This window comes from Sus scrofa, chromosome 8 (genome assembly GCF_054392235.1).
Source record: "Sus scrofa isolate SSC_HxYL_T2T_F1_AM1 chromosome 8, Sscrofa_HxYL_maternal_Yorkshire_Landrace_v2.0, whole genome shotgun sequence".
Taxonomy (NCBI): Eukaryota; Metazoa; Chordata; class Mammalia; order Artiodactyla; family Suidae; genus Sus; species Sus scrofa.
The window spans coordinates 126,243,229-127,321,507 of record NC_139390.1 but is presented as its reverse complement, the minus strand read 5'-3'; the positions used below and the strand labels follow the sequence as shown (position 1 = coordinate 127,321,507).

The 1,078,279-nt window shown below is 39.6% G+C and overlaps 10 protein-coding genes, 2 long non-coding RNA genes, 1 other non-coding gene and 1 pseudogene across 35 annotated transcripts; 6 read left to right on the top strand and 8 right to left on the bottom strand.

The window, feature by feature from the left end:
* The first annotated feature begins 7,435 nt into the window (after positions 1-7,435).
* Positions 7,436-57,450, top strand: MTTP (microsomal triglyceride transfer protein). Its single transcript, NM_214185.1, is given in 18 exon segments — positions 7,436-7,551; positions 14,696-14,883; positions 16,421-16,564; positions 23,720-23,827; positions 25,535-25,651; positions 25,945-26,084; positions 28,052-28,202; positions 30,361-30,518; positions 34,026-34,194; positions 35,261-35,368; positions 40,324-40,536; positions 42,232-42,443; positions 45,031-45,128; positions 45,225-45,346; positions 46,800-47,027; positions 52,459-52,583; positions 54,901-55,071; positions 56,108-57,450. Coding segments are annotated over 18 exon segments (2,685 nt in total). The 5' UTR covers positions 7,436-7,490; the 3' UTR covers positions 56,280-57,450.
* A 9,680-nt stretch (positions 57,451-67,130) lies between these two features.
* C8H4orf54 (chromosome 8 C4orf54 homolog) lies at positions 67,131-89,546 on the bottom strand. Of its 9 annotated transcripts, XR_014813327.1 has the most exons (5): positions 86,993-87,230; positions 80,412-85,887; positions 79,811-80,142; positions 79,452-79,581; positions 75,321-78,433 (listed from the first exon to the last, which is right to left on the bottom strand). XR_014813327.1 is itself a non-coding variant. In XM_084973334.1 (4 exons), the coding sequence occupies exon 3, from the start codon at positions 85,855-85,857 to the stop codon at positions 80,449-80,451; it is 5,409 nt and encodes a 1,802-aa protein (XP_084829460.1). In that variant the 5' UTR covers positions 85,858-85,887; positions 86,993-87,222; positions 88,857-89,546; the 3' UTR covers positions 67,131-71,840; positions 80,412-80,448. The 9 variants fall into 9 exon arrangements, 5 of the variants coding, with proteins under 5 accessions (XP_084829460.1, XP_020957388.2, XP_020957387.2 ...); XR_002346855.2 differs by lacking the exons at positions 75,321-78,433; positions 79,452-79,581 and adding an exon at positions 67,131-71,840; XM_084973334.1 differs by lacking the exons at positions 75,321-78,433; positions 79,452-79,581; positions 79,811-80,142 and adding exons at positions 67,131-71,840; positions 88,857-89,546 and having other exon boundaries at positions 86,993-87,222.
* Positions 89,547-120,604: 31,058 nt separating this feature from the next.
* Positions 120,605-159,051, top strand: LOC106507156 (uncharacterized). Its single transcript, XR_002346852.2, has 3 exons — positions 120,605-120,819; positions 154,970-155,117; positions 155,360-159,051. It is a non-coding gene; the product is annotated as an uncharacterized LOC106507156 (long non-coding RNA).
* Positions 159,052-176,609: 17,558 nt separating this feature from the next.
* Positions 176,610-232,938, top strand: DAPP1 (dual adaptor of phosphotyrosine and 3-phosphoinositides 1). The gene is made up of 9 exons (XM_013979010.3): positions 176,610-176,793; positions 202,783-202,905; positions 206,680-206,813; positions 218,987-219,117; positions 222,605-222,652; positions 224,562-224,624; positions 226,028-226,113; positions 229,229-229,316; positions 231,083-232,938. Exons 1-9 carry the CDS (start codon positions 176,693-176,695, stop codon positions 231,149-231,151), a joined length of 843 nt encoding a protein of 280 aa, XP_013834464.2. The 5' UTR covers positions 176,610-176,692; the 3' UTR covers positions 231,152-232,938.
* Positions 232,939-235,376: 2,438 nt separating this feature from the next.
* LAMTOR3 (late endosomal/lysosomal adaptor, MAPK and MTOR activator 3) lies at positions 235,377-252,038 on the bottom strand. Of its 2 annotated transcripts, XM_003129301.5 has the most exons (7): positions 251,949-252,038; positions 251,587-251,632; positions 248,516-248,550; positions 240,821-240,879; positions 238,989-239,122; positions 237,806-237,869; positions 235,377-235,942 (listed from the first exon to the last, which is right to left on the bottom strand). In XM_003129301.5, the coding sequence occupies exons 2-7, from the start codon at positions 251,593-251,595 to the stop codon at positions 235,869-235,871; spliced, it is 375 nt and encodes a 124-aa protein (XP_003129349.1). In that variant the 5' UTR covers positions 251,596-251,632; positions 251,949-252,038; the 3' UTR covers positions 235,377-235,868. The 2 variants fall into 2 exon arrangements, with proteins under 2 accessions (XP_003129349.1, XP_084829456.1); XM_084973330.1 differs by lacking the exon at positions 237,806-237,869.
* Positions 252,039-254,488: 2,450 nt separating this feature from the next.
* Positions 254,489-310,295, bottom strand: DNAJB14 (DnaJ heat shock protein family (Hsp40) member B14). 2 transcript variants are annotated; one of them, XM_084973321.1, is made up of 9 exons: positions 310,146-310,295; positions 286,767-286,938; positions 279,336-279,481; positions 266,527-266,712; positions 264,697-264,791; positions 263,787-263,896; positions 262,785-262,957; positions 259,458-259,627; positions 254,489-255,113 (listed from the first exon to the last, which is right to left on the bottom strand). In XM_084973321.1, exons 1-8 carry the CDS (start codon positions 310,276-310,278, stop codon positions 259,503-259,505), a joined length of 1,140 nt encoding a protein of 379 aa, XP_084829447.1. In that variant the 5' UTR covers positions 310,279-310,295; the 3' UTR covers positions 254,489-255,113; positions 259,458-259,502. The 2 variants fall into 2 exon arrangements, with proteins under 2 accessions (XP_084829447.1, XP_020957380.1); XM_021101721.2 differs by having other exon boundaries at positions 254,489-259,627.
* LOC146401034 (uncharacterized) lies at positions 309,784-374,843 on the top strand. 2 transcript variants are annotated; one of them, XM_084973329.1, is made up of 5 exons: positions 309,784-309,913; positions 367,578-367,719; positions 367,879-367,924; positions 371,800-371,886; positions 373,137-374,843. In XM_084973329.1, the coding sequence occupies exons 1-5, from the start codon at positions 309,833-309,835 to the stop codon at positions 373,267-373,269; spliced, it is 489 nt and encodes a 162-aa protein (XP_084829455.1). In that variant the 5' UTR covers positions 309,784-309,832; the 3' UTR covers positions 373,270-374,843. The 2 variants fall into 2 exon arrangements, with proteins under 2 accessions (XP_084829455.1, XP_084829454.1); XM_084973328.1 differs by lacking the exon at positions 309,784-309,913 and adding an exon at positions 344,794-345,034.
* H2AZ1 (H2A.Z variant histone 1) lies at positions 311,991-314,267 on the bottom strand. The gene is given in 5 exon segments (NM_001123122.1): positions 311,991-312,412; positions 312,691-312,820; positions 313,159-313,272; positions 313,559-313,636; positions 314,080-314,267. Coding segments are annotated over 5 exon segments (387 nt in total). The 5' UTR covers positions 314,083-314,267; the 3' UTR covers positions 311,991-312,350.
* LOC146401033 (uncharacterized) lies at positions 372,471-475,143 on the bottom strand. 3 transcript variants are annotated; one of them, XR_014813321.1, is made up of 7 exons: positions 474,872-475,143; positions 441,510-441,600; positions 436,401-436,609; positions 432,138-432,335; positions 429,042-429,142; positions 384,086-384,136; positions 372,471-376,371 (listed from the first exon to the last, which is right to left on the bottom strand). XR_014813321.1 is itself a non-coding variant. In XM_084973331.1 (5 exons), the coding sequence occupies exons 2-4, from the start codon at positions 441,555-441,557 to the stop codon at positions 429,068-429,070; spliced, it is 321 nt and encodes a 106-aa protein (XP_084829457.1). In that variant the 5' UTR covers positions 441,558-441,600; positions 442,217-442,417; the 3' UTR covers positions 372,471-376,371; positions 429,042-429,067. The 3 variants fall into 3 exon arrangements, 2 of the variants coding, with proteins under 2 accessions (XP_084829457.1, XP_084829459.1); XM_084973331.1 differs by lacking the exons at positions 384,086-384,136; positions 436,401-436,609; positions 474,872-475,143 and adding an exon at positions 442,217-442,417; XM_084973333.1 differs by lacking the exons at positions 372,471-376,371; positions 384,086-384,136; positions 436,401-436,609 and having other exon boundaries at positions 427,079-429,142; positions 474,872-475,133.
* On the top strand, positions 445,997-446,642 carry LOC100620684 (glycine cleavage system H protein, mitochondrial pseudogene; annotated as a pseudogene).
* A 78-nt stretch (positions 475,144-475,221) lies between the features above and the next one.
* Positions 475,222-719,918, top strand: LOC146401031 (uncharacterized). Of its 4 annotated transcripts, none has more exons than XR_014813324.1 (4): positions 475,222-476,042; positions 481,332-481,386; positions 715,310-715,694; positions 717,465-719,918. It is a non-coding gene; the product is annotated as an uncharacterized LOC146401031 (long non-coding RNA). The 4 variants fall into 4 exon arrangements; XR_014813325.1 differs by lacking the exon at positions 715,310-715,694 and adding an exon at positions 487,050-487,133 and having other exon boundaries at positions 717,465-718,705; XR_014813322.1 differs by lacking the exons at positions 715,310-715,694; positions 717,465-719,918 and adding exons at positions 487,050-487,133; positions 558,236-562,410.
* On the bottom strand, positions 506,101-510,798 carry DDIT4L (DNA damage inducible transcript 4 like). Of its 2 annotated transcripts, none has more exons than XM_013979006.3 (3): positions 510,627-510,798; positions 510,185-510,507; positions 506,101-508,333 (listed from the first exon to the last, which is right to left on the bottom strand). In XM_013979006.3, exons 2-3 carry the CDS (start codon positions 510,273-510,275, stop codon positions 507,843-507,845), a joined length of 582 nt encoding a protein of 193 aa, XP_013834460.1. In that variant the 5' UTR covers positions 510,276-510,507; positions 510,627-510,798; the 3' UTR covers positions 506,101-507,842. The 2 variants fall into 2 exon arrangements, with proteins under 2 accessions (XP_013834460.1, XP_013834459.1); XM_013979005.3 differs by having other exon boundaries at positions 510,185-510,324.
* On the bottom strand, positions 655,230-738,063 carry EMCN (endomucin). 6 transcript variants are annotated; one of them, XM_084973322.1, is made up of 11 exons: positions 737,889-738,063; positions 707,789-707,959; positions 699,896-700,006; positions 689,565-689,603; positions 678,061-678,156; positions 677,294-677,344; positions 675,315-675,410; positions 671,097-671,121; positions 669,891-669,952; positions 664,553-664,626; positions 655,230-656,827 (listed from the first exon to the last, which is right to left on the bottom strand). In XM_084973322.1, exons 1-10 carry the CDS (start codon positions 737,953-737,955, stop codon positions 664,592-664,594), a joined length of 753 nt encoding a protein of 250 aa, XP_084829448.1. In that variant the 5' UTR covers positions 737,956-738,063; the 3' UTR covers positions 655,230-656,827; positions 664,553-664,591. The 6 variants fall into 6 exon arrangements, with proteins under 6 accessions (XP_084829448.1, XP_084829450.1, XP_084829452.1 ...); XM_084973324.1 differs by having other exon boundaries at positions 707,789-707,956; XM_084973323.1 differs by lacking the exon at positions 655,230-656,827 and adding an exon at positions 659,867-663,176.
* Positions 693,070-693,237, bottom strand: LOC146401032 (U1 spliceosomal RNA). The gene has a single exon (XR_014814136.1). It is a non-coding gene; the product is annotated as a U1 spliceosomal RNA (small nuclear RNA).
* Positions 738,064-1,078,279: the final 340,216 nt, after the last annotated feature.

Below are 1,078,279 nucleotides of genomic sequence, written 5' to 3'. Positions count from 1 at the left end.
CAAGACGCGAAACACTGATGAAGGGCTCGTAATTATTCAGTATTTGAGAGGAAAGCATCTTTTGCCTAAAGTATTTATAATAAATACAGAAGGTTGTGGGTATCACGTGATTTTTACACAATTCAAATGTAAGATCAAATTTATGAGAGTGAGTCAAGTTCCCAATAAAATGCATTTAAATCTGGAATGTTTAAGCTTTTTCTTGCTTACAAGCATAAGTCTTACTCCATTCATTCCTCGACCTATTTTTCATATGCTATTTTGCAAAACATCAGGTGACATTTCATTGTTTATAATACTTGACCTTATGTAATCTTTTTGCTATATATAGATCAAGTCAACTGAGGGAAAACTGAAACATAATCCGGTAGATTGTCATTTTCTATTTAATTTTTAATTTGGTTCTACCTCTAATAGGTGAATTACAGCAGAATTTGAAGAATGAGGTTTGAGTCCATGAATAGAAGACGACCATCTCAGAATGGAAAGAACTCTGAAATAAGTTATTCCTGATATTTGAAAACTTTTTAACATGCTTAAAGTTTTCTGTGAATAGAAAATTAAATTCAGAATTCGAGGTTTCTAAAAGAATGGAAAATTCTCTAGTTACAAAACTGAAGTCACTTTTGCTTTAAACCATCAAATTTTACTTGAAAAACTATGTCTGCTCTAATCTGGTTGTAGGTCACTCCCTGTTTCTTCATTATCTCAAATCCAAAAGATCTTTTAATTGAGCTTGGCAAGGAAGTCTGGATCCATTTCTGATCTGTTAGTAGGGCATCTTTTTTCAGCTGCGTCCATATCTGGCCAAAGAGTAGCTGAGGGAGGATTAGTAATTGGATATGTAGCCCTTCACATGTAGGTCATTAAACTCAGGCTGGCATAGTGATGTGCCAAATCTTTCAACAGCTGTTCAGTTGCCCCTCAGGGGTCTGTTTTCTGAATAATTATATATTTTTTTCGGAGTTAATACCTAGTATCCTTAGATATTTTTAAAAATTGTAAGTTACTTCAAAAACCCTGATATTTTAACAGATCAAAATATTTTCTTTTGACATAGCCAGTTAACTTTGTAGTCATAGGGTTAAAATTTTACAATGATTCCAGTATCAATCCAAAGCAAGTACCAGCAGAAAAAGGGCAATTTAACCAAAGACGGGGAAGGTATAGGAAAGTAAAATCATCATATGAAATAATCTTATTTTCATTTATTTGTTTTTATAATTTTTTACAAATTCATGTATTTACTGACATACTGGGTTACATGTTTTGTTTTTTTGTCTTTGTACTGTTGATACAAAGATAACTAAATCATTGTCTCTGTTCTTAAGGAAACCCCTGGTCTAGTGGGAGGGCCAGTGTTAATTACCGTGCAACTTACGTATAACTTACGTGAGATGTCTGTTCATGGAGAGGAGCAACCAAATGCTCCTGGAGGCAGGGATATAGTTTCAGAAACTGAATAATTTGTTCCATCTTGTAAAGTAAATAGGATTTTTCCAGATATCAAGAAGGGAAAGGTATTAAAAATATTGGGAGCAGTGAAAGCAAAGACGTCATCGTTTGGCACATGACTAGAGAGCTGTGGATAGCATGAGAAAGAAGGAGTAAAGAATAACCCTTAAGAGTTTTTCCAACTTCACTGTAGGAATGTAATTCTGTTAGTTGGGTCATCTGGAAAATAGTAGAAGAATAAGCTATTCTACCCAGCCCTTTCTCTTAAAAGTATAGAATAACTTGTTTAGCCTGAAACATACCACAAAAAAGAATAATTGAATCCTACTTAAAACTTATAATAGGGAGAATATGAAGCAGAAAAAAATATGAAAACTATAACCCAGTATTTCAAAATGAGATTGTTTAAGATGATAGACAATAGAACAGAAGACAGAAAAACTCAGAAATAAAGTGATTGGAAAAAAGATGATTTGAAGAGGAGTAACAACTCAGAAAAGAACACAGAATATAAAAAGTACACATAAAATACTCAACATCATACTGGAAGTGTGAGCTATTGCAATAAGAAAAGGAAATGAAGAAGTAACACCATTCTCAAGTAACATGATTGTCTGTGACAAACATCCAAAACAATTAACTGAAAAATCCCTCATGGAATTAATCAATGATTATTGTAAGGTCATAGTTTAACATCAGAGGTCAATTAATTTCCTATCTACCTACCAACAATGAACAATTGGAACTTAAAATTCAAGGAAATATTAGCACCAAAAAGACAGGTATAAATCTAGAAAATATGTACAGGAGCTATGTGAGCAAAACTACAAACTTCTGATGAAAGAAATAAAGATGTAAATAAGGATACTCTGTGTTCATGGATCAAAAGACTCAATACTGTAGGAATGAGCACAGTTTGTGCCTAAATCTTGGTTTCTAATACCATTTTGCAGTAAAAGGAACCAGAGTTTCTTGGAGATAGGGCTAATTCTAGGATTGCAGGTAAAAACATACATGATGAGCCTGGAGCATCTTGCAGTGCCAGAAATTAAGAAAATGCTCTCTTTCTCTCTCTCTCTCTCTCTCTCTCTCTCTCTCTCTCTCTCTCACACACACACACACACACACACACACACACACGGATGGGGATATGTTAAAGGAACAGAGGAGCCAACTAAAAGCACTTCCAATGGCTAAAGCTGGAACAATTGTAGAAATAAATGTAAAAGTAATATTGGATTATAACACCAAATATAGGCGTTCCCACTGTGGTGAAGCAGAGATGAGTCTGATTAGTATTCATGAGGACGCAGTTTCAATCCCTGGCCTCGCTCAGTGGATTAAGGATCCAGCATTGCCATCAGCTTGGTGTAGGTCGCAGATGTGGCTGGGATCCTGAGTTGCTATTGCTGCGGTGTAGGCTGGCAGTTGTAGCTCTGATTCTGCCCCTAGGCTGGGAACTTCCATATGCTGTGGTGGTGCTAAATAAACGGAGAAGAGACAAATCTCTCATGCAGAGGGGGTACAAATAATTTATATGGATACTCCACCCACAAGGAGGAGGAACATAATTCCGAACTCCTTAAGCATGGGCTGCCCATAAACCTTCTTTCCAAAGAGTACAGCGTGGAAAAGAAGGTAAACAAAGAGTAACTTTACACTGGAGAAACCCTTCAACACTCATCAGCCAGGTGATCCAAGTCAACAGCAACAGTGATAAATGATGTTGATCTCTGATATAGTGGGATAAAAATGGCACCTCTGTGGTCTTCTCCTTCCAAAAGTATAAGGCCAGTCAAATCAGAAGAAAAACATCTCACAAACTCCAATAAAGAAGCATTCTGCAAACACCTGGCCTGATCCTGCAAAACACTTGAAAGCTATCAGTATCATCAAAAATGAGGAAAATCAGAGAAACTGTAATAGCTAAGAAGTGCTTACAGATACATGACGACTAATTTTAATGTAACCTGGGTGGACTCTTGAAACAGAAAAAAAAAAAAAGATTAGATTAAAACTAAGGAAGTCTAAATAAAGTATGGATTTTAGTTAATATATCAAGTACTAATATTAATAAATCTACCACACTAATGTAAGATAATAATGAGGACAACTGGGTGGAGGCTATATGGGAAATCTCTGGAATATCTTAATAAATAAGATGATTCTGATCAAAATTTGTTTTTATTTTCCCTTACAATTGTTTACTAAAAGAAAGCCATCATTTTCTCCCTTAAATGCTAGATAACATGGATTCTTGTGGCCAAAATAATGTAAAGTTAGCACCTCCTTTATGGGTGCTATTATTGACCCATAAAGATTTTTTGGTTTCAAATACATGTTTGTGGAAGTGGTGGGAGGTGGAGGTAAAGTCTGGTTTGTAACTCCATTTTGGAAAAAAAACAGTCTTTTTGGAGAATCTTAGATGGCAAATGTTTCAAACCCAGGTCTCTTTTATTCTTTTTGATGAAAGGCACTTAGATTTTTATTTTCTCAAGGAGAATTCTTAAATAATACCTTTTCAAATAGTATATGTATTCTCCTCTAATTTTTACCTTGGTATAAAAGACACTGTCTATCATAAGAATACACATCAGGGAGTTCTTGTCGCAGTTCAGTGCTTAATGAACCCGACTAGCATCCACAAGGACTCGGGTTAGATACTTGGCCTCGCCCAGTGGGTTAAGGATCTGGCGTTGCCGTAAGCTGTGGTGTAGGTTGCAGATGTGGCTCAGATCCTGCATTGCTATGGCTGTGGTGTAGGCCAGCTGCCATAACTCCAATTCCACCCCTAGCCTGGGAACCTCCATTTAAGACCTCTCTCAGCTTCTACCTAGCTTTGAGTCTAGGCCCCACCCCCCACCGCCCCCGCTGTTGCCAAACACTGCAGATGCTCAAGTCCCTTACAGTTACCCCCTCCTGGGTATCCCCTGGTTCTGCATCTGCTGATACAGAGGGCTGACTGTTTTCTTAACCTATCGAAAAAATTTTTTTCAGGATTCCTTGAAAATGCTAATTCCCTCACTGAATTGAAAATACTGTTAGACTTTATTATGACCACTTGAAGAGTCTCTCTCTGTTTTTTTTTTTCCATTAATGTCATGCTTCTTTCTAGAGCAGAGTAAAGTATTCTGATATTATAAAGACCTTTTTCTCTCTAGAGCTATCATACATTCTGACTTAATCTATCTATATATGGTAGAGCAGTACATTTCCTTCCAACCTTTAGTGGGGTAAAGTTCACTTATCTTCTAATCTAGGAAATGAGTTAACTCTGAACAACCTCTGGTACTCAAAAGAACCATGACTGTACTTTGGAATTAGCAGTCTTTATTTCATAGTTTCTTATTATCACTGCAAAATGATAGTATAGCACATATTCCCAGTGTTATGTACTTACTAATGGAATTTCATTGTTTTAAAATCTATTATTTGATTTTGACCTGGCCAACACAAATCAATTTTTTCCTCTGGAACATCTAACCACAGTGTTCTGTTAGCCTCCATGCAAAAGTGTGATGGACTTATTGAAAGATAGTCCCAGTTAATAGTTCTATGTCATCCGTAAGAAATCAGTCAGTTTTTCCAAAATCTATCTGTAATATATTTTAAGTAAAGGAGAATGTTGCATCTCAAGGCCTCAAGGTTTGTTTTACTATGGTCCATAAATCATTTTACTAAATTAGTTTGAAAATCGTTTTTCTAATATATGAGGTGATTGTTAGGATATACTACAAAATGTAAAGTTCTTGGCATAGTGTATTATACATAGTAATTATTCCATAGATGGAAGCTCTTGCGGTTTTTTTTTTTTTTTTTTCAATTGTTCTGTGCTTCTGTCTTGCTTCACATGCTATGAAAAAGAGCTGATGAGTTTGGGGAGGTGTCTCCCACCTGTAGTGCACAAGGTTTGCTTGGCTTGATCAGCAGAGCTACGGAAGAGAATGCCTCTCTTTGGTACATAGAATTCACTGAATATGGAAGGGGTTTGGCATTTTTATTTCATCTCTGTGAAACAATCTTTAGTCTTTCAAATATCTTTGTAAAAAATTACAGGCAAGATAGAAAAGAATGATGGTATTTATTACCAATAGAAACAGTCTTATTTGAACATCCTATGTTGAAATAACTACTTAATACAGTGACTCATAGGAGCTTTCTAGTGGTAGGCAAATGAAAACAAAACAAATGAAACAGCATTTAATTTGTTAGGCAATAGTGATATGCCTTTTATTGGTTGGACTCTGATAAACACCTGACAACAAATGGTACTTTACCCGAAGAGACACGTATCATGCACCACATAGTCTAACCATAAACATGTCACTGTGAGCCTCAAGTGGAATACGAAAGGCAGTTTTCACATGATTCCAGGTAGTCCTTAATTTGAATAAGTAAGTATTTAAAGCTTAAGTGACTATAGTGGCTTCGTGTTACTGTGCATGTAATGCAGAAATTGTGGGAATACACAAAAATCTATTCAAATGTAAAGCACTAAAGCGCTTTTCACATTACCTTGTATTTGTAAAGCCCACTATTCATAAAAACATTTCTTCAACAGTTAATTTTCTAAGACCATTTTCTGTTTACCCCAAGACAAATTATTTATATCTTTAAGGTGATAGTCACAACCAAATATTTTTTGTGTAGGTAATTTAGCCAAGATTTATATATAAAACAGGTTAACAAGTGAAATTCTAATCTCAATAGACAGTAAAGGTGAACAATTTCCACGTTTAAGATCTTTATATAAAACATAATTCAAGGAGAAATACGCTTAACTCTGGAGATTTTAAAATTTTAGATTTCATCTTGTAGCCCTTTCTATCAAGTTGACTATCTTTTACCTGGGTTGTCTAGAAGATTTGAACTTAAGGTTAGGATTCTAGAAGAGGCTTTAGAGAAAGATGAGGGTAAAATTAAGACCCTCATTCTATGCTTAAGAACCCATTTTATGGCTATAAGTATTTTCTAGTTCATTCAAATAGCCCTTTGCCAGCACCTTATTCGTTCCTTTGCCAAAACATCCCCATATGCTCCCCCCAACCACCCCGTTTCAGTAGGTTTTGTTCACATCAGGTTTATATTGCAGGAGTTTCCAAGGACAAAAGTGGGTTTCGTTCGTGTGGCTCCAATCACACTAAGTTATTTGCTTTAATTGTAGAGAAGTTTCCTAATTAATTTTCCGCAGCAAAATTGTTAAGGGCTGGAATTCCCCTCTTGAATTTCTTCCTAGAATTAGGATTCAGAAAGCACAGGGGATTCCATCCAGTTGGTTTGGGGACTCAAGATAAGTGTTTCTTGTCATAGGGGTAGTTAGAGGTCTACTGTGATAAACTCAACTGCTTGCTAGTGTGCTAATAATGACAGACACATAAGAATCACACGTAAGGAGAATCATCTAGGTTTCAGAAATCAGTTTTATCATTTTAACATTATTTTGAAGGGATTGGTGGTGGAAGTAAAAATTTTTAAATTTAAATCCTATAATTCAGAATGATTTTTTAATAATAGCATACACATGGTATTAAAAAACTCCAGATGACCATACAAGACAATAAAATTCAATGAAATGTATTTGAGTTTGCAAATCCTCACCACCTTCCCACGTAAAGTGGTAAACGTGAAGACAGGCATTTGATGTTACGGGAATGAGGATGATTTATGTTTGGAGCAGAAAAGTATCATCATCAGTTTTCCTTGAATGTCTATCAGTACTTCTGAATTTAAAGGATGGTAGACTGGTTTACTTGAACTCTCAAAAGTGACATTTTTTTCTTGGTCTTCCTTATTGAGTAAAGAATAAATAAAAAGAGTGAGAGATTGGAAACCGGAGCCCACCAAAGTTTAATCATTAATAGTGGGCCCTTCTGTGAACTTAGGTCCTGATTTTGGAGTTTGGAATCTGACCTTTCCCCCAAAGATAAACATTGTTGCAGGTTCGAGGAGGGTCACTCCCTTGCTGCCACCGCAAGAATCCACTTCTCAGTGACTCCTCGCTTGGAACTGGATGCACTAGAGGGGAGCTGGTCAATATGATTCTTCTTGCTGTGCTTTTTCTCTGCTTCATTTCCTCATATTCAGCTTCGGTTAAAGGTACGTTCGTGTTGCCTTTTGCTAAACTATAATTTTAATCCTTGAGGGGGAAAATTGTGTGGGTGGGTGTGTGTGTGTAGTGCAGTGAGAGAGTCCTAACTAACTCTTTAAGCCATCTTCAAAACCATGGAACTTTGGAATGTTGGTGAAGGCAGGACTGGGTTGGAATGAAAATCAAATTCAAATTCCTACATACATTAAGAAAACAGAGGCTCCTTTTAGTTTCTTGCTTCATTCTCTCATTCATGGTGTATTTTTAAAAAGGGAGAAAAAAGATGCCAGCTATTGTTACCTTCTGCTGTTGGTCACTCAGTGAATGCAGCTCCTTCATTTGAATTGTAAAAGTGGGTTTAAAAAACCAGTTCTTAAATTTCCTTCTAGTTGCTTAGCAATGGGACATCAAGAAGAATTAGATCCAATGAAAAAGGCATTTGACTTGACAGAGAATTATGAATGAAATGGTAAAGTCTGTATTTAATTCCATTACCATTCAAAAGAGAATTATCACGGTTATGAATTACAGAAAATAAAACGACATGATATAGATTTTAAGAAATAAGACATTATCTTTGGAAAAATAGTGTTAGTCATTTTAGATTCTATTTCAAGATAAAACTGATTTTAAAACACCTAAGGATTGATATCTTTCAGAGGAAATAAACATTTTATGAGTAATGGTTTCCAAAAAACTGTATGCAATGTATTCATAGGGAATCTTGTTTTAAGTCAATTCATTTATATATGCGGTGAATTTCTAGATGTTGTACCTGTAAAATGATCACTTTTTAGAGTCTCTTAAGATAATTCACCATGAATGCCAGTTGATCTAACACATAACTCAGCATGATAGGATGCGATTTCACTCACTGTGAACTCTAAGTAACTGATATAAACAATTCACTTGTAAACTTAAAAAGCCCTTTAGGGATAACTGGCATTTTTTTTTCATAAAGTTTATCTCAAGAAATTTTTTGCGTTGAAAATTTCCACTTGAGGACAAGAGACCATCTTTGTTACCAGAACAATAAATGGGGACTAAATTATTTCACCCAAGCAAATCACACTTTAGGTTCTTGAACTAAAGAACCTGAGATAATATATATATATTTTAGTAGTTTCTCAAGTATTTTGTATTTAAACGTACAACCCTTAGTTGGATGAAAACAAATTTTAATGAGAAAAAGTTTTGTAACTTACACTTGATAGGTAATTGTTATACAGAGAGCTTACTCTTTTTGTTATCTGTCAAGTACACTGTTGAATATTTGAAATACGATTGATTTATATACCATGAGATAAGACCTTATACCATGATTTTACAAAAAACAATTGAGATATAGTAGCTATTGTGGTGTTCTCTTTTTTTCCCCACCTTGTAAGTGAGCACATTGGATAACTTGATGTTTTTAAATACATGCTCTTATAAAGATTTAAAAATACACACACACACACACACACACACACACACATGACAATGGACAATGGCATGCAGGGAGCTATGACCTAGAACATAACAGAGAGCTACAGTTTGTTGTATAAGCTCAGTGGCAAACCCAGAATTTTAGATCCTGAAGCTTATGCAATTTAGGGGCAAAATTTGAGAAAAGATAACAAAATACCTTACTTTTTCCAAATGTTACTGAAAAAAGATATGGCATATGTACACAATGCCAAAGGCTCCCTTCCAAGCCTGGGTTTAAGTGTCATTAACTTCACAGTACAGCTGCTTATTCCAAAAACCATGAATAAAAAGTACAGGACTTGACAGCTCTCTGTCTCCCTAGATTTGGTAATTTCCTGGTTTATAGTACCGTGGTTAAATTATAGATTCCTTACCATTTGTAATGACTGACATTTAATAAGCAAACTACTTATGAAGAGTTTACTTTAAAATCAGGCCATTATAAATTTGGGGATGCCATACATTGCTTCATAACTCATCTCAAATTTACTTATCAATGCAACTGTCCAGATCTGGGTGGAGGGTGAGTACTGGTTGACCATAAATAAAGAGGGTATAGGAGGAGTTTAGAAGAGGAGGAGTCATAGGGTCTGTTTAGAAGAATATGCTGAAAGAGTGAATGTTCCCTACTTCTTTTGAATCACATTTTATAATGGCGGGTCTATTCTCAGTGCCTCCTTTTGTTACAGGTTTCACATCCTCTTCAAGGATTAAACCCCAAAGCCTCTGGCCATGTCTCCTTGTAATGCCCCTTGCCCCAACTTAACCAGCCTGGGCTGCTCACTCCCTGCTAGAGAAGGAATGTTGCCCATTTCTCACCAGGCCACCATATAACCTTTTCCCCGTGCAAATAAGGTATCCTGCCTGAGACCAATCAGAAGATCAAATCAGGTCCACATCATAGGGTATAAAGACTATTGCAGGAGTTCCCATCGTAGCTCAGTGGTTAACGAATCCGACTGGGAACCATGAGGTTGCGGGTTCGATCCCTGCCCTTGCTCAGTGGGTTAAGGATCCAGCGTTGCCGTGAGCTGTGGTGTAGGTTGCAGATGTGGCTCGGATCCCGTGTTGCTGTGGCTCTGGTGTAGGCTGGTGGCTACAGCTCCGGTTAGACCCCTAGCCTGGAAACCTCCATATGCCGTGGGAGCAGCCCTAGAAAAGGCAAAAAAAAAAAAAAAAAAGACTATTGCAGAGTGAGTAGGGCCCTCTTTTTAGCCTGTGTGCATGTGAGTCCTCTCTCTTCCTCTCTGAAAATGTACTTTCACTTCAATAAATTTGTAAAATGTCCACCCTTCCAATGCTTTGCTTCGGTGAGATGGTGCCCGAGGAAATTGTGACGCTATCACTTTGGCTTTTCTTTATAGTACTTCTTCTTTCTCCCTCACCCCCATACATACTTTGTATTTAATCCTATTACCTCTAAACCTGAATTGTTCCTTCACCCTCAGTCTTTCTCTCAGTCCATAGCCCTACCATACTTTTCAGTCCATTCACAAAAATCATCTTCCCTATTTTTCCCCATATCCTTCATCTTTCTCTTTTACTTCTGGCCTTCTAGTTTTCTGTTGGATTCCTAAATCCCATTACCTATCATTCTTATCACCACTGAAAGTCTCTTCAAGCCTTACCTTTATTAATTTATCTCTACTTTGTCTTTTTGCTTAAGTCAATTAACTGTACTATTATATTGATCTAGGTTTAATAAAAGAATACTTCTTAAAAAGTTCAAAATTGGAGTGCCTATTGTGGCTCAGCAGTTTAAGCACCCAATGTGTCTCTGTGAGGACGCAGGTTTGATCCCTGGCCTTGCACAGTGGATTAAGGATCCAGCGTTGCTGCAAACTGTGGTGTAGGTTGCGGAGGCAGCTCAGGTCCAGTGTTGCTGTGGCTATGGTGTAGGCCAGGAGCTGCAGGTCTGATTCTACCCCTAGCCTGGGAACTTCCATATGCTGCAGGTGCAGTCATAAAGAAAAAAAAAAAGAAAGAAAATTCACACTTAAGAGTTTCGTTCTTTTCAGTAAGAAATTCTCTCGAAGGGGCACATGGAACAGGTACTGACTCCTTTTGAGACTAAAATTAATTTCTCATCTAGTTTTATCTACCATCAATTCCAATTGCCATTCTGCATACTCTACAGAGCAATACCCTAAGAAAGAAATTTGGTCAACAGTATAAATGGAACTTGCCCCTGCTGCCCAGTATTGCTAGATCTCAGAATGACATAAACAGAGAAATGCTTATCAAAGAGCAAAGGATAACAGGGACAACACTTTAGCACAATGGTTATTTGAACCATTTTAAGCATTATCTCCTGTTGAAAGAGGTAGGAAAAAATTCTGGGAGAACAAAGCCCACTCTTTCCTGTGCTTTATCTCTTCCAAGGCATAGTTAGGAACTGATACATTATATTATATTGTCCCTTTTCACATTCTTTTGACCAAAGTAAGGAAAAAAAAAAAAAAAAGAACAGCATGATAGTTTGGAAAGCTTTGAAATTAAAGAGACGCTACCATCCTACAAAGTTTTCATAATTATTTTAATCAGAGGACACCTTCAGGTAGTCCACAAAACTTGGATTTCAGAAAATTCCAACGACAAATTCTGTATTATATCTACTGTTGGATTGAATGTGGAGTCAGCTTTTCTCTGTGGCCATATACTGCTTACCTTTCAGAATTGCTGTGAGGATTAGATAAGACAATATGTATTTCCTTTATGCCCTATGTGGAATTTGATAGGTGTCATAAAAAGAGAGCCTGTCTGGAGTTCCTGTCATGGCTTAGCAGTAACGAATCTACCTAGGATCCATGAGAGTGCAGGTTCAAACCCCGGCCTTGCTCAGTGGGTTGAGGATCTGGCATTGGCATGGGCTGTGGTGTAGGCTGCAGGAATGGCTCAGATCTGGCATTGCTGTGGCTGTGGTGTAGGCTGGCAGCTGCAGTTCTGATGTGACCCCTAGCCTGGGAACTTCCATTGGCTGCAGGTGTGGCCCTAAAAGGCAAACAAACAACAACAAAAAGAGAGGGCCTGTTTGACCAAAATATCTTCCTGGCCAGAAAGCCAGTGTTGGGACCTGAAGTGGTGTCCTCAGCAGTCTTCCCCAAGTGCAGAAGCGGGGATCAGGGAGGGTAGAGGGAGGCGCAGACTTTATCTCCTTCAAGGTGTTTCCTGACTTTGCCTTCTGTTTCTCACACCTGCAATTCTGCCTGGCATGGTGTCTGGACAGGGCCTGTCTTTGTGTGTAGACACTTGGGTACCACTCCTGCACCTCCTTCTCCTGGCTTTCCTCGATTCCTAGTAAACTCCGATCCCCTTTCTTTGAAGCTTTGTCAGATCATGAAACTTCGCTAGCCAAAACTCTCCAGTGTCTTCCCATCTCACTCAGTCAAATTCGAAGTCTTTATAAACGTCCCCCTGGGATGCCCAGCCACGCGTAGGTTCCTATCTGACCTTATCTGCTTCCGTTGTGTCTTCCACTTACCAAAACTCCAGCCTCTTTGGTCTCCCTGCTGTCTCTTCATTACCCCTGCATGAACCCTTCTCAGAGCCTTTGACCTTGCTATTCACTCTGGGGAGGGCTGGGGAAGTAGGGATGTGGGCAAGGAGGGAGGGGCTGTTCTCCCTGCAGATAGCCACGTGGCTAGCCCAGTCTTTGCCCAGAATATTACCTTCACACAAAGCTCTTTCCCTTAATGTCCCATTCCCTTTCCGGTTTCATTTCTTCTTCAGTCGCACTTCTAACATACTTTATAATTTGCTTATCTTCTTACTTTTTTATTGCCCATCCCCTCCTCATTTAAATGTAAATTTCACAACAGGTAGATATTTTGTCTGCTTATTAATTGGTATAGCCCCAAAGCCTGGAAAAGTGCCTCCTACCCAATAATAGGTGTTCAGTACACCCTTGTTGAATGAGTGATTGAATGAATGAATGAATTCTTAGCTCACTCCGCAGGAATGAAAGATTTCAACCTAAGAAAGCATAAGATTTCTATGTGTAAAAGTAAGAGCATAATCTCTCTCCAGACAGGATGTTAGTGCTACACTACTAATTTCCTGGGTGATCTTGGATAAATTGTATAACCTTGATTTCCCCTCTATAAAATCAGGCTAATAATAGTACCTACCCCATTAGGTTTTTGTGAGGATTACTTAAGTTAATGTGCATAAAACACTTAGAAGAGTTGATTAGAGACAGTATGTCTTGGCCATTTTTGTCCTCTGGGCAGTAGGTGCTGTACTAGGTGATGGAGACTGTAGATAATGAAGACTTTTCAGAGGTTTCTTGTAATTTTTGGCCTTCCAAGTAACTTGACTTCTTTTCTCAGCTGCCTTGCTTCTGTCCTAGTCATCTCAACCTCCTTTCCTGTCCCTCCCCCGTATTTTTTTCTTATTTATTTATTTTTCTTTATATGGCTGCACCTGTGGCATATGGAAGTTCCTGGGCTTCAGGTTGAATTGGAGCTGAAGCTGCTGGCCTACACCACAGCCACAGCAACTCGAGATCTGAGTCGCATCTTCGACCTACGCTTCAGCTCATGGCAATGCCAGATCCTTAACCCGCTGAGCGAGGCCAGGGATAGAATCCACATCCTCGCAGAGACTATGGTGGGTTCTTAAGCTGCTGAGCCACAATGGGAACTCTCCCGTGTGCATATTTCTTGAGGAAACAAAAAGGCATTGTTGCCTATTACGGTCATCTGGGGAATGCTACCCTGTTAGCACTGCGGAAAAATGTACACTGAAATTTTTTTTACTATATCCTGAGATTTATGGATAGAAAATAATACGGAAAGACTTTGTATGATCATAAACTTCAAGTCATCTCTGAAAAAGACTTGATCTTTCTCGTTTACATTTCTTTGGGTTAAGATAAACTTACTTGGAGTGTATGTGAACTCCTCCATAGATCAGCTTTTTTTGTTCATAAATTTGACTTGTATACTATTTGACATTGTATCATCCCTGTCAAATTAAAGCCTGTGCTAAGATTTCATATAGGAAAACATCATTTTATTCAGGAACAGCTAATTTAAATTTACATATGCATAGCCTTGAAATGTACCTTCATACTAAAAGTTTACTGATTAAATTAATAGAATAAATTACATTGGATTTTCTTAAAGTACTCAAAATTACATTGGATATTCTTAAAGTACTCAAAATTTTATGGGACTGCCTTCTAACTATCAAAATTGCTTTGGCTTTAATCCATTGTGTTTAAATGATATGTTAATCACAAACGATGGTTTTTATTAAATTATAAAGCAATCTCTGGTTGAACTTCTACTTGCATTCATATTCATTATACCTTAACAAAGCTGGTAGGGGAGAAATCACATTCATATCATTTAAAGCAATATGATGGTATTTCTTTAAAAAATGTTCTATAGTTTATCCAGGGCAATATGTAGATCATGTGCTTTTTGATTAGCGATACAAACTAAGGTTTTCTAAAATGGAAGCTTATTTATTTGTTAGCCGTTATTTTTGCTGTTGTTCAAACCAGTGATTCTGGCAGATGGAAAAGTGATACCATCTCTCATTTAGCAAGAACTTACTAAGTTCCCATTGGGTACCACTGTGCTGGACGAGGAATTCCTGGATGGCAAGATAGCACAGTCCCTGGCCTATTGGATTCCTTACAACTAAGACTTGACTTGTGTCACTATCTTCATGCAGGTCACACAACTGGTCTCTCATTAAATAATGACCGACTCTACAAACTCAAATACTCCACTGAAGTTTTTCTTGATCGGGGCAAAGGAAACCTCCAGGACAGTGTGGGCTACCAAATTTCATCCAATGTGGATGTCGTCTTACTGTGGAGGAGTCCTGATGGTGATGATGACCAACTGATCCAAATTACGGTGGGCATTTTCTACTAGAGATATGCAAAGATTAGATGTCAGCCAAGTCTTTGAGAAGTACACTCTTCGGTAGCACTTCTTTCTGCTCTTGGTCACATAGTCATTTAACTTGTTATCTGTCACTAAAATAAGTAGATACACAGTTTTGAAGTTTTGGCTAATCAAAAGGGATCTGATCTTTCCAAATTGTTGAAGCAGGCACATGCAGCCATATGCTGGAAGATGATGTTCAGTTCTATATGTCGTATTAATAGGTACATTAAACTAGAATCCATTAATAGGTACATTAAACTAGAATCCATTGAAATGTTCTGGGAATGAGGAGTCAAGAATCCATGTTACGTGAAATGCAATTGAGACCACTCTTACTGAAGGAGGAGACAAATTATAACCTCCCAATTTTCCTGAGTTCCTTAATACAACAAGTGAAATTACTTGTTGTATGATGAGGAAGTAAATGTATTCTGCATTCTTCTTGAGGACAGAACCAGGCGTTCCCCTGAATGGCCATGTTTGGTCAGTTATGATGCTTTAGATTTATGTGTTGACAAAGAAGTTCCAGTTAGATGGCTTCTGGGGCCTCTTCTGGTTTTAGGATATAGTGATTCCATATTTAAGGACCTAAAGGCAATAGATTTCTTTCTTTTTTTTTTTTTGCTTTTTAGAGCCGCACTCATGGCATATGGGGGTTCCCAGGCTAGGGGTCAAATTGGAGCTACAGCTGCCGCCCTACACCACAGCCACAGCAACGCAGGATCCAAGCCTCATCTGCAACCTACACCACAGCTCAACGGCAATGCTAGATCCTTAACCCACCGAGTGAGGCCAGGGATTGAACCTGCAGCCTCGTGGTTCCTAGTTGGATTCGTTTCTGCTGCACCACAGTGGAAACTCCAGATTTCTTTAGAAAAGTCAATTCTTCTTCAGTGTGAAACAGGTACACAGGACTGAGATGTGCTTCATTGTTAACTGATAAGTAGTTGTTGATACACTGTATAATGAAGTGTCGTCTTTACTTCTTTGGGTGTTTCTAATAGCTCTGTGTTTTCTAAGTTGGCTCAAAACTCTCTTATCCTCCTCTCTAAACCGTCTCTCAATAGAACAGTAAAGTATTCTCCTTTTCAGTAATCAGACTTTTCATCTTTAATTTTGTATGTATCAATGAAGTCCAGTGGGGCAAGATTCCTTTCAAACAAATGGTACAGAAAGTGCAGAGATCAGGTAAACAGCCATAGCTCAAAACAAATGAAGAGTGACAGCAGCATTAAAGAGCCCACTTCTAGTCACAATTATTGTAAACCTGAAGTCATAGATTTCTCCAATGCCAGTATTCTTTTAATCAAATTCAAAGACCCAATTTTTGAATAACTTCTCCATTCTTTTAAAGTTGATGGGTAGGTCCTATGAGTCATGAATTGAGAATGATAGAAAAAATGAAGGCCAACCCTGTTCTGTTTGGCCTTACCATTTTATTTTCTCAGAGACTCTGAGGGAAACAGACATAGTTTTTCTAATAGGTTTCTTTCCATGATTCCAGATAAAAGATGTCAAGGTGGAAAATGTGAATCAGCAGAGAGGAGAGAAGAGCATTTTCAAAGGAAAGAAGCCACCCCAAATCATCAGAAAGGAAAACTTGGAAGCTCTGCAAAGACCTGTGCTCCTTCATCTAATCCATGGAAAGGTAAAAGTGATTTTTAGAGTCCTGCCTCTTCTTCTTTTTCCCATCTTTGTATTTTTCTTTCCTTCAGTAGATGTTATTTTAGGTGATCGTGATGTCACTTCTTTTATGAAAGATGGAATTTTTTGAAGAACTATTAAACAGAAGTTGCAAAAGAAATGTTTCAGAAGTATAAATCAAGGCATTGAATTCACTTACATTTTCTAGCCATTTATGTTCCCTATTTTTATGAAAAATCTATGTAGTATCAAATATATGTTTCCTGACAAGGGGGCATTATTAAAGGATGCATTCCTTATTAAATTAGGAAGGAGTCAAAAGATATTGTAACACAATGGGTCATCATAAATAATTGGATAAATTCAGGAAAGTGAACAAATTATGAAAATGAAATGATCTAACTTAGATAAGTGATATTAACTTGTCATTAGAATACCAATAATTGGCTTAAGTACAAAATTGAAGCTTTTGAAGGGGCATGGCATTTCTAGGATAGAGTTGATTTTTTCAAAAAGTATTTTGAGATTATTTTAACGACGACTTTGAAAAGCATTTTATATATTAAAGTAATGGATGGACTCTATAATATATGTTGGAAATTTGCTCTGAAAATTCTTTTTTTTTTTGGTTTTTTTGCCATTTTTTGGGCCGCTCCTGTGGCATATGGAGGTTCCCAGGCTAGGGGTCGAATCGGAGCTGTAGCCACCAGCCTACGCCAGAGCCACAGCAACGCAGGATACGAGCCAAGTCTGCAATCTACACCACATCTCAGGGCAACAACAGATCGTTAACCCACTGAGCAAGGGCAGGGATCGAACTCGCAACCTCATGGTTCCTAGTCGGATTCGTTAACCATTGCGCCACAATGGGAACTCCCTGCTCTGAAAATTCTTTAGGTGTGCATTACTTATGGTTTGAGTCTAGTCTATTAAAATGCTCTTATTATGTTTGGAACTGAGAAGCAATTGTGATCTGTGAATTTTTAGGCATTACAAACATGATGCCTGGGTTTATGAAAAGTGTAGATGTTATACTGACATGCATAAAAATGTATTAGTGGAGTTCCTGCTGTGGCTCCTTGGTAACAAACCTGACTAGTAGGTCAGGTGGGTGGATTCAATCCCTGGCCCCGCCCAGCGGTTTAAGGATCCAGTGTTGCCATGAGCTGTGATGTATGTCACAGAGGAGGCTTGGATCCCATGTGCTTGGGGCTGGGGCTGGGGCTGTGGCATAGGCTGGCAGCTGCAGCTCCCATTCAACCCCTAGCTTGGGAACTTCCATATGCCATGGGTGTTGCCCTTAAAATTAAAAAAAAAAAAAAAAAAAGTTACTTTTCGAGTTCCTGTCTTGGCTCAGCGGTTAAGAACCTGACTGGTATCCATGAGGATGCAGATTTGATCCCTGGCCTCACTCAGTGGGTTAAGGATCCCGCCTTGCCCTTAGCTGTGGTGTAGGTCGCAGAGGTGGCTCTGATCTGGCGTTGCTGTGGCTGTGGCATAGGCTGGCAGCTGTAGCTCCAATTTGATCCCTAGCCTGGGAAATTCCATACGCAGCAGTGTGGCCCCCCGCCAAAAAGTATTAGCAAGTATGAAAGCTTACTTTTAGGAACTAAAATAGGAAAACAGAAAAGTACCATTGTAGTTAAAACTAGAAATCTCTGAAATTTCTAGATTAGAAATAAAAACAAATACTTTAAAATACAGATTGCAGACTTGTTAATATACTGCTATTCGTGATGCTCATTTTTAATAAAGTACTAAAAAAAGACTTGCAAGAAGGATTATTGTGTCATCACCTCTCCTACAACCAAATATGAATCACCGGTTCAAGAATGCCTCTCTTCCTTCTCCACTTGTCAAAATACTTGTCATGCTTCAGACTTTGCTTACAGCCCTTTGTTTGATCAAGTTCACACCCTTCTAGCCAGCTGGAAATACCCATCCCTCTTTAGAACCCTCTTAGCGCTTTATGGTTCACTCACGGCCCTGGTCCCTTTCCTTTTGGTCATTTGTGTTCATTGCTAAATTACGGGTTTGGGTGGAGAAAACTGCCATTCCTCTTTCTAGTCCAGTCCCTCCCCCTCACCTCCAGCTCCTCTATTCCCTTCTTCCCCAAAGCACCCAGAACCAGGCGTTGTACTGACCAACGTGGTGTTCTGGAAGCCTTTTCCACCATTCTCTCAAACCCCATCCTCCCTTGGGCTCATTTCTATCCAATCAGGTCACAGGATATTATAATTATCTCCTTATTTGTCTGCCTTCCACATTCTAGAATGGTTCTCTTGGGGCAGCAATCATATCTTTATCTCTGTATATGGAGCACCTTGTTCATAATAGGAACTCAGTAAATGTTTGGAAATTAAAGGGATGGACAGATAAAGTTGTGTTGGGCTAAAATGAATCAGACTTTGAGAAAGGTCTATTGTTTGCTTAATAGTAGCTAAAACATACTTAGCCCTCAATGCCTGCACTGACTGAAGGCATTCAGGATTTCTCTTATCTCCAAACAGCCCTAGGAAGCAGGTGTTGCTTTTTCATCCTCCTGTGATAGATAAGGAAACCAAAGTCAAGAGTAGTAAGGAAACTTGCGTAGGGTCATACAATTGGCAAACCACGGAGCTGGGATTTAAAACAGAGGGTCTAATTTCAGGGTCTGTACTGGAAACCTCTATGTTTTACTATCTTTTCTAGCTGGAAATTATTTGGGAAAAAACCCATATCTCTGGTTGCCTTCATTCTTCACCTCATCTGTTAACTCGCTTGATGTTCATGTGGCACAATTTTATTAACGACATGAAATACTATTATTTTCTTCTCTGGCCTTCCAATGTGGCAAGCGGCTTGAGCCATATAATAGTAATTGCATTTATAATCTTAATGACAGCCAATCATTTTATAGCCCCTTTGGGTAGCAGTTGACTACAAAGTCTCTTGTTACACATTCAAAAGGACTCAGTGCCCTCCCTGTTCAAAGGCTGGGCTGGAGCCGCCACATCATTATTTCAGGGATTCCAACATGCCATTTCTATGGGAGCTATGGCTTGTGGTGATTTGCTGTAGCCATAGGTTAAAGTACAGTGTGGTATCTTTCAATCATACAATAAAGTAATTATTAGAAAAAATATGACCCTGAAGACTAAGGAGCCACGTGGAATTTTTAGCCACATCGCTGTCAAAAAGATCATTATTTAAACTATCACTTCCTCTTACGATGGGAGAAATTATGAAGAGAAAGATTATACTGCTGATTGGCCATTTTCTCAAAGAGTATTTTCTACCCCAGGCTCAATTTAAGATTTGCTCCCTGAAATTTCTGTGATTTCAAGGATACTCATCAGCATGTATTTTTGTCATCCTTGTTTTAAGCTCCCACATTTCCATTATAAAAGATATCCCATGGAAATACTTAGATGAATATTTATCACATGTATTTTTTCCCATCACATTATCTCCCTACTCAAAGGTTTAGGCATGACTCCAGTCTTATCTACAAATTATAAGTGAAATTGGAAACATGGCAGCTTTCTGGTTAACATGGACATGCAAAAGATGCTTCAAGATACAGCATGGATTCTTTTTTTGGCCTGAAACGCTAAGCCAATTAGCTGGACTATTACCAGATTTCTATTTCTGGTTTTCACTATTAATGTTGATTATATTAATCACGTGGCTGCTGAGTCTTCACTTTATCTTGTGTTGTTTCTAGGCACTGACTTGCCCTCTGAATCTGGCAGTGTGGCTCCTGTATACACACAGAACCTCCAAAAGAAATGTGACACCTTAAAAACCTTCTAATTCTTCATGTATTTCTTCATTTGTCTGTTTTCTGATGTACCATTTCCTAGCTATGCTCTGTCTTAGATATATATCAAAGAGACATAGCTTCAGCTGAGTGGACCAAATAAAATGACCAATCTCTGTTTGCTGGGATCCTTTTTCTTTACTTTTGCTATTTGGCCAGTTAATGAAATTTTGCTTTCTCTTATTCTTTTGTTTGTTTGTTTGTTTTTTCTTGTTTGGTGGCCCTGCAGAATATGGAGTTCCCCAGGCCAGGGATCAGATCAGATTTGCAGTTGTGACCTATGCCACAGCTGCGACAATGCCAGATCCTTAACCCACTGTGCCGGGCTGGATATCGAAGCTGCGTCTTGGCGCTGCAGAGATGCCACCACAGGTCACGGCAGGAGCTCTGCTCTCTTTTATTCTTAATTAATGGATAAACTAAGTGGATATCTACTGATTCCAGGGGGGAAATGGCCCTCAACACTTGGCTGGAAGAGTCACCCATCTTCCTCTGTGTTTGGTCTCCTTGGATTAAAAGCTTAATTTTTGATTAGGTTGCGCCACTTCCGGTCTCTAGAAGCTCAGGGGACTTTGAATTTAGATAAGAGTCCTCTGCTTTTGGATGATCAGAGCTCATGTCAGAACTGAATGAAGTAAATCAGCTTTATGGCCCACATATCATGACTGACTTAGTTCCTGTTGTGAAATAATGAATTTAAGATTATTGTGACAGCCACATGGATTGAAATGTAAACTTCTGACTGCATCATGATTTTTTTAATGATCAAAAGCCTACTCGATTCTAATAGTCTTGATATTAGCTCATATGGCTACCAATGGTGTCTTCACTTTGGATCTCACTGGTCTGTGCTAAAGGAAGAGAATTTAGGCCCCAGAAGAAGCAGGCATACAAAGAAAAAGAGACTTGTTCACTTTACTAGTTCTGGGGAAACAACAAAGCTAATAGAAGGAATGAAAAAAGATTATCTTTCTGTCTCAGAGTTTGCACTGCGCAGCCTGCCAGGAATAAGAATTTTTAACACCATTTTCAGAGGGATCTAGCATCAAGTTCGAAAGAAGTCGGCCAGGAATTTCTGTTGTGGCTCAGCAGGTTAAGAACCCAACTAGTGTCCGTGAGAATGCTGGTTCGACCCCTGGCCTCACTCAGTGGGTTAAAGGATCTGGTATTGCTGTGAGCTGCAGTGTAGGTTACAGATGTGGCTCAGATCTGACATTGCTGTGGCTCTGGCAAAGGCTGGTAGCTGCAGTTCCAACCCAGCCCCTAGTCCAGGAACTTCCATATGCTGCAGGTGTGGCCCTAAAAAGGAAAAAGAAAAAGAAAAAAAGAAGAAGAAGACGTAGGTCATTAACGGGAGAGCGTTTAACCTTATGCATAGTCTAAGGGTTAGATCGGAGAACTGGGTTTCCTGAAATGATAGTTTGGGGTTAGAAGATGCAAACTATTGCATTTGGAGTGGGTAGGCAATGAGATCCTGCTGTACAGCACAGGGGACTGTATCTAATCACTTGTGATGGAACACGATGGAGGATAATGAGCAAAAAGGAATGTATATATGTATGTGTGACTGGGTCACTTTACTGCATAGCAGAAATTGATAGAACATTGTAAATCAACTATAACCAAAACAATTTTTTTTTCCATAGGTAAAACTTCTTAAAATAGTTGGGGCAGAGTTTGTAGCCTGGAAGGAAAGTGAGGATACTGATAATAGTAAAGGTATTTTCCCCACTAAAGACTCTTCTCACTTTCTAAAGTACTTAAGGCCAAAAAAAGTCACAGGCCTTAGGCATGTGTGCATTGCTATTGGTGAACCCTCTGACTGTATGTGGGCTCAAGCGATCCAGTTATAAACCTCAAATAGTCATGATATTTGGAGATTGCATACTCCCAGATATTTGAAAAGAAAGTTACACTATAATTCCTAAAAGGAAAGAAGACCTAGTTTATAAAATAGAAGATCAGAAACTCAGCCCTGGTGCTGAGAAATTGCCAGTGATTTGTTTGAGAATATGATACCATGGATTTTCAGACGCTGAGGTCACTATTCCAGTTCCTTTTTAACCTGGACAAACACGATTCCAACATTTATAGGTTCGTCCAGTGTAATGACTAAAATTGATTGCCGGATAAAGTACCTAGTAAATCTGTCACTAGGCAAAGTATATGTAGAAAATAAAAATAGAAGTTTGAGGCACTCTTTGGCTAATATAGGCAAAATATTCTCTTCTGAGGTGTGAGAGTTTTAATGTATGCGGAATTGTTCCGATTGCTATTAATTAAATGTATTGCATAATTACTAAGCTTTTGGTTTTACTCGAGAAGTCATGGTTGATTTCTTAAGAGAAACAGGGAGGCATTCGGGATATTTCTGGTAGAAATGCCAGCTATAATTACCATAGGCTTTGGGAATTTTTACAGGGAAGCTATATTCATTCTGTCCATTTCTAAATCATGTGATGTGTTTGGAGTCAATACAGGGTGAAAAAATGACAGCCTGCTTTCCAGAAAATTCTTTATATTTTTATCCTTGTTTCTTAAACATGAGCTACATGATCAAAATGGTATGAAACCGTGTTATCACCTCTATGCCTATAAATATCAAGGATGAGACGAAGCTAAGATAAACTATTTACTATTGCCGCCAAATCACAGTCACCTTCCTCCTTCCACCCTCTTTTCTTCTGCCTTCTGGGGAGAAACTCAAAGCACTGCCTGGGCAGGCCATGCAGTGCTAGCACCCTCGATCTGCAGTCTTTCAACTTTCTCTGTCTCCTTATAAGCAAGGCCAACACGAATGCTCTGGAGGGCCAGAGAACATCATTCCTGCAGCATTTTGTCCATGCGCATTTTTGCAATGTGGGCCCTTATCATAGCACTTAGAGGCTGTGCTCTCGGGAATCTTAAACATGGAGACTGCCATTCTCTTCCAAGAGTCTATTTCTTTGATGTTATTTTAAACGTTGGTTAGCTTTTGTTTCAAGCAGAACTGCAGGTAGAGAATGCATTCATATGTCTGAAGAAAATATTCCTGATTTCTCTTCCTTGGGCAATCCTTGTTTTCACGGAAATCCCACCCCATATAAATGCTTTCTTTCTTTCCCTATGCCCACTATAACTATGCCCATCATAGAGCCTTCATTATCAGTCTCCTGTAATGTCATGTTCCGATGGTCTAGTTTCTTAGAAATAGATATAGCTTCTTTTCACGAAAAGAGAAATCTCAGCTTGGAGTAACAGATTGCTTTCTCCCAGAATTGATAGGGGTGAGAATCTAACTCTTCCTGCTATTTATTTAACCAAATCTGGTGAATAATGCATTCTTACGCTATTTGTGTTTGTCCTCCCCCCCACCAGGTCAAAGAGTTCTACTCTTATCAAAATGAACCACCAGCCATACAGAATCTCAAGAGAGGCTTGGCCAGCCTCTTTCAGATGCAGTTAAGCTCTGGGACCACCAACGAGGTACTTACTAATATTATTAAGGATCCAGAACCTGTTTGTCAATAGAGTTACCAAAATTGCTCATATGGATTTCTATTTGTGGAAATTCAGTTAAAAAAAGTTATCTCTACAGTAATGCTCAGAAAAGGAGAGTGGGCTGGTCCTCTGGTTTATGTATGAAACAAATTGCCATTTATCCTAACTTGTATTCGAATACAGAATAAAGGGAATTAGAATAAGTTATACTCAGTAGACCTATAGAATGACTGAATGGTAGAGATGCAAAAATCCTTTGTTCCAGTGGCATCACTGTGCATCACTATGCCTTAGGAAGTTTATTAAAAATATAAATGAGTTCCCGTCATGGCACAGCAGAAACGAATCCGACTAGGAACCATGAGGTTGCGGGTTTGATCCCTGGCTTTGCTCAGTGGGTTAAGGATCCCCATTGCCGTGAGCTGTGGTGTAGGTTGCAGACGTGGCTCGGATCTGGCGTTGCTGTGGCTCTGGCTTAGGCCAGCAGCAACAGCTCCGATTAGACCCCTAGCCTGGGAACCTCCATATGCCGCAGGTGTGACTCTAAAAAGACAAAAGACAAAATAGATAGATAGATAGACAGACAGACAGACAGACAGATTCCGTAGATTTACTGCAGATATTCTGATTCAGTAGATTAGCATCTATATTTTAATAGTTTTATCAGCTAATGCAGATGCACCATCAGTTTGAGGAACCACTCATTGTAAACCCCCTTCATTTCATGAATAAAGAAACTGAGGTTAAACCAGAGAAGATAAGTGGCTCTCCTGGTATCACACCTGGAGTCAAAAGCAACACTGAATCCAAATTTACTTGTCTAAGTATAGCCAGTGTAGGTGAGAAAATCTGATGGCAGGACTGGGCCAAGGGAACACTGGTTAGCTCGTTAGAATGGAAATTGGGTATAGTGCTTGTAGCGGCCAGAGGAAAGGCTCAGGAAACCGAGTCTGTGCTGGATACATTGGCCTACATTCAAATTGTTTTTTTGTTTTTTTGCGTTTTAGGGCTGCACTTGTGGCATATGGAGGTTCCCAGGCTAGGGGTGGAATCAGAGCTACAGCTGCTGGCCTAAGCCAGAGCCACAGCAACACAGGATCTTATCCGCATCTGTAACCTACACCACAGCTCACCACAATGCCGAATCCTTAACCCACTGAGCAAGGCCAGGAATTGAACCCGCAACGTCATGGTTCCTACTCAGATTCATTTCTACTGTGCCAAGACAGAAACACCTCAAATTGTTGATATGACTTATGATGAGTTGAATTAATCCCACAAGTTTTTTAAAGATTTCTAATCACACTCGGTTGGTCAACACGCACGTGCACGCACACGCACATGCAGCCTACACACAGTGCCATAAAAGTCACCTCTTCTTGCTACATAATTAGAGGTTTTGACTGTGACCAGAACATTTGTCCAATTCCTATTAAACACTAAAGAGAAATAGGAAATCCTTTATTGTTTCTAGGGCAATAAGAAGGTGCTCATAAGACTCAAAGAAGACAAAAAAGAAGTCACATGCTACAGGAAACACTGAATTCTTTCTGTCATCTTATCCTGTCCTCCTGGACAAAAAGGCAGTCCCCCATGACATATTAGGACCCCAGTTTTCAAGCCACTTCCCACTGGAATTCAAATGGTCTATGTGAGAATTCCAAACATTATATGTTTTGCTTTTCCTTTTAGGTAGATATCTCAGGGGATTGTAAAGTGACCTACCAGGCTCATCAAGACAAAGTGACCAAAATAAAGGCCTTGGATTCATGTACAATAGAGAGGTCTGGATTCACAACCCGAAATCAGGTATGCTCGCTCTCACTATCTTTAAGGCAATTAAATAATTACAGTTTATAAAGATTAATTAAAAATAATAGATGAGTAAGTTCCAAAGTAATTTCGGAACATATATAATTTGGGAACGGGTATAGTTTTATGCAATATGAAATGAATAGGTTTATTTTTAATATATTGTAGGTTTGGGTGACGGGGGAAGGTGTGCGGGGGAAGCTCTCATGACGAGGGAAAAATAATATGCTATTTGGTTTGACTCAGAGATAAAAAGCTGATTGCTCATACATATTGATGTATTTATTTAGGTCTTGGGTGTCACATCGAAAGCCACGTCTGTTACTACCTATAAGATAGAAGACAGCTTTGTTGTAGCTGTGCTTGCAGAAGAGATACATGCTTTGAGGCTGAATTTTCTACAAACAATTGCAGGCAAAATAGTATCGAAGTAAGACAATACTAAAATTTAAATTTTCTTGACCGTCTTTTGATATACTATTACACTTGGTTTAATGTGTATATATATATATAGTACTTGTTTTGACTGCGAGCTCCTTGAAAACAAAGATTATGTCTTATTCATCTTTATTTTTCATATTATCTACAATTAAGCATAAGATGTAAAATACTTAATGTTGTAAAATAGAAATTCATTCAAATCAATTGTTTGTGAATAGAATTTAAATTTTGCAAAGGCAAACCAGATGATTCATTTTGGTTTGTTTTCTAATTTCTTTGTCAAATGTTTTTAATATCAAGGTTAAAAAATAGTGGCATTTCTGTGTTTTCTCAAGACTGTTTTTTTGTTATTGTTTTTGTTGTTGTTGTTGTCTTTCTAGGCCTGCACCCCTGGCATATGGAAGTTCCCAGATTAGGGGTTGAATTGGAGCTACTGCTGCCAGCCTATGCCACAGCCACAGCAATGCCAGCTCCGAGCCGCATCTGCAACCTACACCACAGCTCACGGCAATGCCAGATCCTTAACCCACTGAGTGGGGCCAGGGATCAAACCTGCATCCTCATGGATACGAGTTGGGTTTGTTACCACTGAGCCACTACGAGAACTCCTTGTTATTGCTAATAAACACAAAAAAATTCCATGGTAAAATGATGTGACAGCTTTTGATGTGATTTATAGTACTTACAGATTCAAGCCTGTTGTTTCAATTTGAGAAATTTTCTCTGGTCAGAATAGTTCTTACAGGCTTTAGAACTAGAATTTCAAAACTAAGAGCATGTATTGTTTTCAGATTTTAATTTAGAAGAAGAACATTTTCTAGCATTAAATGTAAATTTTGTCTTACGCCATTGTTTTTCAAATGTTTCAGCTAAAGTAGCCTTAATGTCAAAGGTGAATGGTGGCCAAATCTTAGAAGCGCCTCAAGCCATACATGCTTGAAATTTTATTGAAGTCTCATCTGGAGTAGAATTCTGCATTCTACTTTGTACTGCATCTCTATTATTTTCATATCTTTTCGTATAAGATTAATATTTTTAATGACTTAGGCTTATCAGGTTTCCATTGCTCTATAACCACTGCAAATTTAGTGGCGTAAAAAGCAGCAGTCATTTTCCTATTCTCTCTCCTAATTCTGGGGCTTGCCTTGGTCCCGCTAGGCATGCCTTGCTTGGTGTCTGTTATGCAGTTGCAGGCAGTCACTGAGCAGAGCTGGTTCAAAGGCTACTTCCTCACCTACTTGGGGTCTGGGCTGAGAGACTCAGACTACTAAGGTTCCTCTTGCATCTCTCTGTATCTCCATGTGGTCTGTCAACCTGGCAGTTTCAGGTAGCCAGACTTCTTACATGGCAGCGCCAGTCTCCAAAGTATGTACCACCAGATGAAAGCTGAATTCCCTTTTGTGACAGTCTCACAAGCCACATATTGAAATTTCTGCTGTCCTCTATGAGTCAAGGCAGTCAGAATCCTGCCCAGGTTCAAGGAAAGGGATATAAATGCTATACCTTAAAGAGCCAAGGTTCTGAAAGAGCATATCAGACAAAACTATTACTGAGGCCATTTTTGGAAAACACAATTTTCTAATTGGCTTAGTTAATAAGTAACACATAGTCGTGTAAACGATACCATTTTCAGAGAGCTGGGCTAAATCCAAAAGAAGTAACATCTCATATCTTGTTTAGCGTCCAGGCAAATTTTCTTTCCTGTAGTCTCCTGTCATAATATTTTGAAAATCCAGACTGAAATTTTCAAATCTTTGAATAAAATTGTTGCTCCAACAAGATTTTTATAATCATCTTGAGGTTTCTGTTATTGCTGGAGATAATCACAGTTTGAAAGACATGTTCTTATAGAATTTGAATCAATTGGTATCTTGTTTGCCAAAATAATGACACTTAGTAGCTTGTTCACATGAAAGAATGCTGCTTAATATGATATTTCTCTTCCTTGTTATGCAGGCAGAAATTAGAGCTGAAGACAACAGAAGCAGGCCCCAGACTGAAGTCTGGGAAGCAGGTTGCTGCCATCATTAAAGCAGTTGATTCTAAGTACACGGCCATCCCCATTGTGGGCCAGGTCTTCCAGAGCGAGTGCAAAGGATGCTCTTCTGTAAGTGTGGGCAACTGCGTTGTGTGGCCAAACATGGGAATAGTCATGGCTTAAAATCCTGTCTTCCTTTTGTCTCCAATGGAAGCATCAGTTAATCTTGCGAGAAAAGTTTACAAAGAACTACCAACCACACCACCACTGAGTTGTAGTGAGAGTAACCTACTAATATGCTCCAAAGATGATGGGTAATACAATAGCAATCAACAAATGATTACCATCCACTCATTTTAAAGAAAAAAATGTTAGGACTTAAGGACAGCTTTTCCATGGCAGCTTTTAGAATGCAGGGGGCATAAGGACCTAGTGAAGTTAAGGGGAAGCATATGGACAAAGCTGAACCCTGAAAGTTCTGCCACGTGGTAGTAATATATCCACAGGTGAAATGTTTCACTGAGCTCAATGTTCTGAGAAGAGCTTTGAGGACTGAAAAAGGATACCAAGCCCTTTGCCTAGATTAGGAACACTTACTTACCACACCCCAGCCTCCCCTGTAATTACAGCCAGAAATGAGATAGACCATCCCCAAGGCAAAGTGTAGGTCATCTTGTAGCATTTTTAATCCAACAAAAAGATATTTACTGCATGAATCAGATGTGATATATGGCCACAGAAATGACTCTGAGTTCCAGCATTTCCTAATACTTAACCTCTTCTCAGGAGGGCAAACTCTTGGCTTCATGCTCTGTTTGTAGCTACCAGAAGATGCTCTTCCCTTAGATATTATTAGTGTTTCAAAAAGTAGAATCATCAAAAACTAATACCATAATCTGCTTAAAGTGCAAAGCACTAATTCCTTACTAGTTTCTTATATATACAAAAACAGAATTAAGGGAAAAAGGAAAATGACACAAAAAGTCATCATTCTCAAACTTTTTCTTTTGTTTTTCTTCCATAAATCATCAAATGATATCAAGCATTTTTTTCTGACCACACTGCTATGAGGCTAGAAATCCAGTGTAACTTTCTAAGGTCATATGAGATGGAAATTATTTAGAAAAGATGAAACCAAACCAATCGTCTTTTCTAATGCTGTTAATTTCTCCTCCCACCATTATCAAACATTATGAGCCATCTAAGATTTTTCATAAGTATTTCTTCCTTATTGTAGGAAAGGTTTATGTCTTTGAGGAACTGGCTTTTCCAACTTCAGTTTAATGTCACTATTGCAACCATTTAAAGAAAAAAATGACATCACATGGACATGTTCTCTGCCCTCAGAAATGACCCACTAAGTCTTTAGCTAAATTGCAGCTGGAATTTTGGTTTGGGATATCAATCCTCTTAAGATTAGACAACCAAAAGAGACTTGAAAAATAGCAAGATATGTGCTTGTTGCTTATGAGAAGGAATATACAACCTAAAAACTGGTAGCATGCTCAGTACCCAGAGTGATGCAGTTGGAGGTCATTAATGGGGTTTAACACATTTTTTACAACTAGGAGAAAAGTGGTAAACTATGAAAAACAAGTTTTTAGCCTATTTCTAAATCAAAAGCTGTCATTAGTTGGAACTATTCACTATTTCTAAAAGCACAGTAACACAACAATAGTGCATGTGAGAATTACCTTTATCTAAATACTACTCTACTTAACAGATACATGTAATGAATAGTTCAGACCTCAGTAATGTGTTACTGTTTACTATTGTTTGCATTTCATGCAGACAATAAAATAAAGAGAATAGGAAGTTCAAGTTATTGCAAAAATTGATTTTCAGTAAGGTTCCCGTATATAAGAAACCTGACACAGTTCTTCAGCAGTTCTGACTTTTTTCCCTCCAAAATACCCTGTTGTTAATGAAAATTCTGCAGAATTTCACTATAGTAGTCAGGGCCTGGCCTCAGATAAAATTCCCTACGTGTAACCATGGAATAACCTATATGCCAGAGGCTTGAGGTCATTTGAGCTAAGTACCAATAGCCAAAAACAGTCTTCCTATGGAGGACTTGTACTTAGGGTGAGCAGGCCTCTATATGTGCCTGTACCAGTCACAGAAGTGTGGTAGGGGCAGGGGACAATCGGGTGTATTGAGGTAAGATCTAAAAAGCTTCTTTTGCTGGTCAGATACAAGGGAAATTTTATTTCTGGAAAGACCATCTGTTGTCAGTGTGGATGTTCAGAATTATGAATGTGGTGTGGGCCTGTGGCCATGTTTGCAGCTCTCCCAGCACTGGCAGTCGGTCAGAAAACACCTGCAGCCTGACAACCTCTCCAAGACAGAGGCTGTCAGAAGTTTCCTGACCTTCATTCAGCACCTCAGGACGGCAAAGAAAGAAGAGATCCTCCAAATCCTAAAGGCTGAAAACAAGGACATACTGTAAGTTCCCGGAATATTGTGTGGGGTGGTTCGTAGGAAAGCATTTCTGGATGATTGGGGGTTTTTTTTCTTTTTCCTTTTCTTTTTAGGGCTGAACCTGTGGCATATGGAAGTTCCCAGGCTCAGGGTCGAATCGGAGCTGCAGCTGCCAGCCCACACCACCGCCACAGCAACGCCAGATCCAAGCCATATGTGCAACCCACACCACATTTCATGGCAACGCCAGATCCTTAACCCACTGAGCCAGGCCAGGGATCGAACCTGAATCCTCATGGATACTAGTGGGGTTCTTAACCCACTGTGCCATGATGGGAACTCCACTAGGCTATTTTTATTAAGCAAGTAAAATCCCTTTTTATCAACTACCTCACCTTCAGATCAATGGTTTCATTCTTTTGCATTTTCATTGAACAGTTATATACCATAATGCAGTAATTTAATGGTTACTTGACCAGAAATGCAGTAACAAGTTTTCAGCGGTGACTCAGAGTGAAACTTTTTTTTTGGGGGGGAGGTTCTGAGTTGAAATCAGGTATAGATTGGTGCATAGATAGGGAGGGCCAGGGCTTCATTGTGGCACCATGGTGCACTTGCAGCCTCATCTTCAGGAAATTGAGTTCTTGGAGCTGTTAATTTACACTTGGAAAGATTTCCGAGTTGATTATAAAAATGAACAAAAAAGTATGTTTTTTTAATTGAAATTGTGCTTTCATTCAAAATCCACTGCTCATCTGCATGAAAGCTAGGATTTAAAAAGAAAATTGAGAACAGAGGTGAAGAAGGATCCAGAGAAAAGAAACATGTACAACATTTGAATATTCGATGAAAGGGTGCTTCATTTTATATCCATTATAATGCTGACTTAGTTCTCAAATGTACTTTGTAAATACAAATACACTTTGTAAATACAAGTGTTTTGGTCTATAATAACAAAATTTGTAACTACGAATTCACCTATTTGATACTAGTTAACCAAGTTGATGATATAGAACATGGCTCAATTAATTTGACAAACAGTAGAATCTAGCCATTAAGGTAATCAAAAGTTGAAAGCGACCAACTTACACATACACACACACACACACAACAGTAGTCACTGAGTTCAAAGGACTCGGTTACCCAAGAAGAAGAGTATTTAGATTTTTTTTCCTGAGAAGTCTGTTTATTTTTGATTATATTTGTTATTTACCTGCCTTAAGGATAATAAACAATTGATATGAATTCTATATGACTAACCACAATTTAGTTGGGTCCTCTCTTCAAATAAATGTTTAAAACATAAGTTGATATATATGCAAAATATAAATTCTCAGACTCTGTTTTAATGATAGAACTTAAGAATACTGTTTAGGGTGACTTGACTTTATATCAAAAACAAAAATATTGATAAGAATTGTGCAGGAGTTCCCGTCGTGGTGCAGTGGTTAACGAATCCAACCAGGAACCATGAGGTTGTGGGTTCGGTCCCTGCCCTTGCTCAGTGGGTTAAAGATCCGGCGTTGCCGTGAGCTGTGGTGTAGGTCACAGACGCAGCTCGGATCCCACATTGCTGTGGCTCTGGCGTAGGCCAGTGGCTACAGCTCCGATTAGACCCCTAGCTTGGGAACCTCCATATGCTGCGGGAAGTGGCCCTAGAAAAGGCAAAAAGACAAAAAAAAAAAAAAAAAAAAAAAGTGCGAAAATTAGCTGCTAATTTAAAATAGCAGCTAATTTGTATCCTAAAAATCTTAAGGTGGCAATAACTTGTATGATTGATTGCATGATGTATTTTCTAAATCAGTTTATTTACACAATATTGTACCATATCATAGATAATACACATGTAACATAGTGTAGTAAAAAAGATACAAAGATGAACTGAAATCAGATGTAGTTTTTAATTCTGACTTCCAACAGCATATAAATTTTAAGCAAGTTAGTTATATTTTACCTCCCTGAGCCTCTCTTTCAACATCTGTAAAATACAGAGAATAATTCCTTCTGTTTATTGTAGGATAGTGAAAGTCAGGATGATGGAATGTAGCATTTTCCAGAGTGTTTATTATGTTTATCCCATAATTTGCAGAATATTAACAAGCCACGAGGAAAGGATTCTGCAAGAAACTGAGTTTGAAAAACCCTGAAGGAAACCCAATCAAATAGTTGTCTTTGCTGCAGAAATATTCAGCTTCTTTAATCTGATAATATTATGCATGTTTCCTTAAACATATTTTAAACTTCCATAACCTTGAAAATCCCTTTTCTTAAAGCATTCAGCAGGACTGGTGTTGCCTGAAAAATACTTCGGGGAACTCTGATTGTAATTAAAAGACTGTGTTTTCCAGAGTTCCTGAAAAACCTGAGTTCTAATCCTAGCTATACATTTACCAGCTTCAGGACCTTGAACAAGTGACTCAATGAGTATATTTCCTCATATGTAAGGGGGAATGTTAGTATTATACTGACAGATGTTCGGTGAGGTGACGGTATTAATAATAGCATATATTTATTGAGCATTTACAATGTGCCAAGCACTATTCTAAGTATTTTACATAGATTATGTAATTTAATCCTCCCAGCAATCCTAAAATAACTACTGCTATTAGCCCCATGTTACAGGTGAAGAAATTAAAACAAAAAGAGGTTGCATCACATACCTAAAATTTCTAGTGCAGTGTTTGCATAGTAGACTTAATAAGAATCATCTCTCTCAGTCTCTGCTTATTAATTCACCAGGGTTTTTGTTAGGTTCAAAATGGTATAATGCAAGAATTGTTTTTTTAAGTATAATGCATTAAACACATGTACGATTTGTTTATGTGGCTGTGGAATAAAATATTTACATGCATAATATATTCATTAGTGTGACAGCTAGTTTCAGTCATGTTATCCCAGACTCGGCCAACCAAAGATTCTTGATGAGTAGAACATGTAACCAACACTTTTCTGTAGGAGTCCCACTCTGTTCACAACTAATCATTGTAGTTGGACTTGAACTATACCCTGGTGTTTTTTATTTTTTTAAAAAATGAGCAAAAACTTTTCTCTTAGATATAAATGAAGTTAAAAGAATGTCCCATCTTTCCTTAAATAGTACTGCCCTAGTTAAGCTACACATTTGAGAAATGTATATATTTGCAAAGCTAATTAGAGAAAGAATCGATTTGGGGGGGCTGTAGCTTTCCTATATTACTCATATAGAAAAGAATGTAAATCTAATTTATATAATATTAGTTATATAATTTTGTTTAAAAACCTCCAAATTATATTTAGATTAGGCCAATATAGTAAAATTAATTTGCTTATTCTGAGTTACACTGAGTGTGAAAGAGGAGAGTTAAGCGAGAGATTAAAAATAAAATGGGGAGGGGTCTTTTGGAGAAAGTCATTCATTTTTGTTTTGTTTAAATACAAAAATTTTCAATTCTTTAGGAAACGCAAACCAGTGGAGTCTATAAATTGTAGCAGTTTTCAATAATTTCTGAGGAACCCTCAACACTGATGTCCATGATAATGCCTTTGTTATAGACCTCAGCTCGTGGATGCTGTCACCTCTGCTCAGACCCCAGACTCACTGGATGCCATTTTGGACTTTCTGGACTTCAAAAGTGACAGCAATATTATCCTCCAGGAGAGGTTTCTCTATGCTTGTGGTTTTGCTTCCCATCCAGATGAAGAACTCCTGAGAGCCCTCATTGTAAGTCAAATGGACCCTGGTATCTAAGCAGTAATTAAAGGTTGCTAGTATCAGAATGAAGAAGGCTGAAAGTAGAGCCTTCTGATTATTCATGTTCAAATTCTATTGGATTATATTTGATCCATTCATCATTAACTGTACTGTACATTATTTCACATAGTGTGTTCTTTGCAATTCCTCTGAGTAACATAAGCTATATGAAAATGTAAAGATTGTGTTTATCTATCACATAATGTGACATAGGACAAAATTTCAGAGGGGAGAAGTATTGGTAATGCTTCAAAATTTGATTTTTAAAAGATTTATTTTAACTTCAAAAAACTTCATGGTATTTAATATACAGTACATTGGATATAATTAAATCATACATACAAGATATAATTATTCTGATATTAAACAATTATATTGGAAGCAAAAGGTAGAGTTCTCTTGGTTGCAAGATTTAAAAACAAAAAGTGCCCTTATCCACTTATGATTTAGAGGAAGAGTTTACAATCTTTTAGGAAAATCTTTGGGGAAGATCTTTTTCCCAGGCTAGGGGTCGAATTAGAGCTACAGCTGTCGGCCTACACCACAGCCACAGCCAAGCCAGATCTGAGGACCTACACCACAGCTCATGGGAATGCAGATCCTTAACCCACTGAGTGGGGCCAGGGGTAGAACGAACACACATCCTGATGGATACTAGCAGGGTTTGTTACTAAGCCGTAAGGGTTTGTTACTAAGCCGTAATGGAAACTCCAAGGCAAATCTAATTTGAAAATCTGATAAAACCAATGAAGCCCCTCATTACCCATACATAAAATTTTACAGGCCATTTTTTGATTCACTGACCAATGAACCCAATCCATAAACCTCTTGGGAGTGCCCAGAGCAGACCTGGAAAGATCTGTTCAATACTAGACAGTGAATCTGTAAGTGTCCCCAAAGCAAAATTCGGATTTTGCAATCCAGGAACATAAAAATGATTTCCTTAGGCTTTGGCTACTTCATTTCTTAGCTAGAAATATCCCTTAGAAGTTTTTTAATGTTTTGGTAATCTCTTTTATTCCTGTTTGGCTAACAGAGTAAGTTCAAAGGTTCCTTTGGGAGCAACGACATCAGAGAATCCGTTATGATCATCATTGGGGCCCTTGTCAGGAAGCTGTGCCAGAACGAAGGCTGCAAACTCAAAGTAAGTGCAAATCCAGTCTCATGTGTTGTATTTCTAGTTCTAGGCCATCCTATTTAACACTCGCCATGCTACCCACCACTGCTATGCCTAATCCTCCTCCCTGACTCTGCTTTTTCCATTTGCATGACAGTATTTCCATTTAACATACGTCATAATTCAGTTTTTATTATGCTCATTCTTTATTTTTGTATCCCACTGAAATGGAATTTCTATGCAAACCAGGATCTTTATTCAATACCAGCTGCTTAAAATGGTGCCTGGGACATAGATAATGTTTAATAAATATTTGCTAAAGTGAATCGTCTCTCAATCCCCCATCCATATATATTTATTGAATGCTCACCATCTACTCAGCTTTGAATGATGTGTATGATAAAGTCCTTGTTCTTAAAAAAATATCAGACTCTAGGGCCACGTCCTAAAGCACACTGCTCTCTATTCTAAGTGTGGTTTGCAGTTTTGAGTTTTGATGGTGGATATTTCGTTACTTTTAATTACTTCAGAACTTTACATTTCCGTTTCAATTTCATTTTCTCAAAGCTTCTGCCTGAGTGGACTATCAGTTGTAACATCTTTCTTATTAAAGTTAAACAAAACCCTCACTTTGTAAGCATAACTAAGTATGGAAAATCTAAATGGATTAATCTCCAGCACAGCTCATTTTTCTAAAACACGAATGGATTAAAGATGTTAAATAAACAAAAATATAGTCTTTTTTCATCCACATTTATTATGTAGCCAGCTTTGTCAGCAATTTGCTTCTTTTTCCAAAAGACATCACTATATTATTTTGCTTACTGAGTGCTTGCTGTTAAAAAGAGAGTATCTTGAAACCAAATAGTTCCAAAAGAGGCGACGCACAACTAGAATATAAACTAAGTATGCAAAAGGTCACTAAGAAAACAATGGTATTGAAAATGTCTGGGTATCTGCTTATTACATTCTGGCAAAAATCAAATTTGTATGGTTTTTATGATATCAAAGAACTATGACTTCTTATATTTTTTAATTTTCATAATTATTTGAGTAGCTGGTTCACTTTATAAATCACATTTCAAATGTCTTGGCTAAACCCAAAACTCGCATATAAAAAACTCCATTCAGCTGTATTTAATGAATGTTTACTCTCTGCTAGGCATGATGCTATTCCTTAATATAAAGATACATAAAATTTTCTGCTACCCTCAAAGAACTCCTAATTGTTTATCAAATGCAAATGACAATAATATTGAAATATAAAAAGAGTGCTCTGAGAATACTGCAGAATACGCAATGAACTACTCTGGGGTTGGTGGGGAAGATGTCACCAAAACAATAATATTAAATAGCATTGCCTAGGAGAGTCTTTTGAGTAAAGAGAGAGTTTTGTGGAATAAAGGACACTCTAGGAGAAATACAGTAATGTATAAAAGGACCCAGACTCAAAGTGGGCCTGGCGTGCTTGAGAACAGTGAGAAATTCCGTGGGGCTGGAGCACAAAATATGTATGTTTGTAGGGCAGATGTGTAGGAGTGGCAATGCAGGAAAGAAGGGAAGGGAGAAGAGAGGTAGGCTGGATCTTTATTAATGACAAGCTAAGGAGTCTGGCCTTCATTCTCTGGAGAAAATGGAGAATAATGTGGTTTTTAGGTGGTGAATGACACCCTCGGGATTTTTTTACTTAGAAGGAAGCAAAATGGTAAATGGACTGTGTGCCAGCTGCATCAGGGCTGGTGAGATCTGATCAGAAGTGTTTGCAACAACCTGGGCAAGAATTAATAAAGGGCTGAATTAATGTAGGTGCAGTATGGGGAGAGAAGGAGACAGATTCAAGAGCTATTTAGGAGGCAGAACCAATAGTATTTCGTGACTGATGGGATGTGGGGAATGAAAAAGATGTGAAGATCCAGATGACTATTAAGCTTCCAGGTTAGGATACTAGATGTAAGGTGATGTAAACCACCTAAGCAAACTTATTATAGAACCTGGTTTGGGGGTGGGAGGAAGGTAGGGCTATTCATTTGTTTTGGCCATGTCCGAAATCCTTTGGGCCACCAGGTGAGTTGTCCAACAGGTAGATGGCCACACCCATCTGCAGCCAGAAAAGGTGTTGGACTGAAACCTTGGGAGAAAATGGTATTACCCAAGGGAGGCATATAGCATGAGAAGGAAACGAAACAGAGGATTACACTTGAAGTTCTTCTGATAAGAGATCACCCTAGTTATATCACATCCTTAAATTTACCTTGTAGGTAGCTGTAAACTATCCACATTCATTATCACTGCCATTCAATTTTGTTAATATTCTTGGGCAACTTTTAAAAAAATGCATCTTCGGAGATAATGAGACTTGGCCGCCAGATGGACTATAGTAAATATTCAATTTTTCTTTTCAACTTTCTGTTGTGAAATATTCATCTGCCTTTTGCCCAAATCAAAGATATCCAGGTAGAACGATTCTATTCTTTTATGCATTCTAATTACAAGTTTAAGGCGTCTACTGGGCACACAATACATATATTGCCCCAAAAGTACCTGCCATCCTATCAAGTGCTTTTCAGCATTCAGTCGCATGAAAGTTACTGTCCTAAGACAGTCCAAATGGCAGTTAGGCAAGGTCACAATGAGTACTAAAACCTTATTTCTTTTTTTGATTTGTTTTCGCTTACATTTTGACCTCCCTGCATCTTTTTTTTTTTTTTACAAATTTATGTCTGAAAAAATTCAAGCTATGGAAAAGTGGTGAGAATAGCACAATTACATGAACATTTGTATACTCACTTCTTCTAGATTTGCCAATTGTAAACTTAGGGTCATATTCGCATACTGATTCCATTTTATTTCATTTTGGTGAATGCTTTGAGAGTGAGTTGCAGACATCTGACATTTTATCCTTAAAGACTTTTTACTCATTGCTAGAGTGCCATTGCACCTCAGCTCTTGCAATGGGCAACATACCTATATTTATTAAATTGTGAGTTCATACTACTACCTCTAATTCTAATCCAGTACTACAGAGGTTCTTTCTCTCCTTCCACCGTTCCATAATTCTATCTTCCTTCTCCCACACTGAGAACACTGGTTCTCAAGAACATCAATGTAATGCTTCATTTGCTCAATCCTAAAATACGTGCAAAATAGTTTCATTATTGCAATGCCAAAATCACTACAAAAAATAAACAGATCTAAATAAGTGGAAGACTTCAGCACAGTCTTTTTGTCCTTAGACTATATTTCGTTAAAGGTATAGAGTCAGAGCACTATCGTCAAACATTGCTTGGATTAATTATTTTCTATTCTTGTCTGTTTAGTTATCAGTCTGACATACATTCATATTCATTTCTTTCTCTTCGAATTCAATTTTCTCAAGCTTTCATTCTTGCTGATTTCATTTTGTTTCTTGAATATTTGAAATAGTAACATGATTCAAAAGTCAAAACTTTATTTTAAAAGTATTCTCAAAGAGGTCTTGTTCCCTTTCTTACCCCTCCACCCATTCTCACCTACCTTTTCTATGGCAGCAGTATCATTAGTTTGGGGCTCTCCTTCCTGTTTCTTTTTGCTACGGTGAACAAGTGTACATACACATTCTTATTTTTTCTTGCACAAAATATAGTTTTCCATATACATACATTCTCTTGTATCTCATTTTTACCACTTAAAAATATATGCTGGAAATCACCCCACATTGGTTCACAGAGATCTTCCTCTTTCTTCCTCTTTCCTTTTACAACTGCCCAGTGCGCCATAGAGTGTTCAACTGAGGCGCCATATTTGATTCTCACATGCATGGTCATTAAGTGGTGTCCACTATTTTGTTATTACAAATAATGCTTGAATGAATCATCTTAGGCCTGTTTTCTCTTATTTTTGGGGATAGAGCTCCAGGGCTAGGGTTATTGTATCAAAATCCAGATTGCTTTGCTTTTGCCAAATTATCTTCCATGAGAATCATAACATTTATGCTTCCACTAGCAATGTCTGAGAATACCTATTTCCAAGGCGCAGTAACAAAGTATGTTATTAAATTTTTTGATTTTTAAAAACTCAATCTGATAGTTGAGAAATAGCATTCCTCTGATTACATTTGAAGTTTAGCATCTTTCCATTTGGGGACCTTTCTTATCTTCCCTACTCCCCATCTCTCCCATTTTGTGTGTGTGTATGTGGTTGTGTGTGTACCTGCAACCTGACTTCAGAGTTTATAAATCCTATAGATGATTTAGGTCTTAGGAACCTTTATTTTAAAGACGATACTGAAGCCCCTGAAACGTACGTGGTAGCAAAGGTAAGATGAGAGCCTAGATGTCCCTATTTCTAATTTGCTTTTCCATTAAACTATTAACCTGTACTCAATTTCTTTTTTTTTTTTTTCCTAGGCCAAACAAAATAAAAAAGACCTTTTTTTTTTTTTCCTGATGAGGAACATATGTAAAAAGTACCTAGTCCATAAAAGGCATTTAAGAAAGGTTTTTGAACAGTATGTTGCATTAATCAAATTTGGAATGAAGTGGAAACAAGCACTTTTTAAACATTTAGAACAAAGCCTTCCTGTTAAGTCCTATGTGCTTTCACTAAAGTGGTACCTAAAGAAGAGGTGTGGGCCACCATTTAGGCACCATCTAACCATTGCTTTAGAAATTCAATAAATGGGCAGTTTTAGGAGTAATCGATCACAAGGGAATTTAAAAAAATAACTTTAGAATGTGTTCAAAAAATAAATAAATATGCCCATTATTAATTATACTCACTGCTTCTTAAGTATATATTAATATATTATTTTTTTTTAAAAAAAAGCACCATTATCAAGCTTTACTTGTTCATTTTCATCATGTGCCTCAGTCAGGCAACCAGCGCAACACTTTCTAAAACTCTAGGCTGTCTTTTTAGATCCAGGAATGAAGCTGATCTTACCCAGGCTTTGCTTACTACTTGGATGGTAAGGCACATGTCTGATGTAGAATGTGATTTCCTAGGCAGTGGTAGACGCTAAGAAGTTAATCCTGGGTGGACTTGAAAGAGCAGAGAAAAAAGAGGACACCATGATGTACCTGCTGGCTCTGAAGAATGCCCGGCTTCCGGAGGGCATCCCATTGCTCCTGAAGTACGCAGAGGCAGCAGAAGGGCCCATCAGCCACCTTGCTGTCACCACTCTCCAGAGATATGATGCCCCTTTTATAACTGATGAGGTAAATGCTCCAAGAATATTTGCAACACTCAGAAAAGGGACAAAGCATGCCTAATCATGAGTCAAACGCAGACTCCTCTGAAGTCGCCCAATCTTTTTTCCCAAATTAATAATTTCTCTGTCTTGTTTAGGAATAATTGGACTTAAAGCTACTCTGAAGCAGATTCACACTTGGAATAGATAATGTCCTGTATCCTAACGTATAAATAGTGAAGAGCATTCTCTTATTTTAAGAAACAATTTTTTTTTGGAAATATCTTTACTTCCACAAGTTTTAAGATGCTCTTAAATTTTCTACACTGGAGTAACCTGGCTTAAGTTGGTTCCTACAGCTGCATTTTAATCAAAATTAAACTTTTTCTTAGGAAAGAAAATGTTTATAAACTGTGAGATAAACCACCTGCTGAGAATGATATTTCCAGTTTGCAGCTAAGTTTTGTGTCAAAGTTGAAAGACTGCAAAGCATGATAATTATGAACATGAGTTTTTGAGACAGAGAGACCTACCTATGAATTCTGACTCTGTCCCTTCTTAGTTGTTTTTGCTTAGATGTGTTTCTCAACTCCTATACACCTGAGAACAAGGTCAACATTTAGGGGAGATTGAAAAAGGCAGAGGGAAGTAAAGATGAAAGAAAAATTTATAAGTGCCTAGTCCAAAACCCCAAACACTGGATATTATTAGGCAGTGCTGATAACCAAGGAAATTATTTGTTGCCACACAATGTAATTATTTTGGCAAATTTTCTTTTGTGTTAATGTTTTGTCAAAAAAAGAAAATCCCTGGAGTTCAACCCATGGTACAGTGGGCTAAGAATCTGACTACAGCAGCTTGGATCACTGCAGAGGCATAGGTTCCATCCCCAGCCCAGTGCAGTGGGTTAAAGGATCTGGTGTTGCCATCGCTGTGGCTCAGATTCACTCCCTGGCTCGTGAACTTCCATATGCCACAGGTGCAGCCATTAAAGCAAAAAACAAAAAATGAAAATAAAAGGAGAGAAACCCCTAATATAACCAACCTATGGACTTTGGGTGATAATGATGTATCAGTACAGGTTCATCAGATATAACAAATGTGCCACCAAAATGCAGGCTACTGATAGAGGGGGAGGTTGTGTGGTTTGGGGGGGTGGTAAGAAGGGATGGAGAGCAGGAGATATGTAGGAATTCTATACTTTCAGCTCAGTTTTGCTATGAACCTAAAATTGCTCTAAAAAGTAGTCTATTAATAAAAAAGAAGGGAAGATGCTGAGGTACTTCATCATACGGAAATATAGGTTCATGTAGCCATCTCTCTCGAGAATCCCTTTACCATGTGGCAGTTATATCTTTGAAAAATCTTTGTTTGTTAGGTAATACCATGATATGCTGCAATAACAAACAAGACTCAAAAATCTCAGCTTCTCATCCATGCTATGCTTAATGTAGATAAGGGCAAATGTGGCCTTGAGGTCCCTACAGTAGAAGAAGAAAGAGAATGAGAAAGTACACAGCTCTTAACTGCCTCAGCCCAGAACTTACCCACAGTGATTCTGTTCATGGTCCATTAGCCAGAACTACGGCCCCACCCAGTTGCAAAAGAAAGTGGGAAATATAGAAGCATATGTCTATCTTAATAAGCATTAACTCTTCCTACCACATTATCAATTAAAAAAATCTAGCTATGCACTAACTAAGCTGGAACATCTTATGAACAGGTGAAGAAGACCATGAACAGGATATATCACCAGACTCGCAAAGTTCACGAAAAGACTGTGCGTACTACAGCAGCTGCCGTTATTTTAAATAACAATCCGTCCTACATGGAAGTAAAAAACATCCTTCTCTCTATTGGGGAGCTTCCCAAAGAAATGAATAAATACATGCTCTCCATTGTCCAAGACATCCTACGTTTTGAAATGCCTGCAAGGTATGAGACCGTGCCCCTGTCTCTGCTTAACCAAGCCTGTTTATCTCCTGGTGTGGAACACACATGGCTAATAATAATGGTGTGGTCTTTATGCTGGGCTATGTTGCATGAAACCCAAGAGTTTGCCAAATTTCCCACAAGGAAACTATTTTGTGGGCCAGATGAAACAACTTCACCTTGGTACTCTGATTTGGAAGTCTGGGTTTGATTTTTTTCACTCCAGGTCTCCCCATTTGAAGTAATGTATATTACCAAAAGTTAGCACTGTTTTAAAAGTCCAACTGCATTTTCAATAGGACTATTTTTATAACTCGCATAATAAAATGAGGCAAATTCCCACCAAATGGTCTTTCATCTTAACTTTCCAAATATTAGGGATCTTTGAAGCCTCATTTATCACAGATTGAATGCATTTACCATTTGCGTTTAAAAGCTTAGACAGGACCCACCTTTGAGGACTATTCAAAGTGTGCAGAATGGGATCAGCAGACTTTTCTTGGATGAACTTCCCTTCCAGTTCCCAGGTCTCTTCTCTCAAGTTCACTAATGGCCCTTTTCCTCACTGAAATCAGAGGGCCAAGGAAGGGATTTCCCTTTCCCCCCAAGTTATGTGCCAAGCACTACATTCAGGAAAAATCATATTTGAGGGTTCCCAGATGAAAAGAAAAACAGACATGGGGGAAAGATGGGACATAGATAAAGAGAAAGGAAATTGGGGGTGGGGGAGGGAGAGGCAGTAAAACAGTGAAGGAAAGAGGAACAAGGAATAAGGCTGAAATAAAAAGAAACAGGAGGAGTTCCAGTCATGGTGCAGTGGAAATGAATCCGACTAGGAACCATGAGGTTGTGGGTTTGATCCCTGGCCTCGCTCAGTGGGTTAAGGATCCAGCATTGCCGTGAGCTGTGGTGTAGGTCACAGATGCAGCTCAGATCCAAGTTGCTGTGGCTGTGGTGTAGGCTGGCAGCTACAGCTCCAATTAGACCCCATAGCCTGGGAATCTCCATATGCCACAGGTATGGTACTAAAAAGCAAAAAAGCCCCTCCTCCCCCGCCAAAAAAAAAAAAAAAAAAAAAAAAGAAAAGAAACAGGAGGAGTAAGTAGAGAGAAATGAGCAGTGCAAATAAGGAGGGAGCAGATGAGTGATGGAGAAAAGAAACAAATTCTCTCGGAAGTGCCGTATTCCAAGTCAAATGGATTTCATTTCTCTGTTTCTGCTTGTTTGCTTTTGTGAGACTGATGAGGGGATCCTGAGTGTATTTGCTGCCCTTGCCTTGTAAACCTAGTGGTTCAGGGGCCAGGGAAGAGGAAGCAGGGGGATAGAGAGCAGCCTGGGGAAGATGACAGTGCCATCATGAACACCATGGGTCAGATTCTCAGCGCTGAAGGCGTCAGAGTTGGAAGGGAAGTGAAAGGTCCCCATGCTTGATATCTCACTCCAGCCTGGGGGTCTAGTTTCCTGGCAGGTGGTTTCCAGTCTTTGCTTGCACCTCTGCACTGGCAGTAGTTTCACTTGCTCAGAGACTCTCACTGTTGCTGCTTGGCATAACTGAAATCTTCCTGTTGGCCCCGATTTCATCCCTGGAACCCAGCAGAACAGATCTAATCATTCAGGCTCTTTGACTATCTGAGGACTGCTCTTCCTCTTTTCTTCTCCAGGCTAAAAGATGGTTTTGATTTTTTTGATTGTTTGGATTTTTTTCTGTGCTGTTATAACTTTATTATTGCTGATATATTGATTCGTGTTAAGGAGTCAGGGATGGGAATATCTCAACACTAATTAGCTATTTAGACAAGCTAGAGGCATGGAGTAAAGTTTAAGACTCACTCTAGGAGTTCCTATTGTGGCTCACTGAACTTGACTAGTATCCAGGAGGATACAGGTTTGACCCCTGGCCTCGCTCAGTGGGTTAAGGATCTGGCATTGCTGTGAGCTATGGGATGGGTCCCAGATGAGGTTTGGATCTGGCACTGCTGTGGCTGTGGCATAGCCTGGCAGCTGCAGCTCCAATTCGACCACTAGCCTGGGAACTTCCGTATGTGGCAGGTGCAGCCCTAAAAAAACAAAAACAAACAAACAAAAAAAAAAACTCACTCTAGAGGAGATGCTGGTTTAATTGAAAACCACAGAAATACAGAAGAAATTCCTGGGAATTTGCTCTTTTATGTCACTAGCCAGTGATAACATTAAAGGGTGCAAGAAAACATTTCAAGAAGTTTTGGGCAACCTCTCCAGTTTGGTACAACTTTCCTTAAAAGTATACACTATTTAACAATATAGAACCATGGTGATTCAAAGAACACGTGTTTTCCACTCCTGAGGTGTGTCCATCAGCCAGCTTAAGGCATTTCATGACTGGGTGTCCTGTCATTTTGATACCAAGCTGAATTTCAAATATCTGAGGAATGGAGGGGAAAGCCCTCATCCTGAAGCTGGCACTCCAGCTGGCACCTCCCCAGTCTTGGAGCGGCACGAGGAAAAATCTGGCCCCCTCTTTTTTCCACTAAGGATTTGGGTTCTTTCCAAGTCTGACTTGGGAAACAGCCATGACAACGAATATGCAGCTTTTCCCTTTTACGTGTTACAGCAAAATGGTCCGTCGAGTTCTGAAGGAAATGGTTGCTCATAATTATGACCGTTTCTCCAAGAGTGGATCCTCTTCTGCCTATACTGGCTACATAGAACGTATGTAACCCAAAAAGGGGTTCTCCCTTTCTGCCCCTCCCCAGCTTGGTGTTGCTGGGACTATTGCTAAATTTGGGGGTTGTTTTTTGTCATCAGGTGGTCCCCATTCGGCATCAACTTACAGCCTTGACATTCTCTACTCTGGTTCTGGCATTCTAAGGAGAAGTAACCTGAACATCTTCCAGTATGTTGGCAAAACGCCTCTTCATGCTATTCAGGTAACGCATTTTCCATGAATTCTGCTTCGTGACGTTTGCAAGAAGTGAGTGTAAAGTCAAGCAAAATGCACACGAATGACTAACACCATAGAATGAGTAAATTCCATCTCGCCCATGATTCCATTATCTATGAGAGGCTGTATGGTTTAGAGTCTCAGAGAAAGTTTAAAAGTATCAATTTGATAACCTACGTGCTTTGATTCACGGGACTTGCCGTATATCCATTTTTCTTTTCCAAAGGCACACACATTGGCCAAGTTCAAATCATGCCAGTATTTTTTACATATGTTTTTTTAAAATATTCCATTTTTTCTTTATTTTTAAATTTAAAAAAATTTTATTAGTATTTTTTAATGTTATTTCCCTTAAAAATATTCCATTTTTATTCATAGACATATTCCTTGGAGTTCCAGATATTTCATTCTAGAATATATTTCCTTCTCTGGGTGTTTCTGTCAAGAGATTGATTCACCATAATAAAAGTTTTCATAATAGAAAATGCTTCTCTAAGGAGTCAATCTATAGTTTTTCAATAGTGCTAAGAGAAAAAAGAATAAAGCATAGGTATGTGACAGGTGGCTGACCTCTATCCCTTTAGTTTTCCTCCGGATTTGGTGACAATCTTTAAAGGCTTCCTGATTGTGAAATATATTTTCTTTTTAGTTTTTCTGCATATCAAGTTAGAACCTTCTAAATAAACTCATTGAAGCTTTAAAAATGATCCTGTGCTGTATAAACGTGATTCTTTTCAATGATATATGACTACACCCTTGGATGGTACTCTTGACAGAATAGCACGTTGTCTGTCCTGAGGAATCGCCATCTGTCTTCTGATATGTGCTCTGAAATGCCAAACGCCCAGTGGCTGAGATGCTGGGGAGGGAGGACAGAGAATATGTAGGATTCCTGTACGTGGAAGAGGTCAGGATGGGAGCCCCTCACCGTGCTCATCATCTTTCCTCAGACTGGAGAAGGTTTTATGTGGAAAGACAGGTCATGGCTCAGAGAATTCCACACCCTCTCACAGTGCAGACGGAGGCCGACTGTCCCCAGGTCCACTCCACCTCTTTTTAGGGGCTCTGCAAGATAGCCCATCCACTGTGTCGGACTGTTCTGCAGAGACGAGGAGTCCCCAGGATGACACCACAAGACGGAATGCTCCTGGTCTTTGTACTCAGGCAGAAGAGGTGTGGGTCCCGCCTCTGCCATTTGAGCTTTTCTTTGGTCTGTTCTGCACAATGGATACCATCACATTGACCTCAAACGGGGGCTGTGAGGATTCAGGGGAGACAAGGAGCTCATCTTCTATTCAGGCAGAGAGTTGCTTTGTTTTAGCGTAGCAGCTGCAGATATTTACGTTTTGGACCCCCAGGAAAGCTCTAGCTGTCACTCATCAGCACATACAGGGCAGGCAGGGCACCGATGTCACAAATGCTGTATCTGTTTTCTCCAGGTGGTCATTGAAGCCCAAGGACTGGAGGCCTTAATTGCAGCCACTCCTGATGAAGGGGAGGAGAACCTTGATTCCTATGCTGGCTTGTCACCCCTCCTCTTTGATGTTCAGCTCAGACCTGTCACTTTTTTCAACGGATACAGTGACTTGATGTCCAAAATGCTGTCAGCATCCAGTGACCCTATCAGTGTGGTGAAAGGACTTATTCTGCTGATAGATCACTCCCAGGTAATTCCTTCATTCTGCAAGTGTTCATTAAATGTACCAGGCACATGTTAAACACGCTCTGTGCTTGGAGGATGCAAGACAAGGTTCTACCCAACTTGGACCTCACGTTCTAAGCATTTGGCCCTCTTGGTATTATTGCCTTTTTCCCTTTTCTCCTTTACTATGGGTAAACAGGGTCTTTTCACTTTATTAGTTGATTGGGACATCTTTTCATTGTTGGGGCACAAGAGGAAATACTCAACATGAGTATAATATAATGTTTATATCTCAATAAAACTAAGAGAGGGAAGGAGAGAAGAAGGGAGGAAGAGAGGGAGAGATTGTGTGTGTGTGTGAGAGAGAGAGAGAGAGAGAGAGAGAGAGAGAGAAAGAGAGAGAGGGAAAGTGATGGTCACAGAAACAAAATTCATGGAGAAAATTACCTAGGAGTCAACAGACAAGAGATGGCATTTTCTCTCCACTTGGTTTTCCTGGGCACAAGGGCTTAGATGATATTTTTTTCTGAAAGCAGGAGCTGAACTACATGACATCATTTATTATGACAATGATGATAAAGAGCCAAGTAGTGCATAATTTTGACCTTGCCAAATTAGAGGCAGAAGCAATCACTGACACCAACCATAGGTCTAATGGAGACTTTTTGCCCAGAATTCTCATGTTCATAGGTTAATTCATTGTTAGGGAATAGGAGTACTCTCCTTCATTTGACCTGCATTCTTCAGAATAGTTTTTTATTTTCTTCACTCCCAAATCATACACTGCTGTACTAAGATATAACAATATATTCTGTGCAATAAGTTAGGTGAAGCAGCTACTGTGGGATGGCAGTGGTCTGCCTCATTGAATTTTCTGAGAAACAGATGAGGGCTAATCTGAATAACCTTTGAGTTTGAATGCTTGATGCTTGATGTTTTTAAATACCTTGGCTTATTTTCATTTGCTAAATAAGGATCTTATGGGAAATTCAAGTGATCCCTTGCACTTTATATTTGAGATATTAAAGATATATAAGGAATTGGATTAAAATTTACAGACTATAGGACTTGCTTGGGAAGTTTTTGCCTTTGTGGTTAAATAAATTAATAAGTAATAGCCTAGGTTTGAATTTTGCCTCCATGCCTTACCTTCTGTATGCTCCTGGGCAGTTACTTCATAGCTTTAAGCCAGCATTTCCTGCTCATAAAATGAGGCGTTTGGAATGGATGATCCAAAGTTTTCATCAGCTTTGTTCTTTGCTGGATCATTTGAGGATTTTGATTTGTTGGGTTCTGGTTATGAAATCATAAATTTTAAGATCTGGAAGAGACTATAAGTATTAGATTTACTAAAACTCCACCAAAGCATCATTGGTTGGAACTAAATATTCATTCCCTATCTTTATTATTTCTCACAACAATTCAGGAGAGCTGTATATATCAAAGAAGCCAGTTTGGGGGTAGCTTGAACAAATAGTTTGATCTTTATTATGCAACAAATATTTGGAAGTAGAAGTCCAGAATTGATATGGAAACCCTGACATATTATTAGCATCCAGACTCTTTTACCTCAGGTTGGCCCTCTTTACTGGTGGTTTTTAACATCATGTTTGCCGTGATTATCAGGTGACTGCTGCATTCCTAGCACTAATTCCTCATTCTGGGAAGGAAGAGGGAAGGTTAAGAGGCGGCAGAGTCTGACTCTTTTTCAAGAACTTTCCTGCAAGCCCTATCTGTATCTGCAAAAGATAAGCATCTAGAAAAGGAAGTCCTTTTGTTATCGACCAAATCAGTGTTCTATGAATATCTTTAGCTGCAAGGGAAGCTAGTAAATATAGTTTCTCACTGGTGGGATTGACACTCTGAACTAAATTGTGTTTCTGTAAATATGAATGAAAAGAAGGACAATCAGCCATGGTTCTCATACCTTAATCCTTGAGCTTATGCATGAAAAATTGTTGTCAGTTTATATCAGAATTTTACAATGCACATTTCCATTGCAGTATTATATGTATATTCCAATGCATCTCTGGGAAGATGCATTCTCTATAAAGAATTCTCAGCTGTGCCTGTGGCATGTGAAAGTTCCCGGGACAGGGATTGAACCTGTGCCACAGGGGTGACCCAAGCCACAGCAGTGACAGTTGGGTCCTTAACCCACTGAGCCACAGAGGAACTCCTGGGGAGATGCATTCTTAATGAAAGAACATCTCTGAAGAATGCCTAAGAGCGCTGAGAAAGTAGTCCACATTTGAAGATGCAGGAATAATTACAGTTCAGTACCATCTGTCTGGACTCACCTACCCATCAACAATACCTAAGGGTCTGAATTGAGTTATAAAACTTGATGCAAACATAGTGGTAATCTAGAGCAGGGCTAGCAAACTTTTAATGTAAAGGGCAAAAAGTAAACAGTTCAGGCTCTGTAAGACACAAGGGTCTCTGTTGCAACTACTCAACTCTGCTCATTGTAGAGTGGTATATTAACATATGAATATGGCACTGCTCCAATAAGTTTTTTATTTACAAAAATAGCCAGAGGGCCAGATTTGCCTGCTGGCCAGTGTTTGCCAACCCCTGATCTACATGATCTTGTAAGGTTTTTTCTATTCACTAAGCCATGGCACCATGGGCACATTCTATGAGCGACATCTTCCCTTAGCTATTAAACAGAACCTAGTGCCAGCATTTGTTAGAATGGAGTATGTAGCAGATGTGGGTTTATATACAAATAAGCTGTTTGAGTCTCCCTGCCTCTGCAGAGCACTCCAGTAATGCCATCCCAGCTACAGAGGCACATACCACTCTAGGTCAAGTGCTGACATTGGAGGAAATTTTGGCAGTGGATGGCCTGTCACAGCCCCAGGGCAGATGGAATTACTCTGCGCTCACCCTCCTCTCTCTCTCTTTTCAGCTAATTGGATTAGTCTTCAGAGAAGGATGTCTGATAAAGTTAGATTAATAGGGGGATCCTCTTTAGCCAGAACATATTTTCCTGAATGGAAGCAATGGGATGAGCTGTCAAAATACCAGTGTCTGAACTATAAGAAAACCCATGGGACCAAAAGTAAAAGATCAAAGGGGTCATATGAGCAACAAATACAAAGCTCAAGCATCTTGTTCTTCTAGCCTATAGACAAGAATTTAAATAAATATGTGCTCTGGGTCAAACAAGGACATTACCCTATGCTTTATCTTTTTTTTTGCAATATTTCTCAGAATAGGCTTCCTCACGCAGTAGGAGACAAACAAGAACTGTAATTTCATGATAGCCATGTATGGTATTAGAAAAGTTTCCCCACTAGAAATAGTCTGGGTATTCATTCTAGCTCCACATGTAATCTCCTAGCCTGGGTTTTCTTTCCAATCTTCAGATATAATACCTACCATGGAAAATTAGTATGGGAATTAAATGAGATATCAAATATAGAGGCTTGGGGGCGCAAGAAGTGAATAATAAGTTCTCCTTATTTTTTTACTCTTCATAACTTAGAACCACTGCACTATGTGGTTTAGTCCTTTTCACAAAGGAAAGAGAAGTGTGTCCTTCTATAGGGATCTGTGGTCTGTCCTTCTGTGGGGGTCCAAGCAAATTTCTCTGTGACTATACACAAGAATTCTCCTGTGATGCCTTGGCATGAGAGAAGTGGAGTTTTCCCAGAAAGCCGAGGTGTTCCTCAAAACCCACACTGCAGTGGAAATGCTCTCTCCCCACAAAAGGCACATGGTCTAGTAGCCGTGAAATGTTCTTTTCCATGGGACTTGGTGTGTTTTGACATCTACATAATGTACGTCAGTGGGAAAGCCAAAGTCCATGTCACGGACCTCTGCTGAGTTGGCGAACAAGATTATCGTGTTCCAACTGGAAACAGAGAACGTGAGCCAAAGAAAAGAAAGACTGGCACCCAGTAGGGTTTATTTGGGAATGATCACAATTAGAGTGCATACCTTGATTCTGCAGCTTAGAGCATAGGTTACAATTAGGACATGGTCATTGTGGTTTTGTCAGGATACTGTGTATTCCTTCAGATTAGTTATGATGCCCGAGGAACCCCCCACATCTTACAACAAAACATCCCATTCTAGACCTAATGTAGCAGTAAGGATCCTCAGGGCTCTTTCCTAATGCGTCCTGAGCCCAGTGTGGAGAATCTCATGCCTTCATCCAAGTGTCTTTCCGACTGAAGGTAGTTTCCTGCCCCATTCAGACTTTTTCCAGTAAATCAAGTTCTGTGACTGGGATTTCTTGCCTCATTTTTGCAAAGTAGAGAGAAGTCAGGGAAATCAAGGATCAACACAATCCTTTCTAGAAAGTGAAATCATGGCATTCATAGTTGGGGAAAGAAAGCATGGCTTGTTTGGTCTGAGTAGGGCAGTTACATAAAGAAGTTAGTCATGCTGCCAGTTGCCATGAACCTAAGATCTTTGGAGGAATATCAAAATTAAGAGTACTGAGCCTTTTTCCCAGAACTGTTATCATTTCCCACACTGTCTCCAGGCAATCTGATTCCAATCCAGCTGCAAAAGTTTTCAGCCAGCATCACCCTATCTAATGTACATAGAAATTGTGAGAATTAAAGTGTAAATGCTGGCAAACAGCATAAAACAATGGGTTTCAGACAACTACAGAATTGCTGAGGAAGGACTATGTTTATAAATGAATCCTGTCCTCTGGAATATGCTTGCTTGGGAGTTTGTGTTGGTCTTGTTATTTTGTTGTCACTTCAAAGGTCGAACAATAAAGTATAAAGGCTTAGTTTGGTTGCCTTGCCTTAGCTTTCCTTTCCTAGGCAATCCCTGGAACTAGGATACTGCTCTGGCAGTTTTCATCCTGCCTTTCATCTGCCAGCGGGATGCAGTTTACTATATTTGACACAGCACATAACTACAGAAGTGCTAAAGGACTTCGAGAGATCATCTGTCCCCACCTCTCACCCCCACCCCAAAGCCACGCGGAATTCCTCACAGGGATGCCTTCATTTTCCCTAGTCTGGTGGTTCTCACATTTGGGTGCATCAGAATCACATGAGGGCTTAGTAAAACACAGATTTCTGGGGTCAGATTAGTTATTAGTTTCTAACTCAGTGGGTATGGGGCTTGCATCTCTAACACGTTCCCTGGATGCTCATTTTAATTGTCAGGGAACCACACTTTGAGAAACATGGCCCCTTCCAAAGTGCGGCAAGGATGGAAAGAAAGCCCCTTCTCAATGGACTCTAAACTACTTTAGTATTTTAATTGACTAAATGATTTAGCACATCAGTAATCTTCTGGTGATTAAGATTCAAATGTGTTTCCAAGCTTAGAGAAAGACATCAACATTAACACAACTCAATGGCATTATGTAGAGCAGGAGGTTGAATGTGCCTTTGGAAAGGGGCTGGCCAAATTTTGTGCTTCTTCCTCTTTTTCTTCTCCTCCTCCTTCTGACTATTATTATACATTTTTGTTTCTAGGAGCTTCAGTTGCAATCTGGACTTAAGGCCAATATGGAGGTCCAGGGTGGTCTAGCTATTGATATTTCAGGTTCAATGGAGTTTAGTCTGTGGTATCGTGAGTCAAAGACCCGAGTGAAAAATCGGTAAGCATAAGTCTAATGCTCTATGCAAAGAACCGCAGAGATAGGTTTTTGGAATTGTTTAACCTTATGACCTATCAAAACCTAGGCTTTATATTTGTAATTATCAATCATAGAGTAGGAAATAACCATGGGAAGTCATTATTTCCATAGCTTCTTGGAATGGAAAGGTAGGTACCTAATAGGACTCTGCCAAGAATTTTTTGCTTTTAAAGACATCCATGGACAGCCTGCCCAGAGGACAAGATGTTCATCTTTTCTTGGTATCCCACTGTAGTAGGTGACAGTGCTGACAGAAAACTTTACTGGAGTTCCCATTGTGGCGCAGCAGAAACGAATCCGACTAGGAACCATGAGGTTGCAGGTTCGATCCCTGGCCTCACTCAGTGGGTTAGGGATCTGGCATTGCTGTGGCTCTGGCAGAGGCTGGCAGCAACAGCTCCGATTAGACCCCTAGCCTGGGAACCTCCATATGCCGCAGGTGCGGCCCTAAAATGACAAAAAAAGAAAAAAAGAAAGAAAGAAAACTTTACTTTTTAATTTTTTTTTATGGCCATACCTTACAGCAATGCGGGATCCTTAATCCACTGAGCAAGGCTAGGGATCAAACCCACATCCTCACAGAGGCAACACTGACTCCTTAACCCACTTTCAAGCAAATTTTTAAGCTTATCCCTCTTGTTGGAATTTATAATCTTGCTTCTTTTACTGTCTTCAATGGAGAAAAAGAAGATCACTTTTTCACAAAATCTAAGTCTTAAACACTATGAATCCTTAAGTGTTTTTATTAGCGTTCATTTTTCTAAACCCAGTTTTCTCAGCTCCTTTAGTTTCTCTAATCAACCTATTGGATCAAATGGAAGTGTTTTATTTTGAACATAAAAGAATATCTTTGAACCAGTGTGATAATCAAAAGAATTATTCTTATGTTTGTTATAGTGCTAAAGAAAAGAAAATGGAAATGCAGTTGATTTTTATCTCTTTGGATATTTAAAAATACAGGGGGCAGGAGTGAGATAGGAATGCTAAAATTAGATTTTTAATTTATTTTGAACAATGAATGAAGGAGTTGAGAACAATCAAAAAGTGGCACATTTAACATGAAAGGTGACCCACAGTGTTAGTAAAAGGAAACAAAGAATGAGAAACAGGAGAGGTTCTCAGAGGGATAAGCAATCTAGTTTAGGGCTTCCCACTGAATCGGTCTCCTTGCTCTGCTTCCTGATGTATTTTCTAGGTAAAAGTTTCCTCACATTAAATGGAATTGAATTATTTACAGAAGGAAATCGACAACAGCAACAACAAAAAATATCTTGTTTTTTGAAAGGGACACAGTATCCCTAAGATCAACCAGTGTCCACATTGTAGCCAATTCATCTTCCATTTTCCATGTGTTCATTTAAAAAATATCTCTTAAGCCTTTGTTGAGTGGAAGATATTAGAAGGTATGGTAAGGGATTCAGGGGTTTACACAGTACTACCTCTGACCTACTTTTACACCAGCCATAGGAGCAGGTGTGCTATGAGTTGCACAGCAAAAATTAGCAGCCCCATCAAAAGAGCATGGACATACAACTCTGATTTCATCTAAAGTCTACGGTTAAATTAGAGTGGTCCAAGAGGCAGGTCTTCTGCTAGGATTATTTTTCCACTTCCTTTTCATTCAAGCACCATCCTAGCCAATTGAAGGCCTGTCTATCCGGGTCTCCAGGTGATCCTTGGAGAATCTATAATATCTGTCCTTTCTGGAGCACCCATTGTACGTGCTGTAGGAATTGTTGTGATACTGTATGTTTTTCAAATATCTTGGCAACCGTAGAGTTCTGTCACTAGAGCTCCTTTGGAGAAAGTGATGAAATGGAATTTGAAATGCTACCTAGAAGCCAACAGGGAGTTAGTTAGCAAGATAATCATCAGAAACATCAACCGTCTTCTTGGTGAGTTTAGGCTTCATTTTAAGAAAACTCAGGTGTTTCTGACTTCCTGAAAGGACTGGGCCCCAGCCATGTTTTCATCTTGGCTCTTGGTATGCCCAAACCAAACCTTAGTGCCTGATAGACATTTCATTCCCTCATCTAGAATTGAAGGCTGGGGGCGGGGGGTGGGGACCATTAGGGGGAGGGCAAACCTTCACTGTCCCCTTCCTGGGACAAACCAGGCCGTGGTTCCCAAGAGAACACTAAGCACATTTAGATCACCTATTTGTCCCATAAGTGTTTCCCTCCAGTTATCAGCATCAGAAATTCAGACCCTGTGAGATTACAGCTTTTAGTTCAGCTCAGTTAAATGTGATTAACGGATTGTTTTGCTCAATTCTTAGGGTAACCGTGGTAATAACTGGTGACATCACAGTGGACTCCTCTTTTGTGAAAGCTGGCCTGGAAATCAGCGCGGAAACAGAAGCCGGCTTGGAGTTTATCTCCACAGTGCAGTTTTCTCAGTACCCATTCTTAGTTTGCCTGCAGATGGACAGGGATGGAATTCCATACAGGTAATAAGTGGTGCTTGTGGAATATTCCAGGGCTATCCTCAGGTATCAGGAACTTGCACCCAATTTCGAGTCTTCCATTTTAGAAATTAAAGGAAAATGGTAAAAACCCAGTACAACATGAATAGTCTTTAAATGACTAAAAGAGTAATTGTTAAGACTGAAAGAAAAGCCAGTTTCTAGGATACCAAGAAACTAGAATGACTAGTTTATTACAGAGATAATATATTCTATCCAAGATAATTTATCAAGGAAACAAAGGGATTTGATTTACCATAAGAGTTGTCACATAGTTTTAGCAAAAATACTAGATGCATATTTGTGATCAGTTAGTAGGCCAGAGCTGAGCACCTTTTTTGTTTTATTAATATTTCATGATCCATGGAAGGAAGGCTAGATGATACAAGGACAAATATGACCAGATTGTATTTTTGCAGAAGAAAGGATTATAGGTTAAATTCAGCATATTAAGCTGTTGCTAATTTCTACTAACTTATGTCTAGAACAAACTTCCATTAATACATTTTTTAAAAATCAACCTTCCAATGGTCAAAATTCAGTGACTAGCACAAGGCTAACTGGTTTGGGTCTGCATTTCCCTCAGGCCAGAGCTCTAGGGAGTTTTCCCTGCCAGCCTTCTCAGCTGAAATCCAGCTGGATTTGCTCCCGACTCACTCCCAAGGTGGGGCTCCTGGAATGAGGGGTGGGGGACATCCCAAAGCCTGCAGAGCTTAGCAACACCTCCAAAAGCTGAGAGGAATTTGATCCTTCATTCCAGAAAAATGAGTGGCGGGGCTCCCATATCCCAGGCATGTGCAGTGCTATCTGCTGGTGCGAAGAAAAAAAATGGGAAGAAAAAAAAAAAAAATTCACCCTGTTTGTGGGAATGAAAGTGATCAATCTTAGGCACACACATCCCTTCTCAAATGGCTTTGAGGCAGAAGCCTCAAAGGTTCACTCAATAACGTGGCTCTGGCCTCTGACCAGTGTGAGGCAACTTTCAGGTGTGTGTGATTTTACTATTGTTGTTGTTATGCAGGCAATTTGAGACCAAGTATGAAAGGCTGTCCACAGGCAGAGGTTATGTCTCTCGGAAAAGGAAAGAAATCCTCGTGGCAGGATCTGAATTCCCGCTGCACCAAGAGAACTCTGAGATGTGCAAAGTGGTGTTTGCTCCTGAACCAGAGAGTAGTTCCAGCGGTTGGTTTTGAAACTGATGAGGGGGTGTTTCACCAGAATCGATCTTCCTGGAAGGGGTACGATGCACCGTGCCGAGGTACTTGCTCTCCGAGAGCACAGTGTTTACATGTTTTCCTGTATTTAAGATTTTTGTAAAAAGCGATGAAAAACTTCACCAACCAAATCATTCAATACTACTTATGGTGTCATTTTCAGCCAACCTACGTGACACTTTGGGTAGCATTCTTAGTTTTTTGTTTTTTTGGGGTTTTTTTTTATCTCTCTCAAATCACATTTAGTACAGTGAAAATAGTTCTACCCTAAGAAGAAACCCTTGTTTGTAAGAAACAAAATGCATACATATATCTCAGGAGAACCCAGTTTTGTTTCAACAATTTTCAATCAATGTACATGAAGTCCTCGGTAAAAGCTTCCATGGCTTGTTTCTACCAAACATGTTGGACCATCAAGGAAAAATAGACTTTTTTTTTCCTTTTTGGGGGAGTGGGAGATAAGGACAAGACTTTTAAAGGCTTTTGTCAACCAAGTTCAAGAATTAGTGTTTCTCTCTTCGGCAGTTGTTTTTAATTAAGCATTGATGTAGAAGGCACACAGAATTAACACATAAAACCCCATTTTTCTGCTGTCTGTATAGTTAGATTGCCAGAACAAAGTCTTTCAGTCTTCTGCCTTCTGCCCTACAAAACTATTTGACTTAACATGAAAGAATTAGAAATATTAATTTCAGGACTCCATTTTATTTTTTTCTTGGGCTGTGTCGCTTTGGAACTGTAATGTGGTCCATTGTCCTTTATAAGGGACATTCTCAAATATTCACCATTTTATCTTTCATTCATTTGTTTTGTGGTGGAAGTTCTAGTATGTTGGACTACAATCTAGAAAAGCCAGAATGGCTGAAAGAGTTTAACAACACTTTGAGAAACTGATGCATTTGGACTTCTAAAATATGAAGTCAAAAAAAGAATGTCTCTATTTGTGCAAATTAAAAGAGCCCTGTTAACCATTTTCAAATATTTATTAATAAAACAGATACATGTGTTGATAGTGAAAGCCCCCAAATGGACAACAGGTGCTCACTTGTCCATTAAACACACACACACACACATACAGAGGAAGTTTAGCTAGACCGCCATTGGTTGTAAATTTAAAATGATATGTGATAAAATAAATATGTGGAATTCTTATTGAATTGCTTTGGTCTTCCATTACTTTGAGCACCATATTTTTCTGTTCCTGCCGCTTTCTGAGCCACATATGCAACTAAGCCTCTGCAGCTCTATAGAACAGACTAGATACTCTAACAGGTGGTCAGAGCCCTTTAGAAAACAGGCTACTGAAAACAGCAGCAGTCAGAAGCTCTTAAGGGCCTGTAAATTAAAAGAAAATAAGCTCTAAGCCTAATTTTCATAAAGCTCTGGACCTGCACCCTTATTGTTACGTGACTCAGAAGAGAAAAAGGAATAAAAACCTGTTGGTGGCCTTGGCCTTGAAGGAAGCATTCTGCAGTAATACTCAGGCTGCAACAAAAGTGAGTTGATCTAGGGCACTGAGCTGAAGATGCCCATGGGCTAAGGAACCTCAACAGAGTGATGCTTCGCAAATCACAGCTGCTTCTGTGATGTGAAATAATAGCTTACTTAAGAGCAGTGGCTGCAGTGGGTGTCAGGGACGTCATTGCTATGCTACTTCTCAACGGCATCTCTGCCTGGCTGAGTCAAATATGGCACCTGTCTGGAGAATGGGTGGTACCTAGTAACTCTAACATGCTCTAAAGAGACAAGAAACCCAAGGCGCTGAACGTACGTTAACTCCTTTCTAGATAAAAAAGATTGAAATTTAAGAGGAATTGGGTGATACTCCACATTTTAAACCACATATTGTAGCCAGAAATCTAAACCTTACTGCTCTCCCTAGTTTTGACCACTTCATTCTTCCAAACACTAGTGTCCAAACAGTTGACTTCTGCAGAGCTGTCGGTCTGGGAATTGCACTGCCCTCTGACAGAGTCCCTGTGCCCAGTCAGCTTCCCCTGCAAACCTGAAGGATTTAGGCTAGCTGCTTTCCTCCTGTGAAGTGTTACAGCCGTTCCATGTCTCTCATTGGAGGATCACCCATGATGAGTTGCTCCCTGCTTCTAAGAACCTGACCACTTTCAAATGCATTTTTTTTTTTTGGTCTTTTTAGGGCCACACCTGTGGCATATGGAGGTTCCCAGGCTAGGCTGGGAATCGAATTGGAACTGTAGCTGCTGGTCTACACCACACCCACAGCAACTCAGGATCTGAGCCAAGTCCATGACCTACACTACGGCTTGCAGTAATGCCAGATCCCTAACCCACTGAGCAGGGCCAGGGAGCGAACCTGTGTCCTCATGCGTACTAGTCAGTTTTGTTACTGCTGAGCCACAACAGGAACTCCTTAAAAAGAATTTTTAAAGCTAACACTTATTTAGTATTTATATGAGCCAGGTATTTTCAAGCATTTTACATATAATAAATCATATCTCACAACAACAATATTTAACAGGTGGTAATATTTCCATGTTGTAGATCAGCACCATTCAATAGAAATATAATGTAAACACAGAAAGTTTAAATGTTTGTTCATAAATATAAATGTTTATAAACATGTTTAAAAATAACCATATACCCAAAAGTGTATTTATAATATAAATGTTAATAAATATAAACATAATCCATTTTAAATTTCTAGTAGCCCTATTTTTAAAAAAATGAAACAGTTGACATGAATTTTAATAATGTATTTGTAACCCACTGTATCCGAAGGAGTATCATATAAATGGGATATTTTATTTGGGGGGAAGAGGATTAGGTCATAGACATAAGATATATAATTTTCATGTATATAGCATCCCTCAATTTGCATTAACTCATTTCAAGTGTTTAATAGCCATGTGTAGCTAAAATGGTTACTGAATTAGACAGCACAATGACAGACAGGGAAACTGGGGCACAGAAGACACTTAACTTACCCAACAGGAGACTTTTTTTTTGGCTAGGAAATGGTAAAACTAGAATTAAAATATAAGTAGTCTTACCCCAGAACCTGCTCTCTGAATCCAATCTTCAGAAAAGAGAAAAGTGGGTGGACTCACACTCCCCAATTTCTAAACTTACTACAAAGCAACAACAATCAAGAGAATGTGCTACTGGGGTAAAGATAACAGGCAGATTACTGGAATAGAACTGACAATCCAGGAGTTCTGCTGTGGTGCCATGCATTAAGGATCCGGTGTTGCTGCAGCTGTGGCACTGGTGGAAGCTATGGCTCGGATTCCATCCCTCACCTCTTCCATATGCTGTAGATGTAGCAAACAGAAGAAAACTGCATTCTAAAAACAAACCTTTACATTTATAGCCAATTGATTTTCAACAAGTGTGCCAAAACAATTTGGTGGCACAGCAACACCAGATCCTCAACCCACTGAGGGGGCCAGGGATGGAACCTGCATCCTCATGGATACTAGTTGGGTTTGTAACCTGCTGAGCCGCAATGGGAACTCCTACAATTTATTAATCTCTTTAATTAGTCCCCTTACAACATGGAGGCCTTTAGGATCAAGAAGTGTACCAGGTTAAAATAAAGTTTTAAATGGGAAACTCAGTGAAGTAGGGAAAGAAATACAACTAAAAACATTTTTAGTGCAATGTATGAATGTTGTAGAAGAAAAGTATTCTCAATCCTAAGAGTATCAAGAGGAGAAAAATAAAAAAAAATCATCAAGGAGGTGAAATTTGAAGGAGCCCTTGTGAGTTTACCTCTCTCCCAGTTACTTAACCAGAATTGGCTTCTTTGTGTATCAGATTCCTTCACTGTCCAGGACATTTAAAACCCCCAAATGGAGTCATTTGCCTTCAGCTTGGGTGTGAAGATAAACTATTCACACTCTAACAATTTCATATTCCATTTGATGAGATTAGAGAAGAATACAAAAATTTACATCAATGAAAAGTCCACCATTAGAGGTACCTTAGCCAATTATTTACCTTCCATAATGGGATCACAGTTCATTTAGAATCAATTAGTAATCCTTTGCTACGCTCCTATTAATAAAAGTTTAATTTATTCACAGTTGACTTGGAACATCACATAAACCTGTATGCTATTTTCATCCTTCTATTTTTACTAGAAAGATTCCTGCCATAATCTTCTAGGATTACATGTTAAAGTTTGGATGTTCTCTTTCCAGAGTAGGCTTTAGGTTTAAATTACCTTATTCCTTTGTTGGTGAAAGTGAGTCATCTCCATTCTGTGTTGGGGTACCTGTCCCCACTTTATTTTATACTTGTCCCACTTAATTTGCCTGAAGGTTAACCACGTAAACATGGTCACGAGTAAGATTTTAGTGTGAGATAAATCAAATGATTGAGATTCAAGGGGATACTTAAGAATGAAGATGTTCTAACATACCCCCCAATGAAGGAAGATGTCAGCTCTTTCATAAAATCTGAGGGGGGCTTGGTGAATACAAAGCAATTGTGGGATGAGCAGATGATTCCTAAGAATTAAAATTACTCATGCCTAACCAAAGTCTTCCATAGTCTCCCTCTACCCTTCTTACGCATCATTTTATATTGTACCTGTTAGGCGCCATGTACTGCTCTAGGCACTTGAGAGTTATCCAATTATTTCATTCGCAGAAAAACCTTATAAGGTAGGAATCATTATTATACGCCCCTTGTACCTGAAGAACTGAAGCACAGAGTGGTTCAGTGACTTGTCTAAAATCCCATGGCTGATAAAGAGCAGAGTCAGGATGTAACCCAGGAGTCTTCCCCTTATGTTCAAACCCATAACCATTGTACTCTACTACCTCCCCAAGATCCCGTCTGAGGTCCTAAGCCCAGAAGTCAATTCCCTCTCCACACTCAGGTTCAATATTTTACTCCATCAACATTCATTTATGATAAAAAAAAAAAACTTCAGAAAGTGGGCACAGAGCGAACATACATCAACATAATAAAGGCCATAGATGACAAATCCACAGCTAACATCATAGTCAACAGTGAAAAGCTAAAAGCATTTCCACTAAGATCAGGAACAAGACAAGAAAGTCCACTCTCATTACTTTAATTTAACATAGTTTTGGAAGTCCTAGCCATGGCCATCAGAGAAGAAAAAGAAATAAAATGAAATCCAAATTGGAAACGAAGAGGAACTCTCACTGTTTGCAGATGACATAGTACACCATTTCATTACAGGAGTTCCCTGGTGCCTCAGGGGGTTAAGGATATGGCGTTGTCAATGTGGTGGCTTGGGTTTGATCCCTGGCCCCGGATGCTCTGCATGCCATGGGCAAAGCCAAAACAAAAAATCCCCCAAAAACTATTTCATTCCAGCCTCATCTGCACTACTCTTCACAAACAACACCCCTCCTATAACTGCCCCTTGTCTTCTCCAAAAATACACCAACATTCTGCTACTCTGGTTCCTATGCTTTCATCCTTCCTCCTGCCCTTCTGAAACAGACAGCCCTAACAGCCTGAACCTAGCCAAAACCCAGATTGGGAATTGAACCCACATGCCGGGACTCAAACCCATCCTAAAGCCAGATTGATGCTTAAATCCATGGTTTTAAATTCGAGTTACTCACCCTGTTGTCTGGACTCACCAAGGCTCAGGTTTTTTATGCCTCCATGCAGCAGGAATTCAGCGAGACAAAAGTGATAGGCAAGAAACAGATTTGTTAGGATAGGACGCTTGTAAGAAATGCAAGAGGGCAGGCAAGGAAGCTTCTGCCCCAGGATCGGTGGGCTACAGTTTTATCATCCAAGGGGCGTGGGGGTTGGAAAGGCCCGCCTCTTCCTTTCTGGGAGTGGTAGCTCCTCGTTAGTATCTGGTAAGATGTGTATTCACATCAGCTGAAGGGCGGTCCTCAAACTCTTGCCCTTGGTCTGAATCTGAATGCAGGCCTATCTCATCCCCCACCCAATGACCTGAGGCAATTCTCACACCTCCAACAGTCAAGCAAGGCTGCCTTGTTCTGATGGCTTTCTTGAGCTTACAGTGGTCACCCAACATCCCCCAGGTTTCCCACTCTATCTGTGATCCCCTACTGGGACTTCTACAACCACCTGTGCCTACTCTATCACTTCTGCCCAAATGAATCTCATCAAGCCCCAGCATCCATCACATTTCCTGCACATAGAATCTGCCAGCTACTGAGCCACCTGCTTCTCAGGTACACTTAATATATATATACCAACTGTTTGGGAATTAACCATACCAAGGTACTCTTCTCTTTTGCCTCATGTCATTAAAAATTTACTTTTATCATGTAAATACCTTATTTCCCAAATGAAGGGTGAGTTTCTCAAGCTCAAGACCATGTATATATCTTTGGTATTCTCCCCATAGCACAACTGGTGTAGAGCACCTACTGAGCTACTCCCCATGAGTGTCATTGCATTTGCAACTTTCAGGATGCTTTCCAATGGCCAAGGAGACATTAGAAATATACAGAGCTGCTGTCTGCCAAAGCCTCCATAGCAAACCATGTTGGCGCTCAGTGCTTTTACATCCCTTCAAAAAAAAAAGTTAGATTAACTTTGCCAAAATGAGGAAAAGCATTATTTCTTAAGCACTTTTTTTTTAAGGGCCACACCCATGGCATGTGGAAGTTCCTGGGCTAAGGGTCGAATCAGAGCTGCAGCTGCTGGCCTATGCTACAGCCACAGCAGTGCAGAATCCTACATGTGTCTGTGACCTACACCACAGCTCATGGCAACCAGATCTTTGGCCAGGGATCAAACCCGCATCCTCATGGATCCTAGTCAGCTTCATTTCTGCTGTGCCACAATGGGAACTCCAAGCACTATTTTTTTAGCAGGGGTTACAAAAATCCTGAAACAGGTGTTTATTTTCTCCATTTAAAAAAATCGTCGAGGAAAATGAGGCTGGGAAGGGGACTAACTTGCTAGGGACTGGTATGTTACTGGGATGGGTCCAGGGCAGAGGTTGCTGCTCAGGACATCAGCCTTCTTGCTTCCCTCTAAGAGAGGGGTCCACCATGGTTGCCAGTGCCTTGTGGGTCCAGAGCAGTGAGTCTCGAAATTGCTTGCAGAAGAATCACCCGGAGTACTTGTTAAAGCACAGATTGCTGGCCCTCCTCCCTATTTCGAATTCAATTGGCTCAAGATGGGCTGAGGATTTGCACTGAAAACAGATAAGGTTTGAAGCCCATGCTGTTTGTTTGGGGGCCACACTTTGAGAGACTTGCTCTAGAGAATAAGGAAGACGAAGTCATAAGATCACTGGTCTCTTCTGAAATTTGTTAACTTTGTGTTTGTGTGTGTGTGTGTGTGTGTGTGTGTGTGTGTGTATTTGGGGGGAGGTTGTTGGAAGGGTTGAAAGTAAAAATGTGAACTTTTAGCAGGGAAATATGTATTTCAGCAAATCATAAGGGCTTCTCATAACTCAATCCTCAAGATAATTTTATACAAGTGAAATGCTAAAATATGAAGTTTCTAAATGGGGTGATTGCATGTTTCAGGGTAGACGGTAGGGAGACATCTGTGTCAAAAGAGTTAAGAATTTTTTTTTTGTCCTTTTATTCATTAATTCTACCTAGAATGTTTTGCCTCAAGGAAATCATCAGAGATATTTGGAAAAATTTGTATTCAGAGTCTGATGCAGCATAATTTTCATAGCCTCAAACCATAAAAACTAAGCACTTAAAAAGATGAGATTGATTCAACCTATTTTGATAAAACCTAAGATACAGCTCTTAAAAATCATTCCTTTAAGAATACTGGAAGATAAGGAGGTTGGTTAATTATTTTATGAAGAAAAAAAATAGACTACAAAATAGCATGTAAACTATCAAATACACTTGCAAGTATTTATTTCTGGAGGCAATGTGCTTAGTGATTAATAATTTTCCCTTCTTTTCAGTTTTTTGAACATTTTAACATTTTCAAATTTCCTTCAAAGAACAAGCACAATTTTTATAAATATGGTTTGGATATTTTTAGCAGTGAACTTGGATTTTTTGGAAGCAGAAATGCTACAGTGGGAGTTCCTGTTGTGGTTCAGTGGAAAGGAACCCAACTTGTATGCACGAGGACATGGGTTCCATCCCAGGCCCCACCCAGTGGGTTAAGGATCTGGCATTGCTGTGATCTGTGGTGTAGGTTGCAGATGGCCCGGATCCTGCATTGCTGTGCCTGTGGTGTGTGCCAGCAGCTGCAGCTCTGATTTGACCCCTAGCCTGGGAACTTCAATATGCTGCAGGTATGTAAAAAGTAAAAAAACAAAAAAACAAAACAAAACAAAAAAGCTATAAAGGAGAGGTATATTGTAGCAGATAATATTTCTTGAATGCTAATTACAGGCTGTGGCAATTATATTATCTAATAATTCTTTATAATAATATAAAATATGTCACATATTGTCTATATTATTATTTTATTCTGCAATACTCTATCAAGTGTGTTTGTGCTGTATATACATATGTGTATCACAAAACTTGTTTTCACTTTCTTTTCAGTAGTACTGAAGATACATAAGCCTTCAGAGAAGATTACACTAAGTGAAAAATCTGTTGATCTGTGTAAAACTTTAAGGGACAGAAAAAAATGCATCTTTTGCTATGTCTTTGATGATTGTCTTTTTATACCACCTCTGTTGGATAAACTTCCTATTCAAGGGCTTGAGCCCTGCTGCTTCTCCCTTCAGAAGCTCCCTGCTTCCTGCACAACTAAACAGCTTCCTCACTTTCAGGCTCTTGCTATTGCTGGGTTTTCTGGTTCTCTTCACACCCAGCCCTCTTTGCTTCCTGCCTGCCCCAGGCTGGGTCGCTGGCATGGATCTCCTCTTTGTGGCCGTTGGCCAGTTTCCTCTTTCAATCTCCATGCCTTCGACAAGGCTTAGACCGGAGAGCTCCATCAGCATATCAGGCATTCTCACCATGTTTAAAGGCTTTCTGAAATCCTAACCTCTTCGTGAATCAGAGCACCTGGCATATAGCGGGCATTCATTTACCCCTAAAGAACATTGATTCTCTCCACGCTGGAAATACAACAATGATTTCTGCCCTGAGACTCCACCATGTGCCCAATACACCCACAAAGCATGCCTAGAAAATCTTGCATAGACTGTCCTTATTCTAGATTTTTCTTCTAGAATTTTGACCAAGTCCATACTCATCTAAGAGCAGAATTTAAAATCCCTCTTTTAAAAAAAGTATCTTTTTAAAAATTCTCCTTAATGAGGATGGTGAATGAAACATATTCCCAAATTATTCAACTCTTCCCATTGAGAACTGGTGGTCCTGCCCCTTGAAGCTGGGTTCTGTGATTAATTGTCAACTAGAATATGGTGAAAGCAATGCTGTGTCACTTTCTGAGCTAGGCCTTAAGAGATGGGCGGGGCCTGCTTCCTGTCTCTTGGATACTCACTGTTGGAACCCAGCCACCATATTTTGAGGAAGCCCAAGAAGTCCATGGAGAGGCCCAGCTAAAGAAGAACGGAGGCCCTCGTCTGGCTCCAAATGTACTCCCAGCTGATAGTGATCATCAGCTTTCTAGTCATGTGAGTGAGTCATCTTGGAAGCAGATTCTCCCATGGAAGTCGAGCTGCTGTGTGAAGCAAAGCCAAACCTTCCATGCCAAGCTCCGCCCAGACTGCAGACTCACAAGGTAAACGAATGAGTTTTGTGTTTTTTCAGCCACTAAGTTTGGGAGTGGATTGTTACTCACCCATACATAACTAGAACAATTGTTCTGAACATAAGGTAGTGAATCTGCTTTAGTAGGGCTTTGTTAGGTGGTCAAATTGCTCTGAATAAGAAATAATAGAAATTAAAGGATTCTGAGTTAGCAAGCTAAGGAGCAGAGGAAGCAAAGGACGAAGAGAGGGAGAGGGATCTAGCCATGCGGAGAATGGCTAAAGCACAAGGAACTCAACAGCCAGGGAAATTACCTAGTGCCAGAGATGGCAGAGGGGTGTACAAGAACGGGAATCCCAGTGCTCAGGTTTAAGATGTTTGCCAACACAGCTGGCTGCCCTAGGATGGAGCACCTGCTACTCACCAACCCAGGTACCATAAGCCCTTAGCAAAACTCTGGCATGCAAAGGTAGACTCAGGATGGGATGGAGGTCTTGCAATCACGCCTGGTGGGATAACGCAAGGCAGAGTAAAATAGTGCACACTTGAGGCAAAATGAAGAATGGAATCTGAGAATTCACTGGAAACAAGAGCTGGGAGCCAAAGATAACTCAGGAAAATACAAGGCCTGGAACTGGCCTCAACTTTCTGGCTTGCTCTACAACCCCCAAGTCCACGAAACACGTGAAGAATATTGGATGTATGCCTTTGTGGAATGTGGGGTCAAGTCTTTTGGAGGCTTCAGTCTTAAGGTTTATAGTGACTTGAGTTGACTAGTGGTTGACATGTTACAGCACTGATTCCTCCCGTGTGGTCAGTCTCCAAATGACTGTGCCTCATGTATTTAGGTTTTGAGGGGACATCCACAGTTACTCTCCCAGGTCTCCATGTGGACCCTCATGGAGACCTGATGTCTGAGTCGCTCTTTGGTGTGAGCAGAGCATCATACACACCTTGGTAAGTGCCTTTCATGATGCTGCTTAATAATGCAAGCAGTTAGATGTCTCTGGTTGACCAGGTGAAATACTCTGGGGACAGGGGAAAATCACACCAGACTCTGACCTCCAGAACAGTCCAATAAGCATTGTGTTAAGCTACTAAGTTTACAGTACCACAGCAAGAGAAAGCTAATATAACCTGGATGTGAAACATTATAACAGAGTACTTCAGTTAAAGGAAGGATTTAAGTTAGAAGAGAAAGCTTGTTTTTTGAGTGAAAGACAAACAATGCATGTTTTCTTTGCATTTACTTTTACTGGAAAAAAAAAAACAAACAAACCAACAACAACACAACATTTCTTTTTTTCAAGAGAGTCAAAATAAAAGACCATTACACAAGATTGCACAATCACTTACAAATGCTGGCAATTAAAGGGACGTAGGCTAGTCTCACAGAGTCCTTGTCTTTGTTTTCTCCATGTGCCACACACTGACAAAGTGATTCTCGGAGCTGTTGGGCTGGATTCACAATCCCACTGGCCATGCTCACTGCATTCCGTAACTGAGTCACACCAGACCTCAGGTAGGAACTCTTCCACCGAGATGTCTGTCTTGAGAGCAGCTTAAATGTTCATGTTCTTTCCATTTCCCACTGGCTTTTTTCATAGCCAGGGGTATAAGTCAGCCTTGTCCAATGTCTTTCTCCATTTACCACACAATTTACTCTCCTCTGATTGGGACATAACTTCCTCAGTCTTCACATTCTTTCCAACCACCACTGTCTTAACTGTACAATAAGATGATTTCAACGTCAATATAGAAACCTACATCTTCAAAGGGGAAGAAAAAGAAAGGACCACCTGCTAGAAAAAGGATACAAGGATGATAGGTAATTTCAGGGAGCCCTGGAAAGGACTTTCTGCCATTAACACTAACTTGTAAAAAGCCATTGCGCAACTTAAAAAATGAAATAAAATTCAATGTATTGTGTGAGTGTGTTTTATTCTGCACCATTATTAATCAAATAGGAATACCACCAATAATATGCTCTAGTTGCAACATGAAACAAGATGTGAAGAGCTTACGATTGCTGCTGAGAATGTTCAGTTCTCTTCTGAGACCCGGGGCATCCAAATGAGTCCAATTTCCAGAATCCTTCCCTGGGTCTTGTAACACATGTGCCACAGATGGACATGTTTTTGTATTTCCCCAGAAGACCAGAGTCTGCAATTCCGATTAGGTTCAAGCTCAAGGTATGACTTAGCAAATGCTACATGCTTTGTTAATGATTTTATGCACCTGTGAGGTCTACTTAGGACCCAGAAGTTAGTTATGAATATAGAAAGTCTCTTGCAAATATATATCATATCTATATCTCCTTAGGAATTATGTCAAAGCCTAACATATTTTGTGAATTTGATTTTTAGAAGTAGTTTTTCTACAACAAACCTACACAGAATTTTCCACCTCAACAGTACTGATAAAATACAGGGCACCTTTTTCTTTCAAGTATTTGGGTAAAATAGCATACCCTGAGAATTTGGGGTGCAAACCTACACCTTGTAAACTGTAGAATGAACCTCCTCAAGCACCACATAGGAAAATGTATACCGTGATAGTTTTTAAACACAGAGACTATGATTGAATGTGTTTTCTCATGCACATATATATAAACTTATTATGAAGTTATCATCACTCTACTTAAGAATCAACACTGTCCTGCAGTCCAAAGTATTTTTCAGGTAGCATGAGCATTCAATTTGTAGCAAACACAGACTTTCATTGCTATGAAATATGAAACATAATTAAATTGCATTAAATTTCTTTAAGAGGCAAGAATGATGAAGTCAAATCCAAAATTAAGAACAAGAAATACGTATCGCTAGATATCTCCCAGTGATATATGGATGAATTTGAAAGACATGTTAACATTTAAGATTTATTATAAAGATGTCAAAGGATAATTTGTTTTAGCTTATTCATTCAATGATATCCAGAGAGCCATATACATACAAACTTAGACACAGACAGACATACAGAGAACCTATATGTTAAGTCACTAACTGCATATTTGGGCTTCATTTCATTGTAAGGGCACTTTTCAGGGAGGGTTTTTTCAGAAAATACATTCTGGTAAATTAAATCTTCATACTAGTTGCATATGTGTTCGGTTTTCCAGAAAGCAGTTCAAATGGAGCATACTTCAGCTTGACCATTTAACCAACAGGGAAAATGAGGAAATGGGTTAAGATTTATATACACAATGCCCTATGGTTCCTCTGGAAAACTAACTCACACATGTAACCCTGAAAGCAAATGGCAAAAGCCAGACTCTGCAGTTCTAATTAGAGTCAAGCTCCGGGCACTAATTAGGAACTGCTGCATGCTTGATTATTGGTTTTGTGTACACAAACTATAAAAGGGTCATTCCATAGCTGAAAGGACACTGTTAAAGCAATGATCTTATGGGTCAGAGGACTTCATAGATTCTTGCTTCACTCCTCTTTACTTTGGTTGAGAAGGGAAAGGCACGACTACTTCATTCCGATATCAAATGCAGCCTCAAGATAAAATAAAACATTGAAAATGGGCATTTAGATTTACCTCATGTCTTTAAAAATGTTCCTCCCTCTTACTTGAGGTAGTAAAATGGCCCGGCAGCTTTGATTTTGTTTTTTCATGGTTTGAAGAAATAGCGAAACATAAAATGATATGGTGTCCACAGAATATCATTTGAAAGGTCCATTTGTAACAATTGGACGTGTACTACATCCATAGCAGCTTCTCAGAGAACATGGACCTTCTGAAACGACTGACAAATGAAAAGTTCTCCTTTCTTTCCTCGTTTCTGTCCTACTCTACCGCAATGTGAGAATTTAAGGCTCAGATCTGCCGCTGATAAATAACGATAAAGAACTTATGGGACCTCCAGACCCTTGGGTCGATAAGACCTCTACACATGTTCTAGGAAGGGAGATGCCTCTTTTTGAAGACGGGACAAGCAGCTGACGATGCCACACGAGCCCTGGATTTTCCTAAAAAAAGTCACATGTGGTTTTAACGGTCTTATCAATTCTGGTTCTACCCACCAAATCCTATCTAACGTGTCACCAGATGTGTTCAAACACTGGAGACTTCAAGGTGCTGCTTTGCGTATCATCAGTTTGAGATCTTTGATATATTCTGCTTTCTTGTTTCAATATTAAGTGACCTCATGCCCAGCCCATCTCTACTGAAAATGAGGAAGGGCTGATGCCGTAGGAGATGCTTCCCAGTGGTGAAAAATTAAGTAAGTTCTGGGGTGAATATGCTGATGTGCTTGGGTAGGAAGACCAGAGGAATGACACCTTCCCCAAGCACATCTTTTCCAAACAGAGACTGTTTCATATTTCATGTTCCACGTCTCCTATGGGAGTCATTTCATAGCTCATTAGCCCAATGACCGACTGAATTGTGATCAGAGCTGACTATTCCTGCCTCAAACCCCTCCTTTTACTCATCAGAACTTTCAGAGTAAGACCCCTTTAAGGAAGGCCCTCCGTGTGAAATTGAGTTTTATTTAAAGAGTCCAACTGATATGGAAAGCATAACTACAAAGTAATGAGATGACATAAATCATACAAAAATAAGTCTTATAATTTTTCACGCACACTTCAGTCTTGAATAGTATAAAATTCCATGGTTTCCAGAAGCAGTTTTAAGCAGAAACCAATATTGATGATCATTAAAATCAAAATAATGCTTAGAAAATTACCAGAATGCTTTATCATTGAATAGGTAAAAGGTGATTCCTAAAAAAAACAAAAACCAAAAAACAACCTGGGAGAAACTTCAAGTTATTCTTTTAAAAAGTAAAAAATATTCCAACGTAACACGTGTTGAATATATATTGACTCACTTATTAATTATGATGCGCTGAATATTCATCTGTTCAATCAGCTCTTCAAAACTCACCAGGAACACTCACTAAAATAACCTTTAGAACTGGGCTACAACTGAGGCAGTACTGACTGTTGATGAAAGATCTGACGTGTCTTAAAACCATAAGGAGCAAATAATGTCATCCTTGGTCATTGCTATTGGTATGGCTAGAGCTGGAGGGAAATCAAGAGTTTACATTCTACCTCACTGCCCCAAACAGGTCATTCTTCAGACTCCAAACAATTCGTGAGGGATGGGAATATGCAACTACGGAGGAAATCACTGAAGAAGAAAAATAATGCTCTCCCCTCATAGCAAAAGTCGGATTCCTAGAGGGCAAAAGAAGTTTGATACCTTTTTGAAATGAACTTAATTTTAAATGCAACCACTGGCTCTCCAGTAATTCAAGCCATTTTATGTGAAGGCAACAAATAGTGTCATGGCATTGAACAAATGGGAAAGTTAAAACTAGGCACACAGGTTAAAACCACTGTTTTTCACAATCACATTTGAAATCATGCGAAACCCAATAAAAGAGCATGTAAAACATAACCAAGAGAACGACTAGGCTTGGCTGGTGTAGGATTCACAATGCAGACCCACCATATTTAAATCCAAACAAATGCTACAGCTCTGCCAGCTAGTCCTGATATATTCCAAGAATTTATAGGGAGATCTGTGATCCAAATTACTGATTTGCTGCTTTGGTTTACAATAGAACCCATCCTATTCTGTTGTATATGTTGGCTGAACTATGAGAATGCTTAAGAGATTGTTTGCTTAGTCGCAAATGCAGGAGGGGAAGATGAATAGAAAGCTTATATCCTGTATTAAAGTATAAAAAGAAATCGTTTTACACAGGAAAAAAAAATAATGCACCCATTCAATCAGCTTAGTGAAACTAAAATAACACAAACTGTCTTAACAGAGTTATTCAGAAAAATATAGAAACTTACACACTTGGTTTATAAGAAGCAAAAACTATGAATAACACAGGTAGAGGAAGTTTTTCAAATGGATTCTTAGTGATGTTACAATGCAGCCTTCAGATTTAAAAAGTTTTGTCCATCTTTCCGTCTTGTTCCTATAAACAAACATAGTCAAAGAAAAGATTGTTAGTTCTAAATTTCACTCTTCAAAAACCAAGAAAAATGCCAAAATATATCCTATTTAACTATTTGGCTAATTTCAATGTTAACAATGCTGAAGTTCACATTTTAAAATGTGTTTAGTGAATGTGTTTCTGAATCTACTACACATCATACTGACTTCAGGAAACTGTCCTAGGAGTTCCTGTCATAGCCCAGCAGAAATGAATCTGACTAGGAACCATGAGATTATGGGTTCGATCCCTGATCTTGCTCAGTGGGTTAAGGATCCAGCATTGCCGTGAGCTGTGGTGTAGATTGCAGACGCGGCTCGGATCCCGCGTTGCTGTGGCTCTGGCATAGACCGGGGGCTAGAGCTCCAATTAGACCCCTAGTCTGGGAACCTCCATATGCCACGGGTGTGGCCCTAAAAAGACAAAAGACAAAATAAATAAATAAATAAATAAATAAGAAATTGTCTTAAATGGAACTTCTCTTTGAAATTTGAATTAAATACAGTCAACCATTCAAAAATGATTTTAGAGTTAAATATTTAGTTTCATTGAAACCATCCATAACAGACATCAAATAGTGTAAAAGATATGTTCCTAAAATATGCAGAAGTGGTAAACTAAATTGAAACATTTGAAATTTATCATGAGTTATTAATCTAAATGAATAAACTCAAATTATATAGAATTTCATACTGTGCCTTTTGTTTAAAATGAGATATACTGGTTAGAGCCTATAATTTAGTTCAATCCATTCTAAGACAACATTGCCATGTTCAAAAGCTTACTGAAAGTTAGCCCTTTCTTTCTCTGTAGTGTATCTATTAGGACCTCGCCTAAAGAATTTTTTTTTTTTTTTTTTTTTTTGTCTTTTTGCTATTTCTTGGGCCGCTCACGCGGCATATGGAGGTTCCCAGGCTAGGGGTCTAATCGGAGCTGTAGCCACCGGCCTACGCAAGAGCCACAGCAACGCGGGATCCAAGCCGCGTCTGCAACCTACACCACAGCTCACGGCAACGCCAGATCCTTAACCCACTGAGCAAGGGCAGGGACTAAACCCCCAACCTCATGGTTCCCAGTCGGATTCGTTAACCACTGCGCCACGACGGGAACTCCAAGAATATTTTTTAAAATTTATTATTATTATCTTTTCTAGGGCCGCACCCACGGCATAGGGAGATTCCAGGCTAGGGGACGAGTCGGAGCTGTTGCTGCCGGCCTACACCAGAGCCACAGCAACTTGGGATCCAAGCCGCGTCTGCAACCTACACCACAGCTCACAGCAACGCCAGATCCTTAATCCAATGAGCAAGGCCAGGGATCAAACCTGCAACCTCATGGTTCCTAGTCGGATACGTTAACTGCTGAGCCACGACGGGAACTCCCTGAAGAACATTTTTTAATTAACATTTGGGAATTGATATTTGAACATAATATCATGAAGACAAAAGTAAGTGCCCTATAGGTAATATTTGCTAAGGACTAAAAGGCTCTGTCATGTGAAAAATAACCTCCAAGAAGCTATTTAACCAATTATATGCAATCAGCATAGTGCGGCAAAGGATATTTTAATCCTGCCGTCTAAAAACTTACCTGTGTTAAATATATGCTTAAGGAAAAAAAAAAGTGTAAGAATTAATTATGGGTTTATAGCTCATGTGTATATATTTTGAGTTTGTTGATTTCACTCTATCACATTTTATCTTGAGAAATGATTTTCAAGAGGAAAGGGACCATGTGGGTTTGGAAACCTCTCATTTACTACACTTAAGTTTTTTTTTTACCTTGAGACACACAGAGCAGCAACAGGAAAAGAAAATACAGTTACAAGGAGGGGAGGAGAAAATAGAAGACGAAGAGGAGAATTTTAACACAATCCAAGGACAACTCAGGCTGAGTCCCATCATGAAGCAAGGTCTACAAAGGTTCCCTGAGCAGAGTCAAACAGAGTGAGACGGACAAACAGACAGACAGAGGGCACTACAGGATGGGAAGAGCCGACTGAGGAATGGAGGAGAAATCGGTTTCTATGAGCTGCTGGGATCATTTTTAGGGACCTATAGCCTAGGTATGGCTTTGTCATTCACTCACAGGACACTGCCTCTGCTCCTTACTTACATCAGCTTCAGAGGAATTTTGCTTGAAATATTGAAAGTAATAAAGGCGCTCTAGTAGTTCCTGTCGTGGCGTAGCAGAAACAAATCTGACTAGGAACCGTGAGGTTGCAGGTTCGATCCCTGGCCTCGCTCAGTGGGTTAAGGATCTGGCGTGGCCGTGGGCTGTGGTGTAGGTCGCAGATGCGGCTTGGATCCTGAGTTGCTGTGGCTCTGGCGTAGGCTGACAGCCGCAGCTCTGATTTGACCCCGAGCCTGGGAACCTCCAGGTGCAGCAGGTGCAGCCTTAAAAAGACAATAAATAAATAAATAAATAAATTGCTCCAATTCCTATGAAGGATAAAATAGTAAAAATTGCTGGTTTAAACCTAACAGAGGGTCATGAAGAAGTCAGTAAAGCCAAAGGAGTGACTGCAGATGTCACTGGGCAGTTTGGCCTAAATGACATCCCACGATTTTAGGGCCACAACACATGACAGGGTTCAGCAGGAATGTTGGGTCAGATTTTCCCTTGCTGCACACAGGCTTGCCCCCAGACAGAGAGGAAAATCACCACGCGTAGTGGCAAACTATGCCCAGAGTTGTATAACATGCTGGAAAGCTGCGAGGGATACTAGAGTACCCTGGGCACAGCCAACTGGCCTGCCCCAACGTATCAGGCAGCTCAAAGGGGACTGCAGAGCTATGGGTATGGCCAGTCACTTATCTAGAGGAGGAAGATTTTGAGCCAGGGCTGCCTGACTTCAAGGCACCTGTACCTGGGTTTTAGTCAAAGCCACCCAGCTCCCCTTGGACTGAAATGCGTGGTCCCATCAGTTTCCAGTGGATCCGGCTCTCAGGTGACACCCCACACTTGCCCCTCCCCACACTCACCCAGAATTACCACCCGTCACCCCATTACACACACACTTGGAGCCACAACCCCTAGGAGTGCTGAGATGGTCTCTCTTTGGGACATACACTGTTCTAATGACTAAGGAGAGCTAATTTTCTAATCAAAAAACAAAAAAACACCATACATGGAGGCTTAGTATATGCTATACATCACCAGATTCAGAGTCTTTTTCTAAACTTATTCCCTCCCTTTTCTCCCAAATAAAGGAAGAGGGGCAGTTCACAACAAGGAACTGAGGCGTGGAGGGCAGAGAGGGAGAAAGTTGCGAGAACCGGGGGATATTGAAAAGAATAGAGGCCATCCAGTTCGAAGGGCCTGGATTTCAGTTAATCTGTTGATCTGGGACAAGCTATTTTTTCATTTGTCAGATAGGGATAAAAATAGTGCCGACTGGCTTAAAGAATCAAGTAGCATGATGTTATATCTCAGGATGTCATAAATAATTTATACACGTTATCTCTTTTCATGTTTTATTCATTTTATAAAGGGTCGAGAAGAACATATGATGGCAATAAAATTATGAGGAAAAGCACAAAATATTAAAAGTGGGGAAAACTGCAATCCAAGAAAAGAGAAAAGGGGGAACGAAATGGCAACAAAGACATGAGGAAGGTAATAGAATTATTATCATACTAATTGGGAGAGGAAGTCACAATCAAGTTAGGAAAAAAAAGCAGAAATGCATAAACTGATTGGGGAACGTAAGGACAGGACGCGTTGAAGAGGAAATGTCCAGCTTGCAGCCTGCAGCCCTGCGGCCTTGCTCGGTGCACAGGGCTCAGACCGAGGAAAGAGGCGCAGGGCCCACCCGCTTTGGGTGGCTTCTGGGACTCTGAAGCCATGCCGTCTGTGACAACAACAGACTCCAAACAGAAAAGGGACGAGAAAGGGAAGAAGCACGGTGGGGCTTTAAATTAAATCAGCCTCAAGTGAATGGTCAAGGAGAAACCGCAATAAAGAATCATTTACAAATAGCCAAGAACATAAAGTAAGTTCTTGAAGGGCGAGGGAAGAGAGGAGGGGAAGTGAATAGTGGGCTGGAGTCCCGAGAGGAGGGCCACCAACGCAGGGTGGCCCGGGGTGAGGGAACTGGGCAGGAGTAAGAAAGACAAAAATGGAAAGTAGACCCTGGTCTGGGATACTTCAGGATTTTTTTTTTTTTTTTTTTTTTTGTCTTTTTGTTGGGATGCTTCAGGTTTTGAGTCCCAACTCTGCCCTCGAAGGACACTGTGACTTAAGAAAGGTCGCATAAGCTCTCTGAGCCTCAATTTCCTCCTGCAATGTTAACATAAGGGGACAGGGCTTGATGATCTAAGGACCCCATGGGGCCCCTTTAGAAAATTCTACCAAACTAGCTCCCCCTGAAGCCAGCTCCCTTTCTCTTTCCACTCCCATTGCTGCCTCGTGGGGCTCTGCTCTGCGGGGAGAAATTATGATGCGGAAGTTGGGAGAAAAGAAAGACCAGTGATGCTGGGACAACACAAAGCACACTGAGGAATGAAGATGCGAGCGGGTCAAGTTTAACAGAAGAAAAAAAAAAAAAAAAAAAAGGACATTCAGATGCAAAAAAAAAAAAAAATTGCAATACCCACTAGGTAGCAGGCAATGTGCCCATAAAGGTTTCCTGTTGTTCTTATTCCACATTAATCTTTATGCCCTTATAAAAGGTATTTTGTATCGAGGATCAAAAGTAAAATTTTAAAAGAAAAATATGGTGTCTGGGTGGGCAGGAGAGTGAGTACATCAGGGAAGGAGGACGACATGATAGAAAGCTGAAACCAAAACCAGCTCATCAGGAAAGGCATCAAAGGCCCTGTGGAGAAGGTTCTTCCAAAATAAAAATCAAACCACAAAGGCCTAAAACAGAAAAGGCCTAACAAACAAGGGGGAACCTTGTGATGTTTTGAACAGGTGCGCTCAGCACATCGGTGTGTTACAAATGGGTCCCCGTTGTGATTATCTGGCCACTGGGCCACTGGCTGTAAATGGCCTGGTCCACCACCATCTGTGATGTCACGACAAAATACAAATAAAATAAATAATACTAGTAACTATCGTCTGAGATGGGCTGGGACCTGGCAAAGTTTGAGGAGCACTGCAATTTTGACCACAGGAAGAAGAGAAGCAGGAAAGACCCACCTATAAAAGCAAAACAAGAAGGAAATTCATAACAGAATAATCTGAGAGTAGCGGCAGCTGGTTCTGCTCAAATCTACACCGGGGAGAGGGCAAGGCTCCCTGTTACAAGGGGCAGCTAAAAATAGATGATGAAATACTTATTATTTGAGCTGGAAGGAATCTTAAAGGTTAAGACAGGACTTGAACACTGGTTTTGCAGGTCTGTGTGTATGTCCGGGTCTGTGCCCTCCAGCGGGAGTGCAGACTCCTGGCTTTGGGACAGTTCCAGGTCACATGCGGGTTTAACGGCCTCACCGCAGAGTACACCATGGCTGGTGGAATGTGAACATGTAATTCATGTTTGTTGAATGAATGAGGGAATGAGTGCATTTTGGTCAAACATCCATTTTACAAATGTCTGGACTAGGCAGTGCCGGTCCCAGGTGTCCTGGCTGCCACTTCAGGGCTCATCACGCTCCTCTGCCATCCATGCTTCTTGGCTCCATGTTTCCCACCAAGGAATATACACAGCACCTGGGGTGGTCCAGCAGAGGGGAGCCAGCCCCAGGGGTCCCGGCTCTCTCATCCTCTGGGAACCTCAGCAAAACCATTTCTTTCAAAGCCCCGATTTTCTTGTCTGTGAAATGCTGTGCTTGGATCAAAGCATTTACATGATTTTTTAGGTGAAAGGGGCATATGAAACCTTATTCTCAAGGAAAAACTCTGGTTAAGGCTGGTTTTCAAAGGAACTCTTAAGCCAAAATTGGCGCTGAGCCTTCTCACCCTGGCCTTCATCAGTGAGCATCAACTGATGGATGGGGCTGTACAATGTATGTGAACTGTATTTAAATTTTTTTCACACAAAGAAAAGGATACCCTTTTTTAAATGTATCTGAAAAGTGGCATAGAGCTCTCAGGAAGGTGAATTTGGAAGGATTTTAGTTATTATCTGAACTTGGGTCATTACATTTTTACCGGTACACAAAAAGTAGAATAATTAGTTTTGGCCAGTCTTAAATTGCAAAGCCAGCTTTCCGATTTGGATGGACGAAAACACAGGTTGAAGAAGGGAAAAGCTTTCAAAGAAATCACTGTGGAAATCTCCAGTATGAAAACCTCTGATTTGCATTGGTTTCCGAGGGAAACAATTCCTGGCCTAATCCCTAATCTCTCCAGACTCAGCTGCAGGGGAAAGGCCAGAGGCAGTGAAGGGACACCATGGGAGTGAGTGTGTGCCCGGTTCCTCCCTCCTCTGGGTCCTGTCCTCCCTTCCCCTAGCTCTGCATCTCCACAGCTCACACAAAGGCCTCGGAGGATTAGCTGCTCCCAAATAGCCTTAGGTAAACACCCCACCTGTCCAGAAGATGAAAATGCTTTTGTCTAGAGGCTTCTTACTCTCTTCCTTCTGCAAAACGAATTCTCTAAGTTTCTTCCACATGCATGTTTCTTTTCTGCAATGAACAAAAGTTGCATGACTTCTCTTTAATCCTCCCCTCCCCTCTCTTTTTGTGACTGTCACACAATTCTTGTCACCAACTCTTGGAAGAGAAGAATTCAAATCATCTATTTTTAGACCACAAAGTAAAATCAGGCTTGTGCGTTCACCTGAATTCTTAGAGAAAGACCCATGGATGGTTGAAGAGTGGGCTAATGTTGTCTAGCAGTCCAATAAATATAACGCACAGTAACAGACCCTTAATTCGGAAAAGTTCTGTATTTTGCCATACACGGTTATATCATCTGAGATTTGGATAGATTTTGAGGAGTAGGAATTATTGACATGAGCATGTCATGGGTGTTAGAGAGTTTGTGTGGCCAAGAACACACAGCTGGTGAGAAGATGCTGGGACTCTGATCTGATGATCCTACCTCCTAATTTCAGGCTCTTTCATTGCAGAAAGAAACGATGTCCCTCTGTTTTTTTTTCAGTACAGAAAAGACAGAAATGGCTTATTTCTTTTGGATAAGCAATGATAACATTCCTTTCCTCTTCCTCCCCTTTCTTGGTTCAGTACACGCTTACCAAGGAGTGAAAGGCCTTGGGAACATTTATGATGGCAACCCTTCCTCATCTGAAGGGGACAGGAGAACGAGGGAGCAAATTTGCTCCCCCAGTGCTGGCAGCTTTGCACTGTATCTTTTTTTTTTTTTTTTTTTTTCCTTTTTAGGGCCACACTAGTGGCATGTGAAGGTTCCCAGGCTAGGGGTCTAATCGGAGCTACAGCTACTGGACTGCACCACAGCCACAGCAACACAGGATCCGAGCCACATCTGCAACCTATGCCACAGCTCACGGCAATGCCGGATCCTTAACCCACTGAGCAAGGCCAGGGATCAAACCTGCAACCTCAGGTTTCTAGTCAGATTCGTTTCTGCTGTGCCACAGTGGGAACTCGCACTGTATCTTAAGGTTGCCCCCATCTTATGTGTTTGACCTGAAGTGTCCTGGTTCCGAAAAACCGAGCTCACCTTTCCTATCGAGTTCCACAGACTGTAGTTACAGCAAGGATTCCTGTCTGTGTGGATTAACTTGCATGTCAGAATCTACATCTACTGCATCTGATTTCCTCTAGAAGGGAGCCAGGGGAAGTGGAGTTTTCTGAAGGGAGAGAATGCAGATGTGAAGTGAGCAGCAGAGTATAGTGGACTCAGTCTGAAGGGGCTGGATCAAACAGCACCTCCATCCAAGGAGCCACTGTAGCTCCAGAACCTCCCGTCTCCTAAAGGTCAAGCCGTGTGTGTGTGTGTGTGTGTGTGTGTGTGTGTGTGTGTGTGTGTGTGAGAGAGAGAGAGAGAGAGAGAGAGAGAGAGAGAGACTTTGGACTCACCTAAGAAAGCATTCTGATTGAAAACAGAAAACCAAGAGCTTCAAAATACAGTCTGTTTGCATAAGAAACTTCAAGAGGAAGATGTGCCGAAGGGAGAGAAGGCTTTCCGCAGATTTCAGAAAACCTTCTAACAAGGAAGTGTCCGTTTTTGACTCTCCGAGGAGCAACCAGAGTAACAGTGTCTCCAGCTGTTCCTGCCTCTGTCACGGGGGCTGCTGGGAATGGAATGAAGCTCCCTCCACCAAATCCAGCCCGGGTTTTCATTTCTTCCCCCTGCCCATCTTCACCCAAGGCTAACCTGGCAGAGCCAAGGCTCACTTCCCTCCTACTCACTGTGGGAAAAAAAAAAAAAAAAAAACACTCAGGCACTTTGAAAAGGTCAAAGGGGAAAGGGCAGCCGTGGGACTGAGAAGTGGGAAAGAGAAGGGAGCTTGGCAAGAAAACTAGGTCCTTAATAATGTGGATGGGGTTTTGCTCTACCCTTCCAAAATGCCCACGTCTGGAGACAGCCTGCTCTGCTGTAAATCTGCCACTTCAAACACCAAGAAACCGGATTGCTCTTAATCCCTTAAACCTAATTATCAAAGAGACGTTTACTCACCAGCAGCCGCTCCCTTCTGCTTTCTGGTGACCGCTCATCATCTGTGTTCCACCACGAAGCTCATGGTGGTGCCGTCAAAGGAGGGGGGGGCAATGATCCTCGGCCCCAGGGGCTGCGAAGTGATGCTGATGACAGGCTTACCGTGCAGCTGAGCGAAGCCCTTGGCCCCCACCAGCTGGGATGTGGCTGCTGGGGCAGAGGAGGAAGAGGAGGCGGGAGACTGACCAGAGGCCATGAAGTAGGGGGCCTCAGGAAACGGGGCAGCTGCCTCTTTGCTGGGGGGCTCTGCTGCCATGGGTGAGAGCTCACCGCCCCCCGGAGTGTGAGCAATTGGTGTGGGCTGCAGGGCGTTGGCAGGCAGCACCGTGGGCAGAAACCCGGGGTAGATCATGTAGGTGGGTCCGTAGGCCCCCGGACTCAGGGCCAGGGGAGGCACAGGGAGGGACATGGGAGCCAAAGCCTGCTGCTGAGAGGTCATGGGCACATCCACATACTGCCCTGTCTCGGGGTCAAACAGTCTCCGGGTCATGGGCTGCACTGGTGTGTCCACCAGATAGTACTGGCCAGTCGTCACGTCCAGGAGCATCTTGCGCTGGGTCTGCTGAGGCTGTGGCTGCTGGAAGGGGTCCGTGGGAACCGCAGCTGGGCCTGCCGGGGCTGGGGCAGGCATGCCTGGCGGGGAGAAGCAGAGGACCTGGGGCTGGGCCCCCTGCAGGGTGAAGGGCAGTGGCTGCTGGTGGTAGATGGCTGTGGGGGGGTGCTCGGGGCTCTGTGGCCCCGTGGGGGCAGCTACCGTCTCCCGGGGGTTATCAGGTTTGGTGCGCCAAGCCGGCCGGCTGGTTCCACTGACCTGAGAGCCTTTGGGGCTACTGGGGACCTGGCTGCGGGCACTCAGGGGGGGCAAGCTGCAGAGAGTGGCCGCCGAGGAGGCTGGGGGCCCCTCCCTGCCAGCCCCAGGCCTGCCCGCGAGCTCCCCAGCTGCAGAGCTTCCCTTAAGAGGGATGGTCAGGTAGTTCTCACTGTCACTGTTCCTCTTTTCCAAAGTGCTGCCGTTTTTCCTGTGGGTCACCTCTTCGAGAGGTGCCCTGGTGGCCGGAGAGATCTTGAGGGACCGCAGTCCCTGCGATTTGATGCCCTTTGCCGCTGAGGGACTTTCTGGAGAAGGGCCTTGCGGAAACTTGCCAGCGACACCCCCGGTCTTCTGGGTGCTGCTGGCGCTCACTGTGAACACGTTCCGGGTGCTGGGGAGCGGGGGCAGGGGCTGCAGGGGCTGCAGGGGCTGGGCTCTGTCCGCATCCTTGTGCACGGGCGGGATGTAGAGGGACCGGGGCCTCTCCCTGGCCAGGTTCTCAAAGGCGGCCGCGCGGGCGGACACGCTCTCGGTGCTCGGGTTGGAGTTTCTCCGCTGCAGACGCTCCGCGGGGCCGCCTCGCAGGACCACCCCGCCTTTGTTTCCCGCGCCCCGCTCTTCCGCCTCGCCCAGCCGTTTGGCCACCTTGTCGGGGTCCCGCTCAGCCCCCGCGGCCCCTTCCCTCTCCTCACTGGCGATGAGCGACAGGACGTGGCTGTCGGTCATCAGGGGCAAGGGATCGCTTTTCCGCTTCCACTCGTTCCTGTTGAAGCTGTACAGCTCCTCCATGGACCTCACCGCGGCGGTCAGCTTCTCCAGGGCATTGCGGGATGGCCGGGGGCCTTTCCCTTCCTCCTTGGCCTCCTCCTCTTTGACCTTCTCTGGGGTCTTCTGAGCCTTGGAGACGATCTTGAGCACAGGGAGGTAGGAGCCCTGCTCAGGCTTATTGGGGGCAATGGTGGCCACAGGCAGCCTGCCAGAGGCCCTATGAACCAAGACTGTGCCTTCTGGCGAGGAGGAATTCAAGACCCGGCAGCCGCCCGCCTTGCCCACGTTCTCCCTGAGTTCTCGGTCCATGCTCTCTTCCCTCTGGTTCACCACTGCCTGGCACGTAATCACCATGGGGGACAGGGATCCAGATCCTCCAGCTGCAGGAGCCAGCTGCCGAGGTTTGGGCCCGGTCAGCCCCTGCTCTGGGGTAACGCTGCCCTTATCGCTGCTGTCCCCTGACCCTTTGATGAGTTTCCGGACATCTCTCACCTGGTGGAGGGGGCCTTGTGCCTTGGACTTGTCCCTGACATCTCTCACTTGGAACTGGGGCACTTTTTCCAGGTTGTCCCCCCGGAAGAGCTTCTGCTGTGCCCTGGTGTTGTCCTCAATGGTCTTGAAGAGGTTAGAGGCGCTGCCACTGGCCAGTTTGGGCGTGAGCAACTTGGCAATGTTGAAGTCCGAGCTTGGCTGTTGCACACTCCCCAGCCGGATCTTGATTTCGGGAGCCTTGGGCCTGATCACCGCCGTGGAGGTGGCCTGGGCAGCAGGGTATTTGGTGGCCTGCTTCCCCGGCTGCTTGTCCTTGGGTGTCTGCTGGATGTTAGGGACAAAGAGGCGGGACATGATGGTGGATTTGCTGGCAGAGATCTCCCCGAGATCGGCCCTCCAGTCGCCCCCTTTGGGAAGTTTCAGCTTCCCAACGGGGGCTTTTTCTTCTCGCTTCTCAGCCTCTTTCTCCTTCCATGACCGGAATGCACTGTTCTGACTACGAAGGAAGATGCCCTTGACAGTCTCTGATGCACTCTTTTTAATCTCACATACTTCTTCTGGCTGTCCGTCGGCGAAATTACGGCTGGAGCCGGCATGGCTCTCTCGGGGGGCACTGGCTTTGAAAATTGGGGATTTAGACCCGACCATGGACCCCTCCCCACCTGCATCAGACACGCTGACCACCGTGTACTCAGAGCCAGCCTCCGAGTGGCGAGAACTCTGCCTCTGCAGGCCCCTGTCTCGCGGCTTCTCGCCCCCAAGAGGTGGGCCCTCTGCCTCCTTGGCCGTGCTGGACAGGTTGTGGTGGGATGTGTCGGTGACCTCCCCCCTCTCCATTTTGAACTCGTGTTCTCGCTGCATCTTCTTGGAGATGACATTTTTGAGCAGACTGGAAGCAAACTTGGACTTCTTCTGGGGGCCATCAGCGCGGGAGGCAGGCTTGCTGCTCTCTGAGGCCTCGGAGCCATCATCCGTGTACACCGACCCGGGGCCCTTGCTGGGGCCTTTGGTGGCCTTGCAGGGCCCGGTGGCTGAGCTGGCTTTGCTTTCACTGCGTAAGTTCAGAGGCTCGAGAAGGGTGACCACGCGGGAGCCCGACTGGACCTGCTTCTGGAAACACAGAGGTGTCTCCACGTGTTTGATTTCCCCCTCGACTTTGCTGACTACGAACTCCAAGGCCTTGGTCTGCGACTTCTTGGACTGGATGTAGAGCTGGTCTGCGGCGGTCCTGGCCCCACTGCCCTTCCTCAGCCCTGCAGCCACAGAGGCCGCGCTGCTCCTGAGGAGGCTCTGTTCCACCCTGGCTCCAACGCCTCCACATTTTAAGTCCAGGAAGGTCGACCAGCGCCCAAAGCCGACCTCGGAGAGTGAGGAGGACTCCCGGGAGCTGATGTTCAGAGCCTCGAAGTAGGGGTAAGCGAGGCTCCGGAAGGCCCGGGAGGTCAGGTTACGCACCTCTTTGTCGGCATCATCCAGCTCGCTCACGGCACTGGAGGCTCCGCTGGAGTAGTCCACCAGCTCCTTCGCCCGGATGGCCCCACACCGGGTTTGCAGGCGAGCAGGGACAGCGATGAATTTCTTTGCATGGTCCTGAGCCACGGCTGCAGCCGGGTCTTGCTTCAGTGAACTTGAATTGTGTTCAGCAGCTGTAGAGACGCGGAGGCTCATGTCGCCTTCATGCTTGGCAGCATAAATAATGTTTTGCTTTGCACACACGTTGCTAGGCTCATTTATAGCCCGGGAAGTCGGTTTGATTGATAGGAGGATCTGGCTTGCTGCACTCCCACAGCTGCTTGCGGCGGCTGCTGCCCCTGAAGCTGCCTCCGGGGGCTCCGGCAAGGGCTCACTCGGGGTGGCAGTGCCAGGCCCCGTGGGTGGGGGAGTGGGGTCACTGTCCGAGGGGCCGCTGCCCACTTCCGTGCTGCTGGTGTCGCCACCGCTGCTGCCCGCGCCGGGGCGGGCGGGGTCACTGCTGGTGGGGCTGGGTGTCCTGGTGGCGTTGGTGCTGGGAGTGGTGCTGAGGTAGCAGCTGTTGTCATCGTCCTCTTCGGTCGGAGTGGTGACATCCCCCGGGGTCTCGTCGCTGCCGCCAAAGGAAGCATAGTCCACGAATGAGTAGATCACGTTGTTGTCCTCGAAATCCCAGCGGGAGGCCAGGCCCACGTCGAAATCCATGTCCTGCTCTACCTCGCTCAGCTGGATCTCGTGGGTGGTGATGTAGTGAGCCTCCTGACTTTTTGGGGGGTCCCTGTGGCCCTGAGACTTGGCAATAATGTCTCTGCACTCTGTGGCATCTTCTCCTCCCCCACCTCTCCCTCCTCCTCTGGCTCCCCCTCCCCCACCTCCTCCTGCTTTTCTCCCTTCCTCTCCTCCCCTGGGCTGGCAGCTCACGGCATGCTCACCGCTGTCACTCTCAAAGCCTAATGATGAGGACGAGGTGGCCAGAGTCCCTGTGGATGCGGTGGTATCATCCATCTTGGAAAGGGAACCTTCTTCTGCTTTGTCCACTGGCGAGGAGGAGGAAGATGAGAGGTTGCTGCCCTCATCAGTTCGGGAGAGCTGGGACCTGGAGCGTTCCGAGGAGGCAGGATTCTTCTGGGGGGTTGGGGCCTGGCGCTCCTGACCGCTGGGTTCGTCTCGGGCTTTCTCCTTGGGATTCCTAGAGCCCCTCTGATTCCCCGGGCACGGCTCCAGAGTAAGTCTCATAGTCCGGGCACTGCTTCTCTGGTCTCCAGCTGAAGTGCACATCTCCACATATTTCGCCTCTTGCTGGGAGGAGGCCGATGGCCTGGGAAGTGGCCGCAGCTGCTGCTTTAGCTCCTGGCTATCTTGAGCTCCGCTCACCCCGTCCCCCACCTCCTTCGGTCTGACCAGCAGATTCAGCCCAGGCGGGGCGGCATCCATCCTGAGCCGTTGCCTAGGTTTCAGCGACAGAAAGAGGTAGCGGTGAGCACCGCCGAGGCTGTCCTGGGTCCCTCCCTGGCCCTGGAGGGGCTGCAGAGGAGCCCAAAGCAGGGTTCCACGTGCCTGGACTGGCTCCAAGGCTGTAGGCACCACGGCCACTGCTGCCACCACCTCCCAGTTCTTTAGCCCCGGTGGCGGGGCCCGGGCAAGGCTGAGGGAGGTGGGACGTCTCCTGGATGGGGTGGCAGAGGTGGTCGGTGGCCAGGGGGCTGCTGCTCTGGCCGAGACTGTGGCCAGCTTCCCGGAACTGAGCTGTTCTGTCCAGTTGGTTGCCTGGCACCTTCGGCAGCTAGGAGTCTGAATGCCATCGGCCACGGAAGGAGCAGCATCTGTAGGTCGACCCCGGGACTCCCAGAAATGAAAGGAAAGCATGTGCTGTTTCTTGTGAAGCTTGTCCCTTTCCTGGATGGGGTAAGAGTGGGTCACGTCATTCCAGAAATATTTTTAGTGTCTATTCCCTAGTCATACTGAAACCGCACTTGAGGGTAGAGAGAAGAGGCTCTAAGATGAAGGGAGAATGTTGGGGGTGGAGGGACATGGGGGTTCTAGTGGAAATCAACCAAATGGCCTATGTCATCTATTCCAGGGACATCCAGCAGGTAGGGGAGTATTCTTCACTCATTGCTGTCTTTCACTCCCTAGTCTAATTAAATGTTCTTTTTTCCTCCCTTGTTTTAAAATAAAATCCAAATTCAGCATTGCATTTCAAATCAATTAAGGACACCCCAGAAAGCCTTCAAAAGCTCTCAGACATATGGTAGCTTTATGTAGGTCTCAAAAATCTATGCATTTTCTTGGAATTTTCTTCGTAGCTCAGCAGAAACAAATCTGACTAGCATCTATGAGGACACAGGTTCTATCCCTGGCCTCACTCAGTGGGTTAAGGATCTGGCCTTGCTGTGAGCTGTGGTGTAAGTCGAAGATGCAGCTCAGATCTGGCATGGCTATGGCATAGGCCAGTGGCTGCAGCTCTGATTTGACTCCTAGCCTGGGAACCTCCATATGCCATGGGTGAGGCCCTAAAAAAAGACCAAAAAAAAAAAAAAGCAAAAAAACCCCTATGCATTTTCTTTCTCTTTCATCTCAAATCAATTGAGTTCTGATAATAAAGCTTTTCATAGGAATAAACCCCTCTATTTCGCCTTCCCCAAAGTTCCGCTTTATGAAACATAATCTGTTTGTTTAAAAATAGGAAGACTCCCTTCTAGAATCCTTCCTGTGTTGACTCGAAGTATAAAAGAGCAATTTCCAAAGACTTCAAACTTAACACTTTAAAATAAACTTTTAATTATAGTCACTAAAAGGGAGCACGTGAGTCAAAACTGACACTATCTCAAATCCCTACAATCTTAAAAAAGTTCCCTAAACTTCTAAAATGGGGGCAAGACAATAAACCTCCAATTAAATATAGCCTGAGCTGCAGCTTCACGATTCAGTTACACTGGCGGAATTCCAGACCTGCAGGGCACCAAGTCAAAAGGCAGGAAAGAACAACGAAGGCACTTACCCTTCATGAGTACAGTGCAGCTTGGAGGGAGGTTCAGGGAGGAAATGTGACCCACTGGCACGCCCCATAGAAACGAAGCCAAAATCCCAGTTCACTGGCTCTGAAATCCTTCCACTTCAGACAATTCAGGGGTGGTGCAAGTGAATCTGCCAGGCCACCCAAGATGGGAGTTCTCTGCTGGCCATCCTCGGAGCAGATCCCTTGGGTGCTCTCAGTGGGGAACCAGGACCCTAGGTGTGGTGAGATGTGGCCCTCATCACCTGCCAGGCCCAGTTCCACCACTATACATAGTCTATGTGTCACTTATGCCGATTGAATAAAGCACTATTTTAAACATTCACATTTGTGGGGAACAAAAATAACACCATCAACCATCCCCTTCCAACATGAGTGCCACCCCCACACAGAAAAATGTTCCTTCCTCTGGATGGGTGTGGGGGGAGGTATGGAGTGGGAGCCCCCGGCAACTGAAGCATCCACCTTCTCATCCTTGGGATGTGGACGGCACTGCCCTGCCACTCTCCCGGGACAGCTCCCTTCTGCCCCCGGCACTGCCATTACATACACGTCAAAGGGAAGTCTGGAAAGATCAAGTATCACAATGTGGATATAAAGCCAGAGCACGTAGATGAGGAGAGTGAAAGAGAAAAGGAAACAGAAAGAAACAGAGAGGGGCAGAGAGGAAGGGAACAAAAAGGAGAGAGGGAATTGGCCAAATTTGCCATCAACTTTTTTTTTTGATTAAATGGCACAAAATCCTAGATTACTGTTATTACTATTTTTGCTTTTTAGGGCTACACCCAAGGCATATGTAAGTTCCCAGGCTAGGGGTCAAATTGGAGCTGCATCTGCGACCTACACCATAGCTCAGAGCAATCCTGGATCCTTAACCCACTGAGCAAGGCCAGGGATCGAACACATGTCCTCATGGACACTAGTTGGATTATTTCCACTTCACCACAACAGGAACCGCCCCAGACTCTTAATGATAATAAAAATTTGAAATCATCGTAATTACAACTAAGAGTTACATAGTCTTTACTATGTGTGAGGCACTATCTCAAGCACTAAATGTCTATATTCGTTTCTTTAATTCTCATGACAACTTAGGAAGTTAGGTATAATTATTATAGTGGTTATAGATGGGAAAACTGAAGCACAGAGATGTTAAGAGATTATGGAGCAGAATCCAAAGCCAGGTAGTCTGGCTCCAGAGCTTGATCCGTAACCATGATGCTACAGAGCCTTGCTGACTTCCCCACTCAAATACTCGCTATAGCGCCTGGATGCTCAATTACAGGGGAGCAACACATCCTGGGTGATTTTATCGTCATGACCACAAAATAAACCATAGAAGCATCTCTTGGTTTTGTTTTGTTTGTATCCTCAGACTGTGTACACATTATGTATTCAGGGATTAAGGAATATGAGCCTATAAATAAAATGAAATAAAATATAATGGGCTCCTGCAGGCAAGCAGAGTATTTTCAATGCTCCATTTCAATTTCGCTTGGAAGCCTTGGACAAGAAATCCTGAACACTGCCTCAAGCACTGTGAGCCATCCACACTCCACAGCTGAAGGAAAGGCAGCGTTTTTGACCGCAAGGCAATTTTAGTCTAAGAAAGAATTTTTCCAGCACTTTCCATATGGCCCTGTTTGTCCTGACAACAGACTTCAGCAGTTTCTCCCTGTAGTTGGCAAAACACAAAATTGGAAGGTCAAATGCTGGGATGTAGGTTAAGGCATAATTGTTTAATGCCCTGAGTTCTGGAAATTTACTTCCAGAACCTTCCGCCAGAGAGCACAACCTCCGCCAAAACTCCCCGACAAAGAGAGAGGGTTATCCTAAAAGAGGTACTTACCTCCAAAATATCTGAGGGGCTCCTTTTCTCTTTTCTATCTAAGTGAATGGCAGTATAGAAAAAAATTGTAGAAAAATCTTTTTCAGATAAAGTCCATTTCCAAAAGGCAGGGTTTGCTTCAAGCCACAAATTCTTCAATCAAAAAAAGCACAGAGTTTGGAGTAGGTCAGATTCTTTTAAACTCTTTTTTTTTAAAAAAGAAACTCATAAAAGAAAAAATAATGACCAATTAATTGCAGGGTAAAGTAAAATAATGAGGAACACTAAACTTCTGCCCTCGGGCAGTTTCAGAGTTCTGGGTCAGTATATGTTACTATTAAAATCATTTTTTTCATCATTCATTAGCCAGAGAGCCTTTTATTCCCTAACATGACTGCAGTCACTTTTTTTTTAATCGATGAACTCAGTGATTGCCTACCTGATCTCAGCTCTTGAGCAATTAATAGTGACTAATGTCACCAGCGTTGACCCATGTTAAGCAAGTACCCTTGTTACACCAGGCAAGGTACCCTGGTAGATAACTTTATATGGGAATTCAAAGAGCAACAAAGGAAATGACTCAGTGTCATTATTTTTATCTCTGCAGAGAAAGTTTCTTAGCATTCCCCAAAAGTCTTAGGAGATGTATCATAGCAAATAACATTCAACATGATTAAAGAAATTCAGAATGAAAGCCAGCCTATCCACCATCTGGTAAAGGGTGTGGCATCTTTCAGGTCTCTGACAGTAGCATGGTATGATGGACAGATGTCTCATTCAAAAGGAAGAACAGTTTGTCAGATGTAGACTATGAGGCCAGAAATGGGGAGATAGGTTTAAACTCTGACTCAGTGTAGGAGGTGGAGTTCCCGTCGTGGCTCAGTGGTTAACGAATCCGACTAGGAAGCATGAGTTTGCGGTTCGATCCCTGACCTTGCTCAGTGGGTTAAGGATCCGGCGCTGCCGTGAGCTGTGGTGTGGGCTGCAGATGCAGCTTGGATCCCGCATTGCTGTGGCTCTGGCATAGGCCGGTGGCTACAGCTCCTATTAGACCCCTGGCCTGGGAACCTCCTTATGCCACAGGCGTGGCCCTAGAAAAGACAAAAAAAAAAAAAAAAAAAGAATCACATCTGAAGGAAAGGCACCATTTTGGTTTGTTTGTGTTTGTTTGTTTGTTTTTTGCTGGTGGTGCCCAGCGGTATCTGTTTATTTAGTTACTGAGGTAAATGGTTTGCATACTTTAGCTCTTTAAATCCTCTTAAAAACACCATGAGGGAGTAATTATCATTCCCCTTTTATGGATAAAGAATTGAGATTGAGAGAAGATGGGTAACCTGGATTATTTTCACGACTCCTAAATGCTGGAGCCCTGACTCCCTGGCTCTGAGTGACTCAAGCCCACGCTCGGTTGATGCCTGAGCTTTCCGTCCATGAGACGGAGGTCACAGGCTCGTTCCCAGTGCTGGCCCGTTGGCTGTTCTGCAGTCTCCACCAGCTGCCTGCACACGGGAGCAGCTGGTCACCATGGCGTCCAAGGAAACGGAGTGGCAGGATTAGTGTAAAACTATCCCTGTGACCAGAAAACAGCATGTACCGTGAGGATGAATAAGTCGCCCTATCTTCTTGTGCAGAGAAGAGCACGTTGTCGTAGAAGCGTGCCATGCACATCGTAGAGGCAACCTCTTAGCTATGCCCTTAAAACTTGGAAGGACAGGAAGGAACAGTTCACGACCAGAAATAAAGCTCAAGAGTCCAAGACACTCAAGCCCGCACCCAGAGGGCAGCGGTTGTGCAAAAAATCCTTAATTTTTCCCCTCAAGGCAGATGTGTGTCAAGGGCTTGCTCCTCTCCGGTACCCCCTTCCCCAAGCGCTCGCCTCTCTCAGTGGTCTCCCGGACATTTTCCTCTCCCTTTCCCCAGACCCTGCCCCTTCTTCTTCTTAGCCCCTGACCATAGTTTCCATCTCATTCTCTCTCGAGGGAATAGCAGAGTTTTTGGTGTTTCAGAGCTTGCTGGATAAAGAAAAAGTGTCCCTGCCACACCAGCTGCAAAGTGAAGCATGCACAGGACAAATAAATTTTCCTCTGTAGAATTGTGCCCACTTTGAACAGCCTACCTCTAAATGTTTGTCCACCTCACTGGGGAGAGCTGTCTGTTAGCCTAGCCTGTAGGAGGCCAGAGCCTGAGAGGGCAGTTGCTAAGGTTGCCTCCTTGGTCTGGGAAAGCAGGTCAGGGAAGATGCCTCCTTAGGGTTTCACCAGTTACTGGAAGTTTTTTTCTGGGTGGTGTTGAAACAGAGTTTAAATCAGTGGTCTCCTCAGCTGCCTGTTTATGCACTAACATGAATGACTTATTTCTGAGACTTGACAAAGGAATTTTATGTTTGCCTTTTAATTCTTTTTTTAAAAAATATACTTTCAATTTTTTAATTTATTATTTGTTTATTTATTTATTTATTTTTGGCCACACCTATAGCCTGCAGAAGTTCCCGGGCCAGAGATTGAACCCAAGCCACAAGCAGTGACAATGCCAAGTCCTTAGCCTCTAGGCCACCAGGGAGCTCCCTGCCTTTTAAGTCTTGATATTGAATCTGGGGTTTGGGGGGGGGGGGGCTAAAACCATGTTTCTGGGTTTTTTGGTGTTATTTGGAGGAATATTTCCTCTCCCCACATTTCTCATTTCAGACTGCAGCAATTTCAAGCAGGAGTCTTTAGAGATATACTCAGTATTTTGTTTTTCAGCTTTCCATTTTCTATGAATATTTGGAATCATTATGAAAACTGTTTCAAATCCCATCTCGTTCCTTGCTTCACATCTCACATTCAAATCTGCTCAAAACTGAGATGCAAATTAAGCAGCATTTTGGGAAAATATCTGACAGTTTCTATCTGTCATACATAATAAGGCCATTAGGGTTTAATAATATATGTACAGGAATGTTTATTGCAGTGTGTTATGACAGCAAACAAATATTGGAAACCACCTAAATATCAACCAGTGCAGGATGGTTGATTGATCCCAGTGTATACATGCTATGGCTCATTGTGTGGACATTCATTCCCCAGATGTTAAAGGAACAGAAACATATGTTCCAATCTTGAAAGAATTTCCATGAAAAGAATCTTACAGAACGAAATGTGTTAATGTGATTCTATATCAAAAACAAGAATAATAAAACTCAGTAACTGGAGTTCCCTTGTGGAACAATAGGTTAAGGAGCCAGCACTGTCACTGCAGTGGCCTGGGTTGCTGCTGTGGCTTGGATTTGATCCCTGGCTGGGGAATTTCCACATGCCATGGGTGGTGGCCAAAAAAAAAAACCCCAAACCTCAGTAAATGAACATGTAGTTGCAGCAACAGAAACTATAGAAATACAACACCAAGCTAACATTGTTTTTGTGTATGTAGGAAGATTGAACAATTATTAAATTTTCCTGTATGCATCTCAGTGTTGTTTGAACTGTTACAACAAACATGTTTTTCCTTTACAATAAAAAAATATTATTTTTGAAAAATTTCATTGCCTCCATAAACTTTAAGTTAAGCCCATTCGGCTTAGAATGGAAGCAAAGACAATTTATACTGCTCTATATTGTGGTAGACCAAAGCAGCTTTTTAGTTTTACCTCCTTAATTTTACTGATGTAGGACATGAAGTTCAGAGAACATAAGTATCTTGTCCAAGGTCGCATGGAAATGAGTAGAGAAGGCCTGGAATCCATTTCTCCAGGCTCCAGACTTGGTGCTTGTTCCTGTGTTGTTCAGACTTTGTCATCAGGGGGACCAAAGGGGATGGGAGACCAACTTGCATTCTCAAAAAAACTGGGGTATGTTCCCTAACAAAGCAAATAATGTTATTACAGTCTTATGTTTTACCTTAAAAACTAGCGTCACTTAAACAAACTATGGCCAATGCAACATACAGGTGGATCTCACAAATGTCGTGTTAGGAAAGGAAGCCAGCTGCAAAGAGAGCATACTACATGATTCTATTTATATAAAAATCTAAAACAGGACAAACGATTCACCGGTTTTGGAAGTCAGGATGGTGGAGACCTTTGGGGATGGTGACAGAGAAGGGCCGGGGGGGCTCTGGAGTGTTGTCAATTCTATTTCTCCATCTGGATGCTGGTTACTTGTTTGTGTTTACTTTGTGAAAGAACCTGAGGCTGTATACCTGTGATGGTTCACTTTTCTATACACATTATACAATATCTTCATTAAAAAATTAATGTGACAGTTACAACCATACTATACCCCTATCTCTTTTCATAGGTATTTTTTCCAATCTTATAAAGTTGATCGTTCACTTTTTGTGCCACTTCACATCCCACTTGGCAAACTCGGCGGTGTCTCCAGAGGCGTCAGTGCTGTGGTACCGATGAGAAGTGGTGTCATGGCCAGATCTGACTGCAGCAGCAACTCAGGATACTTCAGGCCAGTCCACAGAGCGTTCCAGAACTTGAGCACTGGAGTTACACTGCCTGAGTCTGAATAATGATGCTACCTTTCCCAGCCGTATAACTGAGGACCACTAGCAGTTTAACTTCACTTTATCCCTATAGGGTACATGTCAATAGAGCTGTGAGGATTAAGTTGGATAATCCACTGAAAGCTCTCAGCACAGTGCCTGGCCCATAGTAGACACAGAATAAAGGTTTATCATTGCTTATTCTTGTTCTGCTGTGTGGAAATGTTAACCCTTCTCTACCTACACGTGTGTCTCCCATCTCCGCCCCCAACAAGGACATTACATTGCTGTATATGTATCAAATGCTCAATATTTTTTAATTGAATTGAATCCAATGTTTCCTATACTGTGTAGGAGAAACTCCCGTTGCCTAGGTTGCATTTAAAGTTGCCCTTCAGGAGTTCCCGTCGTGGCTCAGTGGTTAACGAATCTGACTAGGAACCGCGAGGGTGCAGGTTCGATCCCTGGTCCTTGCTCAGTGGGTTAAGGATCCGGCGTTGCCTGTGAGCTGTGGTGTAGGTCGCAGACGCAGCTCGGATCCTGCATGGCTGTGACTCTGGCGTAGGCCGGTGTCTACAGCTCTGATTCGACCTCTAGCCTGGGAACCTCCATGTGCTGCCGAAGCGGCCCTAGAAAAGGCAAAAAGACCAAAAAAAAGTAATAATAATAAAAATAAATAAATAAATAAAATAAAGTTGTCCTTCCTTTTAGTCTCCACCTATGGTTTCTTCACTGTTCCCTATTAATCCCCAAGTCTAAAACACGTCTAAAACCTTTTCCAGGCATGCCTTGCATTTTTGTATCTTGGGGTGTATCTTTGCTTATGTCTTACACTGTGCTCACTTCCCAAAATATCCTTCTTCTCCTATACCTCCTATAATTTAACCAGTCTTTTAAAACCAAGATGAACTTGATCTCCCATGGCTATGCTTCTTGTTTTTTGATTCACAACACCCTTTGAGAATTTGACAACGGTTACTTGACAATTCTCTCTCTTAGAAAAAAATATGTACATACATACAGACAACCCTATTTGGCAGGTTTCCTAAACCCCTTGAACCCTGGTCCAGGGCCTGCCCATGGTCCACAGACTCCCATCATCATTATACAAAGTGACTCTTCTTCTCAATGCTAATAGTAATCCCTCACTGGACTAATAAATTGTCCCTTCTTGTGACATTTATTTTTACTTTCTTGTGTTTCTTTTTTTCTTATATCCAGAATAAGAAAAAAAGAAATGTGAGTTTCTTGAGGATAAAGACTTCGTTCCACACATCTGTTGATAATAACTAGGCTGTCTTGCACACAGTGAGTCCACAGTAAAAATATGTTGACTGACTATTCCCGTATCATCTGGATGCTCTCCTCAGGTGATCTCATCTGGGCCCATGTTTTACATTGACTGTTACCTGCCAGTATTATGCCTTCAGCCTAGCCATTGTCCCTCAACTCCAAATTCATACACCTGTAGAATATGTGACATTTTCATGTGGCTGTCCAGTAGGTATCACACATGTAACATGTCAGGAAGGGAACTTGGGTGTGTTCACGCCACCCTTCCCCTTCCCCAGACAATCTTATTTCTATCCCTGGGTTTTCCATCTCCATAGTGGCATATCCACCAGCTGAGACCAAGCCCTCCCTTTTACTCTGCTCACCCCCATCCTGTTCTATAATAAGTCCTCTTAAATCAATCTCCAGAATATATGCCAAAGCCACTCCCTACTCTCCATCTCCAGAGCCACCACCATGGCCCAAGCCCTCACCATTCTTCTGCGGTCTCCAAATTGCTTTCCCTGCTCCCTCTCTGCCCCTCTGCAATCCTTTCTCCAGCTGCCAGGATGATTTTTTTTTTTTTACAAATACACATTAGTGCTGCCACTCCTTCTCCGAAATCCTTTTCCATTGCTCTTAGAATAGAATCCAAACCTGGCTCCCACCTGCGTCCCACATGCCCTTGGCACTCCTCTGGAAACAAACTCTTCTCCGCCTTGGGCTATCAACCTGTCTGAAAACCTTTCATCCTTCCCCCTGGCTCTGGAACACTGGCTCCTCCTTAGCCTTCATATTTGACCTTCATCTCCATTTCCTCACGAGACCTCCCCTGACCATCGTATTAGACGTGGGCCTTGGAATGACCATGTGTCCTATCACTCTCTAGATCCACTCCCATCCAATCACCTTTATAAAATGTATGTCCGAACTTACTGCCCATCATTCCCACCAAAATTTAAACTTCTTGCAGGCAGGAGTCATTTCTGACTCGTTTATTATTTCAGTCCCAACATCTAGGAAAAGATAAGCTCCACATGGGCAGTGATTTCTTCTTTCCTTTTCCTCTTTTCTCTTCCTTCTCTCCCTCTCTCCCTCCCTTCTCCCCCCCCCCTCTTTCTTTCTTTTCTCTTTTACCTCCTTTGCTTTCTGTTCTTTGGTGCCTAAAAAAAGTCCTATCACATAGGAGGCACACAACGCATCTTTGATGACTACTGAATGAAGAGTAGGGAGTCTGTAAATGCTCTTTTGTTTATATTACCGTATCAATCAATCAATAATTTAATGATGACTTTTAGATAACTGGAGAAAAGATAGCAACATTATTTAGGGGAAACCCTCCTTAAATGAATACCTAAAAACGACTCATGGGAGCATTATTATCTATGGGTTTTATTGACACATCGTTTGTAAAAGGTCACATCCAAAGTCCTTAGGAACACTTAGTACTCAAAAGTTAGCAAACAATGCCCTCTTTATCTTGTTTACCTTAAAAATTCACATAGTAAAACCCTTTTTAAAATAAACAAAGATAAACTTCTATACACAGTTACCAAATAGCATAAACTCAGAATGAGTCGATCCTAAAAGAATGACTTTTCTATATAATTCAGCTCAACAGTTGTCGAGGTATGTTCCGAAAAGTCCTCTTTGGAGGATGCTGTAGCACTTTCTTGCACAGTCACTCACTCTAACAAAGTTCTCTGCTGTTTGTAGATCGGCCCCTTCCATCCTGCAAGAGCCTCCTGGGTCAAAAGAGATCTCTGAATACAGTCTTTAAAAGGTCAGGGGTCGTTAAGCAAGAAAGACTCTTTAAGCTCAGAAAGCTGACCATTTTCTGCCAGCAGCCACGGGTGATGCAGGGTGCGAGGAGATCTAAGTTTCAGTGCTGAGCATCTGGGCTTAGTGGGATTACAAAGGAAGGAGAAATCAGCCAGATACATTTCAGGCCCACAGACCCTTCTTATATTTATAACAACATGTTTTCCTAGTAACAGTTTATTTTGCTGAAAACATTTAATAAAAACTTTCAGAGCCTCTTATGAGAAGATGGTTTCACATTCCCTAGTCAAGCACCTGCCTGACTTTAATGTCCTACTATTTTTGTCCCTGGAAACATATACTCTCTTCCATAAGACTCAAGCTGGTCGCTGTATAATTACCACACTCACAGCCCCTAAGAATAGAAATAGGTGCAGAGGATTTTTCTGGCTCACTCTGGTGAACCGTCCTCTCTCAAGCCCTTAGCAGCTAGGGAAGCAGACGCATGGGAAAGAAAACCAGTTCTAACTCAACACTGTGCACTAATACAAGAGCTCACAGAACATTCACTCACTGACTTCGACGCACATTCTCCCAGGTTTTTTTTTTTTTTTTTTTTGGTCTTTTTAGGGCTGCACCCACAGCATATGGAAGTTCCCAGGTTCCTAGGTAATTGGAGCTGCAGCTGCTAACCTACACCACAGGCACAGCAATGAACCCGTGTCCTCAAGGATACCAGTCGGGTTGGTTACCGCTGAGCCACACAGGAAGTCCTGTTCTCCCAGTTTTGAAAGTTCTCACCTGAGTTTTCTCCCAACTGTCTCAGCGTAACTAAAGCAACCTCTGTACCATTTTGGCTAAGACCTAACAGACGGATCAAAAACACAGAAACACATTTGGATTAGTACCTGGACCAGGAAATATCCATCCCTCAGCCCTTCTCACTCACTGAAGGGCCATTTTAATTTCCAGTGGAGTCACGGGCTGGTTGGGTTCTAAGACTCTGCTTAAGGTAAAAAGACACATGAGGTCAAAATTACCCTTAGAAATCTCTTAAATTGCCTATAAATTCTAATTTCAGGGTTTTGTGTATACAACCTTATATAACATATGAATCTGCGTAATTACGTGCAATAAATGATTTGTAAGTGCATATGGTTATTCAGTACATAAAAAATATGCAAAATAGCATTTGATAACATTTTATTTCCCAGCCTCCCAATCCCATAAACAGAGTGGTTGAAATGGCATAACTCAAATTCACTTCAATTGAAAAAGGCTCTCTGCTTTAGCAAGTAGAGGTAACTTTTGGCCTCCAAGTTCTATCCTAAAGCCTTGCTTTCTGTTCTATGCTTGAAACAAGTCCATTTGGAAACAGTTGTCCCTCTTAGATATTATTCCTATGGAAAAACTTTAATGACTACCTACCACCTTCCTAACACAAATAAAATAGTCACAAGAAACACCTATTTGGGCACCAGTGACCCATCTAATTATTTAGAAAGGCAGGCAGTTTTTCTTTTCCCAGCTGGAACCCTGATCTTTTCAAATTCTTATCTGTTACTTGCTGCCATTCTTCTATAAAATGATTCATTCACCTGATTGACTTTTGGTGTAGTACTTGAGGTTTTTTTTTTTTTTTTTTAAGCCATTAAATGTAAAATATGTTCCATTTCTAACATTGTAGTATGCAATCAAATTTAAATTATCTGAAATGGCTGTGGATGTGGACGTGTGCGGGGGTAGAGGGTGGGGAGGGCTAGACATCCCCACCTCTGAGCAGAGCCGTACATTTCCGAATGGACTTCTAGACCATGGGGTTACCCCTTTGCTGTGAATGGATGTGTTTGCCTCAGTTCTCACTTTGCAGAGCTGTGCTTTTTTAAGTTTCGCTCTCACTGCTACTGGCATGAGGACCATGCTGAGGACCCCACGGAGAGCATCAGAACCCTCTCCCCCCAGGCACCTGATGCGTGGGGCATGTAGAACATTCTCTGTGAGACACCAGGGAACTCTGAGAACCAGGAAACCCATAGCTAACAGGGTGAGGGCGAGAATTCAAGGAGGAAAAGCAGGAACAGGTGAAGTACTTAAAATATTGCCCAGCATAGAGGGAGTCCTTCATTATTGCTGGTATGGCTTCTGTTACGGGTCTCATGACAACAGGCTTCCTGGGAATTTTAGACTTTTTGGAAGCATCTAGTGAAGGTTTTATAACTCACTGATCCAAGATACTCCGGGGTATATAAAAGGCAAGTGGAGTTCACCATTAATATTAGCTATCCACCTGAAACAAAGTTTCAGCCAAGCTTTCATCTTTTATAGCCTTTGGGGAGAAAAAAAGTAGGCTTGTGGTTGCCCTGTTGGAGAAGGAGCAGAAATCTGGAGGAAGTGTGACTCTATAGCTTATTTAGTTCAGCCTACTTAGTGTAAAGCTGATAAAATTGAGAATAAGAGAAGCACCAAGCTAACAGACACGCACCACTACCAGTGTCTACATTACAAGTCTTTTTTCATTTGTCAAATTCCATAGGGAAAGGAAAACCAGAATCACATTTCACCATGAGAGTGAACCATAGCTCAATCTTCTTTATAGAGTGTGGACTCTATATATCTTTTTAAATTAGTCCTACTAAGGAGATTTAACTACACCCACAAAGTTTTCAGACACTTGACCAAAGCAATCATTACACATCTCTAAACAGAGGGGAAGAGTTGAACAGTTTAGGTATTTTCATTATCTATAATGAAAGGTGGTTAAACCTACCTACAAAAAGAGTAATCAATAGGAATAAAAATAAATACCAAAATTAGATGTATTGTGAAAACTTTGCCTTAACTGACTCAGTGGTATGTGCTTCCATCACGAAAATACCTGCAACACACTTGCTCAGTGGATTGGGGATCTGGCATTGCCGTGAGCTGTGGTGTAGGTTGCAGACTCGGCTCAGGTCCCATGTTGCTGTGTCTGTGGCACAGGCCAGCAACTGTAGCTCTGATTTGACCCCTAGCCTGGCAACTTCCATATGCCCTGGGTGCAGCTATAAAAGGAAAAAAATAAAGAAAGAAAGTATCAGTGTCAGAGAGATGGGAGAGATTTGCATGTGAGGCATCTAGAGGCAGCATGGCTGGGACACAAAGTCATTATTTAAAGAGTCAAAGTTGTAACCATGGAAATACAGAAAAGCCCAAAATCCAAAATCATAAAGATAGAATGAGAAAACAGCAAGGTAGATGAACAGAAAGATAAAGTGCAAGGCAGAAACAGGAATAGGTTGAGGAACATGTTTCTAAAACAGAGGCCGTGAATGATTTACTCTGATCAAGCTTCACAGGCACCACTTCATCAGAACTGCTCTTGGAAGAGTTAGCAATGAGTCCCTGGCTTTAACAATAAGCTGCACATGTTTAAATATAAAGGTCAGTTCTCTACTTTTTTTCAGCAGCATTAGTCACAGTGGACCGTTCTTTCTCGCCTGATAATGACTTTCTTCATTTGGCTTCCAGGAAATTACATTGTCTGGTGTTCCTCCTACCTGTGCTTGCTCCTTCTTGGTCCTCTGTGTGTATTCCCTTTTTTCTCAGTACTTGGTCTTTTCTTCTCCATATAAACCCATTCACTCTGTGATTTCACACAGTCCCATTCAGTACTTTCAGTACAATTTATACCCCAATGATTCCCAAATGAATATCTCCATCTCTTATGAACGCAGACTCATGTCTCTTCTAAGGTGTCTAACAGACATCTCGAACTCCATCTCGTCCAAAATGAGCTCCTTGTCTCATTCCCAAATCTGTTTTACATGCGCCCTTCCCACACAGTTGATGGAAACTCCATCATTCCACATGTGCAAGCCAAAATCCCTGGTGTCATCCTTGAATCCTCCATCCCCTCACCTCATGGCCAATACATCAGCATATCCTATTGGTTCTGCCCTCAAAATATATCCAGAACTCTACCTTTCTCACCACTTCCCCTGCTTATTCCCTTGTTCTTAGCCTCCATTTCTTCTTTCTGGATTACTGAAGCAGTCTCCTAAGCATTCATCCTTTTTCAACATTTCCCCCTGCAGTTTCTCCCCAACATAGCATCCAGATGGCTTCTTTCTGAAGTATAAGGCAGAGCGGGAACTTCCTCTGCATAAAACCTACTTCCAACAGAGTAAAAGCTGGATTCCATATAATACCCAAACAGACCCTTTATGAGCTGGCCTCCTCTTATTTCTCTGACTTCATCCTTATTTCTCTCCCCTCTGCTCCAGACATAATGGTCTCTTTGTGGTTTTTAAAAACATGAGGTACTTTTGACTTTTTCGGTTTGCATTGGTTGTTCCTTCTTCCTGTAACACTCTTCCCCCCTCACCCACATGGCTAGCTCCCTCTTCTTTACATTTTTGCTTAAATGTCCATTTCTCAATGATGTCCACCTTGGCAGCCCTGTTTTAAAATGTAAACCTGCTCCCAACTGCTGTGCTTCTGATGTCCTCTCATTGCTCAGATTGTTAAATAGTACTCACTACTTTCTAATATACTATACAAATTACTTATTTATACTTAGTGATCCTGTTTTTCATTGCCTGTCTCCATTGCCGGCAAATAAGTTCAATGAGAGCAGGGGTTTCTGTCTGTTTGGTTCACTCACAGTTTCAAGCATCTAGTAGAGCTGCCATGAAGTCAGTGCTCTATAAACAGGGGTTAAGGAAATAAATGATTTGCATGTTAAAAGGGTAAGTCTTTTATTTTTTATATTTTTGGCTGCACCTGTGGTATGTGGAAGTTCCCGGGCCAGGGATCGAACACGTGCCACACCTGAGCCACTGCAATGACAATACTGGAACCTTAACCTGCTGCACCAGGGAACTCCTAAAAAAATGATGCACCATGAAGAAAAGACTTATGGAGAAGAGTGAGAAGTGAAGCAAGAAGACCAAGGAGGAGCCTAGCATTCTGGGTCAGGGGAGATCTGAGAGTGCTTGAACTAGGTAAAACAGCAGCCGAGTAACCCTATTTCTGGCCCAGGAGCCCTGTCTGAATGGAGCTGGCCTCACTGTGAGCAATGGCTGTACCATGTTTCCCCATTTGGTCTGGCTCTACTCTTAAATCTTATTGGAGAGTATCTCCTTAAAGCCCGGCTTAAATGTTAATATCCATGTGAAGCCACAATGAGCTTCTGCACTACCCCAGGCCAAATTCATTACTACCTTGTTTTCACAACATCTTGCCTGCCTGTTTTATATAACACTCATTGTACTATGTGAAAATTAGAAGACTCAATCTTTACATGGCTGTGAATTTGTGCTTCCCCTGCCAGATGGAGCCCCCTGAGAACAGTGACTATGTTTTCTTGGTGTTTTATCTTTGTAACTAAACCAAGATTAACGCCCACCCAGAGTAAATGGTCAAGAAATAAATAAATGTTTTCCATTGAGTTCAATTAATTTCATTTTAAAGAGGGATATATTTTTTATCTTCACCAGTATTAATCATGGAGTGACAACAGATGCAAAATGATTCTTTCTGAAAGAAGTTATGCATTTTGATAATTTTAAAATAAATTTTTAACTGAAAGAGAAGGGTTACAGGTTCTGAAATTAAAAACATTTTGGATGTAGAATAGTTCAAGCATAATAGTTTGTGTTTTCTTATTGTTTTTGTTGTTGTTGTTGTTAACCAGAAAAAAAAAATTTAGAATCTCAGGCAATTATTCATCAAGTTCCAAGTTTCTGGCCTGGAGAGTTAAGCATGTCTTCAGCTTTACAAAAGCAGATTAAACCAGTTGTGCTGTCAGCTTGAAGCATTTGGAATCTGGCCAGAACTGCCTAAGAATTGTTTTTCCTTCTTATTCTCTTCCTTTCTGCCAGGCTTGCTCAGTGAGTCCATTTGCAGAATCAAATGAAAATCCATCCCTTTTATGCAAACCTTCCTGAAGCAGCCAGGCTATGTTTGGTCACAGGAGTGGAGGTTCGTGCAGTGAAAGCCCTTGTGGTGATTTCTGCCCACCCAGGCCTTGCCAAGGTCCACTCTGCCACATCGTGATGGAAGGGAGGATCAAAAGGCTCTCTCAGAGCCCAGCTCCAGCAGGCCAGCCTTTTCTAAATATAGTGCCCTTCAGTAAACACCATTGTGAATGTGCAGTGTGCTTGCTGGGGAATGCATTGCCACCTCTGTCAAAATTTTATGCATGCATGTATGTATTTAGATCTTACTGGACCCTCTTTCACCACTAAAATACTAAGCAAATTTTCTCTCTCTCTTTTTTTTTTTTCTTTTTTTTTTTGCCATGCCTGTGACATGTAGAAGTTCCAGGCCAGGGATCAAACCATCGCAACAGCAGTGACCCAAACTGCAGCAGTGACAACACCGGATCCTTAACCACTAGGCCACCAGGGAACTCCACAAATTCTCTTTTTATTTAAAAATCTGACATTCGATCAGTTTCTGTTCAGTGCTTTAGATAAATTAACTGGAGGGAAAGGGCACCGAATGAGGGAAGGTTAAATAAATGAAGTTTAACCACAAATAAGGTTGAGTTCTTTGAAATTCCTAAAAATGTCACCGCAGACCAGGGCAGGTTCACTGCCCTGTGACCAGGATATGAAACTTCTGCCAGTCAAATAAGGACTGGGTCGATCAAATTAAGACATGGCTTTGCTTTAGACAGATTCTTCTGGGCAGTGTCTCTGATATAGGTATAAAAATGTGTGCTGTTTTATTGTCTTGAGCCCCTAATGATGAAGGTGCTGTCCTTATTTTTGGTTTATGTTCACCTTTCATCCTGATGGGAACTAAACATCTTTATTCTGGAGCCAGCACCTGCTCCTTGGGCTTCAGTTCACCCTCACCTAAAAAAAGATCAGGAGAGAAAGCATAGCAAGAGTGCCAAGTTCAGCAACGGTTTAGGACAAGCACCATGAGCGACATCTCCACTAGGAGCCCTGGGAATTGCCACTGGAGGATGCGAGGGTTCAAACTGACTTTGGCCCAGGAAGCCCCCATGCAGGTGGGAGAGACACAGCAATCGGAATAACCACACATGCACAGAGCCACTGGCTGTGGCAGGTCTCAGAGGTGACACTTTCTGAGACCAGCCACCCTCACTGTTGGGCTCCACTGTTTCTGTTTTTGCACAGAAGAAAGTTCGGAACCTCAGTGATTCACGACTCTCTTCATCTATGTTTTTTTTTTAAATTAAAATATAGTTGATTTACAATGTTGTGCCAATTTCTGCTGTATAGCAAAATGACCCAGGCATATGTATATGGTTTTTAATATCCATGATTTAGGTGGGAGGAGGTTTTATCACCCTACACACCAATTTCTACTTTATTCATTTATCAAGTCGACCCAACAAATTACGGTCTCAGTTTTAGGAAACAAATCTTACAGTCTTAAACCACACAAAGAAATAAAGCATTATTTAATGCCTGCCAAATATGAGAGATGTAGATTCTAACAGACAGGTCAAAGGGGGGAAAGTTGAGAAGTGTAATTTGGTTTTTTTGTTGTTGTTTTTTTGCATTCTGCTGTTTTTTCTCTTTTTGTGCCTACCAACCATTTGCGTCTTCTTTGTGGACTTCAGTTACTCCATCTTCAAAATGAGTGTAAACTACAGAATTATGTATTTATGAGATGAGAGCCCCACTCTAGGGAAATCCAAAATAACACCCCCAAAATGACTGACTAAATAGAGATGCGACGTGTTCATTTTCTTTACAAAAAGATCCCTCAGTAGGTTCCTTTAAATCAGAATTATCCAGACCAAAGCTTTTACACGCAGCTGTCAAGTTGCAGAAAGAATCAGACAGACTCATTTAACATCCCTGCTATACCATCCATTAGCTGTGTGACCCTGAGCACTTAAGTCGGGTAACTTTTTGAGCTTCTGTTTTCCCTTCTGTAAAACAGAGATAACAATGTCTACATCACAGACTTGTTAGGTCAAGTGAGATCATTTGGGTAGAAGCACTTGGTAAACATAACGCATTTATGTGTGAGCTCAGTGAACTTTCTGGGCGCACGTGCCATGTGCCAGGCACCATTGAGTACTGATACCATCTGCACAGAGTGTGGCACCTTCATCTGCAATTTTCATCTCTTGGAGATTTCCAGCTTGGTTTGAATGTAACCCCAACTTCTCAGAAATGTATTCGCTGGGTAGAGTGAAAGACAATTACCCATATTCATTTACTTCTTTGTGTATTTCATATGCACCCTGAATTATGAACCAAGAGCCTATTTCTAGAAGACTTACCATCCTTACCAGCTCATGTGAAAAAAAAAAAAAAAAAAAAAAGGTATGGGAAACTCAGCCTTTCCCAGAAGCAGAGTGGAAAGGAAAGGATTCTTGGTGTGTGGGTGCAGATGCTACCAACAGGCTGGCCATTCTGAAGCCTCTTCCATGTTCCACTTTGGTCCACACCCTGGAGGTGGGCACCTTGGCAGGGTGCCCTTGGTGGGGCTGGTTTCTATGTTCCAGAGCCATGCTGCATGGATGGAAGTTCTGCCTCAGTCTGTTCTGATGCCAAGGGCTTCCTATGACCCCCTGTGTCCTTTCCCAACCTCCTGAGAGCCACCCATTGTCTGCTCTCCTCTCCTCTCTCAGGTCCTGGGTGAAGCAAGGATGGTTTCAGGCATGCATTAGATCCTAAAATCGACCATTTGTGATCTTGCCCTCCTCTCACCTCTTCTGTGTAATAGGGCTTGGATACCTTCTATACCACTTCTCAGGCTGCTGTGTGGACTGTCTCTGGACATCTTTGTTGGACCCACCATAGGAGCAGGAGGGCAGCACTGTGCACCTTCAAGGGGCTTTAAACACATTGCCGAAGATGTTGACAGCATATTCTGGAGTTGTGCAGTGTACAGCCTGTCAGTCAGACACCGTGGCCCTGATAGGAAAACTAGAAGCTCGAGAATATTCTCTGAAATTGAATCTGAAGCTTGATCGCACGTGAAATCTCCCTTCTTTCACGCCACCCCCTGAGTTGTTTTGCCCACTTTAATCTAGCTTTCTAGTCAGCAGTGGAAAGTGTCCTGTCTCAGTACAGGCGTGCTTCATGCCTCTGAATCTATCTCCTCCCCTCCCCGCTATTCAAATTGTCACTGGCTTCATGCGCCTCTGTCATCTCTCCCCTGAATTCTTGTAGCCACCTCCTATCTGGTCGCCCCACTTTCTGTCCCACCTCCCACCATCGCTCTTTTGCTCACGTTGACAGGATGACCCAACTCCATCACAAATCTGGCCGTGTCAGGCCCCTGCTTGTAATCCTTTAATACCTTTTCATCGCCTTCAGGATAAAATCCAGACTCTGGGCATGGATACAGGCGCCTTTGCGATTCTGACTCTTACTCTGGTCTTCTGCTTCCGAAACATCGTCCTGGCCTAAGTCAAGTCCAGGCCTTTGTGTCTAATGTTCACTCTGCCTAGAAAGCCCTTCCCCACCCCTGTACCCTCCTCCTGACCAAACTCAGCTCAGAGGTTGAAGACCAAAACAGGGGCAAAGCAGTGAGCAATGAAAATGCCTCTTCAGCCAACAAAGTGTGGAAGAAATGAGAGTCTTGAAGAAAGGTCAGGAAGAAAGTCATGGCTGGCCCTCCAAGAGCTGGTTCACAGGTTCAATGCAGGTGGCACGGAGTTCAGAGAGCGCTGCGGAGAGCAAGGCCATGCTGAGACTGTTGCACTCCATTCCTTCCTAGCCTCTGGGCTGCCGCACAGAGATAAGCAGAGGGCAGAAAAGCCCCAGGAGGGGCAGCCTGAAGCTGCCTGGAAAATCAAAGTCAGAGAAGGTGGCAGAAAAAGTTTCAGCTAAAGAACCAGAAAAACTGAGTTCAGATCACAATAGATTTAGATCTCACTATGTCATTTTAATGTGGAAGGACTGACTCTCTCAGAGGGGCTCATCTTGGGCTTCATACAACCTTGGGCATTCCAGATACTTTTCCAGGGGCTTTTCAGGGGAAGAGGAAAGATCTAGAAGGGATGGAGGCAACTTTCCCAGAACATCCCCACTCTTGCCCAATATTCCATTCTTCCGTGTAAGATGGCATCTGAAGAAAGGGTGAAGCTGCTTAAAATGCTTTGGGTGACCCTAAGAGGTGAATAAATAGCACGTATTCCTGACCCGACCTACACTTCACCTTCTCCCCGAGGTAAGGACACCTACTGATCGACGCTGTCAGTGGGAACTGGTCACTCACTGTTCGTGGCTGCCCCTCCAGTTGCCCACTCACTCTGCCCCTTCCAGCTAGGCTGCTTACCATCCCAGGATCAGTCGGACATTGTCCCCAAACCAGTCAATGCCACTTGTGCTTTTGTATTGTGCTTTTGTAATCACCTTTTACAAGAATCAGTGAAATCAGAGTTCGTTTATCCCCCCTACCCTCCCACCACCCCCCCCCGCCCACCGTGAGTACTAAGGAGAATGCTTTGGAAAGACTTCGTAAAAATGAGTCACTAAAAATATTGCTGTGGAATTACGTAGGGTCAAGTTAATGCTTTCAGAAAAGACTGTCAACATCTAGACAGAATCTACTCTCAGACTGTTTCACAAGGGTCTTGGAGTTCTAACTCCACTTTGAAGAAATCCTGCATGGAAATTGTACATGGTGCATCAGAATGTGGGGTTCACATGTAAGAGGCAAAAACACGACCCCAGGGAGTTCCTGTTGTAGTGCAGCAGAAACGAATCCGACTAGGAACCATGAGGTTGCGGGTTTGATTGATCCCCTGGCCTTGCCCAGTGGGTTAAGGATCCAGTGTAGCCGTGAGCTGTGGTGTAGGTCGCAGATGTGGCTCGGATCTGATGTTGCTGTGGCTGTGGCATAGGCCAGCAGCTGTAGCTCCGATTAGACCTCTAGCCTGGGAACCTCCATATGCCATGGGTGCGGCCCTAAAAAAAAAAAAAAAAAAAAAAAAAAACCACAACCCCAAACAGTGTGTCAACACTCAAAATAAGCCCTGGCCCTAAATTAGACATTGGAAATCTATGTTTTAAGATAATCTAAAATATTTAAATATATAAATATATACACACAATTTTTATCATTCCCCACTTTGACTTTTTCAATTGTTTGCTAGTCCAACCGTTTATGTGTTGTGTGTGTTATCTAGAGAGAGACCAGGAAATACTTTTTTCTGCAAAAAACAATCACAAAAACAAACCCAGAGCAACATCCCAGGATCTGAAGTTCTGTTGGCATTTTCCCTCCAAACAGAGAAGCTACTTCTATCGAAGGGGACACTGACTGGCCTCACATTTGTGCAGCTGTCAGGCTCAATGGTCACTATCACACAGACAACACAGTCGTTTCCAACTACAACAGGTGTTCCTGATTTTTAGTTTTAAATTTCAGCAGAGACTGCAGTACGATCATGGAAAAAAAAAAAAAAAAGCTGGACGAGAAGAGGAAAGATAGTCGAGGGTGCAGAGTGAATGGTGTGCCCTGGGGGCCTCGCTAGCTGGTCAGGACATCTGTGCATTTGTGCCAGAGGGCTTTGCTTGGCAAGCCCAGTATTACAAAGATTTACTGATTCTACTTTCAACTGTGATCAGTCACTGGATGACTTAGCTCGTTTGGGTTGGGTAGTGACAGCACATTGACCATACACAGTTATCTTTGCCCAGTGGTAGTTGTAGCTGTTTACAGCAAAATCAGCATTGCTAGAGGTCAACCAGAATGTGCCAACTGGGTGGGCATTGATCTAAGGAGAATAATACAAGGAAGATACCCTACCTACTGCTGGAGGTATAGCCATTCTGAAGTCTGAGTTTGGATCCATGGTGTGGAAAGCAGTTTTGTGAAAGCATGATTTATTTTAGTAGGAGTCTCTATAACTTGTAATTAAAGCACAACCTTTAGTAAACAAATCAAAAGCTTAGTGCCTTAGGTTATAGATAAGGCATGACATCGCCGAGTGGCATCTTGACATCTGTAGAATTCCACCTGGGGAAGCAGACTAGGTCTTAAAAACTTCAGGAAAGAAAAAGAAAGAAAAGCAAAGATTTCCTACTTCTACCTACTCTCTGACCTCCTGGGCCCCTCTTCTCTGAGATGGCCATTGTCTCAATCCAGACATAGTTCCTGCATACTCAAGTATTTTTTTATAACAGAGTTGAAATCACATTTTATATACTGTTCTGCAACTTGCTTTATGCATCTTATTTTTCAACCTATACCATAGGGTAAATGTTCTGTTATTAAGAGGATTTAGCTAGCTAGCTCTTCAAAGACATGTCTAACCCTCAGATAGCAGCCCCTTCCCCACCTCTCAGACTATCTTTTGATTTCCCACATTGTCAGCAGCTTTTGAAAAAGTTATATCCTTCTGTATTGTTTTCATGATTTGAGAAAGGAATATGGGCATAGTGGAAAAAATTATGAAAACAGTACAGAAGGATATAACTTTTTCAAAAACTGCTGACAATGTGGGAAATCAAGAGATAGTCTGAGAGGTGGGGAAAAGGCTGACGTCTGAGGGTCAGAGATGTCTTTGAAGAGCAGGAATAGGCCTGCTGTGACAAGCTTTGCCATCTTCTGTGAAATTCAGGGGTAACCTCAATCTCAATGCAAATATGTCTAATTTTCCAGGGAACAATCTGTAGAGCAGAGCTTGAATAATATCAGGAAATATCCTCCAGCATTGTCATTGTCCCTAACAAATTCTACTGGTTTATATCACCTCAACCAAGACATGAATTAAGTGGGAATCCGTGATTTTTGAAAGGTTTTCTGGTGGAGTGGGAGTCAGGCTATTATGAGGACTATTTATTTGCTTGGTTAATATTTTTCCTCTCATCCAAGACTGTGCTTACTCTTTGGAGGGAAACTGAATGAGCTTAATGGAGTTCTCTAAAGGAAAAGAGCCAACTGGAGCACAGTTCTTAATGGGTTTCCAGCTTCCATCAGGAGGGATAGAGTCTTTGAGTTCCACAAGAAGGGCAATGGCTTGGGATCAGACCATGAACTTGGGTTCAAATCCAGGGTCTACTGCAGGCTAGCCATATGATCTATACATGACTCAATCCTTCAAGCCTCTATTTACACATGTGTAAGAGGAGGTATATTAATCCCTCCATTAAGGGGCTATTGGGAGAAGTCACTAAGATAATATATGTTCTCAGGGGCCAGGTCCCTATACAAACTGTGTCAGACACTGTTCTATATTTCCAGAGATTGGATGCATGCTAAACATGTGGTAGGCAGTCATTAAAGACTTTCTGAGCTGACAAAAATAGGGAGACTCAAAAATAAACAAAGCAACATATAGTGTTGTCAAAAGGGCTTTGGAACTGTGCTACGAAATAGCAGCTTGAGCAGCCTTCCATGTAAGCTCCTATGGTTTTCTTCCCCAGAAGCAGAAACAGAAGCAGGGAAAAGAAAAATAAGATATTTCTATTTAAAAAAAAGATTCATAAGAGTAATGTATGGAATATGTACACTGCAGCATGATAAGTAATGAAAAATTCCATTGTGAAGCATCACAGCGTAAACCCTGGCCCTATTCACTTCCAGGATGCAGATATTTAAGGCATTATTGACATTTGGGGATAGGTGATACTTTATGTTGGGGGACTGTCCCATGCATTTTAGTGTGTTTAGTAGCATTGCTGGCCTCTGCCCACTAAATGCCAGTACCACCTTACACAAAGTTTTAACAACCAAAAGTATCTCCAGACATTGCTAAATATCCTATGAGGAATAAAATTGCTTTCAGTTGAGAACCACTGCTCTAAGAACTATTTGATCAAAGAACTTAAAAAGATAGCCTCAAGGAAGAGACTCAGCATCCAGGCTTAGCCCAACATCAACATCTCAGTTGCTGGGACACTACTAACTCCAAGTGTTTCTGCCACCCAAACACTCCATCCAGCTGCATATTTGTGCCCAAAGTGGAAGAGATTTACAAAAACTGGAAAGCTCTGCTTTCACTGAAATCTCTCAGAGGTATTGAGAAATATCCTTCCTCATCATTCTCCCCTCTTGTTAACTCTCCTCTAGCCAATCTGCCCCTAAGATACTTTTCAAACATAATGTATTAGCCGTGTCTTTTATTGTGTATTTTGGATGCTTTGGCATCTTGGGGCTTGCTGACCCTGGAGGGACTCCTGTCCAGGGCTAGCCAGTTTCTAGAGATAGCCAGCAGTTTGCCTGTGAGTGTGCCTTTCATGGGCAAACCAAGCAAGCCAGAACCCAAAACACCGACCACATCGGTGCACACCCAGAGCTACTATTTCCCTACTCTAACCACTCTGGGACCAGATAGCAGACAAGGAGGAACAGCCTCATTTCTCCAGAGCCCACCAAAACTAGACTAGCCAGTTCTCCACTGTGTACCCTGCCTTGCCCGTTCCTTCCCACAGAAACCATAATAAAGACTCTTGCCTTGCTCCAACAAGATTCTCCCTTGCTCCAGCAGCCTCTGACCCTCGTGCTTCCCCTGTGCCCCTTCCTCTTGCGGTCTGTGGGTGTAAGAAATGATCCTCTCGGTGGCAATTGTCTCCTGCTCCGTTGGCCCCTCCATCTGGAAGATAATGAAACCTGCCTGTTAGAAGAGGCCATGTGGTATGCGCTCAGCCAGGGGCTCTCTCCAGTTCTTCAAGTACACCCAGCCGCTCCCACCATGGAGCATTTGCCCATGCGGTTCCTTCAACCTGAGATGACCCTCTTTCCTCAGAACCCCTTCCCACAGACCTAGAGATCTTCTCCACACCCAGGTCTCATCTCGACAGGAACTTCTGCAGAGACCATCCCTGAGCCCCCGCTGGGTCAAGCTCCTGAGCCATTGTTCTCAGCACACTCTACTTTTTCCTCCATGGCACTTAACACAGCTTGTGTTTGATTTCCTGGGTGACTGTCTGATCAAGGTCTCCCCCTTCTCGGTAAGATTGGAAACACCAAGAGAGCAGATGCTGTGCCCATTTTTCCTGACTAATGCGCCCCCAGAGCACTGCCTGATACATGATGTGTGTTCAAGATTTGTTGATAGACTAAATGGATGAATCCCAATCCTAGAAAGAGAGTCTTCTTTGAACAGAACCTAAACCTCAGCAAGAGAAGGGCAAAATTGGAAGAGAGTCAGAGAAACAGATTTCACTACTGTTAACATGGCTTCATTTTCCTCAGGCAGCTGGATCACAACAGACAACATAAGATGTCAAATAAATTGCAGTATACATGTGTGGTGGGATGTTATGCAACAATCAAAAATCATCTTTGCAATCTAAGTGTCTCATAACATATGGCATTGTCATCAAAAGAAACCCTATGTAGTTACTCAAATTATACTGCAGATTTATATTTGTTAACCTGTGAAAATGATCCTGATATATCATTCGCATTAAAAAAAGAGCAGGGGAGTTCCCGTCGTGGCGCAGTGGTTAACGAATCCAACTAGGAACCGTGAGGTTGTGGGTTCGGTCCCCGCCCTTGCTCAGTGGGTTAACGATCCGGCGTTGCCATGAGCTGTGGTGTAGGTCACAGACTCGGCTTGGATCCTGCGTTGCTGTGGCTCTGGCGCAGGCCGGCGGCTACAGCTCCGATTCGACCCCTAGCCTGGGAACCTCCATATGCCGCGGGAGCGGCCCAAGAAATAGCAAAAAGACAAAAAAAAAAAAAAGAGCAGGGCTTTTGCTTTGCTTTGTTTTTCTTTTTTAGCTACCCCACGGCATAAGGAGTTCCCGGGCCTGAGATCAGAACTGAGCCGCAGTTGCAACCCACACCACAGTTGCTGCAACACGGGATCCTTAACCCACTGTGCCGGGAAGAGGACTGAACCTATGTCCCAGCACTCCAGAGATGCCGGATCCTGTTGTGCCACAGTGGGAACTCCAAAAAAGAGCAGATTTTAAAACAATCTGTAGAGGTTGATACTGATTTGTTTAAAATTGGTATGTAATCACAAATTAGATATGCCAGGTACTGTGAGAAATATTTTACCTTTGCATGAAGTATGTTATAACATCCCCATAAGGAAGACACTATCATTAGCGGATATTTTAAAGATAAGGAAATGAGGCTTTTAAAGGTAGAACACTTGTCTACGGCTCGGGGCTAACTATATTAATAGTGATCTTCTCAGATTAGTTAGGATGGTTAACTTTAGTTGCTAAATTTCCTGCAATAAACATGGCTTAATCTAATTTTAAGCTAAAACATAATTAATTGTCAAATATATGTAAAATATATGGAAGGGTTTTCTTTCTGGAATATCTTTCAAATTTTATTGAAGTACTGTTGATTTACCATGTTGTAATAATTTCTGCTGCACAGCAAAGTGACTCGGTGGTACCTGTGTGTCCTTTCTCATACTCTTTTCCATTGCGGTTTGCCACAGGATATTGAATATCGTCTCCTGTGCTGTGCAAAATATATGTAGATAAAAATGTTCTTTATGCAGTGTTTATTGTCAGGCAAAACAGTAAGATAACTTTTATATATAGTATAGTTTCAACTGTTTTCTCAAATGCTGAGAACATTCTGGAAGGAAATGGGTACAAATGTTATGAGGTTTTTTTTTTCTCTTCAGCACTTTTATTTCCCAGACTTTCTCCAGTGACCCTGTATTTGTCTTTACTGCTAAGCAATTTGCCAAAGGTGCCTACCATAGAGCAGTTAGTTCTGAGATAGTTTACTTTCAGACTGAATCCCCCAAAAGAAGCCAAGGCAATGTCCACTCTCATTCCACAAGTTAGGTGTACAAGAAGGAGATTTAAAATTTACTTTTATTCCACATCTTCATTTTCCAAGAATGGAAGACCTTGATCTCAACACATTTCACTCTCCTTCGTCCCCAGCCCCCCACCCCCACTCCCAGTCTCTGCCTCCTCCACCCCTGTCTGCAGCCCCATCCTAGGGATTAACCAGCGCGTCTTAGTGCATCTCAAATATCAGGGCAAGAGTAACGTATGTTAATATTTCAGAAATATTATCCTTCCCCACATCAGTGGCGCTGAAACACTGAAACAAGCAATCTGATCCCAAAGCGGACCAAGCCGGATTTACCCGTCTGTCCGAGTGATCCACACTCTGGCCTTTGCGAGGCAGGACGATGTTGTAAAATCCAGCCTCCTGTGACTTAAAGTCGGCCAGGCTGACAAGAGCTCTCTTTCCTCAGGTTGAGGATTTATTGTCAAAGGGAGATAGAATCCTCTTTACCTAGAAAGGGTGGTCACACCAGGTCATCCTGGAGGGAACTGAAAGAGTACATTGAAGCCTAAGCTGGCAGCTGCTTTTGCCTATTAAGTAGTCTTTCTGCTCTAGAGCAGATGGCGTTGGCAGTGCCACATAAGTCACCCTGGCAAGACACAAACACATTTAAAAGTCAGCTTTGACTTTCCACATTCAATGTCCCTGAGTGTATATGTATATCTTTTTGAGTTCATACACACACAGTATATACCTTTCAAGTTTGATATATATGTGTATACTATATATGATATGTATATATTACTAACATTTATCTGACATTTACTTGGTAGACTGGTCTGTCAGAGAATTTTCAACACCTACCTAACCCAGCCCTTGGCACATACCGGGCACTCAATATATCTTTGCCGTATTGATAAATAAATGAATGGTAAAGGAGAATATCCGCAGATAACAGGCACGTAGCTACAACACAATTCAAATGTATTAGAGCCATAACATGACACATGGGGAATCTTAGGGGACAGCGTGTAACACGTTACTTTCCCCGGAGTTCCAGGGTTGGAGCAGAGTTATCAGGCGGCAGGGATCCATCTGGAGTACAAAGTACTTGGAGTACTGCTGAGCACGGGGAGGAGGGAGAGCTTGCTTCATCCTGGGGTGTCCCAGGCACACACCAGAATGGCACTTCTGCGTGGAGGCCCGCCAGGGGACCCACAGAGAGTCAGCCTGCAGCTCAGCTTACACCTTGACTCGAGAAAGCCTCTGGTAGAATGGCATCCTTAGACACCCAGGACCAACCAGAGGTACACAGGGAGTGACTCCCCGTGGTGGCCGTGCAGTGGTAGCCTGTTGGTCTTCTGAACATGGGATTGGAGTCACCCAAGAACCCAGTGCCAGACACAGATCTCATAATGAGTTTGGGAACTCGGAATGTGGTGCCTGCGGACACCCTCTGTTTCCACAATCATTGTCATGATCATTAACTTTGCAATTACATTTATTTGAACACCTACACAGCAGGCGCCGTGCCAAGTACTTTGCTTCTCATTACTGCAACCTCTCTGGAAGGTTTGATTGTCTCCATGGTCCCCAGAGAAGAGTCACAGCTGGGAAAAGACTTGCCTTCTCGGCTCCGAAATCCATGACTGACTCTCATTACCTAAAAATCCCTGCTTGTGTCTGTAGTTCAAAGAACTCCAGGGGATGCCACAGAGGCACCTCAGGAGCCAGCTCAAGGCGAGTTGCAGGGTTCTTCCCTGAAGTACACGTGCACTGGAGTGTCTCTGATCTCACCTTTTCTCAATTATAAGTCATCACGTAAGATTTAATTTGATTTCTTCAGGGCTCTACTCTAATATTTGAAAAAAAAAAATAACAAAGATACACAGGAAGAGACTGAAGTAGGCAGAGAGGAAAGGAAAAAGGAAAAACCATTTGGCCTCAAGAAGAAAAATCTAAACTTCTTAAATTTGGCATTTCTAGGCCTTCAGAAACTTTCCCCAAGATATCATCCCTTCAGTAACCACAGCTCTGTTCTTAAACACTTTCACTCTTGTTTTTAAAACTGTTAAGTGAAAAGAACTTCGTTTGAAGAAGAGCAGGGGATGGGAGAGAACTGAAATTCTGTGTCCCATCTGATCTTCAACTGATCACAAGACTTTATCTTCAGTTGCAATCAGCTTGGTTTACCCCATAATGTTTCCTGAGAAGAAAACCCAAATGTTCAATCAAAGTAGGTGGTCATATTTCCAGTAAAGCTAAAGAGTTCTTCTGATGGTATGGCCAAGGAGCTGTATCTGCTGAAGTAGAAAGAAGAGGACTCCTCATACAATTTACCATTAGAAGGCGTCCCCTAACCATTGCCTGCCTCACATTTCCTCGGATTACTGCAGTGCTGCACACACATGCAAAGCTCCCCTTTTGAAACTGACAGCACCAACGGCCCGAACCTAGCCAGAAGACAGATTGGGACTTGAACCCACGTGCCAGGGCTTGAACCCAGCCAAAACCCAGATTGGGACTTGAACTCGTGGTTTTAAATTAGAATCACTCACCCTGTGTCTGGACTCACCGAGGTTCAGGTTCTTCATGTCTCCACGCAGAAAGAAATCAGCGAGAGACAAAGGGATAGGCAAGAAATAGATTTATTAAGATAGGATGCTTGTGAGAGATGCAAGCGGGCAGGCAAGGAAGCTCTGCCCCAGGATCCGGTGGGCCACAGTTTTATCATCTAAGGGGCGTGGGGGTTGGAAAGGCCCACCTCTTCCTTTCCGGGAGTAGGAGCTCTTCCTTAGTAGTCTTTAAGGTCTGTATTCAAATCAGCTGAAGGGTGGTCTTCAACCTTTTGCCCTTGATCTGAATCTGAATGCAGGCCTCAATCCACCCCCCACCCAAAGACCTGAAGCAATTCTCACACCTCTGCTCGTCAAGCAAGCCTGCCCTGTTCTGATGGCGTTCTTGAATTTACAGTGGTCACCCAACCTCCCAGGTTTCTCTCTTTCTCTATGATTCCCTACTGGGACGTCTACAACCACCTGTGCCTACTCCATCCCTATCACTTTGGCAGGAACACTCACTGCAGCTGACACTGATGTACATGGAATCATTCCTGACTGGCCAACCAGCTATGGTGACTCATCAGAATATGGATCCTCTCATCTTTCTTAAGATAATGTTGCAACCCAGACTCTTCTTTGATTAAAACCATTGTAGAAACAGGAGTTCCCGTTGTGGACCAGCGGAAATAAATCCGACTAGGAACCATGAGGTTGCAGGTTTGATCCCTGCCCTTGCTCAGTGGGCTAAGGATCTGGCATTGCTGTGGCTGTGGCATAGGCCAGCAGCTGTAGCTCCTCTTAGATCCCTAGCCTGAGAACCTCCATATGCCACGGTACAGCCCTAAAAGGATAAAAAATAAAATAATATTTTACTTTTCCTGAATCGTTCCTTTCGCTGTTGTAAAAAAGTGGGGAGAGGGGAGGTTACAGCATAGGGTCCCAGAAAATGACTGCTCAGAGTTTCCTCAGGGGTGAGCCACCCAGCAGAGCTGGGGCAGTAAGTGGTGCTGTTTACATGACTTTTGATACTCAGTAAGAATCTCTCTCTTCTGAATATGAGCTGAGATTGAAAGGTCTCTCTTGGAGAGGAAATGGGGAATTGAGTGGAGACCCAGAGGAGATACTTTCCAAAAGTCAGAGATTCTGCTTCTTATAGTTAGAAGTAACTGATAGAGATTTGAAATGGGGATGGATGGGACCTGTCACTGGAGGCAGATATAATATCAGGCCCTGATGCGGACTTGGAACAGTGGGTGAGGATAAGATGCTTATTTTGAGGTTGAAATGAACTTTAGCCTCTCATTACCTACCAAACATATGTCAAGTTAAATCACACAAGTTGGAGAGAAATAGATGAGGCTTAAGACTGAACATCCAGGGCCCCAGGGCCCTCCATGAATGGAGTGAATGAAGTGGTGATGGCTGAGCCCCTGCAGAGACGTTGAGAAATATCTTCCTCCCCAGGGGCCAGTCAGGGGGCAGAGCAGAGAACAGGGTGATTGAGTGGCCTGGATGGCACGCCCAGTGCCACGGGGGAACGGGGAATCCTGGAAGAGGAACAGCGTGGTATAACAAAACACATAAGACTCTTACATTTAGAAAAGGCGGGGACCAGGAGGCACTCGGTTCCACAGAACAAGGTGCCTAGGTTTCAGCCCACATGCCTTTAATTAAAGAAAGTGACGTACGTTGATGAGCAAAATCAGGCGCAGTTAGTGATAAGGCTCTCTCTCTTAGTGGTTGTGCTTTTGCACGTGCGCTAAATTTGTTTACTGCATCATGCAGCAGTTGCAATGGTCTCCAACAGCCTGGGACCCAAACCTAGAGATGCTATTTGGAATCAATCACCTTTGGATGAGACCATCTTCATGTTTTAACAGTGGCCCTCCAAATGTGCTTAATTTACTGTAGTAAACACAGACAGAGGGGGAATAAGGACAAAAACCAAGGTGAGGTAGCCAGCTAAAATACAGGTGTATGGTCAGATTAAAGGAGGAAATCTATGCTTTCTGGGTCAGCCCGTTCTGGGCTACAGTCAAAGATGAAGTCATGTTCCCAACTTGAGGACAGTGAGGATGGGGAGAGGCTGTAACGTGTGTTCAGGATGCTGTGTGTGGATGGCAGGGGCCGTCCTAGCTAGAGCACTGGAACGAGACAGCTGGATAGCAACGGGAAAGGTGAAATACATCAGGGAAAAGAGTCAGGACAACCTGAGGATATTTAACCTGGTCCAATCTGGAATTTTTCCTGTAGACGTGTTGACGTATTTGATATGGGCATTCAGCAGTTGGTGGGAAGTTTTAAAGCTCCCAGAGGTTGCCAGCTGTTACCTCTGCCCTCACTCATCAGTGGTGAAAAGAGGATTTATAGAAGCCACAGCTTTGTGAACACAGCAGTGGCCTGAAAGAACACTCCTCTTAACCCCACAGCAAGACTCAGAAAAGATGTGTGGATGTAGTTGACGATAGAAGTCTTGAAATGATGTGTTGTGCCCAGTGGTGAGTGGCGCAGGGTGGGAAGAGCAAGGCCTTCTTCACAGCCCCTGGCCCACTAAGGCCTCTTTCCTGGCATAGTTTTCTAAACCCAGTCTCTGGATATTGACTTGTGAAAATGAAACTTCCTTCCCCCAACCTTCAGTCATTCCCTACCCCCCTCTCACTTCCTGCACCCATACACCTCCCACAGACCTGCCAGGCACCTGTCGCTTACCTGCCCCATGCTTCTGAGTGTCTGACCCCTCTTGGTTCTTGTAGCTGAGGGCCTCAGTTTGGCCTATGTTCCTAGACCTGCTTTATCTGGGTCTGTCTTGAATAAACACACCATACAATGGCTTTCAGAAGGGAGTTGCCACAGCAGTGACAACAACAACTCCTAAACCACCAGGTCACCAGGGCACTCCCACCATCCTTTTTACTGGCTACACGTACCAGCATCTACATTGGCACCACAGTAAGTCATGAAAGGGCTGAACACCCCACACTGGGTGACCTCATCTCTGGTCACAGAGGACCTATAGGCTGATAAAGTTACGTTCCTTCAAGTTTGAGTAGATTTGCGGATTAGAAAATCACATCCATGAAATAGGAATTTGTGTTTTGGGATTGCAGTCATTATCTCACTATGAGAAAAACCACCAGCAAGAAGACATGTACCTATATGTGTTACTGAATCACTTGGTTATACAGCAGAAATTATCACAATATTGTAAACCAACTATACTTCAATAAAACTTGAAAAAGAAGAAGAAGACTTGGAGTTCCTGCTGTGGCACAGAGGGTTAAACGATCTGGCATTGCCGCAGCTGTGGCATAGGACACAACTGTGGCTTGATCCAATCCCTGGCCCGGGAACTTCCACATGCCATGGGTGTGGTCATAAAATTAAAAACCAAAAAAGATTAGACCAGCTAACTTACATCAACTCATTTGCAAATTGTATTTCCCATTATAAATACCATCTGGAAAAGTGAGCAGTGATTTGTTTAGTATAGAGAGTCCAAACTTAAGACACCTTTGCTTCTCAAACTCCTTGCTCTAGTCATCTGGATGAATCATGTGCTATAGGCTTGTTCTTCTCCTCCCCTTGGGTGATGAAAATTACATCCCAAAACTGCTTCTTTTGAGGCTAGTTATCTTTTGATATTGAAATTATGTTTCTCTGAGCATTCATTTACTGATGTATCTGTAGTAAAGTAATTTGGGGAGGGGTTAGGCATAATAATTTTGCTTTGCAAATCAGACTACTCACGCAAGACAGAAAATCCTACACAACCTGAAAGGTAGAAGGTACTCAGTAAAGAGGAGAAATAAATTATGAATGAATGAATGCAAGGAATTCAAAATTAAATATCTTTGAAGAAATTTATAAAAAAATGGATTTGAAAGTAGCCATTCATTTCAAATTCTTTGAGAAGAAAGCAGTATGTAGAACTATAAATGAATAACAATTCATAAATTATTGAAATGCTTCAAGGGTGGCTGAGGGAGGGAAAGATCAGGAGTTTGGGATTAGCAGACACAAACTATTGTATATAGGATGGATAAACAACAAGGTCCTGCCGTATAGCACAGGAAACCATATTCAATATCCCCTGATAAGCCATAATGGAAAAGAATATGAAAAAGAATATATATATAACTGAATCACATCGCTGAACAGCAGAAATTTAACAGAGCATTGTAAATCAACTATACTTCAATAAAAAATTTTTTAAACTAAAAAAAAAAAAAGAAATTCTTCATATGCAAGGGATCATTCAAGAAGGTGGAAGAATGCCATGTTGTTTGCTTGAAATCTAATTTGCAAGATTTTCTGTTCAGGAAAGCCCAGCAGTTACATGGGAGAAATAAGTGTGCAAAATCAAATTGGGGACTTACTCAAAACTTCTCTTTCTTCCAGATACAAAGGAAAAAGAGGGAGTTCCCGTCGTGGTGCAGTGGTTAATGAATCCGACTAGGAACCATGAGGTTGCGGGTTCGGTCCCTACCCTTGCTCAGTGGGTTAAGGATCCGGTGTTGCTGTGAGCTGTGGTGTCGGTTGCAGACGCGGCTGGGATCCGGCGTTGCTGTGGCTCTGGCGTCGGCAGCTACAGCTCTGATTAGACCCCTAGCTTGGGAACCTCCGTATGCCACGGGAACGGCCCAAGAAATGGCAAAAAGACAAAAAAAAAAAAAAAAAAAAGAAAAAGAAAGAAAAGAAAAAAAAGAAAAAGAGCCCTTGGGGTAAGAAAAGTAGGGGAATATAGGGTGCTTTGCCATGCGTGCCTCACATGGTCAATGTACATACTGTATCTTTTTTGTAAGGATAAAATGTCATCTTTAGACATAGCCCGTGTTAAAATTGTTGTTATTGGCCAGCTTTATAAAAGCGTACTTTAAGGGAAGCTATAACCACAGACTCTGTTGAATGAAATAATCTTTTATGCATAAGTTACCATAGTTTGTTTTGCATGATGGGGTTAGCACAAGTACAGCTAAGAGGCCAAGGGCAGGCTTTTGAGCCAAAGCCAAGCATCTAAAGCCTGGCCAGCAGCTTAAGAGTGGGCTGGAGCCACAATGACGCATAATAAGCATACTCCCTAGTGCATTTTGCTGTCAGATGCTCTCCTGCTTGTGCGCGCGTGCGCATACATGCGCACATGCACGCTAGCTCGCTCTCTCTCATTTACCTTAAAGAGAGATGGAAAAGAAGAGAACCTGCAGGAAGCAGAAATAAGGCAGTAAACAGAAGCCCGAGACTCCGAGGCAATAGAGACTGTTTTCAGCGGCAGCAAAGAGGTAAGAGCATCAGAGACAAACCGCTGAGTCACCAAAATGGTGGCACACTGGAGTAAACAGCAAAGGATGTGTCCTGTTGCTGGTGTGTGTGTATAACCAAAGGTCATCCAAATGACAAACAAAGGCTATTTGTTCTGAACTTGCTGTGGCGGCGGTGGCAGGGGCGGGGGTGCGGAGTCTGCCTCTGTCACCTGTATTTTGACAGAGGCCCACAGGCCGGCGGAGGAGTGGGAAAGGTTTATACATGGAAAAAGGGAAGGCTTCAGCTGTGCCCTGATTGAAGGCTGTTGGCATGGGGAAGCCGCAGGCAGGTTAACTAGAAGTGAGGCATCCTGTGTAATTGGTTAGGGGTACATAATCGGCTTCCTCTAATTGGTTCTAAGTTGGAAGCAGGTACAAAAATGAAGGAAGCTCTCTGTTATTAATCAAGTCCACGCCATGTTGGGCTGATTGTTACAGAAGTTATTGATTAGCTTCCTGGACTATCACTAGAAAGAGCAATCAGGTATCCTGTAAGTGACTTAGAGCCGGTGGGCTTCCTGATTTTTTTTTTTTTTTTTTTTTTTGTCACTTTAAAAAAATTTTAGAGCCTCACCTGAGGCATACAGAAGTTCCCAGGCTAGGGGTTGAATCGAGCTGTAGCTGCTGGCCTACACCACGGCCACAGCAATGCCAGATCCAAGTCTTATCCGCAACCTGCACCATGGTTCACGCCAACGAGGGATCCTTCACCCACTGAGCAAGGCCAAGGCTCGAACCTGCATCCCATGAATGCTAGTCAGATTCGTTTCTGCTGGGCCACAATGGGAACTCCTTTCTGAATTAATTATTGCAGACAAGGGCTTGATTTCCTGGAGAAGTTGCTGCAGGTGGTGGGTCAAAGTTCTGTTTTGTACATGGTCTGGCCGTTGTCCATTTGTATGTTTGATCTCTCAGGAAGCTTTAGCAGTTGTGTCTGAACTAATAATCTGATTCTCCATAGGACTTGAGTCTATGGCTGTTGAGACTGTTTGCTATACTTTCTGCTTCTCAGTTTCTGTTTCAAAACTGAGACTATCTCAGGTTTACTATAAAACTTCCTGTATCCTGGAGTTCCCTTCGTTGCTCAGTGGTTAACAAACCCAGCTAGGATCCATGGGGATGTAGGTTTGATCCCTGACTCGGCTCAGTGGGTTAAGGATCTGGTGTTGCCATGAGCTGTGGTGTGGGTCGCAGACGAGGCTCAGATCCTGCATTGCTGTAGCTGTGGTATAGGCCAGCAGCTGTGGCTCTGATTTAACCACTAGCCTGGGAACCTCCATATGCTGTGTGTATGGCCCTGAAAAGCAAAAAAAAAAAAAACCAAAAAACAAAACACCTTCCCATATCCTGGGAGAGCCCTCAGTTCCAGGAAAACTGGGATGTTAGCCACCCTACCTGAATATGTTCTTTCAATACCCATAAATAACTGAGTTAATAAGCAAGGGATTGCTGGTTTTTAAGATCTCATCATGTTTAATGTTCTCTACCCCTTGAAAAATAAAACAGCCTTACTAACACAAGGCAAAATGTGTTACCCTCATTTTGAATAATCAAAATAGTGAAAAGTACATTGATCTAATGTCATTTGCATGTAAGTGCAATAGAATGCTGTTCTGGAAATTAGGAGGCCTGCATGTGCTGCCAACCAGCTCTGTGACCTTGAATAAACTGCAGGAGAGCATAGTGGCCACCAGTACGTGTCCTGGAGAGAAGGTACAGATTTGCTTCTTTTTTTTTGTCTTTTTGCCATTTCTTGGGCTGCTTCTGCGGCATATGGAGGTTCCCAGGCTAGGGGTCCAATCAGAGCTGTAGCCACTGGCCTACGCTAGAGCCACAGCAATGGCAGATCCGAGCCACGTCTGCGACCTACACCACAGCTCATGGCAGCACTGAATCTTTAACCCGCTGAGTGAGGCCAGGGATCGAACCCGAAACCTCTTGGTTCTTAGTGGGATTCGTTAACCACTGAGCCATGACAGAAACTCCTTGACAATTGCTTCAAGAAGTTACTTAATTTTTGAGCCTAAATATTCTTATTTATGAAATAGAGATTACTTAATTTTTGAGCCTAAATATTCTTATCTATGAAATAGAGATTCAAATAATCTAGCTGTTTGAGATCATTCTAAGTATATGAAATAACATATGTAAAAGATGGGGAGTTCCCCTCGTGGCTCAGTGGAAACGATCTGACTAGCATCCTTGAGGATGCAGGTTCAATCCCTGGCCTTGCTCAGTGGGTTAAGGATCTGGTGTTGCCATGAGCTGTGGTGTAGGTCACAGACATGGCTCAAATCCTGTGTGGCTATGGCTCTGGTATAGGCCAACAGCTACAGCTCCAATTCAACCCCTAGCCTGGGAACCTCCATATGCCACGGTGCGGCCCTAAAAAGGCCAAAAAAAAAAAGTTATCCCACTGCCTGGTATGTCATATGTCTCAGTGCATTTGTGAATGTTGCCAATATATTTTCTTGCTAATACCTCCTATTGTGGACTGAGTTGTGCTCTTATCCTCAAAAAATTCATATGTTGAACTCCTAACCCCTTGTCCCTCAGAATGAGACTATTTGAAGATTGAGCCTTGAAAGTGGTGATTAAATTAAAATGAGGTTATAGGTGAAGGCTTCTGCAATAGGACTGGTGTCCTACAGGAAGAGGAGACTAGGACACACACAAGTACAGAGAGAAGATGGTGTGAAGACATGAGGAGTAGAGAGCCATCTACAAGGCAAGGAGAGAGGAAACCGACTCTGCTGGCACTCTGAATCCTGAGAAAATTCTGAGCCATCTGTGAATCCTGAGAAAATTCTCACCTCCAGAATCCTGAGAAAATTCGTTGAGCCACCTAGTCCATGGGACATAGTTACAAGAGGCCTAGAAACCTAATATACCCTCTAAAGATGATAACATCCTAATTCAAATCAACAACTTGAGATAAAGCAGCAAGATAGTGTAATCAGCTCTTGGTTGATAATTGTTTGATTTGATTTATATCAGATTCTCATACATGATTCTCCTACATCCACAAGAAAGTATCATGGAAAATGTTTCTATTCAAGAGAACTCAGTAGCAAGCAAAGGCGTGAATGTCTCAGAACTTGTGGGTCTCTAATAATGTTGACTGAAATTACATTACTTTTGAGCATATAAATCTCAATTCTTTTTTAAAGACCTGATTCCTAATCTCAACAAGTGAGAAAATCTATGTTTCAAAGAGCTGTCTTATACACTCCCCGACAAAATAGAGTGTTCTCATTGCCATACAGGCAGGAAGATGTCTCTTAGGAGAAATGGCTGTTTTCAAGAAGGATTTCCCCTTTTCCATCGGTCACCCTCAGTTGCCAAGACTACCCCCCAGCCTCTGGGTACCATTGTGAATCCTCTGGCACTGATGTGCTCTTGTGCGTTTAAGACCACACAGTGGGGCCCTTCTTCCAGGGAATGGCTAGAGGGAGCCAGGGGTGCCCCTTGTCCTGAATCTGTCATTACCGTGATGGATTAGCTTTTGATAAAGCACTCAGTTAAGAGAGGGCAGAATATTTCACTGATTCCAGTTAAAAGGTCAAGACTGCAGCTTCAATCCATTAGACTGTGAGGTCCTTTTCTCTTAATTGTCTGATAACCGGCGCAGGTTATCTGCAAATGCCTGACTGGTTTTCACAGACTAGGGTTGCTCCATTTCCTACATTCCCACAGGATAGTATGAGCTACTTGCACTGAAGAACCAACTGTCAGCCTGGCTTGGGTGTCAATTTCCTCCACAAAGTCAGATGCAGTGCAAGAGAATTAAATTAGATTAAATTAAAAATCAGATAGGAGTTCGCGTCGTGGTGCAGCGGGAAACGAATCTACTAGGAACCATGAGGTTGTGGGTTCGATCCCCAGCCTTGCTCAGTGGGTTAAGGATCTGGTGTTGCCATGAGCTGTGGTGTAGGTTGCAGACACGGCTCAGATCTGGTGTTGTTGTGGCCGTGGTGTAGGCCAGCAGCTACAGCTTTGATTGGAGTCCTAGCCTGGGGAACCTCCGTATGCTGCGGATGTGGCCCTAAAAAGACCAAAAGACAATAAAGAAATAAATAAAATAAAGATAAAACAGGCAATCTCGCCACCCTAAGTTGCAAGCACAACCTAAAGAAAGAAACAACCACAGCAAATATGAACACCCTCTCCAGAAAAAGATGTGATAATCTGATGACTCTCATTTGGAACACACATCAGAGCTTTGAAAAAAATGAAAAAACTTGAGTCATCCAAGCTAACAGAAGTTTTTTTAAAAAAGCCCAGCAACATGGAGAATCTAGACAACTCTATGTGCAGAGTGCCAAAGCGCCCCATCAGTGTCATCCTTTGAAGCCTCAATTGAGTTGGTCAACCACAACCATACACATGCTTTGAATGACTACAGTTTATGATTTTGGGGTCTCCTGTCACATCAACCTCCAAGTGACTTCTGAGCTGGATTCTTTTCTTCACTCCTGTTTTCTTTTAGTTGGGGAAAAGGGACCAGGGTTGAGTTTGGAGGGCACAGGAATTGCTTCTCAGGCTGCCAGAGAACTAGCTGTTCCCTTTGAGCAGGAACTGGATTTCTTTCTGAAACTTTTTGTCACAACTCTCTTTACCTCTTCTCCAGCTTTCCAAATTGAATTCTGTAAAAATGTGGGTACTTTTCATGACCATGGAAAACAGCTGCCGTGATTTACTTTTAAAAAGTCTTTTACATATTTTGAAATCACTTGGCACACTAATCTGAGAATCTTCAGTTTGGGGGATGTTTTGTTCTCCAAGGTGCCTAATGGCAGTTCTAACCCACGAGTCCACAGTTAAGGGAAAGTTGCCTGTGACTCTGAAATCCCAACTTTTTTCTAATCACATGAAAAGGAAGGTCAAGGGGAAAAAAGGTTTAACACTTTAGTCTTTGGAAAATTTGATCAGCCTACAAAATCCCTACCAGTTTTGCATTTTCCAGGCTGCCATGGCAGTGACATGCCTGATGCTATAACTTAAAACTGTTTTAGGAGTTTCCGTCATGACTCAGGGGCAACAAACCTGACTAGTATCCATGAGGACAGGGGTTTGATCCCTGGCCCTACTCAGTGGGTTAAGGATCCAGTGTTGACGTGAGCCGTGGTGTAGGTCGCAGACGTGGCTCAGACCCCACGTTGCTGTGGCTGTGGTATTGGCTGGCAGTTGTAGCTCTGATTCAAGCCCTAGCCTGGTAACTTCCACATGCTGCAGGTGTGACCATAAAAAGACAGAGGCAGAAACAAAAAACTGTTTTAACATCCTTCTCTAAAGGTATGATGTTAATTCAAATTCAAACTTTCCCTCTCCCACTTTCATGCTTGCTCTCCCACTTTCTTTCTTGCTTTGTACTGCCCTATGCTACTGTGATGAATCGGATACAAAAGGATAGAATTTTCCACCACATCCCTCAAGTCCTACCCTAGACTAAATAGCTCAACACAGAGCCTTCTAACAACCTTGAAGAATCTTCTCCAGACAGATCTAGTCATATCCTCCTAAGTATCCTACAGTACGTGTTTGTCTATTGATAACAGTACTTAACACAACAGAAATATCTCTCCACACTGGATTATAAACTCCTTGAAGAACATGATTCTTCTCTGCATTCTCAGGGCCCAGCGCAGTCCCTGCAATACAGGTAAAGTCCTTATTTAATTGAGTTTACAAGGCTCCACTGAAGTCAAAGTCATCATTGGATACATCTATTTTACGAAAACTCATCCAGGTGCTGAAAAATAAAGACCACCCTAAGACCATGTTTATATATGATATTCCATCTGTGTGATGATTTTCTCTAAAGTTACAGAAAGGGTCACAGATCTATAGCATGAAGCTTATCATCATCCTTGGGATTCATAAAAATTTTTCAGGGAAGAGCTGATGTCAAGATCCTTCCCTCTATGCAGGCCAGAAGGAGCGGTGCAATATTTTTAAAGATCCCTGCAACTCTGAGAGCTACAATTAGTAAAAGGATGGCTAGAGCATGTTAAGGGCCTTCTGAGTTCTCTCTTTTTTTTCTCTATGTCATCAAGAAAGGCAAGAATCAAAAGGAATCCAACTAATCTTTGCCTTGAGTGCTTATCTCCATGACCATGAAATTTTCTCAGTCACATATATTAGTGATACCTGAAAAGGGCTTATTATTTTAGAATTGGATGTGCCTTGTCTTAATATGTTAAGGCCTCATTCAGTGAAAATGTATCATTTACTATTTGCGGTCACAACGATAGATGCCGGGATTGCAGCAATCACTCATGTTTTCCTGCTCAAAATCCAATTTTCTTCCTTATTAATTTTGTTCACGGTAATGTACTGGCCCGAAAGGCTTAGCTTCCTGGAGTCTCTCAGGTTGGAGTTGGCAGAGCAACACCGTCCCAGACAATAAAAAGTAAACCAAGAGTTTCTGGGAGATCATCACCTGATGCGTGTATGTCATTTGGAGGACAGATCTCTGTTTCTTGCAGCTGAATGCATTTCTGACCACAACAAGGCAAACCCAAGTGGAAGTGCCGCAGTTATCTGCCAGAGGAATGACAGGGCTTAAAAGTGGACGTTTCATATCCTGAGCCTTTTATCTCTCGACCAACCTGAACTCTTCTCCGTGGGTGGATGAATGAGAAGAATTGAGGAAATACACCTTCCCCTGTTTTAGGGAAGGAAGGGGATTATGGGCCCCCATGATTACCATCAGGCCTGAGATACAGAGTGGGTGTTTGTTGTAAGGCAGCATGTGTGCAAATGAATCCATTTGAGGGGGTGTTCGGGGAATGGGGGAAGAAGTGAGGTTCTGGAGGTCCCGTTGTGGCTCAGTGGTTAACGAATCCGACTAGGAACCATGAGGTTGCGGGTTCGAATCCTGGCCTTGCTCAGTGGGTTAAGGATCTGGTGTTGCCGTGAGCTGTGGTGTAGGTTGCAGACGCAGCTGGGGTCCAGCATGGCTGTGGCTCTTGTATAGGCCAGCGGCTACAGCTCCGATTCGACCCCTAGTCTGGGAACCTCCATATGCCGCAGCAACGGCCCTCAAAAGGCAAAAAGACAAAAAAAAAAAGTGAAGTTCCAAGAGAAGGATGAGTTCCCACAGTGCTGGGAAACTCCTTCAGGGCAGCAGTCTGGCCCGACACGTCCTGGGGAGGCAACGCGATCATTGCAGGAGGACGGCAGAAGGCATTTTCTCTAAATCCAGATTTCCCTGCAGACGCCGCTATTGACGTCCTGGAAGGGAAGGCGGTCTGGGACAAGAATGTCCTTATTAGCAGACAAATTACGGCTGACAGCCAGCACCACCGTTTGGGGAGAGGGAGCGATGCTAGATGAAGGGAAATGGAGCTGCATTACTGCATTTCCTGCCTTTCTTTTGAAGTCACCTCAGTCCTTAGATCATCTTTATAAAAATCGTTCACCTTTGACTAGAGAAGCAGAGTTCCTCCCACTATCATGGGTAAATATAGTAAGACACTGGAAATGCAAGCCCTTTCAGGAGCCAGGATCCTCTATAGGGAGCAACCTCATCTCGATAACAAAGAGATAATAGCGCAAGTCCAGCTGGCCCGACGGGTGTTCTGGAACTCAAACAGCTGCTTCCGGATGGAGCGGTCCCACCTTTCACAGCCTTTCAGCGGAAATACTTATGGGCTCACTCATGGGATAGAAAACCTTGCCAATTAAGCAAGTTGTTGTAAAGGCACAAGGTGGGAACGTGCAACGTTTCCTAGAGGAGTCCACCTTGAATGGCAGCCTGCGCCCACGCTGAGGGCAAGGGTGCTTCTGTACATATCGGATGCCTTTAGTACAGACATGGGTCCCGGTGGCCTAGGATGGGTCCTTCTCATATTGCCCTTAGCATCTCATTTCCACTGTTGGATTCTCTAATTTTTCTCAACCCATAACCATAAATCCTCCCGGCGGGGGTGTGTGTGTGTGTGTGTGTGTGTGTGTGTGTGCGCGCGCGCACGCGCGTGCGTATATGCCTGTACTTTTGGAGAGAAAGGAAAGTGGGGAGGAAGAAAGGGCCTCCTTCTCCCTGGAGATGGATATATTTGCAATCACTCAAGATGCTGATAAATACACTTACGGTACTCTCTGAGTAGCTTAAATATTGGAAACATAATAAAGAAAAGATTACACTAAAATAAAAAGTGAGCCTTAGGAAAAAGGGTCTTGCTGCTTAAAGAGCGGGCTTTTTTTCCTCTTCATCACCTGCTTACCAGGTCTGGGCCAGTTTGTCTTGCCAAGGCCAGTGACTCAGCAGAAAGCGCGTCCAGAAGCTACTGAATGACACCCTGTAAGCTGCAGCTGTGGGTCTCTCCACTCTTTCTCACGGCAGAGTGACCGATGTTGTGTTTCTTTTCTTGCTGCTTCCAACCTGATGTGCGTGCTCGAGGCTCTGTGCCTTTTTGCACATTGCTGCATTGCTCCCTAATTACAAAGCAACCCAGTAAAGGGCTCTTGCCGTCTTCCGTCTCAAGCCTGCAATTTTCTTATCTGACTTTGTATTTAGAACTGCTGGATGGTTCCAACCCCTGGCAAGCATTGCTTGGAGCTGCGCACCAGGGGTGTATTGCTTTGTGATATGATTAAGTGAAAGCATATGCTTTCTCTTTGGTTGACTTTGTGCTCAGAACTGAAATCAACCCAATTAGTAAAACTCTGATGCAGCAGATGATAAACCTCAAAGCTTCCTACTTAGCCCACACTCAGGTTCCTTATTAGCCTTTAGGGGCGTTTACCCTTTACCTGGAGACCGTGAATTTCCCTCCGTACTGAAAAGCACAGGATTGCCATTAGATGGAGCTCGATGAAAGAAAGAATGGAGGGAGGACGGGCTATTTCTGGGTTAGAAAGAGGTTTTTCTTGGAAAGTCTCTTGGAACTGTTAAGGGGGCAAGTTTCACTCTTGTATGTGAATCTGACCGAGGAAACGATAGAATAAACTCGGCATCTCTCTGACATTAATGTTATTAGTGCAAACCTCCGAGAGGAAACTGGTAAGTGTGAAATGTAAGAAAAGATATCAAAATCAAATAGAATAATCTAGTTTATATATGACGTAAGAGCGGATACAAGCAAACCCAGGGTCCTTACCATCGGTAAAATAGGATGGTCTAGCTTGATCCCATTTCCTTGCTTCTCAGTCACCTACGGCACCATCTCAGATACAGAAAGCTAGAGTCATAGAGATGTGTGGCCTGAAAAGAGAAAGAGAAAGACAGCCTGGTGTTGACAGGTCAAAGGCAGTTTGCAGCCTGGCTCTGAGTGAGGGCGGCCCCGTGCTCAGCCGAAGGTCCGGCCAGGCAAGATCGTTCTCTTTTGCCTTATGGATGGGGTCGCATCAGGATGCACATGAGCCTGTGTAATAGGGGAAAATGTATGTGTTGTGGGAAAAATATGACCATTCCGAGTGTCGCAGTGGGAAAAAAAAAAAAAAAACCCGAAGATTTTTGTTAACATCAGCCAATAATATAATTTAATTGTATCATCACCATTTAATCCATTGAGTGACACTGGGGATTTGTGAAGGACATTTCTTTTAAACATTTCTGTGTAATGAGTTTTAATACTAAAGAAAATAAAAATAAATCATTTCATTGCACCCATATAAACCAGTGCACTGACTTGTATGCTGTATTTATGTGTTTGTTTGTTTGTTTGTTTATGGCCTTCCCTGTGGCATGCACAAGTTCCTGAGCCAGGGATCAAACCCATGCCACAGCAATGACCCCAGCTGCTATAGTGACAATGCCAGATCCTTAACCCACTGAGCCACCTAGGAACTCTCTAGGCTATATATAAGCGCTTAAAAGGTGAATTTGGTTCTATGAACTGATCTGTACCGATCAGTTTTTGAAAGAAATCATTTTCCTTCTCTTTTCTAATATACACTCATACGATTCTTCCCTTAAAGCAGGAATTGCCCATTTGTCCTTTCCTTATCATTTGTATACATCACTTGACGGGTCAGAGAGATGTACCTTTAAAATATTGGTTTGTAAATCAAAATCTGTTTTAATTACAATGGGACAGTCTTTATTACACTATTGGGAATGATTTCAGAGGAAAAAAAAACTCTTTTAAGGGGCCGAATAAATAAACCATGGTAAATCTTTTTATGTAAACACAAGTTCATGTACTATTAAATATTCCACACATGTGGTAAGTGAGGCTCCCTCAACACAAATGGCAGGTGTTCCCAGTTTGGCCAGCTTGCTCTTGCTTTCCAGAAAGAGGTCCCAGAAGTCCTCAAAGATTCCAAAGATCCAAGCTCCTCTACTAGACTTCAGATGAGGACCTCACATGTTTTGCTTACATCCTGATTTCCACTCTGAAAATGACCTGGTCTTGAGTCTAGCTACATCCAAAAACAAGGGTGGGAAGGCATCAGGAAAACAACGGACTTGTTCCTCAGTCTCCAGGAAGGTATTTACTCCCTAAAGCATCGGCAAAGATATCTTGAGGGGAAGGAGGGCAAGATGCAAGAAGAGGAAGAGGACAACAAAGCATGATTATAAAATGTCGTGACAGGAGTTGCTGTCATGGCACAGCGGAAATGAATCTGACTAGGAACCATGAGGTTGCGTGTTCTATCCCTGGCCTTGCTCAGTGGGTTAAGGATCCAGTGTGGCCATGAGCTGTGGCACAGACGCGGCTCGGATCTCAAGTTGCTGTGGCTGTGGTGTAGGCTGGCAGCTGCAGCTCTGATTTGACCCCTAGCCTGGGAACCTCCATATGCCGCAGGTGTGGCACTAAAAAGCAAAAAAGCAAAAAAAAAAAAAGTTGTGACATCAGCCTGTGATTCAACAGTAGCCTCGTCAGTGAATGCCTGGATGAATATTCATTTGGATTTCTGTTCCCGTACTTACCCCCTTTAAAAAAGAAATGAATAAAGATTCCCCAGGACTCAGTGACTGACCGGGAAGTGAGAGACAGAAAAGGATCAGGAGTTCTCTGGTAGCTCAGCAGGTTAAGAATCTGGCACTTTTACTGCTATGGCTCTGGTTACTGCTGTGACATGGGGTTCAGCCCCTGGCCCCGGCAGTTCTGCATGCCATGGGTAAGGCCAAAAAAAGAAAAAAATATCGGGGGGATGAGGGGTTCCTGGCATGGATCACCACTGCATGTTGGAGGTGTTTGCTTCAGTCAGAGTGGATGCTTCTACAAGTTCAGGGCTAGGCTGATAAATGCAGAGCATGTCTTTTGGTAAAAGACAATGTCACAAAGAATAGCAGCACTGGGAGTTCCTGCGGTGGCTGAGCAGTAATGAACCTGATTGGTATCCATGAGGATTCGGATTTGATCCCTGGCCTCGCTCACTGGTGTTGCCTTGAGCTGTGGGGTAGATTGCAAACATAGCTCAGATCTTCCATTGCTGTGGCTGTGGCATTGGCCAGCAGCTGCTGCTCTGATTAGACCCCTAGCCTGGGAACTTCCATATGCTGAAGGTGTGGCCCTAAAAATCAAGATAATGTAATAAGAATAACAACATTGGGGTTCCTGCTGTGGCACAGTGGGTTAAGAATATGACTGCAGGAGTTCCTATTGTGGTTCAGTGGTTATGGAACCTGACTAGCATCCAGGAGGACGTGGGTTTGATCCCTCGGTTAGGGGTCTGGCGTTGCCATCAGCTATGGTGTAGGTTGCAGACTCAGCTCAGATCCCCAGTTGCTGTGGCTCTGGTATAGGCCGGCGGCTGCAGTTCTGATTGGACCCCTAGCCTGGGAACCTTCAAAGGCCATGGGTGCGGCCCTAAAAAGACAAAAAGACCAAAAAAAAAAAAAAAAAAAAGAATATGACTGCAGCAGCTCAAGTCACTGCAGAGACGTGGGTTCGGTCCCCAGCCCAGCACAGTGGGTTAAAGGATCTGGTGTTGCCTCAGCTGTGGAGTAGGTCACAGAGAGCTGATTCAGTCCTTGGCCAGGGAACCTCCACATGCTGTGGGTGTGGCCATCAAAAAAAAAAAAAAAAAAAACAGCAATACTATTGCTATTTATTTAATGCTTTAATTTAATTTATTTAATGCTTTGCTATTCTGAAAATAGTTTCAAAAACACTATCTCTTCTGATACAGCCACCCAATAAAATATGTAGGTTTGCTATCAATAACCTTGTGTTAGAGATAAGAAAACTCAGGTCACAAACGCTTCCATGACTTTCCAAAGGTCACATGGGAACAAGGCGGCAGGGTAGAGCTTCAACGTTAGCCTGCTGACTCGAAATCTTCAGACCACTGCATTGATTATTATTTTGTATCGCCTTTTTTGCATGGGGAATGGTGCCTAACATTCAGGATGACTGTGATGGTGTCGTCTGCGTGCTGATTAGCAGACTTAGTCTTATAGGGATCATTTGGGGAAGAGAAGAGGGGCAGTATTTCTTTCCAAAGTGAGTTTGTGCTCAGTCCTGCCTCTCCCTGTGCACAGCAGCAGTGAGTCCTGAGCAGAGGACACAGGCCTGTCTATTTCGTTTGTTTAGAAATCCCAGCCACTGGGGGAAGAGATCATTAAAGGGCTGTGAGTAGGAGCACCTTGGGAGTGGAGGCTATTTCTATCTCCGCTACTAACCGAGTAGTAAGACCTTTGGCAGGTCCCTGCCCCGTCTCTGAACTCAGAGTCCTCATTCATAAAACGAGGAGGTTGGAATGTATTATCTCATCGCTACCTTCCAACTTGAACATATATTTACGATTCTACCATACAGGTGCTCAGTCCTCTATGTGCCAACCTCAAGACTGCATGTATTCCTAAATGCAGGCTTTTCACATTCTTTCCAAGATAATGAAGCGCACTAAAAAAATTTTATAACACTTCCAGGAGAGGCTGAGGCAACACTCCCAAATCAAACACATTAATATTTCTCCAGTAAAATACAAGGCTGGTCACGCTTGGCGAAATAAATTAAGAGGATTAACAGCCTTGCGTCAGTTCAGGGAAGATTTTGTTGCCAAGGGAATTGGCCACAAACACAAACAAGCAAGAAACTCTGTGGGTTCTCAGACCACTGTGAACTTCAGAATTGTGGATAGGCTATTGTGTATGTGTACTCAATTCTGATTATTGGTCATTCATTAATAAATCATGATGTAGATAAGGGAAGTCTGCTAAATAAGCCTAGGGTGTACTTTGTTTAACCCTTCTGGAGATATGGTTTCATTTAAAAAAATAAAAATTCTTTTCTTAATATTTATTCTTTGGGTTTCCAAATTTCAAAGCTAAGACAATAGGCATTTTTTTTTCAGGCCTATATTTCTATTCCAGTATTTCATTATGATGCAAAAAATTATTATCTCAGGTAACGTGTCTGGGAAAAGTATAAATGAAAATGAAAACAAACTCCTTTTTCTTATGTGAAAGCGTAGAATAAATTTCATGAAAATAGTAACTGAATGAAAACTTATCCAAAAACATGTGACACAATTTAACAAATAATGTTGTTTGTTTTGTGTTCTATTAATTAGGGTCATGTTAACCTGACGTTTGGCCAAATGAAAGGGGAACAAAATTCAGTAACTTCTGTCCTCGGGACACTGCTCCCAGAAAGCTCCAGGCATTCTCGGTTCTCACATCAGGTCCTCACATTGAACCTGAGTCTTCCTCCTGCAAGGTCTCCGTTTCCCAAATAACTATTAATAGCGCTGCCAATCGTGGCACCTTCCTTCACTCACTCAGCACTTTGTGTCACACATTAATGATACTCCACAATGGAAAAACACCTCTGAACTCTGTTTAAATAAGTCTTTCCTGGGAGTTCCTGTTGCAGCTCAGCGGTAACAAACCCACCTCGTGTCCCTGAGGATGTGGGTTCGATCCCTGTGCCTTGCTCGGTGGGTTCAGCTAGTAGGTTCCAGATGTGGCTCAGATCCTGCATCACAGCGGCTGTGGTGTAGACTGGCAGCTGCAGCTCTGATTCAACCCCTGTGAACTTCCATATGCTCTATGCTTGACCCTAAAAGGACAAACAAACAAAAATTCTTTCCCAAGTTGAGCCTGTGTGCTCATAATACAGAAAGGGAAACTAGAGGTCGGGAGCCAGCAGCAAACATCATTCGATCTTTCCATTGGGAGTTGAGAGCAGAGCACAATCGTCTGGCATTTTCAGTGAGCAGCCAAATGCGAAGCTGAAACTTCGCAGGTGTCCAGCCCTAGAAACATAAGCGAGAGAAAGCTCTGGGGGAGGGACAGAGGGAGGAAGGAGAAGAGGGAGGTAAAATTTTGTAGAATGGTGTTGGTTATGGACGTTTTCTGTGAAATACCCACCAGATCCAGTGTCCATTCCCGCTCATTCATGACTCTGATGAGAAGGAGGATGTCAGCCCATCCCTGTGCCAGGTGTGGGGAGCAGCGGGATGCACAAGACATTTGGACCTTAGAGCTCAGTGAAAGAAACCAACAGGAGGCAAGTGAGAAAAAAGTATAAACGCTATGAAGGAAAGCCACCGTGTACTCACAGGACACATACCTTGTAGAGGATGCTTCTGATAGCATTGTGGGTGGAGGCCTTTCTAGGAGGGGAGGGCTAGACTGAATCCTGAAGGAGGGCAGTAAGTCAGCCCCAGGAGGCACGCCCAGGGCCAAAGCCACGGAAGGGAAAGGCCTCGGAAGAGAAAGGAGGTAGGGGGATGAAGTGGGAAAAGAGGCAGGATCTGGGGCTGCGGGGCCTGCAGGTCACGGGAAGAGGCTGTGCTTATGGCAGGGACAACGAGAAGGCCCTGCAGGGCTTCAGGAAAGAATGATAGGTTTCATATTTTTTTTTTTTTTTATTTTTTTGTTTTTTTGTCTTGTCTAGGGCTACTCCCATGGCATATGGAGGTTCCCAGACTAGGGGTCGAATCGGAGCTGTAGCCACTGGCCTACACCAGAGCCACAACAACACGGGATCCGAGCCGCATCTGCAACCTACACCACAGCTCACGGCAACGCCGGATCCTTAACCCACTGAGCAAGGGCAGGGACCGAACCCGCAACCTCATGATTCCTAGTCGGATTCGTTAACCCACTGCGCCACGACGGTAACTCCCAGATATCATATTTTAAAGCAAACATGTCAGCTGCCTTGTGAAAAATGGATTGGGAAGGGTCACGGGTGGAAGTGAGAACACTAGTTAGAAGGCTGATGTGGGAAAGGATATTGTGAAAATTTAAGACTCTTCTAATACACTGTGACTAAAGGCTGGTTAACAAGAGGATGAGATGTTACCTTTTCATGTCATCGTCCTCCAAGCGTTATGGTTCTTAATCACCTTTTTGTGTATCTCTCTATTTTGTCAACGTGCAAGCTCTGTATGATTTTAAAAAACCATATTTATTTCTGGGTGTGGATACTTTTTTATAATTTAAATAGAAGACATCCACAAAGACCATATTTAAAGATCTAAGCATCCACACTGCCCTTGGGTGAACAATTCCTTTTTAACTTGTCCACATCCTAGAGGATATTCAAGACATAATTTGTGCTTCCTTTCAACCTTTATCATCCTAGGTTGAAAGCTCTGTCTCATATAGATGCCCCTTTATTATTCCATCCATGGCCAGTCCTCCTGCCTCTCTTTTTTTCTAAGTTGACTAATGGATTTTCTTGAGTTGTAGAATTAGCACTGCATCTGAGAAGCCAGTCTTGATTCCTGTGTTTTATTTTCTTTCCTTTAGAGCAAATTTTTACCTTGTATTATGTTTCAGTGAGTCAGCAGTTTGTTTCAGCTCAGAGCCGTGGAGGGTGAGGGCAGTATCTGTCGTTTTGTGTGTGCTCATGTGTGGGGATGTGTGTGTGTGTGTGTGTGTGTGTACACATGTGTGCATGCTGGCTTTAATGATCATATTGTTAGAATTCTTACTCAGGTTTTCATATGTCGATACCCATTTTCATCATCCTGTTAAGACTCTGCTTTCATGGTTGGCTGAGTGGTCTCAATGGTCTCACCAGTGAAATGTGGTTAAATAGGGGATTTTATTAATTATATGTTGGTGTGTAACAATTTTCCAAACCCAGCAACTGACAACACCAAGAAAGATTATTATCTCACAGTTTCTATCAGTCAGGAATTTGGGAGCAGCTTTAGCTGGTTGGTCCTAACTCAGGGTGTCCTGTGAAGTTGCAATTCAGATGCCTGCCAGGGCTGCTGTCACCTAAAAGCCTGAAGCTAAAAGTTCTGCTTCCAGGAAGCCTCATTCACATGTTTGCAAACTGGCTTTTGGCAGGAGGCCTCAGTTCTTTGAGGCTGCTTGAGTGTCCTCATGACATGGCAGCTGCCTTCCCCCAGAGGTAGGAAGAGAGAAAAAGGAAGGGAGTTCTCATCATGGCTCAGTGGTTAAAGAATCCGACTAGGAACTATGAGGTTGCAGGTTCAATCCCTGGCCTCGCTCAGCAGGTTACAGATCCGGCGTTGCCGTGAGCTGTGGTGTAGGTCCCAGACGCAGCTCGGATCCCAAGTTGCTATGGCTCTGGCGTAGGCTGGTGGCTACAGCTTCAATTGGACCGGCCCTAGAAAAGGCAAAAAGACAAAAAAAAAAAAAAGAGGGAAAAGAAGCCACAATATCTTTTTTTTTCCTTTTATTGATTGATTGATTGATTGATTTTTGGTCTTTTAGGGCCACACTGGTGGCATATGGAAGTTCCCAAGCTAGGGGTCGAATCAGACCCCTATGCCACAGCCACGCCAACAAGGGATCCAAGCTGTGTCTGCAACCTACACCACAGCTCACGGCAATGCCAGATCCTTAACCCACTGAGGGAGGCCAGGGATCGAACCCACATCCTCATGAATGCTAATCAGGTTCATTAAACACTGAGCCACGACCAGAACTCCAAGAAACCACAATATCTTTTATGATCTAGCCTTGGAAGTCTTATTCCATCATTTCTGCAACATCCTATTGGTTACCTAGCGGTCAGCTCTATTCAGGGTACACACAGGCATGAGAACCAGGAGGTGAATGTCACCGTGGGCCATCTTGGAGGCCGACTCCCTCAGGAGGTAAACTTGAACAGGGAGGGGGTAGAGGGAGGAGCAGGCCATGGGGACGCCAGACATGCACCATGACAAGGAGACCAACTGCTGTTCTTTGGGGAGAAGTTCTACTGGCAGATGCAGACGGTGTGGCAACAGATGCCACTGCTGGAAGGTAGAGGGCAGTAAAGAGCTATAAGGGTGGAGTTCCCATTGTGGCTCATCAGGTTAAGAACTGTTGGTGAGGGAGTTCCCATTGTGGAAAATGAATCTAACTAGCACCCATGAGGATGCAGGTTCGATCTCTGGCCTTGCTCAGCAGGTTAAGCCATGAACATTGCCATGAGCTGTGGTGTAGGTTGCAGACCTGGCTGGGATCTGGTGTGGCTGTGGCTATGGCAAGCTAGCAGCTACAGCTCCGATTTGACCCCTAGCCTGGGAACATCCATATGCTGCAAGTGTGGTCCTCAAAAGCCAAAAAAAAAAAAAGAACTGTTCATAAGTATCCCTGGCCTCACTCAGTGGGTTAAGGATCTGGCGTTGCTGCAGGTGTAGGTCACATTTATAACTGAGTCACTTTGCTGTACAGCAGAAACTGGCACATCATTGTGAATCAATACTATCCTAATTTTAAAAATTAATTAAAAAACCATGGTATTGATTCACGTTGGAGCAGGAGGTATTCTGACTTACATGGGCACTTAGCCAGCATCTAGAAAAATATTTATTATTCACTTATTTAGTAAATTTTACTGAACAACTAGGCACTGGGCACTAAGGATACAATGGGATGATTGGTTCCCTGACATCATGAAGCTTAGAATCCAGGAGGAATGGTGTGTAAGTAACAAGGTCACTATAATGTGATAAAGTCTGTGATGGGAGAGGCACAGGACGGTGGGGATTTCATAAGAGGAACATCTGACCAAGAATTGAAAGGTCAAGAAGTGTGAAAAGAAGAAGTGACACTGGAAGCAAAGCTTGAAAAAGGAGTTGGGGAGTTCCCGTTGTGGCACAGTGGAAACAGATCCAGCTAGCATCCGTGAGGATGCGGCCTCCCTCAGGGTGTTAAGGATCCAGCGTTACCGTGAGATGTGGTGGAGGTCACAAATTCAGATCGAATCCTGTATTGCTGTGACTGTGGTGTAGGCTGGCAGTTGCAGCTCCGGTTCGACCCCTGGTGCAGGAACTTCCATATGCCACAGGTATGGCCTTAAAAAGAAAAAAAAAAAAAAAGAGTTTGAGGTGACAGTCTGGGAGACAGAGAGTTTTTCAGACCATGAGAACAGAACAAGGAGCAGGGATGACCCTGGAGCAAGAAGGAACAAGTGTCCTGAAGCAACTAAAGTTTGTCTGGAGCTAAGCATGCAACACTGAGGCACCACGGGTGAGAAGGGAGTGGAGATCCATTCATTGCAGGATTTCTGATGGGGCAAAGGGGCAGGACCGCCGCCTCGGGAGGGAAGCCCGTGGGAGTGGAAAGGAAGGCCCAGCCCTAGAGGCACAGGGATTCTCTGGAATCTTCCAGACAGGAACCGTGAGGCTGGAATAGACATCGCTGGGAGGTCCCGCCAGCTCGGGCAGCACCTAGCAGCATCCGAGATGGGAAGTCTGTTGTGATCATTCATTTTCGAAGCTGTCACCTTCATGAAAGCACTAGGACAGGGAGGACCTCAAGGGGCCCAGGGGATGAGAGGCTGAAGGGATGAGGCTCTAGATGCACACAGGAGTCCTCAGACACGAGTGTCAAGAGGAAAATGCCGAAGTGAAGATGAGGCAAATGGGGGGTCAGGAGCTAACCCCCAAACTCTGGACAAACGTGTCTTCACACAGAGCCCTGAGCTTCTTGCCAGGAGAAGAGGAGCTTCTTAGAAGGCTGCCCCAGACAGGACAAGATGCGGAAGGGAAACTAGTCTGCCGCAAATGAATGTCACAAGAACAAAGCAGAAATGTAGATATCCCTGGAGCCTCGAGTTAGAGGCTGTTGCCTCAGTCAAATCAGAGATCTTCAGGGTTAGTCTGGGAGACTCGGGCTCCTCGGTGGTCCTGATGGTGGAGAAAACGGGCAGGATCCAGCATCCAACAGTTCCTGACCTGTGCGAAATGGGAGGCTGTGCATTCTTACCTTTCATACTATGGTTCTTAAACTTTAGTCTGCATTAGAATGATGTGAAATCCTTGCTGAAATTCAGATTTCCCTTTTTTTTTTTTTCTTTTTTTGTCTTTTGAGGGCAGCACCCTCAGCATATGGAGGTTCCCAGGCTAGAGGTTGAATCAGAGCTGTACAGCTGGCTTACACCACAGCCACAGCAACACCAGATCCGAGCTGTGTCTGTGACCTACACCAGGGCTCACAGCTATGCCGGATCCTTAATCCACTGAGCAAGGCCAGGGATCAAACCTGCGTCCTCATGGACACTAGTCAGATTCATTTCTGCTGCGCCACGACAGCAATTCTTGAAATTCAGATTTCTAGGGCCCATCTGCAGACACTAATTCAGCTGATCAGGAGTGAAGTACAGAAATCTGTGTTTTAAGAAGACTTGTGTGTAACTCTGAAGCCAAGTAGGTGACAAATCACAGAAAACAGCCTAGTGAGTAAGAGTGGAGGCTCTCTAGCCGGGCCATATAGATACTGAGGCCAAGACCTGTCACTTCCCACAACCTCCAGCATGGTCAGTCAGTGCCTCGATTTTCTCAACTGTAAAAGGGGGGTGACGATACCCACATGCTTGGGTTGTTGCAAAGTTAGATGACTTAATAAATGTAAAATACAGCACCCGGCAGTTTGCATACTTACTGTTACCAGTTAACTGCAAACTCATACAAATATTGCTTGAAAAAAGTTTAACAACATGAACAAGTGAAATTCCAAGCCTCATGGGTTTTTGCAGGGATGAAGATTTGTGGTATGAAAAATGAATAAAATTTACATCAATATCCATTTATGTTTCAACGATCTTTCAAATGCTTTATTCCTTTTTTTCCCCTTTCTTTTTCTTTCTTTCTTTCTTTCATTTTTTAACTGCCATGCTTGCAGCATCTGGAGATTCCCAGGCCAGAGGTTAAACCAGAGTTGCAGCTTCAGCCTACACCACAGCCACAGGAACTGTGACTACCCAGTTTATAGCAACACCGGATCCTTAAGCCACCAAGCCAGGCCAGGAGTCGAACCTGAATCCTCACAAAGACACCAATGGGTCCTTAACCCACTGAGCCACAAGAGGAACTCCAAATGGTTATTCCTTCTGCCTATCCTGAAACCCTTAAACTCAGTGTAATTATTCAAAAATGTTAAAATATGAGGAAGCTATAAACCATATTGGAAACACTGATTAAAGGGTGTATAGATGGTTGTCACTTGTGGTCCGTGCTTCTTACCGGTCCGCATTTGAAGGGTCGTGGACGTGGTGACCTCTAACGGGGCCCTATCTCTCCACCCCGCCTCACGTCAGGCAGGTCAGTGGACAGAACTAAGTACTTGCCTTACTTGGTGCACACTGGTGCTTAGCAGACAGACAAGAAACCCCAGCCCTGACCTCTGAATTGCTGCAAGGAAAGCAAGGATGAGGGTAACTTCCACCTCTATAATTCTTAGCCACTCCCTCTGTAGGCATACAAGTCAGGTCACATTGTATTATTATGAATGAAGAAATGAGGAAGCTGGAGCCCAAAAGCATTCTTGGCTACAGAAAAGGAAAATCAGCATTCAAGCTCAGGCCTTCAAATGCAGTCTAGACTATGTATATAGATATATATGTATATATGTACATATGAGATACATATATATATATAAAACTATGCTGTTCTTTTATGCAGTAAAGAAGGGACCATTAAAAATTACATTCTAGGGGAGTTTCCCGTCGTGGCGCAGTGAAAACAAATCCAACTAGGAACCATAAGGTTGCAGGTTCAATCTCTGGCCTTGCTCAGTGGGTTAAGCATCTGGTATTGCCGTGAGCTGTGGTATAGGTCACAGACACGGCGCAGATCCAGTGTTGCTTTGGCTGTGGCGTAGGCTGTAGCTGTAGCTCCAATTAGACCCCTAGCCTCCATATGCCTCGGTGCGGCCCTAAAAAGACAAAAGACAAAAAAAAAAAAGAAAAAAAGCATTCTAGGGAGTTCCCGTTGTGGTGGTGTCACTACAGCAGCTCAGGTTGCTGCTGTGGCACAGGTTCCATCCCTGGCTGGCTGGAGAACTTCCATATGGGCTTGGCCAAAAAGAAAAAAACCATCATTCTACCTGGAGATTAGAGTAGGACTCAAAGAAAGAGACAGAGAAAGAGAAGGAAGGCAATACGGTCATTACACAATGAGGAATAGTAAGCTATCGACATCCAAGTCTAAATGTTTAGGTGCCCTCACTTGAGGGACATTTGTATGACACTATTGAGACTTACACATAGAAAACCTATACATATAAAATGAATTTGAGCCATACAGCTATGCAGAAGTAAACTTCATGGCAGTTGTTGAAGTTAGAACAATATGATACATTGGGCATTATTTGATGGTTATAAAGAGATTCTTTTTTTTTTTTTTTTTTTTTTTTTTTGCTTTTTAGGGCCGCACCTGAGGCATATGGAGGTTCCCAGGCTAGGGGTAGAATAGGAGTTGTAGTTGCCCGCCTATGCCAGAGCCACAGCAACTCCAGATCCAAGCCGTGTCTACGACCTACACCAGAGCTCAGGGCAACACCAGATCCTTAACCCACTGAGCGAGGCCAGGGATCGAACCCAAAACCTCATGGTTCCCAGTAGGATTCATTTCCGCTGCACCATGACGGAAACTCCCAGGAGATTCTGATAATGGGTATTTTCATATCTCCTTTCGAGAATATGCAGGAGAACCACTCTCAGTGCTATTTATTGAACACCTTCTCTGTGCCCAGAATTTTTTTTTTTGTCTCTTTTTTTGCTATTTCTTGGGCCACTCCCGCGGCATATGGAGGTTCCCCGGCTAGGGGTCCAATCGGAGCTGTAGCCACCGGCCTACACCAGAGCCACAGCAATGTGGGATCCGAGCCGTGTCTGCAACCTACACCACAGCTCACGGCAACGCCGGATCGTTAACCCACTGAGCAAAGGCAGGGACCGAACTCGCAACCTCATGGTTCCTAGTCGGATTCATTAACCACTGCGCCACGACAGGAACCCCTGTGCCCAGAATTTTAAAGCGGCGATCTCATAGCTCTGAAAACAAGCACAAGAGCTAGGAACTGGACTCCACATCTATCAGCAGAGAGACTTGGCAGTTCGTCCAGTGGGCTGGGACTGCAATGATGGAGAGAGTTGCTGCTTGAACGCTGCCTAACTCCAGTCCACATGGTCTTGCTCCTACACCAGCTGCTATGAGTTAATGGAACCAGAAAAATTCTCCTTTCTTTCTCTTCTGGTTCCTTGACGCTGAGTCTGCTAAAACCTAGTCTCATTAATTGACATTTCTCCCAAATCTGCTTCTCCTCCTGTGTTTTCTCTCTGTGACTCCCCTGGCATTTGTCCCAATTAGTCAGGCTTGATGCCTTTCTTCCATTCAACCCTGTATCCAATCTGTCTGCAAGTTCTGGCCCTTCTAATCCTGTCTTCATTTTCACACCGCTTCCCTATCTCTGCCAACAGGAACCACCCACTGCAATGGCTCCCTATTTCCAGTGTGCCAGGTTGAAATAACCTCCCAAATGGTCTCTCATGATCTCTGCCTGCTGATATTTACACTTTTGAGCTATCCCCTCCCTTGCCTGTGGTCTGGGCTTGGCAACTTGCTTTGGGGTTTTTTTTTGTTTGTTTTTGGGTTTTTTTGTTTTTTGTTTTTGTTTTTGTCTTTTCTAGGGCCACACCCGCAGCACCTGGAGGTTCCCAGGCTAGGGGTCTTATTGGAGCTTTAGCCGCCGGCCTACGCCAGAGCCAAAACAACCCAGGATCTGAGCCACATCTCCGACCTACACCACGGCTCTTGGCAACACTGGATCCTTAACCCACAGAGCGAGCCCAGGGATCGAACCTGCAACCTCATGGTTCCTACATGGATTCGTTAACCACCGAGCCACGATGGGAACTCCCTTGGCAACTCGCTTTGAATGAGTAAGAATAAGACACAGTAAATAGAATACGGCACATGGTGTGGGAAACCACTTCTGAGATTAGGCTCCAAAGCACTGGTTTCCATCTTACTTGCCCTTTCTTGCTCTCTCCCATGCCAGCTTTGATGGGTGCTGGCTGCCATGTTGGGAGCATCCTATGGAAAGGCTCACAGTGCCAAGGAGGTGAGGGAGCCTCTGGCCAATGGCTTCCAGGAGCTGAGGTTTGGCCCAAAAGCCCAGGAAAAGTTGAATCCTGCCTCTATTTGAGCCCAGATTTCTGACCTACAGAAACTGTAAGATAATGGAATGCTTGCTGTTTTCAGCTGCTAAATTTGGGGATAATTTATCCTGCAGCCATAGATAACTAGATACTTCTTAATGCACATTTTGAAATCCATGTATGGCATTTTTAGTTCTTCTGCTGTTAAATTAAACTTTTAGAAATACAGCTTTGACTGTTACTTCCAAGTTTGAAAGCTTTCAGTGACTCCTTACTGGCCTTGAGAAAATATCTAAGCTTCTCAGCTTGGCAATGACGATGCTTTATCACCAAGCCCCAGCATACCAGTTAATAATTAAGGATTATTTCATAGCCGAAGGCAATAATATATAATTCAGATATCAACTGAGGTGGCTCTGTCCCTTAAAGTCTTCATAAAATTGATTCCAACCACCGCTCTACATTTTTGTGGAAAATTTGACACACTTTCCAAGATCCCTACCAATTCCTGACAGGTTTTTATTCTCACGATCACCTCTGGCTCCATTGTTCTTCTGCTGGATTAACTCAGTGTGCAGATTCTCTCTCCATCCTACACCTACTTCTGTTCCCACATCAAGTCAACCCAGATGTGGAACTCAGTCCCTTCCTTGACACACATACAACCACACGTATGTCTCCTTCATACAAGACTGCTGTGTGAAGCAGATGTTACCCAATTTTCAGCATTTGCCTCACGGCTCAAACAACTTACACTGAACTTTAGACATCATGAGTCAAATAATTTTGCAAGGCAGAAAGTAACATACACATTAATTTAGGTTTGTATTTGCATAGACACTGGAAAGGAACACTAGGAATTGAAAAGGAAATTCCCTGGCTGGGGGTGATGGAGGTAGGGTGTTGGGTGTAATGGGGTGGAGGAGGACGAAAGTTGAACTAAGACACTTCACTGGTTCTCTGTGTTATTTTGATTTATGAACCGTGTAAATGTTTTCATTTTTCAGAAAATTGAAATTTAAAAATTAAGAAATCATGTAGATGCCCTCTATGGGGAATTTTTCAGCAGCTGGATTCTGAACAGCTCTCTTCCTGCCCATTTCTTATGCACGTCCTCCAGGGTGGAGGTTTTACTGCTCCAATCTAGATCTTTCTCACTCTTAATTCAGTCAAACTCTTTCATCTCTACTCTCCAATTCAGTTCTGATAGGGACGGAATAGGCACAGGTGGTGGTAGAAGTCCCAACAGGGGATCACAATAAAGAGGGAAACCTGGGAGATGTTGGGAGACCACCATAAGTTCTAGAAAGACATCAGAACAAGGCAGGCTTGCTTGACTAGGGGAGGGGTGAAAATTGCCTCAGGTCGTTGGGTGGGGGATGGGATGAGGCCTGCATTCAGATTCAGATCAAGGGCAGGATTTTAAGGACCACGCTTCAGCTGATTTGAATACACACTTTACCGGGCACTAAGGAGGAGCTACTACACCCAGAAAGAAAGAGGCGGGCCTCTCCAACCCCCATGCCCCTTAGATGATATAACTGTGGCCCACCGGATCCTGGGGCAGAGCTTCCTTGCTTGCCCGCTTGCATCTCTCACAAGCATCCTATCTTAATAAATCTATTTCTTGCCTATCCCTTTGTCTCTCGCTGATTTCCTTCTGCATGGAGACACGAAGAACCTGAACCTCGGTGAGTCCAGACACAGGGTGAGTGACTCTAATTTAAAACCATGGGTTTAAGTCCCAACCTGGTTTTAGGTGGGATTCAGTCCCGGCATGTGGGTCCAAGTCCCAGTCTGGGTTCTGTCTAGGTTCAGGGCCGTTAGTGCTGTCGGTTTCAGTTCCAGGTCGATTTTTCCACATCAGAAAACTCATAAAATGTTCATGTGGACAAATATACTAAAGGAGACCTAGGAGTGATAACATTATTTTTTTTATTTATTTATTTTTTTTTTTTTGTCTTTTTGCCTTTTCTAGGGCCGTTCCTGCGGCATATGGAGATTCCAAGGCCAGAGGTCTTATTGGAGTCGCAGCCCCCAACTTACACCACAGCCACAGCAACGCAGAATCTGAGTCGTGTCTGCAACCTGTACCATAGCTCACGGCAATGCCAGATCCTTAACCCACTGAGCAAGGCCAGGGATTTAACCCGCAACCCCATGGTCCCTAGTCGGATTCGTTAACCACTGCGCCACGACTGGACTCCAAGGAGTGATAATTTTAAATGCAATTCCTACCACACCCTTCCATGAGGATATAGAGTCAGATAAAGGGGTGGGAAGGAATTGTCAGTGGGACTCCAATATTGGAAAAGTCACCAGGGAGGAAATCCTAACAGGTGAGGCTTTTGAAAAGATATCAAAGGCAAATTGTGCTTAGTAAGCAGCATTGCTTGGGACCAAGCTGACTGTATTCTCTAGCCTTCTCATGTCATCTTTGTGGGGCCTGTGTGTCCTGGGTAAGTTAGTAAAGCTTAAATTGTGTCTGATGAAATAAGTCGTTGAAGTGACTTCCAATTCTACAGCCTAAGTTTAAAACAATTGAATGTTTTTTAATTGAGCAAAAATTTGAACTGGTGCTTCATGCATGAGGATATATAAATGGCCAATAAACATGAAAAGGTGCTAAGTTTCATTGGCCATCAGTCACGCTTATGAGAATGGCTAAAATGTAGCAGATAATATGAAGCAAGGCTGTAGGGAACTACTAATGGAAATGGAAATTGTAGAATCCCTTTGGAAGACTGGCAGTATGTATCAAAGCTGAACTTCTGCATCACATGACTACATTCAATTGAATTACTTCACTCTTAGGTATATTCCAAACAGATATGTGTCCATATGTCCAAAAACCTGAAAGCTTCTCAAAATGTCTCTCAGTACTAGAATGGATACATTGTAGGTAAATCATGCACTAGGATAGGATATGGCAACAAGAATGAATAATCATAATATTAAATAGAAGAAGCCATACAAGAAGGAGATCCCACTCCATGACTCGATTTCCATGAAGCTGGAAATGAGGAAAACTAAGATTTGAGAAAGCAAGAGAATGGTTCTTTGTGGGGAGTACTTAATGACTGGGAAGAGGGGTAAAAGGAGTCTTCCAGAATCCCTGTTGTGGGTTATTTCTTGACCTGGGTACAGTTTTCATGGAGGTGTTCACACTGTTAAGATTTATCAGACTATTTACCTTTATAATTTATGTATTTTATCCATATATATGTTACACAAACATTAAATTCTACCCCAATAAAATGTGTTTTAAAAGACTTTATTTTAAAAAGCAAGATTATTTTTTAAATTATTTCTCCATGGTGTTTTTTTTTTTTTTTTTTTTTTTTTTGTTATTTTAGGGCCGTACATTTGGCATATGGAGGTTCCCAGGCTAGGGGTTGAATCAGAGCTGTAGCCGCTGGCTTACGCCACAGTCACAGCAACACCAGATCCAAGCCACCTCTGTGATTACACCACAGCTCACAGCAATCCCTGAGCAAGGCCAGGGATCAAACCAGTGTCCTCATGGATACTGGTCAGATTTATTTCCACTGAGCCATGATGCAGCTCCCTATTTCTCCATAATTTTAAAACTATTCATCCCAACTGTAAATTCCATGAAGACAGATTTTTGTTTTGCACATAAATATTTACTGAATACATTTATTAAGGAATTAAATTCAGGTGTTTTTACCAAGAAATAACCAACAACTGTCTTTCGTTATTAAGAATAGATTCCATCTAAAGAATATAACAAACTAGTGAATATAACAACGACAACAAAAAAGAAGCAGACTCACAAATACAGACAACAAACTGGTGGTTACCCATTGGGGGAGGGGGCAATATAGGGTTGGGGAGGGGGAAGTACTAACAATTGGGTGTCAGATGTATCGCATGACACTGGGAAGATAGCCAACAATTTGTGATAAATGTAAATGGAATATAACCTTTAAGTTGTGTACAAATTTTAGCAATAAGTTAAAAAATAATAAAAACAAAACAACTGGTTGTAAATAATGTTTTATCTTCCTGGAACAAAAAAAGAATGGATTCCAATCTAGATATTTGAAATTCTGGGTATTAAAAAATCACCTGGACACAAGGATAAACTTTTCATAATACATGGAATATTGGGGGAGACAACATAGCTTAACACTTAAGATCAAATGATCAGGGAATTAATTCAAATTCCAGCCCCACCACTCATTCATTAGCTGTCTGACTTTGAACCAGCTAGTTAACCTCACCCAGGCTCAGTGTCTTCATTAGATAAATGGAAATAATAACGCTAACCGGTCCACCGAGTTAATGGGAAGCATGACAGTGAATATGTTTGTAACACGAGCACCCTGCCTGACTCATAATGGAAGTGCTCCATAAATACCTTCTATTATTTCTTCAAGTAACAGTTAATTTATTTACTTTTTTTTTTTTTTTTTTTTTTTTGTCTTTTTGCCTTTTCTTGAGCCACTCCTGAGGCATATGGAGGTTCCCAGGCTAGGGGTCTAATTGGAACTGTAGCCACCGACCTATACCAGAGCCACAGCAACGCGGGATCCGAGCCGTGACTGCAGCCCACACCACAGCTCACAGCAATGCCGGATCCTTAAGCTAATGAGCAAGGCCAGGGATTGAACCTGCAACTTCATGGTTCCTAGTCGGATTTGTGAACACCTCGCCACGACGGGAACTCCGACAATTTCAACATACTTTTTTGTATATATTTTGAAACATTTACACCTTCAATTTCATTGATTATTTTTATGCTTCTCCTTAGCCAGCTCTGTGTTCTCAGGCAGGTCACTTCACTGGCTGAGCCTGCTTTGCCTCAGGCATCAAATGCAAACTGAAATGAGTAATCCCAGATTAAAGGGCCTGGCAACGTTGACCTTCTACACAGCCCTGATTTGGCTTCTGTAACTTCCTAACTGTATCTCATCATATCCCCCACACCCCTTCACACATGCACATGTTAATCAAAAAGACCAGCTTATGGTCCCGAGTTTCTCCCATAGTCCCCCGACTGTATGGCTTTGCTTTTATCTCATAGGTCCATACCCACTCAAAACGCCTGTTCCTTCAACAAACATTCCTCGATTTTATCCTGTTGGACACCATTTCCCTCCTTGGACATCCCGGCGTACTTAATCTATATATCTCTTGCAGCAACATCTTGTATTTCAAATATTTGTTTACATTTTATCTATTTCAGACTCTGTTCTCTTTTGAGAAAAAGGTACTTGCATTGCCAAAATGCATGTTGCCTGTCAGAGATCTTTATCAAGAATCTGTTGTTAATTCATTTAAGAATGTTAATACTATCAAGCCACACTTTATGTCACAAAAGAAATCTAATATTGAAATTTCTTTAAAACATCTGATTCCAGTGACCAAGATGTCATCTTCATTTTATAGCTCAATATATTCTTGCATCAAGATTTATCATAAGACAACTAAATCAATTGAATCTGGTATTACTATACATGGGGCTTTAATATGGAGAGAAGGACCATAAATGTTTGTCTGAGAAGGTGTGTGTTCATTTCATAGGCTGAACCACATTCCCTTCCTAAGTGGGGCATCAGGGATGTGGCAGAAGAGCTGACTCTTGGTTTTCATTCTCTCTCTGGCCTCCTGGGTGTAACAGATGCAAAAGAAAAGCTTTGCACAGTTATAGCTAAGCCATGAGAACCATCCCCTGGGAGGGCTCAGTGAATCTTCATTAGTTGCTATCTCTCTTTTGCAGGTTGTTGCTAAATTAAGTTCTGTAGATTAGCGGCTTTCAGTCTTTCCATGCACGAAGCAAACTGTTCTTGCTCCTGTGAGTAATCCCTAAAGAAGTCAGAGCTGTGATGATCCGTGCGGGGGTGAGAGCTAAACTCAAGACCAGAGGGGTTTTCAGAGTAATAGATTTGGGGGGGGGGGGGTGCGCGTGTTTTTTTCAATGTCGGAATGTACCATAATGATATAGAAAACCAACAGGTATTAAAACACAGGTATCTTTCAAACAAGAACCTTTACAAAATGATTTACAAAGAAAAGACAGGTGTGTCTGTTGCATCTGCAGAGAAATGACATTTGGCAAAGACCAGGGGCTAACTGAGAACCTCCTTCCCTGCTTCTCTCAGATTTCACTCTGTCTGGAAAGACAGATGTCAGACTTCTTGTTCCAGGGGGAGTTTCTTTGATTCACAGCAGAACTTTATCTTGTGGTGAATCATAGTTACATTGTCAAGGAAGAAGACTGATACCACTCAGACATGTTTTGCAGAATTTGTTAAAAGGTATCTCAATTTTGAGATCAGTCTTATTGGAAAGCAATATGAAAATATGTATTGAAAGTTTTAAAATGTGCCTATTCTTCAATCAAGAAATTGTACTTCTGGAACTTTACTTTTTAAATTTTTTTATTTTTTGTCTTTTTGCCATTTCTTGGGCTGCTTCTGCAGCATATGGAGGTTCCCAGGCTAGGGGTCTAATCAGAGCTGTAGCTGCCAGCCTACGCCAGAGCCACAGCAACTCCAGATCCGAGCCTCGGTCTGCGACCTACATCACAGCTCAGGGCAACACTGGATCCTTAACCCACTGAGCAAGGCCAGGGATTGAACCTGCAACCTCATGGTTCCTACTCGGATTCGTTAACCACTGAGCCACGAAGGGGAACTCCTGGGACTTTAAAGAAACAGTTAAAGCTTTGTTCCAGGAGTTCCCATTGTGGTTCAATGGAAACAAATCTGACTAGGAACCATGAGGTTGCAGGTTCGATCCCTGGCCTTGCTCAGTTGGTTAAGGATCCAGTGTTGCCCTGAGCTGTGGTGTAGGTCGCAGATGCATCTCAGATCCTGAGTTGCTGTGGTTGTGGTGTAGGCTGGTAGCTGTAGCTTCAATTCCACCCCTAGCCCAGAAACCTCCATATGCCATGGGCGTGGCCCTAAAAAGCCAAAAAAAAAAAAAAAAAAAAGAGAGAGATTTGCTCCAAGTATGTACCTCTGAGAATACTTATATGAGAACTGTTTCTAAGAGTGAAGAGTCAGAAATAACCTAAATGCCCAACAACAGAGGATTGGTTAAATCAATCAGAGCCCAGCCATATGCTTGAGTATTAGCCAACTCCTATAAAAAAAGTTATCTACTTAAAAAAGATATTCACTTATGGATATCAAGATACATTTAACTTACAAAAGTAATACGTAAGTTACACATCATTTAAAGAAAACTAAACAGCTAAAATGTATTGAATATTGGGATTTACATGCATCTTCACATTAAACTCTATAAAGTTGTATATGTAGATATTACATATGACTTTCATTTTACAAATGATGAGTGTACTCAAGGTCCTATGCGTAGTAGACAGTAGAGCCACATGAAACAGTATGAGAGGTTGCTGAGGCAGGCAGGTGGCAGGGGGGGTTCAGGCTTCTGGAGCCAGACACAGCCAGGATCCTATGGGCAGTGAACAAGAGCATCCCCTAGGAAATGCTCAAGTTCAAGGGAAAGTGGCCCCTGGGAACAATCCAGAAGCTGTAGAAGTGACATTTGCTGGGGTTTTTTCCCCAACTTGCACCACAGCGGCAACCCAGGCCACTGCAGTGACAGGTTAGAAAAGAAAGGCAAACTTGGACATGGCCACAGGAAAGCACTAGTGAAAGATGAAGGATACTTTGAAACAAAAGTCAGTGTATCCAACTCAGATGTAAGAGGAACTAAAAGAAATGTCTGTGGAGAAGCACATGTGACAACCTGCAATGAAAGCTGTCAAGCAGAAGGAGCCTGAGCTTCAAGGTCAAACAGAACGCAGTTTAAACACAGCTTTACTAGTTACTGGCCAAACCTCTCTCTCACCATCAGTTTCCTCATCTAAAATGTGTGGAGATAGGAGTTCCCTTTGTGGCTAGGTGGATAACGAACCCAACTAGTATCCATGAGAATGCTGGTTCGATCCCTGGCCTCGATCAGTGGGCTAAGGATCTGGTGTTGCCAAGAACTGTGGTGTAGGTTGCAGACTGGGCTCAGATCCCGTGTTGCTGTGGCTGTGGTGTAGGCCGGCAGCTACAGCTCCGATTCGACCCCTAACCTGAGAACCTCCATATGCCTCAGGTGTGGTCCTAAAAAGCAAAAAGAATTAAATAAACAAAATGTGGAGATAATAACACCTAATTCAATAGGATGTACAGAGGATAAAAATCAGATAATGGGAGTTCCCACTGTAGTTCAGTGGGTTACCAACCCACCTAGGATCCATGAGGATGTGGGTTCAATCCCTGGCCTTGTTCAGTGAGTTAAGGATCCGGCGTTGCCAAGAACTGTGGTGTAGGTTGAAGATGTGGCTCCGATCTGGCATTGCTGTGGCTATGGTGTAGGTTGGCAGCTGCAGCTCTGATTCCACCCCTAGCCTGGGAACTTCCATATACAGCAGGTTCATCTGTAAAAAGAAAAAAAAAATCAGATAGTGAGCAAATGAAAGTAATATATAGAAATTTCTCACAGCCGTGAGTGGCATAAAATAGATGTTCAGTAAACTAGCTAAACAAAACACATCATCACCGTCGCTGTCATTAGAAAGGGCATCATATACAAAACTAGAAAAAGGCTTCTGGTCCAGGCCTAGAGGAGGCAATCAGAGGTCATGACAATGATGATGGGTGAGAACGAAAAAAGACAACGGGAGATAAACCAGACTCTTTAGGAACCCTGGGTGAACGTAAAGGAGAATGGAGGCGTCTCTGGGATCCTTATGGATATGGACCTGGAATGGTAGTAAAATCAGACTCCAGGTAACCAGATTTTGAGAGTCATCTTGGGAATTCCTGTCGTGGTTCAGCAGTAATGAACCCAACTAGGATCCATGAAGATGCGAGTTCAATCCCTTGCCTTGCTCAGTGGGTTAAGGATCTGGCATTGCCCTGAGCTGTGGTGTAGGTCGCAGACCAAGGCTCGGATCTGGAGTTGCTGTGGCTGTGGTGTAGGCCGGCAGCGGTAGCTCTGATTTGACCCCTAGCCTGGGAAACTCCATATGCCTCAGGTGCGGCCCTAAAAACAAAAAACAAACAAACGAAAAACCAAAAAAAAAAGAAAGAAAGAAAGAAAGAAAGTCATCCTGCTTCCACTGCTGTGCCGCACATCTCTGAAACAAGCAGGAAGGAGGGGGAGGACGAAGAGGTGAAAAAAAATAGCATCCATTCTGTTTAGATTTTGCCCTGACCATGATCAGAGTCATGAATCCCATAAGCATCCTCCACACTGGTAGCTTCATTATCCAGGGCATAAAGGCCCTTCTAGCACAGGATACGTCGCAGCCTGGGTGTTCCCCTGTCATTTCTGCACTGGGCTTTGTTTTCCCTTCTTTGTCTTCATCTCCTTGTCTGCCTGGGTAAGGAAGTTGTTTTGTTTGTTTTGTTTTTTGTTTTCGGCTGTATTCACAGCACCACGCAGAAGTTCCCTGGCCAGGGATGAAACCCAAGCCACTGCAGTAACTCGAGAGTCACAGCAGCGAGAACACCGGATCCTTAACTGCTAGGCCACCAGGGAACTCTCAAGGCAGTTCGAATGATGGAACAATCTTTAACTAATGCCTGTGGCTGGTGCTGTGCTGGGGGACTAGGCTGGGGACACACCAGGGTGAGCAAGATGGCTTGTTGCTGGGGATGGGCATTTTAAGGGAAGGAGAGAGATCACAGCGAGGCTTTTTCTGGGAAAGCCATCCATCTGGCACAGTATCTAGGAGAAGTGTTTAATATTTGCCCTCTGTTTAAGCCTACTATTTTTTTTGTTGTTTCACGGCAGTTCTTCCGATTTGTGGAGCTGTCCCCTGTTTCTAGCCTGCAGTGTGTCAGGCCCCAGCCCCTTTGACAAGTGTGCTGGTGGATGACTATTTTCCTATCTGGGCTCCGCTCTCCAGGAGCCCCATGCAACTAGGCCACTGATTAGCAGACCTGTCTGCAGGCTGGTTTATGTATTTATTTTTTAATTCTCATCAAACATATATTTCACAGAGACAAGCTTTTTCCTAGTTCCTAATGACACTATCCTGGCGTGCAGGCTGGTTTATTATCTCCTTCTCTGCCAGGCAGGTGAGCTCTATTTGGGAATATTCTATCCTGGCAGGAGTAAAAGTTTGATTACCTCCCCTAACAGCCCACTATCTGTCCCCACACCATATATATAGTTTCACAGCTGGATTGCGATAGTCATGGTAGAGAATTATTTTTGACCTAAACTGATACTACTATTTGCCCACAATCTCAGAATGATTTTTTTTGGGGGGGGTTAAAATATCCCATCTTCATCTGTGCAGATATGTATGTATAGAGCTTCAGGAGGAAGCAATTTTATACTTTCAGAGATCTTGGAAATAAAAGTTTACATTATATATTCTATAAAAATGCTCTTCTTCCACAGTACAACTTCAGAAATCCTATGCACAAATCATTTATATTCTGATATAAATATCATGGTTAAAAGTATTGGCCTCTGGCTTATTCTAGCCTCCAGCTCTCAAAAGTACCTGTTCTTTCCATTACTGCTTCCACCTCAAATCACATTTATTAGCATAGGAAAAGACTGTCCAGGCTCAAAACCAAAGTCTTCTGAAACTCAAACACGAGTATAAAATCCACAGTCAGCTTAATTCATTAGGGATAGTTATTTGCTAAGGACATGCTGGTTTTGTTTCATTCCTTTCAGTTCAACAAATGGAATGTGCCATGCCAGGCAGTGGGGGTCGGGGGAGAGGAGGCAAAGATGCCCTCAAACACCTGAAGGTCTCCTGGGGAATGATTGGAGCACAAACACATCATTTCAATCAGTGCCTGAGCGCTCTGGCTGGGTCACACTGGTTGCTATGGAAACACAGAAAGGGACTATTTTCCCAGTCTGCAGGTTGGAGACCATCTGGAGGACATGCCTATCAGAACTAAGATGGGAAAGATGAGTAGAAATTGATCAGGCCAGTGAAGAGGGTGGACACCTGCCTCCCAGCCAAGCATTCTACCCCGTGTGTGAGCGAGGGAATGAAAGCAGGTGAGGTCAGAGACGTTTTCAGTTAACTATGGACGATTGCTAGAATCAACAATTTTGACCTACAACAATGGCCATTTCATATGATTCTCCCTATCAACAGGGTTCAGTTACAGACAACTTTGTGTTAATTCCAGGTCGGAGAATTTTGCACTTTATCTTCCTTGGGATGGAAAAGTAATGAAGAATTGTGACAAGGTGAGTTTCTCGCTCAAATTTTTTTTTTTTTTTATTTTACTTTTCAGGGCCGAACCTGTGGCACGGCCTATGCCACAACCACAGCAATGTGAGATCGGAGCCACATCTGCAACCTACACCACAGCTCATGGCAATGCTGGATCCTTAACCCACTGAGCAAGACCAGGGATTGAACCCACATCCTCATGGATACTAATCGGATTCGTTACCCCTGAGCCATGATGGAACTCCGAGATCCAGTGTTTACTTTACATGCTTTTTGAGAGATGCCTTTAAAAAAAAAATCTTAACATTATACATCAACCACACTTTAATTAAAAGAATAAAAATAATCTTACTTGGACGTCTAAAATATGAAAAAGAGTTGCTCTGGCTAAAATGGGAGTAAGAGCTGAAGAACCCGCTCTTACTCAGCCTCCCTGCACCCATGGCATGTGGAAGTTCCTCCCCCAGGGATCAAACCTGTGCCTCAGCAGCGACAATGCCGGATCCTTAACCTGCTGAGCCACAGTGGGAACTCCAGTATTGCCTTTATCACACAGGGAGAAGACAACATATCTATGAGCCAAGGAGAGAGGCTTTGGACAGATTCTTTCCTCACAGCCCTTAGAAAGGACCAATCTGCTGCCCTTAATCTCAGATTTCTAGCCTCCAGTTGTTGTTTAAGCCACTCAGTCGTGGTACTTTATTACAGCAGCCTGAGGAGACTAATACACCCTCCTTCCCTCTTCGTTCAACAGAGCAGCGGAGTGACCCTGTTAAAACAAAGTCTGTCAGGGAGCAGGAATTTTCCACTCTACCCTCTTGAGTTTGTGTGGCTGGGCTAATAACAAAATTGCCGCAAGAAAGATGAACAGACAAAAAAAAGTCTTGTCTCTATGGGGAGTCTCATAGAGACAAAACCCAAGAAATGGCCAAAGTGGGCAGCTTTTTCCTTTGTAGACAAATAATACGTATGTGACTAACTGCCAGGACCAAGAAACTTAGGTTTGGGTTATGCAATTAGTGAATAATCGAAGCAGAGTTTGGGCTGCAGGTAGTAAATTCAAGAAGTAACAAGGCTTGTTTATACGGGGTTCTTGCCCCAAGTTCCCTTTCTCTGGTGATAAGGGTGTCCTTCTACCTCCGAAGGGCAGGCACCTCTCTCTTGAGATGTATTTCCTGCTTTCAGGGAGACAGAAGAGAGTCAGAGTGTCCTTCTTGCGTTGGTCATTTTTTTTTAAATGTTTTTTTGTTCACATATTTGCTTTTTATTTTTTTAATTACTCAAATGAATTTATCACATCTGTAGTTGCATAATGATCATAACAATCCAATTTCACAGGATTTCCATCCCATAACCCAAGCACATCCCCCCACTCCCCAAACTCTCTCCTCCGGAGACCATAAGTTTTTCAACGTCTGTGAATCAGCATCTGTTCTGCAAAGAAGTTCAACTGTCCTTTTTTTCAAATTCCACATGTCAGTGAAAGCATTTGATGTTGGTGTCTCATTGTATGGCTGACTTCACTTAGCATGATAGTTTCTAGGTCCATCCATGTTGCTAAAAATGCCAGTATTTCGTTCATTTTAATGGCTGAGTAATATTCCATTGTGTATATGCACCACATCTTCTTGATCCACACCTCTGTCGATGGACATTTAGGTTGTTCCATGTCTTGGCAATTGCAAATAGTGCTGCAGTGAACATCAGAGTACTTGTGTCTTTTGGAGTCATGATTTTCTTTTGATAGATGCCCAGGAGTGGGATTGCTGGATCAAATGGTAGTTCTATGTTTAGTCTTCTGCGGAATCTCCATACTGTTTTCCATAGCGGTTGCACCAATTTATAATCCCACCATTGCCTTGGTCATTTCTTAAGTAACTTTAATTCAAAATAATCAATACGGCATTGTGGTGAATGTTGGGGCGGCCTAACCTAAGCCCCAAGAAGTCAAATCACACCTCTTCTCTGTGAAAACTCCCCAAAGTCCTTTCACAGACTTGCAGTGATCCCCACTCCCTCCTGTCTTCCCAGCATCCTCTCCTGCAACCGTCCCCTCACTCCTGCTCTAGCCCCACGCCCCAGCCCCGTACTGCTGAGCCTTTTGTCCTGAGCACTCTGCCCAGAATCTTCACCTGGCTCAGGTACAGCCTTTCCAGAGAGTCCCTCCCTGGCCATTTGATTTGAGATCCCCCACATCCCGCTTTCTATCCCACTTGACTGCATTCTTATTCTCTGCAGCCCACATTACTGTCCAAGGTAGGGCATTTTTATTTTTCTTTTAATATTGTCTGTCACCCTCCTAGAACAGGTTTGACTGGTTTTTTTGTTTGTTTGTTTTTTGTTTTTTGTCTTTTTGCCTTTTCTAGGGCCGCACCTGTGGCACATGGAGGTTCCCAGGCTAGGCGTCAAATCGGAGCTGTTGCTGCCAAGGCCACGCCAGAGCCACAGCAATGCCAGATCCGAGCCACGTCTGCAACCTAAACTACAGCTCAGGGCAACGCCAGATCCTTAACCGACTGAGCAAGGACAGGGATTGAACCCGAAACCTCACGGTTCTTAGATTCGTAACCACTGAGCCACGACAGGAACTCCCCAGGTTTGACTGTTCTATTCGTTCCTTTATCTACTGTACCTGACACATAATTGGTGCTCAATAAATAGTTCTTGAATGAATAAATGAATTCATGAATGAAGAAATGCTTTACGCAAATTAGGACGCATCCTTCTTTGTTTTTTATTTTTTATTTATTTATGTATTTTATTTTTTTGCTTTTTAGTACCACACTTTTGGCATATGGAAGTCCCAGGCTAGGGGTCTAATCGGAGCTGTAGCCACTAGCCAACACCACAGCCACAGGCTCGCCAAATCCAAGCTGTGTCTGAGAGCAGCTTACACCAGCCTACACCACAGCTCAGGGCAATGCCGGATCCTTAACCCACTGAGCAAGGCCAGGGATCAAACCCTCAACCTCATGGTTCCTAGTCAGATTTGTTTCTGCTGCACCACAAGGGGAACTCCCAGCATCCTTCTTTGAGAAATCTTTGGTGATATTATTAACTTTATCCTTCCCTTTCCACAGTTTACAGCGCATTGAAAGGCAAAACTTTTTTTGTCTTTTTAGGGCCACACCTGCAGCATATGAAAGTTCCCAGGAGTCAAATCGGAGCTGCAGCTGCCGGCTTACACCACAGCTTATGGCAACTGTGGATCCTTAACCCATTGAGGGAGGCCAGGAATCCAACTCACATCCTCATGGATGCTAGTCAGGTTTGTTTCCACTGGCCACAGTGGGAACTCCTTAAGGCAAAACTTTGATGGTTTTACTGGTGCTGTTACATTATGATGCTGATAGGGTTGGAGTAGGCACAGGTGGTGGTAGAAGTGCCAAGAGGGGATCACAGATAGAGGGAAACCTGGGAGATGTTGGGAGACCACTGTAAGTTCTAGAAAGACATCAGAACAAGGCAGGCTTGCTTGACTAGTGGAGGGGCGAAAATTGCCTCAGGTCGTTGGGTGGGGGATGGGATGAGGCCTGCATTCAGATTCAGATCAAGGGCAAGAGTTTGAAGAAGGCATCTTACCAGGATATTAAGGAGGAGCCGCGACTCCCAGAAAGGAAGAGGCGGGCGTTTCCGACCCCCACACCCTTTCAATGATACAACTGTGGCCCACGGGATCTTCAGAGCAGAGCTTCTTTGTCTGCCCGCTGTATTTCTCACAAGTGTCCTAAAAAATCTATTTCTTGCCCAACACTTTGTCTCTCACTGAATTCCTTCTGCACAGAGGCATAAAGGGTGACACAGGGTGAGTAATTCTAATTTAAAACAGTGGGCTCAAGTCCCAGTCTGGGTTTTGGCTGGGTTCGAGTCCCAGCACATGGGTTCAAGTCCCAGTCTGTGTTCTGGCCCGGTTCAGGCCATGAGTGCTGTCGGTTTCAATACCGTATTTCACCACAGCCTAATACCATTTAATGCTCCTAATCTGTTCTGAAAGAAGATGAGCATTTTTTGTTGTTTTTGGTTTGTTTGTTTTTGTCTTTTTGCCTTTTCTAGGGCCGCTCCTGCGGCATATGGAGGTTCCCAGGCTAGGGGTCGAATTGGAGCTGTAGCCAACGGCCTACACCAGAGACACAGCAACACGGAATCCGAGCCACATCTGCAACCTACACCACAGCTCATGGCAACACCGGATCCTTAACCCACTGAGCAAGGCCAGGGATCGAACCCGCAACCTCATGGTTCCTAGTCAGATTTGTTAACCACTGTGCCACGACGGGAATTCCAAGAAATGTTTTCTTCATAACTGTCAACGGCTCTTTAACCATCTCTTTTCCCTGATAAAATAAATCTAATGAGTCTAATTTCTTTGTTCTCCCAGAGTTCCCCTCACACACATTCAGAAGGTTTATTCCAGCAATAAAATTCTATTCTTCCACACATCTCTTCTTCCTTCACTACAACCACACCCCTTGATTTTAGGAGTTCAAGTTTTCAGTGTCTTACTGTAGCCAATATATAATGTATACATTCCCAGGAAGTCCATAGAGTCATGCTTTTTACATGAAGAAGAAATTCCAAACAGTATAAAAAACCTTTATACTTTAATAGGATGCTCAAGATGAAACAGGAACAGATTTCTTAATTTCCAAAGCTTGAACCATATTCTAAGGTTGATGAGAGAGCGCTGGAAATGCTGCACTTAAAAAAATATGGCCTGGGAGTGCCCATTGTGGTGCAGTGGAAACGAATCTGACTAGGAATCGTGAGGGTGCGGGTTCGACCCCTGGCCTTGCTCAGTGGGTTAAGGATCCAGTGTCACTGTGAGCTGTGGTGTAGGTCACAGATGTGGCTCGGATCTGGCATTGCTGTGGCTGTGACATAGGCCAGCAGCTACGACATAGGCCAGCGGCTACAGCTCCGATTCAACCCCTAGCTTGGGAAGCTCCATATGCCATGGGTGGGGCCCTAAAAAGACAAAAACAAAAAACAAAAAAAAATATGGCCTGGAAATTTCAGAATGATTTTAAGCATCAAATGGGGTGAATGGCAGCTTCCAACCTCTTCTGTTTCACTGTGTCCCCAGTAGCCTGAGCTCATCCTGCCCTTTTTGAAGGACTTCTCTGATGGCCACTTTCCTCTCCATCATGTGACTCAGAAGATTAAAAACTTTGCCTTCTTGGAGGTCCCATTGTGGCCCAGAGGAAATGAATCCGACTACTATCTGTGAGGATGTGGGTTCAATCCCTGGCCTCACTCAAGTGGGTTAAGGATCTGGCGTTGCCATGGGCTGTGATGTAGGTCACAGATGCTGCTGGGCTCCCAAGTGGCTATGGCTGTGGTGTAGGCCTGCAGCTGTAGCTCTGATTTGACCCCTAATCTGGGAATCTCCATATGCTGTTGGTACAGCCCTAAAAAGCAACATACATAAATAAATAATAAAAACAAAAAGCTCTGTCTTCCTTAAAGTCCATCAGGAGTCTCTGAATGTAGCTCATGCTGGGTAAGGAAGTGCCCACAAATGATTTGAGCTGTCACTGGTGTAAGATTCCTTGTAGGAGTATTTTTGGTCTTTAAGGAACTGTTTTTAAGCAGCAATTCAGCTTGCTTTTGGGTTTCTAAAGGATTTTTAGGAATCAGGGTTGTCAAGAGACTGTGATAGCAGCTGAAGCTTCTGACTTGATGTCAATGACTTCCAAGAAGTGTTTGTCAAGTGAGACTGTGGTAGGAGGCGAAAGAGAGGCATTATTCCAGCCCCTAAAGAGGCCTGCCTTCTGGCAGGGAAGCTTAAGCTAACATCTTTAAAACAGAGAGAGGCCAAAAAATGCAAATTTGGTGGTACCAATGAGAAGTATAAGAACAGATCAGAGAAAAGAGAGAAATGGGGTCCGCATACATCAGGGACAGTCTCAGGGGAAGAGGCAGTATTTTAGACTGAACTTTAGGGGTGAAGGGGCTGAAGGTTGCCAGGGGAGGAAGGCGGGGTCTGTGGTCCAGAGCAATGTCTGCGGCAAAAACATCGACCTCTTTCCTGAGAAATTCTAAATGGAGGAGAAAGATCTGCAGCCTCCAGCCTTTTCCTCTCTTCCTCCAAGATGCCTGGGTGTCTGGCCCCCATGGGGTTCTGGAAGCACCCCAAGCCTGAGGCCTGTCGAGAGAGACATTGTTGTCTATCCCCAAATAGCAGTGAGCAGTCTCTTGATATTTCCATGATATTTTGAAGAAAAGAAATGAGCACACGTCAGATTCAAATAGATCCCTCAAGAAGGATAATTTTAGTTGGCTGTTGGGGGCTGGAAGCCTGTCTGGGCACGTACAAGCACACAGCTATCAGTTACCTTTGGTTACTGAAGAGGAGCAGGTGTCTAAACAAAGCTCCCACTAGCCAAACTGATTTAAACTGACACGGCCCTCCTCCCCAGCCCCAGGGATTAGTGAGCGCACAGCAGGCCCAAGATCGCCTTCTTTCCAGATGGCTTCTGAGGACACCTGTACTTAATTAACTGTCACAGGCCATGGCTACATCTCAGCCTGACATTGTGTCTCAGCAGGAACGCGAAGTTATAATAGCACCACACAGCTGAGCTTCGGACCTGGAGAAAGTGACTCCAGGCTCTGTGCTCCGGGCTCAGTGACTTATGGAACGATGACAGGGTCTCTCTGGGCTCCCGCTTAACTCTCAGTAAGTTAGGCAAAGGTGCGACTTACTGTTCTTTCTTAGTTCTGTGCTCTTCGTTTTTTCATTGGTCAAAACCTGTTCACTGAGCATTGACTCTGTGCAAAGCTCTCTGCCGAATATTTGAGGGGAAAGGGGAAACAAAGGTAAATGAGGCAACGTGTGTCTTCAGTGTAAGATCTCCTGTGGTCGCTCCGTAGGGCAGCGTAAGTCTGAGGCCGTGAGAGAGGAACAGGAGATGCCAAGGGGAGGCAGGCGGTGGGTGACTCATTGTGAGGGTAAGTTTCTGGGATGACTCTAAGTATCTTTTGACGTGTGTTTGGCAGAACACACAAGATTCGGATTGGGAAGAGAACGGTTCCACTGTAACAGAAGCATTTAAACAAAGATACAAGACTCTGCAAATGCATAGCGTGCTTGGAAAAGGATCAGAAGCTCAGTGTGGTTGGAGGGGATATAATGCACAATATGTTTTCAAAGGTTGGTTGAAGCTAGATGATGGGGCCGTTGAAGGCCAGGCGAAGGAGATATTTTTTCTATATGCAAAGGATAGTTACTTAAGGTTTTGAGCTGGGGGATACAGCATGCAAATATCCATGTAAAATACAGCATGTAAATATGTGTAAGTATGTACACATTCGTATGTGAAGGATAACAGAATGTCACCCCCCAAAATGCCACTTTGGCATATGGATGATTTTGAAGAGAAAGCCAATGAAGGCGCTCCCATTGCGACTCAGCCGATTAAGAGCCTGGATCGTTGCCATGAGGATGTGAGTTTGACCCCCGGCCTCAGCCCCCCTCAGTGGGTTAAGGATCTGGTATTGCTGTGAGTGTCAATGTAGGTTGCAGCCAAGGCTCAGATCTGGCACTGCTGTAGCGGAGGCCAGCAGATCCAGCTCTGATTCAACTCTTAGCCTAGGAACCTCCATATGCTGCAGGTGTGGCCCTAAAAAGCAGACATGAGAAATGCTCCCAGCCTCCCTCTAGTTGTCAGTCTAATTTGCATAACTCCATTCAATCAACCTGAAGTGGGTGGAGAAAAAATAATTTTTCCCTCCCCTGCACCTACTACCAGGAATGGGAATGATGGACTGGAGATAAATAGGCCAGTTAGGACCAACAATCACTATATTCCTAGAGGGAGCTGATGGAGGTCTGGTCCAGAGAGAGTGAGAATGGCTGAAAAAGAGGCCGATTCAGTGTGTGGGCCAAGGTGCAGAGACGGATAGAGGATGGCTGCAAGCCTAGCTTGAGTCAATGTCTGCGTGTCATCTCCCACCACACTTGCCATGAACATCCCCTCTCTTGGATAGGACCTCAACCTGTTCACAGATGAGAAACAAACCTACAGACCTTCTAGAACTTCAAGAGACCACACTTAGCTATGAGTAGACTAGGGACTGGTCTAAGATCTGACTTCAAATCCAGTAACTGTGGGGATAAAGATAGTTTCCAATGAGGAAGAGGAGACCTAGAAAGGAAATGCAGGGGGTGGGGCGCAGGGAGCACACTTGATCTTCAGCTGCCTGGTGGCCATCAGGGCAGCGATCATCTAAGACTGGCTGGAAATGCTTATCTGATGCGCCCTCACAGGGTTCAACAGGGGTGATGGATGCTACTTCAGATATTTGTGACCCCTTGAGGTGCTCTTTTGTTTATTTTTGTTCATTTGTTTGTTTGGAAAGTTAACCATTGGAGAAATGTTACTTTCCATCCCGGTGGATCTTCCAAATCAAAGACAAGAAGAAGGAAAAAATTCTCAGAGATCTAATCTCTTCTAGAAAACTTCGGCAGAGTGTTGAGGCAAACACGACAGGAAATCCTTGAAGAGAGCTATAACGTCCACAGTTATTTGTCTTTTAATGGGGAGACCAGGCCCTTTGGCATAGGATGAGGTCCATTTATTTCAATTTCATCTACTAAGACCCTCATTTACATAAGCATTTGCCTTTGGCCAGTTATAATGGATTATACCCTCCTGAATCTCATCTTAGAGCATCGTCTTTGCCAAAGATTCTGAGGAGGGGGGACTTCACTTGTGATCTTGGGGAGGTCTACAGACGGGGTCACCCAGAACACATCTCTGCCCTGGGCAGCCCGCATGTCTTGGCTCAGGAACAGAAGAGGCAGCAGCCTTTGGACCAAAGAGCTTATTGGAGTATAACCGGAAGTGAAACATTTTGATGGAATTCATGCTGAAGAGTTTCAGACTCCAGAGTTGCTGCTGTGGTGCAGTGAGCTAAAAACCAGCATCATCTCTGTGGAGGTGCAGCTCCGTGCAGTGGGTTAAGGATACCATATTGCCGCAGCTATGGGGCAGGTCACAGCTGTGGACCAGATTCGATCCCTGGCCTGGGAATTTCCATATGCTGCAGGTGCGGCCAAAAAAAAAAAGTTTCAGATCCTCTGAGAGTAAAGCTAATGCATCATGTACTTCCAGAGCAAGTATTGCTTTTTACTGGTTGAAAACTTTGAAACGATTCAGATCCTTGGAATTAGTGATCTTCCCCACCATCTAGATAATGAACAATTTAGGTAATAATATTTGCTGTAACTGCTTCTAAAAGGCTTTTGGAAAATACATTCTTGAAATGACCACAAAAAAAAAAAAGTATAAAGCAAATCTGGGCCCAGATGTGGGCATTTCGCTAAGTTCATTCCCAGTTACAAGTTAGCAGTGTGTTGAGCCAGTTGACACTGAGGATCACTTACACCTGCAAAGGAGAAGCCAGAGCCTAGGATTTCGGAGGAATCATGAACATGTGCATATTTGCCAGTGTGTGTGTTTGAAGTTGGCCTCAACTTAACAGAAGAAAACTTGCGTCAATTTTCCATGTCAGGAAATTATCATTATCCCCAAAGAGTTTTTGATTCCTCTACCATATGATCATCTTATAGTCAGAGAAAGATGAAAACACTATCTGAAAGGAAAAATGTGCTTAGGAAATTCACTACCCCTCTTGCTGATTTTTAGGTAGTTTCCACAAAGCTGACATGGGTTTTTTTTTTTTTTCTTTTCTTTGTGGCTGTTTCTCTTACAAAAGAAATGAATAGCTATCTAACCAAGAGGATGTTTTAAGAAGTTTGAGTTTAACCTTTGCGTTTGGTCCTAAAACCAAGGATTCTCAAGATCCCAACTTCCAAGCAAGAAGAAATGAACCATAACATTCTTTGTAAACATATCCCCTCGCCACAACGAGAAGGAGTTTTGGTGATTACAGCTAGCCGTGATGCAAGTTCTCAAGAGGCCAGGTCAGTGTGGCATTAGGAGAGGAAAGCATAGACTCTCTCAGAGTCCCAGACACCCTCTCTGCTCTAGGCTTCCATCTGGATCATTCCCAGCCCGTGGCGTCTCACGTGGAACCTTGTCTAACTCTGCCAGCTCCCGCAGGTCCTACATTCGGTGGAAACTTCTCCTCCGCACGTTACTTCCCATTCTCCACATTGGGCGACACTGCTGACATGCAATACTCCAGACTTCCAGAGTCACTGCCAGTAATTCACTATCCTTCGTGGCAGGGGTCCGTGAACCACTCTACAGATGCTCTGAGTCCCAAGGCTTGAATGACATGTTCTGAAAATCCCTTATGGAGCAGTGGCAGAGCCCAGGGCAGATGAGAGAGCCCCAGTGCAGATGGATCACCCCCCTCCCCATACAAACTCAGGAAGTGAAAATGTGGCCTCAGGCTCTGTGGCAGGGGAGAACTTGTAGTCGGGCTAAATATAGCGACCCGCACTGGAGGACAGCCAGTGCCCAGGGTGCCAGCCTCACAGGAGCATTCTAGGATCCTTAATGGCCACAGGTGGGCTGCATAGTTCTTGTAAAGCTCGCCTAAAAATAAACCTTCAATGAGTCTAGCTCCCAGGGTCTGTGGTGTTATCATTTTAAAAATCAGGATGAAAAGAAGTAGCAGGGAGAAGGAAGAAGAGATGGTTATTCTTGGGAAATCAGAGGAGGCACAGTCTATGAGTTGCAGGGGAGTAATACTGAAAGTTGATTTTTTTTCTTCTCCGTTTTAAAAAATGTCTTACAGATGATGATTGCATGAGCTCTTTCCCGTCACTCCTGGTTTTGTAAAAGCCTGAGAAATGGATGTGTCAATCTGGACTCCTCACCGCGGGGGGGGCTCTGAGGATAAGTCCTGCCTCACCTCCAGAGCTGTGGTGTGCAGTCTGGGGTGCCAGCCTCACACAAGCGGAAGCGAGCCCGCTGATAGGCCAGCAAGGGCCCTTCTCCACTCCCCAGGGAGCCCCACCTCCTTGGGTGCAGTGGGGGTGGGGATGAAGGAGGGCTTTGGAGTCAGATAGACAAGGAGTGTGAATCAGCCTTTCACTCTACTGCTGTTTCCATATGCAAGCCTTGGGTTATTTTTTTCAACCTCCGGAAATATAACACCCATCTTTCAGACTCTGTGAGACGGGATGAGGGAATGGTGCAGGGTGGTTTCCAAGGGGCCTCGGATGGATGTGATACCGTAGGTTCACGTTGAGGGATCCTGGCTTTGCATCTAAGTAATTGCCTTAAATAATGGGAGGGATCACAGCTGGCTTTTCGCGCAGCTAAGACCCTTTGTTAAAGGACCCACTGTAGAGCTCAGGGAGATCTGCTCAGTACTCTGTAGTGATGGATACTGGAAAGGAATCTGAAAAGGAATGGATATTTGTGTAGGTAGAACTGATTCACTCTGCTGTGCACCTGAAACTAACACAAACTTGTAAGTCAACCATATTCCCATAAAATTAAAATTAAAAAATCCTCATGATTGGGTATTGGGTATGGAGTACTGGGGACAGTGTTAGTTTTACAATGGTGGTTCCATAGGATAACTCCCAGGAAATAACGTTTAATGGTCCCCGAAAACAAAGAGGGAAGATGCTCTTGTAAATTGAGGCGTCTATTTCAAAGATTCTCTGATTTTTTGAATTTGACCCCCAACCTACAGTCAAATGAATTTCCTTCCTTGCTAGAAGGTGAGTGAATTACCAGGGCTCAGCTCCTTGCTTCTATGTTTGCCATTGGGGGTCCTTCATATTTTCAGGCACATTTTCCCCTTCCTCAAAAACCGAAGCCATCTCAGCGCCTCTGTCGTTCCTGTCTCCCCCATCTAGTGACTGTCTAGTGTTCCCCGAACCCTTAGTCTCTTAACATTGGACACATGTGGAACCATTTTCTGCTGAGGGATTTCTCCAGAGACATAGCCTACAAGTTAAGTTTCCCAATTCATCAAAGCCACTCTCTCCTCTCAAACTCCTTCATTTAAATATAATCCTCAATCCATAAACAGCTTCTTCGGTCATGAGTTGGCCCCTTTTTTGTTGGACTCTTTTGTTTCTATCCAAGTCTACTCCTTTTGATAGGGATGGAGTAGGCACAGGTGGTTGTAGAAGGCCCAATAGGGAATCATAGAGAAAGAGGGAAACCTGGGATGTTGGGAAACCACTGTCCGTTCAAGAAAGCCATCAGAACAAGGCAGCCTTGCTTAACTAGTGGAGGTGCGAGCATTAATTGGGTGGGGGATGGGATGAGACCTGCATTCAGATTCAGGCCGAGGGTAAGAGTTGGAGGACTGCCTTTCAGCTGATTTGAATACAGACCTCACCGGATACTAAGGAGGAGCTACTTTTCCCGGAAAGGAGGAGGCGGGCCTTTCCAGCCCCCACTCCCCTTGGATGATAAAACTGTGGCCCACCAGATCCTAGGGCAGAAGCTTCTCTGCCTGTCTGTGTGCATGTCTTCTAAGTGTCCTATCCTATCAGGTCTGTTTCTTGCCTAGTCACTCTGTGTCGCTGAATTCCTTCTGCGTGGAGGCATAAAGAACCTGAGCCTTGGTGAGTCCAGACAACAGGGTAAGTCAAATTTAAAACCATGGATTTAAGTTCCAGTCTGGCTTTAGGTTGGTTTTGAGTCCGGGCACCTGGGTTCAAGTCCCAATCTGGGTTTTGGCTGGGTTTAAGTCCAGTGCGTGTGTTCAAGTCCCAATCTGGCCTTGGCTGGGTTCGTGTCCCGCCACGTGGGTTCAAGTCCCAGTCTGCGTTCTGGCTGGGTTCAGGCTGGTACTGCTGTCAGTTTCACGTTGTGTTTTCTTCCTATAAAGTCTTTTTAAAAGAAATTGTACTCGGACACTTCTAGCTTTTCTGAGGTTGGGGGCTGGGGGGTAGATTTCTGTGGCTTGAATTTTGTTTATGCGCTTTTAAAATTCTAATTATAACTCTCTGGGGAGTTGCTCCACACAAGGCTATATAAAAGAAGAGCTGGACGGGTGGCCTGACACGCTGGCGGGGATTAAACAGACATGTCACTTCGGGGCTGGGTGCAGCTGCTGCAGCTAATGCCCCAACAAATGACCCTGGGACAAAGGTTTGCTGTGAGAACGTTGTCATGTTTTGCTGGGTACTAAGAAGGAGACCTGGTTCAAGGAGCGAGATGGCAACACCATTGATTCCATTGGTGCTGGCCGCCTCTCGCAGCTGATGGAGGGGCGTCAAGGAGTCCCCTGAAATCAGGTCCCTACCTCGTTCTCTGAAAGCAGTCCAAAGCCTTTCCTTCCATCATTAAAAGGTCAAGTGTGGAATCTAAATGTCCTTGCTAAAGCCTCCGTGTGTCACTTTATATGATGGTCACCAACAGGGCAGGGGACTATCATGGACACAGCCTGAAGCCGTACAAGTCTCCTTAGAAGGAAAACTTTGGTGAAGGGAGTTTATGTATACGTGTTGTCCCGGGGCTGGCCCAGTGAGGAAAACATAGGTCTTCTCAAGGATATCCACTGAAGAGTCTCAGGGCAGCTGCTGCCCACCTCCCATCTCCCCTGCTTTACCTTCGAGCCTTACAATCCACCATGAATGCCCGCCCTTTGGGCTGAGAATTGTCTTTGCCTGAGTGCCTAGTTTTGGTTGCTCTTTGCAAATGTAGGAGCCCGTGGGGAAGGCAAGGAGAACACCTGTTTGCTTACATCTTTGCTTCTCAAAGTTCAGCCCATGGGCCAGCAACATCAGCATCACCTGGGGTTGATGTTGATAAGACATGAAACAGTGGTGAATCTGAATTCGAGTCTGGACCTGAACAAGGTCCACACATGACATAGATGCGTTTGAAAACTGAAGAAGCACAGATTCAGAGCTTAATGTAGACGGATGTTCCTGGGGATTTGCATGCTGGAAAGACAATAGACCACTGCTGCAAGTTGAAGGACATGAGGACACAAGAATCTGTACCTTGTTCTATTCCTCGGTAGATGGACGCCAATGTCTCCAAGGCCCGTCTATCTGCTTGGCCATTCTAGATGAGGTCCCTGTACCACTTTGTTCCTGTGATTGCTGGATCCACACCCTCCACCTTCCAGTGGCCAGGGCTTAGTGACCCCCCATTCCTGTGTCTGTCCAGAGGTCCTGGAAGGAGTAGGGAACCTCTCACAAATAGCCTGGCCCCTACCTGCTGCTCCAGCTGCTGTCTGGACAGCCTCTCCTTCTGCTCTCTCAGAGGAAGGGGACATATTCTGGACCCTGGAGCCCAGAGCAGCCACACTTGAGTCCACTAGAGTCACCAGGAGCTCCTTGCCATCTGCGTAATGGCCTGGAATATTCAGGTTCAACCTTTCTGCTCTGGTATATTGTTTTAATAGTTACCTATTTTAACTTAGGAACCTCTTTTTTAGTTTTCCTGATTCTTTCTCCCTCCCGCCAAAATCCTCTTCTAGTTCCTCCTAATTCTGCCCTTCCTCCTGCTTCTTCTCTCCACTAAAACTTCTGGAAAAAATTCACCTTCGTAATCGTCCCCTTAATAATAGAGATCAAAACAAAGCACAATTACATTTTAAGGGAAACTTTGTTATCATTTAAATACTTAAAATACCAGGGAGTTAGTTCCCCTTGTGGCTCAGCTAGTTAGGAACCTGACTAGTAACTATGAGGATGTGGGTTCGATCCCTGGCCTCACTCAGTGGGTTAAGGATCCGGTGTTACCATGAGCTGTGGTGTAGGTCGTAGACACGCCATGGATCCTGCGTTGCTGTGCTGTGGGCGCGCAACTACAGCTGCAATTCGACCCCTAGCTGGGAACTTCCATGTGTTAGTGTGGACCTAAAAAATATATATATATATAATACCACCAAGACTCCATATTTATATGGTTTACCAGAGACCTATGAGACAGGAAGGAGCAGTGACAAATAATCTACTTTGAAATTGTTGTTGTGGGGAGTTCCCGTCGTGGCATAGTGGAAACAAATCCCACTAGGAACCATGAGGTTGCGGGTTCCATCCCTGTCCTCACTCAGTGGGTTGAGGATCTGGCGTTGCTGTGGCTGTGGTGTAGGCCAGCAGCAACTGCTCCAATTAGACCCTTAGCCTGGGAACCTCCATATGCCACAGGTGTGGCCCTAAAAAGACAAAAGAAAAAAAAATTGTTGCTCTGGCCAAATCATGTCCCCTATAAGTGGGGGCTAACCCCAAAGAAGATATTTTCCCTGTTTGCACTTACAGTGAAGGGGGTGAAATGAAATTTCATTCATTAAAAGGATTCTGCTTGAGCAATTTAATAGTTAATAATTCAATGAAAGGTTTCTATGTTAGCAGTTTAATAGTCACCTACATGCCCTTCTTTTAAATGAAAAGTGAAATGCTTTGAAGATTTATGTTTACTAAATGAAAGGGGAAGTAAGTGCTTAAAATACACTATAATTGCAGGAACAAGAATCATTTTTAGGTGATTGAAGTTTTCGATTCAAGATTGAAGTTTTGCTCCTTTAAATCCTTTTGGGAAAATGTCAGAAAAGTGTAAAGGGAAAGAGAGCAGTATTAAGAACTGAACCACTTAGGGGAAAGAGATAAATGAGTCTGATTAACACATACACACATATATACATAATACACTATATATTAAATAAACAACATGGACCTACTGTATAGCACAGAGAACTATTTTCAACATCTTGTAATAACCTCTATTGGAAAAGACTCTTGAAAAAAATATATGTATATAAAACTAAATCACTTGGTTGTATACCTGAAACTACCACAGCATTGTAAATCAACTATACGTCAGTAAGTTGTTTTAGAAGACGTAAAAATTTAAAAATATATAACAGGGATAAAGAATTAAACCATTTAGGAGTTCCCGTCGTGGGTCAGTGGTTAACGAATCCGACTAGGAACCGTGAGGTTGCGGGTTCGATCCCTGGCCTTGCTCAGTGGGTTAAGGATCTGGTGTTGCCGTGAGCTGTGGTGTGGGTCACAGACTCGGCTCGGATCCCACGTTGCTGTGGCTCTGGTGTAGGCCGGTGGCTACAGCTCCTATTCGACCGCTCGCCTGGGAACCTCCATGTGCCGTGGGAGCAGCCCAAGAAATGACAAAAAAAAAAAAAAAAAAAGAATTGAACCATTTAAACTTGATGAGACAGTACTGAATTATACCTGAATCATGTAATGGTTTGGTTTTTAATATACTATACATGAGGAATTGGGTAATAATGCTTAAATTTGGCTTCTTTAATGAAGAGCTAAACGTACTTTTATAGGTGGGAGGAAAAATGAATCTCATCTGCCCTCTAAAGCAGCAGAGCCTCCTAACAAATGTGGTATGACTGCCACCTGGTGGCAGCATATCCTCATTACAGGAGTCCTGCCCAGGGGATGTGAAAGAGAGGGGTGCAGCAAAAACCCAGAATTCAGGGCTCTTCTGCAAACAACCACCAGGTGACTAGAGTAGTTAGATCTTCTATCAGATCAACTCTTACAGCTCCTTTTTTAAGGCCTATTTTAAGAACAATATCTTTACTGATGCAGTTGCAAAGGGAGTTAAAAAAGGACACTTGGTTTTCACTCTTAGGGAGTTTTTTATCCCATGCAGGCTCCAAATGGACAAATAACATACATGATACACATGAATATATATTATGTTATTATTGTATGATATAATTATATTCATGAAAATCTCTAAGACCTCTCCTGTTGATTAATTTCCACCCTAAGGGGGACAAACATTTTGGAATTTTAGCTAAGCTGCTCCATCCCCTCCGTGCTCCTCTACCCCCACCCCTACATTATTATGGGTGATTTGAAGGCTGACCCATTTTCATAACCTGGTTCTACCCTGGAGCCTCCAGGGAAGCGGGAGTATCTCAGAAATATCCCAGCTGGACAGCTGGTTAAATAAGTTTCGCTCTTTGCACCTATTGGTCAGTACAGTGATCTTTTCAAATGAACTCAGACCAAGAAGACCAAAAGGATTCGAACAAGGCCAACAATATCTAAAGTTGTGTAACCTGACATGGCTTCATTCTGTTAGCCGCTAATTTTGCAAACTTAAAAACAAAAGCTGGTGTGTTGGAGGTTTTATTTCAGTTCATGCTTTCACTCTTCAGCAGTCAGTGCCAAGACGATAAGCACGACCTTCTCCTACAGATGGTGCCACCCTTCATCAGTGCCAACAGCATCTGTCACCCTAACCCTCCAATGCAGATGTTTGCCTCTTTTTGAGACTTGGTGTCTTAAAATGGTAGAGTGCTGAATTAAAGGCTTTGCAGATGGGAGCATAATATCACTTAATCTGTTTGCATCACTTGATAAAAGTCATACTGCAGTTTGAGGAAATTAGGAGACACATTCAACAAAGCACTCCTCTTAAACCACACGTACATGGGCTTTGTTAAAATTAGTACACACAGCGCTCTGTCTGAAGGCATGTTGATCACATGAGATAAGAGGTGTGTTGTTGAAAGCAGTGGTCCCCAGCTTCCACACAAAGCATCGTGGGTACAATGCCTGGCCAGGACAGCTTCAGCAACACTGCACAATGGTTTCCCAAGAGTCACCATAACCCCAAGTTAAAAGGAATCTTAAAAGCAATTTCCTCCACATAGAAGGATCCTTTTATCAGTAGCTGCAAAGGCAGGGTAGAGGAAGGGGTGAGAGCAATCTAAACCCCAAGGATAGAATTGAGAAACAAGGATAAACCCTATGAGAAGTCAGCGTGCTCTTATTATCACCAGACACCAGCAATTCCAAACAAGCTCAGGGATAAGCCGCCCCACCCCCACTGCCCTGCTTTGGACGCTCTCTGGCCTCTGGCTTAATATTATGGGACTAAGGGCACATTCCTTTCTAATTTTTTAAAAAAGGGTTTTCTGAAGTTCCCATTATGGTGCAGAGGAAAAGAATCTGACTAGGACCCATGAGGTTTCAGGTTTGATCCATGGCCTCATTCCGCGGGTTAGGGATCTGGTTTTGCCCTGAGCTGTGGTGCAGGTCCCAGAGGCGCTTGGGTCCTGCATTGCTGTGGCGGCTGTGGCTCCAATTAGACCCCTAGCTTGGGAACCTCCATATGCCGCGGGTGTGGCCATAAAAAGCAAAAATAAAAATGGGTTTTCTGCTTCATATGCCTACTTATCAAAGTGATAGTTCATCTCTTAGAAGGTACACAAACAATATAAAGAAGCATTTAAGAAGTTGTCCCTTATTTCATTATTCACAGCTGCTTCCAGCCTAACTTGGGCCAAATTTCCCGTTTCCTTCGCTTAAATGTTTCTTGAAAAGATGGAGATCATTTGTATAGTTATTCTAAAGACCCTTGGAAAATGACACTTTTAAAGGCTATGGAAAAACCACTCTGTGGCTGTGCCATACCGTTCTTAACTATTCTGTTACTGCTGGGCGTGTAGGCTATTTCCAGCCTATCCCTCTTAAAAGATGAAGATGACTGTATTATTGTTGTATTTGTCTCTTTGGGTTATCTTGGTCTCTCTGGTTATTATGTTAATTGGAAGCCCTAGAACTGGAATTACTGTGTCAAAGATGACGCAGGTCTTACAAAAACCTTAGAAATGAAAAACAAACTGCCAAATGGCTAGCTTTCATACTCAGCACAGTGTATGAAATCGCAGAAGTCATCACAACATTGGAAATCCACTATACTTCAAGAAAACTTTTTTTTTTTTTTTTTTTGGAGTTCCCGTCGTGGCGCAGTGGTTAACGAATCCGACTAAGAACCATGAGGTTGCGGGATCGGTCCCTGCCCTTGCTCAGTGGGTTAACGATCCGGCGTTGTCATGAGCTGTGGTGTAGGTTGCAGACGCGGCTCGGATCCTGCATTGCTGTGGCTCTGGCGTAGGCTGATGGCTACAGCTCCGATTAGACCCCTAGCCTGGGAACCTCCATATGCCACGGGAGCGGCCCAAGAAATGCCAAAAAAAACAAAAAAACAAAAAAAACAAAAAAACTTTAAAATGTGAAAAAAAGAACAGTGTATGAAAATGCTGATTCCACCTGTCCTCACTGACACTGTGAGCATGATCAGGTGGTTGGGTTTTGGGGATAGGGAGAAGAAAATGTGGTTTATTTTCATTTTTGCTATGGTGATCAGCAAAAAGGCTACCCCACTGCTAATATGAGGTTTACTTCTTTGAATACTAGTGGGATGTTGTGTTTGCATTTCTCATTTATGAGTCTTTTTTCAAGTCCTGTACCCATGTAGATGGCCACCCCTTTGAACTTAGTTACTGAAAACCACATGAAGAAGCATGAATTTTTATAGGGCTGCGTGCCTGGCAACTGTCACATTGAAAAGCTCTCTACTGACCAATCCTGCCTCGCTGAGGCACACACACTAAAGCATCCTTTGCTTTCCAGGGACTGTCAGACCCTTACACACAACCATCACAGTCACCTCTGAGGCTTTTCTTCCCAGATTTATCAACGTGTTTCACCCTCCAGGTTGGACACAGTCTAGTCTAGTTCATTGCCGTCCACTAGAGTGGTGGATGAAAAGTGACAAAAATCAAGCTATGGTCTCCCTCGGAGCTGGGGGGCAGGGCTGTGACCCGTGTTCCCGTGTTGGTACTGGTGCCATTTCTTTCTGTTCATGTTACCTCGTGTCCTTAATATTTTTTTCCCCCTAAACAATCTCATGGATGTCTCACAGTAAGGAAGAGAGCTAGCCATGCCCTGTTTCTTTTCAGATGACTCTTCTCAAGTCAGGTCTCTGACTCTGTGCCCAAAGGATTGGTGTGAAGACTCTCAAGGCAGATCCTTACCTTCCTGGGAAGTGTGGCAGATCCGCTAGTGATCCGCAAAACTCCCCTGCTCTCTCTTCCTGGCACACTGCCGCCTGACACTTCCAGGTTCTGTTAGGTTGGGTAGAAGGCAATGATAAGTTGTCTTTAGCGGAATGCGAGCGCTCTGAAGATTTATAGTTATTCAATGAAAGTGGGAGTAAATGATAAAATACAATTGCAGGAAGAATCATTTTTAGGTATAAAATTGGGAAGTTTTTGTTTTTTAGGGCTGCACCTGTGACATATGGACATTCCCAGGCTGACCCGCATCTCTGCCGTGTCCACGTTCAGCCCCTCCCTGGCCAGGATTGGCCTCTGTTGCAAGTGGACACTGTGCTTCTCTCCAAACCAACAGTAGCCAAAAGAATTTTAAATATTGATGTACAGTCAGTTCCATGTGTGTTATCAGAGCTTCGTCTCCCCGAGGCTATCTCCAGACCCTCAGGAATTTCTCCCTGGCAATCAGAGTAAGCCAGGGTCTCCCAAATCACTGACAATGGAGGTCATAGGGAAAGACTGTAAGAACAGCTAGAAGAACTCCAGGGGCAGACCGACCTCTCCTCTTGGAACAGCTCTGCTCTGCTGTCTTAGTGTCCTAGAAGGCAACCTCCTCAAACGTCACCCCCACGGGAGTCAACCTGAGGCTCTTACTCAAAGGCAGGTGCTGGTTCAGAAGCACTGGGATGAACCACAATTTGGATGCTGCCGGTCCTCAGACAGCACTGCGAGAAGCAAGACAGGGCCCAGTGGTAAACCCTGAGTGAGTGAGGGGCAGAGAGAGAGAGAGGAAGGTTCTCTCCTGCAGGTACACAAAGAAGGCAGGAAGCAACATATGTCCTTTGTTCGTTTATTGCTGTGCTTTGTCTGATTCCCCGGGATTCAGAGTGATGGCAATTTCCCTTTGGAAACTCTCTACAGCTGGCATTGTCTACACAGGCGTCTGGACACAAAGCAACGCCAGCTGTGAGAAAGCCCAGGGCAGGAAGCAGAATTCGGAGACTAACCTGCCTTGTTAGCTGGGCTTTCCCTACCTTCTTCTTGCTTAATCCTTTCTCCAGGAGGAATTGCTGACTGTCTCTGAATCATGCTCAACCTGATATAGTGGAAAGCTTGGATGATGGAAGCAGCAATATCTAGAAAGAGCTAAAAACCAGACTTCAGAATGGAAGCTTAGCCGTTCCAGTGGTTTGCTTCCCTAACAGCAAGGTTCCTGATCCCGTGTTCACCGTGGTGGCGTGTAAGACGCAAGGTGGGGGTGATGGATTTCATCCTCCGCAAACCAGAGGCAGAGAACCCTGAGGTGAACCTGTGGTTTCTTTTTTTTTTTCCCCCACGAGGCGAGTCTGGCTTCACGGTCACTCCCAGGTGGAGCAGTTTCACCTTGACTTCCTCTGCCAGAAACTGCCTGGTGCGTGAGGCTGTGTGGGTGTCCTCAGAGGGACGTACCCAGGTCTGCCTGCTTCCTGACTGATACGACTCTCCTGGCTGTGCCTCGGGGCCAGGGTGCTGAGCGACGGTGGGAGGAGTAATCAAGTTTCACTTCCTTGCTGGCTGGAGGCTCACAGCCGCGGCTTCTCCCTCCCGGCAGAGGGGAGCGTGCCTAGAGCTGCCGAGCCCTCTCCCTCTTAACCCAGCACCTGGAGGGGCTTAGCGGACGCGAGGGGTGCGAATGGGCAGGGCCGAATCTCCAGAAGGGGAGATGAGCACCCAGGACCCTTTGGATCTGTGGAGCAGGTTGGATGGAGAAGCTGAGCCGCTCCAGGACTTGGGGTAAGAGGGCAGGACCCCTTCTCAAAAGTGCTTCTTGGGGGAACCTCAACCCCCCCCCCCCGCTCCCACCCGAGTGCTCGCTTGGGTGATGATGACGGTCAGCACCCCTTTGCTCCCTGACACCCCAATCTTCTGTCCTTTGCACCTGACTCATCCAGGTCTGTTGGGGGCCAGTGCCATTCCGGAAGCATCTGTTATCTTTCCAGATGTGAAAACAAGTAGGTGGATAGAATGGGACCAAAATCAAAGGGGGGACATGCGTTGCCATGGGGACAGAATCCGGCTGTAGGTGGTGTACCTGGCTTTCCCAGCTGTTAATCTGGTGTGGGAATAAATGTGCTGTGGTTCTGGGCTCCAAACTACAGAGCATAAAGACTGTCATACTTGCGGGTAAGATAGAAAGCCTAGAGCCTGCTGCAAGGGACAGGGACTTTTTCAAAAGAGAAAGAATGAGGAAGTGTCTATGGAAGCGGCCCATGTGTATTTCTTTGTCCTGACGCTGCGTTTGTGAGCTCTAGTGTGTGTGCAAGTCTGTAAGGGCAATTTTGAGCCTTTTAAATATTAACAAGTCAGGAAGGCAATAAACATTATGCCCCAAGCAGATTTTATGTCTAGGTAGGTGGAGTCATCCTAGCCTTGTCTTTAAGAAGGGACCAGATGAGACAACTTATCCAAGTAGGTCACACAAGAAGCAAGAATTACACAAGAGTGGAGTAGGGGATTTCCTAGAGAAACTGACCTTTTTGCCCTGAAACACTGGGAGCAGCCTGGAGAGGCTGGTTTTGACACCTGTGATTCCGGAGAGGCAAGACCTGCACCTGCTGTCTTATTAAACAGTGCTCATCTTCACAGCCACCCAAAGACATAGGCGCTACTCTCATTTCCATCTCTCAAAGGAAGAAAACGAGCACCAGAGGGATTGACTATCCGGCGTACAGCCGTATGTCAATTACACTGTCAAGTTGGGATTGCAACCTGCCCAGGTCTATGTCCTTAACCAGAGAAAAACTGCAATAGTGATGGGATCTCTTTGCAGAGGAGTTACCGCTGTGGCGCAGTGCGTTAAGAATCAGACTGCAGTGGCTGGGGTTGCTGTGAAGGTTTAAGTTTGATCCCCAGCCGCTGGCACAGTGTGTTAAAGGATGTGGCATTGCCACAGCTGAGGCATAGGTTGCTGGGATTCGATCCCTAGCCTAGGAACGTCAGTATGCCACAGGTGCAGCCATTTAAAAAAAAAAAAAAATTACGCAGAGGTTACGTCTTTCCGGGTTGTATTATTGTAAGAGTTCTAAGTCCCATCTTTAGATTTTAAACTTGAGGTCTCAGAATTGAATTCTGCCTTCACAGGGTAATAGATACAACAGCTAGACTTTTCAGTAAGCTCCCCTTATTGGGAATCGGTACTCTAGCACATCTCTTGCCTTCTAGACTGATTCCCAAACAGCAGAAGTGAAATGTCGCTGAGCATCTGAAACAAGTGTCACAAAGTCCAGGCACTAAAGCTGGGCCCTTGGGGCTCTCACATAGAGCCATATTAAGTTACTGAATATCATTCTCTGTGTTTGGTTAGAGGCCCCAAAAGAGAAGAGAGACAAAGGAAATACTCGGCTCTGGTCCTTTAACTCAATAATCCTTAGCCTAGGCTTTGTGTTTGAGGACCCTTGGCACTCACTTGGATGACAAAAATGAGCTAAATGCTGTTGCTTCTCCCCACTAAAGTACCCTTAGCAGGAATGGCCCCAGGTAAAATCCACAAGGAAGCAGAACTGTGGTGTTCCTGTTGTGGTCTCGTGGATTCAGAACCCAGCTAGTCTCCATGGAGAGTGGGGTTCAATCCCTGGCCTTGCTCAGTGTTTAAAGGAACTGGTGTTGCCACAATCTGTGGTGTGGTTTGGAGCTGCACCTCTGATTTGACCCTTGGCCTGGGAACTACCAAATGCTGAAGGAGTGGCCCTAAGGAAAAAAAAAAAAAAAAAAAAGTGTCTTCCCTCCATGTGCAAAGATAAACATTCAGTACAACCCAGAAACAGCCCCCAGAAGGTGCTTTTATGCCCAGACATCTCGATTTCAGAAGGCCTAGAAATGTCTTAAACATTTGAGGACAGTTCTGTAACAACAGCAGTTTCCCTACAGTTGTCTAGGGAAATTGCTGTACACTTGTGGTTCTTGCCCTTGGCCATGCACTAAAATTACCCAAGGAGTTAAAATTCCTGCCCAGGCCACACACCAGGAAAATGACATCAGTATCTTGGGGGTGAGAATTTTCTTCTTAAACTTCACAAGTGATACCAGATCAAGAGCAAGACTCACTGTGTAGAATATAAATCCATGAGAAGCCCTGAGTAATTGTGGCCTTATTTTTCATTTGTTGAGTATGTAGCTCATTCTTAAAGCCATTAATAAATGTTGACATTTGTTTGGGAGCATTTACTTCAACAATTTTATTGAGGTATATTTTATAGATCATAGAGCCCACTTGTTTGCAGAGTACAATTCAGTAATTTGTAATGACTTTAAAGAACAGTACAACCGTCACCATAAATCACCTTTAGGACATTTTTATCCCCCAGATAAGAACCCTCAGGAGCCGGTAGTTTTGTTGTTTTGTTTTTTAAATACACTCAGTGGTGAGCTAATAAACCATCTTGGTGAGAGGTGGCCCTGATTTCAAGAGTCTGCCTATTTCCCTGGTGTAAATACGCCTACCAGGCAATTTCAAGCTGCTGGTCTAAACAATAAGCTTGCAAAATTCCTGAGAATTTATAATGGACTTGAGCCAGTTCTTGTCCCTCCAGGACAATCCTGCTCTTCTTCTTATAGGTCATACTGTCTGAGAAGACTTGAAAATGACCAGTTGCCTCTAGCAACATTCTGAAGAAGATGAAACTTTTCCTTTGAACCTTTAAGCTACTGGTTAGGTATAATCTACCTCAAAACTTCTGATTAATTCAGTTTTTTAAAAGCTCCGTAAAAACAAAATGATGTAACACAATTCATAGATAAAAAGGTTTAGTACCCTTCATGTTTTTAAATGTGAATATGATTGCACTATGGAAATGTATATTTTTAAATGGTTAAGGTGGTAAATTTAGTGTTACGTATTTTTATAAATATTTATTTCTTTTAGGGCCACACCCTTATCATATGGAGGTTCCCAGGCTAGGGGCCAAACTAGAGCTGTAGCTGCTGGCCTACACCACAGCCACAGCAACAGCACAGTTCATGGCAATGCTGGATCCTTAATCCACTGATTGAGGCCAAGAATTGAACCTGCATCCCCATGGATACTAGGCAGATTCATTTCAGCTGAGCCACGATGGGAACTCCTATTTTTTATTTTTTTAAATTTTATTGGGATATAATTGTGTTAGTTTCAAGTGTACAGCAAAGTGAATCATTTATGCATACACATGTATCATTCCTTTTCAGGTTCTTTTCCCATGTAAGTTATTATATAATACTGAATACGTTTCCCTGTGCTGTACAGTAGGTCTTTGTTATTTATTTTATAAATAGTAGTATAAATATGTTAATACAAACCTCCTAATTTATTCTTCTCCCTAGTGTTTCTCCTTTGGTAACCATAAGTTTGGTTTTGAAATCTTTGAGTCTGTTTCTGTTTTGTGAATAAGTTATTTTGTATCATTTTTTTATTAGAGTCCACATATTAGTGATCGCCTGTGATGTTTCTTCTGTCTACTTAGTTCAGTCAGTATGATAATTTCTAGGTCCATCCATGTTGCAGCAAATAGCATTATTTTGTTCTTTTTTATGGCTGAGTAATATTCTATTATATATATGTACCACATTGTCTTTATCCACTCCTCTGTTGATGGACATTTAGGTTGCTTCCATAGTTTTGCTATTGTAAATAGTGCTGCCATGAACATTGGGGTGCACTATCTTCTCAAATTATGGTTTTCTCTGGATATATGCTTGGAGTGGGACTCCTGGATCATGTGGTAGTTCTATATTCAGTTTTTTGAGGAATCGCCATACTGTTCTCCATAGTAATTGCACCAATTTACATTCCTACCAACAGTGTAAGAGGTTCCTTTTCTCCACACCCTCTCCAGCTTTAATTATTTGTAGACATTTTGAGGATGGGCGTTCTCACTGATGTAAGAAGTTATCTCATTGCAGTCTTGATTTGCATTTCTGTAATAATTAGTGATATTGAACATCTTCTTATGTGCTTTTTGGCCATCTGTCTGTCTTCTTTGGAGAAATGCCTGTTTAGTTCTTCTGACCATTTTTGGTTGGGTTGTTTATTTTTTATATAAAGCCATATGAGATATTTGTATATTTTGGAGATTAATCCCTTGTCAGTCACTTTGTTTGCAAAGATTCTTTACAATTCTGTGGATTATATTTTTGTTTTTATTTGAGTGGTTGGGAAGATTCTTATGTTTGCATTTTTGATAGATACAAACAGATAAGGTGGTGGTAAAATTAAAGAGATGTCATTCATCTTTGTTCTTTGGTCTCTATTTTTCTTCAGGCTCTGGCATCTTTAATCTCTGAAAATTAAATCCTGAACTGCAGCAAACACATCCCCTGGCTTTCCAGGGTGCGCAAGACTTGCTCAGAACACAGGTTTATTCTTTCTAAAGTACCTAAATCAAGCAACTCAGATGTGTTTCTGTGTCTCCATTATAGCATCAGTCTAAAAACATTTATTTTTTGGAGTTCCCATCGTGGCACAGCGGAACCAAATCTGACTAGGAACCATGAGGTTGCGGGTTCGATCTCTGGCCTCACTCAGTGGGTTAAGGATCCAGCATTGCCATGAGCTGTGGTGTGGCGCAGCGTGGTGTTGCTGTGGCTGCAGCATAGGCCGGCAGCTGTAGTTCCAATTAGACCCCTAGCCTGGGAACCTCCATATGCCACGAGTGCAGCCCTAAAAAAAAAAAGCCAAAAATAAACAATTTATTTTCTTTCATCCTAAGTGTCTTAGTGTGTCCAGAAGCCCAGGGGAAATAACACCATCTGCTCTTGTTTGGCTTCATCTACATGTTGGCTGAAGGGGCTGGGAAGGGGCAAGGCAGTGGAGAAGGGTCAGTGAGAAGTAGGAGTTGAGGACTTCTCCTGGTGGCGCAGCAGAAATGAATCCAACTAGGAACCATGAGGTTGCAGGTTCGATCCCTGACCTCGCTCAGTGCGTTAAGGATCTGGTGTTGCCATGAGCTGTGGTGTAGGTTGTAGATGCGTCTCTGAACTGTCGTGGCTGTGGCACAGGCCGGCAGCTGTAGCTCTGATTAGAACCCTAGCCTAGGAACCTCCTTATGCCATGGGTGCAGCCCTAAAAAGACAAAAGACCCCCCCCCCAAAAAAAAAGTAGGAGTTGGGCTGGGAGCAGAGGGCAGCCTGCTTGTGGCTTTCAAAGTAAATGAATGAGGAAATGAAACAAACAATGAATATTTGAGAAACTAGGGTAGAATTGCTAATCAGTGCTTTTAAAATTCTAGCAGCTCTTGGATTATAACAAAGGGCTCCTCTAAGACAATGTAGGAATAGTATAGTTATGTAGTTTGTTAGGAGATCCACCCTTACAAACCATGTAACTACAGATTAAAAAAAAAAAAAAGGCATACTGTGAAATAAAAATATTTTAGGATATTTTTAAATTAAATATTCAAATTATCTAGCCAGAGAAGTTTCTTCAAGTGAGAAATATAAATATTGCCTTTTTTATATACTCTCCCAAGTCTCACTTTTATAAGAAAATGTCAGGATTTGGCTGGGTTGGTCAGAGTCAAGAACGAAGGATATTTAAGTAAGTTAATTAAGCTTTGGACATTTAAATAATTACATTAAAATGTCTTTAATTTCTCTGACCCTTCATATAGAGGAGGTGGTTAGACCAGATCAGGGATCAGTGAATGTTTTTCTCAAAAGCCAAGTTATCAATATTTTAGGCTTTGCCGGTCTTATGACTTCTGCTTCAACAACTCAATTGCCACTGTCACATAGCAAGAGCCATAGATAACACGGAAACAGATGACCATGATGGTGTTCAAACAAAACTTTATTTAAGGACACTGAATTTGAATTTCATACCATTTTCATGAGTCATAGTATTCCTCTTCTTTTTCTCACTTTAACCACTTAAAAATGTAACATCATTGTTGGCTCACATTCCATACAAAAAAAAATGTACCCGGGTAGGAACTGGCTCTTGGGTGGTGGCTTGCTGACCCAGGGAATAAGTAATAATAACCAAAGTGAGTTCTTAAGAAGCAGATAATTTGCATACACTAGCTCTGGTCTTCAAAAGGTATTGGCATTTCAGCTTGACCTGTAAGGGGATTCATTAACAGAGAAATCAGACTGCCTGGCATCCCAGAGAATCTGGGTCCAAGTCCATGCTTATTCCACTAAACCAGGTTGCTCACCTGTTGTGAGAATCATTATTCACTGACCCCCTGCTCTGTGCCAGCACCAGGCCATTCACAGCATTTGGCCTTTGCAAGACCGTTGATACCATATGATCATATTCATTTTGTAGATGCAGAAGGTGACTTCAGATCAGTTGAGTGAACTGTCCAGGTCACAGACCTCAAAGGTGGTACCAGTGAGAGGGCCCAGGCCCTTCCTCCAAAAGCTGATGCTCTTTCCACTGATGGAAGAAGGTCAACGTTCTAAGAACGTTTGATGCTCACCTTGTACCAGGCGCTATTTTAAGCCCTTTGCTTGTGTGACATGAAGTTCCCACATCACTGCAAGGTAGATAGTACCACCAATGTCATTCCCATTTATTATTGAGGAAAATGAAGGCAAGAGCTTTTACCACATGCCCATGCCTGTATACGCATAAACCTTCAAATCCAGGAGTTTCGCTCCAGAGCTCAAGTACTTTTCCACTAATGCAACTTCCTACTTTCTGTCAAACTTCTCTCTTCTTATTATACCAACACTATTAGTGCTAAAGAGAACTGAGAGAATAAAAGAAAGTTCTGTGATTACTATCACCAACAATTTTTTTTTTTTTTTTTACTAAAAGACATGATTCTTTCACATTCTTCACATACTAGACATGCCCACAGAACCAGATCAATGTCTTAGAACTTGATTGAGTTGTGTGTTGGTTCTTCTTTTCGGGGCTAAGCAAATCGAATAGGCAAGAAAACATAGCAGAGTCAAAGCTTTAAAGGAACCTGTTTACAGAGCTGATACCAAGTAGAGCAGTAACGCTTGTTCCTCTTCTGGGCACAGTTCTGTTATCTTAGACTCTAAAAATGGAAGGTGATTCTCTTGTGGCCAAGCGAGAGTATGTAGCTGATAGGCAGTTCGATCTCTGCTTGATGCAAGTGAATTTCCTCTTTGGCTGTTGTGTTTCTGTTCCTCTATGGGCAGCAATGACTTTCTTCTACTTACATGTGGAAATCTGTCCTCACGGGTTCTCCACATGGAGTGGGGCCACTTTGTTTCAGTCATTCATAGATCCATGTGTTGAATGGTGACTTTATGTAAGGCGGTGTGGGAGATAACGGACACTAAGAAGTGGCTGTCCCCTGGAGGAGTTTACAGCACAGAGGACAGAGAACGCATGTGGACGTAGAGCTAGGATGCAGGCTCTAGGGGGCTGAGCACCATTGCGGTGTCTACATAAAATGCTCCGCAGCTGGCAAGCAGGAAGGAGATCCCTGGATATAGAGAAGATGGCAAGATGGCCTTGGGACCCATAGGACTTTCGTCAGCTAAAGGCAGAGAGGAAGATGTTTTCTTCTTCTTCTTCTTTCTTTTTTTTTTTTTCTGCTTTCAGGGCCGCACCCGCCGCATATGGAAGTTCCCAGGCTAGGGGGTCGAATCAGAGCTGCAGCTGCCTGTACCATAGCCACAGCAACTCCGAGCCACGTCTGCAGCCTACACCACAGCTCACGGCAATGCCAGATCCTTAACCCACTGAGAGAGGCCAGGGATCGAACCCACATCCTCATGCATACTAACCGGCTTGGTTTCTGCTGCGCCACGGTGGGAATTCCGGGAAACGTTTTCTAAAGAGAAAATGGCACGCATAAAGCAATAAAAGTGTCAAAACACAGGAATATGCAGAAAATAAAAACTCAGATGGACTCACACCCTCCCAGTCCCTGGGATCCTGCGGTTACTCAGACCTCCGTTTGGTTCTGGTCTTTAATTCTCAGAGGCCCCACCTTCAGCAACACTCCGAGAATTTCCTCTTCTCATGTAGAAATGTGTCATAACCACACCTTTTGCGTTTTACCGTTTATTTTTTTATTTTTTGTCTTTTTAGCTATTTCTTGGGCCGCTCCCACGGCATATGGAGGTTCCCAGGGTAGGGGTCGAATCGGAGCTGTAGCCACCAGCCTACGCCAGAGCCACAGCAACTCGGGATCCGAGCCGCGTCTGCAACCTACACCACAGCTCACGGCAACGCCGGATCGTTAACCCACTGAGCAAGGGCAGGGACCGAACCCGCAACCTCATGGTTCCTAGTCGGATTCGTCAACCACTGAGCCAGGACGGGAACTCCAACTGTTTAAAGCCTGTTAATGTCTAGCGCCCACCAACTCCCCTAGAGGCTAAATCCCTATTCTGAGCCCAAACACTCAGGCTGCTACTCTCTGCTGTGGACCTGTCTGAACCCAACCACTGCCCATGTAGTTCAGTCTTTGCTGCCACTGTTCACGCCCAGATTCCCTGCAGTCCTGCTCCCCTGACCCCCTGCCCACCACCACCTGCCCCTGTCATTCTTTGTTAGACCTTCTATGTACAAAAATATTTAAATTTTTAAAAGCTTAAGGGCAATAATGTAATTGGCTTTGAGAAAAGTATAGTTATGTAGAAGAATGTTACTTTTTAGGCGTTCTTGCTCTGGTGCAGCGGGTTAAGGATCTGGCATTGCTGCAGCTGAGGCATAGTTCGAAGCTCCAGGTCAGATTCTATCTCTGGCCTGGAAACATCCATATACCATGATGTGGCCACTAAAGAAAAATTTAAGTTACTTTCTAGAGACATATGTTGAACTACTTAAGATTAAAGTTCTATGATATCTGTAATTTACATTTAAAATGTTCATCAAAAATGTAGGAAGGAAATGTGGCAAAATTTAAAAATTATTCTATCTGAATATAACTAGATTAAGTATGGATATTAAAATAAACAGTTTAAAATAATAGTAATATGTATTAATTACTGAAAATTGGGATAAACACCAAAAATGTCAGCCCTGTACCACCACCTAAAATGACATATTGTTCAATCTCTCGCCAGTCTTTTAAAAATATTTTTCTGTAGACACACACACACACACACACACACAGATTGAATTGCAGTCATACTGTGTACATAGTTTTTGCACTTGCTTTCTGGTAGCATATATTTTCTTTTTTTCTTTTTTTTTTTTTTTTTTGTCTTTTTATTTTTTAGGGCTGCAACCCGTGGCATGTGGAGGTTCCCAGGCTAGGGGTCTAATTGGAGCTGTAGCTGCAGACCATAGCCACAGCAACGCCAGATCTGAGCCGCATCTTCGACCTACACCAGAGCTCATGGCAACGCTGGATTCTTAACCCACTGAGCAAGGCCAGGGATCAAACCTTTGTCCTCATGGATGCTAGTCAGATTCATTTCCACAGAGCTATGACGGGAACTCCTCTGGTATCGTATATTTTCATCATCTGCTTCTTGTTCTATCAGGCTGCAGGTCTGGTCTTTCTTGAGCCAGCCTATTTCCCTATATTAAAGTTTGAATATTTAGATTCGTCCAAATTCCAGAAGGCCTTCAAGGGTTAGTGTTTTGGCCTGGGGTCAAACCTCATTTGACAATATGGAATCATTGCATGTTTATAGGAACATGGAATTATGTGGTTATTAAGTTTTGTTTTCAGGTAGATTAATCTAGTAGTTAAGCAAGATAGACAGCAATGAGTCTAGAGCCAAGAAATCCAGTTGAGTGAGGGAGTTTACAGATTGGTGAGTAAGAAACTAGAGTAAAGATCTGGGAACAGTAAGGGAGGAACAGGGGTGGAAGCCAATTATTCCACTGAGCTAGAAACAGTAAGTGACCTGCATCCAAATAAGACTGAGTTCTGCTTTTTTTTTTAATTTTTAATGATTTTTTTCCATTGAGTTCTGCTTTTGTATGGTTTTTCAAAATGGCATCAAAGAATTTTTAAAAACCTTAATGTCACAAATATCTTCTAATTCATCCATGTTTATCACTGTAAATTTCTAAATGTACCTGTGTCTCAGGTTATTGCCTGTAGGGTTCTGACTCAGCACCAGTTGAGTCTATATGTTTTTGGTTCATTCTCCGCATAAGCTTAGAACCATTTTTCCGATGTCAATCCTGAGGCCCTAAGAGGTTTGGCCACTTGCTCTAGGCTAAGCCCAGTACACTCTTTGATGGTGAGCTCCTTAGAAGCAGGGCTATAGGCTTATCTTTGCCTATTCCATCCAAATCCAGCACTGGACAAAGAGCAAATGTCTAACCCTTTGAATTGTCCCAAGTTGGGTCAATGCCAAGACTAGAACTCAAGGTCCCTCACTCCATCCTTCCATATCAACACTGATTGTAAACTTGGATTTATTACCCTCCAACTCACTCTGTCCACTTAATAAAAGTTCTTACTGCTGGGACGAAATGTTGGTTAGAGGCATCATCTGAAGAATGGATAGATAGGAGGAAACGAGTAAAACAAGAATCTTTTTTTTTAACATCTCCCAACGTTTGGGACTTTTCCCTGTAGCTATAGCTTCCTGAAAGTGGCCCTCTCTGTGTCCTGCCCCAGCCCACAATGGTAGGTTGTCAGTGGCAATTACAGTCTGAAGACCCTAAAGCAGCATTTTATGATATATAGGCTGCAAAATAACCAGAGTAAGTGCAGGGTTAAGCTTGATTCCACTCACAAATGGGTGCTCCTGAGAGAGCCTCCCCTCTGGATCTCTCATGTCTCTGCCTGCCCCAGGGGGCCAACCCAGGTCAGGCTCCGTGGGTCTCTCGTTAGGTGTCTGCATCCTTCCCTTGCTTTGGTTTCTCTGCCCCTGCCCCCTACACCACTCTTTAGGTCTGTATTCATGTTCCTTAGGTCATTGTCCCCATGTGCTTCTGGCTTTCTACATGAGTCTCTGTGCCTTTCAGTGTCTCCAGGGGTCTTTCTTTCTATCTCTCGTTCTACTGCTCTTGACTTAGGTGTCTCTTAGGTGACTCTCTGTGCGCCTCTTTGTCGCTGGATCTCTGAGTCTCTGCCTCTCAGGACTTCTTACCTCATTCCTCAGGCTCCTTCAAGAACAGGTTTATCCTGGTCTCTGCCTCCCACAGGATTATCATAACCCTTTCAGTCTTATTTCCCTTTAGCTGTGCCTTGACTCCCACAAAAAAAAAACTGGGAGCCCCACCTTTAGGTCATTATTCGACCAGATACTCACATACTCTGCCTCTGTCCTCCCTCGGGTATACTTCGAAAGGCTGGAGCAGCTGGCCTCAACACTTAGCTCTGTTATCAGCATGTGTGAATGTGGGCATTCCGAACAGCAATGTGGAAAGCCTTAGACAAGTTGGCTCCATTACAGAAATCTCCTTAATGGAAAGACGATGGTGAGTCTTTCTTCAGCCCCCCCCCTGTGTATCCCATTGTGATGCATAAAATTTTCAAACTTCTTTGCAAAGCCTCTGCTTGGTCCTCTCTTCTTGGACCGGGTCCATTTGTTATCAATGGGAAGATAAGCTCACATTCGTGAGTATGGGATTTAACATGCTTGTGTGGACAACCATGTCATTACATAAAATATGCCACAGCCCAACGATATAACAAATTATAGCACTGATAGCTTTTGAGCTAAATAAGACATTTCCTTTTCCTTAACCCATGATTTCTGATGGCTTAGTGAGCCAAACTCTTCATTTTTTTTCCCCTCACAAATCAAAGGATTTAGCACCAACCCTTTCAACAAATGAATACAAAGGAAATCACTAGCCCAGCCACCCTGAAGAGTCACTCAAGTGTCGAGGACAGATTAGCCCAAGTTAAGGTTCATTTTTGTGTTCTATCATCATTCGAGAATTGTTGTGTTCAAAGGGATTCTGAGGCCAAGCATAGGCCTCACAAATGAGAAAGCAGATCAATGAGCTCTGTTATCTATGGCCTTCAGAGTAGGAGTTCCAGTCATGACTCAGCAGTAACAAACCCAACTGATATCCATGAGGACATGGGTTTGATCCCTGGCCTCGCTCAGTGGGCATTGCCATGAGCTATAGTGTAGGTCGCAGTTGTGGTTCAGATCTGGTGTTGCTGTGCCTGTGGTGTAGACCAACAGCTGCAGCTCTAGTTCAACCCCTAGCCTTCGAATGTCCCTATGCCACTGGTATGGACCTCAAAAAAAAAAAAAAGGGAAAGAGAAGAGGAGTACATCGTATGTTATGTATTTGCCCTTCTTGGTTTAGACAGTTGAGAAAATTTGTCAGTGTCATTCAAAAGTGAGAATAATTTTGAAAGTGGAAAAAAAAACAGAGAAAATTCTCTAGGACTTCCCATCATGGCACAGTGGAAACAAATCCGACTAGGAACCATGAGGTTGCGGGTTCTATCCCTGGCCTTGCTCAGTGGGTTAAGGATCCGACATTGCCATGAGCTGTGGTGTAGGTCGCAAATGCAGCTCGGGTCTGGTGTTGCTGTGGCTGTGGTGTAGGCTGGCGGCTGCAGCTCCGAGTGGACCCCTAGCCTGGGAACCTCCATATGCCACTCGTGCTGCCCTAAAAAAGAGGACAACAGACAAAAAAAAAAGAAAAGAAAAGAAAATTCTCTAAATAAGAGTGCTTTTGTTGGCTATTGAACTCCGGGAGATTTTAGGTGTTTTCACACAATCAGGAATTGTTTGGGTTGAAATATATGTCTTTTTTATAAGAGTAAAAGGACTGAATCTAGGTTCTCTATCACTTCCCTTTGCCAGGAAGGGAAAAAATATGTCATTAAGTATATGAATAATCTGTAGGCATGGGTGACTAAGAAATCTCCTCAAGAAATATGTAATCAAAACTAATGTATGGCTCATGCTGTAACATTCAGGACTGATTTCTAGGCCCATTGTTCTTGCAGTGTTATTTTTCATTACTCCCCAACATAGACCCTCTGTTCCAGCTAGGCATGATGTTTTTACATGCACCACGCATGTGTCACCTCCGTGCCTTTGCTTATGTTATTGCTCCTGCTGGAATGCTCTTCTCTCATGCACCTAATGAATCCTATTACTTATTCTTCCAACTCATCAAGTTCCTCCTCCTTGAAGCTTTCCCTTATCTCCTCAGGAGCTCCCCCCTTTTATATCATTTACTGTCCACATCACTAAGAAGGAAGCTATGGGGGGAATTTGATGAAATTACCCTGCACATCCTTCCCATTGGTACTGTAAAGCCACTTAGTACTTTCATTGCTCTCTGACCCCCTCTTTAGATGCTATGCACTGTACACTCAAACCATCAAGATTATTGAAATAAAGTTTTTAGGACCAAGAGTCCTTTAGCTCAATGCTTCTCAAACTCTAAACTGCATAGCAAGCACGTGGGGCTTGAACAGATTTTTTTTTTTTTTTTTTGTCTTTTTAGAGCCCCACCCATGGCGTATGGAGGTTCCCAGTCTAATCAGAGTTGTTGCTACTGGCCTACGCCAGAGCCACAGTGATGCCAGATCCGAGCCGCATTTGCAAACTACACCAAAGCTCACGGCAACACCAGATCCTTAACCCACTGAGTGAGTCCAGGGATGGAACCTGCAACCTCATGGTTCCTAGTCAGATTCGTTTCCGCTGTGCCAGGATGGGAACTCCCAAAGAACAGATTATAATTCAGCAGGTCTAGGAGGTCTGCAAATGTGAATTTCTGACAAAATCCTGGGGTACAGAGTGGCAAGATTTCACATTGCTTTTCCAACACCAGGTACAACCCAAGAATGTTCTTAAAGTCAATTTAGTGGGTCACAATCAATATTTGTTCAAAAGAGAGAAGAGAAAATAGTAAATAGCATTTATAAGAATTGTGTGGTTTTCTATACACTTTTTGGTTTTCTACGTATGTTTATAATATAAGCGTATATTTACCCATCTATACATAGACAGATACAAAATGCATTTTATACTGTGGGCCAATTCAAGAAGTTTGAAAGCCTCTCCTTTAAAGGACATAGAAGAATGAGCTATAAACTTGTATCAGCAAATTAAGACAATAAAACAAAATGCAATAAGAAAATGTGAAGGCTCTGGTATGCTGAGGCAGTTTCCCAGAAGGTTCTAGCATGAAGGGCATTGAAAGGAGAGAAGAGGCAGCACTGAGGGCCCGCTTTCTGGATGGAGCGCGTCTGCTTTTCTCTGTGGTTGAGCTTATTTCCTGTATCTTACTGAGAGGCAGCTCTGAAAATTCTTTAGTGGGTGGGTGTTTCCTAATTTGTTATTGTATCATGGAAGGGATACACACCACTGTTTCCTTAAAGGCCAACTGCGGTTTTTGATAATCTCATAACCCAGCACAAATATTCTTTGGCAGCTTGGTGAGCCTCTGTTGACTGTATCAGCCTTGGGATGTGTTTATGCACAAGGTGCAGCTCTTGAAGGGAAAAGGAAAATACAGCATTGCTTCAAGTGTGTTATAAGGTGTAGTTTCTTCCCTTTTCTTACGTCTTCAGGGAAATGAGACCAAGAGTTTTTCGTTGTTGTTGTTTGTTTTTTAAGTTGCAGGAAAATGAACCTTATGCCAAACAGCCAAGAAGTCATATCCCCAGGACCCCACACAAAATCTGCCATGTTCATGATACGTGGTATAATTAGTGTGTCTTGCTCTCTTCTGTAAATGTTAAAGAATTACATAAGAAGTTTATTAAAGAAGTCAGGGTTCCTATATGAAAACAAGAGAGTTTTCCTGCTAGGTGTTATTATTGGTCACCTTGACAGATGGGAAGACTGTGGCTGCTACTTGTGTGGGGTGGCATGGCTAATGTGTTAGAAGTTGTTGGAGCAGAGGGCCTCATGGCTGAGGAAGTGGCTAGAGACAAAGGTATGTACTCCCCTTGCAAAATTTTCACTGATACTGCATGGGTGTTTGTGACCCAAGGTAGCTGCTTATGAGCATTCCTTTTTGCTTGGCGGTTGCCAGAACCAAAAGGGTTTCTTATTGCATTTAATTCTAAAAATGTCACCTTTCTAATGCACTGGAGGGGACGTGGCAGAGCAGCAGAGGAAGATGACTTTCTGGGGGGTTTTAATCAACAGCAGGTCCAGTGTGACTCAGCTGTGTGATGCAACTGTCAAGAAATGAATGCAATCCTGAGTTCCTTACAGCGTATCAGGCAGCTAGAACAAGGGAGATCCTGTGAGGCTTTGTTTTGCACATCAGATGGTATCATGAAGGTAGATTTTTGAAAATTAAGAAGTTATTCAGAGGAGATAAGGTCTCTCGGTGATCAAAGGAAGGACTGAAAGTCTCTCATAAGAGAGGAAGTTGAAGATGATGGAAGCAGAAGAGAGAACATGTTAGATGCTTCTAACTATTTGTATAAGTATTATCTATATAACTCCCAAAAGTAGCTATGAGACTATCTGTGGAAAGCTTTACAGCAGGAAACAGTAGTTGTAGGCAAGAGTTTTCTGGCCAACGGTCAAGAAGTACAGAATGGACTTGCTGGTACAAGTAGTGAGTTCCCCATCATTAGCAAAATGTAAACAAAGTTTGGATGAGTCTTATTAGGGTTTAGACTTTATAGCTAATAATGTAAATAATGCTGCAGTGAACATGGGGGTGCATATATCTTATCTAATTAGTGCCTTAATTTTCTTTGGGTAAATACCCAGGAGTGAAATTTTGGGGTTATATGATAGTTCTAATTTTAATTTTTAAAGAAATCTCCAAGCTATTTACGCAGTGGTTGCACTAATTTACATTCCCATCAACCTTTTTTTTCCACATCCTCACCAACACTTGTTATTGCTTGTCTGTTTGATGATACCCATTCTAACAGGTGTGCGGTGATGTCTCCTTGTGGTTTTGATTTGCATTTCCCCATGATCAGCAACTTTTCATGTATCTATTGGCCATTTGTTTGTCTTCATCGGAAAATGTCTATTCAGATCTTCTGCCCATTTTTAACTGGACTGTTTTGGAGTGTTTTGTTTTTTTGCTATTGGGTTGTATATGTTTTAAAAATTATTTTAGATATTAACCCTTTATCAGATATATGATGTGCAAATATTTTCTCAAATTCAGTACACCGCTTTTTCATTTTGTTGATGTCATCTTGCAAAATTTGTTATCTACTGTGATTTCTCATTCCAAATAATTATTCATTTCTTCTTTTTTTTGGTAATTTTATATTATTATTATTATTATTATTATTATTATTTGTCTTCTTAGGGCCGCACCTGCGGCATATGGAGGTTCCTAGGCTAGGGGTCTAATTGCAGCCATTGCCACCGGCCCACACCAGAGCCACAGCAATGCCAGATCCGAGCCATGTCTGCAACCTACACCACAGCTCACGGCAACGCGGGATCCTTAACCCACTGAGCAAGGCCAGGGATCGAACCCACAACCTCATGGTTCCTAGTTGGATTCGTTTCCAATGTGCCATGACAGGAACTTCTTTTATAATAATTTTCTTAAAGAGACTTCCAAATTTTACAAGCTTCCAGCCTCTTAAAATTTGTCTCTTCCATCTAATAAAAAGAATAATAAAATTAAAAAATTTTAAACACAGTCCCAATTACAGGAACTTTAGTCCCTTGTAATTAGAACTCTATGTAATGAGGAGTTGTATATGCCTATTAAGTCATAAAAAGCCTGTAGATATCAGCCAAGGAACTGTCAGTATCCAGTGCCAAGTGTAAGACAGCATCAGTCTCCTCCCAGCTTCATCTTGCCACGCCTGCTGCCCTTGGCACTCACCTGAATGCCATGCAGTGCTCTGAACTACATTTACCTGGCAATGTCTTGCTTCTTGGCCTTTGCTCCTCTTATTCCCTTTGCGCAGAATAGCTCCCTGAATAATTGTCACTCCAAATCCCACCAGACTTTATTTAAATAAAGAAAAACTAATTTTTTCTCTCTCTCCCCTCCTCCCTCCCTTCCTCCCTCCCCAACCACCCCCACCCCCCACCCCCCACCCTCCAAATGCTAGGTCACTTCCAGTGTTCACTAAACAGAAGTTGAATAAATAAATGAAATGAAAAAAGCAAATTTTAACAGGGTTCTTTCTGGAGGGTGGATTAACACAAAGACTTTTTTAAAAAATCTTCGTTACCCACTTCATGTATGAAATTTTTTTTCATTAAAACAAGCTAAATTAAGAAAATCTGGTCGAGCTAAATTCCCTTTACCACCACCCTCAAACCTGGTTCCTTCCGCTAAGGACCAAGCTTATGAGTTTGGAGTTTTATTTTTCTCGGACTTCTATTTCACACCTTTATATATTTTTGTATGTGCTGTATCATTTGGGGGGATGAGAGAGACTCTTTTTTTTAATTAAGTGGTTTCGTACCGTACTGTCACCACTTCCCCTAACTGCACAAGATGTTTTGGGATCTGTCAGCATTAATATGGGTGGACACAAATATTCAGTGTTTATCTGTGCGAGTGTGATTGGCACTCTGAGCAGGACAATTCTTAGTTGTTCAGGACTGTGTTGATCTTGAGGGTGACAGGCATTGCTGTCACCCCTCACAAAGTGCTAGTAGCCCCCAGCCCCCTGCCCTCAGTGTGTGTCAACCAAAAACGTTCTCACCTTTTCAAATACTTCTGGTTACCTTTTTACATAATCTCATCCTATGACCACTCAATCTTATTTACTGTCTCACTTTTGGTGGATATTTAGGATGACTCCAATATTCTACTCTCCCCGTCTGCAGTTAACACCTTCATGCATACTTCCTGCTGTGTACGTGTGAATGTTTCACTAATCAGACACCAAAAGTGGAGTCGCCGGTCCACCCAGGTACACCAGATGTGTTAAGTTCCCCGCCTTGGAAACACCTGCCAACAGTAGATCGTATCTGTTGCCCCTCCAATTCTCTAAGATTTAATCCTAACTCTACAATTTTAGCCAATCTGGTGGGTTAAAAAAAAAAATGCATTGTTGTTTTAATATGCATTTCTCTGTTTAGTAATAAGACAGTTTATTTGAAATAAAGTCTGTTTACTTCCTCTTCTATGAAAGACTTTCATTTTCTGTTTGTGTATATAGTTTAATTTTTACCGTATATGTTTTATAATTAGAAAAAATAATGCACACCTTAAAAAATAAGTTACATGTCCTTCAAGGCCTTCTTAGATTTCGGGTTATTCAAAAAATGGTCTTGATCTTTCTTCCTGGAATCCCCACTGGATACTTTACTCTCTCTTGGATGTAGTTTTCAAAGTTCTTTGTGTTTTTTTTTTTTTTTTTTTTTTTTGGTCTTTTGTCTTTTGTCTTTTTTAGGGCCACACCCAAGGCATATGGTGGGTTCCCAGGCTAGGGGTCGAATTGGAGCTGTTGCTGCTGGCCTATGCCAGAGCCACCAGCAATGCCAGTCCAAGCTCCGTCTGCAATCTACACCACAGCTCACGGCAACACCAGATCCTTAACCCAATGAGCGAGGCCAGGGATCGAACCCGCAACCTCATGTTCCTAGTGGATTTGTTTCTACTGCGCCACAACGAGAACTCCACAAAGTATATGTCTTAACTCTCTTGAGTAGATTCATGGTTCCCTGAAGCCCAGATGGGGCTTTTGTGCAGCTTTTATTTCCTTTGACTTGCCTAGTGCAATGCCTTGCACAGATTTGAGCTTCACAGATAAAGATTTATAAAGCTGAATGATCAAAGGTAGAGAAGGTTAACAGTGGGAAAACTACCAACTGAACTCTATTTTCTTTTGCTTTTTTTTTTTTTCTTTTTCGCTTTTTAGGGACATACTTGCAGCATATGGAAGTTCCCAGGACAGGAATTGAACTGGAGCTACAACTGCCGGTCTACACCACAGCCACAGGATCAGAGCCTTGTCTGCAACCTACACCACAGCCTGTGGCAATGCCGGATCCCTAACCCACTGAGTGAGGCCAGGAATTGAATCAGCACCCTCAAGGATAGTAGTTGTGTTCCTTACTGTGGAGTCACAATGGGAACTCCCTGAACTCTACTGTATTTTCAACCTTTAACTCTTTATGGACACAATCTCGAATCGTGCTTACCAAAGGTGGACATATTTCTACAAAGGATACGTAATGTTATTTGGCTCCATAGCCACTTCCCTGGAAGATAGGGTCATCTAAATTTCCTAGAAAGGGATATTTAACTCAATTAAAAGAGGAAGCATAGAAACTTGTGGAAGGGTTGTTTGGGGAATGAGGGTCCCCATTGCTCTTCAGACCCCATGAAGCATAGGTGCCTGCCCAGCAGGCTCTCCTGTGTCTTGGGTTTTCCAGGCACAGGACTCCATGAAGCCTGTGACAGCCATACTGACTCAACCCAGGAATTAACACTCCCTGAATGTTCCAAATTAGAGCACAGTGTGATCCTTCTTGCTTTATAGTCAAGAATTTCTTCCATGTTGATGACGTATAGGTACTGCCTAAAAGATTACCATGGAAAATTCTTAGTAAAAATGGCCATCGAGCCGTAATTATCAGAAATCTGTAAATGCTTTAAACAGACATCAGTTCTCACTGAAAAGAATCCAAGGAATGACTAAATTTTTTACATTTTAGAATTTTGTTGACAAACTTGTGTTGCTTCAAATAAGTCATCTCTTGACTCAAACTGAATCGTGTGCTAAAATGTTCATCCAAAAAATAATTCTTTGCAAAATGTATGTAAGAACTTGTGAACTTGTAGAGATTTCACTTACCAAAAAGAATGAGAAATTTGGCTGTAACCAAGCCTGAAGTTTTTGATAGGTATAATTGCCATACAACATAGTAGTTTTAGGTTCCAACTGTCCTTTTTAAGAATTTTGTAGGGAGAAGATGTGAGCATGCCTGAGAATTAATCCAATGAATGGATAAATAACTCAATGGCATTTCTTATAAAATACTTTACCTTGCCATTGCTTTCAGCTAGCAAATACATTTCTAACACAAGATAGTGGCATCTCTGCCCCAGAAAGGAAACATGCTAAAGCAGAAGAGATTAGTAAATGCAGATTTAGAAAACAGATAACAAGGAGTTCCTGTTGTGGCTCAGCTGGTTAAGGACTCAACAAAGTCTCTGGTGAGGATGCAGATTCAATCCCTGGCCTTGCTCAGCGGGTTAAGGATCAGGTATTGCCATATGCAAATGTGGCTTGGATCACGCATTGCTATAGCTCCAATTCGACCCCTAGCCTGGGAACTTCCATACGCCATGGGTGCATCCCTAAAAAGAGAAAAAAAAGGAGAAAATAAAATCACATTACAGAGGTTACAAGTTATGGCTTTGAGGATCTCAATGGCTTCACAATAACTCCTGATGTGTCTTTTTAAAATTAGAGTTTGATTTACAATGTTGTGCTAATTTCTGTTGTACAGCAAAGTGGCCAAATCTACATGCATATACATTCCTTTTCTTATATTATCTTCCATCATGTTCTATCTCAAGAAACTGGACATAGTTCCCTGTGCTATACAGTAGGACCTCATTGCTTATCCATTCTAAATGTAACAGTTTGCATCTACTAACTCCAAACACCCCATTTTCTCCACCCTTTCCCTTAGCAACCACAGACCACCTATGTCTGTGTGTCCATTTCTGTTTTGTAGATAGGTACTTTAGTGCCATATTTTAGATTTCACATATAAGTGATATGGTATGTCTTTCTCTTTCTGACATATTCACCTAGTAGGAGAATCTACATTGATCTGTCAATGGACATTTTGGTTATTTCCATGTCTTGGCTATTGTGAATAATGCTATGAACATATGGGTGCATGTATCTTTTTGAATTAGAGTTTTGCCCAGATACATGCCTAGGAGTGGAATTACTGGATCATATGGTAGCTCTATATTTAGTTTTCTGAAGTACCTCCATACTGTTTTCCATAGTGATTGTACCAATTTATGTTTCCACCAACAGTGTAGGAGGGTTCCCTTTTCTCCACACCCTTTTCAGCATTTGCTATTTGTAGACTTACTAACGATGGCCATTCTGGATGATGTGCTGTGGTGCCTCACTATAGTTTTGGTTTGCATTTCTCTAATAATTAGTGATGTTGAGAATTTTTTCATGGGCCTATTGGCCATCTGTGTTTCTTCTTTGGAGAAATGTCTATTTAGGTCTTCTGCCCATTTTTCAATTGGATAGTTTGGTTTTCCATTGTTGAGTTTTATGAGTTGTTTGTATATCTTGGAGATTAAGCCCTTGTTAGTTGCATCATTTATAACTATTTTCTTCCATTCCATAGGTTGTTTTTCATTTCTTTTTTACGGTTTTCTTTGCTGTACAAAAGCTCCTAAATTTGATTAGGTCCCATTGGTTTATTTTTGTTTTTATTTCTATTGCCTTGGAAGACTGATCTAGAAAACATTTGTTTGGTTGGTTTGAGAGAATGTTTTATCTATATTCTCTTCTTGGAGTTTGATGGTGTAGTGTCATATGTTTAAGTCTTTAAGCCATTTTGAGTTTTATTTTTGTGCATGGTGTAAGGGTGTGTTCTAATTTCATTGATTTACATGCTGCTGTTCAGTTTTCCCAGCACCACTTGTTGAAGAGACTTTTTCCCATTTTATATTCTTGCCTCCTTTGCCAAAGATTATTTGACTCTAGGGGTCTGGGTTTATTTCTGGCCTTTCTGTTCTGTTCCATTGATCCATATGTCTGTTTTTGTGCTAATACCACACTGTCTTGATTCCTCTAGATTTGTAATAGTGTCTCAAGTCTGGGAGAGTTATGCCTCCTGCTTTGTCCCCCACCCCTATTCAGGATTGCTGTGGCAGTTCTGCGTCTTTCATGGTTCTATATAAATTTTTGGATTGTTTGTTCTAGTTCTGTGAAAAATGTCATGAGTAATTTGATAGGGATTGCATTGAATCTGTAGATTGCTTTGGGTGGTATGGCCATTTTAATGATATTAATTCTTCCAATTCAGGAGCATGGAATATTTTTCCATTTCTTTGAATCTTCTTTAATTTCCTTGACTAATGTTTTATAGTTCTCAGCATATAAATCTTTCACCTCCTTGGTCAGGTTTATTCCTAGGTATTTAATTTTCTTGGGTATGATTTTAAAAGCTATTGTGTTTTTATATTCTTTTTCTATTATTTCACTGTTAGTATACAAAAATACAACTGATTTCTGAATGTTAATCCTGCTACTTTGCTGAATTCCGTTGATCAGTTGAAGTAGTTTTTGTGTGATCCTTAGGGTTTTCTATATATATAGTATTGTGTCATCTGCTTATATAGTGACAATTTTACCTCTTCTCTTCCAATTTGGATGCCTTTTATTTATTTTGCTTATCTGATTGCTGTGCCTAGGACTTCCAATACTATATTGAATAAAAGTGGTGAAAGTGGTCATACTCATCTTGTTCCAGATTTTAGCAGGGAGGCTTTCAGCTTTTTTTTTGTTGAGTATTTTATTTGCTGTAGGTTTGTCATAAATGGCTTTTATTATGTTGAGATATGTTCCCTCTATAGCCCTTTGGTAAGAGTTTCCATCATGAATGGATGTTAGATTTTTGTCAAATGCTTTTTCTGCATCTATTGAGATGACCGACCGTGTGGTTTTTGACTTTTGTTTGTGGTGTATGACATTGATTTTCCATATGTTGAACCATCCTTGTGAACTTGGGATGAATCCCATTTAGTCCAGGTGTATGATCTTTTTTATGTGTTACTGGATTTGGTTGAGTAAAATTTTGTTGGGAATTTTTGCATTTATATTCATCAAAGATACTGGCCTATGATTTTCTCTTTTTTTGGTAGTATCTTTGTCTGGTTTTGGTATTAGGGTGATGGTGGCTTCACAAGATGTCTTTAGGGAGTGTTCCTTCTTCTTCAGTCTTTTGAAAAAGTTTAAGAAGGATGGGTATAAATTCTTTGTATGTTTGATAGAATTTGCCTGTGAAGCCATCTGGTTCTGGACTTTTGTTTGGAGGGAGTATTTTTATTACATATTCAATTTCATTTCTAGTGATCGATCTGTTCAAGTGGTGTATTTCTTCTTCTTCTTTTTTAGGGTCATACGGGTGGCACATGGAGGTTCCCAGGCTAGGGGTCAAACTGGAGCTACAGCTGCCAGCCTACACCACAGCCACAGCAACGCCAGATCCAAGCCACATCTGTGATCTACACCACAGCTCACAGCTATGCCGGATCCTTAACCCACTGAGCGAGGCCAGGGATAGAACCTGCGTTCTCATGGATGCTAGTCAGATTCGTTTCCGCTAAGCCACAGTGGGAACGCCAAGGTGTATTTCTTCTTGATTCAGTTCTGGTGTGCTGTATATTTCTATACTGTCCATTTCTTCTAGGTTGTCAAATTTGTTGGCATATAGTTGTTCATAGTATCCTCTTACGGTTTTTTATATTTCTGCGGTATCAACTGAGGTTCCTCCTTTTTAATTTCTTATTTTGGTACCATTGATGGTGGCAGGCGGTGCCTACCGCAGGAATCCTAGGTGGCTCCAGCCATTTGCACCTGCTGTGGTAGCGCAGGAGTCGCCCCGCCCAGACGCCAGCGCATGCGCAGAGAAAGAGGTGCCTGCGGTGGCCCCGCCCCTCTTCTCTCTCCCTCCCCAGCAATGGTGCCTCGCTTCTTCTGTGGGCCCAGACCCGCCTCCCTGGCTTCCCAGGCTCTGGCACACGGCTCCCTCGCCCCTCAGGCTGGCTCCACACAGCCAACGCCAGTCCTCTCCCGGGAACTGACCTCCGCAGCCTGAGTCTCAGCGCCCAGCCCACGCGGAGCCTCTCAGGCTGTGGCGTCCAGAGGCAGTGGTCCTGATAGTTTGTGCAGCGCTCTCTCTGCTTTGCCCTCCTCAGTCCAGCTGCTGTGCTTTTTCTCCGAGGCTTTAAGGTTCTCCCTGTCAGTTAAGTGGCTTCCCAGGGTGTGGATTCCTTTCCTCCTTCACAGCTTCCTCTCCAGAGTGCTGGTCCTGTCCCGATTCCTTCTCTCTCTCTCTCTCTCTTTTTTTCCTTTTGTTCTGCCCAGTTATGTGGAGGGTTTCTTGCTCTTTTTTGGAGGTCTGAGGTCTTCTGCCAGTTCAGTATGTGTTCTGTGTGAATCATTCTACAAGTAGATCAGGGGTTGTTTTTTTTTTTTTTTTTTTTTTTGGTGTGTTTGTGGGAGGAGTTGATCCCGCCTCTCTCCTCCTGTGATTCATGCTCTGCTGTTTGCCAAGCTTGTTTTGGCCATTTTGTGGGTGTTAATGTGAGCAGGACTTACACATTTGGCCCTCAAGGTACAACTGTTACTAATTCTATTTTAGAGGTGAGAAAACTGAGGTTCAGATGGGTTATGTAACTTGCCGCAGGTTGTGCAGCTGTAAGAGGTTTCACCTGCATCAGGATTTAGGCAAACGGACCCGAGGGCCCACAGCCCTAATCCCTGCACTGAGCTATCTCTACCAACTCCTGGGAAAGAACAGGAGGAGGTGCCTCTGTGGTGCAGTGGATTAAGGATCCAACTGCAGTGGCTTAGATCGCTGCAGAGGCATGGCTGCAGAGGCACTGGTTTGATCCCCAGCCTGGCATCCGGGGATAAAGGATCTGGCATTGCCGCAGCCGAGGCACAGGTCACAGTGTGGCTCAGGTTCAGTCCCTGGCCTGGGAACTTCCATTGGCCTCAGGTGCAGACCTTAAATTAAAACAAACAAACAAAAAAACCAGAAAGAACTGTCATTAGGGAAAAGTAGTGGGGTGCAGAACAGTGCCTGGGATGCTCTTATTTCCTTAGCACTGGGGTGGGGACATGCCTAAATGCCACTGGATGCACAGGATACCTCTCAGGAGGAAGCCCAGGAAAACTGCGTGCCTCTGGGGAAATGGATTAATAGGGGGAAGGAGAGCTTTATTTTCATTATGTTTTCTTTGAATTATGTTGTTGTTGTTGTTTTTCCTACTGTGAACATATGATACCTTTTCTGATGTGTTTCTGGTGTTTTGTTTTTGTTTTTTTTTAATACATGCATCAATTTGATTCTCCTTGGGACTTCCCCAGCTTGGCAGATATTTGTCAGTTTGAAACCATATTGGATGCGGCTTGCATCTCAGCATGAAATATCTGATTTCCTTGTGTTCAACTTCATTTCCCCCATGACAATGGGTTCTGGTATACAGTACTTTTCCACACGGTGAAAAGTGGTACCACCCTTGCAAAAGAGAATGTGAGAGAGAGACTAGAAGAAAGAGAGAAAACTGGCCAAAATCTATTCTTAGGGTTATTTTTGACTTGGACTTTTAAAAACTTGCTGTCTGCAAAGTAATGTTCTATGTTGGTTTGCTAGGGCTGCCACGACAAAGGACCATAAAGTGGGTGGCTTGAACAGCAGAAATGGATTGTCTCACAGTTCTGGAGGCTAGAGACCCCAAATCAAGGTGTCAGTAGGGTTGGTTCTTTGTGAGGGCTGTGAAGGGGGGACCTGCCCCAGCCCACCCTCCTGGACTTGCTGTGGCCATCTTCACATTCACAGGCCTTCTCCCCGTGTGCAAGTCGTGCCCATCTGGCTCCAAAAGTCCCTTTTCACAGGAGGATATCAGTCCTGTTGCAGTAGGGCCCCCCCTTAATAGCCTCACTCTAACTTGTTAAAGGCCCTGTCTCCAAATAAGGCCACCTTCTGAAGTCCTGAGGCTGAGGACTTCAACATGGGACTTTTCTGGAAAGAATTCCCCCATGGTACTCTGCTCTGTACCAACTCTCTCCTTTCCTCTTTAGCCTCACCCGGGCCATTTCCTTTTTCTTGATGATTTGGCTAAGAGCTTGGTGTCGGGGTGACTGGGGTGGAGAATATGCTGAGGTAATTTCTGAGAGGAAAACCCAGTGCAGGAAGAGTCCCCCCTGCGGTTGGCCCCAAGTGAAAGTGCTGCTCTCTCCTCCCCAGGTGGTACCACGGCAACCTCACCCGACACGCAGCCGAGGCCCTTCTCCTCTCCAACGGACGTGACGGGAGCTACCTTCTGCGGGACAGCAATGAAAAGACCGGGCTGTACTCTCTCTCTGTGAGGTAGGATACCCAAGGACTCTATGAACTCAACGAGGCCCCCCTCTTCTCTATGCGGGCACTGACGTCATTATCACACTCATACTGTCCCAAGACCAAATTCTCCTGATTTCCTGTGAAATGAGCAGGTTTGAGGACCCCAGGCTCTGAACGGTGAGACTGTGAAAAATGTTCTTGCTCTTTCCACTGGCAGGGGAACAAGAAATGTTAGAACTGAAGGGGATTTTATGAGTTGTTTAATCCCAAATGCTTGCTTGACGGATGAAGAAATACCCAATGTGGTAAAGTGTATTCCAATAAATGAGCGCTTAGAAACACCACCAAAATCCACACCCCTGAGGTCCGGGGCCCTTTTCAGTATTCCTCACTTCCTCTGAAAAGCAAATGATTTGCGGTTGGGCAGCTTTCATCATCGCAAACTCAAGCAGGCAATGGGCAACTTTTTTCATCTCCAGATGGACTGGACCTTCTTTCTCAAATCTCCATTTCACCAACTATTAAGTAGGTTCATCAAGGCCCTGCCAGGTTTGCCCAGCTCCAAACAGGGATTGTTCAGCCCTTTGAGGGTTTCTCTCCCATCTGCTTCCTCCTAGCTTGTCTCTCTTTTCGAGAAGGGGTCCGCTGACCATCAGGGGCGTCACTGGTTATCTGTCAGCATCTGTCACCTTGGCTTCCACCGGCGGGTTGCACGTCCTGGGTTCACAAGCAGCTGCCCCTGGGTCGGACTGGAGATCTGAGGACTCTGTAAGATGGCCCTTGGCAGTGCAGGCGTTAACCTCAAACTTGCCATTATCGTTTTAGTCCTGCTCGTTTGTTTGTTTCTCTTGTATTCCCCTGCGGATGGTGTCTCCATATACCCTTGAGAGAAAGGCACAGGTTCCCTTCCTGTTTCAGTGCCTCGTGATCTGGCACAAGAGGGTTTGCTCTTGGCTTTTCTGCTCAACATCTACATTCCCTTCTCTCTGAATCCTCCTTTCCCTTCAGCTCAGCAACAGGTTTTCTTTTTTTTTTAACCTCCTTTCCCTTTAATGGGGGGAAAACGGGCTACAAGATGTTTCTTTAAATAATTGACGGTAGGCTTCTATGACCTCAAAAACCCAGGACTTGACACATTTAATTAGCAGATTATCTTACAGTCTCTTTGGGCTTGGGACCTTCTATATTAGGTTTCTATGATCCATAACAAATTACCAAAACACTTAGTGGCTTAAAACAATATAACTTGATTACCTCACAGTTTCTCTACTCAGAAGCCCAGGCATGCTATGACAGGATTCTCTGAGTTCTCTCAGGCTGATAGAAAGGTGTTGGCCAAGGCTCTGGCTCCTGGCTCCTCTGGGGCTTAGGCTCCTCTTCCTTCATTTCCTCCTCTCCTCTTATTTCCTTGCTCCTGTAGAGCCAAGCTCCCATTTTCCTGGCTCAACTCTTTCTTTCTTTTTTTTTTTTTTTTTTTTTTTTTGTCTTTTTGCTATTTCTTGGGCCGCTCCCGCGGCATATGGAGATTCCCAGGCTAGGGGTCCAATCGGAGCCGTAGTCACCAGCCTACGCCAGAACTACAGCAACAAGGGATCCGAGCCGCGTCTGCAACCTACACCACAGCTCACGGCAATGCCGGATCGTTAAGCCACTGAGCAAGGGCAGGGACCGAACCCGCAACCTCGTGGTTCCTAATCGGATTCGTTAACCATTGAGCCACGACGGGAACTCCTGGCTCAACTCTTAAAGGCTACCTGTGGTTCCTTGCCAAGCGGCCCCACAGGAAATTCACAGCAGGGATGTTTGCTGTCTTCTAGGCCAGGCTCAGTGGGTCTCTGTGGTCTCCTCTTCTGCAACCAGCCAGAGAAAAGGCTCTGCTTTTACCAGGTGCATGAGATGCAGTCCTGCCCATCCAAATACCTTCCCTCCTTTAGGGTGAATTGACTTAAGACCTTCATTAGCCTGCAGATTCCTGCACAGCAGCATCTACATTATCATTTTAATGAATATTCAGGAGAAGATGTGTGTGCTCCAGGGGCTGAGAATCCAGGAGCCAGGTTAGAATGCCATCTGACACACCTTCCTTTCTGAAACAGTGCAAGTCTCCAGGCTACGGTAAAGGAGGAGGTAGGGGGAGAGTAACAGTGTAAATTAGAGGGTCACAGAGGAAGAAACACATTAACATTGTCCATGTTACTCTACTATGTTTTGTGTAAAAAATTTCTAAACAGCATTTTTGGAAAAATTATTAATCAAAAATGGAATTCTGTTTGGGTGGAAGCAGGAGTTGTGATTTCTTTGATCAACAGCAAATGTTAAAATTTCATTAAGTGGTTAAACTGTTGATCCTTCATTGCATGGATTTCCCAAAAATTTCAAACAAAGCTGTGGAGTTACTGAGTCAAAGAATGTTTACTTTTCACTTCAGTGTGTCTCACCTGAACCACTAGATCACAAGCTCCTTACAAAGAGATGCCATATATGTTACATCTGTATAAAAATTTAAAATAGAAATTATTCATTTCCATTACAAGCACTTGGAATTGCTTTAAAAAAAAATAACAGCAGCAAAAAGGAGAGGAACCACAGACCAGCTGAGGAGAATTACAGTTTTTATCCATTTGTTCATTTGCTTCCTTAGTAATAAATAATTCAGAGCATCTACTCCATGCCAACCAGTTTGATAAGTGTTGTATAAGATTCAAAAACCTTGTCTTCAGGAAGTATAGCCTCACAGGGGCAATGAGCCCATATAAAAACACCTCACTACAAAGTCAAGTGCTGCGAATGACATGCCAGCAGACAAGGTAAGGTCTCGGGTTGTCTAGAAGAGAAAATGCACATAACTCCCACTGGAAGTGTCACACAATACTTGACAGGGTAGGTGACATTTGAACTGACAATCAGAAAGGGGAAGAAGCCGTGGGCAATGGGCAATGTACCAGCCAAGGGACAAAGGCAGACACTCTTAGGAAAATACTAAGTCCTGCTGGACTACAGCATTTCCCAAGATGTGGTCCCCAGCCCAGTAGCAGCACCTAAGAGCATGTTAGGAATACAGATCTCAGGGCCCGCCTGGGACCTACTGAACCAGGAATTCAGGAGGTAGGACCCTAAAACCTGGGCGCGCCAGGTGATTCTGATTTCAGATCCTTGCTAAAGGTGGAGCATGCCCTGCAAGAGAGGAATAGTGGAAGAGAGAATAGAGAGATAGGATAGGGTTAAATCAATTATGTGTGTGTGTATACATTCGGCAAATATACATTATAATATATAAAATATGTATCTTCTGCATTACTCCAAAACTGAGGTAGAGAATGACAATGTAGGAAATTTGACACTACTTAATTTAGCAGGCAGTGGAATTAGACATGAGAGGAAAAGAGCTGCGTTCTCATAACCAGTTAAGTGACAGAAGCAGAATTTAAACAGACTCTCAAACAAGTAAGAAGGGAGTGCCAAGAATAGAGGAGAATTTGGGGAAGAACTGACCTGCCCTTCTTAAACTCATGCCTCTTAAGGGATTAATGTCCAAGGACTCATTCAGTAAGTCAGAGAGTACATTGTCTCTTGTTAAGAGCACTGTCTCTTTGTTCTTCTATTAGAGTGAAAAATTGAGAAGAGCATGCTCTGCCTGAAGAAACCAGGGCTGTTCTTTAAATGCCAGTGGTTTCAGTGATTGTGTCATAACTCAGTTTTCAGAAGGATTTCATGGTTAATGTTAATGCCTAAGGTTATATTTCCCTTCAAAAAAGGCATGTGTTTGTTAAATAACGTTAAACTTTTTTTTTCCCTTTTCAGAGCCAAAGACTCTGTCAAACACTTTCATGTTGAATATACTGGCTATTCACTTAAATTTGGTTTTAATGAATTCTCATCTGTGAAGGATTTTGTCAAGCATTTTGCAAATCAGCCTCTGATTGGAAGTGAGACAGGTAAGCTATGAACAGATAACTTGACCTGTGAGACATTGTTTCGGGATGGAGATGAGTCAGAGCAGATTTCAATTATTGTTTATTCTGTTGAATTATGTGCATATCATATGCAATTGGATATGTTTAAAAACATTTTAGCAATTACTGTGCCATATGCTACACTAATAAATTATAAATACTTCAGTAGATAAGTATATATGTATGTTTTTCAGTATCTCAGTATTATCTTTAGGAGAAAACAATGTGCTTTATACAAAATAGATGTTTTTCTCCAAATGTGTTGTTTCATGGATTGATTAAAAGCATATATTTCTTTAATATGTTTGATTTGTTTTGTAATGATATATACAATAAACAAAGATCAAGGGAAAGAACAACTTTTTGATTCCTTATAAGTTTAGGTACAGGCAGTTTGCATATCAAGGAGACCCCAAAATTATCATTTTGAACATTTTTAAAAATGAAATTCATGCTTAGTTTCCCAAAGATCATTGATATGAAAGTGCTGACTAGAAATTGCTCTCCTGAGCAATTCTTTAATTTCATCAAAAAATTCTGTTTCTCTTGTCTTGGTTTTTTATAAGTTTTAAATGGGACCTAAGGATGGCTGAAATGTTTGAAATTTACTTTTTGGGTGGTTAGAGTCAAACCAGCATAGTCAAATTACAAAACAAATGCACTGTCTTAGTATTTGAATTATCTAACTCATTTGTATATACTGTTTAAATAAAGCAAGTTAAGGATTACCCCTGTATTTGTGATACAGAATCACAATTTTATATATCCTAAATGATGATAATTCTCAGTTAACTGAAAGGTGAGCAATTCCAAGAACCAAGCTCAAGCCTTAATGACACAGTAGCTGTGAATTTGTGCACACTCATTTTTTTCATGGTAAACTTGGTCATCGGGCTTTTTGTTAACCACGCTGGGGAGAGATGTCATCACTGCCATTTCCTTTTCTGCTACTTATATGGCCTGAATAGACCCTGGTATGAATCGCGCAGTGTCAAGGAGAGACAAAAAGCAGAGTGGAAACCTCTAAATGGTTGCCTTACTTTATTTTACCGACCATACAAGGTCTTTAATAGAATATTCCAAACCATAAAATTGAAGCTATCATTTTTTTTTCTTTTTTTCTGGTAGAAATTCTCCTGATCAACCCTGAAAATTACTTTCCCATTTAACCAGAAGTAGTTCTCTTAAAACAGAGGACAAGAGGGATGAATTTATTTCCACAGCTACTTTGGCCTCGGCAAGCATTTCCATTTCTCAACCCCTTCCCTTCAGACTTATTTCCTGCTTACATTGCACCCTACACTCATCTTTGTTCAATTCTTGGTCACTGGCAACGGAGGGAGACATTGAGGCCAAGGACTCTGTCCCGCAGCTCCTGGTACAGTGCGGTGGGGCTTTGGGTGAGTGAATGAATTAGTGGATGACTATGAGTTGCAACTCTTTGCATCTCTCAAAGCCATTATAATTGTTACTCTTTGACGTCCTCTTTTCTCTCCAAGCAAAGTCAGCTCCCTTCTTTTAAACTCTCCCCCTAGACTTTCTTTCCTTTTTCTTTTTTATAATTTATTTTTTTTCCCGCTGTACAGCAAGGGGATCCAGTTATCCTTACATGTATACATTTCCCCCCCCCCACCTGTGTTTTGTTGCAATATGAGTATCTAGATATAGTTCTCAATGCTACTCAGCAGGATCTCCTTGTAAATCTATTCCAAGTTGTGTCTGATAAGCTCAAACTCCCCATCCCTCTCGCTTCCTCCCTCTCCCATCAGGCAGCCACAAGTCTATTTTCCAAGTCCATGATTTTCTTTTCTGTGGAGATGTTCATTTGTGCTGGATGTTAGATTCAAGTTATAAGTGATATCATATGGTATTTGTCTTTTAGACTTTCTTTTTGATCTACTTTGTCATTCTCTGGGCTTTATCCAAGTTAGGAAAATGTACATATTCTGCCTACCAGTATCTTTCAAAACTTCTCTTTAAATTTTTTTTTGTTATTTTTTCAAATTGAAGTATAGTTGATTTGTATTATACAAGTTACAGAGTATATCATAGAGTGGCACAATTTTTAAAGATTTTACTCCATTTACAATTATTATAAAATATTGGCTATATTCCCTGTGCTGTACCATATATCCTTGTAATTTGTTTTATACATGGTAGTTTGTGCCTCCCACCCCCTTACCCCAAATTGCCCTCCTTTTCCTCTCCCCACTGGTAACTGTTAGTTTGTCTGCTGTAATTGTGAATTTGCTTCTTTTTTATTACATTCACTAGTTTATTGTATTTTTTAAATTCCACAAATAAGCGATATACAACATTTGTCTTTTTCTATCTGACTTATTTCATTTAGCATAATGCCCTCCATATCCATCCATTTTACTGAAAATGGCAAGATTTCATTTTTCACGGCTGATTCGTATGCCACTGTGTGTGTGTGTGTGTGTGTCCCACATCTTCTTTGAGATCAAAGTACTTTTTTGTTGAACCTTTCTGGCGCTTATCCAGTCACTAGGCAAAAGGATCACCTAAGACTGCCCCAGAGTAAAGGCTTTGTGGCAACAGCACAAGTAGCCAACTACTAACAGTTTTTACTTCTACAGTCTATATAAAGCATAGTTCGAAAATTATGATGTGTGCTGTATGTATGCTCAATATAGATTAAATTCAGACTCTGCTTTTCATTTGTAATAGTTACGTAGGATGTTATGTAAAACTTTCATTCATGTTTAGAATTCAAGTTCAACTTAAATGCACTTGGAAATTTATGACTTTTTTTAGTAAGGATATGTTTGGCCCATTATTAATCTTTTACGGTATCCTCCCGTGTTTATAGTTTCATATATATAGTTTTGGGAAATGTAGACAGCATTATCTTTAATGCTTAAATGTCCAAATACTATTTTTAAAAATTGCCTTTCCCATTACCTTTTCTTTATATTGTGGTACTTTTGTACATGAAATTGTCATGTACAGTTTATTATAGGAATTATTGTGTTGTGACTTTAATCACGTAAGTAGCATGAAAAAAATAAAAGTCAAGTGCCGTGTTTGTGCTTACCCTTTATAGTATTTAGTTCTCAGTTTTGAAGATCCTATCTGGTTCTTTCTTAAATGTCAAATTTCCACTTCTCTTTTTGTTTTAATATGGGGATTCCCAACCATTCGGTAACTGCTACGGTTGCTATTATTTTATTTTGCGATGCCAGCTGTTTTACCTGGGTGACATTTTAAAATAAGTTCAAAATTTAATTTGAGAAGTATGTGAACACATCTTAAAATAATTGGTAACAACTTGGAATGTTGCCAAACCACAACCAGGAGTCACATCTTTATTTCGTGTTGGTGAAATATAAAATTTCAGTTTGAAGAGAAGGTGTGTTTGAAAAAGGAAAAAAGCAAGGAAGGGATGAAATCAACTTTTGTGGAGTTGTACTAAGTTGCCTATACTCTATTAGATATTTTCACATATTTCAAGTTATTTAATCTTCTGGACCACCTGCCTTAATGTGTAAAGCTCTCCCATTTTGAGGTGAGGAAATTAAAAGAATAGGAGATTTTAATTATTTGCCCAAGCGTGCACACCTAGAAAGCATCAGAGCCAAGATTGGAACACAGTCTAATCTGGTTCTAAAGCGTGTGCTGTCCATTCACTTGCTGTTTCCTGAAACTGGTGTCACAGGGACACTGCGACACACAGTATTACAACAGCACAGCCTGGCCTAAATGGACTTGGATGGGAAGAATCCCTGCCAGGTGATATAAGAGAATGTTCGTAGGATATGGCAGGGCTACACCACACATTTTAGTCCTACCCCTCATTCTCTTTAAAGCCTATAATAATATTTTTGGTATGTGATATAAAGCAATTATTCTAAAGAATGTGATGCAATTTGAACTTCTGTCTTTGTGTTGATTGCTCTTCTTATTTTATTTACATGAATTGCCATTGGAGAAATTATATTAGAGGAAATTGTAAAAGATAAGAAGGTTGGCTAGAAAACATCCCTGAAATACTTAGCCCCATCTCATTCATGCCTCTCCAGAAAGATATAAAACAGCCTCTAAAAATATGATAATGTAAAATAAAGTTTAAAGTTTGAAGAGAAGGTGGAGGAAAAGAAAAATAGAGGTAAAAATAAAATGACGTCAGGAGTAGAATATCAAATGAATATTACACATTTGCAGAAACAGGAAGACTATTTGGTTACAAAGCACCCTAATATTCAGTGCCCTTCAGATGGGCCTGTGAGTTTAACTAGATTTACAGAATGTTAGGAGCTCAGAGACTGTTTAATTTCTCCTTTGCAAATGAATAAATTGAGCCCTGCTGAGAAACACTGAAGCAAAACCTCACAACTCCTTTCCTCAAGCTCTCTGTCCCTGTCTCTGTCTCTCTTTTTTTTTATGGCCCACCCATAAAAAGTTCCCTGGCAAGAGATTGAATCTGAGCTGCTGCTTTGACCTATGCCACAGCTGTGGCAACAACAGACCCTTTTAAAGAATCCATTTCATGGAGTTCCCATTGTGGCTCAGTGGTCATGAACCTGACTAATATCCATAAGGACACAAGTTCAACCTCTGGCTCCGCTCAGTGGGTTAAGGATCTGGTGTTGCTGTGAGCTGTGGTGTAGGTTGTAGTCAAGTTTCAGATCTGGTGTTGCTATGGCTGTGGAGTAGGCCAGCAGCTATAGGTCCAATTTGACCCCTAGCCTGGGAACTTACATAGGTCTCAGGTGTGGCCCTAAAAAAGACAAAAAAAAAATTTCTTTAAATTTTGATTTATACGTGTGATCTCTTGCCCACAATAGTCAGAGTATATTGCACATGTCATAGAGCATTTCCATGGTGGTGATTATCACAAAGGTTGGGAAAAACATGATATAATGAGTAAATAAGTGAAAGTCCAGCCTTTGCCATAAAACAGCTGTCTGTTCTTAGGCAAGTTATATATCCTCTCTGAGCTTCAGTTTCATCATCGTGTAAAATTGAGCTGATGGTAATAGTTAATACCTTAATGACTTGCTATGAAGACTGAATGAGATTAGGCATGTAGGATACTTAGAATGACTCTTAGCATGGCGTAAATAATCATTATTACTATTATTTAATGAAGCCTTTTATGGTAATTCATTCCATCGTATTATATGCTGGAACTATATATTCTTTGGCATATCATGAAGAGTTGGTTTAGGGATGATTGGTTTTGTTTATCAAATGTTGGTGATGTCTTCTCCAAATTTTAAGCCAATTCCATAGTTTATTCATTTGAACGGTAGAATCTACTACTCAAAAAAAAAGTGACCCGAGGAGTTCCTGTCATGGCTCAGTGGAAACGAATCTGGCTAGTATCCATGAGGCAGTTTCGATCCTGGCCTCACTCAGTGTGTTAAGGATCCAGCATTGCCATGAGCTGTGGTGTAGGTCACAGACATGGCTAGGATCTGATGTTGCTGTGGTGTAGGCAGGCAGCTACAGCTCTGATTCGACTCCTAGCCTGGGAACCTCCATATGCCATAGGTGAGGCCCTAAAAATAAAAAGTGACCCGAATTGACTTGGATGTTTTAATAGAATATTCTCCTGCCCTGGCTGACTGGTCTGCTTCTCCTACCTCAGTGTGTTGCCCCCTGAGAGACTAGAAATTGGATATTAAATCCCCTTCATATGTAACTGCATGTGGTTTTACAAGCACCATTTCGTGATGAGTTCAAGTCCATTTGCAGAGCAGGTAGCGAAGAAGAAAAGAGAAAGATTTTGAATATTTCTATAGCCTGCCCCTCAGAAAGTCACTTTCCATTGGCAGGAGGAGACAGAGGAACCTAGCATGCATGCACCATTTGGAAAGCTTGTTTTCTGAACCTGAGGGCAATAATAAAATATGTATGGGTATGATCTTATTTTAACTCATAACTAGTAAGTATGTATAGAGTGCTGACTATGAGCTGGACATTGTTGGCCACTGATAATAGAGTGATAAAACTGATAGCATCCTTACCTTCAAACATCTTACAGTCTACCAGGGAAACTGATGAGTAAACACTGTCTATTTAGTGCATAAAAGAAATATTCTGAACACAAGTTTCCTTTTTAGGAGCTATGTGTGCCCTGTACTACACTCTATTTTAGATATCGAACCAATTTCCCAGTCTTGTGGCTCAACGGGTGAAGGACCCAGCACTGTCACTGCGGCAGCTCGGGTCAGTGCTGTGTTATGGGTTCCAACCCTGGCCTGGTCTGGGAACTTCTGCATGCCACAAGTGCAGCCAAAAAAAAAAAAAAAAGGGATTTCCTAGTATTACACACAAGTGTCCCATAAGTTACAGTTTAGCCAAAGAAAACTGAAATTACCTGCCTTGGTCCTGCTCTGATTACCTCAGAAATGCACCTCCACCAAGTGTTTCTGATGCCAGGCTTCATGTCAAAGGCAGGAAATAACAGTCCCCTTCATGTAGTTCAGAAACTGAAGTGAAACTTACAAGCAAGGCTCCAACCAGTGATTGTAGGTCTGTCTTTCCTTCTACCGGCCCCTGTCGCCTGTTGTCTTTTATCTGAAACTTCCAACCAAGTCTTGGAGTTAATCTAGTCTGAATATCACTAACCTAGAGTTCCTTTCTTAGGGAGCCAATGCACTGCCTTGAACCTTGAATGGAATGAGTCTGTGGCAGCTACATTAGATAAATTTCTTTCAATTGCAGATGACAAAAACTAATCCTGGCTAACTGATTTTTTTTTTTTTTTTAGAAGAAGGATACAGGGAGAAAGGTGAAAGTTTTTTGAAGGGTATTTGTATTCCCACTCAGAATTTAAGGGCAAGTTAACAACAAGAGACTATCAGAAATCAGCCCCAGTGATCATTAGTAACTTTGAAGATTTCTGCAAATTGAAGTGCTTGCTTTCATTCTTCTCTGATCATCTCAATAATGTACCTGCACTGAGCGTTTCTGAAACCAGCTTTCATATCAAAGGCAGGAAACAGTCTGCTTCATGAACTCAGAAACTGAAGTTAATGCACCTTCTCTCCAGAGATGTGACTAAGTAGATCCCTGGGCCAGTCCAGTGAGTGTGTCCAGTTAGGTGTTTGTGGGGAGGGCCAGGGTCTGTGGGGGTCCACCTCTGTGCAAGAGGATGGAACAATCTCTACAAAAGGGGAAATCATTGTAAGCCTAGCAGCCACACCCACGAGTCTATATATTGGTCTTTCCTTGGGCAGAATGGTCAGCTAAGGAGGCCAGATGTTTATCAGTGGAAGTTACCATTTTATAAGTAGCTTGGCTTTTTTTTTTTTTTCTTTTTAGGGCTGAACCCCAGGTTAGGGAGGTTCCCAAGCTAGGGGTCGAATCAGAACGGTAGCCCCTGGCCTATACCATAGCCACAGCAACACCAGATCCAAGTTGCATCTGCAGCCTACACCATAGCGCCCAGCAACATGAAATCCTTAACCTCCTGAGTGAGGTTAAGGATCAAACCCACAGCCTCATGGATGCTAGTCAGATTCATTTTCCATTGAGCCATGATGGGAACTCCCAGTTCGGCTTTTTTTTTTTTTCCTACCATTCATGGTTTTATTAGTTGACTATAATTGATTCTGCTTTCCTGGTTGATTCAATATCATTTACTTTTGTTTAGCTGTTGTGGGTTTAACTTTAGAAGAAGTTTTCAAAATAAAATTCAGGTCCCACCAATGGAGATTCGGAGAGCCCAACTTGTGCCATCCTGTCCTTGTCCCAGGCCAGGGTAATTGTGGACCTGGGAGGCTGGTTCTTCTTGGGCTCTTCTTGACTTAAACCCAAATTAGAGTGGCATTCACTTACTCACTCATGAAGCCTTTACTATGTCAGAAACTCTATCAGGAGGTAGGGATACAAAGATAAATTTGTCCCCATACTTGCTCTGAAGGGACTCACAGGGGTCAGAAATGTATTTGTTGGACAGGCAAGGGCTTTATACTACCGGGTGGCCTGGCCCAGAGGTCCTTCCACTGAAGCATAACAGGCCCCTGTGGCTGTGCTTAGCTCTGAGACACTGATGCAGTGGTAAGCAGGATAATGATACTCCCGCCAAAAGTTGCTCACATGGCTCCTTGGAAATGTGACTGTTACGTTACATGGCAAGAGGGAATTAAGTTTGCAGATAGAATTGAGGCTACCAGTTGACTGACTCTGAGATGGGGAGATGAGCCTGGATTGTCCAGGTGCACCCACTGTAATCACAAGGGTCCTTATACGTGAAAGATAGAGACAGCAGAGAGAACTGGAGAGAGAGCAGCATGAGGACTTACCCCCCAGCGACTGGCTTTGAAGATGAAGGATGGGGCCCTCTGTCAAGAATTGTGGGCAGCTTCCAGAAGCAGAAAAGGCAAGGGGATGGATGGTCCCCTAGAGCCTCCAGAAGGAAAGCAGCCTTGCCAGTACCTTCATTTTAGATTTGTGAGACCCCATTTCAGACTTCTGACCTCCAGAACCAGAAGTTCTATTGGAGCTATTTCAAGTCACTACATTTGTAACAATTTGTTGCAGCAGCCAAAGGAAATTAGTACAGGTCGGCATGTGCCTGGGCTGTCCTGGTTCTATGCAAAAGGACAGAGGATTGACCAGACGGATCTGTCTAGAGCGTCATCTAAAATATTGTTTTTATACCAAGCATATGAGATAGGATGATAACTTAGCATCCAATTTGAAGATGAAGCCCAAGATTTTACATTTTTCCTAATTTGTGAGCTGCCTTGAGTCCCGAGCTCTAGTCTCTCTGTTCTCCACTGTCAGATGAAAGTGTTTAAGTGGCACTGGTTTGTCTTAGTGCTGTAGTCGGTGACTGATAGGTGACTGCCATTTTTATTCTTAGCACAACATTACACATAGATTTTTTTTCATTGAAGTGTAGTTTCAAGTGTACAGCCAAGTAATTCAGTTATATACGTGTGTGTGTATATATATATATAAACATATATATATGCATATATACCTTTTTGATTCTTTTCCATTAGAAGTTATTAGTAGATATTGAGTATAGTTCCCTGTGCTATACAGTAAGTCCTGCTACCTATTTTATATGTAGTAGTGGGTATATGTTAATCCCAAACTCTTAATTTCTTTCTCTCCTGCCCTGTGCCCTCCTATCCCCTTTGGTAACCATAAGTTTGTTTTCTATGTCTGTGAATCTGTATCCATTTTGTAAATAAATTCATTTGTATCATTTTTTAAGATTCTACACGTAAGGAGTATCATATGATATTTATCTTTGTCTGACTGACTTCACTTAATGCAATAATCTCTGGTCCATCCATGTTGCTACAAACGACATTATTTCGTTCTTTTATATGGCTGAATAATATTCCATTGTCTAAATATACCACATTTTCTTTTTTTTTTTTTTTTTTTTTTTGTCTTTTCAGGGCCACACTTGTGGCATATGGAGGTTCCCAGGCTAGGGGTCTAATTGGAGCTACAGCTGGTGGCCTAAACCGCAGCCACAGCAATGCCAGATCCGAGGCAAGTCTTTGACCCACACCACAGCTCACAGCAATTCTGGATCCTTAACCCCCTGAGTGAGGCCAGTGATCGAACCTGCAACCTCATGGTTCATAGTCAAATTCTTTTCCACTGTGCCAGGACGGGAACTCCTTAAATATACCACATTTTATTTATCCCTTCCTCTGTTGGTGGATATTTAGATTGCGCCCATGTCTTTGTTAGTATAAATAGTGCAGTAGTGAACATTGGGGTCATGCATCTTTTAGAATTAGTTTTCTCCAGATATATGCCCAAGAGTGGGATTGCAGGATCATACGGTAACTCTAGTTTTAATTTTTTAAGGAACCTCCATACCATTCTCCATAGTGGCTGCACTAATTTACATTCTCATCAGTAGTGTAGAAAGGTTCCCTTTTCTCCATTTGTAATTTGTGGAACTTTTAATGGTGGCCGTTCTGACTGGTGTGAAGTGAAACCTCATTATAGTTTTGATTTGCATTTCTCTAATAATTGGCAACATCAAGTTTTTCATATGCTTCTCGGCCATCTGTATGTCACATAGGTCTTTTGTAACTAAACATTTTAAAATCCCCATTCCCAAAGATGGTGATCATTGGAATTTCACTTCAGAATTTTAAAATACTCTATATCAAAGCATGACCACATCTAACATTTTTATAATCCTTTCACAAACACTTCTTTATTTGGTGCTTCAGACAGCTTCATGAAGAAAGGGTACTTCTCACTTGTCAGAGGAGGAAACAGAAGCTTAGCGTAGAATATCAAAAGTTAACAGTGCTGAGTGGCCATGGTAGCTCTTTCCATGATGCCAGGGTGACTGCCAGGAGGTGTCTCTCTGGGGTAGGTCACTGAGAAGCCAGCCCAGAATTCACCAAGCATCTGCCAGGTCACAGCTGCATCCCCACAGCCCCGGAGCCTGCACAACGGCTGCTCTTGATTTAGGTGTTGCTGCTTTCATTATGACTGTGAAAACTGTAACTGGCCTCATGTCCTGATATGAGTGGATCTGTTCTCATGAAAGAAATCGCACTGACAAAAGGGAGCACCCACAATGTACAAGGGCGGGACTGGGGCCCCTGGTAACTGCAAAAGCCATCTTTCATTGTGATGCCAGTGCTCCTGGGGTGAACTGGGTGCAGAAGGAGGAGGAGGCCGTTATTTTCTGGGGCCAAGATGGGAGCCCCTCTTTGGCCCTGCTCAGTGCCCTTTTCACTTTACAGCAGAGCGTTATCTGGGCCCAGGTTATCGGAAGCTGAGGTTCTATTTTTGCACTTGGTACATTGTGTGTACTCAAGCCTTATAGAAAGGTTTTTGCTTTGTTTCTAGGTTTATCAATATCATTATTAGTTTCAACTGCTAAAGAGGTATTTTTCTTTCCTTGTCATCTCTCTCTTACTCCCAATTTAAAAATCTATACTTTCTATGAGCTTTCCTTCACCTGGTCAAAGAAGCCTTCCCTGATCCCATATAAAATACCACCATCCCCTGATCCCACCCTTTTCACACTCTGTTCCTTTACTTTGCTCTGTTAGGGGTTTTGTAACAATTGCCTCACCTGACTTTTTTTTTTTTTTTCAAAATTTTTTTTGTTGCCCCTTCCCTGAAAGTAGATGCTTCATCTCCGTTGTCTGCTGTTGTACCCCCAGGGTCTAGATAAGTGCCTGTACTTAGTAGAGCCAAGTAAATATTTGTTGAGTGAATTACTGAACTGTTTACATCTCCCCCAGGGTCTGATACAGTCCCGGGCCTGCTGTATAAAAGATGCTAGTGAAATAGAAAAGCAAGAAGCCATCATAGCAAGGGAGAGAAAGCCCTTCATTACTCCTTTCGTAGTCAGTTTCTGGTTTCTGATTGACTGACTGCTTGAGGGAAGGGAAAGCTAGCAAACGGGGAGATGTCAGAGTGTGGACTTGAAAGTGCTCAGCCCTCTGGATGACTCACCCAAGCCCCCAACGCATGGCCCCTGGGGGGAACCCTTTTTCTGTCTCAACCCTCCTCCTCTGGACGGATGTGAAGGTAGTCACACATGAGTCTCAGCCTATTTGCTTTATATTCACTAAAGAAAAGAAAAGGCTTCATTTCCTTTAGCTCTTAATTGGGTGGTAGAGGATGGTACAGAAGATGCTATGAGCTCAAATTATTTAGGTCCACTGATTTCATAACAAGTTGTTCTGAAACCAGTAAGAAATAGGCCAGTGGAATAAATTCTCCTATCTTGGGCACATTTGCTTAGTTTTGTTTTCATGTCCTTTGTAAAGCCTACCTGGAAGCCCTCCAGTTAGTGCTTAAGATCTAGCAGGGTTCCACCCCCCACCTGCACCCCACCCCACAAGAAAGCATTTCTGAAGCATTCCATAGACGGGCTGCTCTGGGGCTCGCAGCAGGTTTGGTTCATGTGGCTCATGGCCCTGTTCAGTTAAATGACTGTATTCATTGCTAGTCCTGACTGAGCACTAGGAAGCCCGAAACCGTCTCGTCATGCCTTACATCTCCAGTGTCCAGCTTAAATGCCTGGCACATAGTTTGTATTGATAAATGTTGAGAAAATGAGTAAGCGAATCCATGAAAAAACAAGAGACTTTACAATGCAACCTATTGTCCAGTTGTTAGCATTTGGACCTTCTTTCTGGGAGTCTACTTGATGACATTTCTTTGTCTTCCCTCAGGCACTCTCATTGTTCTGAAGCATCCCTACCCAAGAAAAGTGGAAGAACCTTCCATTTATGAGTCCGTCCGAGTTCACACAGCAATGCAGACAGGAAGAACAGAGAATGACCTGGTGCCCACTGCACCTTCTGTAAGTGGCCCTCCATCTGCTCTCGGCTCTCGATGTCCTAAACTGATAATGTGTTTTTTAAAGTACATTTGTTCACCTAAAAATTCTCACTTGGGGTATAAAACCTGGAAAGGAACATAAAGTTCAAAGCCTATGACTCAGTTCATCTAGTCCAGGGAGAACTATAAAAAGTAACAATGCGACAGTGATAGGATTTTAAGGACTTTGAAAATGGTACTTAAATCTCATCCTTATTTAGCTGGACAAGTTGATGCTAGAATGGGCAAGAGATGTTTATACTCACACAGTTGGCTAAACTGTTATTCTACAAATTTATTTTTTTCTTTTTGGTCTTTTCTAGGGCCGTGCCCATGGCATGTGGAGGTTCCCAGGCTAGGGGTCTAATCAGAGCTGTTGCTTTGAGCCTACGCCAGAGCCACAGCAACGCAGGATCCGAGCCGCATCTGCGACCCACACCACAGCTCATGGCAATGCCAGATCCTTAACCCACTGAGCGAGGCCAGGGATCGAACCCTCAACCTCATGGTTCCTAGTTGGATTCGCTAACCACTGAGCCATGATGGAAACTCCTACAAATTTCTTCAATTAAGAAAAAAAAAAATCTTCTTTTACACTTCAACTTTGTATGGAAAAGAAAGATTGCCCACCTTTACTCCAAGCTCTGGGGATGTTCTTCTCTCCTGGCCTTTTCTTCCCTCACTGAATGGAGGGCACAGACAGAAGATGTTGGGTTTCCGTGCACCTGGGCTTCCATTGTTCTCCTGAGAGTCCATTTCCATCTGTCTTGTGAGCCGTGACCCTGCAAAGACTCCTCTCTAGAAGCCTCTTCTCTTCATTATACCCGGGGCTCCTCTATTTTTTGTTCCTTTTCCTAGTTGGCTGCGTGCTGTGGTATCAGACATCTGGGTGTGTGCCCATGATAAAAAGGACTCAAATGTCTAGAACCAGTTCTAGAGAGCAGCTGTGATGCTTGAAGATGTCCTGCTACAAAGTACTTTAAAGTATGTGAGCTTGTGGTCTCTGTGGTACTTTTCTACCCTGCCACCGGAGACAGCTCTTCTTAAAAGCAGGGTTACCACACGATCTCCCTGCCTACCATCCTCTGGTGGTGTCCCCCGTGTTGTTGGCCCCGCTGGACCCCCCTCGCCTCTCTTGCCTTGCCTCATGCTCCTCCCACATTCACACTGTGAACCCCGCCCGGCTCAACCACGTGCTTATCCTCCCCTCCTCGCATCTGAAATACTGCCTCATCCTTGGAGACTAGCATCGGGGATCAGCATCTTCCAGGAAGCCTTCCTACATGCGTCCTAGCTTCCTCTAAAATGCCCTTCCTCCCTGCTCACTTTTATCCTGGAGTCACCGAGCTAGAGGAAGGATGCTCACATGTGTCCGACATGTGTCAGGAGCCTGACACTTCCCCAGGACAGGAATCACAGCCTGTCTTCCTAGTTTTATAGCTTAGCCAGGTTTACAACACCTATTGTTACTATGCTACCTCTCCTCAAAAATAAAAATCCTGGAAATTGGTTGAGAAAGATATTTGAGCTTTGGTAGACCTAGACAGGGAAGTAAAAGACCACAGAACTAGAGAAATTTAGGAAAGCGAGACAATAAGGAGTTCCAAGTCAGAACAGACCAAAGAGTAAATGAAGGTCTACCCTAGAAGCAATCCTTTGTTTTCCAGTCAACCGTACCTTTCCTGAGCTTCCTCTTTACTGTCCTTACCCCACCACCCATCACTTCAGCATCATTTTTATTTGTTCTGTAGGTGTAACTTTGTTATCCTCTGTTACCTTCCCCTAAAGATTTCCAGTCAAGGTCAGTTAAACCATAGCCTACTATGTGTGTCCTTTATCAACAGTAAAATGCAGATAAGACCTAGTTTGTGAACTTGGTGTCAGCATGAGACACAGCGTACTTAGGTAAAAACAGACCTCTTGAGACCAAATTCTGCCTTACTGTTTACCTTCTTTGCTCACCCCAGGTATCCAGATGGATTCACCCAGCCAGGTGACCATACATAGAGGCTTCTGTATAATGGAGTTTTTAAAACAGTGATGACTGGATAATTGAAAATGTCTGCACTCACACTGGATAATGAGAGGTGCATGACATGTGTTGTGCATTGATATGTACAGAAAACTCTAAAGGTTTTCTACTGGATCCTGAAGAGTCTCACACTATTCCTCTTTAAGGAACAATTGATAACTGGACCAGCCAGCCGGGGAACCAGTCTGAGTCTGAGTAAATGCCCTTGATCCTTACTGAGTCCAAGAGTTCACAGCCTTAACTGGTTACCCCCAATGCCCATAAGATACTGCGCCTCTGCTCCAACCTGAGAGCTCTGAGGGCTTCTGGATGTCTGCCTTCTCTTTTGAGGATGCAGTTCTTGCACAAGCCCTGCAGAGGAGGAAGAGGATTAAGTCATATTTACAGGAAAAAGAACTTCTTACTTGAAGTGAAAATGAAAATAGGTGTCCTACTACCCAGAAGTGTAGATGCTTCTGTAAATCTGTTGACCATCCTTTGGCAACTGCATTTGGGGAAATTACTAGTTACATATTTTATATACAATACAGCCTTGGGCTCCTGAGATAAGATGAAATTTAATGCATTCATTTATTTAACAAACTTAAAAAAAAAAAAAAAAACTGCCTGTAACACACCCAGACTGTTTTAAGCACTGGCAGGCTGGGAATAAATTAGGCAAAGTCTGGCCTCATTGAGCTCACACTGTAGTAGGAGGATCACAGACAGTAATCCATGGGATAGTATGAACCCAGACGGTAATATGTCATTAAGGATCTGGTGTTGTCACTGCTATAGTCTGGGTTGATGCAGTGGATGGGTTCAGTCCCTGGCCTGGGAACCACTGTATGCCGTGGGTGCAGTCAAAACAAAAAAAATAAATAAATACGTGGGTGCAGTCAAAACATAAAAATAAATAAAAAGGGGTCGAAAAGAGAATTATATGATAAAAGAAATGTTGAAAATGCTATTTCTAATGTTGCTTCTTAAAAATTCACAAAGTCTCTAAGCGTAATACAGACCCTGGGAAGTATGGAAATCCCTCTTTGCTTAGTCCAGAGTTTCCCAATGTGTTGAGCCCGTGTCAGTGTGTGTGCACAATTGTGTGCATAATACCCAGCAACAACCCAAGCAGCTAGTGTGCACAGATGCACTTTGCCCAGCACCAGCTTTTATAAGTGGTACGTTGTGGCTGAGGGTGTGCAAACTGCTAACTCCAGCTAGAAAAGAGTCTACCCATTGTTGCCTGTTGCTCCAGAATCAGGCCAGATGATCTGGTCTGCAAACAGCCTCTCACAACCCCAGGAGGATTTTCAAGTGCCCAGATGAAGCATGAGAGGCAATTGTTGAATGATCACAGGCAAACGTGTTTCCTTTTAAAATGGGACAGAAATAGAAAGACAAAAAAATCACATGGTGATGGTTCTGGGCTTCATGTGGGTGTTTCTTTCTCTTCCAGCTGGGCACCAAGGAAGGTTACCTCACCAAACAGGGGGGCCTGGTCAAGGTAAGGAAGCATGTTCGCTGCGCCTGCCCCAAAGAGAATGCCACCTGTGGGCTCAGTCCTCATTTTGACTTTTTAAAAAGCCCAGCTGCCTACTCATTTTTTAAAAAATTTGTTGGAGTGTAGTTGACTTACAATATTGTCTTGGTTTCAGGTGTACAGCAAAGTGATTCAGTCATACATGTGCAGAATCGTTTTCAGATTCTTTTCCAATACAGGTTATTACAGAATATTGAGTAGATTACCCTGTGCTATACAGCAGGTCCTTGTTACTTATTAGTTTGTAAATCCCAACCTCCTAATTTCCCCCCACCCCATTTCTCCTTTGGTAACTATACCTTTGATTTCTAAATCCATGAGTCTGTTTCTCTTTTGTAAATAAGTTAATTTGTATCCTTTTTTAGATTGCACATATAAGTGATGTCATGTATTTGTCTGCCTGACTTACTTCACTTAGAATGATAATCTCTAGGTCCATCCAAGTTGCTGCAAATCTGTCCAAGCATGTTGATCCATTCATAATATTTACCCGTTTTAATAGTTCATCCTCATGGCTAATGCTAGTAAAAATTCTGGAAAAATCACTCGACTACACTTCAGCAGAGCCAAATGTATGGGAGTAGCCTACAGTTAATACCCAAGAAAACAAACAATCCTTTTAATGGAATGATTGAAGGTGAAAGTACCACGTTAACTCCAGCACATTTCTTTGCTTTTTCAGATTTTTTAACAAAGAAGAAGTTGAAATTGTATGAAATGTTTACCTAAAAGTAGGCCCCAACCCCATCACTGGCACTAGTATAACTGTATTTTAAAATTCCAAAGAAACGAGAATTTAGGACTTTACTAGTTGAGGGTATCCAGCTGTTCTCCATTTATGTGATTGTACCTTTAAAATTATTATAGTTCCTTTTTACAGGCCAAGAAGACGTTCACAGAATATGTCCGTTCTTCCCCATTTTAAGAGTCAGGGCACTTAAACGCTCAAGGGTACTTGCCTGCTTGAATTTAACCTAAATAGTTATTCATGTCCCTAGCAGACTGGATGTTCCCTAAGGAGAAGTGTTTATATTTCTAGCATTATTTTTAAATCCTATTATTTCTTTTAACTGGGAACATTGCCACCTAGGATCAGATTAGTGTTCTGTTAGTACATAAGGAGAGAGTGGGAAACAACACTTTCCATCAATGCAATGGAGTTCTTAGGCAAGGTGTAGAATAGCGTTCGCTCTGAGATTCCTAAACCTCAAGTTGCTTATTTGTGAAACAAGAATATTTGGCATTGGAATTCCTGCTGTGGCACGACAGGATTGGCAGCCTCTCTGGATTACTGGGACGCAGGTTTGATCCCCTGCTGGACACAGTGGGTTAAGGATCTGGCGTTGCCACATCTACGGCATAGGTCACAACTGTGGCTTGGATCTGATCCCTGGCCTGGGAACTCCATATGCCATGGGATGGCAAGAGAGAGAGAGAGAAAGAGAGAGAGAGACAGACGGAGGGAGGGAGGGAGGCCAAAAAAGGGATATTCGGCATTGTATAAGGATTGGCTATAATGTGTATAAACCTGCAAGGATAGTGTGTAGCCTGCAGTAGTTACTCAAAAATGGTATCTGTTCTTATTGTAGAGTTGCATCGATACTAAGTTTTATTAAGATGGAATTTTAGTGGTGTGTTATAAATTACCTTGAATATTTATAATAGGTTATTTCTTATACTTGTTTACAGTCATTTTAATTTTTGAAACTTTTTAAGTTGAATTTTGAAAATTTTTCTCTCAGAAGTATTGCTGCAAGAATAGTTCATAGTATCTTATCTTTTAGATACTTTTAAAACAAAAGGAAATTATCTAATTCAAATATTGTAGCTCTGTATTCAAAACCTACATGTTTAAATTTTTTCTTTTTCTCAGACCTGGAAAACAAGATGGTTCACTTTGCAGAGGAATGAACTGAAATACTTCAAAGACCAGATGGTGAGAAACATAATATATTTCACCTTTAAAAATGAGTTCTCTGGGGTTCCCATCGTGGCGCAGCAGAAACAAACCCAACTAGGAACCATGAGGTTTCAGGTTCGATCCTTGGCCTCGTTCAGTGGCGTTGCCAATCTGACATTGCTGTGGCTGTCATGTAGGCCAGCAGCTGTAGCTCCGATTGGACCCCTAGGCTGGGAACCTCCATACGCTGAGAGTGCAGCCCTAAAAAGCAAAAAAAAAAAAAAAAAAAGGAGTTCTCCGGATTTGCCTTTGTGGTGCAGCAGAAACTAATCCAAGCTAGCATCGCGGATGTGGGTTCCATCCCTGGCCCTTGTTAAGAATCGGGTTTTGCCATGAGCTGTGGCATAGGTTGCAGACACAGCTCAGATCTTACATTGCTGCAGATATGGCATAGGCTGGCAGCTGCAGCTCCAATTCTACCCCTAGCCTGGGAATTTCCATATGCTGTGAGTGTGGCCCTAAAAATGGTCTTACTAGGGCTGCACCTGTGGCATATAGAGGTTCCCAGGCTAGGGGTTGAATCAGAGTTGTTGCTGCTGGTCTATGCTGGAGCCACAGCAATGCCAGATCTGAGCTGTGTCTGCCACCTACTCCTCAGCCCACGGCAACGCCAGATCCTTAACCCACTGAATGAGGCCAGGGATCGAACCGGAAACCTCATGGTTCCTAGTCAGATTCATTTCTGCTGTGCCATGATGGGAACTCCTCCCAAAAATAAAATTTTTTAAAAAATGAGTTCCCTAGATGAAAGGAATGTCCGCCTTTAAAATCCCTGAAGTTTCCCTTATGAGCACCTGAAACGCCCTGTAAATAACTGGAGATAAGAGTTCTAGATGCTTGATACGAGCTGGAGACGGGCTGAGTATCCCAGACATGGCCTTGTCTGGCTGGCGGGCAAACTGTAGCTTCCGAGGGCACATGGTTCCTGCTTTTAGGGCAGTGGCATGATTTTCTTGCCACAATGAATTAACTCTCTCCTGCAGTAGTGCCCTCTATTAAAAATATGTCCATTTCTCATGTCTATTTCATTCAGCAAATTTAAAATTATTTCATTTCTTTTCATTTTTCCCACACAATTTTTCTGAGAAGAGGATGTTTAAAAACATAGGAAGAAAAATAAGACTCTCTTTCAAGTGTTAAAAACCTGCCTCCACCAAATTTAAATTGACAAAGAAAATCTCTTCCTACTGTCCAGCTTCATGGGAAGCCAATCCCCAAACAAGTGCGTGCTTTCCCTTAGGAAGGTGTTTTGTTATCAGGCGCTGCTGTGGAAGTAAAGTTGACAGTCACTCATACTGGAAGACTTGTTAGGGGAATTTGTGAAATTTGTATGTGTCTTTAATGATGACACAGTTTGTCCTTTTTTTTTTTCCCTTAAGTCACCAGAACCAATTCGGATCCTAAACTTAACAGAATGTTCAGCTGTACAATTTGATTATTCACAAGAAAGAGTAAATTGCTTTTGGTAAGTTGTTTTATAAATGTTTTTAGAACTTTTTGCCAGACACTTATTTTCACTGAAGAATAAAAAGCTGTATGTCTTAATGTGTACACATGTTTTGATCTGAGGCATGTGGTTAACCGTCACACAGGGCATATATGTTTGGAGTGCTTTCAGTCCACTGTGACATAATAACTCATTTAAAGTAGTTTAAATGGAGCTGTCGTTGTGGCTCAGTGGAAACGAACACGACTAGTATCCATGAGCTTGCAGGTTCGATCCCTGGCATTCCTCAGTAGGTTAAGGATCTGGTGTATGTGGGTTGCAGACGTAGCTCAGATCCCAGGTTGCTGTGACTGGTGTAGGCCGGCAGCTGCAGCTGATTCAACCCCTAGCCGGGGAACTCCCATACGCTGCAGGTGCGGCCCTAAAAATAAATAAAGTGGTCTAAACAAATAGGCAGGTCTGCTGGGCGTAATTGTTTAGGTTATTCACGACACAAACGTGATGCCTGTAACAGGGTGCCATTTACCTCTTAGCTTTTATTCCTTTGGGGTGTTTTACTTAATTTTCATTATAACTTTGTTGACTCCAACAATGAGTGATTTGTATGATGATGACAATTCTGGCAGATGTCACAAAGGTGTTTTTAAATTTTTATTTTTTGGTCTTTTTATCTTTTTAGGGCTGCACCCTCGGCATATAATGATTCCCAGGCTAAGGATCGAATCAGAGCTGCAGCTACCCGACTATGCCACAGCCACAGCCACACGGGATCCAAGCCACGTCTGATACCTACACCACAGCTCATGGAAACACTGCATCTGTAACCCACTGAGCAAGGCGAGGGATCAAGCCCGCGTCCTCATGGACACTAGTCGGGTTTGTTTACCCCTGAGCCATGACGGAAACTCCTCCAGTGTTTTGTTTTAGCATAATCACTGTATCATGACAATTTTCTAACTGAGAGAAGTGTATCTTGAAAAAGGAGTGTCTTATTTCCTACCAACTTTTATTATTGTTTTGGCCGTGCCCACAGCATGCAGAAGTTCGTGGGCCAGGGATCGAACCTGAGCCACAGCAGTGACCATGCCAGATCCTTAACTGTTAGGTCACCAGAGAACCCCATAATTTTTATCTTAAAGTTGAGTTTTCAAACATACAGAAGTTAAAAGACATAAATACACCTATATCCTTTATCTAGATGCATCATTCATTCATGCTTTGCCATATTTGCTTTATCTCTATTTCACTTGAAATTAAGTTCCAGGGAGTTCTCTTTGTGGCTCAGCGGTTAACAATCCTGACTAGGATCCATGAGGAAGTGGGTTCAATTCCTGGCCTAAGTGGGTTAGGGATCCGGCGTTGCCATGAGCTGTAGTGTAGGTCATAGAGGTGGCTTGGATCCTGCATTGCTGTGGCTGTGGTGTAGGCCAGCAGCTATAGCTCTGATGCAGCTCCTAGCCTGGGAACTTCCATTTGCCATGAGTGCAGCCCTAAAAGGCCAAAAAAAAAAAAAAAAAGAAAGTTAGTTCCAGACATCGTGGAACTTAAATACTTAAATATGCATCTTCTAAGAATAAAAATATCACCTATAGAATTTCAATACTGTTGTCATACCTAAGAAAATTAACATTAGTAATTATTAATTCATGATTGTATATTATCAACTAAAAATGGACATCTTTTAAAAATTCACACTAAGGTACCATATGAACTAGCAGGGGTTTTTATTTCTTATAAAATAAGCAATTGGGAGGCAGGCAGCTCCCTTGCCAAGGTCAGGTCCAGTGTCTCTAACAGTTCTCTTGGCCTTTTCCTCGTGCTTTCTACCTCAGGGTCCAAAATGGCTACTCTAACTTTAGGCCTCACATGAGTCCTGAAGAAAGATGTAGGGATGGTATCAGTCATGTCTGCCCTTTTTATCAGGAAGGCAGACATTTCTCCAGAAACTCTTATCACCTTTTTCCCAGTATCTCATTGGACAAAGCTGGGTTCCATGGCCATCACCAACAGTAAAGGAAGCTAGAAAGGGGCACTAGTATGATCATAATTGGTTCCAACTAATTAGAACTCATCCCCTGGGGTTCTGTTAACAAGAAGAAAGGAGAAGGAAAACTTATCTGTATTAGCAGGCAGTTAATAGTCACTCACAGGAAGTACCAAGCAATGACAATTCCAGCCATCAGTTTTGCATGATGTGTGCACGGTATCACTCCCCATTCAACCCCCCCATCTATACCCACTGCCAACCAGACCTCACATCAAGGTTCACCTTCTATACACAGCAGCTTACCTCTTGTCTATTCGGTAATTACTGGAATAAACAAGGTATGCTGCTTTGGTTTTAGGGTGTAGAAACCCTTCTGATTTCAGTTCAAGGGTTTTTTTGTTTTTTTTTTTTTTTTTTTTTTTTTGTCCCCACAAATAGGACAAAAATATTTTTAGTGTTTTGCATCTCAACTGTAAGGACAGGAAGTATAGGCAAGATGTAAGGAGGGCTGATGATTAATCAGATAATTTTGACTCTGTAGCCAAGGAGACAGTGAAGTGAGGGGTTAACCATAGTCTGAAAACAGACTTTCATGCTAGGGGGCAAGTTCGTCTTGCCTCCAGCAGAGATGAACATGGCCGGAAGGGAGCAGAATGAATAGTTGAAGAGATTTATTATCTCTTTTTTTCTGTCCTGAAAAGTTAAAACTGCCTTCATCCACAGAGGGCAGTGTCCTCACTGAGGCAAGCTAACACAAACGAACTCCTTCAGCAAACTCTCGGATCTGTCGTGCTAGTTCTTTGGATTATAGCACAAGTTCTGAGTCATTTGGTCTATCAGCTGAATCAACACATAAGTGTATTCCGTCTAAGACATGAGCAATAAAAGGATCTGGGGTATCCCAGACTTGTTTTATTTCTTTGGACCCTCTTTAAAAATGTAAATATGTCCTATAATATTAACATGAATCTACAACTTCCTCATTGTTTCTGCAGTTTCCTGGCAGGACGTGCTCCCAACTCTTCGGTTCTTACTCAGGTCCTTTGTCAATTCTTTTCCCCCTGGGAATAATCTACTTGGTGCTTAACTATGAGATGTTCAACCAGCCATCCAGAGTATCTGACGTTCTTTCTTTTGTCTTATCAGCCTAGTGTTTCCATTCAGGACATTTTATCTCTGTGCAAAGACAGGAGTAGAAGCTGATGAGTGGATCAAGATCCTACGCTGGAAGCTGGTGAGCTACGTGGATCTCTGGGTGCCTGGTACTAGGAAGTACCATGTTGATGATTTCAAACACTGCTATTGAAAGAGTCAGACAAGCCCCAAGAACCAATGGGAGGTCTACTTGCAGGCTTGTGGAAGAGTCTGTTCATTCTTCTGGGACAAGGAAAGGATGGAGAGGGGAAGATAGGAGTTAAAAAAAAAAAAATCTGCTCTGGGATCTCAGCCCAGAGCCTAGCCTCACACCCTCGTGTCTATCAGCCTTCCTCTAAGTGTGTGGGCTGGTCCAGGTTTGCCTGGAGGAGGACATGTGGGACCAGAGAGTCAAGACAGAGGAAAACTTCCTGCTGAATAGCATTGAGAACTATGTCTAGATACTCATGTTGCAACAGAAGAAAGAGTGGGGGAAAAACTGTAATTGCAATGTATACATGTAAGGATAACCTGACCCCCTTGCTGTACAGTGGGAAAATTAAAAAAAAAAAAAAAGAGGAAAACTGACATAATTCTATAGTAGAAAATTTTAACTTGTCAGAGAAGGAAGCATGCCAGAAAAACTTAGCTTAGTGTCCAATGGAAGCGTTACTTTGTGAAAATCAAGGATAAAGGTGTTTTTATTTTTTTCTTTATTTTTTTTTTTCTTTTTAGGGCTGCACCCGTGGCATATGGAGGTTCCCAGGCTAGGCGTCTGATCAGAGCTACAGCTGCCAGCCTGTGCCACAGCCACAGTAATGCCAGATCTGAGCCACATCTGCGACCTACACCACAGCTCATGGCAGCACTGGATCCTTAACCCACTGAGTGAGGCCAGGGATCGAACCCACAACCTTATGGTTCCTAGTTGGATTCGTTTCTGCTGTGCCACAACAGAAAGTCCTATTTTATTTACTTTCTATGTACCTCCCAGGAGGAAGACAAAGTGCTTATAGGAATTTACTAATCTCATACATTTTTGGGGGGGTATGTGTTTGTAGGTTAGTGAGTTATTAGTCAAGAACTTGTCCTTAAATCTTTCTAAAATTTCCTATAAATACCATTTTGAAATCCTTGATGTTTTCAGCTATAAACAGTTGTTCCTAACTTTTTAATGAAATTATCTGTTACATACAACCTTATTGAGTATTCTTTTCTAAATACTGGTATTTTTGCTTTTGGTTCTTTTCAGTTTGAGATCCAAATAAATATTCCACTCATTTTGAAATAGTTCAAATGTATTTGATATTCATTGGGGAAATATTTTGCCATATGAAGCCTTTGCTCAAATATGAATCATATTTTATTCCTTCTATTTTGTCATTATGCAAATTACACAAATTATGCATATAATCATTATAGAAAAGTTAAAGTAAAAATACTTCAAATTTACGTCTTTTCAGACTTCTTCTGCAAATAAACATTAAAAACAAAATTTATTTTCCAAAGTTCTTTACCTGCTCATTCTACTTAACAATATTATGAACATCTTTTCATGTGAGTAAATTTAGATCTATATCTTCATTTTGATTCATTAAGCAATATTGCATTTTATGGATTACTAAAAGCATTAGGTCATTTCTAATTTTGTACACGTTTCAACCAACCACTTGACAGTATTTCTCCTGGGAAAAATACAAAAAAAAAAAAAAAACCAGAATAAAACCTGGGGGAAGAGGAGACAGGATAATTTATAGTTGCATGGTTTTCTTAGTGATTGGCATTTCTTATTTAATATTTGTTAAAAAGCCAAAGTTATCTTAAAGCTGCTCAATCACAGATACGTATGGGTGTGCTCTCTTACAGTCTCAAATAAGAAAACAGCTTGACCAAGGGGACAGCACAGTCCGATCTCGGTCGTTCATCTTTAAATAGACCTTCTCCAGGAGGGGTGACCTGACCCAGGAGCAAGGTGGAACGTTCCCAATGCCGATGCACCGCAGGCTTCAGATGAAAGCTGACTGAGGACTTTTCTGTAGAAACAAATCAAGCAGAGGCAGATGTGGACCTTTCTGGACACACCATTTTGGTGACTCACAGAAAACTGCTGCCCTTCACGATCCCACCATCTCCTGAGAATACTGAGCATTTTCGTTCTGATGGAGACAGATGAACCATCGTACCCAGGTGTGCTGGCACGTAGAACATGCAGTGGGAGGTGAAGGGCTCTTGTTTTCCCACACTGAGGTCCCCAGGCTGGCTCATGTTGGTTGCCTAGAGTCCCCTCTGCATCATGGTCAGCTCGTCACCCTCCAGGTTGTGCTGTTAACCAGGAAGGAATCAGCTATACATGTACCCTGAGGCTTGGACAGCTTCCCCAGAAAGCGTTTTGAGATAGCAGACATCTGAGACTGGGGGAGAAGTGTTTTTGCCTTTTTTTCCCTTTATACAAAAAAAAAAAAAAGTTTCCAAAATTAAATTGGAAAATATTTGCAGTATTTATTTTCTCATTGTAAAAGGCTCAGCTATCTCCTGGCTCTTTCCTTCCCCTCTAATGACAAATCTATGAGAATTAAATGTCCTCTGGGCAATTAGGCAGGATGGTAAAGATAAAGGAAGGTACAATCTAAAAAAGCCTCTTTATGGGTCACTCTGGGGGAAATGTTTTAAAGACTGAGAAAATAGAAATTGAGGAAGGGTGATAAAATAAAGGTAACTGGTACTTTAACGTCAACAATAATAGAGCACATGTAAGCACTAAGTATCTGCATTCAGCATTTTTCAGACTGAGACTTCTCAGGGAAAGTGTGTTCTAACAATTCCTTCACCTGAGAAGGCAGTAGGTCTCGGCCCAAGAGAAGCAAGATGCACCTTGCGCTGCACGGAGCACCCCACACCTTACTCCAGAGCAGCTTCAGTTGCCAGTTGAGGCAGCAACACTAAGTCCACATGCAAAGTATAATCAAGTATTTGTCACACAGCATTTTCAAGCTAGAATAAGGGGACTACAGTAGCAGGATGAGATACTGGTATCCAGAGTGATTGGTTTCTAACCCCTTCTATTATCTTCATTGATACTGCTTTTTAAAATTTTTAATTTTGTTTTGCTTTTTAGGGCCGCATTTTTGGCATATGGAAGTTCCTAGGCTAGGGGTTGAATTGGAGATGCAGCTGCCAGCCTATACCACAGCTTACTGGCAACACCAGATCCTTAACCCATTGCAAGCAAGACCGGGGATTGAACCTGCATCCTCATGGATACTAGTCAGGTTCTTAACCTGCTGAACCACAGTGGGTCCTCCCATACTGCTTTTAGATTGAAGTTTAAAGAGACATCAAAGTAGAGGAAGAACTCAGATGTCAGGGCACAGCTATGATTACGACACTCTCTTGCAATCCAGAGGCTCTCTTCTTAACGTCTCTTTTATTATTTAAACATCAGGGACTCAGAAATTAAATCTTGTTAAGCTTCAACCAGGTTTTCCAGTATATTGTTATATCTGTATCCTGTGGGATAAAGCAAATGTCCGTTCAAATGTATTTGTCAAGTTTGCCAAGTGAGGATTTAGACAGAAGTCTTCACCGAGATGTACAGGTTTGTTTTTTTCTTCTTAGATCCAAGGGTATTTGTGCAGGTAACATTGTTTTTACTTTTTGTAAAATATGTTTATTTATAGTCTTTGGTTATGTTTATTAAAAAGCATGATTTTGCTGTGCCTGAAGTATTTTGCTATTAAAATTTATTTTTAATATCTGTTAAACAGTGCCAGTGTGCCACTGGCAGACCGGAGTGGAGTGGTTTGGGAGAAGAGCTGTCTAGGTCAAGCTCGGTCCCTAACAGTGTGTGCTTAGCACAAAGCAAGTACCTCAAGACACGGTTTTTCTCAGAATTCTCCCCGGGAACATCTTGCCACATAGCACGATTCCCTCCGGACCAGGAGAGTCCCCCCGTGGCAGGGAGGGCTATGACTGCCCGTTCCAGAGCCCTTCCCTTCCTGGCCAGGGGCCCCTCTGGAGGGTGGGCTCTGGTCCTTACCTCTTCGTCACACTGCACGCAGGTCAGGGAGTGTGGCTGAGTCCCCGTTCCAGGCAGACAGCAAGAGAATCATGACAGGGTGAGTATCCTCCCTCCTCTGCCCCTTGAGGTCAGCTGCAGCCCACTGCCTTCTGCCAAACTCTTCATGGATTCAGGCCGTGTAGGCATGACATGAGCAGTTTTTTACATTATCTGTGGAAAAGGGCTAGATTTGTCTGCTCTTTATTTTTTTGGTCTTTTTGTCTTTTTCAGGGCCGCACTTGCAGCATAAAGCGGTTCTCAGGCAAGGGGTCCAATCGGATCTGTGGCTGCCGGCCTATGCCAGGGCCACAGCAATCCAGGATCCAAGCCAAGTCTGCACCCTACACCACAGCTCATGGCAACATGGGATCCTTGACCCACTGAGCGAGGCCAGGGATCGAACCCGTCCTCACAGATGCTAGTCAAGTTCGTTAACCATGGAGCCACGACGGTAACTTCTGTCTGCTCTTTTTTAGACCTTTAACTCTCACAATTTCTGTAACTCACCGTGTCATGTGGACGTTTCAGGTAGCTCTGGCTGGTGGACTAGTAGCTAAAATAAACCAATTCTTGAGAAAGCGTTCATTCGAAGAGAGGGTTTATTGGTTGGACTCTGGACATCTCTTACAGGGGGATGTTCCTGTCTGCTACTCGGACCCTCAGCCAAACCTCAAGAACCTGTTTTGCCAGGATCTCAAGGGGAGGGATGTAGAGATTGTAAATTGTCACATTTATAGCTGTGAAGATGACACCCACAGCCTTCGGCAGCCTCTAGACAACTGTGTTCTCCGTCAGCAGAAGCAGCAATGGTCGGGGTTTGAGGGGCACAGCTTATCCGAGGGAGCAGGGACAAGAGCAAATGAAATTGGCAGGTGCTGTGCACCGTCCGCAAAACTTGGTTTCAGGAGGATATGTGTAAAGGGTTCTATTGGGATGCCTAGAAATATCTAGAGGACATTAGAGAAGCAATGGGTTTTCCACAGAAGCAAGGATGGAACCAAAGAAGTGGGTCCAGGGGATTCCCGAACCTGTGCTTATCTCCCCAGTTCCAGGAGGCATCATTCGTGTGGACATACTCAGCAACTGGTAAAATTCCCACCATGGCTTCCCTACCCGTGTGGAGTGAGAGCTATTACGGTAGGAAAAGGACAAGCCTAAGCCACTGGTACTGCCTCTACTTAGGAAGATAGTAAACTTAGAGCAATAGTTCTGGAGAGATTTCAGAGATGAGAGCCACCACCAAGGACTTAGAAGATGCACAACTGGTGACTCTCATCATATCCAAATTCAGCCCACCTATCTGGCCTGTGCAGAAAAGAAATGGATCTTGAAGAATGACAGGGATTATCACAAGTTTAACCAGGTGGTGATGCCAACTGCAGCCACCGTTCCAGATGAGATTCCATTGCCTGAATAAATGAACACATGACCTGATACCTGGTATGCAGCTATTGCTGGGGCTTTTTTCTTTTTCGTGACACCTGTTAGTAAAGCCCACCAGCAGCAGTCGGCTTTATCTGCAAGGCAGCAGTGATACCCTCTCACCGGCCTACTGTAGAGGTGATCCATATGGAAAAAGGCACTACACTGTGTTTACGTACATAACAAATACTGGAAACAGTTCCATAATGAATCACATCTAAATTTTATAAATGCAGAAATATTAAAAAACAGTAATTGGGGAGTTCCTGTCATGGCGCAGTGGTTAACGAATCCGACTAGGAACCATGAGGTCGCGGGTTCGATCCCTGCCCTTGCTCAGTGGGTTAACGATCCGGCATTGCCGTGAGCTATGGTGTAGGTCGCAGACGTGGCTCGGATCCCGCATTGCTGTCGCTCTGGCGTAGGCTGGCAGCTACAGCTCCGATGTGACCCCTAGCCTGGGAACCTCCATATGCCGCAGGAGCGGCCCGAGAAATGGCAAAAAGACAAAACAAACAAAAACAAAAAAACCCCCACAATAACCAGTAATTGGTTATAGTAAGCAGAGGGGAAGAAAAAACCATTAGCTGCTGTTTTCATTTCCATTCAAGAATAGCACCCTGAGAAGAATCCAGTCAATCAGTAATACCTATGCTGCAAAACAACAGGTACAAAGGAAAGTTAGTGATTGTACTGATTTTATTACTTTTACTAAGCCATTTTATCTTCCTCGCACTCAACACAAAGAAAACGACATGAAGAAAAATATGTTCTCATTATTCACAATAAAAAGTCTGCTTCATTCTGCAGGCCTGGCGTATTGTACAACAGGGAGCACTTCACGGCTCAAGTGGATCAAAGTACCAATTTGATTCTGACCCACCCAACAGGATCTCATGTATATTTGGTGACTGGACTAACTCCATGGGAGCTGTGATAGTGAATCATTTCTGTGGTATCCCCAGATCTCACTAAATAAGACCCTACACAAGAAAAGATAACAGTCGATCTGTCCATAAATTCTATCTATAGGCTCTTTCTTTAGTGTAATGTGGAGTCAGGGGCCCTTTCTTGAGTACATGGATACAAGTACTGCTGTGGTCTAAAGATTGCTGGATTGATGTTGTGTCTGTTATAATGAAGGTAGTAAGATATACACTGAAATCTGCCCGATTAAGAAACTTCCACAACTTGTCTCAATTCTTCAAATAATGGAGCAAGTTCCTTTTCTAGGCTGACAATGAGTCCTAAAACAAAGAGTAAGAAAATATGCACATTAGAAAAACGCTTATTAAAATGTAGTTAAGAAGCAAATGAGATAGTTTTCATAACTAAAATAAGCTATTATAATTCTAAATAATCAAAACCCATACTCGTTATGAAGTTTTCCTTTCAGCTATTATTACAGTAAATAAATGTACATATTAGAAGATGTAAAATTATGTGCTACAATTTTACATCTTTATACCTTGTTATTTCAAAATCTGCACTGATTCAGGAATAATACACATGATTTTTATTAAAAGCACACTTTTCTTGAACCAATTTCATTGAACTTTATCAAAAGAAAAATAGATATTTATTACATAAATTCAATAAAGCTAAGGCATAAATGGGTATTTCAAACAAAAAAAACCTTAAAAATGCTTGGTAGGAGTACAAAATGTACACTTCCATGTTTAGAAACAAACTAGTCTAGAAATTAGCATATCTAGCTTCTCAGTATTCTAGACAGCTGTATGTCTTAAATACTGCTTGTTTTATGCTCAAATAAAGATCCTCCTTGGTCTCACAGAGCATTAAAAGCATCTGGGAGCCTGAGGAAATAGGTTCTAAGTACTAAAATATAATTCTGCATGCTATCATTTTTATCAGCTAATGATTTTATAATGTGATAGTGATTTATCAACAATTGAGGTTTAATATACTTAAAATATTAACACTGCTACTATCCTATACAATTTAACAAATGTTTTCATATATAGCATTTTACAGCTTCAAAGTATTTAGAAAGGAAAGAAACCTAATAGATGACCAAATCTAAACCCCTTATTTTACTTAATTTTTTGCTTTTTAGGGCAACACCTGTGGCATAAGGCAGTTCCCAGGGTAGGAGTCAAATTGGAGCTGTAGCTGCAGGCCTACACCACAGCCACAGCAACACCAGATCCGAACTGCATCTGAGAGTTACACCGCAGCTCACGGCAACACAGGATCCTTGACCCAATGAGTGAGGCTGGGGATTGAACCCTCATTCTCTTCGATACTACTTGGGTTTGTAACCCACTGAGCCACAGTGAGAACTCCCTAAACCACTCATTTTAAACATAAGGAATCTAAAGACAGGCTTCAGTGACACAGCTGGAAATAGAACTTCCTCGAACAGCTTGGAAAGAAACAGAAAAAGAATGTATAACAATTCTAAATAGTCAAATCTGAAGGAGACAGACCTTAAAAAAATTCCACTTTAGCTCAAAGAGAGTCAAAAATTGTAATTCAACTGAATACTGCCATTATTTTACACATACGTAGCCAGTGAAGGCTGCTGGGTATGAAATCTTACTGTTTTAGAAAACACAGCTTCCCAGTGTTTGTCCTCAGATTCTTCCATCCTCAAGAACACAAATATATTCATGCTATTCACACTCTTTAAATTCTCAAATTCATGTTGCCCACTATTGTTCAAGATTTTAAAAATCCTGCTAGATGGATCCATATGGAATTTAACTCATCCTTGATCATCTGTATGTGTTTGGTTATCTTCCCTACCCTCCTTTTGTATTCTTAAACTGCTGTAACATGAGCAAGATACAACATTTGAGAACTGAAAATAACATTTCATTTTCCTTTCTATCTTAAACGATCACTTACCTATACACCATCTCATTTGAACTAAAAACTCCGTAAGATAGAGAAAGCACATATTAGCTCTATTACACAGATATGGAGAACAATTCAGAGAAGTTACATTTCCAGAGATTAAGGAATAGCTGGTAGGGCAGGGCATGAATTCAGGTTTTTCTACTCTAAATCTGCTATTCCTATATTAGCCTGCTCAGATAATGGTATCATAAAGAATTAAAAGCATATTAAAGGTAATTAAAACACACCTGTATTGGCATTGCTGCTGGCTATGAAACTCACCACCAAAGGTAAACGATTGAATTGAACCACCTAAAAAGAGAATAAGATCTACATGTGGTACATAGTGAAAAGGTAGTAAAATTTATATGAAATATCTTAGTCTTTCCAAAAAAACTTTGAAGGTCAATGTGTAAGAAAGATACTAGCTTAATATCATGGTATTATTATACCAGGAAACATGAAAGAGCTAAAAATAACTATTTGCATAAAACAGGCTTACCAATTCTTAGAGACATTAGTACCATTAGCCTGGAAAGTTTTTAAGGCGAGGCTGTGTCATCTTAATCTTTTTATCTTCTAAAGCCCTGCAGAGTGTCAGTTACTTAATAAGGGCTCTGTATATACTTGATTATTACATAGCTAAAGGCAATATTTCTCACTCATTCTAGTGGCTAGAATTTCATGATTCTTTTTGCCTCCTCTATACCACTGTAATTTAAATGAATTTTGAATTAACTATCCTTTTAGAAAACTTAGCTTCCACCAAACCCTCACAGGCCAAATTAAATATCAGGTGGGCTGGTTTTTTGCCTAACAGACATTAAAATACATAACTTTTAAAATTAAAAAATGTCACTTATGTATCATCAGTAGTACATGACTTATACCCCAGGAAATGTTTCCCTAAAGCAGAAGCTATTAATTTAGTCTAGAGAAGAAATGCCAGCTGGGGATTAAGAGATTTACAGCAACTAATTTTCTCACAACTAATTACCTCACTTATTTTTTATATACATATATCAAACCAAATGAAGGAATTACGAGCAATAACAAATTTCAATAATTTATCTTCTGACTCAAGGGAAATTCTGTATCTGTCACAACAACAACTTAAAAAGAGTGTCAGCTGAGAATCAGTTGTTAGGCTAAGGGCACCATCTACTGGAGGTAACAGTGACCTGACTACCCTTTTTAAGATAACATATACTTTGACTACTGAATCTCTTAATCTAATTTTCCGAATTAATTCCTGATGTAAAATGTGAAAAAAAAATTACCACAGTTTAACATAACCAATTTGAAGGCTAAAATTTAAAAATTCCATCCCCTTCAAAACTAAAATTTAGAATTATGAAACAAGATATTTTATACAGAAGGCATAACAATAATAGTTGAGATCAGCAAACCATTTGATAATTATGAACCTACCTGGTAGGTATTATAGTAACAGATGATACTTTTATTTTTTGAAAGTCCAAGTTTGCTCCCTTGATCTGTTGCAAGGGCAAAAGTAGATAGAAAACCAGGTCTCAAAGCATGCTCTGGAGCATTATCATTGGCCACTGGAAATACAAATGAGCTACGTAAAAATCATGCAGTAGATATGGTAGGGAAAAGATTTATAGCACTTTTTAAAAAATATAAATCTGTAAAAAACTGAGCACAAGGGTTATGCTCACAATATCAAAAATCTTATTACTAAGTGGGTCTCATTAATTTACATGGGAGAAACCACTCAACCAGAGGATGAAGATCATTACCTAAGAGAAGAAATGCTGCTTCTCATGATTTTATTTTCAAAAGAATATTAAGATATTTCTATTTTCTTAATATCTAGCTTAAGGAGTTCCCGTTGTGGCGCAGTAGTTAATGAATCCAACTAGGAACCATGAGGTTGCAGGTTCAATCCCTGGCCTTGCTCAGTGGGTTAAGGATCCAGCATTGCTGTGAGCTGTGATGCAGGTTGCAGACACGGCTTGGAACTGGCATTTCTGTGGCTCTGGCATAGGCTGGCAGCTGCAGTTTTGATTAGACCCCTAGCCTGGGAACCTTCATATGCCATGGGTGCGGCCCTAGAAAAGACAAAAAGACAAAAAATAAATCTAACTTAAAATACAAATTATGATTATCATTGCAATTAATAAATTTTCTAGTCAACTGAGAGCAAAGCTAGAATAATGAAAAAAGCTTCAAAAACTTTGCTCTTATAAAACCCACAGAAGTATCACTTGCAGATAATAATTCTACAGCTGACCATCTGTTTTAAGTTTCTTTCACTCACTAAAAGGTCTAAGTGGAATTAATTGTACCAATAAGTGCACAGCTTAAGGCTTTAACACAGAGATCCTCAGAACAGTGGAGCCAGAAAATCTGATTTTGTTCAAAGTTCTCCTTTTAGAACTGAGAGAAGGTAAGAGACTTGCCCATGGCCGCCTATGTTCTATGGTGGACTAGAAAGCACATGGACCACACAGCCGATGATGGGTTCTAGGATTATCTGGTCATGGACTCACATGCAACTTTGGACTGACAGTGTACTCTTTGCACTTGACTGTTTTCATTTATAAAATAAAAGAACTCAATTAGGTGATTTCTAAACTTTCCTTCACCTCTAAATTCGGAAATTCTCTGACATATATAACCCCAGGTCGAAAATAAATTATAAACAAAATATGCAAAACATTAATCTTTCTGTGATATTTATACTTTAAAAGTTAAAATTCAGGCTTTTTTTTTTTTTTTAGGTTAACGAGCTCTTCTTTAGGCAAAAATCCTTAGTTTACTAAAGTAACTATGAAGTTAAAAGTTTTAAAAAATCTTATTTTCAATAAGAAAACAGAAAATCAAGAAAGAGTAAACAAAACCATAAATTTACGTTGATTCAAACGTACAAATATTTACCCTAAAACTGCTAGCAAATACTGATAAAGATACATATATTGCGTGGAGTCTGTGTGTATAAGATATCCCGCTGCATATATGCCCACTCTCATCACTTAGATTACTAATAGTTTACATTATACCAAAAAAGTCGTTAATGGGAAACTGGGCCCATGATAACTCTGGATGCCATGGATATGTAAGTTATTTAAGATTCCAGTACAGCCTTCAACACACAAAAGCAAACATTTCCTTCAACTACGACCATCTTCTGAATGTATGGAAATGGGTTTTTACGCTTGCCTTTTACACTATTCATATATAAATACATTTTTGCTCAGAAGCAAACATGAGGCCGGCAGGGAACTGCTCTGTTTTACCTTTAATGACGGGGACGCCATCTCTATCTGACACAACAATAGCATGGAGCCCTTCAACACTAGAAAGAAAACAAAGTTAAAATATTATAAAACATTTTCTCAAAATATGCATCACAAAGTCATAATAGCAATTTTTGAATATATTTCTGAAAAACCTTGGGGATTTAATTATTGATAAAAGCTCCTATAGTATGTTTGCCAAAACTTTCCACCATAACAAGCAAAAAGAGACAACATCTGCTACCTTCACAATCTAAAAGGAGAGCGGCTATCATTTAAATCACCTCATACAAGAGTTCCCGTCATGGCTCAGCGGTTAAGCAAGCTGATTAGTATCTATGAGGACATGGGTTCAATCCCTGGCCTCACTCAGTGGGTTAAGGATCTGGCGCTGCCATGAGCGGTGGTGTAGGTCACAGACAAGGCTCGGATTCTGTGTTGCTGTGGCTGTGGTGTAGGCCAGCTGCTGCAGCTGATTCAACCCCTAGCTTGGGAACCTCCATATACTTCGGGTGAGGCCCTGGAAAAAAAAAAAAAAAGACAAAAACAACAAAAATATCACCTCATACAAACATATGTAAAACAACAACTGTGGAAAGTGCTATTAAGAGCTATGTGGAGACCTGAGAGCCTATAAAAGGCGTGTTGATTTAGACAAGTGGTCAAGGAAGGCTTCCCTGAGGAGGTAGTAGCTAAGCTGAGGTCCTACAGCACTAAGAAAAGAGGGGCAGAAAGATAGCTATAGGCTGAGGGGACAGGGCAGAAAGAATGGAGCTTCTATGGCAATCCTGTCAGCCATGCCTACACAAGAGGTTAGCAAAATGGTCAAGACGACAGCTCTGAAGAGAGACCTGGGTTCCAGTCCAGGCTCTGGTGTCTACTATTTATGCTACCTTGGGTTAGCTGCAAAACCTCTCTAAGCCTCGGTTAACAATCGGAAAATGGGGATAACTGTACTTATTTAGCTATTGTGAAATTTAATAAAATAATGCATGTAAAGTTAAAGGCTACTTGTTACATACCTAATATTCAAAAATACTATTAACAGCAAAGCTGTCACCTGTGTACACAACATAATTTGACTGCAATTTAAATACTAAATTATTAGCGAGAATCCCTAGAGTACAAAAACATTAAAAATGATAATGGGGAAACATTCTCAAACTTTCATAATTTAGACAGCACCTATAGCCCTTTAACTATACACAAAACCTACAGCCTTGTAACTACAGGCATACCTCATTGTATTGTGCTTTACTCGGCTTTTTACAACCCTGCATGGAGCAAGTCTACGGCACCATTTTTCCAACCCCATTTGGTCACTTCGTGCCTCTATATCACATTTTAGTAAGTCTCACAATATTTGAAACTTTTTCATTCTTACATTTGCTGAAATAGTCTGTGACAGCGATCTTGGATGTTACTACTGGAATTATTTTGGGTGCCACGAACCATGCCTACCCAAGATGATGAACTTAATAAATGCTGGGTGAACTTAAAAATGCTCAATCAACTGGCAGTTCCCCCATCTCTCTCCTTTTCGGGTCTATTCTGAGACACAAGATTGAAGTGAGGCCAATTAGCAGCGCTATAATGGCCTCTAAGTGTCCATGTGAACGGAAGAGTCAAACGTTTCTCGTTTTAAATCAAAAGCTAGAAATGATTAAACTTGGTGAGAAAGGCATGTCAAAAGCTGAAGGAGGCCAAAAGTTAGGCCTCTTGCATCAAACAGCCAAGCTGTGAAAGCAAAGGAGAAGTCCTTGTGGGAAATGGAAAGTGCTACTCCAGTGAATACATGAATGATGAGAAAGCAAAACAGCCTTATTGCTGATACGGAGAAAGTGTTAGTGATCTACTTAGGGGAGAGCCACAACATTCCCTTAAGCCAAAGCCTAATTCAGAGCAAGCCCTACCTCTCTTCAATTCTACGCAGGCTGAAAGAGGTGACAAAGCTGTAGAAGGAAAGTCTTGAAGCCAGCAGCAGAGGTTCATTCATAAGGATGAAGGAAAGAAACTGCCTCTATAATAAAAGTGCAAGGTAAAGCAGCAAGTGCTAATGGAGAGGCTGCAGCAAGCTGTCCAGAAAATCTAACACAATTAATGAAGGCGACTGCACTAAACAACAGATTTTCAATGGAGATGGAACAGCCTTTTATGGGAAGAAGGTGCCATCCAGGGCTCTCATAGCTAGAGAGAAGTCAATGTCTGGCTTCACAACTTCAAAGGACAGGCTGACTCTCTTGCTAGGGGCTAATAAAGCTGGTGACTCTCAGTTGAAGCCCATGCTCATTTACCACTCCCAAACTCCTAGGGCCCTTAAGAATGATGCTAAACCTAATCAGCCTGTGCTCTATCAATGCAACAACAAAGCCTGGATGACAACACATCTGTTTAAAACATGGGCTGCTGACCATGTTAAGCCCACTGTCGAGACCTACTGCTCAGGAGAAAAAAAAAAAAAAAAGCTACCTTTCAAAATAGGATTACTTATTGACAATGCACCTGGTCACCCAAGAGCTCTGATGGAGATGTACAGGGAGACTTATGTTGTTCTCATGCCTGCTAACACAACATCCATTCTGCAACTCATGAATCAAGAAGTACTTTTGACTTTCAAGTCTTATTATTTAAGAAATATATTTCATAAAGCTATGGCTGCCATAGACAGTGAGTGATTCCTTTGACGGATCTAAGCAAAGTAAATTGAAAACCTTTTGGAAAGGAGTCACCATTTTAGATGTAATTAATAACATTCAAGATTTATGGAAAGAGGTTGAAAAATCAATATTCATAGGAATTTGAAAGAAGTTGATTCCAACTCTCATGAATGAGTTGAGGGATTCAAGACTTCAATGGAGGAAGTGGTTCAGACATGGTGAAACAGCAACAGAACTAGAATTAGAAGTGTGCCCTAGAGATTTGACGGAATGCTGCAATCTCATGATACAACTTTAATGGAAGAGAAGTTGCTTCTTATAGATGAGCAAAAGAAGGTGGTTTCTTGAGATGATATGGAATTTACTCCTGGTGAAGATTCTGTAAAGACTGTTAAAATGACAACGAAGGATTTGAATATTACAAAAAACATTGAGGCAAGACCCTCCAACAGCAAAAACATGCCTCACTGAAGGCCTGGATGAGGTTACCATTTTTTAGAAACAACTTAAGGTATGTACATTGTGTTCTTAGACATTATGTTATTGTACACTTAATAGACTACAGTATGTTGTAAACCTAACTTTTATATGCACTGGGAAACCAAAAAAGAATTTGTGTGACTCACTTAATTGCCATATTGTGAGTGGCCTGGAACCAAACCCACAGTATCTCTGAGGTATGCCTATGTCTTGTAATAGCTGTAGAATGCAACTCAGAAATATGCTCAATGTTCTTACTATAACCTAGAATTATCCACTCCTTATTGCATTAACCTTAATATTTTAACTTATAAGTGAGGGATATTAACATTAAAGTACAGAAACTGAAATTAAATTTTTAAGATATCCCATTGTTGCAAATTTTTAAAGTCAGAGAAGTATGATTAAAATTAAAGTAGTAAATGTTACAAACAGAACCATTTATCTCCTTCACATTTATAAGAATGATGAAAACAACTGTGTATAAATATTTACCGGTATTATTTTTTATCATTCAGTCTTGAAACTATGGACTGAAACATACTGTATAAAACTGATAAACACAAATTTATTCTTCAAAGTTAAAAACTAGGTCATATGAGGCAGTTCCCATCGTGGCTCTGTGGTTAACAAGTCCGACTAGGAACCATGAGGTTGTGGGTTCGATCCCTGGCCTTGCTCAGTGGGTTAACGACCCGGCGTTGCCATGAGCTGTGGTGTAGGTCGCAGACTCGGCTCAGATCCCACGTTGCTGTGGCTCTGGTGTAGGCTGACAGCTGTAGCTCCGATTAGATCCCTAGCCTGGGAACCTCCATGTGCCGCAGGAGCGGCCCTAGAAAAGGCAAAAAGACAAAAAACAAACAAACAAAAAAAAAAAACAAAAAAAAAACACCTAGGTCATACGAAAACATATCCTTCAGGTATTTGTACATATGTAAATAACTCTGTGCGGTTACAGGTGCATAAAATATCTCTGAAGGTAACAATGAGTGCCTCTGAGATAGGAATTGTGAGGCTGGAGGAAAAGGATAGGAAGCTTCTCACCCTATGTCCTTCAGTTCCCTTTTGAATTCTGAATTTTATAAATGTATTATCTACTCAAAAAATAAGCCTACTGAAAAACATGTAAAGAGTACTATAAATGTTTAGAAATATTTCTATCACTTTAGGTAACTCCTTTTTTCTTATTTTTCAAGGCAATTAATTTAAAGGCCAATTAATGCACCAAAAGAGGAGGAAGCAATCAAAGAACATTCTTTTTAATAGATTTCAAATCCACGGAGGTAAAAGTGCAACAAAGTAGAAAAATGACTCATATACTTAAAGGACCCATTTAAAGAAATCAGGTCACAAACATAAAAGGTGTTTCCAATTCCATACACAGTGAACAAAGAAAAACATGAATACATTTTACTAATAATTGAAAATAACTATGATGTATTAATAGGTACACTAAACTCATAGAAGAAATAAGTTAAATTTCATTAAGTATCCTGCAGAAATCTAAACCTTAAGCTTACTAAAACAAACATTTTTATTCCAAAAAAGCAAATGTTACATTAGTAATCAAAGACACCATACGTAGCTTTATTCATATAAAGATGAAATATTTGGTTATAACACAAGAAATTGTGATTATTAAAGCTTGGGACTGCTTTGGGTCACAACTGGATTTTAAAATACAAATCCAAGAATTATATTTAACAGATAACGCAAAATGAACAAAAACATGTTCCATTCACATGCAGCTCTCTGACTTAGCTACTGAAAGTCACTGCAGTAACAATTAAAAGCATGGACCCGTAGGATAGGGGTAGGAGATTAAGAGGTACAAACCATTACGTATAAAATAAGCTGTAAGGATATATTGCACAACACAAAAAATATAACCAATAGTCTACAATAACTATAAATAGAATATAACCTTTAAAAATTGTGAATCACTGTATTGTATACCTGTCACTTATATACTACTGCACATCAACTATAGTTCAATTTGAAAAAAAAATTGAAAAAAAAAAAAAAAAAAAAAAAGCCTGGATCCGCAGCTCTGCAGTCAGGCTGCCTGTGTCCAAATCCCTTAACCTACATCTAGCAACAAATCAAAGTTAATATTTTAGAACTTTTCTTTAAAAGTGTTCAGAATATTATTATCTATTCATTCCTTGGTCCTTGGTTACAATACGCCCGCTTTCAAGAAATAATCATGAAAATGAATTACACTGACCTCAGTCATTATAGGAAAAAAGACCCATGGTGCTAATCCCTTTCCCTCCATTATGGAAAGATTTTTCATTATGTTTTTACAAACATCCTTTTTACATATATCGACTATGCTTCTGTTCCCATATTTTGTCGCCAGCGTGGGGATACCAGGCCAATTTTACCATTGTTTCAGTACGCTAAGCCTTCAATAAAGTAAATACAGATAAGAGCAGAGAAAGTTCCTGTTTTGTATGCTTCCAATATGGACACATTCTAGTTACCATAATTTAGCTGAATAATACCACTCCTTCCAGCAGCTGGGGTCAAGTGTCAGCGTGGTACATTAACCGAAGAAGTACATGAAATACAAGCTTTAGCTTTGCTAACTCCATAGTTCACAAATCACTAAGTAGATAACTCTATAAATAATAGATGTACACTATGATCAGCAACCAGTCACAGCCTTTCTTTCAAAGTGTGTTGGTGATTGTTCACATCTGTTATTCAGTTTATGCAGAAATAGCAAAGCATGTAATTTTGTTACCCTGCCTTCTAGTGATAAAGCATGTGACCAAAAAACTTTAAAAAGAGAGAGATGACTGAAATAGGGCGTGGCCAATAAAGATGAAATACAGCAAAGAAATGAAAAGTGGTAATACTGGAAGTGAAATCTGAATAGAAAGTAAACAGAGTTATAGAAGAAAGAGGTGGCTGATGAATGCTGACACTTGGCTGCTGTGCACCAGATGTGCAGCCAGAACAATTTAGGGAAGGCAAACACACTGACATAAGTAAGAAGAGTGGTTGACAGGAAAAGGATAAAGTAGTCCCAGAGGAAGTGACACTGCCAAGAAGCTGCACATTAAAGGAACTCTCAGAGATACTTTATATCATTAAAAGTGCAAAGAACAAAATGTTGGAAGCTAATTCAAACTTAGAAAGGAACATGCCTATTTGCCAGGCACAGAAAAGATGCCTGTTCCTTTTCTTAAGGATATACCTGAAGAGATAGGAAAAGAAGTGGACAAGCATTCTTCAAACTACTTTTGATAGGTTTTTTACAAAGAACTAAACACTCTAATGCTCAATGTTTCTAATTTTAAATTATAGTATATTGAACAAATATTAGTTTTAGCCTTGTTTCTAGTCACCTAAATATAACCAACAGTAAGAGAAGTTTTAATGTGTTGGTAACATTTTTTAAAGGTCACAAAACAAATGTAATCTTTTCCACTGATTATTGAAACTGCTTTGGACAGTTTCAGCTTCCCTGGACATGTTTATGGCCCTTCACTACTGCGCACAACTTGGACTGTTGGTGCTGCTGATCGTTAGGCCAAGAACAGCATCCGCAGCTTGTCTTTATATTTGCCAGTAACCAGAAGGAAGACAGTAAAAACGATTCTAAGTATTGCTTTAACATAAAGTCAATGGTAAACACTTCAATAGTGTTTTCTTCCAAAAGAGAATAAAATTTTAATTTTGACCGCTCTGTAATCACAGTAAAGGCACAAGCCTAGAGGCGAGCCACACAAACCAATTTAGGCAAAAATCCAAACGAGGTTTTTTCCCTCCCCACCTAAACTGACATCTAAAACATTTTTAATATCAAACAAATGTGGAGAAATAACCAATAAGAAATGAAGAAAGGATCTCTATATATTCTGCTATATTAATTCAAAGGTTACTGAATTTTTCTGGAATGTGAAAATGGATTTCCCAAGTTATACTCCTGTCTTTCATGTTTTTAACTCTAAGGTGTCATTTTACATTAAACTAAATGTGAATTTTAATTCAACTAAAGTAAACAAAGTCCTTTGAATCAGTAAAATATTTAAAAGGAAGTTGCTGTCCTCCACACACAAGAGCTTAATTTATAAAACAGTGCATCAAATGGACTGCGTGGAGGCAGAAGAAAACCTTGTGATTTTCCCAAGTATGAGCTGCTAAGTCTAGCACTTCTGGGTTATTTAGGCTCAGCAACTATGTCTTAAAAGCAATACTAAAAATAAAAGCAAGTTCTTAGGTTTTTTTTCCCTTTAAAATTACTTTAACTACTTCAAAGTATAATCCAGTAAACTGCTATGAAAGAAATCTGGGTTCTGGCCCTCTGGCATTCACTAGTTGTTTAATAACCTCAGACAAATCATGTAACTTCTCTAGGGCTCATGTTGTTTATCTGCAAACTCAAAGGATATCACTTGTGCTACCCAAGATAATGTGAGGTATCTGGAAGTGCTAAACAACAGCAAAACACACAAATATTAGTCTAAGATAAAATTACATATACCACTACATAAAATTAACATATTTCAAGCAGAATTTATTTAATAACAAATTAATAATTTCTTACCTTGGCAATTTTTTATACAGGAATCGTTTTAGGTCCTGAAAGAGAATATAAAAAATCATATGATAATATGTCTTGTACTGGTTCTCTAGATACTGTCCTAGCCACATCTCAGGTATCTTGAGTATTCATTCATAACCATTCTTGCTTGTGTTTTTGCCTTTCTCTTTCTGCTTTTGATGCTTTAACTAACTGTGACTTGCAGTAAGTTAACTTTTTCCTTTAAGCTTCAGTTCCATTATTTGTTGAGTAGGTGTAATGATAGAACCTCCATCATAAAACTGCTGTTTAAAGTTTTTTTGGAAGATGCATAGGAAGTGATTAGCATATCCAGACGTAGAAACACAAATATGTATTAGCTATAATATTAGATCATAGTTTTTATACTACTGCACATCCTGTTGCTACTGTTGTGTTCACTTGAGAAGAGGTTATGAACATCCTTCCATGCCCACAGACTCCCTAACATCAATTTAATGATCCTGGGAGATGATTAGAAGCTGACTAGCTTCTTTGCAACTCATTTGCAAATGACAATGTACGTCAAATGTTTAGCATGGAACATAATCATAATTACAGAAAAAGCAGAATGCTTTATTTTGGTCTTTACACTCTCTCATCCAGGGAATTTCACTGACAATCCAGGCATCAATTATGAACTCTACATAGCAAATCAGACATCTGTTGTTACGACTCTCTAATTTCTACTATTCTCTAAACCTGAATGTTCATTTTCTTTCATGTTATTGACCCCAGCTTATCTTTGCTCTCATCTTGAACACATCGTCATAAACTTAACTCATCATTTTTCATTCAAAAACCAGATTTTCCAAATCTCTTCTTGCTTCCACGAATAGGACTACCAATCCCTGCTACATATTCAGCTTTGAAACACAAAGTAATATTTAACCCTAAACTTACATGTGTCATTTAAAAAATTTCATCTACAAAGTCAAATGTTTTTAAGCTGATCTCCTTCTCTCCTTTTCAAATGACACTACAATTTAGGTTCATTTTGTTATTTATGACTTTCACTAGCCTTCCAATTGATATGATAATCTCTCATTTCTGTCCCATACATGTCTACACAATGCCAATAATCATATATTCTCCTTCTCTAAATCCACAACTGCAGCGATTCTCCACCTTGACTATGGAAAACACTTGGTGAGCATATTAAAAACTTTGATGCCTGGGTTGGAGGTAGCTCCCCACATGATTCCCCATGCAGCCAAGATCAAGAGCCAATGTTTGAATGGCTCTTCACTGTTCACCAAATTACGTACAAATTCTATAGACATTTGAAGCTCTCTACAATAGTCTACAACTAATTTTACAGTCCTGCTTCCTATCACTTCCTCATACATAGCCTCAGCTCAGGTTGAACTGGATTATTCACAGCTCCTCCACATACATCCTACCTCTTCCCAGCTCTCTGATATTGCTTATGCTATTCATTCTACTAGTAATACTTACTCTTTCACTCTTACTTTAAAGAAAAACTGCTACTGGAGTTCCCACTGTGCCCACAGTGAGTTTAAGAATCTGATTGCAGGAGTTCCCATCCTGGCGCAGTGGAAACGAATCCGACTAGGAACCACGAGGTTGCAGGTTTGATCCCTGGCCTAGCTCAGTGGGTTAAGGATCTGGCATCACTGTGGCTGTGGCGTTGGCCAGTGGCTACAGCTCCAATTAGACTCCTAGCCTGGGAATCTCCACATGCCGTGGGTGCTGCCCTAAAAAAAAAAAAAAAAAAAAAAAGAATCTGACCACAGTGGCTTGGGTCCTACCCCAACCCCCACTCCAACACAGGTAGCAGCATAGGTCCCAATTGCAGCTTGGATTCAGTTCCTGCCTGGAACTTCCATATGCCAAGGGTGCAGCCATTAAAACAACAGCAACCACAACAACAAAACAAACAAAAAAGCCTGCTACACATCATTTAGGGCTAATCTCAACCACCAAATACTCTAAACAGGCTTTCCTGATAAAGACAAACTGATGTAATCCCTCTCTCCTTTGAATTTTCACAAATTAATGTATGCACATCTATGATTACTTGCCTATTAAAAAAAAAACTTTAAAAACGCTTGAGGAGACTAATTATACCTTAGTCTTTTATTTTTCCTACAGGTCTTATTACAGCCATCTGTTCAAGTCTTTTCTCAAAAGACTTTTAGTGATTTGATTATGCCTAGAGAATAAGGCCTCAAGAATGTAATGGAAGACAACCAAAAACGGAGTGATAAAGGCACACAAAGTTGCTAAATGTTCAAACACATAATCTTGCAACCCAAAAAGAAACAGCAGATTCATATTAATGTCGAATAACCATTTAGCCTAATGGTTATGAGTAAGGACTCTGGAGTTAGTCTGCCTGTGCTGGTATCTTGACTCCACAACTTATCAACTGTGTAACTTGAGGGAAGTTACCTGCTCTTTCTGTGCCTCAGCATCCTCATTGATAACACAGGGATAACAATAACAGTGGCTACCTCATAAAAACTGTTCTAAGAATTAAATGAGTTCAATGTTCCAAAGAATATTTAGCATGTATATAAGAAAAACAAACAAACAAAAAACACAGTACGTAAAATGTAAACAAACACAAACATTAGTAGTATTAATTCCCAGCTGTTTCTACTAACTAGTACAATGAAGTTCCCTAAATTTATTATTCTGGCTATATGGTTGTGCTAAAGAGGTATTAGTTATAAAGCTCAGATTGCTACAATGAACCCAGAGAGACACAACCACTTACTGACAAAAGACTCATAGCAAACCACCGTTTAGAAATGGAAACGGTAAACATGCAGAGTCTGTCTTAGGCTCCCAGAACTTGGGTTGGGGAAAAAATAAAACTTTCTCAGTCTCAGGCACCTTAGCGTCTTTCACCCTCATTCCAAGCAGAAACTCAGGACTCCGCAAGTTATTCATATTATTCTCACACTCCAGATCCTGGAGAAAATTGGAGGGGAGCGCTAAAAAGAAATAAATTTGAACGTGGGACGTGCCCAGTAGCCTCATCCGTTTCCCTACTCTTTACTTCCTCTTGCGTGGGGGTATTAACTCACATCCGCCATGATGAACCCCTTTCTCCCGGAGGATCAATCGCCAAGCCTGGAAGAGAAACTCCTGGTGACTCTCCCCACAAGACTTCCTCGCCCTTCCCACCCCAACCCTAATAAGCGCAGTCAGTTCTTCTCAGGGTCGGAAAAGGCTCCGCGGCTCTAGGGCTCGGCCTCCCAGGCCCAAGGGAGTCGAAGTTCCTAGATGCCCAGACGGATAACCGAAATGCCTGACCTCAGCCCACTCCATCCTCTACCCCAAAGATCCGGGCCCAAAGGGGAGACAGAAAGGGCGTCCTCTCTTTCACCTCACTGCACGCACCACCTGCGGGCCCAAAGCTGACTCCGGGCAAAGTGGCTCCAGTTACCTGGGTTTCTGGGCTGCTTGATACTCTGAGCTGTCACTTCAGGGACTGCCTGAGACAGGTTCTTCTAAGAGCCGCGGTCACATGATTTGCGACCTCCTCTGAGGTTCCAGGAAGCACTTCCCACGTCGCCGACGCAGGGATTCGCGAGACTTCCGGGGAGGTGCTTCGGCGAGGGAGCGCGCAGTCGCGCCTTTGCGCCCCGCCCCACCCACGGCGGCTACTTCCTGCTCCTGCGCCTGCGCTGCAGGTGGATCGCGACGTCTACGACCTGTCCGAGCTGTCAGGACCCCGTGGGACGTTTTTGTTGGGCAGGGGTGCATACTTTTAATTAGGTGGTTTTTGTTTTTTTTTCTTTAGGGTCCATTATCCTAAAGCCTCTTCTTGTAGATGAAGAAATTTGAAGGGGTGGTCTTAACATACCGTCAGCAATAGATTGCCCGTGATGAGAAGTCCCAGGTCCACAGGCTTCTGATCCCAGTTTCTTAGTCTCTTTTGGCTTTTCCGCTGGTGCTGCCCACGTGCTGTGACTCCAAGCCTTGTCTAGATTGAATCGACGATCCATGATTTTTCTGGAGATCTGTTATTTTTGTACCTCAAGCCTCGACATATGCAGACATTGAACAGCCTTTTTCACTGGCAACTTAGAAGGCTGTGCCTTTAAGGACTGCTTATATTGTTTTTGTTTGTTTAGTGCCTTGCTTGTTTGCACATTTAACAAAAATCTACAGTGGGTGGTAGAAAAATGAGGTCTGTGGGAACTTGCCTTTGACTGTATTTCAACTCCAGCCCCTAAAAGTGCAAAAGGAATTAACTATTGCTCAGCACATAAGTTGGATACTTATTTCCTAGTTATCCCTAGGAGGATGAAGTGGCAAACTAAAAAGCTCCCAGATGTTACAACTGACCTCCAGTCATTTCAAATAAACTTGACAGTTCCATAGCAACATGTCATCAAAGATCACTTTATTTTCCTTCATTTCTCAGGACACTGCACTTATTTTAGCTCCTCACCCACTTTAGTCTCCTCTTAAAGGAAGACACTTAAAACTTGTCTTCAGTTCCTCTGCTGTTTTTCTCTTTCCAGTGTTCTGAGAATATGAACCCTAAATCTGCACCTTTCATCTGAGTTGTAAGTTCACATTTTTAGCTGCTTGTTGGATGCTGGATATTTCTACATAAAGTCTATCACTTCTAACTCAAAAGCTCCTAAAAACTCCAGTAAATCTGTTTCCTGATCTATGTCTGTGTTCCATGATTCTATCAGTCAGGTATCATGTTTGCTCTCTCCTTCCTCATGTTGTTTTCTTAACAATGATTTTTACACCCATTATTTTTTCAAGCCTTCATTTAAATCATTATTCTATTCAGCAAAACCGTATCAACAGTCACTTAAAGGCCAACTAAACCTTCCTAAAATAATGTTATTGCTGATCAAAAAAAATCTGTTTTTTCATTAATAGTCAAATTTTTGCGAAGTTTTAAATCACTGCCTCCGTTTATCCCAAATCCAATCAATCAAATAATTCTCTTGATTCTACTTGTGACTGTATCTTAAAGTCACTATCTGCAGTACTGCTCTGGTGCAAGCCAAGATCCTCTCTACTTTGACAATAACTTCCTATCCTCATACATTCACTTTGGCCCGCCAGTCTTTTATGCATGGCAACTAAAATGTTTATTTTAAAAGCGCAAACCTCATCATGTTAACTCCTTCACTAAAAATCTCAATTTTTTTCTATTGACTTAGGGTAAAATACAATTACCACCATAATCGTTTATATATGGTCTCATATATATGGCCCTAATCTTAATTCTCTAATTTAGCCTGGCTTCCTGTGCCATAATCATACAAATTTTCTCTTCTGTAAAGTCTCTATGACTTTCTATCAACTTAGCACACTCTGCCTGGAATATTTATCTAGCATTCACCTCCTTCCTAGCTACCTCATCTTTCAGGTTTCGGCTTTAGCTCATTTTTTCAGAGAAACATTTCCTGATTCTCCCAGAGTAGATTAAGTCTTCTAGATATATGCTTTTGTTTGTACTTTGTAATTTTTTTGTAGCATTCATCAAAATTATAGTTATTTACTTAACATTTATTTCCTTTGCTAGATGCAAACTTCATAAGGATTTGTCTTTTTCAGTGATTAACTCCCATATTACTGCTTGGGTTATAGCAAGCATTCGTACATTTGTTGAATGGTTGCATGAATGAAAGGAAGGAAATATTAAGAATATAAAACAGGGAGTTCCCGTTGTGGTGCAGCAGAACAAATCTGATTAGGAATCATGAGGTTATGGGTTTGATCCCTGGCCTCGCTCAGTGGGTTGAGGATCTGGCATTGCCATGAGCTGTGGTGGAAGTTGCAGATGAGGCTTGGATCCTGTGTTGCTGTGGCTGTGGTGTAGGCTGGCAGCTGTAGCTCTGATTCGACCCCTAGTCTGGGAGCCTCCATATGCTGTGGGTTCAGCTCTAAAAAGCAAAAAAAAAAAAAAAAAAAAAAAAAAAAAGGAATATAAAACATGATAAAAACAAATCCTTTACAGTGAGAACAGACCTTCTTTTTATTCATATATTGAGATAAACTGCAGAGACGGAAAGACAAAAAAAAATCATCATAAACCATTCAGTAAAACATTCATTAAAAATCAAATGCATTTTCTTTAACAGAGTTCTCACACAGAAAATTTTATATAAGTCTGATATAACATTAAATATATTACAAATCAGACATTTCATTTTAAATCTAATTGTATAATCTTGAATGCACTATAGACAAATAAAGATCTCCTTTATCAGGTTCACTTCATTTAACTTATACAAGGCTTCCATTAAAATTCCATCACACCTTGAAAATTACCTGCAGCTTTTAAAAACACATGATCTAAACTTTAAATGGGAAAGTCTTATGTAGCAATCCAAAAATTGAAAAAAACAAAAAACAAAAAAGGAGCATTTCTTAATACAAATAAATTACAAAAATATCATTTATTGTGAGTTTCTTTCTTCTCATTGATATAGGCATCCATCCATATAGAAGCCAAAACAATTCACTTAAAAAACTGATGCTTAAGATAACTCCAATGTCACTAAAACATCTCTATTTTAGTGGTGCTCTTCAATGGCAGAGCAGAATATCAGATGAGAATGTCCCAACTCCTGTGCTGAAATGAATGAAACACATTCACAGTCATGCTCGATGTCATCTGCTATGCAGTTACCAGACAGCGTGGCAACCAGTAATTCCAATTTTTAATAATAATTTACTAAACTCAGACATTTCAAGAAACACTTCTTACCCCCTACAAATTTCCAGACTGCTAGATATAGAAAGGTACAATTATACTTGAAGTATGGGCCTTATGATAATAATCTTGTTTTAAAATATGTAAGAGATGAACAGAAAAAATTCACACCAATGAAATTCTGTGGACTGATTTTCCAAGTTAGAAATAAGAAAATCCACTGCTAATGGAAGCCCTGCTCTGTGCAAACATAGTGTGGTATATATTAAACAATCACACATTTGAGGTATTAGCTGGAAAATATATATATATATATATGTATATATATATACACACCTATACATAGACACATCCACAAAATATTCACAAATCTATTGGCCCCCAAACCAGCAGATAATAAAATTAAAGGAAAAGGAATCACGTACCAACAGGAAAGTTACACACAAGGAATATACAAAAAACGTGGTTACATAATCCTTAATATAAGGAATATGTTCTGAATTAATGTTTTGAGGGAAAATGTTTCCATTTATATGACACTGTCATTTAATAGTAATAAAACCAAAAAGGAAGCCTGAATTCTAGGACTGTGTTGCCTGCCAGATTATTAAAGGGATTATTAAAGAATTCTTGAAGATCTTCATTCTATCCACTTTCTCTTTGAACTTAAAAATTAGAATTAAAAAACTTTGGAAGTGATAGAGATTTTCATGGATTTTAACTAGGCAGTAGTCCAATACGGCCAAGAGACAAGGTTTTTCAGCTATTTAGTACAGATTAAAATTACGATATAATGTTCATTTTCAGAAGTCTTTCTGTTCAGTTAAAAGACTATGAATGCCCTTTTAGTTAATTCACTCAGTGTGAAGACAGGCAGTAGTAGTATGAGTGGGACTGAATCCAAGCTTCAAATGGGGAAGCTAAAAAATGCACAAATTCTCTGTTTAAACCATTTGGTCCTTTCTTAACTAAAAAGATGGCTCGTTTGGTCCTCAGGCCAACATCAAGAAATAGTTCACTGCCTTAACACAGGTGGGAGATCTACTTTTTTTAATGTTTAAGACTTCATTATTAAATAACATTACTATGTCACATTTGTTAAATAACAGCTGCATTAAAAATATTACAGATTAACAAGGGGAAATCAAGAAATTAACTATTTCTTTCAGTAACCATTTTACATACTAGTATAACTTAGGATTTAACAGGAATAACACTTAAGCTTAAAAGTGCAAGTAAAGCAAAGGGCTGGAATTCTACCTTCGTGTTCCAAATAACACCTGAGCTAACATAAAAGCAGAATGGCTTGAACTTTTCTCTACCAAATCTTTGCAAATCATAAATAAGAATGTAATGATTATGAAACAAATGTTTAAGCATTCGAATGCAGTCTGTTCCCAAAACATATTGTTTTCATTTATTATCGTTAATTATTTCTCATTGCTGAGAATTGAATTCTCAGATTAGATCAAAATAGATTCCAAGATTTACAAATGACTAGCACCTGTTTGGAAACAAGGACTCAAAGGAGGAGGAGAAAAGGTACTATTTACTTTCCCCTAACTCCTCACAAGGACAATGATGTTAGTGTGTGTGTGTTTAAAAAGGGATAAAAATGTAAAGCATTAATAAATATTACTGTTGCCAAGCTTCTAAAACACCAGTTATAAAAGCCAGTAAAGCAGTACTCAGAGATTAAGGGCGGTCAGGCAATGATTAAAATGAACAGTACAAATCATCAAATGAAATTGCAAAACCCAGGAAACTAAAAACAAGACGGCAAAACGGTGGAACTTTTGTTAGAAGAGGAGCAAATGTGAAAGTCTTACATTTCAACGTATTTGCCATTTTTTTACTTTGTAGAATTCACCCTAAATTCTAAGACCCTTGGACAGGCCTTTACACCACGATGAAGGTGACGTTAAGAACCTACTCTTTACTTGCACACCTTACATGTGGCTAATCTGTCAGGCACTCGATTAGTCATTTCCCACAGTTCTTCGAAAATTTTATTTTATCAAATATATTTTATGAAACATAATGTAATGCAACTGAAATATAATACTGTTCAAAAGCCATGTATGACTCCATAATATATAAATAACTTCACTTGGTAACTTCATCTATCCCCTTAAAAACGGGATTAAGGGAAAAAGAATCAGTCAACATGAGTTCAATTCACAGAAGCGTCAATTATAGTAGTATAAATTTCCCATTAAAACTGGAAAAAAAGGGGTATAATTTTTTCACTTAAATTTGTATAAGTTTCCTGATGCATATAAACCTTCAAAGTTAATTAGAATGCTATGACCTTATTTTTCAGAAACTCATTCTATAGGCTGAAGAAAATATTTTAAATGATATTTTCTTTCTAGCATACTATTTTTTTTTATGGTTGCATTTCTAAAAGAAAGTTGGTTAAGCTGTCTAGTTTTCATAGGACAGCATGTTGTTTAGTTAAACTACTAATTCAATCAGGTGTTTCTATTGATTTATCTAGAAAAGGGGGTGCAAGAGAACATTTTAAAAAGAATGGTCATTTGGGAAATTCTATTCAATGGATGCTATATAAATTAACTACATTCAGAAAAAAATCTTTAAATAACACTGCCACTCTAAAACACACACAAAAACTCCCAAAGACGTGTTCATGTTCTGTTAAATGAGTATGAAAGCAAAACCATTAAAATATTACAACTGTTAAACAGAGAAGACTAGAAATCAAATAGTTTCATACCCAATATACAGGCACCAAAAACTTCAATTTCCAGCTGATTTTTCTAATTTATATTATGGATTTAATTATAAGGAGCTTATTCCTACAGGATTAATTGAATTATTCAATGGTGAATAGATTTTAGCTCAAATTTTTATAAGGATAACTTGCTACAAATCACTATTCTACCTGCTGCTATAGTTCTGCTTACTGTTGCATATGGCCAAACAGATCATGCTCTGATCAAGTAAGTGTGCTGTAATCTAGTTATATGTTTAAGAGTTGGCAATCAGGTTAAAAGGCACAAAAGCGTCATTTCAGTATTAATTTTTCTTCTTACTTAGACAATAATAAGAATCTATTTACTTTTGGATCCTGCTTAAGTGATCACTAAAAAGAAACTGCAAATTTCCATGGGGGAAAAAAACAGGTCCTTTTCTTCGTAAGTTTTAGCAGCCTTCAAAAACATATATATATAAACATTTGGGGGTCTTTTAGTTATTGGGATTGCAAATGATATAACTATAATTTACTGCTGAAGACCCTTTTTGGTTAGTATTTATATAGCCATTTCCTCATACTTTCTTTAAAATCTATCAGTATAGCATTTCAGAGTTCCCGTTGTGGCGCAGTGGTTAACGAATCCGACTAGGAACCATGAGGTTGCAGGTTCGGTCCCTGGCCTTGCTCAGTGGGTTAAGGATCCCGCGTTGCCATGAGCTGTGGTGTAGGTCGCAGATGCGGCTCGGATCCTGCGTTGCTGTGGCTCTGGCGTAGGCGGGCGTCTAACAGCTCCGATTCACCCCCTAGCCTGGGAACCTCCGTATGCCGCGGGAGTGGCCCAAGAAAATGGCAAAAAGACAAAAAATAAATAAAAAATATCAGTATAGCATTTCATTTCTATGCATGGCTTAGCAATTCATAAAACTAAATAAACAGCAAACTGATACTTTACACCAGTTCATTTGTCTCAATATATATTTTGGAATATAATGGCAATATTAAAAATATCAATTCCCTCTAGCTGATAATGCTACAAGACTTTACACAAAGTTAAACAGCTTTTGCTATTTTCTTTCTTTTTGATAAAGTTTCATTGTAAACTCCACACATTAGACATCTGACAAAGAAAATGTAATTCTGTCATAGAACATTTATTCCATCAATTTAAACTTGAGTGTTTCATGGAGCTAAACACCAAAAGAATTTAAATAAAAAAGCAATAACCTGAATATATACAAAATGATCATTCCATAAGTATTTACAAATATGACAAGGGAAAAAAAATGGAGAATCGAAAACCAGAAACTGCTACAGGTGTGATAATCCTTTCTCAAGACATTTTTAGTTAGGAATCATATAAGCTTTTAAAGTGAAAATAACTGCAGAAGCATAACTAAAATATGAATTTTAGTTTTCAGTTTCTTATTATTTAAAGGAGCCAGTAGGTCATAAACAGTCCAAGATTTCAGGGACCAACTATTCAGTTTAGTTTTCAACATCAAATCTTTTTCTTTAGCTCTCATGATGAAACTAAACTTACTTACAGGAAAAATAAAGAGTATTCTAAAAGGTATAAATAAAATTCCAGTTCATCCTCCTTTATAAATACTGGTCAGCCGCTCCAGTTCTTTACAGTTGTCCATGCTCAAGGCATCTGCCTTCCTTCGGAGTCGTTCATCACGGTACACTTTTGCTGCGTACTGCATATCTGTTTCTGTTAAGACACAAAGATATTTTGCTAAGTAAATAATAACTTAGATCATCTAGCTGTTTAAACTCAGATGATGTTTCACAGAAGCCCTTCAATATATTTCTATTATCTGACTTTTTTAAAAAACAAAGAAATCCAAGTACCAGACCTAAAAGCCATCTGGAATCCTACCATGTACAACAAACAGAGAGCTCCTCTAGAAGAGAAAATAAGGATAGTATCCTATCAACCCTTTCCCTCCTCCATCCTGTCCCCAGAGGAGTAGTTAAAAACTACTGCTCTAGAAGCATCATCTAGACCTCTTATCCCAAAGATGTCATATTCTATTCAATACTACCAGTGGTTGTTTTGCTGTGACTGTCTATTAAGGTTCTAGATTTAATTAGTTATGCCAAGATGTGAGTGGAAAAATGTGAATTCTTGTTCTGAGTTTGCTTGAATTAAAAACATACTTAATAAACTTATTAAAAGAACACGAAAGGAAAAAACCTTGCTATACAATCATAATATTGGTATTCAGCAAATAATCTTTCTATGGCGTCCTCCAATATGTGGACAGCATTTGTTAAGAAAAATAAATGGACTAGAAATCAAACATTCTTGAGGGAACTTTTCCTTGCTATTTTCCTGTTAGTCTCAGCCATTTCACTATTTCTTAACACTTCTAAAGGGTGGGAGCACTTAGATAAGATGTAACCAAAAACAGTGGCCAAATGAGAAGATCTTAGTCAGGACCACATTCAAAATACACTCACAGAGAAGAGCGTATTCTTCAGAATTCACTTTTTTTTTTAAATTTTTTTTTGTCTTTTTACCATTTCTTGGGCCACTCCCACAGCATATGGAGGTGTCCAGGCTAGGGGTTGAATCAGAGCTGCAGCCGCCGGCCTATGCCAGAGCCACAGCAACTCGGGATCTGAGCCTCGTCTGCAACCTTCATCACAGCTCACAGCAACGCCGGATCCTTAACCCACTGAGCAAGGCCAGGGATCGAACCCGCAACCTCATGGTTCCTAGTCGGACTCGTTAACCACTGCGCCATGATGGGAACTCCCAGAATTCACTTTTTAAAAAGATCTTCAGAAATGATCAATCAGGCCAGGATTTAACAAGTGAATCAAAATCACTCTACTCCTTTTATTTACAAAGGAGACACTTGTAAAATCCATTTGCAGATGATTCTTCCCAAAAGCTGCTGTTGTGGTGGTGGTTTTTATTATTTTGTAGAACTTCTGAAGAATAAGTTGCAAACATCATGGCCTTTCATTCCTAATTACTTCAGCATATTTCTCCTAAGAACAAGGGCATTCTCTTACATAACCGTAATATGAATTTCAAATTCAGAAATTTAACAATGACATAATACCATTATCTAAGATGTCCATATTTAAATTTCACCAATTGTCCCAATGACAATTACAGCAATTTCCTCCCTGTCCAGGATCACACAGCGTATTTAGTTGTCAAGTCTCTGCGGTCTTTTAATTAAGAGTTTTATCTTGTTTCATCGATACTTCTGAACATAGGCAAGTTGTTTTGTAGATTATGACTTATTAAATCAGATTTATCTACAATTTCTGATAGTAACTTTAAAAGACACGCAGAAATGTGTACAATACTGCTGTAGACAATGTGGTATAATGGACAGAAGGTGGACTGAAGAGTTTATGAAACCTATTGATATTTATCTTGCCAGATTGTTACAAGATTAAACTCAATTATGCCAAGAAAAACCCCTTAGTTCATGCTAGGGATGGAGTAAAAAATAACAATAATTATAATAAATAATAATATAGACACTTTTGGATGCAAGGCATTATGCCAGGTGTTATCCAAAACATATTACCTGTTATGGTCCACATTTTAATGATGAGATAACTGACATTTAGAGAGATGAAGAAATTTGACCAAGGTTATATGTTGGTGGAGCCAGGATATTATAAGATAGTCCCAGAGCCTGCACTTTTTTTTTTTTTTGGCCTTTTCTAGGGCCATTCCCGCAGCACATGGAGGTTCCCAGGCTAGGGGTCCAGTTGGAGCTGTAGCTGCCAGTCTACGCCAGAACCACAGCAATGTGGGATCCGAATCCGAGCCGCGTCTGCAACCTACACCACAGCTCACGGCAACGCCGGATCCTTAACCCACTGAGCAAGGGCAGGGATCGAACCCGCCACCTCATGGTTCCCAGTCGGAGTCGTTAACCACTGCGCCATGACGGGAAGTCCGAGCCTGCACTTTTATACCAACATGACACTCACATGCATAAATATGAATCTTTTTCTTCTTTCTTTATATTTACACAGTCAATTCCTAATTATTTAAGGTAATAGGATACAAGTATGCACAACCCCCAAATCATCCATATTTGGCTAGAGACTAAAACTTGTATTTAAAAATGGATATATCAAATGTGCTAGTCATTCTTTTAACACCAAATAAGCATATATTCATTCCTATGAATTCATTAATCATTCATCCAATTATTCATGTATTCATCAAAAATTTACTCCACACCTGTGATGTTCCAAGGATTGTTACAAGGTACCATAAAGCAAAAAATTAAGTGAAACAAAGTTAAATAAGATTTGGGATTTGGTAAATACTTCCCTTAAGACCTTTGGCTAATGCAAGTTTTCTCAAATTCAGCAATACTGGCATTTGGGGCCACATTTTTTTTTTTTTCCCCTTTTTCAGGGCCACACTCACAACCTGTAGAGGTTCCCAGATTAGGAGTCAAACTGGAGCTGGAGCTGCCAGCTTACTCCACAGACACAGCAATGCCAGATCTGAGCCACATCTGTGACCAACACCACAGCCCACGGCAAGGCAGGATCCTTAACCCACTGAGCGAGGCCAGGGATGGAACCTGTGTCCTCATGGATGATAGTCATATTCGTTAACCACTGAGCCATGACAGGAACTCCTCCACCCAAATCTTTTAGTAACAACAATAACAGAAATACTATTTACCAAGTCCTTGCTATGTACCAAATACTGTTACAAGGCCACATGTACATTAAAAGGTATTGTCTCATTTAAGTATTGGGCTCAGACTACGTGCCAGACAATTCTAGAACATTTCTTGAGTAGGGAAATCTATAGTAATCAATTCCAAAGACCATGAATAAGTTTTTAAATGTTAAACATTTGATATACTTACTTTGTTGTCTTTCTTTCCAGCAATTATTTCGAATATTAGTCACATAATCTTCTTCCACACTCTTTTCTACTTTTTGTAGTAACATTCCTTTATATTCATTTTTAAAGTCCTTGTTGACATAATAAACGACACCCAAGTTTTCTGTCTGCATTTTAATCGTTTGCCCTGATCCACTGTAAAAGAAATGTTTGATCAAAATTCTTTTAATTAAAATGTACATTCTGATCTGCTACTACAAATCAAGCTAACAACAATGAAAATAATTAAAAAGTTAACACTGGTTATCAAATATTTACACTTTCAAATTACTTAAAACCATCATTCACGTCATAAAAAAGTAATCGTATCCTAATATATTGTGTTCCTACACATTCCCTCAAATTTTAGTTAATAAAAGTCTTATTTGGAAGAAATAAATTATTTATTTTTAGATCAATCTTTTTCTTTAAAAAAAAATCACTGACAATATGATTTACCAAACCTTTATGTTCACTGTATTAAAATTTTTTAGAATGGATGCTGTATTAAATTGGCTGTATGTCTTGACCTCTTATATATGAAGTATATTGTGGAAAAATAGTTCCTATAACAAAAAAGTAATATTTGCTTTTATTTAATCAATATGTTATAAACAGAAAGTGAAGTCATTTCCCCTTTAATGACACAAATCTACATAAGATCACAGTTCTATTTTTGTCTTTAAAGTATTTTTGTCTTAAGCTTTTTGTCTTTGATGTCAACACATTACCTATTAGATTAAATTGCTACCAAGTTCGAATATAGCACTTGCATCTTTATCCACAACAGAACAGAAATGTAAACTAACATAATACAATTTATTGCTTGAGTAACTACCTGTAAAATTAGAGATTTTTAAATCAGGTACACATGTAGTAATAGAAGATTTGACACTTAAAAGTTTAAAAGAACACAAGGCCCTTTAAAGGAAGCCAGGTGAGCAACAACAATTCTTTTTTTGTAAAACTCCATTTAGCTACTTACGATCTGGGATATAAGGAATAAGGAGGATTAGAGACCATCAGCTGGCTTAATAATGACACGAGGATCAATACAATAATGGGCATCAGCTGGATAAATACAGAAAAACCTCCCTATAAAAAAATCGAAGAATAACAACTTATAACATAACTGTAGTTGTCAAGAATCCAACAGTTTTCAAACATTTTTAGGCAGAAAGGACATTTGAGATCATACGGTTCAGTGCTTTCAAATCTGCCTGATCATACCGACTTCCTGAGGTGATTCTTAAAAATACAGCTTTACCTAGAGATCCTGATGCTGACTTGGAAAACACTGATAATAACCTGATCTCATTTTAAACGTGAGCAAATTCTCTGTCTCCCTCTTTTTCTCATATACAGAGACTCTATCAATATGCAGCAGTCACAAACCTATTTTTACCTGGGATTTGAGGGTGGAACACGGACACTGAGGAGAGCGGCAGAGCTGGGGCTGACTTTGTACTTTCTATTCTAGTGCTCTTCCCATTTACCTTTCTACTTCATGTAATTTAACCGCTATATGTAATTGGGTCTAACTGCATTAGAACAAGGAAAGTTACTTCTAATTTAAGTTTTTCATTGATTCTAAATTCTTTACAACCAACATTAAGAATCTGCCTTCAAAACCTGCACACTGCAGTTTTCTCTTCCTTAGAATCACAGAATATAAAATGTGAAGGTGTCATATTGCCCACCCACCCTCACCCCGATGTGTACCCCTGCCGCCCCCTGCACCCCTAAGGGATCATCTAGTCTCTACCAAACACCTCTGGTAAAAGAAAACTCATTACTTCCTTCTAAACAACTTGCCCTATTTTCAGACAACTCTAATTGCTTTTCCTGAGCTGAAATTTGCCATTTTCTAATTTCTAATCATATCATAAACATACATCTCCTCTTTCTTCTTCTCTTTCATGTCCACTATGTCGATGCTGATGTTGATGGCTATAACCAGCTCGTCCATTTGAAAATGAATGGACACTACCTAGAAAATTAAAAGCAAGGTTAAATTAGGGAGAAAAATTATATATATGTATATATATATATTTGTCTTTTGAGAGCCGCACCAGAGGTATATGGAGATTCCCAGGCTAGGGGTCTAACTGGAGCTGTTGCTGCCGGCCTACGCCAGAGCCACAGCAACACCAGATGCGAGCCTCGTCTGTGATCTACACCACAGCTCACGGCAATGCCAGATCCTTAACCCACTGAGCGAAGCCATAGATTGAACCCGCAACCTCATGGTTCCTAGTCAGATTCACATCTGCTGAGCCATGACAGGAACTCCTTCTTTTATATTTTTATTTAATTTTTCAAATAACTAAAACAATGCATGTTTGAGAAATGAATGCTTACTGCCCTCTCCTCTTGGGAGTGAATGATTGACAAAACTGGAAATGACTCTTTGTTTCCCTTAAAAGAGAGGTTCTTGATGAAAACTGAGTAAGAGTCCCTCTCAAATACTACATACATAAGAGTTGTGGTTGGCTAATTTTACAAACCTTGGACCATTATTAATCTGAAACTGTTTTCTGCATTTATCAGTGAATCACAAATACCTCTAGAAATCAAAAGGTAGTGCTCTAATTCATTTTTAATGTTAAAAAAAACCAGCTGTATAATATACTAAGGTATGGGGTGGACTACAATTTTCAAACATTTTCTTGTTGATGGAAATAGTTTTCAAAAAAGGTGACCAGCCAAAAACAGCTATTGCTGATAGAGTAAACTATGTTTGCAAATCAACTATCTAAAAAATTCCCTATTACCTGAAAGATTTCTAATTGTTCCCAGCATATTTTCAGTCAAAATTATTAGTCTGAATACTTTTTCTGTGAGAGGTAACTATGTATCCTAATATGTCAAAACACAGGCTATATTTTTGTCACTAATTTGTATTTATACATTCTCTTTCTTTCAAAAAGAGATCTTATCAATGACCATAATCTTTCTTAATAATATTCAGAAAGGGCTACCAGGACAAACTACTGCTATGTTTATAAAAACTCTAATTTTGAATGGGATATTTAACTTAGCACCTTTCGTAACAGCTGTAAACAAGAATGCAGCTATATTTTGAACCACCTTAAAGGAGCTACTTTTAAAGAAAATCAACTTCCCCACAAAAAACTCACAATAAATATAAGTAAAATTCAATACCAACATGCTGTTACTGTAAAATCTATTCATTTAGTAGTACTTCTATAGTATTTTATTTTGATAGCCTAGTTCACATAATTATTTCTATCTTAATGTAATTTTTAAAAACCCACTTACTTTATATATAACCTACAAATCAGACATTTTAATATTTCAGTGGAAAGTACCCCCACATACATCCGTATTTGCAAATCTATAATGTTACTAATGAAATATCTACAAAGATCTTCAGAGAACCAATGACAAACAGTCATCCAAGGTGCAAGTTACTTTCTATAATGGTAACAGCACGTAACTAAGACACTGGCACTGGGCCTCCTACTTACATATCCCTTCTTCCACTTTATGTAAAATAAGAACATCTTTTTAAAATTAAAATATCTTCTAGGAAAAAGGCAGACTTACTGTAAAGGTAACAAGTCTAACATTTTTCTTCTGTCTTCATGAAAAACCATCACAGGATCATGATAAGAAACGTCAGGGAGAAGGTACATAAATTTCTAAACAGCCTAACTGGATACGAGGATCTCTAGCATCATAAAATACAGTATTTATAATACCTGAAGGAAATCCACCACCAAAGAATATATTAAACAAGTCTTCTGGAGTTATATCAGCTTCACAACCTCTGTGGAAATTAAATCTGCCATTGTTCTGGTGATTACATGCTTGATCTTCATTGCCTGTGAGGTCATACTGTTTCCGTTTTTCTGGATTGCTTAAAACAGCATAAGCGTTTCCAATCTCTGAAAAAGCAATGAGTAAAAGTTGGGAAGCAAAGTCTTTATGTTACAAAAGACTGCCCCACATAAAAGCTACTTGTCAAATAAAAACAAAATACTATTTGAGGTTAATCAAGGAGATAACAAGAACAATTTTTTAAAGGTATTATACATACCTTGCAATTTTGCTTATTATTATCTCCCAATACATTTTTTCACACTAGATAGGCAAGTCTCCCTACTGCCTTGAACATAAAGGAATGTCCATCTTGCACTACTGTGCTCCATCCCCTAATCCTGCTTCTTCCTTTCTGTGTATCCTGATTTAGTCATTCATCAGTGCCCTTCAAACCAAAAATAATGGCAGTAGCTACCAACTGCCAGGCTCTAAACCCAGTATGTGATTACACTATCCATTATTATCCCTACTTCACAGATGAACCCCCGAGCTGAAAAAGGTTAGGACTTCTTCAAAGTTAATTTATTCTAGCACAGTAAGTAAACTCTATGCAACATACACCACAAACCTTTTTGCACACTCCAGCCCAGCCTGAGCTATTCTTCATTCTATTTCTGAACAATTTATTTCTCTTAAAACTATAAACTCCTTTAGGGTAGGGACCAGATCTATGTTTTCATTGCAATATCCCCAAGGTCTAGCATAAAGTCTGAATTTGTTTTTGAATGAACCCATATGGACTCTAGTATTCCTATCTCACTCTGCTACTTTCATAATATTTTTGTTTGTTTGTTTTGCTTTTTAGGGACAAATCTGAAGCCTATGGAGGTTCCCAGCCTCGGGGTCAAGCTAGGGGTCAAATCAGAGCTACAGCTGCTGGCCTATGCCACAGCCATAGCAATGCAGGATCCAAGAGGTGTTTGCAACCTACACCACAGCTCATGGCAACGCCAGATCCTTAACCCATTGAGCAAGGCCAGGGATCGAACCCACAACCTCATGGTTCCTAGTCAGATCTGTTTCCACGGCACCACAGTGGGAACTCCTCATAATGTTTTTAAATAAATAATTCTATTTTCTATCTCATACTTCCATGTCCAAAAGCACACAATAATCACCAAAACATTTTGAGGTAATTCACAACTGTAATGCTTTGATCTAAAAGCAGGAATTATGCTATTCTCATTCTGACACTTCTAATAAATTAATCATTTCATAAGTACAGCTTGCTTCTTAACCTAGATCTTAAGCCTCTTGCGATACGGGATTATTTTAAAAATACTTTTTGGATCCCATGTGGTGGCTGCCATAGGTACTGTGCAAGCAAATAGACGCTCGTTAGGTAGTTGTTTTTGGATGATTATATATCACACTAAAATTAATTATATATAGTTACTCTTGAACCTTTCTTCTGGATTCAGAGATAGCTTTCAGTGGTCTGTGAATCCTATAGTATAAAAAATTAGGTGGATGGTTCATTTATCTGAGGAGATGGTCCAAATTTTTCTTCAGATTTTCAAATAGATCTATGACTCAGAAATATAGCAATCATGTATAATGTTGCTCCAATAGGGAAGCATAATCAGAAATCCAAACAATGTACTTACAAACACCACCAAGGTATTAACCCATACCTAAAAAAGAAGCACATCTATCAACATCTACCAAAGTTGTACTTCCAGTAATAATATCAGTTTTGAGACTTCACCTCTATACACCAAAAGGACTATTTCAAGTTAATAATGCTATTACTTTTAAACTATTAATATATTGGCAACCCAATTCATTTTTAAGCCTTGCTATTCAAAAAAAAAATAACTTTTAGGAGTTCCCTTGTGGCACACCAAGTTAAGGATCTGGCATTGTCACTGCAGCAGCTTGGGTCACTGCTATGGCATGATTTCAACTTCTGGCCCAGGAACTTCTACATGCCGTGGGTGTGGCCAAAAGAAAAAAAGAAGTAACAAAATAACTTCTAAACACTGTAATACTTTAGAAGATACTTGTGAAATACTGTCATAATTCATAATTATATTATAAGACAATTTTAGTCATTATTTTATTTTATTTTTAGGGCCACACCCACAGCACATGGAAGTTTCCAGGCTAGGGGTCAAAGTGGTGCTGCAGCTGCTGGCCTATGCCACAGCCATGCCAGATCCGAGCAGCACCTGTGACCTACACCGCAGCTCATGGCAACACCAGATCCTTAACCCACTGAGTGAGGCCTGGGATCGAACCCACACCCTCACAGATACTAGTCAGGTTCTTAACTCCAAGATTAACTTTAGATTCACACGAAGTTGTAAGAAATAATATAAAGCAATCTCTTCTACCTGTTACCTAATTTTCCCTTATGGTAACATCTTACAAAATTATAGCCTGATATCGCAGATAAGATACTGACACTGAAACAATCAGGATATGGAACATTTCCATCAACATCTCATGTTGCTCTTCTATAACCACATCTATTTCCTTCCCTCCCTCCTCTCCTTAACCCCCTACAACCATGAACCACTCTATTCTCTATTGCTATAATTTTGGCATTCAAGAATGCTATACAAATAGAATAATACATTACATAAATGGAATGAAACCTCCCAGACTGGCTTTTTTCAATCAGCATAATTCTTTGGAGATTGAGCCAGGCTGTTATATAAGCCATTCATTCCCTTTTTTTCCACTTTGAACTTTTATTTCCAATAACTTCCTTTCCGTTTCCTTTTTAATCCAAGTTGAGGGTAGAGCTCATTAATTAACATTTCTCCCCACCTCAAACAATCTTGGTTTTTGTCCCCATTAATTCATGGATATCATTCTTGCTGGCAAAGCCAATGTCTAGCCAAATCTCATGAGAATTTACCAGTTTTTTCCTTCTTTTTGACCTCAGCAGAATTTGACTCCTTCTACTGTGATCTCCATTTCCCCAACAATCTTTCACTTTTGCCACAGTTTTTGGTTCCCAGAGGGCAGAAGAGATGGAGTTTAGTGTACTGGATATTTATTAGGTAGTGACCTCAATAAGAACATCTTTGGAAATATGAGGAAGAAATACATGCAGACAGGAAGCTGGGCTGCCCCTCAGCCTTACAGCAAGAGTCAGCCAACCACATAGGCTGCCAATGAACTAACACAGGCCTTCATAGTGGTGCAAAATCGAACCCAAGTATCCAGTCCTATATATTCCCTACCTCTCTTAATCACTGTGTGTCATCCACTCTGGGGAGAACCCTGAGGTTCTCTGTAGCTGAGTCACTCTCTCCCTGCACGTGCTGACAATTAAAGTCCTCCAGGGACCCGACAGTCCCTGTCACCTCTTGCAGATGGCAGAAACGCAGCCAGTATATGAGGGTCGACAATACTGGGAGTTAAATGTCTGTATTAAGAGGTGCTTCTGTGCCAGGTGTGGATCAGGACCCTGCCTTCGTAACATGTACTCACAGACTGTCAGCCAGCTCTCCTCACTCCTGAAAGCTGGTGGGTGTCTTGTGGGGGTCCTGGTCTGAGGTCCCTCGTTGCCCATAAGCCTCTCTTTCCACAGTTGGCAATGGGGTTAAGTCCCCAGGCCTTTTACTGGATTGGATTTCGTTTTCTTCCTGCTACAAGGATTTGCCCCTGTAGAACGTATTTCCCTGTTAAATCTAGAAATCTCACTGCTGCTACTCCATGAGAACTGATGTTGAAGCGTGCCACTCACTCAGGAAAACCTGTCTTCTCATCTTCCATTACTCCAGGTTTATTATTAATATAGGAGTATCTTTCCCTCACCCTGATCATCATCATCACTATTGCTGTTAATCTTTCCATTATGAGCTTGACTACTACATATTATAGTTGTTGATACGCAACACTGAAGAGAGACTCTCTTTAGGGAAGTATTTCCTGCTGTACCATATGATATTTCTTCTTGTGAGGAACACCCTGTAATAGTCCAAACTGGCCTCCAGAAGCAGGACTAAACCTTGATACTTCAAGGGACGAAACGTAAGTAGTAGGGTCATAGATAAGTAAAAAGTTCAGCACAGGGAACACAGCCAAAATTTTACAATCACTCTAATATGGGGTATAATCCACAAAAACACTGAACAACCAAATTGTACACCCAAAGCCAACATAATAATACAAGTCAACTATACTTCAATTTAAAAAAAATCAATAAAAAATAAAAGTAGTAGTTCCTGGTATGGCACATTGGGTTAATCCAACTGTAACAGCTCAGGGCAATGTGGAGGTGCCTGGTCCAGTGGGTTAAAGGATCCAGCATTGCCCCAGCTGTGGCACAGCTCATAGCTACGGCTTGGATTCAATTTCATGTCCGGGAACTTTCATATGCTGCAGGTGTGGCCATAAAATTAAAAAAAAAAAGGGGGGGGGGAATAAAAGCAGGGTTTTTTTGAGGAATTTTTTTTGTTTTGTTTCGGTCTTATTGCCATTTCTTGGGCCGCTCTCATGGCATATGGAGGTTCCCAGGCTAAGGGGTGAATGGGAGCTGTAGCCGCTGGCCTACGCCAGAGCAACAGCAACACGGGATCCGAGCCGTGTCTGCAATCTACACCACAGCTCACGGCAACGCCGGATCGTTAACCCACTGAGCGAGGCCAGGGATTGAACCTGCAACCTCATGGTTCCTAGTCAGATTCGTTAACCACTGAGCCAGGACGGGAACTCCAGGAATGTTTTTAAAAGCAGCATATGCACTAAAAATTACAGATGGCAGTGTGAAAATATTGATACAGTACTCATTATGGATGGTGTGCTGGTCTCCCATGAGCCTCAGCAGGAATGCCACATTGTTTGCATAAAACACATAAAGAACTTTTATAAACTGAATTGTATTCCCCTCCCCCAAATTCCTTTGTGGAATTCCTAACATTTTAATACACCATCCACTCATTGCTTTTTATTGCTGAGTAGTTTCCCATGTCATGGATGTACCACTGTTTCACTAACCACCTGAGTGAACAACATCTGGGTGGTTTCTAGTTTTTGGTACTAAAAATAAAACTGTTACATACATTCACGTATAGGTTTATACATAAATAGAAACTTTCATTTCTGGGATAAATTCTTAGAAATGCATTTGCTGCATTGTCTGTCAGTTGAATACTTAGTTTTGTGCGAAACTACCAAGCTGTTTTATAAAGTGACTGTGTCATTTCATATCCCAACAACATGTATAAAGGATCGAGCTTCTCTGCATCTATATTTGGTGCTGTTACTATTTTCTAATTTAACCACTTGATAGGTATTTAGTGAGATCTCATTTTGGTTTTACTTTGTATTATCTCCAACGGCTAATAAATGACATTAAAAGTCTTTTCATAAGCTTATTTGCCATGCGTTTATAATCTTTAGTGGGATGTATCTTCACATCTCTTACCTAATTTCTAATTGGGCTGTCTTTGTTAATTTTGGGTTTGGGGAGTACTTTGTATATTCTAGATACTAGTCCTTTGTCAGCTATGTGCTTGCAAATATCTTCTCCTATTCTGCTGCTTTTCTTTTCCTCCACTTCATAGTGTCTTTGCAGAGCAAACAAATAATATTTTGATGAAGTCCAACTTATCTTTTTTTGATAAACTGTCCAGTACTAAGTCTAAGAAATCATTGCATAACCCAAGATCCTAAGGATTTACTCCCATCATTTTTTGCTAAAAAAGTTTTACATTTACATTCAAGATTCATTTTTGAATTCATTCTTATATAAAGCATGAGATTTTTCTCAAGGTTAATTTCTTTTTGGTCGTTTTGCCTACAATGTCCAATTGCTCCAAAACCATTTGCTAAAAAGGCTATCTTTCCTCCACTGTTTTTGAATCTCTGTCATACTTGTATGGGTTCCCTATGCTGTTCCATTCATCTATGCGTCTATCCCTCTGCTAATACCACTTGATTATGACAACGGTAGCTACAGAGTAAGTCTTCAAATTAGGTATGCTGTTATTCCTACTCTGTTCTTTTAATAAATCATTTTTTATTGATTCAGGTTTTTTGTCTTTCCATATGAATTTTAGAATAAACATCCTTTTATCTCCAACATAGTCTTGCTAGGATTTTGACGGGAGTCATATGAGGTATACCAACTTGTGGGAGTTTTGATGTCTTTACTACTATGCTTGTTATATCTTCCGATCCATGAACATGACATATCATTTCATTTATTTAGATCCTCTGATTTCTCTCAATAGTATTGTATAGCTTTTAGCATATAAATCTTAAAAAAGTTTTGTTAAATCTACACCTACGTATTTCTCGTATGTGTGATTATAAATAGCAATGTATTTTTAATTGTAGTGTCTACATGTTCAATACTAGTATGTAGAAACATACTAAATATTTATAAATACAGAAACTGATTTTCGTACATTTAGCTTTTATTCCAAAATCTAGCAGGATTCACTTATTAATTCTAGGAATTTTCTTTTTTTTTGGTACATTCCTTGGGGATTTTATACATAATCATGTTATTTGCAGACAGGGACAATTTCATCACCTCTTCCTTTCCAATCTGTGTGCCTTATTTCCTTCCCTACCTTAATGGACTAGAACTTTCAACACTATGTTGAGTAAGAGTGGTGAAAAGGGACATTCTTGCTTTGTTTCCAATCTTAGGGGGAAAGCATTCCGTTTTTTCCATTAAGTATAGTGTTAACTATAAGTTTTCTATAGTCACTCTTTCATCAATGTGAGGCAATTCCCTTCTATTCCTTTTTTTCTGTCAGTGTTTTATTTCCTGTCAGTTTTTATCATGAATGAGTGGTGAAAACTTTCAAATACTTTTACCGCACTGATTGATACAATGAGATCTTTTTTTTTTTTTTTTTTTTTTGTCTTTTCTAGGGCCGCACTTGCGGCACATGGAGGTTCCCAGGCTAGGGGTCTAATTGGAGCTGTAGCTGCGGGCCTACACCACAGCTCACAGCAATGCTGGATCCTTAACCCACTGAGCAAGGCCAGGGATCGAACCCGCAACCTCATGGTTCCTAGTCGGATTTGTTAACCACTGAGCCACGATGGGAACTCCGAGATCTTTCTTCTTTAGCCTATTAAAATAGTGGATCACACTGACTGATATTCCAATAGTGAACCAACTTTGTCTTGCATCCTTGGAATAAACTCTACTTGGGCAGGATGTATAATTATTTTTAAAGACTGCTTCATTACGATATTTTGTTAAGGATATTTGGGTTTATTCCATGAAGGATACTAATCTGTAGTTTTCTCTTTTTTGTAGTCTTTGACTGATTTTGATAGCAGGGTAATAATTATTTTGTGAAATGGATTGGGATATATTCCTTTCATTGTATTTTCAGGAAGAGACTTGGTAGAACTGGTTTTACCTCTTCTTTTAAAGTTTTATAGAGTTCTCCATTACAATATCTGAGCCTGGAGATTTCTTCTGGGGCGTCTCTTAATTACAGTTATGGGGCAGTTATAGAGCTGTTTACATCAACTACTTCAGAGTTCCAACCATCTGTATTTTTCAAAAAATAAGTCGACCTCATCTAAGTTGTAAGTTTATGTGTGTAGTGCTGTTCGTAGTAGTCTCTTATCCTTTGATGTTTGCAGGGTTTGTATCCTTGCTGCTGATACTACTTTTGATGATAATAATTTCTGTCTTCTTTTTTCCCCGTCAGTCTGTTAGCTTTATTGACCTTTTCAAAGAACTAGTTTTATTTCGTCAATCTTCATTATTATTTTTCTGTTTTCAATTTTATTGATTCCCACTCTCACCTTTATTTCCTTCTTCTTGTTTTAGGTTTATTTTGTTCTTCTTTTTCTAGATTTAAGAAGTGGAAGCACAGATGACTAAAGCTGTTCCTCTTGCCTAATACATGCACTTGGTGTATACTTTCCTCTCAGCACTAATGTTAGCTGGTTACTTCAAGTTTTGTTGAACTTTTATTTAGTTTAATGTATTTTTTTTAATTCTCTTGAGATTCCTTTTACCCATAGATTATTTAGAAGTGTCTTGTCCAGTGTCCAAGTGATTAAACATTTTCTAATTATCTGTTATTGACTCTATTTGATTTCACTATGGTCAAAGAACACATTCTATACAACTTGTTTTTTAAATTTTAAGATAATAGTCTAACTCAGAATATGTTCTGAGCATATGAAAAAAACCTTATAATCTGATGTTGTTGGGTAGAGTGTTCTAAAAATGTTGATTAGGTCTTGGTTAAAAATGGTGTTTAATTTTTTATATTCTTGCTGATTTTCTGTCTAGTTATTCTATCAAGTGTTGAGAGAAGATTCCAACTCTAATTGTGAATTTGCCTATTTCTCCCTCCTGTTCTATGAGTTTTTGATTTGCATATTTTGCATCTGTTTTTTGGTGCATACAAATCTGTACTGTTATGTCCGCTTGAAGAACCGATCCTCTCATCATAATATAATGTCTTTCTCTGGTAGTTTTTTTAGTCTAAATTCCACTTTATCTAATATTAATATAGCCACTGTCACTTTCTTTTAATTAATGTTTATATGCATATTTTTTCATTTCATTACTTTCAGTCTGTCAATAGTGTTATAAATGAAGTGAGTTTTTTATAGACAATATATAATAAAGTTATATTTTTTAATTCACTCTGCCAATCTCTTTTAATTCATATATTTATTTATTTTTAACTTTTATTGAAGAACAGCTGATTTACAATGTTTTAATAACTTAAATTCTGTATTTAGATCATTTACATTTATATGAAACTACTGATTAAACTAGAGCTTATGTCTGCCATTTTGTTATTTTCTCTTCTGTTTCCTTTTTCCTGACTGACAGTAAGTTTACCTGAACATTTTTTTAAGAATTCCATTTTGATTTATCTAGTGTTTTCTGAGTCTATCTCTTTGCACAGGTTTTTTAGAAGTTGTTCCAGATATTACATTACGCATAAATAACTTATCACAGCTGATTGGTGTCATCACTTTGCTAGTTCAAGTGTAGTGCAAAATCCTTATTTTTTTTCCTTTACCCTTTCCCATTTATAATATAATTGCCTTATTTATTTTCTCTATATACATTTAATCATATCAGACAATGTTAAAATGTTTGCTTCAAATGTCAAACATAATTTAGAAATTTAAGAGCAGCAAAGTATATTATATTTACCTACATTTTTGCTTACCATGCTCTTTCTTCCTTCTTGACATTTTCAGATTTCTTCTTTTATTGTTTTCTTTTGTTTAAAGAATTTCCTTTAGCTATTCTTTTAGGGTATGTCTGCTAATGACAAATTCTATTATTTTTCCTTCACCTTAAAATATCTTGATTTCCCCTTTATTCTTGACAAATATACTTGCTGGGTATAGAATTCTGGGTTGATAGCTTCTTTTCCTTCAGTACTGAAAAATGTGCCATTTCCTCCTGGCCTGAATGATTTCTTATGTGAAATTCATTATCATTTGAATTGCTTTTCCCCTATAAATAATATGTCATTTCTCTTTTGTGGCTCTCAAGGTTTTTTCTTTGTACTCAGTTTTCAGAAATTTGACTAAGATGTTTCTTGGTGTGGATTTCATTTGGTTTATCTCTTTGGGTTCATTCAGCTTCTTGAGTTATATCTTTTGCCAAGTATGTGAAGTTTCCAATTTTTATTTTTTGAATACTTTTTCAGCTATGCCCTCTTTCTCCTCTTCTTCCAGGACTCTTGTTCTAAGAATATTAGATCTTTTGTTCTAGTCTCACTTGTGCTTGAGATTATGCTTTTTTTTTTTTTTTAAGTCTATTTTCTCCATTGTTCAGATTGGATAAGTTGGATAAGGTATATTTTTCTATTTTCCAGTTCACTGAGTCTTTTTTTTTTCCTCATTCTGTTATTTCTTCCATTCATTGTTAGTTTTATTTTGGTTTTGCATTTTTTTTTGGTATTTTTAGGGCTGCACCTGTGGCATATGTCCCAGGCTAGGGGTTGAATTGTAGCAGTAGCTGCCAGCCTACACCACAGCCACAGCAATGCGGGATCTGCGCCACGTCTGCAACCTATACCACAGCTCATGGCAAGGTGGGATCCTTAAGCCACTGAGCAAGGCCAGGGTGGGCTTAAGGATCCGGCATTGCCATAAGTTCTGGTGTAGGTTGCAGACGCAGCTAGGATCCTGCATTGCTATGGCTGTGGCATAGGCCAGCAGCTGTAGCACTGATTCAATCCCTAGCCTGGGAACTAAAAAAAGTTAGGGGTACTGCTATTATGTCAAATGTTCTGTGTGAGACTTGTGTACCCTTTATAAATTAGTAAGAGAATATCTCATGTTTTCTCATTTCATTTCTCTACAATAACTAGCTCTAGGGTAGAATGGACTTCTTTTTTCTTAGAGATTAAGAATTTTGAACTACCAGACCTAACAAAGGCAATAGCATCTGATCCATTATTATCTATTAAGCAAACACATAAAGAGCTAATCCATGCCTCTTGTTATTATATTCATGTATATATTAACAGGCACATGTACTATTCAAATACTCTCCAAAATAGCTGGACGTCTTTGATGATAACATAGATAATGTTTTGAAGATATCCACATCAGAAAGAAAGAAAGAGATCCATTTCATTCAAATAATTTAAGGTATGTTTATATATAACATGCAAATTATAATTTTTTACTCTCTGGATGTAAAACATATAAATATTCTCAGTTTGAGAAATTCACAAACCTAACTAAAGAACAAATAGCCACATGAACTTTAGTCTATCATCTTTGATAGTAATCTTTTATTTTTAGAGCTTTACAAAACACACTAATGAAAATATCTCCTCTAACTTTTCTTTATTCTTGGAGAAAATAAAAAACAAATGGTTTCCATCTTCTGTAAGAAAGTGTTTTGGCAATTACAGAGCAATAAATCTATACTCACCTAATACACAAACAAAAAAAGCTATAGTCTCTGCTTAGAATAAACAGCTTGGCATCCCAAACACAGAAGTTAAGATTAACTGGTTAAAAATAAAGTAAGATGATTCAGGAAGTAATGAAAAGATCCTGTGTGCTAAATGAATGAAAATTTCCATTTCTATGTGATGACACTAGCAGTAATACTTTCTAATTAACTGTCTTTGCTCACCAAACATCTGTAGCTTACAATCTGGGTTTTCTATATGGTTTCAACTCAATAAAAAATAGGTTCATTAACCATATCCCTATCATGATCCTCTTTGGCATTAATAAATTAGCATTCTGATTTACAAATAACCTCCTATGCATTGAATAACGTGAGACTTTCCTCTAGAGATGAATCACTGCTCAGTATGTTGATAAATATTAAGTTTCTAGCTTTGCAAAGCAGAGTATTAGACTCTGAAATGTACCACACCTAAGTACAACCACCTTTGTAAAACTCCTCTGCATGTCTATGTGGGGTGACATTTATGCTCACTTCTTTAAAATGCAACACAGGCTGTAAAAATATTGGTAGATCCAATTACTATTATTTCAATGCCAATAATGCTAACATGACTTCAATACAGAACAGGAGAAAGCAGTTTAATGTTCTTAACATTAATGAAGAACTAATACTGAAATCATCTAGCGGATCATAAGTATGCAAATAACTCACTGATAAAATGTTTTTAAACATTTTAAAAACACGCAAATATTTTTAAAGTAAACGATTTTAATTTATAATGTGAATTTTTTTTTTTTTTAACTTTGGCGGAATATGTTCTAAAGGTTGTGTTTTCGAGTAGAGAAGCTTTTCCTGTACTTTCAACATGCCCCCTTTAAGGAAACAAGAGAAGGTCTAACTGTCACAGTGATATTTTACTTTCATCAGCGCTCCTCTGGAAGCTGCTTTTATTGCAATGTATTGATAATCCCCAAATGTATTTTGCTTGGCAACTTCCTTTAAGAAATAAAACTGCTTTAGAAATCATTTTAACAGTATTTCTATGAAAGACCAATTGAGTCATCTATCTTTGAGGAATATTTTAAAAATGAGTATCTCCCTCCTGTTATTCTAAGACCCCAGCATTTCACTGTAAACATTATACACTGGCTCTATGAATGCCAAATTCATAAGAACAAACAGCCACAAATTAAACATTTTCCTATGAATCAGAAGTTAACTATTATGAAAAATTTTATGTAATAAATATGAAATTATAAATCAGTTCTTTGACACTTTTTTACTAAGTTAGCAAAAAACTGAAATAGTAAGAAAGAAAATAAAGAAAAATTAATAGTTGCCAAAAGGAAAGAAACATTCTTGAAAAAAAATCACATTAGTTAGAACTACATATAAAAAATACAAAAGTTGGCCAGAGTTAACAAAAATAAAGGAACACTGGTCAGGAGAGTGATTCCAAATAATTTTCCAATTCTAGCCAGTCTCCAATATCTTAAAAACCCTCAAAAAGTTTATTTTGTTTTTAGTTCCTTTAGAAACAGCTGGTAGTAGGCTAGAAGCTCATGTATAGTCATCACACTACTTGTGTGTGGTAAACTAGAAAGCATGCTTGGGTATCTAGAAAAGTTACTCCAAATTTGTCAAAACTGGCGTGGTGCTTTTGTGAAGCCAAACAGCTTGTGTTTGGGTCTTGGTTTAACAAAATACTGAAGCTTTGAGTAATTCTGAGGACTCCTGTTAATGCTGGCTTTTAAATGCACATCTAAAGGTAGAATTTAATATTCTGAAACATTGTAGATTCAAAAAAGAGCTTAGAAAATTGTTTTAAAAGGTTTACTTTACTTTTAAAAGCATCTGTTGCTCCAGGTGCGTGGTTTTTGTCTGGATGAAATTTCAAAGCAAGCTTTCTATAAGCTTTTTTCAAATCTTCATCACCAGCATCTTTGGTAACTCCAAGCACTTCATAGTAATTTTTACATTTGTTTATGCTGTGAACAAGAGAATATGTCACATTATAATGTAAGTTTCAAGGAAGAACTTTGAGTAATACCTCTTAATTTTTTATTAGAATAGTATAAAGAACTGCCTGTGTATTGTTTTCTCAGCATCAAATGATAGTTATCCATTAAGGGCTATTGCTTTGCTCTCTTTCTCAACCACAGACTACTCTTCCAACCTCTTCCAGTCTAAGAAGAGTTGGCTATGAGAATGTCCTTGGTGCAACTTATCACAACTACAGAGAGGTAAAGCAAGGCTCATAACAATTGTTGATGAAGGACAGAGCACACTCTATAACTAAAATGAGAGGGTAAGAACAATTTTATAGTATCTTAAGTGCAAAAAGAAATTCCAAAACTCCTCACAAGTATGCCACAGCTAGGGATTAATAAGTACTGCATTCGAAGAGTCTTGTTACTGCACAATGCAAAACTAACTAAATGTCAAAGCAACTGTTTAGTGCAAGTAAAACAATTACAGTACCCTTTGGCTGAAATGTCAAGGCAAGTTAAATCAGCTAGGTAACGCTAAAGAGAATTCATTCATATTACTCTCTGTGAAAGATAAAATGTCATAATAAAATACATCATGGGACTCAAAAATATTAGTTACACTTGAGTTTCATTATGATGAACATACTCTTAAAGATCACTTACGTAGTTTATAACCCTAAGTACGTAACATTTAAGCCCAGTCTTTGAAGTATGTTAGGGAAAGAAAGACTCTGAATGGAGCAGGGGACATCAGTCCTTCTGGATTCGAACATTCTCCCATGACCTAGTAATTTTCCTTTCACTAAGATCCAGACACATTTTAAACACTGCTGAGTCCTTTATGACTTTAGATGTGTTGCATGTGTGAGTGGTCTGATGACAGTGGCAGTAAGAGGTAAAAGGATCTGCGGCATAACTGTTCACTAGCAGCTAAAGAACTGCAAAGGCTGACTTGAAGTTTTCCAAGAATAGAGATAAGATTGATCTTTTTTCATCACTGAATCTATTAGGCATCACAGTGATAGGTTCTCAGTAAACGTTTATGGAATGTTAGATCTCCTCTCTTAATAAAAGCATTCATCATTTGTTATACGAACAAGGAAAAAAAGAGAATACACCGGTAAGATTACAGAACTTTTTTCTTCTTTTTCAGCCATACCTGGGGCACAGATGAAGTTCCCAGACTGGGGATTGAATCCAAGCTGGAGCAGCAACTTATGCCACAGCTGGAGCAACCCTGGATCCTTAACCCACTGCACTGGGCCAGGGATCAAACGGGTACCTCCAGAGAGACAAGCCGGATCATTAACCTATTGTGCCACAGTGGGAACTCCATAGAGTTTTTTTTTTTTTAATAATCACATCAACAAAAATCTGTTATGCAGTCTGCTTCATGGTAATAATACTTAAATTTTTCTACTTTAGATATGTAATATTAACGCAAGTTACTTTTATTTCATAAACATGATGTTTTTTATTTAGTCAATGATATTTAATGAGTACCAATGATGTCCCAAGGTGTGAGATCTATTCATGAACAAAACAGAGAATGATCACTGCCTTTGTAGAGACTCATTCTCCCAGACAGGTCAAGAAACTATGTGATAGAAAAAAAGGAGAGAGACATTTACAGAATACCTACTGTGTGTCAGGCACATATTTACAATCCCAATCCATGTTCCAAAATTCACCGAGCTCTGAAAACTTAATTATCCTATAACAAATTTGACTGCAAAAAATCTGACCTAAAACTTTTAAAGGCAAAATTTGACGTGAACAGATGTAAATCTGCTATAGAGTCTTCATTTATTACAATCAAGTTGTGAATATTTGTACCTTTTGCTGCAGAAATGTTACTATTAGGTTATGGGTTACTTACCAGACCCTGCTAAGACACTATGTAATGCATAATACATGCTCCTTATTACCCTTCTAAAATATGAAGAATTCTGAATTCCAAACTATATCTGGTCCCCAAAAAGTTCATGTGGAGAACTGTGGAATCTTATTATGCTGATTATTTTACACAAATTATCTCATTTATTCCTCACTAGGTAGATATTAATTCTATTTAACCATTGAGGAAATCAAGGTTTTGAATAGTTAATAAATTTCCAAAAGTCATATAACTGAGTAACAGATGGGAATTGAAATTTATTTCTTCAACAAAAATTTACGGAATACCTACTTTCTGCTAGACACTGTTTCAGACACTATCGCGGTGAGTAAAATAGTAAAACAAAACAAACATAAAAAAAACACAACCCTGTTCACATTAAATTTACAATCAGAAATTAGAAAAGAGACAAGCAACAGACAAATACACAAAGTACAATACAAAGTAAATTATATGGTGATAAATATTTAGAGAAAAACGAAGTGGCAAAGGGAATATCAAATGGAAAGAGAAACCTGCTATTTTAAATAGGGCCATTAGGAGAGGTTTTACAAGTGAATATTCAAATCTCAGTTTGTGTGACTTGAAAATCTTGCTGTCTCAGAATCAGAATCAAGAAGAAAAAGAGCCCATTCAGATTTCAGACTAACAATTCACTTCCTTCTATTTGCTTTTCTAATCAGTATTTAAACAAACTCTGGGTTGGTTTTGGTGCCCAGAACATGCCTTTTCTGACTCTGTTCTTGCTTAGTTAATTTCTATAACTTCTTTAGACCTCAGCTTAGCTCTTCCTTTTCTCAAGAACTCTAAAGTCCTTGAGACTAAGTTTGGTGGCCCTCTTATATTCTTCTAAAGCTCTCTGAACTTTGCCCTATTTCAGCAATTACCATAATGTACCATAGCTATCTGTTTACTTGTCACTACTCTTCTAGACTATCGGGTCCCTTGAAGGCAGGACTTGTTTCTTGTTCATCATCTGTGTTGAATGGATGGATGACCAGCTCAATCTGAGGGCAGAAATTGTAAAGATCTAAAAGTCACTTTTGAACCAAAGGTAGTAAGTGCCATAAGAAAAACACCAAAGTTGATACCAAACTTTGACACCAAAAATCTATTTGGAATAGACGAGAAGGCTATGGGACATGGAATAGAGCTAAGAATATGACAGACACTATCTGAACACTGAAAACAAAAGGCAGTGATTAACAAAACAATGAACAATCCTAAATCATTACTAGGTTTGAATGCATAAGATGTCTGTTTATGTACCAGATTAATCCTCTAAACTTGTTTTGTTGAAATTTCCTGAGCACAAAAGGCTAAGCAATAGCAAAAAACCAGCCAAGGAGAGGGCCGGTAGGTAGTATCAAAAAATAAGGTTGGAATTCACAGTCCTTTAGAGTGGGTCATAAAGCTAAGAATGGTCACAAAGAGAACAGAGGTAGGAAAAACAATCATTTTACTAATTCTTAGCTGTACCTAGTACTACCTTATCTTCCCCGCACTGAATTTTTCATCATATGTTAGAGAAGTTCTTCAAGAAGCCAGCAGAAAGGTATAAAGTTGACATCACTAATGAACAAGTTGTAGACTATATATTTCAAGCAATGCTACAAACACATTTATTGGCTTAATTTTTCACACCTGAATGGGAAATTGCCATTCACATATTAATTTTAATCCATATATTGTTCATCATACTCCTTTTCGCCAGCTAAATGCATCTGTCAAACATTTTATAGTTAGCTTCTTACTAAAAATTCAAACCTTCTTCTCCAGCCTCAGGAAAGGAAGGAAGGAAAGAGGGAGGGGGGGGAAGGAGGGGACTGATGGAGGAAGGAAGAAAAAATTTTAAAGGTAACCTATTACCTGCATGGGAGGATATACAGTGCAAAAAGGCCAGAAAGATTTGTCTGGGAGCTCAACAAAGGAAAAGCATGTCTGGTTCAGCTTTTTTATCTTCCTTTATGTGCATGAAAGCATAGTGGGTGGGAGACGAAGGTCCTCGTTCAATTTTCTTTTTCCTACGTTATAGATAATGTTCAAGTAAACTCCAAATTCAGTTAGTGTTTAGGTAAACAATTCTTTATTCCTGACACAAAAGATTATTTACTTTATAAGTGCAGCAAAATTATTTATTTTTTCATTTAAATCAAATCCTAATGATATCCCCATAATTCAAATAACTTAACAGTTACACAGAAGTGTTCCCAATTGATAAATATAATGATGGCTCAGATAGTGATTCCACACTGATTCTGTAAATTTTTAAAATAAAATTGGGCTTTTCTTCAATGAGATAATTAAAACTTCTTCAAATTAGATCCACGATACTTTTTGCACTGTAATTTTTCAATATATCTCAACTCAAAGACAACAAACAGTGCTTAGTTTCACGGAATATGAGTTGTACAAAGTTACACACTTTTTCTTCAGTCTTACGATAAGCTAGCTCTTAATTATGCAATGGATGCAATATTATTGCATGGCTTCTCCCATTGAGCCAAACTGTCACTGAGCAACTTGTTTGCATAATCGTGCTAACCAACAAGATAACATGGCTTTCTTCAGAAAAATCCCCTGTGTATAGGTAAAACAAAAACATAGCATGTGTTTGCTGGTTACTACCTCACTAAAGCAACATTTATGAAAGCTAAAATAATGAATAAGTGTTACCTGATTCAGCTAAGCGACTCTAATACAAGGTACCAAACAAAAGAACTTGGAATAACTTAGGGAATCTACTAAAGAAAGCTCTGATCACATTACTCCCCAAAGGAAAAAGCTGCATTTATTTAATAAAAAAGGCATGGTGAAATTATTGACCAGAGAAATGATCTCTAATACAGGCATACTACTAGGCTAATACTTGTCTTCAATAAGAATTCAGTCTCAAACCTGGCTGGGTCCTCACTGCTGGCCAGCAATGCCCCCATGCCCTCTGCCTTTCCCCTCTGCACACATTCCATACCTTTACCACTCTTCTCAAGTTTTTGATCTCACCTCTTTCTTTCTAACTCTCAGGGGACAATCTCATCTCCAATTTCATCGAGAACACAGACCCAAAAGATAGGAACTCCCTCAACATTTCCAGCCATCCAATTTTGGCCACATACAAAGTGGATCTTCACCCACCATCATGTTTCACTCTTCCAATTTCAAAATGTCTCCCTACTTAAATACGAAAACAAAGAGAGATCAAAACAAAGCACTGCTCTTCCTTCCTTATTTCTACCATACCTTGAGCTACTGATCTTTTCCTTTCAAGGCTAAGGACAAAAGAAATGAAGAAAAAAGATCTTTAAAAAAACAATACCAGATTTAGGAGATTGCTATTCTCCAAAATTTTTATTTTTTTTATTTTTTGGTAACATTTTCGGTAACATTTTCAAATACATAGGTAATTCTATCATCTTTCTAAAAAAAAAAAAAGACCACAAAATAAATCTAAGTAAAAATTACATATAACGCAGTTAACTTCATGTAGGTCTTTCAGTGAGAACATGTTCTCCAAATAAAAAGTTAATTTCTAAAAAAAATACAATTTGTTTTTGGAGAGACGTGGTTTCCCAGAACACACTTCAGCATACTATTTAATGGTTTTTCTTAAAGATTTCAAAAGCAGGTCTCTCATTTATTCAATTATCTCACTTATTTGGGTACCTATGACACAATACTACAGTCATAAAAGTGGTTAGCAACATTATTTATATTCCCAAAGTACTTCACTATCACCCATGCTAACCAAATATCCTTTACATGACTTTTCCACAATTAGGGAATCACTGTTTATCACTGTGGTCACACAAAGAGAAAATATTACCATCAAAGGTTTAGTATCTGAACACGTAAGAAGAAAAGAAAAATATAAACACATCAATACTTGATTTAAAACTGACTTAAGGGAGTTCCCATCATAGCTCAGGGGTAATGAATCCAACTAGTATCCATGGATGCGGGTTCAATCCCTGGCCTCGATCAGTGGGTTAAGAATCTGGCATTGCCATGAGCTGTGGTATAGGTCACAGATGTAGCCTGGATTCCGAGTTGCTGAGGCTGTGGTGTAGGCCAGTAGCTACAGGTCCGGTTCAGCCCCTAGCCTGGTAACTTCCATATGCTGTGATTACAGCCCTAAAAAGACAAAAAAATAAAATAAAATAAAAATGACGTAAATTCCAAATTATGGTAAGTAAAAATTAACTAAAAAGTAAGAATGTAGAGAAAAGGGTGAGAAAAGAGAGAAAATAAGGTTAAAAGAGAAAAAGATAAGAAAGGGCAAAAGAGAAAGATAACCAGCTTTTTTTTTTTTGCTTTTTTAGGGACTCGTCTGCAGCACGTGGAGGTTTCCCAGGCTGGGGCTGAACTGGAGCTGTAGCTGCTGGCCACAGCCACAGCCACAGCCACAGCCACGCAGGATCCAAGCCGCACCTGTGACCTACACCACAGCTCATGACAACAGCAACATCAGATCCTCAACCCACTGAGTGAGGCCAGGGATCAAACCTGCATCCTCATGGATGCTAGTCAGATTCATTAACCACTGAGCCACAATGGGAACTCCAAAAGACAACTAGCTTTATCACAACTCTTCACTTTAGCTAGTTCACTGTACTACAATTCGCTCTCTATGTGGAAGGATCCTATTAATCATGGTTCAGTCCTTCATCCTTACACTTCAGTTTTCACTAGTGAGCAATTTCAGTATGACATAAATACGGCTTCCTTAAGCTGTAGCAGGAAACAAATCAGCATTTTTCTCCAGTGTTTCATACTCAGAAGTTCACTTTCTCTCCAGAAAATTTTTTCTTAATTATAAAATTAATAGTCAGATCTCTAAAACCCACTTCATTAACTTTCCTATCCTACCTAATTCTTCTGCTTTAAGCTGAAGTATATTATCAAGTAAAATTAAAACACTGAGACAGAATAAGCAGAGTATAAGAAATATTAAAAGATATTATAGTATTTGCATATATATAGACAGCCTAAAAGAAAGAAAATTTAAAAAAATCCCCATCATCCATTAATATAAGTAGGAAATTGAAGTGTTGCAACAATTTTTCTCTCAGATGATTTTCTCCTGCTTTCATATATATGACAAAACAATTCTTTATCCTTTTTCAATACTGTTATCTAAATACTGTACTGTGTTAAAAAATTGAAACAATTTTTCTCAAAAAAATGTTGAAGCTTTGTGGCTTAGAGTTAGTTTAAGAGATGGAATCTTAGAGTTGGTAATTTACAGACTGATTTAATAAAGAACATAAAGTGTAAGATACCCAGAGTTCTATTCAATTATAATTCAGACACACTTTCCAGGTGTTATAACATTAAAATTACATTAGTATCAGTTATAACTTACACATAAGTCATATTTAATCCTACCTGAGAACTCCATCCACTTGGTCTTTGGTGTAGCCTTTTCCACTTTCACCACTACCAGACGAGTTGTCCTTTGTGCAGTTAGGCTTGCTTTGATCCCCACTACCTGATGGTTTTCGGTAATGAGGGCTATTTCCCGCAGTGCTTCCATTTTTCATAATTATTTCTAGTAGTGCTGTACAAAGATACAGAAAGCATACTATGACTATTTACATTAAAGTACATATAATACACACTCTTGAGAAGAAAGCTGACAAACCGTATACACCAGAAAGATGTATCATGGGGTCTTTTTTTTTGTTTGTTTGTTTTGTTTTGTTTTGTTTTTTGTTGTTATTTCTTGGGCCGCTCCCACGGCATATGGAGGTTCCCAGGCTAGGGGTTGAATCGGAGCTGTAGCCACCGGCCTACGCCAGAGCCACAGCAACGCGGGATCCGAGCCGCATCTGCAACCTACACCACAGCTCACGGCAACGCCGGATCGTTAACCCACTGAGCAAGGGCAGGGACCGAACCTGCAACCTCATGGTTCCTAGTCGGATTCATTAACCACTGCGCCAAGATGGGAACTCCCCATGGGGTCTTTTTAAACAGTAAGCATTTCCTTATATATTTAACTGTTCACATGCTACTAATCAGCATTTAGAAATAGACATTTTTTTTCCTTTTACAGCCACACCGGTAGCAAATGGAAGTTTCCAGGCTAGGGTCAAAAGGGAGGTAGAGCTGCAAGCCTACACCACAGCCAAGGCAACAACAGATTTGAGCTGAATCTGCGACCTACACTGCAGCTTGCGGCAATCCCAGATCCTTAATGCACTGAGCGAGGCTAGGGACTGAACCCACATTCTCATGGACACTATGTCAGGTTCCTAACTCACTAAGCCATAATGGAAATTCCAAAAGTAGAATATTAAGAAATTTAATAACTCAGGAGAGACAGGATTAGGATGGCACAGCTGAAGGACTAGAGCTCACCTTCTCTCATGAAAAACAACAAAATTACAACCAACTGCTGAACAACCATAACAAAATAGCCTGGAAACTATGAAAAAAGACATCCTGTACCAAAAGGCAAAGAAGCTACTTTGAGATGGTAAGAGGGGCAGCTATGCGATGTAAGCAACCCCATACCAGCTGGCTGGGCAACCCACGGACTAGAAAGTCTCACCCCACAGGAGTGAGAGTTCTGAGCCCCACATCAAATTCTCATGCCTGAGGGTCTGGCCCTGGCAGAAGAAAACCCCAAAGCATTTGGCATTGAAGGCCAACAGGGCTTGTGCACAGGAGCTCCACAGGACTGAGGGAAACAGACTCCACTCCTGAAGGGCACAAACAGGCTTTCATCTGCGCAGGGTCCCAGGATACAGCAGAGACTCCATAAGAATCTGGGTCAGACCTCCCAGTAGATCTTGCAGTATCTCCTAGGAAAACAGGGGGTGACTGTGGCTCATTGTGGAGGAAGGATATTGGAGGCAAATGTTCTCAGGAATAATCATCAGTGTGGCCTTCCCTGGAGATGGCCATTTTGGAAAAATCTGGTCCTGTCCATCAGGCCTGAGAAGCCCTAGGCCAAACAGTAAACCCAGGTGGGAACACAGCCCCACACATCAGCAAACAGGCTGCCTGAGTTTGTCTCTGTCACACTCAGAGACAAAACCCCACCCACCAGAAGGATAAGAATCAGCTCCACCTATCAGTGGGCAGACATCAGAAGCAAGAGAGGTTACAACCTTACTGCCTGCAATAAGGAGACCACACACACACACACACAAATCTATGCAAAATGAAAATTCAGAGAACTATGACCTAGATAAAAGAACAAGGGGAAAAAAAAACAGAAAAACAGCTAAGTGATCAGGAGATTAGAAAAAGACTTTAGACTAATGACAGTAAAGATGATTCAAGATCATGGAAATAAACTAGACGCAGAGACTGATAAATTACAAGAACCATTGGACAAAGAAATAGAAGATTTAAAGGCTAAGCAAACAGAGGAGTTCCCTTCGTGGCTCAGTGGAAACAAATCTGACTAGGAACCATGAAACTGGTAGAAATCACTGATGCAGATAATAAAAGAAAAAGAAATGAAGACAGTGTAGGAGAACTCTGGGACAACTCTAAGCATACCAACAACCGCATTATAGGGGTACCAAAAGAAGGAGAGAGAGAGAAAGGGCCAGAGAAAATATTTTAAGAGATAATAGCCAAAAACTTCCCTAACATGGGAAGTTGATTCTCTAACATGGAATCACTCAAATCCAGGAAGCACAACCAATACCATATACAATAAACCCAAGAAAACACTGAGGCACATTTAATCAAACTGACCAAAGTTAAGGACAAAGAGAAAATAATGAAAGCAGCTAGGGAAAAGAAATTACAAGGGAACCCTGATAAGGTTATCAGCTGATTTATCTATCAGCAGAAACTCTAAGGCCAGAAAGGAGTGGTACAATATACTTAAAGTGATGAAAGAGAAAAACCTCCAACCAAGATTACTCAACCCAGCAAGGCTCTCATTCATATTTGAAAGAGAAATCAAAAGCTTTACAGATAAGCTAGGAGAATTCAACAACACTAAACCAGCTTTTACAACAAGTACTAAAGGAACTTTTCTAGGTGGAAAAGAAAATGCCGCAATTAGAAACAAAAATATTACAAATGACAAGGCTCATCGGTAAAGGCATACATATAGCAAAGGCAGGAAATCATTCAGACAAAAACATGCTAACAAATCCAGAAATCACGAGGAGGGTACAAATGTAGGATACTGGAGATACATTTACAATTAAGAGACCAGTTATTTAAAACAATCATGTGTGTGTGTGTGTGTGTGTGTGTGTGTGTGTGTGTGTGTGTGTGCGCGCGCACGCGCATCCCTATATCAAAATTTCATAGTAACTGCAAACTAAAAACCTATAATAGATACACACATAAATAAGAAAAAGCAATTCAGGGAGTTCCCATTGTGGCTCAGTGGTTAACAAATCTGACTAAGAACCATTAAGTTGCAGGTTCGATCCCTGGCTCACTCAGTGGGTTAAGGATTTGGTGTTGCTGTGAGCTGTTGCAGATGTGGCTCGGATTCCACTTTGCTGTGGCTCTGGTGTAGGCCGGTGGCTACAGCTCCAATTGGACCCCTAGCCTGGGAACCTCCATATGCCACAGGTACAGCCCTGGAAAAAGACAAAAAGGGAAAAAAAAAAAAAAAAAAAGCAATCCAGGAGTTCCCATCATGGCTCAGGAGAAACTAATCTGACTAGTATCCATGAGGACACTGGTTCGATCCCTGGCCTTGCTCAGTCAGTTAAGGATCTGCTGTTGCCACAAGCTGTGGTGTAGGTTGCAGATACAGCTCAGATCCTGAGTTGCTGTGGCTGTGGTGCAGGCTTGGCAGCTGTAGCTCTAATTCGACCCCTAGGCCTGGAAACTTCCATATCCTGCAAGTGAGGCCCTAAAGAGCAAAAGTAATAATAATAATAGTAATTACCTTAAATGTAAATAGACTAAATGCCCCAAACAAAAGACATAAACTGGCTGAATGGATACAAAAACAAGACCCATATATATGCTGTCTTCAAGAGACCCACTTCAGTTCAAGGGACACATACAGACTGAAAATGAGAGGATGGAAAAAATATCCCATGCAAACAGAAATCAAAAGAAAGCTGGAGTAGCAATATTCACACCAGATATAAGAGGAAGTTCTCTTTATAACTCAGCAGTTATTGAACCCGACTAGGATCCATGAGGATGTGCGTTTGATCCCTGGCCTCACTCAGTGGATTAAGGATCTGGCACTGCCGTGAGCTGTGGTGTGGGCCAGCAGCTATAGCTCCAATTCAACCCCTAGCCTGGGAACTTCCATATGCCATGGGTGTGGCCTAAAAGAGCAAAGAAAAGAAGGAAAAAAAGAATGTTATAAGCGATGAAGAAGGACATTAGACAATGATCAAAGGATCAGTCCAAGAAGAAGATATAACAATTGTAAATATGTATGCACCCAACATAGGATCACCTCAATATGTAAGGCAACAGCTAACAGCCTTAAAAGGAGAAACTAACCACAACACAATAATAGTGGGGAACTTTAACACCCCTCTTACAGCAATGGAGATCATCCAGACAGGAAATTAACAAGAGGAGTTCCCGTCATGGCTCAGTGGTTAACGAATCTGACTAGGAACCATGAGGTTGAGGGTTCGATCCCTGGCCTCACTCAGTGGGTTAAGGACCCGGTGTTGCTGTGAGCTGTGGTGTGAGTTGCAGATGTGGCTCAGCTCCTACACTGCAGTGGTTGTGGTATAGGCTGGAGGCTACAGCTCTGATTAGACCCCTAGTCTGGAAACCTCCATATGCCGTCAGAGCGGCCCTAGAAACGGCAAAAAGACAGACAAAAAAAAAAAAAAAGAAAGAAAGAAAGAAAAGAAAATTAACAAGAAAAAAGAGGCCTTAAATGATGGACTTAATAGATATGTATAAAAGATTCCATCCAAAAGCAGCAGAATACATATTCTTGTCAAGTGCACATGGAATATTCTCTAGGATAGATCACATTTTTGGCCACAAATCAAGCCTTGGTAAATTTAAGAAAACTGAAATCATATCAACCATCTTTTATGACCACAACACTGTAAGACTAGAAACCAACAACAACAAAAAACTGCAAAAAAAACATAAACATGTGAAGACTAAACCACATGCTACTAAACAACCAATGGATCACTGAAGAAATCACAGAAGAAATTAAAAAATACCTAGAAGCAAATGACAGCAAAGACAAACAATCCAAAAACCTATGATATGCTGCAAAAGCAATTTTAAGAGGGAAGTTTATAGCAGTACACGCCTGCCTCAGGAAACAAGAAAAAATCTCAATAAAAAATCTAACTTTATGACTAAGGCAACTAGATAAAGAAGAACAGACAAAACCTGAAGTTAGCAGAAGAAATCATAAAGATCACAGCAGAAATAAATGAAATAGAAATGAAGAAAATCATAGAAAAGATCAATGAAACTAAAAGCTAGTTCTTTAAAAAGATCAACAAAATTGATAAACCCTTAGCCAGACTCATCAAGAAAAAGAGAGGACTCAAATCACTAAAATTAGAAATGAAAAAGGAGAAGTTACAATGGGCATCACAGAAAAACAAGGGATCATAAGAGACTACTACAAGCTAATATATATATATGCCAATAAAATGGACAACCTAGAAGAAATGGAGAAATTCTTAGAAAAGTACATAATCTTCCAAGAGTAAACCAAGAAGAGGGAGAAAAGGTGAATAGACCAATCAAAAGAACTGAAATTGAAATTGTGATTAAAAAACTTCCACCAAATAAAAGTCCAGGACCAGATGGCCTCACAGGCAAATTCTATCAAAAACTGAGAGAAGGAAGTTCCCGTCGTGGCGCAGTGGTTGACGAATCCGACTAGGAACCATGAGGTTGCGGGTTCGGTCCCTGCCCTTGCTCAGTGGGTTAACGATCCGGCGTTGCCGTGAGCTGTGGTGTAGGTTGCAGATGCGGCTCGGATCCCGTGTTGCTGTGGCTCTGGCGTAGGCCGGTGGCTACAGCTCCGATTGGACCCCTAGCCTGGGAACCTCCATATGCCGCGGGAGCGGCCCAAGAAATAGCAACAACAACAACAACAACAACAACAAAAAAAAAAAGACAAAAAAAAAAAAAAGAAAAAACCTGAGAGAAGGAATGGCCATGGTGGTACAGTCGTAGCGAACCTGACTACTATTCATGAGGATGCGGGTTTGATCCCTGGCCTCACCAGCATTGCCTTGAGCTGTGATGTAGCTCGCAGACACTGCTTGGATCCCATGTTGCTGCAGCTGTGGTGTAGGCTGGCAGCTACAGCTTTCATTCAACCCTTAGCCTGTGAACTTCTACATGCCATGGGTGTGGCCCTGGGGAAAAAAAAAAAAAAAACTCAGGGAAGAGTTAACACCTATCCTTCTGAAACTATTCCAAAAAAATTGCAGAGGAAGGAACACTCCCAAACTCATTCTATGAAGCCACCATCAACGTAATACCAAAATGAGTCAAAGATACCACACACAAAAAAAATTACAGGCCAATATCACTGATGAACAGATGCAAAAATCCTCAACAAAATACTAGCAAACCAAATATAGCAATGCATTAAAAGGATCGTACGCCATAATCAAGCGGGATTTAACCCAGGGATGCAAGGAATTTTAAATATCTGCAAACCAATCAGTGTGATACACCATATTAACAAACTAAAGAATAAAAATTGTATGATCCTTTAAATAGATGCAGAAAAAGCTTCTGACAAATCCAACACCCATTTCTGATAAAAACCCTCCAGAATGTGGGCACAGCTCAACATAATAAAAGCTATAAATGACAAACCCACAGCTAACATCATTCTCAATGGTGAAAAGCTGAAAGAATTCCCACTAAGATCCAGAACAAGACAAAGAGGTCTGCTTTTGCCACTTCTCTTTAACATAGTTTTGTAAGTCCTAGCCATGGCAATCAGAGAAGAGAAAGAAATTAAAGGAATCCAAACTAGAAAGAAGTAAAACTATCACTGTTTGCAGAAAACATGATACTATACCTCGAAAATCCTAAAGTTGCTATCAGAAAACTGTTAGAGCTCATCAATGAACTTGGTAAAGTTGGAGGATACAACATTAATACTTAGCAATCAACTGCATTTCTATATACTAACAATGACAGATCCAAAAGAGAAAGTAGGGAAACCATCCCACTTACCATCGCATCAAAAAGAATAAAATACCTAGTAATAAGCCTACCTAAAGAGACAAAAAACCTGTACTCCGAAAACTATGAGACCCTGATGATAGCAATCAAAGATGACACAGATGGAAAGACAAACCATGCTCTTGGACTGAAAGAATCAATACTGTCAAAATGACTACACTACACAAGGCAATCTAAAGATTCAATGCAATCTCTATCAAATTACCAAGGGCATTTTCCACGGAACTAAAACAAAATATTTTAGTTTGTTTGGAAACACAAAAGACCCAGAATAGCCAAAGCTATCCTGAGAAAGACAAATGGAGCTGGAGGAATCAGGCTCCCTGAATTCAGGCTATACTTACAAAGCTACAGTCATCAAAACAGTATGGCATGTGCACAAAATCAGAAATACAGATCAATGGAACAGGATAGAAAGCCCAGAATTAAACCCACGGACCAATGGTCAACTAATGCACGACAAAAGTGGCAAGACTATACAATGGAGAAAAGACAGTCCCATCAGTAAGTGGTGCTGGGAAAACTGGATGGCTACATGTAAAAGAATTAAATTAGAACACTCTCTAACACCTTTCACAAAAATAAACTCAAAATGGATTAAAGACTTAAACATAAGACCAGATACTGTAAAAGTCTCAGAGGAAAACAGGCCAAACACTCTTTGACATGAATCTCAGCAATATCTTCTCAGCCCCACCTCCTAGAATAATGACAGTAAAACCAAAAATAAACACATGGGACCTAATTAAACTTGAAAGTTTTTGCACAAAATAAAGGAAACCCTAAACAAAATAAAAAGACAACCCACAGAATGGGAGCAAATATTTGCAAAAAAAGTGACTGACAAGGGATTAATCTCCAAAATATATATAAACACCTCCTGCAGCTCAATATCAAAAAAACAACCCTAACCCCAACCCTAACCCCATTAAAAAATGGACAAAAGGTAGATCCTGTCGTGGCTCAGTGGTAAAAAACCCAACTAAGATCCATGGGGAGGCGAGTTTAATCCCTTAATCCTCATTCAGTGGGTTAAGCAAGAGAAAAAGAAAAAAAAAAAAAAAAAAGGCAGAAGATCTAAACAGATAATCTCCAAAGACATATAAGAGGTCAAAAAAAAAAAAAAAAACACATGAAAAGATGTTAAACATCACTAATTATTAGAAAAATGCAAATCAAAACCACACAGACACACACACGCACATACATACTTTGCGTTTTAGGGCCGCACCCACAGCATATGCAAGTTCCCAGGCTAGGGATCCAATCGGAGCTGTAGCTGCTGGCCTACACCACAGAAATAGCAATGCAGGATCCGAGCCATGTCTGTGACCTACACTACAGCTCACAGCAATGCCAGATCCTTAACCCACTGAGCAGGATCAAACCTGCATCCTCATGGATGCTACTCAGATTTGTTAACTGCTGAGCCATGACAGCAACTCCCAAAACTATATTTTGATATAAGGTACCACCTTACACCACCCAGAATGGCTGTCACCAAAAAGTCTACAAACAATAAATGCTGGGAAGGGTATGGAGAAAAGGGAACCCTCTTACACTGTTGGGAGGAATGTAAATTGGTGCAACCACTATGGAAAACAGCACCGGGATTCCTCAAAAGACTAAAAATAGAATTACCAAATGATTCAGCAATCCCACTTCTGGGCATATATCTAGAGGAAACCATGACTTGTAAAGATACATGTACCCCAATGTTCATTCCATCACTATATACAATAGCCAAGACCTGGAACGATCTAAATGTCCATCAACAGAAGAGTGGATAAAGAAGATGTGATACATACATACAACAGTGTATTACTCAGCCATAAAAAAGAATGAAATAATGCCACGTGCGGCAATATGGATGGACCTAGAATTATCACGCTAAGTGAAGTTCAACAGTGAGACACAAACATCATATGCTATCACTTATATGTGCAATCTAAAAAAGGATACAATTAACTCATTTGCAGAACAGAAACAGACTCACAGACTTTGAAAAACTTAATGGTTACCAAAGGAGACAGGTTGTGGGGGAGGGATAGATTGGGGGTTTGGGACGGAAATGTTCTAAAATTAGGTTGTGATGATGGTTGTACACCTATAAATGTAAAATTCACTGAATTTAAAAAAATTTAATAACCCAAAATTACTATCATCTAATTACGTATGACATACTTTCATTTGTCATATAACGGTGAAATTGTAGAATACCAAAGAATAAGCCAGTCCTTAAAGTAGCTAATGAGATTACCTACAAAGAAACAGAAATTAAACTGCCTATTTATTTCTCATCAGCAACAATGGCAGCTAAATGAATACCTTCAAAATGTTCAGGGAGAATAACTGTCAATTTAAGGTCTGTACTAATTCTCTGAACATTAAACAAGATTAAAAACATTTTCGAACAAACAAAAACTGAGACAACTTACCATTAAGACTTCACTAGAGGATGCTATGATATACACAGTTTGAATAGAAGGAAAATGCTTTCATCCAGGCTGAGGTGTAAAAGGGAAGGGGCATTATGGGGTCCAAATACTGTGTTCAGTGTGTGAATAAATCTATAATATTGAGTCTATAAAAAAAATATATATATATGTCTGGGATTTGCTATAATATACTGGAGGGGCATAAAAGAGGTGGTAGAGACAATACATGAAATAAGATTGGCCATATGTATTCATAATGGTTAAACGATGGGAGAGTGACAGGGACTGATTATGATATTCTTTCTCCTTCTGGGTAAGCTTGAAACTTCCCATAATAAGTTATAACTAAACATAAAAAAAAAAAAATCAACAGAACGAAAAGGAAAAAACAGAGAAATCCACCATGATAGTAAAAGATATTAACATGTTTTTAATCCATAACTGACACTGGATAGATTAAATACTCACTAAGAATTCAAATGATATAAACATCGAATTTATCAAGTTTTATCTAAGAAACATATACAATTATATTCATTCTTTACAGGTACACAGGAATGAAAATTGACTACATTATAATTAGACTATAATACTATCTTCTTCAAATCTCAAAGAATTAGTATTATAATATGCAATAATCACTAAGCACAATGTGAGGAAGAAATCAATTACAAAACTGTAACTGGATAAAATGGGTTTGAAGGGGAAAAAAATCTAGGCAATTTATTAATCAAAGATTCATTCATAATACAAATAAAAAAACAGAATTGAATAAAAGGAACATAATGACACATCAGAACCTGTGGGTCAATAACCACTGCCAGGACAACTGTGTATCCATATGCAAAACAAAGAATTTGGATCCTTTCACACCATACTTTAAAAAATTACCTCAAAATAGATCACACATCTAAATTTAAGAGCTGAAACTCTAAGACTCTTAGAAGAAAATACAGGAATAAATCTTAATGCCCTTGATTTAGGCAAAAATTCTTAGATATGACAAATGAAGCAAAATGGAAAAGAAAAAAACAGAGAAACTGGACTTCATCAAAATTAAAAACTCTAACCTTCAAAGAATAATAAAGTAAAAAGACAACCCAGAGAATGGGAAAAGTATTTACAAAATCATGTATCTGCAAAAGACATATATCCAGAATACATAAAGAATTCTTACAACTCAATAATAAAAAGACCAAAAACTCAATAAAGGAAACAGGTAAAGAACCTTAATAGACATTCTCCAAAAGAGACAGACAAATGACCAATAAGTACATGAAAAGCCGCTCAACAACAGTAGCCACTAGGCAAATGAATATTAAAACTATAATGAAATACCCACTAGGATGACTATAATCAACAGGATGGACACTAACAAGTGTTGGCAAGGATGTGGAAAAACTGGAATCCTCATACAGTGCTGGTGGTAATGGAAAATAGTGTGGCCACTTTGAAAAATCATCTGGTAGTTCTTTAAAAGATTAAACACATAGTTACCATCTGACCCAACAATCCTATCCCTGGGTGTATACCCAAAAGAAATGAAAACATACATGGACATAAAAACTGGTTCATAAATTTCCTTAACAGTATTGTTCATAATAGAAAACAAATGGAAACACTCAAAAGGTCCATCAACTGATGAATGGATAAATAAAATGTGATTATGTCCATACAACAGAATATTATTTGACAATTTAAAAAATGAAGTATTAATATATGTTACAACATGGACAAACCTTGAAAACATGCTAAGTGAAAAAAGTCAGTCACCAAAGACCACATAGTGTATGTATGGTTCCATTTATATGAAAAATATGGACTATGCAAATCTACAGAGACAGAAAGATCAATTGTTGCCCAGGGCTAGTGGGAAAGGAAGGATGGAATTGAGGAGAAATGAGGAGTGATTGCTAGTGAGTATGAGGTTTTTTTTCCTGCGATGAAGAAAATGGTCTAAAACTAATTGTTCTAATGGTTGCACAACTCTGTGAACCCACTGGATGATACACTTTTAATGAATTAATTGTATAGTATGTGGCTTATATATCAATAAAGCTATTACATATATATATATTTTTAAAAACGCTGCTGTGTCATTGGCCAATTTGCAAACATACAAATACTTAAATCTTTCAATTTTATATACAAGAATTTTCTACCATATCTTTTCCCTAGCTACTATATTTAAGAAGTCACCAAAAACCTAAGAGATTCATCTTTTATAACAATCTAGTTGTAGATGGTAAAAAAGGCTCTTCGACAGCAATCCATTAGTTATTAACAAGGTAAGTATTACAGTCAATTTTTAACTACAGTTTAGTTCATATATAATGCAGTTACAACATTAACCTTGACAGCAGAAGCCAGCATGGTATGGGGGTAGTGATTCACAAACTTTTTAATATGAAAAAGTCTATGGAAATTCTGAGATGTCATCAGCTTAAAGTTTAAATCTCTGCAAAATCAGAGGAATTACATAGCAACATTGAAACAGCATATACAAAATCCCCAAATATAAGAAGATAAGGAGAAACCACCAATAGTTACAAGATCTATGTGGGTATTATTATCTGTGTGGTTAGAGGTAGAGAAGAGTAATGTTTTTCTGTACCAGTCCACAGAACAAAACTCCAAAATAGCAAATAGGGACTCTCTATGAAGCACAGCAGGCAAAACTGAGAAGGGTGAGAAAAAAGGAACAGGTTTTGGTCCCTACAATAGCATGTGAGTGCAACAGTCCACCATAAACTCTTAAAGGCAAAAAATACTTCACTCACAATTCTCAAAACTAATCTGCCAAAGTCCTCTTCCAGAACAAAGCCACACCAAGGAGAAGCTGCCAGGAACAGGACCCAAAACGAAAAGGATAGAGGCAATAGAAAGAAAAAGAAAAGAGAAACTCTGTACAAAGTGGAGAAGAAAGCAGTGAGATCTTACATAATAAGGTGAATTTTTTTGAAACTGGAGAAGATTTCTGTGTATTTAGAAAGGCTAACTAACTTCACATAAAAATGAGTAAAAGAAAATAAGAGAAGTGAAATCAGATATAAAGTTATAAGAGAAAAAAAGAGAAGAGGAATAAATCTTTGAACATAATTAAAGCATACCACAAAGACTTGACAACAAAACCACCTACAATTTCAAAACAAGTGGGAAAGACTTTTAAAAATTATATACAACAAAAAAGAACAACATGAATTAGAATTAAAACAACCCCCCCCATTATCTACCCAGAGCTTAGAAGATAAAACTTGGATGAAAAAATAAAAAAGGAAAAACCAATTCAAAAAAGACTAAACTAGAAGAAACAAAAGAATTAATAAACACAATAGATAATGTTGTATAAATGAAAGAATATAAAAAGGAAGGAAAACTTTAAAACTGAAACAAATGAAGAAGAAAAAATTACAAAGAAAATGGCAAATCCTGAAGATTGTTAAAGAAGATCCAACACATATAATAGGAGTCCTGAAGAAGAAAAATAAAGGAAATAAAACCAATATAATAATAATTGAAGAAAACACTTCTGATATAGAAACAAAAACATCTGAAACCATACAATGAAAGGGCAAATGACATACCTAAGAATACTGACACAGAAAAAAACAACATCAAAATATATTCTAGTAAAATTAATTGGGCATCTAAAGAGCAAATGACTTACAAAAGAAAGAAAATTAGACTGTCATCAGACTCTGCTCCTAAGTGGTACTCACATAAAACAGTAGAATAATATATTTAGATATTCAAAGAAAATTTGAGCCAAGAATTTTGCATCCATCAAACTATCTTCAAGCATCAAGACCCGAAATGAAGAGCTCTCTTGCAGTACAGTAGGTTAAGGATCTGGCATTGTCACTGCAGTGGCTTGGGTCACTGTTGTTGGGTGGGTTTGATACCTGGCCTGGGAACTTCCATATGCTGCAGGTGTGGCCCCCCAAAAAAGACCCAGAGATAAACTGTTTTCAGCATTCCAGAATGCTCTTAGGGAGCATAGTTCCCACAAGGCTTCCTAGAAATCTATTAGAGAACAGGCTTCAGAAATCCAAAATAGAGATACAATGACATAAGAATTGATGGTGAGCATTAAATGTAGTGACCTATCGAGATAAGACTGAACAGCAAGTAAAAGAGACTTACAAAGTATGTAAAGATAGTATGTTCTGACAGTGTAGACTGGTTCAAATATTTTTAAAATGGTGGGCTTCCTCTGCCTTTCATTTCACTTGGAAAAAAAAACTGTCTTCTCTTTCCTTCTTTTTCACTTGGCAGCTGAGGCCTGAACTAAGGAGGCAGTAAGAGCCAAAAGAGTGGCTGAGCTATAGGGCCTGCATCAATGGGGTCAAAAACTCATTACACACAGGGGAAAATGAACAAATAAGTAAACCGAAGATAAGAGGAGCCGCATTTCTCACTGTCGGCAAATAGAATCACAAAAGAAAATGCAGAAGGCTAGAATGAACTCTACACATCAAAGGAAGGTGTGTTGAGTCTTGCACAGATATCAAATTAATGTAGATTAAATTACTACAGATATGTGTATGCCTGCATACACATACATATAACACACACACACACATACACACACACACACACATACATGCATTCACACATACATATATTCCTTAAATCTGTCTACTAAAAAGACCTAGAAGCAATGACATGCCTGTAGCAATGAGCTTACCTAGTGTCTATATCTTAGTTTCTAAATACCATTATCCACTAAAAAGAATCAGGGCTCCTTCAAAAAGAGCTGATTCCCAGGGCAAAGAAAGTAAAAAATGAGCTTGAAAAATTTTTTGTGCCAGAAAGTAAAGAAGCTCAAAGAATGATGAGAACATGTCGAAAAGACAGGAGCCAGTTTGAAGAGGCTCCTAATGACTAAATCTGAGGATATCTGAGCATCAAAAGGAATAATAATAGTAATGGATTAAACAGGAATTCATGAAACCATACTAATAAATAAAGTGGAATGCCAACTAATTGTAGAAGGAATGACAGAATAAGAAAAACAACATTTGGCAACCATGAGAAATTTATTTTGGAATGAATCATCAATGGATGATAAAAGGAGCTGGTGAAAGTTTGTTGTGGAATAGGACATTCACAGTGTCAAAGCATTTTCCCACAAAGCATTTTTTTTTTTTTTTTTTTTTTTTGGTCTTTTTGCTATTTCTTGGACCGCTCCTGCGGCATATGGAGGTTCCCAGGCTAGGGGTCAAATTGGAGCTGTAGCCGCCAGCCTATGCCAGAGCCACAGCAACGCTGGATCCGAGCCGCGTCTGCAACCTACACCACAGCTCACGGCAACGCCAGATCCTTAATCCACTGAGCAAGTGCAGGAACCGAACCCGCAACCTCATGGTTCCTAGTCGGATTCGTTAACCACTGCGCCACGACGGGAATTCCCACAAAGCATTTATCACTTAGAAAAGATAAAAAGTTTTAGAGTGGAGAAAACTGGCAACTGCCAACTTTACCAAGTGATCAAAGTTAACCTCACCAGTAAGAACCAAATTAACATGTGAATCCTGATATGCAACACTAAAAAACACAACATCACTTCTACGGAATGTCTGCCAAAAATTTACAGGAGGAAATGACAACCGAACCCAAAATGAAGGAAATTCTACAAAGCAGCTGGTTTGCATTCATCAAAGGACAGTATCTAGAGAAAAAACACACCACTTATGTGCAACATGTGTCCTTTTCACTACCTGAAACATAATTGGGAGGACTGGCAGAATTTGAATAAGGTACATGCACTAATTTCGTGAAATTGACGGTTAATACCATGATTCTGTAAGAGTGTTCTTGTCTTAAGAAACATACACTGAATTATTTAGGGGTAACATTATTTATTATGTCTACAACTTACTCTTAAGTGGTTCAGGAAAAAAATATTAGAACAAATTGTAGGAGGGGGTTGGCAGAGCAAGGGAGATAGCAGGCAGAGAGGAAGGACATGATAAAGCAAATGTAAAATTTTATCAAATAGGAAGCCTGAATGAAATGTGTATGAGAAGTCCGTACTATTTTGTGACCTTTCTATAAGTTTGAGAGTATGTCAAAATTTAAAAAAAAAAAAAAAAAAGTAGGGAAAGTGGAGAGGGTATATATACAAAGACATTTTAACAGTTTTTAGTAATTTTATTAGTGAGGTAGTATGAGTAATATCACACCGCAACTATTATGCATATGAGGTGGCGTAAAGCAAATAAATAATCACGATAGATTCTATAATTTGCCATGGCCTTGAAAATCAGGATTACTACTGAGGAATGAAAAAGATGGAAATATAAGCTAAAAAAGCTTTAAACACCCCAAACTGCTTAACTTGAATTGGCCTTACTAGTATAAACTGATCAGCTCTTTTAGCTTAAAAAAAATTTTTTTTAAATCCCTAGTCTATACATTGAAGAGGCCCAGAAACAAGGAACAAAATCTATTAGCTACAGCACCCTTAGTACCCTTAGTACAGACTGTGATACTGTAACACCATTTTCCACTAAAAGAAACCAGGGCTTATCGGAGATATGGTTGATTCCAGGTCTACTACAGGGAATGTACAAGAGGAATCTGATACTTTCTGTTGCACCAAAGAGCAAGGTAATTATTAACTATTGGGAATGTGTCTATAGGACTTAGGAGCTAATGTAAAGGGTTCCCACTGACCAAAGATCTAAAAAATAATATAAGCTGTTTGGAGAAAGAAAACTATCTCCTTTTCTTGAAAACTATAACAGCAATCAAGCACTTATTATATCCCGCCTTTCCTACACGAAGTACACCACGTGTATCCCTAAGACAGGTGAGTGTCTCTTGATAGAAGTATTTCAGCTAATGAAGAAATTATTGTAAAGCTAGATGTGAAAGTGGCTATGTGTTTAACATTTATAGATGGTCACAAAATCCCTATGCATGCGAGCTGGAAGTTTTCTGTACATTGCCTTTCATTCATAGCACAAACATATTTTCTCATTGCTTTTCTGGACACTTTCCATGTTAAGAGCGAGACGTTAGACATTGCTAGTAGGATCATAGAGTTGTTTTAGATTTTCAGTTATTATGATACTGAAAATTCTTTTACAATTTCATGCAAAGGAGCTCTGCTTAACAATGGCTGGATGTACACATGCACCTACACTGAGTACTCTTTGGCCCCAAAGAGTGAAAATTTGGACAAGTTCCATTACCTCTGGGTCTCAATATCCAGTTTTGTCATCTTAAAAATGGAATCAGCAAGGTTTCTGTATTAATAATCACTGGAACCAGTGCCTGAGAAGGTAATGTGATTCAGTTCAAGTACTGCCAGCATTTAGAACACACTGGCTTTTTCTGATTAAATGTCTTAGCTATCATAAGAGATCTCATTTACAAAAACATGCAGTATTACAACATTAGTTGGGCAGATACAGTACTTATAAACCAGATTACATTTATTTTTGGTTTTAAAACTATCCAATCTTCTTTTATGCATTCACATTCCAGACACATTGCTTTGCTTGGGGTTTTAACGTAATTTGTATTTAAGTATACTCCATATTAAGGACCAGTAAAAAAGTAAATATAGTATTAAAAATGTTTATGTGGATAATCCAAAAGTGAAGAACCATGGTCTGTTTTTATTTCATAAGTTTCTACTGCACACCTGTTATATATAATGTCCATCATTAACTGAAACTAAAATAAGAACACATGATTTGAAAAACAAATGGATTTTTTCCCTCCTCCTCACAAACTGGATACAGTTTTTATTTGTGTGATTATAAAAAGTAATGTTGTTCACCTAAAAAAAGATACAACAAAGTAAAGATCACTTATAAATCCCACACAAGAAAAAAAAAAAATCACTCAACCGCTTTGGTATATTTAACTCTAGCTATTCTAGTTCACTAGCGCTCTAGCTTTTTATATATTTTTAAACAAAACTAGAATAATCTACATATGTTTACCTTTATTAAATTCATAATTCTACCTTTATTAAAGTCATGTCATTGTATTTTATCACTTTATAGCAATAATTATAGGTCTATATCATTTTTTTAAGACCTTATTCAGGACTATTGCAGTATAGGAGAGAGCAGGTTCAACTCGGAATTCAGCAGAGAGAGCTGGGAATTTACAGCCAAAGAACAGAATGAGGTGGGTCAATGGATGGAAAATTACTGAGGCACGTCATCGTTTTTAATAGGCGCAGAGTATATGAATGCAATGCAATTTATTTAATCAATTCCCACTGATGGACTCCTTCCAAATTTTTGCTACAGTGACAACTCTTATATATACATTTTTACATACTTGTCTGATTATGGAAAAGCTTCATTTGTGAATATATTACCATGAAAAGACTTACCGCTATAACTTTTTCATTTAGTTATTTATTTAAGAAATTGTCTTCATTGATAAAGGAGTGAAATTAGAATAAAGAGTTTCCATTCCAGAAAACCCAGGTTTATAGATGCCACAAGTATAAGCAAAGCTCAGTCGGGCACCAAGGGAGTAGAAAAGGTGATTAACATTAAAATGGCTTCTGACAGCAGAGGATTTTTTTTTATTTTTATTTTTTGTCTTTTTAGGGCTGCACCACAGGCAGGCATAAGGAGGTTCCTAGGCTAGAAGTCGAATCAGAGTGGTAGCCACTGGCCTACACCACAGCCACAGACAGCAACATTGCGTCTGCAACCTACACCACAGCTCATGGCAATGCCGGATCCTTAACCCACTGAGTGAGGCCAGGGATCGAACCTGTGTCCTCATGGATGCTCATCAGATTCGTTTCCACTGAGCCAGGATGTGCAGAGGAATTTTTAATCTAGAAAAGGGACAACTATATACATGGATAATAGGATAATACAGGGAATGAAAGCAAAGAGGGGAGAACTACATATTAACTAAGAAGGGAATGAGTAGTTGAATCCAAATGGAGATTAATCCTAGCTTAATTATTTTATACTCAAATAGGTGACTAAAAAAATGACGGAAAAAAAGATAATATAACTTGCTAACTCCAAGGCACCATTGAAATATTTTTGTCTGTAACAATACCTGACGTCCTTACAGCACTTAATAAAATGATCTAATAATAATCCTGGGAAGATTACAGATGAGAAAACTGAGGCTCAGGAAAGGAAAGGGGAATGATAGGAATTGAGCTATTTTTGTATCCAGCAGACACTTCATATTTCAGTCCTCTAGAATGCAAGCTCCAAGAAGCCAAGAACTTTGTATAATTCTTCACTGAATCCTAGTTCCTAGAACAGTGCTTGCCACAAAAGAAGTATGGATTCAGTAAATATGTGTTGATTAACATAGCCCTATTTCATAGATGATGCAGAAACTGACTCTCCAAAAGATATTTACGAGTACAGGTCATACAACCATTAAATTAAAGTTCAAAACCAAATTCACAATGCCTGAAATAATTTGGCTATTAGCTGAAATTTGGAAATTATTTTATAACACTTAACTTGGTGCTATCAAAATAACTGTTCTGAATGTATAGTATGTAGTTGACACTAAATTTCAATTAAGTCAGAAATAAAAAGAAAATGGAATTGTCTTAAAAGGAATAGGTTGGATAATATTCCAGATGTGTAATGAAGGTTTTAAAAGCTTTATTTTTACCATTTTAAGTGAGACAAAGGGGACATACCTTTAATTTTTTTATTAGATTTAAATTTCTAAATAATGTAGCAATACAAGGAAGAAAAATCTACACACATCTCTCTCTCTCACATGAGAGAAAAAAATTAAAAGAGGACTGTTTTAACTGCTATTGTGCTAATATACGCTATGAATTATATAGGAGTTGTCTATCCATTAGACACAGGATGGCCTTTTCTGAAGCTGTAGGCTGCCATCTGGTTCAAATCACTATAAAAGTCTCGAAAACAATAAAAGTGTTTTTCTTAGACAAAAAAAAAAAAAAAATCTATATCTCAAACTGCCTGCCAGTTAGTATGAAATACTAAAGTATTAAAACAGCAATGTAAAGCGTATCTCTCCATGAAAATCCAAAACATACTAATAACCCAATAAATATACAGTTTAGAAACTAAAATGTTTCTCCTGTTGACATTCTGCTACTGACATTATCTTTCCAGAATATTTATATTTTCTACGCAGTAGTCATATTCATGTAACAATCCTTTACACATACTAAACTCATGGTATGAAAATATTCGAAAGCTGTAAAATTCGATTCATTTAGAAGTCTACTGCAATAAACAAACTGTAAGATAATATTCTCAACTAAATACTTAGAAAGCAATAATGCCCTAGATTCATTTGAAGATGAAGTTTTTCCTCAAGGAAAATGCTTGCCAATTTTTTAAAGTAATCTGTCCATCAGACTTCTCACCTGGCAAGAAAAAATGTCAAGGAGACAAAAATTCTGGAATTTAGCTAGAATTTAGGCACGTATTTTCTTATTCACTGTTCAAAATGCAATGTTATATATTTTGCCTGTCTTCGTATGAACATACTTCCAGACGAACTCAGTAAAAGTTCTGCGTTATAAGGATTTGAGGGTAGTCTAAAATAGGTGAAATTCAGGGATAAAAATGTTATATTTCATTTAACCCACACCTTCAATTCCCTTCTACACTATAAACTTTATCAGGAGCTTAAACAAATGTTCTAGATCTTTCCCTCCCCTAAATTCTTAAATTATTCTAATAAACATCTTCTGAGAACATTCTATGTAGAACTCACTTTGCTAATTATCTCACACAACTTATTTCAGCTAATGTTCACATCAACCCTGTGATGAAATCTTCATTTTCCATATAACTAAGTCCCTCATCCCTGGTCAGAAAGCTGTCAGAGATAGGTTTTCAGACTACACCACGACTATACCCAGTCACTTTATTTGGTAATCACATAATGCCTTTCAATAAACTGCGCTATTAGCTTTCACTGTTAGCTTCTTAATTTTCCCTATGTTCATGTCTTTAAGGGCAACAATTGTGTTGTGCTTTGATATGTATCTTTAGTATACTGATTCAAGTTGCTTGTATAACAGAATGATAGACTACAAGTTTAAAAATTCCTAAAGCCTCACACTTGTTCAATGGAAATGATACCAAAATAATTAAGTGCTTACTGTTAAATGCTTTCTATGTATTAACTCATTTAATACCCATAAGAGCCCTAGGAAATTGATACATTATTGCCTCATTTTGCAGACACAAAAGCTAAATGATAGAAAGGTTATCTAACTTGCCCACGATTAAGGTTACAAGCTAGTTTTGAGCTAGGATTCAAAAGCCAAAGTATTATGTCTTTAATGGTGACTTGTTTAATGTTAAAACTGTCCCACTAGGATTAGATAATGACTAAATGAAATCACATATTCGTACAGTAGGAAAATGTTTTACAAAATTAAATGTGGGCAATGATTTCTTGGCTACGGCACCAAAAGCACAAGCAATAAAAGCAAAAGTGACAAATGGGACAGTATCAAACTTAAAAACTGTGCATCAAAGGAAATAATCAACAGAATGAAAGACAACATACAGAATGGGAGGAAAAAAAAAATCTGCAAACCATGTCTGATAAGGGGTTAAAATGTAGAATATATAAAGAACTACTACAACTCAACAACACAAACAACCTAATTAAAAAATAGGCAAAGGGTCTGAATAGACATTTCCCCAAAAATTATACACAAAGGGCCAACAAGCAAATAAAAAGATGCTCAACATCAGTCATCATTAGAGAAATGCAAATCAAAACTGCAGTGAAATACCACCTCACACTCATCAGCATGGCTACTACCAAAAACCAACATCCAAACAAATAAACAAAATACAAGCGTTGGTGAGGAGGTGGGAAAACTGAAACTCTTAGTTTCCATCATGGCTCCATGGTAACGAACCTGACTAGGATCCACAAGGATATGGGTTCGATTCCTGGCTTTGACATAGGCCAGCAGCTAAAGCTCCAATTCAACCTCTACCCTGGGAACTTCCATATGCCATGGGTGCTGCCCTAAAAAGATGGGGAAAAAAAAAAAAAAAAAACAAAAACCTGCAACATTTGCACACTGTTGGTAGGAATGTAAAATGGCATATCAGCCATGAAAAAAGTATGGCAGTTCCTCAAAAAAGTGAAAAAAGAATTACCAATATGATCAAGCAATCTCATTTCTGGGTATATATCCAAAAGAATTTGAAAGGATCACAAAGAGAAATACTTGCACACTTATGTTCAGAGCAGCATTATTCACAATAGCGAAGATACAGAAACAACAATCTCTTAGTAGATGATGAATGGATATTGAAAACGTGGTATATACACGAAAGGGACTATTACGCAGCCTTTAAAAAGGAACTCCCTCCCGTCGTGGCGCAGTGGTTAACGAATCCGACTAGGAACCATGAGGTTGCGGGTTCGGTCCCTGCCCTTGCTCAGTGGGTTAACGATCCGGCGTTGCCGTGAGCTGTGGTGTAGGTTGCAGACGCAGCTCGGATCCCGCGTTGCTGTGGCTCTGGCGTAGGCCGGTGGCTACAGCTCCGATTCAACCCCTAGCCTGGGAACCTCCATATGCCGCGGAAGCGGCCCAAGAGATAGCAACAACAACAACAACAACAAAAAGACAAAAAAAAAAAAAAAAAAAAAAAAGGAACTCCCATTATATTTATGCTACAACATGGATAAATTTCAAAAACATTATGCTAAGTTAAAGAAGAAAGTCAAAAGGGCAAATTCTGTATGATTCCACTTATATAAGGTATCCAAAGTAGTCAAATTTTTGAAAGTATGATGGTGGTTGCCAGGAGCTGGGTGGGTGGGGAAAATGGGGAACTATTTAATTGGGATAGTTTCAATTTTGTCAGGTGAAAATTCTGGAGATTTGTCGTACCACAATGTGAAAGTGGTTAACACTACTCAACTGTACACTTAAAAATGGTTAAGCTGAAAAATTTCACAGTTTTGCAACATTTAACAAAATAATTATTATTTAATTTCTTTCATTTCCCTCTCCTGTCCTCCCTGGTACAGTCCTCAACAGCAATGTAACAGAAAGGACAGAGAAAAGTAAAGCTTCAACAATGTAGAAAAAAATTAAGAAAACAACAATGAAACAAGTAGCTCCACCTTCTTTCTGACTTACTGATAATTTTCTTAATCTGGAAATGCCTTGAACCTCAAGTGAAACAGTACCCTATAGGCCAGGCAATGGAGGGTAGTGGTTTTTGGAGCTAGAGAGCTCAAGTCTGTTCCGACTTTGCCACTAATTACCGTGTGACCTTGGGTATGTTTTCGTTCATCCATCATTCATTCATCAAAAAGTCTGTTTCCATATGAGTAAGCCTGGCCAAATGAATCCTAGGATTGTTCCGAGGAGTAAATAATTCATACAAAACACTAGGTACTTTAAATAAGTGCTCAATAAATGTTGGCTATAATTATTTTAAAGATTTTAAAGCCTAGAGAGCAGGATGGGAACAGAAGGAATTCGACTAAGGGCAGTCCAGTACTCTCTTCCTAAACCTGTATCTCATTTGTCTACAATTACGGTGCTATAACAACGGATACTCTTTAGCAAATGGTTACTGACTCCATCATTTTTGCCAAATTGGTGCTCCTCTCTTCTAAACGAACTCTCTCCCAGGGAAAAGCAATGTCATCTCAAGTATTCGAAAATGTTTGCTTTGGGCACAGTGTTTTCTACCCTAGAGGCGGTGGAACCAGGGACCTGTACATTGGCCACTAGAGTTCCCGGTTCCTCTCACCTCATTAGGGGCCTAGGCCTTACTTGGGGGTGAGGATGAGAAGGGTGGGCGCCACACAACCAAACACCCAGACAGAAAGCCCCACTCTGCGAAGACACAACCCGGCGAGTCTCCTGGGAGAATGACAGCTGGACAGTACGAAAACCGACCAGGGAACCGGCAACTCCTGCGTGTCGGCGGCGAGCCGGCATCTCGCAGGCAGGTGAGGAGGGCGTCTCGGGCGGCCCGTGGCGGGGCGGCCCAGGGCGGGCTCGGCCGGGGGCAGTCAGGGCCGGGGCGGGGGTGTGTCGGGATGCTGCTCCCGGGGGCCCCGCCGCGGGGTCGGGCAGGCCGGGAGCCCCGCTGGCTCCCGGAGGGCCGAGGGTGGGGGCGAGAGCGGGCTGCGCGGCGGCCTGGGGGCCGGGCGGGGAGGAAAGGGAGAGCGAGGGCCTCACCGCGGGCCGAGGGCAGCGGGTAGAGCTTCTCGGCCTTCTGCAGGAAGCGCTGGGCCTTCTCGCGGTTGCCGGCGTTCAGGGCCTCCCGGGCGATCTCGACACATTTCTCCGCCTCGTCCCGGTTCCCCTCCATGGCTTGCGCCTTCTTCCGTTTCCTGCGGGAGCGCAGCTACGAGGGGCGGAAGCCGCCGCCGCCGTGGAGGCGAGGCCGGCCGGGGACGGGGGCGTGCGGAGGCGAACGGGGAGGAGCGCAGGAGACCGCGGCGGCGGCGGCGAGGCCCGGGCGCACTGGCGGGCTCGCAGCTCCGCCTCCTCACGGCGGCCTCCCCGCCCCCCGCGGGCAACTACCGCGCGAGCTGCATCCTTCGCGGCCCCCAGACAGAGCTCCAGGGCTTGGCTGTCCCTGCCGACTCGGCGGTCCGTGCGGGGCGCCAGCAGGCTCGGAGCTGACAAACCTGGACGGCGCGGGGGCGGGAGATGCCAGGCCTGCTGCCCGCCGGGGGTTCCACCGGGGCGGGGACCCGGCCGCCCGGACTGCGCCGCGCCCTCTGACCTCCCGTGGTGGCCCGCGTCGGCGGCCGCCGGTTTTCCTAGCGGCCGGGCTACGGATCGGGGTGGGCATGTTCGCTTTCAGGAAAATTCCCAGAGGTCGAAGGCCCCGCCTCAGGGCCCCCCTCAGCCTGGGGAGGATTCGGTCAGGTGAGGGCTGCGCTTCCGGCACAGGTGTACTGGGACACAGTAGAGCGCCTTTCGACCCTAACTCAGGGCTTGTTTCATTGCCTCTTTCAGCACTTTCCTGACCCAGCTGCAGTAAAACCATCTCCTTAGTACATCCGGGAGTTAAAGCAAACACAATTTGCAGTTTGCCTTTACTCTGGCGAAAAACCGGAACCCTAATAATCCTACATGACCAAAACGAGGAAGGAATCAGCTCGTTGGGAATGTATTACCATCATGTATCTATTTGCTGGTTTTCTCCCTACTCTTTTTTCACATTACCCCTGTGAAATGCTATACCTGTCATACTGGTCTCCGTGTGCAGGATGAGCCTTGTAATGACCTAATCCGAGTTTCAAAAACTAAGAACTTGTCAGAAGCCAAGTGTCATGTCAAAACGATCCAATCAACTTAACCACAAAATAATCGTTTCATACAATGTTCAGTAAAGACAGCCATGACAGCAAATATGATCAACTCAGGACTTTCAGAGAAACCCTGATTCTTTTTTGGTGAGTCCAAGGCATGTAGAAGTTCCCCAGGGCAGTGACCAAACCCCCACCACAGCAGCCACTGGAGCCCCTGCAGTGACAACACGGGACCTTTAATCTGCTATTCCACAGGGGAACTCCAACCTTGATTCTTTTCTGTAAAAACGGGATTAGATGGTGCATACCGAACAGTTTAATCCAGGTAGCCTTTGAAACAGTGGGAGAACACAGGAAACACTTCACTGTCTATACTGAAAGTACCTTCTGTGGAGGTAGCAATATACAGAACTTCCCTACCTGCCCCAGTCCATGACAGTGCTCTGGATGTAGTGCTGCTGTCACAAACAGCAAGTGCAGCGACAAATTGAGATGATCAAATTTAACCTAAAAAACATCACCTTGTCCAGTTCCAAGCTCCTACTGAAGTTTTAAAATCTTTAATAGTTCATCTCATAGCATTAAAAAATATATATATGCTTTAGCCTTCGAGGTTTGTTGATCTACAAAATTAACATTTTAATTTCAAGGTAAGAAACGTGCTTATTAAGTTATTGCTGGATAAGATTGTTATTCAAAACAAAAGTTGTTCCCATCATAATCAAGTGAATTTAATACACAACTAGTTTGGGATATGACCTTTATTGAGCTTATCCACCGAAGTGGAAATAATGTCTGTACAAAACCAAATGTTTGTTACTATAACTTCTGCATCACAATTAAAATCCAAACAGTTTTTTAAAAACAGTCAACTCAATCAAAACCCACTACTTCAGAATCAATAGCTTCTTTGAAGCCACAGTAACACTTAAATATGGTTAAGACTCGAATGCAGAAATTTGGTTGGTTGGAAAGCTAATTAAACTTCCAACTTGCTCAAATAGAATTACAAAAAGGCAAAATTGTGTTTTTCACAGAGATACAGTCCACTGGAATCACCAACACTGGACAGCTGTTAGAGTATTTAGAGTCCTGAGATAATAAGGAATCCAGGCATCCTTTAGACAGTCTTCTGTTGTCCTTTCTTCCCAATGAGAGATTTGTGGATGTGTGGAATGACACCTAGGGGAGGAAAAGGGATACTTTTAAATATACATTATTTTGAAAATTAACACAGGACTTCAAAACCATGACAGTTTAACGTTCAACTTCGAAGAAGTCTTTAAATGTGAGGCCAAAGTATGCAGAAGTAAAAATTCACTAAGTTATATACAGGAATCAATTTTCATGATGCAACCATACTACAGATCACTGAAAATAACACTAAGTGTCCTCTTCTAGTGGGGGAAAAAAGTAAAGAATTATCTAAAGAAATTAAAAAATTTTTAGTATTTACATACCACCACCAGCGATTGTAGCCTTGATGAGAGAATCCAATTCTTCATCTCCACGAATAGCAAGTTGCAAGTGACGAGGAGTAATACGCTTTACCTTCAAGTCTTTTGATGCATTTCCTGCCAATTCAAGTACCTAGAAGACAGAATCTAATCAATCTCCTGCCAACTTTCCTTAGGATCAAGATCCAGAAGAATCAAACCTTCGTGAACGTGTATCTACCAACTGCCGTCTCCCCCCACTACCTGAATGGCAAGATATGCAAAAGCTATAAAGGGGACACGCAATTTTATTTCCTAAAGCAGTCAACTCAAGCTCAGGAGGAACCCAAAATGAACACCAGCCCCCTCTAGCGTTGTCAGAAGCTTCTCACCGCGTTCAGAGCCTGGGAGTTTTCTTGCATCACTTTCCTCCTTCCCTCTCACCGCCTCCCCCCACCACCTTTTCCAGATTACAGGCGTACACCCATTTACCTCTGCGGTGAGGTACTCCAGGATGGCTGCGCTGTACACAGCGGCAGTCGCGCCCACACGTCCATGGCTGGTCGTCCTAGATTTCAGGTGTCGATGAATACGGCCCACCGGAAACTTCATTTTTCGCATACACAAACACAAATGCACAAAGATAGAGGAGCCAAAAATGGTCAAATTATACGCGCGCCAAAGCAAGGGGCACGGAGGCTGATGCAGCAACGCGCCCTAGCATCGATCGCCACACGTGATCGCCCCCCCTTCCCCAATATTTATTGTATCGGTAAACCAAGTCCCGACACCATCACCACGCAAAGACCAAAAGCTCATCTAGTGCAATGATAAACAGAGAAAAAGGAGAGAAAAACGCCGCGATTCCCAGACAGCAGAAACCCCCACTGACCTGCAAACCGGCTCTCTGCGAGCGGGAAACCGCCTTTGTCTTGGCCTTTCCGGAGTCCTTCCCAGCCTTACCGCCAGCCTGCGGCGCGCACACGCCCGCGAGCGAAGAAGGAACGCAGAATATAGGATTACCAAGGCGGCGCGCCCCTCCCCCACCGCGGGGCGGCCCGGGCGCGAGCGGGGCCCGGTGCCCAGCCGGGGTCTCCGGCCCGCCGCGCGCCGCAAGGGCGACCCCGCCCGCCTGCCCCCCGCTGCGCGCCCGCCGCGGCCGCGCGCTTCAGGCCGCCCGCTCACCGCCCTCCGGCTCCCAGCGGCGCTGCGCGCGCCACCCAACCGTCGCCGCCCGCCGCGAGATCGGAGGCTGCTCCGCTCGCCGCCGACAAAACACCTCCCCCCGCTCTTCCACATCCTCTCTCCGCGCGTTCCCAACCGTCACCGCTTCACCCCCATCTCCGTGTGTAACGGGTTTTTCTCCTGCCGGCAAAAACCCGCGTAGTCTTCGAGCGCCTCCGCGAAGTTTACCATTTCGAATTCTGCTGAAGCTCAAACAAGCAAGGCAGAGAAAGGACTAGTCAGTCACCAAGCGAGATCCCGCCGCCTACTCCTCCGTCGCACCGCGATTCAAACTGCGCTGTCTCCCGCCTTCCCCGCTCCCTTTATACTGCAGAATGTTCCCTCATCCGGGAACTCGGATTGCTCATCCCACCAATGGCTGCCACCCGCCCTCGGGCCGCGTCCTTGAAGTCTCAGCCAATGAGCAAGCGAAGAAAAGGGCGGAGGGGCGGGCGCTTTGCAGCTCGAGCTGTTATTGGGGCATGAGAAGGAGGTGGGGGAGAACGGAGGGATGGGAACCCGGGAGAAGAAGGGCACAGCGGCGGGAGGGAAGAAACAGAGCGAGCTACGCTGCTTGAGCAGGGCACCCGCCGGCTTAGTCACGTGCCTGGAGGGAGGAGCTGAGAGGCTCAGGGGAGGGGCACGCAGTAGCTGCCCCCTATTCCACCTTTGCCTCCTTGCTCGGTTCCAGAGACCTCGGGAAGCGGGGACTAGCGCTCCTTCCTTCCTGCCCTGCCCTCCCTCCGCCTCCGCCCCGTTAGAACACCTGGCGGGCAGAGACCCGCCTGTCCGCAGCCTTCTTCCGGAGCACGGGGTACCTTCACCGACCCCCCTGCATTCCCGTTGACACCTCCGGTCTGACAGGTGGCGCGAACGCGTCCAGTGAAAGGCGCCCCGACTCCTTCGCTAACCATAGTCTGGGTAGTGATTTCGCGTTTGTTCCTCCTAGGCAAGTGCCCAGCCACCGATTCATCACGACCCTCTGCTCCCACTTTTTCAGCTGTATCTCCTTCCTCTTCTTTTCTCAGGACTTTTTGAACCCCCTACTTCCCCAACCCCAACAGAACAGTTTCATGGAAAAGACGGTGAAGCAAAGTCACCTCGCTGGTCATAAAAGACCTTTTGGTCTACCCACTGAAGGCTTGGGCTGAGGCGGTATTCTTTAATCAAATCATATTTTTCTAAAGACTACACGTCTGTGGGTTGTACCTATAGCCTGGCTTCTAAAGTTGATTTAGTGAAACATGAAGGCTATTATGTGTCAACTCTTCTATGCTAAACATTTTGCTACTTGACAAATGTTCGGTAAATGTCCTCATATGATTCACAGGCAGTTACAGATGGTCCATGTAATCAAATGCAAATGATGGGCTTAAAAAAATAGTACTGTACACACAGTACTATCATAATGCCAGCTACTTAATTTTCCAACTAATAGATTAATAGCACCTCTGTACACGTCCAGCTGCTTGGAGACAGTAGTGATCCAAATCTTTCATACTTGGAGTTTTAACAGTAATTACGTTATAAACATAATTCAGTATTTCTGACATTAAGAAAATTTGAAATATATACTCTTTAGTACTGTAGTTTGGGTTTCAATCTGAAAGTTTTATCAAGTTTTTTTGGAAATTTGCTGTTAATTTTAAAATTAAAAAATTGGGAGTTCCTGTTGTGGCTTGGCGCTAAAGAACCCAGCTAGTATCCACGAGGACGCGGGTTCAATTCCCGGCCTCACTCAGTGAGTTAAGGATCCTTGGTTGCCCTGAGCTGTGGACTAGATGGCATGCGTGGCTGGGATCCTGCATGGCTGTGACTGTGGTGTAGGCTGGCAGCTGCATCTCTGATTCCACCCCTAACTTGGGAACTTCTGTATGCCCTGAGTGCAGCCCTAAAAGGCAAAAAAGGGAAAAAAAATTAGGGTCTTATATTATCCTTTCATTATCTATTATTGATCTTTAGGATTTGCTGGGTAGAGGGAGGGACTCTGTGTTGATATTGTTTTCCCAAATAATATTTCACCTATATTAGTATTTTATGTCATCCCTCCACCTAAATCGTAAATCCACATCCATAATAATCCCTACCTTACATTTTTAACATAAATGTTTTTGATTGATTGATTAATTGATATTGCTTTTTAGGGCTGCAGCCACGCCGCATATGGAGGTTCCCAGGCTAGGGGGCAAATCGGAGCTACAGCTGCCGGCCTCTGCCACAGTCACAGCAATGCAGGATCAAGCTGTGTCTGCAATCTACACCACAGCTCATGGCAACACCAGATCCTTAACCTACTGAGTGAGGCCAGGGATCGAACCCACAACCTCATGGTTCCTAGTTAGATTCATTTCCACTGCGCCATGACAGGAACTCCTTTTTTTTTTTTTTTACATAATTTCAAGAAGATTGTTGTTGACATTTAACACATCTTTATTACTGTTTTATATTCTTTATATATTGAGATGGGATGCAATATCATGATATATAATATATGTATATATAATACATGATGTAGAATCCCGCCCTAATAAAGAAACAGTTGTGATATAGTCCAGGTTGGTGCTGTCAGTCCTTGCAACAGGCCAAGCAATAGCAATTGGGAGATGGGATATATAAAGCATAGTTTCTTCCCTCAAACTAGCTGAGAGGATCAGACATGAAAGAAAATGTTAACAATGCTCTCATCATTAAAACCACATTGATAAGACTGTTAAAATAAGTACCTGACTGGCTGCCAAATCAATAGTTCCTCTAGTTTAAAGGACAGAAACAGGAGTTACCACTGTGGCTCAGTGGGTTAAGAATCTGACTTCAGCAGCTTGGTTGACTAGGGAGGTGCGGGCAGGAGCTTGTCAAAGAAGTTCCAGTGATATATGCCAAGGAGTATTCCTAACAAAAACATTGGGCGATGATATCAGAATTAAGATAAACTGAGGCATATTAAAAAAGTTAGAGTTTATCTGAGCAAAAATCAATTGGAATCTGGCAGTGTTGAGCTGGAAGTGGTTAGGGACACTGACCAACAGGAGCTGGGCAAGAGACTTCCGCAGCGAAGGCGTGGAAGCAAAGAAAGGAAATAATTTGATTGGCTATAGCTTAAAGCAATTGATTTTTTCTTTTTCTTTTTTTTTTTTTTTTTTCGGTTTTTTGGTTTTTTAGGGCCGCACCCACAGCATACGGAGGTTCCCAGGCTAGGGGTCGAATCAGAGCTGCAGCTGCCGGTCTATACCACAGCCACAGCAACTCAGGATCTGAGCCAAGTCTGCAACCTACACAGCAGCTCAGGGCAACGCCGGATCCTTAACCTGCTGAGCCAGGCCAGGGATCAACCCCACCACCTCATGGATACCAGTGGGGTTCATTAACCACTGAGCCACAGCAGGAACTCCAGCAATAGATTTTCTTTAGATTGTGACTTCATAACCCTAAGGCATTTCACAGGCTTAGATTTTAGGCCAGCCATAGCATTAGAGCCCCCTTGTCTAATCACCTCCTTATTTAATTAATCTGATGTCATGGATGACAACACCAAGGAAAAGAGTGAAATGCCATTGAAAGGTGAAGAGCAGCCAAAGAACAATATCCAGAGAAGTAAAATGTGGTGTTTCCCTAGACATAATGATTCCACATGAAATTAGAAAACTCCTGTAGGTACGTCTAGCAAGGAGATGGCCATCACGTGTGTCCTGCTTGCTCTGGGTAATGGAACATCTGTTTGATCTTCACTACCCTTCTCTGATTACCAAAGACGATGATGTTGCCAGAGACAGACTAAATCTCATTTTATCAGAACTCTAGGCTGTTAAGTAACTCTTTTATGCCCAGTGTTACGAGGCAATGACAAAAGCCCATTGGCTAAATTCTGAGCTTCTAAGTTTGACCTTCCACACAGCTCTCCTAGCGCTGACGAGGAGGTGCGGGCAAGAGCTTGTCAAAGAAAAAGTTCCAGTGATATATCTAAATGCCACCTTCATCCTGAAGAAGAAAGGAAGCACCACAAAAAGAGCCACGAGTCTAAAACCATGAAATTTATACTTCACACCCCTCTATAGACTCAGCCCCAGGGCACAAACCTCTAAAAGGTGTGGCAATCATACCTATTATTAAAACCTTTTGCAGATAAATGTGATTCCCCAGTCCTCTTAATTAGATGGACATGGCTCAGAGAAGAATCTAAAGGCTTTTCCACACCCACAGACTTTCTCAACTTCATTTTGTGTGTGTGGTACATAAGTTTCTTTGTGTATGTATGTGTGTGTGTGTGTGTGTGTGTGTGTGTGTGTGCAGGAGTTGGGGGTGGTTGTTTGGAATTATGGTTAGCACAGAAATAATGTAGTAAAAGCTGAGTAATACAGCTAACAGTCTATCTGAAAATTATCTTGTTTACTACTGTAACTGCTTTAAGGTGTTTTTCCTAATTTGTTATAGAATTACTCTCATTGAGATTTCTTTTTTTTTTTGCCTTTTGTCTTTTTAGGGCCTCCCAAAGCATATGGAGGTTCCCAGGCTAGGGGTTGAATTGGAGCTGTAGCCACCAGCCTACACCACAGCCACAGCCACAGCAATGTGGGATCTGAGCCGTGTCTGTGACCTGCACCACAATTCACGGCAACGCCGGATCCTTAAGCCACTGAGCAAGGCCAGGGGTCGAACCCACATCCTCATGGGTGCCAGTTGTGTTTGTTAACCACTGAGCCAGGACAGGAAATCCTCATTGAGAATTCATACTGTCAGGATCCAGGCAGAAAATGAAAGAACAATGCTTTTGCTCATAGGAGTAGATAAGACTATCAGATCATAATAAGTCATTAAGTTTAGGATATTTGAGGCATGACACTAAGCAAGACCAACAGCTCAGAATATTTCCTAATAATTCTGTACATTTACAAGGCATTTTATGAGTTTTCAGTGAAATTTGACTTAAAATGTTAGGTTGAAATTTCAACCTAAAAAATGTCTGAAATAGGAAGTTACCAGTGTGGCAAGGTGGTAAAGAACCCAACTAGTATCCATGAGGATGTGGGTTTGATCCCTGGCCTCACTCAGTGGGTGAAGGATCCAGTGCTGCTGCGAGCTGTGATATAGGTCGCAGATGCTGCTTGGATCCCAGGTGGCTGTGGCTGTGATACAGGCCAGCAGCTGCAGCTCTGATTTCACCCCCAGCCTGGGAACTTCCATATGCTGCAGGTGTGGCCCTAAAAAAGCAAAAAATAAAAATAAAAATGTCTGAGTAGACATGATCATGGCTTGTCTTCACCTTCATAAAAGGTGAAAAAATACATGAGGGGGCATTCAGGGATAATAGGACCAGATGTAATTCCCTATGCTCCTTCTATTGCTTTGTACTTCTGAGTAAAAAACCTTATGAGAAGAGGATTAAATTAGCGCCTATATGTCATCCAATTGAACAACTTTTAAGACATCCGTGTTCTTTCTAGGTGAATATTGTTTTCATTGTCTTCTAGTGTCCTGATGTTTCATGAACTTGTCATTAATTTCTTCAATAAGTCTTTTCTGCTGCTCAGAATCTCAGCAGGAAACAGCCTGAGACAAACTCTTGCTCCATTAAGAGATTAGTCCAACAACTCTAGGCAAGATCTGGCCAGGTCATTTATCATATTTCACCACAGGATATGGAAATTTACATGCTGGCTCTCTGTTTAGATTTTTATTTCCTGTTTTAAAATTAAAACAGTGTACTCATCTTAATTCTCAAAAATGAAACAAGTCACTTTTTCTCCAAACTAAGCTGACAATTCAGGAATTTTACACAAGTCTCTAAGGAGAAGGAAAAGTGTTACTGTGTATTATTATAATGTAGAACTGTTTCACGTCACCCATCCTGTGATGTAGTAAGGCTTTACTAATTTTACAGAAAGGACTCCTTCAAAGTAAGGAATATTATGAATTATAGAGCACATGAAGATAAATAGACACATGATATGTATAAATAAACACTGGAAGACAAGCAGACACATGATATGTATAAATAAAAACAAAAATTTATAATTGTATACATATATATATATAACACTTCAAGTTATCAGTAAATAGTATTGCCAGAAATAAATACTAGTAGATTTGCTTTTAAAAAGCATTTGTAGGGAGTTCCCTTTGTGGCGCAGTGGAAATGAATCCGACTAGGAACCATGAGGTTGAGGGTTCCATCCCTGGCCTCGCTCAGTGGGTTAAGGATCCAGCATTGCCATGAGCTGTGGTATAGTTTGCAGACGTAGCTTGGGTCCCACATTGCTGTGGCTGTGGCGTGGGCCTGTGGCTACAGCTCCAATTTGACCCCTAGCCTGGGAACCTCCATATGCCACAGGTGTGGCCTTAAAAAAAAAAAAAAAAAAAAAAAAGAATTTGTAGGTGTTCCCTGGTAGCCTAGTGGTTAGTGATCCGGCATTGTCATCATTGTGTGGCAATGTTTGCTATCTGGCTCAGGAACTTCTGCATGCTGCAGGTGTGGCCCCCAAATTAAATAAATAAAAATTTTTAAAGTAAAAATAATAAAGAATTTTAATAGCAGTTAATTGTAAATATATCAAAACTCAAGAACTTCTAAACTATTTGAAAATGTCTATATGTTTCATTCTCTATTATACTGGTTTGCAAACATTCTTTATGGATGATTTAAACGATAATTAAATTTCCAGTGACATATTGAAAATTCTCTACAAATAGGATCTGAAATATTGAGGATCTATACTTGGTTGCCTGTGGCAATCTGATTGCCTCAAAGACTGCGGGATGTGACTTGAAATTGCATTTACAAGGCATCACTTTTTTATTCCAACTGTATTATTTTGGAAGTGGCCAAATCTTCCCACACCACTCCTAGGCGCTGAAACTTTGCCTCGAATGACTGATAGCGCATGTAAAAATATAGCCATTTATAAGATTGTCCCTGTCAAAGGCTCCCTCATTCCATGTGCTTCACACATGTCCAAAGGCTATTTTGCAAGAAGGACACAGTGCCTTTTCATTAATATGGTCTTTATGTGGCTTATAGATGTGTCTATAGATATTGGAGCAAATACACTGAAGAATACGAGGTAGATAAGCAGAGCCCTGAATGACCAAAACTTGCTCACTGTTCACCTCAGCTATTTTTCTTTCCTGAGCATTCCATCCGGAACTCCTGCTCCCTTGCAGGGAGGCGTGGCCATGTGCTGGGTTCTTGTCAAAGTGTGTGAAAGTGGCATGTGTCATTTCTACACTAAGTATGCCTTCTCCATCCTCCTTTTCTTTACAAGTTGTACACAAAGCAGAAGTAAGAAGGGAGGTTAGAGCTCAAAATCAATCACACAAAAGCCAACTGCCAACCAGGAACACCAGACCAATACTTTCATTGTCTTAAGTCACCGCAATTTTGTCATTTGTTACAGCAGTTAGCTCTCCCTAACTAATGCACCTAGTTCCCAGCCACAAAACAATTAATATGGAGGTGGTTTTGAGAGACATATACCACGTAATCTATTATTATTCAGAGGCTAGTTTCATTTCCTAATGCTAAACAATAGAACGAGAAGTTTTGGCAAACATGCATTCCTAGAGAATCCACGCTTTCATTATCCCCTACTTTTAAAAAGGCTGTGCTTTGCAAAAATACAAAGTAACTTGTGCACAGGTTACTGAGGGTGGCAGTATTTGTTACAGTGAAAGATTGGAAGAAACATAGATGATCATTAGCAGAGAATTTATTAAGAAACTATGATACATCACCATAATGAAGTAACATGGAGCTATAAAGAGAAATGAGGAAAATCTCTACACAGTGATACATAGTGATGTTCAGAATATATTATTAAGTAAAAAAAATTAAGTGCTAGGAAATCTAGCAAGCTATGCTTTATGTAAGAAGTTGCATATTTATTCATATTTGCAAAACCAAACAATAGTGGGTTGATAAGACAAAAATATAATAAAAATACACGAAGTGGGAAGTAGAAAGGACAGGAATGGAAGCAAACTTCCTTTTTTATTTCCCTTTAGCATAACAAAGTTTTGGTATGCTAAAAATATTTTTATGTATAATTAAAAAAATAAAACCTTAATAAGCAATCTGTAAATACTGAAAGCAAACTGAATTAAATAAACCTAACTGGATATTAAGTTGATACCATATTCTAACAGAGAAAAGCGTTATTCCTGGTAAACTTAGAAAGAGTATTACTCTCAATCTTCAGAGGGATACGCTATAAAGACAAAACAAAAACAAAAACCTACAAGAAATCTTGCACTTCATTCAATAATCAGTGTTGGGAATGCTAAAGGTATTTTAAAATGTTTATTTAAAACTTATTTTAGGGAGTTCCCATCGTGGCTCAGTGGTTAACAAATCCGACTAGGAACCATGAGGTTGCAGGTTCCATCCCCGGCCTTGCTCAGTGGGTTAAGGATCCGGTGTTGCCGTGAGCTGTGATGTGGGTTGCAGATGCAGCTCGGATCCCGCGTTGCTGTGGCTCTGGCGTAGGCTGGCGGCTACAGCTCTGATTGGACCCCCTAGCCTGAGAGCCTCCATATGCCACGGGAGTGGCCCCAGAAAAGGCAAAAAGACAAAAGTAAATAAATAAATAAATAAAATTTATTTTTAAAATGATTATATGTATATTACAGGATAAAGAAAATAATCAAGGAGTTCCCATTGTGGCTTAGCAGGTTAAGGACCCAGTATAGTGTCCATGAGGATGTGTGTTCCATCCCTGGCCTCTTGAGAGGGTTAAGAATCCAGAGTTGCCACAAGCTGCCTAGGTTGCAGATGTGGCATGGATCTGCCCTTGCTGTGGCTGTGGCGTAGGCCAGAAGCTGCAGCTTCGATTTGATCCCTAGCCTGGAACTTCCATATACCACAGGGATGGCTGTAAAAAGAGAAAAGAAAATTATTAAGTACGTTAATTTTCTTGAGTATTGATAATTTAGCATAAGAAAAAAGATATACAAATATAAAGTCAGAAGAGTTAAGAACCTATAATATTCAGATATTCTCATTCTCATATTTGAATGAGAATATCTGTGAGTGATTTTCCCCCTTCTCTTAAAAAACATGTATCTTAACTCTGTCCAAGGAAAAGCCTTGGAAGCAATAACAAGCCAATAGCAGTAAATACTCCTAGTGGCAAGATCCTTGTCTCTAAATACTATTTCCTACTAAAAGGAATCGTTGGAGAAATGTCTGACTCCAAGGCTAGGGCCAAAAATGTGCATGATGAGCTTGTGACATTTTATTGTTTCTGAAAGTAAGGAATAAAGACTGTGGAATCCTGCCAAAAGGACACATTAAAGAAGATATGGCATATATATATATATATATATATATATATATATATACACAATGGAATATTACTCAGCCATGAAAAGAATTAAATAAGTAATTTACATCCATTTGCAATAATATGGATGGATCTAGAAACTACCCTCTACCTGAAGTAAGCCAAAGAAAAATATTATATGATATTGCCTATGTGTTGAATCTTAAAAAAATGTTATAAATGAATTTATATACAAAACAGAAATAGACTCACAGACATAGAAAACAAACTTGTGATTACCAAAAGGGAGAGGGAGAGAGAAGTTAGGAGATGGGGATTAACATATACACAGTACTAATTATAAAACAGATAACCAACAAGGATCTACTGTATACCACAGGGAACTCTACTCAATATTTTGTAATAACCTATAAGGGAAAAGAATCCGCAAAAGGTATATAGCAAAGTGATAACTGAATCACTTTGCTATATACCTGAAACAAACATAATATTGTCAATCATTTATACTTCAAAAAAAAATAATTAAAAAAAAAGAATGGGAATTCCCTGGTGGCTCAGTGGGTTAAGGATCTGCCAGCATTGTCACTGCTGTGGCTCGTGTTGCTGCTGGGGTGAACTTCATCATCTCTGGACTGGGAACTTCTGTGTGTGGCGGGGCGGGGGAGGGGCAGTCAAAAAAATAAAGAAATAAACCTACAAAAATAAAAAACAAGTCAACCAGGAATTCTCATGGTGGCTCAGTGGGTTAGGAACCCAATATAATGTCCCTGAGAATGCAGGTTCAATCCCTGGCCTCCATCAGTGGGTTAAGGATCCAGCATTGCCACAAGCTGTGGTTTAGGCTGCAGATGTGGCTGGGATCCAAGGTTACTGTGGCTGTGGTGTAGGCCGGCAGCTGCACCTCTGATTCAACCCCTAGCCCGGGGACAGTCCATTATTCTAATGATTGATAACGAATGGTAAAGCAGTGAACATTTCTTGTCTCTCTACTATGATCTATATTTCAGGTTATAATGAATTAACCGATGAGGAGAAATTCTTCCAAAAAGAAGAATTCCAGCTAATAAATGCAGAAGAAATAATAGAAGTAGAAAAAAAAAATCCCATTTTGCAACATTCACTCAAATCATTTGAAGGTCATAAATCTGTGGTAAAGCCAGTGGTAAATCACTGAAGACTGAGAGTATAGTATTTCTAAGTGTACACGGAGTAATCTTTTTGAAAGACCATTTCACAGATGGGGCTGTGTAGTTCATTTCATATCTATTCAAGTCTTTTTTTTTTTTTTTTTTTTTTTTTTTTTGGCTTTTTAGGCTTTACCCGCGGCATATGGCGGTTCTCAGGCTAGGGGATGAATCAGAGCTGTAGCGCCTGGCTTACACCACAATGACAGTAATGCTGGATCGAAGCCACATCTGTAACCTACACCACAGATCACCGCAATGCCGGATTCTTAAACCACTGAGCGGGCCAGGGATCAAACCTGCGTCCTCATGGATGCTGGTCAGACTCGTTCCACTGAACCACGATGGGAACACCCCTCTATTCATTAGAACCACTTCTTGGCCACTGGAAATCAAAGGCCACCAGACAGATAATACAATGGAGCATTATTAGCCACACGTAGAATGGGAGAAATTGACTTGGCTTCCCCAGTGAAGAATAGCATTGAGAGGAGAAGAAGGGAAAGAGAGAGACTGAAAGAGGAAGGATGAGACAGAGAAGAGATATTAAAAAAGAGTTAAGGGATGGTATGACACAATAATATGTGTGAACCTTGTTGGGAAGCTGATATTTTTGTCTCTTATTGTTCTTATTTTAAGTTTAGGTAATTGGAGAAATTTGAATATGAACTTAGCTCTAGGTAATAAGGAATTGATGTTATTAGATAAAATAATGGCATTTAGTTGTGCAAAGAAATGTCCATTATTCTGTTATTTTTAAAGATGTACACTAAAATATTTAGGGGAAAGATGAAATAATTTCTGGAATTTGCTTTAAAATGTTCCAGCCAATATAAGAATTTGTTTTTGTTCTGGGGATTTTTTTTTCTTTTTTTGGCCTTTTAAGGCCACACCTACGGCATATGGAAGTTCCCAGGCTAGGGGGCAAATCGGAGCTGTAGCCTCTGGTCTACGCCACAGCTACAACACCACCAGATCTGAGCCATATCTGCAACCTACACCACAGCTCATGGCAACACCAGATCCTTAACCCACTGAGCGAGGCCAGGGATGGAACCCTCAACCTCATGGTTCCTAGTCGGATTCACTTCTGCTGCACCACGATGGGAACTTCTACTGTTTCAATTTGAAAGTATCACAAGATAAAACATTATAATCATGAAGCGTGACTACTAGCAATATTTCATGTGGCTTTTTACTTTACAAAAATAAAAAAAATCTAAATTAATTTCTAAAAATAAATCAAATAAACACAACAAAATTTTTCACTGAAAGATACCAGAGTAAATTATAATTTCATAATGAAAAATATTATCTCAGTTTCTAATACATTTTCAGTTATTCAAAAACTTATAGGTAGGAGTTCCCGTCGTGACTCAGAGGTAACGAATCCGACTAGTATCCATGAGGATGCAGGTTCGATCCCTGGTCTCACTCAGTGGGTTAAAGGATCTGGCATTGCCAGTGAGCCATGGTATAAGTCGAAGATGCGCTTGGATCTGGCATTGCTGTGGCTGTGGCATAGGCCAGCAGCTGTAGCTCCAATTTGAACCTGAGCCTGGAAACTTCCATATGCCATGGAAGTGGCCTAAGAAATAAAGAAATAAATATACTATTTTCTAATATAGTTCCATTAGAAACTTTTTTTTCTCTTTTTGGCTGCCCTGCAGGATATGTAGTTCCCAGGTCAGGGATCAAATCCAAGCTGCAGTCGCGACCCAAGTCGAAGCTACAGCTACGCCAGATCCTTAACCGGCGGTGCCAGGCCAGGGACTGAACCCTCAACCCAGCCAGCGATGCCACTGATCCATTGTGCCACAGTGGGAACTCCCTGTTAGAATCTTTTAAATTCATAATAATAAAGCCTGACATGATACATGTAGTATTGGAGTTTCCATTGTGTCTCAGCAGGTTAAGAATCCAGCTAGTATCCATGAAGATCCAGGTTTGATCCCTGGCCTTGCTCAGTGGGTTAAGGATCCAGTGTTGTCACAAGCAGCAGTGTAGGTCACAGACATGGCTCCGGTGTTGCTGTGGCTTATAGTGTAGTCCGGTAGCTGATGCTCCCATTCAACCCCTAGCCTGGGAACTTCCATATGCTGCAGATGTGGCCTTAAAAAAAAAATGTAATAATTCTATTTGTACCTATATGTCAGATTTATTAGATCATAATAAAAAGCCAAGAAGTATACTGTTTCTGTAGGACAGGAAATAGAACAATACAGAGGTCAATATCTTAATGAGTAACCTATTACTATTATTATCCTATTTCTGCATTTTGGCTTTGTTTGTTTTGCAATCTTCAATGGGATTCTTTAGTGTGAGGAGCTGTCTCTTTTCAGCTTCACAAACTACATCAGCTGATACACTGTGAATGAGTCATGTAAATCAGATATGAATCCTCAGTTCCTTGGGAATGAAATAATACCTACTTTATACATTTATATAAGGATTTTTAATAAATCAGCCCTAGCATTTGTGGAGGCTCATATACTATATTCCTGAATGTTTACATGTTAAAAATTAAGCTAACACTGTTTTTTTGTTTGTATGTTTTTTGGTTTTGTTTGTTTGTTTGTCTTTTTGAGGTCACACTCGGGGCATACGGAGGTTCCCAAGCTGGGGGTCAAACTGGAGCTGTAGCTGCCAGCCTACACCACAGCCACAGCAACTCAGGATCCGAGCCACATCTGTGACTTACACCATAGCTCACGCAATGCCGGATCCTTAAGCCACTGGGTGAGGCCAAGGATCAAACCCGAGTCCTCGTGGATACTAGACGGGTTCACTACCAGTGAGCCACGATGGGAACTCCAGGCTAACACTATTAAATAAAATATCTTTTATCTCCCTAAATTGAAAAAATTACATTTATAAAAATAAAAATTTTTAAATCTGAAGAACTATGTAATTTTTACATAATTCCAACTTAGAAAATGTAAAGGATGATTGGTTTTAATTATGGTTGGCATATCTGATCTTTTGTTGCTGAACTAGTGATATTTTTATAACATAAAGTAAAAGTATATGAATTAATAAATTAATTATATATTTATTTAATAATTGTTCTTGCTTTCATTTTAGAAATGTCACTAATTATATCAAGATTTTCATTTAATAAATGTCGACAGTATGTCAAACTAGACAATTTTTCTTGATTCATTGAAACTTCACTGCAGCTTGTGACCAACACCGGATCCCCAACCCACTGAGTGAGGCCAGGGGATTGAACTGACATCCTCGTGGATATTAGTTGGGTTCATTACCGCTGAGCCACAATGGGAACTCCATTTTCACGCACAATCAAGCGTGGTGACTAAGAAGCCCTGAACCACACTTCTTAAGAAATAGGGACGTGAGGGAGATGGAGAAAAGCTGAACCATTGAAAAGTAATGTTTGCTAACAAGTAAAGCATACGACAGCCAAAGTCAGACCCAATCCACTGACAAATATTTGTAGAGTTTCTACTAAGACACAGAGAATCACCACTGACCATGCTTTTCATATTTCAATAGTCTCTTAAGATTTCCGCAGCAATTAATGCTCATGATGTGGCATGAGTCATCTCTGAAAGGCAAAGTGGAGTTCCATTTACTTTGTCTTTAAAGACAGGGAAGTACAAAGGCAGGGAAGTATAGAATACACACATTAGGATGGATTTCAAAACATGGCTGACAATTACGCAGTTCTCACGTTTTAGTTATTTGGATGACATAAATGTGGAAAAACTCCATTTTATTTATCAGGACCACTGGAAAATGTGCTATAGTTTGCATCAGAGCCAAGCCAAACTCAAGGTCCTACACTGTCATTGCCTTCAGCCAGCTGCTGGACTTGGAGTAGTCATTGTACCTCTGATACAATGCTTCCTTAGCTCTAAAGTGAAGGAGTTGGAGCTTTCAAATAAATGAACCCAAAGGTAATTGCCAACTCTAAAATTCTCTGTCTTAAGGCTGATTAGTATCCAGACTTTTTATCTCCTAAAAACAGCTTAAAGTATATACAAGCAAGTCATTAAAGGATAAAATAGTTTGTCATGGGAATTGCCCAGCAGGGCAAAAGAGACCGATGAGAAAGTAAATCTTCATTCACAAGACACCCACACGAGTCTAAGAATAAGATCTGGTTTTCTCTCAATTGGGAGAAAATTTGAATAATGGTATACAGAATCCCTAAGTGACGAATTTACCATTTGTGACCTCTATTGGAGGTTGCGGGCTGGAATTTCCCAGAAGGTGATTCCCCACGGCAGCTTGTCCTTCCCAATGAATGGACAATTAGAAGGTGCCCTGGATTACAGATCAGACAATAACAAATATTTGACTCGTTTGCTGCTTTCGCTATCACAACTTCTAGCTCCCATTTTCCCTTTTCCTTACGTCCTCTTCCTCAGCCTGGCTGCTCAGGGACCTAGCTTTAAGGTCTTTGTTTGGGTGGATTTTTCGCTGACTTAGACCAATCATATTTCTCCACCTGAGATGTGGCTCTAGAGAATATCAATACGGATTGAGATACAAGGAGAATTGGAAAAGAAAGACTACACCAAGAGACCCCCAAGAGAGAGAGCTGGCAAGTGACAGATAAACTGGAAAGGTTAAGGAGAGGGGAGAAAGGAAATGGGCAGGGAAGAGCACAGTATCTGAAGTTACTTTGACAGCTACTGTGAGGTAGTGTCACTGTCTTACTATCAGCTGCAGTTTATGACTTAAAAGGCTAACACTCAGAAGGGCAGATGACTTACTTTCCAAAGGTCACATGACCCATTACTACTACAGCTGTTTGGAACATTACTTTCTGACCTTTAACCTCATTCTCTTTTTATTACTCTGTACCACCAGTGCTGGCTCTGCCACTGGCCTTGTGACCTTAGAAAAGTCAATCTCTCTGAGTCCCAGTTTCCAGGTCTGTAAAGTGGAGTTAAAACACAAGCTTTGTCCTAATTTACAGGGTTGTTTTAATACTTCATAAATAAATAAATTTCTTAACATGCTTTAGAGTTATAAAAGGGCAGTGGTGCATGATTTTGTACAGTTTAATTCGTACTCAAGTGCTGTACAAATCAAGTAAGTATTTATGTGAGAGCAGTTGCACTGTAATTATCACATGCTTCTACTTCCATATATTACTTCCCATCTCTGAAGCTGTTTGAAATTCTTGAGATTTAGTTATGATTTAAAGATTGTCCGGTGAGAGATTTCAAATAGGTGCCATAGACTTTGCTAATGCTTAGAATGAAAGAAAGGCACAATGAGAATTTTATTTTATTTTATTTTATTTTGTCTTTTCTAGGGCCACTTCCGTGGCATGTGGAGGTTCCCAGACTGGGGGTCAAATTGGAGCTGTAGCCGCCAGCCTACGCCAGAGCCACAGCAATGCAGAGTCTGAGCCACGCCTGCGACCTACATCACAGCTCACGGCAACGCCGGATCCTTAACCCACTGAGCAAGGCCAGGGATCGAACTCGCAACCTCATGGCTCCTAGTCAGATTTGTTAACCACTGCGCCACGACAGGAACTCCCACAATGAGAATTTTATAACCTGGAATATCCAAACTCTGCAAACAGACTTTCAAGGCCATTCATAACCTGTTCACCATAACTTATAACATTCATGTAAAATCCTCCAACATTTTTACCCCCAAGCCTAAGTGAATTCTTGCCCCATGGAGGACCCTTGGGGGGTTCTACTAATTGTAAATTCTATGCCTGTGTCTTACCCCACACTGTTTCCCCGCTTAGAATATACTTTGTCCATTTCTCACCCTTCCAGGTAGAGTCTACATATATGTGTTCTGCTTTTCAATTGCTATTAGTTTTATTGTCCATGGCAGGGGTCGGCAAACTGGGACCCGTTATCTGCTTTTGTAAATAACGTTTGATAGGCTAAAGAGGCAGAGTTGAATAGTTACAACAGGGACTATATGGCACCTTAAATATTTACTATCAATTACCTATTTATTATTTATCTAGTACTAAAGGGTAGTAGGACAAAGTGTTTGTCAACTCCTATCTATAGCAAATTTTACTTACCCATGTTAAAACCTGCATCTGGCATGATGCTAAACAGCAATTTTGTCCCTTAAAATTACCTATTATTTACAGTAAGGTTTAAAGACATTAAATTCACATTTCTATGCTGAGTGTATATTGTGTTACTACCTTTAGAACATAGTTTAGAAATTCTATTAAAAATGAAAATAATACAGAGTTCCCATTGTGGTGCAGCGGAAACAAATCCGACCAGGAACCATGAGGTTGTGGGTTCGATCCCTGGCCTTGCTCAGTGGGTTAAGGATCTGGCATTGTCATGAGCTGTGATGTAGGTTGCAGACGCAGCTCGGACCCCATAGCGTTGCTGTGGCTGTGGCGAAGGCCAGCAGGTACAGCTCCAATTCGACCCCTAGCCTGGGAACCTCCATATGCCACAGCTACGTCCCTAAAAAGACAAAAGACCAAAAAATAAAAAAAAGAAAAGAAAAGAATAAATATATTTAAGGGCTGTGGCAATGATAGAGCAACAAAGCCAATTTTTTTCTCCTAATTTTTGGCCGCCCAGCAGCATATGGAGTTCCTGGGCCAGGGATCAGATCCTAGCCATAGTTGTGACCTAAGCTGCAGTTGGGGCAACAGTGGACCCTTAACCCATGGTGCCAGGCTGTGGATCGAACCTGAGTCCCAGAGTGCCCAAGATGCTGTCGATCCCATCGTGCAACAGCAGGAACTCCCCAAGCCAAATATATTATGTAAATACCATGGGATGTAATAACAATAGGTGGCTAATGTAATGGGAGAGAGATAGCAAAAGATGACCCCTAGAGGAAATTTAGGCTTGGGGGGACACACAAAGATACCTGCTGGACAGAGAAATCTAGGATCATGGTAACAACCTATTTTTCTGTCTTTTGTGGTTTTTTTTGGAGGGGGTGCTGAACCTGTGGCACCTGGAAGTTTCCAGGCTAGGGGTCAAAATGGAGCTGCAGTTGCTGGCCTAGCAACACCAGATCTGAGTTGCATCTGCCACCTACACTGGCAGCTCGTGGCAATGTGTGGATCCTTAACCCTCTGAGCAAGCCAGGGATAAATCCCCATTCTCATGGATACTAGGAGGATTTGTTTCTTCTGAGCCACAACAGGAACTCCCTTCTATTGTGGTTTTAACTGAGCATTTTATATGATTCCATTTTCTCTCCTTTCTTAGCAAATCAATTGTACTTCTTTTTTTAACAGTTATCCTAGAGTTTGCAGTAAATGTTTATAGCTAATCTCAGTTCACTTTTGAATAACACTGTACTGCTTTCTGTGTAATGTGAATACAATAGCAAAATAATCCTAATTCCTCCCTCCCATCCCTTGAATCATTGCTGTCATTCATTTCACACATATATAAGCATATATATGTACATAGAATACATTGTTGCTGTTATTATTGTGAATAAACTGTTATCTGTTAAATCATGTAAAAAGAAAAAATAAGTTTTTATCTTGACATTCCTTCTGATGCTCTTCTCTTCTTCATGTAAATAAGCATTTCTAACCTATATCATTTTTCTTCTCTCTAAATAACTTCTTTTAAAATCTCTTGCAAAGCAATTTTTTTTTTCTTTTTATGGCTGCACCAGTGGCATATGGATGTTCTCAGGCTAGGGGTCAAATCAGATCTGTAGCTGCTGGCCAGTCACAACCACAGCCATGTGAGATTCGAGATGTTTCTACACCTCAGCTTGCGGCTATGCCAGATCCTTAGCCCATTAAGTGAGGCCAGGGATTGAACCTGCATCCTCATGGACACTATGTTGGGTTCTTAACCCCTGAGCCACAAGGGGAACATGACAAAGCAAATTTAATGCCAACAACTTCCCTCAATTTTTAGTTGCCTGAGAAGTTTTTATTTCTCCTTCACTTGGAAGAACAGTTGTGCAGGGTACAGAATTTTTGCTTGGTGGTTTATTTTTTTTCTTCTATCTTTAAATGTTTCACTCCAATCTCTTCTTGCCGCATAGTTGCTGGGGAAAGGTAGGTCACATTTTCTTTTCTCCCTCATAAGCAAGGGTTTTCTCCCTCTGGCTTCTCTCAGGATTTCGTCTTTATCTTTGATTTTCTATAACTTGAAGGTAATATGCCTAAATGTCATTTTTTGGGGGGCGAGGTGGATTTATCCTTCTTGGTGTTCTCCGAGATTTCTGGATCTGTGGTTTGGTGTCTGACATCATTTTAAGGAAATTCTCAGTCATTGCTGTTTCTTCTGTTCTTTTCTTTCTTCATTCTTCTTCTTCTGGGACTCTTATTACACATATGTTACACATTTTGTAGTTGTTCTTAGATATCCTGCTCTGTTTTTTTTCCCCCAGTACTTTTTTTCTTTAATAAGCCCATTCGAGGCATTTTTCATTTCTTTTATAGTGTTCTTTTACATCTAGAATTTCTTTTTGGTCTGTCTTTAAATTTCCATTTTTCTGCTTGCCTTGCCCATCTGTTCTTGCATGCTGTCTACTCTATCCACTAGAGCCCTTAGCATGTTAATCGTAGTTGTTTTTAATTCTGTCTGATCATTCCAATATCTCTGCCGTATCTTTATCTGGTTCTGATGCTTGCGCTGCCTCTTCAAACTGTGTTTTTTGCCATTTAGTATGCCTTTCTTTTTAGCTGGACACAATGTATTGGGCACAAGGAATTTCTGTGTGTTGGGTAATATGGTGGCAGGGTGTTGGGATAGGGGCTGGATTCTATAGCCCTTATGATCAAGTCTCAGTCGCCTAGTGAGCCTGGATCTCATTTAATGACCCATCTTGATCATTTAGGTTTGCATTGAATGGAAAGAACTAAGTATTGCTTAAACATTTTCCTCACTTGCTAGGATCTCTGGCAAGTCATTTTGTCTGTCTAAGCCTATTTCCTGGTGATAGTAATACTTACCTTTCAGACACATTTCTAGAACAATCATTCATGTAAGGGCATTTCTGAGTTCAAGCACTGTATCAATGTAAAGGGTTAAAAAGTTGCTATTCTGCAAACATGTTCATATACTAACATTTTAAGGCCTACGGACAAGTACCAAAAATTCCCAACATTCTCCTGTTTGTGAAAGAATGTAATCTAAGTTATAAAAACATTTCCCCAATGGAATTCAAGAAAGCTACCTTGAGAGGGAAAAAAAGGAAAAGTGTGCCCTATGAATTTTATTTCTTCTATTAGGCTCTGTGCTAAAAAGACTCAGCAAAGCATACAGCTATCCATCCCAGCTTGCACATGACTCCTCTTGTGACACTGGGTGCCGCCCACCACAGACAATTCCATTTTCACAACTTCCACTAATCCATCTTAGTTTCTCAAAGCCTCACAGACTATCCCTAACTATAGACTGAATCCTCAAATATTTGAAGAGAGCAGTGCATTCTTCCTGCCAGGTTTTCAAAAATTTTACCAGTCGGACCACTGCTCACTGGATATTTTTAGATTTTCTATTTTTCTCATGGTGTCTAGAACAGAGCAGAGTATTCACCAGATATGGTATGAATAATACAGAAAAAGATCACTTTCTTTATTCTAGGCCCTGTACTTCTATTAATATGTCCTTAGTTCATAGCAAAGTTTTAGTTAAAATCTTGACTCTTTTTTTTTTTTTTTTTAGCAGTAACTGATGGTTGAGTCATGTTTTACCCATTCTGTTTTTTCTCTAATGGCTCTTTAAGATTCAACAGCAGGAATTTAATTGGTTCCTTGTAGATTTTGTCCTGTCAGATACAAAAGTGAGAGAGTATAGAAAATATTTTTGTTTCCCAACTTTCCATTTCATATGAAACTCATCCTAACTTCTTTCCTGTCCTTAGTCTATGTGAAATCCAAGCACAGTGCTCCTGTATCCCCAGTATTGGCTTTCCTTGTACTTGAACTAATGCGAGTGGGTTTCTGATCTTTGCACTCAAAGCAGCCTTTGCTAGAACACAGCATTAACCCAATTAGGGCTCACTTTACCTCATCTTTAGTCTGTAGGACGGGAGCCCAGACTGAGGAGCTGTCCCAAATTGAAAGATCAAGAATTATGGCAAAATAAATAAGTAAATTTTTGGAGTTCCCATCATGGCCCAGTGGAAACAAATCCGACTAGGAACCATGAGGTTGCAGATTCAATCCCTGGCCTTGCTCAATGGGTTAAGGATCCATGAGCTGTGGTGTAGGTCGCAGACGAGGTTTGGATCTGATGTTGCTGTGGCTGTGGCGTAGGCCGGAGGGTACAGCTCTGATGAGACCCCTTGTCTGGGAACCTCCATATGCCTCCGGTGCAGCCCTCAAAAGCAAAATAAAGAAAGAAAGAAAGAAAGAATTATGGAAGCCTTCACTACACAACTGCCAGAATAGAAGACAACACTCTTATTTTCTCCCTCTTGTAATGAATAGTAGCAGCAACTGTGTAAAAGGATCATTGGTGGGGAGGCATGGAAACCAAGCACTGGGCTTGGAGTTAGTGACTATTATCCTAATTCTGCTGCACTCACAGAGTGTAACTTTGGGGTAGTCATGGCCTTCTCAGGCATCGGTTTCTTCATATGTAAAAAATTATCAGGGGTTAGGTACATTGTCATCCAACTCTTTATAAGTGTGATATCTAACATCTTTTTCAGCTTGAAGTGTCAGCCTTTGGTGTAGCTCTGGCAGTGCACACACCTCACCGCTTCGCCCTGGCCTGAGGCAGCCCTCTTGATCCTTGCTTTGGTTTCTCCATTTGAAAGATACTTCTCCCCAAGTCCTGGAGACAGCCAGGACTGTCACATGTGTAACCGTGGTTCATGGATTCAAGACCTTTCCTCTCCCTCTCTAACTGTATCCAATCTCTCTTTTTTTTTTTTTCCCCTGAACACGTCAGCCTTCTGAATTCACCTTTGTTCTTCAACTTTGGACAAGTCCATTTCTGCTTTGTCAAATCCTCCCAGGACTAAGGTGGAATCTAGCGTCGGGGGAAAGATGAATGGAGGGAACTTTACCTGCCACATTGTATCAGCAGAAAACAACATACAGGTGATTCAATCAGAAACAAGTTTATGGGTATTTCTGCATGAGTCCAGTTCTTGATAAAGTACTTATTTTTGGCATTTCTTTGGTTTATTTTTATTTTTATTTTTACTATATTTTATATACACGGTCATGTATGCGTTAGTGTTTTAAACAGTTTAGAAATAGATAATATATAAACATGTCATAAAATTCAAAAGGTGCAAATAGGCATACATACCACCTCATTTACTGTCTCCCTTGTTTCCTGGATAATTATTTTCCCTTTTTAGAAGCAATTTTTACTTATTTTAGTAGATCTTTTTAATGAGAACTTCTAGACATATTCTACCCATGCACAAGCTTATACACATAAATATAGTCATAAATATAAAGATTGTTATAATTATTATAATTGTTATAATTACTGTTTTTCCCCCAGTGCTAACATACTATGTAATAAAGCATTTTTCTCCACTTATCAATAAGTCTTGGCTCTGACTGCCAAAGCAGCATTTGCTGAGCTTCCTTGTTTATTTTAATAGCATTAGAGTATTTCATTATTTGGTTGTATCAGAATTGGCTTAATTAGTTCTCTACTGCAGTTGCAAGTAATATCCCTTTACTTTTTTTTTTTTTTTTGTCTTTTTTGCCATTTCTTGGGCCGCTCCCTCAGCATATGGAGATTCCCAGGCTAGGGGTCTAATCAGAGCTGTAGCCACCAGCCTACGCCAGAGCCACAGCAACTAGGGATCCAAGCCGCGTCTGCAACCTACACCACAGCTCACGGCAACGCCGGATCCTTAACCCACTGAGCAAGGCCAGGGATCGAACCTGCAACCTCATGGTTCCTAGTCAGATTCGTTTTAACCACTGAGCCATGACGGGAACTCCCCTTTACTTTTTTTTAAATTGGAGTATAGATTATACACAACATTGTGATAGTCTCAAATGCATAGCAAAGTGATTCAGTTTTATATATATATATCCTTTTTTTTTTTTTTTTTTTTTTTTTTTTTGTCTTTTTGCCTTTTCTAGGGCCACTCCCGAGGCATATGGAGGTTCCCAGGTTAGGGGTCTATTGGAGCTGTAGCCACTGGCCTACGACAGAGCCACAGCAAAGCGGGATCCGAGCCGCATCCGCGACCTACACCACAGCTCACGGCAACACCGGATCTTTTAACCCACTGAGCAAGGCCAGGGATCGAACTCGCAGCCACATGGTTCCTAGTCGGATTCGTCAACCAATGCTCCACGATGGGAACTCCTATATATATATTCTTTTTCAGACTCTTCCATTATAGATTATTCCATGATATTGAATATAGTTTCCTATGTTATACAGTGGGTCCTTGTTGTTTACCTACCATATACAGTAGTATGATATGTTAATTCCAAAGTCTTAATTTATCTCCCTCCCTCCCCACTATCCACTTTGGAAACTGTAAGTTTATTTTCTATGTGTATGAGTCTATTTCTGTTTTGTAAGTTCATTTGTATCATTTTAAAAAATTTTTAAAAATTTTTTCCACTGTACAGCATGGGGACCAAGTTACACATACATGTATACATTCTTTTTCTCCCATTGTTGTGTTGTATCATTTTTTATATTTATTTTTTTACTTTTTTTTAGGGCCACACCTGCAGCATATGGGAGTTCCCAGGCTAGGGATTGAATCAGAGCTGGAGCCTCTGGTCTACACCACAGCCACAGCAACGCCAGATCTGAGCTGCGCCTGTGACCTACACCACAGCTCACGGCAACGCCAGATCCTTAACCCACTGAGCAAGGCGAGGGATCGAACCCGCAACCTCATGGTTCCTAGTCGGATTCATTTCTGCTGCACCGTGACAGGAACTCCTGTATCTTTTTTTTTTTTTTAGATTCCACATATAAATGATATTATACATTTGTCTTACTCTGTCTGACTTACTGCACATAAAATGATCATCTCTAGTTGCATCCATGTTGCTGTAAATGGCATTATTCTGTTGTGGAATTCTGCTGTGGAATTATAACATTATTCATTATTTTATGGCTGAGTGGTATCCCATTGTATATATGTATCACATTTTCATTATCCATTCCTCTGTCGATGGACATGTAGGTTGCTTCCATGTCTTGGCTGTTGTAAATAGTGCTGCTTATCTTTGTTGTTTTGTGCATGTATCCATCCGCAGCACCAATTTCTAGAAATAGAGTTGTTTTCAACGGGCAGGTGCATGTATGATCTTGCTGGATGTTTCTAAATTTCATCCCCTCCAAAATGGTTGTCCCAATTTATATGCCCACAGGCAGTATGAAAGGGCTTGTTTACCTGTACTCATTGCAGCACAGTGAATTATCATACTTGTTGGGTTTTGCCAATTTGATGGATGACAGACAGTATCTTGTTTTAAATTGCATCGTGAATATGGTTGGTTATCTTTTCATATGTTTAAGGACTATTTGTCTTTCCATTTTTATTAGTCATCTGTTAACATTTGCCAATATTTCTATATAGGGATCATAAAAATAAATTTGATGTAGGTTTTAGAATTATGTAAAATAAAGGCCAAGTAATGGTCATAAATCAAAACAGAAGGTTTTTACTCTTAAAATAATGAAGAAAAATTTGAAGGGATTCTTAATGATCATCTTCCCTTCTGCATTTCAGAAAAATAGAGAACTGTATTTATTAAAAGATAAATTAACAATACAAATGTTCTTTGTGTTAGAGTTTTTAATTGGAAGCAACAGAAACTATGGATAATTTAAACACAAATGAGGCAGCTTTAGAATCCATGGCAGGAATTATACTCGGCTATTCATCCATGAATAGTGGTTAGCGTCATGTTACAGAATTGTGAGTCCATTGCAGTTGCTGAGTGTACTCCTCTGTGGGTTTCATCACTACGGATAATGGACCCTGGGGGCTGCTGCTAACACAGCTGCTCCTGTTACCACAGAAAATGTGTGGGGCTAATGTTGGCTTCTCTAGCATACATTTACAGAAATCCCTGCTTCTTTGGGATAGCATGGTATCTGATTTCGTAGGTCCAGGCTCTGTCCAGTCTGTGGCCTGGGTCTGGTGTCTATGCTTTACCAGAAGGGAGGTTACAGAAGCCAGTATCCGGCATGTACATCTTCTGTAGTCAGCCAGGCTCTGCCTCATAAGATAGAGGCTCCATGATTGGGAGGGTTTAGATTCTAGATTCTAGATGGCCAAAAAGATTGACAGGTGCTATCAATGGTTCTCCACTGATTTTCGCCTTCTCTGGGCAGAGGTCTTTAAGAGACTGCCACTTGAGAATCCAGATTAATACTTGATTTCCTCTCAGCCTGAAATATGGAGGGCTATGGAGGAAAATAATTGCTCCTCTCTTCCCACTGCCTGGTCAGAGTTTGGCTGTGGTAGGAAAAAGGAGCATACAAGTGAAGAAATAGCTGCCAAAGCCATAACTTATTCCTGAAAGTACCAATTTTTAGTTTTAGTTTTTTTTTTTTTTTTACTCTTTAGGGCCACACCCATGGCCTATGGAGGTTCCCGGGGGTTAGAACCCTAGGTTCCTAGGGGTCTACTTGGAGCTGCAGCTGCTGGCCTACCGCACAGCCACAGCAATGCCAGATCTGAGCTGCATCTGTGACCTACACCACAGCTCACAGTAATGCCAGTTCCTTAACCCACTGAGCAAGGCCAGGGATCGAACCTGCATCCTCGTGGATACTTGTCAGATTCATTTCCACTGAGCCACCATGGGAAGTACTGAAAGTACCAATTTTTAATCCTGTACAACACTCTGATTTTAAAGTGGTACGATCTCTTTCCATCAGCTTACTTTTTCTCAAAAATGATTTAAGAGACTAACATTTTCTAGATGAAAGTAATGACACGGTTTTTGTGTTTTCTAGAATTATAACGATTAAGTTACGGCTAGCCAGAAATATACACATGGCCTAGAACAAAGTTAATATAACTCTTTTCTCCCAGGCTAATTGTATTAGTTTGTTAGAGCTGCTGTAAACAAGTACCACAAACTGCGTAGCTTAAGAATAGAAATTGAGTGTCTCACAGTCCAGGAGACTAGACATCCAAGATCAAGGTGTCAGCAGGGGGGGTTCCTTCTGTGGGCTGTGAGTGAAGAATCTGGCCCAGGCTTTCCCTCCTTTGCTTGTAGATGGCTGTCTTCTCTCTGTACGTGTCTCTAGGTCCAAATTTATCATTTTTATAAGGACAACACTCATATTGGATTAGGTCCCATTCAAATGATCTCATTTGAATTTGCATATCTGTGTAAGATCTTATCTCCAAATAAGGCCACATTTGGAGGTACTACAGATAAAGACTTCAACATATGAATTTTGAGAGGGACACAACAAACATTAATCTTGTCGCTCATCTTGATAACAATCTGTGTTTAGGGGAGGAGGAAAAGAGACTGGAAGAGACTCTTTCAGCTGTATTGGCTTCTAATTTGGGAGGAAAATAGTGACAAGGGCCAGGAGTCTGAAATAATGACATTTCCAAATGTGGCCAGGCCTGAGAAGACTTTTCAGTACACAATCCATGGTAATAACATTTTTAAAAGAATAACTTGCATACATGATCAATGCAATTAAGTATATGTAGAATTTGGCAGGTTTATGTCCTGTATGCTGCACCAAAAAACATTGTTTTTGGTAACGTCAAAAAGTACAGCTTCTCTAATTTGCTCTATGTGCTAAAACTTACTCTGAAAACATTTTGACAATATGGCAATAGAACTTAAGCCTACTCATTTTACTGAATTTTCCTTTGATTATAGGAAATCATATACAAACCTCAAAACTCATAAGTATTTTCATAGGGGTTCATCCAATCAAATGAAACCAATTTTTTTAGCACCTTTGTTTAAAATAAAATAAAGAAATGTACTACACTCAGAAAATTTTGATGGAATCTCCTCGAATTCCTCATTCTCTACTTCACAGGACTCAAAAACATAGTATAAATTACATGGAGCTCTATAAGTCCAAGGTATTTTTACACCAGACTATGAGCAAAGAGCCCCATTTTTGCTTTTAGATCCCTGAGACATATGGCAAATTCTTTATTGGTCTCAAGCACCTCCAAATTAAAATGGAGATGACTGCTGAGATGTTGCAAGGAATTAGAAATATAAATAACTAGTGTTGAATTTTATTAAATAGCTTTATTAAAATTGCAGCCTTAAGATTTTTCCTTTGGCTGCACCCAAGGCATGTGGAAGTTCCCCAGCCAGGGATCGAACTCAGGCCACAGCAGTGACCCAAGCCACTGCAGTGACAATGCCAGATCCTTCACCTGCTTCTCCACGACAAACTCAAGATTTTTAAAATAGAACTAGTCTAAGACAGTTGACTCTTGCCTCTGAGTCTCCTTTGCACTTAGTCTGTCTTTTTAGGTTCCCACCATAGTCCATCCTGCATTTTGGCAAATTACATGTATATTTCACAACGTTGGTAAATTATACATGTTTCCTGCCACACTCTACCCTGAGCTTACTGGAAAAGTGTATTCCATTCACTTTCAATGGGGGGAGGGCATTATTCCTTTGCATGCTGTTGAATAAGGGGTCACTGTAAATATTGTTGTATTTGAAACATTTGAATGTGAATAAGGAAAGCAACCACATGATGGCAGCATGTTAAAAGAATAAAGAGTTGTTCACTTGAAGCCATCCTTTTAATTTTAAAAAAATCTATATGAACAAAGAGGAAAACCTCGAGTCTATTTATAAATGAACTCCTTCTTGCAGTTGATTCTTACAGATGCAAGAACTCCCAAATGACGGTTTCCAGATCTCACAAACAATAAGGAGAAAGAGAACAGAGAGCTCTGAGTTTTGAGATTTTAAACAAGAACCAGATAATCAGGCTCTGACTCATCCTTCGAACTGAATGGTTTTTGGTCACAAGTAAGGGAATTATTTGGCAGACTGTACAAAGAAGAATGATAATTTATGGATCGTGCCTAAATTTACTGTCTAGTAGTTACACAAGATGTTTGGGGTTGCTCTGCTGATTAAATTTAAAAACCTCTCAGATATATACATGTATGTGTTCTTATTTTTGAATAAATAGCCAAAACATTGCAATGATGAATTTGAACATCTTCCTTGCCTTGTCATCTGTGACTAAGGATTTTTTTGTTTTATTAGCAAACAAATCAGTCAACGTTTGTTGAAAAAAACCCAAGTGCATGATAATTGCCTAGTAATGAGAGAGGCAGTGAGAGAGTCTCTTGTATTGGAAAAGTCTAGATGTGATTAACAAGATCATCAGACATGTCTTTCTCTTTCCAACTTTTGGCTTTATTTTCTTTTGCAATGGCTTGATTTTCAGCCAGGCTTTCTTTTGTTCCAGGTTGTGCTTAGCTGGAGGTATAGCTACTTCAAAAATAGAGTTACTTTCCCAATGTTTCAGCAAAAGTTCTGGGGCTTGATCCCATTGGCCAGACTTAGATCACTTGCCAATTCCTGAGCCAATCACAGCTGCAGGAATGAATGGGATGCTCTGACTTGCTCAGATGGATGGTCATGAGTACACAGCTGGACCCATGCTTGACCCACTTTCCTCTCCACTAACATTATGGACAGAGAATGCAAGAACGGAAGTTTCCCAAAGGAAAATCAGGATTATGTTATCAAAATAAGGGGGAAGGTATGTTAGGAAGGCAGAAAAAAATTAGCTGTCTACTGAAAGAAACTTAAAAGATACAGTCCTTGCCCTCAAGAACTTTATAAACTGGAAAAGAATCATGAGCTTAAGAAATAAGGTAATCAACATGATGTTTAAAGTTGCTTTAGAGTTTTGAAATACTTATTTTATGTCCTCCTTACAAGAAGAGCTTCAGGTCAGTCCTATTTTGCAGTTAAGGACAAAGAGAAACACAGACATTAAGTTATTGCTTAACTGTTACTTATCATGCCCAACATGAACTTATGCCAGAGTCGAAATTCATATTCATATTCCCAGATGACAGTAGTTCTTCCCATGTACAACAGTATGGAATGCCTATGGACATTGATTTGTGAGTAAAAAATAGGTTTATGTTATACAAGCTAATATGCAAAAATCAAATTGGTTTGACATAAAAATCACCTAGCACAATGCTTCTCAAATTGTGATCTGCCCACAGAGTAATTCCCCAGAGTGTTTGTTATAAATACAAATTCCAGGGCTTCATCCTTCAGACTAAATCAGAATCTCCAGAGATGGGATCCTAGGCATTCGTATTTTTAAACAAGAGGCTCACGTAATTCTCATGCATCATGATGTTTAAGAAGCGCTGACTTCTAAACATTTAAATGTATGCAGCCTTAGAGATCTTATATTTATAGAAAAGAAATCAGAGATCCACAAGATTCCACTCAGGCCCTTCTTTAGGTTTTGCCTCTTAATCTGGCCATGCTTCCTATTTTGTTCTTTTCTCTTCCCTGTAAGTTATAATATTCATAAATTAGAAAAACTAAGAACTATCTCACCATTCCATCTAATTTGTGACATTCCAAATTAATCAGTGAATAAGGGTATTGGTTTTCATAGCAAACACCATAAAGTAAAAGTTTAAAATTAGAAAAGGCTTTAGCTGAGCGGCCCTTAGGCTCGGATAAGGAAACCGATTTCCAGAAAACTGAAGTGACTTGCTTAGCTAAGCAATTAGTATGGATGGCCCTTTTGAAACTACTCATTTTTAAATGACTATTTCATTTGGGGAAATGGTCATAAAAGTCAGTTAGCATTTAGAATTAAAACTCAGCTTTAGTTACATTTAATTGTGTGCACACTGGAGCATAGAATTCAATTTCAGAATCTTAAACCATATTTTATGACTTGTCTTTATTAATAGTTATTGGAAATTTGCTATCCCTCTGCATGTATTCCTCATTTCATGCCCACAATAGTAGGAGTAAGCGCTAGTACTCCTATTTTGTAAATGAGGAGGCTGGGGCATGCATGCATAGATTGGTATTTCTCACTTTTATGTGCAAAAGAATCACCTGGGAGTCTGATTAATAAACATATTCTGATTCAGTGGGTCTGGGGAGGAACCTGAGATTCTGCATTTTTAACCAGCTCCCAGGTGGAGGCCAACATTGTTGGCTTGCTGACCATACACAGAATTGCAACATCTTAGATCGTGAAATCGTACCTGGCAGGCAGGCGGTGTCTTCACCCTGGCTATCTGACACCATAGCCCATTGCATTTAATGCCTTGGCAGAGTATGTGTTGGCCTTTCTGGTACATTTTCATTTGCATATTTACAGACAGAGAAGAGAGGCCAGTTCTCGCTACATGTGCATTTGTGATACAACTCTACCTTGAAGGAGCATCCAGGGAAACAAAGGGACCATCCTCAAGAGCCTATCTCTTCTATAGCTATATCTTCTGGGGCCACTGCTCCACAGAGGGAAGACACAAGCTGCCACTTCACTTATACTTTTGTGTCACAGGGTCTGCTCTGCTCAATGCATGGAACCATTCAACACTGACTTAACCCTTCCTGCCTATATATATATTTTTTGTGGAATAAAGGATATCAAACATTACTATATAGTCATAAGACAAACTAAAAAAATTAAAAAGTTTGATGTCCTTTTTGCAAGCACAACAATCTCTGAGTTTGGTGCCTCACCCATAGTTTCCAAGTATTGGGCATGAGTAAGTTTTATAGATCATTAGAAGAAGGCATTGGGAAACAGGAGGTCAGGGATTTCCTGGTAAGGCCAGCAGGTCCTGTTTTCTAAGGTGAACGAGCAAAGCTGAGCTGGAGGAGGATGATTGGTGTACATTAGGTTTCCTTGATAGGGGTTTCCCGTAAGTGTGGGCAGACTTAGGTTTCGATTTGTGACCTCGGCTGGGCCACTGGGGCAGCTTTTATTTTGTGGGTCTAGATGTACGGATTAACTTATAGCGATAGATTCTAACCATGTATTATGTTTGCCTCATGATTTCTGGCTTACTTGGCTTTCCATTCTCTTGGGGTTCACAGTTCCTTTTCTCCTGATTCTTCTTTTCATCCGACACTTTCTTTTTGAGCAAAAACACGTCCTTTTTCTTGTACGACTATAATTTTACCAGTTACGAAAAATGAAGACGAGTCAAGTTAGCTACTTCTTATATTGCATCACTTGGTAAAAACAGCCTTTTCCCTGTTTTTTTCTTCAGGTGAGGTAGTTTGGCTGACTTGGTTTGTTCAAATAATAGAGGGACAAGGGGAAATAAATCTGAGTGTTTGGCATAAAAAGAGCTAATGACAAGGCTATTTTTAGGGAAAGAGGCTTTTTGTCTTTGCTAGGTTATTCTTCATGTCTATTTGATATCTCTGTTCTCTGGTTCTTATCTGTAAAAGACAGCTGCTTTACCCCAGGCATAAATCAAAAGAGAAAAACCAGCTACCCAGTGAAGCTGGGCCTGGAGGGAGGATGAAAGAGAATATGCCTGAGAGAAGGGGGAGGGAGGAATAAAGGACCCCTAGAGAGTCCGCACTGGGCCAAACACAACAAACAGAGGGCTTCTAACCCACCATTCTGGTGAGCACAGACGGAACAGAGGCGCCAACTAGGGAAGAAAAAGATGAAGCCTTTGATGCTTCAGAAGCAGAAAAGAAGAACCCAGGCGAGTGACACGTATGCCTTGGGAGCAAATCTGCCCCGGAAGTACAAGGCACACACTCCAGGCTCATGGAATACGTGGGAGGTAAGTGCTCAACTCCAGGACAGGACTCGGGGGCCCAACAGGAAAAGAGGGAGACATGCTGTTAATTATAACCGTAGTTACATAAAATAGGGCCTCCCACTGTGTTTTTCCACCATGCTCCAGATTTAAGGGTTTATAGAGGAAGATCTGTTTTCTCGGAAAATAGAGCGAAGATAGAGTTATGCACATGATATGCATGAAAAAATCAGAAAATTTAAAAGTACACACCAATTTGGACTTCCTGACTTACCTAGTTAATTTATTTAAAAGCAGGCAACCCAAGAGCGCACAAACCAAAAGCTCATGAAAATTTAGTCAATTAGTTGATACTGGATAGCTCGCTTTGCATTTTCCCAGTTTCTAGCTGTTAGAAATCACATAAACACAGTCTTAGCTGGGAAACTGGAGGACTAGTATCAATTTCGGTTAATGCTTTTTATCTTTTGAAAATGAGTGTGGTATTGAACATTTAGAGAGCTTTAAAAAAATTGAGACTGTGAGAAGAATAAAAAATCTACTAGTAGACTTGCTTGCTATGAGTTCTCAGCTAATATTAACATATTCTTAACCTAAGGTATTAGAGAGTGGGTTATTAAAATATAGGTAAATAAAGGTGATCGGGGCTGCAGAAGTGGTGGAAGGGGGGAATGCCAGCAATTTTGTGATGGAAAATAAAGAAAATATATTTTTTGATAGATGAAAATATACCAATTTTTAGACATCTATTGCAGCTAGAAATACAACTTTAGGCCCTTTAAGGGTGCTGGTCTTTTTTTTTTTTTTGTATTATTTCTTACAGCTCCATTTAAATCTATTACTCTATCTTTCTGCATTTCTCTTCTCTTAATTGATGGCTAATGGTCACTGCACACCCGATATCCCCCAAAGCAATGAAACTAGAAAGAGTTAGCGAGCATACACATTCAGCTCTGAGCTGTGAACACACACGCACATACACATCAGAAACCAAAAGAATTTAGAGGGAAGCTGTAATGTACTCTTAAGAAAAAAGCTATGGAATATATTGTAAATACAGTGCTACACAATAGTCTTGTACGAAACCATTGTAATTGCTGTGCTAAGAGGCAACACTAATGTCTGAGGACAATTAGATGAAGATTATATAAGATGTAGATATAGATATACCCACACAGGTGGCATTTTTAAAAATTAGTTTAAGAAATTTTTGTGCCGTATGCATACGGTGCCAATTTCAAGAACAAGGTAGTAAGAAGAAGCCCCCATCCCACTATCCTGAGCTCCTCCCCTGTCTCTCCTAACCTCCACCCACCAAATCCTCCTCCTTAGATGCAGCCACTGTTACAACTTGCCTATGGTCCACAGATGTTATGGGGAAGATTTTAAACTTTCTTTTCTGTCGCTTGGTTAAAATTTAAGAAGTTCTATTTTCCCTTGACTTAAAACAATGAGACCCTACTCTGATTCTAACCTGAAAACGACTTCTGTTTATCTGTCCGGACAACTGAGAACTTGTTGGATATGCCAGCAGTGGTCCTGATTCTGCCTCAGGAGAAAGTTCTTTCCTCTAGCAAATCCTAGGAAGCCACTGTGGTTTAACCAGCCCTATTGCTCAGTAATTATAGCTGAATCCAAATGAGAATGTAAAATGAATGTGACTTTCTTGTATAGGTTGAATGGCGCACATGGCTCTGGACATGAAAAGAAATAGATTAGTCTTTGTTTTTTGTTGTTATATCCAAGCTTTCCTATCTGCTTGGGGAGAATTATCAGCAGCCACATGAAAACAGACTGACAAAAAAGACAGAGGGAAGCTACATTTCCTCCTCTTGTGCAGAGTGCTGATAAATTTATATGGCTATCTTGTCTGTATAAAACATCAATTATTAATAATTCAGCAATAGATCTTTTGAGTTCTAAGCACTTTGAAATGGATAATGTCACCAAAATATCTATAATTTGCAGTCATTGAAACTTACCAGGGAGTTTCTTTGTGGTGCAGCAGGTTAAGGATCTAGTGTTGTTACTGCAGTGGCTCCAGTTGATCCCGGGCCTGGGAACTTCCACATGCCACCAGTGCAGCCAAAAAAAAAACCCCCAAAAAACCAACAAGACAAACCCCAAAAACCCCCAAACTTACCAGGATGGCACACCAGAAAGTCTTCATCAAAATACCCATGGTTCTCACCATGTCAAAATTTTGTTTTGGCATTTACAGCAGAGTTAATTCAATGCCAGCACTGTGTTAGTTCCTATTACAATAAATGTGAGATTAAATAATAACGATTGTGGCAAAACATGCTATGATGACAATGAATGATGAAAACACTCTTTTTATTCCCTGCTCACACCCAAATTGGCCATGTAGCAGCCAGACAGTTGGGCTGTTGGGTACAAATAGGTCTCTTAGCTAGAAGCACTATGTATTTTTGGCAGAACAATTACACACTGATGGTATTTGAGGTGAGAATATTATTATCTCAAAGTATTCTAACAGTATTGTTAGATACGAATCATTATGCTTTTAGTATGTGCCAGCAGGAAGTCACCAGTGTCTGGACCTGTTCAATACTTATTTTCCTAGGTTACCCATTGCAGAAATGTTCATTTATAATTATTTGTATATGAAATGAGTCTCTAAAGATAAGTCATTTTTTTCTGCCTTTTAAACTTTTATTTTATTTAAAAAAAATTTTTTTTTGTCTTTTTGCCTTTTCTTGGGCCGCTCCCACAGCATATGGAGGTTCCCAGACTAGGGGTCGAATCGGAGCTGCAGCCGCCGGCCTACACAAGAGCCACAGCAACTCGGGATCCGAGCCTCGTCTGCAACCTACACCACGGCTCATGGCAACGCAGGATCCTTAATCCACTGAGCAAAGCCAGGGATCAAACCCGCAACTTCATGGTTCCTAGTCGGATTCATTAACCACTGAGCCACGACGGGATCTCCTAAACTTTTATTTTTAAAGCTATAAACAGACATAACTTGAAAAGTCAAGTATTTAACAAGGCTTATGATTTAAAAAGAACAATCTTCTCTCCTTTCCTTCTCCTGATTATTGCTCCTCAGAAACCACTTTCAACTTTTAGATTCTTTTCCCAGCATTTACTGACATATTTCTTTTTTTCTTTTCTGTTTTTTGGTTTTGGGTTTTGTTTGTTTGTTTGTTTGTTGTCTTTTGGAGGCCGCACCCATGGCATGTGGTAGTTCCCAAGATAGGGGTCAAATCAGAGCTGTGGCTGCTGGCCTGTACCACAGCCACAGCAACACCAGATCTAACCTGTATCTGGGACCTACACCACAGCTCACCGCAATGCTGGATCCTTAACCCACTGAGTGAGGCCAGGGATCAAACCTGCGTCCTCAGGGGTACGAGTCGGATTCGTTACTGCTGAGCCACAATGGGAACTCCCACTAACATATTTCTAAATAACATTCATTTAATGCTATTTTATTCAATTTATATACTATTGATCTCTTCCTATTTCTAACCCCTTCCCACTTACCCCTCAAACACAGAGTTACCCTTTTCACCGAGTATAGCTGTTGTCTCATTTTTGCTAAATCAATATTCAGTTTTCATTATTATGATTATTTAAATATTATTCACAGCTGACCCATGAAGTATATTTTAGGGGAGGGAAAAAGTTCTCCTTGATCCTTTTAAGATCCTTAGTTGAGTCTGAAAGTTAAACTTACAGAGATAGATTAATAGGAGAAAAGCACATGAATTTATTTAATATGTTTTCCATGACATGTGAGCCTTCATAAGGAAATGAAGATCTGAAGAAGTAGTTAAACCTGACTTGAAACATTTTTTTTGGCCACCCCAAGACATATGGAGCTCCTGGGCCAAGGATTAGACCTGAGCCGAAATTGTAACCTGTGCCACAGCTGTGTGGGGATCCTCTAACCCACCGTGCTGGCCAGGGATTGAACCTGAGTCCTGGTGCCGCAGATCCCGTTGTACCACAGAGGGAAATCCTACAACTGAATGTTTTTATACCAGGTCCGATGACGAGTGGACAGCCATGGAGAAACATGATAGTGCAAAGGGTGTGAGGTCAGTGTTGTGACTGGGGAAAACTTAGCAAGGCCTGTGCCTTTGGTTTCTAGGTCTTGGAGGTAAGAATCCTCCTTTCCTGCAGGTTTAGGGAGGGCACCTCTCAAACGGGGATCGCCTTCAGGACCTGCTTCAAAGAAGAAGGACTGGGGAAGGTCAAAGAGACTTTCCTGCTCCTGCTGTTTTCTCAACTCTTTTCAGCTTAAAATATTCAATGTGCCAAGGTACCCTAGTTTGGGGTCTCCTGCCCTCTATCAATATCATGATTATAATTCCTTCTTCTGCAAATTTGTTCTCTAGGTAGTTAGAGTCCCATCTTTTTTGTTGTTGTTTCACTTAGTTTTCTATGTACGCATGTCTAATTCCTGCTGTGTCACTCTACAACGTACTACCTTCCTCTTTATATATTCCAACACCTTGGATCTTCTATCAGTTTCCTCATTCTCTTGAAGACATACCTTCCATCCTGCGTCTCCACTTTGGCACTGTGTCCTCTCCACCTGCTTCGTGGGGCCTGCCTGGGATTTCCCGTCACATCATCCTGGAAACTCCCTGCGCCTTCCTCCCGGATGGGATCCCTCATTCTAGGATCCTAAGACGTCTTCCTTCTTTACTCTCCTGTTCTGGTGGAGCATGTCCTCTGGCAGCTGCCTGTGACACTGCTCGAGAGGTAGACTCTGATACCTTGGGGATCCGAACACGACAGGGTCCTAATTCTTACCATCACGCTAACTTTATAGTTAAACGGGGTATAGAAGTCTAGATTTCACATGCTTTGTTCCTAAAATTTGAAGGGATTGTTCTACTCTGTTCTAGACAACAGCTGTGGAGCTGAAACATCTAATGTATTCTGATTCGTGCTTCTTAGTATATGACCTTATCTTTTCTTTTCTTTTTTCTTTTTTTCTCTTTTCTTTTTATCCTCCCACCCTCAGATGCTTTCAGAATCTCTTTCCTATAGCCAGTGCTCTGAAGTTTCTGTGATGTGCATTTATGTGATTTTTTTTTTTCTTTCCTTCCCATAGTGCTGGGCCCATCTTCTTTCAGTGTGGTGTGATCTTTTAGTCTGGAACTCCTGTCAATTAGTTTGGGGAAATTTTTTTTGAATCATTTGTTCAATACTTTTCTCCTTTTCTCTGATTTCTTTATGGAATTCCTATTATTTAGAAGTCAGATTTCCCAGAAAGATGCTGTAATTCTCTTTTATCTTTTTGTTTTCCTGTTCTTCTCTCTCTCTCTCTTTCTCTGCTTCTCTCTCTCTCTCTTTCTCTCTCATTGGTTTCCTGCCAATTTGGTGGGGTTTCAGGAGGGAGCACACATAAATATATATTTATCACATGATATTTAATCAGGAGTCTGATAATTATGAAGTAGCTTAAGTTTTGCAGAAAACGAACTGCTCCCTAAGAACTAGTGGCTAAGCACTAATGACCAGGGATAAACAGGTAATTGATATGAGATTATACTTTTTGTTATTAAAATGTGAAATTAACTCACATGAAAACTTCTGTGAGACTGCCTGAGTAAATACCTATTAAGCAGCCTAGAAAGGCATCCACAAAGTTTAGGATAGAGAAATGATTTAAATTCCCAAGGGAAAGGGGAAAAAAAAAAACCAAAAAAACAAATAAATCCCTTGAATGAAATCTCTGCCTTGTCCCTAAACTTGAGTTGGTGGCAAATATCAGTGGCACTCTCTTGGCTATAAAAGCATTCAACAGACAGAATATAAACATGTTCTTTTTACTACTGACCTGATTTTAAAAATACTACAGTCGCTGGAATTACTTAATTTATAGTTAGGAGAAGAAAATGCAAAATTTCATCCTAGTTTGAACTTCACATTTTTAGCCCTCTTCCCATATAATTATGATTCAAGAGACATTCAAGAATAAATGCTTCTGCAACGGATTATTGCAGCTCTCTTGTAGCTAACAGTGGATGTCAACATTCCTCATACGTTCTCCCAAGCTTTCAACTGCTCTCATGTTAACCAGGACCAGTCTTTTCTGCGGCACAGGCACACGTGGATTATAGGCGCTGCTACTAGCTTCCTCTTCCAACGTGAAGACCAAGTCTGTCATTCAGGAGGTACGTGCAGAAGGCCTCCAATTACTCCTGGGCTCAATTCTTGCAGGAAGAGTGAATATGTAGGAGGCGCCGGTAGCAGGCACGAGAGAAGGCAGCACACACTTAACTGGAGCGGCCATAGGTGCTTGTTATCTTGTGGTCTAATTCAGGAGTGTCTCTTCCCTCCCAATGTACTTGCTGATTGGTTATTTATTAGAGTGGTGGACACGAAAGGGCGGTACTCTCCCTACCCTCTTTACAACAGCCTGAGTGGGAACATATTATTATCCCCATCTTACAGCTGAGAAAACTGACTCTCAAAGATGTAATATCTTGTTTGAATTAGAAGGTATCGGAGTTGGTACTCTGGCTCAAATGTGTTTAGTTCCATATCTTTTTCCTTTTCTTCTTTCTTCCTACCTTTCCTTCCTGCCTGTCCCGCCTTTCTGCCTCCTCCTCATTTTCCCTCTTCCTTCCCCCTCATTGTTCTTTTCCATTTCGCACATGTCTCCTAGGTGATGACACGGGTTAAGTGATAGAGTGAGACTTTTAGGACTGAGACATAGGCAAGGCATCTGGGTTAAGAGATCAGAGATTATAAGATCTTTGCTAAAGGAGTTCCCATCATGGCGCAGTGGTTAACGAATCCAACTAGGAACCATGAGGTTGCGGGTTCGATCCCTGGCCTTGCTCAGTGGGTTAAGGATCTGGCGTTGCCATGAACTGTGGTGTAGGTTGCAGACGCGGCTTGGATCCTATGTTGCTGGGGCTCTGGCAGAAGCTGGTGGCTACAGCTCCGATTAGACACCTAGCCTGGGAACCTCCATATGCTGGGGGGAGAGGGCCAAGAAATGGCAAAAAAAGACCAAAAAAAAAAAAAAAAAAAAAAGATCTTTGCGAAAATAATATCATTATATTTGGAACCAACTGCTTAAAATGTTCACCAGACACTCCGGATGCCCTGATACACCCAAATAGGGATTGTATGACTAAGAGTTAAAAGGGTTTTATTTATTTATTTATTTATTTGCTTTGTAGGGCCACACCCAGGGCATATGGAGGTTCCCAGGCCAGGAACTAGATCTAATCAGAGCTACAGCTGCTGGCCTATGCCACAGCCACAGCAATGCCAGATCCAAGCCCAGTCTGCAACCTACACAACAGCTCCTGGAACGCCAGATCCTTAACCCACTGATTGAGGCTAGGGATCTAACCCTCATCCTCATGGATCCTTGTCAGGTTCGTTAACTGCTGAGCCACGAAGGGAACTCCAAGATTTTTAGATGCTTCATATGAAATATATACAACTGTGTACATCAAAGTTTCTAATTTATTTTGAAGCTAAGGATTGAGAATAAATGGATATATATTTAATTAATAAAATATATATTTCAGTTATAAAGGAATAATAAGACTTAGTGGTCATTCCTGATTTGGTTTTTGTTTTGTTTTGGTTTGGTTTTTTAGTGTATTGCCATCTACTTAAGATTTACAAAATTTTTTTTTTCTCTTTTTTCGGTCACACCTGCAGTACGGAAGTTCCCAGGCTAGGTGCTGAATTGGAGCTGAAGCTGCAGGCCTACGCCACTGCCACACCAGTTCCGAGCTGCATCTGCCTCCTGTGCCACAGCTCATGGCAATGCCAGACCCTTAACCCGCTGAGCGAGGCCAGGGATTGAACCTGCATCCTTACGGACATTATGTCAGGTTCTTAACCTGCCGAGCCACAACAGGAACTCCCAGAGATTTTTTTTTTTTGTAGTTAAAACATGGTTTATTTACAGTGTTGGGTTAGTTTCAGGTATACAGCGAAGTGATTCACATATACATACATATATGTCTATTTTTTTCAGATTCTTTTTCTTTATAGGTCATGCAGGATATTGAGTAGAGCTCCCTGTGCTATACTGTAGGTCCTTGTTGGTTATCTATTTTAGATATAGTAGTGTGTTTCTGTTAATCCCAAACTCCTAATCTCTCTCTCCCACACTGATTTGGTTCATTTCTATACAAAAATTATTCTCTTCCCTTACACAAAACCTGAGGACTCATCTACTGTGTATCTATAACACAAAACTGAAGTGAAGATGCCTAAGCCCTACCTTGAAGGCCAAGGGTATTCCATGCCTGATACAGGGTTCTTCTCTGCCTCAAAACCAGTTAAAAAAGAACATTGCAATTTTATGTGCAAAGTGCTCTCTAGGTAGGAAAATGGTGGTCATATCAGTGGTAGAACCTTTGGAAGAAATACTCTGAGCAGAATTGGGTACCATCCTGTCTCTCTCCTGGACCTTTGCACATTCCACATCTTTATTAAAGAGCTTATCACACTATTTTGCAATTTGGTTATATTTCTGCTCCACAACTGTGAAATGCTTGGAAGCAAGATCTAGGTCATATGTTTATCTTTGCAGCACAAATTATGTCCTCAAATCTATAGAACTGACCAGAGCTGGGGACTGAAATATTGATTCCAGTCTTTCATCACTAAGGATCCATTTCAAGCTATTTCCTCCCTTAATTAATTTTGTGTTTTAATAGCTTTCTACCAAACAAACTGCTATTTAAAAGTAATCTCTGGAGAGAGGACAAGATGGCGGAGGAGTAGGGGGACACGCTCGCCCTCTCCCACAAACACAACAAAAAAAGCACATCTACAGAATAAATGACTCGCACAGAACAGCAACCAATCGCTGGCAGAGGAACCTAAACTCCAATAACGGCAAGAAGTTCGTGACATTACTGGGCAGAACGGGAGAAAAGAGGAGAGTGAGAGAAGGTGAATCTGAGCGGGACGGGCGCTTCCGAAAGGGAACTGAGGAGGAGAAAGGGATCCTGCACCCTGGAAAGTCACCTACCGGGTGAAAGATCAAACGAACCGGAGGAATCTCCACATGCAGAGAAGAGTGTAGCAGTAAGTTGGAGTACGGAAAAGCCAGTCAAGAACCAAACAGACCATCTGAACTACGGGCACAGTCACCAAAAATTGAGACGCCTGGGTGGGGGCTGGGCACGAGTCCTCGGCTCCAGAGGTTAGTCCCTGAGAAAGGGCCGGGGGACGCATGGGTGGGGGCTGGGCACCGAGACCTCGCTGCAGAAGGTTAGTCCCCGAGAAAGGGCCGGGGGACGCCTGGGTGGGGGCTGGTTACCGAGACCTCAGCTCCAGAGGTTAGTCCCCGGGCTGGGGGGGCAGGGCGGAGCGGAAACTGCTTGGGAGGTCTAGAAACCATTTGACGGGGCAGAGACTGCCTGGGAGACTAGAAAACAAAGCTGTCGCAGAGGAAGGGAGCAATACTCTAAAGGCGGGGAAGTGGAAAGCCACATCAGAGGGAACCTGGGAGAAGAACCTGGTCTGCGCCCGTGCTAGGGAGGAGAGAGAAGAAGGGGTGGGTCCCCATAGAATACTCCCCATGCCACAGCAAGCTTACAGGCCCGCTAGCTAGCAGAAAGCTGTGCTTCCCAGTGCATCCCCTCCCCCCACCCCCGCCACCACCTACGCTCTCGCCAGACCTGGGGCTGCCTGCCATCCAGGAGGGCTGGCCTCAACAACTTCCTGAAGCCTACCACCGCAGGGGCTGTCCCTGCACAGGCCTGCTTGCCCTTTGGAGGGGCTACACTTCTGCAGAGCAGCACCAAACACCACCAGCCCCTGAGAAAAGGCCTGCAGCCCAGAAAAGCTAGAACAAGCCTAGCCAGGCTATGAATAGATCTGCCTAATTCTCGGATGGTTTTTCTGAGTTGGGCTGCCCTGGGGAGGAGCCTCTTGGATTTCCAGCGGCCCTGCTACCCACTCAAGCCCCCAGGGGGGTGCGGAGACCTAGTGGATCAGCTGCATAGGACTGCCAGCTCCAGGCAGGACCCCCTGCAGCCCAGAAAAGCTGCAACAAGCCTGGCCGAGACGGGAAAAGATCTCAGACGGTCTTTCTGAGTCGGGCTGCCCTGGGGAGGAGCCTCTTGGGTTTCCAGTGGCCCTGCTACCCGCCCAAGCCCCCAGGGGGTGCCCCACTCCCGTGGAATAGCTGCTCAGCACCACCAGCCCCCTGGAGGAGCCCCTGCAGCTCAGAAAAGCTGCAACAAGCTTGGCCAGACTGTGAAAAGATCCGCCTACATTCTCAGGCCGTCCTTCTGAGTTGGGCTGCCCTAGGGAAGAGCCTCTTAGGGTCTCAGTGACCCAGATAGCTGCTCCAGCCCCAAAGGGGTGCTGCACTCCTGAGGAACAGCTGCCCAACACCGCCAACCCCCTGCAAGAACCCCACAGCCTAAAAACACCAGAGCAAGCTCTGCATGACCAAGTGAAATCTGCTACCATTGTGGTGTGGACCTCCCAGTCCTGTCTGCCCTCAGGAAGCCCTCCTTTGCTTCAAAGAAACACTGTTAGCCCCATCAACACTCCAGAAAAGCCACACTGCCTCAAAAAAGATTGACCAACAACGCCAGCCCTCAGGAAATATTCCACGGCAGTGACAAGGCGAACACTGCCCGATAACGGAGAGTACAACTCCCTCAGGAGAAAGAAAACAACAAGCAAGATGAAGAAGCTGAGAAACCACCCCCAGTCAAACCAACAGGAGAACTCACCTAAAACAGTCAACAATGAAACAGATCTCTGCAGTCAGACAGACCTGGAGTTCAAAAGAGAAATTAGTGAAAATACTGAAGGAATTAAGAGAAGATATGAACAGTAATGCAGATACCCTCAGAAAGGAACTAGAAAATATAAGGAGGAGCCAAGAAAAACTAGAACATTCATTTGAAGAGATGCAAACTGAACTAAGGGTGGTAAAAACCAGAATGAATAATGCAGAAGAATGAATCAGTGATATGGAAGATAGAATAATGGAAATCACCCAATCCGGTCAGCAGACAGAAAACCGAATCAAAAAACTGGAAAGCAATATAAGAGACCTATGGGATAATATAAAGCAGGCCAATCTACGCATAATAGGAATTCCAGAAGGAGTAGAAAAAGATAAGGGGATGGAAAATATATTTGAAGAAATTATCGATGGAAACTTCCCAAATCTAAAGGATACTGGGTTCAAGATACAAGAAGCACAGAGGGCCCCAAACAAACTGAACCCAAATAGACCCACACCAAGACACATCATAATAAAAATGGCAAAAGTTAGTGATAAAGAGAGGATCCTAAAGGCAGCAAGAGAAAAACAGAATGTTACCTACAAGGGAACCCCCATAAGAATATCAGCTGATTTCTCTACAGAAACACTACAGGCCAGGAGGGAATGGCAAGAGATATTTAAAGTGCTCAAAGGAAAAAATATGCAACCTAGAATACTCCATCCAGCAAGAATATCATTTAAAATAGAAGGGGAAATAAAAAATTTTTCCAACAAACAAAAACTTAAAGAATACAGCAACACAAAACCCAGGTTAAAGGAAGTATTGAAAGGGCTTCTCTAAACCAAAAAGAAAGGAAGGAAAGGGAAGAAAAAAGAAAAGAAAAAAAAAAAAAAAAAGAAGAGGAAGAACTAGGACTGAGGAAACTGCAATCAGAGAGCAGTCACTCAAATAAGCCAGCATACAGATTTAATCATGAACAGGCTTCAAACAAAATAAAATTAAAAAGAAAAAACTAAAAAAGAGTCATCAAAACCATAAAATGTGGGCAAGGGATGTTAGGAAATAAATAACCCTTTTTGTTTGTTTGTTTGTATGTCTCTCTTCTTAATTTTAATATAGTAATGAAGTGTTTGAACTTACAGGACCATCAGGCTAAAACACACAATTATGGGAAGGGGTTAGCATACTTAAAAAACAGGGCAACCACAAGCCAAAAGCAAATACTGCATTTGCAAAAAATGAAAAAAAAAATACACTCAAGCAGATAATAACAGGAGACTATCCAACCAAAAAAAAAAAAAAAAGAAAGGTAGAATGGAGAACCATAGAATCAACTGGAACACGAGGTTCAAATGGCAATAAATAATCATCTATCAATTATCACCTTAAATGTTAATGAACTGAATGCCCCAATCAAAAGACACAGAGTGGCTGAGTGGATAAAAAGGCAAAAACCTTCAATATGCTGCCTACAAGAAACTCACCTTAGGACAAAAGATACATATAGATTGAAAGTGAAAGGGTGGGGAAAAATATTTCATGCCAATAGACATGACAGAAAAGCAGGAGTCACAACGCTCATATCAGACAAAATAGACTTTAAAACAAAAGACATAAAGAAAGACAAAGAAGGACACTACTTAATGATTAAGGGATCCATCCAAGGAGAGGATGTTACTATCGTCAACATATATGCCCCAAATACAGGAGCACCCAGATACATACAACAAATATTAACAGACATAAAGGGAGATATTGATGAGAATACAATCATAGTAGGAGACCTAAATACCCCCCTCACATCAATGGACAGATCCTCTAGACAGAAAACCAATAAAGCAACAGAGATCCTAAAGGAAACAATAGAAAAGTTAGACTTCATTGATATCTTCAGGACACTACATCCAAAAAAAGCAGAATACACATTCTTCTCAAATGCTCATGGAACATTCTCAAGAATCGACCACATATTGGGACACAAAGCGAATCTCAATAAATTTAGGAGCGTAGAAATTATCTCAAGTATCTTCTCTGACCACAATGCCATGAAATTAGAAATCAACCATGGGAAAAGCAAAGAGAAAAAACCTACTCCATGGAGACTAAACAACATGCTACTAAAAAACCAATGGGTCAATGAGGAAATCAAGAAGGAAATTAAAAAATACCTTGAAACAAATGATAATGAAGACACAACTTCTCAAAATCTATGGGATGCTGCGAAAGCAGTGCTCAGAGGGAAATTTATAGCAATACAGGCCTTTCTCAAAAAAGAAGAAAGATCCCAAATTGACAACTTAACCCTCCACCTAAATGAGTTAGAAAAAGAAGAACAAAAAAGTCCTAAAGTCAGCAGAAGGAAGGAAATTATAAAGATCAAAGAAGAAATCAATAAAATAGAGACTCAAAAAACAATAGAGAAAATTAATAAAACCAAGAGCTGGTTCTTTGAAAAGGTGAACAAAATTGACAAACCCCTGGCCAGACTCACTAAAAAGAGGAGAGAAAGAACCCAAATAACCAAAATTATAAATGAAAAAGGAGAAATCACAACGGATACAGCAGAAATACAAAAAACCATAAGAGAATACTATGAACAACTGTATGGCAACAAGTTTGACAATCTGGAAGAAATGGACAATTTTCTAGAATCTTACAGCCTGCCAAAACTGAATCAAGCAGAAACAGACCAACTGAACAGACCAATCACTAGAAATGAAATTGAAGAGGTCATAAAATCACTCCCTACAAATAAAAGTCCAGGACCAGATGGCTTCACAGGTGAATTTTATCAAACATATAAAGAGGAATTGGTGCCCATCCTCCTTAAACTCTTTCAAAAGGTTGAAGAAGAAGGAATACTCCCAAAGACATTCTATGAGGCCACCATCACCCTCATTCCAAAACCAGACAGAGATACCACCAAAAAAGAAAACTATCGGCCAATATCATTGATGAATATAGATGCAAAAATTCTCAACAAAATCTTAGCCAACCGAATCCAACAACATATCAAAAAAATTATACACCATGACCAGGTTGGGTTCATCCCAGGTTCACAAGGATGGTTCAACATACGCAAATCAATCAGCATCATACACCACATTAACAAAAAAAAAGTCAAAAATCATATGATCATCTCAATAGATGCAGAAAAAGCATTTGACAAAGTCCAACATCCATTCATGATCAAGACCCTCGCCAAAGTGGGTATAGAGGGAACATTCCTGAATATAATCAAAGCCATTTATGGTAAACCCACAGCAAATATAATACTCAATGGGGAAAAACTGAAAGCCTTCTCACTCAAATCTGGAACAAGACAGGGATGCCCACTCTCACCACTGCTCTTCAACATCGTTTTAGAAGTCTTAGCCACAGCAATTAGACAAACAAAAGAAATCAAAGGCATCCATATAGGAAGAGAAGAGATCAAACTGTCACTGTATGCAGATGACATGATACTATACATAGAAAACCGTAAGGACTCAACCCCAAAACTCCTTGAACTGATTAATAAATTCAGCAAAGTAGCAGGATATAAGATTAACATTCAGAAGTCAGTTGCATTTCTGTATACCAGCAATGAAATATTAGCAAAGGAATACAAAAATACGATACCTTTTAAAATTGCACCTCACAAAATCAAATACCTCGGAATACACCTGACGAAGGAGGTAAAGGACCTATATGCCGAGAACTATAAAACTTTAATCAAAGAAATCAAAGAAGATGTAAAGAAATGGAAAGATATTCCATGTTCCTGGATTGGGAAAATCAATATTGTAAAAATGACCATAGTACCCAAAGCAATCTACAGATTCAATGCAATCCCTATCAAACTACCCATGACATTTTTCACAGAACTAGAACAAACAATCCAAACATTTATATGGAACCACAAAAGACCCAGAATCGCCAAAGCAATCCTGAGAAACAAAAACCAAGCAGGAGGCATAACTCTCCCAGACTTCAAGAAATACTACAAAGCCACAGTCATCAAAACAGTGTGGTACTGGTACCAAAACAGACAGACAGACCAATGGAACAGAATAGAGAATCCGGAAATAAACCCTGACACCTATGGTCAATTAATCTTTGACAAGGGAGGCAAGAACATAAAGTGGGAAAAAGAAAGTCTATTCAGCAAACATTGCTGGGAAACCTGGACAGCTGCATGCAAAGCAATGAAACTAGAACACACCCTCACACCATGCACAAAAATAAACTCAAAATGGCTGAAAGACTTAAATATACGACAGGACACCATCAAACTCCTAGAAGAAAACATAGGCAAAACACTCTCTGACATCAACATCATGAATATTTTCTCAGGTCAGTCTCCCAAAGCAATAGAAATTAGAGCAAAAATAAACCCATGGGACCTCATCAAACTGAAAAGCTTTTGCACAGCAAAGGAAACCCAAAAGAAAACAAAAAGACAACTTACAGAATGGGAGAAAATAGTTTCAAATGATGCAACTGACAAGGGCTTAATCTCTAGAATATATAAACAACTTATACAACCCAACAGCAAAAAAGCCAATCAATCAATGGGAAAATGGGCAAAAGACCTGAATAGACATTTCTCCAAAGAAGATATACAGATGGCCAACAAACACATGAAAAAATGCTCAACGTCGCTGATTATAAGAGAAATGCAAATCAAAACTACCATGAGATACCACCTCACACCAGTCAGAATGGCCATTATTAATAAGTCCACAAATAACAAGTGCTGGAGGGGCTGTGGAGAAAAGGGAACCCTCCTGCACTGCTGGTGGGAATGTAAACTGGTACAGCCACTATGGAGAACAGTTTGGAGATTCCTTAGAAATCTATACATAGAACTTCCATATGACCCTGCAATCCCACTCTTGGGCATATATCTGGACAAAACTCTACTTAAAAGAGACACGTGCACCCGCATGTTCATTGCAGCACTATTCACAATAGCCAGGATATGGAAACAACCCAAATGTCCATCGACAGATGATTGGATTCGGAAGAAGTGGTATATATACACAATGGAATACTACTCAGCCATAAAAAAGAATGACATAATGCCCTTTGCAGCAACATGGATGGAACTAGAGAATCTCATCCTGAGTGAAATGAGCCAGAAAGACAAAGACAAATACCATATGATATCACTTATAACTGGAATCTAATATCCAGCACAAATGAACATCTCCTCAGAAAAGAAAATCATGGACTTGGAGAAGAGACTTGTGGCTGCCTGATGGGAGGGGGAGGGAGTGGGAGGGATGGGGAGCTTGGGCTTATCAGACACAACTTAGAATAGATTTACAAGGAGATCCTGCTGAATAGCATTGAGAACTATGTCTAGATACTCATGTTGCAACAGAAGAAAGGGTGGGGGAAAAATGTAATTGTAATGTATACATGTAAGGATAACCTGACCCCCTTGCTGTACAGTGGGAAAAAATAAAAAAAAATTATAAAAGTAATCTCTGGACAACCAATGAAATCCTGCTGTATAGCACAGGGAACTACTTCCAGTCACTTGTGTTGGAACATGATGGAGGATAATGTGATAAAAATTATATATACATGTGTGTGTGTGTGTGTGAGACTAGGTCACTTTGCTGTATAGCAGAAATTGACAGAACACTAAATCAGCTATAATGGAAAAAAATAAAATTCATAAAATTAAAAAAGAATAAAATAAAGTAAATGTAATCTCTGGCTTCTGATCCTTGTTGATCCTTGAACAAATTTCAATCAAGAGTAAAGCAACTTAAAAAAAAAGTCTGGGAGTTCCGGTCGTGGCGAAGTGGTTAATGAATCCAACTGGGAACCACGAGGTTGTGGGTTCAGTCCCTGGCCTCGCTCACTGGGTTAAGGATCCGGTGTTGCCGTGAGCTGTGGTGTAGGTTGCAGACGTGGCTCGGATCCCGCGTTGCTCTGGCTGTGGCGTAGGCCTGCGGCTACAGCTCTGATTAGACCCCTAGCCTGGGAACCTCCATATGCCACAGAAGAGGCCCAAGAAATGGCAAAAAGACAAAAAAAAAAAAAAAAATTCTGGGGATATATATTTCAAACAAACTATTCTGTATAGGAAGAAAATAGATGATTTTATATCTTCAATATTTTTTATTTTACATATTTTGTTATACTTTTTTATAATTTGAAAGAAAATAAAGCTATTACAAATAAAAATAAATGCCTCATAAAAAAGTAAAGCAACTTGATGGGTTTTTTGTTTGTTCATTTTTGCTTTTTAGGGCCACACTAGAGGCATATGGAGGTTCCCAGGCTAAGGGTCTCATCAGAGCTTTTGCTGCCAGCCTATGCCACAGCCACAGTAATGGGTGACCCGAGCCACATCTGTGAACTATGCAACAGCTCACGGCAACACCAGATCCTTAACCCACTGAGCGAGGCCAGGGATTGAACCCACATCCTCATGGATCCTAGTCGGGTTCATAAGCCACTGAGCCATGAAGGGAACTGTGCAACTTGATGTTTTGGTTAGTCTTAGCAATACTATTGTAGTTAAATAGTATTTTCATTCAATTATGAAATACTGAAATAATTTGGAACTTCTGTTTTTTCCCTTAACATTGATTTTCAGAACTTATGCCTGTTGATGTATTTAACTTGAGCCCATACTCTCCTAAAAATATTCAGTAGAATGTTTCATATTTATCTTTTTTCTTTTTAGGGCCATACCTGTGGCATATGGAAATTCCCAAGCTAGGGGTTGAATCAGAGCTGCAGCTGCCAGCCTATGCCACGTCTCCAGCAACATGAGATCTAAGTCGCATCTGCAACCTACACAGCAGCTTGTTGCAACACTGGATCCTCAATCCACTGAGTGAGGCCGGGGATTGAACCTGCATCCTCATGGATACTAGTCAGGTTTTTAACCCATTGAGCCACAACAGGAACTCTGGATGTTGTATTCTTAATGTAGACCTAGTGGTTAACTCTAGGATGAGAGGGAAAGAGATGATGGTGGGTGTTTTTATTCCTACAATGCTTTAATTCTTTAAAAAATCTGGAGTGAATATGCAAAAATATAAATCTACCAAATACGGCTGGTGGGTGCATAGGTATCTAGTTTATTTGTATATGTTTTAAAATGTCATACTTTAAAAAAGTGAAATAAGTGATTTCAAATGCCACTTTTAAATAGGTACCCATATAAAAAGTCATTAATATATTTACTCATGAAAAAAAAATCTTGTGAACTTCTCTTCTAAAGCCCCAGATGGAAAACATCTGTCCTTAACTTTAGAAAGGATAACTTTAAAAACATCAGCATAAGAATAGAATTGTAATTGTTGACAATAGCGGAAGACAGATCACAGGAAATATGAGAATATCAAAAACTGGAATTTTGATATTTAAAGTTAAGATTTCATTAAAGCCTATAAAACCCAAATTACCACCTTTATTCAGATGACTCAAGTGTTTAGTCTAGACATTGGTAAAATTCCTGACACCCATAGCCAAGTGCCTGCTGTATGTCACTTCTTGAGCCCAGTGTGATCCAAAAAAAAAAAGTCAGGCACCTCTACCCTCTCTCCCCTCAACACATCCCAACCTGGTCCTTTTATTCCAGGAATTGGAGTCATGCAAGTCAGAAACCCAGAGCAATTTCTTGGTCATCAAGTCTTATAATGTTAGCATTCACTTCATTGCAGACTTCTTTACAGGAATCTTAAGATTGTAAAATCATTTGGCCAATGAGGGCAAGAGCATGAGTTGATGAGGGCTCCCCTGGCAACAAAAGGGAATAGTCCTGCTTCCCTAGGCCCATCTCTTCTCCCCCAAGCAACATATGATCGATCACCTGACATGCAGGTTAAATGAATCCCTGGGCCAAATATTACTAAAGCTTAAATTTTAATATAATACATTAACAGAAGTCCAACTTCACAGTCCAGCATTTATTGTTTATAGACATTTTCATGATGGCCATTCTGCTTGGTATGAGGTGGTACCTTGTAGTTTAGACTTGCATTTCTCCAATAATTAGTGATGTTGAGCAGCTTCTCATGTGTTTTATGGCCATCCATTTTCTCTGCAGAAATGTCTGTTTAGATCTTCTGCCCTTTTTTTGTTTTGGTTTTTTTTTTTTTTTTTTTTTTTTTTTGCTTTTTTTTGGGCCACTCCCGTGGCGTATGGAGGTTCCCAGGCTAGGGGTCTAATCAGAGCTATAGCTGGCAGCCTTCGCCAGAGCCATGGCAATGCAGGATCCAAGCCATTTCCGCGACCTACACCACAGCTCACAGCTCACCTTGCTTAACCCATTGAGCAAGGCCAGGGATCGAACATGTAACTTCATGGTTACTAGTTGGATTCCTTTCCACAGCGCCACAACAGTAACTCCCTTCTACCCATTTTTTGATTGTTTTTTTATGTATATATATAAATGTTCATGAGATGTTTGATTGGTGTTTCAAGATCTGAGAATAATTTTCCAGGGCTTTTGGCTTCACCCTCTGATTCATCCTTCCTTCCTCATCACAGGTAGCAGGTATTTGCAGGTGAGTAGTTTTCTTAGCCTTCTTCCTGTAAATAGGAAACTGGGGGGTCCAATGACCTCTTTTCATTCTGTACCATCTCTGTCCGTGGGAGTATTTTTGCTGATATCATTCTCTCAAATCTTTCTAGGCATCCTGTGATGTCTGTTGGGGTTCTTTCCATTAGACAGAGCCGCAACCACACATCCCCTTTCTCTTGTTCTTTGCCACCATTTTCATCCATCCTTTTAATATTTGTACCCTTTGTTTCACATCAGTGCGTAGCCAGCTTCTGTCCTTTCTCTGTGGCACTTTTTACCACCTAATATCTCTAATGTGTTTCCTTATTTTTAAAATTCATTGTCTGTTCTCTCATTTTCCACTCCAATTGTGATTAACATGACAACAGGCCAGGGAATTTCGCTTGCTTTTTAAACTATTTAATCCACAAATTAGAACAGTATCAGACACATTCAAAATAAATACTGAATAAATGAAAATTTCAAAAAGGATTTGGGGAGTTTCAAAACAGATATTCATCTGCAGTGAAACCTTGCTACGTGCAGAAATATGTGAAAATTCATCTGTTCACGAAGCAGAATCAATAGAGATGATTTTGTGTGCCCTAATGAGAGTATTAAAAAAATTAAAGTACTCCTCTCCCCCGGACACAAACTAAAGAAAAAACTTTAACAAAGAACACTGCTAGCACATACACACACCACACAGATTGAAACACAGACTTTGCCATGAAGTGTTGTGAATAACCAACAGCTCCTTAGTGAGCGGAGAGATACATCTTCAAAGTTGAAATTATATTACGGAAGTTATTTTGAGTAATGTAACTCAAGCATATTTATGAGTATAGTCATAGTTTATAATTTTGTCCATGGCAGATTATACTAAGATGATCATTTCCTTCTCTCTTGTATCTTCAGTACGACCGTGAAAATATTTAACAGTCATTGTTTTGTACTTAGAATGATTCTGAATTCAAGTCTGCAAAACCCCTTCTCTTGTTCTCCAAGTTTTTGATCCCTGATTGATTTGTCTGGCTAAGACTTGAGTTTAAAAGTCTGTTCTTAAGTTCAGCTCTTGGTCTTGGAATCTTCTTTACCTTTCATGGTGGTGCTTGAGAATTGTGTTTTTAGGTTTGAAGCTACATTTTTATCTTCTCCCAGAAGTAGAGTCACACCTGAAGGGGAAGATGTCAACCCTACCGTATTTTTTTCAGCATATGAGCTCCCCCCTAGAAGCCAGCTGAGTGTGGCCAAGAGGTGGGTCTGGGGCCCCTGGGCTGTCCATGCTAGTGGAGCACTTTGTGGTCTTGCTGCATTTCAAGGCTGCCCCACAGGGCTCAGAGCCATCTCAGCCACCGAAATCTGAATGAACTGACTTCTCAGAAGCTGTTTGCCATATTTCTGGAAAGAGTAATGGCCGCATTGATTTGGTTGTTGGACAACATAAACTTGTTTGTGCATCAGTTCATTGGTGAAGGACAAGATTCTGATGGGAAAGAACCTCACGTAGAAGGGCTTGTGAAGAGAACTGAGTGGCATGTTCACGTAGCTAGAGAAGATTGACGTCAAAACTCCTGCTATTGAGAACTATGTCTAGATACTCATGTCGCAACAGAAGAAAGGGTGGGGGAAAAAACTGTAACTGCAATGTATACATCTAAGGATGACTTGACCCCCTTGCTGTACAGTGGGAAAATAAAAAAAAAAAACAAACAAAAAAAAAAACCACCTCCTGCTAATCCACTGGCTCTTTTAAGAGGAGGCCTTCCCCATCAGCTGCGCTACTGGTACAGGCTGAATTCCATCCTCTCACCTAATTCCATGTGAAAGTCCTCACTCCCAGTATCCCAGAATGTGACGGTATTTGGAGACAAGGTCTTTACAGAGGGAACAGAGTTAACATAAGTTCATTAAAGTGGGCCCTAATCCAAGAAGACTGGTGTCCTTCTAAGAAGAAGCGCTTTGGACACACCGATCTACAGAGGAAAGATGATGTGAAGTTACAGGAAGAAGATGGTCGTCTCTAAGTCAAGGAGAAAGACCTAGAAGAAACCAACCCTGCGGACACCTTGAAATGGAACATCTAGCTATAAATGAGTAGAAAATCAATTTCTGTTGCATAAGCCGCCCAGTCTGTCATATTTTGCTATGGCAGCCCTAGCAAACTGTGAGTTCTCATCTTCACCTCTGGAGGTCTACTGGCTCACCTGGACCTCTTTAGGGAGGAAACTGAAAGTGCCTTCTGAGGGTCTTTTACTTCCATAGAAGCAGCTGAAAGTATCAGAAAAACAGACCAGGGCTGTGGGTTCTCCAGACTGTGGCAGAGCAGGGCAGGAACCTCCCTCCCATCTTACCCATCCCCCCCAGCCCCCACCCCACCACCGCATTTCTGTCCAAAGAGTAAACATTCCTTTTTCTACTTCCTCTTTTGTTTCTGCCTCCATTTTTCCCTTTTTTTTTTTTTTTTTTTTTTTTTTGTCTTTTGTTGTTGTTGCTATTTCTTGGGCCGCTCCCGCGGCATATGGAGGTTCCCAGGCTAGGGCTCCAGTCGGAGCTGTAGCCACCGGCCTACGCCAGAGCCACAGCAACTCGGGATCCGAGCCGCGTCTGCAACCTACACCACAGCTCACGGCAACGCCGGATCGTTAACCCACTGAGCAAGGGCAGGGACCGAACCCGCAACCTCATGGTTCCTAGTCGGATTCGTTAACCACTGCGCCACGACGGGAACTCCCCATTTTTCCCTTTTCTAAATAGCCAAGATCTTACTGGTCCGCATCCGATCCTAGTTAATTACCCAATCCCGTGACAGTGCATCACTCAGAAAAAGTAAATATCAGAATGACTACAAATAAGTGAAAAGATGAGTGATAGTAATTCTTTTTCCTTATACCACAGAGACCTATTGAGGACGCACTTCATCTTTTTTTTTTTTTTTTTTTTTTTGTCTTTTTGCTATTTCTTGGGCCAATCCTGCGGCATATGGAGGTTCCCAGGCTAGGGGTCGAATCGGAGCTGTAGTCACCAGCCTACGCCAGAGCCACAGCAACGCGTGATCCGACCGCATCTGCAACCTACACCACAGCTCACGGCAACGCCGGATCGTTAACTCACTGAGCAAGCGCAGGGATCGAACCCGCAACCTCATGGTTCCTAGTCGGATTCGTTAACCACTGCTCCACGACGGGAACTCCCACTTCATCTTTTAAGCATAAGTATCTTGTCGTGAAATGCCTTTCTCATAGAATATACTCACTCCTCCCACATCTGAACTATATTTGAAGTGTATACCTACAGCTTTTTTCCCCGTCCTCCTGCCCTTTTTTTTTTGCAGCTCCTAATCATAATGGGAAGCATGATCGCTCTGCTTTACATCTGGCTGTGTTCCCAGAGCTTCCATTTCTACGTGGCGCACCTTTATGCTCACTTTGGGTACCCCAGTGCCCAGCATATTGTTGGCCAAAGATATCTGAAAGGTAACTTCCTTGTTCCTCTGGTGCTCATTCTACAGGGGGAAAGGGATGGGGAGGGGTTTGCTGGTTAGATTTATGTATTTATGGTTTTATAGAAGATTTTAGCATCACGCAGTTAACTGAGTCCCTTTCTTTCTATGATGCCTTTTTGGTTTTACCCAGGAGCTGGTGTGCTGAAGGATGAAAAGATGGCAATGCATTGGTTTAGGTAAGAAAGTCAAGTGCCTACCAAAAGCAAAACTCTAGAGCTATCATTTCAAGAAGTGCTAGAATATTTGGATGCTTTTCCCCTAGAAGAAAAATTAGATAAATTCTCTTAATGTTAAAGTCTTGGTACCTTCTCTAATTTCCCACGTGGTGGTAAGGCAAGAGTAGTGATGGAGGTGATGTGGCTGATGCATTTAAAAGCAATCCATGCCCTGTAAGCAAAGGACAGATTAGCTTTAAAAGAGCTGAATGCGAGAATATGTACTATTCTAGGTCAAGATTCAAAACATCAATAATTTTATTTATTTATTTATTTGCTTTTTTTAGGGCTGCACTCATGGCATATGGAGGTTCACAGGCTAGGGGTTGAATTGGAGCTACAGCTGCCAGCCTATGCCACAGCCATGCCAGATCCGAGCCACGTCTGTGACCTACACCACAGCTCATGGCAACACCGGATCCTTAACCCACTGAGTGAGGCCAGGGATCAAACCTGCAACCTCATGGTTCCTAGTCAGATTCATTTCTGCTGCACCATGACAGGAGTTCCGGGAGCATCAATAATTTTATTAACATCGTTCTATATTAGCATTACATTTTTTGTTATAGTTTTGAGCTCTTGACCATAAGAGACACATTCATTTCAAATTGAAAAGTAAAAATAGGGAGTTCCCATTGTGGCTCAATGGTTAACACATCCAACTAGGAACCATGAGGTTGCAGGTTTGATTCCTGGTCTTGCTCAGTGGGTTAAGGATCCGGCGTTGCGGTGAGTTATGGTGTAGTTTGCAGATGTGGGTCGGATCCCGCGTTGCTGTGGCTCTGGCATAGGCCGGTAGCCTCAGCTCCGATTGGACCCCTAGTCTGGGAACCTCCATTTGCTGTGGGAGGGCCCTAGAAAAGGCAAAAAGACAAAAAAAAAAAAAAAAAAAAAAAAGAAAAGAAAAGCAGAAATACATCTTACCTATTATTTATTCCATGTTTTGACCTAAATTTCACTCAATTGATTTTGTATTCAGTGTGTAAATTTTTCCACAGGCAGCTTTCATAATTCTGATTGTGTCCCATTGGCTTGATGAGCCCACATAGAAAAATATCTCATATTATATTTGCAGGTTTAGAAAGTGAGAATAACTTTGGAAACATAAACTTGAACACTCGATCTGACACTCTAAAGCTTAGAGAATGGAAATAAATAGGCTCTGAGATGTTAGAAACTCCATTCTTCATGGAGACTGTGGTAGAAAATAAGGAAGAAGTTAGGTCCAAGGTCAAAGTCACTTAACATAGACAACTGGCTTTGTGTTCATGTAGTCTCAATTTATTCAAAAGTAGAAACCACCTAAAGTGGAATTTTGCCATAGTACTCTTCAAAGTTGCGTTGTCCAATATGGCGGCCACTAGCCACAGAGGCCATTGAGTATGCAAAATGCAGATAATTTGAGTGGAGAAGTGCTACGCATGTAAAATACACACTGGATTTCCAAGATTTCACATGAGGAAAGAAATCTCAAATATCTCACTAACAATTCTTCAGGTTGACTACATGTTGAATGATAATGTGTTAGATATACAGGGTTAAATACATTATTTAAATGAATTTTACTTATTTAAGCTTTCCATGTGGCTATCAGGAAATTTAAAATTACACATGGCCTGTATTACATTTCTCTCAGCACAGCTATGGCTTTGCCATTGCTCATGTATTGATGAGATCATCCTTCTCTGATGTTCCCTTTCTTCTTGCTAGAATAATGGGTGACAAATGCGGCTGCAGATTAGAATCCCCTGGGGAGCTTTTGAAACATACTAATGCCTAGCTCCAGAAGGGCTGAATAGTGCAGAAAAAGCTCCCCAGGTGATTTTAATGTATAGCCAGGTCAAACCACTACTCAAGAAGTCTCATGTTCCCATTGTGGCACAGTGGAAATGAATTTAACTAGTACCCATGAGGATGCAAGTTCAATACCTGGCCTCACTCAATGGGTCAGGGATCCGGTGTTGCCGTGAGCTGTGGTATAGGTTGAAGATGTGGCTCGGATGTCGAGTTGCTATGGCTTTGGTGTAGACCGGCAGCTGTAGCTCTGATTAGACCTCTAGCCTGGGAACCTCCATATGCCGTGAGTGTGGCCCTAAAAAGCAAAAAGAAAGAAAGAAAGAAAGAAAGAAAGAAAGAAACAAACAAACAAACAAGTCTCTGTTGGTTTATAATGTAAACATGAAACCAGCAGAAGAAGGCATTTCAGTAACATGTTTCAACACAAAGTTTAAAGGAAATGTTCTGATCAAGTTCACCTGCCAATGGAAGAAATAAAACCTTTGAGGATCAGAAAAAGAATGACATGGCTCTAGAGTGGCTCAGTGTGGTTGGTGCTTAACTCTACTTGGCTGAAACCCTTGCTACTGAGACTTTGGCCACACACCTGCAGTGCTGGCATCAACAGATGGGCACCTGCTACAGAAATGCAGCATCTGAGGTCCTAACCCAGCCTTTCTGAAGTAGAATCTTCATTTTAACAAGATTCTGGGGGTAATTAGAGTGTGTAGTAAAGTTTCAGAAGTATTGCTCTAAACAACACTTTGTAAGCCAGGCCTTCCTTACATGAGACCAAATAAAGCCCAATTTGAAAAATCTTTCCATCTTCTAGTGATGGAGTCCACTGTTAGGAATGGGATGGGAAAAGCATTGCAAAGGCAGATTTCCCCTGGTATACTTTTAAAGTACATCTTATGGTTTATGACTTACAAAATAATTTATGCCTATCAAGGAAAACAGTGAAGAAACCCCAAATCACCTGCTTCCTATAGTACAGTAAAAACTACTTTTGACATTTCAGTGAGTATTCTACACATTTTTCAATTAATATGTGTATAATATACCTTAATTTACTTGAATATCTTACTATTTCATGTTTATTCCTTCTTCTCTAATTTCTTACTGTCACAAACTGTTGTTGGGGAGACATTTCATTTACATCTTTTTGCACATCTAATTATTTTTTTACCAAAAAAAAGTCACTAAAAAATGGAATATCAGGTCAGACAAACATTGTTTCTAAAGATTTTGACACATATTACCAAACTATCCTGAAAAATTATCTGGGTTCACTCTAGTGTAAGTGCCTTTTTTTTTTTTTTTTGGTCTTTTCTAGGGCCACATCCAAGGCATATGGAGGTTCCCAGGCTGGGGGTCTAATCAGAGCTGTAGCTGCTGGCCTGCACAGAGCCACAGCAACGTCAGATCCCAGCTGCGTCTGCAACCTACACCACAGCTCATGGCAACACCAGATCCTTAACCCACTGAGCAAGGCCAGGGATCAAACCTACGTCCTCATTGGTGCTAGTCAGGTTCGTTAACCATTGAGCCATGAAGGGAACTCCAAGAGATAATTTTTTTTTTTAAATGGAAGAGGCTTATTGGAGTTCCTGTCGTGGCTCAGTGGTTAACAAATCCGACTAGGAACCATGAGGTTGCGGGTTCGATCCCTGGCCTTGCTCAGTGGGTTAAGGATCCAGCATTGCCAGTGAGCTGTGGTGTAGGTCGCAGACGGCTCAGATCTGGCGTTGCTGTGGCTCTGGCGGCTACAGCTCCTATTAGGCCCCTATCCTGGGAACCTCCATATGCGGCCCTGAAAAGACAAAAGACAAAAGACAAAAGACAAAAAAAAAAAAAAGAAAGAAAGAAGCTTATTTACACTTGTCCAGATACATAAGATGGAAGTAGTGGTTTCCAGTAATGCTTACATATTTGTATTGGCACTTTTGGTTTTATTAAGGGGATGCATTTTCATAGGATTATTTCCTTTTTTTTTTTTTTATTGCATCCTCCTCCTCAACACCATTATGTCTCCCCTTTTCTTTTCCTTTCTTTTTCAGAAAAGCCTCCCAGCAGGACCATCCCCATGCCTCCTTTAACCTTGCAGTAGGAAAACTGAAAAACATGACTGGGTCCATGACAGCAGGGTAATGAAATTAGCTGTCTTTTCTCTTCCAGCTGAGATGTCATTCCTGCTCAACCTGCCCCCATATATTACCTGCCATTGACAGACAAAAAGCATTTTATATATAGTTCTCTTCCCACTCTTGCCTTTTGATCTACTTACATTATTGTGAGTTATAATAAAAGTCACAAAGTAAAGGAATCCAATACTCATATACATGCATAAAGTCCACAGAATAAATTCTTAAGGTATCCCACGAGTCCAGGATGAAAGGCCAGGTTATTTCATGATCCCTGCAGTCTCCTATGCATTTCTAAGGCTACCTGGAATACTGTCTCTACAGCCTTATATCATTTTCTGAAAAACAGACTAGAACAGGTCAGAATATAAAGTGGACAGTTCTCTCTGGGCACAATTCCCCTTATGTTTATCAGACTAATCCTCTTTTGATGACTCACCGCCATCAAGAGAAATACTACCATTTTCTCTGGAGTGTTTTCTTAATGTTTTTGAATAGTTCACAGTCTGTGACATTTTCATGCAGCTATTTTGAGTCAGAGACATTTCGATACGGCACCCCAAATAAACTGTTCAACTTTCTGCTTGTTTTTTTTTTTTTTTTTTTTTTTTTAAGGACTGTAACAGAAGTATGTTCCGTCACCAAGTACCATGTATAACCCCTCCTCCATCCTTAACCTACCTCGGGCTGAGGAGTAGATAAGGTTCACAAAGAGGGAGTCTCAGTGAGGGGCTGAAGGATGGGCGAGTCTTGGAAATTAGTCTAATACTCAGGGATATGGTGTGCACATATCATTTGGTAATAAAATTTTCAAATGACCTTTTGGAGGCAGCCAAGTCAAAAATGGAGCCGTCAATACGTTCCCTCTTACGACTGCCAGTTGGCACTTTTACAACTGACTGATGAGCAGGTTGAATGGAGCCCCTTTCCAGTTACCACTCCCACACCAAAATATAGAATTTGCTTGCAAGAGAGGGGTGTCTCAGACATTACCTAAGAGTCTTGGCAAGGAAAGCTTCTCTAAACAGGGCAAAAGTATCCAGCTGGACTCTGATGCTCAGAGTGATTCTTTGGGGAGCTTTGATTTTATTGTGAAGACACTCATGATGAAACCCAGATGAAATGGCATGCGTTTCCCTCAGGACCTTAGAATCAGTCGAAACAGGTGTCAGCCTGGCCCTTAGCCCGAACGCTTGGACATACGGGTTTTTTCGGTTTATTCTTTCTTTATACGAATGAATTGCCTCTCCTAGGGATGTGGAGATGCTCCTGAGTGTTGCTGCAAGACAGGGGATCCAAGAAGCCCAGGAACTTCTGGAGAATGTTATCTGGACTAAAAGCAAGCTCTTGCCAACTAAAAGAAGGGGAAGTTTTTATAAACATTAACACATGTCCTGCACACTTTTTCTGGAACAGGGAACGTGAATCTCACTTGTTCCCCGTGGCCTTGCAATGCTTTGCAGAACTGTCAGTACAAGTGGCTTTTAGTTACAATTTTATATGCTGTTGTATCTTCAATTTGCTGTTCGAAGTCCTTTAAAGCAAGGTGTAGCTTTGTATCCTTTCCTGGGTTCCGTGTTTGATCTCTTCTGGATGGAGGAGTATTTTCTTTGGATTTGATTACTGCTCCCCTCAGCTAAGTTTCAAATCAGTGAGCGTGAGATGAAGTGGTGGGAGGGAAGAAGAAACCTGTCACACCAGAGATTGGCTTCTCAGAGGTGCGAGTTGGCCCCCCCAGATCTACTGCGAAGGAGCTCAACTCATCATCAGCCTAATCTGTGACATGCAGTATTTTGCTTAAAATAAACTTGTTTTCATCTCTCCACATTTCAATTTTCTGCTCTATTAGGTTTCTATGGTATTTCATTGTACTCACTTTTTGCATTACAAAAAGGTCTTTATGGGGAAAGAGAAAAGGCTGTGAATATTGTCAACTGGAGGGAAAAGGTTAAATTGTAAGAGCTCACTGGGCACCAGCCACTGTGAAGAATTTTCCTGACTGCTTTACAATTACGTTAGAATTCCCTTGTTACAAAAGCCTTAGGCGGTGGGTCCTATCTTCATTCCCATTTTACAGATGTGGAAAAAGGTGTTAGAGAAGTTAGTATGGGCAGAGTTGTAGAGTGAGTGAGAAGAAGTTCAAAGCCCTTTTCTAACTAGTTTGACTAACATTTCTCCCCTGAATTCATCACATCTCCTTACTAATAAATTCAAAGATGCTTCCACAACAGGTGTATGGGCTTCTTACTAATACACAATGAGAACTTCACCTTCCCCAGTAACTCAGCTACCTTTTCGAACTGTATTATTGTAGGAGAAAATGTCCCAATAAAAATGTAGAAAGGAGAGACCCTGGCCATGATGACTAAGCAAAGTCCATCCAACTCCCCAACCACCCCTCCCCACACACCTGCTTCTGTACATTTGTTTCCGCATCTACTACCTTGCCTGACGTCACTCTGGTCCAACTAGCCAAGCATGGGCCCGGAAGAAGTAGCCCATAAAAGCCTTGGGAAACCCTTCTTCCGGGCTCAGACTCTGGAGAGAGATCTCCTCTGAGCCCGCTGGCGGAATAAACCTGAGGTCTCCACCTCTCCGAGTGCTCCCTCGGTTTCTCGTCGGGTAAAAGAGCGGATCCACTGCAGCCACAGAGCTGCTGGAGCTGGTACACGACAGCCACAGGGCTGTCACCAGAGCTGATACTTTGCAGCGCAGGGCTGCTGGGTAGCTGCCATAACATTATTACTGTTACTATTTTCTAACTATTATGTTTTGAGCACAAGCTACACATTCCTATTATTTTAAAGTGGTATTTTTAACCTTAAACACTATTAGCTGTAATTTATTGCATTTCGAGTATACCACAATTTTCTCCTGGGAACATTAATTCATAAACCTGATGTGAACATGATAAAAGTATCAAACTAGAATTCAATAAAATGATTAAGCTGTGTTTAAAATCCTTGTTTCTTTTGTGTCAAGTTTACACTATGCGCATGTGCAAGAAGATGGACTCTCAGCTCATCTCTTTGTCCAAACGTGAACACAGACTTTTCAAGAGCGTGGATTAAGTGGTCAAAGAGTCCCCCCCAGATGCCACTTTCATATTTTATAAAGCAATTTAAAACTCTTCATTTAGAAAATCCAAAATCCATAAACTAAATTCTTCACATGAACCTTTGGTTAAATATTTCTGTCATTTCTAGAACCATGCCTTTTCTCAGAAGACGGAGTCTTCATTTCAACCGATGTTGTTTGAGACATAACTGAAAATTGTATCTGAGCCTTGAATACCCATTTGCAGAATACTAGGACAATAATTTCAACCATCATGTAAATGTGCATTTTTTTACCTTCACAATGATACTCACTTTACTGTATTGCATTTTAAAGCAGTATTTCAAAGCCTTCTTAGAATGACAACCAAAACCTTCCACTGTGAAGATATACCATAGAAACACCACTAATTGGTGTTAATTTATCTTAAAGAAATTCTTTTAGGTGACCTCTATAAGATTCTCCAAATAATATTGATTTCATTTGTGTTAGGGTGTAAATAATGTCTTAATAATAATGTCTTAGTAATGTGCATTGTTGCCAAAATAAATAAAGTAATTGAAAAAGTATAACTACAATTAGAAAGACTATACAAAGACTCACTATAAAACCCCTTCATGGGGGTTTGGGCTGGAAATGCTCTAAAATTATGTTGTGGTGATCGTTGTACAACTATAAATGTAATATAATTCATTGGGCTAAAAAAAAAAAAGAATTACCTATTTAAAAAAAAAACCCTTCAATTTCAACTTTTATACTACTAGAGTGTTAAATAGGGCATGACCTGCCAATCCATTAGGGTTGAAGCCAAATCTTTCATGCAAAACCAGAGACTAAGTAGAACCAGTAGCCCCCTGAAGCCAAAGCAAGTACCTTTTCTTTATGTACTTGGGGAAAGATTCAAGTGGGTAAACAATAAACAAGAAAGAAAGAGAGAGGGCGTTACTGTTGTGTCAGTGGTAATGAACCCAACTAGTTTCCATGACCCACACGGTGGGTTAAGGATCTGGTGTTGCGGTAAGCTGTGGTGTAGGTTGAAGACAGGGCTTGGATCTGGCATTGCTGTGGCTGTGGTGTAGGCCAGCAGCTACAGTCTGATTCGACCCCTAGCCTGGGCACTTCCATATGCCCACATGTGGCTCTAAAAAGACAGACAGACAAGAAAGAAAGAGAGAGAGAGAGAGAAAGAAAGAAAGAAAAGAAAGAAAGCGAACCTGTACATGTTTGTTGACACACCCCAGGTTTTACTGACCTCTTCCGTCTTCCTCTGTGCTCCTTCCGAATCACAGCGGTTGAGTCTCTGCTCCCTTCTAGACACTCCCAGGTTCCCTGTTCAGCTGTTTTGATATCTTATTTCTTTTCAAGGCAGGTCTTGTTACAGATCAAGGGCTTGGTGCCCAATGTGCAGAGAAGCCAATACGATGTCACCAGCTTTTGAGAAAAGAAACAGCTTCTGTGACGTTGACAAGAAGTTAACTGGAATCAAGTCTCTCAGATCTGTCTCCCTGAGCCACGTTTGGGGTGAATTTAAGGGGTTAGGGAATTTCAAATTTGGAAGCTGATTGGCTAGTCTTGAATCAGCCCATTCAAGCTAATTGTGCTGCCAGGAAACCAGCTGCTCCTTATTGAGGCCTTTTTGCTTTGTAAAGAGTGGCAATATTTCTATTCTTTAAGTTCCTTGGTTAAATATCTGAAGATCCTTAGTTCCAGGGTCATCCTGGAGACATGGGTACCCATCTGACACGTGCATAGTGCTGTCTTTGTAAAATAACTGAAAGTCTGACTAAGCTATCAACCCATTTAAGGAGGCAAAGCCAGTTTAAGCTGCTCAATGTGCTGTTTTAGCCTGCTTTGATATCGATATAAGAAATATTTTAGAGTATACATTTCTTTTGTCTTTTTTTTTAGGGCTGCACTCACAGCTTATGGAGGCTCCCAGGCTAGGGGTCACATTGGAGCTGTAGTTGCTGGCCTACATCATGGTCACAAAAACTTGGGATCTGAGCCGCATTTGTGAGCTACACCACAGCTCACGGCAGCACCAGATCCTTAACCCACTGAGCGAGACCAGGGATTGAACCTTCGTCCTCATGGATACTAGCCAGATTCATTTCCACTGAGCCACGATGGGAATTCCCTTTAAAGTATATATTTATGGTACACAGATCTTAAATCTACAACCGATAAATTTTACATGTGTGTCACCTGCATAGCTACCACTCAGATGAGGATGCAGATTTCGAATATTCCTTCTTAGTCAATACTACCATCCTGCTAACACTACAGATTTGTTTTTCCTGCTTGTGAATGCTACCGTATTTGTTTTGTAAGGTAAAAGTAGAAAGAAAGCAAGATATTCTTTCTACTTTTGATAGGCATCTAGGTTCTTTCCAGTTTCTGGCCATCATGAAAAAAGTGCCTATGAACATTCTTGTACATGTCTTTTGCTGGCTAGAAATACTCATTTCTTTCTTTTTTTGCCACATATGGAAGTATCAGGCTAGGGGTCGAAACGGGGCTGCAGCTATAGCCACAGCAATGCCAGATCCGAGCTGCATCCGCGACTTACACTGCAGCTCACAGCAACGCAGGATCCTTAACCCACTGAGTGAGGCTGGGGATCGAATCCACATCCTCATGGATACTAGTTGGGTTCTCAACCTGCTCAGCACTCACTTCTTATTTTTTTTTATTTTATTTTTTTGTCTTTTTACCTTTTCTAGGGCTGTTCCTGCAGCATATGGAGGTTCCCAGGCTAAGGGTCCAATCAGAGCTGCAGCCACCGGTCTACACCAGAGACACTGCAACGAGGGATCCGGGCTGCATCTGCAACCTACACCACAGCTCATGGAAACACCGGATCCTTAACCCACTGAGCAAGGCCAGGGATTCAACCCACAACCTCGTGGTTCCTAGTCGGATTCGTTAACCACTGAGCCACGACAGGAACTCCCCAGCACTTACTTCTTTTGGATGTATATCCAGGAATGGAATTGATGGGTTATAGAGAATACATACATTTCTTCCAAACATTTTGTCAAAGTAGTTGCGCCATTTTACATGCCCACCGTCAGCTTTTGAGAGTTCCAGTTTCTCCATATCCTTGCCAACACTTGGTCTTATCAGCCTTTACATTTAAGATCTTTTAGTCACTATTGAAGTGGTATCTTACTGTAGTTCTACTTTGCATTTCTCTGATGAGTAATAATGGGGGGCATATCTGCTTGGAAGTATTTGTAAGGTGGGTTGGGTGCATAATGCAGCATGTTCTGCATTTAAGATCCCCCCAAGAGCCTAGCTATGATTTCCTGGAGGTGAACTTTCCCATGTGGCCACATTCTCAGAAGGATTTAAGATAGACTAATAGCATAAACCTAAACAGTAAATAGGTGGCTTTCTAATGATTGCATAGAACTAGGGTTTTGGTGGTAGGCTGTCACCCTAGAATTTTCTGGTAATGATGGATATAATTTAGCCAAAAACCAAAGAAATGTATATTAGTATTTCCTCAGATTCAAATGGGATAATTTTATTATATGCATGCCTTATTACAAGACTCTTCCAGGGTACAATCTACACACACTATTCCAGTAAGAAATATCAAATCAGGCCACATCTGTGTAATTTAGTAAGGTCCATTGAATCTTGATTAAAAAACAGAAACGATATATTCTTAATCTTATTAGAAAATGTTAAGAGTTCTTGTCATGGCTCAGTGATTAACAAGTCCGACTAGGAACCATGAGGTTGCAGGTTCGATCCCTGGCCTTGCTCAGTGGGTTAAGGATCTGGCATTGCCGTGAGCTGTGGTGTAGGTGGCAGACACAGCTTGTTGCTGTGGCTCTGGTGTAGGCCGGCAGCTACAGCTCCGATTCGACCTGTAGCCTGGGAACCTTCATATGCCATGGGAGTGGCCCAAGAAATGGCAAAAAAGACAAAAAAAAAAAAAAAAAAAAGAAAATGTTATTTGGAATGTCTTAAAAATTGTGTTAAACTGTGAGTGAATGGCTCACTCAAGTAACCCAAAGACAGAGCTAATATCTAAATAACCATTTAGCTTAGGATCCAACTTACTGCTAAGAGGTCTTGATGCAGCATTTAAAATTCTTAATGAGACTTTGACAGCTATGCATGTTCTTTTTGTGCCAAAAAAGCACAAGTCCTTCTCTTGTTCTTTTTCCACCCTCAATTCATTATATTTGCTCAAGAAAGCAGGAGACCAAACGTGTGTGTGCTAACTTTGGAAACAATTGCACAAGTTTTGCAATCTTGAACAAGTGGCTTAACCTTTCAGAATCAAAGCTTCCTCAGCTGTGCAATAATAACTACCCCATAGTGTCATTGTGAGGATTAAATGAGCGAATCCACAAAGCACAAAGCGCAATTCCTCAAGTGAAGTAATCAGTCAAATTGAAGATGGGTATAAAAGTTGTCTGGTATGAGAACATGAGAGCATAGTCATTTTCTGTCAGAGGTGGACTTACCATGAAGCAAAGCCTCAGGGCCTCCCTAGCAGGAACCCCATACAAATGTACACAGAATAAGATATTTTAGCCACAGTTGGCTTGGATCACTTTCTCTTCTCATTTGACTTCCTGTCTATCATATTTGCCATTGCATAGACCGGCACTGGAGGGCTGCAGGCATTTCTGGATTTCAGGTGTGGGAAAAGCTGAATTGGGAATATGCTTAGTTTGGTTTTATGGGATAGCTTTGACCCATACTTCTAGTATAGGCGAGTTACTGATAGCTGTCTTGGTGTTGGAATGGCTTCTAGAAAACCTCCAACTGCCCATTGTGATTTGTGCAGGTGCAAGGTGAAAGGCGTGGTCAAGCTGTTGAGTGTGTGCTCAGTATCCGGCCTCAGAAGTGTGTGGGTGGTGGGGGAGGATGCATGGTTTGATATGTACTAAACTAGATGCAACTGGTAGAAAATTCTTCCAAACCCTAGTGCTCACATTAAAGAAACTTGGTAAGAGCTTTCCCAGTATTAACCGTTATCCCCCAAATTCATATGAAGTTACAATAATGAGTTGGGAAGCTGAAAGTTTTTCTCAATATCAATAAAATAAATTCAAATAACGTTCTTTATAGAGATACTGAAGTCCTTCCAATCTCTCTATAGAAATTATAAAGTAATTGTCCTACCAAAAGTGCTCAAAAAGCATGAATCTTAAAAATAGGGGGGGAAAAGCTAGTAGAAGAATGTCAGGAAGTTAATACCATTTTGTTATCTTTTTTCCTGGATGGTTATAGTCTTTGTCAGCTTTTAGTTTATTTGTTGTGATTTCCTTTTTGGTTCCCCAATACACTTGTACTCATTTTTGGATTCACAAGCTTCAGGGGCAGGCTACCCAAATCTACCCCTCTTTGTGGTCATCTGCCCATTGCCCATGACCCTGAAGGACCTTGTTAGACACATCTCTGTTTCCTTGGCTGGAAGTTCTGAAGCACCGTGAGACTAAAAAATCTGAACATGTAGTCAGCATCCTGCATTCGCGGGTTCTGCATCTGCAGGTAAAGCGGGCGGACTGTACTGTGGCATTTTACATAAGACGCGTGAGCATGAGCAGATTGTGGTGTCTGCTGGACAGCAGGGAATCCTGGCACCAGTCCCCTGGGATACCTATGGACAACTGGATTTGTAGAGACAGGATTTAAAAAAAAAATTCATTGTGTTCTCACATTGCTGTCATTTCTTTTGGCAAGCTAAGTATTGGCTTTGCTTTACTGAAGGAGAAAATGGGGGTTCTAAGTCCCCTTCCTTCCCTGTGTAATCACACAGAAGGCTTTGTAACTATAGATTCCCGATTGCATATAATGAGATGACAAACTACACATCAGATAAACGGACCGTGCCCCAGGATTAAATTGGAGAAGGTACAACAATATAAGAGCTACTTCGTGGTAAAGAAAGCGCTTGAGATGAACCCTAACTAATGGCTGGATTAAGTCATTTCTAAAACTCCTTGCTACCTTGCTAAACGTTCACTTCAAAACAGGAGGAAGAACGATTTACCTTGAATGTGCTTCGATATTGATGTTTCCTTGGCAACAGATTCTAAATTAAAAGCAAAATACTGATGGAACATAGGCACTTTTGTTAAAGGATGTGGGCTCTGAAGTCTCAGAAGCTCTTTCCCATCTCGTATTAATTGAAAAGAGAACGTCTCTATCTTGGGTGCTGTTATGTAGCCGTTATTTTAGAAAAATCTGTCTTCTAGGCATAAACATAGGAGGCCATTTTCCTTTCCCTCTGAGTCTCTCTCTGATTTGGCCTTTTTTACTTTCTCATGGTCAGTCAGACCCATGTATGTCATTAGCCCTTACAACCACCTCACTGAGATCTCATCAGCACCAGTCTCAGGCCCAAGTGATTAGTTACGATTTTGTTGCAATTAAGGACAGACTAGTGTGAACATCTGGTGTGTACATTAGATACTGTTTTTTTTCCTCTAGATACTTTAAATTCCTGAGTTAGGATAACATTCCAGGGCCACATTCCTTATATAGTGGTTTTTGTTTGTTTGTTTGTTTGTCTTCTTGCCTTTTCTAGGGCCACTCCCGTGGCACATGGAGGTTCCCAGGCTAGGGGTCTAATTGGAGCTGCTGCTGCCAGCATACGCCAGAGCCTCAGCAATGTCGGATCTAAGCCGTGTCTGAAACCTACACCACAGCTCAGGGCAATGCCGGATCCTTGACCCACTGAGCAAGGCCAGGGATCGAACCCGCAACCTCATGGTTCCTACTTGTATTCATTAACCACTGAGCCACAACGGGAACTCCTTTTTTTTTTTTTTTTTTTTTTTTTTAAGATGCTTAGGAGTTCTCGTGGCTCAGTGGTAATAAACTAGTATCCATGAGGATACGGGTTCAATCCCTGGCCTCACTCAGTGGATTAAGGATCTGGCGTTGCTATGAGCTGTGGTGTAGGTTGAAGACATGGCTTGGATCCCTTGTGCTTGTGGTGTAGGACAGCAGCTGCAGCTCCGACATGACCCCCAGCAGGTGTGGCTCTAAAAAGCAAAATAAAATAAAACTTTTAAAAAGATGCTTGTATTGAAATGCTTTGTTTTAGGCCATCCCCTTCCTTCGAGGGATTCTGTAAGATAGATCCCCTTGGATACTGTTCCCCACAGCGTTGCCAGTCACAGTGTGGACGGGGCCATCAGCATGAGTATCTCCTGGAAGCTGCTGAGAGATACAGAATCTTAAGCCCCATGCCAGATCTACTGAATCAGGACCTGCATTTGAGGATCCCCGGGTGGTTTATATGCACAGTGAAGTTTGAAATGCACTGTTCTTCCCTGCTTGGTCTGTTTTCTTGAGGGAAGTTTTATTTCAGGTATAACCTAGAGGTTACGTTTCTGGGCTTGAGGAAGGCAAGGAGTTTGCTTGATTGGCAGTTGCCAGCTCTTACTGGTGAGGTGCTTTTGGCAAATCCGCTTACCTTCGCTAAGGCTGAGTCTTCTTCTCAGTAAAAGGGAGACTATATAATACACATCTCATGGTGTTATCGTGATCACTCAATGAAAAAATACAGACAGTCAAGCCTGTATTCTAGATGTGCATGGTGACCAATAAACATTAGCCATTATTATGTTACTCTTTTCTAAACAATTTTTTTTTTGTCTTATGGGACCATATAACATGATTTTTTTCATGTGCTTATTAGCCATTTTGATTCTTTTTAATTTTTATTATAATTTATGTTCTTGTGCCAATTTTTGCTGCACAGCAAAGTGACCCCATCATACATATACATATATTCTTTTTCTCATATTCTATCAATGAATTTTTTTTTTTTTTGGATGGGGGAGGATTTAACTGCTAGGAAATATAGAGCCAAATTTACAGCCCTTTCCATCAGATATTTAACTTTTTTTTTTTTTTTTTTTTTTTTTTTTTTTTGTCTTTTGTCCTTTTAGGGCCGCACTCTGGCATATGGAGGTTCCCAGGCTAGGGGTCTAATCGGAGCTGTAGACGCCGGCCTACCCCAGAGCCACAGCAATGCCATATCTGAGCCGCATCTGCAACCTACACCACAGCTCAGGGCAACGCCAGATCCTTAACCCACTGAGAGAGGACAGGGATCAAACCTGTAACCTTATGGTTCCTAGTCAGATTCGCTTCCGCTGCGCCACGATGGGAACTCCACCAGACATTTAACTTTTTGATTGACCTTACCCCAGCTTCGTCTTATTTTTATATTTATTTTTCTTCACTCTGATTTCCTCAGATTTTTATTTTGTTCTGTTCACTATGGTATCTTTGTAAGCCCCTTCAAAATGATTTATATTGAGATATGACATAAAAATAGTCACCACAATTACAAATTTATTCTGCAATTTTCACTCCAAACTACGTTGCCAGTCTTTTTTTTTTTTTTTTTTTTCTTCTGATACCAACTTCCTGCTATAATTACATTGGTTAACTTAGTAACCCTGTAAAGCAGGGATGCTTAAAACAATTTTCAAAGAATGTTTTCCCTCATGTTACTTTCTTGTTTACCACTGTATCTCCACTATGGTACCTTACATATAATAGGTGCATGATACATATATTGAGTGGATAATTGTGTACAAATTTATATCTTACATCACCTACAGATTTATGTCTCTTCATGTTTGCTATTACATTCAAATCTGGAACGGGCACAGGACTCAGATCAAGTGCCACCTTGTTGGGAAGACTTCCTTGACCCTTTAGCCCAGACAGAAAGGTTTTCTCTTTCCAAAACCATGGAATTCACTTCCTGTCTTACCCAGCTGGCACTTGACATTCCTTCTTGTTGACAGCTCTCCTTGATTGACCGAATAAACTTTGGAATCAAGAAGTCATAGGTTTGGAGCTCCTGTCGTGGCTCAATGGTTAACGAATCTGACTAGGAACCATGAGGTTGTGGGTTCGATGCCTGGCCTCACTCAGTGGGTCAAGGATCTGGCGTTGCCATGGGCTGTGGTGTAGGTCACAGACATGGCTGTGATCCCACGTTGCTATGGCTGTGGTGTAGGCCGGTGGCTACAGCTCCGATTTGACCCATAGCCTGGGAACCTCCATATGGCGCAGAAGCGGCCCTAGAAAAGGCAAAAAGACAAAAAAAAAAAAGAAAAGTCATAGGTTCGATCCTCTTTGGGCCACTTACCAGCTGTGTGACTTTAGGAACATTACCCAGTTTCTAGGGCTGCCATTTCATCTGTAAAATGGGAAACACAGGGTCTTGTATCACTACAACGGGTGATGTGTGCAGGTGATGAGCCTATTACCTGGAGATACTGTCATAGTCGTGTCTTTTTTCCCCCAAATTAAATTCAGTAATCTTCTCTTGTGGAATAAGCAAGAAATTATTATGGGGCTCTGAGTGAAATCCTATTGCTGTAACTCTTGAAGATTCTTTTTGCCTCGGGCTCCCATGACTGACAGAAGCTGCTGGAGTTGTGTCTACTGATGATCCGTAGTGAATTGTAGCTATGATTCAATATTGTCTAGGTTTAATGACTCGTCAGTGGTGGCGGAGGAGGAAGGTAGAAAATATTTACTGTTACCCAGGGATTGCTGCACAACACAGTTTCAAACTGTCCTTGGATTCCCTTTGGTTGTTTTTCTTTACCTCCCCTCTTTTTATTCTGTAGCTTGCTTGCTTGCTTGCTTGCTTGCTCTCTCTCTCCCTCCTTCTCTTTCTTTCTTTCTTTCCTTCCTTCCTTCCTCCCTCCCTCCTTTCCTCCTTCCTTCCTTCCTTCCTCTTTCTTTCCCTTTCTTTCCTTTCTTCCTTTCTTCCTTCCTTCCTTCCTTCCTTCCTTCCTTCCTTCCTTCCTTCCTTCCTTTCTTTCTTTCTTTCTTTCTTTCTTTCTTTCTTTCTTTCTTTCTTTCTTTCTTTCTTTCTTTCTTTCTTTCTTTCTTTCTTTCTTTCTTTTCTTCCATTTCTCTTCCTAAGAATACATCATCGATATCGGAGTTAATTTGTTTCCAAGGGAGTGCTGTGTTTTCTGTTCTCCTTTTGGAAGTCTTTAAAATAATCTCTGACCTCTTTGAGCTCTATGCAGGGGCGTGTTTTCAAGGTTCTGAAATGCAAAATGTGTGAGTCAAACAAACAAATCTTTTGTCTCAGAATTCTGAAAAAAAGAGTAATTAAAACCATTCTCTTATTAGAGACTATACATGAGATGCTTTTTCTACCCAACATTTCCTTGGTGATATTGGTATATTCTATTATAAAAATCTGTATATTTGCAGAAAATTTTCTTATAAATATACATTTAATAAAAGAAGAGTTCTTTGAACAACAAAGGCTGGTGCATCAGAGCAGTATGCTCATTGTACATCTGATATGAGTCTCTAACGTCTAGTTCTTTCTCCGTACAACGCTGAGGAGATCTTTCAGATTAAATCTGATCGTCTTGCTTTCTGATGAAAGTCACATTTAGGAGTTCCCGATGTGGCACAGCTGAAACGGATCCGACTAGGAACCATGAGGTTGTGGGTTCGATCCCTGGCCTGGTTCAGTGGATCCAGCATTGCCAGTGAGCTGTGGTGTAGGTCACAGACTCGGCTTGGATCCTGCGTTGCTGCGGCTGTGGTGCAAACCAGCAGCTACGGCTCCTCTCAGACCCCTAGCCTGGGAACCTTCATACGCCGTGGGTGCGGCCCTAAAAAGACAAAAACAAAAAGAAAAAAAGAAAAAAAAGAAAAGAAAGACACATTTGCTTGCTCTTGCCTACAGTATTAAATCCAGGATGAAAGACTTTGATTATTCTGGCTCCAAATAAACTCCTTTGCCCCAGCTTTTGCCCCTGGAATGTGGACTCCCCAAGTTCCAGCCACAAAGGCCTTCTTACCCTCACTGCCTACAGGTGGCGCTCTTTGCCAGCTGGTCCTCTGCATAGGCTCTCTCTTCAGCTCATCTGTTAAGAACCAGCCTAAATGCCCTTTCTGCTTGGAAACCTCCTTGGATTTCCCCAAATAATCATTCTTTCCTCTTGGGCCCTGTAACAATTTATAGATAACATTTACATGGTACTTATTATGCTAGATAATAATTTTTCCACTTACAAATTACAAACTTTTCCATTTACAAATCTCTGATTAGTTTATGGGATATTCGAAGGTGGGGATGTTACCTCTTTCGTTTTTTGTTTTTGGTTTTTTTTTTTGTCTTTTTAGGGCTGCACTCACAGCATATGGAGCTTCCCAGGCTAGGGGTCCAGTTGGAGCTGCAGCTTGCAGCCTATGCCACAGCTCTGGCAATGTTGGATCCTTAACCCACTGAGCGAGGCCAGGGATCGAAACTGTGTCCTCATGGATGCTAATCAGATGCATTTCCACTGAGCCACAACAGGAACGCCACCTCTTTCATTTGTATTACCCACAATCTTATATACGTGGAATGAATATCAGTGAAAACAACTCTACTATATACATTTAAAATAAATACTTATACCTTCGAAGTAATTTTTAAAATAAACCCAAGTTCACATCGATTTTTACAATTATGAGTCTTATAAAACACATTAAAATATTTATTCCTTGTGTGGACCTGTTATTTGAAGGCATATGTCAGCTCTCAGATGTCTCAGGTTGCCTGAGTTTCTCTGCTGTTATCAGCATGTCAATGCGGCTGCAGTTCAGATTCCCTGTTGGTCACTTAGCTGATCTTTTTGGTTGGTAAGGGACCAAGGGTAGCCACAGAACTCTGTAACCATGGAGATAAGATGCCCTATTTTAACTTTTCAACAGAAAAGATGAGATGCTCTAGCACTTCTGTGCCTGTGGCTCCCAGTGGAATTTTTGAGAGCCATTCAAGCATTTAAGCTATAGAATCAGGCCTTGAACAGATAATTACTTTTTCCTTTATACTAGGTACCTTTTAAATTAGGGGTGGTGACTGACAGCACATACAGTCCATGACCAGGCAAATAGGAGGTCTAGGGCAAACCCGGGAGGCTTGTCGTTCTTATAATACACCAACTGGGAAAAACCGTTTAAGCTAAGGGCTTTACTTTTTAAATAAAATTGGAGTACTTACCAAAAAAAAAAAAAAAAAAAAAAAATGACTGTGGGCTTTTTCGTGTGGTATGAAATAAAACTATTTTGGAAGACAGATGTGATTCTTGTAGAAAATCAAAGCCATTTGTTTAGACTGTTTTCCCACCAAGATTAGTCTTAGACCTTGTTAGAATGGGCAGTCTTATGCATCGGAGAGATACTGGGAAGGTACAGGGTTCAATATCCTCCTTTATCTTTCGTCTGGAAATCTAATTTGCCAGCATGTTTTCCTTTAAAGGTTTACAAGCCATTATAATGTATAATATACGAAATATATTTCTGGGAAAGGCATCACAGCAAAGGAGGGGCGGAAATTTAGTGGCCTGTGAAATAAAACTGGTCTGTAGCTGTATTTGGCCTGAAGGCAGTTTCGTATGTTGTTTTGAACCAACATTTAATCATAGGGAGGCATCACATAAAAAAAAAAAAAAAAAAAAAAAAAAAAAACCTACACTACTCTACACTACTCTGTGTTTATTATCATCAAACATCAGGAGATGTGGCAAAACTAAATTCCTACGAGGCTGGAGTTAAATAGCTGTTCTCCTATTTAAAGGGGCCAGATTTTCTCTCACTCATCACAGCCTCTACTCCTCCCAAGTTATATTCAGATATAATTCTTTAGGCCTTCCTCACTCATTTTCTTACACTCCTCTTAAAAAAACAGAGTAGGCTCAGGAACTGACAATTTGGGGGCTGACAACAGAGCATCTGCTTTGTGTTGGGCCTAGGATTGCCTTCGTCTCTAAGATATCTGTACGAACACTAAGACTTTTCTATGCCTCTCTCTTGCATTGCTCCTGCCTGCTATGGGCTGAATGTTGTGTCCTTCCCAAACTCATATGTTGACACTCTCAGGGCCACTGTAATGGTATTTGGAGTTGGGGATCTTTGGGAGGCAATTAGGTGTAGATGACGGCGGGGCCCTTATCACGGGATTAGCGTCCTTATAAGAGGGGACCAGAGCTAATTCCTCTCTCTGCCCTAGAAGGACACAGCAAGAAAGTGGTTGTGTTGATAAACCAGGAAGAAGTTCCTCACCAAGAACTCCACTCTGATCTCAGCCTTCCAGTCTCCAGAATTGTGAGAAATGAATGTTTATAATTTAATCCATCCAGCCTATGTTATTCTGTGATATCAGCCTAGCTGACCAACACACCACCCTCATTCTCCCCTTGGGATATAATCAGTAAATAAACAAGCCAATGAAAGCAAACAAAATATGCATTTCTAATGCATTTTCCTTCAAGCATTCATTCAAAGACTAGTACTGGTTACATTCCTTTGTTTGTTTGTTTGTTTTTTGTCTTTTTGCCTTTCCTAGGGCTGCTCCCGTGGCATATGGAGGTTCCCAGGCTAGAGGTCTAATCGGAGCTGTAGCTGCCAGCCTATGCCAGAGCCACAGCAACTTGGGATCCCGAGCCACGTCTGTGGCCTACATCACAGCTCACGGCAATGCCAGATCTTTAACCCACTGAGTAAGTCCAGGGATCGAACCCAAAACCTCATGGTTCCTAGCTGCATTCATTAACCACTGAGCCATGATGGGAATTCCTACAGGTTATATTTCTAGCATAAATACATACATTCATACCACACACAGACGTCAACGTGCCAGAGAAACCTGACTTTTACTTGAGGGTAACTTGAGTTGACTGAGTTTTCTCAAGTTGTTGAGTATACCTCAATTAGGAACATTTTTTCTTTTTGGCTGTGCCTCTGGCACGTGGAAGTTCCCAGGCTGGGGATCGAAACTGCACCACAGCAGTGGCCCGAGGCCCAAGTGACAAAGCCAGATCCTTAACCCACTGAGCCATAAGAAAATGCCAACAGGGAACATATTTTAATTCTTCCTGAGCAATGCAGCAAATCTGAGTTGAGGCATGGAACTTATTCTGTAACTTTAATTGGTATGAAAAATTTGAATAATCTATTCCCAAACCTCATCCTCCACAGGAGAGGCACTGTTCAGGTAAGAGGTTTACTTGACCTTACAGGGCTGTGAGGAATTTGAGAAGAGCGGAAACACTGGGCAGACCTGGAGATGCTCCAAGACGGAAGGGAAGTATGGGAAAATGCTTTCTTCCTTCCTTGGAAGTTTTTAGAGTCTTAGAAGTTTATCAGAGGCCTCTAATTTCCTTTGTCCAATATTCCTGAATGTTCAGTGATTTCAGAAACACCATGTTTATTTTATCATTTGTAGTAAAGTTTAAATGCAGATATTTGCACCCGAGTTTGTATGCCAACTTTCTTGGAAGCATAATCATTTTGAGTTAATACTCATGCACAGTAAGTTCTATGTGGTGGCCATGGGGATGCACCGCTTCAATGTCCCTTTAAGAGAAGCAGTGAGGAACACGTGAATTGACAGCCTAGCTCTTACACCTTTGGGTCCACCAGTGCAAGGATGTGAGGCCACCCTTCCCCAGGCTGCTCCCCACCAATCACCCACTATGGTGTGGGTGCCAGAACCAGCTTGGAGTTAGCGTGGGGACACTCTATTGCCTGCCACTCCAGTTTCCAAGAACTGTGCTTCTATCTGAGGCTCTTCCTGCCCAATCCCTCCTTCCCTTTCTCTTCGCAAATGTCAGACCTACATCCCGGTCTGAAGGCTCTCCCTGACTTCCCTTGCTTTTTTCCCTTCGCAGACAATTAATCTCCCTCCTTCCCGCCAATTAATCTCTTGCACTTTGATCTTGTTTTGGCATCTGCTTCTCAACGGATCCAAACTGACACATTGTAAGTGACTAATTATTATTACCAGAGTCAAGAAGGATGATAGAATATCACACGAGGACCTGAGGAGGACTCTTTGGGTGCCTTAAAAAGAGCACCATATGATCAGGAAGGACAGACTTTCCTATCAATCAGCATGGATGTTATGTCTCTTGAGACAGTGAGTCTCCAAATACATTTTAGAACAAGACGCTTGTTACTGCTCTTTGCAAGTGGTGGTGGAAATCAAATCTAGCAGAGCTCAGGCATTAACTCATTAAACAAATACAGCAGGAGTTCCCATTGTGGCTTGGTGGGTTAGGAACCCAAAATAGTCTCCATGAGGATGCAGGTTCGATCCCTGGCCTCATTCAGTGAGTTAAGGATCCAGTGTTGCCACAAGCTGCGGTGTAGGTCACCGATGTGGCTCAGATCCGGTGTTGCTGTGGTTATGGCATGGGCCTGCAAGCTGCAGTTCTGATTTGACTCCTAGCCTGGGAACTTTCATATGCTTCAGGTGTGGCTGTAAAAAGAAAAGGAAAGAAAAACCAATAACAGCAAATAATAAACAGAAAAAGTCTCAATAATGAATTGCTAATTGTCACGGTCAATAAATGCCTTGAGGAGTTCTCATTGTGGCTCAGCAGTTAGCAAACCTGACTAGCATCCATGAGGATGCAGGTTTGATACCTGGCCTTGCTCAGTGGGTAAGGATCCAGGGTTGCTGTGACCTGTGCTGTAGGTCGCAGAAGTGGCTGGGATCCCGAGTTGCTGTGGCTCTGGTTTAGGCCAGCAGCTACAGTTCTGATTGGACCCCTAGCCTGGGAACCTCCATATGCCACGGGTGTGGCCCTAAAGAGAGACAAAAAGACCAAAAAGTAATAAATAAATAAATAAATAGATGCCTTGAATTCGGATAGAGGAGGGAAGTACCACCTGGGACTTTAGAAGTTTGGGTGAACATTTTAGGATAAACGTTTTTTCTAAAAGCTAGATATCACACCTGGATAAGGGTTGGTTACCAATTGGGGAGGTGATAACAGAGGAGGCTGAAAGAGAGGGGTTATATGAATATTAGGGAAGGTAGTCACCAAACAATACTTTAGAGTTGACTTCCCCTAATGGGGTCTCGGGACCTCTGAAGAATTATAAATTATCTGTAAAAAATTGAAAAATATTTTGTTTTCATTTTTTTTTTTTTGTCTTTTCTGTCTTTTTAGGGCTGTACCCATGGCATATGGAGGTTCCCAGGCTAAGGGTCTAATCAGAGCTGTTGCTGCCGGCCTATGCCAGAGCCAGAGCAACCCCACGTCTGAGCTGCATCTGCGACCTACACCACAGCTCACTGCAACACCGGATCCTTAACCCACTGAGCGAGGCCAGGGATCGAACCCGCAACCTCATGGTTCCTAGTCGGATTCATTTCTGGTGCGCCACGACAGGAACTCCTCATTTTGATGCTAGTATAAAAAAATAGTATTTGCATACTTGGGATCCCCTGAATCATCTTCTGAGGGCTCCCTCTCAATTCCTTTGCCTCCCCTTGTGTTTGTGTTTAGAATTATGTTGGCCCCCAACAGAACCATCTTCTTATCACATGGTGATGAGGAAAAATGCGAGCAGACTTAACATGTAAATGAAGCCTTCTTGTCAAGGGAAGCCAAGGGGGCATCATTTGCATACTGTAGAAATAATTATTTTGCAGAACAGTGGTTTGAATAGAGAGTAGTGGTGACAAAGTGGAGTCATCACCTAGTACAGGATTATATGTCACAAATCCAAAGCCATCATGTACTGACGGGTGTGACACAGCAACTTAAATTCAGCAAAGTTATTTTAATTTTCGCATTAAATGAATGTGGTACAGTTGAACTTTTTTTTGTGTTTACAATAGAATTTGTAGGTTTGAATTGGCTTTATCATTATTATATAAAATGTATAAGCTTAAGACGTCTATACTCAGTTTTATGTACAGTATGATTCTCATGGGAGCCCTCTCAACACTCCTCCTGTCCCCATCCCCAAAGGGAGAACTGCGTGCTCACTCAGCGTACCTCTGGCTCCCTCCCCAGCACTCCAAAGGAGGAGCTCCTTCTGAGTAGATAACTGGAAAAGAAGCCCATGGTAGGTGAAGCTCAGCTGACTTGGGGGACACCTGCAGGCAGCTGGGTGTGAGAAGAGACCATGTTTGCAAGCGGCACCTGCTCGAGCCCTTGGGCTGGGGCTGGAGCACCGCCCACTGTCATCTCACCACCAACCAATCAGAAGAAAGTCACACACCCTGCAGCCCCCATCCCCAATTTTCTCTTCCTTTTCTGGGCCCCAAGGCGACTGTCCTGTTAGGCCTCCTGTTCGACCCCAGTCTGTTTCAAGCGCTCACAAAGGTTACCCCTGACAGGCTCCAAAGGTTTCAGACTAAGTTTTTGCTACTACACGGGTGGAAGCCGGTGTCGAATGCACAATGCCTTGACTTGGATCCGGTAGAGAGAGACTTCCACTTTACTAAATAGAACGGTGCTCCCTCCCAGCAGGAAGCAGTTCCTGGAGAAAGAGACCTCCACCCCGGTTCCCAAGAAGTATCTTGAGCATGATGAAGTCTTTCGGGGGTTGGGGGGAGTTGACAGGGAACCATTGACGGAAACCGGTCGCCTTGGCCAGGCACCGCACCAACCCCTTGCATGAGCTGTGTCACAACAGAAGGTCCCAATAAGGAACACAGGGCTGCCGCTGAAAACTAACGGGAAGAACTGAGGGGGGCTAAAAGGGAGGAGGTGGCGGCGCCGGCTGGTAACATGTCCTGCCAACCTTCCAGAAGCCCTCTTGCTGGAATCCATCTTGGCTGAGAGATGCATGAGCTGCCAGGAGGGGCCCTGAGTTGGATCAACTATGGGCACGAGCAGGATGATGGGCCAGAGACAACCCAGAAATTAACCCCATTACCCTAAACCCTGAGACTGTGAGCTGCCTGGCAGAGGAGTTCTCCCGGGTTCCCTCAGCCTCCTGCTCCCACCCCCCCACCCCACGCCCCTTCCCAATAAAGTCTTTTGCTTTGTCAGCATGGGTGTCTCCTCAGACCATTGATTTCCAAGTGTTGGGCCCTGGAAGGGGTCCCCCTTCGGTAACATACCAGACTCCTCAGTCATGCTGGGGGGTCTTCAACAGGAAAAGGGAGGGGACATAGGCTTAGAAAGCAATGTCTTTCTAACTAATAAAGGGCAGAGAAAGAAAAGGAAATTCACACGTTTGGGGTTGTGGAGAAAGAGTCTGGGGGGATTTGGGTAAGAAAAAAAGTATTTTGAGGAGGCTAGAGAATGTGGAAGCAAAGCCAATCTGAGAAATGTTTCTTGGGGTTGTAAATAAGATGCTCTTCCTGTCCTTAGTGGAGTCCCAGGAAAAGACTGGAATTCCTTTTTCAGAACTATGAGGAGGAAGGCCCGGGCAAGGGACCCTTCGAGGTTGGTTTTTTTGATATCCCCACCGCAATAGACTGCAGATAACCTGATTCCTCTAATTACATACCAATTAAGTTAAGCAGGAAATTTCTCAAGAATAGACCTTACATTTCAAGGGAGGTATTGAGAAAGGAAATTCTCTCTCAAATAAGAGGCATCTAGTTCCAATCTGAAGTCTGAGCTGCTATTATTTTCTGATGTAGAGGAATTAGCATTTGATTTCTTTCCAGCTTTGCCTGGGGGGCTTATCAGAATAATAAAGAGGAGATATACCAGTCTTGACTAGCTCCAGGTTCCCAAATTCTTTCAGGTCACAATTCTCCCACTGCATTAGCTCAATGGAGCTTTACGGTAGGAAGTTGTTTTATGGTGGTGCTTTTCTGCAGGAAGAAACCTCTGCCAGAGAAGGCATCCCTCTGTGCCTTCTGCCAGGTAAAATGCAGTTAGCTCAACAAATAAAATATAATTAGCATCCCATCAGTGGTACATCCCAAAGCTCTTGCAGCTACCCATCCCTGCCCGTCTCTATGCTTTTTGATCTCATCTGCATTGTTGTAAGAATTTTTACTAGGAACCCATGATTCCAGGAGGTGTGCTGCCCTCCACTTCTTTGCTGTCACCCTTGGAGCAGACTGCATGCCGTCACCGCTCCTTTTGAGGGACACAGTGAGGTCCCACACTCTCAGCCTCTGCCTCTGCAGGTTACAAGCTAGTGAGAGGGGCAGAGACTTTAAATGACTAGTCATTCAAATGTTGAGTGTGAGTGATAGGGCTTCTGGGATCTCAGCACAGGGGAAGGGAAAGTGGGAGCTCAGAGAAAAGCAGCCTGGGGAGCCCCGAGGGTCTTTACCCTGAAGCCAGAAGATGATGAGGGATTCACCCAAGAGACGGCCAGCAGAGGGCAGTGGACAAGGACGTTCCCAGCACCACCCTGGGAGAGGCGGACTGGTGCTCAGGCGGAAGGGGAGGACTGGCATTTACTGGTCTGTGAGTGAGGTGGGGGTTAGCCCAGGAGGTCTGGCCTCGGGCTCAGATCTAGAAGGGCCCTGCAAACCAGGGAAAGATTCAGCTTTTTTATTTCAAGGGCTCTTGGATGGCAATTAAAGTTTTAACCTGGGCGTGGTATTGTTGGCGGCAGAGTGGGGAACTCATCTCTTCTGATGAGTTCCCCACTCTAATCTAATCTCTTCTGAAGCTAATCTCTTCTGAACGCAATCTGATCACATCATCCTTGTTTTAAAATTTTTAATGAATTCTTAATGCCATCAGAATGACATCTAATTTTTTTTTTTTTTTTTTTCTTTCAAGAGCTGTGCCTGTGGTATATGGAAGTTCCTAGGCTAGGGGTCAAATCAAAGCTGCAGCTGCCGGCCTAAACCACAGCCACAGCAACACAGGATCCAAGCTGCATTTGCGACCTACACCACAGCTCACGGCAACACCAGATCCTTAACCCACTGAGCAGGGCCAGGGATTGAACCTGTATCCTCATGGATACTAGTTGGGTTCGTTACCATTGAGCCACAACGGGAACTCCTGGGGCTTCTTCTTCTTCTTTTTTTGTTTTGTTTTTTTTTAAATTCTTAAGAATTTCATTAGGATGTGGGTTTGATCCCTGGCCTCGCTCAGTGGGTTAAAACACCCGGCATTGCTGTGCACTGTGGTGCAGGCTGGCAGCTGCAGCTCCAATGTGACCCAGGGTCTGGGAACCTCCATATGCCGCAGGTGCAGCCCTCAAAAAAAATGAAAAGTAAAAATAAAAATAAATGACTTGTTAAATAAAATTATTTTATTGAAGTATAGTTGATTTACAATGTTGTGTTAATTTCTGCTGTACGGCAAAATGATTCAGACATATATAGGTGTATATATATATTCTTTTTTATATTCTTTTCCATTATGGTATATTAAAGGATATTGACTATAGTTCCCTGTGTTATATAGCAGGAACTTGTTTATTCATTCTCTATATAAGAGTTTGCATCTGCTAATCCCAAACTTTTATCTATCCCTCCTTCATCATATTCCTTTAAAATTTTTTAGTGTTTTTTCTAATCTGGTATATATAAAATGTTATACTTTCTATTTCAATATGCAAAATATCAAGACATTTTACATGTATTCTTTTCCACACTAAATCTTTGAAATCAGTGTGTGTTCTACACATCTAGCCCATACTTGCTATTCCTTTGACAAGATTTTGCTTGTACTGAAACTCCTTCACTGGCTATTTGCCTAAAGTGATAACTTTAGAAGGGTTAAAACTGGAAGTACATTAGTGAGCTTCATTTACATTTATAAGTGTGACAAGTTCACAAAGCAGATTAGTTAAACCAAGATTTTGAATCCAAGGATCATTTTCAAATTGAGCAGAGGAACTTTAAAAAAAAAATTTTTTTTTTTCTCTTTCTGCCACGCCTGTGACACGTGGAATTTCTGGGTCAGGGACTGAAGGAGCCACAGCAGTGACAATGCTGGATCTGTAAATATTAGGCCACCAGGAAACTCCCTAAAAATATTTTTTGAGATGGTTAATGACCAGTTGGAAATGGGATGAAGGCAGAGGAAGAGCACCAAGTATTGAGGATTCAAGGGAAACTGAGATGGAAAGCTTGCTTTGTGCTTCTGAATGCCCTTTAAAATATAGCTTAGTTATTTTGTAATTTACTTGTAATAATATTTGTTCAAACTTGAAGAAATAGATATAGGAGACATAGAATCTTTTTTTTTTTTTTTGCTTTTTAGCTATTTCTTGGGCCGCTCCCACAGCATATCGAGGTTCCCAGGCTAGGGGTCGAATCGGAGCTGGAGCCACCGGCCTACGCCAGAGCCACAGCAACGCGGGATCTGAGCCGTGTCTGCAACCTACACCACAGCTCACGGCAACACCGGATCCTTAACCCACTGAGCAAGGGCAGGGACCGAACCCAACCCGCAACCTCATGGTTCCTAGCCGAATTCATTAACCACTGTGCCACGAGGGGAACTCCATGAATCTTAAAGCTATTTTAATACTAAATTGAGCAAGTAAAATGTTACTTGAGGAAGCCAATTTTAGTCAAAGAACTCTAATATTTAGGATTCTTTGGTTTATTTCTATACCTAATTTTAAGGAGAATATATAGGTTATAGTCACACGCTTAAAGTTTTGTACATCTTAAAACACTTAAGGGCTTTTAAGGGTTAGTAATAGACACAGCTTACCCTTATCTCTTACCTTTTACTGCCATCCTGTGGTCATTTCATTTTCTAGATAAAAATTCATTTGCAAAACCTTACTCTCTTTATCACAGATTATGATTTCAGATTTTATCAGTGCTCAGTTAACATAAATAAACTACAACACACATATTCGACAGAATTTTGCTATGTTAAGGTGTTCCATTGTGCAATAGAATATAATCATGAAATTTAATTCTGAGTGAGCATCCATGTAATATTTTTCAAAAGGGCTCTCTTCAAACATCTCCTGGTTTCTTTTCATCTCTCCTCCCTGCCCTGGCTTTCCGGTGGATGCTAAGGCAGTAGCAGTTTACTGTAGACCCAAGGACACACGTGGGTGGTCCCTCTCTATTTGAAATGCACATACATTTTTCTGGAATCCAGGTTGGGATTTCCTTTCTTTGATGTCCCATTTTCTGAGCACCCAGGCTTCTACTAAGTCCCAGTGTCCTAAGTCAATTTGTCCAAAGTCACATGGCTTGAGTCAGGATCCAGCAGAACCAATATAAATATGTGTGTAATGCATATGAATTACACTTTAAATCAAAGCGATTTGAAGAAAAACAGACTGCAGAATGAGCAGTCTGTCATCTTACACAGAACCCCCACCTCCTCCAAGGGGCTAACACACCACCTTTCTCTTTGAGCTGTGACATTTGTTTCCTTCTACGCCTTTAAAACATCTTCACTTTCCCTAAAGATGTGAATGCTCTGGCTTGAGCTCTTGCTGTAACTTTTTTATTTATTTCTAATTTTTAACTATAACCTCTGTCACATAGAGAAGTATGTATTTTTGTACAATTTAATAATATTAATAAAATGAATATTTGTGTGCCCACGACCCATCTTTAGAAGGACATTCCAGTGCCTCAGAAGTCCCCTGTGTGCCCCTTGTTAATGCTGTCTTCCCCCTCACACCCACCCAAGGACACTAGTATCTTGAATTTTGTGTAAGATGTTCCTTTGTTTATCTGCATGCTTTTGTCATTCTAACAGTCAGGGTTTTGTCAGGAAAGTAGAGCCACTTTGAGTGAAGTTGGATAAAAAGGATTTTTTTTAATAGTTATAATTAAATAGGTATAATTAAAAAAAATTTTTTTTAATTATACCTTAGACCTTTCAGTGAAGATGTGCAAGGAGCCATGGGAGAGATGGAGGAAAAACCACTAAGCAGCCTCCTGAGGCTCCACGGGCAAGGGTGAGCCAGAGCTCCAGGAAAATCTAAAGCTCTAAGCACGTCCAGCCATGGAGGGGGGCCGCAAAGAGGGAGCTGGAGGTGACCCTGGCAGCAACTGCCTCTGCATGGCTGCCCCTGTGTGAGAACACAGCTGCCTGCCTGCTGTTGGTTGTGCTCAGAGTCCTGGCAGTGGGAAGGGAGGGCTGGGGCTGAGGAGAGGATGTGTGAGCTGGGACCTGCTGGCACCATGGCTCTGTCCACCTCCACGTCTGCCTGCCAACCCTTCAAGAAAATGGGCTGCGGTTCCGCTTCCGCCTCTATAATGTTTTGCTCAAGTTCCTCTTTCAGCTAAGTCTAATCTCAAACCATAGAAGGAAGGGGACTCTGGGATTTGTAGTTTCTGTCTTAGTTAAGTTGGCAACCTAATAAACCAGCACGGGCCCCCATAAGTGAATTCTAAGACAATTTGCTGTTTAGTTTGGGCTGTACTTTATCACAATAGAAAATCAGGACATCTAGTTTCTTTTCCCTATGACTTGCTCTTTCGTTACTGTTGTTAACATGATTTTTTGAGATTCTCCTTTGTTGAGTCATTCACTTGTAACTACTGTATTGAGACTTCCAAGGCATAAAAATATAATACTACCTATCCATTTAAGTATTATTAGGTATTTGTTTTTTCCCTAGATTTTGCTCTTATGCGCAATATTTCTATGAATAGCGTGTATGTCTCATCTTGACTTTCTCCAGCACGTACACCTAGGCGGGAGATTGCCATGTGCAATTTTATTACGTTTTTGTCCAATTATTTTCCACAGGGGTTGTGCTTCCACTGAGAGTATATTAAGTGTTGCTGAGGCTAAACATCTTCATTATGAAGACATCTGGTGTGTCAGATACTTTAATATTTGCAACATCAGGGAGGCGTGACATGTTCTGTGATTCTGCTTTTGATGTTTTCCTCTAACTATGAATGAGTCTGGACATCTTTTTTTGTCTTTATTCATCATAAGTATTTCCTCTTCTCTGAAGTGCCTCTTTCTAGCCTTTGTCATTTTTTTATAGTGGTTGTTCATAAGTTCTAGTTAATAATTATTATTGGTTATTTGCATTGCAAAAAATTCTCTCCCAGTTCGTGGCTTGTGACCTTATTATTCTATTCCATTCATCTACTTACCAATCCCGCTCCAGTTTCTACACTGGCTTGCCTTATTGTGCTCTTTTGGTGAAGAGAAGGCCCACATTTTCATATAGTCAAATGCAACTTTTCCCTCCCCTTATGGTAAATTTGGGTCTTACGTAAGAGCTATTTCTTTTCCTCCAGAACTTAGAAATATTCTCTATGGCCTTACAGGATTGTTTTGGTTTTGCCTTTCACAGTGAAGTCTTTAGTCTTTAATTTGCCACAGATCTATAATACCTGGTCATTTATAATCGAGTTTCAACAGATGGATGTGTTTGTTTCTAGCTTCTAGTCTGTTCTGTTGGTCTTCATATCTGCAAGAGCAAGTATCTATCCACAGCTTGTTTTTCTTTAGCATTCTTAGCTCCTCTGCTATAGAAAAGCCATATGCTTTTTTGCACACATTTTAGAATCAGATTGGCATGTTTCCCCCAAAACCTTACAATCGGTTCTTCCTCCTCATAACCTGGTGGCTTCAATTTGAAGACTCTCACTATTCTTGGTGGATAGTGTATGGTAGAGTTCTTGCAAACTGGCTGCAATTATTCCCTTTGTTGTATCCATACTCTCTGGAATGTAAGTGCTGCTTCTCCTTTCAGTAGGTAGAATCTATTTCTCTATGCTTTGAATACGAGCTGGCCTTGCAACTTGCTTTTCCTCTCTGAATGCAGTGGGTAGGTCTCAGGAGGTCATCACTGTGTGTTAGAATTTTGCTGCTGTCTGTGAACAAGCCTGGGGTAGGCTGCTGGATGGCGAGAGACACATGGTTAGTCACCTCATCTTTGCACTTGACAGTCGGCCAACCCCCAGTAGCAAAACTGCCTTTTTGACCTGCAGCTGACCAAAAATGAATGAGAGATTCCAACGGAGACCAAAAGAGCTATCAATCTCAAGTCTAAATTGTCAACCTGTGGAATAATGAGCTGGATAAATGGTTGATGCTTTAAGCTGCTGAGTTTGGGGGGGGTGGATTGTTACTCAGAAATAACTAATGAATATCAGGTGACCAGGTTCTTGCCAGCATAATGTGAGCAACACTCGTGTTTGGTTTCATTTGCTCTCCTCCTTAAAGAGGCTGATAGGGCGGTCACCCAGCTTGGACCAGGCAGATGTGGACAGAACCCCAGGGTAGCTGGTCTCAGCGTATGGTCTGCAGACTCCCGAGAGTCTTCAAGACACTCTTTTGGTTCTGAGAGGTCTCTATTTTAATAACAAGTTATTATTTGTCTTTTTCACTATGTTGATATTTACACTACTTACACCGATGGTGCAAAACCAACAGTGGATAAAATTTCTGTTACTTTAGCACAGATTTAGGCAGTTCACTATATGGACTAGTAATTGTGCAATTCATTAGCACACTTGAGCAGTAAAGTGCCAGTGTCACTGAAGACTGTCCTTGATGAAGCAGTAAAATTATTATTTTTCTTAAATCTTGATCCTTGAGTAAATATCATTTTAATAATCTCCGTGACAAAATGGCAAGTATACATAACACCCTTCTGTTGCCTACCTAGCATGAATGTTTCAAAACTCCCGTGCAACTGAATGGCTAAAGTTGCTTCTTTTTTTTCTTTTCTTTTCTTTTTCTCGTGTGTGTGTGTGTGTGTGTGTGTGTGTGTGTGTGTGTGTGTGTGTGAGAGAGAGAGAGAGAGAGAGAGAGAGAGAGAGAGAGAGAGAGAGACACCATTTCTACCTGAATGAATAGACAGAAAACCATGGCAATTTAGACTGGGGATTTTGGCAGACATTTGTTAGTATTTCTTTTCTTTTCTTTTTCCTTCTTTTTTTTTTTTGCTTTTTAGGGCCACACCAGTGACATATGGAGGTTCCCAGGCTAAGGGTTGAACTGGAGCTATAGCTGCTGGCCTATGTCACAGACACAGCAACACCAGATCCAACCTGCATCTGCAGCCTACACCACAGCTCACAGCAACGCCAGATCCTTAACCTACTGAACAAGGCCAGGGATCGAAACTGCAACCTCATGGTTACTAGTTGGAATTTGTTTCCACTGTGCTACAATGGGAACTCCTGTTAGTATGCTTTTATAACAGGTCAGGTGCAGCTACAGAGGAAGCAGAGGAGAGGCTCAGGAAAAAATAAACTTGTCACACTCATAGGCCCTAGAGACAGGTGGCACCACACAGGAGCACATGGCAAAGCACCAGGGTGGTCAGGAGGTGGAAGACAGGAGCCAGGGGGAGGTTTAGTACATGGCCTCTAGCAGGGTGTCCCTGGAAAAGGCAAGGGAGGGCAGTGGAAACAGCTTAGGACTGGCTAGCTTGAATGACTTGGGGGGTCCAGGGCTATGGGGATGGCCCATCATTGTCAGGCACCTGGCCCTGGGATGTTTGAGGCAGAGGACCATTAGGAATATTGCCTTCTGGGGCACACAGGTCAGAGAGGGGAGGTCTGTCTCTGGACTGGTTGTTTGCATGTCAAAGGTCTGCTCCTGGCTGGACCCTTTGCTGTGTCCGAGATGGTCTAACCTCAGAAGAGGTGTCTCTCTCTCAAGCCAGAAGATGTTTCTAAGATGTCACAACATCTCAACATAGAGAAAATTAAAAATATTGGGGTTCCCACTGCAGCTCAGCAGGTTAAGGACCGAATGTTGTCTCCGTGAGGATGCGGGTTTGGTCCCTGGCCTTGCGCAGGAGGTTAAGGATCCAGCGTTGCCACAAGCTGTTGGGTAGGTCACATATGCAGCTTGGATCCTGCTGTGGCTGTGGCATAGGCCTCAGCTGCAGCTGTGATTCGACCCCTAGCCCAGGAACTTCCATATGCCGCAGGTGCGGCCTTAAAAATTTTTTTTTTATGATGCAACTTTTCAAAAAGGAACATAGTTAGCCAATGGTACATTTGCGTGTTCAAGCAAAGTAAGAATTTTGGAAACCTTGTATTCTACTACCATGACCTCCACAGCTTTCTAACACAGACTTTTTCTGATGGTGTTGGTGGTATATTCATGAATGTGTTTTAAAACATTGTATAATGAAATGCGCTAACGTTTGGAAGGCCTGTATTAATTCAGTGAACTAGTATTTTCAAGATTACCAGCATATGCTGTTACCAAATCACATGTAGTCAAAAGACTCATTTGAATTGCAAGACAGACCAGTGACTTTTAATATAAAAGAATGTAAAAAATTTCTTCAATATCAGGTTTCGGGTTCTACCTTCCACCTGCTGTATAAGAAACTAGCACTTGTCAAGTTTTGGTATAATATCAAATAAGAATAGGAATATTTATCTGGAAAGGTTATTAAAAAACCCTCCCTTTCCCAACTACAATTATGTGTGAGGCTGGTTTCATGCATCTTTTTAATGAAAATAACATAGTGCAAGAGAATAAATACAGAAGAAGATATGAGAATCCAGTAGATTTCTATTAACACAGATAACAGAGATTTTCAAAAACAGAGAACAGTTCCATTCTTCCGATTTTCTGTCTTGGTAAATACAGTTTTTTCCCTAAAAATATATGACTTATGTTTATAAATAATGCGTTGATTATTATTATTTTTAAATGGATTAAAATATTCTAAACAGTCTTGTTTTAATTTGAATACAGTAATTATTGATATGTACAGAGCCCACAAAATCCAAAGCTCTTTGCAGTCTTCAAGAATTTTTTTTTTTAGACTTTATCTTTCTAAGCAGTTTTAGGTTCACAGCAAATTGAGCAGAAAGCCCAGCAAGTTCCCATACTCTCTGCCTTCACAGGTACACAGCCTCCCCCACTGCCAACATCTTGAACCAGATGGTTCATTTATTAAAAACCCATGGAACTACACTGACACATCGTTATCACCCAAAGACTATTTGTTTTTTCCACGAAGCTTCACTCTTGGTGGTGCACATTCTACGGGTTTTGATAAATGTGTGATGACATATATCCACCATTGTAGTATCATGTAAAATAGCTTTGCTGTCTTAAAAATCCTCTGTGCTTTGCCTATTTCACCCTCTTTCCCCACTAACCCCTGGGAACCACTGATCTTTTTACTGCCTCTGCTGTTTTGCCTTTTCCAAAATGTCATATAATAGCAAGACTAGTTCAGTATGTAGGCTCTTCAGAATGGTGTTTTTCAGTCAGTAATATATAAGTTTCCTACATGTCTTTTCATGGCTTGACAGCTCATTTGTTTTTAGTGTTGAATAATATCCTATTGTCTGGATGGACCATAATTTCTTTATCCATTCGCGTACTGAAGGACATCTTGGTTCCTTCCAGGTTTTGGTTTATGACTGAAGATGCTATAAACATCTGCATGCAGGCTTTTGTGTGGACCTAAGTTTTCAACTCATTTGGGTAAATTCCAAGGAGCTCAATTTTATAGTGAGAATATGCATAGTTTTCTAAGAAACTACCAAACTGTCTTTCAAAGTGACTGCATCATTTTTGCATTCCCACTAGGAAGAAACGAGAGTTCCTGCTGCTTCACATCTTTGCCAGCATTTTGTGTTGTCAGTGCTTTAGATTTTTGAGTTCTCAGTAATTTTTCAGAGTGTAAAAGTGTTTGGAATAAAAGACTTGAGATGCTTCCCTAGAGGAGCCCAAGAATCAAGATGGAAGGAACTTGAGCCCTAAATCAGTTAATCAAGCAAAGTATCCTTCTCAGTGCAGAACAGTCAAACTTCAATCTTAATCTATTATATTTTAGGTCCCTCTGCTATAAGATGCTTAGCCTTCAGCTAATTACAACAGAGCCATCAGATGGGACTCTTTATGCCTCAGCTTCCATTGAAGAACATACAGAATATGTATTGGTAGAAAAGTTGGGTGTGAGACAAGTCTCTGAATGAAGGGCTTAGTAAGGGAAATCTCTGAGGATCAGTTCTTTGACTTAGCCGATCAAGATGTAAAAAGTACTGAGAGTATGGAGAGAAAGAGAAGTCTGCCAAAGAAATTTCTTTAGAGAGACGTTTTTCCAGGGTTTGAGGCTGCATCACCTGCCTTTGAAAGAAGGTGTCAGGGAATTTTCCATCCTAACCCAAGCTTAGTGAAAGAGAGGGATGTTTGGAAGGCTTTGAAATGTGTGAAACATAGTGGATGGTGCCTGTCTCCTGTCTGAGAAGCAAGAGGGAACTGTGCTCTGGGCTCTGATTCTTGCCCAGAAAGTCTCACGGGAGAGGTACGGAGTGATGATGAATCGCTTTGGTGGTGGTTGCTGCTGCTTTGGGATCAGCCTGCTTCCAAGGCATGCTTGGGGTGGGGATGCCTGAGTTTCTTTTCAGATGTGGGCTGCCCGGGAGCAATCCAACATGAATTCTACATCTGTGCAAAAGGCTTTGTGGCTAGGGGAAGAGTCCTCAGCAGAAGGAGCCTGGAGGTGCATCTGAGAAGGGGGGTGTAAATGATTCCCTGGAAGAGTATTGTGTCCTTCTGGGTGAAGGGACAGCAAAGGGAGGGGCACGATAGTAAAGCACTCAGGAACTCACTAAAGCCCCACCACCAGAGAGAGGGGTCACTCCAATCACCTGCTTGGACCAGGGAGTATGAGGCTGGCTCATGGAAACTTAGTTTCTTCTTTCCCCTTTCCCCTCCTCTCTCCTCTGAACCAGCCCCAGAGTGCCAAACCCCTGTTATCTGGCTGGGGAAAACTACATGAATATATCAGAAGGTAGCATGCATCTTGCTCACTGCAGACATCCAGCCTGGAGGGAGAAGAATGAGCAAAAAATTAAGTTTGGAGTTTTAATGATTATATGAGACTGGACATTTCACATTTGTATTGAGACATTTTTGGTGTGGTTTAAACTCATTATATGTTACTAAAGAGTCAAGAGAAAAAGGCCTTGAACCTGCTACAGCTTTTCTTCTGATGGGAGATTGCCCAACTGAATGTATTTTAAAGAGAGGATGGGGAACCAAGAGTAAAGTTGCATCTGCATGTCACATTTCCTACACACCCAATGTGAAACTACTCTGTTTTGCATCTCCATACTTTGATTTTTCAGGTTTTCTTCAAGAGGGTACATTTATAACAATAAATAATAGTTAAGAAAATGGCTCAAATGATTTTGCAGGTTTGTGGGGATGGTAATGAGTTTAGTTTGGAAATGTTAGCTATTCTCTGAGCAGTAGACAAATACATTTGATGATTTTTATATAGTCTTATAACTTTTTATATATAGTCTTAAATAGCATTGAATAGAGAATAAAGGTTGTGTAATTTTTAGCTATAATAAGAACTATTATTTTGGATTTAAATATTTGATGCAAACCTAGTCCCTTCTATGTTCTTGGATGTGATGGTTCTATCCAATGATTTAAAAGAGGGGCAAAATAAGCAAAAAAACCACCAGTTTTCCTACTCCAACAGAGTATATTTTCTCATTTGCTTCCCCTCCTGAAGCATTAGATTATAGATCTTTTGAGACTGTAAATCCTGACTGTATATCTGAGTGCTACAGATGTCAATCACTGTTCAGAACACCACTCTGGCAATTAGTACAGATTTCTTCACAGGAAATTATAATCGAGTTCAGTTTATATTTTTTTTTTTTTTCTTTTTGTTGTTGTTATTGTTGCTATTTCTTGGGCCGCTCCCGCGGCATATGGAGGTTCCCAGGCTAGGGGTCTAATCGGAGCCGTAGCCACCGGCCTACGCCAGAGCCACAGCAACGCGGGATCCGAGCCGCGTCTGCAACCTACACCACAGCTCACGGCAACGCCGGATCCTTAACCCACTGAGCAAGGGCAGGGACCGAACCCGCGACCTCATGGTTCCTAGTCGGATTCGTTAACCACTGCGCCACGACGGGAACTCCGAGTTCAGTTTATATTAAGAACACTTTAGTGGCAGTGACATTATGTAAACTGTAACTGTATTAACTTAGTATATTTTGACTGTGGTGGTACTGCAAATTAGAGATGATTTAAATGTTTTTAAAAACTTTCATTATGCTGTATTTTGTTGGGTATTAAAGCATGCAAAATTCCCTTCAAGCACATGGTCGAATAAAAGTGTAGTTATCTCCATTTCATTTATGTTAATTGAACTTTATTTTCCAGAAAACATTTTCATATTTTGATTGAATTCTTTAAAAATGGGGTAGCAAAATAAAAGGCAATTAATTTTGATGGAATTTGTAAATTTCATAGACAGTAATTTAAAGCACTCAGTAATTCTTGAGTAACTATATAATAAAATAATCTAAAAAAATGAAGTTCCAAATCTTAAAAAAAAAATAGCATTGGCTTTTGGCTTAATTGATCTGTACGATTTTATAAAATCACTATACTTTTATCCATTATTAATATTCCACTATAAACCATCCATAGGAAAAAATAAAGTATCTTTTCTTTTCCTTTTTGATAAGCAGGTTCCCAGAAGCAACCCAAGATTATGTTAATTTTAAGTCATTCATCTATTCCATAATAATTCATAAAGTACTGATCATGGGCTAGGTGCTTGTCAAGATACTGGGTTTAATAAAAACAGCAGCAATGACAAACCAACCACCTTGATGGACTTCATGTTCTTGCAGGATAGACAGATAAAAATCTTGTAAATGAACAAATCAGTAATATGATTTCTGGAGAGTGACAGCGCTGTGGAGAAAACAAAAGATGGTGATGGGAGAGAAAATAACTCTTCCATTATTAAGATAACTGTTTTTCTTTTACTTCAGTTGTTATCACCAGTCTTAATGTTCAATAATAACTTGATAACATTTATTGAGCATGCAACTTGTGCTGTGTGCTCTGTTAAGAGGTTATATGTGTTTTCTCATTTACTCCTCAACGCTCCCCAAAGAATGGGTATTATTAGTATCTGAATTTTCTGCACGAAGACTCTGAACGCTTAGGAAGATTTATCGATTTCCTTCAAGTTACATAGATCTTCAAAGGCACAACAAGCATACAAGCATAAGTCAACATGACTCTAAAGTTGGAATGTCCAATATGGTAGCCACTAAGCATATGTGGCTACTTTAAATTAAATAATATAAAAAATTCAGTTCTTCAACCACATGTAGGCACATGTCAAGGAGGTATCATAATGGAAAGCACAGACGATATACTATAATCCATCATCTTCTGCTATTGAGGAAAGTTGTGTTGGAGAACACTGCCTACAGGCTGGCTCTTAATCACTTGTCTGTATAGCTGCCCTCTCACTCTGTGGAGAGTTATTTAAGGAAAGTGTCTATGTTTTTGGACTTTGACTTTCAGAAGAATAGTAGGAATATTTCTTTAGGGTTTTGCACTGGGACCAAACATGTATTGAATAAATGCCTCTTAGAGAATTTCTCCACATCCACCCTTTCCTCCTCAGGGAGCAGTGCTTTCCCATCTTTTGGAGAAATCTGAAATTCTGGTATTACTCTATTGTTTAAACACCTGCCTTAGAATGCTCCTCCAGTGTTATGGGTGACTCCCCCAGCTTTGCTCCTGGCCACCCCGCAAGCTATCCAGGGCACAGCGCCACTGAGCACGTGGATACTCCTTCTCCACTGGAGCCCAGGTAGGGGGTTGGGGAGATCAAGCTCATTTCCTCCAACTACCCTCTTGCGTTAGCATCACTAACGCACGACCTGAGATTGGAAGTTTCTTTTCTTTTCTTGATAAACTTGGAGGTTAGGTTTTTATACTTAACTCTCAAAGATTTTGAGGGTAAAACCTTGCCTAAAATCAGCACATCCAACTTCTTCTTTTTTTTTTTTTTTAAGTTTGTCCTATTATTTATTTATTTGTTTTATTTTTATATCAGCTTCATTGAGGTTTGATGGATACATAAAGTTGTAAGATATTTAAAGTGTACATCAAGGTGATTTGATACACACAGATATTGCAAAAGGGGTCTCCCCATGTTGTTAATTAACATATCCATCATGCCGCATATTTTTGCTTTTGGTGACAACATTTAAGTTTTATTCCCTTAGCGAATTTCAGTTATACTGTACAATGTTAACTACAGTCACCATGTTTCATAGTAGATCTTTGGGCCTTATTCGTCTTATAGCTGAGGCTGCACTCTTTTACCAAACTCTCCCTCTGCTCCCTGCCCCCCTCTAAGTCCCTGGCAACCACTTTTCTACTTTCTGTTTTTTAACTTATTTATTTTAGATTCCATATGTACACAGTATCACACAATATCTGTCTTTCTCTCTGATTTATTTCACTTAGCATAATGCCCTCAAGGTCCATCCATGTTGTCCCAAATGGTAGGATTTCCTTCTTTTTCATGGCTAATACTCCATTGTGCATATATACCGTATCATCTTTATACATTCGTCTGTTGATGGACACGTAGGTGGTTTGCATATCTTGACTGCTGTGAATACTACGGCAGCGGACATGGGAGTGCAGTGAGCCTGGGAATTTCTGTATCAGAACTTGGATGCAGAGGCAATCACAAGTAGAAGAGACAGTTCAGCTCAGTTGTGCTTTGCCTTGACTCTCAGAAGGAAGGCACTTAGGAGGCCAGCAACTTCCCGAGCCACCCTAGATGCTAGAGGAATGGCTCTCCTACCCTCAGCGTGTTTTACTTTTAATCTTTTGGTCACTGTTCCATAAATACTACCCTTTTAAAAACAAGCTTCTCGGCCTGAAAAACCTACTACCCATCCCCTTCGCCCAATGCAAAAACCTCAAGGCGAGTTACCTTTGGGGGAAGGTGGTAGGTGTGGGTGTGAGGAGGTGGGCTCCAGTTCCCTGGTAAGAGCGGCCCATCAACATGAGTTTCCTTCTGAACATTTTCCAGGGAAACTGAAGGCCTGCTGGTCCCTTTCCTGGCCAACCTATGAAGTTAACAACACCTTCCAGGAACAATCATTCATTTTATTCTCAGAGACAGTTAAGTCTGAACTGATATTGAGAGAAAAACATTTGCCCATTAGTGAGACACCTGCCCTGACTGGCCCTAGGAGTCAATAACTAACAGAGGTGTGTAGAATGGCAACTTTCTGTCATCCAGGGGTGGGTGCATTCAGCAGTTTCCTCTGACTGGGGGGCTTCAGGGGTGGGGAAAGGGTGACTGATAGTTCCTCTTGCCACATAAAGATGAAGGACAGGGTCTCCTACTCCCAGACGAATGAGAAATCAAGCAACAATGATTCGCACAACTGGAACAACTAGGTAGGAGTGCCCTGGAGGCACAGAAGAGAAATTCCCTGGGGTTGTTAGATGAGGAGCTTCACAGAAAGCTTCACTAGAAGTGACATGTAAACTCAGTCCTGAGGAATGAGTACATGTTTGCCAGAAAGACTGAGGGATGAGTGGGGAGGAAATGACACCAAGTCATGGAGAAATAAGTCTGAGACAGTTTTCTCAGCTTATTAGATTTCTTTTACTTTGACACATGTTCTCTGGCTTTGAACATGAGGTTAAAAAACAGAAATATAAAAGATCACAGGATAACCCACTTGTTCCCTTCTTTTTTCATTGATTTCTTCTATCTCTTTCCACTTGCCAAAAATATGTATCAAATGCCTACTACGAGCAAACTACCAAGTACATGTACCAGGGTTAAGGCATTGTACTAACTGTGTGACCTTGAACAAGGTGCTTCAACTTCCTGATTCTGACAGAGGGATCATAATATCCACCCAATAGTGTTGACGTAGGGATTAAATGGGTTAGCACATGGAAAGCACCTAGAAACTTGGTACATAATACAGAGTCTCTGAGGATTAGATATTATCATGATGACCCAAAAGATTGCACATATTAGTCTAATATGGAACATAACCTGAACTGTCTAATATAGGATGTGTGACGAGTTGGGAAGAGAGTTGGGCAAGTAGGAAGAACCAAGATGGTGGATAGGCTTGGATGCCAGCCTCAGACATCTGGATTTTTACAGATTTATGGATATTAGGGAACCACAGAAAGTTTTGAGCCATTAAGAAGCATGATCCAGCTACCCACAACTTTAGATAAATTGTCACATTAAAAAGTCTACCATCATTTTACCAATCTCTCCACAAGTTACTGACTGAAGATACATTTGATGGAAAGGGATCTTCAAGTGTTAATTCATCTGGGGATCTGCATAGGTGAATGGGTTTGTTTATATTCACCTGTTTGGGTAGCTGTTGCTTTTGCAACAGAAGCAGAAGAATCTGTGATACAGTTTCTGGTTGACAATTAGGCAACTTACAGATGGCCATGAAGCAATGCTGAAGATATGCCTCCTTGGCCACTGCCTAGAGCTGTGATAAACAGTCAATGCATTTATTTTTAAAAATACATACAGGAGTTCCTGTCGTGGCGCAGTGGTTAACAAATCTGACTAGGAAACATGAGGTTGCGGGTTCGGTCCCTGCCCTTGCTCAGTGGGTTAACGATCCGGCGTTGCCGTGAGCTGTGGTGTAGGTTGCAGACGCGGCTCGGATCCCTTGTTGCTGTGGCCCTGGCGTAGGCCAGTGGCTCCAGCTCTGATTTGACCCCTAGCCTGGGAACCTCCATATGCCGCAGGAGCGGCCCAAGAAATGCCAAAAAGACCAAAAAAAAAAAAAAAAAAACAAAAACAAAAACAAACAAAAAAAAAACCACACAAAAAAACATACATACATCCACACACACATATATTTAACAGATATTTATTTTATCTGCATTTTAAGCAAAAAATGAAACAAATAGGAGTCTGATCCTTAGTGTTGTAAAACTTGTAGTCCATTGGGCAATACAGACAAATAAATAGCACTTTTATGATGTAGTAAGATGAATGTTATAAAATAGGAGCAACTATTGAAAACCTGGATTTAGAGAGATGTGAAAACAGATCTGATGGATGATTCAGAATTTCTAGGCAGAAGGAGGCTGTGAGTTTCAGACAGAGGGAACAGAATGTGCAGAGGCTTGGAGGCCAGAGAAAACATGGGGAGAATTTTACAAATATATACGTATACTGGTGGGACTATCACTTATCAATACAAATACTGCCATCTCTTACTTCTAAAATTAAATTATGGACAGTGTCACAAAGCCAGGTGGGCTGCACAAAGCTAGTGGCTGTGAATTGCTCATCAATGTATTACACTTCAGACATAAATCACTGAAAACCTAAGGAGGTCTCTTAGTTAATAATCTGAAATCCAAGTGAAGAGAGAGGGTATCAGTGATGATACATGTCAAGATTAGAATGATTGGAATGTGGAAGGGAAAGAGCTCAAGCAAAAGGCTTATGAGTCCTCAACCAATTCATTAGTAGAGAATTCTGTGTGCCATATATATACATACAACCAAAGACAGTGAATCTCAAACACAGGTTGCTCTAGCGTATTTGGTTTTATGTTAGTAAATTAACCTACTATTCCCTACTGTCTTCTTTTGACGGTTTTGCCTGGCAAAGAGTAAATATTACAGTAAATATTTATCTATACAGCCTAGATAAATATTAGCTGCTATTACCATTATTACATCATTATTAAGAATAATATATGATTCAAAGGAATTTAACAATAGAGTTGTGCAAAGGGCTACAATTGGAAAACACTGCAAATATAGCTGACTTGATTCTTTCTTCTCTCTTCCACAGCCATTTCATTATTCGTGGCTATTGCTATACAAAGGGGATACAGAAAGTTATGACTGAATTCTAGTCACAGATTAGTGTTGGGAGTTGTGCAATTTTGAGTCCCTGAACCAATTCCAATCTGACCCCTAAGCACTGAGTGCTGGTGAATTGCACACCAGGGGATTTTTCCATAAAGTTGTGTTTGGGGGACTGTTTAAGGTAAAGAACTGAAACTGCTGTGTATATTTGTTAGAATTAGATCTGGTTGGCTCAAGTATTAAAGGCTCAAGCATCGAGGCTGCTACTTTGATCAGAGTATGTTCAAGAAATATATTCAAGGATGAATCAATGCAAAAATGTAAAGCTTGCTGCACATGAGCTTGGGAGTGGATGAAAAAAATACCTGGGCTTCAAATTTTTAGGAAGATTGAAACACAGAAATAAAACAACCCCCTCACTCTCCCATTCCTAAATTCACCAGTAACAATAACCCCCCAAATAATCTGGACTTTCCAGATTATGGAAAAAGAAAAATTTACATTTTTATTTTGTATAAAACCATTATTTAGGAGTGTAATTGAGGAAAAAGTTTGTAATTAGTCATATAGTTGTATGCAGCATAAATAGATTTTTTTTCGAGGAAACTTGCACCATGTTTGTAAAGCAGAAAATTTAAATGGCATGAATTCATATTTATCGAACATCTTCTACATACCAGATATTATGCAAGAGACACAAGGGATGCTAGAGATATAGCAGTGCACAATAGACAAGGTGACCTAATGTTTAAAGAACAGCTAATCATGAATAAAATAGCCACACAAGCAAATGTCAAAATTTAAGAGTGCTAAGTGCTACAAATGAGAGCACCTTGTGGAACATTCCAGCTCTGTTTGGGGCTGGAAGTGTTGGTTCCAGTCAGACCTGAAGGACAGGGATTGAATAGATAAGAGGGGTGGGTTGTGCAGATGAAGAAGACTGACCCAGAGGAAGAGATAAGCACATGCAAAGACCTTCAGTCAGAAGGGACTTGAATCTGCTCAAGGCACTAGGAGCAGGTCCAGGTGGGCAAAGCTTGGAGCAGGAGTGGGGATGTGGGTGAGCGGTAAGCACAGAGCCAGGGGAGGCCACAGAGGTAGGGAGAGGACAGTAATAAAACTCCAAATTTTAAGCTGGTGCCTGGTCAGCTGAGACTTTTTCTCAGCTCTCTTCTGGCTAAGTTTGGCTATATGGCTAAGTTTTGGCCAAGGGGATGTAAGTAGAAGTACTGATTGCAACTTCCAAGAAGTTTCTTTAAAATAAGAAGATATGTTCTTTCCTCCCATTTTGTCCTTCCTGCGAATAGAAATTTGGGTAACGTACACATTTTAAGACATGAAATGACCTTGGGATAGAAGTCCTGTGTATAGCAGAGCAACACGATGGAAGGAACTTAGGTCCCTAACACTTTCAAGTGTCATACTAGACTTGGCATGACTACCTAGATTTCTTGGAAAGAGAAATAAAAATATTCTTCTCTTTTGTTTAAGCCACTGTTATTCAGTGTTTTAAAAATTTCTTATTATAGTTGATTGACATTGTTCTGTCAATTTTTGCTATATAGCAAAGTGACCCAGTCATACATCCATACACATTCTTTCTCATTATCTTTCATTATGTTCCATCACAAGTGATTAGACATAGTTCCCTGTGCCACACAGCAAGACCTCATTGCCTATCCATTCTTAATGTAACAGTTTGTATCTATTAAACCCAGTCCATTCCACTCCCTACCCTCCCCCTCAGCAACCACAAGTCTGCTGTCCATGTCTGTTAGTCTGTTTCTGTTCTGCAGAGAGGTTCATTTGTGCCATATTTTAGATTCCACATACAAGTGATATCACATGGTATTTGTCTTTCTCTTTCTCAGTGAACTTCACTTAGTATGAGAATCTCTAGATGCATCCTTGTTGCCACAAATGGTGTTATTTTGTTCTTTTTTATGGCTGAGTAATATTCCATTGCATGTATATGTACCACATCTTCTTAATCCATTCATCTTTTGATGGACATTTAGTTTGTTTCCATGTCTTGGCTATGGTGAATAGTGCTGCAATGAACATACGGGTGCATGTATCTTTTTGAATGAAAGTTTTGTCTGGATATATGCCTGGGAGTGGGATTGCTGGATCATATGAGTTCTATATTTAGTTTTCTAAGGAACCACCATACTGTTTTCCACAGTGGCTGTACCAATTTACATTCTCACCAACAGTGTAGGAGGGTTCCCTTTTCTCCATACCCTTTCTAGCATTTGCTATTTGTAGTTTTATTAATGATAGCCATTTTGACGGGTGTGAGGTGGTACCTCATTGTAGTTTTGATTTGCATTTCTCTAATAATTAGTGATGTTGAACATTTTTTATGTGCCTCTTGGCCATCCTGTATATCTTCTTTGGAGAAATGTCTATTGATGTCTTCTGTCCACTTTTCAATTGACTTGTTTGTTTTTTGCTGTTGAGTTGTATGAGTTGTTTGTATATTTTGGAGATTAAGCCCTTGTCAGTTGCACTGTTTGAAATTTTCTCCCATTCCATAGGTTCTTTTCTTTCATTTTCTTTTTAAATGGTTTCCTTTGCTGTACAAAATCTTGTAAGTTTGATTAGGTCCCATTGGTTTATTTTTGTTTTTATTTATATTACCTTGGGCGACGGACCTAAGAAAACATTCGTATGGCTGATGTCAAGGAATGTTTTGCTTATTTTCTATTCTAGGAGTTTGATGGTGTCCTGTCTTATGTTTAAGTCTTTAAGCCATTCTGAATTTATTTTTGTACATGGTGTGAGGGTGTGTTCTAGTTTCACTGATTTACATGCAGCTGTTAGTTCTCTCAGGACCACTTGCTGAAGAGACTCTCTTTTTCCTGTTTTGTATTCTTGCCTCCTTTGTTGAAGATGAATTGGCAGTTTCGTCTTGTTATTCACAGATGAGCTACTCCTAACAGATAACTTCATGATTTCAGAAGTCTAGAACTGGCCTAGCTAAATCCATAGAATTCTTCAATTTTAGTGTACCCTACTGCCGCTTATTTCTTTGTGAAAGGGTAGAGAGCAGAGAGATGTCTAGCTAATAGGAAATTCATCTGGCTGCCCTTGGCTTCATTTTAGCATTGCTGTGAAGCAACTGAAGCATCTCACCAGGGTAAGATCCTTAGAAAATATTTAGGGCAAGTGTGAAAAAGGAACCACAGTATGATGAAGTTAAAAAACATTTCACATAATGTATGCTTTTCAGTTAGGTAAAGCCTCCTTTCCTGTTTTGTTTACTGCTGTATCCCAGTACCTGGCATGATGTTCGGTATAGTGAATGCACTCAGTAAATTTTTTTTTTCAAATATATTAATTCCTGGGATTGCCTTTAAAAAATGACCACAAACTGGCTGGCTTAAAACAGCAGAAATTTATTTTCACAGTTCCGGAGGCCACACGTCTGAAATCAAAATGTTGGCAGGGTTGTGCTGTCTCAGAAGCATCTGAGGAAGGATCCTTCCTTGCCTCTTGCAGTTTCTGCTGGCTCCAGGTACCATGGCTTGGGGTTTTACCCCTCCCATCTCTGCCTCCGTCTTCACAGGGCTTCTCCTCGCTCTCTGTTTTCCCTCTCCTCCTCTGTGCCTCTTACGAGGATACCTGTCACTGGATTTAGGGCCCACTCAGATAATCCAGGATGATCTCACCTTGGGATCTTTAACTTAATTACATCTGCAAAGATCTTTAAAAAAATAAGATCACCTTCAGGGGTTCATGGCATGGACATGTATTTTGGGGGCCACCATTCAACCCACTATGGCAAGCCCACTTGGGCTAGCCCTTTGGCTGCCTGTGTTGTCTGCCATTTTCTTCTCCTGATCTGGCCATCTGAGGTGTAAGATGAGTTATTTATTGTTTATGCACCAGCATGATAAAGTTGACTGCTTATTTGCACCAGAGCAGGAAGAAGAAAGAGTCAGGAAGCTGCAATGCAGGGGCTACAGCGGTTAGTTTGTTTAGTAGCAGGGCACCTCAACTTCCTCTCTATTTCTTCCCTGGAGTCTATGGGAATGTTCCTCAGGAGGGGCCTTGCCTGCAGCCCCCATGACACCGTCCAGAGCAAAGACGAGGGAGCAGGGCGAGGACACCCTGGATTTCTTTCATTCCCTGCCTGCTTGCTCTGCCTCCTGCTTTTCTGGCTGAGGATTACAAGGAAGTTTCAGACCTGTCTCCCAATTCGAGGCCATTTTTTGATGCTCAGGCCACATCTAACTCCAAGTTCTAAACTAGAGGCCTGTTTAGGAGGTTATAAAGCGGTTCCTTTCTCCCCACTAATTTCCCAGAAAAAAAACCCTGATCACTGGGGAGAGAAGACAAAAATAATTGAAGGACAGGTATTTCTCCCAGGCCACGAGCTTCCTTTTTACAGAGAAACCTATGACTTCTGATGACCACTGGGGGTCCCCAGCGGGCTTTCCCAAGGCTGGGCCACCCTCACCCTTCCCATCCCTTCCAAGGGCTGGGCAGCCTGTGCGCCTTGGGGCAAAAACAACATCCAGCTGTGACGTCGGGCAGCCGGGGAGTGGCGCTGTGGCTGTGCCATGGGTGCTCCTAAGCCCCGAGGATGAGTGGGGCCTTGTGCTTTCCCTGCCAGCCCAATTTTCAACTTAAATCATTGCCCTAATGTTATTTTAATGTGCTTTGAGGCCCTGGTGGGTAGAGTGGGTGGCAAGGGAACAGCATTTCATTTCCTTTGGAGTTTGGAATGTGCCTGACACTTCTTGCGTACTTGGATGAAAAAGAGCCTATGATCCCTGCAGTAACAAGCAACTTCGAATGCTTTTTTTTTTTTTTTTAATGCAAAGTTAAATTTTTGCTAGGGGAGAAGAAAAAAAGAAAACAAGCATTTATGAGATGTCTAATATGTACCATGCAGTTTACATTATTATTTAATTTTTAGAATCATCTCCTGAGTTTGGGGGTTTTGTTCCAAAAGTGCAGATTAGGAAGGAGACATTCAGAGAGAAAACTTGTCTGCTGTTCTACTGCTAATCAGCGGCCCAGTCCTGGTCCATCTGGATGCTGGGTGGTGCTATGCTATTTGTACCATAGCCCTTAGCCTTCTGGTTTGACTGCGGGGGCTCCTGCAAAGGCCTCTATTCATAGTCCATCTGAGGCCTTCAAAGTACATAACCAGATCCAAAAGGTGAAGTAGCACTATTTTGGATTAAAAAAAAAAAAATTCAAGTCTAAATTTAATCAAGGAAATGCTCATTAAGTATCTTTTATCCACCAGGCCTTACGTCTCCTGGAGGTTCATTTGGGAGCCTCCTATGGTACACTCAGGCTAAAAAAAAAAAAAACAAAAAAAAAAAAACAAAAAAAACTACTCTTGGGGGGGAAACGTGTTCTTTTGACCGGAGTGATATAGATTGGCTGTGTCTGCACGAAATCAGTAAACGGAAGGGGACAGTGATCTGAGGAATTGCTGCAGAAGAGAAACTGATGATTCTTCACCACATCCCAAATGATGGGTAGCTTGACAAATAGAGAAAATGACCAAAGGGCTAGTCATGCTCGGAAAATTTAGCAGCAGGGAAAAAACATAAGGGTCTCTGAGTCGGTTTGGTCACAGGGACCAGCCCAGGGCCCAGGGCAGAGCAGCCTCTCCAGAAATCCTGAGCCCAAGTTCAGCACCAAGTGATGGGCCCCCAGCGAGGGTCCCAGACTCCCTCCAGCTGATGTCACACTCACGTGGACTCCATTCCATCTGTCCTCCAAAGCCAGCTGAAGGTACGAAAGCAAACCTTAATTCTTCAGACACTACAGCACCCTCTTAAGAGTCCTCCCAAGTTATTCACAGAGTAAGGTGTTTGGCTACTAATGGCCACCCAGGCTTACATATTTATAGGAAACATGCCTCACCCCCAAGCATTAACACTTGCCTCATGACCTAGTGTTATGCAGAGATCCCAAAGATTTGAGAAGGTGAAACAACTCTGAGGTCCCTTAGATGACGCATCTTAAAGGGCCCACCTCTTCTGGAATTTGAGGGAGCTGAACTAGAGTACGAAGGGCCTCAAAACCTGTTCCTTTGCACATTCCAGGGCCAAGGGCCTCCTGAGGATCATCGCATATGCCTGACCTGCTTGCACAGGACACACGCCCCCTGGTGGAAGTGAGAGGTACACAGTCAACACCCTTGTAAGAGAGCCACGCTTGCTTTCTGGTTTCAAGAAAGTTGTCAGTCATTCATTCTTTTTTTGGTCATCTCCTGATCCTTAGCCAGAGACCCTAAATATGCATCTTCTATTTGTGACTCACTCTGTTTTTCTGTTTTGCTCATTATTAATAAAAATAGCTGACAAAACAAACAGTGGGACAACCCACAAAATTTGAATGAAGAGCACATACCCACAGTCTCTCCTTTTTTTGTTTTGTTTTGTTTTCTTTCCCATTTTAGTCACACTGGGTGGTTAACAAAATCTGCCAGAATATATCTTACGTGTTTTCAGGATCTGTCAGAAAATTGTTATGTTCTTTTGGATCTTGAGTCTGCTTTTTAGCCCACACCCTTGTTTGGAATGAGGTAAGCCCAGGAATAAGAGAATCAACAGTTGCTGGTATGATATTTCCATAGAGAGGAAGTTGTTATATGTCACCCTAATGGAGAAGCTCTCCTTCTTAATCCAGAATGACTGGGGATGCATGTGCTCTCCCATCAACTCTGCAGCCACGAGCCCGCCTCCTCCCACTGCCTTTGGGGTCCTGGTTCTTCCCTTAATGTTATGAGTTTATTAGAGTTTTTCTCTCCCATTACAAGGTAGCTTTATGACAATGGGGATTAAGTTTCCTAACTGTTTTAACTCTTTCTAGAAAAACTTGGTTTTCAGTCAAAGGCAGCAGGGAACATATTAAGGAGATAAAAAAATTGGGTATGAGTTCAAGGACCTGAGAAGGAATTTAGATTTTATTTTATAGTCCGGTGGTTCTCAGCATTCCCCCCCCCCTCCGCCCCGCCCAGCACACAAAAGATGTATACTCCTTCCAGTAATTCTTATTCTCTCCTTGAGAGCATTTGTGTGTGTGGCCAGGAGTGAGGGTGGAGGAGGCAGGGGTCAGGGAGAGAGCAGTCATGTAGTTAGAATCATAAAGAGAGGCATTTTGGGGGGGAAAAAAATCTCTTAGTCAGTTGTGAAAACCATCTTCCTAGTCACAACAGGGGCAGTGAGGAGAGTGAAGAGTCAATGAAATTTTTGAATGGGAGCATGGAAAGATGAAGAAGCATTTTTGAAAGGACACTGTGTTCTGGGTTGGGGGTGGACATGAAATGACAGACAAGGAAATTATAGTCAATTTGTCTTAATGCTATAAAAATCTGGGCAGTGTGAACGTGAGAAATGCTTTGAAGGAAGAATTGATGGGGGACAAAAGAAAAAGTGACAATTACCTTTAGAGAATCTGAGCTTCACTGATTCTACTACCAGAAATAGGGTAGGAAAATGCAAAAGCCTGTTTAGGGCAAAGGAATGATGGGTTTTCAATTACTTTCCTGAGCAGGCACGGGTTGGAACGAACTATTGTTAAATTTTCACTTTTGCCAATAGTTTTGGAGTCAAGCATTCCTTCTAACAAATATTTAGTTTTTGGGGGGTGTTTAGTTTTCTAGATCATCTGATGGCATCAAAACCCATCTTACACATATTTCTTCTTCTCTGAGATAAGACCCTTTGTTTTATTTCCCATGTAACCTTTGTTGATGTTTACATGTGAGAGCTTACACCTAAAAGAAATACGTGTAATGACAGCTTGAACAGGTGGAACTGGCAAAATTCCCTGAAGGCCAGCTTCATGGCTGTGGATCGGATTTTATGACTTAGATCACAGTCCTTTCTTTTATGGGAAAATACTCCATGGCTTAATGTGGTTGATACTCTTCAAAGACAGCTGTCAACAAATCCTCCCCTTTATCTATGCATGTGCCAGTCTTTCCATCAAGCGGTGGATTCTGCTTCCCTCGCCCTGAATCTTGACTGGCTTTGCGGCAGGCTTCAGCCGATAGGTTTAGTGGCAGAAGTGATTTCTGCCAGTGCCGGAGCCCAGCCCTTCCCAGCCAGACAGCTTCTGCATTTGCTGTCCTGGAATATTAGCCATGCTATAAGGAACTCCTGCTGAAGTCAGGCTATCCTGCTGAAGAGCAAGGTCACAAGGAAAGGCTTTTAAAGACGAGAAGCTGTACAGAACAAAAAGGTATGTGAAGGAGGACCACTATGCCCCAGCCAAGAGCCAGCACCACAGCACAAGCATGAGGCTTTCTTCGACCTTCCAGCCCAGCTCCTCCACCTGCTGGCACAGCTTCCTGAGCGACTCCGGCCAGTACCACATGGAGCAGAGGAACTTCCTAGTGACTTGGCAAAATTGGGAGCAAAAAGAAATCAGTGTTTCAGTCACTCAGTGTTAGAGTGGTTCGTTGCACAGAAATTGATAACCTATATAAGTACATACTTTAAATTACTTATTTTTTTTCTTTTCACTGCTGCATCTGCAGCACATAGAAGTTCCCAGACTAGGGGCTGACTTGGAGCTGAAGCTGCCAGCCTGTGCTGAAGCCATAGCAACACTGGATCTGAGCTGCATCTGTGACCTACACAGCAAATAATCACCAATATGCCAAGGCAGCATATTTTTGGGCTGTGTGTTCTGAACCCCTTCAAATGCACAATAGCAAAACAAGCACTTATACAAATCTGCTACATAAGAGCTGAAACAATTTCATCATCATCGAAGCTACATTTACGACCCAGTAGAGGTAATCACTATCTTCAATTCTGTATTGATGATCTTTTTGCTTGAAAAAATAACATTATCACCCACACGCCTATGGTCAATTAATCTTTGACAAAGTTGGCAGAAGAGAAAATGGGAAAAAGTCTCTTTAGCAAGTGGTGCTGGGAAAATGTGACAGCTGCATGTAAATCAATGAAACTAGAACACACCCTTACACCATACACAAAAATAAACTCAAAATGCTTTAAAGACTTAAGCATGAGATAAGATACCATGAAACTACTGGAAGCGAACATCGGTGAAACATTCTTTGATATCAACCATTCACATGTTTTCTTAGATCAGTCTCCCAAAGAAATAGAAATAAAAACAAAAATAAACCAGTGGGACCTAATCAAACTTACCTACAGAAAGAGAGAAAAATAGTTTCAAATGATGCAACCAACAAGGACTTCAATATATACAAACAACTCTTATAACTCAACAGCAAAAAACAAACAAGTCAATTGAAAAGTGGGCAGAAGAACTAAACAGACATTTTTTCAAAGAAGACATACAGATGGCCAACAGGCACATGAAAAAATGCTCTCCATCACTAATTATTAGAGAAATGCAAATCAAAACTACAATGAGGTACCAACTCACTCTGGTCAGAATGGCTATCATTAGTAAGTCTACAAATAACAAATGCTGGAGAGAGTGTGGAGAAAAGGGAACCCCCCTACACTGTTGGTGAGAATGTAAATTGGTACAACCACTACGGAAAACAGTAAGGAGGTACCTCAGAAAACGAAATATAGAACTACCATATGATCTAGCAATCCCACTCCTGGGCATATATTCAGACAAGCTTTCATTCAAATAAGATACATGCACCGGTATGTTCACAAGATCCAAGACATGGAAATAATCTAAATGTCCAGCAGATGAATGGATTAAGAAGATGTGGTACATATACACAATGGAATCCATAAAAAAGAACAAAATAATGCTATTTGCAGCAACATGGATGGAACTAGAGACTCTCATACTAAGTGAAGCAAGTCAGAAGGAGAAACACAAATAGTGCTATGATGTCACTTATATCTGGAAACTAATATACAGCACAAATGAACCTTCCCACAGAAAAGAAACAAATTCATAGACATGGAGAACAGACTTGTGGTTGCCAAGAGGAAGGGGGAAGGAGTGGGCTGGACTAGGAGTTTGGGATGAGTAGATGCAAACTATTGCATTTGGAATGGATAAGCAATGAGATTCTGCTGTGTAGCCCAAGGAACTCTATCTGATCACCTGTGATGGAATATGATGGGGGATAATGTGAAAAAAAAAAAAGAATATATATATGACTGGGTCACTTTGCTGTATGGCAGAAATTGACAGAGCATTGTAAATCAACTATAATAAAATAATTAAAAAAAAAGAAATACTGATTACTCTGTAGGATATGAGGCTTCTAAGCTGATGGTTGCCATACTCTCCTAGGAGGATTCTGGTTCCCTTGCACCTAAAAGTCACTTGAAGAACAAAGAGAACAGCTGTTGGATGGCTGTGTAAATTGCTATGACTGGTCCTACTAAAGAAGAAAGCCTAATGTTCCCCCCACTAGATGCTGAGTTTCCTCTTCAAGCAATATCTTTCTAAGTAAACTGGTTCAAGGTATAGTATATTCCTTTCTTGTAAGACTGATGTTTAGTTAGGAGAACCCCTGGTGGGCATTCCAGCATGTAACAGATGCTCAATAAATGTTTACTGAATAAAAAAAAATAGCATTATCCTTTATGTGCTACCAAATAACATAACAATTTAGCGAGAAGACCATCTTTGGAGAAAGCTGTGTTCTGAGCCCTATCTCTTCTCTAACTTCTGCAAGGGAGGGTGGATGGGGATTGTCTTTAACTTCAAGACCAAAGTGGGACTCAGAAAGCTCAGGGTGTTACTCCGCTGCTGGAGTTTTAGTGGACAGAAGTCTGTCTCTCACTAGGCAAATCTAGAGGATGAGAGAGGAACTGACTAACTGCTTTGGTGGCACAGCCAGAGGTGTGTCTGTTGCTTGCACTCCCAAGATTTAGCTAGGCAGAGCTTGTGCAAGGGTTTTCCATGGACCATGGATGCTGAGAGAGAAAGAGAGAGTGAGAGCAAGAGCCACAGACACACAGAATGGGGGTGGGGAGGGGGAGGGAGAGAGAGAGGGATAGAATTTTTAGCATCCCAGTGGGGACATCCAGGGAGCCAGAGACCCTAGCAGTGAGAAGAAAGAAGTAGATCTGAGATTCCCAAGGGTTGATGAAGAAAAATTAAGTGAGAACCCAGATGAGAGATTTATAAGCCAGGTCAAGGTAACTGCAAGTCGGGGTCCCCCAGGAATGCGTATCTATGGAGAGCTCATGAGCATCCCCATAAGACAGTTTGTTTTAATGTCTACCAGGCCCCGGAGGTCCAAAGCCAACTCAAGATCGTGCTGATCCAAGTCACATATTTCTTGTCTTCTTTCATTTCCTCTCTGTCCTCTAACTCCTAGCTGCTCAGAGTGTGGTCCTAGGACAAGTAGCCTCCCTTTTGGGAGACAGTTAGAAATGCCAACACTCAGACCCCACCCTGACCTATGGAATCGCCTACATTTTAATAAGACCTCCAGGTAACAAGCAGACACATCAGCATTTGAGGAGCAGTAAGCCAAGCTGGGGTTCACAGACCTGTAGGAGTGTGTGGGGGAAGCTTCCTGGGAATGAGAAAAGTGAAACCTCACTCCCCAACTTGAGGTCGAGCCTTCCTCACCGAACATATCGTGGAGGGGAAGGTGGAGACAAAAGCAAAGCGGCATTTTCTAAATCCCTCGTGTTGTGCTTGTTCAAAATACTAGGGCATTTACGTCAGGCTGGTTTCTTTCTTTTCTTTCTCCATTTAGAATAGCTGTTTCTCAGAGTGTGGTCTGCTTCAAAATCACTGGGGCTGCTTGTGCTCCAGAGCTGATGGGCTGGATCCTAGCTGGGGGCGTGCTTTTAATAAGCACCCTGAGGGGACTCCTTTGGACACTAACACTTAAGATGATTCACCTAGCATTCCTTGGGTCCCCAAACTTTGCCCTGATCCTGCTACTCTTTTCTCACCCCACTATCTCATCAACATCAGTCCAGGAGAGAGGGCGAGACTGATGAGGGAGGAAGGGGAGGGTAAATTCTATCCTGTTGCCAGGTAAGACCTTTCCCCTCAATCCTGTCCCTCTCTTCCCATCTCTGGCTTTGTGCACACAGTACCCCATCTTTTGGCCCAGCCCACCTGAGCTGCCTATCTCTCAACCCTCTAGTGTTCTTAATGCAGACTAGGGGAGCTCGGCGTGGAAATGGAATTTTATGTGGAGGGTGGAGCTGGAGTTGCTGGAGGTCAGAGCCCTCCGCCACCCCGGCAGAGGAGGTGGGGGTGCCGGCGTGCTTTCAAGTCCTGTTAAGTCTCTGAATGACTTTTGTTGTAGAAACTGAGTGTTCCTAGTTATACTTAATATCAAGTATGTGGGCTGGTCTGAGAAGAAGACACATTGATAATGGTTTGTAGAAAACCCATGAGAGTTTGACTCATGAATCTGGAGAGCAACCCATTTGTACACTGGGCACGGCTTATGTCACTGTTTGTCTAAGCTTGCAGCTAAGAGTGTCTTCACTGCAATTCCCACTGTGCTTGGCGATAACGAACCTGACTAGTATCCATGAGGATGCAGGTTCGATCCCTGGCCATGATTAGTGGGTTAAGGATCTGGCATTACCGTGAGCTATGGTGTAGGTCACAGATGCGGCTTAGATCCTGTGTGGCCGTGGCTGTGGTGTAGGTTGGCAGCTACAGCTCCAATTCGATCCCTAAGGATGCCTTCACTCACAGACTCCTTGGCATGTAAGAAGCTCACAGACATCTCAGTAACACCTGAAGATGCCTTTGTTACCAGCATGCACCGTCCCCGAATATTATATCTGTTGCATTAGATTCATCAGAAAGAACAACGTGTCATAAAAAGTGTATTTTAGGTTTCAAGGGCAATTCTGATTTTTAAATGGGATTCCAAAAATCAAATGCCTTTTCAGTAATTTGTTTTTGTTTCCAGTAGGTTTTGTGATATTTCTTCCGCTGTGGAGGACCTGGGAGGTGGAGGCTGGAGGAAGGTAATGAGCACAACGAGAGCCTTGTCAGGTGGGGCCTAAGCTCCTCCTGGGAATAGTTTAACCAGAGAATTTGACTCCACAGGCTGCACGTTTCAGAGGGATTACAGCAGACCTGGTTGCTGTCAGGGAAAAAGCAAAATGCAGAGTGGTGTCGAAGCCTCGGTGCCAAGACTGTCTTGCTGCAGACATGAAATAGAGATTACAAAGGAGGAAAATGTCATTTTCACAGACTTACAACAGGACTTGAGAGGGCTTCTTGGTGTCTTAAAAAAATTCTTTTTTTATAAGCAACTCATATTCACAGGGAGGGAAAGCTACTTCCTCTAAGATGCTAGAAAAATAATTGCTCACCGATGAAGGCTTATTCATATATCCTACAGAGAGCCGCGTATGAAATCTGGGAAGAAGCAATTCAGAAATCTTGGTTTTGGAAACTGTGATGGTTCTTACATGTGATGGAAACATGGATACTGAGTCTGAAAACAGTGTGTTATGGAAATGTAACAATGTGCTTCGATATTGATGAAATTATTTCACCAAAGCAATGTAGTTTAGTGGAAGAGATATGCATTTTAGAATCAGGCAGAGATGGGTACAAATTCTGCTTTGCCCACTCAAGCGTTCTTGGGCAAATCCTTAGATGTCTATTAGGTTTTCTCATCCAACAATGGAAATAGAAGTAGCTACCTCACAGGGCTACCGTGAAGACGAGACGATGTAGAAACACCCAAGACATGTTTGCACACAGCGGGGCTCAATAATGTGTGTTTAATACATCTGCTATTTTGCTTTCCACTCTGATGCCACTTTCATGTACGTTAAAAGTCTTTTTTTTTTTTCAAATCGAAATCAGTTCACTGTGATAAAAATACGAATGTTTAAAGTAAGTACAGAATGTAATTTATGATGGGGACCCACTTTGATGGGCTAAGGAGGTATATTTATTTTGTATTTCCTACTGACTGCATGTCTTGCATGTCTCCACAACGTGGTATGAGAAGGCATAGGACATAAAAGAATGAGGAAACTTCCACAAATTGTATGTGCATCTAAAAATAAAATGTCATGAAAAGGAAGACTAAGAAATACTAGATTGAATGAAAGCTCGATGAGCTGGTTGATTGATTGCTCCCAGCTCTCTTTTCTTTCTTCAAATAAAGCCAATTGCATTGCTTTTTGTTCTGAGGAATTTGCTGCTAATCTGTACAGAAAAATTAGGAAGAAATAAACAATAGCCACATGGGGTAGATGACAAGGATCAGAACGTGGTTCTTTAAACTTGGATCTTTACACCCAGGTCTGGGGATCCCGACTCCCTGCTGAGATAGGTAAATGGAAAGCCTCTTTGCACTGTTTTTCTAGCTTCCAGAGTATATTGAAACTTACAAACAAGTCTTCCAAGGTCTCCATTCTGCCCATCTGACCACCTCTGCCACACAGATGAATTCCTCCTCAACAGCTTGTCTTTCCTGGCCAGGAGATACCAGCAACATCTCCTGAACAACAGTAGGAGGCTCCTGGTCTCAGCTGCAGAACTTCTAGTGTTGGTTACAACTGTGCCATTGTGTCCACTTCTGCCCCTGATATCTGTATGAATCTCATAATATTCATTTTTTTATTTTTTATTTTTTTATTACTTAACAAATATATTTAAGGTTGTACAATGATCATCGCAATCCAATTTTATAGGCTTTCCATCCCACACGCCCAGCGCATCCCCCCCACCTCAAAACTGTCTCCTCTGGAAACCATAAGTTCTTCAAAGTCTGTGAGTCAGTATCTGTTCTGCAAAGAAGTTCAGTCTGTCCTCTTTTCAGATTCCACATGTCAGTGACAGCATTTGATGTAATATTCATTTTTCACTTTAGAGAAGTTTGGCTTATATGTTGAAATATATTTATTTAAGAAAACGTTATCACTTACCTCTGTGGTGACTTTTTACTATGTCAGCTTTATTAAACTGAAACTGTTTTCAAGAATCCTCTTGGATGTATGTTTCAGTGCTAGAGTTGTCCAGCAGAGAAATTTGCATGGTATTGGGAAGACAGAACAGAAGCATGGCCATCTTTTTTTAGGCTCTGAAACTTGGTGTAGGGTGCCAGGCACTGCAGCAGCCTGTGAATGTTGTCACCGATCTTCTGGCTTACTGTGGTGGCCAGGGGAGCAGCACCTGGGCCTGCAGCTTCTCCAGCTCTTGCTGAAGCATCTACTGCAGCTTCTCTGGGTGGGCACTGGTGCTGCTTCTGCAGGCCACCTGTGTCACTGAGGCTGGAGGTGGGGAGGCAGATGCAGGCTCCTGTTTACCTTATGCTCCCCTGCTCCACACCCAGCTTTTCTCCTCTACTGTTCCAGCTTCCCTATTGCAGTGCCAGGCCCCATATCAGAGGCAGACCACGGGCTTCTTTATCTTACATCACTCACTGTGGTTCTGCTTCTCTAGGGGACCCATGACCCACACAGCCTGCATACGCCAGAAGGCTTTGGGGTTTTAAAATGATGAGCCAAAGAAGTACTGACCTTTCTTTACAGAGCTTAAGAGTTAGGTTTAGGATATTATTATTATTATTGTTATGCAAAAGGAGTAACATATGGTGTTTTTAACTTTCTTTTCTCTTTTTTTTTTTATTTATTTTTTTTTGTCTTTTTGCCATTTCCTAGGGCTGCTCCTGCGGCACATGGAGGTTCCCAGGCTAGGGGTCGAATCGGAGCTGTAGCCGCCGGCCTACGCCAGAGCCACAGCGACGTGGGATCCGAGCCGCGTCTGCAACCTACGCCACAGCTCACGGCAACACCAGATCCTTAACCCACTGAGCAAGGCCAGGGATCGAACCCATAACCTCATGGTTCCTAGTCGGATTCGTTAACCACTGAGCCACGATGGGAACTCCTCTTTCTTTTTTTTTTTTAAATTATTATTATTATTATTATTAATTTTATGGCTGCATCTGTGGCATATGGATGTTCCCAGGCCAGGGACTGAATCCCAGTGCAGCTGCAATCCATGCCACAGTGGTGGCAATGCCAGATCCTTTAACCCACTGTACTGGGCCTGGGATTGAACCTGCACCTCTGCGGCAACCTGAGCCACTGCAGCTGGATTCTTAGCCTACTGCACCACAGTGGGAACACCAGTGTTTTTAATTTTCAATCAGACTGAGGACTCTTTAACAATATATTTTATACATTTAAAATTTTTTTCAAGGATTTTTCTTCTTATTTAATCACTGTCATGAGATCTTTGCAGATGCAAAGAAGACTAAGAGGGGGGTTTAAGGCTTCTTTTAGGCTAAACAGAGGTTTCAGGCAACTCCTACCCAAAGGTCATATGATTTGCAAGTGGTAGATATTTAATCTTTGGGTTCATATTCTAGCACTTGTTTATGTGCAATAGTTATGAAAATTAATCAATTTCTTAGTTCCGTGGAACAAATATTATTATCACTTGGGTCTCTACCAAAATATTTACCAATCCAGAGAATTACATAAATCTAATAGGATTCTTGGCACCATGCAGAAAATCACATGGGATTTTTCAGTTTTCAAACAGCTATCTTGATGCTCAGTAGATGTGACCATAGAAATATGAACAAATAAAATGTCTTGATGACCTCTCCTCTGACCCTAAGCTTCGCCTAATAGGCACGTACAGTTTCACTTTTAGATCATGCCTTCCCATGGAGATACTGAGATTTCATTTCCAATCTAACTACACAGAGGCAGATCTGGAGTGACAGACACTTCTGCAGTATGCCATCTAGATGGAATCTGACAAAAAGTGACTGTCACAATAGTTCAGTTCCAGAGCCTAAGAACTGCTGAGTGGGTCAGACCAGTTATCCAGCTAGCAGTGTACTGTGTCTCCTAAAAGCGGGGCCTCTGCCCGTTGTGACAGCATTCCTTAAGGGTTGGGGCACACATCCATCGTCTTTAACCTGTTCTTTAAGGTTTTTTTAAATAATCATAATATATGCTGGTTTGTAAAATTAGGCTTTATAGAAGTGTGTGGAGAAAAAAAGAAGTCTCCTCCACCACCCCATTCTCTCTATCTTACTCCCCAGAGTTCTGCCCTCAAAAAGTAACACCTATGTATACCATATATATATGTTCATATGGAACAAATGATCCTAGCTACAGAAAAGAAACAAACCACAGACTTGGAGAACAGACTTGTGGTTGCCAAGGGGGAGAGGCAGGGAGTGGGATGGACTGGGAGTTTGGGGTTAATAGATGCAAACTACTGCATTTGGAGTGAATAAACAATGAGATCTTGCTGTATAGCTCAGGGAACTATAGCTAGTCACTTGTGATGGAATATGATGGAGGATAATGTGAGAAAAATAATGAATATATACAGGTATGACTGGGTCACTTCGCTGTACAGCAGAAGTTGACAGAATATTGTAAATCAACTATAATAGGAAAAATAAAAATCTTTAAAAAACATATACATTCAGGAAGTATTTACTGAATGCTTTTTTTTTTTTTTTTTTTTTTTCTTTTTAGGGTCACACCCACAGCATATGTAACCTTCCAGGCTAGCGGCTGAATAGGAGCTGCAGCTGCCAGCCAACACTACAGCCACAGCAACACCAGATCCAAGCTGTATCTGTGACCTATACCGTAGCTTGTGGCAACACCAGATCCTTAACCCACTGAGCAAGGCCAGGGATTGAATGCACATCCTCACGGATACTAGTTGAGTCCTAAACCCGCTGAGCTTCAATGGGAACTCCTGATTGCCTTCTAATTATCAGGCACTATTCTCAATCTTGGAATTACGGCAATGAACACCACTGACCAAAAAATTCATTTAGTCTATGTCCTCATCTGTTCAGGCTGCTATGACAAATTACCACAGATGAGATGACTTAAATAACGAACATTTATTACTCACAGTTCTGGAGGCTGGGAAGTCCAAGATCAAGGCATCACAAGATTTGGTGTCTGGTGAGGGCCTGCTTCCTGGTTTGCAGATGGCTGTCTTCTCATTGCATCCTTGCAGTGTGAAGAGCAGAGAGGAAGCAAGCTTTGGTTTCCTGTCTTACAAGGACACTGATCTCATTCATGAGGGCTCCACCCTCATGACCTAATCACCTCCCCAATGCCCCACTTCCTAATACTATCACATGGGGGTTAAGACTTCAATATATGAAGAGTGGTAACGAACCCAATTAGTATCCACAAGGATGCACGTTTGATCCCTGGCCCTGCTCAATGGGTTAAGGATCTGGCATTGCCACGAGCTGTGGTGCCTTTTGCAGAACCAGCTCAGATCTGATCTGGTGCTGCTGTTGCTGTGGCTTTAGCTTGGCCAGCAGGTGCAGCTCTGATGTGACCCCTAGCCTGGAAACGTCCATAGGTTGCAGGTGTGGCCCTAAAAAGACAAAAAAAAGAAAAAAATTTCAAGCTATGATTTTTTTTTGGGGGGGGGGAGTACAAACATTCACTCCAGAACAGTTTACATTTAGCCCATGGTAATATTTACACATGTTAGTTAGGGTGGGTTAACACATGTAACACATAGACCCCAAATATTTAATAGCTCTGAATTACAGAGATGTATGTCTTGCATAGTTAACATGATTGGGCTGTGAACAGTCACTGAGGCACTCAAGAAGATGGAGGTTCTCCGACCTTTAAGAGATGTATTCCAAATTTGCAGAACAGTGGTCTTTATCCTGGGCAGCCGGATGAGGTCATGGAGGAGAGCAGGGGGGAGGTTTTTTATGGGTTTACTTGTGAGTAGAGCATAGCACCTCCATTCACATTTCATTGGCTAGAACTCTATGACCTCAGCACACCATTTACCACCTGTGTGACCTTGGGAAACTTACTTAACATCTCTGTGCCTCAGTTCTTTATGTATAACACACAGATAACAAGAGTATCTACTCCTAGGGCTGTGGTGTTAACTAAAGGGTATAATGCATATTCCTTCCTTTTGAACAGCTCCTGTTGCAAAGAGCTCAATACCATTGGCTGGAGAAGTGGTCTCCTTGCGTGTCAGGAAGAAGGGAATAAGCATTTTAGTGAGAAGTTAGCTGTTCTGATCAACAAATCCAACCTTTTTCCTTTACACAAATGGGATTAAATTTTAACTACTTTTCTGAAACATTCTAAAAATCTTATTATGTCCTTAATATTCTTCCATGTTAGAGCTATAGACCTTCCTCCCATTTTAACAGCTGCTCAGCATTTGCCTTCATTCTCCATGGACATATCATATTATATTTAACTCACTGATGAATATCCTTGTTCACTGATTGTGACTGTGGTGTATATGCATGCTGTGTGCTCTGTATTCTTGCCAGTGAAGACCCTAACTTGCACTGTCGCATCCCCTGCACATATTTGGCTATCCAACCCAGGAAAACCACTCTAGTCCTTTGTGGGGTCTTCTCATGGTTTTGAATTATAAGTCTAGTCTTACCATTCTTACATTGTCTACTATAAGCAAAAATGGGGGAAAAGCTGTTTTCAAAAGCTTTTTCTTTAGGGAAAAATAGTTCAATTTTTAAGGAAATAATATTAGTAATATACAATATTAGTAGTAAGACAGCACTTATTCTGTCTGCTTTATTTCTAAAAACAATCTTCTTAAAAAATATCATTATCTTCATTTAACAGATAAAGAAACTACAGATCACAGAATTTAAGTGAATTGTCTCCGGTCAACTTCGTGGGAGAAGTTTATGGGGGAGTTGCTACCTGGACTTAATCGAGCCTAATTCCACAATCCCTTTTCTATGTGAGTCAGTCTCCAGAAGAGGAAAACCATTGTTCCTTAGGACTCATTCTGCCAGTAAATGGGATCAGAGCTTGAACTGACAAGCTGGGTTTTTGCTGCAGCCTTAAGTGCTCCGTTGGTTTTACCTTCTTCCCAGCTGGGCCAGGAGCCCTGCTCTGTGCTAGGCCAGCCCTCAGCACTCTGGGACTTCTCCCCATTTTTCCCACTCTCTTCAGATGGCCTCTTCCTTTTGCCAGAACTGGGCTTCTATGCCTGTGGTCTGCAGGGAACCTGCATGCAAATCACCCGGGGCCCCAGTTAAAAATGTGCTTTCTTGGCTTTGGGGATTGGATCCAGGATTCTGCATTTTAAACGAGCTCCCTAGGTATTTCTATGCACAGTAAGATTTAAGAACCACTTTACTTAGCTTTTTGCAGGGAAGGACTGTCTTATTCATTGCTCTTTCTAGGGGGCCTGATATTCATTAAACACGCTAATTATTTCTTAAGGAATCTAATGAACCAGGCTGTGGTTCTCAAACAAAACCAGGTGCACAGTGTTCATCTCTGTAGCCTTGGCACCTACCATGTATTTGGAGCATTGCAGGAACTCAATATTGTAAACGAAGTTTTAAATAAATGGGTAAATGGCAAGGAAATGAAAGAGATTGTGATAATTTTCAATGTGCTGATTCTGTGACTTTGGGCAGGTCCCAAAACCTCTTTGAACCTGAATTTCCACATAAAAGAGATGGGATAATAATACTCATGCCTATATCACGCAGGTCATTGTGGATAACAAATCCGTAAGTGAAATTTCACATATAAATCATTTACCACGACATCTGGAGTAGAGCAACTGCTGAATAAAATGGAATCCACTGTAATGATAACAGTAATAACAATGCCTGCAAAAACGCTCTATAGGGTGTTTCCCTGGTGGTCTAGTGGTTAGGACTCGGTGCTTTCACCACTGAGGCCTGGGTTCGATCGCTGGTCTCAGAATTGAGATTCCACATCAAGCTTACGCACTCTGTGGCCAAAATAAAATAAAAGAAAAGAAAATAAAAATAAAGAAAAAACATTAAAAAAATGTTCTATAAAGCACCGTGGTGCAGATATCAAGCCCTCTGATTATTCTCGTTTTGTGCTTAATCAGGCAGACTGTGTAGACAATTGAACTTTGCCCATAAAATAGGAACAGCAGCAGGAGGTGTTTGATGTATAGAAGGGCTCAGAGAAAGATAGGGGAGTTGCGACTTACTTCCTGTGTGGTCCAGGGGAGGAGGCTGTGCATCAGGGCCACGTCTTCAGGCTGGCTTCCCTGACAAGCTCTTGGGAGCGCTGGCATCCTTCCTTGAGGGAGCAGCTGCCTGCTCAGGTGATGCTGCTCAGGTCCGGAAGGGAAGGGGCTGATGAGAGCACACAAGACCCGACAAGTAATCGCCATCAGCTTCCTGCCCTGAAGTGAAAATCAAACACAAATGTTACATGTGAGGAAGTCAATTTCAGGCCTTGCTTTTTGATATTTTTCCAGTTTAGGGTTTTATCATCCTTCTGCTGACAAATCGTATTTTGATCCACTTCAAAGAACTTTTCCATTAAAGTAACAATAACCAGGGCTAAAGGGAAGCCTTGTGTCAGCCACACACTTGCAAGGCTGCTGTGTGGGTCTGCACGGAAGACGTCAAGTCTAATGGATTTCATTTCTTTAAGTAAGCAACATGTTTTCAGGCTAGTATTTAGAGGTTTGGGAAGCTGACAAAATTGTCTGAAGGAAGAAAATGGCACCGGACATTTTTCAGCTTCAAGTGGAGTCCTATAGCTGAGGAGATGCTTCCCCATCAAAATTAGTGGGAAAAAAATGGCCATTTACTGGCCATCAATCATCAAAAAAGTTAAGCAAATTCCTCCAATCATGCAACATAACTATCAAAGAAGCAAATATTAATTTGTTGAAGTACTAACTATATTTCAGGGCACCCACCTGCCTGGACAGTTCTGGGGAAATTTACCCTGTATAAACGCTACAGTTTATGGTCATGTTCTGTTGCACAGGCCATTGTCCGAAAGGTCAAGTCTAATGGGAGGAGGAATGGGCACACTGTTCCAGAAAGATCTTCGTGTAGGCTGGCCAGTGACCTACTGCAGACCAACTGGTCTGGTTCAAGGAGACGAGCTAGGCAAGTGATTGCTCATCTTGGAAACATATATGAATAGAAAGAAGCTGGTATTCAGTGTAGCAGGTTAGTAGTGCAGTGTGGCCATCATGGCTATACATAAACTACAGGCAAAGCCTGGTGAAAAACCTGAAGCTGGTATACAGGGAGGTCGCAGTGGTCTCCCCAGAAGCCAACAGAGAGTAGCTTCAGTTGCTTGTGGTTCCCCAGTTCTAGATCCCTGGACGCTTGACTAGTCTTTGCTCTTGTTCTTTGGTTGCTCCAAGATGCCACTCTGGATAAAACCTCCCCTCCTGGAATTCCCCTTATGGCTCAGCAGTAAAGGACCCGATTAATATCCATGAGGAAATGGGTTCAATCTCTGGTCTTGCTCAGTGGGTTAAGGACCTGGCAGTGCCATGAGCTGTGGTGTAGGTCACAGATGCAGCTCACATCCAGTATTGCTGTGGTGTAGGCTGGAAGCTATGGCTCTAGCTCAACCCCTAGCCTGGGAACCTCCATATGCTGCAGGTGGACTCCCCCTAGGCCCCCCCAAAAAGGGTAATCTCCCCTTCTGAACTGGAGCTGGCTGGGGTCAGCCTTTCTTCCTTCTAACCAGTTAGACATCTAATTAAAGATGGATATTAGCTGCATTATAATATAATGGCTAAGAACACAGGCTCTGGAACTAGATGACCTGGATTCGTCATCCCAGCACTATCACAAATTGGCTGAGTAAACTTGCACAAGTTAGGTAAAATCTCTAGGCCTCATTTTCTTGTCTGTAAAACAAAGCTACCCCATAGGGTCATCTTGCGGGTTGAATGAGTTTGTGTATAGGAACACCTAAAATGATGCCCAGAGCACACAGTAAGCCCTATTTAAGTAGTAAGAATTAAGTAGACACACAAAGAAAAAATCAGAAATAGAGACTCAGTAGAGGGGGAAGGAGAGGAAAAGATGCTTGTGTTAAGGCTGCCCTGGTGTACATTTAGCTAAACCCAAGGAGCCTCTCCCCTCCCCTCCCCTCCCTTTTACAGCTGTCCTGTTAGCACCTGCAGGACCCCAGCTCCCTCCTACTTCCCTGACTCCTCTTTCTCGGTCTCCTTTGCTGACTCCTTTTCCTCTCCCTGACTTCTGACAGCAGACTTCCTCGAGGCTCCGTTCTGGGGCCACTTTCCCCCCTAACCTCTTTCTCTACGCCATCTTACCCTTTTCTTTGGATAGCATCTATATGCTAAAGATTCTCCCATTTGTTTTCCAGATGAGCCCTCTCCGATCATCCAGTCTTCCCTAGGATGTTCACCTGGTTATCACTGATTCCAAGTCCATGCTCTTCGTCCTTCTGCCCCCAGCTGCTCCTTCCCCAGTCTTTCCCACAAAACGTCACCGCTCCTCACTCAGCCATTTCAGCCCCAAACATCAGAGTCATTCTCAAGGCTTTTTCCTGACTATCCCTGTTCAATCCATTAACAATTCCTACTGGTTCTTCCACCAAAATAGAATGTAAGCCTGATCACGTCTTTGAATCCCCACTAACTCAACCCCATCATTTCTCACCTAGACTCCCACTAAGGCCTCCTCATTGGCTTCCCTACTTCTATTCTTGTCCTGCTAAGGTGCATTTTCATACCACAGCAAAAACTATCCTCATCTGTCTAAAGACAGGCCAATCTTCTACTTAAACATGCTGCTGGTTTCCCATGCACCCAGATGAAAACCCAGACTTCGCACTCTGGTTCCTAAGTTTCTGCATGGACAGGGTCTCCCTAACCTCATCTCATGCCTTTCCCCTCCTGCCCTCTGACCTCTCAGTGCTTGTGAAAGCTGAGGGCTTGCTTTCTTCTAGTCATTTGCCTTTTTATTCCCTTGACTGGACTCAGGCTTCTCCCAAGTTCTTGCACATCTGACTCATCCTCTTCTCACCCTTCTCGCCTCAGCTCTGATTCTCCTCCTCAGAGCTGCCTTTGAACATTCAGTCTATGAGGTCATTCCCCAGTTATTCTCTATCTCACTACACTGTGTACTTCTTCCACAGCCTGAATCACAATGGCTCCAAGTTTGTTTCTTCACATGGTCTGTCTTTCTCACTAGAATGTCAGCTTCATGATGACAGGGAACTTGTCTGACTTCTGCAATGTCCCGGTGCCTGTCACAATGGTCAGTAAATGTTTGTTGAACAAATGAATGAATGAATGACTGGAACCCTGGTTAAGTTCCCTCGTTTCGGTCCCTGATGAGGCCAGGCCAAGGTCCTGACCTTGGGTGCTGTGGGTACTTTTGCCCTTGGGTTGCCTCTCCTTTTTGCAGAGATAAATTTGAACGGGGATCTGTTAAAAAAACAAACATATTTTGAAAAATACTTCCTTCCTACTAATTTCTGTGTAATCATGAGTAAAGTACATGAGAGATATAAAAATATTTGCCCAAATAAATACTGTTGTACATACAAAGATATGGTGCTGCAGAATGGAGCCTTTGGAGGCAGGCAGCTTTCCTGAGTGAAAGCTCAACTTGCTCACTGGATGATACACAAGAGTCTGAATTTTCTTCTTTTTCTTTTCCTTTTTACTTTTAGGGCCGCACCCACAGCATATGGAAGTTCCCAGGCTAAGGGTCGAATCAGAGCAGTAGCTGCTGGTCTATGCCACAGCCACAGCAACACCAGATCCGAGCTGTGTCCGCAACCTACACCACAGCTCACAGCAATGCCAGATCCTTAACCTGCTGAGCAAGGCCAGGGATTGAACCTGCGTCCTCAAGGATCCTAGTCAGATTCGTTTCCCTTAAGTCAAGACGGGAACTCCACCAAAGTCTGAATTTGACATATGAAAGATGATTTGGGTGCTGTTGTTTGAAAATTCAATTTGGTTAAAAGTTTGATATACAAAGTTGTGCATCCCCAAGCCTTCATGTGTCAAGTTAACCTGACACAGAGCTGTTGAATTTGTACCAATTTTATCCCTAGTTTCCTCTAAATAGCAATGACTTGCCTAGAAAACAGATCACATCCATACATGTGCAGAAGAACCAGGCTTACTAAGATGTTTACATTTACTGTTGATACATTATTTTTTCTTTTGTCTATGGATTCACCTTTTCACACATATATACATATATAAATATAAAGTATACGAAGTAATTCTGTACTTCATTCCTTAACAAGCTCTTACTTACTATCTTGACTTTGAGCCAGATAGATCTAATTTTCCTAGTTTCACAAAGAGGGTTCAAGAAGTTAAATGCTTTTCCACAGTTTATAATATGTGAGGGTCTGAGTGGTTCCAACCGTTTTATTAAAGTAATAGTTATAAATTCACTAATCATCAGGGAAATACAAATAAAAACCACAATGAGCTCTCTCATACCTGTTAGGATGGCATTTATCAAAAGGGCAAGAAACACCAAATGTGACCAAGATGTGGAGAAAGGGGAAGCCTGGCATTGCTGATAGTAAACCTTCTGTTGGCTGGAATATAAATTGGTGCAGCCACTATGGAAAACAGTATGGAGGTTCCTCAAAAAAATAAAGAGAGAACAACCATATAATCCAGCAATCCCACTCCTGGGTGTTCATCTGAAAAAAAAAATGAAAATACTACTTTTGAAAAGTTAGTATATGCACCCTATGTTCATTGCGGCCTTATTTATCATAGCCAAAACCTGAAAATAACCTAAATACCCATCAACAGATGAATGGATAAAGAAAGGTGGTAGAGACAAAAAAAAAAAAAAAAAAGGAGTTCCTGTCGTGGCGCAGTGGTTAATGAACCTGACTAGGAATCATGAGGTTGCGGGTTTGGTCCCTGCCCTTGCTCAGTGGGTTAACGATCCCGCATTGCCATGAGCTGTGGTGTAGGTTGCAGACGCGGCTCGGATCCTGCATTGCTGTGGCTCTGGCGTAGGCTGGCGGCTACAGCTCTGATTCGACCCCTAGCCTGGGAACCTCCATATGCCGTGGGAGCGGCCCAAAGAAATAGCAAAAAAAAAAAAAAAAAAAAAAGAAAGGTGGTAGATATATACAATGGAATATTAGTCAGTCATAAAGAAAAACATGAAATCTTGCCATTTATGACAACATGGATGGACCTTTAGGGCATTATGCTAGAGGAAATAAGTCAGATGCAAAAGGCAAATATCCTATGATCTCACTTACATATGGAACCTTAAAAAAAACCCTTCAAGAACAAAACCAAACAGACCGAAATAATCAAGCTCACGAATACCAACAACAGACCAGGGATGGGAATGTACAAAATGGGTGAAGAGGGTTGGAAGGTACAAACTTCCCGGGAGGAAATGACAAAGTCCTGGGGATATAATGTGCAGCATGGTGGCTACAGTTAATAACGCCGTGTCGTATACTGAAGATAGTTACGAGAGTGGATTTTGAAAGTTCTCATCACGAGAAAAAAATGTGCAAGTAAGTACAATGACGGATGTTCACTGGACTTACTGCGATGGTCATTTTGCAGTTTTAACAACTACAGAATAACTGTGGTGTACTCCTGAAATTAGTATAATGTTTTGTCAGCTATCACCTCGATAAAAAAGATGTGGAAAAACTGAATCCTTTACCCTTAACCCCACCTCTTCTCCAAAGAACACAAAAGAGATGAGGGTGCAGAAGGGGAGTGAGAAGGTATCTTTGTAGAAAGTTGTTGCATTTTCTGTCCCCTTCTCTCCAGGGCTGTGGGTGGGGGAGTACTTCCTCATCAGCTCAAGTCTAGTGAGGATTTTGAGGAGACCGAATCCAAGCTTGTTAGGTGTCCCCTGGAATTAGGGGGTACACAAGAGACTGGTGGATGATTTACATCAATGAGGGTCAAAGACAAAAGGCCGTAATAGAAACTGCTCATGAGGCAGGGTGAGGATGGGAGCGGCAGTGGAGCACTCACTGCGGTGGCCGGGATGTGGGTCCCTGCTGGGTCACAAAGGGTAGCTAGGGGGAAGCTACTGAAGGACCCTGTCCAAGAGGAGCGCCTGCCAGAATGAAGACATCAAAGCAGTAAGAAGCTGTGGGTCTGCTTCTGGGAGCAGGAGGTGGGAAGCAAAGGACAGAAAAAGGTTAGTTGGGGTGTGTCCACCATGAGAAAATGGTGCAGTGTGGAGTTGAGCCCTGACCATCCACCAGGACCAGAAAACACCAGCATTAGATCACAGTGGAACTACTCAGGCACGACCTTTATATCTTTCTTTCTTTCCTTTTTTTTTTTTTTCTTTCTTTTTAGGGCCACACCTGCAACATATGGAAGTTCCCAGACCAGGAGCTGGCCTAGGGGTTGAACTGGAGCTGCAGGTGCTGGCGTACCCCATAGCCACAGCAACACTGGATCCTAGCCGAGTCTGTGATCTACACCACAGCTCATGGCAATGCTGGATCCTTAATCCACTGAATGAGGTCAGGGATCAAACCTGCATCCGCATGGATACTAGTCTTGTTCGTTACCGCTGAGCCACAACTGAGGAAACAAAGGAACTCCTGCGACCTTTGTTTCTTTTTTCCTCACCTCCTTGTCATCCTGCTCCAATGGGGTGGGGACATGGGGATAAATGTGGCAGAGGGGCAAAAGATTTAGAATTGTGACAAGGAAGCTGGGACAAGAACTGGTATCATGAAAACAGAGAAGGTTGGCGGGGGGGGGGGGGGGGGGCTCCTCTCTCTTCCCTGGTGCAGGTTTCTGCCTGAAGTAGGCCCGAGCTAAGGGGGAGAAGTTTGACTATTACATAAAACCCTATCATTGATTTGTCTAGAAACAAGAAAACTATGGGACTTGCTCTAGTTGTGGTCTAGGGACAAGGAGAAAGGTGACAGGGTTTGCAAGAGGGTATCGTCACAGAGAATAGACTTGGAGTTGTCACCTCTTTGAGTTCTACTTGTTCAGCATACTAGTTATACCTACAGTTATATATAGCATAAAAGTTACCCATACAACATAGGAAATTATATATATAGTTTTATAATACACATTTTAGCATATAAGACATTATTTCTCATCTTGAAGTTTATGGGGTTTAAACATTCGGTTGATAAATATGGCACAAATTTTTTTTTTTTTTTCCTCAAAGAGGCAGTCTTGTTTACCTGTCTTAGGTCATTTAAATTGATCCTAAACATCCTAACAAGCCTTCACTGAATGTGGGTAAAGCCACACAGACAATGTGGCATTCCCTCTCCCCTACCTCTGTCTCTAGAATTCACTTAGGGTAGTGGTTCTCAAACATTAGCCTGCATCAGAATTACCTAGAAGACTGGCTCAAACAGCTTGCTGGGCCCCTCCCTCGGGGTTTCTGAGTCAACAGGTCAGGGAAAATTCTGGGGAATTTCTATTTTTAACAAGTTTTTAGGTGATGCTGATGTTTCTGGCTCAGGGATCACTCTTTGAAAATCACTCTTCTAGACCACAGTCTGATTGTTTCCTAGTCTGTGGACGCTACTTGTCTCCCAACCTGGGCTCTGGGAATTCAGTTAAGGTGTCATTTGTTTTGAAAACTTTTTCTGTTCGTGCTACTCGTGGTCAACCTTAGCATTTCCTTTGATGTTAGTCTTATGGCTTTATGAGTCCCGTGTGTTTTGAATGCTTTCCTTACCTGGGAAGAAAGAGGACATTTTTCAGCTGAATTTTTCTTTTAAGCTGATGAGAGCATTACGGTACTGGCAATCAATATCACAGACTTTCCCACCAGAAAAACACAAGAACCCTTCCTCTATTTACCTCCCAGATTACCTTCCAAAAAAATCACACGGTGGCATCTGGAATTACTACTTCCCATGGGGAAATACATATATATATATACACATGAAGCATTTAATTTTCTCTGCAAATTATGGATAATTCCTTTGAAAGGAAAAGGATTCTTACCAATAAAGTTTTCTTCCACACAAGCATAGGCACATACATTAAAGATTTATTGTTCATGCAAGGATTCCACAGACTCAAACTTCACTTGGGTTTTAAAGTATTCCAGGTCTAAATCAGCTTCTTCCATATCGAAAGGTCAGGTCTCTCGTTTTGCTCAGTTACTCCACTCACCTGACCCATCACTCCAACCCCAGAGGTGCATGCTTGTGCAGTAGCATGCTGTCTAACAGGTAAGAGCCCTCACTTTGTTAAGGCTTGTACAAGGCCGGTGTATGTTGTCAATGGGCAGAAATTACCTAGAGATGGCACGTTGTGGTCATATTGCAAATATATTTCTATAATTATTTTTATAGTCAAAACACGTAGTAACCAAGGAGGAGATTTGGTTCTAAAGCAAAAGGAGATACGTTCAAACAGCTACTTTCCCGCAACATAAACTTGATCAACTTCGACATCAGATCTCAGCATGTACTTTTTTCCCCCTCTCTTCAAGGAAGGATTTGATTTTTAATTTTTCCCTGTCTCTTTCCAGGCCCACTACATTTCTTTTCTGCTTTTGGCAAGCCCCCCTAGGTATTTTAATTGCTAGTCAAGAAAGCACAAAAAATAGGAGCTTACTTTAATGAACTGCTTATGAGAATTAGCTTGATCATGATTCAACAGCTTGAAGCCAATGCCTGCCTGTTCCACCTGCTTTTTTCCTCCCTTTTCTCCTGACACAATTAGCCAACAAGGTTCTAAGAAGAGCCGCATTACAAGATTCTCAGAGAGCCATAAAGAAAATGCTTACTGTGCATTTTAAGAATTTTGTTTTAAGATTTTAAACCATTTGCCTACTGTGGTTTACTCTGTTAAATAAAGTATCTTAAAAATAATGAAGAGAAGATTCACCAGAATCTAATTCCATTTACCTCCCTTCTACCTTTCCTCAGTCTTTCCTGCTAAAATAAACTCTTGCTATTTGATTTGTTACAGGTTGAAGTTTTTGAGAAAGTTCTGGCATCATCTTCATTAAGTACAAATCCCATCTATTTCACACCTAAAACAGCAAAAGGAATTTGAACACAAACACCACCCAGTAAGTAAGAAGTTATAAAAATTCCAAGATACTTTTTTCCCAGAAATTTTATTTTATTTTATTTTTATTTATTTTTATTTTTTTTATTTTTTTATTTTTTTTTTTGGTCTTTTTGCTATTTCTTTGGGCCGCTCCCGCGGCATATGGAGGTTCCCAGGCTAGGGGTCGAATCGGAGCTGTAGCCACTGGCCTACGCCAGAGCCACAGCAACATGGGATCCGAGCCGCGTCTGCAACCTACACCATAGCTCACGGCAATGCCGGATCGTTAACCCACTGAGCAAGGGCAGGGACCGAACCCGCAACCTCATGGTTCCTAGTCGGATTCGTTAACCACTGCGCCATGACGGGAACTCCCCCAGAAGTTTTATTTTCTTTCACTTCATGTAAATGAGCCATCCTTGTTTTCACGTAACTTCCTGAATAACAGAAACCTCTGTCAATGTACTTTTCCAGAGGTCCAAAGAACAACCATGAAAAGGCTGTGAGCACGCTTTCCGTCAGGCTGAGTTAACAGGAAGTAAGAGTTTACATCACCTGAGAGCTTCCAGGCCTCTCCAACTTCTTCGACGTGTCCTCTCTCATCCTCCAGTGACATCCTGACCGTCACAGCTCTCCCAGCTAATGTCTATGTGCAGAACATATTATTCAAATGAGAAATCAATATTCTTATCTCTAAGCAGGAATCTATAAGAAAATAATAAATGTATTTACATACATAATACTTTCCTCTTAGATATTCCCACACTAGAAAACACTGGCAGATAGAAGTAAGGTGGATAGATTCATGACCTAGGAAACTTCCAAAACTGCTGCTGGGGCAATCAAAAGTCATTTCTGCCATAGTCTTAGACAAGACTTATTCTTCTTTTTACATGCAGTATCTTTAATAACTTTTCTTCTATCATTAGAAAGTATGAGAGCTATGTTTCAGGGTACCTGCCATAGCAATAGTTTACTGGACTAGAACTGACCCAAAGACCATTAAGCCATGAACTAGTCATCATCCTGTGAGGTCTAGCTGTAGCAGGATCTCTCTGGAGACCTTTGTGCTAAGAAACTCAGTGACAACTAAAACCAGCTGAAATGTCATGTAAAGTCAGGGTTAGGACAGTTTTTTGTTGTTGCTGTGTGTTTTGTTGTTTTTTGCCTTGCCGTCAGTATGCAGAAGTTTCTGGGCCAGGAATCGAACCCATGTCACAGCAGCAACAAGAGCCATAGCAGTGAAGACGTCAGATCCTTACCCTGCTGGCCACCAGGGAACTCCTAGGGCAGTTGTCTTGAGGCCACGTGTGAGATGGTCAAACAAGAGAAGCAGAGAGAAGATGGTGCAGACTCACAGAAAGAGGCAGAAGAGAGAGACCACAAGTCCCGGAGACAGAAAGCAGCGCACAGACAGAGCGAGCTTGGACCTCGAGGGTTTTGCTGTTCCTATTTCAAGAAGCTCAGCTTTCTTTTGCTTTTTGATATTGAAGTCCATGAAATCCCTGTATCCTAAAAGTCAGCCTCCTCTTTTCCTTCATTTCCCTTAAGTGAATTTGGGCAGGCTTCCATTCTCATGTGTGAGACAGAGTACTGAGGTGCTGTTTCCGCTCAGGATGGCCTGTTCTCCTATTTCAACATGAGGGAGGGCTTTCCACATTCCATATCCATGGTACAGGGTGTTCACTGTCAGGAATCTAAAGGAGGAAAACTATTCACAGTTTAGCATCTGAGCTTCTGATGTTCATAAATGCCCGGCAGAGGCCGTCACATCACTTTGAGAGAAAAGACTTTTCAGGGATCAAGAGCCCAGATCCCAGGATGCCTGGGCCACAGAGAAGGACAGGAGGAAGGATGAAACCCTAAAGGGCGAAGAGGTGCCAAGACCTTGATCTGATCAAGACATCAATGAATTTGTCTGAGTTTCATCCAGAGGTAGGTGAATTTAGTTTTCTAGCATCAGGGGGAAATTGGGGACTGAGATAGAAAGCAGTTCGTCTACAGAGAAATTTAAATTTAAAGTCAACTAAAAGAGTTACATTTTTCTGCGTGTATAGCCCATGAAAATTGTACCCAGACTATCAAGCCATAAGAAAACATAGTTATTCCCAAGGGAAGTTACAAAAAGAAATAAAAAGATTATTTTTCCTCTTTGAACATGCAGATGTAACAGCCTGGGATGGGTACTCTCACGTAAAACTCTGGGTGGGGTGGGGTGTGCCTCCATCTATTACGGAAGAGAATAGTAGCTAGCATTGACAGAATGCTTGTCACTACTGAACTCTGAAATAAGATTTCTACTCCAATCATCTCATTTAATCTACATCTATCACATAGCAGTAGCTTTATTATTATTCCCATTTTACACATGAGAAAACCGAGGCTTAAGGAGATCGGTGCCTGTGGTTTCAAAGCTATCAAGCCAAGCTCTGTTAGAATTACATACTTGCCAGTTCCACTAGGGCAATAAAACCCTTGAGCAAGGTCTGAGTACTATTGGGCTATTCAAGACGTGTCTTCATCACCTCTGGGAAGTACTTTGGTACCATGAAAAGATCATGGACTTTGCAATCAAACTTGAGTTTTAAGTCTGTGCTAAATTAATTAAACACCCTGGCCATCAGACTGAGGTGGCTCTAAGGCAACCTAAGTAAGCAACCCAAAAGCTAAGCCTGTAAATGCTTCAAGGGTATGAAACTGAAACATAAAGACAACCAATTACAAAGAGCTAACTAGACTTTAAGCTATAGCTAATGATATCATTTCCTTTCTTCGCTCCCACAAACTTTCTAGATAAGCCTCTCCCCAAACTCCTGCTGGTGGAGTGTTCCTAGCCACGTCCAGTTTGGGACTGCCCGCTTAGAATCAGCTTTTGATCAAAGAAGCTCCTAAAATGTTTCATATGTCTCGTTTAACACCTGGCTCCACTAAATATGAGCATGAGAACATGGAGAAGTTAAACCTCTCTGGGCTTCACTTTTCTCATCTATAAAGAGGAGCTGTTATGTCTCACTTGCAAGCTGTCACGTTAATTAAATAATGTAATGTATATAATGAATGCATAGCATGTGTTTATTTGATGGGAGATTTATTTACCCAATGCCTGGCTCATCAGGGATATGCAGCAAATGCTTGCTGAGTAAATGAATGCATAAAACCACTGATTTCCAAGCACTAAGGATTATTATTCAGAAAACTTATTTGTTCCATAAAATATAGATTTCAATTTGAAGAAGTAATACTTTTTTTTTTTTTTTTTTTTTTGGTCTTTTTGTCTTTTGAGGGCTGCACTTGAGGCATATGGAGATTCCCAGGCTAGGGGTCCAATTGGAACTGTAGCCACCAGCCTACGCCAGAGCCATAGCAACGCCAGATTCAAGCCGAGTCTGCGACCTACACTACAGCTCACGGCAACATGGGATCTTTAATCCACTGAGTGAGGCCAGGGATCGAATCCACAACCTCAAGGTTCCTAGTTGGATTGTTTCCACTGAGCCACAACGGGAACTCCAGGAAGTAATACTTTTGAAAAGAGAATGCTGTTTTAAACGAATTGGGAGAAAAATAAATATTTCAACCATTTATGGTCTGTTGATTCCTACACGTTTTATTTGGATAATATGCCCATATATATCTCTGTGGTAAAGCATTAACAAATTAAGCCAAATGTTATTAAGTCTGTCTGATTTCTCACTCATGTGGAACTTCAGTATGTCACCTACGACACTAAATCTCTATGGGCCATATTTTCCATTTTTCAATCGCTCTCTACTTCGCCCTCCTAATTTAACTACGGATTGGCTACTCATCAGGCTGGAGAAGAATCCTTTTTGGCTGCCTCCCCTTTTGCACAGTTTAAGGAGAGAGGTGTCTCTTTTGGATTGTTCAGATTCCTCTGACTTTGCTCATTCATATTCATGAGCCCCCTGGTTGTGTTTTCTCTGTATGAAATGCTCTTAACAGATCATTCTTCCTCAAACCCTTCCTTTCACACAAGGCAGCTTCTATAACCCACAGGAACATTAGCAGCAGGTGAAATCTCCATTACTGTGGTTAGACAGGAATGCTAATTGATTTCCAATATTGACCCTTATTTCCTCTAAACTTATCCTCTAAGTAGTTCACCGACAGCTATTTAAATTTAGGACTCTCTAGGAGTTCCCATCATGGCTCAGTGGTTAACAAATCCAACTAGGAACCATGAGGTTGTGGGTTCGATCCCTGGCCTCCATTAGTGCCATGAGCTGTGGTGTAGGTCACAGATGCAGCTTGGATCCCATGTTGCTGTGGCTGTGGTGTAGGCCGGCAGCACAGCTCCGATTAGATCCCTAGCCTGGGAATCTCCATATGCCTTGGGAGTGGTCCTAGAAAAGACAAATAAATAAACAAATACATACATACATACATTTAGGACTTTCTAAAGACAAGAATGCTTCAATCTGAAAAGAAGCTTTAGAGTAGGAGATGAAGCAAAGACAATTGTGACAGTGTAACAAGCCTAAAAATTACCTCCAAATTACTCTAGGGTCCACGTGGGCATGACTGGGAGAAGAAACTCTTAAAATTTTCTTCTCCTTTCTTAGTTTTCCTAGTTCATCCTGTGCTTGAGATCTATGTCTCCTGGACCTTGGCAGGCCTATGTAAGAAGGTGACTAGAGGAGTTCCTGTCGTGGCGCAGTGGTTAACGAATCTGACTGGGAACCATGAGGTTGCGGGTTCGATCCCTGCCCTTGCTCAGTGGGTTAACAATCTGGCATTTCATGAGCTGTGGCGTAGGTTGCAGACATGGCTCAGATCCCGTGTTGCTGTGGCCCTGGCATAGGCTGGTGGCTACAGCTCCGATTCGACCCCTAGCCTGGGAACCTCCATATGCCGTGGGAGCAGCCCAAGAAATGGCAAAAAGACAAAAAAAAAAAAAAAAAAAAAAAAAGAAGGTGACTAGAATTAAGAGGCTTTTAGAATGGGTCTTGGAAACCACTGTCTTGTTCAAACTTCCTCTGTTTAAGTGGAGATTCAAGGGAGAGATTTGGACCCCTGTGAACATGGCACTGCGAGCGGCTTGGAGTTGGTGGGCTCTGGTTTCCAGCCTACAAGCCGTCTCTGCGCCCGCAGCGCCCTGCCTGCTGTGGCTTTGGGGGCTGCAGGTGGGTGCTGTCAGGTTGCTGTGCACCGGCCCTGCTCTGCTCTTAGTGCGAAAATTCACAGACAAACATGAACGGATAACAACAGAAAATGGCACTGGAACGATGGGAATCAGCAATTTTGCACAGGAAGCTTTGGGAGATGTTGTTTACTGCAGTCTGCCTGACGTTGGGACAAAATTAAACAAGAGGAGTTTGGTGCTTTGGAAAGTGTGAAAGCTGCTAGTGAACCCTATTCTCCTCTATTAGGAGAAGTAACTGAAATTAATGGAGCTCTAGCAGAAAATCCAGGACTTGTCAACAAATCTTGTCATGAAGATGGTTGGCTGATCAGGATGACCCTCAGTAACCCTTCAGAACGAGATGAACGAATGAGTTGAAGAAGCATATGAGAAATACATAAAATCTATCGGGGAGTGAAAGTGGAACCCCTAAATAAACGAGTTTGAAACAACTTAATCTAGCATAGTTGTCTTAAATTAGTGGTGGATAGATTTTTAAAAAGCAACTTTTAGCAAAAGAAACGACTTACAACAATGTTAGCAGAAAAAAACACCTCTTAACTTCCTAATGACTTCAGATAAACACTATGCATCTTTTGCTCAGCACCCTATGATTTTTTAGGCGAGGCTCCCATTAGAGTATTCAGAATTCTTGAAATTATCTGTAGTAAAACTATTTATAAAATTATACAATTCAAGAATAACATTATCTTAAGCCTTATATATACAGTATTATAACTTGCTTACAGCCATCCATGGGTTTGGCTCAAAGTACTTAATGAACTTCCCTTTGGAAATAACTGGCTATGGAGAAAAATTTTTGTTAGTTGTACAGTGTCAATGAAGAACATTCTATCTTAATTTTGCAATATACTGTGTTTGCTGGTGCTATTTTTATACAGTGAAGCAACCAGCCTTGCAGAAAATAAGGAGAAGTTTAATAATAAAATATTCAACTTAAAAAAAAAAAAAAGGAAGCGATTTGACCAATGGTACGCTTCTAGCTAATGTCAGAGCCTGGCCCAACACCCAGTCTACTACCTACAGAATGGGGTGCAATCTTCATGACGTCAGGGAACAGTCTAACAGAAACGTTTGACAGGCCTGAAGGGTATTGAACACCAGGCTATGTCTAACTTAACTTCACCCACTGGCTTTAAAACTTTCCTTTTGAATGGGCGTCTGGGCTGACTCCTGGCTGTGGTTGGTCCTAGGTCTTGGCAGCCTCTTTGGGGATTCCCTCCACACAGCCTGAGATGCTTCTCCCCTCTCTGTGCTTTCCCTGCCATTAAACAGCTTAGAACAGAGGAATGCCGATTTTCTTGAGGAGCTGGCTGGGCACAGATGGAATCCATATTCTGCTTTAGGGTTGCAGAGGTGATGGGTTCTTGGTATCTCCAGCTGGAACTCAGGGTACCTTGTCTGAAGAACATGACATACAGTGGGTAGATTGGAGGGAGTGGTTAAAATGATGGGTTTATGCAATCAGAAGACCTGTCTTGATACCTTTCACCAACAATTACTAACTCGAACCTCACTTTTCCCATCTATTAGAGCTGCTACTGCTAATAAAAAATTAATACTCACTTGGAGTTCCCGTTGTGGCTCAGTGGAAACGAATCTGACTAGCATCCATGAGGACGCAGGTTCAATCCCTGACCTCATTCTGTGAGTTAAGGATCCAGCATTGCCTTCAGCTGTGGTGTAGGTCACAGAAGCAGCTCGGACCTTGCCTTGCTGTGGGGTAGGCTGGTGACTACAGCTCTGATTTGACCCCTAGCCTGGGAATTTCCATGTGCTATGGGTGTGGCCCTTAACAAAAAAAAGACAAAAAAAAAAAATAACCTACTCATTATATTGTTGTGAAGATTAAGTGGTATAATAACTGGCATATATTATGTGTTTGATACATGTAAGCTATTATTTTTAGTTTTATAATATACTGGCAACACATCCAGGTTCAAACTGGGCTAAAAAAAAGCCTTTTGTGGATTTGTCTAGAAATTAATGTATGTTGTTTTTCCTGATTTCTTGGATGTATTTAGAACCTCTTTTGTTCCTAAATTAGGGCTGCCCCTTCTCTCTGTATCTTTCTTTCCCCCTTAGTATCTCTTCAATTGGGTATAATGACTGAAATATCCTAAGTCATTTTGCAGATTTTACTACTTTTTAAATTTTTGTCTTTTTAGGGCCTCACTCGCGGCATATGGAGGTTCCCAGGCTAGGGGTCCAATATGAGCTGCAGCTGCAGGCCTATGCCACAGCTACAGCAACGCCAGATCAGAGCCCCATCTGCGACCTACACCACAGCTCATGGCAATGCCAGATTCTTAACCCACTGAGGGAGGCCAGGGATCAAACCTGCATCCTCATGGATGCTAATCAGATACCTTTCCACTGAGCCATGATGGGAACTCCCCATTTTGCAGATTTTACTACACACATGAATCTTTTTTCAGAAAGATACTCTGTACCTCTGTACATATATAACATTAAACAAATTATTTGGTTTGGTTCTTCATATGGATCAAAAGGATGGTGTGACCGACCAATCTCTTACTCATTTTCCCTGTGACTATAACACAAGGGCACTCTCTCATGTGTATGTGCACTTGGCATCTCCTGGCTTGGCCATGACGGGTGTGGGCTGATACCTTGCAGGAACCAAGGAAGGGAGCCCTGATTAGTGTGCTGAAAACCCAAGACACACTTGAAGACCCCTGAGCCATTCTGGAGGCTGTTTTTGAGATGCTGCTTTTGAATGACAGAATGTTTTAATAGTAACATCTTAAAAAAAGAGGCCCAGTGATGATGGCCATTTCCATCTTCTTTCACTGGATGTATGATCCCTACTGGGGTATAATTTTGCCAGAAAGCATGATCTGCTCTATACAAACTCCAAAGGGCATAAAGATCCATAGGATCAACCAAGCTATTTCTTTTCCTTATAAACAGAAAAGTGTTAGAATCTACATTTGTGTGTATGGCAACCAGCATAGGGATAGGATGGGAAGCAGTTTCCTGGCAGGAAAGTGAACGTGAGCATAACTTGCGGAGAACTCCTTTGCTTACTGTGTTGGGGAGAGAATCAGGTGTGTAAGTGCACATTTGATAAAGGTTTGGTGTTTGAGGAGCCAATAAAGTTAAGTAGAACCATATAGAATTATCTGAATTCTTTCTGTTTTTTTTAAAGGTTTGTTTAATGCTGGAAATTATTTCAAATTCAGAAAAGTGTTTAAAAAATAGGATACTTAAAAAAAAAAAAAAAAGGAGTGGGAGGGCAGGGTATTAAACAGAAACTGAATTGTACTTCCCAGGTTCTGAGAGAAATAGTTACTTCCAGCAGAAGTGCCAAGAATGGAGGATGCAGGCAAAGGAGCTGACTATGCACCCTCCCCTGCGCTGGGCCCTCCCCACAAGGGGGCCCGGTGCGGGCTGAGCACACAGTAGAGACATGTGATACCTGAGTGATCAAGGACTGAAAGAGGGCTCAGTGGTGGTTTAATGGGAAGAAAAATTGACCTGTCAATTTTATTCCACATTTGAGCAGCTCTAATCATTAGGCATTTCCTCCTAACCTGAACTAAAACCTGCCTATGTGTGCCTTCTGGTGTGATACAGAATAAATCATATGCTTCTTCTGAATGACAGCTCTTCAAATATTTAAAGGCAGCCACGTTTACATCCCTGTGCCCTCCACTCCATTCTATCTGTCCCAAGCCATCTTTAATTTTATTTATTTGGTTAAATATTATGACTTCTTCAGCTACATATGATCTGTTTTACAGGTACTTGATTCTCCTGGCTTCTGGAGGCTTTACAGTTAGTCAATAGGCTTTTGCAAATGTTGGCCTGGATGAAATATTTCAGATCTAGGGTAGCTATTTCAAAACACTGAGGGACCATCCTTGACTTAGACACTGTGCTTCTAATTAATAAAAACTAAATTTCCCTTGAAGTCTCTGGTAGCGAATCTCATCATCAGCTCAATCTGAACTTTCATTCAGTTAAATACCAGGCCTTTTTCATGCTGATTTTGTTAAATAAATCTCCTTCGTCCTATTCTTCTATGGTTAATTGAAAAGTGTTATTTTGAAAAATTATTCTGACCCCTATTAAAATTCAGCTTACTGTTCCAGCATGGTTTTCTGAATCTTAATTGTTGCCATCAAAAGCTTATTTTCTTCCTTAAAATTGTGGCATATGCTGATATGATAAACATACCATCTATGCTTAATAGATGTCAACTGCAGTAATGAAGTTGCATTTTACATATTAAATTGGAAAAGAAGTAAAAGAATGAGACAGGTGTGTGGGGGGGAAGAGTCATTTTCATAAACTATTAATAGGAGTACAGACTGATGCAAATAATCCTGGAAAGAATTTGATGATAGCAAAATGTCAAAGAATGAACATTCTTTCTGAACTATAGTTTCTCTTCCAGGAAGGATGAAAAGGAATTAATCTGAGCAGAGAGAAAAGGATATTTGTTCCCACATAATTTAGAATGCTGAAAAATTAGGGAAATATAAATGTATCAGTAAAGTTCTATGCAAGTCATAAAACGGAATATTCAGCAGCCAGTTGAAATGATATTTTTATTTGGTTTAATGGGAAAAGGACAATATGGATATGTACATATATTTGTCAAAAGATGAGTAAGCATGTGTATGATGAGCATGTAGTGATATGTGTAGAGGCCAGTTTAATAATGTTTATATATTGGTGGTAGAATTGCAGGTGATTTTTACATTCTTGTTTATAGTTTTGGTATCAGTTTTCTAAAACGAGTATTTTATAATTAGAAGAAATTCGATTTTGGAGGTCTGAAGGAATCACAGTTATCCTTATGGCATATCACCCGGAAGTTCCTAACTTGACAAAGATGTTGTAACAAGTCGTCGAATGTGGGTCAGAGTCGCTACTTGCAACAACTGGATTATTTCCATGTCCTAAAAGATGGAGTCAATGCCTCTTCCTCTTTATCTTTTATGACCCCATTTACTGTGTCTGAGGTTGGGTTCTCTGGAAACAGACTCTGAAATAAAGATTTGCCTGCCAAGGTTGACTGAGGAGTGCCCTTACTTGTATGCACCTGTATGGAGTGAAGGAAAAAAGGCTGAGCAAAGGCAGAGATTGAATTACAATGCAGTTGCCACAGAGGCCGAAGTCCCCCTGAGGCTCCTGGAAGCTGAGATAGCCATTCAGACGTATCCTGTATGGAGGCAAGGGACCTGGCTGTGTTCTCTGGTCTTTTTAAAACAAATTATCTTTTATTTTAAAAATTTTAATGCAATTTTAAAGATTACTGTCCATTTACAAAATACTGGCTATGTTCCCCATATTATACAATACATTCTTGAGCCTATCTTACACCTAAAAGTTTATGCCTCCCACTACCCCCCCTTTTTTTTTGCTTTTTAGGGTCACACCCATGGCATATAGAGGTTCCCAGGCTAGGGGTCCAATTGGAGCTAGACCACAGCTCACGGCAATGCCAGATCTTTAACCCACTGAGCCAGACCAGGGATTGAACCCGCAACCTCATGGTTCCTAGATGGATTCATTTCCGCTGTGCCACAACAGGAACTCCCCACTCCCCAGTTCTTATTCCTCCTTCCCCCTCTCCTCTAACCACAAATGTGTTGTCTGTATCTATAAGGTATTCTCGTCTTGACCAGTTCTTGGAGGAGGGCTGCTCCTACACAGAACATAACCTCGAGTGAGACAGCTCCCTTTGACTGAGGGCAGTTCTCAAGGAAGGATTCATCAGTGAGTCAACAGCAAACATTCTTAGCACTTGGGGGCTGGGGTGGGGCAGTGACTGCCTTTATCCTAAAGGAGAGAATCTGGGTAACACACCACAGGATCTACTACAAAGGGCATTAGTGCATTCCTGCCCTTTTTGTCCTAAATCTGTTTTTTTTTTTTTTTTTTTTTGGCTTTTTGGCTTTTTGCCATTTCTAGGGCTGCGTCCTTGGCATATGGAGGTTCCCAGGCTAGAGGTCCAATTGGAGCTGTAGCCACAGGCCTACGCCAGAGCCACAGCAACGCAGGATCGTTAACCCACTAACCAAGGGCAGGGATCGAACCCGCAACCTCATGGTTCCTAGTCGGATTCGTTAACCACTGAGCCACGACAGGAACTCACTAATTCTGTTTTTTTAAAAATGAAAATACTTCCGTTTCCCCTTTCATAGTCTTCTTTCTCCATTCCTCCACTTACAGATTCCCAGTTAAAGCACTTTGATTCAAATATAATTATACAGAGATTGGACTGAGAGCTCATTCATTCATTCATTCAATATTAATATTTAATGAGTGTTTTCTACTGTGTCAGGCATTGTTCTAGGTGCTGACAACACTACAGGGAACAAGAATCCCTTTCTCATAGGTTTTATATTCTAAATGGCTGACTCTCAGCCTTACTTAAATGTTTATGTCTCCTGTCATTACGGAGCCTTTGCCGTTGGATCTGGGTAACTGACTTTGCTTCTAGAGTGAGTCTGCTCCCTTTAAGAAGTGCCTTCGTCACACGTGGATCTAAATTTCAGACTGCTTTCCCTAAGAATTAGTCTTTCAAACTTGCCCAGAAAAGTTTGAATTCTACCTGCGGTTTCAACTTTTGATAAAAATAAATAAGCAATAAGCAAACTGACAAAAAGTAATGGCTTAGCATTGTGCAGGTGAAATAGCCCATTGTCTGATGACTAGTCCCTTCTCTAGCACTTTCTAAGGACACTGAGATACAACCTAAAACACTCTGTCCCCGATTGCCTCCAGGGGTGTTTTTCCTGAATGAACTTGGACTTTAAAACAACTTTCTTGACCCCTATTTGCTTGGCATCTCTCCTAGGTAAGTATGGTTTGCTTTCAGGTCTCAGTTTTAAAATGACATTGAGCAAGTGACTCTGCGCTAAAAATCAGTCTTGAAAAGTGGGGAAAGAAAATTGATAAGATCATTTTTCTCAGTGGTATAATTCCCACGTTTTGAGAAGTAAGGCCACACTATTTCAGATGTGATGAAGAAATAACTTCCCCAACTATTAAAAAAAAAAAAAAAAGAAACCTAGTGGGAGAGAAATGAAACCAAGTGGATAGAAGAGGAATACACATTTTTTCTACATGTTTTTTCCCCTCAAGATTTAGTAGTTAGCCACAGAAATTAAATTACATTTTTTTAAGCTTGAAATTCTTTGTGGCATTTTTGTTGTTGTTAAAATTTGATAACTGAATTCAGTTTTTTTAAAGATGAACACTGCAGTGTTTATTCTTTTTTAATTTTTATGAAGGTGGGCAAGGATAATTGGAATAATTAATAGACGTAATTTTGTTGACCATTATCCCTATATTCAAGGTTAGACATCTCATTAAGCTTCTGTGAATATTGTGAAAATGACTGAGATACTTAGGAAAATGTTCAGGCATTCAGCAATTTTCTCTTTAAATACAAATTGAAAGTTAATTATGCAGATTTTATTCTGACCCACTCTTGTTGATTCAGATTAAAGGCTCTGCACAAAGCAAAACACAGTCACAGTCAGATACTGTATCTTCTTTTCAGTGGAAAGTTGTATTTCTTTTTTTTTTTTTTTTTTTTTTTCTGGTCTGATTTTTAGGGCTGCACCTGCAGCATATGGAGGTTCCCAGGCTAGGGGTCTAATTGGAGCTACAGCTACTGGTCTACACCACAGCCACAGCAATGCCAGATCCGAGCCGTGTCTGCGACCTACGCCACAGCTCACGGCAACATCGGATCCTAAACCCACTGGGCAAGGCCCAGGATCGAACCTACAACCTCATGGTTCCTAGTTAGATTTGCTTCCTCTGCGCCACAACAGAAACTCCTGGAAAACTGTATTTCCACACTGGTAAAACACCTAAAGCTGGGAATTGTGTCATGAAATATTAAAATAATCAAAAATAAAAAATACCCAGCCAATTATACAAATTAATCAAGCTAAATCTCCTAACTAAACCTCACTCCAAAGTAAAAGTTCAAGTTAAATTCACTGACCAACATTTTACAAAATAAGTAATTTTCCATGCAAGAATGTTTAGTATAAAACTCATAATGGGGTTATTATTCTCAGGTTGATTTGTTCTGTTCATTCTTGGCTTTTTTTTTTTTTTTTTTGTCTTTTTAGGGCCACACCCACAGCATATGGAAGTTTCCAGGCCAGGGGTCGAATCAGAGCTGTAACTGCCAGCTGAAGCCACAGCCACAGCAACTTGGGATCTAAGCCACATCTGTGACCTACACCACAGTTCACGGCAACACCAGATCCTTAACCCACAGAGCGAGGCCAGGGATTGAACTGGTGTCTTCATGGATTCTAGTCAGATTCAATTCCACTGAGCCATGACAGGAACTCCCATTCTTTAGTGTATCAGTACTTTTTCCAGACATTAATAAGAAGTATCTCAAGAAACTTAAATTTATAGCCACCCACAACATCATCTTTGTCACCATCAGCATCATGATCAATCTCACCAAAACGCTGCACAATTCTTCAATGAAAGTAGCATTCTGAGAATTTTCCCCTGAAAATAAGTACTTTAGTGTGGGTTACATTAATCAGTTACAAATCACTTAGCATGGCAGTGGATTTTTATTTATGAAGGATCTTCTTTTCACCTTTATTATTTTAAGAGTCTATGACTAAGATATTAAAAAGAAGAAGGGTATTCTTCTTAGTGTGGATGAAAAATACCATTAATTGGAAGAAGCCCCCTTTGAGTTTTAAGAGCTGGTTCAATCAAGTTCCTGGATATTAGTTAGGGTTCTCTAGAGAAACAGATGCGATAGGATCTCTACCTCTAGTTGTTTATGTAGGTATGTATGTGTATGTATCTACATAACCAACAGGATTGGTTCACATGACTGAGGAGGCTCGCAACTCTGGGATCTGCAGAGCTGAAGCCCCAGTTTGAGTCTGAAGGCTGGCAGGATCCTGTAGAACCAGGAGGAACTGAAACCCCCATTCGAAGGCCATCAAGCAGGAGACCTCTCTCTTACTGCGGAAGGTCAGGCATTCAGCAGGTTGGATGATGCCTACCCAGACTAGAAAGAGCAACCTGCGAGGCTCAGTTTACTGATTTAAATGTTAAATCTCATCTAAAATCTTATAGAAACATCCACAAAAGTGTTTGGCCAATTATCTGGACACTGTGTGGGCCAGTCAAGGCTTTTGTCCAAGGGGTGAGACAGAGGAGAATGGGACCCAAACTGGCTTTCCTGCAGCCCCTTTGTCTTCCTCTCCCAGGCGTGCATTCCAGGGAGGATTTCACAGATCTCCCACCCTATCACCCGTCTTTCTGGTGAGCACACAGGAAAGTGTGAGAAAAAGTGAGCAATATCTCATGCGTCTGCAGCTCCCAGGGTTATATTTTTCCATCCTGGCCTACCCTTGGCCTTAGGCAGTTACGTAAAAAAATCAGCTGAATTCTCCTCATTGTCCTTTTCGGTGGCCTTTTCTTCCCCTCATGCTCTGCCACAGTGACTTGTGCTGGTGTGCCATCCGTCCTTGGGGTCATTGTCTTACTTCAGATTCCAGGTTATTTGGTTGTCATGACTTTAGTTAAGTTCAAGAAAAGCGGTGGCTTTGCAGATTATCTGGTAATTTCTTTGCTGTAAAGCTGGGAGTGATGCTCTTTCCAACTTTCTATATCCTAAGTGGAAGCTGAAACTCTAGTCATTTGTCCTTAAAGGTAAGTATCAGCTGTTTCCCAGACACAAGTAAGGTGGTGAAGAGGCAACATTCATCTTGAGAGATGAAGACAAGCTATTACAATTGGTAACCGCCTTAGTCCATTCAGCTTCTCTAACAAAATACCACAAACTGGATGATAAACAACAAACATGTATTTCTCACAGTCTGGAGAAATTCAAGATTAGGGTGACCACATGACAGAGTTCTTGTGAAAGCCTTTTGGGCTGCAGACTGCCAGCTTTTTGCAGTGTCCTCACATGGTGAAAGGAGCTGGGCTGGGGGTTCTGTCTCTTTTATTAAGAGTGCTAATCCCAGTCATTGGGGTACCACACTCATACTTAATCACTGCCCCAAGGCTCTGCCTCTTAATATCGTTACACTGAAGATGGGGGTTCATATGAATTTTGAGGGGACACAAACATTCAGACCACAGCAGTAATCTTCCAAGACTGAAAAACAGCACAACCTCTGTATTGGCAGCTAGATAAGAGAATCATGCTGGAGGCAACTTCATGTAAATCAGGAATAATTTTAACATTCAGTTATTTATCACTTGTCAGTGTAAAGTAGCAGAGAAAATCAGAATGGATCTAGCCAGGATATAGGTGGAGGTTGGATGTCTTTTTTTTTTTTTGCTATTTCTTTGGGCCGCTCCCACAGCATATGGAGGTTCCCAGGCTAGAGGTCGAATTGGAGCTGTAGCCCCCAGCCTAAGCCAGAGCCACAGCAACACAGGATCCGAGCCGCGTCTGCAACCTACACCACAGCTCATGGCAATGCCGGATCGTTAACCCACTGAGCAAGGGCAGGGACAGAACCTGCAACCTCATGGTTCCTAGTCAGATTCGTTAACCCCTGCGCCACCAGGGGACCTCCTGGATGTCTTTTATTTAAGGGAAACACATAGAAGAAACCCAAGATCATGTAACAAGAAAAATCGTCACTTTTTTCTCCTCTTTGGCCGAAGCTTTTTCTGATAACTCTTTAGTATAAGCTATTCTAGGCTCATATTGTGCCCGTCTTGCTCCGTATCTGGAATCAGTATTTCTCAAAACACCTCTGGCTTTCTTTCGTGTGAGGTGATATTTCAAAAACACCTGGGTATAAGGTGTGCTCTTTGCTATTGGTCATTGTTTTTAGACTTCTTTAGTAGATAAAGGTAAGGAATACATCCCCTGCCCCCCCCCCCCACTAATGTAAAAAACTTTATAGGATCAAAAATTTCAGGGCTATAGGGCTTTTAGTTTAACCTCTTCTGTTTTATAGCAGTATCCCCTATCTTCCCCAACATCAAAATCCCTAGTTCTCAAGGACACAGGGAATAACAGAATCTGAACCTTCCATAATTATTCATTTACTTTATTTCACATAACAGTCTCAGAAAACAAGAATATTGTCATAGCAATGTAATACTAAGTACAGTTATTTTGAATTTTTTTTCTTATTACCTGGATTTTACTAGTTATACTATTTCTGCATTTTCTGATCATATGGCCATTGATCCAATCTTCTCTCCCTGTTTATCTTCATTTTTGTCGTAGTTCTATAAATAGTTATGTTTAACCTTACTCACTAGTTCTTATGTTTGTATCTTTGTAGTTGTTTAATTTTTTTGAAGACTGTTCTCTAGTAGATCCCTCAGGAAAGACCCATGAAAAAAAGTCTCTGCATTCTTGAATGTTGATAATTTCTTGATCTTTTTTTTTGAAAATGCATTTTCTCTGGATATAAAATCTGCACCTCACATTTCCTTTTCCTGATAACCTTAAATATGTTATTCCATGTTTTTCTTTCTGGTATCAAGTGTTGTTTTTGGAAAAAAACTATTTCTCTTCTGCTTATGTCATTTGTTCTTTTTGTCTAGATGCTCAAAGGATTCTTTCTTTATTCTTAACATCCTATAACTTTACTAAAATATGTCTTGGGGTTGATTGTTTTGGTTTAATATTCTCAAGTACATGATATGTACTTTCAAAATATAGTTTAAACTCGTATTTATCTCTGGGATGTGTTCTTGAATTACAGTTTTCTACTCCCTGCCCCCTTTTAGGGACTCTATTACTGCTGTGTGTGTTTTTTTTTTTTTTTTGGTCTGTCTTCAATATTTGCGATTTGATTTTAAAAGTTTCCCTACTTTCACTATTATTCTCAAGGCATTTATTCCTGTGTATATTCATGCATTCTTGTAATCCTTACTTGAATCTGCAATAATTTTACTTTTTAATTCTTCCCCCTCCAAGTTCCACCTGAGCTTTTCTAATTCTGATTTACATTGACTTTCACCTTTAGAATCATCACTATGAGCTGGCAGTGAAATGTTAAAGTCTTGAGAAAATACCCATTGTTTTGTATGGATGTCTTCTTCTAGTCACATATTCTGGGATGTGAATTCCTTTTCTTTTGGGAACTGACTGTACAACTTGTCAATTATGCTTACTTAGGAGCTGCTGTATGTACTTATTTCTGGTGCCAGGTTGGGCACTTGACTCAAACTGAGTCCATCTCCATGGCTTTTGATGTTGGCCCTGAGCTCAGTCTCTTTTCACGACTACTGGCAACCAAGTTTTCTGCCATGTGAAGAAATTTACTCTGCACTCTGTAAGAAGAAGAGAGTCCCAAATACTAAGAGATGGAGACATGATGATGAAGAGAGTTCTGACTGAATCCAAGGTTGCAGTTATTCCCAAGGCCCAGCTATTTCTAGGATCTTCTCACCTTGGTTGTTCTGATCGATACGTAAGTATTCTTTCATAAACTCTCCCAATCGACCTAAGCATATTTGAGTAGGGATCTGTTAACAGGAAGACCAAATCTTAGAACGTCTTTACAAAGCTTTTACACAAGCAATCATCAAGCCTGGAATACAATAAACTCTTTCATGCTGTTAGAACCATATTTTTCTTCATTTCTGCAGCATTTTTCATAGTGTCGTAATGCTTCTTTAGAGTATTTTCATTTAAGTTTCTTTCATTCAGAGTAGTCTTATTTCTGCTTCACAGACAACTTTAAATTTTGGAATTGGATACACTTTCTGTTCTCCATATTTTTTCTTTATTGTTTTATTTCCTTGTGTTTTCCTTTTATATCCTACATGGGTGTTTCAAATTTGTTATTCCATATAATTTTCCTAATTCTCTGCAGTGGCTATTCTGCTCTTTATTGCACCCAAAGCAGATTTTCATTTTGCTATTGAATTCTTTTCTTTTTTCAGCCAGTATCCTTTGTAACTCTCCCTTTGTTTCAGGCTTTTTGTTTGTAGAAGATGTCTGCTCTGGTTTTATAAAGTTTCTGAGATCTTCGTGAGAACACTGAGTCTGAAATTCTTATGTAATTTTGAAGAAAAGAGTTTTCAGAGCCATGACCTCTTGAGAGTCTGTAGGGAACTCTTCCCATCCCTTCCAAATGTTTTCTTTCATTCATATTTTAGTGGCCTCCATTGTTTATTTCCTGGATGCACTAACTTGGAGAAGAGCTATTCAGGATGCCATTTTCTGCAAAGCTAAGTTTTCTTCATCCCCTTGGTTATTCACTTGGGATCAGGCAACTTCCTTCTTCCCAGTCTAAACCTGAAGGTCAGAATGTAGTGTTTAATTTTATCCTTTGTGACACCTGAAGTGTATTCAGAACATACGACTGTGGTAGGAGGGAAGGGACGCTTGTGCTCTGGCTGTGCTGGGCAATCAGCTCAACCGTGTCTTAGATGAAACAGGACACCCACCTCAGCACTCCTAGGTCTCTTGTGTCTCTTGAGGTTTGTGTTTTTTTTTTCATTTTTTTTTATTACTCAAAAGAATTTATCATATCTGTAGTTGTATAATGATCATAACAATCTGATTTCACAGGATTTCCATCCTACAGCCCAAGCACATCCCCCTACCCCCCAAACTGTCTTCTCTGAGCACCATAAGTTTTTCAATGTCTGTGAGTCAGCATCTGTTCTGCAAAGAAGTTCCGTCTGTCCTTTTTTCAGATTCCACATGTCAGTGAAAGCATTTGATGTTGGTGTCTCATTGTATGGCTGACTTCACTTAGCAAGATAGTTTCTAGGTCCATCCAGAGGTTTGCAGTTTTTTTTTTCCCAAATATAAAACATCCTTGGATACTATCTTCATGGTGCTCTCTACTTCCTACTAACGGAATGAAGACTACAAAGAGCTGATGGAAATAATGTAAAAGGAGGACAGGACTTCGGCTACTTCTCCAAATAATTATTTGCTTATTTTCCTACAGAATTTAGCCTCTATATTCTGGGATTAGGTATTTCAAGGGGAAAGGAGAGCTGTTTCCTTTTCTTTCCTTTGGTGAACATCTTTTGCTTTGGGGTCAGATGATTATGAGACAGAGGCCAATAATTGGCTTTTCAATCTATCCTCACTGATAATGCATTTAGGGGAAATTGCCTGGAAAATCTGGTATGTCACTCTTTTTTTCTTTTGCCATTGTCAGTTTCTGTCTCCTTCATTTATCTTCATGAATGTTTTAATGGGCGACAGCAGACCAGACACATCTAATCTGTATTCATGTTCCTTATTAAATTTCATTCGATTTGGGGGAATTATACCAGTGTTTATGAAGACAAAAACTCTATTAGTAAATTTAATAGAAGCATGTTTATATATTTATTGCAAAAGACAGTAAAACAGAGATAGCCTCTGTTTCTGGGGCACAGAATCTCTATAGTAGAGTATTAGCATGGACTATGGAATCAGATAGATATGGGTCCAAATTTAGGCAATATCACTTTCTGTGACTAACTCGACCATCCCAAACCTCCTTTTCTCCTGTGTGAAACAGATATAATAGGACTTACTTTACAGGGTTGCTGTGAGGAATACACTTTGCATTGTGTTTGGTATATCATGATAAACAGCAGCAATGATTGGTTCTTAAAAGTATGATAAAAGATATTACTTTTGAATCTCATGAGTGCATGTAAAATTCATAAGCCTGGTTAGCAAGAGTCTCTTATTCTTTTAGAATATTAAGAAAATACTTTTAGAAAATAATGTTTATGATAGACCTACGCCATTACATGAGCTAACATACAACTGGTTTAACAACCTACCACAAATGATTTTCCCATGCTACCCATCTTACCCTATATGTTAGCATGCAAATATATCCCTAGGCAATTTGTGTAGGAAGTGATTATTTAGTTACTCAATTAGGAAGGTGGCAACTGGTTCGCACAGAATCTAAAATAAAATTGTTAACTTGCTTTGCCTACAGGCATAATGGTCTCTTTTAAGAAAACAATTTCCCACATAAGAAAGAAAACAAAAGGTTCTTGATAAAAATAGGAAAACCAGTTTGTTCTAGTCATGTAGAGTCCTGCCAGGCTCCAGCTGTAGAAGGTTGGTCAAAACAACATGTAAGGAGTTCCTGTTGTGGCTCAGCAGTAACGAACCCAACTAGTATCCATAAGGACGCGGGTTCCATCCCTGGCCTGGCTCAGTAGGTTAAGGATCTGGCATTGCCGTGAACTGTGATGTAGGCCAGCAGCCGCAGCTCCAATTAGACTCCTAGCCTAGGAACTTCCATATGCTGCAAGTGCAGCCCTAAAAAGCAAAAAACAAACAAACAAAAAACAAAACCCAAAAGACAAAATGGAAAAAACCACCATGTCAGTGCATTAAAAACAGAACAGCAGAGGCCCTGCTCATTCAGTGGATTTCAAGGTCACAGAACCTTGTCCTGCTATAGAAGGATAGGCATTCTTTTTTTCTTTTTGTCTTTTTGTCTTCCTGCCTTTTTTTCTAGGGCTGCTCCCTGAGACATATGGAGATTCCCTGGCTATGGGTCTAATCGGAGCTGTAGCCGCCAGCCTACGTCAGAGCTCATGGCAACGCCAGATCCTCAACCCACTGAGCAAGGCCATGGATCGAACCCACAACCTCATGGTTCCTCGTCAGATTCATTAACCACTGAGGCACAATGGGAACTCCAGGATAGGCATTCTTGATCAAAGAATATGATTTGCATCCAAACTGGCCTAATTCTGAAAACAAAATACACACATGTTCTTGGCAATTTCAACAAATCATTTCATGTGCCTAGCAAGTTACTAATTGTATCCACCTAGAGCCAGTTCTTTTTTTTTTTTTTTTGTCTTTTTGCCTTTTCTAGGGCTGCTCCTGAGGCATATGGAGGTTCCCAGGCTAGGGGTCTAATCGGAGCTGTAGCCATCCGAGCCGCGTCTGCGATCTACACCACAGCTCACAGCAACGCCGGATCCTTAACTCACTGAGCAAGGTCAGGGATCGAACCCGCAACCTCATGGTTCCTAGTCAGATTCATTAACCACTGCGCCACGACGGGAACTCCCAGTTCTTGATTATATAGGAATGAACTGTACAGTTTATCACTTATCTAGCTATACTGTTGCTTATTCTCCTTTTCTTCTTCCTCTGCTGCCTAATCCTTTCACAATCTCATTGTTTGCTAACTTCCTCACTCACGGAATTAGTCGGCTTCGGCTTCCAGGAATAAAGTTTCACTGTCTCACCTCTATTAGCCATTCCTTTGACATGTTTGAAAAGGGAGAAATTTGAACCTACAATTTTTAACAGGGTGTTGAAATAAGTGAATTTCATTTGTTTGAGACTATTATCCTTAAAAATAGCACAGGTAGAGGGGATGGCATGAGTAAGGGCACAGTATGTTTTTATTTTAAAACATACCTGGCTTTCGTGCAGTGTACTGAAAAATAGAATAAAAGGAAAGAGCTCAGCAAATTATAAGGTGTGAAACAAAAATGACTTTCAATTAGGGAGGAGCTACTGGTTCGGAGAAAAGCTGACATCTAGTTAGGTCATTCCCTACCTCAGATAAAGGGGAAGGAGAACTGGGCACTTATCACATGGGTTGATAAAGATTCATGTCTTCAAAAAAATCCAAGTGCTATAACTGGAATCTAATATCCAGCACAAATGAACATCTCCTCAGAAAAGAAAATCATGGACTTGGAGAAAAGACTTGTGGCTGCCTGATGGGAGGGGGAGGGAGCGGGAGGGATCGGGAGCTTGGGCTTATCAGACACAACTTAGATTTACAAGGAGATCCTGCTGAATAGCATTGAGAACTTTGTCTAGATACTCATGTTGCAACAGAACAAAGGGTGGGGAAAAAAATGTAATTGTAATGTATACATGTAAGGATAACTTGATCCCCTTGCTGTACAGTGGGAAAAAAAAAAAAAATCCAAGTGCCTTCTGCTAGTTACACGACTTTGGACGGTCCCTTTTCATATCTTTGAATCTCAGCATGGTTGATTGTGAAGTGTGGTTTAAATATAAACTCCATCATGTTTATATAGATTCTTCCAATGAGCAGTCTGAGAAAATGTTTTAAACTTTAAAATGAAAGTTTACAACACAGTAAATGAGACCTTTGCTTAGAGAAATAGTTTCAAAGAATAGAGAAAATTTTGAGTAAAGGGGACAGGGCAATGTGACGTAATGGATGTGAGCGTAAAACCTGGAGCCAGACTGCCAGGGTTTGAATCCCAGCTCTACTATTTACACGGCGTGTTACCGTTTTTTTTCCTCAGCTTCCTCATCTGTGAAGCAGGGATGATAATGACAGTACATAGCTAGAGTTGTTTTAAGGAGTAAATAAGTTAATATGGGTAAAATGTGTATTATCTAGCCTATAAGTTATGTGATGGAAATATTTATTAAGTAAATTTTGAGGAGAGAAAACATTATTTCTTAAATAGTCTTGACCATTTGGTGTTATGGGCATACTTTACACATGCGTGTTTATTATGTGAATGTTTATTACCCTAACTTGGATATTATATGGTCTGAAGTAGAAATGAAAATTAATAAAAAAATCTATGTTTTAATTTGCATATAGGATCACAGAGATGTATTATAATGGATTGAAAGTAAGGTATGCTTGGGTCTTGGTGCCAGTGAATCTTTGGACCAGTCATAGCAGATCTAGGCTGTCACAACAATCCCTCTGAATTTAAATAGCACAAGCTTCCCTAAAGTCTCTAAGAAGGCCAATAAGAAGGATATTTTGGAGTTCCCACTGTGGTATAGTGGGTTAAGAACCTGACTACAGTGGCTCAGGTCGCTGAGGAGGTAAAGGTTCAATCCCTAGCCTGGTGCAGTGGGTTAAAGGATCTGGCATTGCTGCAGCTGTGGTGTAGGTCACAGCTTCAGGTGGGATTCAATCCCTGGCCCAGGAATTTCCATATGCCATAGGAATAGCCATGGAAAAAAAAAAGAAAAAGAGAAAAATGAAGGGTATTTTGAAAAATTATTTATATATATATGTATATATTTATTTTAGGGCTGCACCTGCAGCATATGGAAGTTCCCAGGCTAGGGGTCAAATCGGAGCTGCAGCTGCCAGCCTATACCACAATCACAGCATCATCAGATTTGAGTCACGTTTGCCAGCCACACTATAGCCTGCAGCAATGCCCAATCCTTAACCCACTGAGCAATGCTAGGGATTGAACCTGCATCCTTATGGAGATTGCCTTGGGTTCTTAACTGACTGAACCACAATGGGAACTCCCATAATTTCTATTATAAATTATCATGAATAGTAGATTATTTTGGGGACTATAAAAAGTTCAACTTTAGAAGTTTCCGGTGTGGCTCAGCAGGTTAAGAACCCAAGGTAGTCTCTGTAAGGATGCGGGTTCTGTTTCTGGCCTCACTCATGGTGTTAAGGACCAGACACTGCTGCGAGCTGCAAGATGTGACTTGAATCTGGTGTTGCTGTGGCTGTGGTGTAGACCAGCAGCTGCAGCTGTGATTTGATCCCTAGTCAGCAAACTTCCTTATGCTGCAGGTGCAGCCCTAGAAAGAAAAAAAAAAAAAGAAAATGCTCAACTTTATAGTGGAACAGAGAAGGTAAATAATGTCAACTATAAGATGAAACATCTGCTTTCAACCCAACTATGAATATTCTGACAAATTTCCTCACCGTCCTTGTAATTTCATTACATTTTTTCTAAAAGTGATATGATTTGATGATGATTTCCATCATTCATGGAATTTTTAAAATAATATCTTTGCAGTTAAGTACATGATTCAGTTATAATCATTTAAAAGATTCAAGAGAACAATATATATTCTTGGTTGAAATGGTACATAGGTCTAGATATTTCTACCAAAGTAGGTTTACTCATTGTGCATTACATTTCTTTAAAGCTTTAGTTATGTTTTCTCTATTTGATTTATTAAGTTATGAAAGAGACCTATTAAAGTCCTTCACTAGGCTCATGACTGTTGTCAATATTAGTTATCAATACTATTCTATTCAATCCTTCTCCTTTATTGAAGATTGCAACACTATTCACTGTTCTGGTCCTTTTTCATATTGATTTCAGCATTCTCTGGATGAACCATTCAACACCTATTTTTCCTACTATCAATGATTTTTTATTTCGCCTTTCCTCAGCCACCCTCTCACCTAGATTGTGCCATGATCAGTAATTTTAAAAAGCTGTCACTACCAATAACTGGAACAGTTTCACTTTCAAGCATGCCACATTCTGTTCTTCACCTTTTCCATCTTTTCAGCCCATCTTATGCTTTCACAGCTTTTTGGCTACCAGGTCCAACCCGTTAATCCCACCACTCATTGCCCATCATCCCTTCCGTGTTTTATTTTTTTCCTACTTATCCAGCTTAAACTCTGTAGTCCTCACTGCAGTCATTCCTTTGTGTAAACTCTTGATGCCTCTGTTCCAGTCTCCCAAGATTACATGCTGCTTTAAAACTCCAGCACTGCTTACATCCACCTCTACCTACTCCATGCTCACTCATGAGCACCAAAATACTGCTGGAGAAATGACAGCAGGTTGGCTGGTTTCATTGTCATTTGTGACCACAAAAGGAACACTCTCACTTTTAGTACCTTCCCCACTCTTCTAGGAAACTATTTTGCAATTCCTTTTTGGTGTTTCCCCTGTGCAGTATCGTCATTTTTCCTTGCCACTTCCTCATTCTCAGCAAATAACAGCACTTTTATTTCATGGAGAAAGAGAAGCTCTCAGAAGTTACTGCCCAGCTCTTCTCAGCATCAGATCTACGTACTCACCTGCACTGTACCTATATATCCTTCTGTCTCTTCTCTTACCGTGATGGATCCCTGCTTTTTTCAGGACCAAACCTTTTTTTTTTTTTTTTTTTTTTTTTTGTATTCCATCCTTTGTCTACTTTTCTACTCAAAGATTTGCTTGCTCCATTCCAGCCATTATTCTTTCTCTTTCCTTCCCTCTAGCACCACTAGACTTTCCCTTTCTCCTGGATCATTCCCATCAGCATATAAAGAGACTTTGAAATTCCCATAAAATACAAACCTTTCTCAGATCCCATATCCTCCCCGCTCCCCACCAGCTACTGAACTGTTTCTCTCCTTTCCTGAAATACCCATCATGTCACATTCTCGCTCTACCTTCCCTCTTGAACACACTCCTCCCAGGCTCTGTTCTTCCAGTTTACCAGACCCCTTTTGGAATTACTGATAACCTCCACGTTGCCAAAACTAGCAATCAGTCCCTAGTCCCCATCTTCAACTACCTGGCAGCGTTTTAATACAACATGTTCTTCCTTCCCTGAACACTTCACTTAGCTCCCAGGATACCTCCCTCTCTGTTCCTATCTGTCCCCCTCCAGAGCTCCCCTCATCTTTTTCTTGCCCAGATGTTAGAGAGCCCCAGAGCTTAGGACTATTTCTTATCTCTGTACACAATATTTTTTCCTGATTTTTCTCAACCAAGTGTATTTTGATGCTTTATACACTGACAATTTCTCAATCTGTGTCTCCAGTCTTGGCTTCTCCCTCCAGCTGTAGGCTTATAAATCCAACTTTCTACCCTTTAGTTGTCTCATAAGCATTTCAAACAGAACTCTTGATTTTTCTGTTCACATCTGCTGCTCTCTTAGTCTTTCCATCTCTGTGACTCTACCTCAACTATTCATCTATTTGAAAGATCTAGGGGAAATATATATATATATATAGCTTTCTAGGGCCACACCTGTAGCATATGGAGGTTCCAAGGCTAGGGGTCCAATCGGAGGGAGCTACAGCCGCCGGCCTACACCATAGCCACAGCAACATCAGATCCAAGCCACATCTGCCGACCTACAACAGAGCTCACAGCAACATGGGATCCTTAACCCATGGAGCGAGGCCAGGGATTGAACCCATAACCTCATGGTTCCTAGTCAGATTCATTTCCGCAGCGCCCCGACAGGAACTCCTTATATACAGTCTTAACTGCTTCCTAGATGTTTACTAGGGGTTAGATCCTAAATGGTCTTTGGTGCCCTTCTCTAGTCTCTTATTCTGCTTGACTTTATTATAGTGTACATTTCTTTTTTTTGCCTTTTTGCCTTTTTGCTATTTCTTTGGGCCGCTCCCTCGGCATATGCAGGTTCCCAGGCTAGGGGTCGAATCGGAGCTGTAGCCACCGGCCTCCGCCAGAGCCACAGCAAAACACGGGATCCGAGCCATGTCTGCAACCTACACCACAGCTCACGGCAACGCTGGATCATTAACCCACTGAGCAAGGCCAGGGACTGAACCTGCAACCTCATGGTTCCTAGTCGGATTCGTTAACCACTGGGCCACAACGGGAACTCCCCCCCTTTTTTTTTTTAGTGTACATTTCTTTATTAGCTTTTATTCCATGCTGAAATGTAATAAATTCTATGATTGTGAGAAATATCTTTGTTATGTGAGCATCAGCCTATTCACTGACCTATCTCTAATGAGTAATGCTTAGCAGACTCCAGGTGGTCAACAGATATCTGTTGAATGATGACATGCATAATTTATTTTTTAAATTGCCATATAGACATTGTTGGATCCTCTTTGTTGACTGTAAATTTTTATAATTTAAAAGCATTCTTTGCTCCAATTAAAGTGGTGCTTATTTTATTTAAATATCATGCTCCTTGTTTCTTTTACAATAGACCACTCTACCTTTGTGCCTTTTATTAACTTTTATTCAGAGTGATATCTCCTGTTTCATTCCTGATTTGCCAAATTCAGATCAAACTGTTCCATGGGAGCAGTGGTGGAGCAGTGGCTAACCTACACAGAAACATTAATAGCTGCAGTTCTTTAGATCAGCTATTTTCCTTGAAGTAAGCCCCTTGAATAAGAGTCTTCTCCTGAGGCCTTGCCAGCTGTGGGGGTGAGGGAAAAGACTGTCCCTGTGAGCCCTCCTTGTTTGCTTTTGTTGAGGTCAAATAATATTTGTGTACAAGGAGCCTGGATGGGCAGGGATGGGGGCCTTATGTCAAGTTGCTAGTAGGTAAGTATATGGTAGCCCTAAAGGGTTGATCTGAGTAGAATGTTCTTTGCTAAGCTCATTTATGAATGGATCCTGGTATTGCATGACTGTGTGTGTAGAAGTCTGGGGGCAATTTACCTACTGGCCATGAATCATACTATAGCTGAACTCCTCTTTTAAAATCATTTTCACAACAGTTATTCTACACTGGAACCAACAGTGTCATTTCTCCTTCATTTTAATATTGCCAACCAAGGCCCATCTGCACTCACGGCTAGATGGAGAATGTCAGGCAGCTGCAAACAATAAAAGACTGAAGTGCATTCATACTTGGTTGGTGACATGTCCAATACGATGATCTTTTAAAACGACCTCACATGCATAAAATCATGGCGTATATTCTCGTGTCATCAACTTTAAGTCAGCTGCTGATAATCTAAAACCAACTCCTCACTTTCGTGGACAAACGTGTCACGCATCTTAATATCTTTCTTGAAAAAGGCAACTAAGCAGCTAATAATCCTAGGTCAGGTTAATAAAGCAATAAAAGAAATAAAAATCAGAAGAGGCCAACTCGGGATTTTTATCCTATTTAAATCTTATTATAAATGTATTACCTTGACAAAACTCAAGTGTAATATATCTGTATGGAAAGGTCCAAGTTTGATCATCAGATATAGCAATGTGAGCAGATTCTGAGATACAGTTACTGATACTATTTATTTAATGAGAAGCCTTGTATAAACTCAAACTTTCTGAACATTGAAGCTTGCTTAACTGAGTTTTACAAAATCAATTTAAGTTGGGGAACCTGCTGATTGGTTTAGTAATTCACCTGTATATCAGGAATACAACTAAAAAACAAAAACAAAGCCCTCGGATTCAATTAAAGACCTGGGGAAGATTTCTTGCCCCTGCTTTGTTAGGTAGGTTCTCTTCCTTACCAATCTGTCAACTTTTTTGAGCACTTCTTAAATGTTCCCTCATTTGTTCATCTATTTACTCAGTCACTCATTATTTGCTGGGTAACTTTTGGGTGTTAAGTACTGTCCTAAGATCTGGGGATATAGGTCAGTGAACCCTTGTGGAGTGTTTTATTACGGAGAACACATATTTTAACAATTAGCAAATAGATCCATAAAATAATGTCGGTTTGTGAAAAGTGCTACAAATACAAAATAAAGCTAAGAAACCAGCAGGTAATTGACCTCATTATTACAAAGAGACCACCTTTTGCTTGTAAGTGTGATAGCCCATTTAAAAGGTATTCCAGGTAACATGTTAATAAATTGAAAGCCTTGTTTTCTTGTGTGTGTGGTTTTTGTTGTGTGTTTTTTCCAGATAATGTTTCTATGAGAGATTTCCCAGAATGGCTGCAGTGGAATTTCCTGGAGGTCCTCATTAAAAATACAGACTCCTGAGTCACACCCAGGGTTCATTAAACCACAGTCATGGGGGAATCAGGCCTGAACTTGTGTACGTTTCACTGACCTGGCTAACTGGACGTGTTGCCAGGACAGGAATCACAGCAGCCACAGAAGGAACAAGAAGGGCATGAGGCATAGTCATTCTCTTCATTATCAGCACTTGGAGAAATCTGTTAGGAGCAAGTGTAAGATAGTTTGTGACTTCTCTTAACTTTTTCTCATCCTTAGTCTCTCTAGGCAGGAAAGATCAGAATCCATTTCGTGACCTCAATACAGAGCCTTAGTTACTGAGGCTCCTGTAGTACCCCAATATAACTGAGGTCAAATCAGGCAGGTGTTTTGATGGCAGCAATTTATAGCTGGGTATGACTGTGATGCGATTTGTTTTTCTAACTCTCTGCACTAGCTACCCGACGATGTGACTCTTAGATGAGTTGTGTGTGTGTCTCCGAAAGAGAAAGTCAATGATGATCACTCTTACTTATGTGACATGGCTTTACTGTCAGAACTATAGTGCCTTAAGAGACAAGAAACGGGCCACAATTTCAAAAAAGGACAGGAGATAATAACTTTTGACGAGTCTTTCAACTTTTAATAGGACTTCGGACAATAATCTTGCATATGGAACGTAACTTTGTTAATTACCTGGTGTATTACTTGTGACACATCAGGAGGTTATATTGCTTGTGGTTAAAGATTATGTGGGAGATTTAATGATTGTGGTCACGCACTGTGGCGGTGTTTTGCAGACTTACCTTCATATTGATAAATGACCTGAGGAGCTTAAAAACAATCTGCCCCACCTCCAGATATTGTGAATGGATTGGTCTGGGGTTGAACCTAGGGATTTGCTTTCAAAAAAACACCAGACTTCCTGAGCGATTCTCATGTGTGGCCCAAGCAGAGGTTTACTGTTTTTGTGGCTTAGAATCTGGTGCCTTGATTATATGTATCCCCACACAGGTGCAGGCCTTGTTGTTCTCATCAGTCCCATCTCTTTTCCCAATTTTCACATTTAACCAGAAACTTAGCACACGTTAGCCACACCCCGGTACTTGTCAAGAAACAGACCCTTGAACCCATGACTACTTGTTACCCATCAGAAGCCGACTCAGAAAAACATTATTAAAAATCGTTCAATAAAACCTCAGTGGGTTTCAGGTAAGAAAAAACTCCAAAGTATTACTGCAAAACTAATAGCCACTAGTACCTAGTTATTAGCCACTGGCAGAACTTATTTATTGTAAGCGCTCTTTACTTTTTTACTCAATTCTATCCCTTATCTTACAGTTCTATTAAAATGTTTTGATAGACAAAAATCTATCAGTGCACTTAGATGACAAGCTTTAAAAGCAGGGACTATGTCTTTCATGTCTCTAGTCTTTTACTCTTTTATATTCCCTCAGAATACAAACAGTGCCAGGAATTTAGTAGGTGTTTGATAAATATTTTTAAAAGGATGAATAAATCAATGAATGAGCAACTGATCCTGGTATCTCAGGTCATAGAAATCTACTGTATCGCCTCAGAATTGTAAATATCCTAGGAATGTTTATTAAGAATTTTAAGTACAAAAATAAAAGAAAAGTACCATAAGCTATATTAAAAAACAAAGCCTGGTAATGACATCCTTCCCTAAGTGGGTTCAGTTTTTTGTCTTCTTATTGCTGAATTCTGTGCTCTGTACTCCGTACTTTCAGCAAGGCCACAGCTAAGTGAGAACCTGTATGCATGTTTAGCGGGAGTGATGGATGGCAATTTATCAGTTTCTTTCTATATTGGTGGCTGAAACTTACGGCTCTCAGCACTTCCCAGTTGCTGGTGATTGATGGGTTTGTTTACTACTTCTTCCTCTGGTCTGGAGGGAGATACTGAGTGGGGTTTCTGCCAGAACTCTGGAAGGTTTGGCTGAGTCCCAGAGCCAAGAGCTCTGCAGCCCAAGCTGTGTTTACACCACAGAAGCCCTTGGGCTTTTTTGGATTTTAATCACTTTCCCAACAGATGCATTTCTGTTAGGATGGACAAGGTATTGAAACTTGCACTCTGCTCATTAAAACCTAAACTCTGTGTGGTTTTAAAACAGTGGGGTTTTTTGTTTTTTGTTTGTTTTTTGCTTCCAACAAAGAAATTAAGTGGAAAATGTTTCTTTGGATCTGATTCCTATTTCCACCATTATATTTCTGACCAAAAATTGAAGACTATGGAACTGTAATCTCAAACTATTAATAACCTCTTTTTGGTTGAACATGAAGAGTTAAGTTGAAACAAATATATAAGACACTAGGAAACTGCACAGCAAGCATATATAAATTAGCATGCTGTTTGCTGTATGTGAGAAAGGAAAATGTGTGTGTGTATACATGAATAATTACGCTTTACACACACAAGCAACAATGTCTTTACTTTTCATTATCTGACAAGATCCATTGTGTGTTCCTTAATTGTAAACATTGGCTTTCACACAAAAATAGGAGTTACTTTTAATTTCATAGAACTTTCCTATGAAAAAGAAGGCTGGGAAATCAAGCCAAAATTAGTAAAAGAATTGCTTGTACCTTTTTGCTGCCAGAAAACACTGTATACACAGTCTGATAATTGACTCATATTGCTTTGTATGCCTGGCACCCTCTTTCTCTGTTTCGTTTATTGTCTTCTCTGAAAAGCCTGTGGAAGCCAGATCTGGTATTTTTATTGTGTTGATTCTGGTAAAAACAGGTTCTAAATAAGCATGACAGGTGTCAAGAAAAGCAGCTGGATCTGGTTTAGAGGTCTAGCAGATGGGAAAACATTAAACTGGAAATGGAGAGAAAGAACCTTTGATTGTCTGATACAGACACTATTGTGGTTGTGGGTTTGTGACCATTTCCAAGAGCTTCTAGCCACCAGCCTTCATCAAACTGCGACCCTTAGTTGGAAATGAAAAGTGACAAGAGAATTAAACTGAAGAGAGATGTCCCTTAGAAGGACCCAGGGAGGGTGAGGCTGTAACTAGTTGACTCAACATTTTGGTTAGAAAAATACAATGCCTTTCTGAATAACTCTTTGGTAAAGAGTCTTTAGAATAAAACTGCCTTGCTTTTTAATAAGTAAAAAACAGAAATTTCACAACTTGTATAAAGCAATGCCCCTAGGTTTCCTACCTCTGTAATCTCTGATTCTTCAGGCCAATGAGTGAGGAGCTAAATAGTACATATTGGCAACAGTAACAAGTTATTTCACTAGATCTGGTCTTTGCAGAATCTCCCCTCATCCCACTGTTTCTGAAAACATCTGAGGTATGCTTTGCCTAAGTTCACAAATACACCCCCTTTAGGCATTCACATTTCTTTTTTTTGCTCTTACTTTTAACTTCCTTCAGTGCCTGTTCCTTTGGTTCTCAAGTCTTGTGAAAGTGCCTTTCAACTGCAGCCACCCTTTATAGTTTGTGTGTCAATATGCTGGGATTCTTTTGGTTGCCAGTGACAGAAACCCAGTTTAATTTTACTTTGATTGGCTGATGAGATCCAATGGCAGGATTGCAGCCATCTCAGGAGCAAAGGGAGTCTGGGAACCCAACCCTGCCAAGAATCTCCTTCTCCCTTTCAACATTTTTGCCTTTGCTTTATTCTTGTCTTCAGACTAGCTTTCTATTCTTTGCCAAGCCACATGCTGATAGTTTCTAATCTTTGTGTTTTGTAATCCAGGCACCCCAAAGAGACTGACAACTCTTCCAATTCCAGAACTTCCAGGCAAGGGCTTTGTTGGCTCAGTGTGGGTTTTCCTCTGGATCAGTCAACTGTGGTGAGAGAGGAATAATAGGGTGATCGGCTCAACTTGAGTCACAGCCCCACTCCTAGGCCATCTGTGGTGGTCAGGGAGCAAGCAGACAAGGTAACACAGTTGCTGAGCAGCATGAAGTCATATCTGCTTTCCTCACTGCTGCTGGAGAACCTAGCATAGCCCTTCTTACTAGTAGGTATTTAAAAACTGTAGAATGAATGGATTATGTGTGTGCATGTGCATGTGTGCATGCATATTTGCGTGTGTAGCATAGAATTGATACGGATGGAGGAGGATAGCTATACACGTAGTTGTAGAAGACCCAGTAGGGGACCATAAAGAGGGAAACCTAGGGAATTTTGGGAGACCCCTGTAAGTTAATAATGGCTGAAGAAAGCCATCAGAATGAAGCAGGCTTGCTTAACTATAAAACCATAAATGAAAGCATGAGATATGCCTCAGGTCATTAAATGAAACAGAAAATAAGGCCTGCATTCAAGTTCAGCAAGATAATGATCCTTAGGACCAAGGAGAGGAATGGAAGGGAAAGATGACATTCCAAAGTAGGAGGCCCTTATTATATGGAAACCTGCGATGATTCAACATATTTTAGCATATATTACCGCCCTTCTGCTGATTTGAATAAGCACCAGAACAGTCCTAGTTTGACCTCATAGGGTCAAGTACTCTCTTACCCAATACAAAGGAAGAGCTAGTGATATTAACCCTGACATCTACCCAAAGAATGAAGAAGGAGGCGGTCTTTTCCCCCTCCCCAGTTTCCTCTGGATTATAATAAATGTAACCCACCTAATGCTCAGGGCAGCTTCTTTGCCTGCCAGCTTGTATCTTTTGAAAGCATCCTATCTTAATAAATCTATTTCTTGCCTATCGCTTTGTCTCTTGCTGAATTCTACCTTTGCCAAGACACAAAGGACCTGAACCTCAGTAAGTCCAGACACTAGTTGAGTGATTCTAATTAAAAAACTGTGGGCTCAAATCCCAATCTGGGTTCTGGCTGGATTCAAGCTCTGGCATGTGGGTTTAAGCCCCAGTCTAGGTTCTGGCTAGGTTCAAGTCAGAGGTGTTATTATCTGTTTCAGAGTGATGGGGAGTAGAGAAGAGAAAAGGTTTCCCTTACAGGAGATGGGCCAAGACGGCAGAGTAGAAAAGCCTTGTGCTCAACCCTTCTCACCGACACATCAAAATCACAACTATCTGCGGAATAACCATAAACAAAAAAGTCTGAAACTCACCAAAAAAGATCTTCTACAATTAAAGACATAAAGAAGGAACCGCAAGGAGATGGGTAGGTGGGGTGGATTCTCCATATAGTCAAGTCCCACATTCCCCAGTGGGCGACCCACAAACTGGAGAATAATTTCACTGCAGGAGAGAGAGTTTTGAGCCCCACATCAGGCTCCCTAGCCTGGGGTCCTGCACAAGGAAGATGGGTCCGCAGAGCACTTGGCTTTGAGGACCAGTGGGGCTTACTTTGGGCTGTCCTATGCTTAGGAACAGAGACTGCACTCTTAAAGGGCACATACACAAAATCTCACATGCACCAGAAGCCAGGACAAAAGCATAATTTGATAGGACAGACCTACCTGCTGGTCTTGGACAGTCTCCTAGAGAAGCAGGGGCTGGCGGTGGCTCACGCTGGGGACGCAGACACTGGTGGCAGCTGTTTTGGGGAGCTTGTTCTACTGCGTGGGCGCTGGCCAGAGGCATGGTGGGGTCCTCCTTCTGGCTGATTAGCGCTAAGACCTGGTCTCACCCACCAGTGCAGGGATGCCTCCGGCCAAGCGTTGGGATGCAGGCCTAAAGCCGTCCCAAGCCCACTGCTGCCTCCGGCCTCGCCTTCCAGACAGCCCAGGACTTGGCTCCACCCACCAGCGTGCAAGCAGCGGCCCCAGAATCCCCTGCGGCCCGTGCAGCCTGCCGGAAACTGCTTCCCGCTTCTGCGCAAGCCTCACCCACCGGACGCGAGCAAACCACAGTCCTGCAGCCTTCGGACCCGCTCTGGGACCAGCTGGGCAGGCCAATACAAGCTTTGGGACACCCTGGACCCTGAGCCTAAATATGTCAGGAACGAACCTTCCCTCCCCAGTGGTTGACGCCAGCTCTGGAACCTCTGGGTCCTGCAACCAAACTCCGGAACCAGACTCTGCCTGCCAGTAGGCTGGCACAGTCCCCAGGACCTGGCTTCACTCCCCTGTGGGCAGGCAACAGCCCCGGGGTCTTTTGGACTCTGACCCTGCCCACCAAGGATCCAGCTTAAGAACTGAGACTCACTGAGGTTCAGCGGCTAGCCACTTCCTGACCTGGTACTGCCAACCAGCTTTGGGCAGCTTCCAGTCAAGGCAGGGCCCCATAACCAATAGGGGCCAACCAAGCTTACCAGACCACCTGCAGGAGGCAGCCTTCAAGGCGGGCATCCCTGGCGCACGTAACTCCGCTAATGAGAGGGGAGTACGCTGCCGGGGCTCATAGGAAGTCTGCAAAAGGCCGCTTCTCCAAGGTCGGGAGAGGTCACCAACCTACCAGATACATAACAGTAAAAACGGTAACTTAGGTAGAATGAAGCGGCAGAGAAACTCAACGAGTAAGATAAAAACTCCGAAAAAAGTCATCTACCCAAGAAGTTCAGGGTAGTGATCTTCAAGATGATCCAAGAATTCGGAAGAAGAACAGATGCCAAGAAACGGTTTCCTTTTCACCCCCGTCCCTGACATTTCCCACTGATGCCTGGAGCCGCTGCACCTTACCAGACTGAAGGTATTCCACTGATCCAATGCCAGGCTGATTTCTAACAGGGCAGGATCTTGTGGTCGTCTCTTCTGGGTCCAGGGCTTCAATGAGGTACAGAGAATTTCTTTCCCATGGTCTGCTGCTGTGGTCTCTGTTCACATCCGCTGAGGTCAGGCTGGGCTGGGGCTGCCCTTTCATGTTAGTCATTGGCACCTGAGGAGTAATGGTATATGACAGATGGCTTTTGTTCACACAGACCACATAGGATCATCTCTTTAATAGGGGAGAAGCCTCTCCTGATCCGAGGTCAAAGGCCCTATGATGCTGCTCTGTGCTCTTAGAGTTTTTTGGTTTGTTTTGTTTCGGCTTTTTTTTTTTTTTTTTTTTTTTTTTGTGGAGATTTATGTATTTCTGCATCTCCTGAATTTCCTTTTTCCTGGAACCCAATCATGAGTTCATTGCTAGAGGGCAGTCTTTGACCCCAGTATTGTGTTCTATTGCTAATAATTCCTTTTCCTTCTGAATGATGGCATCCAGATTGGGTCAAGTTTGCATTCCTGAGCAACTCTTCCTTTAGGATCAGTTATTTTCCATTTGTTCTTGTGTGGCTCATGCAAATCCTGCTGTGGTAGGTCTGCTCTAGCCTCTGGACATATCTAGAAATGTCTGAATCTTAAAGCGCACCTAATCTCAATCACTCTTGTTCCAAATGCATATTTTTTCAGACTTATTGCATTTACTTCATTTGAATTTGAAGCTAGTACTAACAATTTAAAAAAATCCTTGAAAAACAGAGAAAAGATTAAAATACAAATGGCCACCATTCTAATGAAAAAAAAGTTCAACATTTTGTGTACATAATCCTTTCCTTTTTTTCCCCCCAAGCATAGTTTTTGAACAATGTAAACAGATATAAAATAGCTTTAATTACTTGGAGGTACATTTTCTAATCTTGCTTATTTTACTTCTTCTTATACAACTTGTCATGGTCTTCAGAACCAGCTGGTACATTTTTAATATAAATTAAGTTAGTATTTAATTATGTTTGCACCCCATGATCCAGAATGTTTCTATCTTTGATTTTAGCTTCTGGTCATAAAGCTTCTAACAATGGAATCTGTTTTTAGAAAAATCCTTTTTAATAATAGATGCAATGCCGCAGTCAGTTTGGAGCTTAGAGCTCCCCTGGTAACTGAATTGGGTCATAAGACTGAACAGTTTTGCTGTTTGCGATAGCCCCAAACACCTATCCATCAAAAAGTTCAGTTGGACAGTTATATAACTTAATGGGAGGGAAAGAGAGAGGAAACATGTTGTATTTCATTTAAGATAAACGGCCTTAACGATTAATAAGTGAAAAAAAAGTGCTGCTTCTCAGATCAGCTCAGGGGACATTTTGAGACTTCTTTTCGTCTGTCACCCTATTTTTTTACATCTCTCCCCCAAATCTCAGAAAATTTAAATAATTTCCCTTTCATTGATCATCTGGGTAGAAAGGACAGCATTGTCATTACAGTTTGAGCAGGCAGAAAGTAAATTAGAGAATGAAGCCACTTGCCAGATATTTCAAGTTATTCCCCCAAGCCTAGTTCCCCCCAACAAACAAAACTCCCAGAACAATTCCCTCCTGTCTCAATTATCTATTTCAGGTGAATATGGATTATTTTGACCGAGATTACTTTGCAGCTGTGCTGTTGGTGCACATCTATTTACCTAAGAGGGGGAAATATACGTGTCATGGCAAAGGTCTGGAATGATTACTTTAGAAATATTTTTTGGCTTGTAGTAAGACTCATTTTCCAAGTTGTCTGTTTTGAAAGAATGTCCAGAAACAACCCTGAATAATCGCTGTGGCCTAATTCTGGAGCTCTGCCTGCTGCAGCTTTAGGTGCGACGTTCATCAGCTTTGCAGCACAGAAGGCCATCCTCTGAAGCTGGGGAGGGCCTGAGCACGAACTGAGGGAACTGGCCGAGTCCTATGGGATCGGTCATCTCCCGGTGGCCACTGTCCTCAGGGAGCAAGGGACAGTCTGTGGGGGGAAGCGCCCTGCTTCCTTCCTTTTTCAGTGTTACTAGATTACAAGTTTATTCTATTTTATGTGTATCCGTAAATAATTTTAAGGAGAATTTGTGTGAACCAAGTTATTTGAGAGACCAACTCTTTGGGCTTGTATGTTTCATTGCTCATTTTCTTCATTCTACCTCCCAAATTTCCTCCTATTTCTCATTTTGCCTGGTAGAGGAGGTTGAGTTGATGTTATGAAGCATCTTTGCAGTCCTAACAGTTGTAATTGTGCCTTTAGAGGAGGATCACAGCAAGAGATCCTCTTGGCTTGGAAGGAACGCTATCAGGAAACAGTGAAGGGAGTGTTCAAATTTCACATGTGGCCCCTTGATGTATCTGGAGTGAATATTTAATTTTATGAATATTTTATATTTAAATATGTGAATATTTGGTGACATCTAGATCAGCAGTTTCAAACTTTCTGGTCTCAGGCCTATTTTACTCTTCTAAAAGTTATTGAAATTTAAAAAGTCTTTGCTTATATGGCTTTATCAGTATTACCATTTAGAAATCAAAGCTGAGAAACTGGATTCATTTAAGATTCTAAAATAATAAACCAGTTGCATGTTAATGTAAATAATATTTTTTACTGAAAATGTTCGTCTTTTTTAAAATAGAAAAAGCAATTGAGAAGAGTGAGATTGTTTCACATTTTTGAAACTTCTTGTACTTAGTGCATGATGGCTGGGTTTTTGTATCTGCTGCTGAATTCAATCTGTTGCAATATGTTATTTTGGTTGAAGCATGTGCAGATATGTAGTTTGGAAAGACTGTTTTAACAGCCTTAAAAAGGTCATTATGAGTAATCTTTTTCGATATTACACCACAAGTAAGCAAGTGGTAGTTCTTAAAGGTTAGTTGCAATGTGGAATCTTGAAGCTGTATTAATGAATTTTTTTGTGCACTGTTGCATTTGAATCCTTTTGTCTATCTTGCAATGGGACAGAGTCGTTTAATCATGTTTGGTTTTATAACATCACGCATTGGTTATTTGGAAAATATTGGTTCAGTGAGCTATGCGTATTTTCCAAATGTTAATACATTTTATTATACAATATGATGAAATCACATTCATTGATATCACCACAGATCCCATCAGAAAAGCTTTTCGGTATTTTGAAACTGTCAACCTCAGTGTTGGGTGTAAGTTTTTCAAACTGCTAATTTTTGTTGAAAGCTCAAAAGCAGTCATTGGCAACAGGTACTATCATTGTTTTCCTTAAAGTTATAGGTTTATATTTTCATTTTTGAGAAACTATCTACCAAATACCCAAGTCTGAACAATCACAATCAGGACCGTCAGTTGGTCTTTCAAGTAAAAGTAATTTTCCACTAAAAGAGCAGGTCTTTTAGATCACAACTCAAACAATGGCCTGGTTGCTTTTCCTTGAGATTAACATTGTACTTTATTCATATGGAGTAGTAGTGCTTGAAAAGTTGGTAAGAGAGTGGATCTTTTTTAAAAAAATTTTATTGACGTTTAGTTGATTCACATCGTGTTAATTTCTACTGTATGGCAAAGTGATTCAGTTATGCATATATATTCTTTTTCATATTACTTTCCATTATAGTTATCTCCGAATACTGAATATAGTTTTCTGTACTAGGCAGTAAAACCTTGTTGTTTACCCATCCTACAGTTTGCATCTGCTAATCCCAAACTCCCCATCCATCCCTCCTCTACTCCCCTCCCTCTTGCAGCCATAAGGCTGTTGTTCTCTTTGTCTGTGAGTCTGTTTGTGTTTTATAAATATGCTCATTTGTGTTGTATTTTAGATTCCACATATAAGTCATATCATGTGGTATTTGTCTTTCTCTTTCTGACTTACCTCACTTAGTATGATAATCTCTTAAGTCTATCAATGTTGCAAGAGGGATCTTAAAAGTTCTCAAGACAAAAAAAAAAAAAGATTGTAGCTCTGTGTGGTGATGGATGTTAAGACTCATTGTGCTGCTTGTTTACGAGTATATAAAAATATTGAGGAGTCCCCGTCTTGGCTCAGCAGAAATGAATCTGACTAGTATCCATGAGAATGCAGGTTTGATCCCTGGCCTTGCTCAGTGGGTTAAGGATCCCACGTTGCCGGGAGCTATGGTGTAGGTTTCAGACATGGCTCGGATCCCGAGTTGCTGTGGTTATGGCTTTTGCCAGCAGCTACAGCTTTGATTCGACCCCTAGCCTGGGAGCCTCCATATGCCACTGGTGTAGCCCTACAAAGACAAAAAAAAAAAAAAAAAAAAAAAAAGAATTTGAATCATTATGTTGCTCTACTCTTGAAACAAATATATTATATGTCAGTCATCTCTCAACAAAAAAATGAAAAAGAAGTATTTTATATATCTGTCCCATTTCTTCACAGAGAATATTAAAAACTACTTAAGGCTTGAATTTAAAAAATAAATATTTCTGTTGCTTCATGAAGAACATCATTGAGTAAAATTGCCATTCATATTACTATTATCATTTACTACTAATAAATAATAAAATACTTTTTTATTGCAAGTACTTTATAAGCCCATTGGGGGCCCTTACCTTGATTTGTGCTGAAGCATTAACCATTTCTTCTGCTATTGCTGTGCACCATCAGTGCAAAGGCCAACACCATGGAAAAGACACGAACATCATAGTATTGTTATGGAAATAATTCTGACCTCATAGACTCCCCGAAAGTGTTTCAAGGACTCCTTGGATTCTGGGTACCATACTTTTAGACCACCTGATCTAGATGCTTGACTGATTTTTTTTTTGGGGGGGGGGAAGTTTACATTTTGGGGGCATATTATAGAAGCAGACTAAGGGAAAAATTGGGGGAAACACGCAGTTTCAATGTTTTACATATTATAAATTTTTTCATAAGTTTTTATACTAAAAGAAATAACAATATATTTCCCACTTTGCAAAAATAATTTCCAGAAGTCAACAGCAATTTTTCTCAAATTTATATTAGAAAATGAGGATGCAAAATAGAATTCAAACTTTCTAATACTTGTTTGTTCAACAAATTTTTAAAATACTTGGTATTTTTAAGTTATGTAGAAATGAGAAGTGAGAAATTTTAGAAATGATAAATATATATGATACACTTTCTTGTTTTAAAATTTCTATTTAATAAATATATACCCTCTCTGCCCATTTCTCCTGATGCATTTTATTAAAAATTGTTAATAATTTAAAATCTATTATTTGTGTGTATACTCCAGAGAGTAAATTTCATTTGTCTATTTAAATGAATATCCACTTTCCATTTTAGGTGAAGAATCCTGGTATCAAATCAGTTATGTAAGCATGGGCAGTGCTGCTACAAAGTAAGTAGAAATATTATATGAAATCCAGAGTCCTTGCTGTGCAAAGTCTCTTCCCCCCGCCTTTTTCCTTCCTCCCCCCCCCCTTTTTTTCCTTCTGTTGTGGAAAGTTTGGTTTTGTTGTCTTCCATTTGTTGTGGAAAGTTTTAAAAAAATTATCTACAGTGAACTTTCTTTATCTGATAAAAAAGTAGGCTTTATCTGTTGTTTTTATTTTCCTTTTAAAAGAAATGTTCTATCCTTGCTAAAATGCATCTCTTGGAATGAAACTGAAATAATTATCATGCATCACACTGAACTTCCTTTTCATTTTTATTCTCCAGCTTGAGTATTTCTGTGATCTCTTTCTGGGTATAGGAAGGTTATTCTTAGATCTGTTCTATATAGCAGTAACAGCACCAACTAAATGGACTGCTGACTCTGGTCCTGTATTCTAAAGAGGAGTGGGTAGCAGTTAAGAGCTTTGGCTCTGGGTAAAGTCACCTTGGGTCTAATACTGTGTCTGCTGACCTTGGTGAAGCTACTTAACCTCAAAACCTTTGGTTTCTTTATCTGTGCAAATGAACTAACAATTAGTACCTACTACATGAGGTTTTTTTTTTTTTTTTTTTTTTTTTGTCTTTATAGGGCTGTACCCATGGCACATAGAAGTTCCCAGGCTAGGGGTCTAATCGGAGCTGTAACCACCCACCGCCTATGCCAGAGCCACAGCAATATGGGATCCGAGCTGTGTCTGCAACCTACACCACAGCTCATGGCAATGCTGGATCTTTAACCCACTGAGTGAGGCCGGGGACCAAACCCAAAACCTCATGGTTCCTAGTCGCGATTCATTAACCACTGCGCCATGATGGGAACTCCCTACATGAGGTTTAATTGAGATAATACGTGCTTAGTACTAAGCACAGTTGAGAGGCACATAGTTAACATTTAAGGTATGCTTGCTATTACTTGAGTCCCACTGTCTTCAGAATTCATGTTAGATGACATATAAGGGTTCCAACAATGAATGGTAGTTCCTTTCTGTATGACTTTTGTCCTGATAAAATTTCTGAAAACAGCCGCTCATCAAAAAGGAAAATCTATTAGCCCGAGGAGGGTTACACAGTTATATGTACACAGATGTGAAAAGAACATGCAGTTTGTTTTCTCACGTATTTGACCTTCCTTTCATGTATCTTATCTCTTGAGTAGCAGAGTGGAACAATTTATTCTAATCCAGTAATTTTAATCTAATCCAATAGTTGGAGTCTTTAGGCAGCCTAAAAATTTTTTGGTCTAAATCCATGTTTTGGGAGTTCCCGTCGTGCCTCAGTGGTTAACGAATCTGACTAGGAACCGTGAGGTGGCGGGTTCGATCCTTGGCCTTGCTCAGTGGGTTGGGGATCCGGCGTTGCCATGAACTGTGGTGTAGGTTGCAGACGCGGCTCGGATCCCGTGTTGCTGTGGCTGTGGTGTAGGCCATTGGCTACGGCTCTGATTCGACCCCTAGCCTGGGAACCTCCATGTGCTGCGGGAGCAACCCAAGAAATGGCAAAAAAACAAAAAACAAAAAAAAATGAATCCCAGTGTTTTGGTCTACTTCTCTACCTCGTTTCCTCCAACATGGTGTCTGATCCTATTGGAAGGGGAACCATGAGGTGAAGGGAAAGAGAAGGTCTTTAAGATGTATCTTCAAGGCTGTGTGCTATCCTCTGGTCCCTGTGGAAGTGCCTCTTGTTATCTATGACTGTTGCTTGCCCTGTTAGCCTTAGAGGCTGAAGCTGTTGTCTGGTCTCTGTAAATTTAGGATCAGGGCCAACGGCCTCTTTGATGATTAGCCTTAAGACATCCACTCTGTCCCTAGAACACTTTGCCCTTGCCACCCTGACTCTGAGCTGAGTTAGACTGTGAGCTGACTTCTGGGTGCCACACTGGGGTCAGGCCTGTGCATCTCAGGAGAACTCACCTAAGACTCCTCTTCTGCCTAATCACATGATGCTATAGCTTTTACCCAGTGGCTACTCCCTCTCTCCCAACCCCTTTTCCCCATGTGAATGAAGTAGGACAACAGTTCTTGTGTTCTAGTCACTTCCCTAAATTGAATACTCTGAGAAATGAGAGCAGGACACAACATACAGCACCTACTTCTGCTTGCTTTTCTTTACCCAGGCTTCCCACCTCCTTTATGTCATGTGCTGCGTTCTGTAATTTGGTGCACCAGCCCTGCATCTCCACATGCTGAAAGTGGTGTTTTGTGATGTAGACATCTTTCTCTCTCTTTGTCCTGACTGCCTGGCTTTCAAGTCCATTCTCTCCCCTAAAGAATTAAAAAAAAGTCAGCTTTGAGAATCAAAGTTGCGCAATACTGTCTTTGTTCTCAGCTGTCGGAAGGACAGCTGCTTATTCCCTTAAGCAATAAACCTTAGGTTCACACTGGTGAAGAAAAGCTGAAAGGACTTAGAGGAATTAAGACCATTGTTTTAATACCTACAACACAAGATCCTCTGTTACATTAACTTAGCAATGTTTGTCTAACTGTAAAACCTATGCTTTTTCTAATGTGCAGTATTTGGCACTGGGTAAGCCTATATGGTCTTTTAGGGCAGGATAGAAGAAAATCAGAAATCATGTGAGAACTTCAGTTTTCTCGTGTTTAAAATGAGAATTGAAATAGTCAATATTTGGGAGTTCCCATTGTGGCTCAGTGGTTTACGAACCCAACTGGTATCCATAAGGCTGTGGATTCGGTCCCTGGCCTTGCTCAATGAGTTAAGGATCTGGTGTTGCTGTGAGCTGTGGTGAAGGTTGCAGACACAGCTCAGATCCTGTGTGGCTGTGGCTGTGGTGTAGACCAGCAGCTGCAGCTCCAACTCAACCCGGAGCCTGGGAAACTTCCATACGCTCCAGGTGCGGCCATAAAAATAAAAAAAAAGATAGTCAATATTGAGTGTTTTTGTATGCCAGGCACTCTTCTAAACACTTGTATATTGACTTATGTAGTCAATAAATAACCTCAGGATGTATTATTGTCACCTGTTTGGAGATGACACAACTGTGTCTCTGAGACATTAAGGTATTTGTTCATGATCATATAGTTAGTTAGAGGTGGAAGTGGGATTAGAATCCAGGCATTGTGGCTCTAGATCTGAATGATAACAGTTAACACATTTTTCTGTATTCTATGCCAGGCCCTGAACAAAGCACTCTATAACCTATGAGACAGAAACTGATTTTATCCTGTTTTATAGATTAGAAAACCGAGTGTTGTTGAGGTTAAGAATCTTGGTCAAGTTGACACTACTTGTAAATATAAAGCCAGAGACATGTAGTCCAGAGTTTGTGCTGTCGACCTTCATGCTGAATTGTCTCCAAGAAATTTTATGGGCAGTAACTGAGAAAATCCATGTGAAATACTTTGCATAGCGCTTGGCACAGAGAAAGTGCTAAATAAAAATTATTAGTACCAGGAAACTATAAATTGGCAGATATGGAGATTCCTTAAGCATGGAGTGTTCTATAAGGTTAAACCTTTTAAAATATGTATTATTCTCATTCCTGTTCCCATTAATTGGTTTTATATAATCTCATTCATTCATTCATTCATTCAGTCCTTTTATTTATTTATGTATTTATTTATTTATTTTTTGTCTTTTTTTTGCTATTTCTTGGGCTGCTCCCGCGGCATATGGAGGTTCCCAGGCTAGGGGTCGAATTGGAGTTGTAGCTGAAGGCCTATACCACAGCCACAGCAACTCGGGATCCGAGCCGCGTCTGCAACCTACATCATAGTTCATGGCAACGCCGGATCGTTAACCCACTGAGCAAGGGCAGGGACCAAACCCGCAACCTCATGGTTCCTAGTCGGATTCGCTAACCACTGCGCCGCTACGGGAACTCCCATTCAGTCCTTTTAATGAGCCAGTACTGTGCCAAGTGCCCTGGTATGTGATGGGTAGATACCTCTGAAAAAAAGGCTCAAAGGTTTGTTATACTAAAGTTAAAGGTGCACTAAATAACCTTTATAAAAATTCCATACTAGCAGTCAAACTTCTCTAGCTAATTTCAGTTGTTTGGAAGAAATGTGTTCTTGGCTTGAGTGATGCCTACCGCACTGTGCCATTTAGCTCCTTTCGGCTAAGTTTTTGCACCTGTCTTATAACATTTTCACATGCATAACTTTGATGTGCTTTATCTCTTAATCTGGAAGCTCTGTGCCCAAGTTTTGTAGCTTTTCACTTAATGCCTTGCTTGCTGTTATTTCCTTAAATATTTAAAAAACATAGCCTCTGTTCTAAATGCCATTTTGCATCTGCTAAGGGGGAGAGAGTCTGTGTAGCCTAAAAACACAGGTTTCAGAATCAGAGCATAAGTTCAAAGCTGATTCTCTTGGTTCTTTGAGCCCTAGCACGTTATTTAACCGTTTTGAACCTCACTTTCGTCATTTATGACTGGGGATAATCATTTCTACCCTGCGGGATTGCTGGGTGATTAAGTAATGAAAGCAAAACTTTCAAAACTTCCTTGCTCCTCTAAGACACTCTACTTGTGCTGCTTATTTCTATTGCATTATTATTATTTTAATTTAAGGAGGTATAATTTCATATTTTTTAGTTTGAAATCATAAACAGTTGGCATTACTTTTCTAAAATCCATTTGCTTTTGTATGAATAAATCTTTTTTCTTTTTTCTTCCAGTTTTTCAATAGTGACGGTAGTGAGAGAGTGATGCAATGTAATTTTCAGCTGATTCAAATACATATTTTTAGGGGAAATAAATTCCTATCACTATGGGTACCAATAGAGTAGGTTAGATAGGATGACGAGGGAAGAACGTGATCCAAGTAGAATTTTAGCACAATAAAAAGGGGAAAGGTAAGAATAAAAAATAGATTTCAAAACTGATATGAATAAAGAGAATCAAAACAGTGAGAACTACCTTGACTTTTGCAAGCTTACGGTTGAAATAATAGAACAATTGAACCTTAGAATTTGAGAAGCCTTTAAAAGCCAAAGCGAGTATGGTACCCGCTGCAGGAATCCGGTCCACAGAATCTCTGCTGGATGGTCACCCAGCATTTCTTTTTAGAGCGAAGGGGCTTTCATCTTTAGGAAAAATTATAAGGCCGTTCTGATGCCTACAAAGTGCTGGTAGTCTGATTGAGATGGCCTTTTACACAATCTATCATTCTCAGAAAAATCCCACATTTGTTCTTATCTTTCACAGCAAAGTCCAAATATTCAAAGAAGGGACTTTCTTCAAATTAAACAACCTCTTCTCTCTTAATTGTTCTCTACTGGTTGCCAGTGTTTCCCTTGGAACATAGAGCACAGAACAGACATGATTAATAAGTGTTTTTCATATGAATTGTTATTATGCCAGATCTATCCCCCACTGCCACATGGATTATTTTTTTCACCTCAAAGAAGATTTTTATTAATACCTGAATCAGGGTTTAAACTGAGACGCTAATAATTTCAAAGGTACTTTTCCTAGCACCATATTATTCTACTATAACCTGCATTCTAGGCACAAGAAACTAATTTTCTCCAAATGCCCCAGGTTCCTCCCATTACTGTAATTCTCCGCAAACTGTCATGTCCACCTGTAAAGCTTCTCCTTCAGTCCTTGTCAGTTGTAACTCAGTCATGCATACTCAAAACAACTCCAGACCTTGTGTTTCTCAGGCCTGATCCTGCCACCCAAGACAGATCTTTCTTCATGACCTCATACAACAGACTCCTTCCATGTTTATTGAGAAGAAAATGGAGGTAAGCAAGGATCCAGGTTGTTGTCATTTTAAAATCAGCTTGATTTTATTTAAAATAATTTAAGCTCAGGTCAGCAGTGCCTTTGAACCAAAAATGTTAGAGTCAAATAGTTTGGGCAGAATTTATTTATTGAAAATGAACCTGGAACTATTTTAGGAACAGATGTTTAGAGGTCTTTAAGTAGCATATTTGATTTCTTCATCAGAAAATCCTGTAGCTCTCTCAATATGTTTTTGCTTTTCTAAAAGTTTGCAGTAGAATTCAAATTTATTTTTTAAATAATATAAACAAAAGAAATAGGTTACTTTTAGTATTTTTAAGCAAGAGCACATTTTAGAAGTGGATTTTTCACTTTTTAAAACACCAAGTAGCTTTCCATCGAGTTACATTTTATTATATATTTTCTTATTGTATATTAATTGCAGAAACGAATATTTTACTTAATATTTAGCAGACCTATTTACAGAAACTAATATCATGTATTTCTACTGAGGATTTTCTTGTTTCTGAGTTTTAAGGACGGTAAGACGGCCTGATACCCAATGACCAAGAGGATTAATTTACATTATATTTAGAAGCACAACCTCCCACGTGTTACCACATCCAAGTTCTAGCCAACAGTGTTGGCTTTTTGCAAAAACAGCTTCATTTTCTTACCCGATACCCACAAACCCTGCTTAGGTTTATTTTATTTTATTTTTTATCACCATTTTATTTTAAACAATACTGCTGTCATGCTGTTTTTTCTCATTTGTGATAATAGCATGATCTGCCTTAACACATTAATTAAACTCTGTTCCTTTCATGATTTTTATCTTCTGAAGAATATAAATCAATAATGTCTGCACAGTTCAAGGAGGAGGTTCTGATGTAGTTGAATATCACAGACTTTAATATATTTAATCACAGCACATATTGAAGTAAGGGGACAGAAGTCATTTAAAAATAGATAGCTGTTAGAATAATTTACTCTTCCACAAGCATTTCTCAGTCACAGAGGAGAATCAAAAAGTTCTTTTGAAGCACTTGAGTTTCCTGTCCTTAGTCTTAAAGTTGCTTTGAAATTTGAGAGAGAGAAGCATTGCAGCTGCTGGCCAAAGAGCTACCAAATAGGACATATGTTTAAAGCAGGGAACAGTGCTAGATTCTTATCAAAAGGGACACACAGGGCCTGATAACAACAACAAAAATGGCGATTGTATAGTGACTTTTAGATTCAGGAAATGAGAGAAGCAGCCAATCTTATTAAGGAGGGAAGGAGTACTTTCTTTGCATTTATTAAGATGATCTGAGATCTTAATTCACATGCCTTTCAGACAGGTGGTAGAAACTAGTGACTGGGTCAGATGGGGACAGTGGCCTCCTGGAGGCACATATCCAGCCTCAGAAGAGGCTTCCATTCTGTGTCCGTCTTATTACTCTCTGGGAATGCGGACCTTGCTCCCAGCGTGAGATTTGTTAAGAGAAGGCAGAAATCTGGATTTTAAGTGAAAGTATCGGGGCCATTTTGCACAACCTCATGAATTGCGAACCTACAACGTGCAGTGTTGTGTTGCCTCTTTGTGAACCAAACAAAGGATCGCACACGAGATAGGCTGGTTGCTGGTCGGAGTTTATAGCCCCTTGTTGAGACTGTTAGAAAATTCTTTTTCATGAACTGAGATCTGTTTTTCAGTAGCTTTGATGCCTTGGATCTTAAGAGTCGTGTGAACAAATGTGATCTTTACACACACACACACACACACACACACACACACACAACTGTGTTTTGGATTTCAAAGCCAGTTGTTGTATTTCTTTACTTACATTTAGGTGCTGGTGAGCCAAAGAAATAAATTGTTAGTCTGTTGGGAAAGAATGATAGTGAATGTAGGCTAGTCCCTGTTCTCCCTTCTCCCTCAGCCGAGTGTTAACCATTACTTTAATAATGCATCTAGAATCGTGTCTTAAATCAACATGCCTGGTCTATTATTGGGAGACTCTGTCAATCTCTGGCCTGCCCGGAGAAGAGTTCTAACAGTTTGCCACCTGTGAGTCCTTCCTGCCAAGTCCCCAAACCTGTGAAAGCATGTCTGGCAGGGAATTTGGTGAGTGGGATCCTAAAATAGTCTGTTGTGTCCACACCTGGTGTTGAGGGAATTTAGCCTCATGGTGACTTTATGAGCTTTAGACTTTATCCTTTCTCACTAATTCCCTCTGCCTGTGGGGCTGATCTCTTGACTAAAAAAGCCATGCTGAAAAATGGTGCAGACTATGTGCTGAGTTTGCACTGTGCACAGTTCCAAGTGTGCTTTATGTGTATTAAGTCACTAAGTGCTCACAGTAGCTCTATGAAGTCTTAGCCTTCCTTGTTATAGATTGAGGAAACTGAGCGTAAGAAACTGAACCCTGACCACACAATCAGTAAAAAAGTAGAGATTCAAACTTAGGCGTTTGGCTCCCGGTTATGTACCTTTTCCTTCCCATAGCTGCCTGGGTCCCTGGGTCTTTACTACCCTTTTAAATTCCTTCGCAGACTGGAACTGGACTGTGAAAAATGCCCACTTTGATAGAGACTGTGATCTACTCTCTGCGTGTGTCTCACCCACAGCCAGTCTGACCTACCCATGTGCTTATGCCACCTCTGTATCAGCCCATAAATGCTGATGCCCAGATGCTCTTGGGCGTCCATGCAAGGACCAAAGAAGTCTTGTTGCTTGTTGCTGACCTGCTTTGCTTTCCTCCTCTTTTCATCCCATGTTACCCCTAGGCTCCGAACTCACCATTTACTCTGACTGTGCAATTTGGTGTTTGTACTTGGTCCCCTTTACGTTGGAACCTTGACCTGATTGGACTTGAATTTGCAGTATTTAATGCTTCATGCTGGCCTGGCCCTGCTAAATTTCAAACCAACGTGGGTTTGCATTTGGATTCTGCAACTTAGTGGTTGTAAGATTTTGAAAAAGTTGACTATCTCTTTGAGGTTTACTCCTTAGTGAAATGGAGAAATTGTACCTTACTTATTGAATTATGAGGATTAATAAGCAACAGATATACAATGCCTAGTACAGCATATAGCACCATAGTGTTCAAATGATACTTCTTATTATGACAGTCATCATTGGGAAATAGGAACTGAGTAACTCCCCACCAGGCCCTTACAATCTCAGCTAAGCCTTTACGCTAAGCCTCAGATAGTTACCCAGGAAAAGATGAAAGTATTTGTTGCAATCTTAGAAGAGCTGGCAACTCCAAATTTAAACTTGAGAACTTTACTTATGAGAGCAATCGCTAAGATGTGTTTATCAAGAATTGTCAGTCACAGTGTTTGTTAACATTATACATGAAGTGAAAGAAACATGATAATTTTATTATGCATTCACTTAAGCTACTATTTTATATAAAAATACTGACAGGATTATGTTTATGACCATTTGATTCTTTTTTTTTTCTTCAGCTTTGTGTTATAACCTATCCCCTGCTAGGTACTATCTGTTGGGGATTCAAGTGAGCTCCACTTTAAAAAAAAATGTTGCTCCTTAATCATTAAGAAAATATTTGGAAAATTTGGAAAGGTATAAAAAAGAAAATAAAAATTACCTATAACTGCATGAAACCAGAGATAAACGCAGATAACACTTTGGCGTATGTCCTTCTAGTCTTTTTTCTTTGTAAATATCTAGTAAATAGAGATACAGTAATAGGAAATACAGGTAAGAATGAAACGACTATGAAAAAAGATTTCAAGTGCTGGTATACGAATCCTATGGGTTATGGCTATGTCAGACTTAATTAACTAGTTGTCTGATAAAATGGCTATTTTTACTTCTATAAACTTAGCATTTTTCATGGATATGGCTAGTTTTTCTTTCAACATCTGATCCTCTTTCCATGTTCAAGAGTCCTCCGCACCTTCAACGCTGGAAGCTGGAGGAGATGCCTGATGTTCGACCTCCCGAATATCAGACATCTCTTGCAGCTAGTGTGTGGGCTCTTTGCGACCTTGAGTAGAAGGGCGGAGGGTTGAAGAAGTGGGGCTATGCCAATCGCACGTACTGAGAAGTATGATAGCCAGTTTCTCATGTGGGCAGTGGCAGTGTTGCCAGCAGCATTCTTAAGAATTCACTGGGTTTGAAAGAATGAACATTTCAAGTCTCTTTATCTTTTTAAAATATCCTCTTAGAAATGTTACTTTGATCTACATTCTTGTACTTAAATTACATACCCCATCTTAGTCTTTTACTTCTAAAATGTGTGTTTTCATTACATACCTTACCACAAAATCTATTATTACATGCAGTGAAGATGTCAGTATAATGTGGAATTTGGTTTGTGCATAAGCAGTTTCACCGCAGTTTCTACCAAGGAGCAAAAACTGAGTGCAAGTTATGTTAACCCAGGAGAGTCAGAAAGCAACAGAAGAAGATAGTGCTGTGTGGGGTACCCCTTCACCTCCCAGGCTTCCTCTGGAATTGACCTGGCCCCATGCTCTGTCTTGGGAGTGTGTAATGCTTTGTTCTTCTGCATTGTTTTATAGGTTTTGTCCTGTCTCTGTGATTTGACAGTCTAATCCTTCCTTACCCAGATTTTGTTAAGCTAGTTTTCACTTTTTTAAATGGTAGAATCTTGTATTTACTGTAGTTTTTCTTTAGTGTTACAACTTTTCATTTGTCTAATTAGGATTGCTATTGTTTTTGTTAGTGTTCTGGTTACAGTATGACACAGGTTTTGCATGGCCTTCCCTAGTCCTATTGTTTCTGTGAATTCTGTTGTTTTTAGTTCAACAAAAAAGGAAGTTTCTTAGGAATGCTACACTGGGCTGCAGTAGAAGCATAGTAGTTCCCTGTCTTGCTCAGTCATAGCACGTCCTAGAGAGACTTGTCAAACATAGAAATTTCATAATCCACCTCAGGTCCGATTCAGAATTTCAAGGGAAGGGTGGCTCTGGCAATCTGTTAACATATGACCCAGGTTGTTCTTAAGTTTCAAAAGTTAGGAAACCTCTATGAAGATGGTGGCTGGAAATAGTTCTGTTCCCCCCCCCCCCCACCCAATACAGAATTTAATTAAGGGCCCTTCAGTTAAAGGCCTCTTTAAAAAAGAAGAAATTATAACTATACCACCTCTATAACTTAAATTATCCTGGTCTGTAGGATCCTCCATTCTGTCTGGTTTTATTTGCAGTGGTCCTTTTAAGGCAAGTCTTCTTACACTTCATTTCATTCACTCACACCACTGATAAATCCAAGCAGCCTGCATAAAGGATCTGTTCTGTTTCTATTACAACATATCAAGTGTCAGATATAATAACAAAAGCTTTCTCTTTAAATGATGCAGCCAGGTTAAGTGAATTTTTGCAAATACTAAGTGCAAGTCTTGTGAAGATGGGGCTCAGATGAAGGCTAGAATAAAGGTGGTGGGGGAGAGGGTGCTTGTCACTGGAAGCTTTACATGCATTTGAACAGAAAAGCGTCTTACATTTAGAGGCTGTTTCTGTTTATTTGTTTGTTTTAGCATTTTTGTTTTCTTTCTTGTTCTAGTTGTGAATTTTTTTTTTTTTTTTTTTTTTTTTTGTCTTTTGTCTTTTTGTTGTTGTTGTTGTTGCCATTTCTTGGGCCGCTCCCGTGGCATATGGAGGTTCCCAGGCTAGGGGTCCAATCGGAGCTGTAGCCACCAGCCTACGCCAGAGCCACAGCAACGCGGGATCCGAGCCGCGTCTGCAACCTACACCACAGCTCACGGCAACGCCGGATCGTTAACCCACTGAGCAAGGGCAGGGACTGAACCTGCAACCTCATGGTTCCTAGTCGGATTCGTTAACCACTGCGCCACGACGGGAACTTCAGTTGTGAATTTTTAAGAGGGAAATTGGTTTTGTTTAACTACTTGAGCTAAAGTATAGAAAAGATGCATTATAGGATTGTCATAAAAGATGTACTGTACACTGTAATTTGTTGTAATACTCAGTAAACTCAGAGTAATAAGGGTAAACCAGCTCATAATGGCAGTGCTTGAATTCCAATTCCAAAAATACTTTTCTTTCATAACATCCTCGTTCATTATCCTTTTAGTTACACCTCTGAGGCTAGAAATCTCATACTTTATGTTAATACTTAGCTGGACTTATTGTCACTTTCTCTGCTTATTAAAAAGATGTACAATATGTACTGGTCTCTGGGCAATAAGAAATAATTGTTTTCTATAATAGTAGTTCACTCTTTTCAGTTATTTAAATATTGTTAGATGGGAGGAGTTCAGTGCACAGCAGTTTGGGTTGATTATCATGAAGAGCTAAAGAGATACTTTCTGGGGCTTTGCATTAAGAGCGGCCTTGAACTTGGGCTCTCCCAGTGCACACCAGTGTTTCTGTAACTCCAGTGATAAACTACTCCTCTTTATCTGGGATGGTGCTGTATACAATATTATTTGGTGCCTTTACTTCAACCGGGCCCCTTCACATTTGGAGAACTGATTATGCAGCAGCAGTTTTCTCATGGTCTGTTTGTTTTTTGTCATATCTAAGATCATAAGTGTGAAAGTCTAGGGCATGCAAAAGTTTGGAGAGTTAGCATTGCCACTTAGGGAGTTCTTTTGCCGTGTTTAGTGAGTCAGGTCGGAATTTTCCAGCTGTCCTCTCCACCTACTGCAAATACATGAAACCTTAGCAAAGCCCTTTTCACTGGTAAACACTTCCCGTGTTTAATTATAGATACATGATATAGTCATTTGACCTGTGTTTGGTATATCAGAATTATTCCACACGTGCATGATAACACTAGATTGTAAATTATCCTCTGAGATTGAGGCAGAGTACAGACCAACTCGATGTTTGAGACTTTAGAACTTAAAAGATTCTTAGATTTCTCTCTTTTCTAGTCTTTCAACCAAGCTTTTATTTCTTAGTTCTGCCTTTCTACATTCGCCATAAAAGGAGTGATTATTGTAATGGATGCCAGAACTTAGGGCACCATCCAGGTCTGGGCCACGCATTCCCCCAGCTGCTGGAGTGTTAGGGGTTGACGACTTTCAGCTGACCCCTCTCCATGCCTCGCCCTGATCCAAAGCCATACTCCTTCTTGGAAGCAGCCATTCCAATAAAAAAGTCACAGTCATCCATTCCTTTTCCAGAACTAGCCCAATTTCCAATCTAGAAGCCCTTTATTGAAGGAGAGTTCAAAACTCCTGGAGAAAAAAAAAAATTGCCAGCAATTCCAAGTATATACAATAGTGATCTTCCCCTAATCTTTAAAAAAAAAAAAAAAAGTGATCTATAGCCATTTACTCAGATAGTCGTACAACAGAAAATGGAAACTACACCCTTGCGAGTGTGTCGGACATGGGATCTGAGTTGACATTGAAGGCCTGGAACTTCAGCATCATCACGGCCTTCAAGTAATAAATGGAGTCCTGGGCCAGATCCATCTCATGGTATATCTGCTGGATTAATGGATGACCCTTGTGGTCATTGCCTTGGTCCCCAAATGTATAATTCTAACGGGCACCTTTGGTAGTTGGCAGAGTATGTATTGGTGCTTTGGCCTATGGGATAAGAGCCACCATTATGGAAGGAACCAAGAGTAGATGGACAAGTGCAATAACCAGGGCCTAAGGACATGGTGACCGGGGGCTTAGACCTCTTAACCCTGAGGTCTGGGTCACCCCACTAGCAAGTCAGCTGACTGGCAGAGGTGAAAATAGAGGAAGTGGGGAATCTAGAATGGTGGCAGGTAAGGGCATGATGCTCCCCCCACCCGTGATTTTGAGACCACCTGCAGTGGCAGGGTTGTTGTTGGTCCCACTCACCTTCCTCTGTCAGTTTCCCTGGAAAAAGAGACTAAACTGAATCCTGCATGAGCTGGGCTCAGAATTTATTATATGACACAAGTGGATCTGGGTGGCACGAGCGAAGGACAGGGGTAGGTGCTGTAGTGTGCCACTCACCGCCCCTCTGCAAGCTGAGGCCAGCATCTCCTAGACTGTTGGGAATGTCAGCACCTGAGGATTGCCTCAGCTGAAGAATGCTGCCTCGTCCAAAGCCACCCACACTGTCCTTGCAGCCTTTTTCTAAAGCCTGGTCAGAGAGGGTGAGAATAAAGCAAACCCCATGGCCTCGGGAAATGACTGAAGGACCTCCTACCCTGGGAGTTCCCTGGGAGGTCAGGTGAGGAGGCATTTTTGTGAGGCTGCATCAACAGTTGCATGGTCTCCTTTGCTCGGTCAGTTTTACTTCCTTCTCTCTGTCAGGGCTGATGATCAAAGGGCATTCACTTCCTGCTTGACAGTCCCCATCTCGGAGTCAATTCCGGGAACCCCACCTAAAGCAGTTATAAAAGCAGAAATGATGCCAGATGTAAGGTCCATGGTCATCTTCTCTTGAGGAAGCTCCCATAAATTCTCTTACTAGCTATTCTGGGTGATACTATTGCCTTCTACATTAGACAAGCAGCAGCAAACCCTGAACATCAGAAGTTTATGGATGCCCCCCTTTTTCTCTTCCTTATACTCAGCCACCAAAACCTGAACATTTTCCCTTGTAATGGCTTTTGAACTAATGATCATCATCATCATTATTGTGTTTAAGAGACGTAAATTGTTTCTTATCTGGACTATTCTTCCCTCCTGCCTAGGCTATTTCGATTGGTTCTTCACTGATCTCCTGCCTCATGACTCTTTATCATTCCTAAATCATTCTATACAGTGCTTTCTGATTGATTTCCCCTGAATTCTACATTATAACAGGACCTCACCACTTAAAAGCATGAAGTAGCTCAACCATGTAGAAACTGCTCATCTTAGTGTCGTATCCCTAAGGCCTCTGCATGCTGAGCCATATTGACCTTTTTCTGATCTCTTTAACTCATAGTTCCTGAATATCGACAAAGATAGAAATGCAAGTCTGTCTTCAAGTTGCTCAGAATGATTTCAAAATTTCAGTTGTTGCCACATTCTTTCTATGGGCAACATTCTTCCTTGAGATAATCCTCTTGCAAATATCGATCCTTTTTAAGAAATGTGTAAAATATTTAAGCACAAAGAAAAATGTAGAGAACTGTAAAATAACTGTGTACTAGGTGGTAATAATTTTCAAACTGATATTATTAATCTTTGGTTTTTTGATGAGCAATTCATTAGAGATGTTCCTGTATAGCTTTCTCAGATCTCATTCCTTTCAAAAAATAATTTTTATTTTTTTTCTTTTCTCTTACAAATATTTAAGGCTTTATGTTTTTTATATACAGTCTTTTTTTTTTTTTTTTTTTTTTGTCTTTTCTAGGGCCACTTCTGCAGCATATGGAGGTTCCCAGGCTAGGGGTCGAATTGGAGCTGTAGCCACCAGACTACGCCAGAACCACAGCAACGCAGGATCTGAGCCATGTCTGCAACCTACACCACAGTTCATGGCAATGCCAGATCCTTAACCCACTGAGCAAGGCCAGGGATCGAACCCGAAACCTCATCGTTCCTAGTCAGATTCGTTAACCACTGCGCCACGACGGGAACTCCTTTTTTGTCTTTTTAGGGCCACATCCGCGGCATGTGGAGGTTCCCAGGCTAGGGGTCTAATCAGACCTGTAGCCTCTGGCCTATACCACAGCCACAGCAATACCAGATCTGAACCGTGTCAGCAACCTACACCACAGCTCATGGCAATGCTAGATCCTTAACCCACTGAGTGAGGCCAGGGATGGAACCTGCAACCTCATGGTTCCTTGTTGGATTTGTTTCCGCTGAGCCATGACAGGAACTCCTTATATACAGTCTTAACTGCTTCCTAGATGTTTACTAGGTGACAATTTCATTATCATTGAATTCTAAGTTTTTAAAATTATTTTGACTGATGAATTATTTACAAATTAGTATATTTGCATTTGGGTGTTTGTATTTAAATTTCCAAATGTATAGAGATTTTTGTGGCTGTTTTCATGTTTTTACTATTTATTTCACAGAATAGTCTTTGTTAATTTAATATTTGCTATGTGTTATAAAATGTGGCTGATTGGGGATAGATTTGCTATAGACATGGAAGTAATGTGTATTGATAAGTTGGGCTTTGTAGTTGCATGGTTACTAAATACAGTAAATACCGTGTCAGTCTTTCACTTCTCTCTTGGATTGATCTCTCAGTTGTTGAGAGAAATATATTAACATCATTCACTATGATTGTAAATTGTTCAATTTATAATTTTATGACTCTGCACTCAATATTTTGAGGCTATATTATTGGGTATATATGTTGTAAACAGGGAATAAAAGTCATTTGTTTATTGTGCTTTGTTTTTAATGACAAGTGGGAGGCTCAGGTCTTAACACTGGCAGGTGGGAGACAATTCTCTGTGAGTTGCTCATGTCTCTGCATGTCTTACACATGAGGCAGTGATTGCCTTTTGGTCTGAAGTATCTTTTCAAGGATGTTTGTACAGTGATCAGTAGTGGAAGATAAATAGTATCTTTCTCTGGAGCAAAAGGCAGGCATGCCCATTATAAAAGACTTGGGTTCCCTCAGCTCAGGGTTCCACTTCTGTAACACATCCCCTAGGCATCCATTGGGTCCAAGCCCATTGCTCCTAGGGGTCTTGTTGGGCATAAGGAGACTGAGGCAAATATGTTTATGCTCTTGCTGCTCGAATAGTAAAATCCTTTGTCTTTATCCCAGGATTCTTATGCCTTCTAGAATAATCATGAAACTGTAGCAAGCCAATATGTTGCCTCCAAAGTAGAGCAAATCTTAAGAGCCTTTGGAGTTCTTTGCTTTGTGTTACAACTTGTCTGTAGTGCTGCTGCTAATACCTCTTTCATACTCCACGGTGCCTATTATTGCAAGTTCTCTCTGACTTATGTGGTAGCTACTTAGAGAAGTCTCGGAAACACAGTAACAGTTGACTTCAGATCTTTATGCTATTGCTGATGGAACATTGCAAAATGGTGTTTTATACTCCCTCCAAATGGCTTTAGTCTGAGTTTTAGCCTTGAATCACGTTTAAAAAAGTCCCTCGTTCTTTCCCAGCAAAGTCCATTTGAGCTGTAATTTAGTTTTTGATTGGAGATTTGTCTGCGTTTGCATTTTGTTCAGTATATTTTGAGTGGATTGAAGAAATTTTTTTTTATGTTTTCAAATCATTAACTAATATTGCTATGTAAATAACTTTATCTAATTATCAGTTCTAAAAATAAGATCAAAACTTAGTTATTCATACGGTCAGGCTCCTCAGCAGCCTCTTTGAATAGTCCACATTTCTCAGGATGCGCCGTCATAATTTTTCACATATTGTGTGTTAAGGCAATAAACATAATTTTATATTATTCTTTGCAAAAGTAAATGTGTCACAAGATTAATAATTTGTACCCCATGGCTAAATGGTAATGATTCTTTCATTTTATGCTGTTTTTCATTATTTAGTCCATGGTTACCCTCTTTGGTGAGAATAATTGAAAGCTAGCTATAATAATTGTTGCAGTTAGTGCAGAATATTTATACTAGGAAAAATTAGTGACCCAAATAAATACTAGATTTTAATATATCTTAGAGGTGGTCTAGTGGAACTAATAAGTATAGAAAGTTTTTAAAAGTAGAGACAGTTTGAGCTTTGCTTAAATTTCTAAATTGCCCCAAACCTTTAAAAGCTTTAAAAATTTTAAAATATTTTATTTATTAAGTACAAAAAGAGATTTATAAAATACATGTAAAGCATGTAAGAAGTCAGAATTCACCAATATATACATGTTATCCCTACATTTAAAATAAGACTACTGTCACCTTTTTTTTCTTTTTTTTTCATAGGCGCGTCCACAGCATATGGAAGTTCCCAGGCTAGGGGTTAATTGGAGCCATAGCTACAGTAATGCTAGATCCAAGCCACATCTGTGACCTATACTCAGCTCAAGGCAACAGCAGATCCCCAACCCACTGAGTCGAGGCCAAGGATCAAATGCACGTCCTCATGGATACGAGTTGGTTTTGTTTCCGCTGAGCCACAACAGGAACTCCACTACTATCACCTTTGATGTTTTCTATTAGCCCCTCAGTATTTTCACGTACTTTCCTATCCCTTAAGATGTATTCACTATGCTAAAATTTGTTCTTATAAATCCTTGGATTTTTTAAATAGGTAAATGGCATATACTGGTATCAATCATTACATGAATATACAAATAGTCTATTCTCTTATGACTTTTTGTATTCAATATTATGTCCTAAGGATTCATCCAGGTCCTTTGTAGTTTAAATTCCACTTACTTTTATTGTTGTTGAGCATTCTGCTTATGATTATAGCACAATTCCTTTATCCACTCTACAACTGGTGGACGTTTGTGTTGTTCCCACACTACTCTTAAATAGCGTGATGCTGAACTGTCAACCTCCTGGCACGTGAGTGAGTGCAAAAGTCCAAGGCAGTAGTCTGAAAACTGGGAAATGAGTATGGGGGTGTACAAATGTTTTCCCCAAGGTATGTGGAACACACATAATTTTAATAGGATCAATTTCCAAACCCTTTGCTTCTGTGTACACTGTTTCCAAAAATTGATCTCCCCGAACTTACCTGAGATACAGGCCTTACTTGGTCACTTGCCCTGTAAAAATCCTTTTCCCCACTTCACAGAAGACATGCCTCTCACTATTGGCCCCTTTTACTCTAATGCTCAATCAGGAGTATAAATAATTCTAGGGTACCAAATAAAAAGACAGCTTGAATTATTGCTCTAGGACACTTTTGAGAAAGCTAACTATTTGAATGTCTGGTGTTATGAACTGAATTGTGTACCCCCTCCATTCATATCTTGAAGTCCTAATGTCTGTACTTTAGCATGTGACTATATTTGGAGGTACAGTTAATAGAGAGATGATTAAGTTAAAATGAGGTCTTCAGGAGTCCTAATCCAGTATGATGAGTGTCCTTAAAAGAAGAGGAGATTTCGATACGGACAACACAGAGGGAAGATGATGGGAAGACTGAAGGAGAAGGCTGCCATTTACAAGGCAAGGAAAGAAGCTTCAGAAGAAAGCAGCACTGCCAACACCTTGATCTTACACTTCTAGCCTCAAAATTTCTATTGCTTAAGCCACCCAAGTCCGTGGTATTTGTTTTGGTAGCCTGAGAAAACTATTACATCTAGGTAGCAAGTTCTTTTGCAAATCAGATGGCCTTTAGTCCTTCGATGTCAACAATATGGGAATAAAATCTTACCAATGGGAATAATTAAAAACAAGATGATAAATTTAAAGTATATTTTAAAAAGTCCTGTCACCATAAAGCTTTAAATGTTAATTTTTGATTGATTTGACTTTATAAATAATAGTGGTACACAATAATCAAAACCACACTAAATATTTAGTCTTTGAATTATCTAAATACTCTTAAGCAAAAATAATAATATTATCTCTTAGTGAAATGATTCTCTTTTTTCACTTTTACCTTGGAATTTTATTCAGTTTTTGTGCTCTTTTATTACAAACTTTTTTCTTGTTACAATGAATGATCATTGTATAATGATCACTTTTGATGACTAAGTTGTAGTCCATTCAGTTGACTTACCAAGAATATGAAATGAAGAAAAGAGAGTCTCTTCAATAATCAGTCCTGGGAAAACTGAACAACTACATGTAAAAGAATGAAATTAGAACATTCTCCAACACCATACCCAAAAATAAATTCAAAATGGATTAAAGACTTAAATTTAGGACCAGATTCTATAAAACTCCTTGAAGAAAACATAGGCAGAACACTCTTTGACATTAATTGCAACAATATCTTTTTGGATCTATCTCTTAGAGTAATGGAAATAAAAACAAAAATAAACAAATGGGGCCTAATTAAAATTAAAAGCATTTGTGCAGAAAAGGAAACCATAAAAAAACAAAAAGACAACCTATAGAAAAGAAGAAAATATTTGCAAATGATGTGACCAACAAGGGATTAATTTCTAAAGTATACAGATAGCTCATACAGCTCAATGTCAAGAACAAATAAATAACCCAATTGAAAAATGGGCAGAAGATCTAAATAGACATTTCTCCAAAGAAGACATCCAGATGGCCAACAGGTATATGAAAAAATGTTCAACATTGCTAATTTATTAGAGAAACGCAAAATACAATGAGGTATCGCCTCACTCCGGCACTCCAATCAGAATGGCCATTGTCAAAAAAATCTATGAATAATAAACATTGGAGAGGTTGTGGAGAAAAAGAACCCTCCTACATTGTTGATGGAAATGTAAATTGGTACAGCCACTGAACAGTATGGAGCTTCCTTAAAAAATGAAAATTGAGTTACTGTCTGATCCTGCAAGCCCATTCCTGGGCATGCAGTTGGAGAAAACTGTAATTTGAAAAGATATATGCGCCTCAGTGTTCATTGCAGCACTATTTGCAATAGCCAAGACATGGAAACAACCTAAATATCCACTGAGAGGTGACTGGATAAAGAAGATGTGGTATAGATACACAATGGAATATTACCCATAAAAAAGAACAAAATAATGCCATTTACAGCATCATGGATGCAACTAGAGACTCTCATACTAAGTGAAGGAAGTCAGAAAGACAAAGCCAAATACCATTTGATACCACTTATATCTGGAAACTAATATATAGCACAATGAACCTTTCCACGGAAAGAAACTCATGGCCTTGGAGAACAGACTTGTGCTTGCCGAGGGGAGGGCGAGGGATTGGGATGGACTGGGAGTCTGGGGTTAGTAGATGTAATTATTGCCTTTGGAATGGATAAGCAGTGAGATCCTGCTATATAGCACTGGGAACTATATCTAGTCACTTATGATGGAGCATGATGGAGGATAATGTGAGAAAAAAATGTATACATGTATGTGTGACTAGGTGATTTTGCTATACATTAGAAAATTTACAGGACACCATAAACCAGCTATAGTGGAAAAAATAAAAATCATTAAAAAAATATACACAGTGGAACATTACTCAGCCATAAAAAGAGTGGATGCAAAGAATGGATAAAGAAAATGTGATATAATGAAATATTACTCAGCCGTAGAATGAAATTAATGCTACGAATGGCTGAACCTAGAGTTTATCAATACCAAGTAAAGTAAGTCAGACAGATATCATATGATATCGCTTATATGTGGAATCAAAAAAAAGTACAACTGTACTCAATGAATTTTCATCTACTTACCTGTCACTGACTTCTAGTGATGACAGAAGCTCAAAGTAAAGGTTTTGATATATTCTTCATTGATTGACTTGAATATATTGACCTGTAGTTTTATATATAAGGATTTACATAAATTTGTTTTTATTGTAATATATATATTTATGTTAAATCACTTTGTTATATAATCTAGTTTTTATTTTGAAATCTGTCATACTTGAGATTATTAATGATCCCTCCAATTTTGTTTGTATTTGCAAAACATATTTTGCTTATCCTTTATGAAATGTATATATAGATGTGTTATTTTGAGTCTCATATCATTAGATTTTTGTTACATTAAATGAAGGTATATTCTTTTTATTGAGAGAAGGCCAAGTCATTTTTGTCAGAAAAGCTGGTTTTTATGTTTTCATTTACTTATTTTAAAAGTGTTTTCTTAATGTTTCTTAATGTTTCATCAGTGTTTCTGTTCTTTTTTCCTAAATAGCGAAAGATAAAATTCTTAAAGGATTGAGGCTAAAAAAAATAACTGTATGAATATTTAAAATTTAAATATTTTAAAGTATATTTTCAAATTCAGTTTAAAAAGTAGACTTTAAGAAGATGAAGGGAAAAATACAAAGTAACACTGAAAACTTTTACTCTGTTCAAGTCCCTAATTTAGTGTTTTCTAAATAGTTGGTGTTTTAAATTGCTATTCACATTCCCTTGGAAACATTTATCAAGGTGATGTAATTATTTCATTTAAAAAGATCATATTCACCACATTTTGAAACATATATTATTTGCAACTTTTTAAACTTAACATGAAAATTTGGGCTGGCAATTTAAAAAATGGCAGGGGGTGTACTTTGACAAAATTCTTTTAGATGTGAAACAAAAATTTTTGAAGAACAGTGATCTAGTTTTGCTAACTAAAAATAAAATGGCTAACTCATAAAATATGTTTATCTTCCGCTTTACACAATAAGTCCAGGCTGCATGGATACACATATCAGCATGTTGAAAAAATTTTTTTTTTCCTGTATCCTCACCAGGATTTAGAATTTTCAGATTTTAATCCCCACCTTTAAAAACCAATATGGATGTGTATACATTGGGGTCTCGCTGTGCTTTTAATTTCAGTTTCCCTGGTTACTAATTAGATTGAGCATCTTCCTTATGTTTATCACCGTATGGATTTCCTTTTCTGTAGAGTGCCTATTCAAGCTTTTGCCCATGTATTTTTTTTGAGCAGTTTGTTTTTCTAATTGCTTTGAAATAATTCTTAACATGTTTTGATTACCCTTTTTCTTTTTTTAATATTTTTTTATTACTCAAATGAGTTTATCACATCTGTAGTTGTATAATGATCATAACAATCCAATTTCACAGGATTTCCATCCCACAGCCCAAGCACATCCCCCCACTCCCCAAACTGTCTCCTCCAGAGACCATACGTTTTTCAATGTCTGTGAGTCAGCATCTGTTCTGCTACTAACTCTTTTTCAGTTATTTGTATGGAAGATACTTTTAGTTCATGGCTTGTATTTTTATTCTCTTTATAGTGTTATGGACAAAAAGTGTTAGTAGTTTCTTTGGGTCTTAAGAAATCTTTCACTACTTCAGAATCATAAAAATTACTTTGTCATCTAAAAGTTTCCCTTTCACATTTAAGTCTTTAATCAACCTGGAATTGACTTTCATGCTTGCTGTGTGTGCATCCGATTTCATTTTTTAGGTAGATAAACAATTATTGTAGCTCCAGTGACTGAAAACACCATCGTTTATTTACTCGTTGATCTAAAGTGCCAAATCTGCTATAAATCGCCTTTCATTTACATATGTATGGGTCTGTGTCTGGGCTCGCTGTTGTTTCATAGACTAGTCTCTCCCTGTGTGGCAGAAACTGTGTTTTCAGATCTTCGGGTCCATTTCCTCCTGGGCACCCCTTGCTACCACATATTCATTCCAGCCTTTCTTGTGATTGAGTGGGCTCATGTGACTGAGTTCTATGGAGGATGCAGACAGAAGTTACGTGCATCATTTCCACCCTGGCCCCCGAGTTTCCCAGGAGACCCTCACAGTCCCTCTCATCTCTTGTCTGTGTCAGGTGCCACAGGACCCAGTGGAGTGTTGTGAGTCTATAATCAGTGGCAGAGTCTAGGCAGGAGTCGGGGTTGTGACTGTCTGCATGATCTTCCTCCCAGCCCATCACCATGTATCTCTCCCTCCTCATCTGCCACCAAGCTGCCTTGGACTTTTTGTTTTTATTATCTCTTTATTTAAACCAGTATAGACAATTGAGACATGAGTGTAATGGACTTAAGACTTTTATATTTGTGTATCCTTCCACTATGGGAAAGGTCCCATCCTTCCACAAAAGGGAAAACTGGAAATAGTGCATTTTGAAGCTGACTCCATGGAGGATATAAATTATGTCACTGGCAAAACAGATTCAGGATATAGAATCCATTACTATAAAATTATTACTATCTTTCTACTAATAAGAAAAGACATTTGATTTTTCAGGAGGCCATCACACACTTTAGCTAACAGCTTATTCTCCGTTGAGATAGGGAACAGATCATACCTTTTTTGAAGGTACATGAGAAAGTAACCAGGTCAATGCAAAAGATAGGTGTGAAAATGCCAGAATTGAAATGCATGCTCTTTAAATATTTGGAAGGTTTTTTATTCTAAGCACAGCCCTCCTCCAATGAATAATGAATACTGTCAATACTTTCTTCATTTTTTTTCTACCTGAAAAGAAACTACTTTAAGAATTCTTTTTTTTGAACTTAGGGGCAAATATTCCTGACATTGTTTTTACAGTCTTTTGGTGATGTGGTTAAGGTCTCTGTGCTGCATCGTGCATTTGGAGGCAGCATGATAAGCACATCTTTTGGCGTCATCTTGGTTTTTATTCTCTGGCTCTCCTGCATAACATGGTGATTTTGGGAAAGTTACTTAACCTCTCTGTGTTTGGTTATTTATCCATAAAATGGAGATAGGAGTGGTCACATTTTATAGGGCTGTTATGAGGAGTAATGAGATAGTTTATGTAAATCATCTAGAACAGTGCCTAAACTTAGCCAGTCTTATTAAATGTAGGTTACGTAGTGTGAGAAAATCTGAGCTAATGACAAAAACTGGGGGGAAAGAAAAGATAGTGGACAAGACTAAAAATTCTAATTGATGACTAATTGTGGAACTAGAAAGATATGTTGTGGAGTTCCTGTCTTGGCTTAGTGGTTAACGAATCCGACTAAGAACCATGAGGTTTCAGGTTCGATCCCTGGCCTTGCTCAGTGGGTTAAGGATCTGGCATTGCTGTGAGCTGTGGTGTAGGTTGCAGGCGTGGCTTGGGTCCCAATTGCTGTGGCTCTGGTGTAGGCCAGCGGCCACAGCTCCGATTTGACCCCTAGCCTGGGAATCTCCATATGTCACGGGAGCGGCCCAAGAAATGGCAGAAAGACAAAAAAAAAAAAAAAAAAAAAAAAAAAAATGTTGCTCTAATAGAATATTCTGGCAAAGATAAAAATGTGTACTGATCTTACGATTCAATGTATTTGTATTTGGTCATTAGGAAAATTATAGAAACAGCTTTACACATGAGTTCTTTTAAAAGGCAATTGCCTAAGAAGCTCAAATTACTAACGTCTTCCTATAAAAAGTATTGTATTTGAAAAATTATGAAACAAATGACTATTGATACATAAACACATGCAGTAAGTACAGTTGGAATATTATAATGAAGGATGCAAAAGCCTTTGTCAAAAGGAGATAAATATTGTTCTGTCATCTTCCTTCAAATGTTGCCAAATATATTTTAGGGAAATCATTGCATAAACTCAGAAAAGACAAAGAGAACAAGAGAATTAAAAATATATGATGCTTTATTGTCAAAAATAGACAAACTTTAATTTCCTTTAACAGGAATATTAATTTAAGAGTCTCTATAAGCCATTACTATTTTGTGAGAATAAAAGACAAGAGAGTCAAAGACAACTGTTAGTGGGAAAAGGACGACAGTTCTATATCCATGCCAGAGACACCTCGCCACAGAATCACAGTGACCTTCAGAGCCCTAGACAATAACAGACACGCAAAAACAAGCTTGACTTATCCTGGCCCAGTCCTATAAGATTAGCTTTGGGTATCTTTCCAAGCATTTGAAGAGTTTAATTCATTAGAACACTTTCTGATTTGAATAGTAGAATTTTAGGTCATTTGTGGGGCCAGGAATAGGATCATACCTGCTTTTGAATTACACCAGGATAAAGCCATGGTCCCTACAACCTTGGCCTCATGTAAAGTAATGCTAACAGCTTGGGCAGGAGACCTGAATAAGCTCCTTGCTGACCTACAGCAAGGAGGTGAAGCCCTTGCCAAATCAACAGGGTAACGTGAAGGCTCTGTTCTCTCATTTCATAAAAAGGGTAAAGATCTAGTTAGTTGGAATAAGAAAAAAATTAGGCCTTTATTGTTCCCTAGGGACAGGTATTCAGGGATGAAGAAAGCTGAGTGTGGGCATTGGTTATCTAGTCATGAGTTTCATTTTCTAGTTAGTCTGTACTATAAACCAGACATCTGCAGCCAGAGGAGACTTTGTAAAGAGGCCCACTTAAAAACGAAAAGTGGTAGTGTGCAGCTATCTCCTTTGAAGATTCAGGTTAAGGAGAGATCCTTCAGTTCCCAGGAGAGGCCAAGGATGAAGTAACACTGACATGGTGAGATGGTTCATCTGAGATTAAGCATATGTAATTGTGAAAAGAAGCTAGAATATCAAGTGAATGAGAAAGAAATCGAACTCAGCCCATCCTTGTATACATTCACCACTCACTCAACAGAAGAGTAATCAACTACGTGCAAAAAAAACAAGCTTTTTCCCCCTTTCTAATTTAAAGATAAAATTCAATACTTATGAACTAGAAAAGCTGAGTTTATACTGTACTGTAAGGTTATTTAAAGCAATACCGTGGTTATCTAATTGGTTGCTCAAGAGTTTGCCACCTTTTTGTTAAAAAAGAGTGGAGAGGATGCAAGAAACAGAATTCTGTTCTTGCTGTGATATTTCTAATTCACTTTTGCATGGGATGAATTTTCATTAAGCTCACCCACATAATTCTCCCTTCCTGTATGAGCATTCTTCAGATTTGAGCAGGGGCAGGACATTGGTGCTATAGGCTTGTGGAAGTTCTGATGGGTTAAGCATCATTCAGTTAAGATTCTGTGATTGAAAGGATCACTCTGAAAACTTGCAGGAAAAAGAAAAAAAGGCCATATGAAAATCCAACTAGGCAAAGTGGGTTTATACAGTCTATTAGCAAGACTACCTGGAAAACTTTCAGTCAAAAACCAAGCGGATTGTTTCTTTTCCTTCCTTATTCCATTCCACTTTGTAAAAATTTGATAAATGCAGACAGTGAAGGCCTCATTTTTCAGAAGCCCCCCAAATAAGCTCTTCAGTTGGGGTGGCTGGGAATATGAAACACAAGGAAGGTGAACTCAATTTGGGGTTTCTTGCCAAGAGCAGGCAGGGCGAACTACAACTTCAGCTGAGCGGCTGCAAAGTTTTATTACCCAATCATTAAAAAGCTCCCTTAGAAGGACTTCCCTTTTAGCACTCTTCAATGACTGTTGTTCCAATCAACGAGTAAAGCTTTTTCTTAACCAGTCGGAATCCTGAACTCAGGATCAGAGTTCGCCCGAGGCCAGAGGAGAAGCGACCTCTACTAAAGAAAAAATCCCTGAAGCTCGTCCACGAGCAGGTCTCCTGCTTAAACACAAGCGTAAGCTCGAAGGTGGGCACCACGCTAGGATCACACACAATCCTATCCAGCTTTTTACATACATTTTCAACTTCCAAGTTCACGTGTATGACGCAGCCACGCAGGCCACAGGGCTCCGTGGAGGAAAGCCGCAGGACGTCTTGAGCGATCCTCTGGGTCAGTTTCTCTGGAACAAGGACTTTAGAGCAACCGAGTTTGGTGTGCTTAGATTTGGACAGACACTTCTCCAGCATTTGAACTAAACTCTGGCAAGTCGTCTCCTCAAATACGACCTCGTTGAGGTTGGGTTCAGGGACAACGTAATCCCAGTAATCAAAATCTGTCGAAAATGGAAAATTTAAGCTTAAAAAAAAAAATCCGGAAGCAGGGAAAACCCACCAAGATACAGCACCACCGGTTATTTCTGTCTGTCACATCGACTTGTTTTGAATATTTGTTCGGAAGTCAGCTGCTCTCGCTTTGCTGGTAACCAGCTGGGTAATAGAGCAAGTCATCTGACCCTGGACTACAAGCTCACCTCTGGAATAAAGGTCTTGATAGAGTAGATAGGCTATAACGATTTTAAAATAAATTTGTATGTGCGCACACACACAATCTTAACAACTACACAGCACAAATCTATTTATGGTTACCTCAGAATACTAGTGATTTTCTCTCCTTTCTTGCTCCCTGACTTGCTTATGGGGGTTCTCTAATTTTGTTTTACTGAACCTTTGCACTTGTTGCAGAATAAAAATGTTAATTTTTCTTGACCGAGGATTACTACCTTCTAACTCGAAGAATCCATGCACTTATTATTGTAAAATACAGAATTTTTGCTATCGTTCTTTAGTGATAAACTGAAAATGAACTTGAGCTATATTAAGCATCAGTTAAATTTGTATTTTTCTTTAGAAGTCTTTACTGGAATGGCCTGTAGAGCTCAACTTTAGCTTCAATCTCTTTGATTAAAAATTGTCCAAAGAGAAAGACCTCTGAGGTCCGCAAGGATATTTATAACTGGCTGGGTGGTTTTTTGTAGCCAAGCAAAACAAAATAGTCCTAGGAAAACAAAATTAGATTTGCTCAAAGGAAAAGAGATAGCTCTGCATTCGGTCACCTACCTTCCAAATTAATCCTACCACTTGGCAGAATGCCACACCACACACAGTCAGCTGAGCAGGGCACAGACACATGCCCTGTGGGCTCCCCGCCCTAAGCCTACTGCACCTTCATTGGCTACTGTGTTTTCCTCACTCCACATCACGTATACACTTACATCATTGGGTGTTTTAAATAACTGAATGAAACAAACGCACTTTAAATTCTAAGGCTCCATGTTTTACCTCTGTTAAAGATAGAGAATTTCAGAACTCTGTCCTGTATACTAGTAGATCATCAACCACTTTGCCTTCTAAATGAGGAAGGCCCAAAGATCTCAAGCACTTGGTCTATGCCCACAGCTCTGAGGTGGCAGAATGGTGTGTTTATTTAGAATCTGCTGTTTTAAAATTGCAGATGACAGTCTGTCTAGCATCACTGCTGTTTTAAAGTTCCCTTTTGGCATTAAAAATGAGGTCAACAGAATACTACTCAGCAATAAAAAGGAACATATGCTGATAGACGCAACAGCATGGAATGGATCTCAAAATCATTAAGCTGTGGGAAAGAAACCAGAAACAAAAGAGCACATATTATGAGATCCATTTATATGAAACTCTAGAGGTAGAAGTAATCTAGAGTGACAAAAAAGCAGATCCAGGTATCCCTGGGGATAGGGGAAAGGCAGAGTGGGGAATTGATGGCAAATGGGTACATGGGCCTTTGGAGGCAGAGGGTTATGGTAGTGGCTACGCGGTGAATACAGTTGTTAAAACACATATAATTGTACACTTATTATCCACCATAACTTCACAACCATGTAGGGTAGGGACTTATAACTTTTAATCCCAAAGAGCCTATTAGCTGCAGACTAGACTGATGCAGCCTGTGGTGTTTTATTTTATTTTTTATTCTTTTTTTCTCACTATCATGGGCAGACAAAGCTAAAAGTTTGGAAGAGAGTCTCTTTCAGACGGATTCTGTGGCACTTCCCACATTCAAGGAAGCAGTCCACATTGCACTGCCCGCCAATCCCATCTATCCAGCGGCTGAGACCTTTGGAGGAAAGAGAGGCGGTTAGGAAGCTCACCATTGAGTAGGCTGCCCGGGTGGAAGCTACGGTCTAGCAACTCTGAAATGCTGTCTGGGTTCTTACTGCTCAAACTGCCAGTTGCAACCATGGTCAACGGCTCTGTTTCCCTCGCGGGGCAGCACTGGCTTTCTGGGGCGCTAGAAAAAGGAGACAAGAAGGACAGATTTGCAAAAGCAAGCAAGACGTGCAGAGGCTCCTAAATTGCCCAGCGTCCCCGTCGTGAACAATCCGAGGCATTCATTTTCCAAAGGGGAGGCACCGGCCTCTGCAGCTCAGGTTCACAAAAACCCAGGAACGGAGACGCCAACTACAGCCACAACCTGCAACGAATTCAAAGTTAGTAAAACTTGGAGCCGACTTGCCCCGCGGAGCTCTGCCCGGCAGCGGAGCCCCACTCCCTGCCTCCCCCCACCCTCGACCCAGCAGCCGCCCGCCTCACCTGCTGGGAGTTCACCCGGGCCGGTGCTCTCGCTGGCGAAGCTGTGGGTAAACAGAGGCAGGCAACGTTCTCAGGAGCCCCCAAGGGAGGGGGCTCAGTGACCTGCAGACCCGAGCAGCAATCAGCACCCTGCTCTCCCCCAGCCCACCCGGCACCAGCTCCACTGAGCAGCATCGCTGCTGGGGCAGCGAGCACTTTATAGGCCCAGCCCGGCCCGCCCACCTGCACCGCCCCTCCCGGGTCCCGCGCCCCGCCCCTTCGGGGTCGGGTTGCTTTTCAACTCACGCATTTCCAGCCGCCCGAAGTTAGCCTCCAAGAGTTAAGGATAAATTTGCGGTGGGGTTAACACCTGCTGTTTCCTGGGTGGGCCACGGGTCACCGTGAGTGCAGTTCCGGGTTCAAGATTCGCCGAAAACTGGCTTCTTTCCTCTGCGGCCAACCTGGATTCTTTGGCGTGACCCCTCTGCCAGCGTGCAAGCATACACTCAGCACCGCTGATACCCTTGTTGAGGTTGTGTCCCGGGCAGCGGGGAAGCTTTCAGCCTTTGTCTGTTAGCGTGACTTGAGGCTTTGCTTTGTCATACTGAGCACTTTGATTATATCTGTTTCGACGTTGAATGAGCATCCTTTACGCGCTTATTTCTGGCCTCTACCCCAGTCGTCTCTACTCCTTAACTCGTCCAAGGGTTTCTATCCCCTCCTCTCCCTCCCGAGGTCAGCTCCAGCTTGCCTTTTCCTCACCCAAGGCTCTCCAGCCTTTCAGCAAGGGTCTTCGGGGCACCCCTGGCACCCTTCGTACTGTTTCATCTATGACTAATGCGTTTTCTCTGCGAGAAGGTGAGCCTGGTACTCTTCTAATTAGACCTGGCTCCAGAGCGCCGGCAGCTTGAATAAAGGGGAGTTTGCCAAGAAACTAAACAAAACCATTAGTGGGATTTTAGCTGCTTCCACCACCCACCCGATAGCTGGGAGCAGTCGTCATTCCCAGAGGCAGAAGTTCCTGGCCAGCTCCCTTGGGGGGAGGAATTTGGGCTTGGGTGGGCTTGATGGGGGCTTGGGGCAGTGAAGATACGGTGGTTTAAATCCTGCTAAGATTATCCCTGTGAAGCTTGATGCACCTTTCTGAATTTGAGCGCACAGAGGGGCAGAGGAGTGGTGCAGTGTCAAAACGCTCACACAACCTGTTAGCAAGAAGCCAAGCATGTTTTCTTCCACAGTTCCTAAGCCACCCTGTGCCAGCTCGCTTTGGTGTGCCAGTCAGAGATGGTCTGGTCAGAGGGAACTTTCCCAAAAACGGCAGTGAGTCAGGAGAGGGAAGGAGGGGATGCCTGGAGGGAAGATTGTTTCTAGTGTTGGCTCCCAATCCTTTAGGATTAGGTGTACAAGGATCTGTAGGCTAGGGCCTTGAGCTGTCCAGGCTAAAAACTCTTAGTATGAAAAAACAACCACAGAAGGGATGAGGAAGGTGTGATAAACAGATCAGTAGGCGAACCCTGGGAGGCAGAGCAACAGAAATCAAAACCAGCTTGACAGTCCATTTTTAACTCCACTCAGGCAGCTGCACTGCCTGAAGGTCAGGGAGCCAAAGAGAGAGATGCTGATAGGCTGGTCTTTAATAGCAGATTTCCACTTCTATCTCAAGAAGAGAAAAGGGGAGAAAATAAGGTCATTTAAGCCAATTAAAAAGTAGTTTCTGAGGTGAGCGTATACAGGACTCACGGATGGTCAGGTCAGGGATGGCAGCTGCCTGACAATGTGGGGGCGGGGCCAGGTCACAGCCTCCTTATCTGGCTGTGCTAATGGGGCTGCCCCTACCTGCTTCCAGGGACAGTTATTAGCATTAATAAAATGAGTGGTCTGAACCTCTACCAGTGAAGTAAAGCAGTTACCCATGTCATTTTCCTTAGGGTATTTAGGCATAACTCAGAAACTAAATAGTCCCAAAGGGCCAGAAAGATTATTGGACCTTCTAGAAAGTTGCAGTTGCTCTTGGCTCACCTGAGTCACTGAAATTTTGCAAAGCCCTTTAGGAATTTACTGCAGAAAATAATTTGCCTGTGTACAAAAGGCTTTGAATAATATCGTTCTTCTTGGCCGAATGGGCCTTGCTTTCCGGAATTATAGGGCATAAGGAATGACCGATAAAGAACATGTACCTGGAATAATTAGTGGAGATTGTCCTTTTTCAGTCTACTTAAAAGGGTAAAAAAAAAACCAAAAAAACCCTTTCTATTACTGGTTTGCATCTTTGCACTGTTAAATAGCAGAGCTGATTTTTCAAAAGGAAACACAGGATTAGTAAAAGCTAGGTGCCATAATAGTCTTGTCACAAGACGATATACTTAGTCTATTAGAGGTTTTAATGTTGTGGATACAGTTAATTTTTTACAACTGAAAGTTTATTGCATTGGTGTACCTCAGCTGTTTATCAGGTGCAGTGATGAAGTATGTTTCATTGCTGTTTTATCATTTCTAATAATGTAAAATTGTAAAATTTCTAATATTATGCTTTCTAATATTGTAAAAATAGTTTGTAAGAGTATTTACTGGAAATAATTGTTATATATGAAGAGAAAATCTAATGGATTGAATAATTTGACTCCCTTTGATACACCAGTGTATTATAACGAACTACCAAAATCATAAGCAAGGGCTTTAACTTAAACATGCTTGCTTTTTATTACTATGATTTATTCATCTACCTTCCTCCAAAAAAGATGAAATAACATTAACAAATGGCAACCGTGTGTTCATCTGAACTTAAACACGATCCATCATATGTAAGTGTAGTATTTATAATGTCATGGCTTACATAAAGTGAAAATTCAGAACACCAGGGATGTTGCAAAAATCAAAAGACAATGTGATGTTTTAATGTATTAATATAGGAAATACTGGTATCTTGTGCATTCATGATTTGGAGTGTTGAATATTTATTACATGTTTTGCCAGCCAGTTTTCTGTCTTTATCCAGTAGCAGCCATTGTTCTTGAGCTCTTATTAATGTGGTTCCATTCAATGCATTGCTTATTTCATTTCATAAACTATGATACCAGAGGAAAAATGACTGTGCTTATTATTCTGTAAAGTGGATTCAGGGAGGATTTACAGGCAATGGAAGTTGATCTGTACAATATCCAAGGTCCCTTGGCAAGCTCCTAGGGTTGTTATGAGGATTAAAAGAAAAATCCTTGTAATCAATGTTAAATATTCTCTTTTTTCTTATAAACAAATCTGAGGTCTTTGAGTACATACTGTCTCTGACTTTCCTTGGTTGTGCTAAATTTGTAAACCAAATATGTGAGGTCCTAGAACTAGGCTTGGTACATAACAAATACTTAATGAGTGATAGTTATTGTTTTTGCTGTTACTGTTCTGAAATTGTAGTTTTCTGGTTCAGTGCAGTAAACATGGGAGACTAAATGGAGTTAGAGAAGTATTGCTAGAGTAGAACAAAAATTATGGGTCTTCTCTGTTTGCAGGAAATCTGGAAAATGTTTGCCACTGATTAGAAAAGCCTTTTTTTTTTTTTTAAATTAGAATACATGCATAACTGTGTCAGAGAGCAGGAAGGAAATCTCCCAATGATATGTTAGAAAATAACGTGGGTGAAAAGTTATTAATCTAGAAAATGGTTTTCTGGAAAAAGATGAAATTTATAGACATTTGAAATCATTGACTGTAGAACCACGCAGTTGTGTTCAGATATGACCCTCTGTTAACATTCTGGATGAGATATTCCATCACTGTTTTTATTTGTCTTTAAGGAGGTTCTACCCAATAAAATTTCCATTTAATCATTAGTTATTCTACTGAAGGTTAAAGGAGTTTCCATTAAGTAATGTGGAGACTTAGTAGAAGACCAAAAAAAGGTCCAATATAAAATAATACGTAATATCTGCTGCCGCTAAAAGCTGAGAGAATCTTCCAGTAGCAGAAGGCAGTGCCTCTCTAAATTCAAGCAGAGAAATGGTTACCATAGTGACTTATCTCTTAAAATAGTTGTATGATTTTTTCTCTTTGTAAACAATGCTGTGTATTTTGTCCTTTTAAACAAAGAAAGCACATCTGTTTAAATACACACAGTCTATGCTTTTCCTTAATTATGTAAAGGTTTATAATAATTCAGGTGCACATTTAAGGGAATGTCATTTAAGAACATGGAGTAGGTCCTTGACATATTTCTAGGAATATATCTTAAAACCTTTGCAAACCTCAAATTTAAGAATATGTAATGACATAGCATTTCTCTGAAGTTCTTATGTGTGCATGAAGATAAGAGGAAAATAAAGATATGTTTTCATGTAGGTACTGGTCCTTCATTGTTCCCCCTCCCTGTGCCAGCCCAGTGTCCTATACTGGTGGACGAGCTTTGAACAGCGTTTGTTAGTCATATTTGTGTCCCAGAAAAATTACACATTGCTTTATGACATAAACTGGGGTTGGACAGGTAGGAAAGTAAATATGAGAGTGCCCAAGAGTGGACTAGATGGGGGAATTCTGCAGAGTACGTTTTAGAAAGGGTCTAATCCCCATTCTGCTGATATAAACATATTAAGGTTAAAAAGCTTGACAAAGTCACAGAGAGATTCCATTTAAAAAATGTTTTTAATTCATTTTGTTTGGCCGTGCCCACAGCATGCAGGAGTTCCTGGGCCAGGGATCAGACCTGAGCCATAGCGGTGACAATGCCTAATCCTTAACCCCTAGGCTACTAGGGAAGTCTGAGATTCCATTTTTTAATCTTTAAGGTTTAGTAGTTAGATGTGTGTCCACTGTGGAGCCTGAGTGCCTAGGTGCATATCTTAGTGATGACACAAAGTAGCTGTATAAACTTCACTAGGGTCCTTAACATTTCTGTGACTCCATTTCTGCCTTTTAAATAGGAATTGTAATAACTTTATCTTATGAAGGGCTTTTGTGGGGATTAAATGAATTAATAAACAGTGTACTTCATAAATATCAACCATGATTGTAATTATGAATTTTGCTCTGATTTTGAAAATCCCCATGCCCTGGTGATATTTTTATGAAAAGGTAGCTTGGGGAATGTAACATGTGTTCAAGGTGTGTAGAAAAGTTTATCTTTGGTTCATATTGATTCATTGGTTGGTTGACATTCAGAAGTATTTATTGAATAATAATTATCTGCTAGGCACCGAGAATGCAACACAGTCCCTGTACCCCGAGAGGTTGTAGTTTAGAAAGAAGTGTAGACGTGTAAATACAAGATAACAGCCAGTGTGCTGTATTAGAGGGGATACAGGGTGCTGTGGCTGAACAATGATTTAAGCACTGATGTTCTGAAGGAGGATTGACAGTGTTTACTACTCAGTGTTTCATGGGCCAGTAGCATGAACATCACTTAGGAGATTGTAACAAATGCAGAACCCCAGTCCTCAAACCACCTAAAACAGAACCTGCTCTTTAAAAAGATCGATCCATAGGTGATTCATGTTGTATACAATTAAACTTTGAGAAGCTCTGATTTTATTTCATTATTTATTTATTTATTTGGCTGCACTGGTGGCATATGGAAGTTCCCAGGCCAGGGACTGAATCTGAGCTGCAGCTGCAACCTATACCACAACTGCGGCAACGCCAGATCCTTAACCCACTGCCCTGGGCCCAGGAGCACCAGTTCTTTAACCCACTGTGCCACAGCAGGAACTCCTGGGAAGCCCTGATTTTAATTAGAATAAACAAAACAATAAGACCATCTAAGCATTTATAAAACTTTTACTGGGCCAATTAAGAAAAAAATATTTATTGAGTTTCTACTATAGGCAAGACCTAGTCTTGAGGAAAGGTGGATTCCCAGCGAGGCAAGTGTTTATGGATTCTCCACAGCTTCTCTCAGCCATCCTGGCCTTGGGCCTGGCTCATAAAACCATACACAGCCATGTGAAAATAGTCCAGCTTTCTGAGAAGACTATTATAAAAAAAAGAAAATCCTGTTTAATAAACTTGAGATGTATCAAACTGTAAATCATTTTTAACCTTGATGAAATGGAAGCCAATTATGTAATGTAAGGAATGGACTTACATTTGTAAAATGTATTGAAAATGATTGTCCTGTGGAGCCGTTGTATTTGGAAACAACAAATTTGAGAGGAAGGGAGAAAGATATATGTCTTATTACTTCAAAGTTACTGGAGAGGGTAAATGCAGCTATGCAAGTATTCATCTTTTCTGCTATATTCAAATCATAAAATATACTTTAAAACATTGACATAGCTTTTTGAAATATTGTCCTGTGATTTAGAACTATTTTAATAAATGATATATAGTAATAGAGGCTCTAAATCATAAATTACTGAAGCAGCCTTTCAGGAGATGTCAATAAAAGCACGCTGTAAGCACGCTGAAGTTGTGTGACATTCTTGATGTAAAATATCGACTTGAACAATAAATGGTACTTAGCAAATTATTTATAGCAATACATGATTAACTTGGTAGTAGATTTAGAAGCCCATATGATAAAGGTAGGGCAGGGCTCACCTCTGTGTGTGGAGCAGAGCAGAGGAGAGCAGCATACCTTAATGATTTGATTAAAGGCTGTGACTCAGACCAGACTTCAAATTCTGGCTCTGTCAGGAGTAGGCACTGTGAAATTAACTTAAAATATGTTGAATCTCAACTTCCTCATCTATAATGTGAAGATCCAATGAAACAATATATGTTAAGTTACCGACAACTTGTATGTATGAAAAGCTCAGTCAAAGGTGACCTTTCTAAACACACATGGCTTATCTGAGTTTGCACATTGTACTGCTGAAAATACTTTGTCAAGTGCTGTGTTGGGGTTTCTAGAGTGGTAGTAGATTTTACTTTGCACATAATGGATAACAGAGAGTTCACTAGCCAGACAAATAAGAGACTGGCCTCATTTATAGCTTTTTTAGGGTGGCACCCAAGGCATATGGAAGTTCCCAGGCTAAGGGTCAAATCAGAGCTGCAGCTGCCAGCCTACACCACAGCCACAGCAACACAGGATCCAAGCCACATCTTCAACCTGCAACACCAGATCCTTAACCCACTAAGTGAGGCCAGGGATCAAGCTCTCATTCTCATGGATACTAGTTGGATTTATAACCTGCTGAGCTGCATATAACTTTCCTACTGACTTGGTCTCTGACTTTAGGACAGGATGAGTCAGCAGAATCACCTGGAAGTACTGAGAAACTAAAAAGAGATTCACCCAGGCTGGAGGAGGAAAGTTATCTATGGAGTTCAGAGCAGTAGAGCCTGGGTTTCTGGTGGTGTCTAGGATATAGCAAGGTGCTAGAGAGGAACTGGACAGAGTATCCATATATGGAAAAGATTCCAACTGTGCCCTGAGGACCACACAAAGCAGCAGGAAATGGTCCCATCTGATGGGATGCTGAGGCCATGGCAGATGGACATCTTGGTTTTAACCTGTGGGTAAACAATGACTAAAGCTTTCTCTATCCTCACCCAACTCTTGGAGCCTCAACACTACACAGGATTTAAAATCCTTGACATGAGCAGTGGGTCTATGGAATGGGAGGATGGGTATGGTGGGTGGGATGGGGGGGAAGAATGACAATGTGCACTGATTGATGTTACTTAATATATTATCAATGTAATAATATTATCAATGTAGCTATAGTTACACTTCTAAAAATACCAATTTTGGAGTTCCCATCATGGCTCAATAGAAACAAATCTGACTAGTATCCATGAAGACGCAGGTTTGCTCCCTAGCCTTGCTTAGTGGGCTAAGGATCTGACATTGCTGTGAGCTGTGGTGTGGGTCACAGACACAGCCTGGATCCTCATCGTGGTGTAGGCTGGTGTTGTGGTGTAGGCCAGCTCCTTCAGCTTGGATTCAACCCCTAGCCTGGGAACCTCCATAGGCTGCAGGTGCAGCCCTAAAAAAAAGGCCAAAAAAAAAAAATTAATTTTTTTGTTTTACTCAATTTACACATCTTAAAGCAGCTTTCTCAGAAACTTTAATTTTCGTGTTTATATCCAATATAAAAGTTCCATTTCTAGTGCAAAACTCCTTAAATCAGGAATATTTTTCAGTTGGGTTGTTTGTTTTTGTGTTGTTGAGTTTTATGAGTTTGTATATTTTGCATATTAGGTCCTAGTCTGTTGTGTCATTTGCAAAGATTTTCTCCCATTCTGTGGATTGTTTTTTTTAAATGGTTTCCTTGTCTGTGCAAAATCTTTTGAGTTTAATTAGGTCCCACTGGTTTATTTGTGTCTTTATTGTCATTATTCTAGGAGGTGGATCAAACAAGATGTTGCTGTGATTTATGTCAGAGAGTGTTCTGCCTATGTTTTCCTCTAGGAGTTTGATAGTATCTGGCCTTATATTTAGGTCTTTGATCCATTTTGAGTTTATTTTTATGTATGGTGTTAGTTGTTCTATTTTCATTCTTTTATGTCTAGCTTTCCAGTTTTCCCAGCACCATTTATTGGAGAGACTATTTTCTTTGACTGTATATTCTGGCCTCCTTTGTCATAGGTTAGTTGACCATAGATGCTTGGGTTTATTTCTGGGCTTTCTATCCTGTTCCATTGATCTGTATTTCTGTTTTTGTGCCTGTACCATATTGTTTTGATACCTGTAGCTTTGTTGTATTATTTGAAGTCAGAAAGCTTCTTTTTCTCCATTTTAATTTTTCTTTTTCAATATTGTTTTGGCTATTCAGAGTCTCTTGTGTTTCCATACAAATTTTAAAATATTCTGTTCTAGTTCTGTGAGGAATGTCCTTGGTAATTTGATAGGGATTGCATTGAATCTGTAGATTGCCTTGGGTAGTATAGTCATTTTGACATTATTGATTCTTCTAATCCAAGAGCATGGTATATCTTTCCATCTATTTGTGTTGTCTTTGATTTCTTTCATCAGTGTCTTACAGTTTTCAGAGTATAGATCTTTTGTCTCTTTAGATAGGTTTATTCCTAGGTTATTCCTAGGTGTCCCTTCCTTCCTTCCTTCCTTCCTTCCTTCCTTCCTTTCTTTCTTTCTTTTCTTTCCTTTCTTTCTTTCTTTTCTTTTTTTTCCTTTTTAGGGCTGCAGCCGTGGCATATAGAAGTTCTCAGGCTAGAGGTCTAATTGGAGCTGCAGCTGCCGGCCTATGCCACAGCCACAGCAATGTGGGATCCAAGCCACATCTGTGACCTACATCACAGCTCATGGCAATGCTGGATCCTTAACCCACTGAGCAAGGCCAGGGATCAAACCTGCATCCTCATGGTTACTAGTTGGGTTCATTACTGCTGAGCCATGATGGGAACTCTGTATTCCTAGGTGTTTTATTCTTTTTGATGTGATGGTAAATAGGATGGTTTCTCCAATTTCTTTCTCTTTATGATCATTCATTGTTAATATATAGAAATGCTATTTATTTCTGTGTATTAATTGTGTAGCCTGAAACTTTGTCAGATTCCTTGATGAGTTTTAACAGTTTTCTCATTCTGTCTTTCAGGTTTTCTAGGTATAGTGTCATGTCATCTGCAAACAGTATAGTTTTACTTCTTCTCTTCCCATTTGTATTCCTTTTATTTCTTTTTCTTCTCTGATTGCCATGGCTAGGATTTCCAAAACTATATTGGGTTTTGGGGTGCAAACTCTTATATTTGGGATGGAAAGGCAACAGGGCCCTACTCTACAGCACAGGGAACTGTGTATGATTGGGTCACTTTGTTGTACAACAGAAATTGAAGAAACATTGTAAATCAACTGTACCTTAATATATGTATAAAAAAGACCCACTGCTAAAGCACTGGGGGAGAAAAGGAATATTTTTGTATTTTCTAAATCAGGTTGCTATTTATAAATACTCATTATAAAGATATGACCCTTGTAAGAAATTATGTAGGTGAAATCTAGCAAGTTTAATTGTAAAAATTAGTTTTAAAATACTGATCCTTACAACTTATTTAACTCTTAAGTAGCCCAGGGAAAGTATTACTGAAGCAGGTCCAGAAAATTCAAAGTGAAATTAAATAATAACATTAGTAAAGTAGAATTGACTGAATTTACAAATAGTCAATTTAAAAATTACAAAATGAGGAGTTCCTGTTGTGGCTCAACAGAAATGAATCTGATTGGCATCCATGAGGACGTAAGTTTGGTCCCTGGCTTCACTCAGTGGGTTCAGGATCCGCTGTTGCCGTGAGCTGTGGTGTAGGTTGCAGACCTAGCATGGTTCTGGGATTGCTATGGCTGTGGCATAGGCCAGCAGCTACAGCTCTGATTGGGCCCCTAGCCTGGGAACCTCCATATGCTGTGGGTATGGCCCTAAAAAGCAAAAAAACAAAAACAAAAAAACAAAAAACAAAAAAAAAAAACAAAGAAAAAGAAAAAAATACAAAAATACAAAATGAAAAATTAATTTCCTATTTTTGAGTCTTATTCATACCATTCCTTGTACCCTTTTCTGGGAGGTAAGCAATTTTATTAGTTTTTATGTATTCTTCTAGAATTTATTTATGGAAATACAAGCACATAATAACCTATATGCTCTTTGTTATCCTAAAGGGAAATATTATATTTATGTTCTCCATGTCTCTTTTTTTCACTGACAATATAGCTTAGAGTTCTTTCTGTATGAATTCATAGTTATTCTCTCTCGCTTACCTCGTAGTGTTCTGCCTTAGAGATCTTCACTTCACCTGTATACAACAGAAGGACATCTTGATTATTTATAGATTTTTATAGTTACATGCAATCCTGTAATGAATAATCTTATTCATAAGTCACTTTGAACATGGGATATTATAACTATAAAATTCTCAGAGGAGGGAACTTGTAAAGCCAAGGACAAATGTGCAAAATATAATTTGAAAGATTTTGATCAGTTATCCATTAAAGGGAGTCGTACAGTTTTGGGTACCCTCAATAAAGTATGGTGTTTCCTCATAGTCTCTTCAACATTTATTCATTCATTTCATAACTATTTTAAGCATTTAGCATGCCTTTTTGTATAGTTTTATCATGTTCTGGAAACCTATTGGCTAGCAGTCATAATTTTTCTCATTCAAGGTAAAAAAGATATTATCCTAATTTTGAAAAAGGAAAAACTGTAAATGGAAAGTGTTAATTATAATTACCAGGAAAAGCTAGAAGTATATCATGTTTTTCCTGATTCTCAGTTTTGGGGAATGCATTGAGACTATATCTACAGTGATCATTATACCTTCACTGATTGGAACAAAAGGATTACTATTATTTTTCTGCAACTCTGTTCATACTTAATAACCAATCGTATTTTTTTGTTACGTGAGGCCGTAGCTGTGTTTATTGAAGCCAAAGGCCCTCTGATTTCTGTTGAGAGGATCTGCATTGGAGAAGAGAAAAACATCTTTTTAAACATAAACTTAAAAATAACCTGTTACTTAATTTCACTTTTCAAATAATTAAATAACATTTCCCTCTTTTAACCATTTCATAGTCATAACTCCATTATAGATCACGGTAAAACATTCAGTTAAATGCAAGTCAGTAATCAGTAATGTTACTATTGAGTGCGGAAGAGAGCATGGGTTTAAGTGCAGCTTTGAGAAGGTTCTAGGTGTGTTCTGTTTACTTTGATAGCCACTTCACACATGTCACTACTGAGCACTTCAAAATGTGACTCGTCCAACCAAAGGGAGATGTATGAAATACACACCAGATTTCAGAAGTTTAATAGAATATAAAGAATGCAAAATATCTCATTAGTAATTATCATATTGGTTACATGTTGAAATGGTATGATTTTAAGTTATTGGGTTAAATAAAATATACTACTAAAATCAATTTTGCCAACTTCTTTTTAGAATTTTTTTGAAAACAGGGCTACTAGAATATTTAAAATGCTGTATGTGGCTTGCAGTCACAGCTCACTTTAAAGAATAAAGGATAACACTAGTCTAAATCTTTATCACTTCATCTTAAAGAAGCAGAGGAGCCTCTTTGTACATAATGAGGTTTGAAAATTCTTAAAAGTGTACTTTTAAGGAACGCTTTTAAGGGAGGTCCCGTCGTGGCTCAGTGGTAACGAACCCCGACTAGTTAGTATCCATGAGGATGTAGGTTTGATCCCTGGCCTTGCTCAGTGCGTTAAGGATCTGGTATTGTCGTGAGCTGTGGTGTAGGTTGCAGACAGGGCTCGGATCTGGCATTGCTGTGGTTGTGGTATAGGCCAGCAGCTGTAGATTCAACTCCTATCCTGGAACTTCCATATGTATATTATTTTATTTTATTTTATTTTTTAACTTATTATTATTTTTTAATTTACTTTTAAAATTTTTATTTTGCTTTTTAAGGCTGCACCCACAGCATATAGAGATTCCCAGGCTAGGGGTCCATTCGGAGCTACAGGCAACACAGCATCTGAGCTGCCTCTGCGACTTACACCACAGCTCATGGCAATGCCAGATCCTTAACCCACTGAGCGAGGCCAGGGATTGAACCCATAAACTCATGGTTCCTAGTTGGATTCATTTCTGTCGTGCCACGATGGGAACTCCCCATATGTCTTTTAAAAAGACAAACAAAAAATTTACTCAGTAAATTGTATCTACTAATTTAGGGGATGAGGTTTATTGAAGTATACTTTAAATATGTTAAAATCCACTCTTTTTAGTGTAGAGTTCTATGAATTTTAAACAACTCTCACAGTCATGTAACCTCCATTACCACCACAATCAGTATAAACAGTAGTTCCATCACCACAAAATATTACCTTGTACATATTTGTAATCAACCTCTTGCCCCAGCCCTAGGCAAACATGTTATACAAATGGGATCACACATTCTTTAGATTTTTTTTGTCTTTTGTCTTTTTAGGGCCATACCTGAGGCATATGGAGGTTCCCAGGCTTGGGGTCTAATTGGAGCTGTGGTCGCTGGCCTATGCTATGACCTATATACCACAGCTCACAGCAGTGCCATGCCTGATCCTTAACCCACTGAGAGAGGCCAGGGATCGAACCGGCAACCTCATGGTTCCTAGTTGGATTCATTTCTTCTGCACCACGACAGGAACTCCACCTTCTGTAGACTTTTGAGTCTCGTTTCTTTCATTAAGCATAATGCATTTGAGATTCATCCAAGTTGTATCAGTATTCTTTTTATATTTCTGAGTACTATTCCGTTGCATGGATTTACCATACTTACGGATTTACCATACTTTGTCTATCCATTTGCCAGTTGAAGGATTGGATTTTTTCCAGTTTTTGATGATTATGAGTAAACCCAGTATATATATTTGCTTACAGATTTGTGTGTAAACATACGCAATCATTTCTCCTGGATATGGAATGGCTGAGTCATATTGTGTTTGTTTAATTTTACAAGAAGTTGCCAGAGTGTTTCCCAAAATGGTGGTTCCACTTTGCATTCCCCCAGCAAAGTATGAGTGTTCCACATGTGCCATATCTTTGCCAGAACTTGATACGGTCCTTGCCCTTTTTTTTTTTTTTTTTTTTTTATTTTAGTCCTTCTAATAGGAATGTAATAGTGTCTCATTGTGATGTTAATTTTTATTTCCTCCATAACTCATTTTGTTCAACATCTTTTCATGAGCTTATTTGCCATCTGCATATCATCTTTGATGAAACATATATGAAATCTTTTGTCCATATATTTACATTGGATTATTTGAAGCTTGAATGTGTTCTACTATTATTGAGAACTTGACAGTTCTTATTTGAGCCTTGAGAGTTCTTTATGATTTCCAGACACAAGTCCTTTATCAGATTAATGTTTTGCAAATATTTTCTACCAGTCTATGGTTTGTGTTTTTATTCTCTTAGTGTATCTTGAGGAAAAGTTTTAAATTATGTATGATAATGTCCAATATGTCAGTATTTTTATGGGTCATGTTTTTGGTGTCATATCTAAATAACTCCTGCATAACACAAGATCACAAATATTTTTCTCATGTTTTCTTCTAGAAACTTTATAGTTTTACATTTGTGTAGGCTATTTTTTGTGTATGGTATAAACTGTGGGTTGAAATTCTTTTTTTTTTTTGCATGTAGATGTCCAATTGTTCTAGCACCATTTGTTGAAAAACTTTCTCAATTGAATTACCTTTGCATCTTTATGAAAAAAATCAATTGTATATTTGACACTTTATTTTTGGTATTTACTGTATTCTGTTAATTGGTGTGTCTGTCTTTTTACCAATATCACAAGTCTTGAAATCAAGTAGTATGAGTCTTTTAAATTTGTTCTTCTCTACCAAACTTATTTTGGCTTTATAGTTCCTTTGTGTCTTCTTATGAATTTAAAATCAGCTTATTCATTTCAAAAGAAATGTCTGCAAGGATTTGATTGGAAATGCATTGAATCCAGATCAGTTTCAAGAAATTTGTATTTCAAGATTACTGTTTTCCAACAATGAACATGATATAAACTCTCCATTTATTTAGGACTTTGATTTCTTTCATTAGATGTTTGTGGTTTCAGCATGTAGAAACTCATATATTTTGTTTGATTTATGCCCAGGTATTGCATTTTTTATGCTATTTAGGAATTTTAATTCCAAATGTTCATTGCTAGCATATAGATATACAATAGAAATTAAAAAATGCTTTAAAAATACAGAAATAGAAGATATAAGAAAATTGACCTATTCTTTAACTCTTCCTAAAACCACCTGTTAGTTCTACTAATTTTTAAATAAATGCTTTAGGATTTTTTTCACAGGTAAGCATGCTGTCTACAAATAAAGACAGTTTCATTCCATTCATTCCATTCATTTCAATCTGTATGCTTATATTCTATTTATTTTTCCTTTATTCTATTTCTGTATTTTTCCTTTATTTTACTGATAAGACCATCAAGTAAGGTGCTGAATGTGAGTGGTGAGAGGGGATATCTTTGCTTTGCTCCCAGTCTCAAGGGGAAGCATTTGGTGAGCTGTAGATATTTTAGAGATGCTCTCTGTCACACTCAGGAAATTCTTTACTATTCCTTGTTTGCTAAAAGGTTTTATCATGAATGGATGTTAAATTTTGTTAAATATTTTTTCTACATCTTTTGGGATGGTTATATGATTTTCTGCTTTAATCTGTTGATACGGTGAATTACTATTTATTTCAGGATGTTGAACCATCATTACATTTCCTTATGATGTACTATCATTTTTAAATCTTTGATTCAATTTCTGAGTAGTTTGCTGAGAGCTTTTGCTTCTGTTTCATGAGGGATGTTTTCTGGTGTTCCCTCCCTCCTTCCCTCTTTCTCTCTCCCTTTCTTTTCTTTTCTTTTCCCTTCCTTCCTTCCTTCCTTCCTTCCTTCCTTCCTTCCTTCCGTCTTTCTTTCTCTCTCTCTCCGTCTTTCTCTTTCTCTCTCTCTCTCTCTTTCTTTCTTTCTTTCTTTCTTGTACTATCTTTGGTTTGTGTATAGGATTAAATAGCCTTATTAAGTTATTTTTGTAGTACTTTCTCTTCTTGTATTTTCTGAGAGAGTTTGTGTAGAATTGATGTTAGTTCTTTTTTAGTTTTATTTTAAATAACACATCCTTGGAGAAGACTTTTCTAACACTTGAATCTAAATTAGATCCCTTTTGTTATTAACTCCGTTGGTGTCTTTTTTCTTTATATACTTTATCATAATTTATAATTGTACGTTTACTTGTTTATTAATTGTTTATTTCTCTAAAGCCAGCATTCTCTCCTAAGAGGCCAGGCTTATGTTTGTAATGTTCACCATTATGTGCTTATTGCTTAGCATGGTACCCAGAACTCAGTAGGCGTTTAATAAATATTGTCTGAATAAATACATGAATCTCTAGAATGTAATGAATGGCATTATTCATCATTCATCATACAGTTTTGGGCATTATACCTATAATCACTAGTTATTTGTGCAAACTGCCTACAGTGAACAGGAAAGCACTTGAGACACATCTTAATGGGTGTTAAAAAGCACAGCATAGTAACAGAACCAGAACTAGATAATTACAAGCATAATGATTTACATCATGGAGTTAGTATTTCTATAAATAACCTTAGAGTGTGAATTCAACAAACTAAAATTTTGAGAAAAGTTAGAACTTTAGGTTTAGCCTTACCATGAAAAAGAAACTTTAGTAAAAATAAAATATTTTACTTAGCCTTTATAGATTAAATATAATAAAATTAAATAATTATGTTATATCGTACTTTCAGTATTTCCTAATTTTCCTTTTCTTAAAGTAAAACCAAATAAATATAAATATACTTGGTAAAGCAAATAGCAAGTTGGAGCAGTGAGCTGCAGAGCACATGGTCCAGATCTTGAGGTACAGAAGCAGCCTTATCTTCTTAGGGGGCAAACGTTCAAGGAAAACTTTACAATTCTAGTGACTTCCGTTTTATTTTATTTAATTAATTAATTAATTTATTTATTTATTTATTTGAGTTGTAATAATGTAATCACAGAAGTGACATTACATCACCTTTGTCATATTCTATCAGTCAGGAGCAAATCCCCAGGTCCAGCCCATGCTCAAGGGAGAGGATTCTTTACGGGCACAGACACTAGGAGAGGGGTCTTTGGGAACCATGTCAGAAGATGCCTCCCACCTGAGGTATGAGGGGGAAGAAGTGGAGCCAGGATAGTGACTTCCATTTTAAATAAGTTTTCAGCTTGTTCTTAGACAACTGCTATAATTCTGTTTTTTTTTTCCAGCAGCAATAGTAGTTGTGGAGGGTGGAAAAGGAGTGATGCCTGTGGGTAGCCAATTGAACATGTAGAAAAAACTGTGAATATGCCAAACAATACAATCAAAAACACAACTTAAATTCAAGCAGATGTGGTTTCCCCTCGCCAGTCAACTTTCATTCTTTAATTCTTTCATTCTTTTGACAAATATATTTTGAGGGCCTAGTATGTACTAAGTGCTTGGTAGGGAACAGGAATAAAATGGAGAGCAGAGTAGATACAGAATTTGTCTTTGTAGAGCTTCCCGTTCAGTGGGAAAGCATGGGCAGTGGCTAGGAAAGCTGCAGATGGTATGAAACCCTTTGATAAGGGACAGAGTACAAATAGGAGGAATATTAACCTAGTCAGAGGTGCGGTTATCCTGGGAAGATTTCTTGTTTAAACTACTATTTGAAAGATATGTGGGAACTAAGTATATTAAGGGGATGAAGAGTGGAGTAAGTGTTATGGAATAAGCATTATGAGCAGGGGAATCAGTATTATTAATAACAAACACTATTTAGTGGGCATTTCCTAAGTCTTCCACATCAAAGATTTCTTTTGATCTCTACAATAACCCCATGAATTGGTGTTCCCAATTTAGGACAGAAGATGAGGAATGTAGGACACAGAGAATTTAGAAACTTGCTCTGGGTTACACCGGAAGTAAGTGGTAGAGCAAGGAATTGAACAGCGTTACTCTGTGTATGACTTGTTGCAAGAAAGACTTTCAGAATAACTGGAGTGTGTGACACTAGGAGCGAGGGAGGTTGTTGTGGGGGGAGGTGGGAGAATAAGTGGTGTCAGGAGTGAGATTGGAAAGGACGGAGGTAAGGATTGGGTACTGAGGAAGAGTCTTGCAAGCCATGAAAAGGAGCAAATTGAATATTACATTAACATTAGCCATTTTCTCCGACAATTGAAGTTCCTACCTTGAGCTCCTTCATCTGACTTGGTGCAGAGAAGAATATGGTCCTGACTCAGCTGACATGACTTAAATATGGCAAAGACTATATTCTAGTGGAAAATTACTTTGCTTGAAGAGAGGTTTTCCATCTCTAAGCCAAATAATCAAGGAAAGTTTTCTTATGTGAATTTACAGCTTCCTGACCAACAGTGCTTACTGTCTATGTATTTTTTTAACTGAAATATATTTATTTTATTTTTGTCTTTGGGTCGGAATAATTCATTAAGAATTATTACTTAATATGCTGCCGTGACACAATGGAGTGCCCTATTCTATTGTAAGAGTATATCACAAGTGATTTGTTACAAAATATAAATTATTACATTTTGTGAATATTTTAATTAAAAAAGTAACTCAGGTTGAAAATTTTTCTTATATATAATCATTGCATCATAATTCTGAGTCGGAGAGGAAGGAGAGTTATTTTTAGCATGCATCCATTGTGTCAGGAGGGGTTTTATGCATGTACCTGACCTCTGTTGAATATATCAGTGTAGATATTCAATTAGCATGAAGTGTGGTGGTCTTGGGAGGCTCTTTTAATCGAGACATGAGCTAATGGCTGCAGGAGGCTATGTTCTTAACCTTACCAACCGTCTTACACCAAAGGAACTGGGAAAGACAGTAGAGTTGCTCAATAGCAATATTTAACTGCAAAAGGGAAAACAGAGCAAGCCCACGTCTCTTTAATGGTGGGTCAGTTGTGAAGTCTTTAAAAAAACATTGGAAAGGCATAGAGACAAAGAATTAGAAGTCCTGATCAGTTGCTCAGAATTGATCTCTACATCCACATATTTTCAGAACACTGGGCTCATAGCTCAATAGTTTTCTGAGTGGAAGTGGGAGTGTTTATTGACCAGCAGAATGGTCTAAGCTCTAATCCTTTTCTTGCTTTTGCAGCAGCAGATTAGAGATTTTATAGCTCTGCATGATCTGCATGTTTATTAGATTTGCATGAGTCTACTTCTGCTCATTAATAATATTTTAGATTATGCATTGCTTATAAAATGTGTTTTAGAAGAGGAATTTGTCTTTGTAGATCTACCTTTTAAAAATAAACATGCTTCAGATGGAGATTTTTCATCGGATGAAAGCTTCTTTAGATGACTTAAAAGAATTATTGCAGTAGGCCCCTCTGGAAGGAAATGCAATTCTTGTCTTTGTGTTGGCTTGAGTCCCTGCTCTGGAGCCTTGACCTTTGTACTAGGAATGCAATAAATTCTAATTTTTGGTTTGCTGATTCAGGGTTAAGAAAGAATCTTCTACAGTTCCATTTTATTGTCAAACCCCTTAAATCTAGGAAAAAGGAGAAATTGTACTTTATGGAATTCTATAAAATGACTTCACTTTGGACAAGGAGAAAAAGAAGGAAGCCTCTTTTTTTACATTGGGCTTTCATTTAGTTCCAGGGCTTGTGAAGGGGCCATGAAAGTTAAGGCAGCATGATACCAGTTGAGCTGACATATGCATTTCCTCATACACTAGAGTTACCATTTATTTTATTTTATATTGATTTTTATTTTTTACATTATAGCTGGTTTAGTGTTCTGTCAATTTTCTACTGTACAGCAAGGTGACCCAGTCACATAAGAGTTACCATTTAAAAACATTAAAAGCAAAAAGCTTCCCCTCTGCCCCAGGGGTTCGGGGGGAGAATTGATGAGCGATAGTCTAACAGGACTAGTTGACTCAGCCACGAAGTCACCAATTTGTCTTATTTCTGGAAGAAATCCAGCACTCGATATAGAGTTTATCTAGAAATTAAACTGGTAAAAGTACGTCAGTCTCCTTGGACTTTGGCAGGGGAGCTTTGGTCTGACAGCGCATGACTGGTCTTTGCACATATCCCTTGAGGTCCATGAGAAATGGAAGAGTTCGCCAATACTGTTGGTTGGTGCTTGTTCATTTTGGATAAAGAGACCTGACCTAGTCATCTCCTTGCATGTGGCAACATTCTTGAATACTTTGTATGTGGAAAAGGAGAGCCCTTGGTAAACTTTAAAGTAGGGAATTTTATCTTCAGTGACCCTTTACCTTTCTTCTTGATGCAACCTGACCACTTTTACTCATTCCCATCCAGCTACTGCAGCACTGTTGGGTAGCCTGAAAGCCCTGGCTTCTTCACTGTAGGTCAAGTTTGCCCTCCTCTGCAATGCCTCATGATCCAGGCCTTTCCCCTTGGACTTTAATCCCCCTTCAAAATCTCACTGGCTCAGTTCCAATCACTAAGTGCTCTTATTTTTAGGCCATAATGGATAGCCAAAACCCATGGGATATTCTGTAATGCCTTTTAATACATTAGATTGCTTATGTTTTTATCTCTCTTGGATAATATAATCTCTCAGTCTAGTTAAAAATGTAGAAAATTAGAACGTTTCAACAGATGAGTGGGAAGGGCCTTTACAGTCCATTTATTCCACATTCTTTCAATAATCGCTTACTCCACAAATACCTAGAATTCATTTTCTGGATATATTTCTGGATATATATTTCTTTTTTTCTTTAAGACAGTTTTAAGCAACTGTAACTTGAGCAATTTGAGAGTTTTCAAACCAAAGAATAAAGAAAAAACTATTACCTTTACATAGATTACAGGTTAGTCTTCAGGACTGGAAGATTCCCATAAACTACATAAAGTTTGTTTTTTCATCTTAGTAGCCGTTAATGGATAATCTAGTCTAATTGACTGACTTAAAAATGAAGGAAGCAGAGATAAAGAGGAAGGAAGCATTTATAAGGTCACAGAGATCGATTCCTGGGATGGGAACCTGAACCCAAGTTTTAATGTAATTGATATGATACATTTTATTTTAATAAAGAACAGTAACTTCAGATATTCATTATAAATATTGGGGGCTTTATATGTCCTATTATAAAGATAATCTTTTAAACATCATTCTCTCTCATTCTTCCTCACATGGTACATCTCTAATTTCCTTTTAAATTTAACCCAAATTCACCTTCCTGGAAGAAAATGCATGTGACTACCTTACTCCGAACTTACTCTACTTGACACCTCATGAATCTTTAGGAAAGTATTTGCAGTATGTTCATGTTTAGCATGCATTCATTTATTTAAAAAGAAAGCTACTGTGTCTAGTTTGTTTGTCTTACTTTCTCCATAAATAAGCATTGTCTGTCTCTCTCTCCCCCCTTTTTTTTTTTTCTTTTCAAGGCCACCCTTGAGGCATAGGGATGTTCCCTGGCTATGGGTCAAATTGGAACTGCAGCTGCAGGCCTACATCATAGCCATAGCAGCTTGGGATCCGAGCTGCATCTGCAACCTGCACCACAGCTCACGGCAATGCCTGATCCTTAACCCACTGAGCAGGGCCAGGGCTCAAACCAGAATCCTAATGGATACTAGTCGGCTTGGTTACCTCTGAGCCATGATGGGAAGTCCAGCATTCTCTTGTTCTAAAAGTTTTTTTTTTTTTTTTTTAATTAAAGTGTAGTTGATTTACATGTTGTCAATTTCTGCTGTATTCTCTTTTTTTCACTCCATAACATCCAGTAGATGCTCTGAAATGCTAATGCCCAAATGTTTTTGGTTTCTTTTGTTTTCTCATGTTTCTTCTCCCTTCTTTCTTTGAGCCACTGTAGGCTGAAAGCAGAAGGTGTGGTGGAGATGAGCCAAATATTCTCAGGACTGATTGCAATTGAAAACAGCTTCAGCTGGTCTTTTGGAGGGTGTGGCCTAAGGGAGGTTGGTATCTTTTTACTTACAGCACATTCAGAGCCAAGAATCTCTAAGTAAATAGTCTGGAGGTATGGAAAGCTGGTTGTAAGAGTGAAGAAAAAGCACAGGATTTTTAAAGGGATGAGGGAAAGAGTATCCAATTTAGATCAATCCTCTGAATCTGCTTTTTATATCCTCGCTGTGAATTCAGGAAAATGAGCTCCCGGTTTAATCGTGCTGTGGGTGTGTGCCTGTGTAGCTGTGTGTTTAGAGACCTCATAAATTTTTGCACTTTAAATGATCCCTATAATGCCCTGAAAGAATCAAGGCTTCCTGGAAAATCTCAAACTTGCTCCTTGGGAGTTTATTTATCCCTGGTGGAATCTGATTCACCATGATATTTATAGTGGATGTTTTGATTCGTGCTGGTGCCTTGGGCTCACAATGCGTTTTTCTAGACAGTGTTGTCATGAAATGTGACTTGCAAAACTATTTAAAGGCTAAAGCAGCCTTTTTAAAAACATTCTTTTAGGCACGGATCAAGATTGAAGGCTGAACTATTTCTTCATCTCTCTCTCTCTACCTCTCCTTGCTTCTGCTGGACCCTGACGAGGATTTTGATGCTTAAGAATTGATTGAAAAAGCATCAGGACAAATAGAGCATTTCACTCCTATATCACAAGCTGAATTGATAGATTTTAGTCTCTTTTTCACAGTTATCAGAAGTGAAATTTGGTTTGATTTAAGTCTGTTATTGAAAGGATTATATAATTTTTTGGGTGCCCATCACTGGGGAGCCTCATTTCTCCCACTTTGAGATAAACAGAGTGCAAGAGTGGTTGTGTAGTGAAGGAGGTTCTCTGTTCTTATTCCTTTTTTTCCCTTCTATTTTCTGGGGTGAAAGTATAATAGTGCTTTTATAGTGCTCAGAAATTATGCTCTGAAAGGTGATTGTGTTTCCTTTCTATATATATATATATATATTTTTTTTTTTTTTTCTCATGACGAATTACTGATCTAAACTTGTACAATGGCCAGTAAAGATTGCCAGGTTTTCAGGACAAAGCCAGGAATGGTGGCCGTTGTGAACTTGAGAAGCCTCCAGTATGGAGCTGGGACCTTGTGGGATGTGATCACAGGGGTTGAAAATGCTGACATGGAACAAAGAGGGAGACAAGAAGAGGAGGGGAGGCCAGAGAGGAAAGGACTATAAAACTCACGCCAGACAGACTCTAAACCAGTGCTTTTCACCAGGAGCAATTTTGCTTCACTTTCATTTGGGCAACATTAGGCCATTTTTTGGAGTTAATTTGGCTGCTACAACTTGGGGTTAGGTGATATACTGGGGTCTAGTGAGTATAAACCAGGTGCTGCTAGTCACCCTGTGACATATGGGACAGCCCTTCAACAGAGACTCATCTCCTCCAAAAAGTCAGTAGTCCTGTGGCCAAGAAACATGCTCCAAACCAACCAAGAAGGGACTTGATGGGAAGAGTGATGTTTTGCAGCAACTTCTGCACAGCTGCGCATGACCAGTTGATACCAGGTCGTTTTCTTGCTGTTATCTGTACCTACTGGCCCTCCCAGATCTTTTGGGCATAGCTGAGTTTTCACAGTAGGGTTTTTCCTCATTCCTCACCTGAGACTCTATTTATAAATAAATTTGTAAATATCTATGTATCTATGTATCTATAGATAACCGCCTTTTCCCTTGGCATGTTGAATCTCTATATTCCTGTATCTTCAGCACTTCCACTTCTGGCCCTTTGCCTATCTTACAAGTCTTATCAGCAGAGAAATACTTGTTAGGAGATGGTCCTTTAATGACTTGTTTGTTTCTCCAACAAATTTATTGAAGGCCTGCTCTGTACAAGGCATTGTTATAGATTGTCCTTGTAACTATCAGTACAACCATGAACAAAACAAAGACTTCTTGTGGGGGTTACATTCTAGTAAGGAAGACAGACAATAATCAATAAATAATGGGTAAAAGATATAATATGTTAAAAAGTGTTAAGTACTTTGTTAAAAAAAAAAAAAAAAAAAAGAAGGTAAGGCAGTGAAGGTTGAGCTGGTGGCATGTCGTATTGGCTGGTGTAGGGAGAGAAGACCTTATTGACAAAGTGACACTGTGTGCAGAGGGAAAGCAGGAGGCAATGGCTGCATGCATTCTTAGTTTCCTTCCAAATGCGAACTTTGGGTAAAAGGAGTTCCAAATGCTGTGATGCAGCCAATAATCCTGAGTATACTCAAGAAATTTTCTTGAAGGAAATCTGAAGCCAGGAGAACTTTTTTTCTTTTTTTATGATTTTTATTTTTTCCATTGTAGTTGATTTACAGTGTTCTCTCAATTTCTATTATACAGCAAAGTGACCCAGTCATACCTATATATACATAGAAAAAGGAGCACTTTTAAAATAGTTTTGCCAATCCAATTTATGAATTGGTTCAGTGATCTTAAGCTTAAAGTGTAGGTCATCCAGAAGCCCATGAGCTGGGTTATGGTTCAGTAACTTCTTAAGGCCTCCACGATGTTACTGATAGTGAATGAAGGCAGCTTTCAAAAAAAAAAAAGATTGCTATTTGGTCAGCACGGTATCTGCTATCACTCTTGCTATGCTGTCAGAAATAGTGCATTTCGTAACTTAAAGCCATGTATCCTGTTTAGTCACTCAGGTCAAGTACCTATAAAGGGTAGTGTACTGTGTACAAGGGGTGGAGGGCAGAATCCTGAAACTTGAAGAGCTCACAAGTAGAGGTAGACTTGGGTCATGCTTCTTCCTAGGGTGTATCTGGACAAAAGAAATTAAGTGTCATAAAAATACTAAGGACCAAGAAGAAACCATAACTGAAGGCACTGAGGGAGCTCCCTGGAGAGGATGTCGTTTGAGTAAGTCCCACTGGATGAAGAGAGTGGAAATAGGCAGAAAGGAGAGATTGGAAGGTAGGTTATTCCTAGAACTAGAGGAAGAGCAAAGCAGTAGAGATGGAAGGCTGACAAAAAGTATTTGGGGAGCTGCAGGTTAAGTGTGTATTATCAGAAGCAGCTTTTTGCAGAAGGATTGCTTGAGGCTGTTAAGAGCCAGTTATGTTCAGACCATAGATCCTGAGCCACAAAATTCTCTCACCCTCTTCTCAGTTGGGACAGCACACTGGCAAGGTTATGGCTCTATTTTGGAAAGGCTAGATTTTCTTCATAATATTTTTCTATTGATTGATTGATTGTCTATTTAGGGCTGTATCTGAGGCACATGGAAGTTCCCAGGCTAGGGGTCGAATCAGAGCTGTAGCCACTGGCCTACACCACAGCCACAGCAATACAGGATCCGAGTCATGTCTGTGACTATACCACAGCTCACAGCAAAGCTGGATCCTTAGCTCAGTGAGGCCAGGGATTGAACCTGCGTCCTCATGGATATTAGTTGGGTTCATTACTGCTGAGCCACAGTAGGAACTCCCAAGATTTGCTTTTCATATTGGTTAATGTTTTTCAGAGTACCCAGGATAACATTTAAGTCTGCCTTGAAGGGTGATGGATGCAAGCAGAGTTTTAAAGATTTTGATTTAAGGAGGAAGAAAAAGAGAAGCAGAATTAGGTTTCCTGACATCTAGACCTTACCAGCGCTTATTCCACATTTTTTATAACACTTGCCATATTGTATTTTAATATTTCACTTTATGTGTCCCAGCTCCTTCCCCTCACCTCCAGTTGGTGAGCCTCTTTTAAGGATAGGGGCTCTGTCCTACTCAGTTTTGTGTCACCAGACTCCATTTGGTCCAAATAATATTCGGGAAGTATTAAGTAATAAATACCCCAAGAAGTGGTGATTGACCTCACTGGTCGTGTGAACTGTCTTTTTAAAAAGGAACGATCTTCCCAGGCTCCCCAAATTTGCAGATGTTTTGGCAGCTGAGTTATTAGTGAACTTTACGTTTTAGCCTCACCTAAAGTCATGAATGGAGATTCCTTCTTCTCGTTCTGTCGTTCCATGCCATGCCGCCCTGTCTTATTTTAGGCCAGTACGTATGATTCACAGTGGGAACACCTTTAGATAAATTATTATTATTTCTTCTAAAGGCAGGTGGAGATACTTTTTTTTAAAAAATCAATATCAGTACTATAAAATAATCGTTTTTCTAGTCTATACCTGGATTGCCTGTATAGTAATTTTGTATTGAACTACGCACTTTTGTAGAAAATAAGATGGATATTCCCCTCAGAGTGCAAATTTGCTGAAGTATGATAAGATGCTAATTCATCTTTTCCCTTAAAATCTTTTTTTTTCCCCTCTGGTTTCTAGTTAAGCATTTATTAAATCGTTAGGAAGAAAATTTAGGTCATCTTTTTTTTCTTTTTCTTTTTTTTTTTTTTTTTTAATATACATTGACCTAGTTACTTTTTCTTTCTAAGCAGCCGTTTAAACTAGATTTGTTGAGGAAAGTGGTTGTTTCAGTCTTGCAGTAGGTCATAGAACACAGAACAATGAGGAGAATTTGCAAAGTCCAGCTATGCTCTGCTGCTCCTTTCTCCCCTTCCGTGTCTTTGATTCTGCCCCTTCCCTTTGGATACCAAGGTCTTGCTAGACCAGGGCTGTACCTAAGTGACTTTTTTCATGTAGTTAGTCCCATTAGGGACTGTCTTCAATTGAAAACCACTTGATTGATATTACTTGGTGATGATTCTAGAGTCAACATGTTGCTTGGATCTTTCCCCCAGTTAAAGGGCACAATATAAGGAATACCTGGTTCATGAGTAAGGAACATAAACAACAGCAGTACATGATATTCATCATCAGGCGGTTTGAAAGTAAACCTGTAATGCCCTCAATTGTCTCTCTGGGAGTTGCATTTTCAGAGACCTAAAATAGGATAGCAGTGTGGGTGTAGTCTTGATAGAGGAAAACTCTCTATCGTTGCTTTTTTTTTGGCAGAAATTTTTCTTTTGCTTTCACAATTAATCACAAACTTATTCTGGAGGGTTATACAAGAAGTGCCCCAAATTTCTTGGAATAATCCTGCGAGAAGACTTTTTGGTCACAGAACATCTCACTTCTACATGATGGAAAATTTTTGATGGAATATAAGCACATGCTCCCTTATTCTACTGCCAGCCTTACTGCAAAATTATGGCTGAAATATACAGACCTCTTAGAAAAAAATTGTCTCTGTTAACAGTCTTCCACTGTTTTTGTTTTTATCCAGCCAATTTGAATTTCAGGGTAAACGCAGCTGAATAAAACATGTCATGCAAATTTTGTTTGATCTGGTTTACATTTTTACTTCTAACGAGGCCCCGATTCTTAAATCAGCCAACTCGAACTAATAATACAGCAGAAAGGTGATGTACCGTAACACAGCCAGCTTTTCCTGTTCTGGGGGATTATGGTCTTCAGTTGCCTACTTTCTTGTTTGTTGAGCAAACCTATCTCCCTTAGTTGTGCAGTTTTTGAAAATGGTTCTAATTTCCTGACAGTGCCCTGGGGATCTAGACGTGGGCTTGGCGGGAAGACTAAGAACCGCCTGCCTTTCCCTCTCTTGATGCAGCACCTTCGCTTCTTTCTTTCTGCAGCTGCACTTCCCATTGCTCTCTTGGCCCTATTCCTGCTACTTTGGTCACCTCAATGCTGTGAATACACCAACTGGTTCTCTGACTTTCCATTTGAATCTCCCGCTCCACCTGGAAAAGCCACAGTTCTCATGTCTACTGTGTGAAATCATACCATCTCCTACTTGAACCCTTTCCCAAACCCCTGGGTCCCTTTCTCCCTCCGCACTTTGCTGGCATTATGGTTGGTACTGTTTCTACTGCAGCCGTTCCCTTTTCCTTATTCCTAGGATAATTTGTGCACATCTTATCTTCTCTGCTAAGCTGTGCATGCCTAGAAAGTGGAAACTGGTCGTTGTTTACTCCGGAGAGTACAGTTCAGTACCAGGAGCTGGATGATTCCTGGAGTGCATGAGCGCAGATAGTATCTTAGGGAAGCTTCATTGACGTTAGCCAACTGCATCCCCTCTGTTTGTATTGCTTTCCTCCACCCCACATTCCAGAGGGAGCAGGCACAGCACAGAGGTGCAAGCCCTGGGCTCTCCCTGTCCTGTGTGTAGGTTAAGCCAGCCAGAGGCTTGCCAACAAGGGCCCTGATAAAAGCAAGCCACATCCAGGACATGAGACAAGAAAACACAGGCAGTTTGTTTTGATCTCCATGATGTGTTTATTGGTTTCGGTGCCCATCTCATGGAAGTGAAATACTTATTTTTCTATTCTCTATTTAATACTCGGTATTTTAAAAACGTGTTTAATTATGTAAGAGCAGAACAGAAAAAAAAAAAGAAGCTGCTCCTTGTATTTTTTTATGACAATTTGACTGCATTAGAGAGAGGTTATCATTTGATTTCACAGAGGAATACAAATTGTAATTATTAGACTGTGAAATGTCCCGAAGCAAAATTTTCTTACCGTCTTGTTAAATATAACTTCTTTAAGTTCTAAACTCTAATTTGACTAACCAAAGGCAGTGTACTCATGCAACTACAAATGTTTAAGACATTCAGAAGAAAAGCAGTAAAAAAAAAAAAAAAAAAAAAAAAAAAAACAACGCTAAAAATCCAAGCAATTCATCCAAAGGAGCAAGTTATAAATGCAAAAACTACTGCTGTCAAAAATGTAAGCATAAATCCAAAGGAAGACATGCAGGCACATTCTAGTGTCTAAGATCCCTTTTACTGGTAAAGTCTGTACACTCCTGGGTCTGGAATGTTATTGAGGAATTCTCATAGCATCCCTGCACTGGGCTGGGGAGAGAGCCCCTTTCAGTGACCCTTGAAGATGTTCTTCTTGCCCAGTTCATTCATGCAGAGGGTAGAACATTATGGCTAGAAAGAAAAGTTGAGGGTTTAGCAAGTGACACAAGGCAAACCCAGAGTTATAAAGCAGAAAGGCGGAGTGTAGTGGTGTATTTGAGTCAGCTAGCTTCTATAGAGAATCATTAAATAGAGTGTACCTATGGGGGTACTTAGAACAAATACATTAGCAGAGACACAATAACAAAGCACCTAGGTAAAAGAAAGCAGCATGTAGGACATGAGACAAGAAAACCCAGAACATGCAGAGAAGCAGCAGATTAGACAACATATAAAGAAGAGGCAAGACTAGAGAACAGAGAAGCCCAAGAGCTGCAATTTTAAGGTTTTTCCCTGCTTCTTTTGGAGGAGAAAATGGGGTGTGAGAACCTCAATCTTTATCCTTCATATATGTTTACATATGCTTACACCTAAGGTAATTCCATGGTTATTTTTTTGGTGTATGAATTTAATTCTTTTTCAGCATTCCTTAGGTTATAACCACAAAGTCTCAATATAAAGAACTGTTGTAGAGATAGAACTTACTGACAGTTTGAATTAAGATTTTCATGAGTGGACAGAACCAGGGATTCACAAATATAATTCATCACACAATTAGAATGTACAATGCAATTTTCTTTTCCTTCTTTCCTTTCTTCTTTTTTTTTTGGCGGGGGTTGGGGAGACTCACCTGAAGCATGTGAAAGTTCCTGGGCCAGGGATTGAACCAGCACTATGACAGCAATCCAAGCTGCTGCAGTGACAATGCCGGATCCTTAACCCATTGCTCCACAAGAGAACTCCAAAACGCAGTTTCTTTATAATATTCATAACTAGTTGGCTTTCTTCCAAATTCTCTATTTACTAATTACCAAGAAAAACATTTAAATGTTGTATATGGTTTAAGACTGAATGGAAGCCGATAATTTAAGTAGTCTACTTAGAATACAGTCTGTCCTTCTTGGATACCAACTCCTGGTTAACAGTAGCTTCCCTCTCTTCTCTCTGCTTTGTTTCCTAAGGTGTATGGAGAAGAGGGGTGGTTTCTGTGGTCTTGCGAAGTTGGGGAAGATTGGGGGTCCCCACCCTAGATGTTCCTGGTTGACCTGCTGTCATACACTGCTGAGGTTTGTGGCCAGGGTAACTCTCCCTGTGGGCTGGGTTTCTGCCACCTTGGATATGATGCTGGCTTCCTACTCCTAGATCCTTGCTGCAGCTAGAGTACCTCTCAGATCTGGTGGGAAATCACGTTTGGCCTGGACTTTGGGGGTCTGCCCTGCAGCTCCTTCTGCAGAGTCCTTTGTGAGGAGTCTGCATCTGGGGACCTCCCACCCCCTCACCCAAGACTCTCAACCACTGCATGTTCCCTCTGGGCATCAACGGTGATTCCAGAAAGGCTAATTTTCAAGTCTCTCAATTCCCACTGTCTACAGTTTCCTCCCAGTTTGACGTGGCCATGCGCCAGATAGAGGTTGGAACAGGTCATCTCTTGCAGCAGGGAGTGGGGACAATAGCCTGTCTCTGACCTCAGTTTTCCCTCGAGTTTGTGATGGTGTTTTTCCATCAGGGACAAATCCCCAGTGGAGACTAGCAGGGTCCACATTAGGCTACTTTGCTCTCCTGTGCCCTCTTGCTTTCTTCTTTCCACCATCCTTGGGCCTTTCCTTTCCTTCCTTTCTGTGTTATTTTCCTTCTTAATTCTAGCCAAGGCTTATTGGAGGACAAGATTCTCTTCTCTATACTTGAGGAAGGCTGGGGGCACTGACTGCCCTTGGCTCGGTGACTGATTTGTGAGAGGAGGTTGGAATTATTTAGAAAATGATCCTTGAAGATAAAAGCTGGATTTTGCTGCCTACTCCTAGTCAGAACATCAGAATTTGCCCTTTCTCTTTGCATTTCTAATCAGTAGCCACACCATCTCTCTCATCTAACAACAAAACACTAAATGCTTTAGGAAATGTACTTAGACAAAGTTGAAAGCATGTAAATTTTTAAAATATTGCATTTATTGCACAGCACTGTGCCCCCTCCCCTCAAGGCCACTCTAAGTTACTTCCATGAATTTATTTCAGGCGAAGTATGCCTCAAGGTAGATCTGATTATGCGTTTCAGGTTAAAAGTACATTTCTTGGGAAAACATTCTGGAGCCTAATATCCTTTACCAAAAAAACAAACCAAAATAAATAACAAAAACCTCTGCATGTGTGCATATACCTATATTCACCCATGTATTTAGTTTTTAAATTATTTATTTAAAAGGTTTTTTAAAGTTATTTTTTACTTGATTGATAAAAAGAGGGTGTAGATACCATATTACATTATAGCTTTGAGAATTGTGTAAGAAATAATAAATTAAAAAGCAGTTTAATGAAACCACGCATAAGTTGTTTCTCCATAATATGAGTTAAATTATCTTTACACTTATCTCGGTATCTTTCACAAATTTAATGCTTGCTTGTCATTTAATTCTAAGGAAAGAGTAGGGAAGTGATCACAGCATATTGACTTAAATGGAAAATCATTGTTACTATTATTATTTTGTCTCTTTAGGACTGCACCAGCAGCATATGGAAGTTCCCAGGCTAGGGGTTGAATTGGAGTTGCAGGGGCCAACCTACACCAGAGCCACAGCAACCGCAGGATCCAAGCCACCTCTGCCACCTACACCACAGCTCATGGCAATGCAGGATCCTTAACCAACTGAGCGAGGCCAGGGATCGAACCCGAAACCTCATGGTTCCTAGTCAGGTTCACTACTGCTGAGCCACAACTGGAACTCCCATTGTTAATTTTTTGAGAGGAAAAGAAGATTAACTTACCCTTCTGAATGCAACTCAGAGTATGATCTGAATTTCTTTACTCTTAAACAAATATTCTGAAAAATGAAATCAATGATATGTGTATAAACGATCTGTGATTTTAGAAATTCAAGAAACAAGAATAACTGCTGTTGAAATGCTTTTAAAGGTTATACTCCTGAATACCAGCCTTTTGAATTTAAAGTTTTTGTCTCAACTGGAGATAGCAATGTAATTCTTTCAATGTACATGTCGTATTATAGATATGCCTATCCATATTCCTAGTATAATGTTTTCCATCTTTTGCTATCAAATATACTATTCTGTGAAAAGTTGCTGCTTAGATGTGAAACTTTCAAGAAGTTTTTTGGATCTGAAATCATGCGTCTGGTGGTATTTACCCCAAACTCCAGCAATATGCTGAAGAGTGAAACATCCCTAAAACCCTTCTGTTCCAGCTGGATGGGGCTTGAGTGATCATCTATGCTTTCTAATGTAAAGACCATTTGCTCTCCTTGGGGAAAGAGAGTGTAAAAGAAAGACTTCTCTCTTCATTCAAACATCTGTTAGCATAATACCATCTTTTCCAACCCGGCATATTTCATCTTCCTAATTCTCCTGGCTTTAAATCTAACTTAAAAGGCCCCTTTTATTTTATTTACTTTGTTTGACTTTAGAATTTCGGCTTTTCTGATACTATTCTGGTTCTATTATTTTTTAACTGTATTTTCCACTGGATATACATCTCTCTTTTCATCATTTTAAAGTTTTGAGTTTACCAGACAGCGTCCTTTGCAACAAAATGGTTTCTCTGGGCACTTCCTTTTTTCCTTTCTCCAGAACCCGTTTACTCTTCAGTCGTTAGAATTTTACGCCCAAGTTAACATTATGTCTCTCTGGTTTAAACAGTAAGGGCAGGCTAAAATGGGTTTGCCTGATTTCTACAGAGCTGTACTTAGTAGAGTTATGTCTGGAAACATCTAGGCAAAATTTCTTCTTTCTTTCTTTCTTTTTTTTTTTTTTTTTTGTCTTTTTGCTATTTCTTTGGGCCGCTCCTACGGCATATGGAGGTTCCCAGGCTAGGGGTCGAATCGGAGCTGTAGCCACCAGCCTATGCCAGAGCCACAGCAACGTGGGATCCGAGCCGCATCTGCAACCTACACCACAGCTCACGGCAACGCCGGATCTTCAACCCACTGAGCAAGGGCAGGGACGGAACCCGCAACCTCATGGTTCCTAGTCGGATTCGTTAACCACTGCGCCACGACGGGAACTCCCTTATTTCTTTTTTTCTGGATCAATGGCATGATGAAATAACTAGGAGAAATTAAGTAGAAAGATACAGGAATCCATGGTTAGTGCTCTAGCTGTTAAATTCTAGAGATGACTTTTCTGCTATTTCTGTACTTTCTCAGTGATAGTCAGAAAGAGGCTAGCCTTATAGGATCTAATTTTTCAAAATATTCCTTTTGAAAATGGTATAAAGATGCTTTAAATACACAAGAGTTTTTAAATAGTGATTATCTTTGGTGTAGCATTATAGGAAATTTATTTCATGTTCTTTTTGCCTCTCTGTGTTTTCTCATTTTTCTGAAAAAAAAAAATTAAAAGTTGAATCATCTCAGTTCTACAAAAAAACCCAAAGCATATCTTTTCACACAATTTACATATCCCTGATGTTTATCCTAATCAAATGGTCATGCTTTTAACCTTGCTATCTCTTACTGTGGTTTCTTATTCCCCAAACTCAAAGACTTCATGAATTTCTCTTGCCTGAGAGCTCTATCCATACAATGCAGAGAGAACTCATGGATGTCATGGACATATTCATTCATTTGGCTGTTTTATCACCTGTTGTTATTGAAACTTTTTTTAAAAAATTGAACTGAATTCAGTTCAAAGTGGTTATTTTTCCAGAGGTAGCCAGGAATTCTTCTTTGAACAGATTTCCTCTGACACCCAAATCTTGGACATCCAGGTAAATGAAGAGATTGTCATTAACGCTGTTGTCTCATCTGTAGCTACTACATCTTGGATATCCAAAGCCTTATTTTCAGGGTTGTTTTGGCATCGGATGCATCCTAAATTGCTAGATTTGGGCCCCAAAAGAGAGTCTGACAGTTCTTACTATTCATTTTCCCTTCTACCTTCATGCACTGCCATTTCCCTCTTCGGTCTCTAAGGAGAGATCTTCTGGAGTTAAAAGCATACTCCAGCATTTCCTTTTCTCATATTCTTGTTCAGTGCCAGATCCAGTGAGTTGCAGAGGACGATGTGGCTCTGTGGTCTTGTTTGAAATTAATACCCTTTTAAAGATGGACGCGTGAATAAATAAGTGACCAAACCCTGCCAGTCGTGAAAGCTGTGCCCAGTGGTCCAAGTTCATGACACTGCTCTATGCTGGCTGGATCATGCTCAAAACAGTCTGTTGAGATTTGGGCAGGTCCCTTTACAGAGAAGAGACAAATCACAGACATGCATGCTGGACCACCACGGTGGCAATGTGGCATTTTCTTGAAATCTCCTATGTTTCAGCTACCTGGGTCAGACTTTACTTATATCAGTAAGAGGTAAGTCTTGCTATTGCTCTTTTTTATGGATTAGGAGAATAAAAGCTTAGACGCTTCACTTGGTCAATGTCATATTTATATAGTGTAGAGGAAAGATTAAAATTCTGGTTTTTCTGGGTCTGATGGCCCTGCTCAAAGCCCCACATGACACTACTCGACACAATACCCTGACCAATGAAAGGAACTGGGGCTGTGGTATATGAAGAAGAGCTTCAGAAACTATTGGGGGTGAGATGGCAGAAAGAGTAGAGTGGAGAAGAAAACCTGAAGTCGAAGGAATGGACACTGTTACCAGGTATTTTAAGGGTTATAATATGTAAGAAAGATTTGATTTGGTTTATGTTTTTAGGACTCCAAAGGAATAAATGGATTATGGGGTGGCAGTCACTGAGCCATAGATCCAAAAAAGATCTTGCTAGCTCTCGGGGGTATAGAGAATAGAGTTGATTTGGGAAGAAGAGATTTCTGCCTCTAGAAGTGTTGTGTAATTGGCAGAGACAGAGCAGGAAATATGCATTAGATGCAGGGTGGGCTATCTTTAAAAAATCCTTTCAGCAGTGAAATAGATACATAAACACACACTTTGTAGACTAGAGAGAATCGATCTGGAAACTCATGCATTTTAATAGGATTTACACTTAGAGCTGTTTTCCTAGTAGAGAGTTAACCGCATGCATTGTCTTCTCAGTTTCCTGCGTGTTTAAAGGTGTGAACTTTTGAGATGTATGCCATGGTGGTTGGGGGGGGTCTGTGATGGGAGAACCTTGAGTGATTCTTCCCAAAATAAAATCTGTTACACTGATTTAACTTGTTACATACCCAAGTTCAATAGCTACGGTAGCTGCCGGATGGACGGAGTGGACAAAAGCTGTGTTCATATTAAGAGACCCACTCTGAATATCTGCTCTTCATTATCCTTTCTAAGGTGGAAATAAACCATCACACTGGCAAAAGGGGAAGGAGGAGGTGTCAGCACATTTGTGGTGCATTCAAACTTTGAATGGACAATAGTGACTTAAAACATTTCCTTGTAGCAACCGACTGCCTGGGGGATATTCCACATCTCTGTATTTCGCGTCAGGATTTCCTGGTCGCTGTGCCATTTTGCTTTTCATTGAGAGTGCATAAATTCAGAACTTGTGTGAATTGCTCACCAGGTAACACAGTAGTGTAATAACAAGTGATAGCTTTTTTGGGGGTCGAATCAGAGCTGTAGCTGCTGGCCTATGCCACAGCCACAACAACACAGGATCCAAGCTGCATTTGCAACCTACACTGCAGCTCACAAGCAACGCTGCTAGATCCTTAACCCACTGAGTGAGGCCAGGAATTGAACCTGCATCCTCATGGATACTAGTCAGATTTGTTTCCACTGAGCCGTGACGGGAACTCTGAGAGCTTTTGAAAGCACTGACGACATTGAACTTGAGAAGACAAAATCAGGACTTCACACAACTGATCTTGTCTCAATAACATTGCAGTAACATTGTGCTGAATCATTTACTCAAAATGATCACTTGAAACACAGTGATAATATCTTTTCCCAAGAAACTTCTGTGTTACTTAATCATAACTAAACACAAATAGAAGACCCTGAGGCAGTTGTAGTTTCAACACTGTCTGGACTGTACCATGGGGCTGAGAAAAAGGTTATGACCTAGGGTGGGGGCAGAGCCCCTTCAGAATCTGAAGGGAAGAATAGGGGCAGCATTTAACTCCTCCCAGAGCTAGACAGATGTGACTCTTGTGTATTTTATAGTCTCCCCTATTATCTTATTAATGTTCCATGTTTATTTTTGTAAAAGTATTTATTGTATTCAATTTAAAAAATAAGATAATATTATAAGGTTTGCCTTCCCCTCTCATCATCTTTTTCCACTCCCCAGTTATAATCATTCTCAACTCTTAGCTCTTGCTTCCAGTAAGCACCTGTATATTTCTAATGGCATGATTACATTATTACTTCATCATATTTTGTGTTTTAGATGTTGTCTGTTGACTATCGAAGATTTTGCTTTCTCATACACCTCTTTATATATTTGTTCTTCCTGAAAACTTGCACAGTAGCTTTAGGGTTAAGTCCATTTTCAGGATTTTCATTATTTTGTACTTGTTCACTGCTAAGTGTATTTCTTATGCAGGATTTTCATTATTTTGTACTTGTTCACTGCTAAGTGTATTTTTTATTTTTGCTACTTCTTTATTTTTTTTCTTTTGCTTGGCTTTCTGCAAGTTTCTGGTTAAGATTTCCTACAAACTTTCACAGCTCTGTATAATAACTTTCAATTCTCTTTCCACACACTTTCCTTCCTGCTTAGCCACAGTTCTGGTGTTTTGCTGTCATCTCTTATGTTACAGCTTCTGTTTCTTGGATGTCATGTCTTTATGTTTTTGGTTTAATTTTTCGTTTTGGTGGAGCATAACCTCTAGCAATTCCTAAAAAATATGCATAGAAGCAACATCTTTGGAGAACTTGGATGTCTGAAAATGTGTTTATTCCATCCTTATGTTTGGTTAATATTGATTAGGATTTGAAAAAGTTGTACTCTTTACAGGGGAGGACTCAAATGGTAAGAATCCATGGTCCCTGACAAAATTGTCCAATCTAGTGTACATTTAGGAAGAAAGTAGCCTGAGGACAAATTCAGGGTCTACTGACAGCAGCTTCTCTGGATGTCACCAGAACAAAGTAAATTCATTTTTATTATTTAGAATCTCTGGCATTATTTGAAAAGATGCTGCCGTTTTTTTTGTCTTTTTGCCATTTCTAGGGCCGTTCCCACGGCATATGGAGATTCCCAGGCTAGGGGTCTAATTGCAGCTGTAGCCACCCTCCTATGCCACAGCAATGCAGGATCAGAGCCGCGTCTGCAACCTACACAACAGCTCACAGCAACACCGGATCCTTAACCCACTGAACGAGGCCAGGGATTGAACTCGAAACCACATGGTTCCTAGTCAGATTCATTTCCGCTGCACCATGACGGGAACTCCAAGATGCTGCTGTTTTGTTATCTCACTAGGTGACTGTGTTGCATATCCATTGGTAGGTAACTGTTCATCAATTATTGGAAGGAAACGGGCTGCATCAGGCCATGGTTTTGTGTGTGACCCAAACAAAATATGTGCTTCCATTTAAGACAAGAATGCACAGGTAGAAAGATTGTATACTTTGATTCTGAGACTCTTAACCTGAAATCTCCTGCAGCCATCTTCCACAAACATCTTTATGAGTCCTTGAATTCCCTAGACTTGGGGGCAAATTTTCTTTTGTGTTATTTAGGTCCTCTAAGCTTCAGTGACCTGATAACAAGGTGAAGATAATATCAATACCTCCTCCTGTGGAGATTTTTAATATTTAAAGAGACCCAAGGCACACAAAAAGGTTAAGAACAATTGAACTCTAATCCCCCTCTTTTCTCCATTAATTGAAGGAAAAACAGATTCTGTAGAGGTTGTGTGTCATGTTGATGGGATATGTGCTTTTATCCCAGCTGGGTTCAGCACACTAGTTTTCTGACTCCTTGACCAAAATCTTGCCATGGTAGCTTCAGCCAAGTTTACATTTGAGCCTTATCTATCTTTATTGCTCACTTATTTTCCAAGGGAAATTGAGGTGAAAGTTCTTTGTTCTGAGATTTATTGTCTACAACTAAATGTGGCCAAAAAAGGCCTCTAAAACCAAAAAGTGACAAAGAAGCAGCATTTATTTTTGTCATTATTCATTCTTCTTACCTGGCCATGAGAAATATGTGAATATAGATAAATCAATGTAGAGGCAAAATCTTGACAGTATTACATGACTCTCGCATGTACTGGAACCATAAGGTGAATTACAGTCTTGTCAGAAGAATAAACATTTTGCTACAGCACTTTTGACCAAGGAGATCGTGGAGATTTTTTAAATTGATCTCTTCTGCAAAGTAAATTGTATAGCTATGTAGGAATAGGCTAATTACTTGACATCCTGTGATCAGAAAATACTACATTTTGATTCCTCACTACGAGTAATTTCTTACATGTGTGTACTATTTACAAAATGCTTTCACATATCATTTTACTTAAAAAAACCATCTGACATAGTAAATTATCATTGCCCATATTTACAAAGGAGAAACTGAGGACAGAGATTAGAAGAAATTTGCCTCAAGTCATGTAGCTAATATGGGTTAGCACTGAAACAAGACACCTGCCTTCTGACTCCAAGTTCCGTTCTTTTTCCATCATACCATGTGGCCTTCTAATCACCATTAGTCATGCTGCTCTCATACTCCAGTGGTGGATACTTTTCAGAACTATGGGTGAAACTGGAGTGGGCCATGCTGTCCTTGAGGGTTTGCAGCTATGGCCTGTGCAAAGCAAATATGCTCTGTTAGCCTGCCAGGTATGACCAGGCTGAGGGCATGTGGCCTCAAGGGCAGGCCAGATACAAGATCCTAGGGAATTTGGGCCAATGAAGTCATTCATGGTAGATCAACTTTACTCCTTCTATTTCAGGTAGGTGTTCATAGCAAATGAGTGAATAGAATATTTTTAGGGGACAAAGGCAAGTGTGCCAACCAAGATTTATGAAGTTACTGTACTCCTCGAAGGACCCAGCATAATGTAATTCACTTCCAATTTTTTTTTTTTTATCAACCGTATGGATCAATAGCAATTTCACTTAAAGTGATGTTGAGTCAAGGTTTTCATCCCTTGGTTTAACCCAAGAGGTAAATCACATAAAAATGTTGCTTATGTAAACAATTGAGTTTCGTTAGCCTTATCTTTTTTACTTTATTTTTTTATAAAAAGGAAAAAATACTCAGCTTTCTACTTTGTGGATAAATCTGCCATACACAGGATGTAAGTGATATAACTAATGAAGTGAGCATTTCTGGCTTGCTTGAGATGGAGAGGAAAGTCTTAAATCTTTCCCCTGCTCTTAGGGTAGCACAGGTGGGACATCAAAATGTCTTGAACAGGACTTAGTGGTATTTTTTTTTTTACGTGTGAATTGATGCAGCCTCAGAGGGAACGCTGAAGCAAATCCTGATGGACAGAGGGTTTGAATCTCATTCCCATTTGGTCATGGTCATGGCCAGGACTGTAGAAATCAGCACTGCTCTGGATGGATTAGAAACCTCAGCTTCACCAGACATGGTCTCATTTTCTTATAAATAAAGAAATGCCCCTTTAACAGAGAGCTAACAATTTTTAACATGAAATAAAAATTATTTTTTTGGACAATATTCCTGCTAGCGTCCCTGAATAATTTATCGCCTTTCCTTTGCACGACTCTAATTGTTCTGAACACCATATACATCTAGACTGAAGAAACTGTTCCAAGGCTATGTCTTAGGAAACATTTAAGAATAGTACTCAGGAGTTCCTGTTATGGCTCAGCAGGTTAGGGACCCAACGTTGTCTCTGTGAGGCTGCGGGTTCAATCCTTGGCCTTGCTCAGAAGGTTAAGGATCTGGCATTGCCTCAAGCTGTGGCATAGGTCTCAAATGCGGCTCGGATCTGGTGTGGCTGTGGCTGTGGCATAGGCTGGCAGCTGCTGCTCCAGTTTGATCCCTAGCCTGGGAACTTCTGTATGCCACAGGCATGGCCCTAAAAAGAAAAAAAAAATAATAATAATACTCAGCTTCATGTCCAGCGGTTTTGGCTTTAAATACTTGACAACCTGGTTTTACCCAACCCCCACATTATCTCATTCCATTTTCAGAATTTTCTTCAAAAAACAACCTCTCAAAGTTTTCTATCATATGTCTTACACTTAAGCAGTTTTACCATTGCTTGCTTTTCCCTATTTGGCTTTAGTAATTTGAAGACGACTGTCAGAGGAGCACCTTCAAACGCCATCAGCTTGTTGGTTCTATGCTGCCTCTGCTCACCAACCAGTCTTACTGCCTTCTTGGAAAGAGCCCAGATATAACGGAGGGGTCACTGAAGAGGTTAGGTAGAAATCATAAAAAAATGACCAGCTCCGATTAATTGAACAATTTAAGATTAACTTTCATTCAACCACCACTTCATCTATATTGGTGTCTTCCAATTGTCTGTATTCAAAAAGTCCAGGGGTATTTCTTCAGTGTTCCACTTTCTGGAGAGATGGGGGAAGGGAAGGCAGTGTTTGTAAATAGCTTGGCAACTGCTGGACAATCTTGATGGATATGTTGTCAATCTGTTTTGCTGTTTCCCCTTTGTTCTGATTGTAGCTCTGAATTCTTTGAAGATTAAAAAGAAATTCTTGTCTTTAACAATTGAACTAACAGCTCAAGTAGGGGAAAAATACTGCTGAAATCTGTCAGAGAATGTTGCTAACATATGTTGTGTTTATAGACAGGGAGAAAACTAAACCTAGCAAGTCCTTGGAAAGATGTGCAAGCTGGCTGACAGGTGTGACATCTCAGCACAACAAGTTAAAGCAACACTGAGCAGTGAGTTTTGTCCAGTGAGACTTGATTGGTCACAGATGACAATTCCAGCTCCCCAAGCTGTTTCTCCAGTGTTTATGATTAATATCAAATGTCAAGTAAGGCTCACTTCCAACAATAAGGTCTAAGACATCCTCAGTTAAAGCAACATAGGATTTTAGTTTCCCATAACCCAGTGAAGCTATCCAGGCACTTCCTGGGGGGATTATCCCCAGGATGAATTACATAGAAGGGAAGCTATATATAGGGGCTTGCTTCCTTAAGTAAAACTCCAAGCAGTGCACAGCAGAAGCAGATACTTATCACCTTCATGAAGCGTGGTAGGACGGGTCTTTTTTTTTTTTTTTTTTTTTTTTTTTTTTTAATAGCCAAAGATGTTGAGTAGGCTCAGGTAGGAGATTCTGAAATAGACTCAGAATATGGATAACACACACTGATTTGAACAAATGATTTCAATCAAGACCATTGAAATTGGTTACGTATTTTCAGAGTAAGGAATGAAAGGGGTTCTTTGGCTTTTTAGTTACTGACACATACATTCTGCAGTATAATTGACTGGAAATATGTGTTTATGTATACATATGTATATATTTTCTTGGTTTTGATGCTTATAATAGTCAAGGGTCTTTGCATCAGATACAAGAAAAATGTACATATTTATTTTGCAAAAAAAATTTATAGGAAATGTTTAAAATCCGAAGTATTAATTTAACATATTTTGTATAGAAAACATAGATGGTTTTCCATGACTTGTCTCTAGAAAGGGGCTATTTGCAAGCCCTAAATTTTGGATATGTTCCTACTTCAGATGATCCCACTTTTTTTAGGGAGATCATAAATTGGTAACAAAATATATTCATCATTTAATATTTAATTTCTTAAGTTAGTGTCCCAGAAGGAATCCAGAAAGTTTGAATTAAATATCCATTTTCAGGAGCTCCAGTGGCACAACTGGTTAGCGTGCAGTAATTATATAAATAACCATTTCTTTTGCTGTCCCCTGCGTCCAACTTATCACTTCTTTTTTATTTATTTATTTAAAAAAATTTTTTTTTATTACTCAAATGAATTTATCACATCTGTAGTTGTATAATAATCATAACAATCTGATTTCACAGGATTTCCATCCACTAACTTATCACTTGTCTCAATGTCTCTCTCTTTTATTATTCATCAATAATTCCACAAGGATTTGAAGTTGCTTAAAACAAGAGTGTGCATAATAAGATAATAATATAGAAAGACAAAGTCAAGATTGAATAAGTCCCTATTATACATAAAGGGAAAATGGATTTTAGGGAATGGTTTAACATGCAGACATAACTAGTAATCTGAATCTGAGAGTGCCTGGTAGAAGGATCTGTAGTCAGACTAAACCTTTGTGTACTGTCAACAAAATGCCAATTGTATGGGATCTTTATGGTTCAGGGGCAAATCAAGAAATGCTGTATGCCTAGAAGTGACAGGGAGAGTTAGGTTGGTTTGAAACTAAGTTTATAAGACACCAACATAGGCAATGGAAAAAAAAAAAAAAAGAAGGAAAAAAAGGAGAGGGTTCAAGATGGAGATGTAGAAAGTTTCTGAACACATCTTTTCCCACACACAGAAAAACCTACAATTACACATGGAATAATTCACTTGGAAAAGGATCTGAAAGCTGGACAAACAGAGCCTCCACAATTTAATTATGTAAAACATTGTTATGTTTTAATTTTCATGTCTTGTGTATTTGCTAGTAAGTTTGTGAATTTTTATTTTCTGGGAACATTACATATTTATATTCTTTACTTTTGTCTTTTCCTGATAGATCTGAAGGAACTCTGTATATATTAGGGAATTTAGCTTTTGTATATTTCAGGTTTTTTAATTAGAGTATAGTTGATTCACAGTGTTGGGCCAATTTCTGCTGTGCATCATAGGGACCCATATATATGTATGTGTGTGTGTGTATATATATATATATACACACATGTGTGTGTGTGTGTATATATATACACACATATGTGTGTGTGTGTATATATATATACACATACATGTGTGTGTGTGTGTATATATATACACATACATGTGTGTATACATATATTCTTTTTTGTGAATACACATATTCTTTTTCTCATATTTCCTCATATTCTCTGCTGTGCATCATAGGGACCCATAGGGACCCACATATATATATATATATATATATATATATATATACACATACACACACACACATATTCTTTTTCTCGTATTTCCTCAAGTTTTCAAATATTTTCTTCAGTTTCATTTTTGTCCTTTAGTTGTATTCGTGGCAACTTTTTCACAAAGAATCAAAGCTTATATAGTCTTGTTTGCAATTGCTTTCCTTAATGACTTTCCTTAATGGCTTCTTGTCTTGTTTGGAAAGTCATTTTACTTGGAAATGTCTCTAGTTATAATCTTTCCTTGTAATTTTTTTTCTAGTGTTTTTTCAGGTTTTTTTTATTGTAACAGTTAGAACTGTAAGCATTGTGATGTTTATCTGAATATTCAGGGTGAGGTGAGGATCTAATTTTATTTTCTTCCATTTGGATTTTTTTTGTACTATCATTAACTGTCATTAAACAGTCCATTATTTTTCTTCTAAGTTGAAATTCCATGTATTTATGGATCACTTTCTGGACTGTATTCTTTGAATCTATGTGTTAATTTCTGCATTGTATCTATGCATTGATAAGTACTGAACCTGTAAGTATCTTTGGTTATTATAGGGAAGGGCCTTTTTATTATTCTTATTTTTCATAACACTCAAGTCTTTTCTATTGTGATTGCTTTTCGAGTAAGGAGCATTTATTTAGAACATAATTTATGTCATCTTTTATGTTTGTAAAAGTTTTATCATTTTCTTATAAATTTGCACATGTCCTCTTATTTATTTTTATGTAACTCTTTTATACATTTTCTGGCTATTATTACTAGGATTTTTTTTTTAATTGAGCATTCTCGAGTATAAAGGAAAGCTTTGGTTTTTTGAAATTTTTTTAAATTAAAATATAGTTGTTTACAATGTTGTGGCAATTTCTGCTCTGCAGCATAGTGACCAGTCATACATTCTTTTTCTCATACTATCTTCCATCATGTTTTGTCCCAAGAGATTGGCTATAATTCCCTGTGCAGTGCGGTAGGTCCTCATCGATTTTCCATTCTAAAGTAATAGCTTTATCAACCCCAAAGTCCCCATCCATCCCACTCCCTCCCCACTCCCCCTTGGCAACCACAAATCTGTTCTCTATGTCCATGAGTCTGTTTCTGTCTTGTAGATATGTTCATTTGTGTCACATTTTAGATTCCACTAAAAGTGATATCATATGGTATTTGTCTTTCTTTCTGACTTACTTTACTTAGTATGATAATCTCTAGTTACATCCATGTTGCTGCAAATGGCATAATTTTGTTCTTTTTTATGGCTGAGTAGTATTCCGTTGAATATGTGTACCTCATCTTTTTTTTTTTTTTTTTTTTGTCTTTTGTCTTTTTTGTTGTTGTTTTGTTGTTGTTGTTGTTGCTATTTCTTGGGCCGCTCCCGCGGCATATGGAGGTTCCCAGGCTAGGGGTTGAATCGGAGCTGTAGCCACCGGCCTACGCCAGAGCCACCGCAACGCGGGATCCGAGCCGCGTCTGCAACCTACACCACAGTTCACGGCAACGCCAGATCGTTAACCCACTGAGCAAGGGCAGGGACCGAACCCGCAACCTCATGGTTCCTAGTCGGATTCGTTAACCACTGCGCCACGACGGGAACTCCTCATCTTCTTAATCCATTCATCCATTGATGGACATTTAGGCTATTTCTATGTCTTGGCTATTGTAAATAATAGTGCTGTTATGAACATAGTGTGCATGTGTCTTTTTGAATGAACATTTTATCTGGATATATGCCCAGAAGTAGGATTGCTGGATTATATGGTAGTTCTATATTTAGTTTTCTGAAGTACCTCCATAATGTTTTCCATAGTGGTTGTACCAATTTATATTCCCACCAACAGTGTAAGAGACTTCTCTTTTCTCTACACCCTCTCCAGCAGCATTTTTTTATTTGTACAGTGGTTAATGATGGCCATTCTGATCTATAAAATATTAATTTAACTTGTTAGTAAACTCTGTTAGCTTTCATTGCTTCTAGTTGATCCTTATCCTTTTGAAGATTTATTCTAGCACATGACATTATATGGCTGCCTCAAATTCTGATTCAGCCCACAAGACTCAAGGGTCTATTCTTCCAAAATCTCCTTCCCTTGTGCAAGGGGCTCCTGCAGCAGAATGAAGCGAGTGCTGAGAGTACGCTGAGAACACCTGGGCTGAGCGCTGCTTGATATTCCATGTTAACTATGATTGGGTTCAGCCCCACATATCAGAAAAAATGAAAGTAAGAGTAATTTAAACGCACAAGATTTTATTCTTGCCATGAATGAAGTCTGAAGGTGGACGTCAAGGCCTGGTAGGTAGTTTATGAAGTTGTCTGTGACATCTCTAGGACATGATCCTTGTCCTTATGTTCCAAGAGAATGTTTGTACACCAGAAATTTCGTCTGATTCCAGGCCAGCATCAGGAAGAAAAGCTGAAGCTGCCCTTCCCTTAAGATCCTGTAGAATCATCCATAATCCTTTCACATACACTCCATAGGGTAAACCTACCCATATGGCCGTGGCTACAGAAAAGTCTGGGGAAGATTGTTGTTGCTGAAGTAGTTGTGAATGAGCCCTGAAATCGGGGTGTTTATTACTTAGGAAGAGTGGGGAGAGAGAGATTGAGCAGTTTCTCTTGAGTCACTAAATTCCAGTGTGAATATATGCTAATTCAGTTTTGTTCCATAAAGGAAAAAACGTTTGTTTTTCCTGGTGACAAAATAATATTCTTCGTTTGGAAACCATTCACACAAATCAGAAAATTTGAAGACAAATAATTGACATCCTACCACTCAGATAAATTGCCATGGCGACCTCAGTGAATATTTTTTTCCTATATCTCCCTAAATATGCTCCATATAATTTTATAGAAGTGGCATTATTTTACACTTTCCTTGCTTTCTCTAAATCTGCTGGGTGGCATGCTTTGCATCCAGGTATTTACACTTATGATTGTCTTTGTCTGCAATGCCCTTTCTTCAGATATTAGTCAGGCTCTCTTCCTCCCTTTCTCAGTGTAGCAAGCTCTTTACTCCCTCAGTGTGGCCAGCTTCCTCACTTCCTTCAGGATTTTGCTCAGATGCCTTTTTTGATGAAGCCTCCTGATATTCATTCTGTTTATAATTGCTCATCACTCTTTTTTTTCATATTTTATTTTAATTTTCTCCATAAAACTCACTATCTTTTGATATATTATATAGTTATTTTTCCATTTTCTGTTCCTTGTTAAGACAGTGAAAATACCATGAAAGTGGGGAGTTTTGTCTTGTCACTGTTTATCCAATGCATAGAATAGTGCTCAGCCCAAAGTAGGTACTCACTAAATTCTTGGTGAATGAAGAAATTCTCAGCACTTCATAATAGCTGATCACATCACTAGTTGTGAGGATTAAATGAGATAACATGGATGACAGCGCTTAGCACAGGGACAGATGGCAGAGTCAAAACAGGGATGTTGAAGCTGCCGTTACATCTCAATAAACTGTCCCTGCTTCTACCAGAGCACTTGCCAATGTATCTTTAAGTTTTTATTCATGTGTTTGTTTCATCCATGAGCCCCATGGACTCTTTGAAAGTTTAAACTTATTTGTTTTTCAATCACTGGCATTGACAGTAGTCTAGTATACAGTAGGTGCTCTTTAAGTCTGAACTGACTCGATTCATTTGTGGCTATTCCTAAATCTGCAGACACTGACATACTTTCTAATTTCTCAATGCTTTCCCCTGTTCTCTGTACTGAAATATTTATGAAGCTATTTGGTACTCAGAGGAAATCAAGTTTTAACACAGCTGAGGCTATCTTCTCTCTCTAGTCAATGGTTTTGTTGAGAGCTCATTTTAATAAATGCACTAGAGAGGCATTTTTTTGAATAGGAAAGCGTTGTTCAGCTTTGTGAAATGTCCAGGTGGAATAAGTATTAGATGCTTTTGTTATTTCTGCCACTTTGGTTAATGAAGCTGTCCCCTTTATAATATAATTAGAGCAAGAACAATTCTCTCACCAAATATAAAGTGACACACATAGGCTCTTGTTATTAGAGCATTACCTCTAAAGAGTCACAGGAAACCATTCAAACACAGGACTTGACATATCAGGGTAAATACAGCCAATTAAGAAAATGGTAAGTAATTTCACGAGAGAAATTCTAATTCTTACTAAAGATGTTCAGTGTCCCTTTTGTTTCAAATCACCTTTTATTTTTTAAGATCTAGAGGAAGCTGTTGCATAAACATGTTTTTGTTGTCCCTGCGTGGGATATTTTTTCTAAGTCTGTGGTAACATTTATACTTCTAAATACAAAGTCAGAATTCAAGGAGAAAAAAAAAAAAAAAGTGTGCCTATAGTGATCTCCTGGAGACTGAAGACAAAATTGTCTTTTAAAGTCAGTAGTCTAACTCTTGGGAGTGCAAGATAAGTCAACAAAGAGCACAGCGCTCCCCAGAGAAAGAATTCAGCTCCTCTTCATGGACCATTGGGCCAGATACTTTTCTATCAGAGAGGACTTCCTTGTCTGTGTCGCAGAAATGGGTGTTACACGTACAGTGGCAAATCCACAGCACTGACTCGCTTTACACCTGGATTGCCTGACTCTCCCTTCCATCCTTCCAAGCCATCCCCTAAAATGCCCCATACACAGTTTCCAGAACAAGTATTGCTTTTCTTCAGCATTTGATACACATGTACATCTTTCTTAGCCAAGGACGTCTACATACAGTCAAGAAAATGGACTCTGCAGAATTGAAATATCTTGGGCTTTAACTGAGAAGCATTGATTTTTCTCCATGAGTCTGAATGGATCATTTGTAGCTGCTGTAGTTGAAGTATGATACCTTTTTTTCTAAGCCATGCTACACATGTTTTGGGAATTGACAGAGGGGCACGCTAAATCTTGATGCATCGAATTATTAAAGCAGTATGAACACATAGGTTAAAACGTTTGATTTTGTAAAATTTTAGGTTTTCAGTACTTTGATATAAGATTTCATGCTGCGTATAAGGAAGAGGTGAATATCCTAATGTCATTTCTCCTTTAAAACTTCCTCTTCTGTTTGAAGATGTCAGGCACCTTTGGGAAATAGCGAACTTGGAAAAGCCTGAGCTTTAGCATCTGAAAAAACCAAATTCATATCTTCATCCTGTCATTTGCTAGCTTTGTGGCCTTCAGCCACTTCTTATTCTGCATCTCATAAAAATGCAGCCAATAACAGCTGTTTTATAGGATGAATGTAAGGGGAAAAAAATGACATTTACGTTGCTTGGTTTTAATAGGTACCAGGAGCTAAATAAATGGTAGCTATTTATTTACCACACTGTTTTGTAAAATTTTTAATATTTCATTTGATAAATTCTCTATAATAAATGCTGCTTTAGTAGACTAAAACCAAATGTATATTATAATTTATAGCAGACTTTATAGATAAAAAAATTTTAAAGTCATTTAAATTGTTCCTACTGCATTGTTATTAGTAATATTTACCCTAGTCACTGAATAAAGTCTAACTTAAGGTTTTGTGTTCTGTATCGATAGATCTGCATGGCTGTTCTTTCCAGTGTCATTCAGAGTGGCTGTCACGTATGGTAATACCATTTGTGTCTACTTTGTAATGACCTTAAGATACTGGTTTGGGGAAGGGGTGAGATGAGAGAGATGTGCTGGGGAATCACTTAGAAATGAACAGTGTGTGGAGGAGTTGGGATGCCTAAAGGACAGATGACTAAATTGGTTTAAAGGTTGATATGTAGGATGTAGAGGGACATTTATCAAGACGAGAACTGATGCGAGCTTCATTTGCACAGAGGGGGGAAATGGTAGGGGTGGGAGTGGTAAAAACATGCTTGGTTTTTTTTTTAGACTTCAGTTGGTCAGGCTGTGGGAGGGTAAACAGATTGAAAACCCAGTCTGCTTATTGACAGACTAGCTGAGAGAAATTACAGGACAAAGAAAAGGGCATTTGGTTCATTCTGCTATATTTGAAGTGAAAACTTCCGAGACACAAGGCTGACAAAGAAGGAACTTTAATTAAGCCTGGGTTGCTTGTGTGAATGTGCGTGTGTTATTTTTCCCCTGAGGCATTCTTCCTGAGAGGCACAACAGTCCATCTGAGTTACCTTGTTATTGGATTTTGTGTAATTTCCCCCATTCATTTCAGCAATGGTGGTATTGATGCAGTGGTATTGGTTCCTAAAATCCTTTCTAGTTTATATCATGACCTCATTGGCATTTAATGCAAACACAAGAAGCCCCAAGAGAAGAGAACTGTTTTATAGGCAAACTGTCTGCAAAGTTAGGGTACTCAGCCCCGAGCCCAATGGCTAATACTTTGAATTTTCTGGCATGTAAGTATCAAGTGTGTCCAATGTTTTTGTTGAAATTGTGTGGCAAAACTTAAGTTTTGATTTGGTTTTGTACAGTGACAGGTATTTTAACAGAAAGCAAGGGGAGCAAGGCAAAGTAGGGGTCACAGAGGAATTTTCCTGTGTTGGAGAGGCTCCCTTTTCTGAAACAGAGCCCTGCGGGGGTCTTGGGAGGTGGGGACCCCAAGCCACAGTGTTTGTGGTAGGCCAGAGGGAGAAAACTAGAACGAGCACATCTTGGAGGAGATGCAAAGGCCCATGTTGAGAGAGAGTCTTAGGAAACAGGGAAGAGAGGGAAGGAAGAATGTTGGGTGAAGGGGGCTAAGTAAGCAAGCTGGATGCACTGCTCTGGAAGGATTCTAGAGATGGAGTGCTAATTCCTTTGGTGTCTCTTATACTTTCAGGACATTGGCAAGGAAAAATTATGCATTTGGAAAGAGGTGGGAGGAATCAGAATCACTTAGTGAACCATAGGTCTGGGTATGTCATCAACAAACTCACTATATGATAACCCAAGACTTGTAATTTATCTTTAAAAGGAGGGATTCCAATTGAATGGTCATTGAATACCTTCTTGGGCATTTTTTGGTTGTTGTTAATATTAACTGAAATTAATGGGTGACCCAGAACTGGTGTGACTTGCAAGAAAAATTAGGAATATGGGTAGAAAACTGTTAGTGGCAAAATCTGCATACATGAGCCTCAGATATTCAGATGTAGAATGTGAAGGAAAACCCCAAACAGAAGCCTTCCTCTTTCCTCTGAAGTCCTGCATGTTTAGAAGCTCATTTGACACAGTGTCCACCACCTGACTTTTCATCGTCCCAATTCCACCTTTCACTTTTGAAAATTCAAGTTAGGGAAGGTCAGATTTTGTACTTATAATGCAAGGGAGAAAAGAAATAGGTAACTACTACTTAGAAGTTGGGATCCTGCAGAGTGTGGAATTCTTCACTTTTGAAAGCAGCAAGCTTGCTGTCTCAGCAGTAGAGCTTCTTAATTCTGGTCCAGGAAACACATAAGGCCCTCTATGTAGGAAGCTGCACCTCGCCAGTGAGCTCTGGATTCTTTGTAATTAGTTTGCTGTTTGTAGAAAGATAGATGCTGTTTAAAACAAACAAACAAACAAACAAAAACAGCTTTGGACATTCGGTGTTTACTAAGAGGACCTTTTTGTTGAGGGGAAATATGTATGGCCTTAGGAGCAATTAGCCAGCGTTTATTGCTATGGATAATATACCTTACTTTTCAATCTTGATTTATAGAGAAGGGTGGAATAATTTTCCACTAAGCAAGGAGTTTTCTTCTTCTCATTCATTTTCTCATCTGTATTTTCACAAATAATTTTAATATTTAGAATATTTTTCCTTAGGTCTATTTTCATCTGTATAAAACTATTTAATTCTAATTTAAAATTAATTAAGGAGCAAAGTCCACATTCTAAGTATGGTTTATTACTGTTTTCACCTCTGAATAGCCATCTTGCCCTAGGTAGTTCCTTCACTGAATGTGGCCTCAAGATGCATTTTTACAGCTCCAGCTCACTGTTTGCTAAGGAAAAATGCAGTCAAACAGCTGGTTGGTTCTGCACATTGCACACTAGCAGAATACTCCTAATTAACTGAATACAGACGAGATCATGTGGTCATTTCTTCAATGTGTCCATTATTAAGATTCAGACTATTCAAAGGCAAATGACCCTATTTGCTACATCGTGCATATGTGGGGAGGGAGAAAGGAAAGAAAAGAATAGAATTACATGATTTGAACTTTTAAAAGCAGTCTCACCTTTTCTTGCACGAAGTATTTTTTTGTCTTTTAAGCTCTGCCTCTAGAATCTTGGTGGGAGACTTCTTTCATTCTTGGTATTCATCACTGCATTAAAAAAAACTTTGAGGTTATACCTTATAGGAATTACAAGGATTATTTTTTCCAGATAAACCTACAATAAAAACACGATCTGGATTTAAAATACTTAAATTATTTGTTAAAGTGTAGTCATTGATGCTTTGTTCATGAAACTCGTCATGAAATATTATCTACTCTGAGCTGACCTGTTCATTAAAGCACCACCTAATTCCATATAAGCCTTACAACTGAGTTCACTGATTTTTATTGCGGATGGCTCATGATGGGTGCTCTACTAGATTGCAGAAGGACTTCATTTATCCTTTACTTTGATTCAGGTTGGAAGGTTAGAGAAATGTGATGTGACAACTAATCTTCAACTTATTCTGGGCCTTAATTGATTTGGCAATGCATGAGCCAGGAATTTATTTGGTGGTAGTTTAGCCCAGAACATTTTCAGAAGATTGAAAAAGAACTCAGAAGTTAAGACATAGGGACATTGACTTTTAATCATGTTTTTATTTTAAACAGGATCAGAAGGTGATAAGAAATCATTCAAAATTATCTGAAAGAAGCCTGGTGTCACTCAAAGCCTGAGTGAATTCCAGATACGTTGATAGGTTGTGCATGAGGGATTTGGCTAACTAGAACATCTGAGGCAAAGCCAAGGTAGCCAAGGGGGAATGCAGATCACAGTAGTGGGAAATATACTGCTGTACAATGAGTGCTGCAAATAGGAAAATGAATAATAACATTAGGAGCTGGAGTATCATTGCAAAGAATAAAATAGGTAAGGCCAAGTGACTTAAAACTCACCTTTGAATGGGTGAAAGTCTGGAGGTTTGAAAACGTGCAAGTTTTTAAGCAAAGGTCACTTGCAAACCCTATGGATTAGTTTCCGGTGGCACCATAAAATTTCCATAAGACGGTAGGCTTAAAATAAATAGAAACTTATTCTCTCACATTTCTGAATGCCAGAAGTGCAAAGTCAGTTTTACTGGGCTGAAATCAAGGTGTCAATAGGACTGTGCTCCCTCTGGAGGTTCAGAGGGACTTCTGGTGGTTGCTAGCATTCCTTGGCTCCTGGTTGCGTCACTCCAGTTTCTGCATCTGTGGCCATGTTGTTGCCTCCTTTGTGTGTGTAAAATCCCCCTCTGCCTCCCTCTTGTAAGGGTACATGTGATTACATTTAAAGTCCACCCAAGGAGTTCCCCTTGTGGTGCAGTGCTTAACGAATCCGACTAGGAACTATGAGGTTGCGGGTTCGGTCCCTGCCCTTGCTCAGTGGGTTAACGATCCGGCATTGCCGTGAGCTGTGGTGTAGGTTGCAGACGCGGCTCGGATCCCATGTTGCTGTGGCTCTGGTGTAGGCCAGTGGCTACAGCTCCGATTAGACTCCTATTAGACTCCTAGCCTGGGAACCTCCATATGCCATGGGAGTGGCCCTAGAAATGGCGAAAAGACAAAAAAAAAAAATAAAAAAATTAAAAAAAATAAAGTCCACCCAAATAGTCCAGAGTAATTTCCCTCCCTCAGAATCCCTAACTTAATCATGTCTGCAAGGACACCTCCCCTCAACCCTTTAAAAGAAGTAAGATAGCACAGCCTCCAGAGATTAAAAGATTAAGACACAGATTTCTTTAAGGAGAGGGAGGATATGTGTTTAGCCTACCACATCCTATAATTTTCAAGTGAGGAGAACAGCCAGATTTGATTGGCTCAGTGGTAGGAGAAGATGCCATAAAAATGGACTTATCGAAGGTGCGTCACTTTAATTCTATTCTGTCTGCTCTGTCTTCCAAGGATGAAACATGGAAGCCAGATAAGCAATTGCAGTTACCTGCTGCAATAGTTTGTCATGATCATCTTTGTTTGAAACATCTGGAATAAAGGCTTAGTGCCATGCTGAAGACTCTAAGGGTCCTATGGAGGAGAAGAGCGGGATGGAGGGGGAAAGGGAGAGAAGAAGAAAGAGGAGGAGAAGAAGAGAGGGCAGGAAGGAGTAAGACCTATATGAGGGAAAAGAAAACGTAGAAGGCATATCAGATTTTAGTCCTTAAACCAGAGTTTTAGCTGTTTTGATTGAATTGACCATATGTTGATGATTAAACAGAATTAAACATTATAACACTTTACATAAACATTGTAAAAATATTCATATGGAATTATGTGTGTGAACACAGCTTGAGTAGAAGAATCAAAGGCCGCCTCTTCTCAAATTTTTGTGAGTTCCCCTATAGAATTACTCATTCTCTACTGCTTGCTCCAGATACATTGCCCATTCATCTAGAGCAACATCATAAATGTGCATTGCATAGTTTTCTCTCCAGTAGATTATAAACTTAATTTGAAGATCTCTGTCCATATAACTAATATTTATTGCAAACTTGTTAGATACTAGGTATTTTGTCAAACATTTTATGTACATTTAATTCTCTAAATAGTCCTACAAGATAGATATTTTTATTGCCATTTTAAAGATGATAAAGCCAGGAGTTCCCATTGTGGCATAGTGGAAATGAATCTGACTCGGAACCATGAGGTCGTAGGTTCGATCCCTGGCCTCACTCAGTGGGTTAAGGATCCGGCATGGTGTTACCATGAGCGGTGGTGTAGGTCACAATGCTTGGATCTGGCGTTGCTGTAGCTGTGGCATAGGCCAGTGTCTGTAGCTCCGACTCAGCCCCTAGCCTGGGAACCTCCATGTCCCGTGGGCGCGGCCCTAAAAAGCACACACAAAAAAGATGATAAAGCCAAAGCAAGGAAAGTTTAATATTGTCAACATCACACAGCAGGAAAGAGGTAGAGCTGGGATTTGAAAGTAGTCAATCTGATTCCTAAATCCCACTCTTAAATAATCTAATCTGTGATGCTACCTTGCAACTAACATATAAGATAGTTCAGTTACTACAACTGTTAATGATCAGATTCTCTCAAAGTCCAATAAATAAACAGTTTCTATAAAATGTAACCTGGCTTTACTGGAGGTTTTCTTCAAGGGTTTAATTTAAAGGAAGCTTGTTGCCTAACTCTTTGGGTTACATTCTTTTGCCAACTCAGGAAACGTGTGAAATGCTTCTAATTAGATGCCTCAAAGAATGTAAACTGTAAGAAGTTGTGATGACCTCAAACTTGAGACAGGTAAAATAAAGATATTATTTTTAGTTTGTTTTCCTAATAGATGTAATTTATTTTGTAGAACCCAAAATGGTCTCATAAGGCCAGGATGTAACTGTGGTCTCCATAGTGAATAGAAAGAAGTGGACAAAGGAGAATCTGTAGGAGGACTGAGCCACCATACTTATTCATTGCTGCATTCAGTAAACATTCATTGGGTGTCATTCTGTTTAGAGTTATCCAAGGAGAAACTCCAAATGTGAGTCGCTGAACAGTATATCTACTTACCTTTACACCATCGGGAGATGTGCGAATGTAACGTCAGTGACTTCAGTGTAGTTTGAACTTCAGTGATTTTTTTGGATAACTTATCTTTTTTTTCTTAGAGAAGCTAATAGCAACTTGAGGGTAAGGATTGTGGCTCAGTCTATTCCTTCCTTCTGATGATGCCTGCAAAGGCTGTTCTCATAATGGTTGATCAATAAATATTGGTCAAGTGGATAGATGAGTAGGTCAGTCAGTCCACTGAGAGTCTGACTATTCCCAGTAAAAAATAGCCAGAGACATTAAATCTTACTGGGCTAAAACATTGGTTTGATTTAATGCTTTATTTTATTCTTGTCTTTTCTAGGGCCGCACCTGCTGCATATGGAGGTTTCCAGGCTAGGGGTCTAATTGGAGCTGCAGCCGCTGGCCTACACCAGAGCCACAGCAGTGTGGGATCTGACCCTTGTCTGTGACCTACACCACAGCTCACCACTGAGGGAGGCCAGTTAGCGAACCCGCAACCTTATGGTTCCTAGTCAGGTTCGTTAAGCACTGAGCCACGACGGGAACTCCCTGATTTAATGCTTTTAGGTACTGTCAAGAAAGTCAACATTTTCCTCTCTCTTACTTCACATGCACCTTTCTTTTCCTCTTTTTCTTTTCTCAGTCTTTTCCCCATTTTTCTACTTTTCCCTTTTTTATTTGGCCTCTCTGCCAACTACTATGAAGTGTGTCCCCATGATCTTTATCATTAACCAAATAGGTATTTATGTTTATGGGAAAAGGAATGGAATGGAAATGTGATTTTGATTCTAGATTATTTGGGTTTAAGATGTTCCATCAGGTAGTTATGATGTAGGAATATAAATTAAGAGAGAAGTGAGGCTCTCACAGAGATTTGGAATTTATCTAGCATGAAGGTGATGTTCGAAGGTGTGCAAATAAATGTGTCCCTGGTGCTTTAACCATTGCACCAGAGTTTGCTCTGTGCACTAGCTCTTCTATTCTAATCAACAACACAGTGCTGTAAAGCCTTTACTAGCACCTACTCTGTCCCCCCATTGTTCCTCTTGATACATAGTTATTTAATTCTCACAGTAACTGTGATGCTAGTATCTGACTTTGCAGACTGTCTGTGATTATTGGTGGTATTCATCAAACTACTATTCACCTAAGTTCCCTTTTTTGGATTGTGTGATTGTATGATTTAGAAAAATTATTTAAAAAAATATAGATGGTAATTTTATGTTTCTATGATCTTTATGTTTTTCATTGTTATTCTTACCAAAAGTCATATGCTTTTTTACTTTATCACTTAATTTTATGCATAAAATAGATATATACATACATGTGCATTTGTCCAAACCTCATAGCAAGCATATGAGGTAGCTTCTATTATTATTCCCTTTTTACCCCTGAAAAAATAGGCTTAATGAGGACTGTTAATTCGGCAAAAAGGGCAGAGCTAGGTAGGTGAAATTGGAAAGGGTGTGTTTCTTTTTCACATTCTTTTTCACTTGTACACATAAAACTAACACAACATTGTAAATCTACTACACTCTAATAGAAAATAAAATAGAAAATAAAATAAAGCACATTTATAAGAGTATAAACTTTAAAAAAAGAAATGGCGTGTTTCTGATTATGGCAACTAGGAACATCATCTACCCACTTAATCCAGACCAGAAACCTGGAGTCACTCTAATCTTTCCCTCCAACCATCTGTGCATTTCACTGCCTAAATGCATCCTATATCCATTCTATCCTGTGCATTCTGTTTCAGTTGTTCACATTCCTCTCTTTAGCATCCGGTTTTGTCCTTATCTAACCTATCATTCATGCTGTTGCCAGAGTCATTTTATCTGAACAAAAACTTCACTCCTTTATTTGCTCTGTTGGTGTGTTTAGTAACCCAATTTACTACATTGGTGCTATAGAGCCTCTTAGAATCAAGCCACACAGGTACCCATGCTGCACAAACATAATTATGTCGCTTACTTCTTAAAGTGTTTTGATGGATTCCTGTGGCAGTTAAGATGAAAATTTAAATCTTTCCTGTGGTCCCCAAGCCCCTGCTGGTGCCCCTTACTCGTTTTTCAGCCTCCTTTCAAACCACTTGCCCCTGTTGTCCTTACTCCACCCACACAGGCCTTCTTCCAGGTTGTGGGAGAAGCTACACTGCTTCCTGCCTCAGGGCCTTTGCACACGCTGCTCCCGCATTTGGAATCTTCACATCCCCTCCTCCCTACCTGGTCACATGTACATTCAGATGAAAGCTCTTTTATTTTCAGATAAAATTGTTTTTATTTTAGGATATCATAGAACTGTGTCCCTTTTCCTTCTGAGCACTTAATTCAGTTTATAATTACAAAATCATAAACATGGTAATTTGATTAATGGCTTCTTTCTTATTTCCCTGTTGGGCAAAGACCATGACAGTTTAGCTTACCACAGCAACCCCACACCAGTACTATGCATTTATGAGTCACTTAGTAAATGTTATTAATTGAATGAATTAATACTAGAAATTCTCTCTAGTATTTCTTGATGTTTTGGGTGGCTCACTTCTTCCTTATCTCCTCAGAGAATCATCTTTAACAGACCATCATTTATCTAGAATAAATGACAAATGAGGTTTTCTAATTATAAAGAAGCCTTCTTCTCTCTTAACACACACACACACACACACACAAACTCGACAAGGAGAAAAGTGCATGTGGGGAAGGCAGATGTTTTCATAGTTCCTCACGTTTTAATTAAATTCGGGATTTTCTCACAGAAGGAATCCTGTTTCCTCTACCCTACTTGGTTCTGAGGCATTAACTACCACTATCCCTCTTTATATTCTGTGCCAAGAAGGAAAAATTCCCTTCCGTTATCTACTCTTAGCCCTATTTATATTTCCCTGCTAAAAAGCATTTTCAAAGAAATATGGAAGAACTGAGATAAATACTGAAGCTCCCAAGGAACAGACAGGTTGCTGGGCCCAGGCTCACTTTCGCGTGAGGCTGGCAGATTCCCCCATCTCATCATGTCTCTGGTCTGTTGGTAGTGGCTGCCTGCAGGCATGTGGGAGAGGGATTCTGAGGGCATGGCCAGCCTCAGTGGGAAAGTGTGCCGTGACTAATTCATTCAACACGTACTTACTGACTGCCTGCTATGTAATTAGCAGGGCTGGCCAGGGGCGTGGGAGTACAGTCAGCAACCTCGTTAGCCCTTCTCTACTTATGGAGGGAAGATACAGTTTTGCAAGCATCTTGATTATTCTCCCTCAGCCCAAAAGGTAGCCCTCTGTTACATGGTTTTTGATCATGGTTGTGTTACATGGTTTTGACTTCCTGACCCCAGAAGCAGGTCTAATGGTCAATTTTGTTTTGCTCATGGACTGGAATCAAAAGCCCTTTCTTCACTAAAACCCCCAAATTTTCATGATTTGAGCCTCCTGCATACCATAATTCCTCTCCCCCCCCCTTTTTTTTTTTTTACTTTTTCCTGCTTTTTCTTTCAACAGACAGACTATATCCCCATCTAGTTTGTACTGACAGAATCAGGACCCCTTTTGAAGGCCAGTGAATAATCTGGGCGCTAATTCCTGAGCTGTGGTAGAGACCACTAGCTGTTTATCCAACATCCACTTCCCTTTCTTTCTTATAGGGATGGCCAGGAAGTGGCCATGGGGTGGGGATTTTCACACATTTTGCCCTTTGTGCTTTTGGTCCTTTTTGTAGAAAGCAGATGTGATGGCTGGAATTTCAGGAATCATCTTGTGACTTTGAGGCTGGAAGTCATGATGGCAAAGCAGAAAGATGGATGCAACCTGGGTCCCTGCTGAGCAGAGTAGGGCTGTCCTTCAAACTCTGGGCTGCCTGCTTTTGAACATCATTTTACGTGAAAGAATAAAATATGTCTAAGCTATTTAGTATGGCTTCTATTATTTGCAGGTGAATGCAATTCCTAGAAACTTATGGGTTCTTCAGCTCTGATTTCTCCCTAACCCTATTATTATATTATTTTTTACATGAGACCTCACTCTTGTAAGAAGGAGGAAGGATGCTTGCATTCATGTTACTCTCAGACTGTAATTTCCGTGAGGCCAGGGAATGTGACTGTTTTGCTCATCAGTGTTTTCTCAGTATCTAGCACATTACCTGACATTTAGTAGTTGGCTCAAAAAAAAATTGATCTGTGAATGAATGAATAATAACCTATACTTTATTCAAATAGAAGTCATAAACTGTAGAAAAGAATTAGCAATCGTACAGTTATCAGAAAGGCCAACCTCTCAATGAGTAATTGAATGTTCTTCTTAGCCGAAGGCCCATAAAAGCATGTGTGGTTATTGGTTTTGCTGAAAAAGAAGAAAATAATGTTTGACATTAAAACACAGTGCAGTTTGACTTTTGATAATTGGTAAGAAATTTGATGTTGGTGTTTGTAAATTTTGCTTATAATAATACTGTTTCTTTAATGAGTCTTAGTTTAAGAACATGTCACGCTCTCCGACTTAGAGAATAGAAAGTATATTTAAAGTTTTCTTTTTTTAATTTTTAAATTATAATTAATTTACAGTGTTCTGTCAGTTTCTGCTGTATAGCAGAGTAACCCAGTCATATACATATATTCTTTTTTTTTTACACTATCATCCATCATCTTCCATCACAAGTGATCAGATATAGTTCCCTGTCCTCTACAGCAGACTCTCATTGCTTATCCACTCCAAATGCAACAGTTTGCATCTACTAACCCCACACTCCCAGTTCCTCCCACTCCATCTTGGCAACCACAAGTCTGTTCTCCAGATCCTTGTGTTTGTTTCTTTTCTGTAGATGGGTTCATTTGTCCATATATTAGATTCTAGATGTCAGTGCTATATAGTATTTGTCTTTCTCTTTCTGACTTACTTTACTTAGTATGAAAGTCTTTAGTTCCATCCATGTTGCTGCAAATGGCCTTATTTTGTTCTTTTTATGGCTGAGTAGCATTCCATTGTGTCTATTTACCACTTCTTCTTAATTCGTTCATATGTGGTTGGACGTTTAGGTTGTTTCCGTGTCTTGGCTATTGTGAATAGTGCTGCAGTGAACATAGGGGTGCATGTGTCTTTTTGAATGAATTCTTTGTCTGGATATATGCCCAGGAGTGGGATTGCTGCATCATGTGGTATACCTGCACTCTATAACTTTAACATTTCTGTTCTTTATAACTTTAACATTTTGCTGAGTGCTTCCTGTATGTTCAACTGAGTTATCTTTGTTTCGTATGCATTAGCAAATTTAGTCTAACTGATGGACAAGAACTCTGTTACTCCTGTTTAATAGTTGAAGAAACTGAGTTATAGAAAACTTACGTAACTTGTTAGTCTTAAAGCTAAACAAGCTGTATGATATTTTATTTGACCTTTTTTTGGGTAGATCTACACTTGCTAGTTTGCTTGTCCATTTATCAAAGGAAAAATACTGTTTGTTGGTTGCCTACTTGCCTGATTGAAGAATTACCCTGTATCAGACATTGAGTTAAGCTCTGGGGAAGTAGAAGTAATTCAGTTTCTCATGTTGTGGTGCATAACAATCCAATATAGCCTGATAAGTGCTTCGATAGAGAGGTGAACCTGGGTGCTTTATCTAGGCAAGGTTGGGTAGAGGAAAGGGGAGATTCTAGAGGCTTCTGGGAGAAAAATGGCACCTTACAAGATAAAGGAGAATGGTGTGCAAGAGAGGAACGTGTGCAAAAGCATAATGGTGAGGAAATGTGGCTTATTCAGAAAATGGGAAGTCCTTAATGTAGCAGGGAACAGCCTGGAATGAGCAGAGCACAAAGAAGTGACTCTCCACTGTGATCAGCTGTGGCCAGATTGTCAAGGGCTTCTGCTTTCACCCTAGTGAGCTCAGACACTATTCTCCACCCCTTCCCACTTTAAAAAAAATTGAAATATAGTTGATTTATGATAGTGTTAGTTTCAGGTATACAGCAAAGTGAATCAGTTATACACACACACACATTTCTAGATTCTTTTCCCTTATAGGTTATTATAAGATACTGGGTATAGTTCCATGTACTATATGGTAGGTCCCTGTTGTTTATTTTTATATATATAATAGTGTGTATATATTAATGCCAACTTCTAATTTATACCACTCCATCCTCCCCTTTCCCTTTTGGTAAGCATAAGTTTGTTTTCTATGTCTATGAGTCTATTTCTGTTTTGTAAATAAGTTCTTTTGTATAATTTTTTAAATTCCACATATGATATCATATCATATTTGTCTTTCTCTGGTTTACTTCACATAGAATGATAATCTCTAAGTCCATCCATGTTGCTGCAAATGGTATTGTTCCATTCTTTTTTATGGTTGAGTAATATTCTATTGTATACATGTACCACATCTTTATCCATTCATTTGTCAGTGGACACTTAGGTAGCTTCCATGTCTTGGCTGTTTTAAATAGTGCTGCTATAGAGTTCCCATTATGGATCAGCAGGTTAAGAGCCCAATTAGTATCCATGAGGATGTGGGTTCAATCCCTGGCCTTGCTCAGTGGGTTAAGGGTCCAGCATTATGGTGAGCTGTGGTGTAGGTTGCAGATGCAACTTGGATCCTTTGTTGCTGTGGCTATAGCATAGGCCGGCAGCTGCAGCTCTGATTCGATCCCTAGCCCAGGAACTATCATATGCCACATGTATGGCCCTAAAATAAAATAAAATAAAATAAAATAAAATAGTGCTGCTGTGAACACAGGGGCATGTGCATCTTTTCAAATTAGAGTTTTCATCTTTTCTGTTTATATGCCCTGGAGTGGGATTTCTGGGTCATACAGTAACTCTATTTTTAGTTTTTTAAGGAACTTGTATTCTGTTCTCCATAGTGGCTGCACCAATTTACATTTCCACCAAGAATGTACTGGTTCCCTTTTCTTCACATCCTCCTCTGCATTTACAGTTTGTAGATTTTTTGATGATGGCCATTCTGACTGGAGTGAGGTGAAACCTCATTGTAGTTTTGATTTGCATTTCTCTAATCATTAGCCATGTTGAGTATCTTTTCATGAGCTTCCTGACCACGTGTATGTCAGACACTGTTCTTTAAGTAGCAAGGATTCCAAAAGAGAGTGCTATAGTTAACTTTATATTTCCATAGAATAATTCTGACCATAGTGTGAGGAATAGCACAGAACAGAATAACACCTGAAGACTCAAATAAAGGTGAATGAATTAGGTTCCTACAGTATTGTTTGAATTTCAATTTAATTGGAGTGAGATCCACTGCACATTTTGAATACCTATCATCATTTAATGCTGAAAATACCTATGAAGAATCTGCATGTGGTCACGTATTTCAGATAGGAGTAAACTTCTCTATCCCATCCTAGTGAGAAGGAACAGAGAGATGCATAAGACAAAGTGGTAGATGATGTCAGCTAGTTACTTATAAATTTATGCATATTGATTATATGTATGTTTTTACAGTTTTTGAATACAGGGTCTTCTAGTGTCTAGACTCTTCATTTCCAGTAAAATAGCAAAGTGATACTAAGGAGAAATCCTTGGACAGGCTCAGGAATGTCCCACTATTCCATACTAATCTTGCCTTTCTGTCAGAGCCTCCTTCCATCATTTTCAATTCTAGGACTTGCTGGCTAACTTCTCAAAAGGATGCACCAAAATAGCTTTTTGTCAAAACTTCGGTGATGGAAGTATTACAGAAAAAATTGCAGACCCCCCAGTTCTTTGCAGAATATGAAATGAAGAGAAACAGAAGACAGCAAACAGATAAGTCAGGGGTCTCCATCCAGGCCTTCCTCTGTTTGACCAAAGTGGGTCTTGGAGTCATAACTCTTTATCTGCAGCTCCAAATCCAAAAAGTTCTGAAAAATTAAAGTACTTTCATGGCTGCTTTGGCAGCAATACCTGACTAAACCTGAACTCATGTGGTCATAAAACCTGACCCAAGCTGACAGAAGTCTATTTACAATCTGCATTCACTTGGTGTGAATAGTCACACACTTTGCTGCAGAAATATTAATGTATTTGACACTGTTTAGATTGTTACATAATATTCTGAATATGAACTTTATTGCTTTTTAACATTTCCTTAATTTTTTTTTTAATTTTGAGGCTTGTAAATTCACATGCAGTTTTAAGAAATAATACAGGTAGTATATCCTTCGCCTAATTTCCCCCAGTGGTAACATTTTGCATAACTATAGGACAATATCATGGCCAGGAGATTGACATGGATACAATCCATGGACTTTATTTGGACTTCACCAGTTTTGCATATATTCACTTTTGTTTCTTGAATTTTGTCATATAGAGGTTTGCATGACTCAAGTGACAGTCAGAAGCAAAACAGTTCATCACAAGCATCTCTCCAGCTACCCTAGTATAGCCACAGCCACCTCCCTCACTGTCCAGCTCCCTAACCCCTGGCAACCACTTATATGTTCTCCATCTCTATAATCTTGTCATTTTTTACAATGCTATATATATAGAATTATACATTATATGAACTTTTGTGATTGGCTTTATTGTCTCAACATAATCCCTTTGGAGATCCATTACAAGTTTTGCATGCTTCGTAATATCTGAAAATTCTAAACTCAAAAGACACGTAGCCCAAAGGCTTTAGAGTAGACTCTGGAGCTGGGCTGAGAGTCTGCTGCTGCAGCTAGAGCCCTGCCTGCACTTTGAACCACTGAGGAGCCGGGCAGGCCGGATGGGAGGGGCTGCTTTCTCATCAGTGAGTAGGGTCTGGAAATAGTTTGAACCAGACGTTTTTTTTTGCGTTCAGCTTGGAATGCAGCTCGCACCGCCCATGCGACATTTGCCTCATTGTGGCAGCCTAATTATTCAGTGTTCACAGTCATCTGCCTCCCTTGCTTTTGCTTGGGTTTCTCATTCTCATTGCATTTCCCTTCTGGGCCTAAATTCTAACCTTAATTTGCCATCTGCTTTCCTTGGTCTTGTTTCTATGGTCCCTTTCCCTAGGACAGTGCACCTGGCTTCCTATATCACTTACATGACTCTGCTCAGCATGCAGATCTATGACTCGGGGCTCAGATTTCAGCCCTTGCCTCTCTCAGGCCTGTTCTGTGTTCGCTCTGCCACTCAGATTCTGAGAGTTGGCTACAGGGTCTTCCTTGGAGAGCTCCCCGCTGTGGATTCTCATCAACCTTAGAGTGAGTTTTGATGTCAGTAAAATTAAGCCTTATAAATATAGTTGCTGTTTATTTTTTAAAGCAAAAATTGCCCCATTTAGGATGGTATACAGTTCAAAAGATAGTTTAGTAAATTCTATAGTGGAAATTGTCACTAAATGTAATAAGATAAGGTTCCATTTTTGACAATTGACTTAAGCACATCTCTAAGAAGTGTGTGTGTGTGTGTGTGTGTGAGTGACTCTCAAATGGCTTATGATATTTACAGAAGAGGAAAAATGGCACAATGGCCCATTCTGGAGGGGGGTTGACTGCATTCATCCTTACATCCCACTTCTCTTTTCAGCTTGCTGCAGTGGAAGACAGCAAAATAATCAATGTTATAATGTCATTGTCCTAGTCCACCTTGATTAATCTATGTCTTCCTTTTGGAGAAAGCTGAACTGAAGAAATCATCGTAGGATCACCAAGATTGTATTTCCAGCCCTAAAACTAACTATTATAAAAACACACTTTCAGGTTAAAAGCTAAAACCTCATTTGTAATAATTCATAGATTTTGTTCAGGTGGAACAATTGTTTGGGAAATTTCCAGATGTTGGAGTGTTTCACTTTTCCATCTGGTACCTGCCATTGTGCAGAACAGCCTAGTGTTGTTCTGTGAGGCTTTCAATTAGCACCAACTGGGCAAAATTTTGCTTTGGGAATATCAACAGGGTCCATTGATTCACTGAGGAAATCAATGAAGAATGAAGAAAGAAAAGAAGAAGAAAAGGTAGTATCTAAATTGGATTTACTTTCTCATCTGAAATATTGTCGCTCCTATTCTCAAAGAGAACAAGGGACATGGATTTGGAAACTATAATTTTCATTTTGCTTTGCAAATCTGTCCACAGTTGAAAGAGTCATAAAGCATATAAAATAAAAGGTGCACAATGCAATGCATGTGTCTGACTGGTTACCCATGATGGAAGAGTGAGGTCAGGGTAAATGAACATGAAAAATAAAGGCTGACAGGTTTCTATTTCTTTTAGCTTAAATTATAGATGTATATGTTTCTTGTGTTTCTTATTAGTTTATATCAAATATTGAAATCACCACTTCAAGGAGACCTTACCACTACTGGGTGCGCAGAGTTGTGGCTGGCACAGAGGGGGTGCCGAATAAATATTTAGCTACTCAGTGCCTGCATGAATGAAGATCCCTGTATTTATTCTCTCTCAATTCTTAAAAAAAATGCATATATACCATATGATGGTCCCAGAAACTTGACCAAAGCAGGTATTAACTTCTGAGTTTGGCACTAAACTTCTATTTATTTTGAAAAGTGCTTGGGAAAGCTTTGCTTGAGGAATTTTAGTCGCGCATGATACAACACCAGCCTACATTTTCTAGCAACAAAAGTAAAGATTTTTGCTGTCTGGCTTAATTATCTAATTAGAATTCAGTAAGCTATGTAGAGGCTGCCCTTTGGGGCTCATTAAATCAGCAGGGTTAGGAGTGTTGCAAGTGAAGAAAACACATTTTCGAGTGGAGGAGCCCGTTGTTACTGAAAGGTCCTTTGGTTACTACAACACTGCTTGGAGGAGAGGGCGGCCTTGGGCCAGACGGCCCGCGGGTATCCCGGGCTGGCGAGGAGGTGCCTTGGTGATTTGCGCCCCGACCAGGGATCCGCTTTCAGGTCACCAGGACGCAGCGCCCCGCAGCAGCGCCTCTCTGGGTGTTGATATGCAGGGTCAAACAAGTTTAATCTTTTGAGCTCGCTGACCCCAGCTTCACTGAAGAAACAGGCTGAATCACAAGCCTCTCTGGATTGAAATCTTAGCTCCAAAGGAACACGCGCTTTTACTGTTGATGCTGCTGCAACGTTTTGCTCCTAATGCAGGGAATTCAAGCGTTTAAGTCTCCAGGGCGTTCGGTTTAAATCGTTCTACCAGCTTGAAAGTCTCACAGAGTTGTTAAAAGGAAAAAAAAAAAAAAAAAAAAATCCAACGCAGAAAGCCACAAGCCTTTCACATTTAGTTTCCTTTCACTGGGAATCATACTCATTTGAAAATAGAGTGCAAAGCCTCTTTTATAAACGGAGATATTTTCTGTAGTTTAAACTTGCCCCGATTGCCCTGCCTTGCATTTCTTAACCAGAAAACAAAAGAGGTCTCATCTTGCACCTTGAGAGAGAATGCTGAAGTCTTGAGAATGGTTACAATATGCTACACTGTTGCAAAAGGCCAATTCTTTGGTGCTGAGTTACACTTGCTAAGGGCAAAACCACCCAGTTGTCAACAAATCTTGTTCCAAATGGTTGGATTAAAAAAAATCCAGAAGAGATTTGTCATTTTGAGGCTCCTGACTGTATACTGTGTGGCTATGTGAAGGTTCTTTTCATCACTTGAAATGATTTTGTGTAGTCAGGCCCTTACTAAATTGAAATGTGTGTCCATGTGAATGTATTGGGGTTTGAAGACCCACCCTGTTCCTGCCTGCCTCCCTGATTTTGGCTCCACTCACAGGTCCTTTTATTGGTTTTTGGCAGATTGCTGAGGGCATATGTTTTGGACTTTTCTTGCCTTATTGGTGAAATTCTGCTGACATCCGGGGAAGTGCTACAAAACCCTTCTGCTCATATTCAAGCTTAAGTGTTTTGTGGCAAAGCCACGAGCACCGAGCTCAAGTTTCTTGACAAGTCTTTCTTTATGGAGAAACAAACAGGCAATATTTTGTGGGACCATGCTGTTCTCTTTCTGAGAATAACATTTGGCATAACTACGCAAGAGGGCAAATAACTTTCTAAAGGTCTCTTATTCAAGGATATGACAGAGGAAGTGATGCTGCCACTGATGGTGATGATAGTCACCATTTACAGAGGGGACAGCATGCACCGAACCATTTGCAGTGACTCATCTCCGCAGAATTGCAAGGCATATGCTGCTGTGCCCAGTTTGAAGATGAGGAAACTGAGGCACAGCAGCATTCCCAAATCCTTATGGAGTGTTGAAGCCAGGATTTACACTTTGATCTTTCTCTTTCTAAAGCTTATGTTTTTTCCTCAAAAGGAACCTGAGAGACAAATACCGCCTTTGGAAAAAAAAAAAAAAAGTTTTTTTTCTGGAACTGCCATACTATTTGATGACAATGAATTAAACATAAACTATTTATCGGAACTGGTGGCCATATGGATGCAGTAATGACAAACATGTAGTTCCTGTTCTTTAAGGAACATAGGCTAGAGCGAGCAGTGGTTGCTGACTAGCAGTGACTTTGCCCCACCAGGGAACATGTCCCAAGGTCTGGAGCCTTTTTTTTTTTTTTTTTTTCCCTGTCTTTTGTCTTTTTAGGGCTGCACCTGTGGCATATGGAGGTTCCCAGGCTAGGGGTCTAATCAGAGCTGTTGCTACTGGCCTATGCCAGGGCCACAGCGATGCCAGATCTGAGCTGAGTCTGCGACCTACACCACAGCTCATGGCAATGCCGGATCCTTAACCCACTGAGCTAGGCCAGGGATCGAACCTGTAACCTCATGATTCCTAGTCCTATTTGTTTCCACTGCGCCATGATGGGAACTCCTGGAGCCATTTTTGATTGGCATGGTGGGTGAGCCTGTGTGGAGCCCTTGATGTCTAGTAGGTTGAGGCCAAACATGCTGGTAAACATCCTGCAATGAGCAGACAAACCCCACTACTAAGAATTATCTGGCCCGAATTCGTGAATACTGGTGCTGTTGAGATACCATGGTCTATAAGAAGAAGAGAAAACCCTGAAAGCATGGGGGGTTTGTGCTGTTCCTTTAATGACAGTGCGGTGGATTGGATCAGTTGTCCAAAGTATTTGCTGACACTCTCTATTGGAACCTTCCATGGGAGAATTATACTTCTTGCCCATTAACCACAAGCATGGCCATATGACTTGCTTTGATCAGTGGAGTATGGGTGGACCCTTAAAGAGCCATTGTGTAGTTTTGCCATTGCTCTTTTCCCTCTTTCACAAGGCCGTCGAGTTCCAGGCATGGCCTCCTTCATCTGGGTCCTCAAATGAAGACAACATGGAGTAAGAGACAGTCTTTGTTGAAAGCCAGTGAGGTTTTGAGATTGTTTGTTACTGTAGCATAACTTAGACCTTGCTGGCTAATACAGATGTAGTTTTTATGTCAACGGTAAGGATGAGATCGGATTGTAGTAAAAGAATAACCTAGAAGAAAAGATTGGAGCCAGGGTATGCTAGATGGCAAAGGGTGGATTTTAATTTTATATGTAGGAAGTTTAGTTGGGGTGAGAAAGGGAATTAATTCTGAAAGCAGAGGGAAAGATTATTCAGAAAGAGATGGATACAGGGGGCAGCAAATCAATTAGGCTATGAAAATAGTAGTCCCAGTGGCAGGAGCAAGAGCCTGAGTAGGGTATACATAAAGGAAAAGTTGGAGGCTTATGAGAGAGTGATTGAGAAAGGAAAAATATTGGGCATGAAAATTTATTTAGTATGGACAATGAGAAGATGATTCAAGATTTGGGGAGTGATTATTTTGGAAAAAGGTATCACACAAGAACACATTTTGGAATGGATGTGATAAATTCCTTCCAGAACATATTGAGCTTGGGATAAAGATGGACTTGTCCAGTGGGAGTTGTTCAGAGTCAGTTGACTATGAGGGTTTTGGTCAGTGGGCATGTGATTTACATATTTGGGCATCATCCTTGCATAAGGGTGCAATTCAGACAATATTAACACGGGACAGTGGATAGGGGAACTTAAGGAAAGGGACGTGGTGTTTGGGAAAAAAAGAACCTGGTGGAAGGAATGTCAGACATTTAAGAGGAAAATATCATCGTAGCTGGCTGGTAAGGAGCAGTGTTTGGAGTTTGCAGAGGTAATCGAGGGTAAGGATGCAAATTAATGCCTCCTCCTTGGTTAACTGTGAATAGGTGCTTAAATGCGTTTGCTGTTCTGAAGCAGTTACACTTTAGATAGAAAAGTAGTACATAGTTATAAGGTCAGAAATTTATAAACACTCATAATGAAAGTGTAAGTTTAAAGTTTCCTCAGTGTAAAAATGAAAACCAGAATTCTAGTAGCATGGAAGAAATTCTCAACTTATGCTTGAAATGATGTAGTTTTAAACTTTATTATGTGCTTGCTATGCATACCAGTTAGAAATGAGTTTACTACCTTCTTTGTTTATTGGTTGTGTTCTTAAGTAAAAATGTTCTTCTTTCCATTATGACCTGTACATCTTCCATCTCAGTGTCCACATCTTGGGGCAACCTAACTAGCAGATGTTCACAGCCATGACTAAAGGTCTGAACTTCTTGTCCATGCCTTTCCCCACCCTCTCCAGGGTTCACAGGCAATATATCCTTTAGTTTTGAGGTTTGGCCAAGGCATCTCAGTGGATAAAATAGATTTATGATATGCTACATTTGCTAAGCCTAAGTCAGACTCTGGCCTATTTCTCTTCCCTTGGCTTCCCACTTCAGTATGTTGGGATCCTGGGACACTGGTAGAGAAATGATCACATAATGGTCCACAGTTGACATGCTGGTGGCTGCAGCAATTACAGACAGAGTGCTGGAGAGTAGTCACAAGGATGCAAGAGATTGGCCAGAGAAAGCATTATGCACCCTAGTGTTAAATACCACTCACATCTGAGAAGCTAGAACCTGCTGTCTTCTGAAAGCTGCACTAACCTGAGTGATTTCATCCAGAATAATAATTTCCTTTCACTTCTCAGCCTAATCAGTCTGTCCTTTGGCTTTACTATAAGTAAAAAGTTTAGGACCCTTCTTTAGATTTGGCAAGTTAAGGACACTGTCCTCTTTCAGGCATTTATTGAATTATTAAATAAGGCTAGTCTTTTGGAGATCTTGCTGTTTACACCAGAGAAGGCTGTTTGATCTTTTATTTTCTATGTTTAATCCATCTTACTATCTTCCATAGAGCATCTTCTCTGATTGCACAGAAAATTGGAATTGTAAACTTAGGGAGCCTCATGTTTCCAGTTCCTCAAGTGTCAACATTTGTCAGGAGCCCAGCACCCCCAGGTGCTCACTGTAGCAGTTCATATGTGGCTTCATGTTTCTGACCTTTCCTTCCCATTCCCTTGAAAGTTTAGTGCACATTGTCACATACATGACAGCTCCTTGGCCTTAGTGGCAGGCTGCTAATTTGATCAGTTAGTCACTGGAATGATTCCTGGGAGATTCCATCTTAATGGGCATTTTTTCCCCCAGAGCTGTGTATTTTCTTGTTAATGCAGGCCTTCTGGAGACATAAAGCCTTGATCCAAATAACTTTCATCAACAGAATAATGTACAGGAAAATGGGGGAGATATGTTCGAGAAACCTTTAGACCTCCTTTTAATTATACCACTTTAGTGATCAGTGACTTTGCCTCTTCACTCTGTGTGTGTGAAGAAGTAATAACTGAATGCCATTTGGATGTGGGTTGAGCAGAGATAAAGCCAGGCCCCATGATGAACATTGCTGCATTTTAATTAATGATTGGGGTAATCAGATGATTTCGCTTCAAGCAGTTTTCCAGATTAAATTTCTTCCATCATAATTCACCTTATAAAAACCTACTGAAGAAACTGAATAATTCACAAGACTCAATTAAGGTAGACAGGAGAAGCATCAGGGCAGGTCCTGGTGAGCATGGTGGAGTCTCTAATCTTATGATTTGCTTAGTGGTCTTCACTGCTTCTGTTTTCCTGTCCTGGCTGCACAGTAGGGAGGATACGGCAAGTCTGTGGGTGGTGGTGGAGTGATATACCACCCTTGTGCTTAGAAGGAAACTAGAGAAAATGAGAGGGGAGATGAGGAAGAGAAAAATCAAAGGAATGTGTCCTTCCTGAGACCATTTAACAACTGGTCTTGGGCTAGGAAATAGCTAAAACCAGGGACTAGGGGAAGGGCTATGGTGAAAACCTCCAACAAATGCCAGGACCAGGGCTGGACACAGGAGCCCTGGCTTCCTCCCCACCCCCCGCCCCATTTCTGGCTGCTTCATGGTGGGAGGAGATTGGCACTCTGCCTGTGCTTTGAGACCTTGGGGAGTTCCCCATGACTATGCATCCTTGCAATACCTAGGCCCTGTGTATCTTGGGACATCTAGTGGGCCAGGAGAGGAGCTTAAAGCTCCACATTTTAGAGGCCAGAAGGATAGAGGAAAGTGTATACTTCTACTATCTACAGAGGAGGAAATGGAATTGGATGGGTTAATTTACCCAACTTCTCACAGAAAGAAAGAAGAGTTGGTATTTGAGCAGGGAATTTTTTAGCCTCACAGCTGGGACTCTCTCCATTTCCTCTGTTTTGTTAAAACAGCAGAAAATGTGAATGCTGCAAATACTAAAACATGCTAGAGGTTCTCCTTCTGTACCTTCTCTGTTCTCAGCTGTGCATACATTCTGGGTCCCTCTCGTGGTGGCTGGGATGGACTAGGCAAGGATGTTGCACCAAAGAGTGCACCTAGAGGTCTAAGTCCTCAGGTTAGCTGGAAGAGTGAGGTGTTCTTTTATGATGCTAACAACATTCAAGCTGAGAGACTTCATATCATGGTCTAGGAGTAAAGCAGAGCTGTCTGAGGAAAATTGAGATCATCAGAAGAGAACTTTCTCAGATTCCCACCACCCCATCCAACTATGAATAGCATCTGTACCATCATAGTCTGCCTTCCAGCCTCTCCCATAGATAAACTTCTGGTTTATCTCAATTACAACCATTATCTCCACTCTTTTACTAGATCCCACCAACTCTTTACCAAAGGATTATCAATCCAGCCATTATTTCTTGTCTCTCAGGTCAAGTTTTTACTCTTCCTTGATTCCTAGCAGTAATCACATTTTGTGTTATTGTGCCCATCTTTAAAAATAATCTTGTCAACTCCCCTTCTTCTCGTAGCTATCTCCCCTTAGTAGCAAAAATTTTGAGTTTCCTTTTTTCCTGTTCTTTCTTCAGCCCCCTCCAATTTGCCTTTGTCCCAGACCACACTACTGAACTGCTCTTGCTGAGGTCCTTAACGCCTCCATGGTGCTGAAGCCCATGAGGGAGTCTCAGTTTTCATCCTCATCTATCAGAGCAGTTGATAACAGTTGATCTCACCTATCCCTCTGAAGCACTCTCTTCACTTGGCTTCTAAGGCACCACACCCTCCTAGTGATTTTTCTAACCCGCTATACTCTCCTTTTCTGCTTTGTTTGTTCTTGCTCTTCCTTGACCTCCCACAGTCAGAGAGCCTCAGAGTTCAACCTTGACTGTCTTCTCTGTCTACACTCAAGAGATGCCGTAATTCAGTCTCGTGGCTTAAAATGCCACCTACCTTCCAAAAACTTCCACATTTATATGGGAGCTCCACCTCTTCTGTATTAAACGCTCTTCTTGAAATCTCCATTCAGAAGTGTAACAGACATCTCCACCTTTATATATCCCCAAACTGAACTTTTTCCCCCCTAAAACCAGAAGTAGCAGTTTTTCAGGTTATTAGATAGAGAATAGTAAAAGAAGAAGGGGGAAGAGAAAGAAGGAGGAGGAGAAGGAGGGATGGAGAGTGAGAAGGAAAACAAAAGTGGGCAGAAGAAGGTGAGTTTTAGGAACTTAAAGTAGCCATGACATTCCTGGATATACTTAGAAAAATGTCGTCATTTCCCCCCAAAATAAATACTTCAAGCCAGGAGCTCCTGATAGGTCACAGAGGTCTTCTGTTTACACAACACACACAAATCCAGTACCGACTCATTTGGGAACTTTGGATTCCTTGCTTCTAAAGATGGATTGTTTCAATTTGGCATTTCCAAAAGAAAAACAAGCAGAGACTGTCCAGTTTCAGAAGAGTGTGTGGATGGCACAGCAGACCCCAAAGACCTTTCAGAGCTGCACGGGGTCAGACGCTGACAGGCTTTCCCTGCTTCCTGCTCTTTTTTGTCCCAGTGACTGGGACCCCAGCCTCAGTCACTAATCACCGAAGGCCAAAAACTGAGCTTTTGGTATTCTTCCTAAAAGCTCCCCCAATTCAGTCGACGGCAACTTCATCCTTCAAGGTGTGCAGGCTGAAAACCTCAGTCTCAACTCCTCTCTTTTGTTCATATCTCACATCTAAACATTCAAGAAGCAGTGCTAGCTCTACCTTCTCACCACCTGCATTGCCAGAACGCTGCTGTGACAGAATCATTTCTCACCTAGGTTACTGCAATAGCCTTCTTACTAGTCTCTCAGCTCCCATCTTTTCCGTCTAGAATCTATCCTTCATATGACAGCTGTGGCGATGTTTAGAAATGTGTCAGATCCTGCTGCTCCTCTGCTCAAAAGTTTCCAATGGACTCCCAGCCTAATTAGAGCGAAGACTGACGTCCTTACCTGGCATTGTTACCTTCAGGGCTCATTTCCTGCCACACTTCCCTGTCTTAATCCTTCTAGGAAAACAGTCCTCTGGGCTTTTGCATGGGAACATTTTTCATCCACATAGCCCTGTGGCTAACCCCTTCATTCCTTGAGACTTATTCAAATGCCACCTCTCAATGAGGCCTGCCTTGCCAACACCACTTAAAATTGCAGGCACTTCCATGTTATTCTCCACACCCTTGAATCTCCTTACACTGTTCCAGTCATTCTTTTTTTTTTCTTTTTTCTTTTTTCTCAACTTTCAACATGCCATTTACTTTACTCATTTCTGATCTCTATAGGTTATTGTCTGTCACTTTCTAGAATAATAGCCCACCGAGGGTACTGATTATTGTCTGTTTAGTTCATTGATGCTTAAAATGCTTGGAAAAGTTGCTTGGTATATAGTAGATGATCAATAAATGTTAAATAAATGAATGCGTTAAGTCATTTCCTTTACCAGGGGAAAGGGTTACCATGAGGTCAGAAATCGGAAAATTAGGGAAGGGAGGAGGGAAAGCGGAAAAAACTGGATGAGGACCAAAGATAAACCTGAAATGGCAGGCTTTGTCTCGTGTTGTGGACGTGGGTTTGACAGGTGGAAGTTACCATGCAGCACCAAAAACCTAATTTCTTCACAGTTCTGGACAGGACGTGGCTTCCAGAATCTCTACTATGTTGATGTTCCCCTCTGCATATATTTTAATGTGTTGGAATCCCTTTTAAAAATATGATGAAACATGATAGTCCAGTTACACTCAGACCAGCATCCCATTAATGTACTGGACCCATACCTTCCTTTGTCTGAACCTGCATGTTTAGCAATGTAATCAAAGAAATCATTGACTTCCCGGGGTTAAATGACACATGAGTCAGAATGAGTCTGCTGTCAGCCCAAACCACAAGTTACTTTTGCTTATTTTTTCACACAGACCACACTTAAACAAAACCTGCTCTACTCTTTTCTGTGTATGACTTTTATGGTTTTTTTTCTATTCAATTTCTCTTTTCAGTTTAGATCCGTTATTCTTACCTATCAAGGTCACAATTCAGTGTTTTAGTAAACACTCAGTATGTTTCATTTTTTGGAAATCTTGACAATTAAAAAAAAGATTGTTAAGGTATGGATAAGATACTGTCCTGTCCAGGGTCTTTGAAAAAAACCTTTGCCAAACTATTACAAACCTTTATTTCCGTAATAACAGGATCTATTTAATACTCAGCCTATATAAGTTTAAGCCAGCTGTTTCATAGTATTACCCACAAAATTTTAACTGAATAATTTTTCAAGTGCTTTGCCGAAATTCAGGTGTACTATGCCTGTAGGATACTACTGATTTTCTAGTCTAGCATTTTGCCCAAAAGAGAAATGAGGCCAGTTTGGTATAGTTTTATTAGATAAGCCCATGTTGGCTTTTGTGGAACCCGTTCTATGAGCTCACAAACCATCTTGTATTAATTCGGTCCTGAGGTCAGGTTTACTGTCTCCAATGGGAAGATCTCATCTTCTCCATCACAGTGACATTTTACCTCGGTTTATTTTGTGACTTATATTTGGAAGGAACCATTAATACACTCTTTCTGGATGAGTGGTCCTTGTCATTTAAATGTTGATATATTATTTTCTATAGCATGCATGTTTGAAACTTCTTATACAGATTTTAGTGTCATCTTTCTTTTCCCATTTTCTTTGGCTGTCTTCTCTCCTTATCCTTCTTCCTCCACTCACACTGTCCATTCGCTTCTGTTCCAGATTCTCCATTTAAGACCTGGTGTGCACATTACATCTTTCCATATAATATACACATTCATATAACCACAGAATCCTAAGGCAGCATATTTCAAAGAGAACAAGTTTACTCCTCCTTCCCTGAGAGACAGATAACATCACCCACAACACTATCCTAGAAGCACCTTTTTTTTTTTTTTTTTTTTTTTTTTTTGGTCTTTTTGCCTTTTCTAGGGCTGCTCCCACGGCATATGGAGATTCCCAGGCTAGGGGTCTAATCGGAGCTGTAGCTGCCGGCCTGAGCCAGAGCCGCAGCAATGCGGGATCCAAGCCACGTCTGTGACCTACAACACAGCTCATGGCAATGCCAGATCCTTAACCCACTGAGCAAGGCCAGGGATCGAACCCGCAACCTCATGGTTCCTAGTCAGGCTCGTTAACCACTCAGCTACAACGGGAACTCCCTGTTTTTTTTGTTTGTTTGTTTGTTTTTGTAAATTTTTATTATAGTTGATTTACAATGTTATCTCAATTTCTGCTGTACAGCAAAGAGACTCAGTTATACATCTCCATACGTTCTTTTTCTCACATTATCCTCCATCATATTCCATCACAAGTGATGAGATACAGTTTCAATACAGCGGGATCTCATTGCTTATTCACCCCAAATGCAATAGCTTACATCTACTAACCCTAAACTCCCAGTCCCTCCCTGTTCCTCCTCCTCCCTCATGGCAGCCAAAAGTGTGTTCTTCACATCCCTGTGTGTGTTTCTTTTCTGTAGATGTGTTCATTTGTCCATATATTAGATTCCAGATTTAAGTGATATCACATGGTGTTTGTCTTTCTGACTTACTTCACTTAGTATGAGAGTCTCTAGAACACCTATTTTGTGTTAGATCCTTAAAGGTAATAAAAGAATTCATTTATCCTCTCACTCAGTAACATCCATTGAACGCCTCCTGTGTCCCAGGCATTGTGCTGGTTGGTGTGTCACTTTCAGTCCTTGCCAAGAGGATGTGTTTGATCCACTGCTCTATCTTTTCTTTTCCCTCTGAAGGAGTAAAAAAGTATCTTCTGCTTAGAAGGCCTCTGGTGAGGACTGCATGTTTGTGTCCTCCCCAGATTCACACATTGAAGCCCTAACCCCCAATGTGGCTATATTTGGCCTCTAAGGAAGTTATTAAAGTTAAACAAGGTCACAAGGGTGGGGCCCTGATCAGGTAGGATCAGTGTCCTTATAAGAAGAGACACTAGAGAGCTCTCCCCTGAGGGAGACAGAGCTGAGAGACACAGGTTTGTAACACAGATTTTTGTTTGGGGGGAGATGAAGGGGGGGTTAATACGAGTGTATTCTGTGACGACAAGGGAAAATGTCTTCATTCAATAACATCAATAAAATTATAGTTATCCATTATATGATTATTGTTACCTGTGTAACAGTATTTCTTCAATTTTTTAAGACTCAAATATGCAGATTTCTGCTATGAATCTTCAGTGGGATTAAATATTAGTGTATTATGAGCTGGATTGTGTTCTCTCATCTTTATTACCCCCTCATTACCTTGGAGTGTGACTGTACTTGGAGATAAAGCCTTTAAAGGTGTGATTCAGTTAAAGTTGTGTCATTCAAGTGGGTCCTAATCTAATCTGACCAGTGTCCTTCTAGAAAGAGAAGATCAGGATACAACTAGGGACCCCCGGGGTGTGCCTACAGAAAAAGGACTGAGTAAGGGCCGGGGAGGAGGTTGCCCGCAAGTCAAGGAGAGAGGCCTCAGGAGAAACCAAGTATGTCGACACCTTGATCTTGGACTTCTAGTCTTCACAATTGTAAAAAAATACATTTTTGTTGTTTAAGCTCCTCAGTCTGTGGTACTGTGTTGTGGCTGCCTGAGCAGACTAGTACAGAATAGATACAAGCCTTGAGTCTGTGTTTGTTTCTCAAACCCTCCCTTCTAATATTTTGCAGATACTGTGATTACCTTTTTGTCCCTTTGCTATTTAGGGAAATGGTTCTAATCTGCTCTTAGATACCCTGGGCACAGTATCATGTCTATGGATGTTGGATACCGGCAAACATTGTTGGTCCTCTGCTAACCAAAACCTGGCTGTTAGGGGGCTAACCAGCCATTTTGAAAAACATGGAGAGTACAACATTCTATCTGTTCAAAGTCTGTTCTTTCCAAACAACGCATAACCTTGCCTAGGAAACACTCTGAAAGCATTTCCATTTATTATCATTTATTGTTCTATTTATGTGAATTTTCCTTCTAAGTTCTGCCTGTAACATTCTCCATCTCCTTTTTATGAGGACAGAATTGTAGTGTACCCATCCAGATGGTGGGAGGTTGATAGCAGCAGTCCCTAGAATGAGCCTTAACTCTTAAACCCACATTCAGACTTCAAGGCCACAGTGACTCAGTGTAGCAAGCAAAAATATGAAGCCAGGGTCCAGGATCAGGCCCTGTGGTATTTCAAGTTAAGTAAATAAATAAATAAATTAAAAGATAGAGGCTGGAAATAGCTGGAGTGACTCAGAACTTATTCTCTGGAGCCCAAATCTTCTTGGGGTTCCTTAGCTAAATTCCTGCACTTAGTGTATTTTTTTGAGCCAGCTTCTAATCTGTTCCCTGCTTTACTATGGATGTCTTTGCCCTACAGCTGGGGCTCATCTGATTTGGATTTTCATCTCGAAATTGCTGTCAGCAAGGATCTTTAGGAGCTAATTGCTGAAAGTAACCTAAAAAGGAAACCCCAGAAAGGAACCAGAAACACTGAATTTTCATCCTTTCTCTTTCCCCAAGAATTTGTGTTACTCTTTGCCAAGGAACAACTAGCTTTGAAGCTTGAGTAATCTCTTTTATTTAAAAGCTAAATACCACCTTAGATGAAATGCCATCAAACGAAAATATGTTTCTCAGTCTTGCAGTTGAGGAGTGTGGAGCGGATAGTGTTTGTGATTCAAAGTCCCACTTGGACATACTTCAAAGAGGGTCTCCAGGCAGAACTGCTAAAAGCTCCGCCAGCACCAGGACACACAGCTTTCCAGTCACTGGGGCCTGAGCTCTCTGCCTGTGTTGGAGGAGGATTGCAATTGCTGTCCTTTTAATCTTCTTTGCAGCTTATCAAATGGAGGTCACCTCACAACAGGACACAAGTTCAAAATAATAAGAGGAGAATTTGTAGTGATTTGATTTTTCTTTAAAAAAAAAATCTTTGCAGTGATACTGAGGCTTAACAAAAGTGCAAGAATTTAAATTGGAATAAAGGAGCTCAGGAACAGCTCAGATGATGGAAAAGCATTTCTGTCATCTCAGAACTGGCTGTGAAACAGGTATGGTAGATGTACACAAGCTAAGATATACACAGGTCCAACATTCCAGTTTTTTATACAGAAATACATTTTTATCTTTAGATTCCACTCCATGAAGGTCATGTCACCTGATCTTGGTCTCTTCAGGGTCTTCAGTGTTCTGATGGATGCTCAAGGTCACCTGTGTATTGAATAGGAAGTTTTGAGGTATCCGTTATCCTTTTGGGATGTTGTCATTTTCCTGTGTGACTTGCCATCTTGGGGCTTCATGTTCCTATGCCTAACCCACTGGCTCCAGAAACTGTTTGTTTACCCATTCTTTGTAGAGTCTGGAGCGCAAGGACCATCAGGGCACTTGACATAGCATGTGGGGCTTCAGCATACGTATGGATCAGCGATTCAGCCAGTATGTTCCCAGGATCTTGTCACCTCCCTGGGGCTCTACAAGGAGAGCATTGGTTTTTCTGCCTTTGCAGTTTCCATACTTCTCTTGGGTTTGGCCACCTTTCAGGGACAGAGAAAGTGCCCTCTCTGGGCTCACTCAGGTGTATACCCTCATCATTTTGTCATCAACTCTCTTTCTCTGCTTCTAGTAAGGGGTGTTTCCTAAGTATGAGGTTGAGGCAGGCAGAGGCATTGTGAGAAACTCTGCCTTCCTCCATCTCCCCAAGTAGGAAAGCCCAATATTTCTCAGATCTCTTGCTCTCAAACATTTGTCTATGTCAGCAGTCCTTTCTGCACCTAAGAACTTTGTCTTTGGAAACAATGTCTAGGAAGGTGTTTCTTGTCCTTTGCTTCTTTTGTTATGATATATCCTTCCCCAAAGGCAAGGAGGACGAGTTTTGTGGGGATTTTGGTGAGGGTTGTGGGTGGGGGGAGGTTAAGAAGCAGAGGACAGACAATGGGGACATTTTTAGGGAAAAGTAGTATTGGTTAACCTTTCAAAACTATGATTGCACATTAGTAGCTTCTGGATGTAATCTGAGGACTGTTAGGAGACAGCAGTGGGATAATGGCTGACAACTACATTTCATCTACTTGTAATCTGAGATGATCCTTAGTTGTTCTCTGCCCAGGCCTCTGGACAGATCTGCCCCACCCCACACTCTATTGATCTTAAGTAGTTCTTTGGCTGAACAGCCATTACCCCTGAAGCCCCAGGCTCTAAATCTTCTTCCCACACACATGCATTCCCATTTCTAAAGCCCTTCCCAGTTAGTCCCCAGAAGTCTAGAGGAGGCTCTCCCTGTTACTCACTCTTCTCTGCCCCACAGTTCTTCTTTCATAGTACATGTCATAATATTTAATTGTGCTATTATTTGTTAAATATTTACCTTGCTCACTATGAACACAGGAACCATTCTTTTTCTTGTTTACTGCTGTGCCCATAGCACTTGGCATATAGCAAGTATGTAGTAAATATTTACTAGGTAATGAATTAATGAATGATAAACCAGTTGGAGGTTGAGGGAAAAGGAATAGAGGCCAAAATTTGAATTCCTACTGCTCCAGGCACTTTCATATAAAACTTATCTGTATCCTCACCTCAGTCCTTTGGGTTTTTGTTTTTTAATATATATTTTTAAAATTTTTAAACTGTTATGGAGAATAGTTAGCTTACAATATTGTATTAGTTTCAGGTATACAGCAAAATGAATTGGTTATACATACATTATATATATATCCATTCTTTTTCCCATATAAGTTATTACGAACCATGGAATAGATTTCCCTGAGCTAGAAAGCTTCATTCTCCTTATTTTGTAGTCAGGATTCCAATGGTCCAAGGGCTGAGTTGAGGAGGTAGAGGGATACTTGTTCTAAGGTTATTTAGTTAATAAAGGGCAAATGTTCTCTACTTATGTTCACCTTGGCATTGGGTTTTTCTTTGAAAATAACTTTGTAACTTTTATGAATAACTGATATCTTACCAAGTCATATGTGCTTTTTTGAATAAAATGAGTCTCAAGTCAGGTGAGTTCTCTCTTGGAAGAATTTTAGGCAGATGACTGCGTCAGAGTCAATCAGAAATCCTTCCCTAACTATTTAATCATCCTATAGTGATGTACCTGTGTTCTGCCTGCTTTCTTCCTTTCCCCTAAATATTGGACCTATTCCACTTTAAGTACTGCATTCATTCCATTTTTAGGGCCTTGTTTTCAAATTATAAGGATGGGGTGAGAATAAGTAGAGGGTCTACTCTACAGAAAACAAAACCAAAGCATAATAAAAACTTTTTTTAAGAACAATGTATTTCTATTATAGTGGCTTATATTGTCAAATGTAAAATACATGTAACAATGTAATAATTAGTATGAGAAAAACGTGATGGATTTTGTGACTTTAAAAAAGTGCATTGGGGGTGGGATGTGATTGTCTGGGGGTACTGGAAGGATTCTTGGGGGAGAGATTTGGGCTGGGCCTTGAATGAGGTATAAATTTCTGCAGGCAGTAGTTCCTGTTGTGGCACAGCAGAAACGAATTTGACTAGGAACCATTATTCCGGGTTCAATTTCTGGCCTCGCTCAGTGGGTTAAGGACCCAGCATTGCCATGAGCTGTGGTCACAGACGTGGCTTGAATCCTGCGTTGTTGTGGCTCTGGTGTAGGCCGATGGCTACAGTTCTGATTAGACCCCGAGCCTGGGAACCTACATATACCATGGGTGCAGCCCTAAAAAGACAAAAAAAAAAAAAAAAAAAAAAAAAAAAGACCAAAAAAAAAAAAATTTCTGCAGGCAGATAAAATATAATCCTAGGGATAATGGGCATTCCAAGAAAAACCTAGTGGTTTATTCTGGCGCTAGGTCTTCAATTTAGATGACTTCTGAGAATCAGAGGCAGACTTAGGGTCAACTTACAAATTGGAATATAACACATAGGGTTTGAGTCACTTTGAGGTTTCAGCGTGTCAAGGCCAGCTTAGGTGTACCTCCAACAGAGCCAATACTCTAGTTTCAGAGTTCTCCTGATCTCCTGGAAGTGCTTCTAACCACAAGACCAGTTTCTGGGTCAGCACAGAGGAGGAGATCAGGAAGCCCTCCCAACAAACATCCTTTTCCAGATGGAGTTAAGAATGGCCCCCTTCCCAGCAACCTCTTCAGTCCTTTCTTGCTTCCTTCATTATTGCTCATTTTGTTTACAACATGGTCTTTCCTCCATGTTTTGATGTTCTGGCCTCCTTGTGAGCAAGGCTCTGTTAAATTCTCAGTGTCTCCCAATGTCTTCAGCATCTAGTGCTTTCCTAGTACCTAGGCTAGAAGGTACTCAATTAATTGAGTGGAAATGGAGAGCAATACCACTGCCAACCCAGCTCCCAGCTAGTTTTTATGGAGGCTCTGTTTTTTTTTTTTCTTTTTTCTTTCCTTTTTTAGGGCCACACCTGTGGCATATGGAAGTTCCCTGGCTTGGGATTGAATTGGAGCTAAAGCTGCTTGACTATGTCACAGCCATAGCAACACTGGATCCTAACTGCCTCTGCAACCTACACCACAGCTCACAGCAACACCAGACCCTTAACCCACTGATCAGGGCCCAGGATCAGAACCCACATCCTCATGGATACTAGTTGGATTCATTACTGCTGAGCCACAACAGGAACTCCCTATCTGGAGTCTTAAGGAGGCAAATGTATATGAATCAGGAGTTCAGGGGTCACTCATGTTGAACAAAAGATTCTAGACAGTGAAATTTGATAACATTACAGTAGAACTTTTAGGGTTTCAACATTTCTGCTCCACAGGAGAATCTACTTTTTCAAAAGTCGGCCTTGACATGGAAAATTTCTGTTTTTATCAAAACAAGTAGGCTGTAATTCTCACCACAACCTCAGGATGGCAGTAATGTTAATCCAGAAGAACACAGAGGAAGCAGGCTGTGTGCTGTTGGGAGGTAAAATGTGCAGATGTGTGTGCATGCACTAGAAACAAACTTAACACCATTGCTGGGAAAAGTAGGTAAAAGCAAGGGTTGTATATTGGAAGTCAATAAAGCCTCTTAACAATAAAACTGCTTAAGCTATTGCTATTCAAATCTGAACTTTGAGCCAATATAGAGACTATGTCCAGTAACGCATCTCATTCCATAGCAGAGTGGAGTCAAACAGAAACACATGACCTTGGCCAGAGGGTTAACAGGATGTGACAATACAAGGTGAAGATAAATTTAGAACAAGTTAGAACAGAAGCTATTCTCTCAGCTGTATCTACCAAAGAATTTTCACCAAATTGTGGTGTGGAAGAATTAGATGTTTATACCAAAATCCCCCACTGTACATCCTCTGTAATTGTTTGAATGCATTTATGCCTAAGTTAACTGTATAATAAATGTATATCTAACTCTAGATTCAGTTCAGTCTTTTTAGACTCATTCATTTTTATTTTCTTACTCAATAAAACCACAGTAAAGAGAGTCCTCACATTTTATTAGCACCCTGCTGCCTGTTACATTTAAGATTCTGGCATCTCCAGGATGGGCAGAACCAGTTGGTAGAACCTTTCACATGATGCTGTCTTAGCCAGGTTAATTTCTCGCTGGATGTGATACAAGTTTCATCTGACACCTTAAAACTCGAACAAAGATAAATTGGATGTATTTCCTTTCTGAAAGCTGGTGGAGAACAGTCCTAAGCATATGGACCTAGCTTAGGTGGACTTTGCATTGAGAAGAGGGGATAAATGGGATGGAGTACATCTGAAGAACCGTGGGCCCGGGTGGGCTTTCTCAGCTGCTGGGAGAGATCACCACCTCTGCTGCTCGGCTCTAGTCCATCTAGCCTCTGGAATTAGAGAACTTGACTATTCTCCCTGTAGACGTTGCCCACATCACTAAAACCCTCAAGAAGTCAAGCAGAATTATTCATCCATGTCAATTGTTTATGGCTCACTCACTGTATACTGGCCGTTTTACTGATGAGGCAACTTGCTATGAACTGTGCTCCCTGGACGTTGAGGATTAATGGAGCAAAACAGAGGATTTGGAAAATTTGGCACCCGGTGGGCTGGATAGTATGCATTTCCCAGGATATGGAGAATGGCTGCAACAATGACTAAGCCAGAAGTTCATTTTCTGTAGAGTTCTCTTTGATTTCTGTTATTTTATACCACCAATCATGCTCTGCATTTATCTGCCCACTTATATACCCATCAACATATGTGAGAAAATGTATCATAAAGCCCATTGACAAAGGAACAAGATTGGAACCCATGTTAGACCTTCCCAAATGTATTCATGAAAGCATGTGGACACAGGTATGAGGCATGCTGGAATATTAATGAGAAATACACTTTTCAGTTATACCAACAAGGAGCTATCAAGGATTGATAGCCCATAAAAGCTAATGGAACCTTATGGGTGATACGGTCAGATGTTTCTCAAACAGATTTTAAATTGTGTGACATTTCCTTCAACTGAAAGTTTTTTTAGAAGCCCAATATGTGGAATAAAACTTTGCTGCCTAAGAAGGTAGGGTGAGGGCCCTGCATTTTTAACCTCCTCTGAGGCACTTCATAGAACTGGAGAGTGTCAGCAGGATCCTCCTGCAAATCTAGCTGCCTGGCATTAGGGAACTGTGGCCCAGAGGGGCCCCAGGGTCATTAGCCCAATGTCACATGTCAATGATTTAAGTCATTACCGCTAGAACTTGGCTCTACTGACTCCCGGGTCCATGCCAGCAATCAGTTTTTCCCATTCAATAATTATGTGGAGTCATTGAAGACAGGACTGTATATGTATTGCGATTGCTTTGTTTATGTCTTTCTTACTTTCACAAAGGAGTTGAATGGCTAGAAGGAAACACATGCTTTAACAGCTTGGTCTTTTCTATCTGGTTTTGAAGGAAAGTCCAGTTTACAGAACCAAGAAATGGAGTTTTCTTCCAGTTTGTAGCTAGGTTGTCTCTTCAGCCCTGTTGACAACCCCACAATTTACCTACCCAATGCGCCAGCTTCTCAGCATCCTAGCTGGCCTCTTCCCTCTCCCTGGACCCCACAGGTCTTGGCTGGTGCTGACTTGTCTCTTCTTGATGTCCTCCTGCCATGTCTGTTGTCGCTGATGTCCTAACACCTTGAATCTCATCTCTTTCCCAAAGCTTTTCAGGTGCCCTTCTCAGCTCTTGTGTCCCTTCTGCTATTTCTCCAGAGTAGCACTGATCAGAGCTTGCCTCATATTAGTGCTCTTTAGTTTGTGTCTGTCCCCTGCCTTCTCAGTTGGGAACTTCTAAGAGAGCTCTGGAAATGTGTCGTATTCATAACATCTGGCAAAATGCCTGCCCACACTAGAGGCTGGTAGTCAGATAGAATTGCACAAAATATATAAAAATGGTCATATTATCTTGTTTAGATTACAAGTGACAATGGACTTACAAAGTGAATAGTAGAGATAACCCCAATTATGGGAGACATGAAAAAATGAGGCTTTGGAATTTTATATTTACAGTTCACTATAGGGCTATTTAATAGTAAAGGAATTGAACCTATGAAAAATGTGACCTGAAGCTTTGAGTATGTAGAACTTTAGTTGTTTAGCTTGTTTCTGCAGTTTTCTATTAAATTCCTCACAGTTTTTAAAAATTCTTTTTGGAACACTGAATCTCAGTTGATAATTTCATGAATAGAAAAAACATCCTTCTTTTTTTATTTAAAATTTTTCTCAAAGTGTATTGTTTTCCTGACTTCATTTTCCTGGAAATTATGAAGGTATTGACAATTAATTTATTTTCTATACCTAAATGTATGCATTATATATTCTTTCTTCCTATCTATCTACTCATCCATAATCTACCTTTCTGTCTTTTTTTTTTTTAAATTCTATTTTATTTTTTTAACTATTTCCCCAATACAATTTTTTTCTACTGTACAGCATGGTGACCCACTTACACATACATGTACACATTCTGTTTTCTTACATTATCATGCTCCATCATGAGTGACTAGACATAGTTCCCAGTGCTACACAGTAGGATCTCATTGCTAATCCATTCCAAAGGCAATAGTTTGCATCCATTAACCCCAAGCACCCAACCCTTGCCCCCTTGGCAACCACAAGTCTATTCTGCAAGTCCATGATTTTCTTTTATGTGGAAAGGTTCATTTGTGTCCTATATTAGATTCCAGATATGTGATATCGTATGGTATTTGTCTTTCTCATTCTGACTTATTTCACTCAGTATGAGAGTCTCTCCATGTAGCTGCAAATGGCATTATTTTTCTTTGATTGGCTGAGTAGTATTCCATTGTGTATATATACACCATTATCTTCCTAATCCAGTCATCTGTCGTCATCTGGACATTTGTCCAGTCATCTGGACATTTGGGTTGTTTCCATGTCTTGGCTATTGTGAATAGTGCTATAATGAACATGCAGGTGCACGTGTCTTTTTTAAGGAAAGTTACAGAATGGGAGAAAATAGTTTCAAATGATGCAACTGACAAGGGCTTAATCTCTAGAATATGCAAGCAACTTATACAACTCAACAGCAAAAAAGCCAAGCACCCAATTTAAAAATGGGCAAAAGACCTGAATGGACATTTTTCCAAGGAAGATATACAGATGGCCAACAAGCACATGAAAAAATGCTCAACATCCATGATTATTAGAGAAATGCAAATCAAAACTACCACGAGATACCACCTCACACCAGTTAGAATGGCCATCATTAATAAGTCCACAAATAACAAATTCTGGGGGCGGAGGGGAGAAGAGAGAACCCTCCTGCTCTGTTGGTGGGAATGTAAGCTGGTACAACCACTATGGAGAACAGTACATAGAACTCCCATATGACTGAGCCATCCCATTCTTGGGCATATATCTGGGAAAAACTTTCTTTCTGTCTCTATCATATAGTCAGAAACAGGATTCAGAAGCCAACATTTTGGTTCTTGCTTGACTATAGACTTTAGAAGAAGGCTCTTCACTCACGTTGTTAGGCTTTCTTGAATAACCTCTCAGGATATTTTCATTTGTAACAAAAGACCACATGACATTATAATTAAGAGCATGAACTTTGGAGTTAGGTAACCTACTTTTGAATCACAGTTCCACTACTCTCAATTGTATAGATGAGGGCAAGTTATTTTAACTCTGTTTCTTTGACTGTAAAATGGGGATAGTAATAGTACTTACCTCCTAGGGGTGCCATAAAGACTAAATATGGCCACATTTTAAGTCCTTAGAACAGTATCTGGTACTAGTTATATAAGTGCTAGTGTTATTATTCTAGAACCCTCTTTTTGATTCCCCACTCCTACTCCTGACATGCTCTTTGGTATGTTCTTGAGCATTAGTTATATGGTGAGATGAGCATGAGTAAATATAGGCTATACACCCCAAAGAACACCACATACACACCTCTGAGGGTAGGTGTTAAATGCTGATGAGAAAGTTCCTGTAAGAGTATACTGTAAGAGTTAATGGCCTGGCTCCAACCTTGGGAGTAGAATATATGGAGGAGTGATTAGAAATGCAGTCACTGCATTGAAGAAATGTTCAGATAACATAGTATAGGCTTTACCATAGGCAACTTTAGTGTATTATTAAAGTATGAGCAGAGCTGCCTATCTCAAAAAGTCATTCTAGACTGAGAGGTTTGCTGATGTTAAAGAAGGGCAAATATATACAATTAATGGGTAAACGATGGAGAGAAGGGTTTGCTGATTCAGACCAATATTGAGTTCCATCTGATTGATATTATTTACAGCTCCCTGGGAAAGAACCAGCCTTCTGCATGCACCGAGATGGTTTTAATGATCCCATTGCTTGCCATCAGTCTGCATAATAAGACTGACTTTCATGGGTATTTTTCCTGAGTTTTGAAACTCTGCAGGTTTTTTCCTTACTCTTTTTATATTTCTAAAATGTATGTGTTTAGTGGAGAAGGGCTCCAAATTGGGCTCACTGTGCTTGATTGGACATAGAGTTTTTCCACTTTGAGTTTTAAATAGATTTGCAGATTTCAGAACTTGCAGAGGTAGAGCTGCTCTATGCCTTCCTGAATGGCTATCTACTGCCTCCTTTAACCAGGCAATTCAGCACCCATCAAAACTTTCCAGCTATGTTTTCCATGCTTAATCACAGATACAAATATCAATCCCTATGTTTACTTTTATTTGTTTATTTTATTTACTGGCTGCACCCATGGCACAAGAAAAAGTTCCCAGGCCAGTGATCGAAGCTGTGCCACAGCAGTGACAGTGCTGGATCCTTAGCCCACTGAGCCACCAGGGAACTCCAATTTTCTTTTATTTTTAATGTTTACACTTATAGAAACAAAATTATGGCTCCTTTATTCATAGGAACTGTCAAGGCAAGAGAAAAGGAAGAGGAAGTGGGATTTATATAGATATATAACTCTTTTTTATACCCTAACATCACAGCATGACTAAGGAGCCTGGCAAGTAGTCTTAGGGGAAAGTATAGGCTACTGCCAAATACCTAAGTAAGAATCAAAGACCTCACATAAATATTCAGACATCCTGTCTACATAATATCAGATAGCCAGGTGCATGAAAATATCTGCATAATGAACTGAGTTTTCTAGATTTTATCTGACGCGTGATAACATTTAGAGGTAAACTTGACCCTAAACTAGTAAATTTATTCTGAGTCCAGAGAACTCAGCCTGTGAGGCAGAGGCATGGACCTCTGAGAATGGGTGCTGGTTGCCTGGTCCTGGAGTCTAGGAAGGGGCGTGCCAAGACCAGTTCTAGAATCTCTGAGGTGGAACCATGAGGCTAGATCTGTGACTATTAGAACTGTATTCTTCAGCTACTGAAAGGGATTTGTCTTGATGGTCTGAAGAAGTATTGCTCAGTGATGGCACTAGAGCCCAAGTTCAAGAGGAGCAGGAAACAAGAGATTCAGGAAGCAGACCAAAAAGAAAAAAAAAAAAAAAAAAAAAGGGAGCCAATCCAGCCTCCCTCCCCCAGCCTTCCCATCTTCCCCTTGGCTCCTTCCCCTACCGGCAGAGTTTGACTGGCATCTAGCTAGCAAAGCACCACTGTGGGCTGTGTAGCCCTAGTTCCAGAGTCACAAACTGAGTACAGAAAGGTGTGTGTATGGGGAGAGCTTAGTAGCTTTCTCGAGCAGTAAAGGACTAGGAGAGAGGTACGAAATGCCTCAAGTCTCCTTCCTTCCAGAAGTGTCTGCAGTAGCCCCACTGGGACCTATTTAGGCAGATCTTCTGATGGTCACATGAACCTTCAGAAGACTCAGCTGACATGACCTTTCCATGAAGACCTTGAAATATGTGCAGCTCCACTAGGCCCCAAGAACTTTATGATATGTCATATGACACTAATTCTGGTTCATGCTTTATGTGATGTGTAATTCTGGTTCAGATGCACACATGTTAGCAACGGGGAGGGAACACCTCATGGTGCAGAGAATTGGCTTTCCCTCTGAGTGCTTCCTGGAAGGAAATGGTTTCTTTAAGTAGGCATCACACTTCAGACTTTCCCCTGTCTTCTCTCAAGTTTGGAGTTGTGTTTGTGCCGGTGCTTGGCTAAAATTTGATAAACATGAAGTTTACCTCTAGTACAATTTAAAACAAAATTCTTCACTCCGTTAAAGTAAGGATTATTATCTTCATTGTAAATGGAAAACTTTTGCAGTTGAGGATCCTATAAAGACGGCCACCCTCCAGGTAAGTGGGTGTGCATTTTTTCTTGCCTCCACCTCACTGAGCTGTTGCCTCCTGCCCTCTCCACCCACTCCCCAGATAGCTCTGGCAGCCAAAGCTGTAGCAATAAGGTGTTCAGCTCTATAGGTTTGGTGGCATAAAGAAGATTAGGTTCTGTGATAGCACCTTATCGCAGTGGCATCCTCACCACACAGTCCTCCCTGTATACCTTTTAAAAAAAAAATGTGTGTATATTAAGGAAAAAGGGTTTCATCATCATGATAATGTCAAGGAAGATAACAGTATGAATTTCAACTTAAGCTTACCCTCAAAAAGCTCGTTTCTCCACCTCTAGGGCTCCCTTCCCAACAATACCTTTGAAAATCAGATAAATCTGTGGTCACTCAAAGGCCAGAGGTCTGGAGGCCTATAAGGGAGAGAGAGAGAAAACCTGGGACAGAATTATTTTGTCAGACTGGTTTGCACATGAAGACCAAGTATGGTAATATTTCATATGCTTGTCACCCGTCGTCCACCCCCATCTTCCTCAAAGAGGCGTGTAAAGCACCTTATAATAGAATGTCAAGCCTCTGCCTTGAGCAATTCAACCAGGCCCAGCTGACGTGCTCAGCTTAGAGCTGTCATTAAGGGGACAAGCAGGCAGGCTGACAGGTTAACTTGATACCCTTGATTTCAACATCATTATTGGATCAGGGGCAGACACAGCAAGGGTGCTGAATTCAGAGAAGTTATTGCTTACAAAATGCCAAAGGTGGGTTCTAAACAAAGATACCTAAGAGAAATCCATCTGTAAAATGCATTTTCTTCATAAAGTGCACAATTTACCACAAAGCACACAAGAATAAAGCTACCCTTCCTGCTGCGTCACTCAGCTCTCTTTTCATTTATCAGCAAGGATCCCCAAATTATGTAAACACGTAGAGGCTTTGGTGCTCTTCTGGAGAAGGGAAGAAAGAGACCCAGCTGAATCAGCTTCCTCAACTATTTCATTATTTTACCCTGATGGCTTTAATTAGAGAAAAAAATAACTGCATTGAGACCATCTGCATATTCATAATATAGACCATATGGCTGGTTTTCAGGATTTTGAAAAAGAAAATGCATTAATAACCATGCTTCTTTCCATTCATTTCTCACATTCCAGGCTATTTCTTTGAAAAATAATATATTTGAAAAACCTGTTTACTCTTTACATGAGCCAAATGTTCTCATTCCTTCAGGCTTTGTGTGTCATGTCTGCTACTATTGTACATTTCAGCAACAAATGCTAAAACAGAATATGATTGTTTATGATGGAGAATGCCCCGTAAGTGAGTTCATAACACTTTGTAGATGTGTATTTACATCAACACATTGTCTTTGGTTAGGCATAAATTATGAGCTTCGTATGCGTGGAAAGTCTTGTTAGAATTTCCTGAAGAGCTTGATGAGGACTCAAGCCAAGATGCATGTGTAGTGTGTGGGCACAGGGGTGTGTGTGTGTGTGTGTGTGTGTGTGTGCGCGCGCTCATGTGGATGAGCGTGAGTGTATCTTCAGAAGGACTTAACAGTGTGCATCTCATTTTGACCAAGTGAAATAATCAGCAGCTGTGGAAACTAAAATGATTAAATTCATATAAAATATTTTGGACTTAATGTTGTGCTGGTAAGATAATAAATAAGATGGAATGATTTTTGAATTTTAAATTCTTAATCAAAGATAAAGCAATTTTGAGTTAACAGTAGCAGAAAATAGAAAGCCCATACATAAAACTTTTGGGTTTTTTTTTGGTCTGCCTTTTGAGTACTCACTGGATCAATAAGTCCAATTCCCAGGGTTAGGTAACAAACAAGAAAACAAGTGAAGCACTAGAACTGACATAACTATTTTAAAAACAAATAGAAAAAAGGTGTAAACAGGGTGGAAAAGATTAGGAAAGAAATGAAGTTTTGCTCCTCTGAGCCCAACCTGCCATGTTTGTAAAGCAAAGGTAAAAAGAAACAAGGGAAATGAAAATTAGAGTCGCACAAATGTTGTGAAGAATTGGAGAAAACCCACCTGCTTTCCAGGAGACTCTCCCTGCAGCATGCGTGTCCTGTGGACATGGTGCATCTCAGTTCTTCTTGGTCCTCCAAGGCTTTTTAAGGCCTCTGAGAGCTCAAAGACACAATTTCTTTCTTTTGTGTTGCCACATTCTTTTGAATGTGGCAAAAAGTCTTAGGATCTCCCTAGCTCGGATGAAACCCCTTATAACTTGTCTAGTTGCAGATAAAAAAATGGAGATATTTGAAGTGGGTATTGTTTACTAAAAAGAAAATATGTCAAGGCAATGGTCAGCATTAACATAAACAACATGTTTATATCAAAATTTTGCTAGTCTCTATTTTGCAAAAGGAAGCGATCTGATATTTCCATTTATTAATGAGGGCATTGAAGATTTCCAGTATTTCACAAAATCTGCTGTAATGACTCAGATTGGGAATGATCTTGCTTTCATGGACATTGTAAATGAATGATTTCTTTTCAAGGAATTAACTTAATATGAATTAGTTTTTGTCTCTCTTTCCCCCACTTCTAGTCAGAACATCACACCTATGATTTCACCAGCATCCTGCTTTGAAAGAGACTGTGTTAACTCAGCTTATTTGCCATAGTGCTTTGAATAGCAGAAAGGATGTCTTCTATGTTATCTGTCTTCTAATTGCTAGTGGTGATAATACAAAGTTAATCATTTTCACGTGGTTTTGAAATTTACTTCATATTTACTGTCCTTATAGCTACCTTAAAAATCCTTTTGCTTTGGAGTTCCTGTCATGGCGCAGCAGAAACGAAACAGCTAGGAACCATGAGGTTGTGGGTTTGACCCCTGGCCTCCCTCAGTGCGTTAAGGATCTGGCATTGCCATGAGCTGTGGTGTAGGCCAGCAGCTGTAGCTTCAGTTGAACCCTTAACCTGGGAATCTCCATATGCTGCAGGTGCAGCCCTAAAAATCAAAAAAAGAAAAAGAAAAAAAAAATCCCTTTGCTTTCCATTTTACTGTGACTATCAAGCTTTTTCATAATTAATTCAGTCTGGTGTTTCTTGTACATATAGTTATCTTGGTTGTAAGCATTGTAATATACGTACTCTTTTTGCTCTGGATCCCACATTTTTTTTATTCATCCTATTCATGACTTTTTTTGAATTTGAGTTTTTGGAACTCAGCTTTAGCTGATGAAATTGTCCCCATTTTTTTTTTTTCAGGAGACTATACCTAGATGTAGAAATGCCACATTTTAGTAAAATATGGACAGTGCAGTCAGTGTGACTCTCTCCCTCTTTCTTTTTTGAAAATTTGCTTTGGCTTCATGCCAGTCCAGAAGTGAACATGGAAGATCTCCTAATAACTTTTGGTTTGGTGCTTTTAACGATTCTTCAAAAACCTCAATCAAATCAATTATTCAGTACAAAGTGGCCCAAACATTTGAAATAAATTTTCCTTTTTTTATTGCGGTAAAATACGTGTAACATAAACTTTATCATTTTAACCATTTTTAACTGTACAGTTCAGTGGTGTTAATTAGCATATTCACATTTCTGGGCAATCATTGCCGCTATCCATCTCCAGAACTTTCACCTCATTCCAAACTGAATAATCTGGTAACCACTATTTTATTTTCTCTCCCTAAGAATTCGACTATTCTGAGTACTTAACATAAGTGGACTCAAACAATATTTGTCTGTTTATGTACAATTTCCCTTTTAAAATGGATTTTACAGCATTAAGGAGATGACTTGAACGCTCCAAGTGGCTCCTGCACTTACCTTTAGTTTCCAGCTCAGTTACCAGTCCATGAAATATGGTAGGAGAGGCATGAGGGCTTCCCTTTTTGCCCCAGTGAGAACATGCCTCAATCCCTGGTGTCAAAGACAAATTAATTTCATGCCTTAGCAAACCAAGAGACTATATTATACTCATGCAAGAACAGTTTTATGTAAGTTAAGGAAATCAAAGTATATTGAGGAATACCTGTGGTAGCTCAGCAGTAATGAACCCAACTAGTATCCATGAGGATGTGGGTTCAATCCCTGGCCTTGCTTGGTCAGTTAAGGATCCGGCATTGCTGTGAGCTGTGATGTAGGTTGCACACGTGCTCAGATCCCATGTTGCTGGGGCTGTGGTGTAGGTCGGCAGCTGTAGCTTTGATTCAACCCCTAGCCTGGGAACTAACATATGCCAAAGGGATGGCCCTAAAAAGATGAAAAAAAAAATAATGGATTAACTGAGATTATCCCCTTTATTTTATATGTGTGTGCATGTGTGTGTATATACTCATAAAGGAAATGATTTTGCATGTGTTACATTAATAACTAATCTCCATAAGACGTGGTACAGCTTGAAAGGTCTTTTTCACAGACATTTTCCTATCAGATGTTGTTAATGTTAACTAATGAACATGTTAATGTTTATTCTCACATTGAGATGCCGTCATTCAGACTCAGTGAGATTAACTCCTTCACATGAACGAGGCAAATGAGTGTTGCTGCTGGACCCCAGTGCAATTCCACTGTGTTGGCACCACCTTTCCCCACTCCTTAATTACCCCCCAGGGGCATAGGAAGCCTTGTCTGGGCTGCGTGGAGTCCCAGTTTGGTGCACTAATCAGCAGATGCAGTGCTGGCTTTCTTTTAACCTGACCTTCCAAGAGACCTTTCCCTGTGTCCAACACTCTGCTGCTCACTCTAAGGACCAGACACTTGACCTACACATTGTGAGGCTCTGTGAGGGTCAGAAACTTCCCATGTCTGGCAAAGAGCTTCCCCCCGAGCTGCAGTAATTAGGGATCAGGAACTCTCTTCCTTCACTAAAACTGGGTCACATTTCAGATAGTGTTGAGAGAGTGTGGCGTGGCAGCTGACCAAGTTCTGCTGCTGGCAACAAGCATGGAAAACGGCCTTATGTTAAAGTCCAACACGAAATTGCAAACGATTAAAATAATAATAAAAAAATGCTGCCAACGGTATTAAAAAAAAAAAAACAAAAACACTTGCAACATGTAAGGAACATCGCGTAAAGCATATTGGTTTACTCTGTGATCTCTCTGCTGTATCTCTGTGCCAGGTCTTACAGGAAACACAGCTAAGGGAGAAAGGTATGAAGCAGAAACCTCAGCGTGCTTTCTTGACTCCTGGAGCCTCATACTCCCAAGAGTATTGTCAGAGTGGTTTTTAATTTTTTTTTTTTTAAGCTAGTTTGGCAAAGCTGTAAGCAGTGTTTTATTTCTTGAACCCTGGCTGGGCACGTCCATTAATGAAGCGTATTCTGCTGGTCCTGCAGAGTCCCAGGCAGGGAAGTGGGTCCTGCTGCCTGGATTCATCCCTCAGTCGCTCCTTGTTTGCTCCTGTTTTCCATGGCACTTTGATCCTTTCTTGTTTCCACTCCAAATTGGTCTCCATGTATCCTATGTCATTTGGCACACTTCTGTTAAAGAACTTATAATATCCCAGCTCCTCTGAATTCTCCATGGTCTCTTTTGTCCTTTCTGTGTATAATGTTCATTGCTCTAAAGCCCACAGTTGAATCTTGCTAAGATAAGCTCCACGGCTCTGCTTGTTTCTCTGTAGATTCATCACACGCCCTTACTCCAAAGAGTTCACATGTTAGCCAAAAGTTCTTTTTTCTTTTTTAAATGATGTTTGATTTTAACAATTTGAAAGATCGATTTTTAAAAAAAATCTGTCGTGGTTTGCTAATTTGTTATTGTTGCCCAATGTGCTTAGGCTAGTTGAGTTTTTAACTTGAAAAAGTAAATCTTATCAAGAGATACCTTCATGGAATGACTCAAAAGAATCTTTCTAACTAATTGTGCTAGACTGGACGAGTTGTTAGACCTTTCCAGACATCTATTCTGCGTCGAAAATAAGGAGTGGAGACTTCCATTTGCCTTGGACCATTAAAATGCAACGATTTTATAAATGTATAAAATGAAAAGGAAATCTGGCACGTTGCCTGAGGACTCCTAGCAGTTACATTTCAGATGCTCTTGGCTGTGTGTTTCTAGAAATCAATCTCCTCATTAATCCTCTTTCAACTTATTTTGAAATTCAGCCTCTGGGAGTTCTCATTGTGGCTCAGTGGTAATGAACCTGACTAGTATCTATGACGACAGAGGTTCAATCCCTGGCCTCACTCAGTGGGTTAAAGATCCAGCCTTGCTGTAAGCTGTGGTGCAGGTCACATATGCAGCTTGGATCCTGCTGTGGCTGTGGCGTAGGCTGGCAACTGTAGCTCCAATTCGACTCCTAGCCTGGGAAATTCCATATGCTGCAGATGCAGCCCTAAACAGCAAAGAAAAAAAAAAAAGAAAGAAAGAAAGAAAGAAAGAAAAGAAAAGAAAAGAAATTCAGCCTTCCCACTGCAGCCCAGCTCAACTTGTTTATTTCTAGAAGCCAGCAGCTCCTATATGTGCTTCGAAACAAAGCTCTATCAGCTACTGAGAGCTGCACATGGAATTTGGTAAGGGGATTTCATAGAAGAGTGACTTTTAAAGGAGGGAGCTTCTGTCCTGTGTTTTCTTTTTTAGACCATAGAACCATTGTCACACATACATGTAATTTCTGTGTTTTGTTTGAATTGGGTGATTTGGTTTACGTGAATGTTTTATCATTATATATTGATTTTATTTGAAAAATGATTTTTTAAAGAGTTCTGATTGAGTAAGGCTCTTTCTCTTATGCCCTAGGTCTCGTTTTTCTATGGAAATCTGCTTTCATTGTTATAATACAAGTCTATTGGAAAACAGGATTAAAACGAAAGCATTTCATTTTGAAAGCAACTTTTCAATGATATTATGGATAAGGCTTTGATGGGTTTTTAGGCTTTTACTATCTCATACTGTTGTTTATGAGTTTGAGAGGAAACTCTTTATATTCCATAGAGGCAGGATACTTCTCTGTTTCACAAAGGAAGCTGTCTGGACTTTAAATTCAGTAACTTTGGACTTTAATCTCATACGGCCCTTAGCTGAATGACCTTAGACAAGTCATTTCACCTTATTGAGCTTCAGTTTTTTTACTTGCAAATCGAGGGCAGTAATAATTACTCCCCAAGATTAGTGCTAAGTACCATTTAGCCCATGGGAGGCACTAAACAAATGGTATTGGGATGAATGATTTTCGACTAAGAGACGAGAGGAATTTTAGTTCTTCCAGTCTCAGGGTATTATTTATTTATTTTCTTTTGGACTTGAAGAATTCAGTGAGTACGGTTGTGCAATTTAGCTATCACTTAATAAATTTGTCTTTAAATGATATCTGCCAGTAGTTTCCTCCATACCTAAAACCAGCCTTTTATCACATCCTCAGTCTTCTCAAAAATTAACTGTCAGCAAAGCAAGTCAATGATGTATCAGATGCTTTCTTTTTAAAAGCCAAAACAGGAGTTCCCATCGTGGCTAGTGGTTAACGAATCCGACTGGGAACCATGAGGTTGCGGGTTCGATCCCTGGCCTTGCTCAGTGGGCTAAGGATCTGGTGTTGCTGTGAGCTGTGGTGTAGGTTGCAGACGAGGCTCAGATCCCACGTTGCTATGGCTCTAATGTAGGCCAGTGGCTACAGCTCCGATTAGACCCTAGCCTGGGGACCTCCATATGCCGCAGAAGTGGCCCAAGAAATGGCAAAAAGACAGCAAATAAATAAATAAATAAAAGCCAAAACAGTACTCCAGTATATACTTTGTATACTTAATTTGCTTCTCTGCTGGTTTTCTGACCTGAATCAAAAACATTTCTCTTTTTCTCTCCCTCTCTCCTTCATGCTTTCCTTTCTTCCTCTCATTCAACAAGTATTTTTTGAGTGTAGTTACTGGCAGACACTGTTCGAGGCCCTGGGATGTAGCAGTGAACAAAATAGAAGGCCCCCTTTAAATGAGATGGTCAGAGAAGGCTTTGACCATAATATGGTATTTAATATGACATGAATTTCTGCATGGCAGTCATTTTTATGAAACACAGAGTCTGCTGTATGAAGCAAAGAGTATACATACATACATACATTTGTAATTTCTTTTTCTCTCTGTCTGTCAGTCTCTCTGACTAGATACCTAAACAGATTCTGATTAATAGGGGCATTTCAGGAGGCCACAGAGAGGAGGGAAATTTAGAGATTATATTCTGGGATGATGAAAACAAATGAAATCCAGAAGGTCTAAATCCTTGCCAAAGTGTATGGTGCCGGGTTGAAATTTAAACTTGAGCTTGTGATTCTTATTTTGGTGTTATTTCTACCAATTTATACTGCCTCTGAATCTTTCAAAGGTGCACCAGATTTGATTGAGTTGACAGGAGAAGTAGGAAGCGTTTACTGTATTCTGGGAGCCATGTAGGTGTTTGAAGCAAAAAATGATTTCTGATCTCATGGAGTTTACAGTCAAGTGGAGAAGACAGGCCATTAAATTAGTCCCAGTGCTTATGTATCATGTATCACCTGAGCCCAGAATGGGATCTAGAGCTTAATATGACTTAATGCTTAAGTTTACCAAAGTCAATGATGGTGTTCATTTATTCACTCTTGAATGGGGATGTAGTAATATTGCAGGCCACTAGGACTTATGTGAACCAAGGTTCACTGACAAGCTACTGTGTACCAGGTATTGTACTGAAAAATAGACTATGATGCCAATGATGCTGAACTTGAGTTCTGCTCTCATGTACATTACGTTCTTGCAGAAAGGAAGAGACTAAGCTTCTAAGCACAGAATTGTTTTTTTAAGTATATAAAGTACTTACATTTGCGTATAACAATCCTGTGAGCTAGTTACTGGTTACTGTCCAGTACTTAGGATGCCACCCATCATCACAGGGTCATAAGGCTTTTACAGTATCATCTTATTTTCCGTCAGCATTCCAGTAAGAGTCCAACCAAACTTTTTGTTATTCTGCTAGCTACATGAACAGTGAGAGCTCTGCATTCTTATCCTTTAAAAAAGGATTTCTGAAACCTCCAGCCAGATGATCACACTGCTGCCCTTAGTGACTCTAACTTGGGTCTCAACCAAACCTTTTTCCCTTCTGTGCTGGCTGTTAGGCTGCAGAAAAGGAGACGTATAAAATTTATGGACTTCACACTCATGTAGCACATGTCTATTGAGGAATTCAAGGCACTCTGGATTCTTTTACTGCCTTTCATTTAAAATAACCCTGAGATTTAAGCTGGAAGTGGTAGTTTTCTTGCCTACAAAATGGAGACACCTGAGCCCAGTGTAGTTTCCGTTGTGCTACAGCTCTATTTCTGAAAAATGGCACCTAAGCTGATGCTTGCAATTGAGCAGGTAACAGTGCTGATATAGCCAGCAAGGTAAAGAAATCCTGGAATTCCTGTCATGGCTCCCCAGAAACGAATCTGACTAGTATCCATAGGATGCAAGTTCGTTCCCTGGCCTCGCTCATTGATTTAAGGATTTGGTGTTGCCAGGAGCCATGGTGTGGGTTGCAGATGTGGCTTAAATCTGGTGTTACTGTGGCTGTGGTGTAGACTGGCAGCTACAGCTCAGATTGGACCCCTAGCCTGGGAACTTCCGTGTGCTGTGAGTACAACCCTAAAAAATGAAAGAAAGAAAGAAAGAAAGAAAGAAAGAAAGAAAGAAAGAAAGAGAAAGAAAGAGAGAAAGAAAGAGAGAGAAAGAAAGAAATCCTATAGTGAAAATGCTCATGAAACATGCTATTCTTTTATTTTTTTTAATTAAAAATTCAGCTTTCAGTATGCTTGGCCTAAGGAAATATGGTATGCCTAAACTACGTTTCTTGGACTAGAATGGTCAGTAGAAACTTCAGTCCTGGATTTTGTTGAAATGTCAGTGGCAAATGAACTTCTATTTGCCTATAGAAAAATATCTGAGGTCATAAGGCTGGTCAACACGACCTCATATAGAACACCGCCTATGTACTTCCAATCTAATTTCTCTGCTATTGGCTATTTTTCTTTAGCCAATAAATATACTAATTGTTGGTTCTGCAGCCCTATTCAGCAGGCTTGCAGGTGCTACTGAAAGCTGTGGGCTCATACCTGCACCAATAAGCATCAAGTTTGGCAGGTGTATGAGGAAATTTCTTCTGAAGCGTGAATTATTCTGCTCCTCTGAGCCTTACATGCCTGGGGTCAGCCCCGGGTGCCCCTGTGTTCACGAGTACCTAGCCTCTTCATGCCCCCTGGGAATCTGCCCTGAAGTTTCCTGTTGGGCTGGAGCCAACTCAGAACCTGGCCTTTTCCAGCCAATCTCTTCTCCCAGCCTTTGGCCCTTGCTCCTTCTTCACTTGTACAGCTGTTTGAGAATTGCTCTGATAATCTTTTTCAGTTTCCTACCTCAAAATTCATCCTCCTGCAACATATAGCTTCTTATTTATGTATTTCTCTTATCTCTAGAACTGTGCTTCTGCCTAGAATGTCGTAGCCAATAAAACTTCCATGTATTTGAAGACCCAAGTCACAAGTCACCCCCTCCAGAGATGCTTCCCCAGTCCACAGGCTAGGTACATTTTCTTCCTTTATTCTTCCATAGTAAACTGAATTGTAACTTCCTATTTGTATATATATTTATAATAAGATCCTACCTCTGCCCCATCCCATTCCCGCCCTACTTGCCTGTCAAGTTCTTGAGGATAAGGACCAAAGCATTCATCTCTGAATGCCAAACACTAAGATACTGTTAGATTCTCAGTAAGTGTTCCTTTGATGACTGAATGCTCCCCTGGCTCACTGGTCACTAACCAGCATCTTTATCAGCCTGGGAAACCTCTTCCAGAACCATGACACTTACTCACTGGCCGTGAGTCCTCACCACAGATTCATGCCTTCAAATCAGACTATGAAAGTGGTGCCAGACTAGAGAAGATCCAGCTGCACCATTTCCTCATGGACATTATGGTATGCCAGGCCCACTGGGGGTGGGGGGTAGCTGAGAGAGACTCCCTTTGGTTTGTCTTTTCATGTGGATCCATTTATTCCTAGATGAATCCCCCAGCCCCCCATCACAGGCTCATTTGGCATGCCCAGCAGATCTTGAGGTCACAGACAATTAAATTATAAGACAAACCACTCCCTCCAAATGGCATAAATAATCCCATCTTTGCACCCACTTTCATACTGAATCTCCTTGACGTGCTTTCCACTGGTTCCTCTGTTGAATTAAGCTTACCTATTCAAATTTTATTCAAGTTCTATTTTTTTCAAGTTCTGTTTCTCTTGTGCAGTTTCTTTAACCACCTAGGCCCATATTAACCCCTTCTCCTTTGCATTCCTCTTAGAATCTAGACTCTGGAGTCAACTCTTATCTTTCCCTTGTGTTGCCAGTTTCTTTCTACATTTCTGTGTTGTCTTCTTAAATGGGTGATGTTTTGCAAAGGCAGGTGCTTTAACTTGGGGCTGCCTAAGTTCAGAACATGTGGGGATGTCAGTAACATGGGCCACTAGTGGGTAGGGGTGAACATGGCAGAACCAGATCAGAGATGGACTGAGAGAAGCTTACCTGGTGCTCAGGGGCACTGAGGCTGGCTAGCACTCCATGTTGCAGAGACATGGGGAAATTGGACATGGTTTATGCCAGTGTAGGGATGGAGGCATCCAGTCTGCTATGTGGAGCAGGGTAGTGTGGGAGCATCTGGGCAGCAGGATTGTATTGTGGTTCCACTTAAACAATGCAGTCCTGCAAGGAAGCCAATCAGGCTGAGGAATCAGGGAAGGCTCTGGCAAGTCTAGGTAGAATGGGAAGAAAGGCTCTCAGATCAGTGGGAAATGGTGATGGCCTAACCTTGAGGCAGAAGTCAAACTACAGGATGGAGGTGAGGAAAGGGTGGGAATAGTGGGGGAAAGAGAGAGAAGAGGAGAGATAGAAAAGGGAAATGAGAAGGTAGTGAGGCCAGCAGCAAGAGGAGAGAGAAAGAATTGAAGATGGGAAAGAGAGGAGGAGAGAAATGAAGGTGAGAGAGAGGGAGAAGGGTTAAAAGGGACCAGAAAGAGATTAGAAAGGAGAAAGCAAAGAGGAAACGGACAGGAATCACACTAAGGGAGTGGGTCAAATTGCATTATATCCCTCTAAAATCACCCGTAGCTTTCATCTGTTTTGAGATGGACCATTGTGATTTTTCTCACCTTTTGTAGAGTGTGAATAAAAGAAGTTTAAGAAAATTTGGCTACATTTGCTTTGCATGCTACATACATTATTCATTATATACATCGCATAATTATGCATACATCACATATATTATGCACACATTCTTCATCAGACACAAATGCAATGCAATTGCTGTGCAAACACAGCTTCACAATTAAGTTCCTAACAACCCACTCTTCTGCCTGGTTCTACCTTAACCTGCTTGCTCCCTATGTTCAGTTCTGGGTCCATCAGAGGTCCAGTCACAACCAGTTTGTTTGATGAGAGTCGGCAGATGCCTGTTCTGGCCTCTTAAGAATGGGCTCATCACCAGACAGGGTCAAGACAGGAGGTGGTTGAGAAGGTGGTCTTGATGCAGTTTTAACATGCAAGTACGAATAGCACCAAGAGTCATTCATTCCTAATCCTCTCATATATTAGATACAATACAGATACAATACAGATACAATACAGATCAATGCAAATAAAATAATGCCTGCCTGCATTGCAAGGCAGCACAGAGTGCTGTTTAATATTATCTATTATCACTTTTATTTTTATTATTATTTGCTTAGCGCTTGCACTTTTATCATGTAACACCTTACCTGGTCTCTACAAACACCTGTAAGGTAGACAAACAGGCATTGTAACCTCTTCGTGCTAAAGAGGAAACTGAGTTTAGTCTGAGGTTATGCACAGGGAGGAAAGCAGCCCCAGAAGACCTTGTTCAGTGTTGTCTGTACTCTTGTGAGCCAGCCAAGAAGACCAGCTAGAGAGAAGTGGTTATTTCCAAATTATTTCTAAATGGTCACAAAATAATACATAGTGCGTCTCCTGACAGCCCTCCAGTGAATGATTTCACAGCTGTGTATCACTTGATATAATTGAAAAATTTTCAGCCAAGATTTGTTTCTGTGCTTTTTCTCTATTATCTTTCAAAATTGGTAAAGTAGTATGAAAATTTCAAGGCTAAAGCCTCGCTGAGAACAAGGGTTCAAGATCAGACTGGTGGAGTTCCCATCAGTGGTTAATCTCAGTGGTTAACGAACCCAACTAGTATCCATGAGGACGTGGGATCCCTGGCTTTGCTCAGTGGGTTAAGGATCTGGTGTTGCTGTGAGCTCTGGTGTAGGTTGCAGATGTGGCTAAGATCCCCTGTTGTTGTGGCTGTGGGGTAGGCTGGCAGCTTTAGCTCTGATTGGACTCCTAGCCCGGGAACCTCCTTATGCTGCTGGTGTGGTCCTAAAAAGACGAAAAAAAAAAAAAAAAAATCAAACTGGCTTCGGAGCTACTCCATGTTTTATTAGTGACCACTGACACTTGGTGACGACTGTGTGGTTCTGAAGGTATCCTTTGTTGGGGTGAAAAGACAAGGTGGTAAATCCAGGAGTGGAGGGAGAACAACCCATTTTTGACTTGCTCCGTGACTCTTGACAAGTCATTGAATATCCATGCTTTGTTATCTTCCAAATGCAAATGAGGGCAAACAGCAGGACAGGAATGGCGTGGGGTGCTGTGACTTGGAGGAATCGACATATGTTGAAGCAGTCTGTGTGTGAGCACTTTCCCCACATGCGCATCAGGATGTTGGATGGATTTATGGGCTCACAGTTCACATTTCCTCTGATGATACCGTCGAAGGCACAGAGGGTGGGTGTTGTACACAGATTCTCATTCACTGGCTGCTCCAGGGCCTTGGGATTTTGCTGGGGGACCTACTGTGGGTGTAGTCACTGCCTCTGATGGATGCATGTGAATTCTCCCCCTGTAGCGTCCAAAGGGGTGGTGAGGAAAAGCTTGAGAAAGGACTTTGGATCCAATACAGACATAAGGTTTTCCTGCAAAAGGTCCACAGCCAAGCGCTGACTGTACCTTGTTTATTTTCTGGAAGCCCCGAAGAGGCCTTTACTAAGGCATTATGGAATATTTTAAATGTGTGAAACCTGAGGGAATAAAGAAATGGAAGTCGAAAGAGACTGTATTTCGCTCATAACTGTGTTCTTTTTCGTCAACTTGGCCATGATGCTTAACACCTTTAAAGAAGAATTTTACATAATTCCATTTCCTTCCACAACTTTAAAGCTTCTTGGAACAGTCATTTTAGAATAAAATTTTCTCAGGGAAACGGATACATATTTCACATTTATGGTGCTTTCTTTATTGATATGCACTCCCTTGGTGATTTCATCTTCTATGGAGGCTTTAAACACCATCTATGTGCTGACACTCCCATATTTATATCTCTGGCCTGGACCTTTCCTCTAAACCCCAGATTGTATTTCCAGTCAGCTACTTCCCACCTCCACTTTGTGTCTAAAAGCATCTCAAGTCTAACATGTCCAACAGAATTCCTGTTTTTCCCACCAGACCCATTCTTTTCAAAGTTATCTCCATCTCTGTGAATGGCAACTTCATTCTTAAGTAACTCCGTTCAGAAACTTGGGATTATTCTTTATTCCTTCTTATTTCACAACCCACATTCACCTCTTCAGAAATTCCTATCAGATTTACCTTAAAAAAAGTTTCCAGCACCTGATCACGTTGTGCCACCACTGCCACCGATCCTGTTCAAGCCAGCACTGCCTTTCATCTTAATTATTGTACTAGTATTCTGACGGGTCTCTATGTCTGTGGTCACCATGGAGTTTCCTGTGCAATTCTTTAAAAATGTAAATCAGGATCAAACCTTCTGTAATCTTCCCAACAAGTGGACATTAAAATGAAACCCTCTAAAAAACCTACAAAATCCTATAATATGTACAACCTGCCTTACCTCTCTGAACTTGTTTTCTTTTTCTTTCTTTCTTTCTTTTTTTATCTTTTTAGGGCTGCACCCACAGCATATGGAGGTTCCCAGGCTAGGGGTCGAATCGGAGCTGTGGCTGCTGATGTGTGCCACAGCCACAGCAACATGGGACCTGAACTGCATCTACGACCTCATGGCGACCTATACCACAGCTCATGGCAATGCCAGATCCTTAACCCTCTGAGTGAGGCCAGGGTTCAAACCCGTGTCCTCATGGTTGCTAGTCGGATTCATTAACCACTGAGCCACGACGGGAACTCCCTCTCTGTCCTAATTTTCTAATAGAGTTTCTCTTACTATGCTCCAGGTACTGGGTGCTTTTTCTTCCTCCACAATGCCAGGCACACTGTAGTCTCAGGGTCTTTGCATTTATTGTTGTTATTATTTTATGGTTGCTTCCGTAGCATATGGAAGTTCCTGGGTCAGGGATTAAGTCCGAGCCACAGCTGGGACCTATGCTGAAGCTGCAGCAACCCCAGATCCTTTAACCTCCTCTGCCAGGTCTGGAATCAAACCCGCACCTTCACAGAGACCCAGACAGCTGCACTCAGATTTTTAACTCACTGCATCACACCAGGAATTTGCAAGTTCTCTGCATTTTTGTTCCCTTTTCCTGAAATGCTTCTTCACCAGATCATCTCAAGGTCACCTTCTATACTTGCCTTTCAACTTCCAGATTCTGCTCTCTGCTTCCTCTTCTGATTGCCACCTTTGGTCTAGGGGTGGTAACAAAGAGCTTGGAATAATGCATTATCATTTGTGGTTCTTCCTAAATCTCATTTTAGTAAATTGTCCTTTTGTAAGAGCCTCCTTTCAATTATTCCAATTTGAATGCACATCTCTTTCTTCTTGTGTCCCTGGAGTGATACAGTAATTTGTATTATATTTAGTATTTATTGATGCTAGAAGTGACTGTAGGAAATACGCCTTCTAAATGGAATTCTGACATTGAGTGTCTCCTAAATTCATGGGACACAGGATAATCATCCTGCCAGGGGAAAGTGGGGGCATGGGTACAGAGATATTTCTTTTACCCAACTTATCACTGATGGTGGTAGAGAATGATGTTCAGATGGTGGGCATAACAGTAGGGGATCACTATGGCAACAATAGAGATCACGGAGCTGTGGAATAAGCTGACTTCTTTTTTCCCTCAAGGGCTGACTTAGGGAAAAAAGCAATTAAAAGACATAAGCTTAACATAACACATGTGGAGAACAAGAAGGCCTTTATGGTGAAGGAATTCCTCATCTCCCACTGTTGCAGGGCCTGTTTGGCTAAGGCAGAAGCCCAGGATATGATTGTAAGAGGTGGGAGATTGTAGCATCCATCAAATTCTCAAGTCTATCAGGGTTCTCCTCTAAGGAAACTGGTAGAAAAGGAGTTACACCCTGGGGCAGGGGATTGGGCATTTAGCAGATCTTGGGCTGGGAACTTTGATCCTCCAAATTCTCTTAAAATTCTTTTCCCTGGGGTGGTCATCTCTGCTCCATTCTCTCTCTCTCTCTCTCTCAGTAGTCTTCTTCTACATAAAAGCTTTTCAGTGATTGAACCTAAGTTGCCTCATAAGCTGGTGCTGATTTTTCTCAAGACCCAACCTCATCAACTCTTATTCCTTCTAGACCAATTATAAGAGTTGTTTCCCAGGATAGCACAGTTTGAGAAATTCAAGACCTGACTGAATGAGGAAAGAGCATATAGAAAGGGCAAGAATAATTGACCAATCTGTGTCAGCAGATGTCTCTTTAGTCATACCCTTTGGGAGGACCCAAAGGACTCACTGGCCACCAAAGGACTGAGAAGTGCCGTGGTGTGAAGGACAGCAGTGTGCTTGAAAAGCTCTAGTCTGCCTTCTTTTCGGAAAGAGATGAGGGAGGGATGATGTGCTGTAATGGGTTCACTGATCTCAATGTGAATCTCAAATCTCAAATCTTAGATTTGCTGAGGAGAGTTGGTAGCAATGAACTGTCAGAGAAGAGGTGGGTGCTGTTACCATAATAAGCCATAGGATTTTGAATGAGAATCATAGAATTTGGATCTAAAGGGTTGGGATGAAGTCTAAGTGATGAGGGAGTTCCTAGTAATACAATGGATGGCAGCCTCCTAGTTGGTTGTTTGACATCAAAAAGTGGGAGACTTTTTGGTCCACAGTGCAGAAACCTAGCTTGACTCTGAGGTGAACTTCGTGCCTTCTACCCATTTTCTAAATCAAAATTCATTCATATACCTGATTCATATAGCCTAAATTGACAGGCCATCCAGGCCACTTTGAAGAAAGGCATTATAATATGGACTTAACCGTCTTGTAATCTTTTCCCAGAACTTCCCTGGGAGGTCTGAAACCATTTTTTTTTTTTTTTTTTATGGTGACTGTGCGCTGAGCAAATGATAAATGCCCACATTTTCTGGGGGTTATTAGACATTGTCTGTGAACTGAAGTGAATCCCCCAAGACTCAAAAGAACTCTGTGTTCTGATGAGCAGAGGCTCACAGAAAGCATGTAATAGGTGAAATCTTGGCTCAAATCTAATAGCAGCTCTAGGAAGACTTGGCATAAATACTGTCATTCAGGGAAATTAATTTCTTTAGGAAGAGACACAGTTCCCATATGGGCATCCTGACCTATGAAGGGGGAGATGTTATGTTAGAGAAGATCAAGTAGAGACCCGTGAAACTGGCTCCGACCCCCACCCCCCGCCCCCAGTAAGATGACAAACTGAAAACAATGTCTCATTTCTGGGCATGTTATAGAGACTTGTATCACTATCACAGCTTTGAGAAATGAAAAGGTGGTTATGCTTACCACATATTATTTAACATACCTATTTGGTTGGTGCAGAAGCAGGATATATCATGGAGAATAATAGTAAACTATTACAAACTAAATCATATGGTGATCATATTTGCAGCTGATATTACAGCTGTAGTATCAGCTGTATTACTCCAGTCAGCGACGAAACCCAGAAGCAGTTTGTTTTTATATGGCAGGGACTACATCATACAGTTACTTTTTGGCCTAAGGGCTAGGTCATTTCTCCAACACTATAATATAATCTAGATGAACCTCAATCATCTTGTTTCTCTGAACATCCTGCTTACCTGCTATTGTGAAGATTAACTGGGTCTGATAAATAGGAAGTAGCAAGCACTCGAGAGGAGTTCCCGTCATGGCTCAGTGGAAACAAATCTGACTAGCATCCATGAGGACGCAGGTTCAATCCTTGGCCTTGCTCAGTGGGTTAAGGATCCAGTGTTGCTGTGAGCTGTGGTTTAGGTCACAGATGTGGTTCAGATCTGGCGTTGCTGTGGCTGTGGCGTAGGCTATCAGCTGTAGCTCCAATTCGACCCCTAGCATGGGAACCTCCATATGCCAAGAGTGTAGCCCTAAAAAGACAAAAAAAAAAAAAAAAAAGAGGAAGCACTCAAAGTATTTTAGTGAGACATATGCATTCTAGAGTGTGTGAATATAAAGACTGTAAAATTACAGGGTTTCACCTACGAGTGGTCCAGAAGCCATAATGTGATTTCCTTTCTGATGTACGGGGCAGGTTGCTCAACCTTATGCAAAACTCACCACTTAGAAAATGGTATACACCTGGGACCAGTTAGGATTTTACATGCACTGCATGTGACTGAGTATGATCCTATCACCCATTTATAGGTAATTAAAAGGTTACAAGTTATGAGTGGGGCTTATAGGAGGGATGGGCTCTGTAGCAAGTCTAGATTGCTCTGCAGCCTGCTTTGCTATCTGGGCCTCATAATATAGGACTTAATGAATAAAGGCAGTATTTATGGCAGACAGAGATGCTCTTTGAGCCTCTGGCAAATTCAGTAGGAAAATCAACAGCACAGATACCCAAGGTTCTGGAAAAAGGCCATGTCCTTCTTTAATGACAACTATTTTCCATTTGAAAAGCAGCTCCTGGCTTGCTACCAGACGCTAAATACTTGACCATGGAAAGTGAAATGACTATGCAATCTGAACTTCCCACTATATCTGAAGTAGGATTTGATCCACAGAAATTAGCATTGGACATAAACAATAATATCATACTATAAAATTGAAGTAGCATATGCAAGTCCAGTCCTGAGCACATTCAATCAACTGCAGAAGCCGATGGCTCAGACTCAAAGTTGTACTTGCTTCTACTGCTTTGCCATCTTTTCCTCATTCTCATCTATGACTTCGTGGAGAGTTCAAAATGACGGGGTAATTATGGAAGCAGGAGTATGGGTCTGATTTACGAATAGACCTACATGCTATGCTGGCACCAGCTGAAGAAAAGCAGACTGCCCAACGATCAGAGTCATTGGTGACCTTGAAAGACAGTGTGGTGGAGTTATTATCACTCCAGGATAGCACAACAGCTGGTGGGACTCCATGCATCTCCTGAGGTGAGAACACGTATTTTTCAACTGGACGAAGGACAAGAATGAGTGGTGAGGGACAAAGCACACAGGCCGTGCTGAGTACCTTTCAGCTGAAACTGCAGATCAGCTTTCCCCCTTCTGCACTTCCATCTCTGCCTGTGGAGACTGATTTGTGTGGCAATGCCACAAGCTTCTCTGATATTTGGCTGGGTGAGTAGATCTCAGAGAGATCAGAACTAGAGGGAAGTCAAGTGCTGATTCCCATAGCTCTTTTCTGGTGAGTTCACCTTAAACCAGTTGTGTCTCTTGACGGTTTTACTGTTTATTTCAGGGTAATTGTCCCCTTTCATAACATGGTAACCAGTCCCTCCCTGGTCATTTTAGGTCTATGGATGATTACAGCATTGTTGTACCCAACTAGCACGCAACTCTTGTGGTTGCCGTCCACCCTGCCTACACCTTTGTAAACAGAACCTTAATTTTTAAAGAATCCTCTAAAATTTTCCAATTTGACGGTGCCATCTGTTTCCTATTGGGAAATATATCTCATGCAGTCATCTTTCCTTTCAGCTACACACTGTTTATTACCTAGAGCCCATGTACTTGCAAGTGACAAAAATATTCCAGCTAACTTACTTAAGCTAAAAGGCAGAGGAATTTATTAGCTTGTATCATTAGAAAGTCCAAGGGATAATAATTCTGCCTTTAGGCATGTTTGAATCCAAGAGCTCACACGATACTGGCAGGGCTCTCCCCTCTTGGCTCTATATTGTGTCCCTTTTTAGGCAAGTCCTTTCCACAAAGTGACACATATAGATACAGAGTCTGGCTTGTAGTGGCTTCACAGATTGTGATCCCAGGAAAAACAGCATGATACACTGCAACTATCCTCACGAATATGGTGATGTGATTCCAATGGTGAAGTGCTGGGTGTAGGTGAGGTTGCTTCCTTGGCTGTCACATTGTCCGTCACAGAGAATAAATTGATAAACCCACTGCAGTTTGACCAAGGAGTGGCTGTGAGTAGAAAAGACCATTGCCTGGCTCAGAGGAGTATGATCTCCCAGTCCTCGACTGGAGCTCGTTGTCTTTGAAGTATAGATGTGAAAACAAGCAAGAATTGCTGATAATAGAGCATAGAGCAAGTAGGGCAAACTAAAAGCCAGCTTCTGTTTTAACTGGAACGTTCCCCTTGCCAGAATACCGCATTGCTTGTCAGTCTCAAGAATAGCTGATTTAGCAAATGCATTTGGAATGACCTCAGCCTCCTCCTTATTGCCAGGTTCGATAATAGTGTAAAGAGGGATTCCCTCGGGTAAAGAGTGAAGCAGATCTGATCTAGGGGCTTCATAAAAGGCAAGGAAGCCCTTTGACAACCTTGCATTTCTCCTTTGGCAACCCATGCTGCGAATATGACTCGGAGCACTTTGCGTGGACCTAAGGTATGAAGAGGTTTGTAAGGGAGCAAGCTTGTCTGGGATGGAGTGTGTACTCCAGCCTCCATAATACAGAAAATACAATACAGCTGGATTATAGCGCAGAGGGACAGACAGGTAGGATGGAGGGAGCTCCTGAAGGGGAGGGAACAGCCCCTCTTTAGGTAATTAGTAGAGCCATGGAAAATCTTCAGGGTTTCTTATTAGAGTACAAGGTGAGGGTGGCAGGCATGGAAAATAGCTTTGGCCTTGGTGTTAGTAGACTGGCAGGAAGAAGGTTATTGCTGTCTAGAAAAGGAGTGCCAGGGGTCTAGACAAGGGAATTTACAGTTTACTGGGAGAAAGTAAGACAAAGAGGTAAAGAAATTGCTCTATGCTGAAAACAGACTAATATGTGCTAAGAAATAGACAGAACTCACTTGCCTCTTAGATTCTTGTTTGCACACATCAAGCCAAGAATAAAAGTCCTATAGAAATATACATTGCATCTTTCACAGAACACATAACATTTTGTGACCAGAGATTTTGGCATCGTTTACTCAACAGATGTTTGTTAAATTCTTTATTTATTACTGTGCAGTTTGTACCTCCTAGGAGAGGTAGTGTAACAATATAATAGGTTTTGGGTTTTGGTGTCTGGTGAATTGCTTTTTAAAAACCTCTTCTGCCATCTACTAGTTTTGTGCTTTTGTTTTTTGGTTTTGCTTTTTTTTTTTTTTTTGGTCTTTTTAGGGGTGCATTCATAGCCTATGGAAGTTCCCAAGCTAGGGATGAAATTGAAGCTATAGCTGTAGACCTACACGACAGCCACAGTATCGCAGGACCCAAGCTGCTGCATCTGCGACATACCCCATGGCTCTCGGCAATGCTGGATCCTTAACCCACTGAGTGAGGCCAGGGATCTAACCTGCATCCTCATGGATTCTAGTCAGATTCGTTTCCACTGAGCCATGACAGGAACTTCTAGTTTTGTGCTTTTGGCCAAATATCTGAACTTCATGTGTTAAATGCAGAACACAATTCTGACCTCTTAAGATTGCAGTGGATATTACATTAAATAGTATGGCAGAGTGGCTGGCACAATAATCACTCAAGAAATGATTGTTGATATTATTACTGATTCCTTAACTAGTGATGACCTATTCAAATCAAGATGGAGTCATACTGACTGGTAGTTGACCTGTATATCAATATTTACTCCCATTTCTCTTTCCCTACAACCTTAAGTTACTTGAACAAACTGAGCATGTTAAGGTTCAACACTTTAAAAATTTTCAGCCTAGTTGGGAACGGGCTTGTGGCTTTTCCATGGTCTAGTTTAATCCCTTCACTGGCATCAAAAGGTGGTATATCCTTTGTCTGTCAATCTGGTTTACAGACTGCACCAGGGGGACATAGACTCCCTCTGCTAAGGTTTAGACGTCTAGCTGTAGCTGAAATTTCTGGTCTCCAGCATGGATTCGTTCCTGTTCATGCCAAGAGCTTGATGCTTTCTTTGTGTATTTAAATGTCAGTGTAGCTTGACCTCTGGACCTCCCCTCATTTTGCCACCAGTTAAAGCTGCTGATGCAGAACTCGTTGTTGTTTATTGTTGTTGCCTGAGCAGGTGAGTGATGCACACTCAAATGGCATATTTGTTCCCTTAGTTTAGTGGAATGAGTTGGCTAGGAGGATGGTGCTCCAGTAAACAGTGTGCCAGCAGGAAGAAATGTCAGAATTAAGTGAAAGGGGCTCTTTTTTAACTTTTATGCACACTATTTAAAAAAAAAATGATTACAGCAAATGGTGTTTCTCCTTTTGCTATCAGATATCTCTGGGTAGTTTGTCAGTTTAATATTTGACTTAAAGAAATAATATTTTAAAAGTTGGAACTCAGAATTCAATGTAAGAAAATGTTTTCTTGGTCATTTTTTTTAATCAGAGAAGTATATGGTGGCTGGTGTTTGCGGATCTATTCATTTTGGAAAATTTCTGTTTGCTTTTTGCTAATTCTCATTCAGAGCTAAGTGTCCTGTTTTCATTTTCTTCTCAGTTACCTTGTAATTACAACTTCTTTCTGATAGTTACAGCAATGCAAATGTAGTTAATGGCCCTGAATGATGCACTTGAAAATGGTTAAGATGGTAAATGCTATGTAAAAAAATTTTTTAAATGGAAAAATACTCCCCGTATTCCCATGAGACATTACACACACACACACACACACACACACACACACACACACACACACACCCCGCACGTTATCACACCTATGGAAGTTATGGAAGTGTTAGCTCAGTGTAGTGGTAAAGTGTGTAGTCTCTATCACCAGGCTGCCTGGGTTCAAATCCTGTCTCTAAGCATCTGACAGCTGTGTGACCCTGGACAACTTAACCTCTTTGGGCTTCAGTTTCTTCATCTGTAAAACAAGGATCATAATACTATTTAACTCCTAAGGTAAATCATGAGGATTACATGAATTAATATAGCATTGAGAATAATCTTGAAACCTGCTCTGTGCTCAAGAAATGATAGCTGTTCTTAACTATTTGGGGATGCCTAAAATGTGATACTTTCTTGAGCATATAAAAGATGAGTGATTTGGGCAAGTGCAAATTCTTTTACAGTCTGAAATAAGGAATTTCTAGTAGAAGGTGCTAGTATCCTAAATGTGAAAATACAAAAGTTCTTTGAATAGAACGGGTTAGTTCTTTTAGGTCAGAGATACGAACCCACGGATTACATTCTGTTAAGTTAGCAGTGTCTTTTGCTTGTAATTACTTTCAATATTGCTCTTCACTTAAAATGTCTTTCTACATTGGATATTTTGCTTTCTCATCCTCAGATATTAGATTTTTTTTTTTTTTTGCTAGCTTTTTGCTCTGTTATTCTGGATTTGTATTTATTGTAGAATGATTTAGTGAGCTTCTGAAACATGGCTGGGCATATCTAATTTTGCAAACTAGACTAGGCTAGACATGGAAGGATCATATTTGCATAATGGCCACAGTACAGCTAAACTTAAAACATTTTCCTTTGTATAACAATGACTTTCAAATCATTATGCTGCTCAGAATATAGCAGTAAACTAACCCAGGCACATGTTCTCTTTAATATAACACACTGTGACCCTTTTCTCCCCCAACATACCTAATGAGGATCCTGTTTTTCCAGCTTTTTCGTGTAGCAATCCAGAGAGGGCATCTCAAATGATTATGTGTGTGTATGTTTGCATATATGAGATTCTTGTTTCAAACAAAAGAGGCTGTTTTCCTGATTTGGTTTTACTTCTATTGCAATTATTTTCTCAATCTGTATTTTTTGGGGAGATCGAGGGGGAGTCCTGCGCCCACAATATGTGGAAGTTGCCAGGCCAAAAATCAAAACTGTGCCACAGCAGTGGCCCGAGCCACAGCAGTGACAACACTAGATCCTTAACCCGCTGAGTTACAGGAGAACTCCACTTAATGTTTTCTTCCTGATGCAATTTAAATGATTTTTAAAAGCCTAGGAAATATGCATGTATGGCCAGCAACAACTGGGATTTGTATCAGGTATACTATGGTTTTGGAAAAAATGTCATGTTTTTTCAAAATTTTCTTTTTAACCAGATATATCAAGAATACAGATATTGTCCTGGCTGGCACAGTGTCATGTTTTTCAGCAGTATGAGGAATAATTTAAAGTTATAGATCTTTGTTGCATTCTTTTTTCCCTTGAATAATTGGTATCGTATTGACCCAGACCACTGCTCTGCCATTTGCTAGTTGTATGACCTGGGAAAACAAATCTCAGTTTTCTTACCCATAAAGTGGGGGTAATAATACCTCTCTCTTAGGGTGGTTATAAGAATTAAATGTGAAATCATAGAATATGGCCTTCTTTTCTGACTGGCTTCCCATCATAGTGGCTAGATGGTTAGCAGCTGCTCCAGACTTATATCTGACTTGTTAAATAACTTTAAAAAAAGAGAGCTACAAAAGGCGAAGGACTGGTATATATTTGGTGATCTCAGATAAAAGCTACAGTCCATGAAACAGTCTCTATGCCCAGAAGGAAGGTACATATGAAATGGCCAGCGTTTCTTGCCAACAATTTTTGTTTTTTTGTTTTCTTTCAAGCTACACTGAAGTATAATCTACATGTGATAAAATTCATACATTCTGTTGTACTATTTGATGAGTTTTGATAAATGTATACTATCGTGGAATCACCTACCACCAGATCAAGATATAAAATATTCCCATTCCCTCAACAAGTTCCTCTGTGAGTCTTATAGTCAAGTCCCTAGACTGGCCCCAGCTCCTGGCCATCCATGATACATTTTTTTGTCAGTATAGTTCTGTCATTTTTTAGAATTTTGTGTGAATTGAATCAATCTTTTATGCCCTCTTTCTTTTATTTAGCATGCTAAATGCTTTTCAGATTAATCCATGCTGCTGCCTATGTAAGGGTTCCTTTCTTTCCAAATTTGCCTGGTAATCCATTCTATGGATATGGCACAGTTCACTTCTTCTCCATCACTATTTGGTGAATTTGGGGTGTTTCCAGTGTTTGACTATTACGATTAAAGCTGGTATGGGTATCCACTACAAGTTTTGGTATAGATGTATGGTTATCTAGGGGGGAGGCAGGGAGATATTTATGAGTGGGATTTCTGGGTTATGTAACATGTATTTAAGTTCATATGAAACTGCTAGACTGTTTTTGATAATTTTATAAAAAGGAACCAACACAGATGCTTCAAATGAATTGTTGGAGTGTTGATTCTCAACCATGATAAAACACAGGCTACACCCCAGACTAATTAAATGTGAATCTGGGATAGGACTCGGGCATCAGTATTTTTAAAGATTCCTCATATGAACCCAATGTATGAAATGACTCAATTGGAACAATGCTTCTTAAACTTTAGCATGCATGGGTATCACCTGGAGAGCTTGTTAAAGCATGGCTTCTTGGGCTCTACTTGCAGATAGGTCTAGGTGGGCTGATTTTTGTGTTTCTAACAAGCTCCCAGGTGAAGCTGATGTTATTGGTCCATGGGCTACACTCAGTAACACTGCATCACAGTGACTGTACAGCCTCGTGAAACATTCAGACAGGTCTTCACCTCTGATAACAGTGTCCAACTTTCAGTCATTTGAAACTTGGATTCAGCCCATTAATGAATTGTCCCTTAGAGAAGAAAATAATTACGTAATTACTACTATTTTAGGTAGTCGAGAAGAACATATTACCACTTACTGTATCCTGGGTGATCCTAACTGTAAATTCTGTGACCCAGATTAACGCCATGGGCACATGATCTTGCCCAACAAGTTTATTAGCCTCCCTTTTCGCCTTTACTGAAATTTTTAATATCACATATATTTGACATAAATGAGGCCTGGTTCCTATGACTAAAGTTCCTTCCTTTTCCCAGATCTAGTCTTTCTGGACTTCACCATACCATTTGTCAAATCTCAAAAGTAGACACAAAAGGGAACTAGGAGTGGGGAGACTCAGTTCTAGTCTGACTTTGCCATGAATTTTCTAAGTCTTAAAAAGGGTTTTAAACATACTGGGCCTCATTTTCTTCATCTATAAAATAAGGCATTGGATGAAATTATTATTTCTAAATTCCTTTCCAGTTCTAAATTTTTTTTTTCCTCTAGCATTTCACAAAATGCCAGACTAGAGCGAAAGGGATTTTTATTGTGTAAGTATGTGTTGGTTCAATATTTCAGTACATTTAAAAAAAAAAGTAGTTAAAATGTCTAGCTTTCTGTAGCTTTAGCTTTTAAGCTTTTAGGGCAGAGCACATGCAATTAAAATTGGTATTGTTCCATGGTGGCTTTGCTTGATCCAGCTGCGGCTAGGAAACCTCTCCACAGAATCTACTTGAAACTATAAAAATCATCCATTTTAATCTTCTTGGCAAAACAAAAGTTCTCTGTTATGCCGGCAAACATTGTATTCTTCTGTATAATACTCATTGTGCCAAATAAAGTAACTTGATAACATTATTGTCAGATAAGTAATTTATAATAAGGGTACAAGTTGAAATTTCTAATCTGTTAACTCCATGCAGAGCTGTTGGGTAATTGACAGTAACCTGTTGCAAGGGAGAGTTTAAAAGGTGAGATTTAGTTTATCACTGATTTTAAGGACTAACAACCTAGTAATACACAGTGCTTGGATAAATATTAGAAACATTTTAGATTTTTCAAAAAGTGGATTATAAAACTCACTCTTAACTACCCAGTACTTCCACATCTGGATATATTTCCTAAGAAGGTAATTAGAAGCATGCTAAAATCTGGGTTCATGATGATGCTGAAGGTAGGTTTTTATACACATACAATAGGAAAATAATGGATGCAGCCTGGTATTTAACAGTACAGTAGTTAAGCAAATTATTTCATCCATAAGAATGAATAATATAACGACATAAACTGAATCATAATGATTATTAAAAAAACACTGAAAAGTAGTTCTAATATGTTAACTGTTGAAATCCAAGTACAGAATGTGTAGTACAATAATCATGAAGAAAAAGTGAGTTCCCATTGTGGTTCAGTGGTAACAAACCTGACTAGTATCCATTAGGACATGGGTTTGATCCCTGGCCTCCCTCAGTGGGTTAAGGATCTGGCATTGCTGTGAGCTGTGGTGTAGGTTATGGACGTGGCTCAGATCCTGAGTTGCTGTGGCTGTGGTGTAGGCCAGCAGCTACAGCTCCGATTGGACCCTTTATCTGGGAACCTCCATATGCCATGGGTGCAACCCTAAAAAGCAAAAAAAAAAAAAAAATTATGATACAAAATAATGAATGTAGAAAAGATGGAAAGAGACTATATAATATATAATAGTTATGTGAGAATGAAAAGATTATGGGTGAATTTGTCCTTTACCTTTCAAACTTTTCATACTGTTTATGTGTTATCTTTATATCATAGTGGTTAAAAGCACAAACTTTGCAGCCATATACCTGTGTTCATATCCAACTTCACCTCTTACCACCTGGGTGAATTTAAAAAAGTTATTAACCCCTCTTCTCAATTTGTTAATTTATGAAATTTTTAGCAACTTTATAATTTTAGCAACTTCCTCATGGGTTATGAAGATTTACTGAATTACATATAAAAATCACTTAAGTCTGAGTGTACAGCAAATGACAAGCTTTAGATTAGTGTTTGCTATTTATTATTGTTTAAAATAATGGGTCTTGTTTCACATACAGTGTTTTTTCTATCGATGGAAACATTATCCCTCTTCTTTAAATAAAGAGAATATACAGGTTCCTTTTTCAAGTTCTTCTGACATGTATACACCAATTTCCCCACAATTGGGGAACATTACAGTAAGTTATTTGTTTTATCCTTAATCCCTTCTCTGCTCACATTCTAAACTTTATATCCTGCTTCTTGGAATGTTTCTTATCATACATTTAGATAAACCAATTGATTTAGAGCTACTCACTTAAATATGAGGCTTTAGTGATTATTATTGGGCTCATTTAATAAACTTTATTTATTAAAGTATAGTTGATTTACAGTGTTGTGCCAAATTTTTCTTACAGCAAAGTGACCCAGCCGTTCATCTACATACATTCTCCTTCTTTTTTTTCTTCTTTTTTATTTTCTTTTGGTCTTTTTGCCTTTTCTAGGGCTGCTCCCACATGGCATATGGAGGTTCTCAGGCTAGGGGTCCAATCGGAGCTGTAGTCACCAGCGTACCAGAGCCACAGCAATGCGGGATCGGTTGCCATGTCTGCAACCTACACCACAGCTCATGGCAACACCGGATCCTTAACCCACTGAACAATGCCAGGGATCGAACCCGCAACCTCATAGTTCCTAGTCGGATTCGTTAACCACTGAGCCACAATGGGAACTCCGCCCCTTCTTATGTTATTTTCCGTTATGGTCTATCCCAAGAGACTGGATATAGTCCCCTGTGCCATATAGTAGGACCTCATTGCTTGTCCATTCTAAATGTAATAGTTTGTATCTTCCAACTCCAATCCCTGACATTCCACTCCCTCCCCTCTTCCCCTTGGCAACCATAAGTTTGTTCTCTGTCTGCGAGTCTGTTTCTGTTTGTAAATAGGATCATTTGTACCATATTTTAGATTCGACATATAAGTGATATCATATGGTATTTGTCTTTCTCTTTCCAACTTACTTAGGATGATAATCTGTAGTTGCATCCATGTTGCTGCAAATGGCATTATTGCGTTGTATTTTATGGCTTAATACATTCATCTGTCAGTGGACATTTAGGTTGTTTAAAATGATTAAATTTTCACTTAAACTTTTGTTTTTGCTTAAATCTCTACAATCCTCAGAGAATCTTTGGGTGTCTTTGGCATGTTGGTACCCTGGTCAACAAATAAGGAAAAAAATATTTGTAAAACAACAATCCATTATAGGAAACTTAACTTTCCCAAATGCTGAAAACCAGAATCTAACTTTACGTCCTAAATTCTCTGACACAGAATTTGTTCCTATAGTTATAAAACAGTACAGGAAGACTAAGACTCAAGCTCATTAAGAAGACAAAATCATTTAAGCATCTTTGAAAATGAGAAAGCAGTTGGAATATCTGGAAGTAGATGAGACCTAAGTATTGATAAATGTTAGTAGTGACATATACCTATTTTTCAACATTTTGTAAAAAAAAAAAAAAATTAAATTGGAAGGAAAATGGGAAGGAAATTCCTTGCCAACTGTACTCCTTAGTCCTAGTACAGTTGCTCAGAGGCACCAAGTTGTATTGCTTTTATTTTCAATTCTTATTGTTATTCTATATACTTAAGTATTGTTCTGGTACTACTGTTTCTTGATTTATCATTTTTTTCCCCAATCTGACAAACTCTCTGTTTTACCTGGAAGGTTAATGCATTTGTATGTGGAATGATTACTGGTATATTTGAAGTGATTTCCACAATTTTATTTTGTGTTTTGTTTAGTCCAATACGTTTCCCTTCCTCTATCCTTTTCTTTCCTCTTCAGTTTATCATGATTTTACAAACTTTCTTATTTGCTTCACTAGTTTAGAAGTTATCATTTATATCTTTGCCAGTTACTTATTTTAAAGTTACATTGACTAATTTTTCCAATGTTAAACTCAATTTATAATGAATGTAAAACGACTTCTTTCATAATGTGTCATTTTTTTTCATATATTGCTGCTTCTGAGTTGTGAATACTTTAGGATTTTTTTGTATCATTGTTTATGAGTGAGATTTCTTGTTACTTTCTTCTCTTTTACTGACATTGTTGGGATTTTCTATCCAAGCGATGCTAATTAAAATCAGTTGAATCAGTTGATAATTTTAACACTTTTTAAATTCTTTGGAAGGGTTTGTATATATTAGAATTATTCTCCCTTAATGTTTGGTAGAATTCAGCAGTGAAGCAATCTAGACCTGCAGTTTTTGTGGTAGAAAGTTTTAAATTACTGACCTGAGTAATTTCATTTTAAAATGTTTTAAGAATTGATTTATTTCAGACATTAAAGCATTTTTGTTTGGAAAATCTCTAATGATAGCAGCATTTTCATGACTATACTGGCTATTTCTCTCTCTCATCAGCCTATTAACTTTAATAGTCTTTTTGATTACTTGTGACTTGGTAGACCCACTCTGTTGTGTATTTTTTAATTTTTCTGTTTCGTTAGTATCTTCTCTTCACTTCTCTTTATTTGATATTATTTATCTTCCAACTTCTTGTCATGGATTCTTAACTCACGGTGGTTTAGTTGCCTCCTGTGAATTTTGGAATGAAGTATTTTCATTTTATTCAAAGAATTGGATCTGAGTGGAACAAGAGGAAGTCTATGGTGGATGCTCTGATGTGCTTCCTGATCATCCTTCAAAAGGGAATAATGGATACCATCAGTTGCTGAGTCCTCCAGGCAGAAAGCTCTAGGCCCCCTTCATTCTGCCTTGACCCATGAGAGGTGCCCCACTAAAGGTCATGCCTCCTTTGTCAGGTACCCTGTATGTAGTGCCCACTTAGCCTGGGCTACAAATTCCTGACCCTCTTCCCCAACTCAGGATAGCACTTAAGGGGTCAGCTTCAAAACTCTCCCTAGAGTCAGCTCTGGTCTCTGCTGAGATTTCATCACAGCTATACTTGGTTGGTCCAACTTTGCTTTCTTCCCTCATATACTGATCCTTAGAGTACTCTCTGAGTACCATTTTGGCAGAGTAATCTCTCTGTCATTTTTCTCAGAAAATGAAACCTGCGAGAGCTTTCTGGAGGAAAGGACATTCAACCTGGAACTAAAATAATTCTGTATAAGAGCAAACATATTAAGTACCAACAGCTCACATGGTTGGAGGTAGAAGGCGTGTGCATGTGTATAAGAACTAAAGTGGAGGGATGATGGGAAAGCATGTCTTACGAGGGATAGAGCTTGAAAAGCAAGCTTGATCTAAATTACAAAGGATCTTCTAATCTACCTTGAGAGGTTTGGGGTCTTAGGTCCTACTACTAGTGCTATAGCTCTGGGTGCTAGGCACAGCTCACGGAGCAGAAGAGTTAAGTGGGGAGTCTTTACCAGATTTCCTTCAAATAGTAAAGATATTATCATTTCCTGAAGTGTGATAGCACTTAGACAACAACAAATGTTTGCAGAGAAAATGATCACTAAATGATTACAAAATTTCTAACTACCCAGTTCTTCATTAGAAGTGCATTTCACTATTGACTTACCCAGCAGGAATTTTAAAAATGTTTTTACTCTATGGGGACCACACAGCCTTCTCCTCTTATGGCTTGCAGGCAAATAGCACCCACAGGGAAAATTCTACCGCACATTGTCAGTTTTCAGATAGCAACTGCTGTGCTTTATTAAAGGCATAAATCTGAACTTGTGCTGAATATGTACAAAGGAAATTTGATTTGTACATCTTTATAACATCAAAGAGTTACTCTAGTTTCCAAAGGCAGCCTACTTACTGTCTCATTAAAGGATCAGCGCAACAGTAATATTTTCCAGTAGGTGATACCATTGACAGGTCTGCATTCCCAGTATTTTAAATGCACTGGACAATGCAATATAATTATAAATAAAATACAAGTTAATACCTACTTCTTCAATTGTCAATAATTGTCATATATGGAAAAAATAATGATTTCATTATTAGCAGAAATGCAGTTAAAATTTGTCTTTTTGGTTAGAAAAGAAATTTCTCTACCAAGTAGGTGTGGGTGACAGAAGGAGGATGAAAGAGGAGGAAGAGAGGAAAGTGAGGCAATATCTACCTGTGCTTGATTGAAGAGAAAAACAAGGATATTTTTCTAAAGATTTGAGTAAGCACTTCAAAGATCTGCCACCAGCAGCAGCAAGTCAGCAGAGTCACTTTGGTAATGAATTCAGCTGAAAGTAGCAAATCCTGTTGCATAATACCGAACTTCAAAAGCAATGTTGCAATTCCTGAGTGACACACTGTTAACCTTAACAGCTCAGGGTATCCAGGAGAAAACCATGTGCATAAAGTTTGTATGTAAAGTTTCATAAAAACAATTAGTAGGCACAGGGTCATTTTGTGTTTTCTTTTAGGTTCAGAGTAGCTGCTGTAAGAATTCAGAGCGCCAAAATTCAGCCGCTCAACACAGGGAGTTATTTCTCACACATACGGAAATCTGATGAGGAATACTCCTGTGTTCCCACCTACCTGCAGAGGAGGCTGGGAAGTGTAATCTGTGCCTGTGAATCACCTCTCCATGTCACCTCTGTACTCTGGCCGTTTTCAGTGGGCCGTTCAGGTTCCTCCACCTAAGCAATCACTGTCCTCAGAAAATAGCAACAGATCCCCTTTTACTTTTCTGTTTCTGCTTTGGAATGCATGTATCTGATCTATGTCCCATCCTCTGCATTCATTTAGAAATTAAAAGAATTGTATTCAGTTCAATTTAACACATTTTTTGGGGGAACTGTTTATAGGGATCTAAGATTGTTGACTGGAACAGTACAGCCTGTGAATATTAATAGTGAATAAGATATTATTAGGATCCTCAGGGGACTCCTAGCGAATATGTTCTCATAAAACTAAATTTTGGTATAATGCAGTAAATGCTAAGCTCTTTTAAGAATGCTAGAGGTTTAATGGTTTTTTTTTTTGTATTTTAATGAAGCATCATTCATTGGAGAATCAGTTGTCACAAAATGTCACAATGACACTGACATTTGCATTACATTTATTTATGCCACTTGCCAATAAATGAAATACACTTTGAAAGATTTTAGTAAATCTCTAAAATATAATTGTATAGAGAACTTGACATTGCAACAGAAATGTCTGACTTTAAAGGAAATTCTTCTCAATTCTGTCTTTCCAAAGAGGAGGAAGAGCATTAATTCTGTAACATAGCACATGGGGTCAGTCTTTTATTGAAACTAATAATTGATATTTTGTTTTAATGAGCTTTAACTCAAGACATTTTCCTCAGACTAAAGAGTCTGAGTCACACTGTAGCTCAACCACAGCATGTACAATAAATAATTCATCTTGCCTATATCATATGTATATATACCATTGTATGACATGTAATATATATCATGTATTACTTTATACATTTTTCAGTGTACTCCACAGCCCAGATTTACTACTCCTAATTCCACTTGCATACTTTTTTTTTTTTTTTTTTTTTTTGTCTTTTTGCCTTTTTTAGGACCGCTCCCACGGCATATGGAGGTTCCCAGGCTAGGGGTCTAATCGGAGCTGTAGCTGTCGGCCTACGCAACAGCCACAGCAATGACAGATCCGAGCTGCATCTGTGACCTACACCACAGCTCACAGCAACGCCAGATCCTTAACCCACTGAGAAAGGCCAGGGATCGAACCTGCAACCTCATGGTTCCTAGTTGGATTCGTTAACCACTGAGCCACGATGGGAACTCCCCACTTGCATACTTTTTAATAAAAAATAAAATGCATTTTGGATCTTCATGTGGTATTAGATAATGTAATGGAAAGAAATCAAATCCAAAAGCCCTAGGTCTGCCATTGTGTGACCTGAAATATGCATTTAACCATTTGCTGTGTTAGTCGTTTCCTCAAGTGTAAAGTCAGAATTTCAGATTCACGAGGCTCCAATGCCTTATGTATCCTATTCATTGAGTCTATTATTCCAATACATTTCTGTATAATTATGCTGTCTCTGCAGGAAATTCCAATGTTAAAAAAAAAAAAAAAAAGGCCAGTGGATATAGGACACTTCAGTAATAGCCCTTTTGTTGTTTAGATATAAACTTACCTACTTGTTCATTTTGGAAGTCAGTTTGTTTGTTACCTTCTGTTTATGTCATTAGCTTCTTTTGTGCGCTTTCTTATCCCCATGAATGTGAATTATTGACTACCTGAAACTGATTTCATAAGCTACAAGCTTAAAAACTTGCACAATTCTTATGTTTGGCAAAACTCTGCTGAGGAAGATAATGTATTGAAAAGAAATAGGCTTTGTTTTGGGAATACTTCCAATTTTGAGTCCTTGGCAGGGTTGGACTTCCACTGGAAAATAAAATTAGCCAAAGCTCTAGCTCAAGAATCTTTTGAAAGATAAAGCTGTGGGGATTACTCTAATGTATTCAAGGTGTCCGTGTACTTTGAGCACAGCTAATAATAAGCTCCCTGGAAAATATGATGAAGACATTGGCAGATTATCAGAGTTCAGCAAAATCAACTTCACGCACATCCAAGACTACCATTTCCAAAATAGATCGGTGGATTTCAGGTTTACCGTTTCATTTGGAATGTTAACTCTGGGAGCGTGGGAGGCATTTTCATAATCACAGGGAAGGGGACAGTGAGCTCTGCCTCCCACATTCAGCGTGTGTCCTGATGCTGTTTTATCTTAGCATCTGAAATTCAAAGTCACTTCCTCCAAAGCAAAAGGCCACCCAGGAGCTGGAATGAAAGGAGCCAGTGGAGGAAACTGTGGTGAAATTTGGCTGCAGTCCCTCAAAGCCCCCTTTCCTGTATTGCTAAAGAGGGTTGAGTAGTATTTGAGTGCTTATAATGGGATAGATGTTCTACGCACTCAACTTGGCCTCTAGAAATTCTGGAGCAGTGCTGTATTCTTCTCGGTCAATGGTCTTCAGAAGTGACAAAAGACTGCATTGCTGTTTCAAAATACAGAGAAACTAATAGAAATATTTCAGATCATGAGACTTTCCCTACTAATCTAGCTACCTCTAGGGTTCATAGAAAAGGGCTTCATTTTCATAATTGGATAAACTCTCTTTCTAGTCAGGAATTTTATAACTTCTAGCAGTCATTTTTCTAACTAAGGGGGTGATGTGAAGGTTTGTATCGGCGTCACTTGCGACACTTTTCAACTCACACGTTCTCTCCTCCCAACTGATGCCATTTCTCTCCACAAGTTTGGTGCATTCCTGCCTGTGGGCAGCATAGCTATAATCTGTCACTGTGATCAATAGTTACTTATAAGAGTGGGTGGTGGCTCCTGGATATTGGAGTGGGGAAAAGGGTGAGAAACAGCTCCTCTCTCTTGAAGCACTGCTTCTCGACAGTGTCCGGAGCTCTTTGGGGATTTATGAAGTTCATAATGGAGACCTGCAGGCTGTGTTCATTATTTTTTAAAACAACCTTATGGAAACTGTAAACCTATTGACAATAAACCTTCCCCAGCTGCTGGATAAAACCTTGTCTCTCATCTACAGACTAAAATTATATTCACCCCTGGTAATAAGCTCACTATCACAAGCCATGTGCAAGCTCTGATGAATACTTGCATATTCCTTGGTGACTGGAAATGGAAAAATGAATCTCTATTTAATTAAATCTGGTCGTTTGATTGATAGACTGTTTAAAACATGGAACACATGTTAAAAGGGCATGTGGCAACTCAAAGTTTTTTTTTTTGGCAATCACTAACCTCAAATGAGATAGACTGCAGCACAGGAGACATAGATGTAGAAATCTTTTAATACCTTTCTTATTAATAGTAACATCTATGTGTCTATAAGGGCACAAATATTTATATTGTTCTAAAACAGGACTGAAGAAAGAACGTCAAACCTATTGATTGAGGATACAGTTCTCTATATATTGAAGCTGTAATCATTTATTAATTTTAATTAAAATCTTTTACAATTATTCATGTTTTATTTATTTTCATTAAATTTGAGTTCTACCTCCTTGTTCTTCCTGGGATGGGTGCCGTGGGTGGTGAAATTGTGGGAGGCTCAACTTTGGAATGCATTTTTACAAAATTACTCTTCTCAGTAAGTTCTGGGTCTTACATAAGGTATGAAGGATTGACCTTAACACTATATCTGCAAATATGATATTACTACAGTTCTTACTACCTTTTGTATTATGGTTGATTAATTAAAGTCTGGATAAATTTGGGTCTCTTTCTTTCTATTATAGAATTAGCTAGAATTTCTACCAGCAAACTATTAGGAAAGTTGTTGCCGAGGCAAGAAAAATCATAAAGCAGAGATTGGAGCCCTTGAAATCAACCAGGCTTTTAACTTTTTGGGAGCAGAAATCTCTTTGTTCTTTTCTATGTTTTCTTCCTAATTCCAATGAGAATTGGAAGGAGAAGGACAGAGGCTAACAGGGCTCTGGTGGATGGCAGTGAGGGGCTTGGCCGTGAGAAGGGTGACATGGGTACCAGAAGAACAAATGTCTAGATCTATTGGTTTGATCTCCAAGGTTTGATTGGTAAGAAAATCATGAAAAAAGGCTGACCTGCTGATTTTTTCACCATGGAAGAAAGGTGTCATTTAATTCTGAAACTTAAGTGTGCGTTCTAGAAGAATTCTGCTTTTTTAGAGCAATAGTTGACAAGTTCTTAAGACTCTGGGTCATCCTTTTAAGTTACTTGAAGAGAGAACACTAATGCCTTGTAAATATCAACCCCAATCCACTAACATATTTATTTAACAATAGTTTGGCCCTCTTGGAGGGATTCTGGGCTATGTCATCTTTAGTGTTCAGTTGGGGGTCATAGCAACCCTTCAGTCGGATTTGATCAACAGTAGTCTGGGCAGAGCAAGAAAGAAATGAAGTGAAGGCTGCCAAGCAGTTGCCTTGTGAAATAACATTGGAGGGTTTCATCCTTTTGAAATCCTTTCTCATCTCTGCCTGTTTCCTTTGTAAGGCAGGAATAATAATCGGGAACTTGAAAGCAGTTTGACATCTGTTCCACTTCATGTGTCTAGTCTCTCTTCTTCGTCAGCATGTGCTCCCGCCAGACAGCAGAAGAGAGATGCTCAGTGCTCACGAACAGGAGAACCAACATAAAAGAGACCCTTTATTCTGTGGTCCGGAGTCAGAACAAAGTCAGGAAGGGAGTCTTTCAGGTTTACAGGGGCTCTGAGAACCTAACAAACCCTTGCAGGCAAAAGGCTGGGTATTTTTTGTGTTTGTTTTGTTTTGGCTACACCTGCGGTGTATGGACGTTCCCTGACCGAGGATGAATCCACGCTACAGTGGTAACCCAACCACAGCAGTGACAAGGCTGGAATTTTTAATCTGTAGGCCGCCAGGGAACTCCCAGGGCAGAGGTCATTGCCTTTGTCCATGTGTCAGCAATTCCAAAGTGATCTTTCCCCTGCTTTGAATGTGGTGAGTTTTTTTTGTTGTTGTTGTTGTTGTTTTTTTATTTTATTTTTTTTATTCTTTGTATTCTTTCCCATCACAGTGCTTAATGTGGTGTTCTGTGTGCACATTGGCCCCTCAACAATCGCAGGTGGGTTGGAAATATGATAAGCTTAAAATAATGGGATGGGGCAGGGTGAGGGCCAGAAAAACCCACTGCTTGTATCTAATGTGGGGAGTGTAATTGATGGGTGATCCAGCTGCCACCTTTCTGATCCTCCCTCAAGGGACATGTGGTCAGCTTTTGGCAGGGCCATTCCTGCAAGGGGCAGGACTCTTCTCAGGGTGACTATGACTTGAGACTCTATAATCTCGCCAGAGACCTTCTGGAGTTGTCTCCCCTGTTAGACCCTGCCTACCAGCCCACCTTCCTTTCCTCTGTCCTTTCACAGCAGTCAGACTTGCGGCGCCCTCTGAAGGGCTCCCCTGCTCCTCCAACTCCCCCTCTCCTGGGCCTTCCACAAGGCATTTTCTCCAATGAACCTCTTGCAGGTCTAGTACTGTGTTGGCAACTTGCTCCTCAGAGGACCCGAGGTGAAACAAAAGGGAAGTAGGTTTTCTCCCATGATTTAGAACTCTAAATTGAATTTAAATAGTGCAATGCATGAGGGGAAAATTAAGGGATAAAAGACAGATATTCAAGTGGAATTCCCAACTGTGCTTGGTCACCCTCTCTCTCTCTTAACTTTTTGGCCTCTTCCCAGCCTGCTGTGCTTTTGTAAAAGACAAGATAGTTGAGTGCTTTATGCTTATGGGTGATATGGTCTCTGTTAAAACTACTCAACTCTGCTATCATAGGGTAAAAGCACCCTTAGGCAACACATAAAAGAGTGAATATGTCTGTGTTCCAATAAAACTTTACTTGAAAATCAGGTAGCAGGGTGTATTTGGCCCATGGGCCATCGTTTCCCAACTGCTGGTCTTTCAAGTCCATATTGGAGATTTCCTTAGGCTGCATCATTCAGTCATTAATGTAGGCCCATGGAAACTGACAAGGCTAAAAAGAATAGGGGGCTTTGTGTTCTGCATTAGTATTTTCTCCCTCAGAAACACCTCGCCCTGCAGTCAGCATTCAAGGGTATCTTTCCTGGAGATCTGGTGAGTGTCCCATGTGCCCACTCCCCAGATCTCTTTCCTTTGCTTACCAATTTGCTAAGCACTCCACTTCCTATTCTAACAAAGGAGACTTCATTTCATTGTTGCTAGAAATTTTAAAACGGCAGTAGATAACAAGACATGACTGCATCTTACAAAAGCTTGTAACAATTACAATGGGAGTCACCATGGCAACTCAGATTTTTTTGGTTGAAAGCATTTTGGAGTGGGAGCTGATGAGGGAAAAAAAAGCGTTGCACACAGCCAATGGCGGTTTTGACTTTAGCTAGAAAAATACATTGAAGTTTCCCCAGATGTGTAGGTGTTGGAAAGAAGGAAACAGAGCTGATAAAGATTCCATAGCTGAGAACAAACCCAGGTAGGAGGCCAGTTAATCAAGTGGCCAAGTATTCTGCAGTGAGATGGGAAGGTGAGATGGAAGTCTGATGGGAAGGTTTTAATTCCCTAATTATGCTTAACTGGTGGTGAATTTTGGTATTTTGTGATTAGTGTTTTATAACATAATGTCACTTTATTTATACCCTTGCTCGACTATCACACTTCGATTGTATTCTTCTCTAAGAAGGAATGTAGAAAAGGGCACTGGACCCATTTGGATTCTCTTTGGCACTTTTGGGTCCAAGCTTCAATATGGAATGGTAGGAAAGGGCCTCAGTTCTTGGACCACAGTTCGGAATGGTGGCCGTGTACATCGTGGCCCTCTCTCTTGAGAGAGAACCCTGACTCAGATTAGATTTCCAAGTGATGCCTTTGTCTCCTGGCACTTCATTCGGATCCCTTTGTCCTTTTTTCCCCTCTTTGTTCTTGCTGAGGACTGAGACAAAGCCAGGCCAACAAAAAAGTAATAGATGATAAGGATTTACACAGAGCTGCTTCAAAGTAGTAACAATGTGCAAAGCTTTTAACGAAGTCCCCATAGTCGTGAAGGTTAATCATCGAATAGATGATAGCATTTAATTAATATAAATCATTAGTGACAATAATAGTAGTTGTAAAGCAGTAGACTAAGCGTGATCACAGTGATTACTAGAATGATAATGAGATGTGTAATATGTCATTTTATTTTTACAATATCTCGTGTAATTGGCATTTTATAGATTAGAAAATTTAGGCTCTGAGATTCTTTTTTTTTTTTTTTTTGTCTTTTTTGCCATTTCTTGGGCCACTTCTGCAGCATATGGAGGTTCCCAGGCTAGGGGTCCAATCGGAGCTGTAGCCACTGGCCTACACCACAGCCACAGCAATGAGGGATCCAAGCTGCATCTGCAACCTACATCACAGCTCACAGCAATGCAGGATCCTTAACCCACTGAGCAAGGCCAGGGATCGAACCTGAAACCTCATGGTTCCCAGTGGGATTCGTTAACCACTGAGCCATGAGGGGAACTCCCTAGGCTCTGAGATTAATTCTGATGAAAAGATTCTACCCAGGGCATGAAGCTGATAATTTATAAAGTCAAAATTTGTTGGCTAGTCTGGCCTCTAATGACTTGAGACAGTACTTAGACCAAGAACTCTGAAGCCACGTGATCTAGACTTGGATCTTGGTTCTGCTCTTTTTAGGGTTGCTCATCCTCTCTGTGTCTGCCCCATAAGGCTGTCAGGAGGATTTAATGGGTAGTATTTGGATAATGTTTAGAACCATACTCAGCGTAATACTATATTAGCATTTATAAATAAATAAATACACCACACTGGTGCTGAGAAGTTGAATAAATTCGCTCACATTAGCAAATCTACCAGACCATTTAAGCTTCATTTTCTATTTATCTACAAAATGGGGATAATAATAGCACCTACCTCACAGATGTTTATAAGGCTAATTGTAGTTAATGTAAAGACCTTATTACAGTACCTGGGACTTGCTAAGGCTTTTCTTTTTTTGTCTTTTTAGGGCTACCTCCACGGCACATGGAGGTTCCCAGGCTAGGGGTCCAATTGGAGCTGTAGCCACCGGCCTACACCACAGCCATAGCCATGCCAGATCCGAGCCATGTCTGCAACCTACACCACAGCTCATGACAATGCAGGATCCTTAGCCCACTGAGTGAGGCCAGGGATCAAACCCATGTCCTCATGGATGCTAGTCGGGTTCGCTAACCTCTGATCCACAACAGGCACACATACACACACGTTTACATGTTTCTATATGTGTTTTACACGCATGTTTTTATATATATTTATATATACAAACATACATATATTTAAACTATAAGAAGTTGTGTTATGCCAGCATGGAGGCTGAGAAGTATACCCATGATCTACAGGGGAGCCAGTGGTATAAATTTCACTCTGAGTCTAAAGGCAGAAGATTGATGTCCCAGTTCAAAGACAGTTGAGCAGAAAGCATTCGTTTATCAGCCTTTTATTCTTTTCAGGCCTTCAGTGAACACCATCTTCATTGGGAAGGGTGATTTGGTTTCCTTGGTCTATGACTTCAAATGCTAAGCTCATCTGTAAATACCCTCCCAGACACACTCAGAACAAACGTTTGGCCATCTGTCTGTCTTCTTTGGAGATATGTCTGTTTAGATCTTCTGACCATTTTTCAATTGGCTTGTTTGTTTTTTTGACATACAGCTGTATGAGATGTTTGTATATTTTGGAGATTAATCCCTTGTTGGTCATTTTGTTTGCAAAATTCTCTCCCCTTCTGCAGGGTGTCTTTTCCTTTAGTTTATGGTTTCCTTTGGTGTGTAAAAATTTTTAAGTTTGATTAGGTCCCACTTGTCTATTTTTGTTATTTTCTTTTTTAAAAATTTTATTTATTTATATTTATTAATATTTATTTTTTTATTTTTCTTTTTGGGGCTGTACCTGTGGCATATGGAGGTTCCAAGGCTAGGGGTCAAATCGGAGCTACAGCTGTTGGCCTATACCACAGCCACAGCAACGCAGGATCCAAGCCACGTCTGTGACCTACACCACAGCTCACTGCTACACCAGATCCTTAACCCACTGAGCGAGGCCAGGGATAGGACCAGCAACCTCAAGGTCAGATTCTTTTCTGCTGTGCCATGATGGGAACTCCTGTTTTTATTTTCGTTACTATGTAGATCAAAAAAGATATTGCTGCAATTTATTGCAGAGTTTCCTCTGTTTTACACTATCCAGTCTTATGTTTAGGTCTTTAATGCATTTTGAGTTTATTTTTGTGTGTGGGATTAGAGAATGTTCTAATTTCATTCTTTTCCATGTAGCTGTCCAGTTTTCCCAGCACCATTTATTGAAGAGACTGTCTTTTCTCCATTGTATATTCTTGCCTCCCTTGTCGTAAATTAATTGACCATATGTGTGTGGATTTATTTCTGGGCTTTTTGTGCTATTACACTGATTGGTATTTCTTTTTTTGTGCCAGTACCGTGCTGTTTAGTTTTGGGCTTTTTTGTTTGGGAGGGAGGGTGTTTCTTTCTTTCCCTTCCTTCTTCCCTCCCATCCTCCCTCCCTCCTTCCTTTCCTTCCTTCCTCCCTCTTCCCCTTTCTTCCTCCCTTCCTCCCTCCCTCCCCCTTCAGTCCTTCTTTCCTTCACCATGGCTTATGGAAGTTCCCAGACCAGGGTCAAATCCTAGCAACAACTGTGACCTATGGGATCCTTCTAACCCACTGCACCAGGCTGAGGTTCGAACCCATTACTCAGCAGGGACCTGAGCCACTGTAGATAACACCAGGAACTCTGGTAAAATATTGTTTTGATGACTCTAGGTTTATAATATGTCTGAAGTCTAGGAGCCTGATTCCTCCAGCTTTGTTTTTCTTTCTCAAGACTTCTTTGGCTATTAGGGGTCTTTTGTGTTTCTACACAAATTTTAAAATTTTTTGTTGTAGTTCTGTGAAAAATGCCAGTGGTAATTTAACTGAATTGGACTGAATTTGTAGATTACTTTGGGTAGTATAGTCATTTTTACAATATTGATTCTTCCAGTCTAAGAACACGGTATATCTTTCCATCCGTTTGTGTCATTTCCTTCATCCATGTCTTATAGTTTTCAGAATACAGGTCTTTTGCCTCTTTGGGTAGTTTATTCCTAGGTTATTTTATTCTCTTTGATTCAATAGCAAGTGGGCTTATTTCCTTAATTTCTCTTTCCGACCTCTCACTGTTAGTGTATAGGAGTGCAAGAGATTTCTGTGTATTAATTGCGTATTCTGCAACTTTACCAAAGTCATTGATGAGCTCTAGTAGTTTTCTGATAGGACTTTCTATGTATAGTATCATGTCATCTGCAAACAGGGACAGTGTTTTCTTTTCCCATTTGGATTCCTTTTATTTTCTTCTTTGATTGCCATAGGTAGGACTTTCAAAATTGCTGAATAAAAGTGGTGAGAATGGATATAGATGTTAACTTTCCTCTAAATGTTTGATAGAATTTGACTGTGAAGCCATCTGGTCCTGGGCTTTTGTTTTGTTTTGGAAGTTTTTTAATCACATTTTTGTTTTCAGTACTTGCGATTGGCCTATTTAAATTTTCTATTTCTTCTTGGTTCAGCCTTAGAAGTATGTAGCTTTCTAAGAATTTGTCTATTTCTCCTAGATTGTCCATTTTATTGGCAATAGTTGCTTATAGGGGGTCTTATGATATTTTGTATTTCTGTACTGTCCGTTGTAATTTCCCCTTTTTCATTTCTAAAAGATTCTCAATATCACTAATTATTAGAGAAATGCAAATCAAAACTATAATGAGGTGTCACCAGTCAGAATGGCCATCATCAAAAAGTTTACAAACAATAAATGCTTGGAGAGAATGTGGAGGAAAGTAAATTCCACTGTTGGTGGGAATGTGCATTGGTACAACCATTGTGGAGAACAATATGGAGGTTCCTTAAAACTAAATAGAGAACTTTCACATGACCTAGCAATCCCACTCCTGTGCATATATCTGTAGAAAACTATAATGTGCAAAGGTACATGTACCCAATGTTCATTGCAGCACTATTTACAGTAACAAAGACATGGAAGCAACCTAAATGTCCATCAACAGAGCATTGGATAAAGAAGATGTGGTGAATATATACAATGGAATATTACTCAGCCATAAAAAGAATAAAATAATGCCATTTGCAGCAACATGGATGGACCTAGAAATTACCATTCTAAGTAAAGTAAATCAGACAGAGAAAAACAAACATGATATGTAATCACTACTATATGGAATGTAATAAAAATTATACAAAAGAACTTAAAAAACAGAAACTGACTCAAAGATTTCAAAACCAAACTTAGGGTTACCAAAGGAGAAACATGGAAGCGGGGGAGGGATAAATTAGGAGGTTGTGCTTGACATAAACACACTATTGTATATAAAATAGTAGGTAACAAAGACCTACTATATAGCACAGGGAAATCTACTCAATACTGTGTAATAATCTATATAGGAAAAGAATCTGAAAAGAAATGGATATACATTTATGTGTAACTGATTTGCTTTGCTGTACACCTGAAACTAACACAGCTCTGTAAGACAGCTGTATACTCCAATAAGATTTTTACAAAAAGAGATAGCATTTGGCGTTTCCTTCATGGCTCAGTGGTTAATGAGCCCGACTAGGATCCATGAGGATGCAGGTTCGATCCCTGGCCTTGCTCAGTGGGTTAAAGATCCCCAGTTGCCGTGAGCAGTGGTGTAGGTTGCAGACGCAGCTCGGATCTGGCGTTGTTGTGGCTCTGGCGTAGGCTGGCAGCTGTGTGCTCTGATTGGATCCCTAGTCTGGAAACCTCCATGTGCCCATGGGTGTGGCCCTAAAAAGCAAAGCAAAAAAAAAAAGAAAAGAAAAAAAAAGAAAGAAATAATGTTTGTAATGGATTGAATGTTAATGTCCCTCTAAAATTCATATGTAGAAATCTTAAATCTCAAGGTAATAGTATTAGGATGTGGGGATTAGTGAAAGGTGATTAGGTCATTAGGGTAGAGCCCTTATGGATGGGTTTAGTGCCCTCATAAAAGTGATTCTAGAGCGATTCTTTGCTCTTTAACCATATGAGGGAACAGGGAAAATACAGCTTTCTAGGAAGCAGCCTGTAACAGACACTGTTTCTGCTGATGTCTTGATCTTGGAGTTCCAGCCTCTAGAACTGTGGGAAATACATGTCTGTTGTTCATAGGCCACTCTGTTTATGCATTTTGTTATAGTACCCAAATAGACTAGGACAATGCTTAACCACATACTGGGGCACCCCATAGCCCAGTCAGGTTATTGTGTAAAATTAACCACCCAAGGTAATATGGTTATTTTTATTGTTATTGTATTATATTTTGTGGAGCTAAAATCTATGCAAGTAGACTAACCACATCAACATTGAAATAAAGACGAGTATATATGGATAGTGTGGATAATGTATATAATATTTTAAATTTGTTAGAACACACACACACGTTACTGAAAGATTAATCTCCTAGGCTGACAAAGTAATTTCAACTACATTTTTCAAGGACATTTCTACTCATAGAGAAAGAAATATCTTGTTTAGGCACTAGACAACTTAAGAATAATGGATTGATTGAAAAGACAGTGAACTCAAAATAGACCAATGTATAAAAATATTAGGGCCTTCCTTAAGTGTTGGGATTTTAAAGCATCAGTTGGACAGTAGCCTTTTAAGGCTGCTAAATTAAGGCAGAGTTCTTGCCAGACAAAGCACCTTTGCCTGTGAGGGGAATTTGTGAAATGTCACAGATGGTTTACTGAAAAAGACCCAGAGGAAATTCCTACAACCTACAAGCAAAGCTGCAAGTGCAGAACCTAACTCCCATTAAGCTGCCATAGGAAGAACACATCACCCTACAGCCTGTGTGACCTGAGAAGACTGGACTTACAGAAAGAGACACCAGGAATGCAGCCAGAAGGTGACCATCTACGACCAAAGAGAGAAGCTCCAGAGGAAGCTCACCTTGCTGACACCCTCACCTTGGATGTCCAGCCCCCAAAACTGGGAGAAAAGAAATTCCTCTTGTTTAAGCAACTCTTCCGTGTGGCCTTTTATCATGACAGCCCTAGCAAACTAATACAACACCTTAATGAGGGAAGAGAAGAGGGGCTTCAGAAAGATAATGGCAAAGGAGGAAGGAAGAGTACGTCCGAATGTTTTAATGACTCACAGCAAGGTTGGGCAGTTAGTATTGGTCAGGGAGTCCCAGGAGAAACTAAATCCTCCGTCAAATTCTAACACTTCTTCCCAAGGCGTGCAAGGAACAGGCACCACAGGCAAGACTACAGCACATTGTGGTGTGCGTGCTTGGTGTCACCGTTAGAGAGCTCTGGTTTGCTGGCTGGGGAAGAGAAGGAGGCCTTCTCACCTTACCTGACTTCCCATCAGTTTTAGCCTCCAGGTGGTTATGCAGGAGGAATGTACCCAGAAGAGAGGGAAGTGTCATTCTTGGCAGTTTTAGGTTGTTACATTTCTTCTTGAGTCAATCTGTGCTATTTCTGTTTCCCCATTAAACTCATCAATTTCATCAACATCTTTAAATGTATTAGTATAGAATTGTACAGATTTTTCCTTTTCTAATAAAAAAATGCATTTTTGGGGGGTTTATGGCAGACCTTTTCTCTTTCCTTTTGTCTTTTCCCTTTTTTCTTCCCTACTCCTTATTACTTCAAGAGAGAATTGGAATCCCTCTATTGCATATGGTTCCCTTGGACTCTTCCCATCCCTTGTGCTCACCACTGCCATTGCCTCTGAACCTCTGCTCTCTCTCTCTCTCTTTTTTTTTTTTTTTGGCTGCCCCAGGCCATATGGAGTTCCCAGGCCAGGGATTAGATCTAAGCCACAGTTGCCACCTAAGCTGAAGCTGTGGTCTTAACCTGTGCTCTTTTTTTTTTTTTTTTAAAGAGCCGCATCTGCAGTATATGGAAGTTCCCAGGCTAGGGGTCGAATCAAAACTATAGCCGCTGGCCTACTCCACAGCCACAGCAACATGGGATCCAAGCCATGTCTGTGACCTACACCACAGCTCACGGCAATCCTGGATCCTTAACCCACTAAGCGAGGCTAGGGATTGAACCCATGTCCTCAGGGATACTAGTCAGGTTTGTTAACCACTGAGCCATGACAGGAACTCCTTAACCTGTGCTCTTAATATTGCTTTCTTTTTTTTTTTTTTTTTTTTTTTTTTTTGTCTTTTGTCTTTTTTGTTGTTGTTATTGTTGCTATTTCTTGGGCCGCTCCCGCGGCATATGGAGGTTCCCAGGCTAGGGGTTGAATCGGAGCTGTAGCCACCGGCCTACGCCAGAGCCACAGCAACGCGGGATCCGAGCCGCGTCTGCAACCTACACCACAGCTCACGGCAACGCCGGATCGTTAACCCACTGAGCAAGGGCAGGGACCGAACCCGCAACCTCATGGTTCCTAGTCGGATTCGTTAACCATTGCGCCACGACGGGAACTCCTAATATTGCTTTCTTTGTGTCATAGAGGTCATGCTCTTTTCTAAGCTTATGCCCTGATTCTCATGATAAGTCAATTTCAGACCTATATTCTTCTTCTGGGTCTTCCTTATCTCGCTCTTTTCTCCTTTTCTGCAGCTTTTCCTCATAGGCTGTATTTTCCTACCTTGTTTACTCTTCCTTGAAGGAAATAGACCTATACTTGGTTTTATTAACACAAACAATATATAGATTTCCCTGATCTCACTCACCATCCACTTGAGTGCTTGACATATGCCTGACAAGAGAACAAATTGTTACACAGTTCCCGTTTCCATTTCTGGAGTTGGGTAGCCTTTCACCTGATAAATTCTGTTGAGGTTCAATCATGTGACAACCCTCCTCCAGCTCCCCTGCCCAACTTCCTTCTATAACACTTTGAATCAGCTCGCTGCATGAAAACGAAGAATACTCAGAATATTCTAAAGGACTCTTTTTGCTAATGTACTTAAAACTTGTTCCTACTTCCTACCTGTTGTTTTCTGAGTGCCACAGTCTCTATATGGAGAATAGAGAGATATTATAGAAAGGCAGGTAAGATGTCTCAGGGGAGGAAAAAACCTGAGAATATCATTTCGTTGCCTCAAAAAACAGAATCCACGCAGCCACAGGATTCATGCTCAATGTTTTAGTTAGTCCGTATCGTCTTTTTGAATGGGACAAGTAATGAAAAAATTGAAATATTTTCCTTTCCATTATCTTGCTTTTTAGAAAAAAAAAGAGTTTGCTGTCTTCTCAGAAGCAAAATATGTGTGGGACTCTTCCCAGTTTCATTTCACCATTTAATTCTAGTTTTAGGCAAATGTATGAGTTTCCATCCTTTTCTCTGACCTCTAGGTGGACAGTAACTATGCTTATCTTGCCACTTTACTTCTGACATACTCAGAGTATCTGGGACATCCTGGGTTCCCAATAAATAATCCATTTAATAAATGGATGGATGCCATCATTGATATATCACTAGAGTCTTAGGAAAAAGCATATCAAGAACAATTAAAAGAAAATTTAGACAAAGTTTCCTATGAAGGTAGGTTTCTTTGGAATTTCAGAGCCAATTTTGTTTCCTTCCCATCTGGTAATATGGCTATAACTATAACATTGATTTGGAAACACTGATACATAAGAAATTGCATAAAGATCAATCATTGAGCCCACATATATGCATTGGGTGCCTGTTTAGGCCAGCTCTATGCCATGGTAGAATTCTTTCCAGCCCCACAAGCAGTGAGGATTTGGAAGTGGCTATATAAATATGAAGGACTCAGGTTCAAATTTTATAAATATATAAGTATCTTTTCACATATAAGAAAAAAATATAAATATCTTTTCATGTTAAAATAATTGCAGTGTATTGTGAGATACAATGTAATTACATAAAATGTGTGAGAGTTACGCTGTGGGTCTTTAGAGAAAACTATGAAAGCTAAGAGTTAGGGAGAATGGCAGTCTAAGAGGAAGAACATCTCTGGGAAAGGTAGTAATACTCAGAGTCTGGAATGGTCAGGGATTTGCATGTAGTTAATTGCGATTGAAATAAGAGGGTGGATAATAACTGGAAGGGTTTTGAAAAATGTGGTTGCCTGTGGATCACTGAGGATAATGTTTGCCTAGAATTCATGGATGGAACTAGATCCAGAAGGATGGTGGACCATAAGCCAGAGTGATAAATGACTGGGAAGATTCTTTGGTTTGCCTAATTGTGTGTATGCTCTGGCAAAAGAGTCCACAGTTTCAGTGCAGATACAAATAACTGAATACAGAATATATAGATGAGTGAATGCCTCAAGGAAGCGTTACAGTGTAGGAGCGAGAGAATGATAATCCCCTGTTTGTTCATAGCTGGTTCCTCTTAACAAATTTGCAGCGTGATGGAAGTTCCCAGGCTGGGGGTCAAATGGGAGCTGCAGCTGCCAGCCTACACCACAGCCACAGCAATGTGGGATCTGAGCCACTGAATCTGTGACCTACACCACAGCTCACGGTAACGCTGGATCCCCAACCCATTGAGTGAGGCCAGGGATCAAACCCACATCCTCATGGATACAAGTTGGGTTTAAAACCCACTGAGCCACAGTGGGAATTTCCTCTGACTATATTCTTAATAGTTATCTTCCTATCAATACCAAGTAAAGGGAGCCTATAGTATACATCCACCACATATGACTTCTTTTTGCTGGGAGCCAGCATTATGTATGTATGTATGTGACTGTGTGTGTTGACAATAGCAACCCAACTTATTCACAAGGTTATTTTGGCAAGTTTATGTATAAGATGATAATTATAATACAATATGCACTTGTCATCATAGCTTGAACTATCATGAGAATTTTTGCCTACATGAAATTTTGCAATATCTTTTAGAGAATAATGGAAACCCACTTCCAGTTGCCCTTATTTGGACAGTATAGATTATAATTGGTTATTATTGCTGCCCATCACCTTGGGATAAAAGAAACTAGCAGGTTACATCAAAAACAGATCTAGCTTTGTTGACCTTGAACCTGAATGAATCAGTTGTTTTTTTTTAATCTACCCCTTTAAGATGGGGTAAGAGTGGGCTGAGTTACAGAAAATCTCAGTCCTTTGAAACAATTAAGGAGAAAGACTCAAGTGACTGAAGTTTGAGAATCCATGTGGGTAATAGTTGATTACTAATTAGTATTGAGTTGAATAGCAAAAAAAGAGATTTTCTGGAAATATTTGGACTAATGTTTGTGTCTTAATGGTGTGAACCTTTTGTTGCTTTAGTAAAATACCTTATTAATTAACTGGGCTCAGCAAGGAAAAGGGAGTTTTTCTTGATCTTTGGACAAAACTATCCCTTGAAATAGACCAATAGAAGGAAATACAACCTCTTATCATTAAATAGTGCTGCTCAAAGGAGCTATTCTAAGCATCAAAATCACATATATTCTTTTGGAAATACTTTTGACTATGCCCCTTTCCTTCCTTTTTGCATTAAAAAAATTTAAGAAGCAAAATCAGAAAGATCTACTGGTGGGAGTTCCAGTTGTAAAGAACCCAACCAGTATCCATAAGGATACAGTTTCCATCCCTGGCCTTGCTCAGTGGGTTAAGTGTAGGTTGTGTTGCTGTGAGTTGTAGTGTAGGTTGCTTGGGCAGCTTGCATCTGGCATTGCTGTGGCTGTGGTGTAGGCCGGCAGCTGTAGCTCCCATTCGAACTAGTTCCCTAGCCTGGAAACTTCCATATGCCCCTATACCAAATTGGTGCTAAAAACCAAAAAAAAAAAAAAAAAAAAAAATCCGTAAGATTCTATACTTGGCTGAAATACATTTAGAGTTTCTTCAGTGCCTACAGAAAAAGAGGCCAAACTTTTCCAGGATGTGGCTTCTATTTATGCGCCAACCTTGTATACTTAATTATCTGTGTTAATCCACTGCTACATTTAATTTTGTTTTATTTTGAAGTTAGTGTTTTTCATGCTTGGTTTATATGCTAGGCCTTGTGCTAAATGACTTCCATGCCTTATTTTACGTAATCTGCTCAAAACCTTAATGTTTCCGTCTCGACCTCAGAAGGTAACTGATGGGACCTATCTCATCTCTAACTCTAGTCGTTTTTTCCGCGCCTGTGATAGGCCCAATGTACACGGCTTGGAGAAGAAGCACCACCTTAGCTTTCCATTTAACATGACTTCACCTCACCCGCCTGCCCCTGTTATCTGTAAGCCAAAAACAGCCCCCATTTTAAAGCTATATGTTTTGTCTTCCATGCAGTAAAACTCCTAGAGGGAATTATCACTCATGATGTCTTTCAGTAACTCCTCTAAAATAATACCTTGGTCAAGTAGGTAGTAATAAAACTTTATTGAGGATGATGATGGTGATGATAATATTATTAGCATTTGGTATTAAGAGATGATTTCAGCCTTTGTTCCCTTCCCACACACATTTCTTAAAATTTCAACCTTTGAAAGCTTCCCACGTTTCTCTATCCAGACAGTTTGACTTCATTTCCATACTTCACACTCTGAACCTCCACAGAGTGGGAAGCTCAGCTATCAGAACTTTAGAGGGACTATTCTTTTGAAATAAAAATTCATGCAATCCCAGGGAGTGGGCCATATCTCGACAACAAGACAGAGCTAAGACTGGGGGGGACATCAGTCGAAGATGGCAAAGCAAAGTTCGATACTCTTCTGAACGATAGTTCTTATATAATAAAGGTATTCATTGGAACCTGCTTCTTGAGCACACACACCACAAACAGCAGCTACCACACTCAGCAAATAAGTGGGTTTTACTGCAAGCCCAGTGAAAACCTCATCAGTGCTCTTCCAGTCTATCAACTCTTTAATCTCTTTGGAATAATGAAATGCCATTCAATGGTAACAGCAATGTAGTGCCTGACAGTGTTTGTTTTAAATGCCTTCATTTGCTTTAGTTTTAGTTCCAAGCAAAATGCTATAAATCCTGCCCTGTACTTACATTTATAATTTAAACACATGAAGCATTATGACACTGTTCTGCAGCAGCAGCAGGAGAAGCCCTCTGGCATATATTGCTAGTAAACCAAAGAAACTGTCCTTTACAGAGCTTCTCTCTCTCTCTCTGTCACACACACACACACACACACACATACACACGGAGCCTTGGTTTATATTCATGAGTAGGGGAGTATAGATGTCACAAACACTGATACAAAAGAAGGCTATTCTGAGCCTAAATTTGAGCATACAAGTCAGGTTTTCAACCTTAAAACATTGCAATCATTGTCTTGTTTCAAGTGTGCTTAAATTAACGTATCCAGGCTGATATTTGGCCAACAAAACAAACCTGTTCCAAAAATCACAAAAATCCATATTTTAAAAACATGTCCTCTGAAATTATCATCCTGTCATCATCAAATCACAGCTATATGCACCAGGGATGTTCAGAAGATCTAACTGTAAGTGCAGCTTGGGACATTGACTTATAAGAACAGTTTGCCAGCATTAACAACCCCTCAGGTGCAGGATCCTAGAGAGACAAGAGTCCAGGGAACAGAGCAGGAGGGTTGTGGCGGGTGGGGGAACTTGGGGAGGAAGTGGGCTCAGGACAGCAGCTATTTATCAATGGTAAGGAAGGATTTCAGTATTTTTATATCTTATGACATAAATGTTAACCTCACTCAAAGCTCATTTATGTTAATAGGAGGTATCTAGAATTGTGATGCTTAGAAGCATAGAAGATTATAATCTAGTAGTAGAATAGAAAGGGTTTAGATATTCTTCCAGCTATTGGCAAGGGATCTCAGGCTTGCCAGTTAATCTTGGTTTTAAGTATGAGTAGTTCTAACCTGGGTTGTCACTGAGAAAAATCAAAGAGGGAAAAAGTTAATATTTCTTGTGTCTCTAATACTTCATAATCTCATTGAATTATCTCAATAACCCTGTAGGTTATTAAGTGTACTAAACTAATAAGTGTATTAGTTTACTAGGGGCTGCTATAACAAAGTATCACAGACTGAGTGGTATTAACAGGTTCATTTCCTTATAATTCTGGAGGCAAGAAATTGTCAGAATGAAACCATTCTCATATGACAGCGTCTCCACTTTTATGTATTTACCCAAGAGAATGGTTTCATTCTGAGGCCTCTCTCCACAGCCTGTAGATGGTCTTACTATGTCTTCATATGATGTTCCGTGTGTGTGTGTGTGTGTGTGTGTGTGTATCTATTCTTATAAGGACACCAGTTATATTGGATTAGGGTCTCCCTTAATGAACTTATCTAACCTTAATTACCACTTTCAAGACCCTATTCCCAAAACAGTCACATTCCAGAGGGACTATGGGTTAGGACTTCAACATATAAATTTTGGGGAGGGGCCCAATTCAGCCAATAACTGGAAGTTAATAATATAACCCTTCCCTTGAAAAAAGTTTATAAAAACTTTTCTAAAAGTCAATTTTGTTAAGGTATATTTTACATAGTTCTATAGTTCATAGTTCTTAAAATGTACCTGTTTTAAGTCTACAGCTTGAGTTTTGGCAAATGTGTATTCAACGCCATAATCAAACTATAGAAATTTCTATCATCTCAAAAACGTCCCTCTTTCTTGGCATTTCGCTGGAACAAGACAGCCATTGATCTTATTTCTAAAGTGTTTCATGTAAAGGGAGCCTAAAGTATGCATTCCACCACATCTGACTTTTTTGCAGCGTAATGCATAGTGTTTTGGGCATTCAGTTTCTGGGTATATCAACAGTTTGTTCCATTTTATTTCTGAGTGGTATTTCATACCACAATTTGTTTATCATTTACAGATTTTAGCTATTATGAATAAAGCTCATATGAATATTTGGTTATATGTCTTTGTATAGCCAGGACATGTATTTTCTTTTCTCTTGGGTAAATATATAAAAGTGGAGATGCTGTCATATGAGAAATATAAATTTAACTTTTTAAACTTTCAAGAAGAATCTGCTAAGTTTTCCAAATTGTTAAATGATTTTACATTCCTTTCAGCAATGTATGAAACTTCTAGTTTCTCCATATGTTCATCAACACTTGGCATTTTTGATCTCTTTTCTTCCTTTTTTTCTTTTTAAGCAGCACTCACAGCATATGGAATTTCCCAGGAAAAGAATCAAATCAGAGCCACAGCTGCGACCTGTGCCACAGCTTCAGCAATGCTGGATCCTTAACCCACTGTGCTGGGCCAGGAATAGGCTGTGCCACTGCAGAGCCAACACTGGATCCTTAACCCACGGCACCACAGCAGGAACTCCAGGTCTTTATAATTTTAGTCACTCCTGTTGATATGTAGTGGTAGTCTTTGTAGTTTTAAGTAGTCTTTTTCCTGATGACTGATTCTGAGTATCTTTTCATGTGCTTGTCAGAAAATTACATATCCTCTTTTGTGAATTGCATTTTCAATTTTTTTTTGTTTTTTTTGGTGGATTGACTTCTTATTTTTAAGTTTTTTGAGTTCCGTATATGATCTAAATCCAAGGCATTTGTCATACATATATAATGTAAGTGTTTTCTTCTATTCTTTGGCTTTGCATTTTCAGTTTATTAATGCTCATTTGAAGAGCAGAATTTTCTTTGGCCTTTTGAATCTTCCTATCTAGGAAATCTTTACTGACGTTTAATAAGGTAAATGATATAGATCTAGATTTAGTGCTTAAGGTTATGACACATTTAGAACTGTTCTTGTGTGTGGTGTGAGGTAAGGGTTGGGCTTCAATTTTTCTGCACATTGGTTCCAGAATAGTTCATTGAGAATACTGTCTTTTCCCTACTGAATTACTATTGCAGGTTGCAGACTTATCAAAAATCTGTTGACCATAAATTCAGGTCTATATAGGTGGAAAGCATATACATTTAATTCTTTCTGTAATTGCTATTTTGTTTTATTGATTAAATTCTATTCTTAGATCAATTCTAAACTGTCTTGATTGTTATAGCTTTAAGTAAATCTTTAAATCCAGTAGTGTAAATCCTCCAATTTAATGATTTTTTAAAAAAATTTTAGCTATTCGAAGTTCATTTTATTGCCATATAAATATTGTAATCATCTTATCAGTCGCTACACAGAAGAAAACTAGATTTGGCCTGAAACTCATAAATCTGTAGATCAATTAGAATGGAACTGACATCTTAATAATATTGAGTCTTTTAATCCATTATTTAGTATTCTTTAATTTCTCTTCAAAGTTTGACAGTTTTAAGTTGTAAGGAGTGAACATTTTTTTGCCAGGTTTATCCCTGAGAATTTTATATTTGCTGGCATTATTGTAAATAGTATATTTTTTAAATTTTCATTTTTTTAGTTAAATAAATCAGCTGATTCTATAAATTTATCTTATATTTTGCAACTATAATAAATTAACTTACTAATTTTGGTAGCTTTTTGGGGATTTCATAGGATTTATACATGATTTTGTCATTCTAACAAAATGATAAAGTGGTCCATATTTCAGCTATAGCCAGGACCACACCTTTTTATAGATAAGTAAACAGAGAATAGAAAGACTAAGTAGTAGAGTGATGAAGAACAGGGATTTGGGGTTTAGGTCAGAATCCAAATGTTTACTGTTTACTAGCTGTACAATCTTGGGCAAGTTACTTAATTTTTTATCTTGGTTTCCATATTCCTAAAATGAATATGCTGCTGCTGATGCTAACAATAATGATAAAAATAATAATGTCAGAAATCATATCTTACCACTGTTGTTGTTGTTGTTGTTTTTTTTTTTTTTTGCTATTTCTTGGGCCGCTCCTACGGCATATGGAGGTTCCCAGGCTAGGGGTCTAATCGGAGCTGTGGCCGCCAGCCTACGCCAGAGCCACAGCAACGCAGGATCCGAGCCGCGTCTGCAACCTACACCACAGCTCACGGCAACGCTGGATCCTTAACCCACTGAGCAAGGGCAGGGACCGAACCCGCAACCTCATGGTTCCTAGTCGGATTCGTTAACCACTGCGCCACGACGGGAACTCCATTACCACTGTTGTTGTATTAACTGAGATGATGGATGTGAAGGCTTTAGCACAGTGCCTGGCATAGAGTGATTCTCAGACATGGTGCCAGTAACTAATGAAATTATCCATAATCACTTTGGTGGAAGTCTGATTTCAAGCCCAAGAATGTAATATTTATGAACAAGACAAGTGTTTTTCCATTATTTATCAAAACTGTTTTTCCTTTCAAAAGTATCCAGAACAGGTAAAAGATATATTCAGCCTCCTAGGACAAATCCCCTTGAAGAAAAGACAAAGTATACTCATTAAAAGGAACATGAGAAGTCTTGATTTTGTGGGGGAATTTTGATGGGAAGATTTGTGGACAATCCATTAGCAGTTATCAGTTTAGGTAGTTGTTATTTAATGAACCACAATGATGGATATCGTTAATATTAGGCAATAATTAACAAATTCATAGTCTTAGGACTGTCACTCAAAACATGACTTTTAAAGGGCTTAGCCACTTTTCTTTTTGGGGCCCCATAAAATTTCAAATAATCACAAGTAGGACTCAAAGGAGAAAAATCAGGAAAATCTAGTATGTTAGTGGTTGAAGGTTTGTGGATGTCCTCAGCTGATCCTTGAGAACTTAAGTATGGCAGCTAGACAAGAAATAAGACACAGGTTTGTCAGGTATGCCAGGGAGTATTTCAGCTCAGCAAGGGGAATTTGGAAGCTTTTCTCTGTTGGGCTGATCACAACCAGTGTGTCAGCCACCATCCGCTTATTCTCAGGTGACAATGGCGCCAGTTAATTAGCTCTTGTTTACGTTTTAACTATGGATATACTTAAATTATATTCATATGGTCCTGCAGAACGAACACACAGAAAGGTTTGGCTTTGATCTAAATACATCCTTTCCTTTGCTGCAGTGACATATGAACTGTATATCAGAATAAAAAATTTATAAGTGAGGCATAAAAAAGTAGATCATCTAAATCATCTAATTAAAAAATTCCTGATTAATGATAATTTGGACTTGAAAACCAAATACTCTATTTCAATAGAAGTTCAAGTTGACTCACAAAAATGCAGGCCTTACCTCTGAGATTGACACAAGATGCCATGAGTGAGTATCTCTGTATCTCTAGTGGCTCAGTCCTCTTATCACTTTGATGTTTTAAAGATTTAGTGCCATAGTTGTCAGTATAAAGCATATTCTTTATGTGTAACTCTTGAACTAGAATGAATTTCATTCTTATAATTAAAAAGCTTTCCCTCTTCCTGATCTTTGTAAACTCTTTTCCAACAATGCTTATGCAAGGGCAAGAAAATGGTGTTTCTAGAAGCCAGAAAAACATATTACTTGTAGCAATTTAAATTGCAGAAGAGTTTGTATCTTCACAGTACCATTCTATGCAACAATGCTTCTGCTGAGGCGTTCCATAAAGCATTCTAGGGCTGTTGACATATTTTTATTTTGAAGACAAATGCTCCATGATTGGCATGCTCTAGCCACTGTTGCATCCATGTAAAGACTTTTAGGGTAAACATAAGCATGGGCAAAACATCCCTCAGGGGAAAGTGTATGTATTAGAGACCCTTGTCTTTTTCCTCTATCCTACTGCTTTTCTTTTTCTTTTCCTCATCCCCATCTTTCTTCTCAAAGAAACAGAAAGAGGCACCTGTCAGAAACATAAGTATCCTTGCTTGGTATCCTTGATGAGAAATAATCCAGACATCAGGGAGTGAAAAACCAAAATGATTATTTACATAGTCCTTAATGCTTACCATTTTAAAATACATTGCAACAAAATAAACTGAAGGTAGTTTTAACTATACCCTTCTGTCTCCACTGCACTGCCTTCATATCACTAAGGTAATTCAGCATCAAAATCAGCTTAGTAGTCATAAAAATTAAAGAGCTTCCCCTGGCAGCTTGTTAGTGCCAAAGCTTTCCACAGAACTTGAACCAACATGACATTTTGATCCCATGTGTCCAAGGAGTGGTCAAGGTTGATCAATCAGCTTTCAACAGAAGAATTTGTCCCTGATGGAGTGGCAGCTATAATCAGATGGTGTTTTTAGGAAAGTGATACTCTGAAAAATAATATCAGAAGTATGTATTTATGAAATGTTGGTTTCTACAATCTGAAGATTTAACAATGATTGCTAGAACAAATCAGTATATTTCTAAAAGAAATAAAAAATGCACAGAGATAGTATCAATCAAATGGAGTACGAAAAACATCTCAGTCCTGTTCAGACTGTCATAAATGCCCTTATATCCTTGTTATACACTGTGAATTACAAATAGGAAGACCAGAGAAAGGGTAAGTTGACTTCTCTTGAACAGGGTCTATACTTGCATCTTTTGTCTCTTTCTTAGATGTCCTTCATTACTGAGTTCTCATATTCTAATAATCAATCCAAAAATATTCACAATTATGGGAAGACAATACACCTGCCATTTTCATAGTCACATTATGATATTTTTAGTGTGTTGAGTACAGTAATTATTTATTAAAAGTAACACATAAAAGTATGAATAAAATATCTTTATGTACAAAGTGGCCTGGCAGGATTTCGACCCAGTATTTAATAATACACTTGCAAATTTTCCCTGCATTAACATAGTGGAAAACAATAAATACAAACATTAGGTAATAGAAGAACACCCAGAAAGTAGGAATGTCTCTGTGGGTGAAATCTGTTGGTTCTGGAAACTTTAAACTCACGGGACAATCATTTCATCAGTGGAGCCACCTGCCTGGTCTGGTCAACCTGGTCTGTCGACTGCTCGCAGACACCCCGCTTAAAATTCACTCTCCTAGGAATGTTCCTATAAATGTGGTAATGTGCTTTTTCCGTCTCAAAGGACAGGAGAGGCCCAGGATTATCTTTAACTCTATCAGATGATTACATGTCATCTGGAAATCCTCTGTTGGGACCAGGTGACTGGCTGGTGCAGACAGGCAAGCAGGATTGGAAGTCAGGATTGATTCCACAAGGCTTTCTCCCTTGCTACTCGTGGAGCATAGAAGCTGAAGATTAAGCCTGTAGAGGGAAAACAACGAAGTTCAGATTATGAGAAAGTGAAGAAGGAGGAGAGATGATGGGGGAAATTCTCTCTTGGTAAGAAATGTCAGTGACTAGTGGGAGATTTGCACCAAGTAGTCACTTGAGTGTCTTGTAAGCACCTCAACTTCAGCAAGTCTGAAAGGAAATCCCCTCTACTGCCTCCCAGACCTGTCCTCTCCCACTCTGTAATCCAACCCTTGCTCTTACCTCTGCGGTCTGTCCAGGCACTCCTGCTAGAAGTGTGGGCGTAGTCTCTTCTCATAATAGCCCTCATGCCCCAGTGCCTGTATTCACACAGTCACCACCTCTGGAGAATTTTATCTTCCAGACATTTCTCTATTCCATTCTGCCTCCTCATCTCCATCCCTACTGTACCTGCAGACCTGGTGAAGCCCTTGTCCTTTTCCTGGGGAATACTGCAATAGGCTTCCGACTCCTCTGCTTCCCGTCTTACTCCTCTTAAATTAATCTTGCACATGAACCACTCAGTGAAGGGCCTCAAGCAAAAATCTCATCATATTCCTCTTCTGGTTAGAGCCCTTCACTGTGCCCTGTCACTGCTGGGACATCATTCAGTCTGTTGCTTGGGGTGACAACGTAATTAAGAACTTTATTGGCCACTTTCATGCTTTGCTGCTGTATACCGATCAGGGAGAAGAATGCGCAGGCAACTCTCCACCTCTTCATGGGAAGGAGAGTCAGGACTTTGGTTTCGGTTTATTACTTGGGGTTTTCTTGTTTGCAGTATAGGAACAGCTTTCTGTGTTCATCCAAAAAGGAGCAGGCCTTGGAAGCTTCTGTGCCTCAGTTGGGAAAAGGGCACACGCTCATCACAGCAAGGCTTAGAGGAGGTCATGCTACTAATGGCTGTGGTTTGCGGGAGTCTAGAAGGGGGAGGTGGTGTGGGTGAGGATGGGCAGTGGGACTCGGGTAGAGACCTGCATCATGTTCCCTCGTGGTGTGGTTGGTGGAGGCAGGACCTTTGGTAGGGATGGCTGCACTGTCGTGGGGGAAAGCTAGACACTGGCTACTATGGCTTAGGGGGCAGTTTGGAGAGCAAAGAGTGGACGCAGGATCTCGGTCAAGCCTCAGTCTGTGGGAAGGACTGTAAAGCAGGGTACTTCCGGTGTCCTCTCAGAGCATCTGTGGCTGATGATGGTCCAGCACAGGCCAGAGCATGGTGCAGCTCTAGAAAGAGCACCATGGTTATAGGGATGCCTGTGAAACAGTCCCCACTCTCAAATTTTGGACTAATTTCCTGGGTGTGTTTTACACTCAAGGTCAGACAGAGTCCCCAAATGAATAAATAGCTTCTTGATGGCATTAGTAACTAGGAAAGACTCAGAGTTTATTCTGCTTAGAAAAAGAAAGCATTTCATTCTCACCCTGTGAAGTCCTTTACAATTTAGCTTAGCCTGGGAGACAAGACCTCCCACGGTCTGGTGCTCTATACTGCTTCCGCCTCCCTTTCCGCCCCTTCTGGCATTGAACTGTGTCTTCCAGGCCCGTGCTTCCCAAGTTATCTATGGACCAGGTTGGTTTTTGAAAATTTCTAATCAGATGCAAACTGATATTTTAAAAAACACAATAACATGAATAAAATGTTGACGCAACATCAGATTGCTGTAACAACTTTTAATGCTTACGCTCTGTTTTGGTACTTAATCTCATCAGGGAATGGTATCAATGGTTCATTGATCCTGCAGCAGATGTGCACAGCACAGCTCTAGACTAGTCAATTATTTATAATCTTTTTCGTATACCATGGTAATGCAGTTTCACAATTCTTGGCATTTTACATGCTATTCCCTGTGCCTAGAAAAACCCAAGTGACTTTTTTCCTTCCTATAAGTTTCAACTCAGATACCATTCTTTCTAAGAAATTTGCCACTGTATTTCAAGGCATCATGGCTAGCTTTAATACCACTATCATTTTATCGTTTTACCCTCTCGAATAAAATGATCTTCTTTGTATTTCTCTCCACTTCTCTAAACTTCTTGAGGACAGCAACCATGTCATGTCCCTCTTAATACCTGGCCTAGTACCTGGCAAGGAGTAAGGTCTCTGTCACGTTTTCTTCAACTGAACCCCAATCTCCTGTAGGTGAGTTTCCACATGAAGTTAGGAGTTTGAAGCATAGATCAGTTAGGTAAACATCTGGATTTATGGAGTTGAATAATGCTCATGATTAATATTGTCTCAATCATGTTTTTCCTCTAAGATAAGAAACCAATATAGGAAGGAACTGGATTTTTCATCAGAGTGTATTCCACATGGATAATCTTTTTCCTGAAGTGGATTTTACTTGCTTCAGTAGTGGTTTTATTCCTTAGTTGGTAGTTTCAATGTGAATGTCTGCAAATATCACCAATTGCTTTCTTTCCAACATTAAAATCTCTCTAAAACTCAATGCATTGGCTTCGATGATAATACAGAACTTTATGGTCACCGAACCTCTCACAACCCTAAACTTTTATAAATTTGTGATTCTTACGGAAAATGCATGATCACTTTAATAATAAAGTATCGTGATAGATTCTTTAACCATACTGAGAACATTTTTTTTTTTTTTTTTTTTTTGTCTTTTTTTTTTTTGTCTTTTTGTTGTTGTTGTTGTTGTTGTTGTTGTTGTTGTTGTTGTTGTTGCTATTTCTTGGGCCGCTCCCGCGGCATATGGAGGTTCCCAGGCTAGGGGTTGAATTGGAGCTGTAGCCACCGGCCTACGCCAGAGCCACAGCAACGCGGGATCCGAGCCGCGTCTGCAACCTACACCACAGCTCACGGCAACGCCGGATCGTTAACCCACTGAGCAAGGGCAGGGACCGAACCCGCAACCTCATGGTTCCTAGTCGGATTCGTTAACCTCTGCGCCACGACGGGAACTCCCTGAGAACATTTTATAAACAAAGAAGCCCAATGGTCTTAGGAGACAAGATCATTCTGTCCTGGTTTTGTTATAGATGTGGAACCCAATGCAAAACATTATTAAGAAATTTGTTCAGAGCCAAAGACTAGGATTGGAAAATAAATCTCTTTTTACTCATGACATTTGCTTTTTAGCCTTCATAATTCATTTTAAAATGTAAGAAAAATAATTGAAAAATATGTTAAGCTCTCTTTGGGAGTTCGCAGAGTTGCTTTAAGATTATCAAGGGCATCATTTAGAAAATTACAGAAGTACAGTGAATTGTATCTGGGAGAAAAATGGAAATGAGTAATATTCTACTTTGTTGCGTGTCTGTGGGATGAGATTTCATACAAGCTGTTGGTCTTGCTTCCCCTTAGTTCTTCATGGATCTGACGCTCCTTTCACTTCTTAAACTGTCGGCAGGTGGGGGGAGCTTGGAACAGAAGGACAGCAGATCTGCTGGCGAGGGAGTGACCAGGTGGCAGCAGGTCCCCTCCCCTCTACAGCACAAGATTCGTTTCAAAACAGTCAAAGGGCTTTCTGTCAGTTCTAAAATTGTCCCCCCGCCCCACATTTGATATATATCATAGACGTATTTACCAGTAATTTAAAAATTGTCTTGGGAGTTCCTTCTATGGCTCAGCAGGTTACGAACCTGACTATATTCATGAGGATGCGGGTTTGATTCCTGGCCTTGCTCAGTGGGTTAAGGAACTGGTATTGCCATGAGCTGTGGTGTAGGCCCAAATGTTTGCTACCATTCTTCGTATATTAATCTTTAATCACATTTCAAGTAATTTTCTTATGAAAATTTCCTAAAGGTGAAGTTACTAGGTGACTTTAAGTCCCTTAGTGAGTACTGCCACACTGCTCTTGAGAAAGATTAGTCCAACTTACATGCTCAAATGCAGCGTATGAAACTATTTGCATCACCAGTATGACTTTTTAAAAATTAGAAAAAGTAAAGGTCTAGTAAATTGAAGGTTCTGATTTTTTTGGTCTTAATTCACATTTTTGGCTAGTAATATAGCACAGGAACTCTTCTATAACTTTATATTACCATTTCTATTTCCTCCTTTATGGATTGCCTATTCATGGCCTTTGCTCATTAAAACTCTTTCAATTTATATAAATGCCTTTGTGTGTTTAGAATATTAATTAATTGGTCTCATATTTATGACAAACCCTTCTGAATTTATAATTTATCGTTTTCTTTATGATGGTTTTTTATGTTGGAAGTTTTAAGTCATGATGTAATAAAATTCCTGTCTTTTCCATTGAATTTTTATATTGTTTCACATTTTGAAAATTTTTTGGGGGGTGGGTTTTTTTTTTTTTTTTTTTGGCTTTTTGCCTTTTCTAGGGCCACACCTGCAGCATATGGAGGTTCCCAGGCTAAGGGTCTAATCGGAGCTGTAGCCACTGGCCTATGCCAGAGCCACAGCAATGAGGGATCCGAGCCGCGTCTGCTACCTACACCACAGCTCACAGCAACGTCGGATCCTTAACCCACTGAGCAAGGCCAGGGATCGAACCTGCAACCTCATGGTTCCTAGTCAGATTTGTTAACCATTGCACCACAATGGGAACGCCACGTTTTGAAAATTCTTAATCAGACATGTAATAAAGGCAATTTTTCTTTCTTTTTTTTTTTACATTTAGTTTTTTATACATTTTTCCCCTATAGACATTATTAGATAATGTCCCCACCTTCCTACTCATTATCAACTAATTTGTTCAGACTATTGGTTGGCATCAAAAAAAATATGTTTGCCTGCTCTACTTTTTTGCATAAAATTTTGGCTTTAGCAGAAGTTCTCTGTAACAGAAAATCAATTCCTTTAGCTATGTACTCCTTGTCATAAGAAAATTAATTTCACAAGATAGCATATTTGTGTTGCAAATAAGCACAAATATATATACAAAGAAATACATACAATTAATATATCTCTAATCTTTGATTTCAGTGGCTTTCAAAACTCAACACAAGTTGGTTTTGCACTAATAACTATTTTGAAGGTGGTACTAGCCAATAGCTAGGATCAAAGTAAATTACACAGGGGAATTTTAAGCTAAAATAATCATTTTCTTATTCTAAAGAAATTATGGTCTCCAAATGTAGCAGTAAATCTATAGTGTAAAGATGTTTTTTGAAACTTCTAACAAACGTCCTCTTGTTGACATAAAAGTCTCAGATTTTAGAACTAGTTTGAATTGATGAATTATTTCAATCATGGCCATACAGCTTTTAAATTTTTTACTTTAATTAGTTTCATATTTCCTGTGTATGATTTCATGTTCCCACTAGACAAAGCTTTGCAGAGAGGGCAGGGATCACAGGTAAAAATTATTTTGGAATTCCTGTCTGTGCTGCCAAATTATATTATAATACTCAGCACAAAATAGATGATCATTATATGAGACAGCAGCCATTACATACATCTAGAAATTTATACTGAGATGAAAATTTTTAACATGAATGAATATTTCCATATCGGGGTTTGCTGTTACATACAGACCCAAAGACTTCTCAACTTCTTTTCTCAACTTGTAGTTCTGATAAATACACTCCTATTTATCCTGAATTTCTGAGTAGGTATTTTATTTCTAGTTGATAGCTTGGAAAGCAATTACTCACTGGGTACTACATGTAAAATGTAATACAATGCTTGCTAAGAGAAATAAATTGAAAAAGGGTAAGGTAAATAGACAACAGAATTGACAGATGTCAGGCCTGTTTCTTCCCATTACTTTCCAGTCTTCACTCTTCAGAACACTGTTGTGTAATCCCACAATTACTCAGAAAGGCAACAAAAGCTCTTTACCTCTGCAAATCAAGACATGAAATCAGAGGCTGGGAATATTTTTTTTTAAGTACAGAAATCGAAAGGAATGTGAGTTGGACAATAATTCATTTTGTCGAGCTTGTTTGGTTTAGCACTCTTCCTTGTCTCCTATATACCTTTTCTTTTTCTTACGCACTAAACAGAAGACTTTGTCTTGGAATTCCCATCGTGGCACAGGGGAAACGAATCCGACTAGGAACCATTAGGTTGTGGGTTTGATCCCTGGTCTCACTCAGTGGGTTAAGGATCTGGCATTGCTGTGGCTGTGGTGTAGGCCGGCAGCTGTAGCTCCAATTTGACCCCTAGCCTGGGAACCTCCATATGCTGCAAGTGTAGCCCTAAAAAGCAAAAAAAAAAAAAAAAAAAAAAAAAAAAAAAGATTTCGTCTTCCTCCAAATTGGACAGTTAGTCACTAGGATTTGAGTGTTTTGATAATCTGGAAAGCATCCTTTTCCTGCCCACAGGGTTGCCAAAAAACCCCACGGCTGGTATGGAAGAAAGCCTTCCACGCACTAGCGAGGACTAGTCTCCATGAATGTTTCAAGCTTCTCAGCTCCTTGAATCTTGCATCTGAAAGAGTACAATGCAAAAGGATAGACAAACTCCCAGATTCCTCTCATCCTAACCCATCCCTTGCTGGCTAGAGAAAGATGAAATCCTGACACTGGATGCCTCTCTTTTGTCTATGCTTATGGCCGGGGAAGCATGGCTGGTGTCATTTACTCAACAGACGCTCACTGAGTTTCTATAGGAGCACTGTGTTAGTGCGGGGAATTAGACAGGAGCAGTGGACATAACAGTGGTATTCCTCCCCGGGGCACAACCCAGAGGGACTGCCACTGTGGCCAGGCCAATTCTGAGCATATACTTATTTGCCTTTTTGCTTTTTTACTATTAGTTGCCTAAGGGTAAGTTTTATTATCGGTTCTAAAAATGATCAAACATGAATTGTGAGGGTACTTAATCAGTGCTTCTTGTGAAAATTATTTAAAGTCGGAAGAAAATTTTCTTACCCAATTCGAGAAAAGCAAAAGGCAGCCCTATGCTAAACTGGGAAGGTTAATTCCAGCACTCCTGAAATTGGCCCCAGTCGTTTTACTGAGATAAGACATGTGCCTGCATTGCACTGACTCCTGGTCAAAGCATAAGACATGCAGAATAGCAGTTGCTTGTAACCATTGTTTTGAGAGGTTTCAATTATTCATTAACGATTATCATAATGAGATTTATCATTTTGCATCTGGTCTCATTGAGACACCTGGAGGGCTCTGTCACTCATCTACTTCTGTAGCAGGAATATGTCTATAGGACCATCTGGGGATAAGAAACCCCAGCTCCGAGTGCATTTTGGATCCCTTGTTCGAAATCCTTTGTGCACATATACATGGTTCCTGGTCCTGGAGAGAAGGTACGTCCCAGTGCAGTCTGTACAGAGGGAGGACAACTGGACTTCCCACCCCTCATCCCTGGACCCCTTACCCTAAGCCAGCCTTTGGCTGTGATGCATGTCTTACTTTAATGCAGCTGCTCCATCATATCCTTTTCCTGCAATAAACTGCACATTTGTAAGCACTGTCATTTTGGGTCCTGCAGCGTTCTGCCAGTGATAGAACCCTGTCTAACTGCCCCTGTTAATGTGTGTATATTGACCTAGGCAGAAGCAAAGTGCCTCTATGAGGAAATATTATCAACAGGCAGAAAAAGCAAACTGTATCATTCCTAAGGTAGGCAGGGCAACTGGGAAAATCTACTACAGCCCCCAAGACATTCATTTCTTTGGCAAGTCTTCTTAGAGTTGTTTTTAGACAAATAGAAAAATGATGGTTTCACTGACATAAGCCATTAACTTTTTGGTTAATAAAAGTCTTTAAAAATAATCTGAGCTGCAGCAGGCTAACAAAACAGATATTAATGAGTATCTCAGTGAATGAAATTAGGAAACTTACATATTTATTGCCCAGGTGTGGAGAGGATTCATCAAGCTGTCAGTTCTTAGTTTTCCCTTGTGCAGAGTGCTCACCTAAAAACAGAAGATATGTTTTAATCTATAAGCTCAGAGAGTGCATAAGGATGAAAATAAAGTTTCTTGGCTTGTTTTTTGTTTTGCAAGCAAAGTCCAATTTCCCTTCAAGAATGTCATTAGAGCCACAATTTACTTCTTGGTATTGCCTGGAAATTGTTCACCAAGATTTATGAGTTTTTTTCGGCCCCTGTTTGTTTTCACCCTAGAGGAGCAATGCTAACTGACTCCCTGTGGATAGGGGGTGTGAGCTGGGAGGTGATAACAAGAGAGGCCCCCTGGGGAATGAATTATTGAATTATGCTCATTCCATGAACAGGCTCTGTCCAGGAAAAATTATGTTGTATATCTAAAATGCCATTTTATCAGGAAGACATTCTAGGGTTCTCTGCTTAAATAATGCAGTGAGAGTTTTGTGAAAATGAATTTATAGGCCCACATGAATACTTTGGTGACATACAAAGGAGCACAGGGAACATTACTCAAAATAATAGTGTTATTTCATCATCCAGGATAAAGATCAATGTTAACTTAGGATGATGGGAAACTGGGAGACCTCAAGAATTTTTATACACTCTTGGATTTGTGGTCAAAGCATTTCACATTACCTGTGTCTTTCAAGTCGATTCAAGTATCAACATCAGTCACATGATATAAAAGCACTGTGGGTCACAGCTCCAGCTTTGAGAATAAATGTCATTGCTTTGCTCCAGCTTTTATCTGCCAGTTAGGGAACCAGTCTACTGGAGATTTCAATGATGTCACCTGTTACTTGTACAGTCATGGCAATAGTAAGTAGTGCCAGAGACCAATGAGAAGAACAGACCCGGGACCCTCCTTCAAGAGCTCCTCAGTCTTGTGCTTCAAGAAATGCCAGGCACAGAACAAGAGCCCTCACTGCCCTTGCCCAAGAACAGCCTTTTGCTCACTATTTTTTATTTTGCAAAAGGCACAGTACATCTGGAATCCAGAGATACAAAAACAGGAATGAGAAGTCAACAAAAGAAACATATATTGAACCCCTACGGTCTGCCAGAAGTCATGTAAAGCAAATTATATGAAAATCATTACAAGTCTAATGTCTTCCCTAATATTTCTCAAAGTATATCTAATTGAGAAGAAAAAATGTGGAAAGATTCCAATACCATAGGATTCCAATAACAGTTACAATAATGATAGATATGGTAAAAGCAAACAAAATACATATATACCTAGAAAAACACAACTGGAAGGAAATACAACAAATGTCAAAATCATATCAAAGTTGTGTTTCATAAGTAATTTTTAATTCTTTTTAATTCTCTATTTTTCTCTCTTCTCCATGATGCATAGTGTGGTCAAATATTAAAATGGCAGTTTAGGTCATGAAGTGATATTCCAAGGCAATAATGCATATTGACTTTCCAAATCAACAATACAAGGAGAGAAAGACCATGTAGAGCTGGGGCAGTCAAGGAAGCTCTGGTGTCAATGCAGAGATGAAGTCAAATTCTGAAGGACTGAGAAGACAGAAGCTGAGTCCATGTATGGCTTTATCAATCTGTGAATCTTTCATTCAACTTTGCACTTTTGCTCATTTCTAGTAGTGAATGAACTTTTACTTATAACAATAAATAAAAACTGACTGGACATTTAATGAGTGATTACGATAATAAACTAATTAGTATTAGTATACCAATATATGTGAGTAATGTGTAATTATCACAATGGCTAGGAGCAGGAGGGAGACCAAGGCACCATCTCCTCCTTCCAAAGAGCCTGAGTTCAGTGAGGAAGACAGCAGATAGGAGATGACTGATGTATGGGGAATACGTGTTGTTAAGTGGTTCAAACATTGAGCAGGTGGAGTTCCTGCTGTGGCGCAGTGGGTTAGGGATCTGAGCATTGCCACAGTGCTGGCTTGAATTCCATCCCTGGCTTGGGAACTTCCATATGCTGTGGGTGCGGCTGGAAAGAAAAAGAAAGAAAAAAATTGAGCAGTAGAAGCCTGGCACATCATGGAAACCTTTCTAGACATGCTCAAGTGCTTTAACCTAATCTTAGGTAATATAAACTTACCACAGGTTTCTAAGCAGAGGAAACTTATAAGGAATTCAGATCTGCTTTTTCTTTCTCCAAATGATTCAAAATCAAGTAACGCTTTGCAGTTCAATTCAATAATACTGTTTTCTTTCTTTTGTGGAATCATTTAGGAAATCTTCTTCATATTTGTTTAGCCTTCCATGTTAAGAATGGGATAATAGATGTTAATTTTCTGAGATGTGGTGTAGGTAGGAGTCGCATTTAAAATAGATCATGTCACGGGAGTTCCTGTTGTGGCTCAGCAGGTTAAGAACCTAACATTGTCTCTGTGTGGACGTAGGTTTGATCCCTGGCCTCACTCAGTGGGCGAAGGATCCAGTGTTGGCATAGTTGTGGCATAGGCTGCAGCTGCAGCCATGAAGAGAAAAAATTAAGTAAAATGTATTGTGCCACATATGTATTTTGTAGTAAATCATGGTGATGTTTAACTTAGAAAGATTTCTTATTACATGGGATCTTACATGTTCTCATAAAGGACTCCTTGATCTGTTATGTTCGGTGCTCATTTTCTTTCAAAGCATATTCTTGTTTATACCCTATTATGCTTTCTCTTTCGCATTAAAGAAAGCTCATCAAGTGAAATAATCTAATTTTAAAGATTTACCAGCTACCTTTCCCACAGAAGAACCTTGACTGAGAGGGAAAATATTTAGAGGAAGTAGGAAGTGTGGCTGGATGAACCTCATGGCCAGTCAGAGGAGAAAATTTCAGAACAATAACCATTACTCACAGAGGCTTGTAGAGACCCCCCAAATTTAGCATCCACTGGCATGCCTCCCAAAGGCAGGTTTCTGTAGAGCTTTGTTTCCTTGGAAATATGATTTATTGACCTCTAAAATGGCAAAATTTATTTAGAGATATAAGGTCAGAGTTTATAAATTGAAGTACTGACCAATCCAATGAATTCGTAAGACCACTGAGGCTCAAATTTCATGTTGGTACCCACTTTGGTACATTAATCAATGCTATATTTCTTAGGCCATGTAGCAAATAACATGAAATGCAGCAATCATCAATTCTGAGTGGTGGGTAGTCACACATTTATTCTATCAAATTCTTTTCTATATTTTTAAAAACTATTTAAAAGTTTTTATATAGGAGATAGGGGAAATTTAGGCTAAAACTGTGCCTTATATATTTTAGACTTTATTCCTATCTTTTAGGAACGATGTCACTACTGGCAAGAGGTGTTTAAATAAAAATAATTATAACAGTGTAATTTCTGTTGAATATGGTGAGCACAGTTTCGTGTTTTTTTAAAAATTTTATTGTCCATATGGTTGACTTACAACGTTGCATTAGTTTCAGGTGTATAGCAAACTGAATCAATGATACATATACGTTCTTTATTCCCATATAGGTTATTACATAATATTGAGTAGGCGAGAAAACCTATTGGAATAAGTTTTGAAAGACAGTGGGAGGAGATGTGTTTGCAAGCGTTTCAGGAATGATTAAGTCCTGTGGACGGACAAGTCATGGTAGCACAAAGAGCATTTGCAGGTTATTACGTTTCAGATGATCAGTCCTGCTACTGAAATCGACCTTTGAGAAATTCCTTTAGTACAAGAGGTGAGCTTCCTAACTTGAGATTGGCAGAAACAAAAGTATCAGAGGCTAGATCTTAACTATTTCCATAATAATACTTCCTCCTTAGATCTGTGATCTGAAAAGTTACTTCTGAAGAAAAGGAAGTTTGGAGAGTGAAAGTTTCCTCACCATCCCACCATGGTCTACCCACTTATTCCTGCAGTTACTGTGAGAGTGGAAGCTATCAGCTTCGATAGAATTACTAGGTGGTAGAGCAGGTGGTCCTGATCCCAGCCCTCTTCTCCCCAGGAAGGCCAGGGGCTCCCATACAGAGGCTTCTCGCCCACAGCTTGGAGAGCCCCAGAAGCTACTGAGTGCTTAGTCAGATTCTCAAGAGAATAAAGGAGACGGCATGAAATTATTGTGGAGGCTGCTTGCAGGCCACGGGCAGATTCTGACAACTTTTCCTGATGAATGGGGTCGTCACGCTCTGGGTCCTTCACGAGCATACTCAAGACTAGTTCACATTTAGGCCACTTCCTTGTGGGAATAAAGTATGGACATTGTAGAACTGAAGAGATACAAAAATAAAAGTGTCTCTTCAAAGAAAATGGTTCACATGAGAGGTCTGGCCATGTCTCTGCAGATTGCTTTTCAGCTCTCTTGTTTGTCTGTTGTAGTTTGTTCCAGTCAGAATTTCCGACCTGAAATTGGGACTAATTCAGCTCTTAATATCTTGCTCTTGAATTGGGACTATATTTATAGCCTTTTCGTTTTTTACAAAAAATTTTTTGTAACATATTTACAATTTTTACAATCTGACAGCTCTTACTTTACATAACGTAAGTATTCTGGGACTATTTTGCAAAAGTAAAATTAGGGGGACTGCATATTGTAAATGTCTTGATCTAACTTGATATTTAAATTAGAGCCACTGGATTGTTCTGTAAAACTAGTAATTCCTTTTTATTTATCTGTTTTGCAGTATATCGATGTTTTAAATATTTGGTCTACTCAAAACAAAAATGTAATCTGTGCTTTTTTTAATTTTTGAAAGCTATGTTATATCATTTTTCACTGCTCTTGTTACATAACTCATAATACTCATACCTATATTTTGAAAACCTTTTTGCATTTCAAACCAAACAAAATTAAAACCTAATAAATAGGAATAAAGAAATATAAATTTTATCATCAGGAAATTGTTTTGTCCTCATCAAAAAGCTCAATTAAAATGGTATATAATGACATAAAATATGATTTATATTTTAAATGACAAGTCCTGGGTTCAGTTGGCTCAACACAGCCATTTACCAAAAAAGGAAACAAAACAACAGCAATAATAATTTAAAAAACCCTATATATAGCATACTTAATGTTTTTCTACCACTACTGCAGAAGAGAAAATGCCTCTAGCATTTCTGTTCTTTAGAACTCATCTATATGCATGCTCTAAAAGCCAGATAATCTAATAATCTTACCAAAATATTTATAGAGCTCATCTTTTCTTCATAGGAGAATTTTCTGTTTCTTGGGAATTAATAATGGGCCATTTCTAAGAAGTCATACTTTTTGGTTATGTTCACAGAACAAAATCCAAGTTCGATTTTGAAATAACAATTTTTCATCTAGTCACCAATCTGGGAGCTTACCAGACTCATGAGAAATTGTCTTAACTGTGAGAAGCTTCACACTCTCTTTATCGGACTGAGGTCTATTTGGAACAGAAAACATTAAGTTAGCACTACAGTAATTAGCATTACATACTGTGAAAGAAAGTAAACATGATATAAACAGAAAGAAGATGATACACAAGCATATATATTTTTAAGTGTTTCTGCGACAAAACTTGTGTCTCCTCATATACAGACATTTTTTCTAGCACTTTCGCTTCTGTAATTAAGCCAATAAATCTTCATCATTCTGTTATAGTGATGATCATCAGCTGAATTAGGCATCAAGATGGGCATGAAACACCTGTCAGGAGGTCCATATTGCATTCATATGCCTCCAGTTCTGGATTGTGAGGGTGAAGACACAGAAATGTTTCCGAACCTTTCGGACTAATGCTGTGGTCTGGGCACATGGCTTTCATGAGGTCATGAATATTGCAGTAGACTCAACTGTCTGTTTCAACCAAGAGTTCCCACCTATCTCTTCTTAAACTTGAATCAATTTCAAACCCCAACTCTTCCCCTTGGACATCTCTTTTAATTATGTGATGTATGGACATTATTCCTAAAGTTCACAACCTGATGGACATACAAAAACACCCACAGAAAGGCAGGCTTCACAGTCAGGTCAACCCAGAAAAAAACAACCACGGAATTTGGTTTTGACATTTAAAAGACAGTTATCTCTTTGCAGTGCTTCGACCGTAAGAGCTGGCAGGATTGCTAATAATTACTTTGTTTGTTTTAATAAAGTCGAAGCCGACTAGCCATCTGCTGTTAAAGCCACCCAGAGCCATCTCAAGGTGCAGCCATGGTTTTTACCCTAATTGTGAGAAACATATTGATAATTTCAGTGGGAAAATTATTTTAAAACTCTGGATGTTTTCGATGAATTTTCCTCATAGTGATTTTCATTCCTCTATCTTCCATTTCAACTTTTTGGTTTCTGAGTTTACCACTTTACCCAAGCTTAAGAGCAGTCTCCTCTCTTTCAGTTGTTGGAATTTTTCTGTTGAATAGAGAGCTCTATGACAAATAAATAGCCAAACACCATATACTGTGCTTTCTACAAAAAATAGCTTTTAAAAACAAAAGAAAAATGATGAGAAGAGGATCAATACTTTCCTCTAAGTAAACCATAGGGTCAGAGCTTTTAGGGAAAAAAAATGATGTAGCATTACTTACTGGTCATTTCCATTTTCCGGCGTGCCTGGGAGAGGAGGGAATTGTTATTATAGTTGCAAGGAGCTCGGCTGCAAAAAACCTGAGACCTCTGCTACTTTCTGCACAAAGATGTTTCTAAAGCCAGTTTTTAACTTTTTAAATCTCCACCCATTCCCCCTCTCAGTGACCATTTTCTCAGATATTCCTGTCACGGCTAATACATTCATAGTAGAGTCTCAACTAGGCCAATTCCACTGAACTTAGTTCTGGACTAATTTTAAACTCATAGTTCCATATCATTGTGGGGATATGTTATCCATTATTGCACATCCCACAGACACCAAAAAATGTCTCAGCTTATTTCAGTATCCCTAAAAACAAATTTTCCTCAAAGTATCGAATTACCTTTTTATAACAGAGAATTGAATGTCTGGCTTTTCTTTATACGTTGCTGTCACTGGGGACACAAATTTCTGTATTTGTGGTGAGCCACGATGCAGATATTGCTGCTAATTGCATCTGAAGCTCACAGATTCAGCCTCGCAAAAGTGCCCTGCAAAATGTCACTGAGGCTACTAACTGCAAGTAATCCCCTGTCTGCTTTGCCAGGCTGTTCCACGAGAGTCTGGGAGAAAATGTTGGCCTTAGAGTAAGAACTCGGAGTGATCATCTTGCATGAGAGCATGGCCTCTGTGGAGCAGATGGTGGTGGTCAAACCTTGCATTAATCTGTGACCTATGAGGCAAAATATTTAATGTAATCACTTAAGGTCTTGGCTTTGTGCCAGATTTTGTTGTGGTTTTATCTCATTGCTACTCAGCTGCTGTCTCTTGGATTGCCTTTTATCTCTAATGTAGTTCTTGTCATCAGGATATGCCCTTTGGATATCATTCTCCTAGCTTTGACCATCATTGTGTTATAAAGACCTTAATTTCCAATAATATTTTGGCTACTTCTGTCATCTTGGCTAAGATACTCCAACATGAATCTTAATCCCTAGAAATATGATTCATGGTATCCTATGCTGTTCAACAACTAGATCTAACTTAATTTTCCCTACCATCAGTAGGGTTTTAACAGCATTTTAAAATTCTCATTATAAGTATTATGTATGGTCACCTGTGATGCTCACAGCCCTGTTTCAGAATGAGTTGTTATTTTTTGTATGTCTGCTCTAATATTTTTCCTTAGAATTCTGTAATATGAGTTCATTAACAGATAGATGTATACCAATAGACTGCTTTCTGCATATATGCCATCCTTATTTGGATTAAGAGCTCAGACTATTGTCAGCACTATCCAGATAAGCTTAATGTCATACCAAAATCTCTGATTCATATTAACTTTCAAAGAGCAGAGTGGGTTTATAAATTTTCTGAACTTAATGAAGTCTCACCCACATACTTGAAGTGTGGGTGTTTAATGGTGCTAGTTTAGTGATAACAATACTGTAAATTCTGTTTGGAAAACAAAGTTGACAACAGTCAAATAGATTTGGCTAATTGTACAACTGACAAACTTGGTTATAAAGTGTTGTATGTCTTCAGAATAACTCTCCAGAGTGGTAGGAATTTTATACATTTTTTCCCCCTGAATGATCCACTTCATCCATAAAATCCTCTTTAACAGAAAATGTCAACTTTTTTTGTCTTTTTTTTTTAGGGCCACACCTGTGGCATATGGAGGTTCCTAGGCTAGGGGTTGAATCAGAGCTGCGGCTGCCGGCCTTCACCACAGCCACAGTGATGTGGCATCTGAGCTGCATCTGTGACCTACACCACAGCTCATGGCAATGCCAGATCCTTAACCCACTGAGTGAGGCCAGAGATCGAACCTGCATCCTCATAGATACTAGTCAGATTTGTTTCTGCTGAGCTACGACGGGAACTCAGAAAATGTCAACTTTTCAAATAACTTATTTGCAAGTCTTCCTATGCAAAGCAGTTTTTCAGTACAGAGTATTGTTACAAATGGCTTTAGCCCACTAATTTTTTCCCTATCCTATATACTCAAAGCCCACTGGCTTCAAATTGGTTGGTTTGATTTCCCATAAAAGATAAGATTGGTGGCTTAGAAACTTAGAGAAATTAAACTGATTTAGAAAATTGCTATTTCACCTCTGGAAACTGACTGAGGAAACATATTTCAGACATTAAGAAGTTTATTCACTAACTCCCAAAGGGAAACACATTGATTTGTTTTCTTCTTATTTTCTACGAAGAGCTAAAATGAACACCACTGCTTTCATCTCATTACTTTCCTGTGCACTGTCATCCTCAGGCGCCAAACTGTCCGTGCTGTGCACGGTCAGGAATTGGCCTTGGTTTCGGCATTCATTAGTGTTCTGGGGGCAACCTGTCCATGGGGTGAGCAAAGAAGAGCACAGCTTATATGCCTTATACAAATAATTGATTGTCACTTTTTAATAGTATATGAGACAGCTAGAGTTCTGTTGGTGAAATATGTAGAGGAAGAAAGGGAAGGGTCTGTTTGACTGACGATTAAAACATTTAACTCAACAAGCGTATCATAGGCTCCGCTCTGTGTAATGGACAATGCAATGTGAATCGTGTACTTTGTGACTTGAAGGGTGGTCTGATGCAATGGACTGAATCTTATTGTGTCCCCCTGATATCTGTATGTTCAATCCTGATGCCCAAGGTGATGGTATTTGGATGCTGGGCCTTTGGAAAGTGCTTAGCTCATGAGGGCAGAGTCCTTGTGAAGGGGGCTTAGTGCCCTTATAAGAGAGACCCCAGAGAGCTCTCTTGTCCCTTCTGCCAGGTGAAGACAAACACAGATTTATAGCCAGGAAGAGTGGGCTGCTCATCAGACATCAGAACTGTTGGTGCCGTGATGGAACTTCTCAGACTCTGTCCAGAACTGTGAGAAGTAAATGGTTGTTGTTTCAGCCACCCCGCTGATGGCATTTTTGTTATATATATTAGTCTAAATGGAATACGGTGTTCAGCTTGCAGGAGAAGCAGACAGAGAGAGAAGTAACTATACTATAGTGTGATGGAGAATATCCTTAAATTCTGTAGAACTAGAAGTAAGAGAACACTCTGCTGAAAGAGATGGAGTGCTGTAAAAATACACGTTAAGTTTGTTTTCCAGCTAGATCTTAATGGATAAGTTGGAGACTAGATGTGTTATTAAAGTTAAGCAGTTGGCTGAATTCTAGGAGAAGGAAGCACAGATGAAGCAGAATACATGGCACTACATTATACAACCAGGAAGGCATCTGAAATGGAAAGATAGATTGAAGTTTATAAGGTAACATAGGGGAGTGCGGAGTCATGGGAACTGGAGGGGCATTCAGATGAAGCATCAACTAAAAAGAGAGTTCAAGTTCCTGGAGCATAAAAAAAGACTCAACAATGACTGAAAGAAATCTGACAAAATTGGGAGTTTAGTTAATAACGTATCAACTTTGGTTAATTAATTGTGACATATATACATACTAACAACGTTAATGTATTTTTAATAATAAGGCCTTATGGGAATTCCCTGTAACTATATTCATAACTTTTCTGTACATCTAAATCTATCCTAAAATTTAAAAGTTTATTTTAAAAAAGACTTAAAAATATAATGCAATTATGGGAATCATAAATATTGAAGAGTCAGGGGGAAGATGATGAGACAGCAAAAAAGAAGAAAACAAAGAATGAGGATGTAAAAGAGAGCAGTGTCATTTCATTTGAAAGCAGAAAGACCCTTCAGTACTAATGGAGAGATTAAGGAGGATAATATAAATTGTCAAACTAGAATCCCTCTGAAAATGGGGATAGTATTCAATCCAGGGACGCTGATTCGATTAGCAGAACACACAGTACGGAAGACACCTTCATTGAAAGGAAGCTGTGCCTCCCAGGAGGAAGGTAATTCCCCAAGGGAAATTTCCAGCAATACTTCTCTTCATCTCTGTTACATGGAAATGAAACCAATCTCCACTATAGCTAAGGCATGTCATCTTTACTACAGAATGCCCTTGACCACCCACAAAGCTACGGCTATTTTATTTAAAAGAATTTGTCCGTATTTGATAACACATGTCCCACTTACTAGTTAATTCCTACTTCTTCCATTCAGTAGGAAGTTTAAGGTATTCAGTGGATTTCTCTGTCCCTTTCCTTCTATTTCTGTGATTGAGCAATACGGCATTTCATTTCTGTGCATAATTTCTTAAGAGTTTAAATTCAAGTTTAGAAAATGAAACAAAACACTGTTACCTACCTGGGTCTTTCTTCCAGCACATTCGATACAAACCCACCAGAACAAAGACTGAAAGTGTTATCACAATCAAAGCAATAACCACAGGCAAAATAATACCTAAAAGGTATTGAAGACATCGTCAGTTAGTGGCTATGGAATTTCACAACAAATAGTTTACCCACTGATGAAAAGTATGCTTCCTTTTTTTTTTTTTTTTTTTTTTTTAACATCATCCTATAATAAAAACATGATACTTTTGGCCAAGAAGGTTTATCTCATTTAGTTCTGCTCTAGCTGTCATTTCTGACGCATCCACTTGATGTCAGTCTTGCAGCCTTTCTGAAATAAAATTCCAGCCCTAAGGAAGACAGTTCCCACTTTCCTAGAGACTGGTGGAGAGAGGACATCGGAGACTGGCCAGGTAGATGGTGTCCCCTTATGATCAGACTCACACTCACACTTTATATTCCTTACCACTTTATAATGAAGTTACTAAAAATATCTACATAGCTTGGATAAAGGCAGTCCAAAGGCACAAACTTCCAATTATAAGACAAATAAATACTAGGGCTATAATGTAACCTAAATTATTATTATTATTCCTGTACCCAGAAACATTACACATGAAAGTTTTTGTTAAGAGTAAATCCTAAGAATTGTCATCAAAAGAAATTTTTTTTCTGTCTTTACTTTAGTATCTATATGAGATGATGGATATGCACTCAATTTACTGTGATAAGTTTAATGATGCATGTAAGTTAGATCACTATGCTATACACCTTAAATTTATACAGTCCTATTTGTAAATTAAATCTCAATAAAACTAGAAGAAAAAATGTGTATCCCCTACTGGCCCTATTAAAAATTTCCTATTCATAAAATTAGCTTCCTAAAAACTCACAAATATCTTTCTATAATAATATCTCAAAGCTAGAAAAAGGTATAAAGTAATGTAAATGGATATAAATGTGTATCACAGTGGGTATGGTTCCTAAACATGAACGATGTGGTTCAAAAAAGATAAGTACATGTGTGTTTGTGAATGTCTGTTTGGGGGAGTGATGCTGCCACAGTGGATTCGGGTGAATTTTTTCTGTTCTTTCAAAGAGAAGGGTTTTGCTGTTTGTTTGCTTTAGCATCTGCCTTCTTTTCTGACACTCATTTCCCAGGTTAAAACAAGAGTAATGACAGGTAAAAGCTGTCCTAGCCATATAAGTAGAGATTTAGAACTTAAAGGCATTGTTTAGTTAGGCGTTCTCATCTGCTTGAGGATACACTCCTCATATTTATCAGGGGTAGAGAATAGTTATGCAATTCATTTGTAGGGCGGTTTACACTTCACTGTTATGGTTAAACGTTTGTTTTAAGTTAAGTCCTTGAAGGTTCACATTAGACCTTGAGCGGGATCATTAGAACCTCCCAAAATGAAGATGCCATGAATCAGTGAGTCAGCAGGTCAGTAAATGCAATGCTGACTTAGTGAATAGAATGACTTTGCATAAACCTAAGATAATATTTTTATCATCACAGCTTCACAATATTTTTATCTCATTTTTAATCTCCAGGGAAGTTAATAACTATTCTCTCTTCAGTCTTAGCATATACAGTGTGTTATATGACATATACATGTTTTTGCTAAAATGGAACATTTCTGTAAAAACCCATCTTAACATTGAGTTCTGTAAAGGTGAAAATTCACTTTTATGGAGACCTCTGTGCACTTTGGCTTATCTGAGACTAGTCCCATCAATTCACCTTGACCCTTGGTGTAATTGCTTAGCATTAGGGTAAGAAAAAAATCCCCAAAGTGTGCTTATTAAAATCAGACTCCACAGGAGGAAATTTTCAAAGCAAATGGCAGTTATATGGGGTTATAATGGGATTTCAGATTCAGCAAAGTTGAGAAAAGGCTGTCTGTAATTGAATCCCTCCCCTTATCTATGACAGTTAAACATTCTGCAGATCTACTGCCATGAATGAAGATAAGATGTATTACTCACTAGAATAAGAGGGGCTGGTTGAAGAGCTTGCATTTCTTCCATTCTCAATGCCTATTATTTTAAGAAAGAAAAAAATAAGTCACCTTTGGTTAATGTGTGTTAATGCTTACAATGCCCCCCCACCTTCCCACTCCCATTTTAAGTAAGCCTCTGTGATCTATAGGTATAAAACTTCAAGTGAAAACATTTAATCTCATTCTGAAAGAGCTCAAGGCTGGTGGGGAATTAATGGATATAATCTGACAAGTCTGGACACATCCATACACCCACGACATCATCACCACAATTTAAGGTAAAAGACATAGCATCACCTCTAAAAGTTTCCTCGTGTTCCCTTCCTTTTCTTTCTTTCTTTTCTTCTTTCTTCCTCTCTCTTTCTCTTTCTTTCTTTGCTTTTTAGGGCTGCACTCGCAGCATATGGAACATCCCAGGCCAGGGGTCGAATTGGAGCTGTAGCTGCCGGCTTATGCCACAGCCACAGCAATGCAGGATCCAAGCCCTGTCTGCAGCCTACACCACATCTCATGGTAACGCTGGATCCTTAACCCACTGAGCGAGGCCAGGGATGGAATTCGCATCCCCTAGTCGGATTTGTTTCTGCCGAGCCAAGAGGGGAACTCCCTCCCCTCCCGTTTCTTGTGGATGTGAAGGGGTTTTTCGATATCACTTAAACCTCAATAAGCTATTTTTTTTCAGATTGGTAGGGTTGTCTTGCTGTGAAGGGGTCAAGAGAAGCATGTTTCCACTCATACACATGGAAGTCATACCTTGAAAATGTAAGGTGTTTTCTGAAGTTGTTATTGCTGATATTGAGGATAATGTACTGGTTTCGGAAGGTGATGATTCTGGTAGTGGAGTGGTAACTGCAGGAAAACGATAATCTAGAGTCAGATTAGAGTATTTACTCTTCTTACTGGATTTCTTTGCAGGTTCAAACATTGCATTTCTAAAGATCTGTGAAAACTGTTTATTGTCAAATAGTGGGATACATAACAATTGTTCATTAAATCTTGAGTTCAACTCTCACCTCTTGTACATATGATTAAATTTGGAATTATAAAACCTGGATATTAGTATTATATCTCCCAAGAACTGGCTAAGAAAACTTGAATAAATCTCTCATCTTGGTCGACAGCCTATATCATCTACTGCATGGGATTCTTATGGGATACAAATCGATGCAAAAACATTATTCACATTTTAGATATTATAACTTTGAATAATTGTGCTTTTTTCCATTATACATACTTATGACACACATGCACAGGACTTAAGGTTTTATAGTGTTTCTTAGTGGTTGAAGAGAAAGACTGCAATTGAGGCTTTGGTTGGAAGAATTGGGGGAAAAAAAATCAATGATCCTTTCATTTTTATCTTTAGCAGTGATTTACACTGTATGCCTTCTCTAGAGTAACTGCTACTTGGTTGCATTTCCACCACTGCCCATGATCTTTTTTCCCATGGAAAATGTTAATTTAAAATTTATTGGAGTTCCTGAAATGGCTCAGTGGTTAACGAATCTAAATAGGAACCATGAGGTTACGGGTTCAATCCCTGGCCTTGCTCAGTGGGTTAAGGATCTGGAGTTGCCGTGAGCTGTGGTGTGGGTTGCAGATGCGGCTCAGATCCCATGTTGCTGTGGCTCTGGTGTAGGCCAGCGTCTACGGCTTTGATTAGATCCCTAGCCTGGGAATCTCCATGTGCCGTGGGAGCGGCCCAAGAAATGGCAAAAAGACAAAAAAAAAAAAAAATCTATTATTATTATTTGCTTAAGTCAACATTTGCCATCTTTAATCAGAAGAACTAAAACAAAAAGTAAATTTTACTACTCAAAATTTATAAATCTCAGTACACTTCAAGGAAATAGAGATAATTAAATGTTTTATAAGTGTGTACACATTTTCTTGTGAACCTAGGATAATATGTAATTTGTATTTGAAGAATCATTTCTCTTTTCTTTGAAGTATGAAGTATTAGCATTTCAGTACACCTGTCTGCCTTGCTGAATTGCAAGTTCCTGGAGTGGGAAGGCTCCAACTCCCTCCATTGGCCACATGAAGCTCTGACCACAGTGGGTGTGCAGTAAAATGTAGCTGACTGCTTGGCTGAACTAAGAGGCATCTCTTATAATTATGGCCCCCCTAGGAGTATTAAGGCCATGCATAATCGCATGAAAGAAATTGATATTGCCTATGAGTGCCTTGGATCTTTCCTTCTCTGCCACCCACAGCCCTGCACGCACTGCATGCTTATGCATTTTTGACATCTGTGGGGGAAGAATAATGTCAAGAGTCTGTACCCTTCTTACCATGCAAGAGCTCTGGGGGAGGAAGCTAGATCTATGCCCATAAGAACAAAGAAAAATGTCAGGCTAGTGTACTAAGCAGGCAGAAAAGAGAATCTTAAATACAAGAGTGGGAACTGGCTGAAACCTTGGTACTTAGTGGCTTTTTGCAGTGTTAAGTGTTCTAGTGAGGATGAATGTTCTTTCAGTTGTGCTGGTAGAGAATGAGATGGCTGATTAAATAACCAATGGCATAAATCCCCCTGGGATTTCCTAAGGGTTTTCCAGTCTCCACATTCTACCTTATTACTGTCTCACAGACAGGTTAGGCAGCTATCATTCTGAGCATGATCTGTCTGGTTCAGATGAATCTCTTCCTATGTAAAAAGTGTTGACTGTCCAGTACCAACTGTTGGTGCACACGATCCATAAGTAGGCAATAGAATTAACGCTTCTTAAAAGAGGATTTGTTGGCTACTTAAAAAAGACTTTTTTGTTTGTTTTATTTTTGTTTTAACCACAACCTTCAGTTAACAAATCATTTCTGAATCCAACACACACACACACACACACACACACACACACACACACACACACACAGGTTCACCTCTATTACATGTATTGCCTACTGGTGTTTTCTTTTCTGCTTTTACTTATTTATTTTTTAGGGCCTGTAGCATATGGAACTTCCCAGGCTAGGGGTTGAATTGGACCTGCAGCTGCAGGCCTGGCCACAACCACAGCAATGTGGGATCCAAGCAGCATCTGCAACCTATACCACAGCTCATAGCAACGCTGGATCCTTAACCCACTGTGCGAGGCCAGGATTGAACCTATGTCCTCATAGATACTAGTTGGGTTCGTTACCGCTGCGCCACAACGGGAGCTCCTGTTTTCTATTCTCTTTATTTCATTTTTAAAATACTAATCCTGACTTACGAGTCAGAATTAGTTTACAGTTTGAGAAACCTTGTCCATTAGCATGATCATATTGACGGAATTATAGGTCTTGGCTGAATTCATACATCGTGAGCTTAATGTGATTCTTTCTACGATTAAGAGAGAGGCATCTATGATATGTTCAGAGCTGAGGAGTTTCGGTGGATTTCTTTGGGACTTCAGTTTCCTACGAAAGCAGCATTGGCAGAGGAGGTCCGGGAGAGGCATAGTGGATGATTAAGATAATGGTTTCGAAGACGGCATATCTAGGCTCAAATCTGACTCAGACACTTATTTGCTGTGGAATCTTGGGCAAAGCACTTAAATTCTTTCTGAGTTTCTATATCTACATATGGTGATTATAATTTCTCTGTATCATAGTGGTGTGAAAATTAAATGAGTAAAAATAAATTTAAATTGCTTAGAAGAGTTGATACTAATGTTTATAATGTACACAATTATTATACAATATACGATCTTATAATAATATCCTATTGTTACATTGTGATTAGACACTTACAGGGTTTTGTCTTGCAACCAGTCAATTTGCCTAATTTTCTCAAATATTTTAAGTGTAAAGATATATGAAACAGACTGTTCAGGCATGTATATATTTTCAAATGCTTCTTTGCTGTAGTCAGGAAGTGGAGGAACTGGAGTATATGGTGCTCTTAGATGACATAGGTTTGCCCTTGGACCCTAACTTTTGGTGATGGTAATGATTATTGAATTATGGCTGTGTTGTGTTATGATTTAAATTTAGTTTGCAAACTTCAGGCCAGAACTTGGAACAGACCTTTTTGAGGCCATGACATTCAGAACACAGTCTGTTGTAATAAAGAGACCCGCAGAACCAAGTCTTTCGTAATAATGTACATCCAAATTTACGCCATTGGCATCTGACAGTGGTACATATTTGGCCCATGCTGTACTATTGGATGAATCATTGGAGGTTTAAAAGACAGAAGACCTCACTGATGTCTCAGGACACCTGTGGCAGCCATGAGAATGTTCCGCACAGAAGGCCAGCCACACGCAGTGTACTTTTCCAAGCTTCTTCACCTGCTCCCTGAGCTCCACTGCTGTGTTTGTGCTGCTGCCATTCCTTCTGCAGGTGGCTCCCAGCCAGTAATGGAGCCTGCAAGGATCGGCAAGCAGGGCTGCTCCTGGGAGCCATGGACTTCTCTGAGAAGGGACCTGGGCTGGAAGAGTCCCTCATGGCCTTCTTGAATCTTTGTTAAAGGAAGGCATATAAATACACAGATAATAGTGGGACATAAAGTGTGTGAGGCAGTAGAGGATAAAATATTCTAGTGCAAGAAAGAAAATAAAACTATGTGTTGTATTTTTATTTTCCTTGTGTTTCTTAGGCTTCTTTTTGATATATGGACATAGAGTATGTGTCTGAGGGGCTAGATTCAATTGAACTGAATGATTATTGTTTTCATTATTTATAGGTAATTGGAACTGTCTCATTAAAAAAAAAGGGGGGGGGACTTTTGAGCATTTGACAATAACTCATTCACTCCCCCTTAACACATTTTTCTTACGTGGCTTCCAGTAGAGCTCACTCTGCTGGTTTTTCTCCTACCTTGAGGCTTTTTCTTCCATCTCCTTGACTAGTTTTGCCTCTTCTTTCTGACTCCCAGTCTTGGAAGGCCCCAGCATTTAGTCCTTCGTCCTCATGTCTAAACTATACTAATGTCATTGGAGATTTCAATTAGTTTCAAAGTTTAAATACAATATCAATGCAAGGGATCTCCTAATTATACTTCTAGCTCAGACCTCATTCCTGAATTCCAGATTCATAATAATGGCAGATAATAAAAATCTGAAACTCCACATGTCTAAACTTCAATTTCTGCTCTATCTGCAGCCTTTCCATCTTAGCTGATGGCAGTTATTCCTCCAATTGTGCAGGCCAAGGACCTCCAAGTTATTTTTTGATTCATCTCCTTCCATTCTCTTCCACATGCAATTATCAAGAATATCTGTAGGCTCTACCTACAAAATATATTCAGAATTTGGAGATTTCATGCCAGCTCCCCTATGACCATTATCTCTCTCCTGGAAAATCTGCAAGAGATAACCTTGTTTCATCTGGCAGTCTCCCCTCCTCTCACAGAGTTGTACTTATGAAACATCTGTCAGATCGTGCCACCCCTCTGTTCAAAATCCCCAGTGTTTCTCCATTCCACTTACAGAAAAAGTCCAAGTCCTTGCAGCGGCCCACCGAGTCCTAGCAAATCTGCCTGGCAAATCCCCTGCCTTTCTCCCTGTCCACTTGTTTGGTGCAATTTTTTAAACATACCAACCTCTCCTCAAGTTCTAGCTCTGTTTGGATGTTCTTCCCTATGTATTGGTGGCTCACTTCCTTCTGGTATTTGCTTAAACCTTTTTTATAAGACCTAGCTTGACCCCTTAAAAATTTGAAATTATAGTTTATTGTGCCAATTTCTGTTGTATGGACCCCCTTTGCAGTACTGCAAACTGATCCCCACCGCTCCAGCACTCATAATTCCTCCCTCCTACACTGCTCCACATTTTCTTTCTCATAGCACTTAGAAAGATAGATACAGACAGCTACTTGGAGTCCAACGGTAATGTTGAAGGGAAATACAGCAGAGCACCTGAGATAGTTATTTCATTTAAGGAGCTCTCATAGGAGAGGTGAACAGCACAGCCAAAGTTGACAGATGTGAAACAAGAGATAAAGAATAAGAAAACAGTATGTCAGGGATCAAAATAAGAGATGTTATGTTATTGTTAATTGAATTTTATAAATTAATTCTTAACAAAAAGGATTTGAGGCACTTTAGTAATGATATATGCCGTTAAGATGAATAAAATGAGAATAGGAAATCAAACAAAGGTAAATGGAAGAAATCCACAAGCTCTTTCTGAGAGCTCATACCAAGCATCAGTACTGTTGCTGGTGTTGGCCACATAACTGACGCTGAGCATCCTGACTCTCTGGGCAGGGGAGCACAGCTTACTCTAGGCTTTCATTATCAGAGTGGAAAAGGGTCTATTATATAAGGCACATCAGTGGTCCAGTCAATAAATGCTATGAGTTTGGCTGGCCCCATTCTGTGTTTTGGGAGGGGAATATGCTGACATGATCCCCGAGGTCTCTTCTAGCTTTAAGATTTTAGATTCTTATGAGGGTTCCTTTGAATCCAAATTTTGTCCTAGTGAGTTTGCATTTTCATCCTTAACCGGACACCCTATCTACTTATTGGGCAAAATATCAAAAGGGAGTTTTCCTGCCTTCATGTCATACAAATGAGTTTCTGCTATCATCAGACTTGACCTTTCTGACTTAGTTGTACTCTTAAAGCTACGAAAAAAAAATTTATCTTAAATTTCTTTCACTTTGCTTTGGGCCATCAGCATTGCCAACGTGAGGTGATAGCATCCTCTAACCTAATAATAACTGAGATTAGAGATTTATTTACTTAACTAACTCTGTAGAAATAGATGTTGGAGAAGGACGACATATTTTTCCCTTTGTGATTTAATATAGTTATTAATTTCCAGAAAATTACATACAATATACAAAGAATGAATGGGGCTAATTATCTTCATACACGCTAACTCACTTTATTCTTAAACATTTTTATCCTGTCCTCTGAAGATGAGCGATGCTGTGGCTTAGAGAGATAAGGTAGTGCGTCTGACAGTAAGTGGACGAGCTAAGCCAGATGCCACATATGACTTGAAACCCTTTCTGTTTCCTGTCCATTGCACCATGCAGCAAACAGATGTTAAGTGAGTTGAGTTCATCTTACTTGTTAATGGCATCATTATCAATGAGATCAGTGAATTTTTTTTCTCAACACTCTGAAAGTTTTAGAATGTTTAGAATGTTCTCATCACCCTCCCCAAATAGATACATCATTTTACTTTGAATTCACAATTTGAATAGTATTACCTGAAAACACTGGGAAACTCATGCCCTATGCTTTCTGAGAATATAGTGTAAGCAATCCAAAATATGGACATGAAAACATTAAAAAGGATTTCCTTTTCAAGCCCTTATGGGACACTATGTGCCAAGCATTGTTCTAAGTGTTTTACACTCACTATTGTGTTAATAATATTTTCATTGCATAAAGTGGAAACAGGTCCAGAGAGCCGAAATAACTTTCCCAAGCTTATACAACAGGTCAGTGGCAGAGCTGGGGTTTGAATGCAGATTCTCGTCTCTGTTCTGTCAACCACGATACTATGCTGCATAAGCTGCTGTCCCTCAGTAGGAATGAGTTATAAGTAAATGCCTCTTAGTTTTGTTCCATGAAATATTTCAATTTGGACTCCAATCAAGAAGGTATTCTTTCTACCGAGACAAAGAAAACACCTTCTTCCTTCACTAGGCCAAACCAGACTGCAAATACATAGAAGGAGACTGAAAGAATTATTCCTAATGGGGTCAATATGTTGTAGGGTTTATTGGAGGAGCTCACACCCTTAGCAATATCATTAAAATGTGTTGGTTCTCAAAGTGAGTGCTGGCTAACTAATCAGTTGACACTGTGAGTTTTTTTGACCTTTCAATGTAGACTAGAGAGCTGCAGAACAGGGCAGGGCACTTTGTAGAGACTGATATAGGATCCATTAACTAGAGGAGAAATTACTTAGCCATACCTGGATTTATAAATTCATGCAGTCTCCTAAAGTGGAAGTTTATGCCAGACCATATTGCATAAATATTGATGTATTTCTTATTCTATAACAGATATTTTATTCTCAACTAATTTTAAAACAACATAAAATTTCCAAGGTTTTAAAAAAAACCCAAAACAACAGAGTTCCCATCGTGGCTCAGTGGTTAATGAATATGACTAGGAACCATGAGGTTGCGGGTTCGATCACTGGTCTCGTTCAGTGGCTTAAGGATCTGGTGTTGCCATGAGCTGTGATGTAGGTCGCAGATACGGCTCGGATCTGGCGTTGCTGTGGCTCTGGCATAGGCTGGCAGCTACAGCTCTGATTTGACCCCAGCCTGGAAACCTCCATATGCCACGGGTATAGCCCTAGAAAAGACAAAAAGACACACACACACACACACACACACACACACACACACACACACACACAACAAACCCTCTGGATGTTGCTTTGCTATGGGTATATTTCTACTTTGAGTGCATTCTAAGTGAACAACACTTAGAACAACATTCTAAGTGTCACAATTCTGTTTTTTAAAGTTAGAATATGCAGATATCCTCTGTATAAAATAATTCAGTGCTTCACATTATATGACTTTCTAGAGATTGCAACAAGTTCCCAGGCATTACATAAGAAGTCAAGCACAATGAATAAACTAGGATCGAACATCTTCATTTGCAAAGGCCAGAGGTCAGTTTTGATGGGACTTGTCTGTACTGGCTTCTGATTTTTCATCAGAATTAATGTCTTCAGTACAACTGATGTCCTGAAACCCAATTGAAAAAGTAAAGAGGGATACAATGAGAATTTTCACAGCTGCGCTGGTCACTATGGGAATGTTGTTGTGATGATTAATTTCATGTGTCAACTTGACTTGGCCACGGTCAAGCACTGTTCTGGTTGTGTCTGTGAATGCGTCTTTGGATATATTAACATTCACATCAGTAGACAGTAAAACAGGCTGCCCTCCCTAATGTGGGGGCTCTCATCCAATCAGTTGAAGGCCTGAATGGAACAAAAAGGCTGACCCTCCCTGGAGTGAGAAGGAAGCCTTTTCGCCTGATTGCCTTGAACTGGCTTATCAGTGTTTCCTTGCCTTTGAACTAAAATATTGGCTCGTCTCGGTCTTGAGCTTGCCAGCTTTCAGACTGGAACTTACACCATTGGCTCACCCAATCCTCAGCCCTTTGTACTGGGGCTAGAACTATATCAACCACTTTGCTGCCTTCCCAGGCTTCCAGTTTGCCAACTGAGATCTTGGGACTTCTCCGACTCAGTAATGCTTGAGCCAGTTCTTTGTAATCAATCTCTTTAGAGATTTACATAAGTATATATGAATACATATTTAGGCACATTCTCTTTGTTCTGTTTCTCTGAAAAACCCTAATATAGTTGGTTGTATTTTCAGAAAACTAAGGGCAAACGATTTATTTCTTTCCCAGTACACTGAGGTATATTGATCCATTTTTCTTCAGAGTTGAGGTCTCTTATCAAAGAAATCAAGAGGTTCATTTTCAAAGACAAGTTATTAGCTTGCTTGTCTGTGGGAAACTGATAAGGCTAAAGAAGCGTGAATTCTATCATTGCTTAAAATTGTAATGGCCACATGATGTCTGCATATATCTCTAAGGAATAAACAGTGTTTCATCACTTTTTAGTGGGTCCCCTCATTAGCTCTGAACTCAGAGGTAGAAAAATGAGTAGGCAGAAAAAATCTGGCAGCTAGAAGGTCATTTTTTTCATGAACCCTTTCCTCATCTTTCTTAAGCTGCTTTTTCCCACCCAATATTAACACAAGCACAGCTAAAGGAAAAAAATTATCTCCCTTCTCTGATTTTCACATAAAGTTATCCGAGGCTTGTCTATAGCATATTACTTTATGCCTACATGACTTCTAGAGTTATTAGAGTCATTTATAATATTGACTAGTCTCCTTAAGTACCCTTAATGGCAAGCTCTGTGTATCATTCATAACTCTTAGTTGGTATTACAAGTAATGGAACAGAATGAATATTTATTGAATGCCTTGGTTAGTGGTGGTTGGTTGAATATGTCATTCTGAATACATATCAGAGGATTATACTCAATTTGAAGCATCACCAGGTGTGTTACAGTGGGAAGTTGAAGTTTGACTTGCCCGCATGCTTTATGTATGTTTTTGATATTGGGCATGAATTCCTTATGCTTAGCACTGTTAAACAAAGCTGCCCACTCATACTACCTTCTCTCTGTTGAATGGAACAACCTGTCTTCAGACCTGGATCGATGATTTCCATGTAACTATGACTATCTTTCTTTTATCTTTATTACACAAAGTTAAATGTCATACATTTTATGTATAGGTGCCTTACTTATTCTGAATTCCAAAAAAAGATCTAATATAAAACAATCACCCATTTCTAGACCCTTAATAATAGTTTTTGAAGAGAGTGGTAAAAACATAATTTTTCAAGAAAATTAAAGCTAGATGCATAGTAGGAAAGAAAATATCAAACTTGTGGCCTCTGTACATTTGAGTTAAAGATGAAATGTATATTAACTCATATGTATTAGAAGGAAGGAGTACTAATAATTCCATGGGCTAGAAGTCTACCATAACCTCACCTAAAAGAGAAGTACATTATTTTAAGGAAGATGCCTGTACTTGACCATATGGGTGAATGTTTGTTAAATATTTTTGAGTAACTCTGGATTTAGCCTGTAGCCCCAACGTATATCTGAAGTTGGAGACTGACTTTTCTCACAGCTAATAGCATCAACCTCATGTCTTTCTAGTCCGCTGTTCAAATCAGTGGTTTGTGTATTATCTGTTTTAGGAGAATTAGTTTCTATAACTCAAAATTAGAGTCTAAATGGGATTTTTATTTACATTTAAAAATTAATTATAGTTAAAACTGGCATTTTGTAAATATAGTTCTTTTAAACAAAATAAAATATGCTTCAGTCTCTCCTTAAAAGGAGCTGACAACTTGGCAGTTTCCCAAATCTCTTCCATCTGTAACTTCTCCCCAGTAACCAATCTATGAAGCAGGGGGCTAGGACTTCTCCAGAACAGTGCAAAGTATCAGCCCAATGCGAAGCTGCCCTCTCTGGCTGGATGTACTATTTTTCTATGTTTTATTTTGTTTTTTCCATTGCTTTTTTCTAGTGCATTTCTAGACTATGTAGATGGAAATAAGAATAAAAATATGGGGATGGGGTGAACTAGAGTTAACAGTATAAAAATAACTTCTTTATTCATTAGATGTATTATGTAGATGATAAATAATTAAAACTTAAAGGCAGAATAATTTCAGTTTCTAAGGCCTTGAACACAAAAGATAGAAGGGAGACTATGATGATTATTTAGGGCATGTGATGAAAATGTTATTAGAGTCACATAATTTTCACGGTTTTACTTTTCCGATTTTGTTTTAGTTACATGATTTTTAGGTTTATTTTATATGTTTCTTATGTTATATATACCAGTGGTGATTATGATTGAGAGCCTAAGAGATATGTCATTTATGTAAGTACCAGGGAGGATGTAGGAAGACTAAAAATCCCTCAATTATAATTTCAAAACAACAGGAAGATGCAACATTACCATTTTCCTCTACCCAGTAATCTTTTTCAGTTTCCATTGCTCCATCATCCAAAATTTATTCAGTTTAAAACTAAGGGTGGAGGAGTTCCCATTGTGGCTCAGTGGTAAGGAACCTGACTAATATCCGAGAGAACGTGGGTTCAATCCCTGGCCACACAGGTCCTGGTTAAGGACCTGGTGTTGCCGTGAGCTGTGGTGTAGGTTGCAGACACAGCTCGGATCCCACATTGCTGTGGCTGTGGTGTAGGCCGGCAGCTGTAGCTCCATTTCTACCCCTAGCCTGGGGACTTCCATATGCTGTGGGTGCAGCCCTAAAAAGACAAAACAAACAAACAAACAAAACCTAAGGGGGGCAAAGCGTGAGCATTTCTTGGAGTAATAACATTTTAGGCTGTTAACTGTAGTTAATAACAACATCTCTTTGGATGCCAGGACCAAGCTTTGTTAGAAAGTAGAGAAGACAGCAAATGCACAGTCTATTCTTCTGAGAGAGGGCAAGCTGACCACAGGGAAAGAGCAGGAACAGTAGGTTCTGGGCAGAGGAAAATTCCACAGACTTTATGTATTTACCAGAGCTGGTTCCACTCGCCCCAGCCCCAGAGCACTCAACACATCATTGTATATTATCCTGGTCTGCATTATTTTAAATGTAAGTTTTCTTAAATATTTTGGTTGCCATGTAACATCTTCTTTTGTACTGTTTCACCCTGCCCTCAAACTGATTGATCTACTTTGTCTCATTCTTGGGATTTTACCCAGAATTATTTTCAGAGAAAAGAAAATTAACTTACCTGGTGTTTCTGTTGCTGTGATTGAACTCTGAATCTCAGCTTTAGAGGAAAGAAAAGAAAATTGCTAAAATTAAACGGTGAATATCACATCTCCTCTTACAATTGTTTTGGGTGGTAAATAGATCTCACTCTCTACTCATTTTTGATTCACTTTTTCTCAAACCATAAAATCATGAGCCTTCTTGATAAGAAGAAACCTCTGAGCAGGAGTCAGCCAGCTTTTTCTTAAAGGGTCAGATAGGATTTTAAGCTTTGTGGGTCATAGGTCTCTGTAGCCACTATTCTATTTGCCATTGGAGTGTGAATGCAGCCATATATAGTATATAAAGAACAGGTGTGGTAATGGTCCAGCTAAACTTGATTTAGAAAAGTAGGTCAAGGCCGGACTTGCCCGTGAGCCATAGTTTGCTGAACCCTCCTTTGGAGCATCTGGTACAATCCCACATCTTAGATACGCCAAGATAAGCCAGACAACTACAGAACCTTGAGTAGAGACTTCATGAGTGGCACTGCCATGTGCCATATTCTTACTAAGATGTTATGTATCTCCTCAACTGAGGGAGATTCAGAATGGTCCAGACAGATACTTCTGAAGCTTGGGGAATTCCTCTAATGTAAATGTAGTTCATAAGAGCTTTCTACAAGTAAAATCACTTGAGAGAATTATAATCAATTATAGTCAGTGATCACTTCAACAACTTTGTGTGTAACCACCATGAACCAAGATTTGCCACATGGAAAAATGTCGAAAAAATTGAGACAAATAGAAAGCCCAATAATGATAGTCTAAAAATATTCATTTGTTTCCTATATATCTTCACTTGACTGTCTTACCAGCAGCTCAAATTTAACATGCCCCAAATGGAACTCTTGACTGGTATCCTCGAATCCGCCCCCCACCCCTTCACCTTCTTAGATGGAAGTATGGTACCAGGTCTTCTAGGTGCACGAGCAAAACACAGTGGCCTTTCTTGATTCTCTTCTTTTTCTCACCCCGTCAACTCTAGCTTCAAAATATATTCCAAATATGTCTCAGCATTTAATCAATTGTGGTTCATTTGTACTTATATCTCTCCCCTCAGTACCGGCAACAGAGACCTAGAAAAATCTTAAAATTTAACTCTTGCTACTCCAAGGGTTCCTTATTCTTCTCCTTACTACAGCTGGCCATTCTTCAGAGCATAAGGCCTCTGCCTTGCTCTTCACTCCGTTCATCTCCAGCCGTTTCACCCTGCCCCAGGGCTCCTCCTGCCTCAGGCTTTCCTGCTCGCTCTTCCCTAAGCCTCGGTATTATCCTCCCAGACCTACACTGGCTCCTTCCTGCCATCCAGGCTCTGGGCAGATGTCACCACTTTGAAAAGTCTTCTCCAACCGCCTTGTCTAAAGTTGTCTCTCATCTCCCTCCTGGCGAGTCCACCTTGCTTCATTTGCTCAACAGGACTTTTATCACTGTACGGACATGTACTTTATTTTTTAAAATATATTCATTGTCAGTTGGAATGTACCTCCGAGAGGACCGAGGTTTCTTGTTTGACTCTAGAGCTGCAGGTGCACTGCCTACCATCAGGTCTCTAGTAAAAACATAGGGAATAAAACAAATAACAATAGAAAGATAATACTAATACTAATAAAACTAATTCTACCTATTTAAATTCAATTTTTAAGGGAAAATGAATGCCTTATTTAAAATTATCAGTCAGATGATAACAGCAATCATTTTAAAGCAACCGTTATGATCACATCATATATTAATTGCTGATGAATGCCAGAGAGATGTTATTTCTATTTTGCAGTCTGCAAATATTAGCTGAAAGAAGTAAAACTATTTTCTCAAGGGGAGGACTGTGATTATAATTCAGGGTTCTTGGTTCTAAGGTCCATCCTCATTAACTAAAATAGACAGTTTTTTTTCCCCCGACACTAAACTGTTCTGAGTGGAAAACTTATATAATTAATTCCAACTTTTGATAACTAGTTAAAATACTTTTAAACATGGCATAACCCTGTGTTTGGAAGATGTGGTTAAAATATTTATCAGCTGCCAGAGGATTAGAATACAAATGAAATCAAAATCCTTTGTTCCTCCTGCTTTTAATATCAGGTCATAACCTTTCTTGAAGATAGACTTTATTGAGAATGAAAAATTTTTAATCTCACATCATACAAAACCTTCTGATTATCCTTTTTTTTTGCATTTTCCATCTTCCAAAAATGCATACTAATTTTAAAGGGAAATATTACATAAAAGAAAAATAACATAATTACATCCTAATTCAAACCCTTTTTATTGGGTCTTAAGAGGTGTAGACTTTTATATATGAATGAATATATTCTTATTCTGAGGACAGAAATCTGCAAATCTTAAATATTTAATCAATACTGGAAAAAATATATACCTTTTTTCCCCCCTGAAATCAAGGGTGAAGGTGATGTTTTCATATGGCTTATTGCTTTCAGATTTGGATTCAGTTCTGTGGCTATAAGCTTAATAGAGATGATAATGCTATGGAATATGGCTAAAGTTGTGTGGAAATTAATGAAAAGTGGAGACATTTGTGACTGTTCCTGATTTTTATTTATAACTTTCATAATGCACACATGTTTTGAGAAAAAGCCAAACTCTGAGCTATTAGAGGGAGTAAGCAAAATCAAATTGCAAATGAGTGTAGGGCATTCTGTTAACCTAGTCTCAAACTTGGATGTTTAGTACAGACCAAAACCTTAGGGTGGATATGAAACTGAAATCTTATGAAATGCAAATGAACTTAGAAATGCTAAACTTTAATCCACAATTTAATCCAAAACTGAACTTTGCTTAAACTATTAGCTTTTAAAACAGAAAGCTTAAGCAATGATATAATAAATAACTTTGCTAAATACTCTTATCTTACAAAGGCCATTGTATTTCCAGCTATATATAGCTGTATATAATTACACATGATATGACTTATCACTAACAGGCCAGGAAAAATATATATACAGCCATTCCCTTATATAATTCATTACTAATTTGCTTAAAGATAATTTACTATGACCAATTCACATTTTCCTTATCATTTCCATACAAAGCATTGACTGAGTCATTGTACATGATATTATTTCTAGTTTGGCCAAACCATGTCTTGTGACTAAGACTTTATTATCTTGAGGATTCCTTTTGTATCCACCCACATGAAGTGATACAAATTAATTAAATATCATATAAGAAACATTGTAATTAAGTTCCCAAATGCCATAGCTAAATGGTGCCATTCACAAAAGAAATAATGAGGCTAGATGATCAGATAAATTGGTGTTTTCCAAAGGATGAAATACATAGCATTGTATGAGAGATTCTCTAAGGCAATACTGGAAAGTGGCTTTAAATAAGATTGAAACACTCAGTGAGAAAGTTATTTTCTTTTCAGCTTTATTTTAATTATTTTAATGAAGAAGTTTCAAGATTGTGATTTGATGCAAAGATGTCATTAATACTAGCTTGTGCTTATCTTCCCCACACCCCATCCAGGGGAAAATGCAAATGCAGTCCCCTGCAGCCACATATTATGCAATTGAATTTCCCACATTTGGGGAAATCGTGGGGGTCAGCATGGATCCCAGGGTGCAATGGATAAGCCTCGCCCTGGGGAAAACCACCTTCATGAGCCTGGCATTGCCCTTGCCAGGTAAGTGATTAATTTATTTCTTAAACAAGGTCAAATTAGCCTCAAACTCAGAGCCTTTGGCAAGAAACAAAATCTAGCTAGAATTTTATTTTGCTTACATCGGAGTGATTTTATAGCTTCTGTTTATGCCAAGTGAAACTCGTGTTTCATTTATGATGGTTTCCTTTTCAAACAAATTTAAGAATAAAAAGTGCATCAATTTAAAGAAAGTACTAAATAAACAACTGTGCAGATGGTACACATATCTGGCACTACTCACTAAGTTGTGGGAAATACTGAGGTAATATCTTTAGAGGCTCTTGATGGTTGTTCAGAATTTGAATAAGCAATTGGAGGAAGCAGCAGGACAAGAAGGAAGGACCACATAAATGAGGAGGGCAGGATGAACAAAACACGCAGTCAAGAATCAATCTGGGGAAGTTCTCATGGTGGTTCAGTGGTTAATGAACCCAGCTAGTATCCATGAGGATGTGGGTTCGATCCCTGGCCTCTCTCATTGGGTTAAGGATCCGGCATTGCTGTGAGCTGTGGTGTTGGTCGCAGATTCGGCTCAGATCCAGCATTGCTGTGGCTGTGGTGTAGGCCAACAGCTACAGCTCTTATTTGACCCCTAGCCTGGGAACTTCTATATGATGTGAGTGCAGCCCTAAAAAGACAGGAGAAAAAAAAAAAAAAAAGAATAAATATGGCAACTGCAAGAGAACCACCCTGGTTATTCAGTCAGCCAGGCAGTCCCACAAGCTCTTGTGTTACATTAATGCTTGTCAAGCATTTGATGTACCCAATTAAAAGATGTTTTCTAGTTCCTTTAGATACTTGATGTAAAATAGTTGTCATGATAGCAAGTATAGTATAATGATGTTTATGGGGTTTGGAACAAGCAAAACAGGAATTGAACTTCACCTTTTAATTTAAACTTGGCCAAGTCATGTAGTCCTCATGAACCTGGTTCCTTAACACGGATGAGGAAACAGAGGGAGGCACAGAGAAGTTAAGCAGCTTCCCAAAGGTCACAGTCCAAAAAAAGGGTCGTGCTGTTATTTGAGCCTAAGCTGCCTGTTCCCAGAATCCCTGTTCACAACCAAAATGCTAACTTCCTCTTGGCATGACTGGAGTGCTCACTTTTTTTTTTCTAAGAAGGGTGTGATGCCTTGAAAAGGAGAGGCTTAGGCAGAGGCCATTCTCATGTTCAGCCAGTGGCCTCTCTGAAGTGGCTACTTGGCTATTGTACAATTATATATGCTTTTTGTATAAAAACGAACACCATACTAAACTAGGATAAATTATGCAAACAAGAAAATATATAATAAACTCTTTGTTACATATACATGTTATTAACCCTAAGTAACCTACTGATTACTTATAAATGTTACTCATTTCTGCTTAACGTAAGTCAGAGTGATGCATCTGTACACTAAAGAAGGCAAAGAATTACTGGCCAATCCCAGAAGCCCCAGGGGCATTCCAGACTACAGATGGTCTCCAAAAGATTGTTAGCGAATAAATTAATTTATTAATCAATCCAAAGGGCTCTCATTTCTTTAAAAAGCCAAATTACTGAATTGATGAGTATTTCTATCTTAAAAATCCTAGTATTCTAGGGAGTTCCTTTTGTGTCTCGGCAGTAACAAACCCAACAAGGAGCCATGAGGTTTCGAGTTCAATCCCTGGCCTCGCTCAGTGGGTTAAGGATCTGGTGATGCCATGAGCTGTGGTGTGGGTCGCAGATGCAGCTTGGATCCCTAGTTGCTGTGGCTTTGGCGCAGGCCGGCAGCTACAGTTCTGATTCGACCCCTAGCCTGGGAACTTCCATATGCAGCAGATGCGGCCCAGAAAAAAAATAACCTAGTATTCTAGAAATTTGTCTTTTAAGGGCGGAATAAAAGAGTAAACTGGGAAATATACACCACTTTAAGAGAATGGGAAATGATTATGCTTCTTTTCTTGATCCACATTCCACTTTTCTAAAGAGTAAAGCAATTAACTTCACCAACTCTTTTCTATTCTAAATCAAGTTACATTTTCGATAATGTACCCCAAATGCCTTTATCTGATAAGTCACTAGCCAAGGACTCACTGCCCACATGTTTAAGGGGTAAATGAACCTTTAGCTGTTCAGACTTTCCTTGTCAACAGATTGGTTTTTCTCTTTTTTGTCTCTGTCTTGGCTGCACTCATTCTGAAGGTTTATGGGTGTGAGGGGTGGAGAGGGAAAGGGAGTCTTGCCTGCTAACCAGGAATCATAGTTTCATAATATACAGTTGGAAACGTGTGCACACCCCTTATGTCAAGTGGGGTCCATGCTTAGCAGGAAGCATCTTGAGGAACAAGAGAGGTCTAGATAGGCTGGCTGCCCAAGGAATGAGTTTTACAACTAAATATCTAAAGGACTTTGTATAGACAAATACAAAGAGAGGCAGTAAATGGCCTTCTTTCATTATCTTGCTTTCTGGGTGGCTTTGTGGGTGTGTGTTTTTACAACTACTTAGAAGAAAGCCACTTCAGACTGTTTAGAAGCTAAATAAGTACAATAGTTCACAGAACTGAGATGCAGAAGGCATTTTATTGCATGAATCAAGGCAGAATTAGGAATCTTAAGTGACCCATGGGGTTGACCACAGACTTCTACATAAGTGCTAAACTTTAATAAACCTTGGTCCTTAAATGACATCTTTCTCAACAGGCACTGAATGGGTGGATATTAGTGCAGGGTACAAATTATTTGAGTTTCATCTTCAGCTGCTAAACATTTTGCATGTACCTATTCACTTTTATTCTTGTTCGTATTTGGGACAATCATATTATGAGATGGATGAGGTTTCTATTTGCTAAAGATAACTTTCAGACACATATTGCTTACAAAATGGGTCCTACTTCATTCAGAGCCTGCAACACTACCACAAGGAAATGTTCTTCAAATGAGGGAGAAATGACCCTGCTCTTCAAATTCCTCTATGTGGTGACTAATCCATAATATTATTCATTTACAATTATGGCGTGAAATTAGACTTCTTCTAGATAACCTTCTTTATGGTGTGCCTAAGATTATTACAGTAAAAAAGAGGAAATGTATGTTTTCATTGTGTTTCTAGACCTTGGCCGTCCACAGTTTCCACTGTGTCTCCTTCTGCCTTGGAGGTCTCCCAGGAAGAGACTTGGAGACAATGAGCCACCTGTAGCCACTTCTTACTAAAGACTATGGGTGTGCCAGAGAGTTCCCGTCATGGCTCAGTGGTTAATGAATCCAACTAGGAACCATGAGGTTGTGGGTTTGATTCCTGGTCTTGCTCAGTGGGTTAAGGATCTGGCGTTGCCGTGAGCTGTGGTGTAGGTTGCAGACACAGCTCTGATCCCATGTTGCTGTGGCTCTGGCGTAGGCCGGCAGCTACAGCTCTGATTCGACCCCTAGCCTGGGAACCTCCAAATGCCGCAGGAATGGCCCACGAAATGGCAAAAAAGACAAAAAAAAAAAAAAAAAAAAAAAAAAAAAAAAAAAAAGACTATGGGTGTGCCAAAAAATACATCTGTTACTTACAATGGATGGGATCTGATAAGGCTGTTATAGATTACTACATCTCTGGTCAGGGTTATTTTAACTACACGTATAGATTACTTCAAATCACAGAGGATAGAATAAGGGAATTGCTTCTTGTGAAGATACATGTAGACTGGAACTGAAAGCTGCCAGGAATCAGGAGATCTCCAGGGAACTACATCTAGTCATTTGTGATGGAACATGATGGAGAATAATGTGAGAAAAAGTGTGTGTGTGTGTGTGTGTGTGTGTGTAAAAAGAAAAAAAGGAATCGGGATCTCAAGGTCCTATTACTCTCTCTCTCTTTCTCTCTCTAGGGAACAATCTAATCTTGCTCCATAGTCTCTCTCCATTCTTCTCTACTAACCCTCCTTCCTCATCGTACCTGCCTCCTTATGCCGTAAGCATGCGCATGAGTCACCACGGTGGTCTCTGAATCACTCTACTAAAACCTTGCTACTTCAGTCCCCCCGCTTTTTAGGTTTTCTAGTTCAGATTACCCAGAATGGAATTTTTTTTTTTCTTTTTTTAAGGCCACACCCGCAAGATATGGAAGTTCCCAGGCTAGTGGTCAAATCGGAGCTACAGCTGCAACCACAGCAACATGGAATCCGAGCCATGCCTGCAACCTACACAACAGCTCACGGCAACGCCGGATCCTTAACCCACTGAGCGAGGCCAGGGATGGAACCCGCATCCTCATGGTTACCAGTTGGGTTCATTTCCACTGTGCCACAATGGGAATTGCTGATTTTATATATATAATTAGGTAGAGTGTTTCTGTTTGCTTTTATTTTTTTCTATTTCTGGCATTGTTGATGGTTATATACTTGGAAACAAATATATTTGTTATGAAAATGGATGGTAGATTGTTACAGTATAAAACTTAAGGAAGCAAATGTCCAAACCATGTATCACTAGCCTCTTAAAATTTTTAAACATCTGGTGGCAACAGCACCCACATTCTACATTCTCCTCCCTACACATGGTTCCTTCTTTCCCATGAACCCTTGAAATGGCTTTGTGTGACTACAGGCAGAATCAAAACGATGCCTTTTTCGCATTTCATTAGCACTTTCCCACTGGCAGTAAGGTTTTAAAATCTGATTTCTTTGCTCAAGTACCAGATGTAATTGTACTAATGAAAATTTTTCTATTTTGATCCTTAGTGGGCTTGTCTGAATCACTAAAACTAACAGTCTTTTCACATAATGCTAAAATAAATATATTATTTAAATTGTGTGTGCATTACATTAAAAGTGCACAGATTGCCCTCCCCTCCCTGCTCTGCTGTGTCTGGCCTGCTGGCTCACACTCATTGCATCTCCCAGATGTACTCTGATGCCAGACTCTACACTGCGAATGTCCAGCTATTAGAAGGGGCTCATCTCTGCTTTGGTTTTCTTCTTAGGGTCCCACACAGCCCCTTTGATGATATACTAGTTACCACTGACTAGCCTATTTGGCTAACTGACCTAAGACAAAAAGCCTGGGGAGGTGGCGGCATGGGATAAAGAAAACACAGGGTAAGGAATCAGACATGCCTAGTTGTTGCATCTGATACCCACTAGTCCTACTGATGTGGACAAATCTTTCTTGCTAATTCACTCTCAGTTATCTCATTAGATCACTAGCTTATTATACCAGGATATAATTCAGGAACAGCCAGATGGAAGAGATGCACAGGGCAAGGTATGGACAAAAATCATGGAGCTTCTATGCCCTCTGCTAGTATACCACTCTCCTCAAATATCACATGTTCATCAACTCAGAAATTTCTGGTTAGTTGTTTAATTTCTCATGGAAGTATTTTTTAGTTCAGTGTACACATTTTGCATTTCTATTTTAAATTATCCTTAACTATTTTATTATCACGGATGGATTCATTTCCTTAATTTTATTTTTAGATTGTCATTACTAACATACAGAAATATGATTTAATTTTATATGTCTGGTATCCCATGATAGAGAACACACTTTATTAGTTCTAGTAGTTTTACTGTGGAGTCTTTGGGTTTTCTACACAGATAATGAAATAGCCTGCTGAGAAAAACACTTTTATTACTTCCTTTCTAATCTGGATGAATGAGTAGCTCTATCTCTATCAATCTATTACTGTATTATACTGTTCAGAAATTCTGGTTATAATTTTGAATAGAATTGGTGAGAGTGGACATCTTTGTTGTGTTCCAGATTTTAAGCAGAAAGTATTAAGTATTCCACTCTTAAGTATGATGTTTGCGGTTTTTCATAGATATCCTTTATCAGTTTGAGGAAGTTCCAATTTATTTTTAGTTCATTAAGAGTTTTAGGTGTGAGTGGGTGATCAATTTTGTTAAACGTCTTTTCTAGATCTACTGATTCTACTAATATGGTGTATCACATTACCTGATTTTTTAGACATTAAACCAACCTTGCATTCCTGGATAAATTCCACTTGTTTATGTTTTATATCCCTTTTCATAAGTTACTGATTTATTTTCTAATGCTTTATTAAGGGTCTTTGCATCTATGTTCATGAAGAATTTGATCTGTAGTTTTCTTCATTTGCCCTTTCATTCTTTTCTGAATTTGGTATTAGGGTAATACTTGCCTCAGATAATTATTTGTGTCATGTTTCCTCTACATCCTGTAAGAGTTTGAAAAGAATTAATATAGTTATTTTTGAGAATATTTTTATAGAATTCACAATTGAAGCCATCCTACTCAGAGTTTTCTTCATAGGCCCATGTTAAATTTTTAATGTAGAACTTTAAATTGTTTAGGATTTTTCAGTCTTCTTTATCTTCTTTGAGTAAATTTTAGTGGTCTGTTTCTTTCTAAGAATTTTCCAGTTTCATAAAGGTTTGTCTAATTTTTTGGCCAAATTCACCTTTTTGTGCCAAGCGATACTATAGATTACTGCCCAGTCTTGAGTTGATTCTCCTTGGTATCCACTCATTTGTGACTATGGAGGGACAGAGTTACCACTTTATAAAGCAAAATTGTCAAACAGTTGCCGCATTTGGTAGAGACCAGGAGAGACTATAAGTGAGGTATGGTTCTTTGGTAGCTATAGGTTGCAGAACATTCTAAGTTTAGTTCTACCCAGTACATTAGTTCAATATTTCAGCAGAAATTCTTACACTTACTCTGGAATGGGGAACTTTGCAATGTTAAAACAGCATCTGAAAGTGAAATACTTGTCACTGTTGCATTTATAGTGAAGGACGCAGTCTTCGTGGTACCTTCGACTGGAGTTCCTAATCATGTAGAAAGAAAGTAGTCATCAGGAGCATAAGTAATCACTAGATAGTTAGTTACGACTTGAAGATGAGTTACTTAAAGTCTTCCGATCAAGATATATTGGAGTTCCCATCGTGGCACCACAGAAACGAATCCAACTAGGAACCATGTGGTTGTGGGTTTGATCCCTGGTCTTGTTCAGTGGGTTAAGAATCTGGTGTTGCTGTAAAGCTGTGGTATAGGTCACAGACATGGCTTGGATCTGATGTTGCGGTGGCTGTAGCTCTGATTGGACCCCTAGCCTGGGAATATCCATATGCCGTGGGTGCAATCCTAAAAAATCCCCCGAAAAACCCAAAAAGATATAAAAAGCCAGTGTTTTGATATCTGCCTTTTGGTGAGTCAGTTACCTACCTTTTATAAAATGGAGGAACATTAGACTCTCCTATGTGTCTGCTATAGGTTCATTTGATCATAATAGTAATTCTATAAAATACATAGTAATTGTGATTATAATTGTATGTATGACTCAGAAAAGTTACAGGATTTTCCCACAGTCACGTAACTGGTAACAGGAGAGAGCCAAACCGTTCTGATGCAAAACTTAGTGGCTTAGCTACCCTAGAAAGGGGCTGGTAAGGAAGTAGTAGTAGTTGAAGATGGTACCATGGTTCCCATTCTATTTAGGAGGGAATTTTCAGGGAGGTGGCATAGCCAGGAGGAAAAATAACAGGAAGTAGATAGAATAAACTTTTAAGTATATTTAGTTCATTTTTTTGAAAAAAGGAAATTTAGCAACAAAGAAATAAGCTGAGTTTCAAAAATAACAATGGAATAAGATCACTTTAAACAGTCTATATTTGCACAATATTATTAAAAATGGTTTATGACATTTAGTCTTTTCAAAGTCTAGCATGGGGAATATTGAGTTAGTAAAGAAAAGACAGGCATGCTGGTTAATGCATGTTTAATGTCTGACAGATACAATGTTGGCTGGATATGGGAGGGAAAGCAGTTTACCAGACATCTATCGCAAAGAGGTTTGGAAACCTGAATTGCTGATGCCTTCCACAAGTGCCAGTCAGCTTTCATCCTGTGGTGACAAGCATTTACAGTGTAATGCAAATTCTTAGTGCAACTGATAGATCCATGCTAGAGAAATGGATAGTCTTCAGGAAGACCTCATAGACAGTGGGTTAATAGGTCTTCAGGTAAAAAGCCTTTGGGAGTTGGTAGGCCAGAAAAAGTGAATAAATTTGAATGTAGTCTACAATAACACCACAAATGAGAAAGAATGAGTGAAAATGGGCACAAAATTCAGCGGAATCTTTAAGTATTAAATTGAGAGGGAAATACCTGAGGAAGTAAAGGAATGTCTTATTGTAGTAGGAAAGCAGACATTAATGATTGTAATAGCATGGAAGTGAGGAAGGTACAGAAACTCAACACTTGAGGATGGAAAAACATTTGGGATAAAGATTTTGCTTTTCACTGGAACTCCAAGAATATATGCCTGGAATACATCAGAATAGGAGTTCTTCAGAAATCTTCGGAGAATTCTTCTGCTGAGCTAAAATTAGAAACCATGAAAAAGCTATCCTGATGGCCTAAAAAATTCCTTAATATAAAGCAAACTCAAGAGTTTTGGTGATGGAAAAAAAGAATATATGAGTAAGGAATGGGAGAAAACAGTTTCAAATGATGCAACTGACAAGGGCTTAATCTCTGAAATCTACAAACAACTTATACAACTCAACAGCTAAAAAACCAACAACCTAATTAAAAAATGGGCAAAAGACCTGAATAGACATTTCTCCAAAGAAGATAAACAGGTGGGCAACAAGCATATGAAAAAATGCTCAACATCTCTAATTATTACAGAAATGCAAATCAGAACTACTGTGAGGTACCACATCCCACCAGTCAGAATGGGCATCATTAACAAGTCAACAAATAACAAATGCTGGAGAGGATGTGGAGAAAAGGATACCCTCCTACACTGTTGGTGGGAATGTAAATTGGCACAACCACTATGGAAAACAGTATAGAGGTACCTCAGAAAACTAAATATATAACTACCATATGACCCAGCAATCCCATTATTGAACATACATCCGGACAAAACTTTCCTTGAGAAAGATACGTGCACCTGTATGTTCACTGAAGCACTATTAACAATAGCCAAGACACAGAAACAACCTAAATGTCCAAAAACAGATGAATGGATTAGGAAGATGTGGTATATATACACAATGAAATACTACTCAGCCATAAAAAAGAACAAAATAATGCCATTTGCAGCAACATATAGATATCTGGAATCTAATATATGGCATAAATGAACCTTTCCACATAAAAGAAACTCATGGACTTGGAGAACCACAGACTTGTGGTTGCCAAGGGAGAGGGGGAGGGAGTGGGATGGACGGGGAGTCTAGGGTTAATAGAGGCAAACGATTGCATTTGGAGTGGATAAGCAATGCTGTATAGCACAGGGAACTATATCCAGTCACTTGTGATGGAACATGATGGAGGATAATATGAGTAAAAGAATATTTTATATATATATATGTATACATACACACACACACACACACATATGACAGGGTCACTTTGCTGTACAGTAGAAATTGACAGGGCACTGTAAATCAACTATAATGGAATAAATAAAAATAATAAAAAAGAATATATGACTAAGAAAGATGTGGGTAACTTCCAGTTTACAAAAATACAAAGAGAAGAACAGAATAATGGAATAACGGGATACAATGCCAAAGATGTTACTTAGAGAGTTGCCTACTATTAATGTGGACTATACTTCACAAATGAGAGTAGAATAGAGCCCACACTCAATTCAGGGCTTGTTGTCAGTTAAACAATGTCAATTAGGCAATGGAAGGAGATGGGGATTCTTTGACAGTAACCAAAATATTTAGACATATACATGGTAGACTATGAAAATAGAATAGAAAGATGAATAGAATGAAAAATATGGAGACTAACGCTGTCCCAGTCATATAAATTTTCAAAATTTTCTGTTACACTAAATGTTTGAAATCTTAATCTCAGAAGAAAAGAAAATAGGTGATGGACATTTATTAAAATGAGAGGATCATAGTCTTGTATTAACATCTTCTTGGGAAGATGTTCCCCCCTGCACTTTGGGTGTATGCATAGTAGATTCTGGACTTCTGCCAAGAAGTGATTGACACTTCAGAGGAAAAGGAAACCAATCTTGAAGCTGTTCTTTAAACTTACATGGTTTGCTCTTTTTCATTTTTTCTGTCTGGCCATTTTCTCCCAGATAACACTAACTGTTTGCTTTGGTCTGCAGGTGTTAATCATGCTCTCACTCTAGGTAATAATATACATGTTAGCTTTGGCAAATATTATTTTGCTTGAGAAATACTCATTTAAGTTACAACATCAGGATAATACTGCCTTTACTTTTAGGACTTGTGTTTTTAAAATTTATGTTTAAGTCTTAAAATGTTGGTATAGGTGGAATGCATGAAAGACAAAATATGAAGAATTTAAAAATTCTATGTGACTTGGAATAAGGAGACTCTAACACAAGAGATGCTTGAGAAAGTTTCATTGGTACCAGAGTGCAAGTGCAGAGAAGAGATCCAGACTCCAGCCAGTGCCTTAGTGAGAACCAGTGGCTAGAACGAAGCAGAATAAATGTGAGGAATGTGGGCTGTTTTGTTTTTTATTTTGGTATTATCAATGTCAGATTCATTTTGTACATTTTGAGAGGTTCAATTTTGAGGAGTAAGCAACAAATGTGGACATTAATTATATGTGAAGTTTAAGTTGTGTTTACAATAGATGGACTTGAAAGGTAGAGTTTAACTACCTTTAAACTATGCAGGGAAGGGGATTAAGCAGCTTTATTCCTTTGAAATTACATGATTTGACTTACAGTATTGTTTTATCTAAGATGTATGGAAGAAGTTTCCTGTGTGGTCACTTTGTCTTCAGAAATAGAATATAGCATAAGTGACTTTTTGTAAAATTAACATTTACTAAAATATATGTTATAGAATACTAGTACTATGGTATATAATTTGGTTTATTTAAAAAAAAAAACTTCTATAGTCAAATTATTGGAGACACATAGACTTTTTTTTTTTTTTTTTTTTTTTTTTTTTTTTGCCATTTCTTGGGCAGCTCCCATGGCATATAGAGGTTCCCAGGCTAGGGGTCTAATCGGAGCTGTAGCCACCAGCCTACACCACAGCCACAGCAACTCGGGATCCGAGCCACATCTGCAACCTACACCGCAGCTCACGGCAGCGCCGGATCCTTAACCCACTGAGCGAGGCCAGGGATTGAACCCACAACCTCATGGTTCCTAGTCGGATTCATCAACCACTGAGCCACAACGGGAACTCCCAGACTTTTTTATTTTATTTTTTTAAAGTCAAATGGATGTCTTTGGACATGTCCTGTGTTAGGATTGCTAAGATTTTTCATAATGTTATTGGGCATTGTTAAATCCTAGGAAATTAATATTTTCTAAAACAATTGCCCAAAAAACTCCATTTTCAGGGATCATTTTACGGGCTAGTGCTTCATAGACATTCTGTACCCGTGATAATGAAGGTAGCCTGGGATCAACTTAACTAATGTCTTGATAAATTTAAGTGACTTTTAAGGTAATATTCAAAGAGGCTGTAGAACCATCGTGAGGAGCCTAAGTGTTCATACTAGTGACAACCAGTATGAACCCTTAAGTATGTGACACAAGGATGGCAAAGACTGGAAAAAAGCATCTTATGGTTTTGCTCAGCATCTTCTCATCGCCTCTCTTGGGGTGAAGCGCCATACCCCAGAATGTGATAAGTTTAAGTGCTAAGCTTAAGGTGGGGGTGGGGGGTGGGGGGGGGAGAGATGTGAAGGCATATAGGCCAGATATCTGAACAATTAGAAGAGAAGAGAAAACTGCATGCCTCCAGGACTCACTCCTAAGGAGGAGGAACACAGACAACGAAACCAGTAATAGGGTCCCCACGGCCTCTGAAGAAGGCAAGGGCTCTGGGTTCTGCATCAGGTTCCCTCACCTGTGAGTCCTACACGCCCAGAAAAATGAGTCACCAGAATGGTGGTGGTGAAGGAACGTAGGTAAAGTAGGACTAGCATTTTCAGTGGGAGACACGAAGAGGAGACAGTTTCTATGTAAATTGTATATTTCCCTTTCCGTTTCCATGTCATTTAGAGGGTGGATTAAGGTCAGCATTATAAGTCCCTTTGGAAGTTTGTATTTAGCAATCTTCTAATGCCTGTTAAGACCATCTAGGACTTGGGTAAAACTCCGGAAAAGTAGGGCAGGGCAGACCACCTAGAGCTCCCTGCCACTTAGGCCTGGCCCAGGAGGGTGTTTTTGTGTCTCCATATCTAGCGATTCTCTAACCCAGTTCGCCAAGATAAGTTCATAGAGGAACTTGGGACTTGTCCCAGGTCAGGAATAAATTTATATCTGTACTCAGAGTAGCTTTTTGAATTATATATCCCCCCCCCAAATCAAGTGGTTTGGGGTATTTGGTGACCTCAGAGAAGTAAGTTGAGACTCCTTTTTTAATCCTTCCGTTTTTTCTTAGAGACTTCACTAGCAAATAGAAGTTGATTTTCTGTTTCCTTAAAATCTATTTTAACAGTCTTTCTTGGAGCCAGAAAGTTACACAATTCTGTGACTATTTTGTGTAGAAAGAAAAAAAATGCTATATAAGCTTTATTAATACCTGAGGGGCTCACTAATTGAATAGCCAAGTGTGAAAATTGAGATGAAAATAATAATACCTATCCACTAAGTAATAGTTGATTATAAATGAGTTCAAGGGAGAGGAACAAATTTGAAATTAAAGGACCGATTTTCAAAATCCAAATTATTATTATTATGACTTCTGTGCTTTTTTGGTTATATCCTTTAACCACACTGAAACTCCATTTTTTTCCATTTTTAAATAATAATTAAAAAATCATCTTTAAAAATGATAATACATTCTGAGGTATGGGCAAGATGTTGGAGTAGGAGGATTCTGAGCTTACCTCTGCCCACAGGTACACCAAAATTAAACTGTGTGCAGAGCAGCTACCTATAAAAGTGACCTGAAGACCACTTTGAGAAGATTTTCCTCAACTGAAAACTGTCTACTGCTCACTCCTCTGTCTTCACCACTTATTAGGGTATACAGGTCACCAAAACAATGGAAAGTGGCTGTAATAGACAGGTTCCATGAGTTATAATGTGGAGAGCATGTGAGACTTGCTAAAAGTTTTCTACCCCCATATGGGGTTATATTTTAAAAGAAGCCAACAAAGGAAGCATTATGCTCTGCATGAGCAGGTATAGAGTTTCCTTTCCAAGTTAGAAAGCTAAGATGCATTCCTGCTATCACAAATGACAATTCTGGATTCTTTCACCAAACGCTCCAGCTCTGCCCTTTCATGAGAACTCAACACAGTGGTTAGGACCTGTGTTATTATTTGGACAATGATATGCATCATAGATCATCCTAGGTGGGGCTAAGGATCTTTCCACTGAGACAACATGTTAACAAAAAACTGTGGAACTTCAGCCTTTGGGGTGCTCATGCAACATCAGCCCCTGTCTTCTCAGCTTTGGTACTTTGGGGAGGATATGACTGATTGCACATGTCATATGTTTTTGCCAAATTAGTGCAATTTTATGCCAAGGACTCAGCTAGGAACAAAGAGTGAGATGATAGAGAAAGAGAGAGAGAAGCAGCAAAAGGTTATACTTTGTAAAAGTACTGGAACACCACTGCTTGAACTCAGGGAGCATAAGACTGAGGCAGTTTAGAGTGAGAAAAAATATAAAGTGTGCAGGGTGTTGGCTGAAGGCTTCATGGGCCCTGGCTTCCTGATTGTGTCATTTGGAGTTGCCTTGGTTGGCAATGAAATTTGTACCACATTCTGAGAATAAACTCCCCTGTACTGCCCTCATCATATAATGCTTCTCCTGGTCTGATAGAGAAATTCTGAGAATTGGTTTGGCTTCACATTAGAATTACTCATTTAAGAATAACAGATTATATTTGCAATATCCATTTTCCCTAAGAATCATCATCTCATTTAAGTTCAGTGAACAAGACCTTATCTGTCTTTTGCATGTCTTAGAATGAAAGTTAGGAATAGAGAGGCAAGAAATACAGCAGTGGAAATTTCAGTTCACTAGGGCATATAATTTTCAGATATTTCTGTGATTTTAGCATACTAACCATATTTCTTTTCATAGGCAATCAACAAAGACTTTTCTTTCCTCTCCTCCATGAATGGTAAGGTAATCCCTTTTAATACCAAGAACCATAAAACATGATACAGTTGTCACTTAGTCAGTAACAATAATGATGACACTGCCAGTGAAATTTACAAATTAAATCAGCCCAATGTAACTAATAAAATCAGTCTGTTATTAATACAGTTTCACTTTGTTAGCTCTGCTGCTTAAGTAGAGAACTGGAATATTTAGGAAGAAATTTTTATGGCTGAGGAGTGATATTTTTTTCTTCTCTAAAAATAAACTTTGTATATATAACATTCAGAGTAGTATCATTCTCAAACAGGAAGCGATCCAAAGTGATATCATCAAAGAAGCCCACCGTGAGCTCAGGGTTCTGTATTCAACCCCAGAATAGCACATGAGTTTCAAAAGACTGAAATAACATAGATCTTGATAACATAGATATAAGATCCCTAATTATTTTTCTATGATTAAATGATACAGTGCTACCAGTTTTATTTGTTAGAATAACTTTATGAAGAGTTAACCCTACCTTTAGGAAATGTTCCAGTTGTTGATTTCCCAACGGCATCTGGTAATGATGTTGGGTTTGGTGTTGATACAGGTGTATTTGTTGCAGAAGTTATAGATGATGATACATCTATAGCTGTATTTGTTGTAGAAGCTGATAATGATGATGCAGTAGTGTTTGTACTTTGGTCTGCTAAAAAAAAGTAAATTGTGTTAAAGAACTTACATTAAAATTTACATTTATTTTGCTAATGAACAGACTAGCAGTATATTTAAACAAACAAAGTAAACTGTATGTATACACCTGCAGCAGGGGGAGGAATTTAAAGAAATTCAACAATTGCAACATATCTAAAATTTTTGGTGACAGAGCTACCATAAATCTGTCTTTTCAGATGATTTATTTCTCTCAGCTGTAATAATCAAAGGCAAGAAGTGAAGGCAATACATTGTTATAGTATATATTTATTTTTCAATAACTGAGCAATAAAAGTCAATTTCTTATAGGAATTTTTAAGTATTCTTATTGTTTTTAAATATGTTACTTTAAATATTATTTTTTCAGAATGAAGTCTTTAGGACTTAATTCTTAGTGACCCATGGAAATATATGTTTCACATAATATTACTGTAATTTATTGACATTTATATAATCTTAATTCTTATTTGTTGTACTTGTCTATGTACACTCACTGTTATGAAGATCAGAAACCAGCAAACATGGGGTTCCCGTCATAGCTCAGCGGAAATGAATCTGACTAGCATCCAGGAGGATGCAGGTTCCATCCCTGGCCTCGCTCAGTCGGTTAAGAATCCGGCATTGCCATGAGCTGTGGTATAGGTCACAGATGCAGCTCGGATCTGGATCTGGTGTTGCCATGGCTATGGTGTAGGCCAGCAGCTACAGCTTTAATTTGACCCCTAGCTTGGGAATGTCCATATGCTTCAGGTGTGGCCCTAAAAAGACCAAAAAAAAAAAAAAAAAAAAAAAAAAAAAAAAAAAGAAGACAAAAGACAGCAAACAAATGTCTGCAAAAGATATGGAAAAAGTACTCCTGTTCGTGAAAAGCCTATTTTTATATTGTTACTTGGTCTGTACACAGAACAGCTGACCCTTGAACAACTTGGGGCTTAGCGGCACTTACTCAGATTTTCAATTGTATGGAAGGTATTAACTTATAGTTGAGTTTAACTCATAACCTTTCTATCCAGGGTTTCTCCACATCCAGAGATTCAGCCAACTTCAGACTGTGTAGCACTGTAGTGTTTGCTATTGAAAATAATCCACATACAAGTGGACCCACGCAATTCAAACTCATGTTGTTCAAGGGTCACTGTATATAGAGTCCCTACAGCAGGTGAGGAAAGGATGGACTTGGAGTAATAATTCAGTACTTCATTGTAGTAACTATATCATTACTATGACTTCTCAAATTTAAAGTTTCATCCCCAAATTTTCTCTGAATCTGAGAAAAAACAGTAATCTTGCAAGTCAGTGAAAAGGAGTATTTCAGATATCATGAAACAGACATGTTTTATGTTCAAGCATCTGAGCTGCTTGAAAGTGTCAGCCCTTAGGGCTGACTTTGTTCCCAGACAGTACACAGAAATTGCTTGATGCATTCAGCACATACTGTGGGGTCTGCACATAGGGGAATGACAGAAATGGCTTTGCGGAAATCAAGTCAAAAGCTCTCCTCACCTCTGGAGATACACTTCACACCCTTGGCGTTTCTCCCTCCCCTCTTCCTCCACAGTATTCAGCAGGGAAAGGAAACACAGCATGTTTGAAGTTATATTTTCCCTATTAATCATTTTGTTCTTACTGTCTTTCTTGTTACCTAAAGTCCACCAAGTAACACTAACTTCTAAGTTTAAAATGAAGTTGAAGAAGTTATCCAAAGAAGCATATACCTCTTGGGCTGGAAATTGCACCTGTAAATAGCTTAAATGATCTTTTTTTTTTTTTTTTTTGGCCCTTTCTTGGGCCACACCTGTGGCACATGGAGGTTCCCAGGTTAGGGGTCTAATCGGAGCTGTAGCCGCCAGCCACAGCCACAGCCACAGCCACGCAGGATCCGAGCCTGCAACCTACACCACAGCTCACAGCAACGCCAGATCCTTAACCCACTGAGCAAGGGCAGGAATCGAACCCGCAACTTCATGGTTCCTAGTCAGATTCGTTAACCACTGAGCCACGATGGGAACTCCAGATAACTTAAATGATCTCTTATCTATTAACTTGCTAAATAACAACAACCTTAAATTCTGAGTATCATGAGAACTCCAGAGATTTTTGTTGTATTTCTTTCCTCTGTCCCTTTCTTTTTTCCTTCCTTTCTTTTTCTTTTTCTTTCTTTTTCTTTTTCTTTTTTTTTTCTTTTTTGCTTCCACAAACACTTACAATTGGGTAACAATGTGAAAAGCATGATTAGATACTGTAAAAGACTATGCTCCACCACACAGTATCACCCTTGAGTAGCTTTTAATCTGGTAGGGAACATAATGTCTCTACATAATAAATAATACAGAATAGTCTATGTGAGTTGCATAGACCATTGTTTTTCAGACTCAGGTTATGATTCAATTAAAGAGTAACTTAAATCTATTCAATGGATTGCAGTCAGAGTTTTTGCCAAATGAAAGCGAATAGAGGCAATATTAGAATTATACTGCAAATAATGAGAGTATGTAATGTTGCATGAAGGTTTTGTTTAGGAGTGAGTGTGTGTGTGTGTGTGTGTGTGTGTGTGTGTGGTTGAAGGAAATGTGTTCAATGAAAAATGTATTTCTTATTGTGATTTTAGCTAAAAATTTGAAAGCTATGGGAAAAAAATTGGGGCAAGGGCTTATAAAATAAAAGATGACCACCCCGCTGGCATGAGCAAGGAATACTTCACGAGAGAGTTGACTTAGGAGTTGGAGCTTGAAGAGTAAGTAGCAATGTCCACAGGGGAAGAGGAAAGAGCATGAGCAAAGGTCTAAAGTGGGGAAGTGAGAAGTATTTGAAGGGACTGCAAACAGTTCGATTTAGCTAGCTTGCTGGGTGCTACAGCAGGACATGGTGGACGTTATCTGGTAAATCTGGAGGTCAGATTGTAAAGGACCTTAAACACCAAGCCAGGGCCTTGAGCCTTTATCCATGAGCCAGTGGGGAGCCATGGAAATGACCAGATGGAAATTCTATTGGAGGAAAATGATGGGGAAATGAGTGGGGCAGAGGAGGAGAAGACGACACCAGTTGCACTGAACCACAAGCCTCCATTTTTATGTTTCCCAACATCATCGACCCTCTTGAAGGCATCACGTGAGATCAGTGAGTTCAACCCATGCAGTGACTTGAGGCAAACTCCTAAGAGGGCAAATTTCTAGCTACTTCTGTGGGAAGACTGAGATGCACTGTAAGGCTTTTCCTCCTTGCCTTCTTTCTACACATTTGGCCACTGATTTCCCTGAGTAAAACCTTAATCCATTGGCAGTCATCGATGTCTCCATTATTAATTCCTCAGATTGTTCAACAGAGAGTACTCCCTCTTTTGGCAAGAACACACAAAATATGCTGGGCGTGACTATGTGCCAGGTAACATCTGAGTACTTTCTGTGGATGATCTCAATGCTAACAAGTCTCTGCAATGCTCATGCTCTTAGGAGTCCTGTTTTACAAGTGAGGACACTGAGGCTCAAAAAATGGCAAGCAGCTTGCCCACATTATACACTGGGAAGTAATACAGCTGGAACTTGAATCCAGACACCCTTGACTCCAGAGAAGAAACCCTTAGCCGTCACACATCTGGCCATGGGAAGGTGGCTCCGTGCAAAGCCACACACTCTCACTCCACCTGCTTTCTGCCTTTGACAGGGTATGATATTAAAGGGGTGGAAGCGACTAGATGCACAGAGGTTTTGCCTCTGTGTACCCAGGATGAGGAAACAGACAATTATGTCATTCCTTTGTCATTCCTTTTTTTAGTAACAAGCCTTCATCCTGTCATATATATACACAAACACACATATAAAATGTTTCCATATTAGAGTTAAAGCTTTAAAGGATGTTTCCAATGTTTTAAAATGACTTATAATTGAAAAATAAAAATAGATTTACTCAGTTTAAAAAGTTCTATAAATAGAAACGTTCTTTCCTGATGTGGTGAGAAAGAATTATTCCCTCTAACTATCACTGTTGAAGATTTTATTGATCAGGATACAAATAGCCATCAGTTATGCTTTTACTGTTATGATCTTTAAATTTCTTCTAGGTCTGATTTGATCTCATACTAAACCGCTGAGGAATAATGGTTCATTCTGAAGCATTTTCTTTTCACAAAATACAGTGATGTAGCATTTTCCCTCTCTTTATCTCCAAAGTGATTAAAAATAAATTTAACAAGAAGACCTGTGCTTCACGGCTTTGCTTGTACCAAACCAGATGCAAGACTGGAGTTAGTGCTGCACTTGGGCTGTTGTAAGAAAAATAGATGACATTTTGTCCTGATTCCACTCAAACTGAGACACTCAAACTGAGAGCCAACAAGGGATCCCATAGCATCAGTTTCCTATACTATGAGCAGATGAAGCATTATTGGAATTTAAAAAAAAACATTTTAATTATGAAAATCATAAGAACTTTGGAATTTAGTTTATGGCTAGAAACCAAGTGTCATATCTTCTCTAGTTTTCAAATGATCAAGTCATCAACTTCCAATCTTCTGGGACACACTTGTAATTACATTTCTAGGTAATTCAGGATAATCTCTAAGCATTAGACTATCACCCATCCTCATAATGAGCAGCTGCTTCTTCAGCTATCTCTTAGTCTATGTCTGAAGTCCACTGAAAATACACTGCTGAAGAAGATTGATCCTGCTTCAAGATCAGCACAAACACTAAATGACAGTAACTTAGAATTCTAGTACTTGAGACTTGGGAAGAACTTCAAAAAATGTTCTAATGTAATAGAAGCCCTAGCTTATAGCTTAGAAAATGTATGAGTTTAAGGTAGTCCAAAAGATCATAGCACTCATTAGTAAAAAGTTAATTTTTTTCTTTTCTTTTCTTTTTTTTTTCTTTTTGGATGTTCTCTTGGCATATGGAAGTTCCCAGACCAGGGATGCAATCTGAGCCACAGTTATGATCTGAGCCACAGCAGTGATAACGCTGGATCCTTAACCACTGCACCATAGCAGGAACTCCTTTTTCCGATTTTACAACTTCAGTATGTAGAATACACTTCTAGCAGAGACAGTGCTAAAATTTCCCTTTGAACTACCTGAGAAAATATTTATTTTGCCAGTTTTAACCATAAATACAATTTCAATAGAAAGTTTTAAGTTCTTTCAGGAAGCAGAAGAATTGTTTCTTTAGAAATATGTAACTGCAGTATAATTAAAATGCTAACTACTAAATGGTCTTACAAACCTTCAAAGTTCCACTATTAGGTAATAATTTCATAAACTAGATCAACTGCTCTATGGAATTGAAAGTAAAGTAGATAATTTTATATTTCAGTAGTTTACAATGTATTATTTCTACTATTTCGTACTGTCTTCAGGCAATGCCACCTGCTATATCTGTCACCCCTTAGGCTTTTAGAAACTTTATACTGATTTTATCTTGAAATAAAGTAATTGTCAATTTTCAGCTATCATTTGTGGATGCTTATCCCCTATTTCACAGCTAATAATGAATACCGAGCCACATCTTACATTTTCATGTGATGGCAATGCATAAACCAGGGAATTATAAATAGTGAGAAGGTCCTTTCTCATAGTACCTTGTTAGTAATTGCTAGCATTATAATTTTTGTTCACTATATATCCTATATCTTCTTTGTCAGCAAAGAAGTAGCAAAGAATTGGCAAAGTTTAAGTGGAAATTTTCAATTTTCCTTCACACGTTAAAAATATATTAAAATATAAAAATATGTAATATAGTATAATACAAATTTATGTATAAAATTAAAATATATTTATATACCAATATAATAAAAATAAATAAATACCACATAATATCACTTTCTATATTCCCATCAAAACAAAGCCTTCATTGAAAGACAAGGTACCAAAACTTTTTGATTATCAGTGTCATATCAACACATTTTTCCATTAATGGTGACCCCTGCCCTTTGACATAGCAAAGGTCACTTTGGTTCATTGCCAACCAAATTTAAATGCAGTTAATTTTTTCCCCTCAATTTAAAGAAAACAACCATGATTATGCGATGATGTAGTCCTAAGGATTTCTTAGGAATTAATCTGAAAATTTCATACTCTCCTGTATAAAATGTGTAAGTAACCTAGTAGCCAATGAGTTACTTGCCTCAGTAAACATTTATTAAGCAACTGTTTCAGTAGGAACTAAGCCAAACTTAAAAATATGTTTTTCCTAGAGGAACTTAGACTTTATTTTGGTCATTAAGCTATACATACATGAAACAACCCTAAGGTTCTGCTAAGGTGACATATAAAAAGGGTGCTCTGTAATTAACACTGTGCATACTGGTTCTCTACAATGTTAAGAGAAATCAGCGTCAGGTGACGCCTCTCTCCGTGCCTGGAATCATCCGAACTCTTTTCCTGGTGGAACAGGTTTTAAGAGGAATCAGATAATCCAGCACAACAAGGGAAGAAAAAAATGCTCCATGGAAGAAAGAGAAAGGATGTTCAAATAGAATGGGAATGTCAAGATTGTCAGGTGAAACGGAGGCTATTTACCACACGGCCTGAAAGCGTCTGGTGTTTTTAGATACTTAAAAGCAGACTCCTTTGGGAGAAGAAAACAGGGAAATCCTATTTTCAATGAAAACATCAGAGCTAGTGGCAGTGCTCGAAAAAAGAGATTCGGCGTTTAAAGTACCTTCACAATTAAAGCTAACGAAAGACTGTACCAAGTGTAAATGTTTTGAGAAAGCGTCTGGTTCCTCGGTGGAATGAATTTGGGGGATAAGTTAGAAGAAAATCTCCTCTTGCAGAACGAGGAAACTATGCAGATAAGGGGCAAAAAGCTCTCTCGAAAGAGGGATCTCCTCCGGTTACCAGCCATCTGTGAGGTGGAGAGGGAGCGCCAGGCCTGGCAGGCTCAGCCTAGACAGGTGTCTCAGCCACCTGGCCTCCCTGGGGAGAGCAGGAAGGCAGCATTGCACTGGTGAATCTCTTAAACAGCAAACAACAATATGTGCAAAATGGACCTGAGAGTCGGAGGGGTTTGGGCCAACAAACGAATGGAGGTTCCCAGGACAAATTTCCTCCACACACCTAGGTGCCAGGTTTGAAATCATGGGGCAATGCAGGTGTTTTTTCACAGAAATGTGATTCTTTAAAAATCATATTCCAGAATAATGATGCTTAAGACTGCGGATTCGCTCATACGTAGACTTTCTGTACTCCGTACCAGGACTGAGGAATTTCAGTTCCTTGAGGTATAAAAAGGCAGAGGTTCTATTTCATAGTTATAGGGGTGAGAGAGGGGGAAGGAGCGATCTGACAAACTCCTGGGCTTCGTCAGCCCTCCGAGATCCCTCTCACCCCTCTCTGCTCTGACTCTTCCAGGGAAACAAGAGGCTGCGAAAGTTCTTGTTGGCACCAGCAGACTCTACAGGCAAGTCTCTGGGGCTTGTCTCCGCAAAGGGATGGATGTGAGGGCTTCTCCATCCTGAGGGGGACTGCGCTGCTCTGTCCCTTCTCTGCGACAATAGAGTGTGGTCCCCTCCTCTCTCCAGTGGTGCCCCCAGCTTTTCCCTGTGCTCAGAAATCCTAGGTCTTCACTGCTGGCTCTCCTGGCATTTCTTCAGGAACAAAGAAGGTCTCAGTGGACACTTACGACCAGCAGGTGACGTTAGTTTGGAAGAGTGACTTATACACATGAAATGACACAGCGCGAGGTGGAAGGACAAACAGACTTGTCACTGGTGACATCAGCCAGTTATACGACTGTGTGAGTCACTGCCACTTTGGGCCTCTCTTTCCTCTCTATTAAAAGTGTCTGTTGAATAAAGTCTCTTCAACTATAAAATTACCTCTTCGTCTAAATTATAACATAAATATCTGTTACGGCAAATAATAAATTATAAGGTGCATTTCTGCATACCAAGAAGGAGGCTTGTACTTAAGCAGTTATACACAAAGGCTTTATGGAGTTATAAACCCAGAAGCCTCGGACAATTTATGAAGGACTTACTAAGATATGATTTTTTTTTAGTGTCCTTTCCACTTTATTTGTTAATCGTTAGAGATTTAGGGCAATTTTACATTTTTTTCCCTTTCTTGTTTTGAGGTAAAGCAACAGTGATATGGTAAATATATTATTATATTCACTTTTATAGCATAATCATCAATTATCTTTATCACATCAAGGAACTATTTTTCCCTCTTTATTATTTCATTTGCATAAAATTATTTTTTAGCATATATATATATTCAGTGTCTCCTGTGAACGCAAGAAGAGACAGTAAATAAATGAAAGAAAATATCTTAGCAAGGGGCAGGGTAATGTAGGGAGTAGGTGACCCAGAGATTTGGGGCCATGTTGCCTAGTTTGAATGCAGGTCCCATAATTTACCAGCCATGTGACCTTAAGCAAATTACTTAATCTCTTCAGCCTCTATTTTTAATATTGTAGAAACATACCCTATAGGGTTTCTGTGCAGAGCAAAGCATTAATACATATAAAAAGGCAAAAGGTGCAGCTAACACTTGCATTACACTTGAATTTATCCTGATTAAAAACTCAATGAAATGAAATACATTTTAGAGTTCTACCATTTGGTCAGACAAATTTATGTTTCTTGCATTTACTGCCCCTAAATATTTGATTAACTACTTAAAGAGCCACGTACAACACAGTTGGTAGGTTCGAGCTAGTAAAGTCTTTCTGAAAAAACAAAACAAAACAAAACTTAAGTTCCTTCCTAAATCGTAACCTGATTCTCTCAGTTACATCCTAACTTTGACAACCACTTTACCAGATTTTATAAATTATTTTAGTATTCTTTTGTTCTAATATCTTCATATATTTTTTTTTCAGGAAACTGTGATTATAATAAAAGAACAGAGAGATTGCAGGATAGAATAAAGAAAACTTGGGAGTTAGTTTCATGTAGGAGAAGAAAGAAGATTTATATGTTGCAGTTACACAGGTTCCCTGCTTGCTACGATGCTGTGAGCAGCTCTTGGGAGCCACAGAGTTTCTACTAGGGATCATTGAATCTATATTCAAACTAAATATTGTCTGCATATTGAAAAAAATGATTCGCACATATGTGTTACCCTTTAACAATTTATGTCTCTCTAATGATTAATAAAATACAAATTCAATTAATGGGTGCAATTATTATCTTACTGGGAAGGGAGTTCACAATTTTCATGTAAATGTGGTATTTATCTTAAAAAAAATTGGAGGGCCCATTTCTTTGTAGATCTCAGTATATCCGTAACAGTACAATTTTGTTCATTTGTATGATGGCTTTACATAGCATCATAAACTGAGTCAGAATTTGATATCTGGTCTTATCCATTCTCTGAAAATAGTTAGGGACAGTCTTTAAACACTCATGACTCATACTTTTTAATTAGAATCAAACAAGCAAAGACTTACAGAGCAGGGGATTTATAGCCCTTTGTTTCCAATATGTGCCAGTTCTAAGTGCTAGAAAAAAAATTAACCTTTTCTTTCTGTGAATCTGTTCCTCCCAATTTCTCCGCATAGGCAATGGGAAAACTGCTCTGAACCACATGCTCAGTAGGAACCCAGGATGTATTTATAAGAACAGAGAAGAAACTGTGGTGTCTTTTTGATTCTGAAGACTGCTTTTATATGGTATATTTTCCAAATTAAAAATATTTTGAACATTCCTTTAGGATGCCATCAGAGGAGTCACTTGTGGTGGGTTAATTAAATCTAACACATTTAAAAATAACTCTGCATGTTGTGGGACAGATGCAGCCTTTGGAAAAAGAAAGAGCTTACACTGAACATTGCAACAGATTTTTGTTATTTAATAGTAGGCAAAAGACACGTTTACAGAATATGTTTTCAAAGCCTGGTTGGGAAGTAGCAGCTCTGCTGACAGGGGGAGAAATCAGAAAATCCATATTTAAAGAGAAGGAGAGCACGAAGTTAAGTACCCCTTTGCATAATATCCTTTGATTTTAAACTGGAAGAATGAATGAACTGCTCCAAAATCCTTTCCCAAATGCCAAGGTGAAGACTAGGATGGAAAATTTGTCCTTCTCTAAGAACAAATGGTCAGGTAGACACTTGCAAGAGGCGATTTTGGAAATTCAGAAGGATGCCCCAATCTCTAAGAAATGGAAGAGAAAGAGCTAGAGAGAACTGAATTGCTCTACCCAAGAAAAAGGAAATGATTGTTCTTTTTTACTCTTGAGGGTGAGAAAGCAGAAGATATGGGGGAAGAGGAGAGAGACTAGGTCAAGAAAGAAGGTAAAGCAGCCAAAAGACAATTTTAAGAACGGAGATTTCTAAAACACATCCCTAACTTTGCACCACTCTGCTGTAAAACCTCCCTTCCTTCAGTGAAGACAACTACTCCACGTGAAGTCTGCAAATGCCCATGAAGAGTTTAGTTAAGTGGATCTTTCTGGGCAGGCATGAAAGAAAGCGGAACTACATTTTGGTTGTTGCCAAAGGAGAGTTAAAGAAACTGTCCCAAGAAACCAAATGGAATACAAGATTTGATGGCTGCAGGAAACTGGCAAGAAAGGCAAACAAGAACTTAATCCTCTCTCCACCAAAAAGGATTTGAAGAAATGTGGGGCACTGGTTTTTCCCCAGAGCAAAGAGTAATTCTTCAGTCTAAAGAAGTTTTGTTTGTATTTTCTTTTTGTTTTCAGGGCCACACCTGAAGCATACGGAAGTTGCCAGGCTAGGGGTCAAATCAGAGCTGCAGCTACTGGCTGGCCTACACCACAGCCACAGCAACGCCGGATCCTTAACCCACTCAGCAAGGCCAAGGATTGAACCTACATCCTCATGGATACTAGTTGGGTTCTTTACCCACTGAGTCATGATGGGAACTCCTTCAGTCTGAAGATGCTTTTATATTAAAGATGAAGATATCCAGGTGCCACCTGAGATTTATAAAATTACCTTCTTATTTTATTAAATGCTATTTACTAGATTCGGAACCAAATTTCCTGAGTCACAATTGTATGTTTGCTTTAGAAGATGATTGTAAATTTGTCCTATAGCAAATTATTCAATTATTCTAAAATTGACTATAAATTGTTTGCTTCACAAATATGGAAGGATGAATAATCAGAACAAATAGACTATGGAGCTATAGAATAAGCACTTCAAAGCAGCAGCAACAATTAGTTAAATCTGAGATATCACCAGCATTAAGTAATAAAGTGTTTTCTAAAGTGCGAAGGCTGGGAGTTCCCATCTTGGCACAGTGGCTAACGAATCTGACTAGGAACCAGGAGGTTGCAGGTTCGATCCCTGGCCTTGCTCAGTGGGTTAAGGATCTGGCATTGCCGTGAGCTGTGGTGTAGGTCACAGACGTGGCTTGGATCCTATAGCTCTGATTAGACCCCTAGCCTGGGAACCTCCATATGCCGTGGGAAGTGGCCCTAGAAAAGGCAAAAAGACAAAAAAAAAAAAAAAAGTGTGAAGGCTGCCATTAGATCACAGTTGACATTTATTTGTAAACTATTTTTTTCTGGTTTTGAAGGTGAATTCATACCATGACAATTAAATTTACTGTCCTAACAGAGATATCAATAAATGAAAACCAATGATGTAATCTTGTATTATTATCAATATATATGTTTCTTTTCCCCAGAATGCCTAAGAAATATGGTGCTCTGTATAACTAAACATTTTTATTAGTTTAGAACCATTACATAAAATATACAAGAATCATCAATTTTTAAAGCAATTCTAATTGAGTTAACATTTATCTGTGTATCTATTAGTAGAGTACTTGACAGTAAGGCACTTATTAACTGTTTACTATATGCTAAATATAAGTAAATTTTTCCTGAAGAGCCAGAATCTTCAAAATATCATAATTAGTCTATTATTTTGAATAGAATTACCACTGGCTAAAAATAGAAAGTAAAAACATAGGTTGAATTTATACTGGACAAATGATTTACTGTTGAAACTTCATATTGAAATAAAATTTCTGGTGTTCAATTTGTTGGTGAATCATTTTTATGCTTTATTACTATTTGGTTTTTTGGTTTTGTCTTCTGTCTTTTTAGAGCCGCACACATGGCATATGGAGGTTCCCAGGCTAGAGGTCTAATCGGAGCTATAGCTGCCAGCCTACACCAGAGCCACAGCAACGCCAGATCCGAGCCTTGTCTGCAACCTACACCACAGCTCACGGCAACACCAGATCCTTAACCCACTGAGCGAGGCCAGGGATCGAACCCGCAACCTCATAGTTCCTAGTCGGATTAATTTCCACTGCGCCATGATGGGAACTCCTTTATTACTACTTGTAAACATTTTTCTGCTTTTTTGTGAACTCAAGCAGTGTTGAATGCTACATAAATGTGAATTTATGATTTTTTTTTCTGATATAGGGTCACTTTAAAATCTGGGAAGAATGTGTGGGGCATTTTCTATGTTCTTGGCATTTTTTTTTTTTTTAAATCTCTAGTGAGATTTCTATAGCATTTGAAAGCATTACATTTCCTGTTCTCCTGGGCAATAAAGGTTGAAGTGAAATGTATTTGCTAAATTCAGAAGAGTCACTTATCAACTATCAAAGTGTCCTAAAACTCTTGTCAGTTTTAGCAGCTTCTTAGTGAGAAAAAAAAGCTGCAAAAGGAAATGCCATATTTGGCTGTAGAAGCCTCCTAAAGTTTAAATCTCTTGGAATGTGTGTTCAAAATTTCATTCACCCCTGTACCACTTTTATGAGTTTACTCATATTCTTTACTTAGTTCCTTACTCTTTTTCTTAAAATCAAACCACTTTTAAAAATTCAGTTTTTTAAAAAGAAATATTACAATATTATCACAAAAGGGAATACAATCAATCATTGGTTATTAATTGAATTAACCACAAAAGTAAAACTATGACAAAAGTCATATTCTATAAAGATATCATTTAACTATGGTGGTTCTATGCTTGAGTGTTGCTCTCCCTGCGTGGAAGAGTGAAATTAGTGAGTGTTAGGGCATAGTGAAGACATGACACCAAACATGGACTTAGACAATCGGAAATAGCAAAGAGATTTGAGTCAGTGTTGTTTAATTCATTTATGCTTGAAATTACCTCAAGTACCACCAAGTGTATCTGGAAATACTGCTCTAGGTGAAAGCCTTTTAGGGCCACCCAATAAGTCTTAAAAGAACCTTGTAATTCACTAAATTGAGGCTTCTCCATACGGCAGGAAGTCAGCTCCAACTCCATTTTTTTCCCTTCCTTTTTTACCTCATGCCACCATGCATTAGTCCCACCCTTCTTTAAGAATCAAGATCAAAGGATCCCAAAAGCTCAGCATTGTTGAAGGGGCTGATAATATAGGTAGAAAATAAGGACAGAGTGGGTAATCAGTAATTTTACCTAGCGTCTCAAATACCTATGTGGAGATAATGCTGTACAGTTGATCCTTGAACACGTAGGGGTTAGGGATGCTGACCCTCTGCAGTCTCACATGACCTAGGGATGCTGACCCTCTGCAGTCTCACATGACCGCAGCCCTCCTTCTCTGCAATTCCTCCTTATCCATGATTCCTCTGTATGTGACGTTCCATACCAACAAATTCAACCAACCTCCAACCCTGTAATACTGCAGTATTTGCTATTTTGAAAATCCATGTAAGTGGACTCAGGCAGTTCCCACTCATGTTCTAGAAATAATTGTATATACATAAAAAAGCCATAGGGGAGTTCCCGTCACGGTGCAGTGGTTAACGCATCCAACTAGGAACCATGAGGTCGAGGGTTCGATCTCTGCCCTTGCTCAGTGGGTTAAGGATCTGGCGTTGCCGTGAGCTGTGGTGTAGGTAGCAGACACTGCTCGGATCCCGTGTTGCTGTGGCTCCGGCATAGGCCAGCAGCTACAACTCCAATTCGACCCCTAGCCTGGGAACCTCCATATGCCGCAGGAGCGGCCCAAGAAATCGCAAAAAAGAAAAAGAAAAGAAAAAAAAAGATCCATAGGGCCTACAGTGATCCAGTTTGACTCCAAATCAGGTTTTTAAAGACAAATATTTTACTATCTTGGATAATAGTAAGGAAATTTACAATATAAAAATAATTAAATTATTCATTTATAAGATAAAGTTTAGTAGGAATAAATAAAAGGTGAACAACAAAAGAACAAAAAAAGAGGACAAATTTAGTAAAATAGTGTAAGAATAAATACATCAGGAAATGATGTAAAGGCAAAGGAAACCCCAAGTGAGGAATGAATAGTTAATATGATATTTTATCAAAAAATTATACTTCCAAATAGAACTGTATGATGAGATCATGCTATACAACTAATAAATAACTATTGTTATTTTACTCAACAGCAGTTAGATTCTTTTTACAACATGAATTTGTTTTGTTTTGTTTTGTTTTATTTTGTTTTTGTTTTTAGGGCCACACCTGTGGCACATGGAAGTTCTCAGGCTAGGGGTTGAATTAGAGCTGTAGCCACTGGCCTCTGTCACAGCCACAGCAACGCTGGATCCAAGCTGCATCTGTGACCTACACCGCAGCTCACGTCAATGCTGGATCCTTAACCCACTGAGTAAGGCCAGGGATCGAGCCTGCAGCCCCATAGTTACTACTCAGATTCGTTTCTGCTGAACTGCGATGGGAACTCCCTACAACATAAATTTAATTTCCATCTCTTCAGTTTAAACAAGCAGGAGCAACAAATGTCAAAGAACAGAAACTAATGTGAGTAAAGGGATAAAGTGGATTCCAGGAGGAGAAGGAAAAGGAATTGAATGATGTACTGTTTAATCTGAGGAGACAATGTCTGATAACTTAATCCTTTCCAAATTTAAGTTGCTACAATGTCATTTGTCTCTTTAACTTAATTTCCTAATATGTGAATGAAAGTGAAAAGAATTTCACCTTAAAACTTTTGTCTCACTAGATGAAAAAACTCAGTAATTATTTTACTAATATTTAGAGAAAATAAATGGACAAATTTAGTTCATTAACAAAATTAATTCTCATATAAGCACATCAAGAAATGCAAATGAGGGCGTTCCCATTGTGGCTTAGCGGTAGGTAATGAGCCCGACTATAATCCATGAGGACGACTATAATCCATGAGGACGTGGGTTCAATCCCTGGCCCCACTCAGTGGGTTAAAGATCCAGCGTTGCTGTGAGCTGTGATGTAGGTCACAGTTGCAGCATGGATCTGGTTTGGCTGTGGCAGTGGTGTAGGTCAGCAGCTGCAGCTCCGATTCAGCCCCTAGCCTGGGAACTTCCATATTCTGTGGATGCTGCCTTTAAAAAAAAGAAAAAAAGAAAAAAAAGAAAAAAGAAATGCAAATGATAACTGTAAGTCAAATTAATTGGTAAAATATATCTGCCATGAAAATATCATGACAACATACATAATTATTGTATATAATGTTTTATTTATCTATGTTGGAAGAAGAGAAAAAACTATATGCTTATAAAATTTATTACTATTAGTAGTAGTAGTAAGATAATATTACATAAAAGGTAATAAAGCATCATTCTATCTGCACCACTTCTTCAATAGTAAATTAAAGCTCTGAACTTTATGAATTTAAGAGGCAAGGCATTTAATCCCAAAGATGCTTTTGGCCTTATGGACATATTAATAATGGGTCAAATAATAAATTCAGACAAGCATTAATTGAACATTTTCTATGGATATAACTAGAGAAAATAATTTACCTTGAAATCTAGAAAAACTTCCTTGATACAAGGTGTTCTTTCTGTTCATCTGAACAGCAATCAAATTTATGTCAAAAACCCACATGAATTACAAATTGCATTTGATGACACTTGAATTAGCTACCTATTGCCCAACAAATTATTCCTAAGCATGTGTCTTAAAATAACAATCACTTATGATCTCTCACAGTTTCTGCAGTCGGCTCAGGCTTGATGGGTCTGGAAGATCCACTGACAAGGTGGCCCACTCCTACTGCCAGCAAGTTGGTGCTGGCTGTCAGTGGAAGGCCTCAGGTTTTCTCCTCTGGGTCTCTGCCTGACTGTTCTCACAACAAAACACGGTGACTTGCTTCCCCCATAGAGAGCAGTCTGAGAGACCTAGGTAGAAGCCTTATGTCTTTTACTGCCTACCCTTGGAAAGCATACATCACTTCCACTGATTTCCTGGAATCACATGATTTAGTCCTAAGTCAATACGAGAATGGTCCACCCAAGTGCTTGAGTATGAAGAGGAAAGGATCACTGGAGGCCATGCTGGAGACTGGGTACCACATTACCTAGAATCTGTAGGATTACTTTCAAGTACAAATATTATTAGATTTTAAAAAATGAAATATCTGTATTGTAGAAGAAACCTCAGTTTTACTTAAAATCTGAATCTCAATGGGCATTTAGGTTGTTTCCATGTCTTGGCTATTGTGAATAGTGCTGCAGCAGACACAGAAGTGCATGTGTCTTTTTGAATGAAAGTTTTGTCCAGATATATTCAAAGGAGTGGGATTTCTGGATCATGTGGTAGTGCTATGTTTAGTTTTCATTCAGAGGAACCTCCATACTGTTTTCCATAGCGGTTGTTGTACCAATTTGTATTCCCACCAGCAGTATAGGAGGGTTCCCTTTTCTCCACACCCTCTCCAGCATGATGAATGGATTAAGAAGATGTACATAAACACAACGGAATACTACTCAGCCATAAAAAAGAACAAAATCATCCCATTTTCAGCAACATGGACGCAACTATAGAGTCTCATACTAAATGAAGTAAGTCAGAAAAAGACAATACCACATGATATCACTTATATGTGGGATCTAAAATATGCCGTAAATGAACCTATCTACAAAACAGAAACAGGTCACAGATATGGAGAGCAGATTTGTAGTTGCCAGGGGGAAGCAGGGGAGAAGTGGGATGGATGGAGAGTTTGGGGTTGTAGATACAAACCATTACATTTAGAATGGATAAGCAATGAGGTACTACTGTATAGTATAGGGAACTATATCCAATCTCTTGGGATAGAACATGATGGAACATAGTATGAGAGAAAAAGTATATATGTGTGTGTGTATGTATATATATATATATATATGACTGGGTCACTATGCTGTACATATTAATTCACGGAATAAGAGGTCTATTTCTCTTTTAAGCTTTTAAGTTCAATTTACAAATGTTATTATTCTGTTTATTAATATAGAAAATTTAGCAATTAATGTAGGGTCTTTTTAACATTTAATCCCATGTATATACCTATTTAAGTCTGCAATTGTTTCTTTTTTTTAAATTGCATTGTTTTAATTTTTCTTATTTATATTTAGTTTTTTCTCCATATTCTAGATGGGTTTTTTTTTTGTTTTGGTTTGGTTTTTTTGGTCAGTTGTACCTAGGTCAAATATCTCCTCCCATTTTGTGGTCATCTTTTCACTTTTGCTACTGTGTCTTTTGATACACAGAGCAAATAACTCTAATGCAATAAAATATATGTCTTTTTCTTTATGGTTGGTGCTTTTTGTGGAGTTCCCTAGAATAAAGCTACAGCAATATTCTCCTATATTTTCTTCTTAAAGTTTTAAAGTTTGCATTCTACACTGAAGTCAGTAAGTAGTTCATCTGCAAATAGCTTTTGTGTATAGTGTTACATGGGAATCCAATGTATTTTTTTCCCAATGACTATCTAATAGTTTCAGCATTTATGGAAAAGGCCAATCCTTTCCAGTTGCTCTTTGTATATCAAAGATCCATATATTTGTAGGTTTGTTTCATAGATTATTATTCTATCCACCAATCTATGTGGCCTCAATGCCACTCATGCTTGGTATTTCTTCCATACATCAATTTGACAGTTTTACTTACTGTATCTTTATTAATGGGATTTGATAACTGGTAGATCAAGTTGTCCTTTCTTTTCTTCTTCAAGAATTACTAACATTTTCTTGGAGTTCCTGTCGTGGTGCAGTGGAAACGAATCCGACTAGGAACCATGAGGTTGCGAGTTCCATCCCTGGCCTCGCTCAGTGGGTTAAGGATCCAGCGTTGCCGTGAGCTGTGGTGTAGGTGACAGACGTGGCTCAGATCTGGCATTGCTGTGGCTGTGGCATAAGCTGGCAGCTATAGCTCCAATTAGACCCCTAGCCTGGGACCCTCCATATGCCACGGGTGCAGCCCTAAAAAAACAAACAAAAAAAAAAAATTACATTTTCTTGACTTCCTGTATTTCTATAAAAAAACTGTAATCAGCTTTTTATATTCCACAATAAAATCTATTAGAATTTTAATGGGAATATAATGTATAAATCTATTAGAATCTATTAACATCACTGAAATACTGGGTTGCCCAATCAATCCACATAGCATATTTTTCTAATTTTTAAGGTTTTTTTCTTAATAGAACTCAATACAGTTTTATTCTTCTCACAGAAATTATATGAGTATTTTTTATTAGAATTGTTTATAGGTACTTGATTTTTTGAGATTTTTGTAAATGACATATTGCAAAGTTTTCTTTTTCAACTATTTGTTGCCTAAATAGTAATGTAACTTATTTATATAAATCCTATAACCAGAAACCTATGAATTCTTTAGTCCTAAAATTATCTGTAAATTCGTGCAGGTTTTCTCTTTCTTTTCTTTTTCTTTTTCTTTTTTTTGGCCACACTCATGGCATGGCGAAGTTCCTGGACCAGGGATTGAACCTGCGCCACAGCAGTGACAACACTGGATTCTTAACCCACTGCATCACCAGGGAACTTCTCTTATAGATGTGCTACTTATACAATCATTTCATCTACAAATAATAATTTAATTTTTTCCTAATTACTGTATACTTATTTGCCTTATATACTTATTTACTGCACAAGCCAGCAAATTTAGCACAGTGTTTTATAAAAGCAGCATTGCTGGGCAAGTCCTTAAAATTCTGAGATTGGCTGACAAGCCTAGTTAGTTGTAGGAAATTGTCCCGGAACCCTGTCCTTTTAAAATCCATTGAACCATCATATGTATGGTGACAGCTTTGCAAATTGCACACCTAATGCTTAGATAAAATCCTACAGGTTCACAAAACAGGTGAAAGGATGGACCCAGTGCCCATAGGGGTTTGGCAGAGCGGTGAGAGAATACGGTAGGGTGTAAGTCCACATACATTTGTAGGAAAGGGAGCGTTCCCAATTTAAACTCAGGCTTATTACTCAGGCTTAACTGAATGCTGCCGTGAGGGAACATGAGACCCAGAGTTGCCGTGAGAGCTGAAAATGAGACTTTCTCTTTTTTCCTTTCTGGCAGTTGTTGTTTTGTGAAACTTGCTTGTTTTTAAATAGTAGCCTGCAGTCATAAAACATTATGTGGCCATACAAGGCACATTTGCAGGTTAAAACCTGCAAAGGTTTGCTAGTCAAAGGTTGCTAAAACCTGTCAAAGGTTGCTAGTCTGTGAACTCTGAAAGAGAGGCTGTTGACTTCTTCCTGTAACTTACCCTGATTTATTAAGATTAGCAGCAGCATCGTGTCCAGTTTACAAATTTCGGTTTGTTGTTTTCTAATACCCCAAGTTTTCCAGGATACTTAGCCCAGATTCATAACCTCACAGCTTCTCCCTTTCTCCTCATGCTCAAATGCTACTCATGCAGTCCTCCCTCCCTTCTCAAACTCCTCTGGCTCTTAACAGTAGAACTCTGGGAACCAGAAATAATTGTATTTGGATTATCGAATGCATCCTGACCTCTCTTGAACCTTTGATAGGAATACTGCAGCTGTTTCCCTACTCAAATTATTATTCCAGGTGGCTCATTTTCTTGAGCAGCCTATACTGCAGAGGCTCATGGTCTTCTGGTGTTAATGAAAACAGAAGAAGCTTAATAGTAGAACTGAAAGCATTAAGTAAAATCTTATAATGAGCAGAGCGAAGAATATCTCCTTATGAAGAGATGGTCAAAAAACCTGGGATTTAAGCCTATGTGGCTAGAAGATGTCCATGTTTCCACTAATATTTGCCTTGCCCAAATCAAGTTTCCTATTATCCTAAGCAAAGAAAAAAATTAGATCACACTGAATTAATACCAAAAATTTCCCTGAAGTACTACACCCTAGCTCTTTTCTGAAAGGTAAACAGCTCCAGCTATCATGCGGGCATGGAACAGTGGAAAGACCTCTGATGACTGTCAGGAAACTTGAATCTAGCCCAGGATTTCTCAGAGGGTGTGTCAGCGTACCAGTATATAAAAATTATCAGCAGTAATTGCTGGAAACATAGTGTTTTGGAGTTTACTGAAAGGAAGTGGCCTGGAGATCACAGGGAGTGAACACTAGGAATCAATATTTTAATAAACAATTTAGGCAATTCTTCTGAGTGATAAACTTTGAGGGCTACTGGTATGAGTCACACAGTATTATGTGTCCTTGGGCTTTTCTTCTCGGATAAAGTGCATGCATAACACCAGTTTGCCCAATCCCCTTGGGCAGGGCAAGGATTAAATGAGATATTGGATCAATGATGATGCTTTAAAAAATTCAGCCTTCAGCAAAAGCAATGCATGGAGGAATGAAGACCTGGCAAGAGATTTAATGATAAAAAAGTACTGAGCCTGTAAGACAGCTACAGGGCCTAAGGGGAAAGCTCTCCCCATCATAAGAGCATTCAGTAGTCTCCCCATCTCTCTATTAGCCTCCCTCCCCTTCTCACTCTTCATCTTTCTTCATCCTAACCCCCTCAGAGAGGCTTCCTCTCTCCCGGCCTCTATGGCTTCTATCAGTTTCTCAATCTCTTTTTCACTTCATTCGTATTCTCAATCTTTTCCTGATGTCAATGCATTTTCTTCTCTCTCTCTCTCTGTCCTTTTTTCCGTCCCTCCCACCACCACATCTCTATCATTTACACACAAATAATGCTATGGGGGGAAAAATGTCTTTTATTGATGTGCATTTTGAGAAATGCCTCTCATGGCAGAGAACTGGCTTTTCACATGCAAAGCAAATCCTTTCTAACAACCCTATCTGAAAACTCCCAAAGGAAGTAAACATTAGGGAATAGAATTGAACGTTTTGCTTCAGAACGAGCATGTCTAGGAATAACAGAATGAAAACGAAGCAAGATAACTTGAGGCTAAATGTACAGAAACCACTTCTTACAGTAAGTTCGTACAATTGTAGATCTAGAAGGAAGTATCACTATCATCTAGTCAAACCACATCGTTTTACAGATAGAGAAATTAAAGCCTTGAGAGGTAAGAAAAAAATTGTGTGGCTCAGTCACACAGTGAGAGTATGGACCCTGGTGACCAAGGGGTCTTGGCTCAGAAGACTGTACCCTCTACCAATGCATAGAGCTGGCTCGTGACACCAGCCAGAGCTCAATGAGAAAAAAATATAGGAACATCATTATATTCCAAATATATAGAGAGAGCTAAAGTAGCTTTTCTTTCATGTAATGTGTTGATAAATAGTATATGCCCTGTAAGAGTTTTTATTTAACAATGTAAAGCGTTACTAGTTCCATGTCAATTGCCCATGGGGCATTTAGATTATTTATTAATCAGTGAAAATTCTGAAACTTGGGAATAACTGAATTATTAGATGTCTTTCCTCCTTAGTTAGAATAAAGTTAATTAACATTCTGAACCAAGACTTCAGAGATGGAGAGGTGAAATCTGTAATCGATGTGTCTTGAATTTCCATAATTTTACATTTTATTCCAGTGGAGGTGAGGATCAGTCTGACCCAAATGATGGATGGTGCCTAGAATAATAGGACACCAATTTTTTTTTTGTGAGCAAGACATGGGAATGATTCAACACTCGCATTCAGATAACTGCACTAGTCTTGTGTGATTTGGGCAGTTGATATAAACAAAGGCAGGCATTTTCTGCTATGCAATCAACAATAAGACAGCAGATCAACGTCATAAAGAAAATCAAATAAGTTCAGCCAACCAAGAGAGTATCTCAAAAGGACACTCAGAGCTTCTCCATTATCCAGGCCAAGGATAAAAATAAATATTGTCCTCATGTCACTGAAAACAAAGCCAGGAATGCCTTGGGTATTTTCAACTCTGCTGACTTTTGAAGAAATACAGTTCTCCAAATTAAGAGCAAGTCAGTCAGCATTACTTACATGTCCAAAGATAGGTCTTGGGGGGGGGGGGAATTATCAATTAGACACTGTCCTTGTTTTTAAGATACTTATATTCATTTAGGTTGTGATGGACCCTAATAACAGTTTTGGTTTTTTTTCTTTTTTTTTTTTGGTCATGCTTACGGTATGTGGGAGTTCCTGGGCCAGGGATTGAACCTGAGCTATAGCAGTGACAACATTGAATCCTTAACCTGCTGAGCCACCAGGGAAATCACACAGGTTTTTAAATAGTGAAAGCATTGTAATTTTTCTTTCTTCTACTTCGCAAATCTATAGAGTTCTAAACTTTAATGGGTATTAAAACCTGTGCCCAACAAATGAGGCTGTCAGAAAATGGAAAGAAGAAAAGCTTATTGATTCATATAATTTAATTATCCTAATCCCAAGAATGCAATTACTATTAATAAATCTTTAAATGAGTTAATCCTGTGCATTGAAAAAGGCGATTCTCACTTTTAAAATTGGCTTTGCAGCAGGAGAGGTAATTGAGGTATGTCCTATTGTTGGGCAGAGGAATTGTCACAACAGCCTTGAGCTGACAAATGTAGAAGTGGCCTCTGTTCCCTAGAGAAAGTATCCAAGAGTTCAGTCTGTTTTTATGCCCTCACACGATTTCACAGTTTATACCACTTCAAAAAAAAAAGTTTATTTTCCCAGTTCAGTTAAAAATAAGTTCAATATATGAGACCAATGATTTCTGTGTTTTATGTGTGTAATTTTGTATAACTCAGGCATCATTTCAATAATGGCTATTTGAATGTAGCAGCCATAAAAAATATACAAAGGAATTTGGCTAAAAGAGCAATAGTGGATTGACAGTTAAGGGCCCAGCTGGTAAGGAAGAATTGTCAAGTTTATGCAATAACCTTCTCTTCATCTGTGATTCTGTGGGTTAAATGTTAGCTTTCATATTAATAAATAAATTTTGATAGTGATTGATGGCTTACAGAGCATCTAAAATAGGTTTCTGATTACCATTTAACACAAATATTGTGTCAGTAATGATCATTTTTCTCATTTTTAGATAAAGAAATGGAGGGCAGTAGCACTTAGTGTTTTGGGCAGCTTTAGCATACTGAAAAGCTAAATCCAAAGCTGCTTTAAAGTTCTTTCTATGAACATATTCCAACTCTCAGACTAAGCCAAGCTCAATACTTAAAGATAGGAAATAATATTTGAGGATGTTGATAATTCTCAAACTAAAATGTTAAAATTTTTGGAGTTCCCATCGTGGCTCAGTAGTTAACGAATCCGACTAGGAACCATGAGGTTGCAGGTTTGATCCCTGGCCTTGCTTAGTGGGTTAAGGATCTGGCATTGCCGTGACCTGTGGTGTAGGGCGCAGATGCAGCTTGGATCCTGAATTGCTGTGGCTGTGGTGTAGGCCGGTGGCTACAGCTCCCGTTAGACCCCTAGCCTGGGAACCTCCATATGCCATGGGAGCAGCCCTAGAAAAGGCAAAAAGACAAAAAAAAAAAAAAAAAAAAAAAGCTAAAATTTTCATTAAACACAAATGCAATTTTGCTTATTAATTTGAGTGATTAGTTTATACAGTGAGTTAAGTGACTTACAAATCTGAAAGGCATTCTCAATAACACATCAGTTTGTATGTGTCAAATTGTGCTTATATATATGGCGACTAAGAACAAAACTTGGAAATCATGTCTCTAGTATCCTATATCAGTTCCACTCTGAAAAATTTTCACGTGCTAGTTTTTCTCTTTGTGAGAATCAACATAGAAATTATTTAAATATTTTCTGATTCTAGATTGGAATCAACTCAGCAATAGTTTATCTAAGGAATGGGATGTGATAAACTGTGGGATTGTGAGTTCCAAAACTCAGCAAAATGTACAGTTACCAAATGCTGGCATATTCAGGGTGTTTAAGTATTACTCACTTGATCCTCCAAATTTCCCCCTGAGGTAAGACTGTACTCATTCCTATTTTATAGCTAAGAAAGCTGAAGGTTAAGTAGCTTGCCCAAGTTCACACAGATAGTAAGTGGCAAAGCTGGAATTTGAATCCAGACAGTCTGGCTCCGGGAGAATTATAAATGTGACACTAAGTAATTACTTCACTAATAGTTATTTCCTCTTTGCTTCTTTCCTTCTCCTCTAGGTCCCATATTAGCTGCACCGACATGTATAGCCAAACGCATTTTTTTCCCCCAACTAACATAACAGTGGGTAGGTAGGGAAATGCCCACAACTCCTTTTAACCCATCCCCTAATAATTAATTGAATTCAGGGTGTTAGTTATCACTATGTAGAAATTCATTCATGGCACTGTGGTCTTGGTTTGCAGTTTAGAGAGGCCAAAGGTGCTCTAAGAGGCAGCAGTGCTTCCAAAATACTCAAATGGCATGTTGCTACCCTTATTCTTTTCAATCAGAAAAACTCAGCTTATAGCAGCTTCACTACATTGGAAGGTAGCAAGCTAGGGAAGAAGGGAAGGTTTGAAAGAAAAACACTCTCTGTTTTGATTTTAAGCTATATTATACTAGGATAACATCATACCATCTCCAAGTCAGGGTCCTAATCAGTAAAATGGGAATGATCAAGTTCGCCTTGACATATTGTGATGGAAATAACAGGTGTGAAGTGCCAGGGACAACAAATGGTAGATGTCTGTAGATGTGACAATACTTCTCTGGGTTAACTTGCACCAGACCTCGTTGTGATCTCCTTTCTCTGGTTTTTGGCACAACTAATTTTTGACACAACTAATCAGAATATAACTGATTAGACAGAATAAAAGGTAGTTGACATTTCAGATGATCAGCACACCAAGAATAAAATCAATGACATTGACATTTTTTATACCAACCTTATAATATAATTCATTACTGACTAGACAAACAGACAGATGATTGCCTTAGAACAAGACCTGGTTAGAATATTGTTTAATTTAACTCAACAAAATCATTTTGGATTTGGATTTTTTTTTTTTTGAAGTGAGGGGGAATAAAGATAATGAATATCAATGAGAATGTCAGAGAAATGCTAGCATAATATATATACATTATCATCCAAACCAAAAATGTTCCCAACAAGAAAAATAATAAATCCAAAGAGCAGAGTCTGAGACAAGGGTTTGTGTGCAGGCAGTTTGTAAAGGAAAGTGATCTCAAGAAAAGGAGTGGAGAATTAAACAGTGAAACTGGAGCAAACAGAAGAGGAAAGCATTTATTCACTGGCCCCATTCTTCTTCTGGACAAAGGCTATCTTATAGAGTGCTAAGGCTCCTGCATTTCTAGCTCAGACATATAACAGTGCCAGGCAGGGTTCTGCAGGTAGAACATGCCTAGTAGCAGAACAACAGCAGACAGGCAAGAGATAAGCATTCATGTGAGACAAGATGCTGTCAAGTTACACCTAACACGTTGCCATAGCAACAAGTGGACTAAACACATCCAGAGTGGATGTACAGAAAGACACGACAGGTATCTAATACTCATGTGGTGGCTGCTTCTGTTTAGACTACTTATGATTATCTCTGCTGATATCCTACTCTACACGACGCAAAACCTCTATTCAAATTTATAAAACTATTTTTTTTTTACAGTTGCTGAAATTTGGGGATCATATAGTGGCCTTTGTAGATGTAAATGACACACTAATGTTTCCCATGCTACTGCAGATATTGTGTGCAGCAGTACAAAAGGGATCTTAATTGCTAACTGAAAGAGCTTCTTTTAACACCCATCAGGCATCATTATCCTAACCTGATAGAGCTATAATGATCCACAGGAATTCAGTAACAGGAAAGACACACCACTACACAGGAATTGGATGGAATGTCCTTTAGAGCAAATTCCTGCTTTGACATTCAATGTTTAGGAACGCACATCTCAAATTGTTTTAAAAGGCAAAGAGGAAGTTGGAAAGTTGATGCCTGAGAAAAAAAGAATATAAGGAACTTGGAATAGGTAGTCAGTTACCAGTTGAAATAGTTACCCGAAGCTTGAAATATAACTTAATCAATGATAAGGAAAGATCAGGCAATTATCCAGTTGATAAGAAACTTTCTGCAACCTCCAAATGTTCATTTTTTTCCCTCAATATCTGAATAGTTACATTCAGCAAGATAACATCCCCAGTTTTTTTTGGTGACAACTGTTATGAATCTCTGGAAAATAAGAATTCTACGAGGATCAGTTCTGCTTTTAGTGGAGATCATTGAAAAGGAAAATGAGTAGTGAAAAGAGAATGCTTATTTTAAGTAAATGGCTTGGAAACGGAGTACTTTTCCCATTGAATTTGTTTTCCCATCAGCTCACTCTTCCTATAACAGATCACCCAGTTCAGGTGAGATCTATTGATAGTGATTAAGCTAAGAAGACATAATAAAACAATCTGCTCTGAAGCAACTCATGTTACCTAAAACAACACGTAAATTCATGATGTACAGCATTTAATTTTCTTCCAACCTCTCTTTTGCAAACTTCATTTTCTGTTTCCTTGAAGTTCTTCCCTAGATTCTCCTTTTCATTTTGACAGACTCTCAGACTTGCAATAACATTTGAACCATTATCTTTAGCTTTTATCTCTCCTGACTGCAGTCGTCTAATTTATAGCCTGCCGACAGATTCATCTTCTCAATTTATAGCCCCAATCATATAATTCCCATGCTCAAACACATTTAGAGTTTCCAAAACAATTAACTACATGAGTCAGTATTTCTCATCCTGGTATTCAACATATCCTAAGGCTATAGTTCCAACCGAATTTCCCAACACTTAACTTCTGTCCAACCTATGACTTCCTTACATTTCTAGATTACAATATACTGATGTTTCTAATGTTCCTCCTTAAGAAAATCTGTCCATCTGGAAACTCTTTTTTTCCCCAAGTTTCAAAGTTTATCATAATTTTCACTTGTACACGAAGCCTTTTCTGATGTCTCTATACTCAAAACTAAGCTAGTTGTGAATTCTTCATAACATTCTTTATTTACCAGTTAAGGCTTATAATAGAATCACACTTAAATTATCCGGCTCATCCTTTTCTCTCCTCATTTCTAGGGCAAAGTCTGAGTCTTATTGCTCTCTATAAACTTACAATACTTAGCATAGTGTCTATCAAAGTGTGTTCAATCCATCTTTTCCATGACTTTGAATGTTCACTCACTAACAAATGAGTTTCTATAAGCAATTAAATTCTTCTGATACCAATAGAGATATTTGTTCCTGCTTGAAAATGCCTAAACCATTTTAATCTTTCCTAAATTAATGTAGAGTTTGAAAAGCAAATGGCACTTGAAAAGTAAATTGCTTCCAGGGCTTCCTTTTTCTTGGAATCCTTCTTCATTTAACTTTTCTCAGCCCTGACAGCCAGAAGCGCATCGATCTAGACTTAAAAGCCAAAGGAGCTTAAAAGCCACTGTAGGGGTCTGTTCAGTTTTAAATACAATTTAGAAAACCCTGGCAAAGAATGACAGTTCCTTTTCAGGAACCTCCCATACATATTTCAATAGAACAGCTTTCCAAATTGGAGATAATAAAATATTATAACACCAACCAAGTAACACAAAGTCACTCACTGCCATGTAGAAAGATTTCCTTGATTTCCACAAAGAGAACAAAAGACTACATTGTATTTATTCAAATCTGAAACTGACAGAAAAGAAAAAGCAGTCAATTTCTCTAAAAGATTATTATCTAGGAATAAATTACTATGCAAAAAAGCATGGCTCTTCTTGACAACTTGCGAATTTAAGGCAGATGAAACGACTCCTTCTATACCCCTATAATCAACTCTGCTGATGAAATATGTTAAGCATTTTAAGTTTTGGGGAACATATAAAGCTTTGAAATCAATGTGTTTCCGGTACAGGGGGTTAGGGAAAGAACTTCATAAATCAACTTAGGAAATGTTTCATTTCCTGCACAGTATCTGGAAAGGAAAACATAAAACGGACAGAACCAGGTGCAACAAAATCATGCACGTGGTTGGGACAATCTCTTCCAACTCCTTCCAGGCACCGCTCAGATGGTCGATTTATGCTCCTAAGCTAGAGCTTCTTTTTCTGGGATCAATGGGGTAGATATGACAAACACTTGCCCTGAATTAACAAAGGCTTGGTGGCAGAAGTTGAAGGAGACAGCCATATGTACCCATTGCCTCCGCTCAATTGAGAAATTGTTGTACTTGGGTTAATTGTTCGTTAGAAAGAAGACACTGTTACCAGAGAGACTGAGCTCATCACCAGTGAGCTAAAAGCGTTGCTATCTTCCTCAAATAACTGTAATAGAAAAATCTGGCCGGTCATCTCCGGGTTATCCCTCACCTTTCCAGCTTCCTTACGGCCAGGTTGTGCAGGCTGCTTCTATTGATTTTATTCCACTTTCAGAGTAAAGCAAAGTCGTGTACTTAACTGATGCCTGCAGACCTGGGATGTGAGCAGCCGAACCCAGATGTTCAGATTTTATATCGTCCTGGCACGTGTTTATGGGCAGTGTCTCTCATGGCATCAGTGCTCCTAATCGACCTCTCCCATGCATCCTGAAGAGCTATTTATAAGCTAGTGTACTGACATCTATGTCACCTCACAAATATTCTTTTCTTTTAAAAAATCAGAACTTAGTAACTCCTCTAAGTTAAGTTTTCTGTCTTGCTACATACTGCAACCTAACCCTGGAAACGCTCAGATGGATGGTAAGCAGCCATATGTGATTCTGAAGTGTTTGGGTATTCATCCTAAATTTATACACATATTTTGAAAAATTAGTGATAAATATTGTTCAAGGAGGACTGTGCTTATTTTTTCCCACATAATCACTGTAAATTGGAATTTTGTAAGCAGCAAACTTCTGGAAAGAGCACATGCAAAGTAAACTTAAAACTGAGTTTTTTTCCAGGGATCCTCAGAATCAGAATCAGTGTGTCTCAACTGTGTTCTTTTATGATAGTTTGTACTTTGGTTTTCGTACTTATTAAATATGTCTTGTAATAGAATTAGACGCTTATTTCTCCCAAAAGTACATTTAGCACTGTGAGCAAGGACTGAGTCTTACAATTTTATATTCCTTGCGCTGCTGTGTACATGGTGGAAGCCTAATAAATATTGATTAAATTTAATTGCTTACAGTAAATCCCTCCAGAAGGGTTAAGAATCATGTAATCATTTCTTGCAACTGGTCATTAATATAGTCAGAGCTTATGTAGGTGTGTACATATATCCTTTGTCTAAGTTTCAGAACCTGCAGTCAACGGGTAGGGTTTTTATGTGTATAAATTCTCTGAAATGTTATGCAAAATATTGAACATGTACATGTAGATATGTGCTTATTTCTAGAGCAAGCGTCTGCAAACTTTAATCAATAACTCTCCTCTTTTCTCACTCTACCCCATCAAGATATTAAGATTCACTTCCCTGGGCAGCTTTATCCAACCTCTCAATTTATCAGAGCCAAAAGATAGCTGGGACAAATATAGGCCAGCATCTGCAACGCAATGTTTCTGATTACAGCCTTTCACCCATACATGACAATCTTGTTATTTCTAGACTTATGCTTGAAAAGAACACATTTCTGAGAAACAGCCCATTTTTAGCCAGCATTTTACTCCCAGATTGTTACTCTCCAAAAAAGGTACTGTCTATTCCTAGCACCTATATGTGGCCACAGAGCACACGTCAAGGCCTCTGCAAAAGCAAACCTTTTCCTTGGGTGAAAACAAACATCCTTTCTGTGGAGCCTGCTCCATGCACTCCCCATCAACCTGCACACTCAACTCAGCAAATGAACTGCTGCATCCACGTTTCAGGGGAAGCTCCCTGAAGGTAAACTGAGGTACAGAGCAGCACCTGCCCCCACCCCCAACTAGTGACTTCTGATCCACTCCATCAGAGCCATAAGAGAAAACAGTACCTGTGATACTGCTTCTACCAAGACTGGTCAGAAGAAGAAAAAGGATGTTCCCTTGCAGCAGTTTCATGGTGCCTGTGGATTGTCACAGTGGCTCCTCTCTCGAGAGTCAGGCAGGGACAACTCCCTCCCAGCCTGACGGGGCCTTCTTAGCAAATGGAAAAGGTGTGCTGGATGTGAACAGCCACGGCCCATTCCTACTTATTTCGGGGGCTCTGATAAAGAACGGGAGGAAATGCACAGACTCCCTTTGGGAGTTCAGCAGAGAGGAGATTTATTGTTTCAGTCCCTTACAGGAACTTTTTTTTTTTTTTCCTCTTCCTTTGGCAGCCACTGGTGTTTTTGTTACTACATTATTTTGTTCTTCTTCAACAAAAAGGTCAGGGCGGGTTTTGAACAGAAAGAGATCTTTCTTGAGAATGGATCACACAGGCTTTCTAACTTTTGTTTTGAAAGTACGTTTCGGAGTGATTATAAAGGGGCCTCCTTAAACAGCAACTCAGTTTGGATAAAGAAGTTTTAACTGCCTGAGGGTTAAGTGTTAGAGCAGAATCCGCAAGGAATCAACTTTGTGGGATTAGTAACTTGAAAGTCAGATTAGTAAAGACCACCTTCTCGAGACAGTGCCAAACTTACATTAAGTAGATCATGCTCTGACCTGAGTGAGTGAAAAGACTCAAGAGCCAGGGAGTTTTTTCAGGACATTTCTAATAGAGGTAAACAAAGACTTGTCATTCCCGGCCTTATTTTTGGAATTTGATGAAGAAAAAGGCAAAACGACTTCTAATGCCCAGTGGATACTCTTCTCTAGGAAATGTGACTGGAATGGCATTGGGGTGGCATGCTTTTGCTACATACAGAGTGAGCTTGGGATAGACGGGTTCTTCGGACCAGAGCGCCAATCAGGCAAAATACTCTGTGTGTTGGGGGGGGCGGGGGAGGTCTCTTTAATATTAGTGGCGATCAGTTAAAACATGGTGATAATGTAGCCATAGCCGTGGCTGAAATCTCTACATATTTCCTCAGCCACAGGCTGCACATCTGATCTCCAGTTATACCTGGAGGCATGAAGCCTCCTGGACAAAAGAGTGTCCATGATCAGTATGAAAAACTGTTCCAGGAGTTCCCGTCGTGGCGCAGTGGTTAACGAATCCAACTAGGAACCATGAGGTTGCGGGTTCGATCCCTGCCCTTGCTCAGTGGGTTAACGATCCGGCGTTGCCGTGAGCTGTGATGTAGGTTGCAGACGTGGCTTGGATCCTGCGTTGCTGTGGCTCTGGCGTAGGCCGGTGGCTACAGCTCCGATTGGACCTCTAGCCTGGGAACCTCCATATGCCGCAGGAGCGGCCCAAGAAATAGCAAAAAGACAAAAAAAACAAAAACAAAAACAAAAAAAACAAAAAAACTGTTCCAAAATTATACCTATACCTGTTTATAAGGAGGACACCCATTTCACTGCTGCACAGTGCTCAGAAGGCCTCATTAAAAGAATGATTAGAGCAAATCAACTGTTCCCAAAACACCTCAAAACCTTAGCTTGTTTCATCCTAAATTATACGAAATCTCAGAAGAACCTCCAAGTTTCTATTTTGTGTACATAACTTGATTTTACTCTCTCTTTTAATTAATTCTCTAAAACAGACCGCCTTTGGAGTTGTTACTTTATTTGGCATATCCTGGAGTGTATAAAGATAGCAGTGTATGTGAATAGATGTCACATGCACTTTCCCGAAATACACGGGGGTGTGGCTGAGAACTCACAGTGGAGTGCTCACATTACCTCACTTCCTACTCCTGCTTTGCTTCAATTCTGGAGCTTACAGCACATGTGGTCACTCCTGATGTTGGTCACAATCATTGCTGAGGGATTTAGTAGCATTTTGATTTCTCTGATCTTGATGCTTGACTGAGAGGCATTTACATGAAAAAAAAAATGATACCTAATCCTAGACTGCTTAAAGATAGAATATTATATCTATTTCAAAGATAAGAAATGTAGGTGAGAAAAGTAAAAACGAAATCTAAGAAATGCATTTTTAAATGGCTAAGCAAAAAAACTGGAAAAATAGGAATAATATCACCATATTAGTTTGTCAGCCTTGTCTTAATGATCAGAAGGTATTTTGAGGTTAAATAATTCATTGAAACAGTGATGACGGCCAGAGGGGACAGACAGATCAGTGGCATAAAACAGAAAGTATAGACATAGAACTATATATAGCCATCTACATACATACATAGATATAGTTGCAGATTTTTGTGTATTGCATGTATGTAGAGAGATTAGAGTAGGTGAATTTAACATATAATAAGTATGATGAGTAGGGTATATTATTTAATAAGTGATTTTTGATGAGTTATGAACCATCTTAAAATATGAAAGTCAGTTATCTACTTCAAATATCAATATAAATTTCTTCTATGTTAAAGATTTAAATGTAAAAAACAAAATTTTAACATTCTAAAAGAGAATGTGGGTGACTATTTGCATATAACTGGGGAGGAGGGGACGTTTTATGCATGACACCAAAAGTAGAGTACATTGAAGAAAACTTTGATCTGATTTCTTCATTAATATTAAATGATCTTTGGCTCAAAAACCATAAGCTTAAAAGGTAAATTTAACAACTTGTGAACAAATAATAAAGATCTGATGTCCTTCATATGTAAAGATCTCTTGCTAAGTAATAATAAAACGACTCTGCAACTGAAAAATAGACAAAATTACATCATCAAAGAAGAAACAGACCAATACAATGGAAAAATGCATTTATCTCAGTGAAATCAAAGAAATAGATATTTAAGAATTGAGATAACAACTTCTTGCCTTTCAAGCATAATTAGGTATCTTTCCTGACAATACCCAGTTTTAATGAATGTTCAAGAAAAGTTTCTGTCTTACTGTAGGGGCATGACCTTTATGGGGTGTGATTTGGCAATGTACATCAATGTTATTGATACATCAAAATGATATGTGTCTATGTTAAAGAACCACACTCTTTGAACTGGCAAAATTATGTTTAGGAATTTATCCTAAAAATGAAAATGCTCATTAAAGTTTAAGTTATTACAAACATTTGTCAACAACATTAATTATTGGGGAATAAGATGGAATATTCTGCCATGTAATAGTACTAGAGAAATTTTTATAGATGTGGAAACACATTCATGATATTTTGTTGCATGTACATATGTATTTATATGTACATATGCATATGCACATGTAAAAGGAAATATTAACAGTGCTTAATCCTGGTAGTGAACTGTGGATGGATTTTGTTGCATTTATTTTTCTTCAAATGATTTTCAGAGTGAAATATATTATTTCTATTTTTAAAAAAACAAAACAAAGCTTTTGTTTGACCTGATAATTTTTAAAAATATTTTGAGGCACTATCATGCAAACGTTTTGTATTATAACCTCTGTGAATGTTTTAATTTATTGAGAAGTGTATGATTTAAGAGCACTTTAATAAAAAAAAAATATGTGAAGAGAACTAAACCACCCTAACCTGAGAGAGGAAAAGATATTTTTGCTCTTGTCTTTTTTTTCACAATTTGTCTTCTGCATTCCTTGTTGAATCCAAAAGATAAGCTGTTGTGAGGTCATGAAAGAGCAATCTCAGAATCCTTGCCAAGTACATTTCAAGGTTTGCCACTGACACTGAAGAAACTGTATAATGAAGAGGCTGACCCTGAGGAGTGTATGTTAACTTGTGTGGTGCTGAGATTTATTCAGCTTGCACCATTATTAAGCCCCCCAATTAAACTTCCTTTCCATACTTGCCTTCTTCCTTTCTGCCAGAGTGTCACTTAATAAAATCACCTAAGAATGGTAGGAAGACCAAAAAGTGATTTCATGAACTGGCAAAGAACATGGGCTCTGTGTGCAAATCCTGGCTCCCTCCCTTAGTCTCTTGTGGCTCAACTGAGTTACTAGACCTCTTTGTGCCTAGATTTTCCCCCATGAAAAAATGGTGATCATCACCACGGCAACTTAAAATGTTTTTAGAAAATGAAGTGAGATTCTAGAAAGTCTTCTAAAAGTGTATATTCAAACAATTAAACCTCAAACTTCTAGTTTAGGCTAAAATAAATTGTCTCAATTCAGTGGTATGTTTACAGTTGTTAGGATTCTAAATAAACCATATTATTCCAGAGTGAATAGCCAGTTTTCTAAAAAGTATTCAGATGGTGAAAGTCCCAATATACTGTTGAAAAAAGATTGAACAGGCCCCCAACTCTTTTACTAAATTCAAGTATAATTCATTTACAATATTGTATTTGGTTCAGTAATACAGCAGAGTGATTCAGTTATACATACATATCCATCTTTTTTTTTCTTCAGATTCCTTTCCTTTACGGGGTATTACAAAATATTGAGTATAGTTCCCTGTGCTGTACAGTAGATCCTGGCTGGTTATCTATTTTATATACAGTAGTGTATATATTTTAATCCCAAACTCCTAATTTATCCCTCCCCATCTTTGGTAACCATAAGTTTGTCTGGGTCTATTTCTGTTCATTATCATTTTTTTTTAGATTTCACATATAAGTGATATCATCTGATATTTGTCTTTGGCCTACTTCACTTGGTATGATAATCTCTAGATCCATCCATACTCCTTCAAATGGCAGGATTTATTCCATGCTTCACTTTAAGGTTCTTTAAATATCTAGTACTTTCTTCAGTGCAGATAGAACCTAACAGATTATTTTTATTAACTGCCTATCTGAAATGGGAATTGGGGCATCCCCTGAAGTTATCAGGCACAAAGTTGAAGGCCAAAAGGGTCATAGTATTAGGGATATTTTCCCCATCCTGAAAGCTAAAAGGCATGAGAGCATCACCATCAACAGTAGGTGAATTCATTTTTGATTGGGTCATTTGTTTTTTGTTTTTGTTTTATTTTATATTGAGCTGCAGGAGGTATTTATATATTTTGGAGACTAATCCCTTGTTGGAGGTCTAAATAGACATTTCTCCAAAGAAGACACATAGATGGTCAAAGAAAACACATGAAAAGGTGCTCAACATCACTAATTACTAGAGAAATGCAAAGCAACACTACTATGAGTTACTACCTCACACCAGCCAGAATGGCCATCAAGAAAAAGTCTATAAACAGTCAACGCTGGAGAAGGTCCAGAGAAAAGGGAACTTTCTTATACTCTTGTTGGGAATGTAAACTGATACAATCACTATGGAAAACAGTATGGTGGTTCCTCAAAAAACTAAAAACAGAACTGTCACATGATCAAAGCCATATGACAATCAAAACTATCATATGATGCCACTCCTGGGCATCTATCCAGAGAAAAACCACAATTGAAAAGAAACATGCACCCTAATGTTCATTGCAGCACCATTTACAATAGCCAAGACATGGAAGCAACCTAATGTTCATCGGCAGAGGAGAGGATAAAGATGTGGTACACATATATAATGGAATATTACTCAGCCATAAAAATGAAATAATGCCATTTGAGGCAATATAGATGGAACTAGAGATTATCACACTAAGTGAACTAAGGCAGACAGTCAAAGACAAACATCATATGATATCACTTATATGTGGAACAACAACAGAAAGGATATAGGGAGTCCCTATCATGGCTCAGTGGTAACAAAACCAATTAGTATCCATGAGGATGAGGGTTCAATCCCTGGCCTTGCTCAGTGGGTTAAGGATCCAGTGTTGCCATGAGCTGTGGTGTAGGTCGATAATGTGGTTTGTATCCTGCGTTGCTATGGCTATGGTGTAAGCCGGCAGCTGTAGCTCCGATTTGATCCCTAGCTTGTGGACTTTCATATGCCACAGGTACAGCCCTAGGGAAAAAAAAAAAAAAAAAAAAAGCAAAAATAAATAAATAAAATTTAAAAGGTTACAAATGAACTTTATTTGTAGAACAGAAACAGACTCACAGACCTTGAAAAACTTATGGTTACCAAAGGGGACAGGTGGTAGAGAGAGATGGACTGGGGGTTTGGATTAGCATATGCATACTTAGGTATATGGAATGATTGGCCAGTGGGGATCTGCTGTATAGCACGGAGAACTCTATCTAACAGTCTTTGATAATCTATGTGGGAAAATACTCTGAAAGAGAATGGATGTGTGTACATATAGAACTGAATCACTTTGTTGTACAGCAGAAATTATTATAAGCTTATAAATCAACTATACTTCAATAAAACTTGTTAAAAAATGAAACAAAACAAAGAAACAGTGAGTCGGCCCAGCCATTTGGCCAAAGTTAGGCCAGTAACGTCCTCACTTACCATGTTTCTAGTAATCAACACCCAGTGGCCCAGGGCTGGTGCTATTTCATTATTGCTCAAATGAAAAGAAGACATGGCAAGCTGACTTTTGAACTTCCAAAGAGCTTATCTTTTACATTCGGCCGTGGTCCATTACAATTTTACACTTCAGTATATAAAGAAAATTCTCATACTTCATACCAACTCCCTAACTTGATAGGGTTCAATCTCTTAAGTCTTGTTATAGGAAGATATGCATGGGGGGAATCATAAAAGCACAGAAGTTCATAGATAAGATATACAAAAAGCTGCTTTTGTACAAATTCTTAGATAATATTATCATTTGTCAGGAATCCCCTTGGCAAATGATGAATGAGCTTGCATGTCAACCGTTGAAATGACTGGAGCTCAGTGCTCTGAAGGGCGGTCCTCCTGTTGGACCACTCTTCTTATTAAAAAAGTTCAACCACCATTTTTCATCCTTATCTGCCTTCAGAAGCTCTGGAAATCACTGTCATAAATAGACTTTTTTTGTGTACAAAACCAAGCTTAAGTGTTTTGCCCATTAATCATGTAGCTCATATACATATTATTTTTCTTTTTATGGCCTCACCTGTGGCATATGGAAATTCCAGAGCTAGGGGTCAAATCGGAGCTGCAGCTGCCAGCCTACCTCACAACCATGGCAACACCAATCTTTAACCCACGGAGCAAGGCCAAGGATCGAGCTCACATCCTCAAAGATACCATGTTGGGTTCTTAGCCTGCTGAGCTACAACGAGACCTCCTACGTAGTACGGACGTCAGATTTTGGGGGGAATAAGATGGAATATAATTGATTTATATCTAATGAAGCACAGGTATGATTACTTCCTTGGGATTCTGGAATATATAAATGAACTCGGAAATAAATAGACAAATAGAAAGTACTTCATTATTTACTCAACTTTCCATTTAGTTCAGCTATTACCACATACCTTACATCCAAGATTTCTCCTCAGATGTCCTATTTTTGGTGTGCCAGAAATAATATCTTAGGGAAATATCATTTTCTTATGTCAAATGACACCTAATAAAAATTGAGCAAGTCGTATATGCCAGGGATTTTCTGCGGATATGTTCATACAAAAGTGTGACATAAGTGGATGGCATCTAAGTGTTTTCACTCCAGTTTTACTAATTTACCTACTCATGTTTTACTCCTTTTCCTACCCATTTTAGTCCTTACTCTCAGTTTCCCAAATCTCTTTTTGCATTGTTTCTCTCTATGGCCATTTCGTAATACACAAAGGAATCTTTCACGGGACCAGATCTGAAACAATCTAAGAGCATGATGAGGTGATTTATTTATTTCTCCCTTCCAAACGTCCAGACAAATGGAAGTTGAACTTCATTGTCTAAGAACTGTTTTTTTTTTTTCCTTCTCTCTCTCTTTTTTTCCAAATAAAGAAAGCCAACAGCAGGCAGAGCTTTCTGACATTCATAGAAACATATAAACTTAGAGTTAGAAATGGAGCATCTGTACTGGCTCATTCCTCTTAATAAACTACACTTTACACATAACCCAGTGAAAGAGTTACCTTATTAATGGCTCCTGGGCTCTTTTCTGGGGTTCAGGAAACTGCTGCTTGTTCTTTCTCTATTTCATTCCCAATCTTGCTTGGTCATTCCCTTCTAGGATCCAGTCAGTGCCCTTCACAACAGCCTCTACGTTCTGGTGTTTTAGTTTCATTTCCCCATGGATGCTGTATCTCAGGTCAACATTCTACCAACCTGTGGAGGGAGTTCTCAGACTGTGATGTTCTATACCCTCCACCCTGACTCTTGTCAAAATGGGCTGAAATTGGTAGCCAAGGTTTTTATAGCTTAATCAATGTCCAGCTCTCCATTTTAGGTATTCATTTCATGTGGCTAGTTCTGGCCAGAGGCTTTAAGCAAAAGTAACATGTGTTACTTGCAGGACAATGCATAGAAAAGCAGATGTGACTCCTCTATGGTTTTTGTTTCCCTTTCTTGGAAATCTTTGAGACTATGGATCACCCAAAGAGTAGGCTGGGTTCCTGGGTGACTCTGTGGAACACAGCTCTGCACTTCCAACACTATAGATCTGTTCTGAATTTGCACAAGCAGCACCTAAATATTTGTTGTATTAAGCCACAAGATTTCAGGTTTATTTTGTTACTGAAGACTATTCTGAACAATAGAGTCTACTTATTGGCTTCTCTTGAAAATCTTGATTTGATAGAATTAAGACTAAATTGGTCACACATTTCCGACATCATTAACATCCCACGTTAGATCGGAAACTTCTCAATGGCAGAGCATTTGTCTTGGTCATCTATACCTATAGCTTAGCATAGTGCCTGAGGCAAAATGATTAAATTTTTACATCAACTAGATTGATTTCTCAGCTCTGACCCTAGCCATTTAGGAAGTTCTTATAGCGGGTCTTATTTTCTCCCCCATATTTATCTGCTCCATTTGTACCTGCAGCAATGAAATGCAACGAAAACAACAAAGTTTTCTAGATCCAACTGAAAGTTCACCGATTGGTCTAGGAGGTGGGTAGGGAGGGAAGAGGTCCAGATAGGCTGGTAGAAATTCGTGGGTTAACACGTTACCTAAAGGACTTAGTATATCATGAGAACGTGGGCTTTGGTGGTATACAGTCTGAGCTCTGTCATTTTCTTTATGCAACTAAGGGCAAGTTAATAGTCTTATAATCCTTATTTTCTCATCTTTAAAATGGAGGGAAAAATGATTCCATCATGAGGCTATCAAAATAATTCTTACATAAATTACCCAAAGCAGTTGATACTCCTCACATTCCAGTCCTACTGCATAACACTAGGATAGACATAACTTTTTCTTTGAGTCTTAGTTTACTCATCTATAAATTGACAATGACGGTTCTTAGTTCTGAAACTATCCAGTTGATAGTACTGTTTGAAAAATTAAAGATGATTTGAATGAAAGTATCTTAAAATCTATTAATTGCTATATAAAATTAAGATACATTTTTAGAAAATTTTTCCAAAAATAAGAATATATTTCATGAAGTAATACAAATAATTTTAGGAACAGGATGTTAATTATTAAGGACATGGCCATTATTAAATGTCTTGCCTTGCAATTTTAGAAAAATGTAAATGGTTTTTGTACCAAGCTTCTCAAAATAAATCATTTCCATTTCATCACCAAATAAAATTATTTATAAATGTCTTCAACTTCATTAAATTAGCTCTGGCTTAGTATTTTCTCATCCTGTATAACTAAAGATAAAAATATCTTGGATGAACAACAAAGCTGGGACACAATTCGACCCATTCTTTCAAATCTAGACTTTGGTAGGAGGAAATGACATAGTAATGACTTTCACAAGCAGATGAGTGTTACATCTGAGTACATTTCCAACCATAGAATCCAAATTTCCTGTCTCAGGAGGTTTCAGATTCTTATATCCTGGATTGGTCTGACACTGTAGTTTTGCCCACAGTTATCCATGAATCTTTATATCAGAATCACCCTATGGAATTTAAAAAAAAAATGTATGTTTAGGCCTTATCCATAAAATTTCTATTTAGTAAATCCAAGGTGGGAACCAGGCATACATATGATAAAACATATAAAAATAAAAATAAATATAAACACACACACACACACACACACACCAGTGATTCTGTTGGTCACCCACAGTAAATGATTACAGATTTAAATCATTATAGAAAAGATTTATAAATGTTTCCTTGCTATTATTTAAAAGAAACCAACTGCTTTCCCTAGTCCTCACTCTTAGCATCCATTCCAAAAGTCTTAGCTTCAAGAATTTATAAGTGTTTCTAACTGACTCTGGCAGGCCTTCTCAACATCAGTATAATGAAGATTTAAAAAGCAGCAACAATATCTCAGATACTCACTTGGACAGAATTTTTACTACTTTAAATTAAAATATAAATTCCAATTATATTGTCAAACTCACAGCTAATTAAACCTGGCTTGATCTTTTCAAGAAGCAGTGAGTCCAGACTATGGATAGACATAATTAATTTTTATAATTTTGAGCCCTTAAAGTTCCAAAATTCCAAACTGCCTTGAATAATTGTTCATGAATTCCCTTTTTGATTGCCTTATATTTGCATTCTAATTTATAGAACAAGAATAAAATCCCTCCAAATCTTGAAGTAATGGTTATATTTTAAGTGGCTTTAGATTTTTTTTTCCTTTATATCTGGCTGAGGTGTTTTTGTGAACACTCAAATTTGAGACATGATGACCGAGGTATGATTATATTAGAATGGCATCCTTTCTAATCAATTTGATAATGCCATGCTTTGTTTTATGATGTCCAAATAATCTTCTAACTACAGCTTTGCACCCAAGTAGAATTCTGTTGGGAAACAAGCAAACAAACAAACAAAAAAAAAAACCAAAACCATGTTGACCCATAAGTTCTCAGCTCCTTAGCAGAAATTATGTTCTATTAAATTAGCAAATTACTATTTGTGTTTTTATATAGCCAGTTTCTTTGAATACAACTAGCTTGCTTTAGTTCTCCAGATCTGACAAGTCTGAGTTTACAAAACTGAAAGCCAGATGCTGAGCCACTGTGGCCCAACCACACCATGGTTCTGTGACAGTTCTGCATGGGTGTCACTGGAAGAGCAGTGCCTATTCCTTTTGCTGATTTTCTTCATGTTCATCATGAAGTGAACTAGTGAAAATGGAAGCACTTCCTATACTAAACATATTTTTCTCCTTTGACATTCTAAGAGGCAAAGATCTAGAAGACAAAATATGAGGCTCAGGACAAATGGCTCTGTAAGAGGCCATGTGGAACCTCTGCTCAACAGGAGACCAGACTTCCTCACCATCTACTGTCCTGCCTCCAGTCCTCATTCTGCATGAAACACCATGGACTCACAGATGAAACTTTCACTAGAGACAGATCTGGGGACAGAGGCAGATCTACCACAAAGCTAATGAAGTTTATACCTCAGAATCTTTTATCTGTGTATACTAATTTCAAGGTCATGTATAGTTTTTAAGGTACCTCCATGCTGTTCTCCATATGATATCACTTACATCTAGAATCTATTATATGGCAAAAATGAACCTTTCCATATAAAAGAAAATCATGGACTTAGAGAGTAGATTTGTGGTTGCCAAGGGGCAGGGGGAGGGAGTGGGATGGATTGGGAGCTTGGGGTTAAAAGATGCAGACTATTACCTTTGGAATGGATTAGCAATGAGGTCCTGCTGTGTAGCAGTGGGAACTATGTCTAGTCACTTATGATGGAGCATGATAATGTGAGAGAAAAGAAGGTATACATGTATGTGTAACTGGGTCACCATGCTGTACAGTAGAAAAAAAATAATGTATTGGGGAGATTAAAAAAATTAAAATATACAATTATAAATATTGAATCATTAAAATGATTGTTTAAAGTTGTAATGAGAATTTCAAGAGAAATGTAAATTATGCAGTGAAAATATATAACTAGGAAACCTCTTCTAATAATTTAGAATGAAGACTAGACATTAAATTAAGACCCAGAAGATGAGTGAGTCTTCTTAGATAGGCAAAGAGAGTATTGGGAAATTGTGAAGGTCCAGAAAGAGAAGAATCTTATTGCCTACAAGGCAGAGGAAAATAGATCATTGTGGCCAGAGAGAAAAGAGCAAGAAGGAGGTAGCACAAGGAGGAATCAGATAGATGGGTCATGCAAAGCCTGCCACAATAAGGATATTGAACTTTATCATAGGGGCCCAAAATTTTCAGGGAATTATTCAACACAGGGGAGTGAGTTGCTCATGCCACGTGAAAGAAAACATTATTTAAGGAGATATGCAGAAGATCATATTGATATGACATCAAGAAGTACTGAATCAACAACTGAAGAATAAAATGTTGCTGATTCTGATTTGCAAAATTCACACAACAGTGGTGCCATTCACATTAATAAAGAAAATAAAAATATACAACACTTTAGAAGGGCATTTATAAGTTTGGTTTTGAAGATGTTGAGTTTCAGGTCCTCTTCGGGTATTCAAGAGGAGATATAAGTAGCTACATGCACATATCTATCTGAAGATAAGAGAAACAGCAGGAGTTAGATATGTGAATTTATTGTATGTTATGTATACACTACCATGTAAAGTAACTGCAATGGATAAAATTGAAAAGGAAGAAAGTGATTCTAACATTTAATTGTTAGGTGAAGGATGGACTCTACAAAAACAAAAGGAACTTCAGAAAGATAAGATTAAAATCTCTTGACAAAGAAAAAGGAAGAGTGTCTCAAGCATAGTGGAGAAAAACCTACACTCTGAAAAGCTGCTATGAGGTGAAATAAGATGAGGCCTTTAAAAGGCCTCCATGGATTTCGTGACATCTCAGCAGGCAATGTGGATGGAAGCCATCTTGGGACAGTTTAGTGCATGATTAGCAGATTGGGAACTATCATGAGAAAATGCAGACTGCAATTATAAGAGAAATTTTTTGAGTTTCACTGGGAAGAACTGGAGAAGAGAAAGGGAGCTACAGGAAGTGGAAATGCTTTTGGAATGAGCCAGTTATGATTAGGAGATGGGAAACAGGGAATGTAGATTGCAGGTACTTACGAGAGCTTATTCTGATCAACTGGGAAGAAGAGAGGCAAGGGAAGTTATTACTGGAAGGTGGGTGTAGGGCCTAGGAAAGATTTTTGAAAAGAACACTTTTGCTGCAGTGTGACAAATTGATTAGAGCAGCCCATGAGAGGAAACTAACGATAAGGTCATTGTTTTCACACAGGCAAAAAAAAAAGACAGCTTGACCCTGGGCAGAAATGGACTGAACTAGATGAATTCAAGAAAGATTCTGAAAGTAAAATTTGCGAGACTTGGTGATTATTAGTAACACAGGGAGAGAGGGAGACAGAGGAGTCAAGGATGATTCCGGATTTCTGGTCTAATAATGAGATGGGTGATTGAATTGTTTACTGAAAAGAAGAGTTAACTATAGGAGGAGCTGCTTTGTGGGGCAGAGCATGAATTCAAGTTTGAGCATGTTTGAGCATTAAATTTTGAGTAGATATGAAAGTCTGAGGTGTCTATAAAACCACCAAATGAAGACGTATAGTCAGCGGTTGGATCAGGGTTCAAAAGAGAGGATTGGGTCAAAGCTGCACTTTTGGAAGAGGCAGCTCTGGATTATTCATGGTAATTAAAGCCACAGAACAGATGGGATATCAAGGAAGAGCATGTAGAGAGGAAAGAAGACAATCTGAAATGCAACTCTGAGGAACTCTACCACTTATAGGAAACACTGAAGATGAGAAGAAGGAAATCAGCAAGCAAAAGGATAGGAGGAAATCTAGAAGGGGTCTTGGAAGCCCAGGGCAGAGAATGACTGGAGAAGAAAATTATCAATTTGCAGCAAATGATTCTGAAAAGATAAGGATTGAAAAATGTTATTTGAATTTAGGGTCATAGAGGTCATTGATGGCTATACTGAGGGCCAGATGAATATAGAATTAGAGCTAGTGTGAAACCCAACTTCAGAGTTAATAGGATATAAAGAAGAGACAAGGGTGTACAGACTATTATTTCAAGAAGTTTGTAAAGCGTTGAAGAGGCAGGAGTAAATGTGAAGTCCTATAAGACTGTATCAGCCATAAACACTTTGTGACTCATATTCCTTTGGTCCTGCCCGCCTCTCAGATCCTTAGCCTCCATGGACACTGAAAGATTCTTCTTGACCAACACAGGTTCCTTGTCTGGACCCGACCAGTCTCCTTCCCTAAGAGCACCAGGCTCTCTCTCGGCTAGTTTATGCAGACAAGCTGACCAGTTGTACTGCAGGATTTTCCTGCTTCTCCTGTCACTTCTGAACTTGGATGAATCACAACCACAGGCACACTAACAGATTCCAGTGTGGATTCTGGCATCTCATAGAATCAGACCACAAACTCCAAAGGGGAGAGAAATTCACTCCTCAAAGGCCATGCATTGCCCCATGGAAAAAAGGAGGTAGAAGAGTGTTAGGCAAATCCCCTCACCTTCCTTTCTCCTCAGGACTATTAGGGTACATTTTCTTCTTGCAGCCTTTCCAGAGAAGTGGCTAGAGTCAAGCAGTCATATCTGTTTCATAACCTTCTGCACACTTCAGAGCTAATAGTAAAGGCGTGGCTGTTTCATAAGCCCTCACTTTATTTTGCATCATGCCCTTCCTTGCCTCACTTTTCCTTTCAAATATGGCATCCATGCTTCAGTTTTTGTAACAGGCTTCCTAGGTGATAGTAAAACTGAGCTAGTAAGACTTAACCCCCCTCCCTTTTTTAAAGGTAGGGGAGACTTAATTACTGAAGAGAAGGATCATCTCAGAAAGAAAATGTTGAAATGCAGGAGAAAGGGAGACTGATCACTGGGGTGTGGATTTCAGGTACAGAGTCAAGAGGGGTTTCAGAGCATGCACAGAAAGTGGAAATGAGTTTCATTAAGGTCTATGTCTCAGCCTCCCTTCTCATTGATAAGAATATTTGTTATTATTTTTTTAGTTCTCACACAATCTGTCCAAATAATTTTCACCATTGTTCTCATAATGCAGATGAAGAAACTGAGGCACAAAACTATAAGGAAGTTTCCCAAGGCACAGAGAATTTAAGTGGAGGAGACAAAATTATATTCCAAGCATCTATGTCTAGAGCCAGTATTCACTCAGTGTCCTTTACTACTTATCTTTATATTAGCAGGTAATTTCCTCCATCGGGGTTAGAAGAAAGGAGAAAGGTTCAACACAATGGCTGATATGAAGATGTTTGTGGTGGAAAGGTGAGGGCATTCCATTAGGTTGCTCCACATTTCCCAGTGGACTGCACCATCAACTAAGAGTGAGCAGGAAAATGGTATGTTGGGAATTGGATAACAGTATAGAAAATCAGAGATCACTTCCTCTATAGCCCAGGTTATTGCAATAACCTCTAAATCCATTCATAAGGCTTCTAGGTAGAAGCATCTCTCTCTAATCTCTTCTCAACACAACAGTGGAGTGAGCCTGTTAAAGCCAATTCAGATCCTGTCACTCTGCTCGGGCCCCACCAGTGACTTGTCTGGTTCGGATAAAGAATAAATTAAGACCTGTAGTGCAGCACATTATCAGCTGCATCCCTACCAGGCTCCTGCCTGAGATCTTCTCCTACTCTCTCCCTTGGTCATCAAACTTCAGCCTTCCATGAAAACACCAGCCATGATCTCAGTGCAGGACCTTTGCACTGACTAACTTCTCTACTTGAGATTTTATTTCTCCAGACATCTAAGTGGCTCATCTTCACATCTTTCAGGATTTGCCCCAAACTTGCCTCTCAGAGAAGCCTTTCCTGGCCACACTAAGATGTCAACTGTCCTGCCAGCCTTTCTTATCCCCATCCCCCTTCACTATGTTCTCCTTAGCACTTATAATTGCCTATCGTATTATGTACTTGATTTTTTGCCTTGTTTATTGTCTGTGTTTCCCACTAGAATGTGAAGGTAGGAAAAGCAGAGCTTTTCATCTGCTTTCTTGCTCCCGGATCACTAACAGTTAGCCCAGTGCCTGGCTCATAGGTCCTCAATACATATTTGTTGAATGAATTGTTGTAGACAATGGGAAAGTCAGGTGCTTATTAAAATGTACTAAGATGTCTAGTAATACAGGAACCAAGCGGGGGTGGAGGTAACCATGAGTAGGTGACTTTCTTCTGCAGCTGTCAATTGCTGGGGCCAGGCACAAGGTGGCGGCGGCGGCGGGGGAGGGGGGGCAATTTCTTCTCCCATGATTTGTTTCAGAGGATTTCTCTTTGGATTTCTCTCTTGTTTTCTACTTTAGACAAAATCTTGGCTTTCTTTTCTATCTCATGCATCTTTAGACAAGAATGAAAGATGAGTCACTTTTAGAGGACTTCTTAAAAATCAGACAGCGGTTAGTAATTGTTAGCTATATGATAAATATTTTGAATAAAGGAGATTGTTTTCACATCCACAAGAGGAGCTTCGGTTTAAACCTCAAGTTGTCCATCTGCTTTTTTCATCTAGGAAAACCTTGTATTTGTTGGCAGTCCTGTGAATTTGTGGCTTAGATACTCTACTCAGTCGGCGTTTAAGTTTGAAGGGTCACAGAGCAGGCGTGGAGTCCTGATATGTAAGTCAGTACCTTCCCATCTAATTTTCCACGCCCAAGAAATGGAAAAGATTGGGTCATTAAGGGATAAGAAGCTTCCTAATTGTGCCAAACAAGTCTTCTAATGCAGCATGAAGAGTTAGTCTTGACTATAATCAAGAAGACAGGAGATGAAGGAAACGTGGTAAAGAGAAGTTAAAGAAGGTGCCATGATCTTCAACTGATTAGTGGCACTTATACAGGGATAGTGGTTTTTCAGATTTGTTTGGCACGGAAAGCCTCCAAGGTGTTTGCAAAATGCAGCCTCCTGGGTTCAACTCAGGATCTAATGTATAAGCATGTAATGTGTGCTTGGCCCTAGAATCTTAATTCTGTGTGAGTTCCACAGCTAATTCTATTGTAAGTCATCTATAAACCAAAACATAGTTGTAGAGCACAACCCATAATAAAAGAGAAGGCAAAATTAGCTTTTAAGTTACCAAATTAGTGAAAGTTAGACACTAAAGCTTCAGCGTCTTCCAACAGGAGGAAACTTTATATCCTCATTAAGAGTCTTTTTACTTTTACTTTAAACAATTGAATAATATCATTGCTTGATCACTTATTTTAATTTTTTATAATTGAATCAAAGCAGCAATTAGAAGAGGGAAAGAGGCCTGCTAGAGCCAGGAAAGCTGAGATCTAATAATGAGAACAAAGAGCTGAGAGTCTGTTGGGGAATTAGGAAAGCAAAAACTATTTCCAAAAGTGCACAAAAGCACAGAAAGAATGGCAGTCTAGGACCTCTTTAGGTAGGGATAAACAGATCTCAACAGCTCAAGATGGTATCGCTGCATTTCAGACTAATAATGTCCCTGAGTTACTAATAAAAGATTCAGTCATTTTTAGTAGTCTCTGATTAAGACTTTGGAGAAGTGTAATGAGTCTTACAAAGAGTTAGAGGCACAAAAATTATTTTGAATGTAGATTAAATTTCAATTATTTGGAAGATTAACAGAAGCGGAAAATTTATCCCCAGGTAAATGAGACACTTACATACTCTGCATGTGGATAGTGGTTAAATAATGCCCTTATGTTGGACCTGGAGCTAGCGTGGCATAGGAAGAGGTCTGGCGGGTGGTGTCATAATCTATATTTATGGTGCCAGAAACTGGGGACTATTCCTGCCTGAGACTGCTTAGGGCAGCGAGTCAAAGAAAGCCACACCTGTGTACACTAGAGCTTTGCCACTCCAAGGGCAGCCCCCAGACCAGCAGCTGCAATATCACCTGGAAGCTTGTTAGGAGTACAGATTCTCAGATTCCACTCGAGACCTCCGGACTCAGAATCTGCAGTTTGACAAGGTCCCTTGGCACATTAAAGTTTGAAAAGCACTACCCTAGCAAGAGCTGGGATTTCAATGTCAAGGGATGAGTTGATGTTGAAAACCTGAGCATTCAGAGTTCAGAATCACACAGAGACTGGGAACTCAAAACCAAGTTCATATTATATACAACTGCCAAGAATAACTCAGGGGCATCCATAGAACTCCTAAAGAGAGGGCAGAGGTGATCAGAGTCATAGGAAGGACATATACCTCACAAACAATTAAAAAAAAAAACTCAGAGATTTATCTCAAATTGCTTTCAAAACATCCTCACTGTAATGTAACATAACAAAAAATGCACAAGTCATGGGTTAAACTAAATGAGTTTTAAAACTATTTTAATAAGGCATTTATATGCAAAAAAAAATCTGTGATAACTTTTGACAAATATATACACCCAGGAAATTACCACTGTGAGCAGGATATAGATCATATTCATCACTCCAAATTAATTTTCATCCCCAAAGACAATCACTGTTCTAATTTCTATCACTATAGTTTTGCTTACCATTAATTACATAGAATATATTAAGTATTATTATGTACTTTTTTGTGTCTAGATCCTTTGCCTTAACATAATGCTTTTAAGAATCATCTCACATTGTTGTACCTATCAATTGTTCACTATTTAACTTGTGGTTGCCAAGAGGGAGGGGCAGGGAGTTGGAGAGACTGGGAATTTGGGGTCAGTAGATGCAAACTATAGCATTTGGAGTGGATAAGCAATGAGATTCTGCTGTATGGCCCAGAGAACTGTATCTAATCACTTGTGATGGAATAGGATGTAGGATAATCTGCAAAAAAGAATATATATATATATGTATGTATGTTTGTGTGTGTATGTATATATATATGTTTATATATACACATATATAAATAAAACTGGGTCACTTTGCTGCACAGCAGAAATTGACAGAACTTTGTAAATCAACTATAATTAAAAAACTAAAAAAATAGTTCACTACTTTTTATTTATTCATCCTTGTATGAATATACCACATTTGTTTATCCATTCTCTTATTTCTGGACACTTGGTTTGTCTTTAGTATTTTTGCTTTTATAAATAAAGCAGCAGCTATAAAAATCCTTATACAAGGCTTTTGTGGACAATGTTTTGTTTCTCTTCAGTGCTATCTAGGTGTGGAATTGCTATTAACTTTCTAAGAAACTGCTGGTTTTCCAAAGTGGTTGTACCATATTTGTCCTCACCAGTAACATATGAAAATTCCAAATCACTCCACATCTTTGCCAGTGTTTAGTTTGGTGCTATCAGTCTTTTAAATTTTACCCGTGCAAAATGGTTGTGGCTGTGAATGGTGTCTTCTTGTGGTTTTAATGTGCATTTCCCTGTTGACAAATGATGTTGAGCATCTCTTTTTTGTGTGTGCTTATCCCTCAACTATTTCTTTTGTTAAGGATCTGTTGAAATCTATTGCAGATGTATTTTCCAAGATAATAATAGTAAGAGCCACAATGATATCTTCCGTAACATATATTCCTCATATAATACATTCTTGACACTCATGCATGAAGTACTGGGGTGTATGTCACTTCATCTTAAAAACAAGTGAAGCTTAGTGACTTGCTTGGCTGATAATATGGTGGAAGTGTTGCTATACACCTTCAGAGGCTAGATTATAAAAGGGTACCTACTTTGTCTGGTTTTCTGGGGATGCTCTCTCTTGAAAGGCAGCAATCATGCAGTTTGAAAACCCAGGCAGCCTTGTAAAGATTCACGTGTATGGGAAGAGACAGCCGACAACTTCTTGCTTCATGTGAGTGCGCCATCTTGGAAGTAGGTCCTCTAGCCCCATTTGAACGGACTGAGCGGATACCAAGTGGAACAGAGAGAAGCTGTCTCCACTGAAATGTATTCAGATCACAGATTCATGAGCAAAGCAAATTATTGTTGTTGTTTTGAGCCACTTAGCTATAGAATGGCTTGCTATGCAGCATTAGGCTATATTTTGGTCGCTTTATAACAACAGCTAAAACATCTGGCTTTGTGATTATATGATGAGAGAAAACCAAAAGATATTAGTAAAATCCTAAAGACCTCAAGTAGAAGCTTAAGAGAGGGCTGTCAGTGAAGGTGTAAGGTTATGTGAAGAAAATATTGGAACCAGGAGGAAGGGGACCCTTGTAATTTATTGTGAGATATGTGGCAGTACTGGCATCTGAGGTGAGATGGAAAATAGGAAATTTGCTGAATTTACCAAGTGAACTCCATGATCAGGGGTCAGCAGAAGTGCCTTTTTTCTTAAAAGGACAGAAAGTAAGTCTTAGGTTTTCTGGCCATACAAGCTGCTCTGTCATAACTACTGAACCATGCCACTGTTGTGTGAAATCAAGCATAGAAAATACATAAATGAGTGTGTATGACTGTGTTACAGTAAAACTTTGTTTACAAGAATTGATGGCATGTCACAGGGCATAGTCTGCCCTTATAAAATAAAATGAAAGCCAAGTAGAATATTGAAAGGGCCACCTTATGTATGCTTGTTTTTGATAAAATGCAAGAGGAGAAAGATGAGTTTAAGAATGACCTGTTAAATATAAAAGGGGCCAGGACTTTCTAGATTTGAAAATAAAATTGTTGCTCATTTTCAGCCTCTCCAGCTGGCAGAAAATTCTCAAAGTAAGAGAAATTTTCAGAGCAATAGATTCAATCTAGGGTGATACCTTAGGATCCATTGTTAAGCTCTCAGGAAGATCTAAGGTGATACTTTATAAAATTCTTGAAGTAGAAAAAAAGTAGGAGCCATGAGTTATAGAGAATCATCTTCAGGGAGCAGTGTTTGACCATAAACAAGAAAGTAACAACATACATTCAGCTAGATCTCCAAATTGCTGTTGACTGGTGACTGATGTATGTCTCCCATTTTCTCTCCTTTTGAATGTGTCTGTAGCAGTTATTCAGTTATTCTTTACCTCTTTCAACAGATGTTGAAATATGTTGGATGGGTGGGGTGTGGGGACAGAATGGACAACTTAATTCTTTAGTTCATGGATCTTTATATGGAAATGAACCACATTTAGTAGTTAAAACAAATTCTCCTTGTCTTCACTAGTATCTCATTTAGATGACAAAGTCTAGGATTTTGAAACTGAGCCTGAGGAGGTAATGGATGAGGTATGTATTTAAGGGTTTTTTGAAGAGGGTAAGTATGTTTCAGTTGTAAAAGGAATACTAGTAATTTGCGGCTAAAGAGTAGACTGTGGCAGTTTTAAAACATGTTCCCAAAATTCAGTGACACTGCTTCCATTAGGTTCTCTAGCTCCTTCCATTCAATCTAGGCTCTGTGATGGTTTGACCAACCTAACACAGCAGAAGAAGCATTGTGACACGGGAAAGAGTCTTGTGCCTGCAATCTCGCAATCCCTACTTAGTCACGTAAGAAATGCTTCCTCATCAAACATTTCCTTCCTCATAGCCCATGCTGGACTTTTCAGATTTCCTGTTTCAGACTCAGTGTGTACTCCTTTGTTCTGATGAAACATGTCACACAGAACCTGGCCAACCACATTATAATGTATGTCACCTGTGGAAAGGGTATGGGATCCTTTTGCTGCAGCACAAGAAGGATGGGTGCAGGCTAGTTGCCCTGCATGGGGTTCAAGGAGGAACCCACAGTCTATGGGAGACAGACACCCAGCACTGAAGCAAGCTGTCTCTTCTCTATACAAGTGGTTGACTGTGTTCTGTTTTCCCTGGCAACTTCAGCACCAAGATGCAGTGGGCAGAAGTGTTCAGACTTCTACTCATGATAATAGGCAACAGATGCCACTTGCTCAGCAGTGCCAGTTTTTGAGCCTAGACCTTAATAACCCAAAGCTTCCACTTTCTCTTGGGATGCTTACTCTTGGAACTCAGCTGCTCTGCCACAAGGAGCCAAGTAGCCACATGGGCAGGACATGTGCAGTGTGTTATGCACAACAATCCTTGATGAGGCACCCAACTCCATCCAAAAACAACTTCCAGATACGTACATCAATAAACCTTCAGATGATTCATTCCAACCTCCAGGCATTGAGTTACCCTCACTCTTCATGCCATTTGAGCTATTGCCGTACAAAGCAGTTATATGCTATCTTCTCTGAGCCTTGCTCAAACTGCAGGTTTGTGAGCAAAATAAACAGTAGCTTTTAAGTCATTAAGTTTCAGGTGGCTCATTCAGTGAGAGACAACTGCAACAAAGTATTTTGCTCTTATTTTAATTAAATTGCTTGTTGTTTTACAAATTGGTTTATAGGAGTATTTTATATATTCAGGATATAAGACTTTGTCAGATATACATACTAGAAATATCTTTTCCCAGTCTAAGACCTCCTTCTCCCTCTCTTAATGCTAAGCTTGGTCAAGTAGAAGGTTTTAATTTTGAAGTTGTACAATTTATTATTTTTTTTCTTTTATGAGCGGTGCTTTCTTTGTCACCTTGAAAGAAACTGTGCCTACTCCAGGTTCATAAAGTATTTTTGTTTTTTTTCCAAGAAGCTTAATAGTTTAACTTATACATATATGTCTATGATCTACATGAATTGCACTTGCACATGTGTGTAGTGTGAGATAAGTGTTTAAGTTTGTTTCTATATATTAGCTAGTTGTTTCAGAAAAATTTGCTAAGAGGATTTTTCTACCCCAATTAAATTACCTTGGCACTTTTGTTAAAAACCAAATAATTCTCTCTGTTTCACTGGTTCCGTTGTTTTTATGCTAGCATGATTAAAGTGGCTTGATAGAAGGTCTTGAATTCAGATAGTGAAGTTCTTCCATTTTGCTTCTTACTAAAAATTATTTTGGTTATCTAAGATCCTTTGCATTTCCTAAGTTTAAAATAAATTGTTAAATTTCTATAAAAGAATTTATTGGAATATTGATTGGGATTGGGTTGTGTCTATAGATCAATGGAAGGGATTCTATGTTAATAATTTTTCAACTCTATTTCAAAAAATAGAGTTCATCGCTTTCTTTTTTCTCATAAATGTTTTATAGTTTTCAATATGCAGTAGCTTAACATCTTTTATTAATTTAATTCTGTTTTAAAAATTTTTTATGTTACTGTAAATGGATTTTTAATTTTTTCTTTCCAATTTATCGCCTCTAGCATTAAAAAAATATAGTTGATCTTTGTATATGGACTTAATATCCTGTGACTTTGTAAAATTATTCTGAGTTCTATAAGCCTGTTTTTTAAATTTTTAAAGATTTTGTATGTAAGTATATTTCATATCTGTTAAAGAGAGTTTAACTCTTTCTTTTAAACTTTAAGGCTATTATTTATTTATCTTACCTTATTACATTGGTTAGGACTTCCAACACAATGTTGACTAAAAATGATGAGAGCAGACACTTTTCTCTGTTTTTCAAACTTCATGTGAAAGCATTCTTTTTATTTTTTACTCTTTCATATTATGTGCTATAGGCATGTTTTGTAGATGCTCTAGTATCAGATTGAGGAAATTCACATTAAGTTTGATGAATATGTTTTAAATTGTGTCAAATGCTTTTGCTGCATTTATTTAGGTAGTTTTCCCCTTTATTCACTTTAATATGGTGTTAGATTGATTAATTTTTGATTTGCATTCCTGAATAGTGAATTATTTATTTTATATTTTGTTGAATTCTTTTTGCTATCTTAAGAATTTCAGTCACTATGTTCACGAGGTATAATGGACCCTAGTTTTTCTAGTGTCTTTGTCAAATTTTGGTAACAAAGCTAAGCATGCCTCATTAAACAAGTTTGGATATGTTCCCTTCTCCTATATTTTCCAAAAGAGTTTGGATAAAATTGGTATTATTTCATTAAATGTTTGGTAGGAAACACCAATGAAAATATCTGGATCTGCATTTTTTTTTGCTTTTTTTAGGGCTGCACCTAAAAAAAGTAAGTTCCCAGGCTAGGGGTGGAATCAGAGCCATAGTGAGGCCAGGGATCAAACCCACATCCTCATGGATATTAGCTGGATTCATTTCCATTGAGCCATGATGGGAACTCCTGGATCTCAATTTTTTATGATAAGATTTTTAATAACAAATTTAATCTCATCAGTAGATGTATCAAGCTGTTTACATTTTTTATTTCTCCTTTTATCAGTCTTGAAAAATTATGGGGTTTTTTTTGAGAAGTTTATCTAGGTTGTCATATTTTTTGACCCAAGTTATGCACAATATTTATCTGTTTAATTTCTCTAGGGCCTATGGTGCTAGCTTCTTTTTCATCAGTAATTCATATGGGTAATTTGTGTTTTACTTTTTTTTCCCCTCTTCTCAATAAGTCCTGCTAGTGTTTTTTTTAAAGAACCAATTTTCATCTTTGTAAGTCTTCTCTACTGTTTGTCTTTCTTGCATTTAATTAATCTCTTATTATTTCCTTTCTTCGTTTTGTTGACTTACTTTTCCTTTTCTCACTGCTTAAGTTTGACAGTGACTTTAAACTTTTCTTCTTTTCTAAAGCCACACCATCCATGTATTTTGATATATTGTATCTTATTATCATCCATTTTAAAATATTTTCAAATCCTTTGTGAATTTTTTATTTGACCTTAAAGTTATGATAAAATATATTAATTAAATTCAAAATACTTGGGGATATTCAAATATTTTATATTATTAAATTTTAATATTATTATTACTGGTTTTAGTTTAATTTTGCTGTGTTCAGAGAGCATACTCTTAACAGTTTCATTATTTTGAAATATGATTTAATTTTGTGAACATTTTATGTCCACTTAAAAATAATGTTTACATCATGGTTTTGCGGTAAAGTGTTATTCTGTAAATCTCAATTAGTTCAACATAGTTGATAATGTTATCAAATCCATATTGTTTCTGTATTTTTTTTCTTGTACTATCAATTAATGACAGTTGAATATTAAAGTCTTTACGATTTTGAATTTATATTTTTCTTTTACATCATTTCTTGCATGTACACAGGATTATAGTATCCTTATGAAAAATTTATCATTTTATCACTATGCAATATCTCTATTTATTTATACCTTTTCTTTTGCATTTAGCTTATCTAATATTAATTTAACCACTCTAGTTTTTGTGTGTTCTCTGTTCACATAGAGTATCTTTTCCTATCTTTTCAATATATCCAGTTTTTTAAAAAAATTTATTATAGTCGATTTACAGTATTCTATCAATTTCTGCTGTACTCAATATATCCAGATTTTAAATTTAAAATGGATCTCTTGCAGACATATTTTAGTTGCTATTTTTTCTCATTTTGTATTTTCTTGAATATGTCAATAACTCAGTAAAACAGCTATTTTTCATATTTTATTTTATTTTATTTTATTTTCTCACTGTACAGCAAGGGGATCAAGTTATCCTTACATGTATACATTACAACTACATTTTTTTCCCCCACCCTTTGTTCTGTTGCAACATGAGTATCTAGACAAAGTTCTCAATGCTACTCAGCAGGATCTCCTTGTAAATCTATTCTAAGTTGTGTCTGATAAGCCCAAGCTCCTGATCCCTCCCACTCCCTCCCTCTCCCATCAGGCAGCCACAAGTCTCTTCTCTAAGCCCATGATTTTCTTTTCTGAGGAGATGTTCATTTGTGCTGGATATTAGATTCCAGTTATAAGTGATATCATACGGTATTTGTCTTTGTCTTTCTGGCTCATTTCACTCAGTATGAGATTCTCTAGTTCCATCCATGTTGCTGCAAATGGCATTATGTCATTCTTTTTTATGGCTGAGTAGTATTCCATTGTGTATATATACCACATCTTCTGAATCCAATCATCTGTCGATGGACATTTGGATTGTTTCCATGTCCTGGCTATTGTGAATAGTGCTGCAATGAACATGTGGGTGCATATGTCTCTTTTAAGTAGAGTTTTGTCCGGATATATGCCCAAGAGTGGGGTTGCGGGGTCATAACAGCTATTGTTATAAACATTTTATTAGTGGGGGAACTAAGAGGGAGAAAATTTAAAGGTCTAACCTACTATTCAAACAATGGTCTTCTAGCATTTAATACTGTGCTACTGCAGTAATATAACTAAAACAACTTAATGTATCAAAGCGATTTTGGCTTAAAACAATAAACACAGCATAGGTTAGTAAAAAAAAAAAAGCCTTGTAGTCTAGTATCAGTTACTCTTTCTAGCTTCCACTATAACTCTTACTGTTATCACAGAAAAATAGCCATTATATTTAACATCAATCTGTCTTTTGAGCTCCAGTTTTTCTTTATAATATTTTTTGGAAATTCCTGTTTAGGTACACTGTAAGCATCATAAATAAATACTTACATTTTAAATCTCATTTTTCCATACAAATTTATGTCTTTTTATTTCCTATTTTGATTAAATAAATCAACAACCACCACCAAGTCTTACTTTTTGTTTCTTATTTATTCCTTCTATCTAGTTCATTGCCAGGTTTTTTCCTTCCATTTAAAACAGTTCTTGAGCCCAGCCCTGCCTTTCCAAAACATTAGAGCTCAGCTTCTTGACTGTGAAGTATTGAGCAAGAGTGTCATAATTGGTCTACCTTCAGCCATTTTCTCCTTCCAAAATTCTTACTGAATAGGGTATTCTCTCTGAAAATCTCTTCCTGACCATGAACTGCACTCTCTCTCTCTATCTCTCCCTCTCTCTCTCTCTCGATCTACCTGGTCATCTAGCTAGTGATGTGTCTATCTACAAATCTGTTCTTTGAATCCTGATATAAATGTGATTCCCGTGTCAAACCTTGCCTAACTCCTCAATCCCTGGCAGGGTTAGTTGCCTCCTCCTCACTATTCTGCTCTCTATATGCTTCATCAGCAATACTTTAATTTCTTCTTCCACCATTATTTTACTGCATTTTACCATTAAAATCTGTGGTATATGCTTGAAATACTGAATACCACACACACATTAATAACTATTACCATAATAATACATTAAACAAAGGTTACTTTTCTTACGTATGTTTGTGATATGCTACATGCTTACTGGTAGAAGAGTCAAGATTGTGACCATGTACCAACTAATTTTATTGTTTGCACTGAACCAATAAATTGAGACTAGATTTTGAGTGAATTTATATCTATAGCATACTGGAAAAAAAAATGTGCTAGAAAGTACCAGTGCACCAGGTCCTTCACAGCAATTTGTGTTCCTTTCACTTTCATGCTGCAAATAACTTTTTTTGATGACTCCAAATATATTATGACTTATTTAAGAGAAGAAATCACCATTTTTATTCACCTCTGTTTTTCCTACCGTCCTGCACAGTGACTAGCACATAGTAGGCTCCCAACAATGCTTAGATAAAAATTTATTTTTGAAAAACTTGTAACCATGGAGGCCAAGACTGAAAAATTGTATGCTACAAAACTATGAAGGGATAATGAGTTTCTTTTAATGGTTTATTATAGAGATGGGCCACTGAGTTGAATAGACATGGTAGAATGAAGGAGCTTGGCAAATAAGATAGATCTATGCAAAGAATCTCATTAAATGTTTAATCAAAATTTCATGACTTGTATAGGGAATTGAAAAGACTCCCCGAGAAGTTGTAAAAATTAATTTGGAGGAGAATTAAACATGGAAACGCATAGTGCCGTGTAAGTGATTTTGCGTCCCATAAAGCTCCCCAAATGTGTTTATGAGCTGAGCATCCTGTCCTGAGCTCATGAAATAGGAAACAATGCATCAGTCTTGGCATCTCCTGGTATTTGAAATGCTTGGAATTATTATCTCATACTCTTGGCTGTCTCAAAGGAAACAAAACAGAAGTGTATGTTTGGGTCAGGCTTTAATTTTCCAGAAGACTGAGAAATTCAATCACTATCTACCCAGACACAAATCTTGTCTTCTTTTTCCTCTGATCAGGAGGAGCTCATTCTTCTGGGCTTATGTCAACTATAATGGGCAGGGTAGGAAGGTGATATCCCAAGTGTATTTCAGCATTCACTCCACATTTGTTCTCTCTTCTGACTGTCAGCTTTAATTCACGGTGGAGAACATTGTGTAAATTTCTCTGGTTTGTTTTTCCTTCTTTATTAATAGTAGGTAGAAATAATGAAATGATAGCTAGGATCATAAAAATACAGTGCCTTTGACTCTACATGCAGATTCTTTTCTACCATTTAGGACTACAGAATACACACTATGACAAAATCTAATTAGCACAGAAGACTTTTCCAAAAACCTGGACAAACAGAAATGAATGTAAATTCATAGTACTACAATACTTAACTATAGCATTTGAATGTTACAAAGTTGTTATATTTAAAATTAATATTCACATAACTAAAATTATTTATTGCACACATGTTTGATAGCATAACCAAGATTTCAAAAGTCAATGCTAAACAACCGTTAATTAGCAATAGAGACAGGCCTTTTAAAAAAGCTTTAAAAGTTGACTATAAGATGATGACCAGAGGTTTTCAACTTTTTCTCTTCAGGCATAAAAACGTAGAGAAAAGCAAAATATGTTTTAATGTTTCAGTTAGAATTATGCTAGAAGAAGTATACATTATAAATTAGAATTTATATACTATGCCCATTTCCCAATAAAGAAATAGACGTTTCCTATGAGAGATATATCTAAGAGAGAAATAGGGGAGGGAGATTAAAAGGTACAAACTTATAGTTACACAGTAAATGAGTCATAGGTATGAAATGTACAATGTGGGGAATACGGTCAATAATAATGTAGTATCTTTGTATGGTGGCAAATGATAACTAGACCTATTGTAGTGATCATTTTGTAATGTAAAGAAACATCAAATCACTATGTCGTGCAGCAGGAACTTAAATAGTATTATAGGTCAATTATACTTCAAAAAAAAACAAACTCATAGAAAAAGAGATCAGATTTGTGGTTACCAGAGGTGAAAGGTTGGGGGAGGGGAAATTAGAGGAAGGTAGTCAAAAGGTACAACCTTCCAGGTATAAGGTACATAAGTACTAGGGATGTGGTATGCATTGTGGTAAGTGTAATTAATTCTGCTGTATGTTACATATGAAAGTTATTAAAAGAGAAAATCCTAAGCGTTCTCATCGCACAGAAAATACCCCCTTTTTTTTCTCTTTTTTTTAGTATTTGGTATCTGTATGAGGTGGTGGATATGTACTGAACTTATTGGGATAATCATTTCATGATATATGTAAGTCAAATCATGACACTCTACACCTTAAACTTATACAATGCTTATGTCAGTTACATCTCAATAAACTGGAAAAGTTCAAATCAACAACAAATAAAATAAATAAAACAGTGAATATATATATTCTTTATGAAGTCACCTATTGACGGACACCTAGGTTATTTCTGAGTTTTGGCTATTGTAAATAATGCTGCCATAAACATTGGGGTATGGATATATTTTCTTTTTTTTTTTTAAATAGTTATTTGCCCAATACAATTTTTTTCTACTGTACAGCATAGTGACCCAGTTACACATACATGTACACATTCTATTTTTGCACATTATCATGCTGCATCATAAGTGACTAGATATAGTTTACAGTGCTATACAGCAGGATCTCACGGCTAATTCATTCCAAAGGCAATAGTTTGTATCTATTAACCCCCAAGCTCCCCAACCACCCCACTCCCTCCCCTTCCCCTTGGCAACCACAAGTATATTCTCCAAGTCCATGATTTTCTTTTCTGTGGAAAGGTTCATTTGTGCTGTATAGTAGATTCCAGCTATAAGTGATATCATATGGTATTTGTCTTTCGCTCTCTGACTTTCTTCACTCAGTATGAGTTCCACCTATGTAGCTGCAAATGGCATTATTTCGTTCTTTTTTATGGCTGAGTAGTATTCCATTGTGTATATATACCACATCTTCCTAATCCAATTGTCTGTCGATGGACATTTGGATTGTTTCCATGTCTTGGCTATTGTGAATAGTGCTGCAATGAACATGCAGGTGAATGTGTCTTTTTCAAGGAAAGTTTTGTCTGGATATATGTCCAAGAGTGGGATTGCTGGGTCATATGGTAGTTCTATGTATAGATTTCTAAGGTACCACCATACTGTTCTCCATAGTGGTTGTACCAGCTTACATTCCCACCAGCAGTGCAGGAGGGTTCCTTTTTCTCCACAGCCCCTCCAGCACTTGTTATTTGTGGATTTATTAATGATGGCCATTCTGACTGGTGTGAGGTGGTATCTCATGGTAGTTGTGATTTGCAGTTCTCTAATAATCAGTGATTTTTTCATGTGCTTCTTGGCCATCTGCACATCTTCCTTGGAAAAATGTCTATTCAGGTCTTCTGCCCATTTTTCCATTGGGTTGTTGGATTTTTTGCCATTGAGTTACATAAATTGCTTGTATATTCTAGAGATTAAGCCCTTGTCGGTTGCATCATTTGAAACTATTTTCTCCCATTCTGTATGTTGTCTTTTTGTTTTCTTTTGGGTTTCCTTTGCTGTGCAAAAGCTTGTCAGTTTGATTAGGTCCCATTGGCTTTTATTCTGTTGCTTTGGGAGATTGACCTGGGAAAATATTCATAAGGTTGATGTCAGAGAATGTTTTGCCTATGTTCTCTTCCAGGAGTTTAATGGTGTCTTGTCTTATATTTAAGTCTTTCAGCCATTTGGAGTTTCTTCTTGTGCATGGTGTGACGGTGTGTTCTAGTTTCATTGATTTACATGCAGCTGTCCAGGTTTCCCAGCAATGCTTGCTGAAAAGACTGTCTTTTTCCCATTTTATGTTCTTGCCTCCTTTGTCAAAGATTATTTGACCATAGGTGTCTGGGTTTATTTTTGGGTTCTCTATCCTATTCCATTGGTCTGTGTGTCTGTTTTGGTACCAGTACCACACTGTTTGATACTGTGGCTTTGTAACATAGCTTGAAGTCTGGGAGAGTTATGCCTCCTGCTTGGTTTTTGTTTCTCAGGATTGCTTTGGCGATTCTGGGTCTTTCGTGGTTCCACATACGTTTTTGGATTGTTTGTTCTAGTTCTGTGAAAAATGTCATGGGTAATTTGATAGGGATTGTGTTGAATCTGTAGTTTGCTTTGGTGGTATAGCCATTTTTCCAATATTAATTTTTCCAACCCAGGAGCATGGAATGTCTTTCCATTTCTGTACATCTTCTTTAATTTCCTTGATTAATGTTTTATAGTTCTCGGCATATAAGTTCTTTATATCCTTGGTCAGGTGTATTCCCAGGTATTTGATTTTTTGGGGGTGCAATTTTAAAAGTTATTGTATTTTTGTATTCTTTTTCTAATATTTCATTGTTAGTATACAGAAATGTGATGGATTTCTGAATGTTAATCTTATAGCCTACTACTTTGCTGAATTTATTGATCAGTTCAAGTAGTTTTGGGGTTGAGTCCTTAAGGTTTTCTCTATATAGTATCATGTCATCTGCATACAGTGACAGTTTTACCTCTTCTCTTCCTATTTGGATGCCTTTTATTTCTTTTGTTTGTCTGATTGGTGTGGCTAGGACTTCCAAGATTATGTTGAATAACAATGGTGAGAGTGGACATCCTTGTCTTATTCCACATTTTAGTGGGAAGGCTTTCTGCTTTTCTCCGTTGAGTATTATATTTGCTGTGGGTTCTTCATAAATGGCTTTGATTATGTTAAGGCATGTTCCCTCTATACCCACTTTGGTAAGAGTTTTTATCATGAATGGATGTTGGACTTTGTCAAATTCTTTTTCTGCATCTATTGAGATGATCATGTGGTTTTTGACTTTCCTTTTGTTAATGAGGTGTATGACGTTGACTGATTTGCGTGTGTTGAAAAATCCTTGTGCACCTGGGATGTATATTTTCAAGTTAGTGTTTTCATTTCCTTTTGATATTTTCCCAGAAGTAGAATTTCTGGTTTATGTGGTAGTTCTATTTTTTTTTTTTTTGAGGAACCTCCATACTATTTTCCATAGTGGCTGAATTTGTCCTACCAGCAGTACAAAAGGGTTCCCAGAAAAGAAAACTTTATTTAAGGAACTGACCTGATTCATAGGGGTGGCATACTTGCATTTGTAAAAAGGTATACTTGCCCCTGCTTTGCCCATCCTTGCTCAGCAGTAGTTGCTGTTGTCTTAAACTGGAGGGCTGTGTCCTGTCCATCTGACTTTCAGTTTCAGCCCACAGTCTTAACTAACACTGCCACTTTTTCCCCACCAGATGAACTGTTGCTTAGTTAACTACAAGGAAACATATATAATGAACTTCAGCTACTCATATCATCCCCACCTGAGGACCAGCCCTGAAATAAGGGTGGATCATGTATGTCAGTGTCATTTCAGCCTGACCCAGCATCTTCATGCTGACATTTTTGGGCAAGACTCTCACAGAGCTCACCACCAAGTCTCATTTAAGTTATTATAGCATTCAACCATAGCAGAAATCATGACGTTATTGTGGTAGTACGCGTTTGGAAGATGTATCTATGAAAATAGAGGTCAAAGGAGAAAAGTACTAGAAACTGCTATTTTAGAAGCTAATACGTTAGATCAGTTGGCTAAGTTGAATAATGCAACCAAAATACAGGGGTAGAGAGGTATAGCTAATACATAAAAGATACAAAGATGTATTGAAGCCCTTATATATAAAGATGTCTTTTGGAAACCTCATTCCCTTTAAAGTAGAAAACCTAATACATTATTGACTCTTCTCACTAATAGATTCATTTTCCAGAAGGTGATGGAAGCAACCATGGGGATTGCTACTTTGAAAATCACTGAAAAAAGAAAAAAGAGGAGCTGCGTTTTAGTGTATAAACATTGGCATAAAATCAAAGGAAGGATATATACAGGGCATAGTCTGATGGTGTGCACTGGCCTTTAGAAAAACAGCTTCAAAATATTCACAAAAAAAACATGAGTCTATGTTCAAGAACTTAAAAGAAGAGGGTAATTCAAAAAGGATAGGAATCTCTAAGCAAATAAATTCTGACAATTCAATCATAAATAATCCCCTAAAATAAGGAAAAGGAGGTGACTTCTAAAGAAAGGAGCTACAGGGAGTTATCTAAGAATGCAACATCATGGAAGAGACATATTTCAAAGGAAGGACGTAAAGAAGTAGTTTAGCCAGAAAATTCACTGCAAAAATATTAAAACCCAGAATAAGTTAGAGTTTGTGAAATATACTGAGGACAATAAAAACATCTCTTTTTTTTGCTTTGTATGAGAAAGACCTTAAAAAAGGATTAGTCTTGGCCCTGATGTTGTGATATTAAAAGGGAGAAAGGAGAACAAATCAGCATTTATGTTTCCTCTACTTTCCATATGAAAGACAATGATCTTCAAAGTGTACATTGTCTTTGCCAAGAAGAAGTTAGGCTCAAGATAGGTGAGGAAGAATAAATTAAAGCTACATTATTGACAAATACTTAGTGCTATGTATTTATTTTAAAAAATCGTTTTGGGGAATTTTCTCTTACAGATTCTAGGAGGGTAGCAATGAAAAAAATTAAATAAGTTCAAGAAGCTTTGATCACCAGTGAAATTTTATGCATATATCTCACACATTCCTAGGAATGTAAAAGGTATCATTGCTTTTACAGAAGAGGAAATCAAGAGAAGGTCATTAAGCTACCCAAGGACATAACACATATTTGGTGGAGACACTGGAATGGGGATTTAACCCTGTCTGACATTAGAAACTGTGTATTTTCTCCTTCCTATTCTATGACTCTCTCTTAAGTAGAGAGCAAAAGTTCATAGTTACATCCTAGCATGCAAAAGAAATTGCAGTGTAGTTGCAGAATATTTGTTGGCATTCTGCAAAACTGGAAGCAGCAAGTCCTAGGATACTACAGAATACTTGATTATTCAAAGGGGATATATACATGTATGTGTATACACATAAGTATATATGTGTATATATATATATGTATATATTTCAGAAACACAAATTGGCAAATCCAGTATAGATTTAAGGACAGATTTTTCACCAATAATACATGAACACTTAAAAAAGTAGTAATCAGGAGGAGGCTGCGTGATTTCCAGAAGTACATATATATTTACTTTGCAGAACAATGACTATGATTTCAGAAAAGTATTTAACCACATATCTCAAACATGTCAACACAAGTATTTCTGATATCTTAATGTTTCGAGATAGAGCTAGAGTTATGTGTTGCTGTTTCAAAATTATCCCAAAAGAGTGCCGGAGAAAGTCTTTAGTGATATGCCACAGGGCTCTAATGTTGAGCTTCTTTTAACACATTTAAATCTACATCTTAAATGAAGACATAGGGGTAGAAAAATTTTAGGTGCAGAAAATCATGACGAATAGCCACAGACGAGATTCTAAATAAAAATGCAACCAAACTTTGATAGGTCAAATAAACAACATGAAGTTTAACAGAGAAATTTAAAAATTTACACTGAGTTTTAAAAAGTCAATATTAACAAATGGAAGATATGTGGCTTAACATTTCATCACGTGAAAAAACCCCCAAAGACTTTAATTACTACAAATCAATTACAGGCAACAGTATAAAATGGCTTTTTATGAAGATGGTGTTATCTCAGCCACATTTCTGTTCACTGGCATGACCCTACAACACATATTTTAAGCAAGACCTTTCCATAATAAAGCTCCCTCAAAGAGATAGATATAAAGAATGAAAAGATCAAAGAATATTTTAACTAGTTCCGTATTTCTACTGCTTGGCTGTGGGTCTGGAAAAAAACTAGTGCTCAGTAAATATGTGTTGAAGTGATAAATCATGAATGCCATGTTACATGGGGTAAAGATAAAGGAACTGAAGAATTTCATCTAAAGAAAAAGTTTGAGTGCCTATTGTGGCTCAGTGGGTTAAGACACAGATACAGTGTCCGTGAGAATGTGGGTTCAATCCTTGGCCTCACTCAGTGGGAAAGGATCTGGCCTTGCTGCAAGCTGCAGCATAGACTGCAGATGTGGCTCAGATCTATCTGCATTGCTGTGGCTGTGGTATAGGTCGGCAGCTGCAGCTCTGGTTAGACCCTTACCCTGGGAACGTCCACATGTGTGGGCAGCCGTACAAAGGAAAAGAAGAAAGAAAGAAAATAAGCTTAACAGAGGGAGAACTGCTGCCTTTAAGTAAAGGAGAGTCTGTCATGTAAAAGATGGGTGAGATTGTTTATCTGGTAATTTTAGAGGAGGTTAAACATGTTTTTTTCCTGTGATGAAATGAAATCTTTAAAATGAGTAGAGATATCCAAAAACAGAAGGATCGCCTTTGAGAGCATGAGCTCTCTACTGATGCAGGTGCTAAGAAGATAAAGGCTCATCAAATTAAAGGAAGATGGTGGGCAGGTATCTACTACAAACACTTCCAATGGGAAATCTCTCAGATTCTATCTATAAACGTGGTTGGATTGTTTCTTTATTGTCTTGTGAATTTCTTATTTTCATAGTTCGCTAGTCCTAAAAATCTTTCAGGGTTAGCTCTCAAATGCTCAATCCAAAGAATGCTGGATTTAGTGGTTAGACCATCTTAAGTTCATAAAATGTTACTTTTTCAGTTGATAACTGAATAATCAGTAAATAAGTAGTCAAACAAATTAGAACTCAAAACAAAACAAAACAAATAAAGCCATTCAATTTCAGAAAAAAAGGATTCAGAACCAGGATGGATAATTTTGACTGAAACTGGAAGTTACCCGCAATGAGATTCCACTTGGAGAGGAGGACAGTGTCACAGTGAACTGAGCATCTGCTAGAGCAGAAGGCACAGCGTGGCCTTCCTGCTGCTCTCTAACTCTCTGCTTGCTGGAAGGAAGCCTTCATCACAGGTTGGAATCACCGGGAACTTTCCCATACATCCCTCTTCCCCAGTGGTCTGTGAGCTCTATGGGGACGGAGACTCTTCCCTTCTGACTCCCCAGAAGATCCCTAGCACCTAATAAAGCACTTCTCACATTAAGTTCCATAAATATTTGCTGATTAAACTGCATGAATAAAGTGCAGAACACTCACTATTTTAAAATCCAGTATCATATTTTATACATAGCATTTTATTTTTGGAGTAGATTTGTGAGAACTTTATAGAAGGATGCTGAAAAATACATACCTGACTAGCACTCAAGCCATTTAGAGATCTGATTTGATTTTAAAATTTGTATTTATCTTCTGATAATTAGAATATTCTCTATTATTATACTCTTCTTCACTTACTGTTCAAACTTGTTATCTTTGGCCTTCATTTCATTTCTACATCAAAAGAAGTGCTTAAATACCTCTTATATACAGTAATGATCACTTTATGAAGCAAAAGAAATGCTCATTTACCAAGTGAACAAACATTTGCTGAGAGGTGCTGTGCTAAAATGATGAAGATGGAAAATGAACAGTGCATAGTATCTGCTTTTAGAAGTGTTCAGTAATGTTGGAGAGACCAATGTATCAATAGATAGCTGTACCACAACCACAGGGGATCAACAAAAGTTGGTGCACTTGAAGGGCATATCTAAAATAAATAAGGCAAGACAGGTATCTCAGGATATATTAAATGAATGAATACATATAAGGAGGAACACATTGATTTAAATCGTAGTTGAGGAGAGGAGGAACATAGGGAATTTTCACAATACATCTCAAGACTATGGGTGTAGACTACTGAGCCTGCTGGGAGCAGGAGAGCAGAGAATAGCATGTAACAAAATAATGAGTAAGAGCTATAATTATTAACTACCCTTTGAAGAGTGCTTTGATGACCACTAAGCTCACAAAACGCTGTATTATTACCATTTTTCAGAAGAAAATCAAAGCCAAGGGAAGTTAAGAGATTAGCCCAGATCTCCTAGCTAGTGAATGATAAACGAGAACTGCAGCCCAGCATGTGATACCTAGTATTTTTCATTCCTGAATGAGAAAAGGGGTCTTCAGAAGTGCTTGACTCATTGAAATGTATATTCCATGCATGTATGTCTTTTCTGTAAAATTACTGAGTTCAAGGATTTTATGCATAAAAATACTACCCATGACAGATAAATTTTATATAACCGCATTAATTCAACACAGAAACACAAGTCCTCTGCCTTCCCCATCCTTCTCCTTATCTACCTGCAAAACGATTGAGGAACATTATTCATGTTGGAAGCACACAGCCTTTGCTAGCATTAGCAAGAAAACCTATTTTCGGTGTCTTTCTTTAAAAAAAAAATGGACTGAGTACATGAATGTTAGTTTCTTTTCATCATAGCGATGGCATTTTGAACTGATGGCTGTGACAGATCTGTTCTTTCCCCTAAAAAATAATGATACTTTCAAGGTAAGTTGCTGTTATATTCTGATTATTTGGACAGAGATAAAAAGAACAGTAACCATAATTATAAGTATACTTGCTTCTGAGTTCAGAAGAATATTTGTAGGAGGATGGAAATTTTGACTGGAACCATAACAAAATCCAAACCTTCTTTTCATGTTATAATTTCCATTTCTGGACTTTTGAGTCCCTTACCAGGAAGTTTTTGGACTTTAAAGTTAGTCAAACAGTTCTAGCTTTTTATTTCTATGAATTAACACTGTGACTATAAAGAAGTTCTTTAAAATTTCTGTGCCTCAGTTTCCTCATCTGTAAATGGAGATGTTAAAATTTTGAGTTATATAAAACAAGTGAGGTGATTTTGATGAAGTGCTTAGCAGAATGATTGACATTATATTATCTATTGTTAGTTGATGCCAGAAAAAAAAAAAAATAACGGATTTTCAAAACTCAAGAATTAGCTTCATTTTAAGTTTATAAAAAAAGGTGAGAAGATTCATATACTTCTGTGGATTATATAATTGTCTATGACTTCGTTAGAGATGGAGCTACTTCCAGTTTGGTTCCTTAGATCATTTCACCTCTTTTGCTACAAATTTGTCAGGGCTAAAGAGGAAATGATAACATCCATTTGTGTCTTAGAATTTTAAATCTAGAACAGATGATAGATATTATCAATTGCAATTTATTTATATTATTGGAAAAGAAACTGAAAAATAGAAACCAAAGAAGTTTTTATGGCAGTATGAATTAGAAACTAGCAACACATTTGATTCCAGTTTATTTTTTGGTAGAAGAATAACTATGCATAAATTAAAAATAATGCATCCAGTACCAAGTCTGGTTTTTATTTTTATAGAAAAAAATTCATTTAAAAATGATATTTTGATTTATATCTGACATTTCCAGACTTATATGATCAATCTATTCATTGTTGTATTTCTTCTACTGAGCACCTGGAATGGATTATTCTTTAAACCCCCCTCCACTAGACAACAAAATTACTTTCAATAATATTCATGAAATGAAATATATACTAATGATGCAAAAAAGCACAGATGTAAAAACGTTCTCTTACTGAACTCTGTATATATAACTATGCAAATGGAAATACATTAATTACATGTTACAATATAACAAGAAAACATGAATTAATACTTTTAAATCCATTAATGCATTTTTAAAGATAGAAAAATAATACATAAAAATTAGTGTTTACAAAGTGTTATGGCAGTTGCACATTGCGAATTATCACCACTATCAATATAAAAAAAAAAAGGTCCCACCTTCAAAACATTCTTCTTGTCCCTCTGTCATGGAGATCTCCCATCAAACCCAGCTGTAGACAACAGCTGATATGGTTTTTTCACTATAGACTAATTTGCATTTTCTAGAATTTTAAATAAATTGAATCATGTATTTTTTTGTCTAGTTTTTTTCCCACGAAACATAATGATTTTAAAACTCACTCAGTGTGTAATGTAATATTTATTAGTAAGTCGGTTCTTTTCATTGCAAGTGGTTTTCCACTGAATGCATGTATCCCATTTTGCTTACCCATTCACATACTGATGGACATTTAGATTACTTCTAGTTCTGAGACCCTTGTCAGGATATACATTTTCATTTCTTTGGGGTAAATTATTAGGAGTGGAATGCCTGGGTTTCCCTTCAGGTTTATGTTTGACTCTCTTAAAAAATGAAAAATTCTCGCAAGTGGTTGTACCGTTTTACATGTCACTTCAGCCGTGTAGCAGTTTTCATGGCACCTCATCCTCATCAGCAGTTGGTTGGATGGCGCAGTTTACTCTCTCTCAGCCACCAAAGTAAAAGTCTCACAGACCTCACTGGAGCTGCCTGGATCACAAACTTTCCTCATCCCTGGGCTTCTATTTGCCCAGGCCTGCATCACAGGTCCTGCTATAGCTGGAAGTGGAGTCAACGCCACTGTGAGCCATATGCTGAGGGTTGGGAGGAAGCGGTTCCCCAGAGGGAAAGTGGGGCACTATTAGGAAGGCTGAATGGATGCCAGGAGGCCAAAGAGCAACACAATTCTACTGTTATAATTCCATTACATATAGGAAATTCTGCTAGAAATAATAGCTTTTTAAGCTTAGAAATGTACAGTTAAAGGAAAATTTTATTTTTAGTTGGAATAATAGTGCAATGAAACACAGCAACTAATAAACATATGCTCAGGACATTGAGTGAAGAAACTGATGGGTAGGTGTTGGGAAAAACATATTACGTCCCTCACTTTCCGTTTCTTTCTTTTTTTTGTTTGAAATTCATGGAAATCTGTCTATAAGGCAACTGAGTGTACTTGCTGAAGGCAGATGGCTGTGTTCTCTTGCTTGATAGCATAGAAAGCTGGAGAAGGAGGTGCAGATGGCCAACTGGGGGAGGCTTTAGAAATGTGCGTGAGACCAGTGCTAACTTTAGGGATCAAAGAATTTATGCAAAACCTGAAACTTTTGGAATAGTTAACCTGACAACTGATGGTCTAGAACCTTTGTACATTACTGTTTGTTTTTCAACTTGGCCTTATAGAAAGGTCTGAGATGGGAAGAGAGATGGGTCAATCTTCCCATTTTCCAGCTGTTTCATATTAATTCTGCTTTCCTTATGGGGACAGAATCTCAAGTTTCCCCATCCCATTTTCATTCTTTACAAACTGTATGTGATTTTCGAAGGTTGTTTTATCAACTTTTCATTTTACACCTGACCACGTCCTATTCCCCTTACCATACTCATCTTACACTTTATGTACATATACTTTTAAGTTTATTTTTTACTGTCTTTTTCTCTCCATCCTCCTACTAAAAATGAAACCTTTACGAAGGAAGTCCATCTTATTTATTCTCTTCAGCATTGTATTCCTTGCACCAAGAAGAATTCCCGACATAAAACAGATACTTCAAAATAGTTGTGGGATAGTTTCTGAAATTGTTTTTGACAAGCAGGGGAAGGTTAAAGATGTGCATAAGGACTTTGTCGAATTTGCCTAGTGATGCAAATGAGCACCTAAAACAGTGAGCAACAGATCGTAGATTCTTTTTTTATTTTCGCACCTTTTAGGGCTGCACCCATGGCATATGGAGGTTCCCAGGCTAGGGGGCGAATTGGAGCTGCAGCTGCCAGCCTACGCCACAGCCACAGCAACACCATATCTGAGCCTTGTCTGCAACCTACACCACAGCTCACGGCAATGCCGGATCCCTAACCCACAGAGCAAGGACATTGAAACTGTTTCCTCATGGATGCAAGTCAGATTCACTTCTGCTGAGCCACGGTGGAACTCCACTTTTTTTTTTTTTAATATAGTAGATTCTGTTTGTTGAATGAATTAAAAATATCTATTCTTTAATACTTCCTTGAGAAGGAGACAAGGTTAACTGTTGAATAGTGAAAGAAAGCAGGAGTTTATGCTGCAGATTTCTAATAATTATTCTAGGGAATTATAAAAGTAGACAATTACAGACCCACAAAAGTATTTGCCAACTGAGGAAACTCTGTATTTGTAGTGGCCACCATCTATATGATTATATAATTTCCTCCAACTATGCTTAGCTTGCAAGGACAAGGAAGAAGATGGTTTTACTGACCTAACACCATCACCCTCTAAAATAACTGATCTAGCTGTGATATGCCACAGAATATGGACTGACAGGAAGAAAAGCAACTTCCTGGGGGGTGGAGAGACTGGGACAAAAGGCAAAAGTATAGGGACTACACTTTTGCTGAACAGTAGAAAATTGAGAGAATATGGTAAACCAACTATAATGGAAGAAATGAAAATCATTAAAAACATAAAATAAATTGGAGATAGAAGGCCAAAAAAAAAAAAAAAGGAAAAATAAAAAAAAAAAAGTATAGGGACTAGAAGACCCAGTAGAGTCAGAGAAGGAAGCATAAGGGAACAAGTGACTGACCATGTGATGATCTCATCACAGAAGGTGATATTGGAATTTATCATCTAAGAGTATTTCCCTTTCTAGGTGATAAGATTCAGCCTGAGACCAAGGTAAAATATCAGCCTGAAGAAGATGATTTTGTGAGAGCTTTGTAGCCTGGGGAATGGGTGGAGAAGGCCCAGGAATAGAGGATGAGGCTCTACGTTGAGTTGTCAAGAGGTGAGTTGGGGCCGTGAACTCTGAGCCACCTCCAATATGACCCACAAAGGGGAAAGTGAGAGAGATATTCTATAGGTGATAGACTTAGAGAAGTGAGTAGCAGGAGTAACAGAAGCAGATAAAAAGACTTGATTAGAAGGAATATAGACAGACAACTAAAGCTTCAGAAGGAGAGAGTGGCCAGTTAATGCCTTAGAAGTGATATCTGGGGCTAAGAGAATAGAGTTGGGATGGGAGGGACAAGTCAAATCAGGACGGAAGATGACCAGTCGCAGGCTATTGCAATACTACAGAGAGAGGCGTTAGTGGTTTGGACTAGGTGTAGGAGAGACCTTGGTTCAAATCTTGGCCTTGAGACTTTGTAGCTTCATGACTTTGACATTATTCCTGTGCTTCTCCAAAGCTCACCTGTTAAGTTAGAATAATATTAGTATCTACCTCATTGGATCAATAAGAAAATGTAACACATGACATGGTACAAATGAAAGCAGTTGACAGTTCCCAGCACTTGTATGAATGTTTGAATAGCTGTCAAATAATAAAGCCCAAACAAAACTCTTCATTTCTCCCTAAAGCTGACTTCTCCCTTTGCCTTGTCCACCATCTGTACATCCGAAAACCCTCCTAATAAGTGGATCCAGGTTTCATGGTAGCTAAAGAATATGCAATTGGGAGAGTCCTCTGTGAGCAAAAGAATGCAAATTTACAGCTACAAAATTAGGTGCAGAAGTAACTATGTAGAATGAGAAAAGAAATTATAACAAATGGTATACTTTCAAAGCTGTGCAATACCACAAGCACCACAAAATTTATACAATTAACATAATTCTTAAAGGTTAACAAGGTAACACATTTCTACAATATTTTTCCTACATGTTTAGCCTGCAAAAAAATCTTTGATTGTATCTTCCTATGACAAAGTCTTCATAATGTCATTTTTTAGGAAAAATTGAAGATAAATGAGTTGTGCATCTTTTCTGACTATAAAGTTGATCATTTTTTAATTATTATCGGTTTAGAAAAGTTTCAGGTTCATCATTTATGAGGAGGAATTCTATGTAAATGTGTAGGATTGTTTGGGAATTTCTTTGTGAAGTCTGGGAAAATACTCAAGTTTGTTCGCAACATTTAACCAAGAGACATGTTTTTAGAGCCTTTTCCCAGGCCTTTCAAGGTGTCCATGCAGGAGACGGACCTGATAAATCCACCTGTGCTGCTGGTTTCCCTTAAAGTAATTGGGGAAAGGGTGGATGGGCAGGGAGGTATGAGTTACCTCTCCAGGGTGGCCAGAGAAGGGATTGGCTGCCTCCTTAGAAACTTACCACTTGGGAAAATGATCAGTTCTCCACCTGTGAGGTGAGAGCTAAGGGGTGAGAAAGGAGAAGCTTGGAGAAAATGATCCTTTCTCACAAATCCCTGAACAACCATTTTTTAAAAATGATAAAATTGGCATAACTTTTTCTATTTGTCTTACCCGCCCCCTGCCATGAGTCAATACAAATAACCTACTAAAATATTTATCCTGCTAATGCTGTTATTTTTAAATATTTCTTGTTTGAAGGCTACATGTAGGTAGAAATGATACTATCGTCTTTATAATTAACTAATCAATCATGGAAAGCCTTGCCATGATTATACTGCTACTTGAACACACTGTCACAAAACAGTGTTGGACTTGAATTGTGCATGGTTTTCTTTCTTCATTCAATTAATTTTCCTTTGCCTGAAATAACATGTTCAGGATGCTCTTTGCTTTTTTACAGCAGCTGTGAAAGGAGAATCAGCTGGTTTACTTTTATTGTGCCCTTAGGCCTGAAAGGTAGGGGAGGACTGGAATAATCATTACAGAAGCATGACTGTCCTGGTTGGAATAATATAATGAATTTAAAGAAAAAGAAACAGTATGAGGATTTTTTTTTTTTAAGCCAGGAAATTGGTATACAAAAGTGGTTTCTGGGATATTTGGAATCCCCATTAAACCCACTTTGCCTTCCATATGTTTGGTAAGTTGAAAGATACCATAGAGACACCTTGATTCAATTTAACATGCTTAATGGAATTTCAGAATTGAGTATTACTAGGATGGCCAAGCCCCACTAGCCCAGGGCTCCATGTCCTTCTTTAATTGATATTACAGAGTGTCCAGACTCAGTGCTCCCACCTGCTCAGTTCAGCAAGAAGCCAAGTTTGATACATCAAAAACTCCCATGGGTCCTCACTGTCCTAGCTGCTTGCTATGGGTCACAAAGTCCATTTCATCCTAGAGGCCTAGGAGGTCCTCACTGGGGCCACCTGCTGGTCATTCCCAAAGCCACCAGCCTATAGATGAGCCTCTTGGGTGGTCTCAAGAGCAGGAAATCTGAGCCCGAAGTAGATGGACTCACCTTGTGCTCCACTTCACCTCGACATTTTCTGTGATCCCAAAGCCGTTTTTGTTATGCTTGGCTAAAAAGGTGGTAGGAAAGAAGATCTCCAAACTAGGTCTCTGGCATCAGCAAAGTGCAGTCCTATATACAGGGCAATAGTCAGTTTGTGTGGGGACTAAATCTAATATAATTTAAGAGTCCTTTTTAAAGACAATATCACTAGTTTTACATACATAATTGGTACAGAGGTAAATACTTATTAGAATGAGGAAACATATCATAATATGTTACAGAATCATTAGAGATGTAAAGCCCTTTCTTTTAAGATTTACTTTAGGCAATCTGCTAGAATTGCTTCATTAAAATGATCCCTTCATTAAAATGATTCCGGCTAAGGGACAGTCCCTGAAAAGGAAGCTCTATTAGGTTCATGATAAATTCACCTCTTCCTATTTAGATGGTGTCCCTCTGGGTGTATTGATGCTTGGGCTTACCTTGGGCTTACCAAGAACCATCTGGGCCTGATAGTCTGGATACTCTGTGCCCTGCATATAGGACTGCACTTTGCTGATGCCAGAGACCTAGTTTGGAGATCTTCTTTCCTACCACCTTTTTAACCTCATGAGCTATCAATGAGGTTATCTCCACGTGTTAGAGCCTGGGTAGCACTCAGAGAATTGGTCCATTTAGACCACCATCTCCTTCTCCTTACCAGGGCTGGTCCTGCCAGTTAAACTCAAGCTGCAGTGGGTTTTTTGAGATTGAAGAGGATCAGACTTACTCTTTATTTAATGAAGGTGTCCCTTGACAAAAGGAGCAGCTCTACTACTATGGACCACATTAATTTCATTCAACTGTATTTATATTTCCTATCGGTGGTAAAGAATGTACAACGAAGATGTCTTCCAATCTCAGCACCCATGTTCTCCTGCTGGGCAGTTCTCCTCAATGTTACTACTTCTCGCATAGCATTACAGAAATGCATTTTGCAAATATGAACAAATGTGTGTATGTGTGTGTTGATGTCAAGCTCTTCCATTCCTTTTTTTTTTTTTAAACATACTAGAATAGTTTCATTTATTCTCTATTATTACAATTTGCTAGACTTCTCTGGTGAAATAATCGAGGTACAATGTTCACAGAGAACTGGATGAGAAGGAAGATCTTTCATATCTTTCTCTATTTCTTTCATTGTGGCAACTTGCCTCATATTGGGTGGAGCACCCTGCTTTCCTTTTGTTAGCATTCACCTGGCATAACTTTCTTTTTTGTGGTAGCATAGCATTTTGCTTTGTAATCCAAATGGTCTTTTTTTTACCGTATGAGTTAAGTCAAACTACATTTATTGATATGACTGATTTTATTCTGTAATATTGTTTTAGATTTTTTTCTTTTCATAGGTTTAAAAACAACTTAGAGGCTCCCTGGGAATCCAGGGGTGGTATATGGGGTGAGGGTTCCTCGGTGCTGGGTATATTTAACTTTGTACTGTTAAATCTATTCAGCATCTCTACTCTTTGATTTGTTAAGAGGAGATCAGATTATTTATTCTTTTAACTTTGGTTAGTTTTCTAATTATTTCAGATTACATTATTTACATTTTGACCTGACCTCAAAATATTAACATTCATTTCAGTTTTTGTTTTATGGTTACATAGATTCAGTAATCACCACAAATTTCTTTGCTGTGGCTTTTGCAGTCATTTCTTGGTTGGCTAAATCTTGCTCACAGTTAGATTCCTCAAGAACAGATGGGAACAATTCCCTTGAATTCTTGCATTGGGTATCACTCTTAAATATATAGGTTGAAATAGTCTTTTATTTCAGGAGAGTCTGCATAGTTGATATTTTAAAATACTTTTGTTGTCTTCTTTTATTCCAATTTATTCTACAATTCCTAGTAAGTTATCTTGTGTCTCCTTGGCTTATCCTCCGTATCTATGAAGTTGTAAAAGGATATCATTAATTGCTGTTGCTTTTTTTTATTTACTTTTTTTGTCCGTGAAGAAGAAACTCTTAAAAGGAAGTTTGTCCATGAGAAGCAAATAAATCTTGCAATATTTACGCCTCAGTTGTGGCCAGACATCAACATGTAATTTAACCAATGACCTTCTCCAGATCTCATTTGAATTTACACTGGGATCTGTAAAATGGGTGTTCCCAGACTGTTGAGAGCATTATAGGTCTTGTTTCTGTTGGAGCTTGGAAGAGAGTCTTGGTCAGGTGAGTTGAGGGGCAATATGATTAGAGGGAAAACAAGCCCACACCCCTTATGCCAACACCATATTATGTCATCCACCCAAATCATGGGATATTTACTCTGTAGACTTTGAAATGTAATTTTCAAAAACTTTACATATAGGCTAGCCCATCTCTTCCCCAAACTTTCTGAAAAACCTGAAGATGTTTAATGTTATTTTTAGAGACAAATCTTTACAGGAATAGAAATTGGATTCTATAAGAATATAGATGACAGGCATAAGGATAGTTCCTCATGGCAGGTATCCAGCCCTTGCAGTGAGAAAGAGAGTAGACAGACTGTCCCTGAAGGAAAGGGCATGAGAAGTTAGGCCTCGGTGTAACTGACTTATTACCCGAAGGTACAGATTTTATGCCACAGAAATAATCACGTTGACAGTTAAGTCCCTAATGCTATTGGTTCAGACCAGGTTCAGAGCTATTGCAAGGGCAGCTGACTCAGCCCTGTGCTGGATTCCCCATTCTTTGGTTCTTTGATTGTCCATTTGATTTCCCACTGTAACCAGGAAGAGCCTAGCTAGTGACAGTCTGTAACTGTCAGGCAAAGGGACAAAAAAAAAAGGGGGCTCCAGATCCAAGGCCTGCATGATAAAAAAGAAAGAGAATCTAAGGGAAGTGAGTAGAGCCTGTAAAAGGTGCCAAAACATACCTCTGATTTAATTCTTTAGCTGCTCAGTGAGTTACGTATCTGCTATTCTATAGATATCACACATATTTTCCTGTTTGCAGTGTTTCCTCTTTCCACTTTATGTCAGAGATAGAGGAGAATGAAATAGTTCTTCCTGAACAGGCTGCAATCAATTTTGTTGGTAAGTACAGATCTTAAAATAAAACCATCTTGACCCTCTCATAAAAAGAAGGTATTTTCAATTGCTTGCTGATAGCTTGGAAGTACACATCATTTTTCATACTTATACCCCTAGTAATTTGTCATGTGTCTGGACATTTCATTACCAGGGATATTTTACTATCTATCCATCTCTGCCCTCTCAAGCGCCTGTTTTTAACATTAAGACAATAGACTTCACCCAGTCAATAAGAGAACATTCCAATATGTGGTGATTAAGAATGCATACTTGGATGACAGACAACTTGGTTCAAATGGGCAATTTACTCAATTCCCTTGAAGCCTTAAAAATAGGAATCATGTCAGTATTCACCTCATAGGGTTGAGATGAGGATAAAATTCATTAATATATTTAAAAATAATTATTGGGTTTTTCCTACGATAAGTTCTATGGCAAAAACATACAAGCTAAGGGGCATAGTGAATGAGATAGGATGCTGCTTTAGATACAGAGGTCTGAGGATGCTGCTCCAGGAAGGCTTTATTTGAGCAGAGATCTGAATGAAGTGAGAAAATAAGTCATGCAAATACCAGGGAAGAGAACTTTGCAGGCCGAGGAAAGAGCAATTGCAAAGTACTGTGTTGGGAACATTACTGCCATGTTTGAGAAGCTGGATGAATTGTGATATCATTAATGAGATCATGACATACTTTTTGCAGTGCCTGGGGCCTAGAAATGCCTCCATAAGTATTAGCAGTTCTCCTTAGAATCTGAATCTCAGAAACAGAACTATTTTCCCTTTTTATTATTATGTCTAATGTATGAGGATCTAATTATACGAGCCACAGCCTTTACGTAAACAGGCTGGGTTCCTCTTCAGGGCAAAGCAAGGAACAATGATTTCAGACTTGCCTCACTTAGAAGGATCACAACATAATGCTGAGCTTGGGTTGTCCAGACCGATGGCCTCAAGAAGACAAATCCACGGGCTGGTTGGGAGAACTGGACTGCATAGAATTCTCAGAACCAGGGGCTTTCTAGAGTGTTCCAGGCCAAGAAGAAGTCACAGTCGACATGCAGAATGTACTACAGAAGCGTGTTTCTCATCATTTCAAGTAGGTATTTATTACATGAGGATTAGTTACTGTAGAAAACGTATTTATAAATAAATAGTATTTGCTATAGAAATTAATAACATTTATTGTAGATATTTGGTGTAGAAAATTAAGAAGATAGAGACATAAAAAAGGAAGAAAGAAGGAAGAAAAGGATGGGGGAAGGCAGAGGAAAAGGAGGGAGAAATCACCTATTAAGCTGCCAGCCAAACACAAGTACTGTTCATATTTTATTTATTTTTTGCATCCAGATTCTATGAAAATATGCATAGATTTTTAAAGTTATACCTTTGGTAACCTACTATTTTCACTCAGTATCTGATCTTTACCATCTTGTCATGGCCATAAATACATTTGACCATATCTTTTTTATTGCTGCATAGTTATCCATAATAAAGTTCAGCCAATTATTTACCTGATTATTGTAACCTTATTATAACCTCCCTTTAACATGTTAAACATGTTGTTTTTCTTCACATAATAGCAATTGTGTTTCCAATGTCCATGGAAGGAGAGAACACATAACGATAACAATCTCCCACCAATTCAGTGATACCTTTAATAAGTCTGTAGATTATTAACCAGAACAGTATCTACCTGCGTTTAAAATTTTAGGTTGGGTGGTAGGTAGGTAGGTAGAAGACATATAGATGATAGATAGATAGATGGACGTTAGGACTACTCAATGTACTGACATGCTTGATATGCAAACTAGCTCTTAGACGCCTTGCAAAGTTTCAGCCATCCGCTGTCCCACTTTGAGCACAGATGCTCACAGATTAGGATGCACAGATGATGAGGCAGGGCACTGGTCCTCAAAGTATGGTTCCCAGAACCAGCAGCATCAACCTCACCTGGTAACTTGTTAGAAATACTAATTATCTAGCCTCAACCCAGACCTATTGCATCAGAAGCTCTAAGGATACGGCCTAGCAATCTGTTTTAGCAAGACCTTCTGGTGATTCTGATGCCCAGTCAAGTTAGAGAACCACTGAAAGAGAAAGAACTTGACAGTTCAATGCTGACTGTACCAGTAATTAGACCTGTGACTTCCAGCCAGTTACATCCAGCGAGTTTCGGCTTTCTCAAAAACAGAAGAGGTGAACAAACATATTGATAATCATATAGAACTGTTGTAAAGATCAAGGGGCAATCTCTATAGAAGCAATTGACACTGCCTGGCATATGGTATACACATTGATTCCAGGATCATTTAAGAACCTAATATGTCACAGACACTGGAAGACAAAAGGAAGAAGGTAAATATTTTCTTGGCCTTCATTTAGCAAGGGAAGAAGAGAGGTTTGTTTTTTTTTTCCCCCATCAATTAAATCTCATATTTGCCTTGATAACATGTAACTGGGACCCAAGGAAGGGAGGGAGGTTAATTCACTTTGGGAAGTGATAGAATTAGTTTCCTCGTCCCCATCTCATCATGGCAAAGTATTGGAATGGCGGACGTTTCACAAATTTATTAAAGTGAAAGTACATTTTCAGAGAGAGAGAGAGAGAGAACTTACGTGTGCACAGGTTAAAAAGAGAGGCCCCACTCACTCTGCAATAGTCTTTATACCCCACAGAGTGGACTTGAGTGGAGACCCAGTTTCAACTCTGATTGGTCCTGGGCAGGATACCTTATTTGCATGGGGAACAGGTTATATAGTGAGTGAGTGAGAGATGGGTGACAGTCCTTCTCTAGCAGGGAGTGAGCAACCCAGGTTGGTCAAGGTAGGGGAGGGGGCATTGCAATGAGACTTGGCCAGAGGCTTTGGGGTTTAATCTCCTTGAAGGGGACTTGAAGCCTATAACATTAAGTCTTCATAGAGAAGTGAAGCCACTGAGAGCCCAGAGTAAGTTAAGTCTGGGAAGTGTGAGGTGTCAGGGCTTGTAGAGGGGTAAGAAGAGGTCACTGCTGTACACGAATGACACATGAATGAGACAGCAGGATTTCCTGACACACTGATGTCTGCGGTGAGAGGAAGAGAGAAGCCAAGGAGGAAGCCACAAGTAATAAGATGGAACAGAATTTGAGAGAGAAGAAAAGGTAAGATACAAAACAAGCAAAATCATGGATGTCTTGAATGGCCCTTATATTTCAGATTCCAAGCAATGCCACCCTTCCCTCTTTTTCTTGAACTTTTTTTTTTTTTTTTTTTTTTAATCCTGGTGAAAACTACATTTTAAAGGTAGAAATCACAGAGAGGTTGTATCACAATTTGAGGCTGGAGCGGAAAGGCAAGTGGCCGTGGGAATGTTTTTATCTTTTGTTCCCTTCACTCCTTCCTGCTGATTGCTTGAATAACTGGCAAGCCATCACCTTTGGGGGGAGAGAGATGGAGTGAAAGGAGGGAAGCGAGGAAAGAAGGATGAAAGGAGAGACCTCGAGGAAGGACCAGGAGGAGTTCTTGGGGATTCGCCAAGAGTAGGGCTAGGCAGCCTGTAGCAGACTTCTCGATACACGGAAGTAAATCACTGATTGCCTTTGGATTTCTCTGGATCCACTGTGGCACATTATTTATGACTGAGTTCTTTGTACATAGTTATTTTTAATGACTTTGTTCCCAAACTAAGCCCTTGGTACCCGTGTGCCAGCACAGCCCCTGTGAAAATTGACCACTTTGTTCTGTTTATAAAGAACTATAGATTTACAAATGCTGAAAATAAAACCCACAATGTCCATAAAGTAGATGGTTCTCGGTCCTCTGTTACCTTATTCTACATTTAAAATGTTTTCCCAGCCACAGTCATAATCATGGTTTACTGCTCTGCCCAAAGATAGAGGCCTTAGACCGTCTACTCCTCTAACTTAATTAAGGCAATAGCTTGAGCCCTCACTTCCCCTGTCCTCAGCTCCCCGGTGGGCACAGGAGAAACGATTATGTTTTATGTAAATATTATGGATATGCAATCCCTCTCTTCGCTCAAGTTTGAAATTTTCCACTTTAGAAGATATTTACCACTTTCCCTTGCTCTCCTCAAACATGAAGTCAATCTTAGAAGAAAGGACAGTTAGTTTAGCCCTCATAATGCTCAGTTTCAATATAATTAAAGTGCATACACATAGTCACACTCAGGGAAAGCTGGGACGTCAGCTTCTAATTGGCCACCAAACAAACATTGTCTCCGGTTATTTTCCAGAGTCTGGGGTGGTAACTTCAGTAATTGAAGAGGGGAATAAACAAAGTTAGCATAAAATTATAGTCTGACACAACCTTAAATCCTGCATTTTAAGATCTGGGTGAGCTCATCTGTCAGGAGGCCTAAAATAAACAAGTGTCCAAGATGGAAACAATAGTGTAGTTAAAACTCATCCCCATAAGGGAGTCCAGGATTCAAAGTGCCTCTGCCTGGGGCAAGGGGAAATTCTGAGGGGTGAATCTGACGACCAGGCTTTTAAGACATTAAGTTTTTTAAACAACCACCATGAAACAGACTCACACAAACACGCATGTTTTTGTTGTTTGTAAAATGTTGAAAAATAATTGTGTTGATAAAATATAAAATTTACTGGGCTGTCCCTGTTCTAAGTTCTAAGCTGAATGCCAGTTTTTCAAAGCTCCAAATGGTTGGGAAATGGAGAGAGGAAGTGAAAGGAAGAATTGCCTCTCTGTATAAACTGCGCAGGTCAAGGGGCAAGACCAAGGAACTAAGGGCTGACATTCTTCCCCATCTCAATAACTAAGATAATCTCATCTTACTTTTCCAATTGCTCAGACCAAAATGTTCTTTGACTTCTCTCTTCCTCTCCTATCTTATATCTAATCAAGCTGCAGATTCCATCAGCCTGGACATCAATCAGCCAGTTTTGTTATCACTACCGATGTTTTAATTGGTCTCCTTGTTGGCACCATTGCCCCTCTGGAGTCTCTTTTCTACCCAGTGGCTGAGTGATACTGTTAAAATTTAAGCCAGTCCTTATCAATGACTCTCCAACTTTCTCAGAGTAAAATCCAAATTGTTTACAGTATCTGAAAAGGCTCTACCAGATCAACCCTTCTCCACCCCTAGGACAGCTTCTCGGGTCACCACGCCCACCCCCCTTGCTCACTTCATTCTAACAACCTGAGCTTCCTTGTGGTGACTCAGACCAGCTGGTGAGGTTTCTGCCTCAGGACATTTGCATTTGTTATTCCTTCTGCCTGAAATGTTCTTCCCTTAGATATCCCAAAAGTTTTGTTTCTCATCTATTATGGGTCTTCAGTCAAAAATAATCACTTTAATCGATAAAGCTATTCCTGCCTACCTTATTTAAACTTGCAGCCTCTTCCTTCACTCTCAGGATTTCCTGATTCCTTCCATTCTTTATTTGTTACTCTAGCAGTAATTATCTCCCACAAACAAATGTTATTTATTTGTTTATTGTCTGTTTTCTTCCATGAGGGATGTTTACTTGTTTGTTTTTTATGACTGTGGAAGGAGGGACTGTAATAACAGCACAGGTAGGTAGGTCCTCAGTAAATATTCATTACAATAATAAAAAGAACATCTTTGAATAATGCTAGTTATACTACTTATAACACCAACCCTGCCCTGGTTCACTAGGGATATTTGCAAAACGGATACGAGGAATATCAGGACTCAGAAATAAAGAAAGGGAGGAAGAAACTCTTTGGAAACTGCAGCCATCAAAGACGTTTGGTGCCCTTACTTCATTGGCTTTATGGCTCCATGGAACAGTCAGCCGACTCATCTGTCTCCCAGGCCCAACAGATGTCATTCTATAATATTTGGAAACAAATACTTAGGAAGGAGGAAACTATTTTAAAGCCTGGTTTATGGGAAATTAGCCCACAGCATTTCCTAAATTCATTAAGGGCTCAACCACACCGTCCATATTTCTAAATCACAGCGATCTTCCATGTAATGGAAAAACATATCCGGCATTAAAAAAATAGTAGTGCTAGTGCTATGAATTTCATGTAAACTTCCAAATTTGATTTAAAATAACAGACTTGCTTGCCTCCAGACTAACACTTTGTAAACCCACCCTGGCTTTATTTAGGCTCTGGATTAAGGAGCCTATTCTGATTTCTCAAGCATGGCCTAGGATGGGAATTCCCGTAGTAGAACCAAAGAAATCACTTGGGCAAAAAGGATCAGATAAAACTTTCCTTCTCGCCACTTTGAATTGAGGACGCACACTACACTGAAGACCTTCAGTTATGGTTGATGCATTATCATACACTGATCCCAATGGATCTATAAAAATGCATGAAGGAGTCTGGCATTTGTTTTCAACTCTGTCCTCAGGCTTGCTCCCCTGGAATGCTTGCTCCCCTGATGTGGTGGGGGAATGATGAGGTAGAAGCGGAAAAGAAAAGGTCTAGATAATAAATAGGTTCCATGGATAATATCACGAATGAATCTACTCAGGGCTGTTTCTCAGAGGCTGCAATGAGTCACTTCGCATTTAAAGATACTGCAGCAAATTCAGATGCGGAGAGGATTCATTTTGCTTTATAACCATGTTGTCGGGTCTTATGTCTCACTGGAGAAGCTGAATCACAAAAATTATGAAGCACCTCATGGCCAGTGCCCGAAAGATGCATACAACTCTGCCCATTCTATTGTTGTCAGAGAGAAAATACCCTACTGAACGGAAACACAAAGATGGTGGAAGAGGATACCTTAAGGATGCCAACCATTAAAGCAGGAGGACCTCAGAAACCAGATGGAATCCCCGTGATGCCAAAAGTTCCCAAGAGTTGGGAGACTCTGCATGACATGGCATTTTCTATTCTCCTTGAGAAATTGATGTCATATTGTAAGCACCTCAGACTTGGTCTTTTCTGTTAAAAATGAATCAGTGACTCCCCTGTCCACCTTTACAGCCAGCAACAAAATGTACATTAAAAAAGAACAGAGGGTGTCCATTACTTTATATCTTTTCTCTTCACAAGAATTATTGTTTGGTTTTGGTGGTAAAAGCATGAGCATTGGTGAACTCACCCTTTCCTCAGCTGCTTACATTGCCATGTGCATATGATATCTCATTTTTTTTAAACCAAACTTCATTTATCCCCACTGTGCTTCATCAGCTTTTTGGGTGCCATGCAGTGGGGTTAAGTGGTTAGCTTAAAAAAAAAAAAAATCTCAGTTAAGACCATCTGAAGAGCTTCGCCATACTGTGTAAATATTCAGAAACAGACTCACTCTACCTCCATCAAAAGGGTTAAGAATGCCTGAATAGTACTTCAAGGTCAGTGGTTTGCTTTCATCCCTTTCCAGCACTTTGCATAGCTGGCAGCCCTCCATCCTTTGGGGAGTACAGCGAAGGCAAGAGCACACAAAACTTCACAGGCTCAGCCAGCATTTCCATAATCACATCAACAGATGGAATAATAAGCACCACCAAAGTCACTGCACAATCTTTCTGATTCAAGGAAACTTCCTCCTGCTTCATTTCAAAATCATCCCTTCTGGCAATTTAGACATACGGTATTCTTGTTTTCTGGAAATGTGACCAAGTTAAGGTGATTCTAAAATAACTGAAGAAGGCAAGCCCTGCCTTTGAATGTGATGCTTTGGAGGGAGCCACTGAATGCATGCCAGGAGGGTGAGCAAAAGCAGGGCCTTTGTGAGTTCTGCTTGGAACCCTGCTCTTTTCCTGGCAGCTGGAAGCGGTGATTGCAAGGCCTGTGGCTCTCAGCACCATCTCCTGGCCACCTGGGCTCTGTCTCCACAGCTGGGGTTCCAATCACGACTGTGCGAGGATGTCCTCCACCCTCACCCTCTCCGCCTCTCCAGGCAGCAGGTTCCCTGTGCTCTTGACTACCCCACAGGGAAACGCGCTCTGCGGATTACAGTGCCCAGGATATCCTATCAATATAGTTAGAATGGTACTTTCTAGAATCTGCTCAAAGTACTTAATGTTGATTGCTAGACAACAGCTCTGAATCTGCCCAAGAAACCCCACATGAAGAGTATGACAAATTTAAGTGATCATAAAAAAAAAATAGAAAAGCATATCTAGTGGGTATATTTTTCAATGATTTAAGATCGTAGGCTTTATGGATACTATGCATTATTATCTGAGAGTATCTGGAATTAGACATTGATGTCTCAAATTAATTTTTCTAATTATTTGTCCATGAGAGAATCTCTTACCAATAGAGTGTCCGAGTCCCATGAAGAGACAATTTGAAGGATCGTGAAATATGATATAAACATGCATCTCTCTTCTACCCTGAAAAATCCATAAAATGTGTCACAGAAATTACTACATATGCTTATGTGACATAATCTACTAACGAGATAAAACAGAGGAGAACGAATCCATTACTTTGGTAGAAAAATTCACTGAGATCTATACGTCTAGCCCTATGGCAGACTTGAAGGAGATAACAAAGAATCTTTCTTTCTCTTTGTACAGCCTGTCCCTTGGAGTTACATCTTTTTAACAGTATGAGCTATCATCTAATTGGAAGTCTTTGGAATCTGTATTTTCAAGAGCAATCCCTCTTCCAAGCTTCAAGCCAATAAACATTATACCTATTAAAACCTTTTAAAACGGGAAATGGAGGTTTAAAGTTGTCAGATATCATGCATGATGCCCAGTTAAATTTGTCCCAAACTTACAAGACAAACTCATACTAAAAAAGTGTTCATTGTTTATCAGACTTTGACAGTGAGCCAGGCTTCCTGAATTTTAATTTGCTAATTCTGGCAGTCCTGGGGTGGAGGTGAGGATGAGTGTTTGTTCTCTCATGTTTTGATCTTTCCATTTTCTCTCCTCTTAATTCGGAGCAGTAATCCAGCCCTAAGCATTTCCTTGTCTCAAGGATGTTTGTGAGGTATAATTTCCAAGCTGAAAGTCAATGAAGAGATTATGCACGCTGTGTAAAGAGGAGGGCGAGAGAAGGTGTGAGAGTGACTAGAGGGAGGGAGTTCCCGTAGATGGCAGAGGTCAGAGATCCACAGGCCTGGCGTTTATCAGGGGCCAGCACACTTGCCTGCAAGACTGGCAAGGGAAGACACTGAAGAGGATGGTGAGGAAGAATGGCGTGTCTGGGGAGGTGGTACACAGGAGGCCAGGATGCCCAGCCCCACCCTCAGTTCACACGTGTCAGTGGTGAGGGGCCCAGAAGCAGTGGACACGTCAGACTTGAACATTCTGTGTACACTGCGATGACGGGTGCTTTGGGGAAAACACGCGTCAGCTGCTGACCGTAGGGTTTTTCTTGATGTTTTGGCATCAAATAATATCAGGGAGCCTTTGCGCCTGGGCACTGTGATGAAATTTCCTCCTAGGCCCAGAACTATAGGCACTTAAATAATTTATGGTCATTTGATTTAAAGGGAATAATGAAAATTAGGTATTCCAAACCACATTTACCAAGTCAGATTCAGGCATTTTTGTGGTAGACATTGATGGTTGCCCCAAATCATTCCTTTTCCCAATTCTCTCCCTGCTGGCAGATTGCCTTCTGCTCTAGGAGATGAACATGCTAGAAATTGCCATCCTAGCTTCCGTAAAAGCTGTAGATTTTTGACACAATTCAGGCCACTGGGACCTGGAGAATTTCTCCTCTGATTAACAATAAGTAAATGAATAAAAATAAAAACCTCATAAGGAAATAGAAAGATGCTTGTGGGTATGATGATAGCATTAAGTCATTTCTTAGTCAACTCTGTAACTTCCTTGCTTCAGGACTTTTTGTTTTATGAGACAATCAAGTTTTTAGACATGTTTAGTTGGTTTTTCCATTATTTGCATCTAAAAGAACCCCCAAATGATGCATCACTTCTGGTACAGATTGGGTTTTCTGGAAGCAAATGTTGAGATGCAGTTTAGGTACAAGATGTTTATTAGGGACCAAAAACTGCTAAAAAGGAAGAGTTAAGAAGCAGAAATGGGCATAGGAAGAAGCCAAACTGGCAGGGAGCTCTGAAGCAAGTATTGCCCATCAAAGCATCGTGCTCAGGTCACACAGTCCAGCGCTTTGCACTCCTGTCTCGCTTAGGCACTGGACAGAGGCTGCTCCTGGAAGGATGTAACCTCAGGCAAAGGAGTTCTCTGAAGCTAAGGCAGATGTAGTGGGGAAGACAGCTGGATGAGGACTTCTGACCATGTGTCCTGTTGCTAACCAGCAAGCCTTTGAAGGGTCATCTGGGTATCTTCATTTCTGCAACAGCTAAATGCACACGTCCATATAGATGTGTAAAAGTAACACATGTGTGTTTATATGTATGTATGTACATATGCATATATATAGATATATGTACCTTTCTTATATATATATATACTACCTGACAAATCAATTTCTAACAGCTGAAATTCAAGGTGATCAAAATTAAAACATGATCCCACTCCCATGTCAATAAGCTAGGGCTGACATCTTAAGTTGTCGGTGACATCTTTCTCCCCTCCTCCACATGGCCAATGCAGAAGCAAGCTGGGTAGTGTCTTACACTTGGTCTGTTTATTTCTCTCCCATTTGCAGTGATGTCCATGAAATTCAAGCTTCACTGTGCCTCAGCTAAGGCTGAAGTCATTTGTCTTCCTAACCTTTACATCTCTTTTCCTAAATACTACTACCAACTTGCTTGTCCTAGAGTCAAGTGGTGTGGCCCCTCAAAAAAACGTTAGATAGCTCTCTTTTAACTATCTATTAGATTTTGAAAATTTCTTAGTTCTTCATTCCAGTCTCTTTAGGATCCTGTCTTTAACTTATCATTTAAGAAAAACAATGAGTTGATCAGTGATTTCAGTGTCATGAATTTAATTGCCTACCTCTCTGTCTCTCTTTTAGCTATGCCTTTTTGTTTTTGTTTTTGTTTTTGCTTTTTAGGGCTGCACCCATGGCATATGGAGGTTCCCAGGCTAGCGGTCGAAATGGAGCTGTAGACGCCGGCCTGCACTACAGCCATAGCCACTTAGGATCCGAGCCGCACATCTGCGACCTACACCACAGCTCATGGCAATGCTGGATCCTTAACCCACTGAGCGAGGCCAGGGATCAAACCTGCATCCTCATGGATCCTAGTTGTGTTTGTTAACCACTGAGCCACAAAGGGAAACTCCCAGCTATGCCTTTTTGGAAATCTCTTTTTTTAACCCTGATTTATGCCTTCTGAAATTTTATCAGAGGGCAGCCTGACCCATCAGACCCACTAGATGGTATGCCACACTAGGACTTACTGGCTGAATACCAGTCCTGATTTGGTATATGACATATTCTGTCTTTTATTATGTCTGCAGGACTGACTTACTCAGTAAGCAGAATAAGTATTTGCTTATGGCATAAGAAAATCAGAACACAGCCTATTCAGTTTTCATGTCCCTGTGATCTACACATTTGTTCTGCATTTAGTCCAGAAGCATCCTAGCACCAGCATACACTATTCCTCTATCCCTATAAACTGGAGCTCAGCTTAGCAACTTTTTCCTGACAAGAGTTTCAAATACATACCATGTGCTTCTCACTTTATGTCTAGGGTTTTCCTGTTATAGGCATGAGATTCTGTGGAAACTACTCAGTGTCCACATGTAAGTTCTATGGGTCAGACTTGAAGCAATGGGAGAAAAGAGGTGAAGCTGTAGACAAAGCATGGATCGGACCAGTTGTGCTTCCCTCTCCAAGGCTGATCTACTGGCAACTCCTGTTGAATGTCAACCTGCAGTCAGCATAAACCAACATGAAGCCCTCAACCTGGCTTCATTCCTTAGGGAGACTGCCTAGCCATTTTCTCCTATTCCTTCCACTTTAGGGAGGGCAGCCATGCATTCCTATTGGAATATTGACTTGCAGTCCCTGCCTACAGTGTCTCTTCCTGCACCATCAGCCAAGTGCTAACAGAATGCCTTCTTTATTAAAACAGTATTCTACACGACATTTTTAGCCAATGTACTAATTCTAAAGTGAAGGGTATGCAGCCATGGGTCCCTGACTTTAGCATTCACTTATTTATCAGGTACCTAATAATCCAGGAATAGCCAGCCTGATAAACAGTGGAAATGCCTAGTGAAGACTCAGCTGAGGTGTCAAGTTGAGGTCAGCACTCTGTGGGGCTGGGGTGCTATTCTCTGGGATGCACAGTCAGGTGTATTCAAGGGAGGAGCGCCAGGAAGTGCAATATAGGTTACACTGAACGAGAGTTGCAGGTATCACCTGGCCTCTCTCTAGGCAAAGAAAGGAGTTATTGTATAGTGGGGGGTGGTCAAGCCTGATTCCCATGAGGAGCGAGGGTTGTTGCTACACAATGAGGACAAGGGGGAGCATCTTGAATCCTGGGACTAACTGTGGTGTCTGTTGGCACTCCTATGTCAAATGACAACTCTCAGTGGGGAATTATAACCACCACGGTCTGACAAGGACAAGACAATTATGGGCTCAAACCTCGTGGGGATGAAGATGTGGGTGAGCTTACGAGGTGAGCAGTCCTGGCCAGCAAGAGAGTGAGAGAAATAAAAAATGGGAAAGAGAAGTGCCTTGGTGGCTCAGTGGGTTAAGGACTGGCATCACTGCTGTGGCAGGGGTTCAATCCCTGGCCCAGGAAATTCTCATGCCACCGTCGTGGCCAATAAATAAATACATAAATTAAATGGTAGGTAGTGAAGGAAGGTCAGTATCACTTAGAGGCTACGAACCAGTTGTAGCAGTGGTTCCACTGGCTACTGGAGCTTGCCTTGCTAATCCTTTTTCAGATTTTGGGGGAAGTTTAAATTTTGGGCTTCCTTCAAGAATTAGACTTGCGTTTCCTTTCCGAGGAAGAAATGAGAATATCTTTACGTTAGGAGAGACATAGATGTCGTTAGAGGACCTGAATGGATCTGAAAAGGAGTTCTTGTTTATGTGACACCCCACAGTCATGCACCTGCTTTGCTTTTGCGTCAGAGTGGGCCTTAGCTGCAGCTTACGTGATTCCCACGGTTGTGAAGCTGGATTGCTGCTTCCACCAGCAACGCTATCACAGACCTACAGCCTGTCTCACAGACTTCCCAGCCATGCCTATCTGCTCACATGCAAGGTTCAACAGTTCCTTGTCTGACATCTACCATGTGCTTTATCTCATGCTCTGGTGCTTCCCTGAGGCCACAGTGGCATGAGATAGCTCAGCCCTCACTTGGCATTCGTACACATGCAACCCAAATGTTTGGGAAGTAGATGCTTCTTGGGGGAATGTGTATCAGTGGACACTGGGAGTCAACAGATGCCCTTTTCTCCCTTCCTCCCCTACCACTATGGACTGTTTGACGTTTCAGTGCCTGTATATCGTCTCTAAGAAAACATCCCGAATGACTGTATAGTCAGCCCTCCAGGCAACTCTGGCTTAGTTAGCAGTCACTTCTCTCATATTTGTTCTTCTTCCTCTACCTTAGTCCCCATTTCTCCGACTCCTGCTTCTTAGGCTTATCCTCCCCAACAGACCACTAGTGCTGAACTGTTTGCTTCTGATTGTAATTTCTAGGGAAGCTGAGCTAAGATAATTTTGTTTTTTGGCTGCACTCCCAGCATATGGAAGTTCCCAGGCTAGGGACTGAATCCAAACTGCAGCAGCAGCCTACACCACCACTGAAGCAGCACTGGATCCTTAACCCAATGTGCCAGGCTGGGGAGCACACTGGAGCCGTGCAGGTCAAAAACAGCTGTTACACTGTTTTTATTTTTTGTTTGTTTGTTTTGCTTTTTAGGGCCACACCTGTGGCATATGGAGGATCCCAGGCTAGGAGTTGAATCGGAGCTAGTGCAGGTCAAAAACAGCTGTTATGCAGTTTTTATTTTTTGTTTGTTTGTTTTGCTTTTTAGGGCCACACCTGTGGCATATGGAGGTTCCCAGTCTAGGGGATGAATTGGAGCTACAGCTTCAAGCCGACACCACAACCAGGGCAACGCTGGATTCAAGCCGCATCTGTGACCTACACCACAGCTCACGGCAATGCCAGATCCTTAACCCACTGAGCGAGGCCAGGGATCGAACCTGCAACCTCATGGTTCCTAGTTGGATTCATTTCCTCTGTGGCACAAAGGGAACTGTGCTGTTTTTATTTTGGATAAGACTGGGCTCTATAGTCTTTTCCCTGTGATGACTTCTAATGGTTCTAACCAGACTTCATTATTTGAATTTACTTGGCATCTCCTTAACTAGACTGATTTGTGAGAGGAGGTCTGTACCTTGTTATAATCATCTTTGTTTCCCTCATTGAGGCTACCTTAATCTGTTAAAAGTATAGGTACTTAAAATGCCTTGTAAATTCCCCTTCCATGAAAACTGCTGTGAGATTATAGGTCATGGAGCAAAGAAGGAACAAAGAATAAATGAATGAATCTTGGGTAAAGGCGAGCCTAGGAAACCAGCCAAGAAAACTTATGATCAAATTCGAAGGAATAGGTGCTCCTTGAATTAGTCAAAGAAAGACGGGTATTTAAAAAAAATACATATATATATCTACCTCAAAAACAGATAACTAAGGAAATAGAGAATTTAGAAGATGAGGCTGAAATGTTAAGCAGATGCAAAGATATCTAGAAGTGAGGAGTGCCTAATACCAAAGACCAGAGGAAGAAACTAGTAATGCTTTTATATTATAGAATGGAAGATCCATTCCCCGCCCCCCTCTGGGAACTTATATTTGTATTAGAAAAAAAGAAGACATAAATATAAGAAGTAGTTGAGTGAAACTGAAGACCAATGAAGTGTACAAATAACTGATTATGTACAGGTACTTCTGGATTTCAGAGATGGTAAACTTAATGACTGTTAAGTGCTAAAAGGGATTTACACTGGATGGTAATTATGCTTCACCTTAGGGAAATAAAGACATCTTTGTAGGCCTAGATATTCTATTGAAATGAATATATCCAACAGAAATGCATATTTATGTTCACCAAAAACATGTACAAGAATGTCCATAGAAGGATTACATATAATGGCCTTGGAAAAGTCTTTTTTTTGCCTTTTCTAGGGCCGCTCCCACGGCATATGGAGGTTCCCAGGCTAGGGGTCAAATCGGAGCTGTAGCCGCCAGCCTACGCCAGAGCCACAGCAACATGGGATCCGAGCTGCATCTGTGACCTACACCACAGCTCACGGCAATGCCAGATCCTTAACCCACTGAGCAAGGCCAGGGATCGAACCTGCAACCTCATGGTTCCTAGTCGGATTTGTTAACTACTGCGCCACAATGGGAACTCCGGCCCCGGAAAAGTCTTAAATGCCATATCTAGTAGAATGTGTAAAAATAAAACTGTGCTATATTTATTCAATGGAATACTGAAAGGGAATTAGAATAAATAAACAATAACTACAAGCAATTCACTTAATATAAAGTTCAAAAAGAGGCAAAAATAATCTACAGCGTTAGTGGTCAGGAAAGTGGTTACTCTCGGCAGGAGGTAGAAACTGGTTGGGGACATGAAAAGCACTTTTAGGAACAGACAATGGTCTTTTACCTTATCAGGTAAAGGGGCTATATTCACTTTGTGAAAATACATTAGATGTATATTTATTACTTTACTGGTGCATCCTCTACTAAAGTATAACATAGATTCAGGAATTTTAAATATGTAAAAATCTATGTGTCATCACATATATAAAGATGCAGATCAATTTCAGCACCCAGGCAGCTTTCTTACACCCACCTCAGTCCAATTTCTCCCATTAGGTTACCATTCTTCTGACTTCTGTCATCATATAGTAGTTTTGCTTGTTCCTAATCTTCATATGATAAGATGATACAGTAGACAGTCTTGAGTACTTGCTTCTTTTGCTCAATATTGTTGGTGAGATTTAATCCATATCCTTTTTCACTGCCATTCTCTTGGTGGTGGATATTTGTAGTTCAGTTTTTGATTATTATGAATAAAGCAACCATGAAAATTCACATATATGAATATTCACATATCCTATGGATATTCATGTGTATCCTGTGAATATTCATATATGCCTTTGTGGATATTAATGACTTATTTTTCTTAGGTAGATACAAGGAAGTAAAATTGCTTGGTTAAATGGTATATGTATGCATAGATTCACTAAATATTTCAAACAATTTTTAAAAGCACTTGTACCAAATAGTATAGTCACCAGTAATATATTTGAGTTCCAGTTGATCATATATTCACCGCTCTGCATATGATCGGTCTTTTTAATTTTAGTCCTTTAAGTGAGGTGTAATCCCATTGTGGATTTTATTTGCATCTCTGTGATGAATAATGATGTTAAACAATTTTTTATATGCTCATTTGACCAGGTGGATATCATCTTTTGTAAAGTTTTTCCAAGTCTTCCCTCCTTTTTTTTTTTTTTTTTTTTTTTTTTTTGTGTCTTTTTGCCATTTCTTGGGTCCCTCCTGTGGCCTATGGAGCTTCCCAGGCTAGGGGTCAAATCGGAGCTGTAGCTGCCGGCCTACATCAGAGCCACAGCAACACGGGATCCTAGCAGTGTCTGCTACCTACACCACAGCTCACGGCCACTCATGGCAACACTGGATCCTTAACCCACTGAGCAAGGCCAGGGATCGAACCCGCAACCTCATGGTTCCTAGTCAGGTTCATTAACCACTGAGCCACGACAGGAACTCCTAAAGCAGAAGTTCTTGATTTTAGTGAAGCCAATTATTTTAATAGCTAGTTCTCTTGTATTCTATCTAGGGTCAGGAAGATAGACTCATAAGTTTTCTTTCAGAATTTTTTTTTCCTTCTTATTGAAGTCTAGCATTCATCTCAAATATATTTTTTTCTATACAGTAGAGATAGAGGAACAAAGAACTTCATGAATTGCATTATTTGATGTCAATTAATTTTGAGAAATTCTGATCCATAATTTTCCAAATATTGACTCATCTCATATACATCTTATTATATATTTATTAGATATTTTTATCATATTACATATATTTCTTATACTCCTTTCTATATTATTCATCAATTTTTTCCTCTCTATGGATCAATTTGGATACTTTCTATTGATTTACTCTCTGGTTTACTAATCTTCTACTATGTCTCATCTGCTATTAAATGGATCACTGAAATTATATTTAATTTTAGTTATAAATTTCTCTTTATTTTAATTCATTCTAGGTCTTTGCTGAAATTCTATAAACTACTCTAAATTTTGAACATATTAATCGTAATGATTTTAAAGTCCCTGTTTGATCACATTAGCATCTGTATCACTCAGTAGTTCATTTTTATTGTCTGTTGCTTTTTTCTTGGCTTTTGGTCAGGTCATCTGCTGTTTTGTTTGTTTATTTTTAACCTGTCCTATAACATATTTCATGCCAGATATTGTGGAATGAAAATTAGGCAGACTTGAGAGTTCCCCTTGTGGCTCAGTGGTAATGACACTGACTAGTATGCATGAGGATGCTGGTTAGATCCCTGGACTTGCTCAGTGGGTTAAGGACCTGGCATTGCCATGGGCTGTGGTGTAGGTCGAAGATGAGGCTTGGATCTGGTGTTGCTGTGGTATAGGCCAGCAGCTGCAGCTCCGATTCGACCCATAGCCTGGGAACTTCCATATGTCATGGGTATGGCCTAAAAAGACCAAAAAAAAAAAAAAAAAGAAAGAAAAGAAAAGAAGAGAAAAAGAAATTAAGCAGACTCAAGGTGTTATTATTACCTTAAATCTAAAGAGGGCTGGCATTTTCTTTCTCTTTTCAATTTATTTAGATTTGCTTTTGCTTTGTTTTGGCAGGCAGAGTACCAGCATATCATCTTGATCTTCTTAGCTCCTCTTCTGCCTGGATTATAACTCCTCAAGTCCTGCCTAATTGTGCTTCATTGCCTTCAAATTTTTGCCTTTTCCAGTCTATCCAGATCTTATCATTGATAGTGGGATGGTTAATACAGCACCACTTATTCTGAGGAGAACGTTCAGAAAGTATTCATTCCCTTCTGGGTCCTCACACACAACCTCTCCCACTCTCAACATCCCCTCAGCAAAGTGGTACGTTTATTTGAATAAAGGAATCTGCATTGACTCGTCATTATCACCAAAGTATATAGTTTACACGATGTTGTACATTCTGTGGGTTTTAATACATGTGTAATGACGTGGATCCAGCATTGTCATATCATACAGAATAACTGCACTGTCCTAAGTATCCTCTCTACCCTGCCTATTCATCTCTTCCTTCTCCCTAAACCCTGGCAACCGCCAATTTTTTTTTTTTTTTTTTTTTTACTATTTTCATAGTTTTGCCTTGTCCAGAATGTCATACAGTATGTAGCCTTTTCAGATTGGTTTCTTTCACATCATAACATTTAAGTTTCCTCCATGGCTTTGTAGCTCATTTTTTTAAGCACTGAATAATAATCCATTGTTAATATACCAAGATATATTTATCCACTTATGTACTGTAGGACATCTTGGTTGCCTCCAAGTTTTTGCAATTATGAATAAAGCAGCTATAAACATCTATGTGCAGGTTTTTATGTGAATACAAGTTTTTGGTTCATTCAGGTATATACTAAAGAGTATGACTGGTGACTTATATGGTAATTGTATGGTGAATTGTATGTTTAATTTTGTAAGAAATTCTTAAGCTGTCTTCCAAAATGGCTGTACCATCTTGCATTCCCACCAGAAATGAATGAGAGTTCCTATTGCTCCACATCCTTGCCAGAATTTGGTTTTGTTAGTGTTTTGGATTTTTCTCATTCTAATAAGTATATAGTGCTTTCTCATCATTGTTTTAATTTGCAGTTCCCTGATGACATATGTTAAACATCTTTTCATATATTTACTTAAAAGTTCTATATCTTCTTTGGTGATGTATTTGCTCAGGTCTTTTGCCCATTTTTTAATCCAGTTGTTCATTTTTCTTATTATTGAATTTTAAGAGTTCTTTGTAGATTTTGGATAATCTACAAAGAGTTCTTTGTAGATTTTGTAGATTTTGGATAATCCTTGACCAGATGTCTTTGGAAAATATTTTCTCTCAGTCTGTGGCTTGTCTTATTATTCTCTAGACATATTAAACTTTTTTTTTTCTTTTTTAGGACCACACCCATGGCATATGGAAGTCCCCAGGCTAAGGGTCAAATCGGAGCTACAGCTGCAGGCCTATACCACAGCCACAGCAATACCAGATCCAAGCCATGTCTGCGACCTACACCATAGTTCATGGCAACACTGGATGCTTAACACACTGTGTGAGGCTAGGGATCAAACCTTCATCCTCATGGATTCTAGTTGGGTTTGTTAACTGCTGAGCCACAATGGGAATTCCCATATTAACCGTTTTTAAGTGTACAGTTTCGTTGGATAATTACATATACATTATCATGCAACCTTTACCACTATTTACCTCCAAAACCTTTTTTGATCTTCTCAAACCTTCTCCAGATCTTCCCAAACTGCAATTATGTACTCACATAAAAATAATTCTCCATTTTCCTCTCCCTCCAGCCCCTGGCAACCTCCATTCTAATTTCTGTTTCCATAAATTTGGCTGGTCTAGGTAATTCATATAAGTGGAAAATGACAATATTAGTCCTTTGATGACTGGCTTATTTCACTTAGCATAATGTCTTTAAGGTGCTGCTGTGTTGTAGCATGTCAGATATTTCTTCCTTTTTAAGGCTGAGTAATACTCCACGGTATGTATGTACCACCTTTGTTTATCCATGTATCCATCCATGCACACTTGGATCGCTTCCATCTTTTCGCCATTGTGAATAATGCTATTATGAACATGAATGTATGAATACCTATTTGAGTCTCAGTTCGGTTTATTTTGTAAAATAATTTTGATAAATGACAAGTAGGTTACATCTTAATGTTATTTTCCCCTCTCAAGTTAAACTCATACTATAACCACTGAAATATTTAGCTTTTATCTTCATTTCACTGTACTTGGCCAGTGTGCTTCATTATTATGATATCATCATGAAAATTTAAATGCTGACAACAATAATGTAATATCACTATGTTATGTCAAAATGCTGCATTTTCTTTCCCTTTTAAACTACATCATTTTTCTTCTACAGCAATTCTGCTTTGAGTTTTCAGTTTTTATTTTATGGACAATCTTTTCTTGGGTTCTTTTGCTTAGAAAAAAACAGTCAATCACTGTTTAGGTGATTAACAGTATATATTGTGAGTAGAACTTAAAAACCATTCTTGCAGTTTCATAAAGAGTATCCTATGAAAGTTCCAATAAATCAGACAGAGGATGGTCAGACTTAGGAGACCAATCTGCTCTGAAAGGTGAGCACAGGTAATAAGTTGGATTATGGACAATCAGAAAGTCATTTTCAGAGAACAGTGGGTTCAGGCAAAGCTGTAAAGAATTAAACAGAGCAAGACATGAGGGAGGTGCTCAGGAGAAAGTCATCTACACAAAAGAACATTTGGGCAGGTCTGATAGCACATGGCCCATGGAAAATGCTTTGGTATCAAGAAAGGTCAAGGAATAAGACAAGAAACTAGTCCCCAGGAATAGGATATTAGAAAGGAACTAATCAAGAAACTGGAAATGAGTGACAAGAGAGTAATGATGCATTGTCTGTCTCCTCTGTTAGAACACAGATAAGTCACATGAGGGCAGGGAACAAAGTCTGAGTAAGACAATAGCAAAACTAATGAATCTTGAGCCCCCATCACTTCCTGTGCCTTAAAACAGTATTGCTTAAAGATTATCCAAGTGGGCTACATCTCCAGGGGGTCTTAAAGTGACTTTGCAGTGAATGTTAAAGGACAATAGGGCAAATATTCAAGCACGTGTATTCTATTCCATGGTATTTGTTCAATTATTTTTTGAAGCTAAAGGATCCTAGGCTGAGATAGACTTTTTCACGTCCCCCCTCTTTGACTTTGGTTCTCTGTGCAACTGGAAAAAAAATCTTAATTTCTTATCTATGACAAGAACATTCCCCCACTACTTTATATGTGCATTAAAGAAGTGCTAAGATTTAAATAATAGTTGTGGTTATATTATTCTCAAATATCTATATATTTATTTTCTCTATTTATCAGTATAAAAAAGAAAAGATTTAAGTAATGTATTATTTAGCTTGTCTATTTTAAAGAATATAGCCAAGCAGGATATTTAGAACTAGAAATTCAGGAGCAGAAAATGGGAGAGCAAAGAACAGATGTAAGAAATGGGAATGGATTAATAACATAATATGGGGATCGAACAGATTTTTAAAAATAATTTTAAGTCATACAAACAAGATTCTCTAAGGTATAATATTCATTTTTGCATTTAAATGAGAGAACAACACAAGATTCAACACAAGTTATCAGAAAATTCTTAGTTGTCCATGAGAGCTATATGGGAAACCCTTGGAATGCAAAGGATACACTTAAAACCAAGAATTGAGAAATGAAAACCCATGTTGATAAAAGAAAACAATTTTAGGTAGTTTAAAAACAATAGTAACCTCTGAGAGTTTGAATTTAGAATTGGGGCTAAATTCTAGCCCCAATTAGCTGGCCGCTTAGCTCAGTTGGTTAGAGCCTGGTGCTGATAGAATTGGGGCTGTATAAGGAATTCATTAGACACTGTAGCAAGATTACATTACTGAAGAACTCCTTGGAAAATTTACGTTTTGCGTCAGTATTTTTACAAGTTAGGTCTTATAATAATAGTCTGAGAAAAAAATGGTACTGACTTCTGTAAGAATGAGTACTCTGTCAGAGATTATGAAGTAAAATTTCCTTAGACTGGTAGAAGCAATAAAGAAACCAGATGAAGATAGATGGAGAGAAAACATCATAGATAGTTGAACAATCTTGGAAGCTGTCTGGAAAAGCTGCTTTGCCAGGAAAAAACTTTATTTTAAGCATTCTGAATAATCTTATTGCAACTGATCTCCTGTAAAAAGTCAGAGAAGATGTAAGAGAATTAAAAAGCTAATTAATTCTAAAAAAGCCAATTAGCACCTTTACTTTTCTGCTTATATTAGAAATGATTAAGTATTTATCATGAAAGAGGAAATAAAATGTTAAATTGAGAACTATTTCAAGGCCTTTGATACCAAGTTAATAGAAAAGCCAAGTTGAAACTTGAGGCATTTTAATGTCCCAGATAAAATCTTGACCTTAAGGAAAATTTCAGATTGACTTCATGCTATTCTGCTGGGACCATAATTAAATTAAAAAGAGATTGAACACCCATGAAAACTGACATGAAAGATAATCTATTTTACTTACACCATTCACATTCTGTTTCAACACTAAGTATAATGTTGCAGTTAACAAAGACTTTAACATATGTGTACTATTTAAATAGGAAAAAGCTGATTATTAAGGTAATTAACCTTGTTCACAGTAAATCCTAGCTATTTAGACCACAGATCATATCTTATAAACCAGGCCACACCCTTTAACTACATGAAGGTTAATTAATACACAGTAAAATTAAAATATTAGTTTAGTAAAATTTTAGGTATATGTGTCCAGGGTAAAAGCTGAATAGCAATAACCTCTGTACATTATTGATCCTGAGTTATTAAAAATATGTAGTATAAGTGCCTACAAGATACAAAAAACTTCTCATGGATTTGTTGGTAATTCTACAAAGACAACATGGACTGGAAAATTTTCAGCTCTGACTCAACTGTGAGAACGTGGGCAAGTTACTTCATCTTCCATTGACCCTTATCAAATAAAATGGGCATAACCACATCCACCCCCACAGTTTTGTTAGGATTGAGTGAAATCATCTTGTAAACACTATATGCAGTCCAAGTATAGTAGTGTCCAGTGCATGGCAGTTATTCTTATACTATCAAGACTCTCACCATGTATGTACACAAAAGCTTTTAGCAATAATGATGTTACTATTTAGTTAAATAGAATCCAGTGTTTCAGAAGCAATCTGCTATCTGCTACCTGCATGGATCCCCAGATTCAACTTCTTCAAAAGGGAAAAATGAACAAGTCAAAGTAGGTATCAGCACAGTCTCAGTATAAAGAGGATTCCATAGCAGCATTTCTACTCCATGCCTGGAGGTGAGTCCTCTCCAGAAACAAAGCTGCCCTAGAACCATCCATCTCTTTTAAGACTATTAAGGACACAATTCCATTTTTAATTTGCTCTGTAGACCCGCCCATAAGAAGATGGATTTTTTATTGGCTCAAATTTTATAGTATCAAATTTGTACAAGATCAACACATGATATAAACACTTTCTAGTTATTTATATGTCCTGGTCAATTTCTTTTTTTTTTTTTTTTCTGTCTCTTTGCCATTTCTTGGGCTACTCCTGCGGCATATGGAGGTTCCCAGTCTAGGGGTTGAATCAGAGCTGTAGTCACCAGCCTACACCAGAGCCACAGCAACGCAGGATCCGAGCCGCGTCTGCAACCTACACCACTGCTCACGGCAACACCGAATCCTTAACCCACTGAGCAAGGGCAGGGATCGAACCCGCAACCTCATGGTTCCTAGTTGGATTCGCTAACCACTGAGCCACAATGGGAACTCCCTTAAGTGTAATTTTTATGTAACTCTTGGTACTTGCTCTCCTTTCCTCATTACGCAAGGTGAGATGGTTCCCCAATCAACTTTAATATACTGCATTTTCCCTCCCTAACCCAATTTCTGCCTCTCCCCAAACTTTACCACTGTGCCTTCTGAAACTCTCATGCCAGGACAAGTATTTTACATATATAACCTTTTCTTTCCATAAATTATTCTCTGCAGTTCTTGGCCTTAAAAAAAAAAAAAAAAAGAAATAACAGAAAACATGGCTCTTCTCATGAGTATACCACACTCCTTTTTTTAATCTGTCTTTTCTCAGTTTTTCTCACATCTCACAATCCTCTTGACTTACATTGCTGCTTCCAAACAATCATACTAAATTCTGCTAAAAATTATTTTTAAGGCTATCAGTAGCAAAGCTCTATCCTATCTTTATTATTTCTATATAACTACTGGTAGCTCCGTCTCCACTTTCACTGAATATGTTGGAACTTGGCTCATAGTTTTGCTTTTCAGCTCAAACCCTACAGTCGTCCTTGATGCTTTCTATGTCCTTTTTCATCCTTATAGGTGGGCATTCATTTATAATGGCTATAATCACAGGTTTCACTTTCTTAGCAGCACTTCTGTCATTTGATCAGTTGTGTAGAGAGCATGACTTTTTCTGCTTTTCCAAGCATAGGAATGCCCTGTAGCTTCTGTCTTTTATCTTACACAAAACATAGTACCTCAGTCAGAATGTCAGTCTCCGAATAGAGATAACATCATAACTTTGATCAGGGAACACCATGGTACATCGAATTAAGGCGGGGTGTGTGCTATCAGAATCATGTAGTGCAGAAGGGAGGAAGAAAGGGAGGAAGTCGAATACGATCTGTTGTAGTGCTACTTCTCTGCTTGACATCTTTCATTTTTTCCCTGTTTGTGGTCTTCAGGAAAAATGTGATTTCTTAGTACAAAATCTAAGACCTTTGGGATCTGACCACTGTTTCTCTCTATAGTCTTGTCACTATCTCCTCTACCTATCTTTCCTTCTTCTCTTCAGCGACATTAATCTCTCTTGGATTTCTGAACACAGTAGGATTTCTCTTGTGGATCCCTTCTTGGAAAGTAGTTTTTAATCTCCCTTCTTTGCATCATAAGCCCGTCATCTTCCTTCCAATCATAATTCAGGTGGGGTCTTTTGAACGTCTTTAATAAATACCTCTTCTCTGGCAGAAGCAACCTGCTTCTGGCACCCTCAGCACTTTGTGCAACTTTATATCATCTCTGCTATCACACAGTCTTAAAGTTTCTGATTTCTTGTCTCTCTCCTACACTGTATCTCATTCTCCACCCAAGGGTAAGCTCCTTGAGGGTAGGGACTTTGTTTTTTTGTAATTTTCTCTGTAGCATCTGGTATCTAGCAAAATGCCTGATATTTAATATGTACTCAGTAAATGTTTGTTGAAAGGAAGGGAGAAGAATGACCCAGGACAGGCATCTCACCATCAATTAATGGAAATTGCTACTGTCTGGTATAATTTTATGTGAATTGAAATTAGGACACTATAAGCATAACAAACAATTATGGTCCTCCTTAAACTGTGCTCACATAGCGCATAAATAAAATCAACTACTTGATTTCCTAGCCAAATCTACTCTGAACTCTCCTTTGAGATTCACTACTTACATAGCCCTACAACACTGCTCAGGGAGATAGGGACAATAAATTAAACATCTCACTTAGAGATCTGCTGGCTTTGAAAGTGTAATGATGCCTATTAGATACCAAAACATAATTGATGGACTGCTGTTTTTGTAGCTTCTTATCAAAATCAAGTTTTTAAAGAATGTATTCTATGATCACTAAGAACTAGATCAAGAGTACTGTAATGAGATAAATACACATGAGCTTTGCCCAATAATCTTCCAGAAAATAAAACCAGTATTTCCAATATCATGTGTTAAATAAGCTTTTAAAAAGATAAGGTTGACATGTAAATATATAACAATAGTTTTTAAACCTATTCATGCAGCAGAATTACCTCTTAGACTTTTGGGGGAAAAAAAACCCTCTGTTTTGCAGCAAAACCTTTCCCAACTCACTGAATCATCAGTCTGTTTACCACCAACCTAAATCCCTGACCTCCTATTGGGATCCTGGCAAGTCTTTCTCTTCTACTCTATCCCAGCGGCATTATATTTCAAACACTGGTTGTTCTTATTTGGAATACAAGTCATGCTCCATCTCTATGGTGGTGTGATACTAATAAGTACTGTCTAGACTGTGACTAGTCTCACCATGGTCCTTTGAGAACCATCATAAGCATCAGTTCAATACCCAAGGCTTAGCTCACTAACATTAAGCTTGTATCAACATCACTCAGAGGGCTATTGATTGCAGCTTTTGATCATTTTATTACAAATGGACTTCTCAACTGCTGTTTTGGTCATCTCATTCATCTTCTAAACTAACTCGCATAGCTCATCTGCTATTATTCCTACTATTGTACCTACGTTTTTCCTGTTTTTCTTTTATGTCATGCAAAATGTCAAAACCTGTGGGATGCCTGCCAAAGAAAGGACTTAAGGGGTATTATGAGAATCCCATAACTGCCCAGTGAGATTTGACTTGGCAGATTAAGGATGGGTGCCATGGGTGCCAAGACACAATAACCCATTTATTCTCTAATGCTGACTCACCTGTAAAAGGACTGCATCATGGGTAGCTGCCGCTACGGGAGCCCTGAGCATCTCTGTAACCACTTCCTCCTCCAACTGATTTTCACCAACAATGACAGTACCTTGGCAAAGAACAGGCAAAGCAAATGTGCTGACCAAAGGCAAATGAGGCAGGAGGAAGTGCAAAGCAAGATGCAAAGGAAATAGTCTCAATTCAGCTGTCATGCTAACCAGCCATCTTGGTTTCTGCTTCACTGTACTTTCATCTCCACAGCCACCCAAATTTGGCAATGCTTCTGCACTTTCTCCATTGCTAACAGAGACGAGCAGGACTAGTTGAAGGTTAACTGTCTCTGAGGCTTGGCAAATAAAAAATAACAAATACATAGAACAAGTGGTAGATTATGTAGCTATGATCTGCTCTTATGCTTTGAATGGAAAAAACAACGAAGATAATATACTGAATATTTTCACATTTTTCGTATTTACAAGTAATGATTTCCATCTTTTCAAATGAAAATTATAAGGAGAAACTAGCATTTTCAGGATTAAGACTTTATCAAAAGGTATTATCTGGTAGGTAAAGGCATCATTCTACATGTTTTTACTGAAGGTATCATTTAACAAATATTGCAGGCAACTGATTTTCTCTTCAAGCAATTAATAATGTAATAGATAAATTGACATCTTTATATTTGTCTCAAGAAAATGTTTTATGATAAATATATATATATATATATTATGATACACACATGTCACATACATATCTATTCAAAAACCTCTGACAAAATGAAGATTTCTTTTTTTAATTTAATTTTATTAGATATAGCTGACTTACAATGTTGTGTTCATTTCAGGTATGCGTCAGAGTCAATCAGTCATACACATTTCTTTTCTTACTTTTTTTTTCTTTTTCTTTTTTTCTTTTTCTTTTTGGTCTTTTTAGGGCCGCATCCATGGCACACAGAAGTTCCCAGGTTAAGGGTCGAAATGGAGCTGTAGCACCGATCTATACCACAGCACATGGCAATGCCAGATCCTAAACCCACTGAGCAAGGCCAGGAACTGAACCTGCACCCTCATGGATACGGGTCAGATTCATTTCCACTAAGCCACAAAGGGAACTCCTACTCATACATATTTCTTTATTTAACATTGGCATATATTTATAAAACACCTTTTTAAGTGTAGGTCACAATGCCTAAGAAGCATTCATTGAAGGCCTTACCATGTGCAAGGCATTATGTATAAAGCATTTTTTAGTGACTACAGGGAATTTATAGTCTACTAATGAAAAAGTGACATACACACATTCTTCATTTAATGTTATTGATAAATGCTGTTGGACTATAAAGCTGTTTAGTTTTGAAATATCCTCTTAATTAAAATGTTGATAAATGTATAAACAAGTCATGGTGGTACACTACCTGTGTGTGTGTGTGTGTGTGTGTGTGTGTGTTTATGCATTTCCCTTATGTTCTCAGTCCTATCTAATCCAGTATGACTGATGCACTTACAAGGAAACATACACAGAGGAAAGACAGTCATGTGACTAGAGAGCAGAGACTGGAGTTATGCTGCCACATAGTAGAGAATGCCAGGGATGACCAGAGGCTGCGAGAGAAAAGGAAGGATCTACTCCTAGAGACTCTGGAGAGAATATCACCCATGCCAACACCTTGACTGCAGACTTCTAGTCTCTAGAACTGTGAGAGAATAAATTTCAGCTGCTTTAAGTCATCGGGTTTTCAGGATGTTTCCTAAGAAGCTCTAGGAAACTAATACATCCACTACATGATATACCCATTCCCAAGCTAGGGAGTTGTGAGTGCTACAGGGATAAACATAGAAAGTAACCTTGGCAATCCAAGGAGACAAGAGTCCTGATGAAAAAATTAGGACAGGACTCAAGGTAGAATGTCATTTGTAGTTGTCCTTGATGGATGGCTTGCATTCTTTTTTTTTTTTTTCTCTTTTTTTTTATCTTTTTGCCTTTTCTAGGGCTGCTCCCACGGCATATGGAGGTTCCCAGGCTAGGGGTCTAATCAGAGCTAGAGCCGATGACAAGAGCTAAAGCCGATGACCTACGTCAGAGCCACAGCAACTCAGGACCCAAGCCACGTCTGCAACTTACACCACAGCTCATGGCAACGCCAGATCCTTAGCCGACTGAGCAAGGCCAGGGATTGAACCCACAACCTCCTGGTTCCTAGTTGGATTTGTTAACCCCAGAGCCATGGCGGGAACTCCTGGCTTGCATTCTAAATGGATGAAAGTGCCAGCTTTTACCCTCTGTTAGCTATAGCATTGATGCTTCCTTCCAAAGGATCCACACCACCTACTTCCCAAGATTATCCTGACTATATGTGAACAAACATTAAAAGTAATATTTCTAGCAGAAACTGGGATAGGAAATGGGTCTTGCTGCCTTGAGGCAGGTTGCTTGGAATGAGTTGTGTGCCCCTGTAAAATTATTAAGCTTTCTTGAGCAGCCTTCTCTTGTGGACTTGACCTGATTCTATAACAAGACACTTGTTTTGGTTGTCTGCTTTTTAATTTATCTCCACAAACAAATTTTGAATCATTTCCTGAACGCTAATTAATTTGTCTGGTAATCAGATATCTTATATTATCTTCATTTGACCTTTCAATCAGAAACTGAACCCTTTTCCTTGAACTCACATTTGCTGGAAGAGTTCTACTCCAAATAGATTAGTGACTGTCATAATGCCTAGCTCTGAGCATCACCAATGTAAAGACACTTAATCTGCCTTGTGGTAGGCAGAATAATGGTCCCTTAAAGAGGTCCAAATCCTAATTACTGGAATCTTTGAAAATGTTTTTTACATGGCAAGGAGGAATTACTGTTAAAGTTATAATTAAATTTTCTAATCATCTGTCTTTGAAATGGGAAGATTATCCTGGATTATCGGGTGAGCCCAGTGTAATCACAAAGATCTTTATAAGTGAAAGAAGGAGGAAGGAGACTTGGAGTCATAGTGATGCAGCGTGAGAAAGACTTGACTAGTCATCACTGGTTTTGAAGATGGAATAGAGTCACAAATCAAGGAACGCAAGTGACCTCTAGAAGCTGGGAAAGGCAAGGAAATAAATTTCACCCTAGAGTCCCCAGAAGGAATGCAGCTTTACTGTCACCGTGATTTTAGCCCAGTGAGATCCTTTTCAGAAATCTGACCTCGACAACTATAAGACAGTGTACTTGTGTTGTTTTAAGCCACCGTGTGTGGTAATTTGCTGCAATAGCAACTGGAAACAAATATACTTCCCATCCACAAAACAGACCTTAGAATATCAAAGCTTGCTTTGAGTCTGAGTTACTATGTTCTTTTGGTTTCCCAAAATTGGGGGAAAATATAATTTGTGGGTAATACCATGGGCTTTGGAATTCAACAAAGTAAAGAGTAAAATTTTGCCTCATTAATTACTGGCTATATGGCCTTGAATAAATGCTTTGATTTTTCTGTGCTCATTTGCATTATCTGTTGAATGAGGATAATACTGTTCTCATCAGGTTGGTTTGAGGATTAACTGAAACAACGTATGTAAAGTGCCTTACTTAGTGCATGGCAAATGCTATGAATTATTCAGGATTTCTCCATGCTTTTGGTTTCAGAAGTAAGCTCTCTTGTCAAATGAGTGTAGTGATATTAGATAACATTATAGTAGAAAAGCAGTTTGAAGCCATGCCAAGAGAGTCTTTCATCACATACTACTAAGAAATTGTTTAATTTGGTAAACAAGGAGTGTCATTTAACTTTAAAATACTCCTTGTTTCAAAAAGGATACAGACTATAGAGGTCTACAGATATAAAGAAAAAAGTTAAAAGTAATATTTATGCCAAAAATAAGGACTGAGAGTCAATGTTTCATTGGCATATGCAAAGAAGACCCTCCAGTGGTGATAAAGCAGATGGATATAAACTGGAAGTCACAATCCCTGGGAGAAGTGTTATCTATCCTTCTGGAAACAATCTGGTCTACCTACGTAAAAGTGGCTTTTCCTACCCCCATCTCCCCTTCATATTTAGAAACATGTTTTCAACAATCTAGAAACAATCTTGAAGATGTTGCTTTTTCAAAGGCTTTTTGAACTATCTCTTTTCCTGTGTTTCATTCTATTTCTTTACTAATGCCTCCTGCTCCTTTGGGGGAAAAACGCCACTTATTAAGAAGTAAATGAAAGGGAAACTGGTGTTATTTCATTTCAACATGGGAGGGGAAGGCCTCCCAATTAAATCACCATAGGTAGGGACAGAAAGAGGATTCACTTTAGAACAGTGGATATTGTATACAAAAATGAATTGCAGGTTTTTACATTTTCACTATTTTAACATGTTGGAGAGTTAAGCACTGCCGATTAGAAAAAAATTTCAGATTCTAGGCCAATAGAATCACACTTGGAATTCTTGTACCATAATAAGTTTAATTGTGTCCTCCAAAAATATAAATTGAAGCCCTACTCCCTAGTATTTCAGAATGTGACCTCATTTTCAACAACTTTAATAATGTTGTTGCAGATATGATTAGTTAATACAAGGTCACTGAGATAGGGTGAATACCAAATTCAACAAGACTTAGGTATTTATAAGAGAAAAAGAGACATGTACAGCAAAATAAAGTGAAGGAAGTAGCCAAAAATTTAGTTCAGACTAAAATCAGTGCATTCTACAAGGATTTGGCAGGTAAATGATATATGTCCCACCTGAGGGCAAGGGGGCTGGCTTCTGAATGCCCAAATATGTTATGCCTTTCTGGGTGAGCCAAAGGTGATCTGAGAAGGAGGCAGCTGTTAGCTACTAGCTGCCAATACTCATAGCAGCTGGGAAATGGGTATGTGGTTTAGTAAAGAGACCAAAGGTATCTATAATAATGAACATAAGGATAGAGATTGGGAATTTAATCTTATTCTTTTAAGAAGACACCAGGAAAATTGGGACAGAAGCAATAAGCAAAGACAAAATAAAGTAATAAAATCTGTCCTGACTTTTATTTTTTAAATTAAAACCTGTACTATACACATTTTTTTATGGCCACACATTTATGGCCAGCATATGGAACTTCCCAGGCTAGGGGTCAAATCAGAGCTACAGCTGCCAGCCTACACCACAGCCACAGCAGCACAAGATCCGAGCCATGTCTGTGACCTATACCATAGCTTGTGGCAATGCTGGATCCTTAACCCACTGAGCGAGGCCAGGGATCGAACCAGAGTCCTCATGGATCCTAGTTGGGTTCATTAACTGCTGAGTCACGAAGGGAACTCCTACCATACACAATTTTAAAGGTCTAGCTGAATTATAAGCAAAACATGTGGAAATAAAATCCAACTAAAATTACTCTAGCAAAATTTTAAATATATACGTCAAATGTAATCCACAAGTCATTAGAGAAATAAAAAAGATACTATTTCCCCACAAGTGAAGAGAAGTCAGACTGATCTCAGGACAATTGGAACAGCAACTATAGAATCTGGGATTGTTTTTTTTTTTTTTTTTTTTTTTGTCTTTTTGCTATTTCTTGGACCGCTCCCATGGCATATGGAGGTTCCCAGGCTAGGGGTTGAATCGGAGCTGTAGCCACCGGCCTACACCAGAGCCACGGCAACACGGGATCCGAGCCGCGTCTGCGACCTACACCACAGCTCACGGCAACGCCGGATCCTTAACCCACTGAGCAAGGGCAGGGACTGAACCCGCAACCTCATGGTTCCTAGTCGGATTCGTTAACCACTGCGCCACGACGGGAACTCCCCTGGGATTGTTTTAAAAGAGTGCTCTTGTCTAATTAGTCTCACACAGTTATCTTTTATACCCTATGACAACATGAAAACATCTAACACTTCCAAGAGTTTACAAAATATTATATGTAAATCACAAATATTATTTGGATGATTTTGGCTGCAAGTAATGTCAACAAAAACTATAACAACTGTTGTTCCCGTTGTGGCACAGCCGAAATGAATCCGACTAGTATCCATGAGGACGTGAGTTTGATCCCTGGCCTCGCTTAGTGGATCAGGGATCCAGCATTGCCATGAGCTATGGTGTAGACCGTAGACATGGCTCAGATCCTGCATTGCTATGGCTGTGGTCAGCAGCTGCAGCTCTGATTCGACCCCTAGCCTGTGAACCTCCTTATGCCACAGGTGCAGCCATAAAAAACCAAAAAAACAAAAACAAAACAAAAACACCTCCAAAAATCTATAGCAATAAAAACAGAGGCTTGGGCAGTACAATAATAAAGAACCCAGAAGAATAGTAGATCTTAGATTGGATAAGTCAGTGCCTTGGTAACATCAAGGACTCAAATCCTTTCCATTTTTTTCTACAGCCATCATGTTTTATTCTTAGTCTAACTTTGATCTTAGTCATAAGACTGGTGTACCATGTAAAAAAGGCAAGAGGTTATTGCTCCCTGTGTATCTATCATGGGCATAGAATCATCTCCCAGAAACTTCTGAGCATACTTACCCACACATTTTGTTGACCAGAATTAGGTCATGTGCACTTTGTTCTCCCTTCATAAAACAATTATTTGCAAAGGGAACAAGAGTGCCACAATTTACTTAAACCAACAAGAATGGATGCTTGCACAAAATGATGTGTCTTTAAAAAATAAAAAGATAGATGGGGAGGCACGGAATGATTGCAACCAGGCAATCAACAATCTCTGATAGATTGCCTTTCTTGAAAAAAAAAAATGCATGTAGCTGTCCTTTAGCAGAACAAGAGATGAATAATTTAAAATCTCAAAAAGTGTAAAGATGTTAGAAGTATTCAAAGTGCCTTTCCTATTCACTCTGGACCCAAAGTAAGTTTATTCAGTTTGGTTATATCTTTTTTTTTTTTTTTTTTTTTTTTTGGTCTTTTTGACTTTTCTAGGGCCGCTCCTGCGGCATATGGAGATTCCCAGGCTAGGGGTCTAATTGGAGCTGTAGCCGCCACAGCCACCAGCCTATGCCAGAGCCACAGCAACACGGGATCCGAGTCACGTCTGCAACCTACACCACAGCTCACTGCAACGCCAGATCCTTAACCCACTGAGCAAGGCCAGGAATCGAATCCACAATCTCATGGTTCCTAGTTGGATTTGTTAACCACTGCGCCACGACAGGAACTCCAGTTTGGTTATATCTTGACAAAAAAAACCCCAAGATGCTCACTTGGTCCGTCCGTCCTTCCTTCCTTCCTTCCTTCCTGTAGCTGTAGCCACCTACCTAAGCCATGCCACAACCATAGCAACACCAGATCCAAGCTGCATCTACCACCTACACTACAGCTCACGGCAACACTGGATCCTTACACCAATGAATTAGGCCAGGGATCGAACCTACATCCTCATGGATACTAGTTGGGTTTGTTACCACTGAACCATGATGGGAATTCCCTGTTTTTGTTTTTCTACAACAAATGTTTTTTGAGACTATGAGATGCCAGACCTTATCCTAGGTGCTAGAAACACAGCAATAAGCAAACATATGCTTACTGTTTGTTTGTTTGCTGTTGTTGTGATTTTTTTTTTTTTTTTTTTTTGCTTTTTAGAGCTGCACCTATAGCATATGGAGGGTCCCAGGCTAGGGGTCAAATCGGAGCTACAGCTGCCGGCCACAGCCACGGCCACAGCAACGCAGAATCTGAACCGCATCTCTGGCCTAGACCATAGCTCATGGCAATGCCTGATCCTTAATCCACTGAGCGAGGCCAGGGATCGAACTTGCAACCTCATGGTTCCTAGTTGGATTCATTTCCGATGCACTGTGACAGGAACTCCACGTGCTTACTGTTTTGATGCCCTCTCCACTCTGTTGATGGAGAGATTAATGTCCTAGGGTTTTGAGGATGGCCAGACACATGGCACATGACACTGGACAGGTGAGATCAACAGTGGCATCTAGTCACATACATTCGCAGCCTGGGGGAGGAAGACGCTGTATGCCAAGTAGGGCTGCCCAGGCGTTGCTCTCAACAGTAGACTGAACGAGCAGGGCTGGGGAAGCCAAGTTTTGTAGTAAAAAGAACATGAGATGACCTCTTATTCTTGTAGAAGGACATAATTGGCTAGTTTGAAGAATTCCATGGTTTAGCAGTGAACTGAGGCCCAGTGCTTTGGAATGAGCAGGCACTGTGCCTGGCTGCAGCGATAAGGAGGGTTTGTTGGCTAGGAGTCCTTATCTGCCGGAGCACAATGGGAAGGTGAACTGGAGGGTAAGTCATTAGAGGCCCTCTCAGTTTCAGATGTCAAGGCAGCACACAATATTAATTTTACATTTACTCTCATATGTAATTTTTTCCTGCACTGTAGGCTTCACACTGTAATTGTATGCAGTTATACTGTGCTCAGAGGGTATGTTTTAACAGCATTTGTTTTTATTTATCTGTCCTGAGACGTTTTGTTTCTTGAATCTGTTGATTAAAGTTGTCCATCACATTTGGAAATTTCTCAGCTATTATTTTGTTAAATAGAGTTTCTGTCCCACTCTTTCTCACCTCGCCCCATGGGACTGCAATTCTAGGTATGTTAGATTTTTTTTTTTTCCAACATTCAGTGCCTTCTGTACCCTCTTTTTTGTGTGTGTGTTGTTTTTTGTTTTCATCATTTTTGCCTCCAGTAACAGCATTCTGGATAATTTATCTAAACTTGTAATTCACTAATTCTTTTTTCAACTGTGTTTCCCTAAGTTTAATTACTGTGAAATTCATCCATTGCGGTGTTTTTTTGTTTTGTTTTTTAATTGAAGTATAGTTGGTTTTCAATGTTGTATTATTTTCTGGTGTACAGCAAAGTGATTCAGTTTTATGTATATTTTCTTTTTCAGATTATTTTCCTTTATAGTTTATTACAAGATGCGAGTGGAGGGACCAAGTGTGTTCCTCACCAGAGCTGGGTGAGGAAACGGGGCAGTGGTCCCTGTGCTATACAACAGGACCTTGTTGTTTATCTATTTTATACGTAGTAGTTTGTCTCTGGCTTTGTTTTGTTTTATTTTTCTGTATTTGTTTGTTTTATCAGGTATCATCTTTTTCAGTTCTACAAGTTTTAGTGGGTTTTTGCTTCAAATATTCTATGTCAGTTTTAATATTGTGTGTACCCTGCAGACATGTTTAACTTGTTTTATTTACCTTTTAAATAAGAAGCATAATTGTTTTATACTCTGTGTCAGATAATTTTAATAGTTGGAGTGCTTGTGAGTTTATTTTTATTGCCTGTTTATTCTCGTTCTCACCCACAGTGGATGCCTTATTTACCCATGTGTTTTGTTATCCTTGAAAGCAAATTATTTGGGAAATTATTTGGGGGAATAATTTGAGGCTGAGAATGATTATATCTCCCTCTAGAGAGGATTACTGTGGCTTTTGCTAGACCTTTGGGAGGGTACCAATTCATAACCAATTTATGTCTGATTTTCATGTTTACAGTCACCAAATGGCTCAAGTAACCTGGAACAAGTCTAGTTCGCTTCTGGTTCACCTTCACTATGAGGATATAGCCCTATTGGGTCTCATCTCAAAGCAGGTGTATAGATGGCGGATTAAAACCCTTACCTTGGTGAACCCTCAGCTTTTTTCTCTTCTATTTTCCACCCAGAGCCTTACCAAGTCGCTAAAACTATAGTTCAGTTTCATTACTGCTACTTCCAATTGGATAAGTGACTTTCAGGGCAAAACAGATTTGAGTTGTAGGCTTTCCTCTCGTTTCTTGACTCTGCCAAGATTGTGGTTGGGTAAAGTTCTCCTAGACTTTAGATGGCCAAATATAACTACACTGTTAGTTTTTTGTTTGTTTGTATTTAGTGATTCTTGTTTTTGTTTTTGCCTTCATTTTAACATTTGCTTTAACTCTTTTAGTTGTCCTCAGCAGAAGGATTTGGTTCTAATTATTCAGTTCACTATTACCAAGATAAAATATCTTTCACTCCAGAACTGCCAAAGAGTTTCTCCTATAGCTGAAGAAATTTAAATAATCGCTGGTTCCATGGTGGTTCAACCCTTCTCTACAAAGTCCTTTATTTATACTCTTAGGTTATGGCTATGGAGATTATAAACAAAAAAACTCCTCTTTTCTTAAGAATAAAAAGAATAAAGTTTAAGGGGGAAAGCCCTTTTATGGCCATTTTTATGGCCAAGAAACTCAATAATAATTATCAGTACCTTTGAAAAATCATACTAAGCTTCCCAAGTATTTTTTTTATCCATGTGTTTTTTTTATTTAATTGGTGTGGCTAAAATTTCTATGGTAGATATTATTTATCAATAAACTCCTCTTTTTTATGCAGAAATAATGACTGTTTCCATTTAACTCTAGTTAAAATTTGTATGATGACTTCAATTATAGAGAAAAAAAGTGTAAAAACTGCTAGGGGGAGTTCCCATTGTGGTGCTGTGGTAACAAACCTGACTAGTATCCATGAGGACATGAGTTCCATCCCTGGGCCCATCAGTAGGTTAAGGATCTGGCATTGCCATGAGCTGTGGTGTAGGTCACAGAACCAGCTTGGATCCCACATTGCTGTGGCTGTGGCAGAGGCCGGCAGCTGCAGCTCTGATTCAACCCCTGGCCTGAGAACATCCCTATGCCTCAGGTGCTGCCCTAAAAAGAAAAGAAAAAAAAAAAAAGATTGATAGGGGATGCATCAAAATCTTACTTGTATTTATCATTTGCCTTTGTAGAGTAGGATTCTTGGTATTTTTTTCTTATCTTTCTCTTTGTTATTTATCAACATTTTCCTAACTTTCCTAATGGTTTGTATTGCTTCTATAAGCAATTTTATTTTAAATGCACATGCATTGTACACAACTCTATCACCAGGATCACAATCATGTAAATAGAAAATTAAAATTCGAGGAAAAAGTTCACAAACATCACTACTATTTAACTCTGCATATCACAATAGTAGTGCATATTTTTTTCTTATTTTTATGCATTTATTGCTGTTCTAGTGGAAAAGAATAATTAACAAAAAATAGAGATTTCTGAGTCCAATAATTCACAATTGTGTTTCATTCACAATTGTGCTTTAGGAAGTTTTCTTTTAATTTAAAAAGGGCACAGGAGGGAATTGTCTCAGAAAACTTTTAAAAATCTGTGACATTATTTTAGTTGAGAGGTATGGATTGCTGGAAGTATTGTGTGGTTGTTGCATTTAAATGTAAGTTCAGATACAGGAGCCAAAGCAAAAATAGCTTAAGCAACACATGATTAATCATAGACTTAAGACGGAAGAGGTGTCAGGGTTATCACATAGTGTGAGGATAGGATGCTCATTCTCACATGTAAGGAATCAAATCGGAAAGGGTTTACCTGAACTACACTTTGAATACATTGCATGCTTTCAATTACTTTCCATCGCCAGATGTCATTAGTGTTTACGGGGACTCATTTTGCACACAAATCTGGTATTCATTTGCTATGGCTGCCCCCCAAAAAGTACCACAGTCTGAGTGCTTTATACAACAGAGATTTATTTTCTCACAGTTCTAGAGCCTAGAAGTCCAACATTGAGGGTTTGATCTGTCCTGAGGCATCTCTCCTTAGCTTGGGCATGGCCACCTTCTCATCGTTTCTCACATTCTTTCCTATGTGCACATACATTCCTGGTATCTTTTTTTTTCTTTTTAAAAATGCATCTGTGGTATACGGAAGTTCCTGGACCAGGGGTCAAAACAGAGCTGCCGCTGCCAGCCTATGCCACAGCCACAGCAATGCCAGGTCTGAGCACATCTGCAGCCTACACAGCAGCTTGTGGCAACGCTGGATACTTAACCCACTGAGCGAGGCCAGGGTTCAAACCCACATCTTCGCAGAGGCTATGTTGGGTTCTTAACCCTCTGAGCCACAATGGGAACTCCTCTAGTATGTTTTTATGTGCCCAAATTTCCTCTTTATATAAGGACACCAGTCAGGTTGGGACCCACCCTAATGGTTTCATCTTGATTTAGTCAACTTTTTAAAGGCCCTATCTCTAAATACAGTCACATTGAGACACTAGGGGGTTAGAGTTTCAATATAAAGAGTTGGGAAGGACATGATTCAGCCCATAACAAAGGTAAATTACATTTATGCAAAAGGTTATGAATAAATACTGGTATTCCGAGCAGGATTTTGGATATATTTTAATATGTGTAATACTTTCACAGAACGAAATGTAGAGAAATTTTAAGACAGCTCTTTGGAGAACTTCTTATGTGTTAAAATGAGTTGCAAGAATAGGAAATAGAAAATGATAAATAAACTACAATCTCAATTTTCTTTAACATACACAGACACACACTTATACATAAAAACATAGGAAAATATGAAAATAACGGTGGCTAGCTCTGGCGAATTTCATACGTTTTTCAAATTCTCTACACTGAGACCTGTCACTTTATATAATTAGAAAAAAAGTTAATTATTAAAGGGAGAGACAAATTGATTTTGATCAGTATTAATCTTTGGTTGCAATCAATAGAGAAAAATTTTGTATAATTCAGGCAAAAAGAGAACATACAAGAAGGCTACTCTGGTGCTTAGTAAATCAATGGGGCTGATAAATTCTAGGCCATAGAAAGTTCTAGAGTAAGGGCATCTCTGGGGAATCTGGACAGCAGGAGTCAATGAGTCACAAGCTGAGATATGTCATCTCTGAATTCATTTTCTCTCCTGCCATATTCTGTTCAAGAGAGTCTGACTGGCCTGGCTGGGGTCTTGTACCTATTCTTGGTATTTGGAGTGAAACTTTGATTGGCAGCCCCACTAACAGAACAGGTCATTCAGGAGGAAGAATTCTTCAAAATGACATCTGGGTGATGTTACCAAGGAAAGGAGACCTACAACAATAGATCTCTACTGAAATCTATTTAAAATCTACATAACATCGTCAAAATTAGATTCCAATTTTAATAGGCCACAACAGGGCACTGTCTTTATTATATAGCATATTGATACTGAATTTCATTTAAATATCTGAGTGCCATCTGCCATGAATTCTAGATTGTTTATCAGACATTTTAATCATAAAAATGTGCATATCATACATGAATTCTCTGTATGATCTCTTTTGTGAATCCACAATGATAAAATAAAAAATAATTTTAAAAAGTACATTTTGTTTGCTTCTTTGTTATTTTTTAATATAATCTAAAATTTGTATGTTGTTTCCCATTTAACCAAAATCAGATTCTGCTCGCAGTGAGTGGACCAGAGAATCAAGGAGGCAGAAATTTTAAAAGCTCAGTGTTTACTTCCTTACAGGTTATTACTATTACCCTCAAGGCAGGTCTTTAAATGGTTGAAACTTTCTGGACCAAATATTGACAACTTTTTTTTTTCCCCCAAATTTACAAGTGTTCTCTTACAACCACTTTTAAAAGCCTTAGAAGTGGTCTGATTATTATATTGTACTTGTCAAAATTATTTAATTCCCTCATACGGTGCTTTAGAAAAATTCCTTGGAAGGTCTAAACAAGCTCTATCTACTGGTTTTCCTTTATTTTCTTACACATATGCTCCCAAGTATCTGAAATATCAGATATGATTCATACCTACAAAACTATGAAAGCAATATTCTTCTCAATGCATATAAGACCCTCATGTCACTTTCAACTCTTCTCCTAAGTACTCAAATTGTTTCAGTGATTTAGACTGTCTATAACAGCACAGTTCTAACAGGCTGTAAACTGGAATTTAGGAGGAATACTTAAATTTCTCCAGTCTATTTTTCCTGTGAAGTGATTGTGGATACTCACCAAAAGAGTGGGCACTTTTTAGAAAGTGTTATATACAGGATGCTCTGTTATATACAGGATGGATAAACATCAAGATCTTATTGTATAACACAGGGAACTATATGCAATATCCTGTGATAAACCACAAGGGAAAAGAATATGAAAAAAGAATCTATGTGCATTCCCAAGTTACTTTGCTATATAGCATAAATTAACACAGTATAGCAACTGTACTTCAATAATTTTTTTAATAAAAAATAAAATAAAAATACATTGTTAAAAGGTCATGTATGAGAGCAATGTCGTAGATAAAAAAGTCCAGATGCCCAAAGACCAACTAATATCAGCATATAGGAATAATGTGAATATAAGCCAGGGATGGACTGTTAATAAAAAATACCAGCAAAACAAACAGGAATGTTCAGTTTCTTACAATTGTGAGAAACCAAACCATAGAGCTTTGATACTTCCTTTATTCCATTGCAAGAGCTTGTGTTCTAATAGGTTTTCTTCTCATTTCTTCCAAACAACTTTATGTTTAAAATCAACACAGACCTCAGAAGAAGTGAAAAACTTCTCATTTTAAGACACCTGGATAATCAAATGCATGATTATAGCCTAATGATTTGATTTCCTGAGTCTATTTCCAAACGCATTGTGAAGAGAGTCCCAATATGGACAATGAGAAACCTTGACGGATGGGTGTCTCTCCTTGGTTGAAAATTAACCTAAATCATGCTAGATTGGTCTCCCACACAAAAGGATAAAATAGCCTATTAAATTACACATTAAAATGAACATTTCCTTATTCTCCATTGGATTCTTAAACTGTGCTACCTAAATATAGGCTTAGCATGCTGTATTCCATACTCCCTTAACTCAGAGTTGTAGGTTTGGCCAGCATTTATCACAGGCCACATATACATGAAATAGCTGGGAAAAGAAAACCCCTGTCCCACGCCAATGTCTAAAGGCCAGCAATTTCTCATTTTAAATTAGAGCTTTTTTCATTGATGCCTATCAAAGGCCTATAAATTCTGGAGAACAAGCTTTCTACAGGAATGATTTCTGTGACTGCCTAGAAGAAGTAAAGATGAGATGCTCTACATGATCCAGTGGGCTCCCACAGCTTCAATTATCACCCCTGTAAGGATGATTCCCAGATCTGTGTCTCCTCATCTGTGTCCCCAGCCTTCAAGCCCATAATTTCAGCTGCACACTGGACATCTCCACCTGGGCATCCCGTTGAGCCATCACACGATGCATTCTATACTAAACGCCTTTTCTCATCCACACATGCCCCCTTCCAATTTCCCCAGTCTCTCTTAATGACCTAATTATCTTCCCTGATCCTCAGAACTGAGGACTCACAGTCCATTTTTAAAATTTATCCAACATATGGTTTCCCCACAAATGGAATTCGCTGCCATGTATTGATGACACGTTCTTGAAAAGTATTTTTACTTCCAATTTCTTCTTCCCCTGCCACTATCTTAGTTTATTCCAAATCGTTTCTGAATGGAGTGAATTCTAAATAAATAATATATAGAGTTTCCTCAGCTTAGGGTGGAAGTCCAAGTAAATAGTGCATGCCTTCCTTAATTTAGGCACTACCGTATCTACAAAATCTAATCTTTATGCTCTAAATTTTTATTTACTACCTTCCTATTCACTCATTCATTAGTTCATTTGTTCAAAATTATCTTCCAATGATCTAGTCAAGGAAGATAGAGTATTGGGTCCCTATTTTGGTAGAGCTAAAAAAGTAAAGGAATAACTTATTTTATATATTCTTAAGTACTGTGAAGAATGTTGTAATGTAGAATGTGATTTGACAGAGCATGACAGAGTAGTGCTGCTTGTGATAGCATCATCAGGAAAAACCCTTCTGAATGATCAGAAGCAGCCAGTCATGTGAAGACCTGAGGGACAAGCACTTTCGGAAAGCCAAAGTAACATGCCTGGATGACAAAGAGGCTAATATGTTTAATAAACAGAAGGAAGACGAATGGAGTAGAAATTTTATGAGCCCAGAATATCGTACGTATGAGAAATATTTAGAAAGAAAGGCATGAAAAAATGAAGGGACTGACGGGATTGATCTCCAAAATTTATAAATACCTCCTGTGGCTCAATACCAAAAAAACAAACAACCCCATCAAAAAATGGGCAGAAGATCTAAACAGACAATTCTCCAAAGAAGACATATAGATGGCCAAAAAACACATGAAAAGATTTTCAACATTACTAATTATTAGAGAAATGCAAATCAAAACCACTATGAGGTACCACCTTACACCAGCCAGAATGGCCATCATCAAAGAGTCTACAAACAATAAGTGCTAGACACGGTGTGGAGAAAAGGAAACCCTCTCACAGTGTTGGTGGGAATGTAAACTGGTGCAACCACTGTGGAAAACAGTATGGAGATTCCTCAGAAAACTAAAAATAGAATTACCATTTGATTCAGCAATACCACCCCTGGGCATCTATCCAGAGAAAACCATGACTCGAAAAGATACATGTACTCCAATGTTCATTGCAGCACTGTATATGATAGCCAAGACATGGAAACAACCTAAATGTCTATCGATGGAGGAGTGGATAAAGAAGATGTGGTATATACACATAATGGAATATTACTCAGGCATTAAAAGGAAAGAAATAATGGCATTTGCAGCAACATGGATGGACGTAGAAATTATCATGCTAAGTGGAGTTAGTCAGACAGTGAGACACCAACATCATATACTATCACTTACATGTGGAATCTAAAAAAGGACACAATGAACTTCTTTGCAGAACAGATACTGACTCACAGACTTTGAAAAACTTACGGAAATGCTATAAAATTGGGTTGTGATGATCATTGTACAACTGCAAATGTAATAAAATTCATTGAGTAATAAAAAAAGAAAGGCATGAGAACAAGAATTTCAGGACATTTAAATAATAAACAAAAAGTAGGGTATGAGGATCAATTGTACCGTTTTTGACATGAACATGACACTATTTAAAAAGATCACTAATGACTGAGTGACAAATAATTTCATGGACTTTGAATCAAGATGGCAGATTGTTCAGACTGAAACCTCCCCTCTGCTCCCCTGCATGAAATTGATCAAAACAAAGAAAAGTAAGTCTTCCTGGATTTTATTTCTGAAGCCAAAAGGAAATACTTAATAGTAATTAAAATGTGTAGGCAAGAGAAAGTGGAACCTGACCTAGACTGTTTGCCACCAGCATGTTAATACCTATGCTGGGACAGAACCCTCTTCATGGCTGGGAACCATGGACCTCTAAGGATCATCAGAATCCCTTGCCATGACAAATAAGAATCTAGGCAATATATTTCCTCCTATCTATCAGCCTTCCTTACCACTACTGCCTCTGAGCATCATGTTTTAAAGACAGATCAGAGTACTCAGGTTTCCAAACATAGCCTGCCTTTTTACTGTTTACTTCTTTGTAACTGCTGGGGTGACATCTCTCACCCCAACAACGTAAATATAGTCTCTCTTATTTATACACAGAATTTTTGTGACAGCTACTTTTATTGTTAAAGCCTTACTAAAAGTGGCTTAATAATGGGTCCATGTCATTTCTTGCCTTATGTGGTGATATCTCAGCCACTGTCATCCATGGTAACAGTGTGTCAACCACGTAATCCTTCTAATTACATTCTTCAAAACAAGAGACCAGGACTCACTGGCAGGTGCATTGCCAAGCACAAAGGTAGAATTTTTTTTTTGGTATTAACTGTAAAGATGACACCTTGTCTATCACTAGTTCTAGTATATCAAGATTTAAGATAAACATACCACCTGGAGATACTAAAGAAACTGAAAGCAAAGTGCTTAGGAAGTATGTGTGTTTTGCGGTGGACTGTGGTTATTTTATAAGATAAAGTGTGGATAGGACAGTATCTAGAATTTTTACAGGCATGTGAGCTGTAATCATACCAAAATTCCTTTTTTTTTTTTTTTTGTCATTTCTTGGGCCACTCCTGTGGCATATGGAGGTTCCCAGGCTAGGGGTCTAATCGGAGCTGTAGCCACCAGCCTACACTAGAGCCACAGCAATATGGGATCCGAGCCACATCTGCGACCTACACCACAGCTCACGGCCACGCCGGATCCTTAACCCACTAAGCAAGGCCAGGGATTGAACCCGCAATCTCAGGGTTCCTAGTCAGTTTTGTTAACCTCTGCACCACGACAGGAACTCCTCATACCAAAATTCTGATATTTAAATACTTGATTTGCTTTTATGTTTGTTATTGTTATGGTGGTTATGGTGTGGTGTATGTGGTAAGAGGTTATGTGTTTTCAATCAGTTCTCTTTTATTTTCCACTTATATTATTTCTTAAGTCTCGGTCAGTGGGGCAGTGAGTGCAAGTAGTGTCTGAGTAAGGAAAGTCTCAAGAAAAAATAAAAAAAAAAATTTTTCTTTGAAAATATATTTGTGGGCAGTGGTCAACTATTACATTCTGATTTTTCTAAATGAAAAACATCCTTCTAGTTTTAGTATCCAAGTTAGAACATTTGAATATACATCTCTATTAGTAGAAAAAAATTGATCAATCCTTCATAGGTCCGATATGATTTTTATTTCTGAATTAAATACATGTATTTATATTAATAAGAGAGTCTCCAGAGAAATAGAACCAAGAGAAGATAGAGAGAAAAGGATAGAGAGAAATTGAAAGAGGGAGGGAGGGAGGGAAGGAGGGGGAGAGAGAAAGAGAGAGAGAAAGAGGTTAATTATAAATAACTGACTCATGCAATTGCAGAAGCTTAGAAGCCCCAAGATCTGTAGTTGGCAAAGTGGCGACCCAAGAGAGTGGATGGTGTAAGCTCAAGGCTGAAAACTGGGAAACACCAGAGTATGGCTCATGTAGTCAGACTTAGGGTGTTCCCTTTTCCTCCCAGGAAGGTCAGACTTTTTGTTCAAATCAGGCTGATGGATGAAGGCAACCCACATTAGGGAGAGCAACCTACTTTAGTCAGTCTGCTGATTTAAATGTTAACTTCCTTCAAAATCACCCTCAGAGACACACCCAAAATAATCTTTCACTGACCATCTGGGCACCGGATGGCCCCGTCAGCTTGACACATAAGTTAGCCATCACATATTATTAAACAAAAATATCTGGTGCATTAGAAAAAAATTAAAATTTCAAATGATTAGCTCAAACATTTTAAAAAAATTTTTAATATTTTTCTTTTAACTGATTCGCTTTTACTTAATCACAGTTTTGGACACGTCTTCCCCCGGAGGTCACTGCCTAGAAGATCTTTGCTTTATGATTGTTGAAAAGGTACCTGTTCTTCATGGGATCCTTTATATTTTTCATCAAATTTAATTTCTCCCACATCTATCCTCCTGTAATATTAATGTGTCCCTCTTTTAGCAATTGACTCAGTTTGTCCCTTGGTAGAGATACAGAGATATCTGTGTATTGCCAATTTCTCTGAGTTCCTTGGCTATTAGTGCCAGAGCGGTTAATTTTAAATCCCTATTGAACAAAAGTGGACTGTCATGTTCCTGGTAAACTGCTCAAAAAGTGTTTATTGAGGTAAATAAGGTTGCTTAAATAAAAAGACCTAATTTCCTGTTTAAAAGTGAAGGGATATAACAAAATGTGTAGAGGCTCATATTTAAACCTCATCTCGTTAGAATTCTGGACACATATTTTTTGCATTAAAAGCTCATGCCCAACCCCACATTTCAATTTCACACCACAGAGCAATTTCCTGATGAATCTTATAAACCGAAATTCTCTGAGAACTTGAGCAAAGACATCCTTCTCCCTCCTTTAGTTTAACTTAGAAAAAAGATCCACCTACGAAATCTGAGTCAACCTGTGGGTCAAGAGAACCCTGTAGAGTGGGGACGCTTCATTGCTAGTCTTAACTGCCTTCTTTATTATGATTACTCATTATTATTAAACTGCCTTCTTTGTTCAGAGGGAATAATGACCTCAATGAACCCCCAGAATAAACCACTGATTCCCCCTTGAGCATTTTCTTACAGAAGAGAGTTGAATTGGTTAATCAAATGATGGGCCAAGAGTGGCCTGATAAAGATTTTAAATGATGTGAAAATGAGGTCATTTTAAAATAGAATTTGTTACCATAAATGCGTGACGATGGACACTAAAAGGCTGGAAGAATAAGAGGTGAGAGTACAAGTCAAGAATTTCAAGAGGTAAATTGGTAAATTTTCATGCTACACAATTTTTGTCATTGGAAAGCTTCTCCTCCTCCATTTTCCCAGAGCTATCACCAGACGTCAAAATTTCTTGGGGAAAGATCCTAAAGCTACCCAAAGCCAATGTATTTTTAGGCTGCCAGTGGGCCGGATATGAAGTTGTACTTAGCGACACGACCCTAGAGAGAATGGAATGTTCCCTGAGTCTTCAAAGCAACCAGATTTAGAATCAACACTGAAGATTTTAGAGAGGGATTGGTTTGCCTTGTAGAGCAGAGAAAGATCGGCACCACGGGAGGCCCTGCAGCATATGGCTTTGTCCATCTGGAAAGGGGGTAGTGGGCTGTTGTTGCCAACTGCTCACTGCACGTCTGGGTTTAGGCAAGTCTAAATCAAATCAAATCAAAATGTATGTTACACTCAGGCACAATGTTTAATGCTTTAAAGTCATCTGTATAGGAAATTTAAAGAACGGTGGGTCTGTCCTTTCCCTAGGTCTATCCTGGAAAGATTAGTGTTGAGAAAGGCAGCGCGAATCAGGACAACAACGCAGCATGCATGAGGATTCTCTAGCTTTGCCACAATAATCGAAAGTAGTTGACAGAGGCAGGGCTGCCTGAAGAATTTCCCTGGTTATTATTCAGAGAGAAATTTCTACCTCTATGGAGCAGCTAAGATAGTGTAGCACTCAAATGTCATGAAGATAGGGGTCATATTTTTAATTTTTTTCTTAATTTTTATTTTTATTAACCACCATAGGCCCAGAACCCAGCACAATGTCTTGCATAGAGGAGGCACCAGAAGTGCGTGTGGCTAGTTCCAGTCGGTAGACTGACATAATGAACATCTACCAACAGGCTTGCAGCCTTGGCCCCCTGTGCTGCTTAAACGAGGCTGAATTTCCAATCTTTTAATTTTACTCTTCAATGTTGAAGTATTATGATAAATTACATAAATGGTAGAAAATAAAATGCAGGGAAGTGAAAGTTAGGATATTCTGTCATGTTCTCTCTCTCTCTTTTTTTTTTTTTGTCTTCTTAGGGCTGCCCCACGGCATATGGAGGTTCCCAGGCTAGGGGTCTAATCAGAGTACAGCTAGTCTATACCACAGCCACAGCAACGTCTGATCCGAGCCACTTCTGTGCCCTACACCATAGCTCATGGCAACGCTGGATCCTTAACCCACTGAGCGGGGCCAGGGATCAAACCTGCATCCTCATAGATCCTAATTGGATTAGTTTCTGCTGAGCCATGACAGGAACTCTGATATTCTGTCCTTTTCAATGCCATCCTGACTCCTTATAATCCTAGAGAAACCCCTCTGGGTTTCAGTTTCCTCAAGTAGAAAATGAAGGGCTTAGACAAAATGATCTTTCAAAAATTTCTGTATACATTTCCTATGTAACTGATTTTTTATTTTTTTACAGGTATTGCTTTCTTCTTTTCTTTCTCTGTATTTTTTTCTTTTCCACTGGATTCCCTTTTCTCTCATCCCCTTTCTCCCTTTCTTTCTGTGCTTCTCTTTCAATCCTTCCCTCTTTCTCTCTCTCACTTTCTCTCTCTCCCCCGACCCTGACCCTCTCCTTTTCCATCTCTTTTACGTAGAGAGATGATAGGTCAATCTCATGTTTTTTGGAAGGTAGATATTGAATGTAAATATAAAAACTATGGGAGTTCCCGTCGTGGCACAGTGGTTAACGAATCCGACTAGGAACCATGAGGTTGTGGGTTCGATCCTTGGCCTCGCTCAGTGGGTTAAGAATTTGGCATTGCCGTGAGCTGTGGTGTAGGTCACAGATGTGGCTTGGATGCCAAGTTGCTGTGGCTCTGTCGGCTATAGCTCCAATTAGACCCCTAGCCTGGGAACCTCCATATGTCGTGGGTGTGGCCCTAGAAAAGACAAAAAAAAAAAAGACAAAAAAAAGACAAAAAAAAAAACCCAAAACAAAACTATGGATGCCTTAATGGAGGTCATGAGAGTGTGAGATCTTTTTTTTTTTTTTTTGTCTTTTCAGGGCCACACCTGCAGTATATGGAAGTTCCCAGGCTAGGGGTTGAATCAGAGCTACAGCTGCCAGCCTACACCACAGCCACAGCAATGTAGAATCCAAGTCACATCTGCAACCTATACCACAGCTCACAGCAACACTGGATCCTTAACCCAGTGAGCAGGGCCAGGGATCAAACTCGTGCCCTCATAGATACTAGTCGGGATAGTTACCACTGAGCCACAGCAGGAACCTCCAAGAGATCTTTACTTTCTGACTTAAGTAGTTGAAAAATGTCAGAAACTGCTAAGTACTTCCACATCAGAGGAGTCTATATCCTTAATGGATAAAGTGATTCCTACGAATATCTTGCCAAGTGCATGTCACTACCTTGAGGCTTAAGAGCATTATGTAAATGTCTGCTGTTATCTTCATTAATGATGATTATCTTCTCCTGAACAAGGGGAAAAAAAGAGAGTCCCATTTAATGAAGCTGTTTACCCAAGAATTTTTCCCCAGTAGCCAAATAACTAAAATACACTGAATTATTAAATCAAATTTATATGGCACGTTGTAAGCATATAACATAGTTTTGGTGATACAATGAAGAAAGCAGGTTTTCAGAGCTTAATGTTGTGGTGTCTGGAGAGAAGTTTTTACAAGAAACCTGGTTTGCTTTGCGGAGCTAGTTATGGGCAGTGCCCTGTGGTTACAGCAAAGCCATTGTCTCCAGAAACCTTACCACCTGGCCTGGAGCTTTGTTGGTGCATTATTTCATTATTTATTATGATCACAAGAAAAGTCTAGTATGAATATATTACATAAATTTTAATAATGAGTTTATTAGTAGAAGGAAATTTCTGGCAGTTGTTCAATTTAAAAACACATTAAAAAAACACAAAATACAGAAAACCAAGTTGACCAGAAGAAAAGACTATTATTTCTTCCATTTCAATTTTTAATATAAAAAATCAAATGTTCGTTTTCTTTGTTCTTACTCTTCAGAGCAAACTACTCTTTCTTTCACTTATTGTAAGTTGACATTCTTCCATATTGAAAACTATAGGTCTATCACATTAAATCTGTCATAAAATCTATTAAATGGTTATGCCATAATTTATCTAACAAATCTCTTGTTGATAGACAACATATTTTCCCCAATTAAAAAAATGTGAATATAGGAGTTCCTGTTGTGGCTCAGCGGTTAGTGAACTCAACTAGCATCCCTGAGGACGTGGGTTCCATCCCTGGCCTTGCTCAGTGGGTTAAGGATCCAGGCATTGCTGTGAGCTGTGCTGTAGGTTGCAGACTCGGCTTGGATCCTGTGTTGCTGTGGCTCTGGCTTAGGCCAGAAGCTACAGTTCCGATTGGACCCCTCGACTGGGAACCTCCATACGCCATGGGTGCCGCCCTAAAAGAAAAAAAGAAAAAAAAATGTGAATATAAAAATGTTTATTAATATATTAATGCAATATAAAAATGTTGCATTAAACATCTTTGCCTGCTTAAATTAGTAGAGTTCTAGGAAAAAGTCCAGGGAGATGGAATTGTTGGGTCCAGGGGTATGCAGATGTCAGTTTTTGATGGATGATACCAAATTATTCCAGAGGGAAGGTGCCTACATTTCCCCATCCATTCCTAAACTCGGCAATACTGCATATTTAACTTTTTCTTATCTAAATGGTGAAAAATTATATCACATTGTTCTACGTTCCATCTTATAACTGAGGTAAAACATCTTTTCATGTGATGGTTGGTATTTCTGTTTCTCTTCCTGTGGATTCATAATGTGAACACATTTTTAATTTGCAGCGTCAATGAATTCTTTTAGTTTCTGCCAAGTTTCCTTAGTGGCTACAGAGGATTCTTAAAATAAATGAAATGCCCCCTGACCACTGCTCACCAGCAGTCCAGAAACAAAACAACATGGCCTCATTCAGAAAATGCTACAGAGAGAGAAAGATAGGGGAAAAACTAGAGAGAAGAGAGGAGTGAGGTTTGAACTCCTGAGTGACGCAATTTTGAATCGCACACTTGCTAAAAAGAGGGATGTCCTGGTCCATCACTATGAGAGGAAAAACTGCAGCAATTCCAGGAATTTTCTGTGATCCCTGCCAGTTCTCTTCACCCAGGCAGGGATAGTGGGGAGAGTTAGAGTCCAGAACCTACAGTAGCATCATGGTTCTGCATTGGGTTTGCGACCAAAGGTAAATTTATTTCCCAATGTCCTCCTTTAACAGCATTCTTGTAAATAAGTAAAGAAAATACAAGCGTCTGTAAATCTCTTACTCATCCAGCCACCCCTACAGAGATTACACATCTAGCAGAATGATTTTAATCAACAGACTCTAACAACTTCGCCTGTATAAACTGTGAGTGAAACATGACAGGCAAAGTAGAGGGTTCTAGTAAAACTTTTCATTTGCAGACATGAGTAACTCTGATGTGACTGCTTTTGCTTAAACACATCCCATGGCATCTCCTCACCCTATTTATGTGTCGGGACTACAGAGTAATAAAATTGAGGAATTATCCATAAAAATCCAGTCTCCTTACTTTATCACCAACCTTCGGAAAGGACTTTTCCATTCATCTTTCTCCATTTCTAAAAATAAATAAAATGCAACCGAGAAAAAACCTGACCTTTTTAGTTACTATGATTTATCAGTCACGTTCACTATCACCTCTTGCCTCATGCCCTGTTCAACGGCTTATGCTGAAAATAAAAATAATTGAAGGAGGTGGGGCCAATACACAGAAGAGCAGTGATGATAACATGGTGTGTGTGTGTGGGGGGGATATAGAGAATCCTAAAAATGATAAAAATCAGTATCTCATCTTTTTAAAAATAGGGACAGGACTAAAATTACCCTCTGTTACTGTAGAAGGATTATTTATAGATTGGTATAAGGAAACAAGTTCTAAGAGAAGGATCACTGCCAGTTTTGCGGCTCTTAAGGCAAAGGCAAGGTCAAGTCCCCTGATCAGTAGAGCAGCTTGTGAATAACAAATTAAGAAGCTGGTCCTCCTTCAGTGCTCCATGTGGCCTAGACATGTGCGTCCTTTCTCTGAAATTAATGAGACCTAAATGACCATGAAAGACCTGTGGACTTATGACTGTGCAAGGACTTCAAGTTCATAGATTTGTACATTTGGAAATTATTTTACTATATTCTCCTTTATTCTTTCTTTGCCATTTTTTTTTTTTAAATAAAGCAAGTGTCTGTGTTTAATGGATTACAACTTGCTGGTTATGTGAAAAGCTGCACAAATCACATCTATGAATTCTCGGTTTATAACTTAAAACAATGCCAATCTTTGGTAAACTTTGAATTCAGTGTTAGGAGAGGTGTATTTTTATTGATTCCAAGTAGCAAATTACCCAGCAGCCGGGAGAATGAGTCAGCAGTATTGTAATAACTCTATTTGCTCTGAGAAAACCAAATAACAGGTTTCCATTGAATAAATATGATTCTGTTTACTCAATGACAAACTGGAAAATAAAATTGTTTTTCCGAAACTCCAGAATCACGTAAGCCATCTTTCAAAATAGAATTCTTACAATAAACTTTGGGATTCTTATTCTTCTTCTTTTTTTTTTAGCACTAAGGAACATAATCCTTGATATGTTTGAGCAGTAAATTTCCTGTGGACCCTATTTTAGTCATTTCCTACATTCCATGAACAGGATATGGGAGGGGTAGCTGCTTGCCATTTATCTAATCTATCACTAACCTCGGAAACTAAAGGTTAAATTCAACTCCATTCTTGCCCACAGGCTAACAGAGGGGAATCATTCAGTCACAGCAACCACCCACTTAATTTTCTTTAGGACGCTTTATCCTCTCCAGATCCAAACAGCAAGCAGCTGGAAGAATAAAATTTGTGTCTCTCATTCAAAAACACATGAATGCTCTCTAGCATGAGCGAAGAGAAACAGTAATTGAATGTCCATAACTATAAAACAGCTTCAAAGTAGTATCATGCATATACGAATTTGTCTGTTGTAACAGTTATCTTCCCGTCCATGGTGACATTGTAATTGCTAAATGATTAACTAGTAACATGTCATAAATCTAATCTCCTTTCTTTCGCTCATGAAGGTGATGTAACTGATCTGGCAATAGTGGGCCTATAATTCAGATTACTGTCTAGTTAGGAGGAAAATTTGGGATTTTTCTATCCATTGTAATGAAAATGGTGAAAAACAGAAAAAAAAAGGCTTAAGGAAAGTGTGAAGGGGAACTTTGTAATTTTACAGTGTTCATTTACATTCTGTATAAGGACAAGATACAAATAGAATAATAAAATAAGGATTAAAGGCATAATTTTTTAGGGTCAAAAGATGCTGCATTTTCCATGGGTCTGTGGCTGGCTAAACTTTTTACGCTTGCTTTATAAATGAGGGAAAGTAGTTTTTACTTTCCTCACTAGTTACATGATATCTCATCCCAGAAGAGCTGCCTCCGGAGAAAAATTAGTGCTTAACCTGGGATTCTGGGAGTTTGCTTTGCTTGCTGGTAGAGATCGTCTAACTGTGTATACTTGTCCAAGATACAAATGGGAAAAATAAGAAATTAGGAACAAAGAGAACTGGAAACCTAATGACAGTTACAATATGCTATTGTTGGTCAATTCTTCAGTTGACTAAAAAGAGTTCTCTTTCATTTTTACTTGCTTAAAAAATATTGTCTTCCATACTCTCTCAGGGTTGAATTCCAGAAGGATACCTTAAAAGAAGATTTAAGGATAAACTAATGCCTTGGTATAACCTTGAAACTAACTGATACAATGATAAAGAGTGTTCTTACTCCCAAACTGAAGTGTGGTTCCTCAGCCTCAGAACCCATGGTCTTTGGGATAAGAGGTGAGTTTGAGATGCAATCTGACCCTGCTCTACCTTCTGCTCTGGGAGGAATTAGAATGGCCTTGTGTGTGCAAGGCTACTGGAGGCAGGAGACATGAAGATCAGGTTATGTTCATAAACCTTTTAAAGCTCTTTGAAAGATGACCCAAATAGAAATATTATTAACTTTGCATTTAGAATTAAAATTCAAAAGGATATGGAGGATAATTACTTTATGAGCAAATGTAAAATGAAAAACTTGCAAAAGTAAGGCATTCACCAGTGAAATACCACAAGGTTAGGTGTAATTTACATTTTAATAAAGGAATGGCCATAAATGATATCGTCTGAAATTCAGTTGCTTAAGCTAGGTCGTCACCTCCTGAAAACACTAAGACACTCCTAGCAATTAGAGGTTGTGGATCGAAAGAAGCCAAGGCCAATACCACCTTCCTCTCCCTATGACAACAAGACTTCTTCCAGGAGAGCCAGGTTGTCTTCAGACAGAAAATAATCCTTTGATAAAACCTGTTAAGAGTCAGCATAGGACTTTAACAGACTAAATCTCCATGTGGAAAATCTCACCAACATTCTGTTTGCAAAGTTGGCAGTCTCTGATTCTGTTTGCTCTATTTCTTTTTACAATTTCTTATATTTTCTCTATTGAACACTGGAAGTATGTAACAATAATAACTTTATAGATTGTTATTACCTCTTAATTAATCATCACATTACTTTTACAGGGATGTGGTACTCAACTCACCATCTTCTGATTTTAGTCTGGCTTCACAAACTAAACCAGAGAGAATGCACAATCTGGTAATCGAAGTGTGGCTGTTGTATTTCTCCAGGTAAATTGAAGAGATTTTCTATCATGTTTGTCAATAAAAAAGATTGCCAAGGGGGAGGATGAGGGAGCGGGAAGGACTGGGAATCTGGGATTAATAGATGCAAACTACTGCATTTGGAGTGGATAAGCAATGAGATTCTGCTGTATACCACAGGGAACTATGTCTAGTCACTTGTGATGGAACATGATGGAGGATAATGTGAGAAAAAGAATGTATATATATATATATGTGTGTGTGTGTGTGTGTGACTGGGTCACTTTGCTGTACAACAGAAAATTGACAGAACACTGTAAACCAAGTACGATGGAAAAAATAAAAATCATTTAAAAATAAAAAATAAAACAACAAATGACAAAGTGAAAAAAAAAAAAAAAAAGATTGATCACCAAGGTTGGGGTGGTGCTGAGCTTGCAGGTGGAGTAAAGAGAATCAGTTTTCAGAGGGACAGTCCTGGAAGAAGGAGACCACATGGACTATTACAGAGATCTAAAGTATTTTTCCTTCATTCTTATAAGTCTAACAAATCCAACTGATAGCAATAACTACAAGCAAAGTATTAAGAAGAACTCAACATCTTTCTTGTGACTGTTATACAATCTCAGACTGTGACAGCTTTGTAGACAGCAAAGCACCATGATGTAGCAGCGCCTTCGTTTCTTTTCCTTCTGTCAACACTATGAAACATCAACTTTTTCCTTGGAAAAGGAGGTGATATCAGTTTTTCCTTCTCATCTTCTAGTTCTATGTCCTATGATTGGTTCCCTGATATGCCTGTGGCTTATTACTCTTTTTCATCTGAATACATGAGGCCATACTATACTGGCATCAACTCCCATTCTTAAGGTTAGAATTACTGATGATGTCTCTACTGGCTTAGAATTGTGGCAATTTGACCCTCTGGATAAGTGATATATGGGAATGGGTTCTCGGTTATTCTCTAACTATTCAACATTCAAAAGAGCAAGAGTTCCAGGAACATAAAGAGTCAAACACATCGCCTATCAATATTTTACTTTGCATCTAACATAAAGTTACAACTTTGCATTGGAAGGCAACTTGATCTTGAATGAAAATCAGAAGGCCTACTTTGTAATCTTGGCGTTTCCCATTAACAAGGTAAGTGACCTGGGAAAAGGCATCCTTTATGCATCTAAACTTGTAGAGTCTAAGAGCCAGACATGAAGTCCTGTTCTTAGATAATATGCCAAGTCAATACTTAGTTAAATATTCATTTTATATATAAAATGGTACTGTTGTACATTAATATGTGTTTTAAAATATTTCTTTGGAGTTCCTGCAGGTTAAGAGGGATCCAGATCCGGATTCCCCCCCCTCCTTCCCAGAAAAGTAGGTTAAGGATCTGATGTTGTCTTTGTGACAGCAGGGGTTTGATCCCCAGCCTGGCACAGTGGGTTAAGTATCTGGTGTTGCCACAGCTGTGGCATACATCACAGCTGCAGCTTGGATTAAATCCTTAGGCTGGGAACTTTTATGTGCTGCAGGTGTGGCCATAAAACAATTTTTTTTAAAAATTTCTAAGTTCTATCATAACTTTGTAATTCCTAGTTCCCTTTTCACTTTGTAAATTTGCCTCTCATGTAGGAGAGACCAAAAGTCACAATTTGAAAACTTGAGGATATAGCTCAGTAAGTGATTCAACTCCTGTCATTGATGCAAATATACACCTGTACTATTGTCTACTCAAAAATACTTTAGAACTTAAAGGGAAAATACTGACCATAACCTCCTTCACCAACACAGAAAGTGGTCATTAAATGAAACACCGTCTTTCATGGGCAAGGAAACATTTTGCTGAGTGGTTAGGTGAGAAGTTCCCACATTAAGGTCCTATGCAGAAATAAGATGTGACAGAACAAAGATGAAGGAACTCAGTATGAGTCGGTCCTGGGTTCTGTAACTTTAAACAACAAGGTAGCTTTACTAATTAGTGCTTTGAATTGTAACTTCAGATGGACTGTGAGTTTCCACAGATATGGCTGAACAGTCTGAAGATAATAGTTAACTTGGTAAAGAAATGGTAAAATGGCAGAAAGGCTGTGGGTAGTCACATTTTACTGCATTTGGCAATTTTCTTCTCATTAATGTGCATGCATAAAAATTTGTGGCACTTTCACTTTCCTTTGGAATTGGCTATAATACAGAAACACCAGTCAGCTTCCCATCCTTGGTCTGTGAATGGAAATTCTGAGGAGAGAAAAAATGATCTCACCCACTTCCTGAAACCTACAGGAATCATGAAACAGCTTTGGGGGAAGTCTTGATTGTTTTTCTCTCCTTTCCTCTACACCTACTTCTGTTGAGTAAGATGTGCAGGGCATGACTGAACTGAGTGACTGCGTGGAAGGGGACAAAGGGAATTTGTGTGGGACCCAGACAAAGCCAAGGACATTACAGCCATGTCAGTTTTGTTGTTTTTGCCCAGAAGAGAGAAATTCAGAGGTTAGTTCTGATTCGTTCCTGCTTCCAAGTAAATTCAACCTGAATGCTGTGTTTGCAGAATGTTAATTATCTGATCTTAATCCCAAATAAGTCAGAAATGCCAATGTGAATACTCCTACAGCAATCATAGTTGTGCCCTCTCATGCATAAGGATTATTCTGGAACGTGGGGCCTCTCATTACGTGGTTAGGTACTACAACATCTGAATAACTCTGAAAATGTTCAGAGAAAACAGCTACCATTTTGAACCCGGGTAGCTGACTTTAACAGTCCACTTTCCTCTATCTGAGAGGTGAAAAAAATGGAAGTAGCACAAGAAGGTTGTTCTCAAAGCTGGAAGAGCTTTTCAACATGTGTAAAAATATTTATGGATTTTCAGTTGATGTCTTCAACTTATATTTTTTTCATTCTTTTCTACATTCTACACATTTACATATTTTGATGAAAAAAAAAATCCAACCTAAATCTAAATTACATTAGACCAAATAATTAGGGAAGGGGATTTTTTTGTTTGTTTGTTAAATTCACTTTCATAAATGATTTGAGTTGGGAAAATATTCAAGCATTGTCATAAAAATCAAGGGAACTGCTCAGTTTCTAAATATCAATAAAGACTGAATCAAGAATTACAGAGGAAGTGTTAGAAAAGTAATTGCTAAGGATTGTGGTGTCACTAATCTTCGCCACCTGATCGCTTCTTCCTGACCCACAGCAAAGGTAGCCTTAATTCAACAGAAATGGTGAATATTCACTTCTTAGACATATTGGTTATTTCACACTTGTACCAGCTTTACTGCAGTATAAGTTGTGTGCCATTTGGAGTCAGGCAGATGTGAGTGTGAATCACAGTGAGCCACTGATGATGGTTTCTAATTGGGTTTACTCATCTATAAAATGGGATGATGACACCCATCTCTATATTTGGAAATAATTCAGTGAAAGTATTGAACACAGGTGTGTAAATAATAAATACTTAAACATATATTATTTTCTTCTATCCTTTCCTCACATGTATCAAAGTGTTACCATGTATATGTGGGAAAATTTTCGACCAAAAATAAATAAAATAGTTTGAGGACATGACTGGGGTATAGAGGGAAACATACAGGCTTTGGAATCACAGTGATTTAAATTCTCAGCTTTACTATCTCTTTCTTAGATTTGTGATCTTCAAACCTCAAGATTTGCATTAATGAAATGGGGATAGAAATATCTACCGCGTAAGCTGTTGGATGAATAAATGTGCAAAGTTCCCGACACAGTGCAAGTCACTAGGCAGAGCACTAATGAATGACCATGGACATTATTTACTATCCTAATTTTGGTTTAAAGGGGGCAATGGCAGTATTATCAGAAGTCAGGCTGGAGAGCATTAGTCAGGAGTGCAGTGGAAGAAATAAAAATGAGAAGATTAGGAGTTCCTACTGTGGCTCGGTGGAAATGGAAATGAATCTGATTAGCATCCATGAGGACGCAGGTTTGATCCTTGGCCTCGCTCAGTGGGTTAAGGATCTGGTGTTGATGAGCGCTGTGGTGTAGGTTGCAGACACAGCTCAGATCCCGCGTTGCTGTGGCTGTGGCATAGGCCGGTAGCTACAGTTCTGATTCGATCCCTAGCATGGGAACATCCATATGCTCTGGGTACCCCCCCTTTTAGCAAAAAAAAAAAAAAAAAGAAGACTAGAAATTTAAAAAATTTAATGAAAGGATATAACTTTGGACAATAAATGATTATCATTCACAAAGAAAATAAAGATTTTATTCTAATTTAATAAAAACCTGTACTAATTGGAGTTAAATATATTACATTGGTTTTGTTCTGTCTTACTGAGGGAAATAAATTTCTCCTCAGACTGAATACAAATATGGCAATAGTTCATGGGAAAATGAAAGTCTGACAACATTGCATAAAAGTTATTTTTGTCATCACATATATGTTACTTTAACTTTGACAGATAGTTTGCCATCATTTATAATGAAGTCATACCACACCTTACCCTTTATCACCCCACTTAGCATATATTACCTGTACCTTAAATCGGAACTAAAATTATTTCATTTTCTTTCTCTACTGAATTTTTACAGTAAATCAATTTGCCTCTTATATACACACAAAACAACAAATCAACTAATCAATGATCTCTATTAATTTAATGCATTTAAAAGGTCTGTGAATTGCTTGGAAAGAAATAAAAATTCATTTACTTTCATCTGCCTTTCAGCAATACAAATTGTTCAAGTACACCACCCATGTATATATATTTTTTCTACATTTGTCTTGTAGTCATGGTGTTTGCAAACGTCCACGTTGGAAATCCAGTTAAGAGGCATTAAAAAATTAGAGCTTTTTTGTCACTCCCCCATGGGACTCTACAAGTGTTTCCATGAAAGCAGCTTGCTTTTCTTTGGAATGTGTGTCCCTGTCTCCTTCACATACTTGTGCCAGAGCCTCTCATAAGAATGCTCCTTATAGCCAGCACAAGGAGACTAGTTTTAATGTTAGGAAAAATGCAATAACATAGGGAACACAGAGTTAGGACTAATGTGCCATGCCAAGTTGAGCCATTAATGAGCTTTAGTCAGAGTTCATTGGCTGGAGGGAAGGAGGTAGCTCAGAAATTTTCGTAAGACTTCAAGGTCAAGGTCATTGGTAAGACTTCAAGGTCATTCTTAAATCTGTAGACGTTAAAAAGACTTTAATCTCCAGCACAATTTGTTCACTCTATTCAACAAACAGTTATTGTGTGTGTCTATCAGGCAGGTGCTCTTCTAGGTTGCAAAATTAACAATGAATATAAGAGAAAAAATATCCATCTTCAAATGTAGCTTATTCTGGTAGTTGCAGGCAGATACATAAAGAAGAAAACTATATAATAATGTCTGTTGGTAATAGTAGAGAAAATAAATTACCAAGGTGCAATGGGCTGCTGGAGTTGGGAAGTATTAGAATCTTAAATAGTGGTCAAAGACAGCCTGGCTAAAGAGGTACAACTTGGACAAAGGTCTAAAGAAGGTGAAGAGCAGAGCATAGCTGTGCGGGTATCTGGGGTGAAAGTGCTCCTACAGAAGGGATGGAACATTGAAGGTACTAAGTGGGAGCAGGCCTCATGTTCAGAGTGCAGCAAAGAAAGCAGGGTTGTACGAGCCCAGTGAGTGAGGGCAGAGTGGTAGTAAGATGGAGAAGTGATATCAGAACTTATGGGCCGTTGTAAGGGTTTTGGCTTTCACTTAGAGTAAAGAGAGCCGCTAAAAGGATTTCAGCAGAAGAGTGTAATAATACGACTTGCATTTAAAAATAATTCATCCGTGTTGCATGTGTGGAAATGACTGAACAGAGGAGAGGGTGGAAGATGACTGCACTTATTTCATGAGAGTTGATGATGGCTAGGGTCAGGGCTGAAGTGGTAAGAGTGGTGAGATGCTTGGGATTGCATCAGGAGTATGTATTTTTGAAATGCCTTAGATCAGCAATATTGAGAAACTTAATCTAAGGAAGTAGAGTTTCCTGGAAAATCTTTATTGCCTAATAAAGTAGGGAAAAATACTTTCAAGTGGTCTCTTGAGTCTTTTGTCACTTTACCATCCTTAGCCCTACTGGAATCCCAAGACTCAGCAACTCTTCTGGGTAAATAGGTGGACCATAAACAATGATCTCTCCTTCCATATTCATTTAGGAATGTTGTACTTGGCACAACAGATTTCCAGGAGCTAAAGGCTCATTTCCTTAGGTCAACATACCATCTGGTGGTTAACAAAGACTTTCCTGATGAACCTTAAGATACAGAGCAAACTGGTAGGGTAGGAGCAATATCCAGCTCTGGAAATCCAGTGGAAGTATTGAGTTTACCCTCAGTGCAGAAAGCTAATGCAATCCTCTCAACTGGCCACCATTTAAAAGAAAGGATAGAAATTAGGTAGCAGTCATAAGGAATGACAAGACTTAGAATTTCCCGGAAGTCAGAACCACAGAACTTCATATTTCAGTACTTCTGCAAAAATTAACTGCTTGGTAGCTAGGACTTAACACCTAGGATTTATACATGTCTTTTCACTGTTTCTTGAAAATAGTTTCATTCCAATTTGTCTGTATCCCTTTTATTAAGAACACCCAGAACACCTTGTCCTGCTAACATCACACTGTTCTGTTTGGTAGTTATGGATATGTCCAGGCTTTGGAGCAAGGTTATTATGTGGCTACACTAACTGCCAAATATAGCATTTGACTTCTAAAATGCTATGAAGAATGTCTTTGGGAAACTTAATGTGATGTGACTGGAGGTTCCATCCCTCCATGCTTTACTCAGCTGCTGCAGTTTGCTAACTCTCAGCTTGAAGTTATTTTTTGCATATTTTACATTAATGATATATGGTGGTTTATCAGTAATATATTTACAACAGTAGATTTATATGAATACATTTTAACATATAATTGGGATAATATCATTATTTGTGTTGTTTTTCTTTTCCTTTCTATTAAATACAATTCTCAGTCACAAATCAATTTCTTTTATGTTGGTAATTTTAACTAACGATATGGAATAACCTTGAGGATAAAACTTAAAAAAGGGCATGTTGCACTATTTCAAAGTAAGTATATACATATCTAGTTATATCACTAAAGCAATAGATTCAGATGAAAAAATATTTGTTATTAAAAAAAACATTTTGACTATGCAGACCTATAAAATTCAATAGTAGATTAAATGCCCAGAGTTCAAATGAGTCAACATTTTCTGGTTTGATAAGATAAATTAGGAAATAGATTAAATACAGTCCTGTTGGAGTTCCCACCTCTAGTTACAAAAGCTAAACCACTTATTGGTTTTATACTAAATTTCAGTCTAAAAATACCAAAATCTTATTCTTTAAACTCATTTCTAACAATGCAGTCTTGGGAAAATGAGTATTTTGGAACACAAAAACAACCTCAACTGACATAAACAAGTGGGTCTAACTTCCTTGGGAAAGGTTTGTTGTTTAATTTGTTTTTGAAGGAAGTAATTGATTTTTCTTGGCAGATTTGATAAAAATAACGAGGGCTTGATTATCTAATCTGGAGGTCATGTCCTCCTCAGAATCATCCAAGCATAACTCAGATTTAAGTGAATTCAAGTTCTCCTGGGACTTTCTTTTGATATATAAGTATAACATGCTGCCCTGTAGCCCCCTCTGCCATGATATTATTAGCATAAATAGATTGTAAGTATATATAAATATATATATATATATATATTTACACAGATACATAAATGTATACATGCACATGTATTTCTTATTTGTTTGATGTGATATATCACTATATAAGAAGAAATCAGCATGAGAAGCATTAAGAACAACGTTCTTCTTCTTCTTCTTAACCCAGGATCAAACCCACACCTCCACAGTGGCCTGAGCTGCTGCAGTTGGATTCTTAACCCACTGCTCCAAAGCAGGAACTCCAAAACAATTTTCTACTAACTTCCCATTAGTTCTGTGCACTTGCATCATAATCAGCTCCACTACTCCTGAGTTTACAAAATTTTGGAAGCTATGATCCATAGTTTTTCTTTGTACTATATATAATGTATGAAGATAGAATTTGAAAGCAAATTAATAATGCAAATTATTTTACAAGTTTTATACAATGTAGAAATAATTCTTATATAATTACTAGAGGAAGTATAGAAGGACTTCTACTTTGCAGCATTTTTCATCAATGTGTGAACTAAAAATAAATGGAAAATGCATTTAATAAGAACTTTCCAAAAATTTACATTCTAAATTAATTGGTTCATATTATCACTATCTTTAATTCAAATTAATGTAATTTGGGAACTGAGGAATTAAAGAGATACTATAGTTATGGTAAGTATGGATTTCAGTTAAATTTTATGAAGTAAATATCCTTAATGGCCATAATTTCCTTGTCAAACTTATGAAGAAACCTTGAACAAAAACACTCAAATAGTATTGGCCAGTGAGAAGTCCAGTAAGGACTTTAATGTTGGACTTACAAACAACATTAGGGGGTGAAAACATAGAGAGAATGCTGATAAAAACTTAAGATGACATGCAGATTCTTCAAAAAGGAAAGCTAATCTAATGATAGACAATTATGACTTTGAAACCCTGTGGTAAGATGGAAATAAGGCCAAAATGCAAATATGAAATGTAATGGAATTAAATGTGCAACTTACATTTATGTTTAAAAAAAAGCAATTGAGTATAAAAATTAACTCAAAATGGATCAAAGACCCAAACATAAAGACTAAAAGTTAAAAACTCTTAGAAGAGGAGTTCCCGTCGTGGCTCAGTGGTTAACGAATCCGACTAGGAACCATGAGGTTGCGGGTTTGATCCCTGCCCTTGCTCAGTGGGTTAACGATCCGGCGTTGCCATGAGCTGTGGTGTAGGTTGCAGACTTGGCTCGGATCCTGCGTTGCTGTGGCTCTGGCGTAGGCTGGCAGCTACAGCTCCGATTAGACCCCTAGCCTGGGAACCTCCATATGCCGTGGGAGAGGCCCAAGAAATGGCAAAAAAAAAAAGAAAAAAATAATAAAATAAAATAAAAAAAAATAAAAACTCTTAGAAGAAAACATAGGGGGAATGCTTCATCACACTGGATTAGGCAGTGATTTCTTGCACATGACAAAAAAGCATAATCAACATAAGTGAAAATAGAGAAATTGGACTACATGAAAATCAAAACATCAATCGATTCATTAAAGAATATCACCATCAGAGTAAAAAGACAACTTACATAATGGGAGAAAATATTTATAGTCATATATCTAATGGGGATTAATATTCAGAATCTACAACTCAACAATAAAAATAAAATAATACAAGTTAAGAATGGGCAAAAGATTTCAATAGACATTTCTTCAAAATAGATATGCAACGACCTAAACCGTGTGAAAAGATGCCTAACCTCATTAATCATTAGGAAAACACAAATTAAAACCACAATGAGTAATCACCTATCTCATTGGTGATATTAGGATAGCTGCTATCAAAAAAGGAAAGAACAAAACAGGAAAGAGAAAAGAAGAGAAGAGAAGCGAAGCAAAGGAAGGAAGGGCAAGCAGAGGGAGAGAGGGAAGGAAGGGAAGGAAAAAACAAAGAAAAAGAAACTTACAAGTGTGTTGGCAAGGCTGTGGAAAAACTGGAACACTTGTGGTAGTGGGAATGTAAAATGGTGCAACCACTATGGAAAACAGTATGGTGTTTCCTCGAAAACTTACAAATTGAATTACATATGAGCCAGAAACTCCACTGCTAGGTCTATATCCAAAAGAACTAGAGCAGGGTTTCAAAGAGTTATTTGTATACCCCTGTTCGTGGAACATTATTCACAGTAGCCAAAAGGGAGAAGCAAACCAAGTGTCCATCAATAGATGAACAGATAAGCAAAACTGGTATATACATACAATGAAATATTACTCAGCCTTAAAAAGGAAGGAAAATTTGATACGTGCTATAATGTAGATGACTCTTGAGGTCATTCACTAAGTGAAAAAAAGTTTATCACACACAAAAATACTTTCTGATTCCACTCAGATATCTCATATATGCCATATGTATTTTAGTGCAACTTTTCAAAAAAGTCAATTGTGAAATCACTTGATTAAGGAGCTTTTTTGTCAGAGCATTATCTTGTTTTTTAAAAAAAGAAAGATGTTTTGAATTAGAAGATAGCCACATATTGTGTTTAAAAGAATGCATTTATAATGTGAGTACAGCAAAGTTACAGCAAACTTTTCTTGTAGTACTTGATGTAACAAGTTTAGTTCAGGGGAAGGAAGTTATATTCTGTCTTGTGCTGCTTACATCATATATTTAGTATTACTTCCAATTCTGAGCATTGTATTTAGAGGCACATTTTCACATCAAAGGCATTTAAAGGAGATCAAATACAACAATGAGAAATCTGGAAACCATGTTATACTGTAGACAGTAGAGTGAAGCATTTTAGATTTGAGGCTTCATTTCAGGATTAAAACCAAGCTCCATCACTGACCAACCTGTGGCCCTGAGCAGCTCTTTAACTTCTATAACTACTACTTGAAAGCTTTTCGATAAAACTATAATCCCCCCAAATACTGTGTATTCTATGATATCCAAATGATAAAACACACACTTACTGTAATTTGTAAAGTGTTTAATATTGGCTAATATTATCATGATGTATATACTATACTAGCAAATAAGAAAGCCAGGCCTCTTCAATGACAAAGTCATGGTGAAATATAGTAAATAATTTTAAGTTATCAAAGGGCTGTCTCTATGAAAGAGGTTCATACATTTTTGAACCAGAATGCATAACTAGAAAGGTTTAATAGAAAGCTAAAGAAAAGTAAGTAAGTTTATCCTACATTGAAGAAGGTTCCCACATTCAACGCTTGAAAAATTAACTGCCCTAAAGGGGAGTGAACTTCCTGACATTGCTTTTCTTCAAGCAGCAGCTTGAAGGCTATACAGTAGGGATAGGGATATGTTAAGAAGGATTTCTACTATGATTAGAGTGTTATGTTAGACAATAGTCCTTTCTAATATTCCATGCTTCTACAACTTAAATATTTTTCTGATCAGTATTGACTTCAGTGGTCCTCACAAAGCTATTGCTTAATGGGGAAAGATTGGCCCAGGTTGAGGTTCAAGTTCCTGCACAGCATAGGTGAACTGGGAAAGGATCAAACTAAGGAATAAAATGATTGGGAGATGTCTTGAGAGCCCATCATTCTGTGTGCTTCCAACACAGTGCTGATTGTGATGTTGATGCTGGCCGAAAGAACATCCTTGGATGTAAATGACAGACGTTTTATTCCCCCCCCCACCGCCTCGGCCCTTGGCCATGTCTGCAGCACGTGGAAGTTAGGGATCAGAACTGCACCATCATAGCAACCTGAGTTCCTACAATGACAACGCCAGATCCTTAACCCACTGCACCAGAAGAGAATGCCTATTTTGCCCTTATGAATAGTTGCTAACGCTTGAACACACAATTAGAACTGATCTATAGGCACACTGAGGCAAAAGCTGGGGTAGAAAAAGAACCTCAGGAGGCAACGGAAGTCACCTTCACAGAGTTATTGAAGAAGATAAGAAGAAAAGGGGCAAGTGTGAGGGAATAAAAAGCATTTTTAAGCTATTCCACAAAATAAAAAGACAGTTCCTTGTTGGAGGAGAAACAAGGAACTCTAAGAGAATTTAAAAGTGGACTCTAAGAGAAAAAGAGGACAGCCATGTGTCAAAGTCACCAAAGTCGGTTAGGAGTCAAGCGGAGTGTGCACCTAGCAGCCTTGAAAAAATTTCAAATCCAGGTCATGGGAGAGAATTGACCATTATATTCTGTAAAGGAGAGCTCATATATGGGTATTATATTTAATTTGGGGCATGCTAGTTTAAGGCAGACACTGACCTAGATTTGGTTTTCAAGATGCAAAAGAGGAGATGGTTCGGAATCATGTCATACAATGAATGATTAAAGAAACTGAAATGTAGCTTTGGTGAGAGAACACAGGTCTCTTAAGATATTTGAGGTTTTCTCATGTAAAATACTGTTCCTTTTACATCAGACGTCTGAAGAGTGTCAACACTAAGTGCTAACCCACAATGGAATGAACCAATTCATGAAGTAGTTTCCTTACTGATGGAGCTATCCAGGGAGATGCAGGATGATGGAAACTGGGGAATTAGATGCCATAGATCTAAATTCTAATTTTCTATTTTAAAATAATAGTTTGTCTCATGCAAGAAAGGTGGATTAATTCTAGACAGCGGCTTCCAATTTTTTTGTCGTGGTACTGAATTTTTCTTGAAGTTTTCAGATATATTTTTTAGGGCAAAGGAGAGGGCGTATCAATAATAATTCCATGGATTTTAGAAGAATGGTGAGAAGGAAGGTGAAGACTGAAGGAGTAGATGGGGAGAGGTCATCACTACCAAATGAGAGTACAGTAAAGTAGGCTGCCTGGAATAAATGAGGCAGAAGTCACATTAGGAAGTTGGTACTATTCTATTCAACAATTATTTATTAAGGGGCTACAACATGCCCTGGGGTTCTGTCTAGGGCTACAATGGTGAACAAAAATAGTAAAGATATTCTGATTTAGTGATTTGAGGCTTCAGAGACCGAGAAAAGACTTAGATTTTGATATCTTAGAAGAATTCGCTGAAGGAAATTTCAAACAAGATGCTCAGAAACAACACTTAAGATGATATTCTCTTTAGTGGGAGAAACAACTGATTTTAAAACAGAATGATAAATGGAGAGCATAATGTTGAATGGAGGAGTTGCAGAATTGTGTATTAATTTGAATAGGACGGAAATCATCTGATGGGATAAAACTACAATAAAAAATAACATAATTACTAAAAGGTAAGAGCCACACTTTGCAGTCTCTAAAGTAAATATAGAATTTTAAATTAAAATAGCTGTTACTATATAATTTTATTGAGTAAAGCACCTACAAAGTCCTTTGGCCACAAAAAACTCTATGTTTTTCTGAATATTTAGAGTTTGCCAAAATATTTTGATTATTAGCTACCCAAGTCTTTGCTAATAAGAATTTTTGAAATCCCCAAATTCCAAAATGTTCAGATTGGTCTTAGAACTCTACACAGAAGGACATAATTTCTCTTCTACTCAGCTTTTATTAGCTCTTACTGCTTCTGAGTATAGCTGCAAAACCTATACAGAATTAGCATTGACATTTTTTATTAGTTTTGATTCACCCAAGTTTTTTTTTTTTAATATCTGTTTTAAGAGAGTCAACACTTATTTGACTTTTGTTGATTTTTTTGTCAACACACTAGTCCTAGGGTTGCCAATGAAAGTCTGGAGCTGGATCATTTATAAATTATGGCATTATCACTAGCAGATAATTTTCCCACAGTGGCTTGTTTCAGCCTTACCAAGTTGATCATTATCAACTTTATTTTGTGTAAACTTTGTACTGAAGCACCACATACAAACAGAATGTGCACAGATCTTAAGTGAACAGCTTAACAATTTTATACAAGTTGAACTCACTATGTTACTACCAGCACTTTAACATGCCCCTTCTTTCCCACTTTCAGTCCCAAGTCCCTCACAGGTCACTATGATCCTGAATACTTACACTAAGGATTGGCTTTGCCTATTTCTGTACCTTATATAATTAAGATAATCAGTATGTGCTCTCTTAAAACAGACTTTCCACTCAAAGTTATATTTGTGAGACTCATTATTTACAATATATTGTTTTAATTCATTTAAAATTATTGTTGTATAATATTCCATGGTATGAGGACACCAACATTTAGCCATTCTACTTTGAATGGATATTGGTTTATTTCTGTTAGGGCTATTAAGATGAATGCTTCTCAAGCATTCATATAAATGTCTTTTGATGAACACATGAGTGCATTTCTGTTTGATACATATCTACAGAAGTTGAATTGCTGAGTTATATACATGTGTATATTTAGCTTCAGGAAATATTGCCAAAAAGTTTTTCAAAACAGTTACATCAGGAGTTTCCATTGTGGCACAGTGGCTAACGAATCCGACTAGGAACCATGAGGTTGCGGGTTCGATCCCTGGCCTTGCTCAGTGGGTTAAGGATCCAGCGTTGCCATGAGCTGTGGTGTAGGTCATAGATGCGGTTCAGATCTGGAGTTGCTGTGGCTGTGGTGTAGGCCAGTGGCTACAGCTCCAATTAGACCCCTAGCCTGGGAACCTCCCTATGCCACAGGAGCGGCCCTAGAAAAGGCAAAAAGACAAACAAAACAAAACAAAACCAGTTACATCAATGTTTGTCTTCTCACCAGAAATGTATGTTTGCCCAGCATTCTGGCCAACATGTGGTACTCTCATGTACTCCAAAACATATCTGGAAACAAAAACGGAAACATGACGATTTAAAACCTATGGGACTTGGCAAAAGCAGTTCTAAGAAGGGCATTTATAGCAATATAATCTTATCTCAGGAAAGAAGAAAAATCTCAAATAAACAACCTAGTCTTATGCATAAAGCAACTAAAGAAAGAAGAACAAACAGAACCCAAAGTTCGTAGAAGGAAAGAAATCATAAAGATCAGAGCAGAAATCAACGAAAAGATCAGAGCAGAAATAAATGAAATAGAGACTAAAAAAATAGAAAAGACCAATGAAACTAAAAGCTGGCTCTTTGAAAAGATAAACAAAATCTATAAACCTTTAGCAAGACTCATAAAGAGAATAAAAGAGAGACCAAGTTGATAAAATCGGAAATGAAGAAGAAGTCACAACCAACACCACAGAAATACAAGGAATCATGAGAGAGTAATCACAAGCAAGTATATGCCAACAAAATGATCAGGCTAGAAGAAATGGACAAATTCCATTTTAGCCATTCTGGTCAAGTTGATGTGATATCATGTTGTGGTCTTAATTTGAATTTTCATGTTGACTAATAACATTATCATCTTTTTCCTTGTTTACTAGTCATTTGGATATTCTCCTTGATGAAGGTCCTATTCAAATATTTGTTCATTGTTTTATTAGCTTGTCTATATTTTTTCCACTTTGTTGATTTACTCTTCACTCTTACTGCTGTCTGTGGATCAATAGATGGTCTTAATTTTAGTGTAGTTCAATTTAGCATCATTTCCTTATAGACAGAACTTTATAAATTCTCTTCATGCCTCCCATAAGGTATCTTTGTCAATAAAGTTAAGTTGTTTAATCACGTCCATATTCTTTTTTTTTGCCTTTTTTTTTTTTTTAAGGGCCACAGCCATGACATATGGAAGTTCCCAGGCTAGGGGTTGAATCGGAGCTACAGCTGCCAGCCTACATCACAACCACTGCAATGCAGGATCCTGGCCACATCTGTGACCTATACCATAGCTCACAGCAACTCCTGATCCCTGACCCATCGAGTGAGGCCGGGAATCAAATCCGCATCTTCATGGATTCTAGTCGGATTTGTTTCCACCGTGCCCCAAAGGGAACTCCCTGCTTTCATATTCTTGGTCAAAACATCTAATACTGAGAAGCAAAAAGGATTTGGATATGTCTTATACTTAGTCGTTGTAAAATGACTTGCATTACAAAATGCAAAAACAATTTCTGAGCACAATAGTTAAAGAATCATTTACGAAAAATGGAACACTCAAATCTCAGAAGAAATTTTTCCTTTCAACACTTTTGCCTTACCTTTGATGTAATAAAAAGATAATGCATTGCTAGAGTATCTTCAGTTTCATATATTTTATAAGAATGAAAATTGGAGAGTAGAAAATCTCACTGAATATCTAATATCAAAAAAGATCATTTTCAGTGTGTGGACTAAGGAACTTAGCTAAGCACCATTAACATCCAGATGTAATTTAAATTCATAAATGCTTTGATTATTTCTGCCAAGAGTAATAACTTCTATGGAAATGAACTGATGCACTAATTTTCTATTTCTCTGTCCTTTTTTAAATGACAGTATTAGCCCCAAAGAATTAATGTCTTCTACCAGAATTTCTCAAGTGGTTTGAAAAAGTTCATACTGAGTGTTAAACAAATATTAGTATTTATGAAATCAGTATAAATAGATAGACATCAGTATTATTATTAACAACATTATTTAAATTTGGGGTTTTTTTTAATCTTCCACAGTAAACTAGGTAAGAAACTTTTTTGTAGTTTTTTTTCCTATTCATTATATACACAATTAAATGACAGAAAGTTTTTTCAGAAGATTTTTTTTTTTCAGGAAGCCGTAAAAGTTGGCAAATTGTCCTTTAGAGAATTGAAGGGAAGTTATGTCCATTTTAAACTTTATGGTACTAATCTTTCTTCATTGTCTAAATGCCAGTATTCTCCTAGCAATTTACAGAGCACAGACTTTATTTATACTGATTACTGAAAGAATTTGTAGGAATGTTTTTATTGCTACTTATTTTATTCCAGAGAAATTACTAATGTCCCTCAACCTATGTTGTAAATATTATTTAAATATTTCAATAACATTACATGTAACGTTTCTCTGACTTAGCTCACATTTGGAAGCCTCTTAAGTCCACTTAGAGAACAACAACAAAATTATAATTCAATTGCGTACTCGGGTACAAAAACAGAAACTAGTGACATGACTGGTGTAGTGCAGAGAAGGACCTAAGCTCTGGAGCTACCTCCACGGGGCATAGGAAACCTCTCGGAAACCAGAGAGAACTTTCAGAAGGAGGATGCCTGCTTACAGTCTAAATAGAATGGGAATTTAAGAAAATCAGACCCATCTCCAGAACAATGAATCACTGTCTAAAGAGTAGGAAATGTCTCACAGTACTAGTGTTCTTCCAGACTCACTAAAAATAAATTTTAAGAACTATCTACGTGGGCAAAGCCATATTTAATACAATGGGACAAAAGAAGAGAGGGTTGCTAACACCAAGTTACACCACTCTCCCACCAGATGAAGTAATTTACTTTCTTAAGAATGTGTGTATGGTAGCATTTCCATTATGTTCATCAATTTTTTTCTTTACTACAGTACGCAAGGCTCTGAAGTTGGTGCATAGCGAGGGTAAAGCTCTTTCTCCAATGAATTAAAAAAGGCAAGGAAGAAAGAAGAAACCACGTTATTAGTCAGAAATCACTGCATTTCAGAAACTGTGCTGTGTTCTTCATACACATTCTATCACTTAATTTTCATAATCATGAGATGGAGCTAATTTTCTTCCATTACACATGTAAATAAGCCAAAGTTCTATGAGTTTAAGCGACATGCCCTATACCAACAGTTAGAGATCAGAACCCACTTCTATCTGGCTTCAAACAACTCTTCACCACACCATGCTGTAGTAATGCTGTAATAAGTGGCTGAAAGGATAATGCCCTTGAATGATAAAATTGGATAAGAGATAATTGGATAAATATTTATTTATTTATTTATTTATTTATTTATTTATTTTATGGCCACACTCATGGCATATGTAAGTTCCTGGACCATGGATTGAATCTGAGCTGCAGCTGTGGGCTATGCTGCACCTGTGGCAATGCCAGACCCTATAAACCCACTGTGCCAGGCCAAACCTGGACATCCACAGCAGCCTGAGCCACTGCATTCAGATTCTTAACCCACTGCGCCACAGAAAGAACAGAAGAAAGGGTGGGGGAAAAAATGTAATTGTAATGTATACATGTAAGGATAACCTGACCCCCTTGCTGTACAGTGGGAAAATAAAAAAAAAAAAAAAAAGAAAGAACTCCTAGAAGAAAACTCTTTTAGAAAGGATTAGTAGAGGAAATGGGATGAGAAATTTTTAAGAATGTTTTAAGAATTGATTTTTTAAAAATCTCAAACGAAAGATTAAGTGAAACTTAGAATGACGACTGACTCCCTTATATCTGTTCTCCCTCCTTCAATGCCTCTATCTTACAGCTAAAGGAATCTTGGAAGACAGAAATCTGACACCTCACTCTGTTGCTGAAAATCCTCCGCCAAGTGCACTGTCCTTTAGGGTAAAATCTAAACACACTGAGCATTGCACAAGCCTGCAGGATCAGGGCCTCCCTTGTTTGTCACTCCATACTTCAGCCATAGCGATCCTCTTTTAATTTTTTAAAACTACCATGCTCTTTTGGCCTCAAGTTCTATCTAATGCTGTCCCTCTGCCAAAAACATCCCTTTTCTTCCTTTCTGCACACTTGTTCACACTTACTTTTCTCAGACTCTGAACTCCTTGAACGCAGAGGACACATATTTGCCTTACCTCCTGCGTTTATCACTTCCAGTTGAGTCTGATTTTTCAGACCCATTGAAAAGCACCATTTATGGGGCTTGAAACCCCTGGCACAGCCATTTAATGATCTTCCTTGTCTCAGGAAGGGGTGGAATTAAAGAACTGTTAACAGTTTTTCTCAGGCAAGTAAGGTGAGATTTCTGGTATTCTGGGCCCCTTCCAAAAGACCGGATGAAAGGTTAAAGAAAGGGACTATGTAAAAAACATAAAACCTCCACCTCAAACCCCTTTCTTGGGGAATTATGATTGTTTTGAATAGAAAGAAAACAGAACCACATGAGGTAAGAATGTTGTGGGTGAAGATCACCAAGAAAGCGTTCATTTCTGCCAAGAAGTTAGGTGTGGGCAGGGGTGGAGGGGGTTAGGGTCAGATCATTCCCCAGAAATGACTACTCGGTTGAACTCGCAACTGAGTCAGTGTGCTGGGAGTCAGGGTAGTCCTACAATTAAAGCACATCTCATCAAGCTGGATATAGACAGGAAGTTAGAAGTAACTGTTATATTGGTACCATTTAATTGGAAATAAAAGGACTCTAAACTCTTCGGCCATGTCTTCCCTTAATTATGTACTTTTTTGACAGAGTGTAATACAAAAGAGTCAGAGTTGTCTTACCCAGAGAGAAGTGGCTCTACTTTGGGTAAGCTGTGGATTACTATGTGCTTAGCCTAGAGTAATCCTTTCATAAATATTTGTCAAATTAATAAATAGATGAATCAACAGAGGGGATGTTAGCTTAATCGGGTATTTTAAAAATGACTTATGCATAGTAATTTTTAAACACATAAATACATTAAATCATTCAGGAATAAACCCTATATAAATACTTTGTTCTCATAAAAGTATTGGGGCTTTTCGATGTGTTTTCAAGCATCGTGTTAAATATTTTGAACCAGACAAATCCTTATTCATGGATGATCCATACCACCGCTCAGTATTACAGTTGCAGTTTATTTTTATTTTATAGTACAAAAAGAAGTGGGTCTTGCTTAGGTAATTTGTTTTCTGAACTGTGTCTTTTGTTTCTGTAGGAGATGGGGGAGATGTGAAGGAGAAATGATTTAGTATAGAAAATGCAGGATATTTCTAAAAACAAGTGAGTGACAAAGGTCTTGTTTCATACTGCTTCTCTGAACTCACATCAACATAGGAGAAGAAAGAGACATGCTATGAAATTATTATAATCTACTTTATAGGACTTAGACATTTATTTACTTCTTAATTTTGCTGGTTTTGAGAAGCCTCAAGTCTCACTAAGAAAAACAAAAAAACAAAAAAATAAAAAAAAAACCAAAAAAAAAACAAAAACAAATCAGAAAGAAGAAATAAGGTGATCTGCAGCCCCATAACACAAACAGAGCTGCTATTACGTTTATTGGTCTTGGGTTACACCTGCAGGGTATTTGAGACTCTTCATTAAAATTAGAATAAAGGTAAATGACATTTATTGAATGCTTATAATGTGCCAGCACTGTTCCAAAATTTTTTTTCATTTTATTTTTGCTAGAGTATAGTTGATATACAGCATTGTGTCAATGTCTGCTGTACAGCATAGCGACCCAGTCACACACACATATATATGATATATATATACTTTCTTTTTCTCATACTATCTCACATCATGTTCATTTAATAATCACCCTGACTCTGAGAGGTAGGTCCTTATGTTATCAGCCTCTTTTTATAGATGAAGAACCAAAGGCACAGAAAATTTAAGTAAGTTGCTTCAGGTTATCCAAGGTTGTGGCAGAGCTGGGAATTGATCCTAGATCTGCTCTACTACAGATGTTAGTAATTCCATTATACACCATAAAAATTCCTCTTTCAGGAACAAATATAGATCTAAAGTTTATTAACCACCTCCAGTGTTTTCTCCACAAGGTCATTTAGAGAATAAACTTGGACTATCTTTAGAAAACAACAGCAGTAGAAAATGGCCTTTCCAGAGCATGTGGAATGAGATACAAACAGGACAGTAACTCTCTTTTTCCTAATGTCTATGGGCCATTTCTAAATGGAGAAGGCATTCATCTAACATTTTAGCAAGTCATGTGAGATCAGGACTTTAAGCTATTAGGTTGAACCAAAAATTGTTGGTGTTAGAGGTCAAAGTTGGTCAACAATTAATAACTTCATATAGTTATTAACATGCACTTTCTCTCAGTGGCACTTCAACCCAGAGTGGCTATAGTAAACAATGCGAATTTAACATTCTATTTACAAATCCAGATTTGTTTATGGCCCAGCAAAGAGGGAAAAAAACCATAAGACAGAGATACCATATTCAAGGAATTTAGAATAAGATTATACATGAAACAATCAGCATCAAAATAACGCACAAATAATCATTATATCATCATGAAATTGTCCATGGAGAAAGCTATAGAAATTTAGGTAAATACTTGGATGTAAGCTTTGAGAAAAGGGACTGGAAGAATCAGGCTGTGAAGCTGCTGGAGGCAGAAGGAACAGCCTGATAAAGAGCAGACGACTGGCAACCATTACGAAATGTGAAGGATGTGGAGTCCATACTGACGGAATCTCGAGTTCAGGGATTCATGAGGAGTGCAGGCTAGATAGGTGGGGGAAGAGCTATAAGGGGGAGGAGAAGCCTGGACTTGATTCTGCCAAGAGTAATATTAGACTTCTCCATGAGAATTTTGCAAGTAAAAACATATGATCTAGGGGGATTAAACTGGTAACCAGCACAGTGCAAGAGACCAGGGCAGAAGAGTTGATGAGAAGTCTAGCTAAGGGGTCCAGGGCCAAGTATGAGGGCCAGGGTCAAGGGTGGTAAAAATGAGAACACTATTTTGAATTCAACACATCAAATTAAAGACACAGTTTGAAGGAAGAAGTAATAGGATTTGATTTTTCTTTTCTTTTTTGCTTTTTCAGGCCACACCTGCTGCATATGGAGGGTCCCAGGCTAGGGGTCAAATCAAAGCTGTAGCCGCCAGCCTACACTAGAGCCACAGCAACACCAGATCTGAGCCGCATCTGCGACCTACATCGCAGCTCATGGTAGTGCCGGATCCTTAACCCACTGAGCGAGGCCATGGATACTAGTCCTCACGGATTCTAGTCAGGTTTGTTACTGCTGAGCCATGATGGGAACTCCTAGGATTTGATTTTTGATTTGACTTATGGAGTAGAAAAATAGGTAAGATATTAAACCTAAGTGATTAAGAAAAGTAGGGTTTTATTGTCTTAAGGATTAGTAAAATGGGAAAGATTAAAAGGTTGGGGAGATGATTTATTCTAATAAATATATTAAAAATATGCTCAATTGACTGCCAACTGTCCAATAATAATATGTAAAACATATTATTAAGATATATTGGGGAGTTTCCATTGTGGCACAGCAGAAACAAATCCAACTAGGAACCATGAGGTTGTGGGTACGATCCCTGGCCTCTCTCAGTGGGTTAAGGATCCGGCATTGCCGTGAGCTGTAGTGTAGATCACAGATGCGGCTCAGATCTATCTTGCTATGGCTGTGGTGTAGGCCGGCAGCTGTAGCTCCAGTTGGACCCCTATCCTTGGAACCTCTATATGCTGTGGATGCAGCCCTAAAAAGCAAAAAAAAAATTAATATATATATATACATATATTTTTATACATTTATAATACATATACATATTCATTACAAAGGATGTGGAATCCTTTGTATATTATATACAATATATATATAAATATATTTATACACATTTATAATACATATACATATTTATTACATATAATAAATATGTAAAACAATATGCCTATATGGACTGCCAACTGTCTCAAAAACTGAGTGCTAAGGAATGTAAACATATGCACACATACACAACTCTTCAGTAAGTATAATACACATGCACACACATGTGTAAATCTTTAAAACAATATTGCAAGATAAGTATCAATATTCCAATGCTGTAAAGGAGATGGAGACTCTGAGAGGAAAAATAATTTTCCCAAAGTTGAACAGCACTAAATATTTATGACTTCTAAGAGCAAAGCCAATACTCTTTCATCTATTTCACCCAAGTGGAATTTGAAATGACAGGTGAACCTTCAAGTGACTGAATCTTAAATACAGCACATAGACTAGAGGACTAGGGTTAGAATGAGTGAAGATGAAATCACTGGATTTGCAAGCCATCAGGATTAGCTGAGCTTTGAAAGGATGGTTTAGGAATGTGGGAGGAAGATAAAACTAAAATCCTGGAAGTTAATTAGAATAATGGACAGAAAGTACAAAGGACAGGTCAAAAAAGGTAAGAAAAGCAGAGAGTTGGAGTGTTGGAGAGAACATTATCGAGTGTCCCAGTTATTTATCAAGTCTGCACTGGGAGTTCCCATTGTGGCTCAGCGGTAATGAACCCAACTAGCATTGATGAGAATGTGGGTTCAATCCCTGACCTCGCTCAGTGGGTTAAGAATCTGGCATTGCAGGTGAGCTGTGGTGTAGGCCGGCAGCTGCAGCTCTGATTCGACTCCTAGCCTGGCTACTTTCATATGCCACAGGTGCAGCCCTAAAAAGGAAAATAAAAAGTATGTACTGAAATTTATAAATTCCTAATATGTGGTAGCTTCTGCGACCTTCGTAATGAATAAACCTCTGCCTTCATGGAACAAGGAGGAGGAGAAGACTGACATTCATCTAATAATCACACCTACAGTTGTACATTTTTAAAGATACCAGCTACTGTGACAGCTTATAGTATAGAGCTTTAGCTGGGATGGGGTGGAAGGGTTCACAGAAGGTTTCCTTGAAAAGGGGATGAATAAGCTGACATCTTAAAGGTCCAATGGGAGCTAAACAGCTGGAAATTGGTCTAGGAAGAGGAAACTGCCAGAGAGAGAACATACTCAAAAGCTGAGTGTCCAAGAGGAAGGGAGATTGGAGGGAATAAAAATGCAAGGCTAGAGTCCAGAAGCACTTAGGGACTCAGGAGAAACACACTATTTCTGAATCAAACACTTCTGTAGCATGGGCTGTCCAATCCTGGGCTTTTCAGAATCTCAGCTGTTTCATGTTTGTAGTCATGAAGACAGCTTCTATCTGTACCTGACTGCAAAAGGATTTCTTACTAGTAAAAATTGACTTTCCCCACAGTTTTATTGATGATACAGAAGACCTATAACTAAAACTTCTATTATTTTTAAGCTTTATAAACTGCTAATGAGATTTCTGCTAATTAGGAGTTCTCCTGTGATGGCAGTTAAGGAACTGGCATTTTCACTGCAGCAGCTTGGGTCGATGTTGTGGCACAGGTTTGATCTCTGGCCCAGGAACTTCCACATGCCAGAGGCATGGACAAAACAAGAAAGAAAGAAAAGAAAGAAAAGAAAAGAAAGAAAAAAGAAAAGAAAGGAAGAACGAAAGAAAAAAGATTTCTGCTAATTAGATTGCCAATTATATTGTCACTTTAGGACTAAATTACGATGTTAATAGAGAATCTTGGTCTACCATGGCTGACATAATGTACCTCAACGGGGTACTAAAGTATAAAAAACAGAGATGAATTTCAGAAAATGAGAGAAATCTATTTCCCAAAAATCCCTGACTCATGTGCTTGGATTTTTTTTCTCTTATCTGTAGTTCTAAAATGGAATAGAAGAGCAGCAAAATACAAGTCTTTGTCCCATGAAGAAATAAAAGCCCACAGCCCTCTCCACCTTGATGTGATCTATAAAATAGAAGAGCAAGATGGTGATAATGTTCAGGAGAGTACTGCATCCCTATGTTAGTGAGCTGAGCAATTTCCCCGTGGTTACTTGTATTGTCATAAACACCACGTTTTATGAAGCCACATTTGCAACAAGCAAATGGAACTGGGAGGAGCAGATATCCACATGGTTAATACCTTCTGCATCCTTTGTTAAAAAGTGTCTTGGTCTCCTAGCAACACTGTAGGGAAATCCATCAGGGGTATGAAATTAGACGGCCATGTAGGCGGACTACCTGTAGAGTGTTCAGTTTTATGAAAAGCTTTCACTAAAAATTATATATATTATGCAAAATGCTACAGTAATGTAAGGTTAAGGTAAAAAAATTTCAACTCCCCCACAAGCAATTCAGGGTTCCACAGTGCCCAGAATCCAAGGATCTACAGTGCATAGGAAAAAAAAAAGAGAGAGAGAGAGACATTCTGTGGGTTGCCAGATAGGTTAACCAATCATGATTAGGGAGAATTTTCTCCTCAAAAAGAGATTTTAGGGCACCTTGATCCAAGCTCTTCCTTTGCAAAAGCCTCCTGACTTTGGAAGTTAAGGAAACTGAAATATTTTATTCTGCAAACAAACAAAGAGTGAATAAGTAAGGTAGAATAACAAAATTCAAGGAACACAGATGCAAAGACCTGCACTTTATAGACAGTGGCTGCAGCCACAAATCAAATCCCAAACTGTGCAGGCCCACTCCCAGGTGTCTAATTTCTCATAGAGTGTTTGAGAATCAGCTGCATGCAGATTCTTGGGCCATAGCCCCACAAATCAGAGTCCTGGAGGAGTGAGTCCCAGGATGCACATGTGGCCAATCTGCTTGAGTGATTGTAAGAGACACTGAAGCATTTTATACAAAGTACTCTTTCAAAAAAAATGAATTTTATTTTTTCCATCATAGCTGGTTTTCAGCGTTCTGTCAATTTTCTACTGTACAGCAAGATGACCCAGTCACACATACACATATACATAGCTTTTTCTCACATTATCATGCTCCATCATAAGTGACTAAATATAGTTTTGAGTGCTATACAGCAGGATCTCATTGCTTATCCATTCCAGAGGCAATAGTCTGCATCTATTAACCCCAAATTCCCAGTGCATCCCATTCCCTCCCCCTCCCCCTTGGAAACTACAAGTCTGTTCTCCATGTCCATGATTTTCTTTTCTGTGGAAAGGTTCATTTATGCAGTATATTAGATTCCAGATACAAATGATATCATATGGTATTTGTCTTTCTCTTTCTGACTTGCTTCACTTAGTATGAGAGTCTCTAGTAATGATGTCTTCCCATTTCTTCACTCAAGGCCCATTATTTTCCATTGGAAGACGAGAAAATTGCTCTTACAAAGCTCTATAATGTTTTTCTTCCACTCATTTTGATACAGAACAAAAACCCCTTTAAACAACAAAACAGTATTTTTCTTCTCAGTTGATTTATTTACATAGGTAGTTTTACTCATCTTCCTTTCCTATAGTGTTCCAGCTAATTTCATCAAACATGTATTGTCTACTGTGTATCCACAACAAAAGTATAAGCTGAAAACATTATAGAGCTTAACATATATGACTTCTTGGCCTCTCTGTTTTAGGTACTATGTGGGGTGCTGGAAATACCATAAGCAGGTTAGACTGCTTCTGTCTGTATGGAACGTGCAGTCAACCGGGAAAGACAAACAAGCAACATGCATTCAATATAGGTGCTATCAAAGGTCAGTTGTTTAAAAATTTAAACGTATTTTAGGTTCTGGAACGCTTCTGATTCTGGATTTTAATGATACTCTCTAAATAAAAATCAAGTGTTTGCTATTATCCACATTTGCTTTCAAAAGCCATCAAAGACATAGAACAAACAGAAGGGTTATTAAAGATCCAACAAAGAATGGTTACATTGTTTTGACACTATTGGAAAAATATACCTTGAGACAGAAGAGGTGAAGATTTATCTCTTCTCCTCTATGTCAGAGGTTCTCTGTGTCCTACACCTTATTTTAATCCTGGATCAAAGATGAGGAGTGGGAGGTAGCAAACCACAACTTGTCAAGGTACAGGAGATCTGTCTTTTTAAATTTATTTAAATTAAGACTAGTTTCCTGATAAAAATATGTGACACACTAAGCAAAGAAGCTAAAATATGATTAGATTGTACAAAGTAAGATCCTAAGCTTCTCTATCTTGGACGCATAGAGCAGAAAAATGCAAATATAGGCTAGAAATACAGGAAAACTCTCCTACGAGTTTCACCATCAAGACTTCTGAGTGGTAGGAATGCCAGAATTAGATTGTGTGTTTGATATTTGTTGCTTCTGCTGTCAAAATCTGAGGGTCCCTTCTTGGATCACCTTTCATTTCACTAGAGAAGCCAAATGGGAAAAGGTGTTTCCTCTTCCTGTGTGACAGCCAGAGCTTGGGCAAATGAGTCCCAAGGCAGATATATAAAGGTGCAGGGCCACACAGACATTCTTTGAAGCAGCTGTGACAGAGTGAAACTAATAGCACATAGAGTGATGAGGGGTGATTGGTACAGAGTGATGTCACCAGCATCAGCTTCCTAAGCAGAGTCCCCAGGAAAGGATTTCACCTTTGCCTTGACTCCTTTCTCCATCCTTCTTACTATTTTCATGATCTGAAACTTTCTAACAAATTATTTTTCTGCTTAAATTAATCTGAATCAGTTTCCATTTTTTTGCACTCAAGAACTTTGACAAGTGTGAGTAGGAAGCTAGGTCGTGAATCATGGAGGAGAAAGGCTCTACCAAGTATAAAAGCAGCAAGCATCAGCTCTAGAAGAGAAGACTGGCAGGGATGAGACACCTAGCTTGGATCCAGCACCAGTGGCTGAGCTGGGATCACTGCACAGAGAGAAAGTTAGATAAGAAAGCTACATGTGACACTTTAAAAGACACCTACAGAGGTTAAATCCCTCTAGGCAGCACCAATGCACCTGGCAGGGAGCTATTTTCAGAACCTACTTGCTCTAGTTCTAGGTCTAGAAGGACTTCTTTTCTTCCTTTCTCCCTTCCTTCCTCCCTTCCTCCCACCCTCTTTCCTTCCTTTCTTTCCTTCATTCTTCCCTTCCTTCCTTCCAACCCTCCCTTCCTTCCTCCCTCCCTTTCTTCCTCCCTCCCTCCCCTTCCTTTCTTCCTCCTACCCTCCCTCCCTTCCTTCTCTTGTTCCTTCCCTCCTTCCCTTCCTTTCCTTAGTCTGTCATTACTGAAGACCTAACATTAGTGGGCACTATTGGTAAATGAGAGGAGTTCCCGTTGTTGCTCAGCGGTAATAAACCCTACTAGTATCCATGAGGATGTGGGTTCGATCTCTGGCCTCACTCAGCGGGTTAAGTATCTGGCTTTGCTGTGACCTGTGCTGTAGGTCACAGATGCAGCTTGGATCTGGCATTGCTGTGGCTCTGGCATATGCTGGCAGGTGCAGCTCTGATTTGACCCCTAGCCTGTGAACTTTCATATGCCACAGGTGCATCCCTAAAAAGCAAAACCTTTTAAAAAAAGAGATGATAAATTGCCTTCCTAAAAATTACACATGAGTAATACAGATATTAAATAATTATAAATGCAGTTAATCCTTGTTATTCAGATTCTGTATTTATGAATTCACCTACTTATGAAAATGTATTTGTAATCCCTAAATCAACATGCACTGTGTTTTAGCAGTCACAGGTGGATAAGTTTGGAGCTGAGGGAAATTAAAGTTGCCTGATGCACACATTCCCAGCTGAAGTTGAACAGAGACACTCTGCCTTCTTATTTGATTTCTCTCCAGTACAGAGATGAACAGAGAATAGATACAACAGGGGACAGTGGAGGGCAAGGAGCTCTGGCTCTGGAGCCAGCTGACCAGTTTGAATCCCAACCTGGCACCTAAAAGGAGAGGTGTCCTCAGGCAAGTCACTTAACACTTTTTAAACTTGTTTGCTCTCTTGTAAAATATAGAATCTACCAGGATTGTTGTTTTTAGGATTTAAAGTTATAATCTACATAAGATATAGAGACAGAAATAGATACAAATGTATAGATTAGATATATATGGATGTATTTCCCCAGAAGCAATGTTTTAGCATTTTATAATTGTTTGGGGCATTAACTACAGCAAATAAAGAGAACTGACTGTAATGAATTTTACTTAAATGACAAATGCTAAGTGTTATGGTGAGAATACACAGTAAATGTGAATTTAATCAGGGAATCAAGGAATGTCACCATGAAGAAGCTAATATCTGAAGCATGAGCAAAATTATGGCAGTAAAATTTTGGAAAAGAAATGCTCTGGACAGAAGTGTAGAGAGATGTGATAGTATGGCTAAACCAGAGCCCAGTGTGAAGAAAGGAGACACAAGGCAGGGGAAGACTGGGGAGGAAGAAGGCTTGTAGGTAACAGGAAGTTAGTTCTTCATTTCCTGTGGGGGTCAGTTTAAGAAATTTGGGATTTATCCTGAGGACTTGGGAAACTATTGATTAATTTTATGTGGAGCCATGGCTTGGCCAAATTTTCCTGATTCTTATTAGCCTTGTCAGCCAATTTAAACATATAAGATAGGTGGGAACTAGGAAGATTGAGATTCCTTATGAATTTAAGGCCAAAACTGGTATCAAAATCACATCTCAGATTGATCTGTGTAGTTTCTTACTCATGTTCTAAGTCCCTTCACTACAGGAAATTAAAGGAATTATTGACTAAATGACTCTATAGTAAAAGTGTTAGTAAGATCTCTCTAATTTAGCAGATTATTTTAAAAATAAAAGAGAAAATAAAGTAAGAAAATATTAATTTTAAGTTTTTTAAAAGATTATTTTTAGGCTAGAGAAATCAGTTGTTTTTCTCAAGTTCAAAATACAGTAAGATTTTGTTAAAAACTAAATAAAACATACAAACCAAAAAACCTCTAAGTGTATTTCCTAAGCTTTGCCATAACCCAAGATCTATTTTTGTTTCTTCCTCACTACTTGAAGTCTACTAAATATTTTTCCCTAATTTAAATACATTTTATTGAGGTAAAATATATCCCATATAATTCATCCATTTTCAGTGGACAGTTTGATGAAATACACAGCAATCAAGATTGAGAACATTTTTCAACATCCTATAACAGTCCTCTGGTAGAATTTTTCAGTCTATTCTTTCTCCCTACCTTAGGCCAAAGCCAATACTATAACCTTGTTTTGCTTAGAATTTCATATAAAGGAAATCATAGTATGTGGTCTTTTGTGCCTGTCTTACTTTGGATACCACAGTTCATTGCAGTTTTATGTAACAATTTTTGGGCATTTTTCTCTATGTGCTTTATTTTAAATACTATTTACTGGTATGTCTTCAAATTTACTGATACATTTTTTTAAAATTTCAAATATTGTTTTTAATACTATTTAGTGTATTTTTTATTTCAGATACTATATTTTTAATTTTTTTTTTTTGGTCTTTTTAGGGCTGCACCTGTGGCATATGGAGGTTCCTAGGCTAGAGGTCCAGTCGGAGCTACAGTTGCTGGCCTACGCCACAGCCACAGCAATGCAGGATCCAAGCCACATCTGCGACCTACACCACAGCTCATGGCAACGCTGGATCCTTAACCCAATGAGCAAGGCCAGGGATCAAACCCCCAACCTCATGGGTCCTAGTTGGATTCATTTCCACTGCACCATGATGGGAACTTCAGATACTACATTTTTAATCTCTACAATGTTTTGAATTTTTGTATCTTGTAATGCTATACATATTATTTTCATGGGTTTTTTTATGTTAATATAGTTGTATGCTTTATACCAGTTCCTTTAAGATCTTTGTCAATTCCATTATTTCTGCCATTTCTGTTTCTATTCTATTAATATTTTTTCTGGTCATAGATCACATTTTCCTGCTTGTTTTCATGGCTGGTAGTTTTAAAATGGGTTCCAGACATTGTGAATTTTACATTATTGAGTACTGGATTTTGTCAGGGATCTCCCCCTCTCCCCCCGCAAAAAAAGTACTGGATTATGTTCTATCAAGTGTTAAATTGTCTGAGATGTAAGCTTGCTCCAATGAACCCATTGGAGCCTTTTCTTCTGGAGATAATTTAGCCTCCTTACTAGTATTACCCTTTTGAGGACTCTATCTAAAGCCCCATAGATTTCTCTACTCTTGCTGATGGGGACACAACCCACTTATAGTGGAAAACTCAGAAGATTGTTCTATTTACTGCTTTCTCCTTTCCCCAAAGCCCTGGAGAGTTCTACCTGACACATATACAGGTAAGCATAAAGTTTCCATGGTACCCCTTTGCAGATGCTGGGAACTCTCTTTGCAAGTAGCTTCCTTTTCTTTGATACTCTGCCCCAGATTCTATTTATCTTGGTTTCCCCAAACTCTGATCTGTCTCTTTAATTTAGTGAGACCACTGGTTTCTATGTTAAATCTTCCTCCTTGCTCCTGGATCTGGATACTGCCTCCAGGAAGTAAGGTTGTGCAATGATAGTACTCATCTAATTTGTATCTCCTCTCTGGATCTTGATTTGCATGATCTGCTATCCAATCTCTGAAAATCTATGTTTCATAAATTTTGATTATTCTAGTTGTAGCAACAAAGAAGGCAATTATAGTAATTAATCCTTTTCAAGTAAGAGGGAAAAAAGGAGAAATACTCAATTATACTATCTTTTGTGTTTACCTACCTGATGACCTTTACTTGTTCTCTTTGCTTTTCATATAGATTCAAATTACTGTCTTATGTCACTAGCTTTCTTTCTGAAGCATTTACTTTAGTATTTATTCAGGCAATTCTGCTAGCAACAAATTCTCTTATTTCTTGTTTATTTGAGAATGTCTACTTTGCTTTCATTTTTTTAAAGACCGTTTTGCTGAATAAAAGATTCTTGGTTGACAGTTTTTACTTTCAGCATTTTAAGTCATCCTATTGCTGTCTGGCACTCATTGTTTCTAATTAGAAGTCAGCCATTAATCTTATTGGGGTTTCCTTATATGTGATGAGTCATTTTTCTCTTACTGTTTTCGAGATTTTCTCTCTCTTTTTATTTTTTTTTATTTTTTTGGTTTTCAATGTCTTTACTATGATGTATCTGACTATGGATCTCTTTGAGTTTATTCTTTTTGGAAATCACTGAGCTTCTTGGATGTACAGATTAGTGTTTATCATCAAATTTGTTAAGTTTTTGCTACCATTTTTTAAAAAAAAATTTTGAGCTTCTCCCTCTTCTCTCTTCATTACTTCAGTTACACATACGTTGGTGCACTTACAAGTCTATTACACGTCTCTGAAATTATGTTCATTTTTCTTCATAATATTTTTCTCTATTTTTCATATTGTGTAATTTCTACTGATCTTCCTTCAAGATCACTGGATCTTCTGTCAGTTCAAGTGTATTGCTGAGGGCTTCTACTAGTTATTATACTATTCAACTCCAGAAAACCAACTTCGTTATTTTTCATAAAGTCTATCTCTTTACTGATATTGTCTATTTGGTGAAACATCCTCTTTATCATTATCATATCTCCCTTTAATTCTTTAAACATGTTTTCTTTTGGTTCTTTGAACATAATTATTATAGCTGCCTTAAAGTCTGTCTGTAAAGATAACTATACAGGTCCCTTAAACAACATTCTTTTTTGGCTTCTTTTTCCTTGTTTATGGGTCATACCTTCTTGGGGTTGTTTTGCATATCTCATAATATTTTTGTTGAAAACTATACATCTTACAAAATGTATTGTAAGTATAGGTACTGATTCTTTCAAACCTGGGTCTTACTCTCTGCGTGATGGTTTGTTTATTTGTTTGGTGACTTGGTTCAACTAATTCTGAGAAGTCTATTTTGCTTGCAGTATGAAATTTCTGATGTCCTTGCTCAGATTTTTCCCTCCTCATATTAATCTTTTTGTCTGACTACCTAGGAATAACCCTTGGGTTGGCTTAAGCCACTTATTGATCAAAGGTTATGCTTAAGCTCTATTAATCAGTTATATTTTTAACCTTTACCACTGAGTTTGTGTGTGTCTTGGAGGCTGCTATCATAGTTCAGAGATTTTATGGGTTTTTCCCTATGTTTAGCCAAGGACTAGAGGATTAGAGGTTCTTTCCCTGATCTTTTTGGAGAGGGTGAAGCCTGGTTATGTACATAGTCTTCCAGACTACCAGGGATGAAAGTAATTTTATTTTTAAATTTGGCTTTCTAGGAGTTGCCCCTGGCTTAGAGAAGCTAATGGTTCAGTTAGCATTTAGTCAGAGGTTCTTTTAAGATCCTTATTCCACTGAGGCTTCTGCCCTGGTTAATGGGTCTGTGTGTAGGACTGGGAGTGCTTTCAAGTCTGCCCAACATCCTGCTTTGCTCCTGATTGGGTGTGGCCTAGAGAATGAATATACTTTCCCCAAGACCCAAATGTAGCTGTGATCCTAGAAGAACTCCTATTAGCTATCTCTTTTCCCGTTTGTTTTTTTTCTTTAAATTACTGGTTATTCTGCCATTTTGCTTGTATCAAGGAGTTGCCAGTTTACTCTTACTTGATCTCTGCCAAGATCTTTGTTGTTCAACAATGCCTAAGGACATTCAACAATGTCCTTAGGCATGATCTCTCCATTTTCTGTTCCAAATATAGTCTCCTCAAGCAGAGCTGCAGAATTTTCATCCTTATGGCCTGCCATTTTCACTGGCCTCTATACACCACTGCATCAAAGATACAGGTGGAGGCCCACTTTTCCCAGAGTAACACCCCTGCTCTATGAGTGGACACTCAGGAAATAAGTGGTGGCCCTTGATTTTCTCAACTTGTCCATCATATTTCAGACCTTCTGTGAGTAAAGAGGGATGGGGAGTGTTCTGAGTGCCAAACCTGAAGTAACTAGTACCCTAAGAGTGGGGTGATGTGGGAAAGGGGAAACCCAGCCTCTATGCTGCACTTACCTGGAATAGAGCTTCTACAACATGAGGCTGAGTGGGGAGGAGGTATGAGAAATTCCAGCAGTCTACTCTTTCTCTAGTGAAACTATAGCTCAAGATTAGGACCTGGGAGGAAAAGGCGGTCCCTGTCTTCTCGGCTCCACATGCCCAGTGTAGAACTCCCATAACACAAAGTACTGGGGATAACTGGGTGGGTGAGGGAGCAGGGTAGGACTCAAATGCCACAGACTCTCAATGATTTTACAAAGATGGAATAGACTTTCTTGAATTAAATTTTCTCCATTTGCTAAATGTCCTCAGGACCATTTATAGATAGTATAAATGATTGGTTTTTAAAAAATAATTTTAAACAGTCATTTTGCTATAGAGAGTTCCAAAAATATCTTTATTCTGATATTCCAAAAGTTTTGTTTAGATATACTCATTTCTTTTTTCAGAATTTGATCACTTTTTCCTGAAAATTTAAGTTATCCCATTTAATTTTCTTGTTTTCCAAGGCCCTCAATATTACCAGTTTTTCAGGTGGGGAAAAAAAAAGACTAAATTAAAAATTTCCTTTTTTCCTTGCAACTGCTCCATGTCACTACTGCTGCAGAAATTTGAAATACCCCCATTTCTCCTCCATCCTCTTATTCATAACCTCTTTACTTCCATTATTTCCACAATTCTTTCTGTACTTTTATTTGTACTATTCCCCCTTTTCCATCAAAGATCCACCATCAAGGTTAAAATTAATTTATTCCTCTGCAATACAATAAGATTAAAGAAGTTAATTTATGAAAAGTATTTAGAAGAGTACCTGACATATAGTGAGTAGATAGAATATATAAAGTAATTTTTATTTTTAATGAAAGGCAAAAACAGAGTCCTAGAAGGTTGGAACAGAATTGACTTCAGCTTTCAGCTATTTACACACTCTATATTTTACAGATGGGACATCTACAAAGAAACAAATAATTTACCCAAGACTACAGATCAAATACATATATAGATACTATCTCATTTTTGGTTTACAATGACCCTATGAAGTAGATTGATCAGGCAACATTATAATGAGTGTTTGTAAAACTGAGATACATAGAAGTTAATGACTTGCTAAAGTTTACACCGTTAAGTAAGGATCACACCATCAAGATCAGGGCCAGAGCCAGATCTCCTGAGTAAGCAAAGGTACTGGATCACCTAACGTGTGACTGATTTTATTCTGGATATTTTTAAAAATGCATCTTAAGGGTCCTTTAGCATTTACTAAGGGTTTTCACAAAATTTATCCCATTAGCTCTAACAAGTGGTGGAGTAGGTAGGGCACAGCCTCATGGCTCCTAATCGGATTTGTTTCCACTGTACCACAACGGGAACTCCTAGCCGTTTGAGAGATTGGAAGTCAGAGTGCGTAGCTAGTAAGATGTAAAGATAGGATCCTAGGACTTCCAGCCCTGAGGCCAGTGCCCTTACCTCTCCACCAGGCTGCCTCAGCACAGCTCTCTCAAGACAATCATGACATGACACAGAACCTTCCTATTTACATTCATAGCTCCGTTCAGTCAGTTGCCTTCATAAAAGAAATTTTGCTCATTAAGGAGGCTCAGGATTATCGAAGTTTACCATTTTTGTTTTACAGCTAAGATGTTAGAATTTCAGGAAGCATTTTCATGCTATTACTTCCAGTCATTTCTGAATTACTCAGGTACCTAGTTTAAGCTTGAGGCAGAGTTCCTGTCATGGCTCAGTGGTTAATGAACCCGACTAGTAACCATGAAGTTGCAGGTTCAAGCCCTGGCCTTGCTCAGTGGGTTAAGGATCCGGCGCTGCTGTGAGCTGTGGTGTGGGTTGCAGACATGACTTGACCCCGTGTTGCTGTGGCATAGGTGTAGGCAACAGCTCCCATTCAACCCCCTAGCCTGGGAACCTCCATATGCCGCAGGTGCAGCCCTCAAAAGACAAAACGACAAAATAAATAAATAAATAAAATAAAAATAAAATAAAATAAAACTTCTAAAAAAAATCTTGAGGCCTTTACTGTTCTTCCATCCATTTGTCCTGTGGGTTCGCACTGCAGTTTTTACTAGCAAGATCCTACTCTTAAGACTTGGCTTTCTTATACTAAAGATATGTACCCGTACATGTTCACAAGCCAGTGTAAGTACTGGCCACCGACTCATTTACCAACCTTATTCCAAATTCCTCAAATGTCAAAAGACAGAGTGATTTTTAAAAATAAAGTAGCGGCATCTCTTTGAAATCTCACAAATCATGTTTTGTAAGTTTTCAGAATTTTCCTTAAAAAGTTCTAAAGGTAGAAAAAGGCTTGTACTATTCTCCTATGGATTAAAATACATAAATGTTAATATTTTTCCAAAAGAACCAGTCTTCCATTTTCATTAGGGTATTTAAGTACTGCTTATGTGTGCAGTAAAGATTGATTTTTCTCATACTAGGTCTTGCCGTGTTTAAATCTATTTTCCACAAATAAAAATAGCTGACTTACAGCATTTTCTTACATGATATTTAAGTTTTTTCTTAATTATTTAAAACAAAAATAGCTTTTCCCCCATTTTATTATAAAAAGATTACATATTTCTTATAAAATATTTTTAAAATATAGAAAAGAAAAAAAAAGAAAAATCGGGCTTCTCAGACACAACTTAGAATAGATTTACAAGGAGATCCTGCTGAGTAGCATTGAGAACTATGTCTAGATACTCATATTGCAACAGAACAAAGGGTGGGGGAAAAATGTATACATGTAAGGATAACTTGATCCCCTTGCTGTACAGTGGGAAAAAAAATAATAGTAATAAAAAAAAGAAAAATCACAACTAGACTGACTGGCCATTTGGGTCTGCCCAGGACTGAAGGATTTCTCAAACAGGACACAGAACTTTTCAGCGCTAATACTGGAATCATCGTAGGCAAATCAAAATACATGTTCATCCTAAGTCCATGTAACAAATTCAGATCTTCCTGATATTTACTGCAGCCAATCATAATTTCCTACTTTCTCCAACAGAGTTTGAAATATTCTCTGAGTTTACTATACCTGTGTGGTCTATGGAGTCAAAAGAAATTTACCCCAGATTTCATAGTTCTCACATTATAGCTGTAGATATACTCTTAACCAAAAATCATTTTGTTAAAAAAATTTTCAGAGCTACAAATATTGCCAAGCGGTAGAAGAAATCAAAGGTAAAAATAAGCTCAAGAAGTATCAATTACTTAAAATTTGGAGGGTTTGTTCTAAGTGAGATCTACTTTAGTTCCAGGCTTTTGCAAGTCTGCTTTCTCAGACCACAAGCAGATTTTATAAAGGTGCCCCCATTCATCCTCAGCTCAAATGCCAATGTCCAGCCACTGGACGTACAAATGCAAGGAATTTGTAGGCAGAGAAAAAGCTAGAAAGAGAATAGCAAGGAGAAGAAGAACTGGAGAGGAGAGACGAGATGAGCAAGTTCAGGTGGGACAGGAGGAACATTTTTAGGAAGAGAAATGCCAAAGGATGAGTTTCCAGTTCACTTTTCTCACCGTAAGGTTTTCTATCTCCATCCTCAGTAAAGTTTTTTCTACATGTACATGTTGTATATCTTTCATCTTATGAATCTAAGAAATAGGGTTTTGTTTTACTTCAAGATTGACAAGGTCTAATAGAAGGACAACAGAAATAACATAAAAAAGCTGTTCCTGCCACTGAAATACTGCAGTGGGTACAGACCTAGAGGTAACTGTAGAAACAATTCAAAGACATACCAGAGGTTCAGAACACTCTGACTAGGCTAGTAAGGGGAGAGATGATTCTGTTAGCTGGCATCTTAACACTTTATGATTCCCTAACACCCAGGTGTAATTTATCTTAAGCACCTTATCCCTTCTGTCCAGGCTTGACCACATCTGCAGACACCAGTTTTTGTTGCATCAGGATATGAGATGAGGCAGCCTCTGCAAACTTGGTCTTTCTCACTGTGCTGTACCATGGTAACCTGCTATTTCTGATAAGGTGCTATCTCATTCTGTATCAATCACATCTTCCCACTATTTGATACCTACGTCTATATTTTAGGAACTGAGAAGACAAAATTAACTTAATAAGGAAAAAGTTCTGCTCTAAAACCTGCTGTGAAATAAAACCTCTTTTTGTTGATGGGCTTAGCTACCTTACACAAATTGAGTGATTGCTTGGAGAAAATATGCAACATGTAAACCTACCAGGAACACTGTCAATTTGTTCTTTCTTGAGAGATCAAGGACAGAATGTTGGCAGTTCATTTTGGGGAGTCACAAAAATTAGAGACAGGGAAAATTACTTGATATGGGGACCTTATCAGGAGACGCAGGTTGTTAGCAATAGCGGCGAAAATGACCGCCATACTTGCAAATGAGGGGCTTTATCATATGATTCACAGGGTCACTGGAAAAACTGCTTGGGAACTTTTCAGAAAGGCATATTTGTGTTGATGCATTTTTCCGGAAATATTTTTGAGGTAGAACAATTGAAATCAGCTCTGACATTAATATCAATCTTGACTGTCCTCCAAGACCCAAGTTGATTTATTTTTCTAGGAGAATACCATGAGAAAGTAATTGATAGTTGCTATTAGGTCACCTACTCCAGCTTCTGGGAATACTCATTGAAGTATGCTTATTTGTTTTTCATCTTATGTTACTAGAATGTTGCAAAAAATAATACTTCCACAGTCTTCTAAGGAGAATTTATGTAAATGTACATAAGGAAACTTTCTTTAATAGTCTTTCTTTTACTAATTGTGATAAAAATAATTTTTCTTATTCTTTGTTCAACTCTGCCATAGCCACCTAAGTGTATATTTTCCTTCTCTCAGACCTTAAATTTCCTCTGAAGAGAAAACAAGAAAAAATATATATCAAATTACTCTCATATCAAGATGCCATCCTCAGCTCTAGAAGATGTATAATGCTTACAATGGAGAATATTACTCCCTCTCTCCCTCATTAATTACTTTCTTTTATTTTTTTATTCTTTATTTTTTATTACTCAATGAATTTTATTACATTTATAGTTGTACAATGATCATCACAACCAAATTTTATAGCATTTCCATCCCAAACCCTCAGTGCATCCCCCCACTCCCCAACCTGTCTCATTTGAAAACCGTAAGTTTTTCAAAGTCTGTGAGTCAGTATCTGTTCTGTAAAGAAGTTCATTGTGTCTTTTGTTTAGATTCCACATGTAAGTGATAGCATTTGATGCTGATGTCTCACTGTCTGACTGACTTCACTTAGCATGATAATTTCCAGGTCCATCCATGTTGCTGCAAATGCCATTATTTCTTTCCCTTTAATGGCTAAGTAATATTCCATTGTGTATATGTACCACATCTTCTTGATCCACTCCTCTGTTGATGGGCATTTAGGTTGTTTCCATGTCTTGGAATATAGTGCTGCAATGAATACTGGAGTACGTGTGTCTTTTCTTAATTACTTTCTTTGATGTAAAATGAAAATGGTATTTTTTTCCTTCCCAAGAGTTACAATTTTCTCTATTTGGTGAAAACATTCTAGAAGCCAAACTGTCAAACTTCTTAATAGTTTTAATAATTACAAACTAAATCATTGTCCATCTATATCTAGACCACATCCTACTCCTAGACACTGGAAAACACCAGGAGAAAGAGAATAAGGAACTATTTTTTATTAAGTAGCACTTTGATAGATTGAGATTAAAGTGTCAGGAGTTTAAAGGGAAAGAGTCATTTATTCATTCACAAAGCTTTCATTAAAGGCCTACTCTGTGTCAGGTATGGCACTAAATGCCAAGGAGAGAGAACTGAACAAGATACAGGAAACCATGGAAACACGTTGCCTGTGATGCTGTTAATAGTTGCCACTGCAGTATAGTCAGAGCACAAAAGAGGGGGGCCTTGAGATCCTGGCTTGGGATTTGGGGTCAGTAAAGGTTACCTAGAAGCTTCTTAGACTGAGTTGAAAGATGAGTAAATTTTTGACAGGGAGACAAGAAGAGAGAAAGGGAGAGTAGAAGAAGAAAACAGAAGCCCTCCTCCCATAGGGGCCATGGGATGCAAACGGGTAACTAATATTTAGTGAACAGTTGTCTAAATCATACATATGTTCCTCCACATCAGTATTGTCTGTCTTCAGAATTTGAGCTTGAAGCCTTAGTTCAACAAGGGTGGTTTTGTGTTGTTGTTGTTGTTTTTAAAGACCATGAAAAAATAGATATTCAATGATGACTTCTTAATAATGAAAAAGAGGAGCAAAGAACTGTAGTCTGATTCTTTTACAAATTGCAAAGCTTTGGCTTCCTTTCTCACCACAGATTAGATAATGGGGAAAATACTGAAGCACTTTCCATCAAGGCAAAATAACAAAGTCACACTTGCCCATTTTCCAGGCTGAAGTTCCTCTAATTCCAGTGGGCTGTGTTCTTTATTCCTGAAATCTAACAGAAATGAAGAACATGCCTGGTCTTCTCCTGAGGGAAATTATGCCTCTCAAATTTAATGCCATCTGCATTTCAGTGGAGAAAGAAGAAAGCCCCCACTAACCAGGAGCTATGTGCTGCTGTGAAAACCATCTTCCACTTTGTGAAACAGTCAGGCAAAGGCAAAATTTCAGCTTTTTCCTACTTCTATTCTCCACATTTCTCTGCTTTCCAAGGAGAGTTTTCTATTTGATGGATTCTTCGGGCTTTTATGATGCTATAGTAAAGAGAGAGAGTCAGAGGTGGTAAGCAGGAAAGGGGAAGAATGAGTCAATGTTGCTTCATTGATTTATGGGATGAAATGGTGAGAGAGGGCTAGGAAAATGAGAAGAGAAAAGCCATATGGATGGAAGTAGATAAGAAAGTATTTCAGAAGTTAAGAGTCTGAAGGGAGGAGGCATTGGAGGAGCTGCAGGATAGAATGGAAGCAGCTGGACGATAAAAGAGAATTTTAACAAATGGGTTGTCATCTGGGTGTTTAAACACCCTGCAGAGCTTTCATGAAATATTAGTAAAATGTTTGAAAAGTTTTTAATTTACTTTGATTTTCATGATTGTATTTCTTTAATCATAGCTGGGCTCTAAGTTTGGATCCTATGGTTCCAGTCCACCAAGGATTATACCTCTTTGACATGTACGTTTACTGGTCAGCAAAGAATATTAACCTCATTCCATTCCCTACAGTCACTGGCCACATGTGGCTATCGGGGGCTTTAAAGTGCAGCTAGTCTGGATTGAGATGCGCTATAATTGTAAAATACACACAGGATTTTGAAGACCTCATTTTTTTGAAAAAAGGGAAGAAAGGAAGGAAGGGAGGAAGGAAGGAGGAAATAAATCATATTAATAATTTGTATATGAATTACATGTTAGAATGATATGTTGGCTGTATTGAGTTAAGTAAAACATATTAATATTAATTTACCTGCCTCATTTTGGTTTTTTGTCATAACTCCTAGAAAATTTAGAATTAAATATGGGCTCATATTTGTGGTTTCCATTACATTTTTGCTGGATAGTATTGCACTAATTTATAACAGAAGCCAACCGCAATTGCTGAGCACCCTGCATTAACAGGGTCCCGTGTGAGATTTTTCTGGAGGTTGGGAAGCAGTTAAGTTCAGGAGCTAAGGAGTCGTATTTCCAGGTTTACTCCTGGCACCTTTGTCCGTGAATGATCCATGTGATCTTGGGTAAAGTACTCAGCATCTTTAAACTTCTGGTTTCTAATCTGACAAATGGAATTGATGATAGTACTTTCCTCAGAGGGTGGTTGGTACAGGTAAAACCTTTATAAGAACGTTGTAATATGTCTGATACATAATATGAAACCAATCCATATTAGCTTTTATTATTAGTACTACTAGGGAGGAATGGGTACCTTTTTTTCTTTTTTGGCTTTTTGCCTTTTCTTGAGTCGCTCCCACAGCATATGGAGGTTCCCAGCCGAGGGATCAAATCGGAGCTGTAGATACCGGCCTATGCCAGAGCCACAGCCACGCGAGATCCTAGCTACATCTGCAACCTACACCACAGCTCATAGCAACGCTGGATCCTTAACCCACTGAGCAAGGGCAGGGATCGAACCAGCAGCCTCATGGTTCCTAGTCGGATTCGTTAACCACTGCACCACGACGGGAACTCCATGGGTACCTTTTTTAAAATGTATTGAGTGCTCTTTAGGTTTTATCTTATGTCTTTGTGAAAGCTCCATTAAGGCAGGGACTGTTGTGTCATTGGGTTTTTTTATATATATATATAAAGTTGCATGAGATGTTTGTATATTTTGGAAATTAATTCCTGGTTGGTCACTTTATTTGCAAAGATTTTCTCCCATTCTGTGGATTTTCTTTCCATCTTTTTTTTTATGGTTTCTTTTGCTGTGCAAAAGCTTTTAAGTTTAATTAGGTCCCATTTATTTTTGTTTTTATTTTCATTACTCTAGGAGGTAGATCCAAAAAGATACTGCTGCAATTTATGTCAAAGAGCATTCTGCCTCTATTTTCCTCTAAGAGTTTTATAGTATCTGGCTTTACGTTAGGTCTATAACCCATTTCTAGTTTATTTTTGTGTATGGTGTTAGAGAATGTTCTAATTTGACTGATGATCACTAGAAAAGTTGCGTCTGGAAAGAACTCATATCCAGCAGGGGTTTGCAGAAAAGTTTTGGAAAGGATGCTGGACATCCATCTACAGATGCATTAAGTTTGATTTAGTGAGTGCTTGGTTTGGGAAAAGGGGTCCCTTGGCAAATGAAACAGACTGAGCACAAGTGAAATTGAAATCCAAAGGCAGGCCAGGCTTTGGAGCTTTGAAATGGATCTCTTTTGCCTGGAGAAGATAATTTATGTAAATGTATTAATAGGAGTTAGGCCGAAATAAGCTTGGGGTTAGATCTTAGGCTTTGAATAAAGGCCAGGGTTAGGAGTTAAAAAGATATCAAGTAAGTAACCAGCTATTACTTTTTCCCCCTTTTTAGTTCACTCAAGACATGACAGCAGCAGTGTGTAAGAACCAGCAGAAGGAGAAGGATATTGGTGGTGGGGAAATAATTAAGAAGGCTCTACAAAATCCAGCCATGAGGTAGTAAAGATGAGAATCAGAGATTTGAAAATAGGAATGAAAAGAAAGGGAGCAATTTCAGAGATGCTGAAGATAGCTTCAGAGAAGCTTTGCAGACAGCTTCAAAGACCTAAGCTGGATGACCCTATCATCTTGGTCACGAATTTTGCTTCAAGTAAAGTAAAAAAATAAAATATGTGACCCAACCAAAGGGCAATTAAGTCTCAAAACTTATACTACAAGTAAAAGGAGATTTCTTTTATTTTTCTGGGCTTTTTAAAAAATATTCATTATTGGTTTCTCAGATCTTGCACATAGCCCAAATCTGGTTTGTTCTAAGGTGTAGCCATTCTGTTCTGAAATGCCTAATAAATTGAATCCCTCCTTTTATTCCTATGCTTTAGCACAAGCACTGTGTTCTTTTATATTATTCTTTCTTGTTGGGGTTATTTTAAAGAGCTCCTGTGATGGATAAAAATATTTGTTTACAATTTTTTCCTTCTGTCCCCAGTCTTATCTTGGCTTCCTGTGGGTAGAATATAACACCTCTTGTCTTCCAGCTCAGAAATTTCTGCCCTTAGCTCTAACAACTAATCTGTGTTCCAAAAGATGCCTAGCTCCTAGTAAAATTTCTCACAATTTATTGAGGAAATTTAAGGAAAAGAATTCACCTTTTAGGGTTTTACTCTCTGAAGCCTGCTTGAATGTTCCAAATCTATATTCTTGTATCTAACTTTACAATTACTATATTATGAATTTAATATTGTAAATTGTCTATATTTGACCATCTTCCTCATTGGTCTGCAATCTCTTTGAGAGTAATGATTTTGCTTTAGATATCTTTTTTAAATTACTTAATGAATTTTATTACATTTATAGGTGTACAACAATCATCATAACTGAATTTTACAGCATTTCCATCCCAAATCCTCGTGCATCCCCCCACCCCCTAGCCTGTCTCATTTGAAAACCATAAGTTTTTCAAAGTCTGTGAGTCAGTATCTGTTCTGCAAAGAAGTTCATTGTGTCCTTTGTTTAGATTCCACATGTAAGTGAGGGCATTTGATGTTTGTATCTCATTGTTTGACTGACTTCACTTAGCATGATAATTTCCAGGTCCATCCATGTTGCTGCAAATGCCATTATTTCTTTCCTTTTAATGCCTGAGTAATATTTCATTGTGTATATGTACCATATCTTCTTTATCCACTCCTCTATCAGTAGACATTTAGGTTGTTTCCATGCCTTAGCTATTGCATATAGTGCTGCAATGAACATTGCAGTACATGTGTCTTTTAGAGTAATGGTTTTCTCTGGATAGATGCCCAGGGGTGGTATTGCTGGATCAAATGGTAATTCTATTTTTAGTTTTCAGAGGAATCTCCGTACTGTTTTCCACAGTGGTTGCACCAGTTTACATTCCCACCAACACTGTGAGAGGGTTTCCTTTTCTCCACACCGTGTCTAGCACTTATTATTTGTTGACTTTTTGATGATGGCCATTCTGTGGTTTTGATTTGCATTTCTCTAATAATGAGTGAGGTTGAACATCTTTTCCTGTGTTTTTTGGCCACCTGTGTGTCTTCTTTGGAGAACTGTCTGTCCATTTTTTGATGGAGTTGTTTGTTTTTTTGGTATTGAGCTGTAGGAGGTGTTTATAAATTTTGGAGATTAATCCCTTATCAGTTGATTCATTTGCAAATATTTTCTCCCATTCTGTAGGTTGTCTTTTCATTCTGTTTAGGGTTTCCTAGGACATTTTAAACAGAACTCAAACAGAATATTATAAAGTTTGTTTAGAAGCACAAAAGACACAGAATTGCCAAAGACATCCTGAAAAAGAAAAATGGAGCTGGAAGAATCAGGCTCCCCGACTTCAGATTATACTACAAAGCAACAGTCATCAAAACTGTATGGTACTGGCACAAAGACAGAAATAAACATCAGTGGAACAGCATAGAAAGCCCAGAATTAGGGGAGTTCCTGTCATGGCACAATGGTTAACAAATCCGACTAGGAACCATGAGGTTGTGGGTTCGGTCCCTGGCCTTGCTCAGTGGGTTAAGGATCTAGCGTTGCCATGAGCTGTGGTGTAGGTTGCAGATGCAGCTCAGATCCCGAGTTACTGTGGCTCTGGTGTAGGCTGGTGGCTACAGCTCTGATTAGACCCCTAGCCTGGGAACCTCCATATGCCACGGGAGTGGCTCTAGAAAAGGCAAAAAGACCAAAAAAAAAAAAAAAAAAAAAAAAAAAAGCCCAGAATTAAACCCACATGCCTACAGTCAACTAGTCAACTATTCTATGACAAAAGAGGCAAGAATATACAATGGAGAAAAGACAGCCCTTTCAATAAGTGGTGCTGGGAAAACTAGACAGCCACATGGAAAAAAATGAAATTAGAACACTTCCTAACACAATACACAAAAATAAACTCAAAATGGATTAAAGATCTAGATATAAGACCAGATATTATAAAACTCTTAGAGGAAAACATAGGCCAAACACTCTCTGACATAAACCACAGCAACATCTTCTCAGATCCACCTCTTAGAGTAATGACAATAAAAACAAAAATAAACCAGTGGGACTTAAACTTAAAAGGTTCTGTACAACCCAGAACCTTATGCCCAGTTTTTAAAGCAATATTTTATACTTTTAAGTCAATAAATATCAAAATAATAAAGAGTTAAAACTAAGATATCTTTTTCAATACTATTTTGGTATTCAAGGTCTTTTGAATTTCCACATAAATTTTAGAAGCATCTTATCAATTTCTACTAAAAAAAAATCTGGAGAATTTTGCTGGAGATCAGATTGAACTTATACGTCAAATTTGGGGAAATTGACATATTAACCATATTGGATCTTTCAATCTGTAAACATATTTTATCTCCCCATTTCCTTGAGCAATATCATATAATTTTCAGTGTAGATGTTTGGTCTATGTCTTGCTAAATTATACCTAAACATTTGGGGGTTTATTGCTTTTTTAAATGATAATTTTTAAATGTCATGTTTCATCTGTTTGTTATGGTATTTTAGAATGCAAGTGGCTTTTTCGTATTATCTATGTATCTTGCAATCTTGCTTAATTCATTTACTAGCTCCAGTTGCCTTTTAGTCTATGTGCATAATCAAGACAGATTTAATGGTCCCTTTACACTGTTTTAATGTTTTCTTATATCTACATAATAACTGAGACCTCCAGTACAATGTTCAGTAGAAGTAGCAAGTGGACATCCTTTCTTTGCTCCCAAATATAAGAATGTGTTTAGACTTTCACCACTAAGTAGAATGCTACCTGTCAAATACATCCTCTGTATCCGATGAAATGATATGTGATTTTTTTTCCTGGTTTCATTCTTTTAATGTGGTAACATATGAATTTTTAAATGTTAAAGTAACCATTTAACATTTAAGGGTTAAAGTAACCCTTCCCATCCAACTGTAATAAGCCCCACTTAGTGGTGATTATTATCTTTTTATTTTATTCTTGGCTTCAATTTGATTCCCCAATATTGTGTGATGAAAAGGCTAGTCTAGAATCCAATAACTTCATCAGGATCAGATATAGAAATGGCCAGAAAAAGATCTTTAAAATCACACAGGACTTGAATAATCTTGATAAACTCATTGCAGTGCTCAAGAAGACGTTTTGTCTCATAGGGTGAAGATTTAAATTGAATTGTATAGCATGTCAGAACAGAATGAATGTACTTTGTATTAGGTTCTTCTAGGGCTTCCATGACAAAGTACCACAAACTGGGTAGCTTAAAACAACAGAAGTTTATTTTCTCACAGTTTTGGAGGCTAAAGTCCCAAATAAAGATTTGGCACTACTGGTTCCTTCTGGCAGCTCTGCAGGACAGTCTGTTCCAGACCTCTCTCCTAGCTTTGGGTGGTTGCTGATAATTCTTTGCCTTCCTGGGCTTGTAGACACATTATTCCAGTCTCTGCCTACATTGTCACATGGCTTTCTCCTTGTGTGTTTTTATGTCCAAAATTCCCTCTTCTTTTAAGCACTAAAATCACTAGGGCCCATCCTAATCCAACATGACCTCATCTTAGCTTGATTACAGCTTCAAGGACCCTGTTTTTTTTTTTTTTGGCCACCCCATGCCATATGGAGTTCCTGGGCCAGGGATCAGATCTAAACTGCAGTCTGACCTACACTGTGACTGCAGCAATCCCAGATCCTTTAACCGACTACACTGGGCAGGGGATCAAACCCGTGCCTCCACAGAGATCCAAGCCACTACAGTTAGGTTCCTTTTTTTTTTTTTTTTTTGGGGGGTTTTTAGAGCCATACCCACAGTATATGGAGATTCCCATGCTAGGGGTCTAGTCAGATCTACAGCTGCTGGCCTGTGCCACAGCCTACACCAGATTCAAGCTGCGTCTGTAACCTACACCACGCATCACTGGTAACGCTGGATCCTTAACCCACTGAATGAGGCCAGGGATCGAATCCACAACCTCATGGTTCCTAGTTGAATTCATTTCTGCTGCACCATGATGGGAACTCCTGTGGTTAGATTTTTAACCCATTGTGCCACAGCAGGAACTCCTGAAACAAAATGTTTGATAAATCATGTTGTAAGGAGCTAACACTTCTCTATGTGTTAACACAGGGTTCTATGTTCTAGGCAGAATCTCATCTAGCTCCTTTGAAACTTATTAGTGAGATGATATTTCAATACATCAAACAATTTGTTTCAAGGTAATAGAAAATAAATTTCTATACATACAGGGGGATTTGGAGTCATGACGATTTGGTAGAATTTGAATACAAAGACTATAGGGAAGAATACACAATTCATCAGATACTTAGAGGTAGAAATGAGCATAGTATTTTTAGGAGACAGTCAATAGATTCCCCCAGCTAGAATTAAACTGGGCAAACAAGTATGATAAGTAAAGTTGGACATATTTATGGAAGGCACTGAATACCAGTATGAAGAGATTATATTTGGGGATAGAATTATTAAATATGGTTAAGCCTTCTTTACTCATTTTGCGGCTTTAAAATATCAAGAAAATTAGAAAGTCTATGGTGACTGTAAGCAGTTAAACTGGAAAATGGTAGGTACCAAGGGGTACTAATAAATTATGTAGGTACAGCTGGAGTAGTTACTATTTTCTTAGGCGAATCAGTTTTTAAAACAGTTCAGAAATTCAATGAATGAGAGTGAGGGGAAGTAAATGGAAATATAGAGAAATAAGAAAGAACAAACCAAAACATCTCTCAATGTTGAGAATTAGAAAGTTACTGGATCCATTTAATCTTAGAAATAAGTAGCAGGACAGGTTTGAGGATGTAATTATCACTGAACATTTAAACAGAAGTGTAATATAAACTGTAGTAAATAAGCTATGAAAAGAAAAAGAAGCCTTTAAATGGAGGAAGAAAGGGTTTTTTTTTTTAAGAGTACTTAAAAATTCAGAGATCTGAAAGAAGTCAATGAGAAGGTAATTAACTGGTATTTGAGAGGTATTTATTTTAATCGTTTTAGTATTCTAGAGCATTCCTGCTATATGGCTTTTGAGCTTCTTGAATAATTCATGGTAGCCTTTGCAAGTTTTCCTCACTTATTTACAAGTTTCACTATAAATGGGGAATGAGGTCTGTTATTAGAGTTCTGTAGATAAAATGAAGGAGAAATATTACCAATGGTGCCAATCATTGTCAACCTGTAAGTATTCCACTCCAGGTTACACATCAGCACTGAACATTCTCCCTTCAAGTAGCTGTGAGGCTGGGGTGATGCTAATGACTATTCTTGAACACAACAAGGGAGGCCATTGACACCTGAGCCCATCAAGGTGTTCCCAATTGTCTTGTAAATCTACAACATCTATCGCTTCAAAAGTAATATCATGAAAAGAAGCAGAATATTGGTGGACTAATGAGATTCCCTTGTATTTCTAAAGGACTATTGAAAGAAGATTAATTTTTGAGTGTAAGCTGAGGAGGCTCAGACAATTAGGGTGGAATTGTAACAGAGAAAAACAAATCTGACTCCATATTGGATCTATTCCTTTAGCTCTTCCTTTGTGCTCTGTTGTCTATGCTTAGTCATCCTGGATCTACACCTTTGTAAAAGAACGTTGCCTATAGCCTGGAATATACATGCCAGCCCATTCTCAAAGCTCTGCCTCTTAGACTCTACCTTTAAAGCTATAACACTTTTCTATGTATATAACGGTAAAAACTTGCAAAACAAAAAATGGCAATTGTCTTGTTGGAGGTTTATATAAAGATTATGACCCAACCTTCATGGGCAGCTGCAAGAACAAAGGATTCCAGCACTAAGAAGTTTGCAACAACCAGGCAACCTTCTCCCCCTTCAGTATAAAAGAAGCCTGAATTCTAACTCAGTTAAGATGATTCTTTGGGATTCTTGGCCACTACCTTCCCAGTCTGCTGGCTTTCCAAATAGTCACTATTCCTTGCCCCAACACCTTGTCTCTCAATCTACTGGCCCATCATGAACGAGCAGTGCACACTTGGATTCAGAAACAGAAACAGGAGGTCTCCAGAAGGTGCTGGACTTCCTGTGACCATGGTGTGTGAAATTCAAGTATTTAATTGTAATAGAAAAACAAACATATCTCTGGTCAGTTCTTACTGACCAGTAGAATATTATTTTGATTCATTGTGTATTTTAAAACTAAAATATATTCATTCTCAGAACAATGGAACACAACAATTATTTTTTTTCACCTGTTTAAAGAACTACAATACAGCATTAAGAAATATATCATACAGATACCCTGTTGATCAGATATGTATTTATTTGCCAAAATAAATCTATGCATTAACATAGGTATGTGTGAAATAGTAATGTATTCTATTCATGTTATTTTCACGAATGTTTATAACATTTAGTAACACTACCTGAAGTACTTGTGCTACTCTAATCTTGCAGCCATGTGAAGAATAGGCATAACGACTTGGAATATGTAAGACTTTTCCAAAATCTCAACGGTTTTTCACCAACACCACAACACCTGATTTGAAAGACTTGGAGGATTAAATTCTTAAACAACAGAATTGCCAATTAAAAAAGTATTTGTAGTCTTTGTGGAAAGCATTTGTAGAACAGTCTACAAAAATGATGCAAAGATGAGGAGATTCACAATAATTATGAGCAAAGTATTTACTATTGCTGGAGACCAGAGGAAACGGAGCTGAAGGAAGAAGGAGGGAGAAGAGAGAAGAGAAGAGAATTGCCTGCCGGAGACTGCTCAGGGGAAGAACAGTCGGGTTGGATACAGGAAAGAGGGCAGAGGAGGACCTGCTACTTGACAAAAGCAAGATAGCTTTTCGAGAAAAATGAGAAAACTGAGAAATAGGTGACTTGGTTAAAAAAGGAGGTGGGTTGAAATAATTGTGTTCTTTCTCGTGAGCCCTCTTTAATTCTTTTCCTTTAGAGTTAAATTATAAACTTAAACGTAGATGGTTCAGATATAAACTGAAACATCACTTAGAAAACGCAAAATGCTGTGCCCTGGAGTTTTGAGAAGCTTTACTCCAACTATACATTTCATTCTTAGGCTTGTTAGTTTTAACAGTGCCATACTGCTGATGTGTGTTTTGAACTGTTGTTGTTCTTATCAATCCTTGTCAATTCTGAAGAACTTCTCCATTTCCAGAGACTTTTCTGTGGTAAAAAATTAGCTGACAGGCACCTAGTACATTGCACCCTGTGGGCACTCCATAAACACTTGTTTCCTGCCTGGCTGAATGTGTCTTCAGGAACGTAGGCAATAAACCCAACTGCCTTAAAAATAACAGATGGTGGTATCTGGTAGGTGCTCCCCCTGAGGGCTTGTTAAATACATAACTGATGTCAGGAGGCAACTACATTTTGATACCTATTCAAAACAAGTAATACTTCAGTCATTTGCCAGCATACTTACATATGTGTAGAAGAATGAACCAAAACCACATTGATTCCTAGTCACCTGATGAGCAGGTTTCTCTAGATGCAGAAGAGTATTTTAAAAATTCAGTTCCCTGCCTTTGCTTCTCAGTATCTCATATAAATTCCCCCATGACGCAGCCCCTGCCCACTGCCCCTGACTTTCTCACAGCTGCCTCCTTTCCAAATTATTGTCCAGCCAAATTCAAATTTGCGGTTCTCAGAAGGTGCCGTATTTTTTCACATGTCTATATTTTGGGGCATCCAGCGTGGATTGTGTTTTACCTTTCTTTGTTCACCTGGAAAATTCCTATTCGCTCTCTAAGACCCGCCCTCAACACCTCTCACCAATAAATCTTTGCAGCAGCATCCCATTATCCTCCTCTTCTCATCACCTCCATAAAGAAACTCTTTCTTCTGCATCTTGACTACATTTCCATTGTTCTGTGTTTTCTACCACATTTTATCAATTTAGTTATATACATACCTTCTCTATTAAATTATAGATTGTTTGAAGAACAGATATAATGTTTTAATAATCTCTGCTATCTCAAGTTTCTGCCACTGAGTTTGATCTTTGAAATTGTTTTCTGATGTGAGGTGAATTAAAACTTTTAAGCCTCTGTTGGATGCTTTAATGCTACAGTGGTGTATATGCAGCAAAAGCATAACCTTAAACTAGATCATTGCGCACGCGCGTGCGCATACACACACACACACACACACACACACACACACACACACACACACACACACACAGGTCAGGTCTTCCCTGTGGGTGCTTAGTTTAGAGCTTTTGTCAAACTGAAGGTTTTATATATGCAATTTCCATCAAAGTATTTGAAAATATAAAAACTATATTATTTAATTACTGAGTACTCACAAAACTATACCCTCAACACTCAAGAAAACTAATGCCTTCATTTCTTTCACTCTGGAACTACCATCAGGGAAGCATATTATAAAGAGGCTTAATAGCTAACTAAATAGAGTTGTAATAAGAACTCAATACTTAATGCCTGAGTTTGCTTCCCTAGGCTCTGTGACTTGCTCAAATGCTGGGGAGGCATGCCCAGTTATTTTTACTCATACTTTTCTACTTACTCCAGAAAACAGTTTTTTTGCTGCCATAAAAACAAATGCCAAAAGTAATTTTTGATCATAGATTTTATTTCATATAGGCCAGCAAGGATTCTTAGCAATCTTAACAGTGTTAGATTTTCAGACAGATTATTTCATCATAATCTAGATGATATGCATTTTGAGATGTGATTGAAAAGAGGGTGTTTCTATTTTTTTTTTTAAAGAGGGTGTTTCTTACTCACCAAGAATTCTTTGTGGACATGCGCATATTAATTCATATTCCATTGGTGAAGTGTGGTCCTGCAACCATCGTGGCTTTTAACATTTTAAATATTTGAGGAGGAAAAAACTTCCTAAAATTTTCTTTATGCTTTTCTGCATAAAGAGGAAATCAATTAATTGGAATTTTGTTGATGATTCAGGGTCATGAGATGAGCAGAGATTATTATTTTGTGCTCTTATTCCTTAGAGTCAGTCCTTAGGCATAAACCTGTCCACAGCCATTTTAGGATTTGCCCCACACTGAGGGATTCTAGATGATCGTGCTTTTTTAGGCCTTTATTTTCAGCTGAAACATATTTTTTAGCTGTTACTAAATCAGTCTTTAGCTCTCACCACCCCAAGACAAGCTTGTTAAACTGCAATCATGTTTTACCATATTTCTAACTCAGTCAATTTTGGGTAGGACTGAGGAACTTAGTCCCTCATTCTGGACATGAGTGTCTCTGAGTTTACTTAACAAGATTTCCAGGGTACCCTGGGTTGGCTGGAGCAAGCTGATGTGGGGTCAACTGGGTCCTTCAGGAAGTTGATGGAGGTAAAGTTCGGAGTACAAGTTTACTCGGGGCTAAGTCCTGGGAAAGGAGAGGAGGGAAGGAAGAAGGTTGGTCAAGGAGGGCCTCAGAGTGCAATGAAGATCCAGCAAACCCAACAGGCTGCTCTGAAGCAAACAACACCCATTAGAGAAACCCCGGGTTGAACAGAAGGAGCTGGACCCTAGAAGCCCAGCCAATAAGGTTGGGGTCTTTCTGGGAAGGGTGGGGTCTTACCTAGAATACTGAGGTGAAGTCTGAAGACAGGGACAGTAAGAGGTTATCATCTTACTGTACTTCTTGCAGCTGAAGGGCAAGTTCTTTCTTAAAGCGAGATCATAACTTCTTGGCTGCACAAGTACCTATACTATCTGAAAATATGTCTGAGAGATGCAACTTCCTACAAAGACAGGAAAAAGTCATTTTCTGAACTTCGGAGTTAATGGTTAATGTGAGCATGTAAAGAACGCAGAGGGACAGATGGGACACAATGAACCTAAGGATTGGCGAGGGTACTGGTCATGGAAGAAGGGGATGCTGGCTAATCAGGATAGCAGCAAATTCACCTTCCTTAGAAGGACTCAACTTGAAAACATACATAGACAGACAAAGTATCTGGGGTGGAAAGCAAGATCACCCAGAGTATTAGAGAGTAAGCTGCGTATATTTGGTTTACTTTGTAATTCTGCAATTAAGCATTTTAATTCTTTTGACTGCTTTATTTTTGTTTTTATTTTTTATATAAACTTTAAAATCCTCTTGTCTATTTTCAGGAACATTCATGGGATTTTTTTTGTATTCATATCAAATATTTGAATTAAGAAAGAACTGGCATCTTCATAATTCTGAATCTTAATGGGAACATCATCTATATTTGTTAATACAATTCTTGTGTATTTTAGGGATATTTTAAATATTTTCTCATACAGGTTTATATATTTCTTATATGCTGGTATCATGTGTGTAGTTTTCTGATTCAACTGTGAATATTTATTATAAATTTGTGAATATTAATTTTAACATCCCTGAACTTACTAAATATTTGGTTAATTACCTTGGATTTTCAGTTAGTTATTTTCCTTAATATAGTAATAATTTCAACTCCTCCTTTCTAATTTCTATAGTTCTAATATTTTTTTCTTGTCTAATTGTACATACTTCTAACTCTAGTACAACTTAATAGTACTGCAATATTAGTGACAGTAATTAGTACAGTTAATACTCTTGTACTTTTCATAACTTCATCAGAAATTTCTCCATTAACTGTAATACTGGCTTTGGTACTAATCCTACATTGGCACACATTAAACTGTTACATAAGTATCCTTCAATTTTTATTTAGTAAATGATAGTTCCTACATTTCAAAAATGGATTAAATTTTGTCAGATGCTATTAGAGCATCTACAAAGATGATCACAGAATGCACTAATATATTTCATTAATGGATTTCTTAATATTGAAACATCCTTGTTTCTCTAGAATAAACTCTTATTCCAGTTGTTACATTTTTGGTGAGCTCCTTTATTCTATTTTCTGATATTTTATTTTGAAATGATTTTACTGATACATATGAGAAACATTTATCAGTAGTTTTTATGTTTTCCCAGTTTTACTGTCAATATTATATTTGCTTCATTAAAACAAGTATTAGAAAGTTTTCTATATTTTCTATGTCCTAGAAAAAATCAATATAATTGGAATTAACTGTTTCAATATTAGAATTAAATGTTGCTAGAATTCCGCAATGAAACTGTCTGGATATGATGCTTTTAGAAGATTTCCTTCTTGACAACTGCATTTATTTGTGGAAACATATTTATTGTTTTATTTCTCTTCTGAATCAGTTTGTAAATTATTTTTTAAAGAAAATTATCCCTTTTATCTAAGTTCACATGTTATTTGTATAGTTTTTAAACTGATAATTTTTTATTTCTTTAATTCATGTAGTTACTACTTGTTATTTCTTATTCTATATATTTGTGCATTGTCATTTTGTGATTAGACTAATTTACTTACTATTTACATTTTTAGTGACTGAGCTTATGCATTTTTTTGAACTTTATTATTTTTAAAATTTTTTTCTATATAATGAATTTTATTTTTTTCCATGATAGCTGGTTTAGTGTTCTGTCAGTTTCCTACTGTGCAGCATGATGACCCAGTTACACATACATGTAAACATTCTTTTTTCTCACATTATCTTTAATTCATTAAAATTTGATTTTAAGTTTATTAATTCCTTTTGAATTCATTACTTCTTTCACTTTGATTTTCTAAATTTTGAAATTTAATGATTAGCTTATATTCCCAAATTTTTATTTTAACTGATATAAATGTTCAGCTACAAGCTCCACTTTGATTAGGGCTTTCACTGTATCCTATAGCTCCTGTTTTTACCTTGTAATATGGCTTTTGGACCAAGAGTTGTTAAAACAGACATTTTACATGTTGAGGAGGAAGAGCCTATTTTTCCTGATTTTGTAATGTATTTCTTATTTTATTGTCTCATGCACAAATAATTTCATCTGTAATAGATCTATCTTTTGAATTTATTGAGGTTTGATTTTATGAGGCCCCAAATACTTATAATTCTTGTGAATGTACCATAGACACATGAAAACAAATGTTTTCTGTTATTAGGGGACTGAATCTGATACGTGTTCATCAGCCTCACCCTCTTGGTTATATTATTGAGGCTTTCTGAATCTATTCTTGTATAAGAAGTACTTGCTTTGCCCAGTAGTGTGGGTTTATAAAAATCATCATACAGACTGAAATTGGGCAAAACATCTTTAATAATCAACCGGAAAAATTATACTGGTCTATGATTCTAGAAATTCCCTGTCAAAATATTATTCTCTTACTATTAGTTCTAAATTTAAAGATATAAAAACCATAAAAAGGATATTTATTTAGTATTTAAAACATCAGAAACATTGAGAATTAAAGTGTTTTATTACTTTGCAAAAAACTTACCAAGAGTTGTTTGATAGTCTCACCATGTAACTTACTATATAGAGCAAGCATTTTGTCTACACTCTGGCACATTGCCATACTCCTTAATAAGTTTGGATCAATGTCTATCATCTAATCCTTTATATATTTCCGATGCTGTAAAACATCCCTGAGAGTTCCTTTAATGTGAAGTTTTTCACTGACATCACTTCCTCCAGGACATTTTCATTTTTTCCGTAACACTTTCCTCATTTATGTTGATGTTTGGCTTCACTGAGTTCTTCTGGCTGCACATCTAAAATTTCTCTAACAGCAATACTGCGAACATTCCCATGGTCAGCTATTTCTTCTACGACTCAAGTTTATATCACTTCAAGTTGCACTTGGAGTGTTACCACTTCTCATTTCCTTGCACTTTCATGTTTGTTGGCCAAGTCTCTCTTTCGGTTACCTATTTTCATAAAACATCATGTGGGTTTATCACTGAGAGTCAAGGAGGGAACATAACCATACACTTTACTGCCTGTTAGTGAACTGGGTAACACGTGCTCAGTGACTAATCACCAAAAGACCTTGAAAGAAGTGACATAATCACTGATCATGATATGTGCATCTGTTATTTACAGAGCAATTTATGGAATGAAGGGCTGGTAGCAAAGTTTGTACTTTATACAATTACTCACAGTTAATACAGCCTGGGAACAGAAATTTGAATTATATTGTTGGGGAACTTATGTTCTAAACCACAGGAATTGCAGTGTGTGCCTATTATAACCATCCACAGAGATGATACCTGCATTTTATCCAGTTGATATATTTTGGACTCAGAGAAGTAAATTAAAGTCTCCTCACTTTTGTGTTTTCTCTTTTTCCATTATTTCCTGAAATCTCTGCTTTATGAAGATTTTACTGTTATCAGTTCATAAGTATTCTAAAACTATTACCTTTGCCTAAAAATTGTACCTTAGACGTTCTTGTTTCAGCTAGTGCTTTTTTGACCTGAATTCTACCTTGTTTTATAGTAAGATTGAAATCCATGTTCTCTTTTTGTTTGCATTTAGTAGATCAATATTATTATTTTATCAGTGGACAGTATATACGTTTGTGCACATGGGTCACCATTCTGTACAGTAGAAAAAAATATATATATAAATCAATGAGAAAAAATTTTTAAATAAAAAAATTATTATTTTAACTTTAATAAATCTTTTGCTTTAGGTGGCATTCTTGTATATAACACAGAAATAAATTTTGGTTTTGGGCCTAAAATGAAAATTAATCTTTTCAGTTTTATTTAGACATGATTGATATATAACATCGTATAAATTTAAGATATATAACATAATGATTATATATAATTTATATTTATATGTTATATATGATTATATATGTGATGGTTTCATATATATATGAATATATATATAGTGAAATGATTACTATAGTTTAGTTAACATCCATCACCTCATATAGTTACATGTAATGAGAATTTACAAGATTTACTGTATCAGAAAATTTTAAATCTATAACACAATATTGTTAACTATGGTCATCATGCTGTACCTTGCATACCCCCAAATTATTTATCTTGTAACTGGAAGTTTATACCTTTGACTACCTTCACCTAATTTCTCTACCCCACTCCCTACCTTTGACAACCACCAATACATTCTCAATGTTTTGGTGAGTTTGCTTTTTATAGATTCTGTATATAAGTGAAATCATACTGTACTTGTCTTTCTCTATCTTATTTCACTGAGTATAATGCCCTCAAAGTCAAGCCATGTTGTCACAAATGGCAAGATTACCTTCTTTTTCATAGCTGAAAAGTATTCAACTGTGTACACATATACAATCTTTTCTTTATTGATTCATCCATCAGTGGACACTTGAGTCGTTTCCATGTTCTGGCTATTAAAAATAATGCTGCAATAAACATAAGAGTACAGATATCTCCTTGGGATAGTGAATTCATTTCCTTTGCATATATACCTAGAATTAGAACTACTGGATCATATGGTAGTTCTATTTTTAATTTTTTGAGGAATCTCCATACTGTTTTCCATAGTGGCTATACTAATTTACATTCCCACCAATAGTGCACAAATGTTCTTTGCTCCAAATCCTCACCAGCAGTTTGATGACAGCCATTCTGGCAGGTATGAGATGATATCATATTGTGGTTTTGATTTGCATTTCTCTAATGATTCGTGTTACTAAGCACATTTTCATATATCTGTTGACTATTTGAATACCTTCTTTGGAAAAAATGTCTATTCAGATGCTTTGCCCATCCTTTATTTGAATTATTATTATTTTGCTATTGAACTGTATGAGCTCCATTGTTCTATTTATTTATTTATTTTTCTTTTTAGGGCTGTACCTGCTGCATATGGAAGTTTCAGGACTAGGGGTTGAATTGGAGCTGCAACTGCCGGCCTATGCCACAGCCACAGCACGGCGGGATCCAAAAGCATCTATGACCTACACTGCAGCTTGTGGCAATGTTGGATCCTTAACCCACTGAGCAAGGCCAAGGATTGAATCCACATCCTCATGAACATTATGTGGTATTCTTAACCTGCTGAGCCACAATGGGAACTCTGTATGAGTTCCCTAATGTATTTTGGATATTGATCTCTTATCAGATGTGTGGTTTGCAAATTTTTTCTTCTATTTCTTTAGGTTGCCTTTTCATTTTGTTGATCATTTCTTTCACTGTACATAAGTTTTTTAGTTTTATATAGTTTAATATGTTTATTTTTGCTTCTGTTGCTTTTGCTTTGGGGGTCAAATAAAAATTGTACCAAGACCCATGTCAAGAAGAATTTTCTCTATGTTTTCTTCTAGGAGTTCTGAAAATATTCTTATAGATAAGTAAATTCCATTTATTGTCATAGATGGACTAGATATGTCTTATTTTGTAATATGAAGGACAGTGTTTTCTTCAGTTGTATCGAGTATTATAATTTCTTTAATACTCATCTGATTAGATTTTAAATTTTATTACTGTGGTAAATTCTGAGGTAAACTGTGATAATAGTTTTTATCAAATTCAAGTATTTTGTTGTTAGGATTGTATCTGTGATTATGACTAACGTTGAAATTAAAATCTGTGATTCATATCATCATTCTAGTTATGGATCTTAAGGAAAGGTAATTTAAAATTGACTTTAATTTATAGTTACATCTTACCTTTGATTCCATCAGTGTTGAGTGGTTATGACATCATTTCATCTTATCCAGGAGGTCAGCTATTGCTGCTCTAAGAGTCTCCTTTTTCATAGATTTCAAACTATGAACTTGGACATGGGTTATTCCTCCTTAAATATGTATCATCTACTACTAAGATAAATGTTATATAAATAGAAACCTTACTCTACAAATTGCGTGAGTAATAAGTTGATATTTGAATTTAGTATCCTCTAAAATCTTTTTTCTTTGCTTTTGTACTTCTAAAAATACCATCTCCTCTTCTGACCTCACCTTTCCTAGTCATTATGCTGATGCCAGGCTGCCAACGATGTTCCACTATGAAGATCCCTTTGACTTGCTATTAACATTTACCATTCCTCTATTCTAGGCCTTGAGTTCCCATTTTGGTAAAACGGGGTGTTTGGGAATCAACATCTTACTTCTAGAAAATAATGCATTTGCCTTTTACAACAAGTTTTATGGGACTGAATTAACCTAAGGAATGATCATTCCTTGGAATGATATTTTTGGGGGGGTTGATTTATTTTTTAATATAATTTATGTAGGAATTACTGAATACTACAAATGAAAAACAAGAGAAAGATGACAGAATTTGCAAGCAGGCCTGTTAGGAGAGATAGAGAAATAAATAGGATTTTTGGCATCCCTGCAGTCACATTATTCCAATCAAATGGATTCATATTCATTCATCCATTCATCCAGAAATATTTACTGAGCCTCCATTTGACGTCATGTATCATGATAAATGCAGACAATATAATGTCAAATGGCACAATCCCTGTCCAGCAGAGTACAGCAGATGCTTACCATACAGGTTAGTAAGTTTTAAGAGGGAAGGGGCCCAGGGCATATTGTAAAACTGCATGGTGGGGGCACCATAGTCAGGAAATAGCAATTGCAAAACTTCAGAACCACAGGAAAGCAGAAGTATGTGAATAATGAATACACAGCCATAGTGTGGAATGGAAATAAAAATGATAAGCAAGCTGAGGTTGGAAAAGTGAAAGAAGGTATAACTTGAGTGTCTGATAAGGAATTTGATTTTTATCCTTAAGACAATGGAGGGCTGTTGATGGATTTTAAGCAGGTCACTGACATGCTTTTCTACAAAGACGGAAAAGCAGGGAAGAAGAATTGAGGAATGACATTTAACTGCCCTATTCTACTTCAAGTTTGTTATTACACAAATTTCAAGATCCATTTTTACTTAAAAATGGTTATCTCCTAATGGTTAGCTCAAAAGGGAATAGCATTTTCAGAACATGAAATTCTTCACAAACAGTCCTTTAACATTGTCCTTAGCAGAAGGTAATACCAGAAACTTTTACTCTAACTCCAGAACTTTTTCCCACTTCCTCTTTTCCAAATCATTTTTATGATCTTAAGATGCAGTTTCTAACATAAGCGCCTCCACAATGATTGTCTTTTATTGGCTGTGTACTGGAATCTTGAGTATTTTTAGTATATAAGAGTAGTTGGCAAACAGTCTTCTATGTTAGGTTTACTTTTGATCCTCCAAGTTTGATTCATGTGAATAGAAACAAAACAAAATGAACAAAATGGAAATGAGTGGATCCAGCAATACTGTTTTCTTTCACACCATGACTTCACCAAGTTCCTTGGCTTTTCTCAATCTTAGTTCCCTCATACATAAAACAAAGGAGTCTGTCAAAACATCAGTGCCTACCCTGTACCTTGGCTCCTTAGGATGCTCAGGAATACTTCAAAAGTCTCTTAAAAAGATGTCACCTGGAAAGAAGATCTCTCTTCTCACCTTTTACTTCAAATTGAGCAGCTATTCTTCGATCTGTCTTATATATTAGATATTTAATTGGCATTTCTTTTGAAGAACAGGTCAACTAAAAAGAATTTGAAAATGTCTGCTCTACATAACTCCCAAAGGTCCATTTCAGTTCTCATATTTTTTCCTATTTCTTCTTGTTTTTTTGTTTTGTTTTGTTTTTCTTTTTAGGGCCACACCTGCAGCATATGGAAGTTCCTGGGATAGGGGTCAAATTGGAGCTGCAGCTGAGGCCTATGCCACAGCCTCAGCAATACCAGATCCAAGTGCATCGGTGACCTACACTGCGACTTGTGGCAATGCCAGATCCTTAACCGCCTGAACGAGGCCAGGGATCAAGCCCCCATCTTCACTTTGACAACACCAGGCCCTTAACTCACTGAGCCACAATGGGAACTCCAATTTCTTCTTGTTTTTTCTTTCCAGGACACACTTCACAGTTCCTATGTGTTGTCAGTATGTGTCAGAATGTTGTGTCAGAGATATCATTTATTCTGATATCTTTTAAGAGAAGGATGGACAAATGCATTAACTGGTTTGTTAATCTCATCGATAATATTATACATAACCATTATGCCCCTCTTCAAGACAATAGAGGCAGAACACTCAATAAATATTTGCCTTCTTAGAATGATCAATCAGCTGAATCAAGGCATTAAGCAACAATTGCTGAACAACTAATATACTGCAGGTAGTCTGTTAAATTCTAGTTAGTCAAGACCTACGTACCCTGTTTCTTTCTTGAAAATTTTACAGTCTGTCAAGAGAAAAACATGTCAATAGATTATTGCAGTAACATTGGTACATACTAGTATAATGAAATTACTATGAGTATTCAGAAAAACAAAGGAGTTTCTAACTCTGGCTGAACCAGTAAAAAAAGTTCATAGAAAGCCTGTAAACGGAGTTCTGAAGAACGAAAGACTGTGCCATGTGGAGGGAATGTCTAAACGTGATGGCAGGAGGAAAGTACACATGCAGAAGGTACAGAGAGAAGAAAAACCAGGTAGTGCTAGTGGTAGGTAACCGAGGAACTTGATGTGGCTACACCACTCAGTATACTGGTGACTGGACATCAAGAAAGGCTGCAGACTCATTTTTCTTCAGATGAGAAATGCTCTTTAATTTTATTGTAAAGCTTTATAGCTTCATAATTTAGGGAAGAGAGAGTCCACAAATTTATTAAAGGGCAATTGGGCAGGATAGATTCATTTCCTGAAGAAAAAAAAAAGATAACTTGGATGTGGAACATGAAAGATGGGCTGAAGTAAGGAGAACACAATAAAGAGAAGAGCAAGAAAGAGGCTGTCGCAAAAGGTCAGAGAGAAGGTGAAGAGAGCCTGAGGGATGAGGAAAGTAATTGGATTGTAGAGAATACCTCGAATTGAGATAAAAGGATCTGGTGGCTGGAAATAATGTGGGACTCCAGCACTGGAAAACATGTGAGATTATCCTCTGCTCTAGTCCATTAAAGATGAAAAAGTATTCTTAAAAATTCTATTTCTCACAGACTGTAATTAGCAACTATTATCTCTCTCGTAAATATATAGTCCATCCATTCACGGAGGCTAAAGGATAACTTAATTAAGGACTGACAAGATTCTCTATGATAACGACTAAAGGGCAATTCTCATTCAGCATCCCCCTTAGATGGGAGGACACAGGCATTACTAATAATTTCTCCAAGCAGTTCCCAACCTAATGAAGAATTAACACTGGAGTTCACCTTATCGCTTGGAACATCTTGCCAGCTAGTGCAATCTGGAGTCTCTATTTTTGCTTAGTCAAAAAGCCTGACAGTTAGGTCTGGCAGGTTATTAATCTTTGTGTTGACTTCAAGTACAATATCAGAGTTGTAATTTGGCTGGGGGGTTGTCAGGATGGATTATTTTCTGAGATAGCAGATGGTTTGGAAATCATCTGCCATGACAGACCAAACTGACTGGAATTTCAATTGTCTGTTCCTGGAGTGATGATGAGAAAGGCACATGTGGGAGATTCTCTCTCTTGGTTTAAGTGAAAATGACAACACATCACATGGTCAGAGCACAAACTGGTTACAAGAAGAAAGGATAAATGAGAGGCAAGTGGGAAGTTCCTAATTAACTCCAATCTACTTCAAGTAAATTTCCCTAACTCGATGTTATTGCACAGATGTGGAAAGTCGATTGATGCATTTCAAGGGTTGATTTTATAACTTTGCTCTTGAAGAATGAGATAATCAAACAACAGAAGGAGGGTATTAACTAGGGACCTGGATTACAGTGATTCAGAGCGAGGTATCAGGTAATTGAATCTAGTCAGTCTATTCAGAGCAGGAAGCAAATAAGAAATTTGGACATCTTAAATGAGCTCTGCCAAGTTAAAAGCCTCAAGAAAATTTTGTAAATATGCCATGTGTTTCAGTGCAATCTGAGAGTAGAAGGTAGTTTACAATGATTTCAGACTTCTATTTGGCCATTATTATTATTACAGTTTTTTAAATGTTTCCCCTGACATCCTTCCTGTGTAAATGAATATGTCCCAGGGACACTCCAGTAAATGAGATGAACTAATGTAAAATACTAAATAATTCATGTCCTTGGAAGCCACTGAGACTTTGCCCATGTTTTTATAGAAACCAAACCACATTGTGATGCAGAAAAAAAAAAAAGGTATCTGCATATGAAAATACCTTCAAAACTATCTTTTAAGACTAAAAGTGTGCTCAATAAGAATAAAAGAAGACAATGGAACATATTAAAAGAATATAGCAAGAACCACTTAATAATAGAGAAAATAACAGGGTTTTGATCTGATACTGTTTTGTTTCATTTGGAGCTCATTTCACTGCCTTTGCCATCATTTCTATGGTTCTGAAGTAAACTGTGAGATTAATAGATGAGGAGGTCAAGTGAGATGTGGAGGGGAGACTGGAGCAGAAGAGGCAGCACTGAGGAGGAGGCAGTGTGAAATGAATAAAGGCCTGGGATATGCGTCTTCCCAGTCCTGTCCCAGCATGATCTGACTGCTGGCTTGATATATAAAATTCTCAAAGTCACTGTTTTCTTATATGTAAAATGTAATAATAAAATCAGCCTCATGGGGCTATTATGAAAATTAAATGAGATAATATTTATAAACAGATTAAAATGCTGGGTAGAGAGAAAGCACATAAAATTTGGAACCTACTTGACCATTCTGTTCCAGGAAAGAGGTTTGTATTGCCAGCTTTCTCTAATGGGGAATTTCTAGATGTCCCATTAATAATAACAGGGAGAAAATAAACTAATGGGGGTTGGAAGTTAATTTGGAAGACAAAGTTCTTGGTCTTAAATTCCAACTCTATCACTCACCACCAGTAGGTTAACTAATTCTTTAGACTCAATTTCCTCATCTATCTAATAAGGATAATGTTAGTATTTCCTTTATTGAAGTTTTTCATGAATTAAATGAATTAACCTGCATTAAGTACTTAGTACAGGGCTAAGTACATGGCAAAAAGACTCTCAAAATGGTACCTCTGAGTATCCATTGATTAGCTCCACATAACTATAGCCATGAAAATTTTATCTGTGATAAGGGACAAACATAAAGAGTGATTTCCCTCTCTAGCATAATATCACACTATGGAAATGTAATAAAACTAGAATTTTCAACGTAAATGTTGCTTAAACATAGTTTGTTCCAAAAAACTCTTACCCCTTAAGCAAATAGTTCTGAGCCATTTCAATCACTGTTTGAGAAAAAAAAAAAAAAAAAAAAAAAAAAGACCTAAAGATATTAGGAGTTCCACTTGCAATATCTGAAAGCATTGGAGATTAAAAGCGATGAAGAATTCAAGGATATCAACTCATGAAGTAAGAAAACTGTTCTAAGTGAGTTTGCATTTGTGCAACTTTTCTTCTGTGGGCACAAGCCCAGTCCACACTGGGGATAAATCATAAATTATTAGTATCAGAAATAAGCAACTATCTATTTCACTCTATAGATCTTTTAAAAGATGATAAAAGAACATTATGAACTTTATAATTTAAACATAATTTTCTTGAGGAACACAACTTATGAAGACTGACTGAAGATGAAATTTTAAAAAGTCAACAGCCTACACTTATTAGAGGGGTCAACTTTGTTATCAAACATTTTCTCACAAAGAAAACTCTTACTCCAGATTATTTCATTGTGATATCTACAGTACATTTCAAAAACCCTGACTGGAATTCCTTCAAGTAAGAAGAGAGGAGAGAACACTTCCAACTTCTTTCAGTAGGCCTGAAAGCCTTGACACAAAATTGATTAAGATATTACCAAGACCTAAAATTAATGATCAATGTCATTGAATATAGGTGTAAAAACTGTTACTAAGATATTAGAAAAGGTAAGTATATCATGGCAAAACACTTTCTATATTAGGAAAGTAAAGATGAAACATTCAAGCCAATCAAGCAATATAGTAATTCTCTACATTAACTGAATAAAAGAAGCAAAGTATATGGTTAACTCACGTAAATGTAGAAATATATAGAAACATTTGGCAAAATTTAATGCCCAACCATTTTAAAAACTCTTATTGAACTATGAATAAGATGCAGCTTCTTTAATCCAGTAAAACACATTTACAAAAAAAAAAAAATCATATGTACCACATGTCAAAGAGTAAAAAATTCCTCTTTAAGGTCAGGAAAAATAAAAACTATCTGTTCTCACAGCTTCAATTTAAAGTTTTACTAGTGGATATAACCACAAGAGCAAGGCAATTAGAAGACATGAAAACTGAAAAGAAATAAAACTTGTTTATTTATAGATGACATAATTGTTTGCATTCAAAATCTTAAAGAATCCATAAAAGAATGACTAGAACAAGTAAGTGAATTTAACAAGGTCCCAGAATACAAAATTGTAACAAAATTCAATTGTATTTCTATATTTTAATAGAAACAATGGGAAAAGGAAAATTTAAAACATATATACTCTCTTATAGTAAATAAAACTGCCTATATTCCATCAAAAACTAAAATGAGAAAAAAAACTTAGGTAAAATATTGCAAGATCTCTACACTGAAACTACAAAGTTATGCTGAGAGAAATTAAAGAAGACCTAAATAAAGAGATACGCCATGTTCCAAGAGTGGAAGCCTCAATACTATTGTCAGTTTTCCTGAATGGCAGCAGTTTTCAAACTTTTTTTTTGTTTCAGAACTCGAAAATTATTAAGTTTAACGTTATTGAGGATCTCAAAGTACTTTATTTTCTGTAAGTTATATCCATCAATATTTGCCATATTATAAACTAAAACTGAGAAATGTTAAAATACTACTTTAATAATTTATTTTAAAATAATAATCAATTATATCATGTAAATATGTTTATAAAAATAACTACCTTCTCCAAAATAGAAAAAAAAATTAGAAGAGTGACCCTTTTACATTTCTTATAAATCTATGTGGCTTAATAGAAGCAATTTCTGGTATATCTACAACAGCAGCTTTTACATTTGGTGAGTGTGATGTGTTATTTTGCTTGAAGTATATGAAGACATGCTGGCCTCACACACATATTAGTTGGATAAAGGGGGGGCATTTACCCTTTTCAGGTATCTGTATATTTCTCTTTGGTGCTATATGAAAACTTGCCAAGAAAATTGAAGAAGCAATTACAGTACATTCCACAAGAGGCTAGGGTTAAGCGAAATGCATGGTTCTAGAGAAGCACATAGAGAGAACCACTAATTAGGATTTGGAAATCAGAGAAGACTTTCCATAAGAAATGATGGCTAAGCTGAGGGTTAAAGAAATGTGAGTTAATGAGGGTGAAAGAAAGTGTTTTCTGGAAAGGATAAATAGTCAAGAAAGGACATGGTAAGTTCAGAGACTCAAAAAAGACTCAGTATGGCCTCACTTTAGGGGTTACATTGAGTGTTGAGAGGAGAGGGAGGAATGTTAGAAAGAGAGCCAAAGATGAAATTGAAGAGGTAATCAAGACCTTGAATATGATGCTGTCTCTAAGTCAGGCTAATAATTTTGGACTTTCCTATAGAGCAAATGAGAATTTACTGAGGGATTTAAGCAAAAGAGTGACAGCTCATGAAAGACAAAAGTTTAAAGAGGGATCAGTTTAAAGAGGGATTGACAAGTCAGCTGTGTAAGATACAGTAGAGAATTTCTATAGTAAAAAGTCTTCAGTGCATATATTGACTTTGGCCGTAACAATATTATTTGTGACTTAACTGAGAAGAAATGGAAGAAGAGGCTATATTGCAGGGAGCTGAGGAATGAATGGGAAGTGAAGATGGGGTACGCTCAGCTTTCAGTAAGCTTGTCTGGGAGCAAAAAGAGTAGTATTTAGAGAAAACAAAAGCAGGAAGAGACTGCGGATAAGAATCCAGTCTACTGAGAAACATCAAAGCTACAGATCCGGAAAAGGACACAAGATGTACCTTGCTTGTAGAGGTATGTCGGATCTGCTCCAGTAAAGGTAAAGGGTGATTGCAACTTATGCATTAATTATTTCTGAAATCATTTTCCTTACTATTTTTTAAACAGCTCTGAAATAGGTCATCATAACTTCCTCATTTTGTTAAGTCAACTTTTATCTCTCAGAATATGAAAAAAATAGATCATAGTTCAAACAGTAAATAAATCATTTTCAAAGTCCAAATCATGGTGTTTGAATTAATGAGTTTGTATTCTATGCCCAAATTGGGGAGAATTGCTTGATTATCAATTTACTTGAAGGATGAAGTCTAACCCTCTTGTATTTTATATATCTTTTTGTTCACTTCTTCTGCTAAGGGATCTTGGGCTTCTTGTACCTGTAGATTTGTAATACATAAACTCAGTTGGTTACAAGCTCCAGAGCAGTGGTTTTTAGTATAGTTTAAATGGATAAAAACACTTGGAACCAGTTTCTCAAATAGAATCAAGAGATCTTTAATACCATTAACCTGCCTGAAAATGATGAGAAATTTGGTCCATAATCTGTTTCACAATTTTGGGCTGCTGAAAAGATCTTTGTCATTGATAAATCTTCCTGCTACAGCAGTTAGTGAGGAATACAAGCTTACTGGCTGAATGGTCCTTGATAACCAAATACAGTTGATGAAATCCACTTGGGCTAATCTATTGGTAACCGAGGGGCCTCAGGATGTCTAGAGTTTATAGCAGTCATTTCTCTTCTGCACTTCTCTGGTGTGAACAGACAGATTTATTTTAGAAATCTTAAGCTATAACTGAAGGAACTGCCATAGAAACGAGGTAGAACCATCAGTATATCAGGGGTAAGGAAAATATGTCAAAACATTTAAGTACTGGTGAAAACTGCCCAAAGCTCACAAAAATTGTGTATGTTTTGATCCAGCTGTCTATCAGTATATGACGAGATATTTTAAATGGAACACAATTGAATTACATTTCAGTGTTAGAAAACAGAGGATTCGTTTGATATATGTATGGTTTCCTTTACCAATGTGAATGGTAGCATAGGCACAATGTCCAGTAAACTGAAGCAGCGATGGCTTCCGTGTATAATAGGTGCTGCACTGGGGTCACTTGCTCTTAGCAACAAGTGTTTGTATGAGCTGATACTAAATGTACCTCAAAAAAAAAGAATACCAGCATATAAAAAAGCGATCAGGAACCATATGAGGTTTCAAGATTTGATGAAAGGGATCATGGTATACATTGGTCAATGTGATAAACGCATGAATTTGATAATTATTTAATTTGGGTGCCATTTACACCTGTAATTATATATTTTGGACTACTTGTCTTTAAAAGTTTAATTTTCTGATGAACTCATCACTCACAGCCATGAGATGGTTTCTCACTCACTCATGACCAGAAAAAGGAGGAAAGAGCATCACGTAATTACTATAATAACTACAGAATTCTCAATATTAATTCTGCATCTACAGTGCTCAAATGACAATAATGGAAACAACTGTCTTGTGCATATAACCCAGAAAAGTTTGCTTCCCAAGCTTCCATGTTGTAGAAGATAACTGCTATAGTCTAATCTCTGTTTCTTTCATGTAATGCAATTCTTATACTGAATAGTGCAAAGGACCATAAGCCCTTTCTGCAGATGTATATTTTCTTGATTCAAGCCCTCACCCAGACTCTGGAAACTTCAATTTAATGGACAAGCTATGCCTCCCCACTTGCAAGCACCCTGTTCCCAAGGAAACAACAAAAACAACAAACAAGCAATATTATAGCCTAAATATGACCAGACCCAAATGCGTAACGTCATAACAACTTTGGAGTGTAACTCACTATTTCTCTTCATTCTTCGAAAGAAAATATTTTCCAAAATGTATTAGTAAGAATTGGAAATTTTACTTTTTGTTTGAAAAGGGAGATAGAGGGAGGTTTTACATCATGTTTTATATTAAAATACTTCATAAAATCCCACCTAGACATCTTTCTTTCTCTTTTATTCTATCACTCATGCACCACTGACTTCTCTTTTTTCCTTGCTTGATCCTCTCCCTCTCCTAGCTTCTACTTCTCCCCACCCATTTCCTAAAACTACATTGATTTGTAGGATAGCCATTAACTGTACATAGCCATTTAAATGTTTTATTAAATTAAATTAAAAATTCAGTTTCTCAGGTATGCCAGCCACGTTTGAAGTGCTTGATAGCCTTGTGTGGTCAGTGGCTACCATATTGGACAACACAGATAAAGAACATTCCAGGAATTTGTATTGGCCAATGCAAATATAAAGCAATTAAATTCAGATCCAATCTTAATACCTCGTTTTTCAAAAAGAAAGAAACAGAAGAAGGTAGAGAAAGAGGAAGGTGATGAAGGAGGGAGAAGAATCTGGTTGCTCACTCACCCTCTCAGTAGAGAGCAGTTCAAGAGATTCATGGTCCAGCAGGAACTGAACAGCAACTTAGTCCCAAATCTACTTTCTTCTCTTCTAGGAAAGAAAATAGAGACAATAAAAGAATGGAAGGGAGGAAAAGTCTACAAGCTTTATCTTCAGTGAAAATAGGGGAGAGAACATTTGAAAAATCCAAATTGCATGTGTGAGCAAAAGCCAGTAAAACCAGCAAAATCTGTATGGGAATCTACAGCATCATGATAAGGAAAGAAGAGAGGATAAGCAGGGACTAGAAGGTTGACGAGCAGAGAAAGATATCAGAAATGACAAGCAGTGGGGTTAATAGATGCAAACTATTGCCTTTGGAATGGATTAGCAATGAGATCCTGCTGTGTAGCACTGAGAATTATGTCTAGTCACTATGATGGAGCATGATAATGGGAGAAAAAAGAATGTATACATATATGTGTAACTGGGTCATCATGCTGTACAGTAGAAAAAAATTGTAGTGGGGGAATAACAATAAAAAAATTTTAAAAAATAAAATCCACACTGTAGTAAAAAAAAAAAAAAAGTAGGTCATCTAACTTAGGGGTATAGATTTAAAATCTTTAATGATAAAATACTCAAATCAAATCCAGTATTATAATAAAAATTCTCCATGGCTAAAGAAACACTTTTTAGAAAACATAAGTGATTCAATGTTAGGAAATCTATTAATGCATTTAATCACAGGAATAAAACAGAGAAAAAATTTAAAAAAAAGAAATGGCAAGCAAATATTAACTTCTAGAAAGGAAACCCCCCCCCCCTCTTAAATAGAAACTGCTACAATAAGACAGATTTCTAATGGGGCACAATTACTGTGGCTGCTGTGATATAAGGTACTGAAGCCCTCTGGGATCCTGCAGTGGCAGATCTAAGAAAGCACCATCTTTCAAAAGAGAAGAGAACTCTTTGGAAGGCAGGGCCTGTACTCTTGGCAGCAGTGTTCAGTGAAGGAACTCTGTCCTCAGGCTAGGTCTGAGAGGCAAAGGAGGCATGGCTACATAGAGAGGTTGTATTATAGTGAAACAGTCCATCTCTTTAGCCCCACACTCCTGGAAACCTCCTACTTCCACTCCAACTAAAGTGTCCTGCTAATACCTTGTTTGGAAAATTCTGAGTAAAAAAATGGCAGCAAAATAACCCAGTATCCTGCTGGAGATTGAATTGTGTCTCACAAAAAGATATGCTGAAATACCCCCAGTACCTCAGAATATGACCTTATTGGGAAATAGGATTTTGCAGATTTAATTAAGATGCCAAGATGAGGTTATGTTGGAGTAGGGTGCACTCTTTTTTTTTTTTCAATTTATTTTTTATTGTTATTTCCCCCAACACACTTTTTTTTCCCACTGTACAGCATGGGGACCCAGTTACACATACATGGATACATAATTTTTTCTCCCACTGTTGTGCTATGTCATAAGTAGCTAGACATATTTCCCAATGCTACACAGCAGGATCTCATTGTTAATCCATTCCAAGAGCAATAGTTTGCATCCGTTAACCTCAAGCTCCCAACCCCTACCACTCCCTTTCCCTGGGCAACCACAAGTCTATTCTTCAAGTCCATGATTTTCTTTTCTGTGGAAAGGTTCATTTGTGCCTTATATTTGATTCCAGATATGAGTGATATCATATGGTATTTGTCTTTCCCTTTCTGACTTATTTCACTCAGGATGAGAGTCTCTAGCCTAACCTTGTTGCTGCAAATGGCATTATTTTGTTCTTTTTATGGCTGAGTAGTATTCCATTGTGTATATATACCACATCTTCCTAATCCAGTCATCTGTCAATGGACATTTGGGTTGTTTCCATGTCTTGGCTATTGTGAATAGAGCTGCAATGAACATGTGGGTGCATGTGTCTTTTTTAAGGAAAGTTTGTCTGGCTATATGCCCAAGAGTGGGATTGCTGGATCATGCAGTAGTTCTATGTATAGATTTCTAAGGTACCTCCTTAGTGCTCTCCATAGTGGCTGTGCCAGCTTACATTCCCACCAGCAGTGCAGGAGGGTTCCCTTTTCTCCACACCCGCTCCAGCACTCATTATTTGTGGACTTATTAATGATGGCCATTCTGACTGGTGTGAGGTAGTATCTCATGGTAGTTTTGATTTTTACTTCTCTAATAATCAGTGATGTTGAGCATTTTTTCATGTGCTTGTTGGCCGTCTGCATATCTTCCTTGCACTCTTAATGACATAAGACTAGTGTCCTTATAAGAAAAGAAGGGACACAGAGACACAAGAGGAGAATGCCCTGTGATGATGGTAGCAGAGATTAAAGCTGATTCTTGCCTACAGTTTTCAGAGGGAGCATGCCCAATTTAACATTTTAATTTTGGACTTCTAGTATCCAGAACTATGACACAATAAACTTCTGTTATTTTAGGGCATCCACTTCACAGCGCTTTCTTATGGCAGCCCTAGGAAACTAATACAAGCTTTTCAAAGCTACCATAAAACAGGGAATGCTTTCTGGTAAAAGAAAAATCCTGGGGAGGTGGGAGGGAACAACAACAGCAACAAGACAAAATTGCCTCAAAAATATAAAATAACAACACAACTTTCCACCATGATTAAAGAAGCAATTACAGCATGAAAGACATGCAAGGACTCAGGAAGATATGACTGGCTAAGAGAAGCTTTGATGTCTAGAAATATGAGGATAAAGTGAAAAATTGATAAAATTTGGGGAGAAGTAGAAGAAAAAGAATTATTTTAGAAATAAAATTAAACTGCTGGATCATAAGAGATAGTGGCATCAAAGAAAGCGCAAGAAGCGATGTTTATGAGAAAATGAAATGAAAATGAACAGAAATAAAGATATGAAAAGAATTAAGAAGAATATGATATATAAAAGACAGAAAATATATATTCAGTGTTCACAGAATTGGAACCCCACAGAAAATGAGGAGGAGTATGGTATCTTAAAATATAACTCAAGTAAACTTTCTCAAATAAAAGAAGTCTTAGATCCAACTCTTGAAGAGGAAACCATAACCCAGAGAAAGGACACACGATAACATAGAGGGGTCAATAAAAACACAAAACCTGAAACAAATTATTGAAAAATTTTAAACATAAAGAATCTTTGGGTAGCAGGAAAAAGTAATCTTAAGTAAAAGAAAATCAAGCTGATATCAGACTTTCCCTAGCAATTTTCTACCAGAAGACAGTGAAGACAAGGAGACAACTATGAACCAAGCTTCTTATATGTAGTCAGACTATCCTTCAAGTATAAAGCTATAGACAAAAATTATTTCTTCAGACATATCTGCACAAACTCAAGGAGAATTATTCACACAAAACATCTTAAGAGAGGATACCATTTTTTTTTAATGGCAACACTGATGGCATAAAGTACCTAGATGAGGGACTGAATCCAAGCCACAGCTGAGAACTGTACCACTGCTGAGGCAGTGTCAGATCTTTAACCCACTGTGCCAAGCCAGGATTGAACCTGTGCCTCCACAGCAACCTGCACAGCTGCAGTCACATTCTTAACTACATGCCACAACAGGAACTCAAAGAATATTAAGAGAGGAAATGCAACTAACCAAAACATGATAGGAAAGTAGCAGAAAAAGAAAATGCAGTAACATTTTAATATGCTTATGACACATTTAAGATAAAAACAGAGTTAAAAGTGTTATAAAGAAAGTGGGGTGTGGATTGAAAAAGTATAAATAGTATCAAAAAAGAATAAAAGGAGGAGAGAAAGTGTAAGTAGACTAAGCTCACCATTGCTTTTCTCAGAAAAATTAAAAATTAAATTATATTATTTACAATTGGCAAAGCACAAAATTCTTAAACATTGCTTCTGACTATTTAGCCAGATAAACTCTATTGGTTCTGGGGGATGACGGAGTGACTTGGAGATTGTTAGTCAGGGCTTGATCTATAGATAACTACTGAACAAAAGAAGCGATAAAAATGGAGAAAATTTATGTATCAGAAATGGTACCATATGTCATTTATTGAATCTAAGATAAGCCTTACTGGTCCTGCTATAACTGGCTTCCTAATCTTAGTTCATCTCCTTTGGTCTCTTTTTCTCCTTCTCCATCTCCTTCCACTTCGCCAGCCCCTGCCCCTTTCCTCCCTCCTTTCTTTCTTCTCTCCTCTCTCTCTTCTAAGTGCTCTTCTAGGTGATCGCAGCAAAAATTGGCAAATAGAAAAGGAGTGTATTAGAATAACTCACAGAATCAGAAGGAAAGTAAAAAAACGGGCTGTGGAAGGACAAAAAACCATCATCTCTGGGGAGTCTAAGTAGCAAGAACTGAAAAAATAAACTTTTTGGGTGCTACCCTGGAGGGGAATGAGCTCTAACTCTTTGAAATATCCTTGACGCTTTGCTTAAAAGTAAAATTCCAAGTGGATCACATGCTTTAACAGTTGATTATATCCAATAAGTAAAACAGTAGTAGACACACAGGGAGGAAAATAACCAGGAAAGGGTAGAATAAATGCTGAGTGACAACAGCAGTGAGTGTGTACTAGAAGCGTCATGATCTTTGTGCCTACATGGTAGATTGGGAGAAAGAATCCGGAATAATTCATTCGCATCTGAGATGTAAGAGAAGCTGGGAAGTGGAGATGAGTTGAAAACTCAAGAATCGGAAGCCAAGTTGATCAGGGCTCTTCTGCTCAGTTCCTCCTCCTGTTCACCATCTCTTTTCCCAACTTCCTTCATCCCTCAGAACTTATTCTGTACTCTTGCTTTCATATCTTTCTCCCTTCAGCATGGCATGGCTCCTGCCAAAGATATAAAACTTTCCAGTTGTTTCTACCACTCTGGAATTCCAAGACAGCCCCTCTAAGAGAACGTGCCTGAACTTCCCCGTCTTCTCCACAGCACTAGTTGAATTAGTAGCAGATGCCAATCAGAATCATCTCTGTACCCCTCGATGGTACATGTACCTAATTTGTTAAAAGCTGCCTTGGAGCTTTCAGACTTTCAGCTCCACGGGCTAGTCTAAGCTTGTGAAAATCTATTCAGTCTCCTTAGGTCAGACCTATTCTGAAGAATCACTGGTGGTTGGGAAGATATTGCCAAACCCAGAAACAGTTTGTCCAAGGCCAATAAGTTGGCAACAGTTTTTCTAAGTTTTGCAATTCTGTGCAAAGTTTTATTTTCTGATTTGATACTGTAAAGATTCCATCTGCCTCCACTTTGGGGCAGTTTGGAATGCACTGGAAAAAATGTAGGGAGTCATCAAATCTTCCTTAGGTGGGTTTTCATTTTTGCTATGGTGCCATCTAGAATTAAAAACAAAACAAAGCAAAACAAAAACAACAAAAAACATGAGAGACACTATACAAGCCATCTTCCATTGAAGGTCTTTGGCTATTTCTTTCCATACGTACTGCCAAGGGAGGTCCCCAAAATATTATAATTCCAGGTTTAGGATTCCAAATTCTAGTCTTTTAAACAGCAGCAAAAGAGTAGTGGAGGAAACACGGTAACAAATACCTGTCATTTTCGTACTTTTGAATATTTTTATGTTTATCATTAGTTCATTTGGAGATAAACATGAAGATGAAAGAGCAGAATGGCATTTTAATCATTCTTAAGCAGGAAAAAGATAACTATGTTTTGGCATGGAAGCTTTCTACTTTTAGTAAGAGAAGAGTGAGAGCAGGCAGAGAACACTGTCAGTCCCACCAGGTTCAACTCATTGTTGAAATCAAACAAAAATAGCTTCTCGCAGTTCCCATTGTTCCTGCAGCTGTCGGCTTCAAAATGCTTGCTGTCTCCTTCCTTGTGACTAATCATCATGGTTGCCCAGTTTCCTTCCTTGATTTCCCACCAGAAGTTGTGATGTGTCAATAGGAAGAGAGGGCAACCCTCCCAGCATTTCTTTCCAGGCCTTTTGAACACATCCGTCCTGGAGCACTTGTCCTTTTCTTCAAATCCCTGAATTTCTTGACCTGCCTGGACTCAGAGGCTGTGTTTGGGAGCATGCTTTAGCCACTTGATAAGGGGGCATAAGTGGCTTCCTGTTTTAAAGAAGTCAAAAGAGATGAGTTTGGAATGAGTGCACAAGCCTGAGGCCTAATGTATTTTCCTTTGGAATGATTTCACGTCTACTTCTCATTGCTTTCAATTCTCATTGAAATGTTTCTCATTTCAATCTAGGGTCCTAGATTGCTAAAAGTATAGTTCGCTTTCTGAGTTGAGCAATTACTGAAAGAGTTATAGCATGTGTATGAACAAAATCCCATTTTTTTTTTTAGTTGAATGTGAAACTTACAGCAAATTAACTCTTCAGAACACAGAAATGAACATCAAAGTTAAAGACCACTAACAGAGTTGTAAAAACTCTATGCACTATGACCCAAACACTTTTCCCATAGAACACTTTTAAAACTTAGAATACTGCCTGGCACATATTAAACACTACATAAACATTTGTGTTTATTATTGAAACATATTAGCTGTTTTTACACATAAATCTAGCAAACCTAGTTATCATGTTTATCTAGAAATAAGATTGACAAAAAGCATTTTCAAATGATGCAAAAGATAAATTGAGAATATTGTGAAAATCTATACCCAATGTCTAATGGTAATACTGAGACAGAAAATTAAGAAACACAGATGCAATAGTTGGCCCATTTAAACAGCCCAAGGCTCTGAAATATATTAGTCTACCTTAGGAGACATCACCCTAAGATCATAGCAACTCCCTTAAGTCATCAAGGGAAATTCAACTAGGTTTTTTTCTATTCCAACAATGCAATGCAAGGTAATATAAGAAATAAATAAAGTTTTAAAGAGGTGGGCTGAAACACTAAGTAGGATTTTCATCAACTATCTTGGAAAATCTTCATAAATAGGGTGGCTCATTCATCGAAAACTTTAGTCCTCAGGGAGGCCTTGCTAAATACACTGATGCTGTTAAATCTGAAGAAATTCTATCCCATAGTCTATGCCATCTATGGGCATGACTTAAGGGTTGAGGTGAACGCCACAGTTCCTTCCCCATGCTGGACCACATCTGGTCCCCTTAGAAAAGAGCTGTATGTTGTTAGGAAGCCCCCAGCTTGCCTTTCAGAAGAATGCAGCTTTTTTGCTCAGAATGAGTCATCATGATCTATTTGCAACCGCCTAATTGATGTGTATGCTGGCATTGGTTCCCCACAGTCCGCCAAGGCTGCCTCACTCAAACTTATGATTCACAATCCCCTTTGGTTATGTCTCCTGCTCGTTTGTGTTTGCTACAGGCTCTCTCCAGGTCACCACACATTTTTTCCTCCTCCATCATCATCAAAACCACTCGCTCCCACACTGCACCTCGCAATCCAGTTCCCTACTTACATGCCTTTGTTCCTAGTGCAGCCTCTCCCTGAAGGCCTCTCTCACTCTCTACTCTCCCCAGCCAGTTCCCAGCACTTCTGCCTCTAGTTCTCAACTTGGGCCAGTTTTCTCCCCTACAAAACATGTGGCAATGTCTCAAGATCTGTTTAGTTGTCACAGCCTGGGGAAAGGTACTGCCAGCAGGTAGCAGGTGGACCAGAATGCTGCTAATCATCTCACATGCCAGTCCTCCACCACAAAAGACTGCCCAGTCTGAAATGCCAACAGGACCGTGCTGGGAGACCCCGCGATCTCACTGAGCCCCATTCTTCAAGTCTCAGTTTGAATATCACGTCCTCTGAGAACCTGCCTGCCCTGTACTCCTCCCCAGATGAGCGGGGTTTGCCCTCCCTGCATTTTCCCTCTCCTTGATTCGATGGTCTTTCTTCGTGGTTTCCATACTATAGAAAAATCCCCTTTGCCTTTTTCCTTTTCCCAAATGGACTGGAAGCTCCTGCTGAGCAGGGGGAGGCTTTTTCATCGAAGCACTTAGACTAGTGTCTGGCTTGATATGAGGTTTTTGTTTCTGTTTTTGTTTTTCATAGTTTGAATGACTGATTGAAAAAGGACTAATCTTATTTTGTTTTATTTATTTGCTTATTATTTGGCAGCGTCAGAGACATCTTGCTGATCCTCTTGAGGATCTTTAAATGTAGAGTAAGTGATCCTCATCTTCTTACATTTCATTACTCCTTTGTTCTAGAGTGTCTCCGCATCTTTGATGATAATCTTTGGATGTTAGGAGCCGTACATTTAATGCTAACAGTGAGCTGATCTTCCCCTGCTAATAATCTGCATTGGAATTATTTTCTATTTAAGACTTCAATGTGAAGTCACATTGCCTATGTTCAAATCTAGGATCTGTCATCTACAACCTACGTGACCCTGAACAAATGACTTAAAATCTTCATGCCTCAATTTTCTGTCTGACAAGTCAGGGGTGATCATAGTAGAAAACTCATAGATTTGTTATGATGATTAACTGAGTTAATATTTGTAAAATGTTCAGGACAGCACCTGGCATCTCTGCCATGTAAGTGGTTGTTAAACAGGAATGTAAGGACCATCTGGTGTCAACCCCCTGTTGCTTGCCATGAGGGCATCAAACCTCATTCTAACATGTTGTTCTGCTCTATCACATTCCTGAAGAGAAATGCAAGGAACCATGTAAAAGATAAGAACATTCACGATTTGCCTACTATATGGTCCCGATCAGACCCAAGTAACTCTCCAGAACTCACCGAGCTTTGCTGTGGGCAGGTGATGAAATCTCTTATCATTTTGGCACAGATACAAAAACCACTGATGTCTATGGTTGCCACTGCTGTTGCATTCTAATTTTTCTGCTTCAAGCAGTGGCATTTTAATCATTCTGCCCATAGCAACTAATGTCCTTTAAATTAGCATTAAAAATTCATTCTTTTGGTTTATCCTTCCTGAATCAAGCTAATTAACTATCAGCTGAGAGCCCTTTAAATTATAATCTGAGTATGTTACATTTTTTAATTTATAATGCCTCATCTACGAAAATTGAAAACTCAAAAAAGAGTGAATTAATTAACGTTAATTAAAGAGTACAGCATGAAATGGATGCCAGGTCAGTCTTTAGAGTGTGCATGGCAAGCCATCGCTGGGACTAAATTGACCCTTTGCAGCATATAGTTTCAGACAAAGGACTTCACCATGGTGGCTTTGTAAAGAGTGGGAAAAGGAAGCCAGAGCTATAAGACTAGAGATGCTGATGACAGACAGCATATACCTATACGTTATATACATTACATATTTAGTATTATGGATTCTCTGTAAAAAGGAACCAAATAACCAAACAGACTTCTGATGTTTCCCACATTTTCCAAAATTTCCTTTTATATTTTCTGAATGCCTCTGACATGCAAGGTTTCACTAGACAAAAAAAAAAAAAAAAAAAAAAAAAAAAAAAAAAAATGCAAAGAGGGTTATCATCCAAAGAACTTCAAGTATAGAGCAGTGCTGTCCAGTTTCTGTGATGGTGAAAATATTCTCTATTTGCACCATCCCATACAGTTGCTACATGTAGATATTCAACACTGGAAATGCAGCTTGTGTGATTGAGGAATTACATGTTTAATTTAATTTTAATTTTAATATAAAAAGCCACAAGTGGCTACCACATTGGATATCTCAGGTCTAGAAGGTGGAAGACACTGCACACTGCTTATTTTTGTCCTAAAGATTTCTAAAGTTTGTTAGTTAATCTTTCTCTCATGTCATGTCTTTGAACTCTCTCTCTCTCAGGCTCATGCATGCGTGCGCATGCACACACACACACCCCATTTTGTTTTCTCTTCAGTTTAATATTCATCAATATAAACTCATCTTCCTCAGGGTTGTGATGATTGACTCAGAGAGACAGAGAATATCAGTTTCTGGAGTGAAGAAGAGAAAACAGTTGCATAATAAACATAATTGTATAAGAAAATGAAAAGTATTTATATCTAAAATGTAGGAAAGTAAATTGGGGGAAGAATGTGGGGGATACAAATGATTCTCAACAAAAACCTGTACCAAGGGGGAGTGTCAAAATCTAGGAAGGAGAGGAGAGAGGCTGTGAGATTTTTATGTTAAAACTGGTGTGTGGGTTTACAAACTTTCAGAAATACTGCCTTAACTTTAAAACAGTTGAAGCACATTGGTACTACAGTGCTGAAGGCTCTTTTCACCCATAAGCCAATGTGCATATAACCATTATTGGAAGGGGCATCAGAAATTCACTGAGTTTTGTAGGACCCAACTGCTGGATGGTCCTGGGGTTCTCCACACACTTGCTGACACAACTACTAGTTGTGTATATATTGGACAATACAGTTTGGATGTTACTGTAATATTATTAAATGAAAACAAAAGTGTCAGGAATACAGTCATGACAACTGGTTTTATTCATAGTTTAACAAACCCCTAAGAACATCAACAAAATACACTTAAGTAGGATAACAGTGGGACTCATTATTCAGGACAAATACTTAAGTTTTTTTTTCCCCCAAATTCATATTTATAATTCAATACGAGTATTTTACAAGTAAGAGCCATATGTTCATTAAAATGGATTTCAGATTCAATTATCTTTATTGTCAAGCCACTAAATTACATATTATGTTCCTTTACTCACCCCATCTTTTTGTGCCTGACTTGAACAATATCAATATCGCCACCTATAGGTCAAAATTCTTTTTTTTTTTTTTTTTTTGGTTTGTTGCTCTAAAAATCCTTGGAGACTGGATCATTCTGGCATTTGGCATCCTGGGTGGTTGAGGCAGACACCATTGCAGAGCCCAGGCTTTTACTCACCTTTTTCCTTTTTGAAAAATTTGATTTTGGACAGAAGACATTTTCAAAAATGATACTTAAATCCCTGATTTCTCAGCTACTGCACTGAAAATAATTAACTTTTTTTTTTATGACTAAGAAGGGTCATCATCAGTATGAATTATTTTACTTGCTTATTTGGCCCTCGGAAAACTCACCCCAACTACTGCATCCTTTGCATACGGCACTCAGTAGAATATTCAGTCACTTGAGTCTGGACAACCCATTCACTTTTTTACTGCTGTCATGTATAGCCCTCTTTAGCAATTTCCACTATTTCATACATCTCTCCAAATTTCTGTAATAAGAAACCAAACTACCTTGGATAGTATTATTTGCAAAATAGGGGTAATGTGGAAGTGAGACTGTGACTAAATAATTCATAAATGTTATTTTAGGTAGTTTGTGACTCTGATTTTGTTCCCTCAGATAAATTTTTGTAACTTGCTTCCTGACACACAGCTATATTCCTAACAGGTAAGATTACTCAATAAGAGTTCTGGATAGGTTACTCATTAATTCTAATTATTTCTAAGACATTATTTCTAAGACTTTCCCCTTTATTTAACTTTATTTTTACTTTCATATGTGATCATTCTTTACACTTGAAATAAAGTGTTAGCTTTTAGTAAAATATTTTTATATTAAAAACATTTGAAAATCTGTTATCTTCCCTAAGGCTTTCAATTCTAGTTTCAGTATGCCATGTAACAATTACTAAAAATATTGTATTTTTCTCCAAATTAGCAGAATATATTATTTTGAGCAAGAGTTAGTGAACTTTAATCAACCACATAGCAAACAAAATATTATTTACTAATTTTTAACTCACTGCCCTCATAGATAACTTAGAAGTACCATATTCAGGTGGTTTGGGTAAAGCCTTGGACAATACTTTAGCACTTCAGAAAAATTTGAAGTAGACTTTATATTCTACTATAGACTTTAACCTTCATCAACAGCATTCTAATTTATAACTTTTTGGGGGGAGAGGGGGCAGGGGGGGTTCCATGATCTTTATTGGGAAAAGTTGCTTATTATTTTTTCATGTCAAAATTTGCTTTTAATATTTTTAAATGAATATCAGATAAGTAATCCATAAAGAAAGGAAAAGTAGTTAAATTGCAGTGATACATATAAAGTATACCATCTAGTCCATCTTGCAGAGACCACTAGACAAAAAAAGAGTTTCTCCAAATATTCTGTGAAGAAAAAACTCCCAGAGTATTTGGGATTTCAGCAAATTTGGGAAACACTTCATATCAAAACCCCTTATTAGATATTTAAAATTCACTTTACAGTATCAAATGCTAACAATCACACAATGAAGAACCCACATGCCATTTTGACCCAATTTTCCCAAGTTTATGGGACCTTGGAAATCACTATTACCAGGGCACATATTCTAGACACCACTGGGCTGCTCATAGATATTTGCTTCTTGCCTCTTTCAAGAGCATGATAGATTTGCACTTATTTATTCATTTAAAGTTTGAAATCACAAGTCACTTCTGGGGATAGCTTTCAGGGCCACTGTCCAATTTGCCACATTCCCCTTTGCCTGCAGAAAGAAACTAGAAGTGTATGTCACAGTGAAACCTGAGTCAGCCTGGGTCAAAGAAAAACTAAAAGCCACTGTTACCTACAGGAAACGAGGAGTAAGTGAGAAATACATTTTGTTGGGTTTCAAGGCTCTGAGATCTGAGGGCTATTTGTTACAGCTGCATAACTTAGCTCATTCTGAGTAATACACTGGAACGAACAGAAAGAAACTTTAAAGGATCAAATGGTTTATAAGAATCTCAATATTAACTTTATGAATATGTTAATTAAGTTTTATAATAGCTTTGCTTTCTTTAAAGCTCTTAGATATTTCAATAAAGGAAAGTGGAAACAATGAAAATACTCATTTGGTTAAATTATAATCAAACCAGGGGACCTCAGTTCCCAATTAGACTACAATCTCTGAAACTTTTGCAGGCACACAACTGCCCTACAGTTAACATGATAATTAATGTTGCGAAACTAGAAGCTTTTCACTAAGATCAGTTACAAGGTAAGAATGTCCCCTCTCACCACTCCTTTTCGACATCATATTGGAAGTTCTAGCTAATGAAATAAGATAAGAAAAGAAAATTAAAACGACAAACCACAACTAGGTGGGATTCATCCCAGATGCACAAGGCTGGTTCAACACACACAAATCAATCAGTGAAATACACCACATTAATAAAAGAAAAGTCAAAAACCACATGATCATCTCAATAGGTACAGAAAAAGCATTTGACAAAGTCTAACATTCATTCATGATAAAAACTCTTACCAAAGTGGGTATAGAGGGAACATGCCTTAACATAATAAAAGCCATTTATGAAGAACCCACAGGAACTATAATACTCAATGGAGAAAAGCTGAAAGCCTTCCCACTAAAATCTGGAACAAGACAAGGATGCCCACTCTCACAACTGTTATTCAATATAGTATTTGAAGTCTTAGCCACAGCAATCAGACAAACAAAAGAAATAAAAGGCATCCAAATAGGAAGAGAAGAGGTAAAACTGTCACTGTATGCAGATGACATGATACTATATAGAGAAAACCCTAAGGACTCAACCCAAAACTACTTGAACTGATAAACATATTCAGCAAAGTAGCAGGATATAAGATTAACATTCAGAAATCCATCGCATTTCTGTACACTAACAATGAAATATTAGAAAAGGAATATAAAAATACAATGCCTCTTAAAATTGCACCCCAAAAAAATCAAATACCTGGGAATACACCTGACCAAGAAGGTGAAAGACATATGCTGAGAACTACAGAACAGAACATTAATCAAGGAAATTAAAGAAGATGTAAAGAAATGGACAGATACTCCATGCTCCTGGGTTGGAAAAATTAATATTGGAAAAATGGCCATACTCCCCAAAGTAATGTACAGATTCAATGCAATCCCTATCAAATTAACCATGACATTTTTCACAGAACTAGAACAAACAATCCAAAAATTTATATGGAACCACAAAAGACCAAGAATTGCCAAAGCAATTCTGAGGAACAAAAAACAAGCAGGAGGTATAACTCTCCCAGACTTCAGGCAATATTACAAAGCCACAGTCATCAAGACAGTGTGGTACTGGTACCAAAACAGACAGATAGACCAATGGAACAGAATAGAAAACCCAGAAATAAACCCAGACACCAATTAATCTTTGACAAAGGAGGCAAGAATATAACATGGGAAAAAGACAGTCTTTTCAGCAAATACTGCTGGGAAACCTGGACAGCTGCATACAAATCAATGAAACTAGAACACACCCTCACACCATGCACAAAAAGAAACTCAAAGTGGCTTAAAGACTTAAATATAAGACAAGACACCACCTAACTCCTGGAAGAGAACATAGGCAAAACATTCTCTGACACCAACCTTCCAAATGTTTTCTCAGGTCAGTCTCCCAAAGCAACAGAAATAAAAGCAAAAATAAACCACTGGGACCTAATCAAACTGACAAGCTTTTGCATAGCAAAGGAAACCAAAAAGTAAACAAAAAGACAACATACATAATGGGAGAAAGAAATAGTGTCAAATGATGCAACTGACAAGAGCTTAATCTCTAAAATGTACAAACAACTTATACAACTCAACAGCAAAAAAGCCAACAACTCTATGGAAAAATGGGCAAAAGACCTGAATAGACATTTCTCCAAGGAAGATATACAGATGGCCAAAAAGCACATGAAAAAATCTTCAACATCCCTGATTATTAGAGAAATGCAAATCAAAACTACCATGAGATACTACCTCACACCAGTCAGAATGGCCATCATTAATAAGTCCACAAATAACGAGTGCTGGAGCGGGTGTGGAGAAAAGGGAACCCTCCTGCACTGCTGGTGGGAATGTAAGCTGGCACAGCCACTATGGAGAACACTAAGGAGGTACCTTAGAAACCTATACATAGAACTACCATATGACCCAGCAATCCCACTCTTGGACATATATCCAGAAAAAAAATTTTCCCTGAAAAAAGACACATGCACCCGCATGTTCATTGCAGCTCTGTTCACAATAGCCAAGACATGGAAACAATCCAAATGTCCATTAACAGATGACTGGATTAGGAAGATGTGGTATATATACACAATGGAATACTACTCAGCCATAAAAAGAACAAAATAATGCCATTTGCAGCAACAAGGATGGACTAGAGACTCTCATCCTGAGTGAAATAAGTCAGAAAGAGAAAGACAAATACCACATGATATCACTTATATCTGGAATCCAATATAAGGCACAAATGAACCTTTCCACAGAAAAGAAACTCATGGACTTGGAGAATAAACTTGTGGTTACCAAGGGGGAGGGGGAGGGAGTGGGGTTGTTGGGAAGCTTGGGGTTAATAGATGCAGACTATTACCTTTGGAATGGATTAGCAATGAGATCCTGCTGTGTAGCACTGGGAACTCTGTCTAGTCACTTATGATGGAGCATGATGATGTGCAAAAATAGAATGTGTGCATGTATGTGTAACTGGGTCACCCTGCTGTACAGTAGAAAATGTATTGGGGAAATAACTATTAAAAAATAATAATAAAAAATTTTTAAAAATCACTGAAAGACCTAAATGTAAAAGCTAAAACTATGGAACTCATAGAAGAAAACATAGATGTAAATCTTTGTGACTTGGGTGAAGCAATAATTTCTTGGATATGACACCAAAAGCACAAACAACCAAAGAAAAGAATAGGAGAAATTTTGTACTTCAAAGCACACCACCAATAAGTGAAAAGACAATCAACAGAATGAGAGAAAATATTTGCAAATCAAATATCTGATAAGGGACTTGTGTCCAGAATATATATAGAACACTTTCAACTCAATATAATAAGACAAAGAACACAACTGAAAAACATCCAAAGAATCTGAAAAGACATTTCTCCAAAGAGGATACACAAGTGACCAATAAACACATGAGAAAAGATGCTCAACATCATTAACCATCATGGACATGTAAATCAAAACCACTCAAAAATACCACATCACATCCACTATATAACCAAAGAGACAGAAAATAACAAGTTTTGGTAAGGATGTGGAAAAATTGAAACCCTCATACATTGCTGGTGGGAATGCAAAATGGTACAGGTGCTTAGAAACAATCTGGAATTTCCTCAAAAGGTTAAACATAGAATTACCTTATGACCTATGAATTCTGCTCCTAGTTACATACCCAAGCTAAATAAAATCATATGTACAGATAAATGTTAATACAAATGCTCATAACAGCATTATTCATAACAGCCCAAACGTGGAAACAACCCAAATGTCTATCAATTGATGAGTGGATAAATAAATGTGATATATCCATACAATTGAATATTATTTGGCGATAAAAAGGAATGAAGTACTGGTAAAGGCTACAACATGGACGAACCTCGAAAACATTATGCAACATGAAAACATTCACAAAAGACTATATGCATGATTCCATTTATTGTATGATTCTGGAAATATCCAGAATAAGCAAATCTGTAGAGACAGAAAGAAGATTAATGGTTCCCTAGAGCAAGGGGTAAGGTAGAATTGGGGAAGTAGTGAGTAACTGCTAATAGGTATGGGGTTTCTTCTTGGGATGATGAAAATGTCCTAAAATTGATTTTGGTGATTGTGGTGCAACCCTGTGACTATACTAAAAACCAATGAAGTATATTAAAGTGGGTAAATTGTATATATGTGAATTTATTTCAATAAAGCTGTTATTAAATTAAAAAAAAGAAATATCTGATAAAGAATTTGCAATCAAGAGTTCCTGTTGTCACTCGGCAGGCTAAGAATCAGACATAGTGTCCAAAAGGATGTGGGTTCAATCCCTGGCCTCACTCAGTGGGTTAAGGATCCAGTGTTACCACAAGCCATGGTGCAGGTCACAGATGCGGCTCAGATCTGGTGCTGCTGTGGCTATGGCGTAGGCCGGCAGGTGCAACTCCGATTTGACCCCAGCCCTGGGAATTTCCATATGTTCCACGTGCAACCATAAAAAGAAAAAAAGTAACCAAAATAAAAAAAGAACTTGTACTTCTGAACAATAAGAAAAAAAATATATCCTGACTAAAGAATGGGCCAAAGGCTTTAACAGACACTAAAAAGATATACAGGTTGCAAATGAACTTGAAACAATGCTCAACCTTATATGTCATTAAGGAGTTGCAAATTAAAACAATAATGAGATACCACTGCACACCTATTAGAATGGTCAAAACCTAAAGCACTCCAAATACCAAAAGCTGACAAGGATGTGGAACAGTAGGCACTCTCATGCAATTTTAGTGTGCATATAAAGTGGCACAACCACTTAAGGGGTTCTCAAAACTATATTACTTATGACAGTGTGATCTTGGCATAGTGGTAGATAAGGAAAATTATGACATACTATAGAAAACCCGGGAATAAATCCACATGAATAAGCAAATATATGTAAAAGAAGGCATTCAACTAATAAGGAATAGTTAGGCTACTTAGTAAAGTGCTAGGACAACTGGTTGTCTATATGAAAAATAAAATCAGACCCATTACACAATATACTAAAACTAGTTCTATTTGTCCTTGTTAATTCAGTAAGACAGCAAGTAAATTTCTTAATCAGGGCACAGAAGTACAAATCCCAGAATCAAACATTAATAAAGTTAATCACATTGAAATAATAAATACTTCTAAAACTGATGCTTTCATAAACAGAGTTTAAAAATGGACCACAGACTGAAACAAGATACTTGCAATCATGCAAAAGGTCAGAATTCCTGTGAGTCCTACAAAGAAAAAAATCCCTACAAATCACTCATCTGGTGAGAGAAAATAGCAAAGGATATAAATAGGCTCCTTGGAGAAGATAAAGCCTTAATTTCCAATAAATATGTGCGCGATGATTCTCAGTTTAAACTGAATAGTAATCAATGAGATGCAAATATAACATTGGCCACAGTTTTCAGGTGAGACCATGCTGAGATATTGGTGAATTATCCAAGAAAGAAATTTGTTCAGCCAACTGGAGAATACATTTTCACTAATTTTTTTGTAAATGTGCTTACCTACAGTCCAGCAATAACACTTCCAGTATGCATCCCTAAGAAACTTATATACATCTAAACAAGGAGACGTGCACAGCGATGTCCATTATGAGATTACGGACATTATGCTGTATTCATAAAATGATACAGAAGGGAATTCTATATGTCCAATTAGCAGACCAAATGTTACGAGTGATAAAGAATATGTGAAACTGTCCCTTGGCTCCGAAAACTGAAATTACAAATAACAAGGTATAAATAGTAAGTCAATAAAGCCCCCAAACTTGCTGATCACATCTGCACTGCAAGTACTTAAAATGTGTTCTTCCAAGGGCACCTGTCAACATGTCAGAAAGAATAAAGCAAATGTCAGGTCAGCACTTTTGGATCTTTGGTATAAATGTCTAGCTTAAGGCATGATTGCTAATTAAAGGGTTTAGGCCTTGCCCTGCCTTCTTTAAACCTTCACTTTATTGTTTTTTAAAGTGCCCACTCGTTATGTCCCTTATGCTACCAAATGTCCTCTCTCTTAATACAATTAAGCATAGACAATATAGCTCCTATTCATTGAATTATTGCACTATATGGACGCTATAAGACTATAAGACTCTGGTGGAAACGATAAGACTATAAGACTCTGTTGGACCTATTGCTGAGTCTAATATTTAAGAAAGTGCATTCATGAATGAATATAAAAGACTTTATTCCACTTATAGCCATTTATTTGCCTAAGAAAGGATTTATATCACATAACTGACTTGCATTCATTCCTACATTTAGACATAGATAACTATTTATTTATTTAGTCTTTTTAGGACTGCATCTTTGGCATATGGAGGTTCCCAGGCTAGAGGTCCAATTGGAGCTGTAGCCTCCGGCCTACACCACAGCCACAGCAATGCAGCATCCTAGCCACATCTGCAACCTACACCACAGCTCACTGCAACCTGGATCTTTAACCCACTGAGCAAGGCCAGAGATTGAACCTACATCTTCGTGGATACTAGTCAGATTTGTTTCTGCTGAGCCACGATGGGAATTCCAACTTTTACTTTTGTGTGTGTGTGTGATTAAAATAAAATAGCTTGTTTTCTTTCCATTGGGAATAAGTCATCTTAAAACTATACCAAAGAACAGTAACTACGAATTTTTACAGTTATTCTTTTCCTCTCTCTCTTCTCTCTCTTTCCCTCTCCCTCCCTCTCTCTCTCTCTCTCTGCCCCTTTAGTATTGACAACTCTTTGTTAGGATATTGTTAAATTAGCATTTGTTATGTGGAGCACAAGGTACCACAAGGTGACCCAGGGCTCAAAGCTAGAATACAAAAGAAATTAAAATAATTGATGCAGAAAAGTTTGTTCATCACAGGCTCTGGAGGAGGTACACTGTACACCACACAGGGAGGCCAAGGCAGAGTGCAAAGGGAGAGGCAGGACCTGGTGCACAAGCTTATCAGGGTCTGTGGGTGGAGTGCTTTGGAGTTCACAAACTAGAGCCAGATTGCTCAATTTAAATCAAAAGAGTAGGGTTTTGGTAAGCCACAAAAGGGAGGGAAGTCTTATCTAAGGGGCCTATAAGGCACATAGACACTGGGAGGCAGTGGAGACTGTTGATCACAAGAGCTGTTGAGGCAGTCATATCAGGAACTTCCAACTGCTTGTGACTCTGTGAGCTGTTATCAAGGGCATGCACTTACAAGAGGGGTAGTGTCAGTTTAAGGTCCCTGCAGGCCACAGCCCAGTCATGTAGCCAAACCTAGTAACAGTGGAGGCTATGAAATATGGCTTTTCTATGTGTTCAAGTAGAGGAAGAAGGATTGGTGAGCATCTACATCTTCTGATGAGACCAGTAAGGAATTTTCCACTCACTGGTACCTGCAATAAAAGTTTCTGAGAAATTGGCCAGCAGTCTTCTCATTGTTTCTACCCAGTAAAAATCTAGAGGCTCATCTGGGTTAGGTCTAAGGCTAACTATATCTAGCAGTTGCCTGAAGGTTTAGCACAGCCAGAATTTTGAGACTAGTCCTGTTTCCTCTCAGGTTAATTTTTGGAATCCAGGTCACTAATTAAGTTATCAGCAAGAACTTAAGTGTTCTCTTAGCACAGCTGTGATTCTGTGCCTGTTTAAAATGGGGGCGCAGGAGACAGACTGCCTGGCTTGCATTCTGGATTGCTACTTATGCATTTTGGCCAAGTTACCTGCCTTTCCTTCTCTGTAAAATTGGAATGATATATTTAAATCCCCAGAAGCTTGTAAGAAATGAATTTGAAAATCTATGAAAAGCTCTTAGCAGAACATCTAGTTCCTGAGCCACTATTATTATCATTATCACCAATATTGACCAATGTTTGATTGTACAAAAAACAGGTCCTTGTCCTATATCCCCAGAATCTGAAAAACTGTCAATATTGATCTTTGGGTATGTCCAGTGAAAGTCACACTCTAGCATTGGGAGTGGACACAGGTCAGGGAGACAGTTTAGAGAGTGAGACCAGACCAAAAGAGAAATCAGAAGTGAGTAGGGCCCCAAAAGTGAGAAATCTTGAGTTTACTAAGCAAGAGAACAAGAGTGAGTCAAAAGATAGTCCAGCATTGAGTCCAATCTTCTGTCAATATGCAAAGAATCACCCCCGAGACCAGATGGATCAGGATTGAATGTAACTGAGAGAAGCAATCTGTGGCCAAGTTGAGTCAGATACCCAAAGATGTATAGGCACCATGACCCTGTTCCAGTAGGCTGAGCAGAATCAAAAAAGGGACAAGAGTGGGTGGTAGGAGGGACAACAACAACAGAAATAAAATACTTGAACAATACTAGAATCAAGTTTGCCAAGGCTGCCTTTGATTCATATTTGATGTGCTGCACTTTCCTTCTGAAACTCTTTGCCTTAGTCTGTCATTCCACTGCTCCAAGAATGAAGGCCTGCCTTGTTCTGATCAGTGATCTTGCCTCTCCACCTCAAGTCTCTCCCTCTAAAACTGCCACATCCCCTTGGCACCTATCATACCTGGACTTCAAACTGTTCATATTCTAGATCCATCACCTCTGCTGCCAGTCATCCACTGGTTCACCTATTTGATTACATACCCCAATGTATTTTAAACACCTGCGTTTTGGCCCTTGAAAATCCTACTGGTTTATCAGATCCTAGACTTTCAGGGTCTGGCTAGTCCCACTACAGTTCAAGTCCTGATCCTGCCTCTGCTCATGTCTGGGAAAGCAAACCTCTCTTTAAAGGAAGACTCATCACTCTAAATCAAAGTTATATGAGAAATTCAATCAATTAATAGGACAATGTTTGTTGAAATTCACTAGGGTTTTTAAAATTTGGGGTTGAAATTTCTTGCAAATTCTCTGGCATCTCCAAAAAGAAATATTCACATTTCTTTATTAAACAAGTCTTCACATTAAACATTTGTTTTGATATTTTGAGTCAGTAGGTTTCAAACCAGTACTGTGTTCTCTCTGCAACCATTTCCCATGTTCATTGCTTATATCCCAAGTAAACTGTTTTCTTTCCTCAGGCAGCCTGGTGATAAGCCATCTGAAAGGAAATATTGCTGTCTGAAGCATTATGAGCAGCTGTTCTTGGTTTTAAAGGGCTTCATCTACCCATTTGCAACATGACTCATAGAGAGAACAATATGTTTACTCCTTGTCTCCAGGTTAAAACAAGACTTATTTCCTCTGGAGGTGGGGGAACAAAAGGGGATGGGGCCCATGTTCATCATGTTCCTTCGTTGAGGAATATTTCTTAAGATTTCTAATCCTGTTTCCTCTTTGAAATAGTTTCCTAAATATTTTAATATACCCAATTACAAACTCGACAAACTGCTTTGGTAAAATATACCTATGGCTTTACACATAACATGTCTTGTCTTTATCCTTCCCATTACTGCTTATAAGATTTGAATTCTCCCCTCTCCTTATAGTTTAAAAGCCTCTAACATTAGAGTAATAATTTTCAGGATAATAAATAGAGATAAGGACAAATATACATTCCCAGTTGAATTTAGATTACCCTGAAATCTAAAATTGTCCATGAAAAATGCAAAAGCAACTTTGAGTTTTTAGATTTCTTTACTAATGAATATAATTAATAACCACACCAATTAATTTTCCTTGGCCCAGATTTTTGACACTATGATTTTACTGTTGGAACACAATGCATTTATTTTTTAATCATAATTTTTATTCAGGAGTTGAATATACAGAATTCTTAGACATGACAATAAATTAGCATTTATTTTAGGCTTCAGCATAGAGCTGTTATTTTCTAAAACCGAAGAATAAACTATATTAATCTGATATTAAAGCAAAGCCTCTAACTTCCACACCCCTAGTAGAGAAAAGCACTGTGTGTGCATTTCAATTTCAATTAGTATCTTTTCTTTAAGTAAATTAAATATAGTTTTACTTTTGCATACACATATTGATGATAGAAGCATATATTAGTATCATCTCCAAAGAGAGCAATTTGTCATTATCTATCAAGATTAAAAATCCCCACATCCTTTGAGCCTGAAATTTTATCTTTAGGAATTCCCCCTAAAGATACATGGGCTCATAGATTAGTAAATATGGCAGCAGAGCTTGTAACAGCAAAAGACTGGACACAACTTAAAGGCCTACCAATAGGATATTTGCTAAATAAATTTTGTTCAGTACATGCAGTAAAATAAAATACAGACCTAAACAGATATTTCTTCCAAAGGAGATATACATATTGCCCATAGGCACATGAAAAAATGTTCAACATGACTAATTATTAGAGAAATGTAAATCAAAACTACCATGAGGTACCATCTCACACCTGTCAGAATGGCCATCATTAACAGGTCCACAAATAACAATGCTGGAGAGTGTGTGGAGAAAAAGGAAACTTCCTACACTGTTGGTGGGAGTGTATATTAGTACAACTTCTATGGAAAACAGTATGGAGGTACCTCAGAAAACTAAATATAGAACTACCATATGACCCAGCAATCCCACTCTTGGGCATATATCCGGACAAAACTTTCCTTGAAAAAGACACATGTAACCGTGTGTTCACTGCAGTGCTAGTCACAATAGCCAAGACATGGAAGCAACCTAAATGTCCATCAACAGATGAATGGATTAAGAAGATGTGGTATATATACACAATGGAATACTACACCATAAAAAGGAAAAAAACAATGCCATTTGAAGCAACATGGATAGAACTAGAGACTCATACTAAGTGAAGTAAGTCAAAAAGAGAAAGATAAATACCATATGATATCACTTATATCTGGAATCTAATATAAGGCACAACTGAGTCTTTCCAAAGAAAAGAAACTCATGGACTTGATAACAGACTTGCCAAGGGAAAGGGGGAGGGAGTGGGATGGACTGGGAGTCTGGGGTTAATAGATACAAACTATTGCATTTGGAAGAGATAAGCAATGAGATCCTGCTGTAGAGCACAGGAAACTATATCTAGTCACTTGTGATGGAACATGATGGAGGATAACGTGAGAAAAAGAATGTGTGTGTGTGTGTGTATAGCACAGGGAACTATATCTAGTCACTTGTGATGGAACATGATGGAGGATAATGTGAGATAAAGAATATATATATGACTGGTTCACTTTGCTGTAGCAAAAACTGACAGAACAGGAACAATTATAATAGAAAAAATAAAAATCTTGAAATCATTTTATACTTTAAAAATTTTGTGCCATGCAATGTATTCATTTAAAAAAATCAAAGTGTTGGTTAAAAAAAAAAAAGGTTTGAATTTGTATATACCCCTGAAGTCCTAAATATCAGAAGAATTACTTCACATCCTTGGGAAGTATGAATAGTTTGCATTTTTTGGTAAAGTATTTCTGATTATAAATATTTAATTGATATAAAAAAAGAATTTATTACACTTTTCCTAAAAGTCTTCTCAGAATGACTTAATCTTCTCAGACCCCTGTTCCAAAAGGTAAAAGAATGAAATAAAAGTACAAGGATGAGGATTCACATTTTTCTCAAAAGCCCTCTGCCTAACACAAAGGCGACCTGAGTCAGCACTGTCATTGGCACTGTCACGATAGATAAAGTACTTGAATGGCTGACACTATAGGGTACACTAGAGAATTTGCAGAATTGATGAATGATATGGAAGTAATTCTTTAAGAGCCACTATAGGGCACATGTCTCACACAAACTAAAGCTCAGGGAATTTAAAATCCTCAACCTTTCCAGAGTGACTGCAGACTAGGAAAAAAATAGGACTTTTTTTTTTTAGGGCTGCACTGGTTCCATATGGAAGTTCCCAGGCTAGGGGTCCAATCTGCCTCCATATGGTGCTGGCATGGCCCAAAAAGAGAAGTGGCCACTTTGTCCTAACAAATAAAAGCTGAAAAGACTAAAAAATCCATAACTCTTCTTGGATCCACAAGAGAGGGGAAGCCGCAGTGCAAACCACTACCCACCAAAACTGGAGAGATAGACAGATGTCGCAGAGACTCATGAGCAGAAACTACCAGGAGGAACAGTGCAGGTACATCATGTTCACCTATCAAGAGCAAGGTATAAGGCATATCAAAAGGCAAAATATACAATTTGAAGGGGCAGAGCAAACATCAGAACCAGACAGGGCAGAGATGTCAGAATTATCAGGGCAAGAATTACAACAAATGGATTAATACACTAAGGGCTCTGGTAGATAAAGCAGACGGCATGCAAGAACAGATGGACAGTGTAAACAGAGAGATGGAAATCCTAAGGAAAAAAAAGCAGAAATAAATGTAAGGAAAAAAAAAAAAAAAAAAAACACCGCAAGAAAAATAAAGGATGAAAGGCTTTGCTAGTCGACTGGAATTAGTGGAAAAAGAATCTCTGAGCTAGAGAATATATCAATCAGATCCTTGAAAAACCAAAAGCAAAGAGAACAAAGACTGAGAAAACAGAACAGAATATCCAGTAACAGTGGGACAACTACCAAAGGTTTAACATGTACAATGGGAATACAGAAATGTGAGAGAAAGGAATAGAAGAAACATTTGAAACAATAATGACTGAGAATTTTCCTAAATCATAGATCCAAGAATGTCAGAGAACATCAAACAGGAAAAATACTCCCATAAATTTTTTTTTTTGGTCTTTTTGCCTTTTCTAGGGCCACCCCCACGGCATTTGGAGGTTCCCAGGCTAGGGGTCGAATCGGAGCTGTAGCCACCAGCCTACATCACAGCCACAGCAACGTGGGATCCGAGCCGCATCTGTGACCTACACCACAGCTCCTGATCCTTAACCCACTGAGCAAGGCCAGGGATCGAACCCGCAACCTCATGGTTCCTAGTCGGATGCGTTAACCACTGCGCCACGACGGGAACTCCAAAAATTGTTTTTTAATTACACCTAGGTCTATCATCAAACAAAAGAAAATCAAAGATAAGAAAAACTTCTGAAAGAAGCCAGAGGAATGAAACACATTTCCTGTAGGGATACATGGATAAGAATTATATCCAACATCAGCTTAGGAACCATGAAAGCAAGGAGAGCATCCTGGACTGAAATATTTTAAACGTTGACAGAAAAAAACCACCAACTTAGAATTCTGTACTCTACATCCTTCAAAAGTGATGGAGAAACAGAGACTTCCTCAGACAAACAAAAATTGAGGGAATTTGTCACCAGGGGACCTGCCTTGCAAAAAGTATTAAAAGTTTCTTCGAGAAATGGAAAATAACATAGGTCAGAAACCCTGACCTACATAAAGTAAGAGGGAACATTAATGAAGGAATAAGTGAATGTAAAATAAGAACTTTTATTTTTCTTAAGATATGTCTGATCTTACAGACAATTTGTTCAAAAGAATAGTGCCAAAATGTATTCAATTGTGTATGCTTACGTTCATATCTTATGTATATATATATATACATATATATATATATATATATATACACACATTTCTATATGCTTATATGTAAGTGAAACAAATGACAGCAATGATACAAGGGACAGGAAAGAAGAATTAAGATTAGTTTATTATTACAATGTACTCACACAACCCATTAAGCAGTATAGAGTTATTTGAAAGTGAATTTGGATTAGCTACAAATGCAAACTGTAGGGCAACCACTTAAAAAAGTAAAAGAAAGAAGGAAAGAAGGAAGGAAGGAAAAGGAAAGGAAAGGAAAGGAAGGAAGGAAGGAAGGAAGGAAGGAAGGAAGGAAGGAAGGAAGGAAGAAAGAAAGAAAGAGAAAGAAAGAAAGAAAGAAAGAAAGAAAGAAAGAAAGAAAGAAAGAAAGAAAGAAAAAGAAAGAGAAAGAAAGAAAATAAGAAAGAAAAGAAAGATAACCGGTTTCCTAAGAAAAGGGAGAAAATGGAATCCTAAAAAATACCCAGTTGAAACCACAAAAGACAGTACAAGTTGAGTAAACTGAGGTCTGGAGAAGAAGCAGAATGGTTTGCTCAGGAATTCACAGTAAGATGCTGAGTCAGGGCTAGAAACCGAAAGTCACCTCCAGTTCACTGGCGCTCAGATGTAAGTAAATTCTCAGCCTCATTATACATCCATCTCCAGCTCTTCTGCATTATTACCACAGGAAACATAAATTGCCTGACTAGTTTTTTGCTCTTGTATGTCTATGAATTACCTAATTTCATACTTTTGGTTGCTTATGACCTGTGGATTAATGCCCCCACCAATACTGGAAAGTCTATATGCAAAAACACCCACCACCATTCCCTACGATTCTAGTTGGTGAAAAGTTAGCTTGATTTATGCTCCACCGGACATCAGCCATGATTTCCCATCCTTGCTGGAAGTCAGAGAGGGAGCATCAGCATGTTGAAATTAGCATGGCAGTCAAGACATAATAAACCTTCACACGACATAATAAACCTTCACTCAATGATATCTGAGTACTGTTTTAGGTCAGCTTTCCCAGAAGAAGACAAGACGAGGTCTGTACCAGTGATTCAGTACAGAAGGGCTCCCACGAGAAACCTGGGAAGGAACAAAGAACCTATGGCAACTAGCCAGGCTACAACTTCAAACAAATTCTCAACCTCGGCCTCATCCTGTAGGGGTGCAGGGGGTGGGGGTTGGTGCTCAGATCTAAATTCTAACTCGAGGTGTCTCCCGATGCGAGGCAAGTGTGCTAAGCTTTCATGACCTGTATGTTGGGCCATCCTTGGTAGGGGCCATCCTTGAGGACATGAAAATCCCTACAGATGCTGGCAAGCACCACAGCACCAGCAGCACAACAGCAGCCCTCCAAAGACAGTCATAGGGGCTAGCCTTTAGGGCCAAGCACACTGAAGCCAGGGGATGATAGGCAGAAAGAGTCAAGGGGACCCAAAGGGAACAGCTGAGCTAACACCAGCACCTGCTTCCCATAATATTATACTACCTACCCTACCTAGATAGAAAGGATAAAAATGTGATTAATCCCTGACACCTATTTTTCAAACCCAAATCTTTCCTTAGGAACACAGATGCCAGTGATATTTGCTTTTTATTTAGGACAAAGGCTCGATATTGTCACCAGCAAAGTCCATTAACAATTCCCAGGAAATAAAAATAGAATCTGGGCAATAAAATTAAGTCTAACCTTTCTTTTCCTTCATACTTCCTCTAGTTTCATCTGCTTACAAGGGGCCACAGGCAGAGGCCTCACGCCAAGCACTTAAGACCAGAGTTCCTAGTGTGAAAGGGACATGCCAGACACTGCAGCTTGGCGGGCCATGTCTGCATGCAGAAGCGCTGAGCACAACACAGTAACTAAAGGCAGTGGCTGCCAGCTATTTGCAGAGATACTGTATGGACTTTTCGGTCTGGAGCCCTGAGCAGAACTGCTGCAATCCCTCCCCTGCTGAACTCCGCCCCTCCCTCCCCTGATGTTGTGACCCCTAAAAAGCAGCACCCCCACAGACCCTGATCAAAGAATAAAGCTTTCCTTTGCTTCTGAACTGAATTTGGTCTTGTTGCACTGACTCAAAGGAAACCATGCAGGAGAACCCTTGTTGGGGCCTGACTCGAAAGGGATGGTAATAATATCACTGTATACGAATATTTTTTCTACAGTGTATATATACAGTTCTAGAATACATATTTCTAGAATAATGCATTTCATTTCATTTATTTTAATTTGCTTTTTAGGGCCGCACCTGCAGCATATGGAAGTTCCCAGACTAGGGCTCAAATTGGAGCTGTAGTTGCTGGCCTACAGCACAGCCACCACAACACAGGGTCCAAGCCACATCTGTGACCTACACCACAGCTCACAGCAACATCAGATCCTTAACCCACTGAGCAAGGCCAGGGATCGAACCCGCAACCTCATGATTACTAGTTGGGTTCATTTTGGCTGAGCCACAATGGGAACTTCTGAATAATACATATATTTTTAAAAGGCATTTGCATAAATAAAACTTGACTTTTGTTCACAGTCATATTATCTCATGTCCCCCAAATTTTCCCTGGAGATTTATTTCTTTCCCTTTAAATCCAGTCAGCTCATTCAGGGTCCCGATGACTTTACTAGAACATCCTGGGGCTCTTATTTTACATACCTTCCAATTTGTTAAAAAAAAAAACAGATAAAATGATCAGATTTCTCTTTTATCAGGCAAGAAATAGTCATGTAAAAATTCTACATTCACTTGGAACACAAATACATGGATTAAACAAAAAGAGTGAATTTATTTTGGATGAACTAAAAATCACATAAACCCAATATGACAATACTCATCATATGCTCATCAGAAGCTGCGTTGGCAGTTACATCTGCTTAACTGAAAGATCAAAGTAGGCAAACAAATAGTTGCTTAGGGGTTTCACTTATTTCGTTAGACCAGTTATCTCAGAACACAAGCCCTATGAGTGAAAAACAACAGAGAGGCGTCTTCATTGGTAGAGAAGATTGAGAACAGCTTTGCCCCTTTCCTCCCCATCTCTTGGGTGGTTTGGGTACCTAAGGCCAATTATTAGTTTACCAATAACACTAGTCTGTGGGAGTTCCCACTGTGGCTCAGGGGTAAAGAACCTGACTAGTATCCATGAGGTTGCAGGTTCGATCCCTGGCCCCAGTCAGTGGCTTAAGGATCCAGTGCTGCCATGAGCGGTGGTGTAGGTTGCAGACGCTGCTTGGATCTGGTATTGCTGTGGCTGTGGCATAGGGCAGCAGCCGCAGCTCTAATTCAACCCCTAGCTTGGGAACTTCCATGTGCCTCAGGTGTAGCCTTACAATGACCAAAAAAATATACATATATGTGTGTACACACACATGTACACACACACACATCTAGTCTCTGGATAAAAATGTAAGCAAAACCTTCTGTGGACTTAATTCTGGAGCTAACCATTTAACATCTTAATATTCAGAGATCCCCTGTTCTCTTGCAAAGTGTGTATTGCACAATAACACCAGGCTGCACGGGGGCTGAAATCCACCCATGCCCAGGAGCCAAGCTGTGGCTTGCAGGGCTGTACCTACAGGAAAGGCTTGCCTTTTCTTCATTAGCAAATGGTACCACAGAAGCTAATGGCAGGCCTGTTCATCTTGTTAAACATCTGACCAGATATTTTTCTCTTTGCATCTGAAAGTTTCACCTTCAGCCTAGAAACACTCTCAGCAACCTAGATATCCAATTACGATAAATTAGTTATGTCATTTCCAAAATATTCCAAACGTTAAGCTGCTGCCAACTAAGAATGTCACTTGCCATCCGGCACTACAAGGACTGAGTCACTAGCCACTGTGGTCACTGACCTTCCTCTTACCCTGAAAGGCAGAGAGCAGGAAGGCGCTCTGTGCTCTGAGAAAACAGGCGGACCAGGCCTTCAGATAGTTCGATATTTCCAGGAGAAAAATTTCCATGAACGCAAACTCCTGCAATCTTCCCATACATAGAAAAGCACTGAAATTATTAAAGACATCTGCTCCTCATGACTAGCAGCAACTTTCTACAAAGACGAGTGCTTGATCAAAGTACCCCCTTTGCCAAAATCGACCCCCCTTAGAGATGCTTCCGTGACTATAGTCCACAGTCAGTTCCCAAATCAAACAGAACCAACCAATAGCTCTCACACTGAGCAGCTTTATCTCAGTTGACACTGCTGAGCAAAAATTGTGTAGCTTCATACACACACACACACAGATGTGTTTATGTATAAGAAAATATACTTAGCCAGAAAATTGGGTCAGATACAGGAAAAAAATATAGTTCATCTTATATGGGTCAGGTAATTTATCTTAACCAGCACATGCCATAATAAGGCATTTCATCACATAAAATGGAAATACTCTCAGGTTCAGAGAAAAGATAGTCTTTGCAGATTCTATCATTTCCTTAAATACCCTTTCAGTAGCATCACAAGGATTTAACATTCTAATTTTATGACCCAAACAAAACTATCCCTTTAGATTCCAAAATTAATCCAACCTTTTTTCCAGAAATTTATGACTAGTGTTTTGTATTCATTAAATCCAAATGTCACAATGTATTTTTCATAAATAGATAGAAATAATCTGATCCTTAAAATATCCAAGCTACTCTACTATACCTCAGGGAGCTCATACAGCTTCTGTCATTATAAACTGTGGACATGACAAGGCTGGCAATGTCTACCTTTTCATTTTCCAGTCTCTAATTTCTTTCCATTGCTTCATTTACTCCATTTTGTATGAAAAATCAAAAATATAATATTTAGTTTAAAAATGCCCAGTTTTTTTATCCAAAGCTAATTTTTTCTTCTTTAAATGAAAAAAAAAATCCATTGATTGTTATTACAGCTACTATTAGAGGATTATCAAAAGTTTAACTCTTTCATTTCTGACCACTATCCTTACCCTCATTCAAATAACAGTCATTCAATTAATTTCTCTGTCTCCCCACACCCCTATCAAATACACACACACACACACACACACGCACAAGCGCGTGCACTCACACAGAGAAGCTAGAGAGAAATCTACTTCTGTTTGCTCTTGCAAAGACGCTCTAAACGGAAGTGTTAGTAATCAGAGGGGGACTTAGAGACAGGATGATGCTATGAAGAAACAATTTGGAATCATGTGCATTTTTGAAAAGAAAGTATTGTGGGAAAATAAGTAATTAACACCATCTACCACGTGCCTTGCACTGGGCTATTTCTCATAGTAAATACAATAATACAGTCACATACCTAGATATCCTGTAGCTTGCCACCTACTAAGGGAAATAATGTAACACCTGCAATTATTAGAGAAAGTTTTAGTCCTAACTAAAAGTCCAAACAGAATTCAGAGATTCAGTGGTTTGTAGTGGTCAGGGAAGTTTTTACGGATGTGAAGGAACTGGAATTTCATCTTCAAAGAAGTAAGATTTATGTGGGTCAAAAAAAGGAGAAAGCCATTCCTAGCAAAGAATATCGTAAGCAAAACCTAGGGAAGTGGAGTGAAGAAAGTATGTCGGGTAGGAAAAGGGAGATGGAAAGGAGGAGACTAAACCAAGAGAAACAGAGAGGATATTCCAGAATATGAGGTCATGCTCTTCAGATAAGAGGATGGTGCCCTCTGTGAATTGCCTGCTTATCCATCTTCATTTGGAATTAGAGTATCCTTATCTAAAACTACAGATTTACATTTTTTTCCCTAATTGTTCTTCAATGGAATGGCCCATCTCTGGGAGAGTTTGCAATAGATAATAGCTCAGAGAGCAAGATAGAGAAAATCTTAAATAATTCAGCCCTCATTTCAAAATAGAATTTTTCAAAATGCATAAGCTGTTTAAAAAATACAAACACAAAGCAATCATTCTCCTCACTTTATCCAAAGGGCAACGAGCCATATGTGAGAAAAGGCACACATATGCTAGCATATTAACAGTGGAGGCTACCGACACCACTACTCCTTCAGAGAGTTAGGGATGCACATCCGAGCTGAATTGTATTCTACGGAGCACAAGTCAAGTAGTGAAATTTACGTACAGCAAGCTGGATGTCACTTGTCCCTGAGGGAAATCAGAGATAGATTCTACTGCATAGTTTCAAAGGCCCACCTCAATGAACTTAATAAAAGTAGAGCTCCATCCTTTGCCCTGTGAGCACAAGTTCAACTTCTGCCTCCCTTGCTCCCCTCCAAAGATGTGCCACAAAGTTATTCCTACTGTGCACACCTTTTGGAACTGATCTGGGGACAAGGTGACATTTGCCCTGTATTCGTCTTCAGGTTATTGACAACAGCTTCTCCATCTTGTGTGAGCTAGAAAAAGACCACTGCATGTGAAATACTGATGCTAATGATTACCATGGAGACACCTGGCATTTGCTCTCAAGTCCTCTGACATTCATGTTTCCTCTTTGATTTTCTTGGCTCACACTCAGCTAGATTTTCTTGGTGGCACCCTGCCTGGCAGGAGAATCCCATCTGACTTGTAGGAGTGACCCGGTGTTCTGGCGAAACCGTTTCAGGGAGTTAAATCAAAGTAAGAGATCAATATGATTCTTTGAAACCCCTGCCTCTGTTGGAGCCAAGGTCGCTCCCTGCAGGGACCCTCCACAGAAGGCAGCCCACGCAGATAGGTTCTGTGCTGTGTGGTGTTTATGCATGCCACCTACTGGCATACACAAGATGCAGAATCTGAGATTTAACACGCTATCAACCCACTTCCAGAATACACATGGAATCTGACAAGCTCGCAATACCATTGGAATGAACAACACCCACCTCTGCTGTTGTTACAACTATTTAAATTTCAAAGACGTCTTTTATTTCTTCACTGCGGATGCGGTGTGGCTTTTTTTAACATGTTGGTTCTATAGAGGTTAGTGCAACTAGAGCCTGGATTATGACCAGAGTAGAATTTAAATGTATGTGTTTTTAAAAAATGGTTTTGTGAACGAAAGCTGAAAGGAAAGGACTTCACGAGTGAGCTAGATAACAGAAGGAGCTAAATGTAGTAATGATAGCAAAGAAAAAAAAAATGAAGGAAATGTAATAGAATTGCCACTTCATGAGTACTGACTTTTTGTTCTTACTGATGTTTTTCAAGGAATGCTACAGTCAATAATAAAAGATCATAAAAAACATTTTCCACTGAAATTTTTTTGAATTGCAAGTGGAGAGATGATATCTTTTTTTTTAACTTCAGAATTTGTGCAGTTTAGTTGATCCCCCTTTCCCACTACAAACACCCTTCTCCATCCCTCTTAGTCCTAGCCTTGCCCTGGGAGGCTGATCTCTGGGGAATGCAGCACCAGGCTCCTTGCACCTGCTGGACTTTGGCCATTGAGGAGTAGGATGCTGGAAGGCTAGAGGAGAGAAAGCTTTCCCTGACTCCTCCCTGTTTTGAGGCTGTACCTCTGGCAGTAGTCGCGTCCGTCACACATATCAGTTATAACATCTACCTGGAGTCCCATCACCCAGGGTCCCAGCACGCCTCAGGCTCTGGAGACTATATCCACTCCCCAAATCCTGCTTCAGATCTTCATTTGGTAGAAGCTTCCCATATTTCTGTGCCTGTGTATCTCATACCATTTGTTTTCTCAAACTCCGAAAGTAGTCCTCTCACTGCAGTCTTTTTATTTGAATTATTGGGGGATAATTCTGAAGCCTCCTGGAAGCTTGACTGATAAGCCATCAGGGGAGGTTAGACCTAGAAGATGTCCTGGGGAAGGGAGTCTGAAGTCTTCACCTTAAGAATAAGGGAACTTAAGTTCTGTGAAGTAAAATGGGCCAAGTTCTCACAACTAGCAACTAGCCAAGCTGAATGAACCAGACCTAGCCTTGAGGTCTCTCAATGCCCAGCCCAGCTCCCAGCTCCTTTCAGAATACATCAGTCTCCCTGTGGCTTTCATATTTTACGTGTAAATTATTTTTGTATTTATCAATATGTAATGAGAATGACATAGATGTGAAATCAGATAGAGGGTCACTCATGACCCAGAACAAAGGGTTTTCTTTTTGCCTTCATAGCTTTTCAAGCTGATATTACATTTCAGCATTCTAATCTTTCTACTACAAATACAACACTTTTTAAAATGACTCAAATACCTAAATTACCATATATCCTAATGTACTGATATGTCCAGTAAGACATTTTGAAATGTAGTGACATGCCATCTGAATCAAAATTGAAGTGAAGGGGAGGAAGTATTTTTCTTCAGATGGACTCAAGAGTGACTAGGGAGGAGTCTGGAGGCCTGAGGTCTAGCCCCAGCCCCATCACTGATCCATAGCTTCCTTCTCTGGGTCTCGGTTATATATCGCCAAAGGGAGGGCTCAGGTGATTTATATTCTCTTTCATCTCCATTATTCAGTAATTCTACAAAAGAGAAAATTAAGTCAAGAACCCCTCCTCCAGTTCTATCATTAATAAAATACAGAGAAAATTTTTCAAATAATTTATTTTTTTATATATTTTTGTATTTTACAAATACAAAAAAAAGGAGGAAGTGCAATTGCTCTTTCTTCACTAATGTTGGAGTTCATGGGAAATAAAATGTTGAAAGTGGAGATCTTTTGTCTCCTAGCTAGTCTAATAAGAATGTAATTGTAGAGCAATTTTTCTAAATGCATTTAGATCATTAACTACTTTCAGGATTTTCTAAGAGCCGTCTACAATTTCAGAGTTCTACAAATTAAGGCATCCATGTACTTCTGTTAAAAATTCCTTTTTTCAGCATGCAAATAATTATACATTTTATGATCAAATTTCCATTTCCAATATTTCACCAACAGCCTTTTCCTAAAAGTGTTAAATATTTAACATGGACTTTGTGTGAACACAGGGGTTAAATACCAGTTTTATTACTGTCTACCTGAATGAGCTTGGTCAAGTGACTTGATTCCTTGTGTCTTAGTTGCCTCATCTTTAAAACAGAATGAATATTTTGCTATTATGAAGTAAAATGAGATGACATAAGGAAAACTGCTCTGAACACAGTAAAGGGTTTATCTAAGATATTCACTGCTTTTTTTAGCACCTAACACAGTGCCTGACCAATAAATATTTGATCAATGAGGAGATGGCTGAATAAATAAATGATAACCATTGCCCTTCAATTCTATGTCAAAATTTAGATTGGGGCCACAAGATCCCATGTTTACCAATTTAGATCTTCCACTTGGAAATTGTTCATTATTTCAGTAACCTATGTACTAAAGACTATTATGTTAAAAATGCTATTATATTTGTACAATTCAATTCAAAGCTTTTTTTAAATACTGAAGTAGCTATAACTTGGATACATTGATCCAATAATTAATAATAATTTAATATGTCATTACAAGAGCATCTAGAAGAGACACACAATAACCTCTCAATAAAAGCCATTTCCCCAAGGGATTAATTTCCAAAATATACAAACAACTCAATCAGCTTAATACCAAAAAAACAAACAAGCCAATCAAAAAATGGGCAGAAGACCTAAGTAGACATCTCTCCAAAGAAGACATAGAGAAGCCAACAGGTGCATGAAAAGGTGCTCAACATCATTAATTATTAGAGAAATGCAACTCAAAACTATGATGAGGTATCACCTCCCAACAGTTAGATCGCCCATCATCAAAAAGTCTACAAATAATAAATGCTGGAGGGGTGTGGAGAATAAGAAACCCTCCTACACTGTTGGTGGAATATAAATTCGTAGTCACTACAGAGAATAGTATAGAAGTTCCTTAAAAAGCTAAAAGTAGAGTTGCTATATGATCCTGCAATCCCTCTCCTGGGCACATATCCAGAGAAAACCATAATTTGAAAAGATACATGTACCCCAATTTTCATTGCAGCACTATTTACAATAGCCAAGGCATGGAAACAACCTAAATGTCTATCCACAGATGAATGGATAAAGAAGAGGCAGTATGTATATATTATATATATATAAAATATTACTCAGCCTTAAACAGAATGAAATAATGCCTTTTGTAGCAACATAGATGGACCTAGAGATTATATTAAGTGAACGAAGTCAAAGACAAATACCATACAATATCAATTATATGTGGAATATAAAAAATAATACAAATGAACTTATTTATTTACAAAACAGATATAGACTCCCAGACATAGAAAACAAACTGTGATTACCAAAGAGAATGGCAAGTGCCAAGTGGCAAGGTGGGGGGAGATAAATTAGGAAGTTGTAACATATACACACTATGATAGATAAAATAAACAACAAGGACCTACTTACAGCACCAGGAACTATATTCAATATCACGTAATAGCCTTTAATGGAAAAGAATCTGAAAAAGAATTTATGTATATAACCGAATCCCTATTGCTGTACACATGAAACTAACACAACATTTTAAATTAACTATACTTTTTTTTTTTTTTTTGCTTTTTAGGGGCTCAGGCATGGTACATGGAGGTTCCCAGGCTAGGGGTCGAATAGGAGCTACAGCTGCCTACAGCTGCTGGCCTACAACACAGCCACAGCAATGCCAGATCTGAGCCATGTCTGCAACCCAAACCATAGTTCACTGCACTGCCCAATCCTTAACCCGCTGAGTGAGGCCAGGGATCAAACCCGCAACCTCATGGTTACTACTCAGATTCGTTTCCACTGAGCCACTATGAGAACTCCTTCAATTTTTAAAAGTAATAAAACAACTATAAATAGGCTAAAAATAGTGGGGATGTTTTTTAAAGTTCTTTTCAGTTATAAAAATAAATCTTGTCGCCTTAAAATAAATACATAAATAAAAGCAGTTTCCTTTCCGCTTTCTCTTCTTCTCTTCCATAAAAAGGTTCACATTTTAGTGGATGTGTCAGTCAGTATAGTCTAACCTATACTGTGGTTTAAAAAAAAAAGTCAAAATGTCAGTGTCTTATTTCCTACTCATGATACTTGTCTATCATGGGTCTCTCAGGAGATCTGCTCCTTGCAGTTTTTCATGGGCCCAGATAGAGCAAGTATCATCTCAAACATTTCCAGTTGCTGTACCAGAGAAACATGGTTCTGGAGGATCTCATATTAGCAACTAGATGCACAAACCTGGAAATGGCATACATCTCAACAGCTCACAGCTCATTGGCCAGAACTAGTCACATGGCCCTACCCAATCACAAGTGGGCTGAGAAGCACAATCCTAAGACTGTACTTTCAGGGATCATTTCTATAGTTTGAGAAGCACAATCCTACTACATCCCCAGAATGCAGAGAACCAGAAATACAGGGAAGCTGCATTAACGACGGCCATTGAGGCATAAACAATGAGTATTGGATCAACCTAAACCTACCCTTAACTCATTGAATCACTAAAAAATCTTGTTTCAAGCCAAGTAAGATTTCCCTTATGTTTATTTTGAGGAGCTAGAGAAGCAAGTGACTGGGGAGAGAGATGATTAGGAAAAGTGGAGAAAGGAAGAGAGAAGAGACAGATTAAACAAAAAGTCAGAAAGAAAAACAGGAAGTTAGAAAAGGAACAAACCAAAGAAAATATAAGTATTCCAGAATATCCATCATCAGTGAGAGGGTACGTGTAGCTATAGCATTTTTAGAGACTCCAGTATCTCTTGGAAATCTCCAGAATTATTAGGCTTTTTAGAATTTCTATTTATTGTTTCCTAATTAAACAACAAAAGTTAATATTTAACATCTAGCCATTTTCATAGTGATTTAAGCGATATAGGAGACTTCGGTGGGACAGTTATTACTATTCTTATTTTATAAACCCCAAACCTGGGGCCCTAAGAGCTTTAATGAGAAACTACTCCACTTGTGAATGATTTAGTGGTGAGGTGGGTCATGGAGTGGAGGAGTGCAGAAGGGTAAAGGGGAAGGAAGCAGAGTGAAAAGAAATGTAAAAGGAGACCGCATGGGTCCCAAGAAAATGACCCAAGCATGAGAAAGCCCAGACTCCTAGGATGATATCATAAAGTAGCAGAGGTTTCGAGTTGCAAGGTCTCTGGCCTTTTTGAGGAATGGCCTTCGACATTTTGGATGACACTCTAGATAGTTTCAAAGCTGTAGCAGTCATCAGAGCAAGTGGTCAACGTCGCTGAAGCAGGGAACAAATTTCCCCAGGACCTGCCCAGAAACCAGGGTACAGGAAAGGAAGCTGTGATGAAGCCATCTGTGCCAGCGCCCTACCAGGGTGCCCTAGGAGCCATGATCTTGAAGAAGGTCTCCAATCTGCAACCTTGGCCACTGCCAGGAGTAGCAGATGGCACTTGCTGGACATAAATACCCGTTAGCCTGGGACACCCACCCACAGAGAAGAGCCTGGCAGTGTTCATTATTACTCCTTAGATCCAGCCGCTCTGGGCTGCTCAGAAAGCCCAAAGACGAGGGGAAAAAAAACACTAACTAGGTTCAACACAGTGTTCTCAGTGCCTAGAAGGATCTTAATCCTCTGATGGATGTTTTCTAAATCTGCGTTTTACTTTTGTATCTCTACTTTTCCTAAAAATTGCTTTATAATCCTCAAATATTTAAGTATTTGAAGTAACATTGTTTTGGAGTTGCAATCTTCCTTTTTTTTTTTTTTTTTGCTGGAATAAATTTTTCCTGGGAAGACATTTTTGACAAGTGTCCCTTGACAAACAACTGAAGAGCCAATGACTGCCTGTAAGTCTTAAAGTTGAAGAACTAATGACGATGTTATGGGTTCACGAACCTCACGGCATTGTCCATGTGTTCTCACAGAACTCTGCAAGCGGGTGGAGCGTGGGCAGTGTTTCTGGGAGTCTCCCCCAGGGAAAGTATCTGTGAATGTTTTCCCTTGAACTGTGTTACTAATTCAGCCCTGGGCAGAGCCCCGCAATCCTGGCACAGTCCATGGAAAGGGTTTCCTGCCCCATCTCCTCCTGCCTCCATGCCCCCCACTATGGCTGCTGCTGAGGGCCCTGCCTGCCTCAGGTTGGCAAAGCCTGTGTGTGGTTGTCAGAGAATCACACTTTTTCCACCCACCTAGGGCACTGCCCACGGACCTGCCATATGCTGCTGGATCCAGGAAAGATTCTGTGCCTAGAATTAACGAAACACAGATTCTCTGAAAATCCCGTGTCACATGTTTGTGGAGCAAATCAACTTAGGGGTGAGGTTTTCAAAATTCTCTGCTCGCCACCCCCTTCCCCAGCCTGGTATACAAGAAGAGGCACAGATGGGTGAGCTTTTGAAATGTCCTTGTTGTATGCTAGCCACTTTCCTCAGGAGCATGGGACAGTAAAGGGCAGATGAGGATGATCTCCAGCCAGCAGGCTGTGCAGTAGCCATTTACGGGCCTGGGACCTGAAGTCCAAGCACATATTTACATTGGTGCAGGATAGGGAGTTCCCGTCGTGGCGCAGTGGGTAACGAATCCGACTAGGAACCACGAGGTTTCGGGTTCGATCCCTGGCCTTGCTCAGTGGGTTAAGGATCCGGCGTTGCCGTGAGCTGTGGTGTAGTTCACAGATGAGGCTCGGATCTGGCTTTGCTGTGGCTGTGGTGTAGGCTGGTGGCTACAGGTCTGATTGGCCCCCTAGCCTGGAAACCTCCCTATGCCATGGGTGCGGCCCCATAAGGACAAAAGATCGATCGATAGATAGATAGATAGATAGATAGATAGATAGATAGATAGATAAAATAGGCACAGGATAATTTTTTGAGATGGTAAAATTTACTAGGATGCGCTACTCAAAGTGAGATCCTGGAAGCAACAGCAAGGGTGTGTGGGAGCGTGCTGGAAAGGTAGACTCTGAAGCCCTGGACCAGATTTCCTCAACCACCACCTGTATTTTAGGAACATTCTTAGGTGGTTTATATATACATAAAAGTTGGAGAAGCAATGCTCTGAGACACATGTATACTCTTTGGAATATATGGGACATTGAAAGGACGCAAAGGATTTGAAATCAAAAGATGGGCTCAAGGACCTGGTGAGGTTGACAGTATAAATACAGTCACAGATAAGTTCTCAGGTGACAGAGAGAAAGGAAAGCAAAACAGAGGCAGTAGAAATGGGGTCTCAGCAAATCACCCAGTCATTCTCAGAGCCCATCCTCCTCACGGTGAGAGCAATGAAATATTCTCAAAATTTACTACTGCGGTCCCAAGTTAAGCTCATGTAAATTTGTGTGTGTGTGTGTGTGTGTGTCTTTTTAGGGGCGCACCCACAGCATATGGAGGTTCCCAGGCTAGGGGTCAAATCAGACCTGTAGCCACTGACCTACACCACAGCCACAGCAACACTGGATCCAAGGCACATCTGCAACCTACACCACAGCTCACGGCAATGCCAGATCCTTAACCCACTGAGCGAGGTCAGGGATGGAACACGTGTCCTCATGGATACTAGTTGGGTTCATTAACCACTGAGCCACATCAGGAACTCCTAAACTCATTTAATTTATTGTACAGATACTTAAATAGCACTTACTATGTGCCAGGGACAGTTCTAAACAATGTAAAAATATTAACTCCTGTAATCTTTATAACAAGCCTGTGTAGCAGGTATTAGAATCATCCTCATTTTTACAGAGAAAGGGACTGAGTCCCAAAGAGGTTAAATAATTTGCCCAAAGTCCCAATTAGCAAGAAGCAAAACAAGAATGCAAACCACAGAGATCTAGTTGGTCTGGGTCTTAAACAATAACCTCAATTATTTTTCAAATGGCAGAGAGAAGTGAAGCTTGAATCCAGGCATTTCAAATGGGCAACATTTTAAAAAATTCTCATGTTATATAGCATGTAAAAATGTATGGCACTTTGCTTTCTACTTGATCATACATCCATGTTTGTTTTAATTCAAAAATCATTCTTCAATTGGCCTTCCACTAGATAAAACCAATTTTTCTAGCATGTGGCTTCACATAACTATGAAGGTGATGATGGTTGAGAAGCACAGACTTAGGACTTTCCCCAAGGACCATCTGCAGCTATTGACAGCCAAGTCCTACACCAGTATTACCAACCCCTGAAGCTTCTCCTAGGCTGAGGGAAAGGCTGCCAAACCACAACTTCCAATTGAGTTAGAATCTAGCAAAGATTAACTGTAGTTTGGTGGAGCTGATTCTAACTTAGAGAAGCTTGTAAAAGAAATTCTTGGTTGACTATTTGTTTTTATTGTTCATGTTGTTCATAAAATGAACCATTCGTTTACATGTCCAGTACTGTTGCAAATCCTGCTTACTTCTTACAGCATTCAAAGACAAAATACAAGTTTACACACTTTGTTGCCACCCATTTGGCTAAAAGTGTAATTATCATTAATCTAGTTTTTATCGAATATTCAAATATTTGATCTAAACCTCAGATAGAGGCAAAAATCAAATATTGGCTATTATCAAAGATTTCAGAGAGTTCCCGTCGTGGCTCAGTGTTTAACGAATCCAACTAGGAACGATGAGGTTGCGGGTTCGATCCCTGGCCTTGCTCAGTGGGTTAAGGATCCGGCGTTGCTGTGAGCTGTGGTGTAGGTCACAGACGTGGCTCGGATCTGGCCTTGCTGTAGCTGTGGCATAGGCCAGTGGCTACAGATCCGATTAGACCCCTAGCCTGGGAACCTCTATAGGCTGTGGGAGCAGCCCTAGAAAAGGCAAAAAACAAAAAAATTTAAAAAAAAGATTTCAGATGACCTCTTAATGGATAATGTATCTTCCTCAATGGAAAAATGTAAACACATATTTTCTATGAATTTTATTATAAATACACATATAAGTAAATAGTTTGTTTTGCTAATAGTGTATATTCCACTTGTAAGTATTAAGCACAGCTGAGTATATAAAAATTTCTTAGCCAATACTGGAAAAAAGTGAAGATTAGGAAGGCACTACTGGAAGAATAAAATTGTTAGATAAATTCATTTCTATAAGTTTGAATTCTTTGGCTATACAAACATTAGGGAACAATCAAAATCCCACCCATATATAAAGTACAGCCTGCACCAGGGAGAAAGTGCTGGACCTGTAAGAAAGGCTGAGAACAAAAGGAAAAGGAAAATTATCTTCTTTCCCCAAGACAACCCAGAGCAACTCTCGCCTGCTGAATAAGAGCATGGACTGAGGTTTAACCAACCTGAATGGGTGACCCATTTTCCCACATACTAGTTAACTGTGACTTCATAGGGTTGTTTGAAGATTAAACAAAAAATGCTTATAGAACATTAAACACAACCCTGCCTCATGGTAGGGGCTCAATAATTGTTACTTATAATTTTTCCTGGATTTACAAAACAGTGCTCCTGATTTCCCAAACATTCAAACATACAAGCCCTTAACAAAAGATTTATTGGTCCATAGTCATCAGTTTAACTGGGAAGCCAATTTGATAAGGAAAGCCTCAGTTAAAAATTCGGGGTCACATGACATGGGTTAAGAATGACTTTGGAGAGAGCGTAGTTAAGAAACTTTGATCACGGATGGGGAATGTTTAATTATTGTCCCCATTATTCAGCCAAAAAATATTTACTGTGCACCCACTCAGCTCATCACTATCTGTAGAGGATACAAAGATTCCTGGTTCCTGATTTTTAGGACCTAATATTCTTCAAAAGATAAAACATATTTTTTCAAAAAAATCTCTGATTCAGGGCTTTATATGCCAATTGCTAGAGGTGTATGTCAGTAAAAGTTCTAATGAAGGTGAGATTCCATCCAACCAGGCCAATGGGAACAGCTTCAAAGGGAGGCAGAACAGAGCTGGGGTGGGCTTCCCAGTACAGGAATCCAAACCCTTCACCATGGCCCACCAGCCCCCACTCAGCTTGGCTGCTACCTCCTCTTTGCTATCATCTGGAATCATGTTCCCTGATCTCACACTGTTCCTACCTTCAAGCCCTCCTTTCTGTGCCTCATACCTACAAGTTCATTCAGCCTCAGGACCTCTGTGCTTTCTGTCAGTGCTCCAGGAATATTTTGCCCCAAGTTTGTGATATGAATAAGTTTTTTTAGTCAGGTCTCAGGCCAGGTGTCTGCTCAATTCAATTCTCTCTCCTCTTTACCAGCTGACTTTCTCTGCTTTCTCACAGCTTCTATTCTTCAGGATAATGTCCAGCCCGTGGTTCAATTTGGTTTGATATAGTTGCAGCTTTGCCTTGACCCAATCGTCATCCCAGACACAAATTGACATAACAATCTCCATGTCTCTTGGCTTAAATTCTTAAAATAGGCCTTCCTATCTGACATTAGACTATGTGCTTTCCTGGTCCAGTTGCTTATAGTCATGATGAGGTAGGGGCTGTGACCGGATAGATTATGAAAGAGCGTATAAGGAGCAGAGGTGATTAGTCTTGTCCAATACTCTTGTCTACTGAAGTATTTTCTTGATTCCATTACTTATTTTATTAATTTTATTAAAGTTTGCTCCTTTGGGTTTCTAAATATTTATTTCTTGTAAGGATAATAATTTTCTTTTCTTTGTGTGTTTTATAACCAACCAACTGGAGGATACATAATAAATTTGTGCTTCTGGATTTACTGTGATGCTTAAATGAGTTAATACATGTAAAGCCCTTAGGACAGAACTTAGCACAAAGGAAATACTCAATAAATATGGACTACTGTTATTATTATTATCACTATTATTTTTAATTTTTATGGCATGATCTTTTGTAGTCCTTAAAATTTGGAATAAGATATAGGAGTTTGGTAGAGTAAGGATACCAGGTAGGAATACTTAGCAGAAATGTGAAAATATAATACATGACAAAATTGATAAGTGTTATATTATGAGATAATTTTGTTAGATACACTGAAAGAAATATTAAATTTAAAAATTGGCTTTATGGGGTTCCCAAAGTGGCTCAGAGGGTTAAGAACCTGATATTATCTTTGTGAGGATACAGATTTGATCCTTGACCTTACTTAGTGGGTTAAGGACTGGGCATTGCTGCAAGCTGCAGCATAGGTCACAGATAGGGCTCAGACCTGTTGTTGCTGTGGCTGTGGCACAGGCCAATAGCTATAGCTCCAGTCAGACCCATAGTCCAGGAACTTCCATAATGCTGCAGCATTCAAAAAGAAAAAAAAATTTAATAAAAATCTGGCTTTATGTGTTCCCACTGAGCAATATTTCTAGGAAAATATCTGCTTCCTAATAAAAGCTAATAAAAGGGGTTACTATGCAGGTTACTGTTCAGGGCAATGGGGTTCAATCCCACCAGAAACTCGCAAGGCTAGGGTGGAACATGTCTCAGAGTCACTTCAACCCAGAGGCCAAGATGCTGCTCCTGGGAGGTGTTACCTTCTGGGCACTTCCAGCCTGCCTACCACAGAGGCCAGTGGACTCTTGTCACCAAAGAAAGCCAAAGGCCAAGAGTCAACAGGCTTACAATTGGGAGTGCTTCAGTGGGTATGCAGAGAAGAAATAGACAGGAATATGATAGCATCAGCTACAGTGAGGATTTAAAGATGGTTTCTCTATTCCAAACACTCCTAACTCTATAGAGAAATTAAAAAGAAAAAAATTTTATCAGGTACCTAATTGATTGTGACAAGTTTTTCCACAGAGTATTTAATAAATTGCCTAAATACTTTTATAAGCTTACAATTAAAAAGTTAACCAGGAAAAAATAGCTAGTTAAGCAGTTTACTGAGAGTACATGGGTTAGGATTACATAAAAATTTGTTAAGATAAAACTGACTTTATTGTAAATTCTTAACCATTGCAAATATTGGCTATCACTAATGGTTACGTTGGTAAAGTTAAAGAAGATAAAGAAGACATGATACTTCTCTCATAAAAACAACAAAATTACAACAAAATGCTGAGGAACCTTCAACCAAATGGACTGGAAACTTTAAAAAGATATCCTACTCCAGAAGACAAAGAGGAGGCCACATCAAGAGGTAGGAGGGGCAATTACACGATATAAGCAACCTCATACCTCATGGGGGGGAAGCCTCACAGACTGGAAAGTAACTGTATCACAGAGACTCACCTACAGGAGCGAGAGTTCTGAGCCCAACATCAAATCTGGCATTGGGAGAAAGAACCCCTGGAGCATCTGTCATTGAAGGCCAGTGGGGCTTGTGCACAGGAGCTCCATGGGACTGGAGGAAATGGAGACCCCATTCATGAAAGGCACCCACAGACTTTCATGTGCACTGGGTCCCAGGTTAAAGCAAAGGCTCCATTGGAACCTGGGTTAGACCTGACTGCAGTTCTTGGATGATCTCCTGGCAAAACGGGGGGTAACTGTAGCTTGTTGTGGGGGAAGAGCACTGGAGGCAAAGCTCTTGGGAATATTCATCAGCATGCATTTCTCTGGAGGTGGCCATTTTGGGAAAAATCTGGCCCCACCCATCAATGCTGAGAAGCCCCAGGCCAAACAACAATCCAGGTGGGATGACAACACTGCAGTAAAAAAGCTGCCTAAAGACTCCCCAAGCACACAACCACTTCTAATCACACCAAGAGACAAAGCCCCACCCACCAGAGGGATAGGAATCAGCTCCAACCACCAGTGGGCAGATATCAGTCCCTCCCATCAGGAAGCCTACAGTAAGCACCCATACCAACTTCAGCCAAAAGGGGGGCAGACACCAGAAGTAAGAGAGGCTACAACTCTATTATCTGTAAAAAGATCACCACACCAAAAACCTCAAAAAATGAAAAGACAGAGAACTATAACTCAGACAAGGGAGAAAGAAAAAATCCCAGAAAAACAGCTAAGTGATCAAGAGATTATCAGCCTCCAGGAAAAAAGACTTCAGACTGTTGATGCTGAAGATGATGCAAGATATTGGAAATAAACTGGAAGCAAAGATGGATAGTTTACAGGAAACACTGAGCAAAGAAATACAAGATATAAAACTTAAGCAAGAAGATATGAAAAAGATAACTGAAATAAAAAATTCATTAGAAGCAGTCAACAACAGAATACAGGAGGCAGAAGAATGAATAAGTGAGGTGGAAGACAGACTAGAGGAAATCATGGATGTGGAAAAGAGAAAAAAGATCGAAAACAAATGAGAGTCTCGAGAACTCTGGGACAATGTTAAATGCAACAACATCTGTATTATAGAAGTGCCAGAAGGAGAAGAGAGAGAGAGAAAGGGACAGAAGAAATATTCAAAGAGATAATAGCTGAAAACTTCCCTAACATGGGAAAGGAACCACTCACTCAAATCCTACGGGTACCATATAAAATAAACCCAAGGAGGAACACCCTGAGACATGTATTAATCCACCTGACAAAAATTAAAGACAGAGAAAACACTGAAAGCAGCTAGGGAAAAGAAATAAATAACATACAAGGGAACCCCGATAAGTTTATTGGCAGATTTTTCAGCAGAAACTCTGCAGGCCAGAAAGGAGTGGCATGATATACTTAACATGATGAAAGGAAAAAACCTCCAACCAGGATTACTTTACCCAGGAAGGCTCTCATTCAGATTTGAAGGAGAAATCAAAATCTTTACAGATAAGCAAAAGCTAAGAGAATTCAGCAACATTAAACCAGCTTTACGACAAATACTAAAGGAATTTCTCTAGGCAGAAAAGAAAAGGCCGCAACCAGAAACAAAAATATCACAAATAACAATGCTCACCAGTAAAGGCATATATACAGTAAAGATACAAAATTATCCACACACAATTATGCTACCAAAATCAGAAATCGTGAGAAGAGGAGGGTACAAATGCAGGACACTGGAGATGCACTTGCAATTAAGAGACTAACAACTTAAAACAATCTCGTATATATATATATATAGACTCATATCAAAACTTCGGAGTAACTGTAAAACAAAAATCTACAATTGATACACAAACAAATAAGAAAAATCAACTCAAATACAACACTAAAAATTGTCCTCAAACCACAAGAGGAAAGAACAAGAGAAGAAGGGAAGAAAAAATAGCAACAAAAACAAATCCAAAGCAATTAATAAAATGGCAATAAGAACATACATATCAATAATTACCTTAAATGTTAATGGACTCAACGCCCCAACCAAAAGACATAGACTGGCTGAATGGATACAAAAACAAGATCTATATACATGCTGTCTTCAAGAGACCCACTTCACTTCTAGGGACACATACAAATTGAAAATGAGAGGATGGAAGAAAATATTTCATGCGAACAGGAATCAAAAGAAAGCTGGAGTAGCAATACTCATATCAGACAAAATACACTTTAAAATGAAGAATATTTTAAGGGACAAAGAAAGTCACTACATAATGATCAAAGGATCAACCCAAGAAGATATAACAATTTTAAATGTCTACACACCCAACATAGGTTCACCACAATATATGAGGCAACCGCTAACAACCTTAGAAGGACAAATCAACAATAATACAATCATAGTGGGGGACTTTAACACCCCACTTACAGCAATGGACAGGTCATCCAGACAGGAAATCAATAAGGAAACACAGGCCCTGAATGAAGCATTAAACCAGATGGACTTAATAGATATTTATAGGACATTACATCCAAAAGCAACAGAATACACATTCCTCTCAAGTGCATAAGAACATTCTCTAAGATTGATCACATCCTGGGCTACAAATCAAACCTAGATAACTTTAAGAAAATTGAAATCATAGCAAGCATATTTTCTGACCACAATGCCATATGACTGGAAATCAACAAAAAGAAAAAACCTGCAAAAAACACAAACCTCTGGAATCTAAACACACTACTAAACAACCAATGGATCACTGAATAAATCAAAGAGAAAATTAATAAATACCTAGAAGCAAATGACAGCAAAGATACGACACTCCAAAACCTATGGAAGGCAGCAAAAGCTGTTCTAGCAGGAAAGCTTATAGCAATACAAGCCTACCTCAAGAAACAAGAAAAAGCTCAAATAAACAAGCTAACTATACATCTAAATCAGCCAAAGAGAGAAGAAGAGAAAAGACCTTAAGTTAGTAGAAGAAATCGTAACAATCAGAGCAGAAATCAATGAAATATAAATGAAGAAAACCATAGAAAAGATCAATGAAACGAAAAGCTGGTTCTTTGAAAAGATCAACAAAATTGATAAACCCATAGCCAGGCTTATCAAGAAAAAAAGAGAGGACTCAAATCAATAAAATTAAAAATGAAAAAAGAGAAGTAACAACAGACATCACAGAAAACCAAAGGATCATAAGAGACTACTATATGCAACTATACACAAATAAAATGGAAAACCTAGAAGAAATGGACAAATTCTTTGAAAAGTACAATCTTTCAAGACTAAACCAAGATGAAATAGAAAAGATGAATAGACCAGTCACAAGTACTGAAATTGAAACTGTGATTTAAAAACTTCCAACAAACAGGGAGTTTCCGTCATGGCGCAGCAGAAATGAATCCTACTAGGAACCATGAGGTTGCAGGTTCAATCCCTGGCTGCACTCACCTGGTTAAGAATCCGGCATTGCTGTGAGCTGTGGTGTAAGTCACAGACTCAGCTCGGACCTGGCATTGCTGTGGCTCTGGTGTAGTCCAGTAGTTGTAGTTCCAATTGGACCCCTAGCCTGGAAATCTCCATATGTCACAGGTGCGGCCCTAAAAAGGACAAAACAAACAAACAAACAACTTCCAATAAACAAAAGTCCAGGACCAGGTGGCTTCACTGGCAAATTCTATCAAACATTTAGAGAAGAGCTAACACCTATCCTTATGAAACCATTCCAAAAAATTGCAGAGGAAGGGAGACTCTCAAACTCATTTTATGAGGCCACCATCACCCTGATACCAAAACCAGACAAAGATACCACACAAAAAGAAAACTACAGGTCAATTTCACTGATGAACATAGATGCAAAAATCCTCAACAAAATACTAGCAAACTTCATCCAACAATACATTAAAAGGACTGTACATCATGATCAAGTGGAATTTATCCTAGAGATGCAAGGATTCTTCAATATCCTCAAATCAATCAGTGTGATACACCACATTAACAAACTGAAGAATAAAAACCATACAATCCTCTCAATAGACGTGGAAAAAGCCTTTGACAAAATCTAACACCCATTTCTGATAAAAACCCTTCAGAAAGTGGGCATAATGGGAACCTACCTCAACATGATAAAGAGCCTATATGACAAACCCACAGTGAACATCATTCTCAGTGGTGAAAAGCTGAAAGAATTCCCACTGAGATCAGGAACAAGCCAAGGATGTCTGTTCTCGCCACTACTCTTCAACATAGTTTTGGAAGTTCTAGCCACAGCAATCAGGGAAGTAAAAGATATAAAAGGAATCCAAATTGGAAAGGAAGAAGTAAAACTATCACTATTTGCAGATGACATGATACTATACCCAGAGAATCCTAAAGACTCTACCAGAAAACTGTTAGAGCTCATCAATGAATTTGGCAAAGTCGTGGGATACAAAACTAATACACAGAAATCAACGGCATTTCTATATAACAATGAGAGATCAGAAAGAGAAATTAGGGAAACAATCCCATTTACCACTGCATCAAAAAGAATAAAATACTTAGAAATAAACCTACCTAAAGATACAAAAGACCTGTACTCTGAAAACTATAAGACACTGATGAAAGAAATCAAAGATGACACAAACAGATGGAAAGACCTATCATGCTCTTGGTTCAGAAGAGTCAATATTATCAAAATGACCATACTACCCAAGGCAAAATACAGATTCAAGGACATTTTTCACAAAACTAGTAAAAGACATCTTAAAGTTTGTTTGGAAGCATGAAAAACCAAGAATAGCCAAAGACATCCTGAAAAAAAAAATGGAGCTAGAGGAATCAGGCCCCCTGACTTCAGACTATACTACAAAGCTACAGTCATAAAAACCATATGGTACTGGCACAGAATCAGAAATGTAGATCAGTGGAACAGGATAGAAAACCCAGAATTAAACCCACACACCTACAGCCAACTATTCTATGACAAAAGAGGCAAGAATATACAATGGAGAAAAGACAGCCCCTTCAATAAGTGGTGCTGGGAAAACTGGACAGCCACATGGAAAAGAATGAAATTAGAACACTCCATAACACCATATACAAAAATAAACTCAAAATGGATTAAAGACCTAGATATAAGACCAGATACTATAAAACTCTTAGAGGAAAACATAGGCCAAACACTCTCCAACATAAACGATGGCAACATCTTCTCAGATCCACCTCTTAGAGTAATGACAGTAAAAACAAAAATAAATAAATGGGACCTAATAAAACTTAAAAGCTTCTGCACAGCAAAGGAAATCCTAAACAAAATGAAAAGACAACCCACAGAATGGGAGAAAATCTTTGCAAATGAATCAACTGACAAGGGATTAATCTCCAAAATTTATAAACACCTCCTACAGCTTGATACCAAAAAAACAAACAGCCCCATCAAAAAATGGACAGAAGATCCAAACAGACAATTCTCCAAAGACATACAGATGGCCAAAAAACACATGAAAAGATGTTCAACATCACTCATTATTAGATAAATGCAAATCAAAACCACTCTGAGGTACCACTTTACACCAGCCAGAATGGCCATCATCAAAAAGTTTAGAAACAATCAGTGCTAGAGAGGGTGTGGAGAAAAACAAACCCTCTTACACTGCTGGTGAGATTGTAAATTGGTGCAACCACTGTGGAAAACAGTATGGAGATTCCTCCGAAAACTAAAAATAGAATTACCATTGGATCCAGCAATCCCACTCCTGAGCATCTATCCAGAGAAAACTACGACTCAAGAAGACACATGTACTCCAATGTTCATTGCAGCACTATACACAGTAGCCAAGACATGGAAACAATCTAAATATCCATCGACAAAGGAGTAGATAAAGAAGATCTGGTGCATATACACAATGGAATATTACTCAGCCATTAAATGGAAAGAAATAACGGCATTTGCAGCAACATGGCTGGACCTAGAAATCATGCTAAGTGAAGTCAGTCAGACAATGAGACACCAACATCAAATGCTGTCACTTACATGTGGAATCTAAAAAAAGGACACAATGAACTTCTTTGCAGAACAGATACTGACTCACAGATTTTGAAAAACATGGTTCCAAAGGAGACAAGTTGAGGGGTGGGAGGATGCACTGAAGGTTTGGGATGGAAGTGACGTAAAATTTGGTTGTGATGATTGTTGTACACCTATAAATGTAATAAAATTCATTCAGTAATTTTAAAAATACATGATAGACTTAAAGAAGTATATTTCTTAACACCATACACAAAAATATGTGCCTAACTCATGTACTCATTCAACATGTGCTTATGAAATATAAGCTCCATATATATTCATATAGTAATAAAATAGTAAAAAATAAAATAATAACTTACAAGCTATGTATGCTAAATTGCATCATTTTTTTGGAAAATATTTGCTGACTGTTCCTAATAGGAAGATTATACTTCAGGCTTGACCACATGATTGTTTACTCAATGAAATATAAGTATAAATAACATGAAACACTTTTTAAAAAAGGTTTAAGAGGCATCATTTGGTGAACCTAATGACACCTTTCCTCTCTACTGCAAGATCAGCATATCCCAGATCAATGCCACTCTTTCATCCTGGGTTTCAGAATGAACACAAAATAGGACATGGAGTTGACCCAGATGACATGAGCAAGAAATAAGCCCGTTGTTGAAAGCCACTAAGATTTAGGGGATGTATATTATTGCAAAATAACTTAGCAAAAGATGACTGATAGAATGAATGGAAAAAAAAAAAACATTCATGCCTATAATACATGTTTTGAATTCTCTGAATGCAAAGGGAAGTTAGAGATGATCTGGGCAAACTAGGCAAACTAATGTCTCTGCAAAGAAAAAACCCCAAAATATTTAAGTTGGTATACGTATAAGGCTTAGAGCAGTGGCTCTCAAAACTATCTGTCCTGACATCCTATATTTAGAAAAAGCAGTTCTTTAGTACATTAAAATGAAATTCAGGAGTTCCCATCGTGGCGCAGTGGTTAATGAATCCGACTAGGAACCATGAGGTTGCGGGTTCGGTCCCTGCCCTTGCTCAGCGGGTTAACGATCCGGCGTTGCCGTGAGCTGTGGTGTAGGTTGCAGACGCGGCTCGGATCCCACATTGCTGTGGCTCTGGCGTAGGCCAGTGGCTACAGCTCTGATTTGACCCCTAGCCTGGGAACCTCCATATGCCGCGGGAGCGGCCCAAGAAATAGCAACAACAACAACAACAACAAAAGACAAAAGACAAAAAGATAAAATGAAATTCATATGTTATGTTCCAATAACCACATAACCTTTAAAAAATTATAAATAATATCCTAAATACTATAAAAAGGAGAAATAAAAGTACAGTAATTCACAAGGTAATACATATTTCAGGGTTATTAAAATAACATGTACTTCAAAATATAATTGTACATGCTTGAAAACACCTGTGTAATTCAAAAGTGAAAGAAAATGAAAGTTCGGAGATCCCAGAGGCTACTGCAATAAAAACTAGTGATAAGACATACAGTAACAGATTAGATTTGTTAACACGATAAAGAGAAAAATAACCTTAATTGGGGTTATTAAGATAAATAACAGGATAAATTATAGACTGCCCATAATAGAAAATGCAAAAGTATATCTTTTACAAATAAGCTACACCTTACTTGTAACTCTAATGTCAGAATAATTCACTTTATTCAGGATAAGAGGATAAATTACAGACTGCCCATAATAGAAAATGCAGACGTATACCTTTTAAAGATAAGCTATACTTTACTTGTAACTCTAATGTCAGAATAATTCACTTTTTATATGTTATGGATAGAAAAAAAATCATGATTTTAAAATCTCAATACATACCAATGCATAAATATATCTCTTTTATATAAAAAGACCTTGGGCATATGTGGAATACTACTCAGCACCAAAAAGGAAGTCTACTGATACATGCAACAATTTACTTGAATCTTAAAGGCATTATTCTGAATAAAAGACAAAAATTATATTGACCTTTTTGGAGAGCATATTACACGTTGCCAGGAGTTCAGAGTGGGAGACATGTATGACTACAAAGGAGGAGGCTTGAGAGAGTTTTTGGAATAATAGAACTATTCTGTATCCTAATTGTGGTGGTGGTCACATTAAGTCTATCCATGTGCTAAGGAGGGAGGGACAATTTTTCTGCATGTTAATTTTAATAAATTGTATTAAAGCTCTTTAGAGAAACAGAAACAATAAGGTAGAGGTGTGTGTGCGTGTTTACTATAAGAACTGGCTCACTTGATTTTGGAGGATGACAAGTCCAAAGCTTCATTGTGAGCTGGCAATCTAGAGAAAAAGGAGAGTCAATGGCACAAGTGAAATATGAAGACAATCTGCTGAAGAATTTCCTTATGCTCAGGGAGGCTGATCTTTTTTTCTCTTCAGACATTCAACTGATTAGATGAGGCCCACCCATATTATGGAGGCCAATCTGTCTTATCCCAAATTCATCAGTTTAAACATTAATCTCATTCAAAATCACCCTCAAAATTGACACTGAAAACTAACCATCACAGTCACAGAAGCCATATCCTTCAAGAAAGCAATGGGAAACTGATGATACAATGGAAAAAAGAAAAAGAAGCCAGAGGTAAGTCAAGAAGCATCCCAATCATAAATAAACAAATAATTTTCATGTGACATTCATGTTTCTTATCATTTGACTTCAGCATGTAAAGAGTATATGATAAAGCAAAAGAAGAATTTTTCTGGTATGTGGGTCACCCATCTGGCAGGTATGGGACTGCTTATATAGCAAAAGCACCTCTTCTACTGTTTTGATGTGGCTTCTTCTTTGTCTTTGGGTGTCTGATATCTTTTTTGGTAGTTTCCAGTCTACTTTGTTGATGGTTGTTCAACAATTAGCTGTAATTTGGGTGTTTTTGTGAGAGAAGGTGAGCTTGAGACCTTCTACTCCACTATCTTGTCCCATACTTTTGAAAATCCAAAAGAATTTTTAAAACAGACATTATTCATGAAACTTCAAGATATTCCTACATTTTGTCTATCTATATGTTCCATAATGCTAATTCTAAGTCAGTCTATTAAGGAAATCTCTAATTTTTCTATCTCATCACAAGTAGTTCTTGCTTTATATAGTCCTTGCTTTTACTGTGTTAACTGAAACCAAGTATTTCACAATTATGTAAAGGGAGGCCACAGCTCCAGTATGCACGGGTTTCAGTTTCAATTAACGCGGTGCTGTGCAGAGCAAGGACCGCCTATACCGACTGACTGCGATAGCTACAAACGCAAACTGAAATATGTGCACTTATTAGCAGTCCTGATACCATGAATAGCATCCTTGTCAGCCAACTGAGCTTCTAACATTGTAAAGCACTCTTGGGAAATTTCCAAACCAAAGAAAGAACAATATTTTCTTGGTTTTCATGGTGTTTGCATTCCTGGAAAATGTGATACATATTAAAATGTACAAAAAAGACGTTATGTTTATATGCATATCCCTGGATGTCTGTCTGTTAAATGTCAGTAGAAAACCCCTTCCTTCACATTGTGATAAACAAAACATCCCCACAAATTTCCAAAATGCTTCTAAAGAAGCAAGATACTTCAAATGGAGCCACCAGCTATAACCTTAAGAATTTACTGTAACAACTACCTGCTTAAAATTGTATTACAACTAAATTTCAGGAGACCTATTTTACTTCTAGGATTAAACAAAATAAGCATCCTATAGTTTAGGAAACTCTGAAATTTACCCCTCAGATTAAAATTGTTCATAAAATTTTAGCAATTCAGCGGGGAAAACTTCCTTGGTTCCTCACATATTTGCAGATGTTCAATAAACCTGATTGAATTCTAAGGCAGGAAAACTTGATTTTGGTTAAAAAACATTATTGTGATTATTGGTTATAGTAAGTCCTAAAGCTGATGTGAGCAAAATGGAAAATAATTCACCTGAAAACTACAGATTTTCTGTAGCTTCTTTGGTTAATATTAGTTTTCCTATTGCTCCTTTACATCAAAAACAGTAACCCCATAAACCTGATTCTTAAGGTAATAGAAACAGGAGAAGCATCAGAAGAGGCTCTTGCCTTTAAAATAAACCAGCCCAAGGGCAGATAGAGGGTGAAAACGGGGCCCTTGAAATCACGAGGTAAGTTCTCCTTGTGAGTCAGCTCAAGGGCAATAGATACATTGTTGTTTTGTTTTGTTTAGTTTAAAATTTAATTTGTAAACTTCCATAATACACTGCCAAGACAGTAGAGCTGTGATCCATGTAAATGTTTTGATAACCCATTAAAACAACAATTTACTACTCCAGTTATGCTTCTGGTAACATCATTCATTTTGGATCATTCAATTAGAAAAGACAGTGGGGTCCTTGATTATAAGACACTGTCACTATTTCTGGAAAAGAAGTAAAATAAAGGAATGTGCTTCCCAATGATTGTTTATCACTTGATAATTACAGAGTCCTTGTAGCTATTCTCTATATTTCAAGAACTCCTATTTTTTTCCGAGGATCCAGCGGTTCTTTGTTTTAATTTATTTTCCTCTTAAATACCTCCTGCTATTTAAGCCATAATTCCTTCTAAATCAATTGTTAGCAGCAGTTAATGACCGGTTGGTTAATTAATAGCTCAAAGCAAAGCTGAGGGTGTTCCCTGTTCTAACAAACCACCAGACTCTAACCGGGGTATTATTGTTAGCATACCCTGTAATCATTTGCTTCTCACAGCCTCACTGACACATATGATTTTATTTTAACTAAAAAGGATGAGTTGAGTGGGAAATAGGTGACAGCATTATAAAATCAATCATAATAATATACACATTTTAAAATTATTTGCATGTCCAGATGGATCCTTATTTCCATAGGATGTGCCAGCAGGCAAGGGATGAAATATCAGCCTGTACTGTTGAGGAAGTGCATTTAACCACAGCGGTTTCCTCTCTTCAACCTCCAGGGCTCGGAGCCTGGTGTAGCTGCAACAGCCTCATGGCATTCTGGATCTTTTCTGTTCCAAAATTGTACTAAGCACTGCGCTCTCTGACAGTAGAAGGAGAGAAAGTGCTGTACATTTTCTGCCTGATAAACATATGGTTTCCTTAGTGACACCAGATAGGCCTTTTGTAACAGCTAATAGAGAGGATATGAGCTTAAGAATTAGTGCAAGAAATTAAACATCAAGAGCCCTCCGTTCTATCCTTAACACCTTCTGCCTTGTTCTACACGATCACAGGGAAGTCATTTAGCAAGACTGTGGCTTCTTGTGCTAATAAATCTAACAATCAAACAAAATTAAAGACACGTATTCATCAGAAAAGCATCTGGAGGAGCTGTAATACCCCAGAGTTTCTTCTTTTCCTAGAAATACATTTGCGAACATGGTACATAAATATAAATGTCAGGCAGATATTTGGGGATTCACTAAAATACCACTTTTATTTTTCTATGCCCTCTTTTTACCACCAACTCCTTAAGACAGTAATTGGCAAGAGAACTTTGGTGATGTCACCCAATCCTCTGTATTTACAAAATATTGCGATAGCAAGGCTAAGTAATACTATGGAGGGTTAGAATACAAATATTAGCCAATACTTTTCCTTCTAGATTTCTATGTAATAGACTATTGCTGGGTGAAGAGGATATTACTGCAGAATCATAAATCTCAAATGCCAACTTCAAGGATTTGCAGACATGATACGGTCTTAGAAGATAATGCAAGAGAAAAGTCAATGAACTAAAAGCAGGAAGGAAAAATACAGAGTATTCACAAACAGGGAAGACTCTGAAGGGAAAAGACATGGAAGATACATAAACACTGGGGGGAAAAAGATGAACATAAACGCTATTATGAAATGCACTTCCAGTAAAGGTTATGCAGTCCACTTACGCTTGGGAGAACCACAAATAATGCTTTCAGTTGAGTCACAAAGGAAATAAGAGCCAGAGCCCATGTCTCTGATCTCTGACAGAATTTCAAGCTTGGTTTGCAGGCAGTTGCCTAGATTGTTTTTGAAGGTTACTCATTGGGGCTCCAGTCTATCCATATTTTATTATTGTCATGATTTCTAAAATTTCACTGTTTACTGAAACTGACTCAGATTGCCAGAATAAGCAAGACATATCCATTAATATAATAAATTTTCAACATGCTCCTGGTCTACAGAAATGATTAACAGCATAAAAGATTAAAATTATCCACAGAAATGACTTTTTGACTAAGTTCCTAAGTGGATCGCCCTCCCATGTGTGTACCTGGAAGGGTCTCACCTTTGAAACATGATGTTCCCAGCAGAAATATCAAAGATATTCTTTGCTCTGTGTCAATTTAAACAGTCATCTCAGATTTAAGAATAGATTTATTCAAATTTTGGCAGGGGTTTAATTCCCTTAACTTTATGTTAGTATTAATGGGGAAAAAAATAACTTCTGCTTGCCGAGAATCTAGTCTATTCTAGGTACTGGACCATCTTTCCTTTAATCCTGACAATCCATCTGCCTGGTTAGAGTTATTAAACAGACTTCACTGGGCATGGAAGACACAGAGGTACAGCCATGTTCAGGAACCTTCCCAAGGTCAGCCATTAGCAGTGAGCAGAGCCAGGATCCAAGCCCAGGTCTGCCTGACTCCAACCCACAGCATTGTTATATTCACGACATAGCACTGATCTTCGAATCTCCCACCAATCTCTAAATCAGAGCGTGTTACTTCTGATGATCCACAATCATCCTTTCCTCTTTCAAGTTCCATTCTTGTACGACATTCACCTTATGTTTTCTTAAAATGTATTTCCAACCACAGGCTTATTTGGAAAAATTAGAGAAGATGAGGTCACGCTTGCCTTCTGAAGTCTCCTGATGAAAGTTATGTGACCAACCCTGCAACAGAACCCTTCACCTCAAAGCTCATTTTCATGGCTGAAGGGAAACCCAACCAAAGGTGCACATGCTCAGATCATGAGAGCAACCAGGATTTTATCACGCTCAACAGACTTTTCTGAGACTTAGCCATGGGTGAGTACGTCCTTCAGCTGCCCTTCAGGGGTGTTCAGTCTAGTCATTCAACTGAAGACTGAACAGTTCATGAATGAGCACAACACAACAATGGGAAAGTCAAGAGTAACGCTTAAGACGGTTAAAGGATTTCTGCAATCATTACAGCTGTGGGACTGAATCAACAACAGTACTTCCACATTTGTCAGAGCAAGGGGAAGAAAAAAATCCCTGTGCATGTCCTACACGGAGTTTATATGTATATGTATTTATTTATTTTTCTTTTTACAGCTGCACCTGTGGCATATGGAAATTCTTGGGCCCAGGGTCAAATCAGAGCTGTAGTTGAGGCCTATACCATAGCCACGGCAACACCAGATCTGAGCTACATTTGTGATCTACATCACAGCTTGTGGCAATGCCAGATCCTTAACCCAGTGAGCAAAGCTGGGGATTGGACCCAAATCCTCATGGATACTTGTCAGGTTCTTCACTTGCTGAGCCACAATGGGAACTCCCAGAGATTCTTTATTAAATTGACTTTTGCTTCAGGTTTACCATCTAGACTTCTATGCTTTAGAGCAGGTTGCTGTGCAAGCTGTCACAGGTATTGACTAGTTATAGATTGAAAAGCTAAACATAATCTATGATCCAATGAGTCTAGGACCACCTTGTGATCGATCATAGAGCAATAGTTTAGTCAGCTGGACTATGTATACTTATGTAAGAATGTAAAAAGAAAAATAAGCCATGCACAATAAATTATTTCTCACATACAACTGACTGAACATATTTGGCTATTAAACTACACTAATTATTCACACAGCTTGGCAAATATTCAAAATACTGCAGCAATGGAAACTAATGTGGTAAAAATCATTTTCACACATTTTCATTTTCTGTGAAAATTGTTCTTCCAATTCCCTTTCAAAGTGTTTACAGTTCATTGGAAAATGTTTTAATCTCCACCAAACTGTATTCAAAGCAGCATATTTTCTATTTCTTTACATTACATCATTGGCAAATAATAATCCAAAAAAGCATTTTTGAAAAGTATAACAACATTTGGTTTTGCAAGCTTCCAATCTGTGAAAGGGGAAGTTCAGGTGATGACCCAGCTTCAGAAAAAAACCTGAGAAGTCAGGGCTTCTCTTTTGGGAGGGGTTTCTGATTAGAACAGTGGATCCTGTGGCCTGAGTGAGTCTTAAGGACAGGTTTTTGTTTGTTTGTTTTCTTTTCACAGCCACACCTGCAGTGTATGAAGTTCCCGGGCTAGGGTTGAATCTGAGCTGAAGCTACAGGCCTATGTCACAGCCATAGCAACACGGGATCTGAGCTGCATCTGCAACCCAAACTGCAGCTTGCAGCAATGCTGGATATTTAACTCATTGAGCAAGGCCAGGGATCAAACCCACACCCTCACAGAGACAAGGTCAGGTCCTTAACACATTAAGCCATAAAGGGAACTCCTTAAGGACAGTTTAAAGAGCAAGTATCATTAAGCCAAGTCACCAAGAGAGAGAAATATGCTGCTCGTTGAAGTCTACACTTAATTCAACTACCAGTGAATGCTCTAGTGTGTGCAGAAAGAAAACTGAAGCAGTGAAACTCAGGGTAAATAAATCATGTCATAAACACAACTATAGGCATTCAGCACTATCTACCTAAGCATCTGAGACAAACAGAGCTGTCTATTCACTTTTATACATTAAAGAGAAAGAAAACAGTCACTTTATCCTGTTTTTAAATGTATAGCAAGCACTGATATCCCAGGTTATCCTCAAAAAAAAGAAAACCTGGCAAATATTCTCAGGGAAATCTTCCTGATTTACATACAGTAATAGGGATTTCATCCTGATAAACTGTTTTCTCCAAGGCTTGTCTTTCCTGATGTTTGTTGTCCAAATGTCATGCAGGCACAGCCAACAGAACACACTCAACAGAATTAGAGAAATGACAGCATTCAAGAGTTCCTTTTAAATTCAAACATGTCCAGGGTAGAGACGGTTTGTGTTAGATTAATCGCCAAGGTTTTTTTCAATCACTTTTGATTCATTATAACGACATGGGTAGATAACCACATTCCTCTTTTCTCTATGAAGAATGGCTTAAAAGATGGCTCAGACTGACAAACTTGATCTAGGTCTAGCCTATCTTTTGCAGATCCTAGAAGAAGAATACAGAGTCCAAATTACTTAAAACGTAAAAAGCAAGTTTTTTTTTTTTTTAAAAAAAGCACTCATTAAATAAAATATATTTTATCTTCCTACCTAAATGAATATCCTTTAAAACCACCTGGGACACCAGATTGGAATTTTAAATTCTCAGGCATCTCAGAGTTTGAGGCTGGGAAGGCAACAAGCTCAGGATCTGTGTCCTGGGCTGTGAAGCTTGTGGAAAGTTATTTTCTAAATCCGCTCCAATTTTCCAACACTCCTCCAAGAATGTGCAGATCAAAACTGAGCAGAATATGCTCTGCTTCGGAAAGAACAGCAATGTATACATATTTCGGAAAGATATCCATCCAAAATAGTTTTAGGATTTAAGAAAGTAAGTTTTATTTGTCCGAAAATGCAAATAAGAATCAGCTGAGAGTAACCAAATAAATGCAAGTTGCTACACTTAAACAAGGGTTGGGCTAATAGCAAACATAACAGAAAGACAATTTCTTGGCTCTCAAGTGTCCTATCACTGCCACAGAGCGTATCAGTTACAATTTACGGCTCTGTCACAGCTTGGTGTGGCTGACTAAAGGGCTTTTTTTTTTTTTTTTTTTTTCCTAAACAGCTTTCTGTATGGAAAATTCGGAACCCAATTGTTTTGACTGTTTGAATCGTTTAAATGTTTTTCATCATTTTCACACATTTGGTCCTTAACTCATTCCATCACCAGCTCTTCTTTACCAGGTACTCTTCTGGGTATAAGATCTATAGAGGCAAATAACTAATAATAATAACAATAATCTTTTGCCAAGTCAAGGGGCTTGGGTTCTTACCTAGCCTACCCATGGTTACATATTTGACTTGATAATATTATTTGAGGGCACTGAAAAACTCCTCAACATTTTCTCAAGAAAAACTAAGACAGTAGCTTGGCAAAGACTTTGTGAAAGTAAAGCAGAACTTGAAGAATTCAGCCTTAGGTATGGGAAAGCCACATTCTTGAGGAAACTGGGGGCTTCATTTGGGTACCTAATGTTGTTATGAATTATTAAGCCTGCCTTCCCCTCTGTATAACTAGTTCTTATTGAGTGCTCACTATAGGCAATTCTCATTTCTTAGTTTATTATCATTTATTTTGCCTATAAAAACCTCCAAGACCTACCTAAGACCACAGGCCTCCAACTGGCCTCACAAGAGACTACCATCTAAGACTAGCAGCTTTGGAAGAATCTCACAGCTCTGTAAATATTACTGCCTGGCTAGAAAATGGTCTAATTCTGTGTTCGGTACAGGGTGTAACTCCATGTTGGTGCTCAATAAATGTTAAATACCAATAATAACTAGGGTGGTAATCAGAATTCCTTTTGCTATAAACTAGTTTGCCTCAACCGTGTTTTTACCCTGTGTCTCCTAGTAATTGCCTGGCATTTTCCCTGCTGTTCTTGTCTTTTTTTAATTACATCCTACTGACATGACTCTTAAAGCATCTTAGAGGGAATGGAAGAAAGGCTGAATGCTCTCTACACAAAAGGAGCCGCAGGAAGCAGGTGCCTCGTAGTCAGAATAGTAAACTCAAAAGAAATGGGCTGAGTCTTGCTTTCATGCCTAATAAATACAAAAGGGTAGGTGTCGGGAGAATGAGGGTGTCAGGAAGGTAGGAGAGAGCAATTAGCGTGCCTAAGTGTATGGATGAGAGCAAACACAACTTTTCTTTGTTTTCTGACATTTTAGTTGTATCAGGGAGAGTTGATGCATTAAAGCGTTTCATAGCCGGAGCATAAGGCATTTGCTTAGGACTGGAGAAGGAAGATGTGCGTACAAATGTCATTTATTTAGAGGAATGGAGCATCTCTTTCCCATAAACCACCTATTGGTGGCAGAGTGGAGAAGTACAAAGCTGACTTCATCTCCTTACTTAAGAGTTCATGTTGCTGACTGAAAAATCAGCTGTTTTCAGAGAACTGAAGCTGTGGTTGTGGGGCCACAACATCCAGGATTTCAGAGGTCAGGCTGACCTAAGATTACTGAGGTTATGTTAACTGTTAAAGGACCATTGAGACTGTCTTAATCTAGGGAGTGGTAGTAATAGCATTAGGATAGGGGAGTTTATCACCCGGATTGCTCAGATTACAAAAGAGTTCCTATAACTGTAAGGGAAACATGAAAACAAGGGAGTGGTATCAACTGCCTGCCATGTGCACTTCTGCTCATGTTGCTTCCTCTGAGCACGATGCCAACTCTGTAATGAAATAACCCGCATCTTCAGTTTCCAGTTGAGGAAATCATCTGAGAGGGTAAATAACATTCCTAAAGTCATAAGTAGTCAAGCCAGGATTTGGGGTCAATCGGACTCCACATTCAGTATTTCTCCAGGAGACAAATGCTAGCGATTGGTGTGAGAAGAAAAGGAGAAAGGAATGAATCCTGAGTCCGTATTGTTCTGGCCTTGATGAAATGAGACCAACAATGTGTGCCTCTGACAGGTTTGTTTCTGCTGAACCACAACAGGAACTCCTAAAGAGTGTTTAGGACTTTTCAAGCTGTGAAGAGAAGCTTCTGAAAAATGTATGTAATCTTCCAAGGTTACTATGCAATATTAATCTTGTTCATATATTTTTAAACTATATTTATAAGGAATATATCAATGAACAACCGCAGTCCCTGATTTCCAGATGCTTATAGTCTAGTGGGAAAGACAGGTATTTTATAACTTAGAATAATAATTGTTCAGTTACAAGTGTAGAAAAATATAATTGCAAAAGTTCTATATGGAAAAATATGGGTACCATGTAAGTATATAGCAGAAAGAATTCATCTTCTTTGATGAAGGCATGATCTTAACAAATAACATGAGGGAAAGAAGAGAGATAACTAACTCCTGCAGTAGTCTGTGAATGAAGTAATTAATGTTCACTGGGGCTAGTCTGTGGCAGTTCAGATGGACAAAAATGGATATATTTGACAGATATTCCAAAATTTGAATCAGTAAGATTTTATGATTAGATCTAATAGTGAGGGAAGCAAGGATGACTCGGAGAATAACAATGCCATTTACTGAGCTGAGGAACCATGATGGGGAGCAGGAAGGAATGAGGCATTTGATTTGGATATGTTTACATAATGAGTATTTATATGAACCCTAAAGGTAGAAATAAAACTATGTAAAAAGAGGGTTTTTTTCAGCCTTAAATAAACTTTTATAACAATTTCCTCCACTGTTATTGAGAAGACCAAGCATAGCACAGGGGTCTAATATCATTCAGTGCCCTCCCAACACTTGGAATCTCCCCATATTTTGATAGGTTCCTATATTTTGGGTCTTACTCTCTTGGGTTAAAATTTTAAGAAAAAAATATTTTGCCAGGTTCCTTTACAGTCAAGGTGCAGACATATGCCTTAAGTTCCATCCATCAGAAACCTGCTGAGACTTTGATTTGAAAGCAGGAAGTCAGGCATCAATTTTTCTGATGTGCTAGCACTGTGTTGAAGTTGGTAGTGGTGGCGCCAGCAATCACTATCAGGTCAATGAGAAGTGAGGTTCTATTGTCTTTTCTGAAAATGTAACACCTGTTTCTCCAGATCTCTCAAGTGAGTTGTGTAATATTCCTAGTAACTCTCATTTGGTTTAAAGTAGCAAAAGAGTGTGCAACCAACACCACCCAGAGCCTAATTGATATATTGTGACAATATATTATATAAATATATTGATATAACATTTTTACTTACAATGTTGTTATACACTGAACAATATATCTACTTCAAAGTGTGAAAATATCAGAGATGCTTTAAAAAATAATCTAATAATTTTAAACTTAATAATTAATCTCATAGCACGAAAAGAATGCCACGAAAAGGAAACAAACTTCAAAAACTGTAGGAAATGAATATAGAAGCTAATAAGTCTATTTATAATCATTGTCTAGGAGACAAAAGAAAAATGGAAAAGAAGTCTATGTATGTAATTCTAAGCTAACAGATGGAAAATTGTTGTATAACAAAAATACTCACGCTAGGCTTTCAAGTTTTCAATTTACATTGGATCCAGGAAATGGCTGCAGTTGATATGCATAAATTAACACATTTTCCCAATAGGTATACTTAGCTAAAAACAGGAAATCAGTCTTGCTCAAACTACAATAGAAAACAACAGCTTTTTTTTTTTTTTTTTTTTTAAAGGATCTTTTTAAAAATCGAGATGTTCTTTATCCTCTCTAACTTCTCCCAGCTACTTTAACATTCAGGTGGTCACCTCGAGTCTGTTCAAACATTATACGCTGGTCTAGCAAAATCCGAGGAACTTTTATGAAAGTAGGAAAGTAGCTGGAAATAATATTTTACTGTCTTAAATCCAGATGCAGATTGTCTTAAGAACTAACATTTATTGAATACAATCTGCATGACAGGCCATGCACTATACACTTTCCCCACAATATCCACAAATGAGCATGACGTTTTTGGAAAACTGACACAGCTAGCAAAGGGACAAATCTGAGACTGGAAGTGCTTGGCTCCAAAGCTCTACTCTCTCTGCTGTATCACACTGTCTGCATCAACAGGTGGAAGTGTCCTACCCCTGTCCGCTAATGGGCTTCTAGCCAGATCTTGCCTGTGCAAAGTCATCCTCGTCCTCTGAAAAGCTGATGCTCCAGAAGAGCCTAGTCCTATGAGTTATTTTTTCCACTTGTGGCTTGTCCCCATCCTTTATTCCTCAGACTTGAGCCCTGTTTTCAATCTTTCTAATTGTTCTCAAAATGATTCTCTGGAATCAACTGAAGTTCTCTATCCAACACTCCAAATGTCTCTTCAGTATTTCTCTCTCTCTCTCTCTTTTTTTTTTTTTTTTGTCTTTTTGCCTTTTCTTGAGCTGTTCCTGTGGCATACGGAGGTTCCCAGGCTAGGGGTCTAATCAGAGCTATAGCCACCAGCCTACGCCAGAGCCACAGCAACACTGGATCTGAGCCACATCTTCGACTTATACCACAGCTCACGGCAACGCCAGATCCTCAACCCACTGAGCAAGACCAGGGATCGAACCCACAACCTCATGGTTCTTAGTTGGATTCGTTAACCACTGAGCCACGATAGGAACTCCTCTTCTGTATTTCTAATATTAGCTTCCCATCTCGTCCATCTAATCTAGAATCACTTAGGTGTTGTCATAGTCCTTGGGTTGAATTTTGCACTCTTTCTTGAATCTATTTAAATCTTGAGGGAGCGAGTTCTTTATTTGACAGTGATTTTTTTTTTTTTCATTTACCTCCAACAAGTTACTCTAGATCAAGTGCTGTCAGAATGACAAATCAATGGGGCTAGCACTTTCCTTAACTCTAGTCTAGTAGGAGTTATTTTTTTACAATACACTGATGGTAAAGATCCCAAAGGCAATGACAGCATCTTCAACAACAGTAAGTGATACTTAAATTATTCCACTCACTATAAAGCACTTTCACATTTATTGTCCATTTTCAGGTAGTGAATACATTTATTAACCTGTCATTACAAAAAAAGTAAAATAGAGACTCTAAATATTAAATGATTTACCTAATACCACAGAGCTAAGTGATGGAGCTAGATCTCAAACCTAGGCTTTTTGATTTCAAACTCATTCTTTGGGGGAATTAACAGCATTTATGGCAAATGTAATAAACCATTTACTAAGATTCACTAAAACATATTAGCAAAACATATAATTTAATTAGTTTTTAAAATCAGATACAAAAAGCTGAAAAAAAATTTACCATAGGAAAAATGTAATTAATTCTTTTCTGAAATGCAAGTCAACAGTATCAGTGTTTTTGAAAAGCTCTAAATGTTTCTTGACAGTCTGGGGATTGGTCTGTCTAAGTTGACAATTGTATGTGATTGAAGCTGCATTATTGACAGAAAAAGGGGACTAGAAATAGTATTTCAAAATGTGTTAGGTCTAACACATTTTATCTCACTGACATGCAATACTTTGTTCATTTATTTTTTCAACAGTAGGGCCCACACTATCAAATTCCTTCCTGAAGAAGTGTGTAGTAAAATCTATAACTAATGGTATAAGTCTATGAATAGAACTAAATGGGTGGTTATGAAAATAGCTGTTAGTAGAGTTCAGAGAAAAGAAGAGTTTGCTATGATCTGGAGCAGCAGTCAGCACACTATCACACATGGGCCAAATCTGGCTGACCACCTATTTTCGTAAATACAATGTTATTGGAATACAGCCACATTCACCCATTTACATACTTTTTATGGATGCGTCACTGTTAGGTGGGCAGAGGTGAATAATTGCAACAGAGACTTGGTTAGGCACACAAAGCCTAAAGTGTTTACTATTTGTTTTTTTCCAGATTGTTTGCTGACTACTGATCTGCAGTTATTGCAGAAGGTTTTATGGGGCAGAAGAAGAACTGGGCCCAGGTCATTGGGAAGATTGGGAGAGTGCTGAAAGGAGAGAATTCTAAAAAGAGCAGAGGCACATTGATAAGCTATGCTTGGGAAATGGTCAAGGGACAGTAAAAAGTGTGACTTGGCTTGAATAGAGGATGGATGTTGACAAATGAAAGGGTGTACATTTGAAAGGCTGACACAACTGGGGAAGGGCATTAATGCAGGCTAATTAATTTGAATTTTTCCTGAAGAACTTTACTGACAATCCACTGAAGGTATACCTCCCAGTGCCCTCAGAGCCCAGTTCTGAATAAAGTCATCTTAGAGAGGAGCATTTCAGAAGAAAGGAAGGAAGAAAAAAGAAAAGAAGAAACGGAGTGAGAGAGGGAGAGAGGGAGGAGGAAGGGAGGGAGTGGGGAAGGAAGGAAAGATAAAAAAAGAAAGAGAAAGAAAGGAAGAGCATTTTTTGTACTTTCTAAGAACATTAAGGGGGATCCCTTTTGCAATGAAACCAACACTTCAAAAAAATCCTCTTTCTTGCTTGCTTTTATGTTCCTGACTCTCATAGTTTCTCCCTATTCCTAATCTTTCATCTTCTGTTTCTTCACCAGCTCACTCAAGTGTTGATATTTTCTCCCCCTGCCACCATTTCCCTACTTTTCTTTCTCCTTCTCCCTCCTTCCCATTTTCTTTGACCCCTTCTCTACCAATCTATCAATTCTGATTTATGCAATCTTGAAGACCCTAGACAATATTGGACTCTGGTTACAGCAGAGGCTTGTAATGTTTTGTTTCATTTTGTTTAGCTGTGCCATCAACTGGTGGGCAGTCTGGTGAAGGCTGTGAACCTGCTCTCAGAACAAAGTTTCTAAATGCCTAAAATATAATACATTAGACTACAAAGAAGACCAAATACATTGGAATATAGTGAATAAAATATGACATATTAAAATTATGACATATCAATATACATCTTCATCTATACATTAAATAAGATCTGATGATAGAATTAATATCTGTTACCCCTGACTTCAGACTATAATACAAAGCAACAGTCATCAAAACTGTATGGTACTGGCACAAAAACAGAAATAGAGATCAGTGGAACAGCATAGAAAGCCCAGAATTAAACCCACACACCTACAGTCAACTCATCTATGACAAAGAGGCAAGAATATGCAATGAAGAAAAACAGTCCCTTCAATAAGTAGTGCTGGAAAAACTGGACAGCTATATTTAAAAAGATGAAATAAAAACACTTCTTAACACCATGCACAAAATAAACTCAAAATGGATTAAAGACCTAAATATAAGACCAGATACTATAAAACTCTTAGAGGAAAACATAGGCCAAACACTCTCCAACATAAACCATAGCAATATTTTCTCAGATCCACCTCCTTGGCACAGCAAAGGAAACCCTAAACAAAATGAAAAGACAACCCACAGAAAAAGCGAGTGACAAGGGATTAATCTCCAAAATATACAAACACTTCCCGCAGTGCAATACCAAGAAAACAACCCCATCAAAAAATGAGCGGAAGATCTAAACAGACAGTTCTCCAAAGAAGACATACAGATGGCCAAAAACACATGAAAAGATGTTCAGCATTACTAATTATTAGAGAAATGCAAATCAAAACCACTATGAGGTACCACCTTAAACCAGCCAAAATGGACATCATCAAAAAGTCTACAAACAGTAAATGCTAGAGAGGGTGTAGAGAAAAGGGGACCCTATTACACTGTTGGTGCAAAGGTAAATTGGCATAACCACTGTGGAAAACAGTATGGAGATTCCTCAGAAAACTAAAAATAGAATTACCATTTGATCTAGCAATCCTATTCCTGGGCACCTATCCAGAGAAAACCATGACTCAAAGAGATGCATGTACTCCAGTGTTCATTGCAGCACTACATACAATAGCCAAGACATGGAAGCAACCTAAATGTCCAAAGAAGTAGATAAAGATGTGGTACATATACACAATGGAATATTACTCAGCCATTAAAAGGAAAGAAATAACAGCATTTGTAGCAACATGAATGGACCTAGAAATTATCATGCTAAGTGAAGTTAGTCAGTGAAATACCATGATCAAATGGTATTACTTACATGTAGAATCTAAAAAAAGAACACAATGAACTTCTTTGCAGAACAGATACTGACTCACAGACTTTGAAAAACTTATGGTTTCCAAAGGAGACAGGTTGGGGGTGGGGTGGGGGAATGGGCTTGGAGTTTGGGATGGAAGTGCTATAAAATTGGGTTGTGATGATCACTGTATAACTATAAATGTAATAAAATCATTCAGTTTAAAAAAAGAATTAATAGCTGTTACAATTACAAAATAGTGATTTGTGTAAATGAGATATCTACAAGTAAGATATGATATATGAATTTATAAAAGTGTGTATTTACATAAATACATTTATATAAATATTTATATATATAAATATATATTTCTATTGAGGAAAAGCCTCAGATATTACTAGCATTCTTGTGGTTTGTCGCCACTTAAGTTCATAATTGAAAATGTTTAATTTTTCATTACAAGTTAGTAAAACCAGTGGCACACGGCAGGCTTTTATCACCCTCTTTAGATGATCTCCAGAAACCTGATACACAAACCCTTTCCTTAGAGGATAAAGGAGGAGGAACTAAACAAATACAAAAATCTTTTTAGTAGATAAGAGAAATAGAGGAAAACTAGGAAATCTCACATGGGAATAGTTTTTAACTACTAAAATTTTTAAGTAAGAAGGTAAATTATAGAAACATATATATATTAATTTGACAGCATTCAAGATATAATGTAAAAATATGCAAATAAACTAGTTGGAAAGTTTTATAATAGTCAAAGCATGAGGTGAATAACACTGGCTACATTATATTTGGAAATGAAAGGAAAGATCTAACTTGAATTTAGAAAGTATTCCATTTATTTACTTGCCACACTTAAATCAAGGGTAGATGACAATTAAGCAAATGTCCCCCAAAATTGAATATTTTGTTTCACAAAATAGTGTATTCCTCAAACTCTGCAACACTTACACATGCACACACACACATACATATTCAGAAGAATGTGCAACTATAGAAACTAGCAAAGTGGTCGGAAATCTAGTGCACTGAAATTATAAAAGAGGAAATCGCTTAATTCTCCAAAATACAGGCATTTTGAACAATGATTTATCTGTACGTCACAGAATATAAACAACATTAGAGTTGAAATTTAAATTCCCACTCTGCCACTTGTTAACTGTGTAATCTTTGGCAAATTCCTTTAAGTATCAGTGTCTTTCATCATAAAAATTAGAACAATATTAATGATATCTAGCCCAGAGGGCAATGGAGAGAATAATTACTCAATATATGCAAAAGCACTAATCATGGTATTGGATACATTGTTAAGTACTCAATATGTGTTGATTTTATTTCAAAATGGGAGTGTACTAGATCCACAAATTAAGATGCTATCATTTAAAATCATATTCAAATGAAAGGTCTCCAATGTTCCCCCTTTTCTCTTGGCTAAATCATGTGTTTGTTGTCCTAGAAAGAAAGCTATAATTTGGCTTTGCATAAAATTTCCTTGATCCTGAGGCAATACTGAGGCTATAACACTTAAGCATTCAGAGTATTAGAAAGTTGAGTATCTAAATAGGGTACTTTGAAAGAATTCTGATTACATTGAATACTCCCATCTTACTGCCTTGGTACAAAATAATTATACTCTTTTGAACACTAGGTTTCAGTGAACCAACCCAGATTTCTGAAGCTGTGCAGCCTCTGGGCAGACAGAGCTGGATGTTATGAAATTCAGTTTCACCTTGTTCTCTTGGTAACAAAAACAATAGTTAAAATAATGGGAATTAAAATCCCTTGCACTATCTGGTAATGTAGCACAAAAGGGAGACAGTGGGTACATTTAAACTCTACATAATCTACTTAAGGAGGTGCTAGGTTTTATCTGAAAAACCAAACAGGCAAACAAATAGTGGTTTTTATACTTACTTTCTTGGAAAGAACACTAGATGCTCTTCCACTGGAACGAAAAGAGAAGACACACATATAAGCATTCAAGACTCTTTCCAGTGAAGATGTATTTTAACAAATAAATCCTTTTGAAAATAACATCTACATTTTGTCCCAAGAGAAAATGTTAGCATTTTTTGAGTTGACCTTGAATTCATTTTAGTCTCTCTGTATGTTGCCTCCAATCTGGCCAAGTGTCTTGACACCGTCCAGATTTTATAAGCTATCAGCACTTTTCCTGTCCATCATTTCAACTGCACAAGACAGGACCATAAAATTGAAAATTTAAGCCAAGATGAAAGAAAAATTGTGATTTGTCCTGGCCCTCTCCTGGACATTAGGTTTCTCCTCTGGCCTCTTAACTAAGTTTGCCCAGGAGGCCTCTAAGCCATAGGTGGTCATTTATGTGACCCCTTTCTTGCTAAAACCACATCAAATCTTGTTCTCTGCTTTTACCTATTTTCTTGCCCTTCTGTTTACTGGAGTAGATTTTCTTTAAAAGATTGCTCTTGACTAAGACCTCTTGACCAAAGGTTTATTACTTTCTGTATAGCCTGCATTTTAGGAGAATCTTCATATTCTGTCTGTGGCCCACACACTGATAGAGAAACGGCATTGTATTTTTTTCTACTTCCAAAAGTTTGCATAATTGCAAGATCTATGTGTGGGAGCTGTGTAACCATGCTGCCACAGCATGAAAGGCAAAGGCAATCTTTGCAATTCTGCTTTCATTTAGAAGCACAGCATTGTAAAACCAGAGAAACAAGACCACAATGAATGTATTCGACAGAGGTCACAAATTCAAATGCGTTTGGAGTCCAGGTGGGTAAAATTATTATGTTTTATGACTACATGTAAGACAACAGAGTAGTGGGGCCTCTGGTGAATTGACTTCAGTCGTTGAAAATAATTAAACACTGTGCTATGCAAACAAAACTTTTAAATTTAAATGATCCATGTTCTACTTTTAGCCCATAATGGTTTGGTGATCCATAACTGGCCAAATTGCTCTCCTCTGACTCATTAAATGCTCACTGAGGAAGAATATATTCTTTTCATCACTTTTTAAGCAACAAAATACTAATAGTACGTGATGTCTGAGAAAGACTTTCCTACTTTTCACACCAAATATCCAATCAAAGGAAGATTTCTGCAGGGTTTTTTTTTTTTCTATATTACATCTCAGACATAGTCATTTCACTTTCAAAGACACAAGTATAGTCAAGATTGTAATCCCTTTGTATTTTGGACTACTTCAAGAGGTGCCCAGCGGACATCTCTACCCCTATCAGTCTGTGGGGAACACAATCACAGAAACCACCTTCCTTAACTATATTGTAACAATATTGTTTCTCTGCCTAAAATCTTGCAAGGGACTTCAATCACTCCTTACGCTCATTCTAAATTCTTGATAAAATGAGAGAGCTTCTTATTAAGCACACCCATCACTTTTCAATTAAACTTCCTCATCTCTTATTCCCATTTGAACTTATCTTTTGTGTCAAGCAAATTTACTCATTACCTCAGACGTTAAGTCCAGTTTCTGAATTTGGGCACACATTTTCCTCTCTCTTCTCCCAGGAATATCCATCCCATTCCTTTTTCTAAAACTATGCGCCTTGCACCTTCAAAACATCACTCAACCCATGAGATCTCAAAGAAGAAACTGCAGCCATACCTAATGATTCTGGCCATGAGAGTCATGAAAGCATCATCTCAGCATTCCTGGACATAGAGTTTTATAGCTCACAGTTGTTTGTGCACATAATTACAGGGATCATACAACTCTAAGTATGGAAAGTGGTTAAACATGTAGGAATTAGAGCCAGATTGGGTTCCTATCTTTACGTCTTACTAGCTATATGATTTGAGGCTAATTGTTTAACTTATCTGATCTTTGATTTTGGTCATTTGTAAAATAAGAAAAGCATCATGAGATTCATTCATTCATTCATCATTCATTCAACAAATGTTTATTGAGTATACCCTCCACAGAAGGACCTGTGATCAGTGTGAACAATACAACAGTGAACATAAAAGACAAACATCTTGAACTTCATGGAGCTTATGGCCCAGTGGATTGTGGGAAGAATAAATGAGATAATTAATATCTTAGCATAAAGTTTCTCAATGGTAAGAACTAAATAAATATTAGCTACTAACAAAATGGTTAAGCTAAAATTGGGTGAATTAGCAAATGTTTTGTGGAGATGTAATATGGTTTTAGGACTACCTCTGCAAGAATTTTGTAAGACTTGAACTAGGTGTTGCATTTAAAGATCTTAGCAAAGCACATGGACCATGTCTATACTTGGTAAGTGGTAAGTGTTGGTATAGCCGCTGCAGTTGTTATAAACAAAAATGTTCAAAGCATTCCCATTCCTAGTAGGGCATGAGAAAGTAAAATCTATCTAGTCACAAATTTTCTTATTACAAATACCCAATGCTCCCTTAGAAAGGAAGACCTTGTCCTTCTTCAAGGTCACTGGTCTCTCCAATGGAGCTATCTTTGCTGCTGCTCCAATCTCATAACCAACTTTTAACCTAATCACATAATGAGGAAGTTGTAAATATTTTCATTAAAATGCCAGTGATTATGTAGATATGCCAAAATTATCCTTCCCTAAACCAAATGTGACAGAATCTCTGGAACAAAAGGCTGCCTGACTCGAAAGAAAAAAAGGAGAGGAGCGAGGAAATTTGTACCAGATTCCAGAAACACCATTTACTGGCAATTCTGTCTAAATCTGATTTGTTTGAATCTTAATCATAAGAGAGTCTTGATAGCAAGTAATTACTTCCTTTGAGATCAAGGTAACTAAGGGAAATAGCCTTGGCTTTGAACTGTGTAGCAGAATTAAAAGTAAACTTGTTTTACAGATAAGTGGCCTAAAGGCAGAGGAAGGATAAGTGTCTAATGATCACTGATGGAGAAAGGTTTATGATTTGCCCCCTTTAATGCTTTTATGCCAAACACCCCTGGGCACCATCAAGCAGGAGAGGAACTGTCTATTTTGGGAACTAAACTGCCTGAATATAATCTACACAGAGATTAAATGCTGTTTTCAAAAAAAAAAAAAAAAAAAAAAGCCTCTTTCAAACTATTTTAAGGGGACCTCAGGGATCACTCAATTCCTTCCTTCTCTGATTCACTTGGCTCAGTTTTCACTCACACCAAGTAGAAAGAATCTAACGTATTCCCTCATTTGCTTCCCACAAAGAGTTTCATTTTATCAGCGAAGAAAATGAAGTTCAGGTAAGATAGTTCCTAGCTAGCAAGCTGGTAAGGCCTGCAAGTCTTGGTCTGTTGAGCTGCACAGCCAAGACTTCATTCTTGTTGCTCACTATGAATACATTAACTGCTCGGGCCTGGGGATTAGTTCACAACTATGAGTGTGGGGACGTTAACATCACCACTACTTCCCTGGGTTTTCAAGGTTCTGGGCACCTTTGCTTGAGTTCAAGATTGTGTAGGAAGATGTTCCAATGGTGTTCACGTGGGATAAGTCTGAAGAGGATAGAGAAAAGGCTTGGGATGTGAATGGCCTTGATCTCGGTTGGATGTCACTGTTCAAGGTGTTGGTTGTTGACAAAGGAAAGTGGACCAAAGGGGAAGGTTATTTGAACTGGAATGTTGGATTTGCTGGGTTTGCTCAGATGAAATGTGAAGTCTGCAGAGGGTGATTCAGGCCCCACACAACTCCTAAGTGCTCAAATCTGATGACACTCTGCGCCATTGTTATTCTAAGCATGCAGTTTTGGTCTCACCTGGGCACGTAGGGGAAAGGCAGTATTTCCAGCTTCACCTCAGACCTACTGAATCAGTCTATGTTTTAATGAGATTCCCAGGGCATCTTTGTGTTGGTGTTAGAAGTACTCAAGTAGGTTATTTCTATACCAAGCTTAAGACAGAAGAAATTGTTCTGAGGCTGTCTCTGGTCTTGAGCCTCCCTGAAATCTGTCATTCTAACCACCTCCCTGGGAATCTGCCTATAAATAGAATCCAGGGTTCCTCTCCTTGGAAACTACCAACTCCTTTATTCTTATCACCTGTCTCCTCTTCCCAGGCCCCAAGGATTTTTTTTTTTCCCTAGACTTGGTGGACCCTACCCTCTTTCCACTGTTTGTTCTAATCATTTTATCCATCCTCTCTTAGTCCATTAAGGGCTTAAGTGCTTTTGGAGCAGAAGAGCCTGAGACCAGGAATCTATTTTCAATATTTACCCTGCCCTCAACCCTGATCTGAGGAAATTAATTAGAACCAACTCTTTGCTGGAATTAGATCAAAAAGAAAGGAGGAAATGGAGCAGGGGGCAGGGAGATTGATTAATTTATAAAAAAAAAGTCATCTATCACACTTACAAATGATGCATGGTTATAAAGTATATTCTCAATAGTGTGATTCTATGGCATTATTGCTTGTATGTTCATAGAAACTAAGGTCTGTTTCCGCTTTCTACCTTGAATCCACATAGATGGTAGAAATACTTCCTGATAATTAAGCTTTACCTAAAGCATCTTTGGCTTGAGACTATTCAGCTAGAAGATGAGCCCATGTCCTTACACTCTGAGCATATGGGGAGGTCCTTCAGCCTAGCAGTTAGCGGTTTGAGCACTGATATCCAACTCTACCACTCACTAGCTGAGAGTCTCTTAATATCGCTGACCTTTTTCTTCTTATGATTGAGCATCATAACATTATACTGACTTCAGAGAGTTTTTATAAAATTAAATGAGAAAATTACATGTAAATGTTAATACATTATCTGGCATATGGCATGCCTAATAAAATTGAGCTTTTCTTATTATTTCAGAACTGCTATCCATGAAATGTTAATATTCACTCATGGCAACTGGAAAATTAGGAAGGCTTGAATCTAGACCTCTAGTGTTGAAAATTACTGTATAAAAATTTTAGTTGGAACCAAGGTCATCATAATACTAATAATATATTTATTAAGCATTAACTGTGGGCTAGCTCCTCATACAAGACCATGTATAATCCTCACGACTCTTTTGAGACAGTTTCAGGTTTCATCTCTCTCTTTGCCCAATCTCCAAACCTATTTCCTCTTTCCCAAGCACAAAGCTGGATACTGGATGGACAGTGTAGGTGTGGCCATGGAACTGAGAGGAGTGGAATGTGTGAGGCAAAAATGACACCACTTCCAGGCTAGGTCCACCAGAACCCACCATGTGCCATCCCTTGTGTTCTTTCCTCCTTTGTGGCAACCTTGAAAACTATGTTAAAGATGGAGTATCTTTAAGAGGGGAGGTTCCTAGGTTCCTCACCACCTCTTACAGAAAAGCTGCCAGCAAATCAAGAAGAACCATTTTGGATTTCATGTAAGTTAAGAAATATATTTCCATTAAGTCTCATTTCTGGCACGTATTCATTACAGCAGCTAATCTCACCTTAACTAATTCACTTAGTCTATCTAAGGTCACACAGCTTATAATTAGGGACTGGAATTCTAGGCCAACTGAACCCTAAAGCCTGTGCTCTCATTCATTACACTACACTGGGTTGAAAGCCTAAGAATGGTTCCATTTTAGCCACCTACCAAATTATGCCAAATAATAAACATTTAGAAGAGGACAAATATGAAATTTAGAAACACCTCAACTGGATTATTTTCAGAAGCCAGTGCATGAATCACCTGTTTCATTAGCCCTGGGAATTTCCTTCTGCTGTCATCAGATGGCCTCAGACAATGCCAATTTATTAGGAAAACAATTTTGCTTCAAGAACCTGCCATTGATTTTTTAAAATCTGTTGTCAGTTTTACTTCTCTCTCTATGGGGTGTTGAACCAGTGACTTGTATGTTTGGAGCCACTAATGAGGTGGGTAATGGTCTTAAAAACTCTCTGTGGAGCTCTCACACCTCTAATTAAGAATTAGGCATGAGAGTTGCGCCAGCTACAACTGAAGAGCTCAAAAGCAGAAGTGGGGGGAAGGATCCAGATGGTGGAGGAGTAAGACGTCGCACTCAAACACAAACACATCAAAAAAACACATCCCACAAACATAAACACATCAAAAAAACACATCTACATGTAAAATGATTCACACAGAACATCTACTGAATGCTGGCAGAACTTAAACCTCCAAAAAGGGCAAGAAACTCTTGACATAACTGGGTAGAACAAAAGAAAAAAAGAGAGAGAGAGAACAAAAGAATCAGGATGGGACTAGCATTCCTGAGAGGGAGCTATGAAAGAGAAAAGCAACCCACATCTTGGGAAACCACCTAACCAAAGGGGAGATCAGCCAAGACAGAGAGACCTCAAAGTCACTGAGAAAAGTGCAGCAGCTGGATTGAGGAGAGCAAAGTAGAGTGACAGCCAGACAGATCATCTGCACTACCTTCCCAGACACCACAGCCTGAGACACTTGGGCAGGGGCTGGATGCTGAGACTCAGGCTCTGGAGGTCAGTTCTGGGGAAAGGACTAGGGATGGCTGTGTGTTGTCTGGAGGGGCTTAGAAGCAGGGCAGGGGAGCAGTGTGTTACGGGCTGGGGAGTGGAACACCATGACAGAGGGAACCAAGAAAGAGGTCTCAGCCCCATAAGCAAGGTGCCACTGTTGGGGAGGGTGAGAGGAGAAGGGATGGACTGCCATAGGAATCTCCCTGTGCACAAGCCAGGTCTCAGAGGGCAGGGTGCCTCAGACACAGACTATAGGATGCAAGAAGCCACTAGCTTGGGCTACAGGAGACTGGGAGCTTCTTGTGTGGGCTACAGGTGGCTGGGCACCTCTTATGTGGGCTAAGGATGGGGGGGGTGCTAAGTGCAACATGGTGCCTCTTGTGTGATCTACATGTGGCAGGGACACAGCACAGTGGTCCTCCTGGAGGCCAGAGGGAGGTGTGGCCTGCCACCACTGGACGCCTGTGAGTGGGCTCCAGCTGCAGCCCCAGTCACTTCAAGGGTTGGCAAAAAAAAAAAAAAAAAAGAGGGGACTGGAACCGAGTGCCACTCATTGTTGCTCTCATTCCCCTGGGAACATGCCCACCCTACTGCCGTCACTGCCAAACTCTCTGGGAAGCACCCAGGCACTTGATCACTGTCTCTTCCCAAGACCCTGAAACTAGGAGCAGCTGGCACAGCACCTCCTATGGGGGCCAAGCAGGACTGGGAGCTTTTTGCATGGTCTACAGGTGGTAAGGGAAAACCACAGCAGTTATCTCTGACTCCAGAGGTGGCCATGGCCCACCAGCACTGGGGTCCCTGAACAGGAGCCACTTGCAGCCACAATCACTTCAGAGGGCACCACAGAGGAGGATATTGTGACTGAACATCATCTGTTGTTGCTCTCGCTGCCCTGGTAGCCCACTCTTCCTGCTGCTGCCACTGCCAAATGCTCTGGGCAGTGCTCAGAGGCTTGATCACCGTCCCTTCCTAGGAACCTACAACTAGGAGCAGCCTTAGCAGTATCTCCTGTGGGGGCTAAGTGGGACAGGGTGCTTCTTGCATGGTCTACAGGTGGCAGGGGCAAACCACAATAGTTGACTCCAGAGGTGGGCATGGCCCACCACCCCTAGGGGTCCCTGAACAAGCATTACTTGTGGCTCCAATCACCTCAGAGGACCCCACAGAGGAAGGCATTGTGACCCAACACCACCTGTTGTTGCTCTCACTCACCTGGGAACTCACACACCCTGCCACTGCCACTGCCAAATCTTCTGGGCACCTCATACATCTGCCTAAGGCTCATTACCACTTCCCAGGGCCCTGCAACTAGGAATAGCCTGTGCCACCTTCCTGCAGGTCCTTGCTGCTATTAAGAGCCCAGCAACCAGGCACTGACTACTAGCCCTACCCACTGCCTCCTTTTCCCTGGAAACACACTCAGCACCCTGGGATAACAGCCTGCTCACACCAAAGAAAGACATGCAAACATACAAACACCCAAGCCAAAAATAAATAGTAACCCACCACAAAGGACAAAGGAGTGCTCTTGCATAGAAGTACCGCTGCAAGACTATAGTTTTGCTTCCCAAAACTCACAGAAAAAGAAAAACATAAGCACAATGAAGAAGCTCAGGTACCATTCCCAGGTAAAAGAACAGGAGAATTCACCTGAAGTGGCAAACAATGAAACAGACCACTGCAGTCTGCCAGACACTGAGTTCAAAAGGGAGATAATGAAAATACTGAAGGAATTGAGACAGAACATCATGGAATTAGGAGCAGATATGAATCAAAATGCAGATTCCTTTAGAAAGGAACTAGAAAATTTAAGGAGGAACATGGAAAAATTAGAAAATTCATTTGCAGAGATGCCAACTGTGATAAAGGCACTAAAGAGCATTATGAATAATGAAGAGGAAAGAATTAGTGACTTGGAAGACAGAATAATGGAAATCATTCAATCAGGACAGCAGACAGAAAACCAAATGAAAAAAACACAAAAGCAATATAAGACATCTATGGCATAATATAACGTGGGTCAATCTATACATAATAGGAATTCCAGAAGGAGAAGAAAAAGAAAAAAGGAATTGAAAATTTATTTGAAAAAATTATGTCTGAAAAATTTCCAAATATAAAGGAAATTGTTATCAAGATACAGGAAGCACAGAAGACCCCAAATAAGTTGAACTCAAATAGGCCAACACCAAGACATGTTATAATAAAAATGGCAAAAGTTAAAAATAAAGAGAGGATTCTAAAGGCAGCAAGGGAAAAAAAAAGTGTTTATAAGGAAACCCCCATAAAGCTATCCACTGATTTCTCTACAGAAACACTACAAGCCAGAAGAGAGTGGCAAGATATATGAAAAGAAAAAATTGCAGCCTAGAATACTCTATCCAGCAAGGATATCATTTAAAATAGAAGGGGAAATAAAGAATTTCTCCAACAAACAAAAGCTAAATGAGTACTAGACCCATTCTAAAAGAAATACTGAAAGGGCTTTTCTAAATAAAAAAAAGAAGTAAGAAGAAACACTCTTGGAAAGCAATCACTTAAATAAGCCAGCATACAGATCTAAAAAAGGAAAGACAAACAAACAAAAACAAAAAACCACTGTAAAAGTGATGACAAACACTAGGAACAGCAAAAGGACAATCATGAACATGTTAAAAAAGGACTTCAAAATCACAGAATACGGGCAAGGAAAGTAAGAAAATCGAGATCCTTTTTTTAAATAATGTATATGAGCCTGTATGACTATCAGGCTAAAAAGTAAGCAGATACAGGAAGGGGTTAATGTACTTAAAGAACAGGGCAAACACAAATCAAAACCAAACATTACATTCACAAAAACTAAAAATAAAAGTACTCAAGCATAAAATAAATGGAAATCATCCAACCAAAAAAAGAAAGGAAGAAAGAAGAAACATAGAATCAAATGGAAAACAAGGTTTAAAATGCCAATAAATACATAGCTACCAATAATTGCCTTAAATGTCAAAGGACTGAATGCTTCAATCAAAGACACAGAGTGGTGGATGGGATAAAAAGCAAAAACCCACAATCTGCTGTCTACAAGAGACCTTAGGGCAAAGGACGCATATAGATCAAAAGTGAGGGGATGAGAAAAGATATTTCATGCCAATGGACAAGATAGGAAAGCAGGAGTTGCAATATTCATATTGGACAAAATAGTTAAAGTCTGTTAAGTTAAAATAAAGGCCTTAAAAAAAGACACTATTTAATGGTAAAAGGATCCATTCAAGAACCAGATATTATATTCATCAATATATATATGCCCCTAATATAGGAGCACCCAGATATCTACAACAAATACTAACAGACATAAAAGGAGAAATTGATGGGACTATAATCATAGTAGGAGACGTTAACACCCCACTCACATCAATGGACAGATCCTCTAGACAGAAATCAATAAGGCAAGAGCGATCCTAAAGGACACAATAGAAAAATTAGGCTTAAACAACATTTTCAGGACTTTACATTAAAAAAACTCAGAATATACATTCTTCTCAAGTGCACGTGGAACATTCTCAAGAATTGAGCACATACTGGGGCACAAAACCAACTTCAACAAATTTAAAAGTAAGAAATTATTTCAAGTATCTTCTCTGACCGACCACAATGGTATGAAACTATAAATCAACTACAGGAAAAGAAGTAAGAAAAAACTAACTACATGGAGACTAAACACACTACTAAAAAACCAATGGGTCAAGGAGGAAATCAAGAAGGAAATTTAAAAATACCTCAAGACAAGTGATAATGAAGACACAAGCACTCAAAATCTATGGGATGCCGCAAAAGCAGTGCTCAGAGGGAAATTCATAGTGATACAGGCCTTCCCCAAAAAAGAAAAATCTCAAATCGACAACTTAACCCATGACCTAAATGAATCAGAAAAACAAGAACAAACAAAACCTAAAGTCAGAAGAAGGAAGATTATAAAGATCACAGAGGAAATCAATACAATAGAGATTCAAAAAAATAATAGATAAAATCAATAAAACCAAGAGCTGGTTCTTTGAAAAGGTAAACAAAATTGACAAGCCTCTGGCCAGACTCACCAAGAGGAGCAAAAAAACCCAAATAAACAAAATAAGAAATGAAAAGGAAGAAATCACAACGGATACTACAGAAATACCAAAAAAAAACCATAAGAGAATACTACGAACAATTGTATGCCAACAAATTTGACAACCTAGAAGAAATGCATGACTTTTTAGAGGCTTAAACAGCCTGCCAAAACTGACTCAAAAAGAAATAGACCAAATGAACAGATCAATCACTAGAAATGAAATTGAATATGTAATAAAAAACACTCCTTTCAATAAAAGTCCAAGACCAGATGGCTTCACAGGCAAATTTGATTAAACATCAGAGAAATTACACCCATCCTCCTTAAACTGTTCCGAAAGGTTGAAGAAGGAACACTCCCAAAAACATTCTATGAAGCCACAATCATCCTAATACCAAAACCAGACAAAGATACAACCAAAAAAGAAAACTACAGGCCAATATCTTTGATGAGCATAGATACAAAAATTCTCAACAAAATTATAGCCAACTGAATCCAACAACATATCAAAAAGACTGTACACCACAACCAAGTGGAATTCATCCCAGATGCACAAGGATGGGTTAACATACACAAATCAATCAACATCATACACCTCATTAACAAAAGGAAAGTACAAAACCACATGATCATCTCAATAGATGCAGAAAAAGCATTTGACAAAGTCTAACATCCATTCATGATAAAAACTCTTACCAAAGTGGGTATAGATGGAACATACCTTAACATAATCAAAGCCATTTACAACAAAACCACAGCAAACATAATACTCAGTGGAGAAAAGCTGAAAGCCTTCCCACTAAAATGTGGAATAAGACAAGGATGCCCACTCTCACAACTGTTATTCAACATAATATTGGAAGTCCTAGCCACAGCAATCAGACAAACAAAAGAAATAAAAGGTATCCAAATTGGAAGGGAAGAGGTAAAATTGTCACTGTATGCAGATGACATGATACTATATAGAGAAAACCCTAAGGACTCAACCCAAAAACTACTTGAACTGATCAACAAATTCAGCAAAGTAGCAGGATATAAGATTAACATTCAGAAATCCATCACATTTCTGTACACTAACAATGAAATACTAAAAAAGAAATGCAAAAACATGATACCTTTTAAAATTGCACCCCAAAAAATCAAATACCTGGGAATACACCTGACCAAGGAGGTGAAAGACATATGCTGAGAACTACAGAACATTAATCAAGGAAATTAAACAGTATTCAAAGAAATGGAAAGATATTCCATGCTCCTGGGTTGGAAAAATTAATATTGGAAAAATGGCCATACTCCCCAAAGCAATGTACAGATCAATGCAATCCCTATCAAATTAACCATGACATTTTTCACAGAACTAGAACAAACAATCCAAAAATTTATATGGAACCACAAAAGACCAAGAATTGCCAAAAGCATCCTGAGGAACAAAAAACCAAGCAGGAGGCATAACTCCCCCAGACTTCAGGCAATATTACAAAGCCACAGTCATCAAGACAGTGTGGTACTGGTACCAAAACAGACAGACAGACCAATGGAATAGAATAGAAAACCCAGAAATAAACCCAGACACCAATTAATCTTTGACAAAGGAGGCAAGAACATAAAATGGGAAAAAGACAGTCTTTTCAGCAAATACTGCCAGGAAACCTGGACAGCTGCATGCAAATCAATGAAACTAGAACACACCCTCACACCATGCACAAAAAGAAACTCAAAATGGCTTAAAGACTTAAATGTAAGACAAGATACCATCAAATTCCTATATGCAAAACATTTTCTGATATCAACTTCACAAATGTTTTCTCAGGTCAGTCTGCACAGCAAAGGAAACTATATATATATATATATATATATATAAAAGACAACTTACAGAATGGGGGAAAATAATTTCAAATGATGCAAATGACAGGGGCTTAATCTCTAAAATATACAAATAACTTATACAACTCAACAGCAAAAAAGCCAACAACCCAACTGAAAAATGGGTAAAAGACCTGAATAGACATTTCCCCAAGGAAGAACTACAGATGGCCAACAAGCACATGAAGAAATGTTTAACATCCCTGATTATTAGAGAAATGCAAATCAAAACTACCATGAGATACCACCTCACACCAGTCAGAATGGCCATCATTAATAAGTCCACAAATAACGAATGCTGGAGGGGTATGGAGAAAAGGGAACCCTCCTGCACTGCTGGTGGGAATGGAAGCTGGTACAACCACTATGGAGAACAGTATGGAGGTACCTTAGAAAACTACATAGAACTACCACACATGACCCAGCAATCCCACTCTTGGGCATATATCCAGACAAAACTTTCCTTAAAAAAGACATATACACGAGTATGTTCACTGTAGCACCATTCACAATAGCCAAGACATGGAAGCATCCTCAACATTCAACATCAGATGAATCGATTAAGATGTGGTAAATACACACAATGGAATATTACTCGGCCAAAAAAAGAACGACATAATGCCATTTGAAGCAACATGGGTGGAACTAGAGACTCTCATACTAAGTGAAAATAGAAAGAAAAATACATGATATCATTTATATCTGGAATCTAATATATGGCACAAATGAACCTTTCCACAGAAAAGAAACTCATGGACTTGGAGAAAAGACTTGTGGTTGCCAAGGGGGATGGGGAGGGATCAGGATGGGCTGGGAATTTGGGGTTAATAGATGCATACTATTGCCTTTGGAATGGATAAGTAATGAGATCCTGCTGTATAGCAGTGGGAACCATATCTAGTCACTTATGATGGAGCATGATAATGTGAGAAAAAGGAATGTGTATGAGTGACTGGGTCACTTTGCTGTACAGTAGAAAATTGGCAGAACAGCTGTAACCCAGATATAATGGAAAAAAACAAAAATCATTAAATTAAAAAAAATTAATTACAAATACAAAAAAGAATCAGGCATGAGATTGGCCAGAGCCCAGGGAATATTCTAAAGTGAGTGCTCATGGTGGCAACCATTTGCTCAGAAGGCTCAAGGGAACTCCTCCCTACCAGAGCCATAAAGAATTAGGGCAGGCATCACTCCACTTGGAGGAACAGAAGCACTAGAGGGAAGCAGCAAAACAATACATATAATGACAATAAACACTTTTGTGGCACCTGCAGATAACAAAGTGCTTTCAAAGCAGAGTCTCAGTAGCAACATCATTGAGACTGAAACAGGAGGTAGATGGACTCCAGAATAGACATTTGCAACTAGGCTCTTATTTGCACTTCTTGAGGCAGGAGATAGGTGGGCTCCGGGACAAACCTTTACAACCGGCCACCTATCTATACAGAAGCAACAACAGGCACAAGACTAACAGCTGGTACTTGTCTTCTGTGAACTTGTTAAACAATGGTAATGACCAAATCGAAAGAGGGGGCTGAGACCTACTTGGACAAAAGACCAAGAGGTCCCATACTCCCCATCCTCAGGGTCTGGGAGACCCCATCTACACATGCAGAGAGAGAGACCCTCTGGGTCAAAAAGGGAGAGGGTGCCAGGCCATCCTAAGTCTGGATAACCTTCCCACCATGCTTTGCTTTGGAATCCATCTTGGCCAAAAATGCGTGCACAGATCAGATTGGGGGAGGGCCCTGGGTCTGGTCAGGTGTGAGAGATAAAACAAGATAACTGGACTAAGGAAGACAAAGACCCAGAAGAACTGTCCTATGCAAGTGATTTAAATCACCTCTCTTGCACACTCCTCACTGAGGGGGACGCCTGCACCCTCACTCCTTTGGGTGTGTATTGCTGCTTTACTTCTGCCTTAGATAAACAGACTAGTCTCTGTGTGTTCTCCCACATGTACTGTGACTCTAACAGTAACTTTTATACCTGTATTTGCAGTCTTTGCCTCCTTGAAACATTCTTGCTTTCAATGAGGATCAAGAACCAGGGCAATTCTGCTTTCAGTCTCTAGCTACTCTAGTGGCTGGGATTCCCGGTTTTCACTCAGGTTGCCCAGGTTCAATTCCTGAGCAGAGGATTAAGACTCACTTCATCCCTTACTACTGTCTCTCTGAAATCAAGATGATCTCCACATTTTATTGATAAGATTCTAGAGAATCAGTGAGCTAAAGGACTTGCCAAGAGCACATTAAAATAAGGTATAAACATTGGCCTTGTAACTCCAAATCCATCACGAAACTCTTCCAGCTCTAAATTCCAGTATTTAACATCTCAAAGATTCTCACTGCAATAAAAGTCAATGGGACTCCTATACAGCAGCAATTGGCACAATACTATAAATCAACTATAACAAAAAATTTAAAAAGTAATAAAAAATAAAAAACAAAAAATGCATAGGTAAAAACAAACACACACACACACACACACACACACACACACACACACACACACACACACACACACACACCCAGTGGGGCTGATTCTCACATTCTTTCAAATAAAGGAAGCTGACCTACAAACAATATGGCCTGTGATTGAGGGTCCATTCAGGAATCAGGCCTGCCATCCTGTCTGAGCACAGAGGCCCCTGCCTCTGCCAGATTCAGGGCCTTTCAGATCTGCCACGAGCTGCTCCTTTTCTTAACAGTTCTATGGCTTATGCAGCAGATAATATGGCTTGTATAATTATTTTTTCTAGCTCAAAAATAAGGAAGCAGAACCCTCCCAAGCAGGCGGGGTCTGAGCTTCTCCCCTCTATTCAGGCCTCGGGCTGGCTAGAGCCGAGTGAAAGAACTCAAGCAGAAGACATTATGGTTTTCTCTGCTTGGCAACCCTCTCCCAAGGCATAGCCCAAGAATATATACACATGCAAAGGGGAGCTTCAGGTTTGTCATGTTCAAAAGGCTCATTACCATCAGTGCTGTCTCGCTGCTGAGCTGCAGATCTGTCTTCCCACCTTACCACAGTGCATGGTTAAAAAAAAAAGATCTGAGGATGGGCTAAAAATACCTGAGCCAAATTCAGTGATTCTGTGAGAAGGCTGAGTACACCAGTGACATCCACGGCAAAGGCAGTGCCAACACTGTACACAACAAGTCACATCCTGATGAGTTAATTGCCCCAATTGAACAAAAGTGCAGTGGAGGAAAAGGGTATGTTAATGCATGAGACTTTACTTTTTCGTGCAAGAAATAAAACCCCAAGTGGAGATTTAACATCTCATGGCAACATGTGCAAAGATAACTTTTAAGGAGAAAAAGAACTGCTTAGATTTGTAGATGAGGCTAACTCATGAATAAAATATCATCATACTTCATCCGTTTTAAGAGAAAAACATAAGACTATTTAGCAAATGTTGTGTCCTTCCCACTCAGCGTAGATTAGTGGAATGAGCAGATGCTCTAGAATCAAAGACCTGAATTTTAAGTCCCTCTGTCCCCTTCTAGTAGGCTACGGTGGTGATGATCGAGTTTATTGACTTCTTAGCCTTGGTTTCCATATATGTATTGGTATGGTATGCATTGGTTTCCATACATATATATTGATTTCCATATACACACACACACACGCATACAACATTGGGGATAGTGCTCATTTCTCTCAGGCTGTTTTGAAAAATAAAGTGACACCAACATAAGCATACGGTGCCTGGAGTAGGACCTAGTATATAATAGATGTTTAGTAAATAACAATTCCCCCTTCACTCTATACTGGAAGGGGTAGGATGAAGAAATGAGTAGCATTAAGAAACAGCAAATGGATGGAGTTTCCTGGTGGCTTAGTGATTAATGATCTGGTATTGCCACTGCTATGGTGTGAGTTCAATCCCTGGTCCAGGAACTTCCGTATGCCATAGGCATGACCAAAGAAAGAAAGAAACAGCAGCAAATGGAGACATAGGGTAAAAGAGCATTATGAAGTCAAGCCAAGGGAAGACTGAAATTATTCATAATGACATCCAAAAATTGATATGGGAAGCAAGAACGAACTAGAAAAAAATGCACCACCCAACAAAGTTTTCATGTAAAAAATGAAAACACTGTAGAATTCATTCTATTTCTCACTGAAATTCTATAGACCCCCTTTCAGTGACCTCAAGATAGAATTAAAAGCAGGAAAAAAAATAGATGGCTATAAAACAATCAGACATTAATTGCCCCAACCAAATAGGTGCTTGTGTTGCTTTGAAAAAAATAGTAGATATATAATAGCAATATATAAACCATAAAAAATATGATAATAAAAATACTGAATATCAGTATAGTGGGGGAAACAAAAATTCTTACTTCAACTGTCATTGCTTAGGAAACCCCAGTTTGTTTGGCTTTCTGGTCATGCACCCTTGTGTGGCCCAGTAGGGGCGCAGGGACTCACACACAGAGGAAACCCAAGTGCTTGGCACACTTAATGAAGAGACAAGAAATATTTGCGGTGTTGCTACAGGATAAGGAGGAAGAGGTGGAGAGACCACAAAGAGGAGAAAGGTGATGATACAAAGGGATGTCTCTGAAGAACACAATAATCAGAGAACATTTTCTAGTGGTGATGTTGGTGGAGGGATTCTTAACATGTGAGATTTCTTTTCTTTTTTTGGTCTTTTTAGAGCCGTGCCCACAGCATACGGACGTTCCCAGGCTAAGGGTCGAATTGCAGCTGTAGCTGCCAGCCTATACCACAGCCACAGCAATGCAGGATCCGAGCTACATCTGCCATCAACGCTACAGCAACACCAGATCCTTAACCCCCTGAGCAAGGCCAAGGATCGAACCTGCATCCTGGTGGATAGTAGTTGGGTTTGTTACCACTGAGCCACAATGGGAACTCCACATGTGGGATTTCTAATAGTGCCATGAGGTCATGTGCTGGGGTGCGTAGTAATCCCTCACTATCCTTGGGTTTTAGAAAAAGCCTCTTCCACACACTGCTTTCTGATAGTGGGTGCCATATAAAAATAATTAAAAGAGCACAGAGATCCATTTTACAACTGGGTTCCTTTGGGGGGTGGGGCCAGGGACGAGAAGCAGTCCAAACAGAAATATGCAGAAATACCGGAAGGAACAGTAACATCTCTAAAAGAGGAAACTGGAGCAAAGAGTGACGGGGGAGAAGAAGGAGCATCCTGAGAATTGAATTCTAAGTATGGACTAGGAGCTTATGTCAAAAGCCATCTCTAGGTTCAAGCTTTGCTGGGACCCGTTGGACCCTACACCATCCAAGTTCCTAGTCACCAGGCAAGGGCCAGTCTCATAAGCAAACTTTTCTAAGGATAGCAGTCTCCAATCTGCTACGTTAACTCTTTTCTGCACAGAGCCCAAGGTAATTTTAAAAATCTGTTCAGAGAAGCACGCCCCTTACGTCCCAGGGACCAGAGAAGCCAAGTGTCTGGTATTTGTGTTACGGTAACACAGCTGCCGAGGTGTTGGGGTACACAAACATTTTATGGCACTTTTTACTAGAACAGGCACTTTCATACATACTGTATTTCATCTTTGCACCAATACTGAAAAGGAAGCAGTGTGGTCACAGAGGGAGAACCCGAGGCTCACCGAGGTTGGGGAACTTTCTTAAATTTTCACAATTCAGTGTGTTAGGGAACCATGCTTCAAACGCAGTTCTTTGAGCTCTAAAGTCAGCACACCTGCACTAATTCACAACATCATCTCTCAGCTCGAAACTTCAGATCCAGTCCTGTCCTCTAATCCACTCCTTCAGGAGGCTTCTATCTCCACACCTGCCTAAATCCAATAATGAGACTGTGGCCAACTGTATTTCTTAAAAAAACGGTCACAACAATATTGCCAGTTCCCCTGGCCCTTCCAGACCCTTGCCGCCCTCCCATGAGATATGAAGCCTATTTGCCCCCAGTCTGAAGCCGGATCAGCCTTTACGAGGGACTCAACAAATCAATGTGGCAGAAATGATGCTGAATGCTGGAGAGACCAGGCAGGGAAGGGCTACGCAGTTTCCCTGACACTCCCTCTTTTCCTTCCTCTGTCTCCCTCTCCCTCTTTCTGCCAATATGCACCTGGTGGCCTGAGGTGACAAGTAAGATGTGCAGCTGCCCCTAAGTAACTGGAAAACCATGTGAAAAGGCCACATGCAGACACACCCTGGGAGCCTCATCTGTTCCAGCCTCCAGCTGTTTGAGGCTTCCCAACCCAGGTACCTGAAATACAGGTAAATGAAACTTCAAATTTACTCCAACCTCCAGCCTTGGAGACACTCAGCTGATGCCCAGTGGGACAGAAACAAACGGTCCCCACCAAGCCCCATCCAAATTGCAGATTCTGGAGCCATCAAAGTGTCGTAGCTGTGTTAAGTTGTTTCACTTTGGGTATGGTTTGTGGTTTTGGGTATAGTTTGTTACGTATCAACAGGTAACTAGAACAGTGACACTGATGGGGCAACAGATACATACGTGTAAGAGAAAGTGGAAAATTAGATGCATTTTAAAATTCAAGCCAATCTACATAAGCACACACAGCTGTTGAGATTCTTATATTTAATTGTCACTAATGTTTTCAACCAAATTTTCTCCCCCATAGTAAACACGAGTGCCAATCGGCAGCATAGTAGTAAACCTGAATTTTTGAAAATACGTGTACCTCTTGAACTTTTTTACATTTCTTAAGAGAAAATCCATCATTGACTATTTTCAGACAAGGAAATTATACTTAAATAGGTCTTACTGGCCCAATAGTGATGACCTTTCACCACAGAATGGGGCATATTCTGAAGGAATATTTACTGGAGGAGTTTGCATTTACTGAAGGAGTTTGCAATGTTCTTGGCAGCCATGAGCCCCTATATCTTCATCTGTTAGAACTTAAGGAGGTGGGCTTCTTGGGAGGTGAGACAATTACAGGCTTTGCAACGTGGAGTCTGACCCTGGAAGCAGCTAAGTGCTAGGAACACACTTTTCAGAGGGCAGGAAACAGGAAAGTGACAGGCCAGGAGTACAGGATTGAAGCCAGCAGGTGAGGAAAGTAACCTCCCCACCCCACCCCTACCCTGAGGCCGGCAGTGTCTACCAGCCGAGCTAACCTGAGGGAAAAAGGACTAAAGGATGCTCATGAGGTGAGAGACTACAGAGATTATGCGTCTGTTATTACAGGGGGGAGAAAATCAAACAGGAGCATTCCACAGCCCTCAAGATGAGCCCCTCTGGTCATCTACACCTTCCGAGGTAGATTTTCAGAGAAAAATCTGAAAGATTTTTTCAGACTTCGATGTGGTTTCCTAACCCTCAGCAGGGTAGGACTGAGGATAGTCCCTGGAAGCGAAAAATCTCCAGAAAACAGCTACATTCCCTGACACCTGGACACATATAATGACACCTACTCCTGGGAAATGGGGAGACTTTATCTTGCTTCATACTTCTACGAGACAGTCCAGGAACATGCACTGACAGGGGTGGGCAAAGAGTGCCCTGAAGACCTGGCTCTGCAGGCACATCTGCAGAGAAGGAAGCTTCAGGAGAGACTTTACATCATGCCTTGCTCCACGCTTCATCCAGCTTTTTTGTTTTTAATTAAAATTAAACCTTTAGAGGAAATTTCATTACCAGCAAAATTCAGGACCATACCTTGAACGGTGGGTGCACTAGGAAGATGGGGGTTAGAATATGTTGATTGCAACTGTTGCTCCTTTACCCTCTGCCGCCAGCAAGCCTCACCCCTCACCTCCCACAATAGCTTACAGCTTCTGAGGGTTTGTAGTGTATACACAAAGAACTATTTTTTGTTTTGGGGGAGAGTTTTGAAAACAATATATGAGGATGCTATTTTATTCACCTGACCTTTCAATGCCATTTTCTTATTTCTTTTAATAGATTTGTGACATGCAGAATTTTAAGATACCCCCAATATTCCCACTACCTGGTATGCACACCCTCTGTGATAATGCCCTCCCCTGAGTGTGAGCAGAAGCTGTTAATGTGATGGAGAGTCACTCCTGTGATTATGCTACATTATACCAAGACCCTGTTACAGCAGACTAGAGAGACTTCTACTGGCTTTGAAGATGTATTGCCATGTTTTGAGAAGTTCTCATGTCTAGAACCCAAGAGCAACTCTTAGAAACTGAGAGCAAACTCTGGCCAAATCCAGCAAGAAAACAGGAACTTCATGCCTAGGAACCACAATGAATGGACTTCAGCCAACAAGGTGAATGAGCTTGCAAGAGACCTTGAGCTCCATATGAGAACACTGCCCCACAGACACCTTGATTTCGTCCTGGCGAGATGCTGGCCAGAGGGTGCCTATTTATGTAGAGACAAAATTTCTAACCCACAGAAAATGTAAAATAATAAATCTATTATTTTGAGCCACTAAATGTGTGGTTATTTGTTACACAACAATAAAAAAAATTAATGTGCCTCTCCCCCTGCCACCATCAAGTCTTATTTTCAAAATGGTATCACGTGACTCTCACTACAGCGTACATATATTTTACTATTGCTATTATTTTTATTTTTTGGCCATATCCACAGCATGTGAAAGTTCCCAGGCCAGGGATCATACATACCTGCCTTACAGCAGCACCCCGAGCCACAGCAGTGACAATACCAGGTCTTTAACCTGCTGAGCCACCAGGGAACTCCTTATTATTGCTATTTTTAAAGCTACAGAATTTCTAGAGGTTTGGCCCAGCCTTTGACTATTTCATCTTGAGCTGCATTTTTATCCACTCTGTGCAAGATTCTTATAACCTGATCCGGTATGTTTTCAGCTTTTCCTTGCTCCTATTTCATGTGCCCATGGAGAGAACAACCAAGCACAAGAATTATATTTATGTTCCTCAGAGCAGTGAAAAGTGTTGTTTATGCTGACCAAGGGACATCCTTCCTGTCCCATTTCCTGTGCCCCGTGATCCTCCCTTACACATACTCATAGCCCTTTCTTACTTCGCAGCTGTTTGTGGCTGTAGGAATGGCCATGAATATTACTCATCCTGGCCCTGGAAGTATTGCTAGGAGGAGCCCCTCCATCCCCTCCTCCATGTCTTCTCTTCAAGGCTTGTGTTATTTCAATCACTAGCAAAAAATCAAAGTGGCGACAAAGTCAGCTGTTGCTTAAATTTCCAGGAGCCGGAAGTATCTAAGATCATTGCCATTTGCAACAATGGCTGCTGTCATAAATCAGCATGGAAGACAAGAAGTTAAAATCAACAAAAGATAAATAATAAATTATTCTTGGTAAGCTATGCAATCCTTTATCTATCTGTATATTTTAATTTATGACATATCTCCCCAGAATAGCACAGAATGTGATCCCTAACTTGGAGACTGGATCATAGAGATGATTGAGTTAAAATGAGATCATCGCAGGCAGGGAGGATGGGGGGAGACAACTCTAATCCGAGATGACTGGTATCCTTAAAAAGGGGAAAATTGCACAGAGAGACAAAACTTCACAGAGAAAAGAAGAAGAAATGTAGACAGAAGACAGCCATTTACAAGCCAATTAGAGAGGCCTCCTTCGTCACAGCTCTCAGGAGGAACCAACCCAGTCCAAACCTTGACATTGGACTTCTAGCTTGTAGAACTATAAGGCAATACATTTCTGTGGTTTCAGCCGTTCTGTTTGTGGCATTTTGTGGCAGCCCTGCCACACACATACGGCCCTCAATCTGGGCTCTGCCTTTTCTTTGTCTGCTAAGTCATTGTATTCATTCCTAAGGTTAACACTCAGTCCCTCTCTACTTCTTCCCCAAGCAGATCCACATTTCTAGCCTTCTCTGTCCAGGAAATTATATACCTTCTCCCTTTATGCTTTTTTGAAGCTCGTTTACTCTCTATGCTTTCAGTAATGGTTCTATGGCTTTATCACTGGGCCCCCTCTAGGGACAAGCCCTGAGAGCATCCTGATAACCATTTGACGAAACTAAAGGAAAAGCACCAAGTAAAGACATACAAATTTTGATTGTGCTGGACAAATTAGTCAATCAGTGAGCAAACTGGTCTGGATTGATTAGAGAGTTCGTACCCCAAAGACATACGTGAGGAAAATGCAATTTGGGCATATTTTGAGGGAACCGTGAAGAAGTCTGAACTTTATCCTCTAGGCATGAGAAATCACTGAAGAGATCCGGTGAGTGTTTTCTTGTTTGCAGGAGTGTGATAAGTCTTTCAGGAAGATGCATTTGACCACAATTTCAGAAGATAGAGTAGAAATAGGATCAGAGTCATGGAGAGTAGATGGGAGGTTATTAAAAGGTCATGAGTGAAAGTATTAAATACCCAGATAATAGTAATACAGTAGAAATGGGAAGAAAAGCATATACATGAAAAATCTTATGAAGAATTAACAAGTCTTATTTGGAATCAACAGATGCAAACTACTATATACAGAATGGATAAACCCCAAGGAACTTATAGTATAGGGAACAATATTCAACACCTTGTAATAAACCAAAATGGAACGGAATATGAAAAAGAATATACATATGTATGATTGAATCCTTTGCTGTACAGTAGGAATTAACACATTATAAATCAACTATACTTCAATAAATTTTTTTTAAAAAACAGGAAAAAAAAACTCAGCAAACTAGAAATACAAAGAAACTTTTTCAACCTGAAAAATAAAAATAAAACAAGTCTAACTAGCATATAAGATGAACTTGAGTTCTCCTGCTAGGAAAAGCAAAATTGATTGACCTGACAGTGCTAAGAAAAAAAAAATAATAATAAGTAGCTTAATCTGCATAAATCATGCTATTTTAGCAGTAAAATAGTGACTAACAAAATATTAAGTTACTAACAATTTTTTTTCTATGTATATTTTAAAAGCATCTTCTCCAATACAACATTTAAAGATTCCAATAAAATCTGGGAAGTTTATACATTCGGTTGTTCTTGGTTGGTTAAAATCATATGCGAAGAAATTCATCTCTCTTTTTGGGGAGGTTGGGGAGATCTTCACAGTTCCTTTTAGAAAGTGAAGCAGAATGTCATTTTTCTGTATCTCAAGAAAGGAACTGGATCATGCTTACCAGGTGTTGCCTGAACAAGTGCTCCTCTAGGCTATTCCGCCATGTGAGTGTGTGTGTGCGTGTGTACACACTCATACTCAGAGTCACGTGGGGTTTCCTACAACTGCATTATAAGTGGTTCCCTTCTCAAGCACTCTTCCACAGTACCATGAGTCTTAGTAAATATTAATTTATAACCTAAATAAGAGCCGTGAATCCATTCACCTACATTATTTCTAAGCAACCAATTTTAATAACAGCTAGACTGCCTTAATGCAGAATCACATGAGCACAGGGTCAGTTTTTCAAGAAGGCAGCTTTTGCTGTCCCTCAGATATTTAAATTAATAACCTTAATACCCTTCAGGACTCTGTAAGCCCTCATTCTTTTTCTCTCTAACATGCTCCACCTCTGGACTCAGGAAATGCAAATAAAATGCAGAAGATGTTAACTAAAGAAAGCAAGAAAATACTACACAAATATTAGGGGCAATAGAGGATTTGGAAAAAAAAAAAGAGCAGATTGATAGTTGGCAAAGGTTTCCTCAAGGAAATATAAATATCAAGATTCTGGACATATTTTGAAAGGTGTCACTACTTGAAGTATGACAAAGCAGTGTAAACCCCCAAAGCCATAAAATCATTATTTGTTATTATATGATATTCCTAAACCTAAGATCATTTGGATTTTATTGTCCCAGGTACAGTGTTCCAAGCTTTTTGCAAATTTTTTTTTGGCTAACCTCCATGTATCAACTTAGGCCAATCCAGTCAAGAACTTACTGAAGTCTAGAAGTGAAATTCTTTTTGTTTTAGGGGGAAAAATATGAAAAAATGCAATCTTTGAAAAATGCTGATGAAATGTAACTTCTCCCCACAATAATTTTCTGGCGCTTATGACAAAGATCCTCTGTGACTTAACAACTTCCAGTGCATTTCATTCTTGGCTTAGTTGCAGCCCAAAGAACCAACAGGGGAGGGAAATTAATATATCTGAGTGGTGAGGGAGCTGTTTTTCAAGTAGATCGAAGCAATGAGTGTTTGGAACACCTCATACTTCAATGAAATCCAATTTTCTCTTACAGGTTTCACTCAGTAGCAGGAAGGCACTCTTACCGAAATGCTTGGATTCCAATAGTATCTATATACGAGAAAAGACATTCCGCAGTGATGTTTAGGAGTTTTTGGATATTTGCAAATGTACTTTTATCTTGACCAGTTCCAGTGAATTCTAACCACTGAGGCAAGACCTCAGGCTTCTAATGATTTATAGAGAATTTTGTTGCCAGTGTTTTTACATATTCCTCATGTCTGAACCCTCTGGGTTTTGCAGAAACACATTACCAGGGATTTTCTGGCAGACTGGAATAATATTTTATTACAAATGATTAGATGGTAGAGAAGGGGGATTTCAGTGGAGTGATACGATACGTAAGACTGGAAATATGGACATTTTTCTGATAGGGAGACATTAAAAGATCCAAGAAGAGTCATGGAGTCAACAATCCATGTTGTCAGGCCCTCAAATGCCCTTTTAATCTTGACGTCACCCCAGGCTATCTGCAGTAATGGAAGCTGGAAAACCTGGAAAAGATTTAAGCTTCCTGTTAAATCTTTGAGGCACTGGGAAGAAAATCAAACACGAAGAGGTTTACAGTCATTGAGGTATTTTGGAGGTCCATTCTGGAAACTGCTACCATCAGGAAGAACCACTGTTAGGGATTTTCAAATCTGAGAGAGAGTTCACAAAGACTTCTTCACTTCCTTTGTCATCTGTGAGAGGTGTTATTGTTTTAGCAAGTGACAGAAAGTCAAATTCAATTTAAATTTGAGATAGCTTGAGAGAACCTGAATCTCCCTAATAAAGCAAGATCCTCTGTTTGGAAAGAACAACTTTGGTTAGTATAGAGGTTAGGTCTCACTTTTTATAGAGGTTAGGTCTCACTTTTTTTATTACAGCATAGTTGATTTACTGTGCTGTGTCCATTTCTGTTGTACAACATAGAAACCTAGTCATACATGTATATGTGTGTGTGTGTGTGTGTGTGTGTATGAATATATAGCTATTCTTTTTCTCTTACTATCATCCATTATGCTTTATCCCAAGAGACTGGATATAGTTTCCTGTGCTGTACAGTGGGACCTCACGGCTTATTCATTCTAAATGTAATAGTTTGCATCTACCAACCCCAAACTCCCCGTCTATTCCACTTTTTCCCCCTCCCCCTTGGCAACCACAGTCTGTTCTCTCTTTTTTCTTTTTTTTTTTTTTTTTTTTTTTTTTGTATTTTCTAAGGCCGCACGTGTGGCATATGGAGGTTCCCAGGCTAGGGGTCTAATCGGAGCTGTTGCTGCTGGCCTATGTCACAGCCACAGCAATGTGGGATCCGAGCCACATCTGCGACCAACACCACAGCTCACGGCAACGCCGGATCCTTAATCCACTGAACAAGGCCAGGGATCAAACCTGCGACCTCATGATTCCTAGTCAGATTCATTAACCACTGAGCCGCGACAGGAACTCCCAGTCTGTTCTCTATGTCGAGGAGTCTGTTTCTATTTTGTAGATAGTTTCATTTATGCCATATTTTAGATTCCACATATAAGTGATATCATATGGTATTTGGCTTTACTGCAATTAGTATGAGAATCTCTAGTTGCTACATGTTGCTACAAATGGCATTATTTTGTGTTTTTTAATGGCTGAGTAGCATTCCATTGTGTATATATACCACATCTGCATACATTTATCTGTTGATAGACATTTTAGGTTGTTTTCATGTCTTGGCTAATGTGAATAGTGCTGCAGTTAACATCTGGGTGCATGTATCTTTTTGAATGAAAGGTTTGTCCAGATATGTGCCCAGGAGTGGAGTTCCTGGGCTAGGGGTAGAATAGGATCTGTTGCTGCCGGCCTACACCACAACCACAGCAATGCTGAATCCAAGCCGAATCTGTGACCTACACTGTGCTTGTGGCAAAGTGGATCCCTAACCCACAGATCGAGGCCAGGGATGAAACCTGCATCCTCACAAATACTATGTCAGGTTCCTAACCCACTGTGCCACAACAGGAATTCCTCTATTGCACATTTTAACAGGGCTGAGAGTTAATAATCTGAATTAATTTAATAATCTTAATTAACTTAAGCTCAACTATTCTCTCTATTGTATCTAAATTCCATCTACCCTGATTAAGGGATAAACCTTAATTCGTTTATTAGGCACTTAATTTATGTCAGACACAGTTTTACCACTTTATATTACTTCAGTAAATTTTCACAATAACCCACTGAGGTACATATTATTATTATCCCTATTTTGAAGATATGAAAATTAACTTCATGGTCAGATAGCTATTTTGTGGTAAAGCTTAAATTTGAACCCACCAATGATCTGTTAACACCTGATTTTCCTGCATCTGATATTGGACACCTTGCAACTCTACCAGAGGTAGAGTTTATCTGAAAATTCATCCACAGCAAAAAGGGAAATTATAAAAAGACAGTGAAGGTAAGATTACCAGGGGCATTGAATCCTAGAAAACAAAAACCACTGAGTCAGAGTGAGTCTAAAGAAAATTTCCAGGAATTTGCAAATAATCACACACCAATAATTCAACCAAGAATTGACTAAAATGCACCATTTTCATTAGCAATAATCTTGATACTCAGCACATGATGAAATAATTGTCTCTTCACCCTGACTATTGGGCACTGACAACAGAAATGAATGCTGGGGGTGGGGGGGGATAGTTTAGCCTGTATAACTCTATTCAGAGCAATGATAATTACTGTATCATTTTGTAAAAAAGATTTAGGTATTCTTTGTGAGAATGGGCCATTTGACATTCTGTCTGGGTTTTTTGTTGGTTTGGTTTGTTTCATTTTGTTTTAGTCAAGAGAAGTCATGTTGCTAATAGCAGGTAAAATCAGCAAAAGTCTGACGTTTAATCAACATTAGGACACGCAGCTCTGTGTGTGATATGGTTTTTCCTTTTTTGGCCTTATCAGCATTTTGTCAGGAGAAAATGAACAGAATGCTTCTCTTCTACAACCCACTCTGATTCTTTCCATTCACTTCTTTCTCTTACCAGCAGCACTAAATTGCTAGAGAGAGTGACTGGGCCACTGGAAATAAATACACTCAGGTCTAATTATATTGCATCAGAAACTGTTAGTAAAATTGAGCTACAACACATTAGAAACATCCAGGTTTTGGGCTCTCATGGAAACCATGTTTTCTGTCTTCTAAATCTCAAGATGCCAGCAGGAGAACAAAAGAAACCTGAGGAACCCTGGAGAAATGATAATGATGATACTTTATTTTATTTTATTTTATTTTTGATTCCTAAGGGAAGAAGACTTGAGTTTTCTGCCTACAGAACAGAATAGCGTGGGATTCAGGCTGTTGGCTTCCTCCTTTTCCTTGACTTTTTAGGAACTTTGGATTCCTACTAAAGTGTGTGTCACATAAACTGAGGTCAGTTGACCTGCCTATAATGGTTGCAGGAGTTTGTACTTTGTTTTACTAATTAGCGTGTGTGCTCAGTTGAGGATTAGCAGAAGCTGCTAGTTTTATGAGCATTGAAGCTGAGCTTCCACCATCACTAGGGAACATAGCAAATTTATGTTCACAAAGATGCCCTCATCCTCACCTCCGCCTCTACCTCTGCTCGCCTACAATACACTCTACAGTGACTAGCTGACTGTGAGATGGGAACAGGCACTCTGGAAATCTCTCTCTCTAGACACACACACACACTTTTCTCTAACATTACCTCACTCCAGAAATCAACAAGAGCTAACATTTCACTGAAAAGAGCCCCTTAGATATGATAAGGAATGGGAGGTTATAACTGCTCGAAAGTTTCTAGAGGTATCACTCTCTAAGAGAGGCTATGCTTTCAGCCAATGAGTACTCCCACTTTCTTTGCACCATGACTTATATCCCAAACCCTATGTCCTTCTTCCCTGGAAATGGTAAAGCCAAGAAGAGTACCATACACCTCAGCTGAAAAGCTATTACATCTCTAAACCCTGTGCTATGGGAGCCTTTTTCTTGCTAAATGTTGCAGCAACATGATGTCAGCAAAACTGGTTCTGGTCACCTGCTCTTCCTTTTCATGAATGCATAGAAAACTAGAGGCCAAGCAGGAAACTTGGAGTGAGGAAAGAGATAAACTAAGGTTGCCATGGCTTTGATGAGATTTGAGTAGATTTTCAACCTGTGCATGATTTGACTGCTGGCTTAGAAACCCCTGAGGAGAGCTTCAAATGCAGAGATTTCATCATCAGAGCTCTAGTCTGGAAACCATTTTCTTAGCCCACCTTCCCTTACATGGCCTTCTTGTATTTTAACTGTAAACTATCAACTTTGACTTTTTTTTGGGGGGGGGGGAAATCAGTTTGCATTCTCATTTGTTATAACCAAATATTTGAATTTCAAATAGCGCAAAATAAATAGATAAACAGAGAAGTGTTTCACTCATTCTAAATGAAATTCCAAGTTTTTAAAATGCAAATTTCTCCTGTGGTCCAGCACACTGGTCAGGAAAGCCAGTGTTTCCAAATGATCACCACATTTTCTTGTGCGTGTGGAGAGAAGTTCCCTATATTCTCTTCCCTTTGGACTTACTGCTGACTTTCTTTTCCCCAAGGTTGAATTACATTCAGCTCAAGATGGGGAAATTTTAAAACCAAGCCCATCTGCAAATTGGGAGTTGCCTGCCAATGAAAGCCATATGTAATCTCAAATCCTGATTTTAATCAGTAGTTTCAACTTTTTCACTAAGTAAACCTTTATGCCAGAATGCTCATGAGACAAACTTCAAGTATCATTAGCATAATTGTGCAGCCTTAGGGATTAAGAGTGGGACAGATCTGGGCTAAAGTCCAGCTCTGCCACTAACTAGCCGTGTGACCTTGAGCAAGTTGCTTCATTTACATTAACCTCAGGTAGCAGCTCTCTCACTTGGCTTTTGTGAGGATTAAATAAACTAAGGCATGAAGAAAGCATTGTTTCATGCCTGAAACACGATGAGTACTCAGTACATGGTACCTCATGTTATTCTTTCTTCTAAAGCATTCAAAGGAACTGACTACACATTTTTTACAAAGAAACACAAACTAGACTGGAACTAGGCTTTTCATCAGAAAGACATAGGCTGACAGACAGGAAGCAATACTTTCAAAGTTCTGAGACAATGAGATGTTTTTAACTTAATATTCCATATCCAGCCACATTACAAAAAGGTATGTCAATATCCAAGGCTCAGAAACATAGCTGTAGCTGAACATGATTGAGCTGATTGATTCTGGCTGTAGGAAGAAGGCAACATGCCATGGAGAAGTCTGAGCATCTTTGTAAGTAGGTGTTAGGACAGTTCTCATAAGATCTAGCTTTGATGTTGAGTGATTTTGGAAAGAGTGCCAGGAAATCGGGTTTGCTTTGATTTGGGCAAATCAATTCAGGTGGTGGGACTGATCCTATGATTAAGTATTAATAATTTTATCTAGGATTCAGGAGAAATGGAACAGGGAGGTCTAAAGCTTAACGGGTACAGAAGCAATAATCACTCGTGTTAGCTAGGAAAGAAGATGTCAGACCTTTTCATGATTTACTCTGTGTTCTTGCTGTTTGTGGACAGTGCTCCAGCTTTTTTATTTATTTTTTTTATTTTTATTTTTTGTCTTTTTGTCTTTTGAGGGCTACACCCACGGCATATGGAGGTTCCCAGGCTAGGGATCTAATCAGAGCTGTAGCCGCCAGCCTACAGCAGAGCCACAGTAACGCCAGATCCGAGCCACATCTGCAACCTACACCACAGCTCAAGGCAATGCCAGATCCTCAACCCACTGAGCGAGGCCAGGGTCGAACCCGCAACCTCATGGTTCCTAGTGGGATTTGTTTTCACTGTGCCACAATAACTCCATTTATTTGTTCATTTATTTCTTTTTTTTTTTCTTTTTCAGCTTTTCATTTGCTCCATCATGATTACAGAGTCACCGTGTCTGCTGTTGGATCTGTGAAATTATCCATGTTAACAGGGGTATCACTGTTAGCAGCTGGCAGCACTTATTTCTCCTCAATGGAAGTGAAGAATAAGAACATTTTCAGACATGTGAGGACTCAGATTATTTCACCTTACATCTACTTTTTCCTAAGAAGTTACTTGAGGATGTGATAAAGCAAAAACAATGAAATGAACCAGAATGAGATTTGAGTCCAAGAAATATTGGCACCAGCCGAGATCTTTCAAGAACAGGCTGCTCCTACAAAAGAATGGTTATGGCTCCTGGCACCCAACTTTCCAGAGTGCTGGCCATGGTCTTATTTCTAAGACTGGGTCTCCACCCTTCAATCCTGTGAGACCAGACAGTCTTGAATGAGTTTATTTTTTTGCTACAGAGAACCCCAAATTCCTAACTAGGTCCACAGTGTAAACGGATACATACCCACTGATAAGAGACTTTATGCGAATAGGAAATAACGACATCAATAAAGTGAAGGTGATATGTAATATATGAAAGTAACAAGGAGGAAAACAGTGAATTCCTTTCTTTCCCAGGGTATGACAGGACAGATGACTGCCACGTGTGTTTTTACAAAGAATAGAACGAGGGCAGGAAGGAACAGGGAAGGGGCTGTTTCTCTTGGGTGCACCCAGGATTCTATGTGACTCTCCATGGGCTAACCAGCAGGCCAGAACAAAAGTGGAATGCACCCAGTAGCAACGACATTACTTTAGACCATCCTTTATTTTGCTTTATGAAAAAAGAAGTCAATCATTCACAAAATAGTGTAAATCGATCATCTCAAATAATAAATCACTGATATAACTCACAACGTGTCCCATCACACCAGTGAGTTTTAATACAGAGCTTAAGAATCAGAATCTTAAATAAGGTAGGTAAATATTTAAAAATCATCTCTTAAAGCTAATCTCATAGTTGGAAAAAAAAAAGAGAAACTACGCTTTCCATAGAGTCGTCTGATTTACAACTGCTTTCCCACAGCAGGTAAGACTATGGTGACAAAATGAACAAGGGAAATAAATAAATTGGTGGCAGGGGGTGGTATATGGAGGAGGAGGTGCAAAGCCAAATGAGGAAACGGTGCATAAAGAAAAAGGCCATTTTATTTTATATTAACACTACACCTGTGGCATATGGAAGTTTCCTGGCCAGAGGTCAAATCAGAGCTGCAGCTTCTGGCCTACACCACAGCCACAACAGGATCCAAGGGACCTATACCACAGCTTGCAGCAACACTGGATCCTTAACCCACTGAGTGAGGCCAGGGATCAAACCCACATCCTCATGGACACTCCCTCAGATTCTTAACCTGCTGAGCCACAAAGGGAACTCCAGAAAGGAAAGTTTAAATATATTCTACAGGGGCAGAGAGTTGACTATTGCAATCATTGGTGAAGAATAAATGAAGAGCAGCTAAAACTTCTCATAAGGAAATAACATGCAAATAGGACAGAATGGAGATCATAGCAGCTTCTCGTTGTGGGTATTTGAAAATGAGGGAAACAGAAAACACTTTCCAAAATACTGATTTTTTTTTTTTTTTAGAGCCACATCCATGGTATATGGAAGTTCCTGGGTCAGGGACTGAAGCTGGATCTTTTAACCCACTGCACCAAGCCAGGGATAGAACCTGCACCTCTACAGTGACCCGAGCTATTGAAGTCAGATTCTTAATCTACTGTGCCACAAAATGTACTTTTTTTTTTTTTTTTTTGTCCATACCCACAGCATGAGGAAGTTCCTAGGCCAAGGACTGAACCCATGCCCCACAGCAACCCACACCATTACAGTGTCAACACGGGATCCTTAACTCCCTGAGACACAAGAGAGCACCCAACTATTGATATTTTAAAATAATATTTCCATCATTCTGTATGATAAAAGGAAGAGAAAAAAATGAACTTTCAATTAGATGTTATGAAATTCAAGAGGAAACATCATAAAGCTGCAAGAATTCTGTTACAATTCAGATGTGAGAAAGAGTTTGCTGAATAATATAACTGACCAAAATAAATTCTCATCTCAAATAAAACACAGGCTTAACATAAAGTAGAGAAGTGAAACACTATCACTTTTACCACAGTGTGAGTTTAAGAAAGAGTTTTGGGGATTTATAAATAAGGATTATGATCAACTGATTAAACTGCTTTTTTTTTAACTACAAGATGAATTCTGAATTTGGTGAGCAGGTGACAGTCTCATAAAATATCGCTTTAAGGCATTATTCAATTTATCCACATTGCCTTGACAATTGGCTGGCCAGCTATGAAACAAACGACAACAAAGTGACATTTCAGGTGCCTGATGAGGTTCCCCAGGAACCAACATGAAGCCAGTCTCACTGACTGTAGAAACAGAGCAGAGCCCTCTCCTAGGCAAGAAATGAACACAAATAGTCCCTAGTAATCTTAGGCTCCAACCTCATTATATTGAAATCAAATGGTTTTTGCCTTTTGGCACCAATTTACCACTAGTTAGGATTTAAAAAAAAAAAAAAAAAAACTTGGATAGGCAGCCCTCCAGCAAAAAAAAAGTCTTTAAATTTAACAAGGGAAATTTCCTCTGCCTGCCTTATTGTTTCAGTTTACAGACGGAATGGAGCTAAGAGAGACAGAAGGCTAAGAAACTCTCCCTCCACCTTCTCAAGAAGTCCCAGGAGGGGAAAAATGGGATCCCAGGTGGAGGGAGACTGGGTGGAGCGAAGGATGCTCAAAATACAAGTTACTCGTCAGCCTCCCAGCCTCTGCTGCACATTGCGGGGAACTGAAAATTCACTTCCTCTGGCAAATTTTGTAGCCAATTAAATGTGAACTTTCTTCACACCTGCTCCTGTTTCTAAGGCAATGGGATTTGACACAAGTGAGCAATATGACAATATAAATCCCAAGCTGCATTGAGAAATACATTGTTTTTCGTAAAACTGCACCCTTAATCACTCAGTCCTTTGACTGCCCCATTTGCATAGAAATCTTTGCCAACACGATCCTCACAGAGATGGCATGAGGATTCATAAAGTTCAGGAAATATACTTTTCCTTACTGCATGCCTCCAGGATTCCTCCTCACATATTAATGAAATCTCAACTTCCCCATAAAACTGTACGGGAATATTATGACTGTCCAGCACACCATCTGCATTTGGAATGAAAATAGGATCATCTTACCAACGCTGAAATTACTTGTGGGAAGGAGACCTGGCAACTTCCCTTAATAACTCAGCCTAATATAATTACGTACGTGACATAATGCTCATTATGACAACAAAATGAAAATCAGACAGGTGAAAAACAATCAACAGGAGATTGAAGCATGGTGTCTGCCCGGCTAATTGTGAAGAGAGACAATTAACTAATTTAATTATCAATATTTAGGTAATACTCAGATGAGAGGATCAACTATGAAAAAAATGAATAAAATAAATTCATTCCCAAAGGAGCGATGTTACCATAGAGGCCATATTCGTTTTATTGTGGACACATATTCAATGTTTGGATTCAAACATCATGTGCACTTTGTTGTGTTGACCTCTCCACATGAGAAGGAATTTTTTTTTTTTTTAATTTTCCTTTTTCAGCCATCCCTGCAGCATATGGAAGTTCCCAGGCCAGGCAGTGAATATAAGCTGCAGCTGCAACCTACACCACAGCTGCAGCGATGCTGGATCCTTAACCCACTGGGCTGGGTGGGGATCAAACCCATGCTGCCTCAGAGACAACGCCAGATCCTTAACCTGCAGCACCACAGTGGGAACTCTGAGAGGGAATTCTTTTGACACGAGCCATCCTCTCTTATCCTGGCTTATCTTCAACAGCTTTCTCCCCCACCCCTCACCCCGAACACTGCAGTGGCCACAACCACACATTCTTAGTGCCTACTATCCCCATCCATCAAAATACACCTGGATGGGACCCACAACCAGAGAAACTAATAAAACCTTATAATCAAAGTAAGGAAGCGAGCTTCTGGATAAGCTTATAATCTGCTCTTCTCTGCTTTTCGCTCACCTCTACATGCATTAAACATTCTTAATCTTTAAAATCACATCCGCCTACTTTCTTTCAAACCTACTGCCGTACCTCTATCAGGTAAACTACTGAAAGATGAAACCGGCATTTCATCTCCTAAACTTCTGTGTCTCCCTCCATCCAAGCTACCCTACTCACCTCCCTGAGTGGATGCAAGGTAAAAGCTTTTTCTGGTTATACAGGGCGGCCAAACTTCCCAGCCTGGCATCAAAGAGCCCACCTCCTAATGCCTATGCAGATGGGTCGTGTTACCTTACACTGACCCTCTTGATTCGTACTCTTTAACATCAATTCCTTTGAATGTCCTGGGATCAACAAAGAAGAGTTTTTCCTTCTTTGAAATATTTCTGTCCCTCAATAGGACTGCCAACACTCTACCCGTTCTTAAAGGCCTGGCCCAAATGTTATTTTCTGCATGAAAAAAATGTCCCCATCTGTACAAGCAGAAATTCTCTCTCTCCTTCTATCTCATCATCATCACCATCATCACCAACATCATCAGCAGCCCCATCTTTGGAAAACTTTAACATTTCCGGCTTCAGGCTGGCACCATACACCATCTACTAGATGCTAAGCTGTCGGAGGCCACAGTACCGTGTCTGAAATATGTGGATTGTCTATGTCGAGCAAGTAAATGTTAAAGCTGCTCTGTCTCTAGTCTCTCATTCAATTCTGCAAATAACAAAATGAGACGGAAAGATGATGGGAGTACAGATTAAGAAAAAGCAGGGCCAAAATCTTTTTTCCCCATTATATGCTAATTTCGTCTCTATAAAATGTTGCTTTGTAGGAAGAAGAAAGTAAGCTTGAGATGGCACTTCTTTTTTTAAATTTTTGATTATAGTTGATTTACACTGTTCTGTCATATTCTGCTGTACAGCAAAGTGACCCAGTCATACACACACATATATTCTTCTTCTTGTATTATAGTCTATCATGTTTTATCACAAGATCCCTGTGCTATACAGCAGGATCTCACTGCTTATCCATTCTAAATGTAATAGTTTGCATCTACTAACCCCAAACTCCCAGTCCATCCCACTATCTCCCCTTCCCCCTTCCCCTTGGCAACCACAAGTCTTCTCTCCATGTCTGTGAGTCTGTTTCTGTTCTGTAGATAGGTTCATCTGTCGGGACTGATTTCCTTATTGGTGGCACATGGGGTTATTGAGAGGAACTAGACATGGGAAAATTCCAAGCAGCCAAAGCCAGAGAGCCCCGGATACAAAGCCTCCATTGCGCTTCTGGCACGTTGCAGTATATCACCTGGCAGGAAGCTCACCCAAGCCGTGGGTGTCCAGAGTCTTACTGGGGGTCATCAAGAAGGCATGAGTGATAAATCACTGGCCACTCAATGATTTAACTCAATCTCGGCCCACTGAGATGGTACTTCTTGAAGAAAAAATTGTAAATTCACAAGAAAAGGGAAACCTACCATTTTTAATTTTTTCCTTGTTATGTAATTCATTTTACTCTCCAGTATCTGCAAAAACCACTTGGCAAAATTATTCATATTTTAAAAGGTAGACTGAACTCTGTTCTCCATTTCCAAGATGAACCTAGCAGAGGATCAGTCAACCAGCAAGCAGACTCAGAAGAAGATAACCCCTCCACCCTCCTATCAGAGTCTCTCCCTGAAGTTACTCCTGGTCAAATGGGACAATGGCCCTTCTGGAATCTATCAACACACACACACACACCTTGCCTTATGTGTATACAGTACCACACAACAGGTAAGTCAGTCCGTCCATGACAGATATTTATCCACTGCCCATGATGCTTCAGGAAGATTGCAAGTCCCTGAGAATTCAGAGGGGAATAAATTAAGGGCCACTGCCCTCATGGAACTTCCACTCTGGACATTGTAGAATTTACCCAAATAATTAAATGAGGGAAAAGTGCACAGTGTTATTTAAGAAAAGCCCCCCACACAGGGGTTGCCGTCCAGCTCTTCCATTTAGTGAGTGACTGTGGGCAAAGATGGCAGCATTGAGCACATGTGTACTAAGTACTTATTACGAGTACTACCTCAAAGGCCCTTAGCACAATGCTTGGCATGTGCCAAGTGTTCAATAAGTAACGAGGAGCGTGTAAATAGCCCCTTGCCAAGGCATTATGTGTTTCAGTTTCTAAATGTGATTCCTCATGTCACTCAGATTAGGCTAGGAATATAAAAACATGCTCTCCACCCTTCGAGGGTTTGTGTACCATCCCCAAAAGTTGGCGTGCAAAGTGCCAAGGGTTTTAACGAGTGGCTGAAGTCTCTCCTTTTTCTCCTCACTATCTACCCTATCCAAGGTCTTTAAACGGGTTCAATCCCTGGGGATGACAGTCAGTAACAAGGGCACGGGATTTAGCATTAACTAGACTTGGGGGTAAGCTATGCTCTCCCTGTGATTGGGGAGGTTAACGTAAATCAACTGTGGAGTGGAGACAGTAATGTTTGCTACATACAACGGGTTCAGGATCCAGTGTTGTCACTACTGTGGTTCAGGTTGCTTCTGTGGCTTGAGTTTGATCTCTGGCCTTTGCATGTTCCAGGCGTAGCTTCCTCTCTTCCCCCCCCACCCCACCCCACCACCACCACCAACAAAAAGGCTGTATGCAGTTTCTAGGAGCCTGAGACTTGAGTGCTTACAAAAGGACCCATGATGACCACTGGCGGAGAGGAAGGGGAAACTCGAGCTGTTCTGTGAGGACAAACAAGATTCAATTCTGCATTTAGAAGCCAGTGATGCCAAACCAGCCATATACTGATACCTTCCAAAGATAACGAGAAGTCTTCCTATTTGTCCTACACACATGCTGAACACAGATGCAAAGCAGTGATTAACTTTCTACCAGCAGAGTGGCTGAAGGAGGAAGATTGGGGCATCTGTTAAAATACCCAAATGGAGCTGCCTTTTGCAGTTGGAGCTCAAGTCAAACACAAAGGCACCCTGAGGGTAGACCGACTGTCCCTGTTCCATCAACAGCTAAATGGTAGATCCTATTGATGCCTTACTCAGAGTCGCAGTCCAAACCCTCAACTTGGGCTTCCTTTATTACACCCTGCAGCCTCTAAATTGCTGTGCAGGATGTTCTGAGGCCTCGTCTGTGAGAACACCGTGGGCTGTTGGATGTAGGCATGCGTTTGCACAAAGAAGAAAGAGAGAGCTGGCTCAGGCAGGAGGACTTACCTCTTTTTTCCTCAAATGACATAGCTGAGCCTTAAAAACAACATATTCCGTTCTCCTGCTAGCAAGGCATAATGAAACCAGAGTGTTGCCTTCCTAGCAGCTCTCGCCTTTGAATCGTGCAAAGCAGAAATGATCCTCCGTTTGCAGGCAGCAACAGCCTCCAGAAGCTACGGGAGCATTGCCAAGAGCCCTGAAAAACCTCCACAGCTAATTGGGAACCGGCTTATTAGTGACACTTTTGAGAGTCAGGTTGTCATTGAAGAGAAACGAAGGAGAACACGGTGGGCGCTGTAGCCTGGAATTAGGCTGTGGGAGGGAGGGCTGGTTCCTGCTCCTTGCAGGAACATTGCTCTGTAATTTTCTCAAACGGCTGTGCTCAGCTGGCTTGCAAAAGCCCTGGATCTTGGGAGGCTGCAGGCAACACCTTAATTTCCACTCCTCCTTGAATTCTTCCCCCCCATCATCCACCTTGGGAGAGCTCTGTGGCCTTTCAAAGGTACCTTCAATCAGTTAACACAACAGAACAAAAACCAAAAAACCAAAACAACATATTCCCTGTTAGTAGCCTTTTGAACACGTGTCTACATTTTTATATAGCTAACCAAAAGTGGACTCCCCCCCCCCACAATTCTTAGACAATTCCAGGAGCAAGTAACTCCTAAGGTTTTGTGTAAATACTAAAAATTTCAGTAAAGAAGGACATGGGTTGACATATTTAAGATTTTTTTAAAAATTAATTTGTCAAAATATCAGGCTGGTCATATTGAGGAAGCATCACAAGAAATGAACATGATTAGTGATTTGGATTAAGAGGTCTGATTTGTTTCTGTTTCAGGAAGGGGATTACAGGTGTCAGGCCAGCCCCCGTGCAGCAGATGGCTGTCCTGAGCGCTGCCTTTGAGTTTCTAGGGCAAGGTTGCTCTGATAACAAACTGGGTTCTCAGCTCCGTCCTCACTGGGAGGATGGTGTGTGATCTAGATAACCTTCCTTGCCCTCTGTGCTAAGATTCTAGCCCTCACTCAAGAGGAACAAAAAATGAAGAAGAATGAGTGGTGTTGCGCATTAGCAACCGGAGTTGTGCGAGCTGGGCAAGCCCCCGTCATTCCCTAGGGTGTGCTCCCCACTGGGTGAATTGGGGGAGTTGTGATGCTATCCTGATGGAAAGAAGGACGTTTGGGCCCTGGAATCAACTCCTGGAGTTCTACTTCTGGGGTGGGAACAAGCGCAGGGAACTTCCCTGAAGGTACTTAGAGGTCTATCTGAGCCCAGGGAATGGAACGTGGAAAACACAGCTCTCAGGCACCTGCTTGCTGCCTTCCTGCATTACTGGCCTCTTGTCTTCTTCGGCATTTCATTCTTCTCTGCTCATGATAATGACTAGCACTGGGACACTCCATAATTCAACCCAACCTGTGACAGGGTATGTTTTCTGAATTTCAAGGTGATGCAGTCCCTCCCTACCTCTCACTCTTAACATCACTCACACACACACACACACACACACACACACACACACACACACATTTAGTGGTACACAAAATTGGCCTGGTTGCCTACCCAATTGTTGCCAATTTTCTCCTCCATTGTCTTTTGCTAGGATAGTTTGCCTCCCATAAGAACCTAGAATACGAGTCACCAGCCTGCCCAGCTCCCTTGCTGCTAGAGATAGTGATTAACACAACTGCCCGTTTGTGTTCTATGTGTGGAAATAGGCTGACTCTCCTAAGCTCCCTCTTAACAGCATGAGCAAATGAAGGGTTTGGGGACAAATTGGGAATGGGAGACCTGAAGAGGGAATTAATGAAATTCCCACTAATAGGACTTGTGGAAGTCAGAGCATTGACATGAAGGAAGGAGGGAAGGAGGGAGGGAAGGAAGAAAGGAAGGAAAGAAGGAAGGAAAGAAAGAAAGAAGGAAGGACCTAGGGAGGGAGGGAAGAAGACAGGCAGCAGTACCCTCATAGTATTGAGGCAGGGTATACAAATATTTCCCTATTTCACACATGTACTTACTAAAATATCAAAGCTGAGAACTAAATGACAACTTTTGATTATCCCAAAATAAAATAAGTAATTAAGCACACTATTCTACCCTAATGTCATCTTTCTGTTCTTTGACAAAATTTTTATTTCAGATGGGATTTCCTAACCTGCTCTTTTTCAAGAAAGACTTTTAAGGTCAAATAAATGTGAGAAAGACTCTTGCACAAATCTGAACCTGTTACGTTGATGCAAACTTTCTGAAGCCTTTCATATGCGGTATGAATATCCAAGAGAGTGGATATCTCCTCTGAAAATTATGTAACCACTGAAGCCGTCTTCACAAAACATCTCACAAGATTAGTTTCTTGCAGAACCTAATTTGAGAAACACTGATTTAGGGTTTAAAACCCAACCCAGTGATAATAAATGTTTAATTTGTACATGTATTTCCTCTAAATTAAAAAATTTAAATTATAATTATTTAAAATTTAACCTCATCTACAATTGCATTTTCACTCATCAGCAAATTCTTTATGACCATCACTCGGGAGCTTTTAATATTAGTATATGGCTTGGTCTGTTGGAACAGTTTTTTAAATATGTTTTTAAGAATGGTTCATGAATAATACATTTTCTGATCTCCTCTCCAAATACGTGAAAATATTTTTTTCTGTAGCTGTATTGTGTGGCATTTATCTTAGCTATGTACAAAATGTGTGTTCTGAAATCATGCCCTCAAAATAGGAGGCAAAATGTGTTATGTATTATTGCACAGAAGTCAGGAGCAAGCCTAAATCTGTTATTTTGTATATAATTTTGTTTGGTGAATCAGGGGAAGGGGAGAGCATGAAGTTAAACTGGAATACTCAGAGGCCGGTGGTTTGTTTTGATTCACATTATTTAAATGTTTGGAAGGATGTGTACAGGGTGAGTATCCAAAATAATTTTGAATGAAATTTGCAAAACATTTTAGCTCTACATGCGTTGGATTTACTATGGAGTCTCAAATGGTTGGGGCATAAAAATGAAAAGCGTTCTTTAGATCCAATAATCAGTACCTTCCATGTTCGAAGGTACCTCATTTCCTACTGAGTAGCCAGCTTCCTAACTGGCCTCACTGTTTGACTCAAAATCTCATTTACTCTAGAAAGTCTCATTTTAGTTACTGAAAGACAAACACATTCTTTTTAACTTGCAATCTATTAAATTCAAAGTTTACTTCTATTCCTTAGAAATTCACCCCATCTCCTTCCCTCAGGATAGACTTGTGGATCTAGAGTTTGAAGTAGAGAGGTTTGGAGTGAAACAGAACTGTTAGAAACCAAGTTCCTATAAATCTCTTATGTTGAAATAGTTTGAAAAACAGGGAAGACAGATCTTTCAGTTGCTGACACTTGATGGTAACTCACTTTCCTGTGTGCTTCCTCAACTTGTTCATACCCACCTCCGCCCCCCACACACAATTTGTTATTTGCACAGAATACTGGGGACATTGGGAGAGGTGTTGAGGTCTCCATATGACTTGGAGGAAAACTTTTATTATGAACTAATAAAATATAAATTATTGATCTAGTAAAGACTGAATCTGCTTAATCCTTCCACGAAAAATGTATCCGTCCTTTTCGTCAGTCACTTGATATTATTTCCAAGAAGAAAATGTTCTTTTAGCCAGGTGTATTTTAGAGCTTTACTGAGGTATAATGGACATAAAATAAACCAAAGTATACATTTGGATAAGTTGTCTTGGTTATATAAGATTCAAGTGTATGTCACTATGATTACTCATCTGTATATAAGACAAAGAGATCCCCACTACAAGTCTAGCTCTCACTGCTCACCACACAGTCGACCCCCTTCACCCATCTCGCCCACCCCCAGCCCCTTCCCCTCTGATAACCACTAACCTCATCTCTGCATCTATGAGTTAGTTTTGTTTTGTTTGTTCATTTGCTTTGATTTTGTAGATTCCACATGCGAATGAAGTCGCACACTATTTGTCTTTCTCCAGTTGACTTAGTTCCTTTACGATAATACATTCAAGGTCCATTCACGCAGCAAACCGCAAGATTTCATTCTTTTTATGGCTGAATAATATTCCCTCCTGTTGTGATGGGGCTGTGGCCGCTGCGGCAGCCCGCTAGCAGAGAGAGCTCACCCTAAGACCAGCTTCCAGGTCTGTCCTTGACTGCTGCCATGTTGGCGTGTGGAGCTCCAGTTCAGATGGCTTTGAAGCCCAGCCAAAGTTCAGGAGAAGGGGGAGCTCTGAGCAGGGCACACCCACCTGGTCAACAGGTTAGAGGGAGAACTTAGAAATGGTGCCTGCCAGCACCTGCGTTAGCAAGGAAGCTTGAGATTGCTCCTGCCAGTGTTTCAGTCCCTAGGAAGCATCCCAAATGGGTTCTGCTTCTCTGAGGCTTCAAGATTAATAAATGGGTCCACTTCAACTACAGTCCTTGTGCTTTTCAATCTGGTGTTTTTGCACTGCTTTGGGGGTTGAATGAGTTTGACCATGGGCCCTTTAATAGGGGCCCTTTAAGAGAGGGTTTTCCATTCCCCGTAGTTCTGTGTTTTTCCTGGACATATTTCCCATTGGTTTTCAAAGCCAAGTGTTTTGGGGACTCATCTCCCCTATATAAGATCTAGGGGTTGGAGGTTCTTGATGAAGTGATATAATAAAGGTATTATAATGTTGTTAAGGAAACTAGAACATATCAGTTTAAACATCCATGGATCCATAATTTTAAGTTACACTAAAGCAACAAGGACGGTATTGATAAGTGATCAATCCTTACTGAGTCATTTCTATTCATTCTTTTTTTTTTTTTTTTTTTTTTTGCCTTTTTGTCTTTTTCTAGGGCCACACCCACAGCACATGGAGATTCCCAGGCTAGGGGTCCAATTGGAGCCACAGCTTCCAGCCTACACCAGAGCCACAGCAACGCCAGGGAGCGAGGCCAGGGATGGAACCTGCAACCTCATGGTTCCTAGTCGGTTTTGTTTCCGCTGCCTCAGGATGGGAACTCCCTCTCTTCATTCTTGAATACTACTTACGTCCCTTTAACTCGTTAATTAGTTTGTCACTTATTGATGTGAATTTCTGAGTAATTACAGCATTCAAATCTTTAATATGGATGGAATTACAATAGGATTTTGCCCCTTCCCATGCTGGCATTTCTTGTTACTATGCTTCCTCCTGCTCTAACTGAGCTCCAGCCAAATTGAAATTCTTCCATTTTTAAATTAGCACATAATCTCTCTAATCTGAAAAATGCCTCTCAAATGTTCACACCATCAAGTTCATCCAATCCAGCAGCTCCTCCCTAAGACTGAGATAGTGTGCCAGAAGTAGCAAATGAAAATACAAGATACCTAGTTTAATTTGAATTACAAACAAACAATAAGTTTTTTTTACTCTAAGTATAGCCCCTCTATTGCATAGGACATATGGATACAAAAAAAATTTGTTTATCTGAAATTCAAATTTTACTGGGTATCTATATTTAGCTGGCAACCCCATGGATATGACTCTCAATGTTACAGCTTCTAATTTTTCAAAAGAATACCTTCTCCCTCTGGCATGACTAAAAGAAAGACGTAGAGTCATCTCTACAAAAACGTAAGATAATGGCCCTAGGCCTGCAGCCTTTCGTGTGACAAAACTCTTTCCCTGGCTGATATCCAGGGCTTTTTTTCCAAATTAATTTCCCAGTGGGAACTCCCATGTTGCTCAGTATTATTTTCTAGATTCCCAGTCTTCTAATCCATTCTTAGGCTCTGATGGATGAGATCTGACTTATATTTGATATTCCTTCTGGAATGAGCATGGAGAAAGAAGGACCCATCTCAAATGTGGGTTTCTGGGACTAGGACTAGAGACAGTAATGAGTGGGGCTGGTCAGCATGGCACAGTGGGCCGCCAGAGAAGAGGTCATATGTGAGACTGGGCTGTCAAATGTGCATATGAAGTATCAAGTTCAAGAGAGAAGGAAGAAAAAAGAGAAAGAAAAAAGAATGGGAAAAAGGAGTTCCCACTGTGGCTCAACAGGTTAAGAACCCAATGTAGTCTCCATGAGGATGCAGGTTAGACCCTTGGCCTCATTCAGTGGGTTAAGTATCCCGCATTGCCACAAGCTACAACATACAGATATAACTTGGATCTGGCATTACTGTGGCTGTGGTGTAGGCCAGCAGTTGCAGCGGTGATTCAACACTAGCCTGGGAACTTCCATATGCTGCAAGTGCAGCTGTAAATACAAAAAGAAAAAAGAATGGGGAAAAAAGTGAAACAATAGGCAACATAATGATCAAGATGAGGCAGCAGAGGAGAGGAGCTTCCAAGGAATGTTTATACTAAGACTCATTTTCAAGGAGAAAGTTAAGAGGGCCAAGCTTATCTGACAATTCACTTTCTAGATTTGGTTGCCCAAAAACAGTGAAAGTCCATCTTCGATCATAAGGGTGGGAGATATTCTTCTTCTAGGTGGTTTCTTGATATCAAATCCCTACCTCCACTAGGACTAATAAAATTCTAAGCCCTGGCCTATCTTGAGATGTTTTCATTTTGGGTGACTTTCCCAGTGCTGTCTCCCTGCCCATGTTCACATCTGTTTAGTCCTCATGGTTTACCAGCAGAAAGACATGAGTCATGGCTTTATACTGTGTGAGAAATCACCACCATCTACTAGGTGACAGCCACCTATATTCAAATTATAGTGCCTAAGAAATCACAACCAGATTCTAATAGACTGTGCAATATAAACTTCATCTAATACCGCCGAAACAAATTTAAAAGCTGTTGACTCACTCCAATGGCAAGGCATCCAAATAATGGCTCTGATCAATCAAATAGGAAAAAAGGAGGAGCAAAGAGCTGGTTGAAGTGCTTCTCACAATTTCTGATTGAGGATAACTAGGAAACTTGTAACAGAAAAAAAGAAAGAAAAGAAAACTATTGTCTTGAAAGCACTGAGGAGTTTACTGGTAACTTAGCAAGTTAGGGATCCATTGCTGTCACTGCATTCAAATCTTTAAGATTAAGAGCTGCCACATCCGTCACTGCTATGGGGTGGGTTCGATTCCTAGCCTGGGAACTTCTGCATGCCCAGGCCAGAAGGCAAAAAGAAAAAAAAAAAAAAAGCATTAGGAAAGTAGCAAACTATAGGAAAATTTCCAGAATGAGATGTAGTAGAATATTAACTCCAGAGTTGTGTAGTAATATCTGGGCTACTTTTGCACATGTTACATTTGCCAATTCTAGACAGACAGCTCAAATGATGAAGGAGAGAAAAATGGAAGTCAAAGACCCACCAGAGAAGGGACCTGGAAAACATCCCTTATCTTTTTTGGGAAACCAAAGAGTGGTATCTGAGGATTAAAAGTGAACTAAAATCAACCAACCTTCAAAAAGACTGAAGCCCTCTTATCATCTCATCTGCATAGCCCAGAAAAATCTCAGTTTCAGACGCTAGATTAAAGTGATCCCAGATTGCCTGCACCTCTGTGAGCTGTAGATGCAATAAAATTCCTCTCTAATAAAAGATAACATCATCTGTAGTACATTATGAGTGCATCTTACTCATTTTCAATTCTCTTTTAGATGCAGGGGGAGAAAAACAACACCTCCCCACCCACTTGAATTTGAGAGCAGACATGTGACTTAGCTGGGCAATGAAGTATTTAAAACCCAGTACCAAATTCTATAACATCATTTGCTGGCTTGAGAGATATGGCCAAGAAGGATAAAATGAAGAAACTCTTAAAGGGCACAGCCAGGTATGACTAAAAATAAAGGACTGGGGAAGACTTCCCAGGGAGCAGAACTGCCTAAGTCCTCAGGATAAAGGGCTGCTGAAATCTGTTCTCAGGATGATCTGTGTCACTATGGCCCAGGGACTTCTATAGTCCCCCACTGTTCCTTGTTCCGAATGAAAAATCTCTCTGTAATTAAATGTCCTTGTTCCACCACTGCATGTCAGTATGGAGTAGAAGATTAAGAGCTGCCACATCCGTCAATGGACATTTAGGTTGTAAAAAGAACAAAATAATGCCATTTGCAGCAACATGGATGTTACCAGAGATTCTCATACTAAGTAAAGTAAATCAAAAAGAAAAAGACAAATACCATATGCTATCACTTAAATGCGGCATCTAAAATACGGCACAGATGAACCTATCTATAGAGCAGAAACAGACATGGAGGACAGACTTGTGGTTGCCAAGAGGAAGGGAAGGGAGTGGGCTGGACTGGACATTTGGGGTTAGTAGATGCAAACTACTACATTTAGAATGGATAAGCAATGAGGTCCTGCAGTATGGTACAGGAAACTATATCCAATCATTTGTGATAGAATATGACAGAAGATAATATGAGAAAAAGAATGTGTATGTATGTACAACTGGGTCACTGTGCTGCATAGCAGAAATTGACAAACACTGTAAATCAACTATACTTTAATAAAAAAATGTTTTTAAGTGTTATCTTTCAGAATTCCCCCCACCCCTTACAAAAAGAACTGCCACATCTGGACATGGTATAAAGATATCTCTATGTCACACCTAGTGGAAAGACAACTCTGCATTACCAAAATATCCTGGACTTTCAGGTCAATGATACTTTGGAGGGCACTTGGGATTAGTCACCCTTGGGAAGGAGTGGGTGCATTGGACATGCAGCAAAGACAATGAGCCTAACATTTGCTGATAAGAAGACCAGTCTGTGATAGAAATTAGTGCCTTTCCAATTTTCCTCTCCTATTAGGCCCATGAGAGGATTTTATTTCCCCATCTCCTTGCTTTGGCCAAAGAAATGTTAATAGAAGTGATATGAGAATTCACAGGCAGAATTATTTACAATATAATTCTCAATGTTCCCCCATCTTGGCAACAGAAGCAGATGTTAATATCAAGATGCTATAAGATTAAAGCAAGATGAAATAGTGAATTGATAAACATGAATAATGGTGATATCAGAGAGTACCTGGTTCCCCTTACATGAGAAAAAACCTTCTTTTCATTAAACTACTGAGATTTCGCGGTTGTTGTCACAACCTAAGAAAGATTATCTGATTGTTACTTTTACCTAGACTCTGAATTATTTTTCCTTTCTCCTGCAAAGCAATATTGTTTGTAGCATCTACTTTTGTTTTTGTTATAACAGTAATATGTGTCCATTGAAAAGAATTGGAACAATCTAAACAAGATAAAGGAGAAAATCCAGACTACTCATAGCCATCACTAAAAAGCATCCTGTCAACATGTTTTTTTGGTTTTTTGGGTTTTTTTTTAGCTTCTTTAGCCTAGAATGGGAGAAGTCAATGTTTACAGAAGAATGGAAAGATAGGAAAGAAAAACAGTGTCCAATGAAACAATATTGCAAATTAATGGACACAGATACAAATATAATAAATTGTAATAATGAACCATTCCCTTCAAATTTAGAGTATTATGAAGCTTGTTTTTCTTCCAAGAGTGGCTGGTCAAAGTTTATTTTCCATTGACCAATAAATAACTTGGGTTATATGGTTCAAGCGATATTTTTGTTGTTGTTGTTACATTTACGATTTAGCTTAAGAATATTTTCTCTCTCCAAGAGGGTTGTTATTCACATTAAATTATCAACCTTGACAATTTTTTTTTTTTGTCTTTTTAGGGCTGCACCTATGGCATATGGAAGTTTCCAGGCAGGAGTCGAATCAGAGCCATAGCTGTTGGCCTACACCACAGTCACCACAATGCCAGATCTAAGCCTCTGTCTGCAACCTACACCACAGCTCATGGCAATGCCCAATCCTTAACCTACTGAATGAAGCCAGGGATCAAACCCTCATCCTCAGGGATACTAATCAGGTTCGTTTCCACTGAGCCACAATGGGAACTCCAACAATATTTTAGAGTAGAACAAATGTGTGATAGATTGACAGGACCAAATCTACTTGATTTTCAGTCTTCTTAACAACTACAGTAACCATGTTAGGTGTAGATTAGAAACTTAGAAAGTGTGTTATAATCAGGTCAATTCTTCACAGTGACTTACTACTAGAAATGAATCTTTGAGGGTTAAATACTTTTCTTACATCTTAGTACAATGCCTTTAAGATATATATACACACACACACACACATATACACACACATATATATGGTATGTATATATATGTTATAGATATATACATAAACACACATACATACATACATATATATATACACACTAAATACTAAATCTGTTTCAAGGGGTTTTGGTTAACCTGAAGATGCATTTTAGCCAATCAGGCTTTCTGAGTGACCATGCTGTGTCTAACACTACAGTAAGACCTTGAGGGGAAAAGGATGAATTGCTATGTTGTGCTGAAAGGATTCTTAAAGAAAGACGACACCTTGGACACATGTTCTTTCAGCTACATCTTACCAGCAGCTGCTTGTATATAGCTCTTCTAGAGAAGAATGAACAATTTATGCATTCTGATTTTCTTTCGGCCAGACTGACATCCCACATGCCATGCACAGACTGAGGCATGCAGACATGTATGAATGTTCCAAGGGTATTCGTGAAAATTGCCCTGGACCTTGTATTTCTGACCTATCCTTAATCTCAGTGCATCCCCATTTGACCCTGAACTCTTGGCTCCGTGGTCATGGTCTGTGTCTGATCCCACCTCTGGTGATTGAGACCTGCTATCTGTAATTGGCCTCACTGGGATTAGTTTCTCGGCTCTGCCTAAGAGATTTTGGTCTAAATTCTGATTCTCTCCTTGGCAGATTGCCTCAGATAGTATAGCCCATCCTAATCCTAGCCTCTCATGACTTGGCTGATACCCTAGCCAAACTGGCCCTGGGACTGTAATGAAATACTATGCCTCTTTCAGAAATCATGGTTATTGCACAGTATTCATTTCTCTTTCTGCTTCTCTTGCTTCTCTTTGTGTTCCAGACAGGTAAACAAAAGCCTCTGCAGTTTAGGAAAACATAGTAAAAATAGTGTATAATGGCTTTAATGAAAAGCTAGTTTGAAAGTAAGATTTGGAGTTTATTGGGCTATTGAAAACACAGAGCTCATAAACAGCAACTGAGCTGACAGCATCCTGCTTCACATTGCATTGCATTCACTTTATGGTACTGAGTGAAGTCTCACTTTTTCCAAACAAAGAAAATCGCCAGGCCTCTCTGCACTTGGTATCAATTTAATGGAGCACATTCAGTTCCATTATTACTTGAAGTAAGGTGAGCCTACTGTTTTTGACAGGGAGCTGGCCCTTTTCGGAGGCTACATGAGCCTATTATGCAGCCACCTGTTTTGAGAGCCAGCAAATTGGCCAGCAATTATTAACCTGCCTTTTTCTATCAAAGTGCTTAGAATAAGATGGCAATTATGAACAAGAGAGTTAAACAATGCATTTCTCAGATCTGTTATTAACCATATGCAATGTCACCAAATATATAAAATGGACATTTAAAAACCATTTCTCTCCTCTCTTTGCATTAATAGATTTTAGATTGAAAAGCTTCTACCATATTTCCTCTAAGAGATTTCCATCTATATTGATTTTTGCTATAGCCACTAAAGCTAGAGCAGTTGGCCATTTATATTCAAAATGAGGACACGAGGCGTCACCATCAGAAAGAAGGAGGCCACAGAAGAGAAGAAACAGACTGGTCCAGGATGAACTGCTGTGGCACTGGTATTGGTGAAATCTAGATTTGACAGCTGATTTTGAACCAAACAGGTTATGTGACTTGGCCTTGAATTCAAAATCACTCAGCCACAGTTTTATAAGTAAAATTGGAGTTTTAAAAAGCCTATACCATAATATTACTGAGAAATATTGAAAAAAAATGTGGTTAGTATATATTAATTAATCAATAAATGGTCATTATTTCCATTAGACTTTGTTTTACAAATTTGCTCAGAGCCGACCCTAGAAACATCAGTTGGTAGACCTGAGTATTGAAAGATGATCCCTCCACCACTCAAGGTGCTGAGCAATTACAAACAGGCCACTGGGGCTGGATTTAGTTTGGAAGTGGAGGCTGGATGAATTGTAAAGGGCAGATACAAAGATGAGTGCTGGAGAAAAATCTCTGAAAAATGATTTTGTGGCTGTCAATGGAACCAAAGATACTTCTCTGGAAGAAGAATGGCTCTTTCTATAAATGCTACCACTGACTCAAAATCATCTGGCTCTGTGGAATGTAAAGATTAATGTGTAAACTCTAAGGCAATCTAAGCGGTTCACATGCACAAACTCATTTAATTGTACCACAATTCTGTGAGGCATTACCTTTTTTATATACAGAGAAAACATATGAGGCTGCTGGGATTAAATATTCTGTTAATGGTTTTATGATGCAAAAGTCAGAGGCAAGGAAACCTGGGTCCCTCTGGTTCAAAAAAACTCAAGTTCTCGCCATTCTACTGTTTCTTCCCCCAGAACCAGAAGAGCACCAAAAACATACAAAAAAAAAAAATCTACATTCTACTTAAGAAGAAAATAAGATATTAAAAATGAATGTTTCTTCAAAAAAATCACTGCCACCTACACGCACACACACAGTTGGATATTACATGATATCATAGTATTTACTCAGAATGGGTTGAGGAAGAGGAGAAGGAGGTTGGAAATTAGCTTGTCAGATATAAGCAAACAAGAGCAGTGGGGCTAAGCTTTCAGACTCTTTTATTTGCAATATATTTATTGTCATCTTAAGGTGATAAAGAAGAGTCACTAATGTGTTTCCTATCAAGATGTTTCTAAGTGCAATGGAGCGATGTTTCTTGAATACTCTTCTCTAACACATTTTCTAGTAGTACTGTTTACCATGCAATTATGAACTATGTAAACTATTCATAAAATGTACTCAGATTTTTTTTCCCAGTACAAGCTCAAGGATTTAGATTCTTTCTGGGAAAAAAAAATAATTAGATTACGCAAGTTTCTGTGTCTCTCTATGAGTGTCTTTGACTTGTGTAGAAAGAAGAGTATTCATTATTAAGAAACATACATTGAGCAGCTACTGTTTTCAAGCCACTTTGCTAAATGCTAAATAGAAAAAGAAAAAAAAGAGAGAAGTGAGGTTTCTGGCTTTTAATAAATATATAATTTTGTTCAAACGCCGGTACAAAGGAATCATCTGTACCAATGCCTTGGGGAAAACATACTGCTTTTTCATCTAGTAGTATTCCTGATCCTCTGCCCAGCCTTTCTTTCTTCTACTAAGCCTAATAACACCCTTCACCGTAAAATGTGACATAACGACTCCAGAGGACAACACAGAAGTTTTGGACAATCTCCTCCCCTCCTGATGTTCAAAATACACAGAGAAGCCCAATTTTTCAGAAAACCCTAGTGCCTTCTGTACAATTTTATCCAGCTTTTTGTGACCATTTATTTTTTTTAACCAGGAATTTCCCTAGGAAATTTCACACCTATGATCATATTTACCTTCATAGTGGCTGGATATTAATACAGTCACTTCCATTTTACCAATGAGGAAATGCATAATCAGAAATGTGAAATCAATTGCCCAAGATCACACCACCAGTTTATGGCATAACTAAGATTTAAACCTAGGGTCTTAAAAAAAATAACCTAAGGTCAATGTTCTTTTCACTGCACTACTTTTTGACACTTGGTGGGTCTCATGCCGGTAGGTTGGATCCTCCAGGAAGCAGATTCCAAAAGGGAGGTTAGTGCCCAGGGAAGGTTATTGGGTGGTGTTCACAGAATCAACAGGATCAGTGGAAGGGAAGAAAACTCAGGAGCACTGAGCACTGATGCAATCACAGGACCTCAGGGAACAGGACTTCAAACGTGCACATCAACAGGGCACTGGATGAGCGCTGCTTCAGAAGGAATGCTTAAATTCAGGTACAGTGGCCCTCTGCAGCGAGGCCATTCCCAGAGAAGGCTCGTGGACACTTGCGAGAGGTCCATAACATTCCCAGCATCTGGGGGAAGATCCTTCCATCTTGAATCAGGAATTGGGATAGCACAGAAGAGCGTTCACACCTTAGAGCTTTGTGGGTTAGACTCCCACACTCACTTTTTAGTGTCTTTCAACTATTTAAATTCAAACATTCACCACTGCAGTGGATCAACTTACAGGGAAGTATTTTATTTGCATTTTCTCAAGAGGGCACAACACCCAACTAAACCAACAAAACTAATATAAAACTGAGAAAATGTGGTCAATAATGGGCTAGAGCCGCAGAGAAGCTGAGGCTCATCTACAGATGATGATTTTCAAAAACTTTATTTTCACTTCTCATCTACAACAGAAACATAGAAGGAGGGGGAATTTCATTTAATTTTGGCATCTAGTTACCTAAGGATCCCTCTAGATTTCACCCGATGCGAAGATTTGCACCAATTTTCAACGGTTCCTTCCTCCAACAAATTTTAAAATACAAACACAAAATAATACAATAAAAAAGCCTAAACTTATTTATATAATAGATTGAGCTAACACAGGACTTTTTCACACAAATTATTTTAAACTAGATAAATTATAAACATTTTAAAAATAGTTAGGTTCAAAATTAAGAAGACTTTCTGATGCTACAAATAAAGAATTCAAAACCAGAGAAATAAGTAGGCACCAATGTTCTCATTTTCTCCATGGGGGTATCAGAACTGCATATATGCATAAAGGGCTGAATGTGGATACAAAAATGCTGTTTCTGAGCTCTTCACACAAAGTCATGAACCAAGAAATGCTGACCATCCTTGAAAAAAAAGATTACAAAAACTCTACCATTGAACTAGGGATGTGGCATAGAGGTTAACTACCAAACAGTGAGTCGAGGGAGAAAAGAACAAAGAAATATGAAATGCAAACCTTCAAGGTATAAAGCTAGGAAACTGTAGTTTGAGAAATTAACAGAAAACTAATTCAGCACTGCCAAAAGTCTTAGAGCACTGGCAGAGGCCGCCATAAAACAATTTCATAGAGGTATCTTCACAGCAGGGCATACAGGACTTCCTGTGGGAACAATTTCTTAAACGATGAATTCACACGCCAAACTCAGCAATGATAGTGAAGAAACAAATTGCCAGAAAGCACAGCTGGAGGACTCATAGCACAGAAACAACAAATAATGGAAAAATATGGAAGAAATCTTAAAATAGTGTGCCAAGTGGTCAAATAGACAACAATAGTAATAGAGAGATAAGGCAAGAAAAAGATAATATGGGAAACAAGACAGACTTTAATTAACTAGAACTAAAAGGAAATTCTTGAAATAAAAATAAAAATATGGTAATCAAAATTAAGACCAACTTAAATTTAGATTAAATACCTTACTTGATAACAGCAAGAATTACTGAATTGGAAGATGGATAGGCAGATATTATTTTCAATGAAGTTAATTTTCATTGAATTAATGAATGCAGCCCAGCGTGGTAGAGAGAAAATATTAAAGAGAAGTTAATACACAAAAAGAAATAGAAAAAGAAGTTCCAACACACTTCTAGTTGACATTCCAGAGGAAGTCATAGAGAAAATGCGGGATGAACAAAGGCCAAAATATAAACTTTTTTAGATGGGAAGATTGAAACACCACCAAGACCCAAGCAGAGATTTTTTCTTAAAAAAAAAAAAATTCCATTTTTAGATTTACTGTAGTGAATTTCAAAACCAATAAAGAATGGCATGGATAATGATACAAGGAGGAAAAGAACTTTGCAAACATAGATACTGGTATCAGAAGAGTCTGATTCAGAAAGAAAATGAATTTGTCAGTATTTTAGACAAAATTCTCTCCTCTTTAAAAAACACACAACTAACCTACTCTTTTAAAAGTACACTTGGAGTTCCCTGGTGGTTCAGGCTCAAGATCTGGCTTGTCACCACTGTGGCACAGGTCTCTGCTGTGGCAATGATTCAATCTCTGGCCCAGGAGGGAACTTCCTCATGCCCTGGGCACTGCCAAACAAACAAACAAACAAAGCATGCTTATTTAGAGTCTTGGGAATGCAACAATGTTAGAAGACAAATTTTTGGTCTCTATTTTATCACACTGTCCCCATGTTCACAAGGTAACCTCCTAATGGAGAAGGATGATCTGCAGCTGCCTTGCGATTATTTAACCCAAATGCTTATTATGTGGATGCTAAAGAGGGCCACCATCCTGGCTTTCCCACTTTCTGCCTGAAGGCTCTCTCTATTTTAAAGAGATACCACTTAATATTAAGCAAATTGAACTGTAATTCAGCGGCAAACACGCTTTGTATGCAGTCTTATATTTCATATTTCCATCATTTTAATTTATTTTTTTATTTTTGTATATTTTGTATATTTCCATCATTTTAATTTATTTTTATTTTTTTGTATATTTCCATCATTTTAATTTATTTTTTATATTTTGTATATTTCCATAATTTTGTATATTTTGTATATTTCCATCATTTTAATTTATTTTTTATTTTTTTATTTTGTATATTTCCATCATTTTAATTTATTTTGTATATTTCCATCATTTTAATTTATTTTTTATTTTTTGTATTTTGTATATTTCCATCATTTTAATTTATTTTTTATTTTTTTTATTTTTTTCAGGCTGCACCTGTGGCACATGGAAGTTCCCCGGCTAGGAGTCGAATGAGAGCCACAGCTGCAGGCCTACACCACAGCCACAGCAATGCCAGATCCGAGTCTCATCTGCAACCTATGCAGCAGCTTTGTGGCAAGGTGAGGCCAGTCGTCCTCAAGGAGACTGTGTCGGGTTCTTAACCGACTGAGCCACAGAAGGAACTCCATGCCATCATTTTAAAATTCTATCAACCAAGAATGTAAACATGTCTGTGTGATTGGGTCACCTTGCTGTACAGTAGAAAACTGACAGAACACGATAAACACGATATGGATAAAATAAAAATCATCATTAAAAAAATTATATCAATCTTCTGAGCTACAAACTGCAGTCAGTGAGAGGAAGTTGAATATTGTATCTGATGAAATTTCCTAAAGATCTCAACATTTCAGTAGATGTGAAATAGGAGATTGTTCCTCTGCCGGGTCCATTTCATTATTATTTTATTATTACTAGATTCTTATCAAAGCAATGTTAATACACTTTGGGGGGGGGGTATTTTGACTTTTTTGTGTGTGTGTCTTTTTGTCTTTTCCAGGGCTGCACCCGTGGCATATGGAGGTTCCCAGGCTCGGGGTCTAATCGGAGCTGTAGCCACCAGCCTACACCAGAGCCACAGCAACATCATCAGATCTGAGCCGCGTCTGTGACCTACACCACAGTTCTCGGCAAAGCCAGATCCTTAATCCACTGAGTGAGGCCAGGGATCGAACCTGCAACCTCATGGTTCCTAGTCGATTTGTTAACTACTGAGCCACGATGGGAACTCCTTAGTTTGACATTTTAAAACAGTACTTCTTTTTAATTATTGGTGGGCAAATAGACACTTTAATTATTTGTTCCCAGGACAGGTAATATATAAACAGCTCCACAATTTCCCCAACTTTTCCAATTTCTCTTTCCCTAAAGTTTCAACTCAGTTATCTTAGAAATAAATGAATGAAGCTAAGTAAAAACCAAGTAGTTTCCAGAAGTCTTTATAACCCACTGTTTACTATGGATACACAAATTGCCCTTCATTATCTCAACAATTTTTTTACTTGTCAGAGCACAACTTTTCTCTGTATTTTAACATTCAAGGTGCATTCATTTACTCCAAAGGGCAGAAATTCTGGCTTAAATTCTGGTTTTACACACAGATGGCTCTGTAAGAATAGTCTCAAAAGTGATGTGTACACAATCAACATTGTATACAAAATGACATTTGAAGTACAAAAAGGAAACATTATGACTCTTATTTTAACAGGTATCCCCCAATATTTGAAAGTAAAGCATTCCTACAAAATGTACATAAGCCAAATTGGTGTAAAGCAAAGAAGCAACTGCCTTAGGATACATCTTGCTAAAGGGTGCACAAAATAAATCAAGATAAAGTACAGATTCTCACAGACATAGTTCAAAGCAATGGAAGTTTGATGCTGAGATGCTAAGCGTAGTTCCTGGGGAAGGAGGTTGGTGGTACCATTCTCGTTGCTTGGGATGCCACTACCTCCATGACAGTTCCTGCAAAACCAATTCTGAGTGCTGTTTTCACTTTTTGCCTCTTTTCCAAAAAGTGAAAATTCTCTTGGATTTCTTTCAGTTAACAAAAGCAGGCACTAATACAAGTCTTCCGTGAAAGCAAAGTGGAGTTAAGCAAAATTTCAAAAAGTGGGGGATACCTGTGTTTAGTTCTATTTCTAAAATAATATATAGTGGATATAATGGCATAGCCCCTCACTCAGTCCAGAGGACCGTTCAGAGAGCAGCAGTGTTATGGGATGAGCATGACAGTGGTACTCTCAGGTCCGGTAGCAAGTGCCCAGACAAGTGCATTTACAGGTCATGCCACGTTTAAGCACAACTAACCCTCGCACAGTAGAGGTGTGCTTTGAAAAGATTACAAAAGTATTACAAACTTGCCAAACATGAAGCACATCTCTACAAATTCTTAGCAGTATTTTAAATCATGCAGTACTCAATCTAGCAATTTATAAGTATCCACTAACCAAAACGATAAATCTTTAAACACATCTTTTGGAGTTTCATGCACAGCAAAGGAAACCATAAACAAACAAAAAGACAACCCAGAGAATGGAAAAAAATATGAAGCAAATGAAGCAACGGACAAGGGCTTAATCTCCAAAATATGCAAACACCTCCTATAGCTCGATACCAAAAATGACAAACAACAATCAAAAAATGGGAAGAAGATTGAAATAGACATTCTCCAAAGACATACAGATGGCCAAAAAAGAAATGAAAAGATGCTCAACATCACTAATTGTTAGAGAAATGCAAATCAAAACTACTATGAGGCTACCTTCTTACACCAGCCAGAACGGTCATCATCAAAAAAGTATACAAACAGGAGTTCCCTTCATGGTTCAGCAGTTAACGAATCCAACTAGTATCCATGAGGATGCAGGTTCGATCTCTGACCTTGCTCAGTGGATTAAGGATCGGGCATTGCTGTGAGCTGTGGTGTAGGTCACAGACTCAGCTTGGATCCTGAGTTGCTGAGACTGTGGTGTAGGCTGGCAGCTGCAGCTCCAATTTGACCCCTAGCCTGGGAACCTCCATACGTCATGAGTGTGGCCCAAAAAACCAAAAAGACCAAAAAAAAAAAAAAAAGTCTGCAAATAATAAATGCAAGAGAGTTTCCAGAGAAAAGGGAACCCTCTTTCACTGTTGGTGGGAATGTAAATTGTTGCAACCACTATGGAAAACAGTATGGAGGGTGCTTGTCCATTGACAGAGGAATAGATAAAGAAGATGTGGTACATCTATACAATGGAATATTACTCAGCCATAAAAAAGAATGAAATAATGTCATTTGCAGCAACATAAATGGACCTAGAAACTATAATACAAAGTAAAGTTAGCCAGACAGGGAAAGATAAACATCATATGACATCATTTATATACGGAATCTTTAAAAAAAAAGGATACAAATGAGCTTATTTGCAGAACAGAAACAGACTCACAGACTTAGAAAAACAAAGGGGGCAGATAGGGTTGGGACAGATAGACTGGGGGTTTGGAATTGGCATATGCACACTGAGATATATAGACTGATTGACCAACGGGAACTTGCTATATAGCACAGAGAACTCTACCCAATATTCTGTGATAATCTATGTAAGAAAAGAATCTGAAAGAGAATGGATGTGTGCATATGTATAACTGAATCACTGTTTTACAGCAGAAATTATCGCAACCTTATAAATCAACTGTACCGCAATAAAACTTTTAAAAATGGGAAAAAAACATCAAAACATGAAAATCTTCATATTCTGCTGTGGCAAAAATGACCAAAATAATGCAAATAAATCAATAAGATGAAAAAAATCAATATTCACTCCACTGTTAGCAAATGCAATTTGAAGATATAGAGAAACAAAGATTTTAAAAAAACAAGTATTAGAATCAAGTTAGCAATTTTTAGACAGCTGGGTCAAACCATGGATGTTTCTATTCTTCTCAGCTTACAGCATTTGCTAGCTTCTTCTCCAATGACCAAATACATATAAAACTACAAGTTTTGAACCATTAATTGACAGATATACTGTCAATAGTAAGTGACTCATTTTTCTATCACTATAATCCATGACACACACACACAAAAACTGTATAAACTAACCCTGGATACAGTGGCCACTTTGGGATTCTAAAAAGAATTCTAGAAGATCAAAGAAATAGACAAACATATGTAATTCAGTCACTGCTTCATTTTTGGACAAGCCATTGACAACAAAGAAATGCAGCCAAAAAAGCACAACATGTCACAGTCTCATTCATTATTGGGTTAAGTTTTTTTCTTTTTCAATGACACCTTTAAGTAAAAAGATATCTTTACAAAGCTGTAATGAGATGTGTAAAGATTATCAAAATCCTTTGTTCCCCAGAGAGATTTACTTGTTATCATGTGATAAAGAATATAGATTTACAAAAGTTCAAGACAACTTACATATTTTTCTCTTTAAAATGGAAAAAAAAAAAAGGGTTTCAAGTTTGTTTCCCTTCTGTGACACAGAGAGGCTATTGATATAAGGCAGATAATTTAAAACAAACATGTGTGTAAACTGACCTTTACAGGTAAAGGTGACATTTTCACAATGAATGAGGAAGAAACTGTCTTATGAAAGAAAAATGAGCTATGAAGAGAACATTTGAAATGGATATTTGATTATTTTCCTCATTATTTTCTTTTGCTAAAAATAAAGGATGTCACATTAAAAAAACAAAACAAAACAAAAAAAACTTAACAGAATCTTCCAAATGAAGTTTTGAAGATTTTGAACCTGTTTTTTTTTAAAAAAAGGTTTTAATGAAACACCTCTCCCAGTTAACATGCAAGAACAACTAATTGTATCTGGGAGATGGAAATTCACAAGAATTTTTTGAAATGACGAAGCTGTGCAACAACAAAACAAAACAAAAACACAACATTTTGAGTGGAAGCTACTGATAAGCATAGCCATATGCATCCTTTCTATTTGTATTTATAGTCTTTTTTTTCCTCAGTAACATTTTTTAGCTATGAGAGTCATTGGAATATTATTGAAAGTAAAATTTATTTTAATACATTTTAAATTCACTAAACCAAATAATCACTTTTGTATATCACAATGGGTTAAGGCCATGATTTTGTTTTTAATAGTGAAAGGTATTCATTCACACTGATTTAAAAATATTGCTTTTGGCATCATTAATAAATATATTTTAAAATTGATGTTTATTCTATCTTTATTTGGAACATATTTTATAACATAAAAGCACTGCTTGTACATAATGCTATTTAAGCTTAAAAATTTTTACTGATGAAGCCCTGAAATCTGAAAAAGTTTCGATGACTTCTAACTGTTCTTTCCAGTGGCAGCCTCTTTTTCATTTTCCATTTCAGATGCTCCTGCTCTTGACCAGCAAGTGTCAATATTTGGAAGTGTGGCTGCATTCTTCCTGCAAGAATGGAAGTCTTTACCTCCGACAGGTAAAATCCTCCACTAGTTTAAGAAATGTCAATGACACGTCTGTTTTGTCAATGATTCATCTGTTCCCTTGGCAAAAAGAGGGAAGGGCCTATTTTCACCAGGCAAAGACAGCAATCTGGCAGTGCATTTGTGGTGTTCATATTTATTCCATGGATTTTAAAAACAGAAGTCTCATTGGACGGCAGGAGATGCTGAGGAAAAGGAGACACCAAGTGCCATGAAGCCACGTAATTCCTGAGGTGGGTTTTATACAGTGGAGTGAGCACATGCCACAAAGCAAGAGAGGCCTGGTTGCTGCTTCTCTTAGCAGTGACCTTGTGCCCAATGCCTTAGGCAACCAACCTGCAACATAGGCAGAATTTGACGAAGTCCAGGTTTTCTTAATAAAAAGATTGTTATTTGGGCATAAGATCACAGAGGTCACAAAGATTTCTATCCTATGTTTTCCATGAGATATACTTTAGTTTTAGGATTTACATTTAAGTTTATGATCCATTTGGGGATAATTTTTATATATTATGTGAGGTATACATTGAAGGGCTTTTTCTTTTTTGGTGTATGGATATCCAATTTTCTCAGCATCACTTTTTTTTTAAGTTTCAACTTTTCCTCATAGAAACATCTTTGCACCTCTGTCAAAATCAATTGACCTATACGTCAATTGTTATACTCCTTATTCTGTTCCAATGACATATTTGCCTACTTTCACATAAATGGCACATTGTCTTGATTACTATAGCATTATAATAAGTTTTGGAATCCAATCATCAAGTCTTCCATCTTCATTCTGTTTAAATTTTTTTAGCTATGCTAGTCTTTTGCATCTTCATATGAATTGTACCATCAGTTTATGGAAAGGCATATAAATATTGTTCCAGGATTTTTTATTGTGATTGCATTGAATTTATAGATTGCTGTGAATGGAACTGACATAACAATATTGAGTTCTGTGAATCCAGGAATACAACACATTTCTCTATTTAAGACTGCATCCATTTCTTAGCTATGCTTTATTGTTTTTGGTGTATAGACTCTGCATGTCTCTTGTCACATTCATGTCTGGTTATTTCATACTTAATGCTAATATAAATATTTTTAATTTAAATTTCTGATTGCTCATTGCTAATATATACAGAAACACAATTGACTTTTGAGGAAATTTACTAGATTCACTTTTCAGATTTAGTAACTTTTTTTATAGATTCCACAGGATTTTCTATACTAAGGATTATCAAGATTGTGACAAAAGATAGTTTCATTTCTTCATGTCTAATATGAATGTCTTTCACTTATTTTACCTGCCTTGTTGGCTAGAATGCAATGTTTCGTGTGATGAGAGCAGATAACCTTAGAAAGAAACACTCAGCAGCAGACTTCCCCTCTTAATTAGGATGCTAAATGTAGACTTTTATTAAAATGTCCCTTATCAGATTGAGAAAATTATCTTCTAAATTTGATGAGATTTTTCTTTTTTCTTTTTTTTTTTTTATGGCCATATCTGTGGTGTATAGAAGTTCCCAGGCCAGAGGTGGAATGGGAGCCACAGCTGCAGACCTATGCCACAGCCAGGCCAGATCTGCAACATATGCGGCAGTTTGTGGCAACATTGATCTTTAAACCACTAATCCAAGCCAGGGATTGAACCCACATCCTAACAGAAACTATGTCTGGTTCTTAACACACTGAGTCACAATGGGAACTCCAAGATTTTCAATTTTAACAACTGCTTTTCCTGTATCTATTGTGATGATCATGTGTGCGTATCTGCTGTTATGGTGAATTGCATCAATTGTCAAATATTAAACTAACCTTGCATTTCTGGGATAAACTTTGCTTGGATTATAATGTATTATCCTTTTAATTTATTGTTAATTTTGATTTGCTAACATTTTGTTGTCATTTTTTTTTTTTTTTTTTTTTTTTTTGTCTCTCTGTTATTTCTTTGGGCCGCTCCCGCGGCATATGGAGGTTCCCAGGCTAGGGGTCGAATCGGAGCTGTAGCCACTGGCCTATGCCAGAGCCACAGCAACACAGGATCCCAGCCTCATCTGCAACCTACACCACAGCTCATGGCAACGCCGGATCCTTAACCCACTGAGCAAGGGCAGGGACCGAACCCGCAACCTCATGGTTCCTAGGCGGATGCGTTAACCACAGCGCCACGACGGGAACTCCTGTTGTCATCTTTTGAAATACATTGTTCTTTACTTTTCTTGCAATGCTTTTTTTTTTTTTTTTTTTGGTTTTGGTATCAAGATAATTTTTAAATGTTTGGTAGGATTCATCATTTAAGACACATTGGTCTGGGATCTTATGTGAAGGTTTTTAACTTATATTTCAAATTCTTAAATATACACAGTTGTATTCCATATTTATTTTTCAATAAACCTTGGTAGCTTGTGTCTTTTAAAGAATTTATCTGGGAGTTCCCTTTGTGGCTCAGCAGTTAATGAACCTGACTAGAATCCATGAGGATGAGTGTTCAATCCCTGGCCTCTCTCAGTATGTTAAGGACTTGGTGTTGCCATGAGCTGTGGTGTAGGTCGCAGACACAGCTTGGATCCTGCATTGCTATGGTTGTGGTATAGGCTGGCAGCTCTAGCTCTGATTAGATCCCTAGCCTGGGAACTTCCATATGCTGCAGGTGTGGCCGCAAAAAAAAAAGAATTTATCTGTTTTATCTCAGTTGTAGAAAATATTAAGTTATTCATTTGATTTCCATTTTCTACCAAATGTCAGTAAAACTTGTGCGATGTCGCCTCCCTCATCTGTGATATTGGTGATGTATTTTTTTTTTTATTTGCCTGATTTGTCTGGCTAGAGGCTTATCAATATTACAGATCTTCTCAAAGAGTCAGATTTTGGTTTCACTGATTTTCTCTGTTCTCTTTATTTTCTATTTCATTAGTTTCTACTCTGATTTTTATTATTCCCTTTATTCGACTTAAACTGGGTTCTATCTGCTTCTCTTCTCTGACTACTTTCTTAATATGGAAAGTAAGGTTGTTTATTTGAGGATTTTTTTTCTTTTTTAATATAGGCATTTTGTCCTATAACTTTCCCACTATGGAATGCTATACTGCAAATATATTGCTATGCTTGTTTTAATTTTCAGTCCACTCAAATGCTCCAATTTCTGTTTTGATTTTTCTTTGATCTACAGTTTGTTTAAAATTGTTTAATTTCATTTTCAGGTATTTGGGGAGTTTTCAGACATCTTTCTATTATTGATTTCATATTAATTCCATTGTGATCAATAAAAAATATTTTGTATGACTTGAATCCTTTTAACTTTTCTGATACTTGTTTTATGGCCTAAATGTGATCTATATTGGTAAATATTCCCTGTATACTTGAAAAGGAATGCATATTCTGTCATTGTTGAGTGGAGTGTTCTATAGATGTCAATTAGGTTAAGTAAGTCCTTACTGAATTTATCTCTACTTATTCTATCAATTATCAGAAGGGAAAAGAAATCTTTTGATTATCCTTGAAAATATGTCTATTATTTTTATTTGCAATTCTACCTAATTGTACTTAATGGATTTTGAAACTCTGTTATTAGATTATAAACTCTTAAGATTGTTAGATGTTCTTGATAAATTGACCCCTTCGTGTTATGGAATGAGCAAACTTCTTTATTACTGGTTACATCATTTTCTCTGAAATCTACTTTGTTATTATTCCATTATCAATTCATTCAGCATTTTTATATCTAAAATGTCCTTACTTTACCTTCATTTTTAAAAGAGATTTTCTCTGAGTACAGGATTCTAGGTTAATAGTTTTTTCCATTACATTAAAGATCTTGTTTCACTGTCTTCTGATTTGAATTGCTTCTGATGAGAAATCTCTTTCTTCCTCTATATAACTTAATCCAATCCCCCACTGCTCTGACTGCTTTTAACATTTTGTCTTTATCATTACTTTTGAGAAATTTGCTTATGATGTGCTTTGATGACTTTTACTCATATTTCTTTTCTTGTTTGGGGATCTTGGGAGCGTGCATAGGTTTTCTGGTTTTTTTAAGCTTCATTTACTTTTGAACTTATAATTTTTATCAAATATAAACATTTGCAACCATTATTTTCTCAAACACTTTGTCTATTTCCCACCTTTGGGAATTCCAATTACATGTACATTATTCTACTTGACATTGTTCATTTTATTTTTAGTGCTTCATTTTGGATGGTTTCTATTTCTATTTCTTCAAGTTCACTAATCTTTTCCTCGGTAATATCTAATCTATTGACATCATCAAGGTACAGTCAATCATCATTATCAGTGGATTCTGTATTTGAAAACTCAGTGACATTTATTTTTACCCTCAAAATCAATACTCACTTGGATGTGAGGAGAGCACCAAAAAAATGAAGTAAAAATAAATAAATAAAAGTTTCCTGACACATATATTCCCAGCTGAGGTTAAAAGAGGAAACATTCTACCTTCTTGTTTCTACTCTCACACTGTAAATATGTGCCTCTTCTTGAGTATATTTATTGCCACACTTTTTGCATATTTGCACTTTTTGTTGGTGATTTCACTGCTCAAAATTGTCCCCAAGCATGGAGAGGAATTGCTATCATATCCAAGCACAAAAAGATCATGATGTGACTTACAGAGAAAATATATATTAGATTAACTTTGTTCAGGCATGAGGTATGGGGCTGTTGGTCTCAGGTTTATTGTCAATGGATCAATGATTGATATTAAATAGAGTTTCTTTATACAAAGATACACATAAAGTAAGATGATAGAGTATAGTAATTGCTTATGAAAATTTTATGACCAGAGGCTTCACAGGAATCTAATCCCATGTTTCCCTCAGGAACAATTATTCAGTATTCATGAATTCAGTGTTCATAACAATTTACAGAACTTAACTACCAAAATAACAAGAATCAACTGTATTTTTCAACTCAGGCATAGTTTTGTCTATTTGAAGTATTCATCTCTAACATTTCATTTGGGAATTTTTTATATCCTCCATTTCTTTAACAGATTTAATCTTTCTCCTAGCTTCTTGAACATATGTAATATGGTTATAATAACAGTTTTAATTTTTTTCTGCTAATTCTATCATCTGTGTTATTTCTAGGTCAATTACTATTGATTTTGCTACTCTTTATGAGTTGTATTTGCCTGCTTCTTTTTATATCTGGAAATGTTTTATTAGAGATCAGATATTATGAATTTCACCTTTTTGGTAGTTGATATATTTGTATTCCCATAGATATCCGTAAACTTCATTCTGAGATACAGTTAGGATACAAATATACCAGCCTGTTAGATCCTCCAGAGTCTTACATTAAAGCTTTGCTAACACAGCTTAACATCTTAAAAGCAGGACTTGAAAGGATCAAACTGTTTGCAAGTAACTTCACAGCATCCCAGAACACAGTTCAATAGTATCTATGGGATACTGTAAATTTTACAAAATTTTCATTAATTTTATCCCACTACTAAAACAAATCTCCAGATTTCCAGAGTTTTCTTTTTGTGTAGCTTTTTTTTTTTTTTTTTTCTGGTACTCTGATCTGCAAATTCTAGCTATTTTTGGCCTCCTTGGTTTCCAGTTCTATCTTCTCAACTTGGGGAGAATGCTGGCTCTGCTTGAGGTCCCCTCCCTGTGCTGTGACCCAGAAAGTTGCTCAAATTGGTTGGGTGGAGGAATCACAGTGCTCACTCCCTTTGTTTCTCGTTACTCAGAAATCGCTCTCGTTTTGTTGCTGATGTCCAATGCCCGTAAAACTGCTTTTTAGTATATTATGTCAAGGTTTTTAGTTGTATCTGGTGTGAAGGTAAATCAGATCCTTGTTATTCTAGCCCTGCCATCTTTTCTTTGCATGTATTTTCAGTTCTGAAGAAATGTAATTTAATTCCCCTTTCCTCAATCAAACAAGCTCAACTACAAATGCACAAGAGTTAAAACGGTGAAAAAAAACCCTAAGAGTTTCCCTTTTTCTAGATTGAAAATTCTAAGTAATAATATATAGGTATGACCTAGGACAGGTCACCAAATGTGAATACTCCAAATAATTATACTCTTCATCAAGTCTTTTGTGTCCATGTAATCAAGGTTCATAGCTAAACACTGTTAAGGGTACAATAATTCCTGATTTCTGAGGAGTTAAATAAAAAGATGCAAACTATTGCATGTAGAGTGGATGAACAATGAGATCCTGCTGTATAGCACAGAGAACTGTATCTAGTCACTTGTGATGGAACATGATGGAGGATAATGTGAGAAAAAGAATATATATATATACATATTTATGACTGGGTCGCTTTCTGTATGGTAGAAATTGACAGAAAACCGTAAATCAACTATAATGGAAAATATAAAAGTCATAAAATAAAATAAAAATTTAAATAAATAAAAGTAAAATTTAAAAAGATTCATTTTACAACATTACAATTAAAATTTAGGTAACTGGAAGTTGAACAATCAACTAGTCTCATTCTTTGTTTTATCAATAAAGAAAGTGAGACTCATGAAAGTTGAGTGACCAAAGTAACACAGCTCATTATTGGCAGAGCTAGGAAAGAAATCCAGATACTAATTTCCAATATGAGTGATTTCTCACTCTACAAAAATACTCTTTCACTCTAATTAAGCCAGTGTTATTTACAAGTAGGCTGCCCCTTTACCTAAGTAAGATGCCAAGTCCATACATCAGGGTCCCAACACTAAGCAGAGAGAATTAAAAGAGTTTAGAGACCAAAAAGAGCTTGACTGCAGAGAGTCTATTAAAGAGAGTATTTACAGAGGTGTAGACAAGGTTAAGAAACCCACAGGACATGGTGATGACAACTGTGAGAATCCCATAGCACCACTGGACTGTGGGGCTAAAAACAAACAACAAATTAAAAAACAAACCAGAGTTTTACAGCAAGAGGTGTAGCCCTAGAAGAAAGGCCACTCAACCACATCTGTGGATATGGAGAAACACAACCACTTCCTGTCCAGGAGAGATCAACACACCCAACTTGTTTCCCTTCTCAATCTCCAAACTTGTCAGTGTCTCCTACTGGCCAAAGAGGAGCCCCAGGGTCAAGGAGTCCATGCAGGCCAGCCCTTTGGGGCATACAGTAGAAAAGAGAGAAACCAGACAGCTGATAGGGAGGAACAAGAGGAAGAAATATTTTATTGAATTCTCTTTTACCCACTCAGTTGGAAAACAATTTGTGGTCAAAGAAATGTCAAGAAGATTGAAAAATACCAATAAACTTCCTTGTTTTGAAAACCATTTCAACCTTGAATATTTTCATAAGCCCTTTACCTTAATTCTCCTGTTACTTTTTTTTTTTATCTACCAAAGGAATGTCTCTGTCAGTAATTATTCATTAAGAAGATATAGCTAATGAAGGCAAATGACAACAGGAGTCAATATGTATTTGTATTCCTGAGAGACCTAACATTTTTTCACATTCACCAGGAAAGACCTTTTAATTTATTAAAGAGCATCTTTCTTGATGGAATTGAAAATCGATTCTGAGTGTCATGATTGACCGTTCAGAACCACTTACCTAAGTTTCATTATTCAGATCTAAAAATGCCATTGCCATATTGGTTTGAAATCTCAGATTGAGGAAATATAGTCTGCACAAATGATGAAATAGATTTATTTACTATCTTTGGGATCCTATGGGACTCCCTTCATATCTCATAAACAAAGTGTTTTACTCAGTCTTTGACTTGGTTTACTCTGATCAAAACCAATTTGTGGCATCAAGAAGATTGTAGGATGGGATCATTTACTTATTCTGCCTGTTCTCAGGAACACTTAAAACTGGATATCAATCCTTTATAGTTTCAGATTACAGAGTGGTACCCTCAGGTTTTTCAAAATAAACTTGTTGCAGAAATTTCACACAAACATCTCCTGTGTTAATTGCTTATCCCTTGGAGGCTTTTTAAATGGCTAGATCATGGTGAATTATGCCGGCAAGAGAAAGATGGTTCATTTATAAAGTTCATATAAATGATACATTGGGAAAGGGTTTTTTGTTCTGGTTGATAAAAGTTAATCAAATGCAAGATGGCATAGAGCAATTCAGCATAAATCTTCCACAGAGCATTGCTTATGCCTCCCATCTCCCAGGTAGGGAGAACATTTATCTGACTATTTCTAAACTGTCCCAATAAATCTTTGATTAAAAGAACCCTATCAAAGTAGCTGACTAATGACTTGTTTTTCAGAACTCATCTAGTAAATATATTATAAATGGCACCTCAACTCTTCAACAGCCTGAAAGCAGAGACATTTAAAGCTTAAGTGAGAACCACAGATGAGTCAAACAGGCAAGAGGGAAAGGATATGCCTTAAATGCATTTTTCTCTTGATGCCAGAGAACCTGTCACAAACCAAAGGGAGAGAAATAGCAAATTCGGATTCCACAACACTTAAACCTCTAGATATCTGTTCTTTGAGGCCTAGGTCAAATATCAGATTCATTAGCATTGGTGTTTAGAAGTTCAATGGCAAAAAAAAAAAAATCTAATATTATGAATTTCAGATAATGTCCAAAATCTGAGACTAAACACTGATTTCAAAAGGAACTTTCTCTTCCTCTATTTATAACCCTCAAGGGAAACTTGAGCTCTCTAACAGAGGTAACTTAACTAAAAGGGAGCAAATGACTTCAGTTTGAGGACAGTAATAGCTGCCTCTACAAATGAGTTTGTGCCTCACGCAAGTTGGTCTTGGCCATGCTATCATGCAGACTACATGATGCCAAATTATTCATGTTTTTAAAATTTTCTCAATGGGTATTTTGACATAATGTGTGCCCTTTTGTATATGACAATGTGAATTGAACTATCTACATCATGTTCAGAGAAAAATTAAGATATCTACTTCTTAGCATTTTGTTAGCATGAGAAACATGTAACTGCTGCTTATCACAGTGGCTGGAAACCAAGACTTATGTGTCCACTTCCCTTTCCTCTCCTCCACTATTCAGACTCTGGGTGCAAGTATTCTAAAAGCATTTGTATTCTAAAACACTTGTTGAGGGTTTTCTATGCACTTAGGATTTCTCACCTGTGATCATACTAAAACCACACCACAAGGTCTTTGGACCAGGCTCCATTCATTCTATTGATTCAAGCATTAAGTATCCTAATTGAGGTCATACTATCTATAAGTGACTAGTCCCAAAATTGAACTTAGTTTTGTCTAAATTTGAAACCTACGTTCCTTCTGATAGGGATGGAGTAGGCACAGGTAGTTACGTGTCCCAGTAGAGGCTTACAGATAGAGAGGGAAATCTAGGGGACTTTGGGAGATCACTGTAAGTTAATAAATTGCTCAAAAAAAGCCATCAGAACAAGGCAGGCTTGCTTGACTAGTGGAAGTATGAGAATTGCCTCAGGTCTTTGGGTGTGGGGTGGGATGAGGCCTCCATTCAGATGCAGACCAAGGGCAGGAGTTTGAGGACCACCCTGCCCTTCTGCTGATTTGAATGCACACCTTACTGGATACCAAGGAGGAGCTACTACTCCCAGAAAGGAAGGGGCGGTCTTTTACAACGCCCACTCTCCTTGGATGATGATTGTCTTTAGTGTTGTATTTTAGTTGATTTTTCTTATTTGTTTGTGTATCAAATGTAGATTTTTGGTTTGCAGTTACTCTGGTTTTTATATAAGAGTCTATATATATATATATATATATATATATATATATATATATATACGAGATTGTTTTAAGTTGTTGGTCTCTTAATTGCAAATGCGTCTCCAGTGTCCTGCATTTGTACCCTCCTCTTCTCAAGATTTCTGATTTTGATGGCATAATTGTGCATGGGTGATTTCGTATCTTTACTGTATATACGCCTTTACTAGTGAGCCTTGTCATTTGTGGTATTTTTGTTTCTGGTTGTGGCCTTTTCTTTTCCGCCTAGAGAAGTTCCTTTAGTATTTGTTGTAAAGCTGGTTTAGTGTTGCTGAATTCTCTTAGCTTTTGCTTATCTGTAAAGATTTTGATTTCTCCTTCAAATCTGAATGAGAGCCTTCCTGGGTAAAGTAATCTTGGTTGGAGGTTTTTTCCTTTCATCATATTAAGTATATCATGCCACTCCCTTCTGGGGCTGCAGAGTTTCTGCTGAAAAACCTGCCGATAAACTTATCGGTGTTCCCCTGTATGTTATTTGTTTCTTTTCCCTAGCTGCTTTCAATACTTTCTCTTTAATTTTGGTCAGTGTGATTAATATGTGTCTCAGAGTGTTCCTCCTTAGGTTTATTTTATATGGTACTCATTGCACTTCCTGGATTTGAGTGAAAGTGGTTCCTTTCCCATGTTAGGGAAGTTTTCAGCTATTATCTCTTTGAATATTTCTTCTGTGCCTTTCTCTCTCTCTTCTCCTTCTGGCATTTCTATAATACAGATGTTGGTGTTTTTAACATTGTCCCAGAGTTCTCTGGGACACTCTTCATTTTGGTTTTTTGGTTTTTTTGTTTTGTTTTGTTTTTTTGCATTTTTTAAATAGTTATTTCCCCAATACAATTTTTTTTCTACTATACAGTATGGTGACCCAGTTACACATACATGTACACATTCTATTTTTGCACATTATCATGCTCCATCATAAGTGACTAGACATAGTTCCGAGTGCTACACAGCAGGATCTCATGGCTAATCCATTCCAAAGGCAACAGTTTGCATCTATCAACCCCAAGCTCCCAATCTACTCTATCCCCTTCCCCTCCCCCTTGGCAACAACAAGCCTATTCTCCAAAAAGTCCATGATTTTCTTTTCTGTGGAATGGTGCATTTGTGCCGCATATTAGATTCCAGATATAAGTGATATCATGTGGTATTTGTCTTTTTCTGACTTACTTCACTCAGTATGAGAGTCTCTAGTTCCAACCATGTTGCTGCAAATGCATTATGTCATTCTTTTTTATGGCTGATTAGCATTCTATAGTGTATATATACAACATCTTCTTAGTCCAATCATCTGTTGATGGACATTTGAGTTGTTTCCATGTCTTAGCTATTGTGAATAGTGCTGCAATGAACATGCAGGTACATGTGTCTAAGCAAAGTTTTTTCTGGATATATGTCCAAGAGTAGGATTGCTGGGTCATATGGTAGGTCTATGGATATATTTCTAAGGTACTGCCATACTGTTCTCCATTCTTCTTTTTTTTCCTCAATGAATTTATTACATTTATAGTTGTACAATGATCATCACAATCCAATTTTATAGGATTTCCATCCTACAACCCCAGCACATCCCCCCACCCCCACCTCCAATTGTCTCCTTTGGAAACCATAAGTTTTTCAAAGTCTATGAGTTAGTATCTGTTCTGCAAAGAAGTTCATTGTGTCCTTTTTTCAGATTCCACATGTCAGTGACAGCATTTCTCACTGTCTGACTGACTTCACTTAGCATAATTTCTAGGTCCATCCATGTTGCTAAAAATGCCAGTATTTCATTCCTTTTAATGGCTGAGTAATATTCCATTGTGTATATGTATCACATGTTCTTTATCCACTCCTCTGTTGACAGACATTTAGGTTGTTTCCATGTCTTGGCTATTGAAAATAGTGCTGCAATGAACACTGGAGTGCATGTGTCTTTTTGAGTTCATTTTTTTTTTTTTTTCTCTTTTCTGTTCTGCATCCATGATTTCCACTAATCTGTCTTCCACATTGCTTATTCATTCTTTGGCCTCCTGTATTCTGCTGTTTGTTACTTCCAATGAATTTTTTATTTCAGTTATTGTATTTTGCATCTATTCTTGCTCAAGTTTTATTTTATTTCATTTTATTTTATTTTTGTCTTTTTGCCTTTTGTAGGACCGCTCCCATGGCATGGCTAGGGGTCTAATCAGAGCTGTAGCTACCGGCCTTCGCCAGAGCCACAGCAACACGGGACCTGAGCCATGTCTGCAACCTACACCACAGCTCTCAGCAACGCTGGATCCTTAACCCACAGAGCAAGACCAGGGATCAAACCCACAACCTTATGGTTCCTAGTCAGACTCATTAACCACTGTGCCAAGATGGGAACTCCCTCTTCTTGCTTAAGTTTTATATCTTATATTTCTTTGCTCAGTGTTTCCTGTAAACTATCCATCTTTGCCTCCAGGTTATTTCCAATGTCTTGCATCATCTTCAGCATCAACAGTCTGAAGTCTTTTTTCCTGGAGGCTGATAATCTCCTGATCACTAAGCTGTTTTTCTGGGGTTTTTTCTTTCTCCCTTATCTGAGTTATAGTTCTCTGTCATTTTTTTAGGTTTTTGGTGTGGTGATCTTTTTACAGATAATAGAGTTGTAGCCTCTCTTACTTCTGGTGTCTGCCCCCCTTTTGGCTGAAGTTGGTATGGGTGCTTACTGTAGGCTTCCTGATTGGAGGGACTGATGTCTGCCCATGGGTAGTTGGAGTTGATTCTATCCCTCTGGTGGGGCTTTGTCTCTGGGTGAGATTAGAGGCAGCTTCCTGGGGTGGTCTTTAGGCAGCCTGTTTACTGATGGGTGGGATTGTTTGGTGTGGGACTTCTCAGCATTGATGGGTGGGGCCAGATTTTCCCTAAAAGGCCACCTTCAGAGAAATGCATGCTGATGAATATTCCCAAGAGTTTTGCCTCCAGTGCCCTTCCCCCACAACAAGACACATTCACCCCCTGTTTTCCCAGGAGGTCCTCCAAGAACTGCAGTCAGTCTGACCCAAATTCCTATGGAGCCATTGCTTTAACCTGGGGCCCACTGCACATGAAAGTCTGTGTGCCCCTTTCAAGAATGGGGTCTCCGTTTCCCCCAGTCCCATGGAGCTCCTGTGCACAAGCCCCACTGGCCTTCAATGCCAGATGCTCCTGGGGCTCTTTCTCCTAATACCAGATCTCCAGGCATGGGGATTTGATGTTGGGCTCAGAACTCTCGCTCCTGTAGGTGAGTTTCTGTTTTACAGTTACTTTCCAGTCTGTGGAACTTCCCACCCAGGAGGTATGGGGTTGCTTATATCACATAATCACCCCTCCTACCTCTTGATGTGGCCTCCTCTTTGTCTTCTGGAGTAGGATATCTTTTTGAAAGCTTCAGGTCTATTTGGGTGAAGCTTGCTCAGCATTTGGTTGTAATTTTGTTCTTTTTAGGAGAGAAGTTGAGCTCCAGTCCTTCTATTCTGCCATCTTAATCCTATCTGTCTCCCCTTGGATGAAAAAACTGTAACCTACTGGATCCTCGGGGCAGAGCTTCCCTGCCTGTCCACTTGCATCTCTCACAAGCATCCTATCCTAATAAATCTATTTCTTAACTATCACCTTGTCTCTTGCTGAATTTCTTCTGCGTGGAGGCATAAAGAACCTGAACCTCAGTAAGCCCAGACATCAGGTGAATGCTAATTTAAAACATAGGTTCAAGTCCCAATGTGTCTTCTGGCTGGGTTCAGGCCGTGAGTGCAGTCAGTTTCACTTCCTCTGCTTCCTTCTTATGAAGCTGCTAGAGGTACTAGGTGTTAGGATTTCTGACTGTGCATGGAACCAAGTACAGCAATTAAAAATTCTCACCTAGAAGCCTGAAATTTAGAGAGATCAATCAATTGTCTTTTTTAAAAACTTGAAGATTTCACAAAGATTGTAATATTCCCTCAAATGATCTACTTTTTCCCCTAGGTCTGATTAAATAGACTATGTACACTTACAAATCCTTAATCTGTGGAATAAAGTAAGATGGCCCCAGTATGTAAATCTCGATCTTGAGTGTTCTTACCCAAGGCACAGTTCCACCCAACCATAGCGATTGTTTGTCCATTTAACGTGAAAGTAAACGTTAACAAAACATTAAATCCTCTTAGCGCTGAACTTCATTTCTCAAAGCCACCCTTCTTTGCATGTCATTTACTCATGTTTAAGAAGTGCTGCTTGATTTTGAGTTCTAACTACAGCGGAAAGAGGAGAAAGGGTCATGATCATGAAAAAGAAGTACCCTTTTGTTTGTATTGCATGGTTTGATTGCAGAATAAAAAAGGAAATACTGTTACTTACCTATCATATTTACAGCAGTTCTAAGTATCTTTGAAAAGCAGGATTACATTTTGCCACTTTTCTCCCTTCCATTGAATTTAATTAAAATGTGATCTTTTCTAAATTGACTAAGTCACTTGGCTCTGCTGTGTATATTTCAGGCTCCACTCACAAATTCTTTACCAGATTTCCACTCAGGGAGGATTAACCATTTTGCAATCTAATTTTCTTCCCAGCAGAATGCTTCCAGTTCTTCATCAATATTCAGGTGGGGTGAGGGGGAATTGAGACCTCCAAGAGTCTAGCTCTCTCCATACAAATGAAGTCTCAGGTTAATCTTCTTGATTACTTCTCCTTCCCCCCCTCACCTCTGCCAAGAGAGTTTGCATATGGACTATTTTTGCTCCTACAGATAAGAATTACAAACTACAATCCCCTATGAGTCTAGCCTTTGCCACACATGGCTTATTCCTGATTTCATCAGACAAATTCAAATTTCTAAGCCAGAGTTGTAGTCCAAGGGATTTTTCTGTTGGAAAAGGTCTGAGCTAATGATTTCAAACTTCGATTTTATTGCTTCCCAGTCCCTTGGCTATTAATGCTGGAAAACCTCTAGAGGTCATCTAGGCCAATGCTTTCACTCTTCAAAGAATGACACTGAAATTCCAAAAGGGAAAATAAAAACGTCACAAATGATTTCTTGCAAAACCTGGACCACAAGCCTTATAGGACATGTCCAGTGATTTTTCTACATAAAGTGCTGCCTGATTCACATGACTTTTGTTATTCAAAAAACTTTTTGATATTCACTTTTAATCCACTGAGACTAGTACTCCTACATTTCACTGACATTAGGACATACTTTCCACCTTTTAGCACTTCTAAAATAGGGATGAGTCTTAAGAAGCACTGGTATCTTATTGTTGCTGTTAGCCAGGTATCAGTAATGATGTAAGTGTCATTATCTATCCATGAGCAATCTTGGCTGATATTCTTATGGCATAAATGGACAACTACACCCTCTTGACATTTGATTGAAAAAGCTCTTTAAGAATTTTTGAGAAGACTTGGCTATTGAATTTTGCTGACTCTGGAAAGATCCAGAAAGATCAAGTAAATGGAATTATAAACAGAGCTACAGCAAACTAAAAAGGTTTTGCACAGCAAAGGAAATCATCAACAAAAAGGAAAGGCAACATAGTGAATGAAGCTATTTGCAAATCACATCTCAAATAAGTGGTTTATATCCAAAATGTATAAAGAACTTATACAATTTCGCATTTAAAAAAACAACCTGATTGAAAAATGGGCAGGGGACATGAATAGACATATTTCCAAAGACATACAGATGGTCAACAGGCACATGAAAAGATGGTCAACATTATAATCATAAGGGAAATGCAAATCAAAACCACAATAGATATCACCGCACACCTGTCAGGATGGTGATTATCAAAAAGACAAGAAATAACAAATGCTGGCAAGGACTTGGAGGAAAGGGCACACTCATTTACTGTTAGGGGGAATGTAAATTGGCACCACCACTATGGAAAACAGTACGAAGTACCCTCAAAAAAACTAAAAATAAAACTACCATATGATCCAGGAATTCCATTTCTGAGTATTTATCAAAAAAAAAAAACCAGAAATACTCATTTAAAAAGATATATACACTCCAATGTTCACTGCACCATTATTTCCAGTAACCAAGATATGGAAGCAACCTAAATGTCCATCGACAGATTAATGGATAAAGAAGATGTGGCAGATATATACAATGGAATATTACTTTGCTACAAAAGAGAATAAAATTGTCGTGTTTGCAATAATATGGATGGATACAAAGGGTATTATGTTAAGTGCCGTAAGTTGGAGAGAAAAATACAAATGTCATGAGATTTTATTTATATGTGGAATCTAAAAAACAAATACAACAAAACAGAAACAGACATAGATACAGAGAACAAATTGGTGGTTGCTAGAAGAAAGGGGAATACTGGTTGGACAAAACAGGTAACAGGTGTATGAGACACAAACTTCCAGTTATAAAATAAATCATTCATAGGGAAATAATGTACAGCATAGGAAATAGAGTGAATAACACTGTAATAACTTTGTATGGTGATAGTAACTAGGTTTATTATATTATTGTTTCATAATTTTCAAAATATTGAATCACTATGTTGTACACCTGAAAACCAATATTGCAAGTAAATTATAATTTAATTAAAAAATATAAACCACAGGTTTACTCTATCTGCCAAAAGCTCTATTATGCTGAAGCCTTAACTGTAGTATTTATTTTTCTCTTAATGGAATATACTTTAATATCTTATGTTGAGGATGAATCCAGAATTTTCCTAAAGTAATGGCAAGTTGCATTTCACCTCAGCCAAGCTGCATTTCACCTCAAAGCAAAGCAGGTGGGATTTTTGTGGGATCAAGCGTGCTGCAAGAGACCTGGAATGAAATCCAGCCTGTGAAGTAGGGTAGATAGAAGAGCATAAGAGAGACACAAGGAAAGAAGATTCCACTGCAGACACCAACTAGCACAGCATTTTAGATGGCAGGAAAGACAATGACATGGTAGCACCAGTAATTCAACTGTCAAGTTCTAAAAGAGTGGTGTCAACAAATTCTGGAGCAAGGAAAATTTTGTCAGCAGACAGGCAGCATCAGGAAGTCTCTCAGTGGATGAAAGATGCTAGAATTCCTTCAGATGGGGAATTCACTACATATATGAGGCATAGAGAAATTAAAGTATGACCCAAATTACAGGTAGTAGGTAGGCTATTGAGACTCAGGCACACAGAAGGAAAGAGGGTCCAGCTTCAAGAATAAGAGCAGAAAGGAAGCACTGAACTTCTGGAATAAGGCAGCCATAAAACTGAGTTATAAGGCACTAGAACTGAATATAAAACAAAGATTATACTGCCTTCAAGGAACCTATCATGTGATGGAAACTACTACCTAATAAGATAAAGTACTGAATCTCTCCAAACCTCCTTTTCTTTGCCTTAAAAATGGGGCAAGTTATCCTTTCCTCACCCTAGTTCTAAGACATTAAATGAAAGGGGAAAAAAAAAACCAAAATTATATTTATTCTATGATCAATACCATTTATATTAAAAATCTGCATGCAAGCTTCTGTGTGCACGTATGTACACACATACACACAGTCACACGCAAGACCTGGAGGGAAACACATTCCACAATCACCAGCGGTCACCTTGGGGAAGGGGGGGGTCTTTTCATTTTATTACAAACTGCTATTTCTTTAAACATTTCACACTGTACATGTATTAATATATTACTTTTCAAAGAAAAAATGTAATAGCTAATTCAGAGGGTTGTCACAAGTTTTCTACAAAATAATATTTGTTTCTAAAGTGTGTAACACAGGACAGCCACCCAGTTAGACCTCAATAAACAACAGTGTTATCCTTAGTGTGACTGTTGTTCTTGTTGTTAGACGGGGAAGGAGAAACCTCCACAAATTCCCAAGAACACAGCAAAAGCAAAATAAAAGCAACAGCACAGTTAGGAACATAAACAAGCTATATTTAAACTGAGTGTTGAGAAGACAGTGAAGTGACTGACAGGTGCTAACAGGATGGAGTCCACCTGGAAAGGTTCCATGGAGACGAAGCAGATTGAACAGAATTCTGAGAGTGGGAGGAGATGTGGTTTGCCAGCAGAGCATGGTCTGAGAATTATAAAAATGGGCTGGAATTGCTAAAGATCTAATAATGATGCCAACATATTTAGGTCTACATTCAGTTTTAGACCATGTCAGAGATGAGATGAAGAGACCAAGCAGGCAGTGAGAGCAGGTGGATCTGGCCATTCCAGAGGAAAAGCACACAGAAGGGAAAGACATGCGGATGTATCTTTCCCTAGGTGGCCTGGGAAGAACCAGGCCAGTACTGAGGGAGCTCAGCCAACAGGACATCAGCTACAGTGCCTTGGACACAATCCATGTCACTGGGGCTTTATTTGTGCAGAGGTCAAAATATTTCATCCAGCTACTTCTCACTCTTCTCCTTTTCATGAGTAGCCACCTGGGGCCATGCTGCCCCTGGCCACCTGCTCACCAGAGCTCCATCTGTGCACCTATGTGGTCTCACTGTCAGTTTTTCCTGCTTCCCCAGAAAGGCTGTTCGGGGCAAGCCTGACATGCTATTATGGATTACGTGTTTGTGTCCTTCAAAATTCACATGTTGAAACTCTAACCCCCAACGAGATGGCAGTAGGAGATGCGAACTTTGGAAGATAATTAGGTCACATATTAGGGTCCCCTAAAGAAAGAGAAAAGGTAGCTATATATTAAAGACAGATATTTTATGTACAAATATAAATACGCACAGAGGGAGAAAGAGAATTAAAGGAATTGGAGGTTGAAATTTCAAAATCAAGGAGCTTGCAACATAAGTTTTATTCTAAGGCCTCTTCTCTTGGCTTGTAGGCAGTCACCATTCAGCTGTCTGATCCACTGGCCTTTCTTTGATATGTTCACGCAGAGAGAGAAAGAGAACAAGATCTCTGGTGTCAATTCTAAAAAGGACACTAGTCCTGTTGGACCAGGGCCCCACCTTTATGACCTCAAGTAACCCTGATTACTTCCTTAAAGTTTCCATCTCCAAATGCCACACTGGGCACTAGGGCTTCAATCTATGAATTTGGGGGAAATACAAATATCCAGTCCCTAACAGGCTTGTAGATAGAACGAGCTTTCCCAGGAACTTGTAAGTAATATCTGAGAACATCTATAGGAAATTTAGGACAATGATTTGATTGTTAGCACAACATGCAATATAATAGACCCCTGAGCCACACAGAGTTGAAAACTTGCAGCTAACTTTTGACTCCCCCCAAAATTAACTATAGCTGATCCTTGAACAACATAGTTTAAATTGTATGGGTCCTTATAATTAGATTTTTTTTCAATAAATATATTGAAAAATTTTTGGAGATTTGTGACAATTTGAAAACACTCCCCTAGCCTAGAAATATCAAAAAAATTAAGAAAAACTTAGGTGTCATTAATGTGCCAAAATATGTAGATATTAGTCTATTTATTATAAGATATACCAAATATGTTATAAAAAGCTAAATTGTATCAAAACTTATGCACACAGACTGTACATGGTGCCATTTGTAGTAGAAAGGTAAAGATGCAGTGTTAAATCATAACTGCTTATAATAAACTATAGCACATACTATATTACCGTAATAACTGTAATAATTTTATAGCCACCTCCTATTGCTATTATGTGTTGCTAAAGTGTTGAGAGCATCAGCTTAAAACCCTGCCCTGTGATTCTAATCATCTCACATGAGCAATTCTTCTCTCCAATTGCATATTGCAGTAAAAAGTGATCCCTCACAATTCTCACATATTTTTCTTATGTTTAGTGCAATATGATAAACCTTGACAAACACCATGGGACTCACACAAAGTGCCACCAGTGATGTTGGAGGTACCACCAAGAAGGAAAGCAACATTACAAAAAAAAAAAAAAGTTGAACACTTGATATAGGTAGACTGAGGTCTGCAGCCATGGTTGCTCACCATCTCAAGATAAATGAGTATAATGTAAGGACCATTGTTGAAAAAGGAAAGGAAATTCATGAAGCATAAGTGCAGCTACACCAGCAGCTATGAACGTTTTAACTTTTTGCAAAATACATTTTTATCGTGTGTTGAAAATGTAACTTGTATGTGGATGCAGGATTGCTATAAGAAAGCCTTACCTCCAGACTCTAATACAATTCGAGAAAAATGAAGTCATTGTATGATAACTTAAAGCCAAAGGAGGATGGAAGATATAAAGCTGAAGAATCCAGTAAAGGATGGTTTGATCATTTTAAAAAGAGCTTTGGCTTTTTAAAAACGTCAAGATAATAGAAATGGCTTTTGCCAACAAGAGGCAACAGAGTTTCCAGACACCATTAAGAAAATCATGAGGAGAAGGGATATGTGAATGAAGAGGTTTGGGATGCAGATGAAAGTGCTCTATTCTGGGGGAAAAAAAAAATCCACAAAGGATACTTATTAGTAAGGAAGAGAAGTGAGCACCAGAATTTCAGGCAGGAAAGGATGGGCTAATTCTACTGTTTTGTGCAAACACGGATTTTTGTTCAGGACCGCCCTTATCTACAAAGCTGCTAACAACTGGGTTTTGAAGGGAAAAGGCAAACACCAGCTGCCAGTCTTTGCATTGTACAACCAGCTGCCAGTCTTTGCGTTGTACAAAAAGAAGGCCTGGACGATGAGAAGACTTTTTTGGGTTGCTTCCATTGATCCATTCTCCCTGAAGTCAGGAAGTACTTCGCCAGTAAGGACTGCCTTTTAAAGTTATTTTGATATTGGACAATGTCTTTGCCAACCCAGAACTCCATGAGTGCTACACCACCGAAGGCAGTGAAGTGGTCTCCTTGACCCCAAACACAATGTCTCTAATCCATCCTCTAAATCAGGACCTTTAAGGCTCATTACACACAGTACTCTATGGAGAGGAGTGTCAACACTATGGAAGAGAACCCTGATAGAGAGAACATCATGAAAGTCTGGAAGGATTACACCATTGAAGAGGTTAACTTTGCTGCAGAGAAAAGCCATCACAGCCATCAGCCCAAAACAATAAATTCCTGCTAGAGAAAACTGTGTCTGGATGTTGCGCAGGAGGCCACAGGATTAGTGATGGAGCCAATCAAAGAAATCATGAAAGAGGAGTCCCCACTGTGGCTCAGTAGGTTAAGAACCTGACTAGTATCCATGAGCATGTGGGTTTAATCACCAGTCTCACTCAGGATTAAGTATCCAGTGTTGCCCCAAGCTGCAGGGTAGGTCGCAGATGTGGCTTAGATCTGATGCTGTCATGGCTGTGGTATAGACCCCAGCTGCGGCTCCAATACAACCCTTAGCCTGGGAAATTCCATATACCACAAGTGTGGCCCTAAAAAGAAAAAAAAAGAAAGAAATCATTAAAGAGATTGTGGATATGGCAAAATAAGGTGGGAGGAGGTAAAGGGTTTCAAGATACAGATGAAGAAACTCAAGAGCTACAAGACACCAAACCAGAGGAATTAACAGAAGACATTTTGATGGAGGTAAGTGCTTTCAACCAGTGCCAGATAATAAGAAAAAGAGGCAGAAGTGCCAGAAAGCAAATTGACATTACACAATCTGGGAGATGGGTTCTGGTTATTCAAGCTGCCTTTGACTTTTTTTATGACATGGACCTTTCTATGATAAAGACACTAAAACTAAAGCCAACAGTGGAGAAAGAATTAGAACTGTATAGAAACATTCTTAGAAAAATGAAAAAACAAAAAAATAAGGCAGACATTTTCATGGATCTCTGTAAAGTTACACCAAGTGTGCCTTCCTCACCTTCTAACACCTCTACCTCTGCTACCCCTGAGACAGTAAGACCAAATATTCCCTGTCCTTCTCCTCCTCATGCTACTTACACACAGACAACAAGACGTCTTTATGATGAGCCATTTCCACTTAATAAATAATAAATAATCACAATGATGTACAGTTAATAAACATATCTGTTGTAGATGTCTTTGCCTTCATGTGAAAATCCAAGATCTGTATAGCAAGAACTGTTATGAGATGTTTTTGTGCCATCATTACCACGTCATCACCCAAGTATTCATGCAGAATATCACATGCAAGGCTTATACTGAAGTAGATAGCCTAGCCTTACATAGACATAAAGTGAGGGACAGTTATTATAAAAATGAATTATGTGTTACTTTTGTTAGTGTTTTCTACTTTTGCTTTCAAGGAATTACATTACTGTAGAGTAGTCTCTCTCATAATTAAAGAAATTGGGTATTAGGCTATTAGTAGTTAAGTTCGTGGGAGTCAAAGTTATACACAGATTTCTGACTGCACAGGGGGTTGAGATCTCTAACCCTCATGTTATTCAAGGGTCAAATGTACTTATAGCCCACTGTTGACTAGAAGCCTGATGACATAAATATTTGATTAATACATAGTTTGAAATTCTTTACATATGTGGATTTTATGCATTCATGATGTATGTAACTTTTTCTTAATGTTTTGATATTTCCAAGCTACATGGTTTGTCTGCAAGTTTTTTAATATTGTCAACAATCTCCAAATTTTTTTTTCAATATACTTATTGAAAAAAAAATTCTCATTTTAAGTGGACCACACATTTCAAGCCTGTTTTTCTAGGGTCACCTGTGTTTATCTGCTTTAATAATACAATGACAAGGTTTTAGCCCATAGGATATCAGGGAGGTGAAAGAAGGCAGAGCCAATTTCTTTAAAAAAAGAAATAAGCATGAAAGGGAGTGGAATACTTCCTGTGGAACAAAAGGCAGCAGGAGGATCAAGTGTTCAGAGCAAGAACTTTGTGGGGAAGAAAAATAGGGAGGTGAAGCCAGTGAGCCGGGAGAAGGCTATGCAATGCATGGTATCATTTCACCCCACAATTCTTATCTGATAAGATCACAAATCTGTTTGGATTTCTAATGAAACACAATATAAGACCTAAGCCAGCAATTGTTTGCACCCAGCATAGTACCACCTTTGCAGGAGGGAGAGAGCATTTGAAAATGCACAGCAATGTTTACATACCCCAGAGCATCATTTAGAGGCTCGATGTCTGCAATGTAATGTCCACGTCTGCATGCCCAGGAGTCACACCAGTAATGGAGATGTTCGCATCACCAAATTTTACTTTTAACTGGCATCACAGAAACCTGGAAAAAATCACCCCGACCCACAGATTAAAGAATCTATGGGACAGTCCCATAGATTAAAGAAGAGTCTTATTCAAATGTTAGTAGGTTTAGTTTAAATTTACCTAGATCTCTGAGAAGTCCCTGACAGCCTGGGTCACAATATTTTGCTATGCATACTTTCATTCAGCCAGTCATACACTTACTAAATGCCTACTAAGTGTAGAAAAGCTAGGACGAACCAACATGAGAAAGACATGGAACTTGCTCTCAAAGAACTCATCATCTACAATTTGCACAATTAAATATGATGTATTGCGCTACAATCTGTACTAGTTGTATAGAGAGAGGCAATAATTAATTCAAGCTGGGTGATAATAGTGAGGAAAGCATCAGAGAAAGCATGTTTGAGCTGCGATGGAAAGAATGATGAGAAGAGCAGTAAGTTGTAGACATAAGGAAGAAGCCCTTCCAGCAGGAGGAACAGTAAGAGCAAAGTCACAAGAGTTGGGAGAGTACATGTTGTGTGTGTCATAGAGCCTGGGATACAAAATGTAATTTTGGTGCAACCCTGGAAAGGAAGGTTGAGACTAGATTATAAAAATCCTTGTAAGTCCTTCTAAGGGGCTTGGATTTCAATCTGTAGAAAGGGGAGATCTATAAAAGGACTGGATTCAGGGAAATGACATACTTATTTACCAATGTATAAAGAGTGTGCAGCAAGGCAGGGAACAGAAGAAGGAAGACTAGTTGACAGCAGTGCTCTAGAGCAGAGAAGACGAGGATGGCAGGAAAGAAGATGGAGACTGCGTAGACTCAGGCATTTCAGAGCTAGAATCAACACACTCCCTGTTCTTTGGGGAAGTTCATTACAGATGCAGAGTGATATTTTCCTAGGCTTCTGTGACACCAGTTAAAAGTAAAATTTGGTGATACAAACATCTCCAGTATTGGCCTTGGGAACACAGAAGAGTAAATGGAAAAAAACACAAACAAAACAAAACAGAAGGCAATTTATTGTGACAAAACTACGTGGTCTTATGTTAATTATGGGTGAGGCTGTGTTTTTTTTTTTTAACTAGCTGTGGGTTCACACCTCTACATTTCCCCAAAAGACTGGGTGGGTAAATAATGTTCCTAAAATGCTCATGGGCTTTAGGGATAACGTCTTTCTCAAAATATAAAGTTTTCAACACATAGGGGTACCTCTGAAACTTCTTTCTCTACCAATTTGGCCTTCTACTGAATTGTTATTATCTTTTCCTCTAACCTTCAGGACCTAGCCCATCTGTTCCATAAGGCTGTGAACAATATGGATGTGCTGGACAAAGGGAAAAGTCAGCAGTATGATATTGTTGCTATTTTCACCTTTACATGGGTCTCACTGCCTCAAATAATCTCAACTCACAGAACCAAAAATCAATCTTTGCCCAGAGAGAAAATGACCTTGCTTTTCCTTCTTTCCTTCAACCGCTGTTCACTTGAAGATTTGGAAAAAGAAGATTTGGACAGAGTTCTAGCATTGGCTATGTGTTCGTTGACTTTCAAGAATGCGGACCAGGTTCTCAGTATCTGGTCAGTTTATTAGAGATGCTGCCTTTCAGAGCCAGTTAATTCAGTAAGTCACTTCTAGGGAAGGGATTTTTAAACGTGTGGGATTATGGCTTCTGGCATTAAGAGCTGCAGGCAGAAAGAAGGTTTATCCCCTGTTTCTGTTTTGATTCCTTGTTGTTTATGAACTTTTGAAAAGGAAGTCAGTGGGAATCAAACACATTTGGTATCTGATTATACTATTTTCATATAATCTTACTCTATAGCTATTTAAATAAAATGCTCATATTATTAAAGAGGAAAATGAACACATCAATTGTGGTTGTATAGTTATATTTAGAGTCTGAACTGAGAACACAGAAGAGGTTCAAACTCAACACGTCCCCAGTAAAGAAAGAGGCATAGTAATTATATTATTGACACATTCGGCAATTCAAGAATTTTGCTTCTACATCTTTCAGTCTTGGAATATCTCTTACTTATGAAAGTATCCCATGCCATTAAACACAAGTGTCCTGAAATACTTATCTAGTCCAGGATTACAAAACAGTAAGAAATCTTTACCACGATTAACATTTACTGAGAAATTACTATGTGTCAGTCACAGTGTTAAATATATGTATATATATATATATATATACACAGAAAAAAAATATATATATACAGAAAAAAATTATGAAGAGTTATACTAGCATTTTTCCATGGTTTTCATATGGAATTTCACAGTTTGAATTGTATATTTTCACTTTTTTGAAATAATTTTAAACTTGCAGAAATGTTGCAAAAAAGACCACACAGACATCCCATACACCGTTCACCACGCTTCCACTAATGCTAACATCCTACATATTCTGAGTATGATTTTTGAACCAGGAAATTAATATCGGTACACATTATTACCAATTCAAATATTGCTTCATTCACATTTCACCTGATGTTCTTTTTCTGTTCCGGGACCCAAACCAGGATCCCACATTGGATTTATTACTGTCTCCTTAGTTTCCTCCAATCTTTGAGTTTCCCAGTGTTTCCTGGTCTTTTGTGACCTTGACACTTCCGAAGACTATTGGTCTACGGTTTTGCACAATGTTTGCCAGTTTGGGATTAACTAATGTTTTCTGATAATCAGGCTGAGGTTACGATTTTTGGGGTAAGAATATGGCAGAAGTACATCATATTACAGTATATCTGAGGCTGATATAACTTAATCATGATAAAGTTAACTGATACATTTTAAATTGGTGTTTGTTACATTTCTCTACTATTTTCCAGCTTATTTAAGAAATGTATTGTGAATTCTTTGAAAGTATGCACACATCCCTTCCCAATAAAAGCAATAAGTAGTTAAAATAACAATCATCCTCCAAAGTTATTGGTAATTGATAATGGTGATTAAATTCCACAAGGCTAATTTGGATTTTCAAATTGGGAATTCATGAATACAGAGATAATGTTTTGTTTTAGTCACTATTCATTTGAGTTCAAGCCAAAAAATATGCTATTTGCTCTGATGTCCAACTGCACAGCGTCCCAACACCTACACCATCCAACATTCAGCCAAGGAAGACCAGCAATCGTCCTTCTGGTGAGGAATATGAGTTTGGTTTTTAGGAACGCCCTAAATCTAAGAGCAGGGGTCTGCTTATATTTCAGTTCTTCACAATTTCATTTTCATTCATCTGCATTTCAATTTCATCCCAATGCATTCCTAGAAGTCAGATTAAAATGTGATTACATTTTGCCTTAAATGTCTGAGGCTTTATTTCTCATACAGAATTCCAATAAGTCATATTTATGCCCAACAGTATGTCACAGAAGCAAAAATATAACAACCATGAACTTTTAGCAAAATATACTTGTCATGGAGTTCCTGTGTGGCACAGCGGAAACAAATGAGGTTGCGGGTTCAATCTCTGGCCTCTCTCAGTGGGATAAGGATCCAGCATTGCCATGAGCTGTGGTGTAGGTCACAGACACGGCTCGGATCCTGCATTGCTGTGGCTGTGGCGTAGGCTGGCAGCTGTAGCTCCGATTGGACCCCTAGCCTGGGAACCTCCATGTGCTGCAGGAGCGGCCCTAAAAAGCAAAAAAGTGTATACACACACACACACATACACACACACACTTGTCAAATAACATTCTAAGTCCTAAAAACTAGTCTTAAGTGTATGTTATACAGTGTTTACACATAGGCCCCAGCATACTATAAAATGCACATAGAAAATAAAATTTCAATTGTACTGTTAAAGAGAAAACTAAAATTATATACTGGATTTAACACTAGTCACATTTATAATTCATACACTTCTGTTTAATTTAGAATTTAGAGTTTGTGGCATAGGAAGAAAGTAGATGGGGAATGATTTAATTGGTCACTTTAAAACAAAAATCTGTTCAGAAAGTTCAGTTTCTTTCTCTTCTTTTCCCCCTCGCCTCTCTCTTCACTCTCTCTCTCAGTTAAATTGTTCATAACCAAGGCAATTCATTTCTCACACTGACTTCTTTCCTTGGGGGTGGAGTGAGGGTGATCATTCAGTGCTAAGGATTTGGGAGAAAATCTTTTCTTTCTTTATATGATTCAATATGGTTTTTGCCAGCTTTGCTGAAGTATAATTGACAGAATCATAAGATTTAAAGTGTCCATCGTGATGATTTGATGATATACACATATACGTTGAAAAGATTCCCCCCATCTAGTTAATTCACACAACCAACAACACATATATTTACCTTTTTTTGGTGTGGTAAGAACATTTAAATTTTACTCTCATCAAATTTTATTATACAATCCAGTGTTATCACCTATAATTACCGTGTGATACATTACAGCCTCAGACCTTATTCATCTTAGAGCTGAAAGTTTGTACCCGTTAACCAACCTCTCCCTATTTCTTCCACCCCTGCCCCCTAGCCTCTTGGCAACCATTTTTCTACTCTCTATTTCTATGAGTTTCTTTGTTGCAGTTGAGATTTCATATATAAGTGATAACATGCAGTATTTGTCTTTCTCTATCTGGCTTATTTCATTAAGCTTAATAGCCTCAACCATATTGTTGCAAATGGCAGGATTTCTTTCTTTCTCGTGCCTAAATAATATTCCACCTTGGGAGTTCTCGTCGTGGCACAGCGGAAACATGAGGTTGCGGGTTCAATCCCTGGCCTTGCTCAGTGGGTTAAGGATCTGGTGTTGCCCTGAGCTGTGATGCAGGTCTCAGATGAGGCTCAGATCTGGTGTTGCTGTGGCTGTGATGTAGGCCGGCAGCTGTAGCTTCTACTGGACCCCTAGCCTGGGAACCTCCATGTGCCACGGGTGTGTCCCTAAAAAGACAAAAGACCAAAAAAAAAAAAAAATTCCATCTTATTTACCTACTTTAGTTATTCATCTGTTGACAGACTCTTAGATCGTTGCTGCGGAAAAAAATCTTTATACCTAATTTTGTGTTTTGAATTTCCCACCTCATCATTCAAGAGAAAAAGGAAATTAAAAAATGAAAACTTTATTAGCCAATGGAATCCACTGCTCATGTTGTTTTTTAATTTTACACATTTTTCATAAAAAATCTATAGGAATCAAATTACCACTCAATTATTTCATATGTCTTACACAGTGATAGGACCACAATCTTTCAACATAGAATACTGAAACTACTAGATTTCTGTTGAACTTCTGACCCATTATTTAAATGTTGCATTATTATTTCATACTGAGAAAACTAAAGCTTATTGAGATTGATAACCCAAGCTCATGTATTTCTAGACAGTAATAAATGATATTAAAATCTTAACCACATAGACATTATATATGAAAGCTTCCCTACTACAAACATAGGCCATATTATTTTTTCCTAGATAATTTTTAATTGAGATATAATTCACTGACCACACAATTTACCATTTTTAAGTGAGTATATCAGTGGATGTTCATATATTTACAAAGTTAGGCAACTATTACCACTATCTAATTCCAGAACCTTTCATCACCCTAGAAAAGACTCCTCTATCCATTGGCAATCACTTTCCTCTCTCCTCTGGCAAAAACCAACCTACTTTCTGTCCCTATAAATTTGCTAATTCTGGACGTTTCATATAAATATAATTGTATAATATGTGATCTTTCGTGTCTTCATTTAGCATAACGTTTTAAATTTCATCCATGTTCTGGCTTATATCAGTACCTTTTCCCTTTTTATGGCTGAATAATATTCCATTATATGGATAGACTACTTTTGTTTATCCATTCATCAAGTGATGGACATTTGGCTGTTTACCCTTTTGGGCTATTATGAATAGCGCTGTTATGAACACCCTATATAAGTTTTTGTGTGAATATACGCTCAATTACATTGGGTATAAATGATATGGCTGGGTCACATGGAAACTCTATGTTTAACTTTTTGATGAACTGCCAAACTCTTTTCCAAAGTGACCACACCATCGACATTACCACCAGCAATGTGTGAGAAGGTCCTCATTTCTCCATGTCCCCACCAACACTTTCTATTATCTGCCTTTATGATCCTAGCCATTCAAGAGGATGTGACTGATATTTCTTAATATCTCTTTGTGGTTTTGATCTGTATTTCTCTAGTGAGTAACGATCATCTTTTCATGAGCTTACTGGCCACCTGTATATCCTTTTTGGAAAAATGTCCATGAAAAGCCTCTTATTTAAAAAAAAAATAGGTTATTTGTATTTTTGTTGTTGAGTTGTGAATATTCTTTTCTTATTCTGGATACTATTCCCTTATTAGACATATTTGCTTACAAATATTTTCTCACATCTTTTTTTTTTTGATAGCAACCTTTGAAATGCACCAGCCTTTAATTTTGAAGAAGTCTAACTCATCTATTTTTATTTTAGTTGCTTGCACTTTTGGGGTCAAATCTAAGACCATTACGTAAGTCAAGGTCACAAAGACAGCTATGTTTCCTTCCAAGGGCTTTTATAATTTTAGCTCTTACATTTAGGTCTTTAATAAATTCTGGGGAGTTCCCGTCATGGTGCAGTGGTTAACGAATCCGACTAGGAACCATGAGGTTGCGGGTTCGATCCCTGGCCTTGCTCAGTGGGTTAATGATCTGGCGTTGCCGTGAGCTGCGGTGTAGGTTGCAGACGCGGCTCGGATCCCGTGTTGCTGTGGCTCTGGCGTAGGCTGGTGGCTACAGCTCCAATTGGACCCCTAGCCTGGGAACCTCCATATGCCGCAGGAGCAGCCCAAGAAATGGCAAAAAGACAAAAAATAAATAAATTCTGACTTAACTTTTGAATATGCTGTGAAATAAGAGTCATGCTGTGAAATAAGAGTCCAACTTCATCCTTTTGTATCTGGATATCCAGTTGTCCACATTTATGAAAACATTATTCTTTCCCCACTGAAATGTCTTGGTACTCATTAATTATATTACACTGCTGTGTTGGACCTCATCATTATCACATACTACCAGAGCAGTTTCTTCTGTCTTCATTTTCTTTCTTCTCTGGCCTCAGTATTTCAGTTTAACCACAGATAGTAGTCATTCTGGCAAATGCTAAGGATATTTTAAAAGCCACTTTAAAAAGCATCCCATTGCTCTTTTACTCATTGTTCTATTATTCTTTCCACTCATTATTTATTGATCAAAAGTAGTCATCAGGACACTTGAACAAAAACCCTACAAAGTGCCTGAACTGAAATGTGATTACCTTCCTTCAAATCTCTGTTTGCCTCTAATCCTACACAGAAATCTTGCTTTTTCAAACACCGCTCTTTAAAAAATGAGATTGTAATGTCTCTGGACAAGTTGGCTTATACTAACACTCAGAAAAAAAAGGTAAGCAGGAAAAGTCTTAAAGAACCTCTGAAGCCTAAACAACAGCCTTTTCTCAAAAGCAATTAAAACAGAAAAAAAATCTTTTATCTTTCCTATTTTGGGATAAAGACAAATTTTTCTAAATAAAATGACTAGAAAAAACTGTATTATCTTTTGGGACAGTGGAATTATAAATTAGAGCTAACTATATGCCTATTCCATGATGGAGAATAATGAGTAATGTGACCACCAAAAAGTGTACAAAAATGTTTTTTGTTTGTGTTTGTTTTACTTATTTTTTCCGCTGTACAGCATGGGGACCACTTACACATACATGTATACATACTTTTTCCTCCCATTGTTGTGTTGCGATGTAAGTATCTAGACATAGTTCTCCATGCTACACAGCAGGATCTCATTGTAAATCCATTCCAAGAGCAAGAGTTTGCATCCATCAACCCCAAGCTCCCGATCCCTCCCACTTCCTCCCTCTCCCCCTAGGCATGGCCCAGCAGTCCCACTCCTGGGCATATATCTGGACAAAACTGTCCTTTAAAAAGATACATGCACCCGCATGTTCACTGCAGCACTATTCACAATAGCCAAAACATGGAAACAACCCAAATGTCCAACGACAGACGACTGGATTAGGAAGATGTGGTATATACACACAATGGAATACTACTCAGCCATAAAAAAGAACAAAATAATGCCATTTGCGGCAACATGGTTGGAGCTAGAGACTCTCATACTGAGTGAAATACGTCAGAAAGAGAAAGACAAATACCACATGATATCACATAACTGGAATCTAATATACAGCACAAATGAATGTTTCCAGAGAAGAGAAAATCATAGACTTGGAGGAAAAAATGTACAAAAATGTTGACAGCAACTTTAGCCGTAATGACTCTAACTGGAAACAACTCACATGTCCAATAACAAGACAATAGTAAATAAACTGTCCATGATCATAAAATGGAATATTACAAAGCAAAAAATAACAGATTACAACCACAGACATGCAACCACACAGTCTCCCAGACATTTCTGTGAGCGCAGAAACCAGATACCCCCAAAATACCATACTTATTTATATGAACTTCAAGAGCATATAAAACAAACCCAAGATGTTAGAAATCAGAGTAGTAATTACTTTGGGGGGCAGTATTGACTGGAAAACGAGGAAACTTCTTTGGTATTAGAATATTCTGTCTTGAGCTGGGTGTGATTATACAAGTAAATACACAGGAAAAATAAATCAATCACGCAATTACACTAAATGCACCTTAAGTACTTCGCTCACTGGCATGATAAATCTCTATTTAAAAAATTTAAACAAAATGGGAAAGTGAGCCCAGGAAAATAGAAAAATTTTCAAAACTTGTTCAACGCAAAACAAAGAGCTACATCTCAAACACCTCTAACAGAAAGACAAAATACTCTAAAGATAAGTAGTTGGAGTACAGACCATAGGTGGACAGAAAAAAGAGGCAATTGAAACAGTGGACATCATTCGCATGGCTCCACTGCTAATCTGAGTCCATCAATCCTACTATTTCAGCTCCAAGAAATAAAATGATAAATAAGGATTGTCCTTTACTGAGAGGCAAGTGAGTTAGTTGAAAACATGTGATGTTTCAAAAATCTGGAGAGTTCATTTTCTTTTTCTCTCCCACAAACTCACTTCACATCCAAAGAATCAATCAATATTCAAGTTCAGCCACACTAAACCAAGTCATATGTTAATTCAATTCTACTTGAATGGCTTTTACATAATCCCCAAGCAGGGACCTTGTCAAAATCTTTGCTCGGTACAGTTCCTTGGACACTGCTGACAGTCAGTTGATACTGTTTATTATAATTAATATGATAATAACAATAACACACAAGAAAAATACATGTCTTACAGAGTGCAAAAATACCAGGCTGCAGCTAACACAGAATTTTAATTCAGAATCAACAAGGGAAAGAGAGAGCAGAAGGTAACAAGAGCAATTGGATTCAATGAATTCATGAAAGCAGCCTAAACGGCAGGCAGGAGAAACAGTCTTCAGTAGGCAACCTCTCCTACAGGAGACAATGAAATTAAGGAAGACAATTTCGTGTTCCTAATTAATGCATGTTCTTGACCATAGTGAAGGTTGATGTCTTAGCAGCTACATGAAGCCAAACCTCTTCCTGAAGATGAAAGGAATTAAGAGTGTCTGTGTGTGTGTGTGTGTGTGTGTACACATCTATGTATGTACATCTTTGTGTATATTTGAAAACGTTTAAAAGTGTTGGTATCTAGGGTGAGAAAGGAAGAAGTAGTAATAAAATACTTCTGTGACTGGAGGAGATTTGCCTAATTAATGAAATGAGTTACACCTTTAGCTCCTTAGTTCTGCTACAGGAAGAACTGCTGGTATAAGGAGGATTAATAAACATTCCCTAAAGATACAAAGTTACTGGGTTTTTTTCCCTTTGGAGAGCAGCCAACATCACCTCTCCAGTTCTCCAGCCAGGAGCACACGTCTAACTTTGCTAGCAAAGGGAAAAAAAAAAAAAAAAAAATCAATCTGGCCTACATTTCACAGAAACACCTGTCAAAAAGCCCCAAGGCAATACAGATTTTCCCCAATCCAGGTTGTATCTAAAAGGCTTTTTTTTTTTTTCCCATCCCTAATCGGTGATGTTCCAAGTGTGGTCCCAGAACAGGAATATCGGCATCACCCCAGAAACTGTTAGGAATGCAAATTTTCCTGATGCACGCAGATTTACAGAATCAAAAACTCTGAGGGTGGGGCCAGGTTGTCTTTGTTTCAACAAGCCCTCTAGACAAGGCCCACACAAGTTTAAGCTGTTTTTCCTCAGTTCCACATTCTCGTCCACCTCCTTCCCCCCAAAATACCTGGCCGAGATCTTTTCTGAAGGTGCTGCCACTCTCTCTCCCTGCTCCGTTTTTTTTAAATTATTTTTATGGGGGAGTCATACTTGCCACTTGCCACTCTACACACCCTTATGCAAACAAAACATACCCTTCCACCAGAGATCATGAAATACACGAAAAGCCTGTCTCCCCTCAATCTATTAAATTGTGCTAGGGACCCCACAAAGTACAACAAATCTTTCACAGCCCAATCCTATTCCAGAACCTCCCACCACAGCAATAGCTCACCCCCAAAACAACAGTTCTGCGTATTCTGTGAATTTGCACCTAAGACTTCTATGGACAAGATTCTGTGACCATGGTACCAATTCTAGACAATAAAATGTGGAGGAAATTATCAATATGCGACATTTCTGAGTCCAGACTTTTAGGAGGCTGCTCCTTTGCCCATCCACCCACTAGGATGCCCGCAGCAGGAGAGGGCAGGCCTGGGACAGTGATTCTCAAAGTTTCTGTGTACCAGCATCATCTGGAAGGCGTTTTTAAAGATTAATTAATGAATCTACTTTCCCTCCCTCACTCTTACTGACCTTTCTCCTCTTCGCTGGCTGCCGCCCCCGCGGCCGTCCTGTTTCCGCGGCTGCCCCGACTGCTTCTAAGCTGGGCTCGCGGTGAGGACGCCACGGCCAGGGCGGCACAAGCGCAGGCGCGTCGGGCAGTTCCTCCGCTGAGCTCCAAACTTCGCAGCTTAGCCTGTACCACTCATACACCCCAAACCCCGGAGGGCTTTTTTGTTTTGTTTTGTTTTGTTGTTTTTTTTTTTGTAGCCCTCCACCCCACAATATGGTGTTCTTGGGCCAGGAATCAGATCCAAACCGCAGCTGCTGACCTATGTCATAGCCGTGGCAACACTGGATCCTTAACCAATTGTGCCAAGCAGGGGGTTGAACCTGTGTTTCAGTCTTGCAGAGACACCTAGGAGCCCCTGGCCTCAAAGCAGGAACTTCCCTGGAGGGTTTTTTAAAATGCTAATTGCTAGACCCCACCCCTAAGGTTTCTAATTCTGTAGGACTAGGGTGAGGTCTGAGAACGTGCATTTCTAATGAGGTCTTAGCTGATGCTGATGCCACTGGTCCTGCCTGGGACCACGCTTGGAGACCTGAATTACTGGACCAGAAAATGAAGCCCAAAGAAGGAACTTACTTCCCTGAATGAAAATGTAAAGGAGAGCTGCTAGCTCACTGAGAACATCAGCCTCTTTCTCCACAAGAGCAAGAAATAAGCTGAAACTGGTTTTGAGCCAATGTGCAAGGGTCTATTTCTCACTATAGTTTATTCTTTTTTTTTTTTTCTTGGTCTTTTTAGGGCTGCACCCTTGGCATATGGAGGTTCCCAGGCTAGGGGTCCAATGGGAGCTGTAGCTGCCAGACTATGCCAGAGCGACAGCAACACAGGATCTGAGCCACTTCTGCAACCTACACCACAGCTCACAGCAACGACGGATCCTTAACCTACTGAGTGTGGTCAGGGATCAAACCCACATCCTCATGGATGCCAGTCGGGTTTGTTAACCACTGAGCCACACGGGTTAACTACTAAAATTGCCTAGTTTATTTTATTCTTGACTACTAAAATTGCCTAGAAAAGTGGATTTCAACATCTTTGAGGGTCTGCATAAAAATATATTTGTAGGAGTTCCCATCATGGCGCAGAGGTTAACGAATCCGACTAGGAACCATGAGGTTGAGGGTTCGGTCCCTGGCCTTGCTCAGTGGGTTAAGGATCCGGTGTTGCCGTGAGCTGTGGTGTAGGTGGCAGACGCGGCTCAGATCCAGCGTTGCTGTGGCTCTGGCGTAGGCTGGTGGCTACAGCTCCGATTAGACCCCTAACCTGGGAACCTCCATATGCCGCGGGAGCGGCCCAAAGAAATAGCAAAAAGCCAAAAAGCCAAAAAATATATATATATATATTTGTAGTATTCATTAATATGAAACAATAGATATAAACAAAACACAGACAACAGTGAAGTGTTATACATCTTAATTGGAAATACTTGATTTCTACTTTTTATCTTTGATTTGCTATAGATTTAGTGTGTGTGTATCTCTCCCAGAGTTTCAACAAGATCCTTATGAACTAAATTTCCTTAGTGCAACAAGGTATTTTGTTCTGTCTAGATTTCCATCCACCAGTGTCTTTTTGTGAAACCACCTGGACAAGGTTGTGTCTAATTTATATTTACTTTCCTGGTACCTAACACAGTGCCTGGAACATAGTTAAAATTCAAAAGATATATTTATGAGATGAAAAAGAACAAAGAATAAAGTATGGAAATGGACAAATGAAATTATATTTTTAAAACTTGGTTTTGTTGATGACCAGATCTTAGGTTCCATTAAGTTCCACAGATACATTCAACAAATGCTTCTTAAAAGTATTCTAGGCACTGTTCAGATGCGAGGTGAAAAAAAAGTAGACAGAGATTCAAGGACTTTGCTCCTATGACAAGAGGATAAAAACAAGCAAATATTTTCAATGCAATATAATGGAAACAAAACAAGAGAAGTAACAATGAGTGGTAGATTCAATCAGGAAATTAAAATCCGATGCTGTATTTTAAGTTGCTTGACAAAAACAAAACTACTGGACAAACTATTTGGCATAGAAAATGGAAAAAAAGCTCTATTCTACCTAACACTTATTAATAGGTCTTTGTACCTAATGTATTACGCTTCATTCATGCTTATTTGGACAGGGCACAAAGGACGTAGCAGACACTCTGACTTGGCTTTGTCAGCCTTCAGCACATAGGCTTACCTCTCTGAACTCCCAGAGGGGGAAAAAGAGGGTTTAAGTCCAGTTATGGGTATCAGAGCTTTTTTTAAATCTCAGAAGGCTACACCGCAAAAAATACTGTCCTTATCTTACAACTTGGTATACCTCCTGTTTCCTTAGTATCAGTCTAATTTATAAATATCTTGCTTGGAATGATGCTTGATTCAGAATATCATATGGAGTATGAGCCCCAGCTTTAGGGTTAAATAGAGCTGCTTTAAGTCACTCAGTTTATTACATAGCACTGGGTAAGTTCGTGCTAACATTTCTTAACCCATTGAATGAGGTCGTAGTAGTGACCATTTCATAGGATTTGAGAGAAGATTACATAAGACAGTTGCAATTGTGTGCAAAACATTTGTATTTCAATCATTAAAGTTGTGCAGTTCCAATGAGGACAAAGAGTATGTTCAGTAGGAATGAGAAAATAAGGTAGTCAGAGCAAAAGAGTATCAAAATTTGATACCACGGTGCAAAAGCCATTCTGGATTTCAGAGTTTTACAGTGAGGTTATTGTGTTAAGTTGCTGAGACTAAGTTAGATGGAATAGAGAAGCACAGAAGTCAAGATATCGCTTATATGTGGAATCTAATAAAAAATGAACACTTATTTATAAAACAGAAACAAACTCACAGATTTCAAAAGCAATTTACAGTTATCATATGTGAAACCTTCGTGGGGAGGGAGGTAGGAGGGTGGGAATAACATACACACACTACTGTATAAAATAGACAATTAGGAGTTCCCATCGTGGCTCAGTGGTTAATGAAACCGACTAGGAACCATGAGGTTGCGGGTTCGATCCCTGGCCTCGCTCAGTGGCTTAAGGATCCGGCATTGCCACGAGCTGTGGTGTAGGTTGCAGACGTGGCTCGGATCCCGCATGGCTGTGGCTGTGGCTGTGGCATAGGCCGGTGGCTACAGCTCCGATTCGACCCCTAGCCTGGGAACCTCCATACGCCCGTGGGAGCGGCCCAAGAAATGGCAAAAAGACAAAAAAGTAAAATACAATAAAATAAAATAGGCAATTAATTGTATAGCACAGGGAAATCCACTCAATAGTGTATAATAACCTATATGGGAAAAAAGAACGGATATATTTATAACTGATTCACTTTGCTGTATACCTGAAACCAATACAGGAAGTCAACTACACTCCAATAAAAATTTTAAAAATGAATTTTTAAAATCATCCCATTAGCTATAGAGAGTTCAAAAAGATCAATTTCTGTGGAGGAAATAAAGTTTCAGAGTTGCTCGTATAAATTAAAATACGAAATAAAAAGAACAAAATAAGAAGTATGGAAGTCAAGACAATGTGAGTCAGGGTGTCAGATACAACAACGATGATGACAGGTGTCAAGTGTTAAAGTTATTAAGAACGTGGAAACGTAAAGTCAGTAGGTGACTTTCAAATAAATGTTCTTCAGTTAGATTCCTCTATTACACGCTTTTATAGCATCTACTGTTTTTCCTCTGTGACACCCATCTAAATTGTGCTTAACTTATTTATTTATTAGTGTCTGTCTGTGAGATAAGCTTCTTGAATCTTAGGATCTAGTATATCTTGCTCCCAAGCAATTATATGTGCTTGTAAAATACAAAGAAAAAAAAAAGAAGAAGAAAAAAGCTTAATTAATGTTGAATGGGTGAATGGATGGATGAAGTGGTAGATAATCAAATAAGAATTAGTACTAAAATAAATAACACCAAAATCAAATGAGGAGAGTTTTCAGAATAAAGTCAACAGGATGATTATCTGCCAAACAAAATTATACCTAAGAATCCAGGATTTCTTAATGGTGGCTTACTTATTTCCTACTTGCCTGTCTAATCTCCACTTCCTCTTTCTCAGACTAATAAACCTTATCTTTAAAAACTTATCTAATGATTAGAGCAGGTGTCCTTAGAGCCCACCAAAGATATGCCTAGAATCTCACAGCATCATTTATCACCTTGGCAATATATATATAACAATTTAAAATACACATGACTGGAATTCCCCTTGTGGCTCAGTGGGTTAAGAACCTGACTAGCATCCATGAAGATGCAGGTTCGATCCCCAGCCTTGTTCAGTGGGTTAAGGATGCAAGGTTGCAGATGCATGTAGCTTGGATCCAGCATTGCTCTGACAGTGGTGTAGGCCTCAGCTGCAGCTCCGATTCAACCCTTAGCCCGGGAACTTCCATATACCACAGGTGCAGCCCTAAAAAGAAAAAACAAAATAAAATACACATGACTTTGAGGCAACAATTTCATTTCTAGAAGTTATCCTAAAGAAGTACTCATTCAAGTATGTATGATAGGCACTCAAAGATTTTCTTCTGTAACGTTATTTATAGTACTAAAAACAGGAATGACAATAAATGTTCAAAAATAGGAAGTTTGTGGAGTTCCTGCTGTGGCATAAGGGGACAAGTGGCATCTTGGGAGTGCTGGGATGTAGGTTTGATTCCCGGCACAGTGGGTTAAGGTTCTGGTGTTGCTGCTGCTGCAGCTTAGGTCACAACTGTGGTTTGGATCTGATCCCTAGCCCTGGAACTCTGTACAATACAGGGCGGCCAAAAAAAGGAAGAAAAAAAAAAAGGAGATTTGTTAAATAAATGATACCATCATACAAGTGAATTTTAATGCATCATTAAAAATTCGTGCCTTATTAGGAGTTCCCTGATGGTCTAATGGTTAAAGATTTGGCATTGTCACTGCTGTGGCTCTGGTTACAGTTATGGCACAGATTTGATCCCTGGTCTGGGAACTTCTGCATGCCATGGATGCGGCCAAAAGAAACCAAACCCTGACTTTTAAATATGTCCATGATGAACTATTAAATTGAAAATAGGTATAAAACATGGAATAATCTATATAGATTGACCACATTTATGTTTAGGGATATAAACATATGTTGCAGAGGAAAATAGTTCTAGATAACACAGAATTTTTTTTCTCCCTGTCTTTTCGTCTCCCCTCTCTCCCTGCCCTTGCCATGCCTTATTAAGAGGGTGTGGTCCTTGGTGAGACATAATTAAAAAACTGAGACTTTCATAGCGTACACACAAATATTTGCCAAGAGAGATCAACAACACTAGCCAGAAAAATGCTGGAGTGGGCTTGCAGCTATTTCACTCCTGAAGACCGTGAGACACTTCCAGTTTCTCCAGCTCTGCAGAACTCGGGAGCCAAGGGGCAAAGCCTGTCCTCCTTCTCAAGATGATGCCCAGGTATTGAAACATGAAGGTTTTTAATAATAGGGATATAATAGGATTGACCAGGAACTAGTGGAAGAAGAGGAGGTGGAATTTACCAGAGTGAGAATGACAGGAACTCTGTGGCTCCATACAAAGTAGGATGTTTATGAACTGATAGGTGACATGAAGAAAAGGTGAAGAAATGCTTTGCACACCCTCTGGATTCTAGAGGTAAATGTGTCAATAGTGGTCACTCAGTGTGACAAAGTGGTGAGATCTATAGTTTTACATAGAGAGTTGCATATGCCAAAAGAATCTTAAAAGGTACAAATCAAGCTGTTAGCCATGATTGCTTTTTGATTGTTGTTTTTTGTTATTTTTTTGTCTTTTTAGGGCCGCACCAAGGCATATGGAAGTTCCCAGGCTAGGGGTCAAATCATATCTGCAACTGCCAGCCTATGCCACAGCAACCTGGGATCCGAGCCACGTTTGTGACCTACAACACAGCTCAGAGCAATACCAGATCCTTAACCCACTGAGTGAAGCCAAGGATTGAACCCTGGTCCTCATGGATACTAGTTGGGTTCATTATCACTGAGCCACATCAGGAACTCCTAGCCATGATGTTTTTATGGAGTGGGTTGTTTTGCCATGGTCAGGAACGGGAAATGTTGGTGGGATGTAGATCTTAAGGAAATGACAATGACAAGAAGGGAAACTCATAAACCTCTGCATTGATACACGGTTTACAATAATCATGTTCCATAATTTTAAGATGAACAGGGAACTTTTTAAAAGCGCTCAGCCAAACTTGAGTCTGGTGGGAGAGGACAAAGAGGTCCTACAATCAGTTTAAGGTTGCTAAGGATGATACATCTGCCGTTAGAGTTTCTCCCAAGATGTGCAGTAGAATGGTTCTGAAATCTTATCAGAAAAGCAACCATTCAAATATTATTGGAAATGCTCATTTAGGGGTGCACACAAATAAAATAGGTATGTTTTCATGGTCATTTATACAAAAAGAAAAAGCAGTCCACACACAGCATACCTCCTGCACTCAGCAATCTACAGATGAACTCTGTTTACTGACACAGCACTGGAATGCATACTTTGTCCTAGCATATAATTCCTTCAAAATAAGTAATTCAAAATAAGACGCTCAGCTATATAGTGAACAAATTACTCCTTTTTTTTTTTTTCTTTTTAGGGCTGCACCCATGGCATATGGAGTTCCCAGGCTATGGGTTGAACTGAGCTACAGCTGTCGACCTACACCACAGCCACAGCAAAGTGGGATCCCTGACCCACTGAGTGAGGCCAGGGATCGAACTTTCATCCTCATGGATACTAGTCAGGTTTGTTTCTGCTGCACCACAACAAGAGCTTCCTAGTTCTTATAAATAACTTTATAGGAAGGTTGGCAGGAGAATATGTGTTTAATTCATGACCCACGTGACTCCTGCTCATTGGACCACAGTTAAACGAGAGGGAGCTGTCATCAAGCTCTTATTATCCACCTTCAACCTTCTTTCATTTCACCTGGAAATGCCCCTGATGATGACCCAACAAATAAGCCCATGCCAAGTCACAAAAGTCACAGGAAGAGGACCTCATGGTTATTATCTGTCCTTCGGAATACTGAAAGACCTCTTAATAGATATTTCCTTTTTACCATGCTGTACAGTAGAAAAAAAAATTGTATTGGGGACATAACAATTAAAAAAATAAATAAATCAGCCAACAACAACAAAAATACTTGTAAGAGATTGAAATATATACATTCCTATTCATTTCCACATGTATTTGTGCTCCTTTTTTTTTTTCTATAAAATAGTCCCCCCTAGTACTTCAGCCAGAGTGCATGACTTGAAAATGAGAAACTTGTAACTGGGTGTGGGAGGAAAAAAGACTAAAATTAGAGAGACCAACAAGCTCTAATATTAGGGATTTATTTTGAAAATGCCACTGCTAATGAGAATGAACATAGAAGATGTCTAAAAATGAATCGACTTGTTTAGTGTGTTGAACTTTTGTCCTATCCTAACAGGAGAAATAGCTGCCCTTTCTGCATTATTTTTAAAGATAAACAGTTAGATTCAGAAATAAAGTAATACTTCCCTACTTAATCACAAAGAAAATAAAAATGAATATTTAGTCTAAAGAGAGAAGAGACAGACCAAGACAGAGGTAGGGTGAAAATAAAGAAACAGAGACTCTTGATGAGTCCATCCGTGGCTTTTAAGATCCTCCTCGTTTTCCAGCTAAGTAGTTAACACACAAACTGAATTAGATATCACATCCTGCATTTAGAAGGGGTTCTGTGTCACCATGGAAACCGGTTTTTGCTTAAACATAGCTCTGCATGTACGCACAGTCCAAATTAGCTATAGAAGAGAGGCACACACACAATATTCCTGGAGCTTATATAAAATCTGCCTGGAGGTTATATTTTTTCTGAAATGGGGAATTTGAGTTCATGTTTGTAAATATTCTTTCTTTCAAATTTCCCTTTCTAGATAGCCTGTCTCTGATCAGTTAGCTGTTATGACCCTGGAAGCATTATTACGGGTCAGATTTCAGGGGATAATCAACATGTGAAAAGAATTATTTGTGCTGGCTTTTGTCAGTCAGTTCTCAGGGCAGGGACTACGAATTGTAAAACCAATCTCTTCTACTTCATACCTTTCAAGTGCTATTTTATTTGGCTCATCCTCCTGGAGTATTTTGGATCATTTTTCTTGAAAGATTATCCCCAAATAGTCTTCCCACCCCCACTGACTCCTCCTCATGATAAAATTGCTAAAAAAACAACTTAAGCAAATTGAAAGAACTTTTAAAAAGAAAGGAAGTTGCCACAACATAGTATCCAAACCAAGAAATATCTCCAGCATCCTGCTAATAATTTTTATTTGAAGATTCATCTAAAAGAAAAGAAAAATAATTTATGGGTTGCACTCCATGACATGACACTCTTGAAAGCATTCTTTGTGCTTTTCAAGGCTCTACTTCTATTTTTTTTTCCTCTTTATTTTCTGAGAAGAGAATTAAATATGATATACTTTGGGGGAAAATTAGATCATTGGCTGTCCTACAGCTTTTAGGACCACATTGATTTTTATACTTAAATGGCATAATGTCCTTAGTGTTAGTGACTATTTGTCTGAAAAGAGGGAAAATTAATCCTGATATTTTCCTGACTGAACACCAATGAAATTATCCTTCTCCTCTGGGCTACAGGACAAAGTTCCTCCCATGTCTGTAGCTGTGTCCCTTCTATTTAAAGGAAAATAGCTACCATTTAATTGAGCCACAATTATGTACCAGGTACTTGTACATGGAAATTTTGT

What these genes read in the sequence shown, in the direction of transcription:
- EMCN (XM_084973322.1), bottom strand. Translation starts at nt 737,955, where the DNA reads ATGAAACTGCTGCAAGGGAACATCCTTTTTCTTCTTCTGACCAGTCTT. An exon ending in GTGCTGGAAGAAAGACCCAG is followed by an intron (nt 671,122 to 675,314) that starts GTAGGTAACAGT and finishes CTCCTCTCCCAG; the next exon opens with GCACGCCGGAAAATGGAAAT. An exon ending in CCGGAAAATGGAAATGACCA is followed by an intron (nt 669,953 to 671,096) that starts GTAAGTAATGCT and finishes TGTTCCAAATAG; the next exon opens with ACCTCAGTCCGATAAAGAGA.
- DNAJB14 (XM_021101721.2), bottom strand. Translation starts at nt 310,278, where the DNA reads ATGGAGGGGAACCGGGACGAGGCGGAGAAATGTGTCGAGATCGCCCGG. An exon ending in AGCAACAGATGCTTTTAAAA is followed by an intron (nt 266,713 to 279,335) that starts GTAAAGTAAACC and finishes TTGCTTTTTCAG; the next exon opens with AGATTGGAAACGCTTATGCT. An exon ending in TATTCCTTATATCCCAGATC is followed by an intron (nt 262,958 to 263,786) that starts GTAAGTAGCTAA and finishes TTTCTTTTACAG; the next exon opens with TGGATCAGGGCAAACGATTA.
- C8H4orf54 (XM_084973337.1), bottom strand. Translation starts at nt 87,060, where the DNA reads ATGGGGCGTGCCAGTGGGTCACATTTCCTCCCTGAACCTCCCTCCAAG. An exon ending in CTGCACTGTACTCATGAAGG is followed by an intron (nt 85,883 to 86,992) that starts GTAAGTGCCTTC and finishes CATCCAGGAAAG; the next exon opens with GGACAAGCTTCACAAGAAAC.
- LAMTOR3 (XM_003129301.5), bottom strand. An exon ending in CTGTATAAAAAATTGCCAAG is followed by an intron (nt 240,880 to 248,515) that starts GTAAGAAATTAT and finishes TTTTCTTTCTAG; the next exon opens with TGTTGAAGGGCTCCATGCTA. An exon ending in GTTACTATAATACCTACCAG is followed by an intron (nt 237,870 to 238,988) that starts GTAGGTTCATAA and finishes TTCTCTTTTTAG; the next exon opens with GTGGTTCAATTCAATCGTTT.
- DDIT4L (XM_013979006.3), bottom strand. Translation starts at nt 510,275, where the DNA reads ATGGTTGCAACTGGCAGTTTGAGCAGTAAGAACCCAGACAGCATTTCA. An exon ending in CCCGGGCAGCCTACTCAATG is followed by an intron (nt 508,334 to 510,184) that starts GTGAGCTTCCTA and finishes CATTTTCGACAG; the next exon opens with ATTTTGATTACTGGGATTAC.
- LOC146401034 (XM_084973328.1), top strand. Translation starts at nt 344,912, where the DNA reads ATGAAGCCTTTGATGCTTCAGAAGCAGAAAAGAAGAACCCAGGCGAGT. An exon ending in GCTCATGGAATACGTGGGAG is followed by an intron (nt 345,035 to 367,577) that starts GTAAGTGCTCAA and finishes TTTTTTTTGCAG; the next exon opens with CTCCTAATCATAATGGGAAG. An exon ending in ACTGGGTCCATGACAGCAGG is followed by an intron (nt 371,887 to 373,136) that starts GTAATGAAATTA and finishes TGCCTCTCCTAG; the next exon opens with GGATGTGGAGATGCTCCTGA.
- LOC146401033 (XM_084973333.1), bottom strand. Translation starts at nt 441,557, where the DNA reads ATGAGAGAGGACACGTCGAAGAAGTTGGAGAGGCCTGGAAGCTCTCAG. An exon ending in AGAGGCCTGGAAGCTCTCAG is followed by an intron (nt 432,336 to 441,509) that starts GTGATGTAAACT and finishes TTTTCACTTCAG; the next exon opens with GGCAGGAAGCTGATGGCGAT. An exon ending in TCCCCTGGACCACACAGGAA is followed by an intron (nt 429,143 to 432,137) that starts GTAAGTCGCAAC and finishes TCACACTGCAAG; the next exon opens with GATGCAATGAGAAGACAGCC.
- DAPP1 (XM_013979010.3), top strand. Translation starts at nt 176,693, where the DNA reads ATGGGCAGGGCCGAATCTCCAGAAGGGGAGATGAGCACCCAGGACCCT. An exon ending in GAGCCGCTCCAGGACTTGGG is followed by an intron (nt 176,794 to 202,782) that starts GTAAGAGGGCAG and finishes TCTCCTCCCCAG; the next exon opens with GTGGTACCACGGCAACCTCA. An exon ending in GAAAGAGTAAATTGCTTTTG is followed by an intron (nt 226,114 to 229,228) that starts GTAAGTTGTTTT and finishes TTGTCTTATCAG; the next exon opens with CCTAGTGTTTCCATTCAGGA.